This window comes from Schistocerca gregaria, chromosome 6, assembly GCF_023897955.1.
Source record: "Schistocerca gregaria isolate iqSchGreg1 chromosome 6, iqSchGreg1.2, whole genome shotgun sequence".
Classification (NCBI taxonomy): Eukaryota; Metazoa; Arthropoda; class Insecta; order Orthoptera; family Acrididae; genus Schistocerca; species Schistocerca gregaria.
The window spans coordinates 217,720,365-218,873,797 of NC_064925.1; the positions used below are offsets into that span (position 1 = coordinate 217,720,365).

Genomic DNA, 1,153,433 nt, shown 5'->3' on the forward strand with positions numbered 1-1,153,433 from the left:
TACTGTTAAGGAGGAGGCAAAGGCGATGAAGGCGGGCACGTCAGCTCGATGGAATGCGGCAACGTAAACACAATTTTCGGTACTTAGAAGAATAGCGCGCCTCTGTCGTCTCCTAGCCGCTTTGTGTTCGTGCAAACGGTATAGCTACCGAAATGCATACTAAATAATTCAGGGACTCTAATTCGAGTACTAGACCGTTGGGTACTCTTGAGTACCGAAACTATCGCCACAATGGTGGAACGACACAAAATTTGCACCCTGGTTGCTGACACCACTGACGTCTTTCTTTGTTATAAACTCAGTAAACGGACACACCGTCTACTAACGATCAAGGGGATCACGTGTTTACTTCAAACTTTGTACACCTTTAGTAGGCCATTAGAACAACACAATGTGCCAGTAATATGATGCACTACTCTGACAGTTCCGAGGAAATCGCAAGAGAAGTTTTACCCGTCTATTTACGTAACTAATACACTCCTGGAAATGGAAAAAAGAACACATTGACACCGGTGTGTCAGACCCACCATACTTGCTCCGGACACTGCGAGAGGGCTCTACAAGCAATGATCACACGCACGGCACAGCGGACACACCAGGAACCGCGGTGTTGGCCGTCGAATGGCGCTAGCTGCGCAGCATTTGTGCACCGCCGCCGTCAGTGTCAGCCAGTTTGCCGTGGCATACGGAGCTCCATCGCAGTCTTTAACACTGGTAGCATGCCGCGACAGCGTGGACGTGAACCGTATGTGCAGTTGACGGACTTTGAGCGAGGGCGTATAGTGGGCATGCAGGAGGCCGGGTGGACGTACCGCCGAATTGCTCAACATGTGGGGCGTGAGGTCTCCACAGTACATCGATGTTGTCGCCAGTGGTCGGCGGAAGGTGCACGTGCCCGTCGACCTGAGACCGCACCGCAGCGACGCACGGATGCACGCCAAGACCGTAGGATCCTACGCAGTGCCGTAGGGGACCGCACCGCCACTTCCCAGCAAATTAGGGACACTGTTGCTCCTGGGGTATCGGCGAGGACCATTCGCAACCGTCTCCATGAAGCTGGGCTACGGTCCCGCACACCGTTAGGCCGTCTTCCGCTCACGCCCCAACATCGTGCAGCCCGCCTCCAGTGGTGTCGCGACAGGCGTGAATGGAGGGACGAATGGAGACGTGTCGTCTTCAGCGATGAGAGTCGCTTCTGCCTTGGTGCCAATGAAGGTCGTATGCGTGTTTGGCGCCGTGCAGGTGAGCGCCACAATCAGGACTGCATACGACCGAGGCACACAGGGCAAACACCCGGCATCATGGTGTGGGGAGCGATCTCCTACACTGGCCGTACACCTCTGGTGATCGTCGAGGGGACACTGAATAGTGCACGGTACATCCAAACCGTCATCGAACCCATCGTTCTACCATTCCTAGACCGGCAAGGGAACTTGCTGTCCCAACAGGACAATGCACGTCCGCATGTATCCCGTGCCACCCAACGTGCTCTAGAAGGTGTAAGTCAACTACCCTGGCCAGCAAGATCTCCGGATCTGTCCCCATTGAGCATGTTTGGGACTGGATGAAGCGTCGTCTCACGCGGTCTGCACGTCCAGCACGAACGCTGGTCCAACTGAGGCGCCAGGTGGAAATGGCATGGCAAGCCGTTCAACAGGACTACATCCAGCATCTCTACGATCGTCTCCATGGTAGAATAGCAGCCTGCATTGCTGCGAAAGGTGGATATACACTGTACTAGTGCCGACATTGTGCATGCTCTGTTGCCTGTGTCTATGTGCCTGTGGTTCTGTCAGTGTGATCATGTGATGTATCTGACCCCAGGAATGTGTCAATAAAGTTTCCCCTTCCTGGGACAATGAATTCACGGTGTTCTTGTTTCAATTTCCAGGAGTGTATGTCTTTGCATAGGTGCCGGTCGTTAGAGTTCATTGTGGTCATGTGGTTAGCGTTCGAACTTCGTAAGACGAACATGTATTAGGTTACTGTTCGCCTTCCACTCAAAACTTCATTTCTGTAGTACAGGTGTAAATTCTGTCATATTCAAAAAATTTGCAACTACGCTATTCGTTCTTGCGACATTAAGAACGTCTCACCGCTACGCGGGTTAACTGCTAAATGTGACCTGCCTCTGTTTCTGTGGCTCGAAGCGTCGAGGTGCAAAATAGTTCCTGGTACCTTACCACACTGTATATTATAAGGGACTTCGAAGATCTACATCTACAGCTACATGGATACTCTGCAAATCATATTTAAGTGCCTGGCAGAGGCTTCATCGAACCACCTTCACAATTCTCCTATAGCGCGGAAAGAATGAACACCTATATCTTTCCGTACGAGCTGTGATTTCCCTTATTTTACTGTGGTGATCGTTCCTCCCTATGTAGGTCAGTGTCAAAAAAAAAAAATTTTCGCATTCGGAGCAGAAAATTAGCGATTGGAATTTCGTGAGAATATTCCGTTGCAACGAGAATCGCCAGTCTTTTAATGATGTCCAGCCAAAATCGTGTATCATTTATGTGACACTCTCTCCCATATTTCACGATAATACAAAACGTGCTGCCTTGCTTTGAAATTTATCGATGTACTCCGTCAGTCCTATCTGGTGAGGATCCCACACCGTGCAGCAGTATTCTAAAAGAGGACGGACAAGCGTAGTGTAGTTTCAAAAAGGGTTCAAATGGCTCTGAGCACTATGGGACATAAGTGCTGTGGTCATCAGTCCCCTAGAACTTAGAACCACTTAAACCAAACTAACCTAAGGACATCACACATATCCATGCCCGAGGCAGGATTCGAAACTGCGACCGTAGCGGTCGCACGGTTCCAGACTGTAGCGCCTAGAACCGCTCGGCCGTAGTGTAGGCAGTCTCCTTAGTAGGTATGTTAGATTTTCTGAGTGACCTCCCATAAAACGCAGTCTTTGGTTGGCCTTCTCCACGACATTTTTTGTGTGTTCTTTCCAGTTTAAGTTGTTCTTAATTGTAATTCCTAGGTACATAGTTGAATTTATGGCCTTTAGATCAGACTCATTTATCGTGTAACCGAAGTTTAACGAGTTCCTTTCAGCACTCATGTGGATGACCTCACACTTTTCGTTATTTAGGGTCAACTTCCACTTTTAGCAGCATTCAGATATTTTTTCTAAATCGTTTTGCAGTTTGTTTTGATCTTCTGATGACTTTATTAGTCGATAAAGGACAACGTCATCTGAAAACAACCGAAGACGGCTGCTCGGATTGTCTCCCAAATCGTTTATATAGATAAGGAACAACAAAGAGCCTATAACACTACCTTGGGGAACGCCAAATATCGCTTCTGTTTCACTCGGCGTCTTTCCGTCAATTACTACGAACTGTGACCTCTCTGACAGGAAATCACAAATCCAGTCACATAACTGAGACGATATCCCATAGGCGCTCAATTTCACTACGAGCTGCTTGTGTGGTACAGTGTCAAAAGCCTTCCGGAAATCCAGAAATATGGAAGTCCCTTGTCAATAGCACTCAACACTTCATGTAAATAAAGAGCTAGTTCAGTTTCACAGGAACGATGTTTTCTAAACCCATGTTGGCTGTGCGTCAATAGATCGTTTACTTTCAGGTAACTCATAATGTTCGAACACAATATATGTTCCAAAATCCTGCTGCATATCGTCGTTAACGATATGGGCCTGTAATTTAGTGGATTATTCCTACTACCTTTCTTGAATATTGGTGTGACCTGTGCAACTCTCCAATCTTTGGGTACGGTACGACAAGCATATATTTTCAGAAAAATTATACGGTTCTTCATTTACTTGCCGATACTCACAACATTGTTTGTTCTAATAATTAAATTTAATGAAAATAGCAGGTAGTGAAATAACATGAAATTCACTAAAACCTCATGCAAATACACGTGTTTTTTAGTTATGTTACATCTCAAATGTCATACAAATTAAGTAATATTGCCAGCGATGAAAAATATGTTGATGAAAAATTATGTCAGAGCGTGAGTGGAACCATTGCCTCATACACGTTAGACTTACATAGCTCGAATCCTGGCCACTTGACCACCGCGAACTGTAACGTCTGGCAACTAGGTACAGATACATCAGTTACGTAATAGACGTATAAAACTTCTCTTGCGATTTTCTCGGAATTGCCAGAGATCTTACTACTTAAACATTATCTTGTTTTAATGGGCTACTAAATGTGTACAAACTTTGAAAATCTGTGATTCCAACGTCCTGACCCCCCTTATAAGATCATATTCGGGTTAATCGATAGAAAAGTGTATTTAACAACAAAGTAAAACATGTACATATATCATACTTCAACAACAACCCGCAGCGTCGGTAATTGCTTGGCATCTCCGAGATATCTACGTCACATCTACATCTATATGATTATTCTGTAATTCTTAATTAGGCACCTGGCAAATGGTTCGTCGAACCACCTTTAACAAAATTTCCCTACCGTTCCACACAGGAACAGTGTGCGGGGAAGACGAACACCTATATTTTTCGGTGCGAGCTCTGATTTTCGTGTTTTGTTATGATAACCATTTATCCCTATGTAAGTGGACCACAAAAAAATATTTTCACACTCTGAGGATTGGCTATTGAAATTTCGTGAGAAGGTCCTGAAATTTCATTGCAAGCTCCCGCCGCGGTGAAAAACGCCTTTGTTTTAATGACTGCCACCCCAATTCGTGTATCATATCCGTGGCGCTCTTTCCCTTATTTCGCAATAATAAAAACGAGCTGCCCTTCTTTTAACTTAGTCTTACGCGAATCCCAAACCACACAGCAGTACTCCAGAAGAGGGCTGACAAGCGTAGTGTAAGCAGTCTCTTTAGTAGACCTATTGCACGTTCTAACCGTTCTATCATTAAATCGCCGTCTTTGGTTTGCTTTCCCTACAACATTACCTTTGTGCTCAAATTGAAGTTACTCGTAATTGTAATCCCTGTGTATTTAGTTGACTCCACAGTCTTTAGATTTGTGTGATTTATAGAGTAACTGATTCAGCGGATTATTTTTTGTGTTCATGTGGAGGACATCGCACTTTTCATGATTTAGAGTCAATTGCCACTTTTCGCATCACATAGATATCTTGTTTAAATCATTTCGCAGTTTGTTTTAATCATCTAACGACTTTACATGACCTTAAATTGACAGCGCCATATGCAAAAACTCTAACAGGGCTGCTCGGATTGTTTCCTAAATCGTTTGTGTAAGTCAGGAATAACAGAGAGCCTTCCTTGGGGAACGCCAGACATTTCTTCTGTTTCACTCGATGACTTTCCACCAGTTATTACGAATTGTGACGTTTCTGACAGGAAATCACAAATCTAGCCACACAACTGAGACGATACTTCGTAGGCCGGCAATTTAATTAGAAGCCGCTTGTGAGCGACGGTGTCAAAATGCTTCTGCAAATCTAAAAATATGGAATCAATTTGACGTCCCCTGTCGTTAGCACACATTACTGCGTGCGAATAAAGAGCTATTTGTGTTTCTCAAGAACGATATTTTCTGAATCAGAGCTGGTGGCTATTTTAAAATAACTTGTTCCTTCGAGGTGATTCATAATGTTCGAGCACAGTATATGTTCCGAAAACCCTACTGCTAATGAACGTTGGTGATATGGGTCTGTAATTCAGCGGGTTACTCCTACGTTCATCTCTTGGGTGTTGATGTGACTTGTGCAACTTTCCAGTCCTTAGGTACGGATCTTTCTACAAGCAAGCGGTTGTAGATGATTGCTAAGCATGGAGCTATTCTGTCAGCATACTCTGAAAGGAACCTAACTGGTATACAATACGGACCAGAAGCCTTGGCTTTCTTAAGTGTTTTAAGGTGTTTCGCAGGCAACGAGGATATCTGCTTCTAAGTTGAAACCACGTTTTCCACGTACTCATGTGGAAGAGACCTCCAAATGCGTCGAATTTGCGTTGACAGCTGTTTCACAGTGAATTTTGCTTGTTCTTGACACAATGTTAAGAATTGGTTTCCCGAAAAAAGGTTAATAATCTTTTTTTTCAGTTTTGGGGTCGCTTTACTTATTTAGTCTTGTTCTTCAAAGTCTTCCACATTTTGAATCAATTTATGGCATGTTACGCACTTTTGTAAAAATGGCTTCGATATCTCCATTTATTCATACACCGCGTTATGCCTAACTTTCGGTCGTTTGGGATGGCTGCAGAGAAACACAGCCTCAAAACGCAAAATGTAAGCTGTACTCATGTGTTTTGTTCTCTATCTCAGTAAAGAATTCAAGTAAACTAAAGCTTAATGGGCATTGCATGAAGGACAAAGTTTCATTGTATTGAGCTTTGGAAGGACAAAGGTGACATCTTTCACCATCTGAATGTAATGCTGACCATGCTGTTACTTAACAGACTGTATATTCAGAATGGCAAAAATACATGGTCATTTCGATAGATGAAACCCGCAACAGCTGCGTCGGAACGATTTATTAATAATGACTAGTTCTGTGACATCATATATAGTTTCAGTTAAGAAACTGCTGACCTAAAGAAGGTACAATAACCGAATTAGTATGACCTTAAAACAAAACACGGAACCGATAAAATTCTGACTGACACGTAAGATATATGACTGTTTAACACAAAATGTCCCTAAAACTTCGTAAGTCTTACAGCAGAAAACTGGCATCACGAAGTATGCAACGTTCAGAGAAGGACGTAGCCCTAGAAACAAGAATCGATAAATATTATAAAAATGTATGGATGCCTGTATGTGTTCCACACCTCCTCCTAAGGCACAGGACCATTTTCAATCAAAATTCGTACACTTATCTCTCACTATCTGGAAATAGTTGCTGTGGGGATAAGAACCGCCTACCTGCCAAAGATGTTGGGTTGGTGTGAAAAAGGAGTGTGGACCATGATGTGCGAACACCGAGACTTCATTCATCCAGTATTTGAGAATGGAAGCACGTAGAGATTTGCAACGAACTTTAAACACAATTTCAATCCTTTACTAAACATTGTCTCGCAGACAACCCCTGCAAAACGATGAAAGGGAAGAAAGTGATCGCTTACAACATTTTCGCTGTTTCGCTGTTCTTGCTTTGAAACATTTACATCAGGCATTACGTTTTAATTTATTACTTCTTTACTACTAACTATATTCCCGGCGCATTTTGTGAACACTATTCACAGACACCACAGATTGTATCTGCAAAATTATACCATTGTATGATACGTAGTTCACGATATATGACTTCTAGTGTAAGATATGATGTTTACTTTGTTTTTACATCACATTCATCATGTATATCATCCTTTTCACAGTTTTTACAATTATTTTAGCATTTTTATGAGACAGTTATTATTTGAAACTGGTGCGTGGTGTGTTCGCATACATGGCATGTGTCAGACTGGAATTCCAAAGGTGTTAGGTTTGATCCCCAGTTGGTCTTTTCTAAATCCCCTGTTGCTTCTTTCACCTCTGACAGCGCATCGTCAGTGTGAAAAATGGTACGTTTCGGCATAATTCGGAATCCACTTTAAATTGCATTCCCCCGTGTAATTGGTCGTGTAAGTGGAATCAGAGATCGGGGGAAGGTGAGTCTATACCACCAACAGTATGTATGGCCTTTGTCTAGTAAAACACTGAGGTGTTTAAATCAGGTTTTGGGTTAATGTATAATTTTCAATGATAAACATTAATGCTAACATTAGTCCACGTTTTTCGTCCTTCCAAAACTCTACTGGCTTTTGAAACATAATTTATGTGACACTCATTGACGTGTTACGATAACTGTTTTTCGTAGGCCGTGTGAAGTACAGGATGATTCAAAAACATTCATTCGATTTTATATGTTCTAAATGAACGAAACGAAAAGTTTACTTTCGCACCACTTAAAAATTGTCAGTTCATGTCGATGGCCACTGGGCTACTCGCGGAGAATCTAGGTTGCTCCATTAGCCGATGTGCGCCTAGTAGAGAAGGCCGTAACACAGACAAAAACGATGTTTTGCGTTCTCTGTTTCAACAGGTGCAGTTCAGGTATAACTGCGCGACATGATTTTCGTCGAGTGCATCCCGCTTTACTTTCTGCCTCGCAATGGGAGTAAGGATCTGGCAGTGCCACTTGGCTTCCATCGGTCGCCTAAACTCACGACGTGATCTTTTTCTGTGTGAGGGTTTGTAGAAGACTCCGTCTACGTTCCTTCTCTTCCATCAGCATTTGGTGAAACCAAGAGCAGTTAATGCAGTGACTACTCACATGCTCGCAAATGTAGGTGACGAGTTTGATTATCCTCTTTGTTTGTTGTGCGTCCAGAGGAGGGACACTTAGCATTTCTGACAGGTAAAGTATCCTAAACCTAATAGTAAAAAATACGTGCATGCTTGTGAAAAATGCAGTGGTTCAACAAAACTGTGAAAACATTGCTAGAAATGCGTTCATGAACATAAACACAGGTGCAAGCCTAGCCTGCAGATCGTATATGTATATGACCACGCAGGGCACCTGTGAAATGCCCTCAGTAAGAAGTAATTTGCGGTACTCGTCAGAACAGTGTTCTGAGTAGTTGCGAGTGCTTTATGTCGGAGGTATGCGAATTCGAAAATGGGCTGATTGTTGGTGCCCGTACAGTGGAGGCTTCCGTAATCAAACTATATCTACATTCACATCTCCATAAACACTCCGCAACGTACAGTACGGTGCGTGGAGGAGGGTACCCTGTACCAATACTTGTCATTTCCTTTGCTGTTCCACTCGCAAATAGAGCGAGGGAAATCGACTATCTTTATGCCTTTGTATGAGCCCTAATTTCTCGTATCTTACCTTCGTGGTCCTTACGTGCAAGGTATGTTGGCGGCATTAGAATCGTTCGGCAGTCAGCTTTAAATGCCGACTCTCTAAATTTTCTCAACAGTGTTTCTCGAAACGAACGTCGTCTACCCTCCAGGGATTCCCAGTTGAGTTCCCGAAGCATCCCCGTAACACCTACGTGTTGTTAGAACCTAACGGTTACAAATCTATCAGCCCGCCACTGAATTGCTTCCATGTCCTCCTTCTACCCGACCTGGTACGGATCCCAACCACTCGAACAGTATTCAAGAAAATTCGAACTAGCTTCCTGTAAGCGGTCTCCATTGCAGCTGAACCACTCTTTCCTAAAATTCTCCCAATAAACCGAAGTCGACCATTCGCCTTCCCTAACACAATTCTCACATACTCGATCCGGCTCATATCGCTTTGCAAAATTACGCCTAGATATTTAGACGACTTGCAGCCATCCTGATTTAGGTTTTACGTGATTTCCCTAAATCGTTTCAGGCAAATGCCGGGATGGTTCCTTTGAAAGGGCACGGCCGATTTCCTTCCTTCTCTAACCCCGAGCTTGCGCTCCGTCTCTAATGACCTCATTGTCGACGGGACGTTAAAAAACACTAACCTAAACTAACCATTTAAACGACTTGACTGTGCCAGGCAGGACATTAGTAATACTGTATCCGAACATTACGGGTTTAATCTCCCTACTCATCTGCATTAACTTACATTCTTCCTCATTTAGGGCTTGCTGCCATTGATGTCACCAACTGAAAATCTTGTTTAAGTCGTCTTCTATCTTCCTACAGTCACTCAACTTCGACACCTGTCCGTACACCACGCCATCATCGGCAAACAATCGCAGATTGCTGCCCACCCTGTTCGCCAAATAATTTATGTGTAGAGAGAACAACAGCGATCCTATCACACCTCCCTGGGGCACTGTTGACGATACGATTGTCTCTGATGAACACTCCCCGTCGAGTTCTATTATCTGGGTTCTATTATTTAGGAAGTCTTCGAGCCACTCACATATTTGGGAACTTATTCCGTATGGTCACACCTTCGTTAACAGCCTGCAGTGGGACAACGTGAAAAATGCTTTCTGCAAATCTAGAAATATGGAATCTGCCCGTTGCCCTTCATCCGTAGTTCTAAGTATATCATGTGAGAAAACGGCAATCTGGGTTTCGCATTAGCGGTGCTTTCTAAAACCATGCTGATTCGTGGACATAAGCTTCTCAGTCTGAAGAAAGTTTATTATATTCGAAATGAGAATATGGTCAAGGAAGCCAAAGCCGAAATGTTTGGCATCGTATCGAAGATTTATACGGCTTACAGAGGAACACACCATGAGTATCATTACGCTCACAATCATGAATATCACACGATCGTGATTTAAGTCGCTGGACATTGCAGTCCACAGCGCGCACACATACGAATTGTTTAGAATCTTTAATCGGCTCATTCGGTCAGTCACACATCGCAGTACACTTAGCCTTCCGCTGCAGCACGACGACCTGGAATGCTGTGGCTGCCAAGAGTAGGTGTTTCTCCTGAGATGCCCGCAAGCCGCGTAGCAACAGCGCAACGCTGAAGAGGTGCCTCCGTCCCTGACACCTGGGGCCACTACGGCGTGGTTATTAATAGCGCAACCAAGTACTGTCTCTACTCTAGTGATGTTCTCTCGGCAGCATTTTATACTGGCCAAGATGAAAAGATATGCACTACAATATAAATATCTAGTTCTAATATCGATATATCGCTGTTCTTTTCAAAAATTTTGATATACGCTGGCACATTATAACCCACGATATACTGATATATCGACAGCGGAAGGGCAGTATTGAGTGCCAATGTTGGTGGCTGATGGTGGCTCCACAATCGAGTGGGCTGCGTTTAGATGGTATGGTCTGAGTCCACTGGTCCAACTGAACGGATCATTGACTGGAAATGGTTCTGTTCGGCTACATGGAGACGATTTGCAGCCATTCAAGCACTTCATGTTCCATACCGGGCATCGCCATATCACCGGGGCACAGTTGTTGCTTTGAAGGACATTCTTGACAAGTCGAGCGAATGATCCGGCCACTCAGATCGCCCGTCATGAATCCCATCGAAAAGCTATGTAAAGGTCAGTTCGTGCACAAAATCATGCACTGCGAACACTTTCACAAATATGGACGACTATAGAAGCAGCATCGCTCATTATTTTTGCAGGAGGCTTCCAACGACTTGTTGAGTCCGTGCCAAGTCGATTTGCTGCAGTACGCAGGGAAAAAGGAGGTTCGACACAATATTAGGAAGTATGCCAAGACTTTTGTCACCTCAGTGTACGTAGAAATACCTCTAACTATCGGTCCTTAGCTATGTCTGTGCGCTCATCGACTCCTGTTTCAGATGCAGACGGTAGTAGCGACGGATCATTGATCACATCCGAGTATACTGATATCTTTTCTTCTTTTAGTGTTCAACCATGAGATTGGTTTGCAGCAGAGCACCATTCCTCTCTTGTCTGCCTTCCTCTTTATTTTCACATATGTGCTACATCCAACGTCATTCATGATCTGTTGCATGTATGATATCCTTGGTCGCCTTCCTTCCCTCAATAGCTCCTTGTGCTATTGTTCCAATGATGTTGTTGTGTCGTAGGATGTGCTCTACAAGTTTCTCTCTTCTCGTCTGGATGTGCCTCCACAGAGATCTGGTTTCCTGTACTCTTCTAAACATCTCTTCATTCGGTACTTTGTCTCTCCAGCTGATCTTCATCATCCTTCTACAGCACCAAATCCCCAGGGCCTCTAGCCGTCTTCTCCCTTCTCTTCCAATCGTCCAAGTTTCACATCCGTATAGGGCCACACTCAAAACGAACCCTTTCATGATACGTTCCCTTATTTTCAGACTGATGTTGTTGCTGGTGAGTAAGTTCCTTCTCCGATTAAATAAAATTTTGACCTTTTGTATTCTGCTCGCAATTTCTTTCCAGCTTCTACCATCCCTTGTGATTTTGCTTCCCAGGTAAGTAAATTCCTCTATCACTTCCCGCTCCTCTCTTCCATTTCTCATTCTCAAAGGTTCATATTCTGCACCTATACTGCATACTATCACTTTAGTCTTTTTCTTGTTTATTCTCATTCCATACTGATTACATAGAATTTTTTCCATTCTTCTGAGGACTTCCTCTAGTTCTTCTTTTGTCTCCGACACCATAGCGATATCATCTGCATAACGTAGCATGTCTCTCCTGCCCATGAATTTTGATCCCCACCTCAGTAGTTTCTCGAACTTGGTGTATAGCTTCCTGGATTTAAGAGGAAAGAGAGCACTTCCTTGTCTTACCCATTTTCTAATATTTGCTTCATGTTGCTGGAGACAGTTCCTAATCGCTGCAACCTTATAGAAACTGAGTAACACATGGGTGTCTTTTTACTTTATTCCACTTTTCCTCAGCACTCTGAACATATCTTGGCAGGTAACGTTGCCAAATGCCTTTCCCATATCTACAAAGGCTATATACGTTGGTTTATTTTTCTGTAATTGCTTTTCGATAACGAGTCTCAGTGCCAGAATCGCCTCTCTTTTTCACAATCCCCTTCTGAAATCAAACTGATCTTCACTCAGCATATCCTCCACCTTCCCTTCAATTCTCTTCAGAACTATTTTTATTAGAATTTTTGATGCATTTGATATTAGTCTTAGAGTTCGGTACTGTTCACATTTTGTAGCTGCTGCCTTCTTTGGTGTAGGAACAATGATACATTTCTGGAAGGCTGTTGGTATCTGTCCTGTGTTATAGATGGACCTAATAAGTTTAAGCAGCATCATTTTCATGCTGTCACCAGCATTGTTTATTAGTTCTACAGGGATGTCATCAATACCCGTTGCTTTGTTGTCCCGTAGTTCTTTTAGAGCTCTGTGAAATTCTTCTTGCTGAATGTCATCTCCCTTGTCATCATCGTCTACTCGCTCCTCTTTTCCTATTACTTCCTCCGTAAGAGGCGTTCCGGCATACAACTCCTCTATGTATTCTTTCCATCTTTTCACCATGTCTTTACCAAACAGCATTTTCTCCTCCTTATTTTCTATTGTGCCTGAGAGTGTTGTTTTAAGTTTGTTAAAAAAATTGATCTGCTGTTCTTTAGACCAAATCAGTTCTTCCGTTTCGCATATTTTCTTCCACTTCCCAGCACATTTCTTCAAGAAAATTTTCTTTCGCTTTCCTAGTTTTTATATTAACTAAATTCCTTAGTCTTTTGTATTCAGCTTTTCCTTGTTCATCACTTGCATTTTTGTATAATCTCCTGTTTTCTATAAGCTCAATAATATCTGCTGTAATCCATTTCCCCTTGTTTTTGGGTTCAGTTCTTCCAACTATCTTTTCTGCTGCTTTGTATATGTTGTTGTTGTTTTGTTGTTGTGGTCTTCAGTCCTGAGACTGGTTCGATGCAGCTCTCCATGCTACACTATCCTGTGCAAGCTTCTTCATCTCCCAGTACCTACTGCAACCTACATCCTTCTGAATCTGCTTAGTGTATTCATCTCTTGGCCTCCCTCTACGATTTTTACCTTCCACGCAGCCCTCCAAAACTAAATTGGTGATCCCTTGATGCCTCAGAACATGTCCTACCAACCGATCCCTTCTTCTGGTCAAGTTGTGCCACAAACTTCCTTCTCCCCAATCCTGTTCAATACTTCCTCATTAGTTATGTGATCTACCCATCTAATCTTCAGCGTTCTTCTGTAGCACCACATTTCGAAAGCTTCTATTCTCTTCTTGTCCAAACTATTTATCGTCCTTGTTTCACTTCCATATATGGCTACACTCCATACAAATACTTTCAGAAATGACTTCCTGACACTTAAATCTATACTCGATGTTAACAAATTTCTCTTCTTTAGAAACGCTTTCCTTGCCATTGCCAGTCTACATTTTATATCCTCTCTACTTCGACCATCATCAGTTATTTTGCTCCCCAAATAGCAAAACTCCTTTACTGCTTTAAGTGTCTCATTTCCTAATGTAATTCCCTCAGCATCACCCGACTTAATTCGAATACATTCCATTAGCCTCGTTTTGCTTTTGTTGATTTTCATCTTATATCCTCCTTTCAAGACACTGTCCATTCCGTTCAACTGCTCTTCCAAGTCCTTTGCTGTCTCTGACAGAATTACAATGTCATCGGCGAACCTCAACGTTTTCATTTCTTCTCCATGGATTTTAATACTTACTCCAAATTTTTCTTTTGTTTCCTTCACTGCTTGCTCAATATACAGATTGAATAACATCGGGGAGAGACTGCTTCCCTTTCATGTCCTTCAAACTCTTATAACTGCCATCTGGTTTCTGTACAAATTGTAAATAGCCTTTCGATCCCTGTATTTTACCCCTGCCACCTTCAGAATTTGAAAGAGTATTCCAGTCAACATTGCCAAAAGCTTTCTCTAAATCTACGTATGCCAGAAACGTAGGTTTTCCCTTCTTTAATCTAGCTTCTAAGATATATAGCAAAGAGCTTTGTATATAGCAGATTTAATTTGAAGCGAGTCTTCAGTTACTCTACCATGTTGAAAGTTTTTAGCTAGGTTGTCTGTTTCATGAGCATAGCGCTTTGCCAGTCCCTCAGTTTTCAGTTTTTCTAATTCCCATTTAAGTTTTACTGGCTCCTTCTTCAAACATTTGAATCTCAGTGAACTTTTCATCAGGACCAGGTTATGATCATTGCCTATGTCTGCAGATGGATAGCTCCTGCAATCTTTTATCTGGTTCCTAAAACGTGCTTTCACTAGAATGCAATTAATCTGTTGTCTCTTCAGGTCTGCAGGGGCCTTCCATGTGCATCTTCTTCGTTTGTCATGTTGGAAAAGTGTGTTTGCAACAACTAATTGGTGCCTGGAGCACAACTTGATTAGTCGATATCCTCTTTCATTTCTTCTTTCAAGTCCATGTTTGCCAACAATTCGTTCCTCCCGTTCTTCACCCAAAATCACCTTCTAGTCCCCCACGGCAATCAGGTTTTCATCTCCCTTAACATTTCTCATCGTATTACTTGTTTCTTCGTATATTACGTCAATGACTGCATCTCCCTTTTTGGATGTTGCCATGTATATTTGTATTATCACAGTCCCCTTTGGTTTAGCTTCAGGTCTGACTAGTATTATTCGAGAGCTATACTGCACATATCCCTTGACACGTGAGCCAATTTTTCCTCAAAATTATTCCAACTCCTCCCATTCCTGGTCTGTCTTGGTCAGTTCCTGTGTGAATCACTCTGTATTCTGCAGACTAGAAATCACCAGGCTGGGGCCATCGCATCTCCGATATATCACAACAGTGTGGTATGAAACATTATCAAAGAAGACCTTACTCCCAGGCCGTCCACGAGAATGATCTGGGTTTTCATTCTTTTTTCTCTTTCTTTTTTTGTCATAAATGGGTAGTGAACCTGGAATGGAACCCATGCCACCACATGTTTGCAAATATATTAATCGGTGACCAGTACTTTTTATTTACAGTACTCCTCGATCATTGTCAATTTTCCGACATTTATTCACATTGTAATGTATTTGAACTCTCGTATCACTTAAATAAAGCTCTGACCGTTTTGTGTTTGTTGTGGTGTTGAGTTCTAAGACTGGTTTGATGCAGCTCTCCGTGCTACTCTGTCCTGTGCAAGCCTCTTCATCCCAGAATAATAACGAAAACCTACGTCCTTCTGAGTCTGCTTACTTTATTCATCTGTTGGTCCCCGTCTACCCCACATACTTCTCTCTAGTTCTAAATTGATGATCCACTGGTGTCTCAGATTGTGTCCAATCAACCTAACCTTCTCTTAACCAGGTTGTTCCTCAAATATGTTTTCTCCCCAATTCTATTCAGTAACTCCTCATTAGTTACGTGATCTATCCGTCTAATCTTCAGCATTCTTCTGTATCACCACTTTTCAAAAACTTCTATTCCCCCTTTTTTTTTTGTGGCCCGTGATTCACCTCCACACTTCCTGACACAGAAATCTACTTCCGCCATAATTAGTTATTTTGCTGCCCAAATAGCTGCGTAATACACTGATTTAAGTGCCTCGTTTCCTAATCCAACTCCCTCGGTATCACCTGATTTAATTGGACTACATTCCATTATCTTTGCTTTTCTTTTGTTGGTCTTCATCTTTTACCTTCCTCTGAAGACACTGTCCATTTCCTGAAAAAGTTCCTTTGCAGTCTCCGAGAGAATTACAATGTCATCGGCAAACCTCAGAGTTTTTATTTACTCTCTCTGGACTTTAATTCATACTCCAAATTTTTCTTTACTGTTTGATCAGTATACAGATTGAATAACATATGGAGTAGGCTAAAACCCTGTCTCACTCCCTTTTCAACCACTGCTTCCTTTTCTTGCCCCTCGACTCATATGACTGCTTTCAAAATTTCAAAGAGAGTATTCCAGTCTACATTGTCAGAAGTTTTCTCTAAGTCTACAAACGCTATAAACGTAGGTCTGCCATTCCTTAATCAGTCTTCTAAGATACGTTGTAGAGTCAGTACGGACTCGCGTGTTCCTACATTTCTCCGTAATCCAACTGAACTTCCCCTAGTTCGTCTTCTGCATATTTTTCCTTTCTTCTGGAAATAATTATTGTCAATGTTTTGCAGCCATGACTAATTAAACTGATGTTTCGGTAACATTCACAATTTTGAACACTTTCTTCCTTTGGAATTGGAATTATTATATTCTTCTCGAAGTCTGAGGGTATTTCGACCGTCTCATACATCTTGCACACCTGATGGAAGAGTTTTCTGATGACTGGCTCTTCCAAGGCTGTCAGTATTTCTGGTGAAACATCGTCTACTCATGGGGCCTTGTTTTGACTTAGGTCTTTCAGTGCTCTTTACATTCTTCTAGCGGTATCACGTCTCTCTTCTCATCTAAGTCCTCATCTGTTTTTATAATACTGCCATCATGTTTATCTCACTTGTATAGAAGCTCCATATACTCCTTTCAGCTTTCCCTTCTTTGGTTAGGACTGGTTTTCCATCAAAGCTCTTGATGTTCAAGCAGCTGCTTCTCTTTTCTCCAAAAGCCACTTTAATTTTCCTCTAGGTGCTATTTACCTTTCCCCCCACTGAAAATGTGCTTCTGAATCCTTAACTTTTTTTTCTAGCCATTTTGCACTTCTTGCCAATCAGAAAGTTTAGAAGTTTGATTTCCTTTTCGACTGCTTCATTCTCTACATTTTTATACTTCCTCCTTTCATCAATTCAGTATCTCCTGCGTTATCCAAGGATTTATACTTGCCCTGGTCTTTTCACCTATTTTATGATCTGCTGCCTTCACATCTTCATCTCATCTCTCAAAGCTACCAATTCATCTTCCATCGTATTGCTTTCCCCTTTTCTTGTCAAACATTGCCTAATATTCTCTCTGAAATTCTCAACAATTCTTTCAAATTAACCAGGTCCTATCTCCTTAATCTCCTACCTTTTTGCAATTTCTTCGTTTCTAAAAAACATTCAACAGCCTAGATCGCATAAAATATTTCCTTATCTAAAACAACCAGTATGCCTTAAATAAACAGGTATTTTATGCAATCGAGGCTGCTCAATGTTTTTAGCGAGTAAAATAGATCGTTCATTTAGTGCTCTCAAAATGAGAAAATTCGAGCAATTTCTTCAGTTTTAATCTAAACTTTACAAACAAAAAATTGTGGTCAGGATCCACATCTGCCACTGGTAATATTTTACAATTTAAAATCTGTTTCAGGAATCTTCGTCTTACTGGTATATAATCAATCTGAAACATTCCTGTTGCAAGATATCGCTCGCTTTAATCATAAATATACATATGAGTAAAGCTGCTCATGTACCTCCACAATAAAATAAAAACAGTGAATAGTAGAGAGAATATGAATTAGAACTGTGGCGTATTTAAGTTTACAAAATAATGACCTTTAGTTACTACAGCCAGCAGATAAATCTTACAGAAAAATGACAAATATGATAAGCAATGGTGTTTGAAAGGCAAAGCATACAAGAAACTATGGTTCACCTGAGAACAGGGAGCTGTGAATATCATTTAACATCCCTGCGCCGGTGCAGCAGTACTCTACCCTTTCATCTTGATTCAGGCGGCAGCAGAAAACGGAGTGCTGTGGACGGGGAGCGGTCGCAGAGGCAGCTGTAATGTTCTGACACATACACAAAAATATGCGAACCACGTGGGCTGGTATTCTGATTATCAGAATGCGGAGGACTTTCCTACCAGAGACCTGAAATCCTGGCATATTTCATTGTGAGGTGCATCTGTTCGCTGGTTTTGACTCACAGACATGGCGGTGCATGCTGGGATTGTCAAACGTCAGACAGCAGACTCATAATGAATAAGTTCACCCTCATGAGAAACGAGCACAAACTTCCGAGATGACATGCAGTTCCACTGTCGGTACAGTTAGAAACTGCCACAAGCAGACCTTGGAGAATCACCAGCACTTTCCACTAAGCCTCAGTATGGAAGCTCAATTAGCCAAACAAAACCGCCTCCACATTGCACAAAGCAATCAAACTATCCTCCACTCATTGAATCTCCGCTCTTGGCTGCTCTGCTGGCCTGGTAGCCAATCCAGACACAGCACCAGGGTTTCCACGCTGGGAGAGCAAGCTTCTGCTTTGCGTATCCTGAGAGGAGCCATACAGAGACTCCAATTCTTCCTTGTCTGAAAAAAAAAAAAGATTTGTAGACTAGGGAGACTTCGTTCTCAACTTAAGCATGGCAATATTTTGGGAACAAACATTTATCTATATGGGACCACAGCCTCTAATTTACAGAGTGATCTAATCTTTCCAGGCCGACCATTTCAAATTCTGAAAGAAGGCTGTTAAGCTTCCCAGGCAGTCATGCCCATGAAATATATGTTTTAGCCACTCACTAAAAGAACTAGGGGAGGGGGGAGGGGGTTTACCTCCACTAGACACATATGCCAACCTGTCTGTGTCCGTCTGCATCATCCCAGCCTCATACACGAGAATTCACGTGGAGTTTTATGCCATTCTCACTATTTGCACAAAAGTGCAGTTTACAGCGGTCTCTTCTAAATGGTGCAGCGGCTCCACTGCTCAGGATAGGGAAAGTTAGTTTTGTGCAACAGTCTGAGCACAAGCTACAACCAGGTGTGGGCTGGATTGCAATACGTTACGCTGACCAGCGGTTGCGAAGTGGAATGGAGGATACAGGGGCCACCGAACCACTGAAAAGAGTAAACGCAGCGATTTGCATATCACAAGCTATAGGCAGAAGGGCCTGGTTGTGGGCGTACATGACTTGGAGCAATATGTTAGCAAAACTGAGGCGCACAGCCGAGTCAGTAGTTGCCGTTTTCTAGCGAGATTCATTCAGGTGTGGCAGCTCTTCTGGACGGCAAGGTGTGTCACACTACCGGCGACACACGACAACACATGGGTTAACAGCATCGCAGTCCATTGCGGGTCATTGGTTCGACCCTGTGAGGCCAACACGGGGTCCGGAGCCAGCCAGGGCGGGCCACTCTTTGGCTCGCTACTGTGGACAGTCGTCTCGGCTCCCGACACACGCCGGAGACTTAAAAGGCGAGGGCCGCAGGTTCGGACGCCGGAACGGGGGTCATTGCTGCCGCATTCCCAGCTACACCAGCCGAGGAAGAAGCAGCAGCACGGCCGGCCTACGGCTCCCAGCGGAGCAGTGCGGAGTCAATGGGACGGTGGCTAGCGCAGCCATCCTGATGTACTTGGAACTCTGCAGCTGTCGTACAAGGATGTGCGTTGCACAGGCCGCTCGTGTGCTACCTCAGCACTGCGGGGCCTCTGACAAAAGCTCGGTAGCGGAAAATATCAATCATTTGAAAAGCTCAGACGAGTTTTAATATGGCACCTCCTGGCACCCATCCACTATAATGGCTTGCTCCATTCACTTTCAACCATCCAGCGGTCTTCCACAATGGACTGATGCCTGGTCCAGGTAAAATATTTTGTAAACTTTCGCCCCCTCTATCCACCCCTAAGCAGAAGGAGAAGAGTGCTTTGGGTAGAAGTACCTCTGCAGGTAAGAACACTGCGCTCAGTTCCTAGTTCGATTCCTGTTCTCAGTCGCCTGCACCACAGTCTGCCCCACAGTCTGGGCAAAAAAAAAAAAATTATAAACTCCAGAAGAATGAAATATGTTCTTTGCATCTATATTTACTGGCAAATATGAAATAAAACGGACAACAACATACAGAATTTTACTTATGTTTCATTTTATGTAATTCCCATGTAAATTCGAAGTGTTTTACTTCCCTTAAATATTATATAGGCCTACGTAGTTCACATAGAGGGAACCATACAATCATCCAATGTGCTCTCTACACAGCCTACCTTCTTTATACAATAGTGTTGTGGTTGGCAGGAGAGCCAACCCGTATAATTAAAGGAGGCCGAAATGCAAACGTTTTAGCTCACGCAGGCTGGCGTGAGGTCTGGAACATGACAAGGGAATTAGAATTGAGAAAAACAGACGTAGCTGGTGGAATTCTTAACTTTAATCCATTAATGACGAACCTCGCTCTTTATGGTACATGATTCACAATATCAATAGTACGGATACTAGCGCCTTGCTAGGTCGTAGCAAATAACGTAGCTGAAGGCTAATCGTCTCGGCAAATGAGAGCGTCGAAGTCAGTGAACCATCGCTAGCAAAGTCTGCTGTACAACTGGGGCGAGTGCTAGGAAGTCTCTCTAGACCTGCCGTGTGGCGGCGCTCGGTCTGCAATCACTGATAGTGGCGACACGCGGGTCCGACGTATACTACCGGACCGCGGCCGATTTAAAGGCTACCACCCAACAAGTGTGGGGTCTGGCGGTGACACCACAAATAGTATTCAAAGAACTGTGACTGACACTCGAACAACAGGGACTTAAATGCATTGAGAATTGAAAATAGCGGTATGTAATATACAACCCATGTAAGTTATGCCATTAATTGTAACTTTTTATTATATAATCTGACTATGTACTCCTTGTATTTTTAGCATTGAGAATGGCTGGCCACTAGTCAAAATCTGGATTTGTGTAATAAAATCTAAAAAAAGGATGACTGACTGCTGCACTCTATGTCACGCAACAGGCACTGAGTGCACCCACTTTCCGAATGGAAGGTAAACTGATAAAGAAATTGTACACGTCGTTCCAACCCATAGCGAGTGTGCAACAACCATTATTTCATCTAGGTAAACATTAATGTTCTACCGAACGCAGGAAAGCTGTCACTGAGTGAATTCAGTCAAGGCCAGAGTAGGGAATTAGCGTTTCAGATCCAGCACAGAGGCAACGCCATTGCAGATGCCACTTGGTAAAGTACCATCGCACATTAGGCCACAGTAAATGTTGAGTCTAGATTTTAATCACTCCAACTTGAGTACGCTTTGACCATTGAATTCCAAAAGCTAGGATACTAACCTACCCTCACATTGAGTACATGAGAGTTTTTTTGCATTGTTTCAAAAACTAAATTTATTCTCCACCAACTCAGTCCATTGACCAGCTACAACAATATATATTTAAATGAGCTGGTGAAGTTTTTTTATAATCATTCTGTCCTGTGATGAAAAATTTTCATATGTAGAGATAACGATTTTAATAATTGGCATTTCAATATGTCCAAGACTTAAATATTTTGATATTGAACATGATTGTTGTTTATCACTTGACAGCTGAAAGCAACAGTTGATAAATTATATGTAGAATAAAAAAGGAAATAGATGTTTTGTCTTTCTAGAATAGAACCCAAACTTTCACTTTTATTAATTCATGCATTCTAGGTACGTGACAGCTGCATTTTTAATGATTTTTGTTATGAGCTACACCTGATATTAGCTGCCTTACAGGGCCAGGGTCATATCTATTTAGAATATCTGTTTAACACCCTGGGCTTTAGAAGACAGTTCAGATGTTTTGTCCATTTATGCACTAAGTGGTAAGCTATGTATGTACACATTAGTACACTTACTGTGCAGATACAAAGGTCGGACATACGACACCCTTCTCCTCTCTCTCACTCCCGACCCTTCCCCATGTACCAATAAAAGATTCAAGCACCAAAACCTCATCCTGTTTTTGTAACTGTTGCACATAAGTGCGTCAGTTCATTCTGCAGATGTACACCATACGGAGAGTTTGCTTCATTCTATAGTGAGGCAATCGGGATATGGCTATTTGTAAACAATGTATTGATGTTACTATAATTATTTTAGGTGACAACACTAAAGGTCTAGAGCGTCGCTATTTGTTAATAACAACTTTAATATTACGCAATTTTCATCATCCAAGGCACCAGCAGAGACCACCCCAGGCAAATACGTAAGTACTCTCACTTTTCATATTTTTCTATATTTTCCAGAATTGTACGTGTTATTCAACATTTTACATCTTTTCTTTTCTTCAATATTTTTCCATATTTTCCACAAATTTACGTATTTTTTCCACATGTTTCACAATTTTTCCCATTTTTCCATAATATTACTTATTTTATCCAATAACGTGACTTTCATCCCACTGCTCTCAATGTGACTCAAGTCCCATTGTGTCACATCACGTTAACATCGCGTCAAGTTACGGCGTGTCATATTGACATCATGATGCCCTCAGACAGTCACAGTGCAGCAGCATCTGCCCAAAAGTACGTGAATTATTTATCATGGCTAAGCCATGACAAGAAAACATAAAGTGTGTGTGGAGTGTGTGTGTGTGTGTGTGTGTGTGTGTGTGTGTGTGTGTATGTGTGTGTGGCATGAAAGTGTAAGTGTCGGATACGAATACATTCTCCTGTCAGTACAGGCAATGATGTCACGACATACTCGGCAGAACTAATAACATCTTAGAAAATCCTGTAGCGTCGAGCGCGTTCTTGGAAATAATAACGACATACACTTCAAATTCCGGTGCTTGCAGTATGACCATGAACACAATGCGCCAATACAACAATGACCCAGAACATTTTCAATTATTTTAAGTATAATTATCTCCGACTCGATCTAACTGGTTGCTGACACAAAACAGACTGCTGCTATATGAAGCATTCATCGGGGGACCTCCCACCCATGATTTTAACAAAAAAACACGTCCCAACACGACATAGGGAATATATGGGCTACACTGCAGATAAGAGTGATCCTCTCCTTCCAGTCTCTCTGAGATCAAGGCCCCTCAGCAACTAGCGCTTCTGCTTGCTGAAGTCACGTTTGCTCAGCCAGAGTTTCCAGGGAGGACACAAAACCGTGTAACGTACAACAACACGATAACTATTAGTGAATGAGTGACACTGGTAGAAGAAAAGCAAATAAATACGAAGAAAAAATCTGAGTAGCAGCGACAGCAATTCCTACGGAAAAAAAATCTAAGTAGGAGTGACAGTAATCCTAGGTAAAGGTAGACTGAAGTTTAGTCTGGAGTCTCCTTCAAACGTGCACGCTGTTGGTGTAGTAAGACGAAACTGCGTTACTTCCCGCTACATGTGAATCACACATATCAGGAATAATTTAGAGACAAATACAATCCTGCAAGCAAGCTGACGGTTGACGAGACTGCCAGAGCTCCCAAGCGGAATAAAAATACTGTACATGTAACTCCAAATCAACTCTTGCAATATTAGAGTTCGACATTGCTCTAAGACTCGTGAATAGATAAGTAAATGTCCCCGGCACCCAAATGAGACTGAGCAATGGTCAGAGTGCAGCAGAAGTAAAATATTTCCACTGAACCAAGTCATCGAATCAACAAGGGTTGCGACAACTCTGGCGCTATACGATAAAATCTGGCTGTAGAGAGCTGCACCATTCACGCTCAGTCTGACGAGTAACAATTTCAACGTGTCATTCAGCAACATTCCAAAGATGTGTACATGAAAAATATGGAACTGCACAGTTGCAGACAAGGAGCTGTACGCCTCTGCAGGAGTTAAGGTGGCATCGCCGACGCCTCCTGCCTTCGATGCCACCGCTGGCCGCCCCCAATGCTGCCGCCACCGGCGTCCACCTCCATTCCCTCCCGCCTCCAGCCTGACGCCGCCTCCGGTGCCTCGACGTGGGCACCCACCGCCTATGGCGCTGCGAGCCTACAGCCAAACATGCGAATACTGGCCGGGCCCGCAACAGTCCACTATCTCTCATTACTCGGTTATTTGCAGCCGCTAGCAAGGAAACAAAAGAAAAATTCGGAGCAGGAATTAAAATCCATGGAGAAGAAATAAAAACGTTGAGGTTCGCCGATGACATTGTAATTCTGTCAGAGACAGCAAAGGACCTGGAAGAGCAGCTGAACGGAATGGACACTGTCTTGAAAGAAGGATATAATATGAACATCAACAAAAGCAAAACGAGGACAATGGACTGTAGTCGAATTAAATCGGCTGATGCTGCAGGAATTAGATTAGGAAATGAGACACTAAAAGTAGTAAAGGAGTTTTGCTATTTGGGGAACAAAATAACTGATGATGGTCGAAGTAGAGAGGATATAAAATGTAGACTGGCAATGGCAAGGAAAGCGTTTCTGAAGAAGAGAAATTTGTTAATATCGAGTATAGATTTAAGCGTTTGAAAGTCGTTTCTGAAAGTATTTGTATGGAGTGTAGTCATGTATGGAAGTGAAACGTGGACGATCAATAGTTTAGAGAAGAAGCGAACAGAAGCTTTCGAAATGTGGTGCTACAGAAGAATGCTGAAGATTAGATGGGTAGATCACATAACTAACGAAGAGATACTGAACAGAATTGGGGAGAAGAGAAATTTGTGACACAACTTGACTAGAAGAAGGGATCGTTTGGTAGGACATATTCTGAGGCATCAAGGGATCATCAATTTGGTATTGAAGGGCAGCGTGGAGGGTAAAACTCATAGAGGGAGACCAAGAGATGAATACACTAAGCAGTTTCAGAAGGATGTAGGTTGCAGTAGGTACTGAGAGATGAAGAACCTTGCACAGGATAGAGTAGCATGGGGAGCTAAATCAAACCAGACTCTGGACTGAAGACCACAACAACAACAGCACATGGGACTAGCTCCGTGCATTCAACGACCGGTCATAGGCTCCAAGTAACAACGACAAATCTTCCTACGTTATCAGAGTTTCCACACACTCTGTGTCTGTATCGATAATGGTCAAGAAATTCCTTTCCTCTGCCGGCGATCACCAATCACAACGTGTAGAATAGAAATTCCGCATTCCTTATCTTACCAGTCCTCCTAATTTTCGACATTCGTCTCCAGCAGCAGCACGTCTCAAACGGTGACCCCCCCCCCTTCCCCGCCCCCCCCCCCCTCCGCTCCTGTATGTGACTGGCATGAAATCTCTTCCTTCGGTGACTTGCGGAGTAGATACGCATTCCAAATAAAGTTGTGGAGAGACGTTTTGATCGTGTAACCAAATTGTACGCTTACAGCCACCTAGAGTTCGGACCAGCATTAAATAACGCATATTGAATAATTAAGAGTCAGGTGCAGCGCCTCATAGTGTTCAAAGAGGCAGTCTGTATACCATATCTACTAATGCAGGCTGAAGGGAAAATCTTGTAGCTTGGCGTATTTTTATGAAAAAAAAATACAGAATGCATCGAAACATTTTTCGAAAGGCGATATGTAAAATACAAGGGTAGGAACTTAAGTAGTGGCAACTATTTATTCACAACCGATACAAAAGAGTTACATGTTTGCACCTGTTACTGTCCTTGAAAGTATTACCAACGTTGTGAAGAACCCGTAGCCAGCGATGTATAAGGCTTAGGATACCGTTAGCAGAGCCCGTTCTGTTTATGATGCGAATGGAGCGGTCTTCTGCCTGTCGAATCTCTAGAACAGTTCTGAAGCGAATTCCACGAATTGGTTCCTTCATCTTCGGAACCAAATCAAAGTCACAAGGACTTAAGCCCGTGGAGTATGATGGATGGTACAGGACTTCCCAGTCCCATCGACCGAAGAGAGCAGCCACAGCTTGCGCTGTATGCGCCCGCGCATTGTCGTGCAAAATGATGAGTGGGTTGCGAGGAAAGTGTCGCCGCTTCTTTCGCAAAGTTGGTCGCAGGTGGTGCTCCACAAACGAACAGTAATACTGGGCACTGACGGTATGCCGTGTAGGAACGTAATGCGTTAGGATAACACCCGTCGTACACGAGAATCACCATAACTTTAGACCGCTCCATTCGCACCATCAACAGAACAGGCTGGCAACTGGTTCTACATAACGCTGGTGACTACTTTCAAGGACAGTAAGAGGTGCAAACATGTAACTCTTTTGTATCGGTTGTGAATAAATCGTTGCCACTATTTAAGTTCCAACCCTCGTAATTATACATTGAATCGTACATCTTTGACTGGGACATTTCGGTAGTTAACATTTATCTTTGACAAGAATAATCTGTGTCGATCACGCACAAACTTATACCACACCCTTTACAACGAATACGGAGGGTTCAAAAAGTCTCTCCGCAGTGGCGTATGATTATTAGCCGAGCGTGCTGTATGCCGCAGTAAATATCCCGAAATGACACTCAGTGAAATACAAGTTTAATTCCTTGAATATTCATTTTTACTTACAAATTTTCAGATTAAATGTTGAACGTGTCCCCCCTGTTGTTGAATACACAATTCAGTTCGTGCAATCATGTTTCCAAACACAAGCTGGAACATTGCTTCTGTAATAGAAGCAGTGAAAGTGGGTATTGCAGTTTTCAATTCATCGATGGATTTTGGACGGTGTTTATAGACAGCTGCTTTCACTACAGCCCGAAGAAAAAGTCAGGTGGTGTAAGCTCAGGCGATAGTGGAGGCCAAAGTCCCCGTGAAGTTATACGATCACCAGAAACATTAGCAAGCAGTGACATTGAAACGCGAGTTGTATGAGCGGTTGCACCATATTGCTGAGAATAACCGTTCAGTATTTCACTTAACACAAGTTATCCTATGATTGGGTACAGAATATCACTGCAGTGTCGTTGTGCGTTTATTTTTTCGTTGAAAAATATGGGACCCACAATCGGACGTCTAGGAATTGCAAACCAAACTCGTATTGTCACAGAATGAATTGGTTCCTCATGAATACACAACGAATTTGCAGTACTTCATATATAAGAATTTTGCGAGTTCATCTACCCCGGCAAATTAAACCACGCCTCATAAGTGAAAAACGTTTTATTAAGAATATCCCTTCCATTTCGTTGAACGAAATTTTTGAACCATTGACAATAATACAGTCTCTTGTCATAATCAGTATTTTTCAGTTCTTGCTCGACTGTCACTTTGTAAGGGAAAAGTTTTAATTCTTTCCTTGTAGTGGGCCATTCCGACACCAACATCGATTTCCTGGGCGAGTTTTCTTACTGAATTGTGCAGACGGATGGACATTTTATCGGAAATATGGAGTAGTTTATCCTCAGACAGAACGCTAGGGCGACCACTTCTCGGTGCATCTGTCACTGAACCCGTAATTCAAAATTTGTTAATCAAATCTCGGACAGTACCGCGATGTGGGAGTGTTGTCTCCGGGAAATCTGAATTAAATGCTTGACGAACTGAAACTATATTTACCAACAGCTTTGACCACTTGTTCGACTAAAAACACACGTTCTTCAATGGTTAGCATTTTAACTGTGACAAAAACGAAACAAACGAACAAAAGAACTAAACTTAAGCGTTCACGTCAACACGTAACGACTCACACCAACGATACTGTTGGCGCTGGCTGAGAGAGTGCGCTTGAAGAGAAGTAACCCAGGCAGGTGAAGAATCATACGGTACTGCGGAGAGACTTTTTGAACACCCAGTACATCTACTACCGGAGATCCCACCTGTCAGTCAGCAGAACTCAGCAAACCCCGGAGCCGACCATGAAACATAGATGATTCATCAGCAGCTAAGAGAACCAGTGGCTGTGAAATTCCGTGCTCATGTTACACAGTTGTACTGTTATTAACTAATGAAATCAGCGTTTACGTAGCTGTAAGCAGCCGCGTAACCAAGATAGCGAAGTTCTTGATGCAACTGCGAAGTAGTCAGAAGTAATGTAGCCGCAGGACAGTTCTTTATTCATAGTGACATCAGTGTCCAGTAACTGGCAAAACAGGCCACAGGGAAAATAAAAATGGACACTTCCGCAATGCAGTCAGCGCTTTGAGTCTGAGTGTCGCCTCCTGAGGCTTTGTACGCCCTTCACGCCTTGCCTTCGTGCCCCTTCTGTGTGATGGTCCACGTTCTGATTCAGGTGCTTTTATGATACAACAGTTGCTTAAAGACTAAAAAAATGGGTTCTCGGATCAAAAAGTGTTTAAACAGGAATGCAGTCTTTTTCTCCTACTCTTCAGCTTATACATCAAAGAAGCAATGGCGGAAATAAAGGAAACGTCCAGGAGTGAAATTGAATTAGGAAATGGAAAAGGGGGTTAATCCCAGTTTTTCTCAAATCGAGTTGGTGGTAGTACAGCACTCTGCAACACAAGATGCATCATTCTGTATGAAAAGGCGGCAGACCCCTTACTTATTCGTCCTGCGTAATTCTGATAGCGTTTGAAAAAGTTTACCACTCCTTCACAGGGTGCGGAACTGCTGCCTTTTTAAGCAATATACATGAGGCAGAATTTCTAAGATTGACTTTCTGCTGTTTTTCTGCCAAGCTACAGCCGCCTTCGTCTGTTTAACGCTGGAGTAACTGTCACAAAATGGCTGCTACAGTTCAGAATGTTTCCGAAGGCCAAGAAATGACGAGGTATAAGAAAACCTGAGCTTTATAAGCGACAGATAATTAAAATCGCAAGTATTAAAGGCTCAGCCTTTAAGGAGTCACACCTACCTTCGATCTAGCAGCCATTTTGGATTGATAAAGAAAGAAACCGGGAAAACTGACAGTTTACCCTCCAAAAGATTGCGTAGAATGATTCTTTGAGCACATACTCAAGTAAGTATACTGTGACTAGGTTGGATTTAAGTGATTTCTGATTTCAAAGCCTGGTGGCCTTACTACTAAAAAGGGACATGGTCTTTAGAAAGTGTTTCTGGAAGTGTACCTAAGGACAAGAAAAGTCCCCTTGAATACTGCCTCATTTTTTTCCTTGAGAACAACTCAACGAACCCAGGATCATTCATAACAAAAGAATACATTCACTGACTGTGTAAACATGTTTTCATTTGACTTGACAGCAGTCCAGGACTATCTGTGCCACTGCCGCATTCAGAAAAATGTGTAATGATTAATAAAAGGAGTTTGAATATATTGGGGAAGTAATGAAATACACTTCACACGAAGCGTCTGATTTTTATGTTGTTATTTCGGACTGTCCAACAACCTCGTAGGACAGTGAGTAAAATAGTGTAGTGTGTATTGTAACTATGTTATTTAAATATACTTTACCATATAAAGCTATGATTAAAAATGTCTAAAGTGTAGTTTCCTACACAAATACTGTAATACATTACACTGAGGTGACAAAACTCATTGGGTACCCTCTAACATCGTGTCGAACCTCGTTTTGCCCGGCAGAGTGCAGTAACGCGATGTGTCATTGACCCAACAAGTATCTGCAAGTTCCCCACAGAAATATTGCTGCTTCCATAGACGTTCATAATCACTAATGTATTGCTGGTGCAGGATTTTGGGCAGCAACTGACCTCTCGCTTATGTCCTGTTGATGTTAGATGCAACTTGTGTCTGGCGAACTAAGTGGCCAAATCATTCGCTCCAATCGTCCAGAATGTTCTCCAAACAAGTCACGAACAATTGTAGCCCAGTCACATAGCGCATTTATGGGTAAATTATTTTTGTGTGTGTGTGTGTGTGAGGGGGGGTGGGGGGGGGGGTGGGACGTGTAGTCGACGAACGGCTGCAGATGGTCTTCACGTAGCCGAACGGAACCATGAACCATTTCCATTCAATTATCGGTTCAGTTGGCCCCCAAACGACCCATCCCATTTCATGTCAACCCAGACGACACCATTATGGAGCCAACATCAGTTTGCAAAGTGATTTATTAAAAACTTAGGTCCATGTCTTCGTGGAGTCTGTGCCACACTGGAACCCTACCATCAGCTCTTACCAACTGAAATCAGAACTCATCTGACCGGGCCACAGTGTTCCAGTCGCCTAGGATCCAACCGATATGGTCAGAAGCCCAGGAGGGGCGCCGCAGGCGATGTGCTGTTAGCAAAGCCTCTTGCGTCGGTCGTCTGCTACCATAGCCCATTAACACCGAATTTCGTCGCACTGTCCTAACGGTTACGTTCGTATTACGTCCCACGTTGATATCACGCAGTGTCGCTTTTCTGTTAGCAACTCTACTCAAATACCGCTGCCCTCGGTCGTTAAGTGAAGGCCATCGGCCACTGCATTGTGAATGGTCAGAGGTAGTACATGAAATTTGGTATTCTCGGCACACTCTTGAAACGGTGAATCTCAGAATATTGAATTCCTTAACGATTTCAGAAATGGAACGTCACATGCGAGCAGTTCCAACAACCATTCCACGTCCAAAGTCTGTTAATTCCGTCGTGCGGAAATACTCATGTCGGAAACCTATTCACATGATTCACCTGAGAATAAATGACAGGTCTGCCAATGCACTGCCCTTTGTATCTTGGTACCCAGTACTACCACCATGTGTATGTTATGTGCGTAAAAATGTAATTACATAAAACGTAATAACATGAAATGTAATTATCGTTAACTGATATCTAAAGTTTTGTAGTACATCAGTAGTGTAGGAAATTTATATTGTGTCTTACTCACTGAAGAAGGACATGACTCCACCAAACAAACTGCTGGAAATATGTAACTCTTTGTCTAGAAACACTTATTTTCAGTTTCATACAAATGCATTCAATAGCCTGTTGTTCGTTAAAAAGCATTCCATGTTAAAATCGTTAGTAAATATTAATACAAATAGATTTGTCTCAGTGTCTAGATCAAGTTAACTTAACCCCCTTCTTCAGTTCCCAATATCATTAAAATTCAAAGTGAAGAGATAACAATGCTTTCCTTAGAGCGAAAATTACAAGAGCTCATGAATCTAACGAACAGTTTAATGAGCACAAAATAAGGATTTAGAGAAAATCAGAGAATGAAGAAACTAATGAGGAGTGGCAGAAACGGGATTAGCAATAGAATTAACATAGAAATTGAGGACCGCAAAGAAGATGAAGTTGACACATTCTGCAAATTTGGAGGCAAAATTACGCTTGACAGGCGACCCAAGGAATATATAAGAAACAGAGTAGTACAGGCAAAGAGGACATACCTCGCCAAAGTATAATTTTAAAACACACGCTTTAATTTGAGACATAAATTCCTGACAAAAAAATGGTTCAAATGGCTCTGAGCACTATGGGACTTAACTGCTGAGGTCATCAGTCCCCTAGAACTTAGGACTACTTAAACCTAATTAACCTCAGGACATTACACACAGCCATACCCGAGGCAGGACTCGAACTTACGACCGTAGCGGTCGTGCGGTTCCAGATTGTAGCGCCTAGAAACGCTCGGCCACTACGGCCGGCAAATTTATGACAATGTACGTTTCGAGCACTGCACTGTATGGTAGTAAATCAAGGACTGTGAGAACACCGGAGAAAGAAGGGAATCGAAGCTATGCCATGCTACAGAAAAAAAGCATCTTCAGGTCAAAGGTGACCCATCGGTACCATCCGACCGCCGTGTCATCCTCAAGGAGGATGCGGATAGGAGGGGCGTGCAGTCAGCACATCGCTCTCCCAATCGTTATGATGGTTTTCTGTGACCGGAGCCGCTACTATTCGGTCAAGTAGCTCCTCAATTGGCATTACAAGGCTGAGTACATCCCGAAAAAAGGCAACAGCGCATGGCGGCCCGGATGGTCACCCATCCAAGTGCTGGCCACACCCCACAGCGCTGAACTTCGGTGATCTGACGGGAATCGTTGTATCCACTGCGGCAAGGACGTTGCCTGTGATGCTATAGCAGGATGTTGAAAATTTGGCGGACCTGTCAGAGAAGAAATAAGGTTCTCTGCAGAATCGTAGAGGAAAGAAATATTTGGGAACATCGATAAGAAAGGATAAGAAGACAGGACTAGTGTTAAGGCATTAGGGATGTACATGAAGCTAGAGAGAGCTAAGGAGGATAAAAACTTTTGGGGATGTCATAAGCGATTGGAATATAGCCGATATAAACTGAGACAGTCATTCTCGGAGAAAAGGTTGGCAAGCAAGATCTCCGCACTACACCAGATGACCATCATCGGCGAGCATGGCGGCGACCTGGGGAGGTCCCATTGTTCCAATGTTTTGGAGAGACACAGTGGTGTTTCTCGCTGGCTTCATCATGTAGCGAGCCATTGGGTACGAGTTCAGGTCACGAGTGGTGGCGACTGAAAGAGTTCGGGCGCCACCCGGTGCGTCACGGAAATCCTGCGCCCTCTTATGTTACATCTCGTGCAACACTAGTGTGGCGCCCTTTATCAACAGGATAACGCTTTTCCACAAATGGCATGTGTCTCTATGGACTGCCTGAGTGATGTTAAGATACTCCCGTTGACAGTTATAAGTGTGCTGGAAGTTGTATGCTGAAACTGAGTGTAACTGAATTTCCCGCTAACAATCTGAAATCAACTGACGACAACGCAACGCGAATTCCGAAGACAGATTCTGATTTAGAATCAGGGTAGTTACCCTACTTTTGAATATGAACTTATTTATGCAAATTACCTTTCAGGGACATGATTTTGTTTAACTGGAAATACATCTGACTGTCTGTAAATTAGATTGCATTCAAGGAATGATTCACAACAATACTCAGAATGACTAACTGTTACGTAATTCAAATGAACATTATTACAAAAACGCATCTGCTTAATTTACATGAAATTTCATTCATTGGAAACTGTTCCTGATATTCTGCCAAAATGTTCATCTAGGCTCTACAGCAAATTCTTACCTTGCAACTGATAACTTGACTATGCTGTGGCTGCACCTCAAGAACGATGAACTAAAATAAATCACTGCGCAATCGTTTGACTTCTTATTGTAATTTCTTTGAAACTGCTGTTTTAGCAAATTAGTTTTAATTCTCTTTTCAGAATTATTAACTACTGCTCATGCAAAAGTTCAGGGAGTGAAAATGCAATTTATTTTAACAGTGGGGATATGCTTTGTGAAATATTTGTAAATGACAAAAGGAAGTACTTTGATATTGTTTCAGTCCTTTCAACGAGACAAAAGACCAAAATCAAACTTAAACTAATATTAACCATCAATTTTGCCTTTCCCCGCGTTGTAATAGATTATAATTTCTGCTTTTACAAAATATGTCTATTACAAAATGTTTTTCCTGTGTTTCTAATACAATACTATTTAATTATTCTAAATGGGGGAAGGCTAGTTATAATTCTTAACACGTTACTTATTATTCTATTAGGCACAATGGAATCTCTGAACAGCAATAATTGCTGAACTCAGACTTGCAGCTAACAAACTCGAAACAAATTAGGTTTTTCTGAACTGTTGTCTCTTTATACAGTCATCTAAAAATCATACTTCATCTTCACTACCGCTAGGGTCGCAGGTTCGAAATCCTGCGTCGGGCATGGATGTGTGTGATGTCCTTAGGTTAGTTAGGTTTAAGTAGTTCTAAGTTCTAGGGGACTGATGACCTCAGCTGTAAAGTCCCAGAGTGCTCAAAGCCATTTGAACCATTTGAGCCTTTCATGACTCAAGAACCACAACTGCCCATGGCTGTGATTAGACACCGCGGTTGCCTTTTTGTTTGCCCGCTCTTTACTCAATAACGCAGCACCTGGAAACCAGAGACTGTGTATATCTCATGTGTTCAGCATGCAAGGAAGTTTAAAGTGGCAACATTCCATTTCATTGTATTTACATTCAAAGATGTGCCAGGTGGCAACGTATCAAACAAACTGCGGTTTTCTGCAAATTCGTTTAAGGTATAAGCCTGTAATGGTGGCCAACAAGATCCACGGGTATGTCCCCAATAGGACATGTATGGGACCAGCTCGGACGTCAGTCCCATTTCAGTTTTGCTGTTGATATTATTCACATAATAATGTTTATAGATGGATTTATACTTAGGCTGCAAGGTAAATCTGTGTGTAATATCACAGAGCAAAAGTATAATCTGTATGGAGAACAAATAACGGTCTGCAGTATTTAAATGTGACGCCTTCACTAGGTTGCCTATAAATTTCCAAAAGCGCTTGACAAATATTTCTTGGTTTCAATCACACAAATATATAGTAAGCAGTCACAGGATCATCGTCGCCTTCTCGCAGACCATAGTCTTCCAGCCGAAGCATCGTAACATATTCGGGAATATCTAGAACGTCCGGGTTAAACCAGTTTCTTAAATACACCTAAGTCGTGCAGTCACTTTCTTCCTTTATGAACGTGGTATTGGCTACTGAAATATACATCAATGGACTTAGTTTACACAATAAACTTACAGTAGTTACACAAATTAAGAACGAGCACTATTGCTCCATACAGAATCATAATCTTGTACATTTTGACGATGACCTGTCATTGCAGTTCAGTGTAATTGTGCTTTATATCAAAACCAAAGCTAATATTTTTTTAAACGTTGCATACAGCTGAAAATAATATATATTGACAGCAATTGATAAACAGTACACCAGTTGTGACTGAAAGGCAACGGATGAGCACGTTGAGGCGTATAGCAGGTGATGTGAAGTCGTCACAGACTTATGATATGTTAATTCTGTTGTTTAACTTTAGCTACAGTTTAAATAACAAAGGTTGTGTGTGAATGCATCTGTGTGGGCATGATATCAAACTGGGATCTCAATCCAGAAGTTGTATTCGAAAATTCACAAGTAAGTGATTGCAAAGTGATATTATCCACGAATGAGTGGTCTTAACTATGTGATACTTCATCACAGATTTCTGCTTTCTTCCGCAGAAACGTTCACTCTCTATCTGTAATATGGTCACAGCAGGATACTTTTCCTAGAATAACTAAAATATATAATGATGGAAAGTGCTCGTGTCTACAAGAGTAAACGTTTAAGAATTTAATGTTTGACTGTTATGAATGCAGTATGCTGTAAATTGTGGACTGAAGTAGCAGTCACACTTTCTCCTATTCTGCGTGACATTGTTGGGTAATATGTTGGATTTAGCTTGCCAAACTTTTCTTCCATTGGAAGTATCTATCGCTTAACGCTGTGATTAATGTCGTATATCTGGTGACATAGCAATGTGTAAGCCAGATATAAATACAGAACTGCGATGTTATTAAAGTGTGTTCAGCTATATGTAATTATCTGTAAATAAGAAAGTTTAACAACTACATGTGTTCTCTATAAAATATCCTGTATGCCCATGTGAATCTGTAGTCATTATCATGACTTTATGGACAAAATATCCCTGTGACCAGAATCTTGCAGTAACCGACTGGTCTTGGTATGATACTGGAAACTGGAAGAAGAAGAAGAAACACAACGGATCATTACTTCCCCACAATATATGTGCTTTAATCGCCGGATACTCTGATTGTAGGAAGACTAATATTGTTCTACCATCGTTAACGTACCCTGAGAGGATGCACTAGAGAATACACATAATTTGTTTTCAAAAATCCTATTTCAGATCTAATATCAGCAGTTGCATGAGATTTTACGTAACACTGGGCGAGTAACATGCCAAACATTCAGCAAAAGTAGCGATATTCCGGTGACTGAAAAAGTAAAGCCAGACAGTGTATTCATATTTGATGACGTCGCAGTGAAAAACCAGGATAACATACGAATTTTTTTTTTTTTTTTTTTGCCGCCGTATGAAGTTCGATGACTTCTGTTTGAGCCAGACGTACTCTAGGATTCTTGCGCAGTTGATGAGGGATAATGCGGACCTTATTATGAGGACAGTATGAATTTAAAGCATATTTACCAAGTGCCTGGAATAACAGACATGTCATTCAGCGAATTTGTTACCATATGCGGGGATTTCTGGACTTACTCACAGTACTGATTTCTGGCTAATGATAATAAAAGGAAACTGAATGACGGTCGACAGAGACGAAATCTCTAGAAGGCACTGCCTAAAAGGCATTGTACCATTACGTAACTGTGTCAGTGTATTTCAGGGTATAGATAGATTCACAAGTATGTAATGCACTTATTCTGATGGGATAAATCACTAGCCAAACATATGTTTATACATCAACAGAAAAATCAAGACAATCGATCCAGTATCAACAAAATTGGATAGCAGTGTCAAGGCAGCCGCTGCGTAAGGTGAATCTCTTGCGGAACGGTTGAATCACAAAATCCAGCGAAGTGAGGCACTTATAGAAGTAGTTAAATCAACGTTAACAGAATTGGATAGTTAATGTAATTCTCATTTATTCTTCAGTCTCACTTTTACATTCTTAATTACACGACTTGCTTCGACCAATCTGGATCGTCTTCAGATGCAAGTACTTGCATCAGAACCTGTATTGCCTATTCAGAATCTCACATCTGCACTACAGTACTCAGATATGAGGTTCTATATAGACAAGGTGGGTTGCTGACACAACTACTTAGAACTGAAGAAAGAGCGATCGAAATATGTCATGTAATTACAAATGTGCAACTGAGCCTGAAAAATAAATAAGAATTATTTTCTCAAAACAGTTACTCGTTCTCTTGAAAAAAATACGTCAGATATAATGGGAATTGGATAGCATTATCACGGCAGCAGTTACGAAAGACTAAATATATGAATCCAAGGTGGAACAGCTGAATGACAGACTCCAGTGATGTGAGGCATAAATAAGAGGAAAAAAGTGAAGCAGTCAATGGAAGTCTCAGAGCACAGTCAATTGAACTGGATGGTTTATCAAGGGAATAACTATGAAAGTTATATGAATCACTAATGTGGACAAGAATGAGCAACTCCACGACATGAATCTGAGATAGAAGATTTAATAAGGAGAACAACCCGTCACCACAGCTAGTTTCAGAGTATACGAGCATGATCCCCAAGTTGGCACGCAGCAGAACGTCGACGAAACGTAAAGTCGTCGAGGGGCAGAAATTATGAATGTTAAAATTGTGACAGTTGCAGCGGGAACAGCCTCTCTCTGAAATATTTAAGCCACTAACAGAAAGTGTTAACGGGTTGTTGCGTATGGTGGCAGATGGGGGCAGAACAAGAGGAGGAGAAGAATATTACCATTGACTTCATCAAGTATCACACTAGATAATTAGATACGACATATGTAATCAGCTGAAATCAGCTGTATATGCTGGAAAAGCTATTTGAGCGAACACCTGGTTTAGTGGAACTAATATTCCTAAAAGCTTCGAGCCCCAAAAAGTATTTGCCGAAAGAGAAGCGATGATATGATAAAATATTATTCATGACTAATGCCCATAGACGAGACAACGGCCCAAAAGGACGATTAAAAAGCCCAAATAATAAGAAATACTGGGTGACAATTAGTGAACTGTATGAAAAACAGTAAATTAGTTATAAACTACGGGATGCACAAATTTCATTCAACATGTAAACGTCAATGCAGATATTCTGTTTTAGGTATGACATCTTCGATATACCTGCCATCATTGGCAATGATGTGGCGCAGACGAATAGCGAAATTCTACATATCCCGCTGAAGAATCGAAACATCGATGCTGTCGATGATCTCCTGAATGGCTGTTTCCAACTCAGCAGTGGATTTGGAATTATTACTGTACACCTTGTCTTTATAATAGCCCCACAAAAAGGAGTCGCATGTGTTCAGATCCGGAGAATACAGCGGCCAATCGAAGCCCATGCCAGTGGCCTCTGGCGACCCCAGAGCCAGAATGCGGTCCCCAAAGTGCTCCTCCAGGACATCACTCTCCTCCTTCGACGGGGTCGAGCTCCATCTTGCATGAACCACACCTTGTCGACATCAGGGTCACTTTGGACAATGCGGATAAAATCATCGTCCAAAAACTTCACGTACCTTTCGATAGTCACCGTGCCATGAAGCAATATCGCACCTGTTATTCCGTGACTGGACATTTCGCACCACACAGTCACCCGTTGAGGCTGAAGAGACTACTCGATCGCGAAATGCGGACTCTCAGTCGCCCAAATGCGCCAACTTTACTTACCGATGAACCCACGCAAATGAAAGTGAGCTTCGTTGCTAGACCAAACCATATTCACATCAAAGTCATGTTAGTCAATTCTGTGGATAATAGTGTTGGCGAAACACAACCGCTGTTCCATGGCCCTGGGGCTTAACGGCTGATAGGTTTGAATTTTGTATGGGAAGAGATGCAGGTCTTCAACAACAATTTGTTGCGATGTCTCCCGGTTGATTCCCACCTATTATGCAGCTCGTCTGATCGATTTCCTGGGGCTGGTTTGAAACGCAGAGCGTGTCTTCTCGATGTTTTCAGGCGTTTTCACCATTTGTGGGTGACAGGCATTGCAAAACAATGCCGTCATGGACAATACCCGCTCTTTGAAACTTGCGAATCAAATTCTTGATTGTTAGCACACTTGGACCAGTTCTCTTCAGCTTGCACTCGGTCGCAAACTTCCTTTGAGCCGCAGCTAATGTACGTGCTAGCTGCGTGAATCTCTGGCCACGAAGATGGCTAAGTGACGCCAAATGAGCTGGAGAAAGGGAAGTTGAATTGGTAACAACTCCTTCTTCAGCACAACTGGAATGCTGACAATGTTCCACTTGCGCATTTGTTGTGCCTGTTAGTTCCTATGCCGACAAAATGTAATGAAAAGCCTGTGCAAGCTTATTCATCCTTGATAATTTTCTTCACTTTCTCATTTGCCACGTTCTTTCATCCGTGGTAATTGACCCTTGAGAACAGAGCTAAAAACTGTTATGTCTTTCAGACACCCTTACTGGAGAGAGCTGCGAGGTATCTGCAATACTACAAGGTGTATAACTTTGCTTCCGCCGTTTGCTGACAGGTGGCGACAACGGTGAGTACCGGTGGAAAGAAACAGATCGCAGACGTCAGGCAGTTAGCTTGGACCTCGGTCAACATAACCTCATTCAAACATTAGTTGATGTGTGTCTGTATCATAAAGTTGTTCGTGATTGAAAATGTCAGTTTATGAGCCTCATTCTCGTCATTTGCGGGAGGTGTTACTGTTTTGTTTCAGTATGAAGAAAATAGCGGCTCAGTCTCATCGAATGCTCTCAAGTACGTATAGCAAGGGCGCTATTAGTGAAAGAACGTGTCGTGAGTGTTTTCAGCGCTTTATGAACGGTGATTTTAACGTCGTAGACCGGCATAGTGGTGGAAGAGAGAATGTTTTCGAAGATGCAGAATTGGAGACATTGCTGAGTGAAAACTCACGTCAAACTCAAGAAGAATTGGCACGATTAGTGGGAGTGACACAGCAAGCCATTTCAAAAGATCTGAAGGCTATGAGCATGATTTGTAAAGAAGGAACTTGGGTCCCGTGTGAGCTGAAACCAATAGACGTTGAACGACGTTTGTGTGTTTGTGAACAGTTGCTTCAGAGGCAAAAACGGAAGGGATTTCTGTATCGCAATTTCTGCATCGCATTGTGCCCTGGGACGAAAAATGGGTTCATTACGATAACCGTAAACGCAAAAAATCATTGGGATATTCCGGCCAATACGAATATTCACGGTTCCAAGATCATGCTCTGCACTTGGTGGGACCAGCTCGGCGTCGTGTACTATGAGATGTTAAAACCAAATGAAAGAGTCACAGATGATCGTTATTGAACGCAATTAATGCATATAGCAGAAGATTAAAAAGCAAACGACCGCAATACAGCGACAGACACGATTAAGTGATTTTGCAGCACGACAACGCTCGACCCCACGTTGCAAAAGAGGTCAAAACGTACTTGGAAACGTTAAAATGGGAAATCCTATTCCACCCGCCATATTCTCCAGACATTGCTCCCTCTGCCCATCACCTCTTTAGATCAATGGCGCATGGCCTGGCTGACCAACACATCCGATCTCATGAAGAAGCCACAAATTGGATCGATTTGTGGGTCGCTTCAACAGATGAACAATTTTTTTTGGCGCGGGATTCGTACACTGCCCGAAAGATGGGAGAAAGTAGTGGCCAGCGATGGAAAATACTCTGAATGGTACATGTGGAACCAATTTCTTTCAGTAAAGCCTCAAAGGTTGGGGGGAAGAAACGCCGGAAGCAGAGTTGTACACCTTGTATTTCAAAGGCGTCAGCTCAATTGTTTGTAAAAACGAGCTAACGACAAACCTTGTGCGCTGATAATTATTAAATGTAAACTTCCATTTTGTTGTCCAATTGTAACTGATCAAAAAAAAAGACTGCTGAGAACTTTCGTGAAGTATTGTAGATACGATAATCGCTGTTTCCAGTAAACTCATTGTATCGAGATAAAATTAAAATTAATTTACTCAACACATAAGTCCAAGCACTGGCCCCTAAATGGACTTTTCCACCACCTCTATCATTTCGTACTTCTCTCTCCTTTGGTGTCTAAGCTAAACATATCATTTTAGAGGCTGAAGCGGCCAGAGTTTGCACGTGCAAGTGTTCGATTTGGGTTTTAACTGACCAGTAATTCTATGTTAAGCGGTATCTGGCCTGATGGACATTGCCTTGGACATGGTCTTAACTGGCATCGACCGGTTTATTGCAAAATTCTTGAGCATGTTTTAAGTTCGAAGAACTCGTTAGACAGAAAAGTTTCAGTCCACAGATCAGAACGGATCTAGAAAGCTTCGCTCATATGAAATTCAGTTTGCCAGTCTCGAGATTTCCAAATTCAGCTTTCCTCTTTTAAGACGGTATCTTTTGGATCATGTATGAAAGGCAAAAGGCTGATTGCACATTCCTAGATTTCTATAGAGTACTTGTTTTAGTGCCACGCTGCAGACATAACGAAGGTCCAAGCATACAGTATAGGTTCACAGGATGTGAGTGGTTCAAAGAACCCGGTACGACGCTCTGGACGGAAAGTGTTAGCCGGGCGATGTGGCCGAGCGGTTCTAGGCGCATCAGTCTGCAACTGCGCTGCTGCTATGGTCGCAGGTTCGAATCCTGCCTCGTGCATGGGTGTGTGTGATGTCCTTAGGTTAGTTAGGTTTAAGTAGTTCTAAGTTCTAGGGGACTGATGACCTCAGATGCTAAGTCCCATAGTGATCAGAGCCATTTGAACCACCTGAACGGAAAGTGTTCATCTGAGACAAGGATATCGTTAGAAGTGCCCCAGCGAAATGTGACAGAACTGCCCTTGAGACATGGGACACACGCTCAACGATACTTCAACTCAATAAAGACAAGGCAATAATTACCAATTAGACACAAATTCTGGCGTGTAATTTCCAACAGCGTTTATTTAACAATTGCATGACAGCAACAAACTGCTCAAATAATGGTTCAAATGGCTCTAAGCACTAGGGGACTTAACTTCTGAGGTCATCAGTGCCCTAGAATCTAAAACAATACTAAACATATAAAATGTCTATAAGTCTCAAAGCCCACCCCAAACAATAAATAATTTTAAAACCTTCTGTACACAAATCTTAGGAACCATCCAAACAATAAATGGTTTACTGAGAAAAACTTCCACAGAAGCAGGACATCTTTCTAAGATATACCAGTTAAAACAACTCACAGTTTGAAACTTCCTGGCTGATTAAAACTATGTGCCGGATCGAGATTCAAATTCGGGACCTTTGTCTTTAGCGGGCAAGTGCTCTACCATCTGAGCTACCCAAGCACGACTCACGCCCCGTTTTCACAGATTTACTTCTGCCATTACCTCGTCTCTGTGCTGCTGCTACGGTCGCAGGTTGGAATCCTGCCTCGGGCATGGAAGCGTGTGATGTCCTTAGGTTAGTTAGGTTTAAGTAGTTCTAAGTCTAGGGGACTGATGACCTCAGATGTTAAGTCCCATAGTGCTTAGAGCCACTTGAACCACTTTTTTTAAGCACACCGATTTAACAACACTGAAGAAGTCAAGGAAAAAAAGGAGGGTTTATCAGCTATTTCTAAAGAAAAGTACAAAAAATGTTTCGATCAATGGAAGCTTCGGTGGAACAAATGTATTAATTGTAGTGGTGAGTATTTTAAAGGGGATAAGGTTTTCAAAATATATAGTTTTTAAAAAATAATTCCGGTTTGTTTTGGATACCCCCTCATAGATTATATTTTTAATTGATGGCGCAAGTCTTTGATAGTACTGGGAAAGAGGATTTGATGTTTTTGGTCTGATAGAATCGTTTGATTTCTTGCCACACATAAAAATATAAGCAAAAACAGGGCCAAAGTCACCCCACCCTCACTGAGTCCTTTTGTATTCCCCTCCTCTGCCTTCCCCACTCCCTGTCACATCTGCTCAGCACCCCCCCCCCCCCCCACCCCTCTTATGGGTTCTCATCCTCCATTGGCTCCTTTCCCCCTCCCCCCTTCGCTTTTCGTCTCCTTCCCCCTTTTTTATTTTCCCATCATCTGTCCAGTTTCCCCCCTCCTGTTCTCGGCTGTGATTCGTCATATTTGTGCCAACTTTTTAGTGCAGTATTTAATTGAGTATTCAGTGTTGTGCGTCTTTCCAAAGTGTTACAAACAGAAATCATGCTGTTGCTGGGTGTGAATTTTATATCTCTTGCGAACAGAAACCAGACTGTCACCGTGTTTTTTAATTGTCTGTCTATTATTTTTCTGCTTCCTGTGTATTTTATTAGCATCATGAACCCTTTGTTTTATGTTTTAAGTTTCACAGTTTTCCGCCATTTTACCTTTAAGTCAACGATTTTATCGCCAACTTTTATTATTTATTATCTTCATCTTCTCAAAACAAATTCTGTAGGCTGAAGAGCGGCGTACTAAGCTGCTGCCAGCCTGACCCCTTCAGGGGGTCTGATACAATCCTTTGTTTTCTTGCCACACAAAAAAATATAAGCTAAAACTGGGCCAAAGTCACCCCCCCCCCCCCCGAGTCCTTTTGTATTCCCCTCCTCTGCCTTTCCCTCCTCTGCCTTCCCCACTCCCTGTCACTGTCTGGTCAGCACCCCCCACCCCTCTTATCAGTCCTCATCCTCCATTGGCTCCTTTCCCCCCCTCCCCCTTCGCTTTTCCTCTCCTTCCCCCCTTTTTTATTTTCCCATTATCTGTCAAGTTTCCCCCTATCTGCCCTCGGCTGTGGTATATCATATTTGTGGCAATTTTTTAGTGCAGTCTTCAAGTGAATGTTCAGAGTGGTTCGTCTTTCCAAAAGGTTGCGAACAGAAACCATGCTGTTGCTGGGTGTGAATTTTATATCTCTTGCGAACAGAAACCGGACTGTCGCCGTGTTCTTTAATTGTGTGTCTATTATTTTTCTGCTTCCTGTGTATTTTATTAGCATCATGAACCCTTTGTTTAATGTTTTAAGTTGCACAATTTTCCGCCATTTTACCTTTATATCACTGATCTTCACAGAGGAACAAAGTTAGAACAGGTGGACGGTTTCAAATACTTAGGATGCATATTCTCACAGGATGCCAACATAGTGAAAGAACTGGAAGCGAGGTGTAGCAAAGCTAATGCAGTGAGCGCTCAGCTACAATCTACTCTCTTCTGCAAGAAGGAAGTCAGTACCAAGACTAAGTTATCTGTGCACCGTTCAGTCTTTCGAACAACTTTGTCGTATGGGAGCGAAAGCTCTGTGGATTCAGGTTACCTTATCAGTAAGGTTGAGGTTACGGATATGAAAGTAGCTAAGATGATTGCAGGTACTAGTAGATGGGAACAATGGCAGGAGGGTGTCCACAGTGAGTAAATCAAAGAAAAAGTGGGAATGAGCTCTATAGATGTAGCAGTCAGGCCGAATAGGCTTAGATGGTGGGGTCATGTTACACACATGGGAGAAGCAAGGTTACGCAAGAGACTCATGGGTTCAGCAGTAGAGGGTAGGAGGAGTCAGGGTAGACCAGGGGGAGGTTACCTTGATTCTGAAAAAGTTTATTTAAATAACCGCTACCAGTCACAAAATTTGTTACTACTGTATTATTTATTGAGCAACATGTTTCGGGGAATACCCCATCTTCAGGCTCAAAGGCCTTACAAAAACATATTTTAACATTAAAGTCATATTAAAGCCTTTTATAAGAGCTGTTGGTGTCCTGTGGAGGAAGAGAAATCTCAGTAAGGGCGATGTGACTTTGGAAGTTGGAAGTTGTGTTTCATACAAACATCAGTGCAACTTTTAAAGTGACATCGCCCTTACTGAGATTTCTCTTCCTCCACAGGACACCAACAGCTCTTATAAAAGGCTTTAATATGACTTTAATGTTAAAATATGTTTTTGTAAGGCCTTTGAGCCTGAAGATGGGGTATTCCCCGAAACATGTTGCTCAATAAATAATACAGTAGTAACAAATTTTGTGACTGGTAGCGGTTATTTAAATAAACTTTTTCATAATTTTTGATACAGTCACGGTCGAAATATAGTCATAATGGCTTTAAATTGTTACCTTGATTCGGTTATGATTTTGAAGTAATAGGCTTAACATCAGAAGAGGCATCAATGTTAGCACTGAATAGGGGATCATGGAGGAATTTTATAAGGGGGACTATGTTCCAGACTGAACGCTGAAAGGCATAATCAGTCTTAAATGATGACGATGATGATGATCTTCATATTTTTAAAATAAATTCTGTAGGCTGAAGAGCGGCGTACTAAGCTGCTGCCAGCCCGCCCCCTTCAGGGGTAATCTAAACTCAATAAAGAAAAAAAAGTCACCCCAGTTTGCGGGACGCCTGTGAACTGCACGAATCAGTTCCAGAGTTCCAAAAAATACGAGATACTGTGGGGAACCGGGACTCGGGACGTCGCCAGCGCTGAATACGAGCGTGCAGTGTTGGCGACAGCGAGCGGGTGTCGGGGAGCAGCGGGGCGACGGCTCGCAGAGCCCGCGGCTGGCGCACAGCCGTGGGCGGGTGGCTGCGCGGCCGGCTATATAACGCGGGCCGAGGCGCGCGCCCCGCCACTGTGCGGTCTGGACCCGAGCGAGCGCGGCTGCCCCTGCTCTGCCCCGCTCTCTGTGCTTCGCTGCGCTGCGCCGCGCCGCGCCGGCTCTGCCTCTGCGACCCTACGCCGCGGCCGCCGCACGCCGCAACAGGTGAGTCGCCGGCTGCACATCTCGCCCCGGCGTCGTAGCTCCGCGAGCAGGACCGCTGTCGTACGGTGCGGGAAGTGCCGCCGAGGGAAGTGTGCAAAAATTTTGGACTGTGTCAGCTGTCACCAACGGAACCTGTGTGCCGTGTCCAGTGGGATTCACGTCGTGAATGTCGAGCGCAATTCTGCTTCGTACAATCGCAAATCGACCGCAATATATAAGAGGAGACAGCACGGTTTTCAAAGTAGCAGCCGAAATCGCACCCGGTACAGTCCATTTGTGACAATCAAGGTGTAGAACTATTACAACGTCAGAAACAGCACATATTCACACAGAAGGGGTACGGGCTGATCGTATTCGTCAATACATTAGGCAAAACCGCTCTGTTATATACGATGAGTCCAACTTTTGAGTACTCGCGATTACGTTACCAATGTGCGAAAAATTAGATATTTGTTCACCCGTAGATTATAATAGTTGAACCACCTTCATCAAATCTTGTTTGTGGTGCCAGACATCTGCAGCGTAACACTGCGTCTAGGGTAGGTTTAAAGATCCGTTTGTGACAATTGAGTTGTGGAACTATTACAACGTCAGGAACAGCAGATAATCAGACAGAAGCCTATTTATCAATGTCTGTCTGATATTAAGGGGTACTGACTGATCGTAGTCGTGAATGTGTTAACCAAAATCGCTCTCTTATATGTGATGACTCCAACTTTTTAGTTGCTTAGTGAGTACTCGCGATTCCGTTACTAATGTGCGAAAAATTACACAATTCCTCGCTCTTAGAGTATAATAGTTGAACCACCTTCAACAAATCTTGTTTCTGGTTCCAGACATCTGCAGCATTACATTGCGTCTAGCTTAGGTTTAAAGATCAAAATTTCGCAAAGCTATGTATGTGAATGATATGCAGTGTAAAGCGCTGTATTTTGTCCACTTTGCGCCACATTTATTAAAATCAAAAACTAATTTGTGACAATCGAGTTGTAGAGCTATTACAACATCAGAAACAGCAGATAATCACTCAGAAGCCTATTTATCAACGCCTGTCTGATATTAAGGGCTACTGACTGATCGTAGTCGTGAATGTGTTAACCAAAACCGCTCTGTTATATACAATGAGTCCAACTTTTTAGTCGCTTAGTGAGTACTCGCGATTGCGTTACTAATGTGCGAAAAATTACACATTTGCTCACCCGTAGAGCATAACAGTTGAACCACCTTCAGCAAACCTTGCTTATGGTGGCAGACATCCGCAGCATAACATTGCGTCTAGGGTAGGTTTGAAGGTGAAAATTTCACGAAGCTATGTATGTGAATGACATGCAGTGTAAAGCGCTGTATTTAAACCACTTTGCGCCACGTTTATTAAAACCAACAACTAAAATTAAAGCTGCAAATCCAATTCAGGAAACCAACATTATACACTGGGAAAGTCTCCAATGAGTATTTTGGTCCATATTATGTATGAGTATCGCATGTAAGCTGTGAAAAACGTAATGCGGCACCCACTTCATAATTTTTACCCGTAAATGTTGATCTTCCACGCGACAAAAATGTAATGACTTGTATTCCACCGCGCGCTCGCGTTATTCGTTATGTCAAAACTGTATCATTCAGTTTTAGCTTCGCATGTCACAGATATAGAGTGGCTATTTTCTTTTTTTTTCAGAGTTTTTCCTACGTCAAGCAACTCACTACAACGCAAAGAGAAGACGAAATGAAAACGCTGTCTGTCAGATACGTTCCACTTTGAAGTGTATAACAACTAGAAATTTCAGTAATGGACTCCTTTCAGTTAGATAGACAAACATTGTTATTTCTGTGATGGCACAGCATTTTGCATTGTACCACCACTAGGATGTCACTCACTTTAGCAACGGAAAGTGAAAAGTTGTTACGACATCAATACTACTTATATACCACTATCTGTTTATTAGTGAACGTTGTGGATTCTCCTTTAAGTCCCACGAATGTGTCATTTGAAAACTCGCCGATAAACTGATGGACCCGTATAGCGCCTCTAACTGAAAAATAGATGTCCATTAGACACAGATTAAGGATTGAGTCATATTTTTAGTTACCAACCTACGTAACAGAAACTGTCATGTTTCTGAACTTGCAAAAAAATTGTGCGTGTGAAAATTTTTGTTGGTAGCGCTGTCCTCCTTGCACACTATGATTGATAAACTGATTACTGTACCAAAATTGATTTCTGTGAAAAAAAAATCAATAATATGAACTCACAACGGGTATAAGCAAAGTGTATAGAGAAACTGTCAGAATATCTGAAATTTATTGGGTAGGTGACGTGACGAGATGGTGTACAATGCTTTCTGTACTATACGTGGCTAAACTGAGAGGATGAAACACTACTAAGTGCTTGCAGAGAAAAAGTAATGAAATTTATGGAAATATATCGTTACGATACTGCAGTGCCTGTGTTATTCCGAATGTCCGAAGGAACAGGCACTGCGTCGTGTCTACAGTGATGATGATCCATTATTCGTTCGTTTTGAAAATGATGAAAAGTTCGTTATTTTGGCGCTAAACGTTTCGGATGCGACAGTCTGTTTCTAAGCGTTCTGCAGATTTTTGATTTATAACAGCTACCCAGTGACATCGACGTTTCCGGAAAATTATTATGCAATCATGAATAAATCATTCCGGTTTAACATCAATCTCTAAGATGAGTACTGTTTTATAGTTGTTACTCAAATCTACTTCCCGCGAAGAAGACTCGTTGGCATTCATCGATTGCTGTGCACTGAAGCAACAGTCTATAAATTTCGACGTTGCATAACACTTCCTTTTGCGTCTGTCGCGTTTCATCTTACAGGATAGTTTCCGAAATGTCTTCTCAAAACAAAGAGCGAATAGTAACCACGACAATTTTTGAGATAACGCTACAATAGCTATATGAGAGTACTAGACGGCAAACTGCCACATTCACACTTTCTTTGTGTCAATATCATAATAGCAGGCAAAGTTTGTAACAAAGCTCCGTACCATGCGTATGTATGCTCATACAATGTAATGTAATAGCAGAGTGGAACTTCCCAGAACCGTTCGCCTTTTTTTTCTTTTTCTTTTTTGAGTTTACGAAAAGTGTAGCACAGTCAAGAAAATACGGGAACCTAATCTAGTTTTCGTGGATGTACTGGGCCGAGAAATAGCACTGGTCTTGGACTAGGTACCGTGACCTACATTTAGAATCGATTTCTGCGCGAGAAATCAGCACCGCGAAAGGAACTAGTAGGCGTGGAAAGTTCACTGCATCTGTTAAAGAGAGCACATTCTGCATTACTACTCCATAATTTTTTTTTTATCAGGCATTCAGAGACAGGCTTGTACGTTCGTATGAGGTCGGTACAGTCCATACGCAACGGTAGCAGAGACGTTCAGTCGACTTGAAAGGTGATACTTTGAACGAGGCCTTGTTCGAGAATTTTATAGAACCGGTATTCGACGTAAGCTCTACAACAATTTCACTATCAGTAGGGATCGTTTCACCCACCACAAGTGAACAGTGTAAGACATGGACTGACGAGTTCTTGTAGCGTGTAGCTTCTACGTCTAGAGTTGCTTTGAGAATATATGTTGTGTGTAGCCATAGATCTTCGACAGGCTTACCGATTCACCACCTCTGGTCCCCATTCCCTAGAGTTAAAGAAGACAGCGTGCCAATAATGATATATTATGTACAGGTGCATTCCAGTGTGCCATGTGGAAAATTTCTTGGTTCTTTCTGTAGTAAGTGAAAAGGTGCAGTTTAACGCAAAGGATGTCAAAGGATCGTTTTTAAGTGTAGTGAATCATTTTTTTTCTGTTGTGGTACCACTGAATGAAACGCCCTCGGAAAATATAAATATTATAGAATTGGCATCGTCGGCTGGCAGAGGTGATCTCTGCACTCGATAGCCTTACGTCACAGTGCATCTGTGTGACACGCGGCTCAAACGTTCATGGTCAGTCCCCGCCTGTAGACCTTGACCTACATCTGACAGTTCTCACATAGACGATACTGCAGTGCCCCTGTAACTCCTAATTACAATACAGAGCATGCATCCGTGTCCGAAGAAACTTTGCATCGTAATTTGGAATAACACAGGCACTGCAGTATCGTATTTATCCGACGACACCGGGCAAGCGACTTTCAACTTAAATGTCTCCCCCGTACAGGAATACACGTAATAGTTCTAGACACATGGTTGACGACATATAGAAGTTTGGGTCTAGCCATGAGTCGTGGTCTGATAGCTTAATAGTGAGACGCCAGTTCGTGATAAGCGGGAAATCCTAGTTCGATTTCCGGTCCGGCACAAATTTTCATTGTCGTCATTCCATTATAAAGCTGATGTTTGTCCACATTCGCAGTTGCAAATACGTTTAATGTATTCTCACGTATCGTGTACACAGCTGCAGCAAACATCTTGGACGACACGATACCGTTCCACTTTGCATATGAATGTCAACGCGAAATTGAAGCTCTTCTGTTACATTCATTACGCGTAGTATAGAAAGTACGATCGAATAGCGTACCAAGCGAAATTTGTGACCTGAGATGATCTCTTAGCAGAGAGGACGCAGCATGTCGTCTCGGATGTAGAAGTAACTTGACGTGTGGTCCAGAGAAGTTCATGTTATACAGGATATGACGAGTACAAGCGAAGATATTTGTAGTGGTGATAGAGGATGGTGTAATGAATAACATTACATCAGTATTTATGTCATTTGCAGACTAATAATTACAGCTACTATAGGTCGTATCTTTTTAGGTCGTTTAGTACTTCCAAGAACATGTGCAAGACAATGATATTGATGTCCATTTTCCCCTAGGCAGCAGGTGAGGTGTTAGGTATAGACACATGGACGCGTGGACGCAAAACGGATAATCTATTCTGTAAGGCATCGTTCACTTCACGGCCCAGATGCGGCCACGCAGCGAACATCATACCGTAAAGTTTGTGACTAGGCTATGGGAACCCTGGTATACACAAAGAAAAACAACCAACACAGTTATGTGTGTACATATTATGGCACCACATGTAAAAATGCCTGTATTTGCCCTCGTTGCAATACGTATTTTAATCACATTGCAGACAATCTTTAGGAAGACCTCGTGCTATATGCAGCTGATTCAGATATCGATAATCACTACCTGTAACAATCTGCAAAAATATTGTAGGATTTCAAAGTGGCGCAAAGACTGTCAGTTGCGTTAAATAGTCAGAAAAGCAAAACTGTGCAAAAAAACAACAAAAAAGCGATTGTTCTCTGACAAAAACATCAGTGATTTACAGTTAGAATCAGTCGACTCAAACAAATACCTGCTTGTAACAATAGCAAAGGAACAAGACTGAACGATCATATAACCTAAGGTGTAGGTAAAACAGGTGGCAGATTGGTGGAGGATAGCAGTAAAATGCAGTCAATCTACACAGGAGGTTGCTTGTAAGACATTCCTGCAAAGCATCGCAGAATGTTACTCTATCGTTTGGGACCTCCATCAAGTAGGACTAAAAGGGGATACTAAACGTATGAACGTATACAGAGAAGAGCAGCACGAATGGTCACAGGTTTGTTTGATCCAAGAGAGAGCGTCAGGGAGATGCTAAAGAAACAGAAGTGGCAGACACTTGAAGATAAATGCCAACCATCCCGTGAAAACCTACCTTTAAAGCTTTAAGTGGGGAAATTAAGGATAAACTACAACCCCGTATGTACCATAGCAGTGAGTATCGCAAAATTAAGATTAGACTAATTACTGTGCTTACACAGATGCGTAAGCAATCAATCGTCTTGCACTGCACAAGTGAATGTAGCAGGGAGAAGCCCCAGTAACCGATACTGTGGTAAGTACGCTCTGCCACGCACTTTACAGTGGTCTGCAGAGTATAGATGTACAATTAGAATGAACAGTTGCCGAGTATGGAAAACTAGCTCCGTATCAGACTTGCGTAAGTGGGAGGCCTCTACAGTTGTTTAGTGTCGTCTTAAAAACTGCGTGTTAAGCTTTGTATAAATTGTGTAGTGACCCTTCCTAAGGCGACGTAGTACGGATATTTCATTTTTACATTGTATTCGATAAGCAAGCTCCCTGGAAATCACACCTAGTAGCTTGTGAATGGAAGCGCGGACTTTGCCCTGTCTGTAGTGGCAACAGGAGAGTCAGCTTGCTCTGTGCAAGCATTTTGGTCGCCTACCAAGTCGGCTGACGTACGAATAGCGCTGGCATAGCTTTCTGAATGGCGAAAACTGATAAGTTTGTCGAACTTTATAACGTGCTGGAGTTTTTACGGAACTAAATCCACATTTACCACAAAAAAACAGAACTGCGCGAGGTACTGCAGTGTATGAATGTGGAGTGTGTGTGTGTGCGCGCGCGCGTGTGTGTGTGTGTGTGTGTGTGTGTGTGTGTGTGTGTGCGTGTGTGAGTGTGTGTCTTTTAACATGTAATTTCACTATCAATCTTTTTAATACAATGTGTTGTAGGAAACGTAGGAAAGTTCGTGTACTGCACAAAATCTTTTGGATTGAAGGAGACCACTCACCATAAAGAACCGATTTGTCGATAGGCACACACAACAAGACTTACTAACTTTCAGAATTCGAAAGCTAGCAATATTTTTCTTGTGTCTGTGCCTATCGACAACTCAACGCTTCTGCTTTTCAGGGAGTGGTCGTCTGATTTGAAAACTGATTCAGTGTTCGTAATATTACAAATCACTCCAACGCCGACGATGTCAGAAGTGTATATCTTCTTTAATCTTTAATACAATGGTTCCACACGGAGATAAATAGTGGAATAATAGATAAATCGCAAGTTTGGACTGTCGCTGACCATTCTATGCCTGACGGCTCAGCTATAAAATCTTTTGTTCCATCTTTCCATTTCCTTTTCGACGCAATCGTAACTCTGGCATTCGCTCTGCAATGGACTTCCTATGCTTTCTGGAGTCCTTTCGAAGCGAGCTTCCCTTTGACTTGTGTTTTCTGTAAGTCTGAGCATATTTAAGTCATATGAGACAATATCCTTCATTTTTTTTTGTAATTTTCAATGTAATATACCAACTTTCACTTACATCCAAGCATATTTTTGTATTGTCTTACCCTGTGTAAGCTCTTCACAATGTGTCCACACTACATCAGTTTATAGTTTTACGCAAACCTAATTCGTAACAATCACGTACATGGTATGCTGACGTCATAGGTGAAACAAATGCTGTGTGGCAAACCCGTACACACAAGATCTGTCCGGCGGGCTCTACCATTGTTTATGGATTATTACATGTAACGTAAAAAAGAAGAAAAAGAACTGTCTTACAAAGCCAAGCGTCCTAAGGCGCTCCGGTCATGGGCTGTGCGGCTGGCCCCGGCGGAGGTTCGAGTCCTCTCTCGAGCATGGGTGTGTGTCTTTGTCCTTAGGATAATTTACTTTAAGTAGTGTGTAAGCTTAGGGACTGATGACTTTAGCAGTTAAGTCCCATAAGATTTCACACACATTTGAACGGTCTTATAAGACTTAGTTAAGCTGAGACAGCACTGAAAGATTAAATTTCATACAGCTCGGGCAATCAAAATAACTGTCTGGAAAACTGGCAGTGTGGTAGGTCATAACTCGCGCAAAATAACGTGGCACGGTGCAGAAACACAACCTCGTTGTGAGCAATGGGAGCGTCTATCTTGTCCTAAGGGGTATCCGACTCCGTTGATTGCTTATGAGAGTGCTGACACATAAATTCCAAGTGACACATGTCTTTATTTTACTTTGTCGGTATTAAGCGGCACTGTCTGTTACGCTACATACTTTACCCTTCTGTGTTTTATATACATTTTTATCTTCTTTGTTTTACATACTTTAGCCTTCTTTGTTTTATAAGATTTCCTTCTTCCAGCTTGTGGTCGATCTTGTAGCCTTTATTTTCTTCTTCAGTACTCTAGTGAGAAACCATTGACTGAAATTCTACATTTGTCTATATTTATTTATATTGTTTTATTGGTTAGCAATATTCTACGAATTAGGTTGGGACTTGTTTCACGACGGAGTAGCTTTGTATCACTTGGTTCCATTGAACATGATAACAACAATAGGCGCTCACATCGCTGCCTCGTGAAGCAGATGTATTCGGTAGGAAACTGCTCATCAGTTAAAATATTTCATGGATGCGAAGTTGATTTTATATGGAATTTTTATGTAATGTTCTGGTAATAGCACAGCTGGTAAAGGAAAAGAACCTGACAGGTGAGATATGTGATAAACCATCGTATCATTGAAATTGTATTGATGATTTGAATTACTATTACAAAACGAACTGTTTCTACGCTTTTGACGTGTTGTAATATACACCGGTCAACGTATGTGCTGCAATGAATACATCTGTTCTCATATTACCTACGTTAAGGGCAGATTCAGGGCAAAATAAGGAAAAATTGGAATTTTTTTTATTTCTTCATTTATTAGATTGGTACCTCAAGAATGACATCTCAAGGTTTCATAATCGAAATTTTTCTAGAAGTATGTTTTAAAACATTTTCTATGGCGCTCTTCGCCTGCCATGCCATATTTTTCCGTGCTGTGATCCATACCTTTTATGCCCTAGACATATTTTGTTAATTTTTTGGTCACACAATTGAAACGAACTGCAGATGTATCTAAAAGGCTGAGAAAGATATGAAAAAGGAAAGTCATTGGGAGATTTTAAGAGAACCACTAATAATGAAATTCACACATGACATTATGGAAAAGCCATCAGGAACAACGTGCTTAGTGCGAAAACAATTCAGCAAGCAGTGTGGACAATTTTCTTCCACAAATTACCCACAGATGAAAATCCTCAGAATTTCGTCTGTGACATATCTAGGTGCAAATATTTTCGGGCAGAAGGTAGTGGAAAGCCATACACCCGTAACCATGGTTTGCCACTTGCTGGAAAAAATGTGTACCTGTTACGATTGAGAGCTACAATCACTGGGTGCGTTCTCCAAAAGCACTATTCGTGTCCTCAATTGTTGTGAAGATAGCTGCATGTGATAGCTCTCTATTGTTTAACAGTGGAAATGTGAGTAGAATTAAGTGTCTTCAGAGATTAGACTTCCCTCCAGGTGCATTCACACTGAAGATGGAAGCAGCGCTGAAGCACAACATGACAAAACCCAGCCAGAATAGGAAAACAGTCAAAGGAAGAGAATGAAGAGTATGGAGCTGGGTAGTATTAATGGTTAGAAGTATGGCAACATTGTTAAAAAGTGAAACAAAGATTTTAAATAAGATTTGTTGTAGCGCGAGCTTTTTTGAGATCTAATCTCAGGAAGTATAAAGTTAACATACTGAAATTCTGGCACAGTGCTTTAAAATCATTTACTGACTGAGCATGTGCAACATTTTTAATTTACTTTGTGCCTGATAATAATTCTCCTTTACTAAAAAATAAAAATAAAAACTTAACTCCGTCCGAACAGGAGTAAGGATCAGTGGGACGAGAACCGGTATTACCACTTTACCATATGAGGAAAACAGAGCTTTCTTACTTAACATAAAACTGAAAAAACGATTTCAAAGTATATGTGAGGTTAAACAAAATTCTGTTGCATATGTTGTGCCAGTCTTTTATACAGATGTAAGCTGTAAATTTTCATGTTTAATGCTTGAGTAGTTTATGAGAAAAGGTAGATTATATGTTCATTAGAATTAAAAATTAAAATCCTTATAAAATGAATACCCATAAACATTACCGAACAAAAACTGAGCTGAATATCGTGCACTATGTTCTATATAACAGTCACAAGTTTCTAACATTATAACTGTAATACTGTAGGAGGATTTTTTTTCTGACTGGTTGGATGCGACCTGCCAGGAATTCCTCTCCTGTGCCAACCTCTTCATCTCAGAGTAGCACTTGCAACCTACGTCCTCAATTATTTGCTAGATGTACTCCAATCTCTGTCTTCCTCTATAGTTTTGACCCTCTACAGCCCTATTTAGTACTATGGAAGTTACTCCCATAGATTCCTTTCCTCTCCGATTCTGGGCAGAACCTACTCATTCCTTACCTTATCAGTCTACCTACTTTTCAACTATCGTCTGTAGCATCTCAAATGCTTCCGTTCTCTTCTCTTCTGTTCTGATTTTCCCACAGTTCGTATTTCACTACCGTACAATGCTCTGTTCAAAATGTACATTCTCAGAAATTTTTCCCTCAAATTAAGGCCCATGTCTGATATTAGTAGACTTCTCTTGTAGGGGATATCGACGTATAAATGTCATTATGCATTAGCGTCTACATCTTCCCTTGCACCTTCGGGAGTGGATGGCGCTTGCATGGCTGACAATCTGGACCACGATGTGCTGTTGATCTATCTGGATGCACTCGGCCTCCTGAAGCCAGCTGAGAAGCTGCTTGACTGAGTAGTAGCGGCTTTACGTCACAAAAACTAACAACAGTCTCGAGATAGGTGTGCTGACTCCATGCCACTCCGTATCTACATCCGATGACGCCAGTCAACTGAGGATGGCACGGCGGTCGGTCGCTATCATTTAGCCTTACGAAGCATTTTCCGACGGAGTAACATACACCTCTCACAGTGGTGACAGCCCTGTTTTCTACACTTTTCACGTTCGACAGTCATACTTGCAAATTGTTCTCGCCAGGCGCTTACTGTCCTATTGACGCTGTGTGCCGCATACCTTGAAAAGACCAATAACACAGAATTCTGCTGTGCAATTCCTGTATGAACAGAATGATTTGCTTTCGCAACTACATACGTAACTGAAGGCGACCGGATTTGATTTTCGGACGCATCGGAGATTTCTTCGTAACGCCATTACTGACACGAAAAAGTCACCTAACTGACGGCGCCTGGCATGTCTAAAGCATGTGTAATTTCGTACCAGGGTACGACAAAAAATAAATTAAATGAAAACTGCATTCGTAAATTTAATAGCTAAGTACAATACTTTTCTACCTATCGTAAAACAATGGAAACTTATTCGAAAATAATAATCTTGTTATGATGTATATGCTTTGTTATTTGCACCTAATAGTTTGCAGACGCCATCTTTGTTTACAACGTATGACAGTTTACATGTGATGTGTTATAGCAGTGAAAGGAACCAGAGGTATTCTGTTTTACTTGATTTATTTTCACTTTTAGATATACATTTAGTTTTTAGTTCAAAAAACTGAAACCATATTCTAAAATAGTATTTTGTTTCCCCAGTAGACAGTGCCACAATTTCTCCCAAAATCGTAACACAACACACACATATGTCATACTAACAAATGTAAATCCACCTGATGATGGAGGTATAAACTTTCGAAACGCGTCGTGGAGATGCCTTCGTTTTCAGATCTGAAAACAGTCAACTTTTATCGAAACTAGTCACGCCGGAAAACAATGTGCAACTTAGAAACGATATAAACAGAAATTTTTTTAGAAATGAAATTTAATAAACTTTCGTAGTGCTATTCAGTCATGCGAAGCCTCCACATACATGTTACTGCTGCAGCACCCATTATCGACAAACTGTTTCTGAATAAATAAAGGATTCTAAAGAGACGCGACTGGTCACACCAGCATCTGCTTCACATATATCTGACTTTCAAAGACATTGACTCAGTTAATTCAACCCTCAAGAACCAAAGACGAAATGTTAAAAGCAACACACAGCGGAATCGCATAGCGAATCCAATGCATTAGAGTTCTCAGATGTGGCCTGGCATCCTCCTGGAGCTCCAGAGCCACTTAAGAGGCGCCTGCGTGAGTGTGTGTGTATATATATATGTAAGCACATTTGTGTGCGTCCCAGTTTGTGCGTGGCCCGCTTCCCGTACAGCCAGCCAGAGTGGTTTGCGCGCGTTATCGGAGAACAAACATCCTCCTGGCCTGCATGCGGCTACGAAAACGAGCAGTCAGCAGGCTACGGCGGCGTAGAGGCTGGCTTTGCCGGCGACACTCGCCGCTACACAGAGAGGTCTGCATCTCTCTGCCGGCTTCTCTGTGGCTGCCGAAACATGTCTGTAAACACTCGGGACTGTGAGCGGCCCGCTCCTGTCGTGTCTCACGCCGCCCTTTCCCTAGGGTCTATCGCTCGTTTACTCTGATACTGCGAAACGCGCAGTGTTATAGATGCCCTACAAAACGTTCTTGGACGGCGTACCTCAGTTACATATTTAATAGTATAGCTGGAAGAAAGCACAGCTCACACCTTTCTACAAGATGGAAGATAGATCCCCAAAAGTACTGTCCAATGTCATTAACATCAATTCCTGTAAAATCTTCGTAAATAAAAGTAACTTCTGAGTGGACTGATGTGACTCATCACAAATTCCTCTCCTGTTCTAAACTCTTCATCTCAGAGCACCACATTCAGCCTACGTCCTCAATTATTTGCTGGATGTATTCCAACCACTATCTTCCTCTATTGCTGTCACCCTCTACAGCTCCCTCTAGTACCATGGAAATGATCCCCTGATATCTTAACAGAAGTCCAATTATCCTGTCCCTTCCTGTCAGTGTTTGCCATATATTCTTTTCCTCACCGATTCTGTGCAGAACCTTCTCATTTGCTACCTTATCAGTCGATCTAATTTTCAACATTGGTCTCTAGTACCACATCCAAAATGCTTCGATTCTCATCTGTTCCGTTTTTCCCGCAGTCCATGTGTCACTACCATACAAAGCTGTGTTAAAAGTATACATTCTTAGACATTTCTACCTCAAATTAAGGCCCATATTTGATGTTAGTAGACATCTCTTGGTCATAAATGCCCTCTTTGCCAGTACTAGAGTAGTTCTCCTTAATCTGTCTATCATGGATTACTTTGCTCCCTAGGTAGCAGAATTACTTGCTTACCTCTACGTCGTAAGCCCCATATTTGATGTTATTGCCGTTCTCATTTCTGCTACCCCTCATTACTTTCGTCTTTCTTGGATCTATTCTCAGTCCATATTCTGTACCCATTAGACTCCTCATTCCTTTCAACAGATCCTGTAATTTGTTTTCATTTTCGTCGTCAGTTGTTAAGATGACAGGTGGCCAATGCGAAATAGAAACATATATTGCAGGTTTGGCAGTGAAGTCGGTAAGGAGCTGGCTGTATAGTCTGTATCTGCAACGACCGAAATAATTAGTAGTCGTTGGTAAAACGAAATATATACTGCGCTTAATTTGTGTTACAGGCTTCATATGCTGCATACATATAATTACAAACATGTATAGAGAGGCATTACTTATGCCATACTTGACTAAGCGCCTTGTTAGAATCAACTGAAGGCTATGCTAGATTCCTAGTTGACGTCCTGACCAAGAGTGAACGAGAGCTCGCTAGATACTTGTCACAAGCCGCGGAGCTTCTTGGATCTACAGATTGAACAGTGGAGGAGAAAGACTGCTTTCCTGGCTTACCCCCTTTTTAATCCGAGCGCTTCGTTCTCGGTCTTCCAGTCTTATTGTTCCCTCTTGACTAATGTACATAGTGTGTATTAGCTATCTTTCCCTAGAACTAACCCCTATTTTTCTCGGAATTTCGAGCATCTTCTTACAATATAACAGGGGCTCCCTTAAGAATCGTCAGGCACATTTTCTCTGATGTTTCGGCAGATATTTGCAATTTCGTTTTTGCAATGTTTAGCTGGGTCAGCCCAAGCAAATGCTACTCATCAGGTCTTTTCAAGCGACGCCCAGTGTAGAAGTAAAGCGTCGGTTTGTTTCCCGATACAAACAGTATCGTTTTTAAAGCGGTATTTCACGTACCAGTTCCATAGAACGGTCCCAATTAATCTAGTGAGATATTCGTTTTGTCGTTATGAATTGACAGGGACAGTAAAACACTAATAATAATAAGCACTCCAGCAGCGAACTGAATAGCGCTGCTGCAGGGCGGTAGAAGTCAGCGTGGGCCAGGGTGGTGTTGTCGCTACTCGAATAGCGGCTGTTCTTCGTCTTTTACAGTCGCTGTTCATAGATATCGACAAATCGTGTATCGCACTAACCAACTCTATCAGTGAGCACGTAAAATTCTGTTTTAAAAACCAACTTGTTTGTAACGGAAAACAAACCGACGCTCTACGTCGACAATGAACGTCTCATGAAAGACACGGTGAGCTGTATTTATTTGGGCTGATTACAATTACACATTGCAAGAACGTAATTGCAAATACCACACAAAACAGTCGAGAAAACACGCCTGACAACTTTTAGGAGCCGGCTGCGGTGGTCTAGCGGTTCTAACCGCTCAGTCCGGAACCGCAGGACTGCAACGGTCGCAGGTTCGAATCCTGCCTCGGGCATGGATGTGTGTGATGTACTTAGGTTAGTTAGGTTTAGGTAGGTTTAGGTAGTTCTAAGTTCTAGGGGACTGATGGCCACAAATGTTAAGTCCCATAGCGCTCAGAGCCATTTTTTTGAACTTTCACCTTGAATATAAATAACCTAGTGGAAAACATTGAAAGTTCCACGAGGCTTCCACGGATGATGATGTATTCAGAGAAGTCGGATTGCTAGAAAATTGTGGCGAAATGCAGGAAGAGTTGCAAAGGATCAACGCTTGGTGCATGGATTGGCAGTTGACCAACAACCTAAACAAGTGTAACGTACTGGCTGTGAATATGCCTAAAGATACGTTTTTTTGTGGCTACACTATCATAGAACATTCAGTGGACGGAATTTATATCCATTAATTATCTGTGAGTAGATGTACAGAACGATTTAAAATGAGACGATGGCATAAAAATAATCGCAGGTAAGGCAGTTGCCTGGAAGTGTTGTCCACCCACGAAGGTGGTAGCTTACAAAAAAAACGTCTAAAGAATACTTGCACATTGCTCGTCAGTCTGGGATCTTTACAAGATATGCTTGAGATAGAAAGTAGAAACGAGCCAAAGAACAGCAGCACGTTACATTATAGGTTCATTTGGCAAGCGCGAAGGCATGACGGACAGGCTCAACCAGCTCTCGTGGAAGACGCTGTAATGGAAGCGTTATGCATCACGATGTGGTTTAGTGTTAAAATTCCGAGATTGTAAGTTCCTAGAGAAATCAAGCATCATATTTCATCCTCCCGCATACATCTCGCGAAAAGATAAAGGCAAAATAAGAGAGATTTGGGCTCACACGGAGGAATTTTTTTTTTTTTTTTTTTTTGGAAATTTGTGGTAAGGTCTTATGGGACCAAACTGCTGAGGCCAACGGTCCCTAAGCCTACACACTACTTAGTCTAACTTTAACTAACTTCACCCTATGGACAACACACAGACCGATGCCCGAGGGAGGACTCGAACCTCCGACGGAGGGAGCCGCACGTCACACGGAGGCTTAGCAACATTTGTGCTTCTCACGCACAACTCGAGTTTCCGACAGGAAAGAGGAGAAGTGTCAGTGCTCAAGATTGTTTTCCGGGATATGGATATGGATGTTGATGCAGATGTAGATATGGAATGTTAGAACCTACTCTGAGCTCCAACATAATGAAGGATTTCGAACGGCATGACCTCCTCAATGGCAACAAGGACGGTTTCATGCGAAAGGGAACTAGCACTTTGTTAGGAGCTACGGATCAAGGCGATAATCACGTAGGCTTCTTGACTTTTGAACAGCATTTGACTCAGCACAGCCACTCAAGCGGCCGCGCGGTTACAGGCGCCATGTCACGGATTGCGTGGCCCCTCCCGCCAAAGGTTCGAGTCCTCCCTCGGGCATGTGTATGTGTGTGTGTGTGTGTGTGTGTGTGTGTGTGTGTGTGTTGCTCTTAGCGTAAGTTAGTTTAAGTAGTGTATAACTCTAGGGACAGATGACCTCAGCAGCTTGGTCCCTTAGGAGTTCAGGCATTTTCACTCAGCACAGCACAAACCCCTATACCTGCAATATGAGCGTATGGACCGTCAAGTGAAATTTGTCAATAGATCGAGAATTTCTTCTTAGGGAGGACGCAGTATATTATCTTGGACGGAGAATAAGAGACAGGTGTATAACCAACTTCAGGTGCGGCCCAGGGAAGTGTGTTAGCACCCTTCAAATGGTTCAAATGGCTCTGAGCACTATGCGACTTAACTTCTGAGGTCATCAGTCGCCTAGAACTTAGAACTAATTAAACCTAACTAACCTAAGGACATCACACACATCCATGCCCGAGGCAGGATTCGAATCTGCGACGGTAGCGGTCGCTCGGTTCCAGGGCACCCTTCCTGTTCATTTTGTGTATTAATAAGCTGAATACAATGTAGTTTCAGACTTTTCGCAGCTGATTGGGTTACCTATATTAAAGTAATGTAAGAAAAAAAGCTGCCCAAATATTCAGTGGGATCTTCATAAGATTTCAGTGTGGTGGAAAGATCCTTAATTTGCCTTAAATCAGAATGTAAAATTGTTCACTTCACAAAAAGAGAAACACTGTATCCCACGACTACAATATCAGAGAGTGACAAGTTCATTCGGTCAATTAATACAAATACCTCAGTCTACCAGTTTGCTGGGATATGAAATGAACGAAGGCTCAATCGTGGGGAAAGGAGCGAGGCAATTTTGGTAATTGGTAAGGTCTTAGGGAAATGCAATCAGTCTGCAAAAGAGACTACTTGTTATAAAAAAAAAACTCGTGCAGCCTAACACAGAATATTGCTGGATTATATGGGACCTACGCCAAATAGGGCTAGCAGGAGATATTGAACGTATACAGAGAAAGGCAGCTCGTATGGTCACACGTTAGTGTGACATGGAAGGGTATCCCGGAGATGCTGAAAGAACGGATCACCAGACGCACGAAGATGGACGCAAACTATCCTGTGAAAGGCTGCTTACAAATCTTCAAGAAGTACCATTGAGGAATTTAGAAATACACTAGAGCATTCTGTGTCTCTCTCCGTATGAGACGACGAAAATTCAGTCTACCAGCATTCAGTACGTGAATGGAACTGGAAGGAACACTAGTCGTGTTACAATGAGAAGTACCCGTTTCTAAGCATTTCACACCTTTTCGGAAAGTGAATGTAGATGTAGTGACCGTCTCCAAAGAGCAGCAGAAATATTCTTCCCTGGCCCACTTTTCGACTGTAAGCAGCTAATTACAGACGCTGTTGACGATAATGCGAAGCATGTGCGGGGTCGTTACGAGAGAACCGTTCCTCCGTTTGCATCGCTTTGCTTGTAGTTAGGCAAATCACCTCCTCGCTGAGAGTAACGCATAACAGACCAGCCCGTGTGACACGGCAGTGAACCAGACGCTCATCTAACCCGTGTTCCTGATGGAGGTCAGTCAGTCTGATAAACCTGTGAGAACTATGGATGAAGATTGGGAGATGAGCTCGATAGAGATGAGTAGTTATTTCAGCTGATACCGCAATGATGGAAGAAACAAATATGGCTCTAAGCACTATGAGACTTAACATCTGAAGTCATCAGTCCCGTAGACTTAGAACTACTTAAACCTAACTAACCTAAGGTCATCACACACATCCATGCCCGAGGCAGGATTCGAACCTGCGACCGTAGCAGCAGCGCGGTTCCGGACTGAAGCGCCTAGAACCGCTCGGCCACAGAGGCCGGCTGGTGGAAGGAACAGGTCGCAGCTTTTCCAGAGAAGCATCTAGGCGTTTTCTAGAAGTGGTCTGGAGGGAGCATAGTGAAACTAACCTGCATCAGTATCGATTTGGGCTCCGAAATAAAAACCTACGAACGCTAGCTCACTCCAGCACAGTAAGTGGCTTTCCACGTTATGCAACATTCCATTAATAATTTGGCCACTGTGCACAACGGAAACAGCATCACATTGAAACAATACCTAGTATATTTCTGATAGTGTTTGTTAAATAAGAGTCGTTTAGTCATGGGAGAAGCAGTAGGAAGTAGGTATCATAAATGAAAGTCGATTTCAGGTTTAAAAACCAGCACAAGACATCTTACTCCAGTGTTGGTCAGGTTGCTCTTCTCACATGTTATATTGCGAACGATGAATGAAGGACAAGAGGGAGATTCCATATTTTTAGATTTCCGAAAAGCATTTGACACGGTGGGCCATTGCAGACTGCCAATGATGATATAAGTATATGTCAGAAACGGTGAATGAGTGGCTCGAAGACTGCTTAATTAATAGGATCCAGCATGTTACGAGCGACAGCGACTGCCCGTCAGTGACAAGATAATCGTTAGAAGTGCACCAGAGAAATGTGACAGGACCGCTATTATTTTTTGTATATGAGGGCTATTCGGAAAGAAAGAAACGTTCGGTCGCGAAATGGAAATCACAGTGAAAATCAAAACTGTTTTATTTGCAACCGTTAGCTAAACCTTTTACACAACTGTTTTATTTGCAGCAGCTACACCTTCCAGCTACTTCTCTACATAGTCGCCGCTCCGACTAAAAACATCTGTTGTAGCGTCATCCAAGGCAGCAGCCTACGCTTTCCGACGATTTTCTACACTGGACTGCAGCTCGTTGTCTGTGCCAAAATGTTGTCTTGATAGCCAACCTTCATTTGAACAGAAATGAAAAACAGAGGGACCACGTATGAGCAATATAGTGGATGCTCAAACACAAAACGCTGCAGAAGCGTCTTCGATGCCACTGCAGTGTGCGGCAAGAATTGTCACGAAGACGGAAATGCGTGACAGTTACGTTATGTGTGGTTGCGTGAAATCTGACTAATCTCACGATATGCCCCATACTTGGCGGGAGCCACTATTTTATAGGCATCTTTACGTACTCACTGGGCGGTCAGAACTGAGAAAATCAATGTGACCTATCCGTGGGAATATAAGAGACCATGCCCAACACATCTGTGCGAAGCTTCATCGGAGTTTCATTGTGGTTTCCATTTCGCGATCTACGGTTCCTGAATATCCCGCAGACAGAAATGATCTGGCACGGGGCGGGCAACTGTCTGCGGTTGTTTGCGATGATCCTTTGGAGTACGGGAGGGTGTCGAAGTTGAGAACCTTAGGAGCAGACAAGATGAGGTAGACAAAATTTCTAGTTTGTGTAATGATTGGCAACTAGCTCTAAATGTAGAAAAAATGTAAGTTAATGGGGATGAGTAGAAAAAACAATGTTGAGTTGCAGTATAAGTAGTGTACTGCTGCACACAGTCACGTCGTTTAAATATCTGGGCGTAACGTTGTAGAACGGTATTGAATGGAATGAACATGTGAGGATTGTGGTACGGAAGGCGAATGGTCGACTTCATTTTATTGGGAGACGTGTGATTCATCTGTAAAGGAGACTATACACAGGACGCTAGTGTCTGGGATCCGCATCCTGTTCAAAAATTGTTCAAATGGCTCTAAGCACGATGGGACTTAACATCTAAGTTCATCAGTCCCCTAGAACTTAGAGCTACTTAAACCTAACTAACCTAAGGACATCACACACATCCATGACCGAGACAGGATTCGAACCTGCGACTGTAGCTGAAGTGCGGTTCCGGACTGAAGCGTCTAGAACCGCTCAGTCACAGCGGCCGTCGTGTACAATGTCCAGTCACGGAATTATCGATGCGATATTCCTTGATAGCACTTTGACTACCGAACGATACGTGAAGGTTATGAAAGATGATTTCATCCCCATTACCCAAAGGGACTCTGATTTCGACAAGATGTGGTTCATGGCAACACGGAGCAGGAGACTGTTTGATGTTCTGGAGAAGCACTTACAGACCGCATTCCGGCTCTGGGGTACCAAGTGGCCACTGGCGTCGGCTTCGATTGGCCGCTGTATTCTCCGGATCCTGAACACAAGCGACTCCTTTTTGTGGGACTATATTAAAGACAAGATGTACAGCAATAATTCCAAACTCACTGCTGAGTTGAAAACAGCCATTCAGGAGATCATCGACAGCATCGATGTTGTGACACTTCAGCGGGACATGCTGAATTTCGCGATTCGTCTCCGCCACAACATCATTAATGTTGGCAGGCATATCTGTCATAACGTAAATCTGTATATCTGTAGTGACATTTACATATTGAATAAAGTGTGTGCACACCGTAGTTTGTAAATAGTTTACGGTTTTTTCATATAGTTCAGTAATTGTCAACCAGTAAATAATACTACTGGAATCAGGCTAAATATTAAATATGTTGTACCATAAGGTTCAATGCTTGGCCCCCTCCTAATCTTGCCCAACATAAATTTCTTACTTGGGAGACATTGGAAGATGCTTCAAAAACTGCTTTGTATGCTGATGGTACAACTAAACTAATAAAGGGCCCAAATACACCCAAGAGAATAACAGATCAGACTATAACAAGTACCCAGCAAACAGCTTAACTCTTAATCTTACAGTGACTCATATTATGTATTTCCAAATCAATAAACATCAATTGCGCATCCCAAAAGTAGATATCAATGGGTCCCCTGTGTGTGTGTGTGTGTGTGTGTGTGTGTGTGTGTGTGCTTGAAATTCCTAAACATCCAGAGCTTCCCTCATAACACAGATACGAATACAGAGTGTTTCTGTGATAATGTTACAAACTTCTAGGAATAATGGAGGGGGTAAATATATCAATCTGAACGGACAGACCCTGACTCGGAAAGTTATAAGCGAAAATCGTTCTGACACCTGTGGCAGTGAACCTCTACCGCTGCATGCTCTTTGATCTCTATGTTTTGACAGATGTTAGTATGGATAGAAAAAAAAGTGCGCTAAACGCGGGTTGTAGGGTGCATTCCTTATGAGTTACGAGCACTTGTTCATCTTTGCTACCGCGAAATATTTCTCTTATACTGAACTAGTGCTTAAAGCTCTTAAGGTATGAACTTTAGAGCCCATGTTTCTAGACAATTTCTTCTTGTTTTGGTCCATACCACCTCCCGAAATATGGGAAGCAAAGATCTTGCTGTAGAAGAGTTCCACTGTCATAAATATTAGAACCATTGCCGCTTATACACTGATGGATAAAATTGAAACACTAAAAAATAATTATTAATGTAGAGTAACAAATTTCTTGAATGTCAGTTTGTGGGATGGACTTCCACGTATGTCGCACTTGCTCAGTCACTACAAGGACGGCTAATACTGTTTGTGAATGGCATTGGAGATTTCCCAAATGTGCTGGGTTGGACACAGATCTGGTGATCGAGCAGTCCAAGGCAACATGTCGAACTCTGAAGGGCATGATGGCTCACAACAGTGGTATGTGGACAAGCGTTATCCTGTTGGAATATACCCCACAAAATTCTGTTCGTGAATATCAGTAGAATAGGTCGAATCACCAGACTGACCTACAGATTTGCAGTCAGGATGAGTGGGTTAAAAAAAGAGAGTGCTCCTGCTGTCATACGAAATCGCACCCTGGGGCATAACTCGAGATGTCAGTGTGTTTAGCGCTCAGACAGGATGGTTGCAGGTCCTCAGCTGGGCTCATTCAAACCAACACATGACCATCACTGGCACCGAAGTAGAACCAGTTCTCATCGGAAAAGTCAACCGACCTCCACTCTGCCCTCTAATGGGCTCTCGCTTAATACCGTTGAAGACGCAAAAGGTGGTGGTTTGGGGCCAGTGGAGGACACATTACAGGGGGTCTGGCTCGGAGCTGTCCTTTATGCAACCAGTTTGTAGTAAATTGCTGTTTGGTAACGTGCCAACTCTGCTGAAATTGCTGCTGCAGATGCGGTACGATGCACCAAAGTCATACGCCGGATACGATGGTCTTCCCTCTCGGTAGTGCCGCGTGACCGTCCAGAGCCCTGTCTTCTTGCGACCGCACATTCTCGTGATCACCGCTGCCAGCAATCATGTACAGTCGCTATATTCCTGCCGACGCTTTCCGCAGCATTGCAGAAGCAACATCCAGCTTCTCGTAGTCCAACTATACGACCTCGTTCAAACTCAGTGGGGTGCCGATAATTACATGTTCGTCGCCTTAACGGGATTCTTGACCAACATCAACTCAGCACGCCCAGTCTGAAAGGCATACAGTGTAAAGCAATCCTGATTTGCATCCTCATAGTGACGCTGTTAGCGCCACCCTTTCGCGGCTGGCCCGAAATCGGAATAGACATCATCATTCACATGTAGAAAAACGCCTAGAAACTGTTGTTGTGTCGCGTAACAGCTTCTTGGTGTTGACATTTGTTTCCGACAGTGAAACTTTTCAGTCGATCATTTCCCGACCAGGACCTCCTAACCTCAAATCGCTAGACACTACTGGCATAAAATTGATACACCACGAAGATGACGTGCTACAGACGCGCAATTTAGCCGACAGGAGTAAGGTGCTGTGAGTTGCAAATGATTAGCTTTTCAGAGCATTCACACAAGGTTGGTGCCGATGGCAACACCTACAACTTGCTGACATGACGAAAGTTTCCAACCGATTTCTCATACACAAACAGCACTTGACCGGTGTTGCCTGGTGAAACGTTATTGTGATGCCTCGTGTAAAGAGGAGAAAAGCGTATCATCAGGTTACCGACGTTGATAAAGGTCGATTGTAGCGTATCGTGATTGCGGTTTATCGTATCGCGACATTGCTGCTGGCGGTGGTCGAGATTCAATGACTGTTAGCAGAATATGGAATCGGTGGGTTCAGGAGGTTAATACGGAACGCCGTGCTGCATCCCAACGGCCTCATATCACTAGCAGTCAAGATGACAAGCATCTTATCCGCATGGCTGTAACGGATCGTGCAACCACGTCTCGATCCCTGAGTCAACAGATGGGGACGTTTGCAACACAACAACTATCTGCACGAACAGTTGACGACGTTTGCAGCAGCATCGATTATCAGCTCCGAGACCATGGCTGCGGTTACCCTTTACGCTGCATCACAGACAGGAGCGCCTGCGATGGTGTACTCAACGACGAACCTGGGTGCACGACTGGCAAAACGTCATTTTTTCGGATGACTCCAGGTTCTGTTTACAGCATCATGATGGTCGCATCCGTGTTTAGCGACATCGCGGTGAACGCACATTGGGAGCGTGTACTCATCATCGCCTCACTGGCGTATAACCCGGCGTGATGGTATGGAGTGCCATTCGTTACACGTCTCGATCACCTCTTGTTTGCATTGACGGCATTTTGAACAATGGACGTTACATTTGAGATGTGTTACGACCCGTGGCTCTACCCTTCATTCGATCCCTGCGAAACCCTATATTTCAGCAGAATAATGCACGACCGCATGTTGCAGGTCCTGTACGGGCCTTTCTGGATACAGAAAATGTTCGAATGCTGCCCTGGCCAGCACATTCTCCAGATCTCTCACCAATTGGAAACGCCTGGTCAATGGTGGCCGAGCAACTGGCTCGTCACAGTACGCCAGTCACTACTCTTGATGAACTGTGGTATCGTGTTGAAGCTGCATGGGCAGCTGTACCTGTACACGCCATCCAAGCTCTGTTTGACTCAATGTCCAGGCGTATCAAGGCTATTATTACGGCCAGAGGTGGTTGTTCTGGGTACCGATTTCTCAGGATCTATGCACCCAAATTACGTGAAAATGTAATCACATGTCAGTTCTAGTATAATATATTTGTCCAATGAATACCCGTTTATCATCTGCATTTCTTCTTGGTGTAGCAATTTTAATGGCCAGTAGTGTACTTATTCTTCTGTATTATCCCGGACAGTCTGTAATATTATCACGGAATCACGTTGTATGAAAATGCTCCACAAGCAACTCCCACCATTGTCATTGTGAATAGACAAGCAGTAGTTATTATTTATGGTTAGTTTGCTTTGCAGAAATAGCCTACGGTGACTGTACCTTCATTCGTTCCATGTCAGTGTGTCAATGTAGGCTCTCCTTCTAGACAGGATTCATGGTACATGATAGGTGAATGAAAGAATGACATTGTGGGGAGGATATAATCTGCATCTCTCCGGAGCTTCCTGGCTGGGAACTCCTCGATACCCTTTGAATCCTCCATGTTGTCTCCCGTCGGTTCCATATCGCTTCAGCTAAGTGTGCAGGGCAGTGGAGTGTTGGCGCCCCTGGCTAGAAAGGAATTGTGGCAGACTGTGAGTCATAACGGAACAGTGGAGCTGGGCTGACGCCTAACAGATTAGCGTTTGTTGCAGGCTGTGCGACAACTCGTGAGCTCGGGAACGGCGTGCGCCCTCTTGCAGACACCTGTTCGCCCACTGCCAGCCCGGGCAGTTGCGTCACCGTCTCGGTAGCGCGCAGTGATCGCAGATATCCGGAGCACCGGTCCCGGAAAGTTGTGCCCTGCTGGACGAGACTGCCGTTCCCAAAACTATGCGCCGTGTTATCGCCAGTGACATGTGGGCCGTAGCGTGTGTGGGCCCACGTCATTGGACAGCAGCCAGTTACTGCTTCCTCGCCGACTGCAGATAGAAGTCTGTCGCACTGTGCCAGCGCAGCGTTATTAGGTCACACCGAATGAGAAGGCTTCGTGTCTGAATCACCCTGCAATTACATGCTTCTGTCTCACTACTTGCTGCTACTTTGGTGCTGGCTTACTCACGGATCCCAAGAAAACTTATGCTAAGATGTGAAGAATTTGCATCTCGAAATATCTCTTCAACGGAGTACCAATAGCGTGCTAGTTCGTATTTTGATTTATCAGTCCAAACATTATGTGCACTTATTTGTCCTCTTCCTTTATTGTTACCTACATCTACAGCTATATTTACACTCCACATAAAACTATGAACTGAATAGCAGGGCGTACTTCCCATCATACTTTGCATTAAGCTTTCTTGAATGTTTCGTCCATAAAGGATGGCATTATGTGAGCTATGATTGTTGATAAATACAAATAAAACAGTTTTCTGCGTCAGTCGCTTACTTATATTGCCATTATGGGTTTAGATGGTTGACAGCATCATGTTCAGTTGCAGAGCTGTTTATTTTCATAGCTAGTACTGGGGAAGAGTACAGACGCCTTTCCACAATAGCAGACCAGTGGCAATGGAAGTTATGTTGTGTCATTTGTTAACGATAGAAATTGTTTTTTAAAAAAGGCGCTTTTAATGTTAAAACACACGAATTTCTGACAGTGAGCTGTACTTACAGGGGTTCCAAAGTATACAAACCCGACAATGATCGGGAGGGCAATGTGCTGACTTCGCGCTTTTTTATATACGACCAACGACGTCATTGGCGTAGGATGATGCAATTGGTCGGACCCGATTGGTCCGTCTAAGGCCAGAATCTGGGACTTTTAACTTTTATACTCATGTATTATGCTCTTCCAGGCTTCATCATTTAAATTAATTATTTTATGCAATCTCTACTCTGCCTACCACAAGGCCAGTTCAATTATGAAAATAGGCTACCAACAGCTAATTTTCAGACTGGGAATACCTACCAAATTACCTTTTAAACGATACGTCAAAGAGAAAGATCCTGTAAAGATTGCGTAATGAACAGTAGATGACCTAGAACGGTTTAATCCACGTGAATCCCACACAGGGGTGCAGTAGGAAGCAGTTTTGTGATTCTCTTTAAAGAAATGCCGATATTTTACAGAACGACCGTTTTGTTGAGGCACTCTTCACTGTTTTGCGGTCACTAATGTGCCCTATGGTTACAACAGAGTCACCACAGGCACCCTGTATCCTGGTGAGTTTGGTATACGTTGCTTTCGCGAATCTTTAAATTTTATGAATATATTTCCTCCTGTCGCGCAAACGTTTTAGGGTTGTCAGTCAAAGCAGGAAGGTAAGAGTTCAACGTCCCCCTCGACTATATTAGAGCCGCAGTACAAACTTGGATTGGGGAAAGCTGTGGAAGGAAATCGGCAATGACCTTTCAAAGGAACCGACTCGGCAACTGTGTGGAGCGATTTACGAAAATCGCTGGAAATTTACCGCGTGGTTATAATTAAAGTGTAGCTACTCGCAGAGGTCCAGTGTGGGCTGTAATTACCGTATGGCAGCGAAACTCGGTAGCTATTCTAATGTGCTGATGCGAAACCAATTTACGTTGGAGAGAATTAGTTCCAGTTTTTGCCTCCAGGTGCTAATATGGCACTGTGAATGTAGGAATGACGTATAGAAATATTTCCCTATGTAATGAGTTAGGAACGGAACATGGGCAGAAAAGTCAGAAGAGCGAGAAAGACATAATTTTGATTTTATTAATAACCACCGCACACACAGATTTTCAATATGAGCAAAGAGGATGTTGATGAGGTGCTGTACAGCACCAGCTTTGCACCTGGTGGCCAAAACTTGAACTAATTCTTTTCCCTCGTAAATCGATTCCGCATTAACGCATTAGTACTTCACGAACTTTCACTGTCATATGGCAATCGCAACTCACACTCGACGTCCCTTTAGTGCTTGCGCTTTAATTATAGCCACCCTGTACACATGAACGGTCTCTTAAACTGACATACGGCCCGGAGAGCGGGAGAGCGGTGTACTGACCACGTGCCCCTCCGTGTACGCATCCAGTGACACCTGTGGACTGAGGATGACATGGCGCCCGGTCGGTACAGTTGGGCCTTCCAATGCCTGTTCGAACATAGTTTACTTCTGTATACCTGAATGGCCGCATGGGGATTTCCACTGTCGTTCTCAGAACAAGAATCCAGCGTCTTACCAATGCGCCACCTCCCAATGTTTCGTGAAAAGGAGCGTAGCTTTAACCGAGTAGAAATCTCAAACTTTCTTCTAATAATTTCCGGGTATGCAGCCGGATCCCGTCGACATTCTGCCACGATATTTCGGCCCAGAGACGTCCGGCGATCATCAGGTGAGTACACAACAGTAGTTGTGTACTCACCTGATGATGGCCGGACGTCTCTGGGCCGAAATATCGTGGCAGAATGTCGACGAGATCCGGCTGCATACCCCGAAATTATTAGAAGAACAAATACGCCGGGAAAATTTCAGAAGTCACATCTCAAACTTTGTGTATAATTCTCATTCGCCCAACAACCAAGGCCACTTTTCTCCATCCCAGTACATCCGCTGTCTTGTTGAAAGGTAGACAGTAACAAACCATACTTGTGGCTGGTTACTGTTACCATAAATCTTATATCAACACATCCATTTCTAAACCCTTGTAACACGAAGAATCTTAGTAGCAATTTGATGGCAACCTTCAGTAGCTTGGCTGTCAAAAGGCAGGCTGTCAGAACACGCGAACTTGTACCTCCAGCGGTCGCTCTCTTAACCACAGACATCTGACGGCACTACGTACTCGTGTGCAGTAAATCTGGACCGACGTAGGCGGAAGTGCTCAGAGAAGCAACCATCTTTTACGTAAGCGACAGAAATCTCGAAACTCGTGAGGTCGCATTCCGTAACGCTGCCCTGCTAACAATGAGGCAGAACAAACCAGTTTTTATCTTTGCGGATGAAGCGTAAGTAGGTATATAGGAAAAACCTTGACCGTAATACAGAGCTGTGCAAAGTGGCAAAGTAAAGAACTTTTATTTTTAGAGGTTTGCGTCTGAGGCTTGGGCGTCGCCTCGTAAGTTTTTAGAAACGGCCACTAGATAACGCTGTTGAGCTCTGACAATTACTATTTCTCATACGTCATTGTTAAAATAATGACAGCTCTGACCCACGCAGATAGCCGCGCGTTAGCACGAAGCCGCCAGGATTCGTGAAGACATATTGGCCACGACTTAACGAAGAGCGGTGTGCTGGTCAGCCTGGATGTGGGTTTTAGGCGGTTCCCATATCCGATTAGGTGAATACTGGGCTGGTACCCATGTCTCGGTTACACGATTCCCGAAGATTTCTCACTCTTTCACATGACTAGACTCAAACAGATCCTCTACAACTAACATCGCTAAATCCAAATTAATATGTCAGCCCCTTGAAGGTACAGGATAAGGACCAGAAAAAAAGAGGAGGAGGAGGAAAAGAAGAAGAAATCAAAAGCAGCTCTAAAATTGTTTTTAAAAAACAGTCTTGTGGAAAATTCGAAATTTCGTGTTTTCGCTGGATGATTTTTTGGATTTTCGTAAAGGCACAAAACGACAATGTCTCAATGGCTTCAACGATTGGTAATAAGTCACTTTCAGAAGAAGAGTGTTTCATAACTGGTTTACAAAATTTAGTTGTTGGGGTGGTTCCGTAAAGGATGAATTTCGTGAGAGTAGACCAGACTCTCTTGTTGCAAAAAGCATCGACTTAGCACACAACGTGACTGAGGAGGTTCGACAAGTGAACTATCGTGATGGGCTCCTAAGGCGTACCGAAGACTGCAACACATTAGCGCATTAGCTTGAACATTTAGATGGGGGAAATATCTGTTCCTAGTAGAATGCACACGTTTTGAAGGAAGCCCTTTTCAGTTGTTGTAAGGAAACCCTCAAAAAATTATACCGAGGAAATGCAAAATGTGCATACAGAATATTAAGAATAGTTCAAACTTGGATACAGTCTTACGATTCGGAAAATAAGCAGCAGTCAACCATTTGGGTATTCAGAGGAGAAGTGAAACAAAGGGAAGTCGTTCGTTCACGAAGCACTTACAAGAAAATTATCCTGTTGTTATACTTGACTTCCGGAAGGCGTTCGATACAGTTCCGCACTGTCGCTCGATAAACAAAGTAAGAGCCTAAGGGATATTAGACCAGCTGTCTGGCTGGATTGAAGAGTTTTTACCAAACAGAACACAGCATGTTGTTATCAATGGAGAGACGTCTACAGACGTTAAAGTAACCTCTGGCGTGCCACAGGGGAGTGTTATGGGACCATTGCTTTTCACAATATATATAAATGACCTAGTAGATAATGTCAGAAGTTCCATGCGGCTTTTCGCGGATGATGCTGTAGTATACAGAGGTTGCAGCATTAGAAAATTGTAGCGAATTGCGAATACAAAGAAATAAGGATCCTTACATTACATGATAGCGGAACAAACACTGGTAGCAGTTACTTCTGTAAAATATCTGGGAGTATGCGTGTGGAACGATCTGAAGTGGAATGATCATATAAAATGAGTAAGGCGGGCACCAGGTTGAGATTCATTGGGAGAGTCCTTAGAAAATGTAGTCCATCAACAAAGGAGGTGGCTTACAAAACACTCGTTCGACCTATACTTGAGTATTGCCCATCAGTGTGGGATCCGTACCAGATCGAGTTGACGGAGGAGATAGAGAAGATCCAAAGAAGAGCGGCGCGTTTCGTCACAGGGTTATGTGGTAACCGTGATAGCGTTACGGAGATGTTTAGCAAAACTCAAGTGGCAGACTCTGCAAGAGAGGCGCTCTGCATCGCGGTGTAGCTTGCTCGCCCGGTTTCGAGAGGGCGCGTTTCTGGATGAGGTATCGAACATATTGCTTCCCCCTACTTATACCTCCCGAGGAGATCACGAATGTAAAATTAGAGAGATTCGAGCTCGCACGGAGGCTTTCAGACAGTCGTTCTTCCCGTGAACCATACACGACTGGAACAGAAAAGGGAGGTAATGACAGTGGCACGTAAAGTGCCCTCCGCCACACACCGTTAGGTGCCTTGCGGAGTATAAATGTAGATGTATATGTAGATGTACCGACCGTTGAAAAGCGGATCGAAAGACAGTTAATACTGAATGGTACACAACCTTGTCTTTGCCACAAGTCATCGACGAGATCGGAAACACAACCGAAACTTCGTATCATCCATTTTCATGACATTGACAGCATTGGTACAGCAAGTCAAACAGTTTTTATTCTACGGATAAAAATATCGAATTAATGTCTCGCTGCCTGTTTTCACCTAACTATTACTTTTTCTGTAAAAGTAAAAAAAAATGCGTGAGTAACGATTGTCGTCATGACATGAAGGTATTGAAACCTTTCAAAATCATCTTTCTGAGGAGCCAAGACTGTTTCTGGTACGAGCGTTTCGCCACGACGGTAGTCAGAACTGTGGAAGCGCTTCTAGATCTCGCAGCCTGAACTTCGTTGAGCAATGAGGCAGCTCTGAAACCACATGGGCGTGTTTACTTCTTGTAGATGCCTACGTGTTGAAGATGCGGATCAATACTTGTCTAACACAGTGTGGAATCCCCTACAGAAATCACTTACAAGCTTGCTGGAGCACTACCCAGTTTCGTAAACATCTTACTGCTGCAGAATCTTGAAACATGCTCTCAGCCCAAACGTTAATGACAGCCAGCACGGATTCTGAAAACATCAGTCGTTCTAAATCCATCCAGCGTTTTTCTCAGGTCACAAATGAAAGCCAGGCATTAAGGCAATCAGGTGAATGCAGTATTTGCTGACATCAGAAACGCATTTGAGTCAGTACCACGTCAGGGCTTATTAACGAGAGAACTATCCTTGGCTCCGCGCGACCGCTACGGTCGCAGGATCCAATCCTGCCTCGGCCATAGATGTGTGTGATGTCCTTAGGTTAGTTAGGTTTAAGTGGTTCTACGTTGTAGAGGACTGAGCGAGGTGGCTCAGTGGTTAGCATACTGGATTCACATAATGGGGACGACGATTCAAACCCGCGTCCGGCCAGCCAGATTTAGGTTTTCCGTCGTTTCCCCAACTCGGTCCATATAAATGTCGGGATGGTCATTTAGAAGGCCATCCTCGACACAGTCCGAGATTGTGCTCTGTCGCTGTTGACGTCGATGTTGACGGAACGTTAAACCCAATCTTCCTTCCTTCCCTTCCTATAAAGGCGAATGTCCACAATTAAGGTCCAGTTACTTTTGAACACATAGTCTACGACTGCCCTGTGTATCGCTCCCGTAGCTATCGTGGATACAACATTAGCCTAACTACAGAACGCACAGAGGAATCCACGCAGTGTAAACTTGAATGAACCGGGGAGAAACTCTGCCATGGACTGCACAGTGGTTGGCAGAGTATGAGAATATACAGCAACAGTGGTTAGATCTGCTGATATCCCTGCATCGGGAGGTACCAGTAACAGCCCCGGCGCATTGTCAGCTTTTCCAAAGTACATGTTTAGTTGCTACGAAGGAGTTGAAATAAAGCACACGATATTGAATGCGATCCCATGCAGGGCAAATTTTTAGCCCCTGCAACAAAATAATTGCGTCGTGAACTGTTCGGAGGGTGAGTAAATTGTTGGCGGTAGGAATGGATCCCGATCGTTTCTACCTGGTCCCGCGCACTGCCAAGTGCTCAGTTGTTTGGGAGCCCTTGTTCGGAACGCATCTTCGAAAGGCTGTCTTTTTTTTTAGTGCAGTTCGTAGTTAAGCAATACCGATAGACGCCAAAAGTTTATTTTGGCTATTGAGAGGCCGCCAGCATTATAAAATACGCGTCTCAATGAATACGCAGATAAGATTTTGAAAAAGACATTGTAGTTGGAGGTGAACGAATGGTTTATAGAAAGATCTATAGAGCTAGCGGATAAAGAAAAGACTGAAAAAGTTAAATGGCCGTTTACAATTTTTAAAAATTGCAAAATGCATTCATACTTTCCATTTTGCGTTCACTGAATAGTGCTGCTAAGTGAAGAGTGAGTATAGGTATAATAATAGTCCTGATCAGGTAAATAATACTTTAATAGCATCTTAGAATATCCACATTACGAGCATTCACATGATTAAAAATGCATTTAAATTTTATTACATTGGCGTGGAACAAAACCCCAAGTGCAGTGAAATAATTTGCAAAATCATCCCTGATCGCAGTACCTTGCTTGTTACCTCTCGTCGCAATACTTTGAAAGTCCTCCAATGGTCTTTCACACAATACGTCCTCGAGACGAATGCCGTCACTTCTTCTGACATACACTACTGGCCATTAAAATTGCTACACCAAGAAGAAACGCAGATGATAAACGGGTATTCATTGGACAAATATATTATACTAGAACTGGCAGGTGACAACATTTGCACGCAATTTGGATACATAGATCCTGAAAAATCAGTACCCAGAAGAACCACCTATGGCCGTAATAACGGCCTCGATACGCCTGGGCATTGAGTCAAACAGAGCTTGGATGGCGTGTACAGGTACAGCTGCCCATGTAGCTTCAACACCATGCCACAGTTCATCAAGAGTGGTGACTGGCGTATTGTGACGAGCCAGTTACTCGGCCACCATTGACCAGACGTTTTCAATTGGTAAGACATCTGGGGAATGTGCTGGCCAGGGCAGCAGTCGAACATTTTCTGTATCCAGAAAGGCCCGTACAGGACCTGCAACATGCGGTCGTGCATTATCCTGCTGAAATATAGGGTTTCGCAGGGATCGAATGAAGGGTAGATGATGAGTACACGCTCCCAATGTGCGTTCACCGCGATGTCGCCAAACACGGATGCAACAATCATGATGCTGTAAACAGAACTTGCAGTCATCCGAAAAAATGACTTTTTGCCATTCGTGCACCCAGGTTCGTTGTTAACTACAGCACCGCAGGCGCTCCTGTCTGTGATTCAGAGTCAAGGGTAACCGCAGCCATGGTCTCCGAGCTGATAGTACATCCTGCTGCTAACGTCGTCGAACTGTGCGTGCAGATGGTTGTTGTCTTGCGAACGTCCCCATCTGCTGACTCAGGGATCGAGACGCGGCTGTACGATCCGCTACAGCCATGCGGATAAGATGCCTGTCATCTCGTCTGCTAGTGATTCGAAGTCCTTGGGATCCAGTACGGTGTACATTATTACCCTCCTGAACCCACCGGTTCCATATTCTGCCAACAGTCATTGTATCTTGACCAACGCGAGCAGCAATGTCGCGATACGAAAACCACAATCACGATAGGCTTCAATCCGACCTTTATCAAAGTCGGAAACGTGATTGCACGCATTTTCTCCTCCTTGCACGAGGCTTCACAACAACGTTTCACCAGGCAACGGCGGTCAGTTGGTGTTTGTGTATGAGAAATCGGTTGGAAACTTTCCTCATGTCAAGACGTTGTAGGTGTCACCACCGACGCCATCCTTGTGTGAAAGCTGTGAAAAGCTAATCATTTGCATATCACAGCATCTTCTTCTTGTCGGTTAAATTTCGCGTCTGTAGCACGTCATCTTTGTGGTGTATCAATTTTAATGGTCAGTAGTGTAATTATAAGAGATGCAAAATGCTTACATAATACTGTTATAAAATTCGTCAAGTGGCCTACGGAATTTGGTTCAAATGGCTCTGAGCACTATGGGACTTCACATCGGAGGTCATCAGTCCCCTAGAACTTAGAACTACTTAAACCCAACTAATCTAAGGGCATCAATCACATCCATGCACGAGGGAGGATTCGAACCTGCGACCGTAGGGGTCGCGTTGCTCCAAACTGAAGCGTCTAGAACCCGCTCGGCCATAATGGCCGGCCTAAAATACCAAATGAGCTTTTTACCACTCTCCGTGCTCTTGTTAGTGTGTAGGTAAAGATTTGTTGTAGCTGCAGGTTATACAATGTACAATGTGCGTCGGATCGCTCCTACCCAAGAGCTAACGGAAAGGAGCGGTGCGCGAGTTTGGCCGTCGCAGCGGTCGCCCCAGCTGGCGCGCGAGCACTGACACGCCACGCCGAGCACGAGGAACTCGGCAAGCTGGCCGGCCTGCCGCGCATGCGCACCCAAGGTCACGGCGAGAGACTCGGCGGACGCCGTGCCGCCCGCCGGAATCCGCCTAGCACTCGGCGACAGCGATGACGTCAGGCGGCGGGTTCCGCAACTTAGACTGCACCCAGTCTGACGGAACTCTTTGCAGTTCGAGACCTAACGAGGGGAAATGCTCATACACCGCCAGCCGTTACGGCTCATGTCTGCTAGATCGCTTGACACAACCTGAAAGATATTTTGGCTCAACAACCGCTCCCCCCCCCCCCTCCCTCCCCCGGTTTTGAGAAATTCGCCCCTATAGTTCAGGACTTGCAATCGACTCAGAATTGACGGGATCGAGAGATAATTTAAAACTAAGCATTTGTTTATCAAAATATTTGGGGTCAGCAAATGCATATTTGAAACTACCTGGAAGATTAATACTGTATGCCGGACCGAGACTCGAACTCGGGACCTTTGCCTTTCGCGGACAAGTGCTCTACCAACTTTTCTTTTTCTTTTTTAGTCTCATTTTGGTCGCTTTTGTTCTTAGCATCTGCGCGGGGCGGACGTCGTAAGACACCCGTTTCAGTTCGTCGTTGATCCATTAACTTAGTTTTTTTATTATTATTTTTTTTTATTACAGAGGGCAGCTAACCCTCTGACCGAACCCGCTGAGTTACCGTGCCGGCATACCAACTGAGCTACCCAAGAACGACTCACGCCCCGTCCTCACAGCATTACTTCTGCCAGTACCTCGCCTCCTACCTTCTAAACTTTACAGAAGCATTCCTGAAAGAATGTTTGGAAAGTAGGAGAAGAGGTACTGGCAGAAGTAAAGCTGTGAGGAAGGGGCGTGAGTCGTGCTTGGGTAGCTCAGGTGGTAGAGCACTTGCCCGAGGAAGGCAAAGGTCCCGAGTTTGAGTCTCGGTCCGGCACACAGTTTTAATCTGCCAGGAAGTTTCATATCAGCGCACACTCCGCTGCAGAGTGAAAATCCCATTCTGGAAACGCATATTTTTCTAGAAATCGAGGAAAAAATCTTTTTGACTGTCGCATATGTACCCAGAAGGTATGCGCTCTTACCGTCAACTGCTTGTGAATCTGCTTCAGAAAATCGATTATTTGTTTTTCGTCTTAAAACGATGCTTAGAGTTTTTTGAACAAAATGGTAAAAGAATTGACTAGACAAAGGTTAGTTATATAAAAACTGTTGTGTCCTCGCCAGTGGGAGCAACCGGAGCTGGCGCACCGAGACAGTTTCCGAATGGCGCCACCGTTGGCGCTTACTAGTTTGACGCCAACCACCGCAGCCCAATCAGCAACGTGTACGCCAGAGCCATTGACACGGACTTCCATGTTGTGATAAGCTGTAGAAATGGAAATGAGCTTTTGGTTTTATTTGCTGGGAGACATCGTACAGGGCAGGTCCGGCCGCCTTGGTGCAGTTCTTACTACATTCGACGCCACATTGGGCAACTGCGCGCCGAATGGGGACGCAATGATGATGAAGACAACACAACACCCTGTCCCTGAGCGGAGAAAGACCCCGATCCATCTGGGAATCGAACCCGGGCCCGTAGGACGGCAATCCCTCACGCTTACCACTTTTTGTTTTTTTAATTGATCTCATTTTGTTCGTTGTTTCTGCTCGGGGCGGACGTCGCAAGACACCCGTTTCAGTTCGACGTTGATCCATTAACACGCTGAGTTACCATGCCGGCAACCAGTAAGCTATCGGGCCGGACGTGATACGCTGTGGCCACAGGCATCTCTACATCTACATGACTACTCTGCAATTCACATTTAAGTGCTTGGCAGAGGGTTCATCGAACCACAATCATACTATCTCTCTACTATTCCACTCCCGAACAGCGAGCGGGAAAAACGAACACCTAAACCTTTCTGTTCGAGCTCTGATTTCTCTTATTTTATTTTGATGATCATTCCTACCTATGTAGGTTGGGCTCAACAAAATATTTTCGCATTCGGAAGAGAAAGTTGGTGACTGAAATTTCGTAAAAAGCTCTCGCCGCGACGAAAAACGTCTATGCTGTAATGACTTCCATCCCAACTCGTGTATCACATCTGCCACACTCTCTCCTCTATAACGCGATAATACAAAACGAGCTGCCCTTCTTTGCACCCTCTCGATGTCCTCCGTCAATCCCACCTGGTAAGGATCCCACACCGCGCAGCAATATTTTAACAGAGGATGAACGAGTGTAGTGTAAGCTGTCTCTTTAGTGGACTTGTTGCATCTTCTAAGTGTCCTGCCAATGAAACGCAACCTTTGGCTCGCCTTCCCGACAATATTATCTATGTGGTCCTTCCAACTGAAGTTGTTCGTAATTTTAACACCCAGGTACTTAGTTGAATTGACAGCCTTGAGAATTGTACTATTTATCGAGTAATCAAATTCCAACGGAGTTCTTTTGGAACTCATGTGGATCATCTCACACTTTTCGTTATTTAGCGTCAACTGCCACCTGACACACCATACAGCAATCTTTTCTAAATCGCTTTGCAGCTGATACTGGTCTTCGGATGACCTTACTAGACGGTAAATTACAGCATCATCTGCGAACAGTCTAAGAGAACTGCTCAGATTGTCACCCAGGTCATTTATATAGATCAGGAACAGTAGAGGTCCCAGGACGCTTCCCTGGGGAACACCTGATATCACTTCAGTTTTACTCGATGATTTGCCGTCTATTACTACGAACTGCGACCTTCCTGACAGGAAATCACGAATCCAGTCGCACAACTGAGACGATACCCCATAGCTCCGCAGCTTGATTAGAAGTCGCTTGTGAGGAACGGTGTCAAAAGCTTTCCGGAAATCTAGAAATACGGAATCAACTTGAGATCCCCTGTCGATAGCGGCCATTACTTCGTGCGAATAAAGAGCTAGCTGCGTTGCACAAGAGCGATGTTTTCTGAAGCCATGCTGATTACGTGTCAATAGATCCAGAATGAGGTTTTCACTCTGCAGCGGAGTGTGCGCTGATATGAAACTTCCTGGCAGATTAAAACTGTGTGCCCGACCGAGACTCGAACTCGGGACCTTTGCCTTTCGCGGGCAAGTGCTCTAGTGAAGGTAGGAGACGGATACTGGCAGAAGTAAAGCCGTGAGTACCGGACGTGAGTCGTGCTTCGGTAGCTCAGTGGTAGAGCACTTGCCCGCGAAAGGCAAAGGTCCCGAGTTCGAGTCTCGGTCGGGCACACAGTTTTAATCCGCCAGGAAGTTTCGTGTCAATAGATCGTTCTCTTCGAGGTGATTCATAATGTTTGAATACAGTATATGCTCCAAAACCCTACTGCAAACCGACGTCAATCATATAGGTCTGTAGTTAAATGGATTACTCTTATTACCCATCTTGAACACTGGTGCGACCTGCGCAATTTTCCAATCTGTAGGTACAGATCTATCGGTGAGCGAGCGGTTGTATATGAGTGCTAAGTAGGGAGCTATAGTATCAGCGTAATCTGAAAGGAACCTAATCGGTATACAATCTGGACCTGAAGACTTGCCCGTATCAAGCGATTTGAGTTGCTTCGCTACCCCTAAGGTATCTACTTCTAAGAAACTCATGCTAGCAGCTGTTCGTGTTTCAAATTCTGGAATATTCCTTTCGTCTTCCCTGGTGAAGGAATTTCGGAAAACTGCGTTCAATAACTCCGCTTTAGCGGCACAGTCGTCGATAACAGTACCATCGGCACAGCGCAGCGTAGGTATTGACTGCGTCTTGCCGCTTGTGTACTTTACATACGACCAGAATTTCTTCGGATTTTCTACCAAATTTCGAGACAATGTTTCGTTGTGGAACCTATTAAAGGCATCTCGCATCGAAGTACGTGCCAAATTTCGCGCGTCTGTAAATTTTAGCCCATCTTCAGGATTTCGCGTTCTTCTGAAAGGCAGCCACGAACGGTTCGTGGTCGGCGTTGGAGTATGACATTTCTAGTGCGGAGTTTCAGGGTTACAATTTGTAGCTACTGCTCGTAGTGGAGATGGGCCTGTCAGACTTAGTCTACAAGTGCAGTCGCCTATAGCCTTTACACACGGACAAGTACTTACGACAATGATTGACAGTGTGGCACCCTGGACGGACATCGTCTTGTTGGCACTGTATTCAGTAACGCACGCCTTCACAGGCCGCTGCTTAGTCGTATCTGCACGCAAGCACATCCAACGAGTTGCTGTACCAATTTAGTTAAGTATAGCAACGCAATAAAGTATATACTTTTTTGCTTCACTAATTTGTTTGCACTGTCACAGTTTCTCCATCCACCTTTGAGCACCTAAACTTAATACGACATGAGCGACCCATTCTATGAAAACGACCCGTACACTTCAAAATATCTCTCGGAATGCGGCCACACTCATGTTACCACTGCTTTCACAGGTCAAACGTCATTAGACGCCCATTCGAAAAAGATGTAAGAAACAACTGTTCCTTGAGTTGACAGCCATATTAGAAGATACGCTTTCTGATGATCTTACGTTTTCCCTTGTATACAGGGTGTTACAAAAAGGTACGGCCAAACTTTCAGGAAACATTCCTCACTTACAAATAAAGAAAAGATGTTCTGTGAACATGTGTCCTCAAAACGCTCAATTTCCATGTTAGAACTCATTTTAGTTCTTCCACCTACGCTCAATGGAGCACGTTATCATGATTTCATACGGGGTACTCTACCTGTGCTGCTAGCACATGTGCCTTTACAAGTACGACACAACATGTGGTTCATACACGATGGAGCTCCTGCACATTTCAGTCGAAGTGTTCGTACGCTTCTCAACAACAGATTCGGTGACCGACGGATTGGTAGAGGCGGACCAATTCCATGGCCTCCACGCTCTCCTGCCCTCAACCCTCTTGACTTTCATTTATGGGACCATTTGAAAGCTCTTGTTTACGCAACTTTGAGCTGAGGATGACCCGATGGTTGGTCGGTATCGTTGGGCCTTTAAGGCCTGTAAGGACGGATTTCATTAAACAGAGACGTATCGTCAGCTATTAGTGATCAGGTGACACAACGGGTAGCCTCAGAGGAGCGCTGACTGCACTGTCATGGACTCTGCAGGGTGGCCAGCTATCAGCAGCTGGCGCTGATGCAACGCCTCCGCTGGCGCTGGCGGATCCACTTAGCATAGCTGCCGGCGCGCCGGTGCGATGCTCAGCCATAAACATCCGACACGCTACCGAGGCAAGCGTTAACCCCGCGTTTCATGGCTGCCTCCGAGCTACCAGCTGCCCCCGTCGCCCTCACAAACAGCCTTCCTAACGGAATACGCTGGACGGCTGGTTGCTTTTTCCTTTTTTTCTTTCTTCCTTTGCTACTGTTTCAGCGTTTTCTAGCCTTTCAATCCTTCTTTTTCTCTCTCTTCTTTTTTTAAAAGCAGCACTCAGCACTCAAAGTCAGCACAGGACTCGCGCTGTTCATTAATACAACTTTCGCGTTACGGATGACGTTTCAATTTATTACTTCTTTACTACGAACTCTATTCACAACACATTACACAGACAGTGTCCACTTATATCACTGAATGTATACGCAAAATTATGTCACTCTACGACACATACCTCAGGAGGTAATACGCCATGAATACTGGACTGTGTAATAAACTAGCCTTCTCTTAAAACAGAGCCCAAATTATCCAGGTTACACTCACCCGGGGTTTGACAGTGACAGCTCTTAGCGATATCCAATAAACTTTAAATATAATCTCAAACTTGTCTAATCTGTTTCTCGCTCACATGCTGAACATCAGATGTTTAACACATTACCTTATTTGTAAAGTAATAATAACCCCTTTTTTCCTTTATTGAGAGTCGATTCTCCCCGAAGGGGGTGGGCTGGTAGCAGATTAGTACGCCGCTCTTTAGAATTTTTAAAAGAAATGAAGATAATAAATAATAAAAGCAGGTGATAAAATCGATGACTTAAATAGTAAAATGGCGGAAAATTGTGGAACTTAAAACATAAAACGTATGGTTGGCGATGCTAATAGAATACACAGGAAGCAGACAGGTAAAATAAAAGACAATTAAAAACAAAGCGACAGTCTGGTTTCTGTTCGCAAGAGATATAAACATCACACCCGGCGGCAGCATGATTTCTGTTCACAACACATTGGAAAAGACGCACAACACTGAACACTCACTTAAAACACTGCACGAAAAAGTTGGCACAAAGATGACACACCACAGCCGAGAGCAGATGAAGGGAACCTGGAGAGATGATGGGTAAGAAAAAGGGGAAGGAAAGGAAAAACGGGAGGAAGTGTGGAAGGAAGACATGGAGGACTATGATTCGTAAGAGGGGGGGAGGGGTCAGCAGACACGAGAGGGAGTGGGGAAAGGTAGGGGAGGTGAATACAAAAGGACGTGGAGGGGGGGGAGAGAACGAGTGGGGAAAGGCAGAGGAGGTCAATGCAAAAGGACTCAAAGGGTGGTGGGTGAGAAGGGAGGCAGAGAGAAGGTAGGCGAGGAAAAAACAGGATGGAAGGGGGGGAGGGAGCCCAGGAAATGGACAGAGGAAGGGCGGGGGAGGTGAGGAGCAGAGTTGACAGAAGGGATAAATGGAAGGAGGGAGGGCATCATCTGGGAATGGGATTTGACAGAAGCCACATTGGGAAAGGAGATGAAGGGTGTAGAGATGGAGGGTAGGGGGGACACAACAGTGAAGACGTGGCAGGAGGGTGGGGATGGGAGAGGAGAGGAGCAACCAGGGGATGAAGGGGATCAAGGTGGCGGGAGGTGCAGAGTATGCTGATATGTTCGAGGAATAGGAGCAGATGGGGAAAGGAATGAGGTCATGGAGGATCCACGTGGGGGACGGGAGACGTATACGGAAGGCGAGGAGGAGTGCATGGCGCTCGAGGATCTGGAGGGACTTGCAATCATAAGTACGAAACTGATTTATACATGGAAGTTTTATTCTTTTAACATTCGCTGGTTTACTGGCTTTTTGCTGAATTCCTCTTTTTTCTAGCTGTCGAATACTATTTAAGGAATACATCGTTCCACTAGAGAATTAACTGTGTATGAATGCGCAGAGTCTGTTCTTTGCCTCGACGAGCAATGCATATATCACCTTCAATTGCACAATTATGTCCGACTTTCTGTGGGAATCGCGAAGTAGAGATCATGGAGGATATGAACGGCGACTGTGTATAGGTGACGCTAGATGGGAGTGTGGGTCGGCTGAGATGCATGTCGAGACAGTCTGTACAGTTACTAAAAGTTGTGTCCGCGTGGCGCAGAGGTTAACACAACTACCAAGCAAGCGGGAGATCCTGGCTTCGAATCCCGGTCCAGCACACTCGTCGTCGCTGATTCCGCTGAATCCCCGATGCAGCTGGCATCAGTAGTTCCTTGCCTTTCCTTTTCTTACTCTCCCCCCCCCCCCCTCCACCTTCAATTTACATAGATAATTTACTGATGCAATGCTGTAGCAAATAAACGACTTATCAGAATTAACCGCATAGCTGGCCGGCCTGTGTGGAAGAGCGGTTCTAGGCGCTTCAGTCTGGAACCGCGTGACCGCTACGGTCGCAGGTTCGAATTCTGCCTCGGGGATGGATGTGTGTGATGTCCTTAGGTTAGTTAGGTTTAAGTAGTTCTAAGTTCTAGGGGACTGATGACCTTAGAAGTTAAGTCCCATAGTGTTCAGAGCCATTTGAACCATTTGAACCGCATAGCCAAACACTCACCCATGTGTTGTCGTTAGCGTTTAACTTCGTTTCGATAGAGTAAAACGTTGATGACGATATAGTGATTTTAGAAGATTCTGAAAAGGATATGAATTGTTTGATGAGAAGTTTTTCTTATGTCTTGAACAATCACAAACTTAAATTAAACACAAATAGGGCTAAAATATTGGTGATGGATAAACTGAACAGACAAGACAAATATTAGCATACGAAATAAGATACTAACGCAAGAAAGCAAATTTTGCTACTTGGGAATTCCAGTAACGGATGACAACAGAGGTATAGTTGATATTAAAACAAGAATTACAGTGACTAAACACGTCTACAGAAATAAAAGTATTTTAATCACAAGCAGCTGTCTCAGTGTAGAAACAAGAACGAAATTAATCAAGACATTTATTCGGAACAATGTAAGTTAAATTGTAGAAAGTGGTCTCTGAGGAAATAACACAAGAAAAAAAATTAGACGCGGGAGAGATGTGGATATGGAGAAGAGCCACAAAACGTACTGTACTGAAAGAAAAGTTAGTGAACAAGCAATAAAAAGATTAAAGAGAGAATGAAATGGACTACATCAACTACAATCAAATGGTAAAAATGGAGAAGGATAGAGATGGAAGCCGACATCAACAAACAGTTGCGTTTAGTGTCTAATGATGACGATAAAATTGCTACTATAACAGGACTATCTGTCTTACAGAGAACGCGTCATTTTCAATGTTATTTTTTTATTTTTTTGTTTAATCACAATTATATCTTGTCGTTTTTGAGTTCTCTGAAGCCTTTCGGACGGCCGAGGTGGCCGAGCGGTTCTAGGCGCTACAGTCCGGAGCCGCGTGACCGCTACGGTCGCAGGTTCGAATCCTGCCTCGGGCATGGATATGTGTGATGTCCTTAGGTTAGTTAGGTTTAAGTAGTTCTACGTTCTTGAGGAATGATGACCTGAGAAGTTAAGTCCCATAGTGCTCAGAGCCATTTGAAACATTTGAAGCCTTTCACGCCAGTTTTTTCTTAGATGTATTTCTATTCTGGCCAAACGTACTTTCACAACGTTAAAGATTCCAGCTTATGAATACAGCAAGCATTTCATAGGACGTTATGTAAATGCACGACTCACTTGTGGCCTCAGAATGCGAGCTCGACCCCTCCTGCTCCAGAAAGATAAAAGCATACCTTTTGTTGTTTGAGAACACAAATGTGGGTGATCCTCGTTCGCACGGGTCTGTCAGGCTACATATAGACTCCGTGACCCTCTTTTTCCTCGAGATGCTGGGCTATTACTTTGCGCTGTGACCGCAGCGATTGCGGCACCACACCTCAGGCGTCGATACTCGAGAGTATCGATAACTACAGCGTGACACCGCCTTGAGAAATCGAGTTTCCCCTGATTAGTATTCACGGCGATCTTTGAGTGGGACGTGACGGCTTTGTCGCCAAGATCGCCATGAATATTTCCGCCAAAAGCTACCTCCAGGTCCATCTTTTTTTTGCACTCTTCGCTTTCCGTTTATATCGCTTTTACAGCTTGAGCAACCGTAGGTCGGTCTTCCATAAACCATTTAAGTTTCGCTGACAAAAATAATTTCCGACAGTAGCAGTAAAAAAAAATTTCAGAGGGAACGATCGTGCCGGTGCGATATCCGCTGTTTTACGGCATTTCCTGTTCCCTGGTCCTCGCGCCGGCCCTCTCCCTTATGGATGCCTCTGTCCCTTCGCTACCTGCTTTCACAATGGTTTGTATGCCACGCCTAAATATTTTTCTTTGTTTATCTGTTGCTGCAGTCTGTTAAATCTCCATTTGCATAATCTTAATAAATACCTTCCTCTATCCATTTGCCGCGGCGTCTCATGATTTTGTTTTTCCCTCCCATCATCTTCGTCCTTTTGCACATGTTAATAAGTTTTTTCTGTACCCTCCAATCCCTCTCTTCTTGGATCCATTCCAGTCACAAGCATCTCCAAACATCACGATTGGATTTCCTTGGCTTCGCTTAATTCACTACAGACAAGTAATTCTCTCGTGCTTCCTTTTCACAGTAGTGGCTCCCTTGTCCCACTATATGAAAATATCAAGCACAGCTGTCGAAGTAGAAAAAATTGCTGCTATCGTTCTCTGGAACGTTGCTTTCCCGGCGAACCGCTTTTTTAAGGCCCGTAATAATCAAACATATTTGTCACATTCGATGTTTCATATACACGGGTAAAACAGAGCAACAAAGTTTGTCAAGTTTAACCTCACCTAGATGACAACGGCCACGAAATCCCGCAGACGTATATAAAACTTTACTTTATTTCTCTCGGTCTTCCCAGACCCGTTTCTCCTTCAGATTAGCTCGACTTACTGAAAGGGTAAAAGCATGCTTTAGCTTAAAAGGCACTAAAGACTCTCCACCGCTATCGCTCAATATTCTTCTACTCTTCATTCGACGAACTTACCCTGTGTCTGAAGAACGGGGACCTGTGTGTCAGGCTGTGAGTGGCGGTGGTTATTGTCGCGGTTCTCGCTTCGATTACCGACCGGTAAATGCCGTATTTTTCTGTGCGGGTGAGCATCTGAAGCGGGGCTCAACCCTTTTCTCGAGGTTCAAAGAGGAGCTGCTCGAACAATTAAGCGGTATAAACGACAGAATGTGGCGGAAGTGACGTCACTAGGCTAGGCTAGGAAACGCACGAAGCTTATTCACTTACGCCACAAACCGGATCCCTCCAAAGCTGACATTACATGGAACACACAAGTGCGCATGTTTAGACAAAAACTAAAGTTTAGGATATGGATCAGAAATTGTATACACAGAAAGAGACTGACCCGCTGCCAATGTGTTCTAAAACGTCGCCCATAAAAAACGGGAATTTTTTTTTTTTTTCAGGTTTCATTTGTCGGACTCTATTGGTGATAGAAAGTTAGGGCCAAGTAATCTGGATAGCCCATGGGCTAGGGGTCGACTTGTTGTAAATATCCTACAATAGAGAGTCAATTTTTGAATAATGCGCAGTTCCTCCGGCTTAGGTAAATGGAGCAAATCGGTTGGTTCTTTTTGCGTTAGCTGTGGACTACGCTGCGCCGTAACGGTCTGATGAAGGCACCATTTATTTCATGGGCGGTTCCTGAGGAAATCTAAATAATTGGTTTCTGGGTGCCATTGCGAAGCCGAGGATTCCAAGACGGGTATCCACAGCAGATGGCTGATATTTTTAAGATGTGTTCCTAAGATCCAAATGTCACACAACCTTGAAATTTTTCTTGATGTTGTTACCCGTATCTGAGATACAGAGGATCAGTGTTACTCTAGTATACTTCAAATACGCATTTAATACCGGGTGTGAGGCGAAATGGTAATTTATACAGTAGAACGGAAAAATACGGTGTAAGGTGTCTTCGTTATCATCTGAAGTATTGATATACATGCAAAATTTTTGTGTACGTAAAATCCAGTCTTAGGTGTGAAACTAGTTTCCGTCCTTTCAATTTCACATAAGTAAACTACAGAAATTTTACTGATCCATAAAGTTCTTTTCATACAAGTGGCATACCCTACTGTAGCAGAGAAGGGAACCAGCGAAAAACGATCCTATCAAACTCGTTCCTGTTGAAAACACTCTGACTGAAAAGTGAGGTACCAGCTGCCTCACTCATTCTACCTTCATCACCTTTATAAATTTTCCCATAAATTTTCGCGAGTGAACGTATCCGCGCTGGTAGAGAAGGAGGCAGTGGCGATGGGAAAGAGATGGGAAATTAATAAGTACTAGAAGATCGTACACAATGCCTGATGTATAGAAAGAGTGACAGAAGCAATGGATGTGTGAGAGTAATGAAATCCTAAACTCGGATTGGAATGTATACCGCAGAGATAGGCTGGACAGTGAAGGGGGAGGCGTGTTTATAGCGATAAGAAGTGCAATAGTATCGAAGGAAATTGACGGAGATTCGAATTGTGAAATGATTTGGGTGAAGGTCACGGTTAAAGCAGGCTCAGACATGGTAATTGGATGTCTCTATAGGCCCCCGGGCTCAGCAGCTGTTGTGGCTCAGCACCTGAAGAATAATTTGGAAAATATTTCGAGTAGATTTCCCCACCATGTTATAGTTCTGGGTGGAGATTTTAATTTGCCGGATATAGACTGGGAGACTCAAACGTTCATAACGGGGGGCAGGGACAAAGAATCCAGTGAAATATTTTAAAGTGCTTTATCTGAAAACTACCTTGAGCAGTTAAACAGAAAACCGACTCGTGGCGATAACATATTAGACCTTCTGGTGACAAACAGACCCGAACTATTTGAATCAGTTAATGCAGAACAGGGAATCGGCGATCATAAAGCGGTTACTGCATCGATAATTTCAGCCGTAAATAGAAAAATTAAAAAAGGTAGGAAGATTTTTCTGTTTAGCAAAAGTGACAAAAAGCAGATTTCAGAGTACTTGGTGGCTCAACACAAAAGTTTTGTCTCAAGTACAGACAGTGTTGAGGATCAGTGGACAAAGTTCAAAACCATGGTACAATATGCGTTAGATGAGTATGTGCCAAGCAAGATCGTAAGAGATGGGAAAGAGCCACCGTGGTACAACAACCGAGTTAGAAAACTGCTGCGGAAGCAAAGGGAACTTCACAGCAAACATAAACATAGCCAAAGCCTTGCAGACAAAAAGAATTACGCGAAGCGAAATGCAGTGTGTGGAGGGCTATGCGAGAGGCTTTCAATGAATTCTAAAGTGAAGCTCTATGTACTGACTTGGCAGAAAATCCTAAGAAATTTTGGTCCTATGTCAAAGCGGTAGGTGGATCAAAACAAAATGTCCAGACACTCTGTGACCAAAATGGTACTGAAACAGAGGATGACAGACTAAAGGGCGAATTACTAAATGTCTTCTTCCAAAGCTGTTTCACAGAGGAAGACTGCACTGTGCTTCCTTCTCTAGATTGTCGCACAGTTGACAAAATGGTAGATATCGAAGTAGACGACAGAGGGATAGAGAAACAATTAAAATCGCTCAAAAGAGGAAAGGCCGCTGGTCCTGATGGAATACCAGTTCGATTTTACACAGAGTACGCGAAGGAACTTGCCCCCCTACTTGCAGCGGTGTACCGTAGGTCTCTAGAAGAGCGAAGCGTTCCAAAGGATTGGAAAAGGGCACAGGTCATCCCCGTTTTCAAGAAGGGACGTCGAACAGATATGCAGAACTATAGACCTATATCTCTAACGTCGATCAGTTGTAGAATTTTGGAACACGTATTATGTTCGAGTGTAATGTCTTTTCTGGAGACTAGAAATCTACTCTGTAGGAATCAGCATGGGTTTCGAAAAAGACGGTCGTGTGAAACACAGCTCGCGCTATTCGTCCACGAGACTCAGAGGGCCTTAGACACGGGTTCACAGGTAGATGCCGTGTTTCTTGACTTCCGCAAGGCGTTTGACACAGTTCCCCACAGTCGTTTAATGAACAAAGTAAGAGCATACGGACTATCAGATCAATTGTGTGATTGGATTGAGGAGTTCCTAGATAACAGAAAGCAGCATGTCATTCTCAATGGAGAGACGTCTTCCGAAGTAAGAGTGATTTCAGGTGTGCCGCAGAGGAGTGTCATAGGACCGTTGCTATTCACAATATACATAAATGACCTGGTGGATGACATCGAAAGTTCACTGAGGCTTTTTGCAGATGATGCTGTGGTGTATCGAGATGTTGCAACAATGGAAAATTGTACTGAAATGCAGGAGGATCTGCAGCGAATTTACGCATGGTGCGCGGAATGGCAATTGAATCTCAATGTAGACAAGTGTAATGTGATGCGAATATATAGAAAGATAGGTTCCTTGTCATTTAGCTACAAAATAGCAGGTCAGCACCTGGAAGCAGTTAATTCCATAAATTATCTGGGAGTACTCATTAGGAGTGATTTAAAATGGAATGATCATATAAAGTTGATCGTCGGTAAAGCAGATGCCTGACTGAGATTCATTGGAAGAATCCTAAGGAAATGCAATCCGACAACAAAGGAAGTAGGTTACAGTACGCTTGTTCGCCCAATGCTTGAATACTGCTCAGCAGAGTGGGATCCGCACCAGGTAGGGTTGATAGAAGAGATAGAGAAGATCCAACGGAGAGCAGCGCGCTTCGTTACAGGATCATTTAGTAATTGCAAAGCGTTACGGAGATGATAGATAAACTCCAGTGGAAGACTCTGCAGGAGAGACGCTCAGTAGCTCGGTACGGGCTTTTGTTAAAGTTTCGAGAACATACCTTCACCGAAGAGTCAAGCAGTATATTGCTCCCTCCTACGTATATCTCGCGAAGAGACCATGAGGATAAAATCAGAGAGTTTAGAGCCCACACAGAAGCATACCGACAATCCTTCTTTCGACGTACAATACGAGACTGGAATAGAAGGGAGAACCGATAGAGGTACTCAGGGTACCCTCCGCCACACACCGTCAGGTGGCTTGCGGAGTATGGATGTAGATGTAGATGTAGAGAGAAAGAGAGAGTGTCAGTGGAACACAGCCGACAGTGACATAAAAATTTTAAAAAAATTGACGGAGACTGTTCCAGTGGGAGAGGAACAAAGAGAAGCAGAAAGTGGAAGTGAGTGAGAGCCAGCGATAACGAGAAACAGAATCTGTGACAATAACAACGAGGAATGGAGAGATAGTGACATTTAGAAGAGACAACAGCAGTAGGAAGAAATGAATGAGATAGCAGCAGTAAGAGAGAGCAAGACGGAGCAATGATAGTGAAAGGAAACAGTAAGATGCCCAGCGGTTCTAGGCGCTTCAGTCCGGAACCACGCTGCTGCTGTGGTCGCAGGTTCGAATCTTGCCTCGGGCATGGATGTGTGTGATGTCCTTAGGTTAGTTAGGTTTAAGTAGTTCTAGGTCTACGTGACTGATGTTAAGTTCCTTAGTTCTTAGAGCCATTTCAACACTTTTTTTCTTTTTTGGGGGGGGGTGGGGGGGGGGTGGGGGAAGGAGAGAGAGTTTGTTGGTCTACGTCACGATTGCCTTTGCTTGAGTAATCTATTATACAGTTATATCAGAAGTTTAAGATATTTAAAACGTAGAAACTTAAACGAAAAGTGTTTGCGGTGGATTCTGTTTCCTACTGTTTCGTTTCTGAGTTTAAAAAACATTTTAAAAAATCCTACCACTGAAGATGGCTCAGCATGTCGTCAGAGCAATCTTCTGCGTTGCTCGGGCGCATCTGGTAGTGCTCGTCGACTGTGACGCCAGCGTGTGCAGATGAAAGGCACCGCCAGCCTGCTCTGCTTGTGACAAGCGCCTCGCGACAGTGAGTTCCGCCACGCACACACACACAGTATGGTGACGAGTGAGGCTGCACGCGGCCCTTAGTTCTCTATTAAAGAGGACGGAAGCGGCCTGTTGCTATGTAACAGCGGTTGCGTTCTCAGCCCTGGCACAGGCTGGCCTGAACCACGACCCCCGCTCTGCGCATGCGCCAATCGCCTCGAGCAGCTGCCGACAATTGCAACGCCCGTGTTGATCAGCAGCTGCCAACAGGCGGATGGCAAAACAGCCTTGGCTCTCAGCGCAGCTGAATAAACTACCAACGTAAGTCCTCCCTCAGCCGATGCACGCAAAAATTTTCTGTGAATCCATACATATGATGAAACTGTATGTACCGGGTGATCAAAAAGTCAGTATAAATTTGAAAACGTAATAAACTACGGAATAATGAAGATAGAGAGGTAAAAATTGACACACATGCTTGTAATGACATGGGGTTTTATTAGAACAAAAAAAAAACAAAGTATTGCTAGACGCGTGAAATATCTCGTGCGCGCGTCGTTTGATGATCGTGTGCTCAGCTGCCACTTTCGTCGTGCTTGGCTTCCCAGGTCCCCAGAGCTCCGTCCTTACGACTACTAGCTTTGGGGTATCGTGATCGACCGACATCTCTAGGGATGCTGAAAGACAACATCCGACGCCAGTGCCTCACCATAACCCCGGACGTGCTTTACAGTGCTGTTCACAACACTACTCCTCGACTACAGCTATTGTTGAGGAATGATGGTGGACATATTGAGCATTTCCTGTAAAGAACATCATTTTGCTTTGTCTTACTTTGTTATGCTAATTATTGCTATGCTGATCAGATGAAGCGCCATCTGTCGGACATATTTTGAACTTTTGCATTATTTTGGTTCTAATAAAACCTCATGTTATTCCAAGCATCCGTGTCAATTTGTACCCCTCTATTTACATTATTCCGTGATTTATTCAGTTTTCAAATTTATACTGACTTTTTGATCACATCTCCTCCTAAACCACTGCGTCGATTTCAACCAAATTTGCTACATATGCCACTTATTGTCGGAAAAGATCCACCTCAAAGGTACAGGGGTAGGGTGTGAAACAGCTTCGAAGCACATGACATGCAAATAGCCAGGCTCTATTCTTCCAGTATTTGCCAAAGAGAGAACTTAGTGACTTGCAACAGATTCTGCACTTTGTTTCAAATCTTTACGAGACTTTTCTCGCTGAAACACCCCACAAAATGACGAAAGGATGAATGTTTGCCGGTTACTACATTTTCGTGGGCCTCACGTTTTAATTTTCTATTTCTGTTCAAATGGTCCTGAGCACTATGGGACTTAACATCATCAGTCCCCTAGAACCTAGAACTACTTAAACCTAACTAACCTAAGGACATCACACAACACCCAGTCATTACGAGGCAGAGAAAATCCCTGACCCCGCTGGGAATCGAACCCGGGAACCCGGGCGCGGGAAGCGAGAACGCTACCGCACGCCCATGAGCTGCGGTCTTCTATTTCTGTAGTATTAACTCTAGTCATAACAAATTTTGCAGGCAGTATTCGCACATAGCATTGAGTGCACCCACCAAAATATATCATTGTACGGCTCATAGTTCAGCATATGTGATGTAAACATTGAACTGCGTATATATATATATATATATATATATATATATATATATATATATATATATATATATATATATATGTGTGTGTGTGGGGGGGGGGTGGGGGGGGGTGGGGGGGGGGGGGGTGAGCAAGAATCATCAACCTGATATTGGGGTAGGGGTGATAAAACAGAGGGAGAAAGAGGAGAAGGAGATGAACAGAGGGAAGGGACAGAGGGGATGTATAATTAGAGGGGGAAGAGAAAACGGATAGAATAGAGGTATAGGGAGGACGACATGTACTGGGACGACATGTACAGGGAGATGAGGAGCAGATATAGGTAGAGAGAGAGCGAGAGATAGATAGATAGATAGAGATAGAGAGGTAGAGAGAGAGAGAGAGAGAGAGAGAGAGAGAGAGAGAGGAAGCAGGGAATGGACAGGTAAGTGGAGGAGATGGATGGGGAGGAAAATATGGACAGGTAGAGAGAGGAGGAGTATATGGACAGGGAGAGAGGAAGGAGGATAAGGATAGAAAGAGAGGCGTGAGTAGGTGGAGAGAGAAAGGGGGGGGGAGCAGGTGTATAGAGAGAAGGGAGAAGGAGATGGACGGAGAGAGACAGGAGGAGGAGGAGACTGACTAATAGAAGATTGGGATAAACAGGGCCTACACACCCGGGCAAGTGCGCAGCCGATACTAAAAAACTAAAAAGCATAGAAGGCACAGAAGTTTCGTTGGGAAGTCCTTACACATACTCCATACAATCCCAATCTCTCCCCATGCGATTTCCTTATTTTTGAAACCCTGAAGAAACAAATTTGTGTCCGTCGATTTGCTTTGGACGAAGAGGTGCACGCCAGCGTAAAATTACAGTCCTGTAGGCCATTGCAAACATTCTTCCATGAAGACATTGCCTGACGTGTCTGACAGAGGAATTTATGTATTAAAAGTCATAACGATTAATTTTGAATAAATTTGTCAGTTTGTTTAAATTTTTCTATTTGCTTCGTTTTCAGTCACATTCCCCTTATGGGAAGGACTAGTAAATTACTGTTTAACACTGAGAACTCGTTGCTTACATGTTTACCAAGCAATGAATCGCACAGTACTACCGATATCATGTGACCTGCATCCAACATATTGGCGTCGTCGGCCCTTTTTTTCCGCTTGTTTTTTACAACTCTTTGGCCCGTTTCCGACAAACTGGTACCCTAGTCTCCCGATCTTTGTATGAAACTTCTTTCCAATTTCATCGTTGGACATGCTCCTCCATTTGTTTTTTTAAATTCTGCTCACGGTCTTCCTCGTATCTCTTTTGCGGAGGTTGCCAACGTAGTACATCTTCCGGGTGCCGTTCATCTCCTAACGTCATCAGACTGTCACACCGTTTTAAACACCGTTTCTTCCACCTCTTTGGTGATGTACGTGTTTTCATTTGCTCCTGATTTCTGTATTTGGGATCTTCTCTCACCTTGAGATTCTACGACAGTGGTTCCCAACGTGGCCACTGAGGGGTAAAATGTAATTTTCTGAGGGGTAAAAACAAGAAGATTCAACATCGTTTCGGTCACTACACTAAACTATTTTTAAAATATCATTATTACGAATATTATCACTATTTTGTAAGATTGTAATACTAATTACATACGTTACCAGCAATTCTTTTTTCATCAAAACATTCTGCCTCATTTGAGAATTCTTTCTGTTCTTCCACGATTCTCTCATTTTTTGCTCCATAGACTCTCTAAGTTCACACCGTTTTGTTCCTGGTTTCTTTGGCACTTTAGTTTCTGATTTCATTTCTGTATCTTGCCTCTCTATACATTTTTGTCTTCGATGGATCGATTTGTGCTTTTAGGTCAAGTTTGGCTTTTGTGGTCCATGCTATCGTTGACTTGATCCCTTGTACGTATGTCAGACTTCTGTTGGTGAGTTTTGTTGGTTCTAGCCTGCTGATGTGCAGGAAGAACTACCTTCTTTTTCTGATATGTACTGCTAGGACATCTTCTTTGTCGTTTTCCTAGACTGTAATCTTTATCCCTCTTCTGTGAGCTTTTGGTCGAAAATTTTTCTCATAATCTTCCTTTCCTTCTTCAGTATGCTTTCCATGTTGCAAACGTATGGACTATTAGTATCTCGCTTGCTTACAGTAAAATGTAATTTTCTGACTTGATTACTGTGTCGTAGTGTCTGATCTTTGTCTGAATGGACATGCATGTCTTATTATATATTTCCTGTGTTTTGCCCCGTAAACTGTCTCCTTTTTTTTAAAAGTCGTGTCCTCTGTAAGATCTTTTCTTCTCCTACTGATTCGACGATTTCACCTAGATATTTGAAATGTTGCCGTATTTTGTGCCTTGTTTTTGTATGTTTAATTTTGAGTAGAAGGATTCAGACTTCTGAAAAGAGATTTGCACGCCAAACTTTTCTGCACATTTCTTTAGTATTTTTGTTTGCTAAGCCGCTGTTGCTTCGCTATCCGAGAGTAGGGTGAGATCGCCTGTGAAAGCTAGGTTGAGATTTCCGTCTTGTCTCGGGATCGTCGTAATCGTGTTGGTTTCCAGTGTACTTGGATTTTCAGTTCTTTTTACCTGTCCCTCATTGCTTTGTGCAGGACTAGTTTGAGCAATAGTGGGTACAATCCGGCCTTGGTGTACTCTATTTTAACGATGAAGAGAGCGGAGATTTCAGCCTTGAATTTAAGTTTCTATGTTGTGCCAGCTAGTGTCTGTTTTATTAGTCTTAGTGTTTCTGGCTGGAGTCCCTGTTCTTCTAAAATGTTAAACAAGGATTGACGGTCAACAGAATCACATGCTTTCTTGGAATTTATGATAGTGAAAATAGGTGGTGTAACACTCACAGCGCTGTATTTCAGAATCGTTTCCAGAATGAAGATTTGTTCTATGCACGAACAATTGGAGGGGGGCGGGGGGGGGGGGGCGGAAGCCTGGCTGGTATTCACGAGTTTTGCGTTACAACAGTTCTTGTGTTAATCATACAATGTACCTTTTGTTCTCTGGAGTAGGCAAGACGAGAAAATTTTGTAGGTGACTTATTTTATTATTATTACTATTTTTATTATTTTGCTCCAAATAGGCTGCGAAATTTCTTCCATAAATTTTACTTTAGACATTTTATCTGAAAGTGCTTAGGTTTGCCAGTTTCTTCACAGAAGCTCACATGCAAACGATGCAGGAGAGTTTCTGTGAAGGTTGGAATGTAGGAGACGCGGTAATGGCGGAAGTAAAGCTGTGAGGACGGGTCTTGAGTCTTGCTTGGATAGCTCAGATGGTAGAGAACCTGCCCGCGAAAGGCATAGGTACCGAGTTGGAGTCTCGGTCCGGTACACAGTTTTAATCCGCCAGGAAGTTTCACTTCATTTGGTATCGGTAACACATGTGGTGCTATCTTGCTGTGAGTGACGAAAAATGTGCAACGTCAGTCCTATTTAAAGGCATATCTATATTAATGTGTGCGAGTTTTCGCTCTCGCATCTCGCACACAAGAATAAACGAGGGAGGTCGTGCATCGGCTGCGCCGTTCGGTTCCTGTGGAGGCGGCTTCCCGCGTTTGGTGACAACCGTTGCAGATCAAGGTTGAACCCGTCCCACGCCGGGCTCCATAACCAGCGACCGACTCCAGCCGGAATGTGGGGCCCTGGCCGAGGAGACGCGGCGGTCTTTCTGCTCCAGAGGCAGCCGCCGCTTCGGGAGGGGGACCCACATAATGCTCGCCATTACGGGGACGGCGGCACAGCTCAAGGCCGAAGGGCGTTTTCGCGCCAACGCATATATCTCCGCGGCCCTTCTTGCACTAGCGCCTCTGCACCAAAACTCTCGTCAAAAATACTACTGTACTTCCCCTCACCAGCGTACGTCTCATTTCTCTGTCCTTGCTCCACCTCTTAATAAAGTTAGCGTAGAGTACGCATTAAAAACTCGATCGGCTATATTTTGTTCCGCGTGAAATGAAGGAACAGTATTTGACTGTAATATTAGTAGTTCTACACTACAGACGCGAAATTAAACCGACAGGAAGAAGATGCTGTGATATGCAAACGATTAGCTTTTCAGAGCATTCACACAAGGTTAGCACCGGTGGCGACACCTACAACTTCCTGATATGAGGAAAGTTTCCAGCCGATTTCTCATACACAAACAGCAGTTGACCGCCGTTGCCTGGTGAAACGTTGTTGTGATGCCTCGTGTAAGGAGGAGAAATGCGTACCATCACGTTTCCAACTTTGATAAAGGTCGGATTGAAGTCTATCACGATTGCGGTTTATCGTATCGCGACATTGCTGCTCGCCTTGGTCGAGATCTAATGACTGTTAGCAGAATATGGAATCAGTGGGTTCAGGAGGGTAATACGGAACGCCATGCTGGATCTCAACGGCCTCGTATCACTAGCAGTCGAGATGACAGGCATCTTATCCGCATGGCTGTAACGGATCGTGCAGCCACGTCTCGATCCCTGAGTCAACAGAGTCATTAGTACCGAGCGAGGTGGCGCAGTGGTTAGCACACTGGACTCGCATTCGGGAGGACGATGGTTCAATCCCGCGACCGGCCATCCTGATTTAGGTTTTCCGTGATTTCCCTAGATCGCTTCAGGCAAATGCTGGGATGGTTCCTTCGAAAGGGCACGGCCGATTTCCTCCCCATTCTTCCCTAATCTGAGTTTGTGCTCCGCCTCTAATGACCTCGATGCCGACGGGACATTAAACACTAATCTCCTCCTCCTCCTCCTCCTGAGTAAATTGATGGGGACGTTTGCAAGACAACAACCATCTGCACGAACAGTTCGACGACGTTTGCAGCATCATGGACTATCAGCTCGGAGACCATGGCTGCGGTTACCCTTGACGCTGCATCACAGACAGGAGCGCCTGCGATGATGTACTCGACGACGAACCTGGGAGCACGAATGGCAAAACGTCATTTTTTCGGATGAATCCAGGTTCTGTTTACAACATCATGATGGTCGCAATCGTGTTTGGCGACATCGCGGTGAACACACATTGGAAGCGTGTATTCGTCATCGCCATACTGGCGTATCACCCGGCGTGATGGTATGGCATGCCATTGGTCACACGTCTCGGTCACCTCTTGTTCGCATTGACCGCACTTTGAACAGTGGACGTTACATTTCAAATGTGTTACGACCCGTGGCTATACCCATCATTCGATCCCTGCGAAACCCTACATTTCAGCAGGACAATGCACGACCGCATGTTGCAGGTCCTGTACCGGCCTTTCTGAGTACAGAAAATGTTCGACTGCTGCCCTGGCCAGCACATTCTCCAGATCTCTCACCAACTGAAAACGTCTCGTCAATGGTGACCACGCAACTGGCTCGTCACAATACGCCAGTCACTACTCTTGATGAACTGTGGTATCGTGTTGATGCTGTATGGGCAGCTGTACCTGTACACGCCATCCAAGCTCTGTTTGACTCAATGCCCAGGCGTATCAAGGCCGTTATTACGGCCAGAGGTGGTTTTTCTGGGTACTGGTTTCTCAAGATCTATACATCCAAATTGCGTGAAAATGTAATCCCATGTCAGTGCTAGTATAATATATTTGTCCAATGAATACCCGTTTATCATCTGCATTTCTTCTTGGTGTAGCAATTTTAATGACCAGTAGCGTAAGATGACGATAAACTCCCTGTGATGAGAGTCAACAGGCTGATTGTTGTTATTTCTCCTTTTCGCCATCGCTCCATCAATAATTAAGTTCCTCTTACACACTGTCCACTCACTTTAATGTGACCAGCTGTCAGGTTCCTGAAGAACCACCTTTCGTAGCGAGAAGTGCAGGAAGAGAGTCAAAGACGTTCTGGTAGGTAATGACAACGATGTGGAGCCATGGTGACTATGGTGCCGTGGCCATCTGTGTTCGGTTTCTCGGTTGGGGATCCATAACGCGAACAGCCCGATCGACATGCAAATTCTCAATTGGCTTTAAATCTGGAGAGTTTAGTAGCCAGGGCAGTATGGTATACTCATCCTGGTGCTCTTCGAACCATACACGTGCACAGTGAGCTATGTGACACGTTGCGTTGTCCTGCTGGAAGATGTCACCGTGCGCTGTTCTGCAGGTTCTATTTTCCGTAGGATTTCACTAAAACTGAGTGACAGACCAGAGTGTTTCGCACCTAAGCTCAAACGCCTTCTCGTTTTACTCTCCTTGGATTTTCGGTAATAGTTCCTAGTAGTAGTAGTTCTCAGGCTGTCTTTGCACTGTGTTGCTCATTTACACTCATGCTCATAAGGTAAGTATAGTCGCAGAGTGTGGTGCCACACAACGTGGCACTACACAAAACTGGCGAAAATAGCATACGCACATAGGGAACACTCACGACACAGATGCGTAAGTCCACGGTATTGGTGATACGTTGAGAAAACCGTCCCGAAACACATGTGCTACAAAACGCCACTGTTTCCTGCACTTGTACCCCGACATCAATATGGGATATGAACACCATGCACACATACACAGGCTGCACAATGGATTGTCGTACTCTGGATCAGGTGGTCCAGCAGCTGCTGGGGTATAGCCTCCCATTCTTGCACCAGTGCCTGTCGGAGCTCCTGAAGTATCGTAGGCCACTGAAGACATGCGACGAGCCGGCCTGAGTGGCCGAGCGGTTGTAGGTGCTACAGTCTGGAACTGCGCGACCGCTACGGTCGCAGGTTCAAATCCTGCCTCGGACATGGATGTGTGTGATGTCCTTATGTTAGTTAGGTTTAAGTAGTTCTAAGTTCTAGGGGACTGATGACCTTAGACGTTAAGTCCCATAGTGCACAGAGCCATTTTGAACATGCGGCGATACATCGACCCAGAGCATCCCAGTCGTGCCCGATGGGGTTTAGGTCTGGAGAACAGGCAGGCTACTCCATTCGCCTGATATCTGACGTTTCAAGGTACTCCTCCACGATGTCAGCTCGGTGGGGCCGTGCGTTATCATCCATCAGGAGGAAGGTGGGACCCACTGCACTCCTGAAAAGGGGGACATAATGGTGCAAAATGACACATGACATGTCAAAGACATGCAGGAGTGTACGTGCGCTAGTACCACACCATCAACGACCTCCATACACGTCTCTTTCAGTGACATTAAGGGGTTTGTATCTGGTTCCTGGTTCACGCCTGATGAAAACCCGGCGAGAAGAACTGTTCAGAATATACTTGGACTCGTCCGTGAACATAACCTGGGACCACTGTTCCAATGACCATGCACTTTGTTCTTGACACCAGACTTTAAGGGCTCTCTTGTGACCAGGGGTCAGTGAAATGCACCTGGCAGGTTTCCGGGCGAATAAACCATGCATGTTCAGTCGTCTGTAGACTGTGTGTCTGGAGACAACTATTCCAGTGTCTGCGGTAAGGTCCCGGACAAGGCTACTTGCAGTGTTCCGTGGCCGTCTGCGGTCACTGATGGTGACATATCGGACATTTTGTGTTGTTGTACAGTTTGGACGTCCTGTACTGTAGCGTCTGGACATGTTTCCTGTCTGTTGGAATCGTTGCCATGATCTTGAGATAACACTTTGTGACACACGAAGGGCTCGTGCTACGACCGACTGTGACCAGCCTCCAGTCGCCCTAGTATTCTACCCCTCATAACGTCATCAATATGTGTTCTTTGAGCCATTTTCAACACTCAGTCACCATTAGCACGTCTGAAAACGTCTGCCCACTTACTCGCTGCGCCGTACCCTGACATGCACCAACACACCTCTGCGTATGTGGGCTGCTGCCAGCACCACCGTGCGACGACCGCAGGTCAAATGCACCACATGGTCATACCCCGAGGTGATTTAAACCCACAAAGCGCCCACCAGAGCGTTTTTTCACCACGTATCAGCATTTTCCTTAATTTATGAGAATGAGTGTTTATACACGACGAAGAAAAGATGAATTAAACAAACATGCAGAGGTCATAAACCATGTCAGAACAAATTACGTCAAATAAAGATGTATATATTGGAGGCTTTCAAAACAGTCTGACAAAAACTAGGAATGTTGAATAATCCGGATAGTCCCATCTCAACTATCTTATTTGAATTTTGTAGACGGAACTGACGAGTCATTACTGCTGTTATCGTGTATTAGTAACAAAAAAATGACTAAGTTATAATAATTGTCTTTTACTACTTTAACTTTCAAATCCGTAAAGAAAAGAACTAGCAGTTTTTAGCGCCAAATTTCCACTATAAATTCGTTTCCACAACTAAACAGAATACTTTTTAAAAGTATTTTTTTTACTCACTGTACACAAAAGTATTATTTTTCACGTTTTGTTCTTGGATTAGCGTTCTTGGGTAGCACGTCTAACGATTTGAGGTATACCGTAAATGTACGTGAGCCTCGTGTGAGGCTCCTGCTGGAGACGTAGAAGCTCTTTTGATGGGCCCTCTTTTCGATTTAAAACCAGCGCCTGCGCTTCCCAGAAACCACCAGCTATCTAATGAAAGGAGGCGTGATCGATCCCAAAATAAAGAAAAGGAAAACGAACGGGACTCCATAAGCCACAATAGACGACTCAATTTATCATCGGCGCGGTCGCGTGAAGGGGACCATTGAGTTAGAAGTTAATTACCAATAATGCGACTGATACGTCTGTCGGTCCAGCGCCTCTCGTGAAAGGGGCCACGATGGCCCCTGACCCGATCAACAGACTTCCAGCGACCCGTGGGTTAATGGCGCCTTGGGCTGAGGGAACAGCGGTTTTTATTCCACTGACCCACTTCAGTTCTCCGGCAGAGTAATTGTGTCATCTACTGGCCTCTATGTTGCCTACATACGTGAAAATAAAAGGGTCCATATTATCTCCGTATTCCACATTAAAGACTGACGCAAAAATGCACTAGGTCAATTTCTGTTAGGCTTAGACATCTGTGACAAGAAAAGATCATTCTCGCAACAAGCTTATAAGGTTAATTAGAAATACTTAATTCCTTTAATGTAAAATCATACACAATCTGCAGTGGTACGTAGTGACAAACGACCTTCACACCTCCCCAGGAACGGAAATTGGATATTAGTCGTAAGGACTATGGAACCAAACTGCTGAGGTCATCGGTCACTAGGCTTACACACTACTTAATCTAACTTAAAATAACTTACCCTAAGGACAATACACACCCATACACGAGGGAGGACTCGAACCTCTGCAGATGATCTGCAGATGATTGCTCGAGCATCAAAACCGGTCATCATTTTATAAATGTGCGATCAAGGTAAATAAATGTTGTCCTGAAAATTGAGATCTCGTACTGCGCAAACTTGACCTTGCCAAGTCTATTAATAACAAAATTACCTGGGCTCTCCCAATGCCGCAGTCAAAAGAAATTCCCATTACCTGTCACAAACGAAAGAGTTTAACATGGAACATTTCACACGTCCGGGCACCTGCGAGATCACAAACGTATGCAATACAGTGCACCAATGCTGCGTTTGCTTCTTCGGCTGGGACGAAATAGCGTCAAATGTATCAAACAAACGATTCGAGACGAAAAGCAGACGCCTTTCGCCTTATACGAGTAGATCCATAAGCGTTGGGTGTGTATGTATGTATGTGTGTGTGTGTGGGGGGGGGGGGGGGGGGGTTGGTTCTTTGGCTTTCAACGACGACGGTATCACGGTGCTTGCTAAAACATGTAGAAACGAATATGGTTAAAATGTATTAAATTCTAGAAAGACACTGTTAATTAAAATTTCATTCAACATCTTTCATTGTCAATCGCGTTCATCCGCACAGTTCTACTAAGAGAGAGCGTGGAATTAAGCTTTATCCCTTATGGATGAACAGCTTAACTGTGTAGTGCATATAAAAACAGAAAACTGCAACGAGTCCCTTTTTGAAATATTTGTCTTTCTATGGTGACAATATTTATATCTATAGTGTGAAGTGGTTAACCTATGGTTGATATGCAACTAAACTGGGAGCTGTGTTTAGCAACTACAACGCCACCCATACTGTCGGAGTAAGTAAACGAAATCATTTTTAGACACATTTCGCCATGTAACAGTCACTTATGATGATACACAATAAATATGGGAAATATAACGTGTTTTACGACTGAATGAGATCTTATTTGGAGCACACGTCTCGCTTTATTTAAAGCCTTCTCAATGGGCAATTTTCAGGTTTTCTTCCCTACACAAGGACTCCACTGACACACAATATATTCTCTATTTCTTGGAGATATGGTTGGTATAATGTAACTAAATGAAAGGCTGTCTGTATTGTGTCATATGCAGTTTTCTTCTTTTTATGTGTGAAGCACATTCAGCGGCCTGTAATACATGTTAGTTTTATGTATAATAATAACTGTGTTATACAAAAAAACCAGCTATATTACAACATTATAATTATTTGTTTGCGGTTAGGTGAAAAACTAACGTTTTGGAACAGAAGATACGTGATGAAAAATTGTTTGATTCTGTTTATGATTTATGATCTTATGAGTCCATACTTGTCGTCCTTGAGTTGTACTTAGTTCGTTTGTGTACACCAGGACTTCCGACTTTCGGGCTCATTCCAACCCAATCCCTCACTTTCGCAGTTCACTGTGTTTTGTTTTGATGTGTTCACTTTACCTAGTGTTGCCAGCTGGTGCTATGTGTCCGTCTTTTATTTGTGTTTGCTGTGTGTATGTACTGTAATATTATTTTGGCTGTAGTCTGTGTGTGTGTGTGTGTGTGTGTGTGTGTGTGTGTGTGTGTGTGTGTGTGGAGGTAATAAACTGAGCGCTGAAGTTGATATAAGTGCAGCGAAACGCATCTCGTCCTAATAAAAGTTTATACGGTCGCAAGAGATGGAATAACTCCCATATTACTTGTAAAGCCGGCTGTTGTGACCGAGCCGTTCTAGGCGCTTCAGTCCGAAACGGCGCGACTGCTACGGTCGCAGGTTTGAATCCTGCCTTGGGCATGGAAGTGTGTGATGTACTTAGGTTAGTTAGATTTAAGTAGTTCTACATTCTAGGGGACTGATGACCTCAGATGTTAAGTCCCATAGTGCTGAGAACCATTACTTGTAAAGCTGCGGCTGAGGAAGAGATGCCTCAAAAACAGACAACAAAGTATTTCTACCTACCTCGTCACAGAGTCAGTACCCATGACGACGTTACAGGAATAAAGATAGAACTTTCAAGTGCTCCACTGAAGATGAGCCTGAAAAGACCCGAAAACTAGTCTATTGCAGTAAGAAAATGTTGTAATATGTATTTACAACGAATGAATGTGTTTTGGACGACGTCTAAACTGACCCTACACTGTAGTAAGCGATACCCGCTGTGCACAGACGTTACGCTAGTCCACGTTATCTGCGAAATAGAGGTCGAATTGGTCAGCTGTTGGGGCGGTGCAGTTGGCCACGCTGGGACCAGCTGAGCGGACGGAATATTTGGCACGCGGTCGGCGTTCCTGGTGTCCGCTGCCAGGTGTCGTCACCGTCCGGGATTGTCAGCCGGGGCGCGCTCCACAGTTCAGTTTGCGGTAAGGCAACAGTGACAATTTAAAGTTTCTGACGGACCGGGAATTGAACGGGGTTCTTGATAATCGCAAGCAGACGCCTTAGCCATTGGCTATCTGAGCACACTCCCAAGCCTGACTCTCACTTTCTTTGTGACTGAAGCTTCCCCAGCTATTTCCGAGCACTACAACCAGAAGCTCTCCCACTGAAAGCGTGGGAATTACTGCACTGGGGAGACGAAGTTCGTGGAGGACCGTGGCTTACCGTGTCAAGGGACACGGACAATATGTCTATGGCATCGACTACTTTCATCTCGATAACGATACATTTTTATTCGATGGTTTCCAGTTGAGGTCTTCACTCGTATCACTACTTGATAGTAGGTGTCTTGTTGAGTGATCCTAGTAATTATTTATTAAATTTTTGGGGAAAATGGGACGTCCAAAGAAATTGATTTTTTTGGGAAAGTGCAAAATGGCAAAACAGGAGTGGCAGAAGAACAAATACGAAGCTGTAGAATCATATACAACTAGGAGAGAGATAGATACCTCCTATAGGTAGATTAAGGAGACCTTAGGCGAAAAGAAAAGTAACTGAACATGAGGAGCTCACACAGCAAGCCAGTACTAACTAAAGGAGGGAAAGCTGAAAGTTGGAAGGCTTCTATAAGGGAACAGTAGGAGGGTGAAGATGACACGGGTGATATGAGCCTGCTAGAATAATCAGACAGAGCAGTAAAAGATCCAAGTTGAAAAACCGCCACTGTAGTATACTATATTCCCTCAGAACTATTGACATCCCAGCTAAGACAAAACCGCAATGTGTACAAGATACATGACACAGGCGAAATACACACAGATACAAGAAGAACGCAATAACTCTAAATCCAAGAAAAACAGGTGCTCACACGTGTGAATATTACCGAAACTATTAGTCTAACAAGTCAAGTTTGCAAAATTTTAATACGAACTGTTTACAAAAGAATGGAAGAACCGGTATAAGACGACAGGAGCAGGGGGGGGGGGGGGGGGGAAATCAGTTAGGGTTCCGCAGAAATATATGAACATGTGCGGCAATGTCTTATTCAGTCTGTACACTAAGCAAGCAGTAAAGGAAGCCAAAGAGAAATGTGGAGCGGGAGTTAAAATTCCGGGAGAAGAACTTTGAGCTTCGCCGACGACGTTGTGATTCTGTCAGTCAGCAAATGACTGGAATAACAGTTCAACGGAATGGACAGCGTCTTGAAAAGTGGTTATAAGATGAGCATCAGCAAAAGTACAAAAAAAAAAAACAAAACGGAATGTATAATTAAATCAGACCATAGCACTCCAAAGCGACCAATGCCTTCTATTAAGGGAGCGAGCTATTTTATCCGGTTTTTTTATATTTATAAGACATTTTTAAGCGTCCTTACCTCAGTCAGTAAACGGAACCCTTATAGGATAAATTTGTTGTTCGTCTGTCTGTCTGTCTATCCGACTGTTAAGACGTCTCCTTGTCAGGAAAGCGTAGAAGTATACAATCGTAATTTACGTCATGTACTTAGGTGTAGGGTCCCTTGAAATCGTGATCTTAGAGAAGAAGCAAGGTTTCACAGTAAAAGTAAAGGGAAAAAAATCGGGAAATAGTTAATTTGTAATTATATCACATAAAAAAATATTTTTCGCCGTTACAAACGTCCGCCCCCGGTAGCTGAGCGGCCAGCGTGACTGAATGTCTATCCTATGGGCCCGGCTTCGATTCCCGGCTGGGTCGGAGATTTTCTCTGCTCAGGGACTGGGTGTTGTGTTGTTCCAATCATCATTTCATTCAAATGGTTCAAATGGCTCTAAGCACTATGGGACTTAACATCTAAGGTCATCAGTCCCCTAGAACTTAGAAGTACTTGAAACTAACTAACCTAAGGACATCACACAACACCCAGCCATCACGAGGCAGAGAAAATCCCTGACCCCGCCGGGAATCGAACCCGGGAACCCGGGCGTAGGAAGCGAGAACGCCACCGCACGACCACGAGATGCGGGCATCATTTCATTCCCATCGACGCGCCAGTCGCCGAAGTGACGTCAAATCGAAAGACTTGCACCTGGTGAACGGTCTACCCGATGGGAGACCCTAGTCACACGACATTTAAATTTCACCGTTACAAACTTACATTGCATTTGTTGTCCGTCAAAAATCTCAGGAACCGCTGTAGAGATTCTGATCTGGTTTCCAGTACCAGGTACAGTGATGTTTGTTTATTTCGTGTTAATTGGCTCAGCCACAATGAAGTCCCCTGTTACTGTGAAAATGATGTCTTTGACATCTAGTGGTGATAGGGTAACCCTGTCCAACCACCGGCCTGCCCGGCACTAGCACCGCAGGTATGTTACGAACTGCTCATTCTACTCACAAACGTTCCCCTGCATTCTATGTCTACAACGTGTACAGCATCTGCAATGTTTCAGAGCAAAGTGATACTGTTAATTGATGTAGGATGACACTTCCATTTTTGGAATGAGGTTGCGATATCCCATAAAATATCTATTGAAGTATTCCACAGAACAATTCGACATTTTCGTAACACCAATAGCTCTATAGCTGGTTGTACCGTTATTTTCTCTGCAAGCTACCGTCAAATCTTACTAGTAATCGCAACAGGGACAAGAGCAGACGAAGTCAATGCATTTACAATAGTCAGTTAGTGTGTAATGTAGCGAATGCGGAATCACACAGTAATTTAAATTCAGAAGTTAATATTAAAACTTTATCGAAAACGTTGGAAACCCCGAGACTAAAATTTTGGCAATATCGATGTCGATAATAGTGCACTCCGTCTCACTTTTCGCATCCGTTTACCTTTCCACATATGGATCCCCCACCATCTCGCACACCTCACTACTCCTCACCGTCTGTCTGTCCCATGCGGTTCTAGGCGCTTCAGTCTGGAACCACGCGACCGCTACGGTCGCAGATTCGAATCCTCCCTCGGGCATGGATGTGTGTGATGTCCTTAGGGGACTGATGACCTCAGATGTTAAGTCCCATAGTGCTCATATCCATTTGAACTATTTTTGTCTGTCCTATCGTCTATATTCACATCGTCCTCCTCAGTTCCTGCCTATCGTCTCCATAGTTTTCCTACCTAACAGATCTCTATCTTTCTACCCACACCCCTCAATCTTATGGATCATGCTCTCTCCTCCCAGAATACTTCTCATCCAGTGGAGGCCCCCTCAGGTTTCATGCGTAGTACTTCAGAACTTCTTTTTTTTTTTAAAAGAAAAAGAAGAATTTACTCATTCTGCGATGTGTTCTTAAAATGTATATTTATCGTTTTCTAGCTGTCCATCTTTGATTTTTAGTTCAAAATAAAAAACAGCACTGATGTTTGTTTCTCGCTCTCACTTTATATTTCTTAACTCGCTTGGCTAAAGAGCGGAATATTGTACCGCTAACAGCCCACCTACCGCACATATGGGACAGTGTGAATGAAATAGCAACGAAGAAAAAAAAAGGAAGGAGTGAAACGTCCCCTTAGAAAAATTAATGAATTACTGTGCTGATAAACCTCTTACATTATTTGATTTTCAAACAGCTGAGCAGAACTGAACGTACGCAGACATTTCTCTCTTTACCTATTCTGACCAACACTAAACTGACACACAATATTTTTAGCGCAACGCAATCTGACTTGCAATAATCACTACAAAAGAATGGCCCTGACTAACATTAACCTATACCTTTCACAAATCACTTACCTCACAAAAATCTTCGTTACTCGAACTACTGCAATGTAGCGAGTGCCAAGACTCCTAGCTAAATAAAAGATTCTAACTACTGAAGTCACTAACTATATATCAGTTCATGACATCCAGTCTTAAACATTTACTGTCTCTGATCGAGACACGTCCAGATCATCCGCTCTCAAAAGTCCGCCATTTCTCTCCTGACATCCACCACTGCTGGCGGCTCACCTCCATCTAGTGATGGGGAGCTCGTGAATGAGTCCTTCAAATGAACGCTTCACTCCAGTGAAGTGTGAACTAACCACTAAATTTCAATGAACTGGTACTTCAAACTCTTCACAGATAGCACACTCTACAATTTTTTCTAGTTCACTCACTCTCTTCTCCTCTCCCTCTCCCACTACACCGGCGCTACGTCACTTCACTTCAGTCCTCCCTCTACTGCCTCTCGAGGAATCGAACGGTGTTTGTTGGGAACGATAGGTTTACAGGGGGGGGGGGGAGGTGAAGGGCGAGGGGAAAGCAGCGTCAGTTGCTTCCTGCAGTGCTGACATCATTACCCGTGACTATTTGTGCAGTTAAACTTCACGTCTACGGGTAGCCTACCTTTGGCAGCGCTTGCAGACAAATGAATATTAAAGATACAAACGAAGAGGCTGGCTGTGTGAGTATGCACAGCCGACATTGAAATAAATGTTTGTTAATAACGCTGAAAGAGGGATTTTACCTGAAATCGTACCAATGACTAAAGGTGACAGTTAACGTTTTGAATCTGGAGGGTTATTATTCTCAACAAAAATAAAATCTACAGGAAAACTTCTGAATAATTACTTAACGTAGGTACATAGACTTTGTGACAGTGGTAAACATACTCATTCTATTTTGGATTAAATTTTAAAAGGAACATAAAATTGGGCTGCATTTCGTTATTAGCCCTAGTTTTCAGTCCATGAATACAACAAATAATTTTTCAATTGGCAGCTAAAGAATTTTTTGGGAGCTCCATGAGAAAATGCCGAGCAAGATTAAATGTAATACCTTCTTTAAAAGTGACAGGCTTCTCTGTTTATCTTTCCTTTGTCCCCTTCGACCATGCTCTATTTAACTCAGACGCTACAAGAGCGCAAAACGTTGTGTGCACGTTACTGCATAGTTCGGCCATCTGTTGGTAAAATTATGACGTATTACGAAGCTTTATTGTACGAGCGAGGCGAAGCGGGCGTAGCCTCTGCTGAGCTGCGAACTGGGGAACTTCGCCAGGCTTCCGTACTTCATGAATGAACTACTTCATTTGAACGCTTCACGGCAAAGAGTGAAATGAATGAAGTAGTTCACGGGAATGAACGAGTGCGACCCATCTCTACCTCCAACTGCGCAACGCTACGCGCTGTTAACAGCCAACTGCCCAACACTACAATAGGAAATTGCAACAATGCAAACAAGCCACAGGCTGCACACAGCACAGCCAATGATTTTCATACAAAGCGCTACGTGGCGTTACCAATATAAAAATCTAAACAGCCTACTTAGAAGAGATACGACGAAAAATCGTGGAGGGGTCTCGATTTCCGGGATACACGTAAATACATTTGTACGCAACCCTCACACTTGTACGGTTCTTTTCGCATTTGTCCGCTCCTTTCTTGTTTCGAACTGTGTTCTCTCTTAAAACAGGACAAGCAGTTTTTAAAACCTGCTTGTGAAATAAATTTTTTTTTGAAAGAGATTAGGTTCGTGAGTTAGCCATACTCGAACCATTTCTCCTTTTCCCCGTTACAAATATTTCACGTTATTACCTTCCTCCGTCCACTCCTCACAGGCGGATAATTACGTCCACTGTGGCAACAACTGCTCTACGTACTACGGATAGACAAGGGACGGTCTAGCGGCCTGCCCTTGGCGTGCGTGAGCCAGGAGCAGCTGCATCCATTGGCGCCAGCGCTGAAGCGTGTCACTCGCGGATGGCGCCCAGCTTACACCGCGGTCAGCCGCAGTAGCGGCGTGTGCTTCCAGGAAAGGGCTTCTCCGTGTGCTTGCTCCCTTCCTGACTTCTACTACAAGGCAGCTCACTCCACAGCTCTCTGTGTCACTGTTAGCCGACAGCATTCACACCACAGACGGGAAGTACAGTTCCCAGAAACCACTCGGGGGAGGAATGCACGCTGCCCTTCATAGCGTTCTACGCTACTGGTGCAGCATCTGGTACGCGGAAAAAGCTTGTTTACACTCGGTTATAAACGCACCGCAAAGACGCCACGTCTCTTGTCGGCACATTTGCACGTGCAAAATTCGGTCACGTGAAGTATGGGTCTGGCGATGAGGACATCGCTGATGCAGTTTCACTTTCCAGAAGAAACGGCAGTATGAGAATATTTGCGATGTGCTCCGTAAGTGCAGACGGGAACACTTGGACGGGGTTGGCAGTTATCGTTGAAACAACCGGTTTTCAGTTATATCGGTTTTTTTCCGACGCCAGTTTAACCTGAATGTTCAAAATGTCTCCAATGGCTCTGAGCACTTTCGGACTTAACTTCTGAGGTCATCAGTCCCCTAGAACTTAGAACTACTTAAAACTAACTAACCTAAGGACATCACATACATCCATGCCCGTGGCCGGATTCGAATCTGCGACCGTAGCGGTCGCGCGGTTCCAGAATGTAGCGGCTAGAACCGCTCGGCCACTCAGGCCGGCCAACCTGAATGTTAAAACCAGTTACTGAAATAATCGATTCTCGGTGTTTTATTCCTATTATATCCTGTAATAAATGTGAAAAACGAACAAAGATGAAAAAGTTTGACTCTTTCAATTTCAAGATACATAGAATCAAGATATTAAATAAAGTAATCAAATAAAAGAAATCTTAGTGCGTCCACCATTCGCTGCTTTTTTTGTCGAAAATTGATAAATGGTACAATACTACAAAAAGTCACCAGTATTCTCCTATTGACCCAAATTTCTTGAAACTCTACTATAAAATCGTGTTGTAATCGGGGATCATACTTCTGTTCGGACATTACGAATAGTCAGTGCTAAAGGGTGAAAACGGAGGTTAAGAACTCTATTTTTCGTGTTAATTTGTGCTTTTTCAAGGGTTGCAAGCAGGTAAAGACATATTATGTAGACACAGGCAGCTGATCAACTGCCTCCTATTTTTACTGTATGTCAATGAATTGCTAAGTCTTTAATTTACTACTGTTATTATAGTTTCCTTTCTCTTTTATTACTTCATACAGATTGAAACGTCCTCTTAGAAAAAAATAAAAAGTGACAGTGCTGGAAAATCTCTTACGTTATTCGATACAGAAACAGCTGAGTAAAACTGAACGTACTCAGACATTTCTCTCTTTACTTATTCTGATCAACTGACACACGATATTTTTAGGGTAACACAATCTGACTTTCAATAATCCCTACAAAAGAATGTCCCTGCGTAACAATAACCTATACCTTTCATGAATCACTTACCTCACACAAATCTTCGTTACTCGAACTACTGCAATACAGCAAGCGCCAGTGCTGCCAGCTAAATAAAAGATTCTAACTACTGAAAGCTCTAACTGAGTGGCGTAGTTAGCAAATGAAACACCTTGATAGAGAACAAACAATGTATTTACCTTCATAATGTTCAAAAGTCATCATATATATATATATATATATATATATATATATATATATATATATATATATATATGACCTCCATCTTTACAAATTTCCTTTTTTCTGATTGACACACGTCCAGATCGTGCTCTCAAAACCCTTGCATCTCTCTCTCCACATCCACCACTGCTGGCGACTCACGCCAACTGCATAACGGTACGCGCTGTTCACATCCAAATGTCCAAACACTATAATAGCGAATATTCCAACAATGCCAACCAGCCACAGACTGCACACAGCACAGTCATTGATTTTCATACAGAGCGCTACGTGGCGTTACCAACATTAAAACCTAAACAGCCTACTTACAAGATGGCAGACAAATCTCTAATCTTTTAAAGCTAATGAAGCATTGCACTTTATTTCTACGTCACTTCGTAACAATATTTCCAGATTAGGGTTGGTACCATTCTGTAATAAAACCGATGCCCGGTGGCGACAGCAAAAAACTGCCATATCGAGCATATGGGGGCAAAAGCCTTGCACACTGCACGTACTGTACATGCGTACCTTAAGTCACGACACACGGCCACAGGGACCGTATTGTCTCAGCAATGCTGCATCAACTATTATGCCATGTGTTTGTTGCTTATTTTAGTCGGTATTGTCATTAAAATAGCACTGATCGCTTCTATAATAACGCAATATTTCAAACTAAGGTAAATTTTACTAATAAAAATTACTTCTTTGTTTATAAAACGGTTTACTTTAAACAAAAAATTTTCCCACCGCTGGTGTCGCTAGTTGATATTTCGGTTTTTTTTACTCGTATTAGTAAAAAATAAAAAAATTACAATGAAATGAATATCCTCAGCTGCATATAGGTGTTGATATGAGTCAACGGGGACAGTTGAAAATGTGTTCCCCGACCAGGACTCCAACCCAGGATCTCCTGCTTACATGGCAATGGCAGACGCTCTGTCATCCTTTTTTTCTTCGTGGCTGCTCGTTGTATTTGGTCGTTGCGGACGTCACATGACACCCATTCAAGTTCCTTGTTGATCCTTTCACTCAGTTTTTTATTACAGAGGCCAACCAGCTTTCTGACCGACCACGCTGTGTTACCGTGCCGGCGCCCATCTGAGCCATCGAGGACACAGATGATAGTGCGACTGCGAGAACTTATCTCTGGCACGCCTCCCGTGAGACCCACATTCGCAACTTATTGTCCCGCACTATTTACATAGTCCCCCTGCCCATTATACTCATTACTCGCGGCTTTACTGCCGATTCCCGCAAGAGTTCGGCCATTGTTTGTGCAGCCGCACCGAAGAATATGGTCAAATGGCCGGTAGGCCTGAACGATACCATCTTCATATACAAAAATATAAAAAAAAACACTTGCCACAACCAAGCACAAACAAACACCAAAAAATACCGGTTATTCAGAAATAAAATACCGGTATTGGTTTTAATCGCTCAGTTTTTCTCATTCCTACCCTACCCAGGGAGCGAAAGGCTATTTAAAATTTGTACAGAAACCAGATGGCAGTTATAAGAGTCGACGGACATGAAAGGGAAGCAGTGGTTGAGAAGAGAGTGAGACAGGGCTGTAGCCTCTCCCCTATGTTATTCAATCTGTATATTGAGCAAGCAGTAAAGGAAACAAAAGAACAATTTGGACTAGGAATTACAATCCATGGAGAAGAAATAAAAACTTTGAGGTCAGAGACAGCAAAGGACCTCGAAGAGCAGCTGAACGGAATGCAAATGGTTTGAAAGGAGGATATAATATGAACATCAACAAAAGCAAAACTAGATTAATGGAATGTAGTCGAGTTAATTCGGGAATTAGATGAGATTAGGAAATGAGACGCTTAAAGTAGTAAATGACTATTGCTATTTGGGGAGCGAAATAACTGATGATGGTCGAAGTAGAGAGGATATAAAATGTAGACTAGCAATGGCAAGGAAAGAATTTCCGAAGGAGAGAAATTTGTTAACATCGAATATAGATTTAAGTGTCAGGAAGTAGTTTCTGAAAGTATTTGTATGGAGTGTAGCCATGTATGGAAGTCAAACATGGACGATAAATAGTTTAGACAAGAAGAGAATAGAAGCTTTTGAAATGTGGTGCTACACAAGAATGCTGAGGATTAGATGGGTAGATCACATAACTAATGAGGAGGTATTGAATAGAACTGGAGAGAAGAGAAATTTGTGACACAACTTGACTAGAAGAAGTGATCGGTTGGTAGGACATGTTCTGAGGCATCAAGGAATCCCCAATTTAGTATTGGCGGGCAGTGTGGAGGGTAAAAATTGTAGAAGGAGACCAAGAAATGAATACACTAATCAGATTCAGAAGGATGTAGGTTGCAGTAGGTACTGGGGGATGAAGAAGCTTGCACAGGATAGAGTAGCATGGAGAGCTGCATCAAACCAGTCTTTGGACTGAAGACCACAACAACAACCCTTGGAAGGAAGAAGATCTTTACACGAAGCGCTGCAGTGGTGGTTTGTTGAAGGAGACTCGCGCTCATACAGAGGTTTACAGGCAATGGTTTTCCCTCGTTCGATTTGTGATTAGAATAAGAAAGGAAATAGCATTTATATGAACATCCTCTGCAAAGAATTGTACAATGTCTGGCGAAGTGGGTATGTAGGTGTAGAATATGCGCTCTCACGAAAACTTACCTAAACTGCACCTAAACGAGGCTCAAATTCAAAGACGTCCGTACTTCGTTAGAACCTTAAAACTGGAATGATCTGGTGAGTGAACTAGTTTACTTGATCTGTCCAAGTGCAGAAACGCTACCGGACTAAAAACGTATTGAAAACGACTGTAACTGAAGCTGCCTACTTCTTTAGTGCGCCCCTACGCTATCTGACTGAATACTAATCTTAAAGAGATTTACCTCGTATCTTGATTGCTAGAGCGCCACCGATGACTGGTACTAATATCGCCTTGCTTACACATATGGAAAGCCGGCCAGGGTGGCCGAGCGGTTCTAGGCGCTACAGTCTGGAACCGCGCGACCGCTACGATCGCAGGTTCGAATCCTGCCTCGGGCATGGATGTGTGATGTCCTTAGGTTAGTTAGTTTTAAATAGTTCTAAGTTCTGTGGGACTGATGACCTGAGAAGTTGAGACCCATAGTGCTCAGAGCAATTTTTTAACACATATGGAAATATACACGACAAGCCAGGGGTGTCACGTAGCGAGGGGGTTGGGGGGGATGGCGAGAATCTTAAGAAACATTACAAACTTAGGCAATTATTTATGTAGAAAAAGTATTTATTCAACAGTCTGCACAGAACATGATTTGAGCAAACACTTCGTTTGGCACACTCAGTATTTTTTAACCAATAAATGAGGAATTACTGAACGGGCTTACATTACATTTCAGTAGCCGTAGGCCAGTAACGCTTTTAAACAAGAGACATGACCGTCGAGGAATGAAAGAAGTTCGTGGAATTGTCGTTAGCTTCAGCTTCACTGTGGCTAGTCACAAACCACCTGCATTTTTGCATTCTTACACTGTCTAAAGACATTCCGCACCACAGAGCAAAGATCAGATTGCTTCAAATGGCTTTGTGCACTATGGGACTTAACTAATGAGGTCATCAGTCCCATAGAACTTAGAACTACTTAAACCTAACTAACCTAAGGACATTACACACATCCATGCCAGAGGCAGGATTTGTAGCGGTCGCGCGGTTCCAGACTGTAGCGACTAGAACCACTCGGCCACTTCGGCCGGCGCAAAGATCATCCAGAACATTATGACCACCTACATAACAGCCGGTATGTCCACCTTTGATACAGATAACCGCAGCTACGCGTCATGGTATTGGTAATGAGACCCTGGTAGGTCTCTGGAGGGACTTAGGCACCACCCTGGGAAGGGGAGCGATGAGCTCTGACACCACATTCACTCACATCTCAGATGTGTTCGATCGGGTTCAGATCTGGCGAGCTGAAGGAGCCAGCGCATCAATTCTTCGAACCTCTCCATCACACTCCTCGCCTTGTGACATGACGCATTATCTTGTTGAAAAATGACACTGCCGCTGGGAAGCATCATTGTCATGAAGGGTGTCTGCAACCAGTGTACTATTGTCTATCATGATACTTTGCAAGAATTCCACTGACCGAGTGAGGTGGCGCAGTGGTTAGCACACTGGTGGTGGTGGTGGTTAGTGTTTAACGTCCCGTCGACAACGAGGTCATTAGAGACGGAGAGAAAGCTCAGGTTAGGGAAGGGTTAGGAAAGAAATCGGCCGTGCCCTTTCAAAGGAACCATCCCGGCATTTGCTGAAACTATTTAGGGAATCACGGAAAACCTAAATCAGGATGGCTGGAGACGGGATTGAACCGTCGTCCTCCCGAATGCGAGTCCAGTGTGCTAACCACTGCGCCGCCTCGCTCGGTTAGCACACTGGACTCGCATTCGGGAGGACGGCGGGTCAATCCCGCGTCCGGCCATCCTGATTTAGGTTTTCGGTGATTTCCCTAAATCGCTCCAGGTAAATGCTTGGATGGTTCCTTCGAAATGGCACGGCCGTCTTCCTTCCCTAATCCGATGAGACAGATGACCTCGCTGTTTGCTCCCCTCCTCCAAACAACCCAGTCCAACCCTAGAACTGTACTGGACCCATGGATGCCCAGCAGAGCGAGTGGGGCACCGCTAGCTCGCCTCCGGTCCGGAGTACTGGTGTCAAGGATCTGTTCCTCTGGAAGATGACAGATTCACGACGTCCTATCGGCTTGATGAAGGAGGTATCGGTATTCATCAGACCATGCAACGCTCTACCAGTGCACCAACTTCCACTCTGATGGTAACGCGCCCATTTCAGCCGTAGATGACCATGTCGTGGTGTTAACATCGGCACACGCTTGGGTCGTCGGATGTGGAAGCCCTTCCTTGGGAGTGTTCGGTGCTCTGTATGTTCAGACACACTTGCACCCGCCCAGCTTTAAGATCTAATGTTAGTTCCGCCCCAGTTCGGCGCCTGCCCTGTTTCACTAGCCTGCCCAGCCTACGACATCCAAAGAGGGGTGGCAGCCCAGCCTCACAACGTCTCGATTTGGTTTCACCTTGGTTTCGCCACGTGTTGAGGACACTCAGCACAGCACTCCTCGAACGCCAGACAAGTCCTACAGTTTCTGACATGCTCGTTTCGAGCCTCTGGGCCACAACAGTCTACCCTCGATCAAGTTCAGATATGTCTCCCGCCTTCCCGATTCTACACACGGACACCGCATTCACTGATACTACACGGACCGTGCATGCGTCTCACTGCCTGTGATTCCTCGCCAGGTGACGCTGCTATCATCTGGACGGGTTTATATAGAGTGTAGGTCAGTTGTTGTGATGTCATGGCTGATCAATGTACCGGGTGATCAAAAAGTCAGTTTAAATTTGAAAACTGAATAAATCACTGAATAATGTAGATAGGGAGGTACAAATTGACACACATGCGTGGAATGACATGGGATTTTATTACAACCAATAAAATACAAAAGTTCGAAAATGTCCGACAGATGGCGCTTCATGTGATCAGAATAGCAATAATTAGCATTACAAATTAAGACAAAGCAAAGATGATGTTCTTTATAGGAAATGCTCAATATGTCCACCATCATTCCTCAACAATAGATGTAGTCGAGGAATAATGTGAACGGCACTGGCGTCGGATGTTGTCTTTCAGCAACCCTAGAGATGTCAGTCGATCACGATACACTGCCGACTTCAGGTAACCCCAAAGCCAATAATCATACGGACTGAGGTCTGGGGACCTGGGAGGCCAAGCATGACGAAAGTGGCGGCTGGGCACACGATCATCACCAAACGACGAGCGCAAGAGATCTTACACACCTCTAGTAATATAAGATGCAGCGCCATCCTGCATAAACATCGTACGTCCTAGCAGGTGTTTTTCGAAATTATTCTCGCCACAGCTGCATTTGTCAACGGACCTTTAACCGTTCGAGTCCCCTTCCTATGGCGATAGGATTGTAACGCTGAACTAGCACATTCCCCATTCTGATAATATAGCTTCACCAAAAGCAACGTCAACATGCTCCGACTGCTAGCGCATCTGATTCTCTCTCTCATTACATCATTACAGCTCCTTTTATACACGATTGTCATGCGCGGTCACTGACGTTTTGCTGTCCAGCGCCATCTGTCGGACATTTTGTGAACTTTGTGTTTATTTTTTTGTTCTAATAAAAGCCCATGTCATTCCAAGCATGTGTATCAATTTTTACGTCTCTATCTACATTATTCCGTGGTTTACTAAGTTGTCAAATTTATACTGACTTTTTAATCACCCGGTACATACCCGGTTCTTAGGTGCCAATTATGACACTCAACACTCTCCTCTACGCCACAAGGCTTCTGTGGTCAGCCGATGAAAGCTGACCCAAATACTACACAAAGCAGAAATAGTGGCAAGTCGTCAAGGACACCTTACAATATTTTCCACTTCCTCAGTAAATGGTAATTATTGACCACACTTTCAGCATGTGCTTCTATGTTTGCTACTTACACAGCAGCTGTCTCATGCGTCTATATAAACCTGAACCACCAGCTACATATGCAATGACTTGTCCTTCATGAGTCAGGCGTCGGAGTGCGATCAACAAAGAGAGAGAGGCACAACACACGAGACTGGCCCTCCTCGTTACCAACCTGTGAACGCTACCACACTTGGCACACGTCAACAGACGTGTTCCTCTCTCCTACTACAGAAGCTTCTTTGCGGTGTTTACGCTGCTCTTTCGCGCGTGCGTCATGTTTCCATGTTAGTGCCTCCTGGCCGTAGTTACAACTGGTTTAGACAGACTGAAACACTGTTTATGTACGTGCGGAAAACTAAACACGTCTGTCAGTCGGGTCAACTTGTGTCTGTTAGCTACACTACCTCACATTAAGAACTGGACGCTCAATTCAAGGAATATTCATCGTCATCAGTACAGTGAAGGTGATTACTGTATAAACTATGTCTAAGGAAGCCGAATTTAGGTATTAAATGAATCATACACACCTTACCCGTCATTCACACACACACACACACACACACACACACATTTTGTATATGTATGCATGTATTAAGATCTTAAATGGACCATAAAAAACCTTAGACACTGTCCCAGTGACCAAAAGTTAAACATATATTTCTGTACTGAGATATAACGTCTACACACCAGTGGCTAACTGTTGCCCACACTTCACTAGATAGTATAGTAAATATCAAGTTGTTTCTTGTGACGGAAGAGGAAAACTGATGAGGACAGGTTTAGTATGCTCCTCTGTGCCGTACTCACACAGGTTCTTAGAGGCAGTTCCTAGAGCCTCAAGCTGCGTGTTGAACGAGTTCCGTAAGGTACTAATCAGATGCGTACACTGTATAGTCATTATTTCGGCCTATGTTCAGTATCGCAGAAACATACGTAGACACGACCGTGTCGGAGAGCGGTGCAGTAAGAAAAGTATATTCATTACACACAGTCACACTCGCAGTCAACTACCGATTCCATTTAATGCCCTTCGACTCTTCTAACTGTAGTCTGGCTTTTGTACAAGTCACAGATAACCTTTCGTTTCCTGTATTTTGTTCTTGCTACCTGTAGTATCCCAGTCAAAATTATGAAAAGCTTCTTGTCAAACTGAAAGTGCTGTAATCCTATGTTTACCTTTCGTCATGTTATCTTCTAAGATAATGCGTAGGCTCAGAGCCCTAACTGTTGAGGATTATAGTATTCTCAAATGTAAGTTGTGCAGAAACTGGAAAGTAATTATAAAATGACAGTTCTTTCAATAACCCCTCCGCCTCCATAATTATGCCAAAGTACGTCTTTTCTGGCACCGAAAAGTGCGGCAATAAATACTTTATTTGTATTTGATACAAAATTTCTTCAAAAATTTGTTATGGGCTTGCACTCTCTGCCACAAAAACACTCATCTCTTTATGAGATGTGACTATCTAAAACAAAGAATTTCAAATGATCAGCACCTTTACATTAGTGTAGCACTTGAAACGTTTAATTTAAGAGTCAACAACGTAAACTGTTAGCAAACAAACCGACTGTACGAGAAGCGAAATATTACAGTGTGCCTATTTCTATGTTTCAGGTGAGTGCGTGAAGAGTTCTATGTGCTCTCGCCACCCTCTGCGTCTACTATTAGCCGCGGAGTGACACGTTCTGCTGCCGTGTCTGCTCAGGTATTTAAGACATACGCGCTTAGCTTCTTTTTTTATATTTAATTAATCGTCAGTTTCTCAGTTCGTAGACTGAAGGCAAGATTTTCGTCCTCTTCCTATCTCTATCTTATGCCTGTCTGATCACTTCGATGTAAACAAGTTTCTCTGTAATCAGCTTAATAGACTGAACCCTTGGTCTATCTCACTTCTATCCTATCTGATAGTTTCCTGCTGAGCTGTTTTACTTTTGATGATGATGACGATGATTGTGATTTTCAACTTAACTACAACGATATTTTATTAGGTAAGGGCAAAGTTATTCCTGATGACCTGTTATATTTTAGTATAATTAACTTTATCTACCATATATGAACTGCAACATCGCCCCTTCCCCTTTAGGCATGAATATGTCTTTACACTTAGTTAATGGGTTGGTGATGCAACCGCACCCGATCCAGGAGTGGTTTCTCTATTAACCCCTTCGTTGTTGATGGGATACATACATCCCACTAAAGTAATACGCAGTTTTGACCGTTGGAACGTCCATATTTCATACCTATCTAGAGCTAATATGTAGCGAGGTGCTTGCAGGACTTGTAGAAAAATATTGCCTACCATGCGGTGGACATATTCGACTGTAATCGATTAAATGGGGCGGAGTGTGTTTTTAGTGTGTCTGTTTCACGAAAATCAGATCAAATCACCATCTTCTCCGCTCCAAGACTGTCTGAAGTAACTGACTGTGTTTTCGTATACATCATACTCTTTGTTTTGGAAGATTACTACGCACTTCAGTAATTCTACTGGTTTGTGCACAATTTGTATATAACGGTACTTATATGCCCGAGAAAACTTCATAGAATGTAGAAAGCAATGGTGTGTGGATCGTCATAGGACTGTTATGTCGAAAAATTCAGGAGAATAAATGTTCTTTTGTCCATGGTGGAGCTTGTGTACTCTGCGGTCGTTAACTGATAGTTGGTGAATGACGCAACTCGTCAAAAATACTTTGTGAATGTTTTACTTTACTGCCATTACCGGTTTCGAGCTACCATGCCCATCTTCAGATAGCTAATATTTTTCGGTACATAGGTATTTTGGTCAACAGCATTTCGTCTGCTCCACAGTACGTTCCACCAGATGGTGGTTCGTTTTGTTGTGTTCCATGTGGTTTTCTAGCCCGATGTATATGTTCTTGAATTTCACCGCAACACGCATATTGTAAAAAAGTTACTGTGCCATACTTCATTATATTCTTAAAATCCGTGTTGAACATCACACATGTGTTATACAGCCCGTGTATATACCATATAATCAAAAGTATCTGGATACTCCCATGTGACTGACAACTAGATGTCACAAGTATAAAAGGAGTGCGGGGAGTATTATGTTGCAGCCAGTACTGTGTACTGCGTACAGTAGAAGAACAGTCTAGAGTGGATAACTGTGTCAGCACGAAAACGCACCCTGTTATACAGCGTCTTCTATGAGCCAATCGTTCGTGGACAGAAACATTCCTGAAATGGACTGGTCTGCTGGTAGTAACAGCAAAGCGGGTAAGCCAGGAGAGCTCAGAGACATTGAACGTCGAGAAGCCACTGTATGTCAGCCGAGTAACAAACACATCGGTGACAGTTCAGAGCTTGTAGAGCTGCTCAGGCCGACAGTTCGTCATATATTCCACGGATTGGGAACAACAGCCAACCAGTTGCAAATCACAGCTTTATTAAACCTTGACAGTGGTTTAGACAGCTTTAAGACTGTCTTCTTCAGAAGGTATTGTACGTAGGATCACGTATTATCTCTATACAATGTGGGAGTCGTTAAGTGTGTCTAGAACATGTGCACGTCGTCCATGAAATTTGGTTTCGCAGGATAGAGCCGATCAGGTTATGGTTGTGGAGGGGCTGTAATCAGTTACTGTCAGTTGCAAAAAACACACAAACTTTTATTTTCCTAAGAAGCACTTAATTACACAGTGCCTTAAAAGAATCAAAATAAAATAATATGGCCGATGGCCTAGTTAAGAAAACTTGAGATACCTCCTGGGCTGGAGGCCCGAAACCACACCAAAAACAAGAACGACTGAAGCCCTAAACACAAGTACAAAAAATTGCCTCAAAGAATACACGCGGCTGAAGGCCACACTATAAAAAGTATTTCACGTAAATACTCGGCTGAAGGGCACACTCAAGACATTTAACAACTCAGGGCTTAGGGCCTGAATAACAAGAATTTCAGATAGAACAAACATTCAAAATTTAGTTTTTAAACAAATCGATCTTCAAATTTTAATTTAATTCGGCTGAAGGCCTTATTTTAAAATTAAAACAAAATAAATTAATAGACGGCTGAAGGTCTCGCACAGTACTTTAGACTAAAATGAAAATCACAATCTAAAACTAACAGAACAGTGGTGCTCAGAAGTGTTTCAAAGGTCAGCCTGAGGAGGTAGCTCTAACGTAAGGTGAGGTGAGACAGGCAGCCAAAAGTAAGGTTAAATAATCGGATGGCAACCTGACCCAGAGACAGCTGAAGGACTTACCAACAACCTAATCAATTCCCTTCCACCCGACCAACGGCACGACGCAGATACCAGCAGCACTACGTCTTCAAAATTGGCGTCTAAAAACAGCCAAGGCACAATAACCACCGTAAGAAAAAAATATGAACAAACAACTAAAAGGCTGTCGAACTACACGCCGTGCAGGACAGCATCAACACAACGAAGAAAAACACACTGCCAGAAAACTATGCTAACGACCTGGGCAGGTTGGGTTGGGTTGTTTGGGGAAGGAGACCAGACAGCGAGGTCATCGGTCTCATCGGATTAGGCAAGGACGGGGAAGGAAATCGGCCGTGCCCTTTCAAAGGAACCATCCCGGCATTTACCTGGAGCGATTTAAGGAAATCACGGAAAACCTAAATCAGGATGGCCGGACGCGGGATTGAACTGTCGTCCTTCCGAATGCGAGTCCAGTGTGCTAGCCACTGCGCCATCTCGCTCGGTTCCTGGGCAGGTAAATGGGGCATTAACGGCCACAAGGCAGATAATACCGCTGGTGGACTTCACTGATAAATAACAACCAGTTTAATAGCTAAAGACCATACAGGAAGATGGCTGCAAAATTTCGCCGACTCCAACACACCATACGTTGCAGCTAGCCGGAAAGGCCCAGGAAGCAACAACCGGCAACGAACGAAGAGATGTCACAGCAGTTGAGGTTTCATAACAGGTTAACTGATCACTCAACTTCAGTGTCCGGGTTCGGTGGGCGCCTCACAATCCGACCGCGCATGCGTGCCGCCAGCGGTTCCGGCCTGATCCCGAGCCGCAGAGACATCCACACTGCTCTGTCCCAGCCGAGCGACGGCCATACACACCACCACACGAAAATATAGCGGTCACACCAAAGATGGTACAGCAGTAATTGTATCGATAAGCGCTGCTGCTGCCACTGATGGAGGCAAGCCAGCCAGCAACTCGTTATGGTAGTAACTCAGGGAGAAAACTAAGACGCCATTCGATTGTGACAAAATGCCAAAGAACAAACAGTATCAACGCTAGCTGGCCACGGATCAGTCCACTTGATAACCATTTAAAATGCGTTATTTACAGAGCTACTTCTTTTGAAGGAGACAGTTTTAACATGGTCGAACCACTGTCAATGTTATTTGTAACTGTTTGATTGTTACTTCCAACCTACTGAAGCTTTCGGACGCACAGCTGGTGAAGCCCAGCCATGCTCAAAATGTTCAGGGTGTGAAGTGGAAAGTGTGTCAAATCTTATGGGACGTAATTGCTTAGGTCATCAGTCCCTAAGCTTACACACTACTTAACCTACATTATCCTAAGGACACACACACACACACACATGCCCGAGGGAGGAATCGAACCTCCGCCGGGACCAGCCCCACAGTCCATGATTGCCGCGTCTCAGACCGTTCGGCTAATCCCGCGAGGCAGGTGGAAAGCAAAGGAACAACTACGGCTATACCAAAACCAGGCCGCAGATAGGGACCGAACAGCATTGCGGAGGGTGTTTGTAAAAAGTCGCATTAAATCAACAGAAGGAATCAGTAATGAGTTCCAAAGTGCCACTAGCAGTCCAGCTAACACAATGACTGGGCACAGAGAGTTAAAAATAATGGGGTACTACAGTCGTGCAGCTCGTCATAAGCCACACGTTTCTGCAGTCACTGCTAACCGACGCTTAAGGTGGCGTAAAGAGCGACGCCACTGACCAGTGGATGAAAGGAATAGTTTGGAGTAATTAATCACGCCATGTCCTGTGCCAGTGCGATGGAAGGGTTTGGGTTTGGCAAACACCTGGAGAACGTAACCTGTCACCAGGTGTAGTGCCAACATGAAGTACCGAGAAGCTACTGTTACGGTATGTGGTGGGTCATGTAGGGTGCCTAAGGGATGCTGCGTTCTCGGAATGCTACAACAATTCAAGCAAATAACATTAGTAGCTTTAATTCTATAAAGCAAATTGACAATTGTATTGTATGTTAACCAGGGGCCTAGCAACGACGAAGAGGCTCCGTCCCCGCCGCAGCCGCAGTGGTCCACAACCCCACGACGACTACCGCAGTCCACTTCACCCCTCTACCGCCCCACACCGAACCCGTCATTCAGGATTAAGGTGCAGTTCGGCTCCCGGTGGACCCCCCCCCCCCATTCGCCGAGGCAGATAGAAAAACGCCTAAATACCATCCACAGACTGGCCGGCTCACCGGATCTCGACACAAGTACGCCGGGCGGATTCGTGCAGGGGACCAGGAGCTCCTTTCAAGTCCGGGAAGCCGTACGTTACACCACACGTCTAACCGGGCGGGCAAATTGACAAATTGACTTGTGTTTGCAAAGGTGTCGCAAACGATGGACGGCATGCAACCTAAGTCCGAGTTCTTGCTATACACAATGTAACTGCAAGTAGACACTCGTCACTGATAATTGATCTGCGTGTGCCGGTCAACAACGGTCCTATACTGTCCACTAATGTCTGTATACTGAGCTGATCAGAGCCCCGAGGCTGGCAGGAGCGGCGCTTGTATTCACTTCTTGCAGAGGGCGCTTCTGGCGCGGCGCGGTCCTTGTCAGCGGCCTATTGGCTGAAGTTTCCTCACCGACTTCTCTGGTCTTGCGTTCGTCCTCTTCGTTCCGGCGCTTGTGGTTACTTCAGAACAGTATGGGGTTTTTTTGTGGTTAGGTTGTGGTCCCCTTATTACGTTAAAGAAAACATTAAATGCTGGCGGAATTCAACACTTTCGTTATTGGGTACTGCGTACAGTAGAGGAACGGTTTGGAGACACTGTATCAGCAGGACGGTGTATCCTGTCATAAGGCAGCGCCTGTGAGGCCCAACGTGTCGACTAGGGCTGTTGATATAACACCGATATGTCGATAAATCGCTATTTTCTATCCGAGAAATATCGATATACGTCGGCGGTATACATTTGCCAAATTTGTCGATACATTTATATCGAAATGACAATATTGAATGCCGATATTTTTATTTTATACTACATATTTTTCGTAATTCTCAGCACAAATATGAAACCGTTTTTTTTTTTTAAATTTTAGTACAACATAATTTTACTTTCACTGTGTGAAAGTCTGTGTGTAGTCTTACTACTTTTTGAGCTCCAATAATGTCTGGTTTGATTGTGTGAAGCAAGTGTAGGTGGCACAAAGGCGAAGTCCAGGTTACACTGGAAGAGGGGGGGCGGAGGTGGCGGTGTGAATAGAATAACAACATTTCCGTTGAGAAGACATAGCACTCCGGCTGCGTTAAAAAAAATAAAAAAAAACTTTTAAGGTAAATAGTGGACTGTTTCTGCACAACGGCAGTCTTCAAAAACTGTTGCCGAAAAATATGACCATAATCTAAATTACAACATTGGTTTTTGCGGTGGACGGAGATGTGTGAGGGGATGTGCGCTGACGTAATGGGCGTTCGGAATTAACAACAGAAATTGCAACGTTCAAATTCACCGCGCAATTTTCACACTATATCTATATGCTAGGTCACTGGCGTTGGCTGAAATGAAAAAAACAGGGAAGTCGACATGAAGTATTCCAGACAAATCCGCTGTGTGATGAAACCGAACGAGGCACCCATCAGACCCTTTTAACTGTGCCACGTACCTGCAGTTTCCATTGTTAGCAAAGTGGTTGGCGCGAAGCGTGAACGTGCATCATTTTCCTTTCAATTCTTGCTCCAAGGGGATAAGCTGGCAGCTGTTGGTTACAACAAATCAATAGTTAAATATACAGCTCTAAAACCGGCAGTATGTTTACCATGTGCAGCCGACATTTTTGTAGGCCAGTAGGTTGATATTTTTTTCGTCGGTATATCGATATATCATCACTTTTCTCGTTATTTCGAGTGCCGATAATGATACTTTTTAAATACCGACTAATCGCATTCCCGATGTTTTTAAAATTATCAACAGGCCTAGTGTGGAAAGCAACATTCCTGAAATATACTGGTCTGCTGAGAGTCTCAACCTGAAACCAATGGAATACCTTTGAGATTCCAACACTCAACATCTTTCCACTGTCGCGTTTCAGTTCTTGGGGAAACATGAGCTGCGAATTCTCCAGACACCTCACTGAATATGCCCTAACAGAGTTCAAGCCATCATAAAGCAAAGGGTAGCCTCGTCCAATATTGATGTCCGTTAATAGGTATTCAGATGCTTTTCATCGGACAGAGTAGTTGTCCCAAAGCGCTTAACATCGTCGTTGACTCAAAAGGATGAGGCAATGTGGCCATTGTAAAGACATCTGAGTGTCAGGCGTTGCTGTGTCGCTTGGTATTAAGACGCGACGTCTGCCGCAACAACAAGTGACTAGTGGATCGACATGCTACCGCACGGACGTTTATACAATACGCGGGGCGTGAGGCGTAATTTCACGGTGTCGTTCCGGCAGGAGACTTTTTTTCGTTCCAGCAGCCAGCCGCGTGTGACAGCCGCGGCAGGCGCGTCTGTACAGAGATGTCCGATGCGCGGCTCCCAGAGTGGGACAGTCGGCAAAACCGCTGCCAGCGCCGGCAGGACGCATAAAGCCCTCCAATGGCCGCGAATTGGCCGGGCCCGGCGTTAGCTCATCCACAGAGCGAGTGGCTGCCGCATTGGAGAACGTCCTTCCTCCTCCCCCCCCCCCCCCCCCCACAGTCTTTCGCCACTCCACACGCCCTCCTCTGTACCAGAGGCCCCAACTACACTACAGACCATTCAAATTGCGCCGCCACGAAGATGACGTGCTACAGACGCAAAATTTAACCGACAGGAAGAAGATGCCGTGATATGCAAATGATTAACTTTTCAGAGCATTCACACAAGGTTGGCGCCGGTGGTGACACCTTCAACGTGTTGACATGAGGAAAGTTTCCAACCGATTTTTCATACACAAACAGCAGTTGACCGATGTTGCCTGGTGAAACGTTGTTGTGATGCCTCGTGTAAGGAGGAGAAATGCATACCACCACGTTTCCGACTTTGATAAAGGTCGGATTTTAGCCTATCGCGACTGCGGTTTATCGTATCGCAACATTGCTGCTCGTGTTGGTCGAGGCCCAATGACTGTTAGCAGAATGTGGAATCGGTGGGTTCAGGAGGGTAATGCGGAAACCAACGGCTTCGTATTACTAGCAGTCGAGATGACAAGCATCTTAACCGCATGGCTGTAACGGATCGTGCAGCCACTTCTCGATCCCTGAGTCAACAGATGGGGACGATTGCAAGACAACAACCATCTGCACGAACAGTTCGACGACGTTTCCAGCAGCATGGACTATCAGCTCGGAGACATGGCTGTCGTTACCCTTGACGCTGCATCACAGAGAGGAGCTCCTGCGATGGTGGACTCGACAACGAACCTGGGTGCACGAATGGCAAAACGTCATTTTTTCGGATGAATCCAGGTTCTGCTTACAGCATCATGATGGCCGCATCCGTGTTTGGCGACATCGTGGTGAACGCACATTGGAAGCGTGTATTCGTCATCGCCATACTGGCGTATCACCCGGCGTGATGGTATGGGTTGCAGTTGGTTACACGTCTCGGTCACCTCTTGTTCGCATTGACGGCGCTTTGAACAGTGGACGTTACATTTCAGATTTGTTACGACCCTTAGCTCTACCCTTCATTCGATCTCTGCGAAACCCTACATTTCAGCAGGATAATCCACGACCGCATGTTGCAGGTCCTGTAGGGGCCTTTCTGGATACAGAAAATGTTCGACTGCTGCGCTGACCAGCACATTCCCCAGATCTCTCACCAACTGAAAACGTCTGGTCAATGGTGGCCGTGCAACTGGCTCGTCACAACTACTCTTGATGAACTGTGGTATCGTGTTGAAGCTGCATGGGCAGCTGTACCTGTACCCGCCATACAAGCTCCGTTTGACTCAATGCCTAGGCGTATCAACGCCGTTTTTACGGCCAGATGTGGTTGTTCTGCGTACTGATTTCTCAGGATCTATGCACTCAAATTGCTTGAAAATGTAATCACATGTCAGTTCTAGTATAATATATTTGTCCAATGAATACCCGTTTATCATCTGCATTCCTTCTTTGTGTAGCAATTTTAATGGACAGTAGTGTATAACGACCAGTGGACCAAACAAACGCTCCGCAACATCTCCCAGTAGCACTGTGGCTTCAGGCAGTCTACAGTCACAGCCTATAACGGACGTTGCATTTCGGCTTGAAACTTCTCTCGATGTTCTTACTCCGAGCGAGGAGCGTTAAGTGCAACGCTCGTTATAAATCAAATCTTTAGTCATACAAGACAACCGAATACAATATTCGTTGTTTTTTGTGAATTTTTAATATTCCACCCGTTTAATAAGCGCATCTGATAAACGTAACAGAGATTTTAGTCATAGTAATTCACTTCCCCTTCACTATTGTCTGCCAACGTTGTGATAACTTTTCGATTCCGCGACAGTAGCAATAACGTGGTTTTGAGGCGAAGAACTCGTCGGGTCATATTCGAAGTGTATTTTTATCCGGATAGGAAGTTCCTTGAAGACTGTTCAATAGAGACCGGAAAGGGTGAACATTTGAGGACGCAAGATCAGGTGAAGAAGCTGCGTGTGGAATGACTTCCCAACCTAACTCCCGTACAGCAGTGTATCAGAATCCGAGGAGGCGCTATGTTGTAGTAGCATCACTTCATCCTGTCTTCCTGGTTGTCGCTCTTGGATTGCGTCTGCAAAACGTCTCGTTTGCGGACAGTCAGTGTCAACAGTGACCGTTACACCGCGGGCAAGCAATTCGTAGTGCAAAAGGACGTCACACACATCCATGCCCTAGGCAGGATTCGAACCGGCGACCGTAGCAGCAGTGCGGTTCCGGACTGAATCGCCTAGAACCGCTCGGCCACAGCTTTAGGCAATTCGTAGTGCATCACGCAGTCGCTCTTCATGTACGTCTTTATACGTGGAATTGCTGCTTTGTTTGGCCTCAACCATTATTTACTTTTCCTGATGTTTCCAGAAAGACATCATTTCTCGCCACCAGTAACGATACAGGATACGAATCGTCTACGTTGTTCGCGAGTCAACTGATGACGAGCAATCAGAGATGAACATATGGTTCACACGCAAATTTTTGGTATTTTGGCTTACAGCATGCGTTACCCATACACTCCATTTTTGGGCCTTCCCCACTGCGTGTATATGTCGCACGATAATGGAATGATAAGAGTTCATCACATTTGCCAGTTCTCGAGTACACTGATGTGGATCACTGTGGATTAATGCGTTTAAATCATCTTCATAAAACCGCGAAGGTGTTCCTGAATTTGGAGAATCACTAACGTCAAATATGTCCTCCTTAAAACGAGAAAGCCATTTCTGATTACGTAGGCTTTACCGGCGTAATACGTCTTGCAAGCCGGCCGGAGTGGCCGAGCGGTTCTAGGCGCTACAGTATGGAATCGCGTGACCGCTACGGTCGCAGGTTCGAACTTTGCCTCGGTCATGGATGTGTGTGATGTCCTTAGGTTAGTTAGGTTTAAGTAGTTCTAAGTTTTAGGGGACTGATGACAATAGCAGTTAAGTCCCGTAGTGCTCAGAGCCATCTGAACCATTTTTACGTCTTGAAAGTCTCTTCGGGATTGCTGCCGGATACTAAAATCAACTTATCTCGATATTTCGGCGATCCAACAGGTAGCATCTTCAGGAAAACGCTGCTTCTCCTGATGAGTCCCGCTGAGAACTAGTTGGATCGCCGAAATATCGAGTCAAGTTGATTTTAGGATCCGGCACCAAACCCGAAGAGACTTTCCAGAGAAAACCATTTCCTTGCCGTGCTGTGTCCCATGCCTTTATCCCCATACACGTCACAAATGTTCCTGTCTGCCTCTTCTGATCTCACGCATCTACTGAACACAAACAGATGAATATGTCGGAAATGTTCTTTTCCAATCGGCTCCCCATTTTCTAGCGTCTACAGCTCCACTCACTATGCCCAAATGGCAAAATGACAATTTGTATATTCAGATAGCAAGAGTGAACTACAAATAAAAAATGATAATCTATAAATAAATCTATAGCAACCAGATTACCAACATGGAAAACAAAAATGCTACGATCCTACACTCCAACGCAATATAACCGATCGCTGAGTTTGGCCGCTATACACAACGATAACGCCATGAAAACAACAAGCTTTGGTGTGCACCAGGTTGCTCTATTATTAGTGGGTGGCCAAATCATGGATGAGTTGTAGGACTCTGTATAGGATCTTAAAATCTAAGTCGAGGCTGAGACCAACGGAAATTTATTTGCTCTACTGACTCAAAAATCACAACAAAAATGAACAGAAGACAAAGTCCTCTGAAAACCAAATCAATTTCCAAAATGATCTTAATACCATGGGCTGCCAAAAAGAGTGGAACACTGTAGAGAGAAAACGCAACAACATCTGTTCACACGGGCAGCTAGCTAAGTCAAAGTTAACGTGTTATGTGGCAACTCTTCCCAAAAATTTCCAGCAACGTGTTTCGTGCTGCTATATGTGCATCCCAGTCGTCAATGTAGTCGATCGTTTTAACACTGTACATAAGCACATAAAATATCCGACACTACCAGTGACTGCTCACTTAATTTACTTCTTTTGTGCCTTCTTTTTATTACAGTGAGAGGTCAGTTAGTTTGTGTGGCCATGGACAGCTATTTCTAGCTGCCTCATAATATAGGAATTTACTTAAAAAGACCAGGGATAATCACAAATATGTCCACAGCTGAAAACTGTCCTTGGTACCAAGTAGGCGAAGCAGAAGTTTCTTCGATCCACCTCCGCATACCGGAAGGCCCAGAGATCTTTTTTGCCACAACACAGTGTTATTCAATACACTAGTATGCATCCTTTTAGGAAAGACAATGTCTAAGTCTGGTGTAGCCTTTAGAAACGGTAGAGCATGAGACCTGCAGTTTTTCTCGTCAGATACGCCGCGGAAGAAAGTTCGACTAGAATGGTGAATAAAATCTTCTGCACTGGCTGTTACTTTCATTAAAACGTCACTACCGGTTTCGCATAAACAGAGATGCTTCTTCAGGCGATAGTTTTTTTAAAGTCATGGCGGGGCAAAATGATTGCTTTAATTAAATTATTTTAACAGCTAGTGTGGATGATTTTATTCACCATGTGGAATTTTAGATGCAGGTGCCCGACCTCTAAAATAATTAATATGTTCGTTTAAAATCCCTGCAAGGGCTTTCTGATTGGCTCATAATGTTTATTTCCGCAGAACATGCGCTTTCTCACGTTTGTCTACATGCAAACCCTTTGATCAGATTCAAAATCCGCTAATGGAGTGAGAAAGAATTTCTGCCTTCTTCCCCACATGACGACATCACTGGTTAATCATAACAAAATCAGCAGGAGTAGGATCTTGTTTAAGTTATTTACAAAATTATTTCTGGTCAGAACTCACATGATCTGCTGCAATTGGCCGGTGATGTTCCTACACAGGCACCTTCAGGAAGTTCAGATAGAGGACATTTACTGTGTGGAGATGGAAGAATAAAGGCCTGCTTGCTGCCGTATGACCGATGAACCGAGACTTGCTGACATACAGAAGGATGTCTCCACTTTAATACTCAGTGAAGACGGCGAACTGGACTCAGAATTGGCAGCTATTACTGCTGCCGTCTTCCGCCTTCACACTGTGGTAAGAATGAGCTGGTGGTGATGCAGTTACCGCGTCGACGGGGACGCAATGCTAGTTAACTTTCATCAGAGGCCTAATTGCACAGTTTTAACATTGTCAGCCAGCTAGTTGCTTCCATTACGCGGTTCTACTGATGTCCGTACTTACTTTTCTGAGCACTTTCAGTAAAACACTAATTATTCTTACGGTCATGGCTAAATCCGCGATTTACTCTCATGGTTATGCTTTAATTGTACACACACAATTGGGCCAAGGTTAGATTTCCCAATCATAATCCCTTGTCCATTTATTAAATGTTCACGTGCTTGTCTCAGTGGGTAACGAAAGGTTAATGCTTTGCTATGATAAATCAAGCTGTTACACTGACTACTAGATCTTTATCTACATCTACGTGATTACTCTGCTATTCACAGTAAAGTGCCTGGCAGAGGGTTCAATGAACCACCTTCAAGCTGTCTCTCTACCGCTCCACTCTCGAACGGCACGCGGGAAAACGAGCACTTAATTTTTTCTGTGCGAGCCCTGATTTCTCTTACTTTATCGTGATGATCATTGCTCCATATGCAGGTAGGTGCAACAGAATGTTTTCGCAATCGGAGGAGGAAACTGGTTATTGAAATTTCACGAGAAGGTCCCGTCGCAACGAAAAACGAATTTGTTTTAATGATTGCCACTCCAATTCACGTATTATGTCTGTGACAGTATCTCCCCTGTTTCGCGATAATACTAAACGTGCTGCCCTTTTTTGTACTTTTTCAATGTCATCCGTCACTCCCACCTGATGCGGATCCCACACCGCACAGCAATACTCCAGAATAGGGCGGACAAGCGTAGTGTAAGCAGTCTCTTTAGTAGACCTGTTGCAGCTTCTAAGTGTTCTGCCAATGTATCGCAATCTTTGGTTTGCTCTACTCACAATATAATCTATGTGATCGTTCCTATTTAGTTTTTTTGTAATTGCAATTCCTAAGTATTTAGTTGAATTTACAGCCTTCAGATTGGTGTGACTTATCGCATAATCGAACTTTAGCTGATTTCTTGTAGTACTCATGTGAATAACTTCACACTTTTCGTTATTCAGGGCCAATTGCCACTTTTCGCACCACACATATATCTTATCTAAATCATTTTGCAAGTTGTTTTGATCAACTGATGATTTTATAAGACGGTAAATGGCAGCATCATCTGCAAACAATTTAAGACGGCTACTCAGATTGTCTCCTATGTTGTTAACATAGATCAGGAACTATAGAGGGCCTGTAACACTTCCTTGTGGAACGCCGGCTATTACTTCTGTTGTATTCGATGACTTTCCGTCTATTACTACGAACTGTGACCTTTCTGACAGTAAATCACAAATCTAGTCGCACAACTGAGTCGATATTCCATAGGAACGTAGTTTGGTTTGAAGACGCTTGTGAGGAACGGTGTCCAAAGCCTTCTGGAAATCTAAAAATATGGAATCAATTTGACATTCCCTGTCGATAGCATTTATTACTTCATGAGTATAAAGAGCTAGTTGTGTTTCACAAGAACGATATTTTCTGAAACCGTGCTGACTGTTTTCTTCTAGGTACTTCACAATCTTCGAATGTGGTATATGTTCCAAAACCCAACTGCAAATTGACGTCAGTGATATAGGCCTGTAATTCAGCGGATTACTCCTACTTCCCTTTTTGGGTATTGGTGTGACTTGAGCAATTTTCCAGTCTTTAGCTACGGATCTTTCTGTGAGCGAGTGGTTGTATATAATTGCTAAATATGGAGCTACTTTTTCAGCATACTCTGAGAGGAACCTGCCTGGCATACAAGCTGGAACGGAGGCCTTGCCTTTGTTAAGTGACTGAAGCTGCTTTGTTACACCGAGGATATCTACTTCAATGTTTCTCATCTTGGCATTTGTTCTTGATTGGAATTCAGGAATATTTACTTCGTCTTCTTTGGTGAAGGAGCTTAGGAAAACCGCGTTTAATAACTCTGCTTTAGTGGCACTGTCACCAGTGACTTCACCGTTTTTATAGTGCATTGAAGTATTGATTGCGTCTTGCCACTGGTGTGCTTTATGTACCACCAGAAACTCTTTGGATTTTCTGCCAGATTTCAAGACAGAATTTCGTTACGGAAATTATTAAAAGCATCTTGCATTGAAGTATGCTCCATATTTCTACTTGTTTTGCTGTAGACAGATAAGCCCCTTTATTAATATATCCGTTTGTCGTGTGCTAACTGTATCTTCATGCTTGAATGGCCCACCCCACTAGTTATCATTCAGTAAGACTTGTCCATTGTGTAAGATTTAGTGTTTCATTAAAATTTTCATGGCCTTACGGGTAGCTTCTCTTCCCTGTAATTCACCTGGTATCAGACTTACAGTACCTGATAGTGCGCTAAACAACTCATCCGACGACTCACACACGGTACAACTGGATGCAACAAATTATAACCAAACCAAGCAATACAATTTTCGTGGCGACGTAAGCAAATAACGAACTGCTCAGGATATGAAACACGTTGCCGCAGTAACACTCTTAAATTCCCCCAAAATTAGCACACCGTACACCCATCAACACCAAACAGCGCACAGTGGACAACTGGCTCCCGTGAGCGGCAGTGAATGAATAATCATGAAACATAAATCTCCCTACAACACTCTACGTTCAACAAAAACTCTATGAAGAGGGGACAACTCAATGTTGTTGCCAATGTGACAGACGAGAATATCGCTTATTTCGTGAGAAAACAGGGGAAACTTTCCGCTCTTAATATACAAAACGCACCTTAACAAATGGGAAGTTGGTGTTGAGATGGAGCAGTGTCCAGTCGATCATTCAGCTTCTTCGCACCAAGCACAGTGGTGGGTCTAAAGCAAAGGACGTTCCCGCACTGGTCGGGTGGCTTTTCGGTGCTTCCTCCTTTGATGTCTGAGCAGAAACGCAAAAATTCCGTGCTCAGTTATTTTCTGGGGATGGCAGCGGTGGCGTGGCGCCTTCCACTGAGGGCCTGGAGAGGCGCCAGCTCCGCCGGCAAAAGCACAAAGGAGGCCGCAGCCCTCTTCCGTGAAAACGGCCCAGCTCCCAGCGGACCTTCGTCCTTCCTTGTAAGATACACTGACCGACTCCTGCCGACAAAGAGGACCCCTACACCACACCGGAAGATCATCTTCCCAGTGAGAACAAGGTAAGGCTTTCCTCCTAGCAGATGTGTTCAGTACACGCTAAATTCACCAAGAAACAGTGGCAAAAATTAAGCAATATCGTAGCGAAGCGTGACAGTAATGTCACATGCTATTTTGCCGAAAACTGACATAGCGAGACCATGACTGTATGAAACCAAACCTTGGTTCTTGCAATAAAGTAAAACTGCTTATTATAAACAAATTTTAGCACTCCGTTGTCAGGCCACGAGTGGCCTACCAGGACCATCCGACCGCCGTGTCATCCTCAGTGGAGGATGCGGATGGGAGGGGCATGAAGTCAGCACACCGCTCTCCCGGTCGTTATGATGGTATTCTTGACCGAAGCAGCTACTATTCGGTCGAGTAGTGGCATCACGAGGCTGAGTGCACGCAGAAAAATGGCAACAGCGCATGGCGGCCTGGATGGTCACCCATCCAAGTGCCGACCACGCCCGACAGCGCTTAACTTGGGTGATCTCACGGGAACCGGTGTATCCACTGCGGCGAGGCCGCTGCCTTATTATACACATATCGCAGAGTTATTGGTTTAGAACCGACAGAATCATCTAATCACATTGGGCTGTACATGTAACGTTCGCTGGTTGTGGCGAACGTTCCTTGGAGTGGTGGAGCCCTGCACCAAAAACCGATGTCAGGAAATGGACTATTTCATTGCAAATGGGCCTAACAATGAATTACAATAACGTGAGCAACTTACTCTCCAGCATCAGGTTGCAGTTCCAGTTTCCTGAATATTTTGAAATGAATAATGAAAATTTTCCAACTTTTTCTATCCTTTTAGAACTCTTCCTCTTCCCGTCCCAAAGGAGACCACCTTCTTTTTGTCCTTGGCCAGTAAACCTGTTTTTTCCTCATTTACAGTCATTTTGGATAATTTCTAGGATATGCCGTTTTGCTCCATGTTTTTTACATACCATCTTCACGTAGATGGGTGAAGCTTTTCCAGTATATTGAGCTTTACGCCCGCATCTGTTGCGTTTCTTTGATTCATTAGCCTTTTTAATTCACCTCAGTAAAGATCTAACGACCTTTATTTCAGCAGCTTGGCTTGATCTGCCAGAGCACAGTTCCTATTAAGTAGTCAAAATTGGTTCAAACGGTTCAAATGGCTTTAAGCTCTATGGGACTTAACATCTGAGGTCACCTGTCCCCTAGATTTAGAACTACCTAAACCTAACTACCTAAGAACATCACACACATCCATGCCCGAGGCCGGATTCGAACCTGCGACCGTAGCAGCAGCGCGGTTCCGGACTGAAGCGCCTAGAACCGCTCGGCCACAACGGCCGACGTCAACATTGGAATATAGCACTTGCTGAAGATGTTTAGTTTTTGTATATGTGAATCTCGTTTTCGCAAAGAAGGGACCTTACTTGCTCGTAAACGTGGACAGCTTTATGTACGCCCTAAAGTTAAAACCTTCTGGGTTGTTAGGCCACGTGATATTTCCTTCTAAAATAATCGACGTTTCGACCCGTCTGCTGGGATATTCTTCAGGATTGACAGTGTTCTAGCAATAGTGGATGCCGAAACATCGTGAAGATGATCGCATCAGAGGGGTCGATACGTTGATTGTTTTAGAAGGAAATATGACGCGGCCTAAAAACCTAGAGGATTTTAACTTTATTGACAACGGCCACGAAAGCCTCCAGACTTACGTTTATGTGTATAGTTTAGAATATCGCTTTGGGTCAACTTACTACGATCTGTCACGCTGCCCATTTCTGGGAAACGTTGCACATTTTCCAGGGGTCATTCATTCGGCTGTACCTCAGGCTGTCCTCGTTGTTTGCCTACTTTCGTCGCCACAGTCTTTGGTTCACTGACTTTTGAAACCAGCTCCTCAGAGTGGTTGTCCCTTAAGTTATAATATCGTCATTCCTTACAGCCAACGGCCTTGCCACAGTGGTAGCACCGATTCCCACTACATCATCGAAGTTAAGCGTTGTCGGGCTTGGCTAGCACTCAGCTGGGTGACCAACCAGTTTGCCCGAGCGCTGTTGGCAAGCGGGGTGCACTCACCCCTTGTGAGGCCAATTGAGGATTTACTACGGTTACGAAAGCTGAATGTGGCCAGCAGTGGTCACACTCGTCTCCCTAACCGCATCCATTGACACCTATCGGCAGAGAATGACACGATGGTCGGCACCGTTGGGCCTTTCGAAGCCTGCGGCAGGGACGGAGCCTCTCCGTCGTTTCTAGGTCGCCGATTAACATACAAATACAGTACAACTACCTAAGCTGATAAAATAGTCCTTTTTATTACGTCTTGTCTTGCCGTACGACACCGCCACCCCAAGGAACTTCCGGCACAATCAACGAACATCATATGCGCAGAAGAATCTAATGTTTAATGTGAGCAAGCGTCTGAGGATGAGCATGTCGGTTCGAAACCGCAAACGGCAGTATTTATTTCTGGTAAATAGCGTTGCTAGCACTGGGTGGTTGCTGTTTTTACTATGCTGTAAAAATTAACATGAATCATCGCATTTGCCTCTAACATTGTACTTCATTCCATGGGAAGATAGATAAACAGTTATTAACTGTTCGCAGACTGTGATATGTTACAGGAGTTACATTCTGACTAGCTCTTTTTCAAGCCGTTAAATTACACAAATTTTCCCTACCCGTTTGGTCTACATGACGATCTTCATGTCCCTGAATGAATGTAAATAAAAGCATTCAATAGCAGACATAATTACTAAAGAAAAACTGTAGATTTCACTGAAAGTTTCATGGTAAAATACACAACTTGCTGCTGGAAGCAGATGTTAGAACGTTAATGTCCTTAACACCCTGTTTCTTAATACAAAATGGTTCAAATTGCTCTGAGCACTATGGGACTTAACATCTGAGGTCATCAGTCCCCTAGAACTTAGAACTACTTAAACCTAACTAACTTAATGACATCACACACATTTATGCCCGAGGCAGAACGCGAACCTGCGACCGTAGCGGTCGCGCTGTTCCAGGCTGACTTCTTAATACGTTTGGTGTATAACTCTTGTTAGTGTATGTCTGCGTTGGTTCACAATGGCTTTCGTAATAGAACGTACTCGCAATTCTAGACCTCCTCCAGCAAAAAAAAGGAACCAGCATGGTATAAGAAATGGAATGCGTATCCCACAGACTGTAACTGGCTATTCTGTCGAAATCACTGTACGGGATGTTCCAATTACGCTCAGCGTAACAGCTTTTGCCGAAGTGTAAAACGATATTAGATACGCTAGTAACCCATATAGTTAGCAACCTCACTTACAACACTGTACGTGCGTGTACTGGGATATTACTGATGCCTAGTCACGCAGAACTAATTCCGAGCGACGGTTTTCTCCGTTTTGCTCAGCAACCGTAAACGCACCTGATACAGATACGTGTGCCGATCTGCCTCCCATTCAGTGAACAGACCGTGTTGCACCAACCGGTTCCCACAGCGTGAACGGGGAGAACCTCTGCGCACGCGCTGATCATTACATCACGGACACTGTAATCAAAAATTACGCAGCCTTTCTCGTCGACCGTATCACCTCCTTGTAAACTGGATAGCAATTTGTGGTAATAACCATCGAAATATCAACGCTAATAAATTAATCGGCTTGTCTAACCTGTCGAAGTTTAGATGCTCGTTCCCTGAAGCCAATGTACGAGCGTACTGGTCGTGCTGTGCTACTAGACGTAATTACGGACAAGCAATTACATTCTGTTCCGCAGCACCTTTATCTTGCCTGTACTAAAAGTTGCTTTGTCAATAAAAATTTTCTTGGTTTGCGACCGCATTGTCAATATGTACAACTACCGACGTTTTGCTCACTCTTGCAAGTGACCTTCTTAAGAGTGTTTTTTGTTAGTAAGCAAAAACACCCTGAAGAAGGTCACTTGCAACAGTGATCGAAACGTCGGTAGTTTTACATACTGACAATGCGGTCAGAAACCCAGAAGAATTGTATTGACTGTAACAAGGGCTGCGGAAGTCTACATTTATATATAAAAGTTTCGTGTCCTTCAACGTCAATGTCATCCGTTTCACACAGCATACATCCTTTAGCTCTTTTTCATATGGAGAGCGTCCACGTCGTAAAGTGAAGCCGAGGGACACCTTGCTAACGAGGTGATAGGATTATTTATACTTTCGCTGGATGTTAAGGTTTTGTTTGCACATCCACTTTACGATGTAGCGACACAATGCGTGAGAAACGAAGATATATAAGACGGTTAGCAGTGAGACGCTGTTCCATTAACATTTCAGAATGCAGTACACATTTTGAGCAATAGTGTCTTCGAAAGATGAAGGAGTATGAAAAGTCTAAAAACGGTTTCCACGCGAGAGCAGCACAGACAGTGTTAAGTGCTACTGACGTTTCAAGATTTATGTAAGGAAGTTTGTGCGTCGAAAGAGTCTTTCGTTGTTGCTTGTTTGAGTCACCACACACGGCTTTTTTAACGTGACAGATTCTACTGTTAACGAGTACTTATTTATACAGAATAAAAATCAGTAAATAGACGCCTTCCCAAAATAATGAGTGGCGTAGGGATGGGTGTAAGTGATTTTCAACCCGCTTTTCGTAGATTTCCCAATTAAGGCTTCCATGTGTATACATTCTCTTTCTGATTTGGGAGGTGAAACTCGTTTCTATCTGCGCGTAGACTTCGATAACACGACCTGCCGTATTTTCGCACAGATTTTCTACACTGCAACCTAAGCGCTCGCATCGCAAAGATTGCTCATCATAAAGATTTATAAGTAAAAAAATACCCTTTTTAATACTTGTAACCGTAAAAGACATAGACACAAATATTTTCTATGAGTTTATTCCATGAATTTTTCAGTGGGCAGGTGATATGAAGTAAGTCATCAGTCACCTCTCAAAACAGCACTCTCGCCAGAAAAATTCTTAGTGACATCGGTCATATGCGTCGTACTTCAGATGGCGTAACCAATACTTCTCAAAGACTGCTTAGCTGAAATTTGGTAGTCTGACATAAGTTCGATTCTCCAAACCAAGAAACATAAGACGGAGAATGTTGTTTTCCTAATATCGAAGTCGCTCGAAACATGTACCTGACAGTTATGGTCAGAAACAGCAGTGAGAAAAAGGTAATTTTCAAAACTGAAGATTAAAATCAGGCTTCAAACCTGTATGCATACTCAAAATTTTGCCTTTGTGCAATACACTAAAAGTGTTATTTTAAGGAAGCTAAGTTATAAAGTAGTAGCTTAATATGTATGAAGTGGACGTGAAAACTACACTATTGGCCGTTAAAATTGCTACACCACGAAGAAACGCAGATGATAAACGGGTATTCATTGGACAAATATATTATACTAGAACTGACATGTGATTACATTTTCACGCAGTTTGGGTGCATAGATCCTGAGAAATCAGTACCCAGAACAACCACCTCTGGCCGTAATAATGCGCTTGATACCCCTAGGCATTGAGTCAAACAGAGCTTGGCTTGCGTGCACAGGTACAGCTGCAAATGCAGCTTCAACACGATACCACAGTTCATCAAGAGTAGTGAGTGGCGTATTGTGACGAGCCAGTTGCTCGGCCACCATTGACCAGACGTTTTCAATTGGTGAGAGATCTGGAGAATATGCTGGCCAGGGCAGCAGTCGAACATTTTCTGTATCCAGAAAGCCCCTTCCAGTACCTGCAACATGCGGTCGTGCATTATCCTGTTGAAATGTAGGGTTTCGCAGGGATCGAATGAAGGGTAGAGCTGCGGGTCGTAACACATCTCAAATGTAACGTCCACTGTTCAAAGTGCCACCAGTGCGAACAAGAGGTGACCGAGACGTGTGACCAATGGCATGCCATACCATCACGCCGGGTGATACGCCAGTATGGCGATGACGAAGACACTCTATCAATGTGCGTTCACCGCGATGTTGCCAAACACGGATGTGACCACCATGATACTGTAAACAAAACCTGCATTCATCCGAAAAAATGACGTCTTGACATTTGTGCGCCCAGGTTCGTCGTTGAGTACACCATCGCTGACGCTCCTGTCTGTGATGCAGCGTCAAGGGTAACCGCAGCTATGGTCTCCGAGCTGATACTCCATGCTGCTGCTAACGTCGTCGAACTGTCTCTGCAGATGGTTGTTGTCTTGCAAAAGTCCTCATCTGTTGACTCGGGGATCGAGATATGGCTGCACGATCCGTTACAGCCATGCGGGAAAGATGCCTGCCATCTCGACTGCTAGTGATACGAGGCCGTTGGGGTCCAGCACGGCGTTCCGTATTACCCTCCTGAACCCAACGATTCCATATTCTGCTAACAGTCATTGGATCTTCACCAACGCGAGCAGCAGTGTCACGATATGATAAACTGCAATCGCGATAGGCTACAATCCGACCTTTATCAAAGCCGGAAACGTGATGGTACTCATTTCTCCTCCTTACACGAGGCATCACAACATCTACTATCCAACCCTTATCAAAGTCGGAAACGTGTTGATACTCATTTCTCCCCCTTACACGAGGCATCACAATAACGTTTCACCAGGCAACGCCGGTCAACTGCTGTTCGTGTACGAGAAATCGGTTGGAAACTGTCCTCAAGTCAGCACGTTGTAGGTGTCGCCAGTGGTGCCAACCTTGTGTGAATGATCTGAAAAGCTAATCGTTTGCATATCACAGCATCTTTTTGTTGTTGGTTAAATTTCGCTTCTGTAGTACGTCATCTTCGTGGTGTAGCAATTTTAATGGCCGGTAGTGTATATTCTTCCTGCTATACTGTGTCAGTACTGTAAGTAAAATTTCGTTATTTAATGTCTTTACTGGTTTTGCGGATTTAATGGCCAGCAGTGTAGCGTACTGCGTTCTCTCAGTGAAAATACCCTTTAACGGAAGTGAGAGCTGTCGGAACTCTGGAGGGCGGGTTGGCGGTCCTCGTGGGAGACGAGTCGGCATTGATCGGCACGCGCAAGGTCGCGCGAGTCCCGTCCAGGGAGGCCAGCGGAGGAGGCGAGGCCGAGGAGCGCCAAGGCCGGCGCGCCCGCCGGTCGCTGCCCTGCTCTGCTCTCGCCGCGCAGCCGCTGCTCTCTTCGGAGCTCGAACCCACGACCGCCGCCTCTGGACTAGCGCCGGTCATAACCGTAACTCATCCGCCCGTCTCGCCGTCTGGGAACGCCGCCGGCCTGGGCGCACCTCCCAGCCTTTGTTGCCGATCCTAGCTAAGTGGGGCCGCCTCAGGGTTCCGTTCTGGATCCGCTGCTTTTGTTCGCATCATGCCCGACTATAGCGTGTAGGAGAACCACACAGCGCCTCCTTATGTAAGTGCCGTTACCTTACAGCGCCATTGTCTTAAGTGAGACTTGTCTCATTTCCCGCTCCATTCGTCAATAGCATTCAAAAATGGTTCAAATGGCTCTGAGCACTACGGGACTTAACTTCTAAGATCATCGGTCCCCTAAAACATAGAACTATTTAAACCTAACTAACCTAAGGACATCACACAAATCCATGCCCGAGGCAGTATTAGAACCTGCGACAGGAGCAGTCGCTCGTTCCAGACTGTAGCGCATAGAACCGTTCGGCCACACCGGCCGGCAATAGCTTTCAGGAAGAACGACTATCGGGATATGTCCTCCTGATTTATCCCTGTCATTGTCATTTGTAATACATATTTCGGAGGAATCAGTATGTTGTATATAACTCTTCCTGGTATGTATATTTTCAGAATTACAAGAGTAAACCTCTTTATTTTGCTCAACACCTCTCTCTTTTGCATCCGCCACTGCAATTTGATGAGGATGTCTGTATCGCACTCGCGTTTACTGAGCAAATCTGTGATGAAACTTGTTTGGCTTCCTTTCTCCCCGCTACTTACCCCACATGGCGAAGGTCCCAAGTTGCCAAGCAATATTTAAAAATCGGTCGAGCATATATTTACCCATTTTTACTTGGGTGAACTACATTTCAATAAGACTTTTCTAAAACTTTTCAAAAACAGTAGTGATGCTGACAACATGACTCGTGCATATGTTGTTATTTATATACATTTGACGATGATGGTGCTGATTTTGCATTTAACATTTGACGAAGCCACTATGGCTGTGGTACATTAGGACACTGTTTTTATAAAACAGATCTGAAGATGGTCATTACAGACCGAAACCTTTAATCTGTTGACGAAACGTTTCTGAGCATAGAGGTTAAGTAAAGGAAATTTAAGCTGCAGTAATTGCAATATGACTGTAAATATAGTAGTTAGGTAGTGGGTTGTAGTTATCTTTAAAATAATTTTTTTTAAAAAAACGTTTTCGGTACATCGTTTTCGATATGCATTGAATTCAAATGCAATACTTTTCTAAATAACACTCATAAAATGAATATTTTACTTATGGTTAAAGGATAATTTCACTACTGGCCATGAAAATTGCTACACCACGAGGATTACGCGCTACAGAAGCGAAATTTAACCGACAGGAAGGAGATGCTGTGATATGCAAATGATTAGCCTTTCACAGCACTCACAAAAGGTTGGCGACGGTGGCGACACCTACAACGAGCTGACATGAGGAAAGTTTCCAACCGATTTCTCATACACAAACAGCTGTTGACCGGCGTTGCCTGGTGAAACGTTGTTGTGATGCCTCGTGTAAGGGGGAGAAATGCGTACCATCACGTTTCCGACTTTGATAAGCGTCGGATAGTAGCCTATCGTAATTGCGGTTTATTGTATCGCGACACTGTAGCTCCCGTTGGAAGAGATCCAATGACTGTTAGCAGAATATGTAATCGGTGGGTTCAGAAGGGTAAATCGGGACGCCGTGCTGGATCCCAACGGCGTCGTATCACTAGCAGTCGAGATGACAGGCATCTTATCCGCATGATTGTAACTGATCGTGCAGCCACGTTACGATCCCTGAGTCAACAGATGGGGATGTTTGCAAGAACACACCATCTTCACGAACAGTTCGACGACGTTTGCAGCAGCATGGACTATCAGCTCGGAACCATGGCTGCGGTTACACTTGACGCTGTATCACAGACAGGAGCGCTTGCGATGGTGTACTCAACGACGAATCTGGATGCACGAATGGCAAAACGCCATTTTTTCGGATGAATCCAGATTCTGTTTACAGCATCATGATGGTCGCACCCGTTTTTGGCGACATCGCGGTGAACGCACATTGGAAGCGTGTATTCGTCATCGCCATACTGGCGTATCACCCAGGGGGGATGGCATAGGGTGCCATTGGTTAAACGTCTTGTTCGCACTTTGAACAGTGGACGTTACATTTCAAACGTATTGCGACCCGTGGCTCTACCCTTCATTCGATCCCTGCGATACACTACATTTCAGCAGGATAATCCACGACCGCATGTTGCAGGTCCTGTAGGGGCCTTTCTGGGTACAGAAAATGTTCGACCGTTATCCTGGCCAGCACATTCTCCAGATCTCTCACCAATTGAAAACGTCTGGTCAATGGTGGCAGAGCAACTGGCTCGTCATAATACGCCAGTCACTAATCTTTATGAACTGTGGTATGGTGTTGATGCTGCATGGACAGCTGTACCTGTACACGCCATCCAAGCTCTGTTTGACTCAATGCCCAACCGTATCAAGGCCGTTATTACGGCCAGAGATTGTTGTTCTGGAGACGTATTTCTTAGGATATATGCACCCAAATTGCGTGAAAATGTAAGCACATGTCAGTTCTAGTATAATATATTTGTCCAATGAATACCCCTTGATCATCTGCATTCCTTCTTGGTGTAGAAGTTTTAATGGCCAGTAGTGTATGATTAAATGTATTCGACACTTCAAAGGTAAGTTGCGTCATTGTTTTTGAAAGAGAAGACGGCACAACAGGTAACACAAACAAGCACCTTATGAATCCCCATCCGTTGCTGGTTCAACGACGGAAGAGGCGTCAGCGGAGCAGGAATGAGATATGCGCTGACCGCCGAATAAGAGAGAGCAGCAGCTGACCGGCATGTCCAAGGTTATTCACTCGGGACACGTCACGACGGCAGACGGACGTGTACTGAAAATGTGGTCGCCAATGGAAGTGCATGTTGTTATCTCGTATGAACAAGCACATGCTACTAGTGTGTCCCTCATCCATGAACGTCTGGAGACTGTTTATGGTGAAGAGGTCAAGTCTCGTCAAATGGTTGGCCGCTGGTGTTGCACGTCCAGAGAAGGAAGGCAGAGTGAGGAGGCTGAAGGTCGAAGTGGGCGCACCGCCAAATCCACGAACGAAAACAACATGTTATCCTCCGCAGGAAACGTTCTGAGACGCGAAAGGTGTGATTCTCCCGGATTTCCAGCAGCAAGGGGCCATCAATGCCTCACGCTATGCGAACAATCTCAGCAAACTCAATCTCTGTTGATCCATCATGGATAGGGGACATCAGCTGGTTCAGTAATTGTCAATATCAATGAAGTTCTCCAACAGCCGTGTAACACAGATGTTATTTTATTTTATTTTGAAGGCTACCAGTTTCAGCATTCCACTATGCTGTCTTCAGGCGCCATATGCAGCTCTCTCCAATAAAATCTAAAATGTCATATAGTGCCATATGTCACCGGATGTCGTGAATTCAACCGTTTCGCTAGTGTATCATTGGAAGACTTGATAGAAAATTATCGTTTATTTGGAGAGATGCATTGGGGCGTGAAGATGGCACAGTGCAACGCCGAAACTGGTACCCTTCAAAATGAAATAAAATAACATCTAAGTTACATGGCTGTTGGAGAATTTCATTGATATTGACAGTTCAAACTCAGATCTGTCATTCGACGACAAAGGTACATGTATCACATTGGAACAACCCAAATAAAATGTTCGAACGTACCTATGTTCTGTATTTTAATTTAAAAGACCTACCTGTTATCAACTGTTCGTCTAAAATTGTGAGCCATATGTTTGTGACTATTACAGCAACATCTATCACAAAGCAAAAAAAGTGGTCCAACTAAAACATTCATATTCCTTTACGTACTACATGAACATGTAATAAAAAATGGGGGTTCCTATTTTAAAAAACGCAGTTGATATCCGTTAGACCTATGGCAGCGCCATCTAGTGGGCCAACCATAGAGCCATCTGGTTCCCCCCTTGAAGTTAGATGAGACTCGTTCTTTGTAGTTTCTTCGTTTTATGCTTATTTCGTGAGATATTTGGCCCGGTCATTATCAATAGAGCACCCTGTATAATAGCTATATGCATTTTTCTAAAGGCTACATACTGTCCATTTTCCCTACCTATGGTGGGGGGGGGGGGGGGGGGAGTGGCAGTACCATCGTAACAGTATCCCATGTTTGTCGTTGTGATTTTATGATATTGTTTTAGGCATCTCGATGCCCTACAGTCCGAAAGTGGCTGGAACAGACTGTTTTCAAACTTTGTTTTTGTTTAACCGAACAGATACGGTTTTAAATAACATAATTAATTCAGAATCGCTAGAAAAGGATAGAATGTCGGATGAGGCCTTTGTGCATCAAAGATCTCTAGTATTACGCGTGATGTATGGAAGTGACTAATTTTTATTGAGTAAACATCTTGATCATTTTCTCTCGAAGAGTAGCGTGGACACTTTTCCTAATCGGACGCCACGTCGGCTTTAGCAGTTCCCAGAAGAAACTATCAAAACAAGAGCATCAACAAGGAACTACTTTTGGAGGCCAAAAAGACTTTGTTTCAATATTGATACGGTAAATAGGTATTACTCTACGTACAAGTGAGGTACGTGACAAATTTAATATGAATGACTTTCTCAGACGGCTGAATCGGGAAAGAGTGTAACTAAAAAAATAACGCAACAGGCTTTCTCCGTCAATTTCGCTGGAAACGACTATGATTGATATTAGTACTAGTGTAATCACTTCTCGGCAGGTAGCAGCACTGTTCAGGACAAAAGATATGCATTGTCCCGTCCTGGCCGCCTTACCCGATCTTCCCCTAATAGGAATAAAAAGCTGAAAATGATTATTTCAGAAACCGGTTATTTTGAGCAGTTTTAACAGGTTGAGCTTGCTCTGAAAAAAAAATAAACAACATATTCGAAAACTAATTGAATCAGCTATAACCGCCATCCTTATGTTAGACACGTTTGACAATGGCAAATGCAATCTGGCGACATTCGTTCTCCCCGGAGCATCCATCCATGGACACGTCGACAGCGGCGCCGTACACAGAATCGGGACTCGTCTAAAATGGAGAAGTGGTGCCCCTCCACTGTCCACACCCCTGCAGCTGCGCATCTCTCTTTGTCTCAGGATCAAGAGAAACCATCACCTTTCTGGCAGTCTGTAGAGCTCCAGACGTCATTCCAATGTCAGTGTAGATGCTTGTCGTACAGCAAACAAGCATGTTTCCTGGCACGTGGTGTGTGACGTGGCTGTACAATTCTGTAGAGCCAAGTGCACAATGTGTCAGTCCTCTCGAGCGCTAGACGCATGGGGCAAATGAGATTCTGTATGATCCTGAGTATGGCACTCCAGAACCCATCGATTCGGTGTTCGTATGACAATCGTGTGATGACCAATGCAATGCAATGTCATGGAACGATAAACCGCAGTATCGACAGGCTACGATCTGACGCTCAGGAATTACGAGACGTGGCGTTAAAAGTTTCTCTTTCTTACACTAGATATATAACGATATTCTCGCAAACAAACAACATTCAGATGCAATTTCTGAGTGGCGAATCCACTACGTAATCTGCCATTTTTTGTCTAATTCAGATGGCATTACTGCTAGCTACTTTGTACGGCTGTGTTGAAATGTTAAACATCTGCAAAGTCAAGTTTGTGAGTGCCCTTCGTTGATACTTGTAATGGTCTGCAGTATATTATTACGATGGAAGACGTAAAAACAAATGGATTCTGCATAACTAATCAGACTGCTATTAAAGATTTTTTTCCGTAGCAGTCAAGAAATATACACTCCTGGAAATTGAAATAAGAGCACCGTGAATTCATTGTCCCAGGAAGGGGAAACTTTATTCACACATTCCTGGGGTCAGATACATCACATGATCACACTGACAGAATCACAGGCACATAGACACAGGCAACAGAGCATGCACAATGTCGCCATTAGTACAGTGTATATCCACCTTTCGCAGCAATGCAGGCTGCTGTTCTCCCATGGAGACGATCGTAGAGATGCTGGATGTAGTCCTGTGGAACGGCTTGCCATGCCATTTCCACCTGGCTCCTCAGTTGGACCAGCGTTCCTACTGGACGTAGAGACCGCGTGAGACGACGCTTCATCCAGTCCCAAACATGCTCAATGGGGGACAGATCCGGAGATCTTGCTGGCCAGGGTAGTTGACTTACACCTTCTAGAGCACGTTGGGTGGCACGGGATACACCCGGACGTGCATTGTCCTGTTGGAACAGCAAGTTCCCTTGCCGGTCTAGGAATGGTAGAACGATGGGTTCGATGACGGTTTGGATGTACCATGCACTATTCAGTGCCCCCTCGACGATCACCAGAGTTGTACGGCCAGTGTAGGAGATCGCTCCCCACACCATGATGCCGGGTGTTGGCCCTGTGTGCCTCGGTCATATGCAGTCCTGATTGTGGCGATCACCTGCACGGCGCCAAACACGCATACGACCATCATTGGCACCGAAGCAGAAGCGACTCTCATCGCTGAAGACGACACGTCTCCATTCTTCCCTCCATTCACGCCTGTCGCGACACCACTGGAGGCGGGCTGCACGATGTTGGGGCGTGAGCGGAAGACGGCCTAACGGTGTGCGGGACCGTAGCCCAGCTTCATGGAGACGGTTGCGAATGGTCCTCGCCGATACCCCAGGAGCAACAGTGTCCCTAATTTGCTGGGAAGTGGCGGTGCGGTCCCCTACGGCACTGCGTAGGATCCTACGGTCTTGGCGTGCATCCGTGCGTCGCTGCGGTCCGGTCCCAGGTCGACGGGCACGTGCACCTTCCGCCGACCACTGGCGACAACATCGATGTACTGTGGAGACCTCACGCCCCACGTGTTGAGCAATTCGGCGGTACGTCCACCCGGTCTCCCGCATGCCCACTATACGCCCTCGCTCAAAGTCCGTCAACTGCACATGCGGTTCACGTCCACGCTGTCGCGGCATGCTACCAGACTGCGATGGAGCTCCGTATGCCACGGCAAACTGGCTGACACTGACGGCGGCGGTGCACAAATGCTGCGCAGCTAGGGCCATTCGACGGCCAACACCGCGGTTCCTGGTGTGTCACCTGTGCCGTGCGTGTGATCATTGCTTGTACAGCCCTCTCGCAGTGTCCGGAGCAAGTATGGTGGGTCTGACACACCGGTGTCAATGTGTTGTTTTTTCCATTTCCAGGAGTGTAGATTAATACCTTACACACTTATATATCGCATAGTGACGGAAGAATTACAAAAATTCTCAGCCTTACAGAGACATGTAGTCCTTCTTGCATATCAAATACGAGTGCCGATATTAATGGCGCTGCTGCGCTAAGCACTTTGTGTCTAATATCACTTGTTATGGCTTTTTGAGGTGAGATCGAATCGTAATTAAAGTGGCCTATGTCATTAATATACTCCAACACTATACAGTCTGCATACATACGATGAACGCTTTCCCAAACATGTCAAATAGCAAGATATCTGGTAACTCATTTACAGCCATTCAATGGTATAAGTGACTCTTACATTAAAGAGTCACTTCATTTCATCGAGAAGCTTGAAGGATTACCTTCGGCTGCTGAAGGTATACTTCTAAGTTTCGACAGTGTCTTTTATTCATTATGATTCCAGTTCACTAAGATATGATTTGTATAACAGATGACTTCCTACGGAATTTCACTGCTCGTATCAGACACTGCCTTACATCTAGTCAATTCCACTGGGGCAATTATTTTTATGACCAAATTGATGATGTTGTAATAGCTAACACATGGGGTCCTGCAAACAATAATTTTTACAAGCAAAAATTAGTTAGTTCTATAAAAAGTTAATAGGAAACCATATCGATGGTATCGATTTCTGGAAGATACATTCGTGTTTTGATCAGGTGACAAAAAACCTAAAGAAAAATTCTTTTGTTATTTAAATGATATAAATACGAATATCCTGTTTATCATGAAAGTTGAAATCGACAATATAATATCCTTCTCGAATGTTTTAGTTATGAGACTGACTGATGGAACATAAGTTCTCTCGGAAAGTTACGCAAAGAGACAGACATTTTCTTAAAAACACCATCCATCATCTACAAAAAAAAAAAGGTGTCAGTAAAAGACTTTTTGACAGAGCCAAAGAATTTGCAAGCCTGAACAGCTGGAAGCCGAATTAATCTCATCTCGGGGACCAGCGGGTGTCGGCGACTGGACTGCCACAGTAGCCCTGGTCCAGCGGCTGCATCTAGCGACCTTCCAGGTAGCTTTCCCCTGCCCACATTTCATCTGCAGCTATCTTTCATCTGCCCGCCTGTTTCGGCATTGTGCAAGCCAAAGCGGCATCCTGTGTTCTCCGACTGAGAAGAAGTGTTTCCGCCCCACGCACGTCCAACTGCGTATGCACGTGCAGCAACTTTTCACCTCTTTCGTGATCCTACGTGAGATGTTGCGCAACAACAGAACAGATACCTGTTTCCTGTAAACAAACAACAAAAAAATGTGGTGCACAGCCTTTTACAGTAATGGAAAATATGTGTTTAATTGAACGTTCTACTTCTAATACTCGACAACCCGGTTATTATTTATTTAACGTATGTGGTTTTCAAGTACAAATGGTTTCATGTTAAAATACATACAGACAGATAAAGATAAAATCAACATACATTATAACACATAAATAATGTCTCGTCTTATGGACATTCAATTAACGATAAAGTAGGCATATATAGGTTGTTACAATAAGGTATCTTGTCATAGATAAGATAAAATTATCATACAGAAATTGTATATAATATAAGGCCATTCAGCAATCACATGTATGGAATCTATAGAACTTTAAAGTTCTATGTCTAGGTTTTCCATCCACTCGACGGCTGCAGGGGAGGATCCTTTGAACGCACGTTTAGGGCATTCCTGAATGATGTGCTGGATCGTTTGCTCTGGATGTCCACGATCGCACTGTGGTGAATCTCGTATGCCCCATCTACAGAGCATCTCGCCACTTCTGCCATGACCAGTTCTGAGTCTATTTGAGTATAACCCAAGTTCTTCTTGGCAGGTCTGTACCAGGTAGATTTTCCACCAGGTGATATTTCACTGCAGTTCTTGGATAGTCCAGTCTGAGACCATTCATTTTTCCATGAATCCACAGCATCGTAAGACGTAGCCATAAGGTTTTGAGCTGTTCACCATGGTTGTCTTCTAGATCTTAGTGGGGAAAGATTTGGGGCAATGTCCTGATGGATTGGAAGGCTGGTGTTGGAGGAGATTTTACGCCATTCATTAACTAAGGCGGTTTGCCACCTAAGATGTGGTGGAGCTATACTGCAGAGAGCAGGAAGCCAAGGTAGTGGGGTGGATTTAATGGACCCAATTGTGGTTGTCATGGTATTGTTTAGTTGAGTATCCACTTTAGACGTGTGGCTGCTGTTAAGCCAAACAGGGCTGCAATATTCCGCAACTGAATATACCAGCGCTACAGAATAAATCTTCAGAGTATGTACATCAACTCCCCAGCTAGTATTGGCGAGCTTCTGAATAATATTATTTCTTGTACGTATCTTAGTAGCAGTATCTATTAGGTGTGGTTTGAATGTAAGCGATCTATCCAATTTAATACAAAGATATTTTGGGTTTGGGTTATGTTTTAACTTTCTACCAGCAAAGGTAACGTCAAGGGATCGGGTTGCCTGTTGGTTGATTAAATGAAACACTGTAACTTATGACTTTATTGGGTTAAGAATTAATCGCCAAGATCTGTACCGGTGAATCGAAAGTTGTAGTCAAGTCTGGCTATGCGAAGGAAGTTAACAGTAAATTTGCAGAAAACGCTAAGAATTGCAAGTGTATGTGACCCACACACCCATATACATGGGATAAAATCCTCGCGACAACAAATTAAAATAATTCCAACCCCCGATTCTTGCCAAGGGGGACCGATGACTATAGTAGTCTGGTCCGTTTACTCCCACAAACCAACCAATCTTGCCAAGGTTTTCTGTAGGTTTCAGTTGCTTAACAGGAATCCATCTCGCAAACATTCGCTATTCTTAATTCATTACAATGAAAACGCACGATTTCACTGGACTTCTTCTCTTTTTTTGATATAAGGACCTATTCCCAGAGCTCATAAAAGAATTTTTAAACACCTTCACAATATTCCCCCCCCCCCCCTCCCTTCCTAACGCACGACCATGAGCCATGTGTCACTAATATGCGCCGTGCTATTGTTCTGTCATATTGCTCCTTCACGTCATTGGCGGTTTTGAAAAAAATGTCTATAAGTAGCTAACGTTCCTTCAGTATCACACGACCATCTTAGTTATGACGAATAAAATAATCCTATCAATAGGTACATTATAATGAAACTTAATAACTGGCACAAAATACATGTTGTCCTCTGTTTTACGGCCCGCAGTCGCAGTTATATACGTTAATACAGCCTTTGGCGACTGTAATTTACGCACACAGGTCTTAGGACATATTAACTCTCCTTATACACGCACACACACACGCGCGCGCGCGCGCGCATCCAAATCCGTACAAGACGCTCGTGCTACGATGTGCATGCAAGTTCTAAGGCCTCCGATTTTTTTTTCTCCGGACTGGAAAGAGATAGAAACATGCGCATTGTTTTAAAATGAGGCCGCGTTCATTGTCAATACTTCCCAGAGATGGCAGCACCGTACGGCAGATGGAATTTTACCGCCAGCGGCGAGAATGAGAACTGTTTTAAACACTTAAAAAGGCGACGTTTTCCTTACTTGAACAGTGTGCAATCATTCGTTTTCCGAATTTGTGTGGTGTGAAACCAATTGAAATCATTGACAGTTGAAGGAGACAAGTGGTGATGGAGTTAAGGATGTGTCGAAAGTGCGTTCGTGGGTGCGACAGTTTAATGAAGGCAGAACATCGTGTGACAACAAACCGCAACAACCTCGGGCTCGCACAAGCCGGTCTGACGCCGTGAACGAGAAAGTGGAGAGAATTGTTTTTGGGGATCGACGAATGACTGTTGAACAGATCGCCTCCAGAGTTGGCATTTCTGTGGGTTCTGTGCACACAATCCTGCATGACGACCTGAAAATGCGGAAAGTGTCATCCAGGTGGGAGCCACGAATGCTGACGGACGACCACGTGGCTGCCCGTGTGACATGTTGCCAAGCAATGTTGACCCGCAACGACAGAATGAATGGGACTTTCTTTTCGACGGTTGTGACAATTGATGAGATGTGGATGCCATTTTTCAATCCAGAAACAAAGCACCAGTCAGCTCAATGGAAGCACACAGATTCACCGCCACCAAAAAAATTTCGGGTAAACCGCCAGGGTTGAAAAAATGATGGTGTCCATGTTCTGGGGCAGCGAGGGCGTAATCCTTACCCATTGCGTTCCAAAGGGCACTACGGTAACAGGTGCATCCTACGAAAATGTTTTGAAGAACAAATTCCTTCCTGCAATGCAACAAAAACATCCGGGAAGGGCTGCGCGTGTGCTGTCTCACCAAGACAACGCACCTGCACATCGAGCTTACGCTATGCAACAGTTTCTTCGTGATAACAACTTTGAATTGATTCCTCATGCTCCCTGCTCACCTGGCCTGGCTCTTAGTGACTTTTGGCTTTTTCCAACAATGAAAGACACTCCCCGTGGCCGCACATTCACCAGTTGTGCTGCTATTTCCTCAGCGATTTTCCAGTGGTCAAAACAGACTCCTAAAGAAGCCTTCGCCGCTGCCATGGAATCATGGCGTCAGCGTAGTGAAAAATGTGTACGTCTCCAGGGCGATTACGTCGAGAAGTAACGCCAGTTTCATCGATTTCGGGTGAGTAGTTAATTAGAAAAAAAATCGGAGGCCTTAGAACTTGAATGCACCTCGTACCACCGAAACCTAACAAAAGATTAATGCGTCCCGCGATATCAAAACAAAGTACACGAAATTTCGGAGTGGCATTGATCTTTCACATGAAAAGATACATGAATATATTTAGTATTGGTGAAAGTGCTGTATGCTGAAATCTACCACAATTGTGTAGAAGAGGAGGAAGGGGATATTAGTGTTTAACGTCCCGTCGACAACGAGGTCATTAGAGACGGAAAACAAGCTCGGATTAGGGAAGGATGTGGAAGGAAGTCGGCCGTGCCCTTTCAAAGGAACCATCCCGGCATTTGCCTGGAGTGATCTAGGGAAATCACGGGTGTAGAAGAACATGAGGAATGAGGTAAAATACAAATGCTATAAACGTACGTTTGTATTTCCTTACTCTATCTTCTAAGACGACTCGTAGGGTCAGCATTGCCGCACATGTTTATATATTTCTGCGGAACCCTAACTGTTTCCCCCCCACCCCCCCTGCTCCTGTCGACTTATGCCAGTTCTTCCATTCTTTTGTAAATAGTTCGTATTAAAATTTTGCAAACTTGACTTGTTAGACTAATAGTTTCCGTAATATTCACACGTATGAGCACCTGTTTTTCTTGGATTTAGAATTATTGCGTTCTTCTTGTATCAGTGTGTATTTCGCCTGTGTCATGTATATTGTACACATTGCGGCTTTGTCCTGATATTCAGTTACTTTTCTTTTCGCCTAAGGTCTCCTTAATCTACCTAAAGGAGGTATCTATCTCTCCCCTAGTTGCATATGATTCTTTTTTTTTTTTTTTTTTTTTTTTTTGTCATCAGTCTACTGACTGGTTTGATGTGGCCCGCCACGAATTCCTTTCCTGTGCTAACTTCTTCATCTCAGAGTAGCACTTGCAACCTATGTCCTCAATTATTTGCTTGACGTATTCCAATCTCTACAGCTCCCTCTAGAACCATGGAAGTCATTCCCTCATGTCTTAGCAGATGTCCTATCATCCGTCCCTTCTCCTTATCAGTGTTTTCCACATATTCCTTTCCTCTCCGATTCTGCGTAGAACCTCCTCATTCCTTACCTTATCAGTCCACCTAATTTTCAACATTCGTCTATAGCACAACATCTCAAATGCTTCGATTCTCTTCTCTTCCGGTTTTCCCATAGTCCATGTTTCACTACCATACAATGCTGTACTCCAGGCGTACATCCTCAGAAATTTCTTCCTCAAATTAAGGCCGGTATTTGATATTAGTAGACTTCTCTTGGCCAGAATTGCCATTTTTGCCATAGCCAGTCTGCTTTTGATGTTCTCCTTGCTTCGTCCATCATTGGTTATTTTTACTGCCTAGGTAGCAGAATTCCTTAACTTCATTCACTTCGTGACCATCAATCCTGATGTTAAGTTTCTCGCTGTTCTCATTTCTGCTACTTCTGATTACCTTCGTCTTTCTCCTATTTACTCTCAAACCATACTGTGTACTCATTAGACTGTTCATTCCGTTCAGCAGATCATTTAATTCTTCTTCACTTTCACTCAGGATAGCAATGTCATCAGCGAATCGTATCATTGATATCCTTCCACCTTGTATTTTAATTCCACTCCTGAACCTTTCTTTTATTTCCATCATTGCTTCCACGATGTACAGATTGAAGAGTAGGGGCGAAAGGCTACAGCCTTTGTCTTACTCCTTTCTTAATACGAGCACTTCGTTCTTGATCGTCCACTCATGATCCTAGCAAACAAAATTGTAAGAAAAGCCATGTTCTTAGAGTGACCACTTTACACACTACAAAATAAGGCAAGACGAGTTTTGTCTTTATAAGAGCTATTACAGTCCCGTAAGACGGTATTAACGTTTGACACAAAATAATTCATGGATGTGTCACTAGATCTCGGTGATCATCGGGCACAATACTTCGTCTAGCGATCTCGTAGCCTTCGTCAGGTGCGCTGATGGTGTGGTCGCAGAGGGTGATGCGGGAAGGCGGTATTTACAGCCCGCCACTCCGGCCCAATAGCTAGGACTCACTTTTCCGTTCTCGGTTCACGCCCAAATATGTGCCCCAGTGTTTCGTTCACTAGTGCTTTGCCTGCATCCGACGCCAGACCATTACGGCTACAAGACGTTTCGGCTGGTTCCTTACTCGAGTCTCGGTGCATTATTTAGTTACACAGTCCCGGAAGATTGTGCCAGATGCTCTAACAGTCGCAGTCCATTCCGTGTAATTCCGATAGGGCTGTGCTCTACAGGTGCCGACTTTTTGGTCTGCAGTGTTCCGTTCGTGTTTGCGACAGTGATCTTCGATAGTACGCGCCCTCTGTGTGCTGGGACCTCTTGGCAGTCAGTAAAGAAAATAACATTAGTAATTGCATAAAAGTTCTCCTTTCAATTTAAATAAAATCCCAACCTTTCGATGACTGTCATCAACATCTTAAGGTGTCCTGAAACATATAAGCCCAGAGGACGACGTCTGATTGGCTCGATGACTTCATGATTACATCACGGAATGCTGCATGCTTAAAAAGAGCCTTCAGCTTACATATATCAGCCAGTGTTTGCCCTCTCCGCCCAGTGCCGTTTGCTGCGTCACCACTCATATCAAATGGTTAACTATACAAATTCTTAATCTGTGCTCCTTATCAAATGCACGCTTCCAAGCGTTGCTAAGTGCATAGACGGTGTATCTGTTGAAGTTGTCATCACATAACATAATTTACATGCCTTTCATAACCATAGAGCCGCAATAGTCTGAAGTGTCAGCCAGAATTACCGTATGTTCTAACATGTTCTCGCTTTCATTTATTAGACTGTCCCTGGCCAAAACTGATTTCTCAAAATTCCTGTCCTTAAGGTGTTGAAGTTCAACACACGATAGGTAACAGCACTTGTATACTCTCCCTTGCAACACAAGACAAGTTATAAATATCTGGTGCTCTCAGACCGCTATCATCTTTAACAAGTGGGAAAATACCTGAATGGCTGCAAGACGTCAGATTCCTTGTTTAGGATTCTTGCTTGATACACTCAGCAACAAAATGAAAGTGCCACTTTTCGAAACCCCATAATTGGCTCCCATTCCGAAGCGTAACTCAAAGATGCCTACAACCTTCCTGTGTAATAATACAAAAGCGTGACACCCTGCAACGTCGCTCTCGCGCTCAGCGTAGCTGCAAACAGCAAGTTGTCAACATATGCGATAAAAAGGCCACATCTCACAAGTTCAAGACACCTTTAAAGTGGGTTAAAGATGTCCCATTGGTACCCATTTCACCATAGTTCTGTCTAACGCCACCATCCATTTGTCACACTATGGGAATGGCGTCACACTTGCTCTTACCCACATTTCACCCCTTCCTTTGCCACTTACGTGATTGAACTCATAATCGCGACAACGAGCGTTGAAATCACGCTCCTTATGGATGGCAGAGGGAAACACTTTACATATTTCAGAATCTACACGAAAAGCGCTGAGAAAGTTGCATAAAGGGTGTCAATGAGACCACCACTTCCCATGGGACTTTCATTCCCACACAATTCGCCATCGAAACGGACAGTTTGCAGTGCGACGAGCAACAGGACGACGTTCTTGACAGCGTTCGGCAATGCTTAAACCCTCTGGGTATTTCAACCCAACTCTAAGGGCATGGTAGGGCTACAACGCCATTGAACACCATCCAGTACGGGCGCAATTTTTGCTGTGGTATACACGGTGGAATCACTAGGGGCAGTTCAAGACCATTGCAGGAAATCTGAACGTGATCCGAAGCAGGAAGGGGTTTTTGTGCTTTTTGAGAGATTCTGTTTCGCCCCTTCTTGTGGCGTGATCACGGGTGGGTTGGGAGGGGAGGGGGTGAGGTAAATCATTATATCATTATGGGCATAAATAAAATGAAAAAGAGTCCCTCAAAGACTCTTCAGATCAGCAACATCCTAGGTGCCACCCACGCACCTTTGCTGCGCACTTAAAAAATCTTTCTGTCGGAACTTCGACGTTAATTTAGTCTCGCGGGTGCTCTAATACCTTTTGCCTATCTTGCACCGATGGCGTTCCCAAACTGGGTACTGTTGGGGGGGGAGGGGGGGGGGGGAGGTATTAGACGCACTGTTTCCGTTTTATTCAAGCCCATGATAATGTAGCATCCCAATCCCTTGTGATCACGCCACAGGAGGGCTCGAAACAGAAGCAGTTAAAAAGTGTAAAACCTCTTCGTTGCTTCGGATGAAGTGCAGATGTCGTGGAATGGCTTTGAACAGTCGCTAGAGGTTACACCCTGCATACCAGAGCAAAAACTGCGGTCGTACTGCAGTCCGAATCACGTTCAATGGCATTTTAGCCCCACGATGATCTTAGAGTAGGATTGAAACGCCCAAAGAGTGAAAGCAATGTCGAGCGTTGTCAAGAACGTCGTGCTACTGCTGATCACATTCTAAACTGTCGATTTCGACCGCAAAATGTGTGGGAATCAATATCCCATGGGGAGGGGTGGTCTCATTGACGCTCTTTACGCAACACCTTCAGGCCTTTTCGTGTCAATTCTGAGCGACGGTGTGTCTGAAATGTTTCCCTCTCCCACCCATAAGGAAACAGCGTGATTCCAACGCTGAGTGTTGCGCTTATGACCTCCATCATAGAGGAGGCAAGAGAATGGGTGAAATGTGGTAAAGAGGAGATGTGACGACCTCCCAATCGTGTGACACCTTCTTGGTGGCGTTGGACAGAATTGTGATGAAATTTGGTACCAATGCGACATCATTAACCCACCTCGAAGCTCTCTCGAACTTCTGAGCTGTGGCCTGTTTTCCGCAGGTGACGACACCTTTCTGTTTGAGAGTCGCTGAGCCCAAGGGTGACGTCGCAGGATGCCACCTATGAGCCAAACTTAAAACTTATGCGTCGAAATGGTAGACAATTACGGGATTTCGAAAACGTGATCCTTTAAGTTTGTTTCCCATTGAAGTTATTACACCGCGGAATGGAAGACCCACTGTGTATTGCCCTCCTGGCTTGGTTCAGCGGCATTGTCTCTTGATTTCCTCGGTAGAGTTGACACGCACTGAATACCCGTTCATTCTTAACGCCGTCCTGTAGCCGAAATGGCTCTTGTGCGAAATAGATTCGGCTATGTGTATCAGGCTGTTCAGCATAGCTCTCATCTGAACTGTGTGATCAAAGCCACGCACGTTGAGACACAATCCCGTATGACTCGGTTTTCGATACACAGAATTGCCGTGTCGTCCATCTGCTTTCTGTTCGAAAACACTTCCAAGAAGGACAGCTTTCATACCTTATCCATTCTGCTGTAAATCACGCATTTGAATGTATTCCGTCAACGAAATTGAAGTTGTCATCACATAGTACAATATCCATTCCTTCCATAATCACCGAGTCCCAAACTTCGAAGCATGAGCCTGAATTCTCGTATGTTCCAACATAACCTTGCCTTTTCTTTTCAAACAGTGCTCGGCCGCCTCTGATTTTTCAAAATCTTCTTCTTAAGGTGAAAGCTTGGGATTTTATCCGAATTTGTCGTGGCAAGTAAAACGAGAAATTATTATTATTATTATTTCATGAAGCGCAGAAGATTAGTTTGGGGTTTTGCGAGATTGGAACAGAGGTACAATATATCAGGTCAGCAACTGGAAGCAGTTAATTCCACAAATTATCTGGGAGTACGCATTAGGAGTGATTTAAAATGGAATGATCATTTAAAGTTGGTCGTCGGTAAAGCAGATGCCAGACTGAGATTCATTGGAAGAATCCTAAGGAAATGCAATCCGAAAACAAGGGAAGTAGGTTACAGTAAGCTTGTTCACCCACTGCTTGAATACTGCTCAGCAGTGTGGGATCCGTACCAGATAGGGTTTATAGAAGAGAAGAGTAGATCCAACGGAGAGCAGCACGCTTCGTTACACTATCATTTAGTAATCGCGAGAGCGTTACGGAGATGATAAACTCCAGTGGAAGACTCTGCAGGAAAGACGCTCAGTAGGTCGGTACGGGCTTTTGTTGAAGTTTCGAGAACATACCTTCACCGAAGAGTCAAGCAGTATATTGCTCCCTCCTATGTCTATCTCGCGAAGAGACCATGAGGATAAAATAAGAGAGATTAGAGCCCACACAGAGGCATACCGACAATCCTTCTTTCCACGAACAATACGAGAATGGAATAGAAGAGAGAACCGATAGAGGTACTCAAGGTACCCTCTGCCACACACCGTCAGGTGGCTTGCGGAGTATGGATGTAGATGTAGATGTACACCGTGGCGTACGATATTTGTCACCATTTTGTTTTCGAATAAACGGTTTACTTCCAAGACAAACTCGAAGGAACGTTACAGTACCATGGAAAACAGTGTGGGGAACTGTTCTAACTCAGTGCATGCTCATTATGTCAATCATTTTGATTCGTAACTTCTTTCACACGAACACTGATGTTAGCGATAACCCTACGGCACATATCTTCTTTGATTTCATTGCAAATTTGAAGAATAAGGCATCTGATCTCCGTTAAATCATGTGGACGTTTTGAGAAAATTATTATCTTTAAGTACTCCCAAAGTAAGAGGTCACATTGATTGAGGGCTGGACTATTGGGCGTCGAAATTGTCCGTGACTGAAACGCCCTGGAGATGTGTGTGTACTGACCCGCATGTCGAAACGCTCGAGTAAGAAATCTAACACATTGTCTGCATTATATGTTTTGCTCCATCTTGCATGAACCACTGCATGTTGAAGGCCAACACAACAGCAAAAATCCATGAAACGTAGTTATTGAGGACATGCTCTAATCGCGATCACTGCTCACACTTTCTTCAAAGAAAATAAATCCAATAAGTCTGTGACTGGAAGCTGCGACTCACCCTATAATCTTCGGAGCATGATTTTGCGCACATGAAGTACTTGCGGATTTTCAGTAACCCAAAAGCGTACAATCTGTTTGTTAACTTTGCCGTCCAAACGAAAAGGCGCATCGGCTGCAAATAAAATGTTGTTGAGACATTGTCCCCTGTCCTCCACCCACCGGGCAAACAGAAGTTTCTGTCGCTTGTGTTGTGCAGTGAGCTTGGTGATTAGAAATCATGTTGTATGGGTACATCCAGAAGTCACTTTTAAGAATCCATTGAACTGAACGTTTGGGTACGCCCTGTTTGTTGCCTTTCTGAAGGATATGCCGTGGCTTCTCTGTAGAACAATTCGTACAGCTTCAATATTCTACAGCGAACAAAGAATTTTTGGCCGAGGTCGAAGTATTGATCCGTACCGTGCAAACTGATCACACAGGACTCGTCGTGTGTTAAACTGTTGTCGAAACCGCCTCTGAATCGCAACAGGAACTTCCATTTCATGAAAAAGTAACACAACTGCCGAACGCTGCTGCGTTGCTAGTTATCCATTGTCGGCCGTGCAGTACGAGAGGCGTTTAAAAATTCTGTGAAAAAATAAAAACTACTTACGTGTTCTGAGTAAACCTTTTTTATTTTTCGACATAGTCTCCTCGTAGACTTATACACTTCGTCCAACGCCGTTCTAATTTGTTGATCCCTTCCGAATAATAGGAATTGTCCAAGTTTGCAAAATAGCTATTAGTAGCTGAATCAGCTCCTCGTCTGAATAAAATCTTTGTCCCACCAGCCATTTCTTCGAATTTGGGAACAAACAGTAGTCCAAGGGAGCCAAGTCTGGAGAATACGGAGAGGGGGAGGGGAGGGTGGTGAAACGAGTTGGAATGCTATTTTCATTAATTTTGCGACCACAACTCCTAAGGTGTATGGTGGTGCCTTGTCGTGATTGAAAAGGACTTATTTGCGGTCCAGTCGCCGGCGTTTTTCTTGCAGCTCGGTTTTCAAACGCTTCAGTAACGATAAATAATATTCACCGGTAATAGTTTTAGCCTTTTCTAGATAGTCGAGGAGGATTATCCCTTGCCAACCTCAAAAGACTGTCGCCCTAACCTTTCCGACCGAAGGAATGGTCTTCGCCTTTTTTGGTGCAGATCCTCCCTTGGTAACTCATTATTTAGATTGTTGTTTGATCTCAGGAGTATAGTAATGTATTCATGTTTCATCCACAGTGATGAAATGACGCTTAAAGTCCTGCGTATTCTTCCTGAACAGCTGTAAACTATCCTTGCAACACTTATCACGATTCCGTTTTTGGTGAAGCGTGAGCAATCGAAGAACCCATCTTGCGGATAGCTTTCTCATGTTCAATGTTTATGCAAAATATTATGTACCCGTTCATTCGAGATGCCCACAGCACTAGCCATCACACGTACCTTATCTCTTCTGTCATCCATCACCATATCATGGATTGTGTCAATGATTTCTGGAGTCGTAACCTCCACAGTGCGCTCAGAACGTTCAGCATCACTTGTGCCCACATGGCCACTCCGAAAATTTTCAAACCACTTATAAACTGTTCTAATCGACGGTGCAGAGTCACTGTAATGTTTATTAAGCTTCTCTTTAGTCTACTGAGGCGTTTTGTCTTTCATAAAGTAATGTTTAATCACCACACAAAATTCTTTTTTGTTCCATTTTTTGACAATCACTCGAATTTCTTGATTCACACGAATCCCAAACACAAAGAAATTGATCAATGTGGCTGAAATGTGGTATGCATTCTTTCAATGATGCTGCTAACTAAACATGACCTCGATATGCGCCGGTGGTGCCATCTCTTGGACTTTTCTCGGACTTTTAAAACGACCCTCGTAAGCACTAGCCTCCTAGTGACGTATCGTAAATTACACTACTGGCCATTAAAATTGCTGCAACAAGAAGAAATGCAGATGATAAACGGGTATTCATTGGACAAATATATTATACTGTAACTGACATGTCATTACATTTTCACGCAATTTGGCTGCATAGATCCTGAGAAATCAGTACCCAGAAACAACCACCTCTAGCCGTAATAACGGCCTTGATACGCCCGGGCATTGAGTCAAACAGAGCTTGGATGGCGTGTACAGATACAGCTGCCCATACAGCTTCAACACGATACGACAGTTCATCAAGAGTAGCGACTGGCGTATTGTGACGAGCCAGTTGCTCGGCCACCATTGACTAGACGTTTGCAATTGGTGAGAGATGTGGAGAATGTGATGGCCAGGGCAGCAGTCGAACATTTTCTGTATCCAGAAAGGCCCGTACAGGACCTACACCATGCGGTCGTGCAATGTCCTGCTGAAATGTAGGGTTTCGCAGGGACCAAATGAAGGGTAGAGCCACGGGTCGTAACACATCTGAAATGTAACGTCCACTGTTCAAAGTGCCGTCAATGCGAACAAGAGGTGACCGAGGCGTCTAACCAATGGCACCCCATAGCATCACGCCGAGTGATAAGCCAGTATGGCGATGACGAATACACGCTTAAAATGTGCGTTGACCGCGATGTCGCCAAACACGGATGCGACCATTATGATGCTGTAAACAGAACCTGGACTCATCCGAAAAAATGACGTTTTGCCATTTGTGCACCCAGGTTCGTCGTTGAGTACACTATCGCAGGCGCTCCTGTCTGTGATGCAGCGTCAAGGGTAACCGAAGCCATGGTCTCCGAGCTCATAGTCCATGCTGCTGCAAACGTCGTCGAACTGTTCGTGTAGATGGTTGTTGCCTTGCAGACGTCCCCATCTGTTGACTCAGGGATCGAGACGTGGCTGCACAAACCGTTACAGCCATGCGGATAAGATGCCTGTCATCTCGACTGCTAGTGATGCGAGGCCGTTGGGAACCAGAACGATGTTCCGAATTACCCTTTTTAACCCACCGATTCCACAGTCTGCTAACAGTCATTGGATCTCGACCAACGCGAGCAACAGTGTCGCGATACGATAATCCGCAATCGCGATAGGCTACAATCCGACCTTTATCAAAGTCGGAAACGTGACGGTACGCCTTTCTCCTCCTTACATGAGGCATCAGAACAATGTTTCACCAGGCAACGCCGATCAATTGATGTTTCTGTATGAGAAATCGATTGGAAACTTTCCTCATGTCAGCACGTTGTAGGTGTCGCCAACGGCGCCAATCTTGTGTGAATGCTATTAAATGCTAATCATTTGCATATCACAGCATCTTCTTCCAGTCGGTTAAATTTCACGTCTTTAGCACGTCATCTCCGTAGTGTAGCAGTTTTAATGGCCAGTAGTGTACGTGTCTTTTAGTAACTCGTTTGTTTCTCCAAGCTCTACTGCTACAGCTCTTGAGATGCTCAGCGGAATACCCAGAGCGGCTCGTAAGGTATGCTCGAAACAAACACACATTTCGTACGCCACTCTGTATTTGTGAATTGAAACCTTGAATCGAATCGTGATGCGTCCATAGAGAAATCATTTGGGTCCAAGTAGGAATCTCAGTCTGTGTAATTTGTTGGGGAGTCTTTTTTTTTCTACAAATGCACTATGTGTTCTGAATAGAAAGGGGTGCTCACTTGCTGTGGTCAAATAGCGACACTGTTGCAGCGGAAGAGGGCGCCAGAGCCTCTGCTAATCAGAGGCCGGCAGAGTTGCCGCCCACGCGACAGGTAGCTCCAGGCGCTGCTCCGTTATGCTGTCTGCCCGCCCACCGCCTAACTGCTCGTGTCGCAGGCTCCAAGAGCACGGCATCTGCTGGAATGGAACAGCCCATCCAGCAGGCAGGCGCCACCCGGCTCGTAGTATCCCACACTACCTGCTGCAGCTTCAGTCACAGCCGAGACCTGCAGATGGTTACCAAAAGAACAGGCTTTGAGCGTGAAAGATGAGGCTGAGCAAGTTGCTGTGACATGTTTGGCAGTATCATATCTACAATACGGTTTCGTTAATCATTCATGACTTACGTGCATTTCACGATTAACTTTTCATTGATTCACTTTACGGTGTTGCTATGACTAGAGCGAGTATGACGTGTATTCTACGTGTTATTTAAGGTAGCCGGCCGAGGTGGCCGAGCGGTTCTAGGCGCTACCGTCTGGAACCGCGCGACCGCTACGGTCGCAGGTTCAAATCCTGCCTCGTGCATCGATGTGTGTGATGTCCTTAGGTTAGTTAGGTTTAAGTAGGTCTAAGTTCTAGGGGACTGATGACCTTAGAAGTTAAGTCCCATAGCGCTCAGAGCCATCATTTAAGGTCTTTGCTTCTCTGTGATAGTAGTAAATTGCGAGACTTGGACATAATTCCTTTAGTCAATTAATGCAAAGGGTATTACAGTCAATTTAGTCACTCTTTCCATCCATGACTCTTTCTAAATAATCTGTGACGTATATAGAACTCTTTTTATATGCCGATTACATATTCGAACTTTATGTACCATTGAAACATCCTCTTAGAAAAATTTATGAACTACTGTACCGATTAGCCTCTTACGTTATTTGACTTTCAAACAGCTGAGCAAAACTGAACGTACTCAGACATTTCTCTCTTTACTTATTCTGACCAACACTAAACTGACACACAATATTTTTAGCTCACCGCAATCTGACTTTCAAGAATCCCCACAAAAGAATTGCCTCACTAACGATAACCTATACCTTTCATGAATCACCTCACAAAAATCTTCGTTACTCGAACTACTGCAATACAGCGAGCGCCAATATTGCCACCTAAATAAAAGATTCTAACTACTGAAGGCACTAAGTACTGATGGGCATAGTTAGGAAACGAAAGATTTTGATAGAGAAGAAACAATGTATTTACCTTTATATATATATATATATATATATATATATATATATATATATATATATATATATATATATATATATATATATATAAAGTTCATGACATCCAGTCATATAAATTTCGGTTTTCTGACGGACACACGTCCAAATCTTCCTCTCTCAAAACTTCGCCATCTCTATTGCCACATATCCACCACTGCTGACGGCTCACCTCCAACTGCCCAACGCTACGCACTGTTCACATCCAACTGCCGAACACTACAATAGCAAATACTTCAACAATGCAAATCAGCCACAGACTGCACACAGCACAGACAATGATTTTCATACAGAGCGCCACGTGGCGTTACCAACATAAAAACCTAAACAGCCTACTTACACCACTTGTTGCTTGTACGGTAATATGTCGTGTATTACAACGTGTACCTGCTTGTCTACAGTCAACAACAAATGAAACATCCTTTGTCAACTTCAACGGTAGAATGAACTCTATAATCAAAGAGAGGATCTGTTGTAAAATTTGTTAACGCGTCATCAACTAAGGCAGAGAAAATCATAGATATTAGCATCCAGTAAATAAATTAAAGAAGGAAGATGCTTGAACAAATCCCGAATTATGTCTCAGGTAATGCTAGTGACTACGATATAAAGACACTCTACGCGGCAATGAGCACATGAGTGGTATAACGAGCGCGATAGAACCCTGCGCCGGCTGGCTATGCACTGAAAAACTCGTACTAGATGCAGGACTTGTTTGGTGTTGCAGGCAACATGAAAATGCTCTTAATCTGGACATGGCACGGTTTACTTGCGCCTGCTTGAGAGCTACAAAGGGCAGTGGCTACTGAGTAATCACGAAGTCCACCTATTTCCATTAAGGACAGGGCTGTGTTTCTACTCGTTACGTGCAACATGAAATAGAGCAATGCTCTGCTTGTTCATCACCCTCTTCAGCGAACGAACGGATTTTCACGACTGTGCCACTTTTAAAAGAAGCTGAAATGGTTGCGACTGCATTTGCCAGACTTTTGATTCAATAGAAAAACTACAGATTGGCGAAACTGCCACCTTCATGAAAAATGTGGATCGTGTAAGGGGTTTTTCTCACACATGGGAATAACTGCATTCTGATAATACATATTCCCGACATGGTCAGTTGGGCGGGGGCGGGGGGGGGGGGGGGGGGGGGCGAGCTGCAATGTTTGATAACTGAAGAACACTTTACAAGCCAAGAGCGCTAAAAAACCATTTTATTGTATGACAGGTTTCAACAGAGTTATGCTCTGACACTGCATGTGCACTTCCCACTAACATGAAAATCACCACATATCGGCGTGTCAAATGTAAAATTTTATGTTATTTTTTATTTTTATTTACAATTCTAGTTCCGTAGGACCAAATTGAGAAGCAAATCTCCAGGGTCATGGAACGTGTCAGTACATGAAATTACAACATAAAAGTAATAACAGATAAAAATTATATGTTTATGAACCCAAAAAAGTCAAGCCATACGTTTAAGTAAACGCAATCAACAATACAACAAGAATGATCTAAAGTTTTCAAGTAAATATTCGACAGAATAGAAGGAATGACTAAAACGCAATCAATAATATAACAAGAATCAGCAACATTTTTCAAGGAAATCCTCAACAGAATAGAAGGAGCGCCCCTTGAGAAAAATCTTCAGTTTCGATTTGAAAGCGTGTGGTTTACTGCTAAGTTTTTTTAATTCAACTGGTAGCTTACTGAAATTGGATGAAACTGTATACTGCACACCTTTCTGCACAAGAGTTAAGGATGTCCGATCCAGATGCAGGTTTGATTTCTGCCGACTATTAACCGAGTGAAAGCTGCTTATTCTTGGGAATAAACTATTATTGGTTACAAGAAACGACAATAAGGAGTATACATATTGAGAGGCCAATGTCAAAAAACCCAGACTTGTGAACAGAGGTCGATGACGAACTAGCTCATTCTCGTAATTTTGGCCTAGAGTTTGCGGTGCCCATACACCCGATGTTTGAAGTTTCCCAATTGCATTCAAATGTCGCACGATGGTGGAATGACAATAGTTCATCAAATTTGCCAATTCTCGAGTACACAGACGTGGATGAATGTAGATTAACGCGTTTAAATCACCTTCATCAAACCCCGAAGGCCTCCCTGAACGTCATGAGTTACTAATGGCAAAACGATCCTTCTTAAAACGAGAAAACCATTTCCGTGCCGTTCTCTATCCCATGGTACGATCCCCATACACGGCGTAAAAGTTTCTGGCTGTTTCCGCTGCTGCCACCCTTCTACTGAACTCGAACGGAAGAATATATCAAAATGTTCCGATTTCTCCACTTGACACTCCGTTTTCTAGCGTCCACAGTTCCACTCACTGTCTACAAATCACAAAATGACAATATGTAAACTCAAATAGCAAGAGTGAACTACAAATAAAAAATGTCTCTAAATAAATCCAAAGCAACCGGAATACTAATATGCCAAATAAAAACGCTAGAAACTTGTGCACCAACTAAATGGATTACGAAGATAGTAACTGTTCCGAAAGAACAGGTACCAATGATGACCATGCAGCTTCTCTAGAAAGAAGTGATAATTAATCGAAACCTTCAGCTGCCAACAGGTGTTGTTGATGTACCTCAATGTGGACAGCTGAAAATGTGTTCCCCGGCCAGGACTCGAATCCGGGATCTCCTGTTTACATGGCAGACGCTTTATCCGTCTAAGCCACCGAGGGCACAGACGATAGCGCGACTGCAGGGACTTATTAATTTCACGCTTCCCGTGAGACCCACATTCCCAACTGTCCAAAACCTACATTCGTAATGTTCCCAAAGGATATTTGCCCATTCACTCACAACTCGCGCCAACTAATGTGACGATTCCCGTAAGCAGGAGATCCCTGGTTCGAGTACCGGTTGGGGCACACATCTTCAGCTGTCCACATTGAGGTATATCAAGAACACCTGTTGGCAGCTGAGGGTTTCGATTAATGGATTACACTTTTTGTAATCCTGAGTCCTAGTTTTGTAGGGCGGCAATAAAGGTGAGTGGAAACTATAAGCGTCGAGAGTCGGAGACAAATGGGAGGTGGAGAGGAGGTCGTCGTGTACTTAATGGGGAAGAGGACTTTTGTTCGTTTTATGTACATGCGATGTGGAAGACGCTGTTTCGTCGCGTGACGCAGCACGTGCAGATGGACTGCGGCCGTGTCCGCGGCATGCGTGGCGGCGTGGGCGGCGTGGGTGGCAGCCTGGACCGGCCTCGCCGGTGGTCGTTTGGCGTGCAGGTCAGCTGACGCTGTGGGAAACCAGTCCAGACCCGCGTGCTGCGCGCTGCAGAGCCTACAGCAGAATCAGACGGGCGGGGGGGCGCGACGCGGCAGCTGTCCCTTTGTCGGCTGCCGCGAGCTCCATTGCGCATCGTACGCAGGTGCGTAGCCGCTCCGTGCTAGTTGGCGCACGTTCCCCTCTGGCTGTGTCCCTGCCATCTTTTCATGTCGAGCAAACGTTGACATCATTGCAGATGGAGCACTAGGTCACGATCAATGACATGCCTGGTAGGAAACCGGTCCCGCTTTCCGTTGGAGAAAAGCGAGAACTGATGGACTAAAGTGCATTTACCTAAAGTGCATTTACGGTGTATGCGGCTCTTGCGTGGCATGCTGACATTGGCAGTTCGTTGACTTTGGTCGTAACCAACCTGGTGATAGTACATGGTAACCAATGAGAATCGCTGAATCTAATGACTTACTTCAGCGTAAGAAATGAATTGAGTACACCAAATAAATTTGCATTTTTCTAATCTGGAATAGTATCATCTGTCTGTGACAAATGAACATCTTCCACAGGATAAGCACATCATTTATGAAAAGACTGGTTGTCAACTGTATGATCTTATTGTGAAATTGTTTTTGTATTGCCATTTAGCCTGATAATGAGGTGCTCCCTCGAAACATGTAGCACAATAAATAAATAATACATAGTCAACAAAATTAAAAAATCATTACATATTTCTTGAGACAGTCACGGTCGAAAAAATAGTCAAAAATGACTTGAAAGAATATTTTATAGATTAAGAATGAAAAAACACACGACATTGGCGTAATATTCTACAATATTTATATTCTGCATACCAGTTTTCGGCTTTTAGCCCGTCGTCAGGTACAAGTTGCATGGCTATGAAATTTTTGTGGGATGAGAACTTTTAAAAATAGTGCAACTACTGAGTATCTCAGATGGTTTGCAAAAAATGGCAACTGTTAATGCTTGATTTAGGACAGAAACGGGACGGATTTCTTCGGTAAAAGCGTGACTTCAAAAAATGTATGCTACACAATGAATAATGAGCTACATATCGAATTACAACAGTTGTTCCTAGATGAAAATTAAGTTGAGCAATATACGGTAAAACTCGGTGACATGTTCCAAGGGGATGACTGAACAACGTAATCTTACCCTTGAAAACTGCGATACTTCGAGCTGGTACAAAATAACAAGTGAGATGTAACAGGTAACGCTACGGTCGCAGGTACGAACCTAGCCTCGGGCATGGATGTGTGTGATGTCCTTAGGTTAGTTAGGTTTAAATAGTTCTACGTTATAGGGGACTGATGACCTCAACAGTTAAGTATCATAGTGCTCAGAGCCATTTGAATTCCCCCCCCCCTTTTTTTTAACACATAAACGAAGCAACTGCAATAATACGAAGCAGAATTTTAACAGGGCAAGTAAACTAGTCTAGACTGGAAATGAATAACAGTATAAGTCGGCTGTCATTTTGCGGAAGAAACCATCATGTGAGTGGATCACGAGGGGCTACAGCCCAGTCTCCAAAATATGTAGGCAGTCGGCTGGCGAGTGCGCCAGCTCTGACGGTGGCCGGCGCCACACCACACAGAGAGAGTCGCGTGGGAGTGAAGGGCGGTGCCACAAGGCAGGCGGCAGACGGGGTGAGACCGTAAGGAGGCCACCGAGGGCCTCGCCGCGAGTTACTGCCCGGCCGGCCTGGATTTGTCACGCCGTGCGCGCTCTTATCTCTGCCTCCAGATACAGCACCGGCTGCCGGCTCGGCACTAAACCGGCTCCCGGCCGTGCGCCCGCCGTGAAAACACTTGCCAGCCACCGCTGTGAATTACCCTCTTCTCCTAAAGAATACCGGCACCGCTACCGTAGTAGCGGGCCACTCAATTTCTAAAATACACTAATGCGCATTTGAATGGTCGTACATACACTACTGGCCTTTAAAATTGCTACACCGCGAAGATGATGTGCTACAGACGCAAAATTTAAACGTCAGGAAGAAGATGCTGTGACATGGAAATCATTAGCTTCTCAAAGCATTCACACAAGATTGGCGCCGTTGGCGACACCTACAACGTGCTGACATGAGGAAAGTTTCCAACCGATTTCTCCTACAGAAACAGCGGCTGACCGGCGTTGCCTGGTGAAACGTTGTTGTAGTGCCTCGTGTAAGGAGCAGAAATGCGTACCATCACGTTTCCGACTTTGATAAAGGTCGGCTTGTAGCCTATAGCGATTGCGGATTATCGTATCGCGACATTCATGCTCGCGTTGGTCGAGATCCAATGACTGTTAGCAGAATATGGAATCGGTGGGTTCAGGAGGGTAATACGGAACGCCGTGCTGGATCCCAACGGCCTCGTATCACTAGTCGAGATGACAGGCATCTTACCCGCATGAGTGTAACGGATCGTGCAGCCACGTCCCGATCCCTGAGTCAACAGATGGGGACGTTTGCAACACAACAACCATCTGCACGAACAATTCGACGATGTTTGCAGCAGTATGGACTGTCAGCTCGGAGACCATGTCTGTGATTACCCTTGACACTGCATCACGGACAGGAGCGCCTGTGATGGTGTACTCAAGGACAAACCTGTGTGCACGAATGGCAAAACATCATTTTTTCGGATGACTCCAGGTTCTGTTTACAGCATCATGTTAGTCCCATCCGTGTTTGGCAACACAGCGGTCAACGCACATTGGATGCGTGTATTCGTCATCGCCATACTGGCGTATCACCCGGCGTGATGTATGGGGTGCCATTAGTTACACGTCTCGGTCACCTGTTGTTCGCATTGACGGCACATTGAACAGTGGACGCTACATTTCAGATGTGTTACGACCCGTGGCTCTACCTTTCATTCGATCCCTCCGAAACACTACATTTCAGCAGGACAATGCACGACCGCATGTTGCAAGTTCTGTACGGGGCTTTCTGGATACATAAAATGTTCGACTGCTGAGCTGGCTAGCACGTTCTCCAGATCTCTCACCAATTGAAAACATCTAGTCAATGGTGGCCGAGCAAGTAGCTCGTCGCAATACACCAGTCACTACTATTGATGACCTGTGGTATCGTGTTGAAGCTGCATGTACAGCTGTACCTGTACCCGCCATACAAGCTCTGTTGGACTCAATGCCCGGGCGTATCAACGCCCTTGTTAGGACAGAGGTGGTTGTTCTGGGTACTGATTTCTCAGGATTTATGCATCCTAACTACGTGAAAATGTAATCACATGTCATTTCTAGTATAATATATTTGTCCAATGAGTGCCCGTTTATCATCTGCATTTCTTCTTGGTGTACCAACTATAAAGGCCAGTAGTGTACATCAGAGTTCATTCGCATGTTACCAGCGTAAAATGCTAGTGTCGGAGCACAAAAAATGTGACTTTTTTTTACTTTGTGTCATCTGTCTCCTATCCGTTTTGACGCGGCCCGCCACGAATTCCTCTCCTGTGCCAACTTCTTTATCTCAGAGTAGCACTTGCAACCTACGTTCTCAATTATTTGCTGAGTGTATTCCAGTCTCCGTTTTCCTCTACAGTTTTTGGCCTCTACAGCTCCCTCTAGTACCATGCAAGTCATTCCCTGATGTCTTAACAGATGTACTATCATCTTGTCCCTTCTCCTAGTCAGTGTTTTCCACTTATTCCTTTCCTCACACACTCTCGCATAACCTCCTCAATCCTTGCTTTCTCGGTCCACCTAATTTTCAACGTTCGCCTGCAGCACCACATCTCAAATGCTTCGAGTTTCTTCGATTCTAGTTACCCATAGTCCGTGTTTCACATCCATACAATACCGTGCTCCAAACATATATTCTCAGAAATTTTTTCCTCAAATCAATGCCTCTGTTCATACTTCTAGACTCTATTGGCGAGGCATGCCCTTTTTACCAGTGCTAGTCTGCTTTTGATGTCCTCCTCGCTCCATCCGTTATTGCTTATTTTGCTACCCAAATAGCAGAATTCCTTAGCTTCATTTACTTCGTGACCATAAACTCTGGTGCCAAATTTCTCACTGTTCTCATTTCTGTTACTTCTCAGTACTTTCGTCTTTCTTTGATTTACTCTCAATCCATATACTGTACTTACTAGACTGTTCATCACTCTTATTACCCCTTCTTGGCTTTGTACATTACCCGTCTCTCCCTATTGCTTACTCCTACATTTCTCAGAATTTGGAACACCTTGCACGATTTTACATTGTCAGACGCTTTTTCCAGATCGACAAACCCTATGAACGTGTCTTGATTTTTCTTTACTCTTGCTTCCATTATCAACCGCAACGCCAGAATTGCCTCTCTGGTGCCTTTACCTTTCCTAAATCCAAACTGAGCATCACGTAACACATCCTCCATTTTCTTTTCTATTCTTCCTACATCTCTTCTTTTTATTAAATGATTCTGTTTATTAAACGTGTGGTGCCAGATGCCTCATTCTACCTTGCTCACCACCTTCAAAACTTTTAACAAAAATCTTGGAATGATAAAAAATTCGCACTCCTTCTTAAAATGCAACTGCACACCTCTCACTCCAACAAGCTCCTTTAACTGTAACTCGCCCACACCTACTATTCTGTCGCTGTAAGTTGCTCATACTCATCTACTCCCACATCCCCATTCTCACTCATTCATTCATTCAGCCTAACTCATTGGCATTATCTCTTCGTGGCTCCCTGTAACTCTCCTCCGTCTCACAGCCACACTCTCCTTCTACTGTCTCTTCTCTCTGTCACAGTCTACCTCTTGCTCTCTTACTGCTACTATCTCATTCATTCCTCCCCACCGCTGCTGTCTCTTCCCACTTTCACTGTCTCTCTCTCTCTCTCTCTCTCTCTCTCTCTCTCTCTCTCTCTCTCTTCCTCGTTGTCATTGTCATAGACTCTCATTATTACTGGCTCTCACACACTTCCACTTTCTCCTTCTCTTTGTTTCTCTCCCACTGGAACTCTTTTTACTTTTTCATGCCACTGTTCTCTCAGTGTCAACTATAGTCCACTGCTGCTGTGTCCCTATCTTTCTCTCATACTGCCACTGTCTTCTTCGCTCTTTCTATACCACAACCATCGTCTACTATCTTCCAGTATTTATTACCTTAGCGTCTCTTTCCCACTGCCATTGTCTCCTTCTGTCTCAGCATAAAGGAGTGCGAATATGTTCGCATACCAAAATGTAAGGTAAAATTGTTAAAGGTGTGGGGAAGGTAAAATGAGGCCGCTGGTAACCCGCGTTTCAGTATTTTTTTTTTTAATAACCTAGAGATTATTCGCCCTTTTTGTGCTCAGATAAGAGCATTTTTCCGCTGGTTCTCTTCTTTCCCCTGCTACAGCAGGCCATGTCCCCGGTATGAAAAGAGCTTCTGAGCTCGTAAAATTTGGGTACTTAAGTATAATTGAAATAATGCCCACCGGATTTTATGTACGCAAAAATATTGCACGTGCCTCACTGCTATAACTGCATATAGTTCCCAGAATCCTTCTGAATAGCGGAGGCACTTTACAGAATATTTCTCCGAGTTTTGTCACTTTATAAACTACGTTTTCGCCTCCCACAGAATTTTACGTGTACAAATAGGGTAACTTTTAACTTTTGTATCTCTGGAAAGACATCAAGAAACTTTTTAAGTTTGTTCGTGATCAGGAACTTAGGATTATATCGTAAAAATTTCAGCTGTTTGATGTACTTAGGCGAGTTTGAATTTGCGCCTCGGTTTTGGCAGTCAAAAACTATGTTTTTTTCGGAGCCGCTAATGACTTAATGGTACCTCCGTAATTCTCCTAAGGTTCACCGTAGACTGCATCTAATGCAAAAGTAACCAACGGATTCTCTCCATTTGTCTAAGCTGAATGAAGTGTGTAATATTCCAACTCTGACCCTGTTATGTAGTACAGGAAGACGGTCCTTCTGTTGGGTATAGAAATGGCCTGTAGCCCATGGGCAATCCAAAACACTTGACACTATCTATCACCAATAGAACCCGAGGCATGAGCCCCGGAAGAACCCTGTTTTCATGCCCGGCGTTTTGGAAGGTGATGGGCCGTCGAGGTGCATATTTCGCCGTCTTTCACCCACTTCCCTTAGATGTTTGGTGACAGTGGCATGCGAGCAGTCGAGAAGCTTCGCCGGTTCCGAGATAACCGCTTGCCAGCTCTGCGTCATAAAAATTTGCGCGTTTCAAAAGTCACTTATCTCAATGCATTTCCCAGGCAGCACTGAATTTCGAGGTGGGCTGTGTTTACAATTTGTTCACTCGCCAGAGTATGTTGGAGGAAGCAGTACGATTCGTGACTCATTTTGTAATGCAGGATCTCGGATATTTGACAGCGGGTTTCTTTTTCTTGTAGCTTCTCCCACAGAAGTTAGTTGTCCAGTACTGTGGCTTTCGCTGATTAGACAAAGCCGTGACGAATCTTATCACTCCCCTTGCGATATTTTCAGCCGATTCTTCATCCAACTTGGTGAGATATCCAGATTGGCGAACATCACTCGAGAACTAGCCGAACGACTGCTTTATAAGCGATGTCTTTCACGCGTCATTTACAATTCTTAAGGGCTCTTGCAATAAATCTCAGTCTGACATTAGCCTTCCCCACAACTAGTCCACCTAGTCTGAATAAGAGGAAGAATATAAAACGTTTTTTTTAGCTACTACACACCGATTACTCTCAACAACATAACAACCAAAAAATTATGTAATGTACGTTATGATTTTGGGTAAGCCGAGAGAGGTTCCGTGCGTGGGCTGAGGACAGCTGAAGACTCATCCGCATGCGACACAGCACAGGCTTCAGCGCTGGCCCCGCCATTCCTGCCCGCGACGAATCTCACGCCGTAAAGTGTAATTTATGCATTCGCCGGAAGACGAAGAATGGCTCGCAGAGTTCGCTGCGGCATAAAACGTGATTCACTAGATGCGTAAAAGGAACTCCTTTCCTTATCGCCGGCGATAAAACGGTTGTTTCAGTGGTAGTATCCGAGGCAGAAACGATAAATAGAATAGTTCTCCCGTTTTTGTGCCGGCATTCCATTATCTGTGCCATACAGCGTGTTAGTGGAGCGAATAACGGTGCCCGATGGCAGCAGCGAGGATTTGTAGCCATTAACCGTAAATTTGTCTAGTGCTGCGAAAGACGCGTCTGTGGTGAATTCTTTGCAACTCTGAAGATTTAAGGCAATGGAGTGTTGATTTTCCTACGATGAGCTCTCGTCTTAACTCATCTCCAGCTGCCTATGGTATATTGATATTTGCCTTGGGCTATTGTTGTTCTAATCATCAGTCCGAAGACTGGTTCAAATGGCTCTGAGCACTATGGCACTTAACATCTGAGGTCATCAGTCCGCTAGACTTAGAACTACTTAAACCTAACTAATTTAAGGACATCACACACATCCAGGCCCGAGGCAGGATTCGAACCTGCGGCCGTGACAGCAGCGCGGTTCTGCACTGAAGCACCTAGAACCGCTCGGCCACAGATGCCGGCTTCCATTTTTCCCACCGTTCAAATTCACTGCTATACAATACAATACTCCGCTTCGGACTTAGATTATTAGAAATTTCTTCCTCAAATTAAAGCTGATGACTGATATTAAAGACACTTAAAGGACCAGATTGGATTATTATCCTGCCTTACTGCAGTCCCACATTAATGCCAAGATCTGTGAACTTGGAGTAAATGAATGCTTACAGCACTTAATCTGTTATATTAAATGTTACATAAGATAATTGTCCACAAGGGGAGAGACCATAATCAAATATTTTAAGCTACAGAGCAGGAAAAACAGATTAACAAATATATTACCTGCTTCCCGGTTCAAAAAATATCATGCAACAGACTAAATCAAGACTTTAGAAAAAAAACACTTTAAAGAGCGAATTCGTAAACATTTAAATGTCCGCAGCTCGTGGTCTTGCGGTAGCGTTCTCGCTTCCCGCGCACGGGGTCCCGGGTTAGATTCCCGGCGGGGTCAGGGATTTTTCCTGCCTCGAGATGACTGGGTGTTGTTGTGTCGTCTTCATCATCATCATTCATCTCCAATACGGTCTAAGGAAGACAATGGCAAACCACTTCCACTAGGACCTTGCCCAGGACAGCGGTGCGAATCTTCTGCATCGTCCCCTACACTACTCGGAGTATGGGACTCATCATTATCATCAACATTTAAATGACAGCATATGACAAGCAGAAATTTAATTTCTTGACAGACCACTTGACGTCACTGCTCGGGAACAGGCTAATGGACCAATAACTTCCTTTATGCCTTGCAAAATACAGCTAACGGTCTATTTAAAATGTTGTGATTATCTTAGACGCGAGAACATATTTAACTAGAAATAGAAGCAATCATCATCACCTAAACGCGTGACTTCGGCTCTACATGTAGCAGTTTTACTGAAACCAACAGCAGTCGTTCAGTGGCGTAGGGTGCCAACCGCACAACCTACCCTGCTGGACTTACGCAAACAAGCCGCTCCCTTTCCTCTGACTCATCCAAGGAACAATCCCACTTCCCCTCGGAGCCGACTGCCAATTCTCCTCATCATCAGCTCCCACCTACCCACCGCCAGGACGCTCCCACACGCGTCTACCACACCCTCGTGAACAAAGCATGCATCTAGATGAAGAACCGACAATCTTACAACCACAGTAGCTCTGTTGGTAAGGAGTTCTTGTGGTAGAGAGCGCCATTCCTCCACCGTCATGGTTGACAACTGCTGCATGGTAGTTGGTGCATTTGGACGTGTTCCAATACGTCTCCCCAGTCATCCCACTCCTGCTCTATCAGATTTAAGTCGGCGGAAGGGCATGTTGGTCCTTTCGCCGAATATCCTCTCGTTCCAAGCGCAGTTCGATGCGGTCGCGCATTGTAATCCATAAAAAAAAAGACAAAACCAAAAGCGCCCCTGAAAAATCGCATATGGGGAAGAAGTACAGTGCCACAGTAATTTTGGACGGTGAGAGTACCACCTTGAAAGATTCTGAAGTCACCATAACACCTGTACCACAAAAACGATCGTGTTCGACAATATTCTTCGGTACTGTAGCTGACCATGGTCATCTCCTCTCCTTCGGGCAGTCGTGTCTTTGGTTCGTGACGCTCACTTTGCACATGAAACACTCATGTTAGTAATACCAACTTTCTGAGCTACAGTCATCACACTTGGTCCTACTTCCAGTTTCCCGATGATTCATCCCATTGTGAAGTCACCCAAATCTTGTTTCCGGGCCATATTGTAATGAGAAATACCGCCACGGTGCACAGTAACTGCTCGCTGTATTTTCCGAGACCCATTTGGAGCTGTAGCCACCTGACCTCACGCACTGTGACGTCCAATATGCTCCCACACTTTCATTCATTTCCATCATATTGTTAATACACTGAACCGACAAAAAAAACTCGTATAGAAGTGCGTATTCAAATACAGAGGTATGTAAACAGGCAGAATACGGCGCTGCGTTCAGCGACGCCTGTACAAGCCAACATGTGTCTGGCGTAGTTGTTGTATCGGCTACTGCTGCTACAACGCATGGTTATCAAGATTTAAGTGAGTTTGAACGTGGTGTTATAGTCCTTCCTGGACTCGGGTAGGCGCGCCCGCCCCGGATCGAATCCGTCCGCCGGATTAACGACGAGGGCCGGTGTGCCGGCCAGCCTGGATGTGGTTTTCCACATCCCTCTAGGTGAATACCGGGCTGGTCCCCACGTCGCGCCATACTTACACGACCCACAGACATTTGAAACACAGCCGCACTTTTCCATGGTTTACACTCGACGTGACAGATGGTGTACTCTGGTTCCGTCCCGGGGGGTAGGGGGTGGCGGCAGGAAGGGCACATTAACATGCCAAATCTGATTTAACCACGCCAACTCCGCGCAAAATCCGGGACACAGGCGCAAGCGATAGAATAGATAGAACGTGGTGCTATAGTCGGTGCACGAGCGATATGACACAGCAGATCCGAGGTAGTGATGAAGTGGCGTTTTCCAGCACTACCATTTAACGAGTGTTCCGTGAATACCAGAAATCCTGTAAAGCATCACCTCTCCGACATCGCTGCGGCCGTAAAAATATTTTGTAAGAACGATACCAACGACGACTGAAAAGGATCGTTCAGTGTGACAGAAGTGCAACCCTTACGCAAACTGCTGCAGATTACAGCGCTGGTCCATTAACAAGTGTCAGCATGCGAACCATTCAACGAATCCTCATCGATATGGGCTTTCGGAGCCGAAGGTCCACTCGGTATACTTGATGATTGCACGACTCAAAGTTTTACGCCTCGCCTCGGACCGGCAACAGCGACATAGGACGATTGAGGACTGGAAAAAAATTGCCTGGTCGAAAGAGCCTCGTTTCAAATTGTATCGTGCGGATGGACGTGTACGGGTATGGAGACAACCTCATGAATACATGGACCCTGCATGTCATCAAGAGACATTTCAAGCTGGTGGAGGCTATCTAATGGTGTGGCGATTGTACAGTTAGAGTGATATGGGGCCGCTGATACGTCTAGATACGACGCTGACTGGTGACACGTACGTAAGCGTTCTATCTGATCACCTGCATCCATTCATGTCCATTGTAGATTCCGACGGGCCCGGATCTCGTGGTCGTGCGGTAGCGTTATCGCTTACCACGCCCGGGTTCCCGGGTTCGATTCCAGGCGGGGTCAGGGATTTTGTCTGCCTCGTGATGGCTGGGTGTTGTGTGCTGCTCTTAGGTTAGTTAGGTTTAAGTAGTTCTAAGTTCTAGGGGACTGATGACCATAGATGTTAAGTCCCATAGTGCTCAGAGTCATTTGAACCATTTTGATTCCGACGGACTTGGACAGTTCCAGGAGGGACAATGCGACACTCTTCATGTCCATAATTGCTAGAGAGAGGCTCCAGGAACACTATTCTGCGTTTAAACCCTTCCAGTGACCACAGACTCCCCAGACGCGAACATTATTGAGCTTATCTGGGAATGGTTGCAACGGGCTGTTCAGAAGAGATCTTCTCTCCCTCGTACTCTTGCGGATTTATAGACAGCCCTACAGGATTCATAATGTCAGTTTCCTCCAGCACTACTTCAGACATTAGTCGAGTCTATGCCACATCGTGTTGCTGCTGAGTGCTCGCGGGGGCCCTACGCAATATTAGGTTGATGTGGCAGTTTCTTTGGCTCTTCAGCGCCTGACGTGTTACTGTATGTAGCCCGTCATTAACTGTTGCAAAGCAGTGTATACTTGCTAGCCTCAAACACCTCTTAATCTTCAGTTAACCTAATTCTGACGCGGCGATCGGAGATTTGGGTATCACAAAAGTACCTGGAGGACAGGAGCGGTTTTGTATTACATTTCTCTGTTCCGAGAGGTGTTGCCCCTGCTGTGTATAGAGAAACCGTCGAAATGACGGACGCGAGTCGCATACCGCCATTAGTGAGACACAGCGGTAGCCTTTGTGCACTGCAGTGGAGATGGACTGTGCATCAGAAGCGCCGGAACAATAGAGCGCGCCGCGAATTAATACGGGGGACGCGGGCCGACTCGGGGGGCAATGACTTGGCTGATGGTCTGCCGCAAACTGAGCCGCGGCCGCTGAGGGCATCGACCCGCCCTCGGGACAACATCCCTGCGCTAACGTTTCTCATTCAGGGATAAATGTGCTAGCGTTTATTGCGTTACTGCCAGGAATAGTCGCTTTCTTACATCAGTCATGCATTTACTGCACAGATCGTTAATGGCTGCAAAGAGGCGCCATCAACAGCTTCGGATTGCTCGCTTATTTCCTGCTGACAGCCGCGTTGGCGGTTTTATCGTCTAATGAAAGGCTCGTACGGAATATAATTTTCTTTTGTGTGGGGTAATGGACTACATTTTGAACAACTATCCTCTAACCACACGAATGCTTTGACACCAACATTCCATTAGGCTTGCGCGAGTGCTGACTCTGTAACCACCGCAAGCACGCACTCATCCGCTAGATAGATTTCAAAGTGTACGACTTCTTGGAAGCGCACTACATGGCTACCGCAACGATGTAGGAAGTGCGTTCTGAAAATGAGAATATCACTTCTTGCACAGAAGAAACGCATTCATCGGGTTACCTTCCATTCGGAAAGTGGGTGCACTGAGAGACTATTAATGTGACTTTGTCCTTTTTTAGATTTTATTACGCAGATTAAGATTGCGGCTAATAGCTAGCCATTCTCAGTGCAAAAAATACAAGAAGTACATAGTCAGAATCATTGGCAATAGAAAATAGTGGTATGTAATGTTTTAGCCGTGTAAGTTATGCCATTAGTTGTAACTTTTTATCATCCATGTACTTCTTGTATTTTTAGCACTGAGAATGGCTAGCTACCAGTCGAAATCTGGATATGCGTAATAAAATCTAAAGAAGGGCAACTGATTGCTGCACTCTATAATTTGTAAGAAACTCATTCGTAGTTAGCGTATATCACAACTTGCTGCACGAACCGCGGATAGTTATGGAAATACTTTGTCGAGAAAGTTCGACTCTTCTGTACACAGAATCCAATCAGTTGGCGAAAAACTGTGATAGTACGAGCCACAGCCTACATTTAGATGTAATCAGTAACATGATGTCATAGAGACAATGAGCAATCAGAGATCTAATTAGCAATCACTATGACCACAGACCACCGTGAGACACAATGCTAAAATGGTTAAAATGGCTCTGAGCACTATGGGACTTAATATCTGAGGTCATCAGTCCCCTAGAACTTACAACTAGTTAAACCTAACTAACCTAAGGACAGCACACACACATCCGTGCCCGAGGCAGGATTCGAACCTGCGACATTAGCGGTCGCGCGGTTCCAGACTGAAGCGCCTAGAACCGCTCGGCCACAGGACCCAATGCGCTGCGGGCAGTTGACGCGGTACGGAAAGTACACTTGTGTGTAGTGTTTAAGGACGAAAGTAGCTTTCGCACTGTTCATCACTGCTAAGTAGCACATCTTGGTGTAACTTGGATCACACAAAAACTATGTGATCGAAAGTATCCGGACACCCCTAAAACAATACGCTTTTCATATTAGGTGCAGTGTGCTCCCACCTACTGTCAGGTACTCCATATCAGTGACCTCAATAGTCATTAGACATCGTGAGAGAACATAATGGGGCGCTCTGCGAAACTCACGGACTTCGAACGTTGACAGGTGATTGGGTGTCACTTGTGTCATACGTCCGTACGCGAGATTTCCGCACTCCTAAACACCCCTAGCCGCGTGGGATTAGCCGAGCGGTCTTAGGTGCTGCAGTCATGGACTGTGCGGCTGGTCCCGGCGGAGGTTCGAGTCCTCCCAAGGACATGAGTGTGTGTGTTTGTCCTTAGGATAATTTAGGATAAGTAGTGTGTAAGCTTAGGGACTGATGACCTTAGCAGTTAAGTCCCATAAGATTTCACACACATTTGAACATTTGAAACACCCCTAGGTCCACTGTTAGAAGTGTGATAGTGAAGTGGAAATGTGAAGTGACACGTATAGCGCAAAAGCGTACAGGCAAACCTCTATTGACCGACAGAGACGGCTGACAGTTGAAGAGGGTCGTAATGTGTAATAGGCAGAAATCTATCCAGACCATGACACAGAATTTCCAAACTTTATAATCATCCACTGCAAGTACTATGACAGTGAGGCGGGAGGTGAGAAAATTTGGATTTCAAAGTCGCGCGGCTGCTCATAAGCCACACATCAGGCCGGTAAATGCCAATCGACGCCTCGCTTGGTGTAAGGAGCGTAAACATTGGACGACTGAACAGTGGAATAACGTTGAGTGGAGTGCCGAATCACGGTACGCAATGTGGGTATCCGATGGCAGGGTGTGAGTATGGTGAATGCCCAGCGTGTGTAGTGCCAACAGTAAAATTCGGAGGCGATGGTGTGGACGTGTTTTTCATGTTGTTTTACGTGGCACTATCACAGCACAGGACTACATTTACGTTTTAAGCACCTTCTTACTACCCACTGTTGAAGAGAAATTCGGGGATGATGATTGTATATTTCAACACGATCGAGCACCTGTTCATAATACACGGCCTGTGGCGTAGTGATTACACGACAATAACATCCCTGTAATGGACTGACCTGCACAGAGACCTGACCTGAATCCTGTAAAACAGCTATGGGTTATTTTGGAACGCCGACTTCGTGCCAGGCCTCACCGAGCGACATCGATACCTCTCCTCAGTGCAGCACTCCGTGAAGAATGCGCTGTCATTCCCCAAGAAACATTCCAGCACTTAATTGAACGTATGCCTGCGAGAGTGGAAGCGTCATCAAGGCTAAGGATGGGCCAACACCATATTGAAGTCCAGCGTCACCGATGGAGGGCGCCACGAACTTGTAAGTCATTTTCAAACAGGTGTCCAGATACTTTTGATCACGTAGTGTAGGAAGAACTGCTACAGTATAGTACAGAAGGTAAATGAAATAAATACGCAGTGAGACGACAAGAAATGATAGTTTATTCAAAGACGATAACTATACCGTACACTGCAGTCAGTGAGAGTGGTTTTTTATAGGGTGTGCGGTCACCGGGGACGGCAGTTCCTACTCTGCAACGAGCCCCGATGCTGGCCACAGTGTTGGTAAGGAGTTCTGGTGGTAGGGCGTTTTATTCCTCCACCAGTGGGGTTGACAACTACTAGGTAGTGATAGGTGCGTGTGGACTTGCTGCAATATGTCGCCGATCCACTCATCACTCACGTGCCCGATGGGATTTCAGTCTGGGGTAGGAGCAGGACAGTCCATTCGTCGAATAAATTCTCGTTCCCAGAGATCCTCCAGCTGCGCTGTTCGAAGCGGTCGCTCATTGTGATGCATAAAAGCGAAGTCAGGTTCGGATGCACCCCTGAACAGACGGAGTGCAGCAGCACAGTAACGTCTACCTGTGAATGTACCGTGTTGAAAGATTTGGAGGTCATTAACACCTTGCAACGTTATGAGAATAGGTCCAGAACCACTCCTTGGACCGAATTTTTCTCCCTAGAAGAGCACGCGACACTGCTCGTCGTTGGTTCAGGCACTACGGTTCTGTCATTATAGCAAAAGGTGTCGCTGACGTCCGGGTGTCCAGGAACACACGAAGCTGATGCCTGCCTTGCAGTCAGATAAACGTTATTCAGTCACGTACAACTCAGCTATGCCGCGCAAGTCAACACCTGACGCATGCGCTGTAAGATGCCATTACATTTGGCATGCGCGAGATTCGGCATAAATACCGCGACTGCACATGGGCTCTTCAGTAGTTGTGTACTCACCTGATGATGTCTGGACGTCTCTGGGCCGAAATATCTTGGCAGAATGTCGACGGGATCTGGCTGCATGCCCGGAAATTATTAGAAGAAGAAACACGTCGGTAAAATTTCAGAAGTCATGGTGCGACCTATCTCTTCCAATGAATGCTCCCTGCCACCCCACCCATGCACTACAACCACCCTGTTTGGATTCATTGGGGTCATCCCTTATGGGCAATTTTAGGTAACGTTAGTATATTTCGTGCACGACGACGGATTTTTGAACAGTGCCTGCGTCCTCCCGAGAATCAGCTAAGTTCGTCATATCAGATCTACACTGTCTATTTATGGCTTACTGTTTCGGCAAGAGACGCCCGCTACCCCCAAAAAGGAATTTCTGTAACTGTCAGCGTCTAGTAATGTCTATGTGAAAGTGTAAGAACGTTTTCGAAATGTTTGCGTATCGTGTAAAATAGGCGGGACGTGGGTGACAGCCCGGTATTCTCTTAGTGGGATGTGTGAAGCCGCCTAAAAGCCACATCCAGGCTGGGCAGCACTTCGACCTACGTCGTCAGTCTGCCGGGAGGATTCCATCCGGAGCCTTCTTGCCTCCCAAATCCCGGAAGGAGCGTGCTAACGCCCGCAGCTAACTTGGGAGATTCTTTATGGCTGTTATCGCTGGACCGAGTCGCGCAAACAGCAACTTTCTGAAGATGGCAGTCCCATGCTGCGTCGCACTCACAGCTGGCAGTAGGTCGGTATTTGGCGGTTGCGAGGGTGCGGCACTGGCGCCAGTGAGTTCGCTGGCGCGACTCCCCCTCTAGGTGACGCAAAGTGGGGACGGGTCAGGCCGTGTAGCTGGGAGCGGCCCGTCGCTAGCTATGCAACATGCATCGCGGCACGGCGCGACCTGTGCTCAAAAACATCACGCCAGCATCTCGCCGGTCGTTTCACTCGGGAGACAGCAGGTGCGCGCATACAAACACACTCACACACACACACACACACACACACACACACACACACACACACTCAGTCATTCACTAACTTTTTAATTTTCGTGTAGACTGTAATGGTACTTGAATTACGTAAGCATTACGGCACCTCAACTTAACCTCTCGATACCAGCAATATTCTACTGTGTTTGTTAAAGTAGTTAACATATTTGTGAGACAACATTCAGATTTGATTTCATTTGTGACACATCGATATGTTTATGTTGCAATGATATTATTCTTATGTGTATTCTTTCTTTTGTCACTATGATCTTTGACGTACTTGTAACTGTGATTTTTGGGCGCGTAAGCGATTATTAGTTAGTTGTTAGAGAGTCGGACCTTGAAAAAGTCAAGTCTTGGACGTCATGTTGCAAAGAGGCATATTGTAGTTGGCTTATAAAATGTGAGGAAGATGTTTTCAAGTATGTTTTGTATTGTGAAGTGATGTTTTGTGTGTTACGTGCTATCGCAACAAAAGCAAAAAAAAGAAGTGTAACTTAAATTCGGAGTGCTGATTATTTGTTTACATCACCATTGTGCTACCTTTGAAAGGTTTAATCTTCAAGAATGGTTTGTGAAGCTCATCTACAAAACTTTTGAATGTAGCAGAATAAAACCTAGGCCTCTTTGCATCCGAGCTTGGAATCATCACCACCTAGATTTTCGACAATTGAGCCATGATTTTACAACGAGACCAGCGTGGGAAACACGAAAAGATTTGTGCCTACTTTATTCATTATTACATTAAATGACTTTATTAACTGTGCTCTAATGACACCTGCGACATAATAACTTTGTTGCTGCCCGAAAATGCAGTATTTAGCAGCGTCAGCAACGCCACAATTGTTAAATTTTGACCTTTGTTGTGGTAGGGTTGTTAGAAGACGCACCATCGTTTGACCGCTGCAGAAACTTCCAAGTGGAGGACATAGAAATAGATATCTCTGACGTTCAGAATCATCTGCGAAAGTTGAAAACAAGTTTGTCACCAGATCCAGACAAAATCCCAATTCGATCTCACAGAGAGTAGTCTTGGGCGTTGGCCCCATTAGCTTGAATTTATCGAGAAATCTGCCTCAGCGGTTAGTCTCAAGCGGCTGCAAAGCAGCGGAGGTAACTCCAACGTGTACGAATGGCAAAACAACTGATACGGATATTTACAGACCAATATCCTTAACGTGCAGAGTGACTATAGTTAAACGTTCGGGCTTGAGCCACTGTAGACATAAAAGTATTTCATCGATACCTACATGTAAATGGATACTCTGAAAATCACATTTAAGTGCCTCGCAGAGGGTTCATCTAACCACCTTGACAATAATTCTCTATTAATCCAGTCTCGTACAGCGCGCGGAAAAAACGAACACCTGTATCTTCCCGAGCGAGCTCTGATTTCCCTCATTTTATTGTGGTGATAGTTTCTCCCTATGTAGGGCGGCGTTAACAAAATATTTTCAAATTCGAAGGAGACAGTTGGTGATTCAAATTACAGACAAGATTCCGCCGCGACGAAAACACCTTTGTTTCGATTATGTCCACCCCAAACCCTGTATCATTTCAGTGACTTTCTCTGACTTATTTCATGATAAGACAAATCGTGCTGCCCAACTTTAAACTTTCTCGATATACTCCGTCAGTTCTGTCTGGTAAGTATCTCGCACCGCGGGGCGTTATTGTAAAAGAGAACGAACAAGCCCAGAGTAGGCAGCCTCTTTAGTAGATCTGCTACATTTTCTAAGCGTCCCGCCAATAAAATGCAGTCTTTGGTTAACCTTCCCCACAACATTTTCTATGTGTTCCTTCCAATTTGAGTTTTTCGTAACTGTAGTTCCTAGGTATTTAGTTGAGTTTTCGACCTTTAGATTTGACTGATTTATCGTGTAGCTAAGTTTAACGGATTCCTTTTAGCACTTATGTGGATGACCTCACACTTTTCGTTATTTAGGGTCAATTGCCAATTTTCGCACCATACAGGTATCTTCTCCAAACCGTTTTGCAATTTTTTTTGTACTTCTGATGACTTTACCAGTCGATAGACGACAACATCATCTGCAAACAACCTAAGATGGCTGCTCAGATTGTCTCCTAAATCGTTTATATAGATAAGGAACAGCAAAGGGTCTACAGCAATCCCTTGGGAACGGCAAAACTCACTTCTGCTTTACTCGATGACTTCCATCATTTACTACGATGTGTACCCAATTCTATAGGAATGATATACATGAAATGCATTCGCAGCTACCAATAAGGACAACCATCAGCTGTATAATGGAATGACGACAATGAAAATTACATGAAGAAAGTATCTGTTCTTTCGGACATGTCCGAAAGAACAGATACCATCTTCATATAGCTAAGGCTAACAGACCATTGACCTTCTTCTCCTGTGCTGGATGCACACCCATTGCCCGAAGTCTTACGGGACTGATTGTCTGCCGCGAGTAATGAGTGTAATGGACAGGGGCACTACGAATGTAGTGTGCGGACATTAAGTTGGGAATGTGGGTCTAACGGGGAGTGTGCAAGGGATAAATCCCTGCACTCGCACTGCTCTCTGTGCCCTCGGTGGCTCAGGTGGGTAGAGCGTCTGCCATGTAAACAGGAGATCTCGGGTTCGAGTCGCGGTCGGTGCACACATTTTCAACTGTCCCCGTTGATGTATATCAACGCCTGTTGACAACTTACGGTCTTGATTTAATTATAATTTCACAATGAAAATTTTTCCCGGACCGGGAATCTGGCCCAGATATGCCGCTTAGCACGAGCGGTCGCCTTACCATTAAGCTACCCGAACACAACTCACGGGCAGACCCAAACTAACATATGTTGTCAACCATGTGTCTACAACCTCTTCTCGTACATCCATTATGTAGAGATGAGATATTTTACTTGAAAGCCACTTGCCCGGTGTCGGCGGATAAACACGATATTGCAGTGTCTGTCTTACTCCGAATTACGATGCAATAATGCTTTACACATGCGTGCATGTTCAAAGGAACATCGCATCGTAATTCGCAGTAACACAGCTAATGCAAATATGGTGCATATCGTATCGTACCTTATTATAGGAACGATGTTCAGACTGTGGACGGCAGGATTTGCGTTGTTAGTAATGCTGATGACAAGATTGCTCTTAGGCGCCCGTTCAAGTATGGTAACGTATGGTTGAGTCCGTAGCGTCTGTACGCATTACAGCTGCGACAAGGTGAGCAGGACCTTTGCGCATAAAACTGTTTTCTCAAACCAAGAGCAGCAGTGCTGGTGCTCTTAGTGAACATCGACGCACAGATTCTCTTTCCGCGCCGGGATTGAAAAACATGATTCGTAAGTTCCAAGCTGTCGTGGTTGCAGATGGTCGTCACATTGAGCAACGTTTGTAACCTGGAACGTAAGCATGGTACGCAACCGACGACTGACGAATGTTACTCTCTAATATGGAAATTAAAATCTGTTGCTTTCAGCGGTTTATTCGTTATTTCTCTTCAGCTTTTGCTTACAAATTTTTGCACAAAGTTTCAGTTTCCTAAGATCATGCGCTAGGTGACGATCAGTTTGGCTTCAGGAAAAGTAAAGGCACGAGAGAGGCAATTCTGACGTTACGGCTAATAATGGAAGCAAGGCTAAAGAAAAATCAAGACACGTTCATAGGATTTGTCGACCTGGAAAAAGCGTTCGACAATATAAAATGGTGCAAGCTGTTCGAAATACTGAAAAAAGTAGGGGTAAGCTATAGGGAGAGAGGGAGAATATGCAATATGTACAACAACCAAGAGGGAATAATAAGAGTGGACGATCAAGAACGAAGTGCTCGTATTAAGAAGGGTGTAAGACAAGGCTGCAGCCTTTCGCCCCTACTCTTCAATCTGTACATCGAGGAAGCAATGATGGAAATAAAAGAAAGGTTCAGGAGTGGAATTAAAATACAAGGTGAAAGGATATCAATGATACGATTCGCTGATGACATTGCTATCCTGAGGGAAAGTGAAGAAGAATTAAATGATCTGCTGAACGGAATGAACAGTCTAATGAGTACACAGTATAGTTTGAGAGTAAATCGGAGAAAGACGAAGGTAATGAGAAGTAGTAGAAATGAGAACAGCGAGAAACTTAACATCAGGATTGATGGTCACGAAGTCAATGAAGTTAAGGAATTCTGCTACCTAGGCAGTAAAATAACCAATGACGGACGGAGCAAGGAAGACATCAAAAGCAGACTCGCTATGGCAAAAGAAAGACATTTCTGGCCAAGAGAAGTCTACTAATATCAAATACCGGCCTTAATTTGAGGAAGAAATTTCTGAGGATGTACGTATGGAGTACAGCATTGTATGGTAGTGAAACATGGACTGTGGGAAAACCGGAACAGAAGAGAATCGAAGCATTTGAGATGTGGTGCTATAGACGAATGTTGAAAATTAGGTGGACTGATAAGGTAAGGAATGAGGAGGTTCTCCGCAGAATCAGAGACGAAAGGAATATGTGGAAAACACTGATAAGGAAAAGGGACAGGATGATAGGACATCTGCTAAGACATGAGGGAATGACTTCCATGGTACTAGAGGGAGCTGTAGAGGGCAAAAACTGTAGAGGAAGACAGAGATTGGAATACGTCAAGCAAATAATTGAGGACGTAGGTTGCAAGTGCTTCTCTGAGATGAAGAGGTTAGCACAGGAAAGGAATTCGTGGCGGGCCGCATCAAACCAGTCAGTATACTGATGACCAAAAACAAAATCTCATTCGCCTGTCGTGGGGACCCTGCCGAGACGCGAAAGTTTAATTATAATCACCCTTATATTTTGCGCAGAAATGTTGACCATATAACAAATTCCCTGGCAACAGAAAAGGTTTTAATCATAATTCAGCACGGCTTTAGTAAGTATCGCTCGTTTCTCACATAACCCCAGAATCTAACTGAACTTCTCCGGATTGTCGCATGGGTTTAAGACGTGTGATACTGTTGGGATGATCCGTTTGTCACATGGAAATGGCCGACCTCTTTGTGTTATTCTGAAAGTGTATACTATTTGCAGACACCAACTTGCACCATCTGGCACTAATAGGGGCATTCCAGACCCCATCGTAACAAGCGAAACCATACTCTGCCGGAACTGACAGTCATCCATAGAATTTCTAACAACTTCACAAATCGGAAGCCTCCAACAGTGTCTTGTCCAGAACAGCAAACCGACGTTCATAGTTCGGCCTCCATGATGGAACGATGGAACATGTAATTCACTTTCCATAACCACGACTATCAAGAGTTTAAATCTGTTAAGTTTTGCATTGGCCGCAGCACTCTCCATTCGACTTTCCTACTCCAGTATTCATCTATAACGTAGTACTTTTGCAAACAGCTCTCCTGACCAAAAGCACAGCTGGTGATTTGCACTTTAAAGACAAGGACCAAGAACCCGTCCACTCTAAGGTGGCAACAAATTCCAGCAGGTTCATTGACCTGTGCGTTTTGTATACAGAGTGCTCTGGAACTACAGGAGAAGGCTTTTAAGCAGACAACTAAGATGTCGACTCTGACCGTTAATGTAGCCGTAAGCTTCCACTGGCTGGAGATGCTGACCTTAGCTTGGCATCTGAGCACACAGTGTTCCGCATTGCCTCGTGACAGTTGGATTGTGATCGCAGGAGAGAGGGGTAAGGGAGGAGGCGGGGTCTGGGACTGTCGTGGTAGATCATGTCCGCCCTTCTTGATCCGGACATTAGCCGACTTCAAATGCGATCCCTATCGAATTCGAGTGCGCTCTTCTTGTAATGCTGGTTGCCTGTGTGAAGCCTTGGGGTCCCCTTGTTGCTCTGTGAAAAGGCTTACCTTAAGTCAACATCAGAGTTAGTTCACAGACACCTCACATCATAAGCCGTATCACGTCACTGCAGTGCACTCGCGTATCTTATAACACATCATATACACATCCAAACGCAAAAGTGCCCTTGCGTTTGTGAATCCAGAGCGTCACGGTGGGCATACATTACAATAACTCCGAATCAACCATTGTTGCTATAGCTCAGTAGTGACCGCTTTTTGCGCCATTACTAATGCAAAGTGTGCCTATCCTTCCGTTCCACATGTATGATATGCAGTAAAGGCTAGATATCTGGAGGAGACGACGAATTACGATAACCATATGTAACAAATCATTTGTTGTCACTGTTGTCTTAATCCGCAAACTGATTAGATACATCTCTCCACTCTAGTCTATCAAGTCACGCGACAGAGTTGCACGCCCTTATCAAATATAGAAAGGGCACAAGACAGGGACGTAGTCTTTCACCCCTACTGGTCAAGCGCCAATGAATATGAAAACCACTAAGACACCAACAGGCAGTGTAAACAAAACTGTTGGATTGAGAAAATTAATCCACTCATCGTACCTTGTTATATGGAACAAACGTCCTGTGGAGCACAAGAAAGCAGTGTAAGCACTTCATCGCACACTCAAAGATTTGAGACGAAATGACCAGTTCTTCGGTGGTGCACATCACATTCTGACTGCTTACAGCGCCATATTTTCAACTGGTGGCGGAAAAAGGAACTATTAACTTTTTCAGCCTACTCAACGAGCGCACCAATTAAATAACATATCTACAATGTTTGAGCCTCCTGCGACATATACAGCCAGCACTGCAGACTTGGAATAACGTCGTTTAATTATAACCTGTACAGAAACCAGATGGCAGTTATAAGAGTCGAGAGACATGAAAGGAAAGCAGTGGTTGGGAAGGGAGTGAGACAGGGTTGTAGCCTCTCCCCGATGTTATTCAAACTATATATTGAGCAAGCAGTGAAGGAAACAAAAGAAAAATTCGGAGTAGGCATTGAAATGTCGTGTGACGAGGGCCTCCCGTCGGGTAGACCGTTCGCCTGGTGCAAGTCTTTCGATTTGACGCCACTTCGGCGACTTGCGCGTCGATGGGGATGAAATGATGATGATTAGGACAACACCCAGTCCCTGAGCGGAGAAAAATCTCCGACCCAGCCGGGAATCGAACCCGGGAACCCTTGGGATTGACAGTCTGTCATGGTGACCACTCAGCTACCGGGGGTTGACGGAGTAGGTATTAAAATCCATAGAGAATAAATAAAAACTCTGAGGTTCGTTGATGACATTGTAATTCTGTCAGAGACAGCAGAAGACTTGGAAGCGCAGTTGAACGGAATGGATAATGTCTTGAAAGGAAGATATAAGATGAACATCAACAAAAGCCAAACGAAGATAATGGAATGTAGTCGAATTAAGTCGGGTGATGCTGAGGGAATTAGATTAGGAAATGAGACACTTAAAGTAGTAAAGGGGTTTTGCTATTTGGGGAGCGAAATAACTAATGATGGTCGAAGTAGAGCGCGTATAAAATGTAGACTGGCAATGGCTACGAAAGCGTTTCAGAAGAAGAGAAATTTGTTAACATCGAGTATAGAGTTAAGTGTCAGGAAGTAGTTTCTGAAAGTACTTGGTTGGAGAGTAGCCATGTATGGAAGTGAAACATGGACGATAAATGGTTTAGATAAGAAGAGAATAGAAGCTTTCGAAATGTGGTGCTAAAGAAGAATGCTGAAGACTAGATGGGTAGATTACATAATTAATGAGGAGGTACTGAATAGGATTGGGGAGAAGAGAAGTTTGTGGCACAACTTGACTAGAAGAAGGGATCGGTTGGTAGGACATGTTCTGAGGCATCAATGGACCATCAATTTAGTATTGGAGGGCAGCGTAGAGGGTAAAAATCGTAGAGAGAGACCAAGAGATGACTACACTATGCAGATTCAGAAGGATGTAGGTTGCAGTAGGTACTGGAAGATGAAGAAGCTTGCAAAGGATAGAGTAGCTTGGAGAGCTGTATCAAGCCATTCTCTGGACTGACGACTACAACAACAACAACAACAATTATAACCTCTCGCAACTACAGATCTGCAAGTCTAAGCCGGCCGCGGTGGTCTCGCGGTTCTAGGCGCGTAGTCCGGAACCGTGCGACTACTACGGTCGCAGGTTCGAATCCTGCCTCGGGCAAGGATGTGTGTGATGTCCTTAGGTTAGTTAGGTTTAAGTAGTTCTAAGGTCTAGGGAACTGATGACCACAGCAGTTGAGTCCCATAGTGCTCAGAGCCATTTGAACCATTTTTTTTTTTTTTTTTTTTTTTGCTAGTGTAACGATGAGTCAAAAAAATGATTCAAATTGCTCTCAGCACTATGAGAGTCAACTTCTGAGGTCATCAGTCCCCTAGAACTTTAAACTACTTAAACCTAACTAACCTAAGGACATCACACAGACCCATGCCCGAGGCAGGATGCGAACCTGCGACCGTTGCGGTCGCGCGATTCCAGACCGTAGCGCCGAGAACCGGTCGGCCACCCCGGCCGGCAACGATGAGTCAAATGAATGATGGAAATAAAAGAAAGCATAAATCAATGTGGAATGTCCATCATATAATAAATAGCAACAAGCTGAGAGCCTGTGAAGCTTCATTGTAGGTTACCACCACTGTTTATTTTTACGCTCAGTGCTGCCGCTTTCGATCGCGAGACCATCATCAAACCGAAACAAAGCGTAACCAGCTGGTAGTGACAAGGCGGTTAACCATCGCTTCGGGTTGATAGTAGACTACTGGTCAAATCCGGTAGAGTTAAGCATAAAAGCTGACGATCATCTACAGCGAAGTTTCAGACTTATTTGCAAGCTGTAAAGCCGCACCTCATCACAAACCTGAGAGCCAGTTCTTGACACGAGTACCTTTTGGTCGCGGTGGGCTTACTCTCCTCGGAGGTCCAGCACGTGGCCCCATCCACTGACAGACAGCCCGCATGCCCGCACATTACCCCCTCGTGAAACCGTAGACGCTACCAGCCTGCCCCACCGCAGACAGAGGGCGTGCGTCGTGAGCAGCGCTTGCGGTCAACTGGGACAATCCACTCACTTGTTCCTCTGGACCTACACCACACAAAGGCGCGTTGAGCCGTAGCGTTCTGTGTTATTAGCCCAGTCGCCAGCCTTATAATACCGTTTCGTCATTGCGTCCCTAGTATCTCTCCTCCAACTAACAGCTGTTGGTGACAGAAGAATGTCATATCTTCTGTTCAAAGCTCTGTACCTTACCCTAATGTAAGCATCACAAGGATCTAAATTCACGCGTCCCATTTTCCGACTAATTTTATTGGTCGCCTTCCCTCTGGAAACGCTGATTAAGTGTCTTGAGCTGAGCCTTGCCTATCCGTTCTAAATGACAACTGAATATTAGTCTTATCTCCCGTGCAGCTGTTGTAGAACTCTCTCATTGACGGGATACTTCCATGTTATTCCTAATATTGTGCCCAACTTCTTCCTTAAAGGAAACGATAATTTTTCTGAGAACTTATGAAACTTAAACTTTCATATGCTGTTAGCAATTTAAGAAGTTCCTTCAAGTTTGGTGCAGGGTGCATCGCAAGATTCTCGCTGGTCTCCATCATCTGGTTTTGAAGATCTAAAAGCAGTCATGTTTGCGAATTACATGATGCGAATTCCAGATCCGCACGCAAAGAAAGAAAAGCTCTGAACATGGGACACACCTACAGACAAATTCAACAAATCAGGCATATACCAACTTACGGGTAGCTTAAGTAAGTCAGTATACATAGGATATACATGCAGAAAGTTTGAGACAAAATATTCGGAGCACTTCAGAGCCCTAAAAGGTAAGAGCTCGCATAGTTCATTTTCTGACGACGTAGAAGACCACAACCAACTGGTACACCCAGATTTAAAAGTACTAAAATACAACCTCAGTCTGCACCAACAACTCACCGTAGAAGAAATGCTCCAGACACAAAAGCAGTAGGAAAACAGACTATAAGTAACTACATTGCACAACAACACACATTTCGGACGATTAAAGAGACTATACAACAAAGACCACAAAAACAGCTTTCAAAACGTGAAAATACACACACACGCAGCATGAAAGAGAGATAGAGGGATGGAGACAGAGAGAGAGAGAGAGAGAGAGAGAGAGAGAGAGAGAGAGAGAGAGAGAGGGAGAGAGAGGGAAGAGAAAGCTAGCAGATGTCAAATGAAGCACCAGAACAAGCATGAAAACAAATGTACATCATCAAGGATCAAACGCAGAGCTTTAACATAAATATGATGTTCTGTGAAGTTAAAAACTGTAACATGCACATGTGGTTTATCTATAGCATTTAACGATCTTCCGTGTCCGTCCTGCAACACATGAAAATGCAGGAGAGTAATAGCAGAATATGCCCATAAAATAAAGAGAGTTAAAAAAAAGTGTTCCATGTTTTGAAAGGTCATAGTTAGGACCAAAACAATAAAAAATGTATCCAATGAACATGGAGTCTCAAATGCTTACCTAAATGATTGTGAGCACTTGTTCATCTTCTCTGCTGTAGAACAGATCTTTCCTACTGCTTTGCTATTACAAGCAACCTACAGAATACAATAAACAAATGAGTAAACAAGGGGGAGCACATTACTCTTTTTCTGTGAAACAGTAGAGCTTCTAATGTAATCTGCTTAATATTACATACGATCTGCATCCCGCTTCCGTGGCCGAGGTCGCTAACGCACGTGGAGGCGGTCGACCCGGGGGTAAGCCAGTTTGAATCCTGGCGGTGGAAAAAATGTGGCTGACAAGGGGAGGAGAGGTAGTGGCGAAAAATTCCTGATCACCAGATTTTCCCCCAATTTCATGGTTTAAATACCAAATCTGTCTGCAGCTTCTCACCAAGTGAGAGCACCTGACACTGTTATTGATGATCTGATCGTCGGATGGGGACGTTAAGCTTCATGGCCCCCTTCGTGCTATTCGCGAAGAGTAGGAACCGAATTTCACCCTCTCCCTCCCCTCATTATGATATGACACAAAGATTACACTACATTTCACACACACACACACACACACACACACACACACACAGCCGGCCGCGGTGGCCGAGCCGTTCTAGGCGCTTCAGTCCGGAACTGTGCGACTGCTACGGTCGCAGGTTCGAATCCTGCCTCGGGCATGGACGTGTGTGATGTCCTTAGGTTAGTTAGGTTTAAGTAGTTCTAAGTTCTAGGAGACTGATGACCTCAGCAGTTAAGTCCCATAGTGCTCAGAGCCATTTGAACCATTTGAACACACAAACACACACACACACACACACAGACAGACAGACAGAGAGAGAGAGAGAGACAGAGACAGAGACAGACAGAGAGAGAATACATACGTAAGTAGTATTACAGATATTGTAATGAAGCATGTTGAAAATAAGTAAACAAAGCAAAAATTCTACCTGCACTTCATTAAAGAAGGTGCTCAGTATGGTGCCCATTCATCGCAAGGCATGTTTATGCCCGTCGTCTCTTTCGAGAACCACGCACTCTTCAAAAACTCCAGGGTGGTCACGGATGCGCTGGCAGCCACTTATAACTCATTCTCGTAGTGGTTGTACATAATTAATGGGGCTTGTGTACACCAAATATCATGTGGAATAATTGGCTTCCATCATGTCAGTGAGGGCAGAGATAAAACTACAATGTAAAAACGCTGTACGGATACAATTTCACAACTTGACAGTTGGCAGGTGATGTTTGAAGTGATCGCTGTCTCAGGTAGACATTTGTAGATATTGGCAGGTGATGTTTGAAGTGATCGCTGTCTCAGGTAGACATTTGTAGATACCAGTGTTTGAATGCTGTCCCCTATTTTGAGACCCCGAGGTTGTAATCTTCCTACACATCGGTCAAGGGGCTTGAGATGGCATAATATACCGCCAAAACCAGTAGCTCAATAAAATAACAATTTGGGAATTTAGACTGCTGAAAGGTGCCTGTTTTGTCATTCTATACTGAACAGTGGAGGTACTGCAATTATCTCTGAAAAGATGGACAACAGAGGAATTTCACAGTCCTCACAGCAATTTTCGAACGATATACCCAGGTTGGTGGATAGGACGCGGTGGAGCAGTTCAGTGGCCTCCACGTTCACCAGACCTAATACCCCCTGATTTTTTCTTGTCGGGTTATTTAAAAAATACTGTTTATGAAAGACAGCCCCCAACCCCAAACGATATGGAGCAACGCATTGGAAAAGCTTGTGCAGCCATACCATGGGATGTGCTGCTCAGAACTCTGGACAACTTTCGCAGACGATTGACTTTGTGCATTGAAGCAAATGGGGACAATTTTGAGCAATTTCTTCGTGTGTAATTTCTTAATTAAGCACCCCAAATTGCGAGACGCAAGGGGACTCACACTAATGAAGCACCCCATGGGAATATAATTCTACTACGTCCATGTCGTTGTTCCTGGGTAACCCTAAAAGTAAGATACAGTACATTTTGTACAAAAATAGCTTAATTTGGCGTAGCGAAAGAATTGGTGAACATTTTTTATCGATTTGATGCGTCTTTCTAGGATAATTCTAAATAAATAAGAGTTCTTTCCCCATTTTTACCTTTTCCTCGATTTCAGCGCCATCTGTCAATGGTTTAAAAAAATGTTTCAGACAAAACTTGATAATTTTTTATGGAGAATCCGAATCTGTAATAAAAAATGAGTGTTTCCATTTGAGATTTAAACGTTGCCCCACCCCACCTAAGAGGGCGGGTGCTTGACGTCACGCAAGATGTCCCCCTTTGAGCCTACGAACTTTTCTTACCCACAATTTTTGCCGGATGTAGAGTTTTCGAGATAATCCCATCCGAAACATCAGATGTATATATATATCCGGTAAAAATAGTGGGTAAGACAAGTTCGTATATATATATATATATATATATATATATATATATATATATATATATATTATCGTCAGCTTATTACAATATAAAATTTATGGAAGTTTTGTCAAGATTTTCCTAATAGCGTCGATTAGGTTTCAGTATACTGTATCATTATACGTTGTTTTTAAAGCTGTTTCGTTGATCTGTTTCTTGGTCACGGTATAAATACAGCGTACGCAATCGGACAATGGCCATGAGTCAGTACAGACAATTGAATTCAGCAAGTGCCAGCTGGCCGCGATATGAGTGGCTGAGGCAGACGGCTCGACGTCTTTGTATTGGCTGCGTAGTAGCCAACTTGCCGCCCCTCTTGAGCTTTCGTGTGCTGTGTGTGAACAATATTAATAAATTTAATCTTGACATGATTACTTTGTTACAGCTGGAAGACATACAATCAAAATCTAGATCAATATTTTCAATTTCTTTCTTTAGTTTACATGGTCCAGTATCAATAATGTTGACACCGCCACCTTCGACGACAACCTTCAATAACCACTCACGGGCGGCCGGTGCCAGCACTAACAATGGACGGCATGTAAATTGTGGGGACGCAGAAAACAGTGCAGTCGTCGTCTTAATGTGGAAACGGAGCGATTTATCTGACGACGTCCAAACGGCATGATCATTGCCTTTTGTGCAAAGAGTGAGACCATTTCCGAAAAGGCTAAGATCTTAAACTGTTCACGTACCGGCGTGGGTAAAATATACCGTGGATGGCCAAATGGCACTATCCAAAATTGATGCCGACGATAACTGTGGTGCACCATGGGCCGTAGATAGTAGGGGTGAACGACGGCTGCGGAAATGTGTACATGGAAACAGACATACAACCATTGAGCGACTGACCTCCCGGGTGAACCAGGGGACTACCAACAGCGTCTCCTCATCAACAGTTCAGCGAACACGTGCAGCGAATGGTCTCCGTAGCACCCGCTTGCTTCATGCAACCATGCTGACAGGTGTCCATCGAGGACGAAGCGGGAATTTTCACGCCAGTACCGTAAATGGACATCCACTGAGTAGCGACAGGCGGCCTTTTCTGATGAATCATATTTTATGCTCCATCGGAAGTTCAGCCTTTAGTGTGTACGGCGTGAAACGCCTGAGAGCAAACACACTGCAACAATCATCAGAATGGGACAGGCCGGAGGAGGGAGCGTTATGGCCTGTCGAAAGTTTTTGTGGCATTCCCTGGGTGATCTCGTCATTCTGGAAGGCACAGTGGACTAGCATAAGTGTGCATCTATCCTTGAGGACCACGCAGTTTGTTTTTCCTCGGTACAGTGGTATCTAGCATCAGGGCAATGCAACGTGTCACACTTTTTGTAGTATATGTTCTAGGTTCGAAGAGCACGAGGATGAGTTTACCTGGCCACCAGACTCGTCATATTTAAACCCACCTCGATCGGATTGCATGTGCTGTGGATCCTTAACCGAGAAACCTAGCTGGTCGCGGCAATGGAGTCGGCAAGGCTCCACATCCCTTTTGGTACCTTCCAGATATTCACTGACTCTCTCTCGGTTATTCTCGTATAGCCAAGAGATTTAGAAAGACTGTCTCGCTGCCAGTTTTGTTTCCTTCTTAGCATCACCCAGGGATCACGCCTGGGGCAAATTTCACGTTTGCACCCAAGGACGTGAAGCAACATCGACCATGAGGCTTCGTTCAAGGCATCCTCCTCTCGACAGCCTCACTGGGTCTGACATCAACTCTTGGAGAAGAGAATGGTTCGAGAATATCCTAACCACTTGCCACCTAATGCCTTTTATTACCGAGGCAGTTCCTGGGTTTGATCAGCCCCGAAAGATCTGGTCAGCACTGAACCGATTAAGAACTGAGCATGAAAGATGTGCTGACTCGCTCTTCAAATGGGGACTGCTGTCTTCGCCAGCATGTGACTGCGGCGCGCCTAAGCAGACCATCCAACACATCAGAGAAGAATGCAGTGCTAGAGCGGTCAGTGGTAACTTTCTCATGGCACCCTAAAAATCCATCGAATATACACATGGACTGGATGTTTGTCGATAAATATATACACTCCTGGAAATTGAAATAAGAACACCGTGAATTCATTGTCCCAGGAAGGGGAAACTTTATTGACACATTCCTGGGGTCACATACATCACATGATCACACTGACAGAACCACAGGCACATAGACACAGGCAACAGAGCATGTACAATGTCGGCACTAGTACAGAGTATATCCACCTTTCGCAGCAATGCAGGCTGCTATTCTCCCATGGAGACAATCGTAGAGATGCTGGAAGTAGTCCCGTGGAACGGCTTGCCATGCCATTTCCACCTGGCGCCTCAGTTGGACCAGCGTTCGTGCTGGACGTGCAGACCGCGTGAGACGACGCTTCATCCAGTCCCAAACATGTTCAATGGGGGACAGATCCGGAGATCTTGCTGGATAGGGAAGTTGACTTACACCTTCTAGAGCACGTTGGTTGGAACAGCCAGTTCCCTTGCCGGTCACCAGAGGTGTACGGCCAGTGTAAGAGATCGTTCCCCACACCATGATGCCGGGTGTTGGCCCTGTGTGCCTCGGTCGTATGCAGTCCTGATTGTGGCGCTCACCTGCACGGCGCCAAACACGCATACGACCATCATTGGCACCAAGGCAGAAGCGACTCTCATCGCTGAAGACGACACGTCTCCATTCGTCCCCCCATTCACGCCTGTCGCGACACCACTGGAGGCGGGCTGCACGATGTTGGGGCGTGAGCGGAAGACGGCCTAACGGTGTGCGGGACCGTAGCCCAGCTTCATGGAGACGGTTGAGAATGGTCCTCGCCGATACCCCAGGAGCAACACTGTCCCTAATTTGCTGGGAAGTGGCGGTGCGGTCCCCTACGGCACTGCGTAGGATCCTACGGTCTTGGCGTGCATCCGTGCGTCGCTGCGGTCCGGTCCCAGGTCGACGGGCACGTGCCCCTTCCGCCGACCACTGGCGACAACATCGATGTACTGTGGAGACCTCACGCCCCACGTGTTGAGCAATTCGGCGGTACGTCCACCCGGCCTCCCGCATGCCCACTATACGCCCTCGCTCAAAGTCCGTCAACTGCACATACGGTTCACGTCCACGCTGTCGCGGAATGCTACCAGTGTTAGACTGCGATGGAGCTCCGTGGGCAAACTGGCTGACACTGACGGCGGCGGTGCACAAATGCTGCGCAGCTAGCGCCATTCGACGGCCAACACCGCGGTTCCTGGTGTGTCCGCTGTGTCGTGCGTGTGATCATTGCTTGTACAGCCCTCTCGCAGTGTCCGGAGCAAGTATGGTGGGTCTAACACACCGGTGTCAATGTGTTCTTTTTTCCATTTCCAGGAGTGTAGTTCACTTGTGTAAGTGACACAAACATGGCAGTTAGCCGCTTTAACGCCACAAGCATTCCTTTCAATACTACTTCGAATGCTACGTGCCTCATCCCTGCTTGAATAAGATGTAAATATTCGGTTTGCACCGCAATAGATCCGCCTCATAGTTTTATCAATGTGAAACCTGTAATCTTTGTCGCGCTGCCTCAGTCTGTGTACTAGCAACGTTTCCACTCATGGCTGTTTAGCATAACTGGTGATTCAAATCCCATCGCCAGTGTAGCCCGAAACTGTAGTCTTGCAGTTTACCATATATTTATATCGTGACTGCCTCTTATTACAATCTCCTTACGAGAATATACACTACTGACCATTAAAATTGCTACACAACGAAGATGACGTGCTACAGACGCGAAATTTAACCGACAGGAAGAAGATGCGGTGATATGCAAATTATTAGCTTTTCAGAGCATTCACACAAGGTTGGCGCCGGTGGCGACACCTACAATGCGCTGACATGAGGAAAGTTACCAACCGATGTCTCAAACACAAACAGCAGTTGACCGGCGTTGCCTGGTGAAACGTTGTTGTGATGCCACGTGTAAGGAAGAGAAATGCGTACCATCACGTTTCCTACTTTCATAAAGGTCGGATTGTAGCCTATCGCGATTGCAGTTTATTGTATCGCGACATTGCTGCTCGCGGCGATCGACATCCAATGATGTTAGCAGAATGCGGAATCGGTGGGTTCAGGAGGTAATACGGAACGCCGTGCTGGATCCCAACGGCCTCGTATCACTAGCATTTCAGATGACAGGCATTTTATTCGCATTGATGTAACGGATCGTGCAGCCACGTCTCGATCCCTGAGTCAACAGATGGGGCGTTTACAAGACAACAATCATCTGCACGAACAGATCGACGACGTTTGCTGCAGCATGGACTATCAGCTCGAAGACCATGGCTGCGGTTACACTTGACGCTCCATCACAGACAGGAGCGCCTGCGATGGTGTACTCAATGACGAACCTGGGTGCACGAATGGCAAAACGTCATTTTTTCGGATGAATCCAGGTTCTGTTTACAGCATCATGATGGTCGCATCCGTGTTTGGCGACATCGCGATGAACGGACATTGGAAGCGTGTATTCGTCATCGCCATACTGGCGTATCACCCTGCGTGATGGTATGGGGTACCATTGGGTACACGTGTCGGTCACGTCTTGTTCGCATTGACGGAACTTTGAACAGTGGACGATACATTTCAGATGTGTTACGACCCGTGACTCTACCCTTCATTCGATCCCTGCGAAACCCTACATTTCAGCAGGATAATGCACGAGCGCATGTTGCAAGTTCTGTACGGGCCTTTCTGGATACAGAAAATGTTCGACTGCTGCCCTAAATCGTCTGGTTATTGGTGGCCGAGCAACTCGCTCGTCACAATACGCCAGTCACTACTCTTGATGAACTGTGGTATCGTGTTGAAGCTGCTGTACACGCCATCCAAGCTCTGTTTGACTCAATGTCCAGGCGTATCTAGGCCGTTATTACAGCCAGAGGTGGTTGTTCTGGGTACTGATTTCTCAGGATCTCTGCACCCAAGTTGCGTGAAAATGTAATCACATGTCTGTTCTAGTATAATATATTTGCCCAATGAATACCCGTTTATCATCTGCATTTCTTCTTGGTGTAGCAATTTTAATGGCCAGTAGTGTATTTACTTCTGTGTTGGCTGTCTGTTACTGGTCTGTAGTCTCCCCCTGTTTTCATTAACCAGTTAGTTTCAATGAGCAACCGAAAATCCTAGAGTACAAGAAGAAGATTCGGACGCCATCACGGCCCCGAGAGCAGCAGATCATATGGGGATGGCCTCCTAATCTGATGCTAGGGAAGACGATGACAAGCAGAACTTATTTATTTTTCTCATTTCGATCCCTTCCAGCCAAAACAAACGAACAGGTTATATTTTGAGCCACACAGCACCATATGTGCTATTCCGAAGTCAGACTGTGTAATAATCTGCTCCAAACTGAACTGTTTGTAAAATTTCTTCTAGCTTCAGAAAAAGTAGAAACCACAGACAAAAAAAATGTTTCATGTGACAGACTGTTCTGACGGAAGGCTTTCTCCTTCTTCCTAGACCTCATTTTACAAAGATCTCGAACTTGTGTTGCAGTTAAGCTTTTGTAAGTCTTTATTTTAGGCTAAATCTGAGAGGAAATAAAAAAAAGGAAATTTATAATTCTGTGGAGGTGTCTGATGTGTCTGTTGCTTTTGTATCCTGTCACCTCGAATGAAATAACTGATAGTGAAGGTTGTGGGCGGGAGGTCATTCAGTAATGACCTTTAACGTTGCTTTGCACTTTCCCGTGTAATGTTCTGTTGAGAACGACTCACACACATGTCACATCTCTTCTTATGCAGTAACACTACAGCGTGTCTGTTAAGTTTTTCCATCGACACTATGATACAGGCAGTACTAGAGAAACAAACACCCATAGGCAGCACGTGACTTGTAAACACAAACAAATACGGCCAACGATTTGTTTTTGCTGAAGAGACACTGCAGTTTCACATTAAAATGTCACTTTATGCTGTCTACATACTCGTGTTATGGTTCCCTGGAATATTCAACATTTACCACTGGGTTATGATGACCTTAATTTTACAGATAATTTGCATTTTGCTGTGTGACACGTTACAAGTGATCATTTTCGTGTGGGAAGTGATAATTATTACTGTCTGATGATATTACTGAAGCCAAATTTTAAAGTTAGAACTGAAAAATCTCCAATATAAAACTTGTGTTTTATAAGCTGCTGTAGCTCATCGATTCATTACACTTACTGAATTTTTTTAATGAAAATGTAAATTTCTAAAAACTGCTGCACTCGCGTTTCCTTAATGGGATATAGTTAAGGTCACAGTTATTATTTTCTAAGTATAGCCATTTACCTTCCTGTTTTTGTTTGGAAAGAGTTTATGCCCTCAGAGCGATTGGTCCTTGTCTATGATACTCTGCTGCACATTTACTTGGTTGCTTCGTCTGAAACATTTTATACGTTCTTTTATGTGTGATTGGTATGATTTGGCTGTGTGACCTTCGCAGACTCTTTGCCTCATTCTTGCGTCACATTGTATACTCTTGATTTCTTATAATTAGTACCACATTTGAAAGAAGGACGTTTCTGCATTCCGTTACGGACACGTTGGAAAGGCACCAGAGAGTACTACCGTTGCTCTTAACTCTGGAATCCAATCAATAAACGTTAGTAGGTTAGGGAAGATAGGGAAGTAGTCTTTCCACAGATTTGTTTAATCTGTACGTCAAAGGAGCGCCTATGGAAATAATAGTTCAGGAACGGGACTACAATTCCGGATAATGGTAAGATTCGCTGATGACGTTGCTATCCCCGGTGCAATCATGAAGAATATCATGACCTGTTGATTAGAATGAACGGGGTAATGATCACAAACTGTGGACTGAGAATAAACCGAAGAAAAATGAAAGTAATGAGGAGTAGCAGAAATAAGATCATCGATGAACGTAACAACCAGATTGCGGACCACTAAGTAAACAAAGTAAAGAATTCTGCTACTTTGGAATAAAAATAACATATGATGGACGAAGCAACAATGACGTAAGAAGTAGAGAGAGCATTCCTGGTGAAAAGAAGTCTTTTAGTATCAAAAATTGACCTTAATTTGTGAAGCAGTTCTTAAAATGTGTGGTTCGATCACAGCATTGAATGGTAGTGAAACGTGGACTGTCGGAAGACCATAACAGGAGTCAATCTGTTCGAGATGTGGTGCTACAAAACTACGTTGGAAATTAGATTGACTGATAAGAAAAGAGAGGATTCTCCGCAAAATCGAATAGGGGGAAAAACATTTGGAAAACCTTGACTAGGATAAGGGACAGTAGGACAGGACTTGTTAAGACATCATGGAATAACTTCCGTGTTACTAGTGGGAGAGATAGAGTGGTGGACACAGATTCAAATATACCCGACAAATACGCTGCAGACTATGAAGTCAGGGCAGCCAGATCCTCGATATATCATTTCCAAAAGATAAGTACGCTTTAGCTGTAAGTTCTTTCCTTGGCTTTGAGAGACTCATTTTACTAAGGTTTGAATCTCCTCTTGATGTTCTTCCGTGTTTGCGATTTAAATTGAGTTATTTTGAAAAGCAGCCTTATGCAAACACAATTTGTTTATTTTTGTATTTACCCAAACATGTTTCGACGCCTATGTGTGATCTTCTGTGGGTCAAATTTTTATTTCTTAAAAATTATATCGCTAAATGAAACGCATTATTATACAATTGCTTTCGTACTCCTTTGTTTTTGTTTTTTTTGACACAATGTCATTTGCAACATTTTTTCGTCCTATTGCGTGTCTGGTTGGTGTCTCGATAAACGACTATTCAGTTTTTCACACAATTTTTTTTCTTATTCTCACTAGTTCACTTCACATGCACCTACATAAAATGTAGCCAGTCAGTAGTGTCAACTCAGATAACATTCCGCCACATTTTGTGTAAGTGCATGTGAAGTCAACTAGTGAGAAAAAAAATTGTGTGAAAAACTGTGTGGATACAGTACACTGAATAGCCATGGATCGAGATGTAAACCAGATAAGCAACAGGACGAAAAAGTGATGCAGATGATACGCTGTCAAAAAAACGGTAAAAAAGAGAACAAAACCCGTGTATAATAATGCAGTTCGTTTAGCGACGTAATTTTAAAAAATAAAAATTTGATCCACAGAAGATGACACATAGGTGTTGAAACATGTCTACATCTACATCTACATCAATACTCCGCAAGCCACCTGACGGTGTGTGGCGGAGAGTACCTTGAGTAGCTCTATCGTTTCTCCGTTCTATTCCAGTCTCGTATCGTTCGTGGAAAGAAGGATTGTAAGTATGCCTCTGTGTACGCTCTAATCTCTCTGATTTTATCCTCATGGTCTCTTCGCGAGATATACGTAGGAGAGAGCAATATACTACTTGACTCCTCGGTGAAGGTATGTTCCCGAAACTTCAACAAAAGCCCGTACCGAGCTACTGAGCGTCTCTCCTGCAGAGTCTTCCACTGGAGTTTATCTATCATCTCCGTAACGCTTTCGCGATTACTAAATGATCCTGTAACGAAGCGCGCTGCTCTCCGTTGGATCTTCTCTATCTCTTCTATCAACCCTATCTGGTACGGATCCCACACTGGTGAACAGTATTCAAGCAATGGGCGAACAAGTGTACTGTAACCTACTAGTGTCTGGGTAAACACAAAAATAAACAAATTGTATTTGCCGTACCTTGCTTTTTAAAACAGTCCAACTGTAAGTCCTTTATTTATACGCACGACCGTTTTCGCAGCATTTTAGTCACATCGTCAGGAGCAATAATGTCAAGTCACGTTCAGATAGAAAAACGATAATGGGATGAACCAGTGTTCATAATCATCAAATTTTCGCTGGGTAGCGGACACCAAAAATAAAAATAAACTAACATAGAACGCTCCCGTGGTACGATGAGTAACAGTACTTCGTGGGCTAGCGGAGATCTTTGAGCCGGAATGGCGTCAAAACGCAGGCCGCTTATTATTATCTACGGAATAATGTAAAAATTGAGAGCTGCTGGTCACCCTCTGGCGAATAACGAGCGCAAGCGCTGGATTGTTTAATAAACATGGAGCGCGTCAGGAGGTAATTCCAAGATTGGTACAGAACGGGAATTCGTGGCTGGCCGCATCAAATGAGTCAGAAGACTAATGACAAAAAAGTAATAATTATGATAAAAGTAATAAAATCAAAATAAAATGTCGACATTATAATTGTCTGCTGAGAATACTGCAAAACAAGATCCCAACGTACAAGTAAAACGATGGAACTGTAAGTTACAACAACATTAATAATGTACTATAAAGGATACTAAATACGCAAAGCTGTCAACATTTCATGATTTCTTGTCAACAGCGCAGAAGTGCCAACCGAACGTGTGATGCCCGCGGTATGTGAGCCTCGGTTCGCCCTGGTGCCAACCAGATGACACAGTTCAGACTTGTCCAGCGTGTGTTACGTGGCGAAGCGACTCGTCGCTTTCCCACAAAACGCTAAACTCAACGGCGCTCCTGGATGAGGATTAATGGCCCCACACGTAGGCTCAGTGTCCTCTGAGTGATGTAGTGAATTGCTCAAGTTCTGCTGCTAACACTAGAACTTGTCACGTGTCACAGAGCTGAGAGGATGGCAAGGCAATAGCAGCCGCAAAGGAGAACTAAAAAAGCAGTCAGTGAAGAGGCGTCTGTAGCTGGTTATTGGGTCCGTAATACTAACGACTTGGGACAAGAGAAGTTAAAGTGGCGGCGCCATCTGGTTCATTAGGGACGTAGCGCTAACACGGTTGAAGAAGGACTCGTCAAGCCTTCGGCCTTGAAACCACTATCTCGACGCTCCTATTAACGTATACGAACGAAAATACTGAAATGAATAGTTGAAGGAGGTTACGAATCCTACTCTTTTCAAATACATAGCTGGTGTCAACTCGCTCAGTCCCAACAATTCAGAGTAGGTTGTCTGTACTATAAAATAACATTCAGAAGATTGTGAAGTACTTACCCTTCCCCCCCCCCCCCCTCCCGGCTTACGAGAGATGTGTTCAGGGAAATTCAGAACTCCTATTAAACAGTTATAGGCAATGGCCTTGCCGCAGTGGATACACCGGTTCCCGTGAGATCACCGAAATTAAGCGCTGTCGGGCGTGGTCGGCACTTGGACGGGTGACCATCCAGGGCGCCATGCGCTGTTGCCATTTTTCGGGGTGCACTCAGCCTAGTGATGCCAGTTGAGGAGCTGCTCGACTGAATAGTAGCGGCTTCGGTCAAGAATACCATCATAACGACCGGGAGAACGGTGTGCTGACCACATGCCCCTCCTCACCGCATCCTCCACTGAGGATGACACGACGGTCGGATGGTCCCGGTAGGACACTCGTGGCCTGAAGTCGGAGTACTTAGTTACACAGTTATAGGAGCTGTAGAGGGGATTTAGGACGCAATATTTGGTAGCAAATCCATATCCGTAAATGCGCCATTTGAAAGATAAACGAATTCGGAAGAACGTCAGTAGGTACGCTGTATGTCCCTCAACCAACTCGTACCTTCGTTGAAAGTCGTTCATCTTCCAAACGACGCATTTTCGGATGTGGATTTATTGAAAAATATTGCTGTCCCGTATATATACACTCGTGGAAATGGAAAAAAGAACACATTGACACCGGTGTGTCAGACCCGCCATACTTGCTCCGGACACTGAGAGAGGGCTGTACAAGCAATGATCACACGCACGGCACAGCGGACACACCAGGAACCGCGGTGTTGGCCGTCGAATGGCGCTAGCTGCGCAGCATTTGTGCACCGCCGCCGTCAGTGTCAGCCAGTTTGCCGTGGCATACGGAGCTCCATCGCAGTCTTTAACACTGGTAGCAAGCCGCGACAGCGTGGACGTGAACCGTATGTGCAGTTGACGGACTTTGAGCGAGGGCGTATAGTGGGCATGCGGGAGGCCGGGTGGACGTACCGCCGAATTGCTCAACACGTGGGGCGTGAGGTCTCCACAGTACATCGATGATGTCGCCAGTGGTCGGCGGAAGGTGCACGTGCCCGTCGACCTGGGACCGGACCGCAGCAACACACGGATGCACGCCAAGACCGTAGGATCCTACGCAGTGCCGTAGGGGACCGCACCGCCACTTCCCAGCAAATTAGGGACACTGTTGCTCCTGGGGTATCGGCGACGACCATTCGCAACCGTCTTCATGAAGCTGGGCTACGGTCCGGCACACCGTTAGGCCGTCTTCCGCTCACGCCCCAACATCGTGCAGCCCGCCTCCAGTGGTGTCGCGACAGGCGTGAATGGAGGGACGAATGGAGACGTGTCGTCTTCAGCGATGAGAGTCGCTTCTGCCTTGGTGCCAATGATGGTCGTATGCGTGTTTGGCGCCGTGCAGGTGAGCGCCACAATCAGGACTGCATACGACCGAGGCACACAGGGCCAACACCCGGCATCATGGTGTGGGGAGCGATCTCCTACACTGGCCGTACACCTCTGGTGATCGTAGAGGGGACACTGAATAGTGCACGGTACATCCAAACCGTCATCGAATCCATCGTTCTACCATTCCTAGACCGGCAAGGGAACTTGCTATTCTAACAGGACAATGCACGTCCGCATGTATCCCGTGCCACCCAACGTGCTCTAGAAGGTGTAAGTCAACTACCCTGGCCAGCAAGATCTCCGGATCTGTCCCCCATTGAGCATGTTTGGGACTGGATGAAGCGTCGTCTCACGCGGTCTGCACGTCCAGCACGAACGCTGGTCCAACTGAGGCGCCAGGTGGAAATGGCATGGCAAGCCGTTCCACAGGACTACATCCAGCATCTCTACGATCGTCTCCATGGGAGAATAGCAGCCTGCATTGCTGCGAAAGGTGGATATACACTGTACTAATGCCAACATTGTGCATGCTCTGTTGCCTGTGTCTATGTGCCTGTGGTTCTGTCAGTGTGATCATGTGATGTATCTGACCCCAGGAATGTGTCAATAAAGTTTCCCCTTCCTGGGACAATGAATTCACGGTGTTCTTATTTCAATTTCCAGGAGTGTATATACGTCGGCTAGCGCAGATTGCTAATACAAACAGCACGGGAAGTTTTCATTGTTAATTATTATTATTTTTTACATGAGAATCGAAAACAATGCATTGTTGTTGTTGTTATCATCTTCAATCCGAAAATAATTCGAAGCAACTCTCTATGCTAATTTATCAAGTGTAAGCCTATTTACGTCTGCATAACTACTGCTGTCTACCTCCACATCAGCCCGCTTACTGCTTGGCCTTCCTCTACAGTTCTTACTCCCTACACTTCTTTCCATTACCAAACTGATGAATCCTTGATACCTCATGATATGTCTTATCAATCGATTCATTCTTTTAGTCAAGTTTAGCCACAAATTTATTTTTCCCAAATTCTACGTGGTGTCTTCAACATTAATTATTAAATCTACCCATCTAATCTTAAACGTCCTTCTGAAGCACCACCTGTCATTCTTTTCTTGTCTGTGCTGTTTATAGTCCACATTTCAGTTCCATACACGAGCGCCGACAGAAAAGTCTTCGTAACACTTCCACACAAGTTTAATCTCTATGCAGATACCTACAGAAAAGTCTTCCTAATACTTAAATGTATAAGGGGCAGCCAAATGTAATTTCCATAACTGTTAATACATGTATCTCACGGTGAGATAGGACGGTCAATGTCCTTATGGAAAAACGTTTGTGCGTGCCTATGGGAGCATGATTTTATCTAGGTGTGCACCTCTTCGAACGAACCAAATTAGTGGCATCGAATGGCTTCCCCAAGGCTCTAACAATATGGAGATCGTATGGGGAGAGATCGGGACTGCATGGAGGGTGTGCTTAAGCTCCCAGTGAAACTGCTGCAGAGAACTCGAAACAACCTCGGCAATATGTGGGTCGACCTATAAGGACTTTCACTTCGTGCTATCGAAACATACATTTTGTAATTCTTTGAAGACCCCCTCTGCCAGTGTAAAGTGCCTTTTTGTGACCTCGAGTAGGGCAGCAACAAACCGCTGTGAAAATAATTCCAAACTGCGAATAAATTTCGTAATATTAAACAGCTGTAGATCGTCACCCATGTCAGTTCCTTTAGATGTGCATGCATGACTGATAGAACAGGCATTGTAAAATAAGTACTATAATCTTATACAGGCAAAACAACGATAATACTAACGTCAAATACGTTTGTCTCATTAACCATGCTGCGGGAATCCAAGTAATCTTGCGAGCAAGAGCCACGCAGACAATTTGGCATATGGAGGTCTGCATCACTCCGAGAAGAGTGCGCTGGTAGCCGAGACGATGACGGTCCACATCGGAGGTGGGAGGCGGGGGAGACGTCGTGGCCAGGCCTCCCCAGACTGGTACTGACTGTGATCCTTCATAAAAAAAATTAAATTAAAAAAAAGATTTGCAATAAGCAGGAAATTTGGGTTATAGTCCTGCGCGGCACAAATTTTCATGTGTCAGCAGTAGTTATTATTTCCATGTCAAATGCAGCCAATGTCAAAAGAATTCGAAATTGTGAATAAATTACGAAATAAACTATTTAATTTTAATAATTACGGCAACAAGCAACTGGATCCCCGCCTGGGTACTCAGGACCACAGTGAGCATAATACACATAATTTGTGTCACATTGAGGTTTTAATACCACGTTAATATTTAATGCGATATAAAATAGTTTCGCGAAAGCCACACTGTGTAGCACTTAAAACATTTACTGAAAGAATCAACATTTTCGGACAGTAGCCATAACAAACCGATATTAACAGAAGTGAAATCTTACAATGTCCTTTTTTCTGTGTTTCAGGTAGGTCAGTGATGAGTTCTATCTGCTTGGATTACACCTGTTTCTGCGAATTGTGCTAGTCATGGAATGGCAGTTCTTCCTGTCATGGCTGCTCAGGTATTCAAGGTAAACGGATTTCGCTTCATTTATCTGAACTTCTTATTTTCAATTTCCGAGTTCAGAGACTGAAGGCAACAATTTTTGTCCTCCATTGATTTCTGTCTTCCACCCGTTTGTTCGGTTAGTTCCATCTATGGGCTGTCTGCACGAAATCTTTGATCTTTCTCAAGGCTATGTTTGCTTATATTTTACTATTACGATATTTCATATAGTAAGAACTAAGCTATTGAGAATACAATGTAATATCTTAGTTTAATCAACACATAAGGTGTTCTCTGTTACAGGTTAATTTCTGCCAAATTTCACGTGAAAACGTCCCTACAAGTAGATGCTGGGTTGGGCAGGCAGATCTTGTCCAAATGAGAGATAGTTTGTCTCTTATTAATTTTGAACTTTAATAACACAACTAGAGTAGATATAGTGCAATCTTTTCATCGAGTCGTCCTAAGTAGCGACACAGTGTCACCGACTGCGCACATGAAAACTGAACCAGATAGTTTCGACTGTTTGGAAGACAACCGTCCCGCTAATGAAATCTTTCTTCTGACGCTATTCATTCGGTATGAGTTCTTTTGAAGAGGAGCGTGTTTGTTTCTTGATGTTTGACAATTCAGGAGATTTTTATCTAGGATAGCTCGATATTTGCCTCTGTCTTTGTCTCAAGTGTGAGTGTGTGTGTGTGTGTGTGTGTGTGTGTGTGTGTGCGCGCGCGCTCAAGTGTGTGTGTTATAGCATCATCGATGGGTTTCCCCTTACTTCGCTTTTAACAGCACATTTTGTTGTTTATGTCTTTGTTCGTCTTCTGCAAAACAGCTGGTATATCAACACAGTGTCTCATGTTCAGCAAAACTAGACATGAGTGTCTTATTTGGGAGTTCCGCGATCGTTCATTAAATAAAATATGGCGTTTCAGTCTTCGATCGCTATTCTTTATTAACAATCAATTACCGGTTTAGGGCTAGCTGCCCATATTCAGATCATATGTTGTCGTTACAGAGTAACTTGTCCGTACACAACACACGGTTAACTGTCATAAGTCACATGACAGTTAACCTTGTGTTCTGTACGGACAAGTTACTCTGTAACGACATCATATGATCTGAAGATGGGCAGCTAGCCCGAAACTCGTAATTGACTGATAATAAAGAATAGCGATCGAAGACTGAAACGCCATATTTTATTTAATGAACGATCGCGGAACTCCCAAATAAGACACTCATGTCTAGTTTTGCTGAACATGAGACACTGTGTTGATATAAGACTGAAACGGCATATTTTATCTCATGTTCAGTTTATGATGGTAGTGCAACACCCGCTGTTTCGCCGTTAAACTTGTAACACAGGTCGTAGAGTTTTGGCAACGTGGGAACCACTACCACCAATGACAAATTTCCAAATGACGATTACCACCAATTACAAAATTCCAAAAGACAAGTTATATTAAAGTATCAGCTCAACTGCAGAAAAATGAGAATCACATGAACAAAAAATTCTGCTGTTAAGTAAGATAAACATTAATCCTCTGATGATTGTGTAACGTCACTACCACATGTATGGGTAAAAAAATAAACACAAAAAACTGTTTGAGAGTACCTCAATTGCCTTAAAACATCGCAGTCTATGAGGGCAAAGTAAAACCAGCATTACAGAAATAGGATACAACTGCGTAGAACATAACTTTCCACGGATATGAGACGGTTCGAAATTTTCTTGTTACGCAGGATTTTAGGGGACTACGTACTAATACTGAGGTAGCTGATACCTTAATATATGTCCACTTTAGTGTGTTAGTGTACCTAACGGTCTTCCCTCAAACACATTACGTTATTTGCTTATATGAATGCTTGGTGTCTGTTCTCTGGATATGTCCGAAAGAAAAGACACGGCTCGGAATCCGTAGCTGTGATCCATATTGTGTAATTGAAGACGAAGTTGGGAGAAAGGAAAGGAATGACAAAGAACGAATAATATCAGCTGAATTGGGACTTTGTGCGGAATCAGCGGCGACGAGAGAAAATATGGGCTGGACTAGGATCCGAAACAGGGATATCCTGCTTACTAGACAGTTGCTCCATCCAGACACCAAACACTTCGTATTTCACCATACGAGCACCAACAATATGCCCGCTTTCGAATTCACTTTGCTCCTACATAATGCACTCACAATCACTCTTTGAGGACATTGCACAGGTCCTCTTCGTGGTGAAATGCAACAGAGCAACATGCAGGCCTCGCTAGTACCTCCATTTATGTTGAAGTATACATTTCTTGCGACATTTCCATATTTTTATATAGGCCTTGTAGATGGATCGTGAATACCGAAAGAAATTGATATTTTATTGGAAACTAGTCGACAAACCTGGCATTGCCCAGGTATTCATTTATCATTTTTCTATTACAAACGCCGGCCCCTGTGGCCAAGCGGTTCTAGGTGCTTCAGTCCGGAACCGCGTTGCTGTTACGGTCGCAGGTTCGAATCCTGCCTCGGGCATGGGTGTGTGTGATATCCTTAGGCTAGTTAAGGTTAAGTAGTTCTAAGTCTAGGGGACTGATGACGTCAGATGTTAAGTCCCATAGTGCTCAGAGCCATTTGAACCATTTTGTAATTTTCCCTCCTGCTTCAACGCGTGATTGGAATTAATATTTATTGAGCTATTAGGAACGCTTGCTTTGTAAAGGCTGGACGAAACAGTCACGAGGAACTCTTTACTTGTGTCTGACACAATGCAGAAAAGCCTCAGCAGAGATCTGGCTGGGACCCCGTAGCACGTCGCATCTGCAGAGATGTTGTGACTGCCGCGGCGGCCGTATCCCGCACCACGAGCCAACGAGCCCACTCGCGACATACGAGCCTTCACTGCCGGCGAGATTAATTCGCGCCGCGGGGACAGTGCCGCACGCCCCGGAACGCTCGTCGCTTCTGTCCATCAAAGCGGCGCGCCCGGCGCGGTACCCGCGGCCGAATCTCGCGGCCCGTCGGCAATAACGAGGACATCCGGCGTGTCACATGCGGCGGCCGCGCGCACAAATAGAAGACCGCTTTATCTCGCCGCAATTGGGCCGCCAGCTCCGAATAGCCGGCCGAGGAGACCTCCTATGCCACAACCGCTCTGTAACATCTTGCTCCGCTACGCGTTTCGGGCTGCGAAAGCTGGAAAAGACTTATCACAACGACAACATATAACCATCACACCCTCTTCAGACTCATGCCAAGCATTAAAATTGCATGTATTGAGACAATGTGAAGATTTTAAGGGGACCACACCATGCCGATCTAACCCATGTTAATATAGGCAAGTGTTTGACCCATTTCTGAAAAAACTATTTGATGCAGGACCTTAATATTTTTATTGTATGTTACATGATGCTAACATAGTCAACTGTACTAAAATCAGCCGGCCGCGGTGGTCTCGCGGTTCTAGGCGCGCAGTCCGGAATCGTGCGACTGCTACGGTCGCAGGTTCGAATCCTGCCTCGGGCATGGATCTGTGTGATGTCCTTACGTTAGTTAGGTTTAAGTAGTTCTAAGTTCTAGGGGACTAATGACCACAGCAGTTGAGTCCCATAGTGCTCAGAGCCATTTGAACCATTTTTGTACTAAAATCTACTTTATCCATTTCATAGTTTTTAAGAAATACTTTTTTAAATCTGTTTCTACAGAAAATAATTTTGTCAACTTCCTAATGGGGGAATATTAATGAATGTAGTACCAGATGTGGCTTTTTACGTTATGCAGAGTCTCTGAAAATTTCATTCATTTATGTATTGTTATGTCAGATACAAAGGGGCATATGTGCTGAAAATTTTAGTTTCCAGGAAATTGACTTTAAAGAAAAAACTTTTGAAATTTGCTACTTACAGTTAAATTAAAACTCTCCTACTGCAGATGATGGCCCTTCTTTGGCCTCTAGCAGGTCTTTCAGCTTCTTTTTCACCTTCCTGGATGTTCGTCTTGCTTTCTTGGTCATATTAGATGCAGACCTGTCTGCATTGGCTGTCCTCATTTTATCGCAAAGTTGCAGCCCAGTGATCATATTTTCACCAGAATTAATTCCCAGCTTTTTCAGTACGCATCACTTTCCAATATTATCACAACTGAATGTAATAACAGTATCATGAACTCCTAGTTTAATTGTATACATATCTACAAATACCCTTTTAAGAATGCGGTTCCAAATTACGCTGTTGAAACATTCATTTGGGTTCTGTGTCTGCGCATGCAGACATTTCCTTAGAAGGTCAGGATGAGCCAATTCTCTGAAAATAGGTTTAATTTCTGTAATAACAGCAGCAGGAAGAGAATGCTGGTGAGAATAAGATTCTCCAGTTGCCTGAGCCCTATTGTATTTGCACAACGAATTTTCTCCTGACTTATCATCAGTAGAGGACTTGTGGAAGAATATGGCCCAGATATCTCTCTTTATTGCCTCCACATTCTCTTTATTTCTCCTAACTGTCTGGCCATAGTATACCTGCAAGTTTTGTATTTCAGTTTTAGCTAACCGACCCTGACCAGTCACCAATTTTCCCTGTTCTGATTTTTTTCCTTTCATTTCAGCAATTAGTTTTCTCAGCCTTGTTCCCAAACGTTTTTGAACGTGGTCTACACATTCTATTTTGCTAATAATCGCATCTCTATATGGCTTAGAGTTGACAGTGGGTGACAGAAAAGTGGGCGTGGCACATAAACACACGTGGAAGGAAAATGCTCTTTAAGTGCTCGAAAAAAAATTTTTTCAGCAAAATCCTTTTCAAAGTACTTAAATAAAACCTTAACCTATCGAAATATGATGAACACCGACAATCGATTTTTTTCGACCTGAACCACGGTGTGGTCCCCTTAAGAGTATGTTTACATGGTGGTATCCCAATGTTTCCGAAATAGAGTGCCTGAGAAAGAAAGTGATTAACCCAGAAGGAAACAAAAGTTCGCAGGTTGAGAGAGTGTGTGCCGTTAATTCAATGATTACGGAACCGAGTCAAATTTATAAGAAACTTGGCAGAGTGAAGCCACTTATCAGTATGACGTTGCATCCCCTCTGATCTGGATGCATGCTGATTTAGGGACATTCTGCACTCACTCTCATAAATTTAGGATAATGGGCGGTTTGCAAGTTAAAATCACCTCTAGGTATGACCAAGCGGTGCATTTGACCTGCGGTCGTAGCACGGTGGCGCAGGCAGCAGTCCACATACACAGAAGTGTGTTGGCGCATATCAGACTACGGTGCAGCGAGTAAGTGTGCAGACATTTTTCAGATGTGCTGATGGTGATTGTGTGTTCAAAATGGCTCAAAGAACACATATCGATGAAGTTGTGAGGAGTAGAATACTACGGCAACTGGAGGCTGGTAAAACACAGCAGGTCGTAGCACGGGCCTTCCGTGTGTCACAAAGTGTGATCTCAAAATTATGGCAACGATTCCAACAGACAGGAAACGTGTCCAGGCGCTACAGTACGGGACGTCCACAGTGCACAACAGCTCAAGAAGACCGATATCTCAGCATCAGTGACCGCAGACGGCTACGGAGTACTGCAGTTAGCCTTGCTCGGGACCTTATCACAGCCACTGGAAAAATTGTCTCCAGACATACAGTCTACAGGCGACTGAAAACCCATGGTTTATTCGTCTGGAGACCTGCAAGGTGTATTCCACTGACCCCTGGTCACAGGAGAGCCCGTAAAGCCTGATGTCAGGAACACATGGTCATTGGAACAGTGATCCCAGGTTATGTTCACGGACGAGTCCAGGTATAGTCCGAACGGTCATTCTCGCTGGGTTTTCATCTGGCATAAACCGGAACCAGATACCAATCCCTTAATGTCCTTGAAAGGGACCTGTATGAAGGTTGTGGTTTGATGGTGTCCTGTGGGATTATTATTGGTGCACGTGCACCCCTGTATGCCTTTGACAGAGGAACTGTAACAGGTCAGGTGTATCGGGACGTCATTTTGCACCAGAATGTCCGCCTCTTCAGGGGTGCAGTGTGTCCCACCTTCCTCCTGGTGGATGATAACGCACGGCCCCACCGAGCTGCCATCGTGGAGGAGTACATTGAAACAGAAGATATCAGGCGAATGGAGTGGCCTGCCTATTCTCCAGACCTAAACGCCATCGAGCACGTCTGGGATGCTCTCGTTTGACTTTTCGCTGCTCGTCTTCAAACCCCTGGGACACTTCAAGAGCTCCGAAAGGCACTGGTGCAAGAATGGGAGGCTATACCTCAGCAGCTGCTCATCAGCCTGATCCAGAGTATGCCAACCCGTTGTGCGGTGATCATATCCCATACTGATGTCGGGGTACATGCTCAGGAAACAGTGGAGCTTTGTAGCACATATGTTTCGGGACGGTTTTCTCAACTTATCACCAATACTGAGGGCTTACAGATCTGTGTCGTGGATGTTCCCTATGTGCCCATACTATTAGCTCCAGTTTTGGGTAGTGTCACTTTTTGTGGCACCACATTCTACAAATATCCTTAATTTTGATCATGAGTGTCGTAGGTAGGTTCGATCAACTTGCGTTTCATTATCGAAATGACATTTCTTGGCAGATTAAAACTGTCTCCAGACCGAGACTCGAACTCAGAACCTTCTGCTTTCGTGGACAAGTGATCTACCAGGCACGACTCTCGATCCTTCCTCACAGCTTTATTTCAGCCAGAGCCTCGTCTCCCAGCTTCCAAACTTCACAGAAGCTCTCCCAGTAAACTTGCAAGACTAGCACCCCTGGAAGAACGAATATTGCGGAAACGTGGCTTTGCCACAAACTGGGGGATGTTCCCAGTAGGAAATTTTCACTCTCCACCGGAGTGTGCGCTGATATGAAACCTCTGTGACAGATTAAAACTGTTGCCCTTTCCCGGGAAAGTGCACTTCCAGGTGAGATACTCAAGCACAACAAAAGACCCATCCTCACAGCTTTGCTTCCACCAGCACCTCATCTCCTACAACTCGGGTCCTTTGCCTTTGGCAGGCAAGTGCTCTACTAACTGAGCTACCTAGGAACGACTCACGACCCGTCCTCATAGCTTTACTTCCACCAGTACCTCATCTCCTACCTTCCAAATTGCACAGGAGTTCTCCTGAGAAACTTGTGGGACTAGTACACCTGGAAGAAAGGATATAACAGAGACATGAATTAGATACAGCTTCGGGAATGTTTCCTTCTCTATGAGATACTGGAGGAAGTAAAGTTGTGACAACGCATTGTGAATTGTGCTCGGGTAGCACAGTCGCAGGCAGTTTGCGCTTAGCAGCGGTATGGCGCAGACGTCTTGTTGCGTCCCGCCAGCGGAGCTGTGCGCAGGCAGTTGTTCACTTCCTGTCTGTTGCGAGTTGTTAGACACACGCACTCCTGTATAGAGGCAACAATCGAAATCACTTTTCAGCAGGATCACGCCACACCACAAGTATAGAGGTTCAACGATTCCTAAGAGACGATCTACATTTGGATCCCCTAGACATCATGGGCATCCACTTCTCATTTACGGTCAGTGTCGTTTACCTGAAAATGATAAATGTCGAGGCGTGCATAACTGTCTTGAACAAATTCGTGAACTCAGTAAATTTCAAATACTCCGACGGTCACGTGAGGGCGGTTACAGCAGGCCGTGTAGCCCTGGGCTTGCGCACACTTTCTCTCCGAATTCCCCTTTGAGCTGCTGGCCGAAGTCGTAACTGCAGCTTCCCGACAGTAAGCCGACGTGGTCACGTGGCCGATAAATGGCAGACGTTTGAGACTTATAAGACGTACAGTGGTGGTCTATATTAATGTACGATGGCCAGCGAGGAACGTCATGTCAGGGCGGAGTGTATTCAGGGCCGGCTGACGCAAACACCGAACGGAGAATCGGCGCTACCGGTGCAGGCGAATCGGCGCTACCGGTGCAGGCGACAACCCTCTCCCTCAACTACTTCGAAGCGACAAAGACATCCCAATGTACGAAGAAGCCACCGATCATCTGCAGCTGCTGACGTCCTGCCGCTCCAGCTAGGAAATGACCCGCCCCAAGCAACGACAACACTGCAACACTCACACCCACCGTCAGCGGGCGAACTTCAAGAAAATATGGACTTCGACAACGGGATCTGACGCCTTCTGCCTTCCTTGCTGAGGTAGCGACGGCGACCGATCAACATCGTCACTCCAATACTCCAATGTCCTCAAGCAAAGATCACCGCCAAACATAAAATGCGACGGCGTGCACCTTCGACGATTGCCCCTTTCGCACGACGGAACAAGAAGGGGGCGTTGCGAAGGGTGAGCCCGCAGCGAGGGCCTGCGATCTGACACCATCCACACTCCAGTCGCGGTCTGCTCATCCCCTCTCGACCTGCTGGCTACGACGCCAAGGGACGCTGGCACTCCCGTAATTGAAGGCGCCTCCTGCACCAAATTAGAGGAGGGATACCAGATCACCAGCTGCGGACTTTAGACATCCGCCAGATGTGTACCCTGCGCATTCCGAACGTTGCACAGGTACTTCCCATTACGAACCCAATGGCCTACAGCATTATAGCGGCTCTAGGCACACAACTGTTGCTCAAAACTTGGTATGCACCCCTCATCCTCCGTAAGGACATGGGAACGCTAGGGCTAATAAACGTTTACGATAGAACAGTGATCCCGTTCGTTAGTTCACATTTACGATTATGACATCGCTGCATCACCAGCCTCACAAGCTTGCTGCTGGAAGCTTTAACATCAGCCTCCATCCGTGTCGTTACAAAACATCCCAGCACCGTTCTTCTGCCTTGGGCACTTTTATTTGGAAATCAGCTGCATATACAACGCTTTCCTGGCTCCGTCCTTGCGACGGCGAAAGAGATCTACTGCGCCCTACAACGGAGAAGACAACTGAGTGTGGTAGAAACGAAATACCCCAGAAGGCGAGAGTGTGTCATGTGACAGACAGTCCACGCTGCCACACTAGACCCCGACGTCCAGTCCACTAGGTATGTCACAGTCAATAGGAAACAGATCACACATAAAATTAACACGGCCGAACATCGTCTTAGCCACGGAGAGGCCGCGGCGGCCTGGTGCTTCGTCAAACAAATATTATCTATACTGTGGGTATAACACACGCGTCACCGCTCAAATTTTTCTTCATCCGGACGAAACGTACCATCGAAGGACCAGCAGCAAAGCCATCACGTGGATCCGAGGCCACGCAGCCCATTACGTATTCAGTGACGGCCCAAATCATGTACTTCATTTCTGCAGTTATATACAGGAACGCCATTGTGCGATAGTTAGGAACGCTAAATATAGACTACATTTTTTGAACTACCTCTGGAGTGCTCTACACAATCCGCCAAGCTGTTGGATCACCATGGCGAGAGACGACGAACATGGTGTAATGCACAAGGCTTTAGAACGAACAACGGTGATCTAACAAAAGATATGAAAAGACACGCTAGGGTGATGAGCCTAGACGAGGACCCTAGATGCAGTTGCTAGAGGAGTGAATGATTATTTTCTTTCAATCGGAGGGCTGACCTCCCATTTCTCTTCCACAAAAAAATAAAAAGTAAAAATAAATTAAGAGAAAAATAAAAAATAAAACGAAATTCTTGCTCCTGGATAGCGTTTAGTTCGTTCTTTTCTTCCCGAACTCCTCTTCATCCTCTCTTCACTTCGATGCGTAGATGACGCCGCGACCAGGCCTCTACCACCCCTCCCCCAACCCCTTGACCCACTAGTAAACGATCCTGATCCTGGATTGGATAAAAAATTTTAAAGAAAGTCTGCAAGTTGGAGTTTCGGTCCGCACAAAGTTTTAACCAGCCGGAAAGTTTCATAGCGACGCATATTCTGTTATGGAAATGTTCCTTGAATCCAAATGGGAATTCCTGGAGAGAAGAAAACGTCCATTTCGTGAAACACTACTCAGAAAGTTTAGAGAATCGACATTTGCCACAGACTGCACAGCGATCCTAGTGTCACCAGTCGACATTTCGGATGTCGAAGAGAAGAGGAATAAGGCCACGTAAAGAAGAATATTTACAAAAATTGTTCAAATGGCTCTGAGCACTATGGGACTCAACATCTGAAGTCATCAGTCCCCTAGAACTTAGAACTACTTAAACCTAACTAACCCAAGGACATCACACACATCCCTGCCCGAGGCAGGATTCGAACCTGCCACCGTAGCGGTCGCGCGGTTCCAGATTGAAGCGCCTATAACCGCTCGGCCACTCTGGCCGGCAGAATATTTAAGTTGCTCCATTTGCAAGTAGTATCGGAGAGGTAATGACTGGTAGGGGTACAAGGTACCCTCTGTCACGGACCATATGGTTGCTTGCTTAGTACGTACGTAGATGTTGGTTATAAATGAAAAAGTGCGACAGTAGACAGTAATGAAAGTTGTCACAGGTTTCTCCACTTTACACTACGTGAAGCTAACATAACATCTCTTTGCGGTTTTGTTTTAAGTGTGACATAAAGTCGACTGTCGGGATTTTATTACCATGTCACCGCCCTCCATATGCCGCTTCTGAGAAGCAATTAGCTAGCTGGCAAGAGGCGAGCAAACGCTGTCTCCCCTCCCCCACTCGCACCGAGCACGCACGTCTCCCGTGTACCGGGATCCCGACCTGCGCCTGCCTCACCACGTTCCACCGTTGCAAGGGACGTTGCGTAAATCGGGCAGGTGGCCCAGTTTCATAAGCACGCACTCAGTGGCTTCTCATTTGTCTTCGCCGTCATATCTGTGCCGCGTGTACGGCTAAATTTATCTTAAGCGCCGCCTCACGCACGCCACTTACCACCTGCCCGTCAACTGATGCTGCCGCCGCCTGTCGACAGTGTCTCACAGGCGGGGCTGGTCATTCCATCCACTTCCTCCACGGCAAACAACGATCAGTTACCTGCCCGTCTGATTTCGACTGGTGTCAGCTGCTAATTAATTACTGCCTTCTGCGGACCGGCTGGCACTCACGTCGAACAGAACCCGTTTCGAAATAGAGAACATCAGGATGGAAAGTTCCATACTCACTAATGAGCCTGGAGAGCAACTCAGAACCCACTTCTGTATCATGCTAAGATCGTTAGTGGAGGTGGTTTCTCACTGCTTTCAGGCCTCTGGTTTGAATGGTAACTGAGTCCTCTCTATGCTGTACCAGCACAGTGGCGTAACTCGTTTCAGCGCGTTGAGTGGAATCTACGTTACAACTTCACTTAGTCGCTAGATATTGCTGTGATGAATTACATAGACACTGTCGGCTAAAGGGAACGCTGTGAGGCAACGTGCTGTCATAGACTTTCTAATGACTATTTTGATTCGGGTTCACAATTGCCGACCCAGGTTTGTAGGGAAGAGTGTTGTACTTTGGAACATGTTTCAGACTTCCGAGTATAACCAGACGGGTTACAGAAGTTTAATACACATCGTGTAACGGATTTAAGCGCAGATGTTTCTGTTGGTGACTGAAGACGATGTACTGAACAACATTACACCAGTATTTACATCATTTGCAAACTAATAATTATAGCTATTAAAAGTCGTATATTTTCAGGTTTGATAGTTCCTCCAAGTGCTCGTGGCAAGAGCAAGGCATTAAATTTTTCTTATCTTCGCCTGGGCAGTAGCTCAAGTGTTACAATGTGGACGCGTGGAGGCAAAACGGTTAGTCTATTATGTCAGGTGTAGTCCACTAACAAGTAATCCTACCCAAGGAATACTCTTACACTACTGGCCATTAAAAGTGGTACACCACGAAGATGACGTGCTACAGACGCGAAATGTAACCGACAGGAGGAAGATGCTGTGATATGCAAATGACTAGCTTTTCAGAGCATTCACACGAGAATGGCGCCGGTGGCGACACCTACAACGTGCTGACATGAGGAAAGGTTCCAACCGATTTCTCATACACAAACAGCAGTTGGCCGGCGTTGTCTGGCGAAACGTTGTTGTGATGCCCCACGTAAGGAGGAGATATGCGTACCATCACGTTTCCAACTTTGATACAGGTCGGATTGTAGGCTACCGCGATTGCGGTTTATCGTATCGCGACATTGCTGCTCGCGTGGGTCGAGATTCTATGACTAGTAGCAGAATATGGAATCGGTGGGTTCAGGAGGGTAATAAGGAACGGAACGCCGTGCTGGATCCAAACGGCCTCGTATCACTGGCAGTCGAGATGACAGGCATCTTATCCGCATGCCTGTAGCGGATCGTGCAGTCACGTTTCGATCCCTGAGTGAACAGATGAGAACGTTTGCAAGACAACAACCATCTGCACCAACAGTTCGACGACGTCTGCAGCGGCATGGACTATCAGCTCGGAGACCATGGCTGCGGTTACCCTTGACGCTGCATCATAGACAGGAGCGCCTGCGATGGTGTACTCAACGACGAACCTGGGTGCGCGAATGGCAAAACGTCATTTTTTCGGAGGAATCCAGGTTCTGTTTACAGCATTATGATGGTCGATCCGTGTTTGGTGACATCGCGGTGAACGCACATTAGAAGCGTGTATTCGTCATCGCCATACTCGCCTATCACCCGCCGTGATGGTATGGGGAGCCATTGGTTTCCCGTCTCGGTCACCTCTTGTTCGCATTGACGACACTTTGAACAGTGGACGCTACATTTCAGATGTGTTACGACCCGTGGCTCTACCCTCCATTCGATCCCTGCGAAACCCTACATTTCAGCAGGATAATGCACGAGCGCATGTTGCAGGTCCTGTACGGGCCAGCACATTCTCACCAATTGGAAACGTCTGGTGGCTGTCACAATACGCCAGTCACTACTCTTGATGAACTGCGGTATCGTGTTGAAGCTGCATGGGCACCTGTACGTGTACACGCCATCCAAGCTCTGTTGGACTCAATGCGCAAGGCGTATCAAGCCCGTTATTACTGATTTCTCAGGATCGATGCACCCAAATTGCGTGAAAATGTAATCACATGTCAGTTCTATTACAATATATTTGCCTGTTTATCATCTGCATTACTTCCTGGTGTAGTAATTTTAATGGCCAGTAGTGTAGTTTTCGATCGGCTTTGAATATGTTGTAGCGTAGAGCAAAATAATAGACACAAAATATTTGAGTTAAGTATTTTTAAATGAATACGTACATACATGAATACAACGATATAGATATTTCTGACAAATGCGTCTTTCGAATACCTCTGCATCATTCATGATTGAATTTGGTTTTAACGGTGATATACATTTTGCTGTTAGCCAAATGTCAACATGAAATCAGAATAATAAAAGTCAAATTTTTTTTTCAAGAGTTTGTTTCACCGTCTTAACGGTCGCATGGACTCCTATAAAAAATACGAGTCTCTTATTTTACTCTTCGTCACAACGTATTCAGTGCCGATCAAAATCGAAGTGTACGACTTGGGTAGGTTAAATATATTAGTGGTGCAGTTACGACCGTGCAGAAAACATCAGAGCGTAAAGTTTGTGCCGTGCTTTTGTGAAAACAACCAACACACTGTATACATATTAAGGTACAATATGTAAAAAAAAACATCTGCACTTATATCCGTTACATTCAGTACTTTCTTATTTCACTTCCTTTGTGCTTTGAAGATGTCCATATCGATCTTCTGGAACCAATCACAAGCATTGCTTCAATTCGTTACATAGACTGTCTCCGTCACAAAATCCAGATTTAGCGCTTTGTGCTTTTCAGCTGTTCCCTGAAATGAAAAGAGACATTCGCAGACATCACAGTGGCTCGACTAATAAATTCAGGCAGCAATCAGAACCTGATTGTGGATATAGAAGCTGGAGTTCTTCCATGACAGCGGCGTGACAGCTGAATGACAGCTGAATGTTTCACCGTGAATTGTCAGAATTACGTTTAGGTTTATGAAATTAAAGAGACGCAGAAAGTTAACAAGTCACTGGTACATATTACTTTCCCAAATAGTCTCCAAGGGTGTCTAAGCATTTTTTCCATAGATAGTTCAATCTGTAGAAAATGGCGTAAAATAAATTGGAATCCAGGTCTAGGAGCCACGTAACTACAGCCTTCTCTTATGTTAGGGAAAGTTTGGACTGATTTTAGGAATATTTTAGTTTCAGATACGTGTCCAACGTTTTTCTTCCAATTTCCTGAACCTCAGTTCTCATGTTTAAAGATTTATTTATACACAAGTTCTGGGGATATGTAAAGGAGCCAACATCGCAGTCTTTGGCTTTTGAGCAAATTATTTGAGTATGATATGTAATTTCATTTCCTAAGTACAACTACTCAACAGTCCGTTGATCCTCCACGCAGAGCGTCGCAGTGGCACAGATGCGGACTCATTCGCTGGAAACCACCCTCACATAAATAAAGCAAAGGAATTCAGACTCAACTTGAATGGAGGCAACATTGCTTCAGTGTTAACTTACTGAACTTAAGTGAGAAAATTTCTTTGCTGTGCTATTCACAAGAAAGAGGGAGAGAGCGCGCTTTTGTTGCACCAAGTTTATTTAGTGAGACCGATAATATCTGCGTCATGTTATATGTGATTGTAGAAATACAACAACCATCGCTCGTACTGTCTGTGGAGGCATTAGTTATCATTCAACTCTCGAATCTTCGTATTATCTTTGTTGTCTACGTTGATAGTACGAGAGTGGTAACGTAACAGGTAGTCCGCGAGGAAAGGATTATTCAGAAGATTAAAGAGGCGAATAAAATTAAGAAGCCACTGAAAAAATTGTTCAAATGGCTCTGAGCTCTATGAGACTTAACATCTGAGGTCATCAGTCCCCTAGAACTTAGAACTACCTCAATCTAACTCACCTAAGGATATCACAAACATCCATGCCCGAGGGAGGATTCGAACCTGCGACTAGCTGTCGCGCTGTTCAAAACTGTAGTGCCTAGAATCGCTCGGCCACACTGGCCGGCCAAGCCACTCATCATGAGTGTCCAAGCACTTTTTCTGTTGAAAATGGCACAAAAGAAATTGGTGACCAGGTCTAGGGGTCAGCCTCCTCAACGTCTATATGGGATCTGAAGCAGCGACCGATCATGTACTTCTTTAAAGCTCCGAAGAGATCGGCTAGTGCGAGATCTAGCTTGTACGGAGGTTGCTCCAGCCCGTTTATTGGGAACAGCCGACCTAATCACGCCTAACAGAGGCCCTACCCGGTCGAGTGTTGTGCAACAACGCGACACCTTTCGAAAGTAAATCCAGTCGTTTCTTGCGAACAGCCATCTACAACAGTTACACTAACTGCAGCATTCACAGTCTCTCCACATGGGAGGAAATCAACCAGTAGCACACCCTGGGCTTTCGAAATGACTATAGACGAAACTTTCTTCTAGGATACCGTTGTTTTGAACTTCCTCAGGCCGTCTTGTTTCCATGACAGTGACGTTTTCTTCTTTCCAGGTGTCACATCAGGCACCTACGTTTCGTCCCATGTGACCATAGGATTCAGCAATGGGACAACATCCATATGATACCACATGAAATTATGTACTGGCATTTCCCTTCGGATAGGTTTTGATCTCGTTTGAAAGTTGCCGCGGTACGCAGCGAGAACACCTCTTCCGGTAGTCCAATGTGTTGTGCACGGTACTTGTTGCAGTGCCAACGGAAATATCCAGCTCGTCATGCAATCTTCCTCACATGAATTTCCTATTAGAGAACTCAGGTAGTAGCCTTGCAGAAACGATGATGATGATGATGATGATGATGATGATGATGATGATGATGTTTGTATTGTGGGTCGCTCAACTGCGCGGTTATCAGCGCCCGTACAAATTCCCAACCTTTTTTCAGCCCAGTCTTGCCACTTGCGCGAATGATGAAGACAACAGAAACACCCAGTCATCTCGAGGAAGGTGGAAGTCCCTGACCCCGCCGGCAATCTAACCAGAGACCCCGTCCTCGGTAAGCGAGACCACGAGCTGCTGCCACCCGGAAATGATTCGCAGCATGCCTCTACATGTACCTCACAGGGTGGGGCAAATAGAAGGGGTAGGGACGAGTGGAATACAATTGGAAGCATCAACGGAGGAGGAAAAGACCTACAGTTATTTTCAACAGGACAGAGCAACTGCCCATACAGTCCATCGAACTTCAGAGCTCATTTACACAATCTTCACGCCTAACAGAGTTGTTAACAGAGGTCAGTCCGGTCGCGGCCCTAGCTGACTACCCACGTTGCCTGATCTGTCAGTGTGCCATTACTTTGTGTGAGGAACCCTCAAGTGTAAGGTATATCGACATAATCCTCTTCAAGAACAGCAGCAGAACATTTCGAAAGAGACTGCAGCAATTCCAAGAGTCCGTCTTTGATACGCCTTCAGCAGCTTACTGACCAGAACCGAAAAGTGCCAACTGAATGATGGTCACTTTCAACATCTGTCAGGTTATTACCATATTTCCATTCCTATTCTGTGTTTTTTCTGTACCCTGGAATTTTGTTCCCCAGGCCACTTTTATTTACCTCACCTGTGTAAGCCAACTTATGGTGTGTGGCGGAACGTGCTTGTGTACCACTTTCACTACCCCTATCCCCTTTCCTGTCACACCGAACGAAGTGGTGCAGTGGTTAGGACACTAGACTCGCATTCGGGAGGATGGCGGTTAAACTCCGCCTCCGGCCATTCAGATTTAGGTTTTCCGTGATTTCCCTAAATCGCTCCAGGCAAATGTCGGGATGGTTCTTTCGAAAGAGCACAGCCGGTTTCCTTCCCCATCCTTGACGCAATCCGAGCTTGTTTTCCGTCTCTAACGATCACAATGTCGACGGGACGTTAAACGCAATCTTCCTTCCTCGTTCATGTCACGAATAGCTAGCGGCAAAAACAATTGCTAGTAAGCCTTCGTATGAGTTCGAATCTTTAATTTTACCCTCATTCTATTCGTGAGGTATACATAAGAGACACGTACGCTCTTGGAACTAACAGTCAACTGCACCGAGATACAGAAAGCCTCTGCTGCAGCGTCAGCCACTGGATTTGCCCGACCATTTCCGTGACGCTTTCGCGCTTACTAAATGTACCTGTAACGACAAGCGGTGCTATATCTTGTCTATTTGCTCTATTAATACTATCTTGTATGGATTCCAGATTGACGAGCAAAACTGAGTTAAAATTTTTTGGAACGCTCCAGGAACAACAGCGATCTTTGTAATATTGTAATTTATTCCATAAAGTCAGTTGTGATTGCATTTAAATTGTTTAATTTCATTTTTGGATTGATGGTTTCTAACTTCTAAGAGATCATCTTCAGATCTTACATTCTTCAATGACAGTAGGAACAGCTGGCGTGGAGCATCTCCATCTGTGTAGACGTGGACAACACTTTAACAATTTAAATACGATCAGGACTCTATTTATTGAAATAGGTTACAACAGTTCAGGTATTGATCGTTCGAGAGTTGTGCAAGCTACCTTCTTTGTGGGTGGACTCTACTTCCTGAAGATTCTTGCAATGAATCTCAGTCTGCCATACCTGCGATTAGTTTTATGTGTGTGTTCCGCTTCAAACCACTCTGTACACATACACCTAGATATGTATGTGAGTGCTTTTTGTTCCGCCGTAACGACAGAGAAGGCTGTGAGACGACGTCAGCCAATAATTCGCTGACTAGGACCGCACCAAGACAGGAGCGGCCTCTAGCGGAAGAAAATACAAGCTCCGCTCCTACCAGCGTCGGCCAGATAGCAGTAGACCGGCACTAACAGACCTAGACAGTAGAAGAAGCACACTAGTAGACCTGGACTAGAAGACAGCACAAGAACAGCTGTTATTAGTGATCCATATCGATTACTTGCATGGACATTCTACATAGCGAAAGACATTGATTACTTGCAGGTCACTTACAACACCATTGTAAACCAAAGTTAAGTGTTGTCAATGTAATTTATTCTAATAAAAACCATTAATGTGATTTGTTTGAATACGACCTGATTCCTTTCCCCCATCTGCTCCCTTTCCTCCAACATATCCGCATCCTCTACACCTCCCTATGCCTTGATCCCCCTTATCCCCTGGTTGCTCCCCGCCCTCTGCCGCGCCTTCACCGTTGTGTCCCCCCTACCCTCCACCTCTACAACCTTCATCTTCTTTATCAAGGTGGCTTCCATCGACTCCCCCTTCCAGATGATGTCCTCTCTCCCTCCATTTATTCCTCCTATCAACTCCGATCCTCACTTCCCCCTCCCTTCTTCTGCTCTTTTCCTGGGCTCCCTCTCCCCCCTTTCCATCCTGTTTTTTCCCTACCTACCCACTCTCTGTCTCCTTTCTCTCCCCCGAGACCTTTTTGCTCTCTCCTCCACTGCCTTTCGCACTCCTTCTTGCGTCCGCCAAGCACCCCCTTTTTTTTCTAGGTCTCCTCCCTCCGTCCTCTGCCCCTTTTATCCTTTCCTCTCCCCCCCCATCATTTTCCCCCTCATCGGTCCCCCCCCCCCCAGCCGCCATACTGTAGCTAGTTGTGTTTTTTTTGCGAACAGAAACCAGACTGTCGCCGTGTTTTTTAGTTGTGCCTGCCTATTTACTATGTGTTTTAATCAGGTTCACCGACCGTTTTGTTTTTGTATTTTCTTCGTCTCTTTTTCTCCATGTTTCAGTTTTTAACAGTCACCATTTTATCGACTGCTTTTGTTTGTTTTTCATATCTCCTGATTCTAACTGTTCTGTCGGCTGTAGAGCTGCGTATTGTGCTGCTGCCAGGCCGCCCCTCCCCACTCTGGGGGGGAATCGAAATCCAATAACGAAAAAAAAGTTTGGATTGTTATATAGCTATCCATGAAAGCAGCATCCGAGTGGGCAGGACCTCACACTTTTAGTTTTGTTATGATGGGAGATTTGGTATTGTGATCACTCTTTATTGGCAATATACTCCCAATCCGATGTCTTTGCTCTTTACTTTTCGTGCTAAAGGGTGATTTTGGCCCCTTTTGTTTTATTAAATTATACGTTGATTTTCTGTTTCGTGTCTGCGATCTATCGCTACTGCTTCACCTCAAGGCTGTTGAAGACTTATGTAACAATTATGACTTGTATACTTCTGGAGCTGCCTGTCTCCGTTGAAAGAATTGTCATTTAATCCTCTGTCACATCGGTTTTTTGTTTATGAGAGAAGTAAAATACTTATAATGTTTTTGTTTGGGCGAAACTGTTGAGATTTTTGGAGAACTTCTCCAGTTCCTACGGACTCGTGATACGCTACTTCTGAAAGACTGTCACTGCAAGTCACTGTTACGTCGATATCTTGAGGAACGTTCACATTTGTGGAGAGCAGGTGAATCGGAGGAGCTCTACATTGATCGTTTGTGATATCCAATATATTTTCTATGTACTTAGACGAAGCTTTCGCCTACGAAGTGTTTATGGTATCACTTTAAAATTGTGTGTAGGATCGTTAGGTATTTATTTAATTTATTTTTGTAACTCATTCAGGACCTAATTTACTGTATAAAGATGGAATCTGTCCGCAGCTCTCTTAGAATGAAATGATAATTAAAGCAAGACCCCAAGCTGTCGACAGGCGTTGATATACATCAACGGGGCTCGAACCCGCGATTTCCTGCTCACAGGTCATACGCTCTATCCATTTTTTTATCGTTGTGTTTGGTCGTTGCGGACGTCACATGACATTCGTTAAAGTTCGTTTGTTGATCCTTGCACTCAGTTTTTTTTATTACAGACGCCAACCAGCTCTCTGACCAAACACGCTGAGCTACCGTGTCGGCTATCTGAGCAACCGAGAGCACAAAGAATAGTGCGACTGCAGGGATTTACATACTTACTGCCCTGCACATTACATTCACTACTCGCGGCAGACAATCTTACCGAGTCCAGTAAGAGTTCGGGCAATGTGTGTGCATCCAGCATAGAAGAAGAAGGCCAATGACTGGTTAGCCTTAACTTTATGTGCTGGCTGCACACGCATTGCCTGAACTCTTACGGGACTCGGTAAGATTGTCAGCCGCGGGTAATGAATGTAATGGGCAGGGGCAGTGCGAATGTAGTGTGTGGACATTAATTTGGGAATGTGGATCTCACGGGGAGCGTGCAAAGGATAAATCCCTGCAGTCACACTATCCTCTGTGCCCTCGGTGGCTCAGATGGAAGCCGGCACGGTAGCTCAGCGTCTTCAGACAGAGAGGCGGTGGCCCTCTGTAATAATAATAATAATAATAATAAACTGAGTAAACGTATCAACGATGAACTTGAACGGATGTCATGTGACGTCCGCCCAGGCCAAACGCAACGAACAACACTGAACAAAATAAAGAAAAGAAAAAAGAATGGATAGAGTGTCTGCCATATAAGCAGGAGATTCGGGTTCGAGTCCTGGTCGGGCACACATTTTCAACTGTACCCGTTGATGTATATCATGACCTGTCGACAGCTTAGGGTCTTGCTTTAATTATCATTGTATTCTAATTACTGGTTCTTATTTTCCTTACGGCTGTTGATAACTACTAGTCAATTGAAACCGGCATAACCATTAACACATGATATGAGCAGTGACTGAAACAATCTTTATAGTTAAACTGCGTTCACTGGATAAGAAAATTCTTAGTCTCTGTCTTTTTCCACAGCCTCTACGGGAACGTCTAGGACCGTACAAATTATTTCCTGATGACTTGTCGTAACATCCTGTCCCTTCTTCTTGTCAGTATTTGCCGTATGTCCCTTTCTTCGAACAACGAAACACCGTTCGGTCGCAATGTAGAAGAACATTGTTGCAATGAGAAGCCTAGTCTCCACCAGCTCGAACCATTTATGTAAACGCGTAACGCCGTTGCTGTGACCCACCTAACTGTGAATAGCTAGCATTCTCTTTCTCCAGACGAGGTCGATTTCGAAATGAGCCGGCAGAAGTGACTGGTGCTAGTAATTAACTGCTCAGTGTTTATTGCATCAATAAAACCCGTCCAAAAGAGGCAAATTGGGGCGTTAACGGGTTTATTGACACGTTTGATTTAGTCGTGTTTCATAAAAGGCCGTTTGTAAATGTGAATGGGATGGAACAGAAAGTCTTTACGTCATGCAGTGTTGTACTGCACATGGAATGAACTTTACCAGGACAGTTATTCATTGCTTACTTAACACGACCAGATTTATGCCTTAAGACTCACTCTTAGTTCTGACCGGAATTTATAATCACAACAATTTTCCGGTTGTCTGTGTTAATGCGGAATTTTAGACAGTACGGATAACCTTAAAAACAGAGGTAATTCATAATATACTAGCTTCTGCAACAAGCAAATACATAACATTCTACTTGATACTTACGAGAGCCCACTGCATTTCTTAGGCGTTAATCGCCGTTAAATGTTAGTTTATTTATAAAATTACATATAAATACACTGTGTTTCGTATCACTTGTTTTCATCTCATTTTCAAAAAGCAATCGTCCGCTATTTTTCTGTTTTTTCAATCGCCTTTTGTCCTTCAGATGTTTCTCATTTTCTTGAGAGTCAAGACACCAGCGTAGTCAAACAAACCAGATCCTGCGTCCTCTAATAGCAGCTAATAATTTGTCTCGCTGTGTGTGACAACGGCTCCCCCCAGCGCCCCCGTCTTCGCTCTCTTATCGAACTTATTTTGTTCACTATGCCGGTACCACTTAACTGCTCAAACAGCGGTTCTTAGGCACTGCTATTTAATCAACTGCGCTTTCGAAACAATAAGTTTTTATTCTAAACGAAAATATTCGTTATAATTGTAACACAATACCAAACAGATCTTGCCCAGAAGAAATCTTAGTTCTGTTACTACTTATCAGTCATCCTAAAAATATAATAAGAAAATAGTTTGTACCCCTGAGATATAAAAAACTGTATGACTCTGAGGACCACAAAGCTCTCCACTAAATTGTGAAAAAGGAAGGTCAGGAGCTGAAACGAATTCAATTATTAATGGAAAAATTGAATGGTACAAAATCTAAGGTAAAATTCAGGGAATTCGGAACATTTCGAAACTAAAACAGAAGTGCGACAAGGTGATGGATTCTCTCCATTACTTTTCTGCTATGTCTTAGAAAACATAACCTGAGAGTGACGAAATCGGAGCTTAAAATTGATGAACCATACAAATTAGGAAGAAGCAGTGTTATGTAGACTGCTTAGATTTTGTAGATAACCACTAGATTCTATATCAAGTCATTCAAAAGGCATAAAAACGAATAGAATATTTTTTTAAAAATCAGCGGGTTATGAATATCTTGCAATAACGTGGCCCAAAACATTCTGAAGGCTAAATATGAGGAAATAGATTTCCTCATTTCAAACATTTGGGTGAAACACTTCAGGACACTGGCCTAGAAAAGAATGGTTACAAAATTCGTTGTCATACACCATTCAGGCTTACGAAAGTTGTTTATAACAAAAAAATGCTTCTCAAAACACACAAGCCTTGAGAGATTATGAGACAGTCATCAAGCTACAGTGTCTTTATGTGGCTGAACACTCATTTCAGACAGAAGAGAGACGCTCAAGAAGTCCGAAAGGGAGAACGAAGAATAATCAGCAAATTTTTGAGTCCAGTTTATACTGGAAAAGGAACGTATTTGTACAAAGAGGAAATAAAGAAATTTAAAAGTATATAAAAATATACTTTGATGTGAAAAGACGTAGACAAAAATTCTATGGGCATATTGAAAGAATGGAACCAAACAGATTAAGCAGACAGTTAGTGAAATTCTATGAAACCCGCAGTACAGCTAAAACTGGAAAAATAAAATAGGCAAGTGCAGTGAAATGAGACCTGAAAGAAGTCGACATAACAAATCTATGGGATGGGAATGAAAATAATATGGACACAAACAAAAGCTAAAGCAACATCTTGAAACTACTCTTTTCTGTGCATTTCGCAATACAATAGGGCCCAAATGAGAATGACAGTAACAACAACAATAATAATAATAATATAATACCTCACACTTCGTTCTTTATTTATTCTTAAGCTGCCTTATTTTGCACTGATAATCCGCAGCCATATAACTGCGAAGTTATGTGGCTGAACACTCATTTCAAACAGAAATGTTGAAGTTCGAACTACCTTTGTCATAATTAGAAATACTCAGTGGAACAGTGTAACACTGCTGAGTATGTGTTCCGTTAAAAAACACTATTTATTTCAAACAGCATTAATTACAAATGAGTTCGCCCAAATCTTCAAATATCTACGTTTCAGAATGTCATAGAAAAAAACACTCTCTATAAAACACAGCTAAATTGCGAAGTCTCTGCGTAATATTTAGTACGAAGGCCAGCGGAAACCTTTCGAACTTGGCAGCGAGATAATCGCAGATATTACCAACAAACGGCGTCATATTCAGACAAGACCGCATTGTTACTTAATCGCAGCAAATAGAAATGAAATTTGAAAAAAAATGTGTTATCCGGTTTCAGTAGAAGATCAGGGATTTAATCGAAGGTCACTGGAAGAGAGCAAAGACTGGAAACGAGATCTATAAATGCTGATATGCACGAAAGGCATTTCATCTTCCACACATCAGTTATTTATGAGGGCAATTTGTGTCTCTCTGAAATGCGACTAAAGAAAAACTCATTAAACGGAACATTAACATGAGAATGCGGTAACTGGGAATTCCAGGCCTGCATTTATTGACCACTCTCTTAGAACTCTTTCACTCATATCGCCAACGACTATAAAACACGAAGTCACCAAAGAAGATTCCTGTTATCTCATTTCCGACGATTCTTGTCTGCTCTATAACTGGCTGCAAAGGACCAGATAGCTATCTGTTTGTATACCGTCTCATTCCTTTTCTCATCCCCATTTGATATTTATCTCTTTGAGCCAAAAACTTTCAAAATCAACTTTTAGAAAAGGGTCATGAGGTGACCTCTGCTGCAGCTTCTGGTTATGTTGGACTGAGCTTTGTTGTTGTTGTTGCCGTTATTGTTGTTACTGTGGTGGTGGTGGTGGTTACTGTTTAACGTCCCGTCGACAGCGAGGTCATTAGAGACGGAGCGCAAGCTCGGGTTAGGGAAGAATGGGAAAGGAAATCGGCCGTGCCCTTTCAAAGGAACCATCCCGGCATTTGCCTGAAACGATTTAGGGAAATCACGGAAAACCTAAATCAGGATGGCTGGAGACGGGATTGTTACTGTCTTTGTCGTCTTCCATCCGATGACTGACTTGATGCAGCTGTCCACGCAAATATATCCTACGCAACGTTCTTCATCTCTGTATAATTACTGCAATCTTCATTCAGTTGAATACGCTTATTGTCGTCAATAATTGGTCCCCTCTACAATAATTACCCCTCTAACCTCCGTTACCAAATATGGTCACTTGATGCCTCAGGATAGGTCCTATCAACCGATCCATTCTTTTAGTCGAATTGTGCTATTAGGTTCTTTTCCGTCTGATTTGATCCAGCACGTCCTCCTTGGTTAGCCAGTCTACCCATGTAACCTTCAGCTTTCTTCTGCAGCACCACATTTCGCGAACTTCTATTTTCTTTTTGCCTGTACTGTTTGTCATATACGTTTCTGTTCCTTATTCGACCATTCTGTAGACAAATATCTTCAGCAAAGGTTTCCTAACATTTAAATTTGTATGGCGCGAAAGCTGCTACTCTGTATGGTTATATTGTTTATTGCTGTATGCCTATTTCGGCGAGATTGTCATCTTCAGATCACATCAGACGATACTGATATACGTATGACATCAATGCCTCAGTTATTGTCACACTGTAGTATAAGATTGCTCCTTTGGTGCTGTTGGAGCAGTTGTTTGTGTAATTGTCGAATTATGACAGTTTATTTCATAATGACGTTTTGGTGATAGCTGACTCAACGTTCAATACACCTGTCACGAGATGTCATTATGAAACAAACTTCCACAATTCGACAACTACACAACTAGACGCTCCAACAAAAGATCTAACATCTACTACACTAAGGCGACAAAAGTCATGAAAAGTCATGGGATATCTCGTAACATCGCTTACCCCGGCGTGGTGCAGCAGGTCTACATGGCATGGACTCACCACTTCGGTGGAAATCCCCTTCAGAAATATTGAGCCATACTGCCTCTATAGCCGTCCATAATTGCCAAAGGGGTGCTGGTGCGGGATTTTGTACACGAAGCGACCTCTCGATTACTTCCCATAAATGTTCAATGGGATTCATTTCTGGTGATCTGGGTGGCCAAATTAGTCGCTCTGCCCAGAATGTTCCCCAGTAGCTCGGTGAAAAGGTGCATTGTCATCAATAAAAATTCCATCTTTGTTTGGGAACACAAAGTCCATGACTGGCTGCAAATGCTCTCAAAGGAGCCAAACACAACAGTTTCCAGTCAATGATTGGTTCAGCTGGACCAGAGAACCCAGTCCATTCCATGTAAACACAGCTCACACCATTATGGAGCCACCACCAACTTTCACAGTGCGTTGTCGGCTCAGGCTTCAGGTTCACGGCGCCGTGGGGTCTGCGCCACACTGGAATCGTACTATCAGCTCTTACCAACTGAAATCGGGGCTCATCCGACCAGGCCACGGTTGTCCAGTCGTCTAGCGTCCAACCGATAGGGTCACGAGCCCAGGAGAGGCACTGCAGGCGATGTTATGCTGTTAGCAAAGGTACTCGCATCGATCGCCTGTTGCCATAACCCAATAACGCTAAATTTCACCGCAATGTCATAACGGATACATTCATCGTACGTCCAAAGTTAATGTTTACTGTTATTTCGCGCAGTGTGGTTTGTCTGTTACCACTGACAACTCTACGCATACACCGCGACTCTCGGTGGTTAAGTGAATGCCATCGGCCACAGCGTTATCCGTGGTGAGAGGTAACGAATGAAATTTGCCGGCCGCTGTGGCGAAGCAGTTCTAGGCATTTAAGTCGGGAACCGTGCTGCTGCTACGCTCTCAGATTCGAATCCTGCCTCGGGCATGGATGTGTGTGATGTGGATTTCGGAATAATGAATTCCCTAATGATTTCCGAAATGGAATATCCCTTGCTTCTAGCTCCAACTAACATTCCACATTCATAATTTATTAATTCCCGTCGTACGCCCATTATCTCGTCGTCAATGTTTTCACGTGAATGACCTGAGTACAAATTACAGTTCCATAAATGTTCTGACCTCAGACGTTAAGTCTTATAGTCCTCAGAGCCATTTGAACCATTTTTTTATACCTTGTTTACGTGATAGTATGTATGTACTCTGTGCATGGGGGTATCGCTGACCCATGACTTTTATCACGTCAGTGTATGGCCCCAGTAGCATCAACAAGCAAAGTTCTACAATAGTTAGACGTCAGCTGAGACATGGATGCCATCCGGATATAGCCTAAAGATGGGAATCATACCGAAATAGGCCTGTAGTGATAAGCAGTAGGCTACAATCAAATGCAGCAGCGACTTTGGTCTCGTAACATAATATAATAATGTTCTTATATATCATGCGACGCAGCGAGCTCAGGTGAATACAAACTTAAATTTATATTCAACATGAAAAAATTTCTCATTTTCTCAAACTTTGCTTGTATTGCCAAACTGTTCCTTATATCCTCTATGCTTCAACCTTTGAAAGTTTCTCATTTCGTAATGTAATTCCCTTATCTTCGACTGTTTTTATTGAATTGTGCTCCTTTAGCCTAATTTTAGTTTTGTTGATATTCAGCTCATAAAATGACAGATATTATCTCCGCTCAGCTGATCTTCCCAGCCATTTGCCGTCATTAACAGTATTAGAATGTCGCTGGCAAACCTGAAATTTTTTGTACGTCCTTCCTGAACGTTAATTCATTTTCCAAATCTCTCTTTGGTTTCCTTCACTGCTTGCCTTACGTACTGATTTAATAACATCGGGGATAGCTTATGTCACTCCCTCCTCTACTACTACTACCTTCCATGTACTTCGACACTTAACTGCAGTCGCGTTTTCCTACAATCTAAGGATAACCTTTCGCTCACTAAATTTTATCCCTGCTGCCTTTGTAATTTCAAAGAGTGTGACACAGTTAACATTGTAAAAGCTTTCTTTAAATCTACACTGCCGGAAAAAGTTCCAGCACACTTAGTGACGAGATCATTTTATCGACAAGTGCGGTGACAGGTAGTTCATTATTTCAGAAGTATATGACAACAAATTCAGACCAAATGAAACTCACCCGACATAGCAATGGGTGCCAAAACAGTCTGGCCTGAATGCAAGTGAGTATTTTCACACGTAAACGGTCGTGAAAGTGCCAAAGTGCACCCTGTGGTAGATTGTCATAAGCATCTTGCGCCTTTTGTTGGAATTCGGCACTGGTTCTCCAGGTCCTGGAGAACGATTAAGTTCCCGCTTTATCATGTACTATGCGTGTTCAACTAACGAGAGACCTGCCGATCGTGATAGCCATGGCGGCACACTACGAAGAGTACGTTGCGTCGCAGTAGTTGTATGTGGAGGTGCATAGCCCTGCTAAGAACGCATGTGACTTTCCTGTAAAAGAAATGGCAGTAGCAAGGGGGCTACAGATTGCAGTGTAGCTAAACACCAAATGTGACGGCGATTTTGTAACTGATGGCTCCCTAGCACGAAGCTTGCGATGGACTCGTGTATCGTGGGCGAATACACTCTGAAATGTCAGCTCTCCAAGTTAACACCATACACGTGAACATCCATCATTCACATATAGGCAGGACCTACTCTCATCACGGAAGACAACAGAGCGCCATTCACTCTTGTGTGCGTGGGGTTGATCTGCTATTCTGTTATTCTGTGCAACGGATTAATCTGAGATGTACCCTTTATCCTGTGGCTCCTGCAAGATGCAATTTCCACCCCTACTCTGCTACAGAAGTCAGACAGACGCTCCTAACGCTCTAAAGATAAATGCCTGAAAAACTTTCAGCAATAAATATCTTCTGGAGTCGTCCGCTGCAAGGAAATGACACAAAAATTCACAAAATTTCTTACGGAACAAGTGGGATACTTGGGTACTGGAGTACTGCTAGTTAGTGTAAGAAAAACATGAAACTAACGAAAATTATTATTTAATTTGCAAAAATTCTGAGAAATCACAATGGCACTTTTAGTTATGAATTGAACAAGTTATATCCTCGTTGTTTTCGGAATGTGAAGTTACCTCTCAAGGATACGATTTGCTAATGAAATTTCTATACAAAGTTTAAGATTGTTATTGACTTGGCAGAATGGCTGAGAGGCGCGCCTACTTAACTTGAATAATTATCCTTTAGAATGTTGCTAGGTGCGGTCGAGGCTGTAGGGTGTGAAATGCAGTGAAGTGTACTGGTGTGGAGGAAATATGGGGCTCGCAATAGCTGTAGTGCACAATACCGTAAGCTGCGATGACTGCTGTCTTCGCCGCTCGCTGCTGACAAATAAGATAACTCTCGTTCTATCTGGATTGACCTTCGCCAATCAAACTTTCCCTACGCCTTGATGAAGTCAAGGATTTCTATTCGCCCCTAGTCTAACTACTGGCGTGGTAACCAGTCCACCACGATGCCACTCAAAAATTCGCTTGCAGGCGTTTAACTATAACTCTGTCCGTTCACACTGCACAATAAGTGTGTCGGACAACACAGTGAACAACGCTTAATTGCAAGGACTCACTATAGAGTCGCACTTCGATTCGCTCTCGACAGAGGTGCTCTCCCAGTGAAATACTGAGGAGAGACTTGTTCCTCGCTCCAAGAGCGACAACTGAACTCCGCCTCTACACGCCAGACGCGAAGGGGTATATTTTTCGGTCTCAACCATTACTCCTTGAGCTCAAGGTGTCAGAAATATCATTTGCCAATCAGCATTGCTCTTCTAAAAAGGAGAATGACGTTTCGTTTAAGGCAACCAATCCGGAAATCTGTAGTATCGGCGTTTGGCGTTTGCTGTCTCCCTGTGAAAATCTCTGAAACTGCGTGCTATGTGTAAAGAATGCGTAGGTTGGACGCTCCCACACATTTAGCGGAATTTGCTTTTAAGCCGAACACGGGGTCGTTGCCCCTTTCACTCGGACACACGCTGTCTGCTCCACAGGCGTCTGAGGTTGACTCGTCCTCTGAAGGGACCGGCCTCCGGTGTGTGGTCTGCCTCTCTCAAACTAAAAGCTCCTGTGACCATCGCATCTGGAATGTATGTGTGTACGCCAGCCTCGATTATATCAACCTCAGTGTGCACTTGTTATTTGCATATCGTTTAAATGAATTCATAAAACATTGACTTTATCTTATCAAGTTCGGTTTCGAAGGAAGCGTCTTGATGTGCGGAATATGATTGTGAGGGCGGAATATGTAAGCAATGAAGGTCAGGAGACCACGACGTCTTACACTCTCCAGTCAACTCTTTACGACACAAGAGTAGCCATGCTTGGCGGTGTCTTTGTGACAACGCTAGCCGGGCCAAAGCCATGTGTGATCTTAGTCCTGCTGCAAATAAACGATTCCCAATAACGTCTGGTGATGTAGCACGTGCAACATGCGCCCATATTTCGTCCCTGCGTGACGTTAAAAAAAATTGGCTCTGAGCACTATGGGACTCAACTGCTATGGTCATTAGTCCTCTAGAACTTAGAACTACTTAAACCTAACTAACCTAAGGACATCACACACATCCATGCCCGAGGCAGGATTCGAACCTGCGACCGTAGCAGTCGCACGGTTCCGGACTGCGCGCCTAGAACCGCGAGACCACCGCGGCCGGCTGCGTGATGTTCTGTCGCCCACTGCTGCTCACATAATGCGTCGATTATGATGTGCGCCTACACTACACGGACATCCAAAAACTGGTCTATGCGTGTGGGAGTGTTCCACAGACAACTGTTGAAAGCAGTGACACCCTACCAATACACTGAGCCCAACATGTGCAGCAGTCCTGCCGCTTTCAAATGGCTGAAGCAGTTCAACAGGACTACGTACTCGTTGGTGGGATGTGGTTGTAGCCTAGATTGAATGATGCAGACACCTGTAAAGCCAGAACAGTTACTACCTGCAGAGTAGAGACGGAGGGTGCACAGAGAGTACTCCTGAGCACAATCTGCTCGCTGGTGATCGGGACAAATGAATCACTACAACCCCTCAGTATGCACTTATTACACCCTGTTGCCACTGAACATAGTTGTTGAAGGATGTAACATTGTTTTCGGCTGTGTATTATTACTACAAATATATGTTTGCCTTTCATCCTTCTTCCACGACAAAATCGTAGGGTAAATATCCTTTACTTTACGTCTATGGTCACAAATTTTTTTGTCATCGGACTACCGGTTTCGGTCTATAATGAACATCTTCAGATCTGTTTTTATACAAACACACCTTTTCTATATTCGCGTCACTGTTTTACTCACGACCATGTCGCAGCTTGTGAAATCGTAGAGTAGATATAGCTGCGCCATTTCTTAGATTTCTCCAGATTCCAAAACGATTTTCTCTATTTCCTGTTCCTAATGTTTCTAGTCTTCTGTAAATAATTATTTTGCTGCTATGACTTATTAAATTGATCTTTCAGTAATATTCACACCCGTTGGCACCAGCTTTGTTTGTTATGGGAATTATTTCATTATGCTTTAAATCTGAGGGTGTTTCACCTATAAACGGACGGATAAGTCAGAGGAAAGCAAGGGCACCCTGTCTCCAGTAAGACCCTGCATAGTATAGCACGGTAATGTTCAAACCAGCCTTCAAGTTGATAACATTTTCACCAAATATCACGCCATATTTCTCAAATGATCGGAGGAAGCCAACAGAAATGGAGGAAAACTATGAAACTTCCTAGAAGATCGCTCAAACTGACTGCTGAACCAGGACTCTGATGGTTATGGTGGTAAGTTCAAAAATGGTTCACATGGCTCTGAGCACTATGGGACTTAACATCTTAGGTCATCCGTCCCCTAGAACTTAGAACTACTTAAACCTAACTAACCTAAGGGCATCACACACATCCATGCCCGAGGCAGGATTCGAACCTGCGACCGTAGCAGTCGCACGGTTCCAATCTGAAGCACCTAGAACCGCTCATCCACACCGCCCGGCGGTGGTAAGTTCCAATGAGACCAAACTGCTGAGGTCATTGGTCCCTAGGCTTGCACACTACTCAATCTAACTTAAACTAACTTACGCTCAGGACAACACACACACCCATGCCCGAAGGAGGACTCGAATCTCCAGTGGGGAGACCCGCGCGAACCGTGGCAAGGCCCCCGAGACCGCGCGGCTATCCCGCACGGCTCGAACTCAGAACATTGCCTTTCGCGGACAATACTTTTACCAAGTGAGCAGTTCATGCGCAACTTCCGATCCGCCCTCACATCTTCATTTCCATCACTACTTCCATTCTACCTTCCAAGCTTCATATAGCCTCTGCGGATTACCTTATTGGACTACCGCTTCTAAAGGAAGGATTTTGTGGAGAAATGGCTTGAACACAAGGTACAGAATTGTTTCCATAATGGACGTTTCACACATCATCCCTTCCTGCGCAGTATCCTTTCTTCTAGATGTGCTAGTGCAGCAAAGTATACCGGAGAACTTACGTAAAATTTAGAAGGTATTAAAGAGACACTGGCGGAAATAAAGCTGTGAATGCAGTCCAACAGTAACTTATAAGAAATCCTCACCCCACAAATTTTACCACTGTGTGCAAAGTATTGTCCTGCTTCGTACTGAGACTGCGGTGCTCTCGAGAGATAGATCTTAAAGCTACAGGAAACATCCCAAAAATCTGTAAATTGTACTCATCTGGTGTCTCGTTTCAATTTATCGGTGAAGTGTCGGCTATTGACCAGGTACTGCAGACTGAATTGATTTTCTGTTATACGTGACTCGATATGAAGGCTTTAGCAGATTATTAAGTGACGTGTTCGAAGTTTCACAAGGGACGGCAGTTATTTTAGCTATGACGCTGGGATTGGTCAAAAAATTAAATGACGATCACCAAGGTGTTTGCTGAAAACGATCATCGAGCTATAACCCACAGGCAATATAATCCACTTACGCCACAAAAATACATTTCGTGCGCTATTTGCAATAAGTAACTTTGCTAATTTGTAAATCGACTGCGTTGCTCGCAGACTTTCTTTGTCCTGGCGATGTGTCTACGGCGTAACTAACTCGGGTCCGTTCTTGGGGCATCGTTCGTGTCAAGCTGACAACTCCCGAAGTGTAAGAATGTAGTCTCAATACAATGTTGTCAAGCTTCTAGCAGCGTCAAATGGTTAAAATGCCCCGAGCTTTCGACCACACCCTCTTTGGCCATTTCCAAATAGCATCACTGTAGATAGGCTGGTTGTACACCCATATACACGCTAGGTGACGGCTGTGACGTCACTTTTTCCCACGGGCATGGTCATATATGGTAACAGGTTCACTCTGCTCTCGATGTGCCCGCTTCCACCTCCCGATCGCTGGATCCCACGCCGTGTTGAGCTGCAGGCCACCGTCTCTCTTAAAGGTGTTGCCAGTAATTTTTATTGCCATAGATTCCTTAATTAAACTGTCCCAGAAGCCGCTAACGCTAGCCACGACACAGGTCTCGCCAAATTTGATCAGGTGACCGGTTTCCTGGGCTTTCTCGCCTAAAGCGGATATATGTGTGTAGTGCAGGCTATAAAACTCTTTATGCTCCTTCCTGCATTGTTCTACACTGTTTGTATCACGTAACTTTGGCCACACTCACAAGGTATCTTGCAGAGGCCAGCTGTTCTGAGACCTGCCGCATCTTGAAATGTTCGCAGCAATTGCCGTGTTTTTTATGGAGTCCTAAAGATAGATTTGATTTTGTGTCTTTTCAGCAGGCAGCCTGCCTTCTACGACCTGGAGCCACAGAATGGCAAAAAAGCAACTTTCTTTTCCTGCTTCTCGTCGGTGTTATCATTACGGTTTCTTGGTTGAGATCACTTCATTTATTTGATGATCGTTGTAGCTGTTCTTTGCGTAGACGGCGTGTTATCGACGTCTGATATCGTTCTAGTACGACGTACCAATGTTTCTAACACAGTGTGCTTCTCTGCCGGGTGATGATGGCTGATGTACAGATCGATAGGAGTAGGTTTTCTGCAGACGCTATGGCCAAGGCATCCATTCCGATGGCGGTGGGCTAGGATGTCGGCGAAGAGCAGTTGCATTGCCTTTCTTTGTTCCTATGGTGACCTGGAGTTACTGTTAATGCTGTTGAGATATTCGAAGAACTCAAGTATTTCATGGCCTTGGGGCCAAATGACGATCGTGTCATCAACACGTCGGGAAAAAAAGCCTAGGCAATATCCTCGAAATTCTCCACAAAGAGGTTTGCAACAGCTAGAACTAATGATTTCCCATTGCGACGCCGTTAGTCAGACTATAATACCGGCTGTTGTACAGAAAAAAAGATGACATAAGAGTGTGTCTAATCAGCTTGACCATGTCACTTTCGCCGGCCTTGTGGCAGAGCGGTTCTAGGCGCTTCAGTCCGGAACCGCGCTGCTACTAGATCGCAGGTTCGAATCGTGCCTCGGGCATGGATGTGTGTGTTGTCCTTAGGTTAGTTAGGTTTAAGTAGTTCTAAGTCAAGGGGACTGATGAGATGTTAAGTCCCATAGTGCTCAGAGCCATTGAGACCATTTGAAACCTGAGAACATTGTATTCCACTTCGCAATGATTATACAAAGCTATAGTCCGAGTATTTTAATAAATACGAGGGTAATCCCAAAAGTAAGGTCTCCTATTTTTTTATAAGCACATAGATCTGTTTATTTCTACAATGGTTCACATCAGCTTACAGCTTGACCATTTAGCTATTTTTCGACGTAATCACCATTTCTGTCGCATTTTTGTAGACGCTGTGAAAGTTTTTGTATGCCCATGTCATACCAGTTCGCCACCATGCTGTTCAGAAAGTTATGAACCTCTTCTTTCGCCTCGTCGTCGGAGCTGAATCGGTTTTCGGCCAAATGTTCTTTTAACCAGTACAGAAAGTTGTCCTGTTCGACTACAAGGCGGTGAAGAAATGCGCGGGAAGCATCAACTCGTTGTCGTATGTGATCTTCAGTCAGCATGTGTGGCGCTCATATTGCGCACACCTTCTGGTAGTTCAATATTTCCGTTAAAAATCTGTGAGCGGTGCTTCGGGAAACTACAAGAACCAACGTGCAGATATCAGCCAGGGTGATCCGCCGATCTTGACGCATGCTTTGCTCAACCTTCAACACAGTCTTCTCAGAAATTGACGGTCTCCCGCTCCTTTGTTCGTCGTGAATTTCGGTCCGACCAGCTGCAAACTCTCTACACCACTTACTAACATTTTTGACATCCATGTACGACTCCCCATACACTTCCGTCAATTGGCAATGGATTTCAGTCGGCGCAGTGCCCTTTGCGTTCAAAAACCGAATAAGCGCGCGCAATTCGCACTTGGCGGTAACATCCAACGGGAGCTCCATTCTCAACGGCTGGCAAGCCAAGACTGAGCGCCTCAGCGCAGCGTGCGCATGTTAACACACAGAACGTGAAGCACTCTTTATAACAATGTGACCAAATGCCACACAAACAGATATCCGTACTTACAAAAAAAATAGACCATACTTTTGGGATTATCCCCGCATGTATTAATGTGTACACTAATGAGATCCATTTTACCCTTTTGCAAGTTCGTAATTCATTTCTTGTTTCATTAAAAATGCAGTACTGAAGTTATAGATTCTGGCGCATAAGCCGTATCCCAGATGTAAAACAGGACGTATTCCGCTAGTTGCGTGTCATTTAAAAAGCAGGAGCTGAACAAACTATAGTGCCATGCACAAGGTGACACATGGCAGCTTTCCTTGGTCGCAAACACAGACGAAGAGTTTATTTTTTATTTTTTTTATTTTATTTTTTTACGTGAGTTGACTGCTACAGCACTTGAGATGCTTGGACGACAAGAAAGTAATCATGGTGAGAAATGATACAGCGGGTCGCGAATCGCGCCTGGATAAGAAAAAATGGCTCTGAGCACTCTGGGACTTAACATCTGTGGTCATCAGTCCCCTAGAACTTAGAACTACTTAAACCTAACTAACTTAAGGACATCACAAACATCCATGCCCGAGGCAGGATTCGAACCTGCGACCGTAGCAGTCACGCGGTTCCAGACTCAAGCCCCTACAACAGCACGGCCACACCGATCGGCGAGCCTGGATAGCTCAGTCAGTAAGAACATTGCTCGCGAAAGGCAACTTTCTGTGTTCCAGTGCGAGTCCGTCAGACAGATTTAATCCACCAGCAGACTGGACGCTTCATTCTGATGGTGAACTTCCTTCGTCTGACCCGTGAGGTCAGCGAACCCTGTGAAGCGCACGCAGTCGTTAATTATCACTGCCACGGATCTGTTCAAGGAAGATGCAAAAGCGCCACGTTCATTGGAGATGTGTTAATACCGCAGGCCGTTCGATACGAGGCAGAGCTAACAGGAATGCTCGGGGCGAGTAGGATGTAAATCCCGCCAGTTTTTGCGCCGCGCCTGCGCGCACCCCGGGCTGGAACTCCCTCCTGTCACGCCTTCTGACGCCTAACAAGCTGCTCGTTATTTACGGAGCCTGTTGCGGCCTCGGTGCACGCCGCACTAGATCTGCCCCGCTCTATCTGTGTGCTAATCACGCCGCGGACGCGCCTAATAGCCCACACCTGCTGTCAACCCAGAGGCCAAGTCGTGCATCCGGCAGGGCTGGCTTTTTAATTAAGTCGCCAACTCGCTCCCGGAGGGGTAAATGGACCGCAAAAGCGCTCACGGAATTCATAATCAGAATCCTGTAATTGGCTGGCGGACAGATGCGTTTCCATCGTTACGTGTCGCGCGCGACGATGCTAACGAAGATTGATGGCGCGCTTCCGTTTAACCGTAAACCTCTCGTCAACTTCTCTATGTGTAATCCGCATCCCATTTAACAGTGCAGGCCTTAGAATATGTAGTACCGTTACATGAATAGGTTCATAAATTTTGTAGAAACTATACGAAATCACGGGCGTCGGCAGAAATTTGTGCAAGAAGGGACAAGAGTCCGATATTGTCTTTTTCGATACCAGAAAACTTGTGAAATTCTTATTAATTATTAACCAAAATGCCACTGAAGAACGATACCGAAGAGAGGGCTGTGAGACGACGTCAGCCAATAGAACGCTGACTAGGACGTCACCACGACAGGAGCACGAAGAGAATAAAAGCGAGTCTACGCCTAGCCTTGGCTAATCATAGAAAGCCATGTGCTCCGCCTCCCCTATCGCATCTGCCTCCCCTCCTGCACATGTATCCTATATGACCTCATCCCACTCCTGCACCTAGTCCTTTTCCTCGAACGGATACAGATCCTCTACACCTCCCTTAAACTCGATCCTGCTCACCCGCTTGTCTCTCCCATCCTGTCCCACCCCCGTTCGCTGCCGCGCCTGTATTCCCACTTCCCAGCTCCATCTCTCCACTCTCCACACCCTCGCCCAAGGTGGCTGCCACCAACTCCCCCTCCCTGATGATGCCCTCCTCCCCTCCATCTACACCTCCTACCAACTTTGAAAATCCCCATCCACCCCCTTTGTTTTTTTTCCCAAGGGCACCATCTTCCCCTTCTCTCCCTCCTCCCTTCTTCACTGTTGTGTAGGTAGTTCCACGTAGTCAGTGCGTACACAACTTTCCCAGTAGAGCGCGCCCCGCTAAGCACAACAGCGCAAGCGCAGCGCTCATCCATCTCCGCACTACGAGATGGCGCTGCCTCAGAGACAGACCAAATTCTGCTTCCGCCGATCCGCCTATTAAGACGTAACGCAGCCAGTGAGATTGCTGCTAACTTAGAACCTTTTCTCCTCACAGATCACACTCGTGCAGTGATAGCTGAACGCGCGAGGTATTATAACGGGTGTACAGGCCTCCGATTAGTCAGTCTCCATTTGTTTGCACCAGTCTGTACCAGTCTGCATTAGTCTGTACCAGTTTATAGTCAAGTTTCAGTCTGCGCCTAATAAGATTATCATATTCCTGTACATAGCCATGAAGATAAATGAATAGACACTTTGTCAAGTATCAGAGATATGTGAGAATAAGATTAACGTACCAAGACCAAAGGAACTTCAGATTGTCAATTGTAAACACCATCCAGCATCAAGTTACGTAATGTATATGCTTTTTATTATTTTAATAAATGAGTGTGAAAAGTAAGTTCTGTTTAAAGTTGGTCACCTTCAATCTGCTACTCGAAGTATGCAAGTGGCATTTCTATCGTCTAACCTAATGGCAGAAGATAAACACGCCACGATAAAAAACGAGACATTTTGCTGACACTCGCCTACTTCATTAGAGCGACAAGTCAAATAATCTGATTGTGTGTGTACCGAAGGTCTTACAGTACGCACACCACACTCACTCGCTCCTCTCCCCCAGGCCTCCCCTACCCCCCTACCTTCTTTCCTCCCCCTACCATCTCCTCTGCTACTGGCATCTACACCCTCCCCTCTCCCTCCTCCCCCCACCTTTTCCCCTTTTGGCAGGTCCCCGGGCTCGTACACGTATAGTGACCTTTCGGGCGCCGGAGATCATCACCTAGTGTTTGTGTGTGGCGTCGTGTTCGTGTTCCAAAATTCAAATGGCTCTGAGCACTATGGGACTTAACTTCTAAACTCATCAATCCCATAGAACTTCTAAAACTAACTAATCTAAGGACATCACACACATCCATGCCCGAGGCAGGATTCGAACCTTCGACCGTAGCGGTGGCGCGGTTCCAGACTGTAGCTCCTAGAACCGCTCAGCCACTCCGGCCGGCGTTCGTGTTTCAGTGTCCCAGTGCTTCATCGTTTGTGCTCCATAGTTTGCGTGTGTCATCTCTGTGCGTGTCCACGTTCCTGAACGTTTTTAATTTGGACACTGCGCCCATGAACGGCTCTGTGTATTTTAATTTTGTATGTCTACCTTTGTTTAACCACCATGTCTGTTCTGCAATTGTCTCCTTTTGTATCATTAGTCATATCTGAGGCCGAAGAACGGTGTAGTATGCCGCTGCTGGCCTGCCTGTTTCAGGTGTGAAAATAACAATAAGGGAAGAAAGTACCCTCGGCTTCACTAGAAGACGGACTAGAAGACAGACACTAGAAGAGTCGCTCTAGAAGAGCCGTAACTTATGAACTTGTGTGGTTAGGTTGCATGGAAATTGTATGTATCGAAGGACATTGATTATTTGCATGTCGCCAACTGATTGCGACCCACCTTGAGCTTACGCAAGTATTGTCAGTTCAATTACTGTAATAAACTCCATTAATATGATTTCCTTGTAGTCTAGCTATCCAAGAAGACAGCTTCCTAGGCACCATATAAGGGACGTGTGGGCAAGATCCCACAGTTAATACTCTTTAAAGTGAACAAACGGGGGAAAAAACTATGAATCTGAAGACAGCTATCGAGAATTTCAATATAGAATTGTGTGTGCTATGAAAATGGGCGCAGGGTGCAAAGCTCAACCCATCTAAAGCCCAACCCATCCAAAACCCAAGCGATACTGATTTGCCATTCTAGAGTCATTCGCGGGAACTATGGGGAATCCTTACCAGCTTCAACCCTAAATGGGAGAAATATCAACTTCTCTGCCTCAGCGAAGAGTCTAGGTGTAATAACAGATGAAAATCTTAATGGAAGTGTGTACGTAACTGCAATGTGCAAGTAGATATCACCCTCTCTCCCTGTACTATAAAAATATAAAGAGCTCCTCCCTCTTCACCTGAAACTGAAACTTGTAAAAACATTTATACTTCCAGTTATTGATTATATCGATGTTATCCTGCAAGGCCATTCTCAGTTGCCGCAAGGGGTAGCCGCGCGGTCTTGGGAGGGGGGGGGGGGGGGGGGGGGTTCGAGTCCTCCCCCTCGGGCATGGGTGTGTGTGTCGTCCTTAGCGTAAGTTACTTTAAGTTAGATTAAGCAGTGTGTAAGCTTAGGGACCGATGACTTCTGCAGTTTGGTCCCATAAGACCTAGCCACAAATTTCCAAAATGTTTCCATTCTCATTAAAACTCACTACGCCGTGAACTGACTATGAATGCCAATGTTATTTTTGTTACGTTCAACTCCACGATCCGATTTCACCATAATATGCACAGCTATCATGGATGCTTGCATGCAAGCGCATAGATTACAACCCCTCAGTCTTCACTACTATCTTATCAGTGTACACAGACCCCCATATCTCTCATCGACCTTAACATGGCAGAAATACCTGTTGCCATATTAACAAAATCCTTGCTGTTCCGTTCCACCGTTTAGCCGATTTATCGAAATTCTTAGTAACAGGAACCGGACTCTGGCATAACCTCATGCATTATATTAGAGAATTGAATAACATCTCCAGATTCATATGGCACGTAATGACATATGACTCTTCAAGCTTTCCCAATTTTTAACAGAAAAGAAGAAGCCATAAAACTGATTTATATGTGGACAGCGGCTCTGCAGAATCGATAGATAGACAAATGTTTTTCCCTGACAGCTAATCTTTGCTGATCACGTGTAAACTCACTTTAGACAGTACTTACGTCTCTCTCCGACCTAGAACTTGTCAATCGACCCCACTCAGCGTCGCCAGGGCCATCTGCGAAGATTAGAATGAATATCTTTCAGCTGCAGATGGGCGTTGATATATATCAACGGGGGCAGGTGAAAATGGGTGCCCCGACCGGAACTCGAAACCGGGATCTCCTTCTTACGCGGCAGACACACTATCCATCTGAGCCACTAAGGGCACAGAGGATAGTGCGACTGCAGGGACTATCTCGCGCACGCCTCCCGCGAGACCCCCATTCTCACCTTATATGTCCACACACTACATTCTTAGTGTCCCTACCCAACATACTCATCCATATAAGTATATATCTCCGAAGGTTTCCAGTGCAGCTCCGGACAGAACATCGGGAACCGAAAAGTTTCTTCGACCACGGCCACACAGCCCGGAAGACTCGTCAGCAGTTGTGACACCCAGTCGTGAAGGCTTTCATTGTCTCTGTATAGGATTAGGAACCTGTATCCGGCTGGGAGAAATTATTTTGCAGATTTTAATACGTTTTAAAAACTTCTTACATTAAAAAGTTTTTCCGTAAATAATTATTACTTGTTTTGCATCTTGCACTCACGAAGCGACCTGCTAAAGGCATTGCCTTATGGCAACTAAATTTAATTAAGTTTCAGAGCAGTGTATGAGCCTTGTGCTAAATACGAATGTCATAGCCGCATCGAGCAGTGATGCACTGGTCCGCTGTTAGCCCGAGGCCGCTCAGAACAATTTGGCGCCGTTACACTGCAGCTTTGGCAGGCCATTCCAGCCGTGTAATTGGCGGTTCCGGGTGCGATACCATCAGTCCGCCGTGTGGTCCAATCTCTCCCACCGCCACCACATTCCTGTTGTGCAACAGCACTCCGGGGAGATACCGTTTCGTTTGGGAGGTGCGTGCGATATCCTGAAACTCCTCACTGTGCTACAAGCTGACTGGAGTGTCATCTGTGACTCCGTTACAAGCGAAGTCAATTTTAACACATTACGAACAGCGAATGTTAACATACTAAGAGGTCAGGTACACACAAATGGGATTTCCACTGCAAAAGAACGCTGTCGTTTCACATCCACGTGTATGTAGGAAATCGTGCTGGCGTAAGTCGTCGCCAGCACACCGGTTGGCAAAGATATAGCGAGAAGATCGATAGTAGGCGCTCGATCAAGAGCTCCTATCAGGTGAGAGACCAAAGCCAGATTCGCAAGCAACAGGCCGCCAACGCCCTCTCGAGAGCAAGTATTTAGGCCGTCGCCGCTGACCGGAGGGGTCAGTCACTCTCTAGCTCAGTCAATCACTAACTCTCATTGCAGTTTAGCGTCTGTCATTCATTCGCAGAGCGGACTTAACGCTATGGCAGTACATTGTGACAGATTATAGCAAGGTCACAGATATTGTTAGCAAGAGCTTGTACCACAACACCTGGACTCAATTAAAGTTAAGTAGCAACTATCTGTTCATGTAAATGAAGAACCGTGTGCATTTGTGTTGTAGAAAGAGTATGCCGGCCACCCATATCATTCTCTCGCTTGCTCTCTTGGAACAAGATGGTTCTAATGGCGTTGAACACTAAGAGACTTAACTGCTGAGATAATCAGTCTCCTAGAACTTAGAACTACTTAAGCCTAACTAACCTAAGGACATCACACACATCCATTCCCGAGGCAGGATTCGAATCTGTGACCGTAGCTGTCGCGCGGTTCCAGACTGTAGCGCCTAGAACCGCTCGGCCACCCCGGCCGGCCTTGGAACAAGACTCTACAGAAATAATTTAGTCTTGACATAACAATTTTGCGAATTATTTTGTTGCAGTCATGAGTACGAATACAGGTTTGATGCAGCTAGTATATCCTGTGCAAGCCACTTCATCTCTGCATAAGCACTACACCCTACATCCATTTGAATCCGCTTCCTGTACTCAAACCTTAGATTTTTTTTCAATTTATCCTCTCTTTCCCAGTTCCCCTCAACTACTACATTAACAATTCCCTAATATGTAAGTCTGCAGTTTTTCGTGGCCGTTCTCGCTGAAATTAAAATATTCTGGGTTATTAGGCCACGTCATATTTCCTCTAAAATGATCGACGTTTCCACCCCTCTGCTCGGATCTCCCTCAGGATCTTCCGGTGTCCAATACTGCTAGAACACTGTCAGAGACAAGTGTTGCGTCCTCTTATAAAGGGGAGTTTTCCCGTGTTCGTGCTCGAGGATCGTCTTATGGATACCATTGGAAGGCCATAGTCATAGGCTGAAACGTCCCCTTAGAAAAATTATACACGACTGTGCTTAAACTGACACACAATATTTTTAGCGCAACGCAATCTGACTTTCAATAATCCCTACAAAAGAATGGCCCTGACTAACATTAACCTATACCTTTCACAAATCACTTATCTCACCAAAAATCTTCGTTACTCGAACTACTGCAATACAGCGAGCACCACTACTGCCAGCTAAATAAAAGATTCAAACTACGGTAGACACTAACTACTGATAGGCACAGTTAGCAAATGAAAGATTTTAATAGAGAACAAACAATGTATTTACCTTAATAGTCATTATATATATATATATATATATATATATATATATATATATATATATATATATATATATATCAGTTCATGACATCCATTCTTACAAATTTCAAAACTCTGCCATCTCTCTCCCCACATCCACCACTGCTGGCGGCTCACTTCCAACTGCGCAACGCTACGTACGCCCTGTTAGCATCCAGCTGCCGCTGCCCAACACTACAATGGCAGACAACAATGCAAACCAGCCACAGACTGCACACGGCACAGCCAGTGATTTTCATACAGAGCGCTACGTGGCGGCGGCGTTACCAATAAAAAACCTAAACAGCCTACTTACAAGGCTAATATTCACCCACTGATACAGAAGAAGGGTCGTTGTTGGCTAAACTGCTGCGGATACTAATGGTGGCCAACCGTCATTGGATAGAAAGGCACTGTTCCATACTTACGCTTGAAATTCCTCCTACCGCTATTGGTTGGCCGTCATCATTGGCTAGATTAGAAACGGACAAAGCAAGACAGCGGGAATATTTACCTAAACTATTATTGATCGCCGAGTTGACTTGCAGTGTCTTTTTTATGTCGTTCGGACACCGCGCCGCGGCCACATATTCACTTCCATGATGGTGGGGAGCCACGATGCCGGAAGATTATAGCCGTCCTCTATTGAAATTAGATGCATTCTTGGAAATTTCAACCGCTTCTCGGACCTTCCTTCTATAAAAGTTGGTTTTCTTAGCCAGCACACGCACGTTATTAAAATCGATGTCGGAGCCACAGTTCTCATAATGTTCCGCTACTGCCTATTTTGTAACTTGTTTTAGCCACATGTGCCGTTCTTGTCCTTAACGCGTTCTTTAATGTTCTTCTCGTTTCGCTTACACAGGGTGCTCCATTGATCGTGACCGGGCCAAATATCCCACGAAATAAGCGTCGAACGAAAAAACTACAAAGAACGAAATTGTCTAGCTTGAAGGGAGAAACCAGATGGCGCTATGGTTGACCCGCTAGATGGCGCTGCCATGGGTCAAACGGATATGAACTGTGTTTTTTTTTTCTAAATAGAAACCCCCATTTTTATTACATATTCCTGTAGTACGTAAAGAAATATGAATGTTTTATTTGGACCACTTTTTTCGCTTTGTGATAGATGGCGCTGTAGTAGTCACAAACATATGGCTCACAATTTTAGATGAACAGTTGGTAACAGGTAGGTTTCTTCAATCAAAATACAGAACGTAGGTACGTTTGAACATTTTATTTCGGTTGTTTCAATGTGATACAAGTGCCTTTGTGAACTTATCATTTCTGAGAACCCATGCTGTTACAGCGTGATTACCTGTAAATATCACATTAATGGAATAATTGCTCAAAATGATGTCCGTCAACCTCAGTGCATTTGGCAACACGTATAACGACATTCCTCTCAGCAGCGAGTCGTTTGCCTACCGTAATGTTCGCACATGCATTGACAATGCGCTGATGCATGATGTTAAGCGTTGTCGGTGGATCACGATAGCAAATATCCTTCGACTTTCCCCAAAGAAATAAATCCAAGGACGTCAGGTCCGGTGAACGTGCCGGCCATGGTGTGGTCCTTTGACGACCAATCCACCTGTCATAAAATATGTTATTCAATACCGAATCAACCGCACGCGAGCTATGTGCCGGACATCCATCATGTTGGAAGTACATCTTAATTCTGTCATGCAGTGAAACATCTTGTAGTAACATCGGTAGAACACTATGTAGGAAATCAGCATACATTTAGATTGCCGTCGATAAAATGGGGGCCAATTATCCTTCCTCCCATAATGCCGCACCATACATTAACCCGCCAAGGTCGCTGATGTTCCACTTGTCGCAGCCATCGTGGATTTTCCGTTGCCCAATAGTGCATATTATGCCGGTTTACATTACCGCTGTTGGTGAATGACGCTTCGTCGCTAAATAGAACGGGTGCAAAATATATGTCATCGTCCCGTAATTTCTCGTGTGCCCAATGGCAGAACTGTACACGACTTTCAAAGTCGTCGCCATGCAATTCGTGGTGCATAGAAATATGTTATGGGTGCAATCGATGTTGATATAGCATTCTCAACACCAACGTTTTTGAGATTCCCGATTCTCGCGCAATTTGTCTGCTACTGATGTGCGGATTAGCCGCGACAGCAGCTAAAACATCTACTTGGGCATCATCATTTGTTGCAGGTCATGGCTGACGTTTCACTTGTGCCTGAACACTTCCTGTTTCCTTAAATAACGTAACTATCCGGCGGACAGTCCGAAAATTTGGATGATGTCGTCCAGGATACCGAGCAGCATACATAGCACACGCCCGTTGGGCATTTTGATCACAATAGCCATACATCAACACGATATCGACCCTTTCCGCTATTGGTAAACGGTCCATTTGTTTTCTTTATTGAGTTTCGACTCCCCTTGAAGGGGGCGGGCTGGCAGCAGCTTAGTACGCCGCTCTTCAGCCTACAGAGTTTGTTTTAAAAAGATGAAGATAATAAAAAATAAAAGCAGGCCATGAAATCGGTGACGTAAATGGTAAAATGGCGGAAAATCGTGCAACTTAAAACATAAAACAAAGGGTTGATGATGCTAATAAAATACATGTGAAGCAGACAGGTAAAATATTAGACAGACAATTAAAAAACACTGCGACAGTCTGGTTTCTGTTCGCAAGAGATATAAAATTCACACCCACGACAGCAAGATTTCTGTTTGCAACACTTTGGAAAGACGAACAACAGTAAACACTGCACTAAAAAGTCGGCACAAAGATGACATACCACAGCCGAGGGCAGATGGCGGTAACTGGACATATGATGGGAAAGAAAAGCGGGGAAGGGGAGGAAAAACGAAGTGGGGAAGGGGGAAAGGAGCCGATGGAGGACAAGGACCCATAAGAAGGAGGGGAGGGGGGTGCTGGGCAGATGCAACAGGGATGGGGAAAGGCAGAGGAGGGGAATACAAAAGGACTTGGGGGGGGGGGGGGAGAAGGGAGGCAGAGAGATGTTAGGTGGGGAGAAAACAGGATGGAAGAGGGGAAGAGGGAGCCCAGGGAAAGGACAGAGGAAAGGAGGGAGGGTGAGGATCAGAGTTGATAAGAGGGATAAATGGAGGGAGAGAGGGCATCATCTGGGAAAGGAGATGAAGGGTGTACAGATGGAGAGTAGGGGGGACACAACAGTGAAGATGTAGCATAGGGCAGGGATTGGAGAGGAGAGGAACAACCAGGGGGTTTGGGGGATCAAGGCAATGGGATGTGTAGAGTATGCAGATAAGTTCGAGGAAGAGGAGCAGATGGGGGAAAGTAATGAGGTCATAGAGGATCCACGTGGGGTACAATAGGTGTATATGGAAGGCGAGTTGGAGTGCATGGCGCTCGAGGATCTGGAGGGACTTATAGAATTTTGGGGAGTGGATATCCAGGTGGGACTTGATGGGACAGATTAAGGATTTGTGGGTGTGGAGGATGGTAAAGGGGTGCAACCCCCCTGTTTGGCCAGAGAGTAGTTTGAGGAGTAGGAAGTGGTTGTGGGCTTTGTATTGGATGGAGCAGAGGTGAGGGACTGATATTCAGGAGCCACTGGTTACACCATGTGGCAAAAAGGTCAAGGAAGGCATTGGGACCATTGCAGAGTAGGAGCAAGGGCAAGGAATGCGGTGTCATCGGCATACTGCAAGAGGTGTACTGGAGGGGGGAGGGTTCTGGCATATCTGCTGTGTAGAGGAGGTAGAGGAGAGGGGAGAGGACGGAGCCTTGGGCACACCAGCAGATGGGTAGAAGGTGTGGGAATCGGCATTATGGATGGTAGCGTAGGAGGGGTGCCGGGAGAGGAAGGAGGCCATCAGACGGATGTAGTTGATCGGAAGAGCGTAGATTTGGAGTTTAAACAGGAGACCGGGATGCCAGACACAGTCGTAGGCCTTTTCAAGATCTAGGGAGACAAAAATGGCGGAGCAACGGGAGTTAAGCTGGAGGAAGAGGAGATGAGGCGGAGGAGTTGGTCATTAGCAGAGAAGGAGGGTCGAAAGCCACATTGGGTGTTGGAGAAGAGGTGGTTTCGGTGGAGGTCGTGATGGTTTCCAAGACCTTGCTGAACACCAAGATGAACATATAGGATGGCCGGGTAAGGATAGGAAGTAGCATCAGATGGAGGCTTGTTGGGTTCGGAGAACATCAGGATACGGGAGGTTTTCCACAGGTTGGGGTAGAAGCCAGTGGCAAGGATGACGTTGTACAGGGTGGCAAGGACTGCAAGGAAGGAGGGAGGGCAGTGTTTGAGGTGGCGGTAGGTAACACAGTCATGGCCGAGAGCAGTGTTGCGTTTAGTGCAGAGTGTGAGGCTGATGTCCTGTGTAGCGATGGGAGTGTTAAGTTCAGATGGTGGTGTGTGGCACAAGTACTGGAAGCTAGGGGCAAGGGGAGGAACAGAGGTATTCGTACGGTCCATGACGTCAGGGAAGAGGGAATAATCAGATTGGGGATCATCTGGGATGGAAAAAACATTGGATAGGTGGGAGGCAAAGTGGTTGGCTTTACCGAGGTTGTAAGGAAAGGGACGGTCATCAAGGAGGAGAGGGTACTGGGGGGTGGGGCGGTTCCCAGAAAGGCGGTGGAAAGCAGACCAATACTTGGAAGAGTTTATGGGGAGCGTGGTGTTGAGTTGTGTACATGTCTGGCGCCAGGCGCGGCGTTTCTTCGCAGTAAGCAGGTTGCGGATGTGTCGTTGTAATTGCCGGTGGCGGGTAAGTGTGTCCCGGTCACGAGTGCGGAGAAAAGAGCGGTAGAGAGGAGGACGGCACGTGCGGAATGATACGTGATACCACGTACTTACATGTTTGTGACTATTACAGTGCCATCGTCAGAAATCGAAAAATATGGTCCAATTAAAACTATCATATTTCTATACATACTACACGAATATGTAATAAAAAATGGGGGTTCCTATTTTTAAAAAAAAGCAGTTGATATCTGTTTGACCTATAGCAGCACCATCCAGCGGGCCAACCATAGCGTCATCTTGTTTCCCCCTTCAAGCTAGACGATTTTCGTTCTTTGCAGTTTTTTCGTTTCATTCTTATTTCGTGAGATAATTGGCTCAGTCACTATCAATGGACCATCCTGCATCAGCAAATCAGCAAGGCAGTTGCAATTAAGCCAAATAAACAGGGAGTGGAGAAAGAAGAGAGCACGTCTACTAAATCTTTAGCTTTTCTTCCCTTTGTTGGCAATATTTCCTTAAAGATTTCAAGAATCCTCCACGGTTTCGAAGTGAAAGTAATTTTTCGTCCACCATCGAACATTTACGGTCTGCTGGGATCAGTGAAAGACGATCTGGTATTGCGGAAGGCGGGAATTTATAAAATACCTTGTCAGTGTGGCATGTCATATATAGGACAAACATTGCGAACAGTAGAAGAACGTTGCACTGAACATCAGCGCTGTACTCGCCTTTTGCAACCTAGCAAGTCTGCAATTGCTGAGCACTGCATTTCCACTGGACAATCATTGTAATATGACAGGACAACAATTTTGGCCACAGCAACATCCTTTTGGGACCTCGTCATAAAAGAAACGGTGGAAATTCGCAAATTCGCATGACAGACATTCTTATCAACCGTGACAATGGCTGTCAGCTAGATAATGCGTGGAACCCCGTCATCTCTAAGATCTGCTCCAGACGAAGACGTCAGAGTACTGCGATGACCGTGGCAATTGGCAACACCGAAGACAGCTGAGTTCTGCAGTTCCACCAGCGAGGGCGCTCCTGGCGGGCGGTGTGTTTCGTCTGTCAATATGATTTTGGCTCATGCGCGGAATACTCGCTGCACGCTATATATTGCGGAACGGAGGGCGTCTCCGTCAGTCTTCGATGGCTGACCTGAGGATGGCTGGCAGTTGTCCAGTCGAAATATCGTGGATGGAAGCTAACGACGACCGGCTGCAAGCCCGAAATCTTTTTTGAATATCCTGTATACACTTTGCCGCAACCAAATGTCACCTGATAGACACATCCATTGTGGAGGTAATCAGGTGCATCGGTTTTCCGTCGGAAAATATCTTTTATTTGTTTTGACTAAAGAAAGATGTCTGAATGCCATTTTTCTTTAGAATTCTGGTTATGCGGTCAGTGACCCCAGACGAGTTTTCTACTCTTCTTGTTGGCGGTGTACTTCTTCTATCAGCTATTGTGGTACAATATTATTGGGCGATTTAAGATTAACTGTCGGCGATAGCGGAGACAGGAAGGGCACCCGGCCACGAAGTTAAAAAATAATGAAGTTGACGGAACATAAAACAGCCGATCCCTCTTAATGCGATAGACGCTTTGAAAGAGAAAGCAGTGGTGGTCTAGTAGAGGCAGCTCTGGGCGTTGGCAAAGCACCTGCTGTCAGCGCGTCGTGTCACCGAGGTGTCAGGTAGGCACCGCAGAGGACAGGCTGATGTGTGGCCACGGCTGTCACCCTGCGGTCTCTCCGCGGCCGCAGTTGCGGCTGCCGCTATGAATAGCCGCGCCCGCTGCAGCGCAACCTGACTCACTGTCAGCCATCGTCCCACTACTGCTGGGCCAATTTCCTCGGCCACTCTAGCGACAACACGCAAGTCCAAGGGACACTGAGACAGTGTAATACATTGAGACATGGGATAGCAGTATGCAGATATACAGACTGTGATATTCCTGGCTGTGGTCGCCAGTATTTTATTTTGCTGGAAGCTCGCCTCGATACAGCTTGATACACGTGACGTAGCATGTGGTACAAATGTGGGGTGGGGTACAGGCGACATATGGTACAGTATGTACCAGTCCCGTGGGAGAGTTCGCTTCTGATTGGTGTACGAGTCCGTCGGGGAAACCAGCTTTGCTTAGTATGGGTATAGGGCCATTGTGCCAGAGACGGTAGAAAGCTTTTTTCTATGTCCAGTATCACGGCCCCTGTGGCTTTCTTCGTGTTGTAGCCGTGTGTCATACCTGTATGTTCGACTACGCGGAGGAGTAGTGTTGTTGAGTGGTGATTCCTAAAGCCGAATTGCTCCGGTCTTAGGGTGCTGGCGATGCAATGTCTAGTGATGCGCTTTAGTATTACCTGCTCAACACTCTTGCTGAGCGAGCACAGCAGAGTTATGGGTCGGTAATTTTGAGGGAGGGAGTGGTCTTTCTCTGGCCTCTCAACTGGAGTTGAGTCGACAGTATTCTTCAAACGTTCGAAAATGAAAAAAAAAATTATGTCAAAGACATATTCGTTTGCAATGCTGTACAATGATGCGTACATAATCCTAAAATAATTAGTCTTTCCAATACAAAAATTGCTATCTTCGATTTTCCCCCTAAAAACTTGGCAGTGCAATAGCGGATCCTCTAACACCATATGGTCCGTAGCATGTGCTACATGTGATACATAGATGAACCACTTCTGACGAGAAATCTGCCAAATTCACACGTAATTATAGAAATTAAATAAAAAAATTAAAAAATCTTTGTAAAGCCTGAATAACGAGAATTGAACTTCTGAAACAACGTAACTTGTGTTTTGGGTTAATCTAGAAGGTAAACTGCTTCAGCAGGGAAGGACATAACCGTGGCGACTGTTCTTCGTGCGATTACATTAGTCAGACCTCAACGTCCACTTTATGAGTACATTATTGGAAAAGAGACTAACACCTTTAGAACAGCAATGACTGTGACAGAAGTGAAATCTTACAAAGTACTTGTTTCTATGTTTCAGGTGAGTCAGCAAAGACTTCTGTCCGCTTGCCGTTAGCTGCCGGTTCATCTGGTTGTTGCCACAAGATGGTAAGTTATCCCGCGAGTTTAACACCACAAAGTCGCCGATCTACTCAAGCATGATTTCGCTTGCATTGGCCCTTATCCTGGATAACGAACTAGCTTGAGAAAGCTTAGATATTGTACTGTTAGCGTTTCAGACTGCTAAATTAGTGGAGGAACGAAAAAGTACTTAGAAAGTGAATAACAAACCAATTTGAGGTCTAGGCGGATGTATCGTAGACCAGCAAGACTCGCAGCCTTTCCATTGTCTTCTTGTATTGTCTTTTCGCCATTATGTTACTACAGTATCAGCACGAGTAAGTTACGACTCGTACAGAATTGCGCCGAACCATTGCGTACAAGAACACGAGCTGTGCACAGAAATTTCATCCTCATACAAAAATTGGAACTTAAATAGCGGCAACTATTCATTCACGACCGATCCAAATAAGTTACATGTTTGCACCTGTTACTGTCCTTCAAAGAAGTCACCAGCGTTGTGTACAACCCGCTGCCAGCGATGTGGAAGGTGTAGTATACCGTTAGCAGAGCCTGTTCTGTTGATAGTGAGAATGGAGCGATCTAAAGTTATGGTGATTCTCGTGTACGCCTATGATGGTGTTACCCTAACGCATTACGTTCCTCCACGGCAGACCGTCAATACACAGTATTACTGTTCGTTTTTGGAGCATCACCAGCGACAACCCGTGTGAAAGAAGCGGAGACACTTTCTGCGTAACCCACCCATCTTTTGCACGACAATGCGCGGGCGCATACAGGGCAAGCTGTGGCTGCTCTATTCAAAAATGGCTCTGAACACTATGCGACTCAACTTCTGAGGTCATCAGTCCCCTAGAGCTTAGAACTACTTAAACCTAACTAACCTGAGGACATCACACACATCCATACCCGAGGCAGGATTCGAACCTGCGACCGTAGCGTTTTCGCGGTTCCAGACTGTAGCGCCTAGAACCGCATGGCCACTACGGCCGGCGCTGCTCTGTTCGGTCGATTGGACTGGGAAGTACTGTACCATCCACCATACTTCCCGGATTTAAGTCCTTGTGACTTTGATTTGATTCCGAAGACGAAGGAACCACTGCGTGGCATTCGCTTCAGAACTCTTCCAGAGATTCGACAGGCAGTAAACCGCTCCATACGCACCATCAACAGAACAGCCTCTGCTAACGGTGTACTACGCCTTCCACATTGCTGGCAACGGGCTCTACACAGCGCTGGTGGCTACTTTGAAGGACAGTAACAGGTGGAAACATGTAACTCTTTTGTATCGGTTGTGAATAAATAGTGGCCACTACTTAAGTCCCAACACTGGTATGTGATTGATAATAATAAATATACTATAATACAGCAAGATTTTGTTTTCCTAGATTTCAGAAAGGTGTTCGATACAGTGCTACACTGTCCACTGCTCAGTAACATGCTGCACATATCAACAAAATGTTTGATTCACCCATTTTTTTTTTCGAAATTTATGAGGCGGAAAAGGAAATTTCACTCTGACGTCTGCATATATATACACTCCTGGAAATGGAAATAAGAACACATTGACACCGGTGTGTCAGACCCACCATACTTGCTCCGGACACTGCGAGAGGGCTGTACAACCAATGATCACACGCACGGCACAGCGGACACACCAGGAACCGCGGTGTTAGCCGTCGAATGGCGCTAGCTGCGCAGCATTTGTGCACCGCCGCCGTCAGTGTCAGCCAGTTTGCCGTGGCATACGGAGCTCCATCGCAGTCTTTAACACTGGTAGCATGCCGCGACAGCGTGGCCGTGAACCGTATGTGCAGTTGACGGACTTTGAGCGAAGGCGTATAGTGGGCATGCAGGAGGCCGGGTGGACGTACCGCCGAATTGCTCAACACGTGGGGCGTGAGGTCTCCACAATACATCGATGTTATCGCCAGTGGTCGGTGGAAGGTGCACGTGCCCGTCGACCTGGGACCGGACCGCAGCGACGCCAAGACCGTAGGATCCTACGCAGTGCCGTAGGGGACCGCACCGCCACTTCCCAGCAAATTAGGGACACTGTTGCTCCTGGGGTATCGGCGAGGACCATTCGCAACCGTCTCCATGAAGCTGGGCTACGGTCCCGCACACCGTTAGGCCGCCTTCCGCTCACGCCCCAACATCGTGCAGCCCGCCCCAGTGGCGTCGCGACAGGCGTGAATGGAGGGACGAATGGAGACGTGTCGTCTTCAGCGATGAGAGTCGCTTCTGCCTTGGTGCCAATGATGGTCGTATGCGTGTTTGGCGCCGTGCAGGTGAGCGCCACAATCAGGACTGCATACGACCGAGGCACACAGGGCCAACACCCGGCATCATGGTGTGGGGAGCGATCTCCTACACTGGCCGTACACCTCTGGTGATCGTCGAGGGGACACTGAATAGTGCACGGTAAATCCAAACCGTTATCGAACCCATCGTTCTACCATTCCTAGACCGGCAAGGGAACTTGCTGTTCCAACAGGACAATGCACGTCCGCATGTATCCTGTGCCACCCAACGTGCTCTAGAAGGTGTAAGTCAACTACCCTGGCCTGCAAGATCTCCGGATCTGTCCCCCATTGAGCATGTTTGGGACTGGATGAAGCGTCGTCTCACGCGGTCTGCACGTCCAGCACGAACGCTGGTCCAACTGGGGCGCCAGGTGGAAATGGCATGGCAAGCCGTTCCACAGGACTACATCCAGCATCTCTACGATCGTCTCCATGGGAGAATAGCAGCCTGCATTGCTGCGAAAGGTGGATATACACTGTACTAGTGCCGACATTGTGCATGCTCTGTTGCCTGTGTCTGTGTGCCTGTGGTTCTGTCAGTGTGATCATGTGATGTATCTGACCCCAGGAATGTGTCAATAAAGTTTCCCCTTCCTGGGACAATGAATTCACGGTGTTCTTATTTCAATTTCCAGGAGTGTATTTATTTGCATTATGCCCAGATTACCAAATAAAAATTTCTTGAACGACAAAATCGTCTGTTTCCCTTGGGAAGCTTTCCACAGCAGCCCTGAACGACGTACTTGGTTAACCGTCGCGTCGCTCGGGTTTGATTCCGTCGTGGCATACGATCGATGAGATCGTCGCCCTAGACCGAATTGTCCCACTTTTTAGTGCTGATCTTACGTAAGTCACGCAGTGCACGCGGTCGTTGTCGCCGTTCAGAAACAGCTCGTTTCAATCGATCCCAAACACTTTCCATTGGTTTTACGTCCATGGAAGAGGCAGGCCACTCGTTTCTGGCGGTCTTAGCGTGCTGAAGAATGTGTTCGCGAGAACAACACGATGAGCACGTGTGTTATCATCCATCAAGATGAAACTGTCACCAAAATGTTGGCCGCACGGTCCCACTATTCGTTGCAGAATTTTATCCCTGTACCGTAAAGGAATGAGACTGCAGTCAAAAATCACGAGAAATGCACGGCGGCCCCCGTAATGCCAGCCCTGAACACCACTCCACCACTATCACATTGTTAGAGACGTTCAGGAACACTGGGTTGTGTCCATACACATTGTCTCTGATTATCAGCGTAAAAATGGAGATGAGCGTTTGGCGTCATTGGCCGGGAGGCCCCTTACGGGGCAGGTCAGCTGCCTTGGTGCAGGCCTTATTGCATTCGACGCCCCATTGGGAGACATGCGCGCCGGATGGGGATGAAATGATGATGAAGGAAACACAATACCCAGTCCCTGAGCTGAGAAAATCTCCGACCCAGCGGGGAATTGAATCGGGGCCCATAGGACGGCAATCCATCACGCTGACCACTCAGCTATCGGGACGGACATTATCAGCGTGCAAACAGTCCGAGTCGACGGCAATCCTCGGGAGTCCACTCTGTACTGATTTCTTTCCCGTCTGTGACGGACTCTGTCATGCTGCCCGTCGTCGGGGACGGAAATTCGCATCATGCGGTCGCCTCTTAATAGTCTGATGCGATACATGACGTCCTGTAGCCTCTTCGATCTCCGAATTCAGTTCTGCCCATGGTCTCTTTGACTCAAAAGTCGTAAATATCATCTTCCGCACGTGCCTAAAGTGGACGGCCTGTACGGTGTAATTGCTCAACACTATCTTTCAATGTGAATCGACTCGATGTCCGCACCATATCACATTGATTCCGCACTTTTTCACACATCGAGCAGCTTCCTTGGTTGACAAACCTTCTGCGGGTAACTTGATGATGCGGACCCGATCGTTGGTCACGACCGACCTTCGTGGCATGACGTTGTTCAGTCTGCTGTTCCACTGATGTCTCAGTGCCTACTGCTGAGAAACTACACTTAACTCGAGTGCAGCGTTCTATCAAGAGGAAACGCTCACGATAACTGTGTGTATGTTTATAACCAACGACAGGGCGAACTTCTAGGGACATTCACAACAACACCCCTGAACGATATATCGGGATGATTCAACGTTTTTGTTGATGTGTGTGTACTCTGAAACATGAGACTGGCTCAAAATTTGTTCAAAATGTTCAAATGTGTGTGAAATCTTATGAGACTTAACTGCTAAGGTCATCAGTCCCTAAATTATCCTAAGGACAAACACACACACCCATGCCTGAGGGAGGACTCGAACCTCCGCTGGGACCAGCCGCACAGTCCATGACTGCAGCCCACTAGACCGCTCGGCTAATCCCGCGCGGCTCAAAATTGGTTCTCTGACAGAACACGCTGCACATTATAACACACGACGAGTGTCCAGTGTACGTAGTAATAACATGCAGTTTGCGTAATAGGACTGCTACTGTTCTCAAGATACATTAATTGTTTGCCATGTATAATAATACAGATTATTGCTAAATTTCTACAACCTGAAATATCGCTTAAATAAATCGGGGTACTATTACGAAGCGATAGAATATGGAATGTGAATAGGAAGGAAGAGGAATGGAAGGCTTTGATTTATTTGTAAAACTCCTGAGAAAGCGCAGTGCCCGTCTGTACAAATAGTTTAGAACGACGAGTTTGGATTGGTGCTACAGTAGCTAATGGCCACTCCCGCTGAATATTTTGAAAAAATTCGGACTCGCGATGCTACGATGGTCACAAGTAGCTGGAACATTATAACGTTACATATGTGTACCATCGGCATCATATCACACGAATTTGGTGCCCAGGACATCAACATGAGTTCACTGTCATGCTCCTCAAACTAATATAGCACGATTCTGCCCTTTCCACACCACTTATCGTGCTGGAAGGTGCCGATCAGAAAATGGTTCAAATGGCTCTGAGCACTATGGGACTTAACTTCTGAGGTCATCAGTCCCCTAGACTTAGAACTACTTAAACCTAACTAACCTAAGGACATCACACACATCCATGCCCGAGGCAGGATTCGAACCTGCGACCGTAGCGGTCGTGCGGCTCCGGACTGTAGTGCCTAGAACCGCTCGGTCACTCCGGCCGGTACCAATCTTAGTAGCGGTCTTAGATTATTTGCAGATGATGCTGTCATGTACCGTCTTGTAAAGTCATCAGATGATGAAAACGACTTGCAAAATGATTTAGATAAGATATCTGTACAGTGCGAAAAGTGGCAATTGACCCTGAATAAGGAAAAGTTTGAAGTTATTCACATGAGTATTAAAATAAATCAGCTAAATTTCTATCGCGCGATAAGTCACACAAATCTGAATGCTGTAAATTCAACTAAATACTTAGGGATTACAATTACAAATAACCTAAATTGCAACGATCACATAGATAATATTGTGTGCAGAGCAAACCAAAGACTGTCATTCATTGGCAGAACACTTAGAAGGTGCAACTGGTCTACTAGAGAGATTGCTTACACCACGCTTGTCCGCCCTATTCTGGAGTAATGCTGTGCGGTGTGGGATCCGCATCAGGTAGGACTGACGGATGACACTGAAAAAGTACAAAGAAGGGCAGCTCGTTTTGTATTATCGCGAAATAGGGTGATAGTGTCACAGACATGATACGTGAATTGGAGTGGCAGTCATTAAAACAAAGGCGTTTTTCTTTGTGAAGGGATCGTCTCATAAAATTTCAATCGCCAGTTTTCTCCTCCCATTGCGAAAACATTCTATTGGCACCCACCTACATAGGGAGAAATTATCATCACGAAAAAATAAGAGAAATCAGGGCTCGCACAGAAAAATTTAAGTTCTCGTTTTTCCCGCGTGCCTTTCGAGAGTGGAACGGCAAAGAGACAGCTTGAAGATGGTTCATTGAACCCTCTGCCAGGCACTTTATTGTGAATAGAAGAGTAATCACGTAGATGTAGATGTAGGTCACCGACAGGAAGACGTCGAGCATGAAGGAACGCAGGCGGTCCGCAATAATGTTCGCGAGTACACATCTGTCGTGTTGCCTTCGATTGTTGTTGTAGGTCCCGTGTAAGCCCAAGTGAATGTCCCTCACAGCATAATACTGCCCTCATCGACCTGCGTCTGTAACGTGGTGGTTGTTTAGGGCAGCTGTTTTGGATGATCCCAAAAGACTACCGAGCATGTTTAACACGAAACGTGATTATGGATCACCCCCTGTGCAGTGCAGTCTTATTTTACGACGTCTTTGGGTCAAAACGAAAACAGATAGGACTCATCCGCTGCGTTGCCTTATAATCAACAAAATCTGATCGGTGTGCTCTGAAGCTTTTATTTATGCCTTCACCAGCGATGTATTACGTCATCATATCTGTCGCAGATCGCTGCCTGTCCTGTTTTACTGAGCAGGCAAAGCTTCAGCCACTTTCTGTAGTGAGGCACAGCACGTCCACCACCTAGTCGCTTACTCGTGGTTTCGATGTACTTCAACCACCTCCCACAGATACCCACGAGAGTAAAACGAAAAAGAGCCCGTTAGTCTCACGAGGCGTTCGCCTCTGCTCCATTTATATTGGTTGTGCAGCAAATGTTGCGACAGGGGTCGGTATCTTGAGGGACAAATAAGGATAGGAACTGATGTCCTGAAAAGTCATCCAAGGACGCTAGAGGGTGTCGAAGTTGGACGCCCAGGTGCTTGAAACTATGGCACACCTTCGGGAGCAAACGTGACTATGTACGCTGACGAACCGTAGAGCAGAAAGTCCTGTAATATAGTTTGTCGCCCGCCCGGTTGACCGTGCGGTCTAACGCACTGCTTTCCGGGCGGGAAGGAGCGCCGGTACCCGGCACGAATCCGCCCGGCTGATTTGTGTCGAGGTCCTGTGAACCGGCGAGTCTGTGGATGGTTTTTAGGCGGTTTTCCATCTGCCTCGGCGAATGCGGGCTGGTTCCCCTTATTCCACCTTAGCTACACTATCTCGGCGATTGCGGCGCAAACAAGTTCTCCACGTACGCGTGCACCACATTACTCTACCACGCAAACATAGGGACTACACTCGTATGGTGTGAGACGTTCCCTGGGGGGTCCACCGGGGGCCGAACCGCACAATAACCCTGGGTTCGGTGTGGGGCGGCGGAGGGGTGAAGTGGACTGCGGTAGTCGTCGTGGTGTTGTGGACCACTGCAGCTGCGGCGGGGACGGAGCCTCTCCGTCGTTTCTAGGTCCCCGGGTCACATAACATAACATAACATAACATAACACAATACAGTTTGTTGTTCACTGGTCGCAACTGATTGCCACGACCTCCATTGGAGAACATAGTGCTAGCTGCTGCGTAGAAAGGCCCTGTCTCCAATGAATGTAATGCTCTGTTGTCACGGTGGATCACGTTTCCGGACAAGGATTCCTATCCTCGATTACTTCGTCTAGGCACCCTGTAAAACCAATCGAAGTTTGTCGCAACATTTCTGGTACATCTTAAATTTTTTTTAAACCAAGCGAAGTGCTCACAACGCCATCAGGCACTATTCAATCCCACGGTGTGCTTTAGCACATAGGTGTGTGTGTGTGTGTGTGTGTGTGTGTGTGTGTGTGTGTGTGTGTGTGTGTGTGTACACAGTACGTACGTTAAATTTTTCTCCGTATTTTCCTGCTGCGTTCCGACGTGCAGTACCCACGAGTTCGCATGTTAACTACACCTTTTCAGTGACTGCGAGGCTCTGGAGCTAGTGACGAAAGCCTGCCTTACGAAGGAATGGTGCTGCTGAGGCTGTTTTACGCGCAATAGGTAATAAATAATGTGTGACATAGCTTCGGTGGTTATCCATTCATCCCAATTGCTACACGAAGCAATTACTGGTCAATAAAATCTACCAAAAGCAAACCAAGGCCACGGTTGGCATTCCGTTGAACGGCAAACGACGATCAGAGACCTGTTTACTGACGAATTACCTTGATACTAGCGTGAAAGACTGGACATAATCCGCGCAGAAATGGCGTAGTTAGGTATCCGGAATGTTTACCATCGCCGGCGAGTCGATTATCTGTAAGTAAATGTCGCACGGCTTCCAGCACGGAGCGAGTGTTTTGATTCGAGGCCACTTCAGCGGCTCGGGTAGCAGATCACTCAAGCAACATCTCATAAAACTGCAGATTTTCTCACATCGCAGGAATTAGTGTTGGTCAATGGAACCTGAAACCTCAGCGTCAAAAAGCAACGACGATTGTTGTGGGTGGGGGTGGAGAGGGGGTGGGGGAGGAGATGGAGTGAGAGAGACGTAGTATGACACAGTACCTGGTTTAGTATCTGTTGACTGTGCCTTGCCTGTTGGCAGTGAATCATATGTCGGTGGCTGTCACATCGGTGTTACCACTAATCGTGCTTATTGTCGCTTCAAAACGTACCACGAATAAATTGTTCAGCGCATCTGACCACTACGTGGAGGAGTTGGCCGCAATGTCCGGCACTGCCAGTCGTTTTTCCTTGGTACGATATACATCTATACATCTACATCTACATGTACATCTACATCTATGTACTTATTGCGCAAGTCACCGTACTGTAGGTGCCTGATGGTACCCTGTACCACCACTAACCATTTACTTTCCTGTTCCACTTGCAAACAGAGCGAGGGAGAAGCGACTGTATCTGTGCCTCTGTACGAGCCCTAAAGTCTCGTAACTTATCTTCATGCTCCTTACGCTAAATCTGCGTTGGCGGCAGTAGACTCCTTCTGCATCAGTTCAAATTCCGGCTCTCTAAATTTTTGTCAATAGCCTTCCTCGAAAAGAACGTCGCCTTCCCTCCATGGATTCCCATATGAACTCCCGAAGCATCTCCATAATACCCACCGGTAACAACCAAAATGAGCTTTTCACTTTGCAACGGAGTGTGCGCTGATATGAAACTTCCTGGCAGATTAAAACTGTGTGCCAGACCGAGATTCGAACTCGGGACCTTTGCCGTTCGCAGGCAAGTGCTCTACCATCTGAGCTACCCATGCACGACTCACACTCGTTCTCACAGCTTCACTTCTGCCAGTATCTCGTCTCCTACCTTCCAAACTTTACAGAAGCTTGCAGGAGAACTTGGCGGCAGTAGACGAGGTACTGGCAGAAGTGAAGCTGTGAGGACGGGGCGTGAGTCGTGCATGGGTAGCTCAGATGGTAGAGCACTTGCCCGTGAAAGGCAAAGGTCCCGAGTTCGAATCCTGGTCCGGCACACAGTTTTAATCTGACAGGAAGTTCCACTAGTAACAAATTTAGCAGCCCCGCCTCTGAATTGCTTTGGTGTCTTCCTTCAATCCGAGCTGGCAGAGATCCCAAACGTTGACTGAATCGAATGGGTGTGTGTGAGTTCCTAAGGGACCAAACTGCTGAGGTCATCGGTCCCAACACTTACACACTACTTAAACTAATTTAACTAACTTATGCTACGAAAACACACATCCATGCCCGAGGGAGAATCGAACCTCCGACGGGAGGGGCCGCGCAAGCCGTAACATGGTGCCTCTAACAGCGCGGCCACCCCGCGCGGCAGTGAATGGAATCGGGTGTCAACTGAGAAGCAGCCTCAGCGAGACGTAGCGGCTCCAGTGTCTGGAAAGCTGGAAAGCTGACGGTAGCAAGTGTTGCTCCAGTGCCGCTCCACATCGCATCCGGACGACGCCACTGGCAGAGGACTACACGCCTCCTGGTCGCTACTGGTTGGCCAGTATGCACAGCTAGTACAAGTGTATTCTGATCTAAAGAGGAACACATTTAACTATTTAGCCAGCAGTTACAAACGGCCTACTGCCTATCTGGTGAACTAGGCAGAGGCGGTGTTGCCGAAGAATCCATACAGCGGCTTTCGACCAAGGATTTCAATTGTCCACATCTGTGCACTGCTGAGACTAGACTAACTCTTGTTGAACCCTGGTTATGTCAGATCTTCAAACTTTGTGGGGATGAAAACTGAAGTGCATGGTATTAAGCAAGTAAGTCATAGGTAAGAGAAAATAGAAGTACCTACATAAATATCAAGATCTTAGATGGAAAACTAGTACTAAGCAAAGAAGGAAAAGCTGAAATATTCAAGGAGTGCATAGAGGGGCTACACGAGGGAAATGAGTTTGATGGCGACATTATACAAAGGGAAGAGGACGTAGATGATGGTTCAAATGGTTCAAATGGCTCTGAGCACTATGGGACTCAACTGCTGTGGTCATCAGTCCCCTAGAACTTAGAACTACTTAAACCTAACTAACCTAAGGACATCACACACATCCATGCCCGAGGCAGGATTCGAACCTGCGACCATAGCAGTCGCACGGTTCCGGACTGCGCGCCTAGAACCGCGGGACCACCGCGGCCGGCGAGGACGTAGATGAAGATGAAATGAAATATATGATACAGAATAAAGTATTTGAAACTGCTCTGAAGAAACAAGGCTCCTGGAGTAGAATACGTTACAGCTGCAGATATCTTTGGGATAGCCCCCCATAACAGAGCTATTCCACCTGGTGTGCAAGATTTATGAGACAGGTGATATACCTTCGGACTTCAGAAAAATGCAATATTTCCAATTCCAAAGAAAGGAGGTGCCGATGGATGTCAGTATCGCCGAAATACGAGTTTAATAGGTCATGGTTGCAAAATACGGACATGAACTCGTTACAGAACACTTCAGAAACTGGTAGAAACTGACCTCAGAAAAGAGAAGTGTAGGAACACGTGAGGCAATACTGACACTATGGCTTCTCTTAGAACAAGGATTAAGGAAAGGCCAATGTACGTTTATAGCATTCGAAGGCTTAGAGAAAGCTACTGCTTTGTTTCATTACTGCGTTCACCATCTTGACTCATGGTGTACACAGTAAGGAAACAAAGCAGTAGGGTCTGCCAGAAATATCGACTCTTAGATAATGTGTTTAATAGTGTATTTTAATAAAACAGTATGTCATCCCAGGCAATTTATAACACTTAAAACATTTGATAATGGCACTGTAAAGCCGAAATCATTATTGCGTAAGTGTAAATGTAACACTATAAATAAACAACAATCCAGTTGCGGTACTGACTTTAAAGAAATAGTTGTAAGACTTGAGAAGCTGTGGTGGAGAAAAGAGTGAGGCAGGGCTGTAGCCCATCTCCCACGTCATTCAATCAATACCTTCAGCAAACAGCAAAGAGGGAATTGAAGTTCAGGAAGAACTGTAGGAACTTTGGAGTCTGCCGAAGACATTGTAACGCAGTCAGTGACAGCAAAGGACTTGAAGGAACTGGTGAATGGAATGAGCACGGTCTTGAAAGGAGGATACAGTAGCGTTGAGAGCTGCATCAACTCAGTCTTCAGGCTGAAGACCACAACAACGACACGGCCTCTGCTTGTGTCATTTACAGAAGATTCAACAGCTCTAGAAGGGGAAGATGGTGAATGTTTGGGGTTTTGTCCTTCGCTAATTTGCAAATCGCCAAGTAATCCCATTAATACATGCTGACACAATCATTCTCACTTGTAGTGATATCAGTAACACTCGTAATTTTGACTTGAGTGGATTGTGGTATTCATTCTGCAAACATTTACAAGCACGTGTTGCCACGTTGAATTTTATTATTAAGATCAGGCACTGTCAGTGCAACCTGAGTAGGCCAGGCTTGAAAACGAACCTGTAAGGATCGAAACGAGTCGCGTAATATAAATATTGCAACTGTTTACAGGATCATTAATTAACGTTTTAAGAAACTCGTAACTCACATCGGTGATCTGATTAAAACCCATCTGCCTTTGTGTAGACACTTTTACAAGAACGGTTCTCTGTAAATATTTGGTATGGTATCGCAGACAATCTTGGAGCGGACGGTTGTGTTATCACAGATCCTCGTTAGCTAGATTTTTCTGAAAAGGAGCTTCGAGCATTATTGGAAAACAGTCTTTTGGCTAGAAAGATGGATACGTTCTTCAACTATGATGGTGCACCTGCACATTGTAGTCGGCAGTTGACATATCATACAAACGTAACATTCCGTCGAAGACGGATCGGCATAAATGGACACTTTTCTTGTACATCAATGACCCCGGATCTTGTATCTTATCCCTTTAGATTTTATGACCAAGGAAATGGCTGAAAGGTGAAGTCCAGATAGAAAATGTTGTGGTTGGCAGGAGAACCAACCGTATGGTTAAAGGAGGCCGAAATGCACGCGTCTCAGCTCACGCAGGCTGGCGCGAGGTCTGGAACATGACAAGGGAATTAGAATTGAGAAAAACGGACGTAGCTAATGGAATGCTTAACTTTAATCCATTAATGACGAACCTCGCTCTTTATGGGTCATGATTCACAATATTAATAGTACGGATACTGGCGCCTTGCTAGGTCGTAGCAAATGACGTAGCTGAAGGCTATGCTAACTATCGTCTCGGCAAATGAGAGCGTAGAAGTCAGTGAACCATCGCTAGCAAAGTCGGCTGTACAACTGGGGCGAGTGCTAGGAAGTCTCTCTAGACCTGCCGTGTGGCGGCACTCTGTCTGCAATCACTGACAGTGGCGACACGCGGGTCCGACGTATACTACCGGACCGCGGCCGATTTAAAGGCTACCACCTAGCAAGTGTGATGTCTGACGGTGACACCACAGAAAATATAAGAGATGAATTGATAATTTGGATTATGAACAGTGCTGCTCTCATAAAAGGACGCCGACATCAGAAGGACTACACGTGGGACTGTCATGAAAATTCGAAGTTAAATGGTAATCGGGATTGGAATTTATGGAAATCAGTTTTGAACTTAAAATGATCTGTCTATGGCTAACACCTTCTGTGAGCATTTGATGGGTTACATTCTAACAGCTTTATCTTTATAGTAAATGAAAATTGAACATGTTATTTCTAATGTTTTAATCGAATTAGTATATCCCCTCAAATATTTACTGTTCCTCTGGAAACACCCTATACACCCAATCAGGGGCCAGTATATTCCTCCTCATTAGGCACTTTTGAAAAAACCATTTAAGCTTCTCAAAGAACTCGGAAGACTCACTCTTTGTCATTTGCCTTGAAGTAAGTTAGCGTTCCTTTCTTTTAATAAATACGACACAAACAAGGTGCTGATTCTGGTTTTTTATGTGCGGAAGGTCTATTGTGTTGTCCACTCCTACTGCAGAGCGTGCATAGATTTTGTCCGGCAGTCGTCGCTGGGCAACACAGTATTCCATGCGGCCATGTACAAAGAGCTATTCCGCTTCACCAAATGTTTAATTGCATGAAAGTGTTTAGCCGACACTTTCCACTTCTGAACCAGCGTTCACACCATTTTGAGTGTAATCGTGGCACCTGACACTGAATTTTATGTCTTCTTAATTATGTGTTTCGTTATATAACATGCTCTGTCAATAATGAGCTCGACATCAACGGGACGTTAAACTGTAATCTCTTTAGCTCGAAACTTTCAAGTCCTTAAGTGATGATTGCTGCGCAACTGTGCGTTCTCCCTGAGTTGTCACACTGCTCTGCTAGTTGGCATGTTGTAAAAAAAAAAAAATGGTTCAAAAACGGCTCTGAGCACTATGGGACTTAACAGCTGAGGTCATCAGTCCCCTAAACTTAGAACTACTGAAACCTAACTAACCTAAGGACATCACACACATCCACGCCCGAGACAAGATTCGAACCTTCGACCGAAACAGCCGCGTGGTTCCGGACTGAAGCGCCTAGAACCGCGCGACCACAACGGCCGGCGATATGTTGCATATCGTATCTGATCGTAACGAATATTTCACTAGACTAAGTACCATTTTGGTACTGCCTGAAATGCTTCGTTATTCGCAAAGTTCTTCCCCGCACGCAGTTCGTCCCCGATTCGGAGTGAGTCAGTAGTTTTGGTATTCTTCGAATATCTTATTCTCAGCGATGAAGTAACTAGTTAAAGAAAGCACATAATACGTTATGTCAGAGACTATGTACTCTTTCCCGTGTGCCATTTGTGTTCGACTCGCGAAGGGTGCACTGCGTTCGGAATCCTATAATTCCTTACTGCAGATAAACTTCGCGTGTGCAATTGATGACGTGAGTGAGCTGTTCGGGAACTATGTACGCAACACCGCTTAGTTCGACTTACCTAAGTGGTATACAAAGTTTTCAGTTCGATTATAAAATTACACTGATGTTTCACAACATTACGATCACCTGCTTAATAACTTGTCTGTCCGTCTTTGGACCGAAATAATCACTGATCCTGAGAATCAGAGATCCGACAGTTTGTTCATAGGTTTGTGGAGGTATGTGGCATTAATATGGCATTAGATGTCTACGAACATGTCATGTAATTCGCGAAAATAACGGACCACTTCTCAGACCACTGTAGCACGGTTCTGATTCCGAGACACAGACATTTATACTGCTGAAAGATGGCATTGCCGTCGGAGAAAACATCGAGCATGAAGGGATGCAACTGGTTCGCAGCTGTCGGCGTGTCTTCGATTACCACCGCAGCTTCCACGTAAAGCGCAGGAAAACGTCTCCCATCGACCTAGAGCGGCAAAAATGTGTTTCACCCGAAGAGCCGACACGTTTACTTCGATGGACGGCCTACGGCAATCGTAACTGACGATATCGTTGAGGCCGGCCGTAGTGGCTGAGCGGTTCTAGGCGCTTCAATCCGGAGTTGTGCTGCTGCCACGGTCCCAGATTCGAATCCTGCCTCGGGCATGGATGTGTGTGATGTCCTTAGGTTTAAGTAGTTGTAAGTTCTAGGGGACTGATGACCTCAGATGTTAAGTCCCATAGTGCTCAAAGCCATTTGAACCATTTTTTACATCGTTGGGTCAACATGTGAACATGTAGGGGTGGTCCGTTGCGGAGCTCCGTGTTCAACAATGTGTGAAGAACGGCGTGCTCTGAAACACTTGTGCATGCACCATCATTGTGTCCTTTCGGCAGAGATGCCGCAGATCACCATCCATCCTACTTCACAGAACAGACAAGCCTCCGAATCCCACGTTAAGAGTCGCGGATGTCCAACCATTTAGCGCCTAATGGTAGTTCCATTGTCCTTCTGTTTTCGTAGATGCTCACGACGGTAGCGCGTGCACATTCGACCAGCATCGCCGTTTTCGAGTTACTCGTTCAGAACCTCTGCGTGTAATAATCTACCCTTTGTCAAACTCGCTTATCTCAAGGAATTTCGCCATTTGCAGCCGATATCCGCGCTAGTGTGATCCCCTGTCCGTGTCTACTCCGTTTAAATACTTCCGTTACCGCGCCACGTGCACGCAACGCCACTGGGCGACATACAACGTCGGGGACACCAATGGTCATGGTTCAAATGGTTTATATTGTTTATAAGTTATTTTATATTTTTGGACTCAATAAAATAGCATGAACTGGAGACAGGTCTGTGTAACAATATCAAAGTGTAACCATGATACTCATGGATCTCTATGAGGACACATCAAGGAAAAGTGAAGTTAATGTCCCTCGTGCCGGCAGGACGCACAGGGCTATGGTTCAAATGGCTCTGGGCACTATGGGACTTAACATCTGAGGTCATCACCTCCCTAAACTTGGAACTACTTAAACCTAACTAACCTAAGGACATCACACACATTGATGCCCGAGGCAGGATTCGAACCTGCGACCGTAGCAATTGCGCGGTTCCAGATGGAAGCGCCTAGAACCGCTCGGCCACCGCTTCCGGCCCCAATGGTCATAATGTTTTGGCTAATCAGTGATCAGTGTAAACTGTTGTCTGATGTGAGGTCAGAGATTAGTTCCATTTTACAACGACGCATTATAGTAGCTCACATTAATAGTAATTTAGTAAATTTGCTCACTGTGGAGTATAATCGTCATGAAGCGGAACCTAAGTCATCTGTGGCTTTCTTTTTCAGAAACGTGTCAGAAATTAAAAGAGGATACACAACAAATGCTAAAAAAATATGCTAATGAAATATCGATCTGCCTATAGCAGTTTATTTGCATCACAGTTGTAACTTCAACCAAAGGTTTGCACACTACAATGTACCTCATCTTCGAGGCAAGAGCGTGGAAGTGCACATGGAAGTGATGCCAGCCCATGTGTTGTGTAATCTGGAAGCTGTTCTATAAAAAAGTCAAGGCAAACAAATCTCTTCTTCAACAGTTTCATGGAACAGTGCTTGTGAACAGTCGTGCGGCGAGTTTCGCGTCAGTTTACTATTAGAGTGACTGGTGTTCCTGCGTTAGTATACGTGATTTAGTTGTTTAGTGTACTAAACTGGCGATCTGCTTTTCTTGCCTGTGAAAATTTCGTTACCTGCAAAATGCCGTTTCGTCGCTCTGTGCCAAATTGTAGAGGAAATTACGACGGTGGACCAAAAGTAACTGCGTTTAAATTTCCCGAGGATGAAGCAACGAGGGAGAAATGCGAGGTGCATTCAAGTTCTAAGGCCTCCGATTTTTTTTTCTCCGGACTGGAAAGAGATAGAAACATGCGCATTGTTTTAAAATGAGGCCGCGTTCATTGTCAATACGTCCCAGAGATGGCAGCACCGTACGGCAGATGGAATTTTACCGCCAGCGGCGAGAATGATAACTGTTTTAAATACTTAAAATGGCGACGTTTTCCTAACTTGAACAGCGTGGAATCCTTCGTTTTATGAATTTGCGTGGTGTGAAACCAACTGAAATTCATCGACTGTTGAAGGAGACATGTGGTGATGGAGTTATGGACGTATCGAAAGTGCGTTCGTGGGTGCGACAGTTTAATGAAGGCAGAACATTATGTGACAACAAACCGCAACAACCTCGGGCTCGCACAAGCCGGTCTGACAACATGATCGAGAAAGTGGAGAGAATTGTTTTGCGGGATCGCCGAATGACTGTTGAACAGATCGCCTCCAGAGTTGGCATTTCTGTGGGTTCTGTGCACACAATCCTGCATGATGACCTGAAAATGCGAAAAGTGTCACCCAGGTGGGTGCCACAAATGCTGACAGACGACCACATGGCTGCCCGTGTGGCATGTTGCCAAGCAATCTTGACGCGCAACGACAGCATGAATGAGACTTTCTTTTCGTCGGTTTTGACAATGGATGAGACGTGGATGCCATTTTTCAATCCAGAAACAAAGCGCCAGTCAGCTCAACGGAAGCACACAGATTCACCGCCACCAAAAAAATTTCGGGTAACCGCCAGTGCTGAAAAAATGATGGTGGCCATGTTCTGGGACAGCGAGGGCGTAATCCCTACCCATTGCGTTCCAAAGGGCACTACAGTAACAGGAGCATCCTACGAAAATGTTTTGAAGAACAAATTCCTTCCTGCACTGCAACAAAAACGTCTAGGAAGGGCTGCACGTGTGCTGTAACACCAAGACAACGCACCCGTACATCGAGCCAACGTTACGCAACAGTTTCTTCGTGATAACAACTTTGAAGTGATTCCTCATGCTCCCTACTCACCTGACCAGGTTCCTAGTGATTTTTGGCTTTTTCCAACAATGAAAGACACTCTCCGTGGCCGCACATTCAGCAGCCGTGCTACTATTGCCTCAGCGATTTTCCAGTGGTCAAAACAGACTCCTAAAGAAGCCTTCGCCGCTGCCATGGAATCATGGCCTCAGCGTTGTGAAAAAGTGTACGTCTGCAAGGCGATTACGTCGAGAAGTAACGCCACTTTCATCGATTTCGGGTGAGTAGTTAATTAGATAAAAAAAAATCGGAGGCCTTAGAACTTGAATGCACGTCGTAGTTGTCAAGTATTCGCAGAGATAACTTCTCTCCTTCTTCAAGTTCAAGAGTGAGTATTTGTTTTGTTTATTTTTTAAAAGAGGCAATAACAGTGAACAATGTCCGTAAAATGTTAGCCGCCAGTGTGCTACTTTGCAAAATGCTGTCCACACTATTAGACCTTCTTCAAAGTGATGCAGTATTTAACTAAAAAGAAAATACCCCTAATCGAAAGTCCGCAAGAGCACATGAGAATCTTTCGCGTGTGACTTTCAATCAAAATTTTTGTGATTAAAAGTCAGCCATAAAAGATAATATATACTGTTCCAGGCGTTTAGGTACGCCAATCGAGATTTACAATTTCTACTACAGCACCTACTGTTCAGGAATGGTACTGGAAAAAAGCTCACTGGCGGCAAACACTTTGTGTAGCTGCCGATCTTTGAACGGCTAACCAGACTGTCATCAAACAAGTCGTGACAGTCCTCATTAAAGCAACGGTAAAATAAAATAAACTACAATGAAATGTGTCCATTCGTTTGGGAGTTTTGATGCCTCAGATAGTGAAAGTTATTTTAGCCACTTTTTACGTCGGGGCTAAAAGGTATGCAGAAATAAGTTACAGACAAAAGAACTGGGTCATTTAAGAAAGGAAACCTTGTAATTCATGAGAGAGGTATATCAGATTTCTTTACGAATTTTCGTCGTCCCGATCCCATTACAGTCTATTGCTGTGGTCAAACGGACTGCGAGCACCGGTACCAGACTCTGTGCGTGACGTCAGTAAGCGGGCGCGCAGGCTTTCCTCTATAGGGGGTGCTGCTCTATCTCGCTGCGACCACGCGCTACTGTTACTCCCTCTTGTGCGTCGAGCCTTAGACGCAGCGAGTAACGAATACTTTGCATCGATTACGTGTCTCTACGTTACAGAAGCGAGTCGTTACTTTTACAGCCGTACCTGCTGGCGAGGCGGCCAGAGGCCCGGCGCTCCTGCAGGTGTGCCCCTCGCGCCTCGCGCCTACGGCCCAGCTGTTGGAGGTGGCTCGGTCTCCCACGAGAGACCTTGCGGCAGGCCCACGTGAGACCAGCAGCAGTGGGCGCCCTTTCCGCCGGCGGGAACTCTTGCGCGACAACCGCCGTCCTGATGCAACTCCAGCCACGTGCTAACAACGCCACCCTCACAACTCTCTCAAGGATTATTTGCTTCAGTGTCAAGAAGGGCGTCACCACTTTACTCTGTTGCCGTAACGCCTATATCGGGCAACCCAAGTACGCCATACAGAAGCTATGTGTCGGATGTCAATGGTGTGTATCCAACTTGTTTGGCATCACCGGTCTTCGGACTGGTGTTCAAAAAATGGCTCTGAGCACTATGGGACTCAACATCTTAGGTCATAAGTCCCCTAGAACTTAGAACTACTTAAACCCAACTAACCTAATGACATCACACACACCCATGCCCGAGGCAGGATTCGAACCTGCGACCGTAGCAGCCCCGCGGTTCCAGACTGCAGCGCCAGAACCGCACGGCCACCGCGGCCGGCCGGACTGGTGTGATACAGCCCTCGGCCACTTTCTTTCCTGTGCCTTTCTCTTCATCTCGGAGTAGCAATGGGTTGTTGGAGCAACGAATGGTAACTAGCGATTCCGACGAAAGCGCAGGTCATTATCATCCTCGTACAGATCTATATACACTACTGGTCATTAAAATTGCTACACCAAGAAGATGACGTGCTACAGACGCGAAATTTAACCGACAGGAAGAATATGCTGTTATATGCAAATGATTAGCTTTTCAGAGCATGCAAACAAGGTTGGCGCCGGTGGCGACACCTACAACGTGCTGACATGAGAAACGTTTCCAACCGATTTCTCATACACAAACAGCAGTTGACCGGAATTGCCTGGTGAAACGTTGTTTTGATGCCTCGTGTAAGGAGGAGAAATGCGTACCATCACGTTTCCGACTTTGATAAAGGTCGCATTGCAGCCTACCGCGATTGCCGTTTATCGTATCGCGACATTGGTCGAAATCCAATGACTGTTAGCAGAATATGACGTCGGTGGGTTCAGGAGGGTAATCCGGAGCGCCGTGCTGCATCCCAATGACCTCGTTACACTAGCAGTCGAGATGATAGGCATCTTATCCTCACGGCTGTAACGGATCGTGGAGCCACGTTCCGATCCCTCAGTCAACAGATGAGGACGTTTGCAAGACAACAACCATCTGCACGAACAGTTCGACGACGTTTGCAGTAGCATGGACTATCAGCTTGGAGACTATGGCTGCGGTTACCCTTGACGGTGCGTCACAGACAGGAGCGCCTGCGATGTTATACTCAACGACGAACCTGCGTGCATGAATGGCAAAACGTCATTTTTTCGGATGAATCCAGGGTCTGTTTACAGAATCATGATGGTCGCATCCGTGTTTAGCGACATCGCAGTGAACGCACATTGGAAGCGTGTATTCGTCATCGCGATACTGGCCTATCACCCGGGGTGATGGTATGGGGTGCCATTGGTTACACGTCTCGGTCACCTCTTGTTCACATTGACGGCACTTTGAACAGTGGACGTACATTTCAGATGTGTTACGAGCCGTGGCTCTACCCTTCATTCGATACCTGCGAAACACTACATTTGAGCAGGATAAAGCACGACCGCATGTTGCAGGTCCTGTACGGGCTTTTTGGATACAGAAAATGTTGGACTGCTGCCCTGGCCAGCACATTCTCCAAAACTCTCACTAACTGAAAACGTCTGGTCAGTGGTGGCCGAGCAACTGGCTCTTCACAATTTGCCAGTCACTACTCTTGATGAGCTGTGGTATCGTGTTGAAGCTGCTTGGGCAGCTATACCTGTACACGCCATCCAAGCTCTGTTTGACTCAAACCAGGCGTATCAAGGCCGTTATTACGGCCAGAGGTGGTTGTTCTGGGTACTGATTCTCAATATCTATGCACCCAAACTGCGTGAAAATGTAATCACAAGTCAGTTCTAGTACAATATATTTGTACAATGAATAAAAAAATGGTTCAAATTGCTCTGATCACTATGGGACTTAACATCTATGGTCATCAGACCCCTTTTTTTTATTTTGTTCGTTGTTGATCGTTGTGTTAGTTTGTTGCGGACGTTACAATGACAGCCGTCCAAGTTCGTTTGTTGATCCTTTCATTCAGTTTTTTATTACAGAGGCCAACCGGCTCTCTGACCGAGCACGCTCAGTTGCCGGCGTCCCTTAGAACTCTTTTTTTTGGGTCATCAGTCTACTGACTGGTTTGATGCGGCCCGCCATGAATTCCTCCCCTGTGCTAACCTCTTCATCTCAGAGTAGCACTTGCAACCTACGTCCTCAATTATTTGCTCGACGTATTCCAATCTCTGTCTTCCTCTACAGTTTTGCCCTCTACAGCTCCCTCTAGTACCATGGAAGTCATTCCCTCATGTCTTAGCAGATGTCCTATCATCTTGTCCCTTCTCCTTATCAGTGTTTTCCACATATTCCTTTCCTCTCCGATTCTGCGTAGAACCTCCTCATTCCTTACCTTATCAGTCCACCTAATTTTCAACATTCGTCTATAACACCACATCTCAAATGCTTCGATTCTCTTCTTTTCCGGTTTTCCCACAGTCCATGTTTCACTACCATACATTGCTGTACTCCAGACGTACATCCTCAGAAATTTCTTCCTCAAATTAAGGCCGGTATTTGATATTAGTAGACTTCTCTTGGCCAAAAATGCCTTTTTGCCATAGCGAGTCTGCTTTTGATGTTCTCCTTGCTCCGTCCGTCATTGGTTATTTTACTGCCTAGGTAGCAGAATTCCTTAACTTCATTGACTTCGTGACCATCAATCCTGATGTTAAGTTTCTCGCTGTTCTCATTTCTACTACCTCTCATTACCTTCGTCTTTCTCCGATTTACTCTCAAACCATACTGTATACTCATTAGACTGTTCATTCCGTTCAGCAGATCATTTGATTCTTCTTCACTTTCACTCAGGATAGCAATGTCATCAGCGAATCGTATCATTGATATCCTTTCACCTCGTATTTTAATTCCACTCCTGAATCTTTGTTTTATTTCCATCATTGCTTCCTCGATGTATAGATTGAAGAGTAGGGGCAAAAGGCTACAGCCTTGTCTTACACCCTTCTTAATACGAGTACTTCGTTCTTGATCGTCCACTCTTATTATTCCCTCTTGGTTGTTGTACATATTGTATGTAACCCGTCTCTCCCTATACCTTACCCCTACTTTTTTCAGAATCTTGAATAGCTTGCACCATTTTATATTCTCGAACGCTTTTTCCAGATCGACAAATTCTATGAATGTGTCTTGATTTTTCTTCAGCCTTGCTTCCATTATTAACCACAACGTCATAATTGCCTCTCTCGTGCCTTTATTGTTCCTAAAGCCAAATTGATCGTCACCTAGCGCATTCTCAATTTTCTTTTCCATTCTTCTGTATATTATTCTTGTAAGCAGCTTCGATGCATGAGCTGTGAAGCTGATTGTGCGATAATTCTCGCACTTGTCAGCTCTTGCCGTCTTCCGAATTGTGTGGATGATGCTTTTCCGAAAGTCAGATGGTATGTCGCCAGACTCATATATTCTACACACCAACGTGAATAGTCGTTTTGTTGCCAGTTCCCCTAATGATTTTAGAAATTCTGATGGAATGTTATCTATCCGTTCTGCCTTATTTGACCATAAGTCCTCCAAAGCTCTTTTAAATTCCGATTCTAATACTGGATCCCCTATCTCTTCTAAATCGACTCCTGTTTCTTCTTCTATCACATCAGACATCCCCTAGAACTTAGAACTATTTAAACCTAACTAACCTAAGGACATCATACAACAGCCAGTCATCAGGGGGCAGAGAAAATCCCACCGGGAATCGAACCCCGGAACCCGGGCGTGGGAAGCGAGAACGCTGCCGCACGACCACGAGCTGCGGACGTACAATGAATACCCGTTCATCATCTGCATTCCTGCTTGGTGTAGCAATTTTAATGGCCAGTAGTGTAATTATAGACTCGAATGGCCAGTAGTGTAATTATAGACCCGACGACACCAATTTCTAGCAGAATTGTGGAACTTGTTTATACTCATGTTTTATGATATTTCTGGAAAGCGAAAATATCTTTTACAAAACTCAGTATGTGTCCAGAGGTGACCTTGCCGAACTTAGCTTGTTTTGACCGTTCCTCTGCAGATTTCACTCCATTTCTCTACAGTCATTTGATGTTGAAACCTTCGTATAGAGAAGAGCAACACGAAGTTATCCACCAGAACAATCCCTCGACAACACTCCTTCCCCCAATGCCTGCTAGCAGGCACCTGAAATTAGTTCATATGTTGTCTCAGTACACGTACATATTTAAAATTTACAATAAAGATGCGAAGTTGTCACCGAGAGTGTTGTCGAACAGGGGATGTCCAGTGTTGTCAGCATTGTCAAAAGCTATCAAGAACGTCGTCCTCTTGCTCATCATACCACGACCTTCCGTTTTAGACCGCGAGATGGGTGTGAATCAGCAGCACATGAAAAGGGGTGGTTTCATAGACACCCTTTAGGCTCCCCTGGAGGCCGCTTCGTGTCACTTCTGCGTGGCAGCGTGTCTGAAATGTATCCCTCTACCATCCACAAGAAAACGGCGTTTGTACAACTATAAGTGTCGCGGTTCTGACCTCCTTCAAAGAGGAGTCAAACGAAGGGGTGAAAACCCGCCCGGCTAGCCGTGCGGTCTAACGCGAGGCTTCCCAAACGGGAAGGTGTGCCGGTCCCCGGAACGAATCCATCCGGCGGAATAGTATCGAGGTCCGGTGTGCCGGCCAGCCTGTGGATAGTTTTTAAGTCGGTTTTCCATCTACCTCGGCGAATGTGGGCTGGTTCCCCTTATTCCGCCTCAGTTACAGTGTGTCGGCGATTGCTGCACAAACACTGTCTCCACGTAAGCGTACACCATAATTACCTCCCACTCAAACACTGGGGCTACACTCATCTGGTATGAAACGTTCGCGAGGAGGTGGGAGGGGGGGGGAGGGGAAGGGGGGGGGGGGGGGTTTCTAGGCACCTTTGAGCGAATGGTAAAACTTCTGTGTCGCAGTGGAAGGCCATTACGGGGTTTCGAAAAAGTGATCCTCCAATTGTGTTGTGTAGTGTAATTATGCGCTTACATCGCTAACGCCAGTCTGCAGCAGAATTGCGGAATATACTTTGTACTCATGCATTATAATGTTTTTGAAAAGTAAAACTGTCCTGTGCAAAAATCAATATGGTTTCTGCAAACAGAGGCCTTACGAAACTAAACTTGCTTTGTTCGTTCGTCTGCAGGTTTTACTCCAGTTAGGCACAGTATTTTCGCGTTGAAACCTTCCTATAGAAAAGAACAACAACCACGAACAGCATCACAGAGCCTGCAGCGCTATCAAAATTGCTGGAAACAATATATAACGTAAAATATCTATAAGCAAACATCCAAAGCGACCTTGAGCGACCACATAAAACAAATAGCAGAAAAAGCAGAAGCCAGACTACGATTCATAGGGAGAATCTTAAGGAAATGTACTTCACACCGAAATGTACTTCATCACCGACGTGTTAAGTGTACAGTGACATCTGCACTTTACAAGAACTTCCTTGTGCACTCGTGATTCCAGCTTCGCATGAACGCAACTGCGTCCACACGACTATTTTCATGGAGCGACACCACATGACGCTTACCAGGTGAAAGATTTGCCTCGAGAAACTTTCGGTAGCGACCGCATCCTCTCTAGGCGATTTCAAGATCTGTAGTTTTCCAGATCCCTCGACCTAATCCATGTGACTTCTGGTTTTCGAGATGCGTGAAGGATCGTGTCTACCGGTATTGTATCCGGACTGTTCCTGGTCTAAAGGATAACGTACGATGACATATCGCTCTGATTACACAGGATATTGGATACGCTGCGAGAGGCTCTCGACCATGTCGTGTTACGGACGCAGCATGTTGCTGTTTCTGGAGATCATGATGATGATGATGAGTCCCATACTTCCTTACAGAGCATAGGGGAGGCAAGGTCCTAGTGGAGGTGGTTTGCCATTGCCTTCCTCCGACTGTAATGGGGATGAATGATGATGATGAAGACGACACAACAACACCCAGTCATCACGATGCAGGAATAATCCCTGACCCCGCTGAGAATCGAACCCGGGACTCCGTGCTCAGGAAGCGAGAAAGCTACCGCCAGACCACGAGCTGCGGACACTCTGGAGATCATACTAAACACCTATTTTAACTTGTGACAATATCCTAATAAACATTCCAGAGCCATCGTTACCATATGTTTGACCATTCTTTCCGTTTTCCTGCACCAACAGCAGGTTCTGACTGCTTACAGTGCCTTTTTTTCACCTGGTGGCAGAAAGTAGGACTATTGTTTTAATCACCATACACCGCGAGGGCACCGATTAATGAACGTACCTATAATGTTTTGGCACCCGGTATTGTGCATAGCCCGCACTGGAGCACTCGGTACATTTCACCCAGTTGTCGTCTGAGCTCATATACATGATACTGGAGTAGCGTCTTTGATTTGTAATCAACACATTGTATATCCTGGTTTCAGTACCACTCAGCGTGTAAATTCTGAATAAAAATAACTGTCACTGACGGCCAAATATACATGGAGTCAGATAATTTCTGCCAAAAGCCCTGTCAAAGAGGGGCGAGTAGCAGAGTTTCAGAGCTGCCTCTTTCCCTGAGGGTGGGAAACTGCCCCTAAAAGCGGAAGAGTCAGCAATGGTCAACGGCATCAGGATTCAGAAAGCAATTAAAACTATTTCATCAAAGACAGCTAACACATATCCACAGAACATGTGCCTAGTAATTGTAAAAGTGTCGTGATGATCTCTCCGTTAACATTTTCCAGCTACACAGAGAAAAGGTGGGAAAGCATCTTATTTACGAACTCGTCTAGTTTCGCACAAAAGCACTTACAATCCATCATACCAAGACTCGTTCCTGACGAGTTGGAAACTCTCTCTGAAATGCAGAAAACAGTATAGGAATTCAGTAGCGCGATATTTTGCTCTGTTCCTCTCATTGCTGGAAAGCTCGCTACGATGTGATTCTGAATAGTTACGAAACATAATTATGTAATATAAACAGGGGTCATCTAGAACAGTCAACACATTGAAAGACTGCAACTGTAGCAATTACTTTTCTCTCGATATCGCATTTACTGTTAATCACAGAACTGCTCCATTACGATATGATGATGTAGAACCATACTCATATGTAGCAGTCGATGTGCACATAATTCTTTAAACAGTTTTACTTACTCATTCATCACGAGTTTTACAACACAGTACTTTTATACTGCCATTACATTTCGCAATTTCTCGTTTCTGTGCATCAAGCGACTAAGTTTACATTGTTAACCAAATGGCTCTGAGCACTATAGGACTAGAACTTACAACAACGTAAACCTAACTAACCTAAGGACACCACACACATCCATGCCCGAGGCAGGATTCGAGCCTGCGACCGTAGCAGTCGCGGTTCAGGACTGAAGCGCCTAGAACTGCTCGGCCACTACGGCCGGGCCTTTGTTAACAGTAAAAAAAATTGTATAAAGTAAATTACGAGGGCTGTTCGGAAAGTAAGATCCGATCGGCCGCAAAATGGAAATTACAGTGAAAATCAAAATTTTTTTATTCGCTACATTTACCTATACTTCCCAGCTAAATAGTCCCCTCTCCGACTTAGACATTTTTGTAGCGTTGTACAAACTATCCAGTACCCTCGTCACAGAAAGCAGCAACCAGTGCTTTTCGCCGTTTATCAGCACTAGTCTACAGCTCGTTGTCTGGGCCAAAATGTTGTCTTGTCCATGTTGTCAGCGGTTCATGTGAGCAATGGCACTGAACCGAGGGAGCCAATTAAGGGCTGTATTGTAGGTGATCAAACACGTCCCAACTTCATTACCCCTGCAAAATGCGGCTGAGGAGTGTCTTGAAGAAAGGAATGCATGACATTTATGTTTTGAGGGCTGCATAGCTTCAGGCGAAATCTCTCACCAGATCCACATGCTTGGCGGGAGACACTGTTGTTGTAGACATCTCTACGTGCTTACTATTCGCTCAGAACTGAAAAGAGAGACGTTACGCAATCCATGGGCAGACCAGAGACACTGCCCAACACACCTGCGCAGAGCTTCATTATATTTTCACAGTGGTTTGCATTCCGCGCCAAATCGGACCTTAATTTCCGAATATCCCTCCTACAATCATTTACCATATTTTAGTCTGTATCTCTTGTTCTTAAATCCCTTACACAATAATATACGTCGCAAACCAGTGGATACATTTTTAAACACTTCTTCTTCATTTCAAGGTAAAGTGATTGTCATCTGGTGCGGCTTACATCACATTTAGAAAGAATGTACCTTTCCCTCCGCCATGATTGTTTCAACACGTTCAGCAGTGATACTTTCTTAGGCGTTACTGGTCGGGAGCAACATATTTGAAGAATAATACAGCATCGATGACGAAAGGAATGCTGCATAGCTTACAGCAGTTAGCCGTTCTGGTTGCGTCAACCTCTTCGTATACGATGCCCACGTCTCTAGTTACTTGAGTGCTATTAATCACTCTCTTGCCTATAATGATAGGACATTTAAGACTACCAGAAGTTTCGCTGCAGCATTAACTTCCGCGAACGATTTGTAGCATCCTTTTTCCAAAAAATAATTGTGCTAGAAATTCGGAGAATAAAAGATATCTAAAATTGTGAATCTTCAACTTCTTCCGGCGTATTTCTTGCTCGAACAGTCCACGTGTGTACTGCCGGTTCATAGTGTCCAACGGACACAATATTTCGGCGATCAGACATGTCACCATCGTCAGGTGCCAAACATCATCCTTCAACGTCAACGGGAAGTACCCTAGAAGTTTCGACGAGTAAGTTTGAGAGTATATTGCAGAAATGGCCCTATCTTCTGACTGCATTGATAAGTTTACGTTTTTTACACCGCCAACGGGTCGTAGACATTAGGAAGTGGCGTAAATTTCAACTTGATACATAGACCCGTTCCCGATAAAAATGGGCCTTAACAATCATACAGACAGACCGACAACAACGTAACTCTAAAAGGGTTCTTTTTTTACCGATTGAGGTACGGAACTATAAAGAAAGTGCCCAGGAATCCAATAACGTGTTTTAAATACCTCACTTTTACTAACACGATTGAGCAGTACAGTATATCGTTGAGCCGTTCACACATTTTGTTTCACCCCACACAAACGTATTGATTTATATACTGACGCAAAAAAATCGCAGAACGAATAAGGAGTTATGCGACACAAGTGAAAGTTGGCAAGCGTGTTTCTACATCTAAAAGATAACGTCTATTCACATTTCGTGCCATTCGCTTTGAAACGTCCCCTTAAAACAATTTATACACGACTGTGCTTAAACTGACACACAATATTTTTAGCGCAACGGAATCTGACTTCCAAAAATCCCTACCAAAGAATGGCCCTGACTAACATTAACCTATACGTTTCACAAATCACCTACCTCACAAAAATCTTCGTTACTCAAGCTACTGCAATACAGCGAGCGCCACTACTGCCAGCTAAATAGAAGATTCTAACTACTGAAGGCACTAACTACTGATAGGCATAGTTAGCAAATGAAAGATTTTAATAGAGAACAAACAATGTATTTACCTTAATATTCATAATATATATATCAGTTCATGACACCAATTCTCACAAATTTCAAAACTCCGCCATCTCTCTCCCCACGTCCACCACTGCTGGCGGCTCACCTCCAACTGCGCAATGCTACGCGCTGTTAGCATCCAGCTGCCGCTGCCCAACACTACAATGGCAGACAACAATGCAAACTAGCCACAGACTGCGCACAGCACAGCCAGTGATTTTTCATATAGAGCGCTATGTGGCGTTACCAATAAGAAAACCTAAACAGCCTACTTACAGCTTAAGGGTGGCGGTAGTAGCGACACTAAGACGATACACGTTGTAACGGTCGTGAGCGTTAGTTATCTTTGAGAACGGACATGGTGAATCGATGTTAGTCAAGATTTCCTTTAAGGTGGCAAAGATGTCATTGTCAAAAAGTCAGTGCATTTGAAGAAGGTCGTGCAATAGGGTTATGAGAAGCTGGGTGTTCTTTTAGCGATATTGCAGAGAGACGTGGCAGGAATGTAGCCACTGTACATTATTGCTGGCAGCGGTGGACATGAGAATGGGCAGTCGAAAAAAATTAAAATCTTCTGGGTCATTAGGCTGCTTCATATTTCCTCTAAAATAATCGAAGTTTCCACCCCTCTGCTGGGATCTTCTTCAGGATTTCCCGGTGCCCACTACTGCTAGAACAGTTTTAGCAGTAGTGGACACCGGAAAATCCTGAAAAAGATCCCAGCAGAGGGGTCGAAACGACGTTTATTCTAGAGAAAATATGACGCGGCCTAATAACCCACAAGATTTTAACTTCACTGACAGCGGCCACGAAAGCCTACAGACTTACATAAGTCGCAAAGCGGTCGGGCTTCAGGCGGTTACGTGGCACTATCGATGGGGAAGTTGACAAAACAGTGACACAACGAACTGCTAGAAATTGGTTACTTCGAGGACAGCCTCAGAGCCAGACACCCTGAAGCGTACATTTCACTGAACCCCGAAGCACGGGTATTTCCGACTTAAATAGTGTCAAGCGAGAGCTCATTGGCGATCTACACGAAGGTGTGTTGTGTTTTCTGATGAAAGTTGGTTCTACCTGGATGCCAGTGATGGCCGTCTCGGTTAGAAGGAGGCTAGCTGAGTGCCGGAAACCAACCTGTATGCGTGCTAGAATTTGTACGTCTGTTCGATGATTCGACCCGTTGTGCTGCCATTCATCAACAGCATTCCAGGGGGTATTTTCCAACAGGATAAAGTTCGCCCGCCCACATACCCCTGTTATAACCCAACATGCTCTACAGAGCGTCGACATGTTACTTTGGCCTGTTCCATCAACAGATCTGTCTCCAATCGAGAACATATGGCATCGCATCGGACTAAAATTCCAGCGTCATCCACAAACTGCATTAGCCGCCCGCCCGAGGCAGGATTCGAACCTGCGACCGTAGCGGTCGCTCGGTTCCAGACTGTAGCGCCTAGAACCGCACGACCATTACGACCGACGAACCAGCATTTCACATTTGCAATGGCTTATCTCGTGCTTACTTTAACGTGTGATCTTGCAATATTAATCACTCAAGTATGTTACCTAGACCAATGTATTCCAGGAATCTCACTACTCTACATTAATCATTTTTGGTGTTGCGATTTTTCCGTCATTGTACTGAAGGTCATCCTCTGACTGGGAAACAAAGTAGATTTTTCCTTCGTGCCGCCTTTTCCAACTTTTTCGCGATGGTAGTACATCCGTGAATGTTGTTACCAAATCTGATGAATTTCGGGACGATCTTGGAGGGTTGTTGCGCTTATGGAACACACCGACCACACGAACAGAGATAAGGTGATATCCACCCACACCCAGTTTCAGTGAGGCTGTGATGTAACCAGACGGTCTTGAGGTCAGCGTTCGGTGATGACGCCTCCTGCCCTTTCACTATGACCACTCTTATCTCCCCGTCTAGAACGGCCTGCCGCTGAAACAAAGCCACAAACCGGGCCGCCTCCCGTTCATACAACGATAACAGGCCGCCGTAACGGGCGAACGGCGTTTGTTTCTCCTGGTAACTGCAGCCGTCACGCGACTACGTCAGCCCTGGATGAGTGCTCGCGACACATTTTCCATTCGCCGCTACCAGTTGTTACACCGGGATAAGGACCGTGAGACAGTTGGAGAACTGGCAATATTTTCTGAGGAATGACTCCGCATGAGGTATTGGAACTTGCCACTAAGTGGCAAAAAAAAAGAGTGAAAAGTTTACTCAAACGTATTTGGTACAAGATCAGATGCAGCAAACATTGGTATATTAACTGGCTTTTGCTCGACGTCCAGATACTGGCTCAGCAGAAATCTTTGTATACTTGCTGTGAAATATACGGAAACTAATCCATATATCTGAAGAAGTATAGGAGGAGCGTTCAATAATTACGGAACATATTTTTTCTCAGAATGACATTTTCACTCTGCAGCGGAGTGTGCGCTGATATGAAACTTACTGGTAGATTAAAACTGTGTGCCGGACCGAGACTCGAACTCGGGACCTTCGCCTTTCGCGGGCAAGTGCTCTACCATCTAAGCTACCCAAGCACCACTGATGACCCGTCCTCACAGCTTCAATTCTACCAGTGAGTCTTGCTTCGGTAGCTCGGATGGTAGAACACTTGCCTGCGGAAGGCGAAGGTCCTGAGTTCGAGTATCTGCCCGGCACACAGTTTTAATCAGCCAGGAAGTTTCATATTTTTTCACGACCAATTTCGGCTGAAAAAAACTGATTTAGCTGTACGACGTCGTGGAATATTCCTGCTTCAGTCCCTATAGTTTCACGAAGTTCCAATAGGTGGCGACGCTATACCTATCTTTCAAAATCGCTTCTGTGAACAAGCTGGGTTCCAAGCAGAGAGCTGTCACTGAGTTTCTTTTGGCGAAAACCCGGACCATTGCCATTATTCATAGGCGCACACGTAATTTCTACAGAGACCTGTTAGCGAACAAAATCAAGGTGAGTCGGCGTGCGAGGCATCTGTTTATCATCTCAACAAGGCCGCGCAAACCTGTCTGAACCCCGCGTCCCAGACGGCCGCACAAAGGCTCAGCAGGAAATTGAAGAAACTATTTCAGCGTGTCCGTCGCCACAAAAACGCAAACGAACTTCTTCTCCGAGACAACGCAAGGGCTCAGTATGCGCACCTGAGAAACTTTACTGGACCGTTCTTCCTCATCCACCCTTCATCCCGAATCTCACACTTACATGACTTCTTTCTGTTTGGCCCAATGAAAGATGCACTCTGCGGACAGCGGTACGAGGATGATGAGCTTATTGAGGCAGCGACACATTGACTCTGACGTCGACCAGTGATACCAGGCGGGCATAGAAGCCCCCTCCCCCTCCCCCCCAGTAAGGTACCGTAAAGCCGTCGCATTGAACGGCTATTACGCTGAAATAAAAGTTTTTGTAGCCAAAAGAGTGGGGAAGATCAGGTATATTGGAAACCCGAATAAAATCTCCTTTGAGAAAAACAGGTCCATTTCTTGTTGAAGGCACAAAGGCACAAAGACTTCGGTATGGTGTTCAAAAAAATGGTTCAAATGGCTCTGAGCACTATCCGACTTCTCTGGTCATCAGTCCCCTAGGACTTAGAACTATTTAAACCTAACTAACCGAAGGACATCACACACATCCATGCCCGAGGCAGGATTCGAACCTGCAACCGTAGCTGTCTCGCGGTTCCAGACCGTAGCGCCTAGAACCGCTCGGCCACCCCGGCCGGCCTACTGCGTTCCAAATTGCCAAATTAGTCCGTTAGAACCAAAAGACCTTTGTCAGTGATTCTTTCTACAGTTGCAGTAGCTAAATCAGGAGAATAGTTTCGAACGATACGGGTTCACTTTCAAATCTGGCTCACTGAGGCTACATTCTTTTCAGTCTTGTCAATGAACAGTGAATAGAAAAGTGGAATTACAGTAAAAACTTGCCGCACGGGATTAGCCGAGCGGTCTAAGGCGCTGCAGTCATGGACTGTGTGGCTGGTCCCGGCGGAGGTTCGAGTCCTCCCTCGGGCATGTGTGTGTGTGTTTGTCCTTAGGATAATTTAGGTTAAATAGTTTTTAAGCTTAGGGACTGATGACCTTAGCAGTTAAGTCCCAATTCGATTTCACACACATTTGAACATTTTGAGTGTCAAATTCAAGTGTAACAAATTATTTGAACACAAACATACTTGCACTGGCAGTGTCTGATCTTAGTGATAAACAGCAAAGTGGCAATATAAGTTTTATAAATGTTTGCAGAATGAATGCCACGGTCCGCACATGCCTATTACCAAGCCAAAATCAAACTCGAAATCAACGTAGCCAACAGCATAAGGGAGCTTTCAATGGCCCTAGCCACGCGCCTCGCGCACAATCGCAGGTCCGCAGCCAAAGGTGGTGGTGGTGGTGGTTTAGTGTTTAACGTCCCTTCGACAACGAGGTAATTAGAGACGGAGCGCAAGCTCGGGTTAGGGGAGGATTTGGAAGGAAAGCGACCGTGCCCTCTCAAAGGAACCATCCCGGCATTTGCCTGAAACGATTTAGGGAAATCACGGAAAACCTAAATCAGGATGGCCGGAGACGGGATTGAACCGTCGTCCTCCCGAATGCGAGTCCAGTGGCAGCCAAAGGTCGTGTCGCGTTTTAAATGTGGATGCGCCTCAGCACCTTTTTTCAAACCTCACATCAATACAATGAACGATAAAAACAAATGTAGGTCTCAAAAGAAAGCTGCTACAAACAACATTAACATCATTCACGGGAAGGTATATAGCTACTTTGACATGCAATAAAAAATTCACAGTCCGGTTTTGGAGAATATACATTTATTATCAATGCCAAGGTTGCCTTCTTCGGTGTTATGTCAAAAAATCAAGAAGAAAATTGACATATGCAAGAATATTATAAGAAAAATTAGTAAGATAAGTAAAAGTAAGCCTGATTAGTGATATAAAAAAGTGGTATGCGTGCACAATATACTGTTTTATAGATTCAGTAGGCCATTGCTTTGTCGAAAACTCAAATGACGAACTCTTAGGATAACAGCTTAGATTATGGAGTCGTTTTCAGTACTTTACTCATCATCCATGTGCATTGTACTACTGCACGAATCGCACTCGGAGATCTGTGACAGCCGTGTTGCTGCTGCACATCGCCCACTCCCGGATTTATGTCCTGTACCTCTACTAACCCTTCTCACATTTGTTGATCTCCCATCACATTTAAATGACTTAAAAATTTCGTGAAAAATGGGAGGAATGAGAGGTAGTAGTTTGTGAAGATTTTTCCGTTTTGGTTCCATGATTTTAAGATGCTCAATGTACAGACTACCGAGTTGAATGGTTGCTTGCCTTCCTTTCAGTTTCCCTTGGAAGCTTGTATTTAGGAATTCAAAATAAGGATCAAAAGTAGCATTCACCACCACTACAAATGGCCTGTTTTTCTCAAAACTAATTGAAGACCACTTCACTGGGTGTTTCAATTCATTCTTGATGGTAGAAAGCTTGATATCAACAACGCAATCCATGGCGTCATTCGCAACAAAATCACTTTGTTGAATTTTTATAACTTTGAAGCTCTTGCTTGCTCTAGGAACTGCGTTAGCCCAGTCGTCGGGAATAAACACGTTTCCCTATTATGCCAAAATCTCTTGTTACACTCCATGTGGGTATGACATGCCTCGAAGAATTTGTGGTCAACACCATCAAGAATACTTTTGTTAACGACACACACCCAAAACTTTGCGGTATTCTTGTTTCTATTCGGTATTCCACAACCGGCATTGCATTCAGTTGGATTATCTTTCAACATATTCAAACAGAAGGTAACCTCGTGCAAACCACGTGCTGCAATAGTTTCGCTTCACAAAAGCATAGTTGCTTTGCCTGTTCCTAAATTATGAACGCAGAAGTTGTAAGTGCATAGTTGTCGCATGTAATATTCCTAGTTTTTTGTTGAAACGAGCGTTGTTAATGGCTTTTTTAAGATGAAATGCAGTAACCGATACTTCATCTATTTCGCACTCTTTGTCTATTGACTGATCATGCTTAGATTTCAAGGCGTTTTTGTTCAAACGATGTCGCCATTCCTGTTGCGCTTACACTTCTTCGATTTGGCATATATTTGTTGTTGATTTTATGGCCGCGATAAAATAATCACACTTATTACATGTAGGCATATCTGGATGTGGGCGGTGAAAGCTGAGATTAAATTGATTGTTAAAAATGTGGCGATATTTCCGTTCCTTCCATTCCTTTACAGGTGTTTCATTATGCCTACTGCATTCTTCTAGTATAAGGTTTTTGTTATCGTCAAATGTGGTGAGAGGTACTGTTTGTTGGGGTTCTTTAGTCTTGAATAATGACTAGTGTATCGGAGAAGTGCGCTACTATGTTTCTTAGTTGACTGTAGAAGAGGTTTTGACGTTGATGATCTGCCTTTGCACTCTCTTCTGTCCCATGAAGACACGCCAGTTTCACTAGCTCCATCTGTTGCCATGGTAAATCGTCCATTTGAAATATCGAGCGCTTTTAAGAATCCTGTACACACCGTCTTACCTACGACTGAACTTTTATCATTCCATTTCGCATCCCCACAAACTGTTACCACCTGTTTTTCTTTTTTATTTTTCTTTTTTTGCGTTTTGTGACGTGTACGGTATTACATTTCTGAACAATTAAAATATGACGGTTGCCCAGCAAGTAACGCACCGCATTTTTTCTTCAACAGTTCTTTATTGAACGTAATGAGAATTACACACACGAAAGAATATTGTTTCACCTACACACCCTATTTTTCCACATAATCTCCATCCCGTTCTACGGCCTTCCTACGGCGCGAAACAAGGTCGTGTATGCCCAATCGGTGCCAATCTTTGTCCTGGTGGCGGATCCAGTGCTTCACTGTGTGAATCACCTCCTCATCGTCGTCAAAATATCTTCCAAGAATGGCAACCTTTGATGACCCAAACAAGTGGAAGTCAGAGGGGATAGGTCAGGTGCGTCAGGTGTGACAGCCGTAGATGGTCTCCCTGACCGCTGCAAATGGTGGAGCTCCGCCGAACCCTTCCTGGTGACCTCACCCTCTGTGCCCAGCGGGCTAACTGTACTGATGCTCCATAGACTTTGCACAAGCGTTTGTGAATATTCCCCACAGTTTCTTTCTCTGCAGTGCGAAATTCAATGACGGCACGTTGCTTCTAACGTACGAGAGTGAGTCAAAATGAAAACCTTAATTTTTTTTAAATATTATTTATCGTGCAGAAGTGGTGCAAAGCTGTATCATGTTTCAACATAATCTCCCCCACGCGCAATTAAAGTCCTCTAGCGCTTACAAAGTGCATAAACTCCTTTAGAAAAAATTATTTTGGTAGGCTGCGCAACCACTCATGCATAGCGTGGCGTACCTCTTCATCAGAACGGAACTTCTTTCCTCTCATTGCGTCTTTGATTGGTCCAAACATATGGAAATCGCTCGGGGTAAGGTCTGGTGAGTATGGTGGATGAGGAAGACACTCAAAATGCAGGTCTGTGATTGTTGCAACTGTTGTACGGGCAGTGTGGGGCCTTGCATTGTCATGTTGCAAAAGGACACCTGCTGACAGCAATCCACGTCGCTTTGATTTGATTGCAGGCCGCAGATGATTTTTTAGGAGATCTGTGTATGACGCACTGGTGACAGTGGTCCCTCTAGGCAAGTAATGCTCTAAAATGAGGCCTTTTTCGTCCCAAAAGAGTGTCAGCATAACTTTTACTGCTGATGGTCCTGTTAGAAATTTCTTTGGTTTTGGTGATGAGGAATGGCGCAATTCCTTGTTCGCTCTCATCGTTTCCGGTTGGTGGAAGTGAACCCAGGTTTCGTCCCCAGTAACGCTTCTTGCAAGGAAGCCATCACGTTCTCGTTCAAAGCGCTAAAGTAGTTGTTCACAGGTATCAACACGTCGTTCTCTCATTTCAGAAGTCAGCTGCCGTGGCACCCATCTTGCAGACACTTTGTGAAACTGGAGCACATCATGCACAGTGTGGTGTGCTGACCCATGACTAATCTGTAAACATGCTGCAATGTCATTCAGTGTCACTCGTTGGTTTTCCTTCACAATGGCTTCAACTGCTGCAATGTTCTGTGGAGTCACAACTCGTTGTTCCTGGCCTGGGCGAGGAGCATCTTCCACTGAAGTCACACCATTTGCGAACTTCCTACTCCATTCGTAGTCTTGCTGCTGCGAAAAACATGCACCACCGTATTGAACCCTCATTCGTCGATGAATTTCAATAGGTTTCAGACCTTCACTACGCAAAAACCGAATAACAGAGCGCTGTTCTTCCCTGGTCGCAAGTGGGCAGCCTTTTTTGTACTGACGCTGCGACAGTATGTGTGCATCTGCACTATGCTGCCACCTACAGGCCGTTCTGCAGGCTGGTTGTAGCACGCTTACCAACTTACAGGATAACGCCGCGAAAGTTGTTATTACAAATATAAGGTTTTCTTTTGAATCACGCTCGTGGAAAATTGCGCAGGTCGCACCAGTGTTTAAGAAGGGTAGTAGGAGTAATCCATCTAACTACAGACCTGTATCATTGACGTCGGTTTGCAGTAGGATTTTGGAACATATACTGTATTCAAACATTATGAATCACCTCGAAGGGAACGATCTATTGATACGTAATCAGCATGGTTTCAGAAAACATCGTCCTTGTGAACACAGCTAGCTCTTTATTCGAACGAAGTAATGGCCGCTATCGACAGGGGAACTCAAGTTGATTCCATATTTCTAGATTACCGGAAAGTCTTTGACACTGTTCCTCACAAGCGACTTCTAATCAAGCTGCGGGCCTATGGGGTATCGTGTCAGTTGTAAGACTGGATTGGTGATTTCCTGTCAGGAAGGTCGCAGTTCGTAGTAATAGACGGCAAATCATCGAGTAAAACTGAAGTGATATCAGGTGTTCCCCAGGGAAGCGTCCTGGGACCCCTGCTGTTCCGGATCTATATATTATTGACCTGGGTGACAATCTGAGCAGTTCTCTTACGTTGTTCGCAGATGATGCTGTAATTTACCGTCTAGTAAGGTCATCCGAAGACCAGTATCAGTTGTAAAGCGATTTAGAAAAGATTGTTGTATGGTGTGGCAGGTGGCAGTTGACGCTAAAGAACGAAAAGTGTGAGGTGATCCGCATAGAGTTCCAAACGAAATCCGTTGGAATTCGATTACTCGATAAATAGTACAATTCTCAAGGCTGTCAATTCAACTAAGTACCTGGGTGTTAAAATTACGAACAACTTCAGGTGGAAAGATCACATAGATAATATTGTGGGGAAGGCGAGCCAAAGGTTGCGTTTCATTGGCAGGACACTTAGAAGATGCAACAAGTCCACTAAAGAGACAGCTTACACTACACTCGTTCGTCCTCTGTTAGAATATTGCTGCTTGGTGTGGGATCCTTACCAGGTGGGATTGACGGAGGACATCGAAAGGGTGCAAAAAATGGCAGCTCGTTTTGTATTATCACGTAATAGGGAAGAGAGTGTGGCAGATATGATACGAGAGTTGGGATGGAAGTCATTAAAGCAAAAACGTTTTTCGTCGCGGCGAGATCTAATTAAGAAATTTCAGTCACCAACTTTCTCTTCCGAATGCGAAAATATTTTGTTGAACCCTACATAGGTAGGACTGATCATCGAAATAAAATAAGAGAAATCAGAGCTCGAACAGAAAGGTTTAGGTGTTCGTTTTTCCCGCGCTGTTCGGGAGTGGAATGGTAGAGATATAGTATGATTGTGGTTCGATGAACCCTCTGCCAAGCACTTAAATGTGAATTGCAGAGTAGTCATGTAGATGTGCATTACCAACAGACGCCATTTTGAAACTGTCCTGCAGTTACGCTATCTGTCGGAAGTGACTGAAACTTGGCGCGCTCACTCAGGAGACTTCAAATAATACATACGTAACGTTTCGCATTCGTAGCGTTGTTTTCGGCTGAGAACAAAAAACGCAGTGCATCGTATGTTACCTGTCTTAGCACCGCTCTGATATCTTATCGGGATCTGACTGAACATTTGTGGGTATCTATTCACAGGGTACTTTGTTACAGGTAACTGCTTCATCATCATCTTCTGTATACGCCCGGAGCCCTGCGCTATTTTTAGCCCGGATTGCCGTGACCACCGGCTCGCCCGTTGTCATTTTGTGAGTCCCGTTAGCAGTCAGTGGAGCACGACGGGCGCAGCGAGCTCCCCCAGCATCCGAGGGCTTAGCCATCTCTCTGTGGCCAGCTCTGCCCGACCCACAACGCAACAAACACACCTCCTTGGCGCAGCCGCGCGTTCCGACACTTCTTGCAGGTCTGATTTCGCGCCGGATGCCGGCACGAACTCGCGCGCTTCCGTGACCGACAGCTGCCTCCCGTTTCTTGTCCTTAGTTCCACCCGGCTCAGTCAGACGTGTATAACAAAACAGCCGCTGTGGGCTGCACAAGTACAGGTGTCATACCTGACGATACGACCGAAGCTATTTCACGGACGATTTGTTCGTCTGACAAACCGACGAAAAGAGTGGTAGCCCATTTCCAGGAAGAGAAAAGAGGTCTCCCTTTTTTATTGGCGCATCTTCCTGTTTCTCAGGTTTGATGTCGAAGAGAGTGTTTCAAACTAGAGTGTCACTGGAGGAGAAAGTACGAGGTTTACGCACAGCCTTACTGATGTACTGAGTGCATAGAGTTGTAAGTATTACAGCCACATCCAACTTGTAGAATTTCCAGTCTTGGCATGAGTATTTCTTTATGATATGAACAAAGTAGGTACACTCAACAACTACATCTGCAGGCAAAATACATGTGATCCTTGCAGGTTCTTTCTAGTTTGAGATGTTGCTATCAAGTCATTAAATTGCCTTGAACCTTTCAGTCCGCCAAATTGTCGTATTTATAAAGCATGGCCAGCCACTGTGGCCGAGCGGTTCTAGGCCCTTCAGTCCGGAAACGAGCTGCCGCTACGGTCGCAGGTTCGAATCCTGCCTCGGGCATGGATGTGTGTGATATCCTTAAGTTTAGTAGGTTTAAGTAGTTCTAAGTCTAGGGGACTGATGACCTCAGATGTTAAGTCCCATTGTGCTGAGAGCCATTTGAATTTTATAAATCATGCACACACCCACACACATTCTCCCTCTCTCTCTCTCTCTCTCTCTCTCTCTATATATATATATATATATATATATATATATATATATATATATATATATATATATATATATATATATATATATGTTTTTGGGGATGTCCGAATACTTGAATATATATATATATATTGCTACAAGGAAACCTTTGTACTGTGTAGCGCTGTAACTATACACATGGTGTTGACTATTATACACTATAGTTACAGCGCTGCACAGTACAAAGGTTTCCTTGTAGCAATATATATATATATATATATATATATATATATATATATATATATATATATATATATATTGCTACAAGGAAACCTTTGTACTGTGCAGCGCTGTAACTATACACATGGTGTTGACTATTATACACTATCTGACCAAAAGTATAAAAGTATTCAAGTATTCGGACATCCCCAAAAACATACGTTTTTTATATTAGGTGCATTGATTGTGCTGTCACCTACTGCCAGGTACTCCATATCAGCGACCTCAGTATTCATTAGACATCGTGACATCGTGAGAGAGCAGAATGGGGTGCTCCGCGGAACTCACGGATTTCGAGCGTGGTCAGGTGACTGGGTGTCACTTGTGTCATACGTCTCGCTCCTAAACATGCCTAGGTCCACTGTTTCCAATGTCATAGTGAAGTGGAACCGTGATGGGACGCGTACAGCACAAAAGCATACAGTCCGACCTCGTCTGTTGACTGATAGAGACCGCCGACAGTTGAAGAGGGTCGTAATGTGTCATAGGCAGACATCTATCCAGACCATCACACGGGAATTCCAAACTGCATCACGATCCACTGCAAGTACCATGACAGTTAGGCGGGAGGTGAGAAAACATGGATTTCATGGTCGACGGCTGCTCATAAGCCACACATCACGCCGGTAAATACCAAACGACGCCTCGCTTGTTGTAAGGAGCGTAAACATTGCAAGATTGGACAGCGGAAAAATGTGTGGAGTGACGAATCACTGTACACAATGTGGAGATCCGTTGGCAGGGTTCGGGTATGGCGAATGCCCCGTTAACGTCACTGCCAGCTTGTGTAGTACCAACAGTAAAATTAGGAGGCGGTGGTGTTATAGTGTGGTCGTGTTTTGCATGGAGGGGGCTTGCGCCCCTTGTTTTGCGTGGCACTATCACAGCACAGGCCCACATTGATGTTTTAAGCACCTTCTTGCTTCCCGCTGTTGAAGGTCAATTCGGGGATGGCAACTGCATCTTTCAACACGATCAAGCACCTGTTCGCAATGCACGGCCTGTGGACGAGTGGTTACACGATAATACCATCCCTGTATTGGACTGGCCTGCACAGAGTGCTGACCTGAATCCGATAGAACACCTCTGGGATGTTTTGGAACACCGACATTGTGCCAGGTCGACATCGATACCTCTCCTCAGTGTAGCGCTCCGTGAAGAATGGGCTGCTATTCCCGAAGAAATCTTCCAGTATTGAACGCAGTCCTGCGAGAGTGGAAGCTGTCGTAAAGGCTAAGTGTGGGCCAACACCATGTTGAATTCCAGAATTACCGATGGAGGCCGCCACGAACGTGTAAGTCATTTTCAGCCAGTAGTTCGGATATTTTAGATTACATAGTGTAGATACAATCGAAAGGAGCGAGCAGAGGGCAATGATAGAGCAAATCATCCTAATAAATATAAGTTCGGAAACTAATTGTTTCCTCGATAAAAAGTATCCGTATTTCCGAAAGAACATCGCATCGTTATTCAGAATAACACAGGCACTGCCATATCGGCTTTATCTGCCGACAGCGGACAAGCAACTTTCATGTAAAATGTCTCGTCTGTACGGGAACATACACAATGGATGTACGAGTACAGGTTGTAGACACATGGTAGACGACATATGGAAGATTGGGTGTGCTCGTGAGTCGTGTTAGGATAGCCGAATCCGGGTCTGTTGACGGCCCAGCACAAATTTTCACTATCGTCATTCCATTATACAGCTGCTGGTTGTCTACATTCGCAACTGCAAATACATTTCATGTGCTTGTTGTAATGCGTTTGTCCTCGAGTGCTAATCTCCAGTTTTGATCCTCCGGAACTCTGTCTGGTGCTCATGTACCAAGCCGTAAAACGTTGTAGTGACGGAATCTTTGTTTTCCAGAGCTATGGTTATTAGCATTATTATACCACTGTCTTCTACTATCTGCCTCAGCGCCGTTAGCTAAAAATCTTTCCTTGTAGTAAATATTGTTGTGCCTACGCAGCACGTAGTTACCGTAATTCGTGTCTTTTTTTCAAATTTGTCAGTTCATCGTTATATGCAGCCTTACAAATGGCTCTGAGCACTATGGGACTTAACATTTGAGGTCATCAGTCCCCTAGAACTTAGAATTAATTAAACATAACTAACCTAAGGACATCACACACATCCATGACCGAGGCAGGATTCGAACCTGCGACCGTAGCGGTCGCGCGGTTCCAGTCAGAAGCGCCTAGAACCGCTCGGCCACACCGGCTGGCTGCCGCCTTACACATTTGCAGTACGAACAAATATTGCAATATTTCTCAAAACAATAGAACTTTATGTTTCTGATTTCTCTTCTTGACAACTATGACTCATAATCTCCTCTAACAAGGGAACCTCCCCATCGCACCCCCCTCAGATTTAGTTATAAGTTGGCACAGTGGCTAGGCCTTGAAAAACTGAACACAGATCAGTCGAGAAAACAGGAACAAGTTGTGTGGAACTATGAAAAAAATAAGCAAAATATACAAACTGAGTAGTCCATGTGCAAGATATGCAACATCAAGGATAATGTGAACACAGGAGCGCCGTAGTCCCGTGGTTAGCGTGAGCAGCTGCAGAACGAGAGGTCTTTGGTTCCGAGTGAAAAGTTTAATTTTTTATTTTCAGACAATTATTATCCGTCAGTCCGTTCGACATTAAAACATATGTTTTGACAGAGCACAGGGAAATCTGTGTGACTGTGAAACTGTTGCATTCATTTTTTGCAGTTTATTTGACAAATTCTTATGTTTTCATCACTTTCTTGGGAGTGATTATCACATCTACAAGAAAACCTAAATCGGGCAAGGTAGAATAAACTTTTTACCCATTCGCGAAATGTACAAGTTAGGTCGGGCAACAACATATTCCTGTCATGTGTTGCACATGCCGTCATCAGTGTCGTATAGAATATATCAGACGTGTTTCCTGTGGAGGAATGGGTTGATCTATGACCACGCGATGAAATGTTTTCGGTTGCCAATGGAGAGGCACGTCCTTTCGCCTACTAATCGCACGGTTTTGCGGTGCGGTCGCAAAACACAAACACTAAACTTATTATAGTGAACAGAGACGTCAATGAACGAACGGACAGATCATAACTTTGCGAAAATAAAAAATTAAACTTTTCACTCGACGGAAGACTTGAACCAAGGACCTATCATTCCGCAGCTGCTCACGCTATCCATAGGACCACGTGAGCACGGCGCTTCGGCGCGCATATTATCCTTGATGTTGCATATCTTGCACATGGACTACTCAGTTTGTATTTTTTTTGCTTATTTTTTTTTTCATAGTTCCACACAACTTCTTCCTGTTTTCTCGATTGATCTGTGTTCAGTTTTTCAAGGCCTAGCCACTGTGCCAACTTATAACTAAATCTGAGGGGGGTGCGATGGGGAGGTTCCCTTGTAAGAAAATCCCTATTTAAATAAGAAAAAAATGTTCAAATGTATGTGAATTCCTAAGGGACCAAACTGCTGAGGTCATCGGTCCCTAGACTTACACACTACTTAAGCTAACTTATGCTAAGAACAACACACAGACATCCATGCTCGAGGGAGGACTCGAACCTCCGGCGGGAGGGGCCGCGCAATCCGTGATATGGCGCCTCAAACCTCTAGGCCACTCTGGGCGGCATTTAAATAAGAAACAGCGCCTAAAATGGTTGTATGTTAAGAAAAACACACATAATAAAGAACTGTATGCTTTGCGCTTCTTAAAAATACTTATGAGGCTTTAAAACGGAGGACGGACAGATGTTTATATTTGCGAGTGTAGTTCCTTTATATGCCTAACCAGCATGTAGTTTCATTAATAGTGTCCTTTGGAATGTTCTGCCGACTTGTTGTTTCCATTTTATACACTATTATACGGAGAATGTGGCAAGTGCCATCACCCGATTTCTCAGGAACCTCGCTCAGTGGAAGAGGAGTCTAGATAAGCGAACACGTGGCTCGGCTTATCCGTAGATACTCGATCATCTCCGAAAAAACGACGGTCAAGGTTTTCGAGGTATTTTCGAGAAATTGTATGTGCCTTTTCAAGGGCGATGTCGTCAGATGGTACGGAGGCTCAGTGCTTAGCGTGGGGGTTCCTTAATTTTCAGCCCAGTGTAGAAACACAATTATAGTTTTTATTTACTTTTTTTATTTCTGTAGTTTTCATGTATCTACCTATTATCGCAGAAGGTTACTACACTAATGTTTCTCATCGAATTAAGGGATACAAGAGCGTTGTATTCAACACTTATTACATATGTGTGTATGATAAGTTAGGGACTACAATGGTTTTAAATTCTCGTATTCTGTTATATCGTTCTCATATCAATTCTTATATAAGTCTTTTACTTTATTCATATCTTTATTCTTCAGGAAGATTTTATGCTTTCCCTTGGATGACAATGATCGTAGAAACATTCAAAATACAGATATTCCGAACACCTCGAACATCGCGTGAAGGCAGGTTTGCACAGTGACATTTCCTCGTATGAATCTCATTCGCGAAAGAAACGTCTTAACACTGGAGAAGGTTTTGCGCCCTGGCAGTAATTTCCCGGCAAACCATGCATGACGGATCACCATTCCGAAAACTGGCGTCTGCAATTGATTATGAGTGAAGATACACTACAGGAATTTCACCGAAAACCAGTTCAAATAATTTTCTCATTGTCTTTTTTTTAATTCATTCATTTTACATACAATTAGAAGACGAATAAGGACAACATTACAACAATATACACTGGAAAGCATTTGTGTAGTAATCTTCTACAAAGATGCGTACATAAATAAAAAGCGAAAATAAAAGTAATAATCGGATTTCGAACATAGGGCGCAAAATTAAGAATTGGTGACGTTACCCACTGTGCCATTATTTCGTCTGAAGACAGCGCGCGGTAAGAGGCACATAAAGTGCATGAGAAATACGTCGAAAAGTTTGACCGTCGTTTTTCAGAAACTGACGAGTATCTACGAATAACCCAAGACACGTGTTCGCTTAGTTCGATCCCTCTTCGACTGACTGAAGTTTTTGGGAACTCAGGTTATGACACGTGCTGTGTTCTACTCGTAAGTGGTCAGCGCATATGAATGCCATGTGTCGGGCCCTGTTTCGATTCCCGGCCAGATCGTACATTTTCTTCGTTAGAGGAATGGATGTTGTGATTTCATCATCAACTATCGACACGTAAATAGCCGTAGTGTCGTCAAATAAAAAAGACATGCTTAAGGCGACCGAGCTCTCCGAAAGGGGACTCCCCGCCAAATATGCCGTACGCACATTTCATGTACACACTATATTTCGGTACCGACCCAACCGTCTACCACAGGGCCCATTACGCCCTTCGATGATATTTTATCTTTCAGAGCTCGCACTAATACTCCATGAAACACAAATTCTCTCACCGTTTCTGATGGATGTGATGGCCAATGAGATTTTAATAAATTAAGGTGCAGAAGCCCAAGCTTTATTTAAACTTAAACCAGCATCCCTATTTATTAGGTGTCCTGACATTTTTATCTCGGTAGACTGCTTAACATGGTGTCTGTTTGGGTCGGGTGTGTCGCTGATGTACCCTGCCCTCTCTCCTTGACTGTTCTGCTAGACTGCCCAATATAACACAAGCCATTTTCGCATCCAGTGTGATATACATCTGGTTTTCTTTATCATTAAATTTAAAGAAAAGCATAATTATTTTTGCACTGAAGAGCCAAAGAAACTGGTACACCTGCCTAATATCGTGCAGGGCTCCAGCGAGCACTCAAAACTGCCGTAACACGACGTGGCATGCCTCAAGTAGTGTTGGAGGAAACTGACACCACGAATCCTGCAAGGCTGTCCATAAATCCGTAAGAGTACGAGGGTGTGGAGGTCTTTTCTGAACAAGAAGTGCCAAGACATCCCACATATGCTCAACCATGTTCATGTTTGGGGAGTCTGGTGACCAGCGGAAGTCTTCAAACTCAGAAAAGTGTTCATGGAGCCACCCTGTAGCAATTTTGGACTTGGGGGTGTCGGATTGTTCTGCTGGAAACTATACCAGTTTCTTTGGCGCTTCAGTGTATATTACATTTATTCTTGACCGGTTTCGGCTAGTTCAGCCATAACCAAATTGAAGAAATATTATAATGTCTGTTGGTTTAAAAACTCATATTTCTCGTTGATGATATTTTCGTATACCAAATGTAACCATGACAAAACGTGGAATGCAACCTAATTAGATGTTGACAGTATCTTGAGAACGTAAGTTGCACATACAATCCTGTCAGTTAACAGGCGACTAAGTAGAATGAAAACATTCTTGGATCTCATAAAAGTCATCCTCAGATCCACTTCAGTTGAAAACAGAACGGATGGCAGCTCACGAGGCGTTCGTAGAAGCATGCCAGATTGGCACGACCGCTGACAGGAGACAAACATGACTGTGACACATGTCTGTGACAGCTGCTGCCAGCACAGAGGGGTTCAGTGACTTTCGGAAAAAGTCACGTCTCTTCGTACAGCAAGAACAAGGAGCCTCAAGTAACCGCATCGCTAATGCCCACATCTGCTGCTCGCAAATTACTCTGAAATATCACAGCAGACTGTGGTGTTCCCTTGTTCTCCCAGCAGTTAGCATTCCGATCACAGGACAAAGTGCCGCTGATAAAAGTCTTGCGCAGACTCTGTATTCTGTCGATTCGTAGCCGTCTCATACTGCCGATCGCGGATATTTGTCCGAATTCTCTTAGAAGCCTGCATTTTGCTCTCTAAAGTTATATTACCTCCTGAAGCCAATTTCCATGTCATTTTCCTTTCATTTATTTAACGATAGAATATTAGACACATTCAATACTGTTGTATTTTCCCTCTGAAATGCGCTATTGTGGGTGTTAGATTTACTGTTGCGATGTCTCATCTGGAGACATCTAGGACGCTAGTCGGACTGTGATCACTTGTGACAATTTATGACTCTGTATCTAAGTTTACATCTATACTGTACATGCTGTCTTACAGTGTCAGGGGTGATTTTTTTCTGATACATGTATGGTCAGGTGCCGTGTGTATAAGGAAATCTAATGACACGGATGGTTAGAATGGCTCAAATGGCTCTGAGCACTGTGGGACTTAACATCTATGGTCATCAGTGCCCTAGAACTTAGAACCACTTAAACCTAACTAACCTAAGGACATCACACAACACCCAGCCATCACGAGGCAGAGAAAATCCCTGATACCGCCGGGAATCGAACCCGGGAAGATGGTTAGAAATCAGATGAAAGTGCTCCGAAAATAACTAACGTAGATAACACGTAATTGATTTCGGTTATGTAGAAGGTGTAATAGGTATAAGTTCAAATACGCTAGAAGGCCAAAGAAACTGGTATGGGAATGAGTATTCAGATGTAAATGTAAACAGGTCGAATACGGCACTGCGGTCAGCATTGCCCATATAAGAGACCAAGTGTCTGGCGCACTTGTTAGATCGGTTGCTGCTGCTACAATGGCAGTTATCAATATTGAAGTGAGTTTGAACATAGTGTTATAGTCGGCGCACGAGTGATGGGACACAGCATCTCCGAGACAGCGATGAAGTGGGGATTTTCCCGTACGATCATTTCACGAGTGGCCCGTGAATATCAGGAAACCGGTCAAACATCAGATCTCACACATCGCCGTGGCTGGAAAAATATGCCGCAAGAATGGGACCAACGACGACTCAAGGGAATCGTTCAACGTGACAGAAGTGCAACCCTTCCGCAAGTATCTGCAGATTACAATGGCTGGGCCATCAACGATTGTCAGCGTGCGAACCACTCAAGGAAATATCACCGATATGGGCTTTCGGAGCTGAAAGACCACTAGTGTACCCTTGATGACTATACGACACAAAGCTTTACGCCTCGCCTGGGGCCGTCAACACCGACATTGGACTGTTGATGACTGGAAACATGTTGCCTGGTCGAACATGTCTCGTCTAAAATTGTATCGATCGGATGAACGTGTACAGGTATGGAGGCAACCACATGAATCTATGGACTCTGTATGTCAGCAGGGGACTGTTAGAGCTGGTGGAGGCTCTGTAATGGTGTCGGGCGTGTGCAATTAGAGTAATATGGAGTCCCTGATACGTCTAGGTACGAATCTGACAGGTGACACGTACGTAAGCATCCTGTATGATCACCTGAGTCCATTCATGTGCACTGTGCATTTGGCTGAACTTGGGCAATTCCAGCAGGACAATGCGATAACCCACAGATCCAGAATTGCTACAGAGTGGCTCCAGGAACACTCTGATAAATTTAAACACTTCCGCTAGCCATCCAACTCCCCAGACATGAACATTATTGAGCATATCTGGGATACCTTGCAACGTGTTGTTCACAAGAGATCTCCACCCTCTCATACTCTTACTGATTTATGGACAGCCCTGCAGATTTCATGGCGTCAATTCCCTCCAGCACTACTTGAGACATCAGTCGAGTCGGTGCTAAGTCGTGTTGTGACACTTTTGTGTGCTCGCAGGGGCCCTACACGATAATAGGTAGGTGTAGCAGTTTCTGTGGCTCTTGAGTGTGTTTTTATATGTGATACTTATTATGTGCATAGATCTGTGTATTGATTGTTTTTTTTCCTCTGTGTCGAACCGTCGTCTCACAAACAAGTCACAAACTTTACGAACTAATGTTTTCTGCATGGTTGTACCGCACCACTAAGTGGACTACGCCTGTCGTTATAGACTAACCTAAAAACATTAAACTTGTAATAGCTATAATTTTTAGTATGCAAATGACGTAAATACTGATGTAATGTTTTTCAGTATACCGCCTTGAGTCACCAATAGAAATTATTGCACTTATACATTTGAGCCCTGTATAATAATTTATAGCGAAAGTAAACAGACTATATTCCATAATTTGTGACGAAGAAACTTGAGCTTTGAAGAGCGTACTAAAAAGGCGCACAATTTCAGATAGTATTGTTCCTGATTTCGGAGAGGGTTATTTCGTAAGGAAAATTCAAGACTGCATGCCTATAGGAATATCATACGATTAGAAAAAAAATTAATGTTGAGGCCATCCCAACTTGATTGTGATAATGATAGCCTTGCAACTATACTAAGGCTAACTTTTGCAGTTTTCCATCTTGTACGTCTTCAAGCAAAGTTCCTCAGTCCCAGAGTTTCCTTCGTCTTTTCCTCTGCCCAACACTTACTTTTCTTCTTGCCGGGTATCTCCTGAAAAGAGATAGAAAGCGAAATCTTTAAAGGGTCCTAATTTTCGGTGATCGAAATTAGGCAACCTAACAGTATCTGAAACTTGGCATCTACACCACTTGGCGAATAGGGCTGAACTACCGAAACTTGTAATGAATTATTGCAGTAAAAAGCCACTAACAAGTTTTGTTAAATATCATATAGGCTACATAGTTCAGGTATACATGCCGACGTCGTAAGCTGAAGATGAACAGAGAGAGAAAGTGTATGAGGATATTGAAAGGGTAATGCAGTATGTAAAGGGGGACAAAAATCTAATAGTCATGGGCGACTGGTATGCAGTTGTAGGGGAAGGAGTAGAATAAAACGTTAGAGGAGAATATGGGCTTGGGACAAGGAATGAAAGAGGAGAAAGACTAATTGAGTTCTGTAACAAGTTTCAGCTAGTAATAGCGAATACCCTGTTCAAGAATCACAAGAGGAGGAGGTATACTTGGAAAAGGCCGGGAGAAACGGGAAGATTTCAATTAGATTACATCATGGTCAGACAGACATTCCGAAATCAGATACTGGATTGTAAGGCGTACCCAGGAGCAGATATAGACTCAGATCACAATATAGTAGTGATGAAGAGTAGGCTGAAGTTCAAGACATTAGTCAGGAAGAATCAATACGCTAAGAAGTGGGACACGGAAGTTCTAAGGAATGACGAGATAGTTTGAAGTCCCCTAACGCTATAGATACAGCAATCTATAGATACAACAATAAGGAATAGCGCAGTAGGCAACACAGCTGAAGAGGAATAGACATCTCTAAAAAGAGCCATCACAGAAGTTGTGAAGGAAAACATAGGTACAAAGAAGGTAGCTGCGAAGAAACCATGGGTAACAGAAGAAATACTTCAGTTGACTGATGAAAGGAGGAAGTACAAACATGTTCCGCGAAAATTAGGAATACAGAAATACAAGTCGCTGAGGAATGAAATAAATAGGAAGTGCAGGGAAGCTAAGACGAAATGGCTGCAGGAAAAATGTGAAGACATAGAAAAAGATATGATTGTTGGAAGGACAGACTCAGCATACAGGAAAGTCAAAACAACCTTTGGTGACATTAAAAGCAACGGTGGTAACATTAAGAGTGCAACGGGAATTCCACTGTCAAATGCAGAGAAGAGAGCAGATAGGTGGAAAGAATAGATTGAAAGCCTCTATGAGGGTGAAGATTTGTCTGATGTGATAGAAGAAAAAACAGGAGTCGATTTAGAAGATATAGGGCATCCAGTATTAGAATCGGAATTTAAAAGAGCTTTGGAGGACTTACGGTCAAATAAGGCAGAAGGGATAGATAACATTCCATCAGAATTTCTAAAATCATTAGGGGAAGTGGCAACAAGACGACTATTCACGTTGGTGTGTAGATTATATGAGGTTGGCGACATACCATCTGACTTTCGGAAAAGCATCATCCACACAATTCCGAAGACGGCAAGAGCTGACAAGGGCGAGAATTATCGCACAATCAGCTTAACAGCTCATGCATCGAAGCTGCTTACAAGAATATTATACAGAAGAATGGAAAAGAAAATTGTGAATGCACTAGGTGACGATCAGTTTGCCTTTAGGAAAAGTAAAGGCACGAGAGAGGCAATTCTGACGTTACGGCTAATAATGGAAGCAAGGCTAAAGAAAAATCAAGACACTTTCATAGGATTTGTCGACCTGGAAAAGGCGTTCGACAATATAAAATGGTGCAAGCTGTTCGAGATTCTGAAAAAAGTAGGGGTAAGCTATAGGGAGAGACGGGTCGTTTCCAATATGTACAACAACCAAGAGGGAATAATAAGAGTGGACGATCAAGAACGAAGTGCTCGTATTAAGAAGGGAGTAAGACAAGGCTGTAGCCTTTCGCCCCTACTCTTCAATCTGTACATCGAGAAAGCAATGATGGAAATAAAAGAAAGGTTCAGGAGTGGAATTAAAATACAAGGTGAAAGGATATCAATGATACGATTCGCTTATGACACTGCTATCCTGAGTGAAAGTGAAGAAGAATTAAATGATCTGCTGAACGGAATGAACAGTCTAATGAGTACACAGTATGGATTGAGAGTAAATCGGAGAAAGACGAAGGTAATGAGAAGTAGTAGAAATGAGAACAGCGAGAAACTTAACATCAGGATTGATGGTCACGAAGTCAATGAAGTTAAGGAATTCTGCTACCTAGGAAGTAAAATAACCAATGACGGACGGAGCAAGGAGGACATCAAAAGCAGAGTCGCTACGGCATAAAAGGCATTTCTGCCCAAGAGAATTCTACTAATATCAAATACCGGCCTTAATTTGAGGAAGAAATTTCTGAGGATGTACGTCTGGAGTACAGCATTGTATGGTAGTGAAACATGGACTGTGGGAAAACCGGAACAGAAGAGAATCGAAGCATTTGAGATGTGGTGCTATAGACGAATGTTGAAAATTAGGTGGACTGATAAGGTAAGGAATGAGGAGGTTCTACGCAGAATCGGAGAAAAAACACTGATAAGGAGAAGGGACAGGATGATAGGACATCTGCTAAGACATGAGGGAATGACTACCATGGAACTAGAGGGTGCTGTAGAGGGCAAAAACTGTAGAGGAAGACAGAGATTGGAATATATCAAACAAATAATTGAGGACGTAGGTTGCAAGTGCTACTCTGAGATGAAGAGGTTAGCACAGGAAAGGAATTCGTGGCGGGCCGCATCAAACCAGTCAGTAGACTGATGACCAAAAAAAACAAAAAAGGCTACATCACTAATATGTAACATTAAAACATCAAACAACTTACCACACGGCTGTGATGCGTCTGTTGTGTCTAGTAAATATTACATTCAAATGCAAGATATTAAGGAAAAATCAAGTTCGAACTCGGAGTGTGAATGATGCGCTTGGTAATTAGCGTGACACCAAAAGGCGGAAGCACAAGGAGTTCAGCTACTTTTCCACCTTAGCCTCTCGTTTACATATCCCTGTTCTATTCGAAAATGCTGGGTGGTCATTCCTCGAGAGGTATGTTGCCAAATGTCAACGTTTCACATTTCAACGAGACACTACGTACTGCATATTGTGTCCTCTTATATAAAAAGAAGCGGTATGGGGGAAATGAAGGGATGCCATTTAAGCACTGTGATCCATGTTACGTCATCAGCGAAAATGAAGTGCATAGCTATCTATGTGGTTTGTAATTTTCTCGATACGAAGCATGAAAGACTACGCGAAGCATGGTGCACGCGCAGTATACCACGGCAGCCGACAGAGCGCAGACGTCTTCAGATAAAGGTCCCGCCTCCGAAACGATAAACCACGTCCTGGCCAGAGCGTCGGGTTCACGTACACGCACAGGCTACTGTGCGATGCAGGGTGCAGCTGAGGTTCACTTGGCGGTACCAGTGCGTTTATCGCTCAGCTCTCCCAACACGAGCTCTCTAAGATGACTCTAGGAGTGGCGGTTGATGGAAGTACATGAAACGATAAAAATCTACGTTGGCAGAAACGGAAAGGGTTACACCACCAACGGCCCGACCTATCACAACCAAAATGATGCACTAGATTTTCCAAGCCTGTCGGATAAGTCGATCAAAATTATATCTATATGCGAGCGTATCATCTGTATCAAACGCCGCCCATAAAAACGGAATTTTTTCAGGACTAATGTTTTGGATTCTGTTGGTGACAGAAAGGTAGAGTCAAGTATTTTGGATAGCCCTTGGGCTAAGGACTATTTGTAACCCACTACAAGGATCGTCTTACTGTAGCTGTCCTGCACTTCACGATAAAAGTTTGACTATTACACATTTCTCCAGCTTAGGAAAATGAAGCAAATCGGTCGGTTCTTTTTGCATTACATATAGTCTACGGGTCATCTTAAGGGGCTTATGAAACCATCATTTAGTTTATGGGCGGTTTCTGAGAAAACCGAAAACCATGGTTTTTGGTACCAAAAGTAGGCCACGGATTCCAAGATAGCTATCCACCGCAAATGGCTGCCGTTTTTGCGATATATTGCAAAGATTCCGATCTGCAACAACTTTGAAAAATGTTCTTGTTATATTTATCCGTTACCGAGATACAGAGTATCGAAGTTACCCACCTCGTTTCTCGTAAAATACGCATGTAATACCCGGTGTGAGGCGAAAACGTAGTTGTCGAGTGACATAGCATGGGGAAATATGCTGTGAAGCGTCTCCGTTACTGTCAGAACCGCACGTTGTGAAAGTGAAACACTTAAAATTTGGCTTGATGTGTCAAATTATATAGTTTGGCGTTATTTCAATTTCTCATAGGTAAACTACCAAAATTTTATAGGCCTCATACAGTTCTTTTCAAATGAGTGATATGCCTTGCCGTAATGGAAAAAAGAAGGTACCCAGCGGAAAAATTCTCCTGTTTATTACAAAGTAACTGAAAAGTGGCGTACAGGCTGGCTTATTCTACCTTTCTCAGTACCTTTAAAAAGTTTCCCACAAATGTTGGCATTCGAACATGTTCGCTCTTCTTTATGCTAAGAGAGAAGGAGATAGTTGCAGCGGGAAAGAGACGGAAAAGTAATAAATACTGGAAGACAGTAGATAGTGATTGTGGCTTAGAAAGAACGAAGCAGACAGTTGCAATGCGAGAGACACAGTGGCAGTCGAACATAATTGACGGTGACATAACAGTTCTAGGAAAAACTGAAGGAGACGGTGCCAGTGGGAGAGGAATAAAGAAAAGGACTTTCACAGTCCGTGAGAGCCAATGATGATGAGAGACAGAATACATGACAATGAGAACGACAGAGAGAGAGAGATTGAGTATCTACAGCAAAAGTGGGAAGGAATGAATGAGATAGTAGCAGTGAGAGAGAGCAAGAGTGAGACAGTGACAGTCAGAGGATACAGTATTAGTAGGGCAGAATGAAGGAGTTGTGGTTGCGAAACATGAGACAGTGAAAGTTAGAGAGACACAAGGAGATAATGACTATCAGTTGGGATGAATGAGGAAGTTGGAATAGTGGTTGCGTGCGAGTTACAGTTAGGGGAACAGTTAGGTGAATTGTATGCTGAAACGAGCATGTCAAAATTTTTGGGGAAGTTTATAAAGTGCTCCCAATAACTTCCCAGAGGTGTTCCTTTGGGTTCAAATTAGATAAATTTCGCGACCGCGTGAGTTCTCTGGCAAGTTTCTCAAACCACTGGAGCATGATTCTCGAGGAAAATACCATCACAGCCGAGGAAGACAACAAGCATGAATGGGTGCAGGTGGCACACAATGATATTCACGTAGTTCACAGCTGGTGCATTCGGTTACAGCCATAAGTCCCATGGAAGTCGAAGTGAATACACCCGTAGCATAGTACTGCCTACTGCGCGTCGCACTTTTCTAACAGCGACCATCGATTGCATGTAACATGTTTCCATTAACAATCCGATCTCGATTACGTTGTCTCCACTGGAATCGTAACTTATGATGTCGTTCTATCAACATGGGAATATGTGGGGGGTCGTCTGCTGAGGAACTCACTTTCAAGAACGTACGTTGTACGGTGTGTTCTGAAACATTTGTGATTTGTGACTGCGTCAGCATTGTATTCTGTCATCAGATCTGCCTCAGAGTGCCACTGTTACAGAGTGGGCGAGTCCCAAATCTCCAACTTCTCTGATGTGGCGTAGACGTCGAACAACTTGCGCCTAGTCGTAGTTTCGTCGTCCTTCAACCACTTTTCACACATGTTTACGACAGTATCACGCGAGCAGCCGACCACTTTAGCTGTTTCCGAGATTTTACAGGCAGTGCCCACGCCTCGAGTCACAGGTTCATCAAAGTTGCTACGTTTCCCCGTTTTCCCATTTGCGACTTACATGTTCATTGCATGATTTCCCATTCGGCTCCTCTTATATATTTTTCTTGCCACTTCACGTGTTCACAACATCACCAAGTGACATCCAGTCTTATGGTGGACAGTGATCATAATATTGTAGCTCATCAGCGTATATCGATTCAGCAACACCCGCCAGCCACCTCGCGGATAGTGCACTTGTACTATCTGTTTATCACTGGGGCTATCTGCATAGATGGTGTCGTAGATATAAATCATCATTGCGAGAGATACCTTACACAATACTAATTCAGATCTTAGGAAATTGCTTACGTTATCATAATCCATTGTTAGCTCAGTTTACAATAAAATAGTTATTTTCTCTTACATACTCTTCTGCTGTAGAGCACCGGAATCCCAAGGAACCTTCGTCACAGTCAACAAACATCACACGTACAGCAGAATGTAATTTTTAACGTAAACAGACTTCTGGGGGTGAACCTTTCGGATTAAAACCGGCAACAGCGTTATTTCTCCATAGTAAATAGCGTTATTGACAGTGGCTGGGTACTGTTTTTACTTGTGACGTGATAGTCAAATGTTGCTGAGAGATATTTGATTATTTTTCTGGGCATTCCTTGGCTATTTTTGAGGAGAGTACAAGGCTTACTAACTCAGGAGGAAGGCTTCAAATCATCTTTTTGAGACATGAGCGGGCAAAAGTGCTCGATTTGAGGTCTGACTTCACCATAGTAGTGTCTATAGAAAGTAAGTGGGTCAGCAGAGCACTGCAATTTGCGGAAGTCTGTTGCAGCAAGCCCCTGCTTCACGCTTTGACGCAAATGTGGTTTTCTCCTTTGAAGGCAGTCTCCCACTAAGCCACTGCAAGTCCTTAGAATATAACTGTGCATGAGAAATTCACCTCCCTGTACGCGAATCTAAGAACTGGCTGCCGCGACTTCTCGGATACCGTTAGAATCGCACCCCCCACCCCCAGATTTTGTTAACCAATCAAATGAGTCTTGCTCGCCACCATGCTTCTGTGTGAAGCAATAAGTGGAACATGGCTAGCAGCCAACAGCAACCTCTTGATGTTACGATGCGTTCTGTAAAACAAATATGGAAAATCTCTCCAGGGTTCCCTCGTATTGACTGTGGAAATGGCTGGGAGTCCTCCCCACCATGTTACGTTTTTCAAAATGTGAGCAATTACGTTTAGAGTAGCATAATTTTGGTCAGTTACGGTCATACTGTGGAGCGAGAGAGACTTGCGGTCCTGCTACGGAGAGAGAAAACTTCTGGCCCTGGCGCCGATTGGGGCGCACGTTTGCCAAGTTTTGGTTTAAGTGTCGCATTTCACATTAGCTATATCCACTTTCTGAGCAGCTCAACACAGTCTGCGGGATTTGCTACGCAAATGGTGTTGCCTTATTGAGTGTATTGTTTTTGGGTCTTGGACTAGTTTCCTTAGCATTTGCGAATTTCACGCATTGGGAAAGCTTGTGCGTTTTCCCAAGCAGCCTTACACATAAATGAGGTACCTCCATACGATGTTAGTGTGACGTTCTTGATTAAATTGAGCTCCTATAGGAATCTGTTTCCCACAGTACTTTTGTAGAAACACGAGATAACCGGGTGCTTGAAGAGTGTACCATGGAATGTTCGCAGCAGTCATAGCAGAGCACATAACATGGAAAAAATTCATTTGTGGAGTCTGGAGTCATTTTGCGTCTGCATTATTGGATTTGCTTCTTGGAGATTCCTGTGCTTTGTTCTTTATGTGCACATCATTATGTACATACTGCTGAAATTGGGACTCCATAGACCACTGGGTCTTCACACTGCACGCTCGACACAGAATAATCTCTCTATCAGTAGTTACATCTATTGTAACCCAAGATCTTACATGATAATTTTGATGCAACAGGAGGTATCATGAACACTAACGGTCAACAACTCTTATGAAGTACTCTTTGGCCAACAGTGTTTTTCATGCCGGTAACTCATATCCTGCCACACAGGAAGCAGCTGGTCTCTCGTTATCGAATTCACAGCTTCAACAATGCTATGTCGCAGACTTCCAAGAGAGTCAGGCATAGAGACGATGAAAACGCAGTCTTTTACGCAACCCCATAGGTCAAAATCACAAGAAATGAGGTCTGGAGACCTAGGAGGCCACCTGCGATGAAGTTCATCTTCTGCTCTTCCTCTTCCAATCATTTCTCTAAGCACGTAAGACGTTACCTAAATTACATCATTCCATGACGTTGGATTGGGGTCTGTTCAAAGTCTGCGACATCGCTTTCTTGAAGCTGTGAATTCGGTAACTTCGTGTGTGGCGGCAAATGAGCCACCGTTTTGATATTTGTCGTGTAACACATTCTGCTCACATTGAATGCATAAAAATTTGAACTTTTTTCTTTTCATGAACGTTCGAATAGTGCTGCCTCATCTCTTATATAGTCTCCCTACATATCTCCTTTCACTTCATTTATAACTGAAAAATATTTGCGGGAATGTTTCTCCAGCCATACTATGTACTTGTTCCTCCATTTTCTATTATTTTCATTTATTTCGTTTAGGTTACACATTCCTAACTCTTTCCTTATACTCTCATTTCATTTTCGATCTTCCCTTGTGCATTCTGCTACTCTTCATTGAAATCTCAGTTCTTGAACCAGTATTCTAAATCTCATTTCTTGAGCCAATATTCTATTTTCTTTGTGTCTTGCTGTTGCTCGTGCTTGCTGTTTGGTGCTGCTATTCTTTTATAAAACTTTAGCTCGGTTTCTTTCTTGGCTTTACACTGCAAACTTTTCTACGATAGTTCCACGTATGTCGCATCCTAGATATTTGAAATGTTCTGCTTGTTCGTTGAATTTATTCAAGACTATTGTAGACTTTACTGGTCTACGCCAACACTTTCGTTTTATCTACCGACACTGTTATGTTGTAATCTGAGGCTATCTGCTGCAGCTTATAGACTGTCATCTGAAGTTCATATTCATTGTCTGTAGGCAAAGTTAGGCCATCTGCACATTAAATTACATTCACTTTAGTGTCACAATCTAACAAATTCCTTTTACGTTCAACATTTTTCACTTGCTCATATCTTCACATATGCTGAAGAATGTCGGAGGAATACAGCATCCCTCTCGTATAGTTTTCTTTATGTTTATTGGCTTTGTTGTTACATTTCCCATATCTATAGTAAAATCGCTGTTTGTGCACAGACTCTTAATAGCCTTTATGAAGTGAAATGGTTAACATCGTTCAGTCATGATATTCCATAGCATTTCTCTGTTCACACTGTCTAATGCTCTTTCAAAATCAACAAAAGCAAGCTACATGACGTGGGGTTTGATAATATTGCTATGAAGCGTAGGATTCCGTTGCGTAGCGCGCAGCAGTTTACTAAATCTATGTGTAATTGTATGTCACATAACATCACTGATTGCCAGATGCCTAACTATAACAAATACTTTTGATGTTTCAGATAACCAAGACTTCTGCTTTCACGCTTCGCTTTGCAAACGGCCGGCTGAGTCGCACACACCAACTCCTAGGGTAAGCGAATTCATGCCTTCAGGAAATAGTTATAGTAATGGTTTCTAGCTGACGTAACGCAAAGTTGAAAACGTAGATACTGCATTTTCATTGTCGTGGATGTCCGCCCCAGCTAGCTGAGTGGTCAGCGCGACAGAATGTCAATCCTAAGGGCCTAGGTTCGATTCCCGGCTGGCTCGGAGATTTTCTTCGCTCATGGACTGGGTGTTGTGTTGTCCTAATCATCATCATTTCATCCCCATCGACGCGCAAGTCGCCGAAGTGACGCCACATCGAAAGACTTGCATCCGGCGAACGGTCTACCCGACGGGAGGCCCTAGCCACATGACATTTACATTTACTGTCGTGAATAAATGTAACGTGCAATTATAATAGGACCTTAGTATTCTACAAGAAAAATAGGACTTGACCTCACCTATGATCTAGTAGCTATTGTAGCAGCTAATTGCAGGCCGTATCAAACAGAAAGTAGCCATTATGACTTTATTCCAATTGATTCGTCTCATACGTTAGTTAGCCGTTTTACTTGTAGAAGGATCAATATTGTATGGACTCGCCTCATAAACCATAGGCATTGCGGCAGTGGAATAGCTCTCTTGCCTCAAGGAGCCAGCAAGCTGTAGATGGGTGCAGCCACCTCGGAGATGTCTCTGTGGAAACGACTGACTTGTGTCTCTGAAGAGGAGCAGTAGTCATTATAGTAGTTTCGAGGACAACAAATTCGATAGTTGACTGAACCTGCCTCGCAAAATTAGCCAGTATGACCTTGTTGCATTGATAACTGCGAACGAATGAAACCAAATTACAACCATTATGCGAGGACTGCTGAAAAGTAATGCCTCCGGATTTTTATGTGAAAACTCTTAAAGCTTTTAAAAAAAAGTTAATTGTCATTCTGCATCTTTATTCTTCGTGTCTATTTATTTATTTCTCAACGTAGTCACTCTGGCGACGAACAAATTTCTCTGAACGAGAGACCAGCTTGCTTGTATCGTTAACTTTGTTGGCGGAACCAAAAACTCACCTCTGCTTGCGCTGCTTCATCGCTGTCAAGGTGAGGTATCGAAGGTGTTCACTAAGTATTGGAAACAGAAGGATATCGCATGGGGCCAAAGACGGGACTCCACGGAGGATGTCCGATGACAGTCAAACCCAGGTGTCGGATTGTGGCAGACGTCGCAGCGCTCGTATGTGGTCTGGCATACCCATGCTGAAGAAAAGGGTGCTCCATGTGTGGACGAACTCTTGGAATTCGTGCTTTCAGTTTTCTGAGGGTCTCGCAGTACACTGGTATAGTTACAATACAAGCCGCCATGTTTCACACTACAATTAAGACCCGTCTGGCACCAGACGGTCCCAACTTCTCAGCCAAGTGGGGAGTTGACCCATTCATATGCGTGCCATGTAATGTCGCAACCGATCTTGAGAAGAGAAGAAATAAATTCGGAGATTCTACTTTTGAGCACAGCTTCGTGTTCCCGTAGGACATATAGCTCTACTCTATTGTTTAATGATGAAAGCATCTACATCAACATCTACATATAAATTCAGAAAAAACCACCCTATGCTGCGTAGCGGAGGGTACTCTATACTACTACTTCTCATCTCTTTTCCTGTCCCAATCGCAAACAGAGCGAGGGAAACACGATCTACATCTACATCTACATGGATACTCTGCAAATCACATTTAAGTGACTGGGAGAGGCTTCAACGAACCTCCTTCACAATTCTCTATTATTCCAATCTTGTATAGTGCTCGGAAGGAACGAAAACCTGTATCTTTCCGTACGAGTTTCCTTATTTTATCGTGGTGATCTTTTCTCCTTACGTAGGTCGGTGTCAAAAAAATATTTTTGCATTCGGAGGAGAAAGTTAGTGATTGGAATTTCGTGGCCGGCCGGAGTAGCAGAGCGGTTCTAGGCGCTTCATGCTGGAAGCGCGCCACCGCTACGGTCGCAGATTCGAATCCTGCCTCGGGCATGGACGTGTGTGATGTACTTAGGTTAGTTAGGTTTAAGTAGTTCTAAGTCTAGGGGAGTGATGACCTCAGATGTTAAGTTCCATAGGGCTCAGAGCCATTTGAACCATTTTTGGAATTTCGTGAGAAGATTCCGTCGCAACGAAAAACGTCTTTCTTTTAATGATGTCCAGCCCAAATCCTGTATTATTTCTGTGACACTCTCTCCCATATTTCGCCATAATACAAAACTTGCTGCCCTTCTTTGAACTTTTTCGATGTACTCCGTCAGTCCTATCTGGTAAGGAGCCCACACCGCGCAGCAGTATTGTAAAAGAGGACGGACAAGTGTAGTGTATGCAGTCTCCTTAGTAGATCTGTTACATTTTCTAAGTGTCCTGCCAATAAAACTCAGTCTTTGGTTAGCCTTCCCCACAACATTTTCTGTGTGTTTCTTCCAATTTAAGTTTTTCGTAATAGTAATACCTAGCTATTTAATTGAATTTACGGCTTTTAGATTAGACTGAATTATCGTGTAACAAAGGTTTAACGAGTTCCTTTTAGCACTCATGTGGATGACCTCACATTTTTGTTATTTAGCGTCAACTGCCAATTTTCGTACCATTCAGATATCTTTTCTAAATCGTTTTGCAATTTGCTTTGATCTTCTGATGACTTTATTAGTCGATAAACGACAGCATCATCTGCAAACAACCTAAGACGGCTGCTCAGATTGTCCCCCAAATCGTTTATATAGATAAGGAACAGCGAAGGGCCTATAACACTACCTTGAGGAACGCCAGAAATCACTTCTGTTTTACTCGATGACTTTCCGTCAATTACTACGAACTGTGACCTCTCTGACAGGAAATCACAAATCCAGTCACATAACTAAGACGATATTCCATAAGAACGAAATTTCACTACAAGCCGCTTGTGTGGCACAGTGTCAAAAGGCTTCCGGAAATCCAGAAATACGGAATCGATCTGAAATCCCTTGTAAATAGCACTTATTATCTATATGGCTGCATATGAGCTTTAATTTCTCTTTATTGTCTTCGTGGTCCATAATTGCTGGCAATAAAATCGTTCAGCAGTCAATTTCAAATAACGGTTCTATAAATTTTCTCAATAGTGTTCCTTGAAAAGAATGTCGCCATCTTTCCAGGGATTCCGATTTGAGTTCTCGAAGCTCTCAGTAGTACTTACGTGTTACCCGAACCCACGGGTAACAAATCTAGCAGCCCCTTCCGAAATGCTTCGATGCCTTCCTTTAATCCGACCTGGTGCGGATCCCAAACACTCGAGCAGCACTCAGAAATGGGTCATAGTATTGTCCAATATGCGGTTTCCTTTACACAGGAACCACACTTTCCTGAAATTCTCCCAATAAACCTTTCCTACTACAATCTTACCTGTTCGTTCCATTTTATATCGCTTTGCAACGCTACTGCTACATATTTGATAGACGTGAGTGTGGCAAACAGCACACTACTAATGCTGTATTCAAACATTACGGTTATTTGCTACTCGTCTACCATAACTTACCTTTTCTGCCATTTAGAGTTAGCTGCTATTCATCACACCAACTAGAAATTTTGTCTAAGTAGTAATCACTTGCCGTCGAGGACAACGCGCTGGCTTCTGTTATTCAAGAAGTGTTCGAGCCACTCACATATCTGGAAATCCTCAGTGTGGGATCTCCGCGTGTGGACTATTCAGGAGGACGTTGCCATCACGAGAAATAAAACTGACGTTCTACGGGTCGGAGCATGGAATATTAGATCATTTAGTCGGATAGGTAGGTTAGAGAATTCAAAAAGGTAAATGAACTGAACAAAGTGAGATGTAATGGGAATTGGGATGCGCAGTGGCCAGTAGAACAGGGCTTGTGGTCGGTTGAATGCCGAAGAAATGGAAGCAACGTAACACACACCACAGTAGTACAAATTTATATGAATGTAGGATGAGAAAAACGAAATGATTCACTGTATGAGGAACGAAGAAAATTTTGTTTTAGTTGGGACTGGGATGCGATAGTTGGGAAAGGAAAAGGAAGAAAAACAGTAAGAGAACGTGGACTGGGGAAATAAGTGAAAGAGGAAGTACCCTGGTAGAGTTTCGCACAGAATGTAATACTTAATCATTGCTCAAACTTTGTTTAAGAATCATGAAAGAAATTTGTGTGCTTGGAAAAGGAGCGGATAACCCGGGAGGTTTTCATGTAGATGTCATTATGGAAGGACACATATTTAGAAACCAGATTTTAAACAGCGAAATATTTGCAGGAGCAGATGTTGGCTCTGGCCATAATATATTGGCTATGAACTGCAGATTAAAACCGAATAAATTGCGGACAGATAGGACATTAAGGAAATGGGATCTGAAAAACTTGAAAGAACCAAAGATTGTTGACTTTCAGAAGTAGTTTAGGCGGCGACTGACTGAAACATGCCATAAAAGACGAATGGTTAGCTTTGAGAGTTTAAAAAGTAAAAGCAGTAGAAGAAAAAATAGAGAAAATCACATGGCGTAATAGAAATCCTTGGATAAATAGCGAAATATTGAATTTAGCTGATAGAAGGAGAAAATATAAAAAGGCAGCAAATGAAGCAGACGAAAGGAAATGCAGTTGTGAAAACAAATTTAACAGAAAATTCAAAAAGTCTAAGCCGCAATGGTTAGATGACAAATGCAAGGCTGTAGAAACATGAGTGATTAGTGAAAGTAAAGAGGCCCTGAAGAAAAGTGAAGTGGCTGTATGCATATCAGACACTCAGGTGGGAAAAACTTAGTAATAAAGAAAGAGTAAGCTGAAATAAGATATGAGGGAAGCAAAGTCGAAGCCAATATTGAAGGAAAGAAAGAGGAAAGTTTGACATATTACTGAAAGTCATACGCTGAAACAAGGCACTAAGATAGACGACAGTCTCTCAAAATTATTGAGATTCTTGAGAGTTTTGTCATGGTAGGGACTAAATCTTCCACACTGAGATTTCTACAAGAGTATAATAATCCCATTTCCAAAGCAAGTACAAGCTGACAAGTGACTATATAACCAAAACATTTACTTAATCAGTCATGGTTGCAAAATACCGAGAATTGTTTTCAGAAGGATGGGAAAATTAATCGAAACCGACTTCGAGGAAGATCGTATTGGATTGAGTTTGTATTTCGGAGAAATGTTGGAATACCTGAAGCAACACTGCATCTACGATTTATGAAAGAAAATTGGTTAAAGAAAGGCAAATCTCCAGTTACAGCATTTGTAGATTTAGAGAAATCTTTTGACAATGTTAAATGAAATATACTCTTGAAGTGGTGGCAGTGATAAAATACAGACAGCGAAATTTAGCTACAACTTGTACAGAAACCCGACTTCAGTTATAAGGATCAAATGACATGAAAGGCCTCGAAGAAAACCAAAGAGAAAAGCTGAGGAAAAATCAGTAAAAACAATGAGGTTGGCCGACGATATTACATTGTACAGTCACCTTAATGCGAAAACCTGTCAGAAGCCTGAAAAGCTTCCTTTTGTGGCGCGATCCGCTGCGAGGCGCGCAGGAAGAGAGTGAGATTCTGGAAGCTACTGGCAGGGACGTGGAGGGCGCTAACAGCCCAATTGAGTTGGTCCCACAGGCTCTGTTGGATTTAAATAATGGGAGTCGGGTCGCCAGGGGAGTACGGTAAACTCATGTTGGTACTCTTCGAACAACGCACGTACACTGGGAGCTGTGTAGCACGTTCCACTGTCCTGCTGGTAGTGAAAAATCAAACTCCATGTAGGATTGGATTGGGGAACAAGAATAGATCCATACTTGCAGAAACCTCCCCTTAGAAAAAATTATGAGTTTCTGTGCTGGTAAACCCGTTACGTTATTTGATTTTCAAACAGCTGAGCAAAACTGAACATGCTCAGACATTTCTCTCTTTACTTATTCTGATCATCAATAAACTAACACACAATATTTTTTGCGCAACGCAGTCTGAGTTTCAATAATCCCTACAAAAGAATGGCCCTGACTAACAATAACCTATACCTTTCATGAATCACTTACCTCACAAAAATCTTCGTTACTCGAACTACTGCAATACAGCGAGCGCCAATACTGCCACGTAAATAAAGGATTCTAAGTACTGAAGGCACTAATTACTGATAGGCATAGTTAGCAAATGAAAGATTTCCATAGAGGACAAACAAACAATGTATTTACCTTAATAGTGTTCAGACGTCATAATATATTCATGACATCCAGTCTTGCAAATTTCCTTTTTCTGACGGACACACGTCCAGATCGTCCGCTCTCAAAACTCTGCCATCTCTCTCCCCACATCCACCACTGCTGGCGGCTCACCTCCAACTGCAAAACGCTACGCGCTGTTCACATCCAACTGCCCAACACTACACAAGGGAATATTTCAACAATGAGTCCAACCAGCCACAGACTGCGCACTGCACAGACAGTGATTTTCATACAGAGCGCACGTGACGTTACCAACATAAAAACCTAAACAGCCTACTTACATTGTGTTGATCCATGACGAGATCTGAGGAATGCGACGAAAACATTCCTCAGATAAAAAAACCCCGTTCGGCCTATGTCCTGCCAAGGATTGTTGCAGAGTGTTTGCTTTCTGTCTGATGGATTATAAAACGTGATTCACCTGAAAAGATCATCTCTTGCCACTCATTAGATCTCCAGATGCGATATTGGCGCGCAGATTCCAGCCTTCGTCGCCGATGAACGGCAGTCATCGGCCAGGGGCATGCTGTGAAGGCTTATAGACAGCAAAATTCGCTGAACGTCCGTTGACGAAACACTGTTTGTAGCCCCTGGGTTTCTCGGGGATGCAACGGCCTTGCCGCAGTAGATACACCGGTTCCCGTGAGATCACCGAATTTAAGCGCTGTCGGGCGTGGTCGGCACTTGGATTTGTGACCATCCAGGCAGACATGCGCTGCTGCCATTTTTCAGGGTGCACTCAGCCTCGTAATGCCAATTGAGGAGCTACTCGACCGAATAGTAGGGGCTTCGGTCAAGAATACCATCATAACGGCCGGGAGAGCGGTGTGCTGACCCCACGCCCCTCCTATCCTCATCCTCCTCGAGGATGATTCGGCGGTCGGATGGTTCCGGTAAGCCACCCGTGGCCTAAAGACAGAGTGCTGGTCTCTCTGGGCTTTTAGCTACTCAACAGTCGCATATCTATTCGCCTGTACACAGCCGTCGTTACCGCTGTCATCTATTGCACAGTTGCTTCGGCGCTGGTTTTGGATAGCGCCATTTTTCCATGAACAGTATACTTTAACCACGGCGGCAGGCAAACAGTTTACAGAATCAGCCGTTTCGGAAATGCTTCCACCCTTGGCCGCAAAGCAATGATCAGGCACATTCGGCCATCAGATAAATCGGCCCGTTTCCGTAATACAACGATTGCACTGTTTTCCCCGTCTTCCGATACGGTTTGTATACTCTCCACTGCCAGTGCTGCCAACTACCGCCTGTGGGCACTGTTGGACGCTGGCGTCGAACATAAGCGGTGGTCACATTATTGTGACTGGACCGTGTATAATTCTGTCACAGACGGGAAGAATATTAGAACGGACTGAATAATGTCTTGAAAACGTTTACATCTACATCTACATTTATACTCCGCAAGCCACCCAACGGTGTGTAGCGGAGGGCACTTCACGTGCCACTGTCATTACCTCCCTTTCCATTTCCAGTCGCGTATGGTTCGCGGGAAGAACGAGTGCCAGAAAGCCTCCGTGCGCGCTCGAATCTCTCTAATTTTACATTCATGATCTCCTCGAGAGGTATAAGTAGGGGGAAGCAATATATTCGATACCTCATCTTGAAACGCACCCTCTCGAAACCTGGACAGCAAGTTACACCGCGATACAGAGCGCCTCTCTTGAAGAGTCTGTCACTTGAGTTTGCTAAACATCTCCGTAATGCGATCAAGTTTACCAAATAACCCTGTGACGAAACGCGCCGCTCTTCTTTGGATCTTCTCTATCTCCTCTGTCAACCCGACACTGATGAGCAATACTCAAGTATAGGCCGAACGAGTGTTTTGTAAGCCACCTCCTTTATTGATGGACTGCATTTTCTAAGTACTCTCCCAATGATTCTCAACCTGGCACCCGCCCTACCAACAATTAATTTTATATGATCATTCCACTTCAAATAGTTCCGTACGCATATTCCCAGATATTTTACAGAAGTAACTGCTACCAGTGTTTGTTCCGCTATCATATAATCATACAATAAAGGATCCTTCTTTCTATGTATTCGAAATACATTACATTTGTCTATGTTAAGGATCAGTTGCCACTCCCTGCACCAAGTGCCTATCCGCAGCAGACCTTCCTGCATTTCACTGCAATTTTCTAATGCTGCAACTTCTCTGTATACTACAGCATCATCCGCGAAAAGCCACATGGAACTTCCGACACTATCTGCTAGGTCATTTATATATATTGTGAAAAGCAATGGTCCTATAACACTCCCCTGTGGTACGCCAGAGGTTACTTTAACGTCTGTAAACGTCTCTCCGTTGAGAACAACATGCTGTGTTCTGTTTGCTAAAAACCCTTCAATCCAGCCACACATCTGGTCTGATCTTCCGTAGGCTCTTACTTTGTTTATCATGCGACAGTGAGGAACTGTATCGAACGCCTTCCGAAAGTCTAGGAAAATGGCACGTACCTGGGAGCCTGTATCTAATATTTTCTGGGTCTCACGAACAAATAAAGCGAGTTGGGTCTCACACTATCGCTGTTTCCGGAATCCATGTTGATTCCTACAGAGTAGATTCTGGGTTTCCAGAAATGACATGATACGCGAGCAAAAAACATGTTCTAAAATTCTACAACAGAATCTACAAGACTTTAGTAACAAAAGTTCCGATTTCGTTAGCCCACTCGCTGATGTTTAGTGTCGTGGGAAGGAGCCTCCACATTCGTGGTTTAATGCGACGCCCGCCAGCTCCTAGCCTGTGTCGCCGCGCCGCCGCTCCAAGTGATCGATCTGCTGAGGTCACGCGAGGCAGCCGGCAGGACGATGGACGGTGCACCGCAGCTGCAGTGGACGCGAAAACGCCGAAGGCCGTCCGCCGAACGGACGCAAGCGAGCGTTCCTTTCTCTCTCTTTTCGTGCCGACTGCCTCTCACAATAGCCCCGGCCTGAATTCATCTGCCAGCCGCTGATTAATTTATGGTGCCCGGGACAATCGTAGAAACAACTTCATCAGAGCGCAATCTGCCTGCAGGATCGGCTGGAGCTACATACATCTTGCGCTACCAGTGAACGCCAAAAGCGAGTGAAGGGTTTCGTGTCAAGGACTGCTGCTGTTTGAGGGCTGCTGTAGATGCCCTGCACTCTACGATGACCTGTGTTTACGGAGTATTTTTTTTTTTCAGGTCTGCACTCTTATGGCTGGTTTGATGTGGCACACCTCGATTTCTGTGCCAATCTCTTCAGTTTGGAATCCACAAATATTATATGAGATTTTCGCTTTCCAGAAACATCATTAAACATGAGTATAAACACGTTCCACAATTGGCGGCAGCGGGTCTATAATTACACTACTGGCCATTAAATTTGTTACACCAAGAAGAAATGCAGATGGTAAACGGGTATTCATTGGACAAATATATTATACTAGGGCTGACATGTGATTACATTTTCACGCAGTTTGGGTGCATAGATCCTGAGAAATCAGCACCCAGAACAACCACCTCTGGCCCCAATAACGGCCTCGATACGCCTGGGCCTTGAGTCAAACAGAGCTTGGATGGCGTGTACAGGTACACCTGCCCAGGCAGCTTCAACACGATATCACAGTGTTCATCAAGAGTAGTAGCTGGCGTATTGTGACGAGCCAGTTGCTCGACCACCATTGACCAGACGTTTTCAGTTGGTGAGAGATTCTCTGTATCCAGAAAGGCCCGTACAGGACCTGCAACAAGCGGTCGTGCATTATCCTGCTGAAATGTAGGGATCCGCAGGAATCGAATGAAGGGTAGAGCTACGGGTCGCAATACATCTTAAATGTAACGTCCACTGTTCAAAGAGCTGTCAATACGAACAAGAGGTGACCGAGACGTGTAACCAATGGCACACCATACCATCACGCCGGGTGATACGCCAGTATGGCGATGACGAATACACGCTTCCAATGTGCGCTCACCGCGATGTCGCCAAACACGGGTGCAACCATGATGATGCTGTAAATAGCACCTGGATTCATTCGCAAAAATCACGTTTTACCATTTGTGCACCCAGGTTAGTCGTTGAGTACACCATCGCAGGCGCTCCTGTCTGTGATGCAGCGTCAAGGGTAACCGCAGCCACGGTCTCCGAGCTGATAGTCCATGCTACTGCAAACGTCGTCGAAGTGTTCGTGCAGATGGTTGTTGTCTTGAAAACGTCCCCATCTGTTGACTCAGGGATCGAGACGTGGCTGCACGACCTGTTACAGACATGCGGATAAGGTGCCTGTCATCTCGATTGCTAGTGATACGAAGTCGTTGGGATCCAGCACGGCGTTCCGTATTACCCTCCTGAAACCACCGATTCAATATTCTGCTAACAGTCATTGGATCTCGACCAACGCGAACAGCAATGTCGCGATACGATAAACCGCAATCGCAATAGGCTACAATCCGACCAACATCAACGTAGGAAACGTGATGATACTCATTTCTCCTCTTTACACGAGCCATCGCAACAACGTTTCACCAGACAACGCCGGTGAACTGATGTTTGGGTATGAGAAATCGGTTGAAAACTTCCCTCATGTCAGCACGTTGTAGGTGTCGCCACCGGTTCCAACCTTGTGTGAATGCTCTGAAAAGCCAATGATTTGTATATCACAGCTTCTTTTGTCGGTTGAATTTCGCGTCTGTAGAATGTCATCTCCGTGGTGTAGCAATTTTAATGGCTAGTAGTGTTTATCAGTTACTGTTTGAAAAGAATCGCTGTGTGGGTAAGAACCAGCTACTCATCGGTTAATTGAGGGAAGGGACGAAAAAGCAGTGCAGCCAACGATGTGCGAATACCCATACTTTATTCATCCAATACTTGAGAATGAGAGCACTTAGTGACTTGCAACAAAACTTATACGTAGTTTCAAACTTTTACGAAACGTTTTCTCGCATTCAACACCCACAAAATGATGAAAGAAAGAAAGTAAGTTTATCACACCTACATATTCGCTGTTCATGAAGTGAAATTTTCGCAAGAAGCAACACGTTTTAACTTATTATTTCTTTACTATTAATAGTATTTGCAGACGGTATTCACATACACCACAAAATATACCAGCAAAATTATATCATTGTTCGACATATGATTCAGGAAATGCGCTTTTGTAAACATTGAGCCGCACGAACATGGAAATGCAGCGGCTATTCTCTAGAGATGCAGGTGAAATACGTGTACAAGCATGTTTAATGTTGACTGCAATACTATCTTTCAAATTCTAAAGGTGGCAGGGGTAAAATACAGGGAGCGAAAGGCTATTTACAATTTGTACAGAAACCAGATGGCAGTTATGAGAGTCGAGGAGCATGAAAGGGAAGCAGTGGTCGGGAAGGGAGTGAGACAGGGTTGTAGCGTCTCCCCGATGTTATTCAATCCGTATATTGAGCAGGCAGTAAAGGAAACAAAAGAAAAATTAGGAATAGGTATTAAAACCCATGTAGAAGAAATAAAAACTTTGAGGATCGCCGATGACATTGTAATTCTATCAGAGACAGCAAAGGACTTGGGAAAGCAGCTGAACGGAATGGACAGTGTCTTGAAAGGAGGATATAAGATGAACATCAACAAAAGCAAAACGAGGATAATGGAATGTAGCCGAGTCAACTCGGGCGATGCTGAGGGAATTAGATTACGAAATGAGACGCTTAAAGTAGTAAAGGAGTTTTGCTATTTGGGGAGCAAAATAACTGATGATGGTCGAAGTAGAGAAGATATAAAATGTAGGTTGGCAATGGCAAGGAAAGCGTTTCTGAAGAAGAGAAATTTGTTAACATCGAGTACAGATTTAATTGTCAGGAAGTCGTTTCTGAAAGTATTTGTATGGAGTGTAGCCATGTATGGAAGTGAAACATGGACGATAAATAGTTTGGACGAGAAGAGACTAGAAGCTTTCGAAATGTGGTCCTACAGAATAATACTGAAGATTAGTTGGGTAGATCACATAACTAATGATGAAGTATTGAATAGAATTGGGGAGAAGAGGAGTTTGTGGCACAACTTGACAAAAAAGAAGGGACCGGTTACTAGGACATGTTCTGAGGCAACAAGGGATCACAAATTTAGCATTGGAGGGCAGTGTGGAGTGTAAAAATCGTAGAGGGAGACCTATAGATGAACACACTAAACAGATTCAGAAGGATGTAGGTTGCAGTAAGTACTGGGAGATGAAGAAGCTTGGACAGGATAGGGTAGCACGGAGAGCTGCACCAAACCAGTCTCAGGACTGAAGACCACAACAACAACAACAACATCGTATTTAAAATATATTTGACAAGTGCAAGAGCGAGAAAGGCCATAGGTAAAAAGCTCATCCTAAACCCCTAGAACGATTTCAGTCAAATTTGGTGTATACTTTAGTTCCGACCTGGAAAGATATTCTGTGGAGGTAAGAACGACTAGCATCTATTGCAGTGGGGAGTGGTAACGTAGAGAAGGAAACGAAGCGGAGGAGATGGACAAAGCGGGTGTAGCAGAAGGGCAGAGATGGGGAAAGGAAAAGGAGGAGGAGGAAATCGATAGAGAGAGAAAGGAGGAAGAGGTGGAGATGAACAATGAGAGGCAGGAGGAGATGGACTGGGAGAGGGGTCGGAGGAAATGAGTAGAGGGAGGGGAGCAGGAGATGGAAAGAGAAAGGATGAGAAGGTGGACAGAGGTAGGAGGAAGGAAGAGATGAGCAGAGAGAACAGGAAGAAGGAAAAGGACAGAAAGAGAGGTAGGAGGAAATGGACAGAAAAGCGGAACAGGAGGTGATGGGCAGAGAAAGGAAAAAGGAGGAGACGTACAGAGAGAGGAGGACATGAACAAAGAGAGGGGGCAGGAGGAAATGGGGAGAGTGAGGGGAGTGGGAGGTGGTGAAAGGTAGAGGAGGAAGAGATTCAATTAGAGGAGGAGATCGGCAGAGAGGGAAGGAGCAGATGTACAGAGAGGGTGAAAGAGCAGATGGATAGTGAGATGGGTAGGAGCAGATGGACAAACAGAGGGGCAGGAAGCGATGGACAGAGAGTAGGGACGGTGTAGGTGGACAAACAGAGGGGAGGGAAGGACAGAGGATGGGGAAAGAGGAGATAGAGAGAATCATAAGGAAGAGATGGACTATTTGTAGGCTGAAATAAATACATACCCAGCCAACGCCGGGTACCCAGCTAGTAGCACCAAAATCTCATGCACTCTATTATTTGTTAGATATATCTCAATATTTTCCTTATCCTAATGAGTTTTACAAGTTATTCCTTTTTCTGGTGGCATGGAAGTTATTCCCTGATGTCTAAACACATTCTATCTGGAATGAGATTTTCACTCTGTAGCAGAGTGTGCGCTGATACGAGTATGAAACTTCCTGGAAGATTAAAACTGTGTGGCGGACCGAGACTCCTTTCTTTCAGAAGTGCCAGTTCTGCAAGGTTCGCAGGAGAGCGTCTGTAAAGTTTGGAAGGTAGGAGACGAGATACTGACAGAAGTAAAGCTGTGAGGGCAGGTCCTGAGTAGTGCTTGGGTAGCTCAGTTGGTATAGCACGTGCTCGCGAAAGGCAAATATCCCGAGTTCGAGTCTCAGTATGGCATACGGTTTTAATCTGTCAGAAAGTTTCACATTCTATCTGTCTCGTTCTACTATTTTACTAAACTTTGGCTGTGATCGTGTTACGAACTGTTAGCTTAGGTAATCGGACTAAAAGGTAATTTCTCATCTCTGAAACACACCATAACCAACATACAGAAAAACTCGGATTTTGAAACGCTTTAGTTAGGACACACAAAACAGTATTGCGAGGCAATAGGCAGTGGCTAGTCCAAACCAGAAATATATTTTTTGTAAACAAGGGAATTGCTATCTCTAAACTAAAGATTCTGTAAGGGGTAACAGATTCATCAGTCAAATTTGGTACAGACATTAGTTACGATCTAGAAGTAAATACTGTGTAGGTAAGAACAACTAGTACCTACTGGGGTCCGGGTAATAACTTGGAGAGGTACGCCGTGAGAAGGAGATGGACAGAGAACGTGTAGGAGAAGGACAGAGACGTGGCACGGGAAAGGAGGAGGAGGTTTATCAGTCAAATTTGGTACACACTTTAGTTACAATCTGGAAAGAAATACTGTGTGGGTAAGAACCAGTAGAATCTACTGGGGTCAGGATGAAGACGTAAAGAAGAAAGTGATGAGAAGGAGATGAACAGAGAGGGTGTAGCACAAGGACAGAGACGTTGGAGGGTAAGGAGGAGGAAGTTCATCAGTGAAATTTGGTACACACGTAAGTGGAACGAAACACTGTAGGGGTAAGAACCACTAGTATCTATTAAAAACTAACATTTTTATTCAGAACTATATGGTTTATGTAAGCCAGTCTCTCGGCAGCACATGACCAAACGTTTTTAACGGAAGAGACATAGTCCTGGTTAGGGCAATAGTCGAACACCCTCTCTATCGAGGTTGGTCAAGACAGCATAGACAACATGCAGTCTTGTGTTACCTTGCTACAGAGACCACAGAGGAAGGGTAGAGCATCTGGCCTTAACACGTCAGAAATGTAAAGGCTTAGGTCCACAGTATCATGTTTATAGGCCTATATAATGATGACGAATTGTGATATTCATTCTCCTTAGAGCCTTCACAGAAGGATACGTACATTCTGAAGATGTGTATAGGCATCGTTCTCACTGACCCAATGCAATACCACACGCTAAGTGACTCACAATATAATGCGGAAGCAACTCGCATGAGTGAAATGCACATAAACATATGGATTTAACTTTTCCTCTCTGGGATGGCAGCGATACAACACCAATATATACTGTACCTCTGTCGTATCGCCCTGTGCAACACAGAGGTTGCGCCACACAAGTTGTCATAAGATACATTGGGAGGGAAATTTCAGATCATCCGATGTATCTGAATAAACTTGTTTTATTTAGATGATCCATCTCTGTAATTAGTTTCTCAGTAAAACTTTTACTGTTTCGGGATTTCGCTATGCAGTCTTTCTCATTAAATTTCGAGGGAACTATTCGGTAAGAAAACTGATTTTTTTTCATCTTATAGTCTGACATCACACCTTTATAACGAAGCGTGATTTCAGAAAAGCTCTGTAAAGTTCAAACGGCTCTAAGCACTATGGGACTTAACATCTGAGGTCATCAGTCCCCTACAACTTAGAACTACTTAAACCTCACTAACCTAAAGACATCAAACACAACCATGCCCGAGGCCGGATTCGAACCTGCGACCGTAGCGGTCGCGCGGTTCCAGACTGAAGCGACTAGAACCGCGATGCAGAGCACCTATCTTGCAGAGTCTGCCACTTGAGTTTGCTAAACATCTCCGAAACGCTATCACGCTTACCAAATAATCCTGGTACGGATCACACACTGATGAGCAATACTCATGTATAGGTCGAAAGAGAGTTTTGTAAGCAACCTCCTTTATTGATGGACCACATTTTCTAAGGACTCTTCCAATTAATCACAACCTGGCATCCGCCTTACCAACAAATAATTTTATATGATCAATCCACTTCAAATACTCCCAGATATTTTACAGAAGTAACTGCTACCAGTGTTTGTTCTGTTATCATATAATCATACAATAAAGGATCCTTCTTTGTATGTATTCGCAATACATTACATTTGTCCATGTTAAGGGTCAGTTGACACTCCCTGCACCAAGTGCCTATTCGCTGCAGATCTTCCTGCATTTCGCTGCAATTTTCTAATGCTGCAACTTCTCTGTATACTGAAGCATCATCCGCGAAAATCCGCATGGAACTTCCGAGACTATCTACTAGGTCATTTGTATATATTGTGAAAAGCAATGGTCCCATAACACTCCCCTGTGGCACGCCAGAGGTTACTTTAACGTCTGTAGACGTCTCTCCATTGAGAACAACATGCAGTGTTCTGTTTGCTAAACACTCTTCAATCCAGCCACACAGCTGGTCTGATATTCCGTAGGCTCTTACTTTGTTTATCATGCGACAGTGAGGAACTGTATCGAACGCCTTCCGGAAGTCTAGGAAAATGGCATCTACCTGGGAGCCTGTATCTAATATTTTCTGGGTCTCACGAACAAATAAAGCGAGTTGGGTCTCACACGATCGCTGTTTCCGGAATCCATGTCGGTTCCTACAGAGTAGATTCTCGGTTTCCAGAAATGACATGATACGCGAGCAAAAAACATGTTATAAAAATCTACAACAGATCAATGTCAGAGATATAGGCCTATAGTTTTGCGCATCTGCTCAACGTCCCCTCTTGAAAACTGGAACTGCCTGTGCTCTTTTCCAATCATTTGGAACCCTCCGTTCCTCTGGAGACTTGCGGTACACGGCTGTTAGAAGGGGGGGTGGGGGGGAGAGGGGAAGTTCTTTCGCTTACTCCGTGTAGAATCGAATTGGTATTCCGTCAGGTCCAGTGGACTTTCCTCTGTTGATTGATTTCAGTTGCTTTTCTTTTCCTTGGACACTTATTTCGATGTCAGGCAATTTTTCGCTCGTGCGAGGATTTTGAGAAGGAACTGCAGTTCGGTCTTCTTCGGTGAAACAGGTTTGGAAAAAGGTATTTAGTATTTCAGCTTTATGAGTGTCATCCTCTGTTACCTGGTGTTGCAATTTCGACGACCATCTGAGTATTTCCGACTGAATGGCCGGCGTATTGTGGCGGCGCTAAGGCGAGCCCGCTGCTAAAAGCAGCCGCCACGTCAGGAGATTCGAATTTTCGCGCCAGCTGTTAAGTGTAACGAGCTCTCTCGCTGCATGAGGGGTGCCGGATGCCGTTTTTCCTGGCTCGCTTCCACGCCGAGGCGAGAATAGAGGCGAGGTGGCCTGCTTCACGGCTCCTTGAGTCATTCACTCAACGCTCGGCCCCGCAGACGACTTCCTGCATAGGCGTGCATAAGACTGCGGTCTGCCCACCCACTTGTCACAGTACCGGTTCGTTGAGGTGTACGCTGTAGCGGCGACGAATTTAGCTGATGACGGCCAAGCTTGGAAAATTAATTTAGGTTGATTAACATTTATTAATTATGAACAATTCTGTCTCACAACAAAAAGAATCGCGGTTGCGAAATTATTTAAAGGCAATGACCCGCTTCACGCTTTTGGGGCATCATCGGATGTCTACAAAAACAAGAACCCAATCAATTAGATACAGATGTAGGGAAGGGGCTTGGTCCTATCTTGCACCGCTATGCGGACGACGTGAACTAGAAGTAATAAAACGTTACGTAAAAGTAGCTGGATATGTGACCCATTCAAACCACATATAATGTAAAACAGACACCAAGGCGCGGTTCCTGTAGCTCAGTATGTCATAGCAATGTTTGAGTGCGCGTCAATACAGACATTGCGCCATGTGAGCCTCGTTCCGCTGTTATGTAAGCGTGGCCCTATCTTGAATACCACGGAGGAACCGGCAGTCACATATTTGCACTTTTGCGGTGTTATTGTGGCTGTTAATCTTCTTTACTAGGTCCACCTCATGTTTTAGATGTTTCGTGCCGGATAGATTATATATCCGGTTACCCTGCTGTCTACTTTACATTATATGTGGTTTTATCACTGATGGGTCACTTTTACATAACATTTTATTTCTTTTAGTCTACATTGTCTGCGTAGCCGTACAAGATAGGACCATGCCCTTTTCCTCCATTGGTTGGTTTCTTGTTTTCGTATACAATCCGATGATGCCCCAAAAGGGTGAAACGCGTCGTAGACATTAAATAATTTCGCAACCGAGACTGTTTTTGTTCTGAAACACTTTTAAAGCGGTTGCTGTAACAGCCTGCTGTCATGTAATGGAAAATTTTTATTCGAATAATTTTCTTAATTGCAACATTTGCATCCATCAGAAAGAAACGACTTAAGGGCGTCAACTGCAGGAATGTACAGAAAAGGCATTATATTGATTTTATTTCCACCAAATTAAATAAATATCAGACCACTGATAATTTTGTGATAGCTGCCTTTTAAGGATTTTCCATTCGACTACTTTGCTGCCAAACCAGCGGTCACAGGACCTGCAGACCATGCGCTGCATCAACAGTCTCACTGGATTCTCTCTGTTGACGTTTCCTCCCAGCTGACTACATTCAGCCGGCCGATGTGGCCGAGCGCTTCTAGGCGCTTCAGTCCGGAACCGCGCTGCTGCTTCCGTCACAGGTTCGAATCTTGCCTCGGGTATGGATGTGTGTGATGTCCTTAGGTTAGTTAGGTTTAAGTAGTTCTAAGTCTAGGGGACTGATGACCTCAGATGTTAAGTCCCATAGTGCTTAGGGCCATTTGAACTTCTTGTCGCTCTCGCTCACTAACACTATGTCGTCTGCGTAAGCGAATATCTGAAATCTGTCACCTTCCATTCGCAGCCCATTACAGTCTTCAACGTTGCTCTTTCTTACAACTTTCTTAATGGTGAGATTACACAGTAGCCGCGATAGTGCATCTCCCTGTCTTAATTCAGTTCTTATGGGAAAAAGTTGTGGATACGCTCCTCCAGTTCTCGATTCACTCATAAATAAGCTAATCATTTCAGTGGTTTGGGATTCGGATCACCTTCAGGATTATAGAGAGGTTATCTCGAAGATTACTGTCATAAGCTCTTTGAAAGTCTATGGACAATACCTGGACTTTCCTGTTTCCTAATATTCCTCAGGAATTTGCCTACGAGCAAACACATTGCGAAGAGCGGAACGGCTTGCACGGATCCAGTCTGATATTCTCCCACAATATTCTCTGAAAATGGTTTTAGATTTTTTTAAATAATCTTAGAAACGCTTTTGTGAGTCACTTTCAGCAAACTGAGTGCTCGGTATTTAGAGTAACCCATCTTGCTTCCTTTGGACAAATGATCTGCTGTCTTCCAGCTGTCTGGCGAAGCCTCAGTCTTCCAAGTGAGCTGAAACAGTTTGCACAGCTATGTCTGTAGTCTGCTTCCTCCATAATTCAACATTTCATAGACCATACCCTCTCCTGCACTTTATTGCTTTTCATCTTCCGTAAAGCTTTCACCGTATTCTCAACCGTGATGTCAATTATTTCTCTTTCGTTTTCAATGAGACGTAAGTCTGGGCGACGACAGTTGAGTAGTACATAGAAATATTCTTTCCATCGCTGAAAGACTGATTCAGAAGCCATAATCATGTTTCCATTTTTGTCATTGTTGTGCTGACTCCTTGCGTTGAAACGTTTTCTTGCTGTTTTCACACATTAATTTTCTACAGTCCAGGTTTCAGGTGTTCAGTTTCACATTTTCTATAACTCTTTTTAGGTGTTTTCAATTCTCAATACTCTTGATGCCTCTCTACGCGCTTCTATCTGTGTTTCCTTAAGTGTTTCATTATTCATGTCCTGTAGCCATTACTTACGTGCTTTTTTCCTTTTCTTAACATCATCACCGCTCCTCATTAAGCCATCTTTTCCCCGTTTCTTTTTTCTTTCTGTGCAAAACTTTATTGGTAGCATCTGTCATTTGTCCTCACTGTGTGCCGAACATTCTCCAGGTCTTCTTCATCATCTGCAGGTTTTTAGACCATCGAAATGGTTATTTATTTCTAGCTCAAATTCTGTACGTTTTTCCTCACTTTTTAGTTTTGCCACGTCCGATCCTGGGTTTCTACCCATTTTTTTTAGCCCGCCTGGCTAGCAGCGCTGTCTAAGGCGCTGCTTCCCGAGCGGGAAGGCGTGCCGGTCCCCGGCACGAATCTGCCCGGCGGAGTAGTATCGAGGATCCCGTGCGCCGGCCAGCCTGTGGGTGGTTTTTAGGCGGTTTTCCAACTGCCTCGGCGAATGCGGGCTGGTTCGTCTTATTCCGCTTCAGTTAAACAATGTCGGCGATTGCTGCCAAACACTGTCTCCACGTACGCGTACACCGTAATTACTCTACCACGCAAACATGTGGGGTTACGCTCGTCTGGTATGAGACGTTCCCGGGGGCGCAGGGGAACGTTGGTGAGCTTCGTGTGGCACCAGGCACTAGAAATGAGAGAAAGGCGTGTAGGAATATTCCGTCTGTAATGGATGAGAGACTGGACGTGGGAGCAAGGGCCATGTAAGTCGGAAAAGCATACTTTTGTTTTTACTGTTAATCGCTTCTAACACAGTTTGTTCAATAAAGGCACCGGAGACGCCGACGAGATGCTGCAACCGTAAAATGCCTGGGTTCGGTGTGGGGTGGCGTTGGAGTGGGTGGACTGCTGTGGGCTGTTGTGAGGTTGTGAACCACTGAGAGACTACGGTGGGACATAAGCCTCTCCGTCGTTTGTAGGTCCCCTGTTTAATACACGCTACACAATACAAACCTGAACTTTTGTAGATCCAGTTTGGGTTCTACCAAGAAATGGTCAGTCACGCACTCCACTCCTCGTCTGCCTACGACACCTGTAACTAGTTTTCAGTGCTGCATGTCTATCATTACAGGGTCTGTATGATTGGCGCTATTTCTATCCGGTGAGCGCCATGTTCCTGGGCGAATTTTCTTATGTAGGAATTTTGTAGAGCTGATAACTACACTCCTGGAAATGGAAAAAAGAACACATTGACACCAGTGTGTCAGACCCACCATACTTGCTCCGGACGCTGCGAGAGGGCTGTACAAGCAATGATCACATGTACGGCACAGCGGACACACCAGGAACCGCGGTGTTGGCCGTCGAATGGCGCTAGCTGCGCAGCATTTGTGCACCGCCGCCGTCAGTGTCAGCCAGTTTGCCGTGGCATACGGAGCTCCATCGCAGTCTTTAACGCTGGTAGCATGCCGCGACAGCGTGGACGTGAACCGTATGTGCAGTTGACGGACTTTGAGCGAGGGCGTATAGTGGGCATGCGGGAGGCCGGGTGGACGTACCGCCGAATTGCTCAACACGTGGGGCGTGATGTCTCCACAGTACATGGATGTTGTCGCCAGTGGTCGGTGGAAGGTGCACGTGCCCGTCGACCTGGGACCGGACCGCAGCGACGCACGGATGCACGCCAAGACCGTAGGATCCTACGCAGTGCCGTAGGGGACCGCACCGCCACTTCCCAGCAAATTAGGGACACTGTTGCTCCTGGGGTATCGGCGAGGACCATTCGCAACCGTCTCCATGAAGCTGGGCTACGGTCCCGCACACCATTATGCCGTCTTCCGCTCACGCCCCAACATCGTGCAGCCCGCCTCCAGTGGTGTCGCGACAGGCGTGAATGGAGGGACGAATGGAGACGTGTCGTCTTCAGCGATGAGAGTCGCTTCTGCCTTGGTGCCAATGATGGTCGTATGCGTGTTTGGCGCCGTGCAGGTGAGCGCCACAATCAGGACTGCATACGACCGAGGCACACAAGGCCAACACCCGGCATAATGGTGTGGGGAGCGATCTCCTACACTGGCCGTACACCTCTGGTGATCGTCGAGGGGACACTGAATAGTGCATGGTACATCCAAACCGTCATTGAACCCATCGTTCTACCATTCCTAGACCGGCCAGGGAACTTGCTGTTCCAACAGGACAATGCACGTCCGCATGTATCCCGTGCCACCCAACGTGCTCTAGAAGGTGTAAGTCAACTACCCTGGCCAGCAAGATCTCCGGATCTGTCCCCCATTGAGCATGTTTGGGACTGGATGAAGCGTCGTCTCACGCGGTCTGCACGACCAGCACGAACGCTGGTCCAACTGAGGCGCCAGGTGGAAATGGCATGGCAAGCCGTTCCACATGACTACATCCAGCATCTCTACGATCGTCTGCATGGGAGAATAGCAGCCTGCATTGCTGCGAAAGATGGATATACACTGTACTAGTGCCGACATTGTGCATGCTCTGTTGCCTGTGTCTATGTGCCTGTGGTTCTGTCAGTGTGATCATGTGATGTATCTGACCCCAGGAATGTGTCAATAAAGTTTCCCCTTCCTGGGACAATGAATTCACGGTGTTCTTATTTCAATTTCCAGGAGTGTATGTACTCTGCAGCGGTAAATGTTAACATCCTGAAGCCGTTACTCTTGGTTTCTTCCTGAAAGCTGCACTTCCCTATGGTCGGGTAATGGATATTTTCTTGGCCTAATTTGACGTTTCTGTCCGACACTAAAATTTAAAAAGCAGATAATATTATACCCATTTTATCAACGATAAATTGAGTGTCATTATTACTTTGAAACTGAACAGTGGTAAGTGGAGTTCGATGTTAGTTGTGTATTGCAGATCACTACCACGTGGAGTCTGCCATTACATGGCGTCCATACTTCCCACGTTAGAAAAGAGGCTATTATCAGTGGTTCATATGGTTCAAATGGCTCTGAGCACTATGGGACTTAACATCTGAGGTCATCAGTCCCCTAGAACGTAAAACTACTTAAACCTAACTAACCTAAGGACATCACACATATCCATGCCCGAGGCAGGATTCGACTTATCAGTGGTAGCTAATTGTTTTGATTGTATTCAGCCAGGTATCTGACGGCAGTGACTCTCACTGACAGTCTATAGCAAAGCTCACAAGGGTGCGAAGTCTAGAGCGACCTCCCAGCAGTCGCTGCAAGTGTCTTATTTAAGGCTTCACAACAACGAGTCCAAGTTGGAAGGAAGGATGGAACTTACGGGTTTGCTTTTCCATTAACGATGAGATCATTTGAGACGAAGCCCAGGCTTGATTAGTGAAGGATGAGTACCAAAATGTCCACGTCCTTTCAAAGAAACCGTCCTGGCATTTGATGATTTAGGGAAACAACGGAAAACCTAAATGCGAACAACACCTCGGATAGATGAAGAGTCGTCTTCCTGAAAACAAGTACAATACGGGGCTGGAGATGGAGCAGGGGGGGGGGAGGGGGGGGGGGTCGGCGGGAGCGGGTGTAAGTCAAAAGAAAACCATAAAAAATTAAAAGTGTATGATTTTTCGACATAGTCTCCCTGTCGTTCAACAGCCGGACGGTGTGGCCGAGCGGTTCTAGGCACTTCAGTCTGGAACAGCCCGACCGCTACGGTCGCAGGTACAAATCCTGCCTCGGGCATGGATGTATGTGATGTCCTTAGGTTAGTTAGGTTTAACTAGTTCTAAGTTCTAGATGACTGATGACCTCAGATGTTAAGTCCCATAGTGCTCAGAGCCATTTGAACCATTTTTTTTTTTTTTCGTTCAACACATTTCCTTCAGTGCGTAGGATGTGCACGGATTTCTCTGAAAATAATTAATTTGATTGTGTACGCAGCCACTCAGCCAGGAGCAACTATTCATCGAAACAAAGTTTCTTTCCTCCCATCGCACCTTTTAGTGGCCCAAACATGTGGTAATCACTCGGTGCGATTCTGGAGAGTAAGACTGGTTTGGAAGAGTATCAAAGTGCAGGTCATGGATGGTTTCAAATTATTTATGGGCGGTATGAGGCCGAGCATTGTCATCTTGCAAACACCTGTAGTCAGAAGGCGATGTCGCTTTTATATTATTACAGGCCGAAGCTGATTTTTTAACATATTGGCATGTTACGCGCTGGTGATGTTTCCCCAAGTCTTGTAGTGTTCCAAGACAACCCCTAGTTCATCCCAAAAGAGTCAGCAAATCCTTCCCTGCAGATGGCTGCGTCCGCAACTGCTTGTGTTTTGGTGATGCGGGACGGCGCCGTTCCTTGCCTGCTCTCTTTGTTTCGGACTGTGGTAGTGTATCCAGGTTACGTCTTCTGTAACGATTCTCGCGAAGAAGCCTACACCTTCTGCTTCAAAGGACCCCAAAAGATATTCACAGACGCCAACGTATCGCTCTTTGAGTTCTGGAGTGAACTGCCGTTGCATCCATCTTGCAGACGCTTTATGAAATTTACGCAATTCATGAATGATGTTCAAATTTGCGGCTCTTCCATTCCCGTCACAAGACGATTTTCCGTCACAATGGCTTCAACTGCTGCAGCACACTCTGGTGTCACACTGCGGTGTGCCTGACCTAGGCGCTGAGCGTCTGTCACATACGTCACGCCATTTCCGAACATTCTTCTCCACTCACACGCTTGATATAGTGAAAGACATACTTCTACATACTCGACTTTCTTTCGCCGATGGATTTCAATAGCTTTCGTACCTTCACTGCTCAAAAAACGTATGACATAGTGCTTTTCTTCAATGGTGCGTGTGGCGTGGCAAGCACGGCAGTCATTTTGAACTGTTGTTGTGATCGCGTTTCGCTTGTCTGTAGTATGCTGCCCTCTGTAGGACTGACAAAGGTACTAACAACTAACGGAACAATGGCGCGAAATGTCGATTTTTAATTACACTTTTAAGATTTCATTTGACTCCTCTCGTAACTGCCACTGCTGTTGCAAAACGCGCTCTTTTACCACTTGCCAAAACCGATCGCTGTAAATCATTGCAGACTGGTTGGGCGATTGAATTATATCTCGCTACAAATCTGCCTGTTCCATATCCTGTTGAGTCTGTAATATATTGGCCAGACGAGACGCTTAAACTGCCTCCCAGGTACAATAGCAGCGTGGCTCCAAAGCTGGCAATCACCTGGGCAGTTTGGAGTCGACGAAAATCACAGGGCACTCCCTGAGCCACTATTGTATGGCCCAACAGGTAATGAACCGGTTATCGACCCTCCCCCTATTGCTAAGCCAGGATTAAAGCCGACGTTTGTAGATTTACAGCCGCTTTTCGAAGTTAGCGATGAAGAATAGACACATCCACAGGATATGGGACGTCAGCACTTAACGGACGAGACACAATTTGCCAAGCGGGGGAATGTTTTCTAGTAATAACCTTCTTGGCGGCTTCGAGTGGTCGATCTGCAATCGATATTGTAGAGGCACGCAGCAGTTAAGAAAGATGTTCCTAAATACTTTGATTGACCGGAAGAAGAACATGAGCTGACCATCTAGGTGCATGCTACACCCAGAGAGATACCGGATGGTTATAATTAAAGTGAATCTACTCACAGAGGTCCAGTAAATATGCTAATGCGTTAATGCGGGACCGATTTACGCTGGAAAATAAATTACATAGTTCCAGTTGTGGCCACCATGTGGAAATCTTGCGCTGTACACTGTTTCTATGACGGTATAGCATCCTCCCTGTCATTTGACATGCCATAACGTCAGTGAACAGTATGGCTGTCGAGAAAAGGGTCCGTGCGCTGTTGGTGAAACTGTTTTATGCGAATGGCATTAAATGATTTAATGAAGACAATGAAACTCTAAAACGTGGGTGAGCTTCGTGTGGCACCTGGCACTGTAAATGAAAGACATAATAGGAATGTTTCCTATGTAATGGATTAGGGACGGGATGTGGGCAGAAAGGGTCATAATTATAAGTGAGAAAAGCTTAGTGTTGATTTTACAGGATGTCCCATTCAAACCTCCCTGATTTCAAAGACCCAGGGAAAAAAATACTGCAGATACGACAATGAAAAATGCACAACATTGTAGAGCATCTCAAAGAATTTATTTATTTATCATCAATACACCACTACATGTGAACCATTTGTAGCACGAAGAATATCGAGCCTATATTCAAGTTCCTTGCAACATTTCCTCTGTTATTGTTACAATCGCGTTAGTGGTCAGATGTCACAACGTAGAAATATCGTCCACTTTGGTCGCATATACGCGGTCCTTCACTAAATCCCACATAAAGAAATCAAGCGTAGTAATGTCGGGTGAACATGGTGTCCAGGCAATCGGTCCTCCACGTGCGATCCAACGATTGGAAAATTTTCTATCCAGGAACTTGCGAACAGCCGTTGACCAATGTGGCGGAGCTACATCTTGTTGAAATATTATGTTGGGTTTCAAGTCTTGTCTAATGGTACACAAACTGCCCTAACATGTCCAGATACACTGACCCATTCACTGTTTGTTCCGCAAAGAAGAACGGACCAACAATCCTGTCATGCATTCGCCTGCACCAGGCATTTAGTTTAGGGCTACCACAAACATGTTAAATGACAACGTGAGGATTCTGCGAACCCCAAATCCGAACATTATGCCTATTAACCCTTCCTGATGGACCAAAGGTTGCCTCATTTGAGAATAAACGTCTTTCCAGAAAGCTGGCACCCATATCAATACGCTGCAGCATATCCCCGGCACGGTTTGTCGTTAGCGTCAGATGTTGCAGAATTTGCACTTTGTAAGCACACATACGAAGAAGCTGGTGAGCTACACTGTGGAATGTTGATCGAGGCACATCAAGTGGCCTAGATGCTTGACGAATTGACTTACGTGGGCTTCTGTCTGATGTCCTCCACTGTCTCTTCTGAAACTCTGTATCGTGCGCCCGTAGAATGTTTCAGAACACTTCCTGTTGCCAGAAACTTCCTATACCATTCCTTAATTCTTTTCACATCAGGTGGATCACATTCATACACTCGACTACAATTTCTTTGCACAGTAATCGGCGATTTTGTTTCTGCAAACCATACTACTGGTTGTGCGTGCTGCCCGGAGTCGCCATTTTCACTTCATGCGACCATGCTGCGCTCTGCCGACGATATTTGACATTTCTGGCGCGGGAATATAAATTCTTTGAAATGCTCTACAATGTGGTGCACTTTTCACTGTTGCGTCTACTGTGGTTTTTCTCTCCTGGGTCCTTGAAACCAGGGAAATTTGAGTAGGACACCATGTATTGTTGATCGCTGCTTACACAATTTGTTCAATAAAGTCACTGGAGACGTCGCAGAGATGCTGCATCCGTAAAATGACGTGATCAACTGTTGTTCACAGCAGTTCGGGTGGAATCTGAATTGGCCTTCAGATCAGGTGGAGACCGAATGTATCCCTGGTAAATGCGTTCTTTTGGATACCCCCAGAGCCAAAGGTCACATGGATTCAGATCAGGTGATCTTCCAGGCCATGCAACTGGTAAACCTCTGGAGACGAAACGTTTGTGGGAGGTTGCATCAGGTAGATCTTTCTCTGGGCGAGCGACATGAGTTGCTGTGCCACCTTGCATGAAAAGTTCCACAACGATAAGCTCTTCCAAAGGAGGAATCATGTGTTATATAAGGAATCTCGATAACGCGCATGCGTCACAGTATACCTGACCGGCGCTCTGGGTGTATCCCCTTGAAAGAAGAACGGACCGAGAATATAGGTGCTTGTGAATCCACACTACACTTTCACATACGGCAGAGTGCAATGGCTCTTCGTGTACAACGCGCGGTTTAACAGCACTGCAACCTATAGTGTAACGTGTGCCACGTCACTCCATAGAATATTGCCTGGTCCCATGTCATCAACTTCGACACATACCGGAAACCGACGAGCAAGTTCAGAACGTTGCTACGAATCATGAAGTTCCATTTGCTACACCGTATGGGTCTTGCACGGGTACCAGTGTAATACAGACCGCAAAACTTTCCGTACTGTTGATGACGGGACGGGCAATTGGTTCAAATGGCTCTGAGCACTACGGGACTTAACATCTGATGTCTTCAGTAGCCCAGACTTAGAACTACTTAAACCTAACTAACATAAGGACATCATACACATCCATGCCCGAGGCAGGATTCGAACTTGCGACCGTAGCGGTCGCGCGGTTCCAGACTGAAGTGCCTAGAACCGCTCGGCCACCCCGACCGGCGGACGACAATTCCCGTGAGACTGAACGAGCACTAGTAGTGCCTGGCACACGATCTGCATGGTCAGTTATATCAACAGCATCCTCGTCAATAACTTCCACCGCGATAGGACGCCTCCCTCTTCCAGGTCAACAAAACTGGAACTAATTATTTTTTTCTGGCATAAATAGGTTGTGCATTAAGGCATTAACATATGTATAAAGTTCAACAGCCGAATAATAATTGCAGCCCATACTTGACCCCTGTGAGTAGCTGCACCTTAATTACAACAACCTGATTATTTTGCATAATACCGCGAGAGAGAATGTCCTAGTGTGCATCTTGACTCCGACACAGTGGACACGGAAGCTCGCCAGTAAAGCAGGAGCAGGGACACCGATAATGCCCTTGATAAGACTTAGCTTCTGAGCGCCACTACTGCTAACGCCATGCATACAGCTCTGTCTGCAGCCGTAAGACACTCACCGCCAGTCACGCCCTCGCAGTTACTCGGAGATGCGGCTGGCCTCAACCGCCACCCATTCAGCCGCGCAGCCAGTATCCCGACAGCGGCGCGGTAAATGACTTGCAGTGCAACACATCACTACCGGCAGAGTCCACCTGCTAGTTCAGCCTGTCTCTTAGCAACCACGTTTAAAACCCTAGTACTGACCCTGAGAGTTTAATTAATAGTTACCATGCTATTAATTTATTCCATTAGTAATAGTGACTTGTAGATTCTATTTGATCGACATTACTTCAGAAAGGGGGCGATCTAGAATAATATGAAATAGACAAGTAAAAACTTGTTGACCAGTTTCAGCAATCTAATCTGCATAATCGGGTCTGTAAAGCATATACATCGAAATTACAATGACAATGAGGTCAGATATACTAGGGTGTGGTACGTACTTACTTACATGGATGTATACTGCGTACCATATGCAAATACACCTCAATGAACGTCTATCGTCTCTACAGTGTACCGTATCACATCATAATAAGTCATCACATGAACACGAATTCAAGAATAAAGCAATTTTTACATAAAATGCCATGAATGTTGTACCGACTACACAAGCTCATGTTCATACAACGGATGAACGAAGACTGAGATTCAGAAGTCAACAATTGCCACCAGGTGGCATTGCAGTAGTGAACAGCCGTCGAACACCACGTTACGTGGCACAAAAACTTCTTGCTGTACTGTTGGTATGCTATAAGAACCTGATTTGTATATGGTAGTTTAAGAGTGCAAGAGCTAATTGCTCCGTTCTGTTCAACACATACAGGGTGTTTCACAATTCATGTTACACACTTCTGGAGGTTTTAGAGGAGACCCAATAGATCAAGTTTTACATACGATACCATTTCCGGAAATGTCTTCCAATGACGCTACAGACCGTCAAAGTTAAGGTACCCGCGCCTGTCAATGTATATATATATATATATATATATATATATATATATATATATATATATATATATATATATAGTTATACACACAGAGTGATCCCGTGACGTCACAGACTATCAAGGATGATGGAGAAGACTAAATGTATCGATTTAAGATAAGGGTCCCTCGTTCGGAAGTGAGCGATTCGAAAGTTGCAAGCGAAAATAAACCTCTGACAGTGGAATACATAAACCGGGGGTATTGTTGCTAAGAATGCAGGGTCTGTAACTTTTAGAGGTGGTAGTTTGGAGCCAGACAAGAAAAAATGTCCACTAAACATGGACTCTAAAATAATCTCTAACATCAGGGGATCGCCCTGTATATACATACATTTACAGGCGCCAGCACCTGTAACTTTGAAGCTCTGTAGCGTCATCGGATGCTGTTTCCGGACATGGGTTCCTATGTAAATCTAAAAGTGTGTAACATTAATTGCGAAACACCTGTATATAGGCAATAAAAGAGAGCAATTATCTCTTGCACTCTTAAACTACTATATACAAATTAGATTATTTTAGGCCACCAACAGTACAGCACGAAATCTTGATGCGACATAACAAGGTGCTCGACGTCTATTCACTACTACAGTTCCACCTGGCGATAGCTGTTGACCTCTGAATCTCAGTCCTCGTTCATCCGTTGTACCGTTGTATGAACATGAGCATGTATAGTCGGTACGACATGCATGTCATTTTATGTAAACCTTGTCTTATACTCGATTTGCCGATGCATCATTTTCTTCATCTTCATGGAATGATTTGTCATGAAGTGACACGGCATATTGTAGAGACGATGGAGATTCATTGAGGTGTATTTGCATATGATACGTTTTATGCAACCATGTTATGTACATATGTACCACATCCTAGAATATCCGATCTCATCGTGATTATATTTCGATCTATATGTGTTACAGACCCGATAATGGTAACTTAGTCTCAAATATAAAGTTGTAGTTAGTGATTTTGGTTGTTGAAGTTTTCTTTTGTATTTCTTGATTTGTAAATATTTATAGCCGCGGTACAACATACTGTTGACTGTCAAGATAGATATTTGTGAAAATCTAATCACATTCTTCAGAGTTGGCGCTCCGAGTAGATTCATACACACTGACTCGCCAAAGAAACTGGTATAGGCATGCGTATACAAATACAGAGATATGAAAACAGGCCGAATACGGTGCTGCTGTCGAAAACGTCTATATAAGATAACTAGCGTCTGGCGCAGTTGTTAGATCGGTTACTGATGCTACAATGGCAGGTTATCAAGATTTAAGTGAGTTTGGACGTGGTATTATAGTCGGTTCACGATCGATGGGACACAGCATCTCCGAGGTAGCGATGAAGTGGTGATTTTCCCGTACGATCATTTCATGAGTGTGCCGTGAACATCAGGAATTCGATAAAGTATCAAACCTCAGAGATCGCTGCGGCCAGAAAATTACAGGACCAAGAACGACTGAAGAGAATCGTTCAACGTGACAGAAGAGCAACCCTTCCGCAAATTGCTACAGATTTCATTACTGGGCCATCAACAATTGTCAGAGAGCGAACAAGTCCACGAAACATCATCGAAAGCCCACTCGTGTGCTCTTCATGACTGAACGACACAAAGCTTTTCGTCTCGCCTGGGCCCGTGAACATCGACATTGGACTGTTGATGACTGGAAACCTGTTGCTGGTCTGACGAGTCTCGTTTTAAATTGTACCTAGCGGATGGACTTGTACGGGTATGGAGACAACCTCATGAATCCGTGGACCCTGCATGTCAGCACGGAACTCTTCAAACTGGGTTCAAATGGCACTGAGCACTATGCGACTTAACTTCTGAGGTCATCGGTCACCTAGAACTTAGAACTACTTAAACCTAACTAACCACAGGACATCACACACATCCGTGCCTGAGGCAGTATTCGAACCTCCGACCATAGCGGTCGCGCAGTTCCAGACTGTAGCGCCTAGAACCTCTCGGTCACCCCGGTCGGCGTTCAAACTGGGGGTTGCTCTGCAACGGTGCGGGGCGTATGCAGTTGGAATGATATGGGACCCCTGATACGCCTAGATCCGACTCTGACAGGTGACATGTATGTAAGCATACTGTCTGATCACCTGCACTAACTTACGTTTGTTGAGTATAACGAAGGACGTAGGCAATTCCAGTAGGACAGTGCTACACCCCACACGTCTGGTGTATCCAGGAACACTGAGTTTAAACACTGCCGCTAACCACCAGACTCCCCAGACATGGACATTACTGAGTATATTGGGATGCCTTGCAAGGTGCTGTTCATAAGAGATCTCTACCCCCTCGTACTCTTACGCATGTATCGACAGCCCTGCAGGATTCATGGTGTCAGTTCCCTCCAGCACTATTTCAGACATTATTGGAGTCCGTGCCACGTCATGTTGCGGCACTTCGGCGTGCTCGCGGGGGCCCTACACGATATTAGGCAGGTGTACGAATCTCTTTGGTTATTCAGTGTACAAACAGTATAAACAATAACGGTCATATCACACTTCCTTTGGGTACCCCGGAAATTACGTCTACAATTCTCGATTTTCTTCCGATAAGAGCGTCATGTTGAGTTCTTGAAGTCTCGATCTAGTCGCAAATTTGGTCAAATACTCGGTAAGCTCGGTTTTTTTTTAAACTATGCAGCTGTGGGGGACAGTATCGAAAGCCTTCTTGAAGTCATGGAACACATCAACCTGAGCGCCGCTGTCTACCCCGCTATGGATGAAGAAGCGCAGGGACCATGCTTGCGACAGAAATTTGTTCGCGGTGGCAGTGTGTAAGCGAATCGGCGGGCAGCAAGAGGACGCACGGCGCCGCTAGCCCTCGCTGCCCCCCGAGGTCAGCGATCGGCGGCCCGCGAACTTGGCCCGCCCTTCGCTCCGGTGCTGAGTCAGACACGCACAACCAGGCGCAGACGGCAGCGGTCGATTACGGCGCTTACGTAAGTGCCGGCAGCGGGTAATTGGCACCATCGTCTGCCCGGGGGTCCGCAAACTTCCCGCCTCCCGGCGAGCGCCGCGGAAGATCTGTTCCTCTGCCTGCCAGCTTCCTCACGTAAACTACACCGCCGTACGGCGTGTGTCGGGGCTTAAGAATGGCAGTATTCCAGAATGAGATTTTCACTCTGCAGCGGAGTGTGCGCTGATGTGAAACTTCCTGGCAGATTAAAACTGTGTGCCCGACCGAGACTCGAACTCGGGACCTTTGCCTTTCGCGGGCAAGTGCTCTACCAATGGCAGTATTGTTTATTTATTTATTGTTCCGTGGGACCAAACACAGGAGAAGTCTCCATGGTCGTGGAACGAGTCAATACGTGAAATTATAATAGAAACAGATAAAATGAAACACAAGAAACGTATTCAGGCGTCAATTCCTAAGTTTAAATAAAAAAAGTCAACAATGTAACACTGGTTTTTGCTTAATTTTTCAGCTCTTCCAGGAGCTCCTCCACAGAATAGAAGGAGTGAGCCATGAAGAAACTCTTTAGTTTAGGAGGCTGCTAAGATTTTTGAGTGCTTGTGGTAGCTTACTGGAAATGGATGCAGCAGAATAGTGCACTCCTTTCTGCACAAGAGTCAAGGAAGTGCATTCCACATACAGATTTGATTTCTGCCTAGTATTAACTGAGTGAAAGCTGATAACTCTTGAGAATAAGCTAATATCGCTAACAACAAACGGCATTAATATATATATATATATATATATATATATATATATATATATATATATATATATATATATATATACTGTGAGGGGTCAGTATTTCCAGATTATTGAACAGGGGTCGACAAGAGGTTCTCGAAATTACACCACATGTAGCTCGAACAGCCCGTTTTTGAGCCAAAAATCAGAAGAATTGCCCCAAAAAATAATACCATGTAACATAAGCGTATGAAAATATGCGAAGTAGACTACTTTTCGCGTTGAAATGTCACTTATTTCAGATACTGTTCTAATGGTAAATAAAGCAGCATTTAGTTTCTGAACAATATCCTGAACATGGACTTTTCACAACAGCTTATTATCTATCCGAACGCCTAGGAACTTGAACTGTTCCGTCTCGCTTATAATATGCCCATTCTGTCTGATCCAAAGTAGTCACGGCTGGAAGAGAAATGCCTGTCGCTACTATTCAATGTTAGGCTGAATTTCTTTAATTTCGTGGTCACGATCGTTACGCAAGATACACCGAAACGCCAATGAAATCGGTATGGGCATGCGTTTACAGAGATCTGTAAACAGGTAAAACACGGCGCTGCGGTCGACAACATCTATATAAGACAACAGGTGTCTGGCACAGCACTGCTGCTACAATGACAGGTTATCAAGACTTAAGTGAGTTTGAAGATCGTGTTGTAGTCGGCGCACTAGCGATGGGACACAGCATCTCCGAGGTAGCGATGAAGTGGCGATTTTCCCGTACGACCATTTCACGAGTGCACCGTGAATAGCCGGCCGTTGTGGACGTGATGTTCTAGGCGCATCAGTCTGGAACCGCGTGACTGCTACGGTCGCAGGTTCGAATCCTGCCTCGGGCATGGATGTGTGTGATGCTCTTAGGTTAGTTAGGTTTAAGTAGTTCTTTGTTCTAGCGGACTGATGACCACAGCAGTTAAATCCCATAGTGCTCAGAGCCATTTGAAACTTTTTTTTTTTTTTGCGTCAGGACTCAGGTGAAACATCAAAGTTCCGACATCGCTGCGGCCGGAAAAAGATCCTGCAAGAACGGGACCAAAGACGACTGAAGAGAGTCGTTCAACGTGGCTGAAGTGCAACCCTTCCGCAAATTGCTGCAGATTTCAGTGCTGGGCTGTCAACAAGTGTCAGCATGAGAACCATTCAGCGAAAGGTCATCGATATGGGCTTTCCGAGCCGAAAGCCCACTCGTATATCCTTGGTGACTGCATGACACAAAGTTTTACCCCTCGCCTGGGCCCGTCAACACTGACATTGGACTGTTGGTTCAAATGGTTCAAATGGCTCTGAGCACTAGGGGACTTAACTTCTGAGGTCACTAGCCCCCTCGAACTTAGAACCACTTAAACCTAACTAACCTAAGGACATCACACACATCCATGCCCGAGGCAGGACTCGAACCTGCGACCGTAGTGGTCTCGCAGTTCCAGCCTGTAGCGCCTAGAACCGCTCGGCCACCAACGCCGGCCTGGATTGTTGATGACTGAAAAATTTTTCGTGGTCAGGCGAGTCTTGTTTCAAATTGTATAGAGCGGATGGACGTGTACGGGTATGGAGACAACCTCATGAATCCACGGAACCTGCATGTCAGTAGCGGACTTTTCAAGTTGGTGGATGCTCTATAATGGTGTGAGGAGTGTGCTGTTCGAATGATATGGTACCCCTGATGTGTCCAGATACGACTCTCACAGGTGACACTAACGTAATCATCCTGTCTGCTCACCTACGTCTATTCATATCCATTGTGCATTACGGATGAGTTCAGCAAATCCAACAGGAAAATGCACACGTCTAAGGGATCCAGAAATATTCTTCCGAGTTTAAACACTGCCTTGGACACTAAACTCCCTAGACAGGATTTATGGACAGCCCTGCAGGGTTCTTGGTGTCCATTCCTTCCGGAGCTACTTAAGACATTAGTCGAGTCCATGCCACGTCAGGTTGCTTGCGGGCCCTGCACGATATTAGGCAGGTGTACCAGTTTCATTGGTTCTTCAGTGTGTAATTGTTCTTTCTCGTCTGTCGTCCTGGAGTTTCCGTAGGGCCTGACGAAAGGAGAGTGCTCAAGGTCATCGCTTATGTCTCACCCCGAGCCGCCTCTGGCCCTGCCGTGTTTCCATGTCAGGTACTGCCTAGTTTGTCGTCGCAATTCCTATTTCCGTGTGTTTGGTTTAGCTTTTTTCCGTGTACTCGTTCTGACTGACATATAGTTATGAGTGGTGCTACTTGCTGCAATACGCAATAATCGTGTACGGTGGCTCGGAAACGTATGCTCTTCTCCTTCTAAATGATATCTGTCTTTCAGTTCAGGCTATAGACGCAAATTTCTCCTAAAACGACGGTATATGGCCCTTACGCAAGCAGTTATTCGACTTGGCATTTGTTAACAGAATTTTTGGATGTTCTCCTGAGGGATATTGCGCCAAATTTTGTTCAACTGACGCGATGGAGCGTCAAAATTCCCATCCTATTCGTATGACTCCTTGGTGGTGAGTTTGCAAGAAAGGTACAGTCAGCGAAAATTAACTCACTACGTATAGATGACATTTTTGGTGATGAGTGTAATGATGAAGAATCTGTAATAGGTACAAATGATGGGGCTTTGGGGAATATTTTCGGTCGGAAGAATGGTACCAGTCGGCCGTTGTGGCCGAGCGGTTCAAGGCGCTTCAGTCCGGAACCGCGCGGCTGCTACGGTCGCAGGTTCGAATCCTGCCTCGGTCATGAATGTGTGTGGTGTCCTTAGGTTAGTTAGGTTTAAGTAGTTCTCAGTCTAGGGGACTGATGACCTCAGATGTTAAGTCTCATAGTGCTTCGAGCCATTTTTTTGAATGGCACCAGCACGGGAACCCAAGTTCTCAGGCGCTACCGCTCACGGAGTATCTCGTAAGTAAATGTAGCTCAAAGGAAACACGACATAGCAATTATGTCTCAGATGTTAGCAAAACTAATTTCATAATTTTCTTAATAACTTTCTTGCTGGAAGTTTCTGCCAAGTCCAACACAAAGGAAATTCTTCAGAGACGACGTTTTTCGTTGCGCAGGTGAAATTTACCATTTGTTTGTATTTCATCTCATAATACATTTATACACTCCTGGAAATGGAAAAAAGAACACATTGACACCGGTGTGTCAGACCCACCATACTTGCTCCGGACACTGCGAGAGGGCTGTACAAGCAATGATCACACGCACGGCACAGCGGACACACCAGGAACCGCGGTGTTGGCCGTCGAATGGCGCTAGCTCCGCAGCGTTTGTGCACCGCCGCCGTCAGTGTCAGCCAGTTTGCCGTGGCATACGGAGCTCCATCGCAGTCTTTAACACTGGTAGCATGCCGCGACAGCGTGGACGTGAACCGTATGTGCAGTTGACGGACTTTGAGCGAGGGCGTATAGTGGGCATGCGGGAGGCCGGGTGGACGTACCGCCGAATTGCTCAACACGTGGGGCGTGAGGTCTCCACAGTACATAGATGTTGTCGCCAGTGGTCGACGAAAGGTGCACGTGCCCGTCGACCTGAGACCGGACCGCAGCGACGCACGGATGCACGCCAAGACCGTAGGATCCTACGCAGTGCCGTAGGGGACCGCACCACCACTTCCCAGCAAATTAGGGACACTGTTGCTCCTGGGGTATCGGCGAGGACCATTCGCAACCGTCTCCATGAAGCTGGGCTACGGTCCCGCACACCGTTAGGCCGTCTTCCGCTCACGCCCCAACATCGTGCAGCCCGCCTCCAGTGGTGTCGCGACAGGCGTGAATGGAGGGACGAATGGAGACGTGTCGTCTTCAGCGATCAGAGTCGCTTCTGCCTTGGTGCCAATTATGGTCGTATGTGTGTTTGGCGCCGTGCAGGTGAGCGCCACAATCAGGACTGCATATGACCGAGGCACACAGGGCCAACACCCGGCATCATGGTGTGGGGAGCGATCTCCTATACTGGCCGTACACCTCTGCTGATCGTCGAGGGGACACTGAATAGAGCACGGTACATCCAAACCGTCATCGAATCCATCGTTCTGCCATTCCTAGACCGGCAAGGGAACTTGCTGTTCCAACAGGACAATGCACGTCCGCATGTATGCCGTGCCACCCAACGTGCTCTACAAGGTGTAAGTCAACTACCCTGGCCAGCAAGATCTACGGATCTGTCCCCCATTGAGCATGTTTGGGACTGGATGAAGCGTCGTCTCACGCGGTCTGCACGTCCAGCACGAACGCTGGTCCAACTGAGGCGCCAGGTGGAAATGGCATGGCAAGCCGTTCCACAGGACTACATCCAGCATCTCTACGATCGTCTCCATGGGAGAATAGCAGCCTGCATTGCTGCGAAAGGTGGATATACACTGTACTAGTGCCGACATTGTGCATGCTCTGTTGCCTGTGTCTATGTGCCTGTGGTTCTGTCAGTGTGATCATGTGATGTATCTGACCCCAGGAATGTGTCAATAAAGTTTCCCCTTTCTGGGACAATGAATTCACGGTGTTCTTATTTCAATTTCCAGGAGTGTATATTCACAATAAAATATGTATGGCACGCATCTATAAACTTTGAGAATGTTCATACATTTTTTTCTGTCCAACTATGTTAGTCTTTCTGGTTGTTTCCACAAATGAATTTAAAAAATATATTTGTCTCGAAAATTTCTTGTTATATTAGTTTTTATTCTTTTCGTCATGTCTGGCAACAATTTTTTTGGGCAAAGTACTGCTTCATGTTTTAGCCAAAAAATAGAGATGAATGATATTTCTTCTGAATTTTTACTGTCATTTCAAATTATCACTATGACGGTCACTGCAGTAAGACGATTGGATGTTCTTGCTCTGCCTATTCTCGTAACGACCACTATAGCTCTCCGGCCAAAGTCCATGCACTAAAAATTAAAAACTCTGTCAGAACAGGCCTCGCAAGGCCCAGTGGTACCGGCCGACCGCCGTGGCATCACTGGATGCCGATATGGAGGAGCGCGTGGTCAACACACCGCTCTGCCAGCCGTTGTCCGTTCTCGTGACTGGAAGCGCTACTCGTCAATAGAGTAGTTTTGTGGTTGGCAGGAGAGCCAACCCGTAAAACTAAAGGAGGCCGAAATGCACGCTTTTTATCTCACGCAGTCTGGCGTGGGGTCTGGAACATGACAAGGGAATTAGAATTGAGAAAAACGGACGTAGCTGGTGGAATACTTAACTTTAATCCATTAATGACGAACGTCGCTCTTGACTTTACATGATTCACAGTACCAATAGCAACAGATAATGGCACCTTGCTAGGTCGTAGCAAATAACGTAGGCTATGCTAAGTATCGTCTCGGCAAGTGAGAGCGTAGAAGTCAGTGAACCACCGTTAGCAAAGTCGGCTGCACAACTGGGGCGAGTGCTAGTCTCTAGACCTCCCGTGTGGCGGCGCTCGGTCTGCAATAACTGATATTGGCGACACGCGGGTCCGACGTATATTACCAGACCGCGGCCGATTTAAATGCTGCCACCTAGCAAGTGTGGTGTCTGGCGGTGACACCATAAGTAGCTCCGCAACTTTTTTTTTTATTTAATTGGTCTCACAAGAGCTGAGTGCACACCACGTGCTAACAGCGCTCGGTAAACCCGGACGGTCACTTATCCAGGTGCTAACCAAGCCCAAGATCGCTTGACGGGAACCGGTGTTACCACTGCGGCAAGCCAGATACATGCATGCGATGGGTGTATACCGCGTCGAAGCGCAGCGTAGGCACACAGCTTGCCTAGCTGCAGGCAGCCCAGCACGGGGCAAGGCAAGGGCGAACGCTTTGGTACAAGCAGCCGGCGCAGGAACTCTCCGCTCGAGGTTGCTAGGACTTTACTATCGAAAGCAACATTTTCGCTATAATAAAGTTTATGATTACACGACAGTAGAACTATCTATGGAAACAGTCGCATCCATCAAATATCTAAGAGTAGAGCATATGTGTACGGAGCGATTTAAAGTGGAACGACCATATAACACTAATCGAAACAGGAAACGCAGTTGCCGAAATGAGATTCGCTGGAAGAATCCTCAGTAAATGTAGTCCGCCATCAGAGGAGGTAGCTTACAAAACTCTCGTAGGATGTAAGGTTCGCCAGTTATGCAAAACACCCTTTTTGCATGTTCCCGAACATGTTTCAGCATCAGTGTGCCATCATCAGTGGGTTTCCGTTTTATTTAATCTGTAATGTGAACATTTTTGCAAATGATTACAAAATTATGTGGATATTTAGTTCAAACAATAATTCGTTTCTTTTTGTTAATATCGTAAAATGAAGAACAAACCGCCTTCAGTCACAAGTTGCGTTTATTTACTGCACTGTGCATTTCGAGGCCTGGAGGCTCATCCTCAGGAGATTTTTAGTGATTTACATCAGGCTTTTTAGTTGTTTGCCTGTTGATATTCTAAACTAAAAAAACCTGATGTAAATCACTAAAAAGCTCCTGAAGATGAACCTCCAGGGCTCGAAATGCATAGTGCAGTAAATGAACGCAATTTGTGACTGAAGGCGGTTTGTTCTTCATTTTACGAAAGTAAAACAGTCGTAGACGAAACACTGGAAAACAGTGGATAAAATTAAGTTTTTGTTAATACCTTTAGACATGGTGTGCTTCATTTTTCAGGACCACTTGCCTATTATTTATTACAGGTAGCTTGGTCTTAACATTTTACTTTTATATGGTTTTTTGTTGATCTTTCTATATTTAATGATAATGTGGTTTGCTCCACAAATTTGTTATCTGCAACCAAACTGACAAGACCTGTTGTCTTACATAGACGTTGCCGACCGCAGAGCCGTCTTCTGCCTTTTCACATGTCTCTGTACTTGAATACGCATGCCTATTCCAGTTTCTTTGGCGCTTCAGTGTAAATGATGTAGTACAAAGCGTCGCATGCTCTTTAAGACTGTTTCAAGATGTCTATAAAGAAGTAGCAATGCCAGAAGACAGTATCGATTTGCAGAATGATCTGCAGAGGATTGATGAATGGTGCAGACTCTGGCAGTTTATCCTGAACGTAAATCGAACATATTGCACATCGATAGGGAAAAAAGTCCACTACCGTACAACCATAGTATTGATGAGAAACAGCTGGAAACAGTATTTACCACAGCGACGTTAAGTGAAAACATCATCAGAAACAAAAAGTAGGAAAAACAGATGCCTGGCTGAGATTCATAGGAAGAAACTTAAGGAAATGTAACTCGTACATGAAAGGAGTGGTTTACAAGGCGCTCGTTCGACCAGTTGTTGAAAACTGTTCGTCAGTATAGGATCATTACCAGGAAGGACTAATAGAAGAGATACAGATAAATAAAAATAAGAGATACAGAAGATGCAGCTAAGAGAGTCGCATTTCGTCACGGGTTCGCTTAGTCGTCGCAAGAATGTTACAGACACGCTCAACAAGATTCAGTAGCAAACATTATAAGAGAAGCGTTGCGGATTACAAAGAGTATTATTACTGAAGTTTCGAGTGAGGACTTTCCGGGAAGAATAGGACAATATATTACTTTCTCTTACATGTTTGCTCGTTGTTATGTTCAGTCCGAAGACTGGTTTGACGCAGCTCTCTGTGGTACTCTATCCTGTCCAATACTTTTCATCTCCGAATAACTACTACAACCTACATTCTTCTGAATCAGCTTACTGTATTCATCTCTTGCTCTTTCTATGATTTGTACCCTCCATATATCCCTCTAGTACTAAAATGCTTAGCCCTTGATATATCAGACTGTGTCCTGTCGCCTAGTCACGTTGTGCCACAATCTTTTTTTCTTCCCAATTCTACCCAGTACTCCCTCACTAGTTACGTGATCGTTCCTGTTTCACTTCCATACATGACTATACTCCAGACAAATATCTTCAGAAAATGCTACCTATACTTAAGTCTACATTTGATGTTAACAAATTTCTCTTCTTCAGAAACGCTTGTCTTCCCGTTGCGGGTCTACATTTTATATTCTCTCTACTTCGGTCGTCATTAGTTATTTTGTTTCCAAAATAGCAAAATTCACCTACTACTTTAAGTGTTTCGTTTCCTACTCTAGTTCCCTCAGGCATCACCTGATTTAATTAGACTACATTCCATTATCCTTGTCTTGCTGTTGTTGATGTTCATCTTATATCCTCCTTTTAAGATACTGTCCATTCCGTTCAACTGTTCTTCCAAGTCCTTTCCTATCTCTGACAGAATTACAGTGACATCCGAAAACATCAAAGTTTTTATTTCGTCTCCCTGAACTTTGATCACTATTGCAAATTTCTCTTTGATTTCCTTTACTGCTTGTTCAATGTACGTATTAAATAACTACGGGGAAAGACTGCAGCCCAATTTCACTCCCTTTTCAACCACTGCCACGCTCCTAATAACTGCGTCTGGTTTCTGTACAAGCTGTAAATAGCCTTTCACTCCCTGTACTTTACCCGCCGTTACCTTCAGAATTTCAAAGAGAGTATTCCAGTCAACATTGTCAAAAGCTTTCTCTAAGTCTACAAATGCTATAAACGTAGGTTTGCCTTTGCTTAAACTATCTTCTAAGAGAAGTCGTAAGCTCAGTGTGGCCTCCCGTGTTCCTGCATTTCTCTGGAATTCAAATTCATCTTCCCCGAGATCGGCTTCTACCGGTTTTTCCATTCTTGTGCTTTGTAGCACCACATTTCGAAACCTTCCATTCTCTTCTTGTCTGAACTACTTATCGTCCATGGTTCACTTCCATACATAGCTACACTCCGTACAAACACTTTCAGAAAGAACTTCCTGACACTTAAGTATACTCGATGTTAACACATTTCTCTTCTTCAGAAACGTTTCCCTTGCCACAGTCAGTCTACATTTTATATCATCTCTACTTCGACCACCATGAGTTATTTTGATTCCCAGATAGCAAATGTCTCATTTCCTAATCTAATTCCCTCAGCATCACCTAATTTTGCTCATTTTGCTTTTGTTGATGTTCATCTTATATCCTCCTGTCCATTTCGTTGAAGTGCTTTTCCAAGTCCTTTGCAGTCTCTGACAGAATTACATTGTCCTCAGCTAACCTCAAAGTTTTTATTGCTTCTCCATGGATTTTGATTCCTACTCAAAATTTTTCTTTTGTTTCCTTTACTGCTTGCTCAGTATACAGATTTAAAACATCGGGAATAGGCTAAAACCCTGTCTAACTCCCTTCTGAACCACTGCTTCGCTATTGTGCCCCCTCAGCTCTTATAACTGCCACTTGGTTCCCGTACATATTGTAAATAGCGTTCCGCTCCCTGTATTTTACCCCTGCCACCTTTAGAATTTGAAAGAGAGCGATCCTATTATCAAAACACATCAGCAAATACTTAAAATAATTATACAAATAACATTTACAGAGCATTTTTTATCTATGATAACAAACGCGTAGAACAGAGCGCAACCTTAAAATATAGACAGCTATTTACCTTTGCACGTAGTTGTCAAGATCGCTTCCTAATTTGGCGTATTATATCCAAAAGTATCAAAAATCATTGGGTTAAATCCAATTAAAAAGAAGTGGTATCATAAAGTGGTTACAAGTTAAATACACTTTTAAACAGAAGTTACTAGCAGCTAATACACATTTCCTACTTCAAGACAGGAAAAACTGTTAGGACATCAAAAGCAACTCTGTTCACTTGCAAATATCACGTGTTTCGTAGAAGACGGCCGTCATCCGTTTCAAGGTAAAAGATAGTGCATAATTGACGAAGTATGGCTCAGTCGCCCGCTCTAATGGTTCAAATGGCTGTAAGCACTATGAGGTCATCTGTCCCCTAGACTTAGAACTACCTAAACCTAACTAACGTAAGGACATCACATACATCCATGCCCGAGGCAGGATTCGAACCTGCGACTGTAGCGGTCATGCGGTTCCGGACTGAAGCGCCTGCAACTGCTCGTCCATAGCGGCCGGCAACGCTCGCTCGTTCTGTAACTAGTTTCAAAAATTTACATAATTTTACTCACATAAAAACTCTCGCAGGTTCGAATCCTGCCTCGGGCATGAATGTGTGTGATGTCCTTAGGTTAGTTAGGTTTAAGTAGTTCTAAGTGTAGGGGACTCATGACCCAAGATGTTAAGCCCCATAGTGCTTAGAGCCATTTGAACCAACACTGAATATTTTCATTCGCATTTGGGTCTATCGAATGAAACCTGACTTCATTGAAGTTGTCGAGAGAGATTAACGTAATTGCGTATTTCCACTCAAGGAGAGCTTTTCTAAATAATGTTACTTCGCCGTACAGTAGAGTAATATATTCTAGCTTGTATACGTCAATTGTGTGCTCATCTCGTGTCATTGCTAGCTTTGCAAGAGGGGAAATGCAATTCTGCATATTGGTGTTTGTCATCATAGAAAACTTGCAATAGCTTTTCTAACGTTTCGTTCGACATTCTAAAAAACTTTACATATTTTGTGTCGTCCTATTTTACTGTGCTAAACACACCAATTTTAACTTGGTTTTAAAACAGATGATGCACCCAGCATCTTCGGCGGCGATGCCATATCTTTTAGTAAACATAATGTCGGCCACTGAGAGTGACAACAAGTATATTATCCGTTCGGCCACACCAATGCAACTAACTCGACTGAAATATTTTCCGCGCTTAGTCCGGCGTGAATTCTTGTCGCTGAAAAGCGCCGGAGCAGCGGTTTGTTTGTATATGATATACGGACTAAGAGGTTTGAGTACGTGGTTGCAGTTTTCTCGCTTATCAGCTTCACATCATGTGCGGCCAGTACGTTTAGACACGTCACGCAAGCGGTCTGGAGCATTTTTGGATCGTCTAAGCTGTCCATGGAATACGACCACAAACGGCTGGTGACGGCGAAGACTACAAACCCTTGAGAGAAGTAACGTAATTAATTTCTGGCATGTTGGTCATGTTACGACAGCCATTCCGTTTAATACAGACGAGACGCGGGCCTCATAAAGTCCAGAGATACGGCCAGTAATAGTACACCGAGACTTATTGCTCGCAGATTGCTGGGAAGCAATAGCGCTGGCGTAAATGCTTGGAGACGAGCACCTTAACGAGCTTTTGCAAGTGCACTTGTAAATTCAATTCCCCTCGCAGTACGGATAAGAAACTTTCAAAGTCTTCGGAGTATCCTGTACTCTCAAAGTGTTCGAGATTGCTTTTACGCTTACTAATTGCGGCTTTCGATTTGCGAGTTCTCTTTCCTGCGGCGGCTATCAACCATTGGTAATTAAAACGGGGAAAACGCTACATTGCTAATAAAAATACAAATTCGGCATTCCTGCCCATAGCCTCTAAAATCTCCAGTGTGTTTCAGGAGAAAAATAAAATTCAGATGAGAACCTGCGTCTGAAACCGCCATTCGCCAAGGCAACAGAGTACCGCATTCGTCTTCGCTGCATCAATCTCCATTTTCACCACTGGCAATCGTTGCATTCAATTGCAATCACTGAATAACAAAGAAGACTGCGAGACGTTCCACCTACGTTCTGTCAGAATACAAAGTCACGTTTGCTACCGAAACGGTGGCCTCATGACAGGCGTCGACGCCTATATCTTCGACGCTCTGTAGCGTCGTTGGATGACCTTTCTGAACACAGTTTCCTATCCTCGATTTGTTCCTCAAGACACCTTTTACAACCCCCCGATATTTCTCGCAATGTTTCTGAGACACACTGTATACAATGCCGATATACATCACCCAACTCATTAGAACAAAAATTTAGCGTTATGCGAAGATGACACTCTTCAAACATAGAGCACAAAACTAATGAACATGCGATACGTCAGCAAACTAGGAAACTGCCTCAGCCTGAGACTGATAAAAAATAGTGCCCAAAGATGTCAACTTGTTATTTCATGCCGGCCCTGCGTGGCCGAGCATTTCTAGGCGCTACAGTCTGGAAACGCGCAACCGCTACGGTCGCAGGTTCGAATCCTGCCTCGGGCATGGATGTGTGTGATGTCCTTACGTTAGTTAGGTTTAAGTAGTTCTAGGTTCTAGGGGACTGATGACCTGAGAAGTTAAGTCCCATAGTGCTCAGAGCCATTTGAACCATTTTTGTTATTTCATACACAACAAAATTGTGCAAGAAATAAAAGCAAACACCAGACAAGTAGAATGAACATTATGGTGACAATAAGTAACAGCAACAACAAAAGATAAAAAATCATGAATAGAGTGTAGATACTATACTGCCAAGTTGCATTAATGTGACGGCCCGTCAAAATCAAGAACATTCTCCGTTTACAGTGCGCACCGCTGCGAGACGTAGAGGAACAGAGTCATTATGGTTCTGGAAGGTATAGATATGGTTGTGGAGCCATGCCGACTGCAGTTGAGGATCCATGGCACGAACAGCTCAATCGAGACGGTCCCACGGATTCTCGATTGGGTTTAAATACGGAGAGTTTGGTGGCCATGGGAGTACAGTAAAATCATCCTGGTGCACTTCATCTACATCTACATCCACACTCCGCAAGCCACATGACGGTGTGTGGCGGAGGGTACCTTGAGTACCTCTATCGGTTCTCCCTTCTACTTCATTCTCGTATTGTTTGTGGAAAGAAGGATTGTCGGTATTCCTCTGTGTCAGCTCTAATCTCTCTGATTTTATCCTCATGGTGTCTTCGCGAGATATACGTAGGAAGGAGCAATATACTGCTTGACTCCTCGGTGAAGGTATGTTCTCGAAACTTCACCAAAAGCCCGTACCGAGCTACTGAGCGTCTCTCCTGCACAGTCTTCCACTGGAGTTTATCAATCATCTCCGAAACGCTTTTGCGATTACTAAATGATCCTGTAACCAAGCGCGCTGCTCTCCGTTGGAACCTCTCTATCTCTTCTATCAACGCTATCTGGTACGGATCCCACACTGCTGAGCAGTATTCAGTCAGTGGGCGAACAAGCGTACTGTAACCAACTTCCTTTGTGCATACACTTTCACTACCAGCTGTGGACACGTTGCATTGTCCTGCTGGATGCTCAACAATGGCGGAGCGGTTCTAGGCGACTCAGTCCGGAACCGCGCTGCTGCTAAGGTCGCAGGTTCGAATCCTGCCTCGGGCATGGATGTATGTGATGTCCTTAGGTTAGTTAAGTTTAAGTAGTTCTAAGTTCTAGGGGACTGATGACCCCAGATGTCAAGTCCCATAGTGCTCAGAGCCATTTGAAGCCATTAGTTACGTGATCTACCGATCTAATCTTCAGCATTCTTCTGTAGAACCACACTTCGAAAGCGTCGATTCCCTTCTTGTCTCAACTATTTATCGTCCACGTTTCACTTCCATACATGGCTACACGCCATACAAATACTTTCAGAAACGACTTCCTGACACTTTAATCTATACTCTATATCTTCTTCAGAAACAATTCCTTCCCATTGCCAGTCTACATTTTATATCCTCTTAACTTCAACCATCATTAGTTATTTTGCTTCCCAAATGACAAAGCTTATCTACTACTTTAAGTGTCTCATTTCCTAACCTGTTTCCCTAAGCATCACCTAATTTAATTCAACTACATTCTATTATCCTCGTTTTGCTTTTGTTGATGTTCATCTTATATCCTCCTTTCAGGACGCTCTCCATTCCATTCCGTTCAACTGCTCTTCCAGGTCCTTTGCAGTCTCTGACAGAATTACAGTGGCATCAGCAAAGCTCAAAGATGTTATTTATTCTTCATGGATTTTAATTCATAGTCCAAACTTTTCTTTTGCTTCCTTTACTGCTTGCTCAATACACAGATTGAATAACATCGGGGATAGGCTACAACCCTGTCTCACTCCCTTCTCAACCACCGCTTGCTTTTAATGCCGCTCGACTCTTATAACTGCCATCTGGTTGCTGTACAAATTGTAAATAGCCTTTCGCTCACTGTATTTTACCCCTGCCACCTTCAGTATTTGAAAGAGAGTACTCCAGTCAACATCCTTTAGACTCTGAGTCTACAAATGCTAGAAACGTAGGTTTGCCTTTACTTAATATATCTTCTAAGATACGTCGTAGGGTCAGTACTTCCTTGGGTGTTCCAAAATTTCTACCGAATCCAAACTGGTCTTGCCCGAGATCGGCTTCTACCAGTTTTTCCACTCCTCTGTAAAGAATTCGTGTTAGGTAGTAATTACGATTCCATACCAGCTCAAAAGGAAAATAAACCTACTTAATTGTCCATGAAGCAAAACAATAGTTTCAAGGAGTGAAAATTGATGTTAGTTGTATGGCAACTGGAAATGTTAATTACCAAGCATATTCGTAAGTGATAGTGTATTATAAACAACCGTTTACTATTAAACATGTAAGTAGGTATTTTCTATGAAAGAGAACATTTTACTCACGTTAATATTATGCTACTAGTGCGATATGAACAGGAGATATTTGTTAAAACTGAGGAAACAGCAGTTTGTTTTCACTAATTAAGGAAGCTGTGCTTAGGTGGTGGAAGAACAATAGCACTACTGAGTATATTGATATTTTATTCTTAATGGAGTGTTCTAATTAAGTTTATAAGAGTAACTTGTTGTTTGTTGAAGTACGCCACCTGACAAAAAAAAATTATGTACCCAGAAAGGGAGGAAATACAATATCAGACATCAAATGTTAACAGGGTATGTGATATTTCGGTGATTACAAAATCGAGTCAGTTTACAAAGAACTTATCTGAGTGACTTTGCAACCCATCTGGCCTGGATGCACGCACTGATTTGGTTGGGAAAACTGCCCCACAACTGTTGTGTCCATTGATACTGGATACTGTCACCGGACAGAGGTCAGCCGCGCGGGATAGCCGCGCGGTCTCACGCCTCTTGTCACGGTCTGCGCGGCTCTCCCCGTCGAAGGTTCGAGTTCTCCCTCGGGCATGGGTGTGTGTGTTGTCGACAGCGTAAGTTAGTGTAAGTTAGATTAAGTAGTGTGTAAGCTTAGGGACCGATGACCTAAGCAGTTTGGTCCCATAAGATCTTCCACAAATTTACAGAGGTTAAGTACAAACTGGTCCCACACATGTTCTGTGTGGAACGCATCAGGAGACCTCGCTGGCCACGAGATAAACACGTGCCATGTGTGGGACAGTACTGTCCTGCTGAAAAATGGCGCCACTGTCTCGTGAGAAGTAAGAGGTGAGGGAGCAGAATGCTTGTGACCTACCGTTATGCGATCAGAGTTCCCTCAGTCAGTAGCAGCCGTGATAAAAAGTGTTACCCGATGACTCCTCACACCATGACGCCAGCAGTGATACCGCTGTCTCTCTCCAAAACGTCGAAAGAAGGGGACCTCTCCCCAGGTGGTTGCCATAATGTCCGACGTTGGTCATCCGGGGAAGTACAGAACTAGGTTTCTCCGCTGAACACAATCCATTGCATTCATCAGCAGTCCATCTTCAAGGTCATGGCGCCACTACGCGATACGATAAACCGCAATCGCGGTAGGCTACAATCCGACCTTTATCAAAGTCGGAAACGCGATGGTTAGCATTTCTCCTCCTTACACGAGACATCACAACAACGTTTCACCAGGCAACGCCGCTCAACTGCTGTTTGTGTATGAGAAATCGGTTGGAAACTTTCCTCAGGTCACCATGTTGTAGGTGTCGCCACCGGCGCCAACCTTGTGTGAAATCGCTGAAAAGCTAATCATTTGCATGTCACAGCATCTTCTTCCTGTCGGTTAAATTTCACGTCTGTAGCACGTCATCTTCGCGGTGTAGCAATTTTAATGACTGCATGCGTGACTGCTAGGTGACAGGCTCTTTCTCCACAAGAAGTATCTGGTCCAGCGTTGTGTTACATCCGCACGTTGCCGCAGTTTCGCCACGCAGCGTACGAAACCGTGGCCCCTGCGTTACGGCACCTCCTCTGAAATAGCAGGCGCTTACATCACGGGCCGACCTGCCGTTTGCCGCCAAGGCCCATATAAACAACTGCTGTGTGGTCGGCGGCCAGTGGGTGGAGGTGTGGGGCAGGGGGGCCACGCATCCTCCCGACACGCACGTGCAGACTGGCGCCACGTACGCACGGTGCGTGCCGCTGGCGCCACCGGAATGCGTACACTCAGCCAGGCCTGCGAACAAAACACTGTCGCTGCTTCCGCAGCCGCTCCTCTCGTGTTGCGGGACGGGCGCGTCCTTGGGATGCTTTCGCGGCGGGCGCAAAAGGTTCAGCCGCAGCGCTCTCGCTCGACGGGCTGCTACCGTGATGTTTACACTGCGTAACTCGTGACCTTTTCCACATGCTGCGTGATTAAGCATAAGAGGAGCTACCCAAAATTTCCGAGAAATAGCTCCGTAAAAATCAAAAAACTTACTTAATATTTTAATTACCATCTGTTCCTTCAAAGTGGTACCCTCGCACTCACATACAACGCTTCCAACAATTTTATCATTGTTGAAGCAGTGCTGTGGAGGTGCGTTTACATGGGCCGTATTTTACGGCAATATTTGGCCGCCGTAGCGTTGCCGCCAATATTGCATCGATGTCGCACCAACACACGGCGGTAAAGCCGGGTAATATTGCTGATTACTTATTTGCATTTTCTCCTACCAGTCACTTTTATTTATTTTACGTGTAATTTAACATTGCGCAACGAGTTTCGAGCATGAAGGTGCGTTTACATGGGCCGTATTTTACGGCAATATTGGCCGCTGTAGCGTTGACGTCAACATTGCATTGATGTCGTTCCAACACACGATGGTATGGCCGGGTAATATTGCTGATTACTTATTTGCATTTTCTGCTACCAGTCACTTTTATTTGTTTTATGTTTAATTTAACATAACGCAACGCAACGCGTTTCTCGAAAAGAACATCGCCTTCTCTCCAGGGGTTCCCATCTGAGTTCCCGAAGTATCTCCGTAACACTTACGTATTGTTCAAACCTCCTGTTAACCAGCAGCACGCCTCTGAACTGCTTCGATGCCTTCCTTCAATCCAACCTGGTACAAATCCCAAACACTCAGGCAGTACTCAAGAATAGGTCTCACCAGCGTCCTATATGCGGTCTCCTTAACAGGTAAACCACTTTCCTAAAATTCTCCCAATAAACCGAAGTAGACCATTCGCGTTCCCTACCACAGTTCTCACATGCTCATTCCATCTTAAATCACTTTATGCCCAGATATTTAAGCAACTTGACTGTGTCAACCAGGACACTAGTAATACTGTATCCGAACATTACAGGTCTGATCTCCCTGCTCATCTGCCTTAACTTACATTTTTCCACATTTAGGGTAACTAGGGTATGGTCAGCAAATGGGGACATCCTCTGACTCAGAGACTCTGAAAAAGCACAGATTGTTACGGCCTGGTGTCTGGGAACGGACATCTTGCCAACGCGCTAAGATGGTCGCCTGTCCGTGTGCTACTCTAGTTATCATCTGTGGAAAGTGGTTCAGTGACTGAGGAAACCACAAGTAAGCAAGGTGTTGCACATTCTCGCTTCATTACAAAACGTGGAGATCGGTGGCTTACCCGGGTCATAAAGCAGGACAGATGACTATCTGTGACAGATCTAACTGCAGAACACCATGATGGTGCAAGCACAAGTATTTCGAACATACCGTTCAGCGCACGTTGCTGAACAACGCGACACCTGACCCCTAGGTCTTCCCATGTTCAGACAACGACATCCTCAGTTACGATATTAGTGGTCACGGGTTCATTGATATTGTACAGTGAATCAGTGGAAACCTGTCGCCAGGTCGGATGAATCACATTGGTTATTAAATAAGGTCTATTGTCGTGCCCGGATCCGTCGTCATCCAGAAGATCGGCTAGTCGAAACACGCACTGCGCCACGGGCGAGTACCTTGAGAACAGTACTGTCTTTCTGTGGAACCTGTGGTAGTAATCGAAGGTACAATGACAGCTACGATGTAGTAAACATCATTGCAGACCACCTGCGTATCTTCATGCTTGATGTCTTCATAGACGGCGAGGGCATCCTCCAGCACGGTAACTGTGCGTATCACAAGACCGGAGTCGTTGTTTGAAGAACATAATCTTGAACAAACCTTAATCCCTTGGCCACCAAATTCGCCTGATCTGAATATGATGAAACACATGTGGAACGTTGTCGAACCCGAGTTCAGTGCGGGCCGGGGTGGCCGAGCGGTTCTAGGCGCTTCAGTCTGGAACCGCGTGACCGCTACGGTCGCAGGTTCGAATCGTGCCTCGAGCATGGGTGTGTGTGATGTCCTTAGGTTAGTTAGGTTTAAGTAGTTCTACGTTTTAGGGGACTGGTGACCTCAGATGTTAATTCCCGTAGTGCTCAGAGCCATTTGAACCCAGTTCAGTGCCCACAAATCAGGGGCCAGTAATTTACGGGAATTACGGGACCTGTGCCTAGTCATTTGTTGCCGGATACCACCGGAAAACAAAATCGTTGCAGTATTACGTACCGAAGGTGGGCCAACAGCCATTGCTACAATTATCCCACGTGTTGCTGCGTTTTTCGTAACTTTTAGGCTATAGGCCCCCAAGTTAATCATTCGGAAAATGCTACTTAACTCGGACGTTCGTTATCACTGTGATGCCTATAGCTTACGCCTCATACAGTAAAAATTTTTAGATGGCACCCAGTCTTCGTTCAGAAAGTTAAGTTTTTAATGAACAGTAGTGAATGGATACACCCGGAGTAGATACATTGTCCGGTCATGTTAATGTGCCACCTGTTAAAAGCTTGAGTAACCACCTTTGCAGCATGGACCCCTGTGAGGCGGTGAGGCGTGCAGGAAGGGAGTCAATGACGTTCTGGAATGTACCGACAGGGGTGTACTCACAACCACCCCTACTCCAGTGCCGTGGCCAACTGCTAAGATTCTCGCTTGAGGATCCATGGCACGAAAAACGCGATCGAAATGGTGCCACAGGTTATGGATTGGGTTTACATCTGGGGGGTTCGACGCCCTTGGCTCTGAGCACTGGGGGACTTAACATCTATGGTCAGCAGTCCCCTAGAACTTAGAACTACTTAAACCTAACAAACCTAAGGACATCACACAACACCCAGTCATCACGAGGCAGAGAAAATCCCTGACCCCGCCGGTAATTCGACGCCCTTAGCAGTACGACAAACGCATCCTGGTGTTCCTCGGATCATGCACATGCACTGTGAGCTGTATGACAAGTTGCATTGTCCTACTGGTAGATACCATCGTTCCGAGGAAGAACAAAATGCACCCAGGGGTGTACATGGTCCCCAAGTGCAGATGCATGCTTGTGTTGATCCGTTGTGCCTTTCAAAATATCGAGATCACCCGAGGGGGGGGGGGGGGGGGGTCCAGAGAGTATTGTAGGTTGTTTGCTTTCAGTTCGAAGGCGGATAAAATGTCATTCATGTAACAAGACCACCTCTCACCATTCAGTGGACGTCCAGTTGCGGTATCGGCGTGAAAATTCCTGTCTTCGTCGCCGATGAACAACAGTCGGAATGGCTGTATTCACCAGGGGCCTGCGCAGCAATGTTCGCTAAACAGTCGTTGGATACGCTATTGGTAGCCCCTAGGGCGGTCAGATGCTCAATAGTAGCACGTCTATTCGTCCGTACATATCTCCGCAGCTGTCCTTCACTGCCGTCACCTACAGTCCTTGGCACAGAACAGTTGCCTCGGCGTCGGATGTGGATAGCACCATTTTAAAACTTGTTTCGAAAATAATTGCGCCCTTGACTCGAAAGCCAATGATCATGCCGTTTTGAACATATAAATCGCTCCATTTCCCCCTTACGACAACGACTGCCCTATTTTCCGCCCCTCCCCCTGCCCCCCTCCCCCCGCGATGTGCCTTATATAACCTCCACTGTTGTTGCTACCACCTGCGGTCTGTAAGCGGTTATTGCTCGTTGGCGTCGAACATAGACAGTGGTGACATTAATGGTAGATGACCCTATATATGATGCCTACACGGCGCAATATGGTCCCGAATTGAGCAGCAGTTGCCCGTCTACAAGCACATCCATTACTTAAAAGACTGGGCCAGTTCTTCCGTGTGGGACATAGTCTATTACCGAATAGGGTTAAGTCGGATCGCGACTGCGACGCATTGCTAGCGTCGTCATTCTGCGAGCTGGTGTCTGTGACGTCCTCGAGTGACACGACAGTGAAATGGCAGCCAGTGAAACCTGCAAGTGAATGGTGACCGCAACGTGCGAAGTGGCGCTATTCAACCTGTCGCTAATGCGGAGAGCGAGCCCGTTCGCTACTGTACCTTTCTTTCCAAAGCCCTGTGTAAATCGACTTATTTTCAAACTTCCCTGCAGGTTAAATCTGCAAGCCTTTGTTTCAGTTTACTTCAGAAATCAATTAGTTACAAAAATAGTAAAATTCATTACCTGTCCTATATTTTCTCGTAGCACCAAGAAAATTACAGTATTCGACAGACATCTTTTTTTCCTCCTGAGCATCAAATACATACGAGGTGTAAATGTTTACAACGTACCGCATTAGTGTAAGGCAAATCGAGACGGGCAGTTGGATACAGGACACTTGTGGTCTATCAAGCCGCCAAATCACCTCATTTTTTCATATTTTTTGTGTTAGTAGAAAACAAAATGTTTGTTGACTCTTGTAGGATTATCCGCTCTCGGAAACAAACCACGATGCAGAACGCCTCTCTTGCAGTGTCCGTCACTGGAATTGACGGAGCATCTCTGTAACGCTTTCGTGGTTACTTTTTTTTTGGGTCATCACTCTTCTGACTGGTTTGATGCGGCCCGCCACGATTTCCTCTCCTATGCCAACCTCTTCATCTCACAATAGCACTTACAAACAACGTCCTCAATTATTTTATGTATGTATTCCAATCTCTGTCTTCCTCTACAGTTTTTGATCTCCGCAGTTCTCTTTAATACCATGGAACTCATTTCCTGATGTCTTAACAGATGTCCTTGCATCCTGTCCTTTCTCCTTGTCAGTGTTTTCCACGCATTTCTTTCTTCTCCGATTCAGCACAGAACCTCCGCATTTCTTACCTTATCAGTCCACCTAATTTCAACATTCGTCTGAAATAGTTAGATTTTCTTCTGGTTTCTTCTCAGTCCATGTTTCACTATCATACGATGCTCTGCTCCAGACATACACTCTCAGAAATTTCTTCCTCAAATTAAGGCCTGTGTTTGATACTAGTACTCAGCAGTGCCCTGTTTGCCAGTGATAGTCTGCTTTTGATGTCCTCCATGCTCCGTGCGTCATTGCTTATTTTGCTGCCTTAATTTCATCTATTTCGTGACCATCAATCCTGATGTCAAGTTTCTCGCTGTTCTCATTTCTGCTACTTCTCATTACTTTCGTCTTTCTTCGATCCATATTTTGTACTCATTAGCCTGTTCAGCCCATTTAGCAGATCATGTAAGTCTTTTTCAGTGTCACTCAGGATAGTAATGTCATTAGCGAAACGCATCATTGATATCCTTTCACCTTGAATTTTAATTCCACTCTTGAGCCTTTCTTTTATTTCCATCATTGCTTCTTCGATGAACAAATTGAACAGTAGGGCGAAAAGACTACATACCTGTCTTACGTCCTTTTTTATGTGAGCACTTCGTTCTTGGTCGTCCACTTTTATTATTCCCTCGTGTCTCTTGTACATACTATTATCCGTCTCTCCCTACATTTTACCCTATTTTTCTCAGAATTTCGAATATCATGCACCTTCTTACATTGTCGAACGCTTTTTCCAAGTCGACAAACCCTAGGGTGTCTTGATTTTTCTTCCGTTATTAATCGTGACGTCGCAATTGCCTTTACCTTTCCTACAGCCAAGTTGATCGTCATCTAGGACACCTCAATTTTGTTTTCTATTCTTCTGTATATTATTCTTGTTAGCAACTTCTATGCATGAGCTGTCATGCTGATTGTGCGATAATTCTCTCACCTGCCACCTCTTGCAATTTCCGGAACTGTGTGGGTTACATTTTTCCGAGAGTCAGATAGAATGTCACCAGACTTACACATTCTACACACCAACGTGAATAAAGGTTTTGTTGCCACTTCCCTCAATGATCTTACAAATTCTGATGGAATGTTATCGATCCGTTCTGCCTTACTTTATCTTTCTAGATTCTGAATCAGTCCTTTCGATAATCTTTATTTTTTTTTAGGTTCCTTCACATTTTTCATGCAGGCATTCCGCCTTTAAATAAGAACTACATCCAAAATATACACCGATTTCGGTTGACACAGAACACAGAAGGAGTATTCGAAGCGGGCAGCATCAGATCAGTCAGACTGTCGCTTTTAACTGTTATAAGACTATTTGAAATATTTATCAGTAAAGCAGAAGGTTTCTGCCGCCATTTCAGGTATTCTTATAACAGCATAAAATGAGTGTTTCAACACGTTATAAACAAGAGAAGAAAGACGACAGCATAAAGAAAAGCTTAACAAGCTGTAGCTGGCGTGGTAGATACAAAACTACTAACATACGTGACTGATATTATGCGAGAAAGAAAATATCTAAAAGCCCACTAACGACAGTTCACCGAAAGTGCTGACACGTGTGCGAGTAAAACGAAACTAATCAAACGGTGTCTTGCACAAGGCGAAATTTTATCTCAGTTTTTAAAGTTTTCATTTTTATCAACATCGTTTTTTAAACAAAGGGAAGTAACCTATGAGATGCGTTTCACAGCGGTTTGTACAGTGTGGCTGCAAATGTAGAAAATTACAACTATTGATTATCAGACATCATGTATACACGTTAATGGCTGCAGATTGGTCATTCTGTCTCAAAGTTGTTTAACCTATCTCGATGGAATTCTAAATTCAAGTTCCTTTCATCCTCTCTTTACACACAAAATTTATCACTACGCACTGTTCCTGCATATTATTGCCAAGAACTATCGCTTTCAACGAAAGAAACACTGAAGCTTGTTCTCCATTAAAACGTCTAGAAATAGAGGAGGTGACCTCCGCTGACAGGCAACAAGAGAACGAGGCAAGGAGGCAGTAATTAATGGCACTTATAGTAAGAAGCTCGCGACGTGAGCAGCCTATACGAACAGTTCGGTGCAATCACGGCAGTTAACAGCAATAAACCATCTAACGCTTCTTACGCTCTCTGTACCTCGTGTTCTTTAAAAAAAATTAATTCCTTCTCAGTAAACAGCTGCAAGAAAAGAGTTGAATTCAGACTCGTAAAGGTAAGATCGAGCTGAAGTACAGAGAAGAAAATTCTTCCATAGTATATTGAAAGCCATGAAAGTATTAAGCAAGAATCGCAGTAGTTTCTATTTATCTTTGAAACAAACAGATATATCTGAAATATATGTGTTGGTTCATGGCATACGTTGAAAGCGAAGGAAAAAGAGTTTGAAGTGTAACATCCTGTCTGTGCCACAACTATAGGCACTGCAAGCCTTGACCATTCGGAAATGCTAGATGTGGCCATCTTGAGATATACGAAGGTTGGAACTTTAATAGTGGCAGCTATTTATTAACAGCTCTTATAAAATAGATACGTGTTTCGAAGTTTTACTGACCTTCAGAGCAGTCACCAGCATTGTGTACAACCCGTTGCCAGCGATATAGGATGCTCTTAGCATTGCCAATTGTGTTGACAGTTCGAGAGGCGCGGTCTATTGCCCGGCGAATTTGTAGCAGTTCTGAAACGAATGCCGTGAAGGGTTTCCTTCAGTTTAGAAATCGAGTTGAACTCACGAGGGCTTAAGTCAGGGGAGGGCAGCAGATGGTATTGCAACCTCTTCAGTCAAACAAATCAGTAACAGCTTGCGCTGTACGTGCTTGAGCATTGTCCTGCAAAATGATGATCAGGTCCTGCAGAAAGTGTCATCACTTCTGTCTCTATGCTGTTCATTTTTTGAACACAACCTGCTACCAGCTTAGGGACAGAAGTGATGACACTTTCTGCGTGACCTGGACATTATTTTGCAGGACAATGCTCAAGCACGTACACTGCAAGCTGTTACTGATTTGTTTGACTGATGGAGCTGCTAAGTGCTATACCACCTACTACAGTCCCCTGACTTAAACTCTCGTGAGTTCAACTCGATTTATAAACTGAAAGAAACGCTTCACGGCATTCGCTTCAGAACTGCTACAAATTTGTTGGGCAATAGACCGCGCCTCTCGAACTGTCAACACAACTGGCACTGCTAAGAGCATCCTACATCGCTGCCAACGGGTTGTACACAATGCTGGTGACGACTCTGAAGGACAGTAAAACTTTGAAACACGTATCTATTTTGTACGAGCTGTAAATAAAAAGTTGCCACTATTAAAGTTCCAACCCTCGAATATCCCGCCATTTGCATCAACCCCTTTGAAAAAGTGGCTTTGAAAAAGCCATGCACTGAAAATTAACCTTTTTTTAATTGGCATCCCATCTGGAGGGGGATAGTTATTTGAGCGGTGGAATCTTTCGGAACTGACTGAATCATTCACGTCTCACTGTTTTAGGCGTCCGTCAAGTTGTGATGAAGACATTTGTAGGCTAATAGTGATAGCTGGCTAACTTATTCCGTCCGAACTGATGATGGTTTGCATAAATTATTAATTTAGGACATGAGTTAATCTTCTCGTAGTCAGCCAATAGGCCTGACACAAAAAAACTGGGAAGAGACATTTAACTTAGCCAGGTTGTTAATGATGACGTTTACAATGTATTTGCAAATTTCCCGGTTCCTCCAATGCCTCGCACACAGACGCCGATTTGGTGCCGGCATTTATCACAGATTTTGTTCTGTTCTTAAGTACCTCATATGTACAGAGGTTGAATAAAAATATGGAAACATAGAGCAAAATGGATAGTTGAACATAAATCCAAATGCTTGCCCGCTCTGAAGGTTGTGCTGTTGTATTTGACTAAGAATGATACACGTGTTAAGTTCGTTACACGTTGCAAGTGTCATACATGGTCACAACAGTGTTCTGTGTAATGTTCAGTGCATTATGTCGGATGTAAGTAGAATCGTACGTGAGAGACTGTTAGTGCTGTTGTGGTGTACACTGCCTAACAAAGGTGGCCGAAGCGTTTGGTGTTTCAAGAGGCACTGTTTCAAAGATTTATATCCCACACGGGAAAGTGGAAATACATAAGCCACCAACTCAGAGTACGAACGACAGTGTGTTTTGAGACGGTTGTGACGAAAAATAAAACCACTGTCAGTGCCAAAACAGCACGAAGGGGACAATAAGCAGGAAACTGCAGTGCGATCTGGGTTCTTCAAGTGATGAGTAACAGGAAAACGTGATGTCGAAGCCGTAACACATGGACCATGGAGCAACGAAACAGTATCATTTGGTCGGATGAGTCTTGTTTCACACTGTTTCCAACTTCTGGCCGAGTTTACATTCCAAGAGTGAAATATGTCGGGGGTTCGGTTATGATTTGGGCTGCCATATTCTATGGGCCCCCACGGTTACTCTGCAAGATCGCATTACTGCCGATCGCATTATTGCGAACGATTATGTCACCGTTCTGGCTGATCAAGTCCGTCCCTTGGTACAATGTTACTTCTCCCGTGGTGATGCTGTATTCCAATATGACAATGGGCCTGGTTACATAGCCCGCATTGTCCAAAACTTTTTTTGTGAGCACGAGGATGAATTGTCGCATCTTCCCGGGCCGCCACACACTGATTTGGAGACAAGGTTCAAATGGTTCAAATGGCTCTGAGCACTATGGAACGTAACATCTGAGGTCATCAGTCCCCTAGACTTAGAACTACATAAACCTAACTAACCTAACATCACACACATTTATGCCCGAGGCAGGATTCGAACCTGCGACCGTAGCAGCAGCGCGATTCCGGACTGGAGACAAGGGTACGTGAACTCCATCCACCATCATCATCGTTATCTGAACTCACCACTATTTTGCAGTAAGAATGGTATAAGATTCCCTTCAAACCATATAGTGTGTTTATCCATTCCGAGACGACTGGAAGCTGTTTTGAATGCCAATAATTTTCCTACACCGTTGTTTCTTTGATCAAGAAACTGTGTCATCATCGTTCGTACTTTCTCCAGAAATCGTAAAGACGAAGTTACGTCTCTCTTATTTTACGTTTGTGAGCCACTGATCGCTCACGCGAGCCCTTCAGTGCCCAAACTAACAGCGAATGCGTTAGGCTTTTTTCCAAAGAAAGTAACCTCAAACAGATATGTTTTGTAATCTATATTGACTAAATCATTTTAATAATCAATCTTCAAGAGGCATAAACTCACGATCTTCCTTATGACACTTTTCAACAATCTTATTTTTCTTATTCAGGATCGTCAAAGTGTTCATAGCGGAATCCCTAAACCTTTCGGTACGTCCATTTTTTTCACTCCAGATTCCACAGGCTTAGTAACTTGCTTCTTTTCTGCTAAAATCGCGCACTTGTCTGATGGCACTTTTACAAGTCGTTTACAGTAAAGACTGTGGTAAGTTATGCATTGCTTAGAAAACAAAGCAGTGCCACGAAGATGATAAAACAATTATTGAGATGGTTTTAGCAACTGCTTATAAATATTAATAACATACGAGGGTTGAATGAAAAGTAATGCCTCCGCCTTCGTTGATTGGGTTGGATGGGAATATTTTAATAAATCAAACCCAGAAATAATCCTTCACTTTTCCACATAATCACCAGCCAATTGGATACATTTCTGCCAACGATGAACAAGTTTTCTGAAGCCGTCACGGAAGAAGTCGACACTCTGTTTCCGCAACCACAGTCTCACAGTTCTCTCAACGTCTTCATCAGAAGCACAACGATGTCCCCGCAGATTGTCTTTCATTATCGGAACAGATGGAAGTTAGAGACGGTGCTAAATCTAGACTGTATGGAGGATGCCGTACGGTGGTGAGATTTAGTCTCTGAAGTTCTGATGTGGTGGCACGTGAAATGTGTGGTTTGGCAGTGTCATGGTGCAGGAAAATAATTCCATTTTTCTTTCGGACCCTTGTTAGGCGTCGTTTCAGAGTTGGGAGCGTTGTGATGTAACGCTCTGAATTTATTGTTGTTCCACAATCAAGGATAACACCATCTGTGTTCCAGAACACTGTAGCCATGATTTTTCACGCTGAGGGCTGCATCTTTTCTGGGGCGAGTTCAAATGGTTCAAATGGCTCTGAGCACTATGGCACTCAACATCTGAGGTCATCAGTCCCCTGGAACGAAGAACTACTTAAACCTAACTATCCTAAGGACATCACACACATCCGTGCCCTCGGCAGGATTCGAACCTGCGACAGTAGCGGTCGCGCGATTCCAGACTGAAGGGCCTTTGAACAGCTCGGCCACAGCGGCCGCCTCTGGGGCGAGTCTTTGTGCCGATATTCCATAGACTGATATTTCACCTCCGGATCATAATGATGTGTACCCACGTTTCGTCTTCTGTCACAATCGAGAGGAGAAAGGCATCACTTCATTCTCGTAACGCGAGAGGAGTTCTTGGCAAATTTCAAGTCTGTGCGCTTTCAAAAAAAATGGCTCAGGTCATCAGTCGCCTAGAACTTAGAACTAATTAAACCTCACTAACCTAAGGACATCACACACATCCATGCCCGAGGCAGGATTCGAACCTGCGATCGTAGCGGTCACAGACTGAAGCGCCTAGACCCGCACGGCCACACCTCTGTGAGCTTTCATTTCAGGAGTCAGCATCCGGGATACCCATACTGCACAGATCTTCCAATAGCAGTAATGTGACCCACACGTTCTTGTGAAATGCCGTCTGTGCTTGCTATTACTCTCTGAGCGATACGACGATCGTCCTGAATCAATTTGTCAACTCCGTGTTTGCTGTCACAAGACGTCCAACTCCTTGTTTGTCATGCAGGTGTACCCGCCTTAGTATCTTTAAACTTACTCGCCCAACAACGCACAGTACTCACATCAACACAACTGGAGCTGTAGCGAAGAGGTTACGAAACAAGCCAGTACCTGCCGCATCCCAATGCTGCCAACTGTTGAAGAGTTACAAAGGTGAAAGCATTACTTCTCAGTCAACCCTCGTATATACGATTGATTTCTGCAGACGCCCATGGCCTCCACTACGGAGTACAGATCATAGGTAGGTCACTCAACTGCACTGCGACAAGAGTCAGTCAGAACGCTCGAATGGGCACAGCCTGTAAATATGACCGTAAATCTGCGCCTTATTATTACATACGACCCTGTGTTGTGCTTCTCAGCATCACTCGCCGTGCACATTTGTGTATTTTTAGTTTATGTTACCTTTCATAAGTTGGTATGCTCAAGAAATTTTTTGGACGCACTTTGTATTTCTGCTGCGTTGTCGTCACTTTAGACGGTACAATACGTCACTAGCCCGTTTCTTGTTTCCATTATTATCATTATCGATTTTTTTGTTGTTGCAGGAGTGATAGCTACCAAAGCGCTCCACTAACCTTCTACCAGCCACCATGATCGACCGAAGGTGAGTAGTGAACTTAACCGCGTAATTCGGTATCAATTAATGCTGTCTTCAGCTTAAATTTTTTTCTCTATTACTTTACAGTACATTCTTTTAACTTTACGAATCAGTTAGTGTGTTATATATTTGACTTTTAAGCAGGTGAGCGAGAAAAAGTGTAGACAAGGTTTGAAATTATGTTTAATTTGTAGGAAGTCGCTAAGTGTTCTCCAAATGAAATGCTGAATGACTGTAGCATTGGTAATTTATGCTTCATTTCAGGTAGAAGTTATTTTTTTTTTCAAGTTTCTCAGTGTTTACAGCCGAATCAGGCTTCCTCAGTCTCCGGCTTCTGAGGAACATTGCCTCAACAATAACAACAAATGCGTAATAGATGTACAAGTCTTAGAGACAGAGGAAAAGGGGGCAAAACTCAACCAATTAGAAATTTTAGAAATTAAAAGACAGATGTGTACAATCACACACCTATCATTAAACGAGCAAACCCAGTTCAATTATTCACCTCTTTTAGATGGGATCACAACTCAAGGATAGAAGCAAAACTTTGGACCTCAGTCCATCAGTAGACAAAAAGTTCTTGGACGATGCATAACTTTGGTTTCATCATGTCAATGTAATTGCTGAATTTTGTAATTCCATATGTAATTTTTTTTAATGGTCATTCAAATAATTTTACATTAAGCTATAGATCGATACCTTAAGAAGTTGATGGGAATATCTTTGCCTTATTATAATGCTTATCTGTGCATTACCATCTTTGGGAATAAATAACATAGTTGAAAATGCGTTTATAACCCGAAACATAGGTCGTGCAGTAACATAACAGTAGCCGGCCGAAGTGGCCGTGAGATTGTAGGCGCTACAGTCTGGAGCCGAGCGACCGCTCCGGCCGCAGGTTCGAATCCTGCCTCGGGCATGGATGTGTGTGATGTCCTTAGGTTAGTTAGGTTTAATTTGTTCTAAGTTCTAGGCGACTGATGACCTGAGAAGTTAAGTCGCATAGTGCTCAGAGCCATTTGAACCAACCATAACATAATAGTAAAATTGGTGACAAAAGGCAAAAAACAGTGTTTCTTTAGTTGACGTTTCATTTGTATATCTGCAATAAACTCAGTTTGTAAAAGATTAAGTCGTTGTGAGACGTGACCGTAAATTCCTGCCTACATATTCATTAAACTTATCACTGAGTCCATTTTGGATGCGGCTGGTCCCGGCGGAGGTTCGAGTCTTTCCTCGGGCATGGGTGTGTGTGTTTGTCCTTAAGATAATTTAGGTAAAGTAGTGTGTAAGCTAAGGGACTGATGACCTTAGCAGTTCAAGTCCCATAAGATTTCACACACATTTGAACATTTTCCATTTTGGATTGAAACGTCCCCTTAGAGAAATTAATGAATTACTGTGCTGATGCCTGCCGGCATGGCCGAGCTGTTCTAAGGGCTTCAGTCTGGAACCGCGTGATCCCTACCTATTCTGATCAACACTAAACTGACACACAATATTTTTAGCGCAACGCAATCTGACTTTCAATAATCCCTACAAAAGAATGGCCCTGACTAACAATAACCTATACCTTACACAAATCACTTGTCTGACAAAAATCTTCGTTACTCAAACTATTGCAATACAGCGAGCGCCACTACTGCCAGCTAAATAAAAGATTCAAACTACTGAAGGCACTAACTACTGATAGACATAGTTAGCAAATGAAAGATTTTGATAGAGAACAAATAATGTATTTACCTTAATAGTGTTCAAAAGTCATTATATATATATATATATATATATATATATATATATATATATATATATATATATATCAGTTCACGACATCCAACATCCAGTCTTACAAATTTACTGTCTCTGATGGACACACGTCCAGATCATACGTTCTCAAAACTCCGCCATTTCTCTCTGCACATCCACCAATGCTGGCGGATCACCTCCAACAGCACAGTCAGTGATTTTCATATAGAGCGCTACGTGGCGTTACCAACATAAAAACCTAAACAGCCTACTTACAGCATTACTGCGTCAAGCGTTGGTTAGTCCCTGGGCAGTGACGTAGCCGATATTTTGAACTGTAACCGTGCATTAGGATGCACTGTGAAGAGTGCTTTCCTTGCTTTATTTAACTTTTACTCGTGCTGATGCAAGTGGGGGCTCACGAGTCGATCTATAATAGAAGCAACAGTGGTTAACTTTATCGTCAGTCATTTACTTTTTCGACTGCAAGAAGAGCAGTGTGAACATTCACTATCATTTTACATCTGCAAATAATACCCTACTACACCGCAAGACACAATTCTCTTCCACAGTTTATACGCTGTTAAATTACTGGATGTGAACATCAGGTTCAATATTTCTTTTTATTTTAAAGGACGACCTTTTCTTTCCTCCATCCCTGTGTAATCCCAGCTGATGCTACATCTCTAATGACCTCTATATCAATGGGCCGCTAAGCTCCAACCTTCTTACATTCTGCGTGAGATGGCTATCGAGCCGAGCCACGTCCACGAGTACAGGGCTCCATTTCTCGACGCTCTGGCAGCACGCAGAATTATCTCGGCATGTGCTGCAGCGCGCAAGGTCGGGGACAACCTGTCCCTAATTACGCAGGCCTCTCGTGCAGTAGTCTCGTTCCTGCCGGTTTCGCTGCCAAAGCCGGTGGACGAGTTCCTCTCGTTCCTAGCAGCCCCACCCACCCTCTGCTGCCAGCCGTCAGAGGAGCCCCGTTGTATGCATATCTGGCGCGCATATCTGCGGACACAGCTCCCCGCCCAACTGCTTGTAGACCTTATCGCGGTCCCCAAGCACGCGCACCTAGCAGGGTCTCGACACTGTTTAACCTGCGACTCCTCTCTCTGGGAAACAGGGCCGTAAACAAACAGGGGAAGGGACGCACCTCTCGACTACACACCGTTCTGCGGAAACTCTTTCCATGACACGGCTGTGGCGCTCTCTGGCGAAGCACAATAAAAGCTTTCTGCAGCTGTTCCATTACTGCAGTATTCGAACCAGAAGCGAGCTGTTATCTTCAGTAGGTAACAACCGTCGTACCTTAGCAAAAGATCTGGCACAGAAACCGAGAAAATCCTGGTCCTATATAAAATCTTTAAGAGGTTGGGTGTAAAGCGAAATCCGAAGTTTTAAATTTCACGTACAGGAAATCGTTCATGCAGTAGAATCGTAGAAACATACGAACAGACTCCCATATAGATGAAGCAGTGGTGGTTCAAATGGCTCGGAGCACTGTGGGTCTTAACATCTGAGGTCATCAGTCCCCTAGAACCTAGAACTACTTAAACCTAACTTACCTAAGGACATCACACACATCCATGCCAAAGGCAGAATTCGAACCTGCGACCGTAGCGGTCGCGCGGTTCCAGACTGAAGCGCCTAGAACCGCTCGGCCACACCGGCCGGCGAGGAAGTAGTAATAAGCATTCGTGGTGCAAAAAAAAAAGTCACCAGCTCCGGATTTTTTATCAAAGAGCACTCTACACTATTGGCCCCTTACCTAGTTTTCAGCCGGCCGCGGTGGTCTAGCGGTTCAAGGCGCCCAGTCCTGAAACCGCGTGACTGCTATGGTCGCAGGTTCGAATCCTGCATCGGGCATGGATGTGTGTGATATCCTTAGGTTACTTAGGTTTAAGTAGTTCTAAGTTCTAGGGGACTGATGACCACAGCTGTTGAGTCCCATAGTGCTCAGAGCCATTTGAACCTATTTTTCATTGATCGCGAATCTCTAGCCCAGCGAGGAGTCCCAAGCGACTGGAAAAAGAGCGCAGGCGACTCCTGTGCGTAAGAAGCGCAAAAAAACGGACGAGCAAAATAACATACCAGTATCCCTAACATCGCTTTGCTTCAGAAACCTTGAACACATTCTCAGTTCGAAAACAATAAATATTCTTGATACCGACAATCTTATGTCCAGAATCAGTTTGATTTTAGAAGACATTCCTCGTGGAAAACTCAGCTTGCCTTTTCTCAGCCGGCCGCAGTGACCAAGCGGTTCTAGGCGCTTCAGTCTGGAACCGCGCGACCGCTACGGTCGCAGGTTCGAATCCTGCCTCGGGCATTCATGTGTGTGATGTCCTAACCTTAGTTAGGTTTAAGTAGTTCTAAGATCTAGGGGACTGATGACCTCAGATGTTAAGTCCTATAATGCTCAGAGCCGTTTTAACCATTTGAACCCTTTTCTCACATGATATACTGCGAAATATGGATTAAGGGGAACAGGCAGATTTCATATTTCTAGATTTCCCGGAAATGTTTGACACGGAGCTCCATTGCAGGCTTTTAAGGAAGGTATGACCATATGGAATAGGTTCACAGATATGTTACTAGCTCGAATACTTCTTAAGTTAAAGAACTCAGTATGTTGGCCTCTACAGCAAGTGCTCATCAAAGTCAAGGTTATCGTCAGGAGTGCCCCAGGGAAGTGTATACGTAAATGATTTGGCAGAAAAGGTGGACAGCAAGCCGCTATTGTTTGCTAATGATGCTGTGGTGTATGGGAAGGTATCCAACTTGATTGACTGTAGGAGAGTAATTACAAGATGACTTAGTCAAAATTCCTAGTTGATTTGATGAATGACAAATAGCTCTATGTAGAAAAATATAAGATAATGCGGAGGCGTAGGAAAAACAAACTCATAATTTTCGGATACAGCATTAGCAGTGTCCTGCATGACACAGTTATGTCGTTCTAATATCTGAGCGTAACGTTGCAAAACGATGTGAAACGGAACGAGCATATAAGGATTGTTGTAGGTAAGACAAATGGTTTATTGGCGGATACAGATCCTGTGCACTAATGCACTTTAAAATCATTCTAGGTAAGGGCTGCCAGCCTCGCTACTTTGGTTCACGTACATGACAAAACTTCTCGCTACTCCAAAGTCAATGACTGAAGCCCTATAGTCATATAAACTGTTGCGGAGTGTGAGGTGATTTGAAACTTCCTGGGAGACTAAAACCGTGTGCCGGACCCACACACGAAATAGGGACGACTACCTTTCGTGGGCAAACGCTCTACAGACCGAGTTATCGAAGCGCTACTCGCTGTTATCGGTCATCCTCCATGCAGTCCCGCTGTGGTCCCATTTGATTTCCCTCTTTCTAAAACTTAAAGAACACATTCGAGGACTTCATTTTCATAGTAATGAAGCGGTGCAAGCAGAAGTGAGGATGTGGCTCCGTCACCAGCGTGAAATACTTTAGTGACGCTATCAACAAACTGGTCTCTCGCAAGGAGAAATGCGATCGTCACCAGCGTGAGTACATTGAGAAATAAATGTGTAGACATGAAGAAAGGATAATGATACGGAATGTTACTAACGTTTGTTTTAACTAAAAAGCTTTAAGCGTTTTCACACATATATGTAGCCTATTAGTAAAGGTTGTTTACAAAAACCTCAAAGTTCTTGACAAATTTATTTTAAATTTTTTAGGACACTCAGTCATTCATATGGACATAGAGTATACAAGGTGCGATAATAAAGTAATGAGACTGATTTTCTTTGAGAGGTGTGGCAACCCTGCAGGTTTGCATAGGCACAATATCTTTGACCTTGGTCTATAAGCTGCTTCTAGTCGAAGCGGCACATCGATGCAACTGCTCAGTCATGAGTTGTGCTGTAATGAGTTAACACGTGTTTGTGTCTCTCGTCACGGAAACTGATCCGCTTAATACTGCGCAACGTTATGCCATTTCTTTTTGCGTTAATCTGGGTGAAAACGCGACGACAACTTACGGTAAGCTTCAGAAGGCTTTTAGAGAGGAGGTTATGTCAAGAGCTCAAGTTTTTCGTTGGCATAAAATGCTTAGTGAAGGCAGAACGAATGTTGAAGATGAAAACCGCAGCGAACGACCATCAACCTCACGGACGGATGCTAACATGGCCAGGCTGCTTGAACTCGTACGATCTGATCGAAGATTATCCGTGATAATGGTTGCAGAAGAACTGAACATCAATAGAGAAACGGTTCGTCTAATAATAACTGAAGACCTTGGTATGAGAAAGATTTGTGCAAAAATGGTCCCCAAAAATCTCACATCACAACAGCGAGAAACACGGAAAAATGTGGCAGCAGATCTGTTACAGCAAACGGAAATCAACCCAGAATTGTTGAGCCATGCTATCACTGGTGATGAAAGTTGGTTTTTTCAGTGCGATCCAGAGACAAAACGCCGAAGTTCGCAATGGGGCTCAAAGGAGTTACCCAGACCAAAAAAAGCTCGCATGTCAAAGTCAAAAGTGAAATACATGCTTGTGTGCTTCTTTAATTCCAAGGGAATTGTTCATAAAGAGTGGGTGGCTCCTGGACAAACAGTTAACCAATATTACTACAAAGAAATGTTAGAAAAACTTCGTAAAAAGAGTTCTTCGTGTCCGTGCCAACATTGCTGAGAATTGGAATCTGCATCACGATAATGCGCCATCCCATACTGCTCTGCAGTACAGCAATTTTTAACCTCAAAACAAATTTCAATACTACCGCAGAAACCTTATTCACCAGATATCGCTCCATGCGACTTTTTTCAATTTCCAAAAGTCAAAATGGCGGTCAAGGGACACCATTTTCAAACAACACAAGATGTTCAGAAAGCTGTGACAAGGGTCTTGGAGGATATTACAGAAGATGAGTTCCAGAAATGTTACCATCAGTGGCAGAAGCACCTGAAAAAGTGTGTGCAATCAGAAGGGAACAACTTTCAAGGAGACAGCACTAAACTTGACTAATACGGTAAGCAACATTTTTTTCCACATCAGTCTCATTACTTTATTGTTGCACTTCGTATATTGTTTTAAAGAACGATGTACAAGTTTTCTGTTAAAAGCGAGGAAGGGAATGCTGCACTTTGCTTTGCTCTGAGTATGTGCGGTTTTGTTTTCTCTCCCGGAATCAGTTTTAACTTTGATATTAGGGCACTTAAATCACTAGGAAAAGAATCCGCTTCATATATTCTTTCCCATTGTACAGAAACAGACAGAAAAACTTGTAAGGATGCTGGAGGGCAAGTTGGGCTGAGAAATAATTGTCACGCCGTTTCGATACGTTACGCCGTTTCCGAGTTCATTAGCGTTGAAGTTAGCGAATCAGGCCTTTGCGAGCACACTGAAGCAGCCCGCCATAGACGCTGTCCCTAAACGTAGTCTTCGTTTCGTTTCCTTAAACCGAACAAGAGAGCGAAACAAAAACTGGACGGGGAAGGGTAGCAAGGATCGAACCCGAGTCGAAGCTGAGCAGTCTCGTGCACTATCATCTACGCTGTTGAGAACAGCTGACACTCATTGTGTCTGGCAGGCTTCCATTCGCAACGGCCCGACTGGCTAGCTCCAGTGCTAATTAACTCGGAAGTGGCGAACGTATCGAACTTTTTCTTAACAGCTATTTCTCAGTCTAGCCTACCCTGCAACATCTTTACAAACTTTTCAGACTGTTTATGACCACCCTGTCCATACAACAATGTGCTGTTTAGTTTTCTTTCTTGCAGTTGTCTTTCACAGAAAACCGCAAAATTATATACTACTGGCCATTAAAATTGCTACACAAAGAAGAAATGCAGATGATAAACGGGTATTCATTGGACAAATAGATACTAGAACTGACATGTGACTAATTTTCACGCAATTCTGGTGCATAGATCCTGAGAAATCAGTACCCAGAACAACCACCTCTGCCCGTAATAAAGGCCTTGATACGCCTGGGAATTGAGTTAGACAGAGCTTGGATGGTGTGTACATGTACAGCTGCCCATGCAGCTTCAACACGATATCACAGTTCATCAAGAATAGTGACTGGCGTATTGTGACGAGCCAGTTGCTCGAACACCATTGACCAGACGTTTTCAATTTGTGAGAGATCTGGAGAATGCACAGACAACGGCAGCAGTCGAACATTTTCTGTATTCAAAAAAGCTCGTACAGGACCTGCAACATGCAGTCGTGCATTGTCCTGCTCAAATGTAGGGTTTCGCAGGGATCGAATGAAGGGTAGAGCCACGGGTCGTACCACATCCGGAATGTAACGTCCACTGTTCAAAGTGCCGTCAATGCGATCAAGAGTTGACCGAGACGCGTAACCAAAGGCACCCCATGAGATCACGCCGAGTGATACGCCAGTATGGCAATGACGAATACACGCTTCCAATGTGCGTTCACCGCGATGTCATCAAACACGGATGCGACCATCATGATGCTGTAAACAGAACCTAGATTCATCCAAAAAAATGACGTTTTGCCATTCGCCCACCCAGGTTCGTCGTTGAGTACACCATCGCAGGCGCTGCTATCTGTGATGCAGAGTCAAGGATAACAACAGCCATGGTCTCCGAGCTGATAGTCCATGCTGCTGCAAACGTCGAACTGTTCGTGCAGATGGTTGTTGTCTTGCAAACGTCCCCATCTGTTGACTCAGAGATCGAGACGTGGCTGCACGATCCGTTACAGCCATGCGGATAAGATGCAGATGGTTGTTGTCTTGCAAATGTCCCCATCTGTTGACTCAGAGAAAGAGACGTGGCTGCACGATCCGTTACAGCCAGGCGGATAAGATGTCTGTCATCTCGACTGCTAGTGATACGAGGCCGTTGAGATCCAGCACGGCGTTCCGTATTACCGTCCTGAACCTACCGATTCCACATTCTGCTAACAGTCATTGGATCTCGACCAACGCGAGCAGAAATGTCTCGATACGATAAACCGCAATCGCGATAGGCTACAATCAGACCTTTATCAAAGTCGGAAACGTGATGTTTCGCATTTCTCCTCCTTACACGAGGCATCACAACAACGTTTTACCAGGCAACGCCGGTCTACTGCTGTTTGTGTATGAGAAACCGGTTGGAAACTTTCCTCATGTCAACTCGCTGTAGGTGTCGCCACCTGTGCCAACATTGTGTGAATGCCCTGAAAAGCTAATCATTCGCATATCCCAGCATCTTCTTCCTGTCGGCTACATTTCACGTCTGTAGCACGTCATCTTCATGGTGTTGCAATTTTAATGGCCAGTAGTGTATTTAAGGCTTATCAGTTTATGATTAGAAAACTACTGGGTAATCTGAATCTGCCGTAGCAATAAACAAGGCTGAAGATCATTGAGAGGGGGAGGAGTAGATGGACAGACAAGGGGGAGAGGAAATCGGCATAGACAGGGGAAGGGGCAGATGGACAGAGAGAGGGGGTGAAGAAGATTTGGCGGTAGAGGGGGTGGGGGTTGAGGGGCAAAAGAGAGAGAATGGAGACTGTGAGGGAGGAAGTGATGGACAGATTTAGGAATTGCGAATCATTGTGGGGTTCGCTAGTAAAACTGGGATGCCAGACAATTCGACGGCCATAGACACATAGCGCTATTCATGTGTGGGTGGGAAGGGTGGCTGTCGTCGATAAAAATGTGAGAAGAAACAAATGTTGTACACTTTTAGAACGACCCTCATATGTGTATGATTCAATCACTTCGTACTGTTCCTCTGCAAAGCGCCAACAGACAAGAAGTGAGAATAAAACACGCAGAGAAGCAAGGAGAGGCCCTCGTTTCCCGGCCGGGTGCAATCGTCTGGAGTAAAAAATCAGATGGAGTAGTGGCAGGCGTGTTGAACTAGTGTAGAGACGGAGAGGAGATTGCCGGCGCTATTTCGAGGCGGCTGAAACGAGCTGCTCTGGAGAGTGTGTAAGAGATAACAGCCTCCTCGGGGCGAGAATATAACCAGGGGGCACCGCGCTGGCAGCCGCCACGTGCTCCATTTTGGCAAAAACAACCACCAGGCGCAGGCGATGCCTCCTCACCAGCACTGCGGCATTTACGAAGCACGCGGAAGAAATAAACCGCCGGCGTTACGACCCCACTTCATAAACAGTTTCCCCGCCTGTCGCCGACTGTTTGAGCGCCTTATGAATAAATGGTTGCAACAGTGTTTACCCCGTACGTTAACGGCCGAAAAGAGCTCTTTGTGAGCGTTTCAAAATTTCTCCTTCTCGTGGAAAGGAATTCCTCGTTAGCACGTTTAGCTTTATTGACTCGAGGCGAGGAAGGAAGGGAATTTGGACGGAAAGAAAAACGGAGTGCACTCTAGTGAGTGGATGGTTTCAGAATAGGCGTACAGTGTGGCATTATTCCATTAGTACGAGATAATGATGAACCACGCAGAATTGCCCTTGCATAGACCGATTGTTTGAGGGCTGTCTAGCAGTTTCAAAGCTATACCCCTTTTTAAGTAAAGTTGATACATGCACTTTTGCCGATTTGTATGTGTAGTACGTGAATGTCCAATTGGATTGTTTCATTTGTTCTATCAAGACGTCCTAACATTAAGCAATCTAGCATCTAAAGTCACAGTAGCAAGAATATACAGGGTGAGTCAGAAGAAAAGCAATATTTTATTTGCAGATTCTAAAACTAACAACAAAAAATTTAGGTCGTACGTAAAATCTATGAATGCTACAAATAATTCAATACCTTCTCTTGCTGACAGTACGGGCCGGCTAGAGTGGCCAAGCGGTTCTAGGCGCTACAGACCGGAACCGCACGACCACTAAGGTCGCATGACCGAATCCTGCGTCGGGCATGGATGTGTGTGATGTCCTTAGGTTTATTAGGTTTAAGTAGTTCTAAGTTCTATGGGACTGATGACCTCAGAAGTTAAGTCCCATAGTACTCAGAGCCATTTGAATTTTTTTTTTTTCGTTGCAGGTCGGGTGATGTAACTGATGATGATAAATAGAAGGCCGAAATTCTAAACCTAGCTTTCAAAAATTCGTTTACGGTAGAGGACTGCAGCATCGTTCCCCCTTTCAATTATCGAAGAAACGCAAGGACGGCTGACATAGTGTTTAGTGTATCTGGCATTGTAAAACAGTTAAGATCCTTAGACCTCAGGAAGGCATCTGGCCCTGACGCTATCCCCGTAAGATTTTATGTTGACTATGCTACAAATATAGCACCATTCTTATCCTTCATCTATTAGAGATCATTGGATCAGCGGGAAGTTCCACGGGACTGGAAGAAGGCCCCGGTCGCAGCAATATGTAAAAAGGGTAGAAAACCGGATGCACGTAATTACCGGCCAATTTCACTGACATCGATTTGTTGTAGAATCATGGAACATATTTTGTGTTCAGACATAACGACCTTTCTAGACTCTCAGGAGCTCATCTGCAGGAACCAGCACTGATTTAGGAAACAGCGGTCATACTATACACATCTGGCCCTCTTTGTGCATGATATACAACAGGCTCTAGATACCGGCTCATAGGTTGATGCCATATTTCTTGACTTTCGAAAGGCGTTCGACTCAGTTTTGCACTGTCGCTTGATCCAAAAAGTGCGCGCTTACGATCTATCCGATGACATATGCGGTTGGATAGAAAGTTTTCTAAAGAACAGGGAACTATGTCGTCCTGAACGGGGTGACTTCAACAGAAACAAGCGTAACTACAGGTGTGCATCAGGGCAGTAATGGGTCAACTGCTTTTTAAGATTTATATAAACAATATGGTTGATGGTACTGACAGAAGCATTAGACTGTCTGCCGATCGTGCTGTAGTCTACAGTTAAGAATTACCACGCGGAAGTTGTGAACAAATCAATGAGGATTTGCAGAAAATAAATGTGTGGTGTAATGACTGGCAGCTATCTCTCAATATTAGTAAGTGTAGCCTACTGCGTACAACAACGCGAAAATCCACATTAATTTACGGGTACAAAATAAATGCCTAGTCTTTGGAAGCGGTAACATCCGTCAAGTATCTGGGTGTGACTATTCGAAACGATCTCAAACGGATTGATCAGATTTCAGAAGTTACGGGCAAGGCGAACTGTAGATTGCGGTTTATTGGTAGAATCCTACAGCGATTCAGCCCTTCGACAAAGGAAATAGCTTACAATACGTTAGTTCGTCCAGTCTTAGAGTATTATTCGTCTGTATGGGACCCTTACCAGTTGGGTCTGATTCAAGAGATTGAAAAGATCCAAAGAAGAGAGGCAAGATTCCTGACTGGTACATTTAGCCATCGCGAGAGCGTTACAAATCTCATAGAAAGTTTGAAGTGGGACACACTTGCAGACAGACGACGCGCTAAACAGAAACAGAAACTGAAATCCGATCTTCGCCGAAGATGTAGAGCATATATTATTACCACCAAATTTCAAATCGGGCAACGATCACCATTCAAAGGTAAGGGAAATTAGAGCTCCTACTGAGGCGTTCAGACAGTCGTTTTCTCCTCACGCGATCCGCGAATGGAACAGAAGGGGGGAAATATGACTTTGGCGTGAATTGTGCCCTCCGTCACACACTGCTTTGTGGCTAGCGGAATATATTTGTAGATGTAGATTAGAAGGATAGGTACATGCTTTGAGGGGTGATAGCATTAGTGATTCTGAACAAATGAATTATTATATGCACAGTATTAACAGCAAACTTTCACTAGACCGCTTGATACTGCTTGTGCTTAACCTGGCTCTATTTGATTATTCAGAAGGATATCCGGAGTTTGAGAAGACGCCTGTGCGAAACATAAAAGACATGCAGAAAAACTGGCCGGGTGCGATGGAGTCCTTGCGCTGTGAAAGTTTCGTACGAACTTAATTATGTGTACAGACAGTTCGTCCATCCTGTGAATCGAGAATCTCGTCGATTTATACCTTTCATCCACATTGGTAGTGGCAATATATCTGTTACGGTAATTCCAAGACTTTTGAGAATGTTTTAATTTAAAGTTTGAAGTCGGATATTAAATGACAAAAACAGTTTATTTCATGTGTTATAATTACAAATTAACACCCTTCTGATTTTTTACTTTACTTATACTGTGAAACCTTGCTACTTTCCAAGTTTCATGATCGTAGGCCAACGAAAAGAACCCTATAGAGCTTGGTGTGTGAGCTTGTGAGTACCAAAATGTTCAAACGTGTGTGAATTCCTGAGGGAACAAACTGCTGAGGTCTTGGGTCTCTAGACTTGCACACTTTTTAAACTAACTTCAACTAACTTATGCTAAGAAGAACACAGACATACCCATACCAGTGGGAGGATTCGAACGGAAGGGGTAGCGCAATCGGTGACATGACGCCTCTAACCGCGCGGCAAAAAAATATGTGACATAAATAGCCGTATCTTTTGACTGCATTGACTTACAAGTTTCAATTTTTTATACCGCAAGGGATCGTAGACCCTTGCATGTGACATAAATTACGGCTCGATACGTTTACCCGTCCTGAGAATAATTGCTTCAGCAGTCGGACAGACAGACAGAGAAACAGACAACAAAGTGCCCCCATAATGGTTCCGCTTTTACCTATTGAAGTACGGAAGCCTAAAAAGATTATACTTGGACAGAGCATATCTTCTTCTTCTTCTTGTCTTTGTTTTTGTCTTTTCCCGTTTTGTCTACGAGGTTGAGGCAATGTTAGTGGCAGGCGATTGCCGGATGCCCTACCTCACGCCACCATCCCTCCCCCCCCCCCCCCCCCCCCCACCCGGCTTTTCCATCGTCCCGGGACGAAATCTGTGTACTCCCATCTGTCTGCCTCTAGAACAAATCTCTTGTTTAAGTGTGAGAACTAAATGTTTATGTACAGGTCGTGGGTAACAGCCCGGTATTTATCCAGGTGAACGTGGAGAACCGCCTATAAACAAAATATAGGTTGGCCACCTCATCAGCTCTCGCCGTTAATTTGCAAGGCGCATTCGATCCCGGCTAGGCTCGCATTCCCGTATTTCTTAATCAGCATTTTAGCGCGCCGGCTATCCGGACGTGTTAGGAGTTGACTGAGTATCTCTCCAAGTTTTTAACTCGCATTACAGATGCTCCTTATGGGTAGCGTTCGGTACGGGGCAGAAGTCAATATCGGCATAAGAGCTCGATTGTGTAATCCCGTGAAGTCGGGGACGGCGCAAGGAAAGCAGCACGCATTGGTCATCTGTTTATGTGGTTGCCTATACGCAGGCGCGAGTTAATTTGGTGGGACCCTATGGAGACGATGATTGGTCTAAATGTAATGACACTCCTGCACCTGGTGGTGCGTCTTTGTCAAAGTATTACGAATCGAGACTTGGGGAGATACTCCACCCACTGACATGTATCGTTTTTCTGTGCGTCGTTCCAAGCGAAGGGATAGTGTCGCGTAAACCAGAAATTTATACACTCCTGGAAATTGAAATAAGAACACCGTGAATTCATTGTCCCAGGAAGGGGAAACTTTATTGACACATTCCTGGGGTCAGATACATCACATGATCACACTGACAGAACCACAGGCACATAGACACAGGCAACAGAGCATGCACAATGTCGGCACTAGTACAGTGTATATCCACCTTTCGCAGCAATGCAGGCTGCTATTCTCCCATTGAGACGATCGTAGAGATGCTGGATGTAGTCCTGCGGAACGGCTTTCCATGCCATTTCCACCTGGCGCCTCAGTTGGACCAGCGTTCGTTCTGGACGTGCAGACCGCGTGAGACGACGCTTCATCCAGTCCCAAACATGCTCAATGGGGGACAGATCCGGAGATCTTGCTGGCCAGGGTAGTTGACTTACACCTTCTGGAGCACGTTGGGTGGCACGGGAAACATGCGGACGTGCATTGTCCTGTTGGAACAGCAAGTTCCCTTGCCGGTCTAGGAATGGTAGAACGATGGGTTCTATGACGGTTTGGATGTACCGTGCACTATTCGGTGTCCCCTCGACGATCACCAGAGGTGTACGGCCAGTGTAGGAGATCGCTCCCCACACCATGATGCCGGGTGTTGGCCCTGTGTGCCTCGGTCGTATGCAGTCCTGATTGTGGCGCTCACCTGCACGGCGCCAAACACGCATACGACCATCATTGGCACCAAGGCAGAAGCGACTCTCATCGCTGAAGACGACACGTCTCCATTCGTCCCTCCATTCACGCCTGTCACGACACCACTGGAGGCGGGCTGCACGATGTTGGGGCGTGAGCGGAAGACGGCCTAACGGTGTGCGGGACCGTAGCCCAGCTTCATGGAGACGGTTGCGAATGGTCCTCGCCGATACCCCAGGAGCAACAGTGTCCCTAATTTGCTGGCAAGTGGCGGTGCGGTCCCCTACGGCACCGCTTAGGATCCTACGGTCTTGGCGTGCATCAGTGCGTCGCTGCGGTCCGGTCCCAGATCGACGGGCACGTGCACCTTCCGCCGACCACTGGCGACAACATCGATGTACTGTGGAGACCTCACGCCCCACGTGTTGAGCAATTCGGCGGTACGTCCACCCGGCCTCCCGCATGCCCACTATACGCCCTCGCTCAAAGTCCGTCAACTGCACATACGGTTCACGTCCACGCTGTCGCGGCATGCTACCAGTGTTAAAGACTGCGATGGAGCTCCGTATGCCACGGCAAACTGGCTGACACTGACGGCGGCGGTGCACAAATGCTGCGCAGCTAGCGCCATTCGACGGCCAACACCGCGGTTCCTGGTGTGTCCGCTGTGCCGTACGTGTGATCATTGCTTGTACAGCCCTCTCGCAGTGTCCGGAGCAAGTATGGTGGGTCTGACACACCGGTGTCAATGTGTTCTTTTTTCCATTTCCAGGAGTGTATTACTTAATATTGGCTGCTGTTACGAATCCACTGGAGATTGGATTCTTCCCACTTTACGCTGGTCTAGGGCGTAATGGCGTAATGGAACACCAAAACTAGTTGTGTTAATAAACCAAATGCAGAAGCGACAGTTGCAGGTGTTTTAATTTTTATTTCATATTGAACATGCGGAGTCCTCGTAACCATCTATAACGAGGATGTATAGACTAAGATTTAACCAACATAGTTTCTTCTGTTACACATATCTGATGATAAAAGAAAGAAGCCACAGACGATGGTTTACCTGCAGACTCCTTCCCGCGTATCTTTCGCATCTGGAAAATGAAATGGGGGGAAGGGAGTGGGGAATGGGCGGAGGCTGGGCGTAATCTCAAATACTTTGTATGTCCACCCGTCTGGCTGGAGGTTTGAGGGACTTAGGCCATTCACTTACGTAATAAGATGGAACACCTACGTCCGACCTTACGATGTTATTGTTATACGTTTACAGGTTTATGTGCTTCAGTACACCATATTCAGGCCTTAACTGACGCTAAGTGGGTTAACTCGAATCGTATACACGATGCATCAACGGCCAACATCTTAACTGGCTTTTGCAGACTACCTGTAACAACGATGTTGTGTCTCCAACCGTTGACTATCTACTGCGAACTTCCAGACATGCCTTCAGGAACCACTTCGCTCTTTGCCGATGAAGATATTTGCGTCTCCCAGAAAATTCAATCATTTATATAAAGCTCACTATAGCGTGTTCTTATTACGTCATGGTAGTACATTGCTGAGAGAGTCCTCGTGCTGTTTTGGACTAAATCTGAATATTAATTTAGTTATTATAAGTAAATGAAAATAAGCTGTTTGGCTCGCAGACAAGAAGATAATCCAATCTAGCTTTCATTGCAGCTGCCAGTCGGTACGAAAACTGTTTTTGTTGATGCAGTTTCTCTCTAGAGCTGCATCGTGTGCTGCGTCAGCTGTGTTTCCCTCATCCCACCTTGTGACGTCATACGCTACTATAGCCTCGCTCTAAATCAGACGTAATACATTGACGGGAAAAAAAACTCAACATAAAGAGCTAATCAATGTACAGTAACGAAAGCTCGGGAATACATTTGTCACGCTAATATATTTATGTGATTAACGTTTCAAGATCAAAGTGTGAGAGCGAGAAAAGCTATTGCAAATGTGAAATGCTGTTACATCAATAGCCGGCGTAGCCGCCAGAATTTTGAATGCAGCCGGCCAGAATGGCCGGGCGGTTCTAGGCGCTTCAGTCCGGAACCGCGCTGCTGCTAAGGTCGCAGGTTCGAATCCTGCCTCGGGCATGGATGTGTGTGATGTCCTTAGGTTAGTTAGGTTTAAGTAGTTCTAAATTCTAGGGGACTGATGACCTCAGATGTTAATTCCCATAGTGCTCAGAGCCATTTGAACCATTTTGAATGCAAACAAGCAAATGTGCATGGATTGTGTCGTAGATGTGCAGGAAGTCAATTTGTGGGATTTAGGTCCATGCCTGTTGCACTTGGTTGGCCTGTACAGGAATGGTTAATACTGTTTGCGGGTGACGATGGAGTTGTCATCCTCTGGTGTCCCATGTATGCTCGACTGCAGATAGACCTGGTGATCGAGCTGGCCGAGGCGACATGTCGACACTCTGTAGAGCATGTTGGGTTAGAACAGCGGTTTGTGGGTGAGCGTTATCCTGTTGGAGAACATCCCCTGGAATGCTGTTCATGAATGGCAGCACAACAGATCGAATCACGAGTCTGACGTATCAAGTGAGGTCAGGGTGCTTTAACCACGAGAGTGGTCCTGCTGTCATACGAAATCGTCCCCCAGACCATAACGCCAGGTGAAAGTCGAGAGTGCCTAGTCCGCAGGCGGGTCGGTCGTAGATCCTCAACCAGCTTCCTTCTAACCAACACACTCACACTACTGGCACCGAGGCAGAACCAGTTTTCATCAAAAACACAGCGGACCTCCACCTGAACCTCCAACGAAGTCTCCCTTGACACCGATGACATCGTAATTGCGGGCAGTTTGGGAGTCTGTGGAATGCACGCTACATGGTTTCTGGCTCGGAGCTCTCCCCGAAGTAACCAATTTGTAAGAGTTCGTTGCTCACTGAGATGCCAACCAGCTTTCATCAGAAAATACAGCAGACCTCCACTCTGACCTCCAATGAGATCTCGCTTGAAACCACTGACATCACAAATGGGGGTGGTTTCCGCTCAGTGGAATGCACGCTACATGGTGTCTGACTTGGAGCTGCCCTTGTAGTAACAAATATGAAGGTTGGCGCAAGAAGGAGGCAGCTCCACTTTTTCCAATTTGTGGCAAATAAAAAAAATGTTTTAAAAATTCAGTTTTCACCAAAACGAAAAATTTGTCAGCCTTGTTTTAGGCTATGGGGTATCTATTTCTACTGACGAGAATACACACTCAGGTACATGCAATAGAGTTTTGAATTTTATAGCTGCCTCCGTTTTGCTCCAAAGTGAATGAAAAACTCTTTGTAGGACCATTTTCTACTTAAGTAACGATATATCAGTTTAAAAAAAACATTTATTAATAAAGAAAGTACAACATTATTGGCACAATACATTAATTCTACAGATATTCTTCAGTTTCTAGCTCCCCTTCAGTCATCTCAGGATTGTATGAAGCTCCTGACGTCAAGTGGTCGTAAAACCACATTTCGTTTTTCCCTTTCTGGCCAGCTTTTTGGCATCTTTAAACTTTTGGCCTTTAAGTGGGAGGAGACCTCATAAGCTTGACGAAGGTGGTCCATTCTTATGAGACTCGCAGGTCCTTGGTTGCAAATTTGCGCATTATCGAAGACTCATCCCTACGATCGCACTGCATTGAATAACCCCTTTACCGATGTATGGCTGTTCATAGAGGAATATTTTGTACTTAGTGATGAAATATTTACCTCTTTTCTTGTTCGATAATGATATGTAAGGGTTCTTTACAAAAAATTTCTTCAACGTGTCAACCAAGTTGAAAATACATCTCTCGTCCACTTCAGTGACATGAAACGCTCGATGTTTACACCGGTCTGCTGAACAATACGTAACACAACCTCCTTCCTGCTATTGTTTGGTGGAAGAACGTGGCAGCTCCTGAAGCTACCTCTGTTTTCAGTACAGGCAGCTCCAACTGTTGGATTTCTATGAAACTAGTGGGTGGAGCTGCCTCTTTCTTTCAACAATGTTCAACTCAAGCCAAAAAGTTGAGCTGCCTCCTTCTTGGGAAAAACCCCAAATTATTTTTAACAGTTCGTTGTGTCACTGTGGACCCAGCTGCTGCTCGAATTGCTGCTGCAGACGCAGTACTATGCGTTATAGCAATATGCCAAACACGACCGTCTTCCTTCTCGATTCTATCACATGGCCGTCTGGAGCCCGGTCTTCTTGCAACCATACATTCTCGTGACCACCGCTGCTAGCAATCGCTTACAGCCAAGACTTGCTGGAATATCACAGAAGGAACATCCAGCATCTCGTAGCCCTATTACACGATGTCGTTCAAAATCAGTGAGGTGTTGATTATGGCATCTTCGTGGTCTTAAAGGCATCCTTGACGAACATCAATTCACTATGCCCTGTTTCAAAGATATCTTACGCTCACAACCGTTGTAAGCTTATCAGTCCGTCGGTGACATAGAAGACTGCAAACCTTCTTTCCATCCCGTCTGGGCAAGCTGTGCAGTGGCTAGAGTACATGTAAAACTTACTGGGACAGGGTAAATGCTAGCTACAATGAAGTCGATAATTCGATCGTAATATTGGCATTTTAATTTAATATTCCCCACAACCGACAAAATTTACAATAAAAATGTGAATCTCTTTGTCCACCCACACACTCCTGAGAATGGCACATTAACAATTTGCAATTACGCGCCCCTATTACCGGCAGCTGCATTCGTAAGTACTCGGCACCTCGCAAGGATAACTTCTAGTTCGAGAATATTATGTAAATCGTTGGAAGTGGTTAGGAGTTGGTGAAAATCTCACTTCTGAGCACACAGAGAGCTCTAACCGCAGAACTCTGCACGGAACGCGCGTTTGTGTAATGCTGCGATACAGACCGTATATCTCCCTTCGAAGACGATGGCCAAGACGCCGTCTCCAAATCCGTACCGCTCGATGGCTAAAGGCGAAGTCCTTCCACAATTCTCTCGTCTCCCACGCGTACGAAAACGCGGCGGAAGAATACTCAGTTTCGGCCAATGTCGAACGCTCTATCATCGCCGAAATCCCTCCACTGAGATCTACCCAATGGTCGAGTAGGCCATAACGCCCCTAGGCAAACTCTCGCGGCTGCAGCTACATCAAGAACTGGAGCCGCTGCGACAAGGCTAGACAGAGACAGAAGACCACCAAGAAGGCGGAGACAGTCGAGGTCGTTGCGTCGTCGCCACCCCCCGCCTTTGGCGGATCCTTGGTGGCCGATGACGTGGCTGTACCATCGGACGCAGTCAACGAGGCGTGCGCCAGGGTCGGCGCCGCCGCCGATGAAGAAATTGCTGCCCTCAAAGCCGCAATGGCGGAAGAGAGGGCAACACTACAAGCTGAGCTAGCCGAGGCTCGGCTGCTGGTGCACAGTCTCCGTGATGCATTGGCCAGCCAGCCCCACCCAGCACAGAAGAAGGATGCTGACACGCAGACTGCCGCCCCCGTGGAACCCGTAGTAATACAGGAAGCCACGAGGGTGGAAACACAAGAGGCAGCCGCTCAGACAATCGTCATTATGGAGGAGGCCCCTTGCCCCCTCTCCAAGACGCAGCTGCAGAAGGTAGTGTCCATTCACTTGGATACACTCAGGTCCTACAACGCCCGCCCTCCTCTCTCTCCTGTCCAGTGGGAAGCTCTCTTCCTCTCAATAGAACAACAGGAACAAGAAGAAGAGAACGCAAGTCAAGAACAAGGGGCGAGGACCGCCGAAGACGCCAACTGGGAGGATGTGACACATCCGAAAGTGTCAGAAGCAGACACATTCCACAAGAAGAAGAAGAAGGCCAACAAGAAGAGGCACCCTGACGGCAGGAGGACTTAGAAGACCATCCTCACCGCGCCCGACACCCATCACCATCATCATCACCATCAAATATCCGCTCTGTCAGTCGCTGACTGACAGCCCCAGGCGTCGACAGGGCCAGTCAAGTAAAGGCCCCTAACCGACGCACACCTGTCAATTCACGTGACCTATCGCCTGTCTCCGACCGGCAATCATACGTATCCATTACGCACAACCATCCCAGTTATCCCCAAACGTCCCAGCAAACCTCACCCCATCTAAGTGGAGTAAATGTCTAACGACAACAAACTCTTCCTTTACATCCTCAAGAAGAGGAATTTCAAGTGTGAAGCAGCAGGCAAACGAAATTCCCGTCTTCGCCACTTGTTGCCCAGCACAGGTGCTCCAGAGGCCGGGCTACCCCCAAAAGCGCCGTATTGCCCCACGTTTCCGGTGACCGCTACCTGCCGCTCACGGCGGCCGGCGACCTACGGCCATCTGCAAAGCCGGGTTCACACAGGCAACAAAAGTATCGCCACTGCTAATGGCGAACTGCAGTTGCTTTGTAGTTGCATGTGTGAACTCCTAGTTTTCGGTGGCGCCATTTAAGAAGCGCAACTTTTTGTCACGCCATAAAAAGTTGAACTTGGTTATACTTTGTTGCGCCATTTTGGCTTCTCCACAATCGAATAACATCATTCGATTGCTACCTCGCGGCTGGATTCAAACCTTTCTAGTGCGTATTCGTTCGCAGATAGTGCTTTTGTTTGCGCGTTTGCTATTAATATGTCGAAAAAGTGGTCAACAGCGACAATTATGAGATTCTTGGAGGTGTATCAAGAACGAGAATGCCTTTGGAACCACAAAAGCGAATCATACAGAGACAGAAATTTGAGAGATGCTGCATTAATTGAAATAGTAAACAGTATGAGTGAATATGTACCTGGAATTGATGTAGCAACAACAAAATTAAAAATTCGAAGCATTCGAAATGCTTACATCAATGAACATAAAAAAAGTACTGAAATCGCTCAAGAGTGGTGCGTCTACAGACGGTATTTATAAACCCAGCCTTGCTTGGTTTGAAGCTGCAGACCGGTTCTTAAAACATGTAGTCGAGACAAGAGAGACGAGAAACACTTTGTTAAGTAAGATTTTACATTTATTATGTTTCCAAAACATCTTATTTAGTAATATGTACAGCCGTTTAATCAGCTGATACAGGTGACGCCATTTTGCAAACTACGCAATTACGAAGAATTTGTGGCGTCCTGTGTGAACGGTAGCCCTCAGCGCCACTTCAGAATGACTTGACTTGTGGCGATACTTTCGTCGCGTGTGTGAACCCGGCTTTACATTCCACAATTCTCAACTTCCGACGCTTTTCACCAACGCGTCAAGTTAGTGGCTCAATCCTGCAGGCATGCAGGGAGCACTGCTCGAGAGTGCGTCATATTTATCGTAATTCAATAGAATCATGATCTGATGCCCTGGCCAGTCCCTTTATTATTAATACTAATGTTGGTAGGCTAATGTGTAAGTGCCCATGTCTTGGCACCTTACACCGTTAGAGCGTGAATAAAAAAAAAAACTGATTTGCATCCTCGTAGTGCGCTTCTAGAGCCACTCTTTTGGGACTGGCGCGTAATGTGAGTAGACATCATCTTTCAGATGTGGAAACACGCTTACCAACTTTCGTTTATCTCACACACTTTCCTCTTGGAGATAGAATTTTTTTCCGTCAGTGTATGTGGTTATAAAGCAGTGACTCCAAGAGTTAGAACTGTTACAGGGCGGGGTGAGGGGGTGGAGGGGGAGGGGGGAGGAGATGACAGTAGTGCACGAAGTATCCTGCGCCACAAACCATAAGGTGATTCGTGTGGTATAGGGGTAGACTCTCCCCGCGCTTAATGACTCACAATCAACGCAGCTAGTAAAAGTAAAAGCGCTTGCGGTGAGGAACGAGCGGGTCCTCTTCCGTAATAGGCTCGTTACGGCCGAGGCATAAACCACCGGCGGCGTCGTTAGGCACCGCTCGCGCCGCAGACCCACGCGCCTCCCAGCTGAATGAGGCCATTGTTCTGAACCAGTGGCCGCACGCAATCGGGAGGGCGTGGCCGGCCGCCGTCGCTGCGCCCTCTGCAGAAAACCTCGCAGCCGCCAGGTACCTCGCTTTCTCGCGCCAGTCTGCTCCGGACACTTCACGCTAGATCAGTGTTACAGATTCTTCTCCTTTTCCATTTCAACTTGGAATCTCTCACGAGGGTGAATCATATACTGGGTGCTCCATTGATAGTGACCGGGCCAAATATCTCACGAAATAAGCATCAAACGAAAAAACTACAAAGAACGAAACTCGTCTAGCTTCAAGGCGGGAACCAGATGGCGCAATGGTTGGCCCGCTAGATGGCGCTGCCATAGGTCAAACGGATATCAACTGCGTTTTTTTTTTAAATAGGAACCCCCATTTTTTATTACATATTCGTGTAGTACGTAAAGAAATATGAATGTTTTAGTTGGACCACTTTCTTCGCTTTCTGATAGATGGCGCTGTAATAGTCCCAGACATATGGCTCACAATTTTAGACGAACAGTTGGTAACAGGTAGGTTTTTTAAATTAAAATACAGAACGTACGTACGTTTGAACATTTTACTTCGGTTGTTCCAATGTGATACATGTACCTTCGTGAACTTATCATTTATGAGAAAGCATGCTGTTACAGCCTGATTACCTGTAAATACCACATTAATGCGATAAATGCGCAAAATTATGTCTGTCAACCTCAGTGCATTTGGCAATACGTCTAACGACATTCCTCTCAACAGGGAGTAGTTCGCCTTCCGTAATGTTCGCACATGCATTCACAATGCGCTGACGCATGTTGTCAGGCGTTGTCGGTGGATCGCGATAGCCAATATCCTTCAACTTCCCCCACAGAAAGAAATCCGGGGACGTCAGATTCGGTGAACGTGCGGGTCATGGTATAGTCCTTCGACGACCAATCCTCCTGTCATGAAATATGCTGTTCAATACCGCTTCAACCACACGCGAGCTATGTGCCGGACATCCATCATGTTGGAAGTACATCGCCATTCTGCAATGCAGTGAAACATCTTGTAGTAACATCGGTAGTACATTACGTAGGAAATCAGCTTACATTGCAATAAAGACGCACCATGCATTAACCCGCCATGGTCGCTCATGTTCCACTTGTCGCAGCCATCGGGATTTTCCGTTGCCCAATAGTGCATATTAAGCCGGTTTACGTTACCGCTGTTGGTGGATGACTCTTCGTCGCTAAATAGAATTTGTGCAAAAAAATCTGTCATCGTCCCGTAATTTCTCTTGTGCATGACGTTCAGAGTCGTCGCCTTGCAATTCCTGGTGCATAGAAATATGGTACAGGTGCAATCGATATTGATGTAGCATTCTCAACATCCACGTTTTCGAGATCCCCGATGCTCGCACAATTTGTCTGCTACCGATGTGTGGATTAGCAGTGACAGCAGTTAAAACACCTACCTGAGTATCATCATTTGTTGCAGGTAGTGATTGACGTTTCACATGTGGCTGAACACTTCCTGTTTCCTTAAATGACGTAACTATCCGGCGAACGGTCCGGACACTTGGATGATGTCGTCCAGGATACCGAGCAGCATACGTAGCAAACGCCCGTTGGGCATTTTCATCACAATAGCCATACATCAACATGATATCGACCTTTTCCGCAATTGGTAAACGGTCCATTTTAACACGGGTAATCTATCACGAAGCAAACACCGTTGGCACTGGCGGAATTTTACGTGATATTACGTACTTATACGTTTGTGACCATTACATCCGTACTACACGGATATGTAATAAAAAATGGGGGTTCCTATTTTTTTAAAAAAACGCAGTTGATATCCGTTTGACTTATGGCAGCGCCATCTAGAGTGCCAATCGTAGCGCCATCTGGTTTTCCCCTTCAAGCTAGACGAGTTTCGTTCTTTGTATTTTTTTTCATTTGATGCTTATTTCGTGAGATATTTGGCCCGGTCACTATCTCCCTGTATATACGGGATTTCTTTTCTTAAAAAAATTATTGAAAAACCAAAGACAGTTTCAATTTACTTTTCCACATAGTTTTTTTTTTTTTTTTTTTTTTTTTTTTTTTAGAAATATATTTTCTGCGCGAGAAAGAAGCCCTGAACATGTTCACTCCTCCGCCATCTTTGACAAGCTACCGTGCCGGCAACTTAGACCAGGGATGCAAGCTTTCTATAGCTTTATACAAATTAAATTTCCACTGATATGATGAAGCCCTACATGCAGGAGCACAGATTTCTTCTTTTAACTGACATGTGGGGGAGACAAACAGATCTATAACTTTTTAATCGTCAAGGAAAGAATTTCATCAAAAAGATCCAACACTGCCCTAATGTAGAACGAAAGAGTAAAATAAATCACTTCCTGATCAGACTGCATCGAAATACATTCCATTGTTTATCATCACTTATCGCCGAACCTAAAGTTGTTAATAATTCCTCTGCCAAAAGCAGCTGAACCTAAACGTTTTAGCATGTTTGCTGTATGGTTGTTTTTCAGTTTAAGTTTTCACCAATGTTCACCGCTGAGAACTTAGAACTTTCTGCTCTGTTTATTGTTTCTTGTTGGTATACACGATTAACGGGAGGAAGGATATATCTTCTTCCAAATTTTAAAGCTAAGCCACTTGTGAGAACTGAACCAGCAACGTTCACAAAAACAGCACCTACTGTTTTCTCTGTCGATGCTTCTTCCACCAGCTTGAAAACAATAATCGTGTCATCTGCAAACAGGAGTAACTCTGCCTCCAGATTCAAAATAAAGTGGCAGATAGTTAACATAAAAAAATAGTGGGCCAATAACAAAACTCTGAGAGCCACTAACTGTAAATTCTCTGCATGTAGATGCTGTTGCGTCCTTCGTGTTACTTGAGCAGCCTAGAGCAACTTTCTGCATGCCGGGAAATAATTTCAGTAGGCCCTGGCAATTCATGCTTGATCTGTGTTCAGTTTTTAGAGGCTATCCACTTGGCAAAACGAGGAAAATGGAATGTAGTCGAATTAAGTCGGGTGATGCTGAGGGAATTAGATTAGGAAATGAGACACTTAAAGTAGTAAAGGAGTTTTGCTATTTGGGGAGCAAAATAACTGATGATGGTCGAAGTAGAGAGGATATAAAATGTAGACTGACAATGGCAAGGAAAGCGTTTCTGAAGAAGAGAAATTTGTTAACATCGAGCATAGATTTAAGTGTCAGGAAGTCGTTTCTGAAAGTATTTGTATGTAGTGTAGCCATGTATGGAAGTGAAACATGGACGATAAATAGTTTGGACAAGAAGAGAATAGAAGCTTTCGAAATGTGGTGCTACAGAAGAATGCTGAAGATTAGATGGGTAGATCGCATAACTAATGAGGGGACGTATTGAATAGAATTGGGGAGAAGAGGAGTTTGTAGCACAACTTGACAAGAAGAAGGGACCGGTTGGTAGGACATGTTCTGAGGCATCAAGGGATCACAAATTTAGCATTGGAGGGAGACCAAGAGATGAATACACTAAGCAGATTCAGAAGGATGTAGGCTGCAGTAAGTACTGGGAGATGAAGAAGCTTGCACAGGATAGCGTAGCAAGGAGAGCTGCATCAAACCAGTCTCAGTACTGAAGACAACAACAACAACCTCCACTTGGCTATCTTACCACTAAATCTGGATGCTATGGGGAGTTTCCCTTGTTGGTTACAATAAGAGCTCAGGCCTTCAAACTGTGTCAAAGTACGCGTGGCTTCAAAACTTGGCTCTAATACTTCGAAACCGGTCGGAGCATCAAAGCGGTGCCCTCACGTCGCCAATCGCGCCGACGGGCTCGAGTAAACACATAAAGAAGGGGCCCCTCCGCTCAATGAAGGCGGCTATCTTAATGGGCGGAGTATTGGCGAGCAACTGGGTCACGGCGATGTTTGACCCCAGAGTAACCGCATGCCTCGGAGGCGCTGCCTTACAAGGAAGTCGCCGGGCATAAACACAAACACGGCAGCAGAGGAGGCCCCGTCAGTAGCAGACGTCAGAGGTGGCCGGTTGGTTTACTGCGCCGCTTCCAGAAGCGCCGAATGGGGGCGGCCTCGCGTTAAACTTCCCGTGGCTGCCGGCCATAAATGTGTCTCAAAAGCGGCGCTGCGGCGGTGAGCGATAGGGAATGCAGCCGCCACGCAAACTTCGCACAGTCGTCACTCCACACTCCTCGCCCATTTATGGCCACACATTTGCCTCACCCCCTTGACTCCAGTTTAAGCCTGGCGTCTTACTTCCTCCCCTGCCTGTTTTTTCTGACCTTATTTTTCCAATACTTTGATTTTAAGCTTCAGTAAAGTTACTTGCGCCACCACTCCAAACCAGCAGTGTTTGAAGTTCAAATCAGTTGTACAGGCTGTATTTTTTTTCTCATTTATTGTAATATTGTCGACTCTTTCCTCATCTCTCTGGAAGAAAACTACAAGGGATCGTAACGAATATCTCAACAGTACTACTGTTTGACATTTGAACAGCCACATGCTAAAAGGGTCTCAGTCATAAAATATCCAAAACGGAGTTAAGCACATTGACGTGTTGCTGAAGGGTAGCTACATCTTTTAACACTAGAAGGCACTCAGACGCTTGTTTATGGTAGGAAAGATGCTACAGAAATTGTGTCAGTTGCTACAAGGACTTCAGTCAGTGACTGTAGCTCTTCTAGCATGTCAAGGGAGCCCTTCTAGTAGAAACATGAAAAGCTGCCGGCCGCTGTGACCGGGCGGTTCTAGACGCTTCAGTCCGGAACCGCGCTGCTGCTGCGGTCGCAGGTTCGAATCCTGCCGCGGGCATGTATGTGTGTGTGATGTCCTTAGGTTAGTTAGGTTTAAGTAGTTCTAAGTCTAGGGGACTGATGACCTTAGATGTTAAGTCCTATAGTGCTTAGAGCCATTTGAAATATGAAAAGCTACAGGGCAACAAATTGCAACATTGACAGTTTTCGACTAAAAGGAAGTCATTATCCTAACAATGAAACGAAATGTTAAGATACCAACCTTAACATTCTAGTGATGTATAGGTTGTTTAAGGAGAAACATCCCTAAATAAAGGCCACCTTATGAGCCATTTTTCAAGTCAGATTTCAATTATCACTTCGGACGCTCTCATGTGAAGAGCTGAAGGTAAAAATTTGAAGCTCCCATATTCACGATGTTGCAAAGTGAAGTGCCACTAGAGAGCTGATGGTTCGTAAGAGAAGTGATCAAAAATCTTATACTAAGACGAGCTCCATGTACTTGCTATTACTTTTGACAATATGCAAAATGTCCCACTTCCAACACATGTCCAATATACATTTTATCTGCGACGCTTTGCAGCTGATACATTTCGTATTCAAGACATTAAAAAACTAATGAACATACATATCATGAAGGCAACGAAAAACAAGACCCCAACGAGATCTGCACTTACCTTTACAAGTTTCTGCTGACCATTCCTCCATCAGTCACTGAATTATAGTTATTTTCCGAGAACTGTGGAGGTCAGAACAAAATGTAAACATTCGTACCATTAAAAGGGTCTGATCCTGACGCCAGAGCCAGAAATATTACGAGGGACGTTCAATAAGCAATGCAACACTTTTTTTGTGAAACCAGGTTGGTTTTATTCAAGATTCCAATGTATCATATTATTTACCACTCTTTTGAGTACAAAACATTATTTTCAGCAGAATTCCTTTCAGTGGGATGGCTTTACGCCACCTGACTGAGGGGGCCTCTGTCTCCCCACATCATACCACTCTACTGGTTGACGTCGGCGCCAACGCCTTGCTCCATCGATGATTCCCCATCATCCACGTACTGCTTCCCGCGGAATGCATCCTTCCTTGGGCCAGACAGACGGAAGGTGCGAGATCTGGGCTGTAGAGTGGATGAGAAAGAGCAGATCCACGAAGCTTTGTGAGTTCCTATCTGGTGCGCAGTCTTGTGTGAGGCTTTGCGTTGTCTACATCTACATGGTTACTCCGCAATTCACACTTAAGTGCCTGGCAGAGGGTTCATCGAACCATTTTCATACTACTTCTCTACCACTCCACTCTCGAATGGCGCGTGGGAAAAAGGAACACCTAAATCTTTCCGTTCGAGCTCTGATTTCTCTTATTTTATTATGATAATCATTTCTCCCTTCGTAGGTGGGTGTCAACAAAATATTTTCGCATTCGGAAGAGAAAGTTGGTGATTGAAATTGCGTATATACATCTCGCCTCAAAGAAGACCGCCTTTTGTTTCAGTGACTGCCACCCCCAATTGCGCATCATACCAGTGACACTCTCACCCCTGTTGCGCGATAACACGAAACGAGCTGCCCTTCTTTGCACTTTTTCAATATCCTCTGTCAATCATACCTGGTAAGGGTCACACACCGCGCAGCAATATTCCAGCAGAGGGCGGACAAATGTAATGTAGGCTGTCTCATTAGTGGGTTTGTCACATCTTCTAAGTGTTCTGCCAACAAAGCGCAGTCTTTGTTTCGCCTTCCCGACAATATTATCTATGTGGTCTTCCCAATTTAAGTTGCTCGTAATAGTAATTCCTTGGTATTTAGTCGAATTGACAGCCCTTATATTTGTGCGATTTATCGTATACCCAAAATTTATCGGATTTCTTTTAGTACCCACGTGAATGACCTCGCACTTCTCTTTGTTTAGTGCCAATTGCCAATTTTCGCATCATACAGAAGTTCTCTCTAGATCATTTTGTAATTGGGATTGATCGTCTGATGATTTTACTAGACGGTAAATTACAGCGCCATCTGCAAACAATCTAAGGGGGCTGCTCAGATTATCACCTATATCATTTATGCAAATCAGGAACAGCAGAGGGCCTATGACACTACCTTGTGGAACGCCAGATATCACTTCTGTTCTTCTCGATGATTTACCGTCTGTCACTACGAACTGTGACCTCTCTGAAAGGAAATAACGAATCCAGTCACACAACTGAGACGAAACTCCATATGCACACAAGCTGATTTACAGGCGCTTGTGAGGAACGGTGTCATGGAGAAGAAATTCGTTTTCATTTTTGTGGCAAAACACGCTGAAGTAGGTTTTTTTTTTTTTTTTTTTTTGCAATTTCCTAATGTTGGAGCATTACGCTTCAGAGATGATCATAGCACCATGAGGGAGAACATCAAACAGAACAACTCCTGCAGAGTCCCAGAAAAGATTGGCCATGACTTTACTGGCTGAGAATGCAGCTTTGGACTTTTTCATAAGATTAGGGGTGCTGTGGCATCGCTCCATCGATTGCCTTTTTGTTTTCGGTTGGAAGTGATGAACGCATGTTTTTTCGACTGTGACGATGTTAGACAAAAAATTGCTACTGTCAGCCACGTAACGCACAGGCAATTCCGCACGTGTGGCCCTTCGTTGCTCTGTACGGTCTTCCGTTAGGTGGCGAGGAACCCAGCAGGCAAACATCGTTGAGTATCCCAACTGGTGGACGAGTGTGTCAGCATTACTAACAGAGACGTCCAGTTCAGCTGCGAGGTGTTTGCTCGTGACCCGTCTATCATTTCGAATGAGAGTGTCCGCACGTTCCAGCACTGCAAGAGTTACAGCAGTGTGCGGCAGGCCGGCACGAGGGAGACGCGACGGGTTTGTGCGATCTTGTTTCGATGAAACGCAGAAAGATTCACCGTGCTTTCGTTCAGTGACACGCCTGTGTAGATATTCTGAAAGCGCCCACGAGTATCAGCGATGCTCAGGTTTCCCGCCAGGAATAAAACTCAGCTCTCTGCTAGGGACCTATCTCTGTTACAGACGCCAATTTGGTGACTACATACAGTGCCGCTACCTGTCGAAACTTCTTGAGGAGCTGACTTGAGAATATTCCTCGATGTCCCACAACAAATTCCGCATTTTTTCAACCGAAACTGTCACAAAAAAAATTGCATTACATATTGAACGGCCCGCGTATAAAGAACCGTACCATTAAAGGCAACTGATACCGATGTTTATTGTTGTTGTGGTCTTTAATTCTAAGACTGGTTTGATGCAGCTCTCCAAGCTACTCTATCCTGTGCAAGCTTCTTCATTTCCCAGTACCTACTGCAGCCTACATCCTTCTGAATCTGCTTAGTGTATTCATCTCTTGGTCTCCCACTACGATTTTTACCTTCCACGCTGCCCCCAATACTAAATTGGTGATCACTTGGTGCCTCAGAAGATGTCCTACCAACCGATCCCTTCTTGTAGTCAATGTCTACCACAAATTTCTCTTCTCTCTAATTCTATTCAATACCTGCTCATTAGTTATGTGATCTACCCATCTAATCTTCAGCATTCTTCTTTAGCACCACATTTCGAAAGCTTCTATTCTCTTCTTGTGTAAACTATTTATCGTCCATGTTTCACTTCCATACATGGCTACACTACATACAAATACTTTCAGAAACGACTTCTTGACATTTAAATCTATACTCGATGTTAACAAATTTCTCTTCTTCAGAAACGCTTTCCTTGCCATTGCCAGTCTATATTTTATATCCTCTCTACTTTGACCATCGTCAGTTATTTTGCTCCCCAAATAGCAAAACTCCTTTACTACTTTAAGTGTCTCATTTCCTAATCTAATTCCCTCAGCATCACCCGACTAAATTCGACTACATTCCATTATCCTCGTTTTGCTTTTGTTGATGTTCATCTTATATCCTCTTTTCAAGACACTGTCCATTCCGTTCAACTGCTCTTCCAAGTCCTTTGCTGTCTCTGACAGAATTACAATATCATCGGCGAACCTCAAAGTTTTTATTTCTTCACCATGGATTTTAATACCTACTCCGATCTTTTCTTTAGTTTCCTTTACTGCTTGCTCAATATACAGATTGAATAGCATCTGGGAGAGGCTACAACCCTGTCTCACTCGCTCCCCAACCACTGCTTCCCTTTCATGCCCCTCGACTCATAACTGCCATCTGGTTTCTGTACGAATTGTAATTAGACTTTCGCTCCCTGTATTTTACCCCTGCCACCTTCAGAATTTGAAAGAGATATTCCAGTCACCATTGTCAAAAGCTTTCTCTAAGTCTACAAATGCTAGAAACGTAGGTTTGCCTTTCCTTAATCTAGCTTCTAAGATAAGTCGTAGGGTTAGTATTGCCTTACGTGTTCCAACATTTCTACGGAATCCAAACTGATCTTCCCCTAGGTCGGCTTCTACCAGTTTTTCCATTCGTCTGTAAAGAATTCACGTTAGTATTTTGCAGCTGTGACTCATTAAACTGATAGTTCGGGATTTTCACATCTGTCAACACCTGCTTTCTTTGGGATTGGAATTATTATATTCTTCTTGAAGTCTGAGGGAATTTCACCTGTCTCATACATCTTGCTCACCAGATTACCAGGGTTTATTGTGAAGCGCGTTTGTGAAGTGTATAGCTTCAAGAGCCAGGAATGTTACAAGGTTTTTCCGTTTACTCGATGTCAGCTGTCGAGAACTTTGAGATCAGTTTGGAATTGGGAAGGTCTTAGTTTTCGCATTGCCCTACTCTAGCACAGAGCAGCTAGAATAGCTTAAGAGCCGCTCTAAGCATGGGAAAAATCGACCCTAACACACGTCGAGCTAGCTGGCTGCAGCCTAGGCAGCAGCAAACAGTGTTCTTCTACTTGCGCGATTCATTGTCCGCGCCGAGTGACGCGAGCCGGCAAAAGAAACGGCTTGAGCCGCGAACCTGTTCATATTTACGAGCGGGGCCGTCGGTTATATATAGAAGAGGAAGTGGCCATAGCAGTGCAGCCGGGGGCCGGCGGCAGAACGAATGGGTTTATTGCCACGCGCCCCGGGGCTGCGTCCACTGTGCGAGAGGTGGAGCTGGCCTCAACAAGTGTCTGCGTGGCGCCGACCCAATTCCGCGCAGAGTTACTGCCGGCGATTACATCTGCCCTCACGGCTCCGCACGGCCCGCTCTCACGCGCCAGCGCAGCCACGCATAATGCGTACGTGCGTAGTCCGGCGCCCAGATAAGCGCGCCAGCGCGCTGGCGCCAGCGACCGCCGCCCGCCATCTGCAAACAGCACGCTCCGCAATCGGAGAGGTGTCTACGTCTTGGTGTACACACCGGGGCAGTCGGCTGTGGTGTCGAAGTAATATTTTGCAAATAACAGATATAGGTGAATATGTGTACTTCGGTAACGGCGGAAAAAACTACTATTGGAACACAATAAGCGAATATGCACCTGAAACTTCCTGGCAGATTAAAACTGTGTGCCGGACCGAGACTCGAACTCTGGACCTTTGCCTTTCGCAGGCAAGTGCTCTTCCAACTGAGCTACCCAAGCACGACTCACGCCTCGTCCTCACAGCTTTACTTCTGCCAGTACCTCGTCTCCTACCTTCCAAACTTTACAGAAGGTCTCCTGCGAACCTTGCAGAACTAGCACTCCAGATAGAAAGGATACTGCGGAGACATGGCTTAGCCACAGCCTGGGGGATGTTTCAGGAACGAGATTTTCACTCTGCAGCGGAGTGTGCGCTGATATGAAACTTCTTGGCAGATTAAAACTGTGTGCCCGACCGAGACTCGAACTCGGGACCTTTGCCTTTCGCGGGCAAGTGCTCTACCATCTGAGCTACCGAAGCACGACTCACGCGCAGGAGAGCTTCTGTAAAGTTTGGAAGGTAGGAGACGAGATACTGGCAGAAGTAAAGCTGTGAGACCGAGCGTGAGTCGTGCTTCGGAAGCTAAGATGGTAGAGCACTTGCCCGCGAAAGGCAAAGGTCCTGAGTTCGTGTCTAGGTCGAGCACACAGTTTTAATCTGACAGGAAGTTTCATGGAATGGTTACTAGTGTGCCACCATTTAGGAAATGGGCTGGTGTCAATCCCTTATCGCTCTCTCCTTGAGTGACGGGTGTGGAGTTTATTGCGGCTTCAAAATGGAAATCAGGCTCTCTTCATCCACCCGAAAGCGGCCGAGCACCTTCCTCAAGCAACACTTGAATGAACCAGTCATACGATCCCACCATCCTCCCCACCAAGTGACTTGTCGTGGTGTGTACATTCTTCCTGGTGTTCCATGGAAGGCAGTGTGGTACTGGATACCACGGTCCATTGGGGGAGCTCTCTTTGCTCACAGGTGGTTCATGTGGAAAGATTTTCGGCGTGGCTATAGTTGCACGGCGGGAATTAACACACTCTGAACGCGAAATGATAGTTAAAGCTAGACGCATGGGACATTCCATTTTGCAGATATTTACAGAATTGAATATTCCGCGATCCACACTGTAAAGAGTATGCTGACAACGTAACATTTCAGGAAATATCTGTCATTACGGGCAATGCAGTTTCCGACTACCTCCACTTCAGACTGAGAGTAGCGGCGTTTGCGTATAGTTTTCACTGCTAACAGACAAGCAACACTGCGTGAAATAGCCGCAGAAATGAATGAGGGACGTACGACGTACGTACCCGTTAGGATCATTTATGGGACATAATCCAGAACTCTGTTTGTGCACCGGCAACCGGTTAATGGGGTACAGCGGCAGACGACCGGCATGAGTGCCTTTGGTAACAGCAGGAAATCGCCTGCAGGGCCTTTTCTGGGTTCTTTACTATATCGGTTGAACACGAGGTGACTGAAAAACCGTGGCCTGGTCAGATGAGTGACGAGTGCAGTTGGCAAGAGCTGATGAGACAGACCCCACGAAGCCAGGGACCTAAGCTGTCAATAAGGCGCTCTGCAAACTGGTGGTGGCTCCTTAATGGTGGACTGTTTTTACATGGGCTATGGAGTCAGTATGGTTTCAATGTTTCTGCAGGGGGCTTCGAACGACTTGTTGAGTCCATGCCACATCGAGTTGCTGCACTAAGTCGGACGAAGGGAGGTACGACCCGGTATTAGGAGGTATCCTATGACTCTTGTCACCTCAGTGTACCCCAGTATGGTGGACAGTTCTGAAGAGCTCAGACATTTCTGCGTTGGCTGAGTAACCTGTGAACAGTAGGCTTCTACGTCCTGCAAAGCATCGCATGGCAATGATAAATCTATCGATGATTTTTACCGCTGACACGATCAACGTAAATATCATGTGTTGTGGTGCGTGTAAATAGAACCATCAACGACTTATTGATTTCGTGGCCATTTTTGAGATATCCTGGTCCATTTCTGAAACTTCCTCGCAGATTAAAACTGTGTGCCGGAGCGAGACTTGACCATCTGAAGTTCGCAGGAGAGCTTTTGTAAAGTTTGGAAGGTAGGAGACGAGGTACTGACAGAAGTAAAGTTGTGAGGACGGGGCGTTAGTCGTACTTGGGTAGCGCAGATGGTAGAGCACTTGCCCGCGAAAGGCAAAGGTCCCGAGTTCGAGTCTCGGTCTGGCACAGAGTTTTAATGTGCCAGGAAGTTTCATATCAGCGTACACTCCGCTGCAGAGTGAAAATCTCATTCTGGGTACATCAATTTCTGTTCGCCCCCGGTAGCCGAATGGTTGCCGGCGCGGTAGCTCAGTGTGTTCGGTCAGAGAGCTGGTTGGCCTCTGTAATAAAAAACTGAGTGACAGGATCAACAACGAACTTGAACGGATGTCATGTGACTTCCGAAACGACCAAACACAACGATCAAAAAAGCGCAACAGAATGTCAATCCTAAGGGCCCGGGTTCGATTCCCGGCTGGGTCGGAGATTTTCTCCTCTCATGGATTGGGTGTTGTGTTGTACTAATCATCATCATTTCATCCCCATCGACGCGCAAGTCGCCGAAGTGGCGTCAACTCGAAAGGCTTGCACCCGGCGAACGGTCTACCCGATGGGAGTCCTTAGTCACACGAATTTACTTTTTACATAAATTTCTGTTACTGCAAACGGTCTATGCACGCTGTCACGCATTTCTCGTGATTTACAGCCCGGTGGTTTGCGAGGGCGCCCCCCCAGATGTGTTCCACGGGGTTCAGATTGCGCACGTTTGGTGGCCAAGACATCAACGTGAGTCCACTATCGTGTTCCTCAAACAACGAACCGCAGCACGCTTCGGGAGGTCAGTTATCATGCTGTAAGACTCCATCGCCATCAGGGAGTCTATCAAGGGTGAAGACACGTAAGAGGAGTTCAGCAGCGGCTGTGATGCTCTCGATCTCCGTAGGTCCCGTGGAAGCCCTTAGGAGTAACCCTACTGGCCTGCGACTATGGTGCAATGCACGTTTTGAACAGCCATTCGCCTGAATAACGGTGTATGCGTATACGACGTGGTGTAACAAGGAACGCGATTCATCCTAAAAGGCAACACCTTTCCACTGATCTAAGATCCAATCTCGGTCATCCCGTGCCCACTACAGTCGCAACTGACGTCGTTGCGTCATAACTGGATCACGTATGGGTCATTCATTGCGGAACCCATGTGCTGAATGGCGTCCTCCAAAACATTTGTGCCTGCATGAGCATTGCACTCACTCCCTCGCGCTGTCCGCGAGTGGAACAGAGGGGGGGAGGGGGGGGGGGGAATGACTTTGGCGCGAATTGTACCCTCCACCACACACCGGTAGGTGGCTAGCGGAGTATATATGTAGATGTAGATCTGCCACAGACCGCCATCTCTGTTTTATAGAACAGGCAAGCCTCCGATCTCCACGTTTTTGATGTGAAGTGGGCTTCCAACACCTTGCCAGCTACTCTAGGTTTGACCGTCTTTCAAGCACTATTCATTAGATGCTCACGACAGTAGCACACGAACTGCCGACCAGTTTCACCATTTGCGAGATGCTTCTTCCCAGGCGCCAGACCTTAACAATCTGCCCTTTGTCAAATAAAATATGTCAGTCAGTTTCCCATTTGCACCCATTATTGTCACTGTAATGATTTCCCATTCGTTTCTGCCTCCCTTACATGCTTTCCTTACCGCCTCATGTATCCACACCACCAGACCGCAAATAGAGATGGGGCCCCTCCACGCCCGCACCAACGTGGTGACCAAACCAGAAGTTCTACTGTCACCTCCGTCAACATGTTAGTTAACTAATAAGTGGATCACAGGATGCTGGGCTGTGACGTTATCACATTAACACGATCCATCAGGTGATAGATAGTGGCCGAACGCGAATGAGGGTAGCAATTTGAAGAGCAGAGCCGAGGCTCGTGCCGTGGGAAAAAAACCTCTGTGACAGTGGGATGGGTAGTAAGAGCAGTAGTGGCTTACTAGCTGCGATAGTTTATGCAAGGTTGGGTTTGTTAGTGTGGGTATCATGCATCATTGCCGTGGCTGGCGATGGCGATGTATCCGAGTTTGCTGCAGCCGCTGCATTCCTGGAACAATCAGGATCGTTATACATTAGTGTGAGATCGGCCATAGATCATCTCACTGTGTGGGGTGTGTGTGAAGCTCGTCTGCATCTAGTGTACGGTACAGCTTACCGGCTTGGTGTCAGCTATTCGGCAAGTGTGTTCCAACTGGATATCTAGTAATGGTGTCTGACAGGGGCTCACCTGTACCGTTGTGTTTGCGTGTACTTGGCCATAGATGTTAGGTCCTTACAAGTATGTCTTTTGGTCTTTCATGTTTCCAAAGGCAAATGGAGCAAATTGGTTAGTTCTTTTTGCATTCGATGTGGTCGACGGTGCTCCTTAAGGGGCTTATGGAGGCACCAAGTAGTTCAGTGCGATTCCCGAGAAACCCCGAAAAAAGCGTTTTTCGTCTTTCTTCCGTCAGCAAAGGAGAATCTCAATAAATAGTCCTAAAAAATAGCTCAGATTCTAATGGGATGCTCTATTCATTTACCTAGAGGTGCCATCTTGCCGTTTTCAAAAATATTTATCCGCTATCGAGAAACTCCCCAAAGGTTCTGGGTACTAAAGGCGAGCCGCAGATTACAAGACAGATAAGTGCAGGTAATAGCTGTAAATTTTACAACATACATTAACTAAAATCTAGATCTCAAACAACATTCAAAATTTTCTTGATATCTTTAGCAGTTTCTGAGATACAATAATTCAAACTCAACCTTCTTGTGAAGTAGGCACCTAAAATCCGGCACGTAAAATCAAGTGTAGGCAAAAACATAGTTTAGAAAGTGAAGTAGCACAGAGAAATAAGCTGTACAGTGTCTCCGTTTTCATCAGAATGGTTCTGGGAACCCCTTGTTATGGTACTGAATTTCTTTCTGCGTAAAATCCGGTCTGAGGCATAAAATTACTTCTACGTTACTTAATATTCACATAAGTAAACAATGAAAATATTATTGACCCATACAGTTCTTTTCATATGAATGACATGACCTGCTGTGGCAGGGAAAAGAAGAGAACGAGCGGAAAAATGCTCCTATCGGAGCACAATAAAGGCTAATACGCTGCTCTTTATTGAAACACTGACTGGAAAGTGTGGTACCACCTGTCTCATTCCGCTTTCCTAAGCACTTTCTTGTGCTAAGATAGAGGCAGACAGTGGCCGTGGGAAAGAAACGGAAAAGTATTCAACAGTAGAAGATAGCAGAGAGTGGCTGTGGTGTACAAAGAGCGAAAGAGAGAATGGCAGTACGAGAGAAAGAGAAGGACACAGCGGCAGTGAAACATAGTTGACAATGACAGAACTGTGCTAGGAAAAGAGTGAAGGAGACAGTGCCTTTGGGAGAGGATTGAAGAGAAGGAGAAATTGGAACCGGTACCGACACAGTGATAATGAGAGACAAAGACAACGAGGAAGAGAGAGACAGTGACAGTGAGAAAAGACAACAGGAGTGGGAAAGAATGAAAGAAACAGCACCAGAAAGAGACGGCAAGAGGGAGACAGTTATAGCGACAGAAGACAGTGATAGCAGGACGAAACAAATGAGACGGTGGCTGTGAGACAGGAGACACAAAGAGGTAATGACAATGAATTGAGAGGAATCACTGAGTGAGAATGTGGAGGTGGGAGTGGACTAGTTGGTATGAGCGAGTTACCGTTAGTGCACCTTTTGGAAATGTGAGGCTAGTTGCATGTTATCAAAACCGCGATTACGTTCACATGCCAAATTTTTTGGGAAAATTTTCAAAAGCACTGAGGAAGGTTTTACAGCTGGTACGCACTTTTCAGTCAGTCTTTTCAACAGGAGCAAATTCGACTGTTTTGTAGTCCGATAGCACCATTTTTCTGCTGGTAATGTACACTATCGGCCATTAAAATTGCTACACCAAGAAGAAATGCAGATGATAAACGGGTATTCATTGGAAAAATATATTATACTAGAACTGACATGTGATTACATTTTTTTTGCAATTTGGGTGCATAGGTCCTGAGAAATCAGTACCCAGGACAAACACCTCTGGCCGTAATAACGGCCTTGATACGCCTGGGCATTGAGTCAAACAGAGCTTGGATGGCGTGTATAGGTACAGCTGCCCATGCAGCTTCATCACGATACCACAGTTCATCGAGAGTAGTGACTGGCGTATTGTGACGAGCCAGTTGCTCAACCACCATTGACCAGACGTTTTCAATTGGTGAGAGATCTGGAGAATGTGCTGGCCAGGGCAGCAGTCGAATATTTTCTGTATCCAGAAAGGCTCATACAGGACCGGCAACATGCGGTCGTGCATTATCCTGCTGAAATGAAGAGTTTCGCAAGGATCGAATGAAGGGTAGAGCCACGGGTCGTAACACATCTGATATGTAATGTCCAGTGTTCAAAGTGCCGTCAGTGCGAACAAGAGGTAACCGATAAGTGTAACCAATGGCACCCCATACCATCACACCAGGTGATACGCCAGTATGGCGATGACGAATACACGCTTCCAATGTGCGTTCACCGCGAAGGCGCCAAACACGGATGCGACCATCATGATGCTGTAAACAGAACCTGGATCCTTCCGAAAAAATGACGTTCTGCCATTCGTGCACCCGGGCTCGTCGTAGAGTACACCTTCGCAGGCGCTTCTGTCTGTGAAGCAGCGTCAAGGGTAACCGCAGCCATGGTCTCCGAGCTGATAGTCCATGCTGCTGTAAACGTCGTCGAACTGTTCGCGCAGATGGTTGTTGTCTTGCTAAACCCCCCATCTGTTGAGGCAGGCATCGAGACGTGGTTGCACGATCCGTTACAGCTAAGAGGCATGTCATCTTCAGTGATACGATCCAGCACGGAGTTCCGTATTACTCTCCTGAACCTACCGATTCCATATTCTTCTAACAGTCATTGGATCTCGACCAACGCGAGCGGCAATGTCGCGATACTATAAACCGCAATCACGATAGGCTACAATCCGACCTTTATCAAAGTCGGAAGCGTGATGGTACGCATTTCACCTCCTTACGCGAGACGTCACAACAACGTTTCACCTGGCAACTCCGATCAACTGCTGTTTGTTGGAAACTTTACACATGTGAGCACGTTGTAGGTGTCGCCAATGGCGCCAACCTTGTGTGAATGCTCTGAAAAGCTAATCATTTGCATATCATAGCATCTTCTTCCTGTCGGCTACATTTGGCGTCTGTACCACGTCATCTTCGTGGTTTAGCAATTTTAATGGCCAGTAGTGTATTTGTCTCATCAGTGTACTTCATACAAAGGAAAGTCTTCTTTCCTGCGTTACAAATAATGTAGAAAACATACACACGCGCGCGCGCGCACGCAAAACCGAAGTCTCAAAAGGGAACCAAAAAACCACAGCGCCATGCGACCAGAGCGCTAATTGGTGAGCCGTGGCGTGCATGAACGCTCGGCAATTAGGACCAGCCTGCTGTAACGGGAGAAGCCAGCGCTCTCGCTCTCTCGGCGGACTCGCGCTCATGGCTTTAAATCTCTCGCTGGCTCACATTTCCTGACCTGCCGTCTGTCCAAGAAAAACAAACGGCGGCTGTCGTTGCCAGTTTCATGGCACTTGATTCTTTTTCAGCGCAGTTAAAGTCGGGCTACATCCTTTTTTTTATTTCTGGCGAAGTGTTTGCTGCTTTTGATACTCGTAGCAAGGTATTAAAAAAAATCCTTCCTGTAGGACCAGTACTTGAACCTGACTCTCTACCCCTCCCCCCCCCCCAATAGGTATTCTAACTCGACTCAGGTGTTGCCATTCACTGTTTTAAGTAACAATCCTTATTCCTCCTGTGGGGTGGGTACTGTAAGACCTTCGGTACACACACCATCAGATTATTTGACTTGTAACTCTAACGAAGTAAGCGAGTGTCAGCAATATATCTCATGGTCTTATCGTGTTTATCTTCTGCCGTTAGGTCAGACGATAGAAATGCCACTTGCACGCTTAGAATAGCAGATTGACGGTGACCAACTTTAAACAGAACTTTCACACACATTTATTAAAATCATATAAATCATAGATATTACGTAACTTGATTCTGGATGCTGTTTACAATTGACAATCTGAAGTTCCTTTGGTCTTGGTACGTTAATCTTACTCTCACATATCTCTGATACTTGACAAAGTGTCTATACATTTCTCTTCATGGCTATGTACAGTAATATGACAACCTTCTTAGGTGCAGAGTGAAACTTGACTATAGACTGGTACAGACTAATGTAGACTGGTACAGACTGCTGCAGACTAATTCAGACTGACTAATCGGAGTTCTGTACACTCGTTATAATACCACGCGCGTTCATGTATCACTACGCGAGTGTGATCCGCGAGGAGAAAAGGTTCTACGTTAGCAGCAATATCATTGGTTGCGTGACATATTAATACGCGGATCGGCGGAAGCAGAATTTGGTCCGTCTCTAAGACAGCGCCATCCCGTAGTGCGGAGACGGACGAGCGCTGCGCCTGCGCTGTTGTGCTTAGTAGGGCGCTCTCTAGTGGGAAAGTTCTGTACGCGCTGACTACGTGGAACTATGTACACAACATCTCCTTTTGTCACTTTATAAACTGAATTCTTGTCTTCATGTTGTACATAAATAATGAAAATTTTATGTTCTAAATCACATCTCATTACCTAGTCTCTCTTTCTCTCTCTCTCTCTCTCTCTCTCTCTCTCTCTCTCTCTCTCTCTCTCTCTCTCTCTCTTCACACACACACACACACACACACACACACACACACACACACACACACACACACACACACACACACACACACACACACACCTACACACGGAAACTGCTGGTTGTTACAAAATGACGCCAACAAATTTTGAGTGATTGTAGAGGGTTTCGTGAGGAAAAAATTGAGAATATGGTGTCCAGAAACGTCTTCCAATCTTAGCTGATTCACTGTCCTACTGTATTTGTGTCATCAGTATTTGCTTAACAGTTGGGTTGGGTTGTTTGGGAAAGGGGACAAGACAGCGAGATCATCGGTCTCATCGGATTAGGGTAGGATGGGGAAGGAAGTCAGCCGTGCCTTTTCAAAGGAAACATCCCGGTATTTGCCTGAAGCGATTTAGGGAAATCACGGAAGACCTAAATCAGGATGGCCGGACGCGGGATTGAACCGTAGTCCTCCCGAATGCGAGCACAGTGTCTAACCACTGCGCCACCTCACTCGGTATTTGCTTAACAGTCTCTTCTGGTTTTTGTCGGTGCAGGACGTAATATTTCAGAACGTGGTCGCTTGCCGTCTTCCCAATGTCAGCGAATGGCTGCTGATAACTATCAATGCCACTGAGTGTGTGGAAAAATACATTAAATTGGAAAAGTGACTAGTGGTCTCAAAGGATTCAACCAGACAAAAATTGCAATGGCCGCATTCTTATGTGTCTAGTCTTTTTTTGTCTCATTTCTATGGAAAGTGGCCAGATCACATCAGCAACTGGTCCATTTGCAGCTGGCATGTGCTCTTTAGTAAATGAAGAAGTCAGAATGACTCAGACGTAAGTCGCAAGATAATTTTACCGGATTATGCTTGTCTATTACGAATACAGTTGTAAAGCGCATGCTGGATGCTGGAAAAGTCTCGCTGTCAAAGTGCAAATTAATGTAGTTTCTGTGGAAGTGTGTGTACTGATAAAGCTACTCGACATCAAATGGAGGCAGACAGATGTACACTAACCGAAAAAAGCCGCCTATACTGTCGCAAGACAGCACCCAACATTATGCTACCGGTAATGATGTAACTTCCTGAAACCACCAGTAGACGAACCTGAAAAGGTTTGAAAACCAGTTCATGGAATAAAACATAATTATTCAAAAAAGTGACTGGCTGCTGTTCTGTATAACTTATTTAAATTTTACTGGAGACCAAAATAAAGATTTAGAAAAATCTATAAATCACGTTAATAAGTTTAATTTAAAATATGCTTCCACTACTGCACCATCTGTAGAAAAATCAATGAACTACTTCACCAGTAGATGCGCCTAGCAATACTCAGTGGATTCACAATGAAATATCATTTACCGAGAAAGTGAGGCTTAGGCTTAAATCATTCTGACCTCTTCAAATGTCAAACAGAGGTAGCAGAAATCAGACGCAACAGCAGTTGCCCATCACTGGTATACTGCTTACATCTAATTCTATACAAGGAAGGCATAAAAAGCCCTGTCATTTCGTTTTCTGCAAAGAAGTTCAAAAAGACCCAACTGTGAATAGCCAAACTGACCTGCATAAAACGATAGATAGCTACCAATTTCTTCTTAACGAATCTGATAAGTAGTCGCTTAAACTGATGAATGCTAAACCTCTCCAACTTAGATCTCAAATTAAAATACACAAAACGGTTAATCCTATTTGACTGATTATGAACAAAATGTCATCTGTAAGCTATAGGCTAACAGCAAATTTAAATCCGTTTACACGTTCAGCACCTATTTTGGAGTTAAAAACAGTTGTGAGCTTTCATATATAGTCAAGGATATACCTACACCAAATAACATTATGTTAGCATCCTTAATCTAAAAAATCTCGATAATAACTTCCCAATAAAAGAACGGTAGAAGTTAATAGATTTAACATGCTACGCCATAAAAACAATAGTACTGTAGAATCTACCAACCCAATTGAATTTTTAAAGTTTGCTTTAGCCCATACTTTTTTTTCTTCAGTGACAATATATATCACCAAAAATATGGTCTTGCGATGGGTGATAGTCTGATACTTTAGCAGACATTTTTGTTAACGATTTATAGAATTTAAATTTTTCCCACTTTCCACAACCAACATACGTGGTGGTGGCGGTTATGTTGACAATATTTCCTTACTGATAGGTGACACTTATTACGGTTAACACATTTCCTCAAGCAATAGGAACCAAAAACTAAATTTTCCTATAGAGGTAGAAGAAGGGAAATCCATTACCTAGAATTTGACATTTAATGACAAACATAAATGTAGAATTTTCAGAAAACTAAATTGTACAGGTCTTACCACTAATGCCAGTTTCTGCCAACCAGCACGATATAAAAAACCCTTTTTCACATCAGTGATACACTGTCTCTTTCGTTACCCCTGGTCGACAGTAAAATGCTTAGAGAACTCATAAGGTCAGTATTTTAAAGCAAATGGCTACAGTCTGCAAGTGACGTTATCGCCCGTACAACAGGCTGAGGAGATACAAAGTAAATAGCAGGCAAACACAAACGCGCCCAGTATAGAAAGAATGAAAACCATTCCAATGCAATCTCACGGTAATATGTTCCAGCAAACAGATAAATGTTTCAGAAAATTTGATGTTTTGTGTGATTTCCAAACTAACAACACACTAAACTTCGGTGTAAAACATTGGCTGAATGGCTCTGAGCACTATGCTACTAAACTTGTCAGGTCATCAGTTGCCTATAACTTAGAACTAATTAAACCGAACTAACCTTAGGACATCACACACATCCATGCCCGAGAGGATTCGAAACTGCGACCGTAGCGGTCGCTCGGTTCCAGACTGTAGCGCCTAGAACCACATGGCCATTCCGGCCGGCAACGTTGGCTGAGAAGCGCATCTACAAATTTCGTGACTTGGGATGCGCAGGATTGACTACAATAGTTGTGGTATCAACCAAACCAGCCGTCTTTTAAATGTAGGGTTTAACAAGCGTTTACAACCACGAAACAACTGCATTGTGATTTAACAGAAACCAGCCATATTAAAGGGAGCATTCAGAATACTATGCGAATTCTCCCGAGAGCGCCAAAAAGTAGTGTTCTCAATTTGATGAAAAAGCATGGAATTTAGAGAAGCAAGAGCCAAGAAGTGTGATTGATGGACAAAGCGATTTTGTGCCTAGAGCCTACTTTGCTTTGTTTCACATTCACCTACCCTGATCACCCCTTGCTTCTTTAGTGTTACTTTTTTTTTCTCTATTGAGTTTCAATTTCTAGGTTGGGCTGGCAGCAGCTTAGTACGCCGCTCTTCAGCCTACAGAATTTGTTTTAAAAAGATTAAGATAATAAATAATAAAAGCAGGCGATAAAATCGGTGACTTAAATGGTAAAATGGCGGAAAATCGTGGAACTTAAAACAAAGGGTTGATGATGCTAAGAAAATACATATGAAGCAGACAGGTAAAAGAACAGACAGACAATTAAAAGAAACACGGCGACAGTCTGGTTTCTGTTCGCAAAAGATATAAAATTTACACCCAGTGACAGCATGGTTTTTGTTCGCAACACTTTGGAAAGACGAACAACACTGAACATTCACTTGAACACTGCACTAAAAAATTGGCACAAATATGACATGTCACAGCCGAGGGCAGATGGGGGGAAACTGGACAGATGAGAAGAAAGGTAAGGGGAGGAAGGAGAGGAAAAAACGAAGTGTGGGGGGGGGGGGGGGGGGGGGAAGGAGCCGATGGAGGACGAGGACCCATAAGAGGGGGGCGGAAAAATTTGATGAAACGAGATCACTGAAGATGGCCTATGCTATCGAGACAGCGGAAGCCGACGAAGAAAACATTCTTCAGCGGAACAGCTTCAATGGCACAATAAAGATATCGAATTGCGATCGAAACTTGTGAATCTGCACTTATTTAGCACATCATTGTATGGCACTGAAATGTGGACCATGAAAACTGAAGTACAGGAAACAGGAAACTTAAATGTGATATTATAGAATTCCGTTAAAATCAAGTGGCCAAATAAAGACAGAAATGAAGAGGTAACAAAAGTCACAGTAATACTTTTGCCAGAAGGAGAGGAAGGTTGTTGAAAGGTGTGCTACGCCGTTCACGGATGTTTAACTTGTAGGAATGAGTGTAAAATTTGCAGGGGCAGACAGAGGTAGGGATAAGCCTGTGACAAGATCAGCTAGATAGGAAGTGATGGAGGACGGTATAAGTATGTTACTTCGCATTCCATACGATGCTGGCGAACCATGATTCGCGCTCGCGTCAGACATGAGCTGTTTCAGAATTCGCTTGGTAACACTGCTGGAATGAGGCAACAAGACTCTCCGGAGGTTTGCGGTAGCGGTTACGCGATAAAGGGCAGTTTAACGATCAAATCGATGACCACAATTGCTTTATTGGCTGTTGCGGCATTGCCAGCTGTGCGGCAATAAAACTCTGCAAAGTGTATGCTACGTAGCGCTGCCACAGTGTTGTGCGGTTTCTCTCTTCACGCATTCGATGCAACCACCAGTGAATCACAGTCCAACAGAATACGTACACAGCTGCACAACGCAGCAGGCGTAATAAATAAAACGACGATGGCGCATGCAGATGACATAAATAAGCTGCCTGTTACAGAATTACAAAGTAATACTCCTTTACCGTCTTATGGGACACTTGCATGTCAAACGACCGCAGTTTCACTCTGTGCCTAACGGGACGTTGGACAGTGGCGGTTGTGGCTTTTTCTAAACTGCGTAACCGCTACGGTCGCAGGTTCGAATCCTGTCTCGGGCATGGATGTGTGTTATGTCCTTAGGTTAGTTAGGTTTAAGTAGTTTTAAGTTCTAGGGACTGATGACCTCAGAAGTTGAGTCCCATAGTGCTCAGAGCCATTTGAACCATTTGTTTTTCTAAACTCGAGGTCAATAAACAACACCGCAAACCGAACTTTCGGAATTGTACAATAACATGGTGAATTAATTAAACTGGTTGCAGTCCATTACGGGAGTTTGGTCTTAAGATTTGCTTGTGCTAAAGACATAGTGCTTTGAGGTACCATGCAATAAGATGAAACATTTATTCATAGTGCAATGTTTATTAGTAAACTCAGTCTGCACAGTTCATAATCAACAAGCATCGGCCATATTTTCGCACGGTTGCCATCACAAAACTAAAACATTGGAGTTCTAACGACATATCTCTACAACTGCTCAGTCCAAACTGCCTTTGTTTATATACGTGCCTCTCCACACCAGTCTGAACGATGCGAGATCACTAAAACAAAGTGTAAATATGTAATTCACAGTAAAATGATGTTATCTGATGGCTAGCGCTATTATAATTTTATTACTTTTAGCTCTTCCTTATCCTCTGTATATTAAATCAGTCGGAATGTATATTAATGTAGCAGCAACCATACTTGTTTCTGTTATTCGCTCCGCAACTCGTTGTGCCAACTTAGGAAAATTAAATGTTTGTCACATTGACGAAATCTAAAACAGCTGTGAAATGATCTGTAAAACGTTTCATCATAAAGGGATTTTTATGCTGATTTCAAAATTGGTCTTAGACGTCGAGTCTGCAGTACTTCTGTACTGACGGAGAGTTTAAAATTACGATTAATATTTTATTAATATTAATTGACTTAAAGTTTTGAATGTAGAACGTGATCATTTTCCTGTGATATTAGATGAGTGAATGTTACTTGTGAAAGCGGTAGTTAAGTTGAATTTCAGTATTCATCAAACATCCCTTTATCATTACATGATACAATTTTGGAATTAGCCTAAAGTGCAGTTCCCCCATGAGACCCATTATCCTGTTATGATTTTTAGTTGTTACAGATCCTCAGTTCATGACCACAAAAGAAGGAATTATGAATTCAACTAGTTTCACCATTCGAAATAAGGGTTTGTTACAGGAATCCTAAAATAAAATTTCAAAAGGATAGTATAGTACCCACGGAATAAGCAAGCACTCAGCAATATTGTGTTGTAGTTACAAACATATCTTATATACAAAAATAGAATTTACGTGATATCAATGTAGGTTAAGGTCGAGAGTCTGTTGCTAGATGTCGACATCGACTTCACTTCGATTATGACTATATAAACTATATCTCATAATAGTCTAACACATACAGATACGATACTCCTGCCATTTTTGCTATGCAATGTGAGAGCAGCGCTCCAAACGAACAGTAAGCAACATCGGATGAGTGCGAATGGTACTGTTTATATTGGTTTGTAACGCAGTTCTTACAAAAGGGTGGAAATGTAGAGCAATCAAGGCCGGTTCGAGAATATTTTTTCACACAAGCGACTTATCGTTTGATGCCCCTCCCCTTCCCGTCTTTTCTCTCGGACCCTTTATCCGTGTCGGTTTTGGCTACTGATTGTGATACTCAATGAATACAAATCTTGCACTTACGCGTCCCCCTGATGTTGGCGCCACAAGCGGCGATTTGTGTCACTTGGGCCTTGAAACATCCCCGAGTGAAATAAAATTCGGCAATAACTAAGAAAATTTCGCCATATATGAATTTATTTAGATTTCTAAGGATCGTGAAGGATATGAAACTGAGCATTACAGGAGAATTTATTAGGGTGTTTTGTCGTACAGGGTGAAAAGTACTTAAACCGACAAACTCCGGGAGGTTGTAGAGAACATCAAAACAAATATTTTTCCCTAATGTCAGTTTTTCCTATGAGGATTATTTAAACCGGTGGAGGCCGTATTACGCTCTTCAGTTGTTAGAAGCCGTGTTACAGTCTTTAGTTGTTAGAGGGCGTATTACGCTCTTCAGTTGCAGGCAACTGCTGTCCACCACTGTAGTCGTGCATTGTCTCTGTTTACTAATGGAGCGATACACCCGCAGTGAGTACACTGATATGGTTGGTGTGTACTATGTAGCGCACCACAGCGGACGAGCTGCACAGCGGGTTTATCAACAACGATATCCTGATCGCCATACCCGCACTTTTTATGGTGTGTACCAACGTCTGCATGAGATCAGGTCATTTAGCAGATTACCGTCGCACGGTAAGAACGCTGCAATTTGAGGAAGATGTCTTGCAGCATGTGGAGCAGGATCCTTCAATCAGCACTCGTGCAATTGCAGGTAACATGGGGCCGAATCAGATGAATGTTAGAAGAGTCCTTCGAGAGCAAATGTTACGTCCATTTCAACCTGGAACTAGTTGATTATCCACCCAGAGCACAGTTTTCGCAGTAGTACCTGGAACAGTGTGAAATGCTCCTACATTTCCATCCTCTGTGTTGTTTACCGATGAAGCAACGTTCGGGCGTGATGGAGTCTTCAACATGCACAATTTGCATAACCCACATGCCACAGTTACTAGCGCTCATCAAGTGCGGTTCTTCGTTAATGTGTGGGTCGGTGTTGTTGTGGACTGTTTAATTGGGCCATTAAATGGCAGGCACTATTACAATTATCTCGCCAGAGCATTGCCTGGATCGCTGGAAGACGTCCCGCTCCCTACAAGACAACCCATGTAATTCGAAAATGACGGGGCGCCAGCACATTTCAGTCATCGTGTGCGTCGATTCGTCGACCGACGGTTCCCAGAAACGTGGATTGGCAGAGATGGTCCTGTACCATGTCCTGCTCGATCCCCAGATATGTCCCCTCAGGACTTTTTTGTGTGTGGAGGGATCGCAACCTTGTTTACGCAACTCCTGTTGCATGAGAAGAGGATCTCATTGCCCAGACAGTAGCAGCAGCAGGAACAATTCAGGACACTCCTGCGGTTTTTGCCCGTTACGGACAGGACATGATCCGACGGTGTAACCTTTGTTTACCTGTCAATTGAGGAAATTTTCAAAATCTACTGTAATTGAAATTGGGTTGTGTTAATGTGTTGTCTCTTGGTAATAAAAAAAATGGAAAAGTGTTTGTTGGTTTAATTAATTTTCCGACAGAGAAATCTTCCTCTACCGGTTTAAATACTCCTCATAGGGAAAAATAACATTAGGGGAAAATATTTGTTTTGACGTCCACTACAACTTCCCAGAGTTTGTCGGTTTAAATACTTTTCACCATGTATAGCTACGCAATAACGTGAAGTTTTGTTCGCTACACATCCAGCCAAATCACTGAACGTGGAACGTAAGAAACTTGTATATCTTTGAAAGGTCGTAAAAATTCGCTAGAAGAACCACACTTGTTAATGGTCGTGGCGGTCGACAAACTTTCTATTCGCAGTCTCCCATCCTCCCGAAATATTTACAGCATTCATCTGACACTAATTATGTTCCACTGTCAACAGAACGAATATAAAGCGACCTCTTTGGTGACGAAATAGTGATGCGTCTTCTTCGCAAGCGAGTAGCGACTCGCCGAGACAATTCGTCAGCGGAGCTCAAAGTAGATACGCGCTAGCTAATTCAGGGATTCAAGTGGAAACTGCGCGAGTATTTTCTGGGTCGCCGTGTTGTCACCGCCTGTTTATAGAGACAGGCGCTGAGGGAACCAGTTGACTTATTTCGCAGGCGCCAACGAGAGGTCCCGCCGCCTTTGAGGTTTGCCATCACGCCGACGCCGCTAGGTCCCAGAAAGTCTGCTTGTTTTTTTTTACCGGCTCTTCAGACACCACCAGTAAAGCTGTTTTTTTATGGCTTTAGGCAATAGCTCGCGCAAATAAATACAAAATACAGAGCACACGCGACAAGATTCAGTTGGATTCACACTACTGACCATTAAAATTGTTACACCAAGAAGAAATGCAGATGATAAAAGAGTATTCATTGGACAAATATATTATACTAGAACTGACATGTGATAACATTTTCACGCAATTTGGGTGCTTAGATCCTGAGAAATCAGTACCCACAACAACCACCTCTGGCAGTAATAACGGCCTTCATACGCCTGAGCTTGGATAGCGTGTACAGGTACAGGTGCCCATGCAGCTTCAACACGATACCACAATTTAACAAGAGTAGTGACTGCCGTATTGTGACGAGCCAGTTGCTCGACCACCATTGACCACACGGTTTCAATTGGTGAGAGATCTGGGGAATGTGCTGGCCAGGGCAGCAGTCGAACGTTTTCTGTGTCCAGAAAGGCCCGTACAGGACCTGCAACCTGCGGTCGTGCATTATCCTGCCGAAATGTAGGGTTCCGCAGGGATCGAATGAAGGGTAGAGCCACGGGTAGTAACACATCTGAAATGTATCGTCCACTGTTCAAAGTGCCGTCAATGCGATCAAGAGGTGACCGAGATGTGTAACCAATAGCCCCATACCATCACGCCGGGTGATACGCCAGTATGGCGATGACGAATACACGCTTCCAATATGCGTTCATCGCGATGTCACCAAACACGGATGCGACCATCATGATGCTGTAAACAGAACCTGGATTCATCCGAAAAAATGACATTTTGCCTTTCATGTACCCAGGATCGTCGTTGAGTACACCACCGCAGGCGCTCTTGTCTATGGTGCAGCGTAAAGGGTATCCGTAGCCATTTTCACCTAGCTGATAGTCCATGCTGCTGCAGACGTCGTCGAACTGTGCGTGCAGATGGTTGTTGTCTTGCCAACGTCCCCATCTGTTTATTCAGGGATCGAGACGTGGCTGCACGATCCGTTACAGCCATGCGGATAAGATGCCTGTCATCTCGACTGCTAGTGATACGAAGTCGTTGGGATCCAGCGCGGCTTTCCGTATTACCCTCGTGAACACACCGATTCCATATTGTGCATCTTTACCAACGCGAGCAGCAATGTCGCGATACGACCTTTATCAAAGCCGGGAACGTGATGGTACGCATTTCGCCTCCTTACACGAGGCATTACAACGTTTCACCAGGCAACGCCGGTCAACTGCTGTTTGTGTATGAGAAATCGGTTGGAAACTTCCCTCATGTGAGCACGTTGTAGGTGTCGCCACCGGCGCCAACCTTGTGTGAATGCTCTGAAAAGCTAGATCATTTGCATGTCACAGCATCTTCTACCAGCCGGTTAAATTTCGCGTCTGTAGCACGCCATATTCGTGGTGTAGCAATTTTGAATGGCCAGTGGTGTACTTTGCACATACTGCACAGAAGACTGATTTTTTTGGATTTTGATGAGCCTTCGGCATGTAGTAGAGGGAGCCGTAATGAGTACTTGGCAAGCTGCTTTTCATGCGACAGCCGATCGTTTTCCGGGAAAATCCATACTAAAGTTTTGTGTGCACCTGTCATAGCCTTGTTTCGAGCGAGAGAGCATAGTGCAGATATATACCACGCTTGCCGTTATGGTCGCATTGTGTCGGAACAGACGGGTTCGATACTTTTACTGATTTAATTTAACATCAAAACTTCAAGTCTGCAACAGAATTTTACCTTCGAATTCGCTGAACGCTTTACGCATTGCTCTCCCTCCACTAATTTTGGGTTCGTTCATTTTTTGTTTCTATGTGAAGTTTTGGCTACGTTTAAATTTGCAGTGAAGCTCTCTTTGCTTTCGTAGAAACTTTCTAAAACGGCTGTCGAACAACAGTGGGTCTTTCCCATTCCTCGTAATTTTGTTCGGAATATATCTGGCTAAAGCCTACTGTACAATATTCGTGAACTTTGTCCATTGATGCTCAACGTTTTCAGTCCTCACGATAACTTCTTCATGTTGACCGCTCAAGTTATCTGAGATCTGTTTTTCGTCGCTCTGCCGGCCGGTGTGACCGTGCGTTTCTAGGCGCTTCAGTCTGGAACCGCGTGGCCGCTTGGGTCGCAGGTTCGAATCCTGCCTCGGGCATGGATGTGTGTGATGTCCTTAGGTTAGTTAGGTTTAATGAGTTGTAAGTTCTAGGCGACTAATGATCTCAGAAGTTAATTCGCATAGTGCTCAGAGCCTTTTCTTATCGCTCTTGCCTAACAGACAACTTTTCATATCTTTCTTTACTTTCCTGTTTATAGCCCTATTCAATGGTTCTGTAACGGCCTGATGATCAGTGATTCCCTATTCTACGCTGAGTAATGCGAAAAGTCGGTGACAAGAAGAAACGGTTCCTTTACTCAGGCAGCTCACAAGCTACCACCATAAGGCTGAGTGCACACCGTTCCAGTCCTGCCACCTAGGTCATATCCTTGGCAGTACTGGGAGTCGAACCCTTGCCCTCCATGTAGCAATCAGAGGCGCTGCCCAATTAGCTACGCAGGCGGATTTTCTGATTAGCTCCTGAAGGTAATTTTTGGATCAGGAACTTAGAACAACATGGGTCTCCTAGTCAATAGTCAATAAGCTGATATCATGACCAGTTGCTAAAAGTGTCGACCAGGAACTTTCCGTTTGTGGGCGTATATGCAACGTACCACGACTCAGAAGTGAGTATCTAAGCACCTTCACATAGGCAACATAATGCGACTCCGAGTTGGGTGTACAACCACCGACATGTAGGCAAGGGATAAGCGCGGGACCGACCGCGGATGCCGAGCGGTTCTAGGCGCTTCAGTCCGGAAACGCGCTGCTGCTACGGTCGCAGGTTCGAATCCTGCCTCGGGCATGGATGCGTGTGTAGTCTTTAGGTTAGTTAGGTTTAAGCAGTTCTAAGTCTAGGGCACTGATGACCTCAGATATTAAGTCTCATAGTGCTTAGCGCCATTTGAACCACTTTTGATAAGTGCGGCATTCGTGACTTTCATACGTGCGAGCGGTAACAAAATGTATCCAAACAGGACCAACGTCTTGTTTTTCTTTTCGTGCCTACCGGAGAACAAACACCTATGGTAGGTGGGAAATGCGGCAAGGGGTGCTAGTGCTTCATGATAACGCATGTCCCCACATCGCAAATGTCGCATCTTAGAAGTTAAACCAACTAAAGTGGGAGATACTCGAGCAACCGACCTATAGTCATGATCTCTCCGCATGCTATTGTCACGCCTTCGGTGCCTTAAAAAAGGCCTTGAAGGTTCGACAATTCTTCTCGGACGAGAACTTGCAGCCGGCAATTACGGACTTCTTCTCGCACCGGGAAACGCTGTCCCGCCAAAGGGGTGCTTCAACCTGGTGATTCGATCGGATGATTGCCTCAGTGCTCACGGTGATTTTGCTTGATTGTTAAACCTATTCTGGACTGTACGGCCTTCGATCGGAAATTTTTTAATCGTCACGTACATAACCAAGATATTTTGTATATTTTGTAAGTGGGTTGTTTCTGTGTTGGCAGCGCTGAGTGGCGCTTTGCATTGAATCTCTGACTGCGCTTTATTTGTAAGAGAGTCTGTGGCTGGCTGGATTCGTTGTTGGAAGTTAATCGCCAGTAGTGTTGGGTAGTTTGAAGTTATTCGCCAGCAGTGATGGAAGTACTGTTGGGCAGTTGGAAGTTAGTCGCCAGCAGTGATGGACGTTAGATGTGAGAAGTTAGCATTGATGGAGGGTAGAGGTCTGAAGTGTTAGCGTAGGCTAACGATCTGTACATATTCGACTTGGAGATTAAATATTATTCATGATTATATACCTTTGTACTTGATGTCAATGACGATTTATATTCTTGTGTGAACTGGATGTCACATTATTAAGGTAAAAAAATACATTATTTGGTTTGCAACAAAATCTTTCCTTTGCTAACCACATGTCTACTTCTAATTATCTGCTTTAGTAGTTAGAATATTTTATTTAGCTGGCAGCATTGACGCTCGCTGTATTGCAGTAGTTCGCGTAATGAAGATTTCTGTGAGGTAAGTGCTTAATGAAATGTATAGGTTATTGTCAGGATTTCTTTTTAGCCAGGGCCATTCTTTCGAGTTAATTTGGTACCAGTCAGATCGCGTTACCGTTGAATATTGAGAGTAATTAATGAATACGAAAATTGCCTTGTCTCCTGCTCTTTCAGTACACAAGGGGACCAACATGTTCCCATGCCAATTACGTTGGGAAAATTTTTGCAGGTGCTGAGGAAAGTAGATTGAGGAAGCCACTTTTCGGCCAGTCTTTTAATAAACGGGAGCGTATTCGCCTGTGCTCCAATAGGTGCATTCTTTCTCTGTTTCCTTTCTTTTCCCTGCTACGCCATGAAATGTCACTCGTGTGACAAGAACTTTATCGCCCAGTAAACTTTAGATAGTTTACTTGCGTGAAATTGAAATAACGCAAAACTATATAATTTTACACCTCAGATCGCATGTTCTTCAATGCGACATGAGGTTCCCAGAACCGTCCTGACGATAACGGAGACACTTCACAGCACGTTTCTTCGTTCTATATCACTTTATAAACTACTTTTTCGCATCACATCTGATTTTACGTACGCTTTTTAAATGTACATACACGGTAACTTTCAACCTCTGTATCTCGTAGCCGACCTGTGTGGCTGTGCGTTTCTAGGCGCTTCAGTCTGGAACCGCGTAACCGCTACGGTCGCAGGTTCGAATCCTGCCTCGGGCATGGATGTGTGTGATGTTCTTAGGTTAGTTAGGTTTAAGAAGTTCTAAGTTCTAGAGGACTGATGACCACAGATGTTAAGTCCCATAGTGCTCAGAGCCTGCCTCTGTACCTAGTAAATGGATAAAGGTTGTTCGAGATCGGGTTCTTAGGAACGTGTAAAAAGTTCAGCCATTTGCTGTGCATAACAGTCTTCCAATCGGCGACTCGGTTTGTTACCCAAAAAGCACGTTTTTCGGATAATCTCAGGTACCGTACATGAAGTAAATGGTGCTTCTATGAGTCCCTTAAGGCGCACTCTGAACCACATCGAATAGAAAAAGAACCGACCGATTTGCTCCATATGCCAAAGCTGGAGGAAGTGTTTAACATTCCAACTTTCATGTTGTACTGTAGGACACTTACACTAAAACGATCTTTCTGTTTCATAGCCCAAGGGCTATTCAAGACACTGGACCTGATCTATCTACCACCAATAGAACGCGAAGTATGAGCCCTGGAAAAATCCTCTTTTTATGCGCGGCCTGCTGGAACGTATTAGGTGGAACATGCTGTCGCATGCGTACCGATTCATTAGATTAAACAGCGGTTTTGTAACACAAACGGCCTACATTCGCCACGCGCTCGGAGCTGCTCGTACAAAAAGAAGTGCAGTATGTGGGAAAACGGGAGAGCTAAGAGGAAGAGAAAATAACACAGTACATGTGTGGCCACTTGGCATAAACCTACATTCAGAGACTGGAACCGTGGCCGACTTCTTGCCCTATCTGCGTGGGAGCGGACGCGCTCGTGAGTGCAGTTATGCACGGACTCGGACGTATTTTTGACGCAAATGGGCAGACGCCCGTCGCCGGTGGTGGGACTCCATCATTTGCTCGCCGAAAGGCAGTTACGCGCGCCTCTTTGTACGATACAACCCGCCCACGCTGTGAGTAGCCGCTAACGGGCTGAGTCCGATGCGGGCAGACTACAGGGCCATTTTCAGCAACGTCATATTTTACGAGCGCACTTATTTGTCAGCCGGCGGGGCTGGCACCAAATTGTTAAGTTACAGCCCCAAATTGGCCCCGTAATGACGCATTAGCATAACGCTCGCGTTTCCCCAGCAATGGGAGGCAGGTTTCGGTTAGCCGTTCCTGTTACGTCACGTTTGACACCCACGTCGTGTTGACAACTTCACAACACGCGTCCAGTGACTCCCGGCCTGCACGTGTTCACCGACTGACTGTCTTGACGCGCACGAAAATTTCCCACGGGAGTCTGCGCTTTATCTGACGGTGCGATACCAGCTCCTGTTTTTGTATAAAACTTTCTCGGGTTTCATGTTGCGTCAAATCTGGGTGAAATCTTGAGCTTTCCACAATATCCTTCATGAATTTCCTCGTGAACAACGGACTATCAAGTCTGCTGTTGTGGTAATCATTTATAGCCCATAGACGTGACTGATCGGCGTACGTCATCATTACGTCATGGAGCCAGAGACTGTGTCCATGTCCCCACTGGTGTTACGAACACTCTCGTAGGAGCGTAGACATTTTCTATAGCGCTTCTCACAAGGAGACCGTACGAACTTATCCTCAACGACTTGATTCTTATTGACAGGGTGTTTAGGGCACGAATAGGACTCCAACAGACATGAACAAGAAGACAGCACTCTCAACCGTTTTCGAGAAATTCGAGTTTGAAAATTCTAGGCGTTTGTACGAATTTTGTAGCCTATTTAACACTTAAGGAGTCCGCAACCAAGTAAGTACGCACCGAATTTTATATGCGTAAAGCCTCTGGATCGAATCTCAATGCCGGTACTTTTTCTCATTATTCCAATGTAATTCTAGCAACAGATTTATTATGACTGAGCGAATGTCAATATTTAATGATTCATTTATTATTTTCCTAATCTTTATCCCGAAAAGAAGAGAAAAATGTTTATTGTTGAGGAGGCTAGAAATAGAAAATCGTACACGAGAAATTTCAGTCAAATCATTAAAGTCATTATCTTCGTATCATTGTATCCAGATTTGTGACAAGTATAATATGTGACCTATGAAACACTGCACGAATCAGAGTGATACAAATCGTATAAACATGGAAAACAATCATTATTAAGACACACCGCACACGCACAGAACACCGAATTTTCTCGAGTGCATGGTTTTTTCAGTGTTTCTATTGTAAAACTAATTTGGTTTTCTTTCCTAAACGGTCGTCGTTCGTCACACATTTTCGCGGCGTACTACACATATCAAAACATGTCACCGAATATAGCTCGGGGAAAAAGTGTATCGGCAGCAATATTCTACCCAGAGACATCTCGCTTATGAAACTAAGAGCTTCGTCGCTCGGCTGCAGACTTCTTTGAGGTTACCGCCCCTAAAAATTTCCTAAGCACGCCTAAAAATTTCAAACTCGATTTTCTCGAAAATGGTGTTGTTTTTTCCTTTTTACATATGTTGAAGTCCTCCACACCCTGTCAGTATGAATCAAATCAGTGAGCGGAAATTCGTCCGGTTTCGTTGCCAGAGTCGAGAGCCCGCTTTTCACGCACTATTACGATTATAACAGATGCTCCAGATGAAGTTATTCTTGCACATTACAATTTCTACACTTCTCATGTAATAACTGAATCCCATTATGCAGAATCGTGGGTCAACATTTAATTGCATCAGACATTATTCTGTGTTTATTTGTGAAACGCCCCCTTAGAAAAATTATACATGACTGTGCTTAAACTGACACACAATATTTTTAGCGCAACTCAATCTGACTTTCAATAATCCCTGCAAAAGAATGGCCCTGACTAACATTAACCTATACCTTTCACAAATCACTTACCTCACAAAAATCTTCCTTACTGCAATACAGCGAGCGCCACTACTACCAGCTAAATAAAAGATTCAAACTACTGAAGGCACTAACTACTGATGGGCATAGTTAGCAAATGAAAGATTTTGATAGAGAACAAACAATGTATTTACCTTAATAGTGTTCAAAAGTCATTATATATATATATATATATATATATCAGATCATGACATCCAGTCTTACAAATTTACTCTGATGGACACACGACCAGATCATCCGCTCTCAAAATTCCGCCATCTCTCCCCCCACATCCACCACTGCTGGCGGCTCACCTCCAACTGCGCAACGCTACGCGCTGTTAACAGCCAACTGCCCAACACTACAATAGCAAATTCCAACAATGCCACCCAGCCACGGACTGCACACAACACAGGCAGTGATTTTCATACAGAGCGCTACGTGGCGTTACCAATATAAAAACCTAAACAGCCAACTTCCATTTGTCAAAATGTATTGAGACACTGTTGATTTCTCAATTTGTCCTTGTTTAGTGCGTTCCGCACAGCGGTCTGTAACGGTACGGACAGAGATATTAACTTAGGAATCTCAAAGAAAAAAATCCGAAAATGTTGAACCATCCTGTAACGATGTATCTACTGCGCTTCTTTCTTTCTGCGATACTACATTTAGTAAATTAGTAGAATGCTGTGAAGAAGATATGTAAGACCTATTTTCCGACCGACAAAGAAGACAAAGGAGATGGTATGGCTCGTTAAGGGTAGTCACGGTGTCAAGATCTCTGAAATTTGTAAGAGTCCTTGCGAGTGTGGAAGCGACGACGTTGGTTATTCCATCTGTTCGGTTACCCATTGCTGCGTGGAAATATCCAAAGGCACACTGAAAGCTAATAACTTGAGTAATCAGCAATTTCTGAGCACAGTCTCACAAATAAACACGGAATAATGTCTGATGACACTAAAACCCTGCCTCACACTTCTACATGCTGGGTTTGTGTTACAAGCAGTGGCAGCTCGTGCAAAATTTTACCAATCTACTACAATGTGCTAGCCTATAACCACTTGAATTACAAGGATAGTAATCTTAATTAAATTGAACATATTATTTTTACGAATATAAACTGAACTGTTTAAAATATGTTTAAATTTATAATTAATTGTTTAACTTTTTAAAGAATAAAATAAAATTTAAAAAATATTAGTAGCAGCAGGTATCGAACCCACGGAACCTTTACAGTAGCTGTTCTTCAAACAGCCCTCATACGCTACCCCTGTGTAATAATGTACGCGCAGTTTCAAAGGACAATACCGACCTGGTGCAGTGACCAGCGTAATTCTTGTATTGACAGAACAGTCGTCATCATATCAGAGTATACGCAGTCGAAAACAGACAGCTACGTCCCTTTTCTGAGTTGATCGTAGCACTGCTGACAATCGTTTCAGCACTCAACACTAGTTTCTAGTTGTCTCGGAAAGAGCGCTACAAAACATACTTTGGTCTATTTTATTTGCATGGCAGCACGCATTCTATGAGAAATGTAATTTCGGCGCGATTTCCGGCTCGCATTGGAATAGAAATGGAGTAATTTTAGTGCGATTTTCAGTTTTCTATTCGAAGAGAAATAGCATGATTTTAGTGCGATATTTACAACGTACTGTAGCATATTAGCACATGATCACACATGTCCACTGGTTACCAGTATTAAATAATCAGTTGAACATGTAATTTGCGAGAACTTCACCTTCGAAAGCAGCTATAATCGTAGTACAGTCAATCGGGGTAGCTTTGTACCATATTTTACCATTTTCTGAAAATACTGGACACGAAATAAATTACACATCCTGACAGATATTGTAACATTCTACGTATACAGCGTGAGTCACCTAACATTACCACTGGATATATTTCGTAAACCACATAAAATACTGACGAATCGAGGGGCTAGTGTAATTGTTTAATACAAACCATAAAAAAATGCACGGAAGTATGTTATTTATCACAAACCTACGCTTTTTTTTAATGGATCCCCGTTAGTTTTGTTAGCACATCTGAACCTATAAACAAATACGTAACCAGTGCCGTTTGTTGCTTTGTAAATGTTAATTACATCCGGAGATATTGTAACCTAAAGTTGAGGCTTGAGTATCACTCCTCCGCTCTTCGACCGTGTGTAGTGGAGAGCACCGAATTACGTAGGGATCCAAAGGGAACGGTGATGGACCTTAGGTACAAAATGGTTCAAATGGCTCTGAGCACTATGGGACTCAACTGCTGTGGTCATTAGTCCCCTAGAACTTAGAACTACTTAAACCTAACTGACCTAAGGACATCACACAAATCCATGCCCGAGGCAGGATTCGAACGTGCGACCGTAGCAGTCGCACGGTTCCGGACTGCGCGCCTAGAACCGCGAGACCACCGCGGCCGGCACCTTAGGTACAGAAGAGACTGGAACAGCACCTTACGTCCACACGCTAACACCTTTTTATTGGTATTTTTCACTGACGCACATGTACATTACCATGAGGGGTGAGGTACAAGTACACACGTGGTTTCCGTTTTCAATTACGGAGTGGAATAGAGTGTGTCCCGTCATGTCAGGCCAATAGATGTTCAATGTCGTGGCCATCATTTGCTGCACACAATTGCAATCTCTGGCGTAATAAATGTCGTACACGCCGCAGTACATCTGTTGTAATGTCGCCGCAGGCTGCCTCAATATGTTGTTTCATGTCCTCTGGGGTTGTAGGCACATCACGGTACACATTCTCCTTTAACGTACGCCACAGAAAGAAGTCCAAATCTGTAAGAGTAGGATAACGGGCTGGCCATTTTATGCGTCCTCCACGTCCTATGAAACGCCCGTCGAACATCCTGTCAAGTGTCGGCCTAGTGTTAATTGAGGAATGTGCAGCTGCACAATCATGCTGATACCACATACGTCGACGCGTTTCCAGTGGGACATTTTCGAGCAACGTTGCAGATCATTCTGTAGAAACGCGATGTATGTTGCAGCTGTTTGGGCCCCTGTAATGAAGTGAGGACCAATGAGGTGGTCACCAATGATTCCGCACCATACATTTACAGTCCACGGTCGCTGTCGCTCTACCTGTCCGAGCCTGCGAGGATTGTCCACGGACCAGTAATGCATGTTCCGTAGATTCACTGCCCCGTGGTTTGTGAAACCCGCTTCATCGGTAAACAGGTAGAACTGCAACGCATTCTCTGTTAATGCCCATTGACAGAATTGCACTCGACGATTAAAGCATCACCATGTAATTGCTGATGTAGCGACACATGAAACGGGTGAAAGCGGTGACGATGCAGTATGCGCATGACACTACTTTGACTCAGTCCAGCAGCTCTCGCAATGTCCCGTGTACTCATGTATGGCTTCATGGCAACAGCAGCTAACACAACAACTGCACTCGCTTCTCCTGTGACGGGCCTGTTACGGACCCGTTTTGTGCTACGACCATACCTGTTGCATACAGTTGGCGGTAGTTTTGCAATGTGCGTCACGTTGGATGCTGTCTGTCCGGGTACCGTTCTGCATACATCCTGCAGGCTTCAGCTGCATTTCGTCGACACTCGCCATAGTTGAGTATCATCTCCGCCTTTTCAGAGTTCGTATACACCATGGTCACAATTCCTACAACACTACACTATCACAGACGTCTGGTAACACGGTGTACTACAGTTGGTCTGCGTGCGGAGACGAATGCAGAATAACAATAGCAGCAAGCGCTACATGCGGACATTGCGACAGCTAGACAAAACCACAACAGTGCACTACAGCCACACTCGTAAACACGGTAGTCATCGTAAACATGTCCCTGGAGATGCTGCTCGCCGACCGTGGCCCGTGTTTGTTACAACACGCAACTGAAAGTCGGAGGTTTCAAGCGTCAACTTTAGGTTACAATATTTCCGGATGTAATTAACATTTTACAATTCAGCAAACGGCACTGATTACGTATTTGTTTATAGGTTCAGATGTGCTAACAAAACTAACGTGGTTCCATTTTAAAAAAGACGTAGGTTTGTGTTAAAAACCATACTTCCGTGTATTTTTGTATGGTTTGTATTAAACAATTACACTATCCCCTCTCCTCACGTTCGGTCTGTGGAATCGGTTCGTCAGTATTTTATGTGGTTTACGAAATATATCCAGCGGTAACGTTAGGTGACTCACCCTGTATAGTTGTGTGTGCTTACAAAAGTGAAAATGTGCACTATGTCCTTTTACGGTAAAATTTCAGTTTTAATGCTCGTACAATGTCACACTGCCACTTAGGATTACTTTAGACTAGCTTAGTCTCGATAAACAAAGAATTGTTTCAGTAGCTAATGCTCTGGTTAAATTTAGATAGTGCCAGAAGAAAATCAGGTGTTACTAAGAAGTAAAAACAAACAGTGCTAGATGAGTACTGCAGATTTAATTTGAAATACTAAGGTATTTGTATCGCTATGCCGCTGTTCAACTTAAATCACTGTCGCTAGAAGCTCTGTTCATAGTCAACGCAATCAAAGGATAATCACAAGTGTAAGAGCTTGTATGAAGTTGGAAAGAAAACAAAAATAGTTAGTAGAAATCACAGAGGTAAAATAACTGTTACCTCTGCCATGAAAAATGCAAGCAGTTGGAGCAGAGCCAATTGAAACGAAGGCGGTAAGTGATACAAAGATACGCTAACTGGTAAGAAGTTACCCTGATTGACTGTAGTGTGTGAAAACGAGTTCTCGACGCCAAGAACACCCGGAGAAATACACTGAATTGTTTTCGTTCCTGCGAGCATGCTCGAAACGCCAGCAGATACATGTTTACTATGCCTGACAACATGAAGCAATGATGCAACCCGGTCACAAGCCATCTATGGACTATAAATTATTATCACAATAGCAGCCACGACAGTCAGCTGTTCTAACGGATTTAGTGGAGGACTCCATCGAAAGCACGAGCTTTTACTCAAATTTGACACAACAAGTACACCGAGAACGTTTCAAACAAGGATGCAGTCGCTAGAAATATCGATCTAATAGAACCTGTTTTTTGTAAAAAGATAAACGCTCTACTCTAATTTAAAGTAGTTGGTGTCCGCCGTCTCGGCTTCGACGTTGCAATGTTGTCGCGACAAGAAGTGTGTAGGAGCAGCCGTGATAGCGTTCCGGTCTCTGCGAAGATTGAAAATCATCTTAAAATCTCTGTTTCCTACAAAAAACCCTAATAAAATCTGAAACTCACCTACGACGTATATCGTCTAGTTTCCCCAAGCATGTACAAAAATCTGTTCTTAATTTTAATTGCGGCTGTAGTTATGAAACGAATGAAATTTTCTCCCTGGGAGAAACAACTTCAGATTTATTAGGCGTACTGAATTCACTGAAGCTCGTATTTCGTTGATTACCAAAACACGTTGTTCGGCATATGGAACTTCCCAAATTTTCGTACCACATTGTTTATGCTTCCGACAAAAGGCGCGTTTTTTACCGACATTTAATTTTTAACGTATATAAAATTTACCTTCTCTATCTACTACAAAAATCGTGTAAAGTTCCTAAAACTCACATATGCTACAGATCTCAATAGTGTCTTTAAGCACGTAAAGGAAATCTGTACTTAATAGAAGGGGCGTTCAATAAGAAATGCAACTATTTTTCTCAAAACAGGTTGGTTTTATTCAGGATTCGCCAACGGCCTTGGCGCTGTGGTAACACCGGTTCCCGTCAGATCACCGAAGTTAAGCGCTGTCGGGCTGGGCTAGCACTTGGATGGGCGACCATCCGGTCTGCCGTGCGCTGTTGGCAAGCGGGGTGCACTCAGCCCTTGTGAGGCAAACTAAGGAGCTACTTGATTGAGAAGTGGCGGCTCCGGTCTCGAAAACTGACATACGGCCGGGAGAGTGGAGTGCTGGCCACATGCCCCTCCATATCCACATCAAGGGACGCCTGTGGGCTGAGGGTGACACGGCGGCCAGTCGGTACCTTTGGGTCTTCATGGCCTGTGCGGGAGGAATTTAGTTTATTCAGGATTCCAATACACCATTTTATTCCCCACTCTTTTGGGTACAAGACCCTATTTATCACCATAATCTCCGCTCAATGTGACGGCCTTAGCCACCTTACTGCGAGGGACTGTACGCCCACATGGCTTACTCCGCTAGTCGACCTCTGAGCCAACGTCTCGCTGCATCGATAACCTCCCCATCACGCACGTACTGCTTCCCACAGAGTGCATCCCTCATTCGGCCAGACAGGTGGAAATTGGAAGTTGTGAGATCCGGACTGTAGGGTGGAGGAGGGAGAACAGTCCAATGAAGTTTCCTGGGGTGCTCTTGGATGCGCAGACTTGTTTCATGTCTTTCTTTGCCATGGAGAAGAAGTAGTTCGTTTTCATTTTTGTGGCAATGAACACGTTGAAGTCGTTTCTTCAGTTTCTTGAGGATAGCACAATACACGTCAAATTTGAAAATGGCTCTGAGCACTATGGGACTCAACTGCTGTGGTCATTAGTCCCCTAGAACTAAGAACTACTTAAACTTAACTAACCTAAGGACATCACACACATTCATGCTCGATGCAGGATTCGAACCTACGACCGTAGCAGTCGCACGGTTCCGAACTGCGCGCCTAGAACCGCGAGACCACCGACACGTCATATTTGATCGTTGCGCCATGATGGAGGACATCGAACACAATAACCTCTTCAGAGTCCCAGAAGCCCGTCGCCATACGTTTGTCGGCTATGGTGCCGCTTAGAACTTTTTCTTCGGAATAGAGGTGGTTTGGCGACACTCTAAGGATTTCTGTTTTGTTTTCTGGTTCGAAGCGATGAACCGATGTTTCATCAACTGTAATGATGTTCGACAAAAAATTGTAACGGTTAGCTTCGTAACACTCAAGCAATTCGGCACAAATGGTCCTTCGTTGCTCTTTATGGTCTTCTGTTAGGCAGTGAGGAACTCAGAAGACACACACCTTCGAGTACGCCAATTGGTGCAGCGGTGCGTCAGGACTACCAACAGAAATATCTGGTTGAACAGCCAGATGTTTCATGGTGATCCGTCGATCACCTCGAATGAAAGTTTCCGCGCGATGTAACATTGCAGGATTCATAGCCCTGTGCCTGCCTTTGTGGCCGAGCGGTTCTAGGCGCTTCAGTCCGGAACCGCGCGACCAATACCGTCGCAGGTTCGAATCCTGCCTCGGGCATGGATGTGTACGATGTCCTTAGGTTAGTTATGTTTAAGTAGTTCAAAGTTCTAGGGGACTGATGACCTCAGATGTTAAGTCCCATAGTGTTCAGAGCCATTTGAACCATAGCCCTGTGCGTCTGGCCGGCACGAGGGACATTAACTTCACCTTTCCATCATGTATCCCCGTACAAGATCCAAGAGTATCATGGTTACACTTTGATGTGTGTTACAAAGACCTCTCTGCTGTTCATACTATTTTATTGTGTACAAAAAATATAAAATAACTTATAAACAATACAAACCAAAACAATGTAGTCTTTGATTCAGGTTCCTTATGATTTATTATAAATTACAATTCCATATGTTCGAAGTCGGCGAAGTCGAGGAGGCGAAATTTGCGCTTTGCCACAATTCCTATAGGTATTCCAGATTAGGAGGTGTATCTAATTCCCACATATATTTAAGAACTGCGAACTATTGCTGGGTTCGCTAATCGCACATAAACAAGTGTATCTACAACGTGAATTGTGAAGTGGTCGATCTAAGAGGTCTGTGAGCTGATAATCTGTTCAAGGCAAACAAGCGAATTAATAAATGTGCTCGTTAAAAGAGAGATTCACAACATAACCTCGAGTTAACCCGGAAACTGTTTACGCCCTGTATATTTATAAACATTTCATTCAGCACTAGCATCCACCGACTGCTTGCATACCGGTACCGTGTGACACGCTTCATTTCCTTGTGATTTTCACGATCTCTCATGACAGTAACAGATTCTCTACTCATTAAACCACGGGACAAACATGACGTCAGCCTTTAGTGATTTCCTTAAGACCATTTGTCTCCCGTTTGCTGCTGCGTTTACAAATTAGAACGCTCCCCAAACTTAACAAGAGAGCCTTCACGACCTTCGTGAAAGATAACTGTTACTGTCTTCCATGTGTTTGCATCCGCTTCAGCCCCTTAGTGACGTCTAGCGCCGTCAAGTTACGTTGTTTCCTATTCTTGGCTCTGCATGTAAAGGGACAGCCTCCCGTCCCATCAGCTATGGCAATATACGTACGTCTCCTACTACCACTAGTTCCGTGTCTTTATATCGCTGTCGCTTTGCCAAGTTTCCTCGTGTCTATGCATCTGTTTGGTGTCTACCAGCGCGCATAGAACTCAGCAGGGATACAACTTGCAGTGTAATTCCTTCCTTCCCTTCTGAGCAATAAACCGGCAAAATTTACTTCGTGTCTTAACGTCGTACTTGAAACACTACGAAAGCACTGAAATGCCTCGCAGCTGCATCAAGTTTTTGTAGCTAGTGTTCCTTTACCGATGCCTCCGAGAAGGCCTGGCTAGCGACAATCAGTTCACTTTTACCACAGCTTACAACTGCTCGTAATAATCTCAACATTTATACTTTTAAACTCTTGCGAGCACTAATGTTCGGTACTCTCCGATCTAAGCAGTGACTAACGTCAACGTCGTACAATTAAAACAGACCACTTGCGTCCTCTTAGCGGATGGGGGCACAGTGGCCAAGTAATAAACATAACATTGATTACTTATTTCCAGTCATTGATTACAAAACTTTCACAGTCGATTAATTTCAGACCGTAAAGACCAACTTATGACGAAATGGAGGAACTCTCCCACCTTGGAAGCAAAATAAAACATGACGGACGAAACAATGACATAAAAAGCAGAGTACTGCAGACTAAGAGAGCATTCCAAGACAAAAGAAGTCTAGTAGTATCAAATCGGCGCCAATCTGAAGGAGAAGTTTCTGAGAATGTACGGCTGTGACACAGCATTGTATGAAAAATATATTATGAACTGTAAGAAAACCGAAGAAGAAGAGAATCGAAGCGCTTGGAATGTGGTGCTGAAGAAGGAAAATTCGGTGGACAAGATAAGGAATGAGAAAGTTCTCCACAGAATCCTCGAGGAGAGAACCATGTGGAAACAGACAAAAAGAAGGTACAGTATGTTAGGACTTGTGTTAAGACATCAAGGAATAACTTCTATTGTATTTGAGTGAGCTTTATAGGGTAAAAACCGTAGAGGAAGATAGAAATTGGAATACATTTACCAAATAGTTGAGGATGAAGGGTGCGATTGCTGCTGAGGGGCACAGAGAACGAATTCGTGGTAGGTCGTGTCGAAACAGTCAGTAGACTATTGACAAAAGAAAAAGATATTCGTACCTGAGTACAAGAGAGTCCTAGTGCAGGCATATAATGTTCGTGAATGTGGTACAGTCCAAATGTTGTCTGGGAGAAATACAGAATCTTGTGCTTTGCAGCCTGTCGTAGTCGCTGAGCGGTTCTAGGCGCTTCAATCCAGAACCGCGCTGCTGCTACGGTCGCTGGTTCGAATCCTGCCTAGGGCATGGATGTGTGTGATGTCCTTAGGTCAGTTGGGTTTAAGTAGTTCTAAGTCTAGGGGGCTGATGACTTCAAATGTTAAGTCCCATAGTGCTTAGAGCCATTTGAACCATCATTTTTGTGCTTTGCCATCGCAAAAATTTTGCGTAGTTTATAAATCGGATACTATCTTGCATTCTATAACTATTATGCTACCAACGTATAACGTTTACTTCGATAGAGATGGTCATGTTTAGTAGTATGATCTATAATTGATATATTTCTTTATGCCTGAGGATTTGTTGTTTGATCTAACCTGGTAATTTTAATAAAGATGTTACATTCAATCGTTGAGATAAATCATGGTTTTGCAAAAAATATTTATTTTGTTTCGAGCCTTTAGTCTAAGACACATACAAACAAAAGCAAAATTCAGAGGCGCGAGACGCAGTGAACCAAGCAGCTTACACCGAATGGTTATAATTGAAATGTAGCTACTCACAGAGGTCTTATGTGGACTGTAATTATCGTATGGCAGCGAAACTTCGTACGTATTCTAATGTGTTAATGCGGGACCCATATACACTGGTAACAATTAGCTCCAATTTTGGTCAGCAGGTGCAAATCTCGCGCTGTGAATGCAAGAAAGACGTACAGAAATTTTTCCATATGTTTATGGATAAGGAACGGGAGTTGGGCAGAATACGTCAAACAGTGACAAACGCACAATATTGATTTTATTACGAACCACCACATGCACAATTTGTTCAACAGCACCGGAGATGTCAACGAGGTGCCGTACAGTGATAGATTTGCATCCGGTGCTTAAAATTGTAACTATTTTTTTAGTGTAAGTTGGTCCCGCATTAACGCATTAGCATATCTACCAAGATTCGCTGCCATACAATAATTACAGCCCACACTGGACCCCCCGTGAACAGCTGTGCGTAAATTAGAACCATCCCATACATGGGACATAAACGAAGACCTACTGACAGTTTCGAAACTGATATATCTACACATTAATATTAATATAAAGTTGCTAATAGTGTGTCATTCGATAGTTAATCTTTTCCGTAAGCAACCCAGTACAAACTGGGAATCTATTTCATAAATTGTTATAATATGGTCCAAATGGCTCTAAGCACTATGGGACTTAACGTCTGAGGTCATCAGTCCCCTAGGCTTAGAACTACTTAAACCTAACTAACCTAAGGACATCGCACGCACCGATGCCCCAGGCAGGATGCGAACCTGCGACCGTAGCAGCACCGCGGTTCCGGACTGAAGTGCTTAGAACCACTCGGTCACAGCGGGCGGCTTCACAAAGTGTAATGAACCTTATATGGGTAGTCGTTTGCCTTTCGGCGAAGTGAAACATTAATGAGTTCGAAAATCGTAGCTCATGCCAGTTTCAAACTGCATGCTGTAATTCCATTTTTTAGCTGCTTAAATTCATCAGGAGTTGCACATAGTAGTGTAGGTATCCAGTTACTATTGGTTCTGCTTTCGCCTGAAACACTTGACTTGATGGACGACAGTTTGATGATGGAAAGGTACTCTAGACCTCCAGTGTCAGCTGATGGAGTTCTCAAGATGACATCTATGTAAGGAGGTTGAAGAAGCTAGAGCAATCATACAGAAAGTCCTTAGTAGGGAACAGCAAGTATTTGGAGAAGTGACCTACTATACGCGTAGGGGATGCTGGTAGCGAGTGCGGTGGTACACCTTTACGTCTAACAAGTGGATCCTAAAGAATATGATGCCGTACCGAGTGGTCTTGAAACTATCTAACTCGATACTATTTGCAGGAGTCGATCAAGCAACTTATTTGAACAGCGATTAATCAAAGCTTATCATCGGAAGGAAGTTCACCAGGAAGGGTCGTACCACAATCGTAACGATGGGGGAAGTCCAAATACGACCATAAATAGAAATTTGTTCTTCAATTAAGATTTACAAATAGCAAAACAAACATTAAGCACTGAAATCTGGTGGACAGGATGCTCTTGTATTAGGTATCAGGTTTCACATGTGATCAAGCATCAGTTACAATAAAAGTTACAAAATGATATCAAGTAAGCTACTACAGCGATAATACGAGCGAAAGAGACAGATATACCAGCAATGAGGAGCAACAGTGGAGCTTGATGGCGTCTTACCTTGTAGACGGCGACTGGCAATTGTCTTCCGATGGCTTGAAGCACATAGATCATTTGCTTGATGGACGCCATTGGAAGACTATCGCCAGATCATTTACGTCTCGCGAGCAGTAAACGTCATATTCGACTTTCAAAGGCTCTCACTACAGCTATAAATACGTGAGGCATTTACAGCCGGACATTCACCAACAAGGCGCTCACCAGGAGGTTCTCTCAGTGGGACACGGCCTCTGTGTGCTGACTGTAACAGGACCTCGACAAAACTGAGGCTCAGCAAACCTTTTTGGATCATAATTAAAACCTAGAGTCCAACAAGAAAACAGAACTCACTATTTACTATTGCCTTCGTAAACGGCAGTTGCTACAAAAGCTATTTGCAAGTGATTTCTGAGGGTACACTCCTGGCTGACTGTGTTTATGACGTCGTATCTCTTGAACGATGTGTCGTACAATGACACATATTTCTACAGGGTGTTTCAAAAATGACCGGTATATTTGAAACGGCAATACAAACTAAACGAGCAGCGATAGAAATACACCGTTTGTTGCAATGTGCTTGGGACAACAGTACATTTTCAGGCAGACAAACTTTCGAAATTATAGTAGTTACAATTGTCAACAACGGATGGCGCTCGGTCTGGGAAACTCTATAGTACGATATTTTCCACATATCCACATATCCACCAGCAATAATATAGCGTAGTCTCTGAATGAAATTACCCGAAACCTTTGACAACGTGTCTGGCGGAATGGCTTCACATGCACATGAGATGTACTGCTTCAGCTGTTCAATTGTTTCTGGATTCTGGCGGTACACCTGGTCTTTCAGGTGTCCCCACAGAAAGAAGTCACAGGGGTTCATGTCTCGCGAATAGGGAGGCCAATCCACGCCGCCTCCTGTATGTTTCGGATAGCCCAAAGCAATCACACGATCATCGAAATATTCATTCAGGAAATTAAAGACGTCGGCCGTGCGATGCGGCCGGGCACCATCTTGCATAAACCACGAGGTGTTCACAGTGTCGTCTAAGGCAGTTTGTACCGCCACAAATTCACGAAGAATGTCCAGATAGCGTGATGCAGTAATCGTTTCGGATCTGAAAAATGGGCCAATGATTCCTTTGGAAGAAATGGCGGCCCAGACCAGTACTTTTTGAGGATGCAGGGACGATGGGACTGCAACATGGGGCTTTTCGGTTCCCCATATGCGCCATCTCTGTTTATTGACGAAGCCGACCAGGTAAAAATAAGCTTCGTCAGTAAACCAAATGCTGCCCACATGCATATCGCCGTCGTCAATCCTGTGCACTACATCGTTAGCGAATGTCTCTCGTACAGCAATGGTAGCGGCGCTGAGGGGTTGCCGCGTTTGAATTTTGTATGGATAGAGGTGTAAACTCTGGCGCATGAGACGATACGTGGACGTTGGCGTCATTTGGACCGCAGCTGCAACACGGCGAACAGAAACCCGAGGCCGCTGTTGAATCACCTGCTTCACTAGCTGCGCGTTGCCCTCTGTGGGTGCCGTACGCGGTCGCCCTACCTTTCCAGCACGTTCATCCGTCACGTTCCGTTGAAATTTTTCAAACAGATCCTTTATTGTATCGCTTTTCGGTCCTTTGGTTACATTAAACCTCCGTTGAAAACTTCGTCTTGTTGCAACAACACTGTGTTCTAGGCGGTAGAATTCCAACACCAGAAAAATCCTCTGTTCTAAGGAATAAACCATGTTGTCCACAGCACACTTGCACGTTGTGAACAGCACACGCTTACAGCTGAAAGACGACGTACCGAATGGCGCACCGAAGGACTGCGTTGTCTTCTATATCTTTCACATCACTTGCAGCGCCATCTATTGTTGAAAATTGTAACTACTGTAATTTCGAAAGTTTGTCCGCCTGAAAATGTACTGTTGTCCCAAGCATATTGCAACAAACGGTGTATTTCTATCGCTGCTCGTTTAGTTTTTATTGCCGTTTCAAATATACCGGTCATTTTTGAAACACCCTGTAGGTACATTCAACGGCATATGCGCACACTATCTGCGAAATGCATTGCGAACAGGGTTCGTAGCAAAGAAGTAATAAATTAAAACGCAGTGCTTCATGCGGCGGATTTACCGCTTGAACAGCGAAAACTTAGTAAGCGATCAATTTTTTTTTTCTTTCGTAATTTTGTGGGGTTTGTAAGCGAGAAAAAGATATTTAGTGATCCCATTCTCAAATACTGGATGACTAAAGTATGGCTACTGTTCGGTCGTGGGAACATAAACTGATCAGACAGAGCATTACGACCACCTACCAAATAGTCGGTTTGTCCACCTCTGGCACGGATAACAGCGGCGACAAATCTTGACATGGAAGCAGTGAGACCTCGGTGGGTCGCTGCACACAGAAATCATCGAATTCCCGTAATTTCCGCGGAGGGGGGCGATGAGCTCTAATGCCACGTTCGATCGTATCCCAGAAGTGTTCGACTGAGCATCAGATCTGACGAGTTGGGTGGCCAGAACATCAATTGGCATTCACCACTTAGTTCCTCGAACCACTCCACCACACTCCTGGTCGTGTGACATGGTGCATTATCTAGATGAAATATGCCACTGCTGTAGGGAAACATGATCTTCACGAAGGGGTGTACGCGGCCTCCTTGTGGTACCTTCTACGAGCTTCACTGGACCCGTGGATTCCCACGTGAATGTTCCTCAGGGCATAAAGGAGCCGACCCCAGGTGACTCCGTCCCGCAGTACAGGTGTCAAAAAGCTGTTCCCCTGGTAAACGACAGATTTGCGACCTCCCATCGGCATAGGGAAGAAGGTGTTGGGATTCATCAGACCATGCAAAGCTCTGACACTGCGCCAACGTCTGGTGCCGATGGTCAGTCGTAGTTGCTGAGGTCGCGGTGTTAACATTGGCACGTGCGTGGATCGTCGACTGCGGAGACCCATTGTCAGGAGTGCCGGCCGCTGAGGCCGAGCGGTTCTAGGCGCTTCAGTCTGGAACCACGCTGCTGCTACGGTCAGAGTTCGAATCCTGCCTCGGGCATGGATGTGTGTGATGTCCTCAGGTTAGTTAGGTTTAAGTAGTTCTAAGTCTAGGGGACTGACGACCTCAGATGTTAAGTCCCATAGTGCTCAGAGCCATTTGAACCATTGTTAGGAGTGTTCGGTAGCGCTGTGTATTCAGACACATTTGTACTCTCATCACCATTAAATTCTGATGTTAGTCTCGTCCCACAGTTCGTCGTATGTTCTGTCTTACCAATTTTCGCAGCCTATGACGCTCGACATATGTAATGAGGGGTGGCCGCCCAACCTCACGACGTCTGGACGACGTTTCACCCGGGTTTCGCCACGTGTTGAAGACACACACCATAGCACTCTTTGAACATCCTACTAATGCAGTGTCCGGAATGCTCACGCTGACCACCAGGGCCGTCGCAGTCTGCCCTCCCTCAAACTCCGGCAGATCGCGCGCCTTCCCACTCTACGCATTGGCCGGCTGCTGTGGCGGAACCACGTGGCTGCTGCGGTCGCAGGTTCGAATCTTGCCTCGGGCAAGGATGTGTGTGATTAGTTTTAAGTCCAGGGGACTGATGACCTCATATGTTAAGTCCTATAGTGCTTAGAGTCATTTGAACCATCTACGCACGGATAGCAGCTCACTGACACTACATGCACCGTGTGTGTGTGTGTGTGTCTTGACTAGCAGTCATTCCTCGTCAGGCGATGCTGCTATCGCCTGGACGGGTTTATTATCGATACTAGGTCATTCTTCATGATGTTCTGGCTGATCAGTGTACATAGATACATACGTAGATTTTTAAAAACGTATGGATTCCCTAACAAAATGTAGTATCACATATTATTAACGGATTCTTCCTGTTCCACGGCTCGCAGCGCTCCCTGCATAAAATAGTCAAATGTTCGTGTGGTATAGTGGGCCATGAGTCCCCTTCTGCAGGGTTGGACCGCCACGTACAAGTCTTTGACGCTACTTCGGCTGGTCGATGATAAGGAAATGGTGATGAGAGCAAGACACACACACACACACACACACACACACACACACACACACTGTCCCGAGTGGAGAAAATTTCCCGCTCCGGCTGGGAATGGAATCCGCTGCCCTGTTATAGAGACTCAGCGACGCTGACGAAGTCATGGACTGAGCGACATATTCATTAAACTTATCACTGAGTCCATTTTGGATGCGGCTGGTCCCGGAGGAGGTTCGAGTCCTCGCTCGAACATGGGTGTGTTGTCCTTAGGATAATTTAGGCTAAGCAGTGTGTAAGCTTAGGGACTGATGACCTTAGCAGTTAAGTCCCACAAGATTTCACACACATTTGAACATTTTTATGACGCTGACCACAAGTCCGCAAGGAGCTACCATTCACCAGGTAAACTATAATGTTACACCAATAAAAGCTTTTTCTAACGAATGTATTTGTTTATGGTAAAACCTTTTCGTACACTCCTCGTACGTTGCGCTGTCTCTCTCTGAAAGCACAGTATGGAAGTAACGAGTGTCCATGTTCTGACTACAGGAGCTATGGAACAGCAGACGTGAACTAAATAGACTTGCGTCTCATTCGATGGCTGTCGGCCAAGGAATTTAGCTTGGCACCCGGGCCATACATCTATCATTTTGCACAAGTGCGTGTTTCCCTGCCCGTCACTCACTGCAGCCTGCGCTGTTCTTGTGAAACGCGAATCCCGTGCAGAATTTTAAGCTCACACAGCTGGCTGCTGATCATCTTGCCCGACAGCTACTTGAGCCCTGGTCTAAGTTCGCGACTCGCCAACGCGCTCTAACGAGACACTTAGTAGGTGGAGATGACGAAACCTTCGTTTCTCTAGTCCGTGACGCTACCCGACTATAAATAACGCGCTACAAACATACTGGTGGTCTTCTTATCTTCGTGTATAATTCAAGATCTTGATAAAAACGGTTTTCAGGCTTCAGTTTAGTACAGACGCTAACCACTCTGTGGCACAGTTCTACAAACTCGCCGCTATTTTCGTAAATCAGAGCTATATTAAGACCATTCAATGAACTGCACACAGACTGCTTCAGATAAAAACTGCTTCTTAAACTATAACCTAACATTCTACGTAATAAAAACCGGGCCACATATGAAACAAGAAGGGGCGCTTGCCCCCTCCTAAAATCCGCGTACAGCTTCTACACTCATTAAAGAATTTTCTCGAATTTCAAGCAGTCATTGTCAGCGACTCGCTGTACTGGAGATTTAACATTGTCCACCTCGACAATAAATACTGCAGCTTTAGCAATCAGTACATTGAGTCTTCTTAGTTGCCACTCCAACCACGAGAAATTCTGCCAAATCCTTGGTGCATCTGCGGTTTCCATACGGATCTGCGGTCAAGATGGGTATGAATCTTTACATAATTACCGAGCGAGGTGGCGCAGTGGTTAGCACACTGGACTCGCATTCGGGAGGACGACGGTTCAATCCCGTCTCCAGCCATCCTGATTTAGGTTTTCCGTGATTTCCCTAAATCGTTTCAGGCAAATGCCGGGATGGTTCCTCTGAAAGGGCACGGCCGATTTCCTTCCCAATCCTTCCCTAACCCGAGCTTGCGCTCCGTCTCTAATGACCTCGTTGTCGACGGGACGTTAAACACTAACCACCACCACCACCTTTACATAATTGAGACGAAATAATGTGTTGAACCTTTTTTTCCGTCGCTTTCTCGAGATGCAGTGTGGAGCCGGTCTGGCACTCTGGCTCACGTATTCCGTTGCCGACTCCCAACTTATAAACATGACCGTACGTTGTATACTCAAAGGCAAATACACGGCGCACCACGAAGGAAATATCCGAATGGGACGGATATCTGTAGATGCGATGTTCTTGTACATACAAACAAATGATTCAGCTGCCGAAAATTCTTCTGGGTTGTATGGCCGTGGCCCATGGAACTCTTCTACCCCTGACGTTTCGTCGTAAGCTACGATAGACATCTTCGGAGGTGCTCCTGGAGGTGCTCCGACTGACGAGTCGGACGTCGAAGAACGGCCTAAATACCGTGGAAAGTGGCCATGGTCTGAATTTCAAGTGATAGCAGAGATAAACCTTGTCATGTATAAAATATAACTATCGACAGCAGCTTGCCATCCATCATTTCCATCCTCATCCTCCCTTTGACATATTTCGTAATACCTTCGATTGCAAGGTGGATGCTTGAGGGAGGGGAAGCAAATAATGCTAGCGTACCTGTATGGTTCCATGGCTATTGCTCCTACAGATTCGATTTCCTGAATTTTTGAGACATTCGCAGATCCGTTCCCTTTAGTTCCCATGCACCTTACAGAGGGAGTTGGCGCAATGGGAAGACACCGCAGTCCTTTTGGGGAGAAAGACAGATCAAATTCCCGTCAGACCATCCGTATTTAATTTGGTTTTCCAAGATGTTCCTAACTCGCTTAAGCCGATTACGGGATGGTTCCTTTGAAGAGACATGGGTGACTTCTTTCCTCAACTCGAGCTTGTGTTCCGGTTGTCATGACTTCGTCGTCGACGGAACGTCACACCCTAATCTTCCTTTTTCTCTTCCCGTACGCTCTGATACCCTGCAAAATTCTTCTTTCCCCATCCGTTGCTGGCGGATAATCGGGTAGAGTTTGACCTGGACGTATCTGCTGAGCTCATACAGTGGATGGCTTGAAGTGCCCATCCACCTTTGCAACAAACGAGTAAATTGTGCGAACTTTGCGGCGAGTAGTTGACGAGAAGGCTCTGAGGGAAAGCCAAAGTTGTCACCCTGCATCGATAGGTTCATGTAATTGTCACGTAACTAAGTGTGTCTAAAAAAAAGTAAATAGCTGTTTATTTGAAAACATAATCCGAACTACAATTCGTCTTGCACTCCCGTGAAACTGGAACACTGAATGGGTTTCGCGTTAAACTAAGTGGCATCCGCTTCAAAACACTGGTATCATTTCAGCTTTCAACCGAATCATGTGATATTATGAACTATTCCATTGATCCTAGCCGTAGGCGCGTTTAAACACAGCAGCTGTTGATCCTCTCGCACGCACTAGCTCATTGTTATTTATGTGATCTATATGAAACATGTCGCGTGCAAGTTAAGATATAGACTGTTCTACATCATATGCCTATGGTTATCGAACAATAACGTACTACGGCTCAGAACTGTGGCGCACGACGGTAACGAAGGAGTTTCTAGGAGCTGCTTGACATTGTATCTTACAGAACTGTAGATAAAACTGTAAATCAGAACTGATTTTGGTATCATCACTAGTAAGTAACGTGGAAAGTCAAAACTTTTCATTTATGGCCGTGAGAACCAGTAATGTAAAACATGCACTCACATGCTACAAAATTTAGTTCAGGTAATTGAGGAATTTCACCTTGGATAAAAAATGGAAAGCTGAAGGTAAACTTTTGATGAAAACAAGTTGCCTCACAGTATTACACTGTCTGATTAAAAGTATCCAGACGCCCGTAAGTAATACGGAACTGACCACCCGGGAGGTGGACTCGCCAATATCAAAGAAGACGGTGGAAATGTGTGTCACTAGAGAGAAGCAGTGTCAGCAAATTAGATCAGTCAGGACAAATCAGTGATTTCGAACTTGGACCAGTCACTGGATGCCTCCTGATATTTCGACCCTCATAAACTGTCCAAGTCGACTCTAGAGCGGAAATGCTAAGGAACAACGAACTAAAACAAGACCAGGAAGACCACCCCTTGTGGCGGACACCAACCGTCGATCGTTGCTGGGAGCGGTTGTAAAAAAATCATATAAAGTCAGCGGAAGGAATCACTCGTGATACAAAATTGTTAAGGCTTTCGTCGTCACTTGCTGACAAACTGCCTATTGGATTCTGTCACGGGTTTTTCGGCGGACGTTCATCTAATGATTTTACTGACGTTTCGCCAGCACGAATGGCGTAATTGTCAAAGCTTCACCCTCCATTGTTCACCACCGGTAATGGAGGCTGAAGCTTTGACAATGCCGCCACTCGTGCTGGCGAAACGACAGAAAAATCATTAGATGAACGTCCGCCGAAGAACCTGAGACAGAAGCCAATAGGCAGTTTGTCAATCACTCGTGATCTCCGAAATGCTACCAGCAATCCAGCTAACACAGTGACTGTGCATAGTATAATGTATCTCCCAAAAGGATGATTGTGTAATAAAAAGCTTGAACTTGAACTTAAATCCTCTGAAAACTAATTTTTTGGAGGTGGGTCTCATCACAGTGAACACAGCAACAGCACACAAATAAACATAAATTAGAATTGTAATGTTAAATAATATTGAAACTCCTATTTCACCAAAGACGGCCTGTTGTATTTCGATTTCTTTGAGTTGGTTTTTTTTTTAACAAAATAAAATAAAAAAGAGTCATCTGCACAGACGTCACTGGGGAGCCGAAAAAGTTGGTGACGGTGGACTGCGATAATATGAGGTACAACGCAACAAATGATTTGCGCTACGCAGAAAAAGTAATCTGACTTCTTAATAAGAAATTTAGATTGCAATGGTTCGATTTGCAACGACAGTTGCGTATATGATAGCGTGTTGATGGCTTCAAATCAAATGGCTCTGAGCACTATTAACATCCGAGGTCAGCAGGCCGCGTGGGATTAGCCGAGCGGTCTGGGGCGCTGCAGTCATGGACTGTGCGGCTGGTCCCGGCGGGTGTTCGAGTCCTCCCTCGGGCATGGGTGTGTGTGTGTTTGTCCTTAGGATAATTTAGATTAAGTAGTGGGTGAGCTTAGAGACTGATGACCTTAGCAGTTAAGTCCCATAAGATTTCACATACATTTGAGGTCATGAGTCCCCTAGAACTTAGAACTACTTAAACCTAACGAAACTAAGGACATCACGCACATCCATGCCCGAGGCAGGATTCGAACCTGCGACCGTAGCGATCGCGCGGTTCCAGACTGAAGTGCCTAGAACCACTCGGCCTCGGCAGGCAGTGCTGACGGCTCGCAATCTCGTAACCAGTCGCCTTCCATCGTAGTTAAATAGCTAAAAGACAAAGAACCAATTCACGCCGGCGCTGTGGTTGTCGCGTCGTGCGCTGTGGACGAGCGCCAGGCCCGACCGGCGGTGCCCGCTGTAAGACGAATTTTTCGGGCTGGCCGCGGCGCTACTCTGCCCTGCTCTCACACTCGTAGTGTTATCGCAATTATTGGACTTAATACTATATATTTATTCGGGAAAATATTTATACAAATCACACATGTTTTTGATATCTTGTACAAATACTCATTGCTGCGAGCACTCCGTCTTCAGGCCACAAGTGGCCCATCGGGACCATCCGACCGCCGTGTCATCCTCAGCTAAGGTGGCGGATAGGAGGGGCGTGAAGTCAGCACACCGCTCTCCCGGTCGTTGCGATGGTTTTCTTTGACTGGAGACGCTACTATTGGGTCGAGTAGCTCCTCAGTTGGCATCACGCAGCTGAGTGCACCCCGAAAAATCGCAACAGTGCAAGGCGGCCCGGATGGTCACCCATCCAAGTGCCGGCCACGCCCGACACCGCTTAACTTCGGTGATCTCATGAAACTGCTGAATCCACTGCGGCAAGGCCGTTTGGCATCGTTGTCGTGAGGCTGTTCGCTATTGGCGAAATGTAAAAACAGGAAGATATGTTGAAATCCATCTTTAGGTAGTAGTTTAGAAAATATTGGTGTATGAATAATGGTGTATAGGTCAAACAACCACACAAGCCGAGAGTAGTGTAGCGGAGAAATATGAAGCAAGGCAGTGCGGCACGTTCGCTCCCGACTTCTACAGAAATTCACCCTATAGAAAGAATTAAAGGAATGTGGACCACCTGCTTACAAATAAAAACATGAATAAACTTCGGTAACATTATCATTATAGCAAAAATCACAGAGAAGAAGGAAATAAATCCTTACATGAGGACAGTCGCGAGAAAAAAAAGGATTACAAGAAGGAGATTTAACTTCTTATGTTGTTTTACAGCATAAGATGAGCGAAAATTAGCCATAGATACATTTGCTAACATATAAACTCAGAGTGACCGAATAGCTGACATTAAAAATACAATCACTTGCTATAGGAGGAATTTAAAAAATATACGGTGGGTAAGATAGATACTGCCTACAGGAAAATTAAAGAGACCTTTGGAGAAAAGAGAAACACTTGTATCAATATCAAGAGCTCAGATGGAAAACCAGTTCTAAGTAAAGAAGGGAAAGTAGGAAGGTAGAAGGAGTATACAGAGGGTCTACACGAGGGCGATGTATTTGAGGATAATATTTTTTGAAATGGAATAGGACGTAGGTGAAGATGTAATGGTAGATACGATACTGCGTCAAGAATTTGACAGAGAGAGAAGGACTTAAGTCGAAACAAGACCCCGGGAGTAGACAACATTCCATTGGAACTACTGACGGCCTTGGGAGACAAAATTCTACAATCTGGTGAGCAAGATGTACGAGACAGGCGAAATACCCTCAGACTTAAAGAAGAATATAATAATTCCAATCCCAAAGAAGGCAGGTGTTGACAGGTGTGAACATTACCGAACTATCAGTTTAATAAGTCACTAAATACTAACACAAATTCTATACAGACGAATGGAAAAACTGGTAGAAGCCGACCTTGGGGAAGATCAGTTTGGATTCCGTAGAAATATCGGAAGACGTGAGGCAATACTGACCCAAGGACTTATCTTAGAAGATAGATTAAAGAAAGGCAAACCTACGTTTCTAGCATTTGTAGACTTAGAGAAAGCTTTTGACAATGTTGACTGGAATACTCTCTTTCATATTCTGAAGGTTCAAGGGGTAAAATACAGGGAGCGAAGCTTATCTACAATTTCTACAGAAACCTGATGGCAGTTATAAGAATCGGGGGGTATGAAAGGGAAACAGTGGTTGGGAAGGGAGTGAGATAGGGTTGTAGCTTATCCCCGATGTTATTCAATTTGTACATTGAGCAAGCAGTAAAGAAAACAAAAGAAACATTCGGAGTAGGTATTAAAATCCATGGAGAAGAAATAAAAACTTTGAGTTTCACCGATGACATTGCAATTATGTCAGAGACAGCAAAGGACTTGGAAGAGCAGTTGAACGGAATGGACAGTGTCTTGAAAGGAGGATATAAGATGAACATCAACAAAAGCAAAACGAGGATAATGGAATGTAGTCGAATTACGTCAGGTGATGCTGAGGGAATTAGATTAGGAAATGAGACACTTAAAGTAGTAAATGAGTTTTGCTATTTAGGGAGCAAAATAACTGATGATGACCGAAGTAGAGAGGATATAAAATGTAGACTGGCAATGACAAGGAAAGGTTTCTGAAGAAGAGAAATTTGTTAACATCGAATATAGATTTAAGTGTCAGGAAGTAGTTTCTGAAAGTATTTGTATGGAGTGTAGCCATGTATGGAAGTGAAACATGGACGCTAAGTTGTTTGGACAAGTAGAGAATAGAAACATTCGAAATGTGGTGCTACAGAAGAATGCTGAAGATTAGATGGGTAGATCACATAACTAATGAGGAGGTTTTGAACAGAATTGGGGAGAAGAGAAATTTATGGCACAACTTGACTAGAAGTAGTGATTGGTTGGTAGGATATGTTCTGACGCATCAAGGAATCACCAATTTAGTACTGGAGGATAAAAATCGTAAAGGGAGACCAAGAGACGAAACACCTAGCAGATTCAGAAGGATGTAGGTTGCAGTAGGTACTGGGAGATGAAGAAGCTTGCACAGGATAGAGTAGTATGGAGAGCTGCATCAGACCAGTCCCTGGAATGAAGACCACAACAACAACAAGGGGAAATGGTCGAGAACATCCTCATAACCCACTTATTTCTGTAACCAGTGATAAGCGATGTTTGAGGTGCCGTAAAGAGCGACGCTATCGAACAGAAGATGACTGGAAACGAGTGGTGTGGAGTGGTGAATCACGCTATTACCTGTGCGTTTGGGTTTGACGAATGCCTGGATAATGGTACCTCTCGTCAAGTGCAGCGCCATCAGCGAAGTACGGAGGAGGTGTTGTTACGGTATGGATGTGATTTTCGTGGTTGTGGTGTCGTTTCCTTATTGCGCTTAAGAAAACTGTGTGGAAGGATATGGTCACATTTACTGCACTGTGTTCTCTATACAGTAGTGGAACAATTCGAAGACGATGACAGTTTGTTTAAAATGGCTCTGATCACTGTAGGACTTAACATCTGAGGGTATCAGTCCCCTATACTGGAGGCGCGAGTTCACATCTCGACGCGGCGCTCTCCGTACAGCTCTGCCGGCCACGTTCTCAGACTCCACGCCTCCAGTGACGACTAAATATTGCACGATAGTATGCTTTTTGGATCAAGTGGCTCTGAGCACTATTGGCACTTAACATTTGAGTTCATCAGTCCCCTAGAACTTAGAACTACTTAAACTTAACTAACCTAAGGACATCACACACGCCGGCCGCGGTGGTCTCGCGGTTGTAGGCGCGCAGTCCGGAACCGTGCGACTGCTACGGTCGCAGGTTCGAATCCTGCCTCGGGCATGGAGTCCTTAGGTTAGTTAGGTTTAAGTAGTTCTAAGTTCTAGGGGACTGATGACCACAGCAGTTGAGTCCCATAGTGCTCAGAGCCATTTTTTTGACATCACACACAGCCAGCCGGTGTGGCCGAGCGGTTATAGGCATTTCGGTCTGTAACTTCGCGACCGCTACAGTTGCCGGTTCGAATCCTGCCTCGGGGACTGATGACCTCAGATGTGAAGTCCCTCAGTGTTCAGAGCCATTTGAACCATGTCTGAACATCACACACATCCATGCCCGAGGCAGGATTCGAACCTGCGACAGTGGCAGCAGCGCAGTTCCGGACTGAAGGGCCCAGAACCGATCGGCCACCGTGGCCGGCGATGATAGTTCGTTTCAGCATGACGATGAGTCTTTTCATAAAGCAGCATCTGTGAGGGACTGGACTGTGGACATTAACATTACTGTAATGAACTGGCCTGCCCAGAGTCCCGACCTGAATACAATGGAGCACCTCTGGGACAACGTTCGCTTCAAATTCCAGCGTGTAGCATCATTACCTTCTCCATTTTAGGCTCTTGAGAAAGAACATGCTGCCATTCTTCCACAGACATTCAGACGCCTGTCTGAGTGCGATCCCAGCAGATACCAACTCGGCATTAAGTTGAAGGGTGGGCAAATCCCATTTAAATGCGCACTGATAAGTGTCCGGATACTTTTGATCAAAAAGAGTACTGCCGACCGCGGTGGCCCGAGAGGTTCTAGGCGCCTCAACCCGGAACCGCGTGACTGCTACGGTCGCAGGTCCGGACCCTGCCTCGCGCATGGGTGTGTGTGATGTCCTTAGGTTAGTTAGGTTTAAGTAGTTCTAAGTTCTAGGGGACTGATGAACTCAAATGTTAAGTGCCAATAGTGCTCAGAGCCACTTGATCCAAAAAGCATACTATCGTGCAATATTTAGTCGTCACTGGAGGCGTGGAGTGTGAGAACGAGGCCGGCAGAGCTGTATGGAGAGCGCCGCGCCGAGATGTGAACTCGCGCCTCCGCAGCCGCGGTCAACAACCCAACCGCGGCGCCGGCCTCCCGCCTCTCGCAGCTCCAGTTTACGACTTCCGCCCACGCCGCGCCACTCCACTCGACGGAGCCCCGCGGGCCCTCGCTGAGACCGCAATAGCGGCCGCCTCTCCAGCGCCGGCGGCAACTGCAGTGCCGCCGCTAGGGCGGAACGGCGCGCACTGCGGCTGACACACCTGCCGACATTGGCAAGGCGTTAGGCTGTGGTACAGTGGCACCAACGTCAGTAGTTTTTTCCGACGACCGAAATCGATTTTTTGAGATTAGTGCGCCAGAAGGGTTAGGGCGTTTTTACCCCAGCAGCGCGGTCATCAAATGAAACAAAACGTTTACTGTTACCAGTCACTATTTGTTTATCTCCACGACGCGTTTCAAAGGTTTAAACCTCCATCATCAGGTGGATTCACAATTGTTAATATGACACTTGTCTGTGTGTTATCTTACGATTTTTTGGAAGAATTTGTGGCACTGTGTAGTGGAGAAACAAAACACTATTTCAGAACATGGTTTTGGGTTTCTTTTGACAAAAAGTTTAACGTGTATCTAACGGTAAACATAAAATAAGTAAAATAAAGTACTTCCAGTGGTCACAGGTTCATTCCCACAGTCGTAACACATCACATGTATACTGTCATATTTTGTAAACAAATATGGCGTCGGAATCTATTGGTATTACTGCAACCTTTAGGCAGTTATTACATGAAGCAGATATAATCTTAAGACCACTTGCCTTGTAAAGTTTGCTCTCATACAATCACTCTTCCCATCCTCTCCCTCCCTCTCACTTTCTCTTTCTCTTCCTCTTCCTCCCCCTCTGCCTCCAGCCTTTCATATCTATCTATGAATCCCAACCAAAATTGTTATTTGTGTTTAATTTTACCACTGTAGCCAGTATGAAAAATGGTTCAAATGGCTCTGAGCACTGTGGGACTTAACTTCTGTGGTCATCAGTCCCCTAGAACTTAGAACTACTTAAACGTAGCTAACCTAAGGACATCACACACATCCATGCCCGAGGCAGGATTCGAACCCGCGACCGTAGCGGTCACGCGGCTCCAAACAGTAGCGCCTTGAATGGCACGGCCACTGCGGCCGGCAGCCAGTATGATTATTATACTTAAAGTTTGTAACACTTCACCTCACTGTATAAATGAATATCTGGTTTAAGCTATTTTAACTTGTCAGAATCGGATTTATATACCACCTGAAGTATTTATTCCAACGAATGTATTCAACACCTCAAACAACACCTCCAAATCCTTTAAAAGATTTATTCTGTAATAATGTTGTTGGGGCGTATATTGTATGGACTTTGTGACAACGTTTTCTCCTCTGCTATACGATCCATGCTCCCAATAGATTCCGACGCCATTTGTTTAGAAAATATGACAGTATGCATGTGATGTGTTACGACTGTGAAAGGAACTTATGACCACTGGAGGTACTTTATTTTACTTATTTTATGTTTACCGTTAGATTCACGTTAATTTTTTGTCAAAAGAAACCCAAAACCATGTTCTGAATTAGTGTTTTGTTTCTCCACTAGACAGTGCTACAAGTTCCTCCAAAAATCGTAACACAACACACACACAAATGTCATATTAACAAATGTAAATCCACCTGATGATGGAGGTTTAAACCTTTGAAACGCGTCGTGGAGATAAACAAATAGTGACTGATGCGGTCATCGTTGCATGGGGTCGTTTGCAAATGTGATGCACGTCTGTGCGCTTCCACTTTTCTGTGTTCTGGGTGTTTAGAGTAGTCTTCCACACTTTTGGTGGATGACCATGATTGACCGTTAATCGACATATATCTGTTTTGCTGAATTCATTTGAAATTGTGCAACGTGTTTGTAATCTTGTTTTTCAGTGTCGTCCCGAATCATCACGAATATGTACACTGAGGTGACGAAAATCATAGGATACCTCCGAAAATAACGTCGGACCTCCTTTTCCCCTTCATAGTACAGCAGCTGGACGTGGCATGGACCGAAAAATTCGTTCGTAGTCCCCTGCAGAAATATTGAGGCCTGCTGCCTCTATAGCTTTCAATAAGTACGAAAGTGTTGTGCACGAACTGACCTCTCATAAATGTTTGATGGGATTTATGTCGGGCGGTCTCGGTGGCCAACTCATTCGCTCGAACTGTGCCGAGTCTTCCGCAAACCAGCCGCGACAACTGTGGCTCGGTGACGTGGCACATTGTCGTCCATAAAACTTACATCGTTGGTTGGGAACATGAAGTTCATGAAAGCTGCAAATAGTCTCCAACTATCCGACAATAATTAGCCCCAGTCAATGATCACTTCAATGTACCAGGAGATCCGGTCCGAAATGGTTCAAATGACTCTGAGCACTATGGGCCTTAACATCTGAGGCCATCAGTTCCCTAGACTTCGAACTACTTAAACCTAAGGACATCACACACATCCATGCCCGAGGCAGGATTCGAACTTGCGACGGTAGCAGCAGCGCGGTTCCGAACTGAAGCGCCTAGACCCGGTCTATTCCATGTAAACACAGCCGCACCATTATGGAGTCACCACCAACTTGCACAGTGCCTCGTTGACAGCTTGGGTACACGGCCTCTTGGGGTCTGCACAACACTCGAACCTTAACATCAACTCTTGCCACCTGGAATAGGGACTCATCTGACGTGGCCATGGTTTTCCAGTTATATAGGGTGCAACCGACATGTTCTCGAGCCCAGGAGAGGCGCTGCAGGCGATGTCGTGCTGTTAGCAAAGGCAATCGTGTAGTTAGAGCTGACAACTCCACACAACGCCGCTGCTCAAAAATGTTCAAATGTGTGTGAAATCTTATGGGACTTAACTGCTAAGGTTATCAGTCCCTAAGCTTACACACTACTTAACCTAAATTATCCCAAGGACAAACACACACACCCATGCCTGAGGGAGGACTCGAACCTCCGCCGGGACCAGCCGCACAGTCCATGACTGCAGCGCCCCAGACCGCTCGACCAATCTGGCCGCTGCTCTCGTAAGTGAAGGCAGCCGGCCACAGCGTTGTTTGTTGTGAGACGTAATGCCTGAAATGTGATATTATTGAGGCGCTCTTGACACTGTGAGCCACGAAACATTGAATTTCCTAACGATTTCTGAAATGGAATGTGCCATTCTGTGTCCAAAGCCTATTAATTCCCGTCGTGCGACCACAATCATCTGAGTAAAAATGACAGCTCGCCCAGTGCACTGCCCTTTTATACCTTGTGGACGCGATACTACCGCCATCTGCGTATGTGCATATCGCTATCCCATGACTTTCGTCGCCTTAGTCTAATAGAACCCTTCCCTCTTCACCTTAATCATTCATAAATTTTTCTGGTTTTCCCCGTAGTTGATGAAATAGAGACAGAATCTTCTCACGAAATTCCAATCACCAACTGTCTCCTGCGAATGCGAAACTATTTTGTTGACATCGAACTATATGGGGAGGAACGATCGAAATTCAAATGGCTCTGAGCACTATGGGACTTAACTTCTGAGGTTATCAGTCCCCTAGAAGTTAGAACTACTTTAAACCTAACTAACCTAAGGACATCACACACAGCTATGCCCGAAGCAGGATTCGAAACTGCGACCGCAGAGGTCGTGCGGTTCCAGACTGTAGCGCCTAGAACCGCTCGGCCACACTGGCTTGCGGAAGAACGATCATCACGATAAAATAAGGGAAATCAGAGCTCGTACGGAAAGACATAGGTGCTCATTCTTTCCGCGCGCTATACGAGATTGGAATTATAGAGAAGTGTGAAGGTGGTTCGATGAACACTCTGCCAGGCACTTAAATGTGATAGAATCCATATAGATGTAGATAAAGTACACAATAGGCTAACACTGAAGTATCTGCGGTTCTAATTATGTGAAAAACAAATAAACAAAAAACTAAGAGAATCGTTGGATTCCAGTTTCTCTCTCACACATTCATTCATGTTTGTTTATTTATGTTTCTTTCCCTGTCAATGCTACCAGTTCTGTAGGTAATTCTACCATTTAATACGCCATTTGTGTACTGTATCAAAAGTATCGAATCGTACTTTTGGAAGAGCGCAATCCTAGGAAGCAGCTATGTACGCAAGCTGTACAGAAACGGGGACTCTTGTACTGTTAGCAGCTGTGCGAATACCCACCAGCTGGGGTCGATCAATAGGCCTGAGACGTAGTTTGTTTACGCTCCCTGCCGTAACACTGTGGAAACCTAACGAGGCTGAACGATGCTATGCTGTGTCATCCAGCTGTAACTGGGTCAAGGCGCGTTAGTCTTAGAACTCGAAACAGAAACTGACGTAAATTTCTGGCCATTCGCAGTTACAAAACTTCTGTTACGCAATACTTTGACCAGGTGACTGATCGCATTCGGCCATGTCTATCTAGCGACTTAGAGGAACCGTTTATACAGTGTGTATACGATAAATTTTTGCAACGTACCACAGTGGTGTCGAGATGGAATATCTGATACAGTAGTCCTGCGGTCTGTAAAGCCAGGAAACAACCTCAAATAGACCTACAAAATCTACCTAAGCTTCAGTGTAGAGATGACGGTTGGCAGGGTCCCAGATGTTTTCCATCGGCTTCAGATCAGGTGAATTAGATGGCCAAGACGTTAAAGTGAGTTCATTACCATGCTTTGCAAACCACTTTAGTGCAATTCTGGTCATGTGACACAGAAACTTATCCTGCTCGAAGATGCCGTCGGTGTTGGGCAAGACACCATGCATGAAGGGTTGGAGGTAACCCGCAATGGTGTTCACATATTCCATAGCTGTCATTGTGCTTTCGGTTACTGGCATAGGCCCTCAGAAGCCCGTGGCAATGTCACCCATAGCGTCTGTGGCACGGTTAGCGTTTCGAGCGGCCATTCTGTGAGATGACAGAGTATCCACACTCTATCCTCGACTTTCTGTAACAAGTAACATGATTCACTCAACGAGGTAACACGTTTCTATTTATACATCCTCCATTCTTGGTAATTACGTGCACACTTCAGTCGTAGTTAATGATTTCTTTGGGCGAGCATGAGAACAAGTAGGAATCGTCTGCTGCGCAGAACCATGCTCAACAATTTGCGCTGAACTGCACACACCGCAACACTTGTGCTTCCACCAGCATTAAACTCTGTTGCCAGATCAGCTACAGATCCCCGCCTGTCCTGCTTTACGGAGTGCCCAAACCTCCGACCTTCACGTTCTATTAGGAGAAGTGAACGCCGAACACCTTGTCGCCTACTCGTGATCCCACCGTCCTTCAACCTCTTTCCATAGATGCACACGACAGCAGAACACCTACAGCCGACCAGTCTCACCGTTTCGGAGACATTCGTTCCTTGGTGTCAAGCCATAACAATCTGCCCTTTGAGGAAAGAGTCATTTCGATGTCAGCTGCATTCGGGCACTAAAATAAATCGAATGGCGCCAAGTGAAAATTTGTTCCAGACCAGGACTCGAACTCGGATTTTTCGCTTATGTTGAGAGGTAACCTTAGCAACTTCGGCTATCCGAGCACGCTTCCCGTGCCACCCAAATGACTGTATGTGGCACACTACATAATGTGACCTGCCCATTACCCCCAATTGCTCACAGCCTCACCTGATTCCCTGAAGAGGTCGAACGAAGAGTACATCCGCACTGAAGGTATCATTATTTGCAGGCAGGGCGCATACATTTGAGTGTGGGGTGACTGTGCTTCTCCTGCACTCTTCGTTCGACCTTTTGTGGGAACCACGAGAGGCATCGAGCAGTGAGTATAACGGACAGGGGACACTAGGTATACAGTGTACCACATTTGGGACTAAAACTTCCCATTGTAAAATTCGCATCTTATGTCAGCACACTTCACAATTTGTGGTCCGTTTATCATCTTTCATCTGTGCATCGTGTATATACTTTCACTGCCGCATCATGTCCTCGCAAAGCAAACCAAAGCCATAGGCCTATATATCTGCCTTCGACTGATGTAGAATTTTAGAACATGTTTTTACTCGCGTATCACGTCATTTCTGAAAAACCCAGAATCTACTCTGTAAGAATCAACATGGATTCCGGAAACAGCGATCGTGTGAGACCCAATTCGCTTTATTTGTTCACGAGACCCAGAAAATATTAGATACAGGCTCCCAGGTAGATGCCATTTTCCTTGACTTCCGGAAGGCGTCCGATACAGTTCCGCACTGTTGCCTGATAAACAAAGTAGGAGCCTACGGGTTATCAGACCAGCTGTGTGGCTGGATTGAAGAGTTTTTAGTAAACAGAACACAGAATCTTGTTCTCAATGGAGAGACGTCTACAGACGTTAAAGTAACGTCTGGCGTACCACAGGGGAGTGTTATGGGACGATTGCTTTTCACAATATATATAAATGACCTACTAGATAGTATCGGAAGTTCCATGCGGCTTTTCGCGGATGATTCTGTAGTATACAGAGAAGTTGCAGCATTAGAAAATTGCAGCGAAATGCAGGAAGATCTGCAGCGAATAGGCACTTGGTGCAGGGAGTGGCAACTGACCCTTAACATAGACAAATGTAATGTACTGCGAATACATAGTAAGAAGGATCCTTTATTGTATGATTATATGATAGCATAACTGGTAGCAGTTACTTCTGTAAACTATCTGGGAGTATGCATACGGAACGATTTGAAGTGGAATGATCATATAAAATTAATTGTTAGTAAGGCGGGTGCCAGGCTGAGATTCATTGGGAGAGTTCTTAGCAAATGTAATCCATCAACAAAGGAGGTGGCTTACAAAACGCTCGTTCGACCTATACTTGGGTATTGCTCATCAGTGTGGGATCCGTACCAGGTCGGGTTGACAGAGGAGATAGAGAAGATCCAAAGAAGAGCGGCGCGTTTCATCACAGGGTTATTTGGTAAGCGTGATAGCGTTACCGAGATGTATAGCAAACCCAAGTGGCAGACTCTTCAAGAGAGGCGCTCTGCATCGCTGTGTAACTTGCTGTCCAGGTTTCGAGAGGGTGCGTTTCTAGATGAGGTATCAAATATGTTGCTTCCCCCTACTTATACCTGCCGAGATCACGAATGTAAAATTAGAGAGATTCGAGCGCGCACGGAGGCTTTCTGGCGAGTGGAACAGGAAAGGGAGGTAATGACAGTGGCACGTGAAGTGCCCTCCGCCACACACCGTTCGGTGGCTTGCGGAGTATAAATGTAGATGTAGATGTATTGTCTCGCAGTAGCCAGTGGTTTTGAAGTTTTCGCTCATCAGAGTGCAGGGGTGGACAAAAGTGTCAAAACATCAAAAACATTACCATTCCTGGAATTCAGAACAGTTTTCAGTCGTCTCACAATGGTTAAATTCAGGTCCTGTGAGGTTTTCAGGTGAATCCTGTGTCATTCTTCCTGCAAAATAGTAGCAAGTGTAGTTCAGGGTGTATAGCGATCACGCACGCTTCTCTCGAAAATGGACCACAAGGTCTCAATACGACAACAGGTGCGTTGTCGTCTTGGAACACAGCATCACCATTGTGGAACAAACATTGAGCCATGGGATGAACCTGATCAACCAAAATTGCAACATAGCCCCCTGCAGTAGTGCAGCCTTGCAGAGTAACCATGGAGCTCATGCAAGTCCACGATCTGACAGCCCAAATTATCACCGAACCCTTGCCATGCTTCACTCTCGGGATGTAAACTCGACCAGACGTTCGATATAGTGTGACCTAATGGCATTGTCGCATTGCTCCATACTCCGGGTTTTATGGCTTCGGATCCACGTTTCCCTGTTGCGAGCATTTGTACCACTGATAAGTGGTTTTGGGATTCTTCGCCTTGCAATTCCCAGCTCATGGAGCTCCGTTCATGTTGTTTGGTGCTGACAGGGTTGGCGAGTTTTGCAGTGACTTTTGCAGCTGTTTTCCTCTTGTTTTTCACTCAGTCTCCTTCAATGACTGTTTCTCACGATCACTCAGCACACCCTTTCGTCCTCGTAAAGACTTAACGGATGATTTTTTTTCTGCTTTCCCTAAACGCGGTATAAATCTTCGATACGGTACCTCTTGGAACGCCGAACAGTTATACTACCTTGGTTTCGTAAGCAGCTACCATATCAGAACCAAAAATTTGACACCGTTCGAAATTTCTTACCTTCGCTATAATGCACTCACAGCTACACAGACCATTGTTCTGGCCACGATTGACACTTGAAACGTACTGAGGACATTGCACAGCTGCCGTTTGTGGTTAAATACAACAGCGCAACCTGCACGCTTGGCTAGCAGCTGCATTTATGTTGATGCATGCAATTCTCGCGGTGGTCCCATATTTTCGTCCAACCTCTGTAGCTGGCAAAGCACAAATGTTAGCAAGCAGTTGTTGTTGTGGTCTTCAGTCTTGAGACTGGTTTGATGCAGCTCTCCATGTCACTCTATCCTGTGCGAGCTTCTTCATCTCCCAATACGTACTGCAGCCTACATCCTTCTGAATCTGATTAGTGTATTCATGTCTTGGTCTCCCTCTACGATTTTTACCCTCCACCTTGTCCTCCAATACTAAATTGGTGATCCGTTGATGCCTCAGAACATGTCCTACCAGCCGATTCCTTCTTCTAGTCAAATTGTGCCACACACTCCTCTTCTCCCCAATCCTACTCAGTACCTCCTCATTAGTTATGTGATCTACCCATCTAATCTTTAGCATCCTTCTGTAGCGCCGCATTTCGAAAGCTTCTATTCTCTTCTCGTCCAAACTATTTATCGTCCATGTTTCACTTCCATTCATGGCTACACTCCATACAAATACTTTCAGAAACGACTTCCTGACCCTTAAATCTATATTCGATGTTAACAAATTTCTCTTCTTCAGTAACGCTTTCCTTGCCATGATGATAGTTTACTGGCGGGACAGTGTATAAATTACGTTGCTATGCTTTGCTTGTTTTTTGTCAGTGCACGGCTATTTCATATTTTATAGAGTGCCCTTCTTGATGGGGTACGATGACTTAATTAACCAACCCCTCCAACCGCAAGCAGTGCTCTTCATGAGTTGTGGCAGTGGTATAAAGGTTGACCGCTACAAGCTCATGGCATCATTTATCTGTTCACCTGATGATAACAACGACATCTGTTGTCGAAATACTGAGCATGTTTGCTGCAATAATACGGGTTATTACAGTAAATCCCGACAATGTTAGTCCTTCGAAAGGAATTAGAAGTTTGACCGTGAGCGCATGCTTTCGAAGGAATCCTACTACGTTTCAGTATCTAAAAGATTATGTTTTGACGGGGATCGAACCAGTGTTATTCGAGTTCCAAAGTGAAACTGAACTCCTCATTAGGCAAAATGTTTCCACGTAAATGTACTCTTAATCAAGAAAACCGACTACTGTATGTGACAACTTTAAATTGCAACCTGTTATGTAATTCGGATACATAACAATAGCCCAATCTAGCTAGTATTTGCAGAGTAACTATTCACGAGCAACACAGATAAAAGCTTAAAATGTTCTGGAAACAGACTGTAGCTCACTAACGCATGTTTTCTGTTTCAGAGCAAGAAAGATAATTTTCATTAATAAGGGAGGAGCACAGTTAATTTCGACATGAGGAGGCTTTAAAACATTGCTGTGGAAAGACAGTAACATATAAATAGATATCAAATTGTTATTCTCAAGCCGGCCGGTAAGGCCGAGCAGTTCTAGGCGCATAAGTCTGGAACCGCGCGATCGCTACGGTCGTAGGTTCGAATCCTGCCTCGGGCATGGGTGTGTGTGACGTCCTTAGGTTAGTTAGGTTTAAGTGGTTCTAAGTTCTAGGGGACTGATGACCTCAGATGTTAAGTTCCATAGTGCTCAGAGCCATTTGAACTATTTGTTGTTCTCACTAACATCATTACTATTTGTTTTCAAGAGGAACACACAAGCGTTTAAACTACGTAGAACATAAGTGAAGCATAGGGAGCCTGAGTTTGTTACGATCCCACTAACTTGTAGCCAGTTATGTTTATCACAACGCAAATGTCTCTAGAGTGATTACATCACTTCGTAAAAACAATCTTGTATTGCAAACCTACAAAGTACAGAATATTTGTGGTGGCGTTTAAACTGTAATAACCTATAAATATTTCTAACAATCCTAACTCCATTCTATTACAGCAGTACTGAGCAAAGCTCTTGATTAGAATGAAGGTTAAATAACGCAATTAAGCCATTTTCTTAGCAATTATTCTTTTGCAGTACTTACACTGAACTTTTGGTGCTTTTCATACAAAGATTAATTACTTGAGAAAATTATTGCTCCACTAAACTGTAACGATTCTGTAGTTCAATAGAAACAGCCCAACGACCTTGCAGCAGTGGTAACACCAGCTCCCGTCGGGTTGCCGAAGTTAAGCGCTTTCGGTCCTGTCTAGCACTTGTGTGGGTGACCACCGAGCTCTTTTAGCAAGTGGGGGTGCGCTCAACCTTTTTGAGGCCAACAGAGGAGCTACTTGGTTGAGAAATAGCGCTTCCGGTCACGAAAATTGACAGTGGCGGTGAGAGCTGTGTGCTGACCAAATGCCCCTCCAAATCCGCTTCCCGTGATGCATATCGGGAAGGGAATCACACGGCGGTCGGTCTGTACAGTTAACCCTTCCGAGGTCGGTTCACACGGAGTTTAGTTTTTTTAGTACATTAGAAACCGGACACTCGAAATAGTTTTAGCCCTAGGAATAGAAACTTGTCCAAGTGAATGACCTAGGAATAAATCAGTGTTCTTGACACAAAATTAAAATTAAGTTACTTATTATTTGCGATGTAAGCAGCTTATTGGTCCAGGCACATAAATACAACAATAAACTTTACTTCTAGTGATCCGGCCGCTGTGGCCCAGCGGTTCATGGCCCTTCAATCCGGAACCGCGCTGCAGCTCCGGTCGAGGGTTAGAAGCCTGCCTCGGGCATGGATGTATATGATGCCATTAGGTTAGTTATGTTTAAGTGGTTCTACGTTCTAGGGGACTGATGACCTCAGATTTTAAGTCTCATAGTGCTCAGAGCCATTTGAACCATCTTTTACTTCTAGTGAAGGTGGTGGTAGTGGTTGTGGTGGCGATAGTGGTGGTGGTGGTGAAAGAAGTATGACGTCATCATACGTTATGATGGCTCTTGATGCTGTGAAATTGCTCTACAAATTATCGTCTTGGCGCCGGAATTTTATGATTCAGAGCAAACCAATGACCTAATAGCCAATATACATCCACATCAGGCATAATTACCTCAATCTTGCTGCTACCCTTGCCTCCTTTGGCAATGAAGATGTTCACCGTTTATTAGCCGAGTACCGACTATCTCTCTCACAAAGACTACTTACAGCACTTCGCGCCATGCCACCTTCCCTTCACAGGTCTTTGCGGAGGGACTTCCTTCCGAATCAGTGTCTTATATAACATTTTAACATATTCACATTATAAAAGGACATGATTTTGAAAGTTACACTGACAAATTAATTCTTGTTAAATAACTTTACAGAAAATAAGAACAATTACTTACATACGTCATGAATCAAAGAACATAATAACATGGAGCAAAAACAATCAATATCGACCATAGGTGTTACACAATGACCCGGCATTTCTCTCGGGAACTTTTGCTTCATTCTAAATATGGCCTGAGACATTCCCATAAATCATTCTCAACTAATTCAGAGCCGATCCTTCTATAATAACGCGGAGACCAATTCAGCCATTCCTATTCTCTGATCGATATATTGCTTCACCGCTACAGGAGAACCTGTCGCCATTAAAAGGTAACAAGCAGGAAGGGCAGACTGCGGAACTGCCACGCTATCCACCCCCCACCAACACCACGGAATACTCTATTGTGCCCCAACAGTTCCCTCGCTTCGCTCAGAGGTGAACTCCAATGCGAGCAATGCTTTCTGGCGGGCTCCAGGTTGCGAGATAAATCCCCGTGACATTTATTCCTCGCGCTGCAGAAAAGGTCGCTCGCTAGGGACTATAGGGCGCTGTGCGAGATGTCGGATCGTATAAATGCCTCAGGGCAGTCTTTGTGACCTGCTTACTGCTGGCAAGTGAAATGTTACACCGACCACCTGGGAATCCTATAGTAGTGTGCCAATAGACGTGTGTACATATTCTGCAGGTTCTGCTTCAGAGCTTTGATTAACTTTTAAAATGACGTCATGTAAGAGATTTAGCTGGCGTTATTTCTTTAATAAGCGGCCGATTTTGATCAAAGACCATTTTCCAGCACGGCTTCGGTTACAGTGCGATACAGCACAAAATTAATACGTCAACAGTAAATTATATATGGAGCAAACATGTCCATAATATAGAATACGTTAGGGGGAGCTGTCCCAATGGCAGAGACTTTTACAAGATCCGGATGAGCACATTACAATAAAACTGTTTCGTGGTGAAAATGTACGACGCCAATACCAAAAACTCACAAAAATAAGTCATTTTAGTACTAATTATATATTTTTAAAATGTTTATAAAGATATTCTTCAACACTGATCGCAACGCTGGACGCACGGCATGAGAACCAAAACATTGCAAACGTTAACACAAAAAAATTAAAATGTAACAGTAATATCAACGTTGTTATAAGCATTCAAAATAACCATTCATTGTTCTCTTTCGAAACATTCTCCTCTTTGAAGGCTGGTACAGTAGGTACACGGTAATTGCATTCCAATAGCTCTTGTTGTTAACCAAAGCCGTACTTGAAAGTAGTCTTTGACCGGAACCGGCCACTTATTAAAGAATACTTTTAAGAGCAGCTTAAGGTTTTACATGTCATTTTTAAAGCATATGTGCATTTTCTTGGTCATATGTTCTACAGGTTTAAAACTTCTACCTACCTAGTATTACGAAAACGAACAGGCATTTCTACGAGGGTAAGTCAAAGAAAAACAGTAAATGTATGACAAAACAGCGAAAAATGGCACCAGATGCCTGTAAGTTGGTAAGCTTATCCGCAGCAATACGATGGATAATAGTCAATGGCAGCGCAGAGCCTCTAGACCACTATATATGCGTCACGTTTAGGGTCAAAACCACCCGAAACCCTTCGTGGGTGTTAATAAAAACTTGAATGAGGCTGATGACTGTTTTAATTTATCTTTTATTATAAACAGCCACCGATTTGCATAGAACGGTCGTGTATCGACGAAACAAAATCAATCAAAAATCCTTATTATAATGTCTCCGATTGTTCCACAAATTCCGGGCGAACTTCCTGATATTTGTAACATGCTGTCACAATATTCCGATGCAGAGTACAGTGGCTATCTTAATATGAATACCGAACGCAAGACGACTAAAAAATTCTGAGTCGAAATGTCGTGGCAGAATAGTTACAAACGTTCGGAGCTTCAGCCGAAATTTCATGGACATTCTATACACCGGGAAAGCTTTAAATTTCACATGTTTCTGCTTTTTCCGATACATATCTCCCTCGGTAGCTGATTGCTCAGAGTGTCATGAAGAAGATGCTAGAAATTCATCTGTAAAGAAATATTATTTATTTCATTACTACAAATAAACACTATGAAATGCGGCATCTATTTATGCAGAGGTAAAATCACAGCTCCTAATACGGCTTAGTAACGCTTCAAAGTATATATAATGCGTTCTTCATTATAGTCAACAACTTTCTCTTCCGAATGCGAAAATATTTTGTTGAGCCCAACCTACATAGGTAGGAATGATCATCAAAATAAAATAAGAGAAATTAGAGCTCGAACAGAAAGATTTAGGTGTTCGTTTTTCCGCCGCGCTGTTCGGGAGTGGAATGGTGGAGAGATAGTATCATTGTGGTTCGATGAACCCTCTGCCAAGCACTTAAATGTGAACTGCAGAGAAATGATGTAGATGTAGGTAGCATCCAACAGGAGCGATACAACTACTCAACGTAGCATCCCGTACGAAAAATATTACCATAAAATAACATAATCTCCTGCGAAACTAAAGAGAAAGACTACTGCCGCTATATATATATATATATATATATATATATATATATATATATATATATACAGGCATTGTATAACGTGGACAGAAAGAAAACGTCAGTGTATGCCCAACAAATTTGATATTGAGCTCCTGGAATCAGACGTTTACTCCATCGTGTTCATCTTATTGTGTCCTATAAACAATATAAAATGTTACGAGAGTCTGAAAAGAGAACTTCATATAGGCGTGTATTACAGTTATAGAAATAAATACGTCTTTGGTATCTACATTGTCTGTCTCGAGCAAAAAATACTCATTTGTAGGTTCAGAACCAGACTTACGCAGGCACTGCTGCTCTTGGTACATAGACAACCGGAGACCATCCACTTCGTTCTGCACCTATTTATGTGCATCACTTACTCGTGCCAAATATACAGCTGCTCGGGCTTCAGCAAAGACAATTTCCTCTGTTGCTTCGGATGTACTTTCACAGTTGTAAGCCATGAATTGGTCACTCAGCTCAGGAGTGTCCGTTAGCACTACGACTTCTACCTGACCGTTATGCAACACACACTGTCCATCAGTTGTGAGGGCTGCCTATACGGCAGTGGACCGAGCTACGCGACCACTTCTGTAGAGTAATGTTTGGCAATAAAGATAATAATCAAACGGTTAATGGATTGAATAGTAAATTAAAGACGGAACGACTTTTAAAATTTTCGTTTCCTTTAAGAGCTGCATAAAGAATGATTTACTTCTGATCTACATAACGAATTTTTTGAATAACAAGTGAATGGAAAGAGTGGATGCTATAGGTGTTCTGACATCGAGTCAATTAGATAATACGAATACTGTCAGCATGTTCGAATGAACAAGCATAGCGCCGAACCAGAAATGTAACAGAAATATATAACGTTCGGTGACTAGTTTTACTTATCTGTAATTTTTTTTGGGAGAAACTCAATCTTTCCAGAATACTTTATGAATTGACTGGAGCTTTCATATCGTTAATTCTCTAAAGAATTGTGTTTCTGATGCGCCGCCATTCACTCTCGGCTTGACAGACCATTGCTATACGCACAATATAACTTGGCGCTTTTTCTGGGGCATGCTTGGAGAGTAAGCACTCTACCTTCGCCTAACACATGAGCTGCTGCTGGATGAGGACATATATGTGGGAGGTAACGCCCCTCCTCCTCCTTGCCTCCTTGCAAGGCAGGCAGGACACTGGAATCAGCATTGCGTCCACAATTCCTACTACAATGCTATATTGCTACCTTTTTTCAACAATGCGCTGTATTGTTCCGTACCTCAGGTTGCATCGGCCAGAAAAAATCCATCCGGCCTGAAGTGACCCGGCCTTCACCGATACCTTCGCAGCCATAAAAGTACCAAGATATATTCTGCATAGGATACCATTGTAGAAAACGTGTAGCGGCGAGCCTGTATGATTATGTAATAACTATCAGTAGTTCGCTTGGCTGCCACGAGGCTTCGACAGCTGAACAACATACGGAATAAAATCCACCTACTGGCAAAGCAGCAGCTTATGTCATTGCTAAAAGATGAATCAAAATCATATCACTTAAAATGCTATCATATGCAACAAATAACATTACGCCCTGCTTCTCTAGCTGTTTTTTATAGTTTACGTTGTCGTTGTTGCCATCAGTTAGAAGACTGGTTTGGCAAACCTTTGGCGACCCTGTACAATTTTTACTACTCATACTGAGTATGAAGGGGCGACCTGTGTTTACTTTCTTAGGAGAAGAAAAACTTCTTAACCAAGATCGTAATAAAACACTATATTGTGGATAACCGGCTTAATAAACTATATTAATATCATCAGATCTTCGTTTAGGTTATTATTAATTCTTGTTCCAGATGCACACAAAATCTTTGCATTAAATCTCCAGATGCAAACATATGACACAAATGATGTGTTGGCACTGCATCCTTATGATCATACATCATGCCTACTAGGGCGCCACAAGACTGTATGTCAGTCACCCCCACAACTATACGAGGTTGCTGGTTCTTATTCGATAGTAATACTTCTGAGATAATAAGTAATATGTGTACCTAGTCTGGTTGAAATCGATTCAGAGGTTAACGAGGAGTTTTTTTATAGGCAGCTTTGCCCGCATACGCCGATGTCACATATATTTTACATATATTTAACAGCTACAAAGATATTTGTACACATATTTCTCTTTTATGTCCAGTGAATTTCGCCCTAAAGTTTCAATTATTATGACATCATATCTCCTTAACTCTGCATTGTACAATGATATCATTTTGTAGGTACAATCAGGTCTTATGTGAATACCGTTTCTGAAATGTGTTGCGATAGAGTTGGTAGTAAAGAAGTGATAAATCAAAATGTCATGGCTAATGCGTCAGTTTTGCAGCATGAACAATGCAAATGTAGTAGACAACAAACTTTATTTTCTTTCTTCATTTTATGGGAGATGTCAGCGAGAAAAATTTCATAAAGGTTTGAAATAATGTGTAGAGTTTGTTGCAAGTCACAAAGTCCTCTCATTCTTAGCTACTGGACACTCGGACGTCGTGGTCTACACTTCTTTCTCACCACCATCACCTCCATACCTTTATAGGTATGTGATTCTTTCCCCACGGAAATTCTTCTCTGACGCTAAGTGATACGCGCATCAAGTTTGGTTGAAGCTGGTACTATGGTTTAGGAGCAGATGTGACATGTACACCCATACATCGATTTTTATAGTACTAGTATGTATGGATTTCATGACGCTACCAATTCTAGGCAATTTACCTTGCCCATCCCTTGCCGTTTCTGACAGAAATACAGGGTCATTGTAAACCTTAAAGCTTTCTTTTCTTCTATCTGAAATTTAGTTCCTTTTCCAAATTTCTCTTACGTTTCCTTTGCTGCTTCTTCAGTGTACAGATCGTAAGCTACAATCTTGTCTCATCCCTTTCACTTTTATGTCCTTCGCCTCTTGTAATGGCGACCTGGTTTTTGGAGAAGTTGCGAATAACTATTACCTCCCTGTATTTTATGCTTGGACTTCAGCATTAGAAACTTTGAAAATTGGCCTAACGAGTTACATCTTTATATCCTCTGAGAATTTCTGCCCAATGGAGAAAACGAAAAGTTAAGAGCAGAAAGATGTGTCTCAGAGCACGGTCTAATACCAGTTAAAAGTAAAATCTCTGAAATTGTTAAGACCGATAGTGAAAGCCTGCCTTTTGTGATCGAATGCTTGCACCGTCTGTTTGTGTATGAGAAATCGGTTGGAAACTTTCGTCATATCAGCATGTTGTAGGTGTCGCCAGCGGCGCCAACCTTGTGTGAATGCTCTGAAAAGCTAATCATTTGCATATCACAGCATCTTCTTTCTGTTGGTTAAATTTCGCTTCTGTAGCACGTCATCTTCGTGGTGTAGCATTTTTAATGGCCAGTAGTGTATTAAAGGCTATTGTTAATTAGATAAGAGATGATAAAACGTGCTTGACCCAAAAAGATACATAGGAAAGTTTTTATGGACCCTTGATATGGGAAACGGCATGTGCTTCACAGGGAAGAATTAAAAAAGACGAGGCGCTCGCCGGAACTTAAGTCAAGTCTTGGTGGCGACTTAGTATCTATGTACCGCATTTTTAAAATGTGACTACGCGTATTCAGGCTGTTTTAGTTTCTTTTGTAGACCATGCCCTCGTAGATATATCATAAAGTCAGGTATATCTTCTGAAGAAGGCTCAATTACTTGGGCTGAAACCTAGGTAAAGGTTGGTTTCATTAGCGCAATCTGGGCTGATAGTTTATTATGAGATTATTACGATTTGCTGACTGGGCTGCAGTGTTGAACGTACCAATTTAAATCAGCCTAGGAGGTGAGTTTCTGAGGCAGTGCTAGGTGTGCAGGAGTTTGCCGGCCGGTGTGACCGAGCGGTTCTAGGCGCTACAGTCTGGAACCGCGCGACCGCGCCGGTCGCAGGTTCGAATCCTGCCTCGGGCATGGCTGTGTGTGATGTCCTCAGATTAGTTAGGTTTAAAGTAGTTCTAAGTTCTAGGGGACTGATGAGCTCAGAAGTTAAGTCCGATAGTGCTCAGAGCCGTGTGAACCGCTTCTTGCAGGAGCTTGCTGTGGCTGTCGCTGGCGGTGCTGGGGGCGAGCCTGCTGGTGGCGGTGGGCGGCGCCGACTACTCGGACCTGCGCGGGCCCTACTGCGCGACGCGCGGCACACGGGGCACGTGCTGCCCCAACCGCCAGGACGACTGCTCCGTGCCCATCCTGGGCACGCTCTGCTACTGCGACGACTTCTGCAACCGCACCAACTCGGAGGACTGCTGCCCCGACTATTGGTCCTTCTGCAAGGGCATTATCCCGCCGCCGGAGCCCGTCCGCGGTGAGTAAACAACACCTTTTCGTCTCGACCCGCTGCTCGTAACAAGTGAGGCTACTGTAGCGCCCCTGCTGTTCTGACACGGGATGGCTGACTCAGCATACAGAAAAGTCAAAAAACCATCGGTGAAATTAAATGCAGGAGCGGTATCATTGAGAGTGCGATGGGAATTTCGTTGTTAAATGTACGAGAGAGAGCGGATAGATGACAAAGTAATCGACGGCCTCTGTGATGGGGAGTACTTGTCTGCTGACGTGACAGAAGAAAAAAAAACAGGAGTCGACAGGGAAGATGTAGGCCATCAGGCATTATAATCGAAATTTAAGAGAGCTTTGGAAGACGTAAGATCAAACAACATTCCATCGGAATTTTCAAAACCAATGGGTGAAGTGGCAACAAATCGACTTTCAAATTGGCGTGTAGAATGTATGAGACTGTCGATATACCATCAGACTTCCGCACAAGTACCACCCAAACAATTTCTAAGGTAGCAACAACTGAGAGGTGCGGGAATTATCGCAAATGGTTCAAATGGCTCTGAGCACTATGGGACTTAACTGCTGTGGTCATCAGTCCCCTAGAACTTAGAACTACTTAAACCTAGCTAACCTAAGGACATCACACACATCCATGCCCGCAGCAGGATTCGAACCTGCGACCGTAGCGGTCACGCGGTTCCAGACTGTAGCGCCTAGAAACGCACGGCCACTTCGGCCGGCGCGAATTATCGCACAGTCAACTTAACAGCTCACGCATCCAAGTTGCTGACAAGAATAACAAATAGAAAAATTGGGAAAAAAATGAGGGTCTACTAGATGATGATCAGTTTCGCTTTAGGAAGGGTAAAGACGCCAGAGAGGCAGTTCTGGCGTTGCGATTCATAATGGCAGCAAGACTGAAGGAAAATCGGGACACTTTCATTGGATTTGTCGACTTGGAAAAAGCGTTCAAAATGGTTCAAATGGCTCTGAGCACTATGGGACAACATCTGAGGTCATCAGTCCCCTAGAACTTAGAACTACTTAAACTTAACTATCACAGCCATGCCCGAGGCTGGATTCGAACCTGCGAACGTAGCAGTCGCGCGGTTCCGAATTGAAGCGCCTAGAATCGCTCGGCCACCGCGACCGGCGGAAAAGCGTTCGACAATGTACCATGGTGCAAGATGATCGAAATTCTGAGAAAAATAAGGGTATACTATAGGAAGGGACGGGTAATATACAATATGTATAAGAGCCAAAATGGACTATTAAGAAAGGACGATCAAGAACGAAGTGCTCGTATTAAAAAGGGTGTAAGGCAGACATGTAGTCTTTCGCCCCTACTGTTCAATCTGTGCAAAGAAGAAGCAAGGATGGAAATAAAAGAACGGTTCAGGAGTGGCAACAAGCCCTTCGTTCTTGCTGTACCACGCTTATCGTTCCATCTTGCTTCCTATACATATAGTTCATTATCCGTCTTTCCCTGTAGCTTAGCCGTATTTCGCTCAGAATCTCGCACGTCTTGCATCATTTTACACTATTAAACGCTTTTTCTAGGTGACAAATCCTACGAAAGTGCCTTTATTTTTCTTCAGTCTTGCTTTCATTATCAACTGGAATTTCAGAACTGCCTCTCTGATGCCTTTAACTATTCTGAAGCCAAACTTATCGTATCCTAAGAGATTTTCAATTTTCTTTTCCATTTTCCGTATATTATTGTTGTCACCAACTTCGATGCATGAACAGTTAAGTTGTTTGTGTAATAATTGTCGCACTTGTCGGCTTTTGCACTCTTCGAATTCCGTGGATATTGCTTTTCCGGAAGGCTGACGGTATGTCGCCAGTCTCATGCATTCTACACACAAACGTGAATAGCCCACTTTCGCAAGTGACTTTAGAAATTTCGATGGAGTGTTATCAATTCCTTGTGCCTTGTTTGATCCGAAGTCTTCCAAAGCTCTTCTATTTCTAATGCTAGATCCCCATCTCTTCCCTGTCAACTTCTGTTCCTTCTTCTATCACATCGTCAGACAAGTCCCCCCACCCCTCCCACCCCCGTCATAGAGGCCTTCAGTGTACCATTTCCGCCTATCTACTCCCTCCTCTGCATTTAACAGATGAAGTCCCATTGCACGCTTAATGTTACCGCTCTTGCTTATAATTTCATCGAAGTGTGTTTTGACTTTTGTATGTACTGATTCAGTCCATCCGATAAGCATCCGTCTCTCGATTTCTCCACATGTTTCATGCAGCCATTTCGCCTTACCTTTCCCGCACTTCCTATTTATTTCATTCCTAAGTGACTTTTATTTCCGTATTCCTAAAATTCCCTGAAAATTTTTGTACATCCTTCTTGTGTCGTACCTATGTTTCTCTTTCCAACTTCAGTGATAGCCCTTCTTAGAGATGTCCACTCCTTTTCAGCTGTACTGCCTACAGAGCCATTAATTATTGCAGTATCTGTAGCCTCAGGGAACATCAAGCGTATCACTTCATTCCTTAGTACTTCGGTATCCCACTTCTTTGCTCTCTGATTCTTCCCGAATAATATCTTAAAATTCAGTCTACTCTTCATGATTACTAAATTGTAATCTGTGTCTACACTCACGTTTAGAAAAAAACACACCACCTTTAACGACTAGAGACAGAACGTTCTTATTCACAGGACAAGTGCAATATTATGATCTGCAGAAACGATTAAAATTTCAGTCAACTCGGTTCAGCATGTGTCCTGTTGCCTAGTAGACACAGAGTGTGCCGTGGGCCCTGGTAACTTGTTCCATGCATGATAGCTTCGGCGCGTATAAGGCGCGAATGGCGCCCTGTGGTACAGCCTCCGTGCTGCATTCACCTGGTTCCAAAGTTCGTCTGTGGTGGTTGGCATGGATCACAGGGCTGCACTTGTGTTTCACCATATCCCACATGTTTTCGATTGGCGGCAAATTCTGCTGATCTGGCAGGCCAGTGCAAAAGGCTGACAACCTGTGACACCTAGACGGCACCTGTTCGTGCAGCAACTTGTAGTCGTGCATTGTCTTGCTGAAAAATGGAGTCTGGGGGTTTGTGCAGAAAAGGTATCGCAACAGGTCTCAGGACGTCATTCACGCAGGCCATACAGCTCACAAAGGCCTAAAAAATGCACGAACTGCGATTTTTGGTTGTATCTAGTAGCACCTCGCATCATAAATTGGCACTGTATGTCATGTGTGAATGCAGTCACTGTGATGCTGCTTCCCCCGTCTGCAGCGAACCAAAATGCGGCCATCATTTTCAAACAAACAGAATCTGGATTCGTCCGAAAACACTATCTGATGCCATTTCTGTCCACAGTGACGTCGTTCCATACGCCATTGCTGTCTAGCATGTTTCTGCACATTCGTCAAATGTAGGCGGAGGAGTGGATGAAGCGCACGTATCCCATTCCGTAATAAACGACGACGGACTGTCACCCCTGATAGTGTACCATGTGTTACACAGTTCCCTGTTGCGCCAGAGCCAAGGAGGACGCAGATCTGTCCCGCAGTGCCATTCGCATGAGGTGTCGATCTTCTCGGGGGGTGGTCTGGGTGGTGCGACCTGACCCATCTCTTCGTGTTCTACGACCTCTCGTGAACCATTCTTCACACACCCTTTGCACTGCCGAAACACTTCGTCCCTCACGAGCAGCAGTTTCACGGATGGATGCATCACATTCTCACATGCCGATAATGCGCCCTCTTTCAAACTCACTGATTTGACGGTACGGTTCATGTATACGTCTGCTAGGCATCCTGCATATCTGTCCAAGTCATACTGATCCATTACCTTCGTTTTTTAGCGACAACGAGTGCCGCAGCCACATTTTACTGGCAGGTGGTGTTGCGCCGCGATATCGATGTTGCCCTTGAACCCTCGGGCCGACGTGGTCAAAATGCTAATCATTTCTGCAGAACATACTATTGTACGCGTCCTATTTCTAGTCGTTCAAGATGTTCTGTTTTTTCTGAACATGAGCGTATATCCGCTCCTGGTTGCGCCTTACAATACAATATCTGATTTCGGAATCTCTGCCTGAACGTGATATAATCTAATTTAAATCCTCCTGTATCTCCCGGCCGGTTCCAAGTTTACCTCCTACTCTTGTGATTCTTCATCAGAGTATTCGTTATTAATAGCTAAAATTTATTATGAAACTGTATTAGTCTTTCTTCACTCTCGTCCCTACTACCAAGCCATATTCTCCTATAATATTTTCTCCTACTCCCTCCCCTGCAACCGCATTCTAGTCTCCCGTGACTATTAGACTTTCATACCCCTTTACATATTGAATTACCCGTTCAATACCCTCACATACAAAAATGGTTTAAATGGCTCTGAGCACTATGGGACTTAACATCTTAGGTCAGCAGTCCCCTAGAACTTAGAACTACTTAAACCTAACTAACCTAAGGACATCACACAACACCCAGCCATCACGAGGCAGAGAAAATCCCTTACCCCGCCGGGAATCGAACCCGGGAACCCGGGATGGGAAGCGAGAACGCTACCGCACGACCACGAGATGCGGGCCCTCACATACCTTCTCTATTTGTTCATCGTCTGCTCCTGATGTCGACATATATACTGGAACTATCGTTGTAGGTGTTGGTTTGCTGTCGCTTCTGATGAGAACAAACATATCACTGAACAGCCACAGTAACTCACTCTCTGCCCCATCTAACTATTCGTAATGAATCCTACTCCTATTAAACCATTTTCTGTTGGTATTGATATTACTCTATATTCATCTGACCAGAAATCCGTATCTTCTTTCCATTTTACTTCAATGTGCGCCACGATATCTGCATTGTACCTCTGCATTTTCCTTTACAGACTTTCTACCTTCCCTACCACGTTCAAGCCTCTGAAATTCCACTCTCCGACTCGTAGAACGTTATCCTTACGTTGGTCATTCAGTCTTTTTCTCATTGTTATCTCCCCCTTGGCAATCTCTTGCCGGAGATCCGAATCGGGACTTGTCCAAAATCTTTCGCCAATGGAGAGATCATCATGACACTTTTTCAGTCACAGACCACAAGTCCTGTGGATAAACACTTATTGTTGTTGTGGTCTTCAGTCCTGAGACTGGTTTGATGCAGCTCTCAATGCTACTCTATCCTGTGCAAGCTTCTTCATCTCCCAGTACGTACTACAACCTACATCCTTCTGAATCTGCTTAGTGTATTCATCTCTTGGTCTCCCTCTACGATTTTTACCCTCCACGCTGCCCTCCAATCCTAAATTGGTGACCCCTTGATGTCCCAGAACATGTCCTACCAACCGATCCCTTCTTCTAGTCAAGCTGTGCCAGAAACTCCTGTTCTCCCCAATTCTATTCAATAACTCCTCATTAGCGATGTGATCTACTCATCTAATCGATGACACTTATGTGTATTTTAATGCACTGGTTACCATAGCTTTCTGCATCCTCGTGCCGTTGATCATTGCTGATTCTTCCGCCTTTTGGGGTAGTTTCCCAACCCAAGGGCAAGAGAATGCCCTAAGCCTCTGTTCGCTCCTCCGTGCTCTTTGACAGGCCATTGGCAGAATGAGGGTGACTTCTTACGCCGGAAGCCTTCGGCAACCTATGCTCTTAATTATGATTCAAAATTTATTAAGTAGTGGTGTTCGAACCCGGGACTAAGGACGTTTTAGATTCTAGTCGCAACCCTCTTGACCACACGTGCACCTTATAATTGTATTTAACTACTGCATAAATTATAAATGATGACTTTCTTTGAATAAAATATGGAGTTGTAAAATTTAAGAGGATTTAGTAACAAGGTAACGTGTTCTAGAATTAAGTACTGAGCCATTAAGTATGTACGCTTACCTTAAGACTACAGCTAGCTTAGCACATGGTCACTCTTCTGTAGACAGCTCACAGTTTCGACTTTCCCTTCGCTACATCATGGCGTCCGACAGCCACATTTTACCGCCAGCGCTCACCACTCAGGCCACATGAGGGCCTGAGCGATCGTGCTCGCCCAGTTGCCTCCTGAACAGGCCTGGTCTATGCGTCTATGCAACAGTCCTCCACTATCTTGGTGGATCTTAAATGGTAGTCGAAAACCGCACTTCACACTGTTTTTTATTGGAATATGTCGGCAGCTTTTGGTCAAGTGGTTAGCTGCTACTTCGAGGTCATGGGGTCCTGGGTTCGATTCCCTGCCGGCTCGGAGATATTATCAGTTCGGGAACTGGGTATTGTGTTGTTTTCATCATCATCATTTCATCATCATCGACGCGCATGTCGCGTCAAATAAGAGACTTGCAGCAGGTGGTCGAACGACGCCAGATGTGGTCTCCTGGTCAATAATGCCATACGATCATTTCATTTCATCAGAACATGATCAATCCTGTTGAAAACAGTACCTGAGTTAAGACAGAAATGCCGTAGACTTAGGCGACACATTGCTATTCTCATCACTCAGCCGAGGCATGGTTGGTAGATAGAGCAACGGGTGCCTGACCCGTTTTTATTATAGCCATTCTGCCGAAACGTAACTTAGTGCGTTAAATCATCTGACAAACTTTCAGGGTCTGAGATGGTATGGGGCCTATGAACCAAGTTACAAGGCGCCCCTTCATGCTGAGCTCGATGGTGACAACAGTCACTCTGAAGATACAAACTGATGTTGGCTGCCTTCCCATAAACGGCATGTCCCAACGTAGCATCAAAATTCCTCTCGACCAAGGAGCCATCGATTCCCACCCCCATAGCGAATATTCCCTTGGATTTAAGTGGGATCTAAATAGCTGCAATTTCTCACTACTGTGAGGCCAAATCACAAAAGTATCGTCTACATGTCTAAAAAAGCATGCATGCTTCAATGCTACCTATTCTAGGACAAATTCCCCGAAATTTTCCATGAAAATATTGACAATAGATGACACGGGGCACCCCAAAGTAATTCCATCTGCCAGCTCATAGAACAGGCCACTGAATAAAAAGAAAATGGAAATGAATACTGTAGTAGCAGGTTAATTATTTCAGCACAAAACCTAATCCCAGTCTATGAAAATTAAACCGACACAGCAACGACAGTGACGAGAGAATCAGAGTCAGTCAAAGGCAATAGACGTATGAAATCTATCGAATTCCTACTAGGTAGCTCAACAGAATAGCACGGCATTTTGCTACACAGTATATCGCATCGCCTTTATTACTGACAATAGACGTAAGAGGAATGACTTCGGAAGGCCGTATGAACTACGAGGGACAACATAGTAAGAGTTTTATCTTGCGACAAACACCTTTCGTCAGTTATCTAAATAGTTACCCAGCTAAATCGCCTTAAGTTTTTGAATATCTCACATCTATGAAGAATCTAATGCTTCACGTCATGGTTGTAACAGTGATTATCGACCTTTTCTTTCCTTTCTTTTTCAGAATGTTACCATAACGGCCGGTATTACGTGTACGGGGAAACGGTGAAGATAAACTGCAATGAATGGTAAGTCCAAGTTGTCAAGTACGTCTGTATCTTATAAATGGTTTTTCGTTGAATACATGTCCGCCATCTACGATTTCAGTTACAATAAACAAAAGTACTAACTAATGGCGAAATAGTTGCTTGACATCAGAGCAAGAACAACTGTAAAAGGCAGCTCAGAGTCTCAGTGCAATTCACATTGGCTTGGTTTGAATAACTCGTTTCGATAGCATTAACTTTTGTTTCTGTTGTTCTGTAGCTATACATAAATGATCATTTAAAGTAAAAGCGTTGACGCAAACTCATGCTCCACTCTAGTCGGTTCCCAATAGAAACACTTCTAAGTAGTTATCAGTCTCACTAAATTGTTTTAGTTTGTTATGCATTTTGTGTAAATTATTGTTTATTTATCAGGAATAAATTTGGAAGAGTTCCTAATATATTTTAATACACACTTTCAATAGTCGAGAAACACACATAGGGCTAATGGTTAGGACAAGGCCAGAGCTAGTCACAGCAGTGTTCCTTCACTGTCCATAATCTGAGGTGACGGAAGTCACGTGATGAAGATATGCTCACATACAGATGGCAGCAGTGTCGCTTACACAAGGTATAAAAGGGGAGCGCATTAGCGGAACTGTCATTTGCACTGAGGTCAGTCACGTAAAAAGGTTTCCGACGCGATTGTGGCCACACGACGGAAATTGACAGGCTTCAAACGCGGACTGGTGGTTGAAGCTAGACGCATGGGACATTCCGTTTCGGAAATAGTTTGAGAATTCAGTATTCCGAGAACCACAGTGTGAAGAGTTAGGCGAGAATGTCAAATTTCAGGCTTTATATCTCATAATGAACAACGCTGTGGTGAACGGCATTCACTTAACAACCAAGAGCAGTCGCGTTTGCGTAGAGCTGTCAGCAACAATCCGTTAAGTAACTGCAGAAATCAATGTGGGCCGTACGACAAATATATCTGTGGGACAGTCCGTCGAAATGAAGCTTTAGTGGCCTATGACAGCAGACTAGTGACCCAAGTACCTTTGCTAACAGTACAACATTGTCTGCACCGCCGCTCCGGGGCTCATGACCATATCGATTGAACCTTAGACAACTGGAAAACCGTGTCCTGGTCAGATGAATCCAGATTTCAGTTGGTAAGAGCTGATGATGGGGTTCAAGAGTGGCGTAGACCCTACCAAACCATGGACCCAAGTTGTCAATAAGCCACTGTGCAACCTGGTGGCGGCTCCATAACGGTGTGGGCTGTGTTTAGATGGAATAGAATGGTTCCTCTGGTCCAGCTGAACCGATCATGGCTGTAAATGGTTATGTTCCGCTACCATTCGAAGCCATTCATGGACTTGATGTTCCCAAACAACGATGTAATGACCAGGCCACAACGTTTGTGACTTGTTCGAAGAACGTCCTGGACAATCGAGCGAATGATCTGGCCACCCAAATTGCCCGTCATGAATCCCATCGAACTTTTATTGGGCGTAATAAAAAGGTCAGCTCGTGCACAAAATCGTGCACCGGCAACATTTTCGCAGTAGTGGATGGCTATAGAGACAGCATGGCTCAGTATTTCTGCAGGAGGTTCCAACGACTTGTTGAGCCCATACCGCGCCGAGTTTCTGCAGTACGCCGGGCAAAAGGAGGTCCTTTTCGATATTAGGAGGTATCCCATGACTTTTGTCACCTCAGTGTAGGTTAACAACGCGTCAGTTTCATGTAGCGAATGAGATGAGACTTTAAGGTAACCAGTGAGGTGTGAGAAAAGAGGCAATGAATTTCTAGTGCGGAAACTGAAATTCCGAAATTGAAGCCATTCTATTTTTCCCTTTTGTCACTAATACATTTCATGTATTTCATAACGGCTGAAGTCGCCGCAGTGCCTGTGAAATGCCTGGGCTAGCAGGACACAGCCGATTGGGTTGTAGAAAGGGGCCAAAATAAGTTGCTGTCAGTTGCATTCAACATACAAACTTTATTCATCAACACACGATATTACAACAAGGATGCAAAACACTCAAACTTTAAGCGACCTCCTTTGATTAACTTTAAATCGGCTGAAGGCCACACTCGAAGTCCAAGACACAAGACCTAAGCAAGAAATTGAAATATAAGGTTCTTCTGGAGGTTTCAACCAAGAATATTTTCTAAATCTTCAATCTAAACAGGCTGAAGGCCTTAGCAATTTAATAGAACTTGGCTGGAGGCCGCATATTAAGCAATAAGAAGAGTTTCAACCAAAAGGCAGAAGGCCTTATCTTAAAACATTTCATGCAAAATTCGGCTGAAGGCCCCATACAAAAGCATAAAAATCTTATGCCTCAAGAGCGAAACAAGAACATTAATTTAAAAGATATTAAGATTCGGATGAAGGCCGCACATCAACAAATAATTTAACGGCTTAAGCCCTAGAAAGAAGAGTTTCAATTTGAAGGCTGTATCTTAAAACATTTTTTATAAAATGCAGCTGAAGGCTCCTATACAGAATAACAATCTCATGCCTTAAGGGCAAGAAAAGAACATTAATTTAAGAGATATTGATACTCGGCTGAAGGCCACACATCAACCAAATAACTAAAGCCCAAACAGGGGAATTACTGTAACACACAAACAAGAAGTTTGCAAGGGTCGGCCTGGGATTGTAACACTAACGCCCGTTTAGGTGAGACAGCCAGCCTATCCAACGACTTCTTAATCTGAAGGCATCCCAACCGACAGACAGCCGACCGACCAATCAACAAAATCAGTTCTGCTCCTCGCAACAAGCAAAACGACCACAAGATTTCAATACAACGACACACAGAATATTGGCGCCCACAATGACCAACAACACCTCAGCTGTCGAACTACATGCTGCACTGGACAGCAGCAACACGACAAGGAAAATACACTGCCGAAAATTACGTTAACGACCAGGGCAGGTAACTGGAACGTCAACGGGCACAAGGCAGAAGAACCCGCTGGTCAACTTCAATAACAGGGAATAAATTAAGTTAAACTCCACAGGAAGACGGCTGGAATCTTGGACGACTTGAATACACATACGTTGTTGCTTGTGGGAATGTCCCAAAAGCGACAACCAGGGTCAGACGAAGAAATGTAAACAGTTGAGGCTCGATAGTAGGTAAAGTGAGGACTCAACTTTCATGTACAAGATCGGTGGGCGACGAACTTCGTAGCACTCGCAAGCAGCACCTCACACTCCAACCGCGTGTGCACGCCGCCAGCGACCCCGGGAAGAAAGTGGGCACTGATACCCTCTTTTTCCTGGATGAATACCCATTAATCAATTGTCTTGCTAATCTTTACAAATAATGTCTGATGGGACACATGTGTCCCACTAATTTTATTTCGATTATAAGATAGTACAGTCGCTGAGAAGTACATTCCACACTGTATTTGAAAAAAAAAATGATTATGAAGTTAATAATTACTTACTTCAGACATCGCTGGAAAGTGCGAAATGATGAAGACTGAAGAATGGCACAAATAAGTGGCGTTGCAGCGTCCATATATACACGCCAGTCAACAAAAGTAGTCACCGCTTCTCTATTGCCTTTGCAATGCAGTCCCGATTTTTTTGACTTCCTTGCTGCTCCACGCCCCCCGACCGACTGGAAACTATAGCCGCCTCACCAAAGATAGTACAGCAGTACTAGTATCGATACACGCTGCTGCTGCCACTCATGGAGAGGACAGCAATATTATCGCGATAACCGCAGGAGAAATAAAACCACAGGACTGCAACCAAGGTTTAACCCAAGACAAGCCTGACTCGAGCCATCCACAGCACAGCCTGCTCCTTCGGATATACACGAATGCCCGAAGGAACAGTGTATCGTTCTTCTTAACAACACAGGCACTGCAGTACTGTACTTTTCCGCCGATACCAGGCAGCGTGCGGTCGCGTTCTCGCTTCCCGCACCCTGGTTCCCGGGTTCGATTCCCGGCGGGGTCAGGGATTTTCTCTGCCTCGTGATGACTGGGTGTTGTGTGATGTCCTTAGGTTAGTTAGGTTTAAGTAGTTCTAAGTTCTAGGCGACTGATGACCATAGATGTTAAGTCCCATAGTGCTCAGAGCCATCTGAACCATTTGATACCAGGCAGTGACTTTCAATTAAAACATGTCCACCCATGTACAGGAATTACATAATGTGTGTACGAGTATAGATCGTGACGTATAGAAGTTGAAACCTGGCCGTGAGTCGTGTACAGATAGCCAAAGCGGTTAAATCGAGTGCTCCCGGAAAACGGAAGATATGGGGTTCGAGTTACAGTCTGACACAAATTTTCACTCTCTTCATCCCCCTACACAGCTGATGGTTGTTCGTATTCGCAACGGCGAATACGTTTCATGTACATCATTACTGGTCGTCAGGTGCTTGTATAATTATTTTTGTGGTGTCTCTTCTGTAGCACATGGCGGAAAGAATAGAAATCACACATATAATAATTCCAGTCTTCGCTTCAAATTATCGTTTTCGTTATCTCCGCGGACACTGAGGCTCTCCTATAAGGACAGCCTGTACAGAAGTGTAGCTTGTTGTGCCGGTGCTGTGATGTGGCGACCGGTGAGAGCGGATGTGTCGTGCTTGCAGTAAGTGCCAGTCGATGGGCGGTCGTCTGGAGCTGCTGTGCGAGCAGTCGCAGTGCCTGGTGGATCCCGAGATCATCCAGGGCGTCAACGCCGACACCTACCGGCTGGGCTGGCGCGCCAGCAACCACACGCCCTTCTGGGGACACCGCCTCACAGAGGGCATCTCGCTGCGACTCGGCACGCTGCAGCCGCAGAGGGCGGTGAGTACACCTACTGAAACGCTTACGTGGCGCGTCGTAGCTCAAACGTCAAAATGTATCACGTATTTGCTCGAGACTGAAAAGAGGTACAGCCTTCCTTCCAGCGTTATAAACGATCTAGGGATGTTAGCAACATTGCTTACGCAACAATACACGAGGGGCGATTGAAAAGTCCGTGCAAAGTCCGAGAGATGGCACCAATGGCGAGTATCGAGGTCATGTTTAGTTAGTAGCATCTTTGGAAAGAACGCACACCAAGTTGCAGCCATATTGGTCTATTTCTTTGTGTTTGGCATTCGTGTGAATCAAGGAAGTCGAGTGATTGTCAAAAAATGGACGAAAAAGAACTTCGTTTGGTGATTAAACATTACCTTCTGAAAGGCAAAAAACTTCAGGAGACTAAAGAGGAGCTTGATAAACATTACGGTGACTCGGCACCTTCGATTAGAACAGTTTATAAGTGGTTTGAAAATTTTCGGAGTGGCCATATCGGCACAAGTAATGCTGAACGTTCTGGGCGCCCTGTGGAAGTTACAACTCCAGAAATCGTTGATAAAATCCATGATATGGTGATGGATGACAGAAGAGTTAATATTCATGACATTGCTAGTGCTGTGGGCATCTCGAATGAAAGGGTACATAATATTTTGCATAAACATTTGGACATGAGAAAGCTATCCGCAAAATGGGTCCCGCGATTGCTCGCGCTTGACCAAAAAAACGGAATCGTGTGAAGTGTTGCAAGGATGGTTTGCAGCTGTTCAGGAAGAATCTGCAGATCTTTAAGCGTCGTTTCGTCACTGTGTATGAAACATGGATATATTACTGTACTCCTGAGACCAAACAACAATCTAAAGAATGGGTTACCAAGGGAGAATCTGCACCAAAAAGGGCGAAGACCATTCCTTTGGTCAGAAACGTTATGGCGACTGACTTTTGGGATTCGCAAGGGATAATCATCGACTATCTGGAAAAGGGTAATCTATTACAGGTGGGTATTATTCATCGTTATTGGACCGTTTGAAAACCGAGCTGCAAGTAAAACGCCGGCGATTAGATCGCAAAAATGTCATTTTCCATCACGACAAAGCACCATCACACACATCACAAGTTGTGGTCGCAAAATTAATGGAAACAGGATTCCAACTCGTTTCACATCCTCCTATTCTCCAGGCTTGGCTCCCTGGGACTACTATTTGTTCCCAAATTTGAAGAAATGGCTGGTGGGACAAAGGTATTATTCAAACGAGGAGATGATTGCAGCAACTGATAGCTATTCTGCACACTTGAACAATTCCTATTATTCGGAAGGGATCAACAAATTAGAAAAGCGTTGGACGAAGTGTATGTCTAAAAGGAGACTATGTCGAAAAATAAAAAATGTTTACCCCAAAAATATCAGTAGTTTTTATTTTTGCACTGACTTTTCAAACGCCCCTCGTACGACATATGTGAGAAAAGTAACGAGAGTGAAATTTTTTATCTGCCAAAGGTTTTTTTCAATAACAATATTGTCCGCTTGAATGTGGTTCCCTTCGGCAACTATACACCGGTGGAGTCGATGTGCACAGGCCTGACAGCAGCGCTGAAAAGCTTCAATTCGTGGGGCCCTCAACGTGGTGGTCACAATCTTTTTAATGTTTGCCAGTGTTCCAAAATGACGTCCTTGCAAGATTTTTTTGAGTTTCTCGAAAAGAAAATGTCACGAGGACTCAGATCAGGTGAATAGTGGGGCTATGGAACAACAGAAATGCCTTTCTTAGGTCAAAAATTTCGTGATGGAAGTGATCGTGTGAAACGGGGCGTTGTCGTGGCACAGCCTCCACTTATCTGCATAGGTCCACTCTCACAAGAGTCATCCTTTTCCAAAGCCTTTTAAGGAAATCTTTGTAAAACACTTGGTTGAGAGTTTCTTGGGGAGGAATAATCTCACAAGAGCATGCACACATTCGACGTTTTCGTCAGTTTTGGAAGTTGAAGATCTCCTGAGCGAGTTTCATCTTCAACGTGTCCTCAGCCTAACAAAAATGATCTGTGCCAGCGAAAAACTTATGTTCTTGATAAAGAATGTTCCGCGTAGGCCCATTTCACTTTTTCAAAGATTACACTCGCGATTCCCCAAGTTGGTAGAATAACGTTGCTTTAAATTCCGCTCTTCCATTTCCGTAACACACAACAAAAACACAACTTCAATGATGGCGCTCTCCAAAAATCACGCGACGGTTGTACGAAGCTGAAACTGGGCCTGAGCACCTGGAAGTGATGAACACACCGGTCTACAAAAGCGCAACAACTCAGCGTTGCCAGATCGGTCACAGTGCTCTCAGCCTCATTACTTTTCCCACACACCTCGTATGCCGTAAAATGCATCACACCGTAAACTGGCCAGCGGCTACACTTTTCACTGCAAAATTTTTCAAAATGTGGGTGGTACTTTACTTTGAAGTATCACAATAACTACGAGTAATAACGAAAAGAAAACCAGTTCATTGTGAAGCTCTGATTTCTGACTGCTAGATGGGAATAGTTTTCTCAAAATCGACTGAGAAAGATTACGTAGCGGAGAACACTCGCGAATCCCAAAACATTGGTTTTTATCTTTTTTTACACGAAAAGTAAAAGCTTTACTTAGAAACTATATATATATATATATATATATATATATATATATATATATATATATATATATATATATATATATATATATATCGCCTCTTAGCAGTCAGAATTGCTACAGAGTGGTTGTAGAAATACTCTTTTGAGTTTAAACACTTCCGCTGACCACGAAACTCCCCAGACATTGAAACGTCCCCTTAGAAAAATTTATACAAGATTGGTCTATATGAAGCGTCCCCTTAGAACAATTATACACGACTGTGCTTAAACTGACACACAATATTTTTAGCGCAACGCAATCTGACTTTCAAAAATCCCTACAAAAGAATGGCCATGACTAACATTAATCTATACCTTTCACAAATCACTTACCTCACAAAAATCTTCGTTACTCGAACTACTGCAATACAGCGAGCGCCACTACTGCCAGCTAAATAAAAGATTCAAACTACGGAAGGCACTAACTACTGATAGGTATAGTTAGCAAATGAAAGATTTTAATAGAGAACAAACAGTGTATTTACCTTAATAGTCAAAATATATATGGTAGTTCATGACATCCAGTCTTACAAATTACAAAACTCCGCCATCTCTCTCCCCACGTCCACCACTTCTGGCGGCTCACCTCCAACTGCGCAACGCTACTCGCTGTTAGCATCCAGCTGCCGCTGCCCAACACTACAATGGCAGACAACAATGCAAACTAGCCACAGACTGCGCACAGCACAGCCAGTGATTTTTCATACAGAGCGCTATGTGGCGTTACCAATAAGAAAACCTAAACAGCCTACCTACAACATGAACATTATTGAGCATATCTCGGATGCCTTGCAACGTGCTGTTCAGAAGAGATATCCACCCCTTCGTACTCTTACGAATTTATGGACAGCGCTGCAGGATCCATGGTGTCAGTTCCCTCCAGCACTGTTTCAGACATTAGTCGAGTCCGGTCCACGTCGTGTTGTGGCACTTCTGAGTACTCGCAGGAGCCCTACACAGGAGCCCGGCACAATTCCTTATTAGTGCTACACCAACATTGACCCACATGGGACTTGGTTATTCTCCAGTGAGTTGTCTGGACTAGTAAGATACAGGATTCGTGGTGGTCATTTCAATTGGGCTGGAGATGTTTCTGAACCACACCCAATCCAGTGGCCACACCTAAATAACAAAGTGTGCAGGAATCTGTTCTCCTGTAACACATGATCCATGATCCCTTCTCTTTGAGCTATTAATCACATTTGTGACACATCCAAATAAAAATTTCCATTCACATACCTGTCTACAAAATGTGGCCCGCTCAGCTTTTGTGATGACATTCCAGCCCAAATCGTAACATTGGGTTCCTTTCCAATTGTTGCATATAGTGGGGATTTTCCTTAGACGAGATAACAACATTCCTGCTGTGTGAACTGTGATATATAACTCATTCATCAGAAGATACAGGTGTACCACTTTCTTTGGCTCTTCTGTGTATTTAGTGGCTTAGCCCCTTCATGGATAAAATTCACTTTTTACATATTTTTAAAATATTAAGGTGATAACAGTTTCTTTTCAGTCTCATTATTATATACCATCAAAATATATACCATCAAAATATTTTTTAAGTTCTCCATTTTTTTACAACAGGAAGTGGTACACACATGTCCCATGAACCAGTGCAAAATACCTTTTCTGCCGACGGACTGATTTTGTAATTTTATTTTTTTAGCCATAAACAGGATTTTGCAGAGAATAAAATAACTACAAATTATACATGCATGTGATCTTTTTATTTGTGTAGAGCCAGTGTAAAAAATATTCATTACATTTCAGTTTTCATGATCAATACTTACAAAACTCTACATGCCATGAAACTTGGAAAAACAAGATGTGGCTCAGAGTGGTACACCACAAGCAGTGCAAGCAACTTTTGTTCTCTTCTCTGTAGAGTTTGTGCTGCAGAATCTGCATCACTTCCTAGTGCCACTGTCTTTCGGTACATGTTTGCCTACGTTCACGAGCCGGACGTCATCTGGCACACTAGAGACTCCTCTCTTTGCTGGGAAGAAAGTGGGCATTGTTCCCCTCTTTTTCCTGGATGAATACCCATTAATCAACTGTCTTGCTAATCTTTACAAATAATGTCTGCTGGGACACATGTGTCCCACTAATTTTATTTCGATTATAAGATAGTACAGTAGCTGAGAAGTACATTCCACACTGTATTTGTACTAAAAAATTATTATTAAGTTAATAATAAGATGAATTACTTACTTCAGAGATCGCTGGAAAGTGAGAAATGATGAAAACTGAAGAATGACACAAATAAGTGGCGTTGCAGCGGCCATATACAGGATGAGTCACCTAACGTTACCGTTGGATATATTTCGTAAAGCACTTCAAATACTGACGAACTGATTCCACAGACCGAACGTGAGGAGACGGGCTAGTGTAATTGTTTAATACAAACCATACAAAAATGCACGGAAGTATGTTTTTTAACACAAACCTACGTTTTTTTAAATGGAACCCCGTTAGTTTTGTTAGCACATCTGAACGTACAAACAAATAAGTAATCAGTGCCGTTTGTTGCATTGTAAAATGTTAATTACATCCGGAGATATTGTAACCTAAAGTTAACGCTTGAGTACCACTCCTCCGCTGTTCGATCGTGTGATTCGGAGAGCACCGAACTACGTAGGGATCCAAAGGCGACGGTGATGGACCTTAGGTACAGAAGAGACTGGAACAGCACATTACGTCCACATGCTAACACCTTTTTGTTGGTCTTTTTAACTGACGCACATGCACATTACCATGAGGGGTGAGGTACTCGTACACACGTGGTTTCCGTTTTCAATTACGGGTTGGAATAGAGTGTGTCCCGACATGTCAGGCCAATAGATGTTCAATGTGGTGGCCATCATTTGCTGCACACAATTGCAATCTCTGGCGTAATGAATGTCGTGCACGCCGCAGTACATCTGTTGTAATGTCGCCGCAGGCTGCCACAATACGTTGTTTCATATCCTCTGGGGTTGTAGGCACATCACAGTACACATTCTCCTTTAACGTACCGCAGAGAAAGAAGTCCAGAGGAGTAAGATCAGGAGAACGGTCTGGCCAATTTATGCGTCCTCCACGTCCTATGAAACGCCCGTCGAACATCCTGTCAAGGGTCAGCCTAGTGTTAACTGCGGAATGTGCACGTGCACCATCATGCTGATACCACATACGTCGACGCGTTTCCAGTGGGACATTTTCGAGCAACGTTGGCAGATCATTCTGTAGAAACGCGATGTATGTTGCAGCTGTTTGGGCCCCTGCAATGAAGTGAGGACCAATGAGGTGGTCGCCAATGATTCCGCACCATACATTTACAGTCCACGGTCGCTGTCGCTCTACCTGTCCGAGCCAGCGAGGATTGTCCACAGACAGTAATGGATGTTTCGTAGATTCACTGCTCCGTGGTTTGTGAAACCCGCTTCATCGGTAAACAGGTAGAACTGTAACGCATTCTCTGTTAATGCCCATTGACAGAATTGCACTCGATGATTAAAGTCATCACCATGTAATTGCTGATGTAGCGACACATGAAACGGATGAAAGCGGTGACGATGCAGTATGCGCATGACACTACTTTGACTGAGTCCACCGGCTCTCGCAATATCCCGTGTACTCATGTATGGGTTCATGGCAACAGCAGCTAACACACCAACTGCACTCGCTTCTCCTGTGACGTGCCTGTTACCGACCCGTTTGCGTGCTACGACCATACCTGTTGCATACAGTTGGTGGTAGATGTTTTGCAATGTGCGGCACGTTGGATGCTCTCTGTCCGGGTACCGTTCTGCATACAACCTGCAGGCTTCAGCTGCATTTCGTCGACACTCGCCGTAGATGAGTATCATCTCCGCCTTTTCAGAGTTCTTTTTATAATGTTACTTAAAAACCGTCTTGATTGCAAATTTTTTATTCATATGACCGGTTTCGATTCATTCAGAACCATCTTCAGATCTGATATTTCAGTTACAGGAGTAACCCGACGAAATCCAGCAATTTTCACATGCTACGTCATGTTACTCCTGTAACTGAAATATCAGATCTGAAGATGGTTCTGAATGAACCGAAACCGGTCATATGAATAAAAAATTTGCAATCAAGACGGTTTTTAAGTAACATTATAAAATCACTGATTGCTGTTATCCCATAAGACATTATGTCTGTTTTTGCAAAATTTTCAGAGTTCGTACACACCATGCTCACAATTCCTACAACACTACACTATCACAGACGTCTGGTAACACGGTGTACTACAGTTGGTCTGCGTGCGGAGACGAATGCAGAATAACAATAGCAGCAAGCGCTCCATGCGGACACTGCGACAGCTAGACCAAACCACAACAGTGCACTACAGCCACACTCGTAAAAACGGTCGTCATCGTAAACATGTCCCTGCTGATGCTGCTCGCCGACAGTGGCCCGTGTTTGTTACAACACGCAACTGAACGTCGGGGGCTTCAATCGTCAACTTTAGGTTACAATATTTCCGGATGTAATTAACATTTTACAATTCAGCAAACGGCACTGATTACGTATTTGTTTATAGGTTCAGATGTGCTAACAAAACTAACGGGGTTCCATTTTAAAAAATGTAGGTTTGTGTTAAAAAACATACTTATGTGCATTTTTGTATGGTTTGTATTAAACAATTACACTAGCCCCTCTCCTCACGTTCGGTCTGTGGAATCGGTTCGTCAGTATTTGATGTGGTTTACGAAATATATCCAGCGGTAACGTTAGGTGACTCACCCTGTATCTTAGCAGTCAGAATTGCTACAGAGTGGCTGCAGAAATACTCTTTTGAGCTTAAACACTTCCGCTGACCACGAAACTCCCCAGACATGAACATTGTTGAGCATATCTCGGATGCCTTGCAACGTGCTGTTCAGAAGAGGTCTACACCCCTTTGTACTCTTACGGATTTATGGACAGCGCTGCAGAATCCATGGTGTCAATTCCCTCCAGCACTATTTCAGACATTAGTCGAGTCCGGTCCACGTGTTGCGGTACTTCTGAGTACTCGTAGGAGCCCCACACGATATTAGGCAGGTGTACGAGTTTCTTTGGCTCTTCTGTGTATTTAGTCGCTTAATCGCCCTGGACGAGAGCTGTGTGTTTTACTATGTTACGTTACGTTTGGCAGACAGTGGAACCAGAGTGGCGAGCGGCTGATCGTGTTGCAGGTGATGCGCATGCGGCCGGTGAAGCGCGTGCTGGACCCGTCGCGACTGCCGCGCAGCTTCGACGCGCGCTCCAAGTGGCCGGGCATGCTGAGCAGCGTGCGAGACCAGGGCTGGTGCGGTGCCTCCTGGGCCATCTCGACGGCGGACGTCGCCTCGGACCGCTTCCACATCATGTCCAAGGGCACCGAGCCCGTCACCCTGTCCGCCGGACACCTGCTCGAGTGCAACAGCCGCGGCCAGCGCGGCTGCCAGGGAGGCAATCTCGACCGAGCCTGGCTCTTCATGCGCAAGTTCGGGTCAGTACCGACAAGCACACATCTCCGTCTAGACAGTATCTGCGATCCTTAGGTCAATAAAAAAAAGTCTGAATTCCTAAGGGACTAAACTGCTGAGATCATTGTCCGTAGCCGGCAAGTGTGAGCGAGCGGTTCTAGGCGCTTCAGTCCGGAACCGCGCTGCTTCTATGGTCGCAGGTTCGAATCCCCCCTCGGGCATGGATGTGTGTGAAGTCCTCAGGTTAGTTAGGTTTAAATGGTTCTAAGTCTAGGGGACTGATGATGGTTCAAATGGCTCTGAGCGCTATGAGACTTAACATCTGAGGTCATCAGTCCCCTAGAACTTAGAACTACTTGCGCCTAACTAGCCTAAGGACATCACACACATCCATGCCCGAGGTAGGATTCCAACCTGCAACCGTAGCGGTCGCACGGTTCCAGACTGAAGCGCCTAGAACCGTTCGGCCGCACCGGCGGGACTGATTAACTCAGATGGTAAGTCCCATAGTGCTTAGAGCCACTTTTCATCGGTCCCTAGACTTACACACTACTCAAACTAACTTATGCTAAGAACAACACACACACCCATGCCCAAGGGAGGACTCGAACCTCCGGCGGAAGGGCCGCGCAGTCCGTGACATGGCGCCTCAAACCATGCGGCCAGCATTTTTCACGAAGACGCCATACATATTACAAGAACTGAAGCACAAATGTATTCACGTATGATCCACATGTCCTCCTGACCTACTCGACTGCTTTCGGCCAAACTTGGCACAATAACCACAGTCTGTAAAAAGCGGCTGGGAGTGTAAGAACCAGCTACCTATCAAAGGCGTTCGGGTGAAGAATAAGACCATGACGCATGAATATCCAGACTTAATTTATCCATCTAAATTCTTCATTTGTGTGGCCATAGTGTCCGTAGCTGCTTTATAATTCATGAGGGTATTTTTGATCCGTCGTTGCAACTACAAAAATGCGTGATTTTTTTTTCACCAGACGCGTTTCGCTTTATTGAGGTAAAGCATCAACAGTGGTCTGTAATTAAGTTATTTACATTTTCATCGCTTTTTAGATCGAAAAACAGTTCGTTAAGTATATGCTGATTTGTACTTTCGGTGATTTTTCGGCTGATTTCTCGCTTACGTCGGTAAATTCCGTCTGCTAGCACATCTTTGTTTTTCTGTATATAACACAGACCACTGATGATGCTTTACCTAAATAAAGCGAAATGTGCCTGGTGAAAAAATCATTTTTGTAGTTGCAACGACAGATCAAAAATACCGTCAAGAATTAATTTATCCAGTATTTGAGAATGAGAGAACTTAGCGACTTCCAACAAACTTTACGTACTGTACGATTTCAAACCTTTAAGAAACCTTTTTTTCTCGCTGACGACCCCCCGCAAAGTGGTAAAAGGGAAAAAGTTTATCGCTTACATTTTCGCTATCCATTCAGTAAAGCTGCCACATCAGTCAAGATCTTTTAACTTATTACTTCTTTACTAGGCTGCTGTGTTCGCGAGACATTTTGCAGACAGTATTCATATATATCACTACCCGCCAGTGTAGCCGAGCGCGCTAACGCGGTTGTTCCTGGACTCACGTAGGCGGGCCGGCCCCGGATCGAATTCGCCCGACGGATTAACGGCGAGTGTGCCGGCCAGCCTGGATATGGTTTTTAGGCCGTTTTCCACATCCCGCTAGGTGAATAACGGGCTGGTCCCCATGTTCCGCCTCAGTTACACGCGTCGCAGACATTTGAAACACGTCCGCACTATTTCATGGTTTACACTAGACGCAGACAGCTGGGGTACACTGTTTCCGTCCTGGAGGGGAGGGGGGGGGGGGGTACATGGTGGCAGCAGGAAGGGCATCCGGCCATCCCTAAACCATTGCCAAATCCGTTTAACCACGCCGACCCTGTTGGGTTGGGTTGGTCTCATCAGATTAGGGAAGGACGGGGAAGGAATTCGGCCGTGCCCTTTCAAGGGAACCATCCCGGCATTTGCCTGGAGTGGTTTAGGGAAATCACGGAAAACCTAAATCAGGATGGCCCGACGCGGGATTGAACCGCCGTCCTCCCGAATGCGAGACGCCGACCCTGTGATCGCTGGGGGACTAAGGTGTAAAGTGAAAGAAGAAGAAGAAGAAGAAGAAGACCGAGTATTCATATATATCACTGAATGTACCTCGAAAACTACATCATTGTACAAGACGTAGTTCAGGAGATGTGACATCATAAACAGTGTGATGCGTCAGAAACTGCCGCATCATGCATGATGTGTAAATTTATTTTTTCTTTGCTACTAACTCTATACCCCACAAATTTCGGAGACAGCATCCACATACGCCGCTGAATGTATATACAGAATTATACATAAAAAACATGAAAATTATATCATTGTAGGAGATATTGTTCAGGGGATACGACGTTATAAATATTGAGGTGCGTGGAAACGACACTGCAGGACGAAATTTGCTACAGATATGGGTGAAATATGTATACAAATGTGTTAAATATATGTGACACCTGTGCAGTCTGGCAATTCCGAAGGTAAAAAGCTCCTCCTAAGCCCATGGATCGATTTCAGCCACAGTCGGTGCACATATTACTTGCTACCTGGAAACAAACAGTGTAGGGTTAATAACCACCAGCGTGGTATCAGGGTGGGGGATAGAGGGAGGGGGGAGGGAGATTGATGCCATGGAGAGGGAAGGTGGGAGCGGATATAGACAGAGAAGGCAAGGAGAAAGGAAGGAATACATCATTCACATTCGCTTCATTCGACGATGCTGGTCTTACCGTTCCTATTAGTGTTGTATTGCAAAACCACCGAATGGTGTTTACATGTCAATGGCACGTTAGATGGATACGCCGTATTCGGCGAATATTTACTATTTGCATGATATACGAGAGAGAATTGTCAGAGCATGTGCTTCGATAAGTGCCAATGTGATAAGAAGTACCACTCAGTCCATGATAAAAAGATTGCTGCACTGCATTGATACTAATGGTCATCACTTCGAACACCTTCTGTAAATGGACGTTCATACCACCTTTGTAACCTTCGTTGACCTTCAAAGACCTTACTGTTACATATCATTGGATTCGTCTCGACAGCCGCTATCAGAAAATAAGTACCAAACTATAGCACCCCATTTAAAAAATAAAGTTGAGCTTCGTATCTCTGAAGCTACCCCACCTAGCAACAAAAAATCAACGTCATATTACGTCCCCCATTGTCCCATGCTACTTTTGTCCTACAAACTTTTCAGCTCCTATCATACTTTCGGAGTTATTCTTGGTGGCAATAGTTAATGACTCACCCTGTATGAACATACATGAAGGGTCTTTCATTGCGAGTGATACGTTTTAAAATTTGAGAAAAATAAATCACTCAACGTCTCAGTTTTTATTTTCAAGCTTAGAGAAGCTCGTTGGCACAGATGGATGCCATGTAAGCAGGAGATCCCAGGTTTGAGTCCCGGTCGGGGCACACATTTTCAGCTGTCCCCATTGATGTATATCAACGCCTGTCGACTGCTTAGGGTCTTTATGTAATTATCATTTCATTCTAAGAGAGCTGCAGGGTCACTGATGGTATCTGTTCTTTCGAACATGTCCGAAAGAACAGATACCATCTTCATACAGTTAAAACTAACCGGCCATTGACCTTCTTCTGTGCTGGATGCACACGCATTGCCCGAACTCTTATGGTACTCGGTAAGATTGTCTGCTGCGAGTAATGAGTGCAATGGGCAGGAGAACCACGAATGTAGTGTGTGGACATTAAGTTGGGAATGTGGATCTCACGGGGAGCGTGCAAGGGACAAATCCCTGCAGTCCACACTATCCTCTGTGCCCCTGATGGCTTAGATGGATAGAGTGTCTGCCATGTTAGCAGGAGATCCTGGGTTCGAGTCCAGGTCGGGGCATATATAGGGTGATTCAAAAAGAATACCACAACTTTAGGAATTTAAAACTCTGCAACGACAAAAGGCAGAGCTAAGCACTATCTGTCGGCGAATTAAGGGAGCTATAAAGTTTCATTTAGTTTTACATTTGTTCGCTTGAGGCGCTGTTGACTAGGCGTCAGCGTCAGTTGATGCTAAGATGGCGACCGCTCAACAGAAAGCTTTTTGTGTTATTGAGTGCATTTCGAACGAAGTATGGTGTTAAACCTCCTGATAGGTGGTGTATTAAACGTTGGTATAAACGGTTTACAGAGAATGGGTGTTTGTGCAAAGGGAAAAGTTCTGGACGGCCGAGAACGAGTGATGAAAATGTAGCACGCATCCAGCAAGCATTTGTTCGCAGCCCAGGAAAATCGACTCGCAGAGCTAGCAGAGAGCTGCAAATTCCACAATCAACTGTATGGAGAGTCCTACGAAAAAGGTTAGTTATGAAACCTTATCGTCTGAAATTGGTTCAAGCACTGTCTGCAGCTGCTAAGATTAAAAGAATCGATTTCTGTGATTTTATCCTTGCTCAAATGGAAACAGATGAATCTTTCGTTTCAAAGATTGTGTTTAGTGATCAAGCAACTTTCCATACTAACGGGAAAGTCAACCGTCACAATGTCTGTATATGGGGCACTGAGAATGCGCGGGCAACAAATCAGTATGAACGTGACTCGCCTAATGTGAACGTTTTCTGTGCCATTTCAGCCAATAAAGTTTTTGGTCCCTTTTTCTTCGAAGGTGCTACTGCAACTGGACTACAGTATTTGGAGATGTTAGAGAATTGGCTGTTCCCTCGGCTCGAACAAGAAGCACAACAATTCATATTTCAGCAGGATGGAGCTCCATCACATTGGCACTTATCTGTCCGTAACTACCTGAACGTCAACTACCCGAAGCGATGGATCGGCCGCCAGGCAGCCCGTGACAGAGCACTTCATCACTGGCCTCCAAGAAGACCTGATCTTACCCCTTGCGATGTTTTCTTATGGGGGTATGTTAAGGATATGCTGTTTCGGCCACCTCTCCCAGCCACCATTGATGATTTGAAACGAGAAATAAGAGAGGCTATCCATACTGTTACGCCTGATATGCTACAGAGAGTGTGGAACAAGTTGGAGTATCGGGTTGATATTGCTCGAGTGTCTGGAGGGGGCCATATTGAACATCTCTGAACTTGTTTTTGAGTGAAAAAAAAACCTTTCTAAATACTCTTTGTAATGATGTATAACAGAAGGTTATATTATGTTTCTTTCATTAAATACACATTTTTCAAGTTGTGGTATTCTTTTTGAATCACCCTGTATTTTTAATTGTCCCAGTTGATGTATGTCGACAGCTTAGAGTCTTGATTTAATTACTATTTCATTCTAAGAGAGCTACATGGTCATCGATGGTATGTGTTGTTTCGGACATGTCAGAAAGAACAGATACCATCTTCATATTAGACACTACAGTTATGTTCTGAACAAATTTTCGTTCAGATCTACACCATGGTTTTGAACGAACTGACTCACACGATGGCTCCAGTTGTTAATTACTCTGCCCAACGTTAGTGGCGTTAAGTCTGCGATAGCCTGACGAATAGGCTGTTCACTTTAAAATGTTCCAAAGTTTGTGACTTGTCGGCATAGACCTTGGCTTTGATTTAGCCCCAAAGAAAAAAATCCGTGAGTGTTAAATTACACGACTGTGGCAGCCAATTCACAGATCCACGTCCTGAGATGACGCAGTTGTCAAATCAAGTGTAGCATTAGCCCTGTAGCACATAGCGCCGCCCTGCTGGAACAACATGTTGAACTCAATGTGTGGTGCTGTTTATGGTATGGCAGGGTCGTAGGAACGTATTTGTTTCGAGATGATAGGGATAGAACCGTTACCATGAATGGCACGTGCTACAGATCCATGTTACGAGAATTTATGTGACCAGAACTTGAGTTTTCACCATTTTGAAATAAATAAGGTACAGTGACCCTGCCACGCCATAAAACACACTACACATTGAGAGTTTCACTGAAGGCAGTGGCACTCATGGGCCACTTGTGGGATTTTCTCGCTCCAATAATTATGCATATTGACGAAGCCTCTAAGACAAAAATTCGCATCGTCTGAGATGATATTTCCACTGCTGTATCGCCCAATCAACGGACTTTGTATGGATGCAAGCCCAAATCCCTTCGTGAGATTCACCAAGTTGATGTCTCAGAACGCCGCAACCATTGAGATCGTCTTGAAACTGACACATTCGGCTCTTTCTCGATACTGGCCATTTCTGCGGCGATGTTCTCCTCTCTTCGCGCCTGCCAAGTTGTCTACTTGGTGGCTTGTGGTCGTGCAGAGTGAAATACGGTACCATTCAAACTTGGCCATAGTGCGGCATATAGCCTGAATAAGGAAATGGTTAGGGTGACCTAATTCTCTGGCGAACAAGCGATGGGCACCCAAAATTTTGATAAATTTTTTTACTGATTTATAAACATTCAGGAAGCGTGACTCTCTGTCTGATGAAATTGCAAATTGTAATGGATATTTTCGCACCTGGAAGCACACAAAAATACAGTGGAAACTGGAAATTACAATTTTAAGAAGTGTCAGTCTTAGTGAATGACCTTTCTGATATGTAAAGGTGAAATGTTGTTAACAAAAATCTCGAAAAGTTCTTGACTGCCTTACTTCCAATATTTACAGATTACTCTAATAAACGTTCAGATGAGCGTGGGCTATATACAGGGTGTCCCTCTCAAACCTCCCTGATTTCAAAGACCTGGGAAAAGAAAACACAGTAGATAAGACAATGAAAATGCACCACATTGTAAAGCATCTCAAAGGATTTATTTCTTTATCATCAGTACACCTCTATATGTGAACCATTTGTTGCATGACAAATAACGAGTCTATATTCAATTTCATGCCAAGTTCTTTGTAACATTTCCTCTGTTATTGTTGCAATCACATTAGTGATAAGATGTCGCAACGTAGGAATATCATCCACTTTGGTCACATACACATGGTCCTTCACGAATCTCCACATGAAGAAATCAAGTGGTGTTACGTCAGGTGAATGTGGTGGCCAGGCAGTGGGTCCTCCACATCCGATCCAACAATTGGGAAATTTCCTATCCAGGAACTTGCATACAGCCGTTGACCAATGCAGCGAAGCTCCATCTTATTGAAAAATGAAGTTGGGTTGCAAGTCTTGTATCTGAGGGTACACAAACTGCTCCAACATGTCCAGATACACTGATCCATTCACTGTTTGTTCCGCAAAGAAGAACAGTCCAACAATCCTGTTGTGCATTAGCCCACACCAGACATTTAGTTTGGGGCTATCACAAACATGTTCAATGACAATGTATGGATTTTGCGAACCCTAAATCCGAACATTATGCCTATTAGCCCTTCCTAATAGATGAAAGGTTGCTCATTTGAGAATAAAAATATTTCCAGGAAGCTGGCATCCATATCAATACACTGCAGCATATCTGCAGCAAATTGTTGTCAGCATGGTTTGTCGTTCAGCATCAGATGTTGCAGAAGTTGTACTTTGTAAGCACACATATGAAGACGTTGGTGAACTACATGATGCAATGTTGATCGAGGATCATCAAGTTGCCTAGGTGAATGACGAATTGACTTAATTGGGCTTCGGAGAAACGTTTGTCTGATGTCCTCCACAGTCTCTTCCGAAACTCCGTAATGTGCACCACCAGAATGTTTCAGAACACTTCCTGTTGCCAGAAACTTCGTATACCAAACCTTAATTGTTTTTATATCAGGTGGATCACATTCATACAAACGACGATAATGTCTTTGCACAGTAATCGGCGATTTTGTTTCTGCAAACCGCACTACTGCATGCGCACACAGCTGTGGAGTCGCCATTTTCACTTCATGCGACCGTGCTGCACTCTGGCGACAATACTTGGAACTTCTGACGCGGGAATACAAATTCTTTGAGATGCTCTACAATGTGGTGCATTTTTCATTGTCGTATCTACTGTGGTTTTTCTCTCCGGGGTCCTTGAAATCAGGGAGGTTTGAGTGGGACACTCTGTACTTTTTTAAACAAGAATGTACAGGTTTTCTGTTAAAAATGACTGCAAGAAAGTAAATGCTATGGTGTGCTGTTTTGTGGTGTGCTGCTAAAATGTTTAGTTTAGTTTTCTTTCTTCCAGACAGTTTTAACTATGAAGGCAGGGCATTTAAGTCATTAGAAAAGTCGTTTCTCTGATACAGTATATTATTTCTTCTTATATATTTTTTAAACAAAAATTGTAAACATAAAATGTGCTGTTTTGGCTTTTTTTTTCACAATTGGCTTTACGAGAGAACAGGAAAATTGTATTTATAGCTTTTCAATTTGTGATTAATATATTACTACAGAATCTGATTGGTGCAAAACTTTGTAATCCCATGCATTCACAGGTTAAAACTATGCAAAATACAGTAATTGAAGCTACTATTCTCACAGATCCAGTAGCTGGAATGATCTCTCTCGTACCCTCTATACCAACAATCCCAACCAATTTACTCACACATTTTAAGTATATCGATTCCCAATAAAGGTTATGGAGATAGAAAGGGGGGAGGATGTGATGGACTGAGAGAAGGGAGGTTTGTGATGGACAGAGAGAGCATGGGAAAGGACATTAGGACGTATACCCAATTCAAATACATACTTAGCAGTTGCGAAGCATTGCTGGATTCACTGGTTATAATCCATTTTTGAATTCTCTTGACAGCACTACGTGAACATCTTCTGAGGTCGTCTTGGTGTCCTCTTAAGAGGCCAGCACTATTCATAATCCGAACGATCAGTTCATCTCTTACATTTATTTTTCTTTGTCCGATTTCACCTTTCAACTGCACAACAAACAAAAATCTAAAGGGCTAAGAACCAGGACATTGGCGCCAAAAAGTGACATTTTCTACCAACCATAGTTCTTGGGAATGTTGGCTGTCATCTGATGACTAGAATGTTCTGAAGCCCAATCGTTATAGCTAAAGGAACCTCTTACAATAATGCTAGATAATAGGTCCTGTAAGATAATGTGGTAACACAACAGGCCATTCCTACTGATTGTCTAGCATATCACACCATGTATACACATGGATGCTTTCTTAAAAAGGTGTCTGCACATAAGCTGGTTTTCATTGGACCACCACTGTGGGTTATGAGTGTTTTTGATATAGTCATGAGTGAAAATGGCTTCATCAGTGAACAGTATTACTGGTGATTTACCATCCAATGATAAAATTCCACTTGTCTACCTTCATCTCCTTCTCATTATGAGACCCCTCCTCACAGCTACTGGCAGAATTGAAGCTGTGAGGAGGGATCGAGAGTCGTTCTTGGGTAGCTCAGTCGGTAGAGCACTTGGCCGCAAAAGGCAAAGGTCCCGAGTTTGAGTCTTGGTCTGGCACACAGTTTTAATCTGCCAGGAAGTTACATATTCCTTCTTTTCAGCTGCCCCCACCCCTGCTCCTGGTCTAACCTCCCGACTGCATCTAGCTGCTCTACCCTCTCTCCACCTCATCCCTGTATACTCCCACAAGCAGCACTTTACCATCCCCCATCCTTATGTTGCTATTCTTCCCCACCTCAGCCTTCTTCTTACCACCACCACCACCACCACCACCACCACCACTGCTGTTTGCAGTCTGGCTTCAACATACGGAGACTGGTCATATGTGTGTGAGTTGCATTTGCATGAGTGTGTGTGTGTATGTTACCTGTTTTTGATGAAGGGCTTGTTGACTGAAAGCTCACTTTCTGACAGTCTTTTTGTTGTGCCTATCTCTGACTCAGCATCTCTGCTATAAAGTAAGTAACAACTATCCTTTTCATAGCATTGTTTCAAAAACTAGGGCTTGCTTGAGTTCAGGAATCAAGTTAAGCAGTGCAAGAGTTATTAAGCTGCTGAAACTGATGCTGATCATAACTGAGTGCTCATGAAATGCCAGTTGAAACTGAAGCATTCAAAGAGAGAGCAGTTGAAACATTGTAATCTGTACAAGTTGAAGGCTAAAACTCATATTGCCTTGGCACAATATGTGACAAAAGAAATAAAGATCTTTCTCTGGGTTACTGGTGTATAAAATCAATGGAATGGCTGTAGAAGATGTTTAGTAAATCTAGCAGACTAAGTACTAGAATAAAACCTATAGAAAATATATATGTATGGACCTAAGTTTCTTTAATGAGGTGCTTCTTCACCATAGCTCTCCATTCATTTTGTTTGTGACAGAGAGGGCCTTGCCTACCTAGAGCGAGGTCATGTTTTCAGAGTTACACCCTTCTCTACTGTTACATTCCAAATACTTCCATTTCACCTTCTCCAGTTCTCCATGTGTTCAGAAATATTTTTCTAAGTTCCATGTTGCTACTCACCGCACAGAGAATGTGTTTATCAGAAGGAAGCCACATTTAAAAACAGACTGTTGGAAAATACCAGCTTTTGGACAAAGTCCCTCATCAGATGTGGCACTGATATTTTCCAACAGTCTACTTTTAAATGTGAATATCTGCTGCTGCTCAGTCCCTCTTCTGTGTGGTGAGAAACTATTCTAATTCATATTATTTCATTCCAGGTTTTCCATTTTTAGAATTCACATATCAATATTTTTGCAGAATTCTTTTGTTGGAGAAAACTGCTGAAGAGTAATTATTCTGCACAGCTGCTAATAGAAACCCTGAACATGTGGAGTCAGAAGAATAAGTAGAGAATAAATGAAAAGCATGAACTGTATTTTACAGTGTGGTGGATGAGCCATGTTACCCATACACGGCACAGAGTGGCACCCCTGGCAAGTGCCGTCTGGGTCGCCGTGCAAACTTGCTGACTGCTCGCTGCACACCACCAAGGACTCTGTACGGGCCACCCAGGACTGAGCTGTACCGCACTGGACCAGCCTACCGGCTTGGCTCTGAGGAGGACATCATGCATGAGATTATGGAGTCTGGACCTGTACAGGGTGAGCTCTCACTGCTGTTATTTTAGGCTATTCATGAAGTGGATTTCGATATGTGGGATTCCTCATAAAGGTGTTTTTACTTAAAAATCAGTGCCAGTTTAGGAAATACCAGTTACCTAAAACACAGGGAGTTCAATACTGTTTTGCACTGCTTACTTACAACAAACATATGATTATTTTGACCCACCCTAGCCACTGTTTTTCAACACCATTAAAAATTTATAGGTAAAATAAATTTGAAACAATGAAAGGGCTATACCAAAACCAAAAAAAGTTATGTCCTAAGCCCTTAGTTATACTTTCAGCTGGACAAGGCATACCTAAAGAAACTTGTGTGCTCTATTCCTCATCAAATAGAGACCACTATCAAGGCTAAAAGCAGTATTAGGATGATGTCTCCTGCCAGTGATTACTTTTTGCCTGGTGTGCTTAAGTTAGCTATCTTGACCAACAAATAACAGTTAGCTCAGTAATATCCAGATGGGCAGATAGAAGACAACTAAAATAAACTGAAGACAGAGCTTTCCAATGTCACCACTCTTTTACAAGAACAAAAAATGGCATTTCAATGACTCATGCAAAAAAAAGTAGTTCAGGTTCTTAAGGTTCCTTTTTTATGTTCTGAAAACCACAAATTGTAAGTAAAAATAGTACAGTTATAACTTCCCATCAAACACTTAATTACACATTTATTCATTCCCTCAAGCAATTATGTGATGCTCATATCTTATTACAAACTAGTGAAGAAGAAACATTAGGGTCTTGAGATCATTAAACATGAAGTGCCAAGTAGGTCTGGGGAAAGATAGGGAAGAAAATTTATGGGTGGGTAGTGGTGGTGGTGGTGGTGTGTGTGTGAACCATCTTACTTGGTATTACTTAACAGTCAAACTACATCATTAAATGTAGACAGCACTAATTTTCCTGACAGAACTGCGGACAACAAAATAAATAACTGTGGTATGTTATAAAACTAAAATTTCTGGCAAGTGAAACAATTAATTGAATATCTATTTGATATAAAATGTAAGAAACAAATTCAATAATCAAAGGCTGTCACTCAATTAAAAGAGTATTTCTTGCTTCCTAATTTTTGTAGCTTCCTCAATTCATGATAATATTGTGTTGATTCCCATGAACTATAGAAATAACAGTGACCAGCAAGAAACAATCTTAAACAGTAATAAATGAAGGTGGTATTATTTCTTTAACTAATGTTCTACAGTATAAAAGGACCTATAACAACACAGATGTGTTACATTTTTGATGACTCACACCACCATATGAACAATGGGCATAAGAACAATAATTTTTCTTTCTTTCAATAGCCACTATGAAGGTGTACCATGACTTCTTCATGTACCGTGGTGGAATCTACCGACACTCAATGCTTGACACAACTCAGAGAACTGGTTATCACTCTGTGCGTATTGTGGGCTGGGGAGAAGCTCAAGGAACCAAATACTGGGTAAGTATGCTCCAAAACTTCAGCTCTTGATTTTCTCCCTAGAAATATTTTTTCCCATCATGATGCTTGTGCCTCAAAAATACACATCTGTAAAGATTCAGTTGCTTCTTGAAATGGCTAAACTTGCTGTTCAACCATATTTTGTTTGACATAGGAGAATAAAAAGAAGTCTTTTGCTGGGCAATGGAACATTAATTAGACATTTTTCTCCAGCATCAAATAAGCAATTGTTTCATTATCATGATGAAGAATGATGTGATGTTTTTAGTTCTTTTCCTCATCTTACTACTGAAAAAATGTTGTCTGCCATTCAACATTAACTGTTCTTTGATTCTCTAAAACAATCATTATGACCTTCCCAGTGCAACCAATTAAACAAGCCATGCTTTACTTGGAACTGTTAGTTGAACATACCTTTTCTTTCTTATTTTGGTTTGTCTTGGACATTCAAATACACTCCTGGAAATTGAAATAAGAACACTGTGAATTCATTGTCCCAGGAAGGGGAAACTTTATTGACACATTCCTGGGGTCAGATACATCACATGATCACACTGACAGAACCACAGGCACATAGACACAGGCAACAGAGCATGCACAATGTCGGCACTAGTACAGTGTATATCCACCTTTCGCAGCAATGCAGGCTGCTATTCTCCCATGGAGACGATCGTAGAGATGCTGGATGTAGTCCTGTGGAATGGCTTTCTATGCCATTTCCACCTGGCGCCTCAGTTGGACCAGCGTTCGTGCTGGACGTGCAGACCGCGTGAGACGATGCTTCATCCAGTCCCAAACATGCTCAATGGGGGACAGATCCGGAGATCTTGCTGGCCAGGGTAGTTGACTTACACCTTCTAGAGCACGTTGGGTGGCACGGGAAACATGCGGACGTGCATTGTCCTGTTGGAACAGCAAGTTCCCTTGCCGGTCTAGGAATGGTAGAACGATGGGTTTGATGACGGTTTGGATGTACCGTGCACTATTCAGTGTCGCCTCGAAGATCACCAGAGGTGTACGGACAGTGTAGGAGATCGCTCCCCACACCATGATGCCGGGTGTTGGCCCTGTGTGCCTCGGTCGTATGCAGTCGTGATTGTGGCGCTCACCTGCACGGCGCCAAACACGCATACGACCATCATTGGCACCAAGGCAGAAGCAACTCTCATCGCTGAAGATGACACGTCTCCATTCGTCCCTCCATTCACGCCTGTCGCGACACCACTGGAGGCGGGCTGCACGATGTTGGGGCATGAGCGGAAGAAGGCCTAACAGTGTGCGGGACCGTAGCCCAGCTTCATGGAGATGGTTGCGAATGGTCCTCGCCAATACCCCAGGAGCAACAGTGTCCCTAATTTGCTGGGAAGTGGTGGTGTGGTCCGCTACGGCACTGCGTAGGATCCTACGGTCTTGGCGTGCATCCGTGCGTCGCTGCAGTCCAGTCCCAGGTTGACGGGCACGTGCACCTTCTGCCGACCACTGGCGACAACATCGATGTACTGTGGAGACCTCACGCCCCACGTGTTGAGCAATTCGGCGGTACATCCACCCGGCCTCCCGCATGCCCACTATACGCCCTCGCTCAAAGTCCGTCAACTGCACATACGGTTCACGTCCACGCTGTCGCGGCATGCTATCAGTGTTAAAGACTGCGATGGAGCTCCGTATGCCATGGCAAACTGGCTGACACTGACGGCGGTGGTGCACAAATGCTGCGCAGCTAGCGCCATTCGACGGCCAACACCGCGGTTCCTGGTGTGTCCGCTGTGCCGTGCGTGTGATCATTGCTTGTACAGCCCTCTCGCAGTGTCCGGAGCAAGTATGGTGGGTGTGACACACCAGTGTCAATGTGTTCTTTTTTCCATTTCCAGGAGTGTAGTTGATTACTGTTTAGTTTCAAGCTCGTATTAACATATCCATGTTTTGTCTCTTGTTATTTTCCATTTCTTTGGTCAATTTGTTCAAGTATTTCCTTATAAAGTGAGGTGAATTTGCTTCTGAGTTTCAATCAAACTAAGATGTCTTCAACAGCTAAATGTTCATGTAAAATCTCCAGTTTGCTAAGAATGTCTCACATTGAGACACATACAATCATGTTTCACACAGCATCAATGTTTATTTCAAAACACATGATTTTGAATGAATTTCATAAAATTCATTGCTGGTGGAAGCACAGCCATGACAAAATTCCACAAACCAATTGTAAACATTCTTTTCTGAAGATGATTCATTACCAAAAACTGATTGGAGTGATTCAAGGCATTGTAGTTGAGTTACATCTTTACCAAAACCTTTACGTGAAGGTTCCATTTTTTAAAAAATATTGTTGCTTTAAATGCTCACATTAAAAAAACTACTAGGCCAGTCTCAGAGACGTCATTTTTCTAACAAAAATAATTGATAAATTTAATACAGTAGTGATATCACACCTCAGCAGCAATGTATACAGATCACTTGTAAAAACTTAAGAGGTGACCATCATATCCATCTATTTCTCTTTCCTTCCCTCTATATAATGTCGCCAACATTGTGGGTCATCCTAATGAGATTTTTCAACTTAGGTTCAAGTCATGGCTTTGAGCAGACCACTGAAGTAAACCAACATATTCATCCTTAAACCACTATGATACAGTCTTTGTTTTGCAGACAGGACAATTATAAAGCTGGTATGGAAAAGCACTACTTTCAAACTACTGTATTGAAATTTCTGCCAATAGCCAAAATGAACAGTCTAAACTCATACCAATATAAACTGTCTCAGACCATTACACCACCTTTTATCTCATTTCACTGTTATCACAATACCACCAGCAAACACCATCTGCCAGGCCCCTATTGGGATCACAGATCTCCGTCAGTGTGCCATATCATGTTCCATAATTCATCAGTTCATAAAACTTTCTTATACTACCCCCACAGACTCTTGATAATAGCAGTGGTGTACACCCCTAAGAAAACTGCACTTGGTTTGTGATGATGAGCAATTTCTGGATAGCAACACAGCCATTCACATTGAGACCTAGGATCCCCTAATCAATTTTATACAATAGTCATCAAGGATATCTGACAACTTCTTTGTTTAGTATGTTAGAGTGTTGACCAACTGTGATCAATTAGTTAATTAGGGCTATAAGACCATTGCATAGACTGAGAGAATGTGCTGTGTTTGCAGTTCTCAGTAACATCATTATCAGTGCACCTGGACACAAATAACTGCTGCAAAAGAAGTGATTGGATGCCTGAACCTGTGGACTATTTAAATGTTATTCTTGATCTCAATCTTTCTGTTGTCTTATTCTGATAGAAAACACTCGGTACTTCCTTAATATCCCTTGAAGGCATAGCTCTGTGTCACATAAAGCTTGTAAAGGCAACAGTGATGAAATCTAAATGCAATTTTTATATTTTATGAAGTTTCCAAGACCGTTAATATTTAGAGTTCATTACTGATAACATGATGTAATATCTTTAAAATTTTATTTTTTTGTTTATTCTTTGGTAGCAAAGATGTGATGATTCTGTGGTAGCTGCTAAGAAAAGTCAATAAACAAGTGTTAAGCAGGCCAAGTGGTGTGTGTTATTTGTGATTTAAAATTAGACTAAATATTGTAAAGCAAAATCTTTTGGGAACTGCCACAAATATTACGTTACAGCAGTTATATTTTGGTGACCTTGGTTTTCTGGCAACTGACACAGGATTTAGTCCACTGTTGCACATCACTTTTGATGTTTGACCAAATGGCTCTGCTACTCAACAGTTTCACTGTTGTCTTTATGCCAGGATGAGCTAAAACATGAAAATGAAGAAATATTTGATAACGAAAAGGTTGAGGAATATAAGGTCTGATATTTGCAGTGGATGTATCACACCGCGATGTTTTCCCTGATGGACACCAAATATAACTGCTGTAACGTAATATTTGTGGCAGTTCCCAAAAGATGTTGCTTGACGATATTTAGTATAATTTTAAATCACCAAGAACACATGCCACGTGGCCTGCTTAAGACTTCTTTATTGAATTTTCTTAGCAGCTATCACAGAATCATCACACCTTTGCTACCAAAGAATAAAAAAAAAATTAAAGATTTACATCATGTTATCAGTAATGAACTACAACTATTAACGGTCTTGGCAACTTCATAAAATATAAAAATTCCATTTGGATTCTATCACTGTTGCCTTTACAAGCTCATTAGGTGTGGCTTCTGTATTTTTGGCCACATAAAGACTGGTTCCTACAGTAAAGATAGCTCTTCCTTTTCATATTGATAGATTCTGTTAACAGAATTAAGTACTGATCTCTGTTAACCTCATCCTCAATACAAGTGGGGCTCTCTCATCTTGGGATCCAAGTAACCTGCCCTTCCTTTCCAAGCCTCCCCAACCCATCTTCCCCCTCCCCCTCCCCTTCTGAAGAAGAAAGTATTACATCTGAAAGCTACAAAGTCTGTTACTTTTCTTTTTATATGTGTCTCTTGGCAGTACTACAGATTTTACTTCCCAAAGAAAAGCAATATCCAGCAATTTTTGTCTGATAATTTATTAGTTTTTTCAGTTGAATTTTCCTTAGACACAGGACAGCATAATTTCAAACATATATTTTTCATTTTCAGATTAAAGTATATTAATTAATCCTTTTGTATTTTGTTCTCCATTTGTAAAATAAATACTACATCAATTGTTATTTCAGTGTTCTCTTGCTTTTGCACAAGTTATCACTGTACACCATCATTATATCACTAATTTGCTCTGTTTTATGCATGTCAGTGATCATTCCAGTTTAGAATAATCTTTGGCTTGTATATTGTAAATGAATTACCATACTGTGAATACTGATTTTCCGGGTGTGTACTACTGACCAAAAGTTCTCGGGTTTCCACTGGCTAGTGGTATTAAAATACAGTGAAGTTTTGAAGAGTGTCACAGTTACCATCTCCCCACAAAGTGTCAAGATATTGTGGATGCTGTAATACTTATCCTAGTGCCCTCCTCTACTGGGCTGTGTGTGGCTGGGTCTGTCTGGCCAACAGGCGGGGAGTTGGTGAGGCTGTGCTAGTGGGGATAGCTGGTGTGCATGGAGGTGGTGCTCGCATATCTGTCTATGAATTCCAGATGTGTGTTTTGTACTGGATGGTGCTGAGCACACACTCTTCATATTGCCCCTAACACTGGATTCTGTGCTGCACTCAGTTGGAATCCCTTGTCCCTACTGACCAAGTTCTTATTACTCCCTATGCATTTCTTTGTAATGCTGTCCCAATAGCCAGTTCCTTGGCACAGTATCTAGGTGTTCTGAAAGCCAAAGGTGTGGGTCTTCCTTGATACTATGCTGATTTCTCTGTGTGTCCCAGTCTTACATCTCTGATGTGCTTCTTGCAGCATTTCAAAACACCACAACATGTTTGCCCCATGTGTTGTTGTCCACATTTACAGGCAGTGCTGTATATCCCAGGTACATTGAGTTTTAATGGGTTTTTCACAGTCTCAAGGTACTCTTTTGTTCCTGGACATGGTCAGAAGATGGTTTTTACGTTGGATTTTTCAAGTAGCTTCAAAATTTTGGCTGAAAGCAGTTCCACAAACAGAAGTAAAGTGAATCTCTTGTCTCCTTTCTCCAACTCCTGGTCTGCTGCATCTTTTCTCTTCTTGAATGCCCTGATAATCTGTGTATCAATGTATCCATTTGTGTGGAATACCTCCTGCAAGTGTTGTATTTCTTGTTTCACCTGGGAGATATTCTTCATCGTAGATGATGTATGTCCTATGTCCCAGAGTGGTTAGCACTACTGCCACTGTGCTGAATGGTGGCAACTCATTGCTCACAGGCACAAGTCTCTGTGGGTATTCTACCCATATGCTGCTTGGCCCAGTGTGCCATCTGCCTTCTTCTTCATCAGTATGCCCCAGAAAAGGGGATAACCACTCTCCTCTATTTCTGTAGTGAAAATGATGTTTTGATGAATGTTGTTAAGGTGGTTGAGCAACTCAGTCCAGTGGCTGCCTGCCATGCCCATACACTACAGAAATATTGTCAACATAGTGGAAGAAGTGCTCGAGTTTATAGCAAGTGATTTGAAGGGCAACCTCCAAAACGTGTTCCACATAGAGATTTACAATCCCAGGAGGCAGTGGGGATTCCATGACCACACCTTCCATTTGTTCACAATACTCTCTACTGCACTTGAAGTACTTGAGATGACAAATATGGTACTCTTCAAAATGTCATGGTATTTTAACACTGTCACCTGGCTGCAAGCTCAAGAACTTCTCCTCCCCCCCCCCCCCCCCAAGATATAATACACTGTTCATCATTATCACTTTTCTCTTCATTGATTAATTATTGCTACCCTCTAAAGAATGTACTAGGTGTATGTGTACCCAGCCCTTTTTTTTTTTTTTTTTTTTTTTTTTTTTTTTTTTTTTTTTTTTTTTAGCAGCTACCAGGGTACAATTAATTTATGAAATTGCGGATATCTGACTAAGGCCTTGCTGTGGAAGAGTACAATCTGATAAAAAAATCTTAAAAATGCTAAGTTTCATATTGTATCTGAATCTGAATACTGAAATTGAAGATGGGAACAGCCTTTTCATATTTTTTGTTTATTTTCCTGAATTAATATAATAGCATCTACAAGGCATGTTCAGAAAGTAAGTGTTCTAGATTCTTATTTTTGCTAGAATAAGTGTCTTTGAAAAAAGCTACAGGATATCATTGACATACTTGTTCAACATAATCACTATGCTATTCAGTGCACATGGTGAGCCATGGCACAAACATTTTGTGCTCTCCTCAAATAACTCTCCCACCAGCTCCTAACCCCATTTGATGATATTTTACCCAAAATTGTGGTTTTGAATTTTTTGGCAGATGAGGAATTGGAATGATACCAATGTGATGACTGTCTTTTTGTCTCAGGTGTTTAATAAGCCATCCATACTTCATCTCCAGTCACAATAGAGTTCAGAAAATCCTCACCTTCCAATTCAAGTTGCTCAAAAAACTCATGGACACTACTGAGCTGATTTCCCTGTGCTCATGTGTCAGCTGTTTTGGGACCCATCCTACACAATGATTCTGGTATCCCATAATTTCTGAGTGTCTCACATAGGAGTACTCTGGAGACTTATGGAAACATCACAGAAATTTTATCCACTGTCAATCATTGGTCTTCATGAACAGTTTCCTTGATTTTTTGCACAAACTTATCACTGAAAATAAAAGGTCTTCCTCTCATCTGTTCCTCATTAAGATTTTTTCTGCCTCCACTAAACTCTTTTCACCACTTAAAACACCCTTGTTCTGTTCATAACACCTTTGCCATAAAACTTTTTGATTCACAAAAAAATTTAAGTAAGTGTTATTCCTTCTGCAAGTAGGAAAATAACCATATTATGTGGCTTGTACTACACAGAATTTCTTACTGGCATCTTTCACATAACTGGACACTAAAACATGAGTCTACATACTACCATGGGCCTGTGATTTTCTCCCTGGTCAGAGGATCCCCCTCTACCACTCAGTGTTGCCAAACCTCAAAAAACAAAAAACCACACTCTATTATGGTCATAGTATGCTTACTTTCTGAACAAGTCTTGTTTAGTTTAAAATATAAGAACAAGTACAGAAATGACAAACACTGCAGCTATCATCCCAATGTGTTGAACGGAAAAGCTGATATTAATTTGGCTTTTCATATAAAGAGTTAAGTTACAACTGTATTTAAAAACTTTTCAATGACTAAACTACAGATACATGTAAATTTGTCTGTCATACTATATACATTCCACAAAGATTAACTGTGAAATATTTTAAATTGGAAAATGTTTCTCATTTCCAGATTGTGGCTAATTCCTGGGGTGACCAATGGGGTGAAAATGGATATTTCCGGATTCGCAGGGGAACAAATGAGTGTGAAATTGAAAATTTTGTTGTAGCAGCATGGGCAGACACACAAACCCCTGTCATGGATAATATGATGAGCAACCACGACAATCGCCTCAGCAATGTTGTATACTGAGGCTAAGGAATGCAACCACTAGATAGAAACTCAGCAACTCAGTCAGTCAAAGGTTGTTTTCACATGTTAGTGGGGCTCTTTTTCAGTGGTGAGACATGTAGATTCTTAATCCAGAATTCAAAAAACAATGGCTGCATATAATTGTCTTTCTTGTTGGATTTCTGTCCTTTTTTCAGTACATAAAATCCTGAAACATGTGACACCAGTTCTTTGCACTTTAACTTGATTGTTTCACCATGCTGGAGTAATGGCTGTGCTGAAATTCAGAATACTGCTGAACATTTCTTGACAGAAATCGTGCACTTAAAAACTGTTGTTCATGTACATGGTACTAAGGAAGAAGAGGTTTGTTAATGCTGGATGGACTGCTAAACACTTATCCTTTCACTGTTCATCGCATCAATTTGTTATTATTCCAAAAAATTAACAGTTGTTCCTGCTTAAAGGAATTACTGTATGGCTTCTACTATAAAAAGTGTTTTATCCTTTGTATTAGGCATTAATAAAACACAGATATTTAAGTAAAGAGTTCAACAAATCCAAAACAACAAACTGCACTTTCTAATAATAAAGCAATTAGCAATCAGTCAAGTACTTGTGTTTGTTTCATGCGTCACTTAGAGATACTGTACTCACTACAGTATTGACTTTGCTTTAAGTGGACTGCTTTATGAAAATTATTAGGTTTAATTTTGATTATAAACTGTCGTGATATTAAAAATCATGAAAGTTTATGAATATAAATAGTCCAAAGGCATTCAGTAACATAATAATGGCAACATGTGACAGGAAGATGTTGGTTGATGTACCATGAATCTTCTTTGTTGCATTAAACAAAACTATAATCTTTGCATTCCTTATGAAAGGTGCAGCAGAAGCTTTTTACATGGAAACCAAAGTTCTGAGAAGTCAAGTAGAAAAATAAATGAATATAATGTTGGTTACTGAAAGAATTAAAATATTTCTGTGAAATATAAATTTCACCTGTAAGATACAAATGAATTGTTCTTTTGACTAAGGCCATATTGTATTAATTAATTTATTGATGCTAGTGTAAGATAAAGAGTGTAATATTTTAAATAATGTCAGGCTTTATTATAATTGAATTTTGCATTGTGCCTAACACTTATACATATAGTGTTCGAGGGATTTTAACCCATAAGATACTGCCAAAACAATTCACACAATGATTTCATGACAGAAAGATGATATTTCTGCTTGAAATTAACTACCACTATACTTTTGTGCATGTGTGTAATTGAATGACGCAGTCATGAGGTGGACAATCTGCTAGATATGTAAGTGGAAGTAATGATAACCAAGTTGTGGTCTAAATATGTGAAATGTGATTGAAAGAAGTGTTATTAAGTGAGAAAAAATTGTATCTATATTGTTCTGTCTGAATATGGGTAGTGTAGTAGTGGTTATCAGAAATAATTCATGAATTCCAGAAATTTGCAGAGTAGTGTGAATATTTCTTATTCTTGATGCAAATGTAATGTGATACCGTCTATGTACAGTAGGTGCACAATGTGAGTGAATGTACTTTTTTTATAACATAACTGTAAATATTGTTTAACATTTGATTATTTAAGTTCTATTTACTGTTCACTGCCAATATAGTTATACTATAATTATACACTGAGTCTTACCTTGAATAAAATTTTTATTTCCACACTGCTGTGTTTTATTGCACAAAACTGTTGCACATTATGTTGTATTTAATAAGACATTAAACACTGCACATCTTTCGTTCACCTAGGTGTGCCACCTTAACTACAATTTCCTAAATACAAGTGACAAATATTACCCAAAATGGAAATTATGTTTTGGTCAACAAATCTTGAAACTATTGAGAAAAAAGTTGCAAACAATCTTTAACTCACAGTTTCCACTTATGAGTGTACATAACAAGAATGCTGTCAGTTTTTAAAGGGAGTATGAGAAGAGAGCAGTTATTTTATTTTATCTTGTTGGTCATCATACAAAGCAACAAATAAATCAACTATGCTACTCCATTTTGTCTGCTCAGCCATGATTCACACCAAGACGATAGTTCAAAATAACTGTTAAAACCCGTAAAAACACAAGAAATGGTTCCAATTATTAAAGGGCATTCACCCCAATGCAGAGCTCTCATTTACTTTAATTTACTTTCGTATAGTTGTTTTTTATCACAGAGAACAAGCATTCAAAGAATGATGTCCCATGTTTTGTATATAAACTACATTTGAACATTTAAATCACGTAACTCGGTAGTGAATAATTCACTTTGTATTGTAATTTTTGTGGGATCGAACTTATAATATATCATTACTTACAGGTATGTTATTGTTCTGTAAAGGATAAACAGAAGGTTTCAATTTTAATATCTAATTAAATATGGAAAACTGAGCAAGGTGGCACAGTTGTTAGCAACTGGACTCGAATTTGGGAGGATGCAGATTCAATCCCACATCCGACCATCCTGATTTAGGTTTTCCCTAAATCGCTTCAGGCAAATGCCGGGATGGTTTTTTTCAAAAGACACAGCCGACATCCTTCCCCATCCTTCCCATCCTTTCCTAATCCGATGGGACCAATAACCTTGCTGTTTGGTCCCCCCCCCCCCCCCCCTTCCTCCCTGACCAGCGAAACATGCAAATGTAACAACCTCACTAAAATGTTCCAAAAACAACTACTACTACTACTACTTCCACCTACCCTCTCCCCATTCTCCCTAAAACATGCAGCTCTACATATTCATCTATACTCTGCAAACCACTGTGAAGTGCATGGCAGAGGGTACATCCCATAGCACCAATTATTTGAGTTTCTTCCCATTCCATTTGTGTATGAAGTGCGGGGGAAAAAAATGGTTTAAATGCCTCTATGTGTGCTGCAGTTACCCAAATCTTGTCCTCACAATTCCTATGCAAGTGATACAGAGGAAGGTGTTGTGTATTCCTAAAGTAAGCAATTAAAGCCAGCTTTTAAAGCATTGTACATGGGCTTTCTTTGGATAGTTTATTTCTATCTTCAAGAGTCTGCCAGTTGAGTTTCTTCAACATCTCTGTTACGCTCAACCACAGGTCAAACGAACCCATGACTATTCATGCTGCTTTTCTTTGTTTACATTCATTATCCCATATTAGACCTACTTGTTATGGGTCCCACACACAGAATGAGTGGCACAAGTTATTTGTAAGTTATCTCAGTTGTGTAACATGTATCACAATGTGGTTTACCAGTTTAATGTAACATGCAGTGGTGTCTGTCCTGACAGAATTGGTTACTTCAGCGGGATTCAAGAGAACATGCATTTTTGGAGCTAGAAAATGCCTCTTTATATCCTAACGAATAGAAAACTCCTTATTCAACATAGGAAAGAAAGAGGAACTTTAGTAATTTGTCTGGAAAACCTGGAATTGTCAGGAGTTAGTCTGTGCCTCAAAACTTCATGTGAATTACTGCTTAATAAATGTGAGAAATACATGAAAATATCAGAATGTTTGTTACCTGGTCACAACCTCCTGCAGTGGCTTTGTTATTGCCCATGGATTCCCAGGTTGTCAGGTTTGGATTTTATTACAAACGAAAGCTAGAGTTAAATCAAACAATGGAAACTCCAGGTTGAAATATCAGCAATGTAGGGAAAACAGTGCCACTTTACTTACACTCTTATGTTCAGCAACATGTTGTGCCACAGGGTGGTCTGCTTTGCTCTTGGCGGTTCATCCTGGTGGACAGCTGGTTGATAGCCTTACCAATATAAAGAGCTGTGCAGTGATTGCAGCAGAGCTGGTATATGACATTGCTGCTTTCACAAGTGGCCTGGCGCCTTGTGGAATGGGATAAGCTATCCATCAGGATGGACGGTCATTGACAGACTGTGGTCAAGAGCAAAATAGACCACCCTGTGGCACAATATGTTGCTGAACATAAGAGGCTTGATTTCAATGGCTGCTTCACAACCTTTGCCATCTGGATTCTCCACTCCACCACCAGCTTCTCTGAACTGCATAGATGAGAGTTTTCCTTACAACACATTCTCCCGCCCGTAATGATGCCGGCCTCAATCTACAGTAACATGCTGTCTCCAAACCCTCCACCCAACCGTTCCAACCCCTCTGTCCTATCACTTCCTCCCCATTCTCATCTCTCACTCTCTCTGTTTGCCTTCAAGTGCCAACACACCCTCCCCTCTTTCCCTACTCTTTTCCCTTATCCATCTGTTTTCCCCACAACCTCCTGACCCTGTGCCTGTTGGCACTCTAGGTTACATTTTTTACACAGTAACACTGCATAGTTCTGAACAGTAATAGTCAACAAGTGATGTGCTTCCAAAGGTGGTGGGAGAGACAAGGGCTTATAACACATAGAAATGATGAAAATGTAAATAGATTAGTGTTTGTGTTCACTAGTTTGTGTCTAGCTAATGATACATAATCAAAAAATTCTCCACAAGTGAAATCAGAAAACATTAGCTGTTGATTTTTTGTTTTTTCTCTTTAATGTAGATACCTTTAGCAGTCAGGAGAAAAGAAAGTTGGGATATATTTCTCTCACATCATTATTTGTGCTTCTTGCTGCATGCTTCCAAAGACAAGTTCAAAATGTTGGTATATCATTTGTACCATAACAAAGATTTAATTTTGGAAATAGCCTGTAGTATTTTTCATCTCAAACAGTAGGCATTTTGTTCTTTAATAAATCTTCAACTTTATTTATATCTTGTTTTCATTTTAGTATCACACAAAAGCTAATAACCAACCAACCAACCAACCAAACCAACCAACAAACAAACAAACAAACAAACAAACAAACAAACAAACAAACAAACAAACAAACAAACAAACAAACAAACAAACAAACAAACAAACAAACAAACAAACAAACAAACAAACAAACAAACAAACAAACAAACAAACAAACAAACAAACAAACAAACAAACAAACAAACAAACAAACAAACAAACAAACAAACAAACAAACAAACCAAACCAAACCAAACCAAACCAAACCAAACCAAACCAAACCAAACCAAACCAAACCAAACCAAACCAAACCAAACCAAACCAAACCAAACCAAACCAAACCAAACCAAACCAAACCTACCTACCTACAAATCCAACTTGTCTACCTACCCTTGCTTCTAAATTATATTAAAAGTAAAAATACTCATTTAAAAAATTTCATATTGTGCCACTTGGATGACACAATAAAATGAAGTACAATGAGAAAATAATAGTTAATTCTTAAATCAGTTGCACTAGGGTGAATAGGACGTGTGCATGCTGTGTGCAGAAGCAGGAGATTCTGACCACAGTTCATAAACAGCTGAAGATACTTTTGGCTGTGGTCAGCTGTTTTCAGGCCACTGCCTTGAGGTGTAGCAGTGGAGGAGAAACTGGTGTGTCAGGTGGGACACCTCAGGTGTCGCTTGTGTCACCCATAGGCTTTGCTGCTGAGGCACACTGCACTGTACCAGACTGTGAGTGGACAAGTGGCTGCTGCTTCAGCAGGCACATGGACAGGGGACTGCTAGTTAGTTGGAGCTTCAATATTAGACATTTTATGGAGTGATTTATGGAAATGGTGTTTGGGGCTGGAAAGAACTCTGTTGGGCACTTGGTTTGTCTGCTGGGGAGGTGGGGGGGGGGGGGGGGGGGCAGGGAGGGGGCTCCTCCAAGCAAGATATTGACAAGGCACTGCCTGTGACTGTCGAGAGTGCAGAGTGTAGTTATTTGCTGCTGGAGTGATGAAGATAGCTGGCCTCATTCACGTGGTGCAAGCAGGGCTCACAATTTGCAGCATTGTACCCATAGAAAAATGAAAGTAATGAGAAGTAGTAAAAATCAAAATGGCAAGAAACATAGCAGGAGGATTGATAGTCATGAAGTAGATGAAGTTAAGGATTCTACTGCCTTGGCAGCAAAATAACCAATGATGGATGGACCAAGGACTATGCAGACTAGCACTGGAAAAATGGGCATTCCTGGCCAAGAGAAGTGTACTAATATCAAACATAGGCCTTAATTTGAGGAAGAAATTTCTGAGAACACAGCATTGCATGGTAGTGAAACGTAGGCTGTGGGGAAACCGGAACAGAAAAGAATCAAATTATTTGAGATGTGGCACTGCAAACAAATGTTGAAAATTAGGTGGACTAATAAGGTAAGGAATGAGGAGGTTCTGTGCAGAATCAGAGAGGAAATGAATATGTTGAAAACACTGACAAGGAGAAGGGGTAGGATGATAGAACATCTGTTAAGATATCAGATAATGACTTCCAAGGTGCTAGAGGGAGCTGTAGAGGGCAAAAACTGTAGAGAAAGACAGAGATTGGAATACATCTAGCAAATAATGGAGGATGTAGGTTGTAAGTGCTACTCTGAGATGAAGAAATTGGCACAGGAGAGGAATTCACAGTGGGCCACATCAAACCAGTCGGAAGACAGATGACTCAAAAAAGAAAAAAAAAAGGTGATTGGGGCTCTTTGCTTTGGAACTGAGTGGAAGGTCTCAACCAAAGGCATCATTGATTCTGTAATGGTCTTGGCTTCTCATTTCTGGAACTGCATTGTGGGGTGAAGAATTGTAGGACTCCCGTTGATAGGTCAGGGGTTCACTACACAAAGGAAGCAGTTACTCAGGTAGCACAGTACTTGTGGAGCCCACTTGAAAATTGTTTGGCTATGTGGTAGTTTCAGGTCTTCTGATGAATGTTTGCCAGTCAGTACACAGAGAGTGAAGTCAGACAGCATATAAAATAAAAACATATCAATGGCCAAAATTTTAACAATAAACTGTTGAAGTATTCATAACAAAGTTCTTCAATTTACTCCTCATCAGGAGATATGTCACTATCAAAATATACTCATAACTGATAGCAGGCTGAAACCCAAAACAGAGGGCTCCAAAATATTTAGCAAGGTATAGAACATATATCGAAAAGACAAGATTGAACATCATTGGAGGGGAAGTGTTCATTGCAGTCGACAAAAGTATTGTGTCTATTGAGATCAAAACTGAGTGTAGCTGTGAAGTTATCTGGGTGCAAGTAATAGGTCTAGGTGAACTTACTTTTAATTGTTAGATGTTTTTACTGGCCTTACAAATCCAGCATGGCAGTTTTAGGATTATTCATAAAAAGTAGCATCGAGATACCCAGAGCATGCAATATTAGTTGGAAGTAACTTCAGTCTACTGATTATAGACTTGGGTATGTATGGATTCATTGTAGGTCATATGAACAGGCAGTCTTATGAAGTAGTTTTGAACACACTTTGTGAAAACTGTCTTACACAACTAATTTGACAGCCTACACAATGGAAACGTTTTAGACCTATACACAAAGAGACCTGACCTTATTGACAGTGTCAGTACATAGAAAGGGTTTAGTGATCATGTCATCATATCATTAATGGTTACTATAGTTAATAAGTCAAACAAGAATACTAGGAGAGAGCTTCTGCCAGAAAGAACAGATCAGCAGTTGTTAGCTTCTCTATTAAACAATGAGTGGATATCATTTAGTTCTTGTATGAGGTACATAGAAATTATGGGCAAAGTTTAAACCAACTGTAAATCATGCTCTGGAGAAATATGTACTGAGTAAGTGGATTATGAATGGAAAAGACCTGTCATAGTTTAATAACAGTCTGGAAAATGCTTGGGAATGAGAGACTGATGTACTCTTGGATCAAAAAGAGAAGCAACTGAAAGAACTGAAAATAAATAAGTCACCTGGTGGAGATGGAATCCTAATTTGCTTTTCTGGAGGATACTCTACCACTATGCCCTTACTTAGCTTGCAATTATTGTGAATCTCTTGCCTAGAGCAAAGTTCCAAGTAAACAGAAAGAAGCGCAGGTGATGCCTGTGTATAAGAAGAGTATAAGAACAGTCTGCAAAATTACAGACAAATATAGTGAGTTCAAATATAATATATTTCCTAGAGACAGAAAAGGTTCTGTCCACAAATCAGCATGGATTTAGAAAGAATTGTTTATGTGGAACTCAGTTTGCCCTATTCTCACATGATATCCTGCAAATCATTGATGAAGGGCAACATATAGGATTCATATGTCTTGATCTCTGGAAAGCATTTAACAAGGTGCTCCAATGTATACTGTTAATGAAAGTACAAGCATACAGAATAGGTTCTCCGATATGGAGTGGCTCAAAGACTTTTTAAGTAATGGAACTCAGTAAGTTGTCCTCAATGGTGAGTGTTCATTAGAGATAAGAGTATCATCAGGTATGGCTTAGGGCAGTGTGATAAGACCACTTTATTCTCTATATACATAAATGATGTGACAGACAGGATAAGCAGCAGTCTGTGGCTGTCTGCTGGTGATGCTGTAGTTTCATCATTGAGTGACTGTAGGAGGATACGAGATGACTTAGACAAAATTTTTAGTTGGTGTGAAGAGTGGCAGCTTGCTATAAATGTAAAAAATCATAAGTTAATCCAGGTGAGTAGGAAAAACAATCCCATAATGTTCAAAAACACTGATTAAATATCTAGCCACAACACTGCAAAGTGATATGAAATGGAACAAGCACGTAAAGATGGTAGTGTGGAAGGCTACTGGTCAACATTTTGACTCACTAGGAGAATTTTAGGAAATTGTAGTTTGTCTATGAAGGATACTGCGTATAAAACACTAGTGCAACCTGTTCTTGAGTATTTTGAGTGTTTGGGATCCCCACCAGGCTCGATAATGGCAGACACTGAAGCAGTTCAGAAGTGGGCTGCTAGATTTATTACCACTAGGTTCGATCAACATGCAAGTATTATGGAGATGCTTTGCACATTCAATTGGGTAATCCCTGGTGGGAAGATGACATTCTTTCCATGAAAATGTTGTTTTACCCTTTTGGATCTTGTGAATGCGGCCATTAATGATAGTGGGTGAATGATTCAAATAGCCACAAATTTTGCTGGTTGCATCATTCACCAGTTATTGAGAAAATTTAGAGAACTAGGATCTGAAGCTGAATGCAGAATGATACTACTGTTGCCAATGTACATTTCACATAAGGACCTTGAAGATATGAGAAATTACAGCTCTTACAGATGCATGTAGACAGTTGGTTTTTTTCCTCACTCTATTTGCAAGTGGAATAGGATAAAATGACTACTGATTGTACAAGGTGCCCTCAGTCATCCACAATGTGGTGGCTTGCAGAGTATTGAAACACCACAAATTACTGGCCCTACTTGATTTTTCTTCCTTTGTCTTATGTCAGACACTTTTGAAGCCAGTGAGGTAGCTTGCATTAATGATGTGCAAAGGAAATTCAAGAAAACAAATATGAACAAAGACCTGATTTATATCATAACAAATTTTGGGCATTTGCCTGTAGCAATAATAAAGTTAGACACATCAAATCTACCTTTCATGGTATCTTTGGTAATTATTTAAGACAAAAAATCTTTACCGTCATTCTATGGAGAAGTGAGTGTTGCAATAAAATATGAACTGAATAAATTTACTGGATCAAATCTTGATTTTGAGTTCATGGCGTTGTAGTGGTTCTACCTGCTTCATTTACTTCGTTTGGTGTTCTCAGTGTCGAAGTACTGGCTGAAAAATGGGTGTAGAAGGCCAACACAGACTAATTTAAATGATGTAGCCAACAAATGCTCAGTTGTGTTTCACTGTCTTTTATTTTCACTTTTTACAACCACCCATATACACATTTAATATGCCCCGTGCACTATTGTTTAATTTTCCATAAGCCTCATTAATAGTTGGCAGGCGAACATCCATATACTGCTACAATAGTTTCCTGTTGAACATCAACGAGCAGTAAAAATATAACCACATAATTCACAGTTCTTTCAGAATAATCAGGTACATATGGAACAGACACTGTCATTGCTTTAACACATGGCCTATTAGTGTAACACATATTTCACCATTAAATTGATGTATTGTTGTCGTTCTAACAAACACAGGTTCCTCATTTGAAACTCTGCTGTGGACTGACTGACTCATGACAAAAAACTGGGCCCTTACATATACTCACAATAGTAGGTGCTGAAACTACACATTGTTCAAAGTTAAATTTAATTGAATACATCAAAAAATTCCATCTTTTTAACAGTTTCTTCCAATGCAAGGATTAATCAGAATTATTTGTTTAAATGATGACATCAACATATATAGTTACATAAACAAATATTTTGACACAACTGTTAATTACTTTGGAATTAATTAAGTGCTGGCTTTGCTAAGTTTTTTTTTCCAAATAGAGACAAATAAATCCTTTAAGAATACTATTAGTTGTTCCTCCAAATGTTTATAACTAGTACAGAATTTATATTTGTTTATACGTCAACAATAGAATTTAAGTTACGAAACAATTACTGATTTCACCCTATATCAAAGGATACTAACTATGAATAATCAAAATAAATTAGAAAATCAATTACATACATAAAACTAAGCCCAAAATTAGATCTGGTATTATATTCTTTAAAACTGAGGGTCAGCCTTTCTCTATTATGAAAATACAGATTATATTCATGTATGTCAATGGTAATTAGTTAAAAGTGAAAAAAAAATAATTTTAAGGAGGCAGATGGCAAAATAAGAGGTGAAGTAAAATTATCCCAGCTTGCTTCATCACAAAGTTGACAAATACTTTCAATTTGACTGCCTTTGGGTAAAATTTCCTCACTAAAGTATTTGCGTATAATATCTGATGCCACAGAATTGTTATAAACTGTCCACAAAAATGTCCTGCCAGGCAAAAGCATGAACTAAATTTGTTGTCCTTTTTAACTGCTTAGCAGGAAAATAGAAAAATACAGAGCTGAATTTTGACAACGCATTTTTTTATTGTTTTGCTGCCTCATTGCGCAATAAAAACAAAGATTCCAAGACTTAGCAAGCGGGAAAGCGCCGGCAGACAGGCACATGAACAAAACACACAAACACACACACAGAATTACGAGCTTTCGCAACTGGCAGTTGCTTCGTCAGGAAAGAGGGAAGGAGAGGGAAAAATGAAAGGATGTGGGTTTTAAGGGAGAGGGTAAGGAGTCATTCCAATCCCGGGAGCGGAAGCACTTCCCTTAGGGGAAAAAAAGGACAGGTGTACACTCGCAGACACACACACATATCCATCCGCACATACACAGACACAAGCAGACATATTTAAAGGCAAAGAGTAAGGGCAGAGATGTCAGTCGAGGCGGAAGTACAGAGGCAAAGAAGTTGTTGAAAGACAGGTGAGGTATGAGCGGCGGCAACTTGAAATTAGCGGAGGTTGAGGCCTGGCGGATATCGAGAAGGGAGGATATACTGAAGGGCGAGTTCCCATCTCCGGAGTTCGGATAGGTTGGTTGGTTGGTTGGTTGGTTGATTGGGGTTGAAGGGACCAAACAGCAAGGTCATCAGTCCCTTGTTACAAAGGCGGTCAGTTCCGACAGAGGGACAGCTCAGAAGAGTCAAAAACGATAAAAGGTAAAAGGTAAAAGGTAAAAGGTAAAAGGTAAAAGGTAAAAGGTAAAAGGTAAAAGGTAAAAGGTAAAAGGTAAAAGGTAAAAGGTAAAAGGTAAAAGGTAAAAGGTAAAAGGTAAAAGGTAAAAGGTAAAAGGTAAAAGGTAAAAGGTAAAAGGTAAAAGGTAAAAGGTAAAAGGTAAAAGGTAAAAGGTAAAAGGTAAAAGGCTAAAAAAGTGCAGTTGTGTCGTCAATGATAAAACACAAGGAGGGAAGTCAGTAAATGGGCAACCTCAAGAGAGGAAATATCCCACCTGTGATGCAGTACAAGCAAGACCACATGCTATTTAAAAGCGTTCAACTGCCAGAGTGTAAAAGGGTGGATTGTAAAAGGGATTAAACAAACCTAAAAGGCGATAAAAACAGTAAAAGGGAAAAAAGAAGGAACATGGCCAGGGAGGGGAGTCAGGAATCTCCAAGCACAGCCTACAGTGGGAGACATCCCAACCCTCACCGCCCTGCCCCTACTCCAGAGGGAGATGAAAATCCTTAAAACTGAGAATAAAAACCACTTTCACGGAGGAAACTGAGAACCAGTTCAACCATCCGGGAATCGTCTGCTAATATTAAGGGTAAAGTGCAGGGAAGTCTGTACTTAGTACGCAGAGCTAAAAGAAGGGGGCATTCCACCAAAATGTGGGCCACTGACTGGAAAGCTCCACAACCACAAAGTGGGGGTGGCTCACCACGCAAAAGAAAACCATGGGTCAGCCTGGTATGGCCGATGCGAAGACGACAGAGGGTGGTTGAGTCCTTTCGCGAGAGGCGTAAGGAAGAACGCCATGGGACAGGTGTCACCTTAATCGCACGAAGTTTATTAGACAAGGAGGTAGCCTCCCAGGATGTGGCCCATGATTGCGCAAAGTGGGATTTGAGATGAAGCCGTAAATCCGCCACAGGAGGGGTGACAGGGAATGGGGGGTAAGTGACTGCTCCCCCAGCCAAATGATCAGCAAGCTCATTTCCTTGGATACCCACATGGTCAGGGACCCAAAGGAAGCTAACAGAACAAGCAGCATGGTGGAGATCAGCGAGATGGTCATGGATGGAGGAGACCAAGGGATGACGGGAGAAACACTGGTCAAGTGCCTGAAGGCCACGCATTGAGTCTGTACATAACAAAACGCAATTGAGCTTGGACTGTTTAATAAAGGCCAGGGCCCTGGAGACCGCCATCAATTCCGCAGTGAACACCCCACATGCATTTGGCAGGAGATGATTTTCCATGCCTACAGAGGAGGTGAAGGCATAGCCCACACGATCAGCAGATTTAGAGCCATCAGTGTAAAAAACAACAGCATCCCGAAACTCAGATAAAATGCGGCGGAAAAAACAACGGAACACCATCGGGGGAACGGAATCTTTCGGACCTCGGCAGAGATCCATCCGAACTCGGGGCCGAGGAACTAACAAAGGAGGTGTGTTGGGGAGGGAACGTGGGATACAGGAAAAGGAAGGAAGCTGAAAATCACGGCGAAGAGACGCTAGGCGGAGCCCAATCGGTAAACCCGCCCGAGGGCGGGAGTCAGGTGGGCGACTTCCTTGGGCAGGGAACAGGATAGAATAGGAAGGATGAGTGGGAGAGGAACGGACAGCGATTGCATACGAAACCAGAAGCTGGGAGCGCCGAACGGAAAGGGGGGGGGATCCCAGCCTCAACCAGGAGACTATCAACAGGGCTAGTCGGGAAGGCACCGATGGCCAAACGGATACCACGATGGTGGACCGGATCCAAGAGGCGCAATGTAGAAGGGGCAGCTGAACCGTAAACTTGACAACCATAGTCCAAGCGAGACAACACTAAGGCCCGATAAAGGTGGAGGAGAGTGGAACGGTCAGCACCCCAAGAGGTGTGGGCAAGGAAGCGAAGGACGTTTAGTTTACGGAAACATCCTATCTTCAGGCGTCTGATATGAGGCAGCCAAGTGAGCTTGTTGTCGAAAAGAAGGCCAAGGAAACGAAACTGTGGGACCACAGGTAATCGTTGTGCATTGAGATAGAGCTCTGGATCGGGGTGGACTGTCACACGGCGACAAAAGTGGACCACTCGCGATTTTAAAGGAGAAAACTGAAATCCGTGTGAGATGGTCCATGCAGAGGCACACCGTATAGCACCCTGGAGCTGCCGCTCTGAAGCGGCCATCGAAGAGGAACTAACCCAAATGCAGAAATCATCCACATACAGAGCAGGAGTGACCAAAGGACCGACGGAGGCCACAAGTCCATCTATAGCAATGAGGAACAGAAGTACACTCAATACGGAACCCTGAGGGATGCCATTCTCCTGGGTTTGCGGAGAACTTAAAACTGTACCAACCCTAACCCTAAACGAACGATGAAACAAGAACTGGCGGATAAAAATCGGGAGTGGGCCCCGAAGACCCCACTCATGAAGTGTAAGTAAGATATGATGGCGCCAAGCCGTATCATAGGCCTTGCGAAGGTCAAAAAATACAGCAACCAAATGGCGGCGCTGGGAAAAGGCCTGCCGAACTGCGGATTCCAAGCGAAGTAAATGATCGATCGGAGACCGTCCCTCTCGGAAGCCACACTGGTAAGGGGACAACAGACGCCGAGATTCGAGGACCCAAGTGAGCCGACGGGCTACCATCCGTTCAAGTAACTTACAAACAACGTTCGTCAGACTAATTGGCCGATAGCTGTTGACGAACAGGGGGTTCTTACCGGGCTTAAGGACGGGAACCACGATGCTATCCCTCCATTGAGAAGGGAAGTCACCCTGGAGCCAAATACGGTTAAATACCCGGAGAAGATGTCGCTGTTGTGGAGCACTGAGATGTTGAAGCAGTTGGTTATGAATGGAGTCTGGGCCAGGGGCCGTATCATGAGAAGAGGAGAGTGCGGAAAGAAGTTCCCATTCAGTAAAAGCGTCGTTGTATGATTCTGACTGGCTGGGGGTGAAACATAAGGCGGAAGCTTCGGCCCGCTGTTTCTGGGGAAGGAAAGCAGCCGGATAGGAGGCTGATGCCGACGCTGTTGCAAAATGGGTCGCAAGGTGTTCCGCGAGAATCAACGGGTCCGTGCAAAGGCCATCCGGGAGGTGAAGACCCGGGAGGGTAGACTGCCGATGGCAACCTTGGAGAGAGCGAAGTGTAGCCCATACCCGCGACAGAGGGACAGCAGAACCGAGGGAAGAAACAAAGCGTTCCCAACACATCCGTTTGCTCCGTTTGATTAAGTAACGGGCTTTTGCGCGAAGGCGTTTAAAGGTAATAAGATTGGCAACGGATGGATGCCTCTTAAGGTGTTGCAAAGCTCGACGGCGATCACAGATGGCAACGGCAATGTCCGAACTCCACCAAGGGACCTGCCGGCGGCGAAATGGTCCAGATGAGCGCGGGATAGCAAGGCTAGCAGCGTGAACAATCGCGTCAGACATGTCACGTATGACATCATCAATACCATCCGACAATGAGGGAGAAAAAACGACCTGTGCAGTATACAGAGGCCAATTGGCACGTTGGAAGGACCAACGAGGTGATCTGTCCATGGGGGAGCGGGAAGGGAGCGAGAGAATCAACGGGAAGTGGTCACTATCGCAAAGGTCGTCGTGCGGTGACCATTGTAGGGAAGGGAGGAGGGAGGGAGAAGAGAGAGAAAGATCAATGGCAGAAAAGCTACCATGACCGGCACTGAAATGGGTAGGGGAGCCATCGTTAAGAAGGCACAAGTCGTGGTCGGTAATAAACTGGTCAATGAGATGACCCCTACTAGATGGAAATGCACTGCCCCACAAGGGATGATGTGCATTAAAATCGCCAAGTATAAGGAAGGGAGGAGAAAGTTGCTGAAGGAGGGCACTTAAGGAGGCAGGTGTAGGAGTTCTGTCAGGAGGGAGATACAGATTGCAAATTGTGACCCCAGAGTCCAGGTGGATCCTAACAGCAACTGCTTCCAATGTAGTTTGGAGAGGAATCCACGTGCTGGCAATGTCCGTTCGGACCAACGTGCAAACTCCGCCAGACGCCCGTAGGGGGCCGACCCGATTTCGACAGAAAGCACGGAAGCCACGGAGGGTTGGTGAGTGACCACCAGTAAAATGAGTTTCTTGTAGAACCACACAAGCCGCAGAGTAAAACGAAAGAAGGGATTGCAACTCCGGTAGGTGACGGTAATAGCCATTACAGTTCCATTGGATAGCCAAAGAACGATGAGTCAATTGGGGGGTGAACAGGCTAATGTCAGTCATGCCGGTGGGTCACCACCCGTCACCGACAAGGAGGGGGCGACATCCATGAATAACAGGTCAGAGTCAGGTTGTGAAGATGGGGACGAGACCTCTGGCGACGCCAGAGACTCCTTGTCCCGGGACTTGTGCTTCTTCTTTCTTTCTGTTTGGGATCGTGGAGGGCTGTGCAACAAAATGGAGCCAGCCACAGCAAGATCGGGAACAGAAAGAGAGCGGGCGATCTGGGGGCCCGCAGACCGTGGTTCTCGTGGTGGCCGCGTGGCAGCAGACCTTTGGCCTGGAAGGTGCCGGGAAGGGGGATCCCGCGAGGGGCGCCCATGACCGGCAGACGCCGAAGAAGCAGGACACTTCTCCAGCCGGGGAGAGGAAGCGGTGCCCGGAGGGGATGGTGTGGGAACCGCAGGGGGAGGGGGGAGGAAAGGGGTTCGGGACTGGGGTAAGGAATGAGGAGGAGGGGGTGAAGATACTGCTGAAGCATAACTAGTTGTCAGGGTCACTGGATGAAGGCGTGTATACTTTTTACGGGCCTCGGTATAGGTGAGACGATCAAGAGTCTTATATTCCTGTATCTTTTTCTCTTTCTGATACACTGGGCAATCCAGTGACCGTGAAGAATGATTCCCATGACAATTTACGCACACAGGAGGGGAAACACAGGAACTTCCCTCATGGAAAGGATGTCCACAGTCACCACAGAGGGGGGCCTGCGAACAGCGCGAAGACATGTGGCCAAAACGCAAACACTTGAAACATCGCATAGGTGGTGGGATGTATGGCTTCACGTCACACCGATAGACCATAATCTTGACCTTCTCAGGGAGGGTGTCCCCTTCAAAGGCCAAGATAAAGGCACCAGTGTCAACGCGGTTGTCCTTCGGACCCCTCTGAACCCGCCGAACAAAGTGAACCCCCCGCCGGCTTAGATTGTCCCGAAGTTCCTCATCAGATTGAAGGAGGAGGTCTCTATGGAAAATTACACCTTGCACCATGTTCAAGGACTGGTGTGGGGTAATTGACACAGAAATCGTACCAAGATGGGTACAGGCATGGAGAGCTGCAGACTGGGTAGCTTAAGCGGTTTTAATCAACAGCGACCCAGACCGCATCTTGCTGATAGAGTCCACCTCGCCAAACTTGTCTTCGATGTGTTCAACAAAAAACATAGGTTTCGTATGAGTAAAAGTATCCCCATCAGTTCTGGCGCAAACCAGATAGCGAGGGAAAGGTTTCGCCCCCAGCCGACGAGCCTGGCCCTCCTCCCAGGGGGTAGCCACGGAAGGGAAGGCGGAAGGGGCAGAGGAAGCAGCACGTGAAGAATCTTTTCCAGTCAAAGAGACGGCCGGAGAACGGCCAGAGTTGTGGACTCTTATGCGTTTCATGAGCATAGTGTCCGCCCTGATACCACCCACTCCGATCAGGGGCTCTCCTCATGGGCGCCACCCAGCCACAGCAAGGGCCGTCTGGCACGGCGGCCATTGCTGGGAGTTCCGATGCTCCAGGACGACAAGCAACCACTCCTAGGCTTACATGAGGAGGTCACAGCTCAGGTATCAGACGTGTGATCCCTGTGTTTTCAGGGGGCTCAACCAAAAGGATACATAGCGACCCCACCACACGGGCTGGCTACCGTGCTGGCTATGGACCCTAATGTCAAACAACGACGTAAAGGAAACGATGGAATCAATGATGATGGCACACGCCGGAGACACTAGGTAAGGTGCTCTTCCCCAAATGGCTCACACTACGGAAGAAAATTTAGTGCTGGAGGTCAAACCCCAGAGGGGACCAGAGAATACCAAAAGGATGAAGGAATTACAGAACAAGGCCGAATTGCAAGGTCAACAGAACCAGGAGAATAGCAGGGCCAACATAAGAAGGGACACCATAAGTAGGGACACCAAGAGGGGGAGAGGAGAGGTCGGAGGGAAGGATGAAGGACAGGAAAGGAGGGGAAGGGAAAGGAAATGCAGCCCGGAAAAAGAAGGAAGGCTGCAATAGCTCGGGGCCCCGTGCTCGCCACGCACGTACTCACGAAAGGACAGCGAGCCCCCTGGGGGGGGGGGGGATAGGTTGGTGTTGGTGGGAAGTATCCAGATAACTCGGACGGTGTAACACTGTGCCAAGATGTGCTGGCCGTGCATCAAGGCATGTTTAGCCACAGGGTGATCCTCATTACCAACAAACACTGTCTGCCTGTGTCCATTCATGCGAATGGACAGTTTGTTGCTAGTCATTCCCACATAGAAAGCATCACAGTGCAGGCAGGTCAGTTGGTAAATCACGTGGGTGCTTTCACATGTGGCTCTCCCTTTGATCGTGTACACCTTCCGGGTTACAGGACTGGAGTAGGTGGTGGTGGGAGGGTGCATAGGACAGGTTTTACAGCGGGGGCGGTTGCAAGGGTAGGAGCCAGAGGGTAGGGGAGGTGGTTTGGGGATTTCATAGGGATGAACCAAGAGGTTACGAAGGTTAGGTGGACTGCGGAAAGACACTCTTGGTGGAGTGGGGAGGATTTCATGAAGGATGGATCTCATTTCGGGGCAGGATTTTGGGAAGTCGTATCCCTGCTGGAGAGCCACATTCAAGGTCTGATCCAGTCCCGGAAAGTATTCTGTTACAAGTGGGGCACTTTTGGGGTTCTTCTGTGAGAGGTTCTGGGTTTGAGGGGATGAGGAAGTGGCTCTGGTTATCTGCTTCTGTACCAGGTTGGGAGGGTAGTTGCGTGATGCGAAAGCTGTTTTCAGGTTGTTGGTGTAATGGTCGAGGGATTCAGGACTGGAGCAGATTCGTTTGCCACGAAGGCCTAGGCTGTAGGGAAGGGACCGTTTGATATGGAATGGGTGACAGCTGTCATAATGGAGGTACTGTTGCTTGTTGGTGGGTTTGATGTGGACGGATGTGTGCAGCTGGCCATTGGACAGCTGGAGGTCAACGTCTAGGAAAGTGGCATGGGATTTGGAGTAGGACCAGGTGAATCTGATGGAACCAAAGGAGTTGAGGTTGGAGAGGAAATTCTGGAGTTGGTCTTCACTGTGAGTCCAGATCATGAAGATGTCATCAATAAATCTGTACCAAACTTTGGGTTGGCAGGCTTGGGTAACCAAGAAGGCTTCCTCTAAGCGACCCATAAATAGGTTGGCATACAAGGGGGCCATCCTGGTACCCATGGCTGTTCCCTTTAATTGTTGGTATGACTGGCCTTCAAAAGTGAAGAAGTTGTGGGTCAGGATGAAGCTGGCTAAGGTGACGAGGAAAGAGGTTTTAGGTAGGGTGGCAGGTGATCGGCGTGAAAGGAAGTGCTCCATTGCAGCGAGGCCCTGGACGTGCGGGATATTTGTGTATAGGGAAGTGGCATCAATGGTTACAAGGATGGTTTCTGGGGGTAACAGACTGGGTACGGATTCCAGGCGTTAGAGAAAGTGGTTGGTGTCTTTGATGAAGGATGGGAGACTGCATGTAATGGGTTGAAGGTGTTGATCTACGTAGGCAGAGATACGTTCTGTGGGGGCTTGGTAACCAGCTACAATGGGGCGGCCAGGATGTTTGGGTTTGTGAATTTTAGGAAGTAGGTAGAAGGTAGGAGTGCGAGGTGTCGGTGGGGTGAGGAGTTTGATGGAGTCAGGTGAAAGGTTTTGTAGGGGGCCTAAGGTTCTGTGGATTCCTTGAAGCTCCGCCTGGACATCAGGAATGGGATTACCTCGGCAAACTTTGTATGTAGAGTTGTCTGAAAGCTGATGGAGGACTGGTATAAGGACTGATGGAAAGAAGGATTGCAGCCAGAGATGGGAACTTTAAGTGTGAGGCCTTTGGGAGTAATGCCGTCAGTCCTTATACCAGTTCCAAACAGCACAATCCATAGCCCTCACCCGCCTAATCCTTCACCTATACATCGACTCGGCCAATGAACACACCCGTCAACTCCTATCCCAAATCAAAGTCCTCAATCTTTCCTCTCCCACATCCACACCGGCTGTACATAGCATCCTCCTACAGGCCAACCGCAAATTAGAACAACATGCCACCCTCCACCTCAGAAAACTATCCAATCTCCTGGTTTCCCACCTCCGGAAAGGCAACTCACTCACCCTCCACAACCTTTCCAACAAACCTCAACCTCCTCTCATTGCACACAGACCCAGTCTCTCCCAACTACTCAATCTCCCACTTCCAGCTCCACTCCCCCCAACACCTCAAAATTCCAGTCAACACAATCTGGAACCACAACACCCCAATTCAGTAGTTAACCTTTCCTCCAAACCCCTCTCCCAATCCGAAACCTCTGTCCTATCCAAAGGCCTCACCTTCAGCCCCACTCCCAGGTTCAACCAAACTGCCCTTGTCAAGGATTTACTGTCCTACACTCGTAGTCTCTGCTGGAAATATCACTTTGCCACGAAGAAAAACAATCCTGATCCCACTCCTAATTATCCAACTCCCCAAGACACTATCCAAATTGAACCCTGCCTGCAACAGTTCCGTCCTCCATCACAGCGGGACCCACCTCCTCTTCCTCAAAATCACCCTCTCCAAACCTTCCAGGAATTTCTCACTTCCAGCCTTGCCCTCAATCTTTCTTGAAAAACCTTAATCCTACTCCCAACATCACCACAGCCGAATCCCAGGCTATCCGTGATCTGAAAGCTGACCGATCCATCATCATTCTTCCGGCTGACAAGGGTTCCACGACCGTGGTACTTGATCGTCGGGAGTATGTGGCTGAGGGACTGCGTCAGCTTTCAGACAACTCTACATACAAAGTTTGCCGAGGTAATCCCATTCCTGATGTCCAGGCGGAGCTTCAAGGAATCCTCAGAACCTTAGGCCCCCTACAAAACCTTTCACCTGACTCCATCAAACTCCTCACCCCACCGACACTTCGCACTCCTACCTTCTACCTACTTCCTAAAATTCACAAACCCAAACATCCTGGCCGCCCCATTGTAGCTGGTTACCAAGCCCCCACAGAACGTATCTCTGCCTACGTAGATCAACACCTTCAACCCATTACATGCAGTCTCCCATCCTTCATCAAAGACACCAACCACTTTCTCTAACGCATGGAATCCGTACCCAGTCTGTTACCCCCAGAAACCATCCTTGTAACCATTGATGCCACTTCCCTATACACAAATATCCCGCACGTCCAGGGCCTCGCTGCAATGGAGCACTTCCTTTCACGCCGATCACCTGCCACCCTACCTAAAACCTCTTTCCTCGTCACCTTAGCCAGCTTCATCCTGACCCACAACTTCTTCACTTTTGAAGGCCAGTCATACCAACAATTAAAGGGAACAGCCATGGGTACCAGGATGGCCCCCTTGTATGCCAACCTATTTATGGGTCGCTTAGAGGAAGCCTTCTTGGTTACCCAAGCCTGCCAACCCAAAGTTTGGTACAGATTTATTGATGACATCTTCATGATCTGGACTCACAGTGAAGAACAACTCCAGAATTTCCTCTCCAACCTCAACTCCTTTGGTTCCATCAGATTCACCTGGTCCTACTCCAAATCCCATGCCACTTTCCTAGACGTTGACCTCCAGCTGTCCAATGGCCAGCTGCACACATCCGTCCACATCAAACCCACCAACAAGCAACAGTACCTCCATTATGACAGCTGCCACCCATTCCATATCAAATGATCCCTTCCCTACAGCCTAGGCCTTCGTGGCAAACGAATCTGCTCCAGTCCTGAATCCCTCGACCATTACACCAACAACCTGAAAACAGCTTTCGCATCACGCAACTACCCTCCCAACCTGGTACAGAAGCAGATAACCAGAGCCACTTCCTCATCCCCTCAAACCCAGAACCTCTCACAGAAGAACCCCAAAAGTGCCCCACTTGTAACAGAATACTTTCCGGGACTGGATCAGACCTTGAATGTGGCTCTCCAGCAGGGATACGACTTCCTAAAATCCTGCCCCGAAATGAGATCCATCCTTCATGAAATCCTCCCCACTCCACCAAGAGTGTCTTTCCGCCGTCCACCTAACCTTCGTAACCTCTTGGTTCATCCCTATGAAATCCCCAAACCACCTCCCCTACCCTCTGGCTTCTACCCTTGCAACCGCCCCCGCTGTAAAACCTGTCCTATGCACCCTCCCACCACCACCTACTCCAGTCCTGTAACCCGGAAGGTGTACACGATCAAAGGGAGAGCCACATGTGAAAGCACCCACGTGATTTACCAACTGACCTGCCTGCACTGTGATGCTTTCTATGTGGGAATGACTAGCAACAAACTGTCCATTCGCATGAATGGACACAGGCAGACAGTGTTTGTTGGTAATGAGGATCACCCTGTGGCTAAACATGCCTTGATGCACGGCCAGCACATCTTGGCACAGTGTTACACCGTCCGAGTTATCTGGATACTTCCCACCAACACCAACCTATCCGAACTCCGGAGATGGGAACTCGCCCTTCAGTATATCCTCCCTTCTCGATATCCGCCAGGCCTCAACCTCCGCTAATTTCAAGTTGCCGCCGCTCATACCTCACCTGTCTTTCAACAACTTCTTTGCCTCTGTACTTCCGCCTCGACTGACATCTCTGCCCTTACTCTTTGCCTTTAAATATGTCTGCTTGTGTGTGTGTGTGTGTGTGTGTGTGTGTGTGTGTGTGTGTGTGTGTGTGTGTGTGTGTGTACACCTGTCCTTTTTTCCCCTAAGGGAAGTCTTTCCGCTCCCGGGATTGGAATGACTCCTTACCCTCTCCCTTAAAACCCACATCCTTTGATTTTTCCCTCTCCTTCCCTCATTCCTGACGAAGCAACTGCCAGTTGCGAAAGCTCGTAATTCTGTGTGTGTGTTTGTGTGTTTTGTTCATGTGCCTGTCTGCCGGCGCTTTCCCGCTTGGTAAGTCTTGGAATCTTTGTTTTTAATATATTTTTCCCATGTGGAAGTTTCTTTCTGTTATATATATATATATATATATATATATATATATATATATATATATATATATATATATGTGAAGGATGTTGTACAAAAGCTAAGTAATATCCAACAGTCTTCTTTTAAATGTGCCTTTCTGCCGCTCCACTCCTCCTCTACGTGGTCAGTAGCAATCTATCCTAATTTATACTGTTATGTAATCCCATTGTTTGATACAAAATCAGCTGAGTGTGGTTTATCAATATTTTCTGCGAGTGGAAATAAATTGCAAGAAATACATATGGTATGTATCCTGATCACTAGGAAGAGCAACAGCTCCAAATGAGCCTACTGTGTGGTCCATTACAGTTGTTCTGCGATAGAGTCACTATACAAGACACAAAAACAATTTTCACCGACTTTGCCGCCTTGTCCACAGTACAGAAGAAAGTTATGTACTCTGGTCTAACAATGTGAGATAGTAGGAATCCATACCAGTTCAAAAGAAAATTATAAACATACCCCATCAGCCAATCTTCCTGCAAATTATCTGAACATCTAGATTCAGAGATGAAAAGTTCTCTTAGCTACATGCAAAGTTGTAGTGTTTGTTATAAAACTGTACTAGTAGAAATGTACGATAAACAGAACTCTGTATTTAAGATTTAAAAATATTTTCTTCAAAAAATATCACTGTAATGGACTAAATATTAAGTTACTAATTGCAGATCAACAGGAGTTTTGTAACACAATGGGAGAGGCAGCCAGCAGCTGGTTTTTTATTTTAATTTTTTGCTAAGTAGCAGCTTTCTTAATCAAATACTTGATTTAATGTTAATGTGAATAGCATTAAGCAGTGTAATGAGTTTATTGTTAATATAACACACAGATTAAGTTTCTGTGGTACTACTGTTGTAATTTAATTTATACCTTGACTTGTTCCACAACCCTGAAGGTGGTCCTGTGTGGGGGCTACGAAACACGATGTGTGTCTTGACACATCACTGTCTAGTGTTGTCCCTTGACATTACACATAAACAGAAGGTAATCAATAGTTTTTTTTCATTTACTACTGCAAGTAGTACAATGCTGAATACTGTTTATAACTGAAGTATTTACTTCCACTCTTCAGTCGGCAAAATACAGCTATGTGCTTGCCATGAAAAGCACCAACACAGTTAGGAAAATTTTGTTATTTTGATAGTCTTTTGCAATGGTTTCCCATCACTGAGCATATGATGGTACCAGGGGAACGTCTAAATAAACAGAATGTAAAAAATGAACACACACTACAAATATCATTGTTTAAAAACTAAGCAACTTAATTCAGGTAATGTCTCATCTGTTACATACCATTTTATGCCTGCCATTTGTTACTGCAAATACTTTTGTTTCTGACTCAATCTGTGTGAAGTTCTGTTTGTTTCCCCACAAGAGGACACACTTACTTTGATACACAAACAGAACCTATGCTTTCAAAAAGGAAAGTGAAAAGACTGGAGGGTCAACCCAAAAAAAAAACTGCAAGCAGCTAATAAAATCAAGTGCATAATTAATTAAGACACTTGGAAGCACAAAAGCCTATTTACCAGTGTTGCCAACAAATGTAGTGAGTTATAAGTTACTTCACTGTGGAGATTGTTTATTTTACATACATCTTGAAAAAATCAAGTGCGAAATAAAGCAGCTCAAACTCAACGCATTTCTTACAGTTCATCTACCCGTTTAAACAGAATTGACTACCAATGACTTGCATGCACATCCTTGCTTCTCAGTCATAGTTTACTTCAACAGTGAAAGCTCTCATGATCCAGTACCCTAATGTATTAAATAATACATATATGGCTAATGAATAAAAAGCACTGGACAATGTTGTACAAGCAAGTTTTGTTGTAGAGGAAGTCTTCTGTACTTTCACCACAATGTGAATAGGACTGTTACTATTACTTGAACCACCTGAGCTTTCCAGGAAAGAAATGAAAAATAGTTTCAAAAACATTTGAATCGTGAATTTTCAAAACGACTTAAGTCCACATTTTCTTGGTTTTGAGTTATGGGCGCAGCAATGTTCCAATACCTTACACGCATCATTTAATAGCCAAGAGACTTTAGTTCCTGACTTCTGTACATTATTTCCACTAACAGAACACTCGTGTTTTGCTGATATTTCAATAACAATTTCTGTTTGAGATTTGGTAGGCCCATTGTGAAGAACTGAATGTTAAAGAGAAAAGTGGTGCACTTAGTGATTGCGCTAAACGTGTAGCTGCAGCAGAACGCCTAGTTCACAGACATCGCAGCAAAAAGTTCTACAAAACACTGGAAGATGCAGCCAAGTTATGCACTGAGAGAGAGGATTTTCTTGCTTTAACATATTCCAGTTTTCTCTGTCCACAACATGAAAACTAATTCAGTATCCTTCTAGATCTACCATGAGGGCGAGCTAAGAAAAGTCCAAATGAGGTATGCAGTTTTCTCCTCCATTATTTCAATACCTGTGTCTCATCTAGTGCTGTTTTGTGACAGCCGTCCAGGCCAGAGCAAGAACAACACACTCCTCTGGTTTTTAATGGCTATAAGTGCTCAGAGGTATTTTTTGAATATCAGACTTCTTTTCCCTATCAGACGACACTCCTTTCTGCCAAACAATAGGGACTTCACAGTAGTAAAAAGATGACAGACGTGTGGACAGATTCTACACAATGAAGGATGTGTGTCTATCGCTAAAGGAAATTTTACAGTTACAATCGTTGAAAGTGAGGATGTTTATGATTACAACAGCTGGTGGCCACATTATTACAAAAGAAATGCCAGTCCAATGAGACTTATGTTAAGGACATTCCTAGAGATAAAAAGGTATCTTTCACTGTTTCAACTTTTATGGAATTCTACTTAACTGCAGAATAGATAGGAATAGTTGTGGTAAAACCATTTCTATGAGGAATAATTCAACAGTCTTTCATCCTTGGGCCAACATATCTGCACATACCAAACTATCACACAGACATACTTATCCAAATTGTGTGTGTCCAATCAATGAAAATAAAATTAAAGATATACACAAAATGCTCAAGTACATTTCCAACTGTAATGAATCCAAAGCATTTTATGAGAAAATTGCAGCTTGGGAAACAAAGGACAAATGAGTAATATTGCAATTCCATTTTGGAAATTTTGTCCTGTATGTTTATTTCCCTTGATGATTTACTGTTCTATGTATTCTGAATATGTTTTTCAATAAAGGATATACATTATTGTGTGTTTATATGCCAGAATTGTATTACATAAGAAGCAAAAGTGAAGTTACTTTGAAAAAATCTTCAGTCCTCCTTTTTTAAACCAAAATTTGGACATGAAGGAAGTACAAGATAGTGCTTTTGTAACGACAGTCTTGCGTAGTTTCAATGCAAGATTTGCTTCAGTAATATAATAGACAGCTTTTTTTGTGAATGTACCTCTAGGGACTTAAGCTGTTTTGCAAATTCACGATTCATTTAATTTTTAAGATTTAAATAATCTAACCTTAATGAATTGCTTTAGGCCTTCCGGCAATGCTTTTTCGGTTTCTGATAGTAAGAGGTATATAGAGGAAAATTGCACTTGAAAAACATACAGACTTCAATAACAGGTGCCAGTAGCCAGAAACCTGTTGGTTATCTCCCAGTTATATAAAGTGCTGAGGCTTTTTCAGCATCTACCTGAAATTAGACCCGAGTCCTTGAGTTGCTCGGATTGTATAAAAATGATGATGTAAGTCATCCTGATAAAAAAAACTAAAAAAATAAAAATCTAAAATTCATCTGGGAGGATTCAAACCCAGCACTTTCAGTGTACTAGTCTTGTACGCTATGCCACGCCACTCTTCTCAATAAACTTGTAAATTATAAGGCTCTACATTAACGCCAGCCATGATGTGCCACACTTTAGCATGGGCTGGGTGTGCAGGCCACATGTGGGTCAATGATACATCTGTCAGTGCTCAATGCTTCTCAGAAATACTCGGCACAACACATCATTTCATTTAGTACTGCAGAGTGGCATTTTTCATTTAGTACGACTCCCTTCAGTCCATCAGAATGATGGGGTAAGAGCAGTTTACACTTCGATATTTGTTCATGGTAATAAAAAAGTTCAAAATTCCATTGACCATTTGCACAAAAAGAGGTAGTCTAGCAATCTATTATCACAAACCTTAAAAATGAATCCGGAGGCAGAAGAGATGTAAGAGAATTCAATATATATTATGCAGTTGCAGAAGCGACACATACTCCCAAATCTGCTATGAAACGATATTACAATACCATGCAGAAAGAATTTAAAGATTTTGTTGACAATGAAAGAGTAAAAAATTACAACACTTATAAACAGAGAGGACTGATTGTTCTGTACATCAAGAAGCACTTTGTGCTAAATTTGAAGGCATGCAGCGCACAAAGTAAAACTACTGAAGCTGCATGCATTACTCCACTGTCAGTAATGACAGTGTTCTAGAAAACTGAACAAGGAGCATGGTAACATCACGTATTACAGCAGAGTACGTTGGCTAAGTGAACGAGCATCCCTGGAACAATTTTTGATTTAAACCTCTCTGTTATTGAATTTATTACAAGAGTAGTGCAGATCTTGCATTTTAAGTGTACTTAACTGCACACTTCCCACAGGAACACTGTGCAAGGTGAGAAACAACTTCTTTGTTTGACAAGAATGCATTCAAAATTGAAATTGTGTTATAGAAGGGACACATTCTGACTAATACAGTCCAGTTGTCTAAACTAACTGGCTCTAACCCTGCTGTTCTGTTCACTTTTACCATACAAATGTAGTGTCTGGGTCATACGACCCGACATAATAAAATGTTTAAAAAAAACTTCTACTCACACGTATTTTTTGTACAGTTATAACCCATTAACATTGTTGTTATATTGCACCATGCTGTTAATGCTCATAGTGACAGTAGTAGTAACAGTAGTATTAGTAGTAGTAGTAGTAGTAGTAGTAGTAGTAGTAGTAAATAATAATAATAATAATAATAATAATAATAATAATAATAATAATAATACCACTCAGAACTTCACTAAAGAAAATGTTTAATTTTAATATTATGCACGGTATATAGTAACAATAGACATTTCCACCAAAAAGTGTTTCTCAACAACCATCTGCCTCATCACCTCCTTAATCACTGCAGTTTCAACACACTTGGGTGGTGAATGTTTTGCATACGTTTGTTACAGTTTCCACATGGCATGTTTGTTTTATTGTCATTGCTTGAAGGACAGAACTCACAGATCGTGCAGTTAGTATATTTCCTTGTCGTTACTGTTTTAGCCACACTTGCCACTTCTTCACGGTCTTTGATGCTCCTGACCATTCTCAAAGAATCTTCTATTCTTGGAAAATGCAATGTGCTCTGCAACCAGTGACTTTTGAAGTTCCTCCAAAACTATTCTCCTTCTAATCAATTTTCTCACATTCCAGTTACGTCAATCAAAGTCCACACGACATACTCATTACAAGCAACATCAAGAATACTGTAGAAAAATATCATGGGCCACCTAGTGGTTTTTTGTTTGCACATATTAAGTATCTGGTAGCTGATCAAGTGTGACTTAAGTCCCTGTGGTTGAATTATAATCTAAAATCATTTTTGGTTTCTTATCGGCCTTATTACTTATTTCCCCACCACTGTGGAGAGTGCTCATTAGTGCAACATTCTTATTTCTCCTAGGAATATAATTGACCACCTTAGTGTTATTTGTGAAGTAAAATGAAGAGGTATAAACATTCTCGTTTGTCATATTTTGTGGAACCTCTGGCTTATTTCTGCACATAGTTCCAAACATGGTCAATTTCCTTTTCAGGAGCACCTGTCCCAAATTGTATTACAAAAAAATTGTCACGTTACATTCTGAACTCGCAAAGCAAAGGTATTTCTCATTCCCAGATTTTTTTTTTTTTTTTTGTGCAGCTCCATTCTCCTATCCTGTATATATTTGGGCTTTCAGTACATACAAAGATTTTCTGTCACACGGAGTCCATATCTTGATCCCATGTTTTGCCGGTTTGCTTGTGATGTGCTGCTTGAATGAACAGTCAAGTCTAAATGTTATCAGCTGCTCATCAACGATCATATTTTCCCCTGGATTATTCAGTTTTGGAAGGACTTCTAACCACTTCTCCCAGATACTGCAGATTGCGTCACGTTTATCAGTACGTCATCTTTCCTCTCGTGGATTTCTTATCAAATCGCAATGTTTCTAGGGAGGATCATCATCCATCCCTATCATCCATCCATATCATCATCATCCATCCCTATCATCCATCCATATCATCATCATCCATCCCTATCATCCATCCATATCATCATCATCATCCATCCATATCATCATCATCATCATCATCCATCCATATCATCATCATCATCAATCCATATCACCACCACCACCACCACCACCACCATCCACCCATACATCCATATCCACCCACCCATCCATCCATCCATATCCACCCACCCATCCATCCATATCCACCCACCCACCCATCCATCCATCCATCCATCTCCATATCCATCCATCCATCCATTCATTCATATCCATCCATCCATATCCATCCATCCATATCCATCATCATTTAAGACTGATTATGCCTTTCAGCCCCCCCATAAACCATGGACCTTGCCGTTGGTGGGGAGGCTTGCGTGCCTCAGCGATACAGATGGCCGTACCGTAGGTGCGACCACAATGGAGGGGTATCTGTTGAGAGGCCAGACAAACGTGTGGTTCCTGAAGAGGGGCAGCAGCCTTTTCAGTAGTTGCAGGGACAACAGTCTGGATGATTGACTGATCTGGCCTTGCAACATTAACCAAAACGGCCTTGCTGTGCTGGTACTGTGAACGGCTGAAAGCAAGGGGAAACTACAGCCGTAATTTTTCCCGAGGGCATGCAGCTTTACTGTATGATTAAATGATGATGGCGTCCTCTTGGGTAAAACATTCCGGAGGTAAAATAGTCCCCCATTTGGATCTCCAGGCGGGGACTACTCAAGAGGATGTCGTTATCAGGAAAAAGAAAACTGGCGTTCTACGGATCTGAGCGTGGAATGTCAGATCCCTTAATCGGGCAGGTAGGTTAGAAAATTTAAAAAGGGAAATGGATAGGTTAAAGTTAGATATAGTGGGAATTAGTGAAGTTCGGTGGCAGGAGGAACAAGACTTTTGGTCAGGTGACCACACGGTTATAAACACAAAATCAAATAGGGGTAATGCAGGAGTAGGTTTAATAATGAATAGGAAATTAGGAATGCGGGTAAGCTACTACAAAGAAAGCAGGTGCTGACAGATGTGAAAATTACCAAATTATCAGTTTAATAAGTCACAGCTGCAAAATACTAACGCGAATTCTTTACAGACGAATGGAAAAACTGGTAGATGCGGACCTCGGGGAGGATCAGTTTGAATTCCGTAGAAATGTTGGAACACATGAAGCAATACTGACCCTAAGACTTATCTTAGAAGAAAGATTAAGGAAAAGCAAACCTACGTTTCTAGCATTTGTAGACTTAGAGAAAGCTTTTGACAATGTTGACTGGAATACTCTTTTTCAAATTCTAAAGGTGGCAGGGGTAAAATACAGGGAGGGAAAAGCTATTTACAATTTGCACAGAAACCAGATGGCAGTCATAAGAGTCGAGGGGCATGAAAGGGAAGAAGTGGTTGGGAAAGGAGTGAGACAGGGTTGTAGCCTCTCCCCGATGTTATTCAATCTGTATATTGAGCAAGCAGTAAAGGAAACAAAAGAAAAATTTGGAGTAGGTATTAAAATTCACGGAGAAGAAGTAAAAACTTTGAGGTTCGCCGATGACATTGTAATTCTGTCAGAGACGGCAAAGGACTTGGAAGAGCAGTTGAACAGAATGGACAGTGTCTTGAAAGGAGGATATAAGATGAACATCAACAAAAGCAAAACGAGGATAATGGAATGTAGTCTAATTAAATCAGGTGATGCTGAGGGAATTAGATTAGGAAATGAGACACTTAAAATAGTAAAGGAGTTTTGCTATTTAGGAAGTAAAACAACTGATAATGTTCGAAGTAGAGAGGATATAAAATGTAGACTGGCAATGGCAAGGAAAGCGTTTCTGAAGAAGAGAAATTTGTTGACATCGAATATAGATTTATGTATCAGGAAGTCGTTTCTGAAAGTATTTGTTTGGAGTGTAGCTATGTATGGAAGTGAAACATGAACGATAACTAGTTTGGACAAGAAGAGAATAGAAGCTTTCGAAATGTGGTGCTACAGAAGAATACTGAATATAAGGTGGATAGATCACGTAACTAATGAGGAGGTATTGAATAGGATTGGGGAGAAGAGAAGTTTGTGGCACAACTTGACTAAAAGAAGGGATCGGTTGGTAGGACACGTTCTGAGGCATCAAGTGATCACAAATTTAGCATTGGAGGGCAGCGTGGAGGGTTTAAATCGTAGAGGGAGGCCGAGAGATGAGTACACTAAGCAGATTCAGAAGGATGTAGGTTGCAGTAGGTACAGGGAGATGAAGCAGCTTGCACAGGATAGAGTAGCATGGAGAGCTGCATCAAACCAGTCTCAGGACTGAAGACAACAACAACATCTTTCAGATTTCAGTCTGGAGCATAGCCCCCTTATAAAATTCCTCCATGATTCCCTATTCAGTGCTAACATTGGTGCCTCTTCTGATGTTAAACCTATTACTTCAAAATCATTCTTAACCGAATCCAGGTACCTTCTCCTTGGTCTGCCCGACTCCTCCTACCCTCTGCTGCTGAACCCATGAGTCTCTTGGGTAACCTTGCTTCTCCCATGCGTGTAACATGACCCCACCATCTAAGCCTGTTCGCCCTGACTGCTGCATCTATAGAGTTCATTCCTAGTTTTTCTTTGATTTCCTCATTGTGGACACCCTCCTGCCATTGTTCCCATCTGCTAGTATCTGCAATCATCCTAGCTACTTTCATATCCTTAACCTCTACCTTATTGATAAGGTACCCTGAATCCACCCAGCTTTCGCTACCATACAACAAAGTTGGTTGAAAGATTGAACGGTGCACAGATAACTTAGTCTTGGTACTGACTTCCTTCTTGCAGAAGAGAGTAGATCGTAGCTGAGCGCCTACTGCATTAGCTTTGCTACACCTCGCTTCCAGTTCTTTCACTATGTTGCCATCCTGTGAGAATATGCATCCTAAGTACTTGAAACCGTCCACCTGTTCTAACTTTGTTCCTCCTATTTGGCACTCAATCCGTTTATATCTCTTTCCCACTGACATTACTTTCGTTTTGGAGATGCTAATCTTCATACCATAGTCCTTACATTTCTGATCTCGCTCTGAAATATTACTTTGCAAACTTTCAATCGAATCTGCCATCACAACTAAGTCATCCGCATATGCAAGACTGCTTATTGTGTGTTCACCTATCTTAACCTCACCCAGCCAGTCTATTGTTTCCAACATATGATCCATATGTAATATGAATAATAGTGGAGACAGGTTGCAGCCTTGTCTTACCCCTGAAACTACTCTGAACCATGAACTCAATTTCCTGTCAACTCTTACTGCTGCCTGACTATCTATGTAAAGACCTTTAATTGCTTGCAAAAGTTTGCCTCCTATTCCATAATCACGTGGAACAGACAATAACTTTCTCCTAGGAACCCGGTCATATGCCTTTTCTAGATCTATAAAGCATAGTTCCACTCATAACACTTCTCCATTATTTGCCATAAACTAAAGATCTGGTCCTGACAACCTCTAAGAGGCCTAAACCCACACTGATTTTCACCCAATTGGTCCTCAACTACTACTCGCACTTTCCTTTCAATCATACCTGAGAAGATTTTACCCGCAAGGCTGATTAAAGAGATACCTCTGTAGTTGTTACAATCTTTTCTGTTTCCATGTTTAAAGATTAGTGTGATTACTGCTTTTGTCCAGTCTGATGGAACCTGTCCCGACTCCCAGGCCATTTCAATTATCCTGTGTAGCTATTTAAGACCTGACGTTCCACTGTATTTGACGAGTTCCGACTTAATTTCATCCACCCCAGCTGCTTTATTGCACTGCAAATATTTACCATTTTATCCACTTCCTCAAATGTGATCCTATTTCCATCATCATTCCTATCCCATTCTACATCGAAATCTGAAACATTGCTGATCGTATTTTCACCTACATTGAGCAACTCTTCAAAATATTCCCTCCATCTGCCCAAGGCATCCACAGGATTCACCAGCAGTTTTCCTGACCTGTCCACAATACTTGTCATTTCCTTCTTACCTCCCTTTCGAAGACTGCTAATTACACTCCAGAATGGTTTTCCAGCAGCTTGACCCAGTCTCCAACCTGTTTCCAAAGTCTTCCCAAGATTTCTTCTTGGATGCTGCAATTATCTGTTTGGCTTTGTTTCTTTCTTCAACATAACTTTCTCTACCTGAGTTCTATTATGTAGCCATTTTTGATACACCTTTTTTTTCCTTTTACAGGCTGCCTTGACTGTGTCTTCCACCAAGCTGTTTGCTTCATCCTACTTTTACACACTCCTGTTCCAAGACATTCTTTAGCCACTTCTAGTACTGTGTCTCAGTACCTTGTCCATTCCTTTTCCAATGACTGTAATTGACTACATTCATCTACCTGGTACCTTTCTGAGATCGCTGTTATGTACTTGTGCCTGATTTCCTTATCCTGAAGTTTCTCCACTCTTATCCTCCTACATACGGACCTGACCTCCTGCACTTTCGGCCTCACAATACCAATTTCGCTGCAGATTAAATAATGATCAGTGTCATCAAAGAATCCCCTGAATACACGTGTGTCCCTCACAGCCTTCCTGAATTCCTTATCTGTTATTACATAGTCAATGACAGATCTGATTCCCTGCCTTCCCAAGTATACCAGTGAATGTTCTTATGTTTAAAAAAGGAGTGTGATTACTAAGCCCATATTGGCACAGACATCCCAGAGTTGTTTCCCGTTCCTGTTGGCCTCCATATCCTCTCCAAATTTACCCATAACCTTTTCATACCCTTCTGTTCGATTCCCTATCCTGGCATTAGAATCACCCATGAGCAGAACACTGTCCTTGTCCTTTACTCTAACAACTACATCACTGAGTACTTCATAAAAATTATCCATCTTATCTTGATCTGTCCCTTCACAATACGAATATACTGACACAATCCTAATTTTCTTGCGAGACACTGTCAAATCTATCCATATCAGTCGTTCGTTTACATACCTTACTGCAACTACACTGGGTTCCATTTCTTTCCTGATGTAAAGCCCTACACCCCATTGTGCTATTCCTGCTTTGACTCCTGACAGACCTTGTATTCTCCCACTTCCTCTTCTTTCTCACCCCTTACCCGAATGTCACTAACAGCTAAAACGTCCAGCCCCATCTTACTTGCAGCCTCTGCCAGCTCTACCTTCTTCCCAGGGTAGTCCCCATTGATGGTTGGTCAAAATATGTTTCACCCAGTATCCTTGTCCCACAAACTTTTTGTAGATTCCCCGTGCGAGCGACACACACCTGCAAGGAATAGGAGTCTTAAGCATGCATGAAAAAGAGAATCATCAATGTTTGACATCTCTATTATTTCATTCTGAAGTGCTGTAGAAAATACTTATGTAACTTATTCTGCTGCTTCCATACCTGGTAATTCCTGGGGTACTCCTGATGATGTTCGAAGCAGGTACATGACCATGTTGGGCTGGTGATTGCAACTGCCATTCTAAGTTCCCGTTAGGAATAGAAGTCCATACACTACTTTTTAACAGGCTGTGGACTGTCAGCAGAATAATCTCTTTCAGATGCATTATTGACATGACCTTCGAACTCTGAAAGTAATCCTTTGTCGATAGAGCTATTTACTAATTGTTCGAATTCTGTGTCAGTCAATGATGTCGTCACCATGACGTCACAGTTCAGACTAATCACGGATGATAGACAACACTAACTGAGCAAAAACGTTGGATAATTTTAACAGCTGACAAGTCGTAATGCCAAGTCAATTGTTGTGTGCAGCATCTTTCTTTAGCTGTTGAATGCTGAATAAGTGTGAACAACGAGAGTCATTAGTACTATGGAGACAACCAGTAAGTATTTGACTTCAGAGTAATCATATTGGCAGGTCAGATTGTCCCGAAGATTACATATGTAACTCTTAAGATTTAGGCCACATGACTTAAAATATTTTAAAACTTTATAATCACATTCTACCCTTGCATTTTCAGACAGTCACCAAATTTCGCAAGAAGAAATAAAACTTATAACAATTTCAGGTCATATCGACCGCAACAAAACAGCAGAGTTAAAGAAAACTTGATGTTTGAAAAATCCCTTGTCTTAAAAGCATTACATGGATATGTTCCTAAACGAATTGAGAACACTGTCAGTGTTATGTCTGTTTCTGAAACTGTTTACCATTTCGGCTGAAAGCACCGCTGTACATGTGCAGATTTCTTCAACTTTACCTGCAAGATAGTCCCTGTTTTAATGACACACCCTTTTAGGTTAAAATTGTCCTGAACATCTACATTGTTTTCCCTCAGGTAGTTTCCGCACCTCCATAATGAGGTTCCAAAAGTGCTACAACACGTCGATCGACATGTTCATCTGAAAGACCCTCTTGATTATGAAACTAAATAAGTCACAATTACCTGAGTGTGAAAATCTGTAAAAGTGTGTGCATCTCTTTGTATGCCAACAGTTTATACCTAATAAAAAGTGTGTCTTCAACACACCAAAAATAATTAAATAATACTGAAAATTTCTTTTGCTTGTGATCTATGTTGTTGCATAACAGGGAAAAAACACCACCAAATTGTAAGCAGGGCAGCTGCACGGCCACTTTCACAAGCCAAACTCTTGGCTCTCCTTGCTCTAGACTTTCGGACAAACTGGGGACCTCTCTCTGTAGGCAGACGTGATAGTTGGAGGTAGATACGTGGGACATTCAATTTCATAAACTGTTAAAGAATTCAATATTTAGAGTTCCAGTGTCAAGAGTGTGCCGAGAATACCAAATTTCAGTCATTACCTCTTACCATAGACAACAAAATGGCTGACAGGCTTCACTAGACAACTGAAAGCTGAGGGCATTTGCATGGAGTTGTCAGTACCAACAGACTGCATGAAATAAACACAGAAAAAGAGATGCAAGACAAATGTATTCATTAGAACAATGTGGGAACATTTGGCGTTATTGAGCTATGGCAGCAGACTACTGATGCAAGAGCCTTTGCTAACAGTACTACATTGTCTGCGCCACCATTCCTGGGCTCAGGACCATATCAGTTGGACCCCAGACAACTGGAAAAACGTGGCCTGGTCAGCAGAGTCCCATTTTCAGTTGGTAAGAGCTGATGGTAGAGTGTAGTGCAGGCCCCATGAATCCATGGACCCAAGTTGTCAACAAGGTAATGAGCAAGCTGGTGGTGGCTCCATAATGCTGTGGACTGCGTTTACATCCAGAATGGACCGGGCTCTTTGTAACAACCATTGACTGGACATCGTCATGTTCAGCTACTTTGAGACCATTTGCAGCTATCCATGGACTTCATGTTCCCACACCATGCTGTCATCTCATGTGATGTCATGTCATGTCACCCAGCTGAAGTTATTCACGATTGGCTTTAAGAATATTCTGGACAATTTACATGAGAGGTTTGGTCACCCAGATCACCCGACATTAATTTTATCGAAAATTTATGGGAAGTAATCGAAAAGTCAGTTCATGCACAACATCCTCCACCAGCAACACTTCAGCAATTATGGACAGCTACAGTGGTAGCACAACTCAATACTTCTGCACAGGACTCCAAACAAATTGCAGAGATGATGCCATGTTGATTTGCTGCACTATGCAGAGTGAAAGGAGGTCCAACACAATATTAGGAGGTATCCCATGACTTTTGTCCCCTTAATGTACAGAGAATGTTGTTTGTAACAAATGACAACAGCATCACAAGGTTCTTCGGGGAAATATTTCACCACTTTTTGTGGGTCAGTTATTGCCCAGACAAAAACAGTAAGTTGCCAGCCCAAATTCTATTTTAGACCTGGTCAGTGGCAGAAGATATTTTACATGCTATTCCAAGATGGAAGGGGTTATGTTTCAATTCCTCTACAAAATGTACATAAATGTTTTATTTTGTACTGCTCCTGAAGTTAATTTCATAAAATAAGGATTAAAACTACACATAATAAGCCAACGATCTAAAGAAGTTGCCTCCCCCATAAAATAAGACATACACAGAGATTTTTTTCAAGGCACTGTTCACTCTTCAGCTCTTGAGAAAAATTTTTAGTTTATCTGCACACCACTCTTCTTTCTTCCATTGCAACATTTATGCTCAATAATGAGCAGCAAATGCACAACTGAACAGCAGCTTAAGCTCTTGACAACAGTGTTCATGTACAGGTTCAGACAAACAGACTCAAGTTGCCATTCGTCCATGGCAGGTTGTTATTTTCAAACCTGACTGCTTCTCTTTGGAATCCCCTGATCAGTTCCAGACCCATTTGAAAAGTTTTTCCATCCCACTGCCATGCAACACACACCGACTCACCACTGTTGGCACATGGTTCATCATTGAGATTTTTTAGGCACATAGCTGTCCTCTGAATTTATGCAAAACAGCTGAAAGTCCAAGCAAAATAAAAATTAACAAGAATTCCAACACACTTAAGTTGATTCTGTGGAGATTTATTTCAGTATTCATGATACATAAATATCTGGTAGGAAGATTGTCTTCCAAATTTGTGGTGTATATGTAGTTACATATGCATGAGATTCCTGATTGAGGTGTGATAATGAACATGTAAACAATTACAAAAATAAATTGTTTTCAGATATCAAAGGTTTTCACATCTTTCAACCATTATAGATTTTCGTTATAAAAGTTCATTCATTATGAAATTGGCATGATCATTTAATGATAAAATTAAGTTTCTTTCAGTCACTTTTTGCCCCCATAAGAACCCATTCAACAAAAAACACAGGATGCTTGGTCAATTTCCATCTGAACAGTTTAAGGAAATTTATACAAAATAGATCATTAAGAATTAACCCCATCTTTTACACAATTAGAAAACCATTCCTATTTTTCCCACTATGGTTTGCAACAGTGATGCTCAAAGCACAGGATTTTGGTTATTCCATCTCGTACATACAATTGACAAAAGTAATTGTAACAGATGCGAATAACAACCGTTTTAGTCTGGTCTATTCCACACCCCACCATGGAACAAGAATATTTAAAAGTAAAAGAAATTACATTCATAGGTAAAAATAATTATTGACCAAAGTTATTACTCTGCTTCACACTTCTTGCAGATTTTTTGTTTGTACTACTTGTCATTAGTGAGAAACAGCTTTTCATTATTTCCTACAAATATATTATGAAACAATTAAAATTTTTGGAGTTGCAATCCATCTGCATACGTAAGATACAAATAAAGTTGAAGGCTCATTTTAAACTACTTAGATCTGTCATATGACCTTTTCAAATAAATGAGTAATACTATGTTTCTTTATGTTAAGGAGAGGGCTTTGCATTTTTGAATATTGTTTCAAAATTAGGTAATGGTTAAACACTTTTTCTTTTTATATAAAAACAGCACTAGCAGGCAAGAACATGAGATACAATATTAACATTTATGAATCTACATGTCTATCACAATAGAATTTGTGTTATGAGAGTTGTCTATTAAAATTAAGGTAAGTAATATGAAATGCAACAGTTGTGTAACATATAAATATGTCATACAAATCTTATTTTTCCCCCTCAGAGTTCCACTCGTGCTGCCTACCACATATGATTTATATCATCACATAATCAATCTCTCTCTCTCTCTCTCTCTCTCTCTCTCTCTCTCTCTCTCTCTCACACACACACACACACACACACACACACACACACACACACACACACACACACACACACACACACACACACACACTATGTCTATCAGTTCTGTCTCAAGCCTATTTCATCTCAAAGGATATGAAGTAACATAAAATAACAAAAGATTTTTTATTGTAGTCTTTTTAGTTGTAGGAAACTTCCTGCATTTCTGGTGCCAGAGGTAGAATTTTGGGTCTGAAAATGTAGGTGGCACCATACAACAGATTAATTTCAGAAAGTCCCAAATCAAAAAATTAACTTCCTTTTTAAATGCAATTTCACATCACAGTCTGAACTAATTTGTAATGGCAAGGGGAATAAAACCTCAGAGATCATATCACCAGGCATATATAATAAAGAAATGCCAGTGTCTTCAAAAATTTTCCATTGTTCTTCACATTTCAGTCACAGCTTAAGGTAACTTCATTTCTGAAGCACATGCTCTGTAACATTGAATTCCATGGCCAAAACTTGCCACTCAAAGAATCAAAACAATTTACTGTCATTAAATAAGACTAATACTTATGACTCATTTCAATACAGAGCTGCTTCAGAAAGTCAACTTCCTTAACTTCCTACTGCTGTAACTGATCCTTGGCTTAAGCTTTCTTTAACACCATTTTGGATGATTTCAGTTTTATTCTTTAAATCGTCTTGTACTTTCTCATTTTCACTGTCATTGTCCGAAGACTGCTGATTGCTTTTATCACAGTTTACTCCATTCTGTGTCAGATGCTCCTCTTGATCCTGGAGGATCGTCTCTTCCACAGGAAGTACCTTCGGCACAAATGTTGTCCATTCATCAGTTGTAGCATCCAGGTATTCAATGCTGTTTAGGAATGTCTTCCCTGAAACATAACAAAACATTCTGTAAATAACTTGAGATAAAAAAGAAAACTGAGCTTTCATACTATCATATTCCTAACAAAATTGACCTTATTTCCATTGCTCATTTAATGAAATAATTCACATTTGAATGAACGTCTCAACAATAAGCTCTAAAAATCAATGTGTTCGCATTTTGTTGGAAACTAGTGACAAATGTGTACCTTCCCTAAATGAGTCACAAACAAGGCACTTCAAGTTCATGAAAGCTTGGAATGTCAAGTGGATATATATTCATGACAACAGATTACTATTCTAATCTAGTTTAATGGAGCCTACTGTAGCATTTAGGTTGCAATCAAAAAATATTAGATGCAGTTCAAAGATGTAATATTTATTTCCTACAGAAAACTATCAGAAGGATGAACTGAGGACTTTTCAATTCAGCTGGCTTCTTTTAAGAGGCTCCTTTGGAAAAATTAAAAAAATAATTTTAACTATTCCAACTAATCAAAATTACTAACCATTTCAAAGCAACTCTAAAAAGTTATTACAATATTCTGAACTTATGCCATTTATTGAATGTTTACATTTTGTTAAAATCATACAAAGAGAAATAAAATGAACAGAAAGGAAAGGTGTACATCAATTTTTATGTTCACTGCCTTTTTTGCTTATTAAGCCTCTCATCCTCATCGACGTTTCTAGCCCCAGGCCGGGTCTGTTTGGAACGTAAGCCCCACCACTTAGTCTTGTTTTCTCACCATCTTTCTGTGTTCACTCTGGTTCAATCCTAGCCTCTTTTTGAACACACTCCTCCACACCTTTAAGCCATCCTATCCCCTGATCTTCCTCTTTGTCGTTTCGTTCACATCTACATTTTGTGCATCTTCTTGGGAATTCTCGTTTCTTCCATTCTGTAAGTGCCCATACTATTTTAGGCTTTAAGTTTCCATCTTGGTCTGCAAAGGATCCTCTTTCACTATTTCCCTTATCCTTCCATTCCTCATCCTATCTCTACTTGTTGCTCCTATCCTACTTCTGAGGAAGTTCACCTCACATGTCTGTAATCTGCTTACAACCCTTTGCTTCATTACCAATGTTCCATATGCACAAATCAGTACTGTGATGTAGTAACTTCTATAGATCATGTTTTCCTTTTTTGTGTGAAGTCTCTGTTCCAAACCAGGCTCGCAGCACTTCACAGGAATGCTTCTGCCTGTGTGCCATATTCACTGATCTTGTCTCATCTCTTCCATTTTCTTTTACCACACTTCCCATGAACTTGACAATTTGCACCTTCTTCAGTCTTTCATCTCTAATTCTTGTTCCGCTAGTTAGTCTATATTTCTAGATGTAGCGAGGATCTCCTGTTTGTTCACACTAAATTTTATTACATACTGACTGTCAGTTCTTTCCCCAAACATCCAGCTGTTCCTGACCCCCTCCTTACTGTTTACCTAGATCAAGTCATTTTCGAACACCGTTGCTTGTCTTCTTCAGCTTTTTCCACCAACTTTGTCATTATCTCATCCAAAACCACAACCAAAAGGAGAGGCGATAGTGCACTGTCCTGTTTCACACCACTTTTTCTGGAACCAAACTGTCCGTTCATTTGCCATCTTCACCCAACTCAGGCTTCCACAGTAAATCTCATCCACTCTACTTGTCTCTCTTTCCACTTCCTTCTTTCCTAGTGTTTCCCAGACCTTTCTGATACAGGCACTCACTATCAAATGAGTTTTCTGCATCAAGAAACGAATGCCATCATGAGATCTTCCCCAAATTCACAGTAGTGCTCCTGGAGCTGCTTCACTGCAAATTTGAGGGCAGTCAACAGTTTACCTCCCAGGTCTGAAACCATGTCGTTTCTCTCTCAATTCGTTCTCTACCTTTTTCTGCATTCTGCTCTCCAGGATCTTTTCATATACCTTGGCACAATGTGGTATCAGATGACTACCTGTGGCTTTTACAGTCCTTTCTATTCCCTTTCTAGAACATACGAACAACTAGTGCACTCTTCCAATCTTTTGGAACAATCTTCTCATACCACACGACCCTCATCACATTATACACAATGTTCTTTATGAAACAAATTTCAGTTTACATATGAAGACATGTGAAAAGAAAGGCTAACCCTCAGTATCTAGAAATGGAGAAAAATGGTAGTGTGTAAATGAGTCTGGAAAAAAAAAATTACATCAAACTATATTTCTCTTACTTTTTAATGGAAATCCACAGTATGGACCAGTTATATGTTTCTGATCTATCATACCCTTTGTATTGGAACGTAATGTGAAAAATAATGAAGAACAACAATGTGAATTTTTATTTTGTACATTATCAATCCAATCATCCACAACCACAAATTTCCATTAATTGTAGGAAAAAGTACTGTAAAAGGGAAAATTGGTGCTACTACATCTCTTATGGATCAAGTAGATCGAGCCAATGGCCACTATCAGAGTCTGATGTCTCAAAACAATGCGTCCATTGATGAAAGCAATGACCATAACAAAATTGTAAGTTTTTGAATATTCTGAGTCCGTTTTCAGTTTTCATAGGCAGTACTACCCTCTTTAACACTGAAGTTCAGTTTTGCCTAAAGTTCTTTTTTCTGACCATTTTTCTCAGATGCAAATTTCATCTTAAGGTAATAAACTTGAGAAAGGTGCCACAACGTGGTTCTGCAACGTCCATCTCGAAAAACTCTTTAAATATTTTACAATAAATGGCAAGGCTAAGAGATTCCTTGCTGCTGTCTCTGCAATTATCTCAATAAAGACTGCAGATCTTGCTGAAGTTTAGATGTGTGTGCAGAAATGTCATGTGGGGACTATTTTTCCTGGAGAAGTGATTTGACCGTGCAGGGAAACAATTTAGCTGTACATGACCCAATGCAAAGTCCTGGTCCTCCTGAGAGCATTTATTTGGTTGACTGTTATGTCTCCCTCACTTATCCACCTTAAATCAAATATTTAGCTCTTAATGCCACGTTACACATAAAGCTATCACTGTGAATGCACATCCTGTGTTTTGATACATAGTGAAACACAGAAACAAACTTCAGGGGCTCCAGATGTTTGCTCTTGTTCATTCACACAGGATAGGAATCCTTTGCTTATGGCAAAGATTGCTAGACAAACTTTCTTACAAATATTAACGTCTACTTCACCTACAGTAACATTACAGATGTTGGTTGTCTGCTGCTCTCTGGATCATCAGTATGCCTCCACTTGACAGGATTCAGCTTCACAAACCCAAATATATAAGAATTTTGAAGATCGTTTTTACTTAGACTTTGAAAGTCATGAAACAATTTCTCCCGTGTACCTGAGGGTACAATATCTAAGCTCTTTCTTTATTAGGCTCAAACTCAAGCTTGTGTTTTTTGCCTTTTTTCCAACACCCTTATAATTACTGTACTTTTTATTACTGTTTTGCTCCTCCTCCTCCTCCTCCTCCTCTCCCCCCCCCCCCCCCCCCCTTCTATGTGTCAATTCTGTGGATTCCTCTCAATAAATTGCACTGACTTTTCACAGTTTCATCAAAGGTTCCTATTTCTACAACCTCTATGTTCACTATTTGTATTCTGTAATGAATATGCCAAATGAACACTTCAACCACTCAAAACTTGGTTCATAAAGTGATTAATAGGACGAATCACACGAGGATTATATTTCATGTTTGCACTTTTATTAAATCCAATATAATGTACCTCAGCAGCCAAACCTTTTCAAATTACAGTTAATTACCTGTTGTCTGTGTATCATATGACAGTATCGGCTACCCCGCTACTTAGCCATTAAGCTTCTTTCTGCTGGACGGAAGCCGGAGTGTAACAGGTTACACCTTTTTTGACATTACAGAAATTATATCTAGCAAAACACAAGAAATTCTCTGTGTTGTATTACATCCTAATATGATAGTTGGGTGTGAGACTAATGTCAATTTTGATAATTCCTGTACCCAACAACAGATGGCCTCCAAATTGTTACATTTGAAAGTTAGCCCATTTTTCCGCACATATCTTTATATAATGCCCTGTACCAGTTGTCCATACAGTACCAGAATTAATTGAGCGTGTTTATTTTATTATTCTATTGAGTTTTAACTGCAATGCATTCTACAACTATTGGGTACTTACTCATGAGCACAGCTAAATTTAAGACTACTCTGATATGAAGTGCACCATAAATTTTGTACAAATTTTAAGTATGGTGTAAACTGTTGTCTATCCATTTAAGAAACAAATAAAAATCTTGGTTGTCAAGGAAGATTATTGTTCTCACTCCAGAACTGAGTTTCCACCATTTGCCAGTGGAACAGACACTTACTGTGCATTACAACAGTTTGATAAACATGCTCAGCCAATGACCCATATGGATTGCTCCCAGTAAGCAATTTCTTTGCAAATTCATAGTTCACAAAGATGCCAATTATTCGCGATCAGCAATAAACCAAATATTACCAACCAAATATCAAATTGTTTTCATCACCACAACAGAAATATGGGACACAAAGGTTACCAAAACAAAAGCAGACAGGTGACAGCAGTTAACCGAAATAGAAGGAAGACTTTCAGTGAGGATCATGAAATTCTTTCTATTACATAAAAAAACACTTATTTTCCAGTTGATTGAAATATTTTCTAACTGTGCTGCTTTCAAGTGATACTTACCAGAAAATCCACCAACAGCATACAATCTGTCACCAATGACAGCAACTCCAACATTTGCACGTGGAGTTGTCATGCTAGGTCCTGGAGTCCATGTCTTTTCTACAGGATCATAAATTTCTGTTGAAGATAGTGAATGAGTTCCATCTGACCCACCGACAGCATACAGTTTGCCTGGTACAAATCCACCAATTAAATCTTCTAGGTTTTGTTTTACACATACATTTATTTGCACAGTTATGGAAATAGTCTTCTTGAGAAAAACAAATTATGGGATAATCACCTTTGAAAACAGTGAGCCCACATCCACGCCGAGCAGTGATCATGTTTGTAGTGAACTGCCAACAGTTTGTTTGTGGATCATACACTTCTACTGTATTGAGGCAATTCCAAGAATCACAACCTCCAGCTGCAAACACCAGCCCATTCATCGAGCAGACACCAGCCTGATTCCGACCTGTAAACATTAAGGATACTGTCAGTATTCATTTATTGTATGGCTTTCTGAATGAACCCAGCAAGTGTACAGCATAATATATGCAATCTAAAATATTATAAACAAAAATACAGAGCATTTATATAATCCATCTCCACTGAGTCAACAGTAGGAAGTCTGGTCTACCATTGTACGATCTTATGGGGCATTCTTTTGTGACGTCAAAGTCTGTGGTTATTCGCATTCAAAATGTGGGGCACCTGCTTACTCTAATTACATAAAGAAATATGCATATCTGACATGCTGGGTTCTAACAGCCGAAAGGCTATTTACAATTTGTACAGAAACCAGATGGCAGTTATAATAGTCGAGGGGCATGAAAGGGAAGCAGTGGTTGGGAAGGGAGTGAGACAGAGTTGTAGCCTCTCCCCGATGATATTCAATCTGTATATTGAGCAAGCAGTAAAGGAAACAAAAGAAAAGTTCGGAGTAGGCATTAAAATCCATGGAGAAGAAATAAAAACTTTGAGGTTCGCCGAAGACATTGTAATTCTGTCAGAGACAGCAGGGCACTTGGAAGACCAGTTGAACGGAATGGACAGTGTCTTGAAAGGAGGATATAAGATGAACATCAACAAAAGCAAAACGAGGATAATGGAATGTAGTCTAATTAAATCAGGTGATGCTGAGGGAATTAGATTAGGAATTAAGACACTTAAAGTAGTAAAGGAGTTTTGCTATTTGGGGAGCAAAATAACTGATGATTGTCGAAGTACAGAGGTTATAAAATGTAGACTGGCAATGGCAAGGAAAGCGTTTCTGAAGAAGAGAAATTTGTTAACATCGAGTAAAGATTTAAGTGTCAGGAAGTCTTTTCTGAAAGTATTTGTATGGAAGTGAAACATGGACGATAAATAGTTTGGACAAGAAGAGAATAGAAGCTTTCGAAATATGGTGCTACTGAAGAATGCTGAAGATTAGATGGGTAGATCGCGTAACTAATGAGGGAGTATTGAATAGGATTGGGGAGAAGAGAAATCTGTAGCACAACTTGACCAGAAGAAGGTAGGACATGTTCCGAGACATCAAGGGATCACCAATTTAGTATTGGAGGGCAGAGTGGAGGGTAAAAATCGTAGAGGGAGACCAAGAGATGAATACATTAAGCAGATTCAGAAGGATGTAGTTTGCAGTAGGTACTGGGAGATGAAGCAGCTTGCACAGGATCGAGTAGCATGGAGAGCTGCATCAAACCAGTCTCAGGACTGAAGACGACCACAACAACAACAACAACAACAACAACAACAACAACATCCTGATGCCACATATCCTTGACTTCCTCAGCCAGTTGGATGTATTTTTCAATTTTTTCTCCTGTTTTCTTTTGTATATTTGTTGTATTGGGTATGGATATTTCGATTAATTGTGTTAATTTCTTCTTTTTATTAGTGAGTATGATGTCAGGTTTGTTATGTGTTGTTGTTTTATCTGTTATAATGGTTCTGTTCCAGTATGTGTGTTCATCATTCTCCAGTACATTTTGTGGTGCATACTTGTATGTGGGAACGTGTTGTTTTTATAAGTTTATGTTGTAAGGCAAGCTGTTGATGTATTATTTTTGCTACGTTGTCATGTCTTCTGGGGTATTCTGTATTTGCTGGTATTGTACATCCGCTTGTGATGTGATCTACTGTTTCTATTTGTTGTTTGCAAAGTCTGCATTTATCTGTTGTGGTATTGGGATCTTTAATAATATGCTTGCTGTAATATCTGGTGTTTATTGTTTGATCCTGTATTGCAATCATTAATCCTTCCGTCTCACTGTATATATTGCCTTTTCTTAGCCACGTGTTGGATGCGTCTTGATCGATGTGTGGCTGTGTTAGATAATACGGGTGCTTGCCATGTAGTGTTTTCTTTTTCCAATTTACTTTCTTCGTATTTGTTGATGTTATGTGATCTAAAGGGTTGTAGAAGTGGTTATGAAATTGCAGTGGTGTAGCCGATGTATTTATACGAGTGACTGCTTTGTGTATTTTGCTAGTTTCTGCTCGTTCTAGAAAGAATTTTCTTAAATTATCTACCTGTCCATAATGTAGGTTTTTTTATGTCGATGAATCCCCTTCCTCCTTCCTTTCTGCTTAATGTGAATCTTTCTGTTGCTGAATGTATGTGATGTATTCTATATTTGTGGCATTGTGTTTGTGTAAGTGTATTGAGTGCTTCTAGGTTGTGTTACTCCATTTCACTACTCCAAATGAGTAGGTCAATATTGGTATAGCATAAGTATTTATAGCTTTTGTTTTGTTTCTTGCTGTCAATTCTGTTTTCAGTATTTTTGTTAGTCTTTGTCTATATTTTTCTTTTAGATCATCTTTAATATCGAATATGTAATCTTGTATAGTGTGTTTTCCCTTGACTATGCTATTTTTCTTACTTTTGTCTGTTCCAAAAGCCATATTTATATCATTGCTGAATACTTCTGTTATCTTTAGTAATTGGCTGAGTTGTTGATCATCCTGTCCAGTCTATCCTCAAGTCCATGCATTAGTAGGTTGAATTCTTCTTATACAGTGACTGGCTGTTATTATTGATGTTCATCTACAGTGGAGTCGTTTAAGGTTCCCATGACTGACATCTTGATGGATTGGTTGTTCATAAGCGTTGATCTGGTGACACCAGCAACCAGCAATAATTCTCATGGCTTTTTTTTAGTTGGACATCTATATTTTATACATGTGGGCTGTTTAGCCAAACTGAGGCACAACATTTCAGCGGCTGACAAGACCCAAAGCCGAAGATAAGGTTGATGCTGATGCTCTCAAAGGTTGTGCCACATAGTTTTTGAATGAATATTTTTGTTTTCAGGTTTTTGCCATTTTTGTTAAGATGCTCCAACAGATCAAGAGTTCTATAAAGGGTTACCCAGGTAGGATTGTTTTACTGTGAGGAAGCATAGTGTTTTCGAATTGTGTGTCAAGTTTTCTTCCAGTGAGTTTATTTTTTAGGTAGAAGTAGAAAACTTATGTTTTGGTGGAATCTCCATTTGCGAAAGTACTTTCTCACTACATCTAGGTCTTCTGTTAGGATTTATTCTTACTATTCAACTGAGATACACTTTGTTACTTGTGCCCAGTCACGGTGCAGCTAAACATTCTCAATTTTATTCTTAACATGTTTGCAATGTACAATCTGTACAGTAGTGGAGCAAGGACTGATGCCTGTGATAGACTTTTATGATTTTGTAGCGAAGCTTCTGATGGATACCATTGACTACCTGGAACAGTTCATCATTTAGCATATTGTCAATCAAGCTAACAATTGCTTTGCACAGAACAGTGTGCAGCAGCTTTTATATCATGCCTCATCTCCAGACTGTTTCATAGATGGCTTAAAAGTATGTAACTACAGTTTAAAGTTTTCTTCCAAATTCTGCTTTGATGTAGGTCATGAATGATATGTTGGCTACACCGAGAAGCAGATTCGTCGGGCTATGGAGTTTGGACCATCTCCAGAGGTGTACGAAGAGGAACATAGACCTGTGGCCTTTCTTTCTTATACTGGAGGCGATAATTTTCACTTGTCACCACTGAATTATTTTACTGCCCTCGTGCCACTGACGATAGTATTTCTGCATTCATCATGCATACATATTGCACAGAATCTTAACTGAGTTTTATCTGTTTCAGAGTTAAATGTAATACCTTAATAATTCTGTGGAATAAAGTTCCATACCAGGAGGAAATGTGGAAACTGGTAAATGTCTGTTGTTTTATGCTGAAAACCGTTTGTTTTCTGTGTTCAATTGCAGTCTCTGGATGGAATAATGTATTGGAGGAGAACCTTGAAGCTATGACAATAATTTTCTTGTGAAAAGCTTTCAAATTCAAGCTTTTACACTTATTTTCTCTTTAACTGAGAATATATTTAGAAGACTTAATATGTTTCATGTAAATTTTTCTTTATCCAGTAATGTAAATATATACAGTGTTCATTTCATTTTCAATGTAACATTAAAACCAATGCAAGAACATAAAAACAAAGAAAATATGAATATTGTACTTTCAAAATAATTCAACGAAGAGTAACACCAAAAATGGCCCTTACCATAAAAACTATTCTTCGTTACCCTAATTATAATGCAATACAGCAGCAAGTACACAGGAAAGTAACTTAATAAATGAAACATTGCTTTTTCTTTTCTTTTTTCAAATTTACTTTGTGAAATGGCAGTGGATTTTTTTTTTATCATCACTGTGCTTTGACAATAATTTTGCATGTAATATCACAACCTTGCACATGTCCTCCAGAAACAATACCATTTGAACTGCCTCAATCACTGCATCAGCTCATGTCCTCTAGGTCCACTATCTTTCATCATCTTGCACTGCAAATATTTTGTGTACAGCCTGAACTGAAAATTTTATAGTACTAAGGCCACATTGTATGGTGGACATTTCTATATGACACATATCGTTAACATCTGCAACAGTGCGGGGGCAGCAGTGGCAGCATGTGTTGTTACGAAGCAACGGTATTCTGAGTGTACAGAAAGCAACCGCATTACTAACATTACAAAATGGTAACAAAGCAAGAGGATCCGTTCAAGCTATTGTGGTTTTCTTTCCCTTCAATAATAATAATAATAATAATAATAATAATAATAATAATAATAGTAATAATAGTAGTAATAGTAATAATAGTAATAGTAATAATAGTCATCTTTTTCAAATTTAGTGATTTCGTTGATATCGACATTTATAGGGTATGTTCATAATCCCTAAAAAATTTCAAATATTGACCCACAGCTTATCCAACTTGACATTATAATCTATCACATTCCTCTGGTTATCAGGAGTTAATGATCTAGTTATGTTTTCCTAAAAACTGTGCTAATTACAAATCATACTTTCAGATTTTGTTATTGATCATTTGTAAACATGTACCCGATTACTGACTTCCAATAAAGTCTAAGAAAAAGAATATAATAAATAAGGGAATATTCTTACAAACAGTGACAAAAATATGTTAGCAATACCTGCACTCTTGCACTTCCTGAGTAACTACCATCACATCATAACTCAAAAATTGTTGCTGAAATACAACCCCATATTTAGGCACACTAACCAGTGTAATTCAATAAAAATTAGTAATTTATGAAAATCCATTAAATGACAATCACTGAATTCAGTCCTAATTATTGTAAACTCGTACTAGAGTTGTTTTTGAAGCTACTTTAAGTCAACTTGCAGAGAGTTTGAAAAGAGCAGGACTTATACCGCAAATATGGGATAGTGTACCACAGACGACTTAGTAGAAGTACCAGTCAAAAAATATACCACAATTTATCCAGATCTTGCATCCAAGAGTTAATTCAATAACTCAGTGACTGTTCCAAATGAGTAATTGTACAGTGGGTGCTTAATCATTATAGACTGTTCAAATTTCAATAATGATCACTGTGACAATAGGATCACACTGAATGAAGTTATTTCCAAATTATACTTGCTGTGCACATACATTTCATCTTTGTATGGCAGACTTCAAGGACAGTGATTTAAGAACTTTAATCAGTAACTGTGTTAACTATGAACTTCAGTAATAGTTACCTCCGTATGAATTTACTGCACTGTAATAACCACATTAGAGGTCATCAACTGAGTGTAGTATGTGGCTGGATGATTATCTGTGCTTAATTTAAGTAAATGAGACTACCTGGCCATACACATTACTTCATCCAGTTACAAAACAGGAAAGAGTTTTAACTGTGTGGATCATATCATATAGCCTACTTTCAAACACTAACTTCACACATGGATACGATGGAGGCACAGCTAATGGTCAGGCTACAGAGTGAGTAGCTGTCTCAGTTTGATCTTTCCCTTGAGACTGCATGAATATAAATCCAGAGATGCACAAAATATAGGCAAAATGACTTTCCCCTAAATTCCTTGGCCTTTAATTTCCTATTGTCTGAATATAGGATATACTCCCCCTCTCTCTCCCCCTCTCTTCTGCTCCCTCCTCCTACCCCCTCTCCCCCACCCTCCATTCCCAGAACAAAATAATAATAATAATAATAATAATAATAATAATAATAATAATAATAATAATAATAATAATAATAATTTGGCTGCTGTGCACACTTCTGACCATAGGATACCTGGGCTGTTTCCAATCTGTGACACTTCTCCATAGCCTGCATCATCACAAATGATATTGTGTCCAGATCTGTAACTGTGCTAAGTTCCATGGCAATGACACCGAAGTTGGCATGAATTTCCTGGGCATGAATTTTCAGGCAGATCTTCTGTTGCAATGTCTCAGTTCACCAGTACTTTTGTCTCCCTTTCAGCTGATAATGACACTATGATTGCTAATCACAAGCTTTCCATTCGTTCATACATCTTTTTACTACGTAATTGTCTCCATACTGAATCCCCATTCAACTGTTGATTTTAATACTCCTTTGTTATGAATTTTAAGGAACAACTGTTAGTCTCTCAACACAAAATTATTTTGTGCATCACCTACATAAATGTGTTAAAGGAACTCTAGTTACTTCATGTCATTTCATTTTAGTTGGATTGAAGCTCTGCTTTCCTTTCAGCAAAAATTTTTTACCATTCTTACAACTATTTTTTTTTCTTTTATTACACACACCTGTTTGCATAGGTGCAATACTTGTCCAAGTATTGTTCTCTGGGTCATAGACGTCGCACTGCCGAATCCCCACTTGTCCACTCCAACCACCCACGCAATAAATCTTGTTACCTAAGCTGCAAACGCCTGAAGAAGGGGGGGAAAAAAAACAAGTTAGAAATTTAATATGGTACTGCGAATGACAATGAAATGTTGAAGCAATTCAATGCACTCTGGTCACTGCCATACCACAAGCAGACAGCTGAAAAGATTTGTCAGTTTACACCCCATCCATGAACTGACTGCAGCAAACACCTACTTGTGTCCTTAAACAACCATATTTTACTTTTCAGTATCTACATGGAAGACATATGCTCAACAAGGAATAGATAACAGAATTATCAGTTCCAAAGTTAAAAATTCAAGTTAGCATGATAAAAAGTTTTACAGCATATCTTGTTTTTCAAGTAAAATGATGCTTGTAGAGGACTAGTGGGTCAAATATTTCTTATTTTCCAAATAATACTCATGTTAACAGCTGAAAGAAGAAAATCAAATGATAGCTGAATGATGTCAACAATAGTTCCATGCACTTTATATCGCCAGAAACAGATGGCGCACTATACATGTGTATAGTCCAGTCTTCAAACCAAAATAAAATAAAAACTGAAAATAAAAACATAACTTGAAACGGATTTTAATTCAGGAGCATTTCCCTCTAAGATGTAAAAAAATATTTCTGGAAAGTTACTAACCATTCTCAATGAGATACACTAGTTATGTTTCATATAAATTTTCCACTTACCGAGGTACTGCTGTCAAAAGTTTTGCATGTTTTTTCTTTACGTGGCTACAGAAGCACTGCAACGAGAGAGCAACACTAAAAAAGAAATGCCCGAGCCAAAAACTGTGCAACATGGTGTGCTGAAGAGTCAGTATGTACATGAACGAAACTAATAAGTTAACCTATTACAGTTGACACTGTGAACATATTAAAGTCAACTGACACCATGTCACTATTCTCCTGGCAGTTTCTAAAATGTTAGCCTCCTCGTGTAGTGCGACTATGATGCCACTAATTCTTTCAAGTTTAATCCCTTTTATCAGGGTTTTTTAAGTGCTGCATGATTCCTCCGTCAAGCTCCGGCCCACTGCACTGCTGGCCGGTGCATTACATAAGCTGTAAAGTAAATAGGAAAACACGTGTTTTAATAGCAGCGAGTCCATCACACAGCTCAAAGGTACAAAGTTATACTACCTTCGCAAGCCCGCTGAAGCGACAACAGGGACCGCTGACAAACCAAGAGGCAGGCCTAGAAACTGAAGTTTACATTCACAATCCACGAAGACACTAAATGTGCCATTACAGTATTAACGGATAATCTGGTAGTTACCTGCAGTAATTTGGTCTGCCAATGGCCACCTAAAGAATATATGTAATATACACATTTTTGAATGATTCATATAAGGTGTTTAACCTTTCGAACAATGAAGAGCTCTGGCAGCACTTCTGAGCGTCTGTGCCACTTCTTACCTTCCTAATGGGGTTACAATAGAGAATCACGGCTGCACTCTCTTAACTCATCTGAAAACAGAGTTCTCATACCTCATATGCAAGTCTTTGGAAAATGCTCCTGATAGCATTGTTAACAGATTTTAAAACAATGCTTCAAAGAAAAGTCTAATCTAAAATTATATTCACCCCTCAAGTTCATACCGCCACAACAGCATGTGCAAACACACATTTTTTCAGCATACAAAGAGGTATAGTAATTTACAGCTCACACAGTCTCTTTTCACAGCCATTGGTTCACAATCATTCTTCATATGTAATTACTAACAGCAATGAGCAAATAACTGCAATAAAAGCTCTGGGACAGGTGGGAGTCGTTTTTCCCTAGTCTGTGTCTGCATATGTAACCTCTCTTCTTTTTTGGAATCTCAAAAATCTTGTTGAAATTTTCAACAGCAATTGCTGTTATAAGTATGCTGAAAATACTTAACCTTATTTGAAATGTCCAGAATATGCAGTGTTATTTAGTCCCTTTCATATTTCAATTTGTCATTTCTGGTTGTACAGGGAAATAATTTCCCACATCCTACTCCAGCAAAATTCTGTACATACAGTTGCATTTTGCAATACTGTTATATCATTCTTAGTAAATCTCAGCTAAAACTCCCAAAGCCATTGAGTTTCCTCCTGTCACCCCCACCATCACCCACATATATATTCATTTGTGTCTAAACTAGCTAACATTGCTTGCTTTATTCTTTGTCCACTAACAACCACATGGTATTCATTCCAATGCTGAGTGAACACCTTGGATGTTTTGAAACCCTAAACAAACCTGACAGAAGAGAGAAAACCAAAAATGTATAAATAAAATGAAGACAGGGACTGGACGAGAATTTACTGAATAATTTGAGAGTTATGATCATTTATTAATTTTCCTTTATAAAAATTAGAACAATTACCGTATTTACTCGAATCTAAGCCACACTCTAATGTAAGCCGCACCTGAAATTTGAGACTAAATTCAATGGGAGAGAAAAGTTTTAGGCCGCACCTCCAAATCCAAACAAAGTTGGTCCATTGTAATACGAGACAATTTAGGTCGAATGAATGACGATACCGCTACAGTAGTTTGGTTCGAGTCATAAGCTTAGCAGTTAAGCTTTACCAGGTAGCCATTGCTGTGTGTCAGGCGCTCCGTCCATATTTATACGGGAACTCTTCCTTTTTCGCGTGCTTTGTCTGGTTTGAATTGATTGCTTATTTTTCTTTAATCTGATAAGCGCCGTATTCTTTGTTGTAGGTGTTTACGTCACTCTAAGCTGCATTGTTTGTCGCAGTCTGATCGTGCGTGTTTAAGGCATGTCTCTGCTCGGGGCATGGCTTGCTTTTGTGCACGCTACCGCCGCTTACAATTTAAAAAAAATTAAAATAATAATAATAATAATAATAAAAGAAAGAGAGGACTCGTCTCATTAGCGAAACGATGGCAAGAGACTGCTATTTGTTGTTACTTACACAGCTGCTTTCTTTGATAATGATCAACAAGAAACAAATAATAGACTGTGTATGATAGAACATGTTCTGAACGAGAGTTATGCGAAAAATTTTCTCCGTTTGAAAATTTTTGCAGCCGCTTCTTTAGTACATCAAATTCTGCACAGAAATTAGAGTCATCTTAGATTTAAAAATCTAGTCAGTTGCCGTGCTTCATTTCTGACTGTATCACTATTAGGTATAAGAATAGTACGAATGTAAACATGACACGACATGTATATTCTTCCGCGTTTGCTGATGTCTCACTCTAGTTTCGTAGTTTATTATACATACAGGATTTAAATGTGATAGCAGCAAACACAAAAGAATACATGGCAAAATGATTATATTCGTATTATCCTTATAGTGAGGAGAATACTGCATGTGATTCACATTTCATCAGGTTCCTATTAGCAACCATCTCTTCTCACAGGTAGCAAAAAATTCAGATCGTAGAGTTTGCCGCATTGACAAATATCCCAAACAATCTTGCCAGTCGGATTTTTGTACTACATTGAAATTCTGCTATATTCGAAGATTAACAATATGGAATTTGTATTTACTTCGTTGGATAATGTATGAAAATGCAGTGGTTGAAACTCGGGGTGGAGAAAAAAATCTTGTCTTCCACCTTTTTTTTCCAATTTATTTACTTACAGATTTTGGCGCCAGTTTTTATCTTTGTGCTTACAAAGCATGCCTTTGTAGCGCTACATACATTCGACGGCAGAAGTTAGTTGTGGCAACACCTACCAACATTTTTCAGAACTTCCGCTTGCTTTGCACTTGATTCTAAGCCGCAGGCAGTTTTTTGGATTACAAAAAGCGGAAAAAAAGTGCGGCTTAGATTCGAGTAAATACAGTAAATCTTTGCATTTGACTAATCAAGTAAGAGTATTATCTAAAAATGGCAACTTCTCAAGCAGATAAAGGGACAGTCCATCATTGTACTACCTATAATAAAGTAGTTTTTTAAAAAATTTCTTCAAAACAAGCAACTGAGAAAGCTAGAAACTAGAGTACACCTGAACAAATCAGTGGAATGACTGCACTGAACAGGCAATTCAAAACATAGGAGCATTGTACAAAAAGCTCAAAACCATGTGGTGAAGTTCAGAACAAACCTGTAAGTCTCTGATAGCAGCATTGATCTTATTACAGGTGGCAGCAGTATTTAATGAAAAGGTGTTATTTTTAGCATTATGTGGTTGAGGCAGAACAACGGAGCAATGTCCAGCAAAAACAAAGGAAGACATTACTCAAATGAAACCATCTTCACTTTTCATTAAGTGTTATCTTTCCAATAAAGGGTCAAAACTAATTTAACACGAGAGATCTGCTGGAATACATAGGATTTTTTGTGAGGATTTTTAACAAAGAGTGAAAAACTTAATCAAAGGCAAAACAGCTTTTTTCCTCAAAAAACTGAAAGAAAGATCAAATTATCTTTTGGTAAGGTTCTTGTCCCTGAAATATGTAAAAATCAACCTAGCATGAAGACAAATATACCTTTTTCCAGTATTCAGATTGCTTATGTTTGTATTGGTTCTGTAAAACCTCGCCCTTTCACCCTCTGACCTTTCCTAGTGTTTGATGGAATTATTTTCATAAAATCCCCAGCCTTCAGTATATGACATAGCTCTTATTGCACTTGTTTGCAGTTTAAACTTTTAAATGGACTTCATAAATCTGTATTGGTATCAGTGCTACAGTTGTCACATTTGTCAATAATAATTTGTAAGAAAAGACATTTAGTCACATATTGTTTATGGATTAAGAGAAAATTCTGGAGAGGCACTCTATGCACACTGTCATGTAACAAAACATTTTAAGCAGATAACAGAATATTTGATACAGAACTACTGAATCATACTGAAACATACTGAAACATTCACACAAAATATTCTCTCACAAACTCAGGTATCACCAACTGCCAAACTGTATTCCTGGCAGTTAGTTTCCTGGTCTTTTCAACATCAACAGCTTCAAATTTACTACTGTGACATGAATGAATGTACTTTTGGCTACCTGTTTTCTGCCTGATGCCTGAAGCCAGATGACAGCTCGATTCTCGTAATGAGTGGCTGTAAAATTCAACCACGGCTTACACAACAAGTAACAGGCATGCAAGTATTCCTTTGTTATCTTTTGACTAAAAGGATGTTTCCCTATAAGGTATTAATACCCACTCTGAAAGTATGGTTTTGCATCAACAGAAAAATATCCTCACTCTCCAAGACACAGTTTACACTTATGAGAAGTTTTCAAAGCAGAGGAAATAAATTTTTACTCTGACAAAGAAAATTTCGAAGAACTGTGTGAGCACAGTATGATCATGTGGTCTACCAAATTTGCTACGTAATAGAACAGAAAGTCATTATTACATACTAAAGCACACAGAAACCGCCACAAAATTATATCACTGACAGAACAAGAGAGATATCTAAGCACTGTTAATATAGATAAAAATATACAAACAGACACATGCCTGTATTGCAGCGTGCTAGTGGGAGTGAAGTAACTTGGGACCACTTGTGGTGTTCTGCATTGTACACCTCAACTGTTGCAAGCTCTGTTGAACCATTGCTTCCACCAACAGCAAAGGCTTTGCCATTAACAACAGCAATACCAAAGCGGCCTCTTGCTTCCTTCATAGGAGCCAAGGTAATCCACAGATTGGTGCTTGGATCATAGGACTCAACACATTTCAAACACTCTGCACGATCATATCCACCTACAAAATAATAAAAAATTCACATTTATGAACAACGAACACAAAAAGTATCAAAAACATACATGCTCACATATTTTCGTTTCTGAATTTTACTTAAAAATTCCCCACACGTTAACTCTTTAAAACTCACAGCAGCAACTTTAGGTGCTAAAGAGAATGGAAATGAGCTGTTTTCATTTCGTTACTGTATTCTTGAACCAACAGTGCCTCTGAAGGCACATTAAACACACTGATTAACAAACCTTATGTACTCAATCAATGCTAATTTTAAAATTATTAACATTAGTAAGAGTTTTTTTACATACACATTTGTATCTTTTAACAGTGCAACATACCATTTTGTTAAAGTGATGGGCTGCACAACATATTTAGGATCAACGAATGATGATCGTATACTACTGAAAAAGAATTATTTAATGTAGTTTGGAAGGCGGGACACACACGTTGGGCATGGGGTTACTATGAATGTCCATGTTAACTGAAAGGCAATGGAGATGAGTTGCTACTGTATGGGGACATGCTGGCAACAGATTGCGATTGGCCGCACTTTCTGTTTTTAATGTTTCCTCTGTGCAACCTACCTTAAAGATGTGCCAGGCCTTGATAATCTACATCTTCATACATACTCCGCAATCCGCCACATGGTGCGTAGCGGAGGGTACCTCGTACCACAACTAGCATGTTCTCTCCCTGTTCCACTCCCAAACCAAACGAGGAAAAAATGACTGTCTATATGCCTCTGTACGATCCCTAATCTCACTTATCTTCGTTGTCTTTCCTCGAAATATAAGTTGGCGGCAGTAAAATTGTACTGCAGTCAGCCTCAAATGCTAATTCTCTAAATTTCTTCAGTAGCAACGAAAGGATCACCACCTTTCCTCCAAAGACTCCCACCCGAGTTCCTGAAGCATTTCCGTAACACTCGTGTGATGATCAAACCTACCAGTAACAAATCTAGCAGCCGGCCTCTGAATTGCTTCTTTGTCCTCCCTCAATCCGACCTGATAGGAATCCCAAACGCTCGAGCAATACTCAAGAATAGGTCGTATTAGTGTTTTATAAGCGGTCTACTTTACAGATGAACCACATCTTCCCAAACTTCTACCAATGAACCGAAGACGGCTATCCGCCTTCCCCACAACTACCATTACATGCTTGTTCCACCTCATATCGCTCTGCAATGTTACGCCCAAATATTTAATAGACGTGACTGTGTCAAGCACTACACTACTAATGGAGTATTCAAACATTGCAGGAGTCTTTTACCTATTCATCTGCATTAATTTACATTTATCTATATTTAGAATTAGCTGCATTTTTACATCAATCACAAATCCTGTCCAAGTCATCTTGTATCCTCCTACAGTCACTCACCACACCACAGCATCATCAGTAAACAGCCGCACATTGCTATCCACCCTATCAAAGATGATTTATGTAGATAGAAAACAACAGCGGACCTACCACACTTCCCTGGGGCACTCCAGATGATACCTCACCTCTGATTAACACTCACAATCGAGGGCAACGTACTGGGTTCTATAACTTAAGAAGTCTTTGAGCCACTCACATACTTGGGAACCAATCCCATATGCTCGTACCTTACTTAGGAGTCTGCAGTGGCGCACCGAGTCAAACGCTTTCCAGAAGTCAAGGAATATGGCATCCGTCTGATACCCTTCATCCATGGTTCGCAAGATATCATGAGAATAAAAAGGCGAGTTGCTTTCTAAGCCGCTGATGCATGGACAGCAACTTCTCTGTCTGAAGGAAATTCATTATATTCGAACTGAGAATATTTAAGAGAATCCTGCAACAAACCAATGTTAAGTATATTGGTCTGTAATTTTGAGGATCTGTCGTCCTATCCTCCTTATATACAGGCATCACCTGTGCTTTGTTCCAGTCACTCGGGACTTTACGTTGGGCAAGAGATAATGTAAAGAACAGGAGAAGTTCGAGTTAGTGTGGTCAGCTATTAACTACAACTCTGGGCAATGGTAATGTATTTGATGTGAACTTGTCAAGCAGACAGAGCTGTTTGCAGTGTGTAAAGTATTGTTATAATGTGTGTGTGGTTTATGAAAGAAGAAAATTCTCTAATTTAGTAGTGAGGCGAGAAGTAATCCAATGTCTCGTTTTCAGCCAAAAAGGAGAAGTCAATTATACGAGATATACATTGCATAGTTGGACACCAATTTGGAGGAGGGTGTGGAGGGGGCTGGAAGAGAGAGGGAGAGGGGGGGGGGTGATTTATTTTCAAGTCAAGACGCAGGTAATGAGAGAAAGGCATTCTGACAATAAAAGCCTGACCTCCAGCATCACTAAAAGAAACTGCAATGGAGATACCCTGAAAACATTTCACTTTCCATTACAGCAATGTCTGTCCAGCACCAGACATTTTGCAAAAATTAGGCAATAAGCAGAGGAGGAAGTTTACCACTAGATTTGTAACTCACTGAAGCAGCACCAACTGGGCATGAACTATGATGATCATTATCACTATCATTACTCAATCATTGTATCTTTTAACTGCATGCAGACGTGTAATGTATCAATTGTCACATATTAACAGTTAGTTATGTTGAGCCCAATCAAAAAATTTTATTTTTCCCTTCCAACAATGTTATTTTTTATTGTTGTTCTCACTGTGCATGTGGTGGCTGACGATTGAAGTATTTGCAGTTGGTAGTTACAGTCAGTTGGTAGTATTAACAACATGTGGACATGTCAGTGTATATCGGGACATCTTCATTACATTAATTCTTGTTTCAGTTAAGATTTTCGAGATTAATCATGTCACTTTTGGCAGAGGTGATGTTCCAGTGTAAAAGAATTTCTCAATATTTGTGGCATGAAATTGCTTTTCAGGTATTATGAATTTCTGTGTAACAAATGAGATAGTAACAAGATATTTGTTATTCACAGTTGACTTATAACTTCACTGTCTGTATAATCAGCTAATTACAACTAAAAATTTCACAGTATTAATAAAATTAATATAACCATATCCAGAAAAAATGGAGACTTATGGTCCACTATTTGGGAAACAATAAAGTGAAGTGTAAAAAGCAAAAATGTGAGACTGCCTTGAGAAGAACTTCTAAGTCCTGTCAGAAGAACAAAATTAAAAAAACTTTCAGGACAACATGAAACACAAGCAAATTGCATAATTTGCGTAAATCTGTGCAGATTTACTATGAAACTGAGGTAGAACAGATGGTTCAGAAGTCACAGTAAATGCTAAAAAATTGTCATTAGGCAGTCTTTAAGTTCACATTTTAACCATAAGTCTTCAAAGCAACCTACACTACTTTGTATCCTGTCAACATTTCTAGAGTACCATTATTCCAGCAAATAATTGGTTGGTTACTCCATTGTTTTAAGAATTAAAGTAACAATATTTTAAAATGGTAATTATGTCACTTTTTAATAACACCATTAAGTATTCGTTTGCAAAAACGAAAAATGAAGCTTTCATACAAGTGTGCTGTACACATGTTACTTACCACAAACAAGTAGCTTGTTATCAAGATTTGCACAGCCAACAGCACACTTCACTGAACTCATATTGGCCATTACACAATACAAATCAGGCTTCTCCTCACTGGAGGGTCTACTTGGCACTGGAGTGTTCACGGGAGATGGGCTGGAGGGTTGATTAAGACGTAGTGCAATAGACATCGTCGCCAGCTGTCCATTCAGTGTCACAAGTGCCAGGAATGAGTGTTCTGAAAATACAATTACACAGAAGCCATGAATACTATAAATATGAGGCCATCTGCAAAACAATGTTTTGTTAACCTTCAAACTTTACTTATTCATCCAGTATTTTACCCCCGGAAACCATCCTTGTAACCATTGATGCTTCTACCCTATACACAAATATCCCGCACGTCCAGGGCCTCGCTGCAATGGAGCACTTCCTTTCACGCCGATCACCTGCCACCCTACCTAAAACCTCTTTCCTCGTCACCTTAGCCAGCTTCATCCTGACCCACAACTTCTTCACTTTTGAAGGCCAGACATACCAACAATTAAAGGGAACAGCCATGGGTACCAGGATGGCCCCCTCGTATGCCAACCTATTTATGGGTCGCTTAGAGGAAGCCTTCTTGGTTACCCAAGCCTGCCAACCCAAAGTTTGGTACAGATTTATTGATGACATCTTCATGATCTGGACTCACAGTGAAGAACAACTCCAGAATTTCCTCTCCAACCTCAACTCCTTTGGTTCCATCAGATTCACCTGGTCCTACTCCAAACCCCATGCCACTTTCCTTGACGTTGACCTCCATCTGTCCAATGGCCAGCTTCACACTTCCGTCCACATCAAACCCACCAACAAGCAACAGTACCTCCATTATGACAGCTGCCACCCATTCCATATCAAACGGTCCCTTCCCTACAGCCTAGGTCTTCGTGGCAAATGAATCTGCTCCAGTCCCGAATCCCTCTACCATTACACCAACAACCTGAAAACAGTTTTCGCATCCCGCAACTACCCTCCCAACCTGGTACAGAAGCAGATAACCAGAGCCACTACCTCATCCCCTCAAACCCAGAACCTCTCACAGAAGAACCCCAAAAGTGCCCCACTTTTGACAGGATACTTCCCGGGACTGGATCAGACTCTGAATGTGGCTCTCCAGCAGGGATACGACTTCCTAAAATCCTGCCCCGAAATGAGATCCATCCTTCATGAAATCCTCCCCACTCCACCAAAAGTGTCTTTCCGCCGTCCACCTAACCTTCGTAACCTCTTGGTTCATCCCTATGAAATCCCCAAACCACCTTCCCTACCCTCTGGCTCCTACCCTTGCAACCGCCCCCCCTTGCAAACCTGTCCTATGCACCCTCCCACCACCACCTACTCCAGTCCTGTAACCCGAAAGGTGTACACGATCAAAGGCAGAGCCAAGTGTGAAAGCACCCACGTGATTTACCAACTGACCTGCCTACACTGTGACGCTTTCTATGTGGGAATGACCAGCAACAAACTGTCCATTCGCATGAATGGACACAGGCAGACAGTGTTTGTTGGTAATGAGGATCACCCTGTGGCTAAACATGCCTTGATGCACGGCCAGCACATCTTGGCACAGTGTTACACCGTCCGAGTTATCTGGATACTTCCCACCAACACCAACCTATCCGAACTCCGGAGATGGGAACTTGCCCTTCAATATAACCTCTCTTCTCGTTATCCACCAGGCCTCGATCTCCGCTAATTTCAAGTTGCCGCCACTCATACCTCACCTGTCTTTCAACAACATCTTTGCCTCCACACTTCCACCTGGACTTACATCTCTGCCCTTACTCTTTGCCTTTAAATATGTCTGCTTGTGTGTGTATGTATGGATGGAGTGTGTTTTTTTCCCCCTAAGGTCTTTCCCCTCCCAGGATTGGAATGACTCCTTACCCTCTCCCTTAAAACCCACATCCTTTCATCTTTCCTTTTCCTTCCCTCTTTCCTGACGAAGCAGCCGTCGGTTGCGAAAGCTCGAAACACTGTGTGTGTGCGCGCGCGCGTTTTATTTATTGTGCCTATCTAATGGCGCTTTCCAATATATTTTTCCCATGTGGAAGTTTCATTATATCATTTGCCGTATTCCCATTTGTATAAAATGCACACAGCACCTAAAAATTAATAATATTGACCCAGGGCAAGTTCAGCTTATCTTTCTATATGCTAGATTCTTTTGATTATTCGAAAACCATTAGAATAGTTATTATGACTAAAAACTGTGCTAATTACGAAACACCAGAGATCTGATGTTTTGTTATCATGCACACACACACACACACACACACACACACACACACACACACACACACACACACACACACACACACACAAAAGCTGTAAAAATATATAAATTACTCATGCAGCTAACAACAAAAATATTTTAGCAAGATCTACATTCATTTCCTTAGATTAAACATTGTTACTGAAACAGAATTGCACATTTAAGCAAACTAACCAGCACAATTCAATAGAAATTATTACTGTTTCTGCAAAATCATGTTCAAACAAATCTCCATGGTTTCTTTAATTATTCAGAAATGTAAATCTTTAATTATTTCAAACCCTCAGGCTACAATTGTGTACATTAACTTTTACTGTACCTTGGCTGCAACAAAAGTATTATTTCCTAATGGAAACCTGAGGTACACATTTGTAAATGTTCAACCTGTTCATGTGCAAAAGCTGCCAACTGTTGGGCATCACTATGGAAAAGTCAGTACAGCAGTCCACAGTAGCTCATGACCACCCAAACACACCAACGTGGTTGGTTTGCTATATTTCACTTTATGACTTTATATTCTTACTGCTTTCTACTAGCCCTCGTCTTTTTACCTACTCAATCCTCTGCTGCCTTCACGATTTCATCCATCAGAGCTGCCCATTCTTTTTCTACTGTATTTCATTCCCCCATTCCTGTCAATTGTTCCCTTATGCTCTCCCTGAAACTCTGTACAACCTCTGGTTTAGCCAGTTTATCCAGGTCTAATCTCCTTAAATTCCCACCTTTTTGCTGTTTCTTCAGTTTTAATCTCCAGTTCATAACCAATAGATTGTGGACAGAGTCCACATCTGCCCCTGGAAATATCTTACAATTTGAAACATGGTTCCTTAATCTCTGTCTTACCATTATATAATCTATCTGATACCTTCTAGTATCTCCAGGATTCTTCCATGTATACAACCTCCTTATATGATTCTTGAACCAAGTGTTAGCTATGATTAAGTTATGCTCTGTGCAAAATTCTACCAGACGGCTTCCTCTTTCATTTCTCTTCCCCAATCCATATTCACCCACTATGTTTCCATCTCTCCCTTTTACTACTGACGAATTCCAGTCACCCATTACTATTAAATTTTCGTCTCCCTTCACTACCTGAATAATTTCTTTTATCTCGTCTTTCATAGTCGAAGTAGTAAAGGAGTTTTGCTATTTGGGGAGCAAAATAACTGATGATGGTCGAAGTAGAGAGGATATAAAATGTAGACTGGCAATGGCAAGGAAAGCGTTTCTGAAGAAGAGAAATTTGTTAACATCGAGTATAGATTAAGTGTCAGGAAGTCTTTCCTGAAAGTATTTGTATGGAGTATAGCCATGTATGGAAGTGAAACATGGATGATAAATAGCTTAGACAAGAAGAGGATAGAAACTTTCGAAATGTGGTGCTACAGAAGAATGCTGAAGATTAGATGGGTAGATCACATAACTAATGAGATACTGAATAGGATTGGGGAGAAGATGAGTTTGTGGCACAACTTGACTAGAAGAAGGTAGGACACGTTCTGAGGCATCAAGAGATCACAAATTTAGCATTGGAGGGCAGCGTGGAGGGTAAAAATCGTAGAGGGAGACCTATAGATGAATACACTAAGCAGATTCAGAAGGATGTAGGTTGCAGTAGGTACTGGGAGATGATGAAGCTTGCACAGGATAGAGTAGCATGGAGAGCTGCATCAAACCAGTCTCAGGATTGAAGACAGGAACAACATTGTGCATGATAATTACTGAATGATCACTTTTCTTTTTATTACAGTAAGTAATATTTTGTAATAATTTTAGTCCATAAAATTTAGCCCTTACAATGTACGTTTTAAAATGGGTGTATATTTTTGTATAAATCTTATCTAAAATCATCGAAAAATCACCAAAGCATTATGGCAAAGGAAAAACTTTCTTCTTCCATAAAAACCTAAGATCTGATACGGTTAATTGTAATTTGTGAAAAATTTGGCAAACAATAGACGAATTCAGTTTAAATTAGTGTAAACTTATCCAAGGAGTAAGATGGAAGCCATGTTAGGTTAGTTTTGGGTCGTTATAGGCTGAGTTATGAAATGATTAAGACCTATGTCCGTTAATACAGAATAGTGTACCACAATCAATTCAGCACAGATTACAAATTGGGAAAGTACCGATTTATCTAAATTCCAAAGCCAAGAGTTGATTCAGTAATTTAAATGACAGTTTTAAATGATTAATTGGGTGCTGAATGTGTAATTATTCTCATGGACTGTGTTAAACTTCAATAATGACTATCACCAACTTTAATAATGGACCTAGGTCATGATCAGTGAATTTTCCGAAGGACAATACTGTCTACATCAAGTTTGTACTGATGTGACTGTTGGGTCTGAAGGACAGTATCGTTTTTGTTTTCATTTAGTGGCTATTATGTTCACTTGCTACACACAAGTAACTGTGTGTAATTAGATCAAGGTCAGGTTACCACATTAACAATATTGCAGGATCACAACTAAGTGCAATCTGTAGTTATTTTTGTATCTATGCGTAATTAAAGAATATGAGACTATCTGGCCAGAAACAGTAGTCATACAGTATCGAAAGTATCAAAGTGCAATTACAGTATGTGAACTGTAATTTTGGTGTGGACTACACTATTGGCAGTAGATTATTCACACCACTAACTTTTCAGTGAGTTCAGACCAGGGTAACTGTGCTCATAAAACAGACAAGCTACGAAGTGACAGCTCACTTTTACTGGGCTGTAAAAGTTTCGTCTTCATAGCAGAAGTACTTGTCGATTTTGATGTTAGGAATTTTCGATTTATAGAATAGTAGCATAATTAATGTTTTTAGAGTTTTCTGAAAAGACTATCACTGCAAACACTTAAAATAGCAGTTGGTAAAGAGAACTGTATCAATCATGTACTTATTAGTGCAGCATAGATGGCATCACTACACAGCAGGAATGGCAGCAACAGCTGTCCTTGTTCTCACATTTTAATCCCTCGTATATAAAATTTGGCCCACCCCTTTAAACTTCAGATTTCAGTTCTATACAGCCATATTTACATAAGAACATAACCGAACTTTTTAAATGTGAGAACTATGTGTCCTTCATTCAAGGCTGTTTTTAAAATTGTGCAATATAATGGAAAAACTGTTTAGAGATGACTGTTGCATGCGTAGATTCATGTATTTCTTGGATGTTTGTATTCTATCCAAATGAATGACACTAAGTGGCAGTATATTCTACTGCATCATTATATACAAATGGCATGAAAATAGGCAGGACTGGGTGGAGAATTGAGAGAAATGAAATCAATCTGAAACATGTAGAAAAGATAAGAAACTGGCCCATGGAGGCTGTCAAAAGAGAAATATCTGTGATAGAGTACCTGGTAAGCAAGTTCAATGGATCTCATTTTACAGCAGAAAATCATCATCACTATCTGATGCAGTTTTCTTCCTCAATGAAATCTAGCAGGTTAGAAAAGCTCTCTTTTCCAACGTATTTATCGAAGGACATGGCAAGTACAATAAGGAAGCTCATACCCTCAGGAAGCTCCTACATGACTACGATTGTATTTAGCAAGCTGTGAAAGTTACAGTAGCATGTGAGCAACTATTTAATATCCCCAAAATTTAACAAAATATACTAGTGCAACACACAGCGTGCTCTTTGTCCCTTCTGTATCTTACATACCTGCAACTTTGGTAGAAGCAATAAGGCTCCAATCTTCTTCAGTTTGTTGCTCAATTCTCTCACCTATGTCACGAGAATACAGGAGAACACGTGGTTTGGCTGGCTGCAGCTGAGCCTTTCGTCGACCCTAAGAATTAACAATAACAACAGATTAACAATGGTAAACAATCATTGCCACTCAACCGTGAAAGGGTACTCGGCTTCCAACTGAGAATGGTAGCTGCACTGAATTATGAAACAAAATGTTTTCTTGAGGTGTAATAATGCAATTATTGTTCACCATACGGTACTATGTTACTGCATCATAGACAATTTTCTAATACTGGACAAAACCACTAAACACAGTACATGTTGGTCACTTTTTTCCCTTCAGTAACAGAAGAAATTTTGAACTGTTAGTGTCTAGATTGTCAGCTTGTCCTCAATTTTTTCTGAAACTCACGAGGAAGTATAAAGGTCTGCAAATACTAATTGTCTAACATGTAACATGTTATTAACTCTTAAACAAGTTACTATAATTTATCATTTTTTCCAAATTTGAGTGATATAAAGGTTAATAATGTCTATATCTTCTGACACCTAATGATACACATCCACACCTCTTATTAACAACAGTAAGTATTTGACATATTGAATCATTCCTTACTGTTTTACTAAAGCTCATGAAGAAACTCATCCACACAGTTTTCAGCTATCATTGAAAACATAGTTATTTCCACCCCCTCCCCCCTCCTCCTCTCTCTCTCTCTCTCTCTCTCTCTCTCTCTCTCATTTAGATTGAGAATATCCCATTGTATCTCCTTCCAGTTTCCTTTATCATTACATGAACTTATCACAAAAATAAACATTATAATGAAAGCTCAATTAAATGTTAGCCCAAAATATGAAAATAAAAAAATATATTCAAAACAGCAAGTTTTAAGAGCTGTTTCTTTCAGATTACATTTAAAAGTTATTGTAATACATCATTTCCCTTTTACATCAACTCTACACATGCATCTACATATATACTCTGCAAACAACCATGAGATGCATGGCGCAGTGTAAGTACCATTGTAGCAGTTATTACAGTTACTTCCTGCTCCATTCATGTATGGAGTGCAGGAAGAATGATTGAATGCTTCTCTGCATGTAGTGATTATTCAAATATTATCCTCACAATCCCTACATTAGCGATACATATAGGATTGTAGTATATTCCTACAATTACCATTGACACTAGTTCTTAAAACTTTAACAGACTTTTTTGGGATAGTTTACATCCATCTTCAAGAGTCTTCCAGTTCATTTCCTTCAGTATCTCTGTGACACACGCCCAAGTAAAAAACCTGTGACATTAGTGCTGCCCTTCTCTGTATATTTCCAATAGCCCCTGTTATTCCCATCTGGTATGGGTCCCACACACTTTAGCAATATTCCAGAACCAGTGGCACAAGTGATTTGTATGCAATCCACTTTCCAGACTGATTGCACTTCCCTAGTATTCTACCAATAAACTGAAGGCTATCGCCTGATTTACCAAAACTTCATGATCCTTCAAAGCAGTGCATCTGCACTGCAGCATTTAGTATGAAGACATGTTACTTAGAAGATTGAGGACAGAAATTTTTACTTTTAAAACAACTGCAAAATAATTTGTCTGCAATGGAAAATGTCTTCTCTCTCATTTTGCACAACAGATGTGTACAATAAGTTGATAGAGTAAGTGTAAAAAGTATAAAGCTCAGATCTCATTTTTCCCCACTATCTTTTAATCTGGAATTCAACCCTTTTAATATTTTTTGTCAGTGTTTACCATTGAAACTTAACTGACTGCAATTCTTTTGCGTTGCTAGTTTGTTCTCAATCTGAAAGCAGTTTTCAAACATACAACATGATCATACCTGGAACACACAGCTTGAGTTCCAAACCAACCTTCTGGTTCACTATTTATATTTTTTATTTCCTGCAATACCTGTAACCCCTCCAGCAGGCGCACTTACTGATGTCACACGAGCAGGCGCGCATTGTAAAATTTACAACATGGTCATTTGTCAGTAAAAACAAACTTGCCTTAAACAAACTTGCCTTAAACAAACTTGCCTTAAACAAACTTGCCTTAAACAAACTTGCCTTAAACAAACTTGCCTTAAACAAACTTGCCTTAAACAAACTTGCCTTAAACAAACTTGCCTTAAACAAACTTGCCTTAAACAAACTTGCCTTAAACAAACTTGCCTTAAACAAACTTGCCTTAAACAAACTTGCCTTAAACAAACTTGCCTTAAACAAACTTGCCTTAAACAAACTTGCCTTAAACAAACTTGCCTTAAACAAACTTGCCTTAAACAAACTTGCCTTAAACAAACTTGCCTTAAACAAACTTGCCTTAAACAAACTTGCCTTAAACAAACTTGCCTTAAACAAACTTGCCTTAAACAAACTTGCCTTAAACAAACTTGCCTTAAACAAACTTGCCTTAAACAAACTTGCCTTAAACAAACTTGCCTTAAACAAACTTGCCTTAAACAAACTTGCCTTAAACAAACTTGCCTTAAACAAACTTGCCTTAAACAAACTTGCCTTAAACAAACTTGCCTTAAACAAACTTGCCTTAAACAAACTTGCCTTAAACAAACTTGCCTTAAACAAACTTGCCTTAAACAAACTTGCCTTAAACAAACTTGCCTTAAACAAACTTGCCTTAAACAAACTTGCCTTAAACAAACTTGCCTTAAACAAACTTGCCTTAAACAAACTTGCCTTAAACAAACTTGCCTTAAACAAACTTGCCTTAAACAAACTTGCCTTAAACAAACTTGCCTTAAACAAACTTGCCTTAAACAAACTTGCCTTAAACAAACTTGCCTTAAACAAACTTGCCTTAAACAAACTTGCCTTAAACAAACTTGCCTTAAACAAACTTGCCTTAAACAAACTTGCCTTAAACAAACTTGCCTTAAACAAACTTGCCTTAAACAAACTTGCCTTAAACAAACTTGCCTTAAACAAACTTGCCTTAAACAAACTTGCCTTAAACAAACTTGCCTTAAACAAACTTGCCTTAAACAAACTTGCCTTAAACAAACTTGCCTTAAACAAACTTGCCTTAAACAAACTTGCCTTAAACAAACTTGCCTTAAACAAACTTGCCTTAAACAAACTTGCCTTAAACAAACTTGCCTTAAACAAACTTGCCTTAAACAAACTTGCCTTAAACAAACTTGCCTTAAACAAACTTGCCTTAAACAAACTTGCCTTAAACAAACTTGCCTTAAACAAACTTGCCTTAAACAAACTTGCCTTAAACAAACTTGCCTTAAACAAACTTGCCTTAAACAAACTTGCCTTAAACAAACTTGCCTTAAACAAACTTGCCTTAAACAAACTTGCCTTAAACAAACTTGCCTTAAACAAACTTGCCTTAAACAAACTTGCCTTAAACAAACTTGCCTTAAACAAACATTTATTGAAGAAACAAGTCCATATTCATTATCTTCATCATTTATAACAAAAGGTTTTGCTCTTTTAGTTATTTAAGTAACAATTTATCCAGTTTTTCTGACATGTTTACTTTCATAACACCCCACAGACAATTTGTTTGCAAATTAATTTTCCAGCTATGTCCAGAAAAAATGTAAAAGTAGCCAGTGGCCATCATCTTGTAATTTTTGGTGTATCAGGCACACACTTTAGTTACATCAACTCCACCTTTTGTCATGTTGTATTAGATTATGATTTCATGTTTTTCATCCGCTGTTGGCATGTCACGCACAGCAGACTAAAGTATGATAGTACAGTTTTTACAAGGAACACACGAAACTAAGGTCTTATCCTACTGAAATCCAAACATTGCACTTTCAATTTCTTTTGTTTTGTTTGGGAGAAATTTTGGAATAATTTCACATCTGTTTGTCATTGTACCAATGCAAATGATAGACTTCTGCAGCAAATATTCAGAAAGGAGGTAGCGTATGTACCAATTGTCAGCGGTCTCTGTAGGGGTGAAGCATGTCATCTATCATGGTGAATTCACCAGACTGTAAGAACATTGACAGGTAGCAGCAAAAGGATCCAATATTGTACGAATTCCAACCAACTTACCAGTTTTTCCTCCTGTCATTCCTCATTTACACATCAACACACCTCAAACAGCTTAGAAAAAGATTAGAAACCTATTGTAGCTCATTTGCAGTCTTAAGCAGTAGCATTTGTGTTCCATCTGATGCCCAGAGTTCCAGTACATTAGTATGATGGTATTATTTTCTTCTTCTTCTTCTTCTTCTTCTTCTTCTTCTTCTTCTTCTTCTTCTTCTTCTTCCTCAAAAATCTCTAACAGAGCCATTATTTCAACCCTGCAAGAACTGATGTGTGCCTCACTGTTTATTTATATAGGTATTGGTATAGTTTACAATTTCATCAATAAAGTCAAGGTCAATTACTTTCAAGAAGCACTAACTTCATCAGTTCCAACCATCACCTCTCACTTCGGATCTGGTGGAATTTGCACAATGTTTTTTTTTTTTTTTTTTCTGTTGGTTTTTATGTTTTAGCACACTCGCCTTTATACCAATGTGCAAATGTGTCGTTTCAACAAAGAACCCTTGTACATCTGCTGTCTCTTCAGGATCATCAACATCCTCATCATCAAGTTCAGATTCATTGCCAAGGTCCTATTCAGTGTTTTCATCACTCAAATCTACTTCGCTTTCCTCCACGTCTGAAAAGTCTATCCAGACTTTATCATCACCTTCTTCAAGCAGTTTGCGAATTAATTCGTCTAATACACCCTTTGAATTGGAACAAAACATCAAATAAATGAAATTAATAAATACATTCAGATGTTAGTGTAACCAAAGTAACATTTCCCATGTGAAATTTTTTTTTACTGCTGGAAAAAAGCTTGCAACTGTCGCAGCAGGTGTGCGTTTTACTTTTTACAAGATTCGACACGTTCCTGCTTACAATTCAGATAAACTGAGGAAGCTAACCAAATGCACTGAGTCACTTTAACATTGTCGAGAAAACAACAACAACGGAATACATGGCAGCTATGGCGCAATAGCTCAAGGTTAAAGCATCGATTAGGCATAAAACTGCTGCTGTTGTACTTTTACTTTTTAGAACAGTGTGCCCACTCGAGAGTTGTTTTTCCAAATATATTAAAACGAACTGCAATCAAAAATGAATGAAAATGAGAAAATTGAAACAATACACCTAAACAATGATGGTGCAATCAAGCAGCCATGAGAGTTTTCATTTTTGCTTCATATGCCTCAGGAAGTTAATACTGAGGACATTATTACCTTGGGATTTGCCTGACTCTTCTTAGACATTTTCTTATAGTCTTGTACTATTTCAGTGTCACCCACATCACCAGTCGGCAACTCAGAGCAATCCTGTAAGGAATTGTCCAATGCCAGGTACAGGAGGTGTGTCTAAAACAAAACACGTCAATTAGTTATGCAACAGGGTAAGACAGAAACATTCACATATACACATACGTAGTTTACTCAAAGTCTGTTCAGGGAACACTTTAGTTAATGGTAACTGCAAAATAATTTTTTTTTTAAATAAAAATTATTATTGTGTACAATAAATTTTGGCCACATTGCAACAACACTTTCTTACCAATAATAATCACCCAGTAACAGTGGCCATCTCTGCACGAGTTTTGTGAATGCATGGAAGTTTTATTTCTGAAGCACTTTATCCGAAAGCTGAAAATATTTAGTGTTTATTCATTGTGCCTGCCTGTTAATGTCACCTCACCCAATGTGGCGCATAGCAGTCTACGCTTTCCATATTGCTGTTATTCTCTCCTGGACTTCCCACTGTTGGAGTTTACCAATAATAATACAATTTACAAAATGAAAAAGTGTGCTGGAGGGAGCGGGTGTGTGTGAATTTCGTTATGCAAGCCACAACTACAAAAACTTCTATGAAGAGTTTATCAAAACAATTGACTGCAACAAATTAACTCTTAACTGTACAAACCAACGTATCTAAAATACTCATTTTAATAGTACATTGTGTTAAAAGGGATGTACATAGGTGAATAATTACTTAATCAATACATTATCGAAGAGAAAGGAAATTTTGCCTTCAATATTAACAAACTAATTCAATTGCTATGACGAACACGTCCCCCCCCCCCCCCCCAAAAAAAAGCTAAGCAACAATTGTGGCTCTATGTGGAAGTTTTTAATTCCATATTTCTACAGCAGGAAGCCAGATCAGCCTGTTTTGAACTAAGAAATCTCAACATTCCAGGTTAAAAATGAAAGCTACTGCCCCAAACCAAAGCTCAGCACCATGTTTTTATGACAGACCACAAGTTTTACGTTGTATGCTTGGTGAGAGAAGATGGGAGGTGGCGTGGTTTTGTATCCCTCAGACTTTTATGGTAGACTACTTCATAAACAAAACATAACACCACATAATGGAGTAACATGAATAGCTTATATTTGATGACTTGGGACACATCATGCTGACAAAAGGTAAGGGAGTGGCATTTACTCCAAAAGAAAACTTCCTGCTGTTAATCTTTTATTATTTTCTGGACAACCCTACAGTTCAGTGCTTTTATGAAAGCAAAGCAACTATTTACGGAAAGTTGATTATCACAACTATTGCAAAATGCGGAATACTAAGACAATGTAAACAGAAGAGAAAGTTAGAGGCATACATTATGAAACTGGATAATGCATCCAAAAGAAGCATTTTTCGGAAGTAAGTTTGTCATATACCACCAACATTTTATATAAGCGAAGAAAATGACAAATTGCAGACGTGACTAACAATGTAATCACACGGAGGGCTATAAACGAAGTTGTAATAAAATTACTTTAACACCAGAGGGAAAAAGACAGATTGGTATTTAATATCATGTCAATGACAAGATCGTTAGATTGAGCTGAAGTTCAGATTGAAGAAACAACAGTAAGCAAAACTTTCTGTATTCATTCTTTCCAAAAGCACCATTACAGTATCCAATAACCACATCAAGCAGTTAAGGAAAACTGTTGAAAACCTAATCTAACAACACAGCTTACATCAGAATTAAGAAAGTAAAATACTAATCCAAGCTGGACCACAAGGCATGTCCACCCTATTACTACTCAGTTGAAATACCATATCTACTCGAGTCTAAGCCGCACTCTAATCAAAGCCGCACCTGAAATTTCAGACTAAATTCAAGGGAAGAGAAAAGTTTAAGGCTGCACCTCCAAATCCAAACAAAGCTGGTTCATTGTAATATGAGAGACAATTTAGGTCGAATGAATGACGATACAGCTACAGTAGTTTGGTTCGAGTCTTAAGCTTAGCAGTTAAGCTTTACCAGGTAGCCATTGCTATGCGTCGGACGCTCCGTCCCTATTTATACAGGTTCCCTTCCTTTTTCACATGCTTCGTCTGGTTCGAATCGACTGCTTATTTTTGTTTGATCTGCTAAGTGCTGTGCCGTTCTCTCTGTTATGGGTGTTTACATCACTCTAGCTGAAAATGCAGTATTGTACTGTGTCATGCATTGTTTGTCGCATTCTGATGATGTGTGTTTACGATCCATCCCCACTCGCGGCGTGGCTTGCTTGCTTTTGTGCGCCCTATTGCCGCTTACAATTAAAAAAGAGAGGAATTCTCCCATTAGCGAAACAATGGCAAGAGACTGCTATTTGTTGTTACTTACACTGCTGCTTTCTTTGATAATGATCAACAAGAGCCAAATAATAGACTGCGTATGATAGATGATGTTCTGAACGAGAGTTTAGCAAAATTTGAAAATCTTTGCAGACGCCTCTTTTGTATATTACATTCTGCACAGAAATTAGAGTCATCTTAGATTTAAAAATCTAGTCAATTGCTGTGCTTCGTTTCTGACTGTATCACTATTAGGCACAAGAATAATACGAATATAAACATGACATGATATGTGTATTCTTCCGCGTTTGCTGTTGTCTCACACTAGTTTCGTAGTTTATTAGGCAGACAGGATTTAAATGAGATAGCAGCAAACACAAAAGAATACAAGGCAAAATGTTTATATTCGTATTATTCTTATGGTGAAGAGAAACTGTATGTGATTCACAATTCATAGAAGTTCCTATTAGCAACCATCTCTTCTCACAGGGAGGAAAAAATTCTGTAGAGTTAGCTATAATGACAAACATCCCAAACAGTCTTGCAGATCAGATTTTCGTAGTACATTGAAATGCTGCTACATTCGAAGATGAACAGTACGGAATTTGTTTTTGCTTTGTTGGATAATGTATGAAAATGCAGTGGTCGAAACTTGGGGCGGAGGAAAGAAGCTCGTCTTACACTTTTTTTTTTTAACTGACGCAGAGGTTGTGGCGCCAGTATTTATCTTTATGCCAGCAAAGCATGACTGTAGCGCTACATATTTTCAACTGCCGTAGTTGTGGCGACACCTACCAACATTTTTCAGAACTTCCGCTTACTTTGCATTCGACTAAGCTGCAAGCGGATTTTTGGATTACAAAAACCGGAAAAAAAAGTGTGGCTTAGATTCAAGTAAATACGGTATATGGGGGCAACTTTCTGTACATACAGTAACATATACATCCAACAGGTACACAATCAAGAAGTTTAAAACCTATAAATTACTATAGTTTGGACAACTCCCGTAAATTACTGAGCAGTGGCATATCTTTCCTGAGACAGAAGACCAAAGAAAATTTGATTCCATGAAGGCATCAGACAATGTGATGGAAGAAAGAACAAACTGTGCCATCCATCACAACAATTAGTATTAATCTATTATTCCATCTTATTTTGTGCATCACTTTTCAAGGAAATCTGTTGTCATCAGGAAGTCTCCAACTTAAAACTATGTTAACAGTAGTTAAAAATACCCTGTCATTTTCAATTTCAATGTGGGTAACTAGTTTTTACACAAAGAGAATGCTAAAAATTTGAATTTGTCTTAAGTCTGACTAAGTTCTTAAGGACTTACTTTCTCTGTAAGTTGCTCAATTAGAATAGCATCTCCTTCAATCTGTCGTCGGACCCACTCCAATGCTAATTTGCAAGCTGACTCACAAGCAACAAGAGACATTTCTTGTCTTGTCTGGTTCAGAACTTCTACTCTCACACATGGCAATGACAGCAAAATGTTTGACTGTGAAACTTGAGTGAACTGCAAGGAAACAATTTTTAAAAGTTGTTGGAAACACTTCATAATTAAACAGGTTTTTAGATTAAATTCTTTGGGAACTACTACTACTACTACTACTACTACTACTACTACTACTACTACTACTACTACTACTACTACTACTACTACACAATCAGAATACAATGTGTTAGGACTATTAAATGTCTTGACTATTGTGTTTCTTTGTTTTTCAAAGTAGCACAAAAAAACAATGCAAATGTTCAATGGTTTAATAGCTATCAAGAAAATTATCATCTCTTCAGTAAATCTGTGTTACTAATGTGAGCAAGCCCTTAAGACAAATGTCACTGTAGTTCCATTAAAATAACAGTGGAAAATTTCTCTGCCCATGTTGTCAAATCAGTAGCAGTTGGTCACCAAGGTCTAATTTAGTGGAGAGGCATGTGACCTAGTAATAAACGTTCATTCAAACAAAATTACTTCTCTGACTAGTTTACAAATCAAATGAATTTGCTCAGTCTGGTAAGATGGATAGCAAACAATCAAGGAACTGCCCTCAACCCAAATCAATATCCAGTGGTGCATGACAGAAATATCTGAACACCACTGATTCTATAGAGTCATTGAATAGGTTGTCATTTTTCTCTAACCTTTTTTTTTCAGTAGACTGGTAACACTTGTCATTAAGGACTTCCGCAGTATGAAAAGCTTTGTCAGTATTCTGGAGCTGAACCCAGTAGTGAGAAAGTGACAGTCTCCAGCAAGCTAGATTCATTCAGCCACCCACCCATCCCACAGGTAGAATATCAGTAGCAAGTTTATAACAGTCCCAATGGGGAATAACAGTAACATTTTGAGGTCTAAAACTAAGTTCTCTGAGCAATATATCTTTTGTCAATTAATTTGTTCTTGCTTTCTAGTTTATGTTGCACTGCACACTTCAGAAGAGTGTACACTTTACCTATAATTTTTAATGAAAAATTGAGCACACACTTGCCCATTTCCTGTTTTCTTGTTTAGTAGATACAGTATACTAAATTATTTGTCACTGGACTAAATTACTATCTTATTAATTCCAATTTTGCTACGCGACTTGGAGAATCCACTAAAAACCACATTTACCAAGCAAAAAAAGAACAGTCAATCAGGAAGGAAAATTGAAAAACAATTTTTAAATTCCTTACCTCTCTGTTTATGAAGTTGTCCACTTGCTCAAGGAGACTCTTATTCCTGGCTATGCCAGGAAGTGATCTTGTTTCAATGCAGTTGTCAACAGACAAGTTCTTGATGAGGTGTCGCGCACATTCACGCACCACACGATCCATTTTCAGGTACGATGCAGCAAGATAAACAGCTTTCACCTGGTGGTTGCTCACTTCCAGTCTGAAAGACAAAGCTCAGTTTATCACACATTCAGAATTTAGTGATGGATTCCATAATCTGAACATTACAATCATAACTAAAGCACTTAAAATGTCAGTGACACCCACAAAAGAGATCTGACTACTGTACTGTAACAGAACGAGATTAACCAACTTTATTAAACAGTAAGTATGATTATTAAAGATTGTTGTTATGAAAATAAAGTGTGGAGGGGGGAGAAGGGAAAGGAAGGGAAGAACTATTGATATCAGCTGCATTAAAACTAAAATTTACATATTATGCATCACAGATGTGGCTTCCTCTTATTGAATGTTCTTTCAGACATGTCTAAAAGAACGATCACCATGCACTCATACATATTAAATATGGTGATACTACACTGTAATTTTGTTAGCTAAGCATATATGTATTGTCATATTTTAATTTTCATCTTACACTAATCATTATATAACAGCACCAGCACCAAGACCAGGAGAAATAAGCAGTCCGTGAAAGAAAGGAACTCAACAGAATCCCATACAATGATATAATTAAATGTCCATAAAATTAATTTTCAATTTACTGGTCTCCAATATGTACTGCAACAGTGTTCTTTGTATACAATGATAAAGATTGTGTGGTAAGAGGTACTGTGCAGAATTTAAGTACAAATTTATTTGTAAAGAGATGCTTACTGTAATGTTAAATTGTTAAAGGAATTCATTTTACTAAGCTTAACATAGAAAAGCTTTGTTACTTACAAAACTATCATTTCAAAACATGTTTATATTTCTTCTTCACGTGAAAATTTGTATTAATCATCTTTCATTGTAATTTATGTAAAATGTTAACTCTAATAGTTCTGAAAAGAATACAATGTATCGTCAAGTTTCTATCAACCTGTTTACGTGGAGCTCCCAAAACCATATTTCATAAACCGATTTCACAACACTGCTTCTAGGTGGTCATGCAAACACTTCAAAATCGATTCTGGGAAACTGCACCTGACTGACAGCTTTCAAATTATGCAATCTATTTTCGCTCCCATGTAAACAAAACATATTTTGAAACATGTTTCCAATAGGACTCATTACTTGGTGTGAATAAAGAGCTAATTGTGCTTCACAAGAAAGAATTTCTGAATCAATGCTGATGGAGTGTCCACAGGTCATTTTCTTCAAGGTTTTTCATAATGTCTAAACACAGCACATGCTCCAAGATTCTACAACAAAGAGACATCCGTAGTAAGTACCTGTTATTCAGCAGATTAATTCTATTTCCTTTCTTGAGAATCGGTGTGACCTGTGCAACCTTACAGTTTTTAGGCTTTGATCTTTCACTGAGTAAGTGTTTACTAAGTATGGAACTCTGAAAGGAACTTAAGTTTTACGTAAATTGGACCAGAAGACTTGCATTTAGTAAGTGATTTAAGCTGCTTCGCTCCCAAAACTAAAGCAAGTCTCATCTATTACATTTGTAGGTGAATGAATTTTGTAAATCAATATAGGTGTAGTAAAGTAAGCAACTAATTGATGGCTACTGGATGCTGATAAATTTTAGTGTAAGAATGTTCCTTACAAAATCACATTCATTTATATAAATATCTATTTGTTCATTTATGATGAATGTAATTATTTGTTCATTTACTAACACATACCTTGAAGTATAAGCGTAATCTATCAATTTCTCAATAGCACTCTTCTCAAATCCTCCATTAAGTTTGTATGTGACGACATTCTCACGTTGACTGCCCTTTGTCTCATCATCAGCAGTGAACATCTCAAATAAATGGGTGCTAACTGTACCCAACACTGCCCTATGAGCATGGAACTCTGCACTCCCAACCTGCAAAAACAAAACAGTACTATACTGCACCATAGCATCTCACACATGAGTAAATGCTGTAAATTTCAAACAACCATTCTTCAACCATTTTTGCCGTGTGTGTGTGTGTGTGTGTGTGTGTGTGTGTGTGTGTGTGTGTGTTTTCAGGGTAGTTTGCAGCTGGTACATGCCTTAGCATGCTTCTTCCAAAGGGTGTTTGAATCCTTATGTTTACTGCCTAAAACATTTGCTCTGAATGACATTTGCTAGTAATATAACAATCACTTTCAGTTTTAATGTTACTTGCACAAGCACAATATAAGAATAATTTCCATTTAGATAATGATTTCTTGTATAGATTGTTGAAAGGGAAGGAAGTTAGAGTTTAGCATACTGTTGATGATGTCATGGGCTTAACACCATTTCAGATTTTGGGTCGGTAACAGAAGCAAGTTGACCGTACAATCCCAGGCACATTTGCTCACAGCTTCGATCTGACATCATAACATTTGAAAACCCCTCCCATCTATTTTCTGATACCTAGATTCGAGGACTGAATTTTCCCTTTACCCTTAAGATAAGCACCGATGCCACTAAACAACTCACTGTTCTTACAGCACACAAATAACTGCTCTGCTACAGTAAATATCAGTTACAATAATCATCATAGTTGCCATGTAGCTATTAAGCTAGTAACAGGATAAGCAGAAGGTATTAACAAACCTGAAGGAGCAGTAGCTTTGCTCAGAGGAAGAACTTTACTAATCAAACTTTACTTGAATACACAATAGTTGGAGTTTAACAAATGTTAGTTTGTTTCGAACACCTGCATCTAGAGCTATATCCATAACCACGGTGTATACGCAGACAAGGAAAAAAAAAATTCCCAGATTTCCCAGTTAAAAATACACTTTCTCCGGGGTGAAAACAAATTTTCTGTGTTACGTGACAGTATTTTCCCTCAGAACTGTAAAATTTATCAATCTTTTGAATGGTTACAGTTTTATTCACGCGTGTAGAATTTCCCCGCACTTTAGAAAACTAAACTCGGAGAAGAAAACACATTTTGGATAGATCTTTGATGTGCAGCAACATGTATGCTGCGTATTTTCTGCTCCTCACATCAGCCCCGGATCTACGTTATTTCCAAACCTGGGCAACACTAGACAATGGCACCCTCCCACTCCCTCGAGTGTTCGAGACAGGATGTCAAATATTTTAAAAATCGAATTTTCAAAAATATGTTCATTTTTTTAGTGCACATCTTTCTGAAGATGTCTGATGCATAAACCTTGTGTTCAAGGAAATTTAAGACATGTTATTTGGTCTCAAGTGTGTCATAGTGGAGTGCTATGCTTCTCAACACAGCATTCTTCTATCGCAACCCAATGTATTTTGCTCTGTGGAATTGAAACGTGTGTATTTTGTAATGGATGCCATCAAACTAAGTGGAAATTAAAAGTCCTGTGGGCCTTCCTGCTCTCAGTTGGCCGGTTTGACATCCCGCCTGAGCCCCCCCCCCCCCCCCCCTGCTATTATTATTAAGGAACCTCACAATTAATACTGGATAGGATTATTTGTAATCAGGAGAACAAGAACTCTCTACTGCCTGTTAGCCAATAACGTACTGTTTTGTGGGACATAAAATGAAATAGAGGGTACATAAACCCAGTATAGACAAGAAACAAGCAAAACCGCACACATTTATTCAGTCCTTAGCTCCTAGCATTTTGCTCTCTCTGTAATCTTGCTACAGCTTTGCACGGTCTGCTCAAGTATATCAATTCAAAATTCGCAAACCTTTTGATACATGAAAAGTTGAATTATCATTTAATACTGAAAAAGCTCTTAATACAAGTACAAATAGTACCCAAGATTGGTGCGGTTTCTCGATCTGATTAAGTCTATTTTGCCTTTGTCTGCTATATAAAAGAAAAAAGGCCTTCCTATTCTTGCAGCAATTTTAACCCACACCAAATAAACGAGACTGTTTTGGCACAAATCATCATTTTTATAACCCAACATAATGTAATTCACAAAGTGCCAACATTGAATGCCTATTAAGCCTACTACAAGCAAAAAGCTTTAAGTTAGGAAATAGTTTCAGATTTCACTCATAAGCTCCAGTTTCTCAAGCAAGAGGTCAAAAAGTAGTAGTATGAAATTTTGTTAAAAATTTGGAATCGTCATACTCTTCCATAATTTGTGTGCTTTCCCCATTTCTTCTCCTTCCTCATTCTAACAATCATGTCATCACTAACTCTGTAACTGATCCTGCCACTGTCAAATCTCATTCCCCAGTTAACTTCAGTAACCCTCATAGAATTACCGGTTTAGTTATGCTGCGATTCTCAGGTTAGGCGTTGTTGCATGTTTGTAAAATGCATTTTCCACGCTACTTCCCGAATAGAACATAAGCGGCTGCTAGCCGGGGACTGTACAACTGGCCCTTACTAGTGTAGCGAACTGGCCAAAAATTCTCAATTTTTCTTGGATGCACCGAGAAGATAATCAATCAATCTTTCTTACCCTTTCTTCCTGTTAGTCACCTATTTCCGCTCTGGTAGTCTGAATCTATGGATTTCGCTAGTAATTATAACAATGCTGATCATTCGCAAACTGAATCAACCACATAATCAGACAGCAATTGGCATTCACCCATTGGCCTTTACTCCACCCAGCTCTTCTAGCCCCATCCACCTTTTTTTTCACAGGGAAGTTTGTATCTAGATGCGAAGGGGATTCCCCTGACAGAGACATCATGTACACTATGCATGCATTCAAAAATAAACTCATGATTCATTCAGAAATCAGTTTAGAATGTGTTCAAAAACCAACGGATTCGTTTCAAAATCATATGAATAATCAATATGACCAACGTGCTTGCTCGATGCTAGGCACTTTGTGCAACAAGTTTTATTTGCCTCAAGAATATGAATTTGGAGAAGCAGAAAGGTGGAAGGAGTATATAGGGGATCTGTACAAGGGAGATGTACTTTAGGGCCATGTTATGGAATTGGAGGATGTATAGGAAAATAAGAAGGGAGAAATGATACTGTGTGAAGAATGTGATGAAGCACTGAAAGACCTAAGTCGGAACAAGGTCCCGGGAGTAGACAACATTCCATTAGATGTACAGATAGCTTTGGAGAGCCAGCCATGACAAAACTCTTCTGTCTGGTGGGCAAGATGTATGAGACAGGTAGAATACCCTCAGCCTTCAAGAAGGGTATAATAATCCGAATTCCGAAGAACGTAGGTGCTGACAGGTGTGAAAATTTCCGAACTATCAGTTTAATAAGTCACAGCCATAAAATACTGACATGAACCCTAGGAATCATGTGAGAAAGAATTAAAACTCTGAGGTTTGCCGATGACACTGTACTTCGGTCAGAAGCAACAAAGGATTTTGAAGAGCAATTGAGTGGAATGGATGATACCTTGAGAGGAGGATATAAAATGATCATCATCAAAAGCAAAACAAGATGAAGAGGCTTGCACAGGATATAGTAGTATTTAGAGCTGCATCAAACTTGTCTGGACTGAAGACCACACCACCACCACCACCACCACCACCACCACCACCACCACCACCACCACCACCACCATTATTTCATACACAAATTCTTCGTAACACATATTTTGAAATGCTCTTGTCTTTAATAAATAAATAAATAAAGCATATCTGTATAGTTTCATTGTACAGTTTGTTCACATGTTGCAACGGTAAAACGAATACAGCTGAGGTACACTGAACACAACACTCTGCTTATATGAAGTAGAAGAGACATTTACTGCAAGTATCTCTCAGCATATGCAGGTAGGTAGGTAAGTAGGTAGGTAGGATGGGACCAAACAGCAAGGTAATCGGACCCTTCGAATGAGGCAAGGAAATCAGCCATGCCCTTTCAAAGGATCCAACCCAGTGTGACTTATGAAATCATGGAATGCAGGCCACAACAGATTGCGCCCTGGTACTCTCCCAGTATGATGGTTTCAGTGCGTAGCCAAGTGCGGTCTTCAACCTCGCTGTGGCTCGAACTGGATAAAGCTCTGTCACAAGGCAGGGGTAATTGGCCAGCTTTGAGGGTCGGGATTAGGAAAGACGTCGATGCCTCAGCAAAACAACACTTTAGTAGACACCTGTATGGAACATTCATTTTTAAACATTATCCAACTCAAGAATAAGACTATTTCCCTGGATGTTTGCCAACTGTTCGCAACCACTTACAAGGTGCTGGCTTTAGAGTTCACAGAGCTGTTAGTAAAGACACCTTCTCTGCTGATCACATGAAACTTTACATTCTTGACTTTGCTGAATTTAATGTAGCCTATGACTGGCACCACACCTGTTCAGATGAGTCAATATGAGAGTCCGGCGATTTTCTCCAGGCCATGTGGAGGATGTCTCAAACCACATTGCATGTTGGCCCCATCACAGACTCATGCTAGGAGTCGATATCATCAGATAGGGCAGGGACACTTCATCAAATTGATGATAAGCCTCACATGGATTAGTGTTTACTCATCATGAAACTACTTATGATGTCGAGTGTGAAGATATAATATACCAGTGGAGTGATCCAGATTCAGCAGGATCACTCACCAGCTCACATGAGTCAAATTGTTCAGCAATGGTTTCCACAAGGGGCTGACATCAACCAGATCGAGTGCCATACTTCAATCCCATAGAAAATTATGGACCAAACTGAAGCATCATATGCACTTAAAATCACCGACATTCATCTTGGGCACACCCAACCAACTGTGGGACATAGCACCAGATACATGGGAGAGTCTTGCGGACAATGTGACATACTTCCAATGTGACATACTGCCACCTCCAGGCCTTGTTGGATGTGGCAGGTAATTGATGCTAATAGTGTGTGGACCTAATACTAGCATCAATCCCTGATGTGAAATTTTGTCATCTCATTCATCAACTTTATATTACAACATTTCACACAACTGTATGTTTGTTAATTCGGAATTAAGTGATCCTTTTATTTTATTTATTGAATTCATGTTTCACTTAATGCGACTAAATTTGAAAAACTCACAAACGAGTTAATATTAATCAAAATAGAAATGATGTCCAAATATTGAAGATTGTCCTCGAAATGGCAAGCCTCATGTGAGAGATACAACTGTTGATTGTGTTCGGCAATCATTTCAACAGAGACCGTCGAGCATTACATGAACTTCAAATACTGCAAGCAAGTGTGGTGAAGATTCTTTATGAAAGGCTTAGGTTGCATGCTTACGAACGGCAAATTGCGCAGGCCTTGTAACCGAACGATTTGCTGACACGTGCTGAATTTGCAACTGGGATTCTCAACAGGATTCATGGCTTAACGATTACTTAAATCACATATGCTTTACCGATGAATCCACCTTTCATGTCAGTGGAATGGTAAAACGGCACAATGTCAGTGTATGGGGTTCAGAGTCTCCACATGCTACTGTACAGTTACAGAGAGACAGTGAAAAAGAGAATATTTGGTGCAGCCTCATGCGCAACAAGGTTTTTGGACCCTTTTTCTTCTCAGAAAAAGTCCATTACCACTAACATTTACTTAGACGTTTTGCAACAGTTCATTGCCCCACAGTTAGATGAATATCAACCATGGATACTTTTTCAACAAGATGGAGCACTGACCGAACACCACCTCTCAACCACATCTATCAATGCCAGTCAAATCACTACATATTTTACTATCATTGTTGGCATCCTATACTACAATATATAATATTTACTTGGTATTAATGAGGTGTATATTTTGACTCGCTAGTATGATATGTTGCCACTACAACCCAACAAGGGCATTAACTGCGCGAAGTGTTGCCACAATTTGTGACCTGACTGTACATGCTGAAAGTGGTGGAGGTGGAATTGCCATTTTCTATGGCAGCAGTTTTGTTTTATTGACTGTGCAATAAAAAACTTTATTTAATATTTACGTTGTTGTACATTTCATAAATGTATCCTTAGTAGTATTTTAGTTTCTCACATTGTAGTGAGGTGTTTGTGTTGATGAGAACTTACATTCACATTAATATTTCACCTCTGCAAGTAACACTTTTGGAGAGTTTGAATTACTTTGGAAGATTCTACGTTCTTCCAGTTAGTATATTGAATACCATTGAACACATTTTTCGCATTGATCATGTAATGTATCACATTGCAGATCCTTCCAAAAATGTCACATGCAGTGACGAGTGCATGGGCAGCTGCGCAAGACCAGAAACAAAGAATGAGTCGACAAGTTATTAATGAATATGAAATAAGATGTTAGGCTCAGAACTTTTTGATGAGGAACAAACATCTGCTCCATCCCTAATTTGGGTATCAATTTTATTTCAAAGTATCTGAAGATTCAACTGTGAATTAAAGCACTTATATAATTACAGAAATGAAAGACATCATTATAATCCCCTACACACACAGAGGAACTAAAATCTGTAAACATATTTTGGTTGCCGTCATTCTGAGAGGAATTAATAAATTGTTCAATATGGCAGACGCAGTTAAACAGATTATAGTTTAATCAGAGCATCATCTTTGCCTTTATGCACACGGGAACACAGAGGCCAGCTGTCCCAATAGCCCAGGCTGTGCTAGGTTAGGAAATGTCCTGATGTAAAACAATGAGAAGGAGGAGGAGAAGAAGAAGAAGCATCAGCGAGTTGTATGGTACTGCATGTTACAGATAGACCTTTACCACCCAATGCATTAGCACCAGAATTACTTTTTCTGATCTTATGCACATTGCTGTGAGGTGCCAACAAGCTAGCAGAGCCCTTGAGTGTTGCCACTCTTCACATTCTGCAATGTCTTCTTGGAAGGTTCACTAGCTGTCATCTCGCCTGCAATGGCCTGTTGTTGACAGGTACACTCCACCATGCTATGGAAAGTTTAACAGCTCACTACTTTGGGCACAGTCTTTTAATGATGCTCAGTTTTCATCACTGTTTTGGTCGTTTGGCAATCACGAGTACTTCACAATACTATGGGAGAGTAGCAGTGCCAGCCACATGGTAAGATTCCCTTTTGTTGTCGAAACCTAGTTCTCAAGGTTCAGTATTCTCTCTGAAATGTTCTCAGTTAAACTTGTGTAGTTACAGTTGAGTGTTATTTTTATGTCATGCTGTGAATGAGTGTCAGTGGAGGTTGCCCTTTGTTAAGAGCATGTTGTTGTGTGCTAATTTTAAACATGTGTGTTATTTTCTAAATCTCATTTGTGTTGCAATTTCTATCAACCCCCCCCAATATCCATTCAAATCAGTAGCTCTCATCAAGTGGGCTCACAACCACACCTTTCCACAGCTGGGTAGTGGGTAGTACATGTTAGTCCAATGGCCTATCAACATTTATATTGCCCCTAAATGGGAGCAAGCTCTTTTCATTCAGGCCACCTGGGATATGGAATCTGTGGCTGGCAGTGTATGTGTGGCAGTGAAATCAGTGAATGCAATTTCTGGTCATGTTTCTGTTTCCTGTGGTGATATTCCCAGTTCTGTTTCCTGTGGTGATATTCCCAGTTCTGTTTCTTTAATATCCTTACCAATAAATATTGTTGTGTGCCCTCTTATCACTAGGTACAACTATGTTTCCAATTTAGGAGTAAGCCAGGGTGGAGGTTCTGTTCAAAATGGTTCAAATGGCTCTGAGCACTTTGGGACTCAACTTCCGAGATCATTAGTCCCCTCGAACTTAGAACTACTTAAACCTAACTAACCTAAGGACATCACACACATTCATGCCCGAGGCAGGATTTGAACTTGCGACCGTAGCAGTCTTGCGGCTCCAGACTGCAGCACGTAGAACAGCATGGCCACTTTGGCCGACTCTAGGTTCTGTAGAGTGGGGCGGATGGAGGGAGGAGAAGAAAATGAATTGGGAATGGGTAACTAGCAGCTCTGAGGGAGGCAGCAGGTCTGCTGGCTAGGAATGCGGGAGGAATGAGTGGCAGATTCACGGGGTAGACATGTGACACACATGTGCCGGAGCAAGTGGAGTGCAGCTGATGAAGGTGATGCGGATTGGAATGGTGTGACAGGAAAACAGTTGGGCGGAGGGTGTGGCGACAGAGTTAGCAGAGATTGAGGAAATGAGGGTTATGGTGCCCAAGGATGTGTTGCAAGGATAACTATCGTCTGCATAGTTCAGAAAAGCTGGTGGTGGAGTGAAAGCTCCACACGTTCAGAGTTGTGTATCAGCTACTGTCCGCAGCTGTGTGTTGAGGCACTGGGTGGTCAACTTTGTTCTTGACTACAGTTTGGTGGTGACCACTGATTCTGGTGGAACGGTTGATTGATTAATATACTGACTTAAAAAGCTGTGCTGTGATTGTGGCAGATCTTTGTCTATGGCATGGCTGCTTTTGAAAGTATGCCTGTCTGACAAGGCAGGATTAGCTTGTAACAGGACTGGAATAAGAAGTGGGTGGACAGGGCAGATCTCGCATCTGGGTTGTCTTCAGGAATATGATCTCTGTGGCAAGAGATTAAGAGTGAGTGTGGCATTAAGGATGGAGCAAGATGACATGTAGACTGGGTGGCCAACAGAAGACCACTTTAAGAACACTGGGAAGCATCTTCGTAGCATGTCCCTCGTTTCTGGGCATCATAATACATAACCAAGACGCCAGCAAAAGGTATGGTTCAGTTATTCCAGTCCAGCCATATAGGGTGGGGTGGGGGCACTTCTTTGTAGCTGATTCTTTGAGGTGTTTGACAAAATGGCACAGGAAAATTTGCGAACTAGGTGGGGTGTAGGAGTACAGTGATTCTCTGTGAAGGCCCTCTTAACACCTTCAGTATATTGGGCAAGAGATGTCTTCATTGTCTCCAGGTGGTGAGGTCGTATGTGAACAGTTTTTTCTGTGGAAGGGATGTCTGCTATCTCAATGCAGGTACTGTTTGTAGGTAGTGGGTTTAATATCATCAGAGATGTTGATGGAGCCAACAGAGGTGGAGGTCAATGTCCAGGAACATTGCACACTGGACTCAGCAGGAGCAGATGAGGTTGATAGGTGTGGAGGAATGAGGACAGGGTGACTTGGCTCAAAGTCCACATCCTGACGATGTCATTAAGGATCCCAAACAAGACAAGTTTGGGGTTTAGGGAGACTAGGAAGATTTCCTCTAGATGACCCACAAAGAGGTTGGCACAAGGGTGGGCCACGAAAGTACCCCATGGTACACACAGTTATACACACTCCTACAATTTTGTGCCACTTGTGCTGCATCACTACCTCATGGAAGAAAAAGTGTGGTACTGACAAAGTGACGTCAGACGTCTAAGTTCAATTTCAAGCAAAAATTCTGTTTCAGTCATAAATGTTATACTGAGAACTAATTTCATTATGTACATTAAACAGCACCGTTTAAGAACTAATTTTCTATGGCCATTGCTATTTATGAATAAGACTTCACAAATTACATTACATTCCCTGCAACATGTTCATGCTACAACGTAAATCTGTGAGAACACAGTTTGTGGTTAATCCAAAAAAAGAAAAAGATGATCTATACAATTCTTTCACGACGTCATACTTACATGCAGGACAACATCACAGAAGTGTCGATTCTTTCGCATCATGTGCAAGGCCTGGAGGGTGCGCTGGCTGTGTTTGTCATCTTGGAAGATAAGTCCGTCCACAACTTGGGTAAGATGCCCTCCATTCTCAACCATCGTGTCTTCACCCTCACCAAGCACAAACTCTGCAATAAAAAAAATTCGACCGTAAAAGCAAATTGAAAGAAAGGTGTGAATGCACCCTATACAAACTTTATATTTGGTGTGAAAGGAATATACATGTTAATTTTAAGACGGAAAAAGCAACATAAAATTGCTACCAGATTATACAGAACAGTTACTGGAGGTCAATTCAATGGCACATTATGACATACCTCTGCTTTTTCCCTCCATGTGCAGGCCTTCTTAATTTCTGATATCCCTCCCAATTGTTAACGTGAATTACTGGTACGCATTTAAAAACTTCGGGCTCCCCCTAAATAGTACTAACTTTTTTAGTCACAGTTTAATGTCGTCAAATCTCGACAATCATTTCAATATACCTGCAGATGTTGCTGTTGTCCCCACAGTTACAACGAGCCTCCCTAAAGACAACTGTAACAATGTTTACTTCATAGTCTATCTCTAAATATTTTGGAAACACTTAACACCGATTAACCAAAAATAGGGCTATTAAAAGATTCGTATCTGTCGATAACCATCACTTTCTAATCCAACAGCAATTACCCCCACAATCTTCCGAGTCATTAACTTCTTCCTACAATCACGAACCACAAGCTATGTACAAATTGAATGAAAAAAATGAAAATGACAAAAGATATTGAGAAACAAGTGACTTATTTTTATAGAATTCCAATTTTACTGTTGTCATAATTTCCCGATCCGCCTTCAGTCATTTTCTTCGAAATAGAACAGGGCATTTCGACGCACTTATGGGAAAACCGTGTCATGGCCGCCCGTTGTGACAGTTGAGAAGCGCGTGCGCACGAGAAACCCACCGTACAATGCCCTACAATAAACGGATCAATAGCACGCAACACTGCTGCCGGAAACTCGTTTTACTGACGTTTACAAATGGCGGTCACTGCTCTTGTCCCACAAGTTGCAACAACGGTGCAAGTTCCCAGGAGAACAATGTGTGTTATCTGCAGTATTTGCAAGATAGATATAAATGCTCAGAACAAAATCCAAAAGAAATTTGCGCGTTTATGAGGACAGCTTGTAACTGCCACATTTTGAGTCGATATTAACAATTTTTTGTAATATTGGTACGTTACGCATTAAGATATCAATATCTATCAGCGGAATGGTATCGTTTGTGTTTTTATTTCATTGAATGGATGAACTGCAATGCTGTGCTCGTTTTCGATTTATCACTAAAATAAATTTATCAAGAATTGGTTGAAGTTTTAGGAACCAGTTTCTTTAATTCATCAGTTGAGAAGAGACGGCTGAATAAAACGTGAACCTTACTGCTCTCGACATAAAACGTCTGCACTGCAAAAAACAAATCAATAATTCTTCTGGGCCATAGACTGGTCGTCTCCACAACACATCAAAAGTAGCAGTAAATAAATCTTTAACAATTAAGACTCATTTATGAGTGGTTCCACGAGCTAAAAGTATTAACGGATGTGAATTAACTTCTCCCGTCGTTCTGAAAGTTCAAACTTCACGTGAAGCAGTCGGCTAAAGTCCTCGACAACCGCCGATATTTCTACAGGCGAACGAACATCCCGTCATTTTCAGGGCGGTATCGGCGGTTATTGACGTTACGCGGCTGCATTTTCGTAGTTATTTTAACAGTGTTTACGGGCAAAATTTTCATCTTGCACCTGCATATTCTTCGTTGACTTCTGGTCTCTATTGTTCATGAGATTGTTCATGTTCATGAGAATATTTCAAGACAAATTTCGCAAATATACCAAAGTGGCACACTGCGGTCGTGTTACATTTTTTTAAAGCCTCCTATGGACAGCATAAGTAACTGCTTTATGCGGTATGGTTTTGTATTTCTTTTTTTATTGGACTGTCGCCGTAGTGTTTTAAGAGTCTTCAGTGACTGAAGGCGGTGACAATCCACTCAACCTTGGTAAGCCCAATGAGAAGCTGTTTGATTTAACAAGATGCATAATTGATTCGCAAGCGATTGTGAGGAGAGTCGACAATGTCAGGCGTAAGGGCAGAATTAATTGAAAATTAGTCCCCGAACCAAGTTGGTATGGCTTAATTGTATGTGTATCTGGGATAGTCGATAATCGATATCCATACAATATCGATGTTGCGAACATAAAGATCGATATTCTAATATCGTTTGTGAACAGTAGCATAGGCGTTAAGGACAAAAACCGGGCCACTTGTTAACGCTTTTAATTTCTTTGTTATTTAAATTTATCTTTTTCTGATTCACTCTCAGTCGTACTCGCGTTGCGAACACAAATGTGTTGCTACGACGACACAAGCCAACGCATTAGCCAGAGTAGTTAATCTTCCCGATAAGACGTCGCGTGCGTGTTAGAGGGCATGTGTCCTGTCACGTGACCGCGCCGAGTCCATTCCGTTTCCCCATTGTTAATATGTCGTTGACTCACCTGTGAAGCTTTCATCTATGTACTCTCGGTCGCACCTGCTCCACTGTTTCGTAATACAGTAGGATCAAATTCCTCCTCCATCCTCCGGTGTCTATTTTGCGAGATATTAATTTAATTCGGTTTGGAAATTCCCCGTTACGCAAAACGCTTTGCTCATTTTGTGCGCTGCCTTTAGTAGGTAGTTTTGTTTTATTGCTTTTAATAAAACAAATTACTGGAAAGACGGAACCTCGGTATTTTTATACTTTACACGTCAGGAACTGAATAAAAAGAACTTTAATGATGGATAAAGGTTACAATATCTTTACGTCATTAATTCTGGATTTCACCTGAGCAGGTCTGTAAGCTCTCAGGAGTTGGGTTCGTAGATGCTTCTACGTGTAGTTACTTTGTTATATTTCTACATATACACGGGTGTGCCTTCTCTATTGCTCTTGTCAACAGCGCACACCGTCCTCGTGAAAGGGCCTATTTGACATGAGAAGACGGATATGTGGAACTAGCCTCAGTTGCAGCCATCTGTAGTCAAATGATTCCGCGATCATGTGAAGCATTTTAGACAGATGCCACAGCCATTGCCAACACCGACTCAAAGGAAGGCACGTCACGTCAGCTAGGCACGGCGAACGCCAGGTTTGTTGCAGGCGTACTCATAATGGTGATATCTCCCTCTCTGCCACAGGAAAATGTGAAACTATTGGCGGTAGTTGACCGACACACATTGTTCTGAGAGATTTCTGCAATCAATTAATTCTGCAATTCATTACACTTCTTAACAGATAGTGTACTCCTGAAGTTAAATTTCCTCATGTTTTAAGGATTGACATACAAAAACAACTTCATGGTTCAGCAGCAACAGAATTCGTACTTCTTTATCTTATTTGTAAATCTGAGGAAGTTACGTTTGTACTGGGTTGCTTTTACAAGAAACTTAACATATTGGTGCTCTTCATTAGGTATATTGGTTGACTATGGGATGAGGAGCACTGAATGTTAATGAAATATTTTGCGATTGTACACGTTGGGGGATGCGGGGGGGGGGGGGAGGGGGGGGGGGAGGACAGAAGAAGAGGCAAAAGATACTTGTTTTATCAAATGATTTTTTTTTTATTTTATAAAGTTTCTCCTTTCAGTTGCAAGAGGGGAATATTTATCTTTTCTAATGTGCATGTTTAAGAAAGTTTAAGCTCAGCAGAATTTTCGATGTATGAAGCTATTTTGTTTCCTGTTTAGAACTACTTTCGTTGAAAACGACTGTAATCTAATGAATGGCAACATTTGGACATTTACACATGTAAATTAGTTCACATTTCAGTAACTGTCAAACGAAAATAAATAAACAAATAAATAAAAGAAACGAGTTCATTGTAAGGGGGTTGGGGTAAGTTTCGATAACAAAATGGATGAAGTAAATACAGTTACTTGAATGTAAAATTTCCGAAGCTTGCAATGGGGCAAAGCATCTTCTCATATTGATCTACGTTTGTTTCGACAGGATTCAGTAATACAGAACTATTATCTTCATTTGTAGAAAATCTTTCATCTAAATAAAACTGCATAATCCAAAACAATACCGAACATTTTGTCCAAAAATAAGACATTTATAGTGATAAGCACGCCCTGGCGTTTCTACCTGCAACAGACGTGGCGTTCGCCGTGCCTATCTGACGTGACGTCACCAACATGCGCCGAGGCCTTCCTTTGAGTTGGTGTTGGCCACTGCACGGTAGGAAACAAATAGAGATGCAGTCCATGTTAGAATAAGCCTGCCTGTCGTCCGGGAATTGCTTTGAAATTAAGTACAGGCAATTTCTCTTAACTGCTAAGCCAATTCCTATTTATGACAGTTTAGAGAATAATTAACTAAAATCCATATCCACGAGAACAAAGAATTATGAAGTTTAATGTTGGCACACGAGGGAAGAAGGGATGAGCCTCACTTCACTGAATGGACGAAATATTTTCGTATCGTGGGTACTAAAGGTATCGGCAACCGTGTTGGACCGATACTATACGATATTGCAGTGCCAGTGTCGTGCAATATCGTATTTATCCGCCAAAACCAGGCGGGTGACTCATGTAAAATGTCTCCCCTGTATAGGAAAATAAGTAATTGATGTAAGTGTACAGGTTGTAGACATATGGTTGAAGACATGGGACGTTTGGGCCCGGCCGCAAGTTAAGCTCGCTGCCATGGCGATATGCGGGAAATCCAGTCGCGCTGCAGAACAAATCTTCATTGTCATTTCATTAAACAGCTCATGGTTTTTCCACATTCGCAAATACGAATGCATTTCTTGTATTGTGTTGGACCGAAGTGTTTAACGTGATTACTTTCCTCTTCTCGCAGCATCCCGTAGTCTTGCACCCAAAGTCAACCAATCATTTACTTTACAAGCTAGCTTTACTGAACCGCCATGACCAATGACTAGATAAAATGCAAACGGGATAAATGGTTCAAATGGCTCTGAGCACTATGGGACTTGACATCTGAGGTCATCAGTTCCCTGTAACTTGGAACCTAACTGACCTAAGGACACACACGTCCATGCCCGAGGCAGGATTCGAACCTGCGACCGCAGCAGTCGCGCCATTCCGGACTGAAGCGCCTAAACTGCTCGGCCACCGTGGTCGGCTGCAAACGGGATAGAAGAATAAAAATGCCGTGGACTGTTTGCGTTAATCGAAAAATCCAAATTAATTATTCGAAACAGCTTTCGATTTGTCTGAAACGGAAAGTTTACAATCATTACCAGTTTTGATTCATCACAGAGAAACAGTTGTGCCGTGAGCAATGGGAGGTTTTAAAGAAGGACATAAAACAAACGAATAGCCCACAGGACAGATTGGAATGGAAGACTTAATTATTACTTAATGTAAATGAAATAGAAGTGGTCGGGACATATAGCCAGGCACGAGGAGGTAAAGGTCGTTTTTTCCCAGATTGAAAGAGATATGACAAGTTGCGGACGACGATCTCCTGAAGGGGGTGGATGACAACAGAAAACATTGATGCCTATCAGCCCCGAAGACTGTAAAATTTGGGAGAGGGAGGGGGAATCTTTATCCAGCAATGGATGTCAAAATTATGGAACGATACAGATGATGGATAAAGGGTCATACAAGCAACCTCAAATTATGTACTCTGCTGCAATTCTACTGAAAGACTGCGTATCCTCTAAGAAAAACACTGGCGGCACATTTACAACCTGATTTATACCTGGTTTAGAATAAGGAAAGTTATCGAGAGCTATTTGTTGGCTGGATTGTTACCACACCAACAGCTCGAGTTCGGTCACACCTGTTCTGTGCTGTTTTCATGTCGCTATGCTATCTCAGCTGGTGGTTGCTATTCAGCTACAGATGACAATATTGTGGTCTATAACGTGGATAAATGTTCAGTTCTTTCCTTACGTCGAATGTGCCATATTTCTCCTCTTTTTCAACCATAATGGACGCACGCACCATCTTCTTCACTGCTCAACATTTACGAGTTAAGAAAGAAAGTGCATCAATTTTTTCGTCTGATGAAGATGACAGTCTGATCCATTCGTAGCACGACTATCCCGCGTTTCTCACACGGCACCACTTTAGTGTGAATTTTTCACGTCACTTCCGCACCATAAACCAGACTCGCCGGCACCAGCAGTCCGCGCCAACCAATTCTGTGTAAATTAGGCCTACGAGAAGTTGTGCTGTCAGCCTTACATACAAGAAATGTAATGTTTTTGACATTTGTTTTCAGGACAGCAGGCCGGTGAGGCCGGGCGGTTCTAGGTGCTTCAGTCTGGAACCGCGCGACCGCTACTGTCGCAGGTTCGAATCCAGCCTCGGGCGTGGATGTATGTAATGTCCTTAGGTTAGTTAGGTTTAAGTAGTTCTAAGTTCTATGGGACTGATAACCTCAGATGTTAAGTCTGATACTGCTCGGAGCCATTTGAATCATTTTCAGGACAGGTGACAGAAGCGGCGTTTCTGATGAAATAAAATCTTATGGCATTATTCGCCTAGAGACCACGTCTTACAGGTACGATAGGATTTCCGAATAATCACAATCGATTTTTTACAGTGGAACATTGGCAAGGCGCTCCTGCGTAAGGAGAGGGAGCCTTAAGGGTGGTTGGAGAGGAGGGTAAGTGGTTTGCTTACACGAGGTGTCAAGAGGGGAGGGGAGACATGTCTTCCATGTTGGCAAACCTTCAAAATGTTTCCAGAATGAGATTTTCACTCTGCAGCGGAGGTGCGCTGATATGAAACTTCCTGGCAGATTAAAACTGTGTGTCGGGCCGAGACTCGAACTCGGGACCTTTGCCTTTCGCGGGCAAGTGCTCTACCAACTCAGCTACCCAAGCACGACTCACGCCCCGTCCTCACAGCTTTACTCCTGCCAGTACCTCGTCTCCTACCTTCCTAACTCTAGAGAAGCTCTCCTGCGAACCTTGCAGAACCACCACTCCGAAGGTAGGAAGCTTCAAAATGTTGCTGCGGTAAACAGTGAGTACAATTGCATCGCCACTGGTCACATCGCATTCTAGTGGAATTCGTTTCTAGCAGTCCGACGGTGAAGCATCCGGCAGCATGCTAAATCTCATTAGCTGTTAGGATTCAAAACTGAGCCGCCTTACATCGTGACGCGCACTAAAGCAGACGTTGTGGACGTGCGTAATATGCTAAGAGTATCGCATAGCTTGCGAGTGTGCATGTGCGAAAACTTTGACATCAGCAGCTCCTGACTAAGGAGAAAAAAGGACACTGGGAATTTGCGCACTGCAGCTTCCGGTTGCAAGATCGGGTCAGTCAGCAGAAAATAAGTACAGAATTACGCATCTGGTGCTTGTTGATGATCGCCGTTCACCCCCCTAGGGGCAAAGTCTGGTCGATGCAGCCAATATATATGTATTTCTTTCTTTCTTTCTTTCCAATTACTACAATACCTTCGTAGACGTCCACCGACTTCAGTGGTTATAGAGTAATACTGTATGATGTACCGTTACCGCTACGTTTGTTGCTCTCCACGATTTTGTCCTTGGGAATTTGAGAATTTATAATAATCTATGTTCCCAATTTGATTTTCCGTCTCTCTAGTCTAAGTTTTTCCCATTTTCGTTATGATTGTTCGTAAAGTAGCCGCAGAACCTTTATCCACCTGGTACCTATGTCTAGATCAAAACACACCAGAAAGTGGTAAGCAGGTGGCCCTTTCTCATGGGCAGACTCTACTAAAAATGTATTTTTGTTAGTTTCTAGGTACTTTTACACAAAGCCTCCTAAAAGAAGAGGAACGAAACTTTACTTCGCCACCATCTAGCGCGCGCGCACACGCACATACAGCGTATAGCGTGTATTCTCGGATATAAAAGGAGCGATCATTCGAATCAATAGTCAAGTAAAAATGAACTCAATGTATACTTTAAGAGCGATGAGCACTTTTTCATCTTCGCCACTGTGAAACTCCTAACGAAGAAGTATTCACAGCTCAAAATCCGTTCCATCTTAGAGTCCCATGCTTACTATAGGGACTGTTTTGCTTAGAAGGATCGCTCCCGTCATATGCCTGAACATATTGATCATTCATCCTGAGACACTATATCTGTGTAAAACCTTAGAATCAAGCCATTTGTAGTTTTTTCTTGATTATATTTAAAACTCATTAAGCATTTAATCAGACGCGTGAACATGGTATTTCTTGTGTGCATTCATCTACATCTACATCCATACTCCGAAAGCCACCTGACGGTGTGTGGCGGAGGGTACCCTGAGTACCTCTATCGGTTCTCCCTTCTATTCCAGTCTCGTATTGTACGTGGAAAGGAGGATTGTCGGTATGCTTCTGTGTGGGCTCTAATCTCTCTGATTTTATCCTCATGGTCTCTTCGCGAGACATACGTAGGAGGGAGCAATATACTGCTTGACTCTTCGGTGAAGGTATGTTCTCGAAACTTTAACAAAAGCCCGTACCGAGCTACTGAGCGTCTCTCCTGCAGAGTCTTCCACTGGAGTTTATCTATCATCTCCGTAACGCTTTCGCAATTACTAAATGATCCTGTAACGAAGCGTGTTGCTCTCCGTTGGATCTTCTCTATCTCTTCTATCAACCCTACCTGGTGCGGATCCCACACTGCTGAGCAGTATTCAAGCATTGGGCAAACAAGCGTACTGTAACCTACTTCCTTTGTTGTCGGATTGCATTTCCTTAGGATTCTTCCAATGAATCTCAGTCTGGCATCTGCTTTACCGACGATCAACTTTATATGATCATTCCATTTTAAATCACCCCTAATGCGTACTCCCAGATAATTTATGGAATTAACTGCTTCATTATGGCTGTGCCTTGAGTTACCTTTTATCAGAGGGCTGAGAGAGACCCGAACCGGAGAAGTGCCTGTGCGCAACCGCAAAACCCTTGCGGCAAACGTCAGTTCTCTCACTGTCACTGCTGTAAGCGAATTAATACTGGGTGGTTGGAATTAAAGTGCAGTTACACACAGTGGTCAAATGAGAGTTGTAATTATCGTGTGGAGGCGGTAGTTTTATAGATATTCTAATGTGTAAATGCGGATACGGATTTACGCTGGAAAAACTATTAGTTTCAATTTTGACCACCACGCGCAAATCTGGCGCTGTGAATGCAAGAAGACGTATAGAAATGTTTCCATATTTAATGGATTAGAAACTGAACGTTGACAGGAAAGGTCAAACGAGTGGGGGGGGGGTGCCGATTGTATTATTAACCGCCTCGCTTAGCCAATTAGTTTAACATGTGCGCCGGAGACGTTGGCGAGCTGCTGAACAGCGCTAGATTTGCACCCAGTGGCCAAAATTGGAACTAATTTTTTTCCCTGCAAATCTGTTCTGCACTAAAACATAGCATATCTACCAAGTTTCGTTGCCATACGATAATTACAGCCCACACTGGGCCTCTGTGAGAAGCTACACTTTTCTTATAATCACCCAGTATTTTTAGCTCAAACTGCAGTGTCGACGCCAGCTGACAAACACACGAACTGCGACGAATTCTTCGTAATTTACATTACATCTCGACTTAAGTGTCAGTGTGTCCATGGTGATTTTCTAAGCTAGAAAGTTATAGTGCCTCACGTCAAAACACTGTAATATTATCGTCCACACCAATAGTGTCCCTGATCTTGTCGAAGATCCGAGATCAAAGGCGACGCTAACATAGATAAATATCGACTCCTTTGTGTGTTAGTTTCTTATTTTTCATTCACGGGAAGCCTAACCTCTAAAGGTTTGCTTTCAAAACATGCTTTATATTGCTGTGCGGTCAGTGACGCGAGGTCTGCGGGAAGCTGAACCACACTGGCGGCACCCAGTCTCGTACACCGCTGGAACTCTGCCAGCGAACAACACAGCTGCATGCAGTCCCAAGTCCTTTTACCACTCTACGACCGGTCCGGTGAGTGCGCCAAGCATCTTGTGCAGGCGTGAGCAACCTGCGATGACCCGCGGACCTGATTCACATTACTCACACGCGAGGGCGGACCAGTCGTGAGACGCGACAGCAGCGCTCCTAGCTCACGAAATCAAAACTTCAGCGTCTGTGACGTTAATATTTGTAGGGTAGCCTACAAATACGAATGGCATCCTTTCCGGACACGCCACGCGAATAAATTATCCCTCAATTTTTCAGAAAACATTCATTTTACGTTCATCCTAACTTCAGATGTTTAGGTGTCGTGAACGGAGTTTCCTTACTTTGTTGTTGTTGATGTGGTCTTCAGTCCTGAGACTGGTTTGATGCAGCTTTCCATACTACTCTATCCTGTGCAAACTGCTTCATCTCCCAGTACCTACTGCAAACTACATCTTTCTGAATATGCTTAGTATATTCATCTATTGGTCTCCCTCTACGATTTTTACCCTCCAAGCTGCCCTCCGATACAAAATTGGTGATCCCTTGATGCCTCACAACATGTCCTACCAACCGATCCCTTCTTCTAGTCAAGTTGTGCCACAAACTCCTGTTCTCCCCAATCCTATTCAGTATCTCATTAGTTATGTGATCTAGCCATCTAATCTTCAGCATTCTTCTGTAGCACCACATTTCGAAAGCTTCTATTCTCTTCTTGTCCAAACTATTTATCGCCCATGTTTCAGTTCCATACATGGCTATACTCCATACAAATACTTTCAGAAATGACTTCCTGACAAATCTATATTCGATGTTAAATTTCTCTTCTTCAGAAACGCTTTCCTTGCCATTACCAGTCTACATTTTATATCCTCTCTACTTCGACCATCAGTTATTTTGCTCCCCAAATAGCAAAACTCCTTTACTACTTTAAGCCTCTCATTTCGTAATCTAATTCCCGTAGCATCACCCGATTTAATTCGACTACATTCCATTATCCTTGTTTTGCTTTTGTTGATATTCATCTTATATCCTCCTTTCAAGACACTATCCATTCCGTTCAACTGCTCTTCCAAGTCTTTTTGCTGTCTCTGACAGAATTACAATGTCATCGGCGAACCTCAAAGTTTTTATTTCTTCTCCATGGATGTTAATACCTAATCCGAATTTTTCTTTTGTTTCCTTTACTGCTTGCTCAATATACAGATTGAACAGCATCTGGAAGAGGCTACAACCTGTCTCACACCCATCCCAACAACTGCTTCCCTTTCATGTCCCTCGACTCTCATAACTGCCATCTGCTTTCTGTACAAATTGTAAATAACCTTTTGCTCCCTGTATTTTACCCCTGCCACCTTCAGAATTTGAAAGAGTATTCCAGTCAACATTGCCAAAAGCTTTCTCTAAGTCTGCAAATGCTAGAAACGTAGGTTTGCCTTTTCTTAATCTAGCTTCTAAAATAAGTCGTAGGGTCAGTATTGCTTCACGTGTTCCCGTATTTCCACGGAATCCAAACTGATCTTCCCCGAGGTCGGCTGCTATTAGTTTTTCCATTCGTCTGTAAAGAATTCGTATTTTGCAGCCGTGACTTATTAAACTGATAGTTCGGTAATTTTCAAATCTGTCAACGCCTACTTTCTTTGGGGTTGGTATTATTTTATTCTTGAAGTCTGAGGGTATTTCGTCTGTCTCATACATCTTGCTCACCAGATGGTAGAGTTTTGTCAGGACTGGCTCCCCCAACTGTCAGTAGTTCTAATGAAATGTTGTCTACTACGAGGCCTTGTTTCGACTCAGGTCTTTCAGTGCTGTCAAACTCTTCACGCAGTATCGTATCCCCCCATTTCATCTTCATCTACATCCTCTTCCATTTCTGTAACATTGCCCTGAAGTACATCGCCCTTGTATAGACCCTCTATATACTCCTTCCACCTTTCTGCCTTCCCTTCTTTGCTCACAACTGGGTTTCCATCTGAGCTCTTGATATTCGTACAAGTCGTTCTCTTTTCTCCAAAGGTCTCTCTAATTTTCCTGTGGGCAATATCTATGATACCCCTAGTGAGAGAAGCCTCTACATCCCTACATTTGTCCTCTAGCCATGTCTGCTTAGCCATTTTGCACTTCCTTACGACCTTATATAACTGCTGCCTTAAATAAAACTTCCGTTGAAAAGGTTTGTAAAGCCGTTAGTAAAGAAATAACGTTCGCGACACGTCAATGAATGTAAATATCTGAAGACGGGATCTAGGCATCTTGAAATGTCTTCGCGGAAAACTGATTATAAAAGCAACTGATTGTTGTTAATTCATTATAAATTAGCTTTAATTTTGACAGTAGCAATGATGTAACATGTCAACAACGGACAAGGTTATTTACTTCTACACTCCTGGAAATTGAAATAAGAACACCGTGAATTCATTGTCCCAGGAAGGGGAAACTTTATTGACACATTCCTGGGGTCAGATACATCACTTGATCACACTGACAGAACCACAGGCACATAGACACAGGCAACAGAGCATGCACAATGTCGGCACTAGTACAGTGTATATCCACCTTTCGCAGCAATGCAGGCTGCTATTCTCCCATGGAGACGATCGTAGAGATGCTGGATGTAGTCCTGTGGAACGGCTTGCCATGCCATTTCCACCTGGCGCCTCAGTTGGACCAGCGTTCGTTCTGGACGTGCAGACCGCGTGAGACGACGCTTCATCCAGTCCCAAACATGCTCAATGGGGGAAAGATCCGGAGATCTTGCTGGCCAGGGTAGTTGACTTACACCTTCTAGAGCACGTTGGGTGGCACGGGATACATGCGGACGTGCATTGTCCTGTTGGAACAGCAAGTTCCCTTGCCGGTCTAGGAATGGTAGAACGATGGGTTCGATGACGGTTTGGATGTACCGTGCACTATTCAGTGTCCGCTCGACGATCACCAGAGGTGTACGGCCAGTATAGGAGATCGCTCCCCACACCATGATGCAGGGTGTTGGCCCTGTGTGCCTCGGTCGTATGCAGTCCTGATTGTGGAGCTCACCTGCACGGCGCCAAACACGCATACGACCATCATTGGCACCAAGGCAGAAGCGACTCTCATCGCTGAAGACGACACGTCTCCATTCGTCCCTCCATTCACGCCTGTCGCGACACCACTGGAGGCGGGCTGCACGATGTTGGGGCGTGAGCGGAAGACGGCCTAACGGTGTGCGGGACCGTAGCCCAGCTTCATGGAGACGGTTGCGAATGGTCCTCGCCGATACCCCAGGAGCAACAGTGTCCCTAATTTGCTGTGAAGTGGCGGTGCGGTCCCCTACGGAACTGCGTAGGATCCTACGGTCTTGGCGTGCATCCGTGCGTCGCTGCGGTCCGGTCCCAGGTCGACGGGCACGTGCACCTTCCGTCGACCACTGACGACAACATCGATGTACTGTGGAGACCTCACGCCCCACGTGTTGAGCAATTCGGCGGTACATCCACCCGGCCTCCCGTATGCCCACTATACGTCCTCGCTCAAAGTCCGTCAACTGCACATACGGTTCACGTCCACGCTGTAGCGGCATGCTACCAGTGTTAAAGACTGCGATGGAGCTCCGTATGCCACGGCAAACTGGCTGACACTGACGGCGGCGGTGCACAAATGCTGCGCAGCTGGCGCCATTCGACTGCCAACACCGCTGTTCCTGGTGTGTCCGCTGTGCCGTGCGTGTGATCATTGCTTGTACAGCCCTCTCGCAGCGTCCGGAGCAAGTATGGTGGATCTGACACACCGGTGTCAATGTGTTCTTTTTTCCATTTCCAGGAGTGTATTAATAGTAGAGAGAATAGAAAAATGACAATGGGATAGGCAGGACCAGCCGACAAGCAATTTGAAGTAACTTCGTCTTTATCGGCCACTTGAATTTTTGTTGATAACACACTAAATTTCAAAGAAGCATTTTTAAATGCTTGGCCAAAAATACTTCTGATGAGCGGCGTAGGCATGCGCATGGGTTGTCTCCGTGACAAATTAATTTCTTTGCCCATTTGAAAAAGTATAAAAATCTTCATCGCTGCAAAGTAGCACATATCGGCTGCACTATAAAAAACTGGAAAGATGCGAACACCGGGAAGGTGAATTGTCAAACAGATAATAGTCGCGCTCACACACGCAACACATACTGTTAATAATGAGAATATTTTGGTCGGCATCGATGTTCGTTGATATTGCCCATGTATTGACAATACAACAACCTTCAGCCTCAGACAGTCAATATACTGACGCATTAACAATATTGAGTGTGTGAGAGGCCTTTCTTTCGACCGAAATTTCTCCCATACTATGCCCCGCACCCTTTCAAGGCAGAGAGAAGCGTAGTCCACCGCTCTGCTCACGCACACAAACACAAGGGCCACGACTTCACGCAGACTGAAAACGTGTTCGTTGATCAAATCAGGCAGCGGCAAAATGGCTTTCCACATGCACAGACCACGCAAAGGAGTATACTTAAATAGATGAACCAAAACGTTGCAAGCGGCTTGAAAGTAACGAATGCAGACAAGTGTGAAACCAAAACGTAGAAAACTGTTTATATCCAACCACAATGAACTTAGAATTGTAGATCAATGCTTTCGTTTCGACCACGTAAAAAAAAGTGGTCGCATTTTCAAAGTATATATGCTGAATGCTCCGGCAAGTTTGCTATCACAAGAACAAACACATACTACAGCGCGCTGACGAGTTAGTGACACATATCATCGACAGTTAAGTTTTTACGCATAGTAGTAATTAGGCAACTAATACAGAAAATATTTCTGGCGGAAAAAGCAACGAAGAATACCGGGAGTTTCAAAATGAATATCGACGTTTTGAGGCTTTATAGCATTTATTATATTCAAATTACAATTACAAATAATACATTTAATAAAAGAGCAACTCAAAGTTTCTCTTACCAGTGTTCAAGGTCGTCGAGTCCCCAATGGATTCATTCTCGACGGGGGCGGGGGGGGGGGGGGGGGGGGGAGGAATTGAAAGCACAACATGCGTCATGCGTCCTGAGATAACCGGTCTGTGCGATCAGGAAGGATTTATATAATACTCCCCTGCACACGTGTGCTGGCTGTTCTTTGATACTGCTACGACCTGTTCCTACCAACGTCGCATCGAAGTTTTGTTTAGCACTGGATGGTGGAATCAACGAATAAGATGTCTCGTTTTGTTGAAAGAGGTATTTACAGATTAAGTATCAACTCACACAAAAAACAAACATGGAGTGCAATTATGTATGTAATTTTCTTTTCCGACCACTAAAAAGCAAGAAATTTCTTGAACTTTTTAATAAGTTGTGTTTGGGAAAACGTTCCTGTTGGTCTCGTCACCTTTTTCTTGCGGAAGTGCGTTGTTATTTTATCTTTTCACATCGACTGGATTGGCCATGTATATTTTTCATTCTTGTGAAAAGGCTTTCGAATTTCACTGCTCCGTAAATGACAAAAGCCATTATTGGACATAACGGTCATCGCAGATGAAGAAGATAACTGTAACCAGCTTCACTATTTTTAATAACTATTTTACCGTAATTAGTTTAGGGCCTCGGTCCATAGTCACATTTTTAGATAGCGATTTACTTAATTATATGCTTATCACGAAGAAAAGAATAAGTATTGTCTTTTGCAACTGAATACTAATTTTGTTTTCAATCAAACATTTCACTCACCCATTTGTATCATGCATCACCAGTGCCCGATAAAAGATAATTGTTTACAGGTATTTGTATGCGAGACATGTAATGTTTCCTGGCACCGCATTTAGCTTATCTTAATATTCACATTTACAGGACTGTGACTTATCACTTTTTTCCGTGTCCCCACTGGCTCTTGGATGGGTATCAGACAAACAGTGTAAGGGTTCAATAGCTCGATTTGTTTTGCAAGCTATCCTCGAATTTCATTATTTAAATGAGATTTTTGTCATGTTAAATTTTGCTTGAAAAAAATGGAAGGAAGTGCAGCACCGCATTCGAAATGTTGACTATGGCTTTTGGCGAATCTACTATGTATAAGAGTTTACGAATAGTACAAACGTTTCTAACAGAGTCGGGAAGACGTTGAAAACAACGACCGACCTGGGCGCCCTAGCACACCAATTACTGACGGTATGGGAGAAGGAAAGAAAATGCTTCTGTAAAATCGCCGTATCACCGTCAGAGAAGTTGCTGATGATGTCTGAGTATCCTTAGGGTCATGCCACGCTATTTTTGGCAGGAAATATGTAGCAGCAAAGTCTGTTCCGAAATAGTTTGACATCGACCAAAAAAAGACGTCGCGTCGAAATCGCTCCGGAGTTTCTGAATGATGACAGCGATCCAGAGCTTCTAAAGAAGGTTATAACAGATGATGAAACGTGTGTACGGTTAGGAAGTCTAAACCAAGGTCAATCTGTCCCGCTGCAAACTGCCTGAAGAGCCAAAACCAAGAGAGATTCGACAATTTCGATCACATGTTAAGGTGGTCTCACTATTTTCTTCTATTATAACGGGATAGTGCATCGCGAGTTCCTGCCTTATAGTCGTAGGATCAATAAGAAATGCTAGCTGGAAGTTACGCGCCGTTTGCTTGTCGTAATCCGAAGAAAATGGCCAGAACTGTGGCAAAACCACTCGTGGAAATTGCATCACTACAATGCTCCCGTTTACAACTCAACGCTTGTTCGTGATTTTGGCAGGAAACAAAACCGTTATGTTGCCTCTGCACCGTATTGGCCGGACATGGTCCCCTGCGACTTTTTTTTTTTTATTCCTGGGCCTGAAGAGAACCATTAAAGGACGTAGTTCTGCCACCATTGACGAGAATAAAACACAATCGCCGAAGGAGCTTAACACCATAACTATGAGTTCCAGAAGTGCTTCCAAGATTGGAGAAGGCGTTACATAAGTGTATTATACGCTGAAGCGCCAAAGAAACTGGTACAGGCATGCGTATTCAAATAGAGAGATATGTAAACAGGCAGAATACGGCGCTGCAGTCGGCAACGCCTATATAAGCGTCTGGCTATTGCTGCTACAATGTCAGGTTATCAAGATTTAAGTGAGTTTGAACGTGGGTTGCAGTCTGCGCACAAGCGGTGGGACACAGAATCTGCGAGGTAGCGATGAGGTTGGGATTTTCCCGTGCGACCATTTCACGAGTGTCCCGTGAATATCAGGAATCCGATAAAACATCAGATCTCCGACATAGCTGTGGCGGAAGAAAGATCCTGCAAGAACGGGACCGGCGATGACTCAAGAGAATCGTTCAACGTTACAGAAGTGCAACCCTTCTGCAAATTGCTGCAGATTTCAATGCTTGGCCAATAACAGGTATCAGCGTACGAACCATTCAACGAAACATCGATATGGGCTTTCGGAGCCGAAGGCCCAGTCGTTTACCCTTGATGACTGCACGACACAAAGCTTTACGCCTCGCCTTGGACGGTCGAGAGCAACATTGGTCTGTAGATGACTGGAAACATGTTGCCTAGTCGGACGAATGTCGTTTCAAATTGTATCGAGCGGATGGACGAGTACGTGTATGGAGACAACCTCAAGAATCCATGGACCCTGCATGTCAGCAAGGACTGTTCAAGCTGACGGAGGCTCTGTGATGGTGTGGGGTGTCTGCAGTCCGAGTGATATGTCACCCTTCATGCGTCCAGATGCGAATCTTACAGGTGACACGTACGTAAGCATACTGTCTGATCACGTGCATTTACCAATATCCATTGTGCATTCCGACGGACTTTGGCAATTCCAGCAGGATAATTGCGACACCCCACACGTCCATAATTGCTACAGAGTGCCTCCAGAAACAGTCTTATAAGTCTAAACACTTCCGCTGACTCCCCAGAAATGAATATTATTGAGCATATCGGGGATGCCTTGCAACGTACTGTTCAGAAGAGAACTCCGACCGCTCGAAGTAACGGATTTATGGACAGCCGTGCAGGGCTGAGAGTGCCAATTCCCTCCTGCACTACTTCAGACATTTGTTGAGCTGCGTGCTCGCGGTGGCCATACAAGGTACTAGGACGGTGTACTAGTTTCTTTGGCTATTCAGTGTATGCGAGAAGGATTACTTTTAAGGGGACAAAATTTGTGTTGGTGAGCAAAAAGATTCAAGAAAACGGTTACTTTTTGATCACAGCTCATATGCATGAGCCATAAAGTACAGGCACTTATCTTAGAAGAAAGATTAAGGAAAGGCAAACATTTGTAGACTTAGAGAAAGCTTTTGACAATGTTGACTGGAATACTCTCTTTCAAATTCTAAAGGTGGCAGGGGTAAAATACAGGGAGCGAAAGGCTATTTACAATTAGTACAGAAATCAGATGACAGTTATAAGAATCGAGGGGCCTGAGAGGGAAGCAGTGGTTGGAAAGGGAGTGAGAGAGTTGTAGCCTCTCTCCGATGCTATTCAATCTGTATATTGAGTAAGCAATAAAGGAAACAAAAGAAAAGTTCGGAGTAGGTATTAAAATCCATGGAGAAGAAATAAAAACTGAAGTTCGCCGATGACATTGTAATACCATCAGATACAACAAAGGACCTGGAAGAGCAGCTGAACGGAATGGACAGTGTCCTGAAAGGAGGGTATAAGATGATCAACAAATGCAAAACGAGGATAATGGAATGTAGTCGAATTAAATCGGGTGATGCTACGAGAATTAGATTACGAAATGAGAGGCTTAAAGTAGTAAAGGAGTTTTGCTATTTGGGGAGTAAAATAACTGATGGTCGAAGTAGAGAGGATATAAAATGTAGACTGGTAATGGCAAGGAAAGCGTTTCTGAAGAAGAGAAATTTGTTAACATCGAATATAGATTTAAGTGTCAGGAAGTCATTTCAAAAAGTATTTGTATGGAGTGTAGTGCCGAATTGTGATCCAGGCTGAGATGCACCTTATCCGGTGTGGATGAACATTTCAGGATTACGGGTGATCGTTGTGAAGATGAGGCCACCCACAGGGCCCCTCCACAACAGCAACGACGCCAGCTCTTCCCACGTGTGCGGATGGCGTTATCTGAGACCTTCTGCAGATAAGGCGTCTCGGCTCTCCAGAGCATTTCTTGCAGCAGCCGCACGTGCATCTCCGCTCTCCCTGCGCAATCGCTGCCTACAGTTGTCACCCTCAAACAGAGCACGTTTACCATCCGGCATATACTTCTTTTTTTGCTTTGCCTCCGTTCTCTATCGGTACCAACCGAAACATGTCGGCAAATACCTTATCTGTTTAAGAGCAAGACCAGGATCCGAGTTGTGAGGATGCTGCGACCCTTAATAATATGGACGGGGTAGTGATGGAGGTAATTAACCGAAATTTTTGTAAAAAAAAAAACGAAACGTTGCTCGCTTATGAAACAATGAGACGGCTCATAGCTTCAATTGTGACCTCTTGTCAATATGTAGGATGCTGAGCAATAGTGCCTGAACAACGAAAACAATCCAAAAACCACTAGCGGAACATACTGTTCGAATGAAGTGTTGCCATTTTACTGATTTTTATTTTTATTGTTCACTTCATTCTTCGAGGTTGGACTGGTTACAACCATATTCGTGCTCTTAGGCCCAGTCATAGCTGGAACAAGAGATCCTTTGAGGGCAGAGCGTTGAGGAGCAATACGGAAAGTTTTGTCTTCAAGGTTTGGGATGTGAAAAGTGTGGTCGATAAGCATGAGTTGGAAATGGGCAGTGCATTGGAACCTTAGTTTAAGAAAATATGGAGGCTAGGATTTTAGCTGACAGGATGAGTATATGCCTGGGCTAAGAAAATGGAGCTTCAAACATAACTGGTAAAATTAATGAAAAAAGGTAATGTAATCAGTTGACATAGGATGCGTGTAGAAGAGGGAAGCCGGACATGGACACGAACGGAGGAGGAGGGGGAGGGGAGGGGAGAGAGTACGGAAGAGACTGAGCGCATGGCGTTCCAGGATTAAAAGTGAAATTTTTTTGGGTACGGACATCCCCTATGTTGACGAAATCGATGGTCGGATAAGGCTTCTGTACGTCAACAGAACTGAGGCAAAGGGAAACTTTCTCTGCTTTCTGTAAAACTCAAAGCTGTAATGAGCGATTACATTCACAAACGAAACTCGACCTGGTAGATATGAAGGCACAATATCAGAACGAGATCTATCATGTCACTGACTTATCAGACGTCTGTAGTATGTAGAAGATATGGTGACATCATTTGAACCATTCTACCTATAAGCTTCATGTGGACTCTAGGGCGCCCATACCAGAGAGCCTGCTCTCAGGGAAGGGGAAAAGTATACTTTACCCCCAGTTTGACCCCCCCCCCCCCCCCGGAAGCTATCGTATGAGCGCTCTTGCGTGTAATTTATCAGTACAAACAGAGCGCTCCAGAGAAAGAGACATGAACCATTATTTGGATAAACTCCCACTTCTGACTGTAGCAGAAAAAATATCTCAAGGTGCAATTCCTTGCGATAGGAGTCTTACACTATAAGCGTTACACGTCCCAGTTGTTATTTTCATCGACGCAACGAAAAATACAGTCTTCAATTCTACAATGAATTGGACAGTCGGGCTTGTACGTAAGTTACATCTGACTAGGTTAATAATTTATAACCACCTGTGTCGAACGATATGTTCTCATGCAAATCAGTTCACATCTGTCCTTGGAAGAACACTTTACACCGCAATTCGGCATTTTAAAGAGCAATTCACTTTAAGCTCACAATTTCTGCCCACAAAGCCATTAACATGGCTTGAAAGTTACGCCCCGCATTTAACAGTAACGTCTCAACATTCCACAGCATACCAGCCAATGTTGTCAAGTGGGAAACACACACACACACACACACACACACACACACACACACACACACACACACTTATCACCGTAACAAAAGAGATTTATAAATTTTATTAAGGCTTGAGCCACACTTTGTTTCGCAGAAGACATCTGACTTAGTTGCACATTCAGAAGATACGACTAAAAACGAGGCGAGAAAACAATTTTAAAAGTTTATTGATAGTAGTGTACGGCGTTTGAACAATGGTTCTAAAACTCATGTTTATGGAATTGTAGGTAGAAAATAATCCCCCAAATTATATCACCTGCTCTTTTGGTATTTGCGTTAGATAGTAAACACTTGTAGCCTTTGTTAACTGGACCTCTTGTCAAGAGCCGTAAAAAGCTTACAAGTAGTGCTATCTATAATATTGCTCTCGTTACGCACACTTACGCACCAGACAGACAATCATACAAATTGTAAATCTTTGGCTCTGGGGCTCATTCGCTCGTGCAATACTCAGCTTGGCCTTTTCTTACACGATATCCTGCGAACCATGGATGAAGAGCAACAGGCTGCTTCCATATTTCTGGATTTCCTGACAGCGTTGGACACGGTGCCCCGTTGCAGGCTGTTGAAGAAGGTATGAGCATATGGGTTAGGTTCCCACATGTGTGAATAGCTCGATGACTTAAGTAACAGAAGCCAGTATGTTCTACGCGACGGCGAATGTTCAGAGACTAGGGCATCATCAGGGTGACAGGACCACCCTTATTTTCAATATACACACATAATCTGACTGACAGGGTGAGCAGCAACATGTGGCTGGTTGCTGATAACGCTGTGGTGTACGCGAAGGTGCGTTGTTTATTGACTGTAGGAAGATACAAGATGACTCAAGACCAAATTTCTAGTTGGTGTGATGAATCGCAGCTAGCTTTTAATGTGGGAAAACTTAAGTTAACACGGATGAGTAGGACGAACAATCCCGTAACGTTCGAATACAACATTAGTGATGTCCTCCCTGACTGTCACATCGATTAAATATCTACGCATAACGTTGTAAAGCAGTATGAAATGGAAAGATCACATAAGATCGGTAGTGGAGAAGGCGAATGGTCGATTGCAGTATATCAGAGTTTTAGCAAGTGTAGCTCATCCATAAAGAAGATCGCGCATAGTACATCAGTACTAATCATTCGTGAGTACTACTTGAGTGTTCAGGACCCCAACATGTCTGATTTAAGGATGGCATCGAAGCAGTCCGGAAGTGGGCTGCTGATTTGGTAGGGATGGGTCCGATCAACATGCGAGCATTAAAAATATGATCTATGAACAAATCGGAATCCCTACGGCTGAGCCGGACGGAGTGGCCGAGCGTGACCGCTACGGTCGCAGGTTCGAATCCTGCCTCGGGCATGGATGTGTGTGATTTCCTTAGGTTAGTTAGGTTTAAGTAGTTTTAAGTTCTGGGGGACTGATGACCTCAGATGTTAAGTCCCATAGTGCTCAGAGCCATTTGAACCCTAGGGCTGAAGACGATCTTTTTGCGAAGCACTATTTAGAAAATTTTGAGAACCGGTATTTTAAAGCTGACTGCAGAGAGATTCTACTGTCACTAACGTAGATTTCGAGTCAGGGGCACGAAGGAGAAATTATGGCTAGTATAAAAGCACACAGTCGTTTATACCTTGCTCTGTCAATCAATGGAATGGGAAAGGAAATTACTGGTAGTGGCGCAAGGGAACCTCTGTACGCCACCACACAGTTGCTTGCGGGGTATGTAGACAGATGTACAGAGTGTTTTATGTACTGCGAAAGTGCAGTGTCAGGCACTGCGCTCTAACCAATACGGTGCAACCAGGCTCCGATCGTCACACACACTCCCGTGCGTTTCCCGTCCATTCGAAAGTGGGCGAATCGGTTTTAAGCGCAATTGGACGAACAAGGAGTTGTTTTGAGCAACAAGCGATAAAATCGTCGCTCCAGTTCGCACTTCATATTGGTGTTCCTTATAAGACGTATCTTTGGTAATATGATGTGAGCTGCTTCATTGTCCTGGTGGAATAACGGCACGTCTTTTCGTTAATTCTCTGAAGTAATGTAACAGAACAACTTCACATAGATCTCAAAAGCTACGGTTTGATGCAAAAAGAGCTGTCCAATAATTACTGTTAATCTGGGGCACACACCACATTTTTCACAAGATTGACGCTGTCAGATACAAATGACCTTTTCAGAAGTACAAAGAGTATGCTCTGCAAGTTCACAAACCCTATCAAATGCAGCCATGTTTCTTCTGAAAGGAAGTGCTTTTCAGAATAAACAGTAACTGAACTGGCCAGCCAATCTACTACCGTTATTTTGCAAGGCGGCTTACCGATTTCCTGGATCTTCTTTCCAAAGTCGCTATTAACAGGTTTAGTTCCTCTGTACGCCACCCGACTGAATCCGAGGAACGTGCCGTGCCGGCGCGCATGTGACGATTGAGCCTGTCTCTCTCTCTCCTAATTGGTTCACGCGAAACTGCTGATTAACTCCTAAATCTTGCTTAGTATTACGTGAACGAATACTAAAAACTAAAATAGTCTTTCGCACATCATCTACCTACTTTCGCTACTGAAAGAAAGTTCTAAACCAATACTTTTTATACAGCCGAAATCCTACTCCTGAATGCCAGAAAATAACTTTTCGGGGAAATGCAGAACAAAAATAACGCAAACGTGCGGGATTTTACCGTTTAATTACGAGTGTGATCATTGTAGTTAAGGACAGGGCGAAGTCGCCCATGGTAAAGCAAAACGACAAGCGATCCCCAATAGACACGGGACGAATGGATAGCAGCAGATTGAACTGAACAAGTTTTTCGATATATCACTATGCTCTGATTAGCAGCACCAAAGAAAACTTTCAAATATGTCTAAAATCTCTATGTAATCGAAAAGCTACCTTACGGGAAAAGTAGTAATCAACTAGTTAAGACAATAGGCAGGCACACGACGGGCGCAAAAGAAATATTCACCAATGTTTTGATTTTTGGGGGCGGAAATGTAGCGAAGGCCAATGTCAGTCTGCTTAAGTCCTATTAATATTTAGAGCGAATTAGGGATGAATATGAAACTTTTCATGTGTATGTACCAAAAGCGCAAGAATGATTACTGACGCACATAGTGAATCATTTTCAGTTGTTACTAAGCAAATCTTGTTCATTTGGATTTTACAACTTCGAATCTGAAGAGCATAAAATATTTCTCTATTTTGGTTTCTTAGACATGTTTCGTCATCTAAACTGTATCTCCTTTGGGTTCAGCTTTACATGGAAGTTTATCACACTCTTAAAAACAAAGTGGCGGATAGGATGAAGCCACCTTCGTTTCGTCATCTATCCCGGTACCAAAACTGTTCTGTTTTGCAAACGGCATATAACGAAAGCTACTAAACAAGTTCTTGTCACACAGCTGCAGCAGTTACGATATTAGTATCGGTAAAAAATGGTTCAAATGGCTCTGAGCACTATGGGACTTAACATCTATGGTCATCAGTCCCCTAGAACTTAGAACTACTTCAACCTAACTAACCTAAGGACATCACAGAACACCCAGTCATCACAAGGCAGAGAAAATCCTGACCCCGCCGGGAATCGAACCCGGGAACCCGGGCGCGGGAAGCGAGAACGCAACCGCACGACCACGAGCTGCGGACTTGGTATCGGTAACAATGCCTTAACCTGTGTCAGTGTCTCGACTGTATCTGAAGAAGTGTATCGATATTGACTTCAGTATTGATAGATAACGGGTTTTTAAGTTTTTCTAGCATGCAAAGGGATTTCTTAAGAATACAGGTTGAAATAAGGGCTTTATGCTAAGTTTCCAGGCGCCAACTCTAGTATAAAATCCATCTGCCATCACTTTTTCGAGGCAGTGGGAACGTAAAATTATTCGTACGTATTGTGAAATCTTGTGTTTGTTATAGGGTGCACACTACTAAATTTTTCGTAGAGTGGTGTGTATCACTTTTGAGTTCAGCTACTTATGCTATTAGGGTCATTGCAAATTTTGACGATATACATCTGAGTAAATTAGCTTACAATGCCTATTTTCATTCTCTGCTTTCGTATGGCATCATATTCTGGGGTAACTCAACATTGAGTAAAAGAGTGTTCATTGCACAAAAGGGTGTAATCAGAATAATTCTAGAGCTCATCCAAAATCAACCTGCAGACACTTATTTAAAGAGCTAGAAATCTTCACTGTAGCCTCACAATATATATATTCACTTATGAAATTTGTTGTTAACAATCCGAACGAATTCAAAAGTAATAGTGTACATAGCTACAACACTAGGAGAAAGGATGATCTTCACTACTCAGAATGGGTAAATTATTCTGGCACAAAAGTTTTTGGTCACTTACCTAATAGCATCAAAAGTCTAACAGGTAGCCATACAGCATTTCAAAGGAAACTAAAAGAATTTCTTAATGGCAACTCCTACTCATTAATTGAATTTTTTGGTATAGTAAGTGGATAATTTCCCAACCCCCACAAAAAATATTGAGTGTCGTGTAATATTTTGTGTAATTTAATATCTTATACAGACACCTTTTATTAACCTGACACGTTCCACATCATTACGAAGTGTCGTATTCATGATCTATGGCACAAGTACTAATCTAATTTAATCTAATCATATAGGATACGGTTTTTCATTAATTCTCACTAAGCTAGTTCAGGCTATTCCTGCCCCTGCCCCCATCCCTTGAACACTTTACAGTAACATGAATTGTTGAATGCCTAGTGTCAATACGTATGTCATATGTATTGAAAAATTAGTACTGATGCTGTATCACATCAGCAATATCGTAATGCTCCTAAACAGATCTGAACACACTGAAAACTGTACTAACTGAACAGGAAGTCCACAAATGTTCAACTCTGACAAAAGGAATTAAATTAAATTGGCATAGACACAGTCCCGGAATAACACACCAGTGACAGAATCGAGAAAAGAGTCCGATAAATAGGCGAGACAAATATGCCACGGAGTACGTTTAGTTAATCCAGAAGTAAGACGTAACTGCAGAGACGCAGCAGGTAGAGTGGCTCACCTACGAGATGCGACAGCGGTTACGAAACAACTTTAATCCGCCGTGCGCCGCCGTCTTCTCGATCAGCGCGCCACCTCTGTACTGGAGTGGCGGAGAGCAGGGGAAGCATAGGCCGCAGCCAAGGGCGGCCGGCAAGGACGACCGCCGCTCGGGACGCCCGCCGTGTGACCAACGCTTGCGTCACTGATAGCCGCACAAACCGCAGGTGCTTGCCCCGCCTACATACTTCGCTTGTTCCTCCTGCTAACGTACGCCACGATGTCTCCAGAGATCTGGTAACTACGTTATAACCAACGTTGTTTTTGTAGTCTTCGTGTCGGTTGTTACTGTTACATCTATAGGGATACTCTGCAAATCACATTCAAGTGCCTGGCAGAGGGTTCATCGAACCACCTTTAAAATTCTCTATTATTCCAATCTCGTATAGCGCGAGAAAGAACGAACACTTGTATCTTTCCGTACGAGCTCTGATTTCCCTTACTTCATCGTGGTGATCGTTCCTCCTCGTGTAGGTCGGTGTCAACAAAATACACTGCTGGCCATTAAAATTGCTACACCAAGAGGAAATGCAGATGGTAAAAGGGTATTTATTGGACAAATATATTATACTAGAACTGACATCTGATTACATTTTCACGCAATTTGGGTGTATAGATCCTGAGAAATCAGTGCCCAGAACAACCACCTCTGGCCGTAATATTGGCCTTGACACGCCTGGGCATTGAGTCAAACAGAGCTTGGATGGCGTGTACAGGTACAGCTGCCCATGCAGCTTCAACACGATACCACAGTTCAGCAAGAGTAATGACTAGCGTATTGTGACGAGCCAGTTGCTCGGCCACCATTGGTTCAAATGGCTCTGAGGACTACGGGACTTAACATCTGTGGTCATCAGTCCCCTAGAACTTAGAACTACTTAAACCTAACTAATCTAAGGACATCACACACATCCATGCCCGAGGCAGGATTCGAACCTGCGACCGTAGCAGTCGCGCGGTTCCAGACTGAAGTGTCTAGAACCGCATGGCCACCGCGGCCGGCTCTGCCACCATTGACCAGATGTTTTCAATTGATGAGAGATCTGGAGAATGTGCTGGCCAGGGCAGCAGTCTAACATTTTCTGTATCCAGAAAGGCCCGTACAGGACCTGCAACATAAGGTGGTGTATTATCCTGCTGAAACGTAGGGTTTCGCATGGATCAAATGAAGGATAGAGACACGGGTCGTAACATGTGATATGTAACGGACACTGTTCAAAATGCCGTCAGTGCGAACAAGAGGTGACCGAGACGTGTAACCAATGGCACCCCATACCATCACGCCGGGTGGTACACCAATATGACGAATACACCCTCCCAATGTTCATCTCGACTGCTAGTGACGCGAGGCCGTTGGGATCAGCACGGCGTTCCGTATTACCCTCCTCAACCCACCGATTCCATACTCTGCTAACACTCATTGGATCTCAACCAACGCGAACAGCAATGTCGCGATACGATAAACCGCAATCGCGATAGGCTACAATCCGACCTTTATCAAAGTCGGAAACGTGATGGTAGGCATTTCTCCTCCATACACGAGACATAACAACGTTTCACCAGGCAACGCCGGTCAACGGCTGTTTGTGTATGAGAAATCGGTTGGAAACTTTCCTCATGTCAGCACGTTGTAGGGGTCGCCACCGGCGTCATCTTGTGTGAATGCTCTGAAAATCTCATTTGCTTATCACAGCATCTTCTCCTTGTCAGTTAAATTTCGCGTCTGTAGCACGTCATCTTCGTGGCGTAGCAATTTTAATGGCCAGCAGCGTATTTTCGCATTCGGAGGAGAAAGTTGGTGATTGGAATTTCGTGAGAAGATTCCATCGCAGCGAAAAACGCCTTTCTTTTTATGATTTCGAGTAGAAATCCTGTATCATTTCTGTGACACACTCCTATATTTCGCGATAATAGAAAACGTGCTGCCTTTCTTTAACTTTTTCGATGTACTCCGTCAGTCCTATCTGGTAAGGATGCCACACCGCTCAGCAGTATTCTAAAAGAGGACGGACAAGCGTTGTGTGGGCAGTCTCCTTAGAAGGTCTGTTACATTTTCTAAGTGTCCTTCCAATAAAACGCAGTCTTTAGTTAGCCTTATCCACAACATTTTCTTTTAGTACATCACAATATTATTGCATCGGCAGTGAGGGCGCTTCTGCCGGCTTGTGAGTCAGAGCCTAATCGGGGCTGCTGAAGGAAGGATGGGATGCAATGCAAACTGCTTTTAGTCTTGGTGTTTAGATATATTTAACCATGTCTGAACAGACATCTGTGACGCTCTTGCAGCTGTACTAAATTTCTGACAATAGCACAGTTGTGGAACAACAGGGCAATAGCACCACATGCGTAAAGATTTGAGCTGGTGCCAATGCCATAGAGACTTGCCCACTTGCGCGAGTTCCACCAGCGCCACGGGCGGCTCTGAGGATGAAGGTATCGACTTCGCCTCGGACGATTACAATCCCCCAATGACCACCGACGACGATCGACAGAAGCCTACTTTTAACACAGAGAGAATATCTCGCCCACTTGTTTATAGATCATCGTTCAGGGCTGACTTACACAGGAAACGTCGTTGAATGGCCTCTTAGAAATGAACAGACAGTAGTTGTAAATGGCCTTTTGCGGTGGTCTAGCGGTTCTGGGCGCTCAGTCCGGAACCGCACGACTGATACGGTCGCATGTTCGAATCCTGCCTTGGGCATGGGTGTGTGTGGTGTCCTTAGGTTAATTAAGTTTAAGTAGTTCTAAGTTCTAGGTGACTCATGACCACAGATGTTAAGTCTCATAGTGCTCAGAGCCATTTGAACCATTTTTTTTTTACATTGCATTTGCTATGTACTGTTAAAGTTTACCTACGATTATTTGCACTTAGCCACTGAGGGCCTTTTTGTGTTATATTAGAAGCAGTGTTGCAGACTTAATTATTCGTCAAATCACGAAGATGATAAACGTATTAATTGATTTGTATGTCAGCGCGACAGAACTTCAATCCTAAGGGGCCGGGTTCCATTTCCGGCTGGCACAGATTTTCTCCGTTCAGGGACTGGGTGTTGTGTTGTGTTGTCTTAATCATCATCATCATTTCATCCCCATCGACAAGCAAGTCGCCGAAGTGGCGTCAAATCGAAAGATTTGCACCCAGTGAACGGTCTACCCGACGGGAGGCCCTAAGCTATGTAATAGTGGCAGGCTGATATTGTCTTAGTGGTGTACTGCAACAGAACCCGTTTCACTAACTCTCAAACTCGGCCTACCTAACAACAGTGGCAACTCTGCCTACCTAGCAGTAGCGACAAGACATTTACTGGCGACGAGGGTTTATAGAAGGTAACATATTCATGCCTAACGCAGCTGATGTCAGAAACATTCCGCAATTACGAATAAATTTCATAAACTGGTCATTAGAGTTCTGAAGTGGATGGTCCATCACACAAGGGGTAGACGCCACATTCATCTGATGTATCCGTTTCACTGGAATCCGTACCAATTTCATCTGCCATGTCAGTTCCTATTATCGTCGCCGTCGTCGTCATGTGCTGGATATTTATTTCCATTCTTATTCTCTACTGCTTCTCCCATTAAATCATATCTGCACCAATATTCATGTTCACCTTTTTTACATGTCCGAAAGCTTTTAACTGATCATGTTGGGTAATCTTAAAGATTCTATGGCTATATGTTTTACGGTAATTAAATTAATAGAAGTAACTTTTCTCTGTATTCTTCTGATCCTTTTTATTCCAGTTTAGCCCTATAGGGTTCAATTCACATTGGGAGCTTCAGAATCTTTTCTTTCTTGTTACCTTAGCGCGCAGAAGAGCTGAAGTCAAACGCGCTCGTGTCATAACTTAAAATCTTAAAATGGTCGATTACCGAATGATTTTGAAGTCGATACTACTCCGAGTCTGGAGTAGAGGGATAGCTGAAAAACGATCACTTCCTCTCTGAGGACGAGGACGTTGCTCAAACAGTTGGAAGTTTTATTTCCTTTGTTCCTTTGTCATATTACTACGACGAATAAAAAGCAAATCACCATCTACAGCTCTGATAATTCTGGTGGTAAACATACGTTAAAACGTAAATGGTTGTAAAATCTGCATTGGTTCAGAAAATGGCGCACTGTCAATGGTTGGCTACAGTAAGCACAATGGTGCTACACACAGCTGTGACGCCCGCTATATTGGAACGTGCCAACACAATCTTTCGAGGTGATCGACGTATCTCGCCACTCGTAAAATGCAACTTACAATAGCAAAGAAAGGGTTTCTGAAAGAGACTTGTCAATATCGCATAAGTCACAAAGGAATTACTGACATTGGCTGCGAGTTTGGCAGTGGTTTGCATAAATGGCAAAATTTGAAAACTTGTGCCAGGCCGGGATTCGACCCCGGATCTCCTGTTAACTGGTCAAATGCTCTGATCACTGCGCTATCCACACGCACGCCTCCCGTCAGGCGCAAATTCTCAACTTTTCCACACGCTGCTAGTGCTCTTGCCCAATAGAATGCTGTCTTCGTAAGGAACAAAGTTACATGAAAGGCAGTCATGCAGGTTGCTGTCCACTAAACATTTGTTTGCTTATGGGGAAGAAGTTTTTTAGGGTTTCAAAGTAAATGGGACAACTTGTATGTTCAGTTGCACTTAGCTGATGGTTATTGGATAAACGTATTTTTTAAGCTGTACTTTCTTGTTTTGTTTGACCTAACAAGCTAAGTACGCCCACCTCTAATGGTTAAAATCGAACATTAATTTTACACTACGGACATATGCCTGTTTCATCAGTCATCACGGTCAATTATCTATAAGACTATATGCAAAAGAGACTATATACAAAAGCAGAAGGTGCTGAAGAAACTATACCATTGAAGACAAAATCTTGACCAGTATATTATCAAGAATATTAAACAAGATATTAAATTGCCAAAACGTTAAACAATTACTTAAAACAGCACAGTTGCGATGTTTTAATGTCTTTCTAGTCATCTAAGTGTAAATCCCGAGTTCCAGTGAAGTGATTAAAACGCAGCGAATTTAAATATCGCACACATGCTGTTTTCGGTGTATTCACCCTGCAGTAATCTAATATAAAAAGCCACAGTGTCAAAGTTTCCGCCGGGCGGAGTGGCCGAGCGGTTCTAGGCGCTACGGTCGCAGGTTCGGATCCTGCCTCGGGCGTGGATGTGTGTGATGTCCTTAGGTTAGTTAGGTTTAAGTAGTTCTAAGTTCTATGGGGCCCGATGACCTCAAGGCTATTTTTTTTTTCAAAGTTCCCAGATCTTTACAATGAGCTGTTCCATTCCCCTGTCTGTTAATCGCTTCACTGAGGCTACACATTTGCACCTCCATAGTGAATGAAGGAAGAATTTACTACAACACTGGAACTTTTATTTTGGGAAAAACGATATAGTACTGCACGTGTTAATACTGTTTCGAGTAAATGTTAAGCTTTTACCCAACTAATGGTTCGGTTACTACTATTGTTACGCGGCTACGTTACTCGTGCTGCAGCCCTCCAACATCGATTGTACACAAATGCAGAGTTTTATAAATGAACAGCCTTGACGGTGTATGAATAGATTCTGAACTGTGTTTAAGGTTCAGTTTTACTCGACTTTGACGTTTCGAGGTCTAGTACTTCCCTTGCAAGTCCATAAAAAGCGAAACAGGTGACTGGCATCATTAGCAAAAACGGGGAAAAAGTATTACGCTAAGAGCCAGCGAAAGAGATAAAACTTCTCACACATACAGTAAGGAAGAGCAAGACGGTCAGCAAAGAGCTAACGGAAACGTCAGTCTTCCATGCCTGCTGTTTGGCTGGTAGCAACTCTCAAGAGCAGGAAATCCCACAGCCTTCTGTTGCGTAACTACTCCGTGGCTCATCGGTGAAGGATATGGGTGAGGGGTAGGATTTTCTCTACAGGGAGAATTATACGAAAAGCTAAGTTCCGTAAGATCGCTGTCGATTTTGTACAAGGGAATAACCGAATGAACTCATTTCTGCGATTACATGCGATGTGTGGTATCCAGTTGTCACCTAGACGATGGTTTACTTGTTTGCTTTTTTTGAAAAATTCAACTGGTCAGACATACGCTTAGCAGTGACAATCCTCGGTCTAATGGTATTGAAAATTTGGTTTCTCTGGCGCTTGCGGAAACAGTAAGAGTGTTATTATATCTTAGCAAATTTAAGGTAAGCTCACTCGCCAATGAGACTGGAACTACGTCAGTTCGCTGACAAAAGCTAGTAATCACGTCGTGAAAGGAGCACACAAATTCCATTATACTTTACGTCGAGCCCGGTCACAAGATTCCGAGAAAAATTTTCCAGTACTTTCATTCGACTCAAATGATCGCGCGCAGACTGATTAGCATTCATCTTATAGGCACTTCGCTGAATATCGTTTTCGTGCTCAGAATATGAATACGCTATTCGCCTCCGCCATATCAGATGTTTCTCAGAAACATCTATTGTCGGAGGCATTGTAACCATGTTTTGCAGAGAATGTCCATAATGTTTTATGGCTGCTTCATTCGCTACCGAAGAGAAAAACAGGCGTCACCATTACTGTTGTGAAATCATAGAAGGGGAAACAATAGACAGTTAGAAAAAGGTTAGTTATTTTTTGATAATGATACGTACATGTGGGAACGTTAATTTCCACATCCTGGGTGGTACGGGTAATAACGAAGCAATATACTGTTTATTTGCCTTTCATTGTTCCACTTCGCTTACAGCAACTATTCATTTTGGAAGCTTTCAAGGGAACAGTACAAAACCAACCGCTGTTCGGATACTAAGATAATTTTGAGCTCCGTTGATAGGACGGAGCCAGACAAGCTTTACCAAGACAAAGGAAGTTCACATTACGAGGTATAGCCGGTGTTATCACTTACAGTCCTTTCTGGGCGTTATCTTTTACAGCTGTTACCTTCCTGCTTATAATCTACTTCGTGGAGGTAACCGAATAAAAATATTAAATGTCAATGACATATCTCTGTTATCCATACATATGTTAAATCCAGTTGACGATACAAATTTGTACACAGCGAAAATAAATAGGAAATGGCTCGCATTGCTTTATGCGGGATGTGGAAGTGGATTTGGTCTGGTTTTGGGACGCTACAACGCGGAATTTCACGTACAGAGCGTTCTCAAACAAGGCAGCAACAGATGCTTCCAATTTTTGCTTCGTGGGGACTAGCTATCTGCCTCATAAATTGAACTTACGAGACGCCATACTGAATTACACCGCTTGCACTTTAAGCCTGTATTTGCCGATTTTTCTGTTACAGCGTAATACTATGAATAGTGCCACTAAATCAGAGTTATTCATCACGATTTTCCGAAACTCATTCACCAAAGAAGATAAAGTAAATACTCCTGAATTCCAATAAAAACCAATTGCCAAGACGAGAAACATAGAAACAGATATCCTCTGTGTCGCAAAGCAGCTTAAATCACTTAATAAAAGCCAGGCTTCCGGTCCAGATTGTATACAAGTCAGGATCCTCTCAGAGTATGCTGATACAAGAGCTCCATATTTAGCAATTATAAGTACACAACCGCTCGCTCACAGAAAGATCCGTACCTAAGGACTGGAAAATTGCTCAAGTCACACCAATACCCATAAAAGGGAAGTAGGAGTAATCCGTTGAATTACGGGCCCATATTACTAACGTCGATTTGCAGTAGGGTTTTGGAACATATACTGTATTTGAACATTACGAAGTACCTCGAAGATAACTATTTATTGGCACAGTCAGCACGGCATCAGAAAATATCGTTCTTGCGAAAAACAACTAGCTCTTTATACTCGTGAAGTAATGAGTGCTGTCGACAGGAAATGACAAATTGGTGCCAAACTTTTAGATTTCCAGAAGGCTTTCGACACCATTCCTAACAAAAAAGTCCTAGAGTAAAACAGAAATAATATCCGGCTTTCCCCAAAGAAGTGTTACAGACCATTTACTGTTCCTAGTCTATATTAACGACATAGGTGACAGTCTCAGTGGCGTCTTAGTTGTTTGCAGATGATGCTATCATTTACAGTCTCGTAAAGTCAGATGACCAAAAAGAATTGCAAAATAATTTAGATAAAATATCTATATGGTGTGAAAAGTGGCAATTGACCCTGAATAAAGAAAGTGTGAAGTTACTGACATGAGTACGAAAATAAATCAGCTAAATTTTGATTACACGACAAGTCACAGCCGGCAGCGGTGGCCGAGCGACTGCTACGGTCGCAGGTTCGAATCCAGTCTCGGGCGTGGATGTGTCAGATGTACTTAGGTTAGTTAGGTTTAAGTAGTTCTAAGTTCCAGGGGACTGATGACCTCATGTTAAGTCCCATAGTGCTCAGAGCCATTTGGACCATTTTCGATAAGAGACACAAATCTAAAGGCTGTAAATTCAACTAAATACTTAGAAATTACAATTACGAATATCCGATATTGGAAAGATCACATAGATAATGTTGTGGGTAGAGCAAACCAAAGACTGCGATTCACTGGCAGAACACTTAGAAGGTGCAACAGGTCTACTAAAGAGACTGCTTTCACAACGCTTGTCCCCGTATTCTGCTGTGCGATGTGAGTCGGCATCAGATGGGACTGACGGATGACATCGAAAAGTACAAAGAAGGGCAATTCGTTTTGTATTATCGCGAAGTAGGGGAGATAGTGCCACAGACGTGATACGTGAATTGGAATGGCAATTATTAAACCAAAGGAGTTTTTCGTTGCGACGGGATTTTCCCATGAAATTTCAAACACCATTTTTCTCCTCCGATTGCGAAAACAATCTTTTGGCACCCACCTACATAAAGAGAAACGATCATCACGATAAAATACGAGAAATCAGGGCTCACACAGAAAAAATTAAGTGCTCGTTTTTCCCGCGCGCCGCTCGAAAATGGAACGGTGGAAAGACAGCTTGAAGGTGGTTTACTGAATCCTCTGCCAAGCACTTTATTGTGAATAGCAGAGTAATCTCAGATGTAGAATGGATGTTTCGGGGCACTGCTGCGTTTAGACTCTTTCGAAGACGCGTCATTTTGGTACAATTTCTTACAATTAAATGTTTGTTAATAATATATCCGTGGTTAACCACCTTCAGGACATCGTAAGCTCATAAGAGGCAAACTGACATGTTAACTGGAGTTAAGTGCCTAGGGACACAGGTCCTTATCCGAAAATTTCTGAGTGTACCTGTTTTCAGGGCAATAAATTTATTTACTTTCACATTTAAAAAAAATTCTTAATAGAGATGTTCTGTAACATTCGACGTTATGTATACACAAGAACGCTCTGTTCAGCAGAGGTAAGGACTTTGCGATCGTGTCTCGAAGTGACACTTCACACGATGATACCTCCGTACTATTCGGGTTTTTAAGGGAGTAGTCATTCTTGAAATTTCGAAGAATGTTTCTTTTTGTTTGTATGTTCTCTCGGATGACTACTTCAGTGGAGTATTCATTCCAAGTTAGCCAGACAGTCCGTTACAGAGTTACAAGTAGACTTGTGAAAAGGTGTTTCCGAAAACCATTGACAATGAAAATAAAATCGTCAGTAGAAGCCGACCTCTGTGAAGATCAGTTTTGATTCCGTAGAAATGTAGGAACACGTGAGGCAATACTGACCCTACGACTTATCTTAGAAGAAAGATTAAGGGAAGGCAAACCTACCTTTCTAGCATTTGTAGACTTCGAGAAAGCTTTTTGACAATGTTGACTGGAATATGCTCTTTCAAATTCTGAAGGTGGCAGGGGTAAAATACAGGGAGCGAAAAGCTATTTACAATCTGTACAGAAACCAGATAGCAGTTATGAGAGTCAAGGGGCATGAAAGGGAAGCAGTGGTTGGGATGGGTGTGAGACAGGGTTGTAGCCTCTTCGAGATGCTGTTGAATCTGTATATTCAGCAAGCAGTGAACGAAACAAAAGAAAAATTCTGAGTAGGTATTAAAATCCCTGGAGAAGAAATAAAAACTTTGAGGTTCGCCGATGACATTGGAATTCTGTCAGAGACAGCAAAAAGACTTGGAAGAGCAGTTGAACGGAATGGATAGTGTCTTGAAAGGAGGATATAAGATGAACATCAACAAAATCAAAACGAGGATAATGGAATGTAGTCGAATTAAATCGGGTGATGCTACGGGAATTAGATTACGAAATGAGAGGCTTAAAGTAGTAAAGGAGTTTTGCTATTTGGGAAGCAAAATAACTGATGGTCGGAATAGAGAGGATATAAAATGTAGACTGGCAATGGCAAGGAAAGTATTTCTGAAGAAAAGAATTTGTTAACATCGAGTAGAGGTGTAAGTGTCTGGAAGTCGTTTCTGAAAGTATTTGTGTGGAGTGTAGCCATGTATGGAAGTGAAACATGGACGATAAATAGTTAGGATAAAAGCTTTCGAAGTGGGGTGCTACAGAAGAATGCTGAAGATTAGATGGGTAGATCATATAACTAATGAGCAGGCATTGAATAGAATTGGGGAGGAGATTGTGGCACAACTTGATTAGAAAGAGGGATCGCTTGGTAGGGTGTGTTCTGAGGCATCAAGGGACCACCAATTTAGTGCTGGAGGGCAGCGTGGAGGGTAAAAATCTTAGAGGGAGACCAAGAGATGAATACACTAAGCAGATTCAGAAGGATGTAGGCTGCAGTAGGTACTGGGAGACGATGAAGCTTGCACAGGATAGAGTAGCATGGAGAGCTGCATCAGGACTGAAGACCACAACAACATATAATTTCAACGATGAACAACACGTAATTTCAACGATGACCTAATAGGCATTTTCGAAATTATGGATGTGCTCGAAATCGAAATCGGACCAGCCTGTTAACACTTTTCGACAGCAGCGGACGAAAAGCGTACCGAGCGAGCAGAGCAGCGCATCGCAGAAGCTGTGAAAGAGGCACCTTGACCACGACGGTGGACGACAACCTTTTGGATCTGAAACAACTGCTGTACGGCCCAGGGATCGCTGCCTCGAGGTGTTGTTAACAAACAGAAAATGTAACTCAAAACTGTAAACTTTTTTCTTGAAGCCGCATTTTTCAAATTAGCAGGGAACATAACTTGAGTACGTTCACAAGATTTTGATCGGCACGAATTCTCCATCAGCGTACTTATGCGTTTTGCAATATCTTTATAAGGCTCGTTTTCGGTGCACGCTTTTGTAAGCAAAGAAAATGACATTTGCTTCAACACGTCTCCCTTTTGATAGAACTTAATATTTTTTCTATTATTCTATGTATGCTAATAGAAAGTATACAGAAAACGACTTATAAAAAAATTATTTTGCTACAGGTCCAATATGAGGGCTTTTATTTGATTTCGAAGATGAATGAACAACTTCTTGGTATTCACTTCAGAACTGTTCCAGAGATTCGACAGGCAGTACACCGCTCCCCGCTCCATTCGCACCATCAACCGAACAGGCTCTTCTAACGGTATTCTACGCCTTCCACATCGGTGGCAACGGGTTCTACAAAACGTTTGACTACTTTACGGACAGTAATAGGTACAAACATTTAACTCTTTTGCATCGGTTGTGAATCAATAGTTGCACCTAATTTCCAACCCTCGTATATGGCTGGGAAAGATGCAACACCGCTACCATTTTGGTAACTGCCAATGTTATTTCTTTTTATTCTTGACTGTAGTTCCCATAGTTGTGGAAACTCACAATACAATGAGAGAAACCCTAATAAAATTATTTTTCACTAAACATGTGGCAAAACATCGACACGAACAACGTTTGTCATTTTCTTAGACTTCCCCTCAATCAGATATTCTCGAAAATACAGAGTGGCGCACGAAATGTGTTACCATTTTGTTTTTGAATATAAACTTTATTGTCAATAAAATCTGAAAGGAACATATACTACAAAGGAGAACCGTCCACGGAGGTTTGTTCTAACTCAGCACATGCTCAATGTGTCCACCATTCCGTTTCCTAACTTCCTTCAAACGAACACTTAAGTTAGTGGTTACCCTACGGCACATGTCTTCCGTAATTTCACTGCAAGCTTAAAGAATAAGTTTTCTGCGCTTCATTGCATCACGTGGACGTTTCGGGAAAAAATTTTCCTTTAGGTACCTCCAAAGAAAAAGTCACATGTGTTGAGGTCTGGACTATTAGGAAGCCCTTTTTGTCCGTCATTGAAGCAACCTGGAAACCTGAGTGAAATAATCCGCATGTCGAAATGCTAGTGTAAAAACTTCAACACAGTGTTTGCAGTATGTGGTCTTGCTCCATCTTGTATGAAGCACTGGCTGAAGGGCAAGGCAGTAGCAAGAAGCTGTGGAATTTAACGGAGCTCAGAAGACTTATTCTTGAACCTTGCAGTGAAATTACGGACAACATGTGCCGTAGGGTAATCACTAACTTAAGTGTTCGTTTGAAGGAAGTTAGGAAACGAAATGGTGGACATATTGAGCATGTGCTCAATATCTCCATGGACGGCTCTTCATTGTAGTGTATGTTCGTTTCAGATTGTATTGACAAAGTTTATATTAAAAAATAAAATGGTAACATTTCGTGCGCCACCCTGTACGTCAAACACGATCTACGCTTGACAAAGACACCACTGTACTCGGCAAACATAGAAAAGTTCGACAAACTGTTTTACGGATACGAGGGCTTTTACGTACTACCTCTTATCCAGGGGGCGCGCGCGCGCGCGCACACACACACATACACACACACACACACAAAGAGTGGGGGAAATTAAGATAAACACATACACTTTATCATACGAAACAATGAAACCTAATGAACTGTAAGCCGTTAAAAAATCAGTAAGAAGCGAAACATGCCTTGGCCGTAGAGGTGCCATAGGTGAGGATAAAATCACGGAAACCGCTCCTTCAAGTCCTAGTCCCATCCACCAAAAGTTTAGCTTACGAATATATTCCTCTAATGACTCCAAAGATATGGTTACCTAGAAAATGGCCTCTAACGTGAGTAATATAGTGCCTACAAGCCATTAGTAACCGCAGCTAATCGATGCTGAAATTTTAGCACATTGGTTTATAGGTTACAGCAATACCTCGGTAAGACGTATCAAGCAACAAAGCTCGCTGACAAATTTGAACAGCCGATCTATCGTAAGCATAAAGAAAAAGGTCTGTATACGTATGTCAGCGGGTTTCCATTTTCAAAATTACTCCAGTGAAGTTGCTCACACTTCCTTACAAAACCATGCAAGAGTGATTTACATGTTTAACATATAATACCTCTTATTTTCATACGTTCTTCTGGTCGACAATAATCTCTCCCATAAAGTGCGAATACAACACACTTGATTATGACTATGCCTATTTTGAGTTCAGCGTAATACTACACTTAACTGTTAGGGTTCTTTCCCTTTTGTGTTAGCAACTCATCTAAGTCCAACAAAAGGTGGCGCTCTTATTTCGCGCACACTCTTAGTATACCTACTGTGCAGTTCGAGAATTAGGCCAAATCTTTCTCCAGAACCCATGAACGGAATTCGAAGCAAGGGAATTCGTCCACATTTGACTTTTTCTCTTCAGGTATGGGCACTGTGTGTGTATTTTAACTCTAAAAATTAATTTTGAAGATTCCACCGCAGAAAAAAGTACTTGTTTTAATAGTCCCAATCCTAATTTGTGTAATTTTCTCAACTTTTATCGAACACGTAATTCGCCGCTGCGTTACCTTTTTTATTTGCTTGTGGCAAATATGTACCACAGCTGATAACGGATAACTCTGTAGTTTCAATGTTAGCGGGGGGGGGGGGGGGGGGGGGGCGCCTCAAGTAGTCACTTCTTAGAGAGCTTCGCTTCGGTCTGATTCCTGTACGTGGGGAGCCTACACTTTCGTGGGCGATATGACAACCTCGCCGTCCCCATTTCCACCCTTTCGAGGTTGCTACCGCTAGCGGGCACAATTACCTCTGGTCACAATGTACGAATGTTTCGAACGGAGTGAGACGCACAAATGCTAATTACTTGACGGCTTCTTTCACATACTTTATCTCGTCAGCATTGCCAAGATACAGGTAATAAAACTGCAAGTTGACAACAGGAAACGACCGCACTTTTTTAGAAAGTTACAGTGCAATACTCGTGACTAGTGTATTACAATTAAATCAGGTGATGCAGAGTTAAAGTTGTTCACCACTTAGAAAGAAAGTACTGAAAGAACAGAGGATAGAACTGTGATGTTACGCTACATCCATCTTGTCGGAACCTCTTCAAGGCGTTCGGTATTTCATAAATCATAATAATTGTATACCCACACCTCCAACACTAGCAGAAAATTCCTATTACACATTACGACGGCTGCCAGAGGCTTAGAAAAGAGTTCAGTTTACCGTCCTACTCCCCCCTCCCCCTTTAAAAAAATCCATTTTGCTTACAAGACAAATTGCATTACATGAAACAAAGAATTTTAACTATAAACAAACACACGAACACGACATCTATACACAATTCACTAAAATTTCCATAGCATATTAAAACGAAAATATGCTAGTGTTCTGCATAAGCAAGGCTCCCAGCAACCACGTAAAATAGAGCTCTTGTATTGTTCAAGGCTTTATCATGATAGACCCCTACCAAGCCGTCGTCCGAACCCTCCCCCCCCCCCCCCCCACCCCCACCCATGTATCACTGGAACTAGTCTGTAGTTTCTTATTGTGATAACATTAAATCCCACTTGTCACCAATAGGTCCTTATATACGTTGAACCATAATGTGGATGGGTGGTCCACACTATGTTTTCCTCCAACCCTTGGCCATTCCCTCGGCATTTGCTTCTTAACTTTGATTACGTTGCCCTACAGAGACCAATTACGAAACGCCTTATGAAGCCAGACGCTCTATCTTTTATGTACAGCTTGTTTCATGACAAGATAATACTTCCCATTGGTGCTGCCAATGGCGGAAGAATAAGTCTTTGATATCCCGATTCGCTTGTTTCCAGTTGATGCTCTAGCGAGTGCACAAAACTGTCGAAATGCAGTAGCTACTGTGAGTTTACCATTTCTTCCATGGCCACTTGGGGAACAACGAGTTCCTGAATAAATGACAGATTTCAAAAATCAACATTTCTAATTCCACTTCAGTTCTCCTAGAATAAAAGATACATAACATGAGAGTCGTTTGACTCTAGCCCCAGCAATAGCTTAGAAATACGTAAAATAAATAGTTTATATCATGATGTGTTCAATAATATTGCAACAGGTGCTCAATTTGTAATTTATTTCGTCAACCTACATGTGTAATACGATAACAAGATGGGCACAAGACATGTAAATATATGACATCACATAGATCGACAAATCTAGTCAAATCCAAACCAGCTGTATTTCGACCGCCATCTTGTCCAGTGCACTACAGAACTGTTTGTGATCGTGTTTCCAAGTTACTGCTACGTTAGTGGCAATTTGTGAACAGTGACCAAAAGAGCCACGGAAATGGAAACACCTCAAGCATCACAACGAGACTGCCACGCCAGAAGAACATAGATGACCACAGCATTTACGAAAAGACTATGTAACATCAGTATGACCTTATTGTAAAGTTGTTTTTGTAATGCCATTTAGCCTGATGGTGAGGTATAACCCTCGAAAAATATTGCTAAATAAATAAGTAATAGAATAGTTGACAAAGTTTGTGACTGGTAGCGGTAAATAAAAAACTTATTGAGACAGTAACTGTCAAAAAATAGACAAAATGGCTTCAAAAGGGAAATTTTACCAGCACTGTGGGAGGGAGTCCCTGCTTATTGCCATCTACATTGCTGCTCTATTAGCATCAGCCTATGAACTTGACGAGAGTACACTCCTTTCAACCACTAAATCTATCGCGCTAAGGGTATTCTCACCGTAGGCAGGGTGCAGGGGACCCACCGCAACACGCCTAGCAGGTATGACGACAGCGATGCCGGTTTTAACGCAGAGCGCTTCCCCACCGCTGCATTTCTTGTGTCTCCCCGCCAGCCAGGGCTACAACAAAACAACCTCGGCCGTACCGACCGGTTCCAGCGCTACCCTACACCCTTTGCAGCAACAAAGAAAACCAATGTTCCACAGCCGCCAGAGTATGAGTCCTGAAATGTGGAATTTTGTGTTTCCTTAACACCTCTTAAATCGATAATACCAGAACTAAACGAGGTTCTCCGGCAATGTTTCAATACTGCGGCATTTTTGTTAAGCGGCTTGTTCTGGGTGGCACTCACCGGTCGGCAGACGCTCTCGCCAGAGGTTGCCCGATAACATCTACCAACAGCTCTTGTCACAGTGCGTCGTATCTCCGTCGGCTTTCGGCGGTATAGTGAGGTTACAATCCATTCTAACGTGGCGAACGCTCTACACACTATCCTCAGTTGTTGGAATAATCAGACAAGTTTTACTTATATTACGAGGGCTATTCGGAAAATAGGGAACGATAGGTCACGAAATGGAAGCCACAGTGAAAATAAAAAACTTAATTGCAAAAGTCAGCTGCACCTTCCAGCTACTCCTCTATACAGTCGCCGCTCCGACTTCAAGATGCCCGTCGTCGCGTTGCACCAACTTCCCAATACTCTCGTCGTAGAAGGCAGCGTCCTGTGCTTTCCGACAATTTTCTAAGCTGGACTGCAGCTCGTTGTTTGTGCCAAAATGTTGTATTCATAGCCAACACTCCATCGGAGCGGAGACGAAACTCAGAGGAAGCCAAGTCGGAAACTCTTCAGGAGCGTCTGCATTCCCCTGCAATGTGTAGCTGAGAACTATAATGATGAAGGTACTGCATGGCAGTACCGTTATGTGGGGTTGCATATCACTCTAAATCTCTCGGCAGGCACCCATACTTGACGGAAGACCATCTCTATGCGCTCTACGTGCGCTCACCCCACGTCGGAATGAGACGTGACGCTATCTACGGTCATACAAAAGGCACTGTCCACACACATCTGTACAAATCTCCATCTGATTTATCACTGTGGTTTCCATTTCGTGACCGATCAGTCTTTACTCCCCGAATAGCCCTCTCAGTATGAGAGAATGAGAGAAACGTTTTATTACATACGACGATGATTCGAGGTAACACTGCAAAGCAAGATTACATACACACTGCACAACATCAGATAAATTCAGCAACACAGACATACGTTAATTAACCTTTGCTCGAAAATGGTTCAAATCGCTCTAAGCACTATGGGACTTAACATCTGAGGTCATCAGTCTCCTAGACTTTGAATTACTTAACTCTAACCTAAGGATATCGCACACTTAAATGCCCGAGGCAGGATTCGAACCTGCGACCGTAGCAGCATCGCGGTTCCGGACTGAAGCGCCTAGAACCGCTCGGCCACAACGGCCGGCTAACCTTCATTGACCGTCATTAAGTGTGTGTCAAAGACAAATTTTCGAATAACTCACGCTGATCACCTGAAGCACTGAAACGTGGAAACACACATACCACATTTGCAAAACCACCTAATTGCATAAAAATATCAGTAAGTAGTAACAGCAATTTGCGCAGAGCTAATTCCCACCTTCCACAGCCCAAAAAAGAATCACTAGAGTAATTTCAAGCATCAAAATTGACAAGCCATGTTTCTCAAATTAACACAAAATTTCCGACAGTTTGTACCTGCTTGAAATGCTGAATTTTGAGTATAGGTGTGAAGGTGAAACGCCTATACAGCCACAGAACATGAATAACAGAGGGGTAACGTTCAGTTTATTATTGATATTGTTGTTCGGAAGTTATGGTTTCTATAAAACAACAATTTCAGACCACAGATTCTGAGACATATCCATCATATATTTAGCATATTTCTCATCCTCAAGATGCCACAAACACCTTTCGTGTACCCATATCAAGGGGAGATGAGCTTGGCTGCAATGAGATAGAGTACTAAGTTAGAAAGGCCGACCGTCTTCGGCCGATGGAACGCCTCAATGTCTGTACCGCTGTGACTGCACCCTAAAAAAACAAAGTCACGCATCTCATACTATCACCGATACATAATATATGGTCTTCTACGAGCGGGAAACTGGTCGCAAGCAGCTCTCTATGCTTGTCTATTCTGTACTGGTCTTAATCTCTTATAAGTACTGCAACCTACATCCACTTTAACCTACTTACTCGTCTACCTCGCCTTCCGATTTCTCTACCCCTCTCCCTCTCTACATCCCCCCGCGCCCCAAACACACTTAACTATTTTAACTATTACTAGATGCCTCAGGAAATCTATCATCAGCCTGCCCCTTCTCTTACTCAAGTCGTGGCATAAATTTATTTTTTCTTCAACATGTATTACCACCTCTTCATCGACCAATTTAATCTTCAGTGTTCCTCTGTTACGCCACCTTTTCAAAAATTTATATTTTTCTTCTTGTCTGTACTGTTTATTCTCCGTGATGCACTTCCATACAAATTAGGGCTAATTTACAAATTAATGGTTCCGGGAAAGATTGTATAAAAAAATTATATTCGATAACAAAAAGCACTTCCTGCGATTGCTAGTCCGCATTTTATATCTTATTTGTGGCATCGTCAGTTACTTTGCGCTCCTCCCTCCCTCCTCCCCCCTTCCAACAGAATAGCTGAACTGTTACGTTTAGGATCATTTCAAATGTTACTGCCTGAGCGTCACCAGATCTGACTACAACCCATTGTTTTATTTTTAATGCTATTCATCTTATTACCTCTTTCACGACACTATCAATTCCGTTGACCTGATATTCCAATTACTTTGCAGCTTCTGACAAGCACAATATCACTATCAATACTCATGTTTCCATGTCTTCTCCCTGAATTTCACTCCCCTTTCCATGCTTCTCCTTAGTTTCCTTACTGCCTGCTCATAGTATACAGAATGACTAACACTGAGGATAAGACCACAAACTTTTTCACTCCCTTTTAAACTAGGTTACTGCGCCACCCTAAATAGGAATAAAGAGTAAAGCAATGTAACTAATGATCTATTACATTCGGAGTTGCCGTGTTGTGCAGTTGAGTCTGGTTCGTTAGGTACCATCTTTTCGATCATTTCAGAGTGATTACAGTATAACAAGACTACTATGTAGTCATGTCTTGGGTGCCTCTGTATAATGAATTCGATAGTTCGAAAGAGGAAACGTGATCCGAGACCCAAACGTCTGGCAACAGCGGAGATGATGCTGAGAGAGAGAGAGAGAGAGAGAGACTGGTGTAGAAGACTCAAATACTTTGTACAGATCGACAAGAGCCAATTACCGATTTGACTGCAGCGTATACAATTGTTTATGGGCACACTGGTATCGCTCAGTATTGTGACAGAGGAAACTAACAGATGACAAGAGTATGAATCAATTCCAAATCGTGACTACATACAACTAAAGCAGCAGCAATGTTCCGTTACATGATGGGACGTTTAACATCCTTACTTCGATGTATTGAATGGGATTCCGCAAAAAACTTAAATACTTCCTGCAAGTTGTCGCAAAAATTAAAAAATTCGCCTCTACGAGGTTTTTTTACGCCTAATTGTCTAACAAATGCAAAATTTGATCGGCTAAAGCATTAGTTGACTTTGGTAAGGAGAAGACTGACTATACGCAAGAGCACCATAAATGTAAGTGCCTCAAATTCAACCTATGTATACTGCGTCGGTTAGACACTTCCGCCGAGCAATGTCGGCGACTTGTGGTTAGCATTGCTGCCTCTTGATTAGCGGCTCCCGGGTTCGATTCTTGGCAGGGTGAAATATTTCATGCGCTCGGCGGCCGGGTGTTTAAGAGCGACACACCACCACCACCACCACCACCACCACCACCACCACGTCGCCGAAGTGGTATCAAATGAAAAGACTTGCTCTTGACTAAACGACCGAACTATCGCAGTGTGGTCACCCAACCAACACCACTATACGACCACTTCATTTTTCAACAAGCGTTTTTCCTTCGTCGGGAGAACACATCTTGTTAGATAAGGTGCGCTTCCTTGTGTTAGAGTCTGCACACTGAAGGTCAAGAGTCTAACTTCCCGGAATGTTTCCATCTCTGCCCCGTTACGGAAGGGCTGCGACTACTGTTTTCTTCTAGATTTCCGAGATCTGTCTGTTCCTCTACGCTGTCCATAAATTCCAGTGTTGCGTCACCATACCACAACTCTAATAACCGTTCCAAATAACCCCACTTGAAAAATCCATTTGCAGGTTGCAGGGGACCGGCTGGAAGGAGGCCAGAGTTCTTTAACAGCCTATCCTGCACACTCAGATAATGCGTGAAGTGGAGCACGAAGAGAACTAGTCTGTCATAAACCAGAACCTAACCTTAAGTATTCGCGATATAGCAATATCTAAAGACCCTGAACTGTCTTCCAATGTCTTGCCTAGCTTCTTGTGTAACAATGGCATGGCGTTGGTAAAATTCACCAACTGGTGAATCTGACATTCAAAATATTACACAGCTAGAATTGATACGCTTGCTATTCACAATACATATAACTGGTTCCTGATCTGCAGGCATGGAAGGCCAACGCTATCCACGGTACGACGACCCTGAGAATGACCTTGCAGCGATAAGAGCTTCACTCCTCATTGGCTGATCTGCACCGGAGAAGTGCACCGCCAATCATAACTGGCTTAAGGTGGGCAAAGCGCTAACCTGCTTAGCCGTCGCTGACAGGCACCGTGTTAAGTAAGTGCCTCCTCCACGATGTACGAACTCTAGTGCCCCTTACTAGCTCTTCTGCGCAATAGCACAATTGCTTGAAGGAGTGAAAAAGCTGCAACATTACGCGTTTTAAAGCTAGCTCATACAGCAAACCGTGTTCCTTATTAACAAATTAAGCTTTATCTCTAATAAAGATCTAGCGAAGGCGATCCGAGAATAAGCATACCGTACAACACTTAGCAATTTGAGGAAGACTTTAGTGTCTAAATCTCGCACCAAGCTTCTACTTTCTTCGTAGCAGCGAAATCTGATCAAGCTAAGACGTTGATTCGTTCGTTCGCGGTCTCGCGGTCTCTCTCTCTCTCTCTCTCTCTCTCTCTCTCTCTCATTGCCCGTGCCCTAACGGTCTCCTTCCCTCTGGCGTTGTCCCAGAAACACTTCGCAGCCAGAAGCCCTGAGCCGATAAGCTTTCACCGACAGCAAAGATGTCCAAGACACAAAGTATACGTGGGACGGCTTTCGCACACGACCATTGTACTGCACTACTAAGATGAGACGTTAGTACTTAAGTGAAACAGTGCCGTACAAAGAAATCTCGTAAATATTTTTGTTGGATGATTTTGTATAATTTTCGTGCAGCCCTAACTCAACAACAGTGCTTCGAATCGCTTCCTTCAGTTAATAGTATTCAGTATCCCTCAGGAAAGATTGTTTACAGTTGTTGCTGTGGTCCTCAGTCCGAAGACTTGTTTGCTGCAGTGCCAGCCTCTTCGTGTCCGAATAGATTGCCAGTTGTTTTTCCTCAGGACGACCGCGTTCTGAGTAGCCCTAGGCCGGAGATTCGAATAGGGCGCTATTTTACCGCTGGAATAATTTACCCAAGATGATGCCATCATTAACCACACAGTAGAGCTACGTGCCCTCGGGAAAAAAACGGCTGTTTGTATCAGCTATTCGTAGTAAGAGCACATTAAGGCAATTGTTGGATGACGTTACAAAGCCACATCATTTAATCACCCAGACTGTTGCCCCGCACTAATGGAAAGGCTACTGTCCCTCTTCAAGAACCACAACTCTAAACATACACCACTCCGTTGTGGCTGCACATACGGTACCGCTATCTATCACTGAGGCACGCAAACCACACCCCTAAGGCAAGGTCGATGTTGCAGGGTTGGGGGGGGGGGGGGGGGGGAGGGGGAGAGAGAGCTTACTTCGTGGAATTTCGTCGTTGTGCTTTCAACAGCAATGAGTTCCGTGAAGGTCGGACAAAATCGCTTTTTGTTTTTCCAAATAACTGCGATAATTGCGGAGAATCACTATGTGTCAAATGGTAAGACACAGCTCTAGTTATAGCTGACACTACAGTATATTCGGTATCACCCGAACGTTTAACTGAGAGAATTGGATTCCAAATACTTTTTGATAATAAATAGGATCTTGTCAATTGGCTTATGGAAATGAATTAAAAAATTCACGCAGTGAAATGCAAAACACGCACAGAATATCACAACAAGGGCCAAAGCTCTTGAGATATTCATACGAGCGGGTTACTAAGCAGTAGTCGATTTTTTGGGTGTTTAAAGATAAACAGCAACCAAACAAAAGGGGGTATACTACTGAGTCTAAATTTACGTTTATTTGGTACTGAGGCTACTACTTTGAGTGCATGAAACCTCTTCTGAGTATAAATAACGTGTAACCGATGTGTTTTTACACGTTTATACCTATTGAAATAACATGAGCATAAATAACGAGTTCAGGGAGTGTCTGTGGTCGAGATGCCCGTAACGGCTGGCGCTAACAAAACACTGAGCTATGCATTTAATATTGTATAAAGTGACACTAAGAAAATTTGTAACCCTATCTACTTAAGTAATTCATCTCTAACGGATGATTAATTGGAAGAAGTCAGTTGCCTCTGTAGTAAGTAGAAATCCTGAAACTGACTTTAAATCTGGAAACAGAAATTATGTCTGGATCGACGTGGTCCCATAGATTCTCGATTGGGTTTAAATCCAGGGAGCCTGGGTACGGTAAACTCAACCTGGTGCTCTTCAATTTGCACACGTACATCGCAAGCTGTGTGACGCGTTGCATTGTCCTCCTGGTATTTGCTTTCAGACTTTTCACGTTGGAGCACAAAACGCAAATCATCAGAAAAAAAAAATCATTTGTCGCCACTCAGTGGACGTCCAGTTACAGCAAATTCCAGCCTCCTCCGTCAATGAACAGCAGTGAACGTGAGTGCATGAACCATGAGCCTTCTGCAATGGCCCATATGTAGCAATCTACACTCCTGGAAATGGAAAAAAGAACACATTCACACCGGTGTGTCAGACCCACCATACTTGCTCCGGACACTGCGAGAGGGCTGTACAAGCAATGATCACACGCACGGCACAGTGGACACACCAGGAACCGCGGTGTTGGCCGTCGAATGGCGCTAGCTGCGCAGCATTTGTGCACCGCCGCCGTCAGTGTCAGCCAGTTTGCCGTGGCATACGGAGCTCCATCGCAGTCTTTAACACTGGAAGCATGCCGCGACAGCGTGGCGTGAACCGTATGTGCAGTTGACGGACTTTGAGCGAGAGCGTATAGTGGGCATGCGGGAGGCCGCGTGGACGTACCGCCGAATTGCTCAACACGTGGGGCGTGAGGTCTCCACAGTACATCGATGTTGTCGCCAGTGGTCGGCAGAAGGTGCACGTGCCCGTCGACCTGGGACAGGACCGCAGCGACGCAAGTATGCACGCCAAGACCGTAGGATCCTACGCAGTGCCGTAGGGGACCGCACCGCCACTTCCCAACAAATTAGGGACACTGTTGCTCCTGGGGTATCGGCGAGGACCATTCGCAACCGTCTCCATGAAGCTGGGCTACGGTCCCGCACACCGTTAGGCCGTCTTCCGCTCACGCCCCAACATCGTGCAGCCCACCTCCGGTGGTGTCGCGACAGGCGTGAATGGAGGGACGAATGGAGACGTGTCGTCTTCACCGATGAGAGTCGCTTCTGCCTTGGTGCCAATGATGGTCGTATGCGTGTTTGTCGCCGTGTAGGTGAGCGCCACAATCAGGACTGCATACGACCGAGGCACACAGGGCCAACACATGGCATCATGGTGTGGGGAGCGATCTCCTACACTGGCCGTACACCTCTGGTGATCGTCAAGGGGACACTGACTAGTGCACGGTACATCCAAACCGTCATCGAACCCATCGTTCTACCATTCGTAGACCGGCAAGGGAACTTGCTGTTCCAACAGGACAATGCACGCCCGCATGTATCCCGTGCCACCCAATGTGCTCTAGAAGGTGTAAGTCAACTACCCTGGCCAGCAAGATCTCCGGATCTGTCCCCCATTGAGCATGTTTGGGACTGGATGAAGCGTCGTCTAACGAGGTCTGCACGTCCAGCACGAACGCTGGTCCAACTGAGGCGCCAGGTGGAAATGGCATGGCAAGCCGTTCCACAGGACTATATCCAGCATCTCTACGATCGTCTCCATGGGAGAATAGCAGCCTGCATTGCTGCGAAAGGTGGATATACACTGTACTAGTGCCGACATTGTGCAAGCTCTGTTGCCTGTGTCTATGTGCCTGTGGTTCTGTCAGTGTGATCATGTGATGTATCTGACCCCAGGAATGTGTCAATAAAGTTTCCCCTTCCTGGGACAATGAATTCACGGTATTCGTATTTCCATTTCCAGGAGTGTACAATGAACGGTCGTTGAGGAGACAATGTTGGTAGCCCCATGGTTCACCCGACCAATAAGTTACTTAACAGTTTCCGCTCTATTCGAACGTAGGTAATACCGCAGAAATTCTCCCTGCAATTACAGCCCGTGGTACACCACAGCTGTGTCCGCTACCAGTAGCTGAGTGGACGCCGGCAGGGTAACTCGGCGTGTTCGGTCAGAGAGTTAGCTGCTCTCTGTCAGAAAAAAAACCGAGTTAATGGATCACCGACGAACTGAAACGGGGGTCTTGGGACGTCCGCCTCGAGCATATGCAACGAAAGAAAACGAACAAAATAAGATTACCAAAAAAAGTTGTCAGCGCGACAGAATTTCAATCCTAAGGGCCCGGGTTCGATTCCCGGCTGGGTCTCCGATCAGGGAGTGGGTGCGTGTTATCATCATCATCATCATTTCATCCCTATCGATGCGCAAGTCGCCGAAGTGGCGTCAAATCGAGAAAGACTTGCACCCAGCGAACGGTCTACCCGACGGGAGGCCCTAGTCACACGACATTTATTTATTTACCACAGCTGTCTCGGCGTCGGTTTCTGATACCATGAATTCGCCATGTACGGTAAACTTCCATCACAGCAGCACGCGAACAGTCTAAAAATAGCCACTTCGGAAATGCTTCCGTCTATGTTCCGAAAGCCAATGATAACGCCCTATTGAACGTCAGATAAATCGTTCAGTTTCTGCATTACAACCAGGACTGCACTGTTTTCCGCGTCTTCCCGACACGCTTTACATACCTTCAATGCTAGTACTGCCACCTGCTGTCAGAGTAGTTATTGCACGTTGACGTCTAACATAGGTGGTGTTCACGTTAATGTGATTGGACCATGTAGTTATGGTCACATACTACGAAGTATTGTTATATTTCCGCCACTGTAAGTAGTAAAGGAGTTTTCCTATTTGGGGAGCAAAATAACTGATGGTGGTCGAAGTAGAGAGGATATAAAATGTAGACTGGCAATGGCAAGGAAAGCGTTTCTGAAGAAGAGAAATTTGTTAACATCGAGTATAGATTTAAGTGTCAGGAAGTGTTTTCTGAAAGTATTTGTATGGAGTGTAGCCATGTATGGAAGTGAAACATTGACGATAAATAGTTTGGACAAGAAGAGAAAGGAAGCTTTCGAAATGTGGTGCTACAGAAGAATGCTGAAGATTAGATGGGTAGATCACATAACTATTGAGGAAGTATTGAATAGGATTTGGGAGAAGTTTGTGGCACAACTTGACCAGAAGAAGGGATCGGTTGGTAGGACATGTTCTGAGGCATCAAGGGATCACCAATTTAGTATTGGAGGGCAGCGTGGAGGGTAAAAATCGTAGAGCGAGACCGAGAGATGAATACACTAAGCAGATTCAGAAGGATGTAGGCTGCAGTAAGTACTAGGAGATGATAAAGCTTGCACAGGAGAGAGTAGCATGGAGAGCTGCATCAAACCAGTCTCAGGACTGAAGACCACAACAACAAGTCATACAAACTATCTTCAGGTAGGCATCCATTCACCAAGCGCGGATATAAGCAGGCTCACGACTCCACCTGAGAGTTTATCAGCAGTTCGATGGTAGCAACCGTGATTCACGTCCGAATCAAAACTATCTACAGTCACCGCTCAAAAAAGCGCTACTGGACATTCCACTAGTTATACGCCGGCCGTTGTGGCCGAGCGGTTCTACGAGCTTCAGTCCGGAACCGCGCTGCTGCAACGGTCGCAGGTTCGTATCTTGCCTCTGGCAAGGATGTGTGTGATGTCCTTAGGTTAATTAGGTTTAAGTAGTGCTAAGTGTAGGAGACTAATGACATCAGATGTCCCCTAGCGCTTAGAGCCATCTGAACTAGTTATATTAGTCACCGTTAACTGGATTAAGTAGTAAATGTGGATTCGAAGATAGATCAGCACAAGTGAACTCTGAACAACATTGAATTGAAATAATCGTGTTGCACTGTTGGCCGGGAGAGACGGCCATCAGGGGTGTCTTGTGTACTTCTATTTGATGCCACTTCGGAGACTTGGGCGTGGATGACGAAGAAACGATGTCGACGGAAACATCATCCAGTCACCGAGCGGATAAAATCTCCCACCCGACCATAAATCGAATTCGAGACATTCCCTCGCCCTCCGCCCCAAATCTAGAGGTAGCAGCACAAACCATGAGCTGCAGGCAGAACAACGTTCTCACGCATCCTCTTCACACAAGGAACGCATTGTATGCTTTATACTCATCTGTATATTGTTGCAATCAACTCCGCCGTAGTGTGCATAAACCTCTTTGGCCCTGCGATGAGACTGTACAGTTGCTGTGCACAAGCAGACCACCTCAATAACAGCAACTACTTTCTGTGGCGGAGGGGGTCTCTTCCTGTCACATTCATATTTAACGCCTGGTGTATTTGGTGAATAAATATAAAAATTAGAACACTGTCTTTCTCAATAACCTGCGCCTAGCTTGAAGTGAGGTAAGTGTAGGGTATTGCTAACTCCTGGCAGAAAGATTATGTTCTCATAAAAGAAGTTACCTCTGATACTGTTTTGTGATGTTCAGTGCAAAGTCTGGTCAGATGCAGCTCTCCATGCTACTCTATCCTGTGCAAGGCTCTTCGCCCCTGAGCAACTACTGCAATCTATATCCTTCTGAAACTGCTTACTATATTCATCTCTAGGTCCCCCACTGATTTTTAGCCCCAACGCTTCCCTTAAGATTGGTGACCCCTGGATGCCTCAGAACGTGTCCTATCAACCGATCCCTTCTTTTGTTATGTGATCCACTCATCTAATCTTCAGCATTCTTCTATAGCACCCTATTTTTCTTATTGCCTAATCTGTTTATCGTCCATGTTCCACTTCCATATATGGTCAGACTCCAAAAAAATAGATTCAGAAAAGACTGCCACTGAATTCTATAAAACACGTTAGCAAATTTCTCTTTCAGAAACGCTTTCCTTGCCATCGCCAGTCTACCGCTTGTATCCTCTCTACTTCGACCATCAGTCATTTTGCTGCCTAAATAGCAAAACTCATCTACTATTTCAAATCTCTGATTTCCTTATCTATTTCCCTCAGCATCGCCTGATTTAATTCGACTAAATTCCATTATCCTTGTTTTGCTTTTGTTGATATTTACCTCATATCCTTTCAAAGCACAGTCCATTTCGTTCATCTGTTCTTCCAGGTCCTTTGCTGTCTCTGACAGAATTACAATGTCATCAGAAAACCTCAAGGGTTTTATTTCTTCTCCCTGGATTTTAATTCCTACTCTAAATTTGCTTTTGTTTTATCTACTTCTTGCTCAATATACAGATTGAATAACAATGGTGATAGGCTACAACCCTGTCTCACTCCCTTCCCAGCCACTGCTTCTCTTTCATGCCCCTGGACTCATAACTGCCGTCTGGTATCTGTACAAACTGTAAATAGCCTATCGCTCCATGTATTTTACGCCTGCCGCCTTCAGAATTTGAAACAGAGTATTCCAATAAAGATTGTCATAAGCTATCTCTACGTCTACGAATGCTATAAACGTAGGTATGCCTTTCCTTAACCTATCCTCTACGGTAAGTCGTTTTCCTACATTTCTACGGAATCCATACTGATCTTCCACGAGGTTGGCTCCGACAATCTTAATACGTTTAATTCACTGGCAAATATTCTGTCTTCCAACTAATCGCTTACTGTAAAAATTGTTAGTCTTGACCATCATCATTCACCTTTTATTGGACTGTATGTAACGGTTCAAATGGCTCTAAGCACTATGGGACCTAACAGCTGAGGTCATCAGTCCCCTAGACTTAGAACTGCTCAAACCCAACTAAATTAAAAACATCACACATCCATGCCCGGGGCAGGATTCGAACCTGCGGCCGGAGCAGCAGTGCAGTTCCGGGCTGAAGTGCCTAGAACAGCTCGGCCAGGACTGTATGAACAAGACAAAAACGTTTTGATGCATGAGAGGAATGCGTCAAAGCTACTGAAAGATGCACTAGTGCGAATAAAACAATGAACCACGACTTTTGGACGGAGAGAATCAATTAGAAAAGGATCTGCATGCTGGAAAGACGAACGATGACTGGAATTTCATCACAAGGATGTAAGTTCCACCTCAAAACGAAATGACGCAGTAGTGGACAAAAGGCTTTTGTCGGAACTTTCCGCTCCAGTAGCGTGCGCAGATCTGGCGGTGGTCCAGCAGCGCGGCTTAAAGAAAGCTATTGACTCCGTGGCCTACCCATTAACGCCCCGTGACTCGAGGAAGGCAGTTACAACTCCTCCAGTTCGTTGTTACACGCTTGTAACCACACTGCAGAAGACAGGTTTTCCCAGAAGTAGTTACTTAAAAAATATCAGCCTGTCAGCACTGGATGGGGACAAAAGCAACCTTACCTGCGTCATCCTATGTCTATACACTATAAAGCGAAGTCTCCACAGAGAGTCGACGGACTGTTACACAACCCACGGTTTATGTAAAGGCGGGCACAAATGTTCAACAGCAGTGGTGCTTTTCTGTCAGAACGGGTCAACAGGAAGGAGTGATTGTTTTTATCCGTTTCTAGGGCACACAACGAGGTCGTTAGCGGTCGTACACTAAGAAAATTTTCAAGCTCAAACATCTCGTCGACGACGGTAACGGATGGGGAACATGCTTGCATTGGAAAACAGATGGCTAAGGAAACTGTCTTCTTCAAAGCAACCCTCTCAATATTTGCCTTAACCGATTTCTGAAAGCCACAGGAAATCGTTAGTCAGATGGCATTCCTCTGGATTGCGTTTCTATACCATTACGCCACCTCGCACGATAGAAAACGACTCAAAGAAACACAGACGTACTAATACACTGGAATACTAAAAATAAGTAATACGTAGCAGCTACAGCGATCTTTAAGTATTTACAAGTTGTTCCTTGGCATCGCTTTTGGGAGAAATTGAGAAGAAACTAAAGTTTAGCAGGCGATTCAGAGACATCTACATTTATACTCCGCAAGCCACCCAACGGTGTGTGGCGGAGGGCACTTTACGTGCCACTGTCATTACCTCCTTTTCCTGTTCCAGTCGCGTATGGTTCGCGGGAAGAACGACTGCCGGAAAGCCTCCGTCTGCGCTCGAATATCTCTAATTTTACATTCGTGATCTCTTAGGGAGGTATAAGTAGGGGGAAGCAATATGCTCGATACCTCATCCAGAAACGCGCCCTCTCGAAACCTGGACAGCAAGCTGTACCGCGATGCAGAGCGCCTCTCTTGCAGAGTCTGCCACTTGAGTTTGTTAAACATCTCCGTAACGCTATCACGGTTACCAAATAACCCTGTGACGAAACGCGCCGCTCTTCTTTGGACCTTTCCTATCTCCTCCGTCAACCCGATCTGGTACGGATCCCACACTGATGAGCAATACTCAAGTATAGGTCGAACCAGTGTTTTGTAAGCCACCTACTTTGCTGATGGACTACATTTTCTAAGGACTCTCCCAATGAATGTCAACCTGGTACCCGCCTTACCAACAATTAATTTTATGTGATCATTCCACTTCACATCGTTCCGCACGCATACTCCCAGATATTTTACAGAAGTAACTGCTACCAGTGTTTGTTCCGCTGTCATATAATCAGACAATAAAGAATCCTCCTTTCTATGTATTCGCAATACTAAGCGTTATCGTCCTAAATGCTTGACAAAAAGCCACACAAAACGTGAGTACTGCCTTATGATCAAAGTGGATGTAGTCTTTAAATACATGAAGTACTGACATTCGTGCATCTCTAACACCTTTCATTGGTGTGTATCCTCTCAGAAAACGTGCCCCATCTGGGGGTGTGTTACTAGGGCAACAGTCTGAATAGCTGGGATGAGCCACTGACCAAAGCTTGTTACCTCATACAGCCAGACCCGTTTCTTGCCTTAACAGTCAGTTCACTAAACGTGACACGACCTTAAAAGTGTGCTACTGTCTATATTACACACGTCTTGTTGGCGTCAGAATTCTTCAGTCCGTTGCCCCGAATTCCCACTCGCTTTGATATCACTCCGAAGTATCACCTTCAGTATACAATTTAGGCAAGGTTGCTCAGTCCCCTGAGGTCATGGACAGGGTTCACCACTGGGCACGTTAATGGAGGCTTGCAATTCGTGGAGAGGTTATGAGCAAATGAATTTCATGACTAGTATGTTTAATCTCCTTGGGCGCCCCGAAGGTATTTACATCGCGTGATGACCTGTTGACACTTTCGATATGCTGATCTTGAGAGACCTTTTATACTGTAGCGAGAGGAGAATAATTCTAGAGCTCCAGAGGCTCCACAGCGAAAGTGTCCGCCCTGAGAAAATAATGGGACCTAGTTCACACCCCCTGCGTCACTAGATTGTCTTTTGTACGAATCCATGGGAGAGAACGGGGCATACTTGTTGGGAGTACAAGTCTGGACAGAAATATTTCGGAAGGGAGGGTGGAGGGGGGGGGTGAGTTTTGGTTTTGGGAGATGTGTCTAGATGCCTTGTCAGTCACGTTACTATAAAATGGGGACGTCCGACTGCACCAACCATAAAACCAATCATCGTAGGGATTGCCTTAGAAATTAATTGCTAAGGATTGCCAAGTTCTTGAATTTTATGGTAATGGCAATTTTCAAAACATTCTTATTTACAATACAACATGTTCAGACTTAGGTGAGACTCTTGTTTATGAGGATGGTGCTGCCGCCAAGAAACCAGTCGTTATAAGAATGAAAGCACTTCGCCTAGATTAGTTCAAACAATGCTGTTGTTCGCCTCAGTACATTAAGCGATATTTATGGGTGAGTGTGGATCTAACCACTGGTACTTAGCTGAGCGTATTGTGGTGACTGAATTTCTCAAGGAGAAATGCGATAAAAGTAGATCTGTTTTCTAAGTAACCTCCCTTACAGTGATAACTGTTTACATTCCACTATTTTTGAATCATATCTCTGAAGATATTCTGCTAAACGTTGCATTCTGAGATAGTAATTTTTTGAAAATTGTGACTGTGGTTCGGACTAGATAAATTCACCTACAATACACAGCAACAAACATTCATCTTTCTTCAGGGATAATTAAAAATTCAGGGCTTCACAGTCTCATGGACCGTCTCCATCGATGAACTAACATTGCAACAAAAGCAAAAAGGTGATCATACACGCTAATAATTATAAGCCTAGCGTGGCTTTAATGACTTGACCACAAAGTGTGCTGGCCAATCAAAATCTGTGATGCCCTGTCATAACTATCGAAAATGTAAGGCTCACATATTGCTCTCCTTTCCGGTGTCTTATTGCAATGAATATTTTCTTTAGAAACATAAACTATCCTCAAATATAGGAAGAAAAATTTCAAACACTGAAACAGTATCTTCAAATTCATTGTAATAAATTCATAAAGCTGTTTATAGCATAGCGCTGATACTGAAGTAGTAACGGAATATAAAAAAAAGACAGGTAATATAATTCTTTCACATTAAGGGAAAAAGCTAAAAATGGCGTTCATTCCAGTGACTTGTATCCAATGATTCAGTCAAACGGTATCGCTGCGTTTCGTCTCCTGATGCCAATATTATATTTATTTCGGAGAGGGGACGCACGGTATAACCACATGTCTTCTTGGATTCCATTATACTTTGCCAACAATATTTTTTCTGGAGAAAAGGAACTTCAGTCACACTACAGTTTCGTGAAGAGTACACCTGTCCACTATAGTGATTACAACGAGTTTAAAGTTATTAACTATACGAGTATGAAGAAACTGGTTTTTGATGCAAACATGTCTAACGCTTTCAGTTCTGTCGGTGAGACACTAGTATCAATAGTTTCCGCGGTCAGACAATTTGACTTGAGCTGTGACGACAACGTTACAATTAAGATGAAAACAACTTATGTATGATTGTAAGAGACATTATTCAGGGGTTCATTCGTAAAACGTTCAGAAGTGTACACTACAGCCAGTTTCTAGTTCAACAACATGTACGAATATAAATCAGCCGATTTGAAACGCGAAGTCTGCCGTGCTTCGCTTGCCGCCAATATAAACACGCTATGTAGCACCCGACAAACTGCACTTTCGGAGACTCTTCTATCTGGTGGCAGCCTGGCACCTTTTACCACAGGAACTATCTGGCAGCCAGCCATGTCCCGTGAGTGGTAATTCCTGCAGTCTGGTAACTACCGAGAGATCCGCATTGCGGCGTGAGCGTGGAGACGACGTGCAGTCTAGGTCGGCCTCTGGTGTCATAGCCCTTACCGCGTTTAATCAAGTCCGGCCTGACATATGTACTATGTACGCATGTGACCTCTGGTTTTACATGGTCAGTTCCAAGGTCTTCACATTATTAGAGTTACGCATTTTCTTCCCAGTGTCCAGGCCATAAGAAATGGTGCTTTACACCTTAGGAATAGTATCACTAGAATTGCATAAATCCTTTTGGGTTAAGTTTTTAATGACAGTCTCGTGTTCTAATAAGTTCTATATTTAACTGAAGAAACACACTGCTCTTAAAACTCTCGTCCCACTCAAAACTTTAGGCAACTATACATTGGACCTTTTAACTGTCTTGAGAGGCCATAGCAGAGGTTCTTGGCTCCTTCAACGGGAGTGACTGCGCCGTACCATATGCGCGATACGTAAATTGATCTAAAGCTATTTCACGTTAAGTGTATCCCACACAGTCAAATAAAATTTATTTCCACGCAGATCACTGTTTATCCAGCATCGGAGACATGTTTCTATAGAGAAAAGTTGGTCCTCCTCCGTTTCACGCTCCACTGACAGCGGCGTTGTGGTCAGAGTGATTATATATATTGAAAAGCATGTGGATGTAACTGCGAATCATAGAATTCGTCGACTGAAGGACGCAGAACATACATGAAATCATGAACCGACAAGGTGCAAGGGCACATTCTTGTATCCAAGCTGTGGGATCATAGTGGGCGGAAGCCTATCTGAACTTAAGGCAAGCACACAATTATTTAAAAACGGCAGGGCGAAATGTAAAGCCGTATTGGCACAAGAGGCCACCTGAAATGCAGCATGAGGTAGAACATAAGACGAAGCAATCTGTCCACCACTGAATTTGATGGATTAATGATAGATTTTAGCAAAACCGTGGAATAGTATAAGTGAGCAGACGCACAAATACCGAATACGAAGTCTTTTGTTTCAAAAGCGCCACATGGTTCACGTTCGCTCTAGTCAAGGTAATACAACAGGTTTCGAGGTTATCGATAAGACGTTTCGCAATGCACCTAGTTATAAGCGAGTAGTATAGTACGACTTAAGCAGTTACGTAAACCACAGTCGCTAATATACATTTTCTCCACGGTTCGCCATTATTTTTCTAACGGCTTACCTATATCTTGCGTAGAGCGTGACATTCTCTTTTCTGTAAACACTGTTTCCCCTAAAAAGGGAAAGAAAAAAAAGGCGGTGCGCCATTTCACTACATTAAGCCTAAAAAAATTCTAAATGTATTGCTGTGTACGACATTTTGTTTAATTTCTTTCTTCTACTTCCGGCACGGACTAGTAGCAGTAGCAATAAAAATTAAAAAAAAAAAGAAAAGCAGTACATTTTACGCTTGTAGGCAGGGCTCCCCCACCCAGATGCACTGGAATCTTTTCAGTGTCAGTGTAAAGGAGCCAATTCTCTGAAGAAACATTGCTTCAGTGCTTAACAAAATTCCACGGACAGTATTTGTAGCATGTATACTCATGTCTCCACAGTTTAGTTTACTTCGTGAAACAGGTAGGTTGTTCAGCCTGTGCGATGTTTATTTACAGCATCTGCTGTCATGGGTGAAAGCTGACTTATTACGAGTTTCCATCAGCCTTTCACATTAAAAACTCTTACTAAAACTTACTACAATATGTATGAATATAAACCGTGTGCATCTTCCACATGACGCTGAACGCTCCTTTATTTACATACAAAAGTGCTCTGCGGTATTACTAAAAATGTAAATATTAAACACTTTTAGTGGTGTTGCATCTCCATGTGGTTTGAAAAGATATCAATATGTAGTACAAGAAAAATGTGGAGCCGACAAAGGCACCTGTTATCACATTTTGGAGCAGGTCACGCGTAATTGTACTTTCGAAGAGAAGCAATTTCCAGCTGCAACCGGTTGCAAAGTGGCGCGGATCCGGCGTATGCAGGAAGTAAGTGTTTATAGCTCATTAGTGCCAAAATGGCAATGCATCAAATTCATGATTGACTAACACAAGCCTGGCTTTTCATCTGCCAATCCGTTAAACGAGATCGTAAATGCATTACCACTTCATATCACATAATGCATAATATTACTTTTCCGAAAATCCGTAGTATACAGCTGCAGTTCTGGACAATTATTGCACGACAGACGATAAATCGACTAACTGACAACAGATAGTATAACCTACCCAACAACACGCTAGAGTTTAATGCATTTAGCACGAGTTTGTTGCAGGAAGCTACGACACGAGACTTCCGGCCGGCGCTAAGAAATTTCTGGAACGGAAGACCCGTGCCTCCAGCAATGCACTTCCAAATACAATATAAGCAGGCACGATGAATAAGCACTGAAAATTTTTTGATACAATCTACTTACGTCCACTTTCCGTGGGGCGCATGGTGTCCCAGAAACTGGCTCCGTGCTGGTAGCCGTGCAGCAACAACGTAAACGGCGTGCGTTCAAGAAACAACTGCCGCCTAGGATTCCGCCGCGCGAGGCTACACAGCAAAGCTACTGCGGGTTGCCGCCAGTGGCGCTGGCAGCGGATGCACAGTGCGCCTAACTTGGCGCGGCTTAACGGGGACCTCAATTACCGATCACGAGTTGGAAGGCTAGAGCGCTCCGCATTATAGACGCCGTTGGCATCGTGCGGTAGTCAATTGACTTTAAGCGATGTCGTATCGAGAGCTCTCTGGAAAAACCGCTAGTTATTTTAACAGGAAGCTGCAGTATCGCGCTCTTAAACGGGAAAAGTATTTTAATGCGTGATGGGAAGTTGGAAGTTAGTCTCACTTCAAATGTGTGTCCCTTGTATGCAGTTTACTGTACTGTGTAGTTCGAATTATTTACCTCATACTTTCAACATGTCATCGAAAATGATCGACAAGCTTTTTCGTTTATACCTTCGATCGCTCTACTGAGAACAATGATTCAATTTTTGATGTGAGAAAACCTTGGAAAAATTTGGTAATTGGAAGAAGGTTTCTCTAATTGATGACCTAAATGGCAGAAAGCGTTCCAAATTAACCGACACAGTAGCAGGACGCTACTGAGAATCTTTTGTGAATAATTAGCTGAAGGAATAATTCAATTACAGGAATAACAGAAAATAAAAATTTGCTAATGGATGGTTCTAGCGTAAAGACACCCACTTATACACACAGACAACCGTCACGTTACCTAAAATCGATCACTGTTTACACCATCGTCAGAACAATGAACTGAAAATCTAAGGCGTCAGAGTGACGGACGGTTCAGATCATTTTTAATCAAAACAAAGAAAACTTACGTTGTAGCAGGCCAGATGACGAAAATGAAACTCTACTGAATCATATCAAATATAAATCGAAAGCCTAGGGACCGATGACCTCAACAGTTTGGTCTCTTAGGAATTCACACACATTAACATAAATCGAGTGTCTGATATTACGACTCAACTAAATTCTTACATCTGATGAGACAAGCAACGAAACCGGAAAAAAACGGAAGGACCGACAAATAAATTAAATAATCGAGACTGTGAAAACATGCAAGGATGAAGCTGCAAATGAAACCCTTGGAGAAAAAACAGTTCCTAAAAGATAAAGAGAAGATACACCGTGGTGGAGTGAAGAGTGAGAAAACACTGTAGACGAGATAAAAGCTGCTTATGAGGAATGGTTATTCAGACAAAACACGCAAGATAAGTTAAATTCTTGTGTGTAATGACAAAAGGACGACACGTAAAGATGTAACAAAGTCTAAGAATAAGTGCTGGGAACAGACAACACACAAAAATAAATATAGCGTAGAAGGTATTTAAAGTTCTGCGAACGCAGTAAAAAGACGTTACAGAATTTGGTCTGTCTCTATGGATGAGTGGAAAATCTATTACAAAAATCTCCTAACGGAAAATAGGGCAGAATTTACAGCCGATTATGAAAACCATCCTGCTACCTCAAAGCAAACCGAACAACAAACACTAGGAGACTCAGCAGACATAATTAACTCTCTGCAACAAATGAAAAATGGAAAACCTAAAGGACTGGTTAAGGTACCCGTGGAACTTATGACGGCATCCCCCGCAACAGCTTTATAATTCTGGGAGAAATGTTTTACAGATGTTTAAATGAGCCGCTAAATGAGTGGAAAAAGCAATTATTTCATCCATTTTTTAAAAAAGGAAGCCGTCATGATTGGTCTAATTATAGAAATGGTAGCGTTGTTTATACAATAGCCCAATTGTAAGGCAAAGTGATACAGCATGAAACAGAAGCACAATTAATGGACTCGAAGGAGCACAGTGCATTTAGAGCGGGACCATCATGGACATATAGCATATTCACTCTTGAACACCTCACTGAAAAGAAGCTGGAAAGGGGAATGGAGGTTCACTTAACAAAAATTGTTCAAATGGCTCTGAGCACTATGGGACTCAACTGCTGTGGTTATTAGTCCCCTAGAACTTAGAACTACTTAAACCTAACTAACCTAAGGACATCACACACAACCATGCCCGAGGCAGGATTCGAACCTGCGACCGTAGCAATCGCACGGTTCCGTACTGCGCGCCTAGAACCGCGAGACCATCGTCTGCAAAGTGCTTACGATACAGGCTCGCTAAATAAGCTGCGGGTAGCAACGCAAAATTTTTGTATCGGTAATAAGCATGACCAGGCAGTGAGAAACGTATATAAGGGTTGCAACAGTATGGTTCATGTAGGTAACAATATTTCCTCATAATTCTCCGTAAATAATGCTCATTACCACAGACTTCATTTAAAGTATACATAGAAGAAGTTTTGCAAGATTGGAAGAGGAACTGTCAAGAAATAGGAAGGTCCGAGAAGCAAAAAATACTGAATACTTCACTCTTCGCCGATGATAGGGTACTGATAGCGGGAGACAAAAAGACGACTGTAGTTACATGTTCAGGAAACTGCATGAAGAGCACTCGGTATGGAGCCCGACAACAAACAGAAAAATTTCAAAAGTAATCACCGTAACAGTTAACACATATGTCCCACTATGAGACAAAACGGTCAAATGTCTTCACAGAAAAATGACTGCGGCTGCCTACGGAACCATGCATGATTGTACTCAGCCGTGCACCTCCGAAGCATATCGATAACAACGAACATCTTTCTTCAAGGTTTCAAAACTACGGAAATCACATGAGGAGATATCGGGACTGAGTGGAGGATGTATGAGGACTCCCTAGAGAAAGTTGTGCAGTGTTGCCGGGGCAACCTTGGCAACATGTGAGCGCAGAAGTTTCGCTGGCCGTGATGATAGCTGCTTCAGGAGACAGGGACGTCTTCTGCCGACTGATGTAGCTCATATGGCCACTCATCTCTATCCACATTGGACAGAAGGTAGAGTGAATGGTGAAGCTTGAAACAGAAACTTAAGTGCATGGTTTGACCTCAATATATTTTAAGACTGGTTTCAGATGGCAGTTTTGCCATATAGTACACGATCTGAGGAGATCATACTTCATATAGGGAAAAATCAGATAAGCCACGTCTTCATGGCTGTAGTCTCCCATTGTGAGCAGAACAGTATTAAACTTGTCTTGTTCCCCCAAAATGCAACACACATCTAAGAGCCTACGGAAGTTTCTTTCTTTCCGCCAGCGAAGGCAGCTTGGCGAAAAGTATTGACGGAATGGAAGGAAGGCAACAGGGGTGTTCTTCCTAAAAGCGAATTGCCTAAGATGTTGAAGGAGACATTTGAAAACATGGGTGAGAAAATTCCAGACCATATTCTTGCAGGATTTCGTGCTTCTGGCATCATACCTTGCAATCGGGAAAATATTTTATTTCTCTTACCAACACAGAGAAACTTGCAAAATGATACAGATGACTCAAAGCACATATGGTCCGACGTCTTTGAGGGACACCTGAAAAAAGTTCCTTGAGGCTCTGTAAATTCCCAACACAATAGAGTTACTGGCACAAAACTGGAAGTTCCGTCTGGGAAAAGTGTGACATCACAAGACAAAAATTACAGACGTTACTCGCGAGGACAGCGAAGAAGAGGACGATGCCGAATCCAAAGTTTGGAAGCAAGAAACTCTTTAATATCTGAAACTGTAGGAGCTCAACTTCTGAGACTCCTATAATCATACTGGCCAAAAATGACCTTGTCTTGGTTCAGTTGCCTGTAACAAGTACAAACTGTGTAAAAAATTATATGTACGAGGAACTGGAGCTATGGAAGAGCATGACTAGATTCAAGCTGATTGCACTAGGAGAAAAAGCAGTGAGAAACAAGATTACTTTTTCCCTGATGTTGTAGACATGTAAGTCTATGTGGTATCAAAGACAAAAGTTGTGAAGAAGGTGAAAGGATTTCCAACGAGGAAGAATAATATTTAAAACTCTTGTAGGCATCGACATCATGTAAATTAGTGTCTGGTAATAAACTGTAGTTAGTAAATTGTATTAAGATGTTTTACAACACTGTTGCCTTAATGAATTATTTCTACGTTTAGAGGCAGAACATTTCATCATTAGTTCGTATTAAGTTATATAAATATAAAGTAATGCATTGTTCTTAAAATTGTGATGTTGGGCGTTTTTGCAGTTCACCTCCTCATATGTGTTAAAGGAAATTACTATTCAGTCATGATGTGGTTTGGAACACAAATTAAATTAAAGTTAAAGAAGGTTTCTGGTAGACGATTATCATCCTTGCAAAACATTAATATAATGTGAGTCAGAAGCGCCATAGTTAACATTTCAAAGTTGTAGTGCAGGATTTAGACTTTAATTTTTTTAAAAGCTTCATTTTCTGTTCCAATTCACCCCAAAGTGACAGTAGTATGAAACGTACTGATGAGTTCAATCAAACCTATGTTCTGGGTGAAAAAGGGTACTGACAGTCATTCTCGCCCCACTTAATTCGCAAATGGTAGATGAAAGAAAGCAGCAAAATGGTTCAAATGGCTCTGAGCACTATGGGACTTAGAATCTGAGGCCATAAGTCCCCTAGAACTTACAACTACTTAAACCTAACTAACCTAAGGCCATCACACACATCCATGCCCGAGGCAGGATTCGAACCTGCGACCGTAGCAGTCACGCGGTTCCAGACTGAAGCGCCTAGAACTGCTCGGAGACCGCGGCCGGCTAAGAAAGCAGTAAAGAAAACCAATATAGAATTGTAGCAAGAATTTAAGTTCAGGGAAAGGAACAAAAATTCTGAGGTTTTCCGATGACACAGTAATTTTGTCAGAGACAGCAAAGGACTTGGAAGAACAGTTGAAGGTGGTTGACAGTTTTCGGAAAAGAGGATACAAAAATGAATATCAACAGAAGTAAAACAAGAATAAGGGAATGTATTCGAATCAAATCAAGTGATCATGAGGGAATTATATAGGGAAATGAGATACTAAATGTAGTAGATGAGTTTTGCTATTTGGGCAGCAAACTAATGGATGGTGATAGAGGTAGGGAGAATATGAAATTCAGGCTGGCTGTAGCAAAGAAAACATTTCTGAAAAACAGGAATTTACTAATACCTAACATATATTTAAGTGTCAAGAAATCGTTTGCGGAGGTATTTCCCTGGTGTATAGCCTTATATGGAAGTGAAACGTGGACCATAAGCAGTTCAAACAAGAAGAGAATAGAAGCTTTTGAAAAGTGGTGCTATAGAAGAATGTTTAAGATTAGTTGGGTAAATCGCGTAAGAAATGGGACATGAATAGAACTGGGTAGAAAAGAAAGGTGTATTGCAACTAGACTAAAAGAAGGGACCGGTTGATAGGAGACATTCTGAGACATCAATGTGGCACCAATTTAGTATTCGAGGGAAATGCGGGGCGTCCGTAGAGGGAGACCAAGAGATAAATACAGTAAGGAGATTCAGAAAGATGTCGGTTACAGCAGTTATTCGGAGACGAAGAAGCTTGCGCAGGTTAGGGTAGCACGGAGAGCTGGAGCAAACCAGTTTTTGGACTGAACATCACAACAACAAGAATAACAACAGCAACACGAAAGTGTGTGTGTGAACGGGGGGAGAGGGAGATGATTCTGGCAAACTGCTATGTTTACCCCCACAAGTCCTACGATGGCTTGAGGAATACAAATGTACACTCATGGAAAATGAAATAAGAACACCGTGAATTCATTGTCCCAGGAAGGGGAAACTTTATTGACACATTCCTGGGATCAGATACATCACATGATCACACTGACAGAACCACAGGCACATAGACTCAGGCAACATAGCATGCACAATGTCGGCACTAGTACAGTGTATATCCACCTTTCGCAGCAATGCAGGCTGCTATTCTCCCATGGAGACGATCGTAGAGATGCTGGATGTAGTCCTGTGGAACGGCTTGCCATGACATTTCCACCTGGCGCCTCAGTTGGAACAGCGTTCGTGCTGGACGTGCAGACCGCGTGAGACGACGCTTCATCCAGTCCCAAACATGCTCAATGGGGGACAGATCCGGAGATCTTGCCGCCAGGGTAGTTGACTTACACTTTCTAGAGCACGTTGGGTGGCACGGGATACATGCGGACGTGCATTGTCCTGTTGGAACAGCAAGTTCCCTTGCCGGTCTAGGAATGGTAGAACAATGGGTTCGATGACGGTTTGGATGTACCGTGCAGTATTCAGTGTCCCCTCGACGATCACCAGAGGTGTACGGCCAGTGTAGGAGATCGCTCCCCACACCATGACGCCGGGTGTGGGCCCTGTGTGCCTCGGTCGTATGCAGTCCTGATTGTGGCGCTCACCTGCACGGCGCCAAACACGCATACGACCATCATTGGCACCAAGGCAGAAGCGACTCTCATCGCTGAAGACGACACGTCTCCATTCGTCCCTCCATTCACGCCTGTCGCGACACCACTGGAGGCGGGCTGCATGATGTTGGGGCGTGAGCGGAAGACGGCCTAACGGTGTGCGGGACCGTAGCCCAGCTTCATGGAGACGGTTGCGAATCGTCCTCGCTAGTACCCCAGGAGCAACAGTGTCCCTAATTTGCTGGGAAGTGGCGGTGCGGTGCCCTACGGCACTGCGTAGGATCCTACGGTCTTGGCGTGCATCCGTGCGTCGCTGCGGTCCGGTCCCAGGTCGACGAGCACGTGCACCTTCCGCCGACCACTGGCGACAACATCGATGTACTGTGGAGACCTCACGCCCCACGTGTTGAGCAATTCGGCGGTACGTCCACCTGGCCTCCCGTATGCCCACTATACGTCCTCGCTCAGAGTCCGTTAACTGCACATACGGTTCACGTCCACGCTGTCGCGGCATGCTACCAGTGTTAAAGACTGCGATGGAGCTCCGTATGCCACGGCAAACTGGCTGACACTGACGGCGGCGGTGCACAAATGCTGCGCAGCTAGCGCCATTCGACGGCCGACACCGCGGTTCCTGGTGTGTCCGCTGTGCCGTGCGTGTGATCATTGCTTGTACAGCCCTCTCGCAGTGTCCGGAGCAAGTATGGTGGGTCTGACACACCGGTGTCAATGTGTTCTTTTTTCCATTTCCAGGAGTGTATTTACTCACACAAGTCTACCCAAAAGGTCTATAAAATGTCGAATATTTCAAACGTGTCGACAGAACATCGGGTCGGAAGCCACGATACAACGCTTAAGCCTTATCATGATCTCAAAATTCTCTAGTTTTAATATCTGCCCAATGACCTCGACGCAAATTTGCCAATCACTCAGAGGTATTTACTGAAGTCGGTTGTGTTCATTGTCGTTTGATGTCTAACAGTTTGTGTCCGAATTCTTTGCCAAATATTAAACTTATTTAACTTTGGCTGGCGAACTGTAAGGACACAGAAAGGCATGAGCCAATCACTTGTCAGTCTGGAAAGGGTATTAAACACAATTATATATCTCTTCGGAAATCTGGAGATCTTTCAGATATTTCAAGAATGCTTACAACTCTCACTGCTTTATTTTTATATATAATATGAGGGAACAGCATTTATAATCACACTACAGAAGAAGGAACGAGCGAATAGATGAGGAGATTAACGTCCGGACGACAACGAGGCCATTAGAGGCAGAGCACAAGCTCAGCTTAGGGAAGGATGGGGAAGGAAACCGGCGGTGCTCTTTCAAAGGAAACATCCCAGCATTTACCTGAAGCGATTTAGGGAAATCGCGAAAAACGTCAATCAGGGCGGCCGGACGCGGGTTTGAACTGTCGTCCTCCCGAATGCGAGTCCAATGTGCGCACCTCGCTCGGTACGAGCAGAGGTCAACTGGACTGATATCGTACATTCATATTTTCTGTGAATCCAGAGAACTCTCCCATGGCGTAGGTCGAGTGGGGATAAACTGCAGAGGCAAGCGGGTAATATAATAAAATGACGGTAATGATAACGGGAAATGGAAAGACATGTTGCTCTTACGAAATGGAACTCAATAGGTCGTTCTCTACGGGGAGAAATCGTCAGATGAGAAAGTAGCAACGGGCATACCGCCAGTGAGTTCTCTAGAAAAGTTACTGGCTCTGAGCACTATGGGACTTAACATCTGAGGCCATCAGTCCCCTAGACTTAGAACTACTTGAGCCTAACTAACCTGAGGACATCACACACATCCATGGCCGAGGCAGGATTCGAACCTGCGACCGTAACAGCAGCGTGGTTCCGGACTGAAGCTCCTAGAACAGTTACTGTTTAAGGTGTATACAAGATGGTCTGAAACAGTCTGAAAACCTTGTGAGGATGTGGCAGGGGAGGTTGTGCTGAGAAATAATCGTTAAGACAAAAATTTTATTCGTTGCGCCGTTTCCGAGTTAATTAGCATTGAATTTACTCAGTCAGGTAGTCGCGCTCGCAAATTCAAGCAGCCTGCACAGGCAGTATCGCCAAACGTATTCTTCGTTTGGTTTGCTCAAACCAAACAAACTTTGCTTTTCTCAACTAGCTTAAATTTATCAATTCCGTAAAAGTAACATTTTAACTGGTAATGAGCGTTTGAACAACTGGTAACTCACGGACACATATATGTCTGTGCATTACCGCATTTTAGCTCGTGAAATTTCTTGAATCTACGTCCATAACGACCTGACTGGATAACCTCAGTGCTAAATAAGTCGGAAGCGGCGCAACTCATCGAATTTTTTTTCTTAACACTCACATCTCAGAACAACCTCCTCTGTAATACCCTTACAAGCTTTTCAGACTGTTTCTGAATACCAGGCGTAAATGAACTGAAGTATAACGTCGGAAGCTTCATGAGTTAGCTCCCGTATGATGCTGCTGTGTGGAAGCGTGTTACAACGCCAGAAAACTGTAGCGAAATGGAGGATGGTCTGCAGAGGCTCAATGTTCGATTCAGGTTGACCCTCGGCGAAATAAAAGGTAACCTATTGCGCTCCATTATTGTTCGATTTCAAGATTGGTGAGGATTCCCTGGAAAGACATAACCGTACGATACCTGTAACCACGTATGTGGAGCGACTAAATGTAGAACGTTCACATAATGCAAGTTGTCTGAAAAGGAGATGCCTGACTGAAAATCGTTGGAAGATCGCTAAGGAAATGTAATTCACCCACGAAACAGCTAGGTTAGAAAAACTCTTTTCGGCCGATTCTTGGGTACTGCTGGTCATTCTGGGACACTGGCGACGTGGGATTGCCATTTACATCTACATTTACATCATATTCCGCCCGCCACCTAATGGTGTGTGGCGGAGGGTGCTTCTGGTTCCACTCGTGAATGGAGCGTGGGAAGAATTATTGTCGGCAAGCCTATTAGCTCTAACTTCTGGAATTTTCTCATCATGGTCATTTCGTGAGATGTACATGAGACGAAAGTAATATGTTGTCCGATACAGGAGACAGAGAAAGTGCAAATAAGAGCAGTACATTTCAAGCACGAAAGCGTTACGGAGATGCTTATCTGATGCCAATGCCACCGTTTTTGAATACACCGGTAAGGTAAGCAAATTGGAGCGTGGCCGATGCTTCGGTGGGAAACCGACCCAATACACCACGCACTATTAGTTTGCTTTCCCTTTACCTTTCCGGCAAGGACGAGAAGAGGTCGTGCGTGTAAAGTCCCTGATCACCAGACTTTGCGCCAGTTTCCTGGATTAAATTCCAAGCCTCTCCGCAGTATCTCATGGCACTTGATGAAGATCCGGCCGTCGCATAAAGACTTTGTACTCGGCCCCCATGCTGTTATTCGAGAAGAGCCTACTCTTTTTTCTGGCTCTGGGTTTCACCCTCTCTTTCTTTCATCGTCGTAACCGCTGCAAACACGACACCACACAACATGTAGACCCATTATAGTAGTCTAGGCTTAACAGATACACCTGCCACACGACTCTCACCCTTTGCGAAGGAAAGATGCCGCTGAGCGCAAAGGATAGAAAATACCTTTCCAATCACGCGGCTCAACCTGCGCCCCTCCCCCTCACCTCCCGCCCTCCCTAGGGTTTTCCTGTCAATCACGCCAAACAACATTTTTTTTTATCTAACGTCAATAGCAGACACTGCAAGAATGACACCGTGCATCACAGAAAGGTTACCGGCTGACCATGACGTCGAAAATCAAAGAAATCGTAGGTCTTAAGAAGGTGTACCAAAGGGCTGCCTTCGACGTACCATTTGCCATTGAAACTGAAAAGGAAGAAATGACAGTGACTCCCGATGTACCCACTGCCACACACTGCAAGGTGTCTTACGAAATACAAATGTAAATTAAGGTAGGTGTACACCAGAGTTGCAGCTCATCACGATTGTTGTTTACCTTGTATTTGACAAAAAGAATAAAGTAACTGAATGAAAATTTCAGAAGAAGAAGGAGAAATAAAAGAAGAAAAACATTCCAAAGGAAACAGATAGCAATGGGTTAAGGGGGAAGCCAAATCCCGACAATGTTCAATTTTGTTACTTGGCTTCCCTGTACTTCAGAAACCACTGTAGCAACTGACATGAAACTTTAGCACAACATTACACGCTATGTTCTTAATGTACTGGACTAAGGTAATTGCTTTTCAGCCACTGGTTAGCGAAATACAGTTCTTAACTATATGTCTAAACTTTTTAAAAATATTGAGTACTTTCTCCTAAATAACCTCAATCATAATTCACGTTTTTTTTTTTTTAATTTTCGTTCAGCAGATTCAGTAAACTATCTTACTACGTCCTGAAAATCTGAATACTCTAATCGAAGTGGTCCTAGAGATTTAGAGGAAAATGTAACAGAAAATGTACCTTTTTAGAAACAGCTTCTAGAGTTTTCATTTTTACTATCACTCATTTAGAAGCACCCTGAACCCCGCTGTGTGACATCCTCCTGATCATTTTCAGTGGGTCTTACTCTTTTCTCTCTTCTGGACTCTTTAGTGGCCATTTGCGCTACACACTGTGCTTTATCGACGTGAGCCTTGTCCGTCCGTTAAAAGTTCCCTGATGCGGTTTGCTCCAGGACTAAGTCCCATATGCTGCAGTGCTATCACCCTACCAATGCTGCCATTCATTAAAAGCAAAAACAGCTCCTCAGACCCCTTATTTTGATGTTTTCCTTTCAAGGAAAACATTTTTTTCATGTCAATTCATATGAGATTGTTGAAAGACACATTTGGATTCTAAGTCTGCCCATCAGTCAGGATGTACCAGATCCCTGTAAATGGGTTTTATGACTTCGATCACTGCTGCTGAGTTGTAATGTATATGACTGTATGAAGTGTTTGAGTACTGGGCATTGCGAAACATGCACCGTGAATCTGGTGTGAGAGGGCAAAGTAGCTACATATTTTGTTTGTCATTTGTGGATGAAGATAACCACACTGCCTGCCTCATTCTGAATAAATCATCAGTGTTATCTCTAATGGGCATCCCAAAATATTACAATTCATCAATATTTTTGGTGTTACCATCAGAAAGCTTCTTGTTTCTGAAACTTAGGTTCAACTTCATCAGCTTGGTGCCGACGCTGTGATTCACACATTCCAGTTTTGTGATAATCTTGTCACTATAAGGGCAAGTTGCTGTTACCTGCTATATCCTTTTGAGTTACCATCATCTAAGAACCTACGTGTAACAAGCTTCCGTTTCTTTCATAAATCGATCGAAAATTCGTTAGCTAACTAGTTATTCGTTCTCCCACCTATTCTTTCATAGCTACTATCACGTATCTGTGCTCTCTGATTTACATTTATAACAATGTTTTGTTAGAAATTGGAAGTCCATTACTTTTCCAGTATCCACACTCTTTACCACAGCAACAGAAATCTTCAAAATTCTACATACAACAATGGGTTTATATTATGAAATGCCACGATATTGTTTTCGACTGCTATCAACAGAAACAACTTAATTTCGTCTTTGTAATACTGATATCCACAGCCTTCAGTATAAAAGGTTTCCGATTTTGTTTGGTCTTGAGCATGTAAAATTTTCAACACTTTAAACAGATGCAGATGATATTAAAAAAAGAAGAAGAAGAAGAAGAAGAAGAAGAAGAAGAAATAAAATACTTCCCACTCGAGTTTATAAGTGATTTATATACCATTCTGATAAGGAAATTGCGATTTTTATAGTGGGATAAAACAAGTGAAATACGAAAATAATTCCATCGCAACTGCCGTTTAGACTTCAAGCTGAAAGTACGAGGGATTTGAAAGAAATGTTGAAAACAGAATGTGAGTTCGGCGAAGGATGACCAAACCTAAGAGGAAACTGATGAATTGCAGAAGAGAAATTTCTTTGCTAAAGCTAAAAATTGGGAAATACAGTTTAGAGAAACCAAAATAATTTGCTTTCCATGGGAGTAAGCTTCACACGATGGCCAAAGGGAACAATAAGTGAAACGACCCAAGTGAACAAACCTTTCTTCAACAAAACAGCTTCAGTGGTTGGAAATGTTAACATGGGAGTGACGAAGTAGCTCCTCGAATTTTACATGTGGTGTGCACATACACCGTCCGTCCAAAAAGTTCCAAGAGTGTTTTTATTCCTGGCGTGTAAACGACGTCAGCGCAGTAACTACGATGGCGGCTTGAACAAACAATTTACTGTAAACAACAAATGTGCTTTCGACCAGTGAGTTGTGAGAAGGCAGTGTTATAGTAGTGGTCGAGTGACAATAGTTTGTCAGGATCGCTGTATCACAAATCGCAATGAAACAGCATCACTACATCAAGTGTTTAGAATGTTCTCCAGAATGTTTTAAGGAAAAGTGTGCGCAAGTTTAGTCCCGCATACAGAGACTCCCGAACAAAAACAACGACGTATGGACGGCTGGCGCAACGTGATTGAAATGCAAAGCGCGGACAGTTCTTTCCTGGAAAAAAAATCATCACGGAACTTGGCGTTATCAATTCAAACCTAGAACACAATGGCAAAGCGTAGAAGTTTACAGGAAGGGTCCGACGCTCGAGTTGAACAACACCCCACACAAGTAAGTTTCTTATGGTTATATGAACAGTATGTGCGTTACTTTCAGATGATGATTTGGACTGGCGAGGTATGTAGTGGTATTCTGTTGTAAGGAAACTGAAGAAGACATAACTGGAAGTACTGAAATGTGATACGAAAAACAGATGTTAAAAAGTAAGTGAACACGTTATGTACAAAGATGGAAGGAAGGAAGACTGGGTTTAACGTCCCGTCGATATCGAAGTCATTAGAAACGGAGCACATGCTCGAATTTTGTTAAGGATGGAAAAGGAAATGGGACGTGCCCTTTCAAAGCAAACATCACGGGATTTACCTAGAGTGATTTAGGGAAATCACGAAAAACCTAAATCTGGACGATCAGAGGTGGGTTTGAACCGTCGCCCTCCCGAACATGAGTTGCTAACCACTGCGCCTTCTCGCACAGTACAATTAGATACTACAAATAATAGGCAGGTAAAGAAGTTCACAGAAAACCTTTTGCTAGGGACAGATTGGTGCAACATCCGCTACGTGTTAGCTGACAAGGCATCGAGGAATGGTTCAAATGGCTCTGAGCACTATGGGACTTAACTGCTGTGGTCATAGTCCCCTAGAACTTAAAACTACTTAAACCTAACTAACCTAAGGACATCACACACATCCATGCCCGAGGCAGGATTCGAACCTGCGACCGTAGCAGTCGCACGGTTCCGGACTGCGCGCCCAGAACCGCGAGACCACCGCGGCCGGCCATCGAGGAATAGTTAACTTTACACTGAGAGGGGCAATAGGGGGAAAATTGAATTAAAAGAGGATTAAAATATGTGATAAAATATTATGGAAAATTTTGAGTGTAGTGATGTAGGAGAAGAAGCGATCGGCACAAGACAAAAAAAAAGGCGTAGCGGAATGCAGAAAACTAGTCGAAAGCCAGAAAAATTAAGAAAGAAAAACGAGGAAAATTTTTTACTGAGTTTGGTAAGTCTTTGCGTCTGGTACCCCATGTCTCTCTTCCGCATTTTCCGTTAAATTGTATGTACGTGACAGTGTCGCACAGGTAACGCTGGCAGTATAACAGCATATCGATGGGTAGAAATTTCCGCCCGCGCCCGATTAGACAGTTTCCTCGAAATGTTCTTCGTCACGCGAGATCTTGATAAACTATTAAACCTTCTGGGCCTGCGGTATGGATTTTTATATAGGTACTCTTTGTGGTCCTATTTATGATCTCCGAAAGGGTCCACGTGCATACTATGACAGGTCAAAGCAATATCCCACAGATATCGTACATTCTTTGAATGTCAGCGCCCTTATAATTATTTTCTTACAAATAGGTAGTTCTCTGGGCTTTCAGCACACAGTGCGGCAGACACTAAGGTCGTTTTGAAATTAATGACTCATTTTTTGTGTTGATATACAGCATTAAGACCGGATGTTCAGACTGGTGTGGTTAGGCTGTGACTGAAAGTAAAATTATGGTTTAACGTCTAGTCCATGATGCGATCTTTATAGACGGTGCACAAGCTCGGGTTATGGGAGGAAACCGATTTTGTCATTTTCAAATGAACCTCCCGGTATTTTTTCATCTTCACAAATTTGGGAAAACCATGAAAAATCTAAATCTGGTTGCCCAAATTGGGATTTAAAATGGCGCGATGCCGAATGGAGTCTAGTGTCTTACCATCGTGCCAACTCACTCCATCTCGTTAAGGTACGCCTTACTGTATAACAGACAAAACTTTTCATTTCTATCTGCTTTAATTAAAGAGATTTCCAGTCTCAAAGAGCGTATATATTATTTAAAAACAGCCTGTGTATGCAAAGTATTCCAAAAGTAACGACAGTCAAATTAAACTTTCATGATATTCATCGAAAAAATAGAAAGTAAGTTCCCTGAAACCAGCAGCAAGGGAACGAAATCACAAAAGAATGCACATGTCAAACAAGAATAGACTGTATTATTTGTAAGGTGTCAGGCAAATTCAACATCTTCCATGAAAACCCTGACATGATAAGCAAACCCAACAGTATGTCACACAGCTCCGAATAAATCCTGTCATTAAATTAACCAAAGCAATACGATCTACGAGTGAGCAAATGGGATACCATGGACTAACACAAGAACGCCTAAATGTATGTCATACCTTCCCACCGTGAAACAGACGCAGTTCCGAGGGAAGAAACGGGAACAGAAGCCGACAGCAGAACCGTGTTAAGCTAGAAGGCCCTATGATAAAGGACGGACACCCACATTGCCTGCCGACCACCAGGACCACCCCCCAGCCCATGTTAAAAGATAGAGACCTCCACAAGAACAGTATAGATCTTATGATAACACTAAAAGGGCCACACCAGCTGCAAGTTTTAGCGTGAGACTTTTTCGCGTCTCTGTTGCGTTGCAAACGTTAAAAACATTGCCCCACCACGAAAAGTATAACGTTTCTCATTGGCTGGACAGAATTTTTGTAGGCGGAGCTTAAGGTTAACATTGAGACCCTGATTGGTCAGATGAAAACACAGCCAGATAGTTTTTTTTAAACCAACTTTGGTAAATTGTAGTAAGGAGAAGTTAGGAGTGAGTTGCTTCCGAGACGGCGAGCTGTATGGAGTTGGCCGCCCGCCGCCCCCTGACGCTGCCTAACCAACGACAAGGTAATGAACGCACGCGATGCCGCATAACAGCCCATAAAGCTTCACTCAGAACTGCAGAAGTCTCATCTTTTACACCCCCTTTTAACGTAATACTAGTGTCGATCGTCAATTAAATCTCACGGTGTTCACATTTGCTACTTGAAGTAAAAATCTGAAACGCGATGATTTTTCTGTTATATAATTATTGAGAAGCCACATCAGCCACTGTAATTTATGACAAGTTAGATAAGTAATTAAAGACAATTGAGGGTCACTGTAGACCATTTTGATAGTTTTCTCTTTTGTGAAACTTAATTTAAACCTATATTGTAGATGTGATATGGCATAGGTCATCCTTCGATCCATTGTAGGACTTGGAAACCCATTCAGGGAATATTCGTTCACATTTTTGTTGAACACAGTTGGTTTTTATCATCCTGTATTAAAACATTTCCTTTTATCAATAGTGCAATTTATAAACAACGTTTTGTGAGTAGAATAAAATTTCCAATGGTAAACTTAACTGCTTTTTCGACGTTATTTTACCAGCTAACTAAAAATAGGAAAGCCTTGAACCCCTTCCACTAAATTTAGTTAGTATTAAGATTCTTTTACAGGGAGTGCAGTGGAGCTGACGCTGAAATCATTAAGTATTTGGTTATATCATCGCTAGTCTCAGTGAACTCTCCTGAACTCTATTTCCATTTCCATTAAAGAGTACGAGCTTATTTAGACTTCTCGCGCCCAGATGGGGCTGTGAAGGCTTCAACTAAGCATCTGTAATACACGAGTGCAGACTTGTGTATTTCATCTCTTCCCACGTTTATGAATATCTTCAATTTTTTTCCTTCCTGCAGTTGGTTCTGGGAGAATGTGTGGTCTGGTGTCTCCTTACCAGCAACAGGTCCCAGGTTCAAACTAGTCAATTCCCTAAAAAAAACACGCTCAGAGCGTGGTTGCGCGAAAGTGGTAGGGAGACACGACTTAGAACAAACAGACACCACGCAGAATGTTAGATATTAATGATATAATAAGATTCATGAAAATTTGCTGAAAAACCGCAAAAGAATAAACAGATTCCCTCTGGTGGTTGCAGTGAAGACGGAGACTCCCTCAGTTTCAAGCAAACTGTCTCTCAGTGGAGAAGCCTTATTCATAGATGAATCAAAGTCTCGCAAAGAGAAGAAGGATGCGGAGCCGTTCACTGGGATTCTATGTCAAACGAAATGTAAAATTTAGGTATCGTTACTGGCACTCACGGAAGAAACGTATTCCATTTTAATTCGTAACGAGACACGGAGATATTGTACTCTTTTTTTTCCCTTAAGATTGGTTATTTCACAATTTGGGCAAAATTAATACGTATTTCTACCATTAAAAACAAGCGTTAGAAAGAAGAAGTGTGAAAAGGCTGGTTGCTGATTACTGAAATATTGGAAACACTGACTGCAGTAACGAAAAAGGTGGAAGTGATAGTCTCTTTTGAGCTCGACATTTAATATCGATTATAGAATCATGACATCGTTTACGCCAGCAATAGAATCGGCTTTCGCAAGGTCCATGAACAGTTCGAGAACTGGGGGCTATAAATATTAGTGTCGCGCGACAGTAGACAAGAAATGCATCATTGACGACACTATGATTACGCTGTTACCTATTTTACAAGCCACTAACAACAACTGAGACAACGAAATAGCTCCACTTCATTCACTGTGTGAAACAAATTGAGAATATAATGTCTCCACTTTAGATGCATTGAAATACGAACAGTGCCTTCCGACCTTCTTTTGTGATACTAATACGTACCCCAGTCAGAGCGTAAACTTTATCTTCGGCACTTTATTTAGGGTACAGTCAAATGCAAATGTTAAAACATGTACGTTTCGGTGGTCTAAGGCTTCCAGAAAAATGGGCCCCAACAGCGTGCAATACATTCCAGTCGCGAATGTTATTCCGTGCAACCAATTAGAACAGTTGTCGCTGGTGTCACGGAATTTTCCGATTAAGAAAGAAGTTGGCATCTGGCGGCGAATTTCTTAAGTGTGACCGCGAAAAGAGACGCGGAGGGAACGTTAAAATAAAGGGGCAGGCAGACGAGACGAAAGAAAGGAGGTTAATCTTCCGTGCCAGAATCTCGGGAAGAGCCGCATCGCTGATAGAGAACAGTTACGAACCTGCAGGTGTAATCGGATCCCTCTTGCGGCTTTCTTCTATTGTTCTGCACTGAAGACCAAGCTGTAAAAATCACGGAAATAATTAAAACTAGCGACGCGGAAGAGCGGTAATGTTACAGGAAAAGGATTTGGCATGCGCACAGACGGGTTCAACACGGAATGAAATGGAGCCATAGACCGTGTCCGAGTGTCTTGTGGTGCATGGCACCACGTGTTCGAACATTCGGCTGGCTCAAGCGCTAGGCGTATCTTAAGGCGGCCATACACGTAACTGCATACGCGACAAGCATGCATGATTAAGCGTTTTGTGTACGCATGCAGGAATTCCCACTCTCTCCACGCAGCCCAAGCATGCCTGTACAAGCATAACATTATTTCGAAGACGTGAAGACAATTTGCTTGTTCAGGCCGGCTTTGCCTTTTGTGATGCCAAAAAATGATGAAAGGGGAAACATGATTTACGGGGGTAAGGAATGGTTACGAAAGCGAGAAACGTATTCCACATCTACATCCATACTCCGCAAGCCACCTGACGGTGTGTGGCGGAGGGTACCTTGAGTACCTCTACCGGTTCTCCCTTCTATTCTAGACTCGTATTGTTCGTGGAAAGGATTGTCGGTATGCCTCTGTGTGGGCTCTAATCTCTCTGATTTTATCCCCATGGGCCACGGTCTCTTCGCGAGATATACGTAGGAGGGAGCAATATACTGCTTGACTCCTCAGTGAAGGTAGGTTCTCGAAACTTCAACAAAAGCCCGTACCGACCTACTGAGCGTCTCTCCTGCAGAGTCATCCACTGGAGTTCATCTCCGTAATGCTTTCGCGATTACTAAATGATCCTGTAACGAAGCACGCTGCGCTCCGTTAGAGCTTCTCTCTCTCTTCTATCAATCCTATCTGGTACGGATCCCACACTGCTGAGCAGTATTCAAGCAGTGGGCGAATAAGCGTACTGTGACCTACTTCCCTTGTTTTCGGATTGCATTTCCTTAGGGTTCTTCCAATGAATCTCAGTCTGGCATCTGCTTTACCGACGATCAACTTTATATGATAATTCCATTTTAAATCACTCCTAATGCGTACTCCCAGATAATTTATGGAATTAACTGCTTCCAGCTGCTGACCTGCTATATTGTAGCTAAATGATAAGGGATCTTTCTTTCTATGTATTCGCAGCACATTACACTTGTCTACATTGTTTACTCTGAGCTGAAGATTTATAGCCAGGATTGGTATTAATTATTTTAGGATAAATAGGGAAACATGTATGTACCCCCTATTACTCGCAGCTTCTTGCATTAAAAATAAGGGTACAGGAATGAGAGAAGCAATAACAACACATTAAAGAGTGTCCGCCTCGATAGCTGAGTAGCCTGCACGATAGCTCAGCGTGTTTGGTCAGAGAGTTTAGCTACCCTCTGCAATAAAATAAATAAAAAAAAAGAAAACAGAGTGACCGGATCACAGAACAACCTGAACGAGTGTCTTCGGATGTCCGCCACGAACAAGTTCAAGGAACAATATAGAACAAAATGAGATCAACACACACAAAAAAGTGGTCAGCGTGAGGGATTGCTGTTCTACGGGCCCGGGTTCGATTCCCGGGTCGGAGATTTTCTCCGCTCAGTGACTGGGTGTCGTGTTGTCTTCATCATCATTTCGCCCCCATCCGGGGCGCAGGTCGCCCAATGTGGCGTCGAATGCAATAAGACCTGCACCAAGGCGGCCGGACCTGCCCCGCTAGGGGCCTCCCGACCAATGACGCCAAACGCTCTTTTCCATTTCCATAAAGAGTACGAGCTTACTTAGACTTCTCGCGTCCAGATGGGGCTGTGAAGACTTCAACTAAGCATCTGTAATACACGAGTACAGACTTGTGTATTTCATCTCTTCCCACGTTTGTGAATATCTTCAATTTTTTTTTTTTTTTCCTTCCTGTAGTTGGTTCCGGAGGAATGTACCTTTTAACAATGTTATCTGGCATGGTCCAACTTGAAGACAAATGATGTATTATGTTAAACCTGCGGATTTTGAAAAACCCTTAATAGCAATACTTAAAATCATAAATTATATGATGAAATGAAACAGTAATTCTGACATCTGCTGCAATCGGGCATTGAAATGAATTCAATGGCGACAAGTGGAAATTGGTGCTGGACTGAGACCTGAACCTGTATTTCACACTTTATGCAAGCAATCACTATGGTGGAATACGGGGCGCTACGTAAGTAGTGTGTGACAAGTTGGGAAGTTGGTTTGTACGGGAAGCGTTCTTACACATCTGAAGCGGGAAACCCGTCCTGGTCCGGCACGAATTTCCATTTGTCGCCATTGAATTCATTTCTATGCACGGTTACGGCTGATGTCAGAATTTCTGTTTCATCTCAGCATATATATGTTCGACTGCAAGGTCAAGAGTAGTGATTGTTCTTTCAGGCATGTCTGAAAGAACAGACGTCACATATACAGGTTGTTTCAGAAGTGACGGTCAATATTCAGGGATATGAAAAGAATGATCATTCGAAAGAAAAGTTCAAGAAAACATCGGCTCTAAAAGGCATACCTTAAGAGCTATGAACTAGTCTTGATCTTCAATACTCTGCATCAAATGACATTGCTTTCCATATTTTAGGAAATGGTAGTTGGACCAAAACAAGAAAAAAATATGCAATAGACATGTGCCCTAAAATGTATACTTTAAGAGCTATGAGTACTTGTTCATCTTCGCTGCTTTGAAACACAACTCTCCTAGTGAAGAAGTGCTCATAGCTTTTAAGGTATGCATTTTAGAGCACATGTCTATCGGACTTTTTTTCTTGTTTTGGTCCATACTACCACCTTCCAAAACATGAAAAGCAAACAGCTTGCAGTATAAGAGATTTGTTTAACAGTATCGAAGATCAAGAGTTGCTCACAGTTCTTAAGGAATGAGAAACCATGTTTATTTGACTTTTGTTTCGAGTGATCATTCCTGTTATATCCCTGAATATTAATCACCACTTCTGAAACACCCTGTATATAAAAATAGTTTTATTTGATTACTAGTTCTGGCTCATCTCCAAGCCATATAAAAGTTTATGTTTATTGCTGAATTGTCATTGCGACGAACTGGAGCCCGACAATGGAGTGTGCAAACTGTCTACCACACTTAACGCACTCAGCACAGAACGTTATACAAGCTAATGTACGCCTTCTATAACATTAAACCAACAAGATGCTAGTTACAATAACTGAAACTCACTATGACCTCAACACTGTCGTAAATACAAGAAAAGGAAGATCTCGTTAATAAAATGGTTCAAATGGCTCTGAGCACTATGGGACTTAACATATGAGATCATCAGTCCCCTAGACTTAGAACTACTTAAACCTAACTAACCTAAGGACATCACGCACATCCAAGGCTGAGGCAGGATTCGAACCTGCGACCGTAGCCGCAGCGCACTTCCGGACTGAAGCACCTTGAACTGCTCGGCCACAACGGCCGTCTTCTCATTAATCATCAGTGACACAAATGAAGTAATTTTCTTACAGCACCACACGTTAAATGTTCCAAGTAGGAGAGTCTACTCTACAAAGGAACGCCGCCACAGTGAGAGCTCAGTATTCAGCTATGCAAAACGAAATGTCATACATATTATTATTTGCGGTCGCCTGCTCACAGTATTTGTATGAAGGAGTTAAAACCAATCAAAACCTTTAAGGTACGGGTTTATTTCTTCAAGTTTGCATCACAATTACATAATTTCCAATTGACTTGTTCCACATAAGTGAATATCTGTTCACATGTTTATGTAAGAAATTATTGCTTACTTGTAGCTCAAAGAAATATATGTTGTTGTTGTAGTCTTCAGTCCTGAGACTGGTTCGATGCAGCTCTACATGATAATCTATCCTGTGCAAGCCTCTTCATCTCCCAGTACCTACTGCAACCTACATCCTTCTGAATCTGCTTAGTGTATTCATTTCTTGGTCTCCCTCTATGATTTTTACCCTCCACGCTGCCCTCCAGTACTAAATTAGTGATCCCTTGATGCCTCAGAACATATCCTACCAACCGATCCCTTTTTCTGGTCAAGTTGTGCCACAAACTTCTCCTCTCCCCAACCCTGTTCAATACTTCCTCATTAGTAATGCGATCTACCCATCTAATCTTCAACATTCTTCTGTAGCACCACATTTCGAAAGCTTCTATTCTCTTCTTGTCCAAACTATTTATCGTCCATGTTTCACTTCCATACATGGCTACAAATACTTTCAGAAAAGACTTCCTGACACTTAAATCTATACTCGATGTTAACAAATTTCTCTTCTTCAGAAATACTTTACTTGCCATTGCCAGTCTACATTTTATATCGTCTCTACTTCGACCATCATCAGTTATTTTGCTCCCGAAATAGCAAAACTCTTTTACTACTTTAAGTGTCTCATTTCCTAATCTAATTCCCTCAGTATCACCCGACTTAATTCGACTACATTCCGTTATCCTCGTTTTTCTTTTGTTGGTGTTCATCTTATATACTCCTCTCAAGACACTGTCCATTCTATTCAACTGCTCTTTTCTAAGTCCTTGGCTGTCTCTGACAGAATTGCAATGTCATCGGCGAACCTCAAAGTTTTTATTTCTTCTCCATGGATTTTAATACCTACTCCGAATTTTTCTTTTGTTTCCTTTACTGCTTGCTCAATATACAGATTGAATAACATCGGGGAGAGACTACAACCCTGTCTCACTCCCTTCCCAACCACTGCTTCCCTTTCATGTCCCTCGACTCTTATAACTGCCATCTGGTTTCTGTACAAATTGTAAATAGCCTTTCGCTCCCTGTATTTTACCCCTAAGACCTTCAGAATTTGTATGAGAGTATTCCAGTCAACATTGTCAAAAGCTTCCTCTAAATCTACAAATGCTAGAAACGTAGGTTTGCCTTTTCTTAATCTTTCTTCTAAGATGAGTCGTAAGGTCAGTATTGCCTCACGTGTTAAAGTATTTCTACGGAATCCAAACTGATCTTCCCCGAGGTCGGCTTCTACTAGTTTTTCCATTCGTCTGTAAAGAATTTGCGTTAGTATTTTGTAGCTATGGCTTATTAAACTGATAGTTCGGTAATTTTCACATCTGTCAACACCTGCTTTCTTTGGGATTGGAATTATTATATTCTTCTTGAAGTCTGAGAGTATTTCGCCTGTCTCATACATCTTGCTCACCAGATGGTAGAGTTTTGTCAGGACTGGCTCTCCCAAGGCCGTCAGTAGTTTCAATGGAATGTTGTCTACTCCGGGGACCTTGTTTTGACTCAGGTCTTTCAGTGCTCTGTCAAACTCTTCACGCAGTATCGTGTCTCCCATTTCTTCTTCATCTACATCCTCTTCCATTTCCATAATATTGTCCTCAGGTACATCACCCTTGTATAGGCCCTCTATATACTCCTTCCACCTTTATGCTTTCCCTTCTTTGCTTAGAACTGGGTTTCCATCTGAGCTCTTGATGTTCAGACAAGTGGTTCTCTTATCTCCAAAGGTCTCTTTAATTTTCCTGTAGGCAGTATCTATCTTACCCCTAGTGTGATAAGCCTCTACATCCTTACATTTGTCCTCTAGCCATCCCTGCTTAGCCATTTTGCACTTCCTGTCGATCTCATTTTTGAGACGTTTGTATTCCTTTTTGCCTGATTAATTTATTGCATTTTTATATTTTCTCCTTTCATCAATTAAATTCAATATTTCTTCTGTTACCCAAGGGTTTCTACTAGCCCTCGTCTTTTTACCCACTTGATCCTCTGCTGCCTTCACTACTTCATCCCTCAAAGCTACCCATTCTTCTTCTACTGTATTTATTTCCCCCATTCCTGACAATTGTTCCCTTATGCTCTCCCTGAAACCCTGTACAACCTCGGGTTCTTTCAGTTTATCCAGGTCCCATCTCCTTAAAGTCCCACCTTTTTGCAGTTCCTTCAGTTTTAATCTACATTTCATAACCAATAGATTGTGATCAGAGTCCACATCTGCCCCTGGAAATATCTTCAATTTAAAACCTGGTTCCTAAATCTCTGTCTTACTATTATATAATCTATCTGATACCTTTTAGTATCTCCAGGGTTCTTCCATGTATACAACCTTCTTTCATGATTCTTAAACCAAGTGTTAGCTATGACTAAGTTGTGCTCTGTGCAAAATTCCATAACACTGCCCTCAAGTACATCTCCCCTGTATAGACCCTCTATATACCCCCTTCCACCTTTCTGCTTTCCCTTCTATGTTTAGGACTGGTTTTCCATTTGAGCTCTTGATATTCATGCAGGTGGTTCTCTTCTCTCCAAAGGTCCCTTTAACTTTCCTGTAGGCAACATCTATCTTACCTCTGGTGATATATGGTTCAACATTTTTACATTTGGTCTCTAGTCATTCCTGTGCAGCCGCTTTGCACTTGCTGATGGTCTCATTTTTGAGTCGTTTGTATTCCCTTTTGCCTGCTTCATTTTGTGCATTGTTCTATTTTCTCCTTTAGTCAATTAAATTAAATATCTCTTGCGTTATCCAACGATTTCTATGAGCCCTGGATTTTTTACATACTTGATCCTCTCTACCTTCAGTATTTAATCTCTCAAACTGCCCATTTTTATTATGCTCTGTTCCTTTCCCCTGTTCTTGTCAATCGTTTTCTAATGATCCCTCCTGGTTCTTTCATTTTATCGAGGTCCCATCTGCTTAAATTCCTACTTTTTTGCACTTTTTCAGTTTTAATCTACAGTCCATAACCAATAAATTGTCGTCGTCAGAGTCCACATCTGCCCCTGGAAATGTTTTACAATTTAAAACATGATACCTAAATCTCTGTGTAACCGTTATGTAATCAGTCTGGAACATTCCGAAGTCTCTAGGTCTTTTCCACCTATACAGCCGTCTTTTATTATTCTTAAATCAAATGTTAGCTACGATTAAATTATGCTCTGTGCAAAATTCTACCAGGCGGCTTCCTCTTTCATTCCTTTCCCCAAGTCTAGATTCACATACGACGTTCTCTTCCTTTTCATACTATCTAATCCCAGTCTCCTATGAGTACTAAATTTTCGTCTCCCTTAACTATTTGAATAATTTCTTTTATCTCATACAATTCTTCACTCTCTTCATCAGCTGCGGAGCTAGTTGGCATATAAACGCGTACTACAGTAGTTGGTGTGGTGCTCGTGTTTATCTTGGCCACAATAATGCGTTCGCTATGCTGTTCGTAGTAGCTTATCCGTGTTCCTATTTTATTTATTTATTATTAAACCTATTCCTGCATTACCCTACTCCATTTTGTATTTATACCCCTCTATTCACCTGACCAGAAGTCCTGTGCCTCCTGCCACTGGACTTCACTAATTCGCACGATATCTAACTTTATCCTACCCATTTCCCTTTTTAAATTTCCTAACCTACCTGCCCGATTAAGGCATCTGACATTACACACTCCGATCCTCAGAATGCTAGTTTTATTTCTCCTGATAACGACGTATTCCTGAGTATTCCCCGCCCAGAGATCCGAATGGGGACTACTTTACCTCCGAAATATTTTACCCAAGAGGACACCATCGTCATTTAACCATACAGTAGAGCTGCAGGCCCTGGGGAAAAATTTCCATCTTTCAGCTGTTCTAAGTACCAGGACAGCAAAGCTGTTTTGTTTGATGTTAGAAACCAGTTTAGTCAATCATCCAGACCGTTGCCCCTGGAACTACTGAAAAGCCTGCTGGCCCTCTTCAGGAACCACACGTTTGTCTGGCATCTCAACAGCTACTCCTCCGTTGTGGTTGCACCTACGGCACGGCTATCTATATCGCTTAGGCACACAAGCCTCCCTATCAATGGGAATGTCCATGGTTCATGAGGGGAGGCTAACAAAATCAATTCCATAGCGGAATACGCTCGTCCACTGTTATTATTCCCTCTTGGCTCTTGCACATACAGTATATTACCCGTCTCTCCTTATAGCTTGACCCAATTTTTCTCGTAATTTCGAACGTCTTGCACCGTTTTACATTGTCGAATGCTTTTCCCAGGTCGACAAATCCTATGAACGTGTCTTGCTTCCATTATCAACTGCAACGTCAGAATTGCCTCTCAGGTGCCTTTACATTTCCTAAAGCCAAACTGATCGTCATCTAATGCATCCTCGATTTTCTTTTCCGTTCTTCTGCGTATTATTCTTTTCAGCAACTAGACTGCATGAGCTGTTAAGCCGATTTTGTGACAATTCTTGAATTTGTCAGCTCTCGCAGTCTTCGGAATTGTGTGGATAATATTTTGCCGAAAGTCAAATGGTATGTAGCCAGACTCATACACTCGATACACTAACGTGGATAGACGTTCTGTTGTCACTTCGCCAAATGATTTTAGAAATTCTGATGGAATGTTATCTAACCCATTTGCCTTATTTGATCTTATAAGAGCCTCTACCATTTGCATACTCCCTAAAGGTTTGGAACATCTCTATCTACATCCATACTCCGCCAGCCACCTGACGGTGTGTGGCGGAGGGTACCTTGAGTACCTCTATCGGTTCTCCCTTCTATTCCAGTCTCGTATTTTTCGTGGAAAGAAGGATTGTCGGTATAATTCGTGTGGGCTCTAATCTCTCTGATTTTACCCTCATGGTCTCTTCGCGAGATATACGTAGGAGGGAGCAATATACTGCTTGACTCCTCGGTGAAGGTATGTTCTCGAAACTTCAACAAAAGCCCGTACCGACCTACTGAGCGTCTCTCCTGCAGATTCTTCCACTGGAGTTTAGCTATCAACTCCGTAACGATTTCGCGATTACTAAATAATCCTGTAACGAAACGCGCCAGCCGGGTTGGTCGAGCGGTTCTAGGCGCTACAGTCTGGAACCGCGCGACCGCTACGGTCGCAGGTTCGAATCCTGCCTCGGGGATGGATGTGTGTGGTGTCCTTAGGTTAGTTAGGTTTATGTAGTTCTAAGTTCTAGGGGACTAATGACCTCAGATGTTGAGTCCCATAGTGCTCAGAGTCATTTGAACCATTTTTGTAACGAAACGCGCTGCTCTCCGCTGGATCTTCTCTATTTCTTCTATCAACCCTATCTGGTACGGATCCCACACTGCTGAGCAGTATTTAAGGAGTGGGCGAATAAGTGTACTGTAACCTACTTCCTTTGCTTTCGGATTGCATTTCCTTAGGATTCTTCCAATGAATCTCAGTCTGGCATCTGCTTTACCGACGATCAACTTTATATGATCCTTCCATTTTATATCACTCGTAATGCGTACTCCCAGATAATTTATAGAATTAACTGCTTCCCGTTGTTGACCTGCTATATTGTAGCTAAATGATAAGGGATCTTTCTTTCTATGTATTCGCAGCACATTACACTTGTCTACATTGAGATTCAATTGTCATTCTCTGCACCATGCGTCATTTCGCTGCAGATCCTTCTGGATTTCAGTACAATTTTCCGTTGTTACAATCTCTCGATATACCACAGCATCATCCGCAAAAAGCCTCAGTGAACTTCCGATGTCATCCACCAGGTCATTTATGTATACTGTGAGTAGCAACGGTCCTACGACACTCCCCTGCGGCATACCTGAGATCACTCTTACTTCGGAAGACTTCTCTCAATTGAGAATGACATGCTGCGTTGTGTTATCTAGGAACTCTTCCATCCAATTGGTCTGATAGTCCATATGCTCTTACTTTGTTCATTAACCTGAAGAGACAAGCGTTCGGCGCAGGAGGCTGCGCAGCCGGAGGTGTTCATTTATAGAGTCGCACCACAGGAGTTCAAATGACATACTGCAGTTCATGTGATGCACTGGCAAGCAGCGACGTGTAGACAGACAGCGTGGACATGGGCCAGACGGATTGCCACACCACACAATGCGTCTGTGGGGCGTCCCTGCCCACCGCAAGCCACACGGCCGGCGCCGAGGTCACGTCGGGGTGCGGCGACACAAAACACCTCGCGGCCGGCGCGAGCCGACGAGAAGACAAAGGGGCCCCGCTCTGCCAAGTCTGTCCGGGAACGGAAATGCTGCTTCTTAATGGAGCAACTCCAAACAGCTGATCGTCACTGCACTGCATGTGCCCTTCCTCGAAAAACGGCCAATTAACCAAACAGCCATGCACATATACATGGAAGAACATGGAAGAACCCTGGAGATACTAAAAGGTATCAGATAAATCATATAATGGTAAGACAGAGATTTAGGAACCAGATTTTAAATTGTAGGACATCACACACATCCATGCCCCAGGCAGGATTCGAGCCTGCGACCGTAGCAGTCGCGCGGTGCCGGACTGAAGCGCCTAGGACCGCTCGGCCACCGCGGCCGGCCGTGTACAAAACATTGAGTTTATACCTACCATATTTTTGGAGAGATAAGTATTAAAACATAGGGAGTTACTTTCCGCTCACCTTGTACTTGCTGCGACAGCTACGAGAAGAAGATGAACGATGATAACTTTTCATTTATCTCTTGACAAGTGAAAGGTATCAGATTATATAATGGTAAGACAGAGATTTAGGGACCAGGTTTTAAATTGTAAGACATTTCCAGGGGCAGATGTGGACTCTGACCACAATCTATTGGTTATGAACTGTAGGTTAAAACTGAAGAAACTGCAAAAAGGTGGGAATTTAAGGAGACGGGACCTGGATAAACTGAAAGAATCAGAGGTTGTACAGAGTTTCAGGGAGAGCATAAGGGAACAATTGACAGTAATGGAGGAAAGAAATACAGTAGAAGAAGAATGGGTAGCTTTGAGGGATGAAATAGTGAAGGCAGCAGAGGATCAAATAGGCAGAAAGAGAAGGGCTAGTAGAAACCTTTGGATAACAGAAGAAATATTGAATTTGATTGATGAAAGGAGAAAATATAAAAATGCAGTAAATTAAGCAGGCAAAAAGGAATACAAACGTCTGAAAAATGAGATCGACAGGAAGTGCAAAATGGCTAAGCAGGGATGGCTAGAGGACAAGTGTAAGGATGTAGAGGCTTATCTCACTAGGGGTAAGATAGATACAGCCTAAAGGAAAGTTAAAGAGACCTTTGGAGAAAAGAGAACCACTTGTATGAATATCAAGAGCTCAGATGGAAACCCAGTTCTAAGCAAAGAAGGGAAGGCAGAAAGGTGGAAGGAGTATATAGAGGGTCTATACAAGGGCGCTGTAGTTGAGAACAATATTATGGAAATGGAAGAGGATGTAGATGAAGATGAAATGGGAGATACGATACTGCATGAAGAGTTTGACAGAGCACTGAAAGACCTAAGTCGAAACAAGGCCCCAGGAGTAGACAACATTCCATTAGAACTACTGACGGCCTTGGGAGAGCCAGTCCTGACAAAACTCTACCATCTGGTGAGCAAGATATATGAGACAGGCGAAATACCATCAGACTTCAAGAAGAATATAATAATTCCAATTTCAAAGAAAGCAGGTGTTGACAGATGTGAAAATTACCAAACCACAACAACAACAACCATGTACAGTGACGCAATCAGGGTGTTGCAGCCAGTGTACCTGCAATGAACACCGCTTCCGTGAGGTCGCGATTTTGAAACAGGGAAAGAAATGAGGAAGAGGAAAAGAAATGGATAATGGGTGGGCAAAGGACAAGGGGAATGTACAAATATACTGACCAGTTAAATTAATGTGGCCACTTGTCACTGCTGCATTACGTGCAGGAAGAGTGTCACTGAGGTTCTGGAATGTACCAAGAGGGATGCGATGTCTTGCCAACTCCCGTGCCGTGACCAGCAGTCCCAGGTTTCTCAACTGAGAATCCATGGCGTGAATAGCCCGACCGAAGTACTCCCACAGAGTCTAGGTTCGGTTGAAATCCAGGGAGTTTGGTGACTGGGGGAGTACAGTAAACTCATTCTAGTACTGCCCGCCCCGATAGCTGAGTGGTCAGCGTGACCGATTGCCGTCCTACGTGCCCGGGTTCGATTCCCGGCTGGGTTGGGGATTTTCTCTGCTCAGGGACTGGATGTTGTATTGTCTTCATCATCATTTTATCCCCATCCGGCGCGCAGGTCGCTAAATGTGGCGTCGAATGCACTACGACCTGCACCAAGGCACAGACAAAGATATGTTACTCTGTGACCAAAGCCGGACCTTCCCCACAAGGGGCCGGGATTGGGACAGTTGTGAGGAGACCCGGCAGAACAGGTAGCGGGCGGTCAACAGGAGCACCTAGCGGGCGGTCAACAGGGGCACCTAACAGGTTGCGCGCCGCAGTTCAGTACTGCTGTGGATTTAGCGGAATATACCAGTTTCTAGAGTTTCTGTAAAATGCATCGTTAAGTATGAGGTTGAGCGAAAATTATGCCCTATGTAAGATTAATCAGAACAAAAATTCCAATGAAAAAGGTCTTACGCATAACTGTGCTGCAACTAATGGTTGACGTGGTATCGTGGGGGCAAAATCAGCTCCGATTTATAATCTGACTAAGGCCTCTCTTCCTTGCCCAAACAAATTCTGAAATAATGTAGCCTGGCTTCACTGGAAGAGTGTGAATGTCCCTCGGCAGTTGCCCGGGCCGGCACAAGCCGACCGCTCAGTCACACCAAGCGGCAGCAGGTAGTGACGCAGCATTTTCGACACACCCTGTGCCAGTCCCTCAGTATCCCGGATTTCTCACAAGTGGCGGCACATTCGAGTTTCTCACAAGTGTCTCTTCTCACAAGTATCCCCAACTCCAAGGGGCCTCCCGGCCAATGATGCCAAACGCACATTTCCATTCTAGTGCTCTTCGAACCACGCGGGTACATTGCGATCTGTGTGACATTGCATTGTCCTGCTGCTGCGCGCCATCGCGGACAGGAAAAACAAGCTGTTTGTAGCGGTGTACCTGGACCCACAAGGAAAGTTACGTTCTTGTGTTGACCCATGTGTGTTCCAGAATGACGAGGACACCCAGGAAATGCCACGGAAACATTTCCCAGACCACAACGCTCCTTCCTGATTGCAGGTTTTCAGAAGTTTCACGCCGTACACGCCGGCGACCACCAATCCGATGGAGAACAAAACGTGATTCATCTGAAAACGCCACCTGTCGCTACTCAGTGAATGTCCAGTAGCGGTGTTGGATTGCAAATTCCAGTTTCGTCGCTTATGAACAACAGTCAGCATGGGTGCATAACCCAGCAACGTTCAAAATGGTTCAAATGGCTCTGAGCGCTATGGGACTTAACTGCTGAGGTCATCAGTCCCCTAGAACTTAGAACTACTTAAACCTACTAACCTAAGGACATAACACACATCCATGCCTGAGGCAGGATTCGAGCCTGCGACCGTAGAAACTATAGCGCCTAGAACCGCTCGGCCACTCCGGACGTACCCGAATATCAAAATGCTAACGTTGTACAACAAGATACCCTTTACCAAATTCCATTTTTCGACTTTAACACGTACTTCTGTGTAACCTTTCTATTTGTCTCATCTTCCGTGGAGTTAGGTAGTTTTTTCATCGCTAGAATATCAGGAGATCCACGCGTATTGGTACTGCAGTGTGCCAGTTACACAGTATTTAAGCTGGAAAGCAAGCTGGTGAGAAGAAAACTGCGAAGTAACTGTTTCGTCACATCGGCCAAGACAACAGGACGAAGCGTGCAGAATAAAGAGTATGAAGCAGAAAAAGAGACGGCGTTGTGTCAGCGAACGTCTATCGTTGTCAGCACGTTCTTGAGTTCTGCTACCTTGCAAGACTCCATACACCTGGCTGACGAGTTAGAGACAATGAATCTTTCATACTTAATTAACTACTAACGCAAAACGTTGCATCTCCATTAATCGGTGTCGAACAACAGAAAAACCTCACTAGCGCACTGGTATTTTATTACCATAGCTTCCCAGGAGGTTGAAGTGTAGGTTAATTTTAAGTGATTTGTACTGAGACGAGCATAACTCGTGCGTAAAAAATAGCAGTGAAAAAGTAAGACACAATGACTCTGATCAGGTGAATGGAGGGGCTGTGGAACAACAGGAAAACGTCTTGCGGTGAAAAACTCCATGATGGATGTGACTGTACACAAGGGACGTCGTCATGCTGCAGTGTCCACTTGTCTGGAATTTCTGGTCTCACTCGATCACCCTTTTCCTGAGACTTTCAAGGACACATTTGTAAACTACTTGATTGACAGTTTGTCCTGGAGGAACAAATTCCTTACGCACTATACACCTACTGTCAAAAAAGCAAATCAGCACTGTTTTGATTTCTGAGTTGCTCATTCGAGATTTTTGCGGCCAAGGGGATGTCTCAGTGTGCCACTCCTCACTTTGTTGCATTATCTAAGGATTGTATTCAAAAATCCAGGATTCATCGCTTGTGATCACAGGACAGAAATATTCGTGGTCACTTTAATCCTCTCAAGAAGATCAACGCACAGGTTTCTTCGATTGTTCTTGTGCTCTGTTGTGAGGGTTTTCTGCACATCAACCTTCCACATGTACAAAACTTCGACCAAAATTTCATGTACGGTAAATGTGAATGTCGTGTGACTAGGGCCTCCCATCGGGTAGACCGTTCGCCGGTTGCAAGTCTTTCGATCTGACGCCACTTCGGCGACTTGCGCGTCGATGGGGATGAAATTGTGATGATTAAGATAACACAACACCCAGTCCTTGAGCGAAGAAAATCTCCGACTCAGCCGGGAATCGAGCCCAGGTCCTTCGGATTGACATTCTGTCGTGCTGACCGCTCAGCTACCGGGGGCGGACGTCAAAAGTGTTTAAGAGGTTACCCATCATCCTTACTGTTAAACGTTGGTCTGATCTCACAAGAGCGCGCACAGATTCGACGTTTTCTTCGGTTTTTGAAGGTCTCCCTGAGCGAGGTTTATCTTCAACGTGTTCGCGGTCTTCCAAAAATGATTTGTACCATCGAAAAACTTATGCCCCATTGGACCGTTTCAATTTTCCACAAGTCACACTTGCTGATTCCCCAAGTTTAACATAAAACTTGATGGCACAACGTTGCTCTGAATTCCGATGTTCCATTTTCGTAACACAGAGCAAAAACACAACTTCACTGATGGTGCACTCAAAACTCTCGGGACGAGCCATTCGCCGAATACGATGGTCTGTGCTGTGTGGGATCTTTACCAGATAGGACTGACGGAGTACATCGAAAAAGGTCTAAGAAAGGCAGCACGTTTTGAATTATTGCGAAATATCGGAGAGGGTGTCATAGAAATGATACAGGATTTGGTTCAAAATGGCTCTGAGCACTATGCGACTTAACTTCTGAGGTCATCAGTCGCCTAGAACTTACAACTACTTAAACCTAACTAACCTAAGGACATCATACACACCCATGCCCGAGGCAGGATTCGAACCTGCGACCGTAGCGGTCGCTCGCCTCCAGACTGTAGCGCCTACAACCGCAAGGCCACTCCGGCCGGCATACAGGATTTAGGCTGGACATCATTAAAAGAAAGGCGTTTTTCGTTGCGAACGGAATCTTCTCACGAAATTCCGATCACCAACTTTCTCCTCCGAATGCAAAAACATTTTGTTGACACCGACCTACATAGGGAGGAACGATCACCACGATAAAATAAGGGAAATCATAGCTCGTACGGAAAGATACAGGTGTTCATTCTTTCCGCGCGCTATTCAAGATTGCAATAATAGAGAATTGTGAAGGTGGTTCGATGAACCCTCTGAAAGACACTTAAATGTGATTTGCAGAGTATCCTTGTAGATGTAGATGTCTTACCTTCCTGTAGCGCCACTGCCCTTCCCGAGCTCGGTCTTAGAGTGGCCGTACATTCCGGTGACCCCAGCTGCCAACACTCATATACAATGGCTACATTTCTGCCAAATGTTTCTGGAATGTAGCAGAAGGAACATCCAGCTTCTCGTAGAGCTACTACAGGGCCTCGTTCAAACTCGATGACGTGTGGATAATGGCGTCTTTGTCGTCCAATCTCAAAGGTAACTAACGCTCACGACCGTTTCGGCGTGTATTTACAGTAAACCAGATTTACATCCTAATAGTGGCGCTAGTAGAGCCATTCTTACGCAATCGGAGCGAAATTTGAAAAGGCATCATCTTTAAATGTAGAAACATGCCTATCAACTTCAGTTCATGTGGCACAAGTTCTTCTTTGTGTTGCAACTTTTTCCTTCAGAACGCCTTGTTTAACTTAATAACCAGGACAGAAATACAAAATTTGCTCTTGAATGTGAAAACACTGATAGCATCAACTTCTTAGACCTTAACATCAGAAAGCAAAAAACACGTCTTCAAAACCTACAGAAAAAGAACACAGACACAATCATTCACAACTCATCTTGTCACCCAACAACCCAGAAACATGGATTATTTAACAGAGACAATAATACATCACTGGATAAAGATTCGAAGCACGATGAACTCAGCTTGATTAAGCAAACAGCTGTAGCAAATGGCTATACAGACACTCTTTTTGACAACCTCATGCAGAAAAGAGAAAACAATAATAAGCCAACCGCTACACAGACAACAGAAAAGAAACCCACAGCTTGCACACTCTCCCACAAAATAGCAAATATTTTCAAGATCACAACTTTTACATAGTTTACACAACATATAACAAACTGCAACACTGACTCAGACGCAACATTAACACGCGTACAAATAAATACACGCCATCAGGCATTTACTAAATAGAGTGGAGCACAATTAAAGCCTCTGTGTAGGCCAAACAAGGACAGATACCCCCCAAAAAAATCGGAGGACACATAAATGTCTACCCACAAATAAGTCTGCTAAATCAGGCTTAACCACCCACATTAAAGATACTGTTGTCCACTCATTCCAGGAAATCGCAAACATTGCATGAAATGGATAGAAGACATCGAACGAACTTAAAAAACCAGAAATCATCTCTCATGGCACAGTACGCACTAACAAGTTGCTAAATGAAAGCCCAATAAAATAAAAATTTAAATTTCTTCCAAACAGTTTTCATAGTGGAATGCTTGTTTCATTACATGTTAAAGAGGCTTCATTAAATCGAAAATATCAAAAGCAAAAAATTACTTAATAAAACTGAATAAATCATTAAATGCTAAATAATAGTAGTGTAAAACGTGTGCAAAATACCCCCAGACTTCAAGAAGAATATAATAATTCCAATCCCAAGGAAAGCAGATGTTGACAGATGTGAAAATTACCGAACTATCACTTTAATAAGTAATGGCTGTAAAATACTAACACGAATTCTTTACAGACGAATAGAAAAACTGGTAGAAGCCGACCTTGGGGAGATCAATTTCGATTCCGTAGAAATATTGGAACACGTGAGGCAATACTGACCCTACGACTTATCTTAGAAGATAGATTAAGAAAAGGGTTGTAGCCTATCCCCGATATTATTCAATCTGTATACTGAGCAAGCAGTAAAGAAAATAAAAGAAAAATTCGGAGTAGGTATTAAAATCAATGGAGAAGAAATAAAAACTTTGAGGTTCGCCGACGACATTGTAATTCGGTCAGAGACAGCAAAGGACTTGGAAGAGCTGTTAAACGGAATGGACAGTGTCTTGAAAGGAGGATATAAGATGAACATCAACAAAAGCAAAACAAGGATAACGGAATGTAGTCGAATTAAGTCGGGTGATGCTGAAGGAATTAGATTAGGAAATGAGACAAAGTAGTAAATGAGTAGCTATTTGGGAAGCAAAATAACTGATGATGGTCGAAGCAGAGAGGATATAAAATGTAGACTGGCAATGGCAAGGAGAGCTTTTCTGAAGAAGAGAAATTTGTTAACATCGAATATAGATTTAAGTGTCAGGAATTCGTTTCTGAAAGTATTTGTATGGGGTGTAGCCATGTATTGAAGTGAAACGTGGACGATAAATAGTCTGAACAAGAAGAAAATAGAAGCCTTCGAAATTTGGTGCTACAGAAGAAAGCTGAAGATTAGATGGGTAGATCACATAACTAATGAGGAGGTATTGAATAGGATTGGGGAGAGGAGAAATTTGTGGCACAACTTGACTAGAAGATGGGATAGGTTGGCAGGACATGTTCTGAGGCATCAAGGGATCACCAATTTAGTACTGCAGCGTGGAGGGTAAAAATCGTAGAGGGAGACAAGAGATGAATACACTAAGTAGATTCAGAAGGATGTAGGTTGCAGTAGGTACTCGGAAGTGAAGAAGCTTCCTCAGGATAGAGTAGCATGGAGAGTTGCATCAAACCAGTGTCTAGACTGAAGACCACAACAACAACAACAACAGCAACAACATAACGTGTACCTTGAGATAAGATGCTTACACGTAAAAAGTATGTATTCTTAGTGTTTGAAGTATCTTAGCGGCTGAAGTAAGTGTTGTCTCAGCAGTTATGAATCATTAGAATGTAAACAACTCTATGAGAACCTATAAAGTGATGGTGTTATGTGTGCCTTTGCGTTCTACGCAGTAGATAATGATAGGTTCAGCAAAATTATAAGTAAAATACGTCAATCACTAAGAGTACTTAAACACACAACAAAAAAATATTTGTGCACAGTTTATTTATCTTTCTGGAGAGGGACAAATTTCAGCAGATAACCTCATTGGCACACCCAGCAAGCAGACCTTATAATACTCGAAATAAATCAGTAATTAAAAATTAATGTACATGTAACTGTAAAGCATCTAGTGGCGGAAACATGATGGTGAATCACATCGTGCAAAAAACTATTGGTAAATTGTAAGACGTAACTCTCAACCATCTCCGAGAAATCTAGTTTGAAAATTTTAGCCATGCATAAATACTTTGTAGAGTCGCTAGTATTCAAGGACTTTGCAGCCGAACGAATAAAACCGTTTAATATCCTAAGCGTCATGTCTCTGGATCAAATCTCGCTTCCGGACCGTTTTCTTTTTCATTCCCATGTAATTCTAACAATAGATTTGTTATGACGTACAAATTAGCAGTATTTAGTTATTAATTTTTTCTATTCTTTATACTGAAAAAAAGAGATGTAAGGAGTATGGAAATAAGAAAAGAATACACATGAACTTTCAGTCAAATCAGCGTACTTCGCACGCGGCATACATGACAGTTAACTTTCTTGACGTCGGCACTAAGTTGTTTATCTTTCAGCATTTTCGCTCGTTATCGTCTCGACGACAAAACAATCGCTTAACGCTCTTCAGCTAAACCGCTTTACTGATAAAAGCGACGTGTCGGAGCGTTGCTTGAGGAGGATCCGACCGGCCGTTGTGACCGAGCGTTTCTAGGCGCTTCAGTCCGGATCTGCGCTGCTGCTACGGTCGCAGGCTCGAATCCTGCCTATGGCATGGGTGTGTGTTGTCCTTAAGTCAGTTTCAGTAACCTATTGAAGAACTAAAGGAAACATCTTTTCAGCCATGTTGTTCGATGCATCGGAGCCTATGCCGTACAATGAAACTTCTTGCAATTGTTTTATGCATTCGGACACAGTGTGTGGTGCGAGAATATTGCTGTATCTTTGTTCTTGGCTGTAGGAGGCTTTGTGATGATTTTGAAGTCATGATACATTACGGCGTTTAGTTTTATGGTACAGTCAAGAGAACTGAAGGGTTGATAATGCGTGACAACTTTATAAGCTTTTGTTAGTTCTGCAGCAGCAACGAGCAATACTTCGTGGGTATCGTCTTTAATAATGAATGCAGAAATACGATCTGATGTCGAAGCTACCGCAAATCTATTTGTATGATTCTTCTTAGAAATGTGGTGCCTTACATCTGCCTTGCCTCCGTGAGTTACTGAAATGAAACAGCTACAAATCTCACACAACGCTTCCTGGTCCGCATGTCCTTTCGTCACAAAATACCATTGTGTCATCATCTAAAAAGTGACACTTTCTCTTTCCATCCTTAGGCATTTTCGTAAGCTATGATAAGTTTATTAAACGGTAAACAGTCAGACTTTTGTCATCGAAGTACACATCACTATACACTTCATGCCCTATATACCCGCATTAAACACTTCAAACGTTACAACTTGCACTCGTTGTTTGTATTACGTTTACAAAAAGTCGTCTCACTACATCGTTACTCAAATACGAACTACCCGATTCTTCCGCATGGTGTTGCTTATTTAGTTCCAGCCCCCTACTACCGTAGAAGTGTGGTATTTTCTCGAATGATGGCGGTAGATCTGGAGGTGCCTGCATTGTCGATACACGATACGCAACAGGCAACGCCATCTTGAGATGACCTTGTCAACATAAACTTGTTGACATAAATAAAGCTAACGAAGGTTACATTTACATGTTGGGCTAACAAATGGTGTTACTTCAGTACTTGAGCCAAGTTCGTAATAGTATTTTGGAAAATCGGAATAAAATGAAGTCTTGTCAGGATGTCGCAACAAGAAGGTCAATAACGGCGACGGTCTTGATATATTTCGAAGAATGGCATTCCTAATCGAGATATACGAAAACAAAATTAGGCAAAATCAAGCGAGTTCAGTAATTTATGTACCCTGCTACAAGAAAGCTAATAAATGTAGATGCAAAAACTGGAAACTGTATACTCCTTCACCCAAAATATTTACGACACATAGAGCATCTCCAAACACACAAAACTGAAACATTTTCATTTCGTCATAAGAGCAAATTGTCTTAATGTCATATACTCCTTTGCACAGAAAATTACATATCCAAAATATTGAAAAAAGATTAATAATTATAAGAAAAATACTGGGACCGAAATCTAATTGGCGATTAGTAAAGGCTAAGATGCAAACTAGAGATCAAACGGTACAGATGCAATCACAGTGGCACAAACAGGCTCAAAATTTTGCAGGCACATCAAAAGAATACACCAGATAGACGTAACAAGACACATACGAGACTTTTAAAAACACAGAAGTAAAGCAAACGCGGACGCCATGAAATGGATTTTGAGGATAAAGAAAATCTAAATTTGCAGGGTTACTCAAGATTATTTCAGAACAAGTAAAATTTTCGCTTTAATGTTGTGGAATGGCATGTTCACCAGTAGACACAATCTAAGAATAAGGATTGGTCTTAAGCTAGAAAATGAATAAAAACGAATGAAACAAATGTATGGACATTTTAAAGTACTTTTTACTATCCCTGGTGACTCTTTCGCTTAAATAATAATAATAATAATAATAATAATAATAATAATAATAATAATAATAATAATAATAATTTAATGTCTGCGTTCCGATTGGCTAACTGATTTCGTAACAGACCAATGGGGAAGTAGCTTTATATCTTGGGTTTATAATCAACATGGCTGACACAGAAAGTTATAATTTGGCTATAAATGAAGAAAATATAGAAGTTAAAGGCAAAAAGAACAAAAGAAATGCATAAAGTTGAAAGATAATAGCAGGAAGAAGGCGCATAACAGTGGAAACGCCTTGTTTATTGTGGTTCTTGTGCGGGACAAAATAGAAACCTTCCCATTGTGTGTGTGTGTGTGTGTGTGTGTGTGTGGATCTACAAGATACAAATGGACTGGCCTGAAAGCAAAGTAACATTAATTTTTGGTGCCTGGCCATACGTACTTGCCTTATTTAAAAGTTAAAGCGACGTACACGACACGTTTAAAACCATTACGAATGTACAAGCCAAATCAGAAATGCAAGGAAAAGCAAACAGTTCGCTGTATCGGATATGCAGAAAGAGGATTTTGTTAGTTTAACTTCATTAACAGAAAAAGGTAACAAAATCCCTTCCGGCAAGAGCGCGGACTTACGAAAAACATCCGTTCTAAGATTCCAGGAAGAGCATAAAGTCCGTGTAAGGTTCTCTGATAGTGACGTAGGCTTCAACACTACCATAAGTCTGCAAAGGGGAAAAGGTAAGGCACAGAGAATAAATGAAATTCTTCTGGAACCTAAGTCTCCTAACGATAGATCCATCAAGGCTGCCAAACTGTTTCATATATGTCGACGTTGTAGCTTGTACGTCCTGTTGCCATAGTTTTTACTAAAATTTGAAGCCATAGAATGGAAATGAGATAGAAGAAAGTAATGAGCATGTTGTTATTTGGAGTGTCTAATGAAGATAATGTTACTTGGTTACTTTGTCTCTGTCGTATTTGGAAATGTCTGTTGCGTCTACAGTATCAACTATATCTGATTAATCAAATGAAGGGTTTTTACAATAATAACAATGCATTCTGTCCTACATTTCCGGGAAGTGAAGACAGTACCTACGTAACCTAAACCATAACACATTTTCTAATTCTTACTGTTCAGCTAAATTTACAGGCAATCTAATAAAATGCTAAATAACTCAAAAGTGCACTTTTGGTGGCTACTCCCTTGTTCCATTAAGCTCTTCAATAGTACAGAAAAAGAAAGTGTGTAAATCACTGACACTGCCCTCCCAGGTAATAGCAGAATCGACGAGAAGCAAGTTGAGAAACTTGCAAGACACGAGGACGTGAAAATAGAGCTACAGTGAGTCTTGTAAACCAGTGAAAAAGGTATCAGTGATTCTCGGCACACTAGGATCAGGCCAAAATGTATTGTTAATTAGCAGTTGAAAATCATTGAAACTGATAAAATAGTCATTTGCGAACTACAAAAAGCTTATTTACTGGGATCTGAACAAATTACTCGTCGATACCTCACGCAGTTCTACACGCTTTGGAAGTCATAAAATGCGAAATACAGCAAAGTGATCTCATTTGCCGTGCATATTACTGTAATATTACTACTACTACTACTACTACTACTACTAATAATAATAATAATAATAATAATAATAATAATAATAATAATAATAGCCGGCCAGAGTGACCGAGCGGTTCTAGACGCTACAGTCTGGAACCGTGCAACCGCTACAGTCGCAGGTTCCAATCCTGCCTCGGGCATGGATGTCTGTGATGTCCTTAGGTTAGTTAGGTTTAAGTAGTTCTAAGTTCTAGGGGACTGATGACCACAGCAGTTAAGTCCCACAGTGCTCAAAACCATTTGAACCATTTAATAATAATTTTTATAAAATAATAATAATAATACATTCATATGTTCTAAAAATTTTATTTAAAATACCGTAGAAGCCAACTACATCAGATTAGTAGCGTAACCAATACGTAACGCGAAGAAGTCCTTCAGCTTAGTTGAATGGCGTCTCTATAGGAATGCTGCTGCGTCTATTCAAACGTGGACAGTTACGTTATTCAGCGATAATTCTCTTTTGTGTGTGAAACCGCCAGTCCCAAACGAAACGCCGCATGCAAAGTTCAGTGGCCCGAACGTAGTACCAGGTCACAGGAAAAAGCCTTTGGACGTCAATAACCTGCGGAACGAGTGGTCGTCGCTGGTAGAAAGCGAGCATTACGTAAGTGCGAGATCAGCAGTGGAATGCTGTGTCGCTAACTCACTTCGAAGGTCGGAAATGTCTTCAGATCTTAACAGCCCTCTTCCCGTAACAGATATTCTTGCGTTTTGGAGAGACTGGTGCCTACAAATATGGATTTCACCTGCAACATTGAAACAGGCACAGAATATTCATGTCCTTAAAAGATATAAGATTTTCAACATTTTCTGTAGTAACGAATAGATTAACGAGAGGCGCTGATATATTACGCTCCTGAGTACTTACGCAGCATAATTAGATTAGGAAACGAGACATTTGAAGTAGTAAGTGATTTTTGCAATTTGGGTAGCAAAATAACTGGTGATGGCCGAAGTAAGAAGGATATAAAATGTTAACTGTCGAGAAAAGCGTTTCTGAAGAAGAGAAATTTGTTACCATCGAATATAGATTTAAGTGTTAGGAAGTCTTTTCAAGTATTTGTACGGAGTGCAGCCATGTATTTAAGTGAATCATGGACGACAAACAGTTCAGACGAGAAGAGGATAGAAGCTTTCGAAATGTGCTACTACACAACGTATTGCATCTTGCACAATGGACGAGTAATAATTTAGAATTCTTGTTCTTATACTAAATGTTAAGGAATATAGTTGACTTTTTATTCAGATAATTCGCTTGCACGCTTCTGAAAGCAAAGAAGGCACTACAGTGAAAATAGATGAATTGGATGATTTTCATTATTCTGTAGCACATTTTTCTTGTCTCTGTGTTTTGAAGCAGACGTATTCCTTCAGAGTTCAGAATAACTTGCAAAATACGTGAAATGTGCTTCAAAAGGATATTTTTTTCAAAACCAAATTGTTCAAATGGCTCTGAGCACTATGGGACTTAACTTCGGAGGTCATAAGTCCCCTAGAACTTAGAACTACTTAAACCTAACTAACCTAAGGACACCACACACATCCATGCCCGAGGCAGGATTTGAACCTGCGATGGTAGCGGTCGCGCGGTTGCGGACTGTAGAGCCTAGAACCGCTCGGCCACTCAAGCCTGCTTCTTTCAAAACATTTTCCAGTTCTATGAGATGTATTACTTGGAAATATAACAACAGAAAATTATAATTAAAATATCTGCTAAACACGACGGCCGCCGAAGGCTGGTGGTAAAATATTCATGACAAGATATTTTCCCGGCCTACTCAGCATCAAAAGGGCCTTTATATCTCACTTGGGATTAAGTATTTGTCATGAACACCTAGGGAACTACCGCAGCAGCCATCACTTGTAGAACTATTCGGGAGTGAAACACTCTAGAAACAATTTTTCAAAATGGTTCAAATGGCTCTGAGCACTATGGCCATCAGTCCCCTAGAACTTAGAACTACTTAAACCTAACTAACCTAAGGACATCACACAACACCCAGTCATCACGAGGCAGGGACCCCGCGGGGAATCGAACCCAGGAACCCGGGCGCGGGAAGCGAGAACGCTACCGCACGAACAATTTTTCACTTATCCTTTTCCACACATAGCTTATGCAACAATATCGAAGAATGATGAAGATGAGATGGGTAGATCGCGTAACTAATGAGGAGTTACTGACAAAATGGGGGAAAAAGAAATCTATGGCACAATTTGATTAGAAGAAGGGACAAGTTGATGTGACACATTCTGAGACATCAAGGGATCACGCCTTTAGTATTTGATGGAATTTGGGGGGAGGGGGGTAAAAATCTTAGAGAGAGACCAAGAGATGAATTCAATAAGGAGATTCAAAATGGCTCTGAGCACTATGGGACTCAACTGCTGTGGTCATCAGTCCCCTAGAACTTAGAACTACTTAAACCTAACTAACCTAAGGACATCACACACATCCATGCCCGAGGCAGGATTCGAACCTGCGACCGTAGTAGTCGCACGGTTCCGGACTGCGCGCCTAGAACAGCGAGACCACCGCGGCCGGCCTAAGCAGATTCAGAGGGATGTAGGTTGCAGTAATTATTCGAAGATGAAGAGCCTGAGACAAGACAGAGTAGCATGGAGTGATGCGCTAAACAAGTCTTCGTACTGAAGATCACAGCAAAAACAACAACAACAACAACAACAATGCTAAAGTCTGCAGTTCGTGGTCTCGTAGTTAGCGTTGCTGATTCTCGATCACATGGTTCCTGGTTCGATTCCCTGCGGCAGGGTTGGAGAGGTTCTTCGCTCGGGACTGAGTGTGTGTTGCCTTCCTCATCACTTCATCACCATCGACGTGCAGTCATCGGGGTGGCGTCAAATCAAGTTACCTGTAGCAGGCGGCTGTACACCCCAGAAGGGACTCGCGACAAATAATGCCATACACACAGTATTACACATTTGCATGCAACATTCAATTTGTTTTCCTGGCTTAGAGAAAAAAGTAAATTCGCTATGCCTGATTGTAGCAAATACATGGGCATAGTAGTGTGAACTCGGTTATAGTTCATACCAGACGTTACTGAGAGACTTTCACCGCATTACAATCCCTCAATATAATAGTCTGTCATCTCGATCATCGTCCCTCACAAAGACGGAAGGGGTCGTTCACTATCAGCGCATCCATATCTGACGAATTCTTGGAAGGACGGCACGGATAATGTCATTCCTTGTGCTGTAGCACGTGCCGCGAAGAGGATCCTTCATTTTGGCGAACAGGTCGTGATCGCACGGGCTCATATCGGCTGAATACGTTGGATGTTCCCAATATCTCCCACCTCTATACACGCAGGAGCTCCTGCACGGGATTCACCGTGTGGCACGTGCAGTCATGAAGGATGATGGGATGCAGTGCCGTGTGCTCCGACCACATGCCATTCCAATTTGATCAATGCACGTAATTCGTGTTTCCTAAAAATATTGGTAAGGTGCTCGAACTGGCCTTCCGCACTTTCAAACAGTACACAGTCAAACTGACTCAAACACAGCCGTCGCCGCTTACTGCAAAACTTCAACTGACCTACTGTCAGCTACAGACAGCGAGAATGAAAAGTAACGTATATTCTTCAAGTTACAGCGGTGTTACCTCTACTTTTTAACCAACCCATGTTCTTTAAACCATATACCTTCATTGCATCACTTGTTTTCGTTTCTACATGTTGCGAAGGGGTTGCAGTATCTGCTTAACACTGCTCTTCACCACAGTATCAGCATGTCTTCGAGATATGTCGGTTATTTATGTTGGTTCAAAATGGTTCAAATGGCTCTGAGCACTATGGGACTTAACATCTGTGGTCATCAGTCCCCTAGAACTTAGAACTACTTGAACCTAACTAACCTAAGGACATCACACACATCCATGCCCGAGGCAGGATTCGAACCTGCGACCGTAGCAGTCGCGCGGTTCCGGACTAGGCGCCTAGAACCGCTAGACCACCGCGGCCAGCCTTTATGTTGGTTTTAATACACTACTGGCCAGTAAAATTGCTACATCATAAAGACGACGTGCTACAGACGCGAAATTTAGCCGACAGGAAGAAGATGCTGTGATATGCAAGTGATTAGCTTTTCAGAGCATTCATACAAGATTGGCGCCGATGGCGATACCTACAACGTGCTGACATGAGGAGAGTTTCCAACCGATTACTCATAAACAAACAGCAGTTGACTGGCGTTGCCTGGTGAAACGTTGTTGTGATGCCTCGTGTAAGAAGAAGAAATGAGTACCATCACGTTTCCTAATTTGAGCAAGGTCGGATTGTAGCCTATCGCGATTGCGATTTATCGTATCGCGACATTGCTGCTCGCATTGGTCGAAATCCAATGACTGTTAGCAGAATTGGAATCGGTGGGTTCAGGAGGGTACTACGGAACGCCGTGCTGGTTACCAACGGCCTCGTATCATTAGCAGTCGAGATGACAGGCATCTTATCCGCATGGCTGTAACGGATCGTGCAGCCACGTCTCGATCCCTGAGTCAACAGATGGGGACGTTTGCAAGACAACAACCATATGCACGATCAGTTTGCAGCAGCATGGACTATCAGCTCGGTTACCCTTGACGCTGCATCACAGACAGAAGCGCCTGCGATGATTTATTCAACGACGAACCTGGGTGCACGAATGGCAAAACGTCATTTTTTTCGGATGAATGCAGGCTCTGTTTACAGCATCATGATGGTAGCATCCGTGTTTGGCGACATCGTGGTGAACGCACATTGGAAGCGTGTATTCGACATCGCCATACTGGCGCATCACCCACCGCGATGGTATGGGGTGCCATTGGTTACACGTCTCGGTCAACTCTTGTTCGCATTGACGGCACTTTGAACAGTGGACGTTACATTTCAGATGTGTTTCGATCCGTGGCTCTACCCTCCATTCGATCCCTGCGAAATCCTACATTTCAGCAGGCTAATGCACGACCGCATGTTGCAGATCATGTACGAGTCTTTCTGGATACAGAAAATGTTCGACTGCTGCCCTGGCCAGCACATTCTCCAAACCTCTCACCAATTGTGAACGTCTGGTCAATGGTTACTGAGCAACTGGCTCGTCACAATACGCCAGTCACTACTCTTGATGAACTGTCGTATCGTGTTGAAGCTGCATGGGCAGCTGTACCTGTACACGCCATCCAAGCTCTGTTTCACTCAATGCCCAGGGGTATCAAGGCCGTTATTACGGCCAGAGTTGGTTGTTCTGGGTACTGATTTCTCAGGATCTATGCATCTAAACTGCGTGAAAATGTAATCACATGTCAGTTCTAGTATAACATATTTGTCCAATGAATACCCGTTTATAATCTTCATTTCTTCTTGGTGTAGCAATTGTAATAGCCAGTAGTGCAATTATGGACTACAAACTGTTTAGAGCATGCTGTAATATGCGATATACACTACAATTTCAAATAAGTACTTGTTTCATTACAAGAATACAAAATAATTTTCGATGAAGCTCTGGTACTGTATTCGGCAAGTACTACATTCGGTAACGAACTGTACTTCATAATATTTAGGTTCTTTAATATTGAGTTTTCTGATTATTTGCACATATTTCAGCTGTTTTCTAACATAAATAGTATATATTCAAACACGTTCTAAAATTCTGGTCAATCACGCCAATTTTTTTAAAATGAGCGTTTTAACCTCATTTTGTCCCACACTAATGCACTGTCCACCAATGCAGGGTATTTATGAATGAGTTATACAAAAGCAACGTTGAATACTGATAATGGTAAATAACTTACAGAAATGTCTGATACAGCACTGAATGCGGTACATCTTCAAATTTTATTCCCCCCTAACACTGCTTGTTCCCGACATTCCCGCTGGTTGGTACACATGAATGCGTATTCCAACAGTCATCATGAAGTCATATAAATGTGCGGCGTATGCGAAGTGTTGTTTACGGTTTCATGAATCCAAATTCACTAATACAGTACAGAGACAATTCAGGATTAAATATCAGAATCCACCCTTTCAAAGCCAAACTGTTATTAATCGGTAAAAAGCTGGCTATGTATCACATAGGACGACGGCTCAGGGATGGCCAGCAGTCTCTGACACAGCAATTGAACAACTTTGGCAGTCTTACATTTGCTGTCCAGGTAAATCAACGGGACATGGCAGCTTAGAATTGAACATACATAGCGTTACAGTGTGGTGGTATAATGGAAACGCCTGCCATTCAAATCCTACAAACTGGAAATGTTGCAGTTTTTAATGGAAAGTGACGAAGAAAAACGAGCTGAGCTTTGTGTACAAATGTTTGGGGATTCGTAGTTGCCGCGTTACAAGACAAATACTGCTGATTCTGCAGTATACAATTTGAATATACAGATGAATTGAATGGTCGAAGGTTCCTGTCACTCGGCAATTGCGAATTTTTAATATAACATAGAAATTTATAAATGAAAGATTGCAGTTAAATTAAATCAACTGGTACTATTTTCAACGACTTTAAATGATGAATATGATAGCAGAAATACCTTTAAAAATGCCGTTTATTACTTCAAAACACTTATTGGTGTCGATGGTCCAGCAATTAAATATCCATGGAAATTTCACAACTGCAGAAGTCGCCACTACGAAATATTTCTATCTCCCACGACCGCGCGCAAACTGCTCAACCCTCTCCAACTATATCCCGCAACATTCCGTCGCCCCTTCCCGTCCAGCACTCTAAACACATTATTAAATACATAAAAAAATCAAACAAACGTATATCAAAGGAATAGAAACAAAAGTAGGCCAGTAACCTAATATCTCTGTGCTTTCTAAAACACAGTAAATATTTGACCAATTTATTCATGAATAGTACATATCGGATATAAACAAAGTAATAGACGAATTAATATACACTCCTGGAAATGGAAAAAAGAACACATTGACACCGGTGTGTCAGACCCACCATACTTGCTCCGGACACTGCGAGAGGGCTGTACAAGCAATGATCACACGCACGGCACAGCGGACACACCAGAAACCGCGGTGTTGGCCGTCGAATGGCGCTAGCTGCGCAGCATTTGTGCACCGCCGCCGTCAGTGTCAGCCAGTTTGTCGTGGCATACGGAGCTCCATCGCAGTCTTTAACACTGGTAGCATGCCGCGACAGCGTGGACGTGAACCGTATGTGCAGTTGACGGACTTTAAGCGAGGGCGTATAGTGGGCATGCGGGAGGCCGAGTGGACGTACCACCGAATTGCTCAACACTTGGGGCGTGAGGTCTCCACAGTACATCGATGTTATCGCCAGTGGTCGGCGGAAGGTGCACGTGCCCGTCGACCTGGGACCGGACCGCAGCGACGCACGGATGCACGCCAAGACCGTAGGATCCTACGCAGTGCCGTAGGGGACCGCACCGCCACTTCCCAGCAAATTAGGGACACTGTTGTTCCTGGGGTATCGGCGAGGACCATTCGCAACAGTCTCCATGAAGCTGGGCTACGGTCCCGCACACCGTTAGGCCGTCTTCCTCTCACGCCCCAACATCGTGCAGCCCGCCTTCAGTGGTGTCGCGACAGGCGTGAATGGAGGGACGAATGGAGACGTGTCGTCTTCAGCGATGAGAGTCGCTTCTGCCTTGGTGCCAATGATGGTCGTATGCGTGTTTGGCGCAGTGCAGGTGAGCGCCACAATCAGGACTGCATACGACCGAGGCACACAGGTCCAACACCCGGCATCATGGTGTGGGGAGCGATCTCCTACACTGGCCGTACACCTCTGGTGATCGTCGAGGGGACACTGAATAGTGCACGGTACATCCAAACCGTCGTCGAACCCATCGTTCTACCATTCGTAGACCGGCAAGGGAACTTGCTGTTCCAACAGGACAATGCACGTCCGCATGTATCCCGTGACACCCAACGTGCTCTAGAAGGTGTAAGTCAACTACCGTAGCCAGCAAGATCTCCGGATCTGTCCCCCATTGAGCATGTTTGGGACTGGATGAAGCGTCGTCTCACGCGGTCTGCACGTCCAGCATGAACGCTGGTCCAACTGAGGCGCCAGGTGGAAATGGCATGGCAAGCCGTTCCACAGGACTACATCCAGCATCTCTACGATTGTCTCCATGGGAGAATAGCAGCCTGCATTGCTGCGAAAGGTGGATATACACTGTACTAGTGCCGACATTGTGCATGCTCTGTTGCCTGTGTCTATGTGCCTGTGGTTCTGTCAGTGTGATCATGTGATGTATCTGACCCCAGGAATGTGTCAATAAAGTTTCCCCTTCCTGGGACAATGAATTCACGGTGTTCTTATTTCAATTTGCAGGAGTGTATTTATAAGCATGCTGCTACCGTTTTTTCGTGTAACTGTGGAGTAGTTACGGCCTCATGCTATCAACCGTAATCGACCACTTTGACATGCAATAACTCATGTTCTATTGAAGTTACATGCCTGTAATTCATACCTATTTAGGTTTAAACTAATAGCTTTCTAAAGGCACTTCGATAGACAAAATCGGATGAACCTTTTAGATTTTGGAAATTCGTTGTTGGGTTGTTGTTGTTGTTGTTGTTGTTGTTGTGGTCTTCAGTCTTGAGACTGGTTTGATGCAGCTCTCCATGGCTACCCTATCCTGTGCAAGCTTCTTCATCCCCCAGTACTTACTGCAACCCACATCCTTCTGAATCTGCTTAGTGTATTCATCTCTTGGTCTCCCTCTACGATTTTTACCCTCCACGCTGCCCTGCAATACTAAATTGGTGATCCCTAGATGCCTCAGAACATGTCCTACTAACCGGTCCCTTCTTTTCGTCAAATTGTGCCGCATACTCCTCTTCTCCCCAATTCTATTCAGTACTTCATAATAAGTTATGTGATCTACCCATCTAATATTCAGCATTCTTCTGTAGAACCACATTTCGAAAGCTTCTGTTCTCTTCTTGTCCAAACTATTTATCGTCCATGTTTCTCTTCTATACGTGGCTACACTCCATACAAATACTTTCAGAAACGACTTCCTGACACTTAAATCTATACTCGATGTTAACAAATTTCTGTTCTTCAGTAACGCTTTCCTTCCCATTGCCTGTCTTCATTTTATATCCTCTCTACTTCGACTATCATTAGTTATTTTCCTCACCAAATAGCAAAACTCCTTTACTACTTTAAGTGTCTCATTTCCTAATCTAATTCCCTCAGCATCACCCGACTTAATTCGACTACATTCCATTATCCTCGTTTTGCTTTTGTTGATGTTCATCTTATATCCTCCTTTCAAGACACTGTCCATTCCGTTCAACTGCTCTTCCAAGTCCTTTGCTGTCTCTGATAGAATTACAATGTCATCGGCAAACCTCAAAGTTTTTATTTCTTTTCCATGGATTTTAATACCTACTCCGAACTTTTCTTTTGTTTCCTTTACTGCTTTCTCAATATACAGATTGAATAACATTAATAACATCGGGGAGAGGCTACAACCCTGTCTCACTCCCTTCCCAACCACTGCTTCCCTTTCATGTCCTTCGACGCTTATTACTGCCATCTGGTTTCTGTACAAATTGTAAATTGTTGGGTGTTACTTGTATAATTTACAGTCAGATGCTAAACTTTAAACTAATAAAGATATTGAAAATCTGATTACACCATCAAAATCGTCGTGCAAATAATGGTAATGTACATGTTTCTTTTTAAGATTTTATGATTCCTCTGGCTATTATTAATTTCTGCATGAACTGTGAAATGTCAGCCATTATGTTTTCACAAAGTCCGCCATCCTTGGCACTGCCGGCATACAAATCGACACAAAGCCCATTCATCGACACGGCGTCAACATGGAATTCCGAGCCACGCGGTCGGCCTGGACCACGCACTGGGGCTACCCCTCTTCCTCCGGCTAATGTTCGGCACCACGCGGTTGCTGACGAGCCCCGGCTTGCCGAGCGGCCCTTGCGGCAACGCCAACTCCGAACGTAGAATATTTTCAGGGCGCCACAACTCGCCCGTTGCCTTACAATACGGACAAAGAATTTATTTTCCACAAAGATGGAGCGCCACCGCATTATCATCGTGAAGTTGTCACTCATCTCATGTGCTGATTTGGACTGGACGTGCTCGAACAGTATCGTGGCCATCTTGATCACCTGATTTGTTGGCCCTAATATACTTATGTGTGTGGGGTTACATCAAAGACAAGAGTGTTTGTTCCTCCGTCGACTTGCTGTGATAATGGACAACACAAGCAGCTACCACCAAATATCAAGACTTCCTTCACAGGACCTGGCAGAAAACTGATTACAGATGGGAATTTGTCTTGTTAAAAAAAGGAGCCACATTGAACATATGTAAACACAACTTGAGGTCATACTATATCTAATATTTCTGTAGGTTATTTACCTTTTTCACAACTAAAGGTTATGTGCCCGCTACATGCGAGAACATATTATCATCATCATTTAAGACTGATTATGCCTTTCAGCGTTCAGTCTGGAGCATAGTCCCCCTTATAAAATTCCTCCAAACAATGTTGTGATGCCTCGTGTCAAGAGGAGAAATGCATACCATCACGTTTCCGACTTTGATAGAGGTCGGATTGTAACCTATCGCGATTGCGGTTTATCGTATCGCGGCATTGTTGCTCGCGATGGTGCACATACAATGACTTTTAGCAGAATATGGAATCGGTGGGTTCAGGAGGGTAATACGGAACGCCGTGCTGGATCCCAACGGCCCCGTATCAGTAACAGTCGAGATGACAGGTATCTTACCCGCATGGCTGTAACGGATCGTGCAGCCCTGAATCAACCGATGGGGACGTTTGCAAGGCAACAACCATCTGCATGAACAGTTTGACGACGTTTGCAGCAGCATGAACTATCAGTTCGGAGACCGTGGCTGCGTTTACCCTTGACGACGAACCAAGATGCACGAATGACCAAACGTCATTTTTTCGGATGAATCCAGGTTCTGTTTACAGCATCATGATGGTCGCATCCGTGTTTGGTGACATCGCGGTGGACGCACATTGGAAGCGTGTATTCGTCATCGCCATACTGACATATCGCCTGGCGTGATGGTATGGGGTGCCGTTGGTTACATGTCTCGGTTACCTCTTGTTGGCACTGACGGCACTTTGAACAGTGGACCTTACGTTTCAGTTGTGTTACGACCCGTGGCTCTACCCTTCATTCGATCCCTGCGAAACCCTACATTTCAGCAGGCTAATGCACGACCGCATGTTGCAGGTCCTGTACGGGCCTTTCTGGATACAGAAAGTGTTGGACTGCATTCTCCAGATCTCTCACAAATTGAAAACTTCTGGTCAATGGTGGCCGAGAAACTGGCTCCTCACAATTCACCAGTTACTACTCTTGATGAACTGTGGTATCGTGTTGAAGCTGCATGGGCAGCTGTACCTGTACACGCCATCCAAGCTCTGTTTGGCTCAAAGCCCAGGCATATCAAGGGCATTATTACGGCCAGAGGTGGTTGTTCTGCGAACTGATTTCTCAGGATCTATGCACCCAAATTGTGTGAAAATGTAATCACATGTCAGTTCTAGTATAATATATTTGTTCAATGAATACCCGTTTATCATCTGCATTTCTTCTTGGTGTAGCAATTTTAATGGCCAGTAGTGTAATATAGCCTGTAGATGCGCATTAGGCAGGGCACACGTAGGGGATTGCGGCAGCCGCTATAGGTGAAATGCCAAAGGCTGAAGAGGAAGTGCCATTCTAAACTGAAGCCTAGGCCCAAATTTTTTGTAAAGATTACGTGAAGCCCCTCTACGCCCACACTTGCATGGTGACCATTCAAAAAGATCTATTTTCTCCTCTTCTCTGGTTAGCGTCTAGGAAGAATTCCGCTCAAAATGCAACAAAAACAGCAATTTATTTTCTCCTGGTTTGTTAATTAATTGTATCTTTCAGAAGAGCGTCATGAGTGGCGAAATTTGCGTAAAATCAACAAGTCTCTTGTTGCCATGTTAAATTTTTTTTATTCTTTTGCCAAAAGAAAGCGGATCTTACACAGCGTCACCTCAGTAACATTCTGTGCAGACGCAAATTGCAATAGAATTCTGAAAGCGTGGTTTGAGGAATTGAAGAAAAGTAAAATCAGTAACTTACGGAAAAGCACAAAAAAATGGTTCTGAGCACTATGGGACTTAACTGCTGAGGTCATCAGTCCCCTAGAACTTAGAACTACTTAATCCTAACTAACCTAAGGAAATCACACACATCCATGCACGAGGCAGGATTCGAACCTGCGACCGTAGTGGTCGTGCGGTTCCAGCCTGTAACGCCTAGAACCGCTTGGCCAGCCCGGCCGGCAGGAAAAGCACATCCTCAGTGCAAAAAAGCTGTTCCAAAACCCACAGAACTGTCGACAGCCCTTAAAAATTACATGCTTTCACTGAAGCAATCGTTAGTGGAATAACATGGTAGGTAATGAAGTTTTCCTTGATAACTACTTTTATGCATCCTAACATTTTTCAGTATCTCTTTTCGTTATCTCAATCCATTTATGGAATATGAAAAATGTTGTAGATACTTCATTCTGGCCTTATCGCTAGCACGCGACGATCGTAATTGTGTGCGCTACAGCGGATCAATTTTCTCGAGATTGGAGACAGACAGAGACCTTCACCGAAGTGTATGTTAGTTCAATTTCAAGTGCAGCAAAATATTTAATACGGTCCAAACACAAAATCATATTTTTCATAGCAATTTTTTTCGAAATTCGTGTATTCCCACTTAAATACAAATGTCATGATAACTGTAATTAAGAAATGTGAGGCACATCATCATGAAGCTAACATATGAAGCTACAGTTAACGCAAAAATGTAGTATTTTTACCAAACAGTTTCTGTAAAATAGTTTGAGAAAAATTGGAGGAAATTTGCTTCGATTCTGTCGTCGCACACGTGCAGTGACGTGGTCAGCGAGTTTAAAAGGATGGAACGAGTGCCGCTCACACTTTACTACATGTAACTATAGCCGTAATATTAGAAGAAGAATCAGGGTTTATGCAGCTGCACACATGAAATTTAATGAAGCAAGAACATATTTACTTGCCTCTATTAGCAACTAATATGAAAATTTTTTCGAATAAAATATCGGGTCCAGTAATAAAATTCAGCTAAGTGGAAGGCACGCTCTGATCGTTGCACATGCACCAGCTCGTTCTTCGGACTCCAGCAGGTGGCGTATCGATTTTAACCGAACTGAAGGAGTTGGAATGATAAAACCGTTGCGCCGTTTAGCGCTTCAGATTGATGTGTGAGTAGCGTCTGCTAATAGAGTTACTGGTATGCACAAACCCAAAGTAGAATACTCCGCAATAACGGTCGGGCACTGAGCGATCAGTTACGATACAGTTCACTTGTCAGCATGATGTGAAAACAGTAGAGTGCATGCAATCAGCGGAACATAAATTACTAGAGCGACCTTTTTGCACCAACCATAACTTCTGATACCCGGTGCCTGACAACAAAAATGAAGATCCCCGAAAGGCGGGAGGAAACGAAATGAAACTTCAATGTATAAACTATACAACAAACTAATTGCATAGTTTCACGTAAAATGTTGACCAGGTTTCGATAACACTGAGGGTATCTTCTTCAGAAGGAAGTCATATAAATCACATGACGTTAAAACTATAAAAGAGTTATGTCTGCAGCCAGCCGGGGTGGCCGAGCTGTTCTAGGCGCTACAGTCTGTAACCGCGCGACCGCTACGGTAGCAGGATCGAATCCTGCCTCAGGCATAGATGTGTGATGTCCTTAGGTTAGCTAGGTTTAAGAAGTTCTAAGTTCTAGAGGACTGATGACCTCAGAAGTTGAGAGTCCCATTGTGCTCAGAGCCAGTTATGTCTGCTCTTTTTAACAAGCTGTATCTGTTGTACCATTTTTTACTGTATCCATGGAGGACCTTATTTCATATTTTGTGCTCTCTGACTTGAGCTCCTTAGCTCATCAAGTATGTTTACAATTTTAACGTCATGTAATTTATGTGACTTCCTTCTGAAGGAGATATCTTTAGTGGTGTCTAAACCTAGTCAAGGTTTCTACATTAAACTTATGCAATAGGTTGGCTGTATACTTCATATATCGAAAATTTATTTATGGTTGCTTCTGTCAGCCATGTTTATCCTCTCCGGGGGCAAGCCGGCCCACAACTGTTGAAACTGGTCCTTGATATCCTGGATACGGCACTGGGATGAAGTTGAAGTCTGAGCAGCTACCACACAATTTCTATTGCGCACGGACCGGGGCAGTAGTACATCAACATCAAACAGACAGTCTTAGTGACACGTGCTCTGAAGGGACGAGCAGGTCGAAAAATATCACTACAATAGTCTCATGTGAGAGACAACTCATGAGAACGTAGGACATCCGAGGCGTACTGTCATACCATTAGAGTTCTCTCAGTCACTACAAGCTGAGACGTAAGTCATAACCAATGCCTCCCCAAACCATGATGCCAGGAGTAAAACTGCTGTACTTCTGCAAGCCATTGGAGTACGTGTTCTCGGATGACAGGCGCGGATGTGATGGGATTACGATGTGCTTGGTGTCCATTACGGCGATCCTCCTTTGTAGTGGTTAGACGTGGTAGACTTGAACCTTGACGAGTATCCCTCCCCTCACGTTCCCATGTAATCCAATACTGGAACTTGCCCACATCTGAATGACACACAAATCTGGGTACTACATGCTTTGACCATCCGGCCAAATAGAGACCGAAAACTGGGGCCCTCTTAAACTCTATGGCCTCTCGAGCTCTGTGATGCGCTGATAACGCTGTCTCACACAAGTATGCGTCAGCTCAATACCCTATAAAGCACTGGTTCTCAACCAGGAAGTAATTACCCGTGAAGGTTAAAATGAAATTTGCTAAGGGGTGAAGAAAAAAGGATTTGATTGTTTTTCGGTCACGAAACCAAATTATTTTTTTTAAAATGTCATTAGTAATATCACTATTTCCGAAGGCTAACACGGACTTCATAAGTTTGCAAAATTATGTTTTTCGGGTACTAACATTAATGCGTGACAAAATTAGACTTTATACTTTGTGAAATGAATGCATGAATACCTTCTTGCGCCCATAGTCCATCCACTACACATACTTTATATTTGGTAACATACATTTATGACAATAAAACTGAGATGTGTGCATCACAGATACTTAAATATCTTATGAAAATGCCCTTTTTGAGTTGTAGATAGTTTCAATAATGGACCATAAACTATTTTATTAATCACTTCACAACAGATAAACGAACTAATTGACATCACAACACAACAATAACTATGTAATTGTTACTGTTGTGTTGCCAAAAGAGCCAACACCGTGTTACGAATGGAGGCCGAAATACACGCGTTTTAGCTCGTCTGGAACATGACAAGGAAAGAGAACTCAGAAAGCGGACGAAATTAACTTGATACTTAACTTTAATCCATTAATGATGAACGACGCTCTTGACGGTACATTATTCGCAATATTATCTGTTCAGGATACATTCATAGTAACTGAATATGGCTCCTTGCTAGGTCGTAGCAACTGACGTAGCTGAAGGCTATGCTAAACTGTCGTCTCTGCAAATGAGAGCGTATGTAGACAGTGAACCATCGCTAGCAAAGTCGGCTGTACGACTGGGCGAGTGCTAGGGAGTGTCTCTAGACTAGACCTGCCGTGTGGCGGCGTTTGGTCTGCAATCACTGATAGTGGCGACACGCGGGTCCAACGTATACTAACCGACCGCGGCCGATTTAAAGGTTACCACCTAGCAAGTGTGGTGTCTGGCGGTGACACCACAGCTACAAAATTGCCGAAGTGCTTACACAGTATTATTATTATTATTATTATTATTATTATTATTAATGGCACTCGTCAGACATAAAGGATTGGCGTCTTCCAGACGCAAAAAGTCGTGCAGTCAAGTGATTTATAAGCAGTTAGTATATTTTGCAAGTGGCTCAATGGCAGGTCCATGTTTACAGGAACGTTTTTATTCATACGTCGTAAATTTTCAATCACGTCAATTTGTGCTATTACTTACGATACATCTCTCTCAAACACACACACACACACACACACACACGTCGATACTCGCACAACTCCAACATGCGCATCGATTCAACAGAACTCCTGAGCAGTTCACTGTGATTCCCTCGTCATACGGGTCGCACGTTATGAAATTTCTGCGCCATGATGCAATTTCTGCGGCACGTACAGTACAGAACTTCATATCGAATATGACCAAAAGTTAAACTCAAGCCCTTTTAACAGGTAAAAGTTCGGCCTAGCAGTTACGCTGGAAGAGGCCCTAAACAGCGTTACTGCACCTCGCTGGCTCGGAACAGCCGGTATGAAGTGAAAGGTAAATATGTGCGGCAGTAGATGAACCGAGAGCGTTGGTAGGTTGCGATAAGGCTACGCCTCCCTGTGGAATTAATACTGTGAGGTGATACGGCTGAATACTGCAAAATCAGCACTTGGGGTAAACGTTGCTGAGGTGCGCGCTGCTTTACGCCTGTGGTGATCATGGAAATGGCGCTTTTGCACTGGTGTGTAGTGTTCACCTAGATCTCTCGCCTGTCATGTAATGAAGTTCGTCGTTGTGAGGCAGGTGGAGGAGATAAACTAAGTATCTTCCACGCTTTTCCTAGGCTTTGTCGAAAGCAAAACGGCACGCTGGATGCCTCATTAGTGAGAAGAGAAATTAGTGTTAATGATGAGTCACTATCTGATTTTTGTTAGTTAGTGAGTGCTACTTTTGTATGTTACCAGGTGTTCCATATCTTATAGAAGTTCGATATTTGGTGTAAATTGATGACAAATTAGTTCAGTAGGCAAGAAAATAAGATGTGATACGACTAAAACAACGTATCGAGCAGAATTAGTGATAATTTAAATTAGCTTGCAGATGTAAGGATCACTGCGGTGAAATCTGAGTCGTGGCCCCTTACTTAAAGTTGTGTTCTCACGATGCGTCCAACGCTAGCGTGAGTCACATTTCTGTTGACCATGTCCCATGTGAACGAAGTGTCATGTCACAGGGAAGCGAGAGTGCTCACGCCTTATGTCTAACCTGTTTGATTTTTAGTTGTGAGTTTGCTTCCGCCAAGTTTACATCTATATTTACATGCGTACTCAGCAAGCCACCGGGACCCATTTTCAAATCATCTTAGCAACTAGTCAAATTCGTATTCTCCTGCAGAAACCATGTCGAAAATGTGCAAACGAACATTTACAGCGCATACAGATATGCGCTATAATTATATCTGAGACCAGAGTAAGAATGAGCAGAAATTTTGGTGGTGGAAATATTATGATTTGTGCACTAAAGGTAAATCATGCATTGTTCATCAGAACACTACAATGAACTATAGAGATGCTAGAGATAGAATTGATTAGAATGGATGAGAACGTAGAGAATGAAAGGATAATGTTTCAAGAAATAATGCATCCGTGCGGCTTTCTGTTACAACCAAAAAGTGCTTTAAAGGTAAAGATATTCATGTCTTGTCCTGAGCAGCACGTAGCCCGTGTATTAACCACGTAGCAAACCGTTGGGGAATAAATGTTAAGACGTGTTTATTGCAACGGAAGGCAACTTGAGGCCATTTGTAAGTTGAAAAGCGCGATACGAGAAAAGTGGGTCACAATTTCCCTAACAAAATCAGTGTCAAAGATAATTTTTGATGTAATTAGAACGAACAGTGGTTAGACAATGTATTAACAGTGCAACAACACAAAATTATAGTGAGTGCCTTTACACCAATTTCCACCTAGGAAATGTAAACGCCTTATTTTGTTACTCGTGTTATGAAAGAAACTACGAAATTCCATCATGATTGTTTACGTTTTATGTGTATCTACTGCTTTCATAGCAAATTCGATACAGTATGCTACATATGCTTTTGACAACGTTGACTGCAATACTCTCTTTCAAAATCTAAAGGTGGCAGGGATAAAATACAGGGAGCGAAAGTCTATTTACAATTTGTACAGAAACCAGATGGCAGTTATAATAGTCGAGGGACATGAAAGGGAAGCAGTGGTTGGGAAGGGAGTGAGACAGAATTGTAGCCTCTCCCCGATGATATTCAATCTGTATATTGAGCAAGCAGTAAAGGAAACAAAAGAAAAGTTCGGAGTAGGCATTAAAATCCATGGAGAAGATATAAAAACTTTGAGGTTCGCCGATGACATTGTAATTCTGTCAGAGACAGCAGGGGACTTGGAAGACCAGTTGAACGGAATGGACAGTGTCTTGAAAGGAGGATATAAGATGAACATCAACAAAAGCAAAACGAGGATAATGGAATGTAGTCTAATTAAATCAGGTGATGCTGAGGGAATTAGATTAGGAAATGAGACACTTAAAGTAGTAAAAGAGTTTTGCTATTTGGGGAGCAAAATAACTGATGATTGTCGAAGTAGAGAGGTTATAAAATGTAGACTGGCAATGGCAAGGAAAGCGTTTCTGAAGAAGAGAAATTTGTTAACATCGAGTATAGATTTAAGTGTCAGGAAGTCGTTTCTGAAAATATTTGTATGGTGGTGGTGGTGGTTAGTGTTTAACGTCCCGTCGACAACGAGGTCATTAGAGACGGAGCGCAAGCTGAGGTTAGGGAAGGATTTGGAAGGAAATCGGCCGTGCCCTTTCAAAGGAACCATCCCGGCATTTGCCTGAAACGATTTAGGGAAATCACGGAAAACCTAAATCAGGATGGCTGGAGACGGGATTGAACCGTCGTCCTCCCGAATGCGAGTCCAGTTTGCTAACCACTGCGCCACCTCGCTCGGTGTATTTGTATGGAAATGAAACATGGACGATGAATAGTTTGGACAAGAAGAGAATAAAAGCTTTCGAAATATGGTGCTACAGAGGAATGCTGAAGATTAGATGGGTTGATCACATAACTAATGAGGAGGTACTGAATAGAATTGGGGGAAGAGGAGTTTGTGGCACAACTTGACTAGAAGAGGGGTTTGGTTGGTAGGACATGTTCTGAGGCATCAGGGGATCACAAATTTAGGATTGGAGGGCAGTGTGGAGGGTAAAAATCGTAGAGGGAGACCAATAGATGAATACACTAAGCAGATTCAGAAGGATGTGGGTTGCAGTAAGTACTGAGAGATGAAGAAGCCTGCACAGGATAGAGTAGCATGGAGAGCTGCATCTCAGGACTGAAGACCACAACAACAGCAATGCTCCATATATCGTTCTTTACTTTCGTTGGAGTCCTGCCTTTATTCTGATTTTCTCAAATGTAATGAGGACTTTGCTGCTCATTGCCCTCAAGTTCTCGTTTAGTAGTGCTCGGTTCAGTGTTAGTGTTACTAACAGTGTCAGTGTTACACGTATGTTACTAGGGATACGTATATCCATGAAAAGCGTCACAACGACAGTATGCTGAGCTGTCCCCACAGCGACGACAACTACATCGCAATATCTTTGCATCTGAAGGTCATTGCGTTACTCTGTATTTTTTGTTGGACGTTTTCATGATTACATACTGCAGGCTCTTTCACTGCTGCGAAGATATTTCCACAGAAACAAGACTAATGGGAACCAAATAATTCATAATCATAAAACTTCTCTGTAACGAGCCACCGGAGACCATGAGTTCCAGTATTAAAATATTCAGAAAATATCCCTGCACAAAATTTTAACTTTTCCATGAATTTCTGGTTAACACTGTTGATACGGCGCAGTGATTATACGAGATACTAGATTAGCATTCGGAAGGACTGCAGTAAAATCCTCGTGCGCTCATCCAGATATCTCCGTATACGAAAGGAAACTTAAGGGAAATGTGTGATGGATTCACTGACTCATTATCGCCCAGCCCAAACCGCTAAAGATAAAAAATGTGTGTGAAATCTTATGAGACTTAAATGCTAAAGTCATCATCCCTAAGCTTACACACTACTTAACCTAAATTATCCTAAGGGCAAACACATACACCCATGCCCGAGGGAGGACTCGAACCTCCGCCGGGACCAGCCGCACAGTCCATGACTGCAGGGCTAAGGATATAAACTTGGAATCTGCAGAGGGTGTTGACCGTATACTGCAAGCATCGTTCGAGAAAGGATTTTTTTGAAAATCCGCGTCTAAGGAGATGGAATAGGAGATGAAAGATTTTTTTGACAATATATCGCTATTACGGTAGTTTTGAAGCTAGGGCTGAGGAAACTGATATTTGCTTTCTCACTTAGAAATAAAAGATTCGTGATTCATCATTTTTGGTAATTCAATCCGTAAGGGGATGAAATAGTGGCTAAGTTTGTTGAAAATAAATCGTTACCAAAGAGCTATAAAGCATGTTTAAAGCTGCAGCTATAAATATTGGTATTTGACTTCTCCATTGGAGGTATAAAGAAAATTGTGTTTCATTGTTTTTGGAAATTCAGTGCCTAAGGCTGGTATTACACTACCACATTTCTTTGTCAAAGTTGATATGTCAAATATTTATGTCAAAGAAATTTGATGGTGTACTGGGAACTCTGCCAAATCTCGGCTGTTGTAAAATAAATATGGTCAAATCTAGGGCCTAGCTGTAGATTTGGTCACAAAAGTAGTTTGCCTTCTGTTCACTGCAATATGTTACCACTTGCAGCGCTAGCATCGCTGCAGCGTTTTGTCACCAGAAGCGTGTTTGTAAACACGTCTGCGAAGATTAATTTGTGTGTGCTGTCAACTACAAAATTAATAGAAATTTATGAAGTTTATGAGGCGCTTTAAACGTAAGGCAGACTGAGTACAAACATAGATTAAAAAGATCGGAGAGCTCCAAAAAAATTGCGGAGGAGCTGTGATATACGGCCCGGGCGCACAGCTGACGACATAAAAAAGAAAATTAATGACCTCCGCTCAAGCTACTCTCACGAGAAAGCAGAAGTATGTATGGACAAACTTATTTCATCAAATGTATATATTGCTGAGCTCTCCAGTGTTCTTAATCTATTTTTGTACTCAGGATGCCTCACATTGTAAAGCGCCTCATCAGCTTCATCTATTAATTTTGTAGTTGTGGGACACAAAAAGTAATTGTTACTTTAATCTACAATAAAAATTGTTCTTATTGCACATAAAGTGTATTGAACATTTATTTACTTTCAGATATTGGCCTTTTAGTGCTTTATAAATTGCTTCACACGTTTCAGTTATTATTTTAGTTAAAAGTGCACTGTGGTATTGGAGTTCTGTACTGTAAGCTAGAGTGAACTCTCTCCTGTAGCAAGAAATGGGAGTCTTACTGTAAGTCTGTCTTCTGCAGATGTATCAGTTCTTAAGTGAGTATTGTGCTTTGTGACATGACGAGACACTTCACTGAGCAAATTTATGTACGACTTGACGCTCTCCAATATAAGCTCACGTAACAAATTTTGTTGAATGCTTTTATCGTCTCGTCGTAAAATCCACGGCTTCATCCAGGTACGTTTCTTTTTTTTCCACTTCTTTTTCCTAATGCGCCCATACTGCAATAGTGGTACATGCAACTGCTGCGCATAATAACAAGTTGTTGTCAGCCATCTTGAAGGTTGACGAAATATATGATGACAGTGTAATACTCCTTTTTAGCGCCACGTCAAATATCTTTGTCAAACAAATTTGACGAATATTTGATCATATATTTGATCAAATCTTTGTCAAGGAAATATGATTGTGTAATACCGGCCTAAGTGGGTGAAGTAAAGGATGACGAATTTTATGAAAATATTTCATTATGAAAACAAAATCGCTTTTTTTGGTCAGAAGTACATTCGGAGAAGACCACGCCTTCATTTTGCGTAAAGAGTGTCGACGGTGTTGCAACTTGTAAACTAAATTAAAGAAAGCTATTTAACAATCAGCACGACAAGTGGGCTTTGTAGAACTGCATTGAAAAAGAAACGGATCTTTAACACAATAATTCTTCACTAGGCTGATATATGTTTATAAAATTATTTTTGTTGTAGTTACTATGCAAACTAAGAAGAAAGAAGAAAACAGATACTGCGTTTAAAGGCGATTCCATGTACATGAATATCCGTTTGAAATGAGTGTCTGAATATGCTGTTGGGGAATACTCTGCCACGTGGTTTGCAAGCGCGTTGAAAAGCATCAACTGCGTCTGAGGGAGGACATTAACGAACTACATGCCGACTGTCCATATCTCAGACATATTCAGTGGGCAATATGTCAGGCGAACGGGCAGGCCAGGGAAGCAGTGGTACCCATTATTCTTCAAAGAAGGCTTGCACATTTCTCGCCACTTGTGTGTTGTCCTGCTGAAATATGGCATGTGGAACGGTCTGCAGGTGGGGCAGTACATCAGACTGAAAGACTTCCCTTATGTAGCGGTAGCTGTTCAGATTGTTCTCAAATCGTAGGAGGTGGGATCGGGTGTTATAGGCAGTGGCGTCTCAGACCATCACATGTGGCGTTTCTCCACTACGCCATTCAGAAATACAGTTTGGCCGACTGCGTTCACCACGGCGGTCATCACTGTAGGACAAGTCAGAGGACTCGTCCGAAAAGACTACATTTTGCCACTTTGCGCGCCAGTGTCGGCGTTCTTCCGGTCTGCAGCGTTGGTGGGTCGTGGCAACACCGACTCAAAGGCCTCGGCGCTTGCTTGTGACGTCACGTCAGCTAGGCATGGCGAACGCCAGGGCTGTTGCAGGCATACTCATAATGGTGGTGTCTCCCTCTCTGACACAGGAAAACGTGAAACTATTGGCGGTAGTTGACCAACACACACTGTTCTGAGAGATTTCTGCAATCAATTAATTGTACAATTCATTACACTTCTTAACAAATAGTGACTCCTGAACTTAAATTTCCACCTGTTTTAAGGATTGACAATCAAAAACAACTTCATGGTCCAGCAGCACAGAATTCGTGCTTCTTTACCTTATTTGTAAATCTGAGGAAGTTACGTTTGTACTGGGTTGCTTTTACAAGAAACTGTGAACATATTGGTGCTCTTCTTTAGGTATCTTGGTTGACAATGGGGTTAGGAGCACTGAATGGTAATAAAATATCTTGCAATCGTACACGTTGGCGGAAGGGGTGGGGGTCAGAAGAAGACGCAAAAGAGAGATACTTGTTTTATCAAATGAAATTTTTTTATCTTATAAAGTTTCTCCTTTCAGTTGCAAGAGGGGAATATTTATCTTTTCTAATGTGCATGTTTAAAGAAGTTTAAGCTCAGCAGTATTGTCGATGTATGAAGATATTTTGCTTCTTGTTTAGAATTCCTTTCGTTGAAAACGACTGTAATCTAATGACTGGCAACAGTTGGACATTTACACATGTAAATTAGTTCACATTTCCAGTGACGATGTCAAACGAAAATAAATAAATAAAGGCTCTGAGCACTATGGGATTCAACTGCTGTGGTCATTAGTCCCCTAGAACTTAGAACTACTTAAACCTAACTAACCTAAGGACATCACACACATCCATGCCCGAGGCAGGATTCGAACCTGCGACCGTAGCAGTCGCACGGTTCCGGACTGCGCGCCTAGAACCGCGAGACCACCGCGGCCGGCAATAAATAAAGAAAAGAGTTAATTGTAAGGGGGTTGGGATAAGTTTCGATAACAAAATGGATCAAGTAAATATAGTTACTTGAATGTAAAATTTCCGAAGCTTGCAATGGGGCAAAGCATCTTCTCACACTGATCTACGTTTGTTTCGACAGGATTCAGTAATACAGAACTATGATCTTCATTTGTAGCTTTACGATAGTAAGAATATCTTTCATCTAATTAAAACTGCAGAATCCAAAACAACACCAAACATTTTGTCTAAAAATAAGAGATTTATAGTGATAGGCACGGCCAGGCGTTTCTGCCTGCAAGAGACGTGGGGTTCGCCGTGCCTATCTGACGTGACGTCACCAACAAGCGCCAAGGCCTTCCTTTGAGTCGGTGTTGGTTCTGGTCAATGGAAGCCGACGCAATGGCATATGTGCCACCCGTCCAGCTCGCAGAAGACGGCGTCGAACCGTCGACGGAGACATTAAAGTGCTTCGACTTCACGCCAACACAGTGAACGAAGCTGTTCTGTCTGCTGCGGCCAAGTAGACAAGATGGCAGTCATATCGCGCTGTGGACACATTGTGTCGTCCAATACCCCGTTGGCTCTGTATACGGCCCTTTTCTCTCCACTGGTTCCACATGCACCTGACTGTTGAAGCAACGTGCCCTGTACGAGCTGGAGGGTCACGTAACGACAGTACCGCTTCCCGGAGACCATTGTGCCTTGCCGGCATTTCATGTCGGAGGGGCACAGTTAATGATGGGTTACACGTTTCCACTTTGTATGACGGCTCCGCACCGACTGAGCGTTACGTAATACTGACTGACCTGTACGGTTACGGGCACGGGAAGGGCACAGGTCATCCCCGTTTTCAAGAAGGGACATCGAACAGATGTGCAGAACTATAGACCTATATCTTTAACGTCGATCAGTTGCAGAGTTTTGGAACACGTATTATGTTCGAGTGTAATGACTTTTCTGGAGACTAGCATGGGTTTCGAAAAAGACGAACGTGTGAAACCCAGCTCGCGCTATTTGTCCACGAGACTCAGAGGGCCATAGACACGGGTTCCCAGGAAGATGCCGTGTTACTTGACTTCCGCAAGGCGTTCGATACAGTTCCCCACAGTCGTTTAATGTACAAAGTAAGAGCATATGGACTATCAGACCAATTGTGTGATCGGATTGAAGAGTTCCTAGATAACAGAAAGCAGCATGTCATTCTCAATGGAGAGAAGTCTTCCGAAGTAAGAGTGATTTCAGGTATGCCGCAAGGGAGTGTCGTAGGACCGTTGCTATTCACAATATACATAAATGACCTTGTGGATAGCATCGGAAGTTCACTGAGACTTTTTGCGGATGATGCTGTAGTCTATCGAGAGGTTGTAACAATGGAAAACTGTACTGAAATGCAGGAGGATCTGCAACGAAATGACGCATGTTGCAGGGAATGGCAATTGAATCTCAGTGTACACAAGTGTAATGTGCTGCGAATACAGAGAAAGAAAGATCCTTTATGATTTAGCTACAATATAGAAGGTCAGCAACTGGAAGCAGTTAATTCCATAAATTATCTGGGCGTAGGCATTAGGAGTGATTTAAAATGGAATGATCATATAAAGTTGATCGTCGATAAAGCAGATGCAGACTGAGATTCATTGGAAGAACCCTAAGGAAATGCAATCCGAAAACAAAGCAAGTAGTTTACACTACACTTGTTCGCCCACTGCTTGAATATTGCGCACCAGTGTGGGATCCGTACCAGACAGGGTTGATAGAAGAGGTAGAGAAGATCCAACGGAGAGCAGCGCACTTCGTTACAGCATCATTTGGTAACCGCGGACGCGTTACGGAAATGACAGATAAACTCCAGTGGAAGACTCTGCAGGAGAGACGCTCAGTAGCTCGGTACGGGCTTTTGTTGAAGTTTCGAGAACATACCTTCACCGAGGAGTCAAGCAGTATATTGCTCCCTCCTTCGTATATCTCGCGAAGAGACCATAAGGATAAAATCAGAGAGATTAGAGTCCACACAAAGGCATACTGACAATCTTTCTTTCCACGAACAATACGAGACTGGAATAGAAGGAAGAACCGATAGAGGTACTCAAAGTACCCTCCGTCACACACCGTCAGGTGGCTTGCGGAGTATGGATGTAGATGTAGTTGTACACAAATGAGGGCACTGTCGGGTCTATGTGCACACCACCTCTTTGTCATTTAAATTATTTGTTACGGTTCCGCTGTTTTATACGTCCTCTTATTGTGCCGTGTCGCAGACCACTGGTTCTGAGTATTTCGCTGTTTACAAACAGTAGTGTATGTTACAAACACTGTGTAATACTGATATTGCATGAATGTGGGCGACTGCCTAAATCAAAAAAAAAAAAAAACACTTACAAAATCCTATAGTGTCTACATCTACATCTACATTTAACTCCGCAAGCCACCCAACGGTGTGTGGCGGAGGGCACTTTACGTGCCACTGTCATTACCTCCATTTCTGTTCCAGTCGCGTATGGTTCGCGGGAAGAACGACTGCCGGAAAGCATCCATCTGCGCTCGAGTCTCTCTAATTTTACATTCGTGATCTCCTAGGGAGGTATAAGTAGGGGGAAGCAACATACTCGATACCTCATCCAGAAACGCACCCTCTCGAAACCTGTACAGCAAGCTACGCCGCGATGCAGAGCGCCTCTCTTGCAGAGTCTGCCACTTGAGTTTGCTAAACATCTCTGTAACGCTATCGCGCTTACCAAATGACCCTGTGACGAAACGCGCCGCTCTTCTTTGGATCTTCTCTATCTCCTCCGTCAACCCGACCTGGTACGGATCCCACACTGATGAGCAATACTCAAGTATAGGTCGAACGAGTGTTTTGTAAGCCACCTCCTTTGTTGACGGACTACATTTTCTAAGGACTCTCCCAATGAATCTCAACCAGTCACCCGCCTTACCAACAATTAATTTTATATGATCATTCCACTTCAAATCGTTCCGTACGCATACTCCCAGATATTTTATAGAAGTAACTGCTACCAGTGTTTGTTCCGCTATCATGTAATCATACAACAAAGGATCCTTCTTTCTATGTATTTGCAAAACATTACATTTGTCTATGTTAAGGGTAAGTTGCCACTCCCTGCACCAAGTCCCTATCCGCTGCAGATCTTCCTGCATTTCGCTACAATTTTCTAATGCTGGAATTTCTCTGTATACTACAGCATCATCCGCGAAAAGCCGCATGGAACTTCCGACACTATCTACTAGGTGATTTATATACATTGTGAAAAGCAATGGTCCCATAACACTCCCCTGTGGCACGCCAAAGGTTACTTTAACGTCTGTAGACGTCTCTCCATTGAGAACATGACTGTACAAGACCCGAAACGCGTCATGCCCAATAAAAGCTGTATCACTGTGTAATCTTACCCTGCCACATATCACTATAAAATTTTTTTAGTGTCATCGTTAGTTTCAAAAGCTACGAGAGGCGTAAGATATACAAAACAAAAACATTTTACTTATCTTCATTTTCTCTTGTTGTTGTTGGCTCCAAGTCTTACGTCTAGGGGTACATTCTTACTTCTGGAATTTTGATTTAACTTTGCGGGTTCCTGATGACTAAATAACTGATGAAGATTTACCTGTATATTTCTGAATTTTATTCTTTGTCACATTATTAAATATCACTCCGTCTTTACAATTTCAACTTAATATCCCAAATTACATTTTTAGTGTCGATCAAAAAAATGCGTCTGTCTCCATCAGAAGCATCTCCACTACTACTCACATTCTGCGGTAACCACAATATTTTACAAAGCAAAAGAGTTTAGAAACTTTCTTGACAAAGGAAGAATCTTCAGCGAGTTATATTATTATTTTATAGATGGGTCCAGAAATAAATTTAATAATTAGCGTTAGATTGTGCAATTAATAATATGAATTTTAAGTATGCCAGATATTTCGTAGTTTCGAATATTTCTAAAAGGACTAATTGTAACTGTACTTATCGATTGTAACAAGTGAATTTCTTTTTATACATTTTTGGCCTCAAATATAGTACGTCGTATACAAAATCATATTAAATTCTTTTAGTGAAACAGCTGAGATAATTTTAACATGTTGCTGTTGTTGTTGTGGTCTTCAGTCCTGAGACTGGTTTGATGCAGCTCTCCATGCTAATCTATCCTGTGAAAGCTCCTTCATCTCCCAGTACCTACTGCACCCTACATCCTTCTGAATCTGGATTTTAATACCTACTCCGAATTTTTTTTTGTTTCCTACACTGCATGCTCAGTATACAAATTGAATAACATCGGGTAGAGGCTACAACCCTGTGTCACTCCCTTCCCAACCACTGCTTCCCTTTCATGTCCATCGGCTCTTCTAACTGCCATCTGGTTTCTGTACAAATTGTAAATAGCCTTTCGCTCTCTGTATTTTACCCCTGCCACCTTTAGAATTTGAAAGAGACTATTCCAGTCAACATTGTCAAAAGCTTTCTCTAAGTCTACAAATGCTAGAAACGTAGGTTTACCTTTCCTTAATGTTTCTTCTAAGATAAGTCGTAAGGTCAGTATTGCCTCACGGGTTCCAGCATTTCGACGGAATCCAAACTGATCTTCCCCGAGGTCAGCTTCTACCAGTTTTTCCATTCGTCTGTAAATAATTCTTGTTAGTATTTTGTGACTTATTAAACTAATAGTTCGGTAATTTTCACATCTGTCAACACAAGCTTTCTTTGGGACGGAATTATTATATTCTTCTTGAAGTCTGAGGGTATTTCGCCCGTCTCGTACATCTTACTCACCAGATGGTAGAGTTTTGTCAGGACTGGCTCTCCCAAGGCCGTCAGTAGTTCTAATGGAATGTTGTCTAATCCTGGGGCCTTGTTTGGACTCAGGTCTTTCAGTGCTCTGTCAAACTCTTCACGTAGTATCGTATCTCCCATTTCACCTACATCTACATCCTCTTCCATTTCCATAATATTGTCCTCAAGTACATCTCCCTTGTATAGACCCTCTATATACTCCTTCCACCTTTCTGCTTTCCTCTCTTTGCTTAGAACTGGGTTTCCATCTGAGGTCTTGATATTCATACAAGTGGCTCTCTTTTCTCCAAAGATCTCTTTAATTTTCCTGTAGGCAGTATCGATCTTACCCCTAGTGAGATAATCCTCTATATCCTTACATTTGTCCTCTAGCCATTCCTGCTTAGCCATTTTGCACTTCCTGTCGATCTCATTTTGAGACGTTTGTATTCCTTTTTGCCTGCTTAATTTACTGCATTTTTATATTTTCTCCTTTAATCAATCAAATTCAATATTTCTTCTGTTATCCAAGGGTTTCTACTAGCCCTTGTCTTTTTGCCTATTTGATCCTCTGCTGCCTTCACTACTTCATCCCTCAAAGCTACCCTTTCTTCTTCTATTGTATTTCTTTCCCCCATCCCTGTCAATTGTTCCTTTATGCTCTCACCGAAACTCTGTACAACCTCTGGTTCTTTCAGTTTATCCAGGTCCCTCTCCTTAAATTCCCACCTTTTTGCAGTTTCTTCAGTTTTAATCTACAGGTCATAACCAATAGATTGTGGTCAGAGTCCACATCTGCCCCTAGAAATGTCCTGCAATTTAAAACCTGGTTCCTAAATCTCTGTCTTACCATTATATAATCTATCTGATACCTTTTAGTATCTCTAGGGTTCTTCCACGTATACAACCTTCTTTTATGATTCTTGAACCAGGTGGTAGCTATGATCAAGTTATGCTCCGTGCAAAATTCTAACTGACGGCTTCCTCTTTCATTTCTTAGCCCCAATCCATATTCATCTACTATGTTTCCTTCTCTCCCTTTTCCTACTGTCGAATTCTAGTCACCCATGACTATTAAATTTTCGTCTCCCTCCACTACCTGAATATATATATTTTTTTAATCTCATCATACATTTCTTCAATTTCGTCGTCATCTGCAGTGCTAGTTGACATATAAACTTGTACTACTGTAGTAGGCATGGGCTTCGTGTCTATCTTGGCCACTATAATACGTTCACTATGTTGTTTGTAGTAGCTTCCCCCCGCTCCTTTTTTTTATTCATTATTAAACCTACTCCTGCATTACACCTATTTGATTTTGTATTTATAATCCTGTATTCACCCGACCAGAAGTCTTGTTCCTCCTGCCACCGAACTTCACTAATTCCCACTATACCTAACTTTAACCTATCCATTTCCCTTTTCACATTTTCTGATCTACCTGCCCACGCTCCGATCTGTAGAATTCCAGTTTTCTTTCTCCTGATAACGACGTCCTCTTGAGTAGTCCCCGCCCGGAGATCCGAATGGGGGACTATTTTACCTCCGGCATATTTTACCCAAGAGGACGCCATCATCATTTAACCATACAGTAAAGCTGTATGCCCACGGGAAAAATTACTGCTGTAGTTTCCCCTTGCTTTCAGCCGTTCGCAGTACCACAACAGCAAGGCCGTTTTGGTTAATGATATAAGGCCAGATCAGTCAATCATCCAGACTGTTGCCCCTGCAACTACTGAAAAGGCTGCTGCCCCTCTTCAGGAACCACACGTTTGTCTGGTCTCTCAACAGATACCCCTCCGTTGTGGTTGCACCTACGGTACGGCTATCTGTGTCGTTGAGGCACGCAAGCCTCCCCACCAACGGCAGTTTATGGGGGGGGGGGGGGGCAATTTTCACCTATATAAGATTTAAAATACTTTTTAGTATCGCATATTTCTATAAAGAAAAAAAGGCAGTGTTAGAGGGGGTGCCCCCTTACAACTGACACAGATTACTGTCGAATTTCATTTTAAATGTATACAACAAAGGCTTTCTAAACGACTGTTCAGCATTGCCGTAGTAAAGTGACTCGTTCAAGTTGTAAGAGAATCAGATTCGACGTATCAAACATGGTTAGGTCCGACGAGAAAACAGAACTTCCTAGAGACGAATGAGAGAGAAGCTGAGCCATAAACCTTAGCGTGCCGCTTTCCTCGGAAAGAGAGCAAGGGAACCTGTGATGAGAGCTCTTGTGGACAAGCCATTGACCCGCACACGTCCGAGAACCGGTCCCAGGCAGGTCACGCGAGATTGCGGAACGGTGAACGACCAGCGGCACGCGGATGAAGGATAATCTGCTGTCTCAGAGTCAGCTTGTTCGGAAAACAGAAACAGTACTTCTCCCTTCGAGTAAGCCTGACAAAAATGTTTTGCCCGGAATTTTGAAGATCTAGTTTGACTACCTGAACCATTTATTCCTAATAATTACATATGTTTTCCAATACGTTTAGGATGTTGATACTATTTTTGGTCATAGTGTGTGTTTATTTGTATTTACTTTTTTTGGAGAGGAAGCCACTTAGTGTCATCTTCATTTATGGTAATGTAAAACAAAGCGAAATGATGCAGCATATGAATTCCTGGCTCGCATTCGAGAGGAGTGAGATTCAAAACAGTAGCTCGGCCATTTAGATGAGGGGTTCCTTGGTTTCCTAATCAGCCTTACCACAAATTTCCATTTCCAGATTTCCAATATCGTGTCTGTCTTCGTTTTGCCCGGTTTCGTGCAGCAACTCGACATGGCATCGACTCAGCAAGTCGTTGAAAGCCCCTGCAGAAATACTGAACCATGCGGCCGCTACAGACACCCAATTTGCCGGTGCAGGATTTTGTGCGCGAACTGACCTCTCGATTAAGTCTCAAAAATGTTCGATGAGATCTATGTCGGGCAATCTGGGAGGCCAAATCATTGGCTCAAATTGTCCTAATGTTCTTCAATCCAATCGAAAAAAAACCGTTATGTTTCTTATTAAAAATATAGCACTATGGGACTTAACTTCTGAGGTCATCAGTCCCCAAGAACTTACAACTACTTAAACCTAACTAACGTAAGGACATCACACACATCCAGGCCCGAGGCAGGATTCGAACCTGCGACCGTAGCCGTCCCGCGGTTCCAGAACGTAGAGCCTACAACCGCTCGGCCACACCGGCCGGCGCAAACAACTGTGATCCGGTGACATGGCGCACTGTCACCCATAAAAATTCCATCGATGTTTGGGAACGTGATATCCATAAATGGCTGTAGGTGCTCTCCAAGTAACCGAACATAGCCATTTCCAGCCAATAACCGGTTCAGTTGGACCAGAGGATCCAGTCCATTTCATATAAACACAGCACACACCATTGTGGAGCCACCTGCAGCTTGCACAGTGCTTTCTTGATAATTTGGGTCCATGGGCTGGTGGAGTCTGCGCCACATTCGAGCCCTACCATCAGTTCTTACTAAGTGAAATCGGGACTCATCTGACCAGGCCATGGTTTTCCAGTCGTGTAGGCGATGTCGTGCTGCTAGCAAAGTCACTCGCGTTGGTCATCAATTTCGTACCCCACCAACGCCCAATTTCGCCGCATTGTCCTAACTGATACGATCATCGTACGTCCCACATTGATTTTTGCGGTTATTTCGCGCAGTGTTGGTTGTCTGTTAGCACTGATAACTCTACCCAAACGCCTCTGCTCTCGGTCGTTAAGTGAAGGCCGTCGACCACAATGTGCGAGGCGAGAGGCAATGCCTGAAATGTGGTATTCCTGGCACACTCTTGATTCTGTAGATCGCGGAATATTGAATTCCCAAACGATTTCCGAAATGGGGCCCCCCTTGCAACTAACTCCAACTACCATTATGCTTTCAAAATCCGTCCATGCCCGTCGTGCGGCCATAATAACGTCAGAAACTTTTTCACATGGGTCACCGGAGTACAAATGGCAGTTCCGCTAATGCTGTGCTTTTATATCTAGTGTACGTGATACTAACGCCTTCTGTATATGTGTATATCACTGTTTTTCAAAAGTGATGTCAATATCACACACTTTGGATTTCTTATCTGGCAGAGTTTACAGAAATACGGAGAGGGAACTTTGGAAAACATAACGATTTTTCCAGAATGAGATTTTCAGTCTGCACCGGAGTGTGCGCTGATATGAAACTTCCTGGCAGATTAAAACTGTGTGCCCGACCGAGACTACAACTCGGGACCTTTGCCTTTCGCGGGCAGTTTGGAAGGGAGGAGACGAGATAATGGCAGAAGTAAAGCTGTGAGGACCGGGCGTGAGTCGTGCTTCGGTAGCTCTGGTAGTAGAGCACTTACCCGCGAAAGGCAAAGGTCCCGAGTTCGAGTCTCGATCGGGCACAAAGTTTTAATCTGCCAGAAAGTTTCATAACGATTTTTGTCAGGCCTGTAATTCACCTCCTCAAAGGGAGTAACACTGTTTCCGTTTCCGGAACCAACTGATTTTGTGACAATTGATTAGCCTTCATCCGCGTGCTTCTCGACATTTGTCACCTCAATGTATTGTTCTTTCTGATGTTACAGCTAGTTCGGCTTTATTATGTTTGCATCATCAGCAAAGAGCATTAAGAGCACTATTTTTGCTTTATCAGTGTAAAATCGAACTCTGTAGAACACATAGGGGAAACATAGGTAACATATTCGTTCTGTGTCGCTTATTGCGGTGGTGGCAGTCCCTTGTTGAGGAAATACCTAGTTTCCAAATATAAAGGTCTCATTATGATTCGTGAACTATATTTCTTTATTGCACATCACTGTACTCCTTGCTGTATGCTGCTTTTGCCTTTGTGGCCTTCTTAGCACTTTCATTCATGCAGCTCCCACTGCTGTTGCAGAAGGAACTAACCGGTGCACGAGCGCAAGCTTACACATCCCAGATCATTCTGGCTTTATGCTGTAAATCGTTAAGGTGTGCATAAAGTATAATAGCGAGGTATTTGTGATCGTAGTGTTAATACAGTTATGCTTCTACTTAAAAGTTTTCACATTAATATTACAATGTTTTCTTTTTCAACTTGAATGGACTGATGTGATGCATCCCGGATTTGTTTTCAAGAAGAAAATGGCCAATGTCGACTAAGGGTGAGACAGCTTATAACAAGGGAAACTCCTATTAACATAGCTGTTGACGCTACCACCTCTGGTAAACTTACACTTGATTAAAACATGTTTTTATTTTTATTTGAAATGGGTCAAATGGCTCTGAGCACTATGGGACTTAACATCTGTGGTCATCAGTCCCCTAGAACTTAGAACTATTTAAACCTAACTAACCTAAGGACATCACACATATCCATGCCCGAGGCAGGATTCGAACCTGCGACAGTCGCGCGGTTCCGGACTGAGCGCCTGAACCGCTAGACCACCGCGGCCGGCTTTTTTATTTGAAACACAACACCTTACTGTTGCTTGACTCTTGGGCTGGGAAAATTGAGGGAGTATATTTCATCAACCTGCAATTTCGGAAATCCTCTCCCAACGAAGCTCTAAATACAGCCAACGGTGAAAAGTCTACTTTTAAAGCTAATATAAACTTGTAATTCGCAGGCTTGAAGAACGCATTGGAAGTAAATTTATTTTGGAGGGATCGTGAGATACATTACATGATCAAGTATTAATAATGAAACTTCTTTCATCTGTTTATCACCAGATTTCTACGACAGTTTTCAAATACATGATCCTATGTCTGGCAGACTTTTGGATATGTGACAGAGGAAACTGTAACGAATCTGAACAGCACTGTATGGACCACTCTGTAGTGGCACTTCTGTAAGGAGTGGTGCGAGTGTGGTGATGCCGTAGGTGGTGGGGAACCAGTGGAAATGCAGTGGACAGTTTAACAATATGACTTTATTACACACCGAAGCCCCAAAGAAACTGGTATAGGCATTTGTATTCACATACAGAGACATGTAAACAGGCAAAATAGGCGCTGCGGTCGCCGACGCCTATGTAAGACAAGTGTCCGGGCGCAGTTGTTAGATCGATTACTGCTGCTACAATGGTAGGTTATCAAGATTTAAGTGAGTTTTAACATGGTGTTATAGTCGGCACACAAGCGATAGCACACAGTATCTGCGAGTAGCGATGAAGTGGGGATTTTCCTGTACGACCATTTCACCAGTGTCCCGTAAATATCAGGAATACGGTAAAACATCAAATCTCCGACATCGCTGCGGCCAGGAAAATATGCTGCAAGAGCGGGGCGAAAAACGACTAACAGAATAATTCAACGTAACAGAAGTGCAACCCTTTCGCAGATTGCTGCAGATTTCAGTGCTGGGCCATCAATAAGTATCAGCGTGCGAACCATTCAACGAAACATCTTCGAGATGGGCTTTCGGAGCCGAAGGCCCACTCGTGTACCATTAATGACTGCACGACACAAAGTTTAACGCCTTACTTGGGCCCGTGAACACCGACGTTGGACTATTGATGACTGGAAACATGTTGCCTGGTCGGACGACTCTCGTTTCAAATTACATCGAGCGGATGGACGTATATGGGTATGGAGACATCCTTATGAATCCATGGACCCTGGATACCAGCAGCAGACAGTTCAAGCTAGTAGAGACTCTATAATTATGTGGGGTGTGTGCAGGTGGAGTGATATGGGACCCCTGATACGTCTAGATACGACTCTGACAGGTGATACGTACGTAAGCATCCTGTCTGTTCACCTGCATCCATTTATGTCCATTGTTTATTCCGACGGACTTCGGCAATCCTAACAGGACAAGGGTCACCCCCACACCCAGTACTGCTACAAAGTGGCTCCATGAACACTCTTCTGATTTTAAATACTTCCGCTGACCAGCAAACGCCCCAGACATGAACATTATTGAGCATACCTGGGATGCCTTACAACGTGCTGTTCAGGAGAGATCTCCACCCTCTGGTACTAGTACGGATTTATGGACTGCCCTGCAGGATTTGTGGTGTCAATTCCCTCCAGCACTCCTTCAGACATCAGTCGAGTCCATGCCACATCGTGCTGCGGCACTTCTGCGTGCTCGCGGGGGCTCTACATGATATTAGGTACGTGTGCCAGTTTCTTTGTCTCTTCAGTGTACCTTTATTTCTACAAGAGGCAGGACCGAGCGAGGCGGCGCAGTGGTTAGCACACTGGACTCGCATTCGGGAGGACGACGGTTCAATCCCGTCTCCGGCCATCCTGATTTAGGTTTCCCGTGATTTCCCTAAATCGCTTCAGGCAAATGCCGGGATGGTTCCTTTGAAAGGGCACGGCGCCGATTTCCTTCCCCATCCTTCCCACACCCGAGCTTGCGCTCCGTCTCTATTGACCTCGTTGTCGACGGGACGTTAAACACTAATCTCCTTCTCCTACAAGAGGCAGGTACACCTCTCCTCATGAGCTCTGGACGGTGCAGCGGGTCCACTGCTAGGATGTCGCCCGGCGATACTGCGCCAGGACTCCGGCCCGGCGGCGAAGGCAAGGCCACCACTAGTTGGGACAGCAGTGCTACCCACATAGCATAGAAGAATCCTTCTATGCTCTGTGGTGCAACTCGGCGCAGCGACACATCAGGGGATAGCCCATCTGCTCTTCACTCCGCAGTTGCGGAGGCAGCGTTGTGACCCGAGTTCCTCATTGGGCCTCTGCGTCGGCAGCAGCAGACGCGTACAGCAGGCCGGCGTGGCTGTGGTACCAAGTCTCAGGACGACCCAGTGCGGCGGCAGACCGTAACCTGATCTCGAACCGGAGACTGCTGCTAGTGCTCGCCACCCATGTCGCGGTCCGGCGGCGCTCTGGCGTCGTGGTATGGCTGCTCTGTGATAACCTAGCCCCCGAATCGAATGACGTCCGGTCCTCAAGTTCAGTCTCATTTATACTCCATTATTGCTCATTTGTTTCTCTAAAACATGGTGTCTAGTGAAGTCGCCTTTAACAAAGACACTCACTCGAGTGTGGTGGCAACGACTTGCTTACTACACCGTTCTTTGCTGGGCGGGGCTGTTTACTGCTGCATTCAGCTACCCTCGCTTCACAATTCACTTGCGCTTCTGTTATTGTGCTCTAAATGTCGACTTAGCGTGGGTAACGGCCAGTGCTGTTACCGCAACACTCCGTGGCGGCCTCCATGGTACTTTCAGTCACTTCACTAAATATTTAATACTTTTACCAAAAATACTGGGTAGCGCCACTAAGGAATTTTAGAATCAGTGTTACGAATAGAAAAAAAAATGAAAGGATGTGATAGTATTGCATTTATTGGCCGGGATATCCCCTTCGGGGTTCGGCCACCGTATTGCAAGTCTTTACAGTTGACGCCACTTTGCTGTCAATGATGAGGAAGGACACAACACCCAGTCCACTGCCGGGTATCGAACCCTGCCCCCCTTGCGTGGTAAGCGGTAACGCTACCGATGCGCTACAGAGGCGGACTACGAAACGTTGCGAAGACATGCTATTACTAATTGTTTCTATTGTTGTCAAAAGTTCTGTCTGGAACATTTTGTTGTAAAACTTCATTAACACGTATGAACACTATCATGTGTCAGCCTCGATAGCTGAGTGGTAGCTCAGCGTGTTCGGTCAGTGTGTTAGGTAATTGAGTGAATGGATCAACGAAGAAACTAAACGGGTGTCGTCGGATGTCCGCCCCGAACAAATTCAACGAACAATACAGAACAAAATGAGACCAACAAAAAAATGAAAGTGGTCAGTACAGCGGAATGCCGTGCTAAGAGGCCTGGGTTCGATTCCAGGCTGGGTCGGAAATTTTCTCGCTCAGGCACTGGATCTTGTGTTGTCTTCATCATCAACCTCTGATACCCATCGACACGCAAGTCGCGTAAGTGGTGTCAAATAAAAAGACTTGCACCAGGCGACCGGTCTACCCGACGGGAGGCCCTAACCACACAACATTTCATTTCAACACTTATCATGTGATGCAGCGAAATACTTCAGTATGGAAATGCCATTTTACAACAGGAAAATAGAAGTTCATATTTCTGAAAACTTTATATCTTACGCGTACACAGATTATGAATGAATGTAACGTTTGGACATTTAATTATGCATTTATGTCTGTATGTATGAATGTATGCATGTTAAAGGATGAAAGTAAATGTGCCCGTTAGTGTTTAACCAGTCTTTCTTAGTGCATACTGTACGGTATATTGTTAAATTTATTTTCGTTGGGGAGTAGCCCTGTAGTTTGTCTATGAAACGGACATACGGCTCATGAATGCATGGCCTTATTGCTCGAAAACTGGACATTTCCTTAAAGGGGGATCTTGATCATTGCGTTCACCGACTCGAAATGAGCATGATATGTGAGTTTCACACAAATGTGACTACTACAGTCGCAATACTTGCCTTATCAGTCAATAACTGTGAATTTTAAAAAGGCTGCTCCACAGAGAAAGCTTTCTATACCATCAGTAGGCACATAATAAAATTGTTAAATCATAAAATGTCAACTGCGGACTGCTGTCTCTTATGAAAGAGATGTGCTTGTATAGAATGTCAAGTCAAACGCCTCTCAGCCGTCTCATTTAGATACTGTTATTTTATTTGGCTACCCTTTTCGGAGATTTACTACATCTTCAGGCCCCCTGACCTACGTGTAAGAAGATTCCAACCTCGGTTCCGGTCAAAATAGGGGCCGGCAGTCAAATACTGCAGATCATGGCTGAAGTGATCGCTGACTCAAGCAGAAGTCTACAGATAGCAGTAGAATGCTGGCTCCCATTTTGACATGTCGGTCCAGGGGTCTGGAAATGGCGTGGTAAATCGCAGAAACTGATAGCTAAATAAAATAACAGTTTGGAAATTAAACAACTGAAAGATGTCTGATTTGATAATCTGTACTGCGCAGCCGAGTCCCGCAGTCATCTCTGAAAAGATGAACATGCAGGGACTGTGCTTGTATCTGTCATTTATTGTGTTATTATTTATACAGAATTTTTATGGGATAAATGGTTCAGCGCACATCTGGTTTAGTTACTGTTTGATAAACAACGTAGAAAGTTACGCTGAGATATTTGAGTGATCCAACAGGAACACTGTATCATCTTCATGGAGCGAAATCACAATGGGCGTTCCTCAGTCTTTGATCTTGAGCCCCATATTGTTTCTTGCTCTTTGTTAATGGTCTAACATTTATATGAATCAGAATCATGCAAGCGCAATTATAATGTTGTTAAAAGAAGCCTCAACAGGGTAAATAGCAAACGATGTTTTTGTCACAGTTATTAACAGCTTTGGTCAAATTGGCTACTCCCAAAACTTGAAAAAAGAAAATACCTCACATATTCCCATATTACGAATGTTGTTCAACAACAAAAAAATAATAAACATGAAGGGAAGCTCTAAGTACTGGGGTGTAAATATTGGTGAAAAATTAAATTACAAAAACCGCATAGAGTACTTGCTGAAACATTTAGGTTCAGTTACTTATGTCATAAGCGTAATAACCAACTTGGGGGACACAGAAATCAGTATGTTAATACACTTTGCATATTTTCATTAACTAGTGTGCTGTAGGAAATTATTCTGCGGTAGCTCCTCGTTTAGGCAAAAAGTATTCATTAGACCATTGTACAAAAGAAAGTAATTAGCGTTATGTGTGAAGTTCACACACTTATATCTTGTATGAATCTGTTTAAACAAGCAGGCCAGTGTGGCCGTGCGGTTCTAGGCGCTTCAGTGTGGAACCGCGTGACCGCTACGGTCGCAGGTTCGAATCCTGCCTCGGGCATGGATGTGTGTGATGTCCTTAGATTAGTTAGGTTTAAGTAGTTCTAAGTTCTAGGGGACTGATGACCACAGATGTTAAGTCCCGTAGTGCTCAGAGCCATTTGAACCATTTTTTTTTGTTTAAACAAGTAGAAATATTAACCATAACCTCGAAGTAGATTTATTAGCTCATGAAATTCGTTGTTAAGAATCCATTGCAGTTTGAAAATGATAGAGGCCTTCACCATCATAATAGTGTGGAATTATCATTTTCGCACAGACAGCGGTCAAATACTCAGCTATAAGCCTTTTTGTTATCCTGCCTACTAAAATAAAAGGGGTGACAGGAGAAGGGTAGCTAAATGCAAATTAAAGTTGTTTCTCCTTCAAAATGGCCTCTACACCATAGAAGAATTAGTTAAATTGATACATACATTCCAAAACATAATGTTTATCGTGAAAATGATCTATGGAACATAAAACTAACTAACCTTCTGTTGGCTTTCTTCAACGGCGATCCTACAATGCAAACAATAGTTTACTGTCTAACACAAAATCCGAGCCCGCATCTCGTGGTCGTGCGGTAGCGTTCTAGCTTCCCGCGCCCGGGTTCCCGGGTTCGATTCCCGGCGGCGTCAGGGATTTTCTCTGCCTCGTGATGGTTGTGTGTTGTCCTTAGGTCAGGTTTAAGTAGTTCTAAGTTCTAGGGGACTGATGACCATAGATGATAAGTCCCATAGTGTTCAGAGCCATTTGAACAGAATCCGAACAGCGGAAAAGTTTCATTTTGTTTTCAGATAGGCTACACAAAACTTTCCGATGTGGAAGTCTCGTTGCTAACCAGAAAAGAAATAAGATAAATTGAAGCGATCTCTTGATTCTCACGCGTGCTGCCATAGTCATCAATCTACGATGTAGTATTTGAATAGATAGAAAGATGAATTTCTTAAGTTAGTTATAGACAGTTATTTCTGAGCTAAAGCTACACTTCTCTTTGTATACGTTACTGCAATTGTATCCATCTACAACAGACTTCTATTTTCTTGTGAAAGGAAAATGGGCAGACGATGACGAGAAAGATCATAGGTTGTTTAGTTGCTGATTGATACTCAGCCTTTAGAGGAAGTCCACGTAAAGTGCTTCGCAGCGCCAGGTGGTGTGTCGGAGTTTCGGATTACAAGAAATGTCTACACAAGCAACGACTGACTCCTGTACTTTTATGCTTACCAGCGTATTGTGAGAACAGGGTCCAAAGTACGTCGCTGAGTCGAGCAGCATTCTGTTTACTACGTAGTGCACGTTTGCAATGTCATTCTGTGCACTTTACAGCAGATGTCCTCAATCGTATCGTTTGTTGCTACAGCTTTAAGTCAGTTTCGGTACACTCTTTGTAAAAACTTCTGATATTCTTTCACGATTCAAAAATAGTTTCGATCGTATCTCACTGTGCGCCAAAAGTGCATAAAGGAGGTATCGCAGAAGATGCAAATGAGAAGCATAATAACATAAGTTTTTGAGTGGGGTCCGCCTTCAGCAAAACACAATTTTGTTTTGTTGTTCCAGACATGTTTCACAGCAGCTGCAGCATTATCAGTGGTTTTTTTTATTGTTATGGCTGTTAAACACAAGGAATGTTTTTTACTGTTTAAATACATACAAATATTATTTTCTAAATCGTAATTACAGGTTTTTGAGGAGCATATAAAATTGTTATTGTGAAAGCAAACACAGCAAGAGAACTTCACCATCAAGATGAGACACATAACATTTGGTATTCCTTACAATCAGTGTTTGAGGCAATAACAGTGGAGGATGTTTCCTGCTGTTCGACCATCTTCAGCAGTGCTTGAAAATGTTATTGCAGTACAAAAACTGTCGTAAATGAAGCGCTGGGCGTCTCTGTATTTATGATTCACATCAGTGTGTAGGACTTCATTTAAGTGAGGTCGCTGTGTTCCAAACTCAACAATATCAACACAAAAACAACACTGCACTCCACTAGCAATCATCATAAAGGGCTTTAGGGATAGGAAAAAAATAAGCTCCACTTATACTCAAATCCATTATCCGTGTCCATTTTTTCAAATTTTATTAACACTATTGCGCTTTGAATTATTGTTCTTATGTAAATATTTTTAAATTTGAAACAGACACGTGAAACGCCGTATTAGTATTATGAAAAAACTGCTCAATCTCTAGAAATGAAAAAGAGTACTTTATTTTCTATTTGACTTTTCGCATTTTTGCACCAAACTATAATACATCGCAAATACTAGGAAATTCATGTGATTAGTAACTAAAAATAGAATGATGCTAATTTTGTTAAAAATTATGATACAATATTTTTAATTAGTTTTTTTATACATATAAGCGTTAAAAATCCTCGAAATCAAGGTCGCAAACAAATTTTATTGTTATTATGTGTTTCAGCTAAATACGAGTCAGCTTAATGTCACAGAAAACGTTCTCGATTAGTGTAACAATCATAATGGCTTAACACACAACAATAAAATATTGATTCATACTGTTCATATAAAATATTTAGGTGGAATAACATGAATGGTGTCACTCAAAATTTCATGACGGCGTGTTAAGCCATTATGGCAATCACACTAACCAAGACTGTCTTTTATGATCTGAAGACGACTAGTGTGTACCTGAAACTAGTAATCACAATTAAATTTATTTGCGATCTTGGCTTCGAGGATATTTAATCCTTGATATATAAAGAAATTAGGACAGATCGCTCTTCTCCAACGTTGACAGTGTCAACAAACATGATTTGCTTAATAGCATTTTCATTCGCTAATAATTTTTTATTAGAACACCCCTTTACAGAGCACGTTACATCAATATTTCAGTTCTTGCCGCATGCATTTTACTTCCTCTTCGCATACAGTTGTTTCGTATGTTGTGATTTCCGCTTCGGGGTTGTTCGATATTAAAAGTCTGTTTTCTTTTTCTTTCTGGTTCTTCTCTGAAGATCAAGTTCTGAATTTTGTTCCTAAATACGTCCTTTATGCTGATGTTTGCTTCTTTGAGGGCATCTAGTGCCTGTGTAATACATGCTGACTGTCCGTTCAGCTTCATAATTTTACTTTTGCTTCGTAGTCTGGATTCTTACATTGGAGCGAAAGGTACGAAGAACGACATTCTTCTTTTGCGTTTGGTGTGTGCTATGTACTCTACATGTTCATGGTTTTCTATGTTAGGTCGTGGCCAGTTGTGTTTCATTTCTGTTGTTCTTGAGCCAAGAATGTGTCCAACCAGTCTTCTTCCTATTTTCGTGATTTTGTTTAGGCCACCTTTCTGCACTAGTTTTAGTGTTTCAGCACCATACAGTGTCTCAGCCTCACTACGATATTCTAATGTTTAATTCTGGCGCTCCGTTATAAAATCTTCTAATTGCAAAAGTAAATAAGTTACTACTAGCAAGATTCAGACTAGCGACTTTGCGATCAGACTTCTACGTGACGGGCTTAGTTACCCGTGTCTGTGTTAATCAGAACCAAATGTTTTATACTTGACCGGTCTTGGAAATCTTCTAATTTTAAGAGGCAATTTTAAGTGATTTGTGGTGTGTTGATGTGGAAATTGATATCCGGGCACTGAACGTCAAATTCTATAAGTTTCAAGAAAATCCGACAGGGTCTGTCCGCCAGGTTCCCTTGTAAGATACCGATGTGTCTGAAAATGAAAATTTAGAGTCAGTGTATCTAATCAGAGATCAGTTATGAAAATGGGACATACACTTTTAATCCGAAACATTTCAAAACTTGAGGTCTGCTTAGCGATAAGTTCCGAGACGTATGTTAGGAGCAACTTAAAGATACATAGAAATACACAAATGGCTGAGGGCACGGAACGGAATGAAAGTGGTAGCTATGGCCGTAATGAAAATGAAATGGAAACAAATGGAATGAAGCCAGGGGAGGGGATAGTCGATAAATCAAGTAAGAACTTTACTGAATTCCAAGCTATAAGAATGGGACAAAAACCTAATGGAAAGGGTGTAGGTAGCACTCAAAAACACAGAGGGGCGAAATGGACGTGTGGCGTTGAAGACAGAGTACAATCAGCATCGAATTCCATACAGAGTGAAACAAGAATATCGACATCTCTGTGGGCAAAATGCATTGACATAAATGGAGTTTATGTTGGGAAATAAAATTTTGCCAAACCGATATTTTACTGTGACTCTTTGAAGCGTGTTAATCCATCCTACTGGATACAGTATAGTGATCGTGCTGTGCCTGATAAATACTTTAACTGCAAAGTTGGGAACTAAAACGTAGAAGGGTAAAACTCTCCGAAGTGTACAGTATTTCTCGTCTTTAAACAACCTAGACTCTTTTTTTTTTTGGGAGTTTCTTGCATCGTGCAAGGCATACATTTCTTCCTGACTTTTCGTCTCCTGTTGCTGCAAACATTTCCAAAGGCTATGGGCATAGATGATTGACTGTATGATGTGAAATGCTTTATGAAAGTAGACAAAAATCACATCTTTCTTGCTCATATAGCCGAAATATACTGACTGAAAAAATGCAACTCCAGAAAGTAATTAATATAGAATAATGAAATTTCGGGAATATATTTGGTTAAGTAATATACTAAAGTGATTAACATTGCAAGATCACAGGTTAATGTTAACGCAAGATAAGCCACTGTAAATGTGAAATGATGGTACATTATTAAACGGTGTAATAGCCAGAGTGTTGAAAGCAAGCATGCAAAAAGTGCATACACTGTGTTGTACAGGTTCCGGATGTCAGTTTGTGGGACAGAGTTCCTTGCCTTTTGCAGGTGGTCGGTTAATACAGGCACGGTTGATGCTTATTGTGGATGACGTAGTTGTCATTCAATGATGACCCACAGGTGCTCGATTAGAGGAAGATATGGCGATTGAGCAGGCCAAGGCAACATGTCGGCACTCTGTAGAGCTTGTTGGGTTACAGCAGTGGTATGTGGACGAGCGTTATCCTGTTGGAAAATACCCGCTGGACTCCTGTTCATGAATGGCAGCACAACAGGCCAAATCACAAAATTGACGTACAGTTTTGCAATCACGGTAAGTGGGGTAATCAGGAGAGTGCTTCTATAATCGCACGGAACCGCACTCCAGTCCATAACTCAAATATAGGTCCAGAGTGTCTAGGGCTTCTTCTAATCAACAGATGGTCATCACTGGCACAGAGGCAGAACCAGCCATCATCAGAAAACACAACAGACGTTCACCCTACCTTCCAGTGTGCTCTCGTTTGAAACTACCGAAATCACAAACGATGGTGGTTTTGGGTCAGTGGAATGCACAAACAGGGCGTCTGGCTCGGGGCCGTCCTTGAAGTAACCAATTTGTAACACTTCATTGCGTCACTGTGGTGTCAACTGATGCTCAAATTCTTGCAGCAGATGCAGTTCGAAGCGCCAGAGCCATACGCCGAACACGATGGTCTTCCCCTCTCGGTAGTGCCACGTGATCGTCCGGAGCCCGGTTTTATTGCGACTGTACGTCCTCGTGACCACTGCTACCAGCAGTTATGTACTGTGGCTACATTCCTGCCAAATCATTCTGTAATATAGCACAAGGAACCTCCAGCTTCTCGTAGCTCTATTCGATGACCTCACTCAAACTCATTATTGTTGTTGTTGTTGTTGTGGTCTTCAGTCCTGAGACTGGTTTGATGCAGCTCTCCATGCTACTCTATCCTGTGCAAACTTCTTCATCTCCCATGACCTACTGCAGCCTACATCCTTCTGAATCTGCTTAGTGTATTCATCTCTTGGTCTCCCTCTACGATTTTTACCCTCCACCTGCCCTCCACTACTAAATTGGTGATCCCTCGATGCCTCAGAACAAGTCCTACCAACAGATCCCTTCTTCTAGTCAAATTGTGCCACAAACTCCCCTTCTCCCCAATTCTGTTCACTACCTCCTCATTAGTTATGTGATCTACCCATCTAATCTTCAGCATTCTTCTGTAGCACCACATTTCAAAAGCTTCTATTCTCTTCTTGTCTAAACTATTTATCGTCCACGTTTCACTTCCATACATGGCTACACTCCGTACAAATACTTTCAGAAACAACCTCCTGACACTTAAATCTATACTAGATGTTAGCAAATTTCTCTTCTTCAGGAACGCTTTCCTTGACATTGCCAATCTACATTTTATATCCTCTCTACTTTGACCATCATCAGTTATTTTGCTCCCCAAATAGCAAAACTCCTTTACTACTTTAAGTGTCTCATTTCCTAATCTAATTCCCTCAGCATCACCAGACTTAATTCGACTACATTCCACTATGCTCGTTTTACTTTTGTTGGTGTTCATCTTATACCCTCCTTTCAAGACACTGTCTATTCCTTTCAGCTGCTCTTCCAAGTCCTTTGCTGTCTCTGACAGAATTACAGTGTCATCGGCGAACCTCAAAGATTTTATATCTTCTCCATGGATTTTAATACCTACTCCGAATTTTTCTTTTGTTTCCTTTACTGCTTGCTCAATATACAGATTGAATAACATCGGGGAGAGGGTACAACCCTGTCTCACTCCCTTCCGAACCGCTGCTTCCCTTTTATGCCCCTGGACTCATATAACTGCCATCTGGTTTCTGTACAAATTGTAAATAGCCTTTCGCTCCCTGTATTTTACCCCCGTCACCTTCAGAATTTGAAATAGATTATTCCAGTCAACATTGTCAAAAGCTTTCTCTAAGTCTACAAATGCTAGAAACGTAGGTTTGCCTTTCCTTAATCTTTCTTCTAAAATAAGCCAGTATTGCCTCACGTGTTCCAACATTTCTACAGAATCCAAACTGATCTTCCCCGAGGTCGGCTTCTACCAGTTTTTCCATTCGTCTGTAAAGAATTCGGGTTAGTATTTTGCAGTTGTGACTTATTAAACTGATAGTTCGGTAATTTTCACATCTGTCAACACCTGCTTTCTTTGGGATTGGAATTATTATATTCTTCTTGAAGTCTGAGGGAATTTCGCCTGTCTCATACATCTTGCTCACCAGATGGTAGCTGTTGATAATGACGTCTTTGTCATCGCCTTAATGGCATTCCTGACTAACATCAACTCACTACGTCCAATCTCATAAGTAACTAACGCTCACAGCCTTTATACACTGTATTTGAAGCAAACCTAATTTGCATCCTCATAGTGGCGCTACTAATGCCACCGTTGCGGAATTGGAATATACATAATCATTATTTTTCTTCGACAGTGTAGCTGAACTGATGCCTCTTCCTGGCAAATTACGAAAATTGCATCTGTTTCTTTATCGTGAGGTACGGCGATTCTTGATATCCTCTGGGGAGGCACAACATTCACTAATTAACTGCGTAAATGTTTCAGCATTATCCTGAAGCGAAGCTATGTTATCTAAATCGTATCGGTAGTGTCCGGAGTGCTCAAAGGAATTCATGTTCCTGAGTATTAGGATAGCAGTACGAAATGAAACTATATTACTGTCGAAACCTTTTAATTATACAGGGTGGGATATTAACGTGGCAAAACAGGCAGTGAATAATTTCATTTAGTGTGACTGGTCACGCTATACGGCTACGAAGTAGCCAGATCGATAGCGGAGGAAGTTTCAATGTTCCGCTCGTGTCGGTGGTACCAGGCGGCACGTAACTAAATAATGCAGTAACTCGGCTCAGCACAGGCGTCCCTGAATACTGCTTATCTGTCCCGAAGCAGTCGCAAGCGTTGACCTACAAAGATAATAACCGAAAGTGATCTTTCCTCGTTCTTATTGCCATTACAATTGTACTGGTTTTTCGCTTCAGAGGAGTAATTATCCATCTTCTTTCCAAATGTTCAATGTTTCTTCTATGGGGGGGGGGGGGGGTTCATGAAGATATAACTTATATTTCCTTGAAACGATCTGAATACAAAATAAATTTATAGTGGAACTATAATCATAATATTCATTTACCGATTTAGCCCAAGATTATTAAAAAATGACAAAAAATACGAACTACAGCCTTGAATATTTTCTCTTATAATTTGAGGCGCGAAAGAATTCATGATGCGATGTAGCCGACAAGGAAACAACATATTAACATGTTAATGGAGTCAGAAAAGTAAGTAAATAAGGAGTAAAAAGACAGCGCTGAATGGAAAGCAAACATTTTTTTTGGGGGGGGGGGGGGGAGGGGGCATGTCAGGCATGGTTAATTCCAGTTAAACGGTTAGATTATTTCCATAGAGTTAATCGTGATGGACTGGAGAAACACTGTAATATTCAGCTCGCTCTCCCACACTTTTCTACAGTCTATGTTACACATAACGTTTTTTTATCACTTAGATTTCATGTTGTTAGTCCATTTTCGAGGATAGTAACCTCACATCACACACACCCATCAATAAGTACCATTCAGGATTCACGTCTTTTTGGATGTAAAAGATGGCCTTCCAACGTATTAATTTGATATTTATAACGCTTTTTCCAGCTCCTGTATATTACAGACATTAAGCTACACTGAAGCAGTATGGAAGTATAATAAAGTTCTGCAAGTTAAAAGAAGTCTACACGAATGTCCTCTTGTGTGTTTGAGCTCAAAGGAACAGAACTACTAAATTCACTCTACTATTTTTTTTATTGCCTCTCATGTCAGCATCTTAAATTGTGCCGCATTATACACTCCTGGAAATGGAAAAAAGAACACATTGACACCGGTGTGTCAGACCCACCATACTTGCTCCGGACACTGCGAGAGGGCTCTACAAGCAATGATCACACGCACGGCACAGCGGACACACCAGGTACCGCGGTGTTGGCCGTCGAATGGCGCTAGCTGCGCAGCATTTGTGCACCGCCGCCGTCAGTGTCAGCCAGTTTGCCGTGGCATACGGAGCTCCATCGCAGTCTTTAACACTGGTAGCATGCCGCGACAGCGTGGACGTGAACCGTATGTGCAGTTGACGGACTTTGAGCGAGGGCGTATAGTGGGCATGCGGGAGGCCGGGTGGACGTACCGCCGAATTGCTCAACACTTGGGGCGTGAGGTCTCCACAGTACATAGATGTTGTCGCCAGTGGTCGGTGGAAGGTGCACGTGCCCGTCGACCTGGGACCGAACCGCATGGACGCACGGATGCACGCCAAGACCGTAGGATCCTATGCAGTGCCGTAGGGGACCGCACCGCCACTTCCCAGCAAATTAGGGACACTGTTGCTCCTGGGGTATGGGCGAGGACCATTCGCAACCGTCTCCATGAAGCTGTGCTACGGTCCCGCACACCGTTAGGCCGTCTTCCGCTCACGCCCCAACATCGTGCAGCCCGCCTCCAGTGGTGTCGCGACAGGCGTGAATGGAGGGACGAATGGAGACGTGTCGTCTTCAGCGATGAGAGTCGCTTCTGCCTTCGTGCCAATGATGGTCGTATGCGTGTTTGGCGCCGTGCAGGTGAGCGCCACAATCACGACTGCATACGACCGAAGCACACAGGGCCAACACCCGGCATCATGGTGTGGGGAGCGATCTCCTACACTGGCCGTACATCTCTGGTGATCGTCGAGGGGACACTGAATAGTGCACGGTACATCCAAACCGTCATCGAACCCATCGTTCTACCATTCCTAGACCGGCAAGGGAACTTGCTGTTCCAACAGGACAATGCACGTCCGCATGTATCCCGTGCCACCCAACGTGATCTAGAAGATGTAAGTCAACTACCCTGGCCAGCAAGATCTCCGGATCTGTCCCCCATTGAGCATGTTTGGGACTGGATGAAGCGTCGTCTCACGCGGTCTGCACGTCCAGCACTAACGCTGGTCCAACTGAGGCGCCAGGTGGAAATGGCATGGCAAGGCGTTCCACAGGACTACATCCAGCATCTCTACGATCGTCTCCATGGGAGAATAGCAGCCTGCATTGCTGCGAAAGGTGGATATACACTGTACTAGTGCCGACATTGTGCATGCTCTGTTGCCTGTGTCTATGTGCCTGTGGTTCTGTCAGTGTGATCATGTGATGTATCTGACCCCAGGAATGTGTCAATAAAGTTTCCCCTTCCTGGGACAATGAATTCACGGTGTTCTTATTTCAATTTCCAGGAGTGTAGTCATTAAATTATTCCAAGTAGGCTACTTTACGTTCGAGTTGTTATTCTACTGTGGAAACACATTCAGATCTACCATTCACGTATGTCATCGGGAAATTTGTCGTGTTTTCGTATGGTGCGACATACATGTTTAACCCTTTATTTGGCAATGTTGGCCTCAAGCAACATCAAAATCGCACACTCTTCCCTGCAACATGTTTAATGCACCGTTAGAGCTCTGAATAAAGCGAAAATTTCCGAATAGTTTGCAACTTTAGCAGACGCCGTGCAATGGTATGTGAGCGTCAGTTACTGGAGTAGCCGTTTCTTCCTATGTTGTGGCGCTGTCTTTTCTTACGCGACAAAAAAGACTATAAACGGAAAAAAAAGTCTTTAAGGTGAGTTATTATATAGATATGTTACGAATTCTTACTTGCGAGATTGCAAATGGAATGATCTTTTCTGGCTTTCTCTATTTGATGGACAACAAATTCAGAATAAAAAGGGAACATACCACTTGCACCAGTGAAAAAAAAAACGATATTAGTCACTGGCCAGAATATGGGGTAAAAGGGAAAGTGTAAGCCTTGCCCTCAGGGATATTCGTCTGTGAAATGGGGAAAATGTGGACTGCCTCTTTGCCTTGTACCAAAAATAAATTGTTTTAAGACATTTCACGTGAAATGCTGCAAAATACAGCCATTTTTTTTCAGCCACAGGACAAACAATGTAGTACTTATATAGTAGCATGGGATACTTCGATGCAAGACACTGTATTTTGAAAAAAAATCCCATGTAAAATTCTTCGCGTGACCGTATACATATAATTTAAGTAACTTGACTTTTTTCAGAATATTTCTGTACGTGTAAAATAAAATTTCAGAATATTTCTGTACGCGTAAAATAAAGAGTTAAACATCATTTCCTCAGCTGGTACTTACTTCTGTCCTGATGGAGGTTTGTGATTTAACTATCAGCCGTGAGTCCCTGTAATCAATTCAAGACTTCGTCTACAGGTTCCGCCGACGTTTTTCCCTAGTAGTCGACTGCTATCATCTCTTTGCATGAGGATACTAGAATCTGTTGCATATTCTTGTAGCATTTTGAGTTCTTTTATTTTTTACTGGTTTGTATCTACATGGCTGAAACAGGGAGGATGGATGGATGGATGGATGGTTGGGTGGATTCAACATTATTGGGTGTTAAAAAGCTTGGCCATCAGCATCCTTTCACAAGATGGTGGTATTCATGAATGAGTATTACTCTTGCTGAAACCGAAAGTAAAGGCCGTATAACAATAGCCACAGCAACCGAAAATGCCACTTTACGCGTTCTAGCAGATGTACATACCGTTGTCACAAGTTAAAAGAACTTATACAACAGTGAAAGTCAGTAAGAAGGCTGGTTTATGACTCAGCCACTAAAACAACATATTAAAATATCTGCCCAGGTAAACTAAGCAGGAATCCTGACGCCACAAAAAAATGTTTAACAATTGACGTATCATTGTTTTGTCATCGACTAAAATAGATAATGCATTCACTTGGCAGACCAAAGGCTTCCCTCTATAAGCATTTAACACAAAGGACGTTAAAACATGGTACACCGTAAGTATGGCGCCGCAAATATTGCATTCTGGTGGGTCTGTTTGCCGCAAGAGATATATATGCGTCATTGGGCAGTAGCCGATGTATACATTCGTTGATGATCGCTAATCATGGTTTGTGCTGATTGATCTTTCTTTGAATAATCTATCTTGTTACCAAATACTGAACGTTGCTACTATTTGTCTCACATTCTTTATCGAGCTGAAATGCATGTTATCATCCGCGTTTCCTTCTATTTCTGTTTGTTTTGTGCGTGCGCCATCTTCAGGATTTAAAACAACATTTATTCCGTTACTGTATTTTATTGACTACCAGCTCTACGTTATCCAAATCTGTTCCAAACCAAGGTCACCGTGTTTCCGCACTGGAATTAATATTCTGCTTTTTCTATTTTTTATTTAAGGGTAATAAACAGTAGAGCTTCAGGAAGCGAAGACAGGTTAGCGTAGTTGTACGAGGAGTTCTAAAATATCAAAGAGGATATAGTTGGGTCATAAGAGGGGCGGCGAAAAGACGAGGAGCTCATAGAACTAAAATTTGATCATGTATTTCACGATTCAGAGTAACGGTACAAGGTGGAAATTCTAACGTTGATTTCACTGTAAACAAGAAATTATACAGGATATTACACATCCAGAAAGAACCTTTTACTCGCCAACGGAGTGTGAGTTATTTTGAAAATTCCTAACAGCTTAAACCCGTGTGTCAGATCAGGATTCGAATCCGGAACTTTGCATTAAGAGTAAAATGCTCTCACCAATCTCCTCCCCCCCTCCCCCAACGAACTTACTCTTTATTGGTTCTAGCCTTTGTACGCGGTAATTCCGCCTTTTATATGGCTACAATTTTACTTTCAGACTCTCTAGCTACAACTCTATACACTAACTTTCACTGTGTCTTAGCTGTAACAGAAGTATTTGTTCCCAATGGAAACCTGAGGTATACATTTGTGAATGTTCAACCTATTCATCACGAGGAAGTGCTGCCAACTGTTGGGCATCACTATGAACGTATGAGCAAGTCATTGTGGCAGTGCGTAGCAACTTGTGACCAGAATACACGGATGTCACTGGCTCGCTATATTTCACTGTACAACAGTATTGTTATTGTTATTTTGTTTAGCAAATTCTTGAATGATTATGTTAATTTTTATTGCAATAGAAAATGTTTCTTGATTAGTTATTTTAGTCCATAAACTGAAGCCACGATGTATAAATCTTGCATCTGAAACCATTAAAAAATCACCTAAGAGAATGAACACATAGAGAAAAATTTTCTTTTCTCTAGAAAAAAATTCGGGTCTGAAAGGGTTAAACAATATCAAAATTAAGATTGATAAATATTTTTTATAATATAATAACCAAAAAGTGTTGCTTACAGCGAGTAGGCATACATAAGTAGATTGATAGCCGCAGTATTCACAGAAAAGGACTTTCTTTTAATAATTACATCCGGCAGAACTGGGCGGGAAAACTTGAGTGAACTGTGAAACGAGGCCTATTTTTAGGTCAACAATGCGTCTAAAGAGATTTGACGCTATCACACATTCCCTCAGATTTAACAAAAAGGAAACAAGGGCAGATCACAGAATTCATGATAAATTGGCTGCGTTTAGAAGCATTTGGGAACCATTCCTTTCACGGCTTTCTTCCTTATGCAGTCCAGGCTTTGACAGAACTGTCGATGAACAGCTTGTTGAGTTTAGAGGTAAATCTTTATTTCGCCAATAAATTAAATGCAAGCCCGCTAAATATGGTGTACTTGCGATTCTAGAAATGCATTTCCATTGAATGGATAGGTTTACTTGTGAAAACAACCCGACCAACAGAGAGAAGTAAATCAGGATTCCAGATTGATAAAAGATGAAACTACAAAATAATTCAATACGGGCCGCAGTATTGTAGCTGGCAATTTTTTCGGTAGCACACCATTAATGAGGGAACTGCTGGCAGTGAGAACGACCTATTTTGGAACCCTAAGGTAAAACAAGATTTCAGTCTCCAAGGAGATGCGGCAACATCGTTCAGGAGAAATAAATTGATCTGTTCGGAGATTTTCTGATTTCTTTTCGCTAGTATCATATATACCAAGAAACCATCAGCAGTTATACCGCTCTCCTCCCTTCACCTATCAACAACTGTAGCTGGTGATGCAAAGAAGCCAGAAGTAATACAACATTACAATAAGTACTATGAAAAGTGTTGACATCGAGGATAAACTTTTGGGCACCTATACCGTGAAATGCAACGCCAAGATTTGGCCTCTTGTACTATTACAATTACTGTAATATGAATGGCATTACTGTTATCACTACAATGATTACATGGTAGTATCATTACGCACAAGGCCCACTTCACATCAGAAGAAACGGCAGTTTCCTTTGTAGTTAGGACAACAGCTTGTGGATCTTTACATCGACAGAAGATTGCCCGATAGCATGTGTCTTCAATACGGATCGAAAAGTGGTCTTCTTGCCCTTGGACACGACTACGAGCCTGGGTAAAGTGCACCTCTGAATCACCAACAAACCAACAAAAGACAAAGGTGTTTTGTGTGTTCAAGAAATCTAGACAAAGAAAATAAAAACAGTTTCTAACAACTGTGGAAAATTTATTTGCAGTTCTCATTCCAGCCAGATTGTGATATGTTTAAAATATGATACAAATGAGAAGTGTGTTATGTTGGCATGACGATTTCCAAGGACAGTAAAATTAGAACCGGTATTTCACTGTATGGAAGTTTTTCCATTTTTGTTACGATCACTACAGATACAGCAAAAATCCTGAAAAGAATTAATACAGTATTTCAACTGTATTCAATAACATAAAATAAATCGATATACCATGGAAAAATGCAATATACAAATTGTAAACAGGTAAACAAAGTTATTACAACATAAACCAACAGAAAACGAAGTGTTGCAAAATATATAATGTTGAATTTTATCCATACAACATAAAACACAAATTTTCAGTAAATGTATATGATCCACTAATAATGAAACAGTGTACAGTATAACGATGCGATGTTACAATGAAGACTCGGCGATGAAACCCGACAATAAATAAAATAAAGTGCTCCAGGTAATGAACCGTGATCTTGAAAGACCCCAAGAGCCAAGCCATATAACTTTTCCAACGTGCCTAGCGGAGGGTTACAGTTAGATAATTGCTGAGCGATCGAGGCTCGATTGTTTACCGAATGTGTGCGTCCGTTAATAAACGTGCAGCGGTCGGCAAATAATTATAAAACTGTTTAGTCAAAATCAAGACAGAAGTCAGTCGATAGGGTTTTATGAATTTCTGTCGAGCTACTATCGTTCGGCATACCGCCAGTATTTTTATATGTGCATCTCCACAACGTCTCATAATCCCATTCACATGCAACGGAACCATTGTTGGATCGGAAGTTTTACTGCACCTGAGCTAAGTGGATTTATCTTCTTTCACAATTCTGCAAGTCCGGGAAACAGAAATCTACGTCCGCCTGATACAAAAGGCTCGGTGACGAAAACAGGATCTAGTACAAGGCAACGGTTACTTCGCAATGCAGTTTCCCATTTGGCGGAAAATAGATATGGAAAATAGATATGACGGTCGCGTTGCTCTGAACCGTAACGAAGATACAATATATCTTTCGGTTCATGAAATAGACATTCACTGATATACCAACAAAGACAATCGTTCGCGAGTATGAAAAAGAATAATAAATAAAAGATGAAGTTCTCCACTCACTTTAGGCTGTAAAGCTCCGTTACACTTGTGTACCGGCACACCACCGTAGAAAGACTAAATCGTTACCCGTATCAGCACCAAACAGCGTTCCCTTATCTCCGATCAGACCTCTTGTACGTTGCTCCTATTTAATGTGATCACAATCAACAAAGCCCTTCCAGCATGCAGTACATAAATAGCCAGAATAAGATGAAGGCAAAAGAATTTCCCAGGAGCTAATCGGTTATTGCCCTGTTGCACGGCAACCAAGAAGGAATCTTATAATTCAGAAGTGAAACATGGTTAAAACCGCTTGTAGCTGTCTGTTTTTTATTTATTTCCGTTGCAGTTTCGAACATACATAATTTTCAATCACATATCACAAATGAAAATACGCACAAACTCCGAAACACAGCCACTATTCTGAAATCCGAACGAACACAAGAGTAGTCCAGACCAAAAAAGATAGATAATCACAAATACACGTCGCTATCTGACTATGTGGGCAATATGGGCAATGCTTGTGTTTGTTTCAATTTCCGAAAACGGTCGAGTTTACGCGGTGTACTTACTTTCAATTATGATTTTTGCTTGAAAATTACGGATGCTCCTATAAATAAAAAAACGACACCCATTAGTAGTAATTACTATGTTTAACAATTACATGAAGTCTATGGGCAAGACCCTCGTCAAGCTATTACAGTTTAACGGTCTCGGCGGCGATAATCTTAGAGAGTCGGAGCATGAGCTCGGACCGGGCAAAGAAAAGTAGGAAAATCTGTCGTGGACTTTTCGAAAGACGATCCCGGCATTCGACTTAAATGATTTACAGAAACCACAAGAGAAATAAATTTGGACAAACGGGGTGCTACTCGAACTCTGTTATCACTCACGTTTGGGCACTACTAGACCACGCGATAACAACAATGAGCATTTTCAGAGTTTTATTTTAACTTTTCTTTGTGCCTATATTGCACGCCTTTTCTCAGAATTGCTTCTTTTCCCCTCGTCAGACCACGTTTCTCCGGTTTCCTTAGGTTTTTCTGGCAAGCTAACTATCCAGTCCTGAATTTTTTGTCTAAAAATTTTTCTGACTGAGATATCAAAACTGTATTATCCGGCTTGATTCAGGTCTTCTTTTACTGCATCGATCCATTTAATAATTTCAATTTCAGCTTTGCTGTAAATACCTTTGGATTAAAGGAGACACTCACCAAAAAGAAGCGTTGAGTTGTCGATAGGTAACTTTCGTGGAATTCCACAATCAGTCTAGTTCATATAGTTGGCTCCGTTCCTTTAATATGACCATAGCATTTTAGCCTGCGTTTTTTCATATACGAATAAATGTTTACTGTTTTCAATTTCTTTATTTGCTCTTAGTGCAGCAGGAAGAGCATTCGGCCACTCCTTAAATTAACCATGCCAATTCCGAACAGGACACAAAGATTTTTACTAAATTTGATCTCTGCTACTCCGAATATTGTTTCACTAAAACAAAAACCTTCAACCAGTTCAATACCGCGCTAATTACTTAGCCCAAATTCGAGGGGTGTTCAACAAGTAACATAAAACAATTTTTTTCTCTGTCAGTTTCGGATGAAATTATGAGAAACTTGTTGCAGGACATCGTGGAGTATTCCTGCTTCATACCCTATACTTTCATGAAGGTCTGATAGGTGGCGGCGGTACACGTAGCCATCAAAATGGCGTCTGCCACAGACATGTCTGTTGGTAATGTTGACACTCTAGCATGCCAGTTGGGATACTCAAAGACGTGTGCCCGTTGGGTTACTCGCCGCCTAACAGAATACCATAAAGAGCAACGAAGGGCCATTTGTGCGGAATTGCTTCCGAATTACGAGGCTGATCGTGATGATTTTCTGTCGAACAGCGTCATCACTTCGAACCGAAAACAAAACGTTATTCCATGGTGTGGCGCTACGTCACTTCTCCTCCGAAGAAAAAGTTCAAAGACGTACTCTCAGTGAGTAAAACGGAGGTGACGGAATACTGGGATTCTGAATGGGTTATTCTGTTTAATGTCCTCCCTCATGGTGCAACGATCAACTCTGAAGTATACTAAGCTACCCGCACGAAATTGGAGAAACAACGTCAGCGTGTTCGTCGCCACAAAAATGCAAGCGAACTTCTCCTTCCCCACGACAATGCAAGGCCCCATCCAAGTCAGCGCCCCCAAGAAAAGCTCACAAAACTTCAATGAACTGTTCTTCCTCATCCACCCCGATCTCGCCTCCGACTTCTATCAAGACGTTGGCTCCGGCGTCAACCAGTAGCTAGGTACAACACGTCACGCAGGAGTAGAGGCTTTCCCCCTCCCAGTAAGCTGGCGTAATGCCGCCGCACTGAACGGAGATGATGTCAAAAAATTGGGTTTTGTAGATAGAATATTGTATTGGAATCCGAATAAAAACAACCTACTTTAAAAACAAAAAAAGTTGCATTATTCACTGAACGCCCCTCGCATTAATGCTCCTTCGTTTCAGTATGTCTTCTAGTCTTATCAAATATGCCTTTAAATTCCTGACAGGAAAAAACGATAACAAAGTTAGAACAGATTCTTAAAAAAGATGGGAAATTATGTCGCCAGCTTTATTTCGCATCTAGATAGAAAGAGGTTACAGTCTCACTCATCTTGATACGATTTGGCCATTTGGATACAAATTACCACACACGAGTTAACAAACTCAAACAATTCCACACGCGTCGCTCGTTAACACCTTGACCGAGAAACTGACCTTGAAGCAAATGAATACAAATCCCACTATCGATCTAACATACACACTTTCCAAAACGACTACCTATTTTTTAATTTTTAGCGCACTTCATTCAAGTCTCCCATGAAATCCTCTTGTTTTAAGGAGAGTCTTTTCGATGTTTTAGACAATTCCACTTTTTTTTCTTATACTACAATTTACAATTGTAAAAAAAATGGCACAGAAGAGAGCAGTTAAGTCAATGCTACACTACTTGGAAAACGAGAAGAACCAAATTAACTGGCCGAAACAAGAATTATATTGCTCAAATGGTTCAAATGGCTCTAAGCACTGTGGGACTTAACATCTGAGGTCATCAGTCCCTTTGACTTAGAACTACTGAAACCTAACTAACCTAAGGACATCACACACATCCATGTCCGATGCAGGATTCGAACCTGCGACCGTAGCAGCACAGCGGTTCTGGACTGAAGCGCCTAGAACCGTTCGGTCACAGCGGCTGGCCGAGGAGTATATTGCAGAAAAGAACATCACGTTAGAGGCAGAAACGGCAGAGTAGAATATAGGAAGACCATCAACGAAATAAAGTGATTCTGAGAGTGAATGCGCTCAAAGAAGACGATTCCTGTCGCAGGAAGACAAGGAAGCCCACTGAGAACACTGAAGAAAAACCGGGCTTAAAGCAAGGAGACACTCAAGAAATAATAAATGCTTAACATTGTCCGCAGGTGACTTGGATGATAAGGATGGTGGCATTGTTTTATAATAGTTTATTAAACTCAGACAGACAGAACAGGATTATACTGGAAATAATGTTAGGTGAGAAATTTTTATACAATATTTCAGCTAATATTCTTGGTTGAGTTTAATGCTGGTATATTTCAGTATGAAAATGAGGAATAATTCTATAGGCATATAATTATTAACTTTTTACATGATTCACAGTGTGAGGCTGTTTTTATTGTGTGAGTTGATCACCTAATCTGTTTACACAGAAGTTCACACATTGAAGATGACGTAGTAGCTAAATTATCAAAACTTGGTAAATATGTAGTAGCTAAATTCTCAAAACTTGGTAAATACAATCATCAAGGATCAAGTACACTGTGCGACATTTTAAACATAAGGGATTTTTTTTTCTTAGAGTAGCTCTTAGCTCCCTAAATAGGTTCAGTGCCAAATGTACTTGACTTTTATTGCTCTCTTTATAGGGAACTTTAAAATTTCAGGAGCTTTTCTTATATCATTATGTCAATTTGCGCCCTTTATTGTAATGGTGCAGCCAGACGTAGTACTTCTAACACTCATTTTTTTCTTTGTATAATTTGTTTTTACAGTCTCAAGTAACAGTAATGCGACCACCGGCAAACGCCTGAATAACCAGCATTTGCAACTCGTACCGCTTACTGCTGCAGAACGTACAGGAAAGGTGACGGTGAGGTTCTGGAAGATACCGACAGGGATGCAGAGACAGCTGATGCCAGTACCATGGCCAGCTGCACTAGGTAAACACATATTGATGCTCTTCGTATTCACGCACATACACTGCGAGCTGTGTGACACGTTGCATTGCACTTGTGGTAGATGAGACCGTGCTTGTAGGGCTAGACGTGGTCCTCAGGGATAGATGCATACTTGTGCTGATGCACTGTGCCCTCAAGAATGACGATCACCCAGACCATAACGCTCCCTCCTCTGGCCTGGATCCTTCCGACGATTACTGCAAGGTGTTTGATTTCAGACATTTCACATAGGGGGAGCATAAAACTTGATTCATTTGAAAGCCATCTGTCAGTGGATATCCAGATGCAGTATTTGGATGCAAATGGTCGTTGGGGAGATACCATTGGTAACCATTTGGCTCATCTGGGCAGTCATTTGCTCAACAGTCATTCACCGATACACATCGCAGCCTTCGTCCACCCCTGTCATCTATGGCCCGAGGTATACCACAGTTGCCTCGGCGCCGGTTGTAAGATGGCAAGAACTATGCCCCTTACATGAAGTCATTAAAGATCACCTAACTCACGTTGAGCGAACAGTAGGTCTCAACAAAAATGACTGACAAGGCACAATGCATCTTTTAGAGGGTATAGTATGGACGTATTGGAATAATTAATATCGGGTGATGGTTTTAAAGTAATTCACACGACATGAAAACTTTGTGGAAACGCGTCAGTTTACTGGAGGCTAGTTTACCCCAGGGAAGTATTCGAGTTGACCACCATGGCCGGTGGGGGAGCGGCGAAGGGAAGCGACAATAGGCAGCGTAGGGCGGCTAAAACTCTTGAGAAAGTGGTAACGGTGCGCGGCCTCCAGCCGCCTCAAGATGAGTGACAGTGAGAGATGGTTGACCTCGACTCCATGCTAATGTACTGGGAAACATACGGGGAACTTATACGCCTGTTGATAAATGTCCACTGTCCCGTTTCCTGTGAAAGATGTGAGAAAGCCGCGCGAAGCTACGGTGGAGCGGTCAACAGAGGTCAAAATATGCGTGTTCGTTACTATAGCAACTTCACGCTGAATTCACGGTCCGCAGAGTCTGAAGTAAATCAGGTGAAGACCGACAGAATGAAATACGCCGGCCTCCGATGGGAACGTAGGACCGAGGAATTCGAAGTACTCTCCTCGGAGTCAGAATTCCGGAAAACTTGGTGTTTGTGCAGACGCTATCCTTGATGAGTGGCCTGGGGGAAGCTAAATAGAAGAAGTTGAGAGGAAGGGAAATTTTGTGGGAATTTGTTCACTTCCCAGAGCAGGCATTGGTCGGGGCTGGGAAGCGATGCATAATTAACGCGACTTGCCCTGCAATTGGCGTAAGTGATTTTGCTGGAGGGGAAACCGAGGCGAAGAGCGCACTGGTAGTAGTCTCAGTAGAGGTCTTCCGTTCCCAGCTTGCCTAGAGTGCGGACGTGGCGTTCTTAACTCAGCTTGCCTGAGAAAGAGTGAGCATCTCTGCAGTTTAGGACTTAGCAAAGGGAACGATTGAGCTTGGAGATAGAAAGTTTCGGTTCAGCTATGTGCTGTGCAAGATAGCTAGGAGTGAATAGACGAGCGCAGCCTTGCAGCACCACGAGGTCGGCCGACGTCCACACAACGATGCCGCTCAGCCACGCTGTATTCGGTGATATTGCGCCCGCTCCGGCCACTGATTAATTTGTTGGATCACTTCGGCAAAGTTTCCACGAGGTTTTTGTGGGCCGTGTATTGTAGAATTCTTCTCGCACTTCGCATTACGCCTGGGTCAGTCGATAGGAATTACTTTTGATTTATCGCGCTTTACTCCATGCAAACGCAAATTATTACCACTGCCTGTTAGGAGAGTCATGTAATGTGATGATTGATGGTCGTGAGTTAAAATAAATCTGTGCTAATCGACTGCATCTGTTTTCAATCAAGTAGTTGAAATCCCAAGTAACTTACTTAATTAATTTTTTGCTCACATTTGCATCTGGTGTTCAATAGCTGAATGTAACATCAATGTGCACCCCTTTTTAATTAAAAAGGGATCAATTCTGAACCAATTAATGTCAACACTGCCACCGCAGTTCAGTCAGGACCCACAGGGCCATATTACGTTTTTGCGTTATCCGATATTGCGGCAGTTTTGCACCCTCTGTTGATCTGTTAGTCAATTAGTTGGGGTGAACACACGCCAAAACCAGCTAAGTGACGGGTGAGGTGTTACAACTTTAACCAGGTTGGCAAGCGAACAGTTCACATATTTTACCGGTTCGGGAATGCTTCCACCCTTGACCTGAAAGCCAATGAGCATTCTCTTTTGGACATGCTTATATACCCTCAACTGTTTAGTGATACCACCTGCCTCCCCGTTTCACTGGTCCAAGTTACCTGGAGTTTCTGCAAGATGTGCTGTCACAGTTCTTGGAGACCGTACCCATTGTGTGCGAAAGGATGTGGTTTCAACAGGACGGTGCACCAGCCCACTTCGATGTTAATGTCCATGAGCTCCTGAACAACATGTACCCTCAATGTTGGATTTGAAGAGGTTATTGCACGTTGACGTAAAAAGTAGGCGGTGGTCACATTGTGACTGGACTGTGTATGTGATATATTGCTATATTTTGTAGAGAAGACGGACTATGGTCCTGTTCGTATCTTTGTCACATAATTACACTCCTGGAAATTGAAATAAGAACACCGTGAATTCATTATCCCAGGAAGGGGAAACTTTATTGACACATTCCTGGGGTCAGATACATCACATGATCACACTGACAGAACCACAGGCACATAGACCAGGCAACAGAGCATGCACAATGTCGGCACTAGTACAGTGTATATCCACCTTTCGCAGCAATGCAGGCTGCTATTCTCCCATGGAGACGATCGTAGAGATGCTGGATGTAGTCCTGTGGAACGCCTTGCCATGCCATTTCCACCTGGCGCCTCAGTTGGAATAGCGTTCGTGCTGGACGTGCAGACCGCGTGAGACGACGCTTCATCCAGTCCCAAACATGCTCAATGGGGGACAGATCCCGAGATCTTGCTGGCCAGGGTAGTTGACTTACACCTTCTAGAGCACGTTGGGTGGCACGGGATACATGCGGACGAGCATTGTCCTGTTGGAACAGCAAGTTCCCTTGCCGGTCTAGGAATGGTAGAACGATGGGTTCGATGACGGTTTGGATGTACCGTGCATTATTCAGTGTCCCCTCGACGATCACCAGAGGTGTACGGCCAGTGTAGGAGATCGCTCCCCACACCATGATGCCGGGTGTTGGCCCTGTGTGCCTCGGTCGTATGCAGTCCTGATTGTGGCGCTCACCTGCACGGCGCCAAACAGGCATACGACCATCATTGGCACCAAGGCAGAAGCGACTCTCATTGGTGAAGACGACACGTCTCCATTCGTCCCTCCATTCACGCCTGTCGCGACACCACTGGAGGCGGGCTGCACGATGTTGGGGCGTGAGCGGAAGACGGCCTAACGGTGTGCGGGACCGTAGCCCAGCTGCATGGAGACTGTTGCGAATGGTCCTCGCCGATACCCCAGGAACAACAGTGTCCCTAATTTGCTGGGAAGTGGCGGTGCGGTCCCCTACGGCACTGCGTAGGATCCTACGGTCTTGGCGTGCATCCGTGCGTCGCTGCAGTCCGGTCCCAGGTCGACGGGCACGTGCACCTTCCGCCGACCACTGGCGACAACATCGATGTACTGTGGAGACCTCACTCCCCACGTGTTGAGCAATGGCGGTACGTCCACCCGGCCTCCCGCATGCCCACTATACACCCTCGCTCAAAGTCCGTCAACTGCACATACGGTTCACGTCCACGCTGTCGCGGCATGCTAACAGTGTTAAAGACTGCGATGGAGCTCCGTATGTCACGGCAAACTGGCTGACACTGACGACGGCGGTGCACAAATACCGCGCAGCTAGCGCCATTCGACGGCCAACACCGCGGCTCCTGGTGTGTCCGCTGGGCCGTGCGTGTGATCATTGCTTGTACAGCCCTCTCGCAGTGTCCGGAGCAAGTATGGTGGGTCTGACACACCGGTGTCAATGTGTTCTTTTTTCCATTTCCAGGAGTGTATATATATGGTGCAATGGTCATTGCGTGAAACTAGTTAAAAAAAAAGAAACTTTCGGAACTCAAAAAAAGGACCGTCGCAGTGGATACTTTTGCTACGGTTTTAAGCGTAGCTCTCGTATTCGCTGCAGTTTCTTCCGACATTCGAGCTTTCAGTAGTGTCATTACGCCGGCCGTTGTGGCCGAGCGGTTCTAGGCGCTTCAGTCTGGAACCGCGTGAACGCTGCGGTCGCAGGTTCGAATCCTGCTTCGGGCATGGATGTGTGTGATGTCCTTATGTTAGTTAGGTTTAAGTAGATCTAAGTTCTAGGGGACTGATGACCACAGATGTTAAGCCCCATAGTGCTCAGAGTGATTTGAACCATTTTAGTATCATTACGCACACACAGAATGGAACACAGCAGCGTCTTATTATCATGTTACAATAGAACACAAGTTTGAGGTGAATTTTTATGCTGTGTTCCCACGAGCTGCAAAAACTTTTATCTGATGTGTACGTTCTGGTTTTTCCTGGAGTATTCTCAATACTTCTCCAATACATACGGTATCTTCGGCGTAGTAGTAAAATAGCTACTTAATTGTCTGTATAATCTATTGTTATCACTCGTTTCAAAGTTATCGTTAGGAACGATAAATGACCTACTTATGCGAAAGTTACGTAAAAACGGATAACATCAGTATTCACCTGAATGGGACAACAATAATCACATAAAATTATTTTCCATGAACGAGTATCCATTATGTTATCAGATACACGTAATATACGCCAAGAGTTGCGTCAGTAAGTGGTATCACTTCTACAGATAGGTAGCGAGCTGACGCAAAACAATCGCAAATAACAAAGGGGCCTTCGATTTTCTTCTTATTTACAGGATTTTAAGGTTAGCGCCTGAACATCCATTACATAAAGGGTACTCTGCATTTCTCAAAACAAAACAAAAGAAACAGAAACAAAAAAGCCTCCGAAAACATCACCTACACAGATTTTAGAACGTAGTTAAGTATTAGGAGTGATCAAACAGCTTCTATTTGAGGGCGTTGCTGCAGCGTGTAATCAACATACCGCGACTCCGCTGTGGGTGTGTAAGCATCGACTAGTAGGCAAGGAATTACTGTGGCGTTTGTATCTTTCCACTGTGCGAGGAAAAGTGAACTATGGCGAACTTAACATCAAATACGTCCGAACAGGGCCAATGTGCTGTTATTATTTTGTTGGCTGCCAAAAGACAAATACCGGCATACGTCCATCGGGGAATGAAGAATGTGTATGGGTGAGGATGTCCGTGGAAACCCGCCGTTGTGGAATGGAGCGCCGAGTTCCGTGCTGGCCACGATAACGCACGTCCCCATGTAGCAAATGTCGTAACGTTAAGTTCCGTCAATTTAAGCAGAAGACACTCGGAGCACCCGCCCTATCGCCTGATCTCTCCCCCGGCGACTATCACGTTCTCGGTTCCTTAAAATAGATCTTGAAGGGTCGACGATTCATGTCGCTTGTTAAGAGTGCCGCCCGCAGCTGCATGCATTAGTGATATTGTGTTGAAATTGGTTGCTTCCTGCTTCGATTGTCACTATACGCAATTTTTTTTACTTAAGTTTAAACTCTATTATCAAACTGAGGTATTAATCAACGAACACTGTATCATAATTTTCTAACAAAAATAACATTTTTATTTTTGGATGCTAATTGCATTCCCTGAGGTGAAAAGTCGCTGGGGTGGTTGGACCCCTAGTTTCACGGCAAAGAAATGCTCTACCTAGAGGCAAGTCAATAGCCCAGTCAAAGTCTTCTACCAGAAATTTTTTAATGTTTTAGATTTCAAGGGTGTCCTGTGCAGATAAACTCGGTCATGATCTTTTTATTTAGCAGTCTCCCTTGGCAGGAGGACAGGTTTAGCCTCGTAATGCCAACTGAGTAGCTATTTGACCGAGTAGTAGTAGAGGCTCCAGTGTCTGGAAAGTCTACAAAACAGCCAGGAGAGCGCTGTGGTGACAACACGGCTCTCCGTACTGCATACGCATAACGCCGCAAGACAGAGGATAACATGGCGCCCACTGGACATCCCTTGGGTGCTCAAGGCTGTGACAACGAGATCGTTTTTAGACTAATCAGCAAAATCAGAAGCGCGGGCTATCAAATCAGTAACAACAAGAAAAAATAGGAAGACAAGAATATGCAAACCAATGGCGACACCAATTATGACTACACAGCTGGGACAAGATCGGAAACATGACAAACAAAGAGACTTTTGGAAACAACGGAAATGACATTGCTGCGAAGGATTACAGGGAGGACACTGAGAGTAGACAGGTGAAAACATCATAAAAGTATGTAAAATGGACTCAATTAATGAGTGGGTACATGAGACAAACATGAATGGAACGAACACAGCCGGCCGGAGTGGCAGAGCGGTTCTAGGCGCTTCAGTCTGGAACCGCGCGACCGCTACGGTCGCAGGTTCGAATCCTGCCTCGGGCATGGATGTGTGTGAAGTCCTTAGGTTAGTTAGGTTTAAGTAGTTATAAGTTCTAGGGGACTGATGACCTAAGATGTTAAGTCCCATAGTGCTCAGAGCCGTTTTTTGAACGAACACAAAAAACACGATGCATGCACGGCAGATTATGAAAGTCATAAAATACGTATCACGTGCTGGTAAAAGAAATATTGGCCGACCAAGGAAAAGTTGGAGCGACAACCTCAGGAAGTACTAAGGGGTACTGTAGGGCACAGGCTTTAGCCTAGGAAGAAAAGAAGGAAAAGAAGAAAAAGAAGTCTTAACTGCTTATATTTACACAAAGGTTTTGCAGTCGCAATATGTCTATAAATATTACCAACACTGTAGCGACTCTGCTGGTTTCTCTAACTATTTTTGTAATTTGTTGTAAGGAACAATTAGGTTATATGAAACGACAAGGGACTTAAAAGGGCCCAGATGACGCACCGGCCGTCCGCCCGAGCGACCGACAGTTTCATGTTTCGCCGACTTGACCGTCTCATCATGAGACGCTCTTAAGCTGCGGGGAGAGTTTGAAAGTAAACGGGGCATTGTATTTCACTGATACCGTACTTCGAAAATACTTCCTGACTAGGGATGTAACCATTCTGTAATACAACTGACATCCGACGACAATAGAGGGAAACTACAATACATAAAAGATGAGGCGAGTCTTACTCAAGTACACGCATATCATCCAATAGGTCACGCAACATCGTAACAGGTACATTATTGTTTCAGTAATGCTGTACCAATACTGATGTCACGTGTTTGTTGCTCACTTCTGTCGACGTTGTTATTACAACAGCACTACTCTTTCCATTTTCTGTAAAACAATATTTCAAATCAATGGAAACTTTAAGAATAAAAATTACTTGTTTTTAAAAAAGGTTTATTACAAAGCAAAAATTATAGCACTTCTGCAATTGTTAATTGACATTCTGATTTTTATTAACCGGTTATCAGTAAAAAATAAAGATCACTTGCTATAACCGAGACCATACAAATACCAAAAAAACCTGTTATTCAGAACTGAAATACAGGTATCTGTTTTAACCGGTCGGTTTTTTCCATCCCTCCCGCATTAACTACAAATCCTAACGTAAAGTTCTTACCCAAAGGAGTGTATAGATACGAAACAAAATTACACTATCAAGCTTGATAATTAGACAAACGAGACGCAGGGGGTATATATATATATATATATATATATATATATATATATATATATATCAGAATGCATGGGAATGTCGAGCGATCGGCTGTTACGATCTGCCCATACACGTGCGATCTGCGGACGTTTTCAGCGATCTGTCGCTCGTGTGTGGAAGTGCTTCCTTCAGTGCAATCTGCATACAAAGTAACTCAAGCAGGAGATTGTCTATAATGTGCTTGAGAAATATTCGGCACCCCCTACCGTCTGTGCTTCGAAATTAGTGCTATACCAACTGTGCATTTGGCGAATTCATAAATGCACGAAGGGAATCTAAACTTAACTAGAGATTACGAACACTCTGTACATACACTGTTATGCTTTGTATCACACTTCATGCTTTACAACAATGAAATGAAAATTTGGCATAATAATACATCAAAGTCGCGTAGAAGGCTTGAATTACAGATGTCATCGAGTTTGGTGAAACATCCTATTGTTGTCTGCCTGGTAAGAAAATTTTGTCAGGTTCGCTTGAACAAATGGGCCACATTATTGCCTAAACGCAATATCTACTGTTGTGATCCCGGTTTGCGTAAAATTCGTCTCTGTGAACAAATAAGACTGTTAAAACAACATTCGGAATGCGGTGTGTCTCGCCACAGAACCAAAGACTTTTCAACATTAGCCTCGTGCATTTCAGTTCCATTATTTTTCTAAAATGACCTGAATGATAGCGGGAAATCCTCACTGAATATGGGTAAACGATACTAACAAATACCAGTTTTAAGTCATGAAAACACATGAGTGGATTTGACGACGAAGCACCGACAGAAGAAATACAAAATGTTGGATTCCAGAACTGTCGCCAACGGGTTCATATTTCAAATAACTGAAACTATGCTAATAAAATTAACTTGCTACATCCATAGATACTCGTTATTCATGCAATATAGTAATCGCGTAAAAAGCAAAGAAGCTTGTAAATTAATCGCAATAATTCCTTAGTTTTTCCGTTCCTTACCTTCCATGTTTCTAGTAGACGCGGCACGTTGTTCTGCGACGTACAAAGATAACTAAATTTGTACCAGAGAGTCTTTTAATAGTATGCAGTTCAATCCGTTGTCTGAAAATGGCACCGCTTAGTTCTCATAGTAGATAGTCCACCTCTTTTTGCACTTTCTTGGGTTCAATAATGTTTTGAGAACAGATACCCCGAGAATCCGTTTAATGCTGTTTTTAGCTGATATTCTTTAGCTTCGTTCTTGCAGTGTTCTTACAGATTCACAAAAAAAGTCTACACGAGTACAAGCACACGAACTCAATCATTTATACTTGCAAATTTCATGAAGATTTCGGAAATATTTTAGCTTCATGCTTCTCACTGAAAGATTTCCGCAATATTTTAACTTAATGCTTCTCAGTGAAAGATTTCGACAATATTTCTCACTGTGTTAACACAACTTACTTCAGAAACAATACGAAACTAGTAAAATGGAATGGTTTGATGCAGTCACCACGTCGACCTCAGTAGTCCCCTGTGCCAATCACTTCTATATAGGGTATCTTATACACCCACCGCTCTCTTTTACTTGTTTAAATTTCAGTGTCTGTTTTTCCCTACAATTTTTGTACTCTGTGGCTCCCTCTAGTGTTAAGGGAGTTATTCCCTGATTTCTTATCACATGTACTACCATCCTACCCTTCTAGTAGTTAATCTTTCCAAAAATTCCTTTCCTCGCTGATTCTAAGGAGGACATTCTCATTTATTATCAGTCCACTTAATTTTCACAACACTTTCGCAACTTCACAACACAAACGATGCTATTCTATTTCTTGGGTGAATATAAAGAGATAAACCTGCAGAATCTCCTGTATGTGGTTAGCGTGAAGTGATTTTATGTGAGAAATGCTTTAAACTGAATTGCACCGCAAACCGTAAGTTGTTCATGTTAACCTACAAAAATTAGCGAACAGCCACTTGTCGGTTACATAGCGACGAAAATAGTAATCGACATCTCTGCGTTCGTTAGTCATTGTCTACAAAATGTACCTTCACAAAAGAAGATAAAGTAATTTACATCATTCAGTTGTCATACCAGAAAAAAGATGGACGATATGCAGGATGTTACCCTAATGACGATAGAAACGATCACGGCTGATGAAGAGGGGCAGAAATATACGAGGGTCAGTCAAAAAGTAATGCCTCCTTTTTTTTTTCTACGTTTAATTGTCAGGAAATTTAAATGCAATTACATAGGTTGAAAACCAAAACATTGAGGATCATTTTGTCATTTTTCAATGTAATCTCCGCCCATCTCTACAGTTTTGGTCCATCTTTGAACAAGGGCATGTATCCCACCACGGTAAAAATCACAGCTCTGCTTCCTAAGCCATTGACGCACGGATGTTTTGACGGCCTCCTCATCTTCAAAATGAATCCCACGATGAGCTTCTTTTAATGGCCCGAACAGATGGAAGTCTGATGGTGCCAGGTCAGGGCTGTATGGGGGATGAGGCAAAACTTCCCATCCAATTTTGACAATCTCGTCAGAGGTGTGACGACTGGTGTGTGGTCTTGCATTGTCATGCAAAAGAAGAACATCTGCCATTGATTTTGTTGGGCGAACTCGCTGAAGCCGTGCTTTAAGTTTTTTGAGGGTTGTGACGTATTGAACAGAATTTATTGTGCATCCCTGCTCCAAAAAATCAACCAGAATCACACCCTCTGTATCCCAGAAAACTGTTGCCGTAACTTTCCCTGCCGATCGCACAGTTTTGAATTTTTTCTTCCTCGGCGAGCTTGTGTGACGCCACTCCATTGACTGCCTCTTTGATTCGGGTTCAAAAAAATGCACCCATATTTCGTCCCCGGTCACAATTTTTTTCAGAAACTCATCTCCCTCCAAACGGAAGCGCTGCAAGTGTTGGGAGGCTATTGTTTTTCTTGCCTCTTTATTCTGATCGGTTAACATTCTTGGAACCCACCGTGCACAAACTTTTGAGTACCCCAATTGTTTAATAATCGTGATCACACTGCCTTTATTAAGAGAAATAATGCGACACACTTCATCTGCAGTCACCCGACGGTCACCACGAATGATGTCATCAACTTGCTGAATGTTGTGTGGAGTCACTGCACTCACCGGCCTGCCGCTCCGCTTTTCGTCAGTCAACGGTGTTTGCCCTTCAGCTTCCTTACAACGACGAACCCATCGTCTAACAGTGCTGACATCCACTGTCACAACACCATACACCTTCTTCAGCCTTTTATGAATGCGTATGGGCGTTTCACCTTCTGCATTCAAGAATTCAATCACACAACGCTGTCTCAAACGAACATCGATGTCGGCCATCTTACAAACTTCTGCTGTGCTGCCACCTGTTGACACAGAAAGTTACTACTGCAGTGGATTGCAGAAGAAGGTTTGAGGAATGGCGCCAAATTCAAATTTTTCACTTAACTTAATTTTTTTAAGTAGAAAAAAAATGGGAGGCATTACTTTTTGACCGACCCTCGTAAAAGAAATACAGAACCACGGCGCTTAAATGAAAGTGTCGAAAATTAAGATGCCAGACGTATTGTGGGATCTCTCTGCTAGTAGAATAAGAGAAATGAGTTACGATTTACATGGTTGTTAACGTTGGAAGGATTGTCAACTATCCACAATTTTGTGATTCAGAATATGTAATTGTTGCTGAATTAATTTGTTTCTCTGTAGCTGATGACGAATTTGGGTTCGATCCAGCCAACTATTACTTTGGAAAAGAAATAAGGCAAAACATGTAAGCCATATACCTCAGTTGGAGGTGTTGTTTAAGTACCAGTACTGAAAGTTGATGCTAGCATAGTTGGATCTGGAAATGTCATAAAGGGCTGTTACTTGTTTCTGATTATTACAGACCGAATTGTATGCATCACAAAAACCTTAAAATATGCATGCAAATATGCATGAAAAATGCTTAAAAATGCATGAAGAGTGTGGAAATATGCAAGCTCAAATAATAAAAAAAATGGTAGTTACTGCGTGCATTATAACTCTAAGTCCAACCTGTGCATATCAATTAAGAGGAAGATCGCCGGCCACGCGAAAAATCGGTACATTTCGAACGCTGATATCATTTTCTGAATACCTTCTGGTACGGGTTAGGAAGGGGGCCTTTCTGAGATGTTTATTAAAAATTTGCAGAATGGGGATGCATACCGTTTTTTTAAGAATTGTTCCTTCTTTGCTGTTGTCGGTAACAAGCGGACGCGATGCGAGTGAGTCACAGCGAAACAATCAATATGTACAGGATCAGCTTCGAGATATATCGCACGCAGAAGGGCACGATCAAAAACTCCGAAATGTTTTATTTGGAAAACAACATACCTTCATGAATTTTTTTTTTAAAGTATTAACTTTTAGATACACGATTGGACCAAAGCATCATTTACAATTTGTTTTACATTTTTCTAATATATTGAACATAAACAACCAAGTACTGTTCCAAATGTTGGGTAGTAAGACTGCGTCTTCAATCACTCAAAACATTGTTAGAAGCAGAAAAGGACCGTTCTACATCAACTGAGGTAACTGGGCAGCATTTGAATCTGGGTGCTATGTAGGCACTTATCGTTTCTGGTAAAAGTCCACCTGTGCCATTAATAAAACTATCAATCTGGCACAATGGTTCAAAGCCTGGGCTATTGTTTAAAATGTTTTGGAACTTTTCTTTAAGTTTTCTTGGGAATACTTCCGGCAATGAGGAGTTCTCTAGAATAATTTCATCCATTAACTGAATATATTCATTCGACGCCAAACCTTGAGTTTCAAGCTTTTAATACTTGCAGGTACATGGGAAAATGAGTGAATTCACAGCAATGTCTTTTTTTTAATATCGGAAAAATTAAAAGTTTCCTAGCACTGGCAAACTGCCAAAGCCTCTGCACTATCGAAGTCGTTTACTACCCCTCTAAAAGCCTCGAAATGTTCATTGTAAAACAACACAGCTTCGACCCACGTAGCCCAACGAGTTACCACTGGTTCGAGAAGTAAAGGCACGTTTGGTTTTTTTTTCTTTGTAGGTCTTGAGGCGAGTAAGAGCCTTTAGAAACATTCTTTTTGTGGATGAAATCAGTTTATTTACATTCACAAACGTGGAATGTAGTTCTTCAGCAAGGCGATGTACCCCATGAGCAAAGCACGTCACATGAATCAAATTGGGATAAAATACTCGTAGCGCTTTTCCTGCTTTAATCATATAGGGAGCAGCATCTGAAATGAAAAACAAACACCTTTTCATCTGCAGAAGATTCTGGAAATATTGTTCTAATACCTGGCGATCGTAGAATTATTTACTTTTACAAGTTCTCTGTAGGACGCTTTTTAGCACCAACAACTAAATTTGCAATGTAACGGCCACAAGTGTCTGTAGTTTCGTCAACTGAAATCCAGGTAATGATGTTCTTCTGTTCACTGCGTCTTTCTTCTACAATATTTACGTAAATTGTCGCTATGTAATTTTTACGCGATGTTGATTTATCAGGTATATTCTGATTTAAGCAATATTACCGCACGGAGCCTTTGAGAATAGGGTTTGTAAGTTTGTGAAGAGGAATATTGCTTGCAATAAATGATTCACATAGATCCATGTTAAACCGTTTCTTTTTTTCTTTTTTCTTTTTGTTACCTTTGGACAAATCCTTGCTACTGTAACTAAGTTTTTCTCGCAACCTCGATATACAGGGTGTTTCAAAAATGACCGGTATATTTGAAACGGCAATACAAACTAAACGAGCAGCGATAGAAATACACCGTTTGTTGCAATATGCTTGGGACAACAGTACATTTTCAGGCAGAAAAACTTTCGAAATTACAGTAGTTACAATTGTCAACAACAGATGGCGCTGCGGTCTGGGGAACTCTATAGTACGATATTTTCCACATATCCACCATGCGTAGCAATAATATGGCGTAGTATCTGAATGAAATTACCCAAAACCTTTGACAACGTGTCTGGCGGAATGGCTTCACATGCAGATGAGATGTACTGCTTCAGCTGTTCAATTGTTTCTGGATTCTGGCGGTACACCTGGTCTTTCAAGTGCCCCCACAGAAAGAAGTCACAAGGGTTCATGTCTGACGATTAGGAAGGCCAATCCACGCCGCCTCCTGTATGTTTCGGATAGCCCAAAGCAATCACACGATCATCGAAATATTCATTCAGGAAATTAAAGACGTCGGCCGTGCGATGTGGCCGGGCACCATCTTGCATAAACCACGAGGTGTTCGCAGTGTCGTCTAAGGCAGTTTGTACCGCCACAAATTCACGAAGAATGTCCAGATAGCGTGATGCAGTAATCGTTTCGGATCTGAAAAATGGGCCAATGATTCCTTTGGAAGAAATGGCGGCCCAGACCAGTACTTTTTGAGGATGCAGGGACGATGGGACTACAACATGGGGCTTTTCGGTTCCCCATATGCGCCAGTTCTGTTTATTGACGAAGCCGTCCAGGTAAAAATAAGCTTCGTCAGTAAACCAAATGCTGCCCACATGCATATCGCCGTCATCAATCCTGTGCACTATATCGTTAGCGAATGTCTCTCGTGCAGCAATGGTAGCGGCGAAGGGGCGCTGAGGGGTTGCTGCGTTTGAATTTTGTATGGATAGAGGTTTAAACTCTGGCGCATGAGACGATACGTGGACGTTGGCGTCATTTGGACCCCGGCTGCAACACGGCGAACAGAAACCCGAGGCCGCTGTTGGATCACCTGCTGCACTAGCTGCGCGTTGCCCTCTGTGGTTGCCGTACGCGGTCGCCCTACCTTTCCAGCAGGTTCATCCGTCACATTTCCAGTCCGTTGAAATTTTTCAAACAGATCCTTTATTGTACCGCTTTCCGGTCGTTTGGTTACATTAAACCTCCGTTGAAAACTTCGTCTTGTTGCAACAACACTGTGTTCTAGGCAGTGGAATTCCAACACCAGAAAAATCCTCTGTTCTAAGGAATAAACGATGTTGTCGACAGCACGTTGTGAAAACACACGCTTACTGCAGAAAGACGACGTACAGAATGGCGCACCCACAGACTGCGTTGTCTTCTATATCTATCACATTACTTGCAGCGCCATCTGTTCTTGAAAATTGGAACTACTGTAATTTCGAAAGTTTGTCCGCCTGAAAATGTACTGTTGTCCCAAGCATATTGCAACAAACGGTGTATTTCTGTCGCTGCTCGTTTAGTTTTTATTGTCGTTTCAAATATACCGGTCATTTTTGAAACACCCTGTATAAAACAATTCCGTTATATGTAAATGTTACAGAATGGTCAGCTACCCACGAAGCGACGTTTCTTTTTTTTCGGGCGGCATGGCGCAGAACACCTTACATACTACACGTTGTAAACACGTTCAACTGTATACAAGTAAATAAAAAACTAAACGGAAACAATGGACGTGCGACTCAAAGCTTCAGTAGTTTAATTGTTGCCGACGCGTACGGTATTACAGCGGAGGGGATTAACTGGGGGAGCGCCAGCAGGAGCACTGACTCTGGCTGCCTCTTCTGTAATGATATCGCTGGTCAGTGACCTCTCGGTTAGCGACTGCACGCAGTTCTAGGTCGCGGTCAATCTGTGAGACATCAAAACTAGATCGAGCTAGAGATCGCCCGTCTAAATTTTTAAAATATTTATACATCGTTACTAGGTTTTAGTTAAAATATGCAATAACCGGTGAAAAGGAATTAAATATCAAATGTATATGCAACATGCAAATGCATATAATCCAGTCTTTACTGATTATACTGAAAATGAGTAACCACAGCTGTCATCAGAATTTAAGGCGTATTCCAAACGTTCAGTGGGCAAAGTGCTCTTCGGACGTATTGATATGACAGTTTTCCCATAAGGTGCTTAAAAGTCGGTGAGGTCTACCGCTATCTACAATGCACTGCTATCAAACAACGATCCCAGTAAATGGGAAGGCAGACTAGATAAATTACTTTGACAACGCATATTGCGGTGGTGACAGTCCGAATCGGTCTTGCAGTAATTGTTCAATACCTAGACTAATCAGAAGATGGACAGAGGTAATATGTGAGCCACCTAAACATTGTCGAGGTAAACACGGTCAGTTTTTCGATATACGTAAAAAAATTTGTCGGACACAAACCACCGAAATTGACTAATGCGTCTTCGGATAGATCTTGTTCGCCAACATATTGCACACAGAGAACTGACTCATCTTCCTCATGATTTGTAAAGAACCAAATATAAATGTTTGAGGATAAGTAGGCCTTAACACACCTTCAATCAAGAAGCACAAAAAATCAAGATGTCAAATAAGGCAAGATATGCAGACAAAAAGCCGAAAAACTATATTAAATGTGTGGGATTTTATCTGTGTCCCCAAAATGATCAGTTTCGTGTAAAAAATGAAGACACTTTCGCCTAGTACGAACTATATGGCATATTTCATGCAATAAGTAACTTTTTACATATGCCTGGAGATACTGAAAGGTTTCAGATAGATTATATAATGGTAAGACAGAGATTTAGGAACCAGGTTTTAAATTGTAAGACATTTCCAGGGGCAGATGTGGATTCTAGCCACAATCTATTGGTTATGAACTGTAGATTAAAACTGAAGAAACTGCAAAAAGGTGGGAATTTAAGGAGTTGGGACCTGAATAACCTGAAAGAACCAGAGATTGTACAGAGTTTCAGGGAGAGCATAAGGGTACAATTGACAGGAATGTGGGAAAGAAATACAGTAGAAGAAGAATGGGTAACTTTGAGGGATGGAGTAGTGAAGGCAGCAGAGGATAAAGCAGGTAAAAAGACGAGGGCTAGTAGAAATCGTTGGGTAACAGAAGAAATATTGAATTTAATTGACGGAAGGAGAAAATATAAAAATACAGTAAATGAAGCAGGCAAAAGGGAATACAAACGTCTCAAAAATGAGATCGTCAGGAAGTACAAAATGGCTAAGCAGGGATGGCTAGAGGACAAATGTAAGGATGTAGAGGCTTACCTCACTAGGGGTAAGATAGATACTGCCTACAGGAAAATTAAAGAGAGGTTTGGAGGTAACAGAACCACTTGTATGAACATCAAGAGCTCAGATTGAAACCCAGTTCTAAGCAAAGTAGGGAAAGCATAAAAGGTGGAAGGAGTATATAGAGGGTCTATACAAGGGCGATGTACTTGAGGACAATTTTATGGAAATTGAAGAGGATGTAGATGAAGATGAAATAGGAGATACGATACTGCGTGAAGAGTGTGACAGAGTACTGAAAGACCTGAGTCGAAACAAGGCCCCCGGAGTAGACAACATTCCATTGGAACTACTGGCGGCCTTGGGAGAGCCAGTCCTGACAAAACCCTACCATCTGGTGTCCAAGATGTATGAAACAGGCGAAATAGCCTCAGACTTCAAGAAGAATATAATAATCCCAATCCCAAAGAAAGCAGGTGCTGACAGATGTGAAAATTACCGAATAATCAGTTTAATAAGACACAGCTGCAAAATACTAACACGAATTCTTTACAGACGAATGGAAAAACTGGTAGAAGTTGACCTCGGGGAAGATCAGCTTGGATTCCGTAGAAATATTGGAACACGTGAGGCAATACTGACCCTACAACTTATCTTAGAAGCTAGATTAAGGAAGGGCAAACCTACGTTTCTAACATTTGTAGACTTAGAGAACGCTTTTGACAGTGTTGACTGGAATACTCTCTTTCAAATTCTGAAGGTGGCAGGGGTAAAATACAGGGAGCGAAATGCTATTTACAATTTGTACAGAAACCAGATGGCAGTTAAAAGAGTCGAGGAAGGTGAAAGGGAAGCAGTGGTTGGGAAGGGAGTGAGACAGGGTTGTAGTCTCTCCCCGATGTTATTCAATATGTATATTGAGCAAGCAGTGAAGGAAACAAAAGAAAAATTCGGAGTAGGTATTAAAATCCATGGAGAAGAAATAAAAGCTTTGAGGTTCGCCGATGACATCGTAATTCTGTCAGAGACAGCAAAGGACCTAGAAGAGCAGTTGAACGGAATGGATAGTGTCTTGAAAGGAGTATATAAGATGAACATCAACAAAAGCAAAACTAGGATAATGGAATGTAGTCGAATTAAGTCGGATGATGCTGAGGGAATTAGATTAGGAAATGAGACACTTAAAGTAGTAAAGGAGTTTTGCTGTTTGGGGAGCAAAATAACTGATGATGGTCGAAGTAGAGAGGACATAAAATGTAGACTGGCAATGGCAAGGAAAGAGTTTCTGAAGAAGAGAAATTTGTTAACATCGAGTATAGATTTAAGTGTCAGGAAGTCGTTTCTGAAAGTATATGTATGGAGTGTAGCCACGTATAGAAGAGAAACATGGACGATAAATAGTTTGGACAAGAAGAGAATAGAAGCTTTCGAAATGTGGTGCTACAGAAGAATGCTGAAGATTAGATGGGTAGATCACATAACTATTGAGGAAGTATTGAATAGGATTGGGGAGAAGTTTGTGGCACAACTTGACCAGAAGAAGGGATCGGTTGGTAGGACATGTTCTGAGGCATCAAGGGATCACCAATTTAGTATTGGAGGGCAGCGTGGAGGGTAAAAATCGTAGAGGGAGACCAAGAGATGAATAGAAAAGCAGATTCAGAAGGATGTAGGTTGCAGTACGTACTGGGAGATGAAGAAGCTTGCACAGGATAGAGTAGCATGGAGAGCTGCATCATACCAGTCTCAGGACTGAAGACCATAACAACAACATATTTTATTTGAAGATTCACTTTTTGAGGCGTGTAAGACCCCTAAAACATGCTAGTGCGATTTCAGAAAACCACAATTCTTAGATGTTATAGGCATTTTGATTGTAGAATATGCACCTGAAACTACTAAGAGGTTTATCTATGTTGCTCAAAGTAAGCATGTTACACCGACAATTTGTGATGTGTTAAAGACTGCTGCATTCATTTCTGTTATTAAATCACTGTTCACTTAGTTCTTTTTGTGGGTGGAGAAAAAACAGTACGGGACATGCAACCGACCTTGATGCAACCACTTTCTTCCACCTCTGAAACTAGCTTCGGGGAAAAATGGTGCCTACGTGAGAGCGGACGTACGAATCCCATAATATTCTGCTAGTAAACCAGTGTGGAAATTTTGTAATATGTAAGTGGACTGACAGACTTAAGTAAGTGGAATGACCGATTAAAGAAAGAAGAGCTGGCGAAGGAAATGGAGGATGAAAGATGATTATTGAAAGTATGCACGAAGAAGAAACAGCTTTGTCAGGGACATCTAATGCGTAGAATTGTCTGCAACAAAGAATTATAGAGGAAAAGAGGACAGAGTGAGAGGAAGAGTCGGGAAGAGAATTGGAATGATGGACCACATTATAAATATACGGGACTACGAAAAAGTGAAGGAGGATGCTCAGAACAGGACACGCTGGATAGCGTTCAGTTAAAACCTCTCGTAAGACAGACACACTAAGGGAGAAGAAGACAAAGAAATGCCAGCATGTAATCATACGCACAAACAATCATGTATATGTAATCTGAAACAGTAATTCATTCCACACATAGGATGACAATTGTTGAACTATATGAAAAAAATAACTCAAATTAGAAACTGCAGCGTGCACACACTTTATTCAACATGTAAACGTCACTACAGACATTCGGATTTAAAGTATGACATGTTCGATATGTCTGCCATCTTGGGCGATGTTGCGTCGCAGACGAACAGCGAAACTCTACAGACTCCCAGAAATATCGGAACATCGATCCTGTCCATGAACTCCTGAATGGTTGTTTTCAGCTCAGCAATGGTTCGTGGTTATTGCTGCACACCTTGTCTTTAATGCATCCTCACAGAAAGGAGTCGCATGTCTTCAGATTCGGAGAATATGGCGGCCAATCGAAGCCCATGCCAGTGGCCTCTGGGTACCCCAGAGCCAGAATGCGGTCTCCAAAGCGCTCCTCCAGGACATCACTCTCCTGCTTCGACTGGGTCGAGCTCCGTCTTGCATGAACCACATCTTGTCAAAATCAGGGTCAGTTTGCATTGTTGTTGTTGTGGTCTTCAGTCCAGAGACTGGTTTGATGCAGCTCTCCATGCTACTCTATCCTGTGCGAGCTCCTTCATCTCCCAGTACCTACTACAACCTACATCCTTCTGAATCTGCTTAGTGTATTTATCTCTTGGTCTCCCTCTACGATTTTTACCCTCCACACTGCCCTCCAATGCTAAATTTGTGATCCCTTGATGCCTCAAGACATGTCCTACCAACCGATCTCTTCTTCTAGTCAAATTGTGCCACAAACTTCTCTTCTCCTCAATCCTATTCAATACCTCCTCATTAGTTACGTCATCTATCCACCTAATCTTCAACATTCTTCTGTAGCACCACTTTGCAGAATGGAGAGGAAATTATATTTCAAAATCTTCTCGTAGCGTTCGGTAGTCACCGTGCCATCAAGGAATATCGCACCGATTATTCTGTGACGGGCCATTGCACAACACGCAGTCACCCGTTGAGGGTGAGCAGGCTCCTGCGAAATACGGATTCTTAGTCCAGCAAATGCGCCAATTTTGCATTTCGACGAATCCATCCAAATGAAAGTGGGCTTCGTCGCGAAACCAAACCAAACAGCGCATATTAACTCTCATCATGCCCGTGGGCAGCTGTCCAGTTTGAACGTCCTAATCCAAACAGTTCGGAAGTTAAGACGATTTTATTTCATACAGTTCAATAACTGTTACCCTGTAACTACGACAGAAGTCGTCTCATGTATGAAATATGAATTAATTTACTAATGCAGAAACATTCGAAAGAGTACTTTCACTGCCGGACGTAACCTAAGTTGCCAAGAGTTCGGTTTTCCTGCGGAATTCTTCGGCATTTCAGCTTCCTGTTCCGTACCGAAGTATGAGTGGTTCCGTAATTTTAGAATCCCATTTGCGTTACTGATTTGGATAGTTTATATGGAGAGATAAATAAATTAAATAAACCTTTGGAACAATTACAAAGTCAAGTGTCTATGTCTACCAACTCGTTTGCCTTGAAAACATATTTAAAAGGAGAAGAAACGCCCAACACAAGAAAATATCAAAAAGATAATGGCCGATTCACGTAGCAATGCCTGTGTGAATCATATGTGGTCTGACAGTAGAAAAAAATTGAGTGTCGATGTGGTGAAAGGACTATTATGCATCTGGTGTAATTTAAAGTTTGCAACATGCAACGAATTTTACTAAAAAATTAAAGGTGGCAAAAAATTTTAGAAACTTTGACTAACAACAATATATATCATTTTAATGTTTACTATGTGTTTTATTTTGTTCATCCTCAGTTTAGCAAATCCTTTCGTGAGAAGAGGTTTGGGAATTTTATCAATTTAATTTGGCAACCCTAGTAGTAACGAATAGAAATCCTGTGTTCATTCATGTAATTTTGGAAGAATCACTTCCGTGCTACAGTTTATTTATTTACACAAGTATTAAGTATTTGTGGCATGAATTTCAATTTTTTCCGTTGTTTTCACGTCAAAAAGGGGTAGGAATAAGTAAGGTGTGTGAAAGTAAGACGCCATGGATGAATGATAACGTGAAAAAGATTGACCAGGCCTGGGTGGAGGGTGGGGGGAGAAGGAGGGAGGGGGGGGGGGGTATGTCGGTGCTTGAAATTCCGCACGGGGCGGCAAAATCCCTGGAGCCAATGCTGCCCAAGACTTTTGAAAATTTATTAATTTTCAATCAATCGAATTTTTCCCCCAGTCACTTGTAAAAAAACAGGACACCCTCAAACCCTCAAAACTAGGACAAATCTGGGAAAACTCGGACGTATACTTGAGTGAACACACGAGAACGCCTTGCGTTATTATTATTATTATTTTTTTTTTTTTTTGCGCCAGTAATCGTGTGACAGACGGCTTGAGTAGACGACATTCCGTATGAATTACTAATAATAATAGTCGTGGAAGAGGTTTCATGACAACATTATTGCGTTTGGTGTGCAGGATGTATGAGACAGGCGAAATACCCTTGGATTTCAGGAAGTATGTCATACTTCGAACTGTAAAGAAAGTAGGTGCTTGCAGGTGTGAATATTACTGAACTGTCAGATTAATAAGTCATGGTTACAAAATACTAACACGAATTCCTTACAAAAGAACGGCTCACCTAGGGGAAGATTAGCTTGGATCCCAGAGAAATGTTGGAACACGCGAGGCAATACCGACCCCACGAGTTCTCTTAAAAGATAGATTAAGGAAAGTCAAACCTACGTGTATCGCATATGTAATCTTAGAGAAGATTTTTGACTATGTTGACTGGAGTACTCTATTTAAAATTCTGGAGGTAGCGAGGATAAAATATGAGGAACGAGCGGCTATTTACAACTTGCACAGAAAACAGAAGGCAGTTATAAGAGTCGAGGAGAGTGGAAGGTTAGCTGTGTCTCAGAAGGAAGTGAACCGGATTGTAGCTTATCCACAATGTTATTGAATATATACATTGAGCAAGCATTAAAGGAGACTAAAGAAAAAATTGGAGAAGGAATTAAATTTCAGGGGGAAGAAATAAAACCTTCGAAGTTTGCCGATGACAATCAGAGATAGTGTCTTAAAAACAGGATATAAGATGAACATCAACAAAAGCAAGACAAGGATCATGGGATGTGGCCGAATTAAATCATGTGCTGCAGAGGGAATTCGATTCAGAAACAAGACGCTTAAAGTTCTAAATGAGAATGAATTTTGCTCTTTGGGCAACAAAACAACTGGTGATGGCCAAAATAGAGACATCAAAGGATCATCAGTTTAGTGTGGGAGGAAAGTGTAGGGCAAAAGTCGTAGAGAAAGACCAAGAGGTGAATATAGTATGAAGATTCAGACACATGTAGTCTGCAGGAGTTATTTGGGAGATGAAGAGGCTTGCACAGGATAATGTATCATGCATCAAACCAGTCTTCTGAATGAAGACCACAACAACAACAACTCTCATACAGGTTCCACTCGGTAAGAACACTCTTTATAGCCACGAGACGAAACTGATATTCAGAAGGAATTATTTTGCCCAGCGAGCTAGGGATGGGAAAAACCGACCGGTTAAAACCGATACCGGTGTTTTAGTTCTGAATAACAGGTGTTTGTTTAGTGTTGGTTATAACAAGTGTTTCTATTTTTTGCTAATAATCGGGGAAAAATCGAAACATCAGTTAGTCATAACAGCTGCGCTACAAATTTTGGTATTTAAATAAACCTTTTTTTTAAAGAACGAATAATTTTTTTCAGGATCTTCGTATGCTTTGAATCTTTGCGTTATTATACAATTGGGAAAAATGATCAGTGTTATTTTCATAACAACGCCGACATAAACGAGAGAAAAACACACGGCTTAAGAATTGGTACAACATTGCTGAGATAATGTATCTGTTACCAAATGGCGTGGCCTATTAGATGGTACGCATGTACTGAGTGGTACCATCGCTGTCTGGAAGAAGTATGAAGTACTGTATCAATTGCTTTAAAACATTAAAAACGAGAGAAGCCACAACAAACTGGTGAAATAATATCGGGAGAAAACTTAACTATTCATTCATAGTTACAATAAAAACCGAAAGCAGCTTATCTGCTGCCTGTGTCTACAAAATGGTTCAAATGGCTCTGAGCACTATGAGACACAACATCTGAGGTCACCAGTCCCCTAGAACTTAGAACTACTTAAACCTAGCGGTCGCGCGGTTCCAGACTGTAGCGCCTAGAACCGCTCGGCCACTTCGGCCGGCTATGAAGTCAACGGGTTTGTATTGTGCATGTGATATCCTAGTGCGTGAAGTAAACAATGGACTACAATTTTTAATTGTTTCCTGGTTTCTACTGGGCTTTAGACGAAAGCGCTCTACGCTGGCGATTTGATGGTTCGCTAAAGACCGACAACCAGGGGTGGCTCTATATGGGGGTAAATCGTGCCACCGCTCAGGGCGGCAAATTTTATGGAGGCCGCAAAATCCTAAATTTTTATATGATTTCAAAAGGATGAGTTGAACAAGACAACGAAGCTTTTTGGAGAAACGAAGAAACCTGAAGCCTAGTTTACACGACGATACTAGGTTGCAGGCAACTGCGCTACCGGTCACTGCGCATGCGTTGTTGAAACTACTTTCGGCGTGTTCCAGCTTTGGTGACACTAGCACGAGTTTTGGGGTTATGTATGTTCGTAGAGTGTAGACAAATTGAAATATGCGGTGGGGAACGGAGAATAATGTTCGCTTTTTGGATATCTATGTTTGGCGTTGGTGTTTGTGGGATTTCAGTGAAGCTGATTACAAAAATAAGCAACATATTGCTGCCGCTGAGACCGTCATGTGCGATCATGACATGGATGATTTGACAATATCTGAGCTGCAGGGCAAAATTTATTGAGTTAGGGAAAAAAATGTTGAAATGTGTGTGAAATCGTATGGGACTTAACTGCTAAGGTCATCAGTCCCTTAGCTTACACACTACTTAACCTAAACTATCCTAAGGGCAAACACACACACCCATGCCCGAGGGAGGACTCGAACCTCCGTCGTGACCAGCCGCACAGTCCATGACTGCAGCGCCTGAGACCGCTCGGCTAATCCCGCGCGGCTATTGAGTTAGGAGCACATATACAACTGAATTAAGAAAAATACAAGCAAGTGTTATTCTAGCTGTGACTATGCTTTCGTCTACAAGACTAAAATCTCATCGTTCGAGTTGGCCAACTCTTTGTTAAGGAATATTGTTGACAAGAGGGAAGGCTATACAAATTCAAGGAGCTGCATTCTTTATTCAATATTCATCTATTTAAAACGTCGATGTAGTGCTCCCCATTCACATACGTATGTTAGAATTTTGAAATATTGCTACTGTAGAGATTTATATTCAAGAGAGTAGTTTGCAAACCATTCTCTTCTTAATGCGGCCTGCTTCGAATAATTATTGTTGCTGACTACTGTTAACGTTAGTAATAATTGCTGTTAATTAAACAGCATTATCACCAACTAAAACCGTATCTTATAGTATGCCAAGTGTCCTCGATTGTAATGCACGCAATATAATATGTAATTTCAGTTCTGGCGACAGTGCTTCATGCATTACAGTACCTTTATTCCTTATCGCATAATTAACTCTATTTACAAGAAACGTGAACAGTTCTGGTAACATTCTAAGATAATTACAAGAATTTCTTGGATCTTCCGTTATAAATTACTTCAGCAAGGATGCTGAGCAACCGAGCTGACGTTTTTTCTTGATCTAGTCACGATCCGAAATACGTTTCTTATTTTTTTCTTATGCAGCTATTCTAAGCAACAAGCTTTAACTCCATCACAACTCGTGCGACGTGCAGCTGCCAAAACTTTCATTTCAGACACGACTCAGGGGCCCACAAAACGACGAAACTGAAGTGTATGTTGATATCGCCGTGTCTACAGTCATATATGAAACCACTTGCGTGCAACTCATTCCACGCAACGAGTGGCGCAATCCAATGTCGTCGTGAAAACTAGGCTTGAGAATACGACAAATCATTCATAAAATCTACTCCTTTACCGCAAATTATCTACGGAATTGCGAAACAGATGGCAAATGAAGCGCTAGATTTCGTCATCTTGAGTGCGTTTTACAAAATAGCAAAGCTTGCTGTTGGCAGTGTTGCCAACTGAATTTCTACTGTGCACGTACACAACATTTGAAATGCGTTACCCATGTCAGCCAACAAAAAAATGGCTCAAATGGCTCTGAGCACTATGGGACTCAACTGCTGTGGTCATCAGTCCCCTAGAACTTAGAACTACTTAAACCTAAACTAACCTAAGGACATCACATACATCCATGCCCGAGGCAGGATTCGAACCTGCGACCGTAGCAGTCGCACGGTTCCGGACTGCGCGCCTAGAACCGCGAGACCACCGCGGCCGGCGTCAGCCAACAGAAGCGGAAAATCTTACATGAAGGCGTGCTGAAAAGTAATTTTTATTTACTCTGTTCTCAATATCGGTTGAGATAATACATGTCACACATATTCGGTCGATTTTCTCCCTTCGCTGACAAAAGTTTCGCCACATGGCCAGGAGGCTCCATGTCACGGATTGCGTGGGCACAGGTGTGTGTGTTGTTCTTAGCATAAGTTAGTTTAAATAGTGTGTAAGTCTAGGGACCGATGACCTCAGCAGTTTGGTCCCTTAATAATTGAAACTGTGCTTTAATCTAGCTTCTAACAGCAGAAAACTTCGTTCACACATGCGGCACCCGTTCCATTATTGTGACAATGCGAGCCCTTACAAGAGCGCTACGACGTCTGCAATAGTATGAGGCCTTAGGCTCATTTGTCTTCCATCATCCTGCATACAGTCCCGACTTGCCCCATGCGATTCCGGTCTGTTGTCACATCTTGAAGGACACTTTCGAGGACTTCGCTTTTAGAGTGATGAAGCAGTGAAAGCGGAGGTGAGGTTGAGGTTCCGTCAACAAAGTCAAACATTCTACAGTTACGGTAACGACATGTTGAGAAATAAATATGCAGACATGAAGAATAAAGATTTTTTATTTAAGAGATTTCACTTATAAATTTTGTAGGCATCACTCGTGAACTAGGCATCACTCGTGAACTTGCCCTCAAAATATCAGTATATGGTCCCCTATCAGCGCCTATTTTAAAACCGTGAACCTCTAAAGTAGTATAGCTAAGAAAAACACTTTGTAATAAATAAATAAAGAATAAGTCAAATATTCGCTTCTGGTAAAGTGACTGGTGTCCAATATCTGGATCTGGTCTTAAAGACGTTTTCACGTCATAAAGATGTGTGACTAAATGTAATACGAGAAAATACGACGTCATGGATGAATGACATTGTGAAGAAGGTTGACTTTTCTGAAAACGCATGTAGCGTCGAGAAAGAGTAGGGCTGCAGTGCTTGAAATTTTCTCACGGGGCGGTAAAATTCCTGGAGCCGGCACCGCCGACAACCAGCGGGAAACGAGCGAGCACCAGCGATTGCGAACCGAGTAGACAGAATGCTGTCGGCTCCAGTGTAAACCAGACTTTCACGTACATTCATTCAGTATCAGCAGCTGCATTTGTTTCGTTTTGTGTATCACACTTGTGCAATGAAACCGTGCGCAACAGAAACCTCGATGTGCAAATACTCGAACGACGGCACTGTCTCGATACGACAACCTCTTTAACGCGTGGGAAGCAATAAGAGCGCCCTTGAGCTTGAGCGACTGGCGCTTGTCTGCGACGTCACCGCCAACGCTTGTCCTGTCTCCTGCGCACACGGTAACTGCGCATCGCGGTGACCTTGACTGGCGGAAGGGACGTCACCGCGACCGCTTCCGCTCCCGTTCCCCCGCAGCTGCCCGACGCGCCACTGCTATTCTATCTCCTCCCTACACGTCCTTTCGCCGCTCCGTGTTTTTTACTGCCTTTCTTAGTGAACCTGACGCTCTCAGCCGACTGGAAATTTCCAGGCCGATAGCCTTTCGGGCAGTGTCCGAAAGCGACGGTTTTTTCCACACAGAGCGCTATTCAAAGCAAAGAAGCTGGTAGGTGATCGAAACCGACTGCGTGGCATCGCAGTTCCATACGCGGCACTACTCTGAAAGACGGAAACTGCATGGAGGTAGGAGGGTACTACTTGTTATTACTCTCGAGCATTTTATTGTTACCCTCGGTACGGCGAGTGCAGATTCAAACTCAGAGGAAGATGAGAACAGACGAATGAAGTAACGATGAAGATTTTGGGTTACTCTATACATCTAGTAACACAAATAACATACGGCAGTTTGTAGCAGCGAAGAAGCTGCAGACAAGCAGATTCGAAATTTTCAGCTTTTTACAGACTAATAAAGTTCATTTTTCCCGCCATAACACAGCATAATACTAACATAAGAGGGTGCGTTGCTTCGGAGGAGTGGGTTTTATGTGTCGATTTAATTTAAACATGTAGTTAAAAAGTGCAGCTTTAATGTCCGGAATAGAAACAGTTCATAGGTGCTACCACTTTTCATTCAGGTGAAAATATGACTTCAATCCTATTGTTGCTGTGGTCCTCAATGCTAGTCTAGTCTATGTAAGCCTCTTCTTCCCTGCTTAACTACTGCAACCTTTATCCATTTTAACCTGCTTACTGTACTCTAGCAGTGGTCTCTATCTATTTCCCCCTACCCTTCCGATCGCCAGCAACCTCACGCAGACAATTCTTTCCGTCATGAAACTATTCTTTCATGCCTTATAATTTGTCCTCCTGCTGATCCCTTTTTTTAGTCAACTTGTGCGACGAATTTTTTTCCCCCGAAATGCGATTCAATACATCACTAATCATTCTATCTACCCATCTAATCTTCAGCATTCTTCCACAGTACTACATTTCGAAGCCTTCTAGTCTGAATTGTTTCTCGTGCATGTTTCACTTCTGTACCAGGCTACACTCAATATAAACGCCTCCAGAAAACTTCCAAACATTTAAATCTACTTTTTATGTCAACAAATTTATAGTTTTTAGAAACATCTTTCATCCTGCTGCCAGTCTGCATTTAATACCCTTCTCTTCGGCCATTTGCTGCCCATATAGCAAAACTCATCTATTACTCTTACTGTCTCATATCCTAATCTAATTCCCTAAGCATCGTATGATTTGTTTCGAGTACATTTCATTACCCTTGTTTTACTTTTGTTTATTTTCATCTTATAACCTCTTTTCAAGAAACTATCCAATCTGTTCAATGGTTCCTGCAAGCAGTTAGCCATCTCTGACAAAATTACATTTTTTTATCATCTCCCTTAACTGTAATTCCCTTTACAAATTTCTCCTAGGTTTCCTTTACTGCTTACTCAATGTACAAATTAAATAACATCAGAGAGAGGTTAGAGCACTGTCTTACACCCTTCATTTTCTTGACCTTCAACTCTGACAACTGGTTTCTCTTTTACGCAGTTAAAATTTTAAAAAAATCTTGTTCGGTAAAATTTACCCAAATGTCAATTTTACAATTTGTAAGTGCTCGACTAAGGCAATGGTGTAATAAGGCCAGTTAAAGAAGACCAAAAAAGGTCGAATGTGGGGAAATAATTCGTGCAGTCGCAAATGTTTGTAGAGTCGCAGTAGGGAGTCCCACAAACAAAGTACTACAGATTGTGTCTATTGGGCACTGTGTGTGGGAGTGGGCGTTGAACCTCATTTCTATACGATTTCCTTGAATAACCCGAAACTATGGGCTCTAGCGAAGATGTATTCCAGTGCAAAATTTAACTATATTAAAATTCCTACAAAAAAGGTCCCGTTGACTTTTTCTGTAGGGCTAGTAGTTTGCATGTAGCTAGCTTAGAATATGAAAATCTCGCGCCTGGTTATGAAGGCCAGCTTTAACATTGCGAGTTGCATATAATGACAGTGGTAGGATATATGGTTTGATGCGGCCCACCACGAAGTCCTCTCCTGTGCCAACCTATCTCAAAGTAGCAATTCCAACCTTCGTCCTCAACTATTTGCTGGTTGCATTCTAATGTCTGTCCTCCTCTACAGTTTTTGCCCTCTACAGTTCCCTCTAGTACCACGGAAGTTACTCCCTGATGTCTTAACAGATGTCTTACCACTCTGTCCCTTTTTCTTGTCAGTGTTTTCCACATACTCCTTTCCTCGCCGATTCTGTGGGGAACGTCTTCATTTCTCATCTTATCAGTCCACCTAATTTTCAACATTCATCTGTAGCACTACATCTCAAATGCTTCGATTCTCTTCTGTACCGGTTTTCCCACAGGCCATTCTCACTATCATACAATGATATACTCTAATTATATATTCTCAGAAACCTCTTCGCCAAGTTAAGGCCTATGTTTGAGACTAATGGACTTCTATTGGCCAGGACGAACTCTTTACCAGTGCTAATCTGCTTTTTGTGTCCTTGCTCCGTCCATCATGGGTTTATTTTGCTGCTTAGGTAACAGAATTCCGTAATCGAAAATACTTCATGATCACCAGTTCTGACATTAAGTTTCTCGCTATTATCATTTCTACTACTTCTAATTACTTTTGTCTTTCTTCGGTTTATTGTCAGTCCATATTCTGTACTCATTTCACTCCATTCAACTGGTCCTGTAATTCTTCATCACTTTCACTGAGGATAGCGATGTCATCTGCGAATTTAACATTGACATCCTTTCACTTTGAATTTTAATCTCACTCTTGACCCTTTCCTTTGCTACCGTTATCGCTTCACCGATGTATAGATTCAACATTAGGGGCGAAAGGCTACATCCGTGTCTTACACCCTTTTTAATTCGAGCACTTCGTTCTTGGTCTTTCAGTCTTATTGGGCCTCTTGGTTCTTATACATATCGCACATTACCCGTCTTTTCCTATAGCTAACCCCTATCTTTTCCCAAAATTTCGAACATTCTGCACCGTTTTACATTGCCGAAAGTTTTTCCAGGTCGACAAATCCTATAAGCGTGTCTTGATTTTTCTTCATTCTTGCTTCGATAATCAGACGCAACCTCAAAACTGCCTCTATGGTCGGTTCAAATGGCTCTGAGCGCTATGGAACTTAACATCTGAGGTCATCAGTCCCCTAGAACTTAGAAATACTTAAACCTAACTAACCTAAGGAAATCACACACATCCATGGCCGAGGCAAGATTCGAATCTACGACCGTACCGGTCGCGCTGTTCCAGACTGAAGCGCCTAGAACCGCTCTCCAGCAGCCGGCGCCTCTCTGGTGCCTTTACCTTTAAGTGGTTGAATAATTTCTCTTATAGAGTGGGCGTTGGTTTTGTATCTATTTTGGCTAGAATAACTGTTTGACTAAGCTATTCGCAGTGGCATAACTATTTATTTTCTCATTAATGATTGGATCTGCTCGTGCATTACCCGTATTTGATTTTCTGTTTATAACGCTGTACTCACCTGACCAGAAGTTCTGCTTTTCTTCCACCACACATAACTAATTACCACTCTATCTAACTTCAGTTTGTCAATTTCCAATTATAAATTTGCCGTGGTGATTTTCAGGAAGTTTTGGCCATAAATGTGAATGAAGTTGCGGATTTGAGAAATGTGCTCAACCTCTGTTATATCTGTATAACAATATTCTTTGTAAGACTGTATCTGAGACCAGAGATGTTGGTTAGAGTAAGTCAGAGTGGAAGCTGGCCTGCCGTGTAGTGGAGGTAGCATTATTTAGAAAATATTTTGTAATAATATGTTTTGAGGAAAAATGGTGAGCAAATGAGATTATATTAATAGATGAATGACAAAAGCCAAATTTTACGGTAATCCCAGCAGGACAATATGACACCTCACATGTCCAGAATCGCTACAGAGTGGCTCCAGGAACACTATTTTGAGTTTAAACACTACCGCTGGCTCACCAAACTCCCCAGACAAGAACATTATTGAGCATATTTGGGATGCCTTGCAACGCGCTGTTTAGAAGAGATCTCCACCCCTTCGTTTTTTTTTTGTCATCAGTCTTCTGCCTGGTTTGATGCGGTCTGCCACGAATTCCCCTCCTGCGCTAACGTCTTCATCTCAACTTGCAACCCATGTCCTCAATCATTTGCTGGATGAATTCCAATCTCTGTGTCCATCTACAGCAGAGATCCACAAACTATTTTGGACAAGTGACCCCATTTCCAAAGTGAACTGTTACCTCAGACCCTCATGGCCAAATTACCTACTTTTAAGATCAACCCCCTTATTCATAATGGTCCGCTAACTTAAAACAGCTGCTACAGAGTGTTATTTTTCATTCTGATTTAGGTCAATAGAAGAAGACAGAGTGAGAAATAGCAATGTTTTAAGTTAGCAGACTATTATGAATAAGGGGGCCAATCTTCAGTCGTCGACCCCCAAAATCAGTTATCGTTTATGTCGACCACTAGGAAACCGATATCAACCCCAAGCAGTCGATATCGACCACTTTGGGAATCCCTGCTCTACAGTGTTTGCCCTCTACAGCTCCCTTTGGTACCATGGAAGCCATCCCCTCACGTCTTAACAGATGTCCTATCATCCTGTCCCTTCTCTTTATCAGTATTTTCACATATTCCTTTCCTCTCCGGTTCTGCGTAGAGCTTTCTCATTTCTTAACTTATCAGTCTACCTAATTTTCAACATTCGTCTGTAGCACCATATCTCAAATGCTTCGATTCTGTTCTGTTCCGGTTTTGCCACATTCCATGATCCCCTCGTACTGTTACGGATTTGTGGACAGCCGTGCAGGTTTCAGGTGTCAGTTCCCTCCAGCACTACTTCAGACATTAGTCGAGTCCATGCCACGTTGCGTTGCGGCACTCCTGCATGTTCGCGGTGGCCGTACACGATATAAGGCGGGTGTATTAGTTTTTCGGCTCTTCAGTGTATGTAAATGCCTATATGCTCGTTCAGCGTTTGGCAGTCATAACATGTACAAGGGGAGTTCTTGCGCGTTACGAGGCTGATGTGACAATTTTTTGCGGAACATAGTCACAGGCGATGAAACATGGGTACATCACTTCGAACCGGAAACAAAACGTCAACGCATAGGCTGGCGCCACACCACTTCTCCTCCAGTCTGCCCCGACAGCTGAGTGGCCAGCGTGACGGATTGCCGTCCTACGGGCCCGGGTTCGATTCCCGGCTGGGTCTCTCCGCTCAGAGACTGAGTGTTGTCTTCATTATCACTTCATCCCGATCCGGAGTGCAGGTCGCCCAATGTGGCGTCGAATATAATAAGACCTGTACCAAGGCCGCCGTACCTGCCCTGCAAGGGGGCTCCTGGCCAATGACACCAAACGCACATTTTCATTTACCTCTTCCCCGAAGAAAAAGTGCCAAGTCGCTCCCTCAGCCGGTAAAGTCATGGCTGTCTTATGGGTCCCTGAAGGGGTTCTTCGGTTTGATGTCCTCCCTCATGGTGCAAAGATCAACTCTGAAGTGTACTAGCTCCACGGAGTTGAAGGAACGGCTTCGGTGCGTTCGTCGCCGCAAAAATGCAGACGAACTTCACGACAACGCAAGGCCTCACAGAAGTGCAAACGAGAAGTGTTCACAAAACTTCATTGAACTGTTCTTCCTCATCCACCCTACAACGCAGCTCTCGCTCCTTCCGGTTTACACCTGTTCCGCCCGACGAAGGATATACTCTCCACGAATCAGTACATGGAAGATGGGAAGGTTACTGATGCAGCAAGACATTGGCTCCGATGTCGACCAGTAGTGCGATTCCATGCGGGCATACAACTCTCCCAGCAAGGTGGCGTAAGGCCGTCGCATTGAACGGAGATAATGTAGAAGAAAGTATGGTGAATAATATAGTGTATTGGAATGCTAAATAAAACCAACATATTTTCAGAAAAAAGGATGTTGCATTATTTACTGAATTACGTCGTAGATTATGTGTCCCCAACAGATCCTATTTGTGTGAGTAGGCTGTTTAGGTTTTTTTTTATGTTGGTAACGCCACGAAGTGCTTTGTATGAAAATCTTTGACTGCACTGTGTGCGGTCTGCGGCTAGATGGACTCATTGTTGGAATATTCGCTAGTATAGCGTTGGGCAGTTGGATGTGAACAGCGCATAGCGTTGGGCAGTTGGAGGGGATCCGCCAGCAGTGGTGGATGTGGGGAGAGAGATACCAGAGTTTTGAGAGGTTACTATGAGCGGACAGTCTGGACGTGTGTCCGTCAGAAAAAGGAATGACTTTTGAACAATATGAAGGTAAATAAATTGTTTGTTCTCTACCAAAATCTTTCATTTGGTAACTATGCCTATCAGTAGTTAGTGCCTTCAGTAGTTAGAATCTTTTATTTAGCTGGCAGTATTGGCGCTCGCTGTATTGCAGTAGTTCGAGTAACGAAGATTTTTGTGAAGTAAGTGATTCATGAAAGGTATAGGTTATTGTTAGTCAGGGCCATTCCTCTGTAGGGATTATTGAAAGTCAGATTTTGTTGCGTTAAAAATATTGTGTGTCAGTTTAGTGATGATCAGAACAAGTAAAGAGAGAACTGTCTGAGTACGTTCAGTTTCGCTGGCCCGCGTGGCCGAGAGGTTCTGGGCGCTTCAGTCTGGAACCGCACGATCACTACGGTCGCAGGTACGAATCCTGCCTCGGGCATGGATGTGTGTGATGTCCTTAGGCTAATTAGATTTAAGTAGTTCTAAGTTCTAGGGGACTGATGACCTCAGATGCTAAGCCAACTAGTACTCAGAGCCATTTGTACCATACGTTCAGTTTTGCTCAACTGTTTGAAAATCAAATAACGTAAGAGTTTTTACAGCACTGTCATTCTTTACATACAAAGGGGCAGTTTCAATTGTTTTTAACCACTGTAAAGGTTTGATACTTGACATACCATCATTTGAAGCAGATGTGCACACTGTATGCCACTGATGGTGTGCTATGTGCCGGAATACCCTTCTGGCGAACAAGAAGTACTTTCGAATCACAGCTCAAGGCGTGCAATATGTTATTTATCACTGACCAAAAAGTTCCAAGACTTATTTTATTCCTACAGTAACTACAGTGGGAGAGTGAATTCACTTGTGCAAATAACAGATGTGCATGCGACCAGTCAGTTGTGACCAGTGTCCGGTGCTAGACGTGAGTCGTACTGTGTCAACGTTGTTGTGTCACAAATGAAATGGAGCGACGAGAAGTGATTCGGGGTAAACCGGCTACGGAGACATTTGAGTCACTGGAAAAGGTTTAGGCAACAATTGTTCAAGTCGTGGAGGAGTGCCTGAGTGATTTAAACGCTTCAAGGAAAGACGGCAGCTGTTCGAGGACAACGAGAGATCAAGGCGTCCCAACAAAAGTTCTGCCAACGGAAACATTGAGAAAATTCGTTCAAAAATGGTTCAAATGGGAGCACTATAGGACTTAACATCTGAGGTCATCAGTCCCCTAGACTTAGAACTACTTAAACCTAACTAACGTAAGGGCATTACCCACATCCATCCCAGAGGCAGGATTCGAACCTGCGACCGTAGCGGTCGCGCGGTTCCAGACTGAAGGGCCTAGAACCGCTCGCCCAAAACAGCCGGCCCGAAAATTCGTGATTGTTTGAAAACATTCGTACAGAGCTGTCGCTGGGGATCTGAACATCTCTAAATCAAGTGTTCAAGACATTCTCCAGAAAGATTTTTAGAAAAGAAAAGTGTGTATGAGGTTTGTCGCGCACACCTTGACTCCCGAAACATAAACGACTATGCGAGAACGCCTGCTGTGACTTGATTGAAATGATAATCGTGGTCAATTATTTTCTGGAATAAGGCATGGTGTTATCAGTACGAATCTACCGCAAAACTGTAAAGTGCAGAATGGGTCTCAGATAGTTCGCCAAGACCGAAGAAGGTATGAATGACAGTCGAAAGTGAGGAAAAATCTTACCGCTTTTACAGAGGCTAAAAGCATTAGCCACACAGGTTCTCAAAGCCGACGATGCGGTCCAGGACTGGTTTTGCGATTACGAGGATGAATTGACGCACCCTCCCCTGGCAGCTACAGTTACCGGATCTAAATACTACTGAAACTTTGTGGTCTACTTTGGGGAGAAGGATGCCTGACGCTATCATCATTACTTGAATTTTCCACTGTTTCTCAGGAAGAATGGCACAAGATTCCTTCCAAAACCACATAGGACCTGTATTTACCATTCCGAGGCAACAGAAAGCGATTTTGAATGCCACCGGTTTCCCTACATCGTCTTATGGATGACAATGTGTTGCCATTCTTGTGTTTCCATATTTTTATCCACCTCCTGTAGTTTCCCACACTATATAACATTGTGGTTAATGTAAATTAATTGAAACATCGAGATGAAAGCATTGGTTACTTTTCATAAATGCTGCCTATACCAGATATGACAGATTAAATGTTATCATTTGATATGCATGATGATGAATTCCTCTTACACTACTGACCATTAAAGTTGCTACACCGCGAAGATGGCGTGCTAAGGCGCGAAGTTTAACCGACAGGAAGAAGATGCTGTGATATGCAAATGATTAGCTTTTCAGAGCATTCACAAAATGTTGGCGCCGGTGGCGACACCTACAACGTGCTGATATGAGGAAAGTTTCCAACCGATTTCTCATACACAAACAGCAGTTGACCGGCGTTGCCTGGTGAAACGTTGTTGTGATGCCTCGTGTATGGTGGAGAAATGCGTACCATCACGTTTCCGACTTTGATTAAGGGCGGATTGTAGCCTATCGCCACTGCGGTTTATCGTATCACGACATTGCTGCTCGCGTTAGTCGAGATCCAATGACTGTTAGCAGAGTATGGAATCGGTGCGTTCAGGAGGGTAATACGGAACGCCGTGCTGGATCCCAACGGCCTCGTATCACTAGTAGTCCAGATCTTATCCGCATGGCTGTAACGGATCGTGCAGTCACGTCTCGATCCCTGAGTCAACAGATGGGGACGTTTGCAAGACAACAACCATCTGCACGAACAGTTCGGCGACGTTCGCAGCAGAATGGACTATCAGCTCGGAGATCATGGGTGCGGTTACATCTGACGCTGCATCACACACAGGAGCGCCTGCGATGGTGTACTCAACGACGAACCTGGGTGCACGAATGGCAAAACGTCATTTTTTCTGATGAATGCAGGTTCTCTCTACAGCAGCATGATGGTCGCATCCGTGTTTGCCGACATCGCGGTGAACGCACATTGGAAGCGTGTATTCGTCATCGCCATACTGGCGTATCACCCAGCGCGATGGTATGGGGTGCCATTGGTTACACGTCTCGGTCAACTCTTGTTCGCATTGACGGCACTCTGAACAGTGGACGTTACATTTCAGATGTGTTTCGATCCGTGGCTCTACCCTCCATTCGATCCCTGCGAAATCCTACATTTCAGCAGGCTAATGCACGGCCGCATGTTGCAGATCATGTACGAGCCGTTCTGGATACAGAACATGTTCGACTGCTGCCCTGGCCAGCACATTCTCCAGACCTCTCACCAATTGTGAACGTCTGGTCAATGGTGGCCGAGCAACTGGCTCGTCACAATACGCCAATCACTACTCTTGATGAACTGTGGTATCGTGTTGAAGGTGTATGGGCAGCTGTACCTGTACACGCCATGCAAGCTCTGTTTGTCTCAATGCCCAGGCGTATCAAGACCGTTATTACGGCCACAGATGGTTGTTCTGGGTCCTGATTTCTCAGGATCTATGCACCCAAATTGCGTGAAAATGTAATCACATGTCAGTTCTAGTATAATATATTTGTCCAATGAATACCCGTTTATCATCTTCATTTCTTCTTGGTGTAGCAATTTTAATGGCCATTAGTGAAACTTTTATTCCGGTAATATTATTGTATTTTATGGTTCCGCACTTCATTTGGTAAAAACGGAACCCTTATAGGATTACTATGTTGTCTGTCTGTGCGACTGTTGAAAAAGCTTTTCCCCACGAACGGTTAAACGTATTATGTTGACATACGAGGTCAGTTCAAAAAATTCCGTAACTTTGTTCACAAAATTTTTATACGCTTACCTTTTACTTATTGCGCATGATCTCCACCACAGTACGCTCTTCCATAATTAATACAGCGCTGTCAACGCCGTTTCCACTTCCGGAAGCAGTCCTGGTATGCCTGTTGCTGGATTGCGTGAAGCGCCGCCGGCGATTTGTCTTTCATCTCGTCTATCGTTGCAAATCTTCCTCCTTTCATTGGGGTTTTCAACTTTGGAAATAAAAAAATGTCCCCAGGGGCCAGGTCTGGAGAGTAAGGATCATGAGACAGCACAGTGGTTTCGTTTTTTGTGCAATATTCACGCATCAAAAGGGATGAATATGCGGGTGCGTTATCGTGATGCATGAGCCGTGAATTGTCTCGCTACGTTTCAGGCCGTTTCGCTCTCGCATTTTGTCGCAGGCGTCGCAACACGTACCGATAGTATCATCGATTAACAGTTTGTCCCTGTAGTACGAATTCGTGGTGAACTAATCCTTCAAAGTCAAAGAAAACTATCAGCTATGCTTTGACATTTGACCTGACCTGAAGAGCGTGTTTTTGTTGAAGAACCTTCACCCTCCCACCCACCCCCCCTCACCCCACCCCCCAATGTGGAGATTCAATCTTGGTCTGAACATCATAACCGTATACTCACGTTTCATCACCAATTATGATTCTCTTAAGGAACATCTAGTTCTCATTTGCGCGATCCAAAAGCTTTTCACAGGTTGCGAGGCAAAGGTCTTTCTGGTCTTAACTCCTTGGCGGCCACACTGTGCATTCCAAGATGCTGTGTCAGGCTTTCATGCCCTGACAAGCCATTTTTCGTCTTGGAGAACCTTTCCCCACTCATTGTGAAGATTTAACCTTGATATGAACATCATAACAGTAGACCCACGTTCTATGATCAGTTATGATTATCTTAAGGAACATCTCGTTCTCATTTTAGCGATCCAAACGCTGCGAGGGGAGGCTCTTTCTGGTCTTAACGCATGAGCCGTGGAACGAACTTTGCGGCGACACGATGCATTCCTAGATGCTGTGTCGGGGTTTCATCACATGCCCAGGAAACGCCTCAAATCTAGAAGATCAGCATATGAAATGGGAGTCCAAATGCTATCCACAGGATGCGACCAGGACGCAGAGTGTAAACGTGAGTGGCAAGCTACAAGAACCCGAAACCACGAACTTGTGGACAACAGTTCCAGTTCCAGGCTTCCACCAACCAAGGGAGGTGTGGGTGCAGTTAAACAGATATTGGACTGAAGAGGGTGGGTGCAAATACAACATGCACAAGTGGGGCTTTTCAAGTGACAGCGTGTGTGACTGTGGTAACACCCAAACAATGAGGCTCATTGTGAATGACTGTCCAATCAGACGCTTCCCTGGTGGCACTGAGAAGCTCCGTCAAGCATCCCACGAAGCATTCCGTTGGATCGAGTCCATCAACATCCGAGTGTAGTCAGAGCCGTTTTAAAACTTGTGTACTGTGTATAATTTCACATGTGCTTTTTTATATATATTTCTTTGTTTTGCTAAATGTGTATTACTGTAGTTGATGCATATGATAATAATAATCACATGATCCAACTGAAATTTTACATTCTTCTGCAATCTCCCAGACAGTAAGTCTTCGACTGGCACCCACGATTTCGTTGACGGTCTCGACATCATCCGTCAGTATACGTGGAAGGGCGTCCTGAACAAAGGACATCTTCCGTCTGGCGATTTTTAAACTGTATGGACCATTGGTAATACCGTCCCCAAGGATAGATGCATACTTGTATTGAACCATTGATCCTTCCTGAATGACGAGATCACCCAGGGAATGCCACGAAAACATTCCGGAGAGCATAAAGCTGCCTCCTCCGACCTGGAAAATTCCCACTATAGTTGCAGGATATTTCCTTTCAGTCGTGTCACGCTGAACACGCCAACGGCCATCTGTCCGATGGATCATAAAATGTGATTCATCGGGAAAGACCATTTGTCGCCACACATTGGACGGCCAGTTGCGTTCGTCGCCTGAACAGTAGTCAGCATGGGTGCATGAGCCAGGCGCCTGCAGTGAAGGCCAATACGCAGTAAAGTTCGCTGAACTGTTGCTAAAGAGATACTGTTGGTAGACGCTTGGTTCATCTGCGCGTTAAGCTGCTCAACAATTGTACGTCTATTCGCCCGTACACAACTTCGCAGACGTTGTTCAACCCTGTCATCTTTGGCTGGAGGTGCAGCACAGTTTCCTTAGCACCGGTTTTCGATAGCACCATTTTTTCATGCATGGTAAACTTTAACCAAAGCATCTTGCGAACAGTTTACAAACTTAGCCGTTTCGAAAATTCTTCCACTCTTTGCACGAAACACAATGATTATGACCTTTTGGACGTCTGTTCCCGCATTATGACAACGACTGCACTGTTTTACGCCCCCGCCTCCGACATGCTTTATATACATTCCACTTCTAATGCTGCCAGCTATAGTTGGTGCACGTTGACATCAAACATAAACGGTGGTCACGTTAATGTGACTGGACAGTGAATTTCGAAAATAATCATTCACTCCAGCGCAATTAAACCCAAAGTGATAGAATCATATGAAGCCTTTTAACGTATCAGTGATTGTAGACGAAAACAACTATATTAGAATATATTATAACTTTATTATGTAACTTATGTATTTACAACTGAACCTTTTCGTCGGCAACGCGAGAAAAAGATTTGTAACTTAGCGTGATATTCTAGAGCGGCGTAGCGTACAAGGAAGCCAACTACGTAGCCTAAACAAAAGAAGCACGTGCCGTGGTACAAACACAGAGTGTTTACGTCGCTGAGGCCATAAATGACGCATTTGTGTACCCAACCGCTTCCATTCTCCTCCTCTTCTCTTTAAGAAGATGATGTAATGCTTGCGGACGCTTCCGGAGAAGTAGCAGAAGTACAAAGCTAACCTGAAACATTACCTAACCGCTTAATGCACAATTGTGGGAAAAGAAAGCCGGCCGTAGTGGCCGAGAGGTTCTAGGCGCTACAGTCTGAAACCGCGCGACCGCTACAGTCGCAGATTCGAATCGTGCTTCGGGCATGGATGTGTGTGATGTCATTAGGTTAGTTAGGTTTAAGTAGTTCTCAGTTATAGGGGACAGATGACCTCAGGCGTTAAGTCCCATAGTGCTCAGAGCCATTTGAACTTTTTTTTTTGAAAAGAAAAATTAACACCAAGATATATTTTATGTAGAATTATGCACGTGTTTTGTGTTCACACTTCTCCTTGATAAGACTCAACAGAAATCTTGCAAAAGTCAGCTCCCCTCATTCGTCCATGGGATTCAGATCACCATAGACAATGGTGCCCAGGTTGATGCCGTATTCCTTGACTTCCGCAAGGGATTCGGTTCAGTTCCGGACTATCTAGTAAACAAAATAAAGAAATAAGGGAAATAATTTTTAAATAATCTTTTACAGTTACTCACTATTTTTGACAATCTGCTCCATCCCACAGGCACTACTTTTTATAATTGTTTACTTTTAGATAAACTGTAGCTTCAAATGATACGTAATTTATATAAATCGTTCCTCGTTGGCTGACGTTGACGTCATACAGCACAACACGCCCTCACCAGATCTATGTAACGCAATGCTGCCTATTGAACTGCAGGAGCTTCAGCGACTGAGGTCTGCTGGTTATTCTGAACATGGTCAAATTCAGCTGACTGGTTACGACTCTTGGATTTTAATAAGTATAAATTACTTTATTTTAAGTCACTGACTTCTTTATGTAATTAGCACGATTTCTATCCTTCATAGTGCTATTCTAAACATGGTTTAAGACTAGGCCGAAAATGGTCATTTTGAATAAAATAACCATTGAGATCCAGACTGTTTTTCACTAATTTTATATAACAAAATGCGAGCTTAATGACTATCCTACCGGATATGTGCCTGGATTCAAGACGGTCGTAGCAGATGTAAAGATAATTCCAGGGACACTCCAAGGGAGTGTCGAAAGGCGTTACCGTTCACAATGTATGTAAATAATCTCCTGAATAGTCGTCCACCTCCGTAGCTGAGTGGTCATCGCTTCTGACTACCATGCAGAAGATCCTGCTGCAATTTCTACTGCTACTAGGAACGTTTCCTTGGTGGAAAAGTTAGAACGGGGTCCACAAAGCCTCGTGTGCCAATTGCGGTGCTACTGTCGCAAGTTCGAATCCTGCCTCGGGTATGGCTGCGTGTGATGTCCTTAGGTTAGTTAAGTTTAAGTAGTTCTAAGTTCTAGGGAGCTGAGGACCTCAGATGTTGAGTCCCATAGTGCTCAGAGCCATTTGAGCCAATTGCGGAGCCAGTTGAATGAGAACTGGCAGCTACAAGGTCTGGTAAGAGCATTGTGCTGACCCCATGCTTCCTGACCATATCCGAATGATACCTACGGCAGACGATGAGATTGCAGACGATCGGCATGGCGGGCTCTGGGCCTGATTGGGGATGAAGTTGCAGACGGTGCATCTTGACCCGTGTGAAACGCCGAAGACTTGCACCAGATGGATGATTGTTGTCCGCCAGTTATACCAGTTCGTGTGTGTGGTTTGCCTTCCAACAACTTTGGGTAAACCTCATTGAAGCTTAGCAACAACAGTGAATGCCGTAATTCCAGATATGCTCACGAAAGTGTGGGACGACTTTTACTATCGTCTGTAGGTTGTGCCATGTCCAGCAGCAAGGTTGTTTCCCCATCTTCAGAGAGCCATTTCATCAGAATGGTTGGTTCAAATGGCTCTGAGCACAATAGGACTTAAGTTCAGAGGTCATCAGTCCCCTAGAACTTGGAACTACTTAAACCTAACTAACCTAAGGACATCACGCACATCCATGCCCGACGCAGGATTCGAACATGCGACCGTAGCGGTCGCGCGGTTCCAGACTGTAGCGCCTAGAACCGCTCGGCCACCTCGGCCGGTTCGGCAGAATGTCGCACTAGAGCATCGAGGGGGCGGACAGCCACGTGTGCCACCATGACCGAGCTGGACAGTGGGGTAGTCCGTTTGCAAGAACTACCCACTCGTATTGATGATGATGATGACGATGATCATGAGGTCCCATACTCTTTCACAGAGCGCAGGGGACGATGCGGGATACTCGCACCGCCATACTAGGCAAGGTCCTAGCGGAGGTAGTTTGCCATTGCCTTCCTCCGACCGTAATGGGGATGAATGATGATGATGATGAGGAGGAAAACCTCAAGAAATATCTCAGTTTAGCCTGTGAATCCGTAGATGATGGTACAAGGGGCGACCGCTTTCCCAACCGAGTTTTGCGGTAATTAAGCCAGTCCGCCCTTGAACTGACTTAGTAAGCTGTGCGGAGGAAGTCTTCCTACCTGTTATATGGAGACGCTCTCGTTGTTTTATGCCCCCTTGCAGAGCAGTAGCAGCACCGTCAGATTCTGAAACTGCAATAGTACTGTCGATGTTTTACATAATCAAGTGGGAAGAATTTTTTGTGCAAATAATTTTTACACCTGATCCGATTATAGTGCGTTTATTTAAGAAACACCGTAAAATGAACTTGTTCACGCTGATTGTAAGCTATCTATTAACGGTAAGAGAGCATGGTCTAACATATGACTAGAGCGAAAGGCGTCCTGTCGACGATTTTCGACAATGGCGAGCGGTCTGTGACCTGAGCGTACAGTCGGTGTAGTTGGTATAAGATCGTACGCCTTCGGTTACGCCAAAGTTATTCATTTATTTATTAATATCAACATTGCCTGGCATTACGGAATTACTGGAAGACAGTATTTATGACCCCTAGACTCCTCGTAATGTCTGAGTGCAAAAGGCAACTTTTGTAAGCAAATATTTATTAATAACAATTACTATATTCGCGCCAGAATAAATGTACGTTCCCTACATATCTCTTTGTGTGGTATCGATAGCTACAATGCCACGGCGTAGGTGCACTACTAAACCGACAACACCGCCCTCAAGCCGGCGCTGTTCAGATCTACGAGCTTCCCTCCAGATTCAGCCTATTTGATGAAGAGCAGACGGTCGGGACACTTCGCTTCAGCTTCGCTTCATATAGAGACTTTGCTCTACTTACGATGGCTCTAAGGCTTCGCACCTATGTACAAAGTTACGTATGCCTCTACGCACCAGTAAAACACTTTTCCTTACTTGCAGTACCGACGTGTTTTACCCTCACCCGCTCCTACTCGCTTCCTTCATTCGGCCAAGCTTTCAGGAGCAGACCCACGCGCCGCCTTCCAGGCGGGATACAAATATTTGCTGTCGTCATGAGCGATTTATGCCTTGGCATCTCATCCCACTGGCTCTGAAGGCGCCAGATGGCCAACTGCCTCTGTTACCCAGCATGGGAACCTACCGCTCGGTTCTTGCTCCGCAAGTACCGCAGTGCTGATACAGTCACTTCACAATACGAAATAGCAAAACTGGAAATAAAAGTAAAATGCGCTCTTAACTGCAAATAAGGGTACCTGATAAGTTGCAGCACAGGGAGGAATGATCGTGACCTGGCCAGAGACAAGAGCTAGAGCCTCGACAAGCTGGTAAACTGCAGACGGTCAGCCAGACGTCAGGATCAGTGTGGAGCGTCTCCGCTGTGTGGACACAACAGCATGATGGAGTAGTTGGTGTCTTTTTCTAGTCCAAAGGACAGTGATTCCAGAGGAGCTGGAGAATAGAGCTCCTGCATGTGAAGAGGAGCAGCTGACGGTTTCACCCTGGTGGTTTAGTGCTTGATACAGTGCAGTGTGTTGTGTTTGAGCAATACGTTGGGTGTCCTGGCTGGTAAACAGCATTCCGGATAGAAATCTCTATCATTGTTGATAGATGGCATATGGGGCTTGTGAGTATGTTCTGTGTGAGTGAGAGACAATTTATTGGTTTAATTACACATCCTGAGCATGATTAATTGTAGCGATTTTGTTCAAACTTCACTGTGAAACTGTACTAAGAATTGATCCTGTTATTTGTTATGTGTGAATGATCAGCATTATGTGTTACTGCGAAAGAGTTTATTTGGATAAATCCCTAGGTAGTTTGGTAGAGCATTCTGCATAGCTTGTCGTGGTAGCTATGCAGAGATCAGTATGGAATTATGTGTCATGTAGATGATCCTCGTTAAGTCTAAGAGTTGGTTTGGTATCTTATGCTTAACTGTATAGGTAATATATTTTACATTTCCTGTCTATGGCCGTGGGCCATATGTTGCAATTGTTACTGTTGTAGCCCAGTTATGTATCCTGGGACGAAGGATGGGTTTTAATTCTGTTAACTGTATGGAAGATTCACTGTATTTTATTGTTTAGCCATGCTAAGGAAGTATAAAGTCTTCTGCTTCACCGATACTTTATTATTCCGTTATCCACTGGCATATTAGGTTTCATAAATTAGCTGTTAAATTGAGCATCAAGCCTTTACAACCCCAGCCTGAACCGTTCTCCTCCGAAATTTTCTCCATATTCTTTGTTGTGCCTCTGGCGGAGTGTACGTAGAACATTGAAAGGTAAACGAAAACTTTGACCCTAAACATAATTGTAATAAGTGCCTCGAGTTTGTGTGTGCATGCAAATAAAAGGTATACCTTTGTAAAATCGGCTGGTTGTTTTGAAAATAAGAAGTCTGTAGTCTTGCGTCGAAGTTTAAATTCACACCAGGTTTGCATCTTCATTCATGTAACAGTTATTGTCTCATGAAATCAGCAGAATCCTTTTGAATCACCCTGTGTATTAAAGGCACTTTCGCTTATTCATGCAACGTGAGACATTTCTTCTCCGACGAAGAGATCCTAGCGGTCTGCATTTATCTACTGGGTGTGCAAACGATCCAGTTCTTTCCTTGTTTTTTGTTTCCCTCTCGAAACAGTTGTTTTTTTTGTGAAAGATAAAGCAATTTATGTGTTTCTTTTCTTTGTTCCTCTTGATTGAACATTCTGCTTGGATCTCGTGAGTGCCTGCCTCTAGCTTCCCGTCTCTGGACCAGTCTCAAACAGTTACACCTGTAATTCTGCAGCAGGGCATCGTCAGGCTACATAAGACTGTAAGGTGTCAGGCAAATCCAACACCTTCCATGAAAACCCTGACATGATAAGCAAATCCAGTAGTACGTCACATAGCTCCGAATAAATCGTGACATTAAATTAACCAAAGTAATACGAGTAACGAGTGAGCAAATGGAATACCACAGACTAACACAAGAATGCCTAAATGCATGTCGTACCTTCCCACCGTGAGACCGACGCAGTTCCGAGGGAGAAACGAGAACAGAAGCCGAGAGCAGAACCGTGTCAAGCTAGAAGTCCCTACGATAAGGGACGGACTGGACACCCACGTCGGCAGCCTACCGCTAAGACTACCACCCGCACGTTTTAGCGAGAGACTTTTTCGCGTCTCTGTTACGTCGGACCATGTTAAAAGCTAGAGCCCTCCAGAAAAACAGTATAGATCTTACGACAACACAAAAGGGCCACTACCATCCGCACGTTTTAGCGTGAGACTTTTTCACGTCTCTGTTACGTTAAGGACCACCCTCCAGCCCATGTTAAAAGCTAGAGCCCTCCAGAAAAACAGTATAGATCTTACGATAACACAAAACGGGCCACTACCACCCGCAAATTTTGGAGTGAGCCTTTTCGCGTGTCTGTTACATTAGGACCACTCGCCAGCCCATGTTAAAAGATAGAGCCCACCAGAAGAACAGTATAGATCTTACGATAACGCTAAAAGGACCACACCAGCTGCAGTTTTTAGCGTGAGACTTTTTCGCGTCTCTGTTACGTTGCAAACTTTAAAAACGTTGCCCCACCACGAAAAGTATTCGTTTCTCATTGGATAGACAGAATTTTTGTAGGTGGAGCTTAAGGTTAACATTGAGACCCTGATTGGTCAGATGAAAACACAGCCAGATAGTTTTTCTAAACCAACTTCGGTAAATTGTAGTAAGGAGAAGTTAGGGGAGAGTTAGTTCCGAGACGGCGAGATGGATGGCTGCTGCGCCGGCCGCTGCCGCCCTGACGCTGCTTAAACACCGACAAGGTAATGAACGCACGCGATGCCGCATTTTTGAGCTCATAAGGCTTCACTCACAACTGCAGAAGTCTCATCTGTTACACCCCCTTTTTGCGTAATACTAGTGTCGATCGTAAATTAAAGCTCATGGTGTTCACATTTGCCACTTGGAGTAAAAATCTGAAACACGATAATTTCTCTGTCATATAGTTATTGAGAAGCCACACCAGCCACTGTAATTTACGACAAGTTAAATAAGTAATTAAAGATAATTGAGGGTCACTGTAGACCATTTTGATAGTCTTCTCTTTTGTGAAACTTAATTTAAACCTAGAGTATAGATGTGATATGGCATAGGTCATCCTTCTATCCATTGTAGAACTTGGAAACCCATTCAGGGAATATTCGTTCACATTTTTGTTGAACGCAGTTGGTTTTTACCATCCTGTATTAAAACATTTCCTTTTATCAATAGTGCAATTTATAAACGATGTTTTGTGAGTAGAATAAAATTTCCAATGCTAAACTTAACTGCTTTTTCGACGTTATTTTACCAGCTAACTAAAAATAGGAAAGCCTTGAACCCTTTCCACTATATTTAGTTAGTATTAAGATTCTTTTACAGGGAGTACAGAGGAGCTGACGCTGAGATCATTTAGTATTTGGTTATATCATCGCTAGTCTCACTGAACTCTTCTGAATTCTACATGTCATGTGTGGTCTGGCGTCTTCTTACCAGCAACAGGTCCCAGGTTCAAACTAGTCAATTCCCTAAAAAACACGCTCAGAGCGTCGTTGCGCGAAAGTGGTAGGGAGACACGATATAGAACAAACAGACACCACCATGAATGTTTAGAAGACGGCGAATCAGCAAGTTTTCATTGAAAAACGACGGCTATTAGAGACTCATTGGCCTGCATGGAGTTTTGCTGTTGGGTTTTTCATTCCGAAAACTGGTTTGTTCCAGTGCTTCATGCTTGTATAATTTGTGTAAGCCCCTTCGTAGCTGCATAGCTTTTGCAATGTAAGTCGACTTGAACCTGCTTATTTTCTTCTACAATTTTTACCCCTTCTCTTTTTCTTTCATTACTAAACTGGAGAGTCTTTGATGCCTGAAGATAGGTGTTATCAACCGATACTTCCTTTTAGTCAACTTGAGCCATAATTTTTCTCCCAATTTCGGTTCAGAACCTCCACATTCGTTATATTATCTACACACATTACCTTCAAAATTATTCTTTAGTATCTCATTCATATAGCTTTTATTCTCCAATTCCGTAGAAGGCTAAACTGGAGACAAATACTTTCAGAACAAAATTCCATGCATGTAAGTTTTTATTCGATGTCAATCAATTTCTTTTTCAGAAATGATTTTCTGGCTGTTGCCCTCTGCAGTTTATATCATCTCTACTTCACTCCCCATCAGTTACTTCACCCGCCATCAGTTATTTTACTGTCAAAACAGAAAAACCTTCTATTACTTTTAGTTTCTCATTTCCCTCAGCACACCTGGTTTAAATCGGTTGGATTCCACTACAGTTCTTTTACTTTTGTTGATACTCATCTTATAGTCTCTTTTCATGACACTACCCACTCCACTCAACTGCGAGTGCAAGTTCTTTGCTGTCTCTGATATAATTAGCACGTCATTAGCACCTTAAATTTTATTTCTCGACTTTAATGCAATTTACAAATTTGTTTATTACTTTCCTTTGTCGCTTACTCAGTGTAAAATTGAATAAAATGGAGAGTAGGCTGCAACCATGCCTCAGTCCCTTCCCAACCATTGCTTTCCTCTGTGCCCTTAAACTTTTACAACGGGCAGTCTGGTTTCTCTACAAGTTGTAGATTACTTTTAGCTTCCTGTATTTTATTTCTGCTACCTTCAGAATTTTAAAGGGTCTTCAAGTCAACATAATAAAAAGCTTCATTTAAATCTACAGATTCCAAAGATTTTCTTCTATAAAACGTTTCCTGTATAAAAATTTTCCTTTGAGAATTATGGTACTTTGATGGAAAACTTTGTTTCTTTTGAAGGTTAACAGAATATTCAAAAATGATGAAAAATTATTTTAATTCAGTGATTACTTCATTTTTAAATCACAGCTAATAACACAGAAATCAAAAATTAAAAAAAAGTTAGAATCGCCAAGAGTTTGAAAAAACACAATGTTATTAACAGTTTTTCACGGAGCAGGTATTCGCTTCCTGTGGAACACCAGTGTTCTGCGGAACATTGTTGGGGAAACCCTACTATAAACGAAGGGTTGCGTTTCATCAACAGACCTTCTAAGACAAATCATAGGGCAAGTATTGCTTTATCTATTGTTACATTTCTTCGTAGCTCAAACTGATCTTCCCAAAGGTCAACTTCTAACAGATCTTTCATTGTTCTGTAAATAATTCATGCCAGTATATCGTAGCCATCACGTATTACATGGATCGTTCGGTAATATTTGCACCTATGAGAAGCTGATTTCTTTGGCATTGGTGCTGTTACATTCTTCTTGATTTCTGTGGGTATTTGGTTGTTTTATATATCTTGCACATCAGGTGGATTAGTTTTGTCATGCTATGCTCTCCCAAGGCTCTCAATAATAATTAGAGGGTGTCGTCTCCTCCAGGTGCCTTGCTCTGATTTCGATCTTCCAGTGTTCTGTTAAATTCTTCTCATTGTATCATATCTCTTGCTTCATATTCACCTATTTCCTCTTCCATTAGCATATTGTTGTGTTCAACTTTCTCTCCTTTCTATGGTCCTTCCATATATTTCACCTGTGTAGCTGCCACTATTTTCTGGTGCTGCTGAGACAAAATGCGTTGCTGCCACTGCTGTTGCAAAAGGCCATGGGAACGGGTGAGTTCAGAGCTGACCAAGCGCCACTGCATCAGGTGCACCACGATGAGGGCCAGGAAAGAGGCCAACATCACAACAGCGACGACACAGCAGGAAACCAGAACGATTGCAGCACTGGTAAGCCTGTTACAAGTGCGCATCCAACCGATGGGCTTGTTACGGCCCACCTGGTTGAAAGTGGAGCTTCCGCAAAACAAGTACGCACCGAACCGTTATAAATAATCGTAATTTTTAGTCAACGATATCACGTTATGGCAGCCACCACCATGAGGAGAGATTTACGCTGAACCACGAGACGTGATGGCTCTACAATCAACCACCATGAGGATTGGCCTTCATTACCTACGATCCTACTGTTGGCTCCAAGCCCCCCTTTTGTGGACTTAGCTTCCCATTCTGTGGGTCACCTTCTGTCTCGCTTCAGCAAGTGCCACTCTAAAAAGGCTTTTTAAACCAAAATTAGTTGTGTGACTAATAAGAGATCTAAATAAATATTACAGCCTAAGCAGAATAATGCTGCCTGTGTTCTTCAACTAAGTTTTAAATTACAGCTTAGATATAACATTCAACAAAACTCAGGTAACAGAATTTAAGGGGAAATAGCCTGTTGAAAGATTGTAACTGACAACAACATAATTGAACAGGTTAACAAAATTATTTAGCATGCTTCATCTTCTATGACCAAAATGAAGGTCTGAGGAAGAAATGAACTAAATTTCAATTTGTGTGTGGATCAGAACAATTACCATCACCGGTTTTAAGCGCTTCAGCCCGGAACCGCGCAACTGCTACGGTTGCAGGTTCGAATCCTGCCTCGGGCTTGGATGTGTGTGATGTCCTTAGGTTAGTTAGATTTAAGTAGTTCTAAGTTCTAGCGGACTGATGACCTCAGATGTTAAGCCCCATAGTGCTCAGAGCCATTTGAACCATTTGATTAACATCAAAATAAGAAAGAGCATATGGTTCAAATGGCTCTGAGCACTATGGGATTTAACAGCTGAGGTCATCAGTCCCCTAGAACTTAGAACTACTTAAACCTAACTAACCTAAGGACGTCACACACATCCATGCCCGAGGCAGGATTCGAACCTGCGGCCGTAGCGGTCGCGCGGTTCCAGACTGTAGCGCCTAGAACCGCTCGGCCAATCCGGCCGGCAAGAAAGGACACACAAATGAAATTTTATGACTATCATAGTGGGTTATGAAACAAAAGTAAAGGTGAGGAGGACTATTAAATCAGCGGAAATGACATTTCTAATATGAGCTCCCAGCTGTTCTTTTAGGGACGAAATTAGAAATCCTGCCTGGGGCATATATGTGTGTGATGTCCTTAGGTTAGGTATGTTTAAGTAGTTCTAAGTTCTAGGCCTCCCCCCATGAACCATGGACCTTGCCGTTGGTGGTGAGGCTTGGGTGCCTCAGCGATACAGATAGCCGTACAGTAGGTACAACCACAACGGAGGCGTATCAGTTGAGAGGCCAGACAAACGTGTGGTTCCTGAAGAGGGGCAGCAGCCTTTTCAGTAGTTGCAAAGGTAACAGTCTGGATGATTGACTGATCTGGCCTTGTAACACTAACCAAAAAGGCCTTGCTGTGCTGGAACTGCGAACGGCTGAAAGCAAGGGGAAACTACGGCCGTAATTTTTCCCGAGGGCATGCAGCTTTACTGTATGATTAAATGATGATGGCGTCCTCCCGGAGGTAAAATAGTCCCCCATTCGGTTCTCCGGGCGGGGACTACTCAAGAGGATGTCGTTATCAGGAGAAAGAAAACTGGCGTTCTACGGATCGGAGCGTGGAATGTCAGATATCTTAACCGTCGTAGGTTAGAAAATTTAAAAAAGTAAATGGATAGGTTAAAGTTAGATATAGTGGAAATTAGTGAAGTTCGGTGGCAGGAGGAACAAGACTTCTGGTCAGGTGACTACAGGGTTATAAACACAAAATCAAATAGGGGTAATGCAGGAGTAGGTTTAATACTGAATAGGAAAATAGGAATGCGGGTAAGCTACTACAAACAGCATAGTGAACGCATTATTGTGGCCAAGATAGATACGAAGCCCACACCTACCACAGTAGTACAAGTTTAAACGGCAACTAGCTCTGCAGATGACGAAGAAATTGAAGAAATGTATGATGAAATAAAAGAAATTATTCAGATAGTGAAGGGAGACGAAAATTTAATAGTCATGGGTGACTGTAAATCGAGTGTAGGAAAAGGGAGAGAAGGAAACGTAGTAGGTGAATATGGATTGGGGCTAGGAAATGAAAGAGGAAGCCGCCTGGTAGAATTTTGCAGAGCACAACTTAATCATAGCTAACACTTGGTTTAAGAATCATAAAAGAAGGTTGTATACGTGGAAGAACTCTGGAGATACTAAAAGGTATCAGATAGATTATATAATGGCAAGACAGAGATTTAGGAACCAGGTTTTAAATTGTAAGACATTTCCAGGGGCAGATGTGGACTCTGACCACAATCTATTGGTTAGGACCTGTAGATTAAAACTGAACAAACTGCAAAAAGGTGGAAATTTAAGGAGATGGGACCTGGATAAACTGAAAGAACCAGAGGTTGTACAGAGTTTCGGGAAGAGCATAAAGGAACAATTGACAGGGATGGGGGAAAGAAATACAGTAGAAGAAGAATGGGTAGCTTTGAGGGATAAAGTAGTGAAGGCAGCAGAGGATCAAGTAGGTAATAAGACGAGGGCTAGTATAAATCCTTGGATAACAGAAGAAATATTGAATTTGATTGATGAAAGGAGAAAATATAAAAATGTAGTAAATTAAGCAGGCAAAAAGGAATACAAACGTCTCAAAAATGAAATCGACGCGGAGTGCAAAATGGCTAAGCAGGGATGGCTAGAGGACAAATGTAAGGTTGTAGAGGCTTATCTCACTAGGGGTAAGATAGATACTGCCTACAGGAGAATTAAAGAGACCTTTGGAGATAAGAAAACCACTTGTATCAACATCAAGAGCACAGATGGAAACCCAGTTCTAACCAAATAAGGGAAAGCAGAAAGGTGGAAGGAGTATATAGAGGGGTCCATTTAAGGGCGATGTACTTGAGGACAATATTATGGAAATGGAAGAGGATGTTGATGAAGATGAAATGGGAGACACGATACTGCGTGAAGAGTTTGACGAAACAAGACCCCCGGAGTAAACAACATTCCATTGGAACCACTGACGGCCTTGGGAGAGCCAGTCCTGACAAAACTCTACCATCTGGTGAGCAAGATGTATGAAACAGGCGAAATGCCCTCAGACTTCAAGAAGAATATAATAATCCAAATCCCAAAAGAAGCAGGTGTTGACAGATGTGAAAATTACCGAATAATCAGTATAATAAGCCACAGCTGCAAAATACTAACGCGAATTCTTTACAGACGAATAGAAAAACTGGTAGAAGCCGACCTCGGGGAAGATCAGCTTGGATTCCGTAGAAATATTGGAACACGTGAGGCAATACTGACCTTACGACTTATCTTAGAAGAAAGATTAAGGAAAGGCAAACCTACGTTTCTAGCATTTGTAGACATAGAGAAAGCTTTTGACAATGTTGACTGGAATACAGGGAGCGAAAGGTTATTTACAATTTGTACAGAAATCAGATGGCATTTTAAGAGTCGAGGGGCATGAAAGGGAAGCAGTGGTTGGGAAGGGAGTGAGACAGGGTTGTAGCCTCTTCCCGAATTATTCAATCTGTATATTGAGCAAACAGTGAAGGAAACAAAAGAAAAATTTGGAGTAGGTATTAAAATCCATGGAGAAGAAATGAAAACTTTTAGGTTCGCCGATAACATTGTCAGAGACAGCAAAGGTATTGGAAGAGCAGTTGAATGGAATGGACAGTGTCTTGAATGGAGGATATAAGACGAACATCAACAAAAGCAAAACGAGGATAATGGAATGTAGTCGAATTAAGTCGGGTGATGCTGAGGGAATTAGATTAGGAAATGTGACACTTAAAGTAGTAAAGGAGCTTTGCTATTTCGGGAGCAAAATAACTGATGATGGTCGAAGTAGAGAGGATATAAAATGTAGACTGGCAATGGCAAGGAAAGCGTTTCTGAAGAAGAGAAATTTTTTAACATCGAGTATAGATTAAGTGTCAGGAAGTCTTTTCTGAAAGTATTTGTATGGAGTATAGCCATGTATGGAAGTGAAACATGGACGATAAATAGCTTAGACAAGAAGAGGATAGAAGCTTTCGAAATGTGGTGCTACAGAAGAATGCTGAAGATTAGATGGGTAGATCACATAACTAATGAGGAGGTACTGAATAGGATAGGGAAGAAGAGAAATTTGTGGCACAACTTGATTAGAAGAAGGGATCGGTTGGTAGGACATGTTCTGAGGCATCAATGGATAACCAATTTAGTATTGGAGGGCAGCGTGGAGGGTAAAAATCGTAGAGGGAGACCAAGAGATGAATACACTAAGCAGATTCAGAAGGATGTAGGTTGCAGTAGGTACTGGGAGATGAAGAAGCTTGCACAGGATAGAGTAGCATGGAGAGCTGCATCAAACCAGTCTCAGGACTAAAGACCACAACAACAACAACAACAAGTTCTAGGATACTGATGATCTCAGAAGTTAAGTCCCATAGTGCTCAGAGCCATTTGAATCATTTTCGAAATTAGAAACAAAACCATTAGACAGTAACTATAGACGTTTAATAAAAATTATAAGGTAGAAGAATAACAACGCAACTGGTATGAGAATTAAAAATTACAGGCCTAGCAGAAAGCCTTTACCATTCAAACCATCTGGTCAGTGAAGTATTGGAACCCTGTGCAAGAGATTGATGCAGAGTCTTGAATATGCAATGCAGAAACTTTTCGAAGGCTTACAGTGAACAAGGCGAAGCCACAGCGGCTGTCCAATCCAATCCACACCGCTAAGAAACAGAAGGGAAAAAATTAATTTCGTAATTTCAATCAGAGCTACGAGCTACTTGCAAAATTTCAATTGTAATCATGGACCTTACTGTCAATTAATTAAAAAGTCATTAAACTACATCAATCAATTTACTTAATATGATTAATTATTTTCGGCCAACGCACACCGGCGATTGCTTGCCTGCATGGAGGACCATCGATTGGGCAAAGTGACGTTCATATTCAGCATTTAATCAATTTAGAAAGTATGCTTTATGGCGGACATCCGTAGAGCTCTTGGCCGTTATATCCGAATTTAAGCTGAAACGCCCCTATGACAGATACTAACAACTCCCGCATTCAGAGAATTCGCACCAAAGCACCTCTCGCAACTTATGTGTCAAGAAGTCGTGTTGACCCACTGGCTTCAGGCAGCAGCATCAGCTGCAGCTCTACTGACTGTCATGGGAAGCTCCTTGTATCCCTGGATGCACAGTACTTGGTGTGGTCTGAGTTTACAACTCTTTCCCACCCATTCGGCTGCACAGATCCTGGACATCTTCACATTGCCGATAGCAGTGTGGGAGTTACGACCATTTTCAAACATGCGTTGTCTTCGGTTATCTAGGGACTGACCTTGTGTGAAGGCAATCTGGTCTGATCAGCATATTTCGCGTTTGGACGCTTGCAACAATTACATTGGTTGACACCGCAAAATCACACTATTTGCACTGTGAGCAACTGAAATCGCTATTCCACCAATAGTAATCCTGTATGCTCGTTATAATGTTACTATGTGATCGCATTCTAGACCTCATGGCTAACATTTTCCCTTTTCTTGATTCATCTCAGTTAAGCAATTCTCGCTCTCTCTAGGGACTGGATTAGTTCTCGTTTAGTTTCGATTGCGTGTTGAAGTGCACTTGAAACTTAATAATTTTAAATGTTTCTTCTTAAACTGATATAACTGGGAAGATGAAACTTCTTGATAAAATTTTTACGTATGTTGCTGAGTGAAATTGACCATACTGTCTCTTTATTTGTCTTTATCGTTTCATTTCTGACCTACAGAATTTGACCTGACTAATACAGCTCAGACTTATGCTATTCATTAATTACTCACAATATCCAAGGACAACGCGATCTGACTGCTTTAAAATTGATAACCTGACTTCAAATAATCAATACAAAAGAATGCCCCTGAAATAGAAGAAATCCTAACAATAACCTGTACATTACATAACTCACTTACCTCTTCATTACGCGAACTACTGCAATACAGAAAGCGCCAATACAGTCAGCTAAATAAAAGATTCTAACTACTGATGGCACTAACTGCTAATAGGCATGTGGTTACCAAAGGAACGATTTTGTTGCAAGGCAAACAATGTATTTTTAACTTAATAATGTGACATCCAGTTCAATACAAATACATAATCCTAGGTGACATCCAGTTCCAAAAATTATATAATCATGAGTAACATTTAATCTCAAAGTCAGACACGTCCAGGTCGTCCAGACGCGGTAATACTGCAAAACCTTCAACACTGGTAATTATTGGCCTCTAACTTCCATCACTGCTGGCTGTTCACCTCCAACTTCCATCACTGCTGGCTGTTCACCAACTTCCATCACTGCTGGCTGTTCACCTCCAACTTCCATCACTGCTGGCTGTTCACCTCCAACTTGCATCACTGCTGGCTGTTCACCTCTAACTTCCATCACTGCTGGCTGTTCACCTCCAAGTGCTAGCCCAACCAGCCACAGAGTCTCTTACAGAGTGCGTACAGCGCTGTCAGAGTTATAAACGCAGAGCGCTACATGGCGCTGCCAACATACAAACACATAAAAAGGCTACTTACACACTGAGGTGACAAAAGTCATGGGATACCTCCTAATATCGTGTCGGACTTCCGTTTGCCCCGCGTAATGCAGCAACTCGACGTAGCATGGACTCAACAAGTCGTTGGAAGTCCCCTGCAGAAATGTTGAGCCATACTGCCTCTTAACTACGAAATTGTTGCCAGCGCCGGATTTTGTGCATGAACAGACCTCTCGATTATGTCCCAGAAATGTTACGGTGGGGTTCATGCCGGGTGATCTGGGTGGCCAAATTATTAGCTCGAATTGTCCAGAATTCTCTTCAGACCAGTAGCGAACAATTGTGGCGCAGCGACAAGACTTACTGCCATCCATAAAAAGTCCACCATTACGTGGGAAAATAAAGTATATGAATGGCTGCAAATGGTCTCCAAGTAGCCGAATATAATCACTTCCAGTCGATGATCGGTTCAGTTGGACTAGAGGACTCAGTCCATTCCATGTAACCACAGCTCTCACCAATATGAGGCCACCAACAGCTTGCACTGTGCCTTGATGACATCTTGCGTCCATGGTTTCGTGGGGTCTGCGCCGCGCTCGAACCCTACCATCAGCTCTTACCAGCTGAAATCGGGACTCATTTGACCAGGAGGCCAGCCGGTGTGGCCGAGCGGTTCTAGGCGCTTCAGTCTGGAACCGCGCGACCGCTACGGTCGCAGGTTGGAATCCTGCCTCGGGCATGGATGTGCGTGACGTCCTTTGGTTAGGTAGGTTCAATTAGTTCTAAGTTCTAGGGGACTGATGACCTCAGATGTCAAGTCCCATAGTGCTCAGAGCCATTTGATTCATTTGACCAGGCCACTGTTTCCTAGTCGTATGGGGTCCAGCCGTCATGGTCACGAGTCAAGGAGAGGCGCTTCTGGCTGTAACTGGACACCCTCCTCTAACATTACTTTTCTTCAAGAGTAGTTGTCGATACCAGTATTATTTTTCGAATGTTGGACAGGTCAGTATTACCTCAGTTGCTTTTCTGAAAACTTTCGCATAATTTTATAACAGTTTGTTATATTTCGAGCTAAAATTTATGAAAAAAAATTACTTTATAAAATATTTTAGTTTCGATGTTATAATCGATAAAGACTAGTTCTGAATGGACAGCTTTTTTTTACAATCATTTGAAATTACGAATTATTTGCTCACTTAAAATTCCTATTATTAATTACGTGACACTGTACTGTTTACTATGTTTATTTCTAGATTCATTTATGAAATAATAATCGAAATTAATAATGTAACGAAAACTAGTAGGAATTCATTTGTTAAGAAAAATTGGAAATCCTTTTGGAATATTGTTGTTTCCACACAATATAGGAGTGCGACGCAGTATTAGCCGAGTGGTCTAAGGCGCTGCAGTCATGAACTGTGCGGCTGGTACCGGCGGAGGTTCGAGTCCTCCCTCGGGCATGGGTGTGTGTGTTTGTCCTTAGGATAATTTAGGTTAAGTAGTGCGTAAGCTTAGGGACTGATGACCTTAGCAGTTAAGTCCCAAAAGATTTCACAAATATTTGAACAGTGTAGGAGTCGCAAGCTTGCCGCTGATGTAATCGGACGTATTTTTGTATAATACGTGCAAACAACGTAATTTCGGCTTTGTGAATTTGAAAAATCAAAATACTGCTTGATATACTGACACGTGAAAAAAATCAGTGGAAAATATAATTACGAAAAAAATTCTGCAACAACAATCTTCCAATTTACTTAGTTCAAACCAACCGTGAGGACCTGATGTTAGATTTTCAGCTTCAAGAATCAGATCCTTAGATAAGAAGAACTGGAGCCATCTCAACATGACAAGCCAAGTAAACTTCAAAGTATATTGTAACCTTCGCTCCTCTCAGATCTTTATAAAAGACTTTGCTAACTAATTGCTTGGACTGGGCATTGTTTAATGTGGACAGAAGATGGAAGAAGGAAGGAGGAGGGAGATCACAACGCGATGTCGTCCAGTTAGTAAAGGCACTCGCGTCGATCGTATGCTGTGATAGTCCATTAACACCAAATTTCACAGCACTGTCTTAACGGATACGTTTGTCGTACATCTCACATTCATTTCTATAGTTATTTCACGCAGCGTTGCTTGTCTGTTAGCACTGACAACTCTTCGCAAACGCCGCTGCTCTCGCTCGTTAAGTGAAGGCCGTCGGCCAGTGCGTTTTCCATGGAGAGAGATAATGCCTGAAAATTGGTAGTTTCGGCACAGTCTTCACATTGTGGATCTCGAAATATTGAATCCGCTAACGATTTCCGAAAAGGGACGTCCAATGCGTCTAGCTTCAACTAGCATTCCGCGTTCAGAGTCTGTTAATTCCCGTCGTGCGACCATAATCGAGTCGGAAACCTTTTCATATGAATCCCCTGGCAACAAACGATAGCTCCACCAAAGCAATGCTCTTTTACACTTCATGTGCGCTATACTACAGCCATATATACATGTGCATATCGCTGTCCCATGATTTTGGCACCCCAATGTATATTTGTCTTACTTTCTTAATATATTCGGAGTTAACTTCAGTTTCTGGGTGTTACTGATTTGCAGCTTTCCCCCTGTCCCTTCTGCATTAATTTGCGTCATAAATTTTGGGGTGAAGCACTTGGGGTAGTAGTGCAGAAAGTCGACGTCTTCAACGTCCAGCGACAGAAGAATACGAGATGAGTGCAAGTCCCTGGCCGATAGGGGAAACAGTGATGGACAGCTCATTCCTGTTTCCACAAACTGTTGCTGCGTACGTGACGACAGACAAGGTCCAGTCGCTACATACAGACGGGACTGACAGCCGAATGAAAATGAAGGTGATGATTATGAGGCTGATGATGATGTATCATTCTAGGTGGTGTAATTTTCGCAAAATTTAGTAAATTACTTGAAGTGCTGTGGACATTTAAGTAGTAGACAAGACTCCAAACAGTAGTACAAAATGCTGCAGTAAGAAAAGTTGCCCGCCGGAGTGGCCGAGCGGTTCTAGACACTACAGTCTGGAATCGCGCGACCGCTACTGTCGCAGGTTCGAATTCTGCCTCGGGCATGGATGTGTGTGATGTCCTTAGGTTAGTTAGGTTTCAGTAGTTCTAAGTTCTAGGGGACTGATGACCTCAGAAGTTAAGTTCCATAGTGCTCAGAGCCATTTGAACCATTTTTAGGAAACGTTCTGACGAGAACAACATAACGTTGCTGCAGTAAGATCCCATCTTACGCATTCTTAAGTACAGTCTATAGTTTTGCATGATGAGCACTCATTGATGGGAGATATAGACATTTTCTTTATTCGCACGTTAAGGGTCACTATTCTTTTAAGCTGTGGGTGTTGTCTTAAGCGTGACTGATGGTATGACAGTCGTACTCGAACCCCACCATAGACCAGAATTAGTCTTTTCACTCCTTTTAAAATTAGAGAAGAAAACCACGAACAATACAGTACACAAAACAAAGCGGTGTATATAAAGCATTTGGTAACGGCTACCGAGCAGTTACTTCCAGAGGTTAGCAGCGTCGTAACTAAGGTAGTAAAGGCCGACCTCAGCCCTGGGTAAAGACAATTTCTACGTAAAACTGCCAAGATAAATTGTCCGTATAGTAAATGTTCTCATTCTACATTCCACATGTAGGCGACGGGAATGCTTAACGGCCATGGTTTACGTCACCTGCAATTTTTTGGCGGAGTGCTGCTTTGGCTGTGGCACTAGATATGCTAGAAATGCTGTAAAGTGCAAATACAATGTAACAGTTCAACACGGAAGAAATGGATGCTCGTTTACTATTCAAAGTGAGAATCAGGTAGAACTGGAGCTCTGTTCTGAAATGTAACTACATTTGATGCACTGTTCACTTACTAATGACATACATATTGGAATATATCTCACAGCCATGTCACATAAATACAGTATTCAGGGATATTTCAGGGACGATCATTCAAAGCAAAAAGTCTAATAAAGATGAACTCTAAACTGCATACCTTAAGAGCTATGAGCACTTGTTCAGTAGAAGAGATGTGTTTTACTGTAGCAAAGATGAACAAAAGCACATAACTATTAAGGTATACATTTTAGAATTCATGTTTCTAAACTTTTTGCTTCTAATAGTCGCCACTGAACTCTGACCATCCCTCCTGGGACACCCTGCAAGCCACCGATTTCTCGTGACAATTGAGAAGCACCCACATGCCTTGCTCATACTGTGGCATCAAGCAGTCACGCCTGCAAGATGAGTGGTCTGCCAAGCGAGTGGATTCATTCTTATTTATCGAGTAACATGAGCTCTAGCACTCACAACTAAGTTATAAATTATTCTCCTGTATGAATATTACGCAACGGAAACGGATAACGCACATCTGACTATTAGTAATTTACACAACTCTGACTGTTCACTACGCACTGGCAATACCACATTTTCTTTCTTAGCCAACGGCTTTGATCAACACGTGGCCATCGCACTGAATATGAATGGCGCACACATTATAAATTCTGGATATCATGACAATATACAATGCGAAGGAAAAGGCCACCAATCTTTTTCTTTTCACTATCTTTTTTTATTCCGATAAATTCTATAACCTAAACACACCATTACATTTTCTACAACAATTTCACATGAGAAACTTCGCCCAGTGGGCATGGCCTTACATTGGATATTCTCTATCTTATGTCTCGTAATTATCTAACACTACAGTGCACTTTCTGGATAGGATGGTGGATCTTTTGCTATATCTCATACTTCGACTCTCACACCCATCATCACGAAAATTGAGAGGCACCAGACCGAGCGGTACAAAAGGAATATGCATAACCCACTACCTCTCAACCTATCTTGCTACTCTCCCATGCAAACCACACATACTTGAATTACACGAAATACACCACACTGGCAACATGGAAATACAACACAAGGAATAGTCACAACGTTATAATCACATCACTTTCAGCTTTCCCACTTCAATTAGAATACATCCCAGTTTCACACGACACTGCCCCACTTCGTAGCTTTTCTTTCCTACTATGAACTCTGGAGGATATATGCAGGTCTTCCTGTGCAATGCAAACCAAGTGGCGTTGGTGGATAGACGGCTGACTCACCTTGCTTCACTCTCAGAGTATTATACACTCCTGGAAATTGAAATAAGAACACCGTGAATTCATTGTCCCAGGAAGGGGAAACTTTATTGACACATTCCTGGGATCAGATACATCACATGATCACACTGACAGAACCACAGGCACATAGACACAGGCAACAAAGTATGCACAATGTGGGCACTAGTATAGTGTATATCCACCTTTCGCAGCAATGCAGGCTGCTATTCTCCCATGGAGACGATCGTAGAGATGCTGGATGTAGTCCTGTGGAACGGCTTGCCATGCCATTTCCACCTGGCGCCTCAGTTGGACCAGCGTTCGTGCTGGACGTGCAGACCGCGTGAGACGACGCTTCATCCAGTCCCAAACATGCTCAATGGGGGACAGATACGGAGATCTTGCTGGCCAGGGTAGTTGACTTACACCTTCTAGAGCACGTTGGGTGGCACAGGATACATGCGGACGTGCATTGTCCTGTTGGAACAGCAAGTTCCCTTGCCGGTCTAGGAATGGTAGAACGATGGGTTCGATGACGGTTTGGATGTACCGTGCACTATTCAATGTCCCCTCGACGATCACCAGAGGTGTACGGCCAGTGTAGGAGATCGCTCCCCACACCATGATGCCGGGTGTTGGCCCTGTGTGCCTCGGTCGTATGCAGTCCTGATTGTGGCGCTCACCTGCACGGCGCCAAACACGCATACGACCATGATTGGCACCAAGGCAGAAGCGACTCTCATCGCTGAAGACGACACGTCTCCATTCGTCCCTCCATTCACGCCTGTAGCGACACCACTGGAGGCGGGCTGCACGATGTTGGGGCGTGAGCGGAAGACGGCCTAACGGTGTGCGGGACCGTAGCCCAGCTTCATGGAGACAGTTGCGAATGGTCCTCGCCGATACCCAAGGAGCAACAGTGTCCCTAATTTGCTCGGAAGTGGCGGTGCGGTCCCCTACGGCACTGCGTAGGATCCTACGGTCTTGGCGTGCATCCGTGCGTCGCTGCGGTCCCGTCCCAGGTCGACGGGCACGTGCACCTTCCGCCGACCACTGGCGACAACATCGATGTACTGTGGAGACCTCACGCCCCACGTGTTGAGCAATTCGGCGGTACGTCCACCCGGCCTCCCGCATACCCACTATACGCCCTCGCTCAAAGTCCGTCAACTGCACATACGGTTCACGTCCACGCTGTCGCGGCATGCTACCAGTGTTAAAGACTGCGATGGAGCTCCGTATGCCACGGCAAACTGGCTGACACTGACGGCGGCGGTGCACAAATGCTGCGCAGCTAGCGCCATTCGACGGCCAACACCGCGGTTCCTGGTGTGTCCGCTGTGCCGTGCGTGTGATCATTGCTTGTACAGCCCTCTCGCAGTGTCCGGAGCAAGTATGGTGGGTCTGACACACCGGGGTCAATGTGTTCTTTTTTCCATTTCCAGGAGTGTAGTTTGAATCAAGCGTCACACGGAAACATAACACGCAAAGTAATATTAAGAACAAATTCGTCATACACGCGAGTCCTCAACTGATACCATGGACGAGTACTTCCCTTTATCCTTTGTCTCACACACTGATTGTGACTCACACAGTACTCACCACGTGGAAGTACTCGTCTCTAATTTCAAGTCCTGCACACATCATTTCTTAAATATTTCCAATTTATAGTACACACGCCAGTAATTCAGCTTAACTTTAGCAATCGGAAGTATTTCAACTTATTGCTACACGTGGTTTCATTGTGACCGTTGGTCACTCCCGAAGATTACTACGATCTTCTTAATATTACCTGCCTGACATTCAATTCTCCCCACAAAAGTTCCTGAAATAGAGAAATTATTATTCCAAACTACTCTTAAGTATTCCGCATGCATACCATTCTATCCACTCTTTTGTTTTTACGGAGCACACCTAAGACAGGTCTTACCAACACAAGATCCAGCGGCAGAGTGCTGAAAACATGGCAGTTCTTCAGGTCATCTTGCACCTCCGTCGAGGTGGGGGCCCACCATGTTATCGCATTGGTCAGCCACATTTCAGGCGCTCAAAGCTCAGGTAAATTCATCTCTTTGGTTCCACCAAAGGTGGCCAAAGGACCGTCTCAAAGATGATCATATATTGCACATTCGCTATCTGCGGTTAGCAGACGACCATACATTCATTCATTTCACAGATCTCACCAAATTGGATGTAGGGATTTATTTTATGGGAGTGCACATGTGATCAATTAAATAAATAAATTGTCCTTTTTTCCTACACTGGTATCCGGCTTCTGTGTATTAAGTGAAACTGAGTTATTATTACAAAAAATATGTTGTTCTGACACGAATAACGAAGAATGTTGTACCTATTTTCAATGTCGGGCGGTACTGTACCCTTTCAAAATAACGATATTTTGCACTTCGCAATAACCGTTCACTTAAACTTCAGATATCACTATACTAAGTTTACGATCAGCAGGTATCACACAACGTAATACTTTCGCGATTAATCCTTCTGCTTCAGTTCACAGTTCGATTCACATGACGTGTAGCTAACCCATCACAGCACGTATTCACGAATATAAATCACTTCCCAAAAGACTTTATTTTTTCAAAATAAACACTGGAGTGCGTCGCCTGTCCCATTGTGTGCCTACTCGTACATGCAACGACTTCTGATTGCTTATTCCGCATTATCACCAATTTTTGCTTCATGCTTCGTCAAGCGAACCCTCTTCTGAGGGACTTCCCCGACTATTTTCACGCGGCATCCCCAAGCAAACCAATGAAACCCTTGCTATTGGCGAACTATCGATGGCGGTGTACGACTAAACACAGCTTACAGCTTCCTGTAGACTTCTGCGCAATTCTGCATTAGTCTTGTCCCAACGTTGGCTGTTCCCTATAATGAGTTGTCTGTCTTGGTACGGACAGAGCTGCGTGGTGACCATCTCAGTGAGGCTGGAGGTCGTGAACCATTCACAGTCCAGCGGCCTAAAAACTCTTCAACAAGGAACTCACTTATCTTAACAGCAGAGAGTGCTGGAGCTTTATCCAGCTGTAAGCACACATGATCCATGATCTCCTTGTCTTCAAGCTGAGGTATTAATCATATCTCCTACGTTTCTAAATAAGGATTTCTATTCATGTGCCTTCAAAAAACTGTGACCTGTACAGATATTGTGATGATATACGAGCACCTTTCACCTTGGAGTGTATTGTGATGACAAACCCAGCCCCTATCACCTTGTAGTCCAAACAGGTATTGTGATGACACACCAGCTCCTAACACCATGTAATCCAAACATGTGTTGTGATGATATCCCAACGCCTATCATCATGTAGTCCATACAGGTATTATCATGACATTCCAGACCCTATTAGCATGTAGTCCAAACAGATATTGTGATCACATCTCTGCCCTTATCACCAAGTAGTCCAAATAGGTATTGTGATGATATTCCAGCCACTATCACCATGTAATCCAAACAGGTATCATTATGGCATCCCAGCACCTGTCACTTTGTACTCCAAACAGATATTGTGATGACTTCTCAAACAGATGTTGTGATGAGATACCAGCTCCTATCACCATTTAGTCCAATTAGATATAGTCATGATATCACAGCACCTGTCACCATGTTGACCGAACAGGTACTGTGATGACATCCCAGACCCCGTCACCATTTAATCCGAACAGGTATTGTGATAACATCCAGCCCCTGTCATCATGTAGTCCAAACAGGTATTGTGATAACATCCCAGCCCCTGCCATCATGTAGTCCAAACAGGTATTGTGATGATATCCCAGCCACTATCACCAGCTGGCCGCGGTGGTCTCGCGGTTCTAGGCGCGCAGTCCGGAACCGTGCGACTGCTACGGTCGCAGGTTCGAATCCTGCCTCGGGCATGGACGTGTGTGATGTCCTTAGGTTAGTTAGGTTTAAGTAGTTCTAAGTTCTAGGGGACTGATGACCACAGCAGTTGAGTCCCATAGTGCTCAGAGCCATTTGAACCATTTGAACCACTATCACCATGTAATCAAAACAGGTATTGTGATGACATCCAGCCCCTGCCACCACATGAGGTGCGTTCCTTTACAACTCTTGCAAGTAAACAATGCTTTTCGCCAGCTACAAAGGTGAGTGACCAATAAAACAAACTGTTTTTTCCCAACTTTACCAAGTCAAGAGGGAAAGGCAAGGACATCGACCATGAACTGTTAAATGGAACCTTCTTGCCATATGCCTGAAGTAATTAGGGGAAATTAAGAAACACAAACACCAATGCAAGGCCAAAATGAATATGGACCCCACTTCACTAGACTACGAGGCCTATGCCCTAATCAGTGAATCATCTTGCTTGGTAGTCTAACTGGGAAACATTTAAAGCGAAGTAGATACCACATCGACTTTTGCAGTTGAGGCCATTGTCGCTAGACATGGTGATAGCTGGTTTGAGTCCAGGAAAGGGAAGAAATTTTCAGCGCCAGAGGGAGGAGAGCTTGTTGTATACAGTTCACTGATGACCGATGTCCTGGGTTAAATTTCAGATCTTCCTACAATGTCTCATGCGCCCTATACTACCTTACGCAATAGAGTTAAATGATCATTTTTTCGAAATCCGGTAACTGTCTCCTATTGTGAAGCACAGTTTTTAAATTTGGTTCAAAGCTGCCTACAACCTTTCTCTGTAATGATGCAAAAGCGTGACGCCCTGCGACGTCACCCTCTGGCTCGACTACGCTTCAAAGAGTTGTCACACTTGACAAGAAAGGCACGAGCTCAGACGTTCATGTAAGCTGTAAGGTAGGATAACGATGTCACATTGACACGAAACATCACAATTCTGCCCAAAACCACCGTGGACGTGTCCCGCGATGGAAAGGTTACTACAGCCCCTCTTATCCACAATTCACCCCTTCTTTCGACTTCTCTACGGTGGAAGTCAGAATCGCTACGCCCAGCGTTGAAATTAAGCGGTTTTCTTAAGGTTGGCAGTTGAAGCGGCGTTCGAATCCGAGGGTGTCGTCGCAGGGCGCCCCGCCTTTGGGATGTTACAGGGAAAGGCTGTAGGCACTTTTTAGCCAAATTTCAAACTAATGCCTCACAATGTGAGGCAATCAAGGGAGTTCGTAAAAGTGATCCTTTAGTTACTAATTACTCCTTGGTATCCAATTACGTAGACAAGATTGCTGATGGAGTGCGAAATTTTCATGTTCGTATTTTGGTCGACAAGGAAAGCAGCATTATTGGTCACTATGGATATATAAATAGGTAAACATGTTTTAATGAAAATTATTTCTGCAGTGAAAAAAACGGAATTATTTGACGAGAAGAATAATTTTGATGTTATTTGGCTCTTAGCAAGAAAACAAAATACAACGAATAAAGTAAAAAGTTGCTATTTATTGCGTTATAGACATTGTTTGATGTGCTCGCAAGTATAAAGTATCTCGAGCAAATAAATGTGTGTGTTATGACTTGTTTCGACGACACTTTTTGCTGTTCTTTCAGTTCTCAGGAGTGCAGAGAAATGACCACACTTTTGCAACAACATCCAGTATGAATTTTGTTTAGATCATTGATAAACTATATTGTAATTGCTTGTTCCTACGTTTTATTACCATATTTCGATTTTTTCGTTTAAATGATAGTCCCTCGAAATTCAATTTGTCAATCTGCGCATCAAACTGCTCTCATATCAGACGCCATTTTCTCGGTGATGTCTAAACGAAAACGACCTGTCGAAACAGACGAGACTCATTCCAAGAATAAAATATCAGGGGCACTGCAGTAGACTCATTTGTTCCGAATAGTCGATTAAGAAACTGAGAATGTACTTTATTCTCGAAATTTCGGAGAACATTCTCAGGTTCGCATGAAGAAAGTGGGTCGGAGTATGTACTTCACCTGAGAATGTTCTCAGCTAGAGTAAAACGTTGGGGAGGGGGGGGGGGGATATTGACGAACGAGAACATTCTCCAATTTCGTATGAATAAAACTAGTGAAATTACAAATGGAGAACATTTTCCGATTTTGAAGTGAGCTTTGTAGCAAACTTCGTATTGAGTAAGTTCTGTTGAGGTTAAATTGTACGTAGTTTTTTTGGCAAAAACAGTAGAATTTGTATATACTAAGATGTTATCTGTTCTTTCGGACATGTCCGAAAGAACAGATACCATCGGTGACCATGGAGCTCGTTAGAATGAAATTACAATGAAATGAATACCCTTAGCTGCCCCGGCCGAGACACGAACCCGGGATCTCCTGCTTACATGGCAGACGCTCTATCCATCTGAGCCTCCGAGGACACAGAAGGTAGCGCGACTGTAGGGATTTATCTCTGGCACGCTTCCCGCCCCGGTCGGGGCACACTTTTTCATCTTTCCCCGTTGACGTATGTCAACGCCTGTAAGCAGCTAAGGGTGTTCATTTCATTGTAATTTCAGTAGAATTTATGTTATTCGGAAGGCAAAAAGGACGAAGATAATAATACAGTTCGAAGAAATAATTAAAACGGAAGCTGCAGAAGCTTGTACACGTTTAAAAATAAAAACATTATTTCGTTGACGAACTTCTTTCCCCAAAAACCATGAAACGAGAGAGGGGAAATCTTTCAAACGAAGCGAAAATGAAAATATTTTTGTGCTATTTAGCGGAACACAGTTTTCATTCTGTTGTAGGAGAAGACTAAGATATTACACCAGACAACTGTCTCATTGAAATTTTCAGATGATCATCATCTGTTTTCACAGCATACATTTTATATTTTCTTATCTACAGAGCGAGGTGGCGCACTGGTTAGCACGTTGGACCCGCTATTTGGAGGACGACGGTTCAATCCCGCGTCCGGCCATCCAGGTGTAGGATTTTTGTGATTGTCCTGAATCGTTCCAGGCAAAAACCGGGAGAGCGCCTTTGAAAGGGCGCGGTCGATGTCTCTTTCCGTCCTTTAAACAATTCGAGCTTGTGCTCCATCTCTAATGACCTCGAGATCGACGGGGCGTTAAACCAGATGTGTTATATTAGAAATAAGAAGGCGGATCAGAAAAATTAATAACTGGCTTATTACAGACCTAGCGATTTGTTTCACGTAACGGAACCGTACAGGCGACCGCGTAACTTGACGCGCGAGCTGAATATTATGCGTCATATTTAACCAAAATGGACACGTGTAAGACAGCTTTCACAAAGTTCAGTTTCGAGTAGATGAAAATGTAATGTATTCTTAAGATTTCGTTCGCGTAATGTACCCACCCAATTTCAATAACAAGAAAATTTGCTGCGTTTCGGAACTCCGGTAACATCGTCAGAAAAATGCATTTTCGTAAACTGTACGTAATCGATCTCACAATTTGATGGTGCGCTTAAAAGTGAAATTGAAACGTAGTTTAACTCTTCCAGGACGCATGGAAGCCAGTTCCATATTTGTGCACGGAACAATTTGCCGGTTTGAATGAACTGAATGGAATGTAAGATATGCGTGTGTTCTGTGTCGGAAAGGGCAGATGACAGACACCGAGAACCTTTTCGAGAAGGAGGTGACTTATTGAGAAAGAAGTCCCTCGACAGAGAATATGTTTCGAATTTTTTATTCATACGAAACTGAATCCTAAGAGAAATTTCTTTTGCTCTGAGAAACTTCTCCAGAAAATGTTCAGTTTTCTATTAATTACTTAAATTAATTCCTTTGGCCCCTATGGGGGCATAGGGCATCCAGGAGAGCTCGCATCCGTCTCTGTCTTTGGCCATTTGCCACAATTCTGCCCAGGTCTTGCCAACTCTTTTTTGCTTCCCCTTCCACTGTCCTCTTCCATGTGCCCCTAGGTCTTCCTCTCTTCCTTGTTCCCTGGAGATTCCATTCCAATGCTTTTTCTCGATGGCTCCATATGGTTTTCTCAAGGTGAGCCCCAACCGACCCCACTTTCTCTCTCTCTTCCACTGAGACTGGTTTCCACTCCAGTAAGCTCTTCTTGCTGTTTTTAGATATGATCGCGTCCTCATCTGTTAGACTCGCATATAGCAGCACTCCATCGTTTTGTGATTGGAATTCCCCAGATTGTGGCCACCTTATTTTACTCAGTGCCAGTGGATCTAGTCGGTAGTTCTCCATATCTTTTACAACCTGTGAAACGTCCCCTTAGAAAAATTATACACGACTGTGCTTAAACTGACACACAATATTTTTAGCGCAATGCAATCTGACTTTCAAAAATCCCTTCAAAAGAATGGCCCTGACTAACATTAACCTACACGTTTCACAAATCACTTTCCTCACAAAAATCTTCGTTACTCAAGCTACTGCTATACAGCTAGAGCCACTACTGCCACCTAAATAAAAGATTCAAACTACGGAAGGCACTAACTACTGATGGGCATAGTTAGCGAATGAAAGATTTTAATATAGAACAAACAATGTATTTACCTTAATAGTCACAATATATATAGCAGTTCATGACATCCAGTCTTACAAATTTCAAAACTCCGCCATCTCTCTCCCCACGTCCACCACTGCTGACGGCTCACCTGCAACTGCGCAACGCTACGCGCTGTTAGCATCCAGCTGCCGCTGCCCAACACTACAATGGCAGACAACAATGCAAACCAGCCACAGACTGCACACGGCACAGCCAGTGATTTTCATACAGAGCGCTACGTGGTGGCGGCGTTACCAATAAAGAAAACCTAAACAGCCTACTTACACCTGTCTTAGCCTCCCTCCTTCTCTCAACGTCCTTACATTCCAAAAACCAGTACGGGTTTTCCTTTTCAGGCAAAAGGTCATATCCTTAAAATCTATCCGGCTGTTTCTCCTTTTAGTTTCTGTGATATGTGTTTTTTGGTGGAGTGGATTATCAGCTCACAGCTCCCGTGTGTGCTGGTGGGGTTGCCACCTCATGGCCTGGACATCTGCCAAGGTTTTATTTCAGGGCCTTACCCCTTAGACAGCTTGTCTTCACCACAACTACAGAACTCTATCCATCCCTTCGCAGTAAGGTCTGTGTGCATCAACGTTGTCCTGGTTTCCAAGGATCTTCCGCTATCCACATTAGGGGACTGCGTCTGCTGCCACACAATCGCAGGGAGGAAAAGGAAAGGAAGGGAGTGTATGGGGTGGGATAGAATAGAACAGGATAGGACAGGACAGGGCAGGACACTAGAGTGGGCGTTGTGAGACACACTTTGTCTGGATACTCTATGGAGACCTTTTAGGACGTGTACATTTCTATTGTCTATTGTCAAACCACAATTTAGGAAAGATGTTCATATTTTATTAATAGGATTAAGTAGGAATAATTAATATTTGTCATGTTCGAAATAATTGTGGTAGCAGGGAATGTCTTCACCGAAGTATTGTTGGCAACAGAGACCGCAAATTGATATAATTTTAAAAAGGGCAGGAGAGACCGCGTATGGATACATTTTAAGAAAAGAGAGGGACAGACCGCGCATTGATACATTTTGTAATGGTAGCAGGGATTGTCTGTACCAGAAAGCATTGTTGGCAGGAGAGACCGCACTTTAGCGTTCGTAGGAAGTCAGTAGTAAGCGAGATGTGAAGCTAGTTGGTAGCAGGTCAGAAGCGAGAGGTTGAGGGGCGCAGTGTGCCTGCCAGCCACCAGCTATGATTTACAAGAGATTATAAACGGATGTACAGAGACGTCAACTAACTATTATCATAAGAGGAACTAATATTATTGAATTATTTTCTTTGCGAAACTCAAGACTACTGAAGGTATGTTTTTGGCCGGCCGTAATGGTCGTGCGGTTCTAGGCGCTACAGTCTGGAACCGAAGGACCGCTGCGGTCGCAGGTTCGAATCCTGCCTCGGGGATGGATGTGTGTGTCCTTAGGTTAGTTAGGTTTAATTAGTTCTAAGTTCTATGCGACTGAACACCTCAGAAGTTAAGTCGCATAGTGCTCAGAGTCATTTTTGAAGGTATGTTTGCGCAATGCTAGTTGTAATATTATTGTAAAAAGTAAGTCCCATCTGAACGTTTGTAAAATCATTTCATTACCAACAAGAAATATTTGAAGCGTTTTCAGAATATAATTAATTTTGCCAGCAATGTTGCATTACTGATTATAATCCATCCCAAAAGCCATCAACGTAAAACTTTGCAAAATTTTTATTGTTGTCAAGAAAAAGTGTAACTATGAATTACGTAACTTCAGTCAAATTAATTAAAGAATAACGTCAGCTTTGCTATTAAAAAATAACGGCAGCTTTGGTAATAAATACAGCCACTTATTATGACAGCCCACCAGCAGTTAATAGAGTATAGTAAACCAGAGTAAGTATATAAATGACGCAGTTCGATGTAGCAGTCAGATGACGATCCAGTAACAGTAAAAAAAGTAACGAACAGTTTTGGGTTATTGCAGATAACGACTGAGGGCCACGGCGACGACACATTCTATGTTACGTCGAAATAATCAGTAAATCACTTTTAATAAGCAGCAATTAAATTTGTATACGAAGATTGAGAAAGAGAATAAATTTCAAAGGGAAGATTTCATTTGTTATTACTAAGCAAGAAATCCTAAGGGAAGGTTTCATAGCTTATTGTAGAAGGAAAGGTTATCTTTAACAAAAGAGATATAAAGGAGACGGAAGGTTGAGTAACAAAAGAGATATACAGGGTGTTACAAAAAGGTACGGCCAAACTTTCAGAAAACATTCCTCACACACAAAGAAAGAAAATATGTTATGTGGACATGTGTCCGGAAACGCTTACTTTCCATCTCAGAGTTCATTTTATTACTTCTCTTCAAGTCACATTAATCATGGAATGGAAACACACAGCAACAGAACGTACCAGCGTGACTTCAAACACTTTGTTACAGGAAATGTTCAAAATATCCTCCGTTAGCGAGGATACATGCATCCACCCTCCGTCGCATGGAATCCCTGATGCACTGATGAAACCCTGGAGAATGGCGTATTGTATCACAGCCGCCCACAACACGAGCACGAAGAGTCTTTACATTTGGTACCGGGGTTGAGTAGACAAGAGCTTTCAAATGCCCCCATAAATGAAAGTCAAGAGGGTTGAGGGCAGGAGAGCTTGGAGGCCATGGAATCGGTCCGCCTCTACCAATCCATCGGTCACCGATTCTGTTGTTGAGAAGCGTACGAACACTTCGACTGAAATGTGCAGGAGCTCCATCGTGCATGAACCACATGTTGTGTCGTACTTGTAAAGGCACATGTTTTAGCAGCACAGGTAGAGTATCCCGTATGAAATCATGATAACGTGCTCCATTGAGCGTAGGTTGAAGAACATGGGGCCCGATCAAGACATCACGAACAATGCCTGCCCAAACGTTCACAGAAAATCTGTGTTGATGACGTGATTGCACAATTGCGTGCGGGTTCTCGTCAGCCCACACATGTTGATTGTGAAAATTTACAATTTGATCACGTTGGAATGAAGCCTCATCCGTAAAGAGAACATTTGCACTGAAATGAGGATTGACACATTGTTGGATGAACCATTCGCAGAAGTGTACCCGTGGAGGCGAATCAGCTGCTGATAGTGCCTGCACACGCTGTACATGGTATGGAAACAACTGGTTCTCCAGTAACATTCTCCATACAGTGACGTGGTCAACGTTACCTTGTACAGCACCAACTTCTCTTACGCTGACATTAGGGTTATCGTCAACTGCACGAAGAATTGCCTCGTCCATTCAGGTGTCCTCATCGTTCTAGGTCTTCCCCAGTCGCGAGCCATAGGCTGGAATGTTTCGTGCTCCCTAAGACGCCGATCAATTGCTTCGAACGTCTTCCTGTCGGGACACCTTCGTTCTGGAAATCTGTCTCGATACAAACGTACCGCACCACGGCTATTGCCCCGTGTTAATCCATAAATCAAATGGGCATCTGCCAACTCCGCATTTGTAAACATTGCACTGACTACAAAACAACGTTCGTGATGAACACTAACTTGTTGATGCTACGTACGGATGTACTTGATGCTAGTACTGTAGAGCAATGAGTCGCATGTCAACACAAGCTCCGAAGTCAACATTACCTTCCTTCAGTTGGGCCAACTGGCGGTGAATCGAGGAAGTACAGTACATACTGACGAAACTAAAATGAGCTCTAACATGGAAATCAAGCGTTTCCGGACACATGTCCACATAACATCTTTTCTTTATTTGTGTGTGAGGAATGTTTCCTGAAAGTTTGGCCGTACCTTTTTGTAACACCCTGTAGAAGAGACGGGAAGGTTTCAACCTGTCTGGCTTGGGAGGCCCTGCTGGTAGTTAGACTACCGCCGGCATAGCCCACAAGGACAGTGTTTCGTCAAGGCGGTGTCTCCTGAAGGGGTTTCTGTTAATTACTCCTAATGTATTGCTTTCATATAAAGATCTCGGACTGATTAAATAATGACCAAGATGAGGAGCAGCAGTATCTGTCTGCATGGAAACCTACTTAAACAGACTGAATCTACGAGTGCACCGAAAGAAGGAAGTGAAATGGGGAAATAAGAAAATACTTACCGGCGACTGGTGGAGGGCTGGCAATCGGACCTTAATCGATCGGTGGGCGCTGTGAGGGCGCGTGCTGCGTCGGCGGTGACGCCTTTACGGCTTCCGGTGTGAGCCTCGCGGCCAGCCAAGGACGCGGGGACGCCGTGTTGCGCCACCGGTGGCGTAACCGAAGCCCTGTGGACTCCAGGGCCGCAGCCGCTAACTGGACACCGCCACACTGCAGCTGCCCGCAGCGGCGCCTAATCCGATTACCACACGTCCGGTTCCGCGTGTCGCCGTTCTACGTAGTCGCCCAGCAGAGAGCGCGCTCGTGTTTGTTGACTTTTTGGAGACTGATCTGATGTGGCTCGTCACGAATCCTCTCTTGCGCCACGTCTTCATCTCACAACGGGAGGTCATAACATTTGGAACGCGGATTTACTGTAAACTTCGTACACTCGTAGTACTCCATGAGGACAACAAAATGTGTAAGCAGTAGCACGTACTTCTCAAACGTCACTGAGAAAATCGCAAGATGATATATATATATATATATATGGTGATTTTAACCATGAAGCGGCTGCAGCCAAGTGATGCCGGCTCGGTAGCTCAGGGTGTTAGGCGTCTATCGACTTTAACCAGGCTTTTGACCGTGTGGGCCACTCTCTCCTCACGGCCGTTCTACGGCGCATGGAATACCCCGACCCCTTTATCAGTGTTGACGCGCCTTTTGCATGGTGCTACTTCTCGTGTTCTTCTTAATGGAAGACTGACGGCACCCATGTCGATCCGCCGATCAGTAAGACCGGGATGTCCATTATCAACATTGTTATTTGCATTGGCCTTAGAACCTTTGTTGTGTGGTCTCCGAGACAGGCTCACTGGGATACAGTTCGGCGGCACCATCTATCGATGCACCGCATATGCGGATGATTTGATGGCATACGTGGAGCTGACGACATGGCCGCGGCTTTGGACTGGATTGCAATCTACGGTACAGCTTCTGGTAGCCAAATAAACGTTGACAAGCCCGACGCCTTGCTCATCGGGATTGGGCTACCGCAGGAACACATTCCCCCTTACGCTTCAGTGATGCTGTCCGCTGCTTGGGCTTAGATTTCATGAACGACATGCGATGCGCGACGACGCTCAATTATCGACGCCTTCTTCACCAAATTAGGGCCAGAATTGCAAATCAGCGCTTGCGATCCCTCAACATCGTTCAGCAGGCGTATTATGCCAATGTATACCTTGCGTCCCCCATACCGCATGTCGCCCAAACACTACCCATTCCGAAACCCTTGGGTCGTAGCATTATGGCAGCGCTTGGATACTTCGTCACCGCTGGTATGTTACTGAAGATCAGATACGTATCTCTTACCCTCCCCAAGGAAAAAGGTGGTCTCGGCCTAGTTAACGTTCATGATAGGGCCATTGCCCTCTATGTTAGCTCACATTTATGTCTGCTGCCCCGTTGTCCTACGAGCCTCACCAGTTTGCTTCTCACGGCGCAACGACCTGCTTCACTAAGAGCGCCGGTGCCACTACAGGACATCCCAGCGCCCCTCTTTTATATAGGACGTTTCTATTTATAACAAAGTTATTGCAATGTAGCGCTCACGACACCACAAATGGACACAACTCGACGCCTATATCATGACATGCTGCAACGCCGCCCCCTAAATGTGGTCGAAGTAAAATATCCTAACGTACGGTGGCGCGTGATGTGGAAGACTGTGCACGTTGCCATGCTTCATTCCGATGTTGTTTCCCAATGGTACGTAGTCGTTAGTGGGAAGCTGGTGACGCAAGAACGTCTCTACAATGTCCACATGACAGAATCTCCCAATTGTGTGGGTTGTAATACAGTAGATTCTGACGAGCACCGCCTCAGCTGTGGAGAGGCGGAACCGGTTTGGCACCTAGTGCGGCAGATTCTGGCTTATCTCTTGCGAGTTAGGCCGGAGCATATATCTGCACGCACGTTATTGTTTCCGGATGAGACATTTTACCCCAAGACTCGAACCAACTCCGTCACCTGGATACGTGGACATGCGGTCTATTACCTCTGTCGTGACGGACGCAAGAATTTACTTGACTTCTGGCTTTATTTGCAAGAAAGGCATCGTGCTATTTCCGGGCATACCAGATATCGACTATGCTTCGCAAACTACCTTTGGAGTGCCTTTCACAGCCCGCCGTGTAGCTGGAATGTTCCAGGCAGTGGCAGATGAGGTCAGAACGAACTGCAAACGATCATATATTGAACAATCTTTATCAGTGGGCGCAGTCGCTGGGAAGCCTAACTACGAAGTGGTAGCTTTATTTTCATGTTATTTATGTTTACTATCTTCGATGATGTCTTCATTCTGTTTTAGTTTTCCAGTCTTGATTAACTATGGCTGTTCGCACATTGATATCTACATAAATAAAAAATAAAATAAAAAAAATTTTAAAAAATTTAAAAAAAATAAAAAAATATTAAAATAAAAATTAAAAAATAAAAAATACCTTCCACACCGTACTAGAAATACCCTTCCCCTTTTCCTTCCCACGTGTTTTTGTGGGTTGATGCACACACGTTAGTCCCGCATAGTGTAGTTTCTTCACATTTTAGTAGGGGGGTGGGGGTGGTTACGTATAGTTAGGAAGGCAACGCCTGAAGAGGTAAGAGTTCATTTTTGTTTGGCAGGGACACTAATGGCTGTGCCAAGTAGGGATGGCTATGATTTTATTTCTTTTGATAGGAAAAAAACACGCGGAAGATAAAAAAAAAAAAACTGAGCGAACAGATCAACGAACGAAGTGAACGGGTGTCATCGACGTCCGCCCTGAACAAATTCAGCGAACAATATAGAACAATTTTTTTTAATGGTTAGCATTCAAGCTGCTGGATCGAGTTCCGTTCGTCAGTTTTTTTTTCTTTTATTTTCAACACAGTCAATGGTTCAAACGGTTCTAAGCAAAAAGGGACTTAACATCTATGGTCGTCAGTCCTCTAGAACTTAGAACTACTTAAACCTAACTAACCTAAGGACAGCACAAAACACCCAGTCATCACGAGGCAGAGAAAATCACTACCCTCGCCGGGAATAGAACCCGGGAACCATGGCGTGGGAAGCGAGAACACTACCGCACGACCACGAGCTGCGGACTTTCAACACAGTTATTTTCTTTACTATTTATATTACAATTGATTTAATGAGAAAAATACGTGAAATCGGATGAACTTTTATTAAATTTACTATGTTATTTGCCAGTCTACTAATTTTTATTATCACAAATAGTATAAAATTCATAACTATCGACTACTAAACGACCAAACGCATAAAGTGATACTGAAAATGTATGCTTGTCCGTGTCTTCAAAACCGTTCGTATTTAATCGAAAGAGAACGAGAAATTGCTTCTCGGAAGACGCTATTAAAATACAATCGATACTGCATAACCAATTATCAGCGCCGATTTTAAGGAAACACTGCGTTACGCATGGTTTGCTTCCAAAGTATCGTCTGAAAGAGACGTTTTTGAAAATGTTAACGAGGTTTGTTTTTCCACGGATAACGTAAAAAGGCCTTGCGTATGCGGAACCAAAGCATTTATTCAATGCAGCTGGTGGCGTTTAACTTTATGTTTCCCATGTTTTTACGAAAAACACCATCCTGCAACTTGCACTTGCACGATTAATTGTACATCTCTCGAAAGCCGTCTGTGTCGGTCAAAAATTGGAGGTAACAAGTCGTTTCGGACTCCTTCCAGGTATAAGGGATTTCTCAGATCACAGACATACATGCATTTTCAGTATCACTTTATGCGTTTGGTCGTTTACTAGTCGATAGTTATGAATATTACATTATTTGTGACAATAAACATTAGTAGACTGCCAAATAACATTGTAAATTTAATAAAAGTTCATCCGATTACACGTATTTTCCCCATTATATCAATTGTAATATAAATAGTGTAAGACGTGTATATTTCTATTGTTTTTGTCAAATCACAATTTTTGAAAGATGTTTATATTTTATTAATAGGATTAAGTAGGAATAATTAATATTTGTCATGTTGTAAATAACTGTGGTAGCAGGGAATGTGTGCACCAAAGTATTGTTGCCAGGCGGAGTGGCCGTGCGGTTCTGGGCGCTGCAGTCTGGAGCCGAGCGACCGCTACGGTCGCAGGTTCGAATCCTGCCTCGGGCATGGATGTGTGTGATGCCCTTAGGTTAGTTAGGTTTAATTAGTTCCAAGTTCTAGGCGACTGATGACCTCAGTAGTTAAGTCGCATAGTACTCAGAGCCATTTGAAGCAAAGTATTGTTGACAAGAGAGACCGCAAACTGATATAATTTTAAAAAGGGCGGTAGGGACCGCGTATGGATATATTTTACGAAAAGAGCGGGAAAGACCGCGCATTGATACATTTTGTAATGGTAGCAGGGATTTTGTGCACCAGAAAGCATTGTTGGCAGGAGAGATGGCACTTTAGCGTTAGTAGAAAGTCAGTAGTAAGCGAGCAGTGAAGCGAGTCGGTAGCAGGTCTGAAGCGAGAGGTTGAGAGGAGCGGTGTGCCTGCCAGCCACTAGCTATGATTTACAAGAAATTATAAACGGATGTACAGAGACATCGGCCAACTATTATAATAAGAGGAACTAATATTATTGAATTAATTTTATGAGAAACTCAAGACTACTGAAGGTATGTTTGCGCATTGCTAGTTGTAAGATTATTGTAAAAATTAAGTCCCATTTGAACGTTTGTAAAAATCATTTCTTTCAGAATATAATTAACTTTTGCCAGCAATATTGCATTTCTAATTATAATCCATCCCAAAAACCATCAACGTAAAACTTTGCAAAATTTTATTGTTGTCAAGAAAAAGTTTAACTATGAATTTCGTAGCTTCAGTCAAGTTAATTAAAGAATAACGTCAGCTTTGGTAATAAATACAGTCACTTATTATGAAAGCCCACCAGCAGCTAATAGAGTATAATAAATCAGAGTAAGTATATTCATGTCGCAGTCAGATGGCGATCCAGTAACAATAAAAAAGGTAAGGAACAGTTTTGGGTTATTGCAGATAACAACTGAGGGCCACGACGACGACACATTCTACACTCCTGGAAATGGAAAAAAGAACACATGGACACCTGTGTGTCAGACCCACCATACTTGCTCCGGACACTGCGAGAGGGCTGTACAAGCAATGATCACACGCACGGCACAGCGGACACACCAGGAACCGCGGTGTTGGCCGTCGAATGGCGCTAGCTGCGCATCATTTGTGCACCGCCGCCGTCAGTGTCAGCCAGTTTGCCGTGGCATACGGAGCTCCATCGCAGTCTTTAACACTGGTAGCATGCCGCGACAGCGTGGACGTGAACCGTATGTGCAGTTGACGGACTTTGAGCGAGGGCGTATAGTGGGCATGCGGGAGGCTGGGTGGACGTACCGCCGAATTGCTCAACACGTGGGGCGTGAGGTCTCCACAGTACATCGATGTTGTCGCCAGTGGTCGGCGGAAGGTGGACGTGCCCGTCGACCTGGGACAGGACCGCAGCGACGCACGGATGCACGCCAAGACCGTAGGATCCTACGCAGTGCCGTAGGGGACCGCACCGCCACTTCCCAGCAAATTAGGGACACTGTTGCTCCTGGGGTATCGGCGAGGACCATTCGCAACTGTCTCCATGAAGCTGGGCTACGGTCCCGCACACCGTTAGGCCGTCTTCCACTCACGCCCCAACATTGTGCAGCCCGCCTCCAGTGGTGTCGCGACAGGCGTGAATGGAGGGACGAATGGAGACGTGTCGTCTTCAGCGATGAGAGTCGCGTCTGCCTTGGTGCCAATGATGGTCGTATGCGTGTTTGGCGCCGTGCAGGTGAGCGCCACAATCAGGACTGCATACGACCGAGGCACACAGGGCCAGCACCCGGCATCATGGTGTGGGGAGCGACCTCCTACACTGGCCGTACACCTCTGGTGATCGTCGAGGGGACACTGAATAGTGCACGGTACATCCAAACCGTCATCGAACCCATCGTTCTACCATTCGTAGACCGGCAAGGGAACTTGCTGTTCCAACAGGACAATGCACGTCCGCATGTATCCCGTGCCACCCAACGTGCTCAAGAAGGTGTAAGTCAACTACCCTGGCCAGCAAGATCTCCGGATCTGTCCCCCATTGAGCATGTTTGGGACTGGATGAAGCGTCGTCTCACGCGGTCTGCACGTCCAGCACGAACGCTGGTCCAACTGAGGCGCCAGGTGGAAATGGCATGGCAAGCCGTTCCACAGGACTACATCCAGCATCTCTACGATCGTCTCCATGGGAGAATAGCAGCCTGCATTGGTGCGAAAGGTGGATATACACTGTGCTAGTGCCGACATTGTGCATGCTCAGTTGCCTGTGTCTATGTGCCTGTGGTTCTGTCGGTGTGATCATGTGATGTATCTGACCCCAGGAATGTGTCAATAAAGTTTCCCCTTCCTGGGACAATGAATTCACGGTGTTCTTATTTCAATTTCCAGGAGTGTATGTTTCGTCGAAATAATCAGAAAATCACTTTTAATAAGCAGCAATTAAATTTGTATGAGAAAATAGAGAAAGAGAATAAATTTCAAAGGGGAGATTTAATTTGTTATTATTACGCAAGAGATAGAAATCCTAAGGAAAGGTTTCATAGTTTATTGTAATAGGGAAGGTTATCAATAAAAAAAGAGATATAGAGGAGACGGGAAGGTTTCAACGGTAAAGAAAATGACTGTGTTAAAAATAAAAAAAATAAAAAAACTGACGATCGGAACTCGATCCAGCGATCCAACGGCTTGAAAGCCAACAACTTAAAAAAAAAAATTGATCTATATTGTTAGTTGAATTTGGTGAGGGCGGACGTCTGATGACACCCGTTCAATTTGTTAGTTGATCTGTTTGCTCGGTTTTTTTATTAAATAGGGTAGCTAACGCTCTGACCGAACACGCTGAGCTACCTTGCCAGCATCACTCCGTTGTAGCCGCTTCATGGTAAAACTGGCCACGCACAGATATATATTTGACGACCGAAATTATCTTGCGATTTTCTCAATAACGCTTGAGAAGTACGCGATACTGCTCAAACATTTTGTTATCCTCGTGGAGTACTACGAGTGTACGATGTTTACAGTAAATCCGCGTTCCAAACGTCGTGACCTCCCCTTGTCAGAGCAGCACTTGGTACCCTACCTCCTCAATTATTTCTTGCACCTATTCCAATCTGTGTGTTTTTACCCTGTAAGCTCTCTCTAGTACCAGAGCACATTCGTTGATATAACGCATGACCTGTCACCCTATCCCTCCTTTTCAGTGTCTTCCATACGTTCTTCCTTCTCCAACTGCGTGGAGAACCTCCTCGTTCCTTACCTTATCAGTCCACCTAATATTCAACGTTGTTCTGTTGCATCACATCTCAGACGCTTCGATTCTTTTCATTTCTGCTTTTCTCACTGTTCATGCTTACTACCATACAGTGCTGTGCTCCAAACTTACATTCTCAGAAATTACTTCCTCAGATTTAAGGCCTTTGTTTGATACCAGTAAACTTCTCTTGGCCAGGATTACCCTCTTTGTCTGTGCTAGTCTTCTTTTTGTCCTCCTTGCTTCGTCATTACTAAGTTATTTTGCTTCCAAGGTAGCACAGTTCCTTAACTTCGTCCTCTTTACCATCAATTTTGATGTTAAGTTTCTCGCTGTTCTCATTCCTGCTACATCTTTTTCCAGTTTACTCGTAGCCTATATTCTTTACTCCCTAGACTGTTTATTCCATCCAACAAATCCTGTTAATCTTTTTCACATTCACTGAGCTTAGATGTGTGTCAGCGAATCTCATCATCCTTTTACCCTGTATTTTAATCTCACTCTTGAATGTTTCTTTTATTTCAGTCATTGCTCCTTCGATAGATAGACTGAACAGTGGGGGCGAAATACTGCATCGGTGCCTTACATCCGTTCTAGTTCTCCCATTCTTATTGAACCGTCTTGGTTCTACTACACATTGTATGATACCTGTCTTCCCCTAAATCTTATCCTATTTTTCTTAGAATTTCGAAGATCTTGCAGAATTTTACACTGTAGAACGTTTTTGCTAGGTCGACAATTTCTATGAGCTATGAGCATATCTTAATTTTTGTTCAGCCTTGCTTGCGTAACACACTACACTACATCTACACTATAGAGTCACAGAAACTGGTACAACTGCCTAGTATCGTCTAGGGTCCCGCGAGCACGCAGAAGTGCCGCAACACGACTTAGCATGGACTCGATTAATGTCTAAACTAGTGCTGGAGGGAATTGAGACCATGACTCCTGCAAGGCTGCCCATAAATCCATTAGAGTACGAGGGGGTAGAGATCTCTTCTGAACAGCACGCTGCAAGGCATCCCAAATATGCTCAATATGTTCATGTCTGGGGAGTTTGGTGCGCAGCGGAAGTGTTTAAACTCAGAAGACTGTTCCTGCAGCCATTCTGTAGCAATTCTGAACGTTTGGGGTGTCGCATTGTCCTGCTGGAATTGCCCAAGACCGTCGGAATGCACAATGGACATGAATAGATGCAGATGATCAGGCATGATGCTAACGTACGTGTCGCCCGTCAGAGTCGTATCTAGACGTATGAGGGGTCCCATATCACTCCAACTGCATACGCCCCAAACCATTAGAGAACCTCCACCAGCTTAAACACTTTCCTGCTGACATGAAGGGTCCATGGATTCTTGAGACTGTCTCCACACCAGTACACGTCTATGCGCTCGATACAACTTGAAAAGGGAGACTCGCTCGAGAAGGCAGCACGTTTCATGTCATCAAGTAGCTTTCTAATTTCAGAGTACATCAGATTCCAGGTTAGTTGCTAGGTGCGAAAATGTTCCATTAGCAAATTTGCCAGTAATATCTTTGAGGCAGAGCTGAAGCGACAGGTATTTAGAAGTATAGGGGTGTATTGTAATGTGCTTGGAATTTTATCATGCTGTATTATCTTGGGGGGACTTCGTGTGCATGAAGTGGCGACCATGTATGCATTTTTTCACTATTGGTGTTTATGTCTTCTTTGGTAAGAAGAAATAGCAGTGCCTAATACTGAGCTAAAAATTACGAGAGTTCATGGGGTCACGTTGAGCTGTACATGTCATGTTCGTACGTTGGAGGCAGATAGTGGCGCGCATGCCGGCGAACACACAGGATCCAGAGATGCTGCAACGGCAGCCGGACCGTCTTCCTCTAGCGCAGAGCCTGAGTGCAGCGTTCTGCACAACTGTCTGTGGACAAGTACAGTGAGCATAATTAGGAGCACCAGTGTGCTACGACTTTTGTTTATCTGCACTTGCGAAAATCAGTGCGGTCTCTCGTTTATGGTGCAACATTGCTGTAGTGAATGTAAGGCCCGTTTCACACTGGGACACAGGTGACTGTCGCCAGTGATGGTAACCATTCACTGTGGTGAACACTCTCTGATCACTGCTGTCCGCCACCGCAGGTCTCAATAGTTAGTGAAATGGACTCGTACAGGAGTAGCAACTAAATTTCGCTGGCCCTTTATGATGCGAAAAATAATGTATTAAATTTGAAAAAGGAACATACCACTTACCAATTTTTTTTATCCATGCTCTTCTAATTGAAATCAGGCACAAATTTCGTTTTAATTTCTCCCCACGCATTCGTTTTCATCACTTTGTTGCCATAGTCATCGCTTTTCACATCCCAAATAGCACGACGGCTTTCTACTTCACTTAGAAAATTTAGCGTGAAGAAACTTGCACAGTATAGAGTAGCATGGAAAGCTGCAATAAACCAGTCTCAGGACTGAAGACAACAACAACACAACAACAACAATCAAATTTAAACTCATGGGTACAGTGTGTACAGTATAATGTACAATTAATATTTCGCGTCACTGTCTAAGATACGACTGCCTGTCGGTTGGCAAATCTGCAGCGCTGTATCTGTGATCAGTGTTCCAGCGTGAACACTCCATTTCAAACTAATGCACGTCTGGCAGTGACTGCTGTAAACACAGTGACCTCGTCCGTCACATGTGGCGAGAGTGAGTCACTGCCGGGTCACAGTGGCTCTGTGAGGCAGTGTAGTGTCCCGGTGTGAATGCTCATTTCAAACGAATGTATCTCTGTCGGTGATCGTCGCTGGTGACCGTCACCAGTGTCAAAGTGTGAAACGGACCTAAGAGAGTCTCAAAAACTATCAGGGGCAGAAACACAGTTTTTTCGTTCGGGTTAACAAGAGTCAAGGGTTTCTTGTTTGTTCAAGTACCGCTGCAAATCTATAAAACCACTAGTTACAGTTTGCATACAGAAACTGTGGTTCAAATGGCTCTGAGCAGTATGGGACTTAACATCTATGGTCATCAGTCCCCTAGAACTTAGAACTACTTAAACCTAACTAACCTAAGGACAGAACACAACACCCAGCCATCACGAGGCAGAGAAAATCCCTGACCCCGCCGTGAATCGAACCCGGGAACCCGGGCGTGGGAAGCGGGAACGCTACCGCACGACCACGAGATGCGGGCACAGAAGCTGTGGTTCATTCACAATCTATTTGGAATAATTATGTTTCAATTGAATAAATTACTGTGTTAGTCGAAAGATAGTTTCTGTTCAATATCTTTCATTCACATTATGTATTTCCTCTGCGGAAACCTTTACTTGAGGATCTATAGTTAGTGCCTTAAATCATTCACGTTTTCCACTTAAGCTTTGCAGACAAAATTTTAGCTTGGATCCGAAACGCGTGTCTGGTTCTTAATTAGTTTTCTTGGTCAGGGTGCACATTTCACAAATGTGGTCGGTGTGATAATGACTCACTAATGCTATAGTGCATACAGGGCGTTCGTAAATCCCCATTACAAACTTCTAGGATTTGTAGTGAATAGATAACATATTGGACTGGAACTCATGCCCAAACGCACCGTTCCTGTGCTATAACCATATATAAATGACCTAGTAGATAGTGTCGGAAGTTCCATGCGGCTTTTCGCGGATGATGCTGTAGTATACAGAGAAGTTGCAGCATTAGAAAATTATAGCGAAATGCACGAAGATCTACAACGGATAGGCACTTGGTGCAGGGAGTGGCAACTGACCTTTAACATAGACAAATGTAATGTATTGCGAATACATAGAAAGAAGGATCCATTATTGTATGATTATATGATAGCGGAACAAACACTGGTATCAGTTACTTCTGTAAAATATCTGGGAGTATGCGTGCGGAACGATTTGAAGTGGAATGATCACATAAAATTAATTGTTGGTAAGGCTGGTGCCAGGTTGAGATTCATTGGGAGAGTCCTTAGAAAATGTAGTCCGTCAACAAAGGAGGTGGCTTACAACACACTCGTTCGACCTATACATGAGTATTGCTCATCAGTGTGGGATCCGTACCAGATCGGGTTGACGGAGGAGATAGAGAAGATCCAAAGAAGAGCGGCGCGTTTCGTCACAGGGTTATTTGGTAACCGTGATAGCGTTACGGAGATGTTTAACAAACTCAAGTGAAAAACTCTGCAAGAGAGGCGCTCTGCATCGCGGTGTAGCTTGCTCGCCAGGTTTCGAGAGGGTGCGTTTCTGGATGAGGTATCGAATATATTGCTTCCCCCTACTTATACCTCCCGAGGAGATCACGAATGTAAAATTAGAGAGATTAGAGCGCGCACTGAGGCTTTCAGACAGTCGTTCTTCCCGAACCATACGAGACTGGAACAGGAAAGAGAGGTAATGACAGTGGCACGTAAAGTGCCCTCCGCCACACACCGTTAGGTGGCTTGCGGAGTATAAATGTAGATGTAGATAAAACCATGTTGGTAACGTGACCTCTTTTACAAGTAATTGATTAGGTGTGACACAGTACATCACTTGTTTTACATTTCCGCTCATTAGTAGCGAAAGAAATTTCTCGCGTACTCGTTGACGGAGTCTGCTCAACGTGATGCAGTACGGCCTCTTCCAATTCTGGTGCGCTGCGTCTCCTTGGAGCATCATAGCCACACCTGCTGACGGTGAAGTTGCCCTTTCTCGAAGCTGTTGTGTAATTATAGCGAAAAGCACTATGCCATTGGGTCGGACGTTGTGGAGAGCAACCCTGACAAAGGCGAAGAGCAGCTCTTCCGTTACCTTGTACCGCCGCTAGTCGTTTCCTTTCCTATTCCACTCGCAAGTAGAGCGAGGGAAAAATGGCTTATATGCCTCTGCACAGCCCTAATTTCTCGTATTACAGCTGCTAGAATGAGTAGATACCTTAGGGGTTGCGAAGCAACTCAAATCGTTTGATACGGGCAAGTCTTCAGGTCCAGATTGTATACCGATTAGGTTCCTTTCAGATTACGCTGATACGATAGCTCCTACTTAGCAATTGTGGTGTCACCGCCAGACACCACACTTGCTAGGTGGTAGCCTTTAAATCGGCCGCGGTCCGGTAGTATACGTCGAACCCGAGTGATTGCAGACCGAGCGCCGCCACATGGCAGGTCTAGAGAGACTTCCTAGTACTCGCCCCAGTTGTCCAGCCGACTTTGCTAGCGATGGTTCACTGACTTCTACGATCTCATATCTCATTCGCCGAGACGATAGCATAGCCTTCAGCTACGTTATTTGCTACGACCTAGCAAGGCGCCAGTAACCGTACTATTGATATTGTGAATCAGGTACCATAAAGAGCGACGTTCTCCATTAATGGATTAAAGTTAAGTATTCCACCAGCTACGTCCGTTTTTCTCAATTCTAATTCCCTTGTCGTGTTCCAGACCTCACGCCAGCCTGCGTGAGTTGAGACGCGTGCATTTCGGCCTCCTTTAGTAAACTTGTGCTGGCATATACAACCGCTCGCTCACCGATAGATCTGTACCTGCAGATTGGAAAATTGCGAGGGTCGCACCAGTGTTTAAGAAGGGTAGTAGGAGTAATCCATCGAACTACAGACCTATATCATTGACGTCGGTTTGCAGTAGGGTTTTGGAGCATATACTGTATTCAAACATTATGAATCACCTCGAAGCGAACAATCTATTGATACGTAATCAGCATGGTTTCAGAAAACATCGTTCTTGTGCAACGCAGCTAGCTCTTTATTCGCACGAAGTAATGGCCGCTATCGACAGGGGATCTCAAGTTGATTCCGTATTTCTAGATTTCCGGAAAGCTTTTGACACCGTTCCTCACAAGCGACTTCTAATCAAGCTGCGGGCCTATGGGGTATCGTCTCAGTTGTGCGACTGGATTCGTGATTTCCTGTCAGGAAGGTAGCACTTCATAGTAATAGACGGAAAATCATCGAGTAAAACTGAAGTGATATCAGGTGTTCCCCAGGGAAGCGTCCTGGGACCTCTGCTGCTTTGATGTATATAAATGACCTGGGTGGCAATCTGAGCAGTTCGCTTAGGTTGTTCGCAGATGATGCTGTAATTTACCGTCTAGTAAGGTCATCCGAAGACCAGTATCACTTGTAAAGCGATTTAGAAAAGATTGTTGTACGGTGTGGCAGGTGGCAGTTGACGCTAAATAACGATAAGTGTGGGGTTCAAATGGCTCTGAGCACTATGGGACTCAACATCTGTGGTCATCAGTCCCCTAGAACTCAGAACTACTTAAACCTAACTAACCTAAGGACATCACACACATCCATGCCCGACGCAGGATTCGAACCTGCGACCGTAGCGGTAACGCGGTTCCAGACTGACGCGCCTAGAACCGCACGACCACACCGGCCGGCCATAAGTGTGAGGTAATCCACATGAGTTCCAAAAGAACTTGGAATTCGATTACTCGATAAATAGTACAATTCTCAAGGCTGTCAATTCAACTAAGTATCTGGGTGTTAAAATTACGAACAACTTCAGTTGGAAAGACCGCATAGATAATATTGTGGGGAAGGCGAGCCAAAGCTTGCGTTTCATTGGCAGGACACTTAAAAGGTGCAACAAGTCCACTAAAGAGACAGCTTACACTACACTGCGCTGTGTGGGATCCTTACCAGGTGGGATTGACGGACGACATCGAAAGGGTACAAAAAATGGCAGCTCGTTTTGTATTATCACGTAATAGGGGAGAGAGTGTGGCATATATGATACGCGAGTTGGGATGGAAGTCATGAAAGCAAAGACGTTTTTTGTCGCGGCGAGATCTACTTGCGAAATTTCAGTCACCAACTTTCTCTTCCGAATGCGAAAATATTTTGTTGAGCCCAACCTACATAGGTAGGAATGATCATCACAATAAAATAAGAGAAATCAGAGCTCGAAGAGAAAGGTTTAGGTGTTCCATTTTTCCGCGCGCTGTTCGGGAGTGGAATGGTAGGGAGATAGTATGATTGTGGTTCGATGAACCCTCTGCCAAGCACTTAAATGTGAATTGCAGAGTAATCATGTAGATGTATCTTACCTTCGTGGTCCTTACGTGCAGTATATGTTGGCGCCGGCACGCCAGTCGGGAACGACAGAGAAGAGACGGCTGTGGGAAGGTCAGCCAATCGCACGCTGACTGACCTCCCTCCAGGACGACAACGCGACAACAACGGCCCCCTATGTGAAGAGGGGATAAGCGCCATCCCCGGCTGGTGGCAGACATTTCGATAGCAGCTTCAATGTTAGCCATTTCGTTAGACCTCCCTATGTATCACAGACTTGTGTTGCATATTCTGAGGAAACCTGAATTATTTTGTTTGCGACACATCTTTCAAAGTTAAGTAATTGTATCTTGTCTTATTGTAATGAAACTCATTAATAAGAGTTGTTCGATTGTTCGTCTAGCTAACCTGGTATACATGGTTCCTAGACACAACAGTTCGAACCTACCGGTAACAAATCTAGCACCCTGCCTCTGAATTTCTTCGATGTCTTCCTTCAATCCGACCGGGTACGGATCTCAAACACTCAAGCAGTGTTCAAGATTTGGGCGCATCAGCGTCCTATACGTGGACTCCTTAGCAAATGATCACACTTTCCTAAAATCTTTCCCAATACACCGAAGTCGACCGTCCCAATTTCCTACCACACTATTCACATGCTCGTTTCACTGCAAATCGCTTTGCAACATTACGCCCAGATATTTAAACGACGTGATTGTATCACTCAGTACACTACGAGGGTCGTTTGAAAAGTCCGTGCAAAAATAAAAACTACTTACGTGTTTGGGGTAAACCTTTTTTATTTTTCAACATAGTCTCCTTTTAGGCTTATACATCTCGTCCAACGCTGTTGATCCCTTCCGAATAATAGGAATCTTCCAAGTCTGCAAAACAGCTATTAGTTGCTGCAATAACCTCCTCGTTTGATTAAATACTTTGTCCCGCTAGCCATTTCTTCAAATTGGGGAACAAATAGTAGTTCGAGGGAGCCAAGTCTGGAGAATAGGGGGGGGGGGGGGGATGTGAAACAACTTCCAATCATATTTCCATTAATTTTGCGTCCATAAATGCTGAGCTTACCCGTGGTCTAGGGGTAGCGTGTTTGATTCATAACGTCTTCGGTCCCGGGTTCATTCCCCGCCACTGCCTAAATTTTGATAAATAATCAGCATTGGCGGCCGAAGACTTCCGGCATAAGAAGTCAGCCTCATTCTGCCAACGGCCTTGTCAAAGAGGGCGGAGGAGCGGCACTCTCTTGTCCTAGGGGGCAAGTGCTCTACCAACTGAGCTACCCAAGCACGACTCACCCCCCTCCTCACAGCTTTACTTCCGCCAGTACCTCGTCTCCTACCTTCCAAACTAAGGAGTGCTATTCTACAAGGTTCGCAGGAGACCTTCTGTGAAGTTTGGAAGGTAGGAGACGAGGTACTGGCAGAAGTAAAGCTGTGAGGAGGGGGCGTGAGTCGTGCTTGGGTAGCTCAGTTGGTAGAGCACTTGCCCGCGAAAGTCAAAGTTCCCATGTTCGAGTCTCGGTGCGGCACACAGTTTTAATCTGCCAGGAAGTTTCAGAGATAAGGAAGTCTGTATGTTTGTCCATTTATGTATGTGTTCTTAGGATTATTATCTGTATGTAAAGGATAACTAGGGGAAGTGAGGGAACCCCTTGAGCGAAGCAAGGCTGTCTTTCTTTTTCCCCCTGCACGGACAAGAAGCAGGCTAGGACGATGAACAGACGACAGTCTCGAACGTGCCATGGGCTGTCTCAGTGGGCAGTCCATGTGGGCTGGTAACTGAATAAGCTGCGCCACCATCCCTTCCCAGCTGGATTATACATGCGCTGGACAGAGGGCGGTGGTCTGGTCCTTCCAGATGGGATCCACTGGCCGTCGGCAGCTGCTTCGCCATTGGCACAAGTGCGGCACCTGAAGATCTTGACAGCAACAGGGCGATCCGGAAACCTACACTGAGGCGATGAAAGTCATGGAATAGCGATATGCACAAATACAAATGGCGGTAGTGCCACGAACAGATGGAATAAAAGGGCAGTGCATTGGCAGAATGGTTCAAATGGCTCTATGGGACTTAACTTCTAAGGTCGTCAGTGCCCTAGAACTTAGAACTACTTATGTCTAACTAACCTAAGGACAACACACACATCCATGCCCGTGGCAGGATTCGAACCTGCGACCGTAGCGGTCGCGCGGTTCTCGACTGTAGCGCTTAGAACCGCTCGACCACCACGGACGGCGTGCATTGGCAGAGCTGTCATTTTTTCTCAGGTGATTTATGTGAAAAGGTTTCCAACGTGATTATGGCCGCGCGACGGGAATTAACAGATTTCTGAACACGGGGTGGTAATTGGAGGTAGACGCATGGGGCGTTCCATTTCGTAAATCGTTAGGGAATATATTCCGAGATTCACAGTGTCAAGGGTGTGCCGAGAATACCAAATTTCAGGCGGCAGGCCACGTACTGTTGTCAGTGCTAACAGAGAAGCAACACAAGGTGAAATAACAGCAGAAATAGATGTGGGACGCACAACGAATTTATCTATTAGGTCATTTCGGCAAAATATGGCGCAAATGGACTACCGTAGCAGATGACCGAGGCCAGTGTTTTTGCTAACCACACGACATCGCCTGCAGCGTCTCTCCTGGAGTCGTGACCACATCTACTGGACCCTAGACGACTGCAGAATCGTGGCTTCGTCAGACGAGTCCAGACTTCAGTTGGTAAGAGTTGCTGGTGGGGATGGAGTATGGCGCAGACCTCACGAAACCATGGGCCCAAGTTGTTAACAATGCACTGTGCAAGCTGAGTGCTTCCAAAGAGTGTGGGCTGGGTTTACGTTAAATAGGCATGTCGTCTGGTCCAACAGAACCGATCATTGACTGGAAATGGTTACGTCCGGCTACTTCAAGGCCATTTGCAGCCACTCACGGACTTGATGTACCCGAAAAACGGTGGAATTTTTATGGATGTCAGTGCGCCATGTCAGCAGGCCACAATTGTTCGTGATTCGTTTGATGAACATTCAGAACAGTTCGAACGAAAACGCCCGAAATGAATCTCCTTGAACATTTATGAGATATACACTACTAGCCATTAAAATTGCTACATCACGAAGATGACGTGCTACAGACGCGAAATTTCACCTACAGCAAGAAGATGCTGTGATATGCAAATGATTAGCTTTTCAGAGCATTCACACAAGGTTGGCGCCGTTGGCGACACCTAAAACGTGCTGACATGAGGAAAGTTCCCCACCGATTTCTCATACACAAACAGAAATTGACCGGCGTTGCCTTGTGAAACGTTGTTGTGATGCCTTGTGTAAGGAGGAGAAATGCGTACCATCACGTTTCCAACTTTGATAAAGGTCGGATTGTAGCCTATCGCGATTGCGGTTTATCGTATCGCGACATTACTGCTCGCGTTCGTCGATATCCAATTACTGTTAGCAGAGTATGGAATCGGTGGGCTCAGGAGGGTAATACGGAACGCCGTGCTGCATCCCAACGGCCTCGTATCACTAGCAGTCGAGATGACAGGCATCTTATCCGCATGGCTGTAACGAATCGTGTAGCCACGTCTCGATCCCTGAGTCAACAGATGGGGACGTTTGCAAGAGAACAACCATATGTACGAACAGTTCGACGACGTTTGCAGCAGCATGGACTATCAGCACGGAGACCGTGGCTGCGGTTACCCTTGACGCTGCATTACAGACAGGAGCGCCTTCGATGGTGTACTCAACGACGAACCCTGGTGCAAGAATGGCAAAATGTCATTTTTCCGGACGAATCCATGTTCTGTTTACAGCATCATGATGGTCACATCCGTGTTTGGCGACATCGCGGTGATCGCACATTGGAAACGTGTATTCGTCATCGCCATACAGGCGTATCACCCGGCGTGATGGTATGGGGTGCCATTGGTCACACGTCTCGGTCACGTCTTGTTCGCATTGACGGCACTTTGAACAGTGGACGTTACATTTCAGAGGTGCTACGACCCGTGACTCTACCCTTCATTCGATCCCTGCGAAACGCTACATTTCAGCAGGATAATGCACGAGCGCATGTTGCAGGTCCTGTACCGGCCTTTCTGGATACAGAAAATGTTCGACTACTGCCCTGGCCAGCACATTCTCCACGTCTCTCACAAATTGAAAACGTCTGGCCAATGGTGGCCGAGCAAGTGGCTAGTCGCAATACGCCAGTCACTACTCTTGATGAACTGTGGTATCGTGTTGAAGCTGCATAGGCAGCTCTACCTGTACACCTCATCCAAACTCTGTTTGACTCAATGCTCAGGCGTATCAAGGCCGTTATTACGGCCAGAGGGGGGTTGTTCTGGGTACTGATTTCTCAGGACCTATGCACCCAAACTGCGTGAAAATGTAATCACATGTCAGTTCTAGTATAATATATTTGTACAATGAATACCCGTTTATCATCTCCATGTCTTCTTGGTGTAGCAATTTTAATGGCCAGTAGTGTATTCTGTGAGAACGTTAATTGATTTGACCGAGTTGTATTTCACGATTGTCATCAATACGTTCGGGCGATGAGATTGGCAACATTGTGATCGCGCACGTGCTGGCGTCCTGATTTGAAAACATCGGCTGTCTCCTGCAGATACTGGTCTTTGACGGAAACCACAGGTATAGGGGATGGCAATCTTCTCTCTGTCAGTACAGCAGCTAATGATCGACGCCGTTATCCGAGGGCGCTTGCACAGAGAAAACCTTTGGCCAGATGGCCAGTTGACTGAATGAGTAATTTGTTTGTAAACGCATCAGCTGGGAACGGATGGTGTGACTCACGGCGGAGTTATCGCGCGTATAGCGCCCCCTCAGACTGCACTAGACGGTACGGCGCTGCGCACGCCAGCTGCGGCCATGCCGGCTGTCCCAGCCGCCTCACAGGTCAAGGCTTCGAGGCCGCACGGGGGCCGTGACCGCCTTATAAATCACCGTCTCAGCGTGATTCATTGCGGTCGCGCTGCAGGCAGCGTACAAACTGAGCCAAAAAACAGGTCGAGAGCAGGTATCGTGTGACGCCTCGAACCGTCCTAGCTGATCATGTTGTTGAGGCAATGGTCGGGTATTCAGGAAAAAGCATGCTGTACTGATGAAGGTTTATTGTGGTTTCCATCGTGGCAGACTATTTTACAACAAAAAGAAAAAAAGAAAACCCCGTCTGGGTCACTCACCATACTCTTTTAATATTTAACGCTGCCGAAGTCGACTGTTGGTGAAGTGGTTGTGACGCAGGTACGCGAAGGAACAACCGCAGATAAACCGAGTCCAGACAAACCTCGTGTACTGACAACCAAAAACCATTGGGAATTGTGGATCAAGATTATTCCCACAGCAGGAACATACACATTACACACCGCTATGACTATATTACTTTTGCCCAAAACTTGATCGCTTCCAATGTATTTTCTGCTTTTTGATGTAGTTCACCTTCTGTGCAGTGGGCTGGACACAGTTGGCATTGTGGTATACTGGGTGATCAAAAAGTCAGTACAAATTTGAAAACTTAATAAACCACGGAATAATGTAGATAGAGGGGTAAAAATTTCCACACATGCTTGGAATGACATGGGGTTTTATTAGAACAAAAAAAAAAAAAAACTGTCGGCTGTCTGTGACCCTCGCGAAGAATTCGCAGCAATACTACTGGGAATTGTTTGCGTGCAACTAAATTTAAAATTTCAGGTCTTCGCTAGTCCATGTCGTCAGAGTTTATTTGCCCACCTTGTTATGATCCCTGTTGGTTACTTTATTAACCCTTTCATTCCTACCAACTTCGATATGGAAATAAATGACAACAAAAAGCTGCAGATTGCCTTCCAGAATGGAACATAGGTTCTCTCTTCCCTGGCTATGTGTCTTGGTCGTTACTGTCGTTGAACAGGGTTGGCCTGATGAATACATCAGCAGGAGCCGAAACAATTTCTTTCCTCGATTTAGAGTTGTCAGTTCTATCGTATTTTACGGGGTCTCCCGTATTTTGTCAGCATTTTCTCCTGTCTTCAATATTTTCGACAGGCCTCCCGTATTTTCGACGGGTTTCCCGTATTTCACCCATCGCACGTATTTGAAGTATTTGGTAACACTCTCCCTCGTGTATCGCAAACATTTATTTATCTATTTATTCTAACATTTCCGAATCACTCACGTGTTATTATTTAAATATTTTGGTAAATACGAAGTAATCTGCTATGATACTATGATAGTTACTATACTTAAACGTTACAACCGGCCGCAGTGGACGTGCGGTTCTAGGAACTACAGTCTGGAACCGCGCGACCGCTACGGTCGCAGGTTCGAATCCTGCCTCGGGCAGGATTAAGTTGTTCTAAGATCCAGGGGACTGATGACCTCAGCAGTTAAGTCCCATAGTGCTCAGAGCCATTTGAACCATTAGTTTCAAAATAAAATCATAGTAGATCGCAAAGTAATTAGAAATCACGGAGTAGGACGAACGATCTCAAAGAATACTCCTTGTTAGTACTCTTTGAGAATCGTGTGTAATACCTAAGGAAGACCCATGGTTCAAATGGCTCTGAGCACTATGGGACTTAACATCTATGGTCATCAATCCCCTAGAACTTAGAACTACTTAAACCTAACTAACCTAAAGACATCACACAACACCCAGTCATCACGAGGAAGAGAAAATCGCAGACCCCGCCGGGAATCGATCACGGGGACCCGGGCGTAGGAAGCGAGAACGCTACCGCACGACCACGAGCTGCGAACTAAAGAGCCATGCATTGTTAGCGTTTACGAGAGTTTGCCGGAGTAAGTCGTACCTCGACATGTGCTCCTATACGTGGGCGCGAAGAGATTGTTTCTTGAACTTGTAGGAAGTAAATCAGTAACTTCAAATTGGATATCATGTAGATCCAGATAGTGAAAGATTCGAAATTGTCTTAAATTGAATTTTTTCAATAAAAGACTGGACGTTACACAAAGTTAGAAACTATTAATGATGGACCGATATGGAGACTAAACTTTGAAACCGAATTATGAGAAAAGAATGAACTTTCGTAAAATCAGTTAATGGACTCTGGAACTTGCATAATATCTTGGACTGAAATATACGTCATTAATTCCACCCAGATTGGAAAAGCTACTACCTTACGGCAATGTTAGGATGTGAAAATAGTGCACTAAACCTGCAGTCAGTGTTATTACTGCTTTAATAACTTATTTCAATCCATTAAATATTGTGTACTCAGTAAATAACTATCTGTGCGACTACACTGATTGTCCAAGGAACGCGGCCTGTATAAGTACTCATTAACAAATTATCGCTCTGTTACGAACTATTAGGCTCTAGACAACTGAATAACTTTATTGGAGATATTGGTGTTGTGCATGTAATGAAGCTATGATTAATACCGGAATATGAACTGATATATCCCTACGTGTAGCTATGTTTAAATACGCTGGGGAGCACGTTATTGCTGGGCTTGATGGAGACAAATAATACGCACTCGGTGGAATTTCAGAGCAGCCCAAATAGATTTTTTATATAACGTCAATATATACAGCTCTACCGCTAGTTAACCAGACCGCGACGTTATAAACCCTAGATCTCAGTATATGCAACAACTTCCAAGTCGTCCGTTCCTCGTCAGAGCCAGGAGCTAAAATTCCGAAACTCTTTTCCAGCCAGGGCAAAGGTAGGTCGTAGCCCTCCACAGTTGTAACTTAGGTTTCTCAGCAGTAGTTCAAAGTGCAGTCGATGGTTTTATGAAAATCCGCCTTGACTTCGATCATTGTGGGTGCGGTTTGTGCCCATACAGAGGATGCGTTCTCTCTATTCGCAACTATTGCTCTTCGAATGGAAGGTGGTGCTATTCCTGCGAGGTGAATTTCAAGTAGCCTGTTCCGATTTTGCAGGTGCCATTGTGAGCTATCTCCACCAGTTTGTCAGGTACTGAATTATACCAAGCAGAACATACATAACCTGTAGCAGAATATAATAGTGCTACTCCTAAGGTTCGTAGAGTTTCTGGCCGACTACCCAACTGTTTTCTGGCCAGTTTCCGTAGAAGATCGTTCCTGTTGGAAACTTTGCAATGACTTGTGATCAAAATAATAAAAGCAATCGGGCGCACCGTGGGAAATGTCAGAGAGTGATGGCTAGAGCTCTTTTCAGAGCCACAGTCAACGATTATCACTACTAACATAGAAGGTATAATACTAGCCGAAGAAAAACTGTTGCAAGAACAGTGCAGTCAACACCAGAGCCACATATTGTGCATAAAGGAGACAAATATAAGTTGTGACATGTGCAAATCGAAAATTAATCGCGATTTTCAAAGTGCTACCGGTAGTCCAGCTAACATGACCATTGTGCTTGCTAAGTTAAGGGGTCCACACCCTGCCTATCTAACCCATGTTAATTTAGGCAAGTATTTGACCCATTTCTGAAAAAAACACTATTTGATGAAGGACCTTAATATTTTTGCTGTATGTTACATGATGATAATAGAGTCAACTGTAATAAAATCTACTTTAACCATTACATAATTTTTAAGAAATACTTTTTTAAATTTATTAACAAAAAATATTAAGGTTTTTCTGCAGAAAATATTTTTTGTGAACTTCCTAATGAGGCAATATTAATGAATGTAGTACCAGAGGTGTCTTTTTATGTTATGCAAAGTCTCTGAAAATTTCATTCTTTTATCTATGATAGTTTCTGATATAATGGGGCATATGTACTAAAAATTTTAGTTTGCAGGAAATTGACTTTATTTATTTATTTATGCATTTATTTTACCTGGCAAGATTAGGGCCTTCAGGCCCTCTCTTACATCTAACCAGGCATACTCAGATTGAACGAGTTACAGTTTCTACAGAACATTAAAGACATATAACGTATTATGCAGTATTGACGTTAAAGAAAAAATAGAGATTATAACAGTAGTACAATGATAATTATGACAATAAAAAATAATTATAACAATCAAGAATAATAATGATAATAATAATAATAATAGTAATGACTATGTATATGAAAGTAAACATACTTTTCTTTTGTGAATGTCAGTCCTATTGTTAGTTGGGAATTTTCTCGTTATGTTCTTGCAGCTTGTAAGTTATTCTCATCGAGCAGAGACATAAGACGATAGAATTGGGTGAAAGAGATATATATGAGGTAGATAGGTTAGAGGGAGAGAAATAGAATGGTAAAATTCGAAGCTGTGATGGAGAGGAGAAAGAAAGATATCAGAGGGGCACAACAACGGTGGCTATACCGTCCCTAATATGTAAGTTTTGAGTTCCCTCTTGAATGTTGAGTAGTTCTGGATAAGACGCAGATCACAGGGGAGCGCGTTCCATAGTCGTATGGCTGAGATGGAGAATGACACGGAGAAAGATTTTGTGTTATGTAAAGGTACAGCCAAGATGCTAGACGTATCCGATCTGGTATTGCGATTGTGGAATGATGATAGGTGTTTAATGTGAGAAGATAAGTATTGGGGGCACCAGTGGCTAAGAAATCGATGAAGTAAGCACATCGTGTGGAGATTGCGCGCCTTATGTGGGCGTATCCAACCTAGCTGGGAGTATGAAGGACTGATATGATCATACAACCGAATATTGCACACGTATCTAACGCAAGCATTCATCACTAGCTCGAGGCATCTAGAATTTTCACTATTTGTGCCGTGTTGAACTACATCACAGTAGTAAAGATTAGGCAAGACTAGTGTTTGGACTAATTTTTGTTTACCATGGGTTGGAAATATTTTTTAAATTTTTTAATTGCATGTAGGGAGGAGAGCGATTTCCGGCAAGCTGTGACTGTTTGTTCTTCCCAGTTTAGGTGTTCATCCAAGATTATTCCAAGATCTTTTACTGTCTTTTGGTATGGTAGTTGGGTACCATTGAGGAATATTTGAGGGACTGTTTCGCGAAAGTACCGGCTGATTAAATTTGGATGAGATATAAGTATGACCTAGGATTTCTCGGGGTTTAGTTTCAGACCTAAGTTCTGTGCCCATCGAGAAACAGAGCAAAGATCTGCGTTCATACTCGCTACTGCGTCAGCAATGTTTTTGGGGCTTGCACTTATGTACAGTTGGATGTCGTCGGCATATAGATGGTAGTTGCAGGAGTGAATCACTGAAGAAATATCATTAATGTACAGTGAGAAGAGTAGTGGACCAAGGACGGAGCCTTGGGTAACTCCAGAGCGCACGTTTTTCCATGATGACTTCTCCGACCCACAAATGACTTGTTGACTTCTGTTTTTGAGGTAGCTGTCGAACCAGTGTATTGCACTGTTTGAGAAATTCAGCTGTTTCATTTTAATTAGTAATATATCGAAGTCAACTGTGTCAAAAGCCTTGCTAAAGTCAAGCAGTGTTAGGATAGTAGCTTCACGTCTGTCCATAGCATGTTTAATGTCATCAGTTACTTTGATTAATGCAGTTGCTATACTATGGTGCTTTCGAAAGTCTGACTGATATTCGTCATGGATGTTATGAGTTTTGAGGTAATCCGTCAGCTGAAAAAACTTTTGAAATTTGTTACTTGCACTTAATGAAAACTGTCCTGCTGCATATGATGGCCCATCTTTGGCCTCTAGCAGGTCTTTCAGCTTCTTTTTTCACCTTCCTGGATGTTTGTCTTACTTACTTGGCCATATTAGATGCAGACCTATCTGCATCAGCTATCCTCATTTTATCGCAATGTTGCAGCTCAGTGATCATATTTTCACCAGGATTAATTCCCAGCTTTTTCTGTACCCATCGCTTTCCAGTATTACCACAACTGAATGTAATAAGAGCATCATGAACTCCTAGTTTCATTGTATGCATGCCTACAAATAAAGTTTTAGGAAGGCGGTTTCAAATTAGGCTGTTGAAACATTCATTTGGGTTCTGTGTCTACCCATGCAGATAATAAAGTGCTCATGAAATGGTCGAAACAATTTTTTTCATCCAAATCTCTTTCCGAGTACTTAAGTAAAACCTTAATCTATCGAAATATGATGAAAACCAAAAATTGACCTTTTTTTCTATCTGACCCACGGTGTGGTCCCCTTAAAAAGAATGGAATACAAAGGTCGAGCACCTCCTCATAAGCCACACTTTCTGAAGTCAATGTTAACGCTTGAGATATCGTAAAGTGCGATTCCACTGGACAAAGGATGACTGGGAACGAGTGATCTGTTAGTGCTCAATCGCGCTATACCATGTGGCAATCTACTGGAAGGGTATTCGTATTGGAGAAGGTTACGCACCACAGTTGTACAGTAAATTACGGAGTAGCTGGTGTTGCGTTGTAGTTCTGTTCCTCGTAGTTAGTGTGTAGTTCCCTGAAGTAAATGAGCATATTTTACAGCAGTGTGAACTGCGTGCATAGGAGGAACAGTTCCGACACGATGATTTTTGTTTATACCGGGTGATCAAAAAGTATAAATTTGAAAACTTAATAAACCACGGAATAATGTAGATAGAGAGGTAAAAATTGACACACATCCTTGGAATGACATGGGGTTTTATTAGAACAACCCCATATTGCTAGACACGTGAAAGATCTCTTGCGCGTGTCGTTTGGTGATGGTCGTGTGCTCAGCCGCCACTTTCGTCATGCTTGGCCTCCCAGGTCCCCAGACATCAGTCCGTGCGATTATTGGCTTTGGGATTACCTGAAGTCGCAAGTGTATCGTGATCGACAGACATCTCTTTCATCTTGTCTTTCAGCAAGACAACATCCGACGCCAATGCCTCACCATAGCTCCGGACAAGCTTTACAGTGCTCTGTTCACAACATTATTCCTCGACTACAGCTATTGTTGAGGAATGATGGTGGACATATTGAGCATTTCCTGTAAAGAACATCATCTTTGCTTTGTATTACTTTGTTTTGCGAATTATTGCTATTCTGATCAGATGAAGCGCCATCTGTCGAACATTTTTTGAACTTTTGTATTTTTTTTTTTTTTGGTTCTAGTAAAACCCCATGTCATTCCAAGCATGTGTGTCAATTTGTACCTCTCTACCTACATTATTCCGTGATTTATTCAGTTTTCAAATTTATACCGACTTTTTGATCACCCGGTATTAGCACGAGAACGCACCCTGTCATCTATGAGGCAATGGTTTGCGGACAGTAACATTCCTGGAATGGAGTGGCCTGCCCTGAGTGCCTCCGGGACTCGGAACAACTTTGGTATGAGTTAGAACGTCGATATCGCTCCAAATTCCAGAGTCCAGAATAACTACCTTCTCAAATTCCGAATCTTGAGGAAGAAGAGACTGCGCACAGAACCAAAGGTGCTAAGCAAAGACAACATTACGAAAGTTATTTTGCAGATCCACTACATTATGAGAGTTCAATGGTTGTAATATATGTTATAAAAACAGATACCCACTATTAACCTGATGGCGTTTTACTTTAACGCTTTTAATTAGTTCTTCCTGTTATCGGTTTGTAACATTTTGGGGAACACCAGTCGGCTGCATTGTATTTATAGGACGAACTGTTAATCAGCTACTGATTGCATTGAATATCATGATGTCGTATAGTAAAAACAGTTCAAAATTATAAATTTTCGAAATGGAAATGAAAGCCGAGGATAAATTCAAGTTGGAATTGAAAGGTAAACATATACAGGTTGGTCCATTGATCGTGACCGCGCCAAATATCTCACGAAATATGCGTCAAACGATAAAAGTACAAAGGATGAAACACGTCTAGCTTGAAGGGGGAAAGCAGATAGAGATAAGATTGGCCCGCTAGATGGCGCTGCCATAAGTCAAACGGATATCAACTGCGTTTTTTTTTTTTTTTTTTTTAAATAGGAACCCTCATTTGTTATAACATGTGGCACAACTTGACCAGAAGAAGGGATCGGTTGGTAGGACATGTTCTGAGGCATCAAGGGATCACCAATTTAGTATTGGAGGGCAGCGTGGATGGTAAAAATCGTAGAGGGAGACCAAGAGATGAATATACTAAGCAGATTCAGAAGGATGTAGGCTGCAGTATGTCATGGGAGATGAAGAAGCTTGCACAGGATAGAGTAGCATGGAGAGCTGCATCAAACCAGTCTCAGGACTGAAGACCACAACAACAACATTCGTATAGTACGTAAAGAAATATGAATGTTTTAGTTGCACCACTTTTTTCACTTTGTGATAGATGGAGCTATAATAGTCACAAACATATGGCTCATAATTTTTGACGAACAGTTGGTAACAGGTAGGTTTTTTAAATTAATATACAGAACGTAGCTACGTTTGAACATTTTGTTTCAGTTGTTCCAATGTGATACATGTACCTTTGTGGACTTATCATTTCTGAGAATGCATGCTGTTACAGCGTGATTACCTGTAAATACCACGTTAATGCAAATAAATGCTCAAAATGATGTCCGTCAACCTCGATGCATTTGGAAATACGTTTAACGACATTCCTCTCAACAGCAAAAGCTCGCCTTCCGTAATGTTCGTACATGCGTTGACAATGCGCCGACGCATGTTGTCAGGCATTGTCGGTGGATCACGATAGCAAATATCCTTGAACTTTCCCCACAGAAAGAAATCCGACGACCAATCCACACGTCATGAAATATGCTATACAGTACCGCTTCAACCGCACGCGAGCTATGTGCCGGAGATCAAAAATGGTACAAATGGCTCTGAGCACTATGGGACTCAACTGCTGTGGTCATTAGTCCCCTAGAACTTAGAACTACTTAAACCTAACTAACCTAAGGACATCACACACATCCATGCCCGAGGCAGGATTCGAACCTGCGACCGTAGTAGTCGCACGGTTCCGGACTGCGCGCCTAGAACCGCGAGTGCCGGAGATCCATCACGTTGGAAGTACATAGCCATTCTGTCATGCAGTGAAACACCTTGTAGTAACATCGGTAGGAAATGAGCATACATTGCACCATTTAGATTGCCATCGATAAAATGGGGGTCAATTATCCTTCCTCCCATAATGGCGCACCATACGTTAACCAGCCAAGGTCGATGATGTTCCACTTGTCGCAGCCATCGTGGATATTCCGTTGCCCAATAGTGCATATTATGTCGGTTTACGTTACCGCTAGTTGGTGAATGATGCTTCGTCGCTAAATAGAACGCGTGCAAAAAATCTGTCATCGTCCCGTAATTTCTCTCGTGTTCAGTGGCAGAACTGTACACGACGTTCAAAGTCGTCACCATGCAATTCCTGGTGCATATAAATATGGTACGGGTGCAATCGATGTTGATGTAGCATTCTCAACACCGACGTTTTTGAGATTCCCGATTCTCGCGCAATTTGTCTGCTACTGACGTGCGGATTAGCCGCGTCAGCAGCTAAAACACCTACTTGGGCATCATCATTTTTTGCAGGTCGTGGTTGACGTTTCACATCTGGCTGAACACTTCCTGTTTCTTTAAATAACGTAACTATCCGGCGAACGGTTCGGACACTTGGATTATGTCGTCCAGGATACCGAGCAGCATACATAGCATACGCCCGTTGGGCATTTTGATCACAATAGCCATACTTCAACACGATATCCACCTTTTCCGCAATTGGTAAACGGTCCCTTTTAACACGAGTAATGTATCACGAAGCAAATACCGTCCGCGCTGATGGAATGTTACATGATACCACGTACTTATACGTTTGTGACTATTACAGTGCCATCTATCACAAAGTGATAAAAGTTGTTCAGCCAAAACATTCATATTTCTTTACGTACTATACGAATATGTAATAAAAATGGGGGTTCCTATTTAAGAAAAAAAGCAGCTGATATCAATGTGAACTATGGCAGCGCCATCAAGCGGGCCAACCATAGCGCCATCTGGGTTCCTCCTTCAAGCTAGACAAGTTTCATTCTTTGTAGTTTTTTCGTTTGATGCTTATTTCGTGAGATATTTGGCTCGGTCACTATCAATGGACCACCCTGTAGATGGTACACCCGTCTAATTTCGTGTAGGGTCTCGCGAACACGCGTAAGTACCGTAACACGACATGGGATGGACTCGACTAATGTACGAACTAGTGCTGGAGGGAGATGACGTCATGAATCCTGCGAGGCTGTCCATAAATCACTGCTGGCAGCGGTGGTCACGACAGCGTACGATCACAAGAAGGCCGGCCGTCGTGTTCGGCATATGGCTCTGGCGCGTCAACCTGCATTTGCAGCGGCAGTTGAGCAGCAGCTGGCACCACAGTGACACAACGAACTGTTATAAATAGGTTACTTCGAGGACAGCTCCGAGCTAGACGTCCTGCAGTGTTCATTCCACAGACCCCAAACCACCACAATCTGCTGCTTCAGTGGTGTCGAACGATAGGGAGGATGGAGGTTACTTCAAGGGCAGCTCTGAGCCAGACACTCTGTAGCGTGATTTCCATTGACCCAAACTGCTGGAGGACAGGGTGGAGGTCTGTTTAGTTTTCTGATTACAGCTGGTTCTGCCTCTGTGCCAATGATGGTCATGTGTTGGTTAAAAGTTGGCCAGTTGAGGGCCTACATCCAATGTGTCTGCGTGCTAGACACACTGGATCAGTCCTTGGAGTTACGGTCTGAGGTGCGATTTTAGTATTCCAGCAGGGCCACTCTCGTGGTTATCCCACGCACCCTCTTTGCGAATGTGTATGTCAGCATGGTGATTCGACATGTTGTGCAGCCGTAGAACCGTAATCTGCAACAAAAAACGGGTGTTTCCATTCATTGTCCCACTGAAGATGTCGAAGTTGCGCCCCCTCCCTCGCCACCAGGAGTGATGTGGAGTTGGCTAACTCCCTCCGACATGAACAAAATGAAATTATGAAATTATAACTTTTTTTTATTCAATGCGTAGTTTTAGAGATATTTCAGTGTCTTCAGTTAAACCAAACACTTTGAATGCATCTGTACACAGAAGTGTACACAAATAACGAGTGTTTCCCGAAACGTTTACTTACTGCAGTTCATTGAAAATTAATGAGAATTCGTCAATGAACAGAGTGCTTAAAAATATTTAATCAAAACAACCTTAGTGGCATGACAGTACTGTTCATATCTACTGTAACGTTTAATTATAGTAACTATCATAGTTTAATAGCAGATTACTTCGTATGTACCAAAATATTTAATTAGTAATTCCTGAGTGATTCGGAAATTCTAGCATAAATAAATAAATAAAACTTTTTGATACAGCCGGCCGGGGTGGCCGAGCGGTTCTAGGCGCTACAGTCTGGAATCGCGCGAACGCTACGGTCGCAGGTTCGAATCCTACATCGGGCATGGATGTGTGTGATGTCCTTAGGTTAGTTAGGTATGATTAGTTCTGAATTCTAGGGGACTGTTGACCTTAGAAGATAAGTCCCACAGTGCTCAGAGCCATTTTTTGATACACGAGGGAATTGTTGTTGTTGTTGTTGTCTTCAGTCCTGAGACTGGTTTGATGCAGCTCTCCATGGTACTCTATCCTGTGCAAGCTTCTTCATCTTCCAGTACTTACTGCAACCTACATCCTTCTGAATCTGCTTAATGTATTCATCTCTTGGTCTCCCTCTACGATTTTTACCCACCACGCTGCCCTCCAGTGCTAAATTTGTGATCCCTTGATGCCTCAGAACATGTCCTACCAATCGGTCCCTTCTTCTTGTCAAGTTGTGCCACAAACTCCTCTTCTCCCCAATTTTATTCAATACCTCATCATTAGTTATGTGATCTATCTATCTAATCTTCAGCATTCTTCTGTAGCACCACATTACTAGGGAAAGCGTTATCATATACGTCAAATACGTGCGATGGGTAAAATACGGGAAGCCCGGCGAAAATACGGGAGACCTGTCGAAAATATGGGAGACAGGAGAAAATGTGGACAAAATACGGAAGACCTCGTAAAATACGAGACCACTGACAACACCAAATCGAGGAAAGAAATCGTTTCGATTCCTGCTGATGTATTCATCAGGCGAAAACTGTTCAACGACAGTAACGACCAAGACACGTAGCCGGGGAAGAGAGAACCTATGTTCCATTTTCGAAGGTATTCTGCAGTTTTTTGTTGTCATTTTTTTCCATAACGAAATTGGTAGGAATGAACAGTTAATAACTTAACCAATAGGGATCATAACAAGGTAGGCAAATAAACTCTGACGACATGGGCTAGTGAAGACCTGAAAATTTAAATTTAGTTGTATGCAAACAATTCCCGGTACTATTGCAGCGAATTCGAAGCGAGGGACCCCAGATAACCGACCGCGTCATGCATGTTTACAATGAGGCGTGGTACACAACTTCATCTGAAGGTTTCAGAACTGTATTGTGCTTCTAGAAACACAGCAGGAATTACGCAGCCCTGGAGGTGTAACAACTGTATATAGCATAACTCATGATCATCTTTCAGCACAGAATTTTGAGGCGATGCTGTAGTCTGCGTGCATTAAAACTAATTCTCGAAAAAGAAATATTTTTAAACGTAAAGGAACTTTGCCGCCAAAGTTTTGGAATGAATGATATAGTTGTGCGAAGTTTGCATTCACTAGATGTGCTTGGCGCCAAGACTGTATTTATTGGATTGTCTGCATGATAAGTACCATCCACGTAGTTGTTTGAAGGAATGGGAGGATATATAAGAGAGTGAGTGAAAGAGCCCCCGTAAGGTGCCCAGGATTAAAATTTTAATTCTTTACTAATTTACCTACTTTGTCATTATTCCTTATTACTACCTTACGAAACCCCCTACACCTTCCAATTTCGATGTGGAAAAAATCTGTACATGTTATGAAACTGGATGTATGCTCCACATCTCCTCCTAAACCTCTGGAATGACTTCAACCAAACTTGGTACACATATCAATTGTTGTTGTTGTGATTTTCAGTCCAGAGACTGGTTTGAGGCAGCTCTCAATGCTACTTTATTCTGTGCAAGTTTCTTCATCTCCCAGTACCTACTGCAGCCTACATCCTTCTGAATCTGCTTAATGTATTCATCTCTTCCTCTCCCTCTACGATTTTTACCCTCAACGCTGCCCTCCAATGCTAAATTTGTGATCCCTTGATGCCTCAGAACATGTACTACCAACAGGTCCCTTCTTCTTGTCAAGTTCTGCAACAAACTCCTCTTCTCCCCAATCCTATTCAGTACCTCCTCATTAGTTGTGTGATCCACCCATTTAATCTTCAGCATTCTTCTGTAGCACCACATTTCGAAAGCGTCTATTCTCTTCTTGTATAAACTATTTATCGTCCATGTTCCACTTCCATACATGGCTACACTCCATACAAATACTTTCAGAAACGACTTCCTGACACTTAAATCTATACTCTATGTTAACAAATTTCTCTTCTTCAGAAACGCTTTCCTTCCCGTTGCCAGTCTACATTTTATATCATCTCCACTTCGACCATCATCAGTTATTTTGCTCCCCAAATAGCAAAATTCATTTAGTACTTTAAGCGTCTCGTTTCCTAATCTAATTCCTGCAGCATAACCCGATTTAATTCGACTACATTCCATTATCCTCGTTTTGCTTTTGTTGATGTTCATCTTATATCCTCCTTTCAAGACCCTATCCATTCCGTTCAGCTGCTCTTCCAGGTCCTTTTCTGTCTCTGACAGAATTACAATGTAATCGGCGAACCTCAAAGTTTTTATTTCCTCTCCATGGATTTTAAGTCCTACTCCGATTTTTTCTATTGTTTCCTTGCTCAATATACAGATTGAATAACATCGGGTATAGGCTACAACCCTTACCGTCTGGAAAGAATCACCTGCCTGTCAAAGGGATGCGGGTGGGAGTGAAAAAAAGAAAGAGTAGCTTACGACACGCGAATACTCAGACTTTACTCATCCAGTGTTTGAGAATGAGAGCACTTCGTAACATGCAGAAAACTGTACACGTAAGTTCAAACCTGTGCAAAAATTTTTCTCGCTAACAGTACCAACAAAACTGTGAACGGAAAAAAAGTTTATCGCTCATTACATTTTCGCTGTTCATATAGCAAAACTGCCGCATGAGGTACGACGATTTAATTTACTATTAACAACACATTTTGCAGACATTATTCACATGCAGTGGTAGGAATTAGTATAAAGTCACTTGGTTATTTTTGGAAAAAAAACGATGTTTATTTACGTGTTTGATATAGCGCACATTTTTCCCGTACAGTTTACAACAAAGCAAAACAAAATACATTCTTATTTCAGCATTAGAATTAGGCTGAGTACTTAAAATTGAAAAACAGTCGGTCTTTCTGTTAGGGAGGGGTGGAAGTTGGTATAAAGACAGATACGCTAGATGGCGTGCACAGTAGTGAATGTCAACAGTTCTCTACAGTGACAGTTTGGCGGGGTGTCTGCTAACGTCGTGTGGCGGTTATTGTGATAATGTCGAGTGGAAAGACTGTATCGGATGACTAGCAAGTAAGTATTACTGCGTGTAAAGAAATGGAGCTGGTTGGTTGGTTGGGGAAGGAGACTAGACAGCGTGGTCATCGGTCACATTGGTGTACGGAAGGATGTGGAAGGAAGTCGGCCGTGCCCTTTCAGAGGAACCATCCCGGCATTTGCCTGCAGTGATTTAAGGAAATCACGGAAAACCTAAATCAGGATGGCCGGACGCGGGATTGAACCGTCGTCCTCCCGAATGCGAGTCAAGTGCCTTACCACTGCGCCACCTCGCTCGGTGAAATGGAGCTGTCTCATCGCCAGATTGCCAATACATTAGAGAGCTCCTGGTGTGCTGCTGATAATTTTGCCAGATTGGCTGCACAGTGAGGCGAAATGGCAAATAACGTCGGACATGAAAATTATCAGCATCAGATACGGTTCTGATTGTGCGTAAAGCAAAAGTCAGTGGCTTCTGCTTCTCTCAAATCGTGGCTGATTTACAGTTATCAGTCACTTCCAGACGCGTTAGACAAATCCTGACTCAATACGCGGAGTCTGGGCCTTCAGTAAAAAACTCCTTAAGCCATCTTGAAACAATGCGCATAGGGAGGCTCGGCTGTAGTTTGCGGAAGAACATACGTCGTGGTCGGTAGAATGGACAAAAGTCATTTTCAGTGACGAGAAGAAGTTTAATTTGGATAGACCAGATGGTTTTCGGTATTATTGGCATTGTCTCCGTACAGAAAAACACGTTCGGATATACAGAAACTTAGACGGTGGCAGTGTTATGATCTGGGCAGCATTTTGTGCTAATGAGACGCCCAACAGAGCATGGCTGCAACCCACAACAAAATCTAAGATTACACAACAATGCTGGAAATAGGATTGATTCGTATGTATGAGGAATTCGAAGATGATAATTTACTATTCCAACACGACAACGCAGGGATTCACAGGTTTGTCGAGAAGATAAAGGAATTCCACTTCTCAGCTGGCCATCGAGAAGTTTGGATTTAAATCCCATGAAGGATCCTAGCACGACGTGTTTAATTGCAATAGATGACAGTTTGAGACTGGCCGAGCTGAAAACTGCAATTCGAATGGAGTGGATCTCAATCTCGGAAGAAGAGATCGCTGCCCTTATGCAAATATATTGCCTGTTAGGATTTTCAGTTATTAAGAACAATGGAGGTTCGACTAAATACTAGCTCATGGATGTGATCATTTGTACACGTTAGGTAAAATTGATATTTGTCCCATTTAGGGTTAAAGATAGTAATAATAAATGAAAAGCACCAGTTTGCTTTTGTTCTACAATATTATTTTTATTGCTAACCGGTTTTCGGCTTACAAGGACATCTTCAGACATTTACTGAGTATTATCACCAAAGAAGTTAAATGTTAGCAGACAACATTGGAAGAGAAGTAACACATCTAGAGTGAAGTGGAAATATACAGTGAGTAACATCTTTGCAATGAAACAGTAAAAACTGAACAGTACATAAATAACAATGGAGTTGAGAGGAAAACCTTTAGCACAAAATAGGAATAGCATGCCTACATAACAGTTTCTATTAATAAACAAAACTAATAAAATAAGATAAAATTAGTACTAGACAAGGCCGCATCAAGAGGTATGAAACATGGAGAGTGATACACAACCAATTAAAAAAGAAGAGACAGTTGTCAATGTAAATACAGAATTCAGTACATTTAACTTCTTTGGTGATAATAGTAAATGTCTGAAGATGGCCTTGTAAGCCGAAAACCGGTTAGCAAGAAAAATAATATTGTAGAACAAAAGCAGACTGGTGCCTTTCATTTATTATTATAATGTTGTTCTACCAAGAACCGACGGAAGATTCTGTTAATATATTAAAGATAGTAGAGATTCCTCTTATTTCGGGCTAACGAGCCTGGAATGACCACCCGGTGCCGCTTGGATCTTGGATGAGTTGAGCTTTAACCCTATATTCTGCACCCATTTTGAAAGTGCACACAAGTTTGTACTGAGATTCTCGATAGCGGTCTTCAGGTTTATTGCTTTTTCACTTAGATACAACTGGGGATCATCAGCATACATCTGGTATTTGCAGTAGGAGAAAGCTGATGACGCACCATTGACATACGATGACAGGAGTATAGGAATACAAAACACTGGGGGACGCCTAATACTATCTGTCTCCAATGTGACTTTGTGGTGCCGGACACGACGCATTGCTGGCGAAACGTCAGGTTGCTGGCGAGACGTCTGGAATGAGCTAAACCATTGCACTACACTTGGAGATAAACTGAAGCTGCTAAGTTTGGCAAGAAAAATGTCGAAGTCGACAATGTCAAAGGCTTTGCTGCATTCTAAGAAGCACATGACACGTGCCTCTTAAGCATACACAGGAAGCCATCTTTATTCAGGCAGATGTTGTGTTGCTATGTTTATGGAATCCTTATTGGTTGCGTAGTTTGTTAGCTGGTCGTGGACTACGTATTTTGTTAACTGGTCGTGGACTACGTATTCTAAGGCCTTGGACAGTGCAGGAAGAATGGAAATAAGTCAGTAATCAGAGCGCGTCCTGTCTTCGGTAGTGGATTATCTAGTTCCTGTTTCCAGGCCTCAAGGAAAAACACTTGCAGTTATGGAGTGGTTTAAAATATCTGTCGAGAATGTTGTTGTTGTTATGGTCTTCAGTCCAGAGACTGGTTTGATGCAGCTATCCATGTTACTCTATCCTGCGCAAGCTTCTTCATCTTCCAGTACCTACTGCAACCTACTTCCTTCTGAATCTGTTTAGTGTATTCATCTCTTGGTCTCTCTCTACAATTTTTATCGTCCCAATGGGTCAATAATAAGCCTTATCATTTGGATTTTGATGCCATCATGTCCAGTCGATCCTGAGCTGAGATGCTTAATGGCTTTTTTTTTTACAGTATTGCAAGTAACATGCCTTAGTTAGAATACAACATTTTAATGGGGAAGTAGTCAATTTTACTGCCTGGCGGGACACACAAGGTGAGAACACCAGTGTCGCCAGAGATACACCGTACGACGCGGAAGGTGCAGCGCAGACGGCACGTGTCCGTCTATACGGGGCACCGTCCCGGGCCCTGCAGCGCCGTTCCGGAGTATTCCACTTGGCGCTGCGTGCCTGGCTGGCCTCCAGAGGCGCGAAAGAACCAGATCGCAGCGGCGCGCTTGGCGCGGGGCGACATTTGGGCCCAGAAAGGTCGCCCATGCCGCTATAAATACTGGCTGGCCAGCCTGAGTCAGCGACTGCCGCGGCGCACCACGTGGGTCCCGGGGCGACCCCAAAAGCCGGCGTGGTCCCCTTCCTCGGCAGGTGGCAGGTGGCAGCCGGCTGCTCTTCCGCAACCGCCGCCCGTGTGACTGACACTCCACAAGGCTTCGTCCACGCTGCTGCCTGACCTCCCCATCTACACTACTGGCCATTGAAATTGCTACACCAAGACGAAATGCAGACGATAAACGGATATTCATTGCACAAATATATTATACTAGAACTGACATGTGATTACATTTTCACGCAATTTGGGTGTCATAGATCCCAGAAAAACCACATCTGGCCGTAATAACGGCCTTGATACGTCTGGGCATTGAGTCAGGGCTTGAATGGCGTGTACAGGTACAGCTGCCCATGCAGCTTCAACACGATACCACATTTCATGAAAAGTAGTGACTGGTGTACTGTGACGAACCAATTGCCACCATTGACCAGACGCTTTCAAATAGTGAGAGATCTGGAGAATGTGGTGGCCAGGGCAGCAATCGAACATTTTCTGTATCCAGAAAGTCCCGTACAGGACCTGCAACATGCGCTCGTGCTGAAGTGTAGGGTTTCGCAGGGACCGAATCAAAGGTAGAGCCATGGGTGGTAACACATCTGAAATGTAACGTCCTCTGTTCAAATTGCCGTCAATGCGAACAAGAGGTGACCGAGACGTGTAACCAATGGCACCCCATACCATCACGCTGGGTGATTCACCAGTATGGCGATGACGAATACACGCTTCCAATGTGCGTTCAGCGCGATGTCTCCAAAGACGGATGCGACCATCATGATGCTCTAAACAGAACCTGGATTCATTCGAAAAAATGACGTTTTGCCATTCGTGCACCCAGGTTCGTCGTTGAGTAACACCATCGCAGGCGCTCCTGTCTGTAATGCAGCGTCAAGGGTAACCGCAGCCATGGTCTCCGAGCTGGTAGTCCATGCTGCTGCAAACGTCGTCGAACTGTTCGTGCAGATGGTTGTTGTCTTGCATATGCCCCCATCTGTTGACTCAGGGATCGGGACGTGGCTGCACGATCTGTTACAGCCATGCGGATAAGATGCCTGTCATCTCGACTGCTAGTGATAAGAGGCCGTTGGGATCTAAAAATGGGTCAAATAGCTGTGAACACTATAGGACTTAACAGCTATGGTCATCAGTCCCCTACAACTTAGAACTACGTAAACCTAACTAACCTAAGGACAACACACAACACCCAGCCATCACGAGGCAGAGGAAATACCTGACCCCGCCGGAAATCGAACCCGGGAATCCGGGCGCGGGAAGCGAGAACGCTACCGCACGACCACGAGATGCGGGCGCCGTTGGGATCTAGCACGGCTTTCCGTACTACTCTCCTGAACCTACCGATTCCATATTCTGGTAACAGTCATTGGATCTCGACCAACGCGAGCAGCAATGTCGCGATACGATAAAACGCAATCGCCATAGGCTACAATCCGACCTTTATCAAAGTCGGAAACGTGATGGTACGCATTTCTCCTCCTTACACGAGGCATCACAACAACGTTCACCAGGCAACGCAGGTCAACTGCTGTTTGTATATGAGAAATCGGTTGGAAACTTTGTTCATGTCAGCAAGTTGTAGGTGTCGCCCCCGCGCCAACCTTGTATGAATACTCTGAAAAGCTAATCATTTGCATATCACAGCATCTTCTTCCTGTCGGTTAAATTTCGCGTCTGTAGCACGTCATCTTCGTGGTGTATCAATTTTAATGGTCAGTAGTATATACTGAATAGAACGAGGTGTCGCATAGGAAGCAACGCGTCCGCATTAAATTTTGCGTGAAACTCAAGATAACTTTTACGGGGACACACCAAATGATGCAGGATGTCTACGCTGGTGAGTCCTTAAGCCGTACTCTGCTTTACGTGAGGTTCACATGGTTTAAAAGTGGCCGGACGGAAGTTAAAGATGACCCTCGTTCGGTACGCCCTCCAACGTCTAACGACGATGCTCATGTCAGGATCGTCAACGAAATAGTGCATGCCAACGGAAGACTGACTGTCCGAGAGACAGCAGAAGAACGTAACATTTCAGTTTGATCATGTCATGAAAGCCTGCACAGCATCTTGGAATGCACAGTGTTGCCGCCAAGTTCGTCCCCTGTCTCAGGAGTTAAGACCAGAAAGACCTTTGCTCGCAATCTACGAAGGGCTTTTGGATCGCGCAAATGAGAACGAGATGTTCCTTAAGAGAAATATAACTGGTGATTAGACGTCAGGCTACTGTTATGATGTTAAGATCAAGATTCAATCTTCACAATGGATCGGAAAGGGTTCTTGAAGATCCAAAAAAGCTCGTCAGGCCAGGGCAAAAGTCAGAGCCACGCTGGTAGTTATCTTTGACATTGAAGGATTAGTTCATCATGAATTCGAGCCACAGGAACAAACTGTTAATCGATTGTACTATGGGGACATGTTGCGACGCCTGCGAGAAAATGTGAGAAGGACAATATGTGTGGCAAGACAATTCATGACTCTTGCGTCACGATAACCCAGCCGCACATTCGTCCCTGTTCGTGCTTGACTGTTGCACAAAAGACGAAATCACTGTGCTGCCTCATTCTCCGTACTTTCCGGACCTGACCCCGGCGGACTTTTTTTTTATTTCCCAAATTGAAAACCCTGTTACAAAATTCGCCGAGGGCGCTTCACGCGGTCCAGTATAACATCTACGATATATATATTTTTTATTACGAGTGGAATGTGAACGTGTGAAAAATTACGTAACTCAATAATATTCATTCAATTATGTAATTATTTCTTAAAAAGATGATAATTATGTAAAGCAGAGACAATATTTGTCTCACATTCTTTGTTAATCTATGTCATTCTTTTCTTTTGTTTTGTACCCTTTTATCGTCTTCTTCTGAGGTACGTCGCTGACGCAAGACGCTAATCGATTTGAGGTCTGTTGAATGAAAAACATTTAATGTAAAATTATTGTACTTTTTTATTCATTTGCTGGTAAAAAACAAATAGAGCCAAATGCGTTAAAATTATTTATGGTTAATTATTGAAAAATCACTTCCCCTTTTAATTATAATTTTGTATTAATTGTTTTATCATAGCTGCAAGAAGCGCAACCATTGTTAGTTGCGATTATATAGCAACTTCGTCTGTACTTCTCGTTGAAAATAGCATAGGTTTGTGTTAAACTAATTTGCAAAACAATTTAATATTTTTTTAATTGGTGGCATAAATTTAAATGATTAAGTATTTATTGAGCAAAGGAAAATCTTAATTAAAAAAGAAATCCTCTATCTTTTGTTGGCCGCCATCTTAACTTTCATCACAGTGGCAAATTTAAATTATTTGAAACTGCAAACGATATTCCGATGTGTAAGAAATAAATGTGCTCCGGTGGTACTGAACTCTATTTATAAAAGAAAAAATTAATCTAATCAGACTGCATTTTCTAAGAATAGTGCTGATGTTATTCACTGTTGAACAACATTTCATTGCTGATGTATGAGGCCAAAATTAAACTACGCACTAATCACGGAGGAAAATATTTCTGGTAGCATACGTCAATGTTGTATGCGGGTGGTATTCTGTAGTTCCTTTTCGTGGTCAATTTGCTAAGAATAATTAAATCCATCGAAGACAAAAATTATAAAAGCTCTGATGTACGATCTGTAATTTTAGTGATATGAACACAACTTACAGTTAACATTATTACACTACGTCAGGTGGAATTATTGTGCAATTTGAACAAAATAATTATCCGGGAGAAGTTGTAGCATAAATAATGCACTATACATGTGTATAATATTGTCAGTATCATTTACAAAATCAAATCAATGCAACTGCTAAAAACAGAGTGAATTCGAACCGCATAATACCACAGAGTATCGTATCATCCATATTCATTGCATTTGTCAATGTTGATGATACGTAAAAACCGCCACACCAGCAAGAGGCGTATCAAGACTGCTTCCGGAAGTGAAAACAGTGTTAGAAGCGGCGTGTAAGTTATGTAGCAGAGTATTTCGAAGGAGACCATGCACAGAGTTTCTGATCTGTTTATGGGAAGACTGACACAGACAAAAATCAACCAACTCCCTGATGTGTCTACATAAACCTGTCGTAAAATGAATTCGTGAAAGTTCGAAGAAGGTGAAAGCACGTTGGCCGGAAACGACGTTTGCAGTGCGAACATTGCGAAGCAGGCGTTCCGGACCAGGCTGCGTATTTGTATACTGTAAGATAAGCCTGCACTACGAGAATAAAGCTTTTTTTCCCCTTGAAACCACATACAACCTAGATGCAGGATTACCTACGAGTGTTGTGTACGGAAATACGTCATGGGCTAGAATCTAGCGTATCACAAAGGGCTTAGGGAAACTGTTTCGCATTTGTGTGCCCTCCCACATTTACACGAACTGAAACAGAGAAATCAACGGGTCATTCGTCAAAAATAAAGAGATCTTATACTCTGCAAAAAGCAACTACTGTATATTTTCATGTACGTGCCTGTGTGCTTCTAAGAGGTAAAATACACTCCTGGAAACTGAAATAAGAACACCGTGAATTCATTGTCCCAGGAAGGGGAAACTTTATTGACACATTCCTGGGGTCAGATACATCACATGATCACACTGACAGAACCACAGGCGCATAGACACAGGCAACAGAGCATGCACAATGCCGGCACTAGTACAGTGTATATCCACCTTTCGCAGCAATGCAAGCTGCTATTCTCCCATGGAGACGATCGTAGAGATGCTGGATGTAGTCCTGTGGAACGGCTTGCCATGCCATTTCCACCTGGCGCCTCAGATGGACCAGCGTTCGTGCTGGACGTGCAGACCGCCTGAGACGACGCTTCATCCAGTCCCAAACATGCTCAATGGGGGACAGATCCGGAGATCTTGCTGGCCAGGGTAGTTGACTTACACCTTCTAGAGCACGTTGGGTGGCACGGGATACATGAGGACGTGCATTGTCCTGTTGGAACAGCAAGTTCCCTTGCCGGTCTAGGAATGGTAGAACGATGGGTTCGATGACGGTTTGGATGTACCGCGCACTATTCAGTGTCCCCTCGACGATCACCAGAGGTGTACGGCCAGTGTAGGAGATCGCTCCCCACTGGGGCCCTGTGTGCCTCGGTCGTATGCAGTCCTGATTGTGGCGCTCACCTGCACGGCGCCAAACACGCATACGACCATCATTGGCACCAAGGCAGAAGCGACTCTCATCGCTGAAGACGACACGTCTCCATTCGTCCCTCCATTCACGCCTGTCGCGACACCACTGGAGGCGGGCTGCACGATGTTGGGGCGTGAGCGGAAGACGGCCTAACGGTGTGCGGGACCGTAGCCCAGCTTCATGGAGACGGTTGCGAATGGTCCTCGCTAGTACCCCAGGAGCAACAGTGTCCCTAATTTGCTGGGAAGTGGCGGTGCGGTCCCCTACGGCACTGCGTAGGATCCTACGGTCTTGGCGGTCCGGTCCCAGGTCGACGGGCACGTGCACCTTCCGCCGACCACTGGCGACAACATCGATGTACTGTGGAGACCTCACACCGCACGTGTTGAGCAATTCGGCGGTACGTCCACCCGGCCTCCCGCATGCCCACTATACGCCCTCGCTCAAAGTCCGTCAACTGCACATACGGTTCACGTCCACGCTGTCGCGGCATGCTACCAGTGTTAAAGACTGCGATGGAGCTCCGTATGCCACGGCAAACTGGCTGACACTGACGGCGGCGGTGCACAAATGCTGCGCAGCTAGCGCCATTCGACGGCCAACACCGCGGTTCCTGGTGTGTCCGCTATGCCGTGCGTGTAATCATTGCTTGTACAGCCCTCTCGCAGTGTCCGGAGCAAGTATGGTGGGTCTGACACACCGGTGTCAATGTGTTCTTTTTTCCATTTCCAGGAGTGTACATACTGTCCGACAACTGCCTCCACCTACACTGCTCTAAATTATATCGTATGAGGTACATGCGTTGAACTAAATATTTTATTGGGGATCACCTGTACCCCGCAAAATAAGTATTCTTCTTAACGAAACGACGTTTCATGCCGGACGTAGGCTTGTAATGACAGTGTTACTAGTTACGTGCAGTACTTGCCGTCGACTTATTTGATACTACAATGCAATGTCGTACACACGTAAATGAAATAAACAATTTACTAATAATGATTCGGTAACCACTCACATCACGTAATATAAATTTTTTCATCCAAAAAAACAAATTTATCCTATATTTAAGCATGTGCTAAGTGTTGACCATGGATTGAAATGCTCATTTGCAATCGCTGCTCGAAAGAAAGATCAAGAGATGCAATTAATATCGATGATATCGAAGAGCATGTACTGGCGATTCAGAGTCACATATCGTCTGACGTAGTTTAGACTTCGTCACAGACTGCATCTTTCTGTGCTCCCCAATGAAAGAAATCAAAAGGAGTGAAACTGGGGGAATTTCGTCCTATCTAACGTCTAGGAATGCTCTCACTCAGTATTTGCGTTGCAACACGGGACGAGACAACAGAACAACTGTCGTGTTGCAGCCACGTACACTTTCGAATATCCAGTGATACCTCTTCTAGAAGAACCAGCAGAATGTTCGTCAGAAAGTGTGCGTACAAATGTCCATTTAGAACGCCTGGGATGAAGTAAGATCCCACAATGTAATTTCTTTCGACGCGGCACCATACGTTTACGTTCGATAGCCGCTGATGCTGCACCTGACGAAGTCAGTGTGGATTTTCGGCAGCGCAGTAGTGCATGTTACGCAAATTTACACTAGCGTGGTTAGTAAACGTTGCTTCGTCGGTAAAGAGCACATTTTGGAAACATGTAGGGTCGTCTATCAGTTGCTGAAGGGCAAACAGACAAAATTCTGTACGACGGTCGGAATCACGGTCGTCGAATGCCTAATGTAGTGACATATGATAGGGAACATTTGGGAAATGTGTGGTAATGTCTTATGGGACTGCCGGCCGCTGTGGGTGAGCGGTTCTAGGCGCTTTATTCCGGAACCGCGCTGCTGCTACGGTCGCAGGTTCGAATCCTGCCTCGGGCATGGATATGTGTGTTATCCTTAGGTTAGTTGGGTTTAAGTAGTTCTAAGTCTAGGGGACTGATGACCTCAGATGTTAAGTCCCATAATGCGTAGAGCCATTTGTACCAATTCTTATGGGACCAAACTGTTGAGGTCGTCGGTCTCTAAGCTTACACACTACTCAATCTAACTTATACTAAGGATAACACACACACCCTGCCCGAGGGAGGACTCAAATCTCTGACGGGGGAGATGGTAGGGATGGAAATTCTCTCGATGCAGGATGCGAATGGCACTCGTCTGGCTGATTCCACATTCCTAGACAATATGTCTCGTATTAGCGTCGTAGCCAGAACAGCTTCTTCGTATTCTCTGTCAGTTGCAGTTTTCCTTCTTGTCCTCTTTTTGACCTTCAAGCAGCCTCTCCGCGCTAGCTTCTTAATAAGGCGTGTAACTGACTGGCGCGCCGGACATCGGACATCAGGATAGATAGACCTATACGGCTCCACTGTTGTTACGCCATTTCTTTTACATTCACCATACAAAAATAGTATATCCAACTATCCAACTTCTCCTCATTGCTATACTTGTCTCCAACCAACGAATGTTGAAGCAGGAGTGAGAGGCTTGCAGGGCAGACACGTAAACAGGCAAATTTGTTGACACGTTGTACCACGAGAGCTCGGCTTGGCGGTGTTTGCACCGCTAATGCCGATTCCGGTCACCATGCTCTCAGATTCTAAGACATTTCTCGAATGTTCTTACGACATGTTTCGACCTCAACATTAACAAGCTCTATATCACTGTAATTGCCTTGTTGGCCGCTGTCGCCGAGCGGTTCTAGACGCTTCAGTCCGGAATCGCGCTGCTGCTACGGTGGCAAGTTTGAGTTCTGCCTCGGGAATGGATCTGTGTGATGTCCTTAGGTTGGTTTGGTTTAAGTAGATCTAAGTTCTAGGGGACTGATGTTAAGTCCCATGTTAAGTCCCATAGTGCTTAGAGCCATTTGAACCATTTGTAATTGCCTTCTCAAGATCTGTCGAATGGAGTTATAGAAAGTATACGGTCACATTTAAAATAAATGTACTTGCTTCAGTATCTCAGCTGATACAAACGCTATATACATAAAAAAACCATACGTGCCCCTCTACTCTCTAAGATTTGCCGAAAATCGCGTTTCAATATGTGTAACAGTTCACGAAATACAAGTGGTGTTATCTCCAATGTGACTCACCCAGTATGATAGTACATATTCCTTAAGAAGGAAGACCGCACCAACTCAGACAACTACCGAGGGGTTCCGTTATCACTAGTGTCTTACAAAGCACTTTCCAAAACCCTGTTAAACATAAAGGAGGAACAAGCAGATTGTGAAACAAACACCAAGGAGATGTCCGAAAAGGAAGATCCCGTTTGTAACAGACTTTCTGTCCTGGAAACGAGAGCGTAAGCCCAATAGAAATCGTGTAGATGTGTTGACAGAGGGTGAGGAGAATCACTTTGGGACTGTTTTTCGACCGTTCCGTTCTCGAACAGCAAGTGGGAGAAATGAGTAACTAAGACCGTCTTCACACGGGGCATGTTTCCGCTTCACGAACTGTCCGCCCAAATAGCTGGACAGTCTGCGAATTGTAATGCCAGAAGTGGTGTCCGTTTAGGTTGCTGCATGCTCTGAAACGACGTGCTACATCTCACGCAACGTGCTCTTCACCGCGTTTTGCGACCGCACCACTCTCCGTTGGCAGCTGTCAGCTGGATGTGACGTGCTAATCACACATTTTCTTTACGAAAATGGACGTCGATGGTTTGAACAAAGAACTGCCAGTAGATGGACACTACATAAAGGCATACAAAGATTTGAGATACATACTGGTAAAGGTTAGTCACAAACTCAATTGAATATTCATCATATTTTCGGTTTTAAATTGAATATAGTTAAGTCATTTTTTCGTTCGTGCGAGGAGGATTTAGGGAAGAAACTGCAGAGCGGTCTTCCTCTGTGAAACAGCTTTGGAAAAAGGTGTTTAGTATTTCAGCTTTACGCGTGTCATCCTCTGCTTCAATGCAATTATCAGCCCACAGTGTCTGGATATGCTATTTCGCTCCACTTTCTGATATGACGTAAGACCAGAACTTCCTAGGATTTTGTGTCGAGTCGGTACATAGAATTTTACTTTCGAATTCACTGAACTCTTCATGCATAGCCCTCCTTACGCTAACTTTGACATCGTTTAGCTTCTGTTTGTCTGAGAGGTTTTGGCTGCGTTTAAATTTGCAGTGAAGCTCTCTTTGCTTTCGCAGTAGTTTCCTAACTTTGTTGTTGAACCACGGTGGGTTTACTCGGCACGTACCAGTCTAAAACGCATTTTACGATTGCCTTGAACTTTTTCCGTAAACACACAACATTGTTAGTGTCGTAACAGAAATTTTCGTTTTGATCTGTTAGGTAGTCTGAAATCTGCCTCCTAATACTCTTGCTAAACTGATAAACCTTCCTCCCTTTTTTATATTCCTATTTACTTCCATATTCAGGGATACTGCAATGGCCCTGTTCTGCACTTACAGAGTCGAAAAGTTCGGGTCTGTTTGTTATCAGTAGGCCCCAGATGTTGTCTCCACGAGTCGGTTTTCTGTTTAATTGCTCGAGGTAATTTTCGGTTAGTGCACTCAGTATAATGTCACTCGATGCTCTGTCCCTACCACCCGTCCTAAACATCTGAGAGTCCCAGTCTATATCTGGTAAATTGAAATCTTCACCTAAGACTATAATATGCTGAGGAAATTTATGTGAAATGTATTCCAGATTTTCTCTCAGTTGTTCTGCCACTAATGCTGTAGAGTCGGGAGGTCGGTAAAAGGAGCCAACTACATCTACATCTACATCTACATCCATATTCCGCAAGCCACCTGACGGTGTGTGGCGGAGGGTACCCTGAGTACCTCTATCGGTTCTCCCTTCTATTCCAGTCTCGTATTGTACGTGGAAAGAAGGATTGTCGGTATGCTGCTGTGTGGGCTCTAATCTCTCTGATTTTATCCTCATGGTCTCTTCGCGAGATATACGTAGGAGGGAGCAATATACTGCTCGACTCTTCGGTGAAGATATGTTCTCGAAACTTTAACAAAAGCCCGTACCGAGCTACTGAGCGTCTCTCCTGCAGAGTCTTCCACTGGAGTTTATCTATCATCTCCGTAACGCTTTCGCGATTACTAAATGATCCTGTAACGAAGCGCGCTGCTCTCCGTTGGATCTTCTCTATCTCTTCTATCAACCCTATCTGGTGCGGATCCCACACTGCTGAGCAGTATTCAAGCAGTGGGCGAACAAGCGTACTGTAACCTACTTCCTTTGTTGTCGGATTGCATTTCCTTGGGATTCTTCCAATGAATCTCAGTCTGGCATCTGCTTTACCGACGATCAACTTTATATGATCATTCCATTTTAAATCACTCCTAATGCGTACTCCCAGATAATTTATGGAATTAACTGCTTCCAGTTGCTGACCTGCTATTTTGTAGCTAAATGATAAGGGATCTTTCTTTCTATGTATTCGCATCACATTACACTTGTCTACATTGAGATTCAATTGCCATTCCGTGCACCATGCGTCAATTCGCTGCAGATCCTCCTGCATTTCAGTACAATTTTCCATTGTTGCAACCTCTCGATACACCACAGCATCATCTGCAAAAAGCCTCAGTGAACTTCCGATGTCATCCACCAGGTCATTTATGTATATTGTGAATAGCAACGGTCCTATGACACTCCCCTGCTGCACACCTGAAATCACTCTTACTTCGGAAGACTTCTCTCCATTGAGAATGACATGCTGCGTTCTGTTATCTAGGAACTCCTCAATCCAATCACACAATTGATCTGATAGTCCGTATGCACTTACTTTGTTCATTAAACGACTGTGGGGAACTGTGTCAAATGCCTTGCGGAAGTCAAGAAACACGGCATCTGCCTGTGAACCCGTGTCTAAGGCCCTCTGAGTCTCGCGGACGAATAGCGCGAGCTGGGTTTCACACGACCGTCTTTTTCGAAACCCATGCTGATTCCTACAGAATAGATTTCTAGTCTCCAGAAAAGACATTATACTCGAACATAATACGTGTTCCAAAATTCTACAACTGATCGACGTTAGAGATATAGGTCTATAGTTCTGCACATCTGTTCGACGTCCCTTCTTGAAAACGGGGATGACCTGTGCCGTTTTCCAATCCTTTGGAACGCTTCGCTCTTCTAGAGACCTACGGTACACCGCTGCAAGAAGGGGGGCAAGTTCCTTCGCGTACCCTGTGTAAAATCGAACTGGTATCCCATCAGGACCAGCGGCCTTTCCTCTTTTGAGCGATTTTAATTGTTCCTCTATCCCTCTGTAGTCTATTTCGACATCTACCATTTTGTCAACTGTGCGACAATCTAGAGAAGGAAGCACAGTGCAGTCTTCCTCTGTGAAACAGCTTTGGAAGAAGACATTTAGTATTTCGGCCTTTAGTCTGTCATCCTCTGTTTCAGTACCATTTTGGTCACAGAGTGTCTGGACATTTTGCTTTGATCCACCTACCGCTTTGACATAGGACCAAAATTTCTTAGGATTTTCTGCCAAGTCAGTACATAGAACTTTACTTTCGAATTCATTGAAAGCCTCTCGCATAGCCCTCCTCACACTACATTTCGCTTCGCGTAATTTTTGTTTGTCTGCAAGGCTTTGACTATGTTTATTTTTGCTGTGAAGTTCCCTTTGCTTCCGCAGCAGTTTTCTAACTCGGTTGTTGTACCACGATGGCTCTTTTCCATCTCTTACGATCTTGCTTGGCACATACTCATCTAACGCATATTGTACGATGGTTTTGAACTTTGTCCACTGATCCTCAACACTATCTGTACTTGAGACAAAACTTCTGTGTTGAGCCGTCAGGTACTCTGTAATCTGCTTTTTGTCACTTTTGCTAAACAGAAAAATCTTCCTACCTTTTTTAATATTTCTATTTACGGCTGAAATCATCGATGCAGTAACCGCTTTATGATCGCTGATTCCCTGTTCTGCATTAACTGTTTCAAATAGTCTAATATGTTATCGCCACGAGTCGGTTCTCTGTTTAACCGCTCAAGGTAGTTTTCAGATAAAGCACTTAAAAATATTTCACTGGATTCTTTGTCCCTGCCACCCGTTATGAACGTTTGAGTCTCCCAGTCTATATCCGGCAAAACTATTAACCTAGCTCGGTTGTTGAGTGTAACCTCCATCCATAATAATTCACAGGAACTATCCACTTCTACTTCACTACCGGATAAACTACTACTAACAGCGACAAAGACGCCACCACCGGTTGCTTGCAATCTATCCTTTCTAAACACCGTCTGTGCCTTTGTACAAATTTCGGCAGAATTTATCTCTGGCTTCAACTAGCTTTCCGTACCTATAACGATTTCAGCTTCGGTGCTTTCTATCAGCGGTTGAAGATCCGGTACTTTACCAACGCAGCTTCGACAGTTTACAATTACAATACTGGTCCTGACTTTGCCCCGCGCCCTTTGAGGCTGTTGCCCTTTCCGTCTTGCTCGAGGCCATCTAACCTAAAAAACCGCCCAGTCCAAGCCACACAACCCCTGCTACCCATGTAGGCAGCTGCTGTGTCTAGTGGACTCCTGACCTATCCAGTGGAACCAGAAATCCCACCGCCCTATGGCGCAAGTCGAGGAATCTCCAGCCCACACGGTCGCAGAACCGCCTCAGCCTCTGATTCAGACCCTCCACTCGGCTCTGTACCAAAGGTCCGCAGTCAGTCCTGTAGACGATGCTGCACATGGTGAGCTCTGCTTTTATCCTGCTAGCGAGACGGGCAGTCTTCACCAAATCAGTTTTCTCCAATCCATAGCGACACACATCATTGGTGCCGACATGAGCGACCACCTGCAGATGGGTGCAGCCTGTACGCTTCATGGCATCCGGAAGGGCCCTTTCCACATCTGGAATGACTCCCCCCAGTATGCACACGGTGTGCACATTGGTTTTCTTCCCCTGCCTTGCAGCCATATCCCTAAGGGACCCCATTAGCGCCTTACGTTGGAGCTCCCAAGTATCAGTAAGCCCACCCCCTGCGACAGCCCGGATCTTGCAGACTGAGGGGCAACCTCTGGAACAGGACAACCAGCCATGTCCGGCTGAAGATCAGTATCAGCCTGAAACCGGTTCGTCAGACAAACTGGAGAGGCCTCCCGTTCAGCCCTCTGGAATGTCTTTCTCCCCCTGCCACACCTCGAGACGACCTCCCACTCTTCCACGGGTGAGGGGTCAGCCTCAATGTGGGCAGTATCCTGGGCAGCCACAGCCGTAGGCCGATTGGGGGATGGGTGGAACGAGCTGGCCGTCCCCAACAAACCACCGCAAGGACCCCTGTAGTAATGCCCATTGGCAACAGCCTCAAGCTGTGTGACCGAAGCCAACACTGCCTGAAGCTGGGAGCGAAGGGATGCCAACTCGCATCGGAACACAGCAGTCGCAGTCCCTATCCATGCTAAATACTGTTGTGCAAAGAACGTCTGAACTAATCTACAGAGAGCATAAACAATCCGACACAAATTTTAAACGGTTATTAAAATACAAGACTGCCTAGTAAATGCAGTAATGCTGCTACTCGCGCACTGCTGACACTGCTCGGCGACAGAAGGCTAACTGTACTGTCAGTAACGTACAAAGTCTATTTGAAAGAAATAAACAAATGACAGACGACTACGCGACTTTACACGTCACAGATATTAAAATGCAAATCTGCCCCTGTAACATATGAAACTACACAATGATTTGGCGGATTTAACTAAACAAGTGCACTAAGAACACTTCGGTTTCACTTCCATTCAATTACTTCGAACTGTGACTGACATGACACTCCATAGGCACGTAATTTGGAAACTATTTGGAGCGTCTTGAGTAAACGTCAACCTGCAAGTTATTACCTGCAGTGGCCTACATTTCCCCGTGCGTGCGCATGTCACACCACTCCTGTATTCAGTTGCTCGTGTTAGTATTTTTGTTGCAGCAACTGCACGTGCCACATCTCAGCAGGACAATGGCCACCACGTGTGGAGAGAAATGTAGTTGTTCGAACAGCGAAGGGCATCACTGTGAACGTTGTTCGCATACTCGTCTAAACGGCGACCAACGAATATACCAAGGTGAAACGTTACTTTCATCTCTTCCTCGTAGAGGTCACCGCATCGTGCCAAGTTCCACTCGCGGCAGCAGTGAATGTTCACGCACTCCTAACGATGTATGGCGTGCGAGACGAAATACGCGACGTATTATTCCGCAGATTTACTCGGAAACTTAATGGGCGAACCCGCAATAATTCTTTATACTGCTACACCACACTCGGAGCCGTTTTGCTGTTACAGATGTTCTCTTTGTATTCCGTGCTGAGGCGACTTTTATTACGTCTGTATTACTCGCCAAATGCTGGCACCTGAAACATTCCCTTAAAAAATTATAAATTACTGTGCTGGTAAACTTCTTACGTTATTTGATTTTCAAACAGCTGAGCAAAACTGAACATACTCAGACATTTCTCTCTTTACTTATTGTGATCATCAATAAACTGACACACAATATTTTTAGCGCAACGCAATCTGACTTTCAATAATCCCTACAAAAGACTAACTGACTAACAATAACCTATACCTTTCATGAATCACTTACCTCACAAAAATCTCCGTTACTCGAACTATTGCAATACAGCGAGCGCCAATACCGCCAGCAAAATAAAAGACTAACTACGGAAGCCGGCCGGAGTGGCCGATCGGTTCTAGGCGCTACAGTCTATAACCGCTCGCCCGCTACGGTCGCAGGTTCGAATCCTGCCTCGGGCATGAATGCGTGTGATGTCCTTAGGTTAGTTAGGTTTAAGTAGTTCTAAGGTCTAGGGGACTGATGACCTCAGACGTTAAGTCCCATAGTGCTTAGAGCCATTTGAACCATTTGAACTAACTACAGAAGGCACTAACTACTGATAGGCATAGTCAGCAAATGAAAGATTTTGATAGAGAACAAACAACGTATTTACCTTAATAAAGTTCAAAAGTCAATGACATCCAGTATTACAAATTTCGTTTCTCTGACGAACACACGTCCAGATCGTCCGCTCTCAAAATTCTGCCATCTCTCTCCCCACATCCATCACTGCTGGCGGCTCACCTCCAACTGCACAACGCTACGCACTGTTCACATCCAACCGCCCAACACTACAATATCGAATACTCCAACAATGCCAAACAGCCACAGATTGCACACAGTACAGTCAGTGATTATCATACAGAGCGCTACGTGGCGTTACCAACATAAAAACCTAAACAGCCTACTTGCACACCTGTTCTGAGAGAAAGTGTTCCGGACGAAATGAAACATTTGTCCTCCAATTTTTCGAAAACCATTTCACGAAAAAAATTCGATTTTTTCACATCTTACAGTCTGATATCTTTGCTCGATAAAGGACTGATTTTCTTTTCGTCATATCCTATAGTTACTGTGCTGTTGAGTAAGACAATGCGCGAAATTTTAAAAGGTTTTGGAGAGGTAGAAACGCATGATTTAAACTTTGCATATGGTTGATTTTAGCTCATACTTTGCAGTGAATGGAACCTAAAGAAGATACCGAAATTTTATTTAAAATTGAGAGCAGAAGGGTATCTCATTTTACTCTCGAGTTATTGCGTTTTATATCCGAACGACGGTCACGAGCGACGCGTCCATGCACGTCCTCGTATATCGCGCATCATATGGTCATAACACTCTTCATATCCCATGAATGATTCAATATATCAAAACGGAGTTTTTTGCAAACGATTGCACGTCATGGGGCACATATTTCGTATGATAAGTACTCGAAACTTCTTTTTCCACCAAGATATGGAAATAACTCGTCCGCAGCAGTGTGATGTCGGCGGCTCAGGACGCATTCAGACGTCTATAGCGCTGTAGGAAAATCCAGATGGCGTGCGTATACACTTCCACAACACCTGGGGTACGGCGTAGCTGGGGGGGGGGGGGTATACACGCCCACAGCAGCGAAAGAGTAAATAGAGGTCACCAGTCCCTCGCCTTGACTCGCGCGACAGTTTAACTCTGTTATTGCCTTATCTACACAACGTGTCCCAAGAGCAATGGTCCATAATCGGAAATATGACAGGAACATCATTCGAAACAAAAAAGTCTAGTAAACATGGGCTGCAAAATGTGTACCTTAAGAGCTATGACCACCTTTTCATCTTCGATACTGTGAAACAAATCCCTTCGACTGCAAGCTCTTTGCCGGCTGATGTGCCCGAGCGAGGCGCTTCAGTCGGGAACCGCGCTGCTGCTACGGTAGCAAGTTCGAATTCTGCCTCGGGCATGGATGTGTGTGATGTCCTTAGGTTAGTTAGGTTTAAGTAGTTCTAAGTTCTAGGGGACTGATGATCTCAGAATTTAAGTCTCATAGTGCTTAGAGCCATTTTGCAAGCTCTTTGCTTTCCGTATTTTGACAGTATGGACGAAAACAAGAAAAAAATATCCATTAAACACAGACTTTAAAGTGCCAATCTTAAGAGCTATGAATACTTGTTCCTCTTCGCTGCTGTGAAACACATCTCTTCCACTGAACAAGTGTTCATAGCTCTTCAGGTATGCCAGCCGGAATGGCCGAGAGGTTCTAGGCGCTACAGTCTGGAAACGTGCGACCGCTAAGGTCGTAGGTTCGAATCCTACCTCGGGCATGGATGTGTGTGATGTCCTTAGGTTAGTTAGGTTTAAGTAGTTCTCAGTTCTAGGGGACTGATGACCTCTGAAGTTAAGTCCCATAGTGCTCAGAGCCATTTGAACCTTTTTTTCTTCAGGTATGTATTTTAGGGCCCACATTAACTAGACTTCCTTGTTTCTAATGGTCGTTCCTGTCATATCCCTGACCACTGACCATTCCTCCCGAGACGCCCTGCAGGCGTGTTACTAAACGGCTGGTCCAGTTGAAGGTTGCGTATCCAATTGAAAGAGGATGTTGATGAAGATGAAATGGGAGATACGATACTGCGTGTAGAGTTTGACAAAGCACTGAAAGACCTGAGTCGAAACAAGGCCCCCGGAGTAGACAACATTCCATTGGAACTACTGACGGCCTCGGGAGAGCCAGTCCTTACAAAACTGTACCATCTGGTGAGCAAGATGTATGAGACAGGCGAAATACCCTCAGACTTCAAGAAGAATATAATAATGCCAATCCCAAAGAAAGCAGGTGTTGACAGATGTGAAAATTACCGAACTCTCAGTTTAATAAGTCACAGCTGCAAAATACTAACACGAATTCTTTACAGATGAATGGAAAAACTAGTAGAAGCCGACCTCGGGGAAGATCAGTTTGTCTTCCGTAGAAATATTAGAACACGTGAGGCTATACTGACCCTACGACTTATCTTAGAAGAAAGATTAAGAAAAGGTAAACGTACGTTTCTAGCATTTGTAGACTTAGAGAAAGCTTTTGACAATGTTGACTGGAATACTCTCCTTCAAATTCTAAAGATGGCAGGGGTAAAATACAGGGAGCGAAAGGCTATTTACAATTTGTACAGAAACCAGATGGCAGTTATAAGAGTCGAGGGGCATGAAAAGGGAGCAGTAGTTGGGAAAGGAGTGAGACAGGGTTGTAGCCTCTCCCCGATGTTATTCAATCTGTATATTGAGCAAGCAGTAAAGGAAACAAAAGAAAAATTTGGAGTAGGTATTAAAATTCATGGAGAAGAAATAAAAACTTTGAGGTTCGCCGATGACATCGTAATTCTGTCAGAGACAGCAAAGGACTTGCGAGAGCAGTTGAAAGGAATGGATAGTGTCTTGAAAGGAGGATATAAAATGAACATCAACAAAAGCAAAACGAGGATAATGGAATGTAGTCGAATGAAGTTGGGTGATGCTGAAGGAATTAGATTAGGAAATGAGACACTTAAAGCAGTAAAGGAGTTTTGCTATTTCGGGAGCAAAATAACTGATGATGGTCGAAGTAGAGAGGATATAAAATGTAGACTGGCAATGCCAAGGAAAGCGTTTCTGAAAAAGAGAAATTTGTTAACATCGAGTATAGATTTAAGTGTCAGGAAGTCATTTCTGAAAGTATTTGTATGGAGTGTAGCCATGTATGGAAGTGGAACATGGACAATAAATAGTTTGGACAAGAAAAGAATAGAAGCTTTCGAAATGTGGTGCTACAGAAGAATGCTGAAGTTTAAATGGGTAGATCACATTACTAATGAGGAAGTATTGAATAGGATTGGGGAGAAGAGAAGTTTGTGGCACAACTTGACCAGAAGAAGGGATCGGTTGGTAGGACATATTCTGAGGCATCAAGGGATCACCAATTTAGTATTGGAGGGCACCGTGGAGGGTAAAAGTCGTAGAGGGAGACCAAGAGATAAATACAGTAAGCAGATTCAGAAGGACGTAGGTTGCAGTAAGTACTGGGAGATGAAGAAGCTTGCACAGGATAGAGTAGCATGGAGAGCTGCATCAAACCAGTCTCAGGACTGAAAACCACAACAACACAACATCCAATTGACAAAATATACGATTTTCAGTATTTCATGCAATTATTTACCGAATTGCATAATTTCAAATTCTGTAATAATCTGCTCAGTAAGAGGTGTAATCTTACTATAAACGTTTAACACAGTAAGTCAAGTACTAAAGTTAGAAACGGTGTATATACGAGGGTTGAATGAAAAGTAATGCCTCCACCTTCGTTAATTGGGTTTGGATGGGAATATTTTAATAAATCAGATGTAGAAACAATCCTTAGAAGGTGATCTTTAATTGCCAATATTCACTTTTCCACATAATCACCAGCCAGTTGGATACATTTCTGCCGTCTATGCCCAAGTTTTCTGAATCCATCACGGAAGAAGTAGACACCCTGTTTTCGCAACCTCAGTCTCACAGTTGTCTCACCGTCTTCATCAGAAGCATAATGATGTCCCCGCAGATCGTCTATCATTGTCGGGAACAGATTGAAATTACACGGTGCTAAATCTGGACTGTATGGAGGATGCCGTACGGTGTTGAGATTGAGCCTCTGAGGTTATGCTGTGGTGGCACGTGAAGTGTGTGGTTTGGCATTGTCATGCTGCAGGAAAACAATTCCCTTTTCCTTTCGGACCCTTGTTAGCCGTCGTTTTAGAGTTCGCAGCGTTGTGATGTGACGCTCTGAATTTATTGTTGTTCCACAATCAAGGAAATTAACATGGATAACACCATCTGCGTCCCAGAACACTGTGGCCATGATTTTTCCAGCTGAGGACTGCGTCTTGAATTTCTTTTTCTGGGGCGAATCTTTGTGTCGATATTCCATAGACTGTTTTGTCTCCCGGTCGTAATGGTGTACCCATGTTTCATGTACTGTCACAGTTAAATGGAGAAAGGAGTCACCTTCATTCTCGTAACGCGAGAGGAGTGCCTGCCAAATTTCAAGTCTATGGGCTTTCGTTTCAGAAGACAGTATCCGGGATACCCATAGTGCGCAGATCTTCCGAAAGCAATAATGTGACCCACACGTCCTTGTGAAATGCCAATTGTGCTTGCAGTTTCTCTCTGAGTGATACGACGATCGTCAACATTTTGCTTGTGAAACTCAGTGGTTGCTGTCACAGGGCGTCCAACTCTTCGTTTGTCACGCAGGTCAGATATTCCCGCCTCAACATCTTTAAACGTACTCGTCCAACGACGCACAGTACTCACATCAACACATTCACCGTAAACTGTTTTTATTCTCTGATGAATCTCCTTTAGGGTGACACCATCCGCTGTCAAGAATTCAATGACTGCACGTTGCTTAAATCTCATTGACCGACCGTCTGCGCAGGTTCCTTTCCTTATTTACACTGTAACAACACAACCGTTCAATGCTAAGGTTTCCCGCCAACTGGAGCTGTATAGCAGAGGCTGTGGAACAAGCCAGTAGCTGCCGCATACCAATGCTGCTAAATGTTGATGAGTTACGAAGCTGCAGGCATTATTTTTCAGTCAACCCTCGGATGTCTCGACGGCGTGTATCTCAGCTACATTCATCCAGTATTTGAAAATGAGGGCACTCGGCGACTTCCAACAAACTTTACACGTGCTTTCAAACGACTGCAAAACTTTTTTCTCGGTAATACCCTCCAGGAAGCAAGGAAAGGAATAAAGCTTATTGCTTACTACATTTTCAGTACGCATACGGTAAAATTACAGTATCAGGCAGGACGTTTCAATTTAATACTTCTTTACTATTAACTCTATACGCAACACTTTTTACTGACAGTTCGCACAAATACCAGCGAGTGAAGCTGGAAAATTATATCGTTGTGGGACATATACACTCCTGGAAATTGAAATAAGAACACCGTGAATTCATTGTCCCAGGAAGGGGAAACTTTATTGACACATTCCTGGGGTCAGATACATCACATGATCACACTGACAGAACCACAGGCACATAGACACAGGCAACAGAGCATGCACAATGTCGGCACTAGTACAGTGTATATCCACCTTTCGCAGCAATGCAAGCTGCTATTCTCCCATGGAGACGATCGTAGAGATGCTGGATGTAGTCCTGTGGAACGGCTTGCCATGCCATTTCCACCTGGCGCCTCAGATGGACCAGCGTTCGTGCTGGACGTGCAGACCGCCTGAGACGACGCTTCATCCAGTCCCAAACATGCTCAATGGGGGACAGATCCGGAGATCTTGCTGGCCAGGGTAGTTGACTTACACCTTCTAGAGCACGTTGGGTGGCACGGGATACATGCGGACGTGCATTGTCCTGTTGGAACAGCAAGTTCCCTTGCCGGTCTAGGAATGGTAGAACGATGGGTTCGATGACGGTTTGGATGTACCGTGCACTATTCAGTGTCCCCTCGACGATCACCAGAGGTGTACGGCCAGTGTAGGAGATCGCTCCCCACACCATGATGCCGGGTGTTGGCCCTGTGTGCCTCGGTCGTATGCAGTCCTGATTGTGGCGCTCACCTGCACGGCGCCAAACACGCATACAACCATCATTGGCACCAAGGCAGAAGCGACTCTCATCGCTGAAGACGACACGTCTCCATTCGTCCCTCCATTCACGCCTGTCGCGACACCACTGGAGGCGGGCTGCACGATATTGGGGCGTGAGCGGAAGACGGCCTAACGGTGTGCGGGACCGTAGCCCAGCTTCATGGAGACGGTTGCGAATGGTCCTCGCCGATACCCCAGGAGCAACAGTGTCCCTAATTTGCTGGGAAGTGGCGGTGCGGTCCCCTACGGCACTGCGTAGGATCCTACGGTCTTGGCGTGCATCCGTGCGTCGCTGCGGTCCGGTCCCAGGTCGACGGGCATGTGCACCTTCCGCCGACCACTGGCGACAACATCGATGTACTGTGGAGACCTCATGCCCCACGTCTTAAGCAATTCGGCGGTACGTCCACCCGGCCTCCCGCATGCCCACTATACGCCCTCGCTCAAAGTCCGTCAACTGCACATACGGTTCACGTCCACGCTGTCGCAGCATGCTACCAGTGTTAAAGACTGCGATGGAGCTCCGTATGCCACGGCAAACTGGCTGGCACTGGAGCGGTGAACAAATGCTGCGTAGCTAGCGCCATTCGACGGCCAACACCGCGGTTCCTGGTGTGTCCGCTGTGCCGTGCGTGTGATCATTGCTTGTACAGCCCTCTCGCAGTGTCCGGAGCAAGTATGGTGGGTCTGACACACCGGTGTCAATGTGTTCTTTTTTCCATTTCCAGGAGTGTAGTTCAGGAGATATGCCACCATAAACATTGAGATGCGTGAAACTTCCTGGCAGATTAAAACTGTGTGCCCGACCGAGACTCAAACTCGGGACCTTTGCCTTTCGCGGGCAAGTGCTCTGAGAAACATGCAGAACTGCAGAAGAGCTTCTGTAATGTTTGGAAGGTAGGAGACGGATACTGGCAGAAGTAAAGCTGAGAGTACAGGGCGTGAGTCGTGCTTCGGTAGCTCAGTTGGTAGAGCACTTGCCCCCGAAAGGCAAAGGTTCCGAGTTCGAGTCTCGGTCGGGCACAGTTTTAATCTGCCAGGAAGTTTCATATCAGCGCACACTCCGCTGCAGAGTGAAAATCTCATTCTGGAAACATCCCCCAGGCTGTGGCTAAGCCATGTCTCCACAGTATCCTTTCTTTCAGGAGTGCTAGTTCTGCATGTTTCGCAGAAGAGCTTCTGTAAAGTTTGGAAGGTAGGAGACGGATACTGGCAGAAGTAAAGCTGTGAGTACCGGGCGTGAGTCGTGCTTCGGTAGCTCAGTTGGTAGAGCACTTGCCCGCGCATGGCAAAGGTCCCGAGTTTGAGTCTCGGTAGGGCACACAGTTTTAATCTGCCAGGAAGTTTCATATCAGCGCACACTCCGCTGCAGAGTGAAAATCTCATTCTGGAAACATCCCCCAGGCTGTGGCTAAGCCATGTCTCCACAGTATCCTTTCTTTCAGGAGTGCTAGTTCTGCATGTTTCGCAGAAGAGCTTCTGTAAAGTTTGGAAGGTAGGAGACGGATACTGGCAGAAGTAAAGCTGTGAGTACCGGGCGTGAGTCGTGCTTCGGTAGCTCAGTTGGGAGAGCACTTGCCCGCGCATGGCAAAGGTCCCGAATTCGAGTCTCGGTCGGGCACACAGTTTTAATCTGCCAGGAAGTTTCATATCAGCGCACACTCCGCTGCAGAGTGAAAATCTCATTCTGGATTGAGATGCGTGTTTTGAAGAAATGGAGCGCATATTACCCAGGCTCTATACATCCAGTGAATAACACAAAACAAATAATACCAGAGTTTTTCGTCTTCAACCACAAAGGTTTCACATGTTGTTACGCTACCATTTTTCGATAAACGTTCACGTAATATAAGCAAATTCATAATGAAAAACCCATTTGATCGGAATATTTCACTGACTCTGAGGAATATGGTAAACAGCAGTACTAGTGACTGTCGATAACTGATCATTGTAACCTTACTCTCTTCTCTCGATTCGGATTTGCTTGTCTTCTTTGAAAACATTCTGGACGGTGGAAAAAGCATGCGGACAAACAGGGTCAGAAAGAGTCGGCCGTCACCCTTAGTGCTTTTTCACACAGGGCCTCGCAAGGGAGATGCTACCCTGGGGTGCTAAAGTTTTGTAGGCACACAAGTAGAACCCACTGTGGCTTGAGCTCCAGCTGCCAACATTAAACAACCCAGAAAGAGAGAAACGTTTAAACAGATGGCACTGTTGTGCTCAAAAGGAGGAAGCAGAGCTTTTCTTTGGATTATACCGAACGCCACAGATGAACACCTAGAAAATGGAATGGGTACCTTCAGCTCTACATCTACATTTACACCCATACTCCGCAAGCCACCTGACGGTGTGTGTCGGTGGGTACTTTGAGTACCTCTATCTGTTCTCCCTTCTATTCCAGTCTCGTATTGTTCGTGGAAAGAAAGATTGTCGGTATGCCTGTGTGTGGGATCTGATCTCTCTGATTTTATCCTCATGGTCTCTTCGCGAGACATACGTAGGAGGGAGCAATATACTGCTTGACTCTTCGGTGAAGGTATGTTCTCGAAACTTTAACAGAAGCCCGTACCGAGCTACTGAGCGTCTCTCCTGCAGAGTCTTCCACTGGAGTTTATCTATCATCTCCGTAACGCTTTCGCAATTACTAAATGATCCTGTAACGAAGCGCGCTGCTCTCCGTTGGATCTTCTCTATCTCTTCTATCAACCCTATCTGGTACGGATCCCACACGGTTGAGCAGTATTCAAGCAGTGGGCGAACAAGCATACTGTAACCTACTTCCTTTGTATTCGGATTGCATTTCCTTAGGATTCTTCTAATGAATCTCAGTCTGGCCTCTGCTTTACCGACGATTATTTTTATATGATCATTCCATTTTAAATCACTCCTAATGCGTACTCCCAGATAATTTATGGAATTAACTGCTTCCAGTTGCTGACCTTCTATTTTGTAGCTAAATGATAAGGGATCTTTCTTTCTATGTGTTCGCAGCACATTACACTTGTCTACATTGAGATTCAGTTGCCATTCCCTGCACAATGCGTCAATTCGCTGCAGATCCTCCTGCATTTCAGTAAAATTTTCCATTGTTGCAACCTCTCGATATACTCCTACTACAGCAACATCCGAAAAAAGCCTCAGTGAACTTCCGATGTTATCCACAAGTTCATTTATGTATATTGTGAATAGCAATGGTCCTACGACAGTCCCCTGCGGCACACCTGAAATCACTCTTACTTCGGAAGACTTCTCCCCATTAAGAATGACATGCCTTTGAAGCTGTGAGTTACCACTGGATGTATTAACTCCATGAAATAAGAATCGGAGGGATTGGATCAAGTAAACTACAGGTTAGACATAAAGGTCCAGCTGTGCTGACGAAGACCACCTCATTGGTCACACAAAGAGACAGAGAGAGAGAGAGAGTGTAGCGTCTTTTTTCTATATGAAACGGAGGGACGAATGTTACTGTTTAACGAAAGAGAGGAGAGCTCAGGGAAGGGGACTAGTATGTTCTAACAAGGGAAAATCCTCATTGCTCCCCCTCAGACTTAGGAGTAGTGGTAAAATAGTCCATTGGATAACCCGTCAAAAACTGGACACAGATAAAGCATGAAAACAGGAAGAAGGTACATTTAACTGTGAAAAAAAAGTAAAATACAGACAGTGAACGGCCCAAGCCTTCGAAGTTTAACATCGAGCGGGGTGGACTAGCCACGCCGTCGGGGTTAATTGGTTACGGTGTTGGGCTCCACAGTGGCCGTGCCGTGTTCAAAACTCGCCTGTGCAACTTAATTCTTTTTAGTTCACAAAATTATGAACGGTCCATCCGGTCGTTTAAATGTTTGTTCCCTTTCTGTGGTCTTGACTCATAGAATGTGAGTCATGTGGTAAGAATACATTACCGTCGCAAGTAAGTGTGATGAATAGTGAGAGCAAGCGAGATACCGCATAGACGTCTCACATAAATGAAAAAAACAAATAAACGGATGTGAGTTATGTTACAGTTAAGGAATTCAAGACTAAAAACTTCCAAAACTGAAGGCTACTTCAAAAACGTTGAAAACAGATGTTTTGCTACAGCACAGGGAAAGCTGTGTTATTGTGAAACTGTTGTGTTAATTTGTTGCAGCTTAGGTGACGAACTACTGTGTTTTCATCATTTCATACGAACACCTAAATCGGGCAAGGAGAAGGAATATATCTCTCTCACCAGGCGTACAAGTTGGGTGCATCGATAAGAGATTCCTATCATGTGACATATGTACTGTCACTAATGTATGACACACCAGACGTGTTTTCCTGTGGAGGATTTGGTTGACTTGTCTGCTTGTCATCAAACGGTTGCGGTTCCCATTCTAAAGCCACTTCCTTTCGGTTGCTAATAGAATAGTTGTGCAGAAATTACTTTCATTATAGGCCTCTTCCTTACACCTCGCTGTTACAGACGGACGTTACTCCACGACTTATTCGCAAATTTGTATACAGCCAACAGGGGGAAAAAAACTTGCTCGAGGTAGCTTTGAATACGGCTCGCTCACTTTTTTTTGTGATCGGACGAGAACTGGTCTGTTCAACTTTGCAATCCAATGCCGTAACCCCTTAACCACGACCCCGCAGATGTGCTACATATTGTTCTTTGTTGTAGTTGTTGTGCTTTGACCGTTCACTGTTCCTATTTTGCTTTTTTTTCAGAGTTCAGTACACCTTCTTTCTGCAACATGGCAATGCAAGGTTTCATTTTAGTAAACATTCGATCAGAAGTCACTTCATTTTCTTCTTCATCGTCAACTTCAACTTCTCCTTCAACATCAGCTTCATCTGAGCCTCTGTCTTCGACTTGGTTGCCGCCGAATGCTGTTGACGAAGCCGATGTGTCAAGGACTTAGAGAAATTTTGGACAGATTTGCATTTTATCTTTGGCGAGGCTCTGTGTACCGACAGTGAATGACTTGCAAACTCTTCAGCCTCCACCTACAGTACCATGGTGAGATCGCATCGCAGCTGCGAGATGATATACAGAGAAACTAAAGTAATATTATACCATTTCAATTACTTGAAACTTCAGTTTGAAGATTTGCTTTTCCAGTCAGTACTTTTAATTTCAACCATAGGTGTGATATATCCCCTTCTGCAGTACTATCTATTTTCAGTTAACATTGCGACAATCACAGAGCACTCGCAATTACAATTAATTCACTTGCACGATTATTAGTGCCTTTCTCCCGCCCCCTATGTCACACTCACAAAGGCCTTATTACATTCATGTTGCCACTGTTTGTCATTTGTTTTGTTAATAATTTTACCAAAATAAATGAAAGTAATTGTGATTCGTGCCACTTTTAGTAGTCATAAATTTCCATAATTTTTCCGATGCCTGCCAGGCTTACAAATCATTTAAGCCTGGGTCCCCTAGCAATGTTTAACGTCAAATATTTAACACATTAACTCATTTGCAGTCAAGCATTTGAAGCTGTTTTATTCATGGGAATTCATTTCCTTGTGGAATAGGCGGTTTACTGGTTTCGATTATATTAGAAAAATCGGATTCAGGCAAACTCCCTGTGTGAGAGGTGAAAAAAATGTAATAATTGAAGTAACACTCCTTACCTCTCCTCAGAGTGATAACGTCAAGGATGAATTTGTACTCACCTGTAACAAATGAGAAAAATGTTGTCATTACGACAATGCAACAGTAAACCAATAATGTATTGTTGAAATGTACAAGTAACTAATAATTATAACTATAATCAAACATTGTAATGAATACTGTCGCATTTGTATCCAGCCTGATGCACTAACAAACGCATCTGACGCGTTGGCTACAGAACTTTGAATGTACGAAAGGTCACAGTGTGAAGGGAGTGGTGCACTGCGCTGTTGCACTATTATGTGGTGTAGTACGACTTTAGCAGCAACGGCAGACATCCTAGTCTAGAAGGAATATTTATCAAGACTACAACCAAGAAATCGACGACCGAAATTGGTAGACTCTCTTCGCTTCGCTACCTGCTACTGCTGAACATGATCTGAGGTTCTTCCCGACCAGTTTCCGGTACCTACCTTCGCTCTCGTCTAATGCTGACAAATCTTATAGTTAAAAATACAACACACAAATGTAATGAAGATATGCAAATGTGTCAGATGATTTTTAGGTTATGACCTGTGCCGAAAAATAATTATTTCGACTTCACAATGCCCATAAGAACAGAATTGCAATAGTGAGTTGTTCAAATAAAGACTCTTACACTAAAACGCCAGCATGATGTCTTCTACAGAATTTTTACATTGCGAACCCTGGCTACGAGAACTTAATATATCAATGTGTAAATCTGGAAAAAGTATCCATGTCAGGCCCTATACTTTACACATTCGTCTTGAATCAAAACGCAACTTTCTGTTCCAGATCAGTTACCCAATGGTCGTTTCTGTTACTGAAACTGTCCTGTGTCTCACAAGAAAGGCAATACAAACGGTTCAGTTAAGACGATTCATTTCTCTCAGTAAGGTATATTAATGAGCCATTGTCCATGTCCTGCTTTCTGCCTGGATGTTTTAGAAGTTTATAACGCTAGAATTTGATTTGTTGTATTTCATTTTTGGATCCTGTTTTTTTATTTCTTTTCTAGATCTTTGTTGTTTACTATTGTTACTTCAATAAGCTGAAAAAAAACAAATTATGTTATTTCAAAAGGCACGATCGTACTTTAACATTTAGTGACGAAGACAACTGCCAACTTAGGGCCGCTCATTTCAGTATTTTTCTGAACTGCGAGGAGCCTCTCAAGTCAAATGCAAAACCTCAGTGACAACCACCGAGACTCATAGAAATAAAAAAAAATACAGCAAATAACTATAAACACAATAAAGCGCCTGGGGAGGATGGAATAGTAGTCGAAATGCTGACACGTAGAAGGGATAAAACAGCAGAAAATTTGCATCATTTAATTTTTGATATCTCGGAAAAAGAAACGACAGTCAGTGACTAGAAATGTGTCCTTATACACCCATTCCATAAGGAGGAAGACCACACCGGCCCCAAGAACACCGAGGAATCTTGTTGTTACCACTTTCTTGCAAAGTTCTTTCCAAAGTCAAATTTAACATAAAAGAGAAAGCAGTGGATCATCAAATAGGCAAATACCAAGGAGATTTCAGGAAAGGAAGATCGTGTCTGAAAAGCATTCTCAGCGTAAGAGCAATAAGAATTAGTTACTGTATATGTGTTCATTAATGTTAAGAAAGCATATGACTCGACTTGCCGATAGACGCTCTGGAGTTTTGAAAGAGTTCGGAATAGTTGGAGAAACTAGGGGAATTATAAAACAAATGCTAGTGGAAACCGTCTTCAAAGTAAAATTTCATGGGGATGTTTTGGAGCCGAGATAAAGACAGGAGATTAAGACCAGGTAGGGCTGATAGAAGCGCTGTTGGCAAGCGGGGTGCACTCAGCCCTTGTGAGGCAAACTGAGGAGCTACTTGATTGAGAAGTAGCGGCTCCGGTCTCGTAAACTGACATACGACCGGGAGAGCGGTGTGCTGAGCACATGCCCCTTCATATCCGCATCCAGTGACGCCTGTGGGCTGAGGATGAAATGGCGGCTGGTCGGTACAGTTGGGGCTTCCAAGGCCTGTACGGACGGAGTTTAGTTTTAGGACTGATAGAAGAGACAGAGGAGGTCCAACGAAGAGCTGGGCATTTCGTCCTCATGAGAGCGCTACGGAGATACTCAACAAACTTCAGTAAAAGACGCTACACGAGACACATGGTGCTTTACGGAAAGGATTATATTTGAAATTTCGAGAAAGTACATACTTCCCGGAAAGAGTCGGACAGCATTTACTTCCTACCACGTACGTCTGTCGAGTTGACCACACCGAGAAATTTACAGAAATTAGAGCTAAAACAGAGGCGTACCAAAAATCATTCTTGCCACGCACTATTCGCGAGTGGAACAGGGGAGGGGGATTTTTTAATTGTGCCAAAGGTGTCGTCGTCCACACATCCTCAGGTGCTTGCGGAATACAGATGTAGATGCAGATATAGAGTAAGGCATGGAGAGGTTCAAATGGTTCAAATGGCTCTGAGCACTATGGGGCTCAACTTCTCAGGTCATTAGTCCCCTAGAACTTAGAACTAGTTAAATCTGACTAACCTAAGGACATCACACACATCCATGCCCAAGGCAGGATTCGAACCTGCGACCGTAGCGGTCTCGCGGTTCCACACTGCAGCGCCTAGAACCGCACGGCCACTTGAACATGCAAGGATGCCGCGAAAGAAGGAGTAGAAGCAATCTGTTTAGATCCAAAGGGGCAGGGTTTGAAGGTAGAGTACTTAGCGTTCGCTGGTGATTTGGCATTGTTAAGCAACGAAAAAGAAGAAGTTCTAACAATGCTCCAAATATTACACGAGATAGCAGAGAAAACAGAACTCTTGAGCTCCTACGAAAAAACATAACACATTGGATGCGAACGTGATAGAGAAAGTCATGAATACAAGGTTTGGAAAAATAATAATAAAAAAAAAAATCAGTTGTCTCGTTGAATGCATCCAACAAAATGGGGTTGATAAGCAAACAGAAGAAGAGCCACCACTTCACGGTTTAGAATTCCGGATGGTGAATGACGAACGAGAAAAGGAAGAACTAGAGCGCGAGAAAAGAAAACTTCTTAAGGACTGCAAAAAAGAAACAATAGAAGATGGAAAAAGAAGAGAAACGAAGGTCTCCACAAACAGATGGTGAATATCGCATACATTGTACGCAAGAGTAGGCTGAAATTTAATGGGCATCGCTTCAGAATGAGCGAATGCACATTGACAAATCTTCCACTGCATCACCCTACTAAAGGCGACCATAAACTGGGTTGACTAAATAAGTAAGGACATGGAGGAAGTTGAGATGAATCAGAAAGAGATCTGGGATAAAGAGGTATTTTGAAGATTTCCAAATACCAGGGCTCCAGGTAAAGCAAAATACAAGGACCAAGATCGCATGGACAAAGGAAAGGAAGAAGAACATCAGTGAAAGAATGAAGAGATTTTGAGAGGAGAACAAAACACTAACCAGCATACCTACTGTTTGTCGTCCACAGAAGGTCGAAGTCGAACAAAATTAAAACAAGAAATACTGTCTTATACTGTGATATGTGCTTTAAGGACCTATTTTTGCCAACTAGAGCGTTGTTGCTGTGGTCTTCAGTCCAGAGGCTGGTTTGATGCAGCTCTCCATGCTATTCAGTCCTGTGCAAGTCTCTTCATCTCCGAGTAAGAACTGCAACCAACATCCTTCTGGATCTGCTTGGTGTATTCATCTCTCGGTCTCTCACTACGAGTTTTACTCTCCACGCTGCCCTCCAATACTAAATTGGTCATCACTTGATGCCTCAGAACGTGTTCTACCAACCGATCACTTCTTCTATTCAAATTGTTTCACAAATTCCTTTTCTTCCGAGTTCTACTCAACACCTCCTCATCAGTTACGTGATCTAATCCTCAACATTCTTCTGTAGCACCATATTTCGAAAGCTTCTATTCTATTCTTGTCTACACTGATTATCGTGCATGTTTCACTTCCATACATGGTTACACCTGCCACTTTCAGAATTTGAAAGATAGTATTCCAGTCAACATTGTCGAAAGCTTTTTCTAAGTCTACAAATGCTAGGAAGCTAGGTTTGCGTTTCCTTAACCAATCTTCTAAGATAAGTCGTAGGGTCAGTATAGCCTCGCGTGTTCCAATATTTCTACGGAATCCAAACTGATCTTCCCCGAGGTCAGCTTCTACCAGTTTTTCCAGTCTTCGGTAAAGAATTCGTGATAATATTTTTTAAACTGATAGTTCGCTAATTTTCACAGCTCTGACGCCTGCTTTCTTTGGGATTGTAGTTATTATATTCTTCTTGAAGCCTGAAGGTATTTCGCCTGTCTCACACATGTTACACACCAGATGGAAGAGTTTTGTCATGGCTGGTTCACCCAAGACTATCAGTAGCTCTAATGGAATGTTGTCTACTCCCGAGGCCTTGTTTCGACTTAGGTCCTTCAGTGCTCTGTCAAATTCTTCGAGCAGTGCCATATCTCCCGTTTCTCTTCATCTACGTCCTCTTCCACTTCCATAATATTGCCCTCAAGTACATCGCCCTTGTATAGACCCTCTATATACTCCTTCCACCTTTCTGCTTTTCCTTCTTTGCTTAGGACTGATTTCCCATCTGAGCTCCTGATATTCATACAGGTGGTTCTCTTTATCCAAAGGTCATTTTAATTTTCCTGTAGGCAGTACATATCGTACCCCTAGTGACATATGCTTTTACATCCTTACATTTGTCCTCTAACCATCCCTGCGTAGCCATTTTGCACTTCCTGTCATCTCTTTTGGAGACGTGTGTATTCCTTTCCACCTGCTTCATATACTGCATTTTTATATTTTCTCCTATCATTAATTAAATTCAATACCTCTTTTGTTAGCCAAGGATTTCTACTACCCTTCGTCTTTTTACCTACTTGATCCTCTGCTGCCTTCACTATTTCGTCTCTCAAAGCTACCCATTCTTCTTCTACTGCATTTCTTTCCTCTGTTCTTGTCAACCGTTCGCTAATGCTCTCTCTGAATCTCTCTACAACCTCTGGTTCTTTCAGTTTGTCCAGGTACCATCTCCTTAAGTTCGTACCTTTTTGCACTTTCTTCACTTTTAATCTACAGTTCATAACCAAGAAATTGTCGTCAGAGTCCACATCGCGCCTTGGAAATGTTTTACACTTTAAAACCAGATTCCTAAAACTCTGTCTTACCATTAAATATGCTATCTGAAACCTTCCAGAGTCTCCATGTCTCTTCCATGCGTACAACCTTATTTCATAATCCTTAAACCAAGTTGTAACTGTGATTAAGTTGTGCTCTGTGCAAAATATGAGCAGGCAGGTTCCTCTTTTATTCCTTACCCCAGTCCATGTTCAACCATTACTTTTCCTTCTCTTTCTTTTCCTACAAGCGGATTCCAGTCTCCCATGATTATTAAATTTTCGTCTCCCTTAACTTTCTGAATAATTTCCTTTATCGCATCATACATTTCTACAGTCTCTTCGTCATCTGTGGAGATAGTTAACATATAAAGCTGTACTACTGTGGTAGGCGTGGGCTTCGTGTCTATCTTACTTACAATCATGCGTTCACTATGCTGTTCGTAGTAGCTTATCCGCGTTCCTTTTTATTCATTGTTAAATCTACTCCTGCAATACCGTTATTTGATTTTGTATTTATAACGCTGTATTCACCTGACCAGAAGTCTTGTTCCTCCTCCCACTGAACGTCACTAATTCCCACTATATCTAGCTTTAATCCATCCATTTCCCTTTTTGCATTTTCCAACCTACCTGCCCGATTAAAGGATCTGACAATCCCACTCACGATCCGCGAGTTTTGTTTCTCCTGATAAAGACGTCCTCCTAAGTAATCCCCGCCCGGAGATCCGAATGGGGGACCATTTTACCTCCGGAGTATTTCACCCAAGAGGCCTACATTATCAGTTAACCATGCAGTAAAGCTGCATGCCCTCGGGAAAAATTACGGCTGTAGTTTGCCCTTGGCTTCAGCCGTTCGAAGTACCATCGCAGCAAGGCCGTTTTGGTTGATGTTACAAGGCCAGATCAGTCAGTCATCCCGATTGTTGCCCCTCAACTACTGAGAAGGCTGCTGCACCTCTTCAGGAACCACACATTTGTCTGGCCTCTCAACAGATACCCCTTCGTTGTGGTTTGCAAATGGTACGGCTATCTGTATCACTGAGGCAAGCGAGCCTCGCCACCATCGGCAAGGTCCATGGTTCATGTTCCGGTGGGGGGGGGGGGGGGGTCAACTGATTGCTTCAATATTTTTTTTAAAAAGTCTGGTAGTTATTGAGGCAGGATTGGTTGGAGTTTTCTATTCGAACAGCATCACCGAGGGAATAGCAACTTTTAACAAATCTCATGAAGAATTTCTATTAGGACGGAAGTTACTAAGTTTGGGCCCGGTGAGCCTATCTACCGGATAAATTCATGCTTCACGGCAGTCATCGTGGTGGAAGGTGACTGCAGACTGCTGTCAAGAAAATGGTTTACTATAAAAGCAAGGAAGCGTCCCACATCAGTGCCAATTCCTATCGAGGAGTGTGAATGGACGGGGGACAGGAAGAAAGCGGTTTTTTATATTTTTATTTTTACTGTTTCACATAGGGGAGCGTCTGCAGCGAGCCGCAGGTGATGGACGCCACTGCCGTTGGCCGCATGCACCACGTGGTCCCCGCGGCTCGTTGCAAAGTCCGCGTAGGCTTCCCACCCGCGAATAGTGCGTGGCGGCGCTTAATATAGACGGCTGCGCCAAGCTCGTGACGCACCAGGAGCGGAAGGGCAAACCGTAATTTTGCTCAGAGACGTGACGTCAGAGCTATACACCGGCCAAAACATTTGCACGTGCCGCTGTGTTGTCTCGACGACGAGAGTTCGCAATATTACCAGCTGGAGTGAAATCATCTCGAAGTGTAGCTCACATGGTTTCTCGTGGCTAGTTAATGGTTCCTTCTCCTCAGGTAGCTTATACAGTAAGGGATTTTTACAATCTGTTCTGGAACAAATTGCGAAACAATCAACGTAAATCTCCTTGCACATTGTTAATTGATTCTTGGACCACATTTTCTGATTCTTTAAAAAAAATTCAGTCATCTTTTATCACCCATCTGAGGAGTTAAAATTGCTCTGTCAAAAATGAGATATGCCTATTACGGAAGTCGTGCGATCTGCATATCTTATCTGAAATTAGAAACAAACAATTTTCTTAATCTATAGGCTATTGCGCAATGAATAATTGTACAGTCGTTTAAAATTTTGAAAAAAATAATAAAATGGCGGACGTTTGAAACATAGATGTTTTGTCTTGTGTTATGGTGACGTTTCTTGCAATAATTGATGAATGAATCACGCCGCGCGGGATTAGCCGAGCGGTCTGGGGCGCTGCAGTCATGGCGGAGGTTCTAGGCCTCCCTCGGGCATGGGTGTGAGTGTTCGTCCTTAGGATAATTTAAGTTAAGTAGTGTGTAAGCTTAGAGACTGATGACCTTAGCAGATGGGTCCCATAAGATTTCACACACATTTGAACATTTTTTGATGAATAAATCACAATAAAAAGATAGTCTACTACTCCTTGTGGACAAGCCCGTGAAGTAATTCATCCAAATTTCAGAAAGATACCTTTATTAGTGTGCCCGTAGTCCATTTCGCCAGCTTGAAATAAAGCCAGATTTCAGAAAGATATACTGTATTAGTGTGCCTGCAGTCCATTCCGTCTGCCTGAAATATACTGTATCTCAAGCTGACGGAAAGAACTGCGGGCACACTAATTATGATATCCTTCTGATATTTTTCTTAATTACTTCTCGGACATGTCCACAGGGAGTAACACGCAAATTTTTTATTTCAAGCTATTCGTTAGTTGTTAACTGATTCTTGGACCAAATTTTCTGATTTTTTAAAAAGAAATTCAGTCATTTTTAATCCCCCCGTCTGGGGAGTTAAAATTGCTGTGTCAAAAATGAGATATGCCCATTACGGAAGTACTGCTATCTCCATATCTTATCTGAAATCAGAAACAAACAATTTTCTTAATCTATAGGCTATTGCGCAATGAATAATTGTACAGTCGTTTAAAATTTGAAAAAAGTAATAAAATGGCGGACGTTTGAAACAAAGATGTTTTGTCTTGTGTTATGGTGACGTTTCTTACAATAATTGATGAATCAATTAAAATAAAAAGAGAGCCTACTACTCGTTGTGGACATGTCCGTGAAGTAATTCAGCCAAATTTCAGAACGATATCTTTATTAGTGTGCCCGTAGTTCACTTTGTCAGCTTGAAATAAAGCCAGATTTCAGAAAGATATATTAGCGTGCCTGCAATCCATTCCGTCTGCCTGAAATACACTGTATCTCAAGCTGACGGAATGGATTGCGGACACACTAATAAAGATATCTTTCTGAAATTTGGATGAATTACTTCCTCGGATGGGTCCACACGGAGTAACACGCTAATTTTTTATTTCAACCTATTCGTTAGTTACTGCAAAAAACATGACCAAAAGCATACGACAGAACTACACCTTTGTTTCAAACGCCCGCCATTTTATCCTTTTGTCAAATTTCAATAAACTGTACTTCTACTTCGCAGTATCCTGTAGATTAAGAAACTGGTTAATTTTTTTCATTTCAGATAAGATTTGCAGCCTGCAGGACTTCCGTCATGGACACACCTCATTGTGGACAGAGCAAGCTTAACTCCACGGATGTGTCAGAAAATGTTGTCCAAGAATCAATAAGTAATGTAAAAAACGTTTTACGTTGATTGCTTCTTTAGTTTTGGTAAAAAAGCGTAAACATTGCTTATTGTAAAGGCTGGCTGAGGAGAATGGACCGTAACGCAATCAGGAACAAAATTAGGACGTTGTACAGGGTAAGGCACCCAAATTACTTTTGACGCGTTAAAGACACTGTTCAAGATTCTGAAAAAAGTAGAGGTAAGCTATAGGGAGAGATGGGTCATATACAATATGTACAACAACCAAGAGGGAATAATAAGAGTGGACGATCAAGAAAGAAGTGCTCGTATTAAGAAGGGTGTAAGACAAGGCTGTAGCCTTTCGCCCCTACTCTTCAATATGTACATCGAGGAAGCAATGATGGGAATAAAAGAAAGGTTCAGGAGTGGAATTAAAATACAAGGTGAAAGGATATCAATGATACGATTCGCTGATGACATTGCTATCCTGAGTGAAAATGAAGAAGAATTAAATGACCTGCTGAACGGAATGAACCGTCTAATGAGTACACAGTATGGTTTGGGAGTAAATCGGAGAAGACGAAGGTAATGAGAAGTAGTAGAAATGAGAACAGCGAGAAACTTAACATCAGGACTGATGGTCACGAAGTCAACGAAGTTAAGGAATTTTGCTACCTAGGCAGTAAAATAACCAATGGCGGACGGAGCAAGGAGGACATCAAAAGCAGACTCGCTATGGCAAAAAAGGCATTTCTGGCCAAGAGAAGTCTACTAATATCAAATACCGGCCTTAATTTGAGGAAGAAATTTCTGAGGATGTACGTCTGGAGTACAACATTGTATGGTAGTGAAACATGGACTGTGGGAAAACCGAAACAGAAGAGAATCGAAGCATTTGAGATGTGGTGCTATAGACGAATGTTGAAAATTAGGTGGACCGATAAGGTAAGGAATGAGGAGGTTCTACGCAGAATCGGAGAGGAAAGGAATATGTGGAAAACACTGATACGGAGAAGGGACAGGATGATAGGACATCTGCTAAGACATGAGGGAATGACTTCCATGGTACTAGAGGGAGCTGTAGAGGGCAAAAACTGTAGAGGAAGACAGAGATTGGAATACGTCAAGCAAATAATTGAGGACGTAGGTTGCAAGTGCTACTCTGAGATGAAGAGGTTAGCACAGGGGAGGAATTCGTGGCGGGCCGCATCAAACTAGTCAGTAGACAGATGACAAAAAAAAGACACTTGTAATCACCTAGAGGAAAGGTGACCAGGTGTTCACCAAACAGCAAATGTATTCTCGCAGTTTTAATAACCGAGATATAGGCTTCAACTTTGCTTTCTTTTAAAAGAACAAGACTATTTTTGCCAGTCAGAATAGCACATTTCGGTGAGACAATTACAGTGTACTAGCTGTCACCTGCAGCTGCGCTCGCGTATCAGTAAACTGAAATGAAAGTGTGTATGGCTTAACTGAGCGGATGACCCTGCTCGGGAAGTTCGGGCACTTGGTACAAGTGTTTTCATTTGACGCAACTTCGGCGACACATTTTTGTATAAGTAAGAGACATGTTACGCTCACCGGCTAAAATGTAATGGGTTTCTGAATGACATTAGTATTGAACTACGGATTAAACACGTAGAGAGTTGTATAAGCACTGCAGTCATTACGATGAATCTTTTTATATAGACCATATCAAACAATAGAAGTATTTTCATAAATACAACTGAGTTCAAAAGTCAAAGAGCTTACACAATGAAGATCCAAAGAAACTGGTACGTCTGCCTAACATCGTGCAGGGTCTCTGAGAACACTCAGAAGTGTCGCGACACTACGTGGGATGTCTGAAGTAGTGCTGGAGGGAACTGACACAATGAATCTTACAGGGCTGCCCGTAAATCCCTAAGAGTACGAGGGAGTGGAGATTTCTTGTGAACAGCACGTTGCAAGGCATTCCAAATATGCTCAATAATGTACATATCTGGGGAGTATGGTGACCAGCGGAAGTGTTTAAACTCAGAAGAGTGTTCCTGGAGACACTCCGTAGCAATTCTGGACGGGGGGGGGGAGTCTCTAGTGTCCTGCTGGAATTGCCCAAGCCCGTCAGAATGCTCAATGGACATGAATGGATTCAGGTGATCAGACAGGATGCTTACGTACGTATCAGAGTCGTACCTAAACGTATCAGGGGTGCCATATCACACCAGCTGCACCATTACAGAGCCTCTGCCAGCTTGAACATTCCCCTGCTTAAACAGTCCTCTGCTGACATGCAGGGTCGCTGGACTCATGAGGTTGTGTCTATACCCGTATATCAGCTCGATACAATTAGAAGCGAGACTCGTCCGACTAGGCAACATGTTTCCAGTCATCAACAGTGGGCGTTAATGGGCCCAGGCTAGGCGTAAAGCTTTATGCCGTGCAATCCTCAAGGTTACACGAATGGTCCTTTGGCTCCAAAAGTCAATATAGATGATGTTTTGTTGAATGGTTAAAATGGCTCTGAGCACTATGCGACTTGACATCTGAGGTCATCATTCCCCTAGAACTCAGAACTACTTAAACCTAACTAACCTAAGGACAACACACACATCCATGCCCGAGGCAGGATTCGAACCTGCGACCGTAGCGGTCGCGCGGTTCCAGACTGAAGCGCCTAGAACCGCTCGGCCACACCGGCCGGCTTGAATGGTTCGCACGTTGACACTTGTTGATGCCCCAGCATTGATATCTGCAGTAATTTGCGGAAGGGTTCCACTTCTGTCAAGTTGAACGATTCTCTTGAGTCGTCGTTGGTCCTATTCTTGCAGAATATTTTTCCGGCCGCAACGATGTCTGAGATTTGATGTTTTACCTGATTCCTGCTATTCACTATATACTCGTGAAATGGTCGTACGGGAAATTCCGCACTCCATCGCTACCTCGGAGATGCTGTGTCCCATCGCTCGTCCGCCGACTGTAACAGCACGTTCAACCTCACTTAAGTATTAATAACCTGCCATTGTAGCAGCAGTAACTGCGCCAGACACTTTTTGTTTTATACAGGCAGCCGGCCGTGGTGGCCGAGCGGTTCTAGGCGCTTCAGTCCGGAACCGCGCATGGATGTGTGTGATGTCCTTAGGTTAGTTGGGTTTAAATAGTTCTAAGTTCTAGGGGACTGATGACCTCAGATGTTAAGTCCCATAATGCTCAGAGCCATTTTAACCATTTTTTTCTTATACAGGCGATGCTGAGCGCAGTGCCGTTTTCTGCCTGTTTACGTATCTCTGTATTTGAATAGGTATGCCTACACCAGTTCCTTTGGCTCTCCAGAGTAGCTTTGTGGAAGAGTAATTATTGATCCATATTTCGCGTTGTACTCTTCAAATCAATAAATGTGTTGTACTTCAAATTTCTAAAGTAGCCTACGTTCTTCGCCAGCGTTCGAGCTATCCCCGCAGCAATTTTCATCAAAATCGGTTCAGCGTTGCGAAAGAGTAACAAACAGAGTTACTTTCGCATTTATAATATTAGTATGGATAATCATTTGGATATCTAACAAAAAATCGCGGAATAAAAATACATTGAATTTTGGGATTTTTGTGCTGTTGTGGTGGTAGAACAGGCACAATAGGTTCACCATAAAAAGCAGTGCCACTCTGGTCTACTGACCGCTATTCTTAGGCGCAGAGGTTTTAAATATCCGCTTCCTCAATTTGTACAGCCGATCTCCGGACTGCATAGGTCTATAGCTCAGGCGCCAGGTAGAAAGCAGTGTTCATGAATGCTGAAGCTTCATAGGTTTAGAGAATGTTGCAGGTTTTCGACAAGCACCTTGTTGCTCAATAACTACGACAATTCGATTAACAGATACTGCGATGATAGCTTGAAAATCGTACAGCAACACAACTACGAAGTCATCCCCGTTGCTGCCCAAGTGGCGTTAACGGTCCTGCTGCCGTCCCGTAATCATTTCACACAGTTGCTTCCGCTCGTCTCATTATCTTGTGCGTGATGGTCGCCTTGTTGACAGAGCAGTGGCTGCCATTCTCGTAATGTGTAAAAGTTCAAGAGTTTAAGCGGAACTGATACTCATTTCAGTGCTAATAACGTGTAAAAGTAGACGAGTTTAAGCACGCTTAGCTAATTATTTTAGTATTACAATATTAATTGATTAAACAAGCTTCTTGTATCTGCAGTAGTTAACTTTACCAGTTGTATCTGTTTATTTGAGTAGGTTTACGATTCTTATTTGCAAAGTGTTGCAATCTCGTCTTTCTTTAGACACTACACTTACCTGATAAAAAGTATCCAGCAACTAGAAGTGGACCAATATTAGGTGTGTCCACCATCCAGGAACACTTTTCTTGCCGTTACCAGTCTACATTTTACATCCTCTTTACATCGGCCATCATCGGTATTTTGCTGCCCAAATACTACTTCGTCATCCTCAGTTATTCTGGTGCCCAAATAGCAAAACGCATCTATTACTTAAAGTCTCTATTTTCTTAATCTAATTCCTTTAGTAGCACCTGAATTAAGTGTATTACATTAATTATCTTTGTATAATATCTTATATCCTCCTTTCAAGACACTTTCGTTCAACTACTCTTCTAAGTCCTCTATAGTCTCTGACAGAATTGCAGTGTCATTGAAAAACCTCAAAGCTTTTATTTCTTCTCCTTGATCTTTAATCCTTCTCCAAACATTTCTTTGGTTTCCTCTATTGCTTGTGCACAGTACAGTTTAAATAACCCTCGACTCTTATAGCATTCGTCTGGTTTCTGTTCAAGTTGTAAATAGACTTTCGCTTCCTGTATGTTACCCCTGTTACCTTCAGAATTTCAAAGAGAGTATTCCAGTCAACACTGTGAAAAGCTTTCTCTGAGTCTACAAATGCTGTAAATGTACGTTTTCCTTTCCTTAAACTACCTTCTAACGTTAGTCGTAGGACGAGTATTGCCTCCTGTGTTCCTACATTTCCTCGGAATCCTAACTAATTTCCCCCCCCCCCCCCCCCCCCCCCGAGATCGGCTTCTAACAACTTTTAACATAACACCCAAGAAATAGCGGCTTAGAGAAATATAGCATTTCGAAAGCATCCATCCCAAAATTTGAGAACACGTCTCCTGCAATTAATTTACGGAATGCTGTTTCTTTCAGTTGTTTCCACCTTCAAAGTCGAGTCTCTCGGTCCAGACGGTATACCAGTTAGGTTCCTTTTATAGTGTGGTAATATAGTAGTTCCATACTTAGCAATCACATACAAGCGCTCGCTCTATGAAAGATCTGAACCTGAAGACTGCAACGTTGCAAAAGTCATACCAATACTCAAGATAGGAAATAGGAGTAATCCACTGAGTTACAGATGCATATCACTGACGTCGATCTGCAGTAGAGTTTTGAAACATAGTGTTTGAACATTATGAATTACGTCTCCGGAAACGATCTATTGACACACAGCGTAGACAGATTCAGAAAATGTTGTTGAGCAGCGCAACTGGCTCTTTATTCTCTTGAAGTAAGGAGTGCAGACGGCAGAGAATCTCAGATGGATTTCATATTTCTAGATTTCCAGAGGTTTTCGATGCCGATCCTCACAAACGACTTCTAAACAAATTGCGTACCTATGGAGTATCGTCTCAGTTTTACGACTGGATTCTTTATTTCCTGTCACAAAGCTCATAGTTGTTAGTAATTGACAAGGGCCATCGAGGAAAACAGAACTGATATCTGGCATTCCCCAGGGAAGTGTTATGTGCCCTATGCTATTCCTAATATATCTGATTAGCCATCCGTGACTACAGATGATGCTGTCATTTACCGTCTACGAAAGTGACGAGAAGATCAAAACCAACTGCAAAATGATGTAGACGAGATATCCGTATCGTGCGAAAAGTGTCAATTTACGCCAAATAATGAAATGAGTACTGAAACGTATCCGTTAAATTTCGGTTGCACGAAAATTACACAGCTCGAAAGTTTTTCAGTTCTCCTAAATACCTGGGGTAACCATTACGAACAACTTGAACTATCACGTAGATAATGTTGGGGGAAGGTGAGCAAGACTTTTTATTGGCAGAACACTTAGAAAACGCAAGAAGTCCGCTGCTAGAGTGTTGCCACTTTTCGTGCCCATAGAGTATAAATATCCGTGGAGTGAGCATAGCCTACTGCGCATGTTATCAACATCAAACCCGGCTAGTCACGTGGTACTGGGACCTCGCTGCTTGTCTGCAATTTGTGGTAGCAGCGAAACATTAATATTACACGTATTCACCTGTTTTTACATACGTTTCTACACGTTTTACTAGTAATAACTGCCATGGTGCAGTATTCTTGTTGCTACGGATGTAAGAGAAGTTCGTGAAAGGAGGACCAGTTGCTTTTCATAGATGCGTACAACAAATCTCTAATAGTGAATATCATATTGATGTGAGGCGCTTTATATGCTGAAATATATCGAGACGCGGTATTATAACGTCTTATAGAGCTGTGACTTTTTTTTTTTGTTTTTACCAATGTGTTTGCGAGAGAAATGCTAGATAAATTTAAAGTGCGTTTAAGCTGCCAGTCAGTATTTACGTATTCGTGCTATATTCATGTCTTTTCCCCTTTCTGTGATACATCGGCGCCCAATACAGTGTGATTGTAACAAAGATTCGACAATATAAATAAGAGCAATATAAAGCCTAAAAGAATATTGTTGGCTGTCAAATAAATAAAGCATATTAACAGTAACAATTTCATTGCTACAAATACGTTTAACCCCCCCCCCCCCTTTTTTCCTGTGATGCATCGGCGCCCAATACAGTGTCATAGTGACGTAATTAATTAGAATGGAGACTCGACAACATGCATAAGTGCAACAGAAAACCTAAAAAGGTATTGTTGGCTGTTACTTCTTTTCCCGCAACCGGAAGAACGTATGTGGAACTGAGCTATGATACTGTGGCGACAAAGCACAATACCCTTGCCCTTCGAAGCTTTAAAAGTATTTCAGTTCTATGTATAAAATTATTAAGATGTCTATAAAGCGCTATACAAAGTTTCAGGATACTTCTGAAGGTGATTTATCTGTTCTAGCGAAGTAGTAACAATCAAAATAGGCTATGCGCTGTACGGACTGACATGCGCCGTCCCAATACCAAGTGACCCGAACAGCAGGAGATGTTGTGGACAGATTTCTCGTTCAGCGCATCCGAATGCTCACTCCATAGATAATTATACTCTGTGTTCGCACCATACAGATATCTTGCCTAAATCATTTAGCAGCTTTTTTTGATCTTCTGAAAACTTTAATAAAAGGTAAATGACAGCAATATCCGCATATCCTGTGTTAAATGCAGCTCGTAATTTATTGAATTTCTTGCAATTTTGGAGACTTTTTAGTCTTCTAGATTCTTAGATTTTATGCTACTTTATTCTCTCAAAGACAGCGGTGAATTTTGGGAATTGAACTACTTAAAAATATGAACGCTTCCACTGAGAAGTGTACCGTAGCCGAATGTTGCCGACATGGTAGCTCTGGGTGTATGGTCAGGGAACTGGCTATCCACCGCCGAAAAAAAAATAGTGACGATCTCATCTATAGAATCTGAAAGATGTCATGTGACATCCGCAAAAAACTAGCGACGACATAACGACGAAGAAACAGATCGAAAGAAAGAAGACGAACAACAAATGGTTAGCGTCGTTGCCTCCATTACGGAAGGACTGGGGTTCGAGTCCCAATACCTCTTCGAATTTTATTGAGGTAAGAAGGTCTTGAACTCAGCCTCGTGAGGTCTAAAAGCGTCCATACACTATCAAACGAGTTTGACAAAATCGCTCTTTTCTAGGCAAGGGTTTGCCAGGAAAGCCTCTACACATTCAAAGAATCTTCGTCAGTTTAACCTCACTTTAAAGCAGGCGTTATTGCAGTTCGTGTGTATTTCAACAGTGAAAATGGTCACAAATGAAGACAAAGGAGGTTGGTCGAGGGAATGGCTTAAAATGAGAGATTTACCCATGAAAATCTGGCAAAGGAAATATTACTCTCAGAACACGGTGACTGCAACTTTCTGCGAATGGACAATAAAACTTTTTAAAACTTGTTAAGGCCGTCCTAAAAGAGCAAACTTATGTGCCAAGTTCGCTATTATGTTGCCATGGATGTGTCAAACAAGACCGTACACGTACCGAGAAAGATTGTCAATTTAACCTTACTTTAGAATCAGACGCTTTTCGTGGGCGCTGTGGAAATGACTACAAATCCATATAAAGCTTTCCAAATGTTCATTCTGGCACTGTGTTAAAAACCAAAAGAAAGCGAGACGCAGGCCCTGGGAATGTTTTAAAATGAACAATATACAACTGGAAATCCGTTAATGGAAATGTCACAATCAGAATGTGATGATTACATCAGGACAGTGAAACTTTTAATAACTTGTTTAGCTTTACTTCGCCCTCACATTGAAAAAGAAGACACAAGTACGTCGAAATTTATTTTTGTGTACTTGGTCCTGAAATGACATTTTATGAAAATACCACAACATGCGAACGCATCATAAAATATTGTTTTTGTTGATAACCTCTTCATGTTTAATATATGGCTGAGAAGGATGTGATACCTCTACCAATTTAGTAATTTCAGTGCTATTTTGCTTTTATACTTGACCGTACTTTTCGTAGTTGTGGAAATTCACGATACTGCGAGATAAATTGTAAGAAAACACTTTTTCACTACACGTATGTGGCGACACATTGACACAAATAACGTCCGCCTTCTTGTCAAACTTTCCGTCAATCAAAATTCCTCGCCCACACATCACACACGATCTATGCTTGACAAACACGTCAAACAGCACCATAGGCAGTCAAATATTTGGCAAGCATAGTTCCGTTTGACAAAATGTTTGATCGTTTACGGGGGCCTTAATGAGAGGCATGTTCGGATAAAGAAGTAGCAACAACGTAATGTTTCATCCACTGTCAATAACGACATGAGGTACAGGCGACATGCACATCACATGTCCCACACAAACATAGAGCGCTCTTTGTACTGTCTAGTAGGCAGCAGTCGTAACAGGCATGAGGTCTAACCCATGAGTGGTGTTTAACTTTATACTTCTCCTGAAACATGTTTCGTTTTTTTTGGGGTGGGGGGGGGGGGGGAGATGTATCACCGCCATGGCTCACTCGCCCCCCCCCCCCCCTTCCCCACCAAGAATTCTTTACTGGGAAGCGAGTCTGTTTGGGTCACCAGTAGCTAAACCGGTGGCGACTGTTGCATGCGTGCGCCTGACCAGGAAGTGGCTATTGTGGTTGGGCGTTGCGCAGCCGAGACGCCGCCAAAGTAAGCGTTCCTATTTCGGCCGCGTCTGCCGCGCCTCTTCGACGCGGACCAATCAACGCGCGCGCAGCCACTGTGCTTCGCAGTAAAATAAACCTGCGAGAAGCAGACGTCCTCGACCACGTGACCGGCCCCCTCTGGGACGCAATTGGGACACAGTCCACAGTTCTCAAGATAATCACCTCACCGCGTGCCTTTTCAAACGGACCACTTAATACAGCACGCCGTTTAGAACGATGTCGCAACATTTTACCGAACTGGGCTCGCATTTTTTGATAAGATAAGTCGTTGTTTCGGATATCTAGGATGGAAATTTACTTCTTCTCTGTAGAGTTACTCGTTATGCACAATGAGCACAAAAATATGGACGCTTCTACTCAGAAGCGTACCGTAGCCGAATGTTGCCGGCATGGTAGCTCAGGGTGTACGGTCAGGGAATTGACTATCCACTGCTGAAAGAAAAAGCGTGCAAAAATTTAACAGTACACAGAGGATACTCCACTGAACAATATGGGGTAGGGAACTTGGGGTTCAAGAAATGGAGATATACACTCACATGGTGAAACAACTAGACGTCATCCTTCATCAACAGAGTTACGGAATAAGATGTGTGTATAGCACTTTAATAATGTTCTGACAGGAACTTCAGGTTGGATTTTTTTCATTTTCCTACGTGTAAACTGACTGAACAGTGGCAACTTGTGATAGTACGTCCTCGAATCCATGTCCGGGTTGGCAACTTCGTTATATAGTAGACAAAGTTTTTTTTTTATAATTTCGTACTTCATGCTCTGTTTGTTATTCATAACAGCTGCCATCACTTTTGGTTCTCTTCATAGTCTAACCCTGCACACTCGTTATACAGGGTGTTTCAAAAATGACCGGTATATCTGAAACGGCAATAAAAACTAAACGAGCAGCGATAGAAATACACCGTTTGTTGCAGTATGCTTGGGACAACAGTACATTTTCAGGCGGACAAACTTTCGAAATTACAGTAGTTACAATTTTCAACAACAGATGGCGCTGCAAGTGATGTGAAAGATATAGAAGACGATGCAGTCTGTGGGTGCGCCATTCTGTACGTCGTCTTTCTGCTGTAAGCGTGTGCTGTTCACAACGTGCAAGTGTGCTGTGGACAACATGGTTTATTCCTTAGAACAGAGGATTTTTCTGGTGTTGGAATTCCACCGCCTAGAACACAGTGTTGTTGCAACAAGACGAAGTTTTCAATGGAGGTTTAATGTAACCAAAGGACCGAAAAGCAATACAATAAAGGATCTGTTTGAAAAATTTCAACGGACTGGGAACGTGACGGATGAACATGCTGGAAAGGTAGGGCGACCGCTTACAGCAACCACAGAGGGCAACGCGCAGCTAGTGCAGCAGGTGTTCCAACAGCGGCCTCGGGTTTCCGTTCGCCGTGTTGCAGCTGCGGTCCAAATGACGCCAACGTCCACGTATCGTCTCATGCGCCAGAGTTTACACCTCTATCCATACAAAATTCAAACGTGGTAACCCCTCAGTGCCGCTACCATTGCTGCACGAGAGACATTCACTAACGATATAGTGCACAGGATTGATGACGGCGATATGCATGTGGGCAGCATTTGGTGTACTGACGAAGCTTATTTTTACCTGGACGGCTTCGTCAATAAACAGAACTGGCCCATATGGGGAACTGAAAAGCCCCATGTTGCAGTCCCATCGTCCCTGCATCCCCAAAAAGTACTGGTCTGGGCCGCCATTTCTTCCAAAGGGATCATTGGTCCAATTTTCAGATCCAAAACGATTACTGCATCACGCTATCTGGACATTCTTCGTGAATTTGTGGTGGTACAAACTGCCTTAGACGACACTGCGAACACCTCGTGGTTTATGCAAGATGGTGCCCGGCCACATCGCACGGCCGACGTCTTTAATTTCCTGAATGAATATTTCGATGATCGTGTGATTGCTTTGGGCTATCCGAAACATACTGGAGGCGGCGTGGTTTGGCCTTCCTATTCACCAGACATGAACCCCTGTGACTTCTTTCTGTGGGGACACCTGAAAGACTAGGTGTACCGCCAGAATCCAGAAACAATTGAACAGCTGAAGCAGTACATCTCATCTGCATGTGAAGCCATTCCGCTAGACACGTGTCAAAGGTTTCGGGTAATTTCATTCAGAGACGACGCCATATTATTGCTACGCATGGTAGATATGTGGAAAATATCGTACTATAGAGTTTCCCAGACCGCAGCGCCATCTGTTGTTGACAAATGTAACTACTGTAATTTCGAAAGTTTGTCTGCCTGAAAATGTACTGTTGTCCCAAGCATATTGCAACAAACGGTGTATTTCTATCGCTGCTCGTTTAGTTTGTATTGCCGTTTCAAATATACCGGTCATTTTTGGAACACCCTGTATATATGCTGTACTCAATGCCCGCAAAGGGCCAATGTCACAGATCCCTCAGGTATGGTTCAAATGACTCTGAGCACTATGGGACTTAACTTCTAAGGTCATCAGTCCCCTAGAACTTAGAACTACTTAAACCTAACTAACCTAACGACATCACACACATCCATGCCCGAGGCTGGATTCGAACCTGCGACCATAGCGGTCGCGCCCTCAGGTATGATCTCAGAGGTAACGAGTGATCTAAGTGTGAGACAGTTTACCCGGACCAACATTTCCGTGTCTTGTAAGCCTGCAGACTTTCGTGGCTGTTGTCACTGAAGTTAAAATTTTCTAGCTTAGTAAGCTGCGTCATGTTTCTTCTAAAATTCTCGACGTTTAGACCCCTCTGCTGGGATCTTCCTCAGGATCTTTTGGTGTCCACAGCTGGTAGAACACTGTCAGAGACGAGTGTCGCGTCCACTTATAGAGTTTTCTGGCGTTCGTGTGGAGAAGTGATAGCATTGGTTAAAATTCATATAGCTGCCAAGGTGGGTAGTCATAGGCTAATATTGCCGCTCTGATGGAGAAGAAGGGGCGTTGGTAGCTCATCTCCTACGGATACCATTGGCGGCCCATCGTCATTGGATAGAAAGGCACTATTTCACAGTTATTCTGAAGAAGGGTTATTGGTTGAAATGCCTGCTACCGGTATTGGTTGGGAATGTATGTCAGAGAGTGAGTTACTGCAACAGTTCAGTGGTAGGGTTGTTCTCATCAGAATCGACAGAAAACTAACATCGACGACGATAGTTCAGGTATACATACTGACATCGTAAGCGGGGAACAATACGAATGGGAGACGAAGAATGGAGTACAAGGATTAGAAAGGACGTAAGACAGGGGGGTATTCGTTCGTCCCAACTGTTCAATCTGTACGTCGAAGAAGCAATTAAGGAAATAAAAGAAAGGTTCGAGAGTGGAATTCATGGTGAAAGGATATCAATGATAAGATTCGCTGACGACAGTACTGTCCTCAGTGAAAGTGAAGAAGAATTACAGGATCTTCTGAATGGAATAAACAGTCTAATTAGTACAGAATATGGATTTAGAGTAAATCGAAGAACGATGGAAGTATCGAGAAGGAACAGAAATGAGAACAGCGAGAAACTTAACGTCAGGTTTTGATGATCACGAAGTAGATGAAGTTAAGCGATTCTGCTACGTAGGCAGCAAAATAACCCATGACTGTCGGAACAAGGAGCACATACAAACTAGACTAGTAATGGCAAAAAGGGCAATCCTGGCGAAGAGAAGTCTACGAGTATCAACTGAGCAAGAAATATGAGGAAGAAATTTCTGAGAATGTGCGTTTTAAGCACAGCATTTTATGCAAGTGAAACGTGGTTTGTGGGAAAACCAGAAAAGAAGAGAATCTTGGCATTTGAGATATGGTGCTACAGAAGAATGTTGAAAATTAGGAGGACTGATAACTTAAGGAATGAGGCGACATTTGGAAAACACTGACAAGAAGAAGGGACAGGATGGTAGGATATCTGTTAAGACATCAGCGAATAGCTTCTCTCGTACTGGAGTGAGTTGTAGAGGGTAAAAACAGTAGAGGAAGACAGATATTGGAATACACTTAGCAAATAAGTGAGGACGTATGTTGCACATGCTACTAAGTCATGGCGGGCGTTATCGAACCAGTCAGAAGAGTGACGCCTTACACACACACACACACACACACACACACACACACACACACACGAATATATATATAAAAAAAAAGAACGGGCCCTTATTTCTTGTACCTTGTCTTCGCGGTCCTTACGCGAAATGTAAGTTGGCCGTAGTAGAACAGCTTTAAACGCCGATTCTCTAAATTTTGTCAAACTGCGTTTTTGTTTCCCAGTTTAATAAAACGCGACGTTGTGTACCGCAGAGATATGAGACTTTGGAATGTACCCTACTGTGGTCATGTAAGCTTGATTATTGTACAGAGCTATAATTAGATTTTTGATACTCAAGAGGTTTCTGTTTTTCTAGGTCGACAACAGTCTTAATCATCTTAAAGATATTACTCTTGACACACAAATTGTTTGACGCAGACGTACACAGTGTGTAAGTAATCTTATCGTGCTACTTTACTGTATTCAAAGTGTTTATGTGTAATTGACACATATATGCTTTCATTTGTTTTCTTCTGTATCATATGCTATTCCTATGCCCGAATACCAGTCTGAAAATAAATATTTCTGAAGTTCAGCTCATGGTGTACAACAAGATGTCCTTCATCACGTATCTTTGTGACCTCAACGTCAAGAGTGGGACACTATTTCCTGACAGCGTTGACAGCGCTCTTACGTGTGACGAAATAGTTGCGGTAAAAATATAAAATATATTGCAACAGTAACAAAGAAATGAATTCACTGTTCAGCATCGATACTACCACTAGATCGATTCGTGGTAATCGCGATTTACGTCTGGATCGCTGTAAGCGCTTACATGTGATGTGGGTGGAGTGACTCCTCACCATATCCACGTCATTGTACTGCAATTAATGATCACAATATCCTCCTCCCAGAGCACTTTGGATTCCAATTCCATGCGAGCATTTCACAATCCGCCAATCCCTGCACAAGGTTGAGTACATTTGTACAGCAAAACAGCATTGGAAATGTATTCATTGAGATAGAAAAGGCTTTTGACCGTTTCTGACATGATGGCTTGATGTTAAAATTAGACTCTACGTGTGGTCTGTGCCAGCGGCCTTGTCACAGCGGTAGTACAGATTCCTGTCAGGTCAACGAAGTTAAGTGCTGTTCGGCTTGGCTAGCACTTTGGTGGGTGACCATATTCGTCTGTTGAGAGCCGTTGGGAAGCGGGATGTCCTTGTAAGGCCAACCGAGGAGCTACTTGACGGGGAAGTAGCGGCTCCGGTTACGAAAACTGACAACAGCAGGGAGAGAGGTGTGTTGTCCTCCATACCCGCATCCAATGATGCCTGAGGAAGACAGGGATGTCGGTCAGTACCGTAGGGCGTGCCGAGGTCTGTGTGGACGGAGTTTTGAGTATGACGTGTTGTCCAGGGCTTCTACACAAGGTGATCAATTCGTTTCTAAAGGAGAAGAGATGCTTCACTAGGCTCGGTTATCATCGCAGTAGCTTAAAACAAGTTGGAGTGCTTTAGGATTCGATTCTGGGACCAATTATATCTTTTTTCTTCCTACATTAACAACATGCCCAAGCAGGCGGAAGGGTCAGTAGCCTGTACATTAACGACACTACACTATTCAAGCTCTGCCCCCGCCTAGATTGACTTTATTGTTAAGCGCTTACAGCGACATCATGATAAAATCACCCAGTTATCTGGAAGGTGAAAATCAGTCCTTAGTGGAATCAAGAAACTTTGTTCACTGCCAACCTCAAGCTAACCTACTGCCAACTCAATATAGGTGGACTGGTCTTGGTGTAACTTACTGAAACACTTTGAACCACTATAGGAAAGAAACTGACTTGGAGATATCACATAACAATTGTGGTCACAAGGGCTGTTTGCTATAGTATCAACGCTCCAGCTCGTTAAGCGTAACGGACTGCCAGACAGTGTAAGAATGAAAATCTGTTGCGTTATGTCGCACGGCGCAGAAACAGGCTCAATGGCCGTTGGCACTCAACCGAATCGACTGCAAATCCTTCAAAACAAGGTATTTCGGGCTATAAGAAACGCACTCCTCCCCGTTATTCTCAACACTATTAGGCAACACCTGCTGCAACCATCGAGCTACCAAATCATCCTAAGAAAATCCATTAAATTATTTTAGTAATGGATGAAAACAAATTTTTCTCTCTACTAAATACATATATATATATATGTCCCTCACACGACACTTTCGAGTCTGACTACCCACATAGTAAAATTATGTACACAGATCATATTTCCTCAGTTTTCTTATGATCTACGGCACAGCCAACAGTCATATGGGCACAACGTCCTGTAGTGCTTCTACTGTAAATACTTCACATCGCTAGTAGTCTAGTCAGATCGGAGCAATAAATGTCGCTTACCGTTTCTCTCAATACAGTGCTTGCTGTGTACAACCTTGATATTTTTTGGACTTTCGCACTAGATCTGTTTGGACTGTCCTCGCAGCGATTTTGACGTTTCTCACGCTGTCTGAGCACGGGATTCGAAGATAATCGTGTAAGCCTCAGTGTATGGAATATTTACATGTTTTGTGAAATGTTATTTACTGCCATTTAGACGAAAATACGTTTGATTTTTTAATACTTACCCCGCACCCATGAGGACCATTGAACATTGGATCGGTGTGGAAGGGACATTAACATAATTGATTTTCTTTGTATTTATTGTGTAGCCTTGTTTCTCTGACATGTTCTACATTCTGGAGAACCTCCTCACTATGGACATGCTGTAACGAAAAGTATATCTAATCTAATCTAATCTCGCACTTACGTCAGCTTTTGAGATTCTGACTGTGGTATTTCCCTCACTGTCTTCGAAATTACACTCTAATTACTCTACCATGCAAACATTTGGGTTTACACTCGTCTCGTATGAGACGTTCCCGGAGTGTGTGGGTGTGTGTGTGGGAGGGGGGGGGGGGAGTTCACTGGGAGCCGAACCGCACAATAACCCTGAGTGCGATATGGGACGGCGGTGATGTGGGTGGACTGCTCTGGCCTGTTGTGGGGTTGTGAACCACTGAAGGCTACGGCGGGACGAAGCCTCTCCGTCGTTTCTAGGTCCCCGGTTCTGGTTCAATACACACGCATACACACCCCTGCCCATAAACGCCATCCAACGACGTTGCAGAGCGACGAAGTTATAGGCGCCGGCGACTCTATATATATAGGGTGGTCCATTGATAGTGACAAGGCCAAATATTTCACTAAATTAGCATCAAACGAAGAAACTACAAACAACGAAACTCGTCTAGCTTGAAGGAAGAAACCAGATGGCGCTATGGTTGACCCGATAGATGGCGCTGCCACAGATCAAACGCATATAAACAGCGTCTTTTTTTTTTTTTAAATAGGAACACCCATTTTGTATTACATATTCGTGTAGTACGTAAAGAAATATGAATGTTTTAGTTGGACCACTTTTTTCGCTTTGTGACAGATGGCGCTGTAATAGTCACAAACGTATAAGTACGTGGTTGGTTGGTTGGGATGTTTTGGGGAAAGAGACCAGACAGCGAGGTCATCGGTCTCATCGGATTCGGGAAGGACGGGGAAGGAAGTCGACCGTGCCATTTCGAAGGAACCATTCCAGCATTTGCCTGGAGCGATTTAGGGAAATCACGGAAAACCTAAATCAGGATGGCCGGACGCGGGATTGAACCGTCGTCCTCCCGAATGCGAGTCCAGTGTCTAATGTACGTGGTAACACGTAACATTCCGCCAGTGCAGAATGTGATACATTACCCGTGTTAAAATGGACCGTTTACCAATTGCGGAAAAGATCGATATCGTGTTGCTGTATGGCTATTGTGATCAAAATGCCCAACGGACGTGTGCTATGTATGCTGCTCGGTATCCTGGACGACATCATCCAAGTGTCCGGACTGTTCGCCGGATAGTTGCGTTATTTAAGGAAACAGGAAGTGTTCAGCCACATGTGAAACGTCTACCACGACCTGCAACAAATGATGATGCCGAAGTAGGTGTTTTAGCTGCTGTCGCGTCTAATCCGCACATCAATAGCAAATTGCGCGAAAATCGGGAATCTCAAAAACGTCGGTGTTGAGAATGCTACATCAACATCGAATGCACCCGTACCATATTTCTATGCACCATGAATTGCATTGCGACGACTTTGAATGTCGTGTACAGTTCTGCCACTGGGCACAAGAAAAACTACGGGACGATGACAGTTTTTTTGCACGCGTTCTATTTAGCGACGAAGCGTCATTCACCAACCGCGGTAACGTAAACCGGCATAATATGCACTATTGGGCAACGGAAAATCCACGATGGCCGCGACAAGTGGAACATCAGCGACCTTGGCGGCTTAATGTATGGTACGGCATTATGGGAGGAAGGATAATTGGCGCCCATTTCATCGATCGCAATCCGAATTGTGCAATGTATGCTGATTTCCTAGGTAATGTTCTACCGATGTTACTACAAGATGTTTCAGTGCATGACATAATGGCGATGTACATCCAACATGATGGATGTCCGGCACATAGCTCGCATGCTCTTGAAGCAGTATTCAATAGCATATTTGATGACAGGTGGATTGGTCGTCGAAGCACCATACCATGGCCCGCACGTTCACCGTATCTGACGTCCCCGGATTTATTTCTGTGGGGAAAGTTGAAGGATATTTGCTATCATGATACACCGACAACGCCTGACAACATGCGTCAGCGCATTGTGAATGCATGTGCGAACATTACGGAAGGCAAACTACTCTCTGTTGAGAGGAATGTCGTTACATGTATTGCCAAATGCATTGAGGTTGACGGACATCATTTTGAGCATTTATTTGCATTAATGTGGCATTTACAGGCAATCACGCTGTAACAACATGCGCTCTCAGAAATGATAAGTTCACAAAGGTACATGTTTCACATTGGAACAAGCGAAATAAAATGTTCAAACGTACCTACCTTCTGTATTTTAATTTAAAAAATCTACCTGCTACCAACTGTTCGTCTAAAATTGTGAACCATACGTTTGTGACTGTTACAGCCCCATCCATCACAAAGCGAAAAAAGTGGTCCAACTAAAACATTCATATTTCTTTGCGTACTTCACGAATATGTAATAAAAATGGGGGTTCCTATTTTTTTAAAAAAAAATGCAGTTGATATGTGTTTGACCTATGGCAGCGCCATCTAGTGGGCCAACCATAGCACCATCTGGTTTTCGCCTTCAAGCTAGACAAGTTTCGTTCTTTGTAGTTTTTTTCGTTTGACGCTTATTTCGTGAGATATTTGCCCCGGTCACGATCAATAGGCCACCCTGTATACAGGTTGATTTTACAGACAGGCTCCCTAGGATAACGGAGAAGGATGAATGTATTAATTTGAGGTAAGGGTCCGTATACAGGAAACAAACGAGTCGAAAGTTATAAGTGAGAACGTTTGTGATGCCTCTGTCAGCGGAATACATGTACCCGTAGTGTTGTTGCTAAGGTTGGATGGTAGCCAACGTTCCAAGGTGGTACTTTGGTCCAAAACAAGAAAAAATGTCTAGTAAACGTGGGGTCTAAAATGCAAACCTTATGAGCTATGAACTCGGACCTCCCACTCTACAATCCAAAACCGTAACCACACAAGCACGGCGTCGTCGCTTTTGCACTTTTCACAAAGTTACGCATCTTCAGCTTGGACCGTTCACTGTTCCGACTTTGTTTCTTTTTTCACAGATCAGTACACATTTTTCCTGCTTTGGTGTTTCATCTGTATTCAGTTTTTGAGGTGCACAATGGAGAGTTTCCTTCGTTAGCAACAATAGTACCGGTGCATGTATTCCACTCTCTGAGGTACCACAATGTTTTTCGCTTATGACTTTGTAAGGTGTCAGGCAAATCCAACACCTTCCATGAAAACCCTGACATGATAAGCAAATCCAGTAGTATGTCACATAGCTACGAATAAATCGTGACATTAAATTAACCAAAGTAATACGGGTAATGAGTGAGCAAATGGAATACCACAGACTTACACAAGAATGCCTAAATGCATGTCGTACCTTCCCACCGAGAGACCGACGCAGTTCCGAGGGGAGAAACGAGAACAGAAGCCGAGAGCAGAACCGTGTTAAGCTAGAAGGCCCTATGATAAGGGACGGACTGGACACCCACGTTGCCAGCCTACCTCTAAGACTACCACCCGCACGTTTTAGCGTGAGACTTTTTCGCGTCTCTGTTACGTCAAGGACCACCCCCCAGCTCATGTTAAAAGCTAGTGCCCTCCAGAAAAACAGTATAGATCTTACGATAACACAAAAAGGGCCACTACCACCCGCAAGTTTTAGCGTGAGACTTTTTCGCGTGTCTGTTACATTAGGACCATCCTCCAGCCCATATTAAAAGATAAAGCCCTCCAGAAGAACAGTATAGATCTTACGATAACGCTAAAAGGACCCCACCAGCTGCAGGTCTTAGCGTGAGACTTTTTAGCGTCTCTGTTACGTTGCAAACTTTAAAAACATTGCCCCAATGCGGAAAGTATAACGTTTCTCATTGGATAGACAGAATTTTTGTAGGCGGAGCTAAAGGTTAACATTGAGACCCTGATTGGTCACATGAAAACACAGCCAGATAGTTTTTTTTACACCAACTTCGGTAAATTGTAGTAAGGAGAAGTTAGGAGAGAGTTGCTTCCGAGATGGCGAGGTGAGCGGAGCTGCGCCGGCCGCAGCCCATGACGTACACCAACAAGGTAATGAACGTTCGCGATGCCGCATAACAGCGCATAAAGCTTCACTCAGAACTGCAGAAGTCTCATCTGTTACACCCCCTTTTTTGCGTAATACTAGTGTCGATCGTTAATTAAAACTCATGGTGTTCACATTTGCCACTTGAAGTAAAAATCTGAAACGCGATGATTTCTCTGTTATATAATTATTGAGAAGCCACATCAGCCACTGTAATTTACGACAAGATAGATAAGTAATTAAAGATAATTGAGGGTCACTGTAGACCATTTTGATAGTTTTCTCTTTTGTGAAACTTAATTTAAACATAGATTATAAATGTGATATGGCATAGGTCATCCTTCGATCCATTGTAGAACTTGGAAACCCATTCAAGGAATATTCATTCACATTTTTGTTGAACACAGTTGGTTTTTATCATCCTGTATTGAAACATTTCCTTTTATCAATAGTGCAATTTATAAATAATGTTTTGTGAGTAGAATAAAATTTCCAATGGTAAACTTAACTGCTTTTTCGACGTTATTTTACCAACTAACTAAAAATAGGAAAGCCTTGAACCCCTTCCACTACATTTAGTTAGTATTAAGATTCTTTTGCAGGGAGTGCAGTGGAGCTGACGCTGAAATCATTAAGTATTTGGTTATATCATCGCTAGTCTTACTGAACTCTTCTGAATTCTACATGTCATGTGTGGTCTGGCGTCTCCTTACCAGCAACAGGTCCCAGGTTCAAACTAGTCACGCTCAGAGCGTCGTTGCGCGAAAGTGGTAGGGAGACACGATATAGAAAAATCTGACACCACCATGAATGTTTAGAACTTTCGAACTCGTTCGTTTTCTGTATAGAGAAACTTACCTAAAATTGATGTATTTATCCTACTCCATCATCCTTGAAAGTTTGTAACGTCATCACGGAATCACACTGCATACACATACATTTACAGGCGCCGGCGCTTATACCTTTCTTTGGATGACGTTTCGGGACATTGGTTCTTATGCAAAATTTGGTCTATTAAGGCGTCTCTGTAATATTTAGAAATTTTTAATCTGATTTGTGAAACACTGTGTAGAGTCATACAAATGAAATAATATCGGATGTGGCTAGAGACTTGTAACAGGACTAATGCTGTTCGCGTTATATATTAACTAGCTCCACAGATAATGCAGCTCCCTGTGTGGCAATTCCATTGAGAATAAAATTTGTAACTCTCAGCCAGAAACGTAAAAGCGTTTCAACCTCTGATTCGACTGATACCAGGATTAACAACACATGACTAGAGGCAAAATGTAGAAAGCTACACAATACGCAACCATACCTGTTGGTCCAGTGTGTCTGTTCCACAGCGGATGCCTGCGAGACTCAGTTGACTGCGACGTAAAGATATTTTACGAATTTTTATAATATTTATGTTGTAAAAGGAAATGAGACTTATTTGTGTAACTTCGAAGTAATGAAATTTCAGATAGAATGTTTATGCTCCTCATTTTAAAGAATCAGTTTAACAAACATAATGTATTTTTACCGCCTGATTTAAGTTGACTTCATTCCATTACCCTTGTTTTAGTTTTGTTGAGCTGCGGTCGCAGGTTCGAATCCTGTCTCGGGCATGGATGTGTGTGATGTCCTTAGGTTAGTTAGGTTTAAGTAGTTCTAAGTCTAGGGGACTGATGACCTCAGATGTTAAGTCCCATAGAGCTTAGAGCCATTAGTTTTGTTGATGTTAGTTACAAACGTGAGACTTCTCCGAGATGTATCACCGCTACGCGAGGAGCCCATAGTTGCTCTGTCATCCAGCCCCTCGAAAAGAAATTCTACTTGATTTACTGCCAAATGATATGGCCGGTCACTAATTAATACTGCAGGCTAAATTACAAATCCAACGATAGCGATTACAGGCTTATTGTGTTAACATTTAATGAGTTGGAAAACTTAATGGATAAATTTATATAATATTATCAATTTTCCTCGGCCTTCTGCCCCCATCGATATGTTGCCTAGGGGCAGGTCCGTCGAGTGGTGGCAGCAAATTTATTTAACGTTAGCTGAGCAACTGATTTCAGAAAGCCACATGATGGCGTTAACTGGTAAAAGAACCCAGCCATCACTTTCAGATTGGCGACGGAGAAGCGCGAGAATGCAGGGAGACCTCTCTCTTGCCGGTCGTCCTCCTGGGAGCAACACACATCCAACCTAAGCGCCAGGGAGGTTTCCCGCCCATCCGGTAAAAAGAAAAGCGTCACGAATCTTCACCTCTGACCTCTGCTTCCTGCCCCCCCTCCACCCCTTCGTTAGGATGGCTACGAGAGCTACTTTCTTTGAGAGTAGGCATGTCACTGAATTTCCTCTGAGCCAATGAAACCACAGAAGGCTCCTATCTGGGCCCATTCGGTCGAAGATTCTGTGCGGACTCTACTTTTTGGCGGAGTCACTCGTAGGCAGAATCTTGTTGGACGTTAGTGCAGAAGGTTTCAGCCATCTTTAATTAACATGAATTGGTTCCCATTACTTTGGACTCAGTTGTGTATGAATTCGTATCAGTATCATTTCAGTCGTGCATGCTCGTACCTCGTTATCTCTTATGGTCAATCACTATATCTCCTGTACATCATATCTAATGTTTTGTTACGTTTCAGTAGTTAGGACTCTCTAAGGGCCGGACAATCTACTATTTCTTGTTCAATTGGTTTTCTCTCGTTACTTGTTTTTCCTATGGAGGACTATCTGTCGAGTAATTTAAATGGTGGACTGCTGTCCTATCATGCTCTAACAAGGCTGCTTCACATGTTTCTAAAAGTTTAGTATAAGTGGCGTGTCCCCAAGTAATCGTCAGGTGCAATTGCTCTGGTGTTTCGTAAGATATTTGCAATTGAGGTCTTTCACTTGCGAGGTGCCGGAGTGGAGAAGAGTTTGTACCTCTTTAATTCAGACGGATTTTGCATGAGAACGAGACATGCACTCGACCCTCTCCTTATCTACCAGCTAATTAATTACGAGCACAACGGCAACGGAAGGAATGGTGGACCCTGTTAGCTGGTAATTGTAATCTACTCAAAAAAAAGAAAACTTTATCATAAGAAACAACAGGAAATGAGATCCTACCTATATCTACGAAATGATATGCGGATTAAATATTACAGTGAGATCTATTACACATCAGGACATAAATGCACATGATTGTCTACACACACACAGTAAGTTAAAGGATAGGGTACGCTGAAATATTATGAGAATAAGAGTTGGCTCGAGAACAAGAGGCTCCTATTCTCTGCGATGTAATGGATTGACGATAATGACTGGAGGTCCTAATGAATCAAATATTAATCTCCCGAATCCGCAGCTCGTGATCGAGCGGTAGCGTTCTCGCTTCCCGCGCCCGGGTTCCCGGGTTCGATTCCCGGCGGGGTCAGGGATTTTCTCTGCCTCGTGATGACTGTGTCTTGTGTGATGTCCTTAGGTTAGTTAGGTTTAAGTAGTTCTAAGTTCTAGGGGACTGATGACCATAGCTGTTAAGTCCCATAGTGCTCAGAGCCATTTGAACCATTAATCTCCCGACTATATAGCACTATTGCAATTAGTAGTGAGAGCTCAAATGGGATCACATGGGGAAACAAGCAACGTGGACTTGCAGCAAAGCTAGCGAGCGTGCTGCTGAGGGAGTCAGTATAAAATTGATAAGGTCCTACAATGCCGGAGCCGCAAAGTACTGTGTTGTTGTTGTTGTTGTTGTAGTCTTCAGTCCTGAGACTGGTTTGATGCAGCTCTCCATGCTACTCTATCCTGTGCAAGCTGCTTCATCTCCCAGTACCTACTGCCACCCACATCCTTTTGAATCTGCTTAGTGTACTCATCTCTCGGTCTCCCTCTACGATTTTTACCCTCCACACTGCCCTCCAACGCTAAATTTGTGATCCCTTGATGCCTCAAAATATGTCCTACCAACCGATCCCTTCTTCTAGTCAAGTTCAAAGTACTGTACCAGTACTGAAATCTGCAGCACGTCGTTGGTAGGCAGCGTCCTGAAGATGTAGGCGCCTACTTCTGCCATGCAGAAACTCTGTGTCAACTCCTAGCCTCGAAGGCTGTCCGAGACTTCTAAGTTCATCCGAAAACGAGCGACCAAGTCGCAAGACCATCCGACTCTGAGGAAGATCAGATCCCGAATCCCCTGCCTGCGCAACGCAAGAGCGAAGCCAGCACTGCTCTACTCCCTACACTCCTCGAAAAACCGCGAATCACCTCAGTTCTGATTCCAAAATTCACCCAAACTGTCTCAGAACATCATTCGCGCCAATAGCGACCGTTCCCTCCAATTTCGAGCAGGGCTTTATGACGTCAACTAGCCCCAGTTTAAGTTGACCAATCATGCCTCAGCTACTCAGCTGAGGGCACTGGACTTGCCGTTTGACCGGCTACGAAAACAAACTGCCTAGACCACCGTTCATCCAGTGCCAGACAGTCGCACTCAGCAGGGTACAGTCCACAAGTTTTCTCAGAATCATGAGGACAATGCAGTCAGTCGGTGCCAGGAATCTTCGTTCCGGAACTCGCCGGAACAGTAAAAACATAATCTGCAGCGACACTCAGACGTCTCGTAGGTCGTTTCGCCCTGCATACAATAGACGTCACTCGTTCCACCGGGCACTTAAGCCTATTGTACGAACCCCTCAGAATTCAGGGAATTGCAGCCCCCAACCGGAAACACAGTGTACCGCGTCCTCTGATGCTCGCGTCACACAAGCCACCCAGGGAAGTAAAACAGCATGTTTAGGAATCAAGTGAAAAGTATTTTTTGAGCTCTCAGTACAAATACTCTCGTTACAATAACATTATTCGGTCTGTTACTACCGTGCAATGACATATAACATTAATAAAATTGATGAAAATGAGAGGAGACATGAAAAAGAGAGCATGGAACCTCTCACAGTGTGCAACAGAAGTCAGCACAAACAAATAATATTCATCAGGTCTTTCAGTCAACGCTCTGTGTCAACGGAAAACGTCAGTTTGTTCCCTGTTGCGAATAAAGCAGTTTTTAAAGTGGAATTTTCGAGCCCATGCGATAGAGTGTCTCAAATTAGTCAAGTGTGACGTTCGGTTTGGTCATATGGCTATTAAAAGGAGCAGCAAAACGCAGTAGAATCTTTGTCGGCCCCATCTTCGCTGCCCGACTTAACTCGACTCGTGTGCAGCCGTCGCCCGCGCTGACTGGTAACGCCATACAACAGCGCTTCTCAATCATTGCTGGAGTACTGGCTATTCTTCGTTTTTTAATGCCCCTCTTAATGCGCATCACTAAACTGAGTATCGCACTAGGCTAGTTTAGGTCCGCTCTATCGAATGGACACGTAAAAGGCCGATTTAAAATCATTGTGCTTGTGATTGGAAATAACCAACGGTTTCCGTTGGGCAATGAGCACCGCATGAAACATGTGATGAGCAGTATTTGTATGGGTTGATTCCATCTTCAAACTGGAGAAACAAAACTGAAAATATCTGTTGACAGCTAATTCACTGTAATTAATCTCCCCATCGTCATCCATATTTACACGTTACACCATCTGTGCAGGTTGTAGATGACTTTTTGCTCTCTGTGCTTTATCCCTGCTACCATCAGAATTTGAAATTTCAAAATGATAGTATCACACCTCAGCAGCACCATCTAGAAATCGTTAGTAAAGACTGGAAAGGCACCGTGTTATCGTGCTGTTTGCTGGTTCGCCTCAGCGTACCACAGCATCGCGTAACATGCTTGCATTTCCCGCTTTTCCAATGGCTCTTGCGCCAACGCGTTTCCACGCCGCTTCGCTTCACGCCCTGCTCGTAACCTTGCTTCTGGAAAGACCGCTTACAGTCCCAGGCGACGGAACGAGAAGAAACGCCAGCCTTTTTATGCCGGGGGAACACAAAGCGGCGCGTCGTACCATTCCCGAGAATTAGCGTATTTCTTTCCGGACTACGTTGTCAGACCAAGCTAAAAGCTCGTTTCTGGTATCCCGGTAGTAATGCTGGTCGTTATTATAGTCTGTCTTTTTTTTCTTTTCAGTACGTCGCAGCATAAATGTTTACAGCTGGATGTGGGACCTGTACCATGTCCTGCGAATTGCGTGGGACGCTAATCGCTGGCCTGCCGCAGAGTAAGCATCCGCCAGCATCTGCGCCTTCATTTAGGACCGCACTTTACCCGCGTGTGTTAATTTTAGCTGATAATATGATACTAAGGTTGTAACATTATTTTATATTTATCATAATTCTAGGCACTCGATAGTATACCCAGCGTGTTAAACCATTTTTACAAGTGTAGAGGACAAGAGAAAACTAACGTCAGAAGCCTCCTGTATCTCCTCTACAGATCTAAATGTGATAGCAGCAGTGGTGGCAGTTCAATAATAAATCGCGCATGCACACGCAGACCTTCATGTTCATATGAAAAACATACAATTTTACAATCTAAAATACTATATAAATACAAGACATTGACTAACGTTTTTACCAAAAATCTCGAAAAGTTCCTGACGGATATATTTTAAGCAATACACTAATAAACATTTCGACAGAAGTTTTTAATGTATATGTATAATATAAAGAGTGTTAAAAATGTAAGTGCAGATATTTTGATCATTGGCACCTTAAGAAGTATTCATTTCAGTATGTTAGTTGTTTTTCCGCTGCATCTAAGAAGTCTTCCCGCAAACACATCAGACACTTTACTGCCCTATGTTTTCTGCACGGTCCTAAGTGCATCACTAAGTAGACTAGGCCCCTTGTACAGACTAACCGTCTTACGTCCTCGTGTCTGCACTTCAACACCTGACCTACTGCCCAGATAAAAATAAGCTAACAACGGATTGCTATTCCACATGTACTTGCAGATACTAACCACCCTAAAATCATACTACTCTGAACAGCTATAATTATTAGTCTGCCAATGAATTAAATACTGATGTAACGTTGTGCAATACACTGTATTCAGTCACCAATAAAAATATCTGCACTATACCCCTAACATCACAAAAAATCTCGAAGCGTTATTGACCAATTTACTTCTAATTTTAACACAGTACTCTAATACACATTCAGATACACATCGGTTATAAATTTAAGCTGGAATGTACAGGTTTTCTGTTAGAGATTGTGAGAAAGAAAATAGTGTACTGTAAAAGTGAACGGTTTCGTTTTCTTCCTCGAAGTCAGTTTTAACTTCGATAGCTGGCATTTAAACAGTTACACAAACTGTCTCTCCCATATATGTTCTCTTCCCTTTAATTTAAGGAAAGATTGTGTACACTACAAATTATTGCGTTGTGTCCTCTCTCGCAGTTGGTTTTTACAGAATACAAGAAAGCTGTATTTATGGCTAATCATCTTATGATTAGAATAAAACTACTGAATTTAAATCACCAGAAACTTCATAATCAACATGTTCGCAGATTAAAGCTATTTGAAATACTGTTATTGAAACAGCTATCCTCACAGATCCACCAGTTGGAGGGTCTCTGACATATCCCATATACACACATCAAAAAAAGTTTTGCATCACCTCGGCTCCGAGAGTTCCGGAACAAGTACAGAAAATTGGAATAGAGATCAACATAAACATCATTTCCGCTCTTTTATTGCTCATAAAAACCACATGTTGCGTGCTGTACCACCATACAGCGAGACCTTCAGAGGTGGTGGTCGAGGCAACTGTACCCACCAGTACCTCTAATACCCAGCAGCACGTCCCCTTGCATTGATGCTTGCCTGTATTCGTCGTGGCATACTATCCACAAGTTCATCAAGGGACTGGTGGACCAGATTGTCCCACTCCTCAACGGCGATTTGGCGTAGATCTCTCAGAGAGGTTAATGCGTCACGTCGTCTATAAACAGTCCGTTTCAGTCTTACCCCAGGCACGTTCGATAGGGTTCATGTCTGGAGAACGTTCTGGCCACTCGTCGAGCAATGTCGTTATCCTGAAGGGAGTCATTCACAAGATGTGCTCGATGGGGGCGTGATTTGTCGTACAAGAAGATTAATGCTTCAGCAATATGCTGCTGTTATGGTTTCACTATCAGTCGGAGGATGGCATTCACGTATCGTGCAGCCGTTACGGCGACTTCCATGACCACCATCGGCGCACGTCGGCCCCACAGAATGCCGCCCCAAAACAACAGGGAACCTCCACATCGCTGGTCAGTGTGTCTAAAGCGTTCAGCGTGACCGGGTTGCCTCCAAACAAGTCTCCGACGATTGTCTGGTTGAAGGCATATGCGACACACATCGGTGAAGAGAACGTGATGCCCATCCTGAGCGGTCTATTCGGCATGTTGTTGGGCTCATCTGTACCTCGCAGCATGGTGTCGTGGTTGGAAAGACGGACCTCGCCATGGACGTCGGGAGTGAAGTTGCGCATCACGCAGCTTATTGCGCACAGTTTGATTCGTAACACGACGTCCTGTAGCTGCACGAGTAGCAGTATCCAACATGGTGACGTTGCTGTCAGGGTTCCTCCGAGCCATAATCCGTAGGTAGCGGTCATCCACTGTAGCAGTAGCCCTTGGGCGGCCCGAGCGAGGCATGTCATCGACAGTTCCTGTCTCCTCCATGTCCAAACGACATCGCTTTGGTTCACCCCGAGACGCCTGGATACTTCCCTTGTTGGCAGACCTTCCTGGCACAAAGTAACAATGCGGACGCGATCGAACCGCGATATTGACCGTCTAGGCATGGTCCATGTACCTCCTTCCTGGTGGAATGACTGGAACTGATCGGCTATCGGACCCCCTCCGTCTAAAAGGCGCTACTCATGCATTGTTCTTTAAATCGTTGGACGGTTTTAGTGACATCTCTGGTCAAAGAGTCTGTGTCTGTGATACAATATCCACAGTCAATGTGTATCTTCAGGAGTTCTGGGAACCGGGTGCTGCAAAACTTTTTTTGATGTATGTACTAATGATTCCAACAGATTTATCTGCTCCTTTTAAGCGCCTTCTGCTCCCAATGAGGGATTCGCCTTTTCACTAACAATAAACAATGCTCAAGATCAGGGGGGGGGGGGGGGGGGGAGGGGTGGACAGAGATAGGACCGAGGGGAGGAGGTGATAGAATGAGAGATGGGGAGGAACGATGAACAGAGAGAGTGGGGAGCAGGAGAAGGAGGTGAACAAAGAGAGAGGAAGCAGGAGATTGGGACACATATATAATTTCCATATATAGGGTGTTACAAAAAGGTACGGCCAAACTTTCAGGAAACATTCCTCACACACAAAGAAAGAAAATATGTTATGTGGACATGGGTCCGGAAACACTTACTTTCCATGTTAGAGCTCATTTTATTACTTCTCTTCAAATCACATTAATCATGGAATGGAAACACACAGCAACAGAACGTACCAGCGTGACTTCAAACACTTTGTTACAGGAAATGTTCAAAATGTCCTCCGTTAGCGAGGATAAATGCATCCACCATCCGTCGCATGGAATCCCTGATACGCTGATGAAACCCTGGAGAATGGCGTATTGTATCACAGCCGCCCACAATACGAGCACGAAGAGTCTCTGCATTTGGTACCGGGGCTGCGTAGACAAGAGCTTTCAAATGCCCCCATAAATGAAAGTCAAGAGGGTTGAGGTCAGGAGAGCGTGGAGGCCATAGAATTGGTCCGCCTCTACCAACCCATCGGTCACCGAATCTGTTGTCGAGAAGCGTACGAACACTTCGAATGAAATGTGCAGGAGCTCCAAAGTGCATGAACCACATGTTGTGTCGTACTTGTAAAGGCACATGTTCTAGCAGCACAAGTAGAGTATCCCGTATGAAATCATGATAACGTGCTCCATTGAGCAGTACATACTGACGAAACTAAAATGAGCTCTAACATGGAAATTAAGCGTTTCCGGACACATATCAACATAACATCTATTCTTTATATGTATGTGAGGAATGTTTCCTGAAAGTTTGGCCGTACCTTTTTGTAACATCATGTATATTTAGTAATTGTAAAGCATTGTTGAATTCGCTAGAAAAAAAAAGTAATCGCTGATGAAATAAACTAGCTGACAACAACATTATTATCATCTGTAAATGACAGGGATACATACCTATTTCCAGTACTTGACTTCCTGTGATTCTTTTAAGCAAATCAGTCAGTAATTATATCTATCCAAATAAAATAATGCAGAAGGCTTTAAGACACTAAAGGACGGCAGTTTCCATTATTAATTACGATACACATCGTACATAAGGAGGACAACAGCAAATCCATCGATCTTTGTATTACACCTTTTATTATTACGGCGTCTTCAGAATAAGGGATAATCACTGCAAGAGTACTACAGGGATCAATAATGGCCGGCCGGAGTGGCCGTGCGGTTCGAGGCGCTACAGTCTGGAGCCGAGCGACCGCTCTGGTCGCAGGTTCGAATCCTGCCTCGGGCATGGATGTGTGTGATGTCCTTAGGTTAGTTACGTTTAATTAGTTCTAAGTTATAGGCGACTGATGACCACAGAAGTTAAGTCGCATAGTGCTCAGAGCCATTTGAACCATTTGATCAATAATGGGTCCGCTTTTTTTTACGTATGCAATGCATCATAATTAATAGCGAAAGCTGGTACGGATGGAAGAATACAATAATATAAGTAAAACCTTTCTAGTAAACATGGGTCCACAAGTTATCCGTTGAAGAGATAATTGAGAGTTGTAACGTTCCAAGGACAGAAAACCCCAATTAACAAACTTTGTGGAAACTTAAAGTAGGGAAGTGAGTCATCTTGACAGTGACGGCAACTATTGACGATAAAATCTGCACTGGTAATATTTTGATTAACACCTATGTCATTCGAATACTGAGAATAGCATACAAATAGGGGAGGTAAGAGGAAAGAATTATCATAGATTCTTTATCAAACATCTATAGAATAGATTTAAAATCATATGAACGAAGATTAAATCCAAGAAAGTAATTCAGTCAAAGATAACATTTACCATGGAAGAGAGTCGTAGCCGCATCGAAAAAAAAAAAAAAAAAAATGAATGCGACTACAATGCAACTCGGATATGGAAATGTTCGGTTAGTTAGTTGCTCTTGAGTCGCTCTAGAGTACTTCTACGATAGTTGTCTGGACGCAAACGCTATTACATTGTTTCAGTTTTGGAAATTTGATAATTCGCGAGATAGAGATTGTAGTATTGCTCAGTCATTCGACTGAAGATAGTTAATCTTTACCGTTCTCAACCGCGACGGTAGAGTAAAACGAGTGTAAGACTTCAATTGAGTGATACTGGTTTATCGGACTTAGCCTTCGTACTGATGAACAGTCACAAACCTTGAGAGCAATGGATCTACGACAGAAAAACAATTCGTAGTCTTGAATAGGACACAATAAAACGAAGATACGAAGAAAAACAAGTAGGCCGATTAGTCAAAAGTTGTCGACAGCGTCACGATTACTGAACTGAACAGAAGAAAATCTTGAGTGATATATGGGTGTGGGTGTGTTGTAGGGACAAACAATTAATTACAGAGAGAATAATAAAATCTGAGTCAAAAGATAACTCTTACGTGTCGCCTAATTCATTAAACGGACAATACAATGTGTATTAATGCAAGCTGATTGACTCTTTAAACATTTTAAATGACTAAGTGAGTACATGGATAATGGACAATGAAAAGTGGTTAGTTTAAACCAGTATTACAGCGTATTCAAAAAAAAATTACTCGTACATAAGTTATCTTTGGAGTTACTTCGGACCGTTGTTAATAACTTGACGTAGCAACGGCATCGCAAAGGAATAGCAGACATCAAAATTTCATCCTCGCTATGTATAATGTGAAAAAAAACTGTAATGATGAAATCAAGAATCAAGATTTGATTTTATCACGGAACTAACCGGGCATAAAGAAAAAAACCAATTGCAGTTTACCAGTTCACACAAGCTGAGAAGACTGTTGCGGACAGATAACAGAATATTTCTAAACGACGAGAGGAGTAGTGTATTTACGAGAGTTACAGGTGCAGTTCCACGTCATACCGATGGGGACGAACATCGTTACGAGTCGCGTCTCCTCCCGGCGAGTGAAGGAGGAGGGAAGGGACTTCACAGAGTGCACTGTTATATATCCTACTTAATACATATGTATTTCCCAAACGTTGATAAGTGTGTCTTCAGTGATTGTAGCAACAGCTGCTTCAATCCGGTTTCTTAATTCAGGGAGGTCTGCTGGTAGCGGAGCCTCAAAGGAAAAAATCGCATGGTGTTAGGTCGGGTGAACGTGAAGGCCAGGCAAAGCTAGCCCTGTCATTGGGCCCCTTGCGGCCTATCCAGCGCTCGGCTATAGACTTGATGTGTGCCGTGTGACAAATGGTGCTAACAAAGAATATTTATAAGGTTATTGGTAAAACTGTTTGAGTTGCTTTTTCATTTGACATATCATTTATAACTGTATGTTTAATACACTCCTGGAAATGGAAAAAAGAACACATTGACACCGGTGTGTCAGACCCACCATACTTGCTCCGGACACTGCGAGAGGGCTGTACAAGCAATGATCACACGCACGGCACAGCGGACACACCAGGAACCGCGGTGTTGGCTGTCGAATGGCGCTAGCTGCGCAGCATTTGTGCACCGCCGCCGTCAGTGTCAGCCAGTTTGCCGTGGCATACGGAGCTCCATCGCAGTCTTTAACACTGGTAGCATGCCGCGACAGCGTGGACGTGAACCGTATGTGCAGTTGACAGACTTTGAGCGAGGGCGTATACTGGGCATGCGGGAGGCCGGGTGGACATACCGCCGAATTGCTCAACACGTGGGGCGTGAGGTCTCCACAGTACATCGATGTTGTCGCCAGTGGTCGGCGGAAGGTGGACGTGCACGGATGCACGCCAAGACCGTAGGATCCTACGCAGTGCCGTAGGGGACCGCACCGCCACTTCCCAGCAAATTAGGGACACTGTTGCTCCTGGGGTATCGGCGAGGACCATTCGCAACCGTCTCCATGAAGCTGGGCTACGGTCCCGCACACCGTTAGGCCGTCTTCCGCTCACGCCCCAACATCGTGCAGCCCGCCTCCAGTGGTGTCGCGACAGGCGTGAATGGAGGGACGAATGGAGACGTGTCGTCTTCAGCGATGAGAGTCGCTTCTGCCTTGGTGCCAATGATGGTCGTATGCGTGTTTGGCGCCGTGCAGGTGAGCGCCACAATCAGGACTGCATACGACCGAGGCACCCGGCATTATGGTGTGGGGAGCGATCTCCTACACTGGCCGTACACCTCCGGTGATCGTCGAGGGGACACTGAATAGTGCACAGTACATCCAAACCGTCATCGAACCCATCGTTCTACCATTCCTAGACCGGCAAGGGAACTTGCTGTTCCAACAGGACAATGCACGTCCGCATGTATCCCGTGCCACCCAACGTGCTCTAGAAGGTGTAAGTCAACTACCCTGACCAGCAAGATCTCCGGATCTGTCCCCCATTGAGCATGTTTGGGACTGGATGAAGCGTCATCTCACGCGGTCTGCACGTCCAGCATGAACGCTGGTCCAACTGGGGCGCCAGGTGGAAATGACATGGCAAGCCGTTCCACAGGACTACATGCAGCATCTCTACGATCGTCTCCATGGGAAAATAGCAGCCTGCATTGCTACGAAAGGTGAATATACACTGTACTAGTGTCGACATTGTGCATGCTCTGTTGCCTGTGTCTATGTGCCTGTGGTTCTGTCAGTGTGATCATGTGATGTATCTGAGCCCAGGAATGTGTCAATAAAGTTTCCCCTCCTGGGACAATGAATTCACGGTGTTCTTATTTCAATTTTCAGGAGTGTAGATTTCGAGACATACTCCTGTTACTCTATTTCTCATCCTCGGGATGCGATAAACACCCGATTCGACCCAAGAAAACAAAATTATTTTAATTTTACTGAATGTCGTGCGAAATCGGTTCGTTCCGGAGACGAGATCGGCCGCATGGAGAACCCACACGGAGTGGTGTGCTAATTAGAAAAGATCGGCCGTCTTCGGCTGATGTCGGTAGTCGGTGGAGTTCCCCGATATCGGTGCTCCTTTGACCGCAGCCTTGGAGTAGATCGCGTGCTTTTCCACTTTGATTGACAAGGGTGCACATGGGTCCGCACTGGTATGGGGGAGGGTGAGGGGGGGGGGCAGGTGTGATTCTTGAATACAGACTATTAATATATTGCAGAGTTGACATACATTTCTAGAAATGTTATGTAGTCTGGTTATTATTTACCCAAACACAAAAGAATGTACCTTTCAAAACACGTTTTGATGTTGCAGAACTTGAACAACGGCAGTCAACATCAAAGAATCATAAGGCCTGAAAGTACTTAATACATCCATTAAAATGATAAGATGTGAAGTTTTACAACTAACGGCATGACAGTTGTATAAGCGTTTTTAAAAAGAAAAAAATCTATTTCGTGTTTTAATTAAAAGGAAATTTTTGCTGGTTATATGTATTGATATCCAGAAGGATTCTGCGCCGTTCTTTTTCGATATTGTGAGTTTTTTATGTCATCTAAGACACGCCGTTATCGACATATGCAAACAGAAACATCTTTTACACATATTTTCTAACTTCATTCCCTAACTCAAGTTTGACTGAATCATATGAGGATATTATTGTAGATAATTAACAAATTTGATGTCCATAGTTTTAAGAACACTGACAAAATTGTTCGTTTCATGTAGTAATTAAATGTGTCCGTCTCTTTAAATATTAAAGTAACATATCGACAAAAAATGTTAAGTAAATAGCTATCAAACGATTCAGATTCAATCAATTTTGTGTATTTCCTCAAAAATTTTGTTCTTTGTCCATGTTGCTTCATCAAATTCCCCGATCAAATATTAAAAAAAATGTGACACTTTTCAAATCTCGCCACTTCTTGCACAATTTTTGCACACGCCCATGCAAATGAGGTTGCTCCGTGCGGCAGCTTGAGCGTGGTGCTGTCGTATCCACAGAACTGAAGTAAGATTGTTCATTGGTAGAAAGTATTAACGGCTAACTCAGCAGCATTCAGTTGAATGTTATTTGATTGATAAGATTTATTTAAGTAATGATAGGTTAAACTCAGAGCGATTGTGTCATCATTGCCTCCAGACATTGTTACCAAGCAGGATCCTTGTTCCTTTCTTTCCTAATATACTAACTGAGTGTCATAGGAAACAAATTTAATAGTTACAGCCAGTGTATTAATGAATAATTTCTCTTTTAAGAATTTTAGCCTCAGTCTACTTTCAATTAATTGTTGTACAACAGAGGTTTCAGTATATGACTTAAGTAAAGCAATTTCATTTTAAGTTTGTGAATCAATCACTAAAAAAATCCAAATCTAAAGAAATGCACAGATTAAGAGTGCAGAATTTTTTATTTATTTTACATATAGCCTGGAGCACATGGCTGTTCGATTTGGTACGTATTCTAGTATTTAATACTGATCAACTCCGTAAAAAAGGCTCAGTTGTTCAGACAATAATACGAAATCCAATTTGCAAAACAAGTAACGGCAAAGTAAAAAGTGCTTGCTTTTTTTCTAAATTTGTTTGGTGACGTTATGCTGAGGTCACTGTAAGTCGTTGTTCACGTAACAAAGTTCAGTACTAACATATAGTTTAATTGCATGTTTTCAAATCATTACTCGACTGCCTTTTTCAAAATTTAATGCCAAACATAACGTAAGAGTGACTTCTCAGATTTCTTTATCATTACATACTCACTTAAATCAAAACTCTACCATCTGGTGAGCAAGATGTATGAGACAGGCGAAATACCCTCAGACTTCAAGAAGAATATAATAATTCCAATCCCAAAGAAAGCAGGTGTTGACAGATGTGAAAATTACCGAATTATCAGTTCAATAAGTCACAGCTGCAAAATACTAACGCGAGTTCTTTACAGACGAATGGAAAAACTAGTAGAAGCCGACCTCGGGGAAAATCAGTTTGGATTCCGAAGAAATGTTGGAACACGTGAGGCAATACTGACCCTACGACTTATCTTAGAATCTAGATTAAGGAATGCAAACCTACGTTTCTAGCATTTGTAGACTTAGAGAAAGCTTTTGACAATGTTGACTGGAATACTCTCTTTCAAATTATGAAGGTGGCAGGGGTAAAATACAGGGAGCGAAAGGCTATTTACAATTTGTACAGAAACCAGACGGCAGTTATAAGAGGGAAGCAGTGGTTGGGAAGGGAGTGAGACAGGGCTGTAGTCTATCCCCGATGTTATTCAATCTGTATATTGAGCAAGCAGTGAAGGAAACAAAAGAAAAATTCGGAGTAGGTATTAAAGTCCATGAAGAAGAAATAAAAACTTTGAGGTTCGCCGATGACATATTAATTCTGTCAGAGACAGCAAAGGACTAGGAAGAGCAGTTGAACGGAATGGATAGTGTCTTGAAAGGAGGATATAAGATGAACATCAACAAAAGCAAAACGAGGATAATGGAATGTAGTCGAATTAAGACGGGTGATGCTGAGGGAATTAGATTAGGAAGTGAGACACTAAAAGTAGTAAAGGAGTTTTGCTATTTCGGGAGCAAAATAACTGATGATGGTCAAAGTAGAGAGGATATAAAATGTAGACTGGCAATGGCAAGGAAAGCGTTTCTGAAGAAGAGGAGTTTGTTAACATCGAGTACTGATTTAAGTGTCAGAAAGTCATTTCTGAAAGTATTTGTATGGAGTGTAGCCATGTATTGAAGTGAATCATTGACGATAAATAGTTTGGAAAAGAAGAGAATAGAAGCTTTCGATATATGGTGCTACAGAAGAATGCTGAAGATTAGATGGGTAGATCACATAACTAATGATGAAGTATTGAATCGGATTGGGGAGAAGAGAAGTTTGTGGCACAACTTGACCAGAAGAAGGGATCGGTTGGTAGGACATGTTCTGAGGGATCAAGGGATCACCAATTTAGTATTGGAGGGCAGCGTGGAGGGTAAAAATCGTAGAGGGAGACCAAGAGATGACTGTACTAAGCAGATTCAGAAGGATGTAGGTTGCAGTAGGTACTGGGAGATGAAGAAGCTTGCACAGGATAGAGTAGCATGGAGAGCTGCATCAAACCAGTTTGAGGACTGAAGACCACAACAACAACTCACTTAAACTTAGTGTAAAAAAAAGTGGCAGCCTTTAGTTGCCACGTCAGTGTTTAATAATAAGTGTTTTTTCTTTCCTATCATCTTGTACAGGATTTTGGATGCAAATTGCCTTAGTGGGCTGGCGACCGTTTATTACTTCCTGTTCGTTCATTAGTGTAACTTTTGGATTCATGATCAGTGGTACCCCTTTCTGTGCAGTGTTGTTCGTGAGTGAATGCACAAAATAACTTTCATTTTCCAAATTATATCCCTGTTCGGTTTAATTACTTTTATTTTTAGTAGACTTTCCATCAGAAGGGTCGGTTGTACACTTTCCTCCTACTTATAGGTATCACTTCCTCGGGAAAGATAGTCTTATACAATCAGAAAAAAATCCATTAGGCATACACGCGATCCACGGTCATATTTTATATCGCAAGCAGGATAGGCAGATTAGTGAGAGGGAGGTTACAACTTCCAAGGGCGAGAAGATTGTTATTTTCCATATTTCGTACAATTATTGGAGGAAATATAGATTTTAAATGTTGTAATCTACTCGTTAAGAGATATAATCTTATTATGTTAAAGATTAACCGCAGTACGACAAGCAATACAGTCAGAAACTGTGTATATCTGTTGAGCCAGTGTAGCTCACCGCAGGCGAATACCCTGACAATATTCATCCAGCAGTTGGGAATGAGTGAACTTCGTGATTTGCAACAATTTTCACACATAATTTAAAACTTTTACGAAACTTTTTCTTGCTGAAAATTATCGACGACTGCAGAAGTAAAGAGGATATTACATTCAGACTAGCAGTAGTGGCTCTAGGGGGATACAGGAGACAGGCAGAACCATTAGTTGGTGTAATGTGTGGCAGCTAGCTCTAAATGTAGAAAAATGTAAGCTAATGCACATGAGTAGGATACAGAAAGCCGTAATGTTGTAACAGAGCATTCGTAGCGTCCTACTTGACACACCCAAGTCGTTTAAATATCTGAGCGTAACGCTGCAGAGCTATATGAAATGGAAGGTGCACATGAGGTCTGTGGTGGCGAAGGCGAATGGTCCACTGCGTTTTACAGGGAGAATTTTGGGAAAGTGAGGTTCATATGTAAAGGAGACCGCGTGTCTGACACAGGACGACCCATTTTTGAGTAGTGCTCGAGTGTTGGGACCAGCATCAGGTCGGATTAAAAGAAGACATCGAAGAAATTCAGGCAGGCTGCTAGATTTGGTATCGGTAGGTTCGAGCAAGATACGAATATTACAGAGATGTTTCGATAACTGAAATGAGAAAAAAACCTTCTTTCCGAGGAACTCTATTGAGAAAAGTTAGAAAACCGGCATTTGAAGCTGACTGCAGAACGATACTACTGCTGCCAACATGCAGTTGGCGGAAGGACCATGAAGATGCGGGAAATTAGAGCTCGTTCGGAGACATAAAGACGGTCGTTTTTCCCTCGCTCTGTTTGAAACAGAACGGGAAAGGAAATGACTGGCACCGTACGATGGTTTGCGGGATATCTATGTAGATGAAGATGATGGAAAGCGTTTCTCGAAAGTCAAAATACACTAAGACACAAAAAAAGAAATTCAACGCACAACGAAGGAATTATCCGAATGGGAGGAATGGGAGGGAAATCGGTAAATGTGATGTTCATGTACAAAGAAACAAATGATTACAATTGCAGAAAAATTGGATGATTAATTCAAAAGAAAGAGCTTCAAAAATTGTGCAAGTCAGTAACCCATTGGTCCACTTCTGGCCGTAATGCAGTCAGTTATTCGGGTTGACATTGATTGAGAGTTGTTAGTCTCCTGGGAGACAACGTGTCAGATTCTATCCAACTGGCGCGTCAAATCATCTAAACGCTGAGCTCGTTGGCGCGTTCTGTCCGTTGCGGAGTGATCTGGCGATCTTGTTGAAAAATATATGGCGTACCAAGCGAAGACAAGCAATAGATACTCTCACCGTGTACAGGCAGGCTTTATCTTGCTGAAAATTAAGACCACAATGGCCTGCCATGAAGGGCAATAAAACGGGACGTACAATATCGTCGATGTATCGTCGTGCTGAAAAAATGCCACGGATGACAACCAGCGATGTCCTACGAGAAGAAATGGCAGCCAGGTCATCACCCCTGATTGTCCAGCCGTATCGGTGGCGACAGTTACACTACTGGCCATTAAAATTGCTACAACACGAAGATGACGTGATACAGACGCGAAACTTAACCGACAGGGAAGAAGATGTTGTGATATGCAAATGATTAGCTATCCAGAGCATTCACACAAGGTTGTCGCCCGTGGCAACACCTAAAGCGTGCTGACATGAGGAAAGTTTCCAAGTGATTTCCCATACACAAACAGCAGTTAACCGGCGTTGCCTGGTGAAACTTTGTTGTGATGCCTCGTGTAAGGAGGAGAAATGCGTACCATCACGTTTCCGACTTTGATAAAGGTCGGATTGTAGCCATTCGCAATTGCGGTTTATCGTATCGTTACATTGCTGCTCGCGTTGATCGATATCCAATGACTGTTAGCACAACATGGAATCGGTGGGTTCAGGATGGTAATACGGAACGCCGTGCTGGTATCCAACGACCTCGTATCACTAGCAGTCGCGATGACAGGCATCTTATCCGCATGGCTATAACGGATCGTGCAGCCACGTCTCGATCCCTGAGTCAACAGATGCGGACGTTTGCAAGACAACAACCATCTGCACGAACAGTTCGACGACGTTTGCAGCAGCATCGACTATCACCTCGGAGACCATGGTTGCGGTTACCCTTGACGGTGCATCACAGACAGGAGCGCCTGCGATGGTGTACTCAACGACGAACCTGGGTGCACGAATGGCAAAACGTCATTTTTTCGGATGATTCCAGGTTCTGTTTACAGCATCATGATGGTCGCATCCGTGTTTGGCGACATTGCGGTGAACGCACATTGGAAGCGTGTATTCGTCATCGCCATACTGGCCTATTTCCCGCCGTGATGGTATGGGGTGCCATTGGTTACATATCTCGGTCACCTCATGTTCGCGCTGACGGCACTTTGAACAGTGGACGTTACATTTCAGATGTATTACGACCCGTGGCTCTACCCTTCATTCGATCCCTGCGAAACTCTACATTTCAGCAGGATAATGCACGACCGCATGTTGCAGGTCCTCTATGGGCCTTTCTGGATACAGAAAATGTTCGACAGCTGCCCTGGCCAGCACATTCTCCAGATCTCTCACCAACTGAAAACGTCTGGTCAATGGTGGCCGAGCAACTGGCTCGTCGCAATACACCAGTCATACCTCTTGATGAACTGTGGTATCGTGTTGAAGCTTCATGGGCACCTTTACATGTACATGGCATCCAAGCTCTGTTTGACTCAATGCCCAGGAGTATCACGGCCGTTATTACGGCCAGAGGTGGTTGTTCTTGGTACTGATTTCTCAAGATCTTAGCACCCAAATTGCGTGAAAATGTAATCACACGTCAGTTCTAATATAATACATTTGTCCAATGAATACCCATACATCGTCTGCATTTCTTCCTGATGTAGCAATTTGAACGGCCAGTACTGTTGTTTGGTACTCCACAGCTGTCTGTAATGTCTCCAGGCACATCCTGTCCTGCCCAACCAGGTCGCCGGATCTCTTCCAAATTGAGAAAGTTTGGACTATTATGGGCAGGTTCTAACATTCTGCGTGGGGTCTGTTTGTCGTGTCTCCCTACCACTTTCGCGCAAAGACGCTCTGAGCGTGTTTTTTTAGGGAATTGACTAGTTTGAATCTGGGACCTGTTGCTGGTAAGGAGACGCCAGATCACACATGACATGTAGAATTCATAAGAGTTCAGTGAGACCAGCGATGATATAACCAAATACTTAATGATTTCAGCGTCAGCTCCACTGCACTTCCTGTAAAAGAATCTTAATACTAACTAAATTTAGTGGAAGGGGTTCAAGGCTTTCCTATTTTTAGTTAGCTGGTAAAATAACGTCGAAAAAGCAGTTAAGTTTACCATTGGAAATTTTATTCTACGCACAAAACATTGTTTATAAATTGCACTATTGTTAAAAAAGGAAATGTTTTAATACAGGATGATAAAAACTAACTGCGTTCAACAAAAATGTGAACGAATATTCCCTAAATGGGTTTCCAAGTTCTACAATGGATCGAAGGATGACCTATGCCATATCACATCTATAATCTAGGTTTAAATTAAGTTTCACAAAAGAGAAGACTATCAAAATGGTCTACAGTGACCCTCAATTATCTTTAATTACTTATCTAACTTGTTGTAAATTACAGTGGCTGATGTGGCTTCTCAATAATTATATAACAGAAAAATCATCGCATTTCAGATTTTAACTTACGTACAAATGTGAATACAATGAGCCTCAATTGACGATCGACACTAGTATTACGTAAAAAAAAAGGGGATGTAACAGATGAGACTTCTGCAGTTCTGAGTGAAGCTTTCTGCGCTGTTATGCAGCATCGCGTGCGTTCATTACCTTGTCGGTGTTCGTCATGGGGCGTCTCGGAAGCAACTCTCTCCTAACTTCTCCTTACTACAATTTACCGAAGTTGGTCTAAAAAAAAACTATCTGGCTGTGTTTTCATCTGACCAATCAGGGTCTCAATGTTAACCTTAAGCTCCGCCTACAAAAATTCTGTCTATCCAATGAGAAACGCTATACTTTTCGTGGTGGGGCTCTGTTTTTGAAGTTTGCAACGTAACAGAGACGCGAAAAAGTCCCACGCTAAAACTTGCGGCTCGGGTCGCCCTTTTTGTGTTATCGTAAGACCTATACTGTTCTTCCGGAGGGCTCTAGCTTTTAACATGGGCTGGGGGTGGTCCTGGTGGTTAGCTGGCGACATGGGTGTCCGTCCCTTACCGTAGAGCCTTACCGCTTAACATGGTTCTGCTCTCGCCTTCTGTTCTCGTTTCTCCCCTCGGAACTGCGTCTGTCTCGCGGTGGGAAGGTATGACATGCATTTAGGCATTCTTGTGTTAGTCTGTGGTATTCCATTTGCTCACTGGTTACTCGTATTACTTTGGTTAATTTAATGTCACGATTTATTCGGAGCTATGTGACATACTACTGGATTTGCTTATCATGTCAGGGTTTTCATGGAAGGTGTTGGATTTGACCTAACGTGCCAATGGGATAGAATTTGGCACGATACCCATGAGGTTGATATACAAAAACTCTGTCAATCAATCCCTGACCGAATAACTGTTTGCATAAGGGCCAGAGATTGACCAATAGACTTGCTCAATTTTTGAAGATCTTTCTCTTGAATAAATCATCCAGTCGTTCTGAAATTGTAATCATTTGTTTGTCTGTACATGTACGTCACACCTACCGACTTCCGTTCGACTCGTGTAATCCCTTCACGGTGAGTCGTATTCTTTCTTGTCTTGGAGTGTATTTTAACATCGAATTTGAAGTTAATTTTTAGGCCAGTCTGTTCTGACGGTGTTTACCTGGCCTGTGCAGAGTGAAACATGTACTGAAAGTAGTACATACGAGAGGAGGAAGGAATTTGCGAGATGTGGTTCTAAAGAAGAATGCTGACCATAAGATAGATAGATCGGACAATTCATGAAGGGGAGCTGAGTGGGGTCGCGCCTCCGTGGCACAGTTTGACAAAAAGAAGAGGCAGCTTGTGCGGTGCCGCCGTCATCTACGTTGACCACACCAGAAGCGCCGAACTCCGCTCACAGCTACGCGAGAGGCGACACTTTTGAACCTTCCGCCAGCGCACTCTGTATTCGTCGCTCGCTGTTGTCCGTTGCGTGGCGCGACGCATACGAGTATACGCCACCAGAGGACAAGGAATCCAGTGGCTCTGAGGAATGCTCACAGCGCCGGCACTGGTGGCCGAGCGGTATGATATGGAGTACCTGCCAGTAGGTGGCAACACAATGCACCTAATTTGAAAAATGTGTTTTTGGGGGTGTCCGGATACTTTTGATCACGTGTATGTTCTGTCATATATAGGCACTGCACCATGTCATGTGCAACACAGGAAAAATCTGTATTAGATATTTTCGGCCTAACCGCAAAAAATTTGACTTGTTCAAGAGAGGAAGGTGGCGTGTGTCAATGGTGATATTTAAGTTACTGTAGTGCCTCTTTTTTGGGTTGTGGTACGTGTGCATTAGCTATTTACGAATTATTGTGACTAGAGGTGTTTTTGATGCCAGCAGGGTGCAGATTCTGTAGTATGAGGAGGTTTACAAGTACGGTGTATGTATTTCCACTTAAGAATCAGACTATCTTATTCTAACATTTATGTAGGTCTTTCACAAGAGTGCTGAATTACTGTCAATGAAGGCTATTCAACATATCTCTATTCTGCTAAATATTTTTTGGAGTAGAGCAAAGTGTTTATAATCTTGCTTATCAATGTCAACAGGTCCCGGCGGAGGTTCGAGTCCTCTCTCGGGCATGGGTGTGTGCGTTTGTCCTTAGGATAATTTAGGTTAAGTAGTGTGGAAGCTTAGGGGCTGATGACCTTAGCAGTTAAGTCCCATAAGATTTCCCACACATTTGAACATTTTTCAATGTCAACACAAATAGTCTCGAGTACGTAACGGGAAGTTTCTCTCTTCATCGCATATGATCGTAATACTTGTCTAACTTCCCGTACACAAGGAGCTTATTGACAAATTGTGTATTTTCGGGTGACGGGCGAGTGACTGAGTGGCAGTGATGTTTCGCCACTGCGGCGAGGGTTAGCAGCCGAAGCACACGCCCACCGGCACCTTGCCAGAACCGCCTGGCGCGTCTAGACACGTCTTCTGACGTCACAACGGCGGCTGTTCTCAGAGGCGCGCTACGTCCGTCTGAGCCGTTTGGCATTGCGATCAATGCCCCGAGTGTGCCAGCACCATCAAACAGCGCTTCATTAAAAGCAACGACACGTTTGTGGCGCGATCCGTCTCCGTGGTCGTCAAGATGACACTGAAGAGTCTCCTGTGATAATGTCGGTACATGGATGTTTCCATTTATTAAAGTGAGATGTAACCGAAACAGTGTAGACTGTAGTTTGCAGAGATAGTGATAAGAGATGGAGGAGAAGAAGTAGCTTCCCAACACGCATCTGCTGTCCCAAGTCATGTCACTCTCATGATTACATAGAAGAAGGAAAAGGAGATAAATACCCTCCTATTTTTAAATATCCAAGTTTCCAGCACTCTTGCAGAAGCAGCAAGAAGAAAGAGAGCTTAGAGAGCACTGAAGCAAATCACTGCACAGGAGTGAATGCTAGCACGGGGAACTGATTACATCTGTTACCAATGAAGCGCAGATTAACCAGGATGATCCATTACAATGCCGAAAATTGTTCCATTTCTCAAATTACCTAGGTAATCTGCCAATTACCCAGTTAATCTCTACATTACGCACTGGGCAATCGTTAAAGTGAAAACAAGATCTTTGCTGGAACAATAGCAACGTTTCTGTGCGCTTAAATTAACATAATGTTATTTAATTATGTTTCGAAAACTATAGAATCAAGTTAATACAATCAAAAAGTAAACAAATTAGTTGACTAAGTCAATCATTAATCGATTAAAAATCTATAATACAAAAAACCAAACAGTTTAAAGTATTTTACAATTAAGAAAATAATTTTGCAAAACATGTGATGAAATGATGCGTGTTTGTTAGTACAGTCTAAAAATTTGTGACACTCTGAATTACATGTCAACTGGTGCCGGCTGCGGTGGTCTCGCGGTTCTAGGCGCGCAGTCAGGAACCGTGCGACTGCTACGGTCGCAGGTTCGAATCCTGCCTCGGGCATGGATGTGTGTGATGTCCTTAGGTTAGTTAGGTTTAAGTAGTTCTAAGTTCTAGGGGACTAATGACCACAGCAGTTGAGTCCCATAGAGCTCAGAGCCATTTGAACCATTTGTCAACTGGTTTTTCCGACAAGCATAGCTGTTGGTGGTACATTTCGATTTGCAGTCACATTATCGGAAATCCTACCCAGAACCACGGGATTGTTTCGTTCCTGCTTGACGTAAAGATTTTTTTACAACAGATACAAATTATTTCGCTAAAAATCTTAATTTGCGAACGCTGTGTTCAGATTTTGCAAACAATTATTTTAAAACACCCGTTTCAGCACCAAGTTTATAAAAGACATCCCCTGTTCCATTAAGAACCACAGCTCAAATTGAGCAGGTATCAGTTTTTGGCTTGTCTACTTCAGATACTTTACTTCTCACAGTGACACCTTCATCGACATTTGGGTGCTTTAGAAACTGGTGGCATTTTCTTTGCTTTCTTTTCAAACATTTCTCGGTTCGATTACTCTGAATTTTCTGATCCATATTGTTTTCAAAAATGTTGCACAATATATTCTTGTCATACTCTTCCCCTTTAAGATCTGTCTTACCAGAAATTACACGAACAAACACGTTTTTTAGTACATGATGCTGCTTTTGAACAAACAATACCGGCCACGCCTTGTATAGTCCTCCATTCATGCTCTGTACGAAACTGTGATGGCGATTCTGCTGAAGATGAGGGTGACTCGGTGATGACTTCTTCAACATATAGAGATGTTGTATCCAGGGTATGGGAATATTCTTCATAAATGTATTGTCAGAGCCGGCCGGAATGGCCGAGCGGTTCTAGGTGCTACAGTCTGGAATTGCGCTGCTACTAAGGTCGCAGGTTCGAATCCTGCCTCGGGCATGGATGTGTGTGATGCCCTTAGGTTGGTTACGTTTAAGTAGTTCGAAGTTTTAGGGGACTGATGACCTCAGAAGTTAAGTCCCATGGTGCTCGGAGCCCTTTTTTTTGTATCGTCAGACAACGGTGTAAAGGTAATGTGAGATTACTGTCGATAAATACTTCCATTTCTATAGGTGGATCTATAGACGCAGGGGATAACGGAGAGTTCTTCTGGGTAAGATTTGACTGTGGTCCCATTATCATACTCTCTATTGAATACTTCTATTTTTTACGGTCTTCTTCAGTATTTATCGACTGCAATAAACTTTTGCGGAACAACAAAACGTGGATTCGTATGGACTTCTTTTACTTGCTGAATGAAACGCACGATTCTTCATACACTGAAGCGGCAAAGAAACTGGTATAGGCATGCCTATTCAAATGAACTGATGTGTAAACAGGCAAGATACTGCACTGCCGTCGGCAACGCCTATACAAGACAAGTGTCTGGCGCAGTTGTTAGACCGGTTACTGCTACTAACATCAAATCTCCGACGTCGTTGCGGCCGGAAAAAGATCCTTCAAGAACAGGTCCAACGACGACTGAAGAGAATCGTTCAACTTGACAGAAGTGGAACCTTCCGCAAATTGCTGCAGATTTCAGTGCTGGCCTATTAACGAGTGTCAGCGTGCAAACCATTCAACGAAACATCATCGACATGGGCTTTGGGAGCCCAAGGCCCACTCGTGTACCATTGATGACTGCACGACACAAAGCTTTACCCCTCGCCTGGGCCCGTCAACACCCACATTACACTATTGATGGCTGGAAGCATTTTGCCTTGTTGAACGAGTCTAGTTTCAAGTAGTATGAAGTCACCAATCAAGAAGTTAAATTTATCTGCATTAAAAAAATAATTAAAAAAGCACGTCACACATTTACACACTGGTGACTGACGCAAATTACGAGAAACAGGACCAACCACCGACGACAAAAAATGATGCTGGCAAAACCAAACTACAAATGGAGTAAAATAGCTAAGTGCGTCTAAGACTTCCCTTGTTGACCAGTCTGTTGTGACAGTTGGAGATAGTAAAATGAAAGCTGAAGTTTTAAATTTCGCGTTCAAGAAATCGTTTACACAGGGGAGTCGTACAAACATAGAATCATTTGATCTTCGGGCAGACTCCCATTTGGACGACATAGTAATAAACATACCTGGCGTAGAGAAACAACTGAAGGATTTGAAAGCAAATAAATCACCAGGTCCGGATGGAATTCCAGTTAGATTTTACAAAGAGTACTATACGGAGTTGGCCCCTTACCTAGCTTGCGTTTATCGTGAATCTCTCGCCCAGCACAAAGTCCGAAGCGACTGGAAAAAAGCTCAGGTGACTCCAGTATATAAGAAAGGTAAAAGAACGGACGCGCAAAATTACAGACCAGTATCCCTAACTTCTATTTGCTGCAGAATCCCTTAACATATTCTCAGATCGAATACAACGAAATTTCTTGAGACTCAGAACATTATGTGCACGAATCGGTATGGTTTTATAACGGATTGCTCGTGCGAAACTCAGCTTTTCATTATCTCTCATGATGTACTGAGAACTACGATGAAGCGCAACGGGCAGATTCCATATTTCTAGATTTGCGGTAAACATTTGACACTGTGCCCCATTGCCGGCTGTTAACGAAGGTACGAGTATATGGAATAAGTTCACAGATATGTGAGTGGCTCGAAGCCTTCTTAAATAATGGAACTCAGTATATTGTCCTCGAGGGCGAGTGTTCATCAGAGACAAGGGTATTGTCAGGAGTGCACCAGGGAAGTGTGATAGGACCGCTGTTGTTCTTCATACACATAAATGATTTGGCGGACAGGGTGGGCAGCAATCTGCGGTTGTCTGCTGATGATGCCGTGATGTACGGTAAGGTGTCGAAGCTGAGTGACTGTAGGAAGATACAAGACGAGTTGGACAACATTTCCAGTTGGTGTGACGAATGGCAGCTAGCCGTAATATGGAACAGGGTAAGTTAATGCGGATGAGCAGAAAGATCAAACCTGCAACGTTCAGATACAGTATTATTGGTGTCCTGCTTGACACATTCAAGTCGTTTAAATACCGAGTGATCAAAAAGTCAGTATAAAATTGGAAACTTAATAAACCACGGAATAATGTAGATACAGAGGTAAAAATTGACACACGTGTTTGGAATGACATGGGGTTTTATTAGAACCAAAAAAAAAAGTATTGCTAGACGCGTGAAAGATCTCTTGCGCGCGTCGTTTGGTGATGATCGTGTGCTCAGCAACCACTTTCGTCATGCTTGGCCTCCATGGTCCCCAGACCTCCGTCCGTGCTTTGGGGTTACCTGAAGTCGCAAGTGTATCGTGATCGGCCGATATCTCTAGGGATGCTGAAAGACAACATCCGACGCCAATGCCTCACGATAACTCCGGACATGCTTTACAGTGCTGTTCAGAACATTATTCCTCGACTACAGGTATTGTTGAGGAACGATGGTGGACATATTGAGCATTTCCTGCAGAGAACATCATCTTTACTTCGTCTTAGTTTGTTATGCTAATTATTACTATTCTGATCAGATGAAGCGCCATCTGTCGGACATTTTTGGAACTTTTGTGTTTTTTTGGTTCTAATAAAACCTCATGTCATTCCAAGCATGTGTGTCAATTTGTACCTCTCAATCTACATTATTCCGTGATTTATTCAGTTTTCAAATTTATACTGACTTTTTGATCACCCGGTATTTGCGCATAACGTTGCAAAGCGATATGAGGTGGAACGTGCATGTGAGAACTGTGGTAGGGAAGGCGAAATGGGAGAATTTTGGGAAAGAGTGGTTCACCTGTAAAGGAGGACATATTCTGGAGTACTGCTCGAGTGTTCAGGATCCGTAACAGGTTGGATTGAAGGAAGGTATCGAAGCAATTCATAGGCGGGCTGCTAGAATTGTTACCGGTAGGTTCGAACAACAAGTGTTATGGAGATGCTTCGGGAACTCATATGGGTGTCGCTGGAGGAAAGGGGCCTTCTTTTCGAAAAACGCTATTGAGAAAATTTAGAGAATCGCCATTTGAAGCTGATTGCTGAACAATTCTACTATCACCAACACACACATCGCGTAAGGACCGTGAAGATAAGATACGAGAAGCTAGGGCTCATACGGAGGCATACGGATAGTCGTTTGTCCTTCGCTCTATTTGCGAGTGACACAGGAAAGAAAATGACAAGTAGAGGTACAGGGTACCCTCCACCACGCACCGTACGATGGCTCGCGGAATATCTATGTAGACGTGGACGTAGATGCAGATGTAGACGTAGGAGCATCGGAAGAAAATGAGAACCAAACCTTGAACTTGAACGATACGAAATTCGTCAATGTGCACGCTACCTGGGTAAAATGCGGAAAACTCTTGATTCTGCACGTTAGGGAAGCAAATCAGTTAATCCGTAAATTAGCTGGGTAATGTACACTGTAACAGCTTGCGGGTTTTAGCGAAAACATATCCATTACGATACTACAGGAGCACTACCATCATTCAAGTATTCTGTCATATCTCTGTTACTGAAAATATATTCTAACGAAGAAGAGTTTTCAGCAAGTGGCAGTTTACCAATGGACATAATTGCAGGCAGCTCTCATAACGCTAGACAGATAACCCAAAGAGATAGAAAAAATCGACTCAAACATCTACATAAAATGTGCAGTTTTATTTAAAAATGGAACATTTTTATTAAAATCTGAAAAATTGAGAAAATAGGTCGGTAATGCATACCTACGCGGTGGCAGTGCCAACGGATGTAAGCCGATTCGAATCCTGGGTGTGGAAGAAATTTTAATGCCGTGTATTTAACTGGCCCGTTGGGGGAAAGGCAGTAGTGTAAATTTACTGTTCATCAGATTTTGCAGCAGTAACCTGGATGAAATTCCATCTTGTCCATATTATATCATGGAGTGAGGGTATGTGACATGTTGATTGTGTGATCCATCAGTCGAATAACGTTAAGCACGGCATCACTGTTGGAGCTGTCCGCCCCGATAGCTGAATGGTCAGCATGATGCACTGCCGTCCTAAGGGGCCTGGGTTCGATTTCCGGCTGGGTCGGGGATTTTCTCCGCTCAGGGACTGGGTTGTGTTGTCTTCATCATCATTTCATCCCCACTCGGCGCGCAGTTCGTCCATTGTGGCATCGAATGCAATAAGGGCTGCACGAAGGCGGCCGGACCTGCCCCGTAAGGAGCCTCCCGGCCAATGACGCCAAACGCTCATTTCCATACCGTTGGAGCTATTCGAGAGAAGTAGACGATGTACTGGTATCACGTTTCACCCTATCCCTTCTCTCGTCTTCATATAAGACACCACACACACACACACACACACAATTACAGTCCCCCACGCCTACACCTACACCTACGCTCAACAGATACATTTAACATGCAACTCTCATTCTTCATGAAGGAAATGCACGATTGTGGCGAACAAAGAAATCCGGTTTTACTATTTGTAGCGCAGTTCTGCTACCGCCAATTTCTACGTATCTTTATTTTGTTTTGAGTAGTAATACGTGTTCCACTCACAATACTGATACTACCTTACCACGACTAAAAACCAGGAGAACCATGGTGACACTGGGTTTCTGTGGACTAGGCCGCGATGTAAGCCTCTCTCACGTATTTCTATTGATAATGTTCCATCTCCTACTGCAGGAGACGTCCTCAGACGCTATGGAGTTGTATCTAGTTCATTTTGCAACGCACACTCTTTCTTCTAGCTGAAATTGCGGAACTGTTTATTCGTAGCAGCGCATGAGATGTTACGTTATCCGACTGTAGCAGCAACAATAGTAGCAGTAGTAGTTTTATTCATCCATGGATCAGTTTCACAAGGAAACTGGATATGTCATAGTATTACAATGTTAGAAGAAAACGTAATTCATACTGAAAGGGTATCACATGTAAGACATCAACTGGTTTTCCTTAATAAAGTCAAGTTTTTGTATGTAATGCTGACGTAAGATAAAGAAAGAGCGTCAGAATCGGCTAGGAAACCGTTTACAGCTCACGTGGGTTTAATTTCGCTAAAGCGTCGTAAATGTTATCTGCCGACTAGGACCGAAAAGATGCCAAATAGCCGACATGGTCGCCACAGAGTGGACCGCTGTACGCTCCCAAAAACGGACTTCGGAAACATATTTCCCAATGCCGCTTCTCGTTGCTTCCTTAAACACTGCAATATAGATTCTGGAAATTCGGTTCTAGCTGCCGGATTGCCTCTTCCACAATCGAATTTCGCTCCCCTGTAAACTCACAACTGTATCCGAAACGTGATTGGGTCGTCTGGTAACAGCTGATATTTAAAAAATTTCGGCTACTCTGGAATGAATTTGTGCAGTGATGGAGAAGTAAAAGTATTAGATTGAACATGAGGTTGTCTGCATCACATATTTAACCATTGTGCTCACTAATTCAGACACTGGAACAGCTGATTTTAGGAGGCCTCTTGCGTAAAACGACCGACGATCGGCAAACATATGTTTGACCGGGCTAGCAAAACCGCTTCAGGTCTTAACGTGTAAAACTACAGCGAAAAACTGTCTCTGAAATTTTATTTCGTCTACCAGGAATTGTGTCTCAGGAAAACACAGTATAAGATGTTATGTCAGGTACTGACCACTGGCGGTATGAACAAAGGGCTTACCAACGGGCGGAAGGTGGATCGTTTCGCGCTATTCGTTCCTCTTTAACTTGAGCTACGTGAGCTTTCAGATCGTGGTTTTCCGACCTTTTTGATGGTGGCGCAGGTACCGTAGGACTTCCCACCAAGCAGATGTGCACGATGGATTTTTTCGACAGAGGTCTCCGCCTGCCGATTTATGCCATACGTCAACGGCCACGAATGTGTTGTCACCAGCGGACATGCAGTATCCTCGCCGACGCCTTCGTTTTCGTATAATTTCGTAAAACAAGGGAAGGGGTCGTCATCGCTACCAGGTGCATAGAAAATGTGATTAGTACGCGTACTGGTTTTGCACGAATTCGGAACGGATTAAGTGCCGAGACCGTTTGAAAATTGCATATGTCAGAATCACGGTTGAACAGCAACGTTCTTGCCCACAAGACGAAGCAGATTTGCAGATTAAGAAACGGTTGCTTAATTACAGGAAATGAGTCCACCAAGAAAAAGGTAGAGCCTCTTTTACAAATTTTTTAAGAGGAATTTCAAGATTTGGAAGATAAAGGTTTACATTTCGCCGCAAGTAAGTCAAATTATGAGAACTCAAAGACTACACTGCGTAAAGGAGAAGGGAAATTACTGGGAGAGCTCAGAACCCTGGAATTAGTTCGGAAATTCAGCTGAGCTACGACATTTGTGTTATGAACAAAGGTGTTTCGTGCCACATAGTATTATAACAATTTTTCTGAAGTTACGAAAAATGTATTTGTTAATTGTTTTATTAAACTCAGTGAGAGGATCGTATTGTATTGGGCCTTGTGCCAGATGTTAAGAAACAATACAGCCGAAAGTTTACACTTGCATCATAGATCCGTACCTAACATTGTCGTTAATTTTCAAGTGCCAAGTTATCCTAAATGGAACACACGTCGGCTGCGTGTAATGCAAAATTACGCACACATGTGTTTTAATCGTCTCCGAACAATGTTCTATAATCTACATGCCATATAGTAAATTAATATAAAATAAAAATAAAGATTATACGAGTGTTTTTTTTATATAATGAGCGCAAAATCTTGCAAAACTCTTGCATTACAACGAATGAAAGATTTACTGTTTCTATTTTTGTAAACATGTCTATGCGTATGTTACAATACGGTGCAAATAATTAATGGTGATGGATACACATACACAAAGCTGCAACAGTACACGGATAAACGTGTTTGAGCAACACTGTTACATAAACATCTATTTAAAAAAAGCAGCATTTCACTTAGTAGCATCATACAATATCTGCGCAAAACGGTTCGGTCTGAGATGCAATCTGAAATAGTCTTTAAGTGTCTTTCTGATCGATATTGCTGTCAGTCCTGTCTCTCTGTACACATCCGTGTGTCGTCAGCATGTAGAACGCTGCTAAATCTGGACAACCTTCTCTATCTATAACTGTATTGTGAAACACATATACCGACTTGACTATCATATCGGCTACATCTGTTTCGGTCTCAATAGCTTTTCCACGTACTCTCCACTCTGAAAAAGCAATGCGAAAGCTGCATTCCGCAGCTTGATAACCTTCTGTTGAATGTTTCCGTGTTCTGATAAAGCCCTCTTCGTGGATACGGTTTTAATAAATTAGGTAAGAGAGGATATGCCTTATCAGCAACAAAAACAAATGGTGCGATAATTTCACAACTGGAAGTTTCTTGTCTTCTGGCATCGGGAGCTTATGCTGTTTCCATCCACTTCCTCAGCTGTGAATAACGGAAAATTCGTGCATTAGTCTGTTTCCAAAATGCACCTACTTCAACGAATATAAATCTGTAGTGTGCGTCTATGAAGGCGGGAAGTACAACAGAAAAAAATTCTTGTACTTGCGGAACATAGTGCCCGATTTACAGGGACGCTTCACCCTTGCGTGTTTGCCGTCCAAGCTCCCTATACAGTTTGGTAAGTCCCACTTTTCATAATATTTGTCTGAAATAAAGTCTTCAGTTGTAGGTTCTGGCATAGACAGAGGCTGAAAAATCAGCCATATACCGTAACTTCTTTCACTATGCATCCGATAGTTGAATCTCCCACTCTAAAAGAAAAAGACGGACTTCTAAAAGAATTTAGATGCAAGATACGTGTAAAGAAAACAAAAATATTAATTTATAAGCGCATGTCGTGTCTTAATGGTTTTGAAATATTATAACATTGGTTGCGGGTAATGATGACAGAAACGATCGGCAGAATCTTAGTGCAGAATTTGAAAAAGGTACATAGAGCTGATGTTAGAAAGAAGTGCTTCTGCAGCGGCAGATGACACAGCATGCACAACCTTTTTCTAGGAGATCAGTGCACACCAAGAAGTATGGAAATAGTTATAGTAGCTGATGAAACAGATTCGCGAATCTGTGACATAGGTGAGAAAGATCATTCAGCTATTGTAGATGAGTCTGCTCGTACTTCAGACACTCAGGAGTCAAGAAATTTATCGACACAAGGTTACAGTGTTTCATCCTCTGCTTACAAAAGAATGCGAGGCGGTAGGGCTTCTGATGAATTACTGTGGATTTAGTAACGATTTAACACGAGTGACTAGAATTTCTAAGAACGAGACAAGAAACTAAGATACGACATTTGGAAGTAAATAAATATGTCTCCTTTTTTAATTCATTAATTCCACAAGTGAAAATACTAAACCACAGAAAAAGATCCAGTTCAGGATGCAAGTACAGAAACGATTATATGAATATTGTTTCAACGTGCAAACAGTGGACTTGGCTTCAAATATCTCGAATATATCATCCGGGTGTTTCGACGGTAACAGTGGAAGTATCGTTACACTTTTAGATCTGAGTGGTAATAGTATCCAAAATATTTAATATGATCACGAAGCATCCTAAAATCCGTAACTAGCTATTTTGCATATTACTATCAACTGTGTTCAATAAATAAAATTGACAAATCAAAGGTTTGTATCTTGTATCTAGTAATTTATATGTTCAGTCTTTTCTCTGGAAAGGTCGGTTGATAGTGGAAGTTGCAGTAACACTTTTCTTGCAAACTGGGTGTCAGCATATCCAATATCCCACAATATTCTAGCGCAACGCAATCTGACTGCTAAAAAAAAAAAAAAAAAAAAATCAAATGAATAGCTCTGGCTAAAAATAAATCTTAACAATAACCTATACATTTCATTAAGCACTTACCTCACAAAAATTTTCATTACCCGAACTACAATACAGCGAGCGTCAATACTGCCAGCTAAATGAAATATTCTAACTACTAAAGCTACTAACTACTAATAGGCATGTGGTCACCAAAGGAAAGATTTTGTTGCAAACCAAATAATGTATTTTTTACCTTAATAATGTGACATCCAGTACAAAGGTGTATAATCATGAATAATATTCAATTTCCAAGTCGAACATGTACAGATCGTTAGCCTACGCTAACGCTTCAGACTTCTACCCTCCATCTAGGCTAACTTCTCACATGTAACGTCCATCACTGCTGGCTGTTCACCTCCAACTGCCCAACAGTACTTTCATCACTGCTGGCGACTAACTTCCAACTGCCCAACACTACTGACGATTAATTTCCAACAACGAGTCCAATCAGCCACAGTCTGTTACAAAGAAAGCGCAGTCAGAGATCCAGTGCAAAGCGCTACACAGCGCTACCAACACGGAAGCAGTCCACTTACACACTGTCCGAGGACGACCTATTAAACAGCATAAAGCTCACAATGATAGTGTGTCCTCAGAACTAACTTCGCAGTGCTAGTGTTTCCTCTGCACTGCTTTAATCGCGCCACTGCCATACGCTCTACATCTCTGCTGGTGTCACTGCTCTGGTCTTAGCTAGCGTCGCATCTTTCACTATACGAGTACTTTTAACAAGACGTTTAGTGACAAATAACTGAGTGAGAAATTATAATTTGTAAAATAAGACAAGAAGTTTCACCATCTGCTGCAGTAGTGATGTAGAAAGAAAAAAAGTACAAATAAAATAATTAAAAGGTACAAAAGAGAACATTACAGAATTTGGCGAGAGGAGCCTGGGAATATCCCATGACTGGCGCCCATGTCTTGAGTAAAGCTTTTCTGCAACTCGACAGTAAACACGGGTCGTCCCGGAATCTGCTACCTCACATGAAAACCTTTCAATCACCTCCCAACAGTTCGTACTGCCTGTTTTTATTTGTGAAAAAAATGTAACTGAACAGTTACAAAATTCTGAGCGATGTATAACAGTCATGGCTAGCACAGAAAGCTAGTGTCCGAATCGAGACTGTTCTCCCAGAGTGTGCCGATGACACTGGATATCGCATAAAACAAGTGATGAACACAGTTTTTTTGGCAGGACTCCATCTAATCGATGCAAAATCTAAATTGGAAATACCCGTCGTAGTAACAGGAACTAACCACAATTATTCTGCATCATGTGTTACGATGGCCTTTTTTTGCAGTTCGCTGAACATGTTGAATGTAACGTTCAGTTCAGAAGGCTAGCGGTCTCTCTGGCCTATTGCAGTAACGCACTTGTCCTGTCCGGACGTGGGTTTCATCTTCTAACCAAATTGAGTGCCCATGGAGTATCGCCTCAGTTGTGCGACTGGATTCGTGATTTCCTGTCAGAAAGGTCACACACAGTACGTAGTAATAGACGAAAAATTAATCGAGTAAAACAGAAGTAATATCCGGCGTTCCCCAAGGAAGTGTTATAAGCCGTCTATTGTTCCTAATCTACACTCCTGGAAATTGAAATAAGAACACCGTGAATTCATTGTCCCACGAAGGGGAAACTTTATTGACACATTCCTGGGGTCAGATACATCACATGATCACACACACAGAACCACAGGCACATAGACACAGGCAACAGAGCATGCACAATGTCGGCACTAGTACAGTGTATATCCACCTTTCGCAGCAATGCAGGCTGCTATTCCCCCATGGAGACGATCGTAGAGATGCTGGATGTAGTCCTGTGGAACGGCTTGCCATGCCATTTCCACCTGGCGCTTCAGTTGGACCAGCGTTCGTGCTGGACGTGCAGACCGCGTGAGACGACGCTTCATCCAGTCCCAAACATGCTCAATGGGGGACAGATCCGGAGATCTTGCTGGCCAGGGTAGTTGACTTACACCTTCTAGAGCACGTTGGGTGGCACGGGATATATGCGGACGTGCATTGTCCTGTTGGAACAGCAAGTTCCCTTCCGGTCTAGGAATGGTAGAACGATGGGTTCTATGACGGTTTGGATGTACCGTGCACTATTCAGTGTCCCCTCGACGATCACCAGAGGTGTACGGCCAGTGTAGGAGATCGCTCCCCACACCATGATGCCAGGTGTTGGCCCTGTGTGCCTCGGTCGTATGCAGTCCTGATTGTGGCGCTCACCTGCACGGCGCCAAACACGCATACGACCATCATTGGCACCAAGGCAGAAGCGACTCTCATCGCTGAAGACGACACGTCTCCATTAGTCCCTTCATTCACGCCTGTCGCGACACCACTGGAGGCAGGCTTCACGATGTTGGGGCGTGAGCGGAAGACGGTCTAACGGTGTGCGGGACCGTAGCCCAGCTTCATGGAGACGGTTGCGAATGGTCCTCGCCGATACCCCAGGAGCAACAGTGTCCCTAATTTGCTGGGAAGTGGCGGTGCGGTCCCCTACGGCACTGCATAGGATCCTACGGTCTTGGCGTGCATCCGTGCGTCGCTGCGGTCCGGTCCCAGGTCGACGGGCACGTGCACCTTCCGCCGACCACTGGCGACAACATCGATGTACTGTGGAGACCTCACGCCCCACGTGTTGAGCAATTCGGCGGTACGTCCACCCGGCCTCCTGCATGCCCACTATATGCCCTCGCTCAAAGTCCGTCAACTGCACATACGGTTCACGTCCACGCTGTCGCGGCATGCTACCAGTGTTAAAGACTGCGATGGAGCTCCGTATGCCACGGCAAACTGGCTGACACTGACGGCGGCGGTGCACAAATGCTGCGCAGCTAGCGCCATTCGACGGCCAACACCGCGGTTTCTGGTGTGTCCGCTGTGCCGTGCGTGTGATCATTGCTTGTACAGCCCTCTCGCAGTGTCCGGAGCAAGTATGGTGGGTCTGACACACCGGTGTCAATGTGTTCTTTTTTCCATTTCCAGGAGTGTATATTAATGACGTAGGAGACAATCTGCGTAGCCACCTTAGAATGTTCGCAGAGGATGCTGTCATTTACCGTCTTGTAAAGTCATCAGATGATCAGAACGACTTGCAAAATGATTTAGATAAGATATCTATATGGTCCGAAAAGTGGCAATTGATCCTGAACAAAGAAAAGTGTGAAGTTATTCACATGAGTACCAAAAGAAATCAGCTAAATTTCGATTACGCGATAAGTCACACAAATCTGAGGGCTTAAATTCAACTAAATACTTACGGATTACAATTACAAATAACCTAAATTGGAACGATCACATAGATAATATTGTGGGTAGAGCAAACCGAAGACTGCGATTCAGTGGCAGAACACTTAGAAGGTGCAACAGGTCTACCAAAGAGACTGCGTACACTACGCTTGTCCGCCCTATTCTGGAGTAATGCTGTGCCGTGTGGGATCCGCATCAGGTGGGACTGACGGATGACCTGTACAAAGAAGGGCAGCTCGTTTTGTATTACCGCGAAATAGGGGAAATAGTGTCACAGACATGATACGTCGATTGGAGTGGCAACCAAAGGCGATTTTCGTTGCGAAGGGGTCTTCTCACGAAATTTCAATCACCAGTTTTCTCCTCCGATTGCGAAAACATTCTGTTGGCACCCACCTACATAGGGAGAAATGATCATCACGATAAAATAAGAGAAATCAGGGCTCGCACAGAAAAATTTAAGTGCCTTTTTTTCCCGCGTGGCGTTCGAGAGTGGAACGCTAGAGAGACAGCATGAAAGTGGTTCATTGAACCCTGTGCCAGGCACTTTATTGTGAATAGCAGAGTAATCACGTAGATAGATAGACAGATGTTATACACTCAGGTGAGAGAAGTCAGGGAATAGCGATATGTACATATATAGATGTCGGCAATACCACTTGCACCAGCTACAAAAGGGCAGTGCATTGATTGAGATGTCATTTGTGCTCACGTGGTACATGTCAAAATGTTTGTGACGTGATTATGGCAGCCTTTGAACGCGGAATGGTAATTGGGAATAGCGTGGGCATTCCATTTCGGAATTCGATAGTCCATTATGCACAGTGTCAAGATAGTGCCGAGAATACCAAATTTCAGGCATTACGTCTCACCACGGACAACGCAGTGGCCGACGGCCTTCACTTAATGACCAAGAGCAGCGGCGTTTGTGCAGAGCTGTCAGTGCTATCAGACAAGCAATACAGCGCGAAATAACCGCAGAAATCAATGTGGGACGTACGGTGAACGCATCCGTTAGGAGTGCAGCGAAATTTGGCGTTAATGGGCTATGACAGCAGACGACCGATATGAGAACCTTAGCTAACAGCACGACATCGCCTGCAGTGCCTCTCCTGTTTTCTGACCATATCGGTTAGATCCTAGACTACTGGAAAACCGCGGCGGCGTGATCAGATGAGTCCCGATTTCAGTTGGTAATAACTGATAGTATTTCAGTTGGTAATAACTGATAGTAGGGTTCAAGTGTGGCACAGATCCTATGAACCAGTGGGCCAAGTTGTCAACAGACGACTGTGCAAGCTAGTGGTGGCTCCATAATGGTGTGCACTGAGTTTCATGGAATTGTCTGGATTCTTTGGTCCAGCTCAGTCCACTGAGACCATGTGCAGCCAATCATAGACTTCATCTTCCCAAAAAATATGAAACTTTTATAGATGGCAGTAGGCCATGTTACCAGGCCATTGTTCGCGATTGTTTGAAGAACATTCTGGAAGTGTTGCTTTAGGCTTTCCCGACAGACATGTTGTATATATGGTTCTCGGGCGAGACGTCGGATGTCATAGTGAAAACACAATATTTCATCGGCGCAACTGGCCGACATCTTCAGGTGCGACGAACACACTGCTAAGGCATGACTGGAGCACACTATTTACGCCAGTCTTAGGCAGGAAGTGCGCATGCGTGTAGGCGCCAAATTCGATGGCCAATAGCGACGATATCAACCAATAGCTGGAAGGACAGCAACGCCACCTGCCGGATGAAGAACCAAAGACTTCGGCGCAGCGCGGAGGCTGCCGCTGCCGCTGCCATCGGCCGCCCCAGCGACCTCTGTTGGAAGCCGCAAGAGAATATGCGCGTCCGCGTAGGCGCGTGACTGAACTCCCGTTGTCAACAGAATATTTATGTTGTTGGCCAATAGTCATCCGTCGTATGACCAATAGTACTCCTCTCTGCTCGATGCGACTTCAATATGGCCACTGCTGGATCCCAAGCTGTAATGAGCTGAAACCCCGTGTCTCTGTTTATAAGATTCGTCAAGCTACATACTTCCACTGCTTCCTTAATAACACTGTCCCAGTACGAACTCGTCCAACAGCTGTCACCGTCCTTCGCAACGAATTGGCGTACTTAGGACGTTGGTTCACAGAGCACGAGCCATAGCAGACTCAGACAGCTTCTCCAATGAGCTACTCCATCTGCATACCACTTAAAGACTATTTCAGATTGCATCTCAGACCGAACCGTTTTGCGCAGATATTGTATGATGCTACTAAGTGAAATGCTGCCTTTTTTAAATAGATGTTTATGTAACAGTGTTGCTCAAACACGTTTAGCTGTGTACTGTTGCAGCTTTGTGTATGTATATCCATCACCATTAATTATTTGCACCGTATTGTAACATACGCATAGACATGTTTACAAAAATAGAAACAGTAAATCTTTCATTCGTTGTAATGCAAGAGTTTTGCAAGATTTTGCGCTCATTATATAAAAAAAACACTCGTATAATCTTTATGGATAGTCCGAACGGGAGATTCGCCGTGCCTTACACCCAAGCGGGTTACCCAACGTCAAGAACTGGAGGAAGGCGAAGAACAAAGGAGGAATGGACATCTCGCCATACAACGCCGGTGTCTCTTCAAATATAGGAAGGTTATTGAAGAGGCATAAAGTTAAATGTGTCTTTCGTCCGCCGGCAAAACTCAGAGCTCTCTTAGGCTCATCTAAGGACATCCTAGGCCTAAGAAGACCCTGTGTTTACGAGATTCATTGTAGCTGGTTGCTCCAGACGCTACACTCGTCTGGAGCAACCAGAGTAGTCTGCAGTGGCCTAGCATTGTCTCAGTACATGCCAGTCTATGAATTATCAACACATCAAAATTCTCGTGTCGACGAGTTCGTACTGGGAAAGTGTTATTAAGCAGTAGCTCGACGAATCTTGTAGAGATACGAGCTTTCAGCTCAGTACTGCTTGGGATCCGGCACTGGTCATATTGAAGTGGCATCGAGCAGAGAGGATTACTATTGGCCATACGACGGATGACGATTCGCCAGCAACATAAATATTCTGTTGACAACTGGAAGAGAGTCACGCGCCTACGCGGATGCGCATTTTTTGCTTGCGGCTTCCGACAGAGGTCGCTGGGGCGGCCGATGGCAGCGCAGAGTAGCGACGGCAGCCTCCGTGCGTTGTCCTTCATCCTGTAGGTGGCGTTGCTGTCCTTCCAGCTATCGGTTGATATCGTCGCTATTGGCCATCTAATTTGACGCCTCCACGCATGCGCACTTCCTGCCTAAGACTGTCATAAATATTGGGCTCCAGTCATGCCTTAGCTCGCATCCCGTCTCCCCTCCCCCACGCGGATCCTGTACTACCTAATTCCGTTCCCCCACCTCCTCCTTTTCCTCGGACGGATACGGATCCTCTACACCTACCGTAAACTCGATCCCCCTCACTGTCTCACCCATCCTCTCCCACCCCCGCCCGCTGCTGCGGGTGTATTCCCACGTCCCACCTGCTCTCCATCTCTGTTCTAGGCGCTCAGTCCGGAACCGCGCGACTGCTACGGTCGGGCATGGATGTGTGTAGTGTCCTTAGGTTAGTTAGGTTTAAGAAGTTCTATGTTCTAGGGGACCACAGCAGTTGAGTCCCATAGTGCTCAGAGCCATTTGAACCATTTTGAACTCACCATCTCTCCACCCTCCTTACCCTCTCCAAAGGTGGCTTCCGCCAGCTCCCCCTCCCTGATGATGCCCTCCTACCCTCCATCTACCCCTCCTACCAACTTTGATCCTCCCTCCCTCTTCCTGTATTTGTTCCTTTGGGCACTCTCCCTCCCTTTCTCTCCCCCTTTCCTCCCTCCTCCCTTTCTCCCCACTCCTCCCCCAGGTTTCCCCTACCCCCGGCCCTCTACTCCTCCTCCCATCTCCTCTGCCATTGGCATCTTTGCTCTCCCCTCTCCCTCCCCCTCACCCTTCTTTCCCTCTTGGCAGATCCCCAGACTCGCACACGTTACGTGGACATTCGCGCGCCGGAGATCATCGCCCTTCGTTTCTCGTGTGTGCGGTTGTGTTTTGTGTTTAGTGTTCACCGTCACACTCCATCGTTCACATGTGCCATCGACATCTTCAGTGTTTGTGCGTCGTGTCAACAGTTTGTAGTGTAGAATATCATCGAGTGTGAATGCCTCTGTGGTTTTGTGTTTATGTGTCTACTGTTTTATTACCCTCCATTATGTAACTTCTGTGTATTCCTTCTGTATTTTTTTATCATTGTCTATTCTACGGCTGAAGAGCAGCGTAGAATGCTGCTGTCAGCCTGCCTGTTGTACAGGTTTTAAAATAACAATAAAGAAAAATAAAACATGCCTTAGCAGTGTGTTCGTCGCTCCTGAAAATGTCGGCCAGTTGCGCTAATGAAATATTATGGAGTTTTCACTATGACATCCGAATCTCGCCCGAGAACCATATATACAACATTCTAGAAGACTGGAGCGACTTATTTGGCTTACCAGATCACCCGACATGAATCGCTTCGAACATTTGTGGGACAAATCGGGAGGCCAGTTCAAACACAAAATCCAGCATCGACAACAGATTCGCAATTATGGACGACTATAGACGCAGTATTTCAGTATTTGTACAGGCGATTTCCTGTGACTTGTTGAGCCCATGCCACGCCGTGTTGCTGCACTAAGCCGCGAAAAGGAGGTCCGACACGTTTTGTCACTTGTGTAGGCTGGCGCTCCAGATACTCTGATAGTCACCAATGTGAGCAGACGAGCAGTGGTGTTCAACACGACTGCAACAAGGTAATTGCGTGGAGAGCAGGAAGCGACCTGTGTCGGATGATGCAGGCTGTGTGAACCGGTTAAGGCTCCTAATCAGTGACATGCGGCTCATTTGTCAGCAGGAGCAGCTGTCGCCAGCACACTGGCTCGACACACAAAGCGCGGGCAGCCAGCGCGACGCCGCCAGACCAGAACAATGGCCCATTAGTCCGGCCCGACACGCTCGCCGCAACAGCTGTTAATTAACAAGGCTGAGGCATTTCAGGGAACGCGCCCTACACTGCGATCAGCTGACCACATGCACGTGGTGATAATCCGATAGCAGAGGTGCACCAACTAAATCTTGGCCCTTACCGAACATGCAGAGGACGGATATTGCAAGTTGAAGTGGTGGGAGAGGGAAGTTACTAGGTTGGTGCATAAGTTCGTAGCGTTTTTGTTTTGTATGTTGAGATTTTCCGGTTGCTACACGTTTATTTATCGTTTGTCAATTTTTATTTGTAGTTCGCTGTTGCCATATGAGATCACATATTGTCACTTTGTCATCTGGAGATAGTGAGTGGAGCTGTGGACGCTAGAAAATGGGGTGTCAAGTGGAGATATCGGAACATATCCAATATATTCTTCTGTTTGAGTTTAGTAGAGGGGTGACAGCAGCGGAGGCAGCTAGAAACATTTCGACCGCGTATGGGGAAAATGCCATTGGTCAGAGCACCATAAGAAGATGGTTTTCTCTTTTTAAGGAGGATCCTTTTGACATTAGTGACCCTTGACGTTCAGGAGGACCTTCGAGGTCTGATGGAGATCCTTTAAAGACATTAATCCACAATGATCCACGTCAGTGTATTCGAGAACTGGCAAATGTGATGAACTGTGAACATTCCACTGTCGTGCGAGATGTGCATGCAATGGGGTAGGTTGAAAAATGGGTTGTGTGGGTACCGCAGGTGTTAAAGCAAAATCATAAAAATCAATGGCTGTCCGTATGTGCTTAGCCGTCAACTGGCTCCTGAACAACACCGACTGCTTGTATATTGTATTGTTACTGGTGGTGAGAAACAATGTCTTTGTGCTAGCACAAGGGAAAGATAGGAATGGTTGATGCAAAATAAAGCAGGAACTCCCCATAGAAAGACCTGTGCACACCCACAAAATATAATTTCATGCATGTGGCGGAAGAGCGATGGTGTTGTGAAGTACGAGTTCCATCGCTGAGGTGTAGCCATCACTGCTGACATTTCTTATTAACAACAGAGAGATCTTGTAGAACAACTACCAGAGAGACTGCATGAAATGATGCTGCTCCATGATAACGTCCACCCGCGTTTGCTAAATTGACAAAAAACGCTGTACAGGAGTTGGGATGGGAACTCATTCCGCGCTCACGTTATTCACCTTTACTTGCGCCCTCAGATTTTCACCTTTTCCGTTTTCTATCGAACCCTCAAGGAGCTTCCTTTCCAGATGCAAATGTGCCCCAAACGTGGCTCGATGAGTCCTTCGCCTCAGAACTATACGATTTCTACAGCTGGGGAATCGAGAAGTTACCTCAACTTTTGACATGTTGTAAATATTGAAGGGAAATATATTATTGATGACTAAACACTCTGTTATATCTATCTTCTGTGTTTATTAACTTATGGAAAAATGCTACAAAGTTACGCACCAACCCAATGTACATGTAAATGAACCTGGAACTGCAGTCACTTCAATTAATTACCCTCCAAAATAATGAATTAGGAACCCGGTGTCACCTAAATGAAGCTAGACTTCCAATTACTTTGTTTTATTCCAATGAAGTTTTTCGTAAAATAGTTGCCAAACAATGACAATATTATTACAGTAAAGTCTTGGCACTTCTGATAAATTCATCTGGGGGCGAGGGGAGGCCGTAATAATTGTGCAAATGAAATAATGTGGTTGTCATGATGTCAATTGAGAAGACCAATAGTACTACAGAAAGGAAAGCGATGCGTCTGTGGCTGGAGCTCGACCCAGTTTGTTCATTCAATCTCAGTCCATGTCTTCAAAGTGAAGGTGAAGGACTCAAAATAGTATAAAATGATTTTAATGTCCCTACAGATCAGCTCGTGGTTGTGGCTTGATGTCACCATAGTAAACTGTAAGTGGAGACTTAAGTGGCTGAAGAATGAGTCTTTGGTGGCACTAACAAACCTCACCAACGACAAAGTACAATCTGCCTGAAGTTTTTTCCAAGTGCCTCAGTAAATCAGATCAGATGGCGGGGCAGGCTGTTGGAGGTAATATCTGGAGGATCAAGATGCCTGACGAACAAGATTCCTGAAAGTCAATTATTTTCTGATTGAATGTTTACTTGCATTGCGGCATTTTGTGTCTCGGACTGTATTCAGATTGGCTGGACTTCAGATGTCCCAAGCACCAACTGGTAAAAATGTTCCTTAGAACACGCTAGTACCTTTCACTGCGCTATCCCTTAATCAGTAACCAATAGCACGTGTTCTACCAGTTAGCGTAGAAAAAACTCATTTCGATTTCTCTCCATCTCGTTCTGTGACTAATGAGGTGGATTATCTGCTACACTGCCGACCTTCTCTATCTAAGCTCTAGTTTATATACACTACTGGCCACTAAAATTGCTACACCAAGAAGAAGTGAAGATGATAAAAGGGTATTCATTGGACAACTATATTATAGTAGAACTGACATGTGATTACATTTTCACGCAATTTGGGTGCATAGATTCTGAGAAATCAGTACCCAGAACAAAGACCTCTGGCCGTAATAACGGCCTTGATACGCCTGGGCATTAAGTCAAACAGAGTTTGGATGGCATGTACAGGTACAGCTACCCATGCAGCTTCAACACGATACCACAGTTCATCAACATTAGTGACTGGCGTATTGCTACGAGCCAGTTGCTCGGCCACCACTGACCAGACGTTTCAATTCGCGAGAGATCTGGAGAATGTGCTTGCCAGGACAGCAGTAGAACATTTTCTTTATCCAGAAAGGCCCGTACAGTATCTGCAACATACGGTCGTGCATTATCCTGCTGAAATGTAGGGTTTCGCAGGGATCGAATGAAGGGTACGGCCACAGGTCGTAACACATCTGAAATGTAACGTCATTTGTGGACCCAGGTTCGTCATTGAGTACATCATCGCTGACGCTACTGTCTGTGATGCAGCGTCGAGGGTAACCGCAACCACGGTCTCCGAGCTGATAGTCCATGCTGCTGCAACCGTCGTCGAACTGTTCGTGCAGATGGTTGTCGTCTTGTAAACGTCCGCATCTGTTGACTCAGGGATCGAGACATGGCTGCACGATCCGTTACAGCCATGCGGATAAGATGCCTGTCATCTCGACTGCTAGTGATACGAGGCCGTTGGGATCCAGCACGGCGTTCCGTGTTACCCTCCTGAACCCACCGATTCCATATTCTGCTAACAGTCATTGGATCTCGAACAACGCGAGCAGCAGTGTCGCGATACGATAAACCGCAATCGCGATAGGCTGCAATCCGACCTTTATCAAAGTCGGAAACGTGATGGTGCGCAATTCTCCTCCTTACACGAGGCATCACAAAACGTTACTGCAGGCAACGTCGGTCAACGGCTGATTGTGTATGAGAAATCGGTTGGAAACTTTCCTCATGCCAGCACGTTGTAGGTGTCGCCACCGGCACCAACCCTGTGTGAATTCTCTGAAAAGCTAATCATTTGCATATCACAGCATCTACTTCCTGTCGGTTAAATTTCGCGTCTGTAGCACGTCATCTTCGTGGTGTAGCAATTTTAATGGCCAGTAGTGTATTGGCCAATTCCTGAGATTCTTATGTTGTGTAAACAGTTGTATTTCGTGAAGTCTAACGTTCAGTATCATCTCACGCTTTCGAAGGATCAAAACTACGGGTTTCCATTCCATTTTCGAGATGTCTGGCGTGGCATCCGGTGCTTTCTGAAGAAAATTCAGTTTTCTACTTTTGTGCACAGTAGTGCGTTTATGCTAACAAGCGCCTCCCCTCCATCTATTCTGAGGCTGTGAAGCGTTTGCAGCTGGAGGCCTGGAACCACAGGAGATCCTATCTGTATTTGTCTAGTATTTTCTAGGCTCCCCAGTGCGGGTTTACAATAGGCTGTCCAGTGGCCTGCGAGACCCTGACTTGCACGCCTCCTTGTGATTCCTTCCGTGAAAAAGCTCCTAGGGTTGCGGCCTACTTAACTCTCCCGGCAGCCAGGGCGCTGCTACACATTTCCAAATCCGCTTTCAACGTCCTCTCATCTATGTAAGGCACGAAAATCCCAATAAGAAAGAATAGATAATGTGCAAGTTACATTAGTCGGCTACCGACAATCACTAGAATTGTTGTGTCACACATTCTCTGACTTAGATTAAGAATTTCGATCTAATCGATCATGTATTGTATTTGTAAATACGTTGTGACACTGTTATTGAAAAAGGTGTCGGGCAACAATATGACAGTAGATAACAGAACATACTGCAGTTGACATAAGCTCTATATACGACTCAGTGAGCCGTAGGTCAATAATGAGAAAAAGATTACCTGCTTGCAAAAATCGCTGAATCACTGCTGCAAAACAGAATGTTCTCGGCCATACTGGAGAGCAGAAACAGCCGATGGTAATGGCAGAAAAATGGATTCGTCAAGGATAGCGTCATATTCAGTCGACTTACCAGCTGACCTGCTTCTATTTTAGGAGACGATAATCGAATATGGTTCGTGTTTACAGATTCTGTATGGTGACCGACCTTCTACATAGTTTCTTCGGCAAAGGAGTTTAAACTGTTCCCAGCGCGACAGGGTCATTTATTACTTTCCCATTGATTAACCAGGCACGGTCCTCAGTTATATTGTTTCAGCTCCTGTGTAGGAAAAGTCTGTGTACTTTAACGATAAAACGACTTGAGGCACGCTTATTCTGATCTTCTGTGTGAGTGCGATTGAGTGTAGCACAGTGGCTGAGAAACATACTTTGTATTTCAAGTTTTGGTGCATAATTTTCAAAATAATTAACCACTTTCATATTCAGTTCGTTTAGCAAGGATTTCGATGATCTCAATGTTGTGTGCCCTGTATATAATACCAACACTACAACAACTCAACCACAACTACCACTAATGGCCAACAAACAACAAATTAATAGCTATGCGTCAATGATCTGGCCATCACAGGTCAAAGAAAGAATTTTGAGGAAGTAAAACAAAACCTTAAACACATCGAACAAGTGCCATGTCAGAATAGGACCAGCATAGTTCCCTTAAATTAACTACCTCGGAGACATGAATCAGTACATTCTATCTTCGTCCAAAACAAGCAAATGTTGGAAAGTGGAATGGAAGCACCCGCGAATACAATAATAAACTGACATACTTGGATATTTTAGTTGATTGGTCATGACGTACAACTATAACTGCTATTAAGATGGTCATAAAGTAAAGCAATGAATGTCATACTGGGAAAATTAGTTAACATTAAATGGGGAGCTAGAGCAAAGGTGATGAGAGCCACAAAACTTTGGCAATACTCATGTGGGTTGTAGTTGTAAGAAACAGGTGAGTTCCCCCAGTCCCTACTTCCATTTTTTAAATTTTTGCATAAAATGGTTGATATTTAGAAGAGAACTGTGATTACAAAAATATTCTCTTAAAATTCACAAGAAAGTGTCGTGCGTATTTGAACTCAGGCGAACAGTTATATAAATATAAGAGCTGGAATAGGGTTCTGTTAGTACATAATTTTTGCAGCTTTTGTTGCTTAGTCACTTGTGTAAATGAAAAGAGTAAAAAATGGTATGGCAATATTTCATATATTTTCAGCTAGATGAAATCTGTACTTTCAGTATTGTTGAAATCAGGATTAGGTGCCCAGCAATGAAAATGGCAGGTTCCTCTACGCATTCACTTACTGTTCATCAATCACTGCGTAAGGTGGTCATGTCATTTTGATTTTCGTATGTTATCAATGTGCACGTTAGAGAGAGAGCAAGTTAATTAATCTTTGGTCTTATCGCGGCGCAGCCTTTGCCTCGGGGCAGTCTGACAAATTCTTAATTGATGTATGGTAGGTTATCGAGGTATTCTGTAGCGCTGTGTTGACTTGTATCTGTTAGATGAAGAAAGATTGATTGTAAAAGATAGCAAGGATGAGTAAGACGTATAAATTAGTTGTGTGCCCTGTACATAATATCACCATTACAACAACCAACCGCGAATACGGTAGTAAATTGACATATTTGGATGTCATAGTGGATTGGTCACTGACCTACAGACATCATTGCTATTAAGATCGTCATAAAGTAAAGCAAGGAATGCCATACCGGGAAAATTAGTTAACATTAAATGGGGAGCTAGAATATATAAACTTATGTAAATTTTGAATAGCATTACTATTTTTTTGAAGAGAAGTTTTAGATAAGGCTGCAGCACTGCGCACCTAATTTTCAGAAATGGTTATTGGGAGCTAGTTAATTTTGTTTAGTTGCTCCGGGCTGAGAGAAAGACCACTCCACTTCCCCGAGTCATGCTTTAATATATCAACCGATTAAGCTGCTTGGTTTTTGTAGAAATTCTGTGTTAACGTTATACCCTTTTTAAATCATTGTTTACTTTGTCTAACATAGTATTGTTCAGGTCTGTGTTATGTGTGAAAACGATCACACAAAGTTTTACTCTGTCTTTTCGAATGTGTACTTCATTATAAAATCGTTGTCTTGGAATATCATTTCATAGGAATACAAAATTCTACCACCTGGTAAGAAAAATGTATGAGACAGGCGAAATAACCTCGGACTTCAAGAAGAATATAATAATTCCAATCCCAAAGAAAGCAGGTGTTGACAAATCTGAAAATTACGGCTGCAAAATACTAACACGAGTTCTTTACAGACGAACGGAAAAACTGGTAGAAGCCGACCTCGGGAAAGATCAGTTTGGATTCCGTAGAAATGTTGGAACACGTGAGGCAATACTGGCCCTACGACTTATCTTAGAGGGCAAACCTATGTTTAGAGCATTTGTAGACTTAATGAAAGCTTTTGACAATGTTGACTGGAATACTCTCTTTCAAATTCTGAAGGTTGCAGGGGTAAAATACAGGGATCGAAAGGCTATTTACAATTTCTACAGAAACAAGATGGCAGTTATAAGAGTCGAGGGACATGAAAGGGAAGCAGTGGTTGGGAAGGGAGTGAGACAGGGTTGTAGTCTCTCCCCGATGTTACTCAGTCTGTATATTGAGCAAGCAGTAAAGGAAACAAAAGAAAAATTTGGAGTAGGTATTAAAATCCATGGAGAAGATATAGAAACTTTGAGGTTCGCTGATGACATCGTAATTCTGTCAGAGACAGCAAAGGACTTGGAAGAGCAGCTGAACGGAATGGATATTGTGTTGAAAGGAGGATATAAGATGAACATCAACAAAAGCAAAACGAGGATAATGGAATGTAGTCGAATTAAGTTGGGTGATGCTGAGGGGATTAGATTAGGAAATGAGACACTTAAAGTAGTAAAGGAGTTTTGCTATTTGGGGAGCAAAATAACTGATGATGGTCGAAGTAGAGAGGATATACAATGTAGACTGGCAATGACAAGGAAAGCGTTTCTGAAGAAGAGAAATTTGTTAACATCGAGTATAGATTTAAGTGTCAGGCATTTCTGAAAGTATTTGAATGGAGTGTAGCCATGTATGGAAGTGAAACATGGACGATAAATAGTTTGGACAAGAAGAGAATAGAAGCTTTCGAAATGTGAATGGTGAAGATTAGATGGGTAGATCACATAACTAATGAGTAAGTATTGAATAGGATTGGGAAGAAGAGAAGTTTGTGGCACAACTTGAGCAGAAGAAGGGATCGGTTGGTAGGACATATTCTGAGGCATCAAGGAATCACCAATTTAGTATTGGAGGGCAGCGTGGAGGTTAAAAATCGTAGGGTAGAGGGAGACCAAGAGATGACTATACTAAGCAGATTCAGAAGGATGTAGGTTGCAGTAGGTACTGGGAGATGAAGAAGCTTACAGAGGATAGAGTAGCATGGAGACAATGGACAAGAATTGATACAAACATCGATTACATCCAATATCTTGTATAATGAAATTGTGTGCAGTGATGTAGATCTCACAAAGCTTGGGGTGGGTGGAAAATCAACTCCTATTCCAACATTAAATATAATTGCGATCTGACTGAATCTCGTTGACAGTGGCTGTGAACAGCAAAGCTGCTAACTAGCCCGAAATCCAAACTGGACGCCGACTATTGCTGTTTGAAAGAACTCGTCATTGATGATAAAAATTCACCCTAAAAGTTCCTACTGTGCCGGAGCTTCAGAATGCTCACCAAAACCATTTGGAGTTAACAATGTGCTGACCAGCGCACCTCCGCGTCGACTCGAACAGTAGACCAACGTCCCGTTGGATACCTCGAATTTCAAAATCCTCTACTGTCTGTCATGACCCTTGGTCAACAACTCGATGCAACGCCTTCCGCGCCCTTGGCCCGAATCTTACTCATACCGTGGCCACCATCTGAATGTCCTTGTCTCTTTACTATGATTTTCCAGAAGTACTCTACATGGAGCATTCTCAAAAAACTAAAATGACCAATAACAATCGCAAAATTCTCTGCTCTCCATACAGCTTCCCTCCAGAAGACGGGCAAATTCTTCTCCTCCAATCCTATCGCAATACGTGACAAGCAACAGAAGACAACCAGCAGCTCCCCTGACGTCACAGTCGGCTTCCCAACCAAGAAACTATTTATCTACAAATACAGGAAACAACGTGCGTGACTGCAAAATGCGGGAGTTGTCCCGATGACGTCGTGATTGGCTGCCTGCTGTGCCGATCCATTTTAGCCACCATGGTGAAATGTTTTTCATGATTCAAACACATACATATCTCGGCAGAGAGGACCAAAGGAAACATCAGGTGAATACTCGAGATTTAGAAGAAGGCTCTCTCCCCAGCCAGGAACAATTATCGAGACACAGAGCCATCGTGACTCGGCTAAGGAAGTTGCAAGAATTCTGTCTAGAGCCCGTAAGACAATGCACTGTGGCCCGTGACCCGCTAAGCACTCCTTTCTTACTGAGCCTAAAGCACCCAGAGAACTCCACCTCCCCTACCTCCTACCCCTCCCCCGTGCTGCTCATATCCGCCAACCACAACCAACGATGCGTGAAAGTGGCAACCGGGGCTTCCAGCCCCATCCGACATACCTACGTCCGCTTCCCTCCTTGCTCCACGAAGTTAACGGCAATAAAGCGGTCTTTTTACCCTATGCATGCAAACAGCTTCCATTCACCATAGAGTAACTGTTCACAAAATCATAAACTCAGTCCCGTCACCTCTAACTATTCCACGCAATAAATTACTAATGAACTTACGCACACAACCACTGTCAACCTTCCTTGATAACCATTATATCGATCACATTGTCGTCCGGATTCGATACAACTATTATAACTGCATATGTCTTCCTGAACTAAATGAGTTAAAGAAAGGCGAGCCCAAGGGATTTGCCACCTTTCAAAGTCCGAAGGGTGATGTTTATAAGGAATTATTTTTTCCCCTGAAGGCCACACAGCCGTCTCTGTGTTCTAGGACTTTAGTAGGACATTATAGGACAAGACTGCATTTATTTAAGAATTTCATAATTGGTTTTAAAATTATTGCTTTTTTATTACACTCCTGGAAATTGAAATAAGAACACCGTGAATTCATTGTCCCAGGAAGGGGAAACTTTATTGACACATTCCTGGGGTCAGATACATCACATGATCACACTGACAGAACCACAGGCACATAGACACAGGCAACAGAGCATGCACAATGTCGGCACTAGTACAGTGTATATCTACCTTTCGCAGCAATGCAGGCTGCTATTCTCCCATGGAGACGATCGTAGAGATGCTGGATGGATTCCTGTGGAACGGCTTGCCATGCCATTTCCACCTGGCGCCTCAGTTGGACCAGCGTTCGTGCTGGACGTGCAGACCGCGTGAGACGACGCTTCATCCAGTCCCAAACATGCTCAATGGGGGACAGATCCGGAGATCTTGCTGGCCAGGGTAGTTGACTTACACCTTCTGGAGCACGTTGGGTGGCATGGGATACATGCGGACGTGCATTGTCCTGTTGGAACAGCAAGTTCCCTTGCCGGTCTAGGAATGGTAGAACGATGGGTTCTATGGCGGTTTGGATGTACCGTGCACTATTCAGTGTCCCCTCGACCATCACCAGAGGTGTACGGCCAGTGTAGGAGATCGCTCCCCACACCATGATGCCGGGTGTTGGCCCTGTGTGCCTCGGTCGTATGCAGTCCTGATTGTGGCGCTCATCTGCACGGTGCCAAACACGCATACGACCATCATTGGCACCAAGGCAGAAGCGACTCTCATCGCTGAAGACGACACGTCTCCATTTGTCCCTCCATTCACGCCTGTCGCGACACCACTGGAGGCGGGCTGCACGATGTTGGGGCGTGAGCGGAAGACGGCCTAACGGTGTGCGAGACCGTAGCCCAGCTTCATGGAGACGGTTGCGAATGGTCCTCGCCGATACCCCAGGAGCAACAGTGTCCCTAATTTGCTGGGAAGTGGCGGTGCGGTCCCCTACGGCACTGCGTAGGATCCTACGGTCTTGGCGTGCATCCGTGCGTCGCTGCGGTCCGGTCCCAGGTCGACGGGCACGTGCACCTTCCGCCGACCACTGGCGACAACATCGATGTACTGTGGAGACCTCACGCCCCACGTGTTGAGCAATTCGGCGGTACGTCCACCCGACCTCCCGCATGCCCACTATACGCCCTCGCTCAAAGTCCGTCATCTGCACATACGGTTCACGTCCACGCTGTCGCGGCATGCTACCAGTGTTAAAGACTGTGATGGAGCTCCGTATGCCACGGCAAACTGGCTGACACTGACGGCGGCGGTGCACAAATGCTGCGCAGCTAGCGCCATTCGACGGCCAACACCGCGGTTCCTGGTGTGTCCGCTGTGCCGTGCGTGTGATCATTGCTTGTACAGCCCTCTCGCAGTGTCCGGAGCAAGTATGATGGGTCTGACACACCGGTGTCAATGTGTTCTTTTTTCCATTTCCAGGAGTGTATTTTGATGAAAGGGAAATGCTAAATTAGTTGTTAATGGTTGATGATATCTGATTAATTGTTGCATGAAATCAGTTGACTGCTTTGGATGCAGTTAACGTTCGAAGACAATGTGATTGATGTCTCCTACTGTGACTGTATCACATTCACAATAAAGATTATCTCAACGTGTATTCGATGAGGATAGCTCAGAGGTGACTCATGATAAAATCACATACGAATTATGTAACTTATAAGTGCTTTATTCGCCTTAACTGTGCAGAACCACGAAGGCAATGTTTTTATTTGTTTAAGACATTTCCCTTTATTTGCATATTGAAGACTGGCAGCCATCTCCCAGGTTGCACCTTCTGTAAAATATAGTGTCCAGGTCGGACGTGGTAAAAAGACTGTTATAAAAAAAAATGTGTGTATCGAGATTTTCATTTTTCTTGGTGGCTTTCATAACATCCATTCCCAGTGCATGTGTGTTATGGAAGGGCTGGTATCTGCATATCTTGTAGTAAGCTTCTACAATTCGTTAAAATGGAAATATTTTGTACTATGAGGTACTGAAACTAATGGAAAGCTCCAATATACCTGTGGCTTCTCCAGAAAAAACTAGAAATCTCACTGGGAAGCGAAACCAGTCCCTTGTAAATTGTTTTTGGACACAGGAGTGTACAGCCTACTCTGCCATTACCAGTGGTTTTGGAGCCGACGGTATAAATCTGCAAGAACTCTGGGTAATTATCAGCAATGAGGGTTTTTACTATTTTCTCTGCACCGGCAAATGATTTTGTTAGAAAGTAGAAAATGTCAGCTGCGTAAGCTATTTTGTTATGGTGGTAATCGGAATTAGGATACGTTGGCATTCTTCAGAGATTAGGTAATTTTTTTTTTAAGCTTGCGAATCCTGTACCAATATCGATTTTTTAGCAGTGGATATTCGCTGTCCATTCATTTTTCGTGGAGTCAGTCTGTTGAGTTTGAGTGGTGATCAACTGCAGAAAGTCTTTTCACAAGGAATATGTGTGACATTATTTTCCATCGTAAGGTGTAAGGTGTAAGCTTCCGCTAACATGCAGCTAAACTGGATTTCTTTCTAGTTTCGCAACTAATGTCCTGTTGCTACTGGAGAACAAAATGCTAATATAATCGATTTTAGGTCTGATAAGATTGTTTTACATTAACAGCAGACTATTGTGATCCGCTCCCCTATAACTAAGAGAAGGCCTTCTCTATGAGATATACAGTCTACCCGTCCATGAGAGGCGTAAGTCTCGTATCATTCCCAGAAATTCAGTTTGATTCAGCACTGAGAAAAGCTGAACATTTAATCTCGTGTATGTTAGTTCATGTGGAACCCTTCGCCTGCCAAGATTAAAAAAAGTCGTATTTAGAACTGAATTCTGTAAACCTTCGGATGCCAAGCATGCTTTGTACCTGGGACGTTCCGTAACTCATTACTCACCTCGCTTCTTCAAGGCTGGTAGCAGAAGTATATATAGATACTGTGTAAGTAGGCTGTTTAGGTTTTCTTATTGGTAACGCCACATAGCGCTCTGTATGAAAAATCACTGGCTGTGCTGTGCGCAGTCTGTGGCTAGTTTGCATTGTTGTCTGCCATTGTAGTGTTGGGCAGATGGATGTTAACAGCGCGTACCGTTGCGCAGTTGGAGGAGAGCCGCCAACAGTGGTGGATGTGGGGAGAGAGATGGCGGAGTTTTGAAATTTGTAAGACTGGATGTCATGGACTGCTATATACATTATGACTTTTGCACACTAGTAAGGTAAACGCATTGTTTGTTCTTTATCAAAATCTTTCATTTGCTAACTATGCCTATCAGTAGTTAGTGCCTTCAGTAGTCAGAATCTTTTAGTTAGCTGGCAGTATTGGCGCTCGCTGTATTGCAGTAGTTCGCGTAACCAAGATTTTTGTGAGGTAAGTGATTTGTGAAACGTATAGGTTAATGTTTGTCAGGGCCATTCTTTTGTAGGAATTTTTGAAAGTCAGATTGCGTTACGCTAAAAATATTGAGTGTCAGTTTAAGCACAGTCATGTATAATTTTTCTAAGTGGACGTTTCAGCTGTATATCATCAGCATACTTAAGTACTTTAATTGGTCTTGGCAGTTTGGTTTCCATGTCCGCTGTGTTAACATTAAACAGTAGTGGGCTTAATGCCGATCCCCTGAAAGACCAAGAGTGGCATGCTTTCCGCCAACAGTTTTACTTTTTAGGCATAAACGGACAGTCCTTCACATGAAAAACTTACCTACACAATAAACCAAGTTGCAGGACAGTTCAAACTCTTTCTTTGTCATCATGATGAAATGGTAACGTTATCATATGCTCCTTAAATATGCTCAAACATGGATGTAACATACGGTCTTTCCTCAAATGATCTGGTAAGGTGTCAGGCAAATCCAACACCTTACATGAAAACCCTGACATGATAAGCAAATCCAGTAGTATGTCACATAGCTCGGAATAAATCGAGACATTAAATTAACCAAAGTAATACGAGTAACGAGTGAGCAAATGGAATACCACAGACTAACACAAGAATGCCTAAATGCATGTCGTACCTTCCCACCGTGAGGCAGACGCAGTTCCGAGGGGAGAAACGAGGACAGAAGCCGAGAGCAGAATCGTGTTAAGCTAGAAGGCCCTACGATAAGGGAGGGGCTGGACACCCACAGGCCAGCCTACCTGTACAACTAACCACCCGCACGTTTTGGCGTGAGACTTTTGCGCGTCTCAGGTACGTCAGGGACCACCCCCAGCCCATGTTGAAAGCTAGAGCCCTCCAGAAAAGCAGTATAGATCTTACGATAACACAAAAAGGGCCACTACCACCCGCAAGTTTTAGCGTGAGACTTTTTCGCGTGTCTGTTACATTAGGACAATCCTCCAGCCCATGTTAAAAGATAGAGCCCTCCAGAAGAACAGTATAGATCTTACGATAATGCTAAAAGGACCACACCAGCTGCAGGTTTTAGCGTGAGACTTTTTAGCGTCTCTGTTACGTTGCAAACTTAAAAAACATTGCCCCACCACGAAAAGTATAACGTTTCTCATTGTATAGACAGAATTTTTGTAGGCGGAGCTTAAGGTTAACATTGAGACCCTGATTGGTCAGATGAAAACATAGCCAGATAGTTTTTTTTAAACTAACTTCGGTAAATTGTAGTAAGGAGAAGTTAAGAGAGTTGGTTCCGAGACGGCGAGCTGGATGGCTGCTGCGCCGGCCGCTGCCGCCCTGACGCTGCTTATACAGCGACAAGTTAATGAACGCACGCGGTGCCGCATTTTTGAGCGCATAAGGCTTCACTCAGAACTGCAGAAGTCTCATCTGTTACACCCCCTTTTTGCGTAATACTAGTGTCGATCGTTAATTAAAACTCATGGTGTTCACATTTGCCACTTGAAGTAAAGATCTGAAACGCGATGATTTTTCTATTTTATAGTTATTGAGAAGCCACATCAACCACTGTAATTTACGACAGGTTAGATAAGTAATTAAAGATAATTGAGGGTCACTGTAGACCATTTTGATAGTTTTCTCTTTTGTGAAACTTAATTTAAACCTAGATTATAGATGTGATATGGCATAGGTCATCCTTCGATCAATTGTAGAATTTGGAAACCCATTTAGGGAATATTTGTTCACATTTTGTTGAACGCAGTTGGTTTTTTTTTACCATCCTGTTTTAAAACATTTCCTTTTATCAACAGTGCAATTCATAAACGATGTTTTGTGAGTAGAATAAAATTTCCAATGGTAAACTTAACTGCTTTTTCGACGTTATTTTACCAGCTAACTAAAAATAGGAAAGCCTTGAACCCCTTCAACTAAATTTAGTTAGTATTAAGATTCTTTTACAGGGAGTACAGTGGAGCTGACGCTGAGATCATTTAGTATTTGGTTATATCATCGCTAGTCTCACTGAACTCTTCTGAATTCTACATGTCATGTGTGGTCTGGCGTCTCCTTACCAGCAACAGGTCCCAGGTTCAAACTAGTTAATTCCCTAAAAAACACACTCAGAGCGTCATTGCTCGAAAGTGGTAGGGAGACACGATATAGAACAAACAGACACCACCATGAATGTTTAGAAAATGGCGACCCTGCCAGGATGGTAGAATACCATAATTGAAGGTCGACCACATGCCTAACTAGGTCAGATAAATATCCTGCTGAAAAATTTTTGTTGTAAATTTTTTTTTTCTGAAGTTATACATAGTCGAAAACAGTAGCTGCAGCGATAGATAGTAAGAAAGTATTCAAGTGAGAATTCTAGCAGTGGCAATAGCATACTTACGTATTGAATTTTGAAAACTGTTAGAATTAAGTTTTCTTTCCAGTGCAAGCGCACAGGTGGCGGATACGTCGTTGACAAGTTGGTTCTGTTCCAACAAGTAAGTGAATGGATTGTCAGTCTTGTTAGTGTAAAATCGTGTGAACAAAAAGGTTATGAAACGTGTGAGATCGTATGAGCGCATTTTGACGCGAAGTAGGGCGCGTGAATTGCTTTTAAAACAGAAAATAAGGGATTCGGAAAGATTAGCAATGGCAAATCGAGACCTTGACCGAATTGAGGTAGAGGTCCAGCATGAAAATCGACAGAGAATAGAGGACAGTACAACAGACGATGCAGTATCGCGAGAAATAGGACAGATAACGCACCATAATGAGGATAATGTACGCCAAGGCACAGAAAACCTAGGTCAGCATAAGACAGAGGAGCAGGAAAGCAGTGAGACAGGCGATGAGGATTCTACTTGCGTCTTGAATACGTAGAACCCATAGTACAAGTAATCAGAGCTCCCTCACCACAGAGTACAAGGAATGCGAGCAGAAACGTGTCACAGCACAGTTCAATGCAATCGGTTGCGAACCAACACTTGGGCGAAAACACAGAGCGTAGGACGTCGGAAGAAAACGCAATAGGACCCACCATTCTGGCAGAATTATTACAACAAATTACGGAAACCATGACAAGGCAAAATAAAGACATAGCGAACCAAATTCAAATTCAGAATGAGGAACCCACGAGACAAATGCGTGAGATTAAAGAACAAAACAAAAAAATTCAGTTACACCTAAGTCGTATTGAAAACGAGGCAAAAGAATCTCGAGAAGTGATAGGATACTTAATAATAGGTCACAATCAATTGAGAACAGACATGGACAAGGTACAAGCGGACGTACAAACATTGCGTAATGACACTGAGGACGAGATCAAAACATTACGTAACAACACCCAGGGAGAAGTCAAGAAAATAAAGAAACAGATAAACGTAATTACTTGACAGGCAGCAGGTACAGCGTGTGAAATTGTTGAAAACAGTGTGTTACACAAACGTATCACAAAAACAGCGCTGAAAAGATATGATAACCGCATAGTCAAAATAGAAGCGCAAACGAAGCGACAATTTCAGAAATTGCGAACAGAGTTGCTGCAAACCATTGAAGAGCGTAGTGAACAGAATAGAACAAGCACAGAGTCTGCAACCACATCCGTATCTGTAACACCACCGGAAAAACAAGCAATTAACGAAGATATTACGCATTTGCGATTCCAATCACAGGCGGAAAGTAACATAAGTGAAATCAGACAGCCTGCACCGTGGGTACGCGAAAGTTACAGTGGACAATATCCAATGGATCTACCACAACAGGAAAGAACGACGAGAGAAATGATCAGAAACAAAAGTGGCGAAGAATTGTGAATTTCATATGGAACTATGACAAAGTACGACAACGATCATTTCCTCACAGTCAGAAAATTTCAACACTTTCGAGAAGGAAACTCGTTACATCCACGAACTTTTATTGATCAATTCCGAGTAGGATTACCAGAACTTTGGACGCTAGTACACAAATTAGACTTTATATGAGCACACATGTCAGGAACAGTCGCAGAAACCATGCAGGATGGATTTAGAAGAGAATATGGCAATAACTATTATTCACCCAGGAACGGCAACAACTATTACAGAGGGAATAACGACAACCGGAACAGGTACTGGAGAACCAATAGACCGACAAATTATCAACCAAGAAACCACTATCAACAAGCTGAACAAGAAAAGCGAATACAGATAGAAGACGTGGAGGTAAGACCACCAAACCCCAATAAAAGTTCGATTTGACAGCTAAGCGCCCATGCCAAAGAGAATGACGCACCGACCCAGGACAATTGCAGCACCTTGAACAGAGAAATCAAAATCTTATCACGAGAAGAGAAGAAGGAAGAAACAAATCCGCAGGGACCAGATGAAAACGAAGAAGAGAAAATAACAATATCGTGTTGGGACGAAATTAAGTGGGAGAATACTGACGAGGAAGATAAATTACCAGAGGCATGCACAACGAATGTAGGAGGAAAGGACGAAGTAATGAATATTGCAGAGGTATTTGAGATTGAAACCAGGGAAAGCGAATTCAATGAGGATAATGCACAGTCGACAGAAGTTGAAAATAAGTTACGAGTGGGCACACAACCCAACGTATATAATGAAGGAAGTTATGAAGCGATAATTAGAGCATTTAGATGCGATTATGTGAAAGTAGCGACGAAGAAGGATAGACGAGGATGAGGAAAAAGTAGGCGATGTAGAAGAAAGCGTAAATGAAGGAAGAAATAGAGAAGAAGAAATAAAAGAGAGAGAAGTAGCAGTCGAAGCTTATCCTACAGAAAGTTCGAATTCACAAGGGAAATTCCTAAAAAGACTCATGTATGATTCAGTGGAGGATTCGTTGATGCAAGAAGAAGAAGAACAGAACCAACCCTTTCAAATTCAACCAATTGTGAAGGCCATGGTAAAGAATATCCCAGTCAATATTGTAATTGATAGCGGAAGTGAACTGACAGCGATCTCAGAAAATTTATTCATGCAGTGTAACGCCAATGAGGAATTGCCAGTTCTGAAAACACGTAAGATTAAAGTAAGAGGTCCTATTAGAAACAATGCTGCGGAAGTTACGAGACAAACAAGGTTAACTCTTTCGTGCCAAGGTCAAAAGATCGAAGCCAACTTCGTGATTATACCTAAACTAAATGTAGATTCGATTATAGGTGCAGATTTTTTAAATGAGAGACGAGCGAAAATAGATATGGGGAAAGGTAGCGTAACATTCGGGAATGTCACACTTCTCTTTGAGCAAAAGCTAAAATTAGAAGAAATACCAGTTATAAACAAACAATTAAGAATGACGCGAGATAAACAGGATAAAATATTAGAATGGTATGCACAAAAGAAGGAATCACCTCAACTCATGTTAGAAGTCCATAAAGAAATCGACGAAAAACTGCAAGAAGTTCAAGGTATTTCGGAACACAGTAAAAGAGAATTAGAGGGTATTTTACGAGATAAAGCAGAGGTACATTTATCTAAGAGTGGCAGTATTAAACACTTTCAGTACAAGTTTGAAGATTAATTTTATTACTGGTAAATAATCAGCACAATATTTCAAGATTATGTTGCAGATAAGATCGTCAGGAGAAAGAAGAATGACGAGAGAGGAAGGTGGGAAAAAGAAAGTAGTTTCAATAATAACACAAATAGTACGATAGATTAAGGTGAAGGGATAAAGCGTAGATAGTCTAACAGCATGAAATACTAAAATGCTATACACCATGACAGTACATAAAAATAAAAAACGAATTTGAGGATTCTTGAGTAGACGTTAAGACTCCAAATATCTTAGAATTGTAACATGGAAAGGGCGCCGAAATTTGTAAAGCTTTTTAAGAAGGCGTATAACAAGTAGGTACTAGATATATGTTAGATGATTATAAGTAAAACTTTTTCTAAGAACCATTGTAAAAACTCCAGCAAGGAAGAGATGCAACGACCCATAAGTTGCAACGCGAGATGTATCAAGAAAGAAAAGGACGTAATTAGCAAGACACGATTCCTACATAGCAGGAGCGTCCTGAGAAGGGAAGAGGCAGCGAAACTAACAGAATGCCCTTGTAGCGAAAGTGGGCAATAAATTTGCCCGCTAGGAGGAATCCTGCTGGGATGGAACACAGAGCCGCACAGTGACAGACCCCTGCTGAGACGCGGCGGGACGGCGCTGGGACGGCGAACGCCGCAAGGGTCTCCGAGCCCCGAATGAACGGAGCGAGCAAAAAACGGTCGGACGAGAAGACCGCTTGGGTAAGCCAACACTGGCAAAAAATATGCGTAAAAGTCACACTACTGCTATTAAACAGCACGCTGATGCACGAAACTGAAGAAAACTTCCACAAAGTAAAAATGACGCGCCCAAACAATTTATCAAACTGTTACTAGGAGGAGAACTTCAAAGCGACTAGTTATCAATAAATATTTCCATATCCTACCCAGAGAAGAACCAAGAAGCAAGTAAGAAGCAGAGAAAAAGCAGGAAGAACAGAAGTTGAAGATTCGCAAGATTGAGACCAAGAAAGAAGATGGGTGAAGAATAGACGACATACCTTCCCAAATCCCTATCCTATTGTAAACTAGTCGTCTGCGAAGTATTACAACGAAAAACGACCGTATTCAGCGACACATAACGATGACTTTCACGCATACAAAGCCAGTAAACCACGAGATTCTGCACTCACAGCTCCATTCCATTATGGGACCTCCACAACAGCAACACACACTTGCAAAGCCAACAAGGAACGACGAACGAAGCTGTACATCAAATACTTGCCCACAACCATCTCGCTCAAGTCCATCACCTTCGTGCAAAAACATTCGCCAACCACATGCTTAAACATTCATAGGATTGTGTGAACGTGTGAAATCAAATTATGTGATGTAGGAATTGTGCAAAAGAAACGTGTGAGAAACTAAATAAGTTAAGCACACCAGACAGCTAATAAACTACAAAATAACAGTCATTGACTATGGACTTAAATAAAAGATAGACTATCGATTAAAACACGCCATTAGTTCTGAAATGGACAGTATATAAAGAAACTATATACCACTTATTTTCTCCTCATAAAAATAAAAGAATAACTATATTTTACTTATTTTCTCCTTATAAAAACAAAGAATAAAAATTATCTTGTTGGATGTTTTCCCTTTCTTTAACATTTGTACCATTTGTTAGGATAATATCTCAATACTTGTGTATGTATATTTCTTTGTCAAGGCAATTCTTGGAAATAATTCTTATTTGTTAGTGTAACAATGTTGAAATGCGTGTCTAGAAACAAAAACATTTTACTTGTACATGATATTTAGAAAATGTGTTAGGAATAAATTTTACTTAATTACTATATTTATATAAACAATATTTCTAAGAAAATCGATGTGAAAGACTCCTCACTTACGAAAACAAACTTCTTAAAAAACAAACTTCACACTTAAATAAAGAAAGAAAATAATTAAAAATTAATAATAGTATAAAAATATTCTTCTCTTGTCATTTTTAATTATAATGTGGAAGAATATAAAAATATAAATTAGTAATACAAACTAGCATAGAACAGAATAACGTGGCTGAACAGTAGGCAACAAAATTTAGACACCGGAATAATTTTTGACTGACGTAGACAACGATTCAATCATTGCCTAAATTCAGTGCAAAAATTAAGTTCGAAGGGTGGTGATATGTAAGGTGTCAGGCAAATCCAACACCTTACATGAAAACCCTGACATGATAAGCAAATCCAGTAGTATGTCACATAGCTCGGAATAAATCGAGACATTAAATTAACCAAAGTAATACGAGTAACGAGTGAGCAAATGGAATACCACAGACTAACACAAGAATGCCTAAATGCATGTCGTACCTTCCCACCGTGAGGCAGACGCAGTTCCGAGGGGAGAAACGAGAACAGAAGCCGAGAGCAGAATCGTGTTAAGCTAGAAGGCCCTACGATAAGGGAGGGGCTGGACACCCACGGGCCAGCCTACCTGTACAACTACCACTCGCACGTTTAAGCGTGAGACTTTTGCGCGTCTCAGGTACGTCAAGGACCACCCCCAGCCCATGTTAAAAGCTAGAGCCCTCCAGAAAAGCAGTATAGATCTTACGATGACACAAAAAGGGCCACTACCACCCGCAAGTTTTAGCGTGAGACTTTTTCGCGTGTCTGTTACATTAGGACAATCCTCCAGCCCATGTTAAAAGATAGAGCCCTCCAGAAGAACAGTATAGATCTTACGATAACGCTAAAAGGACCACACCAGCTGCAGGTTTTAGCGTGAGACTTTTTAGCGTCTCTGTTACGTTGCAAACTTAAAAAACATTGCCCCACCACGAAAAGTATAACGTTTCTCATTGTATAGACAGAATTTTTGTAGGCGGAGCTTAAGGTTAACATTGAGACCCTGATTGGTCAGATGAAAACATAGCCAGATAGTTTTTTTAAACTAACTTCGGTAAATTGTAGTAAGGAGAAGTTAAGAGAGTTGGTTCCGAGACGGCGAGCTGGATGGCTGCTGCGCCGGCCGCTGCCGCCCTGACGCTGCTTATACAGCGACAAGTTAATGAACGCACGCGGTGCCGCATTTTTGAGCGCATAAGGCTTCACTCAGAACTGCAGAAGTCTCATCTGTTACACCCCCTTTTTGCGTAATACTGGTGTCGATCGTTAATTAAAACTCATGGTGTTCACATTTGCCACTTGAAGTAAAGATCTGAAACGCGATGATTTTTCTATTTTATAGTTATTGAGAAGCCACATCAACCACTGTAATTTACGACAGGTTAGATAAGTAATTAAAGATAATTGAGGGTCACTGTAGACCATTTTGATAGTTTTCTCTTTTGTGAAACTTAATTTAAACCTAGATTATAGATGTGATATGGCATAGGTCATCCTTCGATCAATTGTAGAACTTGAAAACCCATTTAGGGAGTATTCGTTCACATTTTTGTTGAACGCAGTTGGTTTTTTTTTACCATCCTGTATTAAAACATTTCCTTTTATCAATAGTGCAATTTATAAACGATGTTTTGTGAGTAGAATAAAATTTCCAATGGTAAACTTAACTGCTTTTTCGACGTTATTTTACCAGCTAACTAAAAATAGGAAAGCCTTGAACCCCTTCAACTAAATTTAGTTAGTATTAAGATTCTTTTACAGGGAGTACAGTGGAGCTGACGCTGAGATCATTTAGTATTTGGTTATATCATCGCTAGTCTCACTGAACTCTTCTGAATTCTACATGTCATGTGTGGTCTGGCGTCTCCTTACCAGCAACAGGTCCCAGGTTCAAACTAGTTAATTCCCTAAAAAACACGCTCAGAGCGTCATTGCTCGAAAGTGGTAGGGAGACACGATATAGAACAAACAGACACCACCATGAATGTTTAGAATCTTTGTATGTTCAAAGTTATTTTTGTTAAATTATCTACCGTAGACTTATGTAGAGAAAACAACATTGATTGTCTGGCAGTGTATTGTTAGCTTCAAACCACCATTCGAAACGAATTTAATTAATCGTTCCAGCGTTTTCGCCAGTGCACGACGAGAGTGATACACTCCTTTAGGAGGCGGCTGGCTTCAGAATTGGTATAATTATCTGTGTGGCGCAATCCTCAGGAAATGAGTCGAGTAACCGTTTTCATTTGTTCAGTTGTTCAGATAAATTCTGCAGCAATGCAAAATTACTATTGTCCGCTTTTGGTGCTGTATTCGGTGTACAAGTCATGACAATCGACTGCCCTTCCTTTGTAAACAACGGGCACAAGAAATAGTGTCATATTTATGGAGCACTCAAAGTTCTGACGGTACTGAAGGAAGACGCTGTGTTGTATAGGAATGTGTCTGCACGCGATTCAACCATCCTTTTTAAATTGAATGCTCCTTAGTTCCTATGCCGAGGAGGCTTAATGCGTCACCATAATTCTGTGACTTTAGCATGTTTATGTAAGTTGCTACCAAATGCTTTCATACTCTCTTTCATCTTTTTCTTCAGAACACGTTTCACCTGAGAATCTGTTTTCTTGTATTGTAAAAACTTATCGAGCGACTGGTTTGCACGACATTGGGGTTTACTTACCGCAATCGCTCTTCAACATTCTGTATCCCACCATATCGTTGGATTTTTCTTTGGGTTCTTCGATATTTTCTTCATGCTGATTGATTCGAGAGCTGCTTTGTTGATTATTTAGATATATGATCTGTAATAATGGAATATTTTTCTGTCAGAAGTTAAGTGATGACTACTTGTCTTATATCGTTTTCATAGCGCTTCTTTAATTCTTCATTTCCCACTTATTCCCAGAATTCAGCTGTCCAACAAGTGTTAGTTGTATAGGCAACATTCTATAAGAAATATTTCTCTGGATGAGAATCGCAAGTTCTCCTTTGTCTATCATCGTGTCTTTTCTTATAACATCGTACACAGTAAATATTATGCCTGAAGTTGGCTTAAACTCTTTCGTCCAGCCTCGTCGCCAATCTTGTGTCTACAAATCCTGCGTACTCGGTTACATAGAGAATCAATCAAACAAGTCGTTTTAATGAGTTTTATTACAATTAATCATATACAATACTTAATTTTGGCAAATACACAGATGTGTCGCAAGCAAAGGGCGACATACTAAATAACCAGTCTTTGCAGTGACTGCTGATCTCTAACTGACAAAAGTCTTTCCTGAACTGCTATCGAAGTGCCTAACTTTGATGCTGCTATCGAATTTGCTTTGTCGCTACGGGAGCAGCCCCGTATCCTCTTGCGGTCAGAAAAATGGTACCGAATCCTCCCAATACCGCAAGGGTCTGAGAAACGATGGGACCGAATCCTCCCGTTTGAAGCAGGTAGCAGGTCTAAACGTTACGAATACTCAAAGCAGGCAAAGGAAAGCATATGAAGTTACAGTAGAAGATGTTGTAAGAGATGCATGACTAAGGAATTTATTGCTAGCGCACTCGAGCAGATGTAATTTCGATGGATTGCTCGCGCGCTGCCTGCGATATGTAGGCTATAAGAGAATCTCAGACCAGAGAGCAGTGTTGGCTGGAGTGAGAGCAGTGTCTGTAGGGGTAAGTAGTAGCGAGCAGTCTGGTATATGGGGTTGGCGGGACCAGCTGTGGGGAGCGATGGCGGTGCCTGAGCGATGTAGTGTAAAGTAAAAGCAGCTGCGCGCATTTGTAGTTTGTTACAACTAAATTTGTACTATTGTTATATCAAGTCCCGTGTTAATTTTTCAAAGAAATCTTTTAATAATATTTTTTTATAACATTAATTTTTTGACAGTCATTCATCTGAATTTAAAGAATTTACTAATTTCTGCAATCCATAGTAATCCCGATTATCGTAAAGAAAAATCAGTTGTTTCTTTCTATACATGACAAATCTAGCGGCCAGCATTGCACTAGGCTGCGCCAGAAAAATTTCTTATAGGAGCAAATATATACGCTTTATCCGGCGACTTCATTGAGGTAAGAATTTTCAATTTATTCCGTATGATCTTTCAGGGCCACGACGCAACACTGCTGACGTCCAAATTTACCAATTTATATTCACAGTCAGTTAATTATTGAAAGGTTACATATGAGTCTCATTGTTTTTATTAGGAGGTTAGTCACGATAATATTGCGAGGTTACGGAATAATAAACCGTTGGGAGGTTACACTGAATGTAAATGTTACATATATTTTTTACTGTTGGGAGGTTAAAATGTAAAATTTTTTCGTGTGTATTGTATGTTTAAAAGTTTTATCTTTTATCTTATTTAGATATTTCTTTTTAGAAACTGGAATCATTTATAGCCTTGATTTCTTCATAATTAATTTATTAAAACAGCGAATCATGATTTCGCAACACATAATCTATCTCAGTGTTCATTTTATGAATTATGGTTACTTTTCCAGTAGATCCATACATACAACAAATTGATACATGTTCGATGTCCGAATGTAGATGATGGTTAAGAAAACTTAATTTGTATAGTCTATATTTTTATAATTTCTTCTGTGTGCCTGTTTGTACTCGCATTATGCAAAAGGTAATGCACGAGGTTGGATGCTGTGTTGACACTTATACTGTTGCGGGTCTAATGTAAAATCTGGTACGTATTTCTTATTTATAAGCAGCCTAGAAGCAGTTATAACAGTTTTACCATAAGACAGTGCACGGATGCCAGTGTCGTAGCTAGGGGTTGACCAGAGGGTCGGCACTTGGCACCTGCAGCCAGCACACCACGGGGGCACAGGCACAAAATTATTTTGGACTGAACACGATATTGCAAAAAGCATAAATGTTGACCTTGTAATTCATAAATTAGGCCCAGAAAAAGCCCGAAGACTGTCAGAAATGATTTCTTGCCTCTGAATTTTGTTATGAGGCATTTCTTCATGATTGTACTCTTCTTGACACTCCACGACATCCAGCTCCTCAACAGAAACAGTTTTAACGTAACTTCTGCAGCCATTAATGTGGCACGTCCATCGCAGTAGACCACCTTTCAGCAGTTTTTTGAAAACCGAAGGTGTTATCTTTCAAAACCAACATTTTCCTTCCCGTCCTACTTACTGAAACTGTAAGCTCGTCTGAGGACATGTTCACTCTACAACAATCTGCCGCGAACGGCGAAGTGGCCGCGGGCAGCTGTGGTCATTAGCGCACACAATGCTCTGTCGCAGTGTGTAAGTTTTGGAGGATTCGGTCCTTTTACCTGCTTACCGACCTGGTTTCGGGACGATTCGGGGCTGCGTCCGAAGCTACTATCCAAGTGGCCATCACCCTTGGGTCGCGGCTCTTATGTTGTCTTCACATAGGGGCCGCTGCTATCGAGTTGTAAGCCGGCCGGTGTGGCCGTGCGGTTCTAGGCGCTTCAGTCTCGAACCGCGTGACCGCTACGGTCGCAGGTTCGAATCCTGCCTCGGGCATGGATGTGTGTGCTGTCCTTAGGTTTGTTCTAAGTTATAGGGGACTGATGACCACAGATGTCCCATAGTGCTCAGAGCCATTTGAATCATTTATCGCGTTGTAGTCCTGGAAGGGAGGCCGGTCAGCGTGCGATTGGCTGACCGCTTCTCACAGCCTTCTCTTCTTTGTCGTTAGCGACTTTGGGCCTTAGCATAAACCATGTGTCGGAGAGTACTGGACATTTATTTCATTTCGGTATGATTCTTGCAGCAAACTTTATTGGCTACCATTGATCTTGCATCCCGTTGTAAAATATTAAGCGTAATCTTATTTCATGACGTATTTGGGGCTTTTCCTGCAGTTGTTCCTTTCACTTCGCATTGGTTTTATTCAGTCCTTTTTTTCTAAAAAAAGTTTGAGGGTGCTCCAACATTGGATATAATGCAGCGAAAATTACTTATAAGTGAAGCAAGGGGTACTAACCATCATGACTTCATCAACATGTTGAACTAAAAGAATGGTGTCGGACTCTTCAGTTGACTTTACAGCTCAAATGAAGCAGTCGATATCGAGAAAAACCCAAACTTACAAAAGAAAGTGGTGTCGAACACTTTAGTCTACATCACCTCAAATGAAGCATGCGATTCTTATCAACCCCTGAACAATAAAAGAAAATGGTATCGTACACTTCAATTGAACTATAATACACCTCAAATGAAACAGGTGAGTCCAATCAACCCTCCGATATACAAAACAATACAAGGAAATATTACTGAACACATATTTTAACCTTTAAAACACCAATAAAAAACACAATACAACAAAAACCATCGACACCTATCATCAACAACAATAGAAACTACATTACAAAAATCTTGTTTGCTTCCCGATGTGGCATTGATGGTGGGTGGTATCCCGTGCTTTAATTGACCCAATTTTTAATACAGCTGAAAATTTATTTAACTATAAAACTACAGTGTAACTTACATCAATAGCATTACAACAGCTTCCAAACTGACTTCATTTCATGGATGCTCTAGTCTCCACGCCTTCTTACTTTACTTTTGCTATCAGAAGCAAGATGTCTGCCTTTCCTGAACCAAGAGCGTACATAATCCATGGACTGGAACAACATCAGTGGACGCCCAACCAACTTCATGAACATCAGATTGCTGACTGTGGAAAGATGTAATGAAGCTCTTGTTGGCGAGATGATCAGGTTCATTTGGGAAAACCCATGTTCACATTCACTCGTTGATATAGGAACACATTTCAATGCATTATGAAGAGGAAGGAGGGATGCTGGAATTTTATTCTCCATCAAATACTCCCGAAATCTCTACATACTTCACTCTCTGGGAGAGCAAAACGACAACAGAAAGTTCTGATATTTGTTTCACCGTATGTTATTCCAGGATTCTCAGGCCAATTCGACGAGTCCAAAACTTTCGCACATTGAGAGGTAGCAATAAGATATCGCAAAAAAATTACTTTGTCTACAAAAACGTTTAGGGGTACGCATCCCCCAGTGTCCCTCCCAGAAAAACAGCACTGCTCTTATTTAGCTGCGAGGAGTGGCCGCCATGACACGGGTTGGTTGGCTCCTCCCGCCGGAGGTTGTTCTTAGCAGAAGTTAGTTTAAGTAGTGTGTAAGTCTAGGGACCGATGATCTCAGGAGTTTGGTCCCTTAGGAGTTCACACACATTTGATTTTATTTATGCCATCATAGCTAATATTAAACTGAAGACACCGTCTACTAATCTGGTGTTGTTATCGCCTTTATTTTGGGTCTTAACGAAGTTTCCCTGTGAGGTAAAGGTGTATACAGGTTGGTCGCTGGAAACGTACGTGAGCTGAGCGATGTGCTCGCCTTATACCGGTGTTATCTCACCGCCTATGTTTATTTTCCTGTTGCGCCATGGCATGAAAAGTGTTGCTCTTCGCGGTGGTTGGTGGCTTACGTTCACTTCCTGGTGCTCTCCTCCGTTCTCTTCATAAGAGGTAATTCTTCCGTGTTGTTTTATCGCAGCCGTATTGTTCCAAACTGTAAGTAGGCTGTTTAAGTTTTTCTTACTGGTAACGCCGCCGCCACGTAGCGCTCTGTATGAAAATCACTGGCTGTGCCGTGTGCAGTCTGTGGCTGGTTGGCATTGTTGTAATACTCGCCATTGTAGTGTCGGGCAGCGGCAGCTGGATGCTAACAGCGCGTAGCGTTGCGCGGTTGGAGGTAAGCCGCCAGCAGTGGTGGACGTGGGGAGAGAGATGGCGGAGTTTTGAAATTTGTAAGAATTGGTGTCATGAACTGCTGTATATATTATGACTAGTGAGGTAAATACATTGTTTATTAAAATCTTTCATTTGCTAACTATGCCTATCAGTAGTTAGTGCCTTCAGTAGTTTGAATCTTTTATTTAGCTGGCAGTAGTGGCGCTCGCTGTATTGCAGTAGCTTGAGAAACGAAGATTTTTGTGAGGTAAGTGATATGTGAAACGTATAGGTTATTGTTAGTCAGGGCCATTTTTTCGTAGGGATTTTTGAAAGTCAGATTGCGTTGCGCTAAAAAATATTGTGTGTCAGTTTAAGCACAGCTATGTATAAATTTTTCTAAGGGGACGTTTCAAAACGTTCTGTCGTAATGAATGGTATACTGCAGAGGCGTAGTTCTGCGAACTTAACATGTTGCTTGCTTTGTTATACAGTAAGACGTGTTGTCATGGTGGCTATTTCTTGTATTTGTCTTCTTCTAGTGTATTCACGACACCGCCCGTCTGCGGCTAAATGCTTTTGCTGGCAGTAAATGTATACAATGGATGGAGACGGACATGAGTGTTGTCTACCAAATCTTGCGCATCTTGTATGGCCGTTGCTTTGGCTGTAGCGTAAACATTTGAAAGATTGTGAGGACCTGTGTTGGAGAATGGGGTATGGAGATTTCGAAAGAACAATGAAATTTATCAGTTAACGAAACAACCCACTACCATCCAGAAATTAAAAAGCATGAAACTGCAATGGGCTGGCCATGGGGTTAGAATAGATAACAACAGAATCACCAAGAAAGCTTTTGAAGGAACTCTCCAGGCAACAAGACCACTGGGCGGACCCCGTACAAGGTGGAAAGATGTCGTAGAGAAGGACATCGCAGCATCAGGCATTTCCACAGGGTGAAGAGAGGCTGAGAGAGATAGAAGGCGGTGGAAGCAGATCGTTGATGCAGTGTGTGGTCTACAGGGCCTGTGATCGCTGAGGAGAGAGAGAGAGAGTCGCAGCAGGTATACGGAGTGTTTGTTTTAACGTGAAACAATTATTTATATCTCGAAAACGATGCATTGTACAAAGAAAAAGCAATGTTCTAGGTGAACATCTGTCCGTGCTACAATTGGGCACTCTTACCCGGCCCTCTTGTGTGGGAGGGGTCAGCATTGTTTCGATGCCACATTGGGCGACTTACGCGCCGGGGATAAACGATGAAATGATGATGAGGACGACACAACACCCAGTCCACGAGCGGAGAAAATCTCCAACCCGGCCGGGAATCGAACCTGGGCCCGTTTGCATGGGAGGCAAGCAAGTTACCACCCAGCTAAGCAGGCGGACTACGCCAAAAATATGTACGGTTTACTCAAACCATTGTTTACCATTCTTGGTAGATGGCGCTGTAATAAACAAATATCAAGTGCGTCTGTTTTTGCAATTAAGAACAGACACATTATTTTCTGCATTTCATTTACGATGTAAATGCAAACCATTGTGTTCCAACGGCTGATATTTATGTTCGAAATTTACCTTAGTGTTGGAAAATTAACTGTATAGTGCAATATGGTTAGCTGTTTCACTGTCTGGTTAGAAACTGCATTCAGCGTGATCCAGGAAATTTTTCGATGCAATCCGTCGATACTATCTATGCGGATCAAATGGCTCTGAGTACTATGGGACTTAACTTCTGAGTCATCAGTCCCCTAGAACTTAGAACTACTTAAACCTAACTAACCTAAGGACATCACACACATCCATGCCCGAGGCAGGATTGGAACCTGCGACCGTAGCGGTCGCGCGGTTCCAGACTGTAGCACCTAGAACCGCTCGGCCACCCCGGCCGGCACATGCGGATCCCAAGCTGAACAGCAGTACTCCACAAAATGGCGGACAAGCGTAGTGTAAACCAGTCTTTTTAGTGTACATGTGTTTTCTAAGTGTTCTGCCAGTAAAGAGCAGAGTTTGGTTTGCTTTCCCAACAACATTATCTATGTGATCGTTCCAATTTAAGTTATTCATAAGTATAAGCACCAAGTATTTATTTGAATACACGACCTTTATTTTTGTGTGATTTATCGTGTAACCGAAATTAAGCTGATTCCTTTTATCAGTCATGCAATGATTCACACTTGGGGTTATTTAGAGTCAACTGCCCCTTTTCGCACAATACAGATATCAAGTCTAAATCATTTTGCAATTGGTTTTGATCATTTGGTGTGTTAACAAGACGATAAATGACAGCATCTTCTGCAGACAATGTAAGAGACCTGCTCAAATTGTCTCCTAAATCGTTTATGTAGATCAGGAACAGCAGAGCGCCTTTAACACATCCTTGGGGAACACCAGATATTACTACTGTTTTGCTTGATGACTTTCCGTCATTTACTACAAACTGTTGTAAGTAGGCTGTTTAGGTTTTTATATTGGTAACGCCACGTAGCGCTCTGTATGAAAATCACTGGCTGCGCTGTGTTCAGTCTATGGCTGGTTGGCATTGTTGGAATATTCGCTATTGTAGTGCTGGGCAGTTGGATGTGAACAACGCGTAGCAGTGGTGGATGTGGGTAGAGAGATGGTGGAATTTTGAGAGCAGACGATCTGGATGTGTGCCCATCAGAAAGAGTAAATTTGTAACTCTGTATATCATGAACTGATATATATATGATGACTTTTGAATGTTGTTAAGGTAAATACATTGTTTGTTCTCTATCAAAATCTTTCATTTGCTAAGTGTGCCTATGAGTAGTTAGTGACTTCAGTAGTTAGAATCTTTTATTTAGCTGGCAATATTGGCGCTTGCTTTATTGCAGTAGTTCGAGTGACGAAGATTTTTGTGAGGTGAGTGATTCATGAAAGGTATAGGTTATTGTTAGTCAGGGCCACTTTTTGTAGAGATTGTTGAAAGTCAGACTGCATTGTGCTAAAAATATTGTGTGTCAGTTTATTGATGATCTGAATAAGTAAAGAGAGAAATGTCTGTGCACGTTCAGTTTTGCTCAGCTATTTGAAAATCAAATAACGTAAGGGGTTTATCAGCACTATCATTTATAAATTTTTCTATGGGGAGGTTTCACTGTGACCTTCCTGACAAGAAACCTCCAATCCAGTCACACAACTGAGATGATACGGCATAGGAAAGCAATTTAATTAGTAGCTGTTTGTGAGGAACGGTGCCAAAAGCCTTCTGGAAACCAAAATGTGGAAACAATCTGAGATCCCCTGTCGATAGCACTCATTACTTCGTGAGAATAAAGAGCTAACTGTGTTTCACAAGAACGGCATTTTCTGAATGAGTGTTGGCTATTTGCTAATAAATCGTTTTACTTCCAGGTAATTCAGTATCGGAAGACAGTCTATGTTCCAAATTCCTACTGCAAATCGTCATTAGTGATATGGGTCTGTAATTCAGCGGATTATTTCTACTTCCTTTCAGACTAGTGTGACATTCCAGTTTTTAGGTACCGATCTATCGACTAGCGAGCGGTTGTGAATGATTGGTGAGTGTGGAGCTATTGTATCAGCATACTCTGAAAGGAACCTGGCAGCTCTTGGCTTTACTAGGTGATTTAAGCTGCTTCGCTGCACAGAGGGTATCTACGAGTACTATGCTATTCATGTTGCTAGTTGTCCTTGATTAGAATTTTGGAATATTTACTTCGTCTTTTTGTCTGTGATGTCGATATGTTTCTCATTGTGTGCCTCTCATTTTACCCTCAGTTCCTGTGACAACGGCAAAATGCCGAAACGCGTAAGGAAGAAATAAAATAAATATAACATGGTCAAGACAAGAGTTTCATTGTAAGTGCAGAACGTGACAGCAACGTCTCAAAAGCTTTAATGGAAATTGCATCCCAAACGGTTCTAGGCGCTTCAGTCTGGAACCGCGCGGCCGCATCGATCGCAGGTTCGAATCCTGCCTCGGGCATGGATGAGTGTGATGTCCTTAGGTTAGTTAGGTTTAAATAATTCTAAGTTCTAGGGGACTCAGATGGTAAGTCCCATAGTGCTCAGAGCCATTTGAACCAAAATGTATCCAACGTGTAAAGACTTAAAAAACCAATAAACAAACATATTCGACCAGTGGTGTAAGGTCACTGTGAGCGTAGTGACAGCATGCCAGAACATAATATTCTCAACTACTCCCTCCCCCACCCCCCGCCTCCCTTCTGGCCCATTCGCAGACAACTGGGATATTTGACCCCAGGAACGACAAAGTTCTAAAATAACGTGCCCAACTCTTGAGGGAATGAGAAATATGAGAATAAATTAAGGCTAGCAGATCCGAAGTGAATAAACAGCACAGTTCCTTGTGGCTGGCTGTAGGTTAACGAGTAAGTAATCAGGTATAACGACGTGTAGCAGTACATTTTCACCGCCAAAAACGGTTTCCTTTTACGTAAATTACACAAGAGTCAACGTTATGTTTGTTGATGAACTTTGTATGCATATTGTGAATTCAGTTTTGACGCCGATTTAAACAGAAGTATGGGGATGATAATAAAAACATTAAAAAAAATTATACACGGTATAACAAAACTGTACGGCAGAAATTGCAGGACACATTCCGTACATGTAGACGATGAAATTATGTTTCATGAACATGAGTCTGAAAACGCTTTGTTTCAATGAGATCAGATTATAAATTTTCAGAACGAGTGTGTATGGGCAGAAGTCAATCCTCTCACAACTGTTGAAGGAAATCATGAACAAAGATATTCTGCCGATGTTTGGACCGGCATTCTTGGTGACTGTTTGGTAGGGCCTCACCCTGGCTTAGCGGACAAAATTACCATAATTTCGTAGAGAATGTTCTCCCTGATCTATTAGCAGAAGTGCCTTTAGCTGCGCGACAAAACATGTACTTCATGCACGGTGGAGCATGTCCTGATTTTAATGTTAATGTCCGTCAGCTTCTAAATAACAGATTCCGTGAGGGATAGATAGGTAGAGATGGGCCAATTGCCTGGCCTCTAAGCTCTCCGTAGCCAAACCCTCTGGAATTTTATGTGTGCAGGCATTTGACAGTTCTTGTGTATGGAACCCCATTACAAGATGGTCAGAGCCTCCGCACCTATATTACGGAGGGCTGCGAAACCATACGCAATACTACAGGGATACATCAGCGCATTCGCGAAGAACTATGCTGGCGGGTTTGTGCACAAATCAAAGCCAACAGAGGACATATTGAACATCTCCTGTGATGCAGAGTTGCGTGTGGTACGCTAGTGCGTTCCGTTCGTGTGTTTTTCCCATGATTAATGAGTTAGGGAAAATGAGTTGTAACATGGGAACGAAGCTTTTCCATATAATATAATTTCTTCGTCATGTGTGAGGAATGTGTCCTGCAATTTGTGCCGTACATTTTTGTTACACCCTGTGTATGGATGGAGAATGACAGAATCTTTGGTCGTACTCATTACCACACCGTGAATGGAGCTGTCCGAAATGTTGGTGTATTAACAAGAACTGTCCATCGCTTCTACAACAAATGGTGTACCATTCGAAGGTAGGTAACACAACGCAAGAGCAGTGTCGTAGAAAGATCCTAACCGGCAGGAACCAGAGACGGGTGTCGCGCTTTGCAAATGGAAACCGGTTTCAAACCCGTCAGCATCTGCTGCTGTCAGTGAATGCAGCTCCATCTCAACCAGTTTCCGAGCGAACATTGTGGAGGCAGCTGCACGCAATGGAGATTTGGAGTCGGGAACATCACAAAAGGCCTTCACTCACAGCAGCACGTGAGGCTGCTCGACTTCCACGAACCAAACAACACAGAAGCTGAACAGTATGACTCAGGCGTTTAGTATGGTTCCGCGTGTCACAGCATGGTGTAACCCCTCGAGTGTAGTTGTGACCGAGTCAGGCGTTTAACCTGCAGTGTGTGGAGGGCGCAGTTCAGGCCGAAGGCGGGCCGCTTTTCGCACCATGTTTCGGGCCTACTCCTTCCGGTTACTGAGAGACAATGAAACGTCTAGAGCAGTCCTAATGATTTTATTTATATTTTTGCTACCGGTTTCGGTGAGTCAATGCGCCATCTTCAGGCTGTAGTTGATGCTGAAGGGAATGACACGATCCCTATATATCGCTGGACTTTTATGTGTGCAGGCGTTTGAAAGCTCTTGTGTGTGGAACCCCAGTACAAGATGGTACGAAGACTATCTGGAAACTTCGGTGTCAGCATTCCAACCATCGACTGCGAGAGTGCTGACGCTAAAGTTTTCAGATAGTCTTCGTAACTAGTTTTGTTAGCCACTATGCGGTATATATAGGGATCGTGCGACCGCTATGGTCGCAGGTTCAAATCTTGCCTCGGACATGGATGTGTGTGATATCCTTGGGTTAGTTAGGTTTAAGTAGTTCTACCTTCTAGGTGACTGATGGTCTCAGATGTTAAGTCCCATAGCGCTCAGAGCCATTTGAACCATAGGGATCGTGTCAACCTCTTCAGCATCAACTAAAACCTGAAGATGTCGCGTTGAAGCGCCGAAACTGGTAGACACAAAATAAATAAAATCATTAGGACGGCTGGTCGGCGTTTCATTTCCTCACAATAGTAAACGGCCGTCGTCCCCAAGACCTCCTGTCAAAAGGATGGACACACAAAAACCTTCAGGCTATGGTGAATATGAACCTGGCTGTTGGACCTTTCGGTGACCCTCGGGTTTGATTCACATATTCTTTCAGCTTGCGGGCCCCGTCGTCATATGATGAGGTAACAGCAATCCTAGCGCATAAAGTAAAAAGTATGGCGTCCCTGACAAAGTTAATGGGATAACACACGGATATGAATGGCATCCCCTTCCCGAAACGCCAAGCCAACAAATTATGTTTATTTACGCTTCGTGAACATTGTTTCTTTACTTACGTCGTTTTGCAGCAACTGTCTTAAAAGCTCACGTTGAAAAACTCTGCAACGTTGTCGGTGAAGAGACAATGTTCGTGACACGTAATTAAATGTAAACATCTGAAGATGGATCCAGGCATCTTGAAATGTCATCGTGGAGAAATAAGCACAAATAAAAGCAACTGGTGGCACTGAATTCATAATAAATGTTCTGTTGATTGTCCAAATTGGAAAACAATATTTTAAATTTGTCTTTCCGCGATTGCCCTATAAGCTGTTGTTGAGCAATGTGTATCATAGAAAAATGCCTTTTCATATTACATCGTCCGGTCACATTAGTATAACAAACCCCTATGTTCCACTTTAACGTGCAAACCGCTCACAACGTCCAACAAGTGCTGACCGGCGACTTTCGGGCCAACAGTGGAAGCATTTCCAAAACGGCTAAGTCTGTGAACTGTTCGAATGCCGCCTTGGTTAAACTCTACCGTACATGGCAAAATGGAGCCATCCAAAATCCGCACGACGGAGCAACAGGTGACAAAGCTGCAAAGACGTGTACGGGCCAATAGATGTTCAACTAGAATGAGATTTTCCCTCTTCAGCGGAGTGTGCGCTGATATGAAACTTCCTGGCAGATTAAAACTGTGTGCCGGACCGATACTCGAAGGCAATGGTACCGTGTTTGAGTGTCGGTCCGGCTCACAGCTTTAATCTGCCAGGAAGTTTCAGACGTTCAACTGTTGATTACCTCACCGCCGCCGGCCCCTGTGACCGAGAGGTTCTAGGCGCTTCAGTCTGGAACGCGCTGCTGCTACGGTCACAGGTTCGAAGCCTGCCTCGGGCCTGGATGTGTGTGGTGTCCTTAGGTTAGTTAGGTTTAAGTAGTTCTAAGTCTAGAAAACTGATGACTTCGGATGTTAAGTCCCATAGTCCTTAGAGCCATTTGAACCGCCCTGATGACATAAGGGCCTACCAACAGTGTCTCCTCAACGATCGTTCAGCACCCAGACTGACTGCTGTTCATCGGTGATGAAGGCTGTAATTTGCACGCCAGTATCGTAGTCTTGTGTTCTGTGAGTGGCAACAGGTGGCCTTTTCATATGAATCACTTTTTGTGCTCCATCAGACAGATGGCCGTAACCGCTATGCTCTCTCTCCAACCATCAACTATCAAGTTAATGATTGGAGAAACAACATCGCGGTCACAACTAGTCTGCGTAAACCAGTTACAGATGTTGGCCACAGATGCATCATGTTGTGTACGTAGTTCCGCGTAGTAAGCGCGTACACAACTTTCCCAATAGAGCGCGCCCCGCTAAGCACAACAGCGCAGACACAGCGCTCGTCCGTCTCCACACTACGAGATGGCGCTATCTTAGAGACGGACCAAATTCTACTTCCGCCGATCCGCGTATTAATATGTAACGCAGCCAATGAGATTGCTGCTAAAGAAGAACCTTTTCTCCTCCCGGATCACACTCGCGCAGTGATACCTGAACGCTCGAGGTATTATAACGAGTGTACAGACCTCCGATTAATCAGTCTACATTAGTCTGCATTAGTCTGTAGTCAAGTTTCAGTCTGCTCCTAATAAGATTATCATGTTCCTGTACGTAGCCATGAAGAGAAATGTATAGACACTTTGCGAAGTATCAGAGATATGTGAGAATAAGATTGACGTACCAATACCAAAGGAACTTCAGATTGTCAATTGTAAATAGCATCCAGAACCAAGTTAAGTAATTTTTATGCTTGTTATTATTTTAATAAATGTGTGTGAAAATTAATCAAGTTCAGTTTAAAGTTGGTCACCGTCAATCTGCTACTTTAAGCGTGCAAGTGGCATTTCTATCGTCTGACCTAATGGCAGAAGATAAACACGCCACGATAAGACCACGAGACATATTGCTGACACTCGCCTACTTAGTTAGAGCGACAGGTCAAATAATCTGATGGTGTGTGTACCGAAGATCATACACTACTCACACCACGCACCATGTATATGGATGGTGTTAACACTTTCAGCATTAGCTAACGCCTGATGATGGTGTAGTGAAGCAACAGAACCGGTTGCTATATAATAAATAACATCATAAGCAGGTTGTAGGCGGTCCATTTTCTTACATAAGTGAGCGGCCGATGTCCCTCAGACCTCCAGCCACAAGGAATGTCACACGAAAACTTATGCATGCATCTATCCTTACAGGTCGTGTCCCTAGGCGCTGCAGTCTGGAGCCGAGCGACTGCTACGGTCGCAGGTTCGAATCTTGCCTCGGGCATGGATGTGTGTGATGTCCTTGGGTTAGTTAGATTTAATTAGTTCTAAGTTCTAGGCGACTGATGACCTCGGAAGCTAAGTCGCATAGTGCCCAGAGCAGACCGTGTCCACCTCTACATGCAGCTTGTTTTTCCTCGGCATGATGGCGTCTACAGCTGGACAATGGAACATGCCACACAGCTCGCAGTGTACATGATGAAGTTACCTTAGAGTTACCTTATCCCCTCACCACCAAACTGGCCGGGTTTAAACCCAGCCGAGTTTCCGTTGGGCCATGGCTGTTCGCATCATGGACCCTCAACTGAGAAACCTGCCGCAGTTGGCCGCGGTACTGGAGTCTGCATGTCTGCACGTCCCTGTCGATATCTTCCAAAACCTCACTGACTCTTCCTGCACGTCTCGCAGAGATGCACGTTGCAAAGGATAGCTATTTAGGCTTTTCATATGTGGTCAATGCACACTGTAATTCTGTATTGACTGAAGAAAAAGAATCAATAGTCAATTGATCAGGATGCTAGTCGTTTCCTTTACTTAACTGGCGAGAAGCTCGTTTTATAATTATTAGATTGAAAGTATTACATTACTGGATTAGCAAAACGAAATTGATTGGTAAGAGCCTTGTAATCTTCTAGCTGGCTAATTCGTATACAACAATACACTTTTAGTAGCACAAGCAGTCGAACAATCAACGACAGACAACAAAACAGTCGCTAATTCTGAGCACGGAATTAAGAATGTGTCCAGTGGAAACTTTTTTTTAAAAAATCTTACGGGACCAAAATGCGTAGGTCATCGGTCCCCAACCTTACGCACCACTGTTTAATCTAACTTATATTAACTTACGCTATGGACAACACACACACACACTCCCATGCCAGAGGGGTCACTCGAACCTCCGACGGGGGGAGCCGCGCGAACCGTGGAGCCATTCAATATCTCCAAAACATCGGAGCGCAGAAATGTTATACTGATGTACAGTTCGCATTATTTCCACAAATAGAGTGCGAGGGTGTGAAAAAATTATTTTGCACGCATTAATTGGCGTGGATTAATTTTTAAACATCTTTACTTTGGTAATCTCTCCCTGTTCCTTCTTAAGAGTTCACTGATATCAATAAGAAAACTGTATGCTATCTTTATCAAGAATATTACGAAGGATCTAATAACCCCACTTCATTGTGCTGGCAAGATAGAAAATGATGACAATGTTAACAGTATACTCAGACTTCTCGCAGATGAAGCAGAGCACCGTCTGAAAGAAGCTGCATGGGTGTTTAGTTAGATCTTCATAATGTTTCAGAATGGTGCAAAGATCACATAGGTTCAATCGTCATGAGTAAAGCAGGTGGCAGACTAAGGTTTGTTGGTACAATACTAGGAAAATGCAGCCTACAAAGAAGAATGTTTACAACTCACTCATGCAACCCATTCTTGAATATTACTCACATGTGCGGGAACCATACCAAATAGGACTAACATGAGATATTGAACATACACACACAAGGGCAGCACGAATACTCACAGGTCTGTTTGACCTGTGGGAGTGTCTCACAGAGGTACTGAAAAAACTAAACTAGCAGGCTAATGATGATGTAAACTACCCCGCAAAAGCCTGCCAACAAAATCTAAAAACCAGCTTCAAATGATGACATTAGAATATACTCCAATCCACTGTATCACTCACATAGGGATCGTGAGGGTAAGACTAGGTTAATTACAGCACACAGGGAGGGATTTAACAAGACATTTCTTCCATTCTCCATTGTGAATAGAATTGGAAATAACCCTAATAACTGAACATTGGGACATACCCTCAGCACATATCGATAGTCCATTTGTCTATGTAGTGTAGTTTTCCACAGTCTTTAGTATGGATAGCGACTCTGTTGTGTGCGGATGTAAGCCGAGTTGGTGACACGTCGCTCTTAGCTCCAGTGTGTGAAGGCTTCAGTTACACAGCTTGATGCTGCAGTGGTTGGGCATCATTGCTGGGGGTCGGCTGTGGGGATCCAACGGACGTACAGCGATCCGAGTCCTCCGATCGATCATCACCGGTGGCCAGCCCAGGTAATGTTCGCAATGAGGTTGACCCCTTGCCCACGGTCGAGTGGGAGGTCGCTTCAGGGTGTGTCCGGCAGCGAAAGACTTCCCACGTTGCCGCATGTAAGGCCTTCCCGGTTAGTCTGACAAACAGGTTCCAGGTGCTGTATGTGGCTGACATTGTCGCTCAGCCAGCTGCAGTTACCTGTACTCTTTCAGAGGAAACCTCTTAGCCTGCAAGATCCGGGCAATCACAGAGAGTGGGATTATTATTAGTTGGATGCTCCAATGTTACGCGCGTTATGGGGTCCCTTAGGGACATGGCTGCCAAGAAGGGGAAGAAAGCCAATGTGCACTCCATGTGCATGCCTGGTGGAGTCATTCCAGACGTGCAACAGGTCATTCCAGATGCCATGAAGAGCATAGGGTGCAGCCAACTGCAGGTGGTGGCTCACGTCGGTGACAATGATAAGTGTCACTTTGGATCAGAAGGGATTCTCTCTGGTTTCGAGCGGCTAACGTAAGAGATAAAAGCTAAGTCTTGCTTGTGAGATGAAGGAAGAGTTGACCATTTGCAGCATAGTCGACAGGACCGATTGGGGACCTCTGGTACAGAGCCGAATGGAGACTCTGAATCAGAGCCTCAGACGGTTCTGCGACCGTGTAGGCTTCAGATTCCTCGACTTGCGCCATAGGGTGGTTGGGTTTCGGGTTCCGCTGAATAGGTCAGGATTCCATTACACGCACGAGGCGGCTACACGGGTAGCAGGGGTATGTGGCCTGGAGTGGCCGGTTATTTAGTTTACAAGGTGTCTGGAAAACACAAAAAGGGCTTCAATCCAAAGGGTACAGGCCAAACACAAGAACGCAGATACAGCAATCATCGGTATAACAGTTGTAAATTGTCGAAACTGTGTTGGGAAAGTACCAGAGCCCCAAGTGCTAACAGGAAGCATTGATGCTCAAATCATTATAGGCACTGAAAGCTAGCTAAAGCCGGAGACAAGTTCAGCCGAAATTTTTGCGGTGGCGTGTTTGTTGCTGTTAGAAGTAGTTCATTTTGTCGCGAAATTGAAGCAGATAGTTCCTGTACGTTAGTAGGGGCAGAGGTGGTTCTTAGCAACCGGACTAAAATAACAATTGGATCCTTTTACCGACCTCCAAATTCAGATGTACATTGCTGAAAGTTTAGACGAAAACTTGACTTTAGTTTCAAACACGTACCCGTCTCATACAATTATAGCTGGTGATGACTTTAATTTATCCTCGATATGTCGGCGAAACTACATGTATAAACACGTAGGTATGCATAAAATATCGACCGAAATTGTGCTAAATGCATTCTCTGAAAATTATTTCGAGCAGTTAGTTCGTGAGCGCACGCTAATAGTAAACGGTTGTGAAAACACACTTGTACTCTTGGCAACAAATAATCCTGAGCTAATAATAAGCATCAAAACGGATACAGGGATTAGTGAATACAGTGCTGTTGTAGCGACACTGAATATTGTAACCACCAAATCCTCCTAAAATAAACGAAAAATCTACCCATTCAAAAAAGCAGATAAAAATTCACTTGACGCCTTCCTGAGAGACAATCTCCACTCCTTTCAAATTAATACTATAAGTGTAGACCAGATGTGGCTTGAATTCAAAGAAATAGTATCGGCTGCAGTTGAGAGATTTCTACCAAATAAATTAACAAACGACGGAGCTGATCCTCCGTGGTACACAAAAAGGGTCAGAACACTTGCAGAAACAACGAAAAAATCATGCCAAATTTAAACGGAGGCAAAATCTCCAAGACTGTAGTATTTTACAGAAGCTCGGAATTTAGCTCGGACTTCAATGTTAAATGCTTATAATACTTTCCACAACAAAACTTTGTCTCAAAACTTGGCAGAAAATCCAAAGAGAACTGGTCGCACATGAAGTGCCTTCTCTGCGCGATAGCAATGGAGATCCTGTCGACGATAGTGCTGTCAAAGCAGAGTTACTAAGCACAGCCTTCCGAAATTCCTTCACCAAAGAAGACGAAGTAAATATTCCAGAATTCTAATCAAGAACAGCTGTCAACATGAGTAACGTAAAAGTAGATATCCTCAGAGAAGTGAAGCAACTTAAAACCGTGCCGAAAGACTGGAAAGTTGCACAGCTCACGCTATTGTTCAAGAAAGGTAGTAGGAGTAAACCACTAAATGAAAGGCCCATATCATTAACGTCGATATGCAGCAGGATTTTGAAACATACATTGTGTTCGAACATTGTGTTTGAACATTATGAATTACCTCGAAGAGAACGGTCTATTGACACAGTCAACACGGATTTAGAAAACATCTTTCTTGTAAAAAACAACTAGCTCTTTACTCACATGAAGTTGTGAGTGCTATTGACAAGGGATTTCAAGTTGGTTCCGTATTCTAGATGTGCAGAAGGCGACTTGTTATGAAATTGCGTGCTTATGGAATATCGTCTCAGTTATTTGACTGGGTTCATGATTTCCTGTCAGAGAGGTCACAATTCGTAGTATGTGACGAAAAGTCGTAGAGTAAAACATAGGTGATTTACGGCATTCTGCAAGGCATTGTTATACGCCCTCTACTGTTACTTACGTATATAAACGATTTAGGAGACAATCTGAGCACCCGTCTTAGGTTGTTTGCAGATTATGGTGTCGTTTATCGTCCAGTAAAGTCTTCAGAAGAACAAAACAAAATGCAAAATGATTTACAAAAGACATCCGTATGATGCGAAAATTGGCAGTTGACCCTAAGTAATGAGAAGTGTGAGGTTATCCATATGAGTGCTAAAAGGAATGCATTAAACTTCGGTTACACAATAAATCAGTCAAATCTAAAGGCAGTTAATTCAACTGAATACCTAGGAATTACGATTACGAACAACTTAAATTGGAAGTAACACATAGAAAATGCTGTGGGGAAAGCTTATCAAAGACTGGGTTTTATTTGCAGGACACTTAGAAAATGTAACAGATTTTCGAAAGAGACTGCCTACTCTATACTTGTCCGTCCTCTTTTTGAATACTGCTGCACGGTGTGGGATCCTTAGCAGATAGGATTGACGAAGGACATCGAGAAAGTTCGAAGAAGGGCAGCATGTTTTGTATTAACGCGAGTGTCACTCAAATTATACAGTATTTCGGAAGGACATAATTTAAAAAAAGACGTTTTTCGTTGGGGGCGGAATCTTCTCACGAAATTTCAATCACCAACATCCTCCTCCGAATGCGGAAATATCTTTTTGACGCCGACCTATGTAGGGAGAAACGATCATCATAATAAAATAAGGGAAATCACAGCTCGAACGGAAAGATAAACGTGTTGGTTTTTCCTCGCGCTGTACGAGACTGGAATAATAGAGAATTATTTGAAGTCGGTTCGATGAATCCTCTGCCTGGAACTCAAATGTAATTTCAACATTCGTGTGGATTTACTTTCTGACAGGCCCTTCAGTGGTTTGTAAGGTATAGATGTGGAAATAGCTGATTTACCGACACCATTCGCGTAAAATAGGTGGCGATATTTGATTGGGCTAGAAAAATCGATTCAGGCCCCGTATGCAGACACGATAGCGAAGAATGGTTTGCTAAATCCGACTTTTGTCCTCAAATATGTATGTCGCATGTGCGACAAAGTCCGCCACACCGCGGTACTTCTTCAAATGGGGACAATCCACGTTGTTTGCTCGCTTTATCTAACGATAAAAATTACATCTCACACGCCGTTCCTACAGGTGGCTTTCTTTCCGCATATGTTGAAAGGCTGTCCATTATAACGAAATTATGATAAACGCCCAATACATGTAATGTGGCTGCCGAAAATAATGTTAAGTTGTCACTAGGACCGTTTGCATATTTGTATTCACCTTGTGTTTCTATCTGTGACGGCATGGAAGTAGACTTCTGACAACGTTTGCTCCGTGTTGGTTTTAAACTGTCTCACTGATTCGTTCTGTAAATGATAAACGCCTTTTTCTCGCAGCAACGTGTTTTGTTTGTTCCAGACATGTTTCGTCTTTGAATTTAGTGTATCTTCGGTGGAATCTAAAATGGTACAGCTTTATTTTCAAATGCGATATTTGTAGATTAAATAAGTGATTACTTACAGTTATTCGAATTTATGGCTGGCTGGCATCTTCACTTCCTCTCATCTCTTCGAATGCTGGAGGTCGCACTATACAGTTACTTCACTTACGAAACATAAGCAGATTTTCATGTTACGAAATTTTCACAGTTGTCATGTTATTCGCGCTAACTGCTTCGGAGAACACTTGTTCTTCTGTCAGTAGTTATACATATTTGACTAAAAACAGTGATTTAAAGACGTAACTACTGTGTGCTCCATAGCTAATCGTTCAAAAATGGTTCACATGGCTCTGAGCACTATGGGACTTAACATCTGAGGTCATCATTTCCCTAGAACTGAGGACTACTTAAACCTAACTAACCTAAGGACATCACACACATCCATGCTCGAGGCAGGATTGGAACCTACGACCGTAGCAGTCACGAGGTTCCGGACTGAAGGGCCTAGAACCGCTCGGTCATCCCGGCCGGCCATAGCTAGTGACAGACGAATAATAGCACACCACAGCATGTAGCGCAAATTACATGAAAAGCGTGAAGAAAAATGTTCGGAACGTGAAAATGTGCATATGTTTCGCACGTGAAGTTTTAGTGCGACGTCCATCATGTGACGAGATGAGAGAAAACGCAGATGCTGGACAACAACTCGTATAACTGTAAGTAATCATTTATTTACCGTAAAAAATAATTTACAAGTATCGCATATCAAAACTAAATCTATCGTAAACTTTACCAAATAGTGAACCAAAACTTTCTTTCTGTCCTAGGGCAGCAACCCAATAATGGATGCAAAATGAGGCCCCAGCAAGAAAACAAAACAGAAAGTGTAACAACCATCTGAAGCTGTATTTGTAAAACATCCCAAACCGACCATGATTTGATCTAAATAAACTTTGTTAAAACACATTCGTGGCTGTTTCAGTTATAAATCTTATATTATTATAGCCACGGTCCTAATATGTGGCGTTTAAGACGGTATTGGCTTACGATGAGGGTAGAGGATGAACGATGGGCGAAAAAAGGACTTTGTTCGCAACCCTGATGCAATGAAGTTAGCCAATCAGGTCGCTGCGCGCGCAAATTCAAGCAGCGTACGAGGTACGATTTAGGGTCTGTTGTTCTCACGGCGGAGATGACAGCGCGCGAGACTCTAGCTACGGTTCGATCCTTACTAACCCCTCCCCCAACGTCCAATTTTTGTACAGCTCTCCTGAACACGATTGGTTGCTTGAAATTGTGTGCGCAATGACCTGTGTTGTAATTAAATCTGAAGCGGCACAACGTATCGAATTTTCTTGACAATTATTACTCGCAAAAAAAAAAAAAAAAAAAAAAAACACACACACACACACACATACACAGGCAAACTGCGAGAAATGATTGTTAAGAAAAAATTCGATGCGTTTTGCCGTTTCCGATTTAATTAGTCACAGGTCGTTAACGCATGAAAATTCAAGCAACCAAACGTGTTCTTAATCTGATTTCCTAAAATCGAACAAACGAGCTATACAAAAATTGGTCGTTGGGGAAGGGGGGGGGGGGGGTTGGAAAGGATCGAACCGAAGCCAAAGTCTGAGCAGTCTCGAGCGCTGTCATCTACGCCGTGAGAACAACTGATCCTACAGTACCTGCTACACTGCTTGAATTTGCGCGCGCGGCGACCTGATTGACTAGCTCCATGGCATCAGGGTTGCCAACAAAGTCCTTCTTTCGGCCATCGTTCATCCGCTAATCTCATCGTAAGCCCATACCATCGCGGCCACGGTTGCCCCTAATGTGCTATTCGGATAACGCTCTTTTTCATTGGGACCCCACGCACAGACTGGCCACACTGAAACAACTTACGAACGTACCTGGGAAACACCACATTAAAATTCTTGCATTACAGGAAACATTGTAAACATATGAAAGATTTGTGACACAGGTCTACCTGGAACCAATTTAAAAAGGAGTAGACCCGTACAGTTTGTCACAGACTTTGCAGTCCGTAAAGGAAACAAAAGAAAAATTTGGAGTAGGTATTAAAATTCATGGAGACGAAGTAAAAACTTTGAGGTTCGCCGATGACATTGTAATTCTGTCAGAGACAGCAAAGGACTTGGAAGAGCAGTTGAACGGAATGGGAATGTAGTCAAATTAAATCGGGTGATGTTGAGGGAATTAGATTAGGAAATGAGACACTTAAAGTAGTAAAGGAGTTTTGCTATTTAGGAAGTAAAATAACTGATGATGGTCGAAGTAGAGAGGATATAAAATGTAGACTGGCAATGGTAAGGAAAGCGTTTCTGAAGAAGAGAAATTTGTTAACATCGAATATAGATTTATGTATCAGGAAGTCGTTTCTGAAAGTATTTGTTTGGAGTGTAGCCATGCATGGAAGTGAAACATGGACGATAACTAGTTTGGACAAGAAGAGAATAGAAGCTTTCGAAATGTGGTGCTACAGAAGAATACTGAAGATAAGGTGGATAGATCACGTAACTAATGAGGAGGTATTGAATAGGATTGGGGAGAAGAGAAGTTCGTGGCACAACTTGACTAGAAGAAGGGATCGGTTGGTAGGACATGTTCTGAGGCATCAAGGGATCACAAATTTAGCATTGGAGGGCAGCGTGGAGGGTAAAAATCGTAGAGGGAGACCGAGAGATGAGTACACTAAGCAGATTCAGAAGGATGTAGGTTGCAGTAGGTACTTGGAGATGAAGCAGCTTGCACAGGATAGAGTAGCATGGAGAGCTGCATCAAACCAGTCTCAGGACTGAAGACAACAACAACAACAACAAGTGCAATAACTCGCGAGCCATGAATATATCAACTAATTGGCTCAACTTATATGCAAGACCCTTCACGACACATTGCTGGTGATTCTTTGCCATCGTGATATTGTGTTTTGAAATGAAAGGTATCTGGAAAATTAGAACAACAATGAATGTATTGCCTGGTTCTATGTCATCCTTTTACAGGAAAACTATATTTGGCTTTTGAGAGAAAAGTTTAATCCAATATTTCGCACAATTATAGTTTGAAATTGTAGCTATTTTGAAAATAAGAAAAGTTGTGCGGAATATTTTGGGCAATACGAAGGATAGCTAGCGAAGCACAAATGCTGTCAAGACTCAGCTGAAATATGTACGCTTAATTAAAACCATTAACCGTCTAAACTGACTAGCCGTCGTGTGTTTTAGGCTGTTTTTCTATATAATGTAAACCATTACAAGACTAATTTCGTAGTATTACCACAGATACGCAAAAAGCAACCAGTTAAAAGAGGAAAACACACAGTACAGGAATTATATAGGCCGCAGAGAGATGGATTACACCAGTTTTCCAATCTCGTATCACAGATGGTGTGACAATAGCAAGAACATGTGCCTGGAACAATAAATCCAGAATAAATAAATAGCTATCGCATGCTCAGACTGTATAAGGTGAGAATAATTCATTGAGGAAGAAGAAAGGTTAGCAGGCCATCTGCATTTCATGTTGTCGTGCAACGGTTGTGTAATGGTGAGACATAAAATGGAAAGTAATACTGTTAGCCCCGTCAGGTGTTGCACGGAAACACCTATAGCTCAGTACTGGTAGCAGGCCTTAGCGATTAGGAGCTCAATTACTAGTCGAATCCGTAGCCTCGCACCACTAAGAGACAAACTGCACTTCAACACAAACAGACGGCCTTTCTAGCTGCAACACGTTCTATCGCTACTCCTGCACAAATCCACTATCGAATAAGAAATGTTAAAAAGCTTCTCAGCCAGGAATAACAGTGAAGGTGACATTTCACCGAGATGGCATATGCGAAACGTGAAACGGAACCTGGGACGAATCTAAACTTTGTGGAGCTTGGGGGCGGGGGGGGGGGGGGGGGGGGGTTGTCTTAAGATTACGAGAAATAACTGTACATTACGGCAAGACAGTGCGGACGGACTATAGTACGATTAAAATTACTTGACAGTTGACACTTCACGCGTTGGAGCTGGTTTCCTTCAATCAGAGCTGCCAAATTCACACCCGAACCGCTCACCGTTGCCAAATTGACACAAGAATATGTCAGTTCACTTCCAATTCCTTGTCCGGCTTTCTTTATTGATGTATTTGGATCCCGAATCCTGGGTCTGCTCCTTTTATTTCCTGTTTCATCACATTTGATATCCACACCGAAAACAAACACGCACACAACACACAAACACTCACAACGATACTAATGAAAAACACACGTTTCATACACAGCACCAACCAAACACTACTGGATCCTTCCGCACAAGACGCGACACAGCGTCATTTATACACTTACTGCAAACACAGACATAGGCTTACATTAGAAAAGCTTCGCACGGCATTGCGTCAAGCTAATCTTTTTAAGGCTCTCAATTACTCGTTATGACTAGAACACCAGGGCCATAAACAACAGCATTTTACGGTGTAATCGCCTAGCATAGTGGTTAGCGTATAAACTCCTAGGGTAGAAGATCGAAGGCTCGAATTTTGTCAGATGCAGCGAATTTTTATTTTTATTTTTGTGAATCTAATCACAAGACTTTAATTATCATTGTTGTTCACTTACCTTGTTTAAATATATTTTTTTATTTCTAGTACTTTGCCGCGTCATTTTTATCACCATTTTTACTTTCTTATTTGCTCTTATATTTCTTCTTGTCATCCTTCTTTCCTTTGGAATCTGCTTGTACTGCCTAAAATCTGCAGTCAAGTGCCACTCAGGACTGGTATTTTTGATTTTTGTATATTATCGATGTGCACGTCAGAGAGAGAGAGAGGAAGTTCTGTTACTGTTAAACAACCTTTGGTCTTGTCGTAGCACACTCTTTGCCACTGTGCAGTCTGATAACATTCTTTGTCGAAATGTGGTAGGTGATGGACGTATTCTGTAGTGCTGTGTTGACTTGTCATTGTATCTGTTAGATGAAGAAAGGTTTATTGAAAAGGACAACAAGGATTAATATGATGTATATATTGGAAAGAGAAAGGAATATAAATTTTGATTTTTTTTAAGAGAAGAAGTTTGAGGTAGGACTGCAGCACTCTGCACCTAATTTATAGAATTGCTCGGAGATGAGGGAAAGACCACCACACTTTCCTGAGTCATGCATTAAGATGTTAACTGATTAAGCTGTTTGCCATTTTGTTTGATTCTTATAGAAATTTTCTGTAAACATTGAACTCTTCTTAATTAATTGTTCACTCTGTTAAGCATTGTTCAGACCAATGTTTCGTGTAGAGTTCATGCGAAGTTTTACTCTGTCTTTTTGAATACGCACTTCATTCTGAAATCGTTGTCTTTGAATATCATTTCATAGGAATAGTTACTCTCTCCATCCCACTGTTTATCATTATGCATTACCACATGACACAATGTGGTATGCAACAGTCTGAATATAGTTTGGAAATTTTATTTAGAAATAAAAATCTAGCTTAGGCGCTACCTGTGGCCTGTTGCTGTTTGCTGTTGTGCTTTCGAGAAATCTGCAACAGTGTTGTCAGGACGCGAGGTAAGTGGAAATTTTGATTACGGCCAGATAATTGTTTTACTTCAGTTGTGCATATAATATAAAGACAAGCTGCATTCAGACTAATTACATTTCAGTTCAAATTAGGTTCTGTTTAGTCAAACGTTAACATACGAGTTTAAATAGGATAACAGATTGCAGGGTACACAGTTTTGGTAATATGTAGACTTTTATAGAGTGGGAGGTAAAGTTGGGCTAAATTTCATACAGAAACAAATATGGTGGGGAGGTTACAATACGCGTAACAAATGCTAAATATCTCAAGAAAATGTTTTCTCCAAGTTTTGGATAGTATCTGCAGCCGTCCAGAAATTGCTTCACTTCTCGCTCCGAAATAGACAGATGAATTAATTGACAGCACGACTGAGAACTAACTACATAAAGCTGTACGCAGTATTATTATTATTAGACTGGTTAGACGCAAAGCATTTACAGCCTGACGTCAACCATTTTGCGTCAGTTCAGAAGTAATGAGTCCAGGAATGAAGTGATTCACAAACACTAAGTATAATTCACATATCTGAACTTGTTTGATTTTAAATGCGGTTGCAGTGTGCAGGTCGAGCAAGTGTCGCAGTGGAGAGGAGTAACGCAGGGGAAGCATGTTTTGTAGCACATGTCCACCCTCACTGTGGATAATTAGCTTTCTTATCTGAGAAGGAGTAGTGAGGAGCAGTTGCAATGCACCGAAAATTGCTTCATCATTCATTCTAACACATGCACACACACACACGCACACACACATACACACACACACACACACACACACACACACAAAATATCATTCATCTTTCATCATTTTAAAAATAAAAGTGTTCCAAGAAAAATCTTTTTTTCTACAGTTTAGTTAGGAGCTAAAGTTGGTGATAATATAGGGGAGGGGGGGGGGGACAACAGACGGCAGGGATTGTTCAAAAAATGGTTAAAATGGCTCTGAGCACTATGGGATTTAACATCTGAGGTCATCAGTCCTCTAGAACTTAAAACTACTTAAACCTAACTAACCTAACATCACACACAATCCATGCCCGAGGCAGGATTCGAACTTCCAAACGTAGCGGCTCCAGACTGAAGCGCCTAGAACCGCTCGGTCACTAGGGCCGGCGGCAGGGGGTGGGGAGAGGGGGCCTCTAGCTAATGCCTGATTACACTCAGCGGTAACGGTCTAACGAAGGTTGCGAATCATTGATTTAAGTGAACATAGTGCATCCGTCGTCATTAACAATTCTCCCTCCTCGGCGATTTCGGAAGGACTGAGCGAAATACTGAGCAATAAACTGAGCGAAAGTTTGAATAGCGTAGCTACGCGACTCGTGTCAGTCTGCCGTCAGTATTGCATGATCATGCAGGGCTGAAGACAAAACGTTACGTGTAGACCAAGCTTGAGGGGCTTCAGCGACGAGATGCAGCAGCGTGCGAAACTTCTGCTCTGAGAGGCAGCCTGTGCGTTTTCTGAGAGTGGCAATGGTAGGCACTGTGTACATAGGCAGCTCAGGTCTCTACGCATTGATTATGTTGAGATTATCTGGCAGCATCAGCTTGTCAGGGAGAAGTGATGTTATGTGTTTCTCGTCGCTCAGTCAAATTCATCTGTAAAAATTTCATTTTCTTGGGTACTCCGAGAATATAATATGTAATCTTTCGTACCTATTACTTCGGTTAGTCGTTTATTTCCACCCTGGTAGATTGAATCTATGGATTTCGCTAATAATTATAACAACGTTTATCATTCGCGGGCAACGGCTTTGCCGCAGTGGATACACCGGTTCCCGTCAGATCACAGAAAGTTAAGCGCTGTCGGGCGCGGCCGCACTTGGGTGGTGATCATCCAGCCGCCATGCGCTTTTGCACTCAGCCTCGTGATGCCAACTGAGGAGCTACTCGGCCGAACAGTAGCGGCTCCGGTCGAAGAAAACCACCATAACGACCTGCAGAGCGGTGTGCTGACCACACGCCCCTCCTGTCCGCATCCTGAGCTGAGGGTGACACGGCGGTCGGATGGCTCCGATGGGCCACTTGTGGCCTGAAGACGGAGTGCTTCATCCATGACCAGGCGAACAGGATTTGCATCTTTGTTTTCCATCTCCGTTCGCTGTGATCTTACGAGAATTGTTCCGAAAGTAGTGCCTCCTTTTTTTATGGTGACTTTGCATGTCCACACCTGATGTCGTTGGTGTAGTGCTAATGCTTGAACCTTCCTCTTTCATTTGCAGGTGGATCTATTGTTCTGCTGCAGTTGGCGCCAGCAGAGAGTGTTCCAAAATGGCGTCTGTTATGGACGGGCGTATAAAACAGCGATGTGTGATTGAATTCCTCACTGTTGGAGAAATTGTGCAGATTGAAATACATAAACACTTGCTAAAGATGTATGGAGACGATACAATAGACGTGAGTAATATGAGGCGATTATTACGGTATTTTGAAGATGATGAAAATGTTGAACATGACAGGCCACGGCGTGTTCGACCATGCACAGCTGTCATACCTCGCAACGAAGAGCGTCTTGATCAACTCATCCGTGCTGATCGGCGGATAACGACCAGAGAATTGTCTGCAAAGCTGAATGTTGGCTGTAATGCCTTGGAAACAATGTTGGAACATCTTGGTTATGGCAAAGTTTGTGCGAGATGGGTCCCGCGGATTCTTGCAGAAGAACAAAAAACCTATGGAATGGAAATTTCTCGTGACGTGCTGGACCACTATGAAGCTGAAGGTGACAGTTGTCTGAATAGCAGCGTCACCGTAGATGAGACGGAATCCAAGAGACTGTCCATGGAATGGAGGCATGCGAACTCTCCGTCAAAGAAGAATTCCAAGACACAGCCGTCTGAAGGCAAAGTGATATGCACAGTCTTCTGAGATAGCTAGGGTGTGGTTCTTTTGGATATCTTGGAGCCTGGAGAAACTGTCAGTTCAGCACGCTACAAGACGACACTGACTAAGCTGAAAGCCCGAATTTTCAGGGTACGGCTAGAGAAGAAGACCAACTTTCATCTGGAACATGAGAACGCCAGGCCCCACACCAGTTTTGCGATCACGCAACTCGTTGTAAAATTCGACTGGACTGTCTTACCACAACCGCCATCCAGTCCCGATTTAGCGTCTTCAGGATTCCATCTCTTTGGGCCTCTGAAATATGGACTGCGTGGCGAACATATTCAAGACTCCGATGCTGTTGTCAAAAGTGTAAGGAAATGGTTAGCCTCAGCTGGTTCCGATTTTTACAAGCGAGGCATTCAGGCTCTGGTTCATCATTGGCAAATGTGAGTGACAAATGGTGATGACTATCTGAAAAAAATAAGTCTGTAGCTGAAATATTGATGTATTTAGCTGTGCATGTGTGATTTATGTATCTCCTGCAGTTTCCATGAATAAAAGAAGGCGGTACTATTTTTGGAACGAACCTCGTACAATTACTGTGTAACTACCAGAGGCCATGTTTCCTACGATTACGTTGTTAGAATATCAATTATTTCTGAAATCCCTGATTCCCTTTCCGAAAGCTTTGCAAGGTGATTGGGGATTGTTCTGTCTCATTTAAATGTCACAAGTAACTGCTGCTTTGCTAATGAGATAAGTTACTATTCATGTTAATGTTAAGTCTGAAGGGTGCACACTTAGGTTCAGTAGTTAGTGAATCCGTTTTCCCAAGTGTATCCCCATAATGATTTTTTCCAACCCCAACACGTATGACTGATATACCAGAGCCATCCCCCTAGCTATCGTCAGATCCTTTGTACACTGTTTTAGTGTCTCAGTTCCTTGGGGATGGATCTGGCTCTCATTAGTCCAGCTGATGCAGATCCTTATACCAGTCAGAAGGCTCGCGTTAACAGCTCGATTGGCGTTTGTCAAGATGATCAAGTGCGTTCGCTTAGCGGCGTAAAAAATCTTTTATTTGGTTCTGACCGAAAAATGTGGTTTCTATACCATTTTTCCGATGAATTCGGATTCTTCTAAGTCATCGGTCTTCAGACTGGTTTGATGTGATCCACCACAAATTCCTCTCATGTACCAACCTCTTCATCTCAGAGTAGCGCTTGCAACTTAGGTCCTCAATTATTTGCTGGAGATATACTTCAGTCTCTGTCTTGCACTACAGTTTTTACCTTCTACAGCTCCCTTTAGTACCAATGAAGTTATTCCCTAGTTTATTAACAGATGTCCTACCTCTCTGTCATTCCTTGTTGTCACTGTTTTCCATATATTCCTTTCTTCTCCGATTCCTCAGAGAACCACCTCATTTCTTACCTTATCAGTCCACTTGATTTTCAACATTCGTCTGTAGCATCACATTTCAAACGCTTCGATTCTCTTCTGGTTTCCCCACAGTCTATGTTTCACTACCATACAACGCCATTCATACGAGGGTCGGTCAAAAAGTAATGCCTCCCATTTTTTTTCTACTTAAAAAAATTAAGTTAAGTGAAAAATTTGAATTTGGCGCCATTCCTCAAACCTTCTTCTGCAATCCACTGCAGTAGTAACTTTCTATGTCAACAGGTGGCAGCACAGCAGAAGTTTGTAAGATGGCCGACATCGATGTTCGTTTGAGACAGCGTTGTGTGATTGAATTCTTGAATGCAGAAGGTGAAACGCCCATACGCATTCATGAAAGACTGAAGAAGGTGTATGGTGTTGTGACAGTGGATGTCAGCACTGTTAGACGATGGGTTCGTCGTTGTAAGGAAGCTGAAGGGCAAACACCGTTGACTGACGAAAAGCGGAGCGGCAGGCCGGTGAGTGCAGTGACTCTACACAACATTCAGCAAGTTGATGACATCATTCGTGGTGACCGTCGGGTGACTGCAGATGAAGTGTGTCGCATTATTTCTCTTAGTAAAGGCAGTGTGATCACGATTATTAAACAATTGGGGTACTCAAAAGTTTGTGCACGGTGGGTTCCAAGAATGTTAACCGATCAGAATAAAGAGGCAAGGAAAACAATAGCCTCCCAACACTTGCAGCGCTTCCGTTTGGAGGGAGATGAGTTTCTGAAAAAAATTGTGACCGGGGACGAAACATGGGTGCATTTTTTTGAACCCGAATCAAAGAGGCAGTCAATGGAGTGGCGTCACACAAGCTCGCCGAGGAAGAAAAAATTCAAAACTGTGCGATCGGCAGGGAAAGTTATGGCAACAGTTTTCTGGGATACAGAGGGTGTGATTCTGGTTGATTTTTTGGAGCAGGGATGCACAATAAATTCTGTTCAATACGTCACAACCCTCAAAAAACTTAAGGCACGTCTTCAGCGAGTTCGCCCAACAAAATCAATGGCAGATCTTCTTCTTTTGCATGACAGTGCACGACCACACACCAGTCGTCACACCTCTGACGAGATTGTCAAAATTGGATGGGAAGTTTTGCATCATCCCCCATACAGCCCTGACCTGGCACCATCAGACTTCCATCTGTTCGGGCCACTAAAAGAAGCTCATCGTGGGATTCATTTTGAAGATGAGGAGGCCGTCAAAACATCTGTGCGTCAATGGCTTAGGAAGCAGAGCTGTGATTTTTACCGTGCTGGGATACATGCCCTTGTTCAAAGATGGACCAAAACTGTAGAGATGGGCGGAGATTACATTGAAAAATGACAAAATGATCCTCAATGTTGTGGTTTTCAACCTATGTAATTGCATTTAAATTTCCTGACAATTAAACGTAGAAAAAAAAATAGGAGGCATTACTTTTTGACTGACCCTCGTACATTCTCAGAAATTTATTCCTCAGATTAAGGCTTATGTTTGATACTAAAAGACTTCTCTTGACCAGGAATGACCTTTCTGATTTTGACGTCCTTCTTGCTCCCTCCATCATGTGTTATTTTGCTGCCTAGGTGGCAGAATTCCATAACTTCAGGTCCTTCGTGACATTCAATCGTGATGTTATGAGTCTCACTGTTCTCATGTCTGCTACTTCTCGTTACTTTCGTCATTCTTCGATTTACTCTCAATCCATATTCTGTACTCATTAAAATGTTCATTCCATTCAACACATCCCGTGATTCTTCTTTATTTTCACTGAGGATGGTAATGTCATGAGCGAATCTTATTGATATCATTTGACCCTGAATTGCCGACCGGGGTAGCCGAGCGGTTCTAGGCGCTACAGTCTGGAACCGCGCGACCGCTACGGTCGCAGGTTCGAATCCTGCCTCGGGCATGGATGTGTGTGATGTCCTAAGGTTAGTTAGGTTTAAGTAGTTCTAAGTTGTAGGGGACTGATGACCTCAGCATTTAAATCCCATAGTGCTCAGAGCCATCTGATCTTGATCTCCCACTCTTATTGTTGCATCCGTCTTTCCCTGTAACGTACCCCTATTTTTCTCAGAATTTCAAACATCTTGCACCATTTTACATTGACGAATTTTTTTTTTCCAGATCTGCAGGTCCTATGAACGTGTCCTGATTTTTGTTCAGTCTCGCTTCAACTCTTAACGCGACGTCAGAATTGCTTCTCTGGTACCTTTACCATTCCTAACTCCAAACCAACCGTCATGTAACAGATGCTTATGTGGTCAGTAATTCTAGAAATTAATGGTAACGTTAGAGGGTGAGAAGGAGATTCCTCGTCCTTCTTATTATCATAAATAAACTACTGGCCATTAAAATTTGCTACACTACGAAGATGACATGCTACAGACGCGAAATTTAACCGACGGGAAGAAGATGCTGTGATCTGCAAATAATTAGCTTTTCAGAGCTTTAACACAAGGTTGGCACCGGTGGCGACACCTACAACGTGCTGACATGAGGAAAGTTTCCAACCGATTTCTCATATACAAACAGCAGTTGACCTGCGTTGCCTGGTGAACGTTGTTGTGATGCCTCGTGTAAGGGGAGAAATGCGTACCATCACGTTTCCGACTTTGATAAAGGTCGGATTGTAGCCTATCGCAATTGCGGTTTATCGTATCGCGACACTGCTGCTCGCGTTGGTCGAGATCCAATAATGACTGTTACCAGAATATGGAATCGGTGGGTTCAGGAGGGTAATATGGAACGCCGTCCTGGATCCCAACGGCCTCGTATCACTAGCATTCGAAATGACAGGCATCTTCTCCGCCTGGCTGTAACGGATCGTACAGCCACGTCTCGACCCCTCGGTCAACAGATGGGGACGTTTGCAAGACAACAACCATCTGCACGAAAATTTCGACGACGTTTGCAGCAGCATGGACTATCAGCTCGGAGACCGTGGCTGCGGTTACCCTCGACGCTGCATCACAGATAGGAGCGCCTGCGATGGTATACTCAACGACGAACCTGGATGCACGAATGACAAAACGTCATTTTTTCGGATGAATCCATGTACTGTTTACAGCATCATGATGGTCGCATCCGTGTTTGGCGATATCGCGGTGAACGCACATTAGAAGCGTGTATTTGTCATCGCCATACTGGCGTATGACCCGGCGTGATGGTATGGGGAGCTATTGGTTACACGTCTCGGTCATCTCTTGTTCGCATTGACGGAACTTTGAACAGTGGACGTTACATTTCAGATGTGTTACGACCCGTGGCTCTACCCTTCATTCGATCCCTGCGAAATCCTACATCTTGTACGGGCCTTTTTGGATACAGAAAATGTTCGACTGCTGCCCTATCCAGCACATTCTCGACTTCTCTCACCAATTAAAAACGTCTGGTCAATTGTGGCCGAGCAACTGGCTCGTCACAATACGGCAGTCACTACTCTTGATTAACTGTGGTATCGTGTTGAAGCTGCATGGGCAGCTGTACCTGTCCACGCCATCCAAGCTCTGTTTGACTCAATGCCCAGGCGTATCAAGGCCGTTATTACGGCCAGAGGTGGTTGTTCTGCGTACTAATTTCTCAGGATCTATACACCCAAACTGCGTGAAAATGTAATCACATGTCAGTTCTAGTATAATATATTTGTCCAATAAATACCCGTTTATTATTTGCATTTCTTCTTGGTGTAGCAATTTTAACGGCCAGTAGTGTAATAATGTTTCGTTTAAAGGCACTGTCTAAGGGCAAACCATCACAGTCGTTGGCCTTCAGGGCCTCTTTTAAGATACTCAGATCCGATTCAAAGCTGTCAGTCAGAACAAAGTAAAAGGCTAATGAACGTAAGAAACTAACGAAACACTCAGTTTTCATTTAGATTGTGAAATACAACGGCTGAACAACGAATATTTTTGTACACTTAATATTTTCTTCGATGCAATCACAAAAATGTTTCATATTTTTAATCAGTATCGTGAGCCATTCATCGGAACGAATGAATACGGCATGAGAAGGGCACTTCTGACAGGACATTGCTTGGTACCCACCTGAAGCTACTTTCAGTCGTTCTGGTGATGGACAATGCTGGCCTATACCGGTTAACAACATGGAACGATTTTTTGAACATGCCAAAGAGAATGTTAAAAGAACAATTAAAAGGCAATTACTATCTCCCGACAAAATGTCATATCTCCGAAAATTCTTTTTTCTATCAGATGATTTATTCTGCAAGAAAAATTACCGTGCTGGATAAAAGATGTGAAGCACCCAGCAGACGTGGTCTGGCGTCGCTGTAGCTTCGAACGCGCACACATCGTCGGCGGATTTTTACTCGTAATAGATTATAATTTGTGCTGCAGAACTTCAACTACTCACAGTAAACTAGGAAAATGAGTTAATAATGACGTTTATTAAAACACTAATATTACTTTTTTCTAGTATGTTGCAAAACTCATCATAAGAAAATGTTCACAGAAGTGACAATACCATTAAATTCCAGCTGGCCGCGGTGGTCTTGCGGTTCTAGGCGCTGCAGTCCGGAACCGCCGGACTGCTACGGTCGCAGGTTCGAATCCTGCCTCGGGCATGGATGTGTGTGATGTCCTTAGGTTAGTTAGGTTTAGGTAGTTCGAAGTTCTAGGGGACTGATGATCTAAGATGTTAAGTCCCATTGTGCTCAGAGTCATTTGAACCATTAAATTCCAGAGCAGGAACATTTTACGAGCGAAAAGCCGTTACAAAGGTCATGCTGCTTCAACTCCGCTTAAATTCGAGAGCAACACCATACGGGTTCCCTAACGCTTATTTCGAGACTTGTAAAAGTCATCCACCATTTTACAGTGATAACAAACCTGTAGTACTAAAATGACACATATGATTCCAAAACGATCGCTGCTCAGCATTCCTCAAACACAGATTTTAGTGTTAACCTTTCATGTAGTTACAGTCTTTCTATGTCCACACATCTGTATATTACAGTTTTCTACAGAGGGTCCCCTACACTATTAGAAAGTTTCCACTTAATAATAGCGTTACTAAAAGGTTCAAAAAATGGTTCAAATGGCTCTGAGCACTATGGGACTTAACATCTGTGGTCATCAGTCCCCTAGAACTTAGAACTACTTAAACCTAACTAACCTAAGGACATCACACACATCCATGCCCGAGGCAGGATTCGAACCTGCGACCGTAGCAGTCGCGCGGTTCCGGACTGAGCGCCTTAACCGCGAGACCACCGCGCCCGGCTACTAAAAGGTGAAACCAACAACAGCAATACTAAAATCGAAAAATACAATCTAATTCATTCATTAATCAGTTTAAAAGCACATTAATGTGGGACATAGGATCATCAGGATACAAAACAAATATTTAGGTAATTTGCAAACATCTTCGAAATGGCTCATGCAACCGCATCTTCTGTCACCAGTGTCGTACCTTTCCACTTATTTAACGACCGTTACTTGTTCGGACCTTTCTTTTTACTGTACACACAGGTAACAGGTACTTACCATACCTAACATTCACCTGAAAGAGAAATGCTAAGCGGTACAGCTCCTGCTGCCAAGCAGGATACAGAAAAATCCATGTGAAGTCCGAAGACACAGTTAGCACTCCACAGTCAGGTGAAAATGATTTGAAACCAAAATGCTCCATAACCCGGTCCCCATATCACCATACTAAACCGACAGGCCCCTTCCTTAGATCATTTCGCCTAAGTGCAATCAGACGTTAGCTATTACACCCCCCTCCCTCCCCCTACCCCTCTGTTGTCTGATGCACCCCCTCCACCACATTATCACAAACTTTAGCATTTGAACGAAAGACACTTCTTGGAGCACTTGTTTTTTTTTTTTTTTTTTTAAATGATGTGAGATGTGAAAGATGAATGATGTATGAACAGTGTGTGTGTGTGTGTGTGTGTGTGTGTGTGTGTGTGTGTGTGTGTGTGTGTGTGTTTGTGTGCGCGCGTGCAAGTGCTACCCACATCTTGTTCTCAGATAAGAAAGCTAACTATCCACAGTGAGAAATATACTTCTTACTCCTCTCCACTGCGGCATGTGCGTGTGCACTATTCTTACCGCGTATGAATCACTTGACTCCTGGCTCGCATCTCGTGGTCGTGCGGTAGCGTTATCGCTTCGACGCCCGGGTTCGCGGGTTCGCTTCCCCGCGGGGTCAGGGATTTTCTCTGCCTCGTGATGGCTGGGTGTTGTGTGGTCTCCTTAGGTTAGTTAGGTTTAAGTAGTTCTAAGTTCTAGGGGACTGATGACCTAAGATGTTAAGTCCCATAGTGCTCAGAGCCTTTTGAACTTGACTCCTGGACTTCTTACTTCTGAACTGGCACAAACTGGGACGGCTGCAGGCTATTAATGCTTTGCACCAAGCCAGTATAATAATAGTAATAATAATAATAATAATAATAATAATAATAATAATAACAATGCGTACAGCATTATGCAAATACTGCTATGTCGTGCTGTCAAGTAATTCATCTATCGAAGCGAGTAATGAAGCAATTTTTGGACGACTGCAGGTACTATCTACAACTTGGAGAAACATTTTCTAGGATATTTAGCATTTGTGTCGTGTATGTCTCACTGTTATTATCAGCAATGTACGGGACAAAGCGCAACATATATATGTAGTGGGTGGATTATGTGATGAATCTGTAACGTCCACTGGATTAATGTTACAAATTCAGAAAAAGTAATTATTCATAACTTATATAAGCAGTCAGAGAACACCTTTCGGTTACATACTGCCCCATACGGCTATAGGACCCGCACTTGCTTGTTTTCGCTTCGCGGTCCGTATAATGCCGCTACCGTCTTCCCAGCGATGAACGGCACGCAGCCCATCGAGGGCCACAAACCTATCGATAGGCAAAGATATGCTAACCGGAACAATTTGCAATTCTCTGTAACAGGCAGCACCGTAGCCAGAGAGCACTGGTGTTCTTCGTGTTTAGTGTTGTTACAGACCTGGTAGAGTATGTAAGCAGGCCCAGATCTAAGGGCGGGAGCGGAAAGGGGCAAACCGGGATAATTGCCTCGGGCGGCAATTTCAGGGGGGTGCCAAATTCATATTCTTAAAGAAAAAAAACCTTGACATCTTGGATATTCGGAAATCCAGCCGGATGTTCGCGTCGTTCTCGCACGATATTTCAACAGCGTGCCGTCTTCTTCAGGTGCTACCTGAGACTGTTCCTTGGGTCGATCGAGACCAGTATTTATGCCTGGGAGGAGCTGGGCTTTCCCTAATCGGTCTGCGCCGATTCGAGTGTTCCATCTGTGGTCCGCGCCCACCAGACTCGGCTTCAACCGACCCCTCCAATCGCGGATGTTCCGACTAACGTCGGCGCCCGTTTTGGCCGTCCTCAACGGTTGTGGTTGTCATCTGAGGTGTGTCAGACCCGATCTGAGATGTTGGGTACTCTATCTCATGACTGTTACTATGATTTCCACTTCTGTTTAGTGCTGGGCGCTCCCTAATCGGTCTGCGCCGCGTCGTGTGTTCCGTCTGAGGTCTGCGCCCGCCGCTGTCACTGTCACTTATCCATACGAGTGTGCCCTGACTCGTGGTGGGAGCAGGCTAAGCATATACTGCTATTCCTGCATAATCCTATATTTGTGGAGTGGCTTGCTCACGGTCCGAATTGGTCTGAGGTGTTTTCTGGAGGGAGTTGTCCTTTCTGTGTCACGAGGTAATATTCTCGTAACAGGTCAGGCCAACGCGTGGTTGGCCTGTGGTGAATACAATGGCCCAAGTTCCTAATGAGCCTATTGTCGGACCGTACGGCCCGCTCATAGAAGAACCGCGCCGATTGTTTAAATCGGCCGCGGAGGAAGGGGCTGCCGATTTGCCAGTGTAGCCGAGCGGTCGAATAGAGCCTCGGTAGGTGCAGAGCGAGCTTGAGCGCCCTGTTCTGCACACTCTGCAGTTTGTTGATGTGTGTGTTGGCTGCGTTGCCCCACACCAGGGCCGCATATTCCAGCAGTGGACGAACCAGCGCCAGGTACAGCGTGATGCCGTGGTGGGGAGGCAAGGCGGACGACGGGTTGAGCAGAGGGTACAGAACGCGTAGGCGCCCGATTGCTCTGCCCCTGACGTCATCGATGTGGGATTTCCACGTTAGCTTGTGATCGAGAATGACTCCCAGGTAGCGGCCAGTCTTGCTCCATGGGACAGGGCTTCCCATGACGGTGACTGGCGGAAGATCTGGTGGCAGTGGTCTGCGCGTGAACACCACTGCCTGGCTCTTCACAACATTCTGCTTCAGGCGCCACTTTGCCGACCATGCACCAAGGGCCTCACATCCACGCTGAAGCAGGCGGCGCATCTCGACTGCCTTCATACTCCGCACGAATAGCGCCGTGTCGTCGGCGTAGAGTTTGTACACGAGGCCGTCGTGCCACACAGAGTCGAATGCCCTGGAGACGTCGAGGAACACCGCCCCAAGGTATTCCCGCGTCTCCAGGGCGCGCATGGCCTCCTCCACCAGCCACATCAGCTGATGGACCGTGGAGTGACCCCTCCGGAAGCCGAACTGCTCGTCCGGTATCAATCCTTCTGCTGTCATGGGGTGAAGCAGGCGCCTGGCGTAGATGCGCTCGAACACTTTGGAGAGGGCCGGTAGCAGACTGATGGGTCTGTAATTGGCGGCGTCACGCGGGTCCTTGTTCGCTTTGGGGATGGCCACCACCTCTGCATGTTTCCACACAGAGGGGTAGACACCTAAGCGAAGGACCTGGTTGAAGATACCCGCCAGCAGCGGATGGGCCCCTGCTGGAAGGTTCCTCAGCAGGTGGTTGGTGATCCCATCAGCCGCGCCCGCAAGACGCGGCTACATTTCCCTCTCTGGTCGCCGGTGTTCCCCCCGCCGTCCGCGCCCGGCCTGGCCGTCTTCTGAAGTCGAGTTCATGATCTGGGGTGTGTCAGAACTGGTCTGTAATGTCCGACACCTTATCTCACGGCTGTCCTCTCGGTCTCCACTTCTATTTCTTGTAGAATCCCGGTGTGTCCTGCATTGAGTTTTCACAAGCTCAAGTGCTGGATTCCAGGCAGTGCTGATTTGGTATCCCAAGTCACAGTTGATTAGATTGTCTGTGACCTTAATCTCAATGGCTTCTTTAATGACACTGTCACAAAATCTTGAGGTCTGTGTCACAATCTTGGTGTCATTGTAATCCATTGGATGACCAAGTTCCAGACAATGCTCTGCTATGGATGATTTAGTTGCCTCCCTGAGTCTGGTATGTCTCTGCTGTTCTTTACACCTGAGGTCCACAGTTCTGGTGGTCTGGCCAATGTATGACTCCCACACTGGCATGGTATGTTGTAAATACCTGGCTTGTGTAGCCACAGGTTATCTTTTAGATTCCCCAGCAAAGCCCCAATTTTGGTGGGTGGGCAAAATATGCTCTTGATGTCATATTTCTGGAGAATCCTGCTGATCTTGGCAGAGATAGGTTCGGCGTATGGCAGGTATGCCATCTTCTTTTTCTCTTCTGGTTCTTCTTCTGGATCCTTTGGACTGTTGGCACGTTGAAGTACCATCTGGATATCTTTAGAGGAGTACCCATTCCTGCTGAACACTGATTGGAGGGTTCTATTTCTATGGCCAGACTATCAGGATCTGACAGAGTTTGTGCTCTTGGGACCAGTTTTTTGAGCACTCCATTCTTCTGTGCCAGATGGTGGCAACTGCTGGCTTGTAGGTATAAGCCAGTGTGCGTAGGTTTGCGGTACACACTGTGTCCAAATGTGCCATCTGCCTTTCTCTTCACCAGAACATCCAAGAACGGAAATAGTCCATCCTTCTCCATTTCCATTGTGAACTGAATGTTTGAATGGCAAGAGTTCAGATGTAGCAGGAACTCATCTAAATTCTCTCTATCATGGGGCCAGATGACAAAGGTATCATCCACATACCTAAAAAAGCACTTGGGTTGATATGTGGCTGAAGAGAGTGCCTCCTCTTCAAACCTTTCCATAAATAGGTTGGCCACCACTGGTGATAGAGGACTGCCCATCGCCACCCCTTCTGTTTGTTCATAAAATTGACACCCATATAGGAAGTACATCGAGGTCAGTACATGCCTGAATAGGTCAAGGAGAGCCCCATCGAACTTCTCTCCAATAAGCTCAAGTGACTCCTTCAGTGGTACCCGTGTGAAGAGAGATACCACATAGAAACTCACCATGATGTCTGTGTCTGTGATGTGTTGCTGGCCCAGTCGTTGCAGGAAATCCTCTGAGTTCCGGATCTGATGTGCACATTTACCCACATGTGGTGTCAACATCGTCTTCAGGTATTTCGCAGTAGGGTAAGTTGCTGCGCCAATATTGCTGGCAATAGGTCGCAGTGAAACCCCATCCTTGTGAACCTTGGGGAGTCCATAAAGTCTAGGTGGTGCTGGCGCTTTGGGACGAAGCTTCTTGATGACTTGTTCAGGCAGGCCCATCTCCTTCAACAGAGCCGTGGTCTTTTTGTCCACTTTCTCTGTAGGGTCGCTTGCTATTGACCTGTATGCAGGATCCTTCAGAAGTAGTTGCACCTTTCTGTCATACTGTGTTTTCCTTAGGATGACTGTGGAGTTCCCCTTGTCTGCAGGCAACACCACAATGCTGTCATCCTCCTGGAGTCGCCTCAGTGGCACCCTTTCATCACCTGAAATGTTGGATTTGGGTGGCTTGGTCTTGGTGAGTGCCCTGCAGGTCTCTCTTCGAATCTCTTCGGCCACACTAGAATGTAGCGTGTTGGCCATTTGCTCAACTGCACTGATGAAAGCTGTGACAGGCACGTTTCTAGGGGTCACTGCGAAATTGAGGCCCTTGCTAAGTACTTTTAAAGTGGTCTCATCGAGCTGCTTGTCACTTAGTTTGACCACCATGCGTGTGTCCCTAGTCTGTTGCACCTTATTGTTGAGGCACTCAAACTTGGTTAGTTGGTGTGCCATTGACTTCTTGCTGGTGCATTCTGGTATATCCGAGATGTCAACAGATCGCCGGGGAAGCATGAAGATTGTTTCACAAAGCGCCTTGCATCCAGCGCACGTTGGTGTGTCGATCGTTCATATGATTTTGAAACAAATCACTTTTTTTTAAATATTTTTTAGCACATTCTAAGTTGATTATCGAACGAGTCATAATTTGATTTTTGAACGTGTGCATAGTGTACGTTATGTCCCTACAGGGGAATCCCCATCGCATCTAGAAAGAAAAAAACTTTCCTGCAGACAAAAGGGGACGATGCTATACGAGCTAAGCCAATAAACCCGAACGGGTGAATGTCAATCGCTTTTTATCTATGTGGTTGACTTGATGTGCGAATGATAAAGCACTCCATCTTCAGGCCACAAGTGGCCCACCGGGGCCATCCGACCGCCGTGTCATACTCAGATGAGCATGCGGATAGGAGGGGCGTGTGGTCAGCACACTGCTCTCCCGGTCGTTATGATGGTTTTCTGCGACCGGAGCCGCTACTATTCGGTCGAGTAGCTCCTGAATTGGCATCACGAGGCTGAGTGCACCCCGAAAAACGGCAACAGCGCATAGCGGCCCGGATGGTTCCATCCAAGTGCTGGCTACACATGACAGTGCTTAACTTCGGTGATCTGACGGGGACTGATGTATCCATTGTAGAAAAGCCGTTGCCCGCGAATGATAAGCGTTGTTATAATTATTAGCGAAATCCATAGATTCAGACTAGCAGGGTGGAAATAAACGACTAACTGGAGTAACAGGTACGAAAGATTACATATTATATTCTCAGTGTATTCAAGAAAATGAAATTTTCACAGAAAATTTTTGCCAGATCGTTACACTGCTAAGGACCAGTTGTACAGCTGGCCCTGGTGGCCGAGCGGTTCTAGGCGCTACAGCCTGGAGCCGCGCGACCGCTACGGTCGCAGGTTCGAATCCTGCCTCGGGCATGGGTGTGTGTGATGTCCTTAGGTTAGTTAGGTTTAAGTAGTTCTAAGTTCTAGGGAACTGATGACCTCAGAAGTTAAGTCCCATAGTTCTCAGAGCCATTTGATCCATTTGAACCAGTTGTAGAGTCCCCCGTTAGCAGGCGCTTAAGTTCTGTTCTTGGAACAGTGCGGAAAACGCGTTCTACGAACATGTAATAACAATGCCTAACCAGAGAATAAACTTGGGATAACTCAACCGGTGATTCTGGCATGTTTAGTGAAGATAACTGGAGAATAAATTTTGACAGTGGCAAGAATAGTTGCAGAATTAGTGATGGCGAGATTGTATGTTAAAACGAGGAAGGAGAAGAAATGGGGATGTCACACAAACTATGTGGAAGAATAGAACAGTTCCAAATTCATATATAAATTTTGCACTACTCCTACTTTTCGATCTCATGGTTGAGAAACTGGAATATTTGAAGAAAATGTGAAACTAGTTCCTGACCTGAAACTTTTTGCTTGTGGTAGGGCTTGGTACTTCGTGAATTATATTCTGTCCTGTTATTTATGTAAATGAGGTAGATAAAAATGACCATTTGTTTGCCAAATAGTCTCGCTTGTTTGACGTGTGTTACAGTTGTTGTAATATTAGAAAGGCTTATTTCGTTTTATCTAGACCGTGACAAAATAGACATAGTCAAATCGAGAAACCATACTAGTCTTGGATGCTATTCGTATTAACAACTTTCTCAGTATTAGAAAATGATACATTGGTTGTTCACGTAGGGAAACGTTTGACGAACTTTTTTGAGGTAATAGATTCTTACATTGGAAGACATGTAAAGGTATGGTAAGACTAGAGAGCAAAAAAATGCTGGGGCGTAACACTTGAAGAAATGTGTTCTGTCTTAATTGTCTCTTGTCTTTACTGGTCTTATGTTCCCTATATTTAATTTTATTCACACAAAAGAGAGAGTTATTGGCTAATAGGCACAAAGCGTGCAAATTTTCTGAAAAGTTCGTATTCTCCTGGTCACAAATAACCATACTCAGTATTAACTGCGAATTTTTTAAGGGGGTTAGGTTGTCAAACCGGCCGACTGGGAGCAGGAGAGGCACCACAGACAACTTAATTTCCACTGTCCTGAATGTTGGTTTGATGGTTTCCATTACACGGTATGTACGTTTCAATTCCACAGAACGAAATACAGTCACGTGCGACAGAAGAATGCTGCCTGAAGAGGCGTGGCACTGCACTTTGGCACACGTAAGACTACATAACATGTCTTATATTTCCTCGAACATACATGTTTTATATATTAAACTCTTCAGAAAGTTGTGCGCAACAAAATGATCATATTTTGAATTTTTTTTTTTAAGAGTCTTGACGTCCTGTCTCAAGCGCCGCGAGGGGAGGGAGGGCACCACTATCAAGGTTTTGTCCCGGTTCGGAAATATAGTAGTTCCGGGGTTGTATATGAGGTGCGCGAACAGCGTCAGGTGTTGAGCAGTTACTGTGGAAGACACGGAGATGTCATGTACTCGTGTGAGACAGTGTTATCAGCAGTTGACAGAGTGTGAAACGGGCCTCATTGTGGTCTCCATTATGCCTGCTTGGCGAATCGTGCAATATTAAGATTTTGGGCCATTCGGAAGTGACAGTGGCTGGACGCTGGACTGCGTCAGCAGGCACAGTAGACGCCACGGATCAGATCTACCATTTCTTATCACAATAAGCGAAAACAGCTGTATGCTGCACCAAGCACATTGTAATCGTCTCACATCTGCGCCTGTCATCCAAGAAGAAGTAATCAGTTCTTCGTAAATTTGTCTTAGTTTGGGATCACTGAAAAGACTTTGTTGTGTACATAGTTCCGCGTAGTAAGCGCGTACACAACTTTCCCACTAGAGCGCGCCCCGCTAAGCAAAACAGCACAGGCGCAGTGCTCGTCCGTCTCCGTCTTAGAGACGGACCAAGTACTGCTTCCGCCGATCGGCGTATTAATATGTAACGCAGCTAATGAGATTGCTGCTAACGTAGAACCTTTTCTCCTCGCGGATCACACTTGCGCAGTGATACCTGAACGCGTGAGGTATTATAACGAGTGTACAGACCTCCGATTACTAAGTCTGCCTTAGTCTGCATTAGTCTATAGTCAAGTTTCAGTCTGTGCCTATTAAGATTATCATATTCCTGTACATAGACAAGAAGATAAATGAATAGACACTTTGCGAAGTATCAGATATATGTGAGAATAAAATTAACGTACCAAGACCAAAGGAATTTCCGATTGTCAATTGTAAATAGCATCCATCTACATCTACATCTACATGACTACTCTGCAATTCACATTTAAGTGCTTGGCAGAGGGTTCATCGAACCACAATCATACTATCTCTCTACAATTCCACTCCCGAACAGCGAGCGGGAAAAACGAACACCTAAACCTTGCTGTTCGAGCTCTGATTTCTCTTATTTTATTTTGATGATCATTCCTACCTATGTAGGTTGGGCTCAACAAAATATTTTCGCATTCGGAAGAGAAAGTTGGTGACTGAAATTTCGTAAAAAGGTCTCGCCGCGACGAAAAACGTCTATGCTGTAATGACTTCCATCCCAACTCGTGTATCATATCTGCCACACTCTCTCCCCTATAACGTGATAATACAAAACGAGCTGCCCTTTTTTGCACCCTTTCAATGTCCTCCGTCAATCCCACCTGGTAAGGATCCCACAGCGCGCAGCAATATTCTAACAGAGGACGAACGAGTGTAGTGTAAGCTGTCTCTTTAGTGGACTTGTTGCATCTTCTAAGTGTCCTGCCAATGAAACGCAACCTTTGGCTCGCCTTCCCGACAATATTATTTATGTGGTCCTTCCAACTGAAGTTGTTCGTAATTTTAACACCCAGGTACTTAGTTGAATTGACAGCCTTGAGAATTGTACTATTTATCGAGTAATCGAATTCCAACGGATTTCTTTTGGAACTCATGTGGATCATCTCACACTTTTCGTTATTTAGCGTCAGCTGCCACCTGACACACCATACAGCAATCTTTTCTAAATCGCTTTGCAGCTGATACTGGTCTTCGGATGACCTTACTAGACGGTAAATTACAGCATCATCTGCGAACAGTCTAAGAGAACTGTTCAGATTGTCACCCAGGTCATTTATATAGATCAGGAACAGTAGAGGTCCCAGGACGCTTCCCTGGGGAACACCTGATATCACTTCAGTTTTACTCGATGATTTGCCGTCTATTACTACGAACTGCGACCTTCCTGACAGGAAATCACGAATCCAGTCGCACAACTGAGACGATACCCCATAGCTCCGCAGCTTGAAGAGAAGTCGCTTGTGAGGAACGGTGTCAAAAGCTTTCCGGAAATCTAGAAATATGGAATCAACTTGAGATCCCCTGTCGATAGCGGCCCGGAAATCTAGAAATATGGAATCAACTTGAGATCCCCTGTCGATAGCGGCCCTTCGTGCGAATAAAGAGCTAGCTGCGTTGCACAAGAGCGATGTTTTCTGAAGCCATGCTGATTACGTGTCAATAGATCGTTCCCTTCGAGGTGATTCATAATGTTTGAATACAGTATATGCTCCAAAACCCTACTGCAAACCGACGTCAATGATATAGGTCTGTAGTTCGATGGATTACTCCTACTACCCTTCTTGAACACTGGTGCGACCTGCGCAATTTTCCAATCTGTAGGTACAGATCTATCGGTGAGCGAGCGGTTGTATATGAGTGCTAAGTAGGGAGCTATAGTATCAGCGTAATCTGAAAGGAACCTAATCGGTATACAATCTGGACCTGAAGACTTGCCCGCATAAAGCGATTTGAGTTGCTTCGCAACCCCTAAGGTATCTACTTCTAAGAAACTCATGCTAGAAGATGTTCGTGTTTCAAATTCTGGAATATTCCATTCGTCTTCCCTGGTCAAGGAATTTGGGAAAACTGCGTTCAATAACTCCGCTTTAGCGGCACAGTCGTCGATAACAGTACCATCGGCACTGCGCAGCGAAGGTATTGACAGCGTCTTGCCGCTTGTGTACTTTACATACGACCAGAATTTCTTCGGATTTTCTACCAAATTTCGAGACAATGTTTCGTTGTGGAACCTATTAAAGGCATCTCGCATCGAAGTACGTGCCAAATTTCGCGCGTCTGTAAATTTTAGCCCATCTTCGGGATTTCGCGTTCTTCTGAACTTCGCATGCTTTTTCCGTTGCCTCTGCAACAGCGTTCGGACCTTTTTTGTGTACCACGGGGGATCCGTTCCATCTCTTACCAATTTATGAGGTATGAATATCTCAATTGCTGTTGCTACTATATCTTTGAATTTGAGCCACATCTCGTCTACATTCGCATAGTCAGTTCGGAAGGAATGGAAATTGTCTTTTAGGAAGGCTTCTAGTGGCACTTTATCCGCTTTTTTAAATAAAATTATTTTGCGTTTGTTTCTGATGGATTTGGAAGAAATGGTATTGAGCCTAGCTACAATGACCTTGTGATCACTAATCCCTGTATCAGTCATAATGCTCTCTATCAGCTCTGGATTGTTTGTGGCCAAGAGGTCAAGTGTGTTTTCGCAACCATTTACAATTCGCGTGGGTTCGTGGACTAACTGCTCGAAATAATTTTCGGAGAATGCATTTAGGACAATCTCGGAAGACGTTTTCTGCCTACCACCGGTTTTGAACAAGTATTTTTGCCAACATACCGAGGGTAGGTTGAAGTCCCCACCAACTATAACCGTATGAGTGGGGTATTTATTTGTTACGAGACTCAAACTTTCTCTGAACTGTTCCGCAACTGTATCATCGGAGTCTGGGGGTCGGTAGAAGGAGCCAATTATTAACTTAATTCGGCTGTTAAGTATAACCTCCACCCATACCAATTTGCACGGAGTATCTACTTCGACTTCACTACAAGATAAACCACTACTGACAGACACAAACACTCCACCACCAATTCTGCCTAATCTATCTTTCCTGAACACCGTCTGAGACTTCATAAAAATTTCTGCAGAACTTATTTGAGGCTTTAGCCAGCTTTCTGTACCTATAACGATATCAGCTTCTGTGCTTTCTATTAGCGCTTGAAGCTCAGGGACTTTTCCAGCGCAACTACAACAATTTACAACTATAATTCCGACTGTTCCTTGATCCAAGCACGTCCTGTAATTGCCAAGCACCCTTTGACATTGCAGCCCATCCCGCACTTTCCCGAGGCCTTCTAACCTAAAAAACCGCCAAGTCCACGCCACACAGCCTCCGCTACCCGTGTAGCCGCCAGCTGAGTGTAGTGAACTCCTGACCTATTAAGCGGAACCCGAAACCCCACCACCCTATGGCGCAAGTCAAGGAATCTGCAGCCAATACGGTCGCAAAACCGTCTGAGCCTCTGATTCAGACCCTCCACCCGGCTCTGCACCAAAGGTCCGCAGTCGGTTCTGTCAACGATGCTGCAGATGGTGAGCTCTGCCTTCATCTCGTAAGCAAGACCGGCAGCCTTCACCAAATCAGATAGCCGCTGGAATCCAGAGAGAATTTCCTCAGATCCAAAGCGACACACGTCATTAGTGCCGACATGTGCCACCACCTGCAGCTGGCTGCACCCTGTGCTCTTCATGGCATCCGGAAGGACCCTTTCCACATCAGGAATGACTCCTCCCGGAATGCACACGGAGTGCACACTGGATTTCTTCCCCTCCTTAGCCGCCGTATCCCTAAGGGGCCCCATTACGCGCCTAACATTGGAGTCCCAACTACCAGTAAGCCCACCCTCTGCGATTGCCCGGACCTTGAAGGCTGAGAATGATCCTCTGAAACAGGGCAGGCAGCTGCATCTGGCTCAGCCAGAGACAGTGCCTGAAACCGGTTTGTCAGACGCACCGGGGAGGCTTCCTGATCAGCCTCCGGGGACGCCTTTCGCTGCCTGCCACGCCTTGGAACGATCTCCCAATCAACCACAGGCGAGGGCTCAGCCCCACTGCGGGCAGCAACCGGGGCAACCACAGCGGCAGACCGATCTGGGGACAGACGGGACGAGGTTTACATCCCCGTGATACCCGAGTCCGGCTCCCCACAGTGGTGCCCATTGGCAACAGCCTCAAGCTGCGCGACCGAAGTCAGCGCCGATTGCAGCTGTGAGCGAAGGGATGCCAGGTCAGCCCTCATCCGAACACAGCAATCGCAGTCCCTGTCCAGAACCAAGTTAACTTATTTTTATGCTTGTTATTAATAAATGTGTGTGAAAAGTAATCAAGTTCTATTTAAAGTTGGTCACCATCAATCTGCTACTCTAAGCATGCAAGTGGCATTTCTATCGTCTGACCTAACGGCAGAAGATAAACACGCCACGATAAGACCACGAGACATATTGCTGACACTCGCCTACTTCGTTAGAGCGACAAGTCAAATAATCTGATGGTGTGTGTACCGAAGGTCTTACAGTACGCACACCACAGACCTCGTGTATCCTCTCAGCCTCTGAAGTTTCATTTCGTTTCCTGCTCCTCTTCTGGATGCATCACGTGTTTGTAATGGAGTGTGTATACTTTCATCTGATTAAAGCGAGCCTGATTAAACTTGCTGTCGATGTAATTCGATAATTGTAATAATCGCAACAAGACTATGCTATTGATGTTAACCGACAATTTTTATTTGATCACGAACAGATTTACCGCCTCTTACGCTATCGGTAGGTGACACCCAAACGACGCAACTGCAGACAAATTAAGTGTAGGCCAGACAGAGATGTTATCAAACGACAGAAGATAAGATAAATGAGTCTCTCTTTGTATGCTTACGCATGATCACCTTTCTATTTGGAAGTGACGCAATTTGAGCTCGGGTAGAGAGGATCTAGGCGCTGGCTCTAGTCAAAGATTTAAGAAGTTCTGCGTCCTTTTGTCAGTAAAAGCGGTTCTCAGCGGTGGCTTATGACAGTAATGTGACCACTGAACTGGCTACAATAACGACGAATGCCAATATTTCTAAGCCTGCGCTGGTTGGTTGATTTGGGGGGGGGGGGGGGGGGACCAAACAGCGAAGTCATCGGTCCCATCGGATTAGGAAAGGATGGGGGAGGAAGTCGACCGTGCCTTTACAAAGGAACTATGCCAGCATTTGCCTGAAGCGATTTAGGGAACTCACGGAAAACCTAAATCAGGATGGCCAGGCGCGGGTTTGAACCATCGTCCTCCCCAATGCGAGCCCAGTGAGCTAATCACTCCGCCATCCCGCTCGGTGGCATGTAATGTGTGTCAGTTTATGTCGATCACATACCAATAAGCGCTCATGAGTTGAACCAGTAAGACACGGCGAACCACAAGGCTCTATTTTGAAGTTTGGAATTTTGGAACCGCGCGACCGCCACGGTCGCAGGTTAGAATCCTGCGCTGGGCATGGACGTGTATGATGTCCTTAGGTTAGTTAGGTTTAAGTAGTTCTAAGTTCTAGGGGACTGATGACCTCAGATGTTAAGTCCCATACTTCTCAGAGCCATTTTATCTATTTTGAATCCTCTCTAAATTCTGGTAACATAAATAACCTGCTGCTTGCAGTTTCAGATGTAAATTTTGTGCTTTTTGACGATCATATAAGAACACTGATAAAACGTAGTATTCTGCGACCATTACTGAAAATAAAGCTATCGAAATATTCAAAAACATCAACAGATGGTTCAAGGCAAATGGATTATCATCGAATTTTGACAATATTCAGTGCGTAAAAGTTATTCATTCTCATAGAACTCTTCGAGCTATAAATGTATTCAATGGAACAGAAGGAGAAGGAAGTCTAAAGCTTTTGGGACAAAAAAAAAAGAAGTGGCTCAAATGGCTCTGAGCACTATGGGACTTAACTTCTGAGGTCATCAGTCCCCTAGAACTTAGAACTACTTAAAACTAACTAACCTAAGGACATCACACACATCCATTCCCGAGGCAGCATTCGAACCTGCGACCGTAGCGGTCGCCCGGTTCCATACTGTACCGCCTAGAACCGCTCGGCCACCCCGGCCGGCTTGGGACTACAGACAGACAACAACTTTAATTGGAAAACCCACTGCCAAGAGTTAATGAAACATAGTAATTGAGTTACGTATGTAATATGCAAGATTACTGATAGAGGTGATTCATAAACGAAGAAAGTAGTTTATATTGGATGCTTCGGGGATTCACCAATGCGTTATGGAATTATTTTCTTAGGGGAAGTCAATTTACAGGAACAGTAGTTTGAAAATACAGGATCATACTAGAAGCATTATATCTGCTGTAAACTCTAGGGCATTCTGAGTTTTTGGCAACTGCTGAAGAATACATGATTAATTGATGCCCTTTCCCGTTGAAAATATTTACTTTCATCGAGAAATAGTGACAAGAGTTAACATAGCATAGAACTGCTTCAGATACATGGTACATATGTATTCAACAACTCCTCAGACAAAATTTAATGACGTATAGATAATGTGGTGGAGTTCAAATCTGACTTTAAGAAGTCTCTCTTGATAAACTCTCCACTCTATTGAAAAGTATCTTCATAGAAATTCTTTAATGTTTTCTTGTTTTATAATTAGAAGTGACACTGTTATACAATAGTGTTTCGTGATGTTAAGTCGTTTTATAAAATAAACTATTACATACTGAAAGCATCGTTAAGACCGATTACTCAGTTAATACGAGATATGATCTGAAGTGAGGCGACATTGTACGAAACCGTTCATTATGAAATAATCTGCTCTCGACAGACCGAAAATAAGCATATATATATATATATATATATATATATATATATATATATATATATATATATATATATATATATATATATATATATAATGACCGCGGGCCACTTCCACAGATGTGTTCAGTTTTGATTAAGTTATTCTACTGTGTTGCTCTTGAATTAAACGTACGTATTTGATTTATCTCCACACCCCAGGGACCACTGTCTGCTTAATACATGGAAGGCGAGTAATGAAATGTTTTGTACCTATTACGCTGTCGCAGCAGGCGGAGAGGTGATATTCTGTTGCGGTGCGACCCAAGTGGCGGATAGTGGGCTCCTCCCCGACTCGCTGGCGGACTTGAGCGAAAAAAGGAAGCTGTCGCAAACCAAACACAAAACAAATGCTACAGTTAACAACCGTAGGTGTAACTCGAAGCTTGCTGCGTGTAAGGTTAACTACTTCTGAATTTATAACATGGAATGAAATCTTAAGGAAAAATCCACCGCTTGGCAACTATCAAGGAAGACTGCACTCGGATACGGTGGGCCGTCAGTTGGAAGATAACTTAGATGAGTCGGAGCATCTGAAAATACCCAAGACGACAGGAGATCAGAATTTATACTCAAGACAGGACAGATAACCTACATAGCAACACAGAACATAAATTCCATCATGCGGCCAGGAAAACTATACATTTTGACAGACGAAATAGATCGCAAAGGGATTCTAATAACTGGACTTGAAGAAATGAGAACGCTATAGGGAATCAATAGCATCGCAAGGATGTTGTTGTTGTGGTCTTCAGTCCTGGGACTGGTTTTATGCAGCTCTCCATGCTACTCTATCCCGTGCAGGCCTCTTCATCTCCCAGTACGATATATAATTTGTTAGAGAATATCAGGAAAAAGAGTGTAAGGTTATCATACATTTTCTGTTATGGTAAATAATTCATCTTTATTGTACTGGGACGAAGATGAATGAGCACGCTGCATCAGTAGTGACTATCTTGGATCCGTGCTTAGTTTTTTCTGTGGTTGACTTGATAGTCTGTCAGTTGCGCAGCGCTTGTGAATTGTTGTTTGAGACATAGTACCGAACAGCTGAGGAAGAAATCCGTTGTTTTTGAATCTGGGAGAAACTAACAGGAATATTTTATTATGGAGACGAAAACTCATTTATAATACTGGTACTTTCTTGTTCTTTATACAGATGGAGAAAATTTTGGAGGAATTTTATAGGTATGTCTGAAGCTTCTTTGTATTGAGAGAATTTTGTAATTGCTAGAATCTTCTTATGTTGCGCAGTCTTTGTCAGTAGTTAGAGTATGATTTCTCAAAAACTTTTTAAAATAAAATCCACCTCCATGATTCACAGCAAAGTTTTAAATATTCTGTCGTGTGTGCATTGCACCTTACGCCACACGCAGCAACATTGTTCCAGACAAGCAAATTTAGAGCAGATTATTTATCCTCAGCTGCTGCATCTGCTTATTCCTATTTGCTTTCGAGAACGTCAGTGAACCTAACACAAAACAGCATGCTTAACAAGAGGTAAGTCATTTTTATTTTAGGGGAGATCTCACTTTGCGTTCTTGAGCAGTCACTACGTTTACATGCGACACATCTTCCGGAAGACGAAGACCGAATTTCGGAAACCGTTTATCGCTGTCACGTTTACATGTTAAGGTCTGAAGAGGATTTGCTAGCCCAGTTAAATATGACGGCAGGAAAACGGCTGTTCGAGTTTCTGATTCAGTCAAGACAATCGTTATTTCTCTTGACTTATATGTTAAAGGTAGACAGCTTCATGCTCAGTCTTTCTGCTTCTCCTTCACTGCACAACAAGTCTATATTAACCAAATATTCCTAAAACAACGCGTAACTTGACAACCCAAGCAGGTTTCAAAACCGGTTGCGTTTACATGGTAGCGAAAATTGAATGCTGAATTGTAAAATCAGCAACTAGAAGCGAATTTCCAGAATCGATTCTGAAGTATTTACGTGACCACTCAGAAGCGGTATTGGGAAATCGGTTTACGAAATTCGGTTTTGGGAGGACCGTGTAAATGGGACGAGTGTGTAGTCGGGATTGTCAGGTGGCGTGCTAGCAAGCAGATTGATTTTCAGTGAGCAGTATTGGTAATTTCAAACAGTTATTTTCTTTCGAGTAGAGTAGTAATCTATTTCTTTGGATATTACAAGTCAAGCATTGCACTTAAAATCACATAATGTTCACAATCTACTTCGGTACTGATTTTTAGTTATATAATTTTCACTGAGCACACAATTAGTTTCTTTTGGCGTTTAATTAGACTCATTTTCTTTATTTAAAACTTTGCATTTCATGAAGTTTAAAGTCTTATTTTACGACACTGTTCACATGCGTAACACAGGGCCAACCAACAGTTTTGTTCAGCAATAGAATACATTACATGAGGAGAAAATTTTAGAAATCAATGTAGTAAATTTTCTCGCATACAGACAATTATTATTATTATTATTATTATGACAGCTTACATAGTGGTCAGTCTCAAAATAACTGAATTTGTAATGTATGAAAGAGAGAGAACTAAACCTGGTCGATCTGCAAAACAAAACAAAGTTTAAGGAAACTGAAAAAATAAAAATAATGTTTAAATAAAAAATAGAAAGACAACAAATAATAAAAAGGGTGTTTATAGATGAGAAAGGACAGAAAAGATCAGGGAAGAAAACCTGTTGAAGAAGATGACCAGAAATGACTGACTAAAGTGCTCCAACGAGGCCATAAAAGCACAAGAAAGAAGGAAATAATGGAATGGGTGAAGTGTGCCATTTCTCTTATTCGTTTGCTGGCGGCCTTAAGTAGACGTAGTTCGTCAGGTTCGGTAGCGGTACCACCCTCGGGCGGTCACCGACAGTCGCGGTCTGTCACTGCTGACGGTCTCCAAGGACGCCACGAGGTAAACGACCGCCATCAGGAAAACCGTTGATCATCCGCGCCACAGCTGTCGCCGCGGTCGACAACCGGAAGGCGGCAACTCACAGCCAGTTACTCCGAAAGCGGCGATTCACTTCGCCCTTTTTTCTGTAGTTCTGACAACATTGCAAAAAAAATGGTTCAAATGGCTCTAACCACTATGGGACTAAACATCTGAAGTCATCAGTCCCCTAGACTTAGAACTACTTAAACCTAACTGAAGGTCATCACACACATCCGTGCCTGAGGCAGGGTTCGAACCTGCGATCATAGCAGCAGCATGGTTCTGGACGGAAGTCCCTAGAACCGCTCGGTCACAACGGCCGGTTGGCAACACTCCCCGCGAACCTATATTTACTTCCATTATTGCTGTTACACGAAGAGTAGGAATACACTGTTGGAAAAAAGCAGTAACACAAAAAAATAATATAGAGTAATGAAATTTCTGGAGTACGTTCGTCCACATTGAAGATCCAAAGAAACTGGTACACTTGCATAATATCGTGTAGGGCCGACGCGAGCACGCCTAAGTGGCGCACTACTAATGGTATGGACTTGACTAATGTCTGAAGTAGTGCTGGAGGGAACTCACACCTTGAATTCTGCAGGGCTGTCCATAAATCCGTGACAGTGCGAGGGGGTGGAGATTTCTTCTAAACAGCACATTGCAAGGCATCATATGTTCATGTCTGTGGTGTCTGCCGGCCAGTGGGTCTGTTTAAACTCAGAAGAGTGTTCCTGGAGCCACTCTGTAGCAATTCGGGACGTGTGAGGTGTCCCATTGTCCTGCTGGAATTTCCCAAGTCCGTCGCAATGCACAACGGACATGAATGGATGCAGGCGATCAGACAGGATGCTTAGGTACGTGTGACCTATCAGATCGCATTAGACTATCAGAGATCCCACATCATTCCAACTGCACATGCCCCAAACCATTATCGAGCCTCCACCAGCTTGAACAGAACCCTGCTGACATGCAGGGTCCATGCATTCATGAGGCTGTCTCCATAGCCGTACCCGTACGTCCCCTCGATACAATTTTAAACGAGACTTTTCCGACCAGGAAACATGGTTCCTCATCAATAGTCCAATGTTATTGTTGATGGGACCAAGCGAGGCGTAAGGCTTTGTGTCGAGCAGTCACCAAGGTTACACAGTGGGCCATCAGGTCCAAAAGCCCATGTCGATGATGCTTCGTTGAATGGTTCGTACGCTAACACTTGCTGATGGCCCAGCATTGAAATCTGCAGCAATTTGCGGAGGCGTTGTACTTCTGTCACGTTCAACAATTCTCTTCATTCATCGTTGGTTCCATTCTTGCAGTATTTTTTTCCAGGCGCAGCGATGTCGGAGATTTGATGTTTTATCTGATTCCTGGTATTCAGAGTACACTCGTGAAATAGTCGTACGGGAAAATCGCCCTTCATCGCTGTCTCGGAGATGCTATGGCCCATCGCTCGTGCGCCAACTATAATACCACGTCCAAACTCACTTAATACCCGGTAGCCTACCATTGTAGTTGCAGTAACCGAACTGCGCCAGACACTTGTTATTTTATACAGGCGTTGCCGACCGCAGGGCCGTATTCTGCCTCTTTACGTACCTCTGCGTTTGAATACGCATGCCTATACTAGATTCTTTGGCGGATGATATTTATGTGATTAACATTGCAAGATCACAGGCTAATGCAAACGCGAGGCAAGCGACTGAAAATGTGAAATGCTGGTACATTAAGAACAGAATGTTGAAATGCAGACGTGCATGCATTGTGTTGTACAGGTGCCGAATGTTTGTCTGTGGCACAGGAATTCCGTCTATTACACTTGGTCGGTCAGTGTAGGGACGGTTAATACTGTTTGTGAATGACGCTGAAATTGTCGACCGATGATGTCCTATAAGTGCTCTATTGGAGACTGATCTGGTGATCGGGTAGGCCAAGAGAACATTTCGACACTGTGTTGAACATGTTGGATTACAACAACGGTATGTGGGTGAAAGTTATCCTCTTGGAAAACACCCCTTGGAATACAGTTCGTGAATGGCAGCGCGACAGGTCGAATCATCAGACTGACGTACATTTTTACGGTCACATGCGTAGGATAACTATGACAGTGCTCTAGAAGTCACACGAAACCGCGGCCCAGACTCTAATCCCGGTGCAGATCCACTCTGTGTAGCATGTAGAGGGGCTGGTTGCAGGCCATGAACTGACCTCCTCGTAACCACCACGCGGCCATCACTGGCACCGAGGCAGAACCTGATTTCATCAGAAAAAACACAGTAGATCTCTACCCCACCCTCCAAAGGAGCTCTCGCTTGACATCACTGGTCGCAAATAGCCTGGTTAGCGGCCAGTGGAACGCGGGCTACAGAGAGTGTGTCTCGGAGATGTCCTTAAAGTAACCGATTTGGAACAGTTCACTATGTCACTGCGGTGGCAATTGTTGCTCAACTAGCTGCCGCAGATACAGTACGATGCGCCAGAGCCATACGCCGAACACGGTGGGCTTCTCTCTCGGTAGTGCCACGTGAACGTCTGGAGCCCAGCCCCACTGCCAGCAGTCATGTACAATGTCTATATTGCTGCAAAGTGTTTCTGTAATATCGCAGAAGGAACATCCAGCTTCTCATAGATCTATTATAGCCGGCCGAGGTGGCCGAGCTGTTCTAGGTGCTACAGTTTGGAACCGCGCGACCGCTACAGTCGCAGGTTCGAATCCTGCCTCGGGCATGGATGTGTGTGATGTCCTTAGGTTAGTTGGGATTAAGTAGTTCTCAGTTCTAGGGGACTGATGACCCCAGAAGTTAAGTCCCGTAGTGCTCAGAGCCATTTGAACCAGACCTATTATACGACTTCGTTCAAACTCACTGTGATAACTTAACATCTACTCACCATATCCAGTCTGAAGGTAACTACCGCCTAGCTTGTATTTAAAGCAAACCTGATTTGCATACTTGTTGTGGCACCACTAGAGTCACTCTTATGCGATTGGTGCGAAGTTTCAAAAGGCACCATCTTTTAGAAATAGTAACACTGAAAAGTGGCTACAATGAGTCACAGCGCCAGAGATTGCGCCAAAGAGTATTATTCAGCCGCCTCCACTGGCAGTGGCAGCTGAGAAGTTGCTGAGGGCAGTGGTAGTTCTGAGGTAGGCGTGATCTGTGCTTGTTGAGACGTCGATAGAGTACTAGTTGTTCTGTTGGGCAAGACACCATATGTTATTCGATTGGTGATGTAATGATCAAAGTGTATTTTTCGTCAATATATATGAAGGTAAAGAAATTTTTTTATTTTAGACGTCCTAAATAACAATGCCCCTTGGTCACAGGTTCAGTCAACAAAGCATCTGGCTCGTGTTCTTGTATTTGACTGTAATTCTGGTTTCTATGTGCAATCATAGTATTTCTGGTTTTTTTAATAACTTCATTGTAAATGGCGTTTAAAGCATCTTGTCGTATTGAGGAAGAACCGTGCCAGATGTGTACGTTGAATCACACTTCCACACACAGAACAGTTATACTTGTGATTTGTTGTTTCGTAGCTTTTATAGTTGCTGGGGACTTAATTAATTAATTGTGTTAACACAAAGTTCCTTTCATTCTTTGTTGTTATTCTATGCAGTCAGATTGCGGAGCAATACTAATATTATTCAGGGCCAACCGGTTACGAGACTGCGTAATCGGACAAACAGCGACTAAAAATTCAAATTATTAGCATTCTATATTAAATAAGCCCCCATGCACGTGGCGACCGCTGCTTCGGGTCGTCCCTTGGAATTCTTTTGATAGTAAAAATAGCAGACAGTAGGATTGTTGTAGTAATTTGTAGTTTAATAATTGTAGTCTATATTGCATGTGTAGATTTGGTAATTCAACATTTATAGTTGTCTTGTCATTCTCTTAATGGTATTTTGGCAGAATTTAATTTTTGATGTCTTGTAAACGGGTTTGACAATTTTGTGCAACTATGAAGATTTTAATTGTTCGTTAAGCGTGTTTGTCGGGAAGCATTTCGTGTGAATGGTATTGTTGGTGGTAGTGTTATATTCTGTGTAATTTTCGTATTGTGACGAGTTTTGTATGTTTTGTAAATGATTACGCGATCGATGAAAAAGGCAAAAATGTTGGATAGTGAGAATGACGAAATTGTTAACATGGGGAACTCGCCAACATATGAGAACAGTATGATGAATAATGAAGTAGAAAACAATTTAATAAGTCGGGAAAATAGTCCGGAACCAGTTCAAAATTTTTCACAATCAAAAAATTTTCAGAATACGAGATTAATGACAGAAGATTCTGGAATAGTACAGAACACAGATAGCTTTACTGCTATGACGAAGGAAGTTAGTTTTACGGGAAATGTTAGGGGCGAAAAGAATTTCGAACAAGTTAATATGGAGCAGTAGATGAGTGCAATATTAAATTTGGGATCATGGTTAGACTCACAAATAGGAATATTTAAAACTGAGATGGGAACAATGGAAACACGGTTAGACTCATTGGGACCACAGTTAGGATCTGAATTAAAAACAGAGATGGGAACATTGGCAACACGGTTGGAAACTGATATGGGAACAATGGAAACACGGTTAGACTCACGAATAGGGATATGTTTTAAAAACATGAAAGATGAATTAATGAAAGAAATTAGAGAAGAAGTACAACCGATTTTGAATGCTCACAATAATAGATTAATTTCAATAGAAATCAGACAAAAGGAACAGGATGGAGAACAGGAAGAAATAGATCGCGTGATAGTACAAAAATTTTCAGAGTTAAATTCACAACGCGCACACGATAAGGACGAAATATTTGAAAGAATCGAGGAATCTGCACCAAATGTAAGAATAAATAACCTAACACAACAATGTGAACAGTTAACTACTAAATGTGTCAATACTGAAACCCGAGTCTCAACACTTACGGAAGATGTAAATAAACAGAAAGAACAAGTAGGTGACTTATCGGAAAGAGTTGAGGAGATTTCAGATAAATTGACAAGTCTTAGTTTAAATGGGGACAGAGATTCAGACGATACAGCTCCATTGCCATTTGCAGAAACCGAAGAGTACCAGAACATAAATAAACATGTTGAAAATCAGGGAAAATTTAATGAACACGTTAAAAGGGAATTTGAGGCGTTACGAAAGCAAGTCAAACAAATTGAAAGCGAAGTCGTAGGAAAAGACAGCAGAAGAAATTTAGAATCACAGATAGCAGAGGGTTTTGAAGAAAATAATTTATTTCATTTACTAGAAGCAACAAGAGAGCGCCAGGCGCGCGAACTTGACAATAATCGACATTGGGACTGGCACAGACGCGGTAGGTCTTTGTCGCCACGAGTCGAAAACTTTGACTATAAACACTTCTTAACTGTTCGGAAATTTAAGATCTTTCGCAATTGTAAGAATGACATACATCCATGTTCATGGTTAGATCAATTTATGTACGTACTACCACCAAATTGGCCACTAAGTCACAAACTGGAATTTATGTGCGGCTATTTATGTCCTCAGGGGATTCGCTACACTAAGTGAATATGTGCCGTAGCGTGCACAGGGCCCCGAGCTGTAGTGGTGCTATTTCCCTTTTAGTTTTCTGCACCGCTGCCTACTCTTTTACTATTCTTTGTATCTATCAAAACAACTCTTCAACTATCAATCTATCTAGAAAGTCGGTAAAGAATAACCAGATATGACTATTTTACCCAAAAGTGATTTCGGAAATTACCGTTTGGACTTACTGTATCTTGAGCAGCATTCATTCGTAGTTTAAACGAAATTTTACCTGTTTATCTTCGTGACAATATTACTTTATATGTTGACGATATTCTTTTCGCTAAACATTCTTGGAGTGAGCATAACAAAAATTTGGATTCATTATTACACATTTTTGTAAGAGTTGGCATTACAGTGAACTTGGAAAAATCTGAATTTGGTCGTTCTCAGGTGAAATTTCTTGGTCATATTTCTACAGAAGGTATTCTTCCTGATCCAGAGAAACTAGACGCTATTCGTAATTATGCTGTTCCTACTACAAAACGTGATGTTCGTAGTTTCCTTGGTGTCTGTAATTTTCTTAGACGCTTTGTTAGATTGGATAATTTGGCCACACCTCGTTTATGTGAACTATCTGGAAAGAATTCTAATTGGTGTTGGGATGAAGAAGCTCAAGCAGAATTTGAACAACTTCGTGATTCTTTAGTTGCTGCTCCACTTCTTTCACATCCGGATTTATCTAAAGATTTTTGTTTGGCGACGGACTCATCATACAAAGGCCTAGGTGCACACTTATTTCAAGAGATAGAAGCAAACGGCGTTGTAGTACAGAAAAGTATTGCATTTGGAAGTCGTATTCTCTCTAAATCAGAAAAGAATTATTCGATTACGGAACTTGAAGCTTTGGCTGTTGTTTGGGCTTTCACAAAATTTCGCATCTTTTTGTACGGCAGACATACTAAGGTTTACACCGATCATCGAGCTCTGGAATTTCTTATGTCAGCAAAATTAACACATGGAAGATTGTCACGATGGGCGCTGTATCTACAGGAATTTGATTTTAGTATTGTTTACATCCAGGATTCTTCAAATATTATTGTTGATGCTTTATCACGTGCACCTATGGGTTTGAAACAAAGTGCTGAGGAGGACTGCAAAGAAAACAATTATTGTTTGATGTATATTCAAGGTGTTGCGTTTGAAAATTTTATCTCGTCTTCGCTCCAGGACATCGCTAAGGAGCAAAACAAGGATCCAATCTGGAAAGACATTAAGGAGAAGGTGGAGGAAGGAAAGCGTAGCGATTAGACAGTATTATTTAGTTCGCAATGATATTCTTTTTAAACGAAAATCGGTCGACAACTCTGCTTGGTTAGTTTGCAGTCCTGATGAGTGGGTTAATAAATTGATTTGGTCCCAGAAAATGCTTTCATAAATTACGAGAAAATTGCTTCTTCAGTAATATGGAAAAATGTATTCGATCTGTTCTTGCCAAATGCAAATTATGTCAGAAGGCTAAGCCGCCAACTATTTCTCACAGAGCACCATTGTTTCCTATCATTCCAGCGAAATTAAAGGATATGGCTGTAGTCGATTTGTTCGGCCCAGTGGTTCGTTCTACTAATGGTTTTGCGTACATTTTGGTAGCAGTGGAACTGACATCAAAATATGTGTGTTTTACACCTTTACGCAAAGCAACAGCTCGTTCAGTATCTAATGCTTTCATCAAACATTTTCTTAAAGAAGTGGGTCATGTTGATAAAATTATATCAGATAATGGATCACAGTTTCGCTCTAAATTTTGGCTTCGTACTCTACGGCGTCGTAAGACTAAACCAATTTTCATTTCACTTTTTCACTCTCAATCTAACGCTTCAGAGAGGTGGATGAAGGAAATCAATAAATTGTGTCGACTTTATTGTCATCAAAATCACAGAACGTGGGATCAGTATCTTCATATCTTTCAAAACATTCTGAATGAACTCCCTAATGATTCAACTTCTTTATCGCCTATATTGATATTAAAAAATAAAGCACCAACAAATCGCATTTCTGAAATCGTTCCTTTTCCGCCTTCACGGAAACTGCGGCATACTGAAGTTTTCAATCTGGCTCTACAGAATATTGCATCTAGGGCTGATAGAAGAGAGAAATCATCTAAACGTCCTGGTCGTTTAAAAACCTTGTCAGTTGGTCAAAAGGTGTTAATTAAGTCTCATCGTTTGTCTCACAAAGGAAAAGGCTTGTGTCGCAATTTTTTTCTGCTTTATAACGGTCCATATAGAGTTCGCAAAATTATTCATGATAACACTGTCGAAGTGGAAACTCTTAAATCACGGCGCTCTAAGGGAATACATCATATATCGAACGTTAAAATTTTTGTGGAATGACATACTTTTGAGAAACTAACTGTTATACGTAAACACACGGAGAGTACAAGGACACCGCGCCGTGTTCCGGCGGCGGCACATACTCAAAGCAACAATCAAGTCTGCCCGCCGCACAAGGAAGTCGTTGACCGCAAACAATTACTTCCAACGTCACGCGTACCTACAGCTGATCGAGCGCTCAGTGTGAATGTACTGACAGCCGTAAACAAATACACAGTCTAATTTCTCCGATTAAATTCTTTATAAAGCTATAATGACTTGATAAATTATGTTATTAACGTTCAGTATTTTTCAGGATACAGTTGTACAAAATTTTTAAGAACTTCAGGTAAATTCTGTGTGTGTCCGACGTTAAGAGGACTTGTATCGAAAAAACTTCAGGAAGAATGAAATTTCGAAGAAGAAAGTAATAAACTAAAAAGGTAACTATTAATTGAGTTTATTTTTCAGGAAACATATTTCCACTTAGGTACGTACTTTAGACGTAATTTGCTGCTCGCGATTACGTGATTCATACTTCGTATTAACTGATATTGACAATGATTGATTAATGAACAGGGTTGTTACTTATGTATATTATGCATCGCTTGGCTCCTATGCTTTTTCACTAGTATCATATTTTTTATTATGTGCCTGCTGTGTTTATTTATTTAAATTATAATTGTCACCTGATTAGTTGTGCTGATATGGTTATGTATGTAGGTTATATTTTGTGATTTATCTGCTTGCGCCTTCATGTTTACTTGTTAAGATTACATATGAACATTTATTTGCTTATGCTGATATGATGCTAATGACCTGTTTATAATGGGAGATATACAGTATATTTGCTGCATTGCGTATGGATTGCATATTTACACATTTCTGCTTTGTTGTCATAACTATTCTTTAATTTTGTATATAGAAATGCTGATGTACGGTGTACAAACACGGAGTTTAGGCCACACTATGGAATTAATTATAGATTATGCGCTTGGCAGAGCCTCGTTATAGGGATTGTGCTACATCCACTTGTTGACATTCTGTTCTCTACTTGTATATTTACTCGCTATTGCATGTTTTGCTTACGCTCAGTGCCTTATATTTTAAGATAAGAAAATGAACTGCTATAATTCTACGAACGACATTGGTACAAGAAACTTCATTGAAGTCACATGAGCTGGAGGTTTTATGGAAGCTGTATAAATTTATGCTAATAGGAAGGAAGCTAACGATATGACATACCAACACTAGGTTTAGACCATTGACTGTCATTACACTGCATTCTTCGTGAGCAATTGAAGTAGCAAGTGACACTTGACACAATAAATACTCCACATGTTTGCTTCTGTTGTGCCATGATTCTTGAAGTGGTGTACACACTGTGAATTATTACGATCATTCACACTCCGTACTCATACTTACTTACTGAAAGTTATTCAAACTAAAGGCTGTTGGAGGTCATGTATGCATTTCTTTTGTTTAATGATGGACAAGGTAACGAAAATGTATTTTATAATTCATAATGAGTGGAATATTTGGGTCAGATGGATTACACAGAGGTTGTGTGTGGACATTGTGTCTTCGGATTGTGTGGGATGGTGAATTGAAGTTTGCACTAGGATTTTATCTGTACTTGTTCGAGGAGACTGACTAGAGGAAAGAGTTGTTATGGAAGTGAAATGATATTGGTGATAAGGTTTATATGTATCGACGTATTGAAGAGGTATTATTGAGGTATTGAGATTGTGTGAAGTTGATGATTATTGAAGTTTTGGTGGACAAGAGGTAAGGTAAATGATATTGATGATGAGGTTTATATGAATCGACGTAAGAGGTGTTATTGAAGTATTAAGATTATGTGATGCTGATGATTATTGAAATTTTGGTTGATAAGAGGTAAAGTAAGTGAGGAGCATATTTTTGTTTGTTGGTTTATATGGAACAAGGAGGATGGAGATGGCAGACTAGAACACTAGAAGATTGTCTACACACACACTTTGTTAAATCAATAAGCAGTATATACTTTTTTTTTTTGAGAAAGGAAGTATTTGCATATCTTGGCATACCGACAGTTGTTCAGAAAAAGTTGGCTTGGCAAACATTGGTCTTGACATGATGACTATGATTATGACTAACTGTTATTGACTGTTATACACTGTACCATTACTACACTCCTGGAAATTGAAATAAGAACACCGTTAATTCATTGTCCCAGGAAGGGGAAACTTTATTGACACATTCCTGGGGTCAGATACATCACATGATCACACTGACAGAACCACCGGCACATAGACACAGGCAACAGAGCTTGCACAATGTCGGCACTAGTACAGTGTATATCACCTTTCGCAGCAATGCAGGCTGCTATTCTCCCATGGAGACGATCGTAGAGATGCTGGATGTAGTCCTGTGGAACGGCTTTCCATGCCATTTCCACCTGGCGCCTCAGTTGGACCAGCCTTCGTGCTGGACGTGCAGTCCGCGTGAGACGACGCTTCATCCAGTCCCAAACATGCTCAATGGGGGACAGATCCGGAGATCTTGCTGGCCAGGGTAGTTGACTTACACCTTCTAGAGCACGTTGGGTGGCACGGGATACATGCGGGCGTGCATTGTCCTGTTGGAACAGCAAGTTCCTTTGCCGGTCTAGGAATGGTAGAACGATGGGTTCGATGACGGTTTGGATGTACCGTGCACTATTCAGTGTCCCCTCGACGATCACCAGAGGTGTACGGCCAGTGTAGGAGATCGCTCCCCACACCATGATGCCGGGTGTTGGCCCTGTGTGCTTCGGTCGTATGCAGTCCTGATTGTGGCGCTCACCTGCACGGCGCCAAACACGCATACGACCATCATTGGCACCAAGGCAGAAACGACTCTCATCGCTGAAGACGACACGTCTCCATTCGTCCCTCCATTCACGCCTGTCGCGACACCACTGGAGGCAGGCTGCACGATGTTGGGCCGTGAGCGGAAGACGGCCTAACGGTGTGCAGGACCGTAGCCCAGCTTCATGGAGACGGTTGCGAATGGTCCTCGCCGATACCCCAGAAGTAACAGTGTCCCTAATTTGCTGGGAAGTGGCGGTGCGGTCCCCTACAGCACTGCGTAGGATCCTACGGTCTTGGCGTGCATCCGTGCGTCGCTGCGGTCCGGTCCCAGGTCGACGGGCACGTGCACCTTCCGCCGACCACTGGCGACAACATCGATGTACTGTGGAGACCTCACGCCCCACGTGTTGAGCAATTCAGCGGTACGTCCACCTGGCCTCCCGCATGCCCACTATACGCCCTCGCTCAAAGTCCGTCAACTGCACATACGGTTCACGTCCACGCTGTCGCCGCATGCTACCAGTGTTAAAGACTGCGATGGAGCTCCGTATGCCACGGCAAACTGGCTGACACTGACGGTGGCGGTGCACAAATGCTGTGCAGCTAGCGCCATTCGACGGCCAACACCGCGGTTCCTGGTGAGTCCGCTGTGCCGTGCGTGTGATCATTGCTTGTACAGCCCTCTCGCAGTGTTCGGAGCAAGTATGGTGGGTCTGACACACCGGTGTCAATGTGTTCTTTTTTCCATTTCCAGGAGTGTATTTGATACACATATTGAGCATCAAATTTAGACAGAACTGCATTTACACAGTTAACACTATTCAATTTCACAGTAGTACTTAAATGTGGATGAAAGATGAGTGAGTGTGTTTTGTGAGTTTTCCTTTCCCAATCCCAAATAATTGGTACCGACCTATCTCCTAAATATTATTTTACTTGTTTGTTGTGGCCTGCACTGACACCCACAAAAATTATAGGTTTACTGATATTTGTGTATTTGTAATAGTTAATATGACTATTATCTGATATCATTTGTGTGCTTGCTATAATTTGTATGTTTAGTGTAAGAGCATTGATAATGATTATGTAAAAGCAATTGTGTGTGCATTCAAACTGTTGTTCGTGCTTGCACCTGTTCAACATTGATGGGTGCCACTTGGAAATGTTTAATTTCTGCTGATAAACTCTGATGAACTTTTTAATTATTGATAGTGAAGATTATGGACTGTTACCTGCACTTGTTCAACATTGATGGGTGCCACTTGGAAATGTTTAATTTCTGCTGATGAACTCTCTAATTAGTGATAGTGAATATTATGGACTATTACCTGTACCTGTTCAACATTGCTGGGTGCCACTGATGGAACTGCTTCTACTGAAATGATGTCACTTGTTGGTGTCTGCACCTGTTCAACATTGCTGGGTGCCACTGATGGAACTGCCGCTACTGTGATAATGTCACTTGATGTTGTCTGCGCCTGCTCGCCATTTTTGGGTGCCACTGTTGGAGCTGTTTAAATATTGCTGATGAAATGTTATGAGACTGCTATTTGCACCTGTTGACCATTGCTGGGTGCTACTGCTGGAACTGTCAACTACTCTGAGGAGTCCTACTTGTTTATTGAACTATTGAAAGGATTTTATGTGAATATTTGTATAAACTGATTTTTTTGTGTATTTACTGTGTATGAAATGTTATGAGACTCTTACCTGCGCCTATTCGTCATTGCTGACGCTATTGATTGAATTGTTTAACCACATGATACTTGTGTAAACTATTATGTAAAATCACATGTATGCAAGCATTTGTATTCCTTAGTGTATTTTATATATTAGGTTATTGAAGGGTCAGTGCAAAGCTAAAATTTATTTAGTTATGTGGTATTTACTTATTTAATATTATCTTTTATTTTTGTCTGTATTTTTTTGGACGAATTTGGTGGCAAAAATACCATCAAATTCTAGCCCATGGAGGAGGGGCATATGAAAGGTGGCTACACTGAGTCACAGCGCCAGAGATTGCGCCAAAGAGTATTATTCAGCTGCCTCCACTGGCAGTTGCAGCTGAGAAGTTGCTGAGGGCAGTAGTAGTTCTGAGGTAGCCGTAGTTAGAGTACTAATTGTGACCATGTCGTGTGCAGTTGTTCTGTTGGGCAAGACACCAGATTTTGTTGGATTGAGGATGTTGTAATGATCAGAGTGTATTTTTGTCAATATATATGAAGGTAAAGAAAATTTTTTATTTCAAATGTCTTATGACTCTTGGTCAAAGGTTCAGTCAACAAAGCATCTGGCTTGTGTTAGACTGTAATTCTGGTTTCTATATGCAATTATAGTGTTTCTAGTTTTTTTAATTACTTCAGTGTAAATCGTGTTTAAAATATCTTATATTATTTTGGTAGAACTGTGCCAGATGTGTACGTTGAATCACACTTCCACACACAGAAGTTACATTTCTACTTTGTTGTTTCGTAGCTTTTATAGTTGCTGGGGACTTAATTAATTAATTGTGTTAACGGAAATTTCCTTTCATTCTTTGTTGTTATACTGTGCAGTCAGATTGCAGAGTTATACTAGTTAGGGCCAACCGGTTACGAGACTGCGTAACTGGACAAACAGTGACAAAAATTAAAAATATTTGCATAGTATTTAATTAAGCCCCCATGCAACACATCTACCAACTTTCATTCATATCGCACAATTCCTTCTTGATATTGCGACTTTATTCAGGCAGTGTATTTATGGAGTGAGCATTGACATGGTCTGAGGAGAATATTCATACCCATCATAGGTTTCTTACACAGAAAGTGACCATGATATGCCTTAAGGTTTGTCCGTAAGCCCCCTGTAGGTCTTGAATGTCCTTGCATCGCTGGTACAACCACATTCCGTTCAAAAGTATCATAGATCTTGTACATGTGATACATAGGCATCTTTGTAATTTGGGGTATCTGGAATTAATTTGCCTTAGAGCTTTGAGAGGATGAATGCAAGGGCATTTTGCTTTCCTGTCACCTGAGCTCAGATGTTGCTATTTATTTAAGTAAACAAGGGATACCAATGTTAATTTTTTTGTATTACATTTGTTTGTAGTGATAAGTTTCTGTTAAAATAAATTATGCTGCAGCAATATTTCGAAAACTCTTGGTAGCATAAGAAACTGAAAGTGTCGCAAAATTCACCAAAACAGGGATCTGAAATATTTTTCGGGAACGAAGTCTTAGATTTTTACCTTTGTGATGCAATCCTGTTAATCTTCGCTCCCCTTCAAGAACTCAAAATATTACCCATACATAATTATTATTTTCGTCATAGATACTACTACTCGTCCTACACTACAACTTTTGTAACTACTTTAAAACAAGCATAAAATGGTTTGATTTTACCCATTAGAAAGGGTTGGTGAAAGCATGCGACTGTAATGATAGGTTTGTTTGTGAAATAAGTTATTTTAAAATGTATCAAGTTATATCTTCTGAGAAAGGCAATATGTGCTATCTCTGCTCCATAAAATATCCACAGATGATAGCCTCTGTCATGTTCTCGGCCCACCTGGCAGTGATTATGTGTGGCTGCCCTGGAGTTATTATTCAAGGTAAGGCCTACAACCATACGCTTTGTTTGCTATTTGTTGTACGGAAGTTGTAAAACTTATATGTAGGGTTTTTAGCGACAAAAGATTATTAGACAAGTAGGGCTCAAAACCAAAATGAAAGTTTTATCTGTAAATGGGAACGGATACCAAAATATGTTATGGTAGGACTAAATATTTTAAAAGTTATGGAACTGATGGGAGCGCTTGGTGGTCTAAATATGCAAAGAACATAAATTGCCATTGACTGCAGACTCTCCAAAGCAAAGAAATCAGCGTTGGAAGTCCCTGAAGAAGCAAGAATGATAAGAAGTCTAAAAGAAAAGTGAGGAAGAACAACAGTAATAAGTAATAATGTGAACTGGACCTGGGATGCACTACTTTTATACAAGTTAGATAGGGAAATAAGTTTCAACTTTCAGTAAATTTTGGGAAAGAACACTTTTTTGACGTTCTAATACACATTGATTGAAAACTATTAAAGACAGAGGGCTGAAATTTTATGTATTTTTTAAAACATACTTAACTAAAAATTGAATTTTTCTTACATTTGAAAGTCAATGACTTTTTTAAAAGGAAATTTACTGAAAAAATGTCAAGTTTCTACTTTGTTTTATTTGGAGATATATATACCTATGCTGTACATTAATAATTAACGTGTTTTATTTCACAGAAGTTGTAACACAAAATATAATTCAGTAAAAAAGTGTAAGACCAAAAGCTGCAGATAGTAAATCAAAATGTCCCTAAAAGATATAGAAAAAGATGGTAAGCATTACATGGGCCTATAGTTCTTATTCTTTGAGCTACACTATTTAGAAAACTGATAAATATTTTAGGATATCCCCTTGTGTTCACGAACCAGTCCCCTTAACACTTTTGGGTTCGGAGCTTCAGCTTGGTTTCATGAATTACCCCAGAAATGATCCCATGTGACATTACGGGAAGACAACAAGAGAACTGTTTTAGCTGCTGACAACATCCGCATTGCAAATGAAGATTTGTTTCGAGATTTGAATACTTTGGCACGTTCCTGACAATTGTATTTATTATCAAGCTGATAAGCCAGATAATGTCACAGTATCAATGTCTTACATGTCAATTGTCGCCGTATTTTAGACATATATTGAGAGAAAACCTCTTTTAAACTGTATTTAATGTATATTTTCAAAGTTTGATACAAAGAGTTGGATAGGAATTATTTACTAATGTACATAAAAATGTCATAGCCACTCTTTGTAAGGCTAAAATTCATGTGTAATTTATTGGAATGTTTTGATCACTGCAAACAAAATAAACATAGCATCTGGTAATATAATTGCTGAAAGATCAGTAAAATACACAATAAAAAGTAATGGTGTTCAGATGAAAAACTGTGAAGTAATGTTTAAATTGGTTTCCAAATGGATAATGACTGATAGATTAATACAAGCTTCTTTCCAACTGAAACTCTTTGTTTGCTGGGAGATACGATGCGAACCATTTTGCCGTTCTTCTTGTTACACTATAACATTCTAATTTACTTAAAAGGATGCTATGTTTTACGAACACACAGTCAAACATCACAGAATATACTAGTAGCGTGGTATTTATTGTATAACGAATTACACACAGGGTTGGTAGCCCTGCGCCTGCTATACGGACGTATGAGTCACAGGTCGTACAAGATAAGTAATTTAGTTAGTAATAAACTGTTTTAACACTTTAAACTAATTTATTACGTTAATTATTGTGCTCTTCAAGCGTACCATTAAAGGTTTTTTTCTTACTCGCGTATTTTCACAGTAATCACGTAAAGTTCGTTTTGTTTACATATCGCGGCCAGGCCGAACTTTTGAGCTTCCAGATTAAACTTCATACCGCAATTTTAAGTGCTTTTACTGATAGTTTAGTGTGCTAAATACGTTTGCTGCCCCTTTATATCTGTAGAGTATCGTCATCTCTTAAGTAATTTCCAGTAAAAAACTTCTGAACCACTGTTTACATAATCGCGAGTAGGGCTAAATTTCGTACACGTATTTTCATTGTTTTCTGGTAACTTAATTGTCTTTGTGTCACTAAAATCAATTTGTACCATGAATGCAAAGTGCCTGACGTGCCGTAGAATCGTTAGCTCCATGGTCTGGTGTGATGGATGTAGTAAATTTTTTCATTGGGGCCATTGTAGTGGCCTGGGAATTGGGAAAATGAGCGAGAGACATCAGTGGTTCTGTAGGCTATGCAGTAGAGATAGAAAGATTGTGGAAAAGGAGGGGAAAATTGCTGCCCTTCAGGCTGAGTTAGTTGAGGCTAGATGAGAACTGTGCAGGTTAACGGGGGAGAAGGGTAAACAGGGCCGGAAGTGGCAACAGGCATATGGAACAGACCAAGAAATTCTTCTGACAGCTTTGTTATTAATGTACAAAATATGTTTGACCTGTTGCCTCAGTCAGAAACTGATGAGCCTCTCACAGAAGTAGATGTAGACAGGGCTCAACAAGTTTTCAGCAGAAAATTGAATAAGAATTCAGAGAAGTCTGCAAAGAGAAAGAAAGTCTTGTTGCTAGGTAGTTCGCATGCTAGGGGTGTGGGCCAACTTCTGCAGGATGAATTAGGGTCAGAATACCAGGTCACAACTTTTTTCAAACCTAGTGTTGGACTGGGGCAGGTTACAGAGGATTTAGCTTCACTATGTAGAGGCTTTACTAAGGAAGATACCGTGATTATTGTGGGTGGGAGGGGCAACAGTATTGACGGAGATCTAGGGTACAGCACAGAGTGTGACCTGGAAAAGATTGCATCAACATCGAGTCATACTAGTGTTGGGTTTGTGTCGATTCTGGAGCGCCACGACCGACCTCATTTGAGCTCTTCTGTCAGGAGAGTTAATTTGGAGTTGGTATGGCTACTTTGATCTGGTGCAGGGTCACACATTGGTGTGGTTCCTGTTGATTCACTCTGTAGGTGGGACTATACTAGACATGGCCTACACCTCAACAAGAAAGGGAAGGGTAAACTGGCTGGGCTGATAGCAGGAAATTTAAAGGGGGGAGGAACTACATCTCATGGTGGAAACTATTTTTTAGTGTAAGATCAGTGTCCAGTGGGAAACTCAGCCAGGCAAGTACTAAAGATCTTAAAAAAGTTCAAGATACCCACGAAACTAAAGTGAAAAATAATGTTAGTATATTTCATCAAAATATTGGGGGATTGAAGAATAAAACTGATGAGCTTCTGCTTTGTTTAGAAGACATAGAAACTGAGAATGTAATACACTCCTGCAAATTGAAATAAGAACACCGCGAATTCATTGTCCCAGGAAGGGGAAACTTTATTGACACATTCCTGGGGTCAGATACATATGATCACACTGACAGAACCACAGGCACATAGACACAGGCAACAGAGCATGCACAATGTCGGCACTAGTACAGTGTATATCCACCTTTCGCAGCAATGCAGGCTGCTATTCTCCCATGGAGATGATCGTAAAGATGCTGGATGTAGTCCTGTGGAACGGCTTGCCATGCCATTTCCACCTGGCGCCTCAGTTGGACCAGCGTTCGTGCTGGACGTGCAGACCGCGTGAGACGACGCTTCATCCAGTCCCAAACATGCTCAATGGGGGACAGATCCGGATATCTTGCTGGCCAGGGTAGTTGACTTACACCTTCTAGAGCACGTTGGGTGGCACGGGATACATGCGGACGTGCATTGTCCTGTTGGGACAGCAAGTTCCCTTGCCGGTCTAGGAATGGTAGAACGATGGGTTCGATGACGGTTTGGATGTACCATGCACTATTCAGTGTCCCCTCGACGATCACCAGAGGTGTACGGCCATTGTAGGAGATCGCTCCCCACACCATGATGCCGGGTGTTGGCCCTATGTTCCTCGGTCGTATGCAGTCCTGATTGTGGCGCTCACCTGCACGGCGCCAAACACGCATACGACCATCATTGGCACCAAGGCAGAAGCGACTCTCATCGCTGAAGACGACACCTCTCCATTCGTCCCTCCATTCACGCCTGTCGCGACACCACTGAAGGCGGGCTGCTCGATGTTGGGGCGTGAGCGGAAGACGGCCTAACGGTGTGCGGGACCGTAGCCCAGCTTCATGGAGACGGTTGCGAATGGTCCTCGCCGATACCCCAGGAGCAACAGTGTCCCTAATTTGCTGGGAAGTGGCGGTGAGGTCCCCTACGGCACTGCGTAGGATTCTACGGTCTTGGCGTGCATCCGTGAGTCGCTGTGGTCCAGTCCCAGGTCGACGGGCACGTGCACCTTCCGCCGACCACTGGCGACAACATCGATGTAATGTGGAGACCTCACGCCCCACGTGTTGAGCAATTCGGCGGTACGTCCACCCGGCCTCCCGCATGCCCACTATACGCTCTCGCTCAAAGTCCGTCAACTGCACATACGGTTCACGTCCACGCTGTCGCGGCATGCTACGAGTGTTAAAGACTGCGATGGAGCTCCGTATACCACGGCAAACTAGCTGACACTGACGGCGGCGGTGCACAAATGCTGTGCAGCTAGCGCCATTCGACGGCCAACATCGCGGTTCCTAGTGTGTCCGCTGTGCCGTGCGTGTGATCATTGCTTGTACAGCCCTCTCGCAGTGTCCGGAGCAAGTATGGTGGGTCTGACACACCGGTGTCAATGTGTTCTTTTTTCCATTTCCAGGAGTGTAGATGTACTATGCCTGTCTGAGCATCACATTGTCACTGATATGCAAAAGGTTAGCATCAATGGGTACAAATTAGCTGCACATGTAAGTAGACATAATATGATGAGAGGAGGAGTTGCTGTTTATGTCAAAAGCTTCCACAGCGTAAAAAATTTAGAAACTGAAAAATTTTGTGTAGAGCAACATATGGAAGCATGTGCGACTGAACTTAAACTAAATGATGGCACTTTTATAATTGTAACAGTGTATAGGTCCCCCTCAGGGAATTTCCAGCTATTTTTTAGAAAACTTGGATGCTTTGTTGTGCTATCTGTCAGACAGGGGGAAGCAAATTATCATTTGTGGGGATTTCAATGTTGATTCCCTGAAAGAGTGTAATAGGAAAAATGACCTTTTAGTATTACTCAGTTCTTTCAATTTGAGCTCCGTCACTGATTTTCCTACTCGGATAACAAAGAACAGCAGTACATTCATCGATAATTTTTTTATAGACCAAGATAAGTTTAGGGACATAAATGCTTATCCTGTTGAGAATGGTCTTTCAGATCATGGTGCACAGCTAGTTACAGTACATGACATAGCTCCGTGCAGTATATCAAATCAGAATTTCAAAGCAGTGCGTTCAGTTAACAATATAAATATTGCAAACTTTAGGGAAAGCCTACAGCAGCTAGACTGGGATGAAGTGTATAAGGAATCTGATGCAAACTTGAAATATAACTTATTTCAAGATACATTTTTAAGCGTATTTGAAAATTGTTTTCCCAAGAAAATAGTTAAACATAATTCCAAGAAAACTTGTAAAAAACCTTGGCTAACTAAAGGAATAAGAATATCTTGCAACTGTAAAATAGAACTGTATCTAACAGCAAGAGGGAGTGCTGACCCTGAAATTGTTCAGTATTATAAAAACTATTGTGCAGTACTAAGAAAAGTTATTAAAAAGTCCAGAAGCATGTGTATCATGTCTGAGATCAGTAACTCTGATAATAAAATTAAAGCAATTTGGAATATTATTGAAATGGAAACAGGGCAACCAAGAGCACAGGAAGACTTTAGTGCCATAAAACTGAATGACAAGTGTAATAACAAACAATCAGAAATTGAAAAAAATTTCAATAATCATTTTGAAAATGTTGTGGAGAAAATAGGATCTAGATCTTCACTAGAAGAGGGAAGGCTGCTAATAGGCCATACCTGTGCAGTTCGAAACAACTGTAATTCCACCAACCTCTCCCTCTGAAATCAGTAAAATAACAAACTCACTGAAAAGCAAAAGCTCTTACGTAATTGATGGCATTTCCAGCAAGGTACTTAAAGCTTGTTCCCTACAGATAAGTAGGATTCTCAGCCACGTATGTAATAGCTCTTTGGAGCAGGGTGTTTTCCCCGATAGACTGAAATATGCCATTGTAAAACCATTGCATAAAAAGGGGGATACGTCAGATGTCAACAACTATCGCCCAGTCTCTCTTCTGACAGCTCTATCAAAAATTTTTGAGGAAGTAATGTATTAAAGAGTAGCCTCCCATATTTGTAAAAATAAGGTACTAACAAAATGTCAGTTGGGTTTTCAGAAAGGCTTTTTCAACAGAAAATGCTATATATGCTTTCACTGATCAAATATTAAATGCTCTGAATAACCGGACATCACCCACTGGTATTTTTTGTCATCTCTCAAAGGCCTTTGATTGTATAAAGCATGGAATTCTTTTAGATAAGCTAAATCATTATGGTTTGAGTGAGGCAGTGCACAAATGGTTTAATTCATACTTAACTGGAAGAATGCTAAAAGTTGAAATAAGTGGTTCATGTAATGTTAAAACAACAGCTGATTCCTCAAACTGGGGGGCTATCAAGTACAGGGTCCCACATGGATCAGTCTTAGGTCCTTTACTGTTCTTGATATACATTAATGACTTACCATTCCACATTGATGAAGATGCAAAGTTAGTTCTTTTTGCTGTGATACAAGTATAGTAATAACACCCAAAAACCAAGAACTAAGTGATGTAATTGTAAATGATGTTTTTCACAAAATTATTAAGTGGTTCTCAGCAAACGGACTCTCTTTAAATTTTGATAAAACACAGTATATACAGTTCCGTACAGTAAATGGCACAACTCCAGTAATAAATATATACTTTGAACAGAAGTCTGTAGCTAAGGTAGAATGTTCAAAATTTTTAGGTGTGTCCATTGATGAGAGGTTAAACTGGAAGCAACACATTGATGGTCTGCTGAAACGTCTGAGTTCAGCTACGTATGCTATTAGGGTTATTGCAAATTTTGGTGATAAGAATCTCAGTAAATTAGCTTACTATGCCTACTTTCATTCACTGCTTTCGTATGGCACCATATTCTGGGGTAATTCATAGATGAGTAGAAAAGTATTCATTGCTCAAAAACGTGTAATCAGAATAATTGATGGAGCCCACGCACAGTCATCCTGCAGACATCTATTTATGGATCTGGGGATCCTCACAGTAACCTCACAGTATATACATTCACTTATGAAATTTGTTGTTAATAATCCAACCCAGTTCAAAAGTAATAGCAGCGTGCATAGCTATAACACCAGGAGAAAGGATGATCTTCACTTTGCAGGGTTAAATCTGACTTTGCCACAGAAAGGGGTAAATTATGCTGCCACAAAAGTCTTTGGTCACGTACCAAACAGCATCAAAAGCTTAACAGATAGCCAACTAACATTTAAAAATAAATTAAAAGAATTTCTATATGACACTTCCTTCTACTCATTGCCTGAATTTTTAGATATAAAGTAAGGGGGGAAAAAGCAACAGCAACAACTTAAACATTAGTGTCATGCAATATTTTGTGTACTGTAATATCTTGTACAGACATCTTTTATTAACCTGACACGTTCCACATCATTACGAAGTGTCGTATTCACGATCTATGGAACAAGTATTAATTTAACCTAATCTAATCTATGTAAATAACCATCCAATATCCGAACATCTTAGAAACCTCAACTATGACTCTAAAAAATTGTCTAATTTTACTGTGACGCTGGAGCACTATATTATGGGTGTGTAAGTGTGTTCTTATATTTCCGGGTCGTGGACAAACGTCTTTGTCGGCTTTGAGCCATCCTTGCAGCAGTCAACGAGAGGACAACATTTCGTCGTTAGAGCGAGTTAACGATGATCACAGGCTTAGCATGCGTGATTACAGGGTTGTATGAAGAGCTTCGAAATGGAATACTGTTTATTTTGGGTAGAAACGCTTTTTTTTCCAATCCTGTATTCGTGTGATTAGCAACGGAAAAGTGACACTCTATTTCTACGCGGCATCTACATCTACATTCATACTCCGCAAGCCACCCAACGGTGTGTGGCGGAGGGCACATTACGTGACACTGTCATTACCTCCCTTTTCTGTTCCAGTCGCGTATGGTTCGCGGGAAGAACGACTGTTTGAAAGCCTCCGTGCGCGCTCGAATCTCTCTCATATTACATTCGTGATCTCCACGGGAGGTATAAGTAGAGGGAAGTAGTACATTCGATACCTCATCCAGAAACGCACCCTCTCGAAACCTGGCGAGTAAGCTACACCGCGATGCAGAGCGCCTCTCTTGCAGAGTCTGCCACTTGAGTTTGCTAAACATCTCCGTAACGCTATCACGGTTACCAAATAAGCCTGTGACGAAACGCGCCGCTCTTCTTTGGATCTTCTCTATCTCCTCCGTCAACCCGATCTGGTACGGATCCCACACTGATGAGCAATACTCAAGTATAGGTCGAACGAGTGTTTTGTAATCCACCTCCTTCGCTGATGGACTACATCAGCGATGCAGAGCGCCTCTCTTGCAGAGTCTGCCACTTGAGTTTGCTAAACATCTCCGTAACGCTATCACGGTTACCAAATAAGCCTGTGACGAAACGCGCCGCTCTTCTTTGGATCTTCTCTATCTCCTCCGTCAACCCGATCTGGTACGGATCCCACACTGATGAGCAATACTCAAGTATAGGTCGAACGAGTGTTTTGTAATCCACCTCCTTCGCTGATGGACTACATTTTCTAAGGACTCTCCCAATGAATCTTAACCTGGTACCCGCCTTACCAACAATTAATTTTATATGATCATTCCATTCCAAATCGTTCCGCACGTATACTCCCAGATATTTAACAGAAGTAACTGCTACCAGTGTTTGTTCCGCTATCATATAATCATACAATAAAGGATCCTTCTTTCTATGTATTCGCAATACATTACATTTGTCTATGTTAAAGGTCAGTTGCCACTCCCTGCACCAAGTGCCTATCCGTTGTAGATCTTCGTGCATTTCGCTACAATTTTCTAATGCTGCAACTTCTCTGTATACTACAGCATCATCCGCGAAAAGCCGCAAGGAACTTCCGACACTATCTACTGATGTCATGATGTCTGTTATCTTATTCTCAGGCTCCCTATGAGAGGGAAAAGAATCTGGAAGCAAAATAGTCTCACATTCTTTGTTTTTTTCTGATTTACGCAATAGGGTTTTGTACAGAACTAGATTGTCTTTCCTCTGACGATCATCATTTAAGTTCCTCGAACATTTCCATTGTACAGGGTGATTTCGTGAGTATGTTAAACTGCCAGGTATGATGGAGAAGGGTAAATATATCAGTCTGAGGTAAGGAACGCTGTTATGGCAGCTACTGAGTCGAAGTTATGAGAGAAAATCGTTCTAATATCTTTGACATTGGAATATATATGCCGGTACTGCGGCTGCTAAGATGTAAGGTAGCCAACCCTGACAAACACTAACGTGTACAGATTAGCATAATAAGTCAACTAATCCAGTGCAGATGGCTACTGTGTACTGACGTGAGCGATCGTGGAGTACAATGTCAGTACTGTAGTAGACTGCAGTCTGTGTTAACAAATTGAAGCACTAACTTTGATCACTCCTAACTCAACCACATCACAGTATTCACACTATTGATTGAGAGAGCCCACGTACATTCTCGCAGCATATGCATTAACGCCTGAAAGCAGGCATGCTCATAGTCGGCTATTGGCAATCGTGCTAAACACAAAGCGCTTGCTCGCACCTTCTGGGGAAGAGCATGCAGGTAGGAAAAAGGAGTATACATTCCTGATGAGGTGTCTACATCAAATAACATGTTAAATTATTGGTAGTTTACATATGCTCCAGTTTATTCATTTCTTGACTTCGATGTCCATTTTACGTTTTCTTCTTGATGCTCGTAACACACTGACTGTGCTTAGGGCTCATTACCCCAGTAGACAAACTGCAGAACACTGTTAAACACCACACAGCAGCAGTTCCGTAAGTTATCTGCTAACTGATATTAAATGGATGTGATTGCCATAGAATGCAGTGGAGTACAGTGTAAATACTGTTTGATGGTCTTTTCAAAGGGTCAGATACACAATCCATTCAATTCCGTTCCCAGCAATAAGGTTTTATTTTGGTGTAAAATGGTAGGTATCTATGCACTTGCTAAACTGCGTAGGACTACAGGCACATCTAAATATAAAACGCCAAGTTAAAACACATTCAGCTCTCTAAATTTCCAATTTTTCCCCCTACCAATTTCAGCGTTACACTGACCATCTTCGGGCCTCCTGACCGACGTGTAGGAAGAAACTCACTTCTTGTACAATCGAAATGAGGCCAGTATACAGTCACTTGTATCCGTAGATTTCTTTTTAATTACGCGATGCCCACTAACGTGGAATTTTTCCTATACCTTCAAAATGGTTCAACTGGCTCTGAGCACTATGGGACTTAACACCTAAGGTCATCAGTCCGCTAGAACTTAGAACTATTTAAACCTAACTAATCTAAGGACATCACACACATCCATGCCCGAGGTAGGATTCGAACCTGCGACCTAAGCAGTCGCGCGGTTCCGGACTGAAGCGCCTAGAACCGCTCGGCCACCGCCGCCGGCCCTCCTACACGTCATTCAGGGGGCTTGAAGATAGCGTAGTATAACGCTGAAACCAGTACCAAAATTGAAATAAAATTGGGAATTTAGATGGATTAACATATTTTGATTTGACTCTTTATATTGAACAGCCGAGGTCCCGCAACCATTCCGTATAAAGATGGACTTACAGAGACACGTACATCTAGTTCTCCACATTTAGATACAATGTAACCATTCCTTTTAAGCATATAGAGATGTGAATGGACCCTTGATTTTTTGTGTGTCCCTTAATGCAGTTAACGGCCTCGATTCCGACATTTTCGACTAATACTCCAATGTTTGGCTGCTTACCGTAGCTATTTATAGTAAATACTAATGTCTTATACTCCGCTATTGTTGCTAGATTTCTCCATATCATGTGTTTAAAGAAATACGTAAATCTTGCTTGAGAATTTGCAATAGATTCTTCCTTCTCCAAATGCAGTTTATATTCTTCCATTATGGCAGTTGTCTACATCACATTCTCCAACTTTTCATTTCTTGAGTTCGATACCCTCCATTTCCAGTTTTCTTTGTCGTATACATAACATAGTCACTATGCTTAGTGGTTATTACCCCTGTAGACACACAGCTGCACTCTATTAAACACCATACCGCAGCTGTACCGTATGTTATTCGTTTTAAAGTTACTGGCACAGAGTACAGTGGAGCACGTTCGATCTTTGCAGAGGGTCAAAAACACGATATATTCTGTTCCCAGTTATAAGGTTCTATTCCGACGTAAACTGGTAGGCATCCATTCGCCCGCTAAATTGCTACTTCTGTGGATCGGACTAGGTTTATAACATCTAGTCTACATCATGTTATGCGAAGGAATGAGAATGACGACCTTGACGTACCTCTCTACAGATGGTTGGTACAACAAAGCAGTAAACGTATCCCAGGTCCGTGGCCCAATAATAAAGGATGAAGCACTTTCATTTAACAGATGACTTGAGGGCAGAAGCTTGTTTGTGGCAAGCGAGATTGGCTCTCAAACTGGAAGAAACTACATGGCGTGCGGTAGCTGACGGTCACTGGGGAAAGGTAGCAAAAAGGTGCACGAGAATTTGTAAAAAAGATACAAAAGATAATACAGGAAGAAGATTTAAGTGCTGTGCCTTGTACAGTGCTGATAAAACCGGCCTCTCTTACAAGATACTTCCTTTAAAAACACTGGCTGCCTAGAACGAGAATAAAAGCTCAACAAAAACAATGCGTACCTTTAACGGCGTGTTGTAATGGGAATCATAAACTATTGCTCGAGGTGGTTGGAAACCCCCACTATCCAAGTTGTTTTCAACACAACGACAGAAATACGCTACCACTGCAGTATTTATAACCAGCGTAACATGTTTCGGATTTTTCGCGATGTGTCATGTGCAAAATAAGGGAATTTGTTCGTCAGCCCAGAACACTTGCCAGGTTAGATTAATGTGTATAATTATCATGAGAACATATGATGGAAGCCTCTTTTACTGTGGGGATGGCAAACTAGTCCTATTTTTATATACGTGTGTGTCCGAACCACTATCAAACTGAAACGCTAACTGATTCTGCATGCATGTCGCAGATTCTTCGTGTTTTATGTGGATTGTGATTCAGCGCCATCGCAACAGCGTGCTAATGTCTGCTCTTCATGTACGTAAGAAAGGCTTTCATGCAATAGATACTGTTCTCATATAAGAGTCCCGAAACTTATTTTTATTGTGATTCGCAAGTCGCTAAATAAGTGACGTTTATCTCTAAAGTGATTTTTCCGTGTCACGTGACACCTCTACCAAAAGCATAGGACATGCGTTGTCGACTCTTCCGCCGAAACTACGAGCTTAGCTATCCCTTGTAGATGGCCATCAATATGGGTAAGAAAACAGTCACTTTATAATGTGTCAAGACGTTTGCCAGCCACGTGTGGTATCTGGCACGCATGGTCAAGGCTAATGACATCTGTTTCGGTGTGGCGCGGCTGGCGAGTGCGGACATAGAGTCCCACGAATGCATTGAGAATAGAACTGGCCAGCTGCTTGATATTCTGGCTGGTGCTACAGTCTCTCCCTGCTAATTTAGGGGTATGCGTTAAGATGTGCTGACACGTGCTTGGACACTGGTCATGTGTTATTCCAGTATTCTGGAGAAAAAAGTGAATTTAAAGTGCCAATTCTCTTACCAATCTGGAGGGCCATCTACAGTGTCTAATATCTAAACTAGCAGTTTTGGCGGGTACATGTCCTATGCGTTTGGTGGGGTGTCACCCGACAGGAAAAATCACGTTGCTGATAAACGGCACTTTTTTTATGGTACGTATCGGTTTATTGTGCGAGGGTGTAAAAGACAGACGGTGATCATATTTTGTAGTGCTTTCAGACAACGCATCTGTTGTAGTGGAGACAGTGCCCCTAATCCTGTGAAAGGCAGCATGCAGTATGTCGAAAGGAAAGATGTTATTTTAACGTGAGGCAACCAGTTGCAACATGTTTTTACGCTTACATTTTGGTCTGTTTCACCACTTTTTATTGCTGGTTACACTTGACAAGTGTGGCATGTGGACGTGCTAAAGTCATTTTTGGTGCACCAACAGTGCAGTAGTGCAACATCATCTTCATCGTATGTGTAGGGTAGATATTTTCGTTATAAATCAAACTTGTTCGCTGCTCATGGTCTAGTGGCTAGCGCATTGCTGCCTCTGGGTCCCGGTTTCGATTCCCAGCTGGGTTGGGGATTTTCTCTGCCCAGGGACTGGATGTTTGTGTTGTCTTCATCATTTCATCATCATCATCATCATCATAATTCGTGGCAGTGGCTCGAATGGACTGTGTAAAGAACTGGACTGTGTACAAATTGGGACTTAGTGCGGGCGCGGATGACCTCGCGGTTGAGCGCCCCACAACCGAAAGATCATCATAAATCGAATCTTAACATACGAAATAAATCAACCAAGTGCTGTAAAACGTGATACAACAGTATCTAGATATTCTCGTTCAATAATAAAAAATATGGATAGGTACATAATATGTGATAATCAACATATCCACGGGTGTACTGCCGGTCTACAGTATCCAACGGGCTCTCTACAGTGTCCGTGCCTGTTGGACACTGTAGACAGGCACGGACACTGTAGAGAGCCCGTTGGACACTGTAGACCGGCACTGTAGACCGGCTGGGTCGGAGATTTTCTCTGCTCAGGGACTGGGTGTTGTGTTGTCCTAATCATCATCATTTCATCCCCATCGACGCGCAAGTCGCCAAAGTGGCGTCAAATCGAAAGACTTGCAGCAGGCGAGCGGTCTACCCGACTGGAGGCCCTCGTCACACGACATTTCATTTCATTTACCAGTGGATATGATGAGGTACATAATAAAACTTCCTGGCAGATTAAAACTGTGTGCCCGACAGAGACTCGAACTCGGGACCTTTGCCTTTCGCGGGCAAGTGCTCTGGTAGAAGTTTCATATCAGCGCACACTCCGATGCAGAGTGAAAATCTCATTCTGGAATTCACAATAGTTTCGCAAAGCGTTGTCGCAGTGATGACACCGGTTCCCGTCAGATCATCGAAGTTAAGCGGTGTCGGGCTTGGCTAGCACATTGATGGCTCACTGTCAGGGTCTACTGAGTGCTGTTAGAAAGCGGGCTGCACTCAGCCCTTGTGAGGGTCAATTGAGGAGCTACTTGATTGAGAAATAGCGGCACCGGTCACGAAAACTGGCAGTGGTCTGGAGAGCGGTGTGCTGACCTCATGCCCCTCTATATTCACATCCGGTGACGTCTAAGGGTTGAGGATGACTTGGGTCCGTGCTGTTAAGTCTTAAAGACCTGCTTGGACACTTAATTTTTTTGTTTTTAGATAATATTTTAATCTGATGCACTGGTCCTTGTTTTTCTTTGAACTTTAAAATGACATTGCACAACGTTACCGTGGTGAAAAAAATATTTCTTCTGCTGCGTTAATATAACACCTACATAGTAGCATAGGCACTGGTTTCCACATGCAGTAGAGAGAATGTTCGTTCTGATAAGTTGGAACTTGCAAAAGTATTTAGTCAATACGTTTAACAAACACCAGCTCGGTAGGAAAGCACGTGTGTAGACAGCAACAAATGCGAGCTGCCTAATATATACATTATATCGAACAAATATTCTAACATATGTGATTACAACGCATATTCGCAGCACCCTATATATAATGTACGAGGGCACCCTGAAAAGTAATGCTTCCGTACTTTTTATTCTTATCTCAATATCGGTTCAAGTATCACATGTCATGCGTATTGCTCGATCGACTTACCTGCTTCGCTGAGCGGAGTTACAAGCCTCTACCGCCAGACGGCTCCAAATTGTAGCGTGTAGACGTAACAATGTCGGTGCCTAAGAAACAGGGTGCTGTAATCGAATTTCTAACTGCAAGAAACGTGCCTCCAATTAAAACCCATAAAAGAACGAAATCAATGTATGGCGATGATTGTATTGATATTAATAATGTGCGACAGTGGGTTGAAAGCTGCGTTCATCATTTTGACCCCGAAAAGAAGTGAGCATTAGGGCCTTCCCCGAAAACAAGAGAGCAGTAATGGAGTTCCGTCAACAAAGTCAAATATTCCACAGTGACAGTATCAGCGAACTGGTCTCTCACTGCGAGAAATGTGTACTTCGCCAGAGGAATAAATATGTAGGAGTGAAGAATAAAGATGTAGAATACTAATAAAGTTTGTTTTATATACATAGCTCTAAGTGTTTTCAGATGAAAAATACTGAGGCATTACTTTTCAGCATGCTCCCGGAAATGTGTTACACAGTTATCAATATTTGTCGAGCCATCAAGTAAAATGACCATTATTCTGCTGCTAGATACGAAAGTAATTTTCAGGTTCATTCACACACAAGTCGCCTAGAGGAATAAAATTTTTGTACAATTCACACACACTGTATTGTCAAAGTATCTTACGTTAATATTTACCACAGTTTTTTTTAGATTATGCTATGAATTCTTTCTTTTATACTGTCAAAATGTCTTCCCTGCCCATTTCTTAACTCTGCTGTTAAAGGTCTTCTCATTACAACGAATGATAAAAACTCATGTAATTGGAATAATAATAAAAAATTAATTTCTTTCAACAGACACACACCTTCACCATCTCGCTACAGAGCACACACCCTAGAATGTATAGCAGTGGAGACCTACAGCTATTGGATGAGAGCAAAAGCGCATGTTTCATAAGTAATTCAGATGATTCAGTTACTTTTGAGTACAGACCCATTGTGACGTTGTGATTAGCTCTTGCTTGAGTGCCGTTGGGCGAAAACCTACACTTAACGTCAGGTGGTTAACCATTTGCATTACGCACATCTATTTCTGCAAGAATGGATACATTTACACCACAGGCAGATACACACTCACATAAAGTGCTCAGCTTTTTGGTTTATCCTATCAATTTTACCTCGTCACAGTTATCGTGTTCTACCAGTTTTCCTATAGTACAGCCAATACTAGCAATTTCCGGATTTGGTGCCACCCGACAAACATTTTATAGACTATGCTATGCCGTCATGATTTTATAGTGTCAACGTATCTTACCTGGCAATTTTTTCACTCTGGTTTTCCCTACAGCATCTGCTCCCCTACCTAAAGAGCAAAGGCTTCGAATGGAGACCTACAGCATGTGATTGCTAAGTAATACAGGTAAGTTTGAGCACTAAATTAACTGTGGATCTCAGCAGCGCATGATGAGGTTGACATAACGCAACGCCAACGTAACGCTGGTGTTACGACGGCGTGTTATACCTACGTTACACCATCGTGACGTCACACATTCTGCAGTTACGCTGCGTGCCTTGCGTATTCGCCAAAGCAACGCCGTCACATGGTTATGATACTTTTGGGCAAAAAAATTAACTTGTTAGAACAAATAATTGAGTCCTGAGCTACAATGGAGGGCATACTGCTCGGAAGCAGTGGGAACTTCTGCATCCTCGAAGCGTACACAGTAAATGATGGCTCTGACTGTAAGGTGTCAGGCAAATCCAACACCTTCCATTAAAATCCTGACATAGTAAGCAAATCCAGTAGAATGTCACATAGCTCCGAATAAATCGTGACATTAAATTAACCAAAGTAATACGAGTAACGAGTGAGCAAATGGAATACCACAGACTAACACAAGAATGCCTAAATGCATGTCATACCTTCCCACCGTGAGATAGACGCAGTTCCGAGGGGAGAAACGAGAACAGAAGCCGAGAGCAGAACCGTGTTAAGTTAGAAGGCCCTACAATAAGGGACGGACACCCACGTCTCCAGCTAACCGTTAGGACCACCCCCCAGCCCATGTTAAATCTAGAGCCCTCCAGAAGAACCGTATAGATCTTCCGATAACACAAAAAGGGCCACACCACCCGCAAGTTTTAGCGTGAGACTTTTTCGCGTTTCTGTTACATTGCAAACTTTGAAAACGTTGCCCCACCACGAAAAGTATAACGTTTCTCATTGGATAGACAGAACTTTTGTAGGCGGAGCCTCAGGTTGACATTGAGACCCTGATTGGTCAGATGAAAACACAGCTAGATAGTTTTTTTTTAAAACCAACTTCGGTAAATTGTAGTAAGGAGAAGTTAGGAGAGAGTTGCTTCGGAGACGGCGAGGTGAGCGGAGCTGTGCTGCCCGCCGCTGCCCTGACGCTGCCTAAACACCGACAAGGTAATGAACGCACGCCATGCCGCATTTTTGAGCGCATAAGGCTTCACTCAGAACTGCAGAAGTCTCATCTGTTACACTCTCTTTTTGCGTAATACTAGCGTCGATCGTCAATTAAAGCTCATAGTGTTCACATTTGCCACTTGAAGTAAAAATCTGAAACGCGATGATTTTTCTGTTATATAGTTATTGAGAAGCCACATTAGCCACTGTAATTTACGACAATTTAGATAAGTAATTAAAGATAATTGAGGATCAGTGTAGACCATTTTGATAGTTTTCTCTCTTGTGAAACTTAATTTAAACCTAGATTATAGATGTGATGTGGCATAGGTCATCCTTCGATCCATTGTAGAACTTGGAAACCCATTCAGGGAATATTCGTTCACATTTTTGTTGAACGCAATTGGTTTTTATCATCCTGTATTAAAACATTTCCTTTTATCAATAGTGCAATTTATAAACAACGTTTTGTGAGTAGAATAAAATTTCCAATGGTAAATTTAACTGCTTTTTCGACGTTATTTTACCATCTAATTAAAAATAGGAAAGCCTTGAACCCCTTCCACTAAATTTAGTTAGTATTAAGATTCTTTTACAGGGAGTGCAGTGGAGCTGACGCTGAAATCATTAAGTATTTGGTTATATCATCGCTAGTCTCACTGAACTCTTCTGAATTCTACATGTCACGTGTGGTCTGGCGTCTCCTTACCAGCGACAGGTCCCAAGTTCAAACTAGTCAATTCCCTAAAAAACACGCTCAGAGCGTCGTTGCGCGAAAGTGGTAGGGTGACACGATATAGAACAATCAGACACCACGCAGAATGTTAGATGACTGCAATCCAATCGAATCTGCCACTGGCAGACAGCACGATGACGTCGACGAGCACTCCTGCGACGAGAGGGCGGGGGGCGGGGTGAGGTGGAGATGTGGGGTTGCCTTCACAGTCAGACAGTCAGTGGTGACATGAAGTTGTGAGCGATTCCGAGAAAATGCCGGCCGCGGTGGTCTCGCGGTTCTAGGCGCGCAGTCCGGAACCGTGGGACTGCTACGGTCGCAGGTTCGAATCCTGCTTCGGGCATGGATGTGTGTGATGTCCTTAGGTTAGTTAGGTTTAAGTAGTTCTAAGTTCTAGGGGACTAATGACCACAGCAGTTGAGTCCCATAGTGCTCAGAGCCATTTGAACCATTTTGATTCCGAGAATGCCGATACTCATGTTATCATTTCCAGGAATGCTGATGCTGATATCAGCAAATTCCTGGCCGAAATTGGCAGTGATCCTGTGCTGATGGTATCTATCTGGCTACCTGCATCTACTATTTGGAAGACATCGTGAGTGAATAAAACTAGCTGTGTTGAGAGAAGCTAGTCTTCCACCAGGAGAGGCATAATATTTTGGCTTAGAAATTGACATTTACATTGACTGTTTTGCGGTACTTACTTTTTCTGTTTCCTTTCTGGTGAAGATAAAGGCTAAAATTTACACAATTTAGTGGTGTAACACGGAAAGGTGGAGTATACAACAGCGAGCAGCGGTAGTGGCATTTTAATTTGCTGTCAATTACTTAGTTATGACTGCTCAAAAACTGTTTCGCGCCACATCTGATGGGCACGCATAACTTTCTAGAATGTCAGTTCTTCGATATGTTGCATCCCACACGACCACTCATAGGGTACGTGAAGCTGCAAGCAGCCCAAAGAAATCTGCAATACGGATGTTACAAGAAATTGAGGTCAATAGGCAAATGGTGCGCACCATCCGGGATAAAAAATGAATTTATTTTCTTATAAATTTCACTTACCTCGCAAGTTTAAATCAGCTTATTTTCATAGTCGTTTGGAGCTATGCAACATTATGATCAGATTTAACGCAGCTAATCAGAATATTCGAGGTAAGGTCGTAATGGTTGATGAAGCACTCTTCCGTTTATTCGCTAACATGAATAAAAGAATGTGAAGTTATGGTTTGGACAAAGCCCATCAGAGATTCGTGGATGCCCTTTACATAGTGCAAATGTCAGCATATGTTAGCGCAATATCAAGATAATGGATAATAGGCCCAAATATGTGAAAACGAAAATGGTGTTACTATAACTGTTAATGGTGATCGTAACAGCCAAATACTTAGAGAATTTTTTATTCCTGAGTTACAGCGTCGAAACCGCTATTCTGGGATATGTTCTTTCGGTAAGACTGTCCAACAAGCCGCGCTAGTCTTGAAAAAAGGAAATTATTGCAACAGACATTTCCTAGTCACACGACTTCGAGGTCTGTTGACACTAAGTGGTCTTCTCGTTTCCCAAAGCTAACTGATCCAAGTCTATCTTAATAAACTAAACAGCTTTCAGTAGCCATAAGAAGTGAACTCAATTTACATGAAATGTAACGCAGAAGTTATAGGTGAAGTGTTAGTTCGTACTCAGGACTGCATACGATTCAATGGAGGATGTGTAAGGACTGTAATCTCAAAAAAAAAAAAGTAGACAATTTTTGCCATTGTCCTGTATTTTCATGTATCATGCTATTTGCCACTTCACTTTAGGAGTTGGAATTTTAAATTACGCTAATTATAATTGTCACCCTGAACTTAAGGATCACTTCATCAGACGGCAGACGGACCCCCAGTAATAATGGTCTGTCATCTAATGTCTAACATGTTACCAATGACTCGAGATCATCACTCTATATCTAGCAGATCTTGAAAATGAACATGAAGCGTCGTTTCAGAACCCCCCTCCCCCCGTCTCTCTCTCTCTCTCTCTCTCTCTCTCTCTCTCTCTCTCTCTCTCTCTCTCTCCCTCTCTTTGTCTCTCGACACAAAAAAGTTTTTAAACAACTAACTGATTATGCGTGGGATACGTGAAAGTTGGAGGGTGTTAAATATGGCGTATGCTGTAGTAGTTACAAAAACTAGCAGTACAGGTTCCCCAGTTTTCCTATTGTGAAAGCTCCACTGTCCTTACAGTACCCTGATTGTAGTCGGCAAGGAATCAGATTTTCTGTTTTTTTTTTCTGGTCATACGTCGTTAGGAAGATAGCATCTGTAGTCGGATGACTTCACATCACGACAGCGAAAAATTAATTGGCGATGTGGTACTCTGAAGTAACGAGCCAAAATTTTGTTTTCGCTCCGTTTGTCATTCTGAATAGATGGCAACACAGTGCATTCAGTTTTAATTTAGGTAAGCGGCTGTGTGCCACACTGTTTTAGACACTCCCGACGGAAGATACGGCTGTTTTGGCTTCGTGAAATTCCTTGTGCTCTACATCTTATGCGAAGCTTCTTCCGGATCTCTTTCTTTTAAAAAAGATGTAGGTCTGCACCACACTGCTGAATGCAACTGAGGCGTGGAAAGTTGGAAGAACCAGAGAAGAAGAAATCGGGGTGTTCCAAGAGTGGCACTACGTTAAGATGCTAAAATGAACTAGATAAATTTTGGAAAAAAGAGAAGCACTTGTGTGAGAAGAGGGAACACTGAAATGCGGAAGGGGCCTATATAAGAGTATAAAATGGAAGAAAATGTTAAAAGCTGAAATGGATCATACGGTCCCGTGAGAAAATTTTGATAGTTCTGTAAAACCTAAGTCGAAACAAGTCCCCTGCAGTAAACGTCATTCCTTCAGAATTACGGCAATCCTTGGGAGAGGCAGCAGTGACAAAACTATTTAGTAAAAGTGTTTACACACCGACAAAAAAATAGCAACACCAAAAAATAATTAATGTAGAGTAATGAAATTGTGGGAATACATTTGTCTAGGTAACATATTGAAGTGATTATTATCGTAAGATCACAGGTTAATGTAGTAGCGAGATTAGCCACTGTAAATGTGAAATGCTGGTACCTTAATAACTGGTGTAACCTCCAGAATGTTGAATGCGAGCATTCAAATGTGCATGCATTGTTTTGTACAAGCAACGGATGTCAGTTTGTGGGATGGAGTTCCACGACTGTTCCACTTGGTCAATAGAGGGGCAGTTAATTCTGTTTGTCGATGACGCAGGGATTGCCGTCCGATGGTGTGCCATATTTGCTCGACTGGAGACAGATTTGGTGATCAGGCAGGCCAAGGCAAAATGTCGACCCTCTGTAGAGCATGTTGGGTTACAACAGCGCTATGCGAGCGAGCGTTATCCTGCTGGAAAACACCTGCTGGAATTCTGTTCATGAATGGCAGCACAACAGCTCGAATTACCGAGCTGGCATACAAACCTGCAGACAGGGTGCGTGGAATAACCACGAAAGAGCTCCTGCTGTGATACGAAATCGCACCCCAGACCTCTAGGTCCAGTGTGCCTAACAGGTTGGTTGCAGGTTCTCAACAGACCTCTTTCTAACCAACACACAGGCACCACTGGTACCGAGGCAGAACCAGATTTCATCAAGAAACACAACGTATTTCCACCTTGCCTTCCAATGAGCTCTCACTTGACAGCACCGAAGTCGCCAGTGGAATACACACTACAGGGCGTCTGGGTCGGGGCTATCCTTGAAGTAACCGTTGTGTTATTGTGGTACCAACTGCTTCTCAGATTGCTTCTGCAGATGCGGTATGATTTGCCAAAGCCATACGTCAAACACAGTGGTCTTCACCTTCGATAATGCCACGTGGCCGTCCGGAGACAGACGTTTTTGTGAGCATATGTTCTCATGACCACCGCTGCCAGCAATCATGTACAGTGTCTACATTCCTGCCAAGCCCTTCTGCAGTGGCGCAGAAGGAACACCCACCTTCTCGTATCCCTACTACACGACCTCGTTCAGAATAACATACGAGGTGCAACAATAAAGTAATGAGACCGATTTTCTTTGCAAGATGTGGCATCCCTGCAGGCTTGTGTAGGCACAATATCTTTGACCTTGATCCATAAGCTGCTTCTAGTCCAAGTGGCACATCGATGCAACTGCTCAGTCGTGAGTTGTGATGTAATACCTTAACACGTGTTTGTGTCTCTCGTCCTAGAAATGACGCGCGGGATTAGCCGACGGGTCTAGGGCTCTCCAGCCATGGACTGTGCAGCGGAGGTTCGAGTCCTCCCTCGAGCATGTGTGTGTGTGTGTGTGTGTGTGTGTGTGTGTGTGTGTGTGTGTGTGTGTGTGTGTGTGTCTGTCCTTAGGATAATTTAGGTTCACTAATGTGTAAGCTTAGGGACTGATGACCTTAGCAGTTAAGTCCCATAAGATTTCACACACATTTGAACATTTTTTTGTCACGGAAATTGAACCGCATAATATTGTGCAACGGTATGCCATTTCTTTTTTTGTTAAATTGAGTGAAAACACGACAACAACTTACGGTAAGCTTCAGAAGGTTTTTGGAGAGGAGGTTATGCCAAGAGCTCAAGTTTTTCGTTGGCATAAAATGTTTAGTGAAGGCAGAAGATGAAGATCGCAGTGGACGACCATCAACCTCACGGACGGATGTCGCCTCGGCCAGGGTTGTGAAGTCGTACGATCTGATCGAAGATTATCCGTGAAAATGATTGCAGAAGAACTGAACATCAATCGAGAAACGGTTCGTCTAATAATAACTGAGGATCTGCACCACGATAATGCGCCATCCCATACTGCTCTGTCAGTGCAGCAATTTTTAGCCTCAAAACAAATTTCAGTACCATCACAGCCACCTTATTCACCATATATCGCTCCGTGCGACTTTTTTCTATTTCCAAGAGTCAAAACGGCGATCAGGGACACCGTTTTCAAAGAACTCAAGAGGTCCAACAGGCTGTGACGAGTGTCTTGGAGGATATTACAGAAGATGAGTTCCATAAATGTTACCATCAATGGCAGAAGCGCTGGAAAAAGTGTGTTCAATCATAAAGGCACTACTTTGAAGGAGACCACACTAAACTTGACTAAAACGGTAAGCAACTTTTTTTTCATATCAGTCTCATTACTTTATTGTTTCACCGCGTTGGTTCACCTCCTCCAATCTCAGTCATAATTAACACTCACTACTGATCCAGCATGTATTTAAAGAAAACCTGATTTTCATCGTCATTGTGGCACTACTGGGGCCCACTCCCGGGTTCGATTCCCGGCGGGGTCAGGGATTTTCTCTGCCTCGTGATGGCTGGGTGTTGTGTGATGTCCTTAGGTTAGTTAGGTTTAAGTAGTTCTGAGTTCTAGGGGACCGATGACCATAGATGTTAAGTCCCATAGTGCTCAGAGCCATTTTAACCCTACTGGGGTCACTCTTATGTGCGAAATTGAAATAGGCATCATCTTTCAGGTGATTAACACGCGTATTGACTTCAGTTTATGTCGAACAATTGCTTCTGGGTTTAGTGATTTCTTTTTCTCTCGATGTATTTTTACATACAGGGTGACAGTTATTGAACTGTGTGCAATGAAATCGTCATAACCTCTGAATGGCTTGCATTAGGACGTTCAAACTGCACCTTTGGCCGCAGGGTATGACCGGAATTAGTAAGTGCAGCGGCACGCGCCTTGTCATTTTGATGGGTTCGTCAGTAAGCGAAACTGGCGCATTTGAGGGACTGAGAATCCGCATTTCACGATCGAGAAGGCTCTTCACCCTCAACACGTGACTCTGTGGTGTGCAATGTCCAGTCACCGAACAACTGCGATATTCCTTGAGGGCACTGCCACAACGGAACTGTACGTGAAGGTTTTGGAAGATGATTTCATTCCCATTACCCAAAGTGACCCTGATTTCGACAAGATGCGGAACATGCAAGACGGAGCACGACCCCATCGAAGCAGTAGAGTGTTTGATGTTCTGGAGGAGCACTTTCGGGACCGCACTCTGGCTCTGCGGTACCCAGACGCCTTTGGCATGGACTTCGATTGGCCGCCATATTCTCCGGATCTGAAAACATGCGACTCCTTTTTGTGGGGCTATATAAAATACAAGGCTACAACAATAACCTCAAAACCATTGCTGAGCTGAAAACAGCCATTCAGGAGGCCTCGACAGCATCGATGTTCCGACACTTCAGCGGGTCCGGCAGAATTTCGCTATTCGTCTGCGCCACATCATCACGAATGGTGACAGGCACATCGAACATGTCATAGCCTAAATCCGAATACCTGTAGTGACGTGTAATTGTTTACTAAAGTGTGTGCACGGCGCAATTTCCAACTAACTTACGTTTTTCTTCATATAGTTCAATAATTGTCACCCTGAACACCATTTTCTCAGTTAATTTTCGGAAGGTCAAATACTCGTAGTATGAAAACTAAGACTCCCGAAAATAGCAAGAAAGTCTAGAAATTAAAAGGTATTTTTAACACACAGCTCTTCACAGCTGCTTGTGTGAGGCGTACCATGTGGATAGGCTTGTGGCTTGCCGCCTAGAGAAAACATTCCAGCCAGGTAAACGGACACCTTACTGGAAGACCTTATTAAAGCCAACAGTACAACCGACACGGCTTGTGAATCCACAAGCTGAAACGAGCAACTTACAGAATGTTGAGTGAGCCGAAACTGAAAGGGAGAGACTATCATTGAGAAAAATGTAGGCAGAAACGGCTGAAAGAAACAGTGTTCCCTTCACTTATGTGCATAGTCATACTCTGTGTTCCTGTATTCAGGGATAGTGGGGAGTGTACTCTTCGATTTTATATCAAATTAATTGTGTCAGGGTTGTGAGTTTGTTGCTGCTAGTTCTTAAACTAGTTGCATGACACCTGTACTTTTCAACTTCATGATCGAATGTTTTCCAAGTGCTGTATTTCTCTGAAGTTCAGTGTGTTACAAGCAATGATGATGCGTTGCACTATGCACTGATGTAAATAAATTATTAATATTGTTGGAATGTTTTATTATTATTAAAATCCAAGGCATCTTTGTCTCTCTTAATGTGGTGATGAAGGGAAATTATACAGAGTCGTGCAAATAAAATGACCAGAAAGTATTTCATCGACCTTAAGATAGACAACCGATCATGATTCATGTGGCACAGGTGTGGATGCTGTAAGTTGGGTTGTCTACCTTAAGGTGCGTTTTGCCAACCTTGATTTCGGGGGGAGGGGGTTGGCAGGGCTGCAACATATTATGACCCTCCCTCCCGAGAGTTGAATTTCCATATGTACACCTCATTTGAGGTGGATAACAACTAGACACGAGTGGACAACAATAAATTTTCATGTAATGGATTTTGATGCACAAGTAAAATTGGAGAACTGCACAGCAAATTAATATAGTGAGCAGTTGTATACTCATGAAGAACTCTTCGAGATATGAAATTTGATATTTTGCCGTACTATGGACAGCTAATTACGAGAAACTGCTTAAGTTTTAGTAACTGTCAGTTGCTTCCGAAAAGGGGAAATGGTTATTTAAAAGATGAAGTATATCTGGAGGTATATGTAGGAGCTTCAAAAGGTAAGCTATACATGTCGTCCCACGCACTGGGCAAGAAGAGTAGCACTTTGTTACAAGAGAGTGCATGATACGGATTTCCAGCATACGTAGTTGTTCTGCCTTTCGGATAACAGTTGCACTTCAGAGTGCGATTGAAATAGTGCAGCTACTGGAAACGTACTCGAAAGATGAAGTACGTGGGCGAGTGTGGTTTTTGTGGGGAACACGTCTAAATTGCACACAGATTCAGCGTGCAGTTCTAGCGATGTGCGGACCAAATGCAACTTCGCGTCCAGCAGTTACGAAATGGGGCCAACAATTTGATCAAGGCGGCGCAGACGTGGGTGACGCTGTGGTAAGTCCAGACATTACACCACCCGATCCCCATCTTTTCGGCGAACTGAGAGAATAGACATGGCGAAAGATATTTTCCAACGATGAGAATATTCACACAGCGGTTCTCAAATAGCTCCGTGACCAATGGGCGGATTTCTGTCGCCAAGAAACTGGGCCATTGGTAGTACGTCCCGACTGTTGTTTACAGAGATTTCGTATGTTGAAAAAGAAGTAACTGTGTCATTTTCAAGCGTAATGCAGCATTCCATAGAAGGTCCTTCGCTTGCATTGGTAATGTGTAACTTACTTTTGAAAGACTCCTCGTAACACTACTGTGCAGCTGATTTCTTCAGCTTTTCAGGTAGGACGAGCTACTCCGTATGGGGAGAAGTATACATCAAATTTAATAGTTTTCAATATGCTAATCGAGACATACAGGTGATTCATCGATGAAAATACTGTGTAAGACGTGCTTCGTACTGAAGACAGAAATGCTAGTTTCGGCGTTACCTCAGAAACGTACAACAAAATTACGTTAAAAAATTATATAAGTGGAAATACCTGTTTCGAGCAAAGGGAAGTTAGAGTGAGGGGGCATTCTGGTTAATTCAAGTTGTAGGGCAGGCAGAGTGAGCCTGTAACACTGATTAAGTCAGCTAGGAGGGAGAAGTCGTGTGTGGAACTGCCCGCAGGTAACTCCAGCGTGTGGTTAGGGCTCTTTAATTAATTCGGGCCTCAACTCTCAAGTGAGCAAGCAAGGGGAGGGAGGTCGGAGTTTAACACTCCGTCGACTTCGAGGCAACCAGGGACAGAGCAGAAGCTCGGACTGGAGAAAGAGCACGCAGTCGGCTGATGCCTAGCAGTAAAAAAGGATTCCAGCGTTCGTCTACGATGATTGCGGGAAAAGACTAACACTAGCCGTTTATGGTTTCGAATCAGGCTCGTTTCTAAGACGAGTCCTGTGTTTCCGCAAACACCCCACATAAGCCAGTGCTGGTACAGTGTTCTGACATGTTGGAATACGTCGAGACGTACTTTGCCGCCGACGGAATATTAAAACTTCAGTTCCTTTTCTTCTCATAGACCTGGCATTCTGCATCAGAGAAACACAAAGACAACAGCACTCAGAAGCCTCCAAGGAGGTCGGTCTGCCCTCGTACACTTAGTTGAGAGAGGTGGGGAGCCCAACTACACTTGATCCGTCCAACCAGGGGACAGCCACGGACCGACCGACAACGACTTGCCTCCCATCAATCAGTACATGAGAACTCGAACAGAAAAGGTTACAAACGTGATAATTCACAATGGAGTATGTATTAGCTGTCAAAATTACACACCATGTTGAACAGAGACAACAGGTGAGGAAAGGACGCTGCCGGAAATTATGTTGGTGGCCAGGGCAGGTAACCAGAACACTAACGGCCACAAGGCAGAAAATTCCACTGGTGCACTCGAATTGTAGTCACCAATAGTTAATTGCGCCGCATGGCGGCTAAATTTCAGCAGCAGAAACATTGTGTTGCTCACAGGAAAACCTCCCCAACAGCAAACCATCGAAACGAGCCACCACAACATGGATGGACGTGGCTTGGGTAGTCGAAACCACTACTTAACTTTGACGTCCTGGGTCGGTGAACCACGAAGCTCGTGGCGATCGGACAGCACCACACACGCTCCGACACTGCGCAGGGACCGCCAGGGGGCCCAGCCGACTGCACCGCACAGAGATCACTTCCCTCTTCCGCAACGACCGACTGACTGTTCTCGGAATGCCGACAACACCTACAACAGTCGTCACTGGAAGTAACGCCAACTACGCACACAACTTGACAAACACTTGCACGAACACCTGAACGATACCAAACACTAACTAAACACACACGAAGACAAATCAGGAGTCGATGCACATACACCTAGCCGACTCATGAACGATCGGCGAGCCAAAAAGCGTCGTCCGGTAGGACGAATGACCGACGACCCATCAAGACCGTGGCCCGGCTCATGTTATGCGTGGCGGGAATTGTCGGGCGAGCCATGTCGACGCAGACCTCACTCCTGCTCCAACCCAACTGCAACTCCCGACTGGCAGGTCCGGACTGTGCTCCAGACGCGTTCCAACTGACTGGCAGACCCGAACTGAACTACGACAGACAACGACCAGGGAGTAATAGCAGTCGAGCAAAGATACTACGAGAGGGGATATATCGACACGCGCTGCTAGCGCCGGTTACGGTCGGGAAAAGCAGCGACTCAGTGACAGTAGTAATTTAAATTATTGCAGTGAGGTAAAATACATGATGACGGGAGCACGCGCCACGCACGGCTCAGTCCTAACATGACAGTGGTGCTGTCACTCTCACCACAAAGTATGAGCAGAAGCTGAACACAATGTTGGATCCATCCATGGCGCTCTCGAGTGTGACACTAGGTTTGTGCTGCTGCGAACTGGAATGCTGGACCCCCAATCAACTGCTACAGTGGGGACCGCAGCCTGCAGAGATGCCTTCAGCACGAAATGCCAGGTTAAACTTCCCTCTTGCCTACCAGATGCGAGCAGCTGGCTCTCTCCTTCCTGCCAAGGCAACAAGGCCACCAGTCATTTTTAAGCTTTCACTCTAAGTCTGTAACTGCTTCTTCAGCAGTAATCTTGCTAAGAAAGTGTATCACGTAAAAAGCATGGCTTTTTTATTTTTATTTTTTAAATGAAATATGGTTATCTCCTAATGGAATGGCGTTGTTCTGAACATGGGAGAGTTGCCGCCCTCCTGCTGATACAGATTCTGTCTCTCCACAGCTATATTTGCCTCGCCAGAGTGGAGACGGGCTGTAAAGACGAACAAAAGCTCTGTCTACTGGGGCCCACTAAGCCGTGCAACTTTCACGCAGACAACACACCACTGCCTTCCCTTGGCAACGCTCACCGCCGTTTCCGCGGACGTTACAGTCCCTGTGGTTTACCAGGCCCTGCTTTATCTGCCGACTCTGAGTCGAGCATGCATGTGATTTCCAACTTCTCACTACCAGAGTAAACACGGAAACACTAATTAATAAGTTATTGGGAAGTCAATGAATGGCCACTGCAGTACCTCCAAAGCTATTATTCTTTGATCATTTCTTTGCCCTCTCCTTGAAATTAATTATCATACTGAATGAAAAGAGACAAGCTGAATGACTAGCTGCCTTTCAGTCTTCCTGTATTATTTTTCAGCAGGAAGTGGGACGTGGAAGTCTACTTGTACATTCGATAGTAGGCAACGTCTAATGCTGTCTATGTACAGCAACGTCTAATGCTGTCTATGTATAGCAACGCAACGTCTAATGCTGTCTATGTATAGCAACGCAACGTCTAATGCTGTCCTGTATGGCAGTTTTGCAGAAAAATACGAGACTTTGCTTGATTATTTCAAATCTTTATTCAGGAGGTTACTGCATTGAGTAGTTTAAGATGGGAAATCAGTGCTCCGAAATGGTTCAAATGACTCTGAGCGCTACGGGACTTAACATCTGAGGTCATCAGTCCCCTAGAACTTAGAACTACTTAAACCTAACTAACCTAAGGACCTGCGACCGTAGCAGTCGTGCGGTTCCGGACTGAAGCGCCTATAAACGCTCGGTCACAGCGGCCGGCTCCAGTGCTCCGCAAAGAGTATTTTATATTCCAGATTTCTAGTCAAGAACAACTGCCAAAACGAGTAACTTAGATGTAGATATGCTCCTTATAGTGAATCAGCTTAAATCATTAAATAAAGGAAAGCCCTCTATATTGCATACTAGTCACATTTCTCTCAGAGTATGCTGATGCAATAGCTACATATTTAGCAGTCATATACAGTCCCTCGCTAGTTGAAAGATCCGTGACTAAAGACTCCAGCGTTGCACAGATCACACTAGTACTCAAGAAAGAAAATATGAGTAATCCGCTGAATTATAGAAACATATCACTAACGTCGATTTCCAGTAATATTTTGGAACGTATACTGCGTTTATACATTATGAATTACCGTGAAAAAAAACTATTAATTGACAAACAGCTGACACGGATTCAGAAAATATTGTTCTTCTGAAACACAACTAGCTTTTTATTCTCACAAAGCAATTAGTGCTACAAAGAGGGGATTTCATATTTTTGGCTTCCCAGAAGGCTTTCGACACCGTTCCTGACCAGCGACTTGTAATCAAATTGCGTGGCTACGGAGTATCCTCTCCGTTGTGCGACTAGAGCCGTGAATTCCTCTCGGAAAGGTCAGAGTTCGTACCACGCAGCTGACGAAAAGCCATGGTGTGAAGCAGAAGTAATATCTGCCGCTCCCCAAGGAAGTGTTAAAAGCCCTCTGCTGTTCCTGAACTTTATAAACTATTTATGAAACAATCTGAGCCGCAGTGTTAGATTGCCTATAGATGTCATTTACCGCCGCGCGGGATTAGACGAGGGGTCAGAGGCGCTGCAGTCATGGCCTGTGCGGCTGGTCCCGGCGGAGGTTCGAGTCCTCCCTCGGGCATAGGTGTGTGTTTGTCCTTAGGATAATTCAGGTTAAGTAGTGTGTAAGCTTAGGGACTGATGACCTTAGAAGTTAAGTCCCGTAAGATTTCACACACATTTGAACATTTTTTTGTCATTTACCGTCTTGATCAGCTGATCAAAACCAATTGCAAAATTGTTTAGGCAGGATCTTTGTATGCTGCGAAAATGATAATTGACCTAAATAATAAATAGTGCGAAGTCTTACACAGTAGTACTAAAGGGTGCCCTCTAAATATCGGTTGCACGATAAATCATACAGAGCTAAAGGCTGACAATTCAATGAAGTACTTAAGGATTAAAATATCGAAGACCTTAAACTGAAACTATTCCATAGCTAATGATGCGGGCAAAGCAAACCAAAGACTGCGATTTATTGGCAGAACACTTAGAAAACTGCCTACACTACGATTGTCCCTCCTTTCTTGGAGTGCTGCTGCGCGATATGGGATCCGCATCAGATAGGACTCACGGAGGACATCGAAAAAGTTCAAAGAAGGGCAGCTTCTTTTGTATTATCGCGAAATAGGGGCGAGAGTATCAATAATATGATACGCTACTTGGGAAGGGAGTAATTAAAACAGAGACGTTTTTCGTTGCGGCGTTATCTCCTCATGAAGAGAAACCAGAGCTCGCATAGAAAGATTTAAGTGTTCGTTTTTCCCGCACGCTGTTCGAGAGTGGAACGTCAGATGTTGCCTCTGCCAGGCACTTAATTGTGAATTGCAGAGGTGTCATATAGATGCAGATACGGTTCGCAGTCTTGAATGAGCAAGGCGTGTGAGACAAGCGCTGTAATCTGCTGTTTCATAACAAACAACTGCCTACCTCGAAAAACAGTACACGAACGTCTGTGATGTGTCTGCGGTGGAGTTTTAACACTGTTTACAGTGCATGGCGAGATGTTAGGGACGCGATACAGGATCTTACAGACGCGCGTCTAATTTGTGATACAGCAAGATTTGGTGCGCAGGAAACCACAGTGGTTATCATAGTGGGGAAAACCGATAGCTGAAAATGAAAATTTACGAGGAACCTTGGGTGCAAGCGACAAAGAGGTCATGAAGATTCTTGACAAAGGAATGTTGGAGCTACCCAGCTTTTTTAAATAATTTCTATGCCTACAATGCCCCCCTCCCCCGCCGTTGCCTGACAAAAAAGGGAAACACCCAGAACACATGGCCGAATGTCAATTTAACTTCGTTCTTGTACACACCATCGTCAGATACGTAGATGTTTAAAGTTCCAATTCTCTGTGACGGGTAGAACGGCCACCTGAGTGCATTGTTGTTGTTCGTTTTTAGTGTTGTTACCAGGCCTGGTAAGGTAAATATGGGGCGTGAACAGTGCAAGGACACAGAGATGGCGCGTACCCTTGTGATACAGCGGTATCAGCACCTTACACAGTCTGTGGGTTTCCATTAGGCCGACTTGTCGAATTGTACAACATCCAGTTCTGTTGGGTGCGTTTGGATGTGACAATGGCCCGCTGTTGGACTGAACTGTAACGTGGGGGCAGCAATACTCTTCGTCAAGGCCCCACTCGACCACGCCTGATCAGTACAAGGAAGGATCGACGTATTGTGTACCGCTTCACCTCTGCGCCCCGCGCCCGACAGTAACGTACGTCTGCAACGTACTGCGTCATTTTGCCCCATTAGTGGAAGACTAGAAGAAGCGGACAACGGAATTGCCGTCCCAAGCGTAGGATGCTGTTTAACTCCACGACGCAACCGGCAGCGGTGCCATGACTGGGAACCATGGACTGCTGGTGAATGGTGTCTCATTGTTTTCAGTGAGGAATCGCGTTTCTTCACTGCTACCGATAGCCATTGTCGGCTAGTATGGCGGTGAGCTGCGGAGAGATCCCATTCTTTCAATGTTTTGGAGCGACGCTACAGCGTAACTCCTGGGATCAAGGTGCACGGAGCTGTCGGGTATGACTTCAGGTGACGTCTGGTAGTGATTGAGGGAACTCTGACGGCACAACGGTATGGTACTTCACGGACTTACTGCGTCTTCATGTGCTAGAGTCCGCGCAGAAATACTGTGGCTGACGCACAGTGACCAGTTTTCGTCCAAAGCGCTGGGCGTGTAATTGTTTGTTCGGAAGGGGAGGGTGACATTGTTGCCGACTTTCGGTCGTTCGGTGACAACACTATCGAGTCGCATGCCCTGCAGTCCTTCTCTCACGATTTTACAGAAACAATTTGGTACAAAAAGTCATTTCTGCGTTACTTATAGCCTTCTATGTCACCTTCATAATGACATGCTCACCACTTCGTTAATGGTCATACTTATTGTAATTTTGCATTTAAATAAGGCACTTCCCGAAATTTGAAAAAGTTTGCAATGAAAAATAGGGGTCGCTATGATTTTGCGATTGGTGCATATTACATAATACGTTGCTGCGTATAAAATTTAGCTAACATACTGAATTTTTCTTTATACTTGGGTAGAGGTATCTATTTCTCACCAAGCTCAAGGAAATTGATGTGATGTTGCACACTCATTTTTGATCACCCACACCACCGGTGAAGCTAGAATGAAATATGCACAACATTCCTTATGCTTCATAAGCGGTTGGAGAAATCGAAATGAGATTTTGCCAAATGATGGCACGCAGAGTATTTTACCATGTGGTTATTATGGAAAATTTCATTATCTACCGTGTTATCTCACTAACTACAATCTTTTTCGATGACAGAGTGTAGTTTTTAAGAGCGGCGGATAGCTGGTGAAACGAGCAATGCCATGGGTTTTGGAACAACATAAGTGAAGACATTATACGTTTCTTTTTGTACCGAAGATATGCTTTTTCATAAGCCGTTGACCTTACTTTTACTCGGTTCCTCACTTAAAAAACTTAATGTACCACTGTTTCAGAATTTTCTCGCAACTGCGTCAACATGTTAGTGGCGTGACATTTTGTAAACTCCACAGTTTTTTGGCGAAAAATGCAAATTCTAGCGTGGCACAAATGAAATGTAGGTTTTACTCAAAATTCGCTACTTATGACGCTTCTCTGAAAGCTACAAATCGTTAACAAGGCTGATTTTGTTGTATTTTCGGCGGATTTCTTTTTAGACACTAACCAAACCAGAGGTGATAGTAGATCTTTTTGAAAGGTTACCATGCAAGTGAGGCTGTGGGAAGGCTACACTTAATATTTACAATAAACTTGAGTGTGGGCTTCAGTTTAGAAAGGCACTTCCCTCTAGCACTCAGCACTTCCTCTACGGTGCTCACCCACAACCACCACCACTACTGCCCTCCCAATGTGTACTATGCTGACGGCTCATCTATCAGTCACGTTATTCTGCACACATTTTAGCTCTCATGCGTCATATGGTGGTGCTCCTACACTCATAACACATATCTCTATGAACTATCTGAGGGATTGTCAGGCCAGTAAGGCCCTCAGACCTATCCCCAACAGGTGTGGGACCAGCTCTTTTGTCAGTATCCAGGATACTGAGGACCAGTTACAACAGTAGTGGGCCAGCTTGCCTCTGGGAGGATACAGATCATCCAGCCCAGAAGGTTACATTATCAGACTGCTAAATGAGCTCATACTACATAGTTCTTTTTAAATTTGACTCGAGTTTGTAATCACTGAAGAAACATCACTTACTCTCTCAACCTGTGAAGTATCATTTCATTTCCCACTCCTCTTCTGGGTACTTCACTTTCTTTGTGAGGTAGTGCATAAGGCGTCCAGTTTTAGTAAGTATGGCAAATTGTGATTTAGTGAACTGACGATCTACTGGAGAAACGATTATACAGCTCAAACATGTGCGGTGAAACCTATCGCCTTAGATAAAGAAAGTGTAGGAATCTAGACATTTTAATTTAAAAAAAGTTTGATAGGTTACTGAGATAGCGTTCTCCACGAGTATAATTATTATACTCGTACTGTGTTAAATTTCATGACATCGGATTTGATTTTATATCATGTGGGAGAGGATTCATCGATAAGCATGTGTCTTCTTGCCCATGTAAAATGAACAGTTTGATGGATAGAGTCTGGAGACTACAACTGGAGCAGCAACTACACCTGTGCCACAGACAAAGCATTCATGCAATGGAATCAAACAATTTTGACCCCAATCTTTAGTTTTGTCGGTGGATTATGTTGTAATGCATACTGTGGTACTCACAGTAGCCACTTTGCACAGTTGGTATGGTATGCACTTAAGGTAACTTCCCTACGAACACCTGGTTAGTACTAACATTGTTCATGAAGTTTACACGGCTCAACGTGAACTCTTAGTAGGATGAAAACAGAAGGGCTGTAGGAGTGTTTCTTCCCGAAAAATTTGATGTAAAATTAATTACATTATTTTTGTGAAGGTCAGCAAATTATAGTTTGATATGCAAGTCCGCACTTTGAATCTATGCGCTGACTGTCTTACTTAGATGCTTGATATTTTAAGTACAGATTAACTACATGTCTATCTAGAAAGTAGATTACAGTCATGTCATTTAGGCACGAGTTGTTATTCTAGAATTTTTCAAAATTAAGATCTTTTTCTTGCAATTAGGCCAACGGCCTTGCCACACTGTTAACACTGGTTCCCATCATATCACTGAAGTGAAGAACTGTCGAGATTCACTAGCACTTGTCTGGAATCGCACGACCGCTACGATCGCAGGTACGAATCCTGCCTCGGGCATGGATGTGTGTGATGTCCTTAGGTTAGTTAGGTTTAAGTAGTTCTAAGTTCTAGGGGACTGATGACCTCAGAAATTAGTCCCATAGTGCTCAGAGCCATTTGAACAATTTTTCAGATATATACCAGGGAAATATAAGAGTGCCAAAAAGCGTATCTTCTAATAGGGCTGTCAACTTGCGTCATAGTTGTATAGTGTCTGTTTTTCGAATATGAGACTCATGACAACATTAACGTGTGAAAGGAGCAGAAACATGGATGTGGACGCACATCGAAAGAGCTTTAAGCTGATTTTAAAAAAAAACTTCGTTATGTCCAGTTTCGTTCTTTCAACCACCAAAAACTCTTTTTAGATGAAAAACAAAAGATCGGTATTTTGAAGCGAATTTACAGGGAAATTACCTTAAGGTATTACTAGACGTCGTAGGTTGTTCACGTCAATAAAAACTAAATATTAATTACGCACAATTCACTCCGTTTCTATAGTGCCCGCTTTCCATATATTTGACATGAACAATATAAATAACAACAAAAGAACTATACATGCGTAATGTTGTGTGAACTGTAATGCCTGATTGTGATACAGACAAAGTGACGAAATAACTTTTTAAGACAATTTCTTCGATTCTGATAATAGAGAAAAGACATTATTCTCCGTGATATAAGATCATACGTGTAAACTAAAGAACTGAACACTATAATCTTTATTACATTATAAAAGGACTGGAAGACAATGAACGTAGTCGTATTCTAATGTTATCTTGTGTCTTAACTCTTGTTTGAGTGCAGAAGGTATGATTGTATTGCGATAGCTTTTGTCTTGCTCTCGTTTAATTACTAGAACATAATTGATGTGTAAAAGAGTTACGAAAATCTACTAAGCTAATCTGGAGTGCAGAGTAATCATTTAAGGAACCCACGCCACATTTGTTATAACGCAAGAGTTTGTGTAGCATTTTTTGCAGCTGCTGCGGAGCTAGCTGTGATCATCTTTGACTGAGAAAGTTGGCCGCCCTTACGCGGCGCATTTAAACTTTTCATTTCCACAGGAAATACGACGAAGCCGAAGCAGAAGAACTTAGTTAAAAATACTATCAAAATTAATTAGCATCAAATCACAAGATTTATTGTATCATAAAGTGACCATTTTCAGTGATACAATTTATTATAGGTCAGGTGCCTCTTTGCATAAATTTTATTATGCTAACGCATCTGATATTATTTGTAGTGAGCATTGTGGTAGTTTTCAATCAGAATTTAAAGTTTAATTTGGCAACCTGCAAATATAATATTGCTTATTTGTGATTGTTTCTTACGAGGTTATATGAAAGATAGCTTTACGAAATTTAACTTCAATAACTTAATAGAATCCTCATATAACTTATAGCAGAAAGAGACATTACATGTCCCAGAATACTCAATTCAGGATGCTCTAACATCTGTATCATTTTGACCCAAAAGTTTTTGGCCACTCTGTAAAAATTGTGTTCGAGGCGTACTCTACTACATTGTTATGTTTGAAAATGAAGTTCAATCATGCACAGTTTTAAAAGGAGGTGTAGCTCTCTGCCAGGTGCAAACCTTTAGATCTGACGTCATTTACGGTGTTAGAGCGTCCTTGTCGCTGCTTATTTTTTCCCAGAGCTTCCGTTTGACGAACCTCTAACCCTGCCAATCCATCACAGACAAAAACATCTGAGGTTGTCAGTGGAAATACTCTGCAACCCACGTTATGATGTATGCCGGAGGGAACTTTGTGTACCACTGTCAATTTCTCACTTTCCTCTTCCAGTTGCGCAGAGGCCACAGGAACGACGATTGTTGGTAAGCCTCCACGTGGGCTCGAATCTATTTTTGCTTTCGTGATCTTTTCGCAAGTATACGAGGTGTGATAAAAAAAATTACGAATTTTTGTTTTTCTTAAAGACTATTTATTTATTCATCAACATCAACTTTGTCCCCTTCAAAATAATTCCTCTGAGATGTAACACATTTTTGACAGCTCTTTTTTCCAATTTGGAAGAACTTCTGGAACCCACGTTTCGTTATCGTTTTCAGCTCCTTCAACGGTTCTATTTTTATCTCATCATGTTTCTCTTCAGCCTCTGGAAAAGAAATAATTCGCAGGGGGCCTTGTCTGGCGAGTACTGCGGCTGAGGCAACATAACGATTTTGTTTCTTGCCAGAAAATCTGTAACAGTCATTGAGCTATGAGCGGGAGCGTTATCGTGTTGTAGTCTCCACGAGTTTTGCCACAATTCTGGTTGTTTCCTTCGGACTGCTTCGTGCAAACGGTGCATAACTTCCAGGTAACATTCCTTATTTACCGTTCGACCTTAAGGCAAGAACTCACGACCCGCTATTCGACTGTAATCGAAGAAAACAGTGAGCAGAACCTTCACCTGTGATCGAACTTGTCGAATTTGTTTTCGGTCTTGGCTCCTCAGGTAATTTTCATTCTGACAATTGGGTCTTGGTTAGAAGTCACACCCGTATATTTACCTGTTATAACCTTCTTCAGAGGATCTGGATCGTTGTCGACTTAATTTAGCAGCTCCATGATTGATATCTACTCGACGTCGGTTTTGGCCGAAATTCAATAATTTCGGAACAAACTTTACTGCTACTAGTTTCATCCTTAAAAAATTCGAAAAAAACTGATTGGCAGGAGCCAAAGGATATGCTGATATCAGCAGCAACCTCCCTGATTGTGATTCCGCGATGTTCTAGAAAAGTTTTCTTTACCTCTTCCAAACTGTCGTCAGTAACTGCTGTTATGTGAATGCTTGGTGTCTGTTCTTTGGGATATGTCATACAACACGCGTTCATATAACTGATTCGCCACCATGGGCGACGAATCCACCACATTCAGTGCCGACGCATAATTATGCCTGGCCTCGTGCGGGAATCTCAAAGTAGCCAGCATGTTTAGGACATGGTACTTCGGATTTAGGGCGCTAGGTTGGAGTGTGGGTCGGCCTAGAAAGGTGCAGGGATAGTCCACGCAGTTACATTACCCACTGTACCTGGTAAGCAGGAGACCCCGGGTTCGAATCCCGCTCTGACACAAATTTTCCCTCATCGTCGTTGATGCTGCGCAAAATCCTGATGCTGCTGATATCAAGAGTCGCTTTCCTTTCCTATCTCTCCCTCCACCTTCAGTTTACATAATAGGTAATTGCTGTGCTAGGGCGTCCAGGGTGGTAGTCTTAAACATCTCCTCGACCCTTTTTCAAGCATTTCTGCTATTCGTAAGCTCTTGTATTATTCGTAGCAAAGTCGCCAAAATCCACAGTCAGCATTTCGAGTGCGGTGCTGCAGTCTATTCCATTTCCGAAACAAAATTTAATGCAGATTCTTTGATGCATCTTTTTCGGAAAAAAAATCCTCCGAGCACTCGAAAACAGATGGAACCTTTCCGGCTGTCAACAATAAACTAAATAATCAAAACAGCTGAAAGTGCAAACAAATATGTGAAATGTGTACTATTAAGACAAAAAATTGAAAATCGGATGTATAAAGCAAACGAAATTATAAATTTCAATCACAGCTCGTCCGTTGGAGGAAGAGACTGAAGTGCGACAGAAATTATTTCTGTGTCAAACGAATTGCTGAAAAATAGTTCAAATGGCTCTAAGCACTATGGGACTTAACAGCTGAGGTCATCAGTCCCCCAGAGTTAGAACTACTTAAACCTAACGAACCTAAGGATATCACACACATCCATGCCCGAGGCAGGATTCGAACCTGCGACCGTAGCAGCAGCGCGGGTATTACTGAAATCAAAGATACTGTGTGAGAGGAAAAATATGACTTTATCTCCTCGAATGTATATTTTAGTGGTAAACCCAAAAAATTTTTTCATAAGTGATATAAAGTGCTTTCTGCAAGCTACTTTTTTTTAAAAATTGATCTTACAACAGTCCAAGAAGGTTTTATTTTTACTTGGTGACTGTGACGAGTTGGAAACTTTGTCCGTATTGATGAAGTAATAAACTGCTTACCAATCAAGTGTGTAAAGTAACGGAACGGTTTGGACCTTGATAGTAAGTCTCTGTAGTTTCCATAGACGATATGTCTGAAATTACTCGTATAAATCAGATGTTAGCTGCAACATTGTTTCTTTAGGCTGGTATATTCAATGTAATCCAACATTCGCTGAAAAAGTTAAAGTACTGTTATTAACAAACCCATAAAAAGCTGTAGCACTCAACTAGTGTTTTATTTCTGCAATACCCCAATAGAAATGGTTCATTCTTGGGCGAAATTTATGAATAATATACTGTAAGGTAGAAAATGTTACTGCAACAGAAACAAAAATAATATGAAAAAGATATGCGTTTCTTTAAAACTAAGTAACGCAAGAATTACCCTCTCTGTGTTACAGACAAGAAGTAACGTTCAAAGAGAACAATGAAATGTACGGAAGGATGGTATGAGAATGTCAATAGCTCTGTTAGTCATTAAGAGCTACCATAACCTCTTCGCAATGGCAGATCCAGTTACGTAATGCAGAGACGGCTGTAATGGACTTTTTTTTCGAGTTGTAGGGTAACATGTTCTTCTTTTTGTCATACAGAAATGAGAAGTAGCAGAGGGCAAGTACGAGCAACATCCGCTACTACGTTCTTACTCGCATTCTAACGATCAGCCTTTCTTATGCTATTGAGCATGCCTCAGCTGTTAATGTAGATGACGTACACACTGTCATGTTTTCAACTCGCTTTCAGCAGGTTCTTCAGTTCGATAGAGTTTGCATTTCTAATTTCTATTTACACTGCACGTTTATCCGACCACTCGAAGTTTAAAGATCTGTACAAGTTGTGAAAATGTTGTGGCTTCATTTTTTTAAAGTTTTTGTCGGATAACAGTACTTCCAAGAACAGCTGAATACCTCTGTGCGTGCTTGATCCGTGAAGAGTAAGAACGTCCAAATACTGATGCATTGACAACGAGGTAGACTTTACAGATACATTCGACGTTGTTCCTTTCGCTAAGCAGAGGTTTCTATCGCCTTTATTACACTTAATATCTCGTCTCGTCACGTGTGATTTAGATAACCCTATTGAGGCATAGTAAGGTATTTCAAGAGTAAATAGTAAACCTTGACTCTGCGCATAGAGAGATGGTCAAAGCCTGAATGAATCTTTAATCTAAAAGCTAAATGAACTTGTTCAGACAGTAAAAAGCTGTTGCAAATTACAAAGGCAAAATTACGAGAGTACATAATATGAAATCAACCTTATAAAGGATAGAAACTGAAGCTATACAAACAAAAAGATATTTGCTCGTTTGTTCAAAATCTGTATTTCCGAAAGCTCGCGACCTACTGATTTGAAATTTTGAGACAACGTTGCATTCTCATGCAGGCACGGTTTAACATACCTATGTATGGAGGAGGAGGAGGAGGAGGAGGAGGAGGAGAGAGAGAGAGAGAGAGAGAGAGAGAGAAAGGGAAAATGTTGTTGCCAAAAATCTCAAATTGATTTCAGATTTTTACATGTACTCTAATAAACGTTCAGATAAATATGTAATGAAACGTTGCTATCAAACAGGAAAGCTGTATTAATGGATTATTGATTTATGATTGGAATACTACTTTGCAGTAACATTAAACAAGGTACAAGGTCAGAGGGAGGGGGCGGGGAGAGGATCGACAGAGAGGTAGGAGGAAATGGACATAGAAAACGGGAAGGAGGAGATGGAGAGAGAGGGGGGGCATGGTCAGAGAAAGGGAGGAGGAGGAGATGAAATGAGAGAGGGGCAGACAGAGGGGTAGAAGAAGATGGAGACAGAGGGGGAGATGAGAAGATGGACAGGCAGTGGCGGAGGAGGTGATGGATAGAGAGAGAGGGACGGGGGAAGAGATGGACAAAGAAAGGGGAAGGTGGACAGAGATGGGGAGAGAAGGAGATTAGGACCGATAACCAAGACCCGTACATATTGGAAAAGTGTGCTTTCTCTTTTCTTTCTTTTCCATTTAAACAGACTGAGCGCACCAAAGTGTGGCCGGGCACAGTTAGTCCCACAGTAAAATCGGGCAATTAGTCCGAAATGCAGTTTTAGTCTTCCAGTTGGTTTTCCAGCAATTTTGGGAATTAGTATTCATCTTCTACTGGTCTATATAACGGAAACAATAAGGAAAAGGAGGCTTGTATTCTTCGCTCACTTGTATAGCGTGGATGTTAACTGATTAACAAAACAGATGTGGCAAAAGAAGTCAACAACAGGATGGACTCAAGAAGTATAAAAATTCTTAAAGAGAAACAGCAGAGCCAATTCAGGAAAAAAAGATGTTACATATGTAAGAACTTCGAGTTCAGAATAAACGACAAGTGGGTCAAGTAAAGGAAAAAGAAACGCAATGAAATGACGAAGCGATGTTGGGTGGAAAGGCAAAGGAAACAACGGAAATGAAGAAGCGAAACTACCACGTGGAACCCCAAAATGCCGGAACAGGGCAAGAGGGAGAGATTAGTCTACATGAAAATCCTCGATTATTATGTTGTAGCTTCCGTAGTAATGGAAGAAAAATGGCAGAAAAGAATGTCTCCCCTTTTCGTTTTATATCCAAGGATTTTTACTCATTACTTTTCGTTTATGATGATGATGATGATGATGATGATGATGATGATATTTGGTTTGTGGAACAGAGACGGGTGGCCCAGCGGTTCTAGGCGCTACAGTCTGGAGCCGCGCGACCGCTACGGTCGCAGGTTCGAATCCTGCCTGGGGCATGGATGTGTGTGATGTCCTTAGGTTAATTAGGTTTAACTAGTTCTAAGTTCTAGGGGACTGATGACCTCAGCAGTTAAGTCCAATAGTGCTCAGAGCCACCTGAACCATTGATCCCTCAACTGCGCGGTCATCAGCGAGCAGACAAAGTCACAATTTTTACACAGTCCAATTTCTTTTACAGCCTAATCTAGCCATTGTCACGAATGATTGTGATGCAATGAGGATAACAACGCAGTCCCCAGGCAAATAAAATCCCCACCCTGGCCGTGAATCGAACCCGGGACCCCGTGATCCAGAGGCAGCAACGCTAGCCACTAGAGCACGAGCTTCGAACGTCATTTACGATGCAATTACGGTGGGAAGCAATAACTACCAGGAGACTCCGAGAAATACGTTATCATGACAGGTTAAGCAACTTTTACTGATTGCTGTACTAGCTTTCAAAATGACACAGAAATAGGGCGCTATTTTCAACGTAGTCATCAAGTCTGTGTAAACAATGACCGGCACGTTCTGCGAATCGTTCAGTTCCTCGACGATAAAAATCCAGTCCTTGGTCACGGAATCATACGGTAGCCTCTGTGTGAACTTTCTCATCGTTGGAACTTTCCTGCCAGATGTTCTTCCAACTTTCCGAAAAGATGTAAAATGCGTGGTGCAAGGTCTGGGCGACCAGCATTACCGATGTTTGTGCTGGCTTCGCTAAATTGTTGACACCATTTTATGACAGCTGGATACGACATTGCATTTGGTCGATGTACCACCTGAATTTGTCGATGAATCTGTGTGCAATTTAGACGTGCTGCCCACCATCGTACTGTTCCATGTACTCCAACTTTGAAGTAAGTTTACAATTGCCACAGCTTTTCTCTCGTACATTGTGACGCGTCTGTTACGCGTACCGCAACAGCACTGTGCCTGCAGGTCACCCAGAACATGTTTCCTCTTCTGACAATGGGCCAGTCTTGTTGCGTAATAGTGTTAGTGTAGGACGCCATGTATAACTCACTTTCTGAAGAGCCTAAACACAGCGTTTTACTAGCACTCATGTGTTTTGACATTCACATAACATCTCTCAGGTGCTAATGCTTCACCAATTCAAGATGGAAAGCTGAAATCCCTAAACAGCGGATATGGTAGGACAAGGAAAGTATATAAGGTCGAACGCAGAGAAAAGAGTCATTTATCGCTTCATTGTTTACGTTTATTTAACCAGCGTATTATAACATGAAGTAATTGATACAATAACCACTAATAATTATGAATGACAGGGCAAAGATAATTACTCGTTTTCACCAATACTATGTTTTAACAAAATGATGTTACCTTAACAAGCCACAAACTGAGTGGCAGAATAAATACGCTGAAGAGTCAAAGAAACTGGTATGTCAACCTAACATCGTGTAGGGCCCCTGTGAGCACGCAACACGACGTGGCATTGACTCGACTAATGTCTGAAGCAGTGCTAGAGGGAACTGTCACCAGGAATCCTGCAGGGCTGTCCATAAATCAGTAAGAGTACGAGGGGGTGGATATCTCTTCTGAACAGCACGTTGCAAGCAAGGCATTCCAGATATACTCAATACTGTTCGCGTCTGGGGAGTTTGGGGGCCAGCGGAAGTGTTTCAGCCCAAACAAATGGTTCAGATGGTTCTGAGAACTGTGGGACTTAACATCTGAGGTCATCAGTCCCCTAGGACTTAGAACTACTTAAACCTAATTAACCTAAGGACATCACATACATCCATGCCCGAGGCAGGATTGGAACCTGCGACCAGACTGAAGCGCCTAGAACCGCTCGACCACCGCGGCCGGCGTTTAAGCCCAGAGAGAGTTCCTGGAGACACTCTGTAGCAATTCTGGACGTTTGGGTGTCGCATCGTCCTGCTGAAAATAAGTCGGTCGGAATGCACAATGGACATGAATGGATGCAGGTGACAGGACAAAATGCTTACGGACGTGTCACCTGTCAGAGTCGTATCTAGATGTATCAGGAGTCCCATATCACTCCGACTGCACACGTCCCACACAATTACAGAGCCTCCACCAATTTGAACAATCCCCTGCTGACATGCAAGGTCCATGGTTTCAAGAAGTTGTCTCCATACCTGTACACGTCCATCCGCTCGATACAATTAAAACGAGACTCGTCCTACCAGGCAACATGTTTCCAGTCATCAACAGTACAATGTCGGTGTTGACGGGCCCAGGCGAGGCGTAAAGCTTTGCGTCGTGCAGTTATCTAGAGCACACAAGTGGGCCCTCGGCTCCGAAAGGTTTGCATACTGACACTCATTGATGCGGAAGGGTTGCATATCCTGTCGCTTTGAACGATTCTGTTCAGTCGTCGTTGGTCCAGTTCTTGTAGGATCTTTTCCCGGCAGCAGTTATGTCGGAGATTTGGTGTTTTACCGGATTCCTGATATTCACGGTACACTCGTGAAATGGTCGCACGGGAAAATCCCCACTTCACCGCTACCTGGGAGATGCGGTGTCTTATTGTGCGCCGACTACTGCACACGTTCAAACTCACTTAAATATTGATAACCTGCCGTTGTAGCAGCAGTAACCGACCTAACAACTGCCCAGACATTTGTTGTCTTATACAGGCGGTGCCGACCTCAACGCCGTATTGTGTTTGTTTAAATATTGTAAGTAGGCCGTTTACGTTCTTTTATTGGTAACGCCACATAGCGCTCTGTATGAAAAATCACTGGCTGTGCTGTGTGCAGTCAGTGGCTGGTTGGCATTGTTGTCTGTCATTGTAGCGTTGGGCAGTGGCAGCTGGATGTTAACAGCGCGTAGCGTTGGTCAGTTGGAGGTGAGCCGCCAGCAGTGGTGGACGTGGGGAGAGAGATGGCGGAGTTTTGAAATTTGTAAGACTGGATGTCATGAACTGCTATATATATTATGACTATTAAGGTAAATACATTGTATGTTCTGTATCAAAATCTTTCATTTGCTAACTATGTCTATCAGTAGTTAGTGCCTTCAGTAGTTAGAATCTTTTATTTAGCTGGCATTAGTGGCGCTCGCTGTATTGCAGTAGTTCGAGTAACGTAGATTTTTGTGAGGTAAGTGATTTGTGAAACATGTAGGTTAATGTTAGTCAGGGCCATTCTTTTGTAGGGATTTTTGGAAGTCAGATTGCGTTGCGCTAAAAATATTGTGTGTCAGTTTAAGCACATTCGTGTATAATTGTTCAAAGAGGACGTTTCACATAGACCAGTCCTGTATAATTTTTCTAAGGGGACGTTTCAATATCTCTGCATTTTAATGGGAATGTCTATACCAGTTTCTTTGGCGCCTCAATGTATAAAGCAGTAATAAAATTTTTAAAAACTTCTTTCCTAATAAAACAGAAACTGGTCGAAGTGAAACAGCAGCAATCTCTTAAGATAATTTAAGAAAAGGTGTCTAAGTGTTCAAAGGATTTTTGGGAAACTAACCGACATTTTTTAAAATCAAACAGGCCCTTAATACAGAAGAGAGCAAACAAACTGCTAAAATTGAGCATAAAATCTACAGAAAATTTTATCAAGTACGAAAACTTGAAATTGGATTAAGGTTATCGACTCGTGAGGCAAGTTCTATGTCAAGTTAGGCTCAAACAGTAATTATGGTAAAATGACTTGCACAGATTCGCGTAACATAATAATGAAGACAGTGCTTTCCTTAAGAAAAACTAGCTACCTGGAATTCACAAAATGTCCAATACAAGCATATTCCAAAAAAAAAACGTAAAACTTTAAATGAGATGCAATAAATCAGAACATTAAGTAGTATAGTCACTGCTTAAAATCTTGGAGAAGGTAGCGCGAACCAGCGGGCTAAAGCGATCACGGACACTCCTCAAAGGCAGCCTGTAAACACTAAAGCGGTGCGTACGATAACAAGCTCACGTGGCCGCCAACCGCTGAAAACCCGGCCGCGAGGCTCAGAAGACTACGTAGGGCTGTTAATAAAGGCCACTTAGGTGGAATACGGGGCAGACAAACAAGTTAGGCAATTATTAATGACCACCATCTCCAGAAATGGTCAGCATAAGGGCTCCCGCCACAAAATTACAAAATCTTATCCTTAACCAAATTTTCATAATATCAACAGCGTAGTAGTGATGAAGGCAATGGTTCTTATAGCACTTAGCAAAATAAAATTTGATACAAGAAAGCTTAATAAATGTCCAGAATAAGATCTAGCAGTAAGTTAGCCAAATCACACGGCAAGGAACCTTGGGTGAAGCAAACAATAATGCAAGTAAAATGACAATCTTAGCCCTGCGAGGCGGTGCCTTTAGATCTTACAACCAACACCTCCCACCGTTGTACTTAGACATGTAAATCTACAACACATTTTTAATACATATTCTAAATACAGGTTGGTGGCTTGGTTCAAATGGCTCTGAGCACTATGCTACTTAACTTCTGAGGTCATCAGTCGCCTAAAAAGCACATCGCACACATCCATGCCCGAGGCAGGATTCTAACCTGCGACCGTAGCGGTCGCTCTGCTCCAGATTGTAGCGCCTAGAACCGCACGGCCACTCCGGCCGGCTAAATACAGGAAAATTTCTGTTAAAGCAAACAAATATAAAATAAAATATTAAATACAAAATGCTTAAAATCATTGAAAATACAGGTACAAGTATACAACCAAATTTCACAGATCAGAAATATGAATAACTTGAAACAACAGAGCCATAGCTTAGGTAATTACACTCAAACAAATGTTTCAGCAAGCCACCAAGTGCAGGCAATAGAGGTGGGCGTGTCGTAGTACGAGAAGTACCGACCACAAACGCACGATGTGGCTGATTATTGCGGAAATATCCAGTGCGGCTTCCAGCATCCAGTCATAAACAACATGGAATATCAAAGCCGGACAAATCCGCAGCCGCGGACAGAAGGACGCGGTACTCAGATCGATGTCGTTAACGCCGACTTCACCAGTTACACCAAGTCCTGACAGAAACAGAGCTAACTGCCTACTGACCCAGTGTGGCAGTAACTCGACCGGTAATGACCTATAGTCCGCTGTGACTCTCTGCCTGGCTCTTACTACCTTTCCAACGCCGCTCAACGCATACTTTCAGACTCGCTCTGCCAGAGACAATCAGCGACCAACGAGAAGCTGCAATCGATTCGTGCTGTCAATAGTGGCGCCAGTGGATAATGCTCGAAATCCAGGCACGCAAAATCGATTGCGAGCCCACCACAATTCAAAAGTGTCATTTGAATGAGCGTTTACTGGAAAATACGAATCGAAAATAAAAATCTAAAAACCGTCTATAAACATTCATACATATTACATAAGTGGTGTAACACCCCAATCTAGAACCAATAATGAACACCCGATTGTTGCAAAAAGAAACAGAAAAATCTGTCATCCTAACAGTGATGACAGCTACTGACAACAGAATTTACACTCTTGACAGTTTGATTAACAAGAATGTCATTTAAACACTAATGTTTATCATAAAGAAAGGGCTGACTGAAAGGATACCATATGATACGAAACAGAAACTTTAAATAAAGAATTTAAAAAAAATATTATTTACGAAGGTTAAAGCCCAGACCATAAATTGACCAATGATAACATTTATCCTAGAAGAGACCTTCTGTTGCCGCATCGAGCTGTAAGTTCGCTGTGACTACAATGTAACTCGGCAATGGAGGTGTTAACTTCACTTCCCTCTTGTACTCTTGCAGTAGTAGTATGCATGTTAAGCGCTACTAGATTGTTTTAAAACCGATCTGAAGTTTAAAACTTTTACGGTTGGAAGTATTAGTCTTAAGTCGGACTGAAGTGAAATCATCTTTACCGTTTAGACAGATAACGGGATAGTTGATATATGAGACAGAAAAATAACTCGTGTGATTGCTAATTTGTGATGGGAATTAGCCTTCGTGATACTTAATAGTCACGAACATCAAAGGACACAGAAAGAGACTGATCGCCGGCATAAACTCAGTTATTAGACTTGAGTAGGCAAGCGATAAACGCAATCACGAAGAACTTACAATTGCGCCGTGTTGTCATAAGCTATCGTCAAAGTTAGAATTGCTGATGTTAACAGACGCAATCACCTGAATGATATATCGGTGTGTGTGCTCAGTGTAGGGACAAACAATTACCAAGAACAATAAACTTTAACTCAACTTTAATTCTTCGTGTCGCCTAAATCATTTAATGGACATTTAATGTGTATTTGTGGATATAACTGATTCTTTGGACAACATAAAAGTGAAAAGAGATTTAGTGTTAATTTAACTGTAAACAGCAATATGTTTACACCGAAATACGGCGCTCTCAGATCATTGCACAAGCGAATGTTATCTCTGGAATTACGTCGTGTAGTTGTTGAATACTCGACGTAGCGACGCCTTGACGACGGAATAATAATTAACAGCTCAATATCCTCGCAAAAATCATGATGTGACCTCGCCTTGGGTATATGGACTGATGATTCAAGACACTATTTTTTCAACGGTTGAGTACCCATTCTCAGACCGGACATAAGAACTATAGTCAGCAAGTTCGCGTAAACTGAAAAGTCTGTCGCGAACACTCAAAGGACTTTTGGTTATCATTTCAGATCAAGGGAGTGATCGCGTAGTCGAGTGGTGCAGTCGCTATATGTATAAGTGGAGAAGATCTATAGACATCGAACACCATTGCTTTAATTACAGGCTAGGGCAGCGCACACACTCCGGCGTGCTGCTCCATCGAGACGTTGATATCAGTTTTGAGAGACAGTATCTGAAAAATAATCAATCCGCACGAGGAGTTGGTTTTTATAATAGTTACATATTGTCGTTGTCGTGATCGACGGTCGCCGTTCGACATCACCTCGAATGGGACAACCATCAACATTGAACCGAGACAAAATAAGACGTCACAGTGGGTAGTCCTCCTAAACCACTGGACCGATTTCAACCATACTTGTTACACGTTTCTCTCACTGTCAGGCAACAATCACTTCGGGGGGGGAGGGGGGCAGGGGGGGGGGGCGGGAGCGGTGGTCTAGCGGTTCTAGGCGCGCAATCCGGAACCGCGCGACTACTACGGTCGCAGGTTCGAATCCTGCCTTGGGCGTTGATGTGTGTCATGTCCTTAGGTAAGTTAGGTTTACGTAGTTCTAAGTTCTTGGGGACTGATGACCACAGATGCTAAGTCCCGCAGTGCTCAGAGCCATTTGAACTTGGGGGGGGGGGGGGGGGAGGTGTTTAAGAACCACCTGCCTATTCTAGTTCATGAGATATGAAGTTATAAACAACGAGATGCGTGAAAAACTGCCGCAACATGCATGATGTTTAAATTTATTACTTCCGTGCTGCTAACTCTATTCGCAATCAATTTCGCAGACATATTCCGCGAAATGCATCTACAAAATTATATCTTGGTACTACACATACAGGAAATATGACTTTGTAAACACTGAGATGCGCGAAAAAAATGCCGGTTCATGCATGCATGCATGTTTGTTCTTTACTACTAAGACACTCCTACAGCCGAGTCAGCTTTGGGAAATCACAGACACCTCGAAGCGCTTTCGACAGCTTTCAACTGCGAAGCGCAAACGACTGTAAACGAAACCAATAGCCATTTATAGAGCTATGAAGTGGTGTTGCCATAGAGGCGGTTACAAAATCGCCTTGTGGAAACATGTAACAGCTGCGCCCACGGTATAGAAACTGTTTCATAATAGCAAAGGTGCTTTTACGAATACATGGCCGCTAAATTTTTTCTATATTACATCACAAACAGTTCATTTTTTGTTTCGTTTCCAATAGGAAACTGGCAAAATAAACACCCTGGCCGGGTTTGTCAGCTAGTTTATTCATATCACATAGGCTTTAAAATTATTTGTTTAAGTAATTTACCCACTCTCTAAGGCTGTGTCTTTGAACATACTAAACAACACTGCTGATATTTTAGCCATCCTTGCTTCTTACGTCAACTTTTTTTTTACTCATATATTAGTATAGATACTCCGAACTGCACTAGTCAAATGTTTGAGTTATCATCCTTTAATTTCCATTGTTTCCCTGAATTCGTACCTCGTGGATTTTTTCCTGCTGCTGGGAAAGTGCTCGGAACTACCGTCGGATATCAACATTACGTAGGTAATCCTGTATCTTGTTGCACTTCAGACTGTGGTCTGAACTAGCATGAGAAAACAGGCCGGGACCAGAGACAGCCTTGGAAGACGGTCACTAGCTCTCGGTTACGCAACGCTGTGGTGTAAGCACACACACACACACACACACACACACACACACACACACACACACACACACACACACTTACTCTACACGTGGGCACGCGAGGTGTATCGCCTTGCTTGGTGGTCTTCACGAGGTTGGCCGTCGCCCAGTTGGAACACTGGATAATTCCTCACGGCCTATTTAGGTAATTGCCACGTGTAGCTAGGAGTGCTCCGATGTCACTGATATGAGTATCATTATTTTTGTTTCAATACTTATGGTATCGTAGTCGACACTAAGTATTCAATAATTTCGTAGAATCGAAAGACATACCAGCGAATCGGCATCGCAGGTATTGAAAGGTGTCTGGGGAAAACAATAATCTTTAAATTCTAGTTTAAGGAGAATTAAAACCAATGCAGTATACAGGAAACACAAGTGTAATAAAAACTACATACGATGCATAGTCAGTAATGAGGATTATCGGATTCCAGAAACAGAAAGCTGTAATGCTAGCACGTTTTCTTGCATGACCGCCGTCTGCATCAGTTTTTATAATCAATTACTACTGGTTTTCCTTCTCAAGCCTACTGCAAACAAAAAAGTGATTTTCACCAGAGGCGTTTCGCTTTCATCTGTAAAGCACCTATACACATACATACATTAATCCTTGTTCCATACATCACGAATACGAAATTTCGTAATGATGTGGAACGTGTCACTTTAACATAAGCTTTCTTTACACAAAGTAATTGATTAATTACTTTACAGTTGCTAATTCATATCTAAGAATTCATCTATTGAGTAGAAGGAGTTGTCAATCAGAAATTCTTTTAATTTGCTTTTAAATGTTGGTTGGCTATCTGTCAGACTTTTAATAGAATTTGCCAAATGACCAAAGATTTTTGTGGCAACATAATTCACCCCTTTCTGTGCCAAAGTGACATTTAATCCAGAATAGTTAATATCATCCTTTCTTCTAGTGTTGTAGCTATGCACTTCGCTGCTATTTTTTAATTGGAAGGAGTTATTAATGACAAATTTCGTAAGTGAATATATGTATTGCGAAGGTACTTTGAATATCCCGAGTTCCTTAACTAAATGTCTGCAAGGTGATCTTGGGTGGGCTCCAGTTATTGTTCTGATTAAACGCTTCTGTGCAATGAATACTTTCTCTCTTAATGACGAATTGCCCCAAAATATATATGAAAGCAGTGAATGCAAATAGGCATAGTAGACTATTTACTGATATGTTTATCACCAAAATTTGCAATAACCCTAATAGCGTACGTAGCTGAACCTAACCGTTTCAGCAGAATATCGATGGGTTCCTTCCAATTCAATTTCTCATGAATGCACACACCCAGAAATTTTTTGAGTATTTTACCTTAGCAACAGACTTCTCACATTCTGGAAACATGAGTACACAAGGTGTCTCTACATTTTGGTAGTTACAGATACATCTCCCATAACATAGTTGGAATAGTCCTGATTTCTGGAATAGATCTGTTTTTCCTATTGCTTTCTGAAAGTGTTTTTTAATCAAACTGTTGTTTTGGTGAGCTATCTTTATGCCTTATTGTCCGTAAATACATTCTCTCTGTGTGTTTGTGGTCGTATGTCATCGTATACCTTCAATTTTATTTTTTGTTTATCGCTCTTTGTTGTTCCTGTTCTTGTTGTTTGTGTGGGAGTCTGTTCTTGTGTTGACATTAGCTGTTTACTCTTTTCCTACTTCTTGATTTCATTTTGCTGCTTTATTACTAGTTGTTTTGTATCCATTGTTTGTGGCTATTTGTACAATGGTGTTTCTTTCTTTCAGGCACTTGCCCAAGTCTAACGGTATCAAAAGAAATGAGGGCTCATAAAACACGAAAACTTGCCACGAGTGAATGTGCAACCAAGTTTTCTTCGACCTCAACTTCCGATAACAAAGAAGGTTCAAAATCCAGAATGAGATTTTCACTCTGCAGCGGAGTGTGCGCTGATATGAAACTTACTAGCAGATGAAAACTGTGTGCCGGACCGAGACTCGAACTCGGGACCTTTGCCGTTCGCGGGCAAGTGCTCTACCAACTTAGCTACGCAAGCACGACTCCCGCACCGTCCTCACAGCTTTGCTTCTGCCAGTATCTCGTCTCCTACCTTCCAAACATCCCCCAGGCTATGGCTAAGCCATGTCTCTGCAGTATCCTTTCTTACAGGAGTGCGAGTTCTGCAAGGTTCGCAGGAGAACTTCTGTAAAGTTTGGAAGGTAGGAGACGAGATACTGGCAGAAGTAAAGATGTAAGGGCGGGGCGTGAGTCGTGCTTCGGTAGCTCAGATGGTAGAGCACTTGCCCGCGAAAGGCAAAGGTCCCGAGTTCGAGTATAGGTCCGCCACCCAGTTTTAATCTGACACGAACTTGCAATTCCCTACTCTCCCACACAGATGGCAACAGCTCTGTTTTGTGAAGTAAGTTTACAGGAGTGTGGCACCGATTAAGTCGTAAAAGATCCGGCCGACGCGACGCCCAGCCCATTCACTACCTTCCAAAGTTGGTAGAGCGCTTACCCGCGAAAGGCAAACGTCCCGAGTTCGGGTCTCGGTCCGGCACACAGTTTCAATCTGCCAGGAAATTTCAAGGTTCAAAATGTTTCAAATGGCTCTAAGCGCTATGGGACTTAATATCTGAGGTCATCAGTCTCCTAGACCTAGAAGTACTTAAACCTAAGGACATCACACACATCCATGCCCGAGGCAGGAGTCGAACCTGCGACCTTAGCAGCAGCGCAGTTCCGGCCAGCTAACAAAGAAGGAAAACGCAGTAGTTTGCGGAATATGTAAATAAAAGCCAAAAGCACCATAAGTACACACTTCAATCATATTAATATGGCACCTCATATGACCGTCGTTAACGTGCAGTAACCACTACGAGACGGCAGGTAGCAGCACTGACGTTGGAGTGTGTGTAAAGTGTCGGCGGAGGAAGGGGGGAGGGGGGGGGGAGGGGGTGGAGGCGAAGAACTGGGCAGCCGTTCTCGTGATGCGGAAATAGAGCGATTTATCTGGCTTCCAGCAGGACATGATCATTGGCACGTGCCACCGTGACAAAACTAAGTTGTCTAAAACCGGCGCCGAGGCAACAGGAATGCACCACGGGCCGTAGGTGAGAGGGGTGACCACGGCTCCGGAGATGTATACTGACGAATAGAGGTGCAACTGTTGAATCAATGAACCCCTAGATACGCCGAGGGGCTACCAATAGTGTCTCCTCAACGACTGTTCAGCGAACGTTGTTGCGTTTGAACGTCCGCAGCAGGTGTCTGGTTCTTGCAACCATGCTGACTGCTGTTCGTCACCGACGAAGGTAGGAATTTGCCCGGCAATAACGCAACTGGACATCCGCCGAGTGGCGACATGTGGCCTTTTCAGAAGAATATAGCGTATGATGCTCCGTCGGACTGATGACCAGCCGGCCAGGTTGGCCGAGCGGTTCTAGGCGCTACAGTCTGGAACCGAGCGACCGCTACGGTCGCAGGTTCGAATCCTGCCTCGGGCATGGATGTGTGTGATGTCCTTAGGTTAGTTAGGTTTAAGTAATTCTACTTCTAGGCGACTGATGACCTCAGAAGTTAAGTCCCATAGTGTTCAGAGCCATATGAACCATCTGAACAGATGGCCATTGGTGTGTATGGCGTGAAACGTCTGAAAGCAAACGCCTTGCAACAATCGTCGAAAGAGTCCAGGCCGGAGAAGAGAATGTTATTTTCTGGGGAATGTTTTCATGGCACAACGGATTAACACAAGTACATACGAGGTGCGACAATAAAGTAATGCGTCTGAAGTGAAAAAAAAGGTTGCTTGCCGTTTTAGTCAAGTGTTGTCTCATCTGCATCTACATCTACATGATTACTCCGCAATTCACATTTAAGTGCTTGGCAGAGGGTTCTCTTATTTTATTTTGATGATCATTCCTACCTACGTAGGTTGGGCTCAACAAAATATTTTCGCATTCGGAAGAGATAGTTGGTGACTGAAATTTCGTAAATAGATCTCGCCGCGTCGAAAAACGTCTTTGCTTTAATGCCCTTTTTTGCACCCTTTCGATGTCCTCCGTCAATCCCACCTGGTAAGGATCCCACACCGCGCAGCAATATTCTAACAGAGGACGAACGAGTGTAGTGTAAGCTGTCTCTTTAGTGGACTTGTTGCATCTTCTAAGTGTCCTGCAAATGAAACGCAACTTTTCGCTCGCCTTCCCCACAATATTATCTATGTGGACTTTCCAACTGAAGTTGTTCGTAATTTTCACACTCAGGTACTTAGTTGAATTGACAGCCTTGAGAACTGTACTATTTATCGAGTAATCGAATTCCAACAGATTTCTTTTGGAACTCATGTGGATCACCTCACACTTTTCGTTATTTAGCGTCAACTGCCACCTGCCACACCATACAGCAATCTTTTCTAATTCGCTTTGCAGCGGATACTGGTCTTCGGATGACCTTGCTAGACGGTAAATTACAGCATCACCTGCGAACAACCTAAGAGAACTGCTCACATTGTCACCCAGGTCATTTATATAGATCAGGAACAGCAAAGGTCCCAGGACGCTTCCCTGGGGAACACCTGATATCACTTCAGTTTTACTCGATGATTTGCCGTCTATTAGTACGAACTGCGACCTTCCTGACAGGAAATCACGAATCCAGTCGCACAACTGAGACGATACCCCATAGGCCCGCAGCTTGATTAGAAGTCTCTTGTGAGGAACGGTGTCAAATGCTTTACGGAAATCTAGAAATACGGAATCAACTTGAGATCTCCTTCAAAGTAGTTCCCTTCTGATTCACACACTTTTTCCAGCGCTTCTGCCATTGACGGTAACGTTTCTAGAACCCATCTTCTGTAATATCCTCCAATACCCTCGTCAAAGCTTTTTGAACATTTTTTGTTTTTTGAAAATGGTGTCCCTTGACCGCCGTTTTGACTCTTGGTAATAGAAAAAAGTCACACGGAGCGATATCTGGTGAATAAGGTGACTGTGGTAGTACTGAAATTTGTTTCGATGTTGCTGTACTGACAGAGCAGTATGGGAAGACGATAGAGGTACTCAGGGTACCCTCCGCCACACACCGTCAGGTGGCTTGCGGAGTATGGATGTAGATGTAGATGTAGACGCATTATCGTGATGCAGAATCCAATTATCAGCAATGTTGGCACGGACGCGAACAACTCTTTTACGAACTCTGTCTAAAATTTCTTGGTAATAATATTGGTTAACTGTTTGTCCAGGAGGCACCCACTTTTTATGAACAATTTCCTTGGAATCAAAGAAGCACACAAGCATCCATTTCATTTTTTGACATGCGAGCTTTCTTTGGTCTGGATGATCCCTTTGAGCACCACTGCGAACTTTGGCGTTTTGTCTCTGGAACGTACTGAAAAAACCAACTTTCATCACCAGTGATAACACGGCTCAACAATTCTGGATTGATCTCCTTTTGCTCTAACAGATCTGCTGCCAGATTTTACCATGTTTCCCACTCTTGTGGTGTGAAATTCCTGGGGATCATTTTTGCACAAATCATTCTCATACCAAGATCTTTTGTAATTCTTCAGTCTTTTCAGCGATCTAATGACATCTTGGGTTGTTGGCTGTTCTGCCGGATATCAGCGTCGTACTTGCGCGATATTTCGAGCTACGTTGCTTCCGTTATTACTAGACGAATCGTTTCTCGATAGATGTTCAATCCTTCTGTAATCATTTTCACGGATAATCTTCGATCAGATCGTACGAGTTCACGCACCCTGGTCAAGTTGACGCCCGTCCGTGAGGTTGATGGTCGTCCACTGCGGTTTCATCTTCAACATTCGTTCTGCCTTCATTGAACCTTTTATGCCAACGAAAAACTTGTGCTCCTGATATAACATCCTCTCCAAAAGCCTTCTGTAGCTTACCGTAAGTTCTCGTCGCGTTTTCACCCAATTTAACGCAAGAAGAAATGGCATACCGTTGCGCAATATTATGCTATTCCATTTCCGTGACGAGAGACATAAACGCTTGTTAACGTATTACAGCACAACTCACGACTGAGCAGTTGCATCGATGTACCGCTTGGACTAGAAGCAGCTTATAGACCGAGGTCAAATATATTGTGATTAGCCAAGCGTGCAGGGTTGCATCATCTTACTTACTTTATTGTCGCACCTCGTATTTATACTACGGGACCATGTCCACTCCTACATGCAGTTTGTTTTCCTCGGAATTATGTCATCTATCAGGAGGAAAATGCAACGTATCACATACCTCGAAGTGTATGTGCGTGGTAAGTGCTTGGTTTGAAGAGCATCAGGATGGATTTACTGTACTCCACTGGCCATACACTCCGGATGTAAAGCCAGTCGGGATCCTGTCGGATCACCTCGATCGGGCTGTTGGTGCCATAGATCCTCAAACGACAAACCTAGTGCTACTGTCCACGGCCATGGAGTCAGCATGGGTCCACGTGACTGGACAGTGTAACTTATGAGGCAGTTTTACAAGGGAATACTGTTTTTAATCTACAAGTACCAAAGTATAGAGGCGTTTTATGTTTCCATATTTGCAGAAGGACCACAGAAGAGGCTTTGCACATGAAAGCGAAACGCTTCATATAGGTGAAATACGGCATTGTAACTAAACAGAACTTTATTTTTGAACTATCTTTTCCTGTTGTGAGTTACTAAATATATCTTGGCGACAAACAGACCTGATCTTTTGGAGGAAGTCAATCTAGAAGAGGGTATTAGCAACCATAATGTTGTTATGGCTTCTATGTCAGTGGAAGTTGAAAAAAAAACCCAAAGAAACAGCGTAGAGTTTTCTTGTTTGGGGAAGCAAATAAAAGTGTCATAAATGAATATCTTCATAGTCAGCTCCAAGCATTCACCGCAGGACACAAAGATATTGAGCATCTTTGGTCGGAATTTGAAGGTATTGTCCACTATGTGCTAGAGAAGTATGTGCCTAGCAAAAATATAGGGCAGGGAAAGGATCCACCTTGGTTCAAAAAACATATTAGGAAGTTGCTGAGAAAGCAGAGAATTTTGCACAATCGTTTGAAACGTAGTCACTGCCCCGCTGACAAACAGAAATTATGCGAAATGAAAGCAGCTGTCAGAAGGACAATGAGAGATTCTTTTAACGAGTTTGAAAGCAATATTTTATCTGCAGATTCTAAAAATAACCCCAAAAAATTTTGATCGTACGTAAAATCTATGAACGCTAAATATAATTCAATACCTTCTCTTGCTGACAGTACGGGTAATGTAACTGATGATGATAAACAGAAGGCCGAAATTCTAACCCTATCTTTCCAAAACGGTAGAGTACTGCAGCTCCATTCCCCCTTTCAATTATCGAACAAACGCAAGGATGGCTGACATAGTGTTTAGTGTATCTGGGATTAAAAAAACAGTTAAGATCCTTAGACACCAGGAATGCATCTACCCCAGACGGTATCCCCGTAAGATTATATTTTGACTATGCTACAAATATAACACCAATCTTATCCATCATCTGTCAGATATCATTCGAACAGCGGAAAGTTATACGGCAGTGGAACAAGGCCCAGGTCATAGCAATCCATAAAAAGGGTAGAACATCGGATGCACATAATTACCGGCCAATCTCACTGACATCGATTTCTTGTAGAATCATGGAACATATTTTGTGATCCGACATAATGATCTTTCTAGACTCTGAGAAGCTCATCTGCAGAAGCGAGCACGGCTTTGGGAAACAGCGGTCACGCGAGACACAGCTGGCCCTTTTTGTGCATGATACACAACAGGCTCTGGATACCGGCTCCAAGGTTGAGGCCATATTTCTCGACTTTCGAAAATCGTTCGATTCAGTTCTGCACTGTCGCTTGCTACAAAAAGTGCGCGCTTACGGTCAATCCGATGACATCTGAGGTTGGATAGATAGTTTTCTAACAGACAGGGAGCAGTATGTCGTCCTGAACGGGGTAACTTCAACAGAAACAAGCGTAACTTCAGGTGTGCCCCAGGGCAGCGTAATAGGTCCGCTACTTTTTACGATTTACATAAACGATCTGGTTGATGGTATTGAGAGCGGCTAAACTGTTTGCCGATGATGCTGTAGTCTACAGGAAAGTAGTATCACACGAAAGTTGTGAACAAGTCAATGAGGATTTGCAGAAAATATGTGGTGTAATGAGTGGCAGTTATCTCTCAATATTGGTAAGAGTTACATACTGCGTATAACAGGGTGAAAATCTCCATTAATGTACGAATACAAAATAAATTTCCAGTCTTTGCAAGCGGTAACATCCGTCAAGAATCTGGGTGTGACTATTCGAAATGATCTCAAATGGAATGATCAGATTACACAAGTAACGGGCAAGGCGAACTCTAGATTTCGGTTTATTGGTAGAATCCTGAAGCGATGCAGTCCTTCAACAAAGGAAATAGCTTACAATACGTTAGTTCGTCCAGCCTTATTGTTCGTCTGTATGGGACCCTTAGCAGATGGGTCTGATTCAAGAGATCGAGAAGGTCCAAAGAAGAGCGGCAAGATTCATGACTGGTACATTAGCCATGGCGAGAGCATTAAAAATTTCATAGAAAGTTTGAGGTGGGACACACTTGCAGATAAACGGCGCGCTAAACGGAGGGGGCTACTCACTAAATTTCGAAATCCGATCTTCACCGAGAATGTAGAGGATGTAGTATTACCACGAACTTTCAAATCGCATAATGATCACCATTCAAAGATAAGGGAAAATTAGAGCTCGTACTGAGGCGTTCGGGCCGGCCGCGGTGATCTCGCGGTTCTAGGCGCGCAGTCCGGAACCGTGCGACTGCTACGGTCGCAGGTTCGAATCCTGCCTCGGGCATGGATGTGTGTGATGTCCTTAGGTTAGTTAGGTTTAAGTAGTTCTAAGTTCTAGGGGACTGGTGACCAGAGCAGTTGAGTCCCATAGTGCTCAGAGCCTTTTTTTTTTATGCGTTAAGCCAGTCGCTTTTTCCCCGCGCGATCCGCGGGTGGAACAGAGTGGGGGAAATATGACTGGCGCGAATTGTGCCCTCCGCCACACACCGCTTGGTGGTTAGCAGAGTATATATGTACACTCCTGGAAATGGAAAAAAGAACACATTGACACCGGTGTGTCAGACCCACCATACTTGCTCCGGACACTGCGAGAGGGCTGTACAAGCAATGATCACACGCACGGCACAGCGGATACACCAGGAACCGCGGTGTTGGCCGTCGAATGGCGCTAGCTGCGCAGCATTTGTGCACCGCCGCCGTCAGTGTCAGCCAGTTTGCCGTGGCATACGGAGCTCCATCGCAGTCTTTAACACTGGTAGCATGCCGCGACAGCGTGGACGTGAACCGTATGTGCAGTTGACGGACTTTGAGCGAGGGCGTATAGTGGGCATGCGGGAGGCCGGGTGGACGTACCGCCGAATTGCACAACACGTGGGGCGTGAGGTCTCCACAGTACATCGATGTTGTCGCCAGTGGTTGGCGGAAGATGCACGTGCCCGTCGACCTGGGACCGGACCGCAGCGACGCACGGATGCACGCCAAACCGTAGGATCCTACGCAGTGCCGTAGGGGACCGCACCGCCACTTCCCAGCAAATTAGGGACACTGTTGCTCCTGGGGTATCGGCGAGGACCATTCGCAACCGTCTCCATGAAGCTGGGCTACGGTCCCGCACACCGTTAGGCCGTCTTCCGCTCACGCCCCAACATCGTGCAGCCCGCCTCCAGTGGTGTCGCGACAGGCGTGAATGGAGGGACGAATGGAGACGTGTCGTCTTCAGCGATGAGAGTCGCTTCTGCCTTGGTGCCAATGATGGTCGTATGCGTATTTGGCGCCGTGCAGGTGAGCGCCACAATCAGGACTGCATACGACCGAGGCACACAGGGCCAACACCCGGCATCATGGTGTGGGGAGCGATCTCCTACACTGGCCGTACACCTCTGGTGATCGTCGAGGGGACACTGAATAGTGCACGGTATATCCAAACCGTCATCGAACCCATCGTTCTACCATTCCTAGACCGGCAAGGGAACTTGCTGTTCCAACAGGACAATGCACGTCCGCATGTATCCCGTGCTACCCAACGTGCTCTAGAAGGTGTAAGTCAACTACCCTGGCCAGCAAGATCTCCGGATCTGTCCCCCATTGAGCATGTTTGGGACTGAATGAAGCGTCGTCTCACGCGGTCTGCACGTCCAGCACGAACGCTGGTCCAACTGAGGCGCCAGGTGTAAATGGCATGGCAAGCCGTTCCACAGGACTACATTCTGCATCTCTACAATCGTCTCCATGGGAGAATAGCAGCCTGCATTGCTGCGAAAGGTGGATATACACTGTACTAGTGCCGACATTGTGCATGCTCTGTTGCCTGTGTCTATGTGCGTGTGGTTCTGTCAGTGTGATCATGTGATGTATCTGACCCCAGGAATGTGTCAATAAAGTTTCCCCTTCCTGGGACAATGAATTCACGGTGTTCTTATTTCAATTTCCAGGAGTGTATTTTGCTATATTTGGTCGGATTTCAGACTCTCCTTCTCACAACATTCACACAGTGAGCTATTCGATTTGGGTTCAGTGGAAATATAAAGTCAAATGTCAGAAATAAAACCACTACGGTAAAAGAAAATTCCATGTATATAAAAGAAAACGTCGCTTGAAGAAGTCCAGTTGGGAATGAAATGTGACTACTTTGCACTCTAGATTACTAAGAACGATTATTATTATACCCGCAAATGAAGCAAAGTGGCATTTTTTATCGCATCACTTAAAACCAGAAGCTAATGTTTGGGGCAACTGACATGGCGGACGTCGGCGTCAAGTTTGTGATGTCATGGCAACTCCATTTATTTATTATACGCCCATAACTGGAACGCCTCTGCGCATTGCTGCGAGTTCATCAGCCTTGCAGGAATGAAATAACAAAAAAAAAAATCAGTCTTCAACGGAAGTTTACGCATATCCGCTTTCTTCGCGCTTTTTTTGTAATTCTCACTTTCGCCGCTTCACAATTATCACGCTTGGAGCTCGAAAACATCTCCATTCACCGTCTTCGGATTCGCACTAAAGCAGAATTCTTTCTTGAATGCCATCCATCATCTTGAAACAGATTAAGTAAAGAAATCGAAATGTAAATAGAGACCAATACTTAAAAAAGTATGACTTGGGAACCTGAGATCTTCCACTTAGACAAGTTTAACATCCTTTCATATTTGTAGAAATGACATGCCGTCCATGGCTATTAACTGACTGTGACAATCACATAAGCGTTTCAGATTAAAGGCTCGTGTCAAAGAATAACAACACAACCGCAAGCTCTTGCGGAAATACCTTTACTCTGAATGTGACCAATGGCTGGTAGAAATCGTTTACGGCATCGTGAAATGCTTACGTAGTTGCGTCGTAAATAGAATTAAGAAAAATAACAGCACATTTTATATTTGCAGTAAGTAGTGACAGTATTACTTACGCGACCTCTAGGCGGATAATATTGTAGCCGGGTAATATAATGTAATATTTCCGAAGTTTTTCCTAGACTAGTAAATAAAAATGTGACAAGGTATCGCGCAACATTTACTAAAGTTCGGAAAGATGGACGATTGTGCTGTGATAACTGCTCTGCTTTGTGGCGAGCAGAAAAAAAGGACTGTGGATGGAAACTTGGTACAAGGAGTGTCAAAGATTCATTTACATCTACAGCATATGCCGCAAGCCATCTAATGATGTGTGCTGGAGGGTACCTTAAGAACCACTATCTGATCCCTCCAACCCTATTTCACTTGCGAATAGTGCATGGGAAGAATGATTGTCGGTAAGCCTCTGTATTGGCTCTAATTTCTCGAATTTTCCCCTCTTGGTCAATACGCAAGATGAAGGGGAGATGAGGGGGGGGGGGGGGGTGGGAATAATATTTCGTCCGACTCCTCCTGAAATGTGCTGCCCTGAAATGTTAATAGTAAATATCTCCGTGATGTCTTGTAACGTCTGCCAGTGGAGTTTGTTTAGTATCTCTGTAACGCTCTCTCGCCAGCTAAACGATCCCGTGACGAACCGCGCCGCTCTTCATTGCATCTTCTCTATGTCCTCTATCAGTCCTACCTCATAGGGATCCCAGACAGATGAACATTCAAGAATCGGGCGAACAAGCGTCATATAAGCCACTTCTTTCGTGAATGAGTTACATTTCCTTAAGATTCTTCCGTTGAGTCTTAGTCTGGTATCTGCTTTTCTCACTGTGTGTTTTATGTAGTCATTTCACTTAAGGTCGGTCTAAACAGTTACGTCTAGATATTTTACGGCAGACGCTGTCTCCAGCTGTTTGTCATCAATAGTGTAGCTACACAGTAGTGGATTTCTGTTTCTGTGTATGCGCAATATCTTACATTTATTTACGTTCAGTGTCAACTGCCACAGCCTGCACCATTCATCAATTCTCTGCATGTCGTTCTGAAAATTCTTACTATCTTCTGGCGTTCATACTTTGGTACAGACAACTGCATGATCTGCGAATAAAGATCATCCGACGGTTTCTACCAGATCATTTATATATATTGTAAACAGCAAACAGTCCTATCACATTCCCCTGGGGTACTCCGGATATTACCTTTAGATTTGTCGATTTTGTTCCGTTAAGAGTGACCTATTGAATTCTTTCTGCAAGAAAATTTTGAATCCAATCGCAAGTCTGCTCCGGTACTCCGTAAGATCGTATTTTTTTCATTAAACAGCAGTGCGGGACGGTGTCAAATGCCTTACTGGGTTCAAGGAACACGGCATCAACCTGAACGCCGTTGTCCACTGAGCTCTGGATCTCACGCAGGAACAGAGTGAACTGAGTTTCGCAGGATCTCTGCTTGCGAAATCCATGTTGATTTTTATAGAGGAGATGTTCATTTTCCAATAAACGGCATAATTCTTCAGCATAAAACATGTTCCACAAACGAAAATTTGTTGAGAGAACTGACCTCAACAATAGAAAGATTTTCTTAGCTTTTTACGCGTTGGTGGTACATTTGATACATTACGGAAATGTTTGTCCCCATGATCAAAAAACGAAACTGTACAACGTGAGACGCATTTACACTAAGGCTGCAATACTTTCCTACCTCCAAATCTTTCGAAAACTTGAAATTCAAAAATGCAGTTTCACTTCTAAGTATATCACACATAGTTATGCACACGTGTCACGCAATAATAGGTGCAATAAAAGATTATATTCGGGTAAGTAATGTATATAAACGTATGTAAATACTGTATCTAAATATACTTGTATTCATAACGCTGCATTAATTAATTTTTTTTAAAATATCTTACTTCGTGACTGAAGGGTACCGTTTCTATATTTAGTGAGTGACAACAAACGGTTCAAATGGCTCTAAGCACTACGAAACATCTGAGCTCATCAGTCCCCTAGACTTAGAACTACTTAAGCCTAACTAGCCTAAGGACGTCACACATATCTATGCCCGAGGCAGGATTCGAACCTGCGACCGTAGCAGCAGCGCGGTTCCGGACTGAAGCCCCTAGAGCCGCTCGGTCGCAATAGCCGGTTAGTGGGTGACAACACATATGATTTATTCTTAATATTTCAGTCATTTTACTCATTTGATCTCACATCTCACGATGCCGGCAATGATTCTTACATTTCAGCTCGTTACCTATTTGCTCTTGATTTGAACTCATTTTCAACACAACAGTAGCAACCAGCGAACACGAAAAAGCCCAGAGACTATAACGCGTGAGAGGTTGGCGATGATATTGTCAGTACTGCCAGCACAATATTTCCAGGCAGCGCAATATACTTCAGAAGTAATCGATGTGTTCAATATTATTGCGCAACCTGTCAGTCCAACGAAGAGTTTCCCGAACTGTGTTCCGCCGAACGCTGTTGTTCGGTGGGAAGTGAATAAGTGCTTCACGAAAAACCATTCATAACACAGATTCCTTTTTCGACATTTTTGAGATACAAATGTTTATTTTATTTTATTGTGAATTCAGAGTTATTAGCTATGGTTTAAAACTAAAGAAAACAGGTTCTTCGTGATTTTGTTAACCATCAAAATAGACAAGGTGTTTTATCAAAGTACCAGGATTGTCAAGGTGTTCTGTCAGACGCAAAGTCTGGGAATCTCTTATCTAACGCTTACACTTCAATATTATTACATATCCGCAGCTCGTGGTCTCGCGTTAATGTTCTCGATTCCCGGGGGTGTCAGGAATTTTCACCTGCCTCGAGATGACTGGATGTTGTTGTGTCGTCTTCATCATCATCATTCATTCCCATTACGGTCGGAGGAAGGCAATGACAAACCACCTCCACTAGGACCTTTCCTAGTACGGCGGTGCGGGTCTCCCGTATCGTTCCCCTATGCTCTGTCAGAGAATGTGGGACTTCATCATCATCATCCGGCGATAATGCGCGATGATGTCGATCGTCTAGGGCCCTTTAAAACGAGGGAGGGTCTTGATGTTCAGCGTGAAACACACGACGGGACACAGCCGGGAACGCGAGCAGAGGCCGTCGCGACGGCGAAGTACTGGGGAGAGACGGCCGCTGGGTGTGGAGCTTCATTACTGCGTGAGCACAGGCGAGCAGCTGCGGCCGCAGTGACGTCACGGCTGACGCTAATAGCTGAGGCGGGCCCGCGCTGGACGGTTCGCCGGCGTGCACGTGCGCCGAGCCCACGTGGCCCGGGCGGGCTCTGAGGGCTGGCTGCCGCCTGAAGTGCGAGCGTGGGCTACCTACTAGAGGTAGAAGCTTCACGTTTCTGATCATTATTCTTGTGTTTCATCGTGTTAAATATTGACGACGTGGACGGAAGATAGGCGTAACGCCTTTATTCTGAAAATTTCACGGCTGCGTTACTTCGTGGCCTCTGTGCGACTGCTAGTTATTTCGTTAGTTTCGTGTTCCATGGATCACTTACACGATAAATCGCTATGATGTAGAACGAGTCATATTACATTCACTTCGAAAATTAATGTGTAAATATGGCTACATGCTGAATATACGCTGATGAGCCGAAGCATTACGACCACTTGCTTAAAAGCGTGTTGGCCCACTTCTCGAACGCAGTTCTGCAGTGACTCTGTGCGCGCCATGGATTCGACAAGTACTTCATAGGTTTCCAGAGATGGTGGCGCCAGATACCTGCACACCCGCCATTCAGCTCCCGTAATTTACGGGCGGTTGGTTTGTGGGCTCGGAGGAGCATGAACACGAGATTGACATTCCTAAAACCACTGTACATCGTATTCTTACACGTCACCGGTTCCATCCTTATCATATACACTAACATCAAGAACTGCATGGGAATGATTTCCAGAATCGTGTACAGTTCTGTCAGAGGGCACAGCAGCAAATCTTCGACAACCCGAACTTCTTTTCCAATGTTCCATTTACCGATGAATGCTCCTTCTCAAACAAAGGACAGGTAAATACAAGGAAATGTATTATTGGTCCAGCGACAACCCACGACGGCTTGTACAGGTGGAACATCTGCGTCAAGGGAGAGTTAAAGTATGGTGTGGGATGGATGGTACTACAATTATTGGCCCGTATATCATCAGTGGTAGTCTAAACCGCACGGCCTATGCCAACTTCCTCAGACGAATTCTCCCTCCTCTTCTGGATGAAGTGTCGCTAAGAACCAGAATGCTTATGTGGTATCAACACGATGGATGTCCAGCACATAACGCCTTGCGTGCGCGTCGTGTTCTGAACCGAAGGTATCCAGCCAGATAGATTGGTCGGGTAGGAACAGTTACTTGGCCTCCTAGGTCTCTTGATTTAAATCCTCTGGACTTTTTTCTTTGGGGATGCATTAAAGACGTTGTCTATCGCGATATTCCAACAACTCCAGAGGACATGCAGGAACGTAAAGTGCTTTCTTGTAATTCTCTTCAGCAGGCAGCACTGAAAGCTGTAAATAATTCTTTCATTCAACGAGTGCACCAGTGTATCGGTGTCCGGGGTGACCACTTTGAACACCTTTTAATGTTCTACTCCTGGGCAGTAGTACAGGTGAGTCAAAGTCAATTTTGTGTTATGTTTTTGCTTGGTTTTCATTTGTTTTTTGACAACTCCAGCAAGTGGACGAGTTTGTGAACGTGGGCTGAAAGTCAATGTTGTGTTATGTAATTAATAATGTTATGTTTCAGTGAATGGTACACTGTGATACATTTTTGAATAGGTCTTTAGGAGAGGAAATGAATTACCAAATAAAAAAACAGGGTGCCATTTAAAAAAGTCATACAGCTGTTCATACCTTTGTAAAAAACAAAGCTACAACGAAGGCAATCATGCTTATTGATGTCCCCTTGATGACTAAAGAACATGGGACACCCTGTATATGAGATGATTCAACTGCCCCTACCGATGGCGTTTTATGAAACTCACACTACGTCTGTATCAGGAACAGTATCCAGACAGGGGACAGCCACTTAATCGACATAAGTTCACTCCCAGAGCTTAGAGCCACCGTTCGCAAACGGCATCATACTGTATAAAATAAAAGTGAGCATTGGCCATGAGTTAACAATGCTTTAGGATCAAGATATACTTTACGTCTGTCATACTTATCCAGGTGTCTCTAGCTTTTCTTTGTGTAATTAGCGCTACAGAAATATAGGTTTTAGGTATCTCTGTAAGTTTATTTCGTTTCTAGTACTTAATCTCCCGTAAATGGCTCAGTAACGTTGACTTATAAAGTGTGTTTCACCACTGGAAGCAACGAAACTAATAGGAGATATCAAAATGGGAAGTAACAACTTTCTGGTGTACAAATCAATGAAAAGCTTAATAAATGACTTCATAAACAAAATTTATACAATAGGTTCAAGATGTCTCCGTACACCTCACCAGATATGCGCGATATTTTGACAATGTGCTTCACATCTCCAGATCGAACTGGCCAACAACACTTTTCTGTGATGAGGAGCTGTACAAAAAGTATCATTAGAAGCAGCTGAATCACCGTAATTTTTACTCCTCACCTCTTACACGAACAGTAATACAAAATCATCTATGAAAGAAAATGAGCTGGTTTTCAAGTTTTACTTTGCTGCCTGTCAGGAATTGTATATCACTGGGTAAGTTGTCAAAAATATTAGCTGCACCATTCTGCTTTCCTTTTTGCGCTAAAGACAACCTTAACGTGGAGTAATGAATGCTATTTTTCCTTCTGTTATTGTAATTATGTACATCATTGTTCCTTTTGAACTGCAGTGGATTATGACAAGAAACTTCATGAGGGAAAGTAATGTACATTTTTTCCGCTACATGAAAGGGCCTGCATGAAAAACGAGTGATGGTAAGACAATGAAATTTTTGCAATAATTTGTAACGACATGTCGAAAATAACTAACGAATAAACCGTTAAAAGAAACACACTTTAATTTCCAAACGAGAGGATAACGTTTCTAAACCGAATACAGTCTTTACATTAAGTAACAAACGCGTTCAATGTGACGACCACCTGCATCCATGACAGCCTGGAAACGCCTTAGAGATTTCTCTGCTGCTGTCCAAAACATCTTAAGTGGGATGTTGGCCGCTTCCCTTGCTATTCTCAACTTCAGGTAACCCCACGGCCAGAAATCCCACAGGTTAAAATCTCGTAATTTGGTGGGTACGAAGTTGGAAACGATTGGCCAAGGATTCAGTTTTCTCCAAATGTGTTCAGGAGTAACAGAGCGATCTAACGAGCATTGCAAAGATACTCCCAAATAGCACTAGCGCTACTGCTGTTATTTTGATAAAACAGCTTTACGAGTAAGGCCCTGCTACCTTGTCCACTCATTTTTACAGCAGTTGCAATGCACACTGATGTTTGTGTTTCGACCCTACGTCAGAGTACCAGTAGCGGCGCCTAACGGCAAGTCATGATACTAACACTACTAACAATGCAAGCAACGAACAGTCTGAACGTCGTTTCTATGAAATTGGGAACCGATACGGAGAATAGTTTTCCGTCTGAACCGGATCAAGTAGCGAAACCTTACTTAAAATCATCCACGATTTGAAACATTTTTATCTGTCGAGCTACGGAAGTTATTGTTCTTTTTTCGGTGGAACAAAAATATGGTCCAAATGGCTCCTGCACCATGGGACTTAACATCCTACGTTATCAGTCCCCTAGACTTAGAACTACTTAAACCTAACTAACCTAAGGTCATCTCACACATCCGTGCCCGAGACAGGATTCCAACCTGCGACCGTAGCAGCAGCGCGGTTCCGGACTGAAGCGCCTCGAACCGATCGGTCACAACGGCCGGCTCGGTGGAACAAATAACTTTTCTAACAGCAACTGTAGTGCAAGGATAGCGTCTTTGATTAGTAATCGAAACGTCCACAGTACCGAGTTACAAATCCTCCACTGCCTAAGTTTTGAATAAAAAATCATCAGTAATGAAAGCCGAAGACTTCGGTGTAAGAAGTCACCATCATACAGCCAACGGCCTTGTCAAAGATGGTGGAGAAGCGGACGGAGGTTCAGGGCACTCCCTTGGCCTTGGAGTGTGAAACTACTCCTAAACCCGAAAAAACCAACAACGGTCAATAGTATGAGGATGCAGAAGGCAATGGAAACTATTGCATTAAGGACACATATCGTGTACCTGCAGGGCATGTGGCCTTAACTGAAAAAGTGTCTTGATGATCTCCCCATTGGCAAAAGATTCCGGAATAGTCCCCGATACGGATTTCCTGGAGGGGGCGAGTGACTATGAGAAAAAGACTGAGTAACCAATGAAACCATAACGTTCTACGAGTCGCGGCGTGCAAAGTCAGAAGTTTGAACGTGGTAGAAAACCTATAAAATCTGAAAATGGAAATGCTAAGGCTTAATATAGATATTGCGGGGGGGGGGGGGGGGGGGGGGGCAGTGAAATGAAATGGAAAGAAGAGTGTGGGATAATATCAACAGCAGCAGTAAATGAATGGGAGATTTGGGGAGATTTCATTTAGATTACTTCATGGTGAGACAGAGATTCCGAAATCAGAAACTGGATTGTAAGGCTTACTCAGATCACAATTTAGTTGTGAAGAAGAGCAGGCTGAAGTTTAAGAGACTACTTGGGAAGAATCAACGCCCAAAGAAGTGGGTTACGGAAGTAGTAAGGAGTGAAGACATGACAAGGAATACAGAAACGCAAGTCACTTATGAATGAAGTAAATCGGAAGTGCAGAGAAGTTAAGGTGAAATAGCTGCATGAAGAATGTGAAGAAATTTAAAAAGAAATGATTATTGCAAGGACTGACTCAGCACATAGAACGGTCGAAACAACAGTCGGCGAAATTAAAAGCAAGGGTGACAACATTAAGACTGCAATAGGAAGTCCATTGTTAACGCTCTATTGCATGACTTTTCTTTAGGAAACCAGTTTCAATGAAAAACATGTCTAGGGGTTGGGTCTGACACACAAAATACTGTGTAATAGAGTAGACATAGAAACTTTGATTTATTCAATGTTTTAGGTTTGTTGCCATATGGCAACACCATGCATATGTCAACACACTTTCCAGAAGACTCACGACACTTTTATTTACATACATGTATAAAATGACTTAAGAAAGATACACAAATGTGCTTCTACATACATTTATGAATAGTTTTGGGTGAAAACTGTTACTTTTCTGTTTTCAAAAAAATATTTTGTCATATTATTCAACAATTCGATGCCTCATTTCATCACTCAGTGTGAAATTTCAAAAAACAGTTTTTATTTGCAGTGAAACGTAAATGCACCTTGTATTTCAAACACTTCACTCTCACAATTTCATTGCATGATGGAACTTTTCAGCTTCCTTTGATGTCCTTAATAGGCAAATATCCTATGCCATCTAGCCGCATCTCTTTTTCAAGGCAGTGCAGCTGTTGGTCCTTTCTTCTTTTTCGCCGTGTAGGCTCTGTCAGTGGAATTACTTCTAGGTCTTCCTTGCTTTCTTGCCTCACTTTTCCCCTGGAACAACAAACCTCTGCCTATGGCCTTCTTGAACTCTGCTAAAGCGAGCGTGCTTTTCCAATGCATTCCACTGGATAGTGCTCTTCTGTAAAGAAACGAAGCATTCACTACGATCAGGTCTAGAATATGAAAATAAAATTCTGTGATACGATTTTTTTGGAACGTATCTCGATCCTGTACAATCCACAAGATCTACACCTCCCATGAACTGATTTTACTGTACTAGTGCCTTGGGGAAAGGCACCTCGATTGACTTCAACTTCTTGTCAAATCTTTCTACTTCAGTTATTGGATTTGCTCCCACAAAATTGCTGAGTAATTTCACGAATCTGTTGTCATGCCACTTTACAGCAGAATTCTGCTTAATTCCTATGGAACGCTGTCTTTCATCTGTTGCACCTCCTCCAGATCTCTTCATTTTCTTGTCAGAGTTAAACACAGATTCCTTTAGACGATTGGAAAGAACAGTGCCTAGGTTGTAGATTCCTCTTTCTGCCAGTTTCATTTGCAGATCTAAACTACAGAACCAGTTGTCAAAAAATATTTTACAATTTTTGTGCTCAGGTATTACACTAGCTAGCCTTAGTACAACATTTCCACTGGCTTGTATGCCAGCTAGATGTTCATTTTGGTTAGTTCTGCCAGTATACAGTTCAAAGTTGTATGCTAAACCATTCACATCAGATAGTAGAAACATTTTATAGCACCATCTCTTTGGTTTTTTTCGATTGTACTGTTTCATTGAATGACGCCCTTTGAATGGTATAATCTGCTCGTCAAGGCTGAAGTTTTCTATCCTGCGAGGCTTTTTTTGTTCAAAGCGATTTATGCGCATTCTATCAGGTGCAATAGGAACTCTAGTCTCAGGATTCCAGTAATCTCTAGTAGAAGGGAATCTAATCACAGACATAAAGAACACTATTCCTATCCAAATTTCTAATTATTTTCTATCAAGTTTCAGCCCTTTTGCAGGATTTTTTTAATGCTTCTGTTTGACTCCTCAACAATAATGACAAACTTTTCGCTTCCAAGAAACATATGAAACTATTCTTGCGTACTTCATACATGAGAAGGAATGTCAAGTGTACCAGTCCATTCTGGCATAACTAGTACTTTCCGCATTTCTTCCAACTACATGCATGTTTAGGCCTTTTATTTGGCTTCTGCCGCTTCCATATCATTTTGATGTAACACAATGTTTTCATCATGTTCTCCCTCTTCTTGTTCCTTTTCCTTTTCTTCTTGTTCTCCTTCACTGTCATCGTCAGTCTCAGAAACAATTCCGTAAGGAATAGTACATCCAACACTTTCATCCTCTGAATCATCGGCATACATACATACATTAATCCTTGTTCCCACATATAATCTTGTGTAATGAGTAGAAAGAGTTGTCATTCAGAAATTCTTTTAATTTGCTTTTACGTGTTGCTTCGCTATCTGTAAGACTTTTAATACTATTTGGCAAATGACCAAAGATTTTTGTGGGTGCATAATTCACCCCTTTCTGTGTCAAAGTGAGATTTAATCCAGTATAGTGAAGAATATCTATTCTTCTACTGTTGTAGCTATGCAATTTGCTGTTATCTTTGAATTGGGATGGGTTATTAATGACAAATTTCATATGTGAATATATATATTGCGAAGGTACTGTGACTATCCCCAAGTTCCTTAAATAAATGTCTGCAAGGTGATCTTGGGTGGGCTCCAGCTATTATTCTTATTACCCGACTTTGTGCAATGAATACTTTTTCTCTTAATGACGAATTGCCCCAAAATATGGTGCCATATGAAAGCAGTGATGGAAACTAGGCATAGCAGGCTAATTTACTGATATGGTTATCACCAAAGCATAAATAGCTGAACGTAACCGTTTTAGCAGATCATTGATGTATTTCTTCCAATTCAAAATACTTCTTCAATGTCTGTGTTGCCCAATTCCGAATCGTCACTTTCTTCAGGAATATTCCTAATTGCCGCTGAATGTCTGCCACCATACAAACACGAAGCTGGAATTGATGCAATGTCTACAAAATAAAAGTAATAAACAGCATTGTACTGAATCCGTCCAAGTTGAAAAAGGTTATGTTTACATTGGTAAGATCATAGTGTTGCCAGTTGGCAACAAACCGAAAATACTGAGTAATTATTTCTCATTCAGTTACAGAGACATCGAAACATTATCTGTGCTATCATTAAGCATTATTTTACGTACCTTAAAAATATAATTTCCTTAGGTGTGATCTGAGTGGCAGAAATAATTCACTTTTCCCGCTGCTGTAGAGTGTGTTTATCTATAGTGGACCTCCAGCAACGACTATAGACTGTCAGCAGTTTCTGCCAACATAACGACGCTAAACACAGTCTAGTTTGACGCAGCCAGACTGCATGTTGCCATACGGCAACACCGTGCATATGCAAGCGGTTTCCTTAACATTATACGTAAATTTATAATCTGTTGCCATATGGCAACACCATGCAATAGAGGGTTAAATGCAGAGGAGAGAGCTAGTAGGTTGAAGGAGTACATTAAAGTCCTCGATGATGGGGAATACTTGTCTTATCGTAGAAGAAGCAACAGGAGTCGATGTAGAAGAGATAGGAGATCCAGATCTACAAGAGCTTTAGGAGACTTAAGATCAAATAAGATAGAAAGGCTAGATGAAATTTCATCAGAATTTCTAAACTAATTGGAGGACGTGGCAACAAAACGACTGTTCAAGTTGGTGTGTATAACATACCGCTCTGGCGATATACCATCTGACTGTCGGAAAAACATCATCCACAAAGTTCCGAAGATTGCAAGAGTCGACAAGTGCAAGGATTATCGCAAACTCAGCATAACAGCTCATGCATCAAAGTTGCTGACAAGATTAATATAGCCGGCCGCTGTGGCCGAGCGGTTCTACGCACTTCAGTGCGGAACCGCGCTGCTGCTACTGTCGCAGATTCGAATCCTGCCTCGTTCATGGATGTGTATGATGTCCTTAGGTTAGTTAGGTTTAAGAAGTTCTAAGCCAACGGGACACAGATGTTAAGTCCCGTAGTGCTTGGAGCCATTTGAAGATTAATATAGAGAATATTGGAAAAAGTAAACCGAAGGTGTGTTAGATGACAATCAGTTTGGCTTTAGGAAAGGTAAATACACTAGCAAGACAGTTCAGACGTTACGCTTGATAATGAAAGCAAGGCTGAAGAAAAGTCAAGACACTTTCATAGGATTTGTCTGTCTGGAAAAAGGAGTCGACGATGTTCAGCGGAGCAAGATGTTAGAAATTCTGAAGAAAATAGATCTAAGGTATAGGGAAAGACGGGTAATGAAGACAGGTAATATACAACAAGTACAAGAGCCAAGTGGGAACAGTAAGGCTGGTAGGCCAATAACCAAGGGCTCGAATTAAAAAGGGCGTGAGACAGGGATGTAGTCTTTTGCTCCTACTGTTCGATCTATAAATAGAAGAAGAAATCACGTAATGAAAGAAACATTCAAAGATGGAATTAAAATTCAAGAAGAAAGGATATCACTGATACGATTCGCTGATGACATTGTTAACCTCAGTGAAAGCGAAGAAGAACTGCAGTATCTGCTGAATAGAGTGAACAGCCTAATGGGTACAGAATATGGATTGAGAGAAAATCGAAGAAACACGAAAGTAATGATAAATAGCAGAAATGAGAACAGCGAGAGACTTAACAACACAATTTGTGAACACGAAGTAGATTAAGTTATGGAAAATCTATTACCTACATAGCAAAATAACCCATGAGGGACGGAGCAAGGAGGACATAAAAAAAAGAACAGACTGGCAAAGTGGTCATTCGTGGCCAAGAGAAATCTACTAGTATCAAACATAGACCTTAATTTGAGGAAGAAGTTTCTTAGAATTTTCGTTTGAAGAACAGCATTGTACGGCAGTGAAACTTGGATTATGGGAAAACCGAAAATGTTGTGCTATAGAGGAAAGTTGAAAAGTAGGTGCACTGGTAAGGTAACGTGACGACATTTTCCTGAATCCGGAGAATCGGCGAAAGAAGGAATATATGGAAAACAATGACAAGAAGAAAGGATAGTATGGTACAACATCTGTTAAGACATCAGGAAATAACTTCCATTTTACTAGAGGAAACCTTTGCGGGTAAAAACTGTAGTGGAAGACAAAGACTGGAAAACATTCAGGACATATCTTTCAAGTGCTGCCCAGAGATGAAGAGGTTGGCACAGCGGAAGAATTGGTGGCGGGCCCCATCAAACCAGTCAGAATTCAATTAGCTCTAAAGCAACGTTACTGAAATAGTTTTTGTATGATGAAGACTAATTACTTCATTCTTTTTATCCTGTGATGCCAAGTACCAGGGACCATCTTCAGAATTCACACATCATGTCGAACAATACAGGATACCCACGGATCAAAGACTGATTAGCAGTTGCGAAGGGCCAGAATTGTTTTAAGGTGTCCACTTCAACTGTAATGATACGACGCTAGATTCTTCAGTTGCCTGTCAAAATCCCGAATATACTTTTTATGAACCTGCATGCGCCAGACAATAATTAAAAATAATTTCGTATGAAATTAGCGATCCCTTTGAGCACATGATGTTTAGAGCAGAAGAAGCTCTCCTACTCAAAATATGTGAGTGGAACGGGAAAATAACTGGTACAATGGGACGTTTCTCTTCCATGTACTTCACACTGGTTTACAGGGTATAAGTGTAGGTGTGCAGGAATGTCAGGGCATTCTGATGTCAAAACTGGTCTTAGACAAGGAGGTGGACTATCTCCAATACTTTCTTTTTAACTTTAGAAAAGATAGATGGAGAACAAAAGGAATACAAACGTCTCAAAAATGAGCTCGACAGGAAGTGCAAAAAGGCTAAGTAGGGATGGCTAGAGGACAAATGTAAGGCTGTAGAGGCGTATATCACTAGTGGTAAGATACATACTCAATACAGGAAAATTAAAGAGACCTTTGGAGAAAAGAGGACCACTTGTATGAATATCAAGAGCTCAGATGGGAACCCATTTCTAAGCAAAGAAGGGAAAGCAGAAAGATGGAAGGAGTATATAGAGGGTCTATACAGGGGCGATGTTCTTGAGGTCAATATTACGGAAATGGAAGAGAATGTAGATGAAGATGAAATGGGAGGTATGATACTGCGTGAAGACGTTGACAGAGCACTGAAAGATCTAAGTCGAAACAGGGCCCCAGGAGTAGACAACATTCCATTAGAACTACTGATAGCCTTACGAGAGCCAGTCCTGACAAAACTCTTCCATCTGGTGAGCAAGATGTATGAGACAGGCGTAATTCCCTCAGACTTCATGAAGAATATAATAATTCCAATCCCAAAGAAAGCAGGTGTTGACAGATGTGAAAATTACCGAACTGTCAGTTTAATAAGTCACACCAGCAAAATACTAATGCGAATTCTTTACAGACGGATGGAAAAACTGGTAGAAGCCACCCTCGGGGAAGATCTGTTTGGATTCCATAGAAATGTTGGAACACATGAGGCAATACTGACCCTACGACTTATCTTAGAAGAAAGATTAAGGAAAGGCAAACCTACGTTTCTAGCATTTGTAGACTTAGAGAAAGCTTTTGACAATGTTGATTGGAATACTCTCTTTCAAATTCTGAAGGTGGCAGGGGTAAAATACAGGGAGCGAAAGGCTGTTTGCAATTTGTACAGAAATCAGATGGCTGTTATAAGAGTTGAGGGGCATGAAAGGGAAGCAGTGGTTGGGAAGGGAGTGAAACAGGGTTGTATCCTCTCCCCGATGTTATTCAATCTGTATATTGAGCAAGCAATAAAGGAAACAAAAGAAAAGTTCGGTAGTAGGTATTCAAGAAGAAATAAAACATTGAGGTTCGCCAATGACATTGTAATTCTGTCAGAGACAGCAAAGGGCCTGGAAGAGCAGTTGAACGGAATGGACAGTGTCTTGAAAGGAGGGTATAAGATGAATATCAAGAAAAGCAAAACGAGGATAATGGAATGTAGTCGAAGTAAGTTGGGTGATGGTGAGGGAATTAGATTAGGAAATGAGACACTTAAAATAGTAAAGGAGTTTTGCTATTTGGGGAGCAAAATAACCGATGATGGTCGAAGTAAAGAGGATATAAAATGTGGACTGGCAATGGCAAGGAAAGCGTTTCTGAAGAAGAGAAATTTGTTAGCATCGAGTATAGATTTAAGTGTCAGGAAGTCGTTTCTGAAAGTATTTGTATGGAGTGTAGCCATGTATGGAAGTGAAACACGGACGATAAATAGTTTAGACAACAAGAGAATAGAAGCTTCGCAGTGTGGTGCTACAGAAGAATGCTGAAGATTAGATGCATTGATCACATAACTAATGAGGAGGTATTGAATAGAATTGGGGAGAAGAGAGGCTTGTGGCACAATTTGAATAGAAGAAGGGATCGGTTGGTAGGACATGTTCTGAGACATCGAGGGATCACAAATTTAGTATTGGAGGGCAGCGTGGAGAGTAAAAATCGTAGAGGGAGACCAAGAGATGAATACACTAAGCAGATTCAGAAGGATGTACGCTGCAGTAGGTATTGGGAGATGAAGAAGCTTGCACCGGATAGAGTAGCATGGAGAGCTGCATCAAACCAGTCTCAGGACTGAAGACCACAACAACAACAACAGAGAACGCCAAAGATTAAACCACACTGGAATAAAACTGGGCAATAACACAATAAATCGGCTTACATATGCGTCATGAAAAGTCTTTACAGAAGTAGTGCAAAGAAAGCAGATTAACAAAGTAATCATGAGAAAACGGAGCATATGGTCCTGAGCAAAGCATCCAATGATGGAAGTCCATTGACGGTTGTCGCAATAGTTTTTAAAGGAACAGACACATTTAAAAACTTGCGAAGTAATTCTCAGCGAATGCAAATAGAGATTAAGGTAATGATCGTAGCGGCAAACGAAGCATATTCTGTATTACGAATTGTACTGTACATCAGAGCAGCTTCATGTTTTAAAATAAGACTACACCAGAACGCAATTCCGCCCGTAGCTGTATATCGAACTGGAACACTTACATTACGAAAAAAAGATGAATATAAACTGCTAGTCTTCGAGAGAAAAATACTTAGGAAAATATCTGGCTCCAAATTCAAATGGCTCCAAGTACTATGGGACTTAACATCTGAGATGATCAGTCCCCTAGAACTTAGAACTACTTAAACCTAATTAACCTGAGGACATCACACACATCCATGCCCGAGGCAGAATTCGAACCTGCGACCATAGCAGCATCGCGGATCCGGACGGAAGCGCCTACAACCGCTCGGCCACAGGGCCGGCCTGGCTCCAAAAAGAGGTAACTAGTTACTCGCACCAGGAACTGATATATCTTTACTCACAAGCTGATATTGTCCGAAAGATGAAGAAAAGCGATGATGTGGGCCGGGTACCTAATTAGGACTGAAAATGAAAGGCGTCTGCGGCCGCACAGGGTAGCCGTGCGGTTTAGGGCGTCTTGTCACCGTCAGCGCGGCTCCCCTCGTCGGAAGTTCGAGTCCTTTCTCAGGCATGGGTGTGTGTGTTGTCCATAGCGCAGGTTGGTTTAAGTTAGACTAACTAGTGTTTCAGCTTAGAGACCGATGACCTAAGCAGTTTGGTCCCACAATATCGTACCACAAATTTACAATTTTTTATAAAGACGTCCACGAATAGCATTCTCAGGAACCTTGGAGGACAGAAGGGCTCGAAGAAGGCCACGGACAAAATGGGAGGATGATGTTAACAAGGATACGAAGGCGATCTGCTTAACAGAAGGAAAATGGACCACGAAAGCCAGAAACAGAAATGATTGTTCGAGAAAGACTGTATCATCCATTAAAAAGGATATTATGAGTGCTGCGACTGCTGATAAACACAAAATAGTTCCAGCATCCGTCAGTTGTTTACCTTGCCATTACGCGTTTCGATGGTTCACACCATCGTCATCAAGTTGAGAAATGTTTATTTACATGACTGGTGTTGGTACGTCTTTTCAGTGTCGCATACCAAGGGCAGTGTAGGTTATTTTGCACAAATACGCAATAGCCTTTATATAAAACATACAGGACATCCATTTGATATTGCAGAAACCAACTTTGAAATACTCCATATACTGAACAAAGAACACAGAATGTCGCTATATGAAGAACTAGGAATATATATAGACAGTAAGAAACTTGGGGGAACATCTACTCAATGACAATAGTGAAACAGGCACAACCAACTTTTTCAGAAGCTTTGACTTAAAGTAGTCTCATAATTTACGGTTTGAAAGTACAGCAATTAATGTAACACTCTCATTCATCCATCAATAAGTTCATTCTATAAGCTATATACACGATCTGTTGTAATCATTTTATATACAAGAAACTGATGTAATAACTGAAATGTGCACATAATTATATTCAAAAACAGGGTACTGACAGTTTTTAAAACAAAGGCGTACATATTTACGTACGTAACTACTTAATCGTCATTTATGCATCCAATGCTGCAGCACATCCACATAAAAAAGAATGTATATGTAGCTACCTAAAATAATAACTGAGCTTTGTACATGTCAGTATTCTGGTGGAGCCCATTCATATATTTAAAAAAGAAGAACATCTTTTTGTAGAAACCATTTAATCTTGTAGTTCTGTATCCAATGTAAACAAATATATCTGTAACATGTACAACATCTTTGAAACGGCAGTGTAAATCTAATGTGCAGTGCAGAAGACATACATCTGACAACGGTATGTAGACCTTTACAACTCTACCGCCCCTGCAGCCACAATTCACTGTCAGAAAATGACGCTTTTTAACCTCTTGAGTGCCTTTTCTAAATAAACCATTAGCAAAAGACGCAAACTAACCAACACTGCCCTTGGCCTGCGACTGCGGAAAGATATCTGTTCTCTTCACCAACACCAGCCACGGAAAAGGCGTGAACCATAGAATCGCGTAGTGACAAAATAAATAAGTGATAGACACAGGAACTGTTTTACTTGTATTGGTGGAAGAATTTAGAGATCACTTATAGGCTCCCAGGGCGAAGTAACAATTAAGATGAGGGAAAAGAAGATATAGATATACAGGCTGGTCCATTGATTGTGACTGGGCGA

At 43.3% G+C, this 1,153,433-nt stretch overlaps 2 protein-coding genes, 1 non-coding gene and 2 pseudogenes across 6 annotated transcripts; 4 read left to right on the forward strand and 1 right to left on the reverse strand.

The window, feature by feature from the left end:
* The first annotated feature begins 44,779 nt into the window (after positions 1 to 44,779).
* LOC126277899 (tubulointerstitial nephritis antigen-like) lies at positions 44,780 to 527,858 on the forward strand. The gene is made up of 10 exons (XM_049977454.1): positions 44,780 to 44,915; positions 322,647 to 322,717; positions 383,927 to 383,985; positions 485,126 to 485,397; positions 492,787 to 492,850; positions 497,440 to 497,638; positions 505,483 to 505,778; positions 516,477 to 516,694; positions 518,023 to 518,162; positions 526,002 to 527,858. Exons 3-10 carry the CDS (start codon positions 383,972 to 383,974, stop codon positions 526,179 to 526,181), a joined length of 1,383 nt encoding a protein of 460 aa, XP_049833411.1. The 5' UTR covers positions 44,780 to 44,915; positions 322,647 to 322,717; positions 383,927 to 383,971; the 3' UTR covers positions 526,182 to 527,858.
* LOC126279298 (5S ribosomal RNA) lies at positions 210,329 to 210,446 on the forward strand (annotated as a pseudogene).
* Positions 447,455 to 447,572, forward strand: LOC126279250 (5S ribosomal RNA; annotated as a pseudogene).
* Positions 527,859 to 563,497: 35,639 nt separating the features above from the next.
* LOC126277901 (influenza virus NS1A-binding protein homolog) lies at positions 563,498 to 783,198 on the reverse strand. Of its 4 annotated transcripts, none has more exons than XM_049977457.1 (13): positions 783,151 to 783,198; positions 614,419 to 614,582; positions 604,690 to 604,877; positions 602,855 to 603,053; positions 601,509 to 601,691; positions 597,838 to 597,969; positions 592,553 to 592,679; positions 586,588 to 586,809; positions 582,833 to 583,078; positions 577,317 to 577,442; positions 570,501 to 570,674; positions 570,221 to 570,391; positions 563,498 to 565,562 (listed from the first exon to the last, which is right to left on the reverse strand). In XM_049977457.1, exons 1-13 carry the CDS (start codon positions 783,155 to 783,157, stop codon positions 565,282 to 565,284), a joined length of 2,220 nt encoding a protein of 739 aa, XP_049833414.1. In that variant the 5' UTR covers positions 783,158 to 783,198; the 3' UTR covers positions 563,498 to 565,281. The 4 variants fall into 4 exon arrangements, with proteins under 4 accessions (XP_049833414.1, XP_049833412.1, XP_049833415.1 ...); XM_049977455.1 differs by lacking the exon at positions 783,151 to 783,198 and adding an exon at positions 675,231 to 675,495; XM_049977458.1 differs by lacking the exon at positions 783,151 to 783,198 and adding an exon at positions 640,236 to 640,309.
* Positions 783,199 to 906,881: 123,683 nt separating this feature from the next.
* Positions 906,882 to 906,956, forward strand: Trnas-cga (transfer RNA serine (anticodon CGA)). The gene has a single exon. It is a non-coding gene; the product is annotated as a tRNA-Ser (tRNA).
* Positions 906,957 to 1,153,433: the final 246,477 nt, after the last annotated feature.

What these genes read in the sequence shown, in the direction of transcription:
- LOC126277899 (XM_049977454.1), top strand. An exon ending in GGAGTCTGGACCTGTACAGG is followed by an intron (nt 516,695 to 518,022) that starts GTGAGCTCTCAC and finishes TTCTTTCAATAG; the next exon opens with CCACTATGAAGGTGTACCAT. An exon ending in CTCAAGGAACCAAATACTGG is followed by an intron (nt 518,163 to 526,001) that starts GTAAGTATGCTC and finishes TCTCATTTCCAG; the next exon opens with ATTGTGGCTAATTCCTGGGG.
- LOC126277901 (XM_049977455.1), bottom strand. Translation starts at nt 675,252, where the DNA reads ATGCGCCCCACGGAAAGTGGAC. An exon ending in TATTGCACCTATGCAAACAG is followed by an intron (nt 570,675 to 577,316) that starts GTGTGTGTAATA and finishes TAATGTTTACAG; the next exon opens with GTCGGAATCAGGCTGGTGTC. An exon ending in TGGGCTCACTGTTTTCAAAG is followed by an intron (nt 570,392 to 570,500) that starts GTGATTATCCCA and finishes GATTTGTACCAG; the next exon opens with GCAAACTGTATGCTGTCGGT.